Consider the following 1153433-nt stretch of genomic DNA (forward strand, 5'->3'; position numbering starts at 1 on the left):
AGGCAGGCACTGAAAGTCCTTTTTCTGAGCTGGCTGAACCTAATGTATATTCTGGCCTTTCCCCATTTTACCATCGTTGTGTTTTCCTAATTTATATCTTCATATTGTATAAGAAGGAAATCAGACTGTTATTTGGATGCCTTTATACATAAATATAAATGTCTTTGTTATCTGGATTTGGGCCAACCATACTATCCACTGGTGATTTTGAATGTGGAAATTAGTCACACAGCATGCCAGAATTGTCTGTAAAATAGTCTATCCTTTTCCAAATATAAGTAGGTTTGTACTGTTATAATTTTCATTTGTATAGATTTTCTATAACAGGTTACTTTAAGCATATGCGTTCTGGGCTGTATGTGACAAGTACAGTACAAGATCTAAATCAACTGTGTTATGGAAATTTGAAATGGTGTACATAAAATTTTACACCTAGCACAGTTTTTGCATCTTCATAGATCATGTCCATCAACCTAACTGCTGTAGAAACAGTAGCTTGATTATACATGTATGTCAGCAGCAACAGAGTAAACTCCTGCTCTCCTATTGAGCAGGAAAAGAGCTTTATATATCTGTTTGAGGGGTTTTAAGGCAGTTTTCATTCCAAATTGGCACTTGAGTTTAAAGGTTTTAGGATTTCAAAGATATTACTGTAAGGGTAAGTTTATGGGTTGGGCGCGGGGCACTTCCCTGAGTGAATTATCGTTGATTGCCTAACCTTGCAATATGACTGGTGGAGCCTGGCTGGAGTGCTGTAATTCTCATGCTCGACAGGAGGCTTGGTGTTATCCAAATCCCAATGGTACTCAACTGAATTGATGAAATGACCGGGAAGGCCTAATTAAAGCTGTTCAGCTCAAATGTATTGATGTATTACATCTATTACGGCTTGGTTCAATAGGTCCACCCTGTGGATGCTGCCACAGCCTGTAAAGCAAACTAAACAGATTGAATAAATAATGCTGCAAGAAAGGGAGACAGCAACAGAATCAAAAGAACTGTGAAAAATGCAACAGGATTATCTGTGAACTTTAAAAAAATCATATTATTCACCATAAATTATTTTCATTTGTGTTATTTTTATATGTTGAAAAAATAAAATGCTAGGATTTATAAGCATCTTTTAATCTGTTACAGGAACTGGTCAATTCTCCTTTAGTAAATATTGCAGGAAAATGTGCATAAAATCATTGTGATTTTGCTTGAATCTTCACAACTCATTGTTAGAACCTAGCTTTTTCTTCGCCTTCTGACTGAGTTCTTTTGTACAACTTTTTAAAACATAGAATCCGCCCTATTCTTTTACTTTTCCTACACCAAGAGACATAACTCTTTTTTTTTTCACCTTTGCTGAATTTGAATTGTGTCAAATGTTCATAATGTATATACTGTCTTGGGCAATAACCCTGATTATGTTTGTAGAGATTTTGTTTTATTCTAACATAGGAATTATTCCATATCTTATCTATTCCCATGTAACATTTAGCATCATTTACATCATTCTGTTTGCACTGGGAAAGACAATAGTATACTGTGGCAGTAACAACTTGATGTTGAAACAAAGGGAGGATGACATTGTTAAAAATACAGAGCCTAAAAATTATCAAAGTTGTTTTTCCTTCATTCAATTAAATATTAAAATATTATACAAGATGATGTCTTCTCAATTTCTTTTCTGCAGCTGAACTCACACTGAACTTCAGCTACATTTTTCTTGACATCTCTGCTTACATATGTAAGACATCTCAAACTTAAGGTTTAAAAGTTAACTCCTAACTTTCCCCCTACTCTGACTCCAAATTTGCTGCTTCTTCAGATTTCCAGTCTCAGCAAATGACATATGCAAGGTGATGAAGGTTTGCCATTTGTTTTTTCCTGAGAATTTGTTAGTTTTGGTTCCTACATTGAGGTCTTGATACATTTGAGTTATTTTTCTTTATATGGTATGAGGTAAGGTATAACTTTATTCTTTTGCATGTGAAAATTCATTAGGTCCAGCACCATTTGTTAAGGACACTAGTTCTACTTTGTTGAATGGTGTTGGCACTCTTGTAAAAAACCATTTGAACATAATTGTAAGGCTTATTTCTGGATTCTCCATCCCATTCCATTTTTTATATGTCTGTCTTTATACCAGTACCACACAACATTCATTACTGTAGCTTTGAAGTAAATGTTGAAATGGGGAAGTGTGAGTCTTCCAACCTTATTTTTTATTTTCAAGACTGTTTTAGCTATTCAAAGTCCCTTGTAATTCCATATGATTTTAGGATTTAACTTTTCCGTTTTTTCAAAAAAGACTAGAGATTTCATTGCAATCTCTAGTGGGATTAATATTGCTAAGGTGGGAAGTGATGCCACCTTAGCAATATTAATTTTTCTAATTCATAAACATGAAATGTCTTTCCATTTATTTTATATATTTATGTCAGCTGTGTTTTATAATTTTTAGTTTAGAAGTCTTGCAAATCCTTGGTTAAATTTCTTTCTACTTTTTTGATGCTATTATAAGTGAAATTGTTTGCTCATGTTATTTTCCTATTTTTCATTGCTAGTGTATAGAAATGCAGCTGATTTTTGTATCTTGATATTATATACTGCAAGTTTGAATTTGTTTATTAGCACTAATAGCATTTTATGAATTATTTAGGATTTTCTACATAAAAGATCATATTATCTGCAGATTAATATAATTTTTTTTTTGATTTGGATGGTGTATACACTCTCTCTATCTGAATGGCTCTGGCTAGAACTTCTAGTAAAATGCTGAATAGAAGTGGTTAAAGTGTGCATCCTTGTGTTGTTTCTGATCTAAGCACAAAAACTCTTAACATTTCATCACTGGGTATGATATTAGCTGTGGGTTTTCAATAAATGCTCTTGGTCAGGTTGAGGATGTTCCCTTCTATCTTTTTGTTGAATGTTTTATGATAACAGAATACAAAGTTAGATTTTGTTAGCTATTGTACATCAATTGAGACGATAAGGTTTTTCTTCCATTCTATTAATGTGGTGTATTTTATTTATTGATTTTTGTATGTTTAACCACCCTTGTTTCCTAGGATCAATTCTGCTTGGTCATGTATATGATCTCTTTAATATGCTGCTAGATTCAGCTTGTGAGTACTATGTTGAGTATTTTGGCATGTATATCAATCGTTGATACTGATCTCCAGTTTTCTTTTCTTGTGAAGTTTTTGTCTGACTTTGGTATAAAGTCAGACCTCAGAATGATTTAGGAAGTGTTATGTCATCTTCTAGTATTTATGTGAGTTTAAAGAGAAATTACGTTAATTTATCTTTAAATTTTCGGTAAAATTTAGTAATAAAACTATCTAGCTTTGTGTTTTCCTTTGTTGGGAGATTTTTGTTTACTGATTTAATCACTTTACTTCTTAAACATACATTCAGATTTCTGTTTCTTTTTCACTCTTTATTGGTAGTATGTGTGTACCCACTAATCTGTCCATTTTAGCTAGGTTATCACATTTGTTGGCATATAATTGTGTATATTTATATCATAAAATTATCTTTCTTTCAGAAAATCAATGTTAGTGCCCTCACTGTTATTTCTGATTTTAGTTATTTGAGTCTGCTCTCTTTTTTCTTAACTAATCTAGCTAAAGTTTGGTCAATTTTGTTGGTCTTTTGAAGAACAAAGTCATTTTTATGTATCTTCTCTATGATTTTTCTATTGTATGTTTTGTTTATCTATATTCTAACCCTTTTTTAAAAAAAAATCTCCTTTCTTCTGCCACCTTGGATTTGGTTTTCTCTTTTCTTTTCTAGTTCCTTAGAAGACAAAGTTAGGTTTCTGATTTGTGATCTTTTTTCTATTTTAATATAAGGATTTTAATGCCGTAAATTTTCATCTTAGCACTGCTTTAATAGCATCTCATAAATTTTGGTGTGTTGTGCTTTGGTATTTATTTCATCTCAAGGTAATTTCTAATTTCCCTTATGATTTTTTGACCCAATGACTATTTTAAAATGTTATGTTAATTTGCATATATTTGTAAATATTCCACTTTTCCTTCTGCTTTTTATTTTTATTTTTTTCTGATTTTTTCTTCTTTTTCCTAAACTTGTTGCTAAATTCCTGTAATTATTTTTCATTTCAGTTATTGTAATTTTCAGCCCAGAATTTCTGTTCAATTCTTTGAAAATTATTATCTCTTTACTGATACCTTCTATTTGCTGAGACATCATTTGCCTGCTTCCCTTTAGTTCTTTATTAATGATTTTCTTTAGCTCTTTGAGTGTATTTAAGACAGTGGATTAAATATCCTTAAATATTTGGTTGGTGCAAAGTAATTGCAGTTTCTGCCATTAAAAGTAATTGCAAAAACCACAATTATGTTTGCACCAACCTAATTAATAGTAAACCTAATGTATGTTCTTCCCCAAGGAATGTTTCTGTTAATTTATTTTTTTCCGAAGAATGGTCCACATTCTTTTCTTTGTATCTTTACAATTTTTTGTTGAAAACTGGGCATTTTAAATACTGCATTGTTGTAACTCTGAAAATCAAATTATTTCTCCTCCTTAGGGTTTGTTTTTGTGACTTACAGTCAGTTGTGGTTTCTCATTTGTTTAAGAACTTTTCTAAATTATTTTTTGGGGACTTTATTGTCTGTTTTATGTTATCTCTGAAGTCTCAATCTTTTTAGCTTGCAATCCACTAGTCATTTGGCAGAGATGTCCTTAAATTCCTGGAACAACAATAGCCAAATATTAATAATAATAATAATACTCTCCTGGTTTTTGCAAATTGCTCTGTGTTGGGACACTACAATGCTTAGTTACCACATTTGCAACTCTGCCTTAGCATTCACTTCTTATCTGTGCTCAGCCTAACAGTCAGCTGGACTTGATACCTCAGGACTTCTCCGGTCTTTTTTGAGCATGACTCTTTACTTGGTCGTGTCTTGCTTTCTAGATTCCCTTTCATAGGCAGAACATTTTCAAAGCCCTTTTACCCCAAAGTAATTATCTCCTCAGTTTTTTTTTTTTTTTTTTTTTTTTTTTTTTTTTTTTTTTTTCCATAGATTTTCAGCACATACATTGTTTGCCCCCATCTATAACCTTTTGCCTCTTTGGGCAGTGGCTTCTTCATTTACCTTTTAATGTTTATGAGGAATGCCTTACACTTAGCTACTTTTTCACCCTAAAATAGTTCCAAGTTAGAAATAAAGACACATGCATTTTATCAGTTCCTTAGGGACTTCCCATACTGGTCCAAACTGGGCTCTAGAGGGACCAGAACACACTGTGTTCCCTCGTAGTTCTCCACAGTATGTTCTGGTCCCTGTGGAACCCAGTAATCCATTTGGGAACACAGGCTGCTATTTTCAAGAACACAGTCATCATGAGGGTGGAGATGAATGAGGAAAACCTATGTTAAAATGTCACAAAGTTTTCTTTCCATATTTAAGCTGCCTTTTTCTTGATCCAGCATTTGCTTGCTTTCTGTAAAATATCGACTGTCTTCCAGAGTTCTAAAAGAGCTAATTCTAAACGTTTTTACTTTTCTTTTCGATGTTTTTATGCAGGCTCAGGCCTTTAGAATTTCCTATTCTGCTGTTTTCACTGTCATCTTATTGGTGACTTCTTAATAACAAATCTAGTCTTCTAATCACACCAGAAATCTGAAAAATATTTCATTTATTGTCCACATTTATCCTTCAGCCCCCTAGCTTCCACGATATTGAAATGTGTGCATATATGAATTAAAACAAAGGCATTTCCATTACTGAAAATCAATGTACTGTAAATTACTCTCTAATTTCATTTTATACTCATTTCCTGGACAATTACATCATTATCATTTATTTCTCTACAGCATCTGTTTATATCACCCTAATAATTCTAGGCTCTGCCTTGAGAATTTCTTACTCTGTGTCTTTCTGCCTTTTTTCATCGCTCCTCCTTTACTTCTTTTTTTTTCCATTTTCCCTTTCTTTTCCCACAAGTAGTTATCAAGCTTCTCATGGATGTCAAGTATTATACCATACTTTAGGGATTCAGAGATAAAATTAGCCTCCTCACTGAGTAGCTGACAACCTAATGAGAGATCTACCAAACACATAATTGTAACACTGCTTAATAATAGTATAATAGCAGTGTAAGAAGAAACATAACTCAAGTCAAGAAAGTAAGGAACAACTTAAGGAGTAGCTACTTACGCAGCAAAATCTATAAGGATAAAAGGAATTGGTCAGAAGAAATAGAGTCATAGGGAATAGTATACACAGAGGATGCTATTGTCATCAAAATATCTTTTCACAAAGTGATACAACATAGGGAGAGGCAATAGCTAAGGCAGGAATGGGTGATGAAGCACCTTGGTTTCCAACTTAATTGGCTGAAACCCCATAGTTCCGTGGCTTTATCCAAGCCATCAAGGCAAATGAAATTGCTTTTCATATGGATATTCATAGTATATTATGAATACCTCCATGTAACTTTGTTTAAGTACTTATGTATATATCTATTTCTTCCTCTTAAGACAGAGGAATCCAGGAAGAGCCACCATTTTATTCGATACTAGATATCATTTCTCAGAAAATTCTCTAGAGAGAATGATTAGTAAAGATTTGTTAAATCAAATACAATCCATGTATCTTGACATCTGACCTCTCCCATGAGATTTAAGCTGCATCCAACTATTTATCAATTGGTTTGCTGATGAGACAAACTTAACATGTCAAAATCCAACCTTATTATTTTCCCAATCCTAAACAGATGACATCCCCTAACCTTTTCAATTGTGTGTCCTGTCACTACTACTCTCTCAGTCACTCAGCCTTTAAATCACAGAGTAATAATTGACTTCTTCTTCAAAATGCTCCATATCTATTCAAAATTTAGTTGTTGATTCAAATTCTAGAATGAATCTTTAATTTCCCCAGATTTTGTTCATTTCTGCAGTGATTGTCAAGGTAAAACATTCATTTTCAATCCCGAGGCATTTCATTTTATTGCTTATTGAAAAAATCTAATAACCTTAAACCTTTAGAGTGATTAACAAGAAAAAAAAAGAAGAAGAGGATCATTTCAAAAATCTTTCTAAAAATTTTAATGTGCCGGTATTGTGGTAGAATTTCAAGTTAAAATGAGAAGTTAAAATTTCATGCGGATAAACTAAGGAGATAATAAAGAATTTACAGGACCTATCTGGGAAAAATAGATGGCAGAATTTAATGGGTAATATGTACTTTAGTTTTTATTTATCTTTTTCTGCAAACATTATGGTAACATTATTTATTTTTTAATTTGTAATATAAAATGTCTTTTGAATATTATCATGACTTAAAGCAGAAAAGCATAGTGTGTATTTATTCTATTAGGAATGGATTTGAGGCAGAAAGATACTAGAAATTTAAATTTTTAAACTTTTTTGAACTCTTAATTCCCTCCCCTCCCTACCCTCACAAACACACACCCACACCCACCCACCCACACACACACACACACACACACAGAAACAATGTTAGAAAAGAGCATTGGGTTTCCTGATTAGTCCACAAACAATCTTATTTATGTAACGATATGCCTAGACAATGAAAGTATGCCTACTGGCTTTTAGAATACTTCGTTTGAAGCAATTACAATGTTTACAAAACACTTTTTTCTTAAATCTTACTATTAAATAATTTACTTTACTGATCTTATTTTTATTTTTTGTCCCCAGTGGGATAGGGATTGACTGTCTGGGATTCAAAACAAAATATATCCTAAATAAGGCCAACAAAAGAACAAAATTTGTTTTATAACGTAGAACAAATTTTCTAAGGACAATGTAATCTCTAATTGTATTTGTTTTCTAAAAGCTAAATTGGTTTTCTATCAGTTTTCCTTTAACATAGAAAGAAAAATATTCATTTACAGTTTTGAGTTTCTTATTTTCTACTGCTTGGTATCTTGTATTCCACCTATGTACTATGAAACAAACATAAGTCAATGAAAACATTTACTTATTTATATAGATAATATAAATCTTTAATTTAAAATAGTCAACAGTTGAATTTTATAATAACTAAGGTGAAAAATTGTTTCCAAGATACTTGCTTATAACTATTCTGGCTCTTTCTAATGCAAAATCCTTTATTCCTCTTTCTCTTTATTTTTCAAAAACATTTAGAATAAGAAATCTTAGCATGGAAATATTTGGAAAGTTGCTTAAATATTTGCTTTGGGAATGCAAGTGTGCAAAGCCAACACACAAATTGATCATAATATAGATTTTCATAGTCACTTAAGGCTTATTTCAATAGAATATCTTGTTGAAACACTGATTGAACATAGAAAAATAACTAGGCCTACACTATTTGTATGACATAATTCTGGGCTCTAATCAAGTACAGAGTGGTTACAATCAACTGGTAAGTTTATATAGGAAAAGAATACTGAATTTATATTGTTATTTGAAGCTTTTTCCCAGATAATACTGATAACTGATTTTTTATATTTAAATGGAAAAAATAGTACAGGGAGTGTTTATATGTCATATTTTGTTTTTTAATGTTACATTCTACATTAAGTGGTGTGTGTTTTTAAGTTTCCAATACAGCATATATGTTTCTAGCTTGTGGCATTCACTGCTCTGCTACATAAATATCTTTGGCATATTTAAGTAATATATTTGCCAACACAACTACAATATACAAGAGATTGGCAATCATGATTTGTTACACCTTTGAGCTATCAGCTACCTTAGCCATAAACACTATTTAGTTTTATTCGAACACTATTGTATGTCACTTCAGCCATACAATGGCTCTCCAATTTTCCCATGTGTAATCCTCGCTCTTTTACCTGACTTTTCCACCCACTCCAGTTTTCTCTCTTCTGGTAATGTATTATTGATTGACTAAAAACAGTTTCTACTTTGCATATATAGTCAATTCTCCAGTGAAAGTCTTTTTCAAATTTCTTCCAAAAATAACCCATAATAAGTGTGGCTGAAAACAGATTATTTATTTATTTACTTATTTTGGAATCCTGTATGGTAAACTGGCATTGGGGAAAGCCCAAACTAGTCAACACTGACCAAAGAGTTAGAAGGGTTTAAGTAATAGGTCAGCTATGTGATTTTCAGTGAAGCAACATTCCTTAGCCAGATTTTCCAGATCAATAAAATGAGAAAATGGAACTAAACAACTGAGGCTTTTTTTCTGAATCTAACTTGTTATGATTCTCAGTTAAAAGACAGGTTCAAGAACATAGAGTTGCTAAAATGAAATGAGCCTATGAATCAATACAATCTCATCAAATAGATTTTCAAAGTGAAAAAATTCTAGCATAACTATATCATTTTATTCTTTTAATATTTCCTGCTTAAAGATATACTAATAAGCAATATGGCAGGGGATAATAGCATGTGAAGTAAGACAAACCTGGATTCAAATATCAGTGACTAAGAGCTTTGTTAACTTGGCCAAATTACTTAAGATTTTTGAAACTCAGTTTTCTCACCGGTAAGATGGAGAAAAATATATGAACCTCACAGAATTTTGGCAGAATGCATATAAAACACTATTTGGGGATATAATAGAAGATAATAGAATTTTCAATGATATTATTATCATAGTTCTTTGTGAATCTAGTACACAATAAGCAGTCAGTCAATATTTAGTCTATGAGTAAATAGATTTGAGAAAGATACATGTGAACAATTTCACCTTATTCCAGCATTTGATACAACTGACAGATCCGTAAGTACTGGAATTCAAGAGAAAGAGTTTACAGATATCTAGATGGTTACTGCCATAAAATTAAATGAATCCACTCTTAATAATTAAGTACTATTGCCAGCATATGATATTTTTTGGTGCAATGTTTCATTTAATGAATAATTCTTGAGTACCTTCTAAGTATTAATTCCTGGAAATAGAGCAGTGACACCAAGCTCTGCTCCTGTTATCTTTGTATTTTAATGGAAGAAGATAAACAATGAACACAAAAATGAATCAATATGTAATATTCCAGCAAGATGGAGATTTGTGCTATGAAAGAAAATAAAGCAGGGTAGAGGGACAGAATGGGGCAAAAGGAGGGGAATGCTATTTTATTGAGTTTTTTTCAAGCATGCTTCTCTGATATAATGACATGTGAGAGGGGATTCAAGGGAAGTGAGAGAATAGCCATGTTGATAACTGAGTGAGGGCATTTGAAGCAGAGCAGAGGGCAAAGACCCTGAGACAGAAGAGTACCTAGGTTGTGCAAAAAGCAAGGGTGCAGAGAGAAAGGGGGGTGGTTATAATGAAAGAAAAGGTCAATGTATGGTGGAACACGCTGATAACCTAGGATTTTTCTCTATCTGAGATATGGCACTGGAAATACAATTTTGGAAATTATCAGCGTATAGATAATGCTTTGGGAGTGGATGAACATGGAGAAGAGAAGTGTGAATTGCATTGGCTTGGCAAATATTGTGGTTCCATGGTTACTACAAGTTATAGCATTTCATGATTTATAATACTTTCAGTATTACTTTTCTCATTTAATATTAGTAACAGCAAATCAAATCATCCCAATATTCTCAGTCATGCTTTACAGATGAGAGAAACAACACAGATGGGTGGAATGATCAATCCAAAGTTAAACTGCTTTTAAGTGAAGAGCAGGGATGTAAACCCAGAATCCCTGCTTTCCACTCCACTCCTCTCTTATTCTACAGCAGGATTATTCTAATAGGCTTTCAAAGGCTCTATTCTGAATCTTTCTTTTGCCCCACTTGCTTTGTAAGACAGCTGCAACTCCGCTAGCAATAGTCTTAGTTTTCTTTCTGGTGCCCTGAGAGGAAGTGAAACCAAGAAGAACATGAGTAGAAATAGCTATCATTTGTAGAAAGTCAATGACAAAAATGTACCTGCACTATATGATTAATAGAATGTGTGAAATTGTATTGCAATTCAATAATACAAATCTTCATATTAGGAAGCCCACATCTCATCTCAGATGAATGTTTTTTTTAGTTATTACCTGGATTATCTTGAGCAGTTAATTCATTTAACTTTTTAGGAATTAGTTTACTCCTTACTAAAAGGATCATAGTATCACAGTTGTTTCCAGTGTGGAGATGATCTAAGGGAAAGTATTTTACAGACTATTATATGTTATACAATTATTAATAAGCAAAGCCTGTACAAATATAGAACTATAGTCTTTAACATACAATAAAATAATGGGCTGTGTACATTGTATCTTAGACATAGTAAGTAGGTTTCACTTAGAAATGCAAATGTGTATCTTGTGTCTTATGTTACTATCTCAAATTTTTCAGTGTAGCCTCTAATAACATAGTTTAAGTACACTCAGTTTGCAATTTCAATTGTGCTATTGGTGTTTAACATACTAAAAATCATGTTTTTGTCTTTGACCCTTCTAAGTAGTTGTCTAAAATACATATATTATTTTGACACAGTGGCAAGTGAAAAAGATTTTTTCTGAAAGTGTTGTTATAGAACATAGTATAATATGTAATCAGTACAGCAGGGAAATATAACAAAATAATAAAATTAAAAGAAATCCAAGTGGTTTTTAACTAATAAGTTCGAATCATTACCAAATAACTAGATGTTTTAGTCAGAGTTCTCCAGAGAGGCAGGACTGGTAGGATAGAGAGGGATGAGGAAGGATTTATTAACAGGATTAACTTAGGTGATTATAAATACTGGGAAGACCCACAAAAGGCTGTCTGCAAGCTAGAGAACCAGGGAAGCCTGTAGCATGACTTGGTCTAAGTTCAAACACCTCAGAACGAAGGAAGTCAATGGTGTACCTCTCAGATCAAGGCTAATGGCCCAAGAATCTGGGAAACTGCCAAGTCCTAAATCCAAGACCAGAGAACCTGAGGTTCTGACATTCAAGGTCAGGAGAAGAAGGATGTCTGAGTCCTAGAAGATAGAGCAAGAATTTGCCCTTCCTCCACCTTTTTGTCCCATTTGGGCCCCCAGATGATTGGATGGTGCTCACTCACACTGAGGGGCAGTCTTCCCTATTCAGCCGTGATTCAAATGCCAGTCTCTGAAAACACTCTCACTTATAAGCCTGGGCAGCCCAGGCATTCTAATCAAATGCCAAACCACCTGGGTTTCCCTTTCAACAGAAATAAGATGGTCTCAGAGTCTATGAAAGCACTGAAAATAATTATTGCTTTAAAGTGTATCTATTAAAGTTGTTTATTTACAGCTATTAGCCCCCTAGATAAAGGAAAAAAAAATTGCACATGTATTTCATCATAAGAATGTGTGCTAAGAAGTCATATTTTTACATCAGATTAGTTAATTTCCAAACAGTAGGAATTGCCCATGCTAAATAAAATTCATGGGAGCCTATTGATTTGTACTGAACTCCCATGTTAAGCCCCACCTGACTAACCCAAAATGAAACCACTCCTGCAAAGGGTTTACATCACTAAAGTGAAACCTGCACTGTTTACTTGTAATATCTCAGCTTCTGAGAAATATGGAAAGAAATGATTGTCTAATCCCCAAACAAGCCAGTAAAAAACAAAACAAACAAACAAAACAAAACAAAACAATAAAAACAGGAGATTTATAGCAATCAATGAAAAATGTCCAGTCAACCTGAATCAGTGATATAAGGATGTCCCCTCTGCTTTAACCCGTATAAGGAAAGTAACTTGAAGTAACCTTATGTTAACCAATCTTCTTTTTGCACTATGTTGTTTCCTTGTTACTGTTCAATTTTCCTTAATTAAAAACAACTGTTCAGCCACATTCATGGAGCATCTGTCTGTTTTGTAGACTGGATGCTGCCTGGTTCATGAACAGCTAATAAAAGCCAATTTGATCTTTAAAAATTTGCTGAAATTTTGTTTATTGACACTCAAAATGAAATTAATTAAGGTAAGAGTGTTCAAATACATATTTCTAGATTTTTATTAAGCATGTCCAGAGTAAGGTCCAGAAATCTGCATTTTCAGAAGGACTCTAAGTGATTTATTTTTTAACACTTTGAAAAAATTTTAATTATATAATAAAATTATGCTTAAATGTTTTGTGGGGACATAAAGTAATATCACAAAAATTAAGCAAGAATAAATTAATATACTGTCAGAAATAAAATTCAAATAAAATAATACTTTATGAAAAATATTTTTCATAAATATTTTTGGTAAAACTTTACCAATACATACCAATACATACCAAATCATATAATTGGTAAATCTTGAATAATCATCCCAGATAAGTTTGAAATTTGCTTATTTTTATGTTAGGGATTTTCCATTTCTTTTTCTGAATTCTATCTTCAAGCTACCTATGACAATGCTTATAAAGAAAATAGATTGAAAACTTGAAAACAATCTATTTTGGTTTAATACAAATAAACATTTAAAAATACTTATGAGTGCCTGTCAGTGCCAGTCCCTGATAGGTGATGAAAATATAACAATTATCTAAACTGGCTCTGCCCTCATGGAGATTGTATGGATTAATGACTCTCAAGCTTTAATTTGCAATCAAAACATGCGAGGATCCTGATGAAGGGTGGATGCTGATTCAGTAGCTTTAGGGTGGAGCTTGAGATTTTATGTTTTTAATAAACTGATACTGCTGGTCCAAGACAAATTTTTTATTTGTTGGTAATAAGAAAAAATGAGAAAGTGACAGACTCCTTGTAAGGTTTCTCTCACAAGGTAATTTGTATGTTAATTAAACCCATTTAACCATTTTGTATGTATAAACATTTAAAAAAACACATTATACATGATAAATATAAACAAATTTTGTCAATTAAAAAATTAAAAAGTTAAAAACAAAATAAAATTATATTTAAACTAAGAATTATCTCACAGTTGTTTGTGAAAAACAAAGCAAAAATCAAGTAGCTTGCACGTGGTAAAGAGTGGCAGCAAAGTTCCTGGAGAAAACTCACTGAAAAAACAACGGAGTGAGTGTGCAGGTCTCCGGTGATGACTGAACTCTTTGGTAGCCCACAAAGTTCTAGTTTGGCCAGATAGAGTGGTGTGTTGATTAGATCTGATTGATAAATTTTCAGTCTTGTTAACTGGCGGTTAAGCACAAACATTATTAAAACTTAAGTTATGCATACTTTAATACATTTTTTAAATGCAAATGTAACAAATATGCAAAATTCATTACTTCTTAACAATCCTACTACATTTTATTAATATCTTTGTTCTTGAAGTTATTTATGTCTCTTGTACTCTATGGCAGAAATACTATGTAATTATGTGCTACTATCTCTTCTCAGGTCTATGTTCAGCGATTTCATGTTGGTAGCTGGAAATCAACCTTGATGAAAATATTTACACCATAGAAATTGGCACCACACATTAAAATAATACACACATCCCTCCCTGCTCCAGATTTGCCAGATACCACATTTTAGAAGAAAGGGTTCCAGTCCTAGACTTATGGGAACTTTGAACTACAGAATTTAGGGGTGTATTAGCCCTCCCCTGGTATGATCAGGGCTATGGTATGATAAAACGTGATATGGCAAAGGCTTGGATATAGATGTACCCTAGGATTTCAGCATTCACCATTCTAGGGCGTACCAGCTACTCTCCTGATAATTAGGGCTGCCACTAACCCTGCAGTAGAATAGATTTAACTGTATTACACACCACTCAGTAACTGGGGCTTTGCATAAACAGAATTCTTTTTCTGGGATGCTAAGATCACCCTTTAATAACTCATCACAGTAAGTCTTTAAAAAATATATCTTTTCACTCAAATAGGTAAAATATATTATAAAATGTCAGGGATGAGAATCATTTTTCAAAAGTATGCTTAACACAATGTAACACATTCGAGACCTCTTTGAAAAGTCATGAACTTTAATGAATTTTATATGAATTAAAAAAAATACATGGAAGTTTATATTCAATTTTTATTATGTGCTACCTCAGGATAAAAAGAAATGTATACTGTCATACGATGCTTCTTTATCATTGTTTGTGTGCACGTGTTTTCTTTATCCTTCCTTTAATGATACATCATAGATGTTTACCTGACTGCAATGGTTAAAATGAGCTTTCAGGGTGTCTATTCATCTTATCATTCTATGACTTTATGATTTGTTAAGGATTATTGTACAATCAGTCTGTAAAATGAAGTTAACTACAGTGTAGAAGATAAGAAAAAACTTATTTCTTTGAAATTGCTAGTCTAAAACAGTTTGCATACATGAACATTTTGATTCCTTTGAACAGATGGAATCACTCTGGAGTCCATAAATACATCCCCTGCACTACTAGAGGAAAACTGATCTCATAATTCCAATTCACATCTCTTGTACTGGAAACCATAAAGTATGATGCAAATGGGAAATATAATTGAAATACTTATGACTTTTTATTATGACTACTCATATTTGAGTAGAATGTTTTGTCTAAAACTGAAAGCATTGTCTTTAAGGATTTCTTTATTTAAAAACTTTCAAGGAATCAACTTCAATTCTGTTTACATTTCCTTTTCATTTTAAACTACATCAGCATTAGCTACTCTCCAATTCATTCACGGGAAGTAACAAATTCTATGCAATAAGAATGCTAATTTTCCTGTATTGTTGCTAACATCTATTTGTAGGAAAATGTTATTGATGTTTTCCTAATTACAACAAAAGGAAAATCTGCAAAAGTACCAGTATTTCTTTTCAAAGGAAGTTGAATACTATGTTCATTGTTCAAGTCCCTGAGTAATCATTCATAAAGGGACAACATTTTTATCTATGGGATCTGCATGAAATAACAGTATGAAAATAATGGGTAAAGTGATGGAAGAGGAATAGAAAGCAATACTAAAAAAAAGCAAGGAAGGAAAAGAAGCGTAGAAGGAAGAAAAGAAAGAGTAAAGAAGGGAGGGAGGGAAGGAGGAAAAAAGGATGAAAGGAAGAAAAACGGCTGGTTAGAGAACATCGGTGCAAATTTAAGTACAAAAATGTTGGATTAAAAAATGTATTTCTAATTATTCAATAGGCATTTGGAACAGAACCTAATCCTCTCCCAGAGAAACTTAAACACTGGGGTGGGATTTGGAATATTGTGCGGTGGGAATCAGGACACTTCCCTCTACCTGCCCATCACTGATTTCCTCCCTTATCTATCACACATTAACTCTGGGACCTTGGACATATTTTTAACTTTTTTTTCTTCTGGATACTATTGTCTAGATTTAGGTAAAATGTTATCTGTAAAACAATTAAAAGTATAAAACACCATGCAACTGTCAGGTAGAATGTGAATACTAATGATCATTAATGAAATAAAATAGATAATTCTGGTTTAATAAGTGAACAAAGCTTGCCAGGATTCATATTATCTGAGTTATAGTCTGCCTTTATTTCCTCATTTTGTATGATCTTGGGTAAATTTTTACCATTTTCCATTGTTATCTTTAAACTGCTAAGTTGTTAATGGATTTAAAGAAACAAAAATTATGCTGTGAATGAGCTCTGAAATCCATGTATTGCTAAGCAAATACAGGAAGATAAAATCATGTTGTTTTGTGACTATTATCTACTTTAGAAACCAGATTGCTAATTTTTCCATGAAAATATAATTTTAGTAGAATAAAGTAAATTGAACATAAAAATGGTTACACATACACAGCTAACAATCTGATGGTTTCTTTGTTTATGTAAAAGGAATTTAGAATCTCATAAATTCACCTTAAACAATCCTATTTGTGTAAGACAAGCTGCTCATGTTTCAATGAGAATAGTGCAACCCACGATGGAGAAGTTATCTGGGCAAGGACTCACAAAGCCAGGTCTATATCTCAGGACTCCTACCTTTGGGTCACAATCCTCTTCCTACTGCATCAGGATGCCTCCACTCTTTAGTACATAGATTAGCTGTCAAATAACGAAAAGTCTTTTGTCATATTTGGATTAAAGCAGCCACGATGTGGCTTGGAATGAATCAGCCGACATAAGGTGGAATCATCTGTGAAAAGAAAGAGGTCATTATTGGCTATTTCTGTGAGGTGGCTTGAAAAGAGGAGGGGAAGAGTGTCACACTCTGCATGGATCCTTGAAGTTTTTCAGGATAACACTCCATTAACAATGACAAGTTGCCATCTGTTAGTGAACTCTTCCAGAAGAGAGCGAAAGCTACCCAGGAACATTTTGCTAAAGTCAAACTGGTTTTCCAAATCCAGCCCTTGGTTTTGTTACATGTGCCAACAGACATTCATGGTCACTGGGAAACTTTCTCAGTGAACTGGAGAAGTGTCAAGGAATAAATTACAAGTATTTCTAAATTATAAGCTGCTACTTGAAAGAAGCTGTCAATTATTTTACTCATAAAGAAGCCATTTAATTATGTTTTAATAACGTTTCCTGTAAGTTTATCTAGCAATATAGCTTTTTCATTATTCTCTCTCAAATTGTATATTTTGTAGGAAGTGATATTAAGCTGCACCTGGGAAAAAAAAATGAAACTGACCAGTTTATGTATTCACCTTAAATTGCGTCTCTTTCAGATTTCCTGATAAAGATGGGGTAAATATTGAGCAGTAAATCATGGCTACCTCTCCATTTCATGCATGCTAAATTTGAGAAATGTCAGGAAATAAAATATTTTACCTTAGCATATTGACAGGTTAGAAGATATACAAATCCTTTACTAAATAATATTATTTGTTTTCATGTGGCTTTTATAAAATGCAACTAAATATATAGTATGTTTATAATTGTTTTATTTCAAAAAGATACAGAAATTTTAGGTTATTTACATAAATAAACAATAATAAGGGTTCATTTTGTAAGAATACATTTTCTATTTAAAATAGTAGTAGCTAGATAGCAAGAATAGTGATAGTAGACAAAAAAATTGTAACCCTGAATGTATTGACAGCATTAAATTTTAGCTAAACCCTGTGCTCCTGGAAAACATTGATTATTAGGAAATGTCTCCACCCTCTTGTGTTCTGGGAAACATCTCACTGAAAAGAATCACTCTTGCCACATGACTTATGTAAGACAGAAGGATGCCCTTCTTGTGTATCCGTGACCAGGACATAGACCTTCTACATTTCCATTCTTTTTTCTCATTAATGATTAGCTGAACTGCTTGATCCCAGTGATCAATTGGAACAAATGCTTGCTAACCAAACTTTGGTTAAAATTCTCTTCTTTTTCCATGTCTCTGAACTTTCACCTACTCATAGAATGAAGAGCATACAATCTCTGCTTAAACAGTCTATCCCCAACCACCTCCCTTTAGCAATAGGCTGGCCTCAGGGTAAAACAGTCTCTGATCTACTATCTGATCAAACCTTCAGATGATCTCACTTGCCCACAACCCTCTCCTTCTAGCCTGGTTTACTCCTCCTTATGAAAGAAACATTTTTTTTTTTTTTTTTTTTTTTTTTTTTTGCATAACCCTTGAGATGCATACAGAGCTTATGGTCAAAGCATGCTCTCCCTATGGCAATAATTCCTCCTCCCCAACCACTGCAACAGTTCCTTTGCCCCCTTTTGTGTAATAATCCAGTAATTTTTACTAAATTCTCTTTTTACTGAGTCTGAATTTGATTTTTATTTGTCAATAAAATGCAAGGAATATAAACCCCTGGCAGAGGGCTTTGGGCAGTGACACGTTGACAATGTTCTTGACTATTTATGATCACTAAATTTTGCCCCCAAAGACTGAAGCGAATGCTAACCAAAATCGTCTCCAAAATTTGACTAACCATTTTCATGTTTTCATTACTACAATTATAAAATGCAACTAAACATATAGTATGTTTATAATTGTTTTATTTCAAAAAGATACAGAAATCTTAGATTATTTACATAAATAAACAATAATAAGGGTTCATTTTGTAAGAATACATTTTCTATTTAAAATAGTAGTAGCAAGATAGCAAGAAGAGTGATAGCACAAAAAAAAATGTAACCCTGAATGTACTGACAGCATTAAATTCTAACTAAACCCTGTGCTCCTGGAAAGCCTTTTCTGTGACTATTTTGTCTTTCTTAATGAAGGACTTACCAATGTTGCACCTATGATCCAGTAAATGTTAAACACTTAACAAACACTCATAGAGAATAGAGCAAATGTTATATTTATAATTTTTATTCACAGTAAGTGATGCACAATGCATGGTTTTATTTAATCACATTTTAATATTTCATGTAATTTCTCTGAATAAATTTTTTAAAATTCAAATTTTTAAAAAGCTCTTATTCAGATCAATCTCAAAAAGCACGTGGAGTAAGGTGTTTCACATCTTGACTAAACCGGAAATTGTACTTGTAAGAAATTTTTTTTTTTTCTGTAAATTAACAATCAACTGCAGGTAAGTCATTTTAAAAGATAAAAAGTCTTGTGGCACCCGTTGACTGGAAACCAATGGGAGAGCATGCTATTTAGCCTCCACACTGTGTTAATTAATAAATCAAAGGAAGAATGTGCATATGTTGATCAGCCATTTTTAAATAAGTGGGTTTTAATATGAAAGCTATGCTTCATGTTTCTGCTTTTCAAGCTTTATCTGATTTGTTTGTGCTTGCTTCCACAATTTGTCATGGTCAGGCTGAGTTTCACAACTATTCTCTAAGATAACTGCTATGTCACAAAATTGATGTTCTTGGAGAATTTAATGAGAAGGTACTAAATTTTAATATCAAGATTCCTGGTGGAACTAATAATGGTCAGACTGAGAACCAACCCTCATGGGCTATGAATGCGATTTTTATGTGTGTGTGTTTGTGTGTGTGTGTGTGTGTGTGTATATATATATATAAAATATATGCCTTGAGCTGTTACTAGTACCCAGCACTGTTCCTCTGTGAATTAACCGTGAGAGAGTGGTTCAAGCAAAAAGCAATACTCCATTATAACCAATGCATTTAATTCCCTGTACCCCACATGTAAAACACTGAGGAGGTTTTCTGAAGTAAGGGGAGAATAACAGAAATTGCAGAAGAGGTGTTCCTTATCTTCCTGAATTATAAGGCTACCTAGGTGTGGGAAGGAGGATTCTACTACGTTACGTACTGATCCAGCTAACCTTGCCTTTCAAATTCCTGCTATCTGACTTGCTCACTGACAATCTGCTTATTTTCTGCTTGGGTAGACTTCTCAGCTTAGCTCTTGCTCCTGCTGCTCAGGACTTGACCTCCATCTCCTGCCCTAATATACACAGTCACCTGTATTCCTTCTCTGGTCCTCATTCTACAGGGCTCTAGAATGCAGTTGTCCCATCTCAGCATCATGCTCCTGTTAATGCCAAAGCTTCTGTCAAGTTTGCTTCTTTTCTTTGGATCGCATTGTGAAGCTGATCTTATTCCTTTTAAACTCTGTTATTAAGTTGATTAGAAAATGATTTGCACACACGCAACACTTTCTTAGTGATGCTACTTTGCACAACATCTTGTAGGTTTCCAAATCGCTGTGTCTAACAGGACCAATGCTCTACTGGAATTCTGGCTGGTCATTGTTTTCCTTGTCTCTCTCTTCCTGTCATATTTTTTTGTGTACTGTCTGACAGATTTTCAAGTTTTAAAATATAATATTATTAGTCCATAAATATTATATAATTACAACAGAATATTTTTTCTGAAATCTGAGAGTTGGTAGTCTTGGGAAGTTTGTATCTATTAAATAATTACATAAAGAATGAAATTTCAAAGGTAATAAATAATTTCTACTCATTTTTAGCATATACAGATGATTTCTATTATTATGATCAACTTTATCTTTTGACTATAAACATGGAAAGCAATAATTAATTGAAGTCATAATTTTTGTTTTATTTACTCTAATTATTAAAAATTGTCTTTGAAATTTGAGACTATATAGTCTTCTACTTAACCTAAGATAATTAAAACCAAATGACTTTTACATCCTTACCCAGTCATAAAATGTACAAATATAATTTATTTTTTAAAAATTTCATCCAGAATCAACAACATCCAATAATTATACTCATATATCTATATTATGTATAGATGCATATTTCCTTTATATGTGTAGGATTATGTATTGGGACTTTTAGTGTGTTTCAACGATGGCTGAGCATATGCTATGTATGCTCAAAGCATTCACATCAAAATTTGGGATCTTATTTTATACTATTCCAACTTTTATGGTGGCCTTTCATTCTGTTTATTTCAAAACACTAGTCCCTCTCCACTGGCCTTTGTAATGACTCATATCTTATCTTAGGCCAGAAAGCATGCTGAGCAGCTTCTAACAAAGTGAGACCAAGGTTGTTTCACAATCAGCTCGGCAGGAAGGACCCTATGAAGTTTAGCTGTATCCTCCCCTAGAGTCAGCTCTAAGCCCTCACTTTACTAATGAGCTCAGTTTTCACCAGCATGCAAAATGCTCTGCTGCTGTTTCACATTGTTGGCTGCTTTGTTAACTTTTAAGTCCCTATGAATTCTTTATTTTTTTTTTTTTCTGCAAATGCTTTATAGTCTTCTGTGATGCCGAGGATTTTCCAAAATCAATGAAGAATATAATTCAAAAATCCTCTATTTCAAATTTTGTTTTTCTTTTTTTTATTTTGGGTGACCATATCAGGATGAAAAGGTTATTTTGTATTTACTTTAATGCTCTTAGAAAACAAGTACACCTAAAAAGAAAAGTGAGGTTTTATTTCCTTTATCAAACAATGACTTCTTATTGTTTAGCATAAATTGGAATCTCACCAGTCCTTTCCAACCAATAAGTGTATTCTTCTCACTGATTTAAAAAAAAAAAATGTTTATTTTCTATATTAGGTAGTGGATTATTTCATACGCTGATTCCCTTTAGGATTTTTCATTCTATAAGCTTATATTGATATTCTGTCTCTAGTTTTACATTACTATTATTTCCATTTTCATTCACTTATTCCGTAGACGTTTATTTTAGTGTATTCACTAAGCTACATCATTCTTGGTACCATTGATACAGCATAGAACAGAAGAAATATATCCCCCATCCCACCCTGACGCTAACGTTCAGGTAAATGTAGGGAATGTAGGGTGTGTGGAGACCAAGGAAGATTAATAATAAATTAAATCTAGAGTAAGACAGTGATAAGTTAATGCATAACAAGTTAGAAGGGGAGTTTTTTAAAAGGCCTTTCCAATTTGAATAGTGGCCAAAGATGGCTTTTTTTGAGAAACTAATATTTGATTAAAATCAAAAGAAAATGTGAGACAAGCAAACAAATATCTGAAAGAAAAGCATTCCAAGCAAAGGAAACAGAAAACAGAAATGCAGTCAGGCAGGAGCATGTCTGATGTGTCCCAGAACAGCAAGAACGCCAGTAGGGTTGAAGCGGAGTGGTAGATTTGAGTGGAGAAAGGATACTGGAGCAGAGAGGATCATTAAGGAGACCTCTACAGTCATTCTGGTAAGCAATGACATCAGCTTGGATGAGGATGTGATATTGTTTGAATATATGTCCCTGCCAAATCTCATGTTGAATTGTAATCCCCAGCGTTGGAGGAGGGGCCTGGTGGGACGTGATTGGATCATGGGGGCAGATTTCAACCTTACTGTTCTCATAATAGTTACTGAGTTCTCAGAAGATCTGGTTATTGAAAAAGGTATAGTACCTCCTGTTTCTCTCTCTTCTGCCTGCTCCGGCTATGTAGGACATGCTTGCTTCCCCTTCCAACGTGATTGAAAGTTTCCTGCACCCTCCCCAACCACGCTTTCTATATAGCCTGAGAGACCATGAGTTAATTAAACCTCTTTTCTTTATAAATTACCCAGTTTCAGGTATTTCTTTATAGCAATGCAAGAGTGGACTAATATGGGGTGGTAGTAGAGGAGACCTGAAATAAGCAGGATGGCAAATGAACTGAGATGGGACAGAAAAATACTGTTTTAAACTGAGCAGTAAATTAGAACTTGGGTGGAGAAGAATGAGATTTTGATGTGTGTTTTAAGACCTATTTCCAAATCTCATTTTGCACTAAGCAAACTTTTCTGTAGCTGATGATCTTTTAATGTTTCTGCAATATGCTGAAATTTCTAACAAAGCAATTCCAAATGCAAAATCTCCTCATGAAACTATTTATTCATCTCTACCACTATAATTTTATTCAGTTTACATCATATACCAAAGGTTGTTCCTCTAGTTCTCTCTTTGGCATGAGTTAATAATCATATTTAAATAGGTTTAGAAATATGTTCAAAAAAATTACTTTTCAACATCATGTCTCAGGCTATTTCTATTAATTGTTTAAATAGAGTAAACATTGAATATTTATAAAACAATTCTTTTGCAATGTATTGACTGCTAGGAATAGTAGTAATAGACTGACTTTCAGAATTTTTGTCAAATCACAAAATCATCCATAAACAACAAAAAACCAAAATTATTTATTATATAAGATGAAAGTATTAGACATTAAGAAACAAAATCTAATGAATATGTGTGTGTATATGTGTGTAATCTTTGTAAGTTGTAGTCTTCCAATTCATGAAATAAACATGTCTTTATATAAACTATCACGTAAAGTTTTTAATTCATTGTTATATTGTCATTGGTCTTTGAAAAATCACATAATTCCATTCTGGGACTTTCAAGAAAAGAAAGAACTTGTCCTCAAACTTAAACATTATCATGGATCAGTTTTACGTGACAAATAGAAATATGTGAATTCAATAGAAATGTTTATTTAATCTCCTAGGATTCATGGTAAAATATTGGATAACAGCACTTCCTATGTACCTAAAGGCTTGTAGTTAAACTCCAAACACTTCAATGACTCATTTTCTGCATTATACTTTCAATGACATTAGATATTAAATATTTAAAAATTAAAATACTGTACTAGCCTAATGGTCTTAATATTTAATTGTTCATCAGAACCACCTGGAGGGCATTTTTGCACACAAATTCCTAAGCTTCGTCTTCTAGAGTTGCTGATTCAATACAGTGAGAAGAGGCACAAAAGTTTGCATTTCCAGGTGATACTTATGCTCAGGGTATGGGGATTGCACTTTGAGAACCACTATATTAAAGAAATGGCTTGTTACAAATAAAAAAAATGAATGAATCAATCAATCATTTCATACTAAGAAGATATAATTACTAGTCTCCAAATTGATACTATAGTTCAGAAAATGTTTCTTCTTTTGTTCACTGAACCCTAATATTAGCCAACAAATTCTTATAAATCAGAGTAACCACACCATCCATAAGGCTTTATACATCACTTTTGCATCTTTTCCTGAAAATGCATTTGTCTGGCCCTACTCTGAATTAACTACTGCTCTCTAAAGAACCTGAGCTTGAATCAAGAATGTATTATTTTAAGCTTTACATCAACCTTTTTTTTTTTTTTCACCTTAGCAAGACTGATTACTTAATTTGCCAGTTGAAATACAAGTAGCCTCCTTTCTAGCAGTTCTTCTGGTTTGTTTCTAAGCATATTTACTAGCAAGATCCTGTATATTTGCCACCATATTTGAGTTAAAGACTGAGGAGCAGAACTTCGGAATTTTTCACAAGATATGCCCGTCCTTCACCAAGTGCAAACTAGAAGCAGGGAGCTGGAAAAAAAATCTCTCCTTGGCTCTCTAGACCTTCTATGAATGCACTGCCACTGCCTTAGAAAGACTGGTGTCTGCGGGGCCTATCATGGGGGCGGGGGTGGGGGAGGGATTGATTGGCAGTTATACCTGATGTAAATGACGAGTTGATGGGTGCTGACGAGTTGATGGGTGCAGCACACCAACATAGCACAAGTATACATATGTAACAAACCTGCACGTTATGCACATGCACCCTAGAACTTAAAGTATAATAATAAAAATAAAAAAATAAAAAAGTAAAAAATAAATAAATAAATAAATAAATAAATAAATAAATAAATAAGAAAGACTGGTGTCTGGGAAGCATGGCAGAATTCCTGTTGGGAGAAAGCTGGAGGTGAGATAGGAAAATAAAGAGAGATCCTCATGAACACAAAAAATACCTGATCTTTTGTAACTGAAAGAGACGCCCCACAGTGTGGAAAGTAATGAAGACAATTGAAGAGGATAAACATCTGGGTAAGTGTAAAACAACTCTTTATTATTTTTGATTATTTAAAAATACAATTTTGCATTGAAAATAAAATAATAACAATAAATTGGTATAGCAAATTGATGAGCAGTGAAGTGGCAAAAAATTATGCCACTGAAAAGTTCTTATGTTTTCAAAGTTCCTTAATACTATATGAATTTAAAAAGCAATAAAGATGAATATTATGTTTATTTTTTAAATAACTAAAAATGAGACAAAGAGATATAGCCTAAATTTAAGAAATGAAATAAAAATGTAGGGAGGAAGGAGGACAGAAGAATTAATCCACTGATAAAGCAACAGGTGGGTATTAAAGGATTTGTATAAAAACTGTCCAACAGGCCTGGCGCCGTGGCTCACGCCTGTAAACCCAGGACTTTGGGAGGCCAAGGGGAGCAGATCACCTGAGGTCAGAAGTTCGAGATCAGCCTGGCCAACATGGTGAAACCCTGTCTCAACCAAAAATATAAAAATTAGCTGGGCATGATGGTGGGTGCCTGTAATCCCAGCTACTCAGAGGCTGAGGAGGGAGATTTGCTTGAACCTGGGAGGTTGCAGTGAGCCAGGATTGCGCCATTGCCCTCCAGCCTGGGCAACAAAGCAAGACTCTGTCTCAAAAATAAAACAAAACAAAAACAAAAAAACAAAACAAACAAAAAAGCCCTGTCAAACCAGTTATTTAAAAAAGCAGGTTATAAAGGCATTAAAAAGGTGGATAAAAAGGGACGATGGCACAAAGCTAAATATAGGAGCAAAAAATACAACTTTTCTAAATACCAAAGCAATTTTTTTAAGCCAAGGGAACTAAACAAACTCAACAAATATAAAATAATATACATAAAAATTATAACAAAAAATTTGACAAACTTAAGTCTATATACATTGGTTTTATCAGTGAATGAAGTCAACATGACTTACCTATTAAAAAGAAAACATGATGCTGATTTCAAAAGTCAGAGCAAGCTATATATTGTACACTAGCAAAATAAACAAAGGAATAAGTAAAAACAAAGTAACATAGATCAAACTTTTTTTTTTTTTTTTTTTTGAGACGGAGTCTCGCTCTGTCGCCCAGGCTGGAGTGCGGTGGCCGGATCTCAGTTCACTGCAAGCTCCGCCTCCCGGGTTTACTTCATTCTCCTGCCTCAGCCTCCCGAGTAGCTGGGACTACAGGCGCCCGCCACCACGCCCGGCTAGTTTTTTGTATTTTTTAGTAGAGACGGGGTTTCACCGTGTTAGCCAGGATGGTCTCGATCTCCTGACCTCGTGATCCGCCCGTCTCGGCCTCCCAAAGTGCTGGGATTACAGGCTTGAGCCACCGCGCCCGGCCGCAGATCAAACATTTTTTAAGAGACTTTTTTTTTTTTTTTTTTTTAACTAGACGAATCAAAATAATAAGAAAGTAGCTGGCTGGACGCGGTGGCTCACGCCTGCAATCCCAGCACTTTGGGAGGCACAAGGTGGGTGGATCACTCAAGGTCAGGAATTCCAGAGCAGTCTGGTCAATATGGTGAAACCCCGTCTCCAATGAAAATACAGAAATTAGCCGGGCGTGGTGGCGGGCACCTGTAGTCCCAGCTACTTAGGAGGCCGAGGCAAGAGAATAGCTTGAACCCAGGAGGCAGAGGTTGCAGCAAGCCAACATTGCGCCATTGCACTCCAGCCTGGGAGACAGAGCGAGGTTCTGTCGAAAGAAAGAAAGAAAGAAAGAAAGAAAGAAAGAGAGAAAGAGAGAAAGAGAGAAAGAGAGAGAGAGAGAGAGAGAGAGAGAGAGAGAGAGAGAGAGAGAGAGAGAGAGAGAGAGAGAGAAGAGAAGGAAGGAAGGAAGGAAGGAAGGAAGGAAGGAAGGAAGGAAGGAAGGAAGGAAGGAAGGAAGGGAAAGAAAGAAAGAAAAGAAAGAACCCCTGTGATTCTGATATCAGACGAAGTAGAATTCAAGCCAAAAGTATTAAACCTGACAGCTGCTCCCAATATTTTTTCCACACTTCCTCTCCCAAATTCTACCTAATCTATTTTGCCCTTATTTCCTATTACTTTCTCACCTTCCTTTTTGTCTTTCTCTCTGATCATCTGAGTTCACCCTTTAATTTTACTTTCTTGTATGTTCTGTGTTCAACTTTTTAATATGTAGAGCAATTTAACTTAACTTTGCAGTTTCTCTTTACTTCATATGTAAATTCTAGATTACATGGAAAGTCCCAGGACCCTAAAAACAAAAACAAATAAAAATGAAAAGGTTGGTCAGACGCAGTGGCTCGTACCTGTAATCCCAGTACTTTGGGAGGCTGAGTTGGGCACATCACCTGAGGTCAGGAGTTTGAGACCCAGTCTGGTCAACATAGTGAAAGCTTGTCTCTGTAAAAATACAAAAATTAGCCAGGAGTGGTGGCACGCACCTGTAATCCCAGCTACTCAGGAGGCAGAGGCATGATAATCATTTGAACCCAGGAGATGGAGGTTGCAGTGAGCTAAGATTGTGCCACTGCTCTCCAGCCTCCAACCTGGGCAACAGAGTAAGACTGTTAAGATTGTCTTAAATTAAAAAATAAAAAAATAAAAGGTTAAGGTTGCTGCCAGTAACCATTAAAAATGTTTGTCTCCTCTTCTCTCTTTCTTTCTTTCTCTTTCTTTCTTTCTTTCTTTCTTTCTTTCTTTCTTTCTTTCTTTCTTTCTTTCTTTCTTTCTTTCCTTCTTTCTTTCTTTCTTTCTTTCTTTCTTTCTTTCTTCTTTCTTTCTTTCTTTCTTTCTTTTTCTTTGTTTCTTTCTTTCTTTCTTTCTTTCTTTCTTTCTTTCTTTCTTTCTTTCTTTCTTTCTTTCTTTCTTTCTTTCTCTTTCTTTCTTTCTTTCCTGCTTGCTTGCTTGCTTTCTTTCTTTCTTTCTTTCTTTTTCTTTCCTGCTTTCTTTTTCTTTCTTTCTCCTTCCCTTCCCTCTCTCCCCCTCTCTTTCTTTCTCTTTCTTTCTTTCTTTCTTTCTTTCTTTCTTTCTTTCTTTCTTTCTTTCTTTCTTTCTTTCTTTCTTCCTTCCTTTTTCTTTCTTTCTTTCTCTCTCTCTTTCTTTTTTCATCTTCCCTCTTTCCGTCCTTTCTTCCTCTCTTTCTTTGTTTCTCTCTCTTTTTCTTTCTCTCTTTCTTTTTTTCTTCCTTTCTTTCTTTTCTGACCCTCACTTTCTCTCCCTTTCTCATCTCTATTATTTGCATCATTCAATGTCTAGTCATGAAAATAGAATCCGCCCTCGATATTTCCAGTAGGGAAAGTGATACAATGAAATAATTGCACCATTCTTAGGATAAAGGAGCAACAAGATCAAAAAGCTGTTGCTCAAATATTAGAAAGTTGCTACTCTTGCTAGTCTTTATTAGAAGGAATCTATACCCATGTTCAAGTTCCTGGCAGCACAACAGCTGCAACTGTCCAGGCATCTCACCCACTACCCCTACTGGGAAAACCAGCTGTGCTGGAGTTATTTTCAGTCGCTGGTCTCCATCACTTTCAGTCATTGGTTTCTGCTGCTGCCACCACCAATGTCACTTCCAAGTCATTGGTCTGCTACTGCCACCATCACTATTAGAGCAATAAGCAGAATGACTTTTCTCTGTTGTCTTATCTATTGTCAAAGTTTTTATTGGCCAATACTAACTAGAATTCATATGGCAAGGGAATCTGAAAAATGCAATTTTAAGTCTTCCAGCTTCCTCTGATACAGAAGATACAGGAGAAGGGAGAATGTGAGGCTGACAGACAATAGAAAAATGCAAATGTGCCATCCATTTATCTATCTATCTATCTATCTATCTATCTATCTATCATCATCATCTATGTTACAATATGCGTTTAGAAGATTGCTCAACAAAATGTCAACCCTTAAAGATGGAATTAATGGCGATTTAAATATATACTGATTAATTTTAGTTTTATAATTATTTGTAGCTTTATATATTTTCTTTTTTTATACAAAACTATTTTATTTGGATAATTAAAAAGTTAAACTAAGATACAATATTGCATTCATTAATATTATGAAATTGTATATAATGTGCAAAAACATTAATGGACGTGAAAAAAGGAGTGATGGGAAGACCACTTGATTTTCAGTAATATGATGATGGTTAAATTTTGTTTAGGACTTCATATTTTGTCTTTATTTTCCAAATTTTATAAAATTATATATATCAACTTTATAACCAGAACAAATAATTTGAAAATTATATGTCCTCAATGATTTACAGCATTTTAATCTACTAATTTATAGAAAAAAACATTGCAAATATTTGTGTTGCTTTGTTTCATATTTATATATTTGGAAATATATAATGTGATGGTTTATATAAATTTTTATTTTAATAAGATTACTGAACTGGAGTTGATTGCAATAATAAGTTTTTCAATTAATATATTTCCTCTTTTGAAAACTTACTTTTTCTTTTAATATTTCTGAAATTGGGATCCATTTTAAAATCAATAAATTGAAAAACAAGTTAATTTTTTATAAAAATGAAAGTTATTAAATTATAACACTTATAACAAGTGATATGTATATTCTAAGAAATTCTTTATGTGAACAATGCAAATATCACATCATGTCTCTTACAGCTTATCTTAATGTCTTGCCATCAAGAATTTTTTTTAGTGAGATTGAGCTAATTTTTGATCTAGAGAAGATGCAAATATTGACTACTCATATGAAGTATAATAGTTAGAAAAATCATCTTTGTGTTAAGTTATCTAAGTAACTGAAATATTTTCCTTTTTAAATACTTCTGGGAGTATTTGAAATTTGAGACATATCAGATAAAATAATATCTTAAACAATATAAAAAGCATTCATTTAGTAATTGACACATGTATCTGATGAGCCTGTTTCAGGCACCATAGTTTCGACATCCCTAACAATTTTTTCCAGATTGTGTGTAATCTGTAACTAGTGATAGTCCAATATGCAATTCATTTCCAGTTAAAGTTTCTTGAATTTATGGGCAAGCTATAGTTCTTCTGATATGATTGTTGGAATTGTTAAATGTATCAGTGATCTCAGATTTCAGTCTATGCACGTCCTAGACATACTGACTGTAAATGAATCAGGCTAATTCTGTATCTCAGGGTCATATGGTGCCAAATTTCTTGCTGATTGTGTCACAGGAGAGAGAACATATTTCCTTTCCTTTGTGTTCTCAATACTCTTCTTTTCTTTCCCTAAAGTTTTCTTTTCTGAGTGCACCCTGCCTTCTACTTCCTCTGGAGCACTTCTGTAGTCATCTTCCCTTTGGACCTCTTTGGACCTCTTTGGACCAAAGCATCTCCCTTTGGACCTCTTTCAGCCCATTGGCTTATTCCTATATTTCTGTATTTTATGTACACTCAGAATCAGTAATTAGTTGCATGTTTTAATATGTTATATTGCCTCAAGGCATACTATGTGGATAAAACTGCTTGCATTCCAATCACAGCTTACTAGACCAGCTGTAACACAGGAGTTTTACATAGTATTTGTTTTCCTCAATTTTCTCATTTGTAAAATGTAGCTAATAGTAAATACTGAATAGAGTAGTTGTGACTTTTAAAATAAAATATAATCGCCACAATACACCATTACTACCTCACAAAAGTCTCTTAATTGGGATTATCTGTTATTGAAATCTGACCTTCCGAACTTTTTTCCATTGTAAGAGAGCTTTGTAAATATTTCAAAAAGAGGAAGGAAAACATTAACAATGAAATTATCCATAATTCTGAAATGTATACATATTTAATTTAGTTGCAAAACCATTGTTAATAATTCCAGCCATTTGGACTTTGGCTAAAATTTAGAAATGTCTCATATTCAGCCGTCTTTAAATAAAAAATACAATGTACTAGACCATTAATGAGCTGAATGTGAAGTAATATAAAAATGGAACTTAAATAAATGAATACATATTAGTAAAAGAAAAATAAACATTCCATTTTTATAAATTTTTCTCCTATTTTCTTTTTGAGAATTGATATTGGCACATATCTCCAGTAATGGCCTGCTTACCTCCAATAATGGTACCTCCTGAAAAACACAGCTCTTCATGGAGACAGGCATAGGAAGGTAGGGCCACTTACCATTCTCTGGTTCATCAGAGGAATCACAATTTCAACAATTAAAGAATGAAGTGCGTTGGTTCTTTTACGATTTTCTCTAACACATTCATATTTTGCCCTACTGAGAGACAGCTGAATCCATAGCAATCTACCACTGTTTAGTGCCACAAATAATACAAGAATCTCTGATACATAAGATGCCATTTATCTGACAATCTTCTTTTGCTACATAATCTATCCTAGAAGTGCTTATCAGGGATTCTCCACTGTATTTGTACATTTTATTCCTTTTTACCTAATTCAGTGACTATAATCCTCTTTTTCTATACCTTCCATAAAACTATCATTTAAAGGTTGATGCTTTAAAGGGAAGATCATAGGTAATTTAATACGTATTTTTAATATGTATTTCTAACTGTGGTACTGTCTCAGTTTTTTAAAAGTTGCTACTAGTCTTCTGGTTACAAAGTTGCATAGATATTGTCAAGTCATATTTTTCCTACAAATCATATCATTTTGCCTGCAGTTTTCCACACCACAAGATTTCTAAGGAACACACTGGTAATGTTACAGAATAAACAGCAGTATTCACCTCCAAAGGAAAAGCACTTTTAATAAATGGTGATGGTAATAGCAGTGAAGTATAAAACAGCAAGGTTACACTTTAATCTCTCTTTCCTGACAGAGCCTGTGCCAGTTTTTAAAGCCGTGACAGTTAGTCGTGGCTGGAAACCTCAGGGGCCTCCCTCTGGCTGGCGAGATCAGTAGACAGCCACCAATATCATGGAACTCTTGGATCAAGCTCAGAGAAGGATATCAATATTTTGAGCAAGAGATGGTAACCTGTGGAGTGATATTTGGCACTTTGCCTCATGGAACATGTGTTACTTTGAAAAGGTACACAATTCAGTGAGTGTCCTGCCAGTAGCTAAAAAGATAAGAGAGGCAATAAATGATAAATGAGATCATGCTAGCAAAAGGTTTTAGAGTGACAAAATGTACAAGGGCCAGATAATAAATATGGATAAGAATAAAATAGTCATCTTGTGGAAAAGATATTGAGCTCATTCTTAAGACTCTTATGAGTAAGAGTTTTTTTTGTCTTTTTTTTTTTTAATAGTTGGGACAGCCTGACACTCTTGCAAAAATGCATCAATTAACAAACCTAAGAATAAATGAACTCTTCTAGAGCTGAAAGAGCTTAAGTGTATAGTTTATCATCAGTGTACTCCCAGGAGATATTTTCTGTATGCAGAAGTTGTAAAACAATTTCAGAAGATTCTTACTTGTTCACTCACATCACTGACAAACATAATTCTCAATGATGGCCTAGCAAGATAAGCTGTTCTCTTTCTTTGTGAAGTTTGAAACACTCTGCTCAGCTAAAAACAGAACAAAGTGATCTTCCATAGAGTTGTAAAGAAATATTGAATAATTCTCTCTAACTTGCCCATACTTTTCGATCTCACGTATAAGATAACTTTTCAATTTAATTGTTTCACTAAATAAATACATACATATGTAGTTTTGTGGCTGCTTGCCATAGACCAAAATTATTTTGTGTGGCCATTGAGTGAAGTCACAGTTCCCTAGAAGGTGGTCAGTTACAGTCACATTAGGTAAAGTGGTTAAGATGAATGAGCAATAACATAGATAACCAATTTGATTCTCATATCCTTTTCTTACTGTGTAACATGAAAAGCATACTTTAGCATGGGCCAAAAGAAAATTTTAATATATTCTTGATAATATTCTCTTATAATTTTACAGTAACCTTTACATTGAGTTAGTTTGTGTCTTCCAAGAAGCAGAGACCAAGATGGGATTAAATCTGCAAGGTTTCATTAGAGTACAGTGTATCTCCCACACCACATACATGTGTTTTACCAAAGCTATGTCTTGCTTTTCCTATCTAATTTGTATGATGCCACTGAGGTAATAGGTCATTGTAATATTCTATGGAATGTTCAGTTTGTCCAGATCTTGTGGGACTGTTTCATGACATGATAGAAGATTAGTATAGACTTAAGGCAAAAATATGAATGAATATTATTGTCCAATCTATGTCAATGTGAACTGTTTCTAATTGAAATGGTAAATAATGAATGTATTTACCAAATCAATGACCGCACACTAACTAATTTGTTCTGACAATAATACGACATCATGCTGAAATTAGGCTAATTGTTGAATGAGTCCCTGGTGGTCTACATTCATTCTTTAGGATTCATACAATTTCTTTAATTTAAATAGAGCAGTCTGGGTCTGTTATCCCATCACTTTGGGAGGTGAGGCAGGCAAATCACTTGAGCCCAGGAGCTCAAGACCAGCTTGGGAAACTTGGTGAAATCCCATCTCTGCTAAAAATACAAAAATTAGCTGGATGTGTTAGTTCATGCCTGTAGTCCCAGATACTCTGGAGGTGGAAGTAAGAGGATCGTTTGAGCCTGGCAGGCCAAGGCTGCAGTGACTGCACCACTGCACTCCAGACTGGGCAACAGAGGGAAGACATGAGCAATATAAATGGAGATATGATAAGGACCACTAATCATGCATTCTTTAGTTTTTAATGGTGGTGTACATGCCCTTAGGATATACTTTAATTATTTGATTATTTATCTTTAAGGAATGATGGCCATTTTCAGAAGTTTCTAGTTGACCTTCCCCACAGGATATTCTTATTCTACAGACAATTGTAGGGATTACTCAAAATTACCTAGTGCAGCTGACCCGTAATATCTGTGAATTCCATACCCCTGGATTCAACCAAACATGGTTCAAAAATATTTTTAGGCCAGGCGCGGTGGCTCACGCCTGTTATCCCAGCACTTTAGGAGGCTGAGGTGGGCACATCACTAGGTCAAGAGATGGAGACCATCCTAGCTAAAGTGGTGAAACCCCATCTCTACTAAAAATACAAAACATTAGCCAGGCGTGGTGGTACATACCTGTAGTCCCAGCTACTTGGGAGGTTGAGGCAGGAGAATGGTGTGAACCTGGGAAGTGGAGCTTGCAGTGAACCAAGATCACACCAGTGCACTCCAGCCTGGGAGACAGAGTGAGACTCTATCTCAAAAAAAAAAAAAAATATATATATATATATATACACACACACACACACACACACACACACACAATTTAACAAAAATCATCTGTATTGAACATATACAGATTTTTTCTTGTCATTATTTTCAAAACAGTTAGTGTAACAACTATTTATAAAGCCTTTACATTGTATTAGGTATTATTTATCAGTCATCTAAAGATGATTCAAAGTATATGGGAGGATGTACATGGATTATATGCAAATACTTAGCTATTTTATACAAGGGACTTGAACATCCATGAATTTTGCTATCCATACGGCCTCCTGGAACCAAACCCCCAGGGATATCAAAGAACGACTGTGTTTCAATTCAATCATAGTTTTGGTGACTGGAAAAATTACCATTAACTGGGTTTGTGAACTCAGGGGCCAACTGTGTGACAGAGTTTAACCAGGATTCCTTTCATTACCCAGCCTTGATAAACTTTCAGTTTAACAGAGGGGCTGCAGTGATGCTTGATGTCTGCAAATAGCAATGTCAATTCAGACTTTGTATACAATAGTCCTCAGAGTATCTGGTTATTTCCTTAATTTCCTTTTCCCCAGTGCGATGACATAAGTAAAACCATGGCCCCCTTTGAGGATAATGCAGGCTATTGTTACAGTACCCAGAGTGTTTCAGGGTCCTTGCACCTATGAGCCTGGACAATTCTTTAATCAATAGGTTCTTAATTTGAATATTGACTCAGGCTGGGAGACTGAACAATAGATAAAACATTTGTATAAAGGAGGCTGTACTCAGCCTCCAGTTCCTCCATTCTTTTTCTTTAAAAAATTATAGGCATTAAATAAAATCCTCAATGTATGTCCATCTCTTTTTCTCCTAGGGACACCATGTCTTAATCATTTACACAATCTCCTGTGTCTAATATCCCTTTGGCTGTCTTGTTGACATTGCTGGTCATTACAGCCATAGACCCTAACTCCACTAGTTCAGGGTCTCTTTATCTCATTGCATATTAACAAGCCCAAGCATGTGACTGCCTCTCCTTCATTATCCATAGCCTGTAGAGGACAGCCAGCAATGACTTTCTGTTTGGTGTTGGTGCCCCTCTCACCAGCATGCTCCTGATGGGTTTGGTGAATGGTGAGTCTACTGTGCTTTTCTTTGAAACAAGTTCCTTTACTGGGTCTTCTGGTCTTACATAATACACCAGCGTACCCTCTTCCCTTATGCTACTAATCTTTTATCTATTATCTGCCAGGGCATCTCAGGCATTTCTATGTGCCACAAGTAAGCCATGTTTTCCTCTGGACTCCTAAAAGCAACTCCAACAATGAATTTTCCCCATTCTCTAGGGTCCTTGCTGGGGTGTTAAATATCTTGTCCTAAGAAGATGTCCCCAAGTAAATATATTTCTCTTTACTCAGTCTTACATTTTGACACTTTCAACAAGTACTCTTAAAATCTAATCCCAGGAGTACCACCTTGCTCCTACTAGTATGTGCTAGTTCGTCCTTACTACTGCTTAGGTAAATAATATTGTTGCTCTATTAATAATCTCAGCTGGACCCCAACCAATTTTTGCTGACATGTGCCCTTTTATATAGGGATGGCAGCCATGAGGAAGTAGAGGTTGCTCTTGAGGAGGCATCTGCTAATTTGTAGGCAATCATCTTCTGCAGTATCTTCTAATACAAAATCGCTAGCTCTTATCAGGAAGCCATGGACCACATCTAAAACAGAGTGCTTAGAGAGATATATGAGTTTCCTAGGGCTGTTGTAGTGAAGTACCACAAACTGGGTGGCTTGAAACAACAAGAATATATTGTCTCACAATTCTGGAGACTAGAAGTCCTAAATGAAGTTTCCAACAGAGGCATGCTTACCTTGAAGCCTATAGAAAATGATCCTTTCCAGCCTCTTTCTGGCTTCCGGTGGGTTGCCAGCAAGCTTTAGTATTCCTTGACTTGTAGCTTCATTTCAGTCTGTCTTCATCATGATATACCGCTCTCGCCTCGTGTGCCCATGTCTATTTTCTTCTAAGAATACAAAGCATATTAGCTTAAGAGCCCATCCTACTGCAGTATGATTCCTTTTAACTAATTAAATCGAAAGTAACCCTATTTCTACATAACGCCATATTCTGCAGTGCCCGTGATTAGAGCTTGAACATGTATTTTAGCGGCAAATAATTCAACTCATAACAGGGGTGTTATAGAGACATCTTCCATGATATTGACTCAGATGTTGCTGTTTTCAGGAACCTAAGATTTTTTCCTACAAGGACCTTATCTTTGCTTAACACACCTGTCTTGGCTGAGCATATAAAATCTTCAGGTGGTATTATTAGGACGTCAGTGCCTGCTACTTGTCTCTGTCTGCTCTTTCATTACAAGTGATAAGAGCCTGCTTTTCAGCTACCACTGGTTCTCACACTTGGCCATTAACAGCCTGCTATCAGTCTTTAGTCTCTTATCCTTCTACAGAACATCAGTACAACGTAGCAGAAACCAGCTGTCTTCGTAGGTATTGTGAGGTTTTTTTCCCCCCTTATTTTTCATCACATCTGCTACAACAGCTATGTCCCTGGGACATTTTCTTTTTTCTTCTTTTTCTTTTTCTTTTTTCTTTTTCTTTTTTTTTTTTTTTTTTTTTTTTTTTTTTTTTTTTTTTTTTTTGAGATGGAGCCTCGCTCTGTTGCCCAGGCTGGAGTGCAGTGGCACAATCTCAGCTCATTGCATCCTCCGCCTCCAGGATTCAAGCAATTCTCCTCCTTCAGCCTCCCAAGTATCTGGGATTACAGATGAGTGCCACCACTTCCAGCTAATTTTTGTATTTTTAGTAGAGACCGACGGGGTTTTGCCATGTTGGTCAGGCTAGTCTCAAACTCCTGACCTCGTGTGATCCTCCTGGCTTGACCTCCCAATGTGCTGGAATTACAGGCATAAGCCACCGCACCCAGCCATCCCTGGGACATTTTCTCAAGTCACAATCACTAAAGTTCCAAGCAATTGGGCCACCATGTTGTACCTCCTGGGACAGTAGATATTTGTCCTACCTGTGAATGAAGATGATGTCTTCTTAGCCTGGTATAAAACATGAGCCTTTGCCAAATCCCTGTATTACTGATGCCTATTTCTTGGAGCCCACCTAGTACCATTTTTTTTTTTTTTTTTGTTTAATGTGAGGAGAGACAAGAACAGACTTAAGTAGGAAAGACTTCTATTAGAGGAAACATCTGGGTGAGAGAAAATAGAGGAGGTATTGGGAAGACCAGGAGAATCATCAAATTGCAGTTTATTTCTGGAAGACCTCTAGCAAAGAAGAGGAGGGAAGATTATTGGGAAGCAAGCTAGACTGCCAGGCCAGTGGGGCATCCTTGAGCCAAAACAGCCATCAGAGGAGTATTGTGTCTCTCAGGAACAGCTCTGTCTTTGGGGTGACAGACCTGCTATGCTCAATCTTTGGAGAGACTGACTCAGGTCAAGCCCATGGGGAGCATGACTTTGCCATAAACACAGTGATGGATTTCATAATACTATGACTGGATGCTTAATCAGTTATCTGCCCATACTTGGTGTCTGTGGGATGCATTTTTTGGCCAACAAATATACTTCATGTGCTTTCACATACTGTCAATTTATTTTATTCTGGCATTCATCCAGATACATAAGATTTAAATTCTATGCCCTTGAAATTTCTTAGGAATCTAGTATAATAAATTGATTCTTGTCTCTCTTCCCAAACACAGTCTGTCTTCTCAACTGTTTTATTTTATTTTGTTTTAGCTTAAAATATACTTAATTTTCATTAGAGTTACTAATCTTAATGCTATCTGTCCTTCACTGCTCTTCTGAACTTCTTTTTTCACTGTTAAATTAGTGGCCAATGAGCACTGTCTCTTTCTCAACTATTGCTGAATATTCACAACCAGCATGGTTCCTCTCCTATTGATCCTTTACAATAACTCCTTGCAACCTTCATTCACTACACCTAAACATCATTTTTCAGTCCTTGTCTGACTCAAACTCTTATACAAGACCAACTGCTTCTCCAGATATTTCCTTTCATTGTCTTCCATAACACCACATGTCCTTTTCATAATTGTTTTCTCCAACACTTACTCTGTTTCCTTTAAAGCTTACTCTCCTGTACCTAGCCATTAAAATGATGGTGGTCTTTAAACATTTTATCAGGCAATAGGGGTTGGATCTGTGTTCCCACCCAAATCTCATGTCAAATTTTAATCCCCAGTGTTGGAGGTGGGACCTGGTAGGAAGTGATTAAAATATGGGAGTGAATTTCCCCTTGGTGCTGTTCTCATGATAGTGAGTTATCGCAAGATCTGGTTGTTTAAAAGTGTATAGCACCTCTCCCCTCTCACTCTCTTCCTCTTGCTTTATCCATGTAAGATGTGCCTGATTCTTTTTCACCTTCTGCCATGTGTGTAAGTTTCCTAAGGCCTCACCAGAAGCAGAAGCCTGTACAGCCTGTGGAACCACGTATCAATTAAACCACTTTTCTTAATTAATTATAAAGAATTTATTTATAAATTAAATTAATTCACCACAATCAAGTAGGCTTTATTCCTGGGATGCAAGGCTGGTTCAACATACACAAATCAATAAATGTGATTCAACCCATAAACAGAATTAAAAACAAAAACCATAGGATTATCTTAATAGATGCAGCAAAAGCTTCTGACAAAATCCAGCATCCTTTCATAATTAAAATCCTCAACAAACTAGGTATCAAAGGAACACACCCCAGAATACTAAGAGCTATCTGTAGCAAACTCACAGCCAACATCATGCTGAATGGGCAAAAGCTGGAACCATTCACCTTGAGGACTGGAACAAGACAAGGATGCCCACTCTCACCACTTCTATTCATTGTAGTACTGGAAGTCCTGGCCAGAACAACCATGTAGGAAAAAAATAAATAAAATAAATAAATAAATAAATAAATAAATAAATAAATAAATGGCATCCAAATAGGAAAAGAAGAAGTCAAACAATCTCTCTTCATGAACAATATTATTCTATACCTAGAAAACCCTAAATACTCCACCAAATGGCTCCTGGAACTGATAAATGCCTTCAGTAAAGTTTCAAGATACAAAATTAATAGCATTTCTATAAACCAATAAAGTTCTAGCTGACAGTCAAATCAAAACACAATCCCATTTACAATAGCCAAACACACACAAAATGAAATACCTAGGACTGCATCTAGCCAAGGATGTGAAAGATCTCTACAAGGAGAACTACAAAACACTGTTGAAAGAATATCAAAGATGACGCAAACAAATGGAAAAACATTCCATGCTCATGGATTGGAAGAGTCAATATCATTAAAATGCCCATACTGCCCAAAGCAATTTATAAATTCAATGTTATTCCTACCAAGCTCTCATTGTCATTTTTCACAGAATTAGGAGAAAAAAAAAAAAACTATCTTAAAATTTATGTAGAAACAAAAGAGAGCCCAAATAGCCAAAGTGATCCTTAGCAAAAGGAACAAATCTGGAGTCATTATGTCACCTGACTTCAAAGTATGCTACAGTGCTCCAATAACCAAAACAGCATGGTGCTGGCACAAAAACAGACACATAGACCAATAGAACAGAATTGAGAGCCAAGAAGTAATGACACACATCTACAATCATCTGATCTTTGCTAAAGTTGACAAAAACAGGCAATCAGGAAAGGGCTTCCTATTCAATAAATGATGCTAGAATAACTGACTAGCCATATGCAGAATATTGAAACTGGATCCCTTATACCATATAATAAAATCAACTCAAGATGAGTTAAAGACTTAAATATAAAACCTAAAACTATAAAAACCCTGGAGGATAATCTAGGAAATACCATTTGATAGAACTGTATACAATTTCAAATTTTAAATATACTATCAAAGACATAAACACACTATCAAATGCCACATTTTAATTAAAATGTATAGGACAGTTAATAATTGCAGAATACACATTGCTTTATGTACATAAGATATTCAGCACAGTCCTATGCCAGAGCATAACAAATGTCTAAATATTATTTAAAATACTTAAATCTTACTTAATATGCTTTTTGATCACAGCAGGATTTTGATAGCTTTCATGGATATACAGCTCTGAGTATACTAAAATCAAACAAAAACAACACTGAATTCTACACTTCCAGTGTACAAAAGTAAACTTTATGATATGTGAATGTATCTCATTAAAGCTGTTATGAAACATATCAATGACAGTAAGATAATCAGAAAAGCTGAATATATTTAGTAACTTAACAACACTCTATTAAATAATTCACAGGCCAAGATGAATAACAATATAATTTAGGAAATAGTCAAACTGAATGAGAGAACACAACCTATCAAAATGTATGAGATGCAGCTAACCCAGTGTATATGAGGAAATATACAGTTTTAAATACTTATACAGTGTAAGAAAAGAAGAAAGAGAAAATAAATGGTTTACAACAGTGAGGAACACAGAAACGGTGCTGCCACTGGAATGAAATGTGTTAGCAAGCGGTGGAGTACTGAAGAATATTTGACACTCAGCCGGTACTATTTTTAAACACTCTCCCTTCTTCTACAAAGGAATTTATTTTCAGTAATAATGAAGTGAAACAAATAATTACAAAAAAAAAAAAATGGTATCTAAGAAAAATTTGTATCTAACACCATAACTAAATACATAAATAAGTAAGCATGATAGTACAATAAGGTTGGAGGAAATCATTAATTAATGCTCTTTAATCATTGTAATGAATTTTTCAAGATAAAAGAAAAATGCAGATAAAGAAAGGCTTATGCAAGGCTTAGAAATGATTTGTACATAACATAGAATGACAGAATTAATGTAACTCAAGTTCTGTTTTTCATGTTTACAATCACTTTCCTCTATTGTTCATTTTGAATCTCCTGCTTAAACTCAGGGATATGTCAGAGCGCTGGGGTATGAAAAAAGAATTTCACCTGAAGCAAGCTCAAACAATGCCAAACTTTTATTTATTAATCCTCAGAATCCATGTGTGTACCTGAGTTCTCATATGTCTGGTAAAGAATGTATAACTAGAATTTTAGAAATTAACTTCCATGTAAATACAATGTTGTTAAGGAAAAGTTATAGATATGTTCATTTCTACTGCATATACACATATATATTAGATAACATATATATAATATTATACAATCTTACATTATAGTATTAAAATTCCACAATAACCAGAACAATTGTTTAAAACTTATGTCACAAAAATGTTTGTTATTGTTGTTGTTGGGGAAGACCATTTTATCACTGACCTTGATTAAAATCACCAGGACATGACAATTACAATAAATAATGAGTTTTACTTGTTTTTATTGTGTTTTAAAAATTTGCCTACGCACAATCACCTCCTAATGCTGTATGAGCTCTGAACCGACCACTTTTCACAGCTTCACCTTAGGTACACCACTATGGTCAAGGGAAGGCTTTTAAAATTTGTTTTAAGTTGGTGTGTCAATGTTTTAACATTTTCTGATGTGTGCCAATGGGAGTGATCCAGCATACAAGGAAAAAATTCACAGCCTAAGAAAGTAGAAAGAAGTCTTGGGGATACTTCTGGGTAGGTAAGAAGGTGTGTGATCTTCTGCTCAAGAGGAGAATTTGACTTTAAATGATTACTCTGAGATTTAATCTGTCTACAATAGTGAAAGCAAAATGCATGGACATATGGGGGAATGGGAGTTGGGTAGATATTGCTGTCTGGCAACCTTCATGCAGTTGGTTAGTTTTCCTGTCAGATAGTCATAATCATAAATGATCAATTTCCTTTTTTTTTTTTTTTTTTGAGACATAGTCTCACTGTGTCACCCATGATGGAGTGCAGTGGCTCAGTCATGGCTCACTGCAACCTCAACTTCCCAGGCTCATATGATCCTCCCACCTCAGCCTCTCAAGTAGTGGGAACTACAGGTTTGTGCCATGACGCCAGGCTAAATTTTTAAATTTTTTTAGAGACAGAGTCTCACTGTGTTGCCCAGACTGGTCTCCAACTCCTGGGCTGAAGCAATCTGCCTGCCTCGGCTTCCCAAATTGCTGGGATTACAAGTGTCAGCCACCACACAGGGCCTCCATTGATTTTCAAAAGCAAAATGAGACCTTGTTTTATCAGCATGTAATCCCCAAACATTTTAATTCATCCTACAGTAAGAGATCTAAAAATTTTGAATGCCTACTATAAGCCAGACACTTTGCAGGGTGATTTACATAAGTTATGTCTTTTAATCCTCACTACAACCCTGAGGTTTGATTTACGCCATTTCTCATATAAAGAAACTGAGGCTTAGAGACAATAAGGAGAGTATCAGAGTCCAAACTGTTAGTAAAGGTGGCTCTTGGCCTCTGAACCTGTTATTTCTGACTCCAAAGCCTGTGCAATGCATAACTCATCATAATTTTTTTCCTACACATCTATATTCATAATTTAATTCTTTCACTTTCCTTGGGCTTGTATGATAATCATATAGAAACAAACTACTAGGCGCTAACAATACAAACTTAGTTATATTATGAATCATGCAGTTAAACTTTTGTGTAGTTTGGACTACATGAAGATAAAGTTGGGACAGAAAGAAAAATAAATAATAGTTTAGGTAGTTAATAAACCTTCAACAAATCTTCTAAAGAGAGTCAGAAATGATTATGAGTGTTATCATTACTTAGAAAATCTTTTGCTCAATCTAATTAAATGTTCGAAAACAAGGGGATTTTTGTTAATCGTTTAACTTTTCTTTGTTTCAAAGAAAAGAACATTTATCTGAATTTATAATTTTAAAAATGTATACTTGTGAAAGTTTCAGTTCTAAGGAATATCTCTGGCTCGGAAGTCGAAAAACACTGAAGAAATTAGGAATGTATGTTAACCAATGTCCCTGTATTGCCTGTATTTTCCTGGAATTAGAGGTGCAAATGACAGGACTTACATTTCATAAAATTGCATAATATTTTGAAATGAGCATTATTTATATTTGTAAGATGCTTTTCTTCATTTAATTGACAACATTGTGATTAGGATGAACCTTTTTCTTTGAATAAGTAGAGCCTAACATATTTAGTAGAAAAAATATCTCTTTTCTGTTTTTCGTGTTCACAAGTCTAAGCAAATTTATGTTTACATTTTCTGTATCTTTCTACTATCTAAAGATATACTGTTACCTCCAAAATTTTACATACAGTTGTATAAAATTGCTTTACATGTCATGCCCAAGTTTTGCTCTGACCTACTGGTCTTGTTCTGCCTACTCGGCCTCTCAGGCTGTGATCCGCTCGTTCTCTCAACCTGGATCCCAGGCCTGCCAACGGTGTAGAATGGTAGGGGTGCGTGAGTGAGTAAGTGTAGGGTTCGGACACCGCACATAGCCAGGCAAGCCAGTTGCTGCAGTAGGGCGGGCAGCTCCAGGCGCCAGCACAGGCACCAGCTCCGTGCGAAGCTGTGGCTGGACCAGGCATACTGCAAGCAGCTTCCACTGTGGGCTCTGGGGAACGCAGTGGCACCCAGAAGCTTTGAGGCTGCGGGAACCGCAGACCTTCAAAGACGGTGTCACCGCCCTGGTTCGGAGAGCCCTTAAGTTTGGGCTCCCTGAAGGACTGCAGCTCTTCTCTCCTTCTCATCGCTTGCAACATGGCAACCTGGAAGGCGTGTTTGCCCTGTGTGTGTTACAGCTCATTCGGCAGGTCCCAAATTCTTGTCCAGGAAGAATGAGGTACACAGACAATCAGAGAGTGAGCAAGGCAAAGAAGTACCTTACTGAACAACAGTCCAGCTCTCAGGAAACCCGGAGAGGGTAGCTATCTGCAGGCAGGTCGTCCCATCGAGTGTGCAGCCAGCCCTCAGCAGAGAGGAAACCTGGAGTAGGTAGCTCCTATCTGCAGGCAGGTTGTGCTGTCCTCCCAAGTCTGACTGAGTCCAGGGATTTTGTTTTGTTTTACTTTAAGTTCTGTGATACATGTGCAGGTTTGTTACACAGGTATACATGTGCCGTGGTGGCTTGCTGCATCTATCAACCTGTCATCTAGACTTTAAGTCCCGCATGCGTTAGGTATTTGTCCTAATGCTCTCCCTCCGCTTGTCCCCCACCCCGCGACAAGCCCCAGCGTGTGTTGCTCCTCTCCCTGTATCCATGTGTTCTCCTTGTTCAACTACCACTTATGAGTGAGAACATGCGGTGTTTGGTTTTCTGTTCCAGTGTTAGTTTGCGGAGGATGATGGCTTCTAACTTCATCCATGTCCCTGCAAAGGAGATGATCTCATTCTCTTTTACGATTGCAGAGTATTCCATGGGAGCCCATGGATTTCATGCGCTTCAGAAGAGAGGCAGTGTGTACTGACTGGTCCGTGGGCAGCCATGGCAGCCCAGAAAAAGCAGGGAAGTTCTTGCCCTGGGCCGCAAACTCCACCCAGAACTGGCAACCAGCCCCTATGCTGCAGGTCATCCCCGGCCTGAAGGTGTGATTTCATGGGGGACCCACCTTTTTCTGCCCAGGAGCCTGTCTGCCTCTTGCTGCCATCAATCTGCCACCCACAGTGCCCACAACACCCAGGGTGTTCATGCTGAGGGGCACCTGCAAGCCCATACTGAGCCACCCTCAGCCCTCTCTCAATCTCCCTCCCATGCTCATTGGCACCCAAAGTTTGGAGGGTACTGAGGCGACTGGGTGCTGGCATGTCAGCGCTGCCCTGAGCATGTGCACACCTGGTCCAGTCGCAACAGTGCTTGGGCTCGGCCTCAGCTTTGCTCCGAAATAGAAGTGGAAGCTGGGAGCAGGGGAAGGTCAGGCAGCAGGAGTAGGCACTTCTGAGACTGCAGGGGCAAAGGTTTTCCCGGGCCACTGAGAGTGCAGGATGCCTGGGTCTGCAGCCATTTCTGGGTGGCTGCAACTGCGACCAGGAGTGCAGAGCTCCTACCCTACCAACTCGGAAGGGGGCGGGGCTCCCACTTGTTCCCAGCTCCCACTGGCTTCTCTCCCTCAAGTGCACAGCCCCGGCCACGCCTCCCTCCACTGCAGGGGTGTTTTCTCAGTGGCTGCTCCCGATGGGCCTCCGCTGGCATCAGTAGGTAGCAAGTTCAAATTATTTTACTAAAATAGGTAATTTACATCCCAGTAAGCCACGCCACTGAAGAGAAGTTATGGAGATAGAACTAATGTTACTGGAGTCTCTGGTAGAGGCTTAAAAAAAATAGCCTTACCTTCCTATACATCCCTTCATCAGTATCTGTTAGTCCCTGCAAAGAGTAAAAAAACACCTCAAGGCATCTGGGCAAATGTGTTGAAATAGTCCAACTCTGAAGATAAATCATAGTTTTACCTATTCCCTTGATGAATAAGTGGGCATTGTCTTTAAGACTGCTCACTGGTAGATTTTCAGAGTCTCTGACTCCCTCTGATGAATAGTATGGCAGCCACCTTCAAAGATACTGTGAGTGTTTTCATTGACTTGTTTTTAATAGTGTGTTTCTTAAAATACCAGGGACTTTGGAAATCCACAAGATGTTTCGTGAATTCCCAACTGTATCAAGTACTAATATTGAGACTCTGAACAAATTATTTAATCCATTTGAGCTTCAGAATTCTCATCTTTAAAAAGTGGAAAATAACTTCTATCATATACTAATGTAAGAGGGATTAAGTGAAAGGATCTATTAATATAAAGAAATTTTAGCATAGACCTTAACACAAAATAAGTGCAAAAATGATAAGTAGTATTATTGTGAACTTCTCTGGGTATGGTTCTAGATATTGACAGAAAGCTAAATTGTTTATTTTATATTGTAACACACATCATTGGAAAAAAGTTAGAACAAATTAAAACGTAAGATGATTTTCTCAAATAAAAATATATTGTATTCTGCTTTACATGGATCTACTCCATATTGAAACTTTACATTTTGTATAAAATATTTTTTGTTAAATTGTTTAACTTTAATTAATATTAACGAATTTATGTTATACTAGATGACGACAACATTTTCTTTGAACTTACATAATGCTTAGCCTCTAAAAATTATTAGCTAAAATGTTTGCCTACTTTGATTGTAAACCTACAGATTTTTCTCTATTGCTTGTAACATGTATGTTCCTTTTATTTCATCCTTTAAAATAATTTGACCTCAACTAGAGGCCTCAGGTTTACAGACCAACCCCCACAGTTGACAGGAAGGACTTAAGAAACTACAGCTCTGCTTTCAGGGACTCAACATCAAATCACTCCTGCTGCTGTTAGATCCCAACCACCCACCGTCCCCAGACAGGACATACATCTTGTACTAAAAACATCTATACATTTGATGGAGAGTTTGATAAGTGGATTTTGGCCTTAATTCACGATGCCTGGGTTCCTGTCTTGACCGCATGCTGAGTACGCTAATCCTGAGGCTTGGTGCTCGATTTGGTTCTCGCACTCTCCTTCTAAAAACTAAAGCACATTCCTGCATACCAGCCCTCAGCCTGGAGACTCACTTCTGGCACAGATCCTCAATGTTACTTGCTATTTGGAAACTAAATAGATTTGTCTCTTTGTATCCTGGGATTATTATGTCTACTCTTAGGACCCTCCTGTCACTGATGTTATATCCTGACAAATCTAAATACAAACCTTCTTCTTTTGAAAACATGCTGGTAGTAATGGAGACTCCTGTTTTCTGGCTCTTTCCTCTACCTTTCTCCAACTGACACGCTAGTTGCCTCGTGCCCTGTGGAGGTTCATCTTTCTCCTATTTCACTCTCTATCCTCATAGCATGCTCATCTAGGTCCAAACATGTGAACTGTTTTTTTTTCTAATTTGTTTTATACAAATCAGACAGGTTAAACAATTTGTTTTCTGTTTCACAGACTGTCTTAAATTAGACACTTGTTTTCATTTCAATTAGACACATCATTTCATAATGCCTAGTATGTAAAATGCACTGCAAGGAATATAGGGTTGGATAAGTTTCACAAGAAAGATGCCTGTTCTAAATTTGAGAACAGAAAGGAGAGCGAGTTTCTTCCAAATGTGACTTAGAGTAAGAAAAGAACTAGACTGTGCCTTTTATAAGAAGAAGGACCTGCTGTATTTTTATTTGAATTATCTTCCAAGCACCTTACAAAGGCTTGGAAATATTTTAGCTGAATAGTGAAAGAACAAAATCTTTGTGGAAATGGTGGCTTTAGTCTAGAGCTGAAGGCCAGATTAGATTTATTCACATGGGCTTATCCTACTAGGTGGAAAAAATACTGTAAATGAAAATAGAAAATTCAGCAAACATGTTCAGAACACTGAGAGGTCTCATGTGGTCTACCTAACTTTCAGTTACCTGAAGAGTTTCAGAGGCACAGCAGGTTGAAGGGTTTCTGTTAAGAAAGAATGCAGTTAAGCATTAAACCTAGAGATACCAATTTAGGAGTTTCCATGGAGGTGAGTTCTAAAGCAGAAACTGCCTATTTGCTCAGAGCAGAAGAGAGGAAATTCATGAATAAACCTTGGGGAATATATATGTTTAGAAAATGGTATTGCTACAGGAAAGTGGTCCCGATCCAGTCCCCAAGAGAGAGTTCTAGGATGTCGTGCAAGAAAGAATTCAGGGTGAACCCAGAGAGTAAAGTGAAAGTAAGTTTATTAAGAAAGTAGAGGAATAGAATAATGGCTACTCTACAGACAGAGCAGCCCTAGGGCTGCTGGTTGCCCATTTTTATGGTTATTCCTTGATTGTACGCTAAGGGGTGGATTATTCATGTCTCCCCTTTTTAGACCACATAAGGTAACTTCCTGTCGTTGTCATGGCATTTGTAAACTGTCAAAGTACTGGTGAGAGTGTAGCAGTGAGGACAACCAGAAGTCACTTTCGGAGCCATCTTGGTTTTGGTGGGTTTTAGCTGGCTTCTTTACTGCAACCTGTTTTATCAGCAAGGTCTTCATGACCTATATTTTGTGTTGACTTCTTATATCATCCTGTGACTTAGAATACTTTAACCATCTGGGAATGCAGCCCAGTAGGTTTTAGCCTCATTTTGCCTAGCTCCTATTTAGGATGGAGTTGCTCTGGTTCACATGCCTCTGACAATATAAGAAACATAATTCTTAAAAAATAGAATTATAAACTCTTGGATCTGATAGGTATCTCAAAGTATCCTTCCTACATTAGGATATTAAGAAGAGACTAAGGGAGTTCTGACAGAATATGAACTCACAATGAAGAAGAAAAAGGAAGTAATTAGAAATTTAAGAGAGAGAATCCGATATTGTAATAACACAGGAGTGAATACAAAAGGGGGTTTCAATGAGCGCTTTGAAACACCATTAAATAAAATAGAAAAGTGTGAAATCCTTTGGGCCCTGATACTCACATGGGCATTTGTTGTCTTTAAAAAAGCACTTTCATCAGGGTGACAGGCTGGAAGGTGTATTGCAAATTTTGTTATAAGTGCATGATGAGCAGAGAAATTTGGCAACATAGTTCTTTCAAGAAGTTTGGTGATAAAGGAAAGCAGATAATTCCAACTTTGTTTTTTTTTTAAGTATTCTGTATAGTAGTCAAATATCAATGATCTATGTTTTGAACTTGAAATCTCCTTAAATAAAATTAAAACAATAAATATTTTAATTGTAAAGCAGTAGATTTTCAGTCAAATACTACCTACACATAACACCTACAACCTTGATCTTCAATATTTCAAAGAGTCAAACTGTTATAAGTAAATCAATAAGTACTCTTTAGAAATTATTGATGATCAAACAATGGAAATTTAGCAGAAAATTTAGTTACTAGAAAAAAAGGATCAGGAACATGCCTTTGCTTAGAAATACTATATTCCATCGTAAACTTATGTAATTACAGAATTTTACAAGACAAATTTTATGTTATGTATTTTTTAATTTTAAATTTTGTTTTAGATTCATTTGGTGGGTGCATGTGAATCTTTGTTACAAGAGTATTTTGTGTAATACTGAGGTTTGAGGTGTGATTAAATCCATTGCCCAAGTAGTAAGCATAGTATCCAATAAGCAGTTATTTAACCCTTGCCCTCTTCCTTTTTATCTTCCTTTCAAAGTCCCCAATGTCAATTGTTATAATATTTATGTTCATGTCCACCCAATATTGAGCTCCCATTTATGAGTGAAAACGTGGTATTTGGTTTTGTGTTTCTGCATTATCCCACATAGGATAATGGTCTTTAGCTGCATCTATGTTGATGCAAAGGACATAATTTTATTCTTTTTTCTGACTGCATAGTATTCCAGGGTATATATGTACCACATTTTCTTTATAGTACGATTTTTTTAAAAAGTTATAACATAAAAATGACCCTGTAAGATGCAGCTTACAGCATTTTCTAAACATATTAATAAAAATAATAGCTGGGCACAGTGGCATGTGCCTGTAATCCTAGCTTCTTGGGAAGCTGAGGCAGGAAGATTGCTTGAGTCCAAGAGTTCAAGACCAGCCTGGGCAACAGAGCAAGACACTGTCTCAGTTGTTATAACAATAATATTGTTTTACCAAATTTGTGAGTATTAGTCATGTTAGGTATTGCATACACATAAAAAATGCCAACTTGTTCCTTTTAAAGGCAAATGAACCCACAAACGAATTTTGAATTTTTTAAACCCATGCCAGGAAAAGAATGGATTTCTTATGGTTGACAGAGTCATCATTCATCAGAATGTGTGTCTAGTACTTATTACCAGACATACCACTAGGGACTTTCACAAGCATAATCTTATTAAAAATTCATAACTACCTAGTAATACAAGTATTGTTTTAATGTTCCACATGAGGGAACCATTTGTAAGTAATTTAAGCTAGGTCATAACCAACAAGTAACAGGAAGGACTCAATACAGCGATAAGGGCTCCTGACTGGTCTCTTCTCTCACTGACTAACATGTGCATTTATCTATCTATCTATCTATTATCTATCTATCTATCTATCTACCTATCTACCTATTTATGTACTTTTTCAATAACTTATACATCATATAATAAATTCTGATTAAGCATCCAATTATGTGTCAGTTGGCACTGTCATGGTAGATTCACATGAAGTTTAAAAGACATACAAGCATACTTCAGATATGTTTTGAGCTCAATTTCTGACCATGTCAATAAAGATAATATCATAATAAAGTGAGCCAAACACATTTTTTGGTGTCCCGGTGGATATAAAAGTTATGTTTATACTACACTGTAGTCTATTAAGTGTGCAATAACATTATGTCTTTAAAAAGTACACACTTTAAAAATACTTTATTTTGAAAACTACTGATTATCATGTGAACCTTCAGTAATTAATAATTTTTTGCTAGTGAAAGTTCTTGCCTCAATGTTGATGGCTGCTGACTGATCAGGATGGTGATTACTGAAGGTTGGGCTGGCTGTGGCAATTTCTTAAATTAAGACAACAATGATGTTTGCTGAACAGATTGATGCTTTTGTCAATGATTTCTTTGTAGAATGTGATACTATCCAATAGCATTTAATCCACAGTAGAACTTCTTTCAGAAGTGGAGTCAACCCTCTCAAACTCTACTGCAGCTTTAGCAACTAAGTCTATGTAATATTCTAAATCCTTTGTCATTTCAACAATATTCATAGAATCCTTACCAGGTATAGATTCCATCTCAAGAAACCACTCTCTTTGCTCATCCATAAGAAGCAACTCCTTATCTGCTCAGATTTTATCATATGATTACAATGTTTCAGTCACGTTTTCAGGTCCCACTTCTCCTGCTAGTTCTCTTACTATTTCCACCACATCTGTAGCTACTTCCTCTACCGAAGTCTTAAATCCCTCGAAGTCATCCATGAGGGATAGAATCAACTTCTTCAAAGCTCCTATAAATAATGATATTTTAACATCATTCCGTGAATCATAAATGTTCTTAGTGACATCTGTATTAGTCTATTTTTGCATTGCTATAAAGAAATATCTGAGACCAGTTAATTTATAAGGAAAAGAGATTTAACTGGTTTATGGTTCTGCAGACTGTACAGGAAGCATAATGTCATCTGCTCCTGGGGAGACTTCAGGGAGCTTTTACTCATAGCGGAAGACAAAGTGGGAACAGATATCTAACATGGCAGGAGCAGGACAAACAGAAAGCTGGGAGAGGTGCCACACACTTTTAAATAACCAGAACTCATGAGCACTCACCATCATGAGAGCAGCACAAGTAGATGGTGCTAACTCATTCATGAGAAATTGCCCCCATGATCCAATCACCTCCCACCAGGCCCCACATCCAGCATCGAGGATTACATTTCAATGTGAGATTTAGATGGAGACATAGATGTAAACCATATCAGCATCTATAATGATGAATTCTTTCTAGAAGATTTTCAATTTACTTTGTCCATATCCATCAGAGGAATTACTATCCATGTTAGCTATAGGTTTATGAAATTTTTGTTGTTGTTGTTTTGAGATGGAGTCTCGCTCTGTCACCCAGGCTGGGATGCAGTGGAATGATCTCAGCTCACTGCAACCTCTGCCTCCTGGGTTCAAGCAATTCTCTTGTCTCAGACTCCTGAGTAGCTGGGACCACAGGCATGTGCAACTTCACCCAGCTAAATTTTGTATTTTTAGTAGAGACGGGATTTCACCATGTTGCCGAGACTGGTCTCAAACTCCTGATCTCAGGCAATCCAACTGCCTCGGCCTCCCAAAGTGCTGGGATTACAGGCCTGAGTCACTGTGCCCAGCTATGAAATATATTTCTTAAATATTAAGACTTGAAAGTTTAAAATACTCCTTAATCCACAGGCTCCGGAATACATGTTGTGCTAGTAGGCACGAAACCTCATTAATCTCTTTGTACATCTCTATCAGAACTCTTGGGTAATAAGGTGCATTGTCAATGAGCAGTAATATTTTGTACTTCTGAGGAGTAGGTCTCAACAGTAGGCTTAAAAGATTCAGTAAACTATTCTGTAAAAAGATGTGCTGTCATACAATATTTGTTCCATTTACAGAGCACAGGCAGAGTAAATTTAGCATAATTTTTAGGGCTCTAGGATTTTTGGAATGGTAACTGAGGATGGGCTTCAATTTAAAGTCATCAGCTGCATTAGCAGCTGTATTATAGTCAGACTCCAGCAATACAATCAACCTCTCTTTTGAAGTCAGTCAATGCTTTAAATCTAGGCATTGACTTCTCTCAAGCTTTCAAAGACTGAGATAACACCTTCTTCCTACATAAAACTATTTAGACTACACTGAAAATGTGTTGTGTAGTGTAGCCATCTTCATCAGTTATCTAGATCTTCTGGATAAATTGCTGCAGCTTCTACATCATCACTTTCTGCTTCACCTTGCACTTTTATGTTATATAGATGTCTATTTTCCTTAAAGCTTGTTAATTAGCCTCCGCCAGCTTCAGATTTTACTTATGCATCTTCCTCACCTGTCTTAACTTTCATAGAATTGAAGTGAGTTAAGGCCTTGCCCCAGATTAGGTTTTGGCTTAAGTAAACATGTTGGCTGGTTTGATCTTTTATCCAGATCGCTAGAAAACTTTCTCCATGTCAACAATACAGCTGTTTTGTTTTCTTATTATTCATATATTTGCTGGAGTCAGTTTTATTTATTTTTTTCAAGATCATTTCCTTTACATCCAAAATTTAGCTGTTTGGTGCAAGAAGCCTAGATTTTGGTCTGTCTCAGCATTCAACATGCCTTCCTCACTAATCTTATTCATTTCCAGCTTTTGATTTAAAGCACGAGTGTCCAAACTTTTGACTTCTCTGGGCCACATTGGAAGAAGAATTATCTTGCTACACACATAAAACACACTAACACTAACGATAGCTAATGAGCTAAAGAAAAAAGTTCCATGCATAACTTTTATGATATCTGCCACCACAGACAGTCAAAAGCATCCTCACATTCAAAGGGCTGGACACCTGTGATAATGTGAGAGATGCAACTCTTTCTTTCACTTGAATGCTTAGAGGCCGTTGCAGGGTTAGGAATTGGCCTAATTTCACTACTATGGTGTCTCAGAGAATAGAGAGGGCAGAGGAGAGGAAGAAAGGGAATTCAGTCAGTGGGGCAGTGAAAACACACACAACTCTTATAGATTAGGTTTGCAGTGTTATATGGGCATAATTTGTGGTGCCTCAAAACAATTACAATAGTAATATCCAAGATCACTGATCACAGATCATCATTACAGATATAAGAATAATAAAGAAGTGTGGAATATTGAAATTACCAAACTGAGACAAAGAGACATGAAGTGAGCACATGCATTTAAAAAAAAAAAAAAAAAAAAACATCAAAATGGTGCCAATAGACTCACTCAATAAAGGGTTGACACGAACTTGAAATTTGCAAAAAGGACAATATCCTCAAAGCACAATACGGCAAACCACGCTTGTATACTGGTAAATATGTAAAGTGTACTATCTATACTTCCTGATTTTCCAGTTTTACATGATTACTTTTTCTTGGCTAGAAAGTACAGATCAAGAAGATTAAGCACAGTACCCAAGGGTGGCAGTGTTATGGTCAAACATTTATGTGTCAATTAGATTTTTAGGTGCAATGCATACAGAGGTGAGAAAACCTAATATTGTCTCTGATTTCTTGTAATAACAGTCTAGTGGGGACACAGATAATCAATGAATAATTATAAATGTGTTGAGCTTAAGAAGGAAGAATACAGCATGCAATGGAAGTATCTTATCAGTTTCAAAGACTTACATCCAGGAAACTAGATAAGAGGAGGACAGTAAAAATAATAATAATAAAAAAATAGAAATAACCGGTTTAATTTTCAGAAGCTATGTCTCTTGACTACTCTTCTAAGACAGGAGTCCCAAGACCCGGTTTGTGGACCACTACCAGTCCATGGCCTGTTAGAAACTGGCCTTGCAACACATAGGAAGTGAGCAGCAGGCAAGTGAGCATTACTGCCTGAGCTCTATCAATCTCCTGTCAGATCAATGGCGGCGTTAGATTGCCATAGGAGCGCAAACCCTACTGTGGACTGTGCATGTGAGGGATCTAGTTTGTGCACTCCTTATGAGAATTTAAAGCCTGATGATCTGAGGTGGAACAGTTTCATTCCAAAACCATTCTCTCCCCACACCCCACCATCCATCCATAGAAAAATTGTCTTCCTCGAAAGTGGTCCTTGTTGCCAAAAAGGTCGGGGACTGCTGTTCTAAGACCTTAAATTAAAAAGCAATCATTTGCTTTAGCCCTTGCAACTACTAACATTTATTTTCTTGGTAATTCTTGTAACTGAATAAAGAAATACAGGGCAAATTATGTATATGAGCTAGCAGGGCATTTAGCGATTCAGAGTGCATCCTTTTCTAAATTATACACTAAAATATATACTTTTTAATTAATATTTAAAGCTTAGAAAACTTGAAATGTGTTCAGTACAAAGTAAACACACAAAAAACAAGCAATTTAAAAACACAGTGAGAGTAAATTCAGTGACATGTATAGGAAGAATTGAAATTAACTTCTAGGCCTGTGGAGAAATATTGATGCAATAGTCGTCTTGAGATTGATAGAACATGTCTGTACTCTGAAAATAATTTTTAAAAGTTCATCTCTCTACCATACAATCTGCTTTTCAAAAGCTATTAGCCTTCCTTCCACTGCAACATTCATAAAGAAGGATTTTAGTAGCAAGAACAAATACTGAAAGTCTAGTTAATGGGGCACCATTCAATAAGGGATAAAACAAGGCAAGACTCATGATTAGCTTGTTAAACAGAAAGAGAGGTATGTATTGGATAGATACGTAGTCCTCAAAAAAGCCACAGAAATGTTTAAGAACTCAGTTTTAGACATGGGCAAGAGCCAGGGAAGGGCAGGAGCAGGGATGTCTCCTAGGGAACAGTAGATTGACACATCCCTCTTTCTAAAGTCTTATTCCTATCCCTTCATGGCTAAATTCCTATCCCTTCATGGCTAAATCTGGCATTTAATTAACCTGATCATGGAGGTCATAAACTATAAATTAGACAGTGAATATATAAAAAGAAATAATTTTTATTGTAAAATATTATACGTATATTTAAAGCAAGGACAAAAACTTTATTACTAATTTTCATTTCCTGACAATGAGATTCCTATCCTCTTTGCCAAATATCACATATTTACATATTTGTCACTGTCTACATAATACTTGTAAATGACATTGACCAACATATACTGTATGAGAGGCTCTAATAACTCTAGTTTTACCTTTCTGTAATTAAAAATGTATTATAAGAATATTTGTTACATTTCTAGAGGACAGATATCATACATGTGACATTGTCGACACTTATTTTTTTTCTTTGACAGAAAGATGCTAGATGTAGCTAACAGGAAGTTCTGCTTAGCATGTATAAAGACATCTTAAATTTTATATTGACTCATATGATAGCAACAACATGAAAGTATGTAGGATTAAAGCCAGTAGCTTAGAATTAACCAATAGTAACTATTTTTAATTTAGAAAAATCGAGGAGGAAAAATTGTAAAAGTTACAAATGTTGCATATGCTTGTTTTGCTTGTTGAACTAAATTAAATAAAGTTGTATTCATTTTCAAGTGTTTCATTGGGAGTTTTAAACAATGCGATCACTCTACTATGCAGAAAGCAGCTCTCAAGGCATCAAATTGAGAATCCAAGTTGGTTTTTGTGTTTGAGTATATATTTACAGATAACAATAGTACTATGCTTGTATAATTTTGTATCTATAGTGGATCTTAGAAACTATTACAAGTCTCCAGTTGAGAGACACTTAGAATTGGAAGTGCTAAGTATTACTTAAGATCCATGCTCAATACCCATATGTGATGCTTCCTAGTTGAATATCAATAGAATATGTTTTTGCTAAATTGTACATATATTTAAAAGCACTGAGAGTATGTGATATCAAATTTGTTTGAACAAACAAATAAATTTCCCACCTTGTTTCTATTTTTTCCCTGGCCAAAAACAATAGTAATCAGATTTTTTAAACCATTTTATCAAATCTTCAAAATACAAAATATCATTTTATAAAATTTTAGATGCCGTAAATAGCTGTTTTTCCATGAATTATATTTCTTTTCAATTCAAATGATTTCTATTTTGCATATGCAAATTTTTTTCTGTTTAAATTTATTTTGGGTTGTGTCTTCATAGTTCGTTTTACCCACTCTGCCACATTCATTTTAGATCCTCATTTAGCTTAGGCAATTGGTGGATGATCAATTGCTAATAGATAGCTTAAATAATTTGAATATTTTAAATATTTTTGAGGCCTAATTATCATTGTGCTCAATAATTTTTTTAAAAAAATCATTCATATTTCACATAACCAAAATTAAGAATAAACTATATTTCTTAGAAAAACTGATTAAAGTGAAATTTAAGAATCATTTTGACTAAGCATAAGCTGTTTAGCTAAAATTCCTGTACTGCTTTATTATGGTATAAGTTAATTTCATGTTTAAGCTGACTTAAGACTGGATCTACCTTTTCTATTGGACTTAACATAATAAGAAATAAATGTTTTCTGCCTTGTATTTTTATGTTGTGAGGACTGGAAAATATCAGTGAACTTTCAGGGGAAAGAATCACTGGGAAAAGCAGATCATCCAGGCTTTTCAACAGAAAGGCTGGAGCTACTATCATTTGCCTGGAGGCTAAACAAAAAGCAAAATATTGTCTTTCTCCTGTTCAAATGGGCCTCACTGTAGGTTAAAGGAGCATCTCATAGATGCGCTTGTAGTTAGCAAGTCTTGCGCCTGTATGGTTTATCGCCAGGCATAACAATAAACAGTAGCTCATTACACACAGTGCCATCTCATTATACAAGAAGCTACTGTAGCATAATACAAACAAAATACTGAAAGCCTAAAAGACAGCATGACTGAAATTAAATGCAAACAACGGTGCCTTTTATTTTAGAAATATTGATTCCCTACAAAAGAGTGACATGTTTAATGAATATCCTTAATGATTTTACAGTAGGGCAAATCATCTATGAAAGCAACATGGTTAAAAAAGAATGGTATGATCTGGCACTCAGTGAAATCCAATATCTCTGTAAGCAACAATACTCGCTATGTCAAAATTCTCTAGAAGCAACAGCAGTACAAAATCAGGAAGAGAAATAAAGGTAATTTATTTTAGCTTTAGTTTCAAAGTCAACTAAAATGCTTACAGGGGTGCCATGAAAATATTTCCCAAACTAATCTAATCCTGTTTATAGTAATTACTTTCTTCCTTTCAGGCAAAACACAGTTGACAGAAAACAGCAAATGGGTTTTAGGGGATTTAATAGGGATGAGGTATCATATTCAAAGAAAATTGTATTACTTTAAGCTATAATCTCTTAAGATTTTTTTTTTCCAAAAACCTTTCAAATACTATAGACAAAATCTTTTAAAAAATAGGATATGATTGGGCTATAAAAGATTAAGTTAGAAGAATATTAAATTGGTTAAAGGTTTTAAGATTGAGGTTAATTTGATGGTATACAGAGGTTCAAAGCATTTAAAAGTAGGCAGGAAAAAAGTCATATATAAAGAAATATATGATACTTTCTTAAAGAAAAAGACATTAACTTTGACTAAAACAATCTAAGCAAGGTTTTGAGCATTATAAATAAGAATTAAATAATTTCTCTTACATAACACAATAATTTAGTGTATTCATGCATATAACAGACTATAAGCTAGAAGTGATATGTATCCTTCCAAAGATAGAGCTAATCAAGTATTTTTCTGCACAGACAAAAAATCTGAAAGCACAAAATGGATTAATGAATGGTTCAGAATTATGTTGATTCTATTTACAAAATGAAAAAGGCTACCAATATACTCCTGAAAGCCCCGATCTCTATTTTGGCATTTCCCAGTTTCCATGAAAATACACTCAGAGCACTTGACATTGTCGAAGAAATTTTGGAAGACCTTTCTCAATCTCAGGAGAGATCCTGGGTATCAATCTTTATTCCTATAGAATTATGAAAAATTGAAACTGAAAAAAATGCAGTACTAGTGCAGTTCAGTCTTTCTGATATACACATGAAGAAAAACTATACATACAAGGACAAATAACAAAGCAACCACTTCAATAGTGAAACACTTAATCTTAAAAGCAACTTTATGGAATGCACATTACTGCCCCATTTTATGGACAGAAATAGAAACTTAAAACAAGTAAAAGCCTTGTAAGAGGTCCCTCAGACTGATGGCAGGAGATTTCAAACTCATAGCTTATAATGCGACGTCTCATTTTCAATACTACAGCAATATGAGAAAATATAGTGAAAACGAGGCTAACACTCTCCCGATTCAATTTTGGTGATTTTCAGTGCTCGTAAAAAAGCATGTTTATTGAAGTAGATTAAGAAATACAACCTGAACTTAATTTGTTGTTTTAATTTTTCTCCTACTGTTAGTCAATACCCCCAAAATTGTTGCTTTGACATGCCAAGGGGACTTAGAAGCTGCCTCAGATCCAAAGTCCCTCTATCTTTGCTTTATGCCTTCCTCTCTCCAACCCCCAACCAAGCACAGGGAGGGACTTGGGACTCTCTCTGGGAATTTTTTATCTGACAAGGAAACCTTCTTTTCAAAAGAAGTGAAAATGTCTTAAACCCCTTTCTTAGGGTATTTCATCAAATAACCAGGAAAGACCAACCATCAAAGTACCTGAGAAGAGACTGAGAGTCCTCACTACACCAAGACTTTTCCTCTATTCTTTCAAGGGCAGCTCCAAGAGATTACCTGGGGGACTTTCTCTACTTAATAAGACAATCTTTGTTCCTGTGCAGCTCTGCCCCTCACCCTCCTGTATGATCTGCCTCCCACCTTCTGGGCCCATGTAGATCTCCTGCTGTGAGGGGAATATTTCAGCATCAACCGTCTGTTCTCTGAGTTCATGTTTTGTATGACTCCCGGGCACATATATGCACCTTGATACATTTTGTATGCCTTTTTTCCTATTAATCTGCCCTTTCTCAGTTGATTTTCAGTTAACCTTCAGAAGGCAGAGGAAGTTTTCCTTTAGCCTCATCCCCTTCATGTGAAACCACTTTTGAAAAATTATGACAATATGAGAAATCTGACATGACTGACTCCATCTTACTTCTAGCCTCACAGGTTGGCCGTCTTTGCTCATTCCTGGGCATGGGACAACTAACATTGGAGGAAATTTAGTTTATAGTTTAAGTGATAATAACCCTTCCAAAAACTCAACTGCCATTGCAAAACTAATGAAAGGCCACCAAATTAGGAGGATGAGAGGGGCCTAAATTTTACTAAGATGTAGGCAAAAATAATTACCAGCCATTATTCCAGAGGTCACAAGATTTGCAACTTTCTCAATTATTTTGTTGTAAAATTATTCTATTGTAAAAACTAAGATTGGACTTTTGAGATGTCTTCTTTTCAGGTTTTTGCATTTCTGACGACTAGATGACCCCACCCAGACTTGCCAATGTGTCCCGTGGCCCTCACCCAGGAACCAGCTCAGTGCAAGAGGACAGTGTCAACTCCCTATGATTTTATCTCCCACCTAAAAAAATCAGCACTCCCCACTCCTTGGCCCCCTACCCACCAAGCTATCTTTGGAAAAACCCCTAATGTCTGAGCATTTGTTGAGACTGATTTGAGTAACAAGCATTTCCCACAAGGTGTGGCCGGCCTCCTGTCTATAAAACTATTTCTTTACTGCAATGACATGGTCTCCATGAATTGATTTTGTCTGTGCAACAGGCAGAAAGAACTCATTCGATGATTATGATACGGGAGACAAGGAAATACTGAGAAGAAGAGGGTGGTTCCCTGGCAAAGACTCCACCCTCAAGCCTGGGTAACTGTGGCCCAAAAATGAGGACAGCCTTTCTTGTTTTTGTGCCCAAAAGTTGCCTTTTGGCCTGCCATGCACTGTATCCTGTACCTATATAAACCCCAAACCCCAAACTTCAGAAGCAGACAAGGAAACAAGCAGATGAGCAGACAAATAGCAGAATGGTGCAACAGAAAAAGAGAGAAGATAAGGAGCGTCTGAATGTCGGGAGGATTTCGGCTAAGCCTGGTTAGAGAATTGGGCATTGAATGGCCAAACTCCAGGGGAAGATCATTTTTCCATTCCATCCCCTGTCCAGCTCCACATCCTTCCCACTGAGAGCCACTTCTACCACCCAATAAAACCCCACATTCAGCATCCTTCAAGTCCATGTGTGACCCAATTCTTCCGTGATGCTGGACAAGAGCTTGGGGTACAGAAAGCTGTCACACTGGCCCTCTGTCCTCGCAGAGGATCTAGTGAGCCAGTTAACACTGTCTGAGGACAGCAAGGATAAAAGAACACACTGTAACACATGCCCACTTGGGCTTGAGGAGTCACAGGCTCCCACCCCTGAATGCTACTCTGGGGCTACAGCCCAGTGCCCAACTCCTGCACCTGTCCAACTGCATGCTCCCACTTCCATATGGGGTTTGAGCAGTGGCAGTGACCCAACAGATTAGCCACAACTCATCACATGTCCTGGGAGTGGGGTCAGGAAACTCTCGCATTTCAGTTGTACATGTAATCTTGTCCTCTTGTGTGCGGAGGGAATCTGTGACTTGCTTCTAATTAATAGTATTTGACAAAGGTGATGAGATGTTACTCATGTGATTATTTTAAAATGTATGCTACTCACTCCTAACAAACTGGAGCCAGAGATCAACATGCAACTTAATAAAGTAAATGGTCGTGTTCGAGAATCCCATGTGACAGAGAACTGCAGGGAACCCCTAGGAATAACAAAAAGCCATCGTCTTAGAAATGGAACTTTAAGGAAATGAATTCTACCAACAATTTGAAGGAGCTTGGAAACTCTCTCCCCAGGGTAGCTTGCAATGGGAATACAGCTTCACTAGCACCTTGGTTGCAGACTTGTGAGACGTTGAACAGAGGACCAGGATATGGTGTGTCTGAACTTGAGGCTGCAGAAATTGTGAGATTTTAAATATATATATATAGATGCACACATATATATATGTGTGTGTATATATATAGTTTTCAAGCAATATTTGTGGCAATTTATTATGCAGCAATAGAAAAATACCATAATAATTTACCTTCAATTTGAGTAAGTCTGGGTTATTTCACTTAAATACCTCTTTGATAATTAGAAAATCTTAAAAAATTAAATACCTCTCTGATAACTAAAAAAAAGAAAAGTCTAAAGATTATTTTGGCTATAAGCATCTGGGATTTGAAGATTGTAACCTGTGAAGGGGAAGCCAATGTTCTCATGTAAGCCAGAAACTTGTGAATATGAAATATAAACCCAGGAAGAAATATAAACCCAGGGTGTAAGGACTATAACAAAGGGCTGAAGTTGAACTCTACATCACCTTTTGTATGGGTGTCCTGGCTCAGTGACTTCTTTAAAGAAGTCTGGAGATTTCCTTTGAGCCAACATGCAGATTTCCTAAGTGACATGCTGCCATTCATTAATTCCTGCACTTGGGGAAAGTGTCCCGCACACCCTTAAAGGTCACATTGCTCTAGCAGTTGACTTACTTAAAACTGACAGAGGACTGGATCCTTAAGTTTGGAGTTAAACGCATTTAATCTTCCTTAACCAGAATAATTCCTCTATCTGTGTTAAATTCAGTTTTCAAGATCTAGAATAAGCAGCGTGTTGTCAGATTTGTTCCGTTTTCCTCAATGCTATGAGCCAAAAATAACAATTATTATACATCCAAAAACACAATAGGACACTATATTTTGCCTTTATAATAAGTTCTCCCTACTAGATTCACAAAGCTGAATTATATATATATTTTTCAGATTTAGACAATATACCCAATCCAGAACATGACATTTTTATTTTAAAAAAAAAATCACCCCATGTTTACCATTTGGTCTACTGTTTAAAAATATAAGAATAGAAGATTTATCAATCCCTACTATTAGGAATGATTCCTTTCCAAAGCAGGGACTCACAAAATATCATTTTGGTACTTTATGGCTACTATTTCTTATCTCTGTTATTACATGTTACTATACCTTGTTTGTATTCTGATAACTTGGAACACTTAGGTTGCCTCATTATTTTCCCAGGAAAAAGCCAAGAAAATGCAAAACATTTTGGAGTTGAGAAATGTGAGCTGTGATATAAAAATCTCTGTTAAATGTGAATGAAAAGTAAGCACTCGCTTTTCTCATGTTTTGTGTGTCTTTATATGAAAATAAATATATTATTTTAATAAGGATTTATCACAGCATTATGAAAAATTGCATAATTGCCTTTCTGCATGTTTGTCTTTTCCACAACTCCTCTTTTTTTCTTACCATTCTGCCTGCAGATGCATTGGACCAGAGATCCTATAAAATGCAAGTAATTTAAATCTTGCTTCTCTTTAACAGCTCTTAGGGGATGTTGGAGAAAAGCAAAGTTTTAAATATATTAAAACGAAAATGTGAACTATCGGATAGGAATATAGACGAGAGTTGTTAGAATTATGTGAGGATAGAAAATGGGTTTCCTTCCTGAGATTTTAATTTGGTGGTATTTTCTAGAGATGCCTGGAGCACTTGTTAACATTCATATCATGGTAACGATATTTATTTTTTGTAGAGAATATAAATTGGGCAGAAGAAAGCTTTGGGAATGAGCAATGGGCTTGTATGGAGAAATACCAGGAAATGTGATTCTTTCCCTCCTTATTGCAAACACACATGCACACTATTAAACTTTGGAGCCTCTTTCACTGACACCATTTGTTTTTTTTTATTTCTCTTTTTATCTTCCCTGCAGCCTCCATGTTTACTTACTTTCTACCAAAGCTTTATACTACGTAGTGCAACATTGAATGTCTCAGTCTATCTTAACAGCCCTAGTGGAGTCTTTTTTTAATCAAAGCATTTAAATAATCAACACATGCAGTTCTTTAAGACATGAATTCAGAGTGTCTCTATCAGTTCGAATTATACTTTAAGCACAGATATTTAACCAAAGTGTATTTGTAATCTTATTTTCAGACGTTTTATTATATGAAGTTGTGTGTGTGTGTGTGTGTGTGGTAAATTTTAAATCATCCATCTGATCGATAATTTAATATATTACATGGTATTTCAATTTTGAATTTTCTAAATACAAAGTATCTAACCATTATATGTCAAATATGTGTAAAAAACATATACTATGTTTATGTTATTGTATTTTTACAAACATATAGTAAAATTTGTTCTTTGAGAGAAAATGAATGGCAAAATGCTAATCACTGATCACAGATAATCAACTCAACAAATATCCTGATATTCGAGAATTCACCTTAAAACCAGAAAAGTGAATTTAGATACATCCAAATTTCATTTCTATTTTCAGTCTTATATTATTATTTTCTAAAATTACATGAAAAAAAGGGAATTTCATGAAGGATAATTTACAGAATCAGGTAGACTCAAACATTATTGACAGATTTACATACTGCTTGTCATCACAGGAACATATCAGCTTGCTCAGAAATTATCATTTTATAGTGCGTTTTTAATGGACATAGTTCATTTTTAGCTTCTCAGGAAACTAAGCTATACTGAAGATTCCAATACTTTATAACTAACACACTTCTTGAAGTTTACACTCCAAAACATAGCCACAAAAAATAAAGCACAATTCACATTCACTAACCACTTTTGAAATTGCGAATTCATTTTCTGGCAAGAGCTGTGCAATTCCTTAAAATCTATTATTTCTTCTAACTCAGGACATTTTAGCAAAGAGAAATAAGAGTAGTTTTACAGGGCCATCTGTTCAATACACATGTTCAGTTTGAATCTAAATATCTGGAGTTTTATGAACTGAGAAAGGGTTCTCTTTATTTCCTGAAAATGATTTGTATTACTGTTGATCTCTTTAATTTCAGAATAATACACGTCCATTGAAAAAGTGATGACATTCATAAAATTATAAAAAGTAATGTTTATATTAATTTACATTTCATAAAGTCCAGATCATGAACCCTGAAGCAGTTTGCTTGAATTACAGTCCTACTCCAGTCCTTACAAAATATCTAAACAGAAAAGTTACTACACTAGCCTGAGTTTTCTTATCTGTAAAATTGAGATGATAGTAGTATATAAATTTCATTGTAATTCTGAGGTTGAAGTAGGCTCATTCATTTACTGTGAGTAGTACACTTCCTAGTATACTAAAATAATTTTGGCTTGGCACAGTGACTCATACCTGTAATCCCAGCACTTTGGGAGGCTGAGGTGGGCAGATCACCTGAGATCAGGAGTTCGAAACCAGCCTGGTCAACGTGATAAAACCCCATCTCTACTAAGAATACAAAAATTAGCCAGGCATGGTGGTGGGCACCTGTAATTCCAGCTACTCAGGAGGTGGAGGCAGGAATATGGCTTGAACCCGGGAGGCGGAGGTTGCAGTGAGCCGATATCGAGCCATTGCACTCCAGCCTGGGTGACAGAGTAACACTCCATCTCAAAAATAATAATAATAAGAAGAAGTGCTATTAATATTCTTATTATTAAAATCAATTTTTTTCTTTCAAAATGAATTGTTCTGCAGTTTCTGTCAATTTTATATATGCCATTTACATTTTTATGTGAAAAAATAAAATACACTACAACATTTAAGTCATGGATAAACATGATAGTGACAAAATATCTATATATACTTACAAATTTAAGATAAAGCAAAAATCACTAAATACTGGTATTTCTTATTTTTCTTTAATGGAAATAATATTAAGAGAGCAGCTTAAAGGCCCAGGCCCATGTATCTCATAGCCAAGTAAGAGGCACTTGTATCTTTTCATATTTTATCCCACTAAACATAGCAAGTAAACATATATAAATGTAATTATTAGTAAAAATGTGAATGTAATTATGAATATTCCTCAATCCATTCCAGATATTAGTATTATTTTTCCTCTGCATGTATCCATACAGAAATATAACAAACCCATTTGTTCAATTGTGCTGACATTGCATTTCCAGAGAATCCCAAAATATATTTACAAAGAAAATTGCAAGAATTCACTGGCTATATATATATATCGACTATGAAATATCAACCATTCAACCAGTGAAACGTATTGGACAAGATCATGCTTAATGCCTTTTCCATATCCAAATTTGAGAATCAACACTCTATTTTAAAATTGTGAAAGTTGTCTCTTTATAATATTTGATATCATAGTCTTTCTAAAATTTCACTAAGAAACCTAGTATTTTTGTTCTAAAGAAGAGAAAATGCATGGTGATTTTCTGGATATATACTCTATAGGGGATATTGCCATATTTGTAATTCTCATCTTAATAGGTCATCATGAGAGGTGAGGTCACCTGGGCTTCTGGGTCGGGTAGGGACTTGGAGAACTTTTGTGTCTAGCTAAAGGATTGTAAATGCACCAATCATTGCTCTGTATCTAGTTAAAGGATTGTAAATGCACCAGTCAGCACTCTGTAAAAATGCACCAATCAGCGCTCTGTAAAATGGACCTATCAGCAGGATGTAGGTGGGGACAAATAAGGGAATAAAAGCTGGCCACCCCAGCCGGCCCAGGCAACCCACTTGGGTCCTATTCCATGTTGTGGAAGCTTTGTTCTTTTGCTCTTCAGAATAAATCTTGCTGCTGTTCTGTCTTTGGGTCTGCACCACCTTTAAGAGCTGTAACACTTGCTGTGAAGGTGTGCAGCTTCATTCTTGAAGTCAGCGAGACCACAAGCTCACCAGAAGGAAGAAACTCTGGACACATCTGAAAGGACAACCTCTGGACATACCATCTTTAAGAGCTGTAACACTTACCGCGAAGGTCCACGGCTTCATTCTTGAAATTAGCGAGACCAAGAACCCAACAGAAGGAATAAATTCCGGACACAATCACTATGAGCAGCCTAGAGAGAAAGCATGCAGTATGTGTGCATTATTCACCATAGTGTCTTGTAGGGTATAATTGTCTAAATTGACCTGTGGTAAATCCCTAAAATATGTTTAGTGGTGAAATCATCCATATTTATTCCAAAATTAATAACCCATTTTGGATGAGAAAGCTTTGGAAAAACCTTTTTTAGACAGCGTTTGGAAAGGACTTCAACATATTTCCCTGATTGAATTAAATTTGGATTATTCAGATCTTTCTCTCTCTCTGATTTGAAATCATAAATTTTGATGCATTTGAAAGAAATTAAAAATATCTAGAAGAAACTGAACAGTCCTGAAGACTATAGCACCAAGAAGACTAGGTATCTTTTCTGCTTTGTTGGAATTCTCAAAATAAATATGAAAGAGTCCAAAAGAAAGAGGTAGAGGATTTTCTTCAGGATTGGGCAACAAAATTTGTCAGTAGGTTCTGAAGTATCAGAATCTCTTTGAAACTGGCCCAGTACTCTCATAGACTGTTCTTTTTGATAAACATAGAAATTGAACCTTCTGTTGTTAAAGCTTAAAACCTATATTTGTTTTGTCTGAGTTCCTTCCTCAGGGAAAGACCTTCAGGCCTCTCAATCAAAAAAAGTATCAGAGAACTAAAACTCAGCAGATCACTGCACCAGATGCCTTCTTGCCTCTCCCTAGTTCTTGTTTTCGTACACATTGTTACATTTCTTCTCTGCTATATAAACCCCTAGTTTTAGTCTTTCGGGGAGATGGTTTTGAGACTGAGCTCCCATCTCCTTGGATGCAACACCTGATTAAAGAAAGCATTCTTCCTTGGCAATACTTACTATCTCAGTGATTGGCTTTTTGTGCTATGAGCAGCAGGACCTAGACCAAACCAACTGTGTTTTGATAACAGATTTTGGTTCCTTGACTGAGAAGACATTGCTTGTGGCTTGGTCGCTGTGGGTCAGAAGTCTCAGAAGTGCTCCTAAGCAGTTGCCCACACAATTTCGCCTGGAGGTGAGTTTCTGTCTCTCTCTGGCCCCATAAAAGCTGACCCTAACCACATTCCTGATTGCGTTGGATGAACTGCCTTTGAAATTTGACATCTGCATCCCAACAGGTGAGTGTCTTCTGTGGGTCCAGATAGCAGGATATGTTCCTTTCTATTTGGGAAATTTTTAAAGGAATTTCCATTTTCAGGTTGTAATTGAGAGAGGAAAACAACCTGTTTTAGTGTGGACAGTCTTGGGGTTTTTCTATAATTGTGTGTTGTGTCCAAGAAAGTGGGTTTCTTTTATGGGTACCAGACAACAGGATCAGCTCCTCCCAATATGTGAAATTCTTAAGGAATTTTTGTTTGCAGTTGATCAAGCCCAACTGATGGAGAGAGGAGGCACCCTGACTGTTTCAGTTTGGACACTCTTGGGGCTCCTTTGTTGCTGCAGCAGTAAGATTGTGTTTTGGTGATTGTGTGTGTGTTTGCTATATTATAGTCATGAGGAATTAGAATTCAGTGAAGTTGATATTCTTTTGCAACACTGTTTGCCCCAATATTGCTTGGAATCTGGAGTTTGCTGTTTAATGGGAAAGTGGGATAGAGTTGCATGTATTCAGGCTTTTGTGCTGCTTTTTAAAGCAGAGTTGAGCTTGGGTTGTACGTGATGTTCTCCTTTGGTACTGTTTGGTCTCAGTGTTTTTTGGAGTCTGGGGAAGTTTGGCCTTTAAAAATGAAACTCCTATGAAAACTGCTTTACACAAAATTTTGGTTCACAGCCTTCACTGGATTACCTAATCCAATGAATCATTTGGCAAACAAAGTGTGACTTTGTATTTATTCTGGAACTTTAGCCATGGGATAGCAATACAAACTCACGGGTTTGTATTGCTATCTCATGGCTAAAGTTCCAGAATAAAAGCTATTGAATTTTTGTTTGTGTGTTTATACCTGTCTAGATGTGTTTATTTGTATGCACATTTATTATGTTGTGTCTACCAAACTGGCTTATAAATAAAAGTGTGCTCATAAATGAAGTAAATGAGTCCAAGCAATTTTTAAGTTTATATGACTTGAGTAAATCTTTACTAAACAAGGTGACTCTGAAATTATTGGTAAAATAAAAAATAAAAATGTTTTCAGAATTGTCAGCATACATTTTCATCTGGGTTTTATATTTATCTTTGCTAGATATTTTAAAATATCCGAATTTGACACAGAAGGTTATAAAACTGTAAACTCAGCCAAAACTAAATGATCTTTGTGGGTTTTTTTTTTTTTTTTGATAAGTAAGACAAATTTAATGTTGTTGGTTTAATGAAAACAGCTGAATCTTCTGTGTCATTGGTAAAAATGCCCATGTAGTTAACATTAAGGCTTTTATTTAGGTTCTTTAGGTGAACATCTGAAATTCACAGGCTATAAAATAGTTAACAAGGAAATAAATAGTGTATAAATAATCAAACTTCTTAAAATAAATATAATGTAAATGGGTAAAAGCTATAGATGAATTTTTGGTGTAATTTAAAATCTTAAAATTATTTTTGATGTTCACAGGATATCCGGTTTATTTCCAGTTAAGAAAGGGTTATGATAGTTTGCTAAGAATGATGGTTTCCAGCTGCATCCATGTCCCAACATGGCACAAGTATACATATGTAACAAACCTGCACGTTATGCACATGTACCCTAGAACTTAAAGTATAATAATAATAAAAATAAATAAATAAATAAATAAATAAATGGGTTATGATATGGGTAGATTTATTTCTAAAAATTGTGGAATTGTTCTCATTTATGAAATGCTAATATCTGGTAGGATGCTCAGGGTTTGTTACTTCCTAAGATTTTACTAGAATTTAAGTCTACTAAGGATAAGAATTATAGTTAACCTATAATTCCGTATATAAACTGGGCCAAAAAAGATATGTTATTGGTGAGAAGAAATAATTTTGTCTAATTTAGAAGTTATCTAAAAGTTGAATTATGGACTTGGAAAAGGTGATTTATGAAACAAGTTAGTTAGAAGGGGAGATAAATATGAAGAAAGTTATGGATATGAAAATATGTTTTTGGTAAGGAAAGTTGTAAAAAAAGAATAATTTTGTATGAGAAAAGACCTTGTATGGTAAATTTTTCATCCTGGGTAAAATGACTGGTTATTTAAAGGAAAAAGTAGAAGAAAAAATTATGGTACTGAACAGAAAGCCCAGGCATGTCCGTGGACAGTCTGTGTAAGTCATAGGTAGTTTTTCCTATTTCTCTGTGTGTCCATCTTCATGCAAATACAGAGAAAATAGAAAGTTGAAAAAGTTTAGTTAATAAAATGTTCTTTAAAACCTAATAAAGAATTGGAGAAATTTGGCTAATTAACATTTTTGTAGTTAAAACTCTTAGGCTTGATGAAGGTAAAATAAGAAATATTGTAAAGAAATGCATTGGCAATTTGGCAATTCTTTTTTAATAGAGTTAAGCATGAAGCCAGATTTAGTGTGAAGGCAAATTTCACATACGTGCTTGCATTGCACACTGTTTTTGCTGTTTTGTATGGATGATGGATGGTGCTGGCACTGGAGTAGTTAGTGGTCATGTGTCTAGAGTAAATTTATTGATTTCACAGTATATATGGTGATATTGATGGACTTAGGGTATTGCATTGTCCATCAGGAATAAAATATTCATCATGTGTTTTAGCAGTCGGGGGTGGGGGGCAGGGGGTTGCTCTACCTAACCCTGTAGCCTCCAGGATAGACTGAGTGTGGGAAAGGTTGGGGATTGGTTTCCTGTTTTGTTTTTCCTTCTACTTTTCATTTTTTGTTTGCTGTTTGCTCTTTTTTTGGGTTTTGCTTGTATATGCATTTGTATAAACCCATTGGTGTTCTTTAGTTTCTAGTGGAAAATTTTTATTTAGTTCTGTGAACAGTTATTTTGTTTCCTGTGCATTTTTAGCAAGTCATCATTTGTTCTATTTATCTGGAATTCCTAGGCTACCTTTGTCAGGCCTGTAGGAATTGAAGGAGCACCCCCAGACATTTGGAATTTGGTTGGTTTTTCTTGCCTCTGATGATCTAGAAAGCTAAAAATATATAAAAGAAGTACTTATTTTTATAAAGTCTGAACAAAAATAGTACATTATATATTTCATTGTTTGGAGAGGTAGATGACAGTGGAAATGTTTGCGTTGTGTTTGTTTCCAGGGTGAGTCAGTCTAATCAATAGTTTGGGTTAATTTCAGATTGTTTCCTTTGATGAGGAAAAACTGTGATATGGGTACAATGTTCTAACATTCAGGAAAGATTGGCCTTGTCCTTAAGGAAATTATATTGATTAGAATTTCTGTCAAGGTAATTTAGTTGTGTTTACTACTCTTAAATTAAAGTGACATTCACTTGGACTCAGGAGCAATTAAAAAAGGTAAAACTTTCTTGTGATTTTTTATCTCAAGCTGTTTATCATAGATGGGCCTTCATTATGTACTTAAAATCAAAATATGTTCAGGTTCTGCACTGGTCTGAAGATTTTGGTGGTGAAAATTCCCTAATCAGTTGTCTGTGTTGTGTCTAGAAACAAATCTTGGAAATTTGTAATGATGTGCTTTTAAAATAGCTGAAAAGAAATTGTTACACTATTTAAGTGAATGGAGATTATTTCTCATATTGAATTTCCTAAACTGATATTTGTATTTACCATTTTTTAATAGTGGAGAAAAAAGTTAATTGTCTTTGATAAGTCTGGCACAGGACTTAGGATATTTTTTATGCCTTTGGTCATAGTTCTGTCACTAGAACACTAACAATTAGAAATATGCAATGAGTAACCTAACTACTTTAATACAGTGGTTTGAAGTTCTGCAGGCAGTAACTCCTGAACACCAAATTACACTTTTAATTGTAACATGTTAGAGAAAATGATAAGACTTTCTGTGGTATAAATATCTTATTAGCTAATCCTTGTGGTGGTAAGTTACAGGGCTTGGACTCTTGAGTCTGAAGGAGGCACCAACCACTGCTAAATTTTGAACATAGACCCAAGTCAAAGCCTCATCTTCAGACTTGGGAGAAAGTGACACTCAAAATGAACTGGTTTTGTGAGACAGAAGGCTAGAAATCAAAACGATTCAATCTCTCTAGGCCTAGGGACTATTGCAGAAGAGGTGGACATGTGAGACTGTAAGGGCTAATTTTGAGGGACAAGATTATTTCAGAGAATTTGTGCAAGTTAAACATTAATACAAAAAGTCCACAGATTCAAGACCAGTGTCTGGGCTCAAGTGTTGGAATACCTGGGGTTTCTTGGAGCTTTGTTCTACCCATAAATAGAAAATTAGAAAAGATTATTAAAGAAATCATGGAACTCTTACCTTATGATCAAACTGATTAAAAGTATATACGTTTATTTATAAGATTTTATTAAAATTAGCTTTAACATTAGTAATACACCATACAAAGGTAAAATTGTAACATGTTAAAGAAAATGATAAGACTTTCTGTAGTAAAATATCCTATTAAACAAATTAAAAAAGATTTTCTCTTTGGAACAAAATAATTTGTGTTGTATGAAGACATAAAAGATTTTGTTTACCTTCTGAGTAAACTACAGGGAGAAAATGGAGTTGGGGCACAGGCAGTTTTAGTTGGGTCTCATGCTGTCTTTATTAAGTCTTGTTGTTTGGGAAACTGAGTCTCCTCTCTATCAAAAGATAAATGCTTTTGTTTTATCACGTCTGCTCAATGAATGACTACTTTTATAGTGACCTATGATATTATTTTGTGCTTAAAATGTTGATATTTGGAAAACTTTTGAAAAGCAAAATTTCAAGTTCTAAGTCCAATATTTTTAACATCAAACTAATTTTTTTGACATTAGGTTTCCTGAAGTCCGAGAGATATATTAGACTTATTAAACTTACTTGTTATGTTAGAATTATACAGGAAGCGTTGTCCAATGTGAGGTAGTATTTTACTTTCTTTGGGTTATATTTATATACATACATTGTTAATATCATCACAGAATCCTTTGGGTGTCATTTCATCAACCAGAAACCTCTGTGGCTGGTGGGGCCTCTGCTGGAGTTTCATTTACACCCACTGGGCTCATTCCACCCACTCGGCAAGGCAGGCTGTGCTTGGCTCACACCACCAGCCTGTATCCCATGCCCACTGAGGGTGAGCTCTGGCTCAGTGAATCCTGACGTCTGGGTCCCCCAGAAGGGTTACAGAGCATGTCACCACCTATAGCCAGCCAGGAACATGTTATATCCTTTTTAAATATATTTTAATGCCCATTGTTCATCAGGTCCTGAGTTATTGTTCCATGTCCAGGAATAATGAGGTTACATGGACAACTGGAGGGGAAGCAAGACAGAGAAGGATTTTATTGAGTGAAAGAACAGCTCTCAGTGAAGAGGAGACCCAAAGTGGGTAGCACCTATTCTCAGGCATGTAGTCCTGACATGTATCTGAGTCTAGCTGAGTCTGGGGTTTTTATGGACTCAGAATGGAGGAGGTGCATGCTGATTGATCCATGTATGTGCCAGAAAAAGTCACCATATGATTGGCCTAAAGGTATCAGGAAAGTTCTCACTCTGGATCTTGGACTCCACCCAGAACTGGCAACTCGGTTTTCAGTCTTCAGGCTGCCTCCGTCCTGAAGGCTGGGTTTCACTGGGGACCCACCACTTTCTGCCCAGGAATTTGCCTGCTTCCAGTTGCTGTCAATCCCCCCTCTGAAGAGGTACATCTAACTGCTATTAGGATAGGAACAGTGACTGCTCCCAACTGCTTCATGCTGATAGGGAGCATTGTTTTGGGGAAAACAGCAGTTAGATCTCTCTCAGAGGCCTATCTAAGGGTCCTGGGTAAAAAAGGAGCTATTGTTCAAGGCTCTACTTGCATACCATTTGGAGTTTCATGACCTCTAGGTGAGTAGAAACAAATTTTACAAAGAAGTTAAGTATGTATGGACCAAATATGAGTATTATACAAAGAGGAGCTAAAAGAAAAAATCTAGTGCCAAAGACAATAGAAATAAGAAGTAAAATAGACTAATCATTCTGAAAACTATGTTGTGGCTAGACCTGTTTTACCCTGGTTAAAAAAAAAAAATAAATCTTGTATACAGAACAGTTAAACTTTAGAATAGAAATAATTGTTTAGGGGAGTAGATAATACCTTGGAAGTTCAAGCTCAAGGGGTCCTTGATAAAGACACCTTATGGTGAGGACTCGAACAAAGAAAATAATAGCAAGCATAGGTGAGACTATAAAGAGGATATTCAAGTAAGGTTATTTATTGGCACTAATCTTTTGTGATTTTAGCTTAGGATCTTTGATTTCATCACACTGGTACTTTGGGTGCTTTTCTGGATCAAAAGAGGTAATTCAGTCAGTTCCCTAAGCCTTTACTCAAGTATAATGAATCCAAGAATCTATTCCAGTAACTTTTACTGTTGTAGAAGTAGGCAGAAGTAGTGTAAGGTTCCTCCAACTGCAAGCCTAGAGTTGAAGAAAAGGAAAGAAGTGCCTTTACCAGTACTAAGTTCCCTGGATTGAGTAGAGGAGGTCTTGGTTCATGGATTTGGACCTCCAACAGTTGTTTTAGTTCTTGTTGGCAAATGGGCCAAAGAAGTTACATGTTTAATCATATCAGAGGTTTTTTGGTCTAGCAAACAATCATTGGTGAGAACAGGTCATCCATACACCATTTCGAAGAGACTTAAACCCAGCTTCAAAGGGGTGCATCTAACACATAGTAAGGCTATGTGAAGAATAATCCAAGGAAGATGAGTATCCTGAGTCAGTTTTCTGATAATATCATTTGTCTTTTCTACCTTTTCTGAAGACTGTGGTCACCAAACAGAGAAGACAGTTTTATACACTTAGTGTCTTTGAGCTCCTACCACCCCCCTCTTCCCACCTGGTTGACAGCTGCCTTGAAACAGGAGCCATAATTGGCCTGGAGGTACTGAAGAAGTCCAAAGTGAGGGATTATTTCATTAATTAATACTTTTCTCACCTCCGAGGTTTTCTCTGTCCAACATGGAAATGCTTCTACCCAGTTAGTGAAGGTATCTACCCATACTAGGAGGTACTGTAGTCCCCTTATCATTGGTATATGGGTGAAATCCATTTGCCTGTCTTTCTATGTGTAGCCTCACAGTCTTTGGGCTCCAAGGGGAAGAAGCCATCAATTGAGGGGATTATTTTTAAGGCAAGTCTTGCAAGCATTAGCAACCTCTTTGACCAATTTTAGCAAATTTTTACCTGTGAACAACCTTTGAGCCAATTGATAGGTTTTTATCTTGACCTGGGGGAAGGCTTGGTGAAGGGTTTTATGAACTTTTCATTGGCTGCAAGCTGGTTGATGAAGTTTGCCATCCTCTGATTGCAGCCATCCTGAGGACTGAAGGGTATATCTCCAAGAAGTGGCCCATTCTATCTCCACAGAGGAATACTGAGGTTTTACTTGTTTTGTGGAGCCCTCTCAGATAAGAGGGGGCTCAAGTGGATCAGAAAGCTCTGGCCCTCTCACTGACAATTTAGCTGCTTGGTCTGCCAACTTATTTCCCTCAGCTATTTTATACGTCCCCTTTTGCTGACCTTTACAATGTATTACTGCCACTTCCCATGGAAGGAAAGCCAAGGATAATAGTCTGTTAATTTCCTGATGGCATTTAATGGGAGACCCATTGGTTTTGAGGAAGTCCCTCTCTTTTCAGATAGTGGCATGGGCATTGGGGACTAGGAAAGCATACTTAGTGTCAGTAGAAATGTTAACTGCTTTCCCCTTGCTTAATTCACATCCCCTCTTGAGGGCAATTAGCTCAGCTGGTTGAGAGCTTGTGCCCAAGGAGAGAGGCGTGCTCTCAATAATGTCATTCAGGATGATTGCTGCATACCCTGACTTTTGGATCCTTTGCTCTACAAAGGAACTTCTGTCCAAAAAGAGAGTCCAGTTTGGTTTCTCTAAGAGGGTTTCTTTCAGGTCCTCTCTGGCTGTGTAGGTTTGCATTAGTGTTAGCAGTTATGTTCAAGCTCCCCAGCTTTCTCTGGGAAGAAGGTGGCTGGATTTAGGGAGGGACAGGTTCTTAACTGGACTGTAGATCCCTCTAAGAGCAGAGCTTATCATTTGAGGAAACAGTTGTCCATAATCCAGAGACTTCCCTTAGAAGACAGCAGCTCTGCCACATTATGTTTGGTATTGAATGTTTATGTTATTTCCCTTGGTTAACTTAGTGGCCTCTGATACCAGCAAGGTTACCGCTGCAACTGCCTGGAGGCAGGCTGACCATGTTTTAGTTACCAAATTAAGCTCTTTGCTTAGGTAGCCTATAGGCTGCTGGGCTGGACCTAGGGCCTGGGTTAGAACTCCCAGGGCCATTCCCTTCCTTTCTAATACGTAAAGATTGAACAACTCCCCTATGGGAAGACTAAAGACTGGTGCCTTTAGCAAGGCTTGTTTTCATTGGTCTGTAAAAGGAAAATCAATCTTGGGGCCCCAAAATCACTAAGCTAAAGGTGAAAGTCAAGCTGGAAACCACTCAGGGCACATTACCTCCCATTCTATTCAAAATCAATCCTCTGCTCACTAAGATAAATTCATATTGGATTGCCTCATTTGGCGAGGCTAATCAGAAACTCAAAGGAATGCATCCATTTGTCTCTTATCTACCTATGACCTGCAAGCCCCCTCCTTACTTTTAGTTATTCTGCCTTTGCTTCAAGTTGTCCCACCTCTCCAGACTGAACCAATGTTCATCTTAATATGTTGATTGATGTCTCATATCTCCCTAAAATGTATAAACCAAACTGCTCTGACCATCTTGGGAACATGTCGTCAGGATCTCCTGAGACTGTATCATGGGTGCATGTCCTCAACCATGGCAAAATAAATTTCCTAAATTAACTGAGACCTGTCTCAGATTTTCAGGGTTCATAAGTCAAAGGTTCCTTTAGCCTCTGCTTTCCAAATTAAGGAGTGGTTATTAGCTGCCTGAGTTTCCTTTATTAGGTGATATAAGGGATAAGCTGTTTCACCATACCCAGGTATATATAGTCTGCAGAATCCTATAATGCCCAGATCTCCTCAGATAATTGAGGATTTGGGGGAGGAGGAAGGGAAGAGATGGGCTTAATCCTTTCTTCACCTAGCATCCTAGTCCCGTCTGACAAGACTAGACCTCAGTACTTTACTGAAATCTGACAGAGCTAAGCCTTAAATTTTGAAACTTTATATCTTCTGTTAGCCAGGTAATTAAGAAGAGCCTTACTGCTCTCCTGAGAGATTTTCTCAGTTTGGGAACAAAGGAGAATATCATCTACATATTGTAAAACTTTAACCTGAGGATAAAGGAATTCAGAGAGGACAACACCTTCTCAAACAGGTGGAGGCTGTCTCAGAATCCCTGAGATAACACCATCCAAGTTAGCTGGGTTGTTTTGTTGGAAGGATCTTCTAATGCAAACAAATACCGAGAGCTGGGCTATAATGGTATGCAGAACAAAGGCATCCTTTAGGTCCAAGACAGCAAACCATTTAATACCCTCAGGATATAAGGATTAGGAACTACTGGATGAATTGAAACCACAGCCTCATTAATGAGGTGGAAGTCTTGGACCAGTCTCCATTCCATTCCCTGTTGTGTTTCTGTACCCCCAATATGGGGGTATTACAAGGGCTGTTGCAGAGTTTGAGAAGGCCCTGCATCCTCAAGTTATCAATGATGGCTTCTAGACCTTTCCTAACTTCTGGTTTTAGAGGATAGTGTTTCTGGTTAGGGAAGGAAGTAAGATCCTTAAGATGGATCCAGATCAGTGTGGAGGTTCTGGCTTAGCCAGTTTTCCCTTGAGTTGCCCAAACTTCTGGGTTAATATTGGTCTCCACTAAGAGGAGACCAAAAGCCTGTCCTGGAGCAATAAGGATGGTAGTTCCCATATGAGCAAAAATATTCCTGCCCAACAGAAGAGTTGGGCTGTCAGGCATGAATAAAACGGCATGAGTAAACCAGAGGTCTCCCCAACTACAACTAAGGGGTTGGGAAAAAATACCAGGTTAAAGGCTTTCCTGAGATCCACCTCACAGTCATACTGAGGGAGTTGGGGGCCCATATTGAAGAGGAGGACTGAAAGGTCCACTCCAGTGTTAAGGAGGAGGTCCACCTTCCTCCCTTTGACTTCCAGAATCACCTAGGGCTCCTGGATGGTAATAGTGGTCTGAGCCACTGGAGCCAGCAAGAGAAATCCTGGTACCCATCAGTCCTTCTAGACTATTTGGGATACTGGCTCTGGACCTATTGACTTGTGTCTCTGGGACAGCTCACCCTACAGTGGTCGCTATCCCAAATTGGAGAGGGTCAAAATGGCTTCTTCATGTTGCCCGGGCTAAAGTGTCTTGCTTGCCACATTTGTAGCAGTTAACAGGTGCATCTTAGGGATTCTGGAGTCTGTGAGCCTGTACGGTGGTCGTTTGAGCCTCTTCCTTTTTCTTGTGTCTTGTCTTTCTCTCGGGCTTCCTCCCAATCCCTAGTATAAAAGACCAAAGTGACCACTTTCAGGAGGTTGTCTAAAGTAGTATCTGGTCCCATGGCCTGTTTCTGCAACTTCCTCCTGATATCAGGGGCCACCTGAGTAATGAACTTATCTTTTAGGATTAGTTGTCTCTTGACAGAATCAGGAGATAGAAAGGTATGCTTTACCAAGGCCCCTCTTAGTCTTTCTGGGAAGGCAATGGGATTCTCATCCAGTCCCTGGTCTATCATGGAATCGAGAGGCTTAGTTCCAGCCCTTCATAAGCTCTTCAATATGTACACCTGAAAGTGTTTTTTTCTCTTTCATTCTCCCATTTCATAGTTGGGGTCCCGTTTAGAGTTTTCCAATGGTACTGCTATTCTCCCAAATGGAACAGACTCATCCCCTTCCCTGGCCTTATATGAAATACAAAGCTCATCCCAAAATTCTCTGCCACTTTCGGGGCAGCCTGCTTTTCAGAGGTATGGTTTGATTCAAAAGTAACGTAACATTTTTCCAGGAGAGTTCAGATACTTGGGTTAAATTCTGGAAAGCGCCTATATACCTGTCACGATCATTGCCAAGATGCCCCTTAATTTCCTCTAAGTCCTGTGAAGAAAAGAGGTCTTGGACCCTAATGGGGCCATATTTACCAGGCATCTGTTGTAGGGGCAGGAGTGAGACTGAGACGTGCCTAAAATGAGGATTTCTAGGATGGGGCAAGTTTGGGAGAGAACCTGCATAGGGAGGATGGGGTGCACCAGGAGGAGCAGGACCAGATGGAGCTGACTCTCTGACTGGAGGAACCTGTGGAGTTTGCTTTCCTACTCCCTTGGAATCAGCCTCTCCTGAGATAGCTGCTAGGATGACTGAATCAATTCAATGTTGGCAAAAGTCCAGATTACCCTGCAAGGCATAGAAAGTCTGCATGTAGGGGATTTTAGATCATTTACCCTCATGTTTACAGAAAAGGTCCAGCTGCAGGATGGTATTAAAATTAATGTTTTCTTCTTGAGGCTAAACTTCTCCTTCCTGCAAAACATAACCTGACCACTCCTTCGTACAAGGAAATATGAGGTGATTTTTCTCCAAAGTCTGAGGGTTGTAGGAGTCCCAGTGATTCAGGATGCGCACAAGAGGAGTGCAAGCTGAAGATGATTGAGTACCCATCTGGAAGAGAGGGGAAAAACATCCCTTAGTTTGTCTCTCTTCCAGCAAAAACCAGGAGTATGTGCCTGAGAGTGAATAGGCAGTCCCTTTTTTCTTCCTTTCTTTTTTTTCCCAAATCCTGGCAGCCCCTAGAAGTATCATCCATGGGTGTGAATGTGACCTCCATCCATGTAATGGGAAGACCTGAGTAGGGATATTCACACTTACCTACGTTGCCCTATCGTCCTGCCATCAGTAACCTGTGGATTTCCTAGATCTCATCTATGCCATGGATGTGAGCAAGTTCTCTGACCAGGATTCAGGAAGGTCTAATCAGCAGAGATAGTCTTGCTTACCTTCACTGTGTCCTGGCCTTCTGCTGTAACTGCTTCTGGGTCCCTCAGGTATAATTTTTTTAGGGCTTCACCCAGAAGCTTGGAATTGAATTTGAGACCCTCAGGAGGGTATATGGACCCATTAAATTAGTCCCAGGTTGCCTTTACAAAATTGAAGCCTGCAACCAGTGGGGCAGCTTCTTCATTGCTTCTCTATCATAAGCAGAATGCTAAAGTAAAGCTGTGGAATCAAGTTCTCAAACAAAGGAAAGGGAGTCCTAGGAATTGGGGACCTGTCCTAATAAGATGCCCCTCAAAAGGAAAAGTAAATCTCTCACATAGAAAGTATCCCTGTATTGGCTAGGCACGGTGGCTCATGCCTGTAATCCCAGCACTTTGGAAGGCCAAGGAGGGTGGATCACGAGGTCAGGAGATCGAGACCATCTTGACTAACACAGTGAAACCCCATCTCTACTAAAAATACAAAGAAAAAATAAGTCAGGTGTGGTGATGGGCAGCTGTAGTCCCAGCTACTTGGGAGACTGAGGCAGGAGAATGGCATGAACCCGGGAGGTGGAGGTTGCAGTGAGCCAAGATCATGCCACTGCACTCCAGTCTAGGTGACAGAGTGGGACTCCATCTCAAAAAAAAAAAAAGAAAGAAAAGAAAAGAAAATCTCCCTGTATTTACAGGACTGTTGACCCCTGACATGGTGGAAAAAAAAACAACTTAAGTGCAGTGGAGAAGAAGATGCCTGGGGGAGGTGGCCTCTTGCCCTATGCCAATAAGTTTCCTCAGTGGGGGAAAGAAAGTTGCAATCATTACATCCTTCTAGCTTCGAAGAATGGAAAGGAACCACGTTGTTCTAAATTACACTCCTGATGACTATATTATCTCTGTAGTTTGCAGCAACACCCTTAACATTGTATGTAAAAAAGAGATAGGAGCCATGACAGCCAGAAAGGAAAAAAAAGGAAATATTATAGGAAAGACTGGAGGTCCTAATGCTGACACCATAATGGGCTGTCAGGGACTAGAGCCAGTCTAGGGGCCTACAAGCAACATAGAGGTGTAGCCTCAGCCAGATGCCTTCAGTTGCTCCAGGACCTTATTTCAATCCCCCGTGATGACAAGACCTCCATGAAGCGAAACCAGATTGGAACAAAGTCAACATTCCCAACACTCAAGGATGACAGGGAATTGTCAGCGTCCTCTGCAGCCAGCCTGACCTCCATGTCTTAAGTCCGGCAGACACACTAATTGCTTTTACCTGGCCAACAGATGCCCAGTGTTTTTCTTTCATTTTGGCTATTGTAGAGTAAGGACTCTGAAAAAAAGGACAGAAAACACCAAGTCCACTTTTACTCACCCTTCCACAGATCCCAGATCAGCCCTCAGAAATATCACAGGGTCCGCTGGGTGTCATTTTGCCAGCCAGAAACCTGTGACTGTCAGTGCCTCTGCTTGAGTTTTGCTCATGCTCACTGGGCTCATTCTGCCCACTTGTCCCAGTAGGCTGTGCTCAGCTAGTGCTACCAGGCCAGACCCCATGCCCAGGGGCAAGGCAGGCATGCAATGGTGAGGGGTTTGTGAGTGAGCAAGCATAGGGTCCAGCCACTGTGCACAGCATTGCTGCTGTTCTGGGCCGGGCAGCTCCAGGTGCCAGCACAGGTGCTGTCTTCATGCGTGGCTACAGTTGGACCAGGTGTACCACAAGTGGCTTCCACTGCAGGTGATGGCATCTAGACAAAGGGAACTTCATGGTGCCCAAAAACTCAGACACCAGAAACCATGGAGTCCCAAGGGGTGGGTATGTGTGTGTGTGTGTGTGCATTAGAGCTGTCACTTCTGCTGCCCACAGCTCAGCAAGTGAGGTGGGATGTGTTTCAGCTTGTTCAATCCTCACTCTGGCCCATGGTTCCTGGACTGACCCAGCCCCACCACCACTTCCTGTTGAGAGGTGAAGCCAGCTGGACTTCGTGGGTCGAGTGGGGATTTGCAGAAGTTTTCTGCCTTACAAGAGGTTTGTAAAATGCGCCAATCAGTGCTCTGTAAAAACACACCAATCAGAGTTCTGTAGCTAGCTAGAGACTTGTAAAATGCACCAATCAGTGCTCTGTAAATACACACCAATCAGCCCTCTGTGGCTAGCTAGAGGTTTGTAAAATGGAACAGTCAATGCTCTGTAAAATGGACCCATCAGCACTCTGTAAAATGGGCCAATCAGCAGGACATGGGCAGGGACAAATAAGGGAATAAAAGCTGGCCACCCCAGTCAGCAGCGGCAATCTGCTCAGGTCCCCTTTTATTCTTTTGCTATTCACAATAAATCTTGATGCTGCTCACTCTTTGGGCCCTTGCCACCTTTAAGAGCTGTAATACTCACCGTGAAGTTCTGTGGCTTCATTCTTGAAGTCAGTGAGACCACAAACACACCAGAAGGAACAAACTCTGGACACACTGTCATATAGGGTGACTGCCTGATACTGTCAGAAGGCAAGAAAGCTATAGTGTTAGAGCTCTGCTTTGGGGAATCCTGAGGTCTGGGCACCCATAAGGGTCACCACTCTTTACTCCCACAATCTGTTGAATGAGAGTGTGTCACTACCCACAGCTCAGTGAGCCAGTCAGGAACGTCTTACAGCCCCTTTTGGTCCCACCAGCAGCTTGGTGAACCAGCCAGGAAAGTGTTACTGTCACTTTTGCGCCTGCCCACAGCTTGGTGATCTGGCCAGGAAAGTGTTACATACAGCCCTTTTTCACTCCCACCCACAGCTCAGTGAGACAGCTAGGAAAGTGTTACAGACCTTTTCACACCCACAGTTCAGCAGGTCCTGAGTTCTTGTCCTGTGTCCAGGAAGAATGAGGTTACACAGACAACTGGAGGGTGAGCAAGGTGGAGACAAGTTTTATTGAGTGACAGAACAGCTCTCACCACAGAGGAGACCTGAGGTATGTACTTTCTACTCACAGGCATGTAGTCCTGACATGTGTCTGATTCAGCTGAGTCTAAGGTTTTTAGGGTCTCAGAATGGAAGAAATGCATGCTGATTGGTCCATGGGTTGACATGGGAAAAGCATCATCTGATTGGCCTAAAGGCATCAAGGAAGTTCCTACTCTGGGTTGTGGACTCAGAACTGGCAGCCTGGTTTTCAGGCTTCAGGCTGTCTCTGTCTCTGTCTCTTTCACTGCAGACCCACCCCTCTCCACCCAGGAATTTGCCTGCCTCCTGCAGCTATCAATACGTGTTCCATGATTGTATTTCATTCCTGAATATCTGATGTGTCTTACTATATGTTGTTGGTAATTATTATGTTAAATTATTGTATGCCACAGAAATAGCCAAATTTCCTTGTCAGCTCCGTCTTTAACTATAGCTGTCTTAAGACTTTTGTCATCCACAAATAATATTTTGCTTTGATCCTCCTCAAAAAATGTGAGTTATAATCAGCACACTCCATGGCTTGCTGCTTTAGATGAGTTCATGAAAAGCACTCTTGAATGCAGGTTTTGATAACTTTGGAGATTGTGCCATTGGATTGGAGAGAAAACATTCAGGACACTAACTGAAAAACTGATGTGTTTGTAAATATTGCTAACCCAATATGAAGCAGAGCAGGAGTTGATTGCATGGACTGAACTAATGGAGAAGAGAAAAAACGTTTCATGGCTTTTGTTGTTTGAAATATTACTGATTCTTTTTGTTTTGTTTTTCAGAGTCTTGGGGATCTTTTTCTTTTGATCTACTTATAACCTCAAAATATATGTTAAGTATATTGAGTACATTTTTGTAAACAGAATTTGAGTCATATTTCTCTCTGCCTAATGTCTTGTAAACTATGAATATTCTTAATTCATGGCAATGTGTTTGTCAGTTATGAAATTAGGCAAACATGTATTAAATATTCAATGAAAAAATACAACTATTCAATGAAAAAAAAACCAACTCTGACATGTATCTCTCATCAACAACCAGTAATTACTTTAGGATGTAAACTGTTATTACATCTAAATACTTTTAAAATAGGGACCTAACGTGACTTCACCTGAAATTAATATAATTACTGTGAACTTCAGTCATTTATCCTTTTAACAGGTAACTAAATACCTACATTGTGTATTTCGTAGCAAAGAAACTAAGAGAAAAAGATATCTCAACATTAGAGAAGCCCTTAGCAGTGACATATATTATGTCATAACTTGATAAATAGATAGGTAAATTATATAATTTATAAATTTTAACAAATTAAAAATTTTAATTTAAATTGAATTAAACTTAAATTTAAAGTAAATTAAAAATATAAATTTATAAATAAATTACATACAAACATGAAAAGATAAATTACACAATACTACAACACAAAGACTCAGCATTGAAACATGGTTCTAGTGTTTCTTAATTCTGGAAACATATTATTGTACCCTGTTTGTCTTTACCTGTGAAGCAAAATTGTTTAAAGTTGGAGTAATCTAGGAATGATTAAGGCTGGCTCTCAGGTAAACAAACATGACTTTGGGATTGACCAGCCTTCTTGGAAACAGCCAAGTCCACTTTCCAGATCATAGTTTTCAAGGGTCATGACATCATTTGATGAGAGTTACATGGAAATAGATGAGTCACAGATGTAGTAGAAACAGTCAACTGTTGGATAGCTAAAAATAAATCAGTTTTCAGCACAAGTAATATTCAACCGATTCACAGAAATGTTTGGAAATTCTTGTTCCCTGACAGAGCATGAAAAGGCAGAAAATGTAAAGACTGCATGAATGGGCTACAGCATACAAATCAGAAGTCAAGAAAATTTCTGTGCAATGAGGAATAAGCACATAAATTGTTCTAAGAATAAAAGAACCATGCTATGAGACCCACACAGGCACACAGGCACATCAGAGAGAGGTCTCTGGCAAAATCGTTGGTGTTGAGTGAGATTTGCTTCATGATGAAGACCAAAGTTTCTAATTCTGATATTAATACAAATCAAAAAGCATTAGCAAGTGTTTCTAAGAAAAGTGATTACTCAAATGATGCTCTACTACAGAAGTCCTCAAACTTTTTGGCTGATTTTGTGAAAAACAATTTTTTCATGGGTGGGGCAGGGAGGATGATTGTGGGATTAAACTGTTCCACCTCAGATCATCAGGCTTTAGATTCTCATAAAGAGTGTGAAACATAGATCCCTCACATGCACAGTTCACAGTAGTGCTTCTTTGAGAATCTAATGTTGCTTCTGATCTGACAGGAGGTGGAGCTCAAGTGTTGATGGTCTTGTCCACCACTCCCCTCTTGCTGTGAGGCCCAGTTCCTGGCAGGGCATGGACTGGTACTGGTCTGTAGCCTGGGGGGTCGGGAACCCCTGCCTTGTTATAATCCACATCTCAATAAAATACAAGACGTGCTAGGACCAATGAATGAATACAAAAAGAAAACAGAAAAATAATGTATGATTGTATTTTTTAACAGGTTAACAATATGAAAGTATTACTCAGCAAAAAGCTTCTTCTAAAGGGGAAAAGTGTAAGAGTGTATGTGTGTGGTTTTTTTTTTTGAAACAAAATGAAACCTATTTTTCCATATTCTATTAAGAGGATTCTGACCATTGGTTTTTCTATTTTTCAAGACTGTGTTCAAGTGGCAGCAATATTTTGTTTTTGTCCATTACTTTGTTTTTAGTTAATAATCATGATATATTGTACCGTATAAGTAAAATTTATATGTGTGTATTTCCAAATACAGTTCAAACCATAATCCTTCAAAACTTTACATAGGTCAGGCACGGTGGCTCATGCCTGTAATCCCAGCACTCTGGGAGGCTGAGGCAGGCAAATTGCTTGAGCCCAGGAGTTTGAGACCAGCCTGGCAACATAGTGAAACCCCATCTCTACTAAAAAGACAAAAAATTAGCCAGTCATGATAGTGTATACCTGTGATCCCAGGTACTTGGTCCCTGAGCCTGGGAGGTCAAGGCTGCAGTGAGTGAAGATCATACCACTGCAATCCAGCCTGGGCAACCAGAGTGAGACTGTCTTAAAAAAAATCTTTACATAAAACTCACCACTTTCATTTGATTTTTACTTTATTAACAGTTTCTAAATGGAATGATCAAATTAAAATATATCAGCATTCAGACAAATGTTCTGTTAATTTGTTCTAATATGTGACCTTCTGTTGGGTTTCTAAGACTTTCATTTGATTACCTTTTATAAAATAATATCTTTTAGGGTTTTAATATTATTTATATGCCCTATAGTGTACATAACATATTCTCAAAATGTATTGATTTGTAATAATGCAAAAGTGATATATTATATGTATGCCAGTTTGCAGATCACACTCAGATATTTTAATTTCACAGGATTTTCCTTGCCACTTAAAGTTACAATAGTGGTCTTCTGAATCTGACATTTGTATGATTTGCAGATTGTGCTCCAATTATGTTGACCGTTTTTTTCTTTTTTAATTTTTATGCTCACTAGCCCATCAAATGCCATGCTGCCAAAAAAAAAAAAAAGCACTCAAAATTTACCTTATCCTCTGTCAATTACTGTATCTTCTTCAAGAGCATTGGTAATCATTCATGAATAGTTCTTACTTTGGCTGTCTACAACTCTCTATAATATTTATAACTTTCAGGGAGCTATTTGTCTGTGCATTACCTAATCTTGTAGATTTATATACTTGTAAGCCCAAGAGCTACTTCTCAGCCCCAGGGTAGCAATACATACTCTATTTCTTTGCCAAAGCTGCCTTTTCCCTTTCTCCCTTTTTAAAGTAACCATCATTTTATATTTTCTTTGAGAATTGTTTTTTTAGTACTTCCTCTTTGTTATTGTTATTGTCTCTAAAGACAGTATTTTACTAACCTACTAGTAAGTCCTACTAGTATAAATTCTTATCACAAAAGAGTGGTTAGGGCATGACACATTTTTTAAAATTTTTTGAATAAAAAGTTTATTCGACACAGTATTGTGCATATTTGTGGAATATATGATGACGTTGCAATACATCTAATGTACAGTGAGCAGATTAGGGTAATTAGCATACCCATCATCTCAAACATTGATCATTTCTTTGTGTTGGGAACATTCAATATCCTCCCTCTAGCTATTTGAAAGTATGTATTATTGTTAACTATAGTCATTGTACAATGCTGTAGAATACTAGAACTTATGTCTCCTAACTGACTGCAATTTTGTAGTTGTTAACAAATCTCTCCCTATTTTATCCTTTCTCCTACCTTTCCCAGCCTCTATTATCCTCTATTCTACTTTTTAGTTCTGTGAGAGCAACTTTTTTTTTTTTTTTTTTTTTTACCTTCAGCATGTAAGTGAGAATGTGGTGTTTTAACTTTTCTGTTCCTGACTCATTTCACTCAACATCCTCCAGTTTCTTCCATGTTGCCAAAAATATCAGAATTTCATTCTTTTTTATGATAAACTAGTATTCCATTGTGTCTATGGTGTATATATATCACATTGTCTTTATCATTCATCTGTTGTTGGACACCTAGGCTGATCTATAACTTGGCTATGTGAATAGTGCTGCAATAAACATGGGGCTGCAGATGTCTCTTTGATATACTGATTTTGTTTTCTTTGAATAAATGCCTAGTAGTGGGATTGTGGAACCATATGGTAGTACTATTTTCAGATTTTTGAAAAATCTCCATACTGTCTTTCATAGTAGCTGTACTAGTTTACATTTACCAACTGCAGAAGAGGTCTCTTTTCTCTACATCCTTGCCTGTATTTGTTATTTTTTGTCTTTCAAATTTCTCTGTATCTTTGATAATAACCAATGTAACTATGATACCTCATTGTGATTTTAATTTACATTTATCTGATGATTAGTGATGTTGAGCATTATTCATATATTTGTTGGCCATTTGCACATCTCCTTTTGAGAAATGATGGCTCAGATCATTTGCAAATTTTTAAATTTTATTCTTTGGCTATGTTTTTTGTTGGTTTGTTTGTTGTTTGTTTTGCTATTGAGATGTCTGAGTTCCTTATATATTCTGGATATTAATCCCCTTTCAGATAAATATGTTTAAAATATTTTCTTTCTTCTTGTATGTTGTCTTTTCTTTCTGTTGATTGTTTCCTTTGCAAAAACATTTTAGTATGGTATCTCATTTTTAATTACTTTTGTTTTCTGTGCTTTTGAGATCTTATTCATAAAATCTTTCCTCAGACCAATATCCTGAAGTATTTCCCATGTTTTCCTTTAGTAGTTTTGTAGTTTCAGGTACTACATTTAGGCTTTTGATTCATGTTGAGTTTATTTTGTATAAAATGAGAGGTGGAGGTCTAGTTACATTCTTCTGCCTATGAATATCCAGTTTCTCAGAACGAGTTATTGAAAAGGACATGCTTGCCACAGTGTGTTCTTGGCACCTTTGTCAAAAATCAGCTGGCTATAAATGCTGGGATTTATTTCTGTTCCATTGGTCTGTGTTTCTTTTTTATGCCAGTATCATAATGTTTCAGTTACTATAGCTTTGTAGTATATTTTGAAGTACGGTAGTGTGATGATTCCAGCTTTGTTCTTTTTGTTCAGCATTGCTTTGACTATTTGGGAGCTTTCACAGTTCTTTATAAATTTTAGGATATTTTTCCTATTCTGTAAAGAACTCCATTGGTATTTTCATAACAATCCAATTGTATTGAATCTGCAGATTGTTTGGAAGTAGTTTGGTTATTTTAGCAATGTTGATTCTTTTGGTTCATGGGTATTTGATGTTTTTCTAATTTGTTTGTACCCTCTTCAGTTTTTAAATCAATGTTCTGTAGTTTTCATTGCAGAGATCATTCACCTCCTGGTTAAACTGATTCCTAAGTATTATATTTTTGTAGTGATTATAACTAGCATTGCCATATTAGTTTCTTTTTTTATTATTGTACTTTAAGTACTGGGACACATATGCAGAACATGCAGGTTTGTTACATAGGTATACATGTGCCATGGTGGTTTGCTGCACTCTTCAACCCATCATCTACATTAGGTGTTTCTCCTAATGTTATCCCTCCCCTTGCCCCCCAACTCTGACAGGTTTCAGTGTGTGATGTTCTCCTCCCTGTGCTCATATGTTCTCACTGTTCAACTCCCACTTATAAGTGAGAACATGCAGTGTTTGGTTTTCTGTTCCTGTGTTACTTTGCTGAGAATGATTGTTTCCAGCTTCATCCATGTCCCTGAAAATGACATAAGCTCATTCATTTTCATGGCTGCATAGTATTCCATGGTGCATATGTGCCACATTTTCTTTATCCACTCAAACGTTGATGGGCATTTGGGTTGGTTCCAAGTCTTTGCTATTGTGAATAGTGCTGCAATAAACATACGTGTGTGTGTGTCTTTATAGTAGAATGACTTATAATCATTTATGTATATACCAAGTAGTGGGATTGCTGTGTCAAATGGTATTTCTAGTTCTAGATACTTGAGGAATTGCCATACTGTCTTCCACAATAGCTGAACTAATTTATATTTCCACCAACAGTGTAAAAGTGTTCCTATTTCTCCACATCCTCTCCAGCATCTGTTGTTTCCTGACTTTTTAATGATTGCCATTCTAACTAGAATGAGATGGTAATCCATTGTTGTTTCAATTTGCACTTATATAATGACCAGTGATGATGAGCTTTTTTTATATGTTTTTTGTCCACATAAATGTCTTTTTTTGAGAAGTGTCTGTTGATATCCTTCACCCACTTTTTGATTGGGTTATTTTTTTTTCTTGTAAATTTGTTCAAGTTCCTTGTAGATGCTGGATATTGGCCCTTTGTCAGATGGGTAGATTGCAAAACTTTTCTCCCATTCGGTAGGTTGCCTGTTCACTCTGACGATAGTTTCTTTTGCTGCGCAGAAGCCTTTAGTTTAATTGGATCCTATTTGTCAATTCTGGCTTTTGTTGCAAATGCTTTTGGTGTTTTAGTCATGAAGTCTTCACCCATGCCTATGCCCTGAATTGTATTACCTAGGTTTTCTTCTAGGGTTTTTTATAATTTTAGGTCTTACATTTAAATCTTAAGTCCATCTTGAGTTAATTTTTTATAAGATATAAGGAAAAGGTCCAGTATCAGTTTTCTGCGTATGGCTAGACAGCTTTCCCAACACCATTTATTAAACAGGGAATCATTTCCCCATTGCTTGTTTTTGTCAACTTTGTCAAAGATCAGATGGTTGTAGATGTGTGGTGTTATTCCTGAGGCCTCTGTTCTGTCCCACTGGTCCATATATCTGTTCTGGTACCACTACAATGTGGTTTTGGTTATTGTAGGCTTGTAGTATGGTTTGAAGTCAGGTAGCATGTTGCCTCCAACTTTGTTATTTTTCCTTAGGATTGTCTTGGCTATATGGGCTCCTTTTTGGTTCCTTATGAAATTTAAAGTAGTGTGTTTGTTTGTTTTTTAGTTCTATGAAGAAAGTCAATGGTAGCTTGACGGGAGTAGCATTGAATGTATAAATTACTTTGGGCAGTATGGCCATTTTCATGATATTGATGGAATGGAATGTTTTTCCATTTTTTTGTGTCCTCTCTTACTTCCATGAACAGTGGTTTGTAGTTCTCTTTGAAGAGGCCCCTCACATTCCATGTAACTTGTATTACTAGGTATTTTATTTTCTTTGTAGCAATTGTAAATGGAAGTTTGCTCAGGATTTGCCTTTTGTTTGTCTATTATTGGTGTATAGGAATGCATGTGATTTTTTGCACATTGATTTTGTATCCGGAGACTTTGCCAAAGTTGCTTATCTGCTTAAGGGGTTTGGGGGCTGTGACAGTGGGGTTTTCTAAATATACAATCATGTAATCTGCAAACAAAGACAATTTGACTCCCTCTCTTTCTATCTGAATACCCTTTATTTCTTTCTCTTTCCTGATTGCCCTGACCAGGACTTCTAATTCTATGTTGAACTGGAGTCGTGAGAGAGGACAGCCTTGTTTTGTGCATGTTTTCAAAGGGAATGCTGCCAGCTTTTGCCCATTCAGCATGATCTTTGTCTTTCATTCTGTCGATATGACATAACATGCTTGTTGATCTGTACATTTTGAACGGTCTTTTCATTTCTAGGATAAATACAACTTGGTCATCGTGTATTAACTTTTTGTTTTGTTGTTGGATTTGGTTTGTCAGTATTTTCCTAAAGATATTGGTATCTATATTCATTAGGGATATTGGCTTGTAGTTCTCTTTTTTTGTGTGTCCTTTTCTGGTTTTGGTATTAGGATTATGCTTGCCTTGTAAAGCAAGTTAAGAAAAATTCTTTCCACTTCAATTTATTCGTAATAGTTTTAAAAATATTGTTATTAATTCCTTTTTAAAGGTTCAATAGAAATCGAAGGGGAATACCTCCAGTCCTGGACCTGGCTTTATTGAAAGATTTTTATTACTGATTCAATCTTGTAATTTTTTTTTGGTCTTTTCAGGTTTTCTCTTTCTCCTGGGTTCAATTATGGTAGGTTGTATGTGTGGGAATGTATTCATTTCCTGTAGGTTTAAAATTTATTGTCATATAGTTCTTCACAGTAGTCTCTAATTATTCTTTGTATTTTATTTTTTGAGATGGAGTCTCACTCTGTTGCCCAGGCTAGAGTGCAGTGACATGATCTTGGCTCACTGAAATCTCTGCCTCCCGGGTTCAAGTCATTCTCCCCGCTCAGCCTCCTGAGTAGCTGGGACTACGGGTGCCTGCCACCACCCCTGGCTAATTTTTTTGTGTGTTTTTATTAGAGATGGAGTTTCACCATGTTAGCCAGGATGTCTCCATCTCCTGACCTTGTGATCTGCCCCCCTTGGCCTCCCAAAGTGCTGGGATTACAGGCTTAGGCCTCTGCACCCAGCCTATTTTTTGTATTTTTAAGGTATCTGTTGTGATATCTGTTTCTTGTTTCTGATTTTAATTATTTGTATTTTCTCCCTTTTTTTCTTAATTCACCTATCTAATGTCTTGTCAAGTTTTAAACATCAAACATCTTTTCAAAAAACTACAATGTTGTTTTATCTTTTGTACTTGTTTTGTCTCAATTTGATTTATTTCTGCTCAGATCTTTGTTATTTCTTTTCTTCTACTAATTTTGGCTTTGGCTTATTCTTGCATTTTTGATTCCTTGAAGTACATCATTGGGTTGTTTATTTGAAATCTCTCAATTTTTTTTAATATAGGTATTCATTGCTATAAACATTCCTCTTAATACTGCTTTTCCTGTATCTGCATCATAGGTTTTAGTACCTGTGTTTTTATTTGCATTTTTTCAAGCAATATTTTGTTGTTTTTAAAACGTTTTGTAGAGACAGGGTCTCACTATGTTGTTCAGGTTGGTCTCAAACTCCTGGCTTCAAATGATTCTCCTACTTTGGCCTCCCAAATCACCAAGAATTTTAAAATTGTATTCTTAATTTCTTTCTTCACTTACAGTGTATGTTACAAATAATCTCGATTCCTGAAAATCCGTACAATCTCAGCCCCTGGTATCTATCTCTTGTTTTCTCTTGTATTTAAGGTTTTTTATTTAAGAGAATGTAGTTTAGAAATTTTACTCTTGCTTTTTTTTTTTTTTTTTTTTTTTTCCTTGACGGAGTCTCACCTTGTTGCCCAGGCTGCAGTGCAGTGGTGCAATCTCGACTCACTGCAACCTCTGTCTCCTGGGTTCAAGTGATTCTTCTGCCTCAGACTCTCAGGTAGCTGGGATTACAGGTGTGCGACACCGTGTCTGGCTAATTTTTGCATTTTTAGTAGAGATGGGGTTTCACCATGTTGGGCAGGCTGGACCCAAACACCTGACCTCAGGTGATCCACCTGCCTTGGCCTCTCAAATTGTTGGAATTACAGATGTGAGCCACTGCACTCGGCCTACTCTTGCTTTTTGTATTTAAATGTAAATACAAAGTTTACACTTTTCCTAAATATTTTCTTACCCTTTGCCTTGAACTAAGGTTTTATCTCTGTTTTCTATTAAACTCCTTTATCTATAAATGTTCTTGCACCAAACCGTTGCATGCTCCCCGACAAATAAATATATCATTCTAGAACAATAAAGACCTCCAGGCTCAAGTGGGTAACGTGAATTTCCAAGAATCTTAGAATGAGTTTACTTCGCCATTTACTTTGCCATAGGAAGCATACCAGTTTGGACATACTTGTCTTCAAGTGAAATAAAACTTCAATTATATTAGTTTAAGTTACAATGATGTTTAATTTTTGCCTCTCAAAACTGGAAGAGTGTAGCACCAGAATTTATTTAGTTGCTTTATGGTATTCGAACTTTGTGTTGGCATCTCTGCAAATCATTTTGCTCTTTCTTAATTGTTAAAAGTTGTATGCAGGTTTGTCAAAGATCAGATGGCTGTAGATGTGTGGTATTATTTCTGAGGACTCTGTTCTGTTCCATTGGTCTATATCTCTGTTTTGGTACCAGTACCATGCTGTTTTGGTTACTGTAGCCTTGTAGTATAGTTTGAAGTCAGGTAGCGTGATGCCTCCAGCTTTGTTCTTTTGACTTAGGATTGTCTTGGAGATGCGGGCTCTTTTTTGGTTCCATATGAACTTTAAAGCAGTTTTTTCCAATTCTGTGAAGAAACTCATTGGTAGCTTGATGGGGATGGCATTGAATCTATAAATAACCTTGGGCAGTATGGCCATTTTCATGATATTGATTCTTCCTATCCATGAGCATGGTATGTTCTTCCATTTGTTTGTGTCCTCTTTTATTTCACTGAGCAGTGGTTTGTAGTTCTCCTTGAAGAGGTCCTTTACATCCCTTGTAAGTTGGATTCCTAGGTATTTTATTCTCTTTGAAGCAATTGTGAATGGGAGTTCATTCCTGATTTGGCTCTCTGTTTGTCTGTTACTGGTGTATAAGAATGCTTGTGATTTTTGCACATTAATTTTGTATCCTGAGACTTTGCTGAAGTTGCTTATCAGCTTAAGGAGATTTTGGGCTGAGACAATGGGGTTTTCTAAATATACAATCATGTCATCTGCAAAGAGGGACAATTTGACTTCTTCTTTTCCTAACTGAATACCATTTATTTCTTTATCTTGCTTGATTGCCCTAGCCAGAACTTCCAACACTATGTTGAATAGGAGTGGTGAGAGAGGGCATCCCTGTCTTGTGCCAGTTTTCAAAGGGAATTTTTCCAGTTTTTGCTCATTCAGTATGATATTGGCTGTGGGTTTGTCATCAATAGCTCTTATTATTTTGAGATACGTTCCATCAATACCGAATTTATTGAGCATTTTTAGCATGAAGGGCTGTTGAATTTTGTCAAAAGCCTTTTCTGCATCTATTGAGATAATCATGTGGTTCTTGTCTTTGGTTCTGTTTATATGCTGGATTATGTTTATTGATTTGCGAATGTTGAACCAGCCTTGCATCCCAGGGATGAAGCCCACTTGATCATGGTGGATAAGCTTTTTGATGTGTTGCTGAATCCGGTTTGCCAGTATTTTATTGAGGATTTTTGCATCGATGTTCATCAGGGATATTGGTCTAAAATTCTCTTTTTTTTGTTGTGTCTCTGCCAGGCTTTGGTATCAGGATGATGTTGGCCTCATAAAATAAGTTAGGGAGGATTCCCTCTTTTTCTATTGATTGGAATAGTTTCAGAAGGAATGGTACCAACTCCTCCTTGTACCTCTGGTAGAATTCACCTGTGAATCCATCTGGTCCTGGACTTTTTTTGGTTGGTAGGCTATTAATTATTGCCTCAATTTCAGAGCCTGCTATTGGTCTATTCAGGGATTCAACTTCTTCCTGGTTTAGTCTTGGAAGAGTGTAATTGTGTCCTTTGTAGGGACATGGATGCAGCTGGAAACCATCATTCTTAGCAAACTATCACAAGAACAGAAAACCAAACACCGCATGTTCTCACTCATAGGTGGGAACTGAACAATGAGATCACTTGGACTCGGGAAGGGGAACATCACACACCGGGGCCTATCATGGGGAGGGGGGAGGGGGGAGGGATTGCATTGGGAGTTATACCTGATGTAAATGACGAGTTGATGGGTGCAGCACACCAACATGGCACAAGTATACATATGTAACAAACCTGCACGTTATGCACATGTACCCTACAACTTAAATTATAATAATAATAAAAAAAAAAAGTTTCTAAAATAAATAAATAAATAAAAGAAAAGAAAAGAAAAGAAAAGTTGTATGCAGATCTCTAGATTGCACTTGTTCATGTCATAGCATCCCAAATGGGGACAAATAGAAAGCAACTCTTCCTGCAAGACAATTTTATCATAGGGGAATATTCCCCAAAATCATAAAGTGACTTTGAAATTGTTTTGTTTGGCCAAAATGAGGGCACTCAGATACCCCTATCCAGTCATTGGCAAATAGTTTTATTGCTATTGCTTTTAACAAATATGATTTATACTCAAGACCTAGTATGTGAGTTCAGTGTTGTTCTGGGTCCACTCTTTAATATCTGAATTTAAATGAAGTTGGGTTTTCAATACTTCAGAAAAAAGGGGAATAGCTGTTATATGGTTAGCCAATATTAGTTACTGTAGACAACTTGTCCTACCCTTGGAAACTATCCACTTGAGGGCTTTTGCTAACTTCTCTAGAACAGTGTTTATTTATAAATATTGCATGTATTTGAGGTTTACAACATAATGCCTTGATAATCTTGATGTACATATACATTGTGAAATGAGTACTACAGTAAAGCTAGTTAACATTCATCTCCTTACACAGTTGCTTTTTTTTATATATAGTGACAACATTTAGGATCTCTTCTCTTAGCAAATATCAAGTATTACAATACAATGTTATTAACTATAGTAACCTTGCTGTAAATTACATCTCTAGAATTTACTCATCCTACATAACTGAAACTTTGTACCATTTAACCAATATCTCCCCATTCTCCTCCCACCCCTGCATGCATGCTTGATAACCACCTTTCTACTGTGTGCTTCTGTAAATTAGATATTTTTTATATTCCAAATATAACTGAGTTCATGCAGATTTTTCCTTTCTCTGTCTGACTTATTTCACTTAGCATAATATTCTCCAGGTTAGCCCATGTTGTGGCAAATAGCAATATTTCATTCTTTTCCAAGGCCGGATGATGGTGTATGGATCCCCCAAAACTTCTTTTATCCATTTATCTGTTGACAGACACTGGGGCATTTCAGTTGTTTCCATATCATAGCTATTGTGAATAATGCTGCAATGAACATGAATGTTCAGAAATCTTTTTGAGATACTGATTTTATTTTACTTTTTAGCTATGTAACCAGAAGTGGAATTTCTGTATCATATATAGTTTTTATGTTTAATTTTTTCAGGCACCTCTATACTCTTTTTATAATGGCTGTACCAATTTACAGAACCACCAACAGTCTACAAAGGTTGCCTTTTCCCCACATCCTTGCCAGAACTTGTTTGCTTTTGTGTTTTTGGTAATAGCCAACCTAACAGATGTGAGGGAATCTTTCACTGTAGTTTTGATTTGCATCTCCCTGATGAATAGGGATGCTGCTCACTTTTTCATATATCTGCTGGCTATTTGTATGTCTTCTTAGGAAAATGTCCACTCAAGTCTTTACCAATTTTTAATTAGATTTTTTTTTTTTTTTTTTTTGGTATTGTGTTGTATGAGTTCCTCATAAATTTTGGACATTAACCCCTTATCAGATATAGGGTTTGAAAATGTCTTCTCCCAATCCATATGCTGCCTCTCTATTTTGTTTGTTTGTTTTTTAACTCTGCAGAAGCTTTTTACTTTCATATGGTCATTTTTATTTTTGCTCTTATCACTCATGCTTTAGGTGTCATATCAAAAAATTTATTGCCAAGACCAATGTCAGGAGCTCTTAACTTTTGTATTTGTTTAGGAGTTTTATGGTTTCAGATCTTACACTTAGGTGTTTTTTTTTTTTTTTTTTTTTTTTTAAATCAATTTTGAGTTAAAGTTTATGTGTGATTAAGGTAACTAGTCCCATGGGATATATAGTTTTCCCATCAGTATTTGTTGAAGAGACTATACTTTACCATTATAGATTCCAGGAATCTTGGTTGAAGATTAGTTGGCCATATATACATAGGTTTATTTCTGGGCTCTCTATTCTCTTCCATTTGTCCAATTGTCTGTTTTTATTTTAGTGCCATGCTATTTTGATTACTATAGATTTGTAGTATAATTTGAATTCAGGAAGTGTAATACCTCTAATTTCATTCTTCTTTCTCAAGTTTCTTTTGGCTATTTCAGGTCTTTGTGATTTCATATGAATTTTAGGGTTTTATTTTCTGTTTCCATAAAAAAAAAAATCCCATTGGAATTTTGATAGGAATTGCATTGTATCTATAGATTGTTTTGAGTAGCATGGACATTTTAACAATGTTCTTTTAGTCCATGAATATGTGAAAACTTTCCACTTATTTGTGTTGTTTTAAATTTCTTTCATCAATGTTTTAGCAGTTTTCTGTGTACTTTTTTATTATTTTGGTTACATTTATTTCTATGTATTTTACTCCTTTTGATGCTATGCAAATGGTATTATTTTCTTTATTTCCTTTTTGAAAAGTTCACTTTTGGTGTAAAAAAAAACACTACTGATTTTGTATGTTAGTTTTGTGTCATCACAAAATCTTTTAGCAGTTCTAACCATTTCTTAAAAATTGAGTCTTTGGGGTTTTATTCATATAGGATCATGTCATCTGTACGTAGATAATTTTGCTTCATTCTTTCCCACTTAGATACTTTTTATTTATTTTTCTCATCCAGTTATTCTGGATGAGAAACTTCCACTGTTATGTTAAATATAAGTGGTGTGAAAATGGGCATTCTTGACTTTACTGGATCTCTGATGAAAATCTAAAAGCCACATTGATTATGTTACATTTTTTTTTTTTCATAAATGGCTTTTATATGTTGAGGTAAATTCTTTCCATACTAATTATATTTGTAACTTTTTATCATCTATAAATTTTGAACTTTCTCAAATACTTTTTTTTTGCATCTACTGAGATAATCATGTAGTGTTTAGCTTCCATTCTGTTAATGCAGTGTATTATATGATGAATTTGCACATGTTAAGCCAACAATGCATTCAGAGATATATATCACTTGGTTATGGTGTATGATCTTTTTAATGTGCTGTTGAATTTGGTTTGCTAGCATTTTACTGATGATTTTTGCATCTATATTCACCACAGATATTACCCTGTAGTTTTTCTTTTCTTTTTGTTTTTCCTTGTGGTGTTTTTGTTTGCTTTGATACTAGGATAACGCTGGTTTTATAAAATGAGTTTGAAGTGCTCCCTCTTATTCTGTTTTTCAGAAGAGTTTAAGCTAGATTAGTATTAATTACTGTTTGAATGATTTGTAGAATATCCATGAAGACATTTTATAAAGTCATTTAGTCCTAGGCTTGTCTTTATTGAGTGGTTTTTGATTACTACTTTAATTTCATTGTTATTAGTGTGTTTACACTTTCTATTTCTTTTTTATTCAGTCTTGATGTGTTGTATGTTTCCAGAAATGTACTTAATTCTTTTCAATTCATTGGTATATAATTTTTCCTTATGATTATTTTTATTTCTGTGTCATTCATTGTAATGTCTCATTTTGCATCTCTGATTTCATTGGAGCCTTCTCTCTTTAGTCCAGCTAGTAATTTGTTAATTTTGTTTATCTCTTTAAATAAAAATAACTATTACTTTATTCATGTTTTTGTCTATTCTCTGCTGATTTCTGCTCTGATACTCATTACTTCTTTCCTTCTACTAAATTTGGGCTTAGTTTGTTCTTTTTTTTCTTTTAGTTCCTTGAGAATAAAACTAGGTTGTTTATTTGAGACACTTTTTCTTTTTTAATGTAGAGTTTTATTGCTATGAACTTTGCTTTTAGTACAGCATTTGCTGTGCCTTGCACATTTTAGTGTCTTGTGTTTTGGTTTTCATTTGTCTCAAGATAATTTTTAATTTCCTTTTGATTTTTTCTTTGGTCCAACATTCATTTAAGAGTGTGTATCTTTAGTCTCTACGTAGTTCTGAATTTTCCCATTTTCTTATTATTATTGTTTTTTAGTTTCATTTCATTGGTAAAAGTGCAGAGTTTTTATTTGCAAGGGAAGTTATCAGCTTAAAATAGTATGTTATAAGACTATAAGATATTTAATTTAACCCTTATGATAACCACAAAAAGCCCTATAGAATGCATATAGAATATCTTTTACACATAAGAAAAAGAGAACGGAATCAAAATTTATTGATAACAATAATAAAAAAGAAAGATGAAGAAAGAGAGCTGGAGAGAAAAAGAGGGGCAAAAAAAGACAAAATGCCAATAGTAAGCCTTTTCTTATCAATAATGACTTTAAACATAAATGTATTAAATTCCTTAATAAAAAGACATGTAGGACCTAAATGGATTTTTTAAAAAATTACTCTATACTGTCTACAGGAAACTTACTTTATATTAAAGGATATACATAAGCTGTAAGTGAAGAGGTGGAATAAGATATTCCACCTAAATGGCAAACAAAAATTTAAAAAACTAAGTGTCTATATGTATATTAGACAAAATAGACTTTAGGTCAAAAACTGTCTCTAGAGACAAAGATGTCATTTGTCATTTGACATTAAAAAATGACAGTTTTTAAATGATAAATGTGTCAATTCAACAGGAATAAAAATTATAAATGTATATGCATCAATATTTAGGGCATGTGAGTATATAAAGCAAATATTGACAGAACTGAAAGAAATTGAACCTGACAGTTAATACAATAATAGTAGACTTAATTATCCCATATTACATAATGACTAGAACATCTTGACAGAAATAAGAAACAAAAATGGATGTGAGTAATACTATAGATCAAATAGACCTAACAGATATATACAAAACTTTTCACCCAGCAGCAGAAAAACACAAATTCCCTTAAAGACACATGAAACATTTTCTGAGATCAATTATGTGTCTAATCATAAAACAAGTTAACAAATTTAAGAAGATTGAAATCATACCAAGTATCTTTTCTGACCACAATAAAATAACATTTAAAAGTACTACCAGGAAAACAAAATAATCAAGTTTACATATATTTGTATATATCAAAATACATATGATATGGCTTGGCTGTGTCCCCATGGAAATTTCATCTTGAACTCTAGCTCCCATCATGCCCATATGTCATGGAAGGGAACTGGTGAGAGGTAATAGATTCATGGTGGTGAGTTTTCCCATGCTGTTCATGTAATAGTGAATAAATCTTATGAGCTCTGCTGCTTTTATAAAGGGTAGTTCACCTGCACATGCTTTCTTCTCTACTTCCATGTAAGACATGCTCTTGCTCCTCCTTCACCGTCTGCCATGATTGTGAGGCCTCCCAAGCTATGTGGAACTGTGAGTTCATTAAACTTCTTTTGCTTTATAAATTACCCATTCTCATGTGTTTCTTCATAGCAGTATGAAAATTGGTGAATACAGTAAATTGGTACTGGTAGAGTGGAGTGCTGCCATAAGGATACAAAAAAATGTGGAAGTGACTTTGGAACTGGGTGACAGCCAGAGGTTAAAACAGTTTGGAGGGCTCAGAAGAAGAGAAGAAAATATAGAAAAGTTTGAAACTCCTCAGAGATTTGTTAAATGGCTTTGATCAAAATGCTGATATGATATGGACAAAAAACTCTAGGCTGATGTGGTCTCAGATGGAGATGAGGAACATCTTGGGAACTTGAGTAAAGGTCACTCTTGGTATGCAAAAAGACTAGTGGCATTTTGCCACTGCCCTAGAGATGGGGGAAGCTTTGAAGAGAGATTATTTAAGGTAGCTGGTGGAAGACATTTCTAAGCAGCAAAGCATTCAAGAGAAAGCAGACAATAAAAGTTTGGAAAATTTACAACCTGACAATGCAATATGAAAGAAAACTATTTCTGCAGAGAAATTCAAGCTGGCTGCAGAAATTTGCATAAGTAATGAAGAGCCAAATGTTAATCACCAAGAAGGGGAAAATGTCTTCAGGCATGGTTCTGACATGTAGCTTCTCTTGTTTCAGGCCTGGAGGCTTAGGAGGAAAAAATGGTTTTCTGGGTTGGGCCCAGGGCCTATCTGCCTTATGCAGCCTTGTGACATGCTGCCCTGCATGGCAACTGCTTCATCTCCAGTCATGGCTAAAAGGGGGCAAGGTACACCTCAGGCTGTGACTTCAGAGGGTGCAAGCCCCAATCCTTTGTGGCTTCGACATAGTGTTGAGCCTGCGGGTACACAGAAGTCAAGAATTTAGGTTTGGGAACCTCTGGTTAGGTTTCAGAGTATGTATGGAAATGCCTGGATGTCCAGGTAGACTTTTGCTGCAGGGGCAGAGCCCTCATGGAGAAACTCTGCTGGGGCAGTATAGAAGAGAAATGTGGGGTTGGAACCCCCACACAGAATCCCCACTGGGGTACCACCTAGTGAAACTGTGAGAAGAGGGCCACCGTCCTCCAAATCCCGGAATGATAGATCCACTGACAGCTTGCACTATTCACCTGGAAAAGCCACAGACACTCAAAGCCAGTCCATGAAAGCAGCCAGGAGGGAAGCTATACCCTGCAAAGCCACAGAAGCAGAGCTGCCTAAGAACATGGGAGCCCACCTTTTGCATCAGCGTGACCTGGATATGTGACATGGAGTCAAAGGAGATCATTTTGGAACTTTAAGATTATACTGCCCCACTGAAATTCAGACTTGCATGGGACCTGTAGCCACTTGGTTTTGGCCAGTTTCTCCCATTTGGAATGTGTGTATTTAGCCAATGCCTGTACTCCATTGTGTCTAGGAAATAGCTAACTTTGTTTTGATTTTGCAGGCTCATAGGTGAAAGGGACTTGCTTTGTCTCAGGTGAGACTTTGGACTGTGGACTTTTTGAGACGGAGTCTCGCTCTGCCGCCCAGGCTGGAGTACAGTGGCTGGATCTCGGCTCACTGCAAGCTCCGCCTCCTGGGTTCACGCCATTCTCCTGCCTCAGCCTCCCGAGTAGCTGGGACTACAGGCGCCCGCCACCTCGCCCGGCTAGGTTTTTGTATTTTTTAGTAGAGACGGGGTTTCACTGTGTTCGCCAGGATGGTCTTGATCTCCTGACCTCGTGATCCGCCCATCTCGGCCTCCCAAAGTGCTGGGATTACAGGCTTGAGCCAGCGCCTGGCCGAGTTAATTCTTAAATGAGTTAAGACTTTGGGGGACTGTTGGGAAGTCATAATTGTTTTTGAAATGTGAGGACATGAGATTTTAGAGGGACCAGGTGAGGGAAAATATTGTTTGGCTGTGTCCCCACCCAAATTTCATCTTTAATTGTAGCTCCCATAATGTCCACATGTTGTGGGAGGGAACTGTTTGGAGGTAATTGAATCATGGTGGCAGGTTTTTCACATGCTATTCTCATGATAGTGAATAAGTCTCATGAGATCTGCTGCTTTTATAAAGGGCACTTACTTTGCACATGCTTTCTTGTTTTCCACCATGTAAGACATGCCCTTGCTCCTCCTACACATTCCACCATGATTGTGACACTTCCCCAGCCACGTGGAACTGTGAGTCCATTAAATTTGTTTTTCTTTGTAAATCACTTGGTCTTGGGTATTTTCTCATAACAAGATGAAAATAGACTAATACAATATATCAAACATATGTACCAGTTTTAATATTTTTTATATGTATACATACATATATATACATGCATATATAATTAAATGTATATTTTTCTTCTTCTTTGATCCGTATGTATGTTTATGCACGTGTATATAAACATAAATATATATTTAAGTGCATATCTACATATCTACGTTTTTATGCATATATATGTTCCTTTTACTCTTTTTCATGACTATTTCATACCATATTACCTCCTTTCCATTAATATGCTTTGCTGATGACATGGTGTCTTCTTTAACTGAGATAATTGATGTAATCACAAAAAAATTCACAATTTTCTGCTTACCTTCTTGCATTTTTGCCTATATGCCTAACATTCTCTCCTACTTCTACAGATAAAGTACTCATGCTTCTTGCTTAGACCAATCTTTCCACTTTTCACTTTATTTCTCCTTTCTGATCATTTTAGTATAATGCTCTGGCAAGTTTATCCTTTGTACTCTGCATTGAATTATTTACTTTCCTGAACCAGCCATGTAAACATGCAAATATTCTGATATATCATGCAGTTTCAAAAACTGAAAAAAAAAAACAGTAAGTCCTCTTGACTATGCTTTCTCCACCGTTAATGTCTCATTTCTCACATTTTCATCACAGATAATCTTACTCTCTTTTTATTCTCTCTGGAATCCGTTACAGTAAGGTATCTGTTCCCACTGCTCCACTGAAACTCTTGACCAGGGCAACAATCGACGTGAAATTGCTACATCCAATGGCCATTTCTCAGTGTTCATCCTACTTGATTATCAGCAGCATTTGAAGTGTTGGTGATATGGTCTGGCTCTGTGTCCCCAGATAAGTCTCAACCTGAATTGTAATCTGAATTGTAATCTCCATGTGTTGCAGGAGAGAACTTGTGGGCAGTGATTAGATCATGGGAGTAGTTACCCTATGCTGTTCTCATGATAGTTCTCATGAGACCTGATGGTTTTACAAGGAGATTTTGTGGCTTTGTTCTGCACTTCTCTCTCCCTACTGCCATGTGAATAAGAACATGTTTGCTTTTACTTCTGCCATGATTATAAGTTTCCTGAGGCCTCCCTAGTCATACTGAACTGTGAATCAATTAAACCTCTTTCTTTTATAAATTACCCAGTCTCTGTTATTTGTTCATAGCAGCATGAAATTGAACTAATACAGTTAGTGACTGTCTTAACCTTTAAATACCCTTCATTTTTCTTTCAAATTATTACAAGCACTTTCAGGGTTTGGTTACATTCATATGATTTTTTCTATTTTTTATTTTCTTTTTTTCTTTTTTATCTTTCTTATTCTCTTTTTCTGTTTCTTTCTCATCTCTAAAATTGTATGTTTCGGTAGAGACTCTTTAGAACTCTTCTTTTTCTCTATCTTCACCTACTCACTTTATGTTTTTATTCAGTCTTTTGATTTAAATACCATCTACATCTTAGAACTTTCCAAATTTGTAGCTGCATTTTAGGCCCGCAGCAGCCCACTCCACCTTTTCACAGAGGCATCTCAATGGCATTCAAGGCATTAGATAACAAAAACTTAGCTCCTTATATTTTTACTAGTGTTTTCCTTTTAAGTCAGTCTTTCTTTTTCAATATAGAAAAGTTCAGCCCCTCCAGTTTCTCAGTTAAGTATCTAACTCTTATCTTCTTCTCCTGACGTGTGATCCATTAGCAAATCCTAGTGTCTCCCCTTTCCTTCTTTTGCCAGTTCTTAGTGCGTCCTAACTTCCTAGTATGATTCTAAATGTTCTACAGATATTAACTTAATTAGTTGCCACTGTTATTCCTGTTTTTATATAAAAGAAAAATGAAGTCAAAAAATATTAAAATTTAAAAAGGCCATAGTGAACTCTAGAGGCTGGTCATCTGACTACTGACTAATATGCCCATAAAATAACCTGATCTGCTACTTCTCTTCATCTCTGCTACTTCAATCATATATATATATTGTGTGTGTCTGTTGTGTGTTTGTTTTCTATTGGCCAAGAACAGAGAGAGATAGAGAAATTTATAATGAGGAATTTACCTTCATGATTAAGGAGACTGATTTTTTTTACATCTGCCATCTGTAGGTTGGAGACTAAGAAAAGCTGGGGGTGTAATTTCATTCCAAGTTCAAAGATCTGAGAGCAAGTAGAGCCAATGGTACAATCCTAGTCACTCTCCCTCTTTTTATTCTATTCTAGATCTCAATGGATTGCATAATGTTCACTCATATTAGGAAAAGCAATCTCCACTATCGAGTCCACAGATTTAACTACTAATCTCATCCAGGAATATCTTAACAGATTTTCCCAGAAATAATGTTTAACCAGGACACACTGTGGCACAGTCAAGTTGACAAATAACATTATGCATCACTGCCATAACCCAACATTCTTTGCTGTTACTTGTGTTTATGTTTTATCTCACTGAATATAATTTATACTTTGTGATGGCAGAAAATGTTGTCTGTTATGTTCACTCTAGTGTCCCCAGGGACTAGAAAAACACCATTTTGTAAACATATTTTATATATAAAATAAATATTTGTTTACTAAAAATAATCATGAATTTATGCATTGGTTTAAATTTTGAAGATTATGATTAGCTCAGAGTTTTTTCAAGATAGATCTATTAGTGTTCATGATTGATAAGCAATTACTTTTTATAATTCTGGTACTGTTCAGTATGTTTCTGTTTAAACTTAAGACTATAATTTTACTTTTCTTCTCGTTTTAAGAATGACATAGAACTATCATCATTTTTTAAGAAGAAAGTTGCATTTTGCTACAATTCTTTTTCCAAATCTCTATGTATGAACCATTTACAAATCAAATTCAGCTCATCTAATTCATAAATCAAAGCCAATATTTCATTCAACCTTAAAATTTCCAGCTTCATCCCACACTGGCTTTCTCCTTAAACTGTTTATTAGCGTCAAAGCAAACTATTATCCATTTCTTATGTATAACATTAATTTTCAAACATTTTCTGTAGTCCTCCCAAAAATCAGATTTAATTGAGCTGATCATATCTACCCTGGTATGATCTTTCTCATCTTATTAGCTCTTTTTTTCCCTAAATGTCTTTTCTTCCATTAGTCCTTGTTTAAAATTAAATGACTGGAATCTCTTCCATAAACATTTAGAGTACTTTGTCTTCATACTTATTACTAGCTACTATATTATTTTTTTCTGTCTTTTTTATGAAGCTAACCTGTGTTAGAATAAGGAATATGTCTCAATTAACCAATTATATCTATTATATGCTATGTCATAACTGAATAAAATATATTTGCTATAAGACATAGCATATTGTAGATTCATTTTATCTATCATGTATTTATCTATTTTATCAATTGAGCAATTGAATAATTTATTAATGTACCACACTCTGGTACATTTGGCTAAAGGAAATTGAATCAATCTATTTAATGAATGTTATTATCCTATCTTTCAAATTTCATAGGTTTTAAGTCAAATAAAATGAATTTGGATAACATTTATTTTTAACATATTTATGCTTAATAAAGGAAAATGAAGTGACAAAGTTTAAATTTTTATTTTTTTAACATCTACCAAAATTAAATGTTATTTAAATATAACAGTCTCATTAGTTTTATGAAACCAAAATAGATAATGAAAAGATATATTCACAAGTTATTCATGTTGCATTTACTGAAGTGTAACATTTTAATGAAAGTCTTCTTAGGAAACTTTGTATAAAATACATAGGTATACACAATGGGAATATGTGTAAAACATTTATTATATTAAGTAGTTAACTTACTCTATTGTCTGTAACATTTAAAACACACAACTTCAAAAGTCATTCCAAAAACAACCTGCACTACTATAAGTAACAACTTTAAATGACTGCAGGTGCCTTTGTAAGAACAGTGTTATATCTAAGTGAAAATAGGACACGAGCTGACGCAAGGTTTAAATGATTGGGAGACTATTGAAATATTGCACAGATAAGGTACAACTGATTTGAGTTTAACATCAGGGATGGAAACAATTAAATGGACTCAACATGTAATTAGAAAATATAATTAACAGGAAAATGTTATAGATTAGATGTGGGGGAGTGAAGGAAAAGTTAATGATAACTCCTTGGTTTCTGGTTCATCTAACAGCTTGTGCCTTTTATTGTGACAAGAAATACTGGAAGAGAATTGGTTCTGGAAAAGAAAGTGGACAGATCATGATCTCTATTCTTGACTGGTTACTTTGGAGACATTTTGAGGGACTCAAGTTATGAGATCAAGAGGACAGTGGAAATATGAATCTGAAGCTTGGGGAAGAAAGTTCGGCTAAAATTAAAATTGTAGATCTTTAATTATATGTAGAGATTATATTTGTGGGCTTAAAAGACACTGCTTTATGAAAGAAGTGAAGAGTTAAAGGTCTAGCACTAAGAGATTATAGAGAGGGACAACTTCTCTGTGAATGTGCCAATGAATAAAATGAAAGGGGAAGTGTGATAGAGTGCAGGCAAAGAGTGGGTTTAAGAAAGGAAGGAGTGTCCTACTCTATTCAATTCTACTGCTATGTCACATGAAAGAGAAAATTTTAAAAAACTCATTTCGGTTAACTTTTCCAAGGACTGGTTTAGTTAAAGTGAGGGAATAAATCAGTCTTTGTTGAAGTAGCCCACCGAGTATGTATGTAAGAAATAAACACACAAGTAAAGACTATTCTTGAGAAATGTGGCTGAAAAGGCGTAAATAAAAGTCAGGGAGGTATAAGACAAAGTGGAATGATAAGTAGTGTCTTTGGTCTTTGTATTAGCTTATTTGTTGTTGTTTTTTGTTTGTATTTAATGTGAGATTCTCCAACATATTTAAATTAATAATCACAAATGTTTTCAGCTTTAGTGAGTCTTGCATTAAATACTTTAATTATTGTGCTATACTACTATTTTAGGAGTCAGTTATTAAGGTTATCAAAATCACAATGAAAGTCAAACAGGTAATTTACATCTGGACTTTGGAAAAGTGTTGGAATATTACTGGGGAAAGGAGAAACAGGACTTTGTGGCAAGGTTTTTGATACAATATTTGGAGACTAAGGAGATGAGTGCTCTAATAGCAGTTTCTTGTTCTACAGTTAGAAAGTATAAGATGGGGGAAATAAAATGAACATTATTAGTTCAGAGTCTTAAATTCCAAGCTAAAATCCATGGAAGAGTGAGGAGAGGAATGAGGCTGGAACATGAAAGATGGGGGTGATAGAAGGATTCCTGTAGTTAAGACAGCTGTCAAACCCGTCTTAATGAAACCTTACAATCTTGGTGCAATTCTGTGATGGAAACATGCTCAGAAGCTGCCAGATCTCAGTTCACCTGATGGTGTCACTGCTCTTGCAAAGGTCAATAAATAGCGTGTGGAGCTCTTGCTGCTTCTCCTTGTCATACTCCTGTGCTTGGGGTAGCAGCCAAAATGATTCAAACAGCTCTCGGAAATTTAAACTCAAATAGAAACTATCTTAGGCATATGCCTGTAATTGGGTATTTATAGTGACTCCTACACATTAACCTATAATTTTAAATTAAAAAACAGATAGTTTAATGTATACGTTTTCTTTAAACATGTTTTAAAATATTATATGTTTATGAAAACATTTTAAGGCAACATCAAAAACTAAAACTCTTATTTCCACCAAAAATGAAAATCCATATTTCTACCAATTATAGTGAAAATACATCCATGATGAATTCTACTCTTTATTGTACTTAATTTTATTTATAATATTTAGAAAACAATAAATACATTGTGTATTTTTAAATTTTTATAAATACAATGTGAGATACATATTTATATTTCACCAATTATCATCCAAACTTATACTCTCAATATAAATACTGCTAATATTTTGAAACATTCTAATAGAATTTTCTGGAAAAATTATAAACATTACAAAATATAATGCTTAAGAACATGGGTTTTGGTATTAAAAGAAGTTTTGTTTTTACAGTTGATATTTTCCTTTACAATGAAGTACTGTTAGAAATGTTATTTTTTTCTCTTAATGTCTTACTTTAACATAGTTACAGTGCGGAGATGAAGACAACTTTGTTATGTATGTGTTATTAGAAGAAAAAACTTATTATTCTCTTGTTAAAGGTGTAATGTCATTATCTTTGATTTTTGCCAATTTTGTATAAAAGAAGTATCTCATTTTAATTTGCATGCATTTGCCTACTAGTTAAGTACAGTGTTTATGGTCTAGACATTTGATATTTAAATCTAATTTTCTGAATTGGTTATGTATGTTACCTATCATTTTTATTTTAGGAAGTTTGTCTTCAAATTTTTAAAACCACTCATTCGTAGCCTATTAATTAACCCTTTATCTGTCAGATCCATTTCTATTGTTTACCAAGTGTATTGGTTGCAAAATATTATATGTAATTTTTATATTTATAAATAACGCATATAGCGTCTGTGCGTGTAATTTATTTTCTTCAGCCAAGTCCATTGCACTAGTAAATCATATTAATAATCTAATTTTATTGATTTGTACATTTCTTATTTAACTTTCAGTCTTTAAAATACTGTTTAAGTAGGCATCCAAATTTACTAGCTTTGATATAGATGAGCTGTCAATGCAGCAGCTTTTGTTGAAAATAAACCAAAGATTGAAGAGTTTTCTTTATTAATTAAATACTAAAACATACCATGATCTATTTCTTTTTATTATTTTTTCATGTTTATCATAGTTTAATTATTATATCTTTATATATACTTTATTATCTTGCAAACCTTTTTTTTTTTTTTTACACTTTTTTTTCCTCATATTGTTTGATATATACATTTGTCCACTATTTTGAACTTGAAAATCATTTGTCAAATTCGGGATGAAAATATCCTTTGGTGAACCTGAATTTACTTGGTCTTAATTTACCAAATAAATTGGAAATAATTAAACTCTTTTTTTTTTTTTTTTTTTTTTGACAAGTCTCGCTCTCACCCAGGCTGGAGTGCAGCGGCGCGATCTCAGCTCACTGCAACCTCTGCCTCCCGGGTTCACGCTATTCTCCTGCCTCAGCCTCCCGAGTAGCTGGGACCACAGGCGCCCGCCACCACGCCCGGCTATTTTTTTTTTTTTTTTTTTTTTTTTTTTGTATTTTTAGTAGAGATGGGGTTTCACTGTGTTAGCCAGGATGGTCTCGATCTCCTGACCTCGTGATCCACCCACCTCAGCCTCCCAAAGTGCTGGGATTACAGGCGTGAGCCACCGCTCTGGGCCTAAACTCTTTTTAAAATGTGTTTTTCAGTTAGTAACCTGCTAAACCTGTTCATTTATCTGTATTTTTGAAAGTTTCCCTAGATAAAATTTTGCATTTTTTTTTCAAAGTGATGTATTTCTTGGCAGGTTTACATTTGTTTATTTTATTGTAGATACTATTTTGTGAGCATTTTTTCCCTTCTATTTTCTACTCTATTTTATTTTTTATGCCAGGGGTTGTAGCAGGGAGCTATGTAGGGTAGAGGCTAAGAGTTTAAACCACCCAAACCTTAGACTAAGTTCAAATCTTGGTTCTCCTGCTTTTCACTCAGACAAAAATCACATAACCTCTGAGTATAATTTAACTCATCTGTAAAATTAAGGTAATATAATAATAATAACCACCTCATTAAATTGTGGTATGGATTAGATTAGCTTATATCGTGCAAAGGGCTTTGAAAAGTACATGTCTTCTATGAAGCACTCAATAGAAGTTGAAAAATACACAGTAAAAGTTTTCTATTATTGTGTGTATATTTTTGTACTGGATTGCTTGGTGATTTTTTTTTAGCTATAAGGTTTTTGAAAATTCACTCATGCTTAATAAATATTTCTATCTGCATATAATGTTCTTATTTCTATTTCTAACAGTTATACCTTTATTTCTGATATCTACATAGCACTGTTCATCTCTGGAGGTTTCATAAAATTCAATATTTACTAGTTTTAATAGTTCCTTCTCCCTTCCTTCCTTTGTTCCCTCCTTCCTTCTTTCCTCCCTCCCTCCCTCCCTCCCTCCCTTCCTTCCTTTCTTCCTTCCTTCCTTCCTTCCTTCCTTCCCCTCCCTTCCTCCCTCCCTTTCTTTCTTTCTCTCTCTCTTTCTTCCTTCCTTCCTTCCTTCGTTCTTTCTTTTCTTTTCTTTCTTTCTCTTTCTTTCTTTCTTTCTTTCTTTCTTTCTTTCTTTCTTTCTTTCTTTCTTTCTTTCTTTCTTTCCTTTCTTTCTTTCTTTTCTTTCTCTTTCTTTCTCCTTCCTTCCTTCCTTCCTTCCTTCCTTCCTTCCTTCCTTCCTTCCTTCCTTCCTTCCTTCCTTCCTTTCTCCCTCCCTCCCTCCCTCCTATGTTTCTTTCTTTCTCTCTCTTCTCTCTCTCTCTCTTTCAATAGATGTAGAATCTTATTGTGTTGCCCAGGCTGATCTCAAACAATTCTCTCGCCTCAGGCTCCCAAACCAAAGTGCTGGAATTACAGACATAAGCCATCATGTCCAGCCTTAATAGTGCCTTTTCAACTGGGGTCCTGACAGGAGAAAAAAAAAAAGGTAACTCGAATTGAGTATTTAGCAAGGATTAATTCAGAGACTACTTACAAATAGATGGATGAGGTGTAGCAAAAAAACAAGATACAGTGAAATATCAATTCTAGTAAGAATGTGGTGCTTATCTACTCTCATTACTGCTACTACTACTACTAAGAACAAAAGTGAGGGCATAGTTACTTGGACCTGGAGACAGAGAAATTATGTTGAGAAATGCAATCAGACTACAATAACACTAAATGGAGGAAACCAAGGTAATATATATGCCAACTTCACTCTTTTCCCTCCTCTAGAAATTCTGCTGCTATTGACCTTTGTATAAAACCATGAAGAAGCCTGAACATAAAGAAATCCTTGATATTGTTCATTTGGGTTGGCTTTGAAGGGCACGAAGGGCACAGAGCAAAGGGTGTCTCTGAGGGGACAGTGAAAATTAGCCAATTGAGGGCATTGTTGTCACATTCCAATATTGTTTGGTACATTTCTACATTTTCACAGATAATTATGATATTAAGATAAAGATTCTCTATCACTTAAAGGAATTTCATTGTTATTATTGTTACTAATTAACTATTTTAATTGATCAGGAATATTCACTTTTTTTCAATTTCTTTGGACTTATTCATTAATTATGTCTCGTTTGAGGACAAATTACAGACCAAGCCCTTAACAGGTGCTCAATTTATATTTGAAATTAATTCAGAATTAGTTCCTGCTTTCATAGGAACTTTGGAACTTTGATAAGGCAGAAAAAATAAGGTAAAAAAAATTTAAACCAATACAAAAATGTGTTGCAATGGAGAACGATTTTGGTAGAGAGTGAAGGAGGAGAGGAAGTGGCAAGTCTTCATTAAAGAGCACGTTTAAGCTGAGACCTATGAGATGATTTAACAACAAAAACAGCTAGCATAGAACTAGCTAGAACTGAAAAGACAGCATTTGATAAGTGTTATGCCAAAGGCTTCCAGGTGGGGAAATATTTAAGAATGCAATCTGAGAAGTGAATAACACAAAATTGTGGTCTAATCTGCCAGTTCAAAAAAAGAAGCTAATTTTGACGAGAAGTGAGGTCTAATCATGTGTACCCCAGGGCTAAGAAAATCAGGTTTTATTCTACAAGTCATGGAAAGCCATTAGGTATTTATTTCCTGAAAACCTTATACACACTTATTCAGGGAATAAAATTCAGCATTTTCTTTAAAATATATCTAGTACCAAATCATATTGACCTCTACCATTACTATCTTCTTCCCAGACAACATGACCTCAACAGCTTAAACATTGCCCTGCCCTTCACTTACACTCATACTATCCTCCGTGCCAGGTACATCCACCTAAGAATAGGAGGAAGAGTACTAGTAGTTCAAGCCACAGTTCTCACTGTTCAAAGCTTTAGACTCTACAGATAAACAAGATGGGTGAGCAGTTGCTTTCTTTTGCCCTTCACTAAAGTTGAAAATTCTGATCACTTCATAAAATTGATGCACTTTTTTCCACCAATATTTTTGGGATATTTAAATGAGTAGGTATTATTAGCTCTTTAAAAGTTTAGGCTCACTAAAAATTAAGCCCAACAGTTTTGAAGGATTATTTGAAGGTTGTTGATATCTCTGTGTCCCCACCCAAATCTCATTTTGAATTGTAATATGAATTGTAATCCCCATGTGTTGTGGGAGGGACATTGTGAGATGTGTTTAGATCATAAGGGTGGTTGCCCCATGCTGTTCTCATGACAGTGAGTGAGTTCTCACAAGATCTGATGGTTTTATAAGGGGCTTTCCCCCCTTCACTCTGCACTTTTCTTTCCTGCCATCATGTGAAGGATGATGAGTCTTTTCCCCTTCTACCGTGATTGTAAGTTTCCTGAGGTCTCCCCAGCTATGTGGAACTATGAGTCAATTAAAGCTCTTAGCTTTATAAATTGCCCCATCTTTGGTATTTTTTTCATAGCAGCATGAGAGCAAACTAATAAAATTCTATATTAGAACATTTTAAATGTTCTTTAAGCTGTTGATCTATTTAGCTATATATATTGTTCAATAACTTTTGGATTTATGGTTGTTAGCAATTGAAATGTAATCTTATTGCAATGAAGCTCAACAATATGTCCTTTAAATATTGTTTTCAATGTGCTGCCAGATTTGGTTTGCATGTATTTTGTTGAGGATTTTTGCATCTGTGTTCCTCAAGGATACTGGCCTGAAGTTTTCTTGTTGTTGTGTTTCTGCCAAGTTTTGGTATTAGAATGATGCTGGCCTCATATAATGAGTTATGGTGGAGTTCTTCCTTCTTAGTTTTTGTAATAGTTTCAGTAGGAATGGTACCAATTCTTCCTTATACGTCTGGTAGAATTCAACTCGAATCCCTCCAGTCCCGGGCTTTTTCTGGTGGGTAGGCTTTTTATTGCTAATTCAATTTTGGACCTCTTATGTATACATCATGGAATACTATACATCCATAAAAAAGATCATGTATTTGTAGCAACATGGATGAAGCTAGAGGCCATCATCCTAAGTGAACTACCACAGGACAGAAAACCAAATCCCACATGTTCTCACTTATAAGTAGTAGCTGAACTTTGAGTATGCCCAGACACAAAGAAGGGAACAGTAGACCGGACCCTACTTGAGATTGGTGGGTGGGAAAAGAGTAATGATCGAAAAATGATGTATGAAGTATATGCTTATTACCTAGGTGATGAAATAATTTGTACACCAAACTCCTATGACACACAATTTTTTATATAACAAACCTGCACATGTAGCTTTGAACCTAAAAGTATATATATATATTGTTTTCACTTTAATTTGGAATATCAATGCAGTCTTATTTCTTGAGTTTTATTGTGGAAAAAAATTATCTTCTACTTAAATGCAAATATTTAAATCATTTCATGTATTTCTGTATATAATTTTAATATATATATATAAATGTCATGGATTATATTATTTGAAGATTTATCCTTATGCATTGTAAATTACTTCTTTCAAAGTCAGAGTAATTTATTAGTCTTTTAAAATGATTGTTTATGTTGATCTTCTTGTACTCATTATATACTTTGTCTTATTTGATTCCATGATTTATTACTGAAAGCAAAGAGCTTCATGACTATTATATAACCACTGAGGCTACAAACTCAACATTGTGTCTCATGTAATTAGATATCTTGAAATAACAGAACAGAATTTTGTGTTCTGAACTTATATCTGAGGGATTTTCTTAAAAATAATGGTATATAATTCCAATTGTACAAACAATTTGGTTAATTTTGTTGTGTGAATGTCATTCATTTCTGGTTTTTCTCTTCTTACTATTGGCTTTATCTAATTATTATATTGAAGTTCACATTTAATAAGCGTTTTTGACAGTGATGTTGAAAAGGAGATTGTTGCTATACTATTGTCATATTTCCTATTCAGCTTTCCATGCATACAATCTCATTTTTCATAGTCATAATTTTGATTCAGTAGCATCACATAAAATATTTTTAAATGAACCTGTATTATGGGTAAGGAATCAGGAAAGAGTAAAGAAAAGACCTATCAGTGGTAATCAGCCTTCTAAACAGCACTATTCAGCATTTACCATTGTTTTCTCTCTCTCTGTTATCTCTTAGTATGAAGCATATTTTATTGTGCAAAATATTTTTTAAAAAGTGATTTACTAGCCAGTCAAATCAATTTATTATTTATTTTTTATTTAATCAAATATCACCCTAAATTCAGAGAACAAATACTTTGAAAATATGGTTTGGACCCTATTCCCCACTTTCATCATAGCAATTACATCAACATAAACAACAATTAGATGGTTCAACATGCAGTAGACAAATTACTGACTTCCATTAAAGTCAGTTTATGACCCTCTTGAGCAAGACATCTCTGCTGCAAACTACTGTGAGACCCAATTTGAGACTTAGCATTTTTCCACTTCAATTGTGCTGCACATTCCCCTAGGTAATTTTATCTGTGCTACTTACATAAATCAAGATAATTCTGTGATATGGGTGTATATTACAGTTTTTTATGTGCTTATTACTTGGAGGCTGATGCTTCTGAAACTTTTTCTTAACCACAATGTCAACTGACAGCTTGCCCTGAGGGTTTCTTTTATTGAGGAGCAATGACTAGAGGCTGTATTTTATTTTTGTAGCCTCAGAAATGCATTTGTAAATTGATTAAACTGAAATGCATATATCTTATAACTAGAAAAGAAAAACGGATTCCTAATGGACTCTTTCAGAATGGCCTTGGGCTTTTAGTTATACAGATTGAGTGAAATATATAAATATTAATTGGTGTATCAATTTGGATATCTTAAAAACAAAGCAAAATAAATTATGGTCGAAACTCAAAAGGAGGCAACAGCCTTTAGGGAAATTAATCAGAGCACATTTTTTAGGATTTTTCACTTTTTTCATTCAAACCAGAAACGGGGACACTACATTTTTGATAACTAAAGAACTGTACCTGCATTTGAACTGTCATTCAAGAATATGATGAATAAACCTATAAAAGGAATTTATTTAAGAACATTTTTGTACTCTGTACATGGTTTATACTCCCTGTCTACATAATTATATATGATTACTTGAGTATATTTTACAACATGCAAGCAAGCAAATACAAATAAAGGAAGAGTATGTAAGTTAAACCATATTTTCTCCATGAAATGTAGAGCACATACCAAAAAGCAAGGAAACTGGGAAACAAGTAAAACTAGAATACAAGTATACAACTGAGAGAATATAAATATGGGACAAATTTGCAGAAATAAACAAAAAAAATGATTTGAATGAATAAATATTATAGGGTAAAATTTTTATCTCTGGCACAAAAACAGATGAAAATAAACAGTCAACCACTGAGAGAGATTTGAGTTAACTTTGCTGCAAGTATTAGTGGAAAGAGTTGAAAGTATACAAAAGCAGATGAATATGGCATACACATCCAACAGAATATTATTTACTCTTAAAAAAAAAAAAAGGATTTATGGCACTTGCCACAGCATTGACGAGCCTGTAGGACAATATGCTAAGTAAAGTAAGCCAGACACAGAAAGACGAATAGTGGAGGATTCCATTTTAATGAGGCATCTAGCATAGTCAAACTCATAGAAGCAGAGAAAACAAGAGTAGACAGTGGTTGCCAGATGTTGGGAGGTAAGGGAAATGGGGAATTGTTTAATGGACACGAAGTCTCAAGTATGCTAGAGGCATAAGTTCTAGAGGGCTGCAGCACCTATAATACATAGTTAATTATACAGTGTTGTGCATTTCAAAATTTGTCAAGAAGGTAGATCTCACGTTGGGTTTTTACAAAGATGAGGGGGGACCACAAGAAAACTTTCGGAGGTGTTGGCTATTTCTATTACTTTGATTGTGGTAATGGTATCATAGATGTTTGCATAGGTTCAAACTTATCAAATTGCAAACATTAAATATGTGTAGCTCTTTTGTGCTTCAGTTATACTTCAATAATAAGGAAAAAAAAAAAAAAAACAGAGAAGAAGAAAAGAAAAAGGAATAAGAGAAATAAGAAACCCAGAGGGAAATATTGCATGAAAAGCTGTTTTAACTCACCAAAGTGTATATTCAACAATTTATACCAATAGAAGATGTTTAGTAATTGATAAGAGTGGTGCAAAAAAGACAAAATATACACAGGAAGATTCCAAAGGAAGCTCTTTTCTAAAGTTAATATCTAAACTGAATAAGGATCCAAAAGTATTTTATGACATCATTGTCAATGTTTATTTTCAATTAAACTTCTGACCATACAGCTTTGACAAGCACATATTTTTCAAAGTATTTTCTCTTTTGTGCTATGGGATTTGTTTAAATTTAATGAGAATTGTATATATTTTCTCTTGCTGTTGAATGATTTTGAATTTTATTAACAAATGGCAATATAAATAGTAACATCTAATCAGAATGGTCAATTTTATACAATTACTATTTTATTTGATTATTTTAAATATTGTAATGATTTTAATTTCTATTTGGGAAACAATTAAATGAAAATTGTTTTAATGCAGATGTCTCACACTATTTTACAAGGTTGCAAGGACATTGGAATATTCTGTAAATGCACACAACTCAGTTTAAACGTTTTATAGTTCTACAAAATCTGAAGGTCTGTATTGTCAAAGGCAGCTGTGTGCTATAGGTCTGGTTAAAGCGCTTTTGAAACCACCAAAGCCACCTTCTTTTATCAAGTGATATGGTGCTAATAAACATTAGAAAATATTTTGTGCCCAGATGTCAAGTACTAAGAGATGATACTATGCCCTCAAATGTGTTCTTAATATTAGTTGACTGATAAAGTCACTGCAGTTGGCATTTATTGCCATGAACTATAGTACTTCACTTTATCACTCAGACTAGATCACAATGTTCCAGCAGCTACAATCTGTTAACTCGCATCCAAATAGCTAAAATGCCCTTAAAGGAAGCATTACTTGCCTCTGAAGGTTCCCTAGCATTTTAAGAGCTTTCATAAACCTTGGTGAAGTTCAATATCAGCTCTCGGATTGATATTGAATTAATTGTGAAGTAGAGAATGAAAAATTTTCTTTCTTTTGCACAAGAAAGTAGGCCTTGTATCCTACAATATTTAGACATAAAAATTGTATGCATATTTCAGTAAAAACAATTATGTTCTATTGGACAGTCCTTTCAAACTACCAAAGCTTAATATTCTTATTTCAATGAATAACAAAAATAATTAAACAATAAAACTCAGCACTCACTCTTGCCTCTTCCATTTCACATTGAGAAAATTTAACTGCATATGATGCATATCACCAAATATAATAATTTTCTGTATCCATTAAACTACACATTATACAAGTTTAATTTCACAAACATGCCATTTATTATATATATATTACTCTGCATTTTGATTATTTTAAATACATATGTATATATAAATCTATTTTTTCTTTAACATCTGTATAGTACCAGATATTTATGGATAATGCTATCCTTTATTTAGCTATTCTTCTATTACTGAGTGCTTAGGATGTTTTTATTTTTGTCACTTCAATGAATTCTGCAGAAAGCATGTTTAAAAACGTGTCTTTATATGTTAGAGATGTTCTTCCATATTTTTATTACAAAGTGAGATTGTTGAGTCTAATGGAATATTTCAATTTTAGATTCCTCCAGATTATTTTCTAGATTTTTGTAATTAGCACATTCATCAGAAACATTTGAAAATCATCTTGATCATCTTGACCACTGTCACCAGCATTGATGTTATTAATCTTTTATTTATTTTCGCATGTGATCAATGGAAATTATTTACTATTTATTAGCTTTTCCCTGATAAATAACATAGTTGAACATATTTTCATATAGTACTTATTGAAAATTTAAAACGACAATCTATTTTACTGTTCATATTCTTTTCATAGCCTTTATCATCTTTTCTATTTGGTTATGGTCTTTTACTTATCAATTTGTAGTAACTATTGGTGTATTAAAATATCATTCCACTTCTTTTTTTTCCTGTATAGGTTTCAGACATTTTCTCCTACTTATTCTACATTTTTCTCGCTTGTTCTCCCATTGGACATTTAAAATTTTGTACGCTCCAAGAATTGTTGATTTTTTTCATTCTCCCATTTTACAAAATATCATTCTAAACATTTTTTTTTTTTTTGTAATTTGGATTTTACTCTTTATGGGATTTACTTTTACATATGGCATAAAATAGTGGTCTGACTTGATTTTTGTTCAGAAAGTTAGTTAATATTGCCCACCTGATAACCAATTGTTAATTTAATCTATACATTTTCAACATTTTGTATTCATGGGCACAAATTAATTTCAACATGTGCATAATAACACAAGATATATATGTTTTATTAGACACTATTTTATTTAGCATGTTATTCATTTATTTGCATTCTGGGCTCCAGAGTACCGAAAATATTTACTACTCAAAATTTCTGTAAATTACTAGCCACCTGTCATTCTGATTTGTGTTTGTTTTGATATTTTTATTTGGGATAGAGGAAGGAGCAAAGTGTGTGAGAGTGTGTGTGTGTGTGTGTTGATAGCTCTCAGTTTTTCTTTTTTCCTTTTGAACTGCCATAGATTCTAACCATGTGAAGGGTTATGCCCCACTTAGATTTTTATTAGAAGGTTCTGTTTGCTAGTTTCTTTGTAACACTGTAAATATCTCCTGGCTACAGTAGCACAGATGATTTTTGATGAACCAGTTCAAATATTCTCTGTGAAAGCTGTGAAATCCAATGTTAAAAGTTAGAAATTGGATTAGTTTGTCAGGAACTGGGGCTAATCCACCTTATATTTTTGTTAGTTTAGTTTTGCTTTACAGTGATATTGGATATACAAAAGGATATTAATAGACATTTTCCTGGTCATGACCTGCTTCATTGTCAATAATAATCAGGAGGTACAACAAGTATTGTTCTCTGCTATGAAAACAAATACCTAACAAATGAAGAGAGAACAAAATAGAAAATTTATTACTCAATGATTTCAGTGACCATCACTTAATGCTTATTATTCAACATTTCTATTTTTATAACAATAAACTCACATGTTAGATTACATGTACATCCTCTCTGAAAACAACTTTTGTATGTTTTATATACTATTTTGTCAATTCTGAATTTTCTCATTTCTAGTGTAAATTTTATTTGCCTAAAATTTTGCCTAAAGATTATTTGTCTAAGTAGATGGTCAACTAATATGGATGTTAACTACTAACAAGAACAAAGAAAAGAAGCTTGCCGAACATTCAGCAAGTATTTTTCGAACGTTCAAAATGTGCAGGATTCTTTGCAACATACGCAGAGTTTCAGAGAAAATTTACAGGTAAAACAGTTATACTTCTGTTAACATTTTATATAAATAAAAATAACTTGGAAGACATTGACAATTCATTGTATGACTCATATTCAAGCCTTATATTTTAGATAATGTGTGGGTAGCAATGCTGCTCATATGGTCTTGTTATCCCTGGCAAACGCTGCTGCGTTCAGCGAAGCTGGTCAAACTTACTGACACTATGTTTCATTAATTACCATAATCATAAAATTCTGCCTTCATAATGCAACTGCATTGTATATTTATAACTTGTTTGAATCTTTTAATTCCCTGATATCCATAGGGAAAAAGACATCATGTTATTCCAATTGAAGCAATTAAAGAAAATGATCTAAATGGCTAATCCATAATCAATATCCAAGTTTAAAATCCAAGTATTGAGTGTTCAACCTATGTCAATCTCAAGTGCTTGAATAAAAGTAGGTTATCTGTTATAGAGAATAATTTTATGCATTTGAAGTAAAGATATATTTTTAAAGTAAAAGATATATATTTAATACAATGGAGGGAGACTGAGTTGTGAGAGAATTTGTATAGAACACAATATTCTAAAAAGCCAACTATCCTGAACTCATTTTCCTCTACACAATTATTTTTACATTTTGTTCAATCCTATTTATCTATATATCTATGCATAAAACAATAAAACTCCATTTCAAGAATGTAAAGTGTATTAATGTAAAAACAGTGATTAGTTTAATACAATATTCATCACAATGTAAATTGACATATTTAAAGAAAAAGCATACGATCATATTTTTAAATTTAGAAAAAAAAAGTCCTAATAAAAACTTATTTGTGATCAAAAGAAAAATTTACCTTGCAAAAAGTAAGGTAAAAATTTTGCCTTAGCAAAAACAGGTTAAAAATTAATCTTTAATTGATTAAGGAAATGAAGCAAACATAACAATAAACAAACTTAAAGTGTCATTTAATTTACAGGTAGTATTTCAGATGTATTTTTAATAGAATCAGAAATGCAATGATACTTAGTAGCACAATTTCCCTTTTACTTTGAAGGCAGGGGATAGGTAGCAGATTCTAGCTAATTTTAATAAATCTGGAAAAATAAATGCAAGGTATAAGAATTAAGAAAACAATTATTATTATCTATGAATGACAGAAAAATCTTAGAGAATCTAGAAATTATTAGAAGTAAAGCAGTTAACAGTAAAGTTCTTTAGCATAAATTAATATTTAATTGTCAGAACAATTTACAATTATGCTTAAGTGAAAGAGTTAATTTTGAAAGATTCCATATAAACATAAACTATGAAGCACACAGGAATGAAGCTACTAAATGATATATAAGACTTTTATTTAAAAATTATGAAGTTATACTGAAGTACATGAAAGATCTAAATGAATGGAAAAATATGCCATGTTCATAAACATGACTGTTTAAAATTATGAAGATTCTAATTATTTAAAAATAAATATAAATGTATAGCTTTCCATACAGAATATCAACAATATTTTTACAGTACTGGACTAGCCGATTTGAAACTATATATGCAAAGAAGGACAGACTGTATGTGTACAAATGTGAAGAATAGGCGAAGAAATATGGATAAAGAAAAGATGACAATAATTACTTTATAAAAGAGTACGAGCCTCCCATGGGAGAAGAAGAAAATAAAAAAGAAGGGGACTGTTCACTTCTCATTTCCAGCTAAGTGGGGAGATTTCAGGCAGACTACTGGAGTTAAAAAAGCATTCCTTGTGGTTTGGAACTTATGGGGCCTGATATCTCATCCTCATTAGGAGAAGGGTGAGAAAGAAAGGCTATGGTTGGAAGAGTTTTCCTACGAACTACATTCAGTTTTAGCTGTGCTGTACTAGGGGTGCAGAAAGGATGCATATAGGGTTACTTGAATCTGTAGAGGTAGTGGAACTATAACAGAAGAACTGGATGGGTTTTCTAGAATCCGTAAGTGGAGAGAAGTGTAAAGCAATCTTTTAGAGGACAGGCATCATTTGCCAAGGGGCAGAAGTAAGAAGCTGCCAAAAGAAAATCTAAAAAAAAAAAAAGCAGTTCACCTAAAGAACAGGGTCCTTTTACCTCCTAAAGTCTGATTTTCAAAATGTTAAAAAACTATGACTGAAGCAAATACAAAACAAACGTTTGTCAAAGAGAAAATAGTTAATGAAGAAACCAATAGGATAGCATACCTCGTTCAAAGAATATTTAAACACATGAGGTTTGTAGACAATTTAATAAAGAAATATTCAAATAAGATTACTCTGTTATTTACAAAGCTGGCTGATTGTCTCTGGAACAACAGTTACCTCTTGGGTTATCGTTTCCAACAGAGAGAAATTATCTGCATCTCTCTTATACAAAAATATATAAATTAACATGGAACTTCACTAAGTGTGGAACTTAGTTTACAAAAGTCAATATTGAGTCAAAGTGTATTCCCTTGGAAAATTATCAAATGTGCCTATTAAACAATGCCCTCATATGATCTTAAAATGACATATTGCCCATCTTTTAGCATTGGTTTCAAGTTTGGGAAAACTTTTCTTAGCACCACCTCATTTTAAACTCCCTTCACTCTATCCAGCCCCCAGGATTAAAAACATCACCCTGCTGACATGTTCCACTTTCCATGGCTTACTTGCAAGTCTGAAGCCAATCCTAAAGGGAAGAAAGGCAAACAGTGTAATCTGAACAACATTCAAGGGTTTTACAAGTATACTGGATTATATATTTCAGGTGTTAAAAGGAGACTAATTTTGAGAATGAAAGGGAAACAAAACATTATGGAATTGGTCTTAGATTTCCACCCAAGGGCAGATTGAAAAAACAAAGGGAGAAAGAGCAGATTGCTTCATGAACGCAACTGTGTTCAGCTTCTCTGATAAACTATTTATATTTTTCATAGTAAAGAATTACAAATAATAGTAATCTGTGGGAGTATTAACAAGTACATTCTGATATAATTGTGTGATTAAAACACACTACATGATGGAAATTAATTAATTGTAAATTCAGTGTGGTATCCTGAATGAATCCTGGAACAGAAAAGGTAGGTTAATGAAGAATATAATAATAAATTCCAAATAAATTCTGAAGTTTAGTGAATAGTAATATATCTACGTTGGCGTGTTGGTTTTGACAAATGTACAAAGGTAATGTAAGATGTTAACATTAAGAGGAAAGGGCAAGAATGTTACAGACACCATCTGAATTATCTTTGTGACTTTCCTTTAATACTAAAAGTATTCCAAAATAAAACATTATTAAAATCATCAACTAAACTAAAACTAAATTTATCAGTAATGATAAATCACCAGATGTGTCTTTGAGGAAAACTATATACATATTACTTTCACTTTTCTACTCATCTTTAACTGGCCAACATATTCAGGTACTAAATTCACAGATATTTAAACTTAAAAATATCAGAATATCACATGCTCCTTATGAGAAATAAAGATTTTTTCTATAACTACTCATTGATATACCCTTGTTTGTAAAGTGAGATGACTATAAGAAATAATATTAATAACACTTAAAGAACATGAATCATTAATACATGATATTTTTACATATTTCAAAGTTAACATACATTCTTTTATCTGGTTCTTGCAGTAGTCACTTCAAGTAAGCAAAATGTATACTAAGGGAGAGATGAAGGAAATTACAAAACCAATTGCTATACATAAAAATCTGTTTTACTCCTAAGTGTCTGTGAACATACTAAGGAGGAGATATTCAGGAAGTTACATGGCACGACTAGTTAGTGTAGAGTAATAGTTGGACCAGAACCCAATTGTTTCAAATATTTTATAAATATAGTGTGACTATGAATGTTTTTGAAAAAATCAATAAATTAACTCGTTCAAAATATTTTACAGATCCTCTGTGGTTCTAAAGGATCCTGTATTCTAGCAAACTTGTGCAACTATGGATTGCATATCAGCATAATCCACAATATTTAATTTTGTTTCTCACTATATAACTTTATTCCCTTTATTTTCCTTTTCCCCTTTTTCCCTAAAAAAGTTCAGATAATTTATCTACATAAATGCCGAACCTTCATTCATTCTTATGCTCCACCAGCTAATCAGACCAACCAAATATTTACAGTAGAGATAAACCAGACACAGATCTCCTTCTGTAAATCAGTCAAAGGGCCATTTCAGATAAATTGTTTCTGAAATGTAACAAAAACCTATTTCCAGGTCAGAGTTTTCTGAATGTACATTAACTCCTTGACTAAGTCAGGGAGTGTTAATAAATCAATCAATAATTTTGTTCTCTTTACTTTATCTTGTAAGTAGAGAGAATGGTAAATGGCTCCCTGCTAACTGCTTTATTCAATAGAACTCCACATTCAGGGAGCAATGAAGGAAATCATAAAACTAATTGCTATACATAAGAATCCATTTACTCATATGTCTTTGCCTACTGTCCAAAAGACTAACTACTGGCATAATCCCCTGAATTTTGTCTTAATTTCCTAGGATTCCCTTTATTTTCAAGCACCTTCTTACTTAACCACAACTTATAAATTCACTAATCCCCAAATACATTAAATCAAAATTTCTTTTTGCAGTTATTCTAGTCTCTTTAAAAGTGCCGCACATAAATAATAATGTATCTTTTATTTGACTTCTAGAGTTCTATCCTATACTACTTACAGCTAGTACTGTCATTATCTTAACTTTGTTCTATCTGTAGGTACTGATACCACAAATTATCAATATCTGTTTTAGTCAATATAAATATAAATATAAGTTAAAGAAAAATAATATATTTCAGCAAAAATCAGTCAAGCTTATGCATAATATCTCTTCTGAACGTTTGTTTCTGAAAGAACACTGCTACCATCCAACTCCTAAAAGCTTTATTTTATTGTTTTTATGTCAATATCTGTCACATTGTAACAATCGTAATAAGTAATAAGCCCATGGAACCAGCAACCTTAATGTACAGTGAATTCTGGTTTGTATCCATTTGTGTAGACCAGATAGTAAGAACTGAATGAGTTTAACTAGTCTGTATTTTGTGTCTTATTTCTAACCATGACCTATTATTAAAAAATAGAATATGGGCTTCTAGTTTTCTTCATAGTATATTCAGGTAAGCTGCACCAAGGAGGTCATCCTTGAGGCAATATTCAAGCTTCCTTGCATTGCCTTGGATAATTTTTCTATAGTTTTCCCTTAACGTGACCAATAGATTCTTTTTAGGAAGCATCACATCAATTGTTGCAGGCCTTACTTTTCACTTCAAGAAATAATGTTGTTTGTAGTCTCAGGTCTTTTTTCTGCCCAATAATTTTTTTCCTGTATTTCTGAATTATATTTCAAATTATTTATCCAATCGCAGGGACTACAAAATTCGCCCTTTTATTTCTTTTCTTCTCATGAATGCAAACAAAATGGAAAGGCAGCATCACTTTACTACTTTGATTCATTTTATTAAAGTAAAAGTTATAATAGAAAAGAAAATAATTTTTAAAATGCTGCCTTTTGAAGAATAATGAAAAGAATCACAGGATAAATCTTTCCAGTGAATAAAACTTCAAGACAGAAATGCTGCCCTCCAAAATGAAAATCTAACTAATTGAAATCCTTGGGCATCTAGTGACTCCAAATGAAAATTCGCTATACTATTTTTGCCTTCAGTTCTTCCTATTCATTTAACAGACTAAGCAAAATGTACACTGCATTCTTGCATAAAGGAAAAAACGTAAAAATTATTGACTAACTTAGCCTGTGTATTTGATATATTCGCATCAGTATTCAATATCAGCAATATTCTCTTCCTATGTCCTTTTCTTAAAACAATCCATAGGAAACAAAAAGAATAGGGAAAGCTTGATTTTTTTCCTTCTACTTGATTACTGTCTTTAACCTCTCCATCTCGTCCCAATATTATGACTGTTTAACCTTTTACTTTCTAGGACTTGATAAATATCTTTCCCATTTTTTAACATTTTAAAAATAGCTTATTTCTGATATGTTATTCCATTTATCACTTTGTGGCATTTTCTGGCTATGGGAAGAACAACTCATGCAAAGCTCAGTACTAACCTTTAGATGATTTTTACAAGCCAAAAATGTCTTATTTCACATTTTATAGATTTATTTTTGGGTAGTTTTCTTGATTAGCCACGCTAAAAGTCGGATAGGAAATGTGTGAAAAATACAACATGAAGAGAAAATGGAAATGGAAATGGATCTCAATATGGGAAACAGGGATTGTGTTTGTTTTATTTATTCCAATTCAACTTCATCACTCCCTCATAGTACAACAAGAATCTGAACAAATGTCTTTTGGTTTCAGGACTTCTATGAAAGAATAACTTCCACTTAGAGAACATTGTTCACTGTATTTTTAAGATATAACATATCATTTAAGATACAAAATTGCTTATAAGTGAGAAACACATGGCTTGAAAAAGATGTGCAGTGGACTGTGATTTAAAACAAAATCACCTTCAGAGAAACAAAAGAACATGGCTTAATGGATTTACATGTTCTAATATATTTAATCATTGATTTATGATTCTCAGTCACCTATTATCAACAGAAAGACTTTCTGATTTAGACAAAGTACAGGCCTTCAGTATCAAATGCAGGCGGCTTTTGGCTGTGGCTTTCACACGTAGACCAAACAGGGATGCCCTCATTCTTACTGCCGTACGTGTGCTGTTGTTCCCCAAGACAAAGAAAGTCTCCCCGTATGTCTGTAAAGAGTGAGAGAGAACAGAAACATGGATAGGAGCTCTCTTCTCTGAAATTCTCCTGTAATGCCAATAACACAATTGGCCAATACTGAGACCCAATTCTGCTGTCACATTTTCCTGTACTGCCTTTTATTTCTTTCTAGGCTATTTCCTTATACCGGAAAATTAATCCAGCTCTTCCTTGAATCATAACTCATGCTGGTGGATTCACTAAAATTAGTTTCTGGTGGCATATTTATTATCTTAAAGCCAAATCATGAACACTGAAGATAATGTGATGCCCATCCTCTTATCACTGGTTTGAAATTTTACATGGCTTTTAAGTATTTGGTTGCACTGCTCTCCCTCTTCCCCAATTTAAAATACTTTATATAATGTTATATTGCATAGATCATGGATCTAGCATGGCCTTTCATTTGTCAAAGAGTGTGTTAAATTCTAAAATCCTTAAAAATACATATTTAATAAAATCCACAAAATAATAAAATGTTGTGAAACTGACATTGTTTGAAACAATCCGAGCTAATAATCCTCATTTTGTTTTTCTACGTCCATAAAAGAATAATGAACTTAAAGGAATTTTTTCCTATTTTCAGTTCTACAATTTAAGGTTTTACATTGCCTCAATATTCTTGTCATTCCACCCTGTCAAAACTTCACAGAATGAAGTTGCAGTTTTAGCTTCCAGATGATTGAACATCACTTTTTCTCCTGTCTCTTCTGAGAATGCTTTTTTCTTTGTATATATACATTATTCATGGATTTTCCTTTTCTTTGGAATCTAGAACACATTCTATTTAAGTGCAGAATATTTCTTATATTCTAGCTTAAATAGAAGGATATATCAGTCAACAATTGAGATCAGTGTAACAAGTTTGGTCAGTACCCTTTTCATTTGTCTCTCGAGAAAATGTTTGACACAACGAACATTCTTTATCTGGTTTCTTGCTGCTGACCTGAGTACATTCTCTTCTTTCAAGCACTGCTACTGATGTACCTGTTTTCTGGAAAAGCTACTTCAATCAAAGATCAATGCCCGTATCCCAGTAGCTTACTCATCCACAAAAGGCTTAAGTATCCCATAAAAAATCTGAATGAATGACAGTTGTTTACATTCTCTAGAGTGTTATTGTTATTTAAGAAGATTACTAAATTAGTTACCTGATACCTGCATTATAATTCATTTATGATTGATATCTGTTGCTAAGTATAATAAAACTTGATTTGGAGTATTTACATAATTTTGAGACTGTTATTATCTTAAAATAGTAATGTCTTCAGAAAACTAATCATAATAAAAATATTGGTATCATAAATAATGTGTACTAAAGTGTTTTGATGGCTATGGCTAAAATTGTAGATACTTTTCAATCCCAAAGCTACAGGTTTTCTATACTTCATGCTTTGGTACTGTTTGTTAAATCTCAAATTTTCTTTGTCTTTGGTTCTCTCTTTAGCAATGAGTTCTTCACTACAAATGTGATTTAAGTAGATGACCTTGGATTAAGGTCTCTTTCTCTGCTGCTCTCACTACAGTGCCAATATACTGGCAGCAATATAAAGATTTTAGTAGCAATGTTTCCCTTGCATGTGATAAAATAGATAATAAAGATCAGCTTTCCCCAGGTACTGACTAGCCAATACTATCTTTGAGACACTAAATGTGCTCTTCCCATAAGTTAACCACTAAAAACACTCAGAAAGATAAACACAGACCCTTACTTTTTACAACTACATTAACCATGTTCTAATACAGAAATACATGATCATTTAGAAAAACAACAGTACATCAGAATTAAAAAACAAATCTAATGGTATTAACATTAATAATTTTAGTAGTAGAAGTAGTGTAATCAATATTTAATAATGAATTTGTATAACCATTGCAGTGAGTTATTTTATATTTATTACTCAAGCTTCACTATAATATCTCTAATGTAGATAATTTATTATTTATTTCACTATACTATACTCTTTTAAGAATATTAAGTTCATCTTAGGTCACCGTTCCTAGGATTTATTTTATGTTATTCCCTTGAACATTCTATTTTACCCCAATATTACTAGTCATTTAATATTTATTAGAACTCTACCTATTATGCTATAATATGTATCAATATTTTTCTTATACTTATAGGCTGTATTTAAATATGATACATATAAACTAGTGGTATTTTCTGGTTTTATTTTTTTTTTAACAAGGGGCGTCAAGGACACTTAGCCTATATCGAATTTTTCCAATAAGCTCTAAGAGAATGCTCAAACTTCTTGATAATTACAATTGTTGTTTCTAAAATAGTGTTAGGAAATCTGGTAGTAGTTGAAACATTGATAACAAGTCTAAGCTAGATGTCTTCCATTTATCCCTCCAGTTCTGTTCTTCCTCCATCTCCTCCTGCCCTCTGATCTGATTGGTTGGACTCCATGGATTATGTTAACAGGGCACTTTTACCCTAAGTACTTCTTACTTTTTAGCTCATAGATAAGCAGGCAAGAGATTAGAGGGATGGAGGACTGTGAGCTTAGTGTACATTTTTTAAATTGATTTTATTACTTATATCAACTTTAAGTTCATAGCTGTTGAGCAGAAAGTACTCAGAGTTCCCATATACCTCTGTCCTCCAAAAACACAACCTCTCCTACCATCAAGATCTTGCACCACAATGGTACCTTGTTACAATCAATGAATGTACATGAGACATCATTATCATCCACTGCTCGTAGTTTACATTAGTGTTCAATCTTGGTATAAATTCTATGTGATTTTGACAAACGTATAATGACATGTGTCCACAATTACACTATCACACAGAGTAGTCTCACTGTTCTAAAAATTGCCCCACTCCACTTACTCATCTCTCCCTCCCCTGAGTGCTACCAGTAACTAATCATTTTACTATCTCCATATACTGTACTAGAGTGGCGTATAATTGGAATCATATAATATATAGCATTTGCAGAATGGCTTTTAGTAATATGCAAGTAAATATTCTCCATGTATTTTTGTGGCTCAGTAGCTGATTCCCTTTTAGCACTGAATAATATTCTATTGTCTTGATGGACCACAATTTATTTATCCATTCACCTAATGAAGGATATTTTGGTTGCTTCTAAGTTTTAGCAATTATGAATAAAGCTACTATAAATATCTGTGTACAAGTTTTATGTGGATATAAGAATTTAACTCATTTTAGTAAAAACCAAGGAACCCAGTTTTTGGATGATATAGTACAGTCTACTTTTTATTCTGCCTCTTCTTCCGCAAGCCTGGAGACATTACGAAATGTAATGTCTAGTTGATGGTAAGTCCCTTTATACCATCAGGCCTATGGGTGCTAGCAGCTCTCTGTCCCTTGTAGCCCAGATTATGGCACTAACGTATGCAATCCCTTTGTAAGTAAACATTCTTCTTTCTCATGTGTCATCTCTTTCTTGTTTTGACACAAACTAATAGAAAAGGCAAAGTAGACAAAGACCCAGTGCCTGTTCTTCAGCATTTTGTTACTTCCCATGTGCAACATTTAGAAAAAAAATATTGCAATGTAAAGATGATGTCCTCCTAGACTTTTAACAAAATACTCTGCAATATATATGTTTCTTTTTATTAGAAAAGCCTGGTGGGGGGGGGGGACATCTACACCATAGATTTTGCTCAGTTAATATATCTAATATCAAAGGACATTTTCACTACATCAAAATGATAATGATGCTTCCTTCCTAAGAGTTTCCTATGTTTGTTCTAGGCAGAAATTACTGTCACTCCATTTGCTACCAACAACCATGTGAAGAGCTATTATTATTTACATTTTACAAGTTAGCAAAAGAATGGTCTTTTGCAAATCAAGAAGTTGAAATGGAATTTAAAATTAGGTCTAAATTCAAAGGTTTTACTTCTAATTATTTCAATTCTTCCTTCTCTTTTAAATCTAAGTACTTAATGTTCTGTACAGTGTTTAAATTACCTGGTTTAAATTCCAAATCACTATTTTGGAAACAAAACCGTGAGTTCCCACATGCTTAGGCCATCTCTCTTCATTCTCCTCCCCCATTTTCTAGCTCCATGCTCACTGGATGAGCAATAAGTGTCTGTGGTGTTCTTCCTCTTGCTGTCTGCCCTCCCTGTGTAGTTATCAGATGCAGACACGGAAAGCCCAAGTCCTCTGCCTCTCCCTCCCTGATATTCTGCCCTGTACTCTCTTCTTTCTGGAAACCATCTCTCTCTTGCACTAGGTTAACAATTTAGTTCTGAAAACTACAGATAGAAGACTGATTGCTTTGGAAAAGCAGTAAGTCTGATGTTTCAGCAGTCGTGACCTAATTGAAGTGAAGAGTCTAGGGGAGGTTGTAAAGTCATACAAGGCAGGTTATGATTATAAAATGGCAATACTGATAAATTCCTGAAAACAGATTTACCAGAATATTAAAGGCTTAAACAAATATGAGAATATAATAAAAATTATAGCATCAAAACTATATGAATCAATAAAAGGAAGATTTAAAATGTCCATGGAGAATAAGAGAAGGCATTTGTCTTCTGGACATATTCAAATATTAGAGTTTTTTCTTCTTTTCTGAATATTTAGACTTCTTTCACATTTGGCTTCTCACTTAAACTCCAACCATAGTTGTGAACCAGATAGACAGATACAGAACTCTTATACTTACAACATATTTTTAGAAGTAACAAAGGTAGAGAAATAACAAACTCTCCCAACTGTTACAAAACAATTATATATATTATATTTTCCTCAGCCTAGTCTCTCTATTAAGTAGATTATGCTTTAAACACACCGATGGAAATCATGGGAAGCATAATTATTCATATTTTCTGGTGATACTTATAAACAAAACTCATAAAACCAGCATACAGAATAAAAGGGAATTAATGATGCCCCAGCTTACAAGAAAACTAGAACTAATAAAGAATTTAAGACTAGAAGTCAAGAGGTGAGATATAATTAGTAATTGCCATATGAAAGCAGGAAAGAAAGTCCTAATGAATAAACAGAATAAGCTAAAGTGAAACAATTAAATTAAATAGCAAACTTGCAATTGAGAGATAGTTAAGACTTTATTCAGATTTTTGGATCAAATTATTCAACCGTGAATTCATTTTACTTCACACCATGAAGAGTTGTAGTTATTAGCCTTGGTAGAAGGCTAAGCATAATCAGCATTCTGAGATCTCAGGACTGGCTGTTTCAATATAGCATGCTTTTTATGCAGACATTGCCTAATAATACCTCATAAAAAAGTGATCACTCTTTTCTCACTTACAGCATTCCTCAGAAATTTTAGTTTACCATGACAGCTGGCTACAGTACTTCTGTGTAGGAAAAATTAGAATTATGTTGCCCTCAACTAATCATAAATGTGGATCCCAGTAAAATCATAATTTATAATGCAAAGGTTTATTAGCTCAGTCTCCTAAATGGGTTTTCATGTACAAAATAAAGTTGTTGTTTTTTTTTTTTTTAACTAGATCCATGTTATTAAGCAGCATACTATTTTATGAGTTATATCCACCCTCTATTTGTATTTAACGTTCTTAGGAGTGCCCTATTTTTTTTTTAAGAAAACAAAAAAGGAAAATTATGTTTACATAATAAAGGGTAACTTTTCTTTACAATATTGTTTATGTTTCATGTTAACCTAAAATCAGTATCCCTACCACTTTCAAGGTTATGTTGTATTGATGTGTACATATCCTGGATTAATTTCCAATACCCCAGTTCCCTAAGAAAGATGCAACCCACACAAACATAACACACATCCACAGACATTCAAATCTCTCCAATAACCATAGGTTTAACCTCAAGAATTGCAACAGTAGGATTTCTTTCAACCTAGACTTTCTAATGACTGTAGATTATACACACACACATATATATACACACACACACACACCCATAAAACACATAAAAAGCATAATTGTTCGTGTTTTTTATTGATACTAACAAACAAAACCAGTAATAGTAAATCTCAAGAGTCATTGCAATGTATTGTATGCCTGACTCACAGCCAACATAGCCTATTAATGTGTTACTAGTTAACATTTAGGAGGATTTTTTTAATACAAATATTCCAAGTTAGGAATTACTCTTAACAAATGTTGAACAGCATACCACTCTGATATAGAATTTAAAAATATAAAATTTAGAAGACACAAACCTAATACCCAGAGAAATGTATTATACGAGTTCCTTAGGAAAAGGTGCCTTATCAGAATGCTGTGAAATTTCACAGAGAAACACATTATGATCAGTTTATTGAATTGATTGCTTTTTAACTAATTGGTTAATTGGCTTTTGAGGAAAGGGACAGCAGTATTTCAAGAAAGACATTATGAACAAGGTTACTGTAGAGCTTTGAAAATATAGTAGGAGCCAGGAATGGTGTTGTTCTTGCCTGTAATCCCAACACTTTGTGGGAGGATCACTTGAGGCCAGGTGTTCAAGACCACCCTGGGCTATATAGTGAAACTCCATCTCTACCAACTGGGTGTGGTTGGTGATGATGCCTGTAGTCCTACCTATTTGGGAGGCTGAGGTGGGAGGATTGCTTGAGCTCAGGAGTTTGAGACTGCACTGAGCTATGTGATCATACCACAGTACTTCAACCTAGGTGACAGAATGAGAACTTTTCTCTAAGAATAAAATTAAATTTAAATTAAAAGAAAGTAAAATAGGATTTCAAAGAAAAAAGAAGAGTAAAACCAAACATTAGAAATAAAATATCTTTAAATATGCTGATGAATATCAGGTAGACCAGATAGATGAATAAGAGTTTTATCCATTTATTAGATGTATCCAAATACCTACTATTTTTCATGTACTGTGTTGACTTCCATGCCCATACTGTGGAAACAAGAAGGCTACTGGCCAAATCCATGTGCTCAGAGAGTTTATATTTAGCAAGGATAATAAAGTTAGCATGTAAATACATATTACCATATATTTTTATATAAAATACCATGTATTTTTAAATACATATATATTTATTACATGTATATTAAATAATTATACATTATAATAATGACTGAAAAAGGAATCATTTAGGGGCTTAAAATAAGAATTAAAAAATAAGAAAGGGTTGACTATCTTATTATGCTTTCATGGAATATTTCTCTGATAATGAATTATTTATGGTGAGTGTTGAAGGACTTATTATGGGATTATGGATGAAATGGGACTATTTGTAGAAGTAAATGCAAGTGTGAAGGTCCTGGATCAGGTCAAAGCATGGTATATCAGAGGGAATTAGAGCTTCCTGCAAGGGCAGCATAAGATGAAGAAGACCAAGTGCGGTGGCTCACGCCTGTAATCACAGTACTTTGGGAGGCCGAAGCGGGCATATCACGAGGTCAGGAGATGGAAACCATCCTGGATAACACAGTGAAACCCCATCTCTACTAAAAGCACAAAAAATTAGCCGGATTTGGTGGCACATGTCTGTAGTCTCAGCTACTCGGGAGACGGAGGCAGGAGAATCTCTTGAACCTGGGAGGCAGAGATTGCAGTGAGCTGAGATCGTGCCACTCCACTCCAACCTGGGCAACAGGGCGAGACTCCATCGCAAAAAAAAAAAAAAAAAAAAAAAAAATGAGGAAGAAGAGGATAGCAGGACCAAGATCATTCAGGGCTTTTAAAACTATGTTGGAGATTTTTAATTTTATTACATGTATAATGAAGCCATTGACAAATTACAAATAGGAATTGACATGATCCAAATACAGTTTCATCCCTGTAGTTTCCCGGTAAAGAATGGTTTGAAGGATGAGAAGAATGAAAAAATATATAATAGTTAAATAGACGCTGTCATAGTTTAAACAAGAAGAGGTGATTATCTAAAGCAGACTGGTGGCAGCATATATGAAAATAAATGTACTGATAAATGGGCTTTGGAGGCTGAGACAGAAGAATAAAACCAGCAATAAATACGGGTTTCTAGTTTCAGCAAATGGTAAGTTGGTGGTATTATTTACTGCAATGAGAATCACCTGGAGAGGGAAACAAACATATCAAAGAGAAAGAAAAATGCTCTTTTTGGTCAACTTAGTTCTTAGATATTGATAAGAAATTGACATAGGAATGACAAGTAGGCAATCAAATGTGTGCCCTTCTAGAGGATCAGGCTAGACATATTTATTTGAAACTTTTATCATATTTATAAATTAAATGTCATGAGAATGAAGTAGATTATTTCGACAGAGTGTGTAAAATGAAAAAAGATTGAAAAGGAGTTGCCATTCATGTAAGAGAACAAAGAAAACAAGAATATGTGGTACCACATGACTCAAAAAGTAGTGTTTCAATATGAGACGTGGAACAGATGCTTAAACACAATGCTTATAGGAGTAATTCAAATTTAATTTTACAGGCGATGGGTAGTGTTTAAATCCTTATTAACATGAGTCATGCGATTTAATTGTGGTTTCACAAGACCAACCAAATGACGCTATCTGGGATGCCCTGAGAAGTAGTCATGTATCAGAACAAGATAACAGACTTAGACGAGGATGCACATTTGAGGTAGGGCAATGTTAGATGATGCGATGCTGGTGTCAGCGGGAATTAAAAACAGGATATATTTCAGATCTATGTAAAACTAATGTTCCCACTATATTGCAATGAGGAAGAAAATTAATTTGGTTGTTTTCAAACAAAATTCATTAAATAAATCATTTACAAAAACATATGAAAGCAAAGGGGAGAAGCTTTAAGTTTTTAGCAGATTAGTGGGGATATATCTAATGAATATCTTGCTGGTGATGTTCATAAAATATTCATAAATACGGTCTTTTTCTGGGGAGAAAAGTTACTGATGTCATGATTTTAAGATATCAACAATGGAGAGGGAAGAAAAGACATCCAATGAGACTAAAATAAATGAGGTTTTAATAGAAGAGGGATTTTATTTCTTCCTAAAATAAAAGGTAGAGATGGTCAGATAAAGATAACTTTCTCAAAACTTAAAACCCTTGCTCATTTAAAGGTGCAAGTATATGAAGAGACAAGCTTTATATTGGGAGAAAGTATCTGACAATTCCATTGTAGTAGTATATAGATGTTTCTATATCTACATGTATGTATGTATATATCTATGTCATATAACAGACATATATTTCTGACTATATATCTATGTATATGGCAAAATATTTTTTATGTGAAAAATACTTACAGTTTAATAAGAAGACAACCCAATTTTGGCCAGGTGAGGTGGCTCACGCCTGTAATCCCAGCACTTTGGGAGGCCCAGACGGGTAGATCACGAGGTCAGGAGATCGAGACCATCCTGGCTAACATGGTGAAACCCCGTCTCTACTAAAAATACAAAAACAAAATTAGCCAGGCTTGGTGGCACCTGTAGTCCCAGCTACTCGGGAGGCTGAGGCAGGAGAATGGCGTGAACCTGGGAGGAGGAGCTTGCAGTGAGCCGAGATCTCACCACTGCACTCCAGCCTGGGCAACAGAGCGAGACTCCATCTCAAAAAAAGAAAAAAAAGAGAAGACAACCGAATTTTAAAATTGATCAAAGAATTTTTAAAATCCCCTTTTATTTTTATGTTTTAGAGATGGAAGAGTCACTCTGTTACCCTCACTGCAGACTCTAACTCCTGAACTGAAGTTGATCATCTCATCTTGGCCTCCCTAGTGGCTGGGAGTATGGTGGCATGAGCCACCAGAGCCAGCAACAAAAGATTTGAAGAGTCATGAGTATATAAAAATGGCTGAAAATCAGTAGTCATTAGGGAGGTATAAATTAAAACCACTATAAAATAGCACTACAAACACCTAAGAACAGCCACACACACAAAAAAAATAAAAATAAAAAAGATTGATAATACCAAATGCTGGCAAACTAGAAAAACTGAAGTTTTCATATATTGCTATAGAGAATGTGACATGCTGGAAAACTGTGTGTCAGATGGTGAAAATATAAACATATTTACAATGTGACCCAGAGATTTCTCTTAGTTACCTATGGAAAAAAAAAAAACAAAAAACAAAACAAAACAAAAAAAAAAAAACAAAAAAAAACAAGCATGTTTTTCTACAAAGACTTGCTCACAAATCTCTATAGAATCATTATTAATAACCTGCAAATGGACACAACCCAAATGCACATCATCTGGTGAATGGATTTAGAAAAGGGCAGTGAATATATTCATACAATGGAACCTACTCAACAGTAAAAAGGAACAAAATAGTTATAGATGAAACAATATGGATAGATCTTAAAAACATCATGTTTCATAAAGTATGATACTATTCATATGAGATTTTATGAAAGAAAAAACTAGGGATGTAGCAGCAGTTGCCTGAGACGGGGCTGAGGGAAGGGATTTACTACAAAGGGACATAAGGAAACTTTTTGGGGTGATGGAAGTGTTCCAAAACTTGATGTTGATGGCGGTTGCGCAACTGTGGGCATTTATCAAAGTGTATCAAACTGTACAATGAAAAGGGTGAATTTCATTTCCATAAATTATATTTCAATAAAGCTATAAAAATTAAAATGCTGAGCTACTCTCTGGAGATGATGAGCACAGCCTTTCCTGGTCATCCCCTAGGTCGCATGTCCCCTATATTGTGTTGTTTCACCCTCCCTATGTGCGCTGTTCTTCTCTGCTTGGCTAACACTGGCTAATCACATTCTTTCCCACATCTTGGATATGAAAAGGGAGGAAAGCAGAAGTGGAGGGTATGAGGGTATGTGGGCTTTTTAAAGGGCAGGGCTGCTAACTTCACACTGGCCTGAACTGGGGCATGTGGTTGTACACAGCTGGAATAAGACTGGAAATTGCAGTGTATTTCTAGCTGGATGGCATCCATCTAAATTTCAGGAGGTTTTATTACTAGAAGTATAGTAATCTCAGCACTTTGTGAGGCGACGGCCGGCAGACTCTTTAGGACCAGGAGTACGAGACCAGCCTCTGAGACATAGTGAGACACCATCTTTACAAAAAGAAAAAAAAAAAATCAGCTGATTCTTGGTGGCATGTGTCTGTAGACCCAGTTACTCAGAAGGCTGAGCCCAGGAGGTTGAAGCTGCAGTGAGCCATGATCACTCTGCTTCACTCTAGCCTGGGCAACAGAGTGACACCCTGTCCCAAAGAAAATAAATAAAACAAACAAAAATAAAAATAAACTGTATAGACAGATAACTAACAGTCTCTACTATCTGGATACCTGTATATTTTTATCTGCATCTATCTATCCAGCCAGCCATCTATTTATCTATCATCTATCTGCAACCTGTCTATCTAAACATGAGGGATTGTGTACACATTTATTATAAGTTTGAAACATTTTTATTAATATCCTTAAAATTTTTAGATATTCCTATTTTTCAGAGATATGCAATCCATGTCTAATTCCATTGAAATACTTTGAAAATATGCATAAGTTCATATGTAAGGTGAGATCACATCTTAATGAAACATTGTCCAATATCTATTGTAATCTGTTAACATTGAAATTTGAGATTTCAATTGTATTGTTTTGCTTTTGTTAGCTCAGTCGAAAATAAACAAATTATCAACGATTGCACTATGATATTTTCAGATGTTAATGGCTCCAATACAAGATGTGAAGAAATACATATAATGACTGGATTGTGGTAAACAATAAATATGTATTTGCTTAAAACATAAAAGAAAAAGAATGACAAAAACATAGAATTCTCTAAGGAATTTCCATGGTTCATATTCTTTTGGATCCATAATGAGAAAATTATTAATATTAATACATGGCATCTAGAAAGTAAGATGAATTCAAAATTCAAAGTGTTGGGAGTAATGTAAAATGCCTTAACCAAAATTAAATCAAAGTAAAGATTTCTTACAAAACTCTCCGATATCCTCTAACAGCTGAGACTATGTGCTCTAGTTAGACTTGCAGTCCCCCTACATATTATGCTGATTTAAATGCACACTCTCTGATGATATTCTCTCTACTGAGAATGCCCTCCTATGATTTTCACTTGTCAATTATCTACTAAACTTCAAAATTCAGCATTCTGTAGTCTTCTTCCACTTCATGGATTGAACTCAGTGTTCCTTTGTGGTTTTTCTTTGTTTGTGTGTTTGTTTGTTTCTTTGTTTAATGTTGTTTAGTGTTTGTTTGTTTGTTTGTTTTTGAGTCTCTCTGTCACCCAGGCTTGGCTTACTGCAAGCTCCGCCTCCGGGTTCAGGCCATTTTCCTGCCTCAGCCTCCCAAGTAGCTGGGACTACAGGAGCCTGCTACCACGCCCAGCTAATTTTGTTTTTGTATTTTTAGTAGAGATGCAGTTTCACCATGTTAGCCAGGATGGTCTCAATCTCCTGACCTCATGATCCACCCGCCTCGGCCTCTCAAAGTTCTGGTATTACAGGCATGAGCCACCTCGCCTGGCCCCAGTGTTTCCTTTTTGCTTCTTGTTCCTACCCTGAATATACTTCTATTGAGCCTCCTGTTTCATGCTGTGATCCGCATATATTTACACATGTAAAGATCATAAATTTACAGGAAACAAAGCCATGTTATCTAATATACATTAATATTCTTAGAAGCAGATATAATGTCTAGAACATCCTTGATATGGTTTGACTCTGTGTCCTCACCCAAATCTCACCTTTAATTGTAATAATCCCCAGGTGTCAAGGGTGAGAGCAGGCGGCGATAATTGAATTATGGGGATGGTTACCCCATGCTGTTCTCGTGATAGTGACTGAGTTCTCATAAGAGCTGATGATTTTATAAAGGCCTTCCCCCTTTGCTTGGCACTCATTCTTTCTCCTGCTACCTTGTGAAGAGGTGCCTTCTGCCATGATTGTTAGTTTCCTGAGGGTTGCCATCCATGCAAAACTGTGAGTCAATTAAACCACTTTTCTTTATAAATCATCCAGTCTCAGGTGTTTCTTCATAGCAGCATGAGAATGGACTAAAACACTTGAGAATCAAGGTGCAATAAATGTTTGTTAAATTCGCAAATGATGAAGGAATTCTACCGAACAAAAAACCTTAGCAAATGACTGAGCATTGACAGAAGGTAAGTGGACAGTGCTGATAGCTTTGGGCAATATTAGATTTTGCAAAGATCTTTCCCAAAACAAAGTCAATCAGCAACAGGCACTGAGTATAGATGTTCAATTTTGTTTTTCTTAGAGTAAAGGGCATGTTTCTATCTTTCAAACAAATTGGTGCAATTACTGGAACCAGATAGAATTACACTGCTTGCTATTATATGTGCTCGGTTTCCCAGAATATGGGATGTTCCTTCAGGGATTTATTAACAACTTTCTACAGTCAGACGATTTTAATGTTATGAATGCCCTGGACACTAAATCCTCAAGGTATAAAAAGAGTTTTATTTCCAGAAGTTTTTGCATAGCACGCTTATAATTGTGTTAGGAATAACACAAAATTTAACTCATAAACTTTCGTTGGTCTCTTTCTCTGTAGAATATGCTGATATTGTCTGATTTACCTTAGAATCCTTATCCTGGTTTAGCGAAATGATAACTTATGGGAAAGGGGTTGGGGATAAGGTTGTGCTAGAGAAGTGGAGATACAGAAGGATTTTATATTTTTATGGGCAGAACGTATCTGGTAGGAGAGAGAAAAATAATAAAGAAAATAGGGAGAGTGGTAGAAATAGAGAGAAATAGAGGGTGAATACAGATAGAATACAGATGGAGTTGCTGAGTTTGGGAGGGGAATTACTAAGAGGCTTTGAGTTATCTGCACATACTCTAAAGACTTACAGTGAATTTATAGGAAAGAGGATAAAAATAATAATAGAATAATGAATGTGTTTCTCTTTTGGCGATTTCAGAATACACATATCAGCAATGTCAATTGTGTGATTACTGCAAACATTGAAGAATGCAGAGTCATCCCAAAGTCTTAGAATCTATGAGATAATCTTATGAAATACACCTTTACCTACTTATCTTCCTTCCTTCCTTCCCTTCCCTTGCTTCATTTTCTCCCACTCTCCCTCCTTATTCCTTACCTCCTTCCCTACCTCCATCCCTCCATCCCTCCTTCTCTCCCTCCCTCCCTCTCTCCCTCTCTCCTTCCCTCCCTCCCTCCTTCATTCCTTCCTTCTTCCTTCTCTTCTTTGTTTTTCTTTCTTAAATGAATGAACATAAGGTTATTAGAATAGAATCTGACATAAGCATTCAATACATTGCATACATCATTACATTATTAAGTCTTTAAAATACAATATAAAGAATCTTTCCCTATCCCACTGGAAGCAGAATAAGGAAACATGTCAACAGTTTGATCTTTAAAGATCTTTGGTAATGGTCCACACCATGGTAAGCATCGTGCCAAATGTTAAAATAAACCTAAACCAGTCACCTGAAGAAATTTACTTTTTTAACCTCTGTGGTTATGAAATTTAAGAATTTAAATATTTGGAGATGAATTATGTATTATGCAATAGGATATATTATATAAAATACATAATAGAATGGAAATATATACATATTATTCTAGTTAATACATATGTATGTGTGCTCAGGTATGTTAACAAAAAATAATATTTTATCTGTATCAAGCTATTTAAAATAAATAACTCATGGATTAAAAAATGGTCAATCTCTTTGACAAATGCAAGTTTTCAAACTAGGGCTTTTGTGGGGGTTCTTTTCTTCTTTAAGTCTGAACTGAACAGAACTGGGCTTTCTAAATGGCTAGTATTAACCACTAATCATATGACTAGCTTATCTTTTCTGTCTATTCTTTATCTAAATTTGATTCATCATTTTATGACTGGCTAAGGAGAATATTATTTATGAAGTCCCCTCCTGTAATAAGATGGCTGTCTCTCCTGAAAGCTGATAGCCTTTCTAGACTGTTCTTCACTTATAATTAAACACATATTACCTGTATATACACATACACATGTACACACACATAGAAACATATGCAAAAAATAAAATGTTCTTGTCCTCTAAACAAAAATATAAATTTCTTTAATGGGACTTTTTCATTTCTTTACTCACAGCAAATAACCAAGTTCCTAGCATAACACAGGCATTAACTGAAAAACTAAAACTTACTCCATTTCTCTGTTTTCACATTTAATTAGTTTAAGGGGTATGGTCACTTTTCCTTCTCAAACATCTGTCAAAGTAGATTCACCGTCTTGATTGCTATTGCCATTGTGTTATATTTTTATGCCATCTTTTCTAACAAGAGCTGTTTCTACACATCTAATTGGACTCTCTATCTCTTTCTAGTTTGTCATGCAGGCCACAGATAACATTCTGGAAAATAAGAGTGTAATTCTACATTGTAAATCTGCTCATATTTTTTCCTCATATATTAGTAAGAAGATATAAGATAAAAATTCATTTCTTTTTCCAGCAATAGGGAAGGTAGGTTTTCCTGCTCCGAGGCAATCCAGCAACTTTGGTCCTATGTACTTTGGTGTTCACTCTTTATTAGGGTGCCTCTTCATTCGCATCACCATGCCTTTGTTCCTGACATCAGGAAGAGAGAAAAAGAGAATGGAGATTTGGAAGCTCCCTATTAAGACCTGACCTATAATTTGCACACACATCTTCTCTTTGCTTTTGGTCAGAACTTAATCACATGGCAAAACTCAAATGCCAGCAAAGTTAAGGAATATAGTCTCTAGCTGAGGGCCATTCCATTTTCATAAGAAAAAATCATTAAAAGATGAGTATCCTTTTCTCATGCATAAAACATATCCCCCAAAATACTGACACGCTCTAGGAAAATATCTCAAAATCCTATTCAGGTTCTGTACCCAGCTCAAAGTCTGTCCAGGATCTCTGAATGAGCGTCTTTCCAGTACAACAAATGTGGCTCCTTGTGTTACAGCAGCTTATATGTCAACACATGGATTTATTTGCTCTCCTATATGCTCAATTTATAACAGTAGAGTAGGAGCAGAATAATGACATTATTCATTCAGAAAAAGATGAAGAATAGATAATAATCCTTCTATAGTAGTTATCAAATTGTACTTGGCAAACACTGTGAAGAATCATTCTTTGGCACTTCCTAAGTCCATCTGCCGCTTTAGTTTTTGCATGCTGGACATAACTTTCTCTGCTCTGGATTCATCGTGCTGGACTCTGCCCTCTGGAAGGATCTCCTCATTTATTATTTTCTATGGCCATTACTAATGTTGGGATTGGAAGGTATGCCCTACTAAGGCCTGCCCAGCTTTGTGCTGGCACAGAATTTATAGTCCCAATTTTTCTTTGGGGCTTGAAAGGACATAGACATTTTCTAGCCAGGATGTGATTTCTTTGACCACGTTTCAACTTTGTAAGTTTGTGTGTGTGTGTGTGTGTGTGTGTATCCTTCCAATTAGTTTCTTGTATCAGTACTTATAGACAAATACTTCTAGACATGGTTTTTACATGGTTTACATCTCTGTGTTCCAGAATGCCCTTTTTCTCCTTCAGGCTATTTGTAATTACCTTGATGTGATCTCTACCAGTATGTTCTTAAAAATGGAACAACCTGAATCTGATACTTGCTACTAGGCTAATTTCCATTACCATTGGGTAACAAGGGACATTTAAATGGAAGCTCTGAAACAAGCTTGAGGTCTCAATTGTCATGCTGTTTGAAGTTAAGAAGTAGTGCTCATTCCAACATTGCAAAACCCCAAATAATTTAATCCTTGGTCAGTTTATATTGATATGAGCAAAAAGAAGTCTCTATAGTAGGACTATCTTCCTTTCCATTTCTGCTTTAAATTAATTCTTTCTGAGCTCATATTTCTCATGCTACCTTGTTAAGAGCTACAGAATTAAAAAGCAACAAACAGAGATATTCTAATAAATAATTTTTCCCTTTAAGTTTCAGGATACATGTGCAGAATATGCAGGTTTGTTACATAGGTATATATGTGCCATGGTGGTTTACTGCACCTGTCAACCTGTCTTCTAGGTTTTAAGCTCTGCATGCATTCGGTATTTGTCCTAATGCTCTCCCTCCCCTTGCTCTCCCTGGCAGACCCCGGTGTGTGTGTGTGTGTGTATGTGTGTGTGTGTGTGTGTGCGTGTGTCCCTTCCCTGGGTCCATGTGTTCTCATTGTTAACTCCCACTTATGAGTGAGAACATGTGGTGTTTGGTTTTCTCTTCCTGTGTTAGATTGCTTAGAATGATGACTTCCAGCTTCATCCATGTCCCTGGAAAGAACATACTCTCATTCTGTTTTATGGTTGCATAATATTCCATGGTGTATATGTGCCACATTTTCTTTATCCAGTCTATCATTGATGTACATTTGGGTTGGTTCCAGGTCTATGCTATTGTAAATAGTGCTGCAATAAACATACATGTGCATGTGTCTCTATAGTAGAATGATTTATAATCCTTTGGGTATATACCCAGTAATGGGATGGTTGGGTCAAATGGTATTTCTGGTTCTAGATCCTTGAGGAATCACCACACTGTCTTCCACAATGGTTGAGCTAATTTACACTCTCACCAACAGTGTAAGAGCTTCTGCACAGTGAAAGAAACTATCATCATAGTTAACAAGTAACCTACAGAATGGGAGAAAAGTTTTTCAATCTACCCATATGACAGAGGTCTCATATCCAGAATCTACAAGGAACTTAAACAAATTTACAGGAAAAAAACAACCCTATCAAAAAGCAGGCAAAGGATATGAATAGACACTTCTCAAAAGAAGACATTTATGTGGCCAATAAACATATGAAATAAAGATAATCATTACTGGTCATTAGAGAAATGCAAATCCAAACCACAATGAGATACCATCTCATGCCAGCCAGAATGGGAATTATTAAAAAGTCAGGAAACAATAGATGCTGGTGAGGCTGTGGAAAGATAGGGATGATAGTCTAATATATTTCTAGATATTTCTAGAGCTACAGATTCTGTAGAAATGTGACCTGCATTCCAATTGTCATAGGAAGTTATTTTACTTAATGCTCCCCGCAACATGACCAGAATCAGAAGATTTCCATGCTGTGCTGTTTCCTTTATTGCTGCCCAGTCCCTGGTTATGAAGCCAGTGTCACATAGGTTAGGATTTTATTCCCAATGCAACTTATTGCTAGTTATTATTTTTTTATGCACAGGGTATACACTAAGTTTCCATAACCAATAGCCTACCCCTCCAAATATAGAGGTTTAAGAAAGTAGATATTAATATCTTTTTTACACAACAATTTGGGAGTTGGTGAATAGTCCAGAAAAATTCAGGCTTCTCTGTCCCAGAATTAACCAAGGGACATAAATTCCTTGTCTTCTTGCTCTGCGTTCTTCTCAGGAATGGGATTCATACACATAATTATAGTTGATTGACTATGACAACATAACATTACAGTCATTAGGAAGGGAGAAAGGGTGTGGAGGTGAGCAACTGCTTTTTAAGGCCATCACTTCAAACTTATACATGCCAATTTTTGCTCATATCCCATTGTCACAAATCGAATTTCATAACTATATCCTGGTAAAGAGAGGTAAGAAAGTAGTCTTCTGACTTTTCAGCCTATAACCCACTTTAAAAGTCTTGGGTGGGGGCAGGGGTTTTCTGTTACTGAAGGGGAAAAGAGGGAATAGATATTTCAGAGAAAATTAGTGATATGTGAACTCAAATCCTAGTCCTTTCTATTCTATTAGCTGCTGACAAAAATAACAGGATAAAATACAAACTACATCTCCACAAAATAAAATAAAAAACAACATCTCCATAGTCATTATTTTTTAAATAACAATGCTAAAAGGGTGAAATAGTTTGTCATATATGTTATTGTATCAAATCATTAATTTGTATTTTCCTTCCGATATAACAATCAAAAGGCAACAACAACAACAACAACAACGACAACTTAAGGTAACAATTTCTTAGTACAGAGTGTCTTGATGGGTTTCAATGGATAATTAAATGGATATTTCTCCAGCTTAGTTTGTAGAAGTAATGGTGGAGGGGAAAAGTTGCCTTAGGTAGGGTGACTTCTGTGACATCTGTTTCTAGGAGCCATTTATTAAAGCAATTCACCACCCAAAATTTTTCTTTGTTTCTGTCACATACATAAGGAAATAAGTTATTATTATTTATGGTAGTATTGTGATATAAGCAGCCCTCACTGTAATCAAAATATTTCACCCTGTATGGAACTGAAAATCACCAGTTGGAGGGCTGAAGTAGGAGACAGTTGATTCAACTTGTTCTTTGATAAAAGACGTAATGCAATGGAGAAAGCATAAATTTTCTTTGGTTTGAATAAATTTGCCTCAAGATATTGCATTTGTTACATTCCAGTTTCAGGCAATGAACCCTGAAATATATGTGGCACAGTTCTTTTATAGAATGGTTCTTTGCTGTGAAAGGAGGGATCATTCTGCCATGTTATTAAGAATATTAGAAATGTCCCTCTAGGAGCAGAAGAGCATGTGGCTTAAGATTTACCTTGGTTTAGAAAACATACATTTCTGGTGTTCCTGATTTACACTACTGTTTAAATGTTTAAATTTTTAAATTCTCTCCATTATACTCTCCTTTACGTGTGTGTATATATAATTTATATACATACATACGTATATATGTGTGTATATATAAATAAATATATACAATGACAAGTCTGGAATTTTAACTATCTTGAATTATGTAGAAATGAGATTTTTTAAGTATAAACCTGTCTCAAGTTGTCACAGGATCCTTAGGGTGTTGCTTTATCAACTGGAAATGTCTGTGGCCTCTGGTCCCTTTGCGCAAGTTTTGCTTGGCGCTGCTGGGCTTGTTCTGCCCACATGGGCTGGCAGACTGTGCTTGGCTTTCACTGTCAACCTAGATCCCATGCATGCCAAAGATAAGCCAGGCACAGAATGAGGGGATATGTGAGCAAGCAAGTGTGGGATCTGGCCACTGTGCACAGCCAGGCACTCTGGTTGTGGTGGGGCAGGCAGCTACAGGCACCGGCACTGGTGCCAGCACCAGGGAATGCAGTGGTGTCCAGAAGCTTGGAGATACAAAGAACTGCAGAGCCCCAAAGAGAGTGTCACAGCCCTGGCTTAGGGAGCTCCTAAGTCTGGGCTCCCTGAAGGGCTGCAGCTCTTCTCTCCTTCTCTCTTCTTTTTCTCATTGCTTGTGATGTGATGAGGCAGGGAGGTGTGGGGTGTGTTTCAGCCTTGTTTGTATTACAGCTCTTTCAGTCTGGCAGGTCCCAAGTTCTTGTCCCACATCTAGGAAGAATGAGGTACATGAACAACTGGAGGGTGAGCAAGGCAAAGAGGTGCTTTATTAAGCAACAGTACAGCTCTCAGGAGACCCAAAATAGGTAGCTCTTTCAGGAAGATTATCCTGATGAGTGCAGCCCTCAGCAGAGAGGAGATCCCATCAAGTATGCAGCCCTCCTTGGAGAGTAGTCTGAAAGTGGGTAGCTCCTTTCTGCAGGCAGGTCCTCCTGATGAGTGTACAGCTCTCAGCAGACAGGAGGCCAACAGTAGGTAGCTCCTCTTCACAGGCAGGATGTTCCATCATTTTCCCAAGTCTGGCTGAGTCCAGGGTTACTATGGGCTTCAAATGGGAGGAAGTACATGCTGATTTGTCTATGGGAGGCTATGGGTAGGCCCTGAAAAAGTGCCATATGTTCTCACTTTGGTCCATGGAACTGGCAGCCTAGCTCCCAGACTCCAGGTCTTCTCAAGCCTGAAGTTAGGACTTCACCAGGGACCTGTGCTTTTCTGTCCAGGAGCCTGTCTGCCTCCTGCCACCATCAACCTGCCATCCCCAGTGCCCAGGCCGTTCATGTGAAGGGGCACCTGCAGGCCTATGCTGAGCTGCCCTCAGGCCACGTCAGCATCTCTCCCATGCTCATTGCTGCCCCAAATCCAGAGGCAGCAGAGGTGGCAGGAGGCAGCAGAGGTGGCAGGAGGGCGGTATGCCAGCACTACCCCAAGTGTGTGCACACCTGGCCAGGTCATGACAGCACCCAAGCTTGGCCACAACTTTGCTCCAGAATCGAAGTGGGTGCTGGGAGCAGGGAGAGGCCAGGCAGTGGGAGCAGGTACTTTCAAGCCTGCAGGGCAGAGGGGCTTCCCAGGCCCCCGAGAGCACAGGGATGCCTGGATCCACAGCCATGGCTGGGTGGCTGCAACTGTGACTGGGAGCACGGGGGTTCCTACCCTGCCAACTCAGAACAGGGCGGGGGTCCCGCCTGCTCCCAGCTTCCATGGGCTCCACAAAACGTGCAGCCACGGCTGCGGCTCCCCGACTGCAGCTGGCATCTTTCCAGCAGCCGCTCCAGACAGTCCACTGCTGCATCAAAGTCATTGAAGTTAATGTTGAAAATGTTAGGTTTTTATGCACAATTAACAGGTAAAATTCAAGATTACTTTTGCTATATTCAAAATCCATTCAATATGTAGTGTTAAATACTAATTGAATTTACAGTTTTCTCAGGAGTTAATGGAATTATTATATCAAAAGTAAAATACCTGAGTCAAAGGAATTTTATTAATATATTCAACAAAAGAAGTCATGTAAGCTTTATTAATCAACAACTACATCTCAGAAAACAATATTCTGGAAATTTTAACTTTTACTATTTGTTAAAATGCTGCATTTTTTTCTTTTTTTTTAGAAATGGGGTCTTGCTATGTTTGGCCAGACTGGTCTTGAACTCCTGGAATCAAGCATTACTCCTGCCTCGATCTTCCAAAGTGCTGGGACTACAAGCATGAGCCACTGTGCCTGGCTACTTGCTGCATTTTAAAGATATGGCGTACTGGGACTGTGATTACTTGCACAGATTTTGAGGTTTTCTTTAGAAAGAATTCTGTCTTTATATTATTTCTGACTCCTTTGAATACTAAATGAAAAATGACAATGATTATTTTATTTGTAATTAATTTTTATGTTTTATATGAACACACACATATTTTAAATGCAAACTTATTTAAAAGTTTATAATAGAGCATTATTTCAGCTTTCCATTCCCTTCTTCCACACAAGAAAATTGTATTCTGCTCTTTCAGTCCTCTGCTTTCAACCCTTTTTAAAAAATTGTTCAGAGATGGGCTGGCTTTTACTTTTCTATTTATTTATAATTTCAATGTCCCCATCATTATTCATTAATATTATTTTGATATTATCTGTTGATTTGTTGTTATTACAGTTGTATACTTCCACATATTATTTTTGAGAACCCCTAGATTTATTCCTATTCATTTAATCACTTACTTTTTGTCAAGTCATCTTTTCAGAGTTTTTCAAGAAGGGTACTGGGGAATAAATTTTTGATAATTCATTTTTCTGAAATTAGCTTTATTTATCTCTTTTCCTAAGTTTATGGTTTCTGTAGTTTTAAAGTTTTAAGGTTAAAATAATTTCATCTAAGACTTTTGAAGGCAGTGCTTCAGTCCAACCTGATTCTCATACTGCAGTTTCAGAGTGAGGGAGAAGGAAGAGGGAGTAGGGAAGGAAGGAAGGAAGGAAGGAAAGAAGGAAGGAAGGAAGGAAGGAAGGAAGGAAGGAAGGAAGGAAGGAAGGAAGGAAGGAAGGGAGGGAGGGAGGGAGGGAGGGAGGGAGGGAGGGAGGGAGGGAGGGAGGGAGGAAATTTGATTCGAATGTTGTTGAGGAATTTAACAGTATACTTGATTCTTTTATCATGACCTTGTTTTTACCCTGGAAAATTCTAGAACTGGCTGCTTATTCTTGGACATCTAAACTTTAAAAATTATATTAAATGCTGCACTTGTTTTTATTTTGTAATATTTGAACTTGGAATCCTTTTTCTAACTTGAGTTTTATGTCATTGAGTTCCAGTAAATGTTTTTGTAATATTTTATTGGAAATTTCCTCTAACATTGTGAATGCTTCCTTAATTTTCTAAAATTTCTATCTTCTCAACTCTTCTCCTTATTATATTCTTTGGGAGATAAACTTCAACTTGCAAGCTGTTTCTAATTTTATAAAATTTCAGCTTTCATGATTTTAAGTACCAATTGATATTTCTTATTTTCTAACATTTCTTTTTTATAGAAGCTTATTCTTTTTTACAATGCAATACATTATGTTATCCCTCTGATAATTAAACTTTCTTTGAAATTTTCTCTGCTTAATGTTTCTCACAGTTTGCAGTATCTTCTCCCTTTATTTAGAGTCTTTCATTTTAAAAAGTCTGATGAATTTCTAAAATTAAGTATCTAGAAAGTTGACAATTTCTCAAGGGTGAGCAAACCAGCCCCGAAGGCAGCAGAAGACAAGAAATAACCAAAATCAGAGCCAAAATTAAAAAAAAAAAAAAAAAAGACTCAAAAAACCACCAAAACATCAAGGAATCCAGGAGTTGGATTTTTGAAAAAATAAGTAAGATAGGCCACTAGTTACACTAATAAGAAGAAAAAATATTGAAATAAAAAATTAGAAATGACAAAGGATATGTTACCACTGACCCTACAGAAATACAGATAATCATCAAAGACTACTACAAATACCTCTGTGCATACAAATTAGAAAACCGAGAAGAGATGAATACATTCTTGGACACATATACCTTCCCAAGACTGAGCCAGGAAAAAATTGATTCCCTGAACAGACCAATAATGAGTTTCAAAATTGAATCAGTAAAAAATAGCTTACCAGCCAAAAAAAGCCTGGGAGCAGAAGGATTTACAGCTGAAATCCACCAGATGTACAAAGAAGAGCTGATGCCATTCCTACTGAAACCATTTCAAAACATTCAGGTGGAGGGATTCATCCCCAACTCATTCTATGAGGCCAAAATCATTTGTATACCAAAATCTGGCAGAGACACAACAGAAAAAGAAAACTTCAGGCCAATCACTTTGACGAACACTGATGCAAAAAATCTTCAGCAAAATACTGGCAAACTGAATACAGCAGCACATCAAAAAGCTATCTACCGTGATAATTGGGATGCAAGGTTGGTTCAACATATGCAAATCAATAAATATGATTTATCACATAAACAGACATAAAGACAAAAACCACGATTATTTCAATAGATGCTGAAAAGGCTTTTGATAATATTCAACATCCCCTCATGTCAAAAACTCTCAAAAAAACTAGGTATTGAACAAATATGACTAAAAATAATAAGAGTCATCTTATTATGACAAACCCACAGTCAACATCATACTGAATAAGCAAAAGCTAGAAGCATTCCCCTTGAAAACTGGCATGAGATGAGAATGCTTTCTCTCATCACTCCTATTCAACATGATATTGGAAATCCTCAAAGTCCAAATAGGAAAAGAGGAAGTCAAACTATCCCTGTTGGTAGATGACATGATTCTATATCAAAAAGACCCCATAGTTTCAGCCCAAAATATCCTTCTGCTAATAAACAACTTGAGTTGCTAATAAACAATTTCAGGATACAAAATCAATGTAGAAAAAAAAAATCACCAGCTTCCTATACACCAACAACTGTCAAACCAAGGGCCAAATCAGGAGTGAATTCCATTCACAATTGCTGCAAAAAGAATAAAATACCTGGGAATACAGCTAACCAGGGAGGTAAACTATCTCTATAATAATTAAAAAACATTGGTCTAAGAAATCAGAGATGACATAAACAAATGGAAAAACATTCCATGTTCATAGATTAGAAGAATCAGTGTCATTAAAATGTTAATATGGCCCAAAACAGTACAGATTCAATGTCATTCCTATCAAACTACCCATGACATTCTTCACAGAACTAAAAAAAGTATCGATTTTAAAATTTGTATAGAACAAAAAAAGAGCCTGAATATTGAAGGAAATCTTAAGCAAAAAGAACAAAGCTGGAGGCAGCATGTTACCCAACTTTACTACAGGGCTACAGCAACCAAAATAGCATGGCAGTGGTACATAACCAGACAGATAAACCAAGGGAACAGAGCCCAGAAATAGGGCTGCACACCTACAACCATCTGATTTTTAACAAAGTTGACAAAAACGAACAATACAGAAAGAACTACCTATTCAATAAGTGCTGAAGTAACTGGCTAGCCATAGGCAGAAGATTGAAAATGGACCCCTTCCTTATACCATAAACAAAAACCAACTCAAGATGAATTAAAGACTCAAATGTAAAACCCAAAACTATAAATATGCTGAAAGACAACCTAAGCAATACCATTCTGGACATAGGAACTGGAAAAGATTTCATGATGAAGATGCCAAAATTAATCATAAGAAAAGCAAAATTGACTAATGGGATCTAATTAAACTAAAGAGCTACTGCACAGCAAAAGAAAGTTCAACAGAGTAAACAGACAACCACACAGAATGGGAGAAAATATTTGCAAACTATGCATCTGACAAAAGGTCTAATATCCAGCATCTATAGAAATTAACACATTTATAAGAAAAAAAAAACCTCATTACAATTGGGCAAAGGATATGAATACTTTTCAAAAGAAGACATACATGAAGCCAGCAAGCATATGGAAAAAAGTTCAACATCACTAATCATTAGAGAAATGCAAATCAAAACCACAGTGAGACACCATCTCACACCAGTCAGAATGGTTATTATTAAAAAATCAAATAAAGGTTGAGTATGGTGGTTCAAGCCTGTAATCCCAGCACTTTGGGAGGCTGAGGCTGGCAGATCTTGAGGTCAGGAGATCGAGATCATCATGGCTAACATGGTGAAACCACGTCTCTACTAAAAATACAAAAAAAAGAAAATAATTAGCCGGGTATGGTGGCAGGCACCTATAGTCCCAGCTCCCACCCCTCAGGAGGCTGAGGCAAGAGAATGGTGTGAAGCCGGGAGGCAGTCCCAGGCTCCCAGCTACTTGGGAGGCTGAAGCAAGAGAATGGTGTGAACCCGGGAGGCAAAGCTTGCAGTGAGCTGTGATCGTGCCACTGCACTCCAGCCTGGGTGACAGAGCAAGACTCCATCTCAAAATAAATAAATAAATAAATAAATAAATAAATAAATAAATAAATATTAAATTAAAAGTCAAATAATAACTAATCCTAGCAAAGCAAGGAAGTGGAGAAAAGACAATATTTATATCTGTTGGTGGAAGTATAAAGTAGTTCAACCATTGTGGAAAGTAGTGCAACGATTTCTCAAAGAGCTAAAAACAGAACTACCATTTGACCCAGTAATCCCATTAATGAGTATATACCCAAAGGAATATAAATTGTTTTACCACAAAGACACAAGCAGGCAAATGTTCATTGCAACATTATTCACAATAGTAAAGACATGGAATCAACCTAAATGCCCATCAAAGGCAGATTGGATAAAGAAAACGTGTTACATACACACCATGGAATACTATGCAGCTGTAATAAAGAATGAGATCTTGTTCTTTGCAAGAACATGGATAGAGGCCATCAAACTTAGGAAACGAATGCAGGAACAGCAAATCAAATGCCATATATTCTCACCTACAAGTGGGAGCTAAATGATGAAGTCATGGACACAAAAAGGGAAACGGTAGACACTGGGGCCTACTTGAGGGAGAAGGGTGTGAGAAGGGAGAGAATCAGAAAAAATAATTATTGGGTATTGGGATTAGTACGTGGGTGATGAAATAATCTGTACAACAAACTGTGACATAAATTTATCTATATAACAAACTGCACGTTTCCCTGAACCTAAAATAAAAGTTTAAAAGACAATAAAAATATAATTTTTTAAAATTACTAAACATATTTTTTAAAAAGAGAAACATTTCTTAAGGGTGGATGGACCTGGTTTGTCAAGTGGCAAGATAATTTGTACTTTCTGTTTTGTGGTTGGTGCTCTTCTTCACAAATTGATAGTTTCTGGCAGTTATTCTCTAAATCCATTATATTTCCACAACAGGAAATCCCCTCTTCTGTTGTGAGAAGGCACAAAGAGTGGAAAAAATTGGGAGTAAGAACAGCAGGAAATAATCTCACCCACCTTGGGGATATTTAGTGAGGGAATCTGACTGTTGCCACATAATGTATTCTGTTGAGTTTTATTCATTCTTATTATATATTGTCCCATCCTTTATCTCTACTCCTCTTTGAAACCTCCAAGGTTCATCCTCTTAAACACAGTTGTCTAGGAAGGTTGGTGGTGAAGGGACAGGTGTTGTCGGGGATCTGGCCCCAGTTGTAATCCATTAAAAGTCATTCAGAAACAATCCCTTTCTTTTCAGAACCTCTCTCCATCACAACCGTGTATTCCACAGAAGGTTTACCTCTAATTTCTGAGATATTCTTAATTTTTGTACTGTGAAAAAATTATATTCTTTGTGTGATCGTGGGCAGCTTCATTTATCCACTTTTGTTCTTCACTTCCATCAAGGTTACAAATATGCTCCAGGTTTGTTGAATTTGAGCATTATGCTATTATACTGTTTCTGACTTGCTTTATTACTTGTAAATGATTTTGCAGCCCAGGAATTATTTAATATCAACAAGGACCGTTGAGTTATTTTTTCTTTAAGTATAATCAATAAAGTGTTATTTTTGTGGCTTCTTCACTCCTGTATTTGGCAAGTGGGAGAGAGCATTACCGCTCTTGCAATTTGCTGAGTTCCTAGTTCTTTTCTCATGACCAAGAGAAATGAGGTACACAGACACTGGAGAGTGAGCAAGTCAGAACTGAATTTTACTGAGCAACATAAAGAAAGCTCATAGCATCAAGAGCGTACTCAAAAGAGGTTGCTGGCTGCAAGGCTGAGTCCAAGGTTTTTATGAACTTAGAATGGGGAATTGTGTGCTGATGGGTAGGTTTGGGGAACAAACACCATTCAGAAAGAGGTACAACAGTGTAAAGAACCAATCAAGGGCTGAAGTGAAGTTTTGACCCAGGACCTTCGCCCAGGACCAATCAGGGGCTGAGCACACCAAACGGGAATGAAAGTTCTCACTCCGGTTTTCAGACTCTATCCAGAACTGGTAGTTTGGTGTTCAGACTTCAGACTGTCTTTGGCCCGAAGGTCAAGTTTTTCTGGGGACCCATCCTTGTCTGCCTAGGAATGTATCTGCCTCCTATTGCTATCAATATTTATCTGCTCTTACATTGTTTTGTAGAGCTAAAAATAAAAATAACAATTACATTTCACTTAAGAGTTTTCTTGTCCCTCCAAAATAAGTAAACCAAAAACCCCTTCATAAATTCATTCATTCAATGTCTATTTTTTTACTAATGTGCCAGGCATTATGCTGTTGACTTGAGACTCAAGGGTGAATAAAGTTTTTTACTGTGTGGTAAGAGGTGCAGATAATTAAACAGACAGTTACACACTAGTGTAAACAGTGCTTTATGGGAGCTTGTAAGAACAACATCTGTTTTAGAATTATGGGGTCAAGCAAGGGTTAGCACCTAGTGCAGAAAAATGATGTCTAAGATGACATTGAATGATGAATAGGAGTTAGCCAGGTTAATTTGACAAGGGAAGAATGTCACAGCATAAGCATGGGAAGACTTGAGGGAGAGAGAGAGCACAGTGCATATAAAGAAATAAAGTGTTTAGTATACGGTTTATGGGAACTGGGATTCAGTTATAATGTTAGGTGAGAAGCATGAAGAGAGGTAAGCAGAGGTCAGACACTCAGTGCCTTAAAATTAATGTGAAGGTGCTTTAATAGTTATTATGGGAAATGGGGCATTCCTCTAAGCTGAAGTGCATTGGGGTCAGGTGGAAAAAGTCATTAACAAAGATAAGAGATGTTAGAAGGTAATGATGTAATCTAGGCTAAATATTTTGGAGGCACCTAATAGAATTGTAGCACTGACAGAAAAAATGAGAACTATCATAACTATCGTTTTCATAATGCATAATTAGAAAATTGGGTAAAATAAGGATACTTTCTATTGTTTCCCATTTTCACTTATCTTCATGCTTAAAATTAAATCAACTTTCTATCTCTTACGTATTGCCAGTAGCAACTGAAGAATAAGTTTATCTGGTTAATAAAATTCTCAATGATTCATAGTTTAATCTGTTTAATCTCTTAATCTGATTATTGGAAGAACAACTTTGAATGAATCATGATAGGATGTCAAGAACACTTTCTGGTGGTCACAGTTTTCTTAGTGTGTTTCTAGGTGACGATGCTTCAGTCACTAAGCATAAATCTACAATGTAAGCAACAGTAAATAATCTTCAATGTCCACAGGTTGTGAAACTACAAATTAACAATTTTAATGAATTTAGCTTGTCAAAATCACCTCATTTTCTAAACTGTCATATGCAACTTCATAACTTCATGAAAATGTCATTCCTCTTAAAAATAATATGGCGAGGTATGGTGGCTCACACTTGTAATCCCAGCACGTTGGGAGGACTGCTTGAGGCCAGGAATTTAAGATCACCCTGGCCATTGTAGTGAGACTCCATCTCTATCAAGAAAAGTTGAAAAAATAATAATAGTTGAATTAAAAATGTAGAAAGTAGAAATGTTTCTGACAATAAACAATTCAAAAATATTGTATTACTTAAAATATAATTAAACATATTCTTGATAAGGAAAATTTGAATTAAGATGAATATAGTAAATAGATTCAGTTAGTAGTCTATTTTGTAATTGAACCAATTAATAAAGAAACTTACATTTTTAGTAGGTCCTAAAGCTCTGTATAACCATCATGTCCATCTATCATGCCATCCCCATAATGAGGAGTTATAGATCAATTGATAAATTAGTAGTAAAAAGACTTACCTTATTTAACATCTACTATATGCTCATACATAATTAATAGTTTTTGAGAGAGAAATTTAAAGTACCTTAATGTTATCAAATTCCCGTTGGAGAAAAATGAGTTGTATGCTAGTCTACACATCATAACAATGAGATAATTTACAATACCAAAGAATTAATAACTACCCTAATATCACAAAATCAGCAAGTGGCAGAGTCAGTGTTTGGAGTGAGGTATGGTAACCTGCACCTCATGTTCTTTAACATAATACCTCAATAAGGCAAATGTTGGAAAAACAGTATTAATTGGACTTTGGGCTTTTTGTTAACTTTTCTATTTTTGTGTATTTATCTCAGCATTATTTGCATATTCACTATCCATGTATTCATTCCTTCATCAAAAGTATTTATTGAATGAATTGGTATTATTCACTGCTCTTGCCTTAAGAAAAGTGACTTGTAAAGCTAATTAACACTATGAGACAAGAATAAAGTGCTATCACAAGAAAGTATATTATTAACAACTAATGACATTGTACACATAGGAATGCCTTTGAAAAGGAAAGAGCAAGATAACTGCCTATTCAGGCATTAGAAAATAATTTTAAAAGCAGAAATTTTACAATAATAAATACTTCTCACCCTTTCCAGGGATACTCTTGTAGAATTAGTGTGCTTAATAATTCTGAAAGACTTTTCCCTTTCATAATGTATCTGTCTTTGGAATTTAATTCATATTGCCTGTGCTACAAGTTGGATTCTGACATTGCTGGCTGGCATCATTGAAAAGGCACCACAAACTAACTGATGTCTCAAAATGTTGATACTTCAGTTATTCTCATTTTAACATGTCTACTTCCACAATTTCACCAGGACCTCTAGTACAAGTATGCTGAATCATATGCTTCCATAAGACACAGTCTTTCCCACATGGTTAAACAATGTAAAACCGAGTGGAATGCACCAGAACAGAACAGCATAAGAGAGTACACATTCTTCTGCTGTTGTTGTTGTTGTGGTTAGACAGGATCTTACTCTGTCACCCAGTTTGGAGTGCAGGCATGATCTTGACTCACTGCAACCTCTGCCTCCCAAGCTGAAAAAATCCTCCCATCTCAGCCTCCTGAGAAGCTGAGACCACAGGCATACACCACCATGCCTGGCTAATTTTTAGTATTTTTTGGTATAATCAGGGTTTTCCCATGTTTCCCAGGCTGGTCTCAAACTCCTGAGCTCAGGCGATCCACCCGCCTCAGCCTCCCAAAGTGCTAGGATTACAGGCATGAGCCACCGTGCCTAGCCACATTCTTATATAGACACATTATAAAGCAAATCATGTACATGAAAGCCCAGTTTGTCCAAAACATTTGCATTCATTTCACTCAAATTTTATAACGCCATCGTGAACCCTTCACCCTTTCTTCTGCTAATCTATAACTTGCAAAGCTAGTTCAGTATAAATGTTGAATTTTTCAATTCAGATTTTTCAAACACACATAAAAAGTATTGAGCAACTAAGATTTTCATGAAATAAACCATAACATGGCTAGGAAGAGCCAACTACTTCAAAAAGATAATAACAGAAGAATGACTAAGATGATTCCTGGATGAAAATTTTTATTTCCATCCTCCCAATTTTTGTTTGACAGACTTTTTGTTGTGTAGGTTTCCTCATATTAAACAACAGTATTTCAGAAAAGATAAGTGATAAAACCAGAGTGAAGAGACAGACAAAACATAGGTTTTCAAACTTTGAAAGAAAAGTTGCAATAAGTTGCAATAAGAAGTTTGTCTAAGACTAAAGATAGACTTCATAAAACAGATATCAAGGGATTTTGGTGGGGCTTGGCTGCAGGCATGGAAGTTGAGCTCATTAGGAAAAAAAAAAAAAATTGCTCCTCTTTGGGATATATAGAAGAGGGACTGAAGAAGCTTTATGATTATATTGGAGTGAAGTTGGTGTTTTGCTTTCAGAAAATGATAATGATTATAATTTGCATTTTGAATAATTACTCCATATAGGCAGAACTCCATATAGGGAAAGGCAGTCTTATGTATCTTTTCATCCCCAAAGAAACGGTCATAGAAGAATGGGTCTTGGTCCTGGTACATTCCATTACCAACTGATACATAGTCTGTGATGCACTTACCACCTTGAGCAGGAATATCTTTCCCTGTTTCAAGCTCAATGTGCACTCCCTTGTTCTGCTTAAGCATGTACCGCGGGGCTTCTGACTTACCCCCAGCTTTCAGTATTTTATATTCCACAGAGTGGGAGAGGTTTCTTCCACTGCAGCACTAGAGGGGTACGTGTAAGCAGATCACCCTGCCTGGGCTCCCAGGGAACCCACTAGCCCTGATGGACCAGTGCAGACTATTGGAGCAGATATTGTTATGCCTCTGTATGCAAGTAAAGCCTTGGTCCAACCAGTGATTAATCATGCAGTGTTTTCTGATACCAAGAGTCCTTCCCTGGAATTGACAACTGAGTGCATAGTGGACTGCTCAATAACTAGATTGTTATATTTGCTATATAATTTAATGTAGTCTTCAAAACACCCCCATTGTTAGGCATCTAATCAGCATTTTAGAAACAGGAAATCATGTTTTGAAGAAAGGAGGTAACTTTGCAAACTTTATTAGTGAGTAATTGTAATCAGCTCTCTTAACACAAATCATAGGCTTTCTTTACTATGCTAACAAGCTTAATCATCATTAAAGTTGGCCCAGGCCTTCTTTTCTAGTCCATAGAAATTCCTCATATAATATTAAGACACATAAACATATTTTAAAAATATATAATACTAGTTTCCCCTAGATCAAATTAACAACTTTTAGTAGATATATTTTTGGATTTTTCTTCTTGGAAATGCATGTTAGTACTTATTTTTATTTTTCATTTAAAAATCAGATAGAACATTGTAGAAACAGCACAACTCTGAAAATTTTTTATTTTTCTATTAAGCTTATATTTGTAATTGTTCTATTTTCAAGGAGATACTTTTAAGGAAACACACATTTTCTGATTAAAGGTCTCTTGTATTAATGGCAAAATAAATTACATTGGTCCATCGTTCTATATTGGGTGAATTCATAAGCTCTTTCTTACTTGACCCCAAATTAGTGAATTTCTATAATTAAAATTTTATTGTTAATTATTTATTTACGTTCTCACTTTGCTTTTGCTGAAGAGATGTTGGCACTTTGGCATAAGCTTAGTTACTTCAAGTGTGAATATTATTTGTTTCCCTTAACTTGAATTTATGCCAGAGACTTGGTTGAAGTTGTTATTACAGTGCTAAACATCTCCAGTTCCTGGTTTGCTCACAATCTCTTCAGTCAGCATAAGGATTAATTATAACTCAAAATAGATTGCCGATTATCTTCATTTACTATAACCTGCTATCTCATCAACTTATGATTGGAAAACCCCATTGATATCAGGGGGTTTACTGGATTGAGAAACATTCACCCACTAGAATTTAGAAATTACTGAGATTACTGAGCAACTGCTGACAACTCTTCCCCAAACGAACATATTAATCAAAGCTATTTTATTGTAACATATTCAAAAACTAGCATCTTTATTTGTGCATGCTCTATAATTTATGTAAATAATTAGAGCTTTTTTTTTTTACTCTCTTCTATTTCAATGGAGTATCTTTTTAATTCTATACTAATTTGTTGTTTCCATTGTTTTTCACTTGGCATTCTTCTTTACCTTCTTGTATTTTTATCCTTAAATTTACTTCCCTTTCTTTTACAAATTCTCTTTTCCCACATTTCCTGTGACAAATCCATGTATCCATGAATAAATTATTACAAAATCTTTAAGCTCAAAGTAATACAATTTTTCTTCTTTTTTTAGACATTTTTCATGGAGATATGAATTATTTATAAGTGTAAGCTGTACCTTCTTTTGGCCTTATTTTTTTTTGGCAAGAACATGTTAACAAAACACCAGGGATTTGGTGTCGGTCCTGCTGCTCACTACACAGAAAGCCAATCACTGAGATGACACGCATTGCCAAGGAGGAAAACTTTCTTTAATCAGGTGCTGCAGCCGAGGAGACGGCCACTCAGTCTCAAATCCATCTCCCTAACTGACTAAAACTAGGAGTTTATACAGCAGGGAAATAATGTAACCATGTTTAAGAAAACAACAACTAGGGAGGGGCAAACAGGCATCTCGTGCTGTGACCTGGTGAGTTTCAGTTCTTTGACACTTTTTTTGAGAGGCCTGAAGTTCCTTTCCTGAGGAAGGAACACAGATAAAACAAATGCAAGTTTCAAACTTTAACAGCAGAAGGGTCATTTTATATGTTTATAAAACAGAACAGCCTGTGGGATTATTGTGCCAATTTCAGTCCCTCCTTTCTATTTATCAGTTCCTCAATCATTAGGAATCCAACTGTGGCTCTTTCTGGCTGCTTCACACTGAGGAGGGGTGGTTGTTGGCAGCTCCATATCATGAATGATCATGTGGCCACTGAAGAATCAAAGGTTAATCTAATATAAAGTTTTCTTCTGAAACACAGCATTTCTCCCTATGGTCTCCCATTTCCACCAAAGAGAAATCACACCATAACCAAATTACCTGAAAAATAAGCTTCAGTCCCATATACTTTGCCTGATTACTCACATAAAGTGCAGGAAGAATCATTGTCCACAAAAGCTCTCCTAAATTGGACTTGATGAACCTCTCACAAAGCTATTCCAGTCAAAGCCCTGGGAAAATAACCAGTTCTTCCAACTGTGCCCCTATTACAAAAGAAAACAGGTTCTTATTAAATGTATGTATGAGAAAACAACTATCAGAATTTTACTCTATACATTCAATAATTTTCAATGTATGTTACACATATGTATATACTCTACATATTATAGTTTATAATCTGTTTTATAGAATAAAAATGAAATATATAGGCTTTTTTCTTGTTAGTATCTCTACAAATAATTATAAGCTTTTCTTTCAATAGCTCTCATATATTATTTAACTACTCCCATGTTTAACCAGTCCCATACTGGTTTAGTTTTATTTTTAACCGTTACAGTTTTTTGAATAGTGTATTAATGAATGTCACGTTAACACAAGCTTTGACTACACCCTTGTTTTCCTATAATAAATAGCTCTAAATATACTGTTGGATAATTTAAAATGTTTAATTTCTAAATATTTAAATATGCTATCAAGTTTTTAAATTTCCAACAGTAGTTATGAGTATGTCTCTTGCTTCATGACTTTTCCTACCATAATACCCTCACTCCACAGAACCAATGTATGGAGACTGCCAGTTGCTGAGTATACATATTCCAACTATACATTCTAGAACTGGAAAAATAACCATATAGTGGGTTTGGGGATCCACTAGACCACTATGGGATGGATGTGAGCTAAAACTCCAGTAATCATCTGACCTGCATAAGCCTCTTTTCTAAATAATGGACCACAGTGTCATTTGGATCTCCTGAAATTAATGTCAATGTTCAAAGTCTTCGTCCATTTATTTTACTACAAAGGAATACCTGAGACTGGATAATTTATATAACAAAAATAGGTTTATATGGCTCATGTTTCTGCAGACTGTACAAGAAGCATGACATAAACATCTGTTTCTGGTGAGGACTTCCAGCTACTTCCACTTATAGCAGAAGGTGAAGGGGAGCAACGTGTAGTGATCACATGATGAGAAGAAGAAATAGAGTGGAGGGAGGTGCCCGGTTCTTTTTAACAATCAGGCCTTGCAGAAACTATATAATGAGAACTCACTATTACCGCAAGGATGGTATCAAGTCATTCAGGAGGAATCTGCTCCCGACCACAAACATCTCCCACTAGGTCCCTCCTCCAGCATTAGGGATCAAATTACAACATGAGGTTGAGAGGGGCCAAATAAACCAAACTACAGCATTCTGCCCCAGCCACTTCAGCCACCCAAATCTCATATCCTTCTCACATACAAAATACAATGATTCTATCTTAATAGTCCCTAAGAGTCTTAACTTGTTCAGCCACCAATTTACTACTTTGAAATTAAATGTTTCACCTGAGACTCCCGGCAAGTTCCCTCCAGCTATAAGCCTGTCAAATGCAAAACCAGTTATTTATTTCCAAACAATGGTGGTACAGGCATTGAGTAAACATTCCCACTCCAAAAGGAAGACATTTGCCAAATGAAAGGGGTAGCAGGCCACACACAAATCTGAAACCCAGCAGGGCAGACATTAAATCTTAAAGCTCCAAAATGATCCCTGACTCCATATTCTGCCTCCTGGGGACACTGGTGCAAGGGGTGGACTCTCAGGGCCTCAGGCAGTCCCATTTCCATGTCTTTACTTCTCTCATGGGATGAAGTCCGCTGCCTGTAGTTCGTCCAGGTTTCAAGCTGCTGGTGGCTCTATAATTCTAGGGTCAGGAGGGCTTTGGCCCTGTTTCCACAGTTCCATCGGGCAGTGCCCCAGTAGGGACCCTATGCAGGGGCTCCAACTCCGCATTTCTGCTTGGCGATGCCTTAGTAGACTCTTTCTGCAAGAGCTCTTCCCCGGAGGCAGGCTTCTGCCTGGGTACCCAGGCTTTCCCATCCATCCTCTGAAATCTAGGTAAAAGCCCCTAAGCCTTCACCACTCTTGTATTTTGGGTGCCTGCAGACTTAACACCATGTGTTCCATGTTTCAGCCAACCAATCAAATTGTTAGAGCTTTTTTAACCCTTCAATCTACAAAACAGAATCCTCTTGCTCAGTTGACCCATAGCAGTAAATTCATCTTGATCCAACTTTATGTTTCACCATTATCCTTCACTCTTAATTTGTATTCTCACACATATTCCCCAGATTTCTGTCTCTATACACTGCAAAAATAAAATCATGCAGTTCTTTCAGTGTACAGTACGTTCACTTTTTGCTTCACCCAAAGAGAGATGCTGAGAATAATCAGCAGTGCCTTGAAAGGCAACAACCTCAAGGGAGGCTACTACAATTTCTCCAGGCAAAGCAGAGTTAACCTTTTCAGGCAGGAGTGATGGAAAGGCTTCTACTACCAAAAAGGAAAATTCAGCAGAATCTAGGGAGTTGATGCCTCCAGCTTTACCAGAATCTGACTATATTTCCTCAGTGCAATTTTCAGGATCCTATTCCTTTCCTATCAGTGGCCTCAGTTTAACAGAAGACATCCTGTTGAGATGGTTGAGAATTCAATTTGTTTTGTGATCCATCCACTCTCAGGATGAGACTCTGTGTTTATATTTCAGAATCTCCATCCAGCAGTTACAGGAAAGAGGGTTTCTTTCAGGGAAGATACAGAAGTTTTTAGGTCATTTATTCAGAGCTTATGCTGAGATTCTAATGTGCTGTCTTTTTTACCCCCAATTTCTCCCCTAGAGCAACCAGCTAATCGCATTGTGCTCATTACTTTAACTAAAAATATTCTAAGATAGAAAAAAAATGGTAATCCAAAATTTTACATAGGCATACACACACACACACACAATATATATAGAGAGAGTATATATAGTGTGTGTGTATATTACATATGTATTTGGTTAGAATAATTTAATGGTGATATTCTGTATATTTCTATCGTAATATTTCACCATGGGCTACTAGTGTCCTCTTTATTACTGGAAATAGGGACATTCATGCCTCTACATTTAGTCAGTTTTAAGACCAAATTCCAGAAAACCCAGTACAAAATAAGAAAACTTATCTTTAATATTGTATTCCTCTAGAACAATGTTTGGTGTTGAAATATTTACTCTATTCCTGTAGCAGCTGTAACAAATTAACACAGAAAAGGTCACTTAAGAGACATTTTTTAGCTCACAGTTCTGGAGGGTCAGAGATCTGAAACCAAGGTGCTGGCAGAGGCACTCTCCCTCTGGAAGCTCTAGGAGATTCTACATTTCTCTCCTTTTACAGCTTCTTGTTGCTGATTTCCTTCACTCTTGGCCACATGTCTTGCTCCTCCTTCATATTGTTTTGTCCTCCGTGAGTCTGTGCATATAATTTCCCTCTGCCTTGCTCTCACTTGTGATGGCATGGAGTGCCTACCTTGATAATCTGGCATCTAAAACACGTCTTTTGCCATGTAAGATGATATTAACTATTTTACCATATGAGGTAATATTTACAGGTCCAGGGATTTGGACATGATATATATTTGGGGGCGGGTCACCATTCAGTCCGCTAAACTCATGAGATTCTGCACTACTCAACATCACTCTGTTCTGTTTGAAGCATGGCATTGCAGTTTGCTTTAGTATTTGGTAAGAAAAAAACCACTCATCTTTACTATCTATTTTTGTGCTGCTATGAATAATAATATTTCATTTTCTATTATACTTTTTAGTGACCATTGATAGTATAGAAAACACAGATGGCTTTGTAGGTTAATCTTGCATACAATAAATCTACTAAATTTTTCCATAATTCTATAAATGTCTCTTGATTTATTGTTTCTGTATGCAGATAATCATATCATTTTCAAATAATAGTACTTTGCTTTTTTCCTACCAATCCTCATAACTAATATATCTTGTCTTTTAATAATCTTGTTGGCTATGAATTTCTATCCTGTGCTTATCAGTAATTACAATAGTGAAGATGCTTATCATGTTTCATATTCTAAAGAAAGTATTTCTAACAGTTTTCCACTGAGAATCATGTTAGATATTAATTTTTAATGTACAAAGAGGTCAAAATAAGAAAATTTATTTCCTTTACTTATTTTTTGGTTTTAAGCATATTAATCACATTATTCTAAATATATATATATACACACACACACACATATATATTTCTTTTATATTATGTGTTTGGCATGTCTTTGGGAGAGGTACATTTAAAATGTCCAACTACAATAGTTTATTTGTTCTCTTTCCCTCTTTTATTTTTAGTTCTTCTTTATAAAATTAAGGGCTATATAAAATTGGGGAGTTTAAATTTTTATAACTTGTTAATCTATGTTCTATTTATAAGTATTTAAATTATTACTACTCATGATAATTTCAGCTTACATTATATATTATTTTACATTAAAATTTTTACATTGAATTATTTTCAGGTTCATATTGCCTGTAATATCTGGCTTTAACAATTTAGTTTCAGAGTTTTAGATGCTTTTTAGTTCAGTGCATTTCTTACAGACAAGATATTCTTGGATTATTAAGATATGTTTGGATTATTCTTGGATTCTTGTCTTTTCTGATTGATGCAATTACTCCATATTGTAAAGACTGGCTCCCAAAAAGACATGCTATTTTCCTAATCCCCAGAACCTGTGTACCTTACATGGCAAAAGACTGAATATTACTTTGTGTGGACAAAGATGTGATTAAACTAAAGCTCTTGAAAGGAGGAGCTTATACTGAATTATCCAGGTGGGCCCCAAATGCAACCATATGTACCCTTATAAGAGAAAGCCTCAGGAACTCCAGAGACAGACACATAGACTAGAAGACATATATAAAAGAACCAGTGAAAGCCTGGAGGTACCAATTGGAGTGATGTGGCCATGAGTCAAGGAATGCCCTAATCCACAGGAATCTAGGAGAGGAAAGAAAGGAATTCTCTCCTACACCCTTTGGAGGGAGCACCACCCTGTTGACACCTTGATTTCAGACTTTGAGCTTCCAGAATTGTGAGGGAATAAATTTCTGTCATTTTGCTAAGGTTGTGGCAATTTGTTATGGCAGTCCTAAGAAACTAATACACCTCATGGACTTATATTGTAATTACTCTTGTGCTAGTATTAAGTTTTGCTTTCTTGTTGGATATTTTCTGCTTCAAACTTTTTAAAAAAAATTATCTCTTACTGTTCAATTGAACTTTATCTACTGGGTTAAATTTTAAAATTCACTAAACTTCTCTGTGCCTCAGTTTTCCCACATCCTAAATAGTAAAATGAATGCGTGGCTTGTTTTCTGCCTAGCTTATTTGTGAGGATTAAATGGGTCACTGGGCCCCAAGTCATTTGGTTTTTACTCCTACATGGCTCTGCTCTCTAACTAAATTTTAAAACTTAGGCTAATACCGTGGTCAACATAGGCTTGCACATTAGATATAGAGATGCTAAATAATAATAATAATAAGTACTTTTTATTCCTAAGATTAAACTTTATGCACATTCTGTTCAGTAACGTAAGTAACCAGGGTAAATATGGAATGCACATATAAATACAAAACTTAAAAATTGGTATGAAAGCATAAAGTACAGCACACAGTAATTTTAGTAAACCAATATTAAATGAATGTTAAACAGTATCCATTACAATTATTTATCATATCATGTTTTATTGAATAAAACATTTATCACAAACACAGAAGTATCCATAAACCTCGAAAACCAACACTGAATGAAAACATTAATAATTAGTAACATTGCATTCTAAATACCACCACCAATTTTAGAAATGCCTTAAAATTATTTTCACTCTTTCAGCATTTTTTTCAAAACAAACAAAATTATTATATGACATTTAAATGAAGAATGAGGAAAAATTAAAGAGTTTATGATTTAATCATTGGGAAGTGATAAAAATTAGTTTATTCTTACTATTTTTTTCCAGTTATATAGAACAATATAATTAAGTAACCAAAAATAAACAGTACTTTTTATGGTGTTTTAAAATGTGGTTTTTGGAATTTGAAAATAGGTAACCATGTGTAGAGTACATGTTTTAACTCTAAATAGATAAAAGCTTCATGAAAATATAAGAGTTAAATTAATTGCAAACTGCTAGATTTAAATTAAAAATGCTTAATATGTTATAAGAAGACAGGAACAGATGCCCACATTTATGCTAGTCAGTGGAATTCAAATGCTTATACCTTAAAATGGCACACACTTAAACAACTTGGTAAGTATTCGTTGATTTTTCAAAAATGTACATGGGAGTTTCAAATTCATCTATAAACACAGGTAAAACTAACTAGAGAGAATATTACTAGAAATTTGTTTACAATAAAACTATTAATATTAAGAGAATGCTTTACACTGTTGGCAATTTCAGTCTAAGGAATATGTAGTTTGAAAGCTATCTGTGTATTACAAAACATTCACATTTTTGACATTTGCTAACATTTATTCATCACTTACAATACGCCATGCTTGTCCTAACTGATTTTTTCTTATTAATATAATACTTACCTATAGGGTATATATTATCATCACCCTTATTTACAACAGAGTAATCCATGGCAGAAAGCAGTTAAACAGAACAACCAAACTCACATAACTTGCAATGGCTGTAGCCCAGATTCAAAGCTTGGTATCTAGATTTGAGTTTGGTTCTAGAACTCATAATCTTCACCGTTTTGTGAGCCTGCTCCTGAAGGGTTATAACAACTACAATCAGTTATCCAGTAAAATTGATATAGAAACAGTGTTTCTCCTCTAAACACTCAGCATTTTTATCATATCCCTCTGTTCCCAAAACTCTAAGTAGCTCTGAGATTGCTGCTTTTTCTAATAACTCCCTGGATGATTAAATAATAGGAGAATACATCACCTATCTGCTACATTTATACTTTAACAGTCGTATTAGAGATGTACCCGTAGACCCAAAGAGACAGATCTCAAATTGTTAAATTTAAGATAATGTGCAAGGCAATAGTAGTGATGGAGGTAGAGGGTTGGCAGGGGCAAAACTGTAAGCAGGAGACCCTATTTAGTCCACCTTATGCTGCACCGTAGTGATATTTAATGTTTTCATCTATTTGTGCTATTTGGCTAGCCTTAAAAACATAATATTCTTGCCTAGTATAATGGCCATTTAAATGTATAATTTAATTAATCATCTGGTATTTTTGGAAAAAATAAATTGCATTCAACCGATGTTTAAAATGACAATGCCCCTGAAGTGGAACCCTACTGAGATGTTACTTGAAATGACCAAATGCCATTTTGTAATTGTCCGTAAAATAATATTTCTTAAGATTCTTGTCCAAATTCAGCATTTGAATGTGCCACCCTCTCCTTTGAAATATGCTGTGCTCTAACAGATGGAGACACAGCAGCAATCACAGAGAGGCTTTTCAAATGAGGCGCATGTACCCTGAAAGCCAAAACAGCTCCAGTGTGGACAACCGGAGGCTTGTGACCTTTGCTATAGGAGAAAAGTGTCTATTGACTCTTGGACTCATTATTTCAAATACTGAGCTATTCATAGTTGGATTAAACTTTCTTAGAATGGAAATTCCAGTTTCCAGCACAAAGCAACTTTATTTTAAATAGCAAAGCTGTGCTATTTCTTCTTTTTCTTTGATATCCATTATCCTTCTGTGTAATAAGCTTCAAAGCCACGGTGTGCATTAAGGAAAAGGAATGGAAGACACAAGTAATCAAATCATATTTTTCTGTAACTTCCAGGTCAAACAGAAGTGAGGGAAATAAGCACCTATGTAAAAATAATTTCACTTCACTCATTCTAAAATCTAAGATTGCTATAAAAATACTATAACTTTCTTTTCAAATATATGTGTATATATGTATATTTATCTTGAATCTCTTTTTGAATATATATTTTATTCTTTCCCTTTTGTTTTCAAATTGCATACTTATATTTAGCTTCCCACATAAATATTATAAATTTGTTTATTTGTGAGACCTAAGATTTCCTTCTCCTCTGGATTCCATTTTATGAAACATTTGAGGGGAAATGTTTAACCGTGGCTTATGCCAGGGTATAAGAGAACATGTAAGTAACATTTAAAAACTGAAGATAAAGAGATATATTTTTTTGATTGTAGAGACTCCCCTCATTTCCTTCTATATGCAGATTTTTTTAAAGTGGCAAAAGTCATATATAAAAAAAAAAATCCTAATGTGTGATGTTATTTCTAAAATAGCAGCAGCTTAAACAGAGATATCCAGTTCTCTGTTTCTAGATCGTCACTGAAATATCAAAAGCAATTTCCACAGCAAGAAAGAACATTCCCATTTGCCATAGAAATAGAAGAAAAGTGTCACCTCATATCCCTAAATTTGTAGAGTAGAAATGGAAATGATAGCAGGTTACAAGAAAGCACTGAGAGAGGGCTTACATCTTCCTTCCCAAGTGTCACTGAGGAATCATGGGAAATGAGCAAAGAAAAGAGTAAATTTTTGTATAACTCTACTATTATCACTTATCTTAGTAGAATTCTACACATTCCTGATTTGGAAGGTAAAACCCAGGGAAATGATGGGATGGAAACAGATCTCTCAGAATCCTAGTATGCAAGAAGAGCTATTTTGGAGACTAGGCTTTGCGTGGTGACTATATTGTATGTGAAGCTGGCAGAGGTTGTCCGAATGTAGTGGAACCTTGCTGTCTTAGAGAATAAAATCAGGAAGAAGCCTGAGGATAGTCATAATTGAAGAGGTGAGCACAAAAGATGGTAGAAATCTGTCTCTTGGCTCTTTCACTTCATCCAGCAGTCCTAAGTGATTCTACTCAATGATTAATTTACAACAAATGAATCATGTAGCTTAAAGTCTGTGTCTGTATTTCTGAGAGCAAACAGGCAGAAAATGCACTCACCATATTTAGGAGTTATAATCACGTATGTAAAGTGCATTCTTTGTTTAAATATGAGGAAGTAGAGATAAGCCAAGGGAAGTGGGATCAGTAAACTCATGAGAGTATATTGTCAAGAAAACTTAAAAAAGAAGTGTTTCAAGAGTAAAAGTCTTTTTAAAATAAGCTGTCAACCCATTGAAATGCTGGGAAGAATATGAGAACTAAACTTTTTTATCTTTTGGACTTAAGAGATTTAGACCCACAGTGAACTTATTCAGGATGATTTTAGTGAAATGATGGTGGCAAAAACTAAGAAGGCTAAAGAGCTGGTGGGGGTATGTAGTATCCTGAATAATGTTTCTCACCAAAGATGTCCAAGCCCTAATCTCAGGAATCGATGAATGTGTTATTTTACACAATGCAAACACTTAGAAGATGTGATTGAGTTGGTGATCGTGAGACAGTAGGATTATCCTGGATGATCTTGGTGTGTTGGCCCAATGTAATCATATGGTTTTTATAAAAGTAAGGTTTATAGGGGTCAGAGTCAGAGAAGGAGATGTAATGAAGCAAGCAAGGAGATGTAATAAAGATACTTTGTTCTTGATTTTGAAGATCCTGAAGGGAATGGAAGACAAGGAATGTGGGCACCCTCTAGAAGTTGCAGAAGCCAGAGAAACAGACTCTCTCCTGGAATGTTCAGAAAGTGTACAATCCTGCCAAGACCTCAGTCTTAGCCCAGTGAAACCCATTTTGAAATTCTGACCACCAGAACTGTAAGTAATAAACTTGTGTAGTTTTAAGCCATTAATTATATTGTGTTACAACAGCAATAGAAAACTAAGCCAAGGTGGAAAAAGAAAGAGTATAAATTATTGCACTCAAAAATATGACATTGAAGCAAGAGGGTGATATCTGTTTAATGAATAGGTTTTATATTTTAATAGGTTAGGCTTGATTGTGAGTAATCACGTATTGGTTTGAGAGGGTTTTGTTGATAATATAGACACAAAACATGTAATCAATAGTATACAATTATTGAGAAGGCATAAAGGGATATTATGTATAGGGAGGATTGGCTTTTAATAAGAGAGATGCCTTCTTTCGTCTTGCACTGTGGAAGTAGAGCTGCTTCCAATGCTTAAACTCTCTTCAGGTGCACACATAACCAGGTGAAGTGAAGAATGCAACATCTAAAACAGAGTCTATCAAATTCTCCCTTATTTTCTAATAAACATTGAACATTCATTCATCTACATATGATGAATGTAAGCAACCAAGCATCATGTTCAAGTTTAAGGAAAGAAGGAGAAAAAACAATAATGCTTTCTGCTCACAGGTATTTATGTTTCTAATGGAATTTTTTTTAAAAAGCCCCATCATTCTTCCTTGACATTTCATTGGTTTGAGTGATGTCATGCAACTTAATGTAGAGAAGTCACTGGCAGAAAAGAATGAGTTATGGACAACTGCCCCAGAAAAACAGAAGAGGCATAGCTTCCCTGAGAGTAGAGATTCCTACCAGACAGAAGTGTGAGGTTAAATTATCAGCGAAAAAAGGACATATGTGTTGGTGGTAATATGTATGTGTATGTATGTGAATAAATACATTTATACATATAATTATATATGAAAAACATATGTATTACAAATCGATTTAAAATGTTAAGATGGAAGTTACTTCTCTGAATGCACTGTAGTAAAAAATAAAATTCACCTATGTTTTAGAATAACAACCAACAATAAACATAAGCAATATGCCCAAATATATATAGTCATGAATACAAAACTAAAACCACCAAACCCTTCTTCTTGTCTCTTATAATGTTAGGCTCTCAATTAGTGGTAAATCCACCATATGCTTATTTCCTTCATTTGAGCTTAACTCCTATTGTGTCAAATTTATACAAACAAATTTAATTTTAAATTTACAGAACATATGTTGAGTTAAACTTGGAATCTCCCAGGAGTCCTACGATAAGATAAATATTCAAATTGGTAAAGTAAATTTTCACAACATAACCCCTACTTCTCCTTATTGCATATCCAACCATTTTTGTCCAAGCTGCAGTACGTAAAATACACATTGTATTATCCTAGCCCTGCCAATCACATTACTCTAATTAATATAGGAAAATCTAATGTGAATTGAACCTCAGCTAAAACTGTCACTCTACAAAGAGTTTCTCAAAGTATTTTATGAAGCTTCTGTGGTATAGAACTTCACAATATAAAATAAAATACTAAAATAAAGTCACTTCCTGGAGAAGTAGGCTTTCAGCCTCATTTGATGTATCATCCTTCTTTGAAAAAGGAGAGGAAAAGAAGTAATTATCTTGAATGAGTGAGCAGACTTCTATTTCAGGAGTGATATTGGTGACCTTAGCTTGCCTACGTTCTGAGCAAAAATGAGCTAAGTGCTTCCTTGTGGGAAGGAGCTGGGAAAATAATAAGAAAAGGGCAAGTGAGGGTTGGGGCAGAGAGGAATAGGGGTGGAAGCGAAGAAAAAAGCCATATTTGGGGCTTGCTCAAGAAAATCTCCTTTAAAAATCAGAACATTCTTTCTGATGATAATGTATTTCCTTGAATATGGAAGCTGTTGCAGTTGCCAAGAGAATACACTTTTTATACTGTTGTTGAGAGAGCATAGAACGTATCTGTATAAGATCTTTTTATAGCAAGTCCAAGCTGCAGGCAAACTGGCTTGCTATTGAGTTTTATGGGACTGGAAGTTTCTGGGAGATATGGATATTCTGAGAACCTCTGACAAATCTCAATATGATAATCATAGTGTGGACCCCTAGGGCTTTGGAATAAGGCATGTGTTTTTCAGGAGATAACTATTCTATGTTTGAAAAACATCTCCATGCTTGCTGTTGGGCCCTAACAAAGACTGAATGCTTGACGATGAGCATTAAGGGACTGTGAGATCCAAACTGCCCATCATGAGTCTGGCATTATCTGATACTGCAAATCTAACAACACACAAATAAGCAAACAAACAAAAACAGACTAAGAGAGCACCAACATGTTCCCACTAAAGGATAATCTATGTTTTCTATTAAGTATTTCTATTTCCCTTCATCCTGCCTGTTTGTGTGTGTTTTTCCCTTTTTATCTTATAAGAATAATAATGTTGGCTAGCGCTTCAGTGTAGGTTTTGGGTAGGACTGTAATTACACTGGCATCAGCTAATTATAATTTGATAACTGATGGACAGGAAGAACAGTGAGAAACAAGAAGGATGAGCTGTGCTAGATATTTTTATTTTGTATCTCAGATCCAGTCCCCAGTGTTTCCCACTACTTCTTTCCTCCTAAAAGTCATCCTCTATTTAAAGCTTCAAATCAGTTTCCTTAGCTTTTAGTCACTGAATGGGTTCAGAGCTCAGCAATAGCTGCATTCTCTGGGTTCAGAGCTGGAGTGGTAACAGATTTGCATGGCTGCTACTTCCTGAATGTTTCAGCATCCCATGTCACTTCTCTTAACCCTGCCTACATATATGGAAAAGCCTCTTCCTTTAACTTTCTTTAATAACCTTTTGAGAGTACCATCTGTTTTCTGATCATCTGTAACAGATACAGCTGTTCTGATGCAGCTGTAACAAAATTGTTTGATAAATAATTTAAAAACACTCAAGAAGCTGTTCTTATGAATTACATCACATGAGCACTACACATCTCTGAACTTCATAATGTCTCCAAATTATGTCCTATTTCTGTCCCCTTGCTTCCCTCTCTAACCCTTGGCCAGCATTTCTCCACACTGTACTTAAAGATTCTCTCCACACCGTTGAGCCCAGTGCTGCTGGAGTCAGGGATGTGATGAATTTGTAGCTGAGGAATGGAGTGAGGATGTTTCTTAGGTATATGACATGACAATTTTAAAAAAGTAAAAACTTAATTTTTCAAGGTCGGAACAAAAGGATCCCAATATCAACTGTGTCTGTGCCAAAGTGGCCACATTCGAATGTCATGTACTATACTTAAATGTATTTCAGTATGTTAATATCCAGGACTATGAATAGCTAGGCTAGTTTCTATTATACATGCCATAAAATCAACAAAAGGAAGGTTGCAGCCTTCAATTTTAGAATGTAAGTTTCTCATGGAGAGTGGAATGGCGAGAGGGTTTTGTCTGATGAGAATATATTTTCTTTGTGGATTCTCTGCTGGTGTGCAAATCCATCATATCACCTTTTTAGTCCTAGAAATGCCTTTATTTACTTTTCAATGTTTGTTTGATCTGAACAGTTTGAAATTCATAAGAATTTGGTCAAGTATACACAAGGAAAAACAAATTTAGAATCAGTGAATAAAAACAGCGAATATAAACTTTTTATGAAGCTGCAGATATAGGTTGAATCCGGATCAATTCTATTTTTGTAAAAGTTTATAACTATTTGTCAGTGTCTTTAAAACAAATATAAGTAAACCTTTGTTTTCCACATTTATTAAACTCTACACCTGTATCTTTCAGGTGAACTTATAAGTTTTGTCTCTAAACGTGTGATCTATAGAAACATGACACAAATGTATGCTTTTTAAGCTGACAGCTGACTGGCTGAAAGTTAGGGCTTGATGATATAGGATTTTTGCACCAGAGTTGTAAGTCCTAGCCTGATTTTTCTTTCTTCAAATATTTTCTATCCTTTAATATACAAGTTCAGCTTTGAGGCATAGAGTGATGATAACAACATTATAGGCATAACAACTTCATTGGAATCTTTTTGTTAGAGTGTTTGAGGCAAAGTTTTTTTCATAGATGCCATTAAAATCAATTCATGTTTCTGTGTTTAAGGTTGAAAGTGGCCTTTGAATTGACTCCAAATAACACTGAAATGGAAAGTTGATCTCAATCCATCTTTTTAAACATAATGTTTTTTATGCTGTCTTTGATCTCTTTTTTATCTTATTTTTTTAGAGTTCTGCATTTGTAAACCATTTTCCTTGGTGCTTGATTTGACACTTTCATAAAACCTAAAAAAACTGCTACAATAGAGAAATCATTGCCGGAAACTTTTCTTTCTTCAATGTTGCCATGTTGTACCCCCTTCAATAATCCAAACTCACCCTTTTTCGTAATATCTCTCACTCTCTATCTCTCTCTCCCAATCTCTCTCTCTCTGTTTCTTTATCTTAGTCACTCTTGTTCTCACTCCATCACTTCAGTAAAATTTGACTTCTATGGGGAACAAAGTAAAAATGTCATCATGATTGAGTCTTACGGAAAAATGAGAAACATACTTATTACCGAGATTAATCCCCTCTTGGTAGTGTTCCAGTTAAATTTAGAGCAAATGAGTAAACCAATATTCATTAAAATTCAATACAGGCATGAGGTAGGTTGACTAAGAACTATTAATAAACATTTCTTTCTATCACAATGGTTTGATTTGAGGGCTAGTACTGTAGCATTAATTGTTAATTTTTCTTAGGATTCATGCTGACATTTGGAGGAATTTTCACCTGATTGATACTTTTGTAAATGTTGACACATCATATAGGAATCCTTCAATAAAATTATATATTGATGTATGCAATTATATTGTAGATATATTAATCATAACATCATGTATGCATAATAATATGTTCATTTTATATAAATGAGTTGTCAATCACACACATGATTTTATCTCTTGTGATTTCACAGATAAAATTTCGTTTAATTTTTAATACTATTAACCACATGCAATATGGTAATCATAGTGTGGTGGTTACCAGGAGTGTGAGTTTTAACAGCTGGTAATTATCTGAACTCAATAGAGCCTTATTTCTCTTATTTATTAAAAGGGAATAATGATTCTGACTGTATGGGTTTATGATTATATTTAAATATTAGATTGGTGCAAAATAAATTACAGTTTTTGTCCTTAAAAGTAATATCAAAAACCACAATTGCTTTTGCACCAAACTAATACATGATATATGTAGTCAATTTATGCAAAATTCCTTACACATACTAACCGCAAACCAAATGGCAGTAGTCATGATGGTGGTGGCAGAAGTAGCTTTTGTTTAATTTGTTCTTTTTGTCTTTTCAGCTGTTCCCAAGTGTCATTTAAACATGAAAGAGGCCTGCAGTAAAATAAGTATGCTGAATGTTCTGAAATATTTTTCTTATTGCTGCTCTAAAAAATCACCACAAACTTAGTGGCCTAAACCCACAACACTTTAGCATCTTAGATCTCTGGGTGTTAGCAGTCCAAAATGAATCTGACTGGACTCAAATCAAGGTGTTGCCGGGATTGTGTTCCTTTTTAGGATGCCTACACAGGGAATTTGCTTCTTTGCCTTTTCCAGCTTCTCAAGGCTGCCTACATTCCCTGGCTCCTGTCGCCTTCCTCCATCTTCAAAGCCAACAGACTTGTAACTCTCTGTGCTTTACTTTATAGTCATATCTTCCTCTGACACTCCCTTCTGCTTACCTCTACCACTTTTAAGGGCTCTTGTGATTTCACTGAAGACACCCTCAATGATCCAGGAGAATCTTCTGATCTCAGGATCTGTAACTTAGTCACATCTGAAAATTCACTTTGCTTTGTGACATATTCACGGGTTTTGGGAATTAAGACATGGGCATTGTTGAAGGATAATTCTGCCTAGCTCAAGAGACATCCATCTTTCAAAATAGACCTTATACTCTCTTCTGGTTAATAAGTTAGCTCTCTTCACTAATGAACTTCGTAAATTAAAAATATATAAATAACTGGCACATATAATTTAAAGAATTATAACAAAATGAAAACACCTACCACTCTGATTAAGAAACACATTATAAGTATATTTAAAGCTTACTGTGTAGTCCTAACTAATCCAATTTTGCTTTGTTACTCACACCTAGAAGCAATTAGCATGCCAAATTTATCAGTATAAACATTATTTTTATTTTTTCTAGTGTACACACACACACAAATATATAAAAGATATATTTTGTTTTTTTCCTATCTTTGAGCTTATATAAATTTGTTTTTGAGTAATATGATTTTCAACATTGATCTATATTGATACAACATAGCTGTATTTTATTTAATGGTACCATAATATTTTTGTTGGAATACATTGTAATTTATTTATCTTTTCTAATATTGATGAGCATTTGGTTTTTTTTATTCCCTTATTATGATCTACAATATCACGTCAAGCTTATGAACATCTCCTGGTATTCATGAGTGAAGATTCCTCAGAGAAGATGTCTAGTATTAGAATTGGTTAATGGAAATATGACATTGCTTAGCATCCTTTCCAACATTTGGTTTTGTCAGACATCTTAACTTCTGAAATGTACTGGATATTAATCTGCACTGGGATTTTAATTTATACTTATTTTTATATAATGATATGGTACACTGCATGCTTCTTGCTTCTGCAGTTTTTATTTCCTTTGAAATATCTGTTTATGGATTTTGCCTATTGTACATACTTTTCTTATTTATTCAAAACATTATTTATAAATTCTGGATACTAATATTTTATCAGTTACAAGCATTTTAAATACATGTTATTAGTCTGAAACTTGTCTTTTTATTCTCTTGCCTAATAAAAGATCATAAAGTAATTTCCTTGTATTTTAAACTTCCGCCTTTAAAATTTAATCTTTGCTTATTGCTGGAAGCTCACAAAGGCAGGATAGACACTACAAAATATCTTATTATTCTTACCCAACAGAGAAATCTTAGGATTTCAAGGCTTCCCTACTAATTTGATTCGTAGGAGGTAAAATTGAAGATTTCTGATTGGAAGTGAATATAGATATTTTACTTTCATTTTTTCACAGCTTAATATACAGAATGCCATGCTACAAAGTGTTGAGTCAAGTGACCTGAGTTAGTGACAGGCTCTGCAAAATCAGTCAATGGAGTCAATTAGCACAAAGATTATGATGTCCTATAAATGGGTCAGTTCACCAATGTAAATTTGTAAGGAGGCTGAGAAGAAACATCCAAAGAGAGACAAAAGAGACGAGTCATAAAGGCCTAACATTGAGGAAGTTAAGGAAATTTTTATTTCAAGAAGGAGGTTATAGTTTACAACATCAAATACTCCCTGAAGAATAGAAATATTCTTTTGACATAGCAAAAATAAAAAAAAAATCAGTAAAAATTTTGCTAAGAGCTCGCTCAGTGGATGAATAAGGAATAGAATTTGTAATGCAGTGATCTAAACAGTAAATGGAAAAAGAGGAAGCAGATGCAGGGATTTGGGATGGTTTTTTTTGTTTGTTTTGTTTTGTTTTGTTTTTCTTTTTTTTTTTGCAAGCTCAGTAATACCACGGAATAGAGATAGAGAGAAAACTGGAGAGGCTTGAAGTTTAGGAACAAATGGGAGAGGGCTGAGGATTTTTCAAAAGTGCAAGTAGAAAAAGAGAGAAAGACTAGAAAAAATAAAATATGGTCTAATAATTGAAATGAAATTCCTGAAGTAGCATTTATAGGATTCAGAGAACAGGTAGAGGAGTTAGCCCCAATCAGGATGATATATTTGTTATCATAATGAGAGAAAGAAGTTAGTTATAATACACTGTCACTTTTGTAGATGGGATGTCAGGAATTTAAAGAGTTCTTATCTGAGTACTTTTATATTTCTGTGAGGTAAGAGACAAGATTTTCAGCCAAAATGAGTGGGAAGGTAATAGAGTAGGATGGTTGAGATAAGAAATGGTTTGATTAGGTATTATGGAAAACTGAGAAAAATCTTATCAGAACTGAGAAGAACTGATGAGCAGTGTAAATGACTCCATTGTGGTCAGAGAACATTATGTGGTGGAGGCAATTTTCTGAGGGTTTTGTGATTTTTCTCCAGTCTGATTCAACTGCCTAGGTTTAAGAACAAAGACATCAGTCAGTTGGATTGCTCTAGCTTAGGGTTTGCTAGCTGGGTTCAAATAAGTAGATAATTGAAAATTTTCGCAGACTTAGTTGAAAAAATTGAGAAACTTTGTAGGCTCAAGAGGAAGAGAGTGAAGCTTAGGTAGAAAGAAGACCTTACATATAGTTGATTGTATATCACAGGAGCGAATCCAATTTAGCCTGATGAAATAAAACGCAAACTTTTTGCATGCACTTACCCATCTTTATCTACTTCAAGGATGCACTAGAAGATTAGGAAGTACTAAAGGCACAGATATAACTTTCCTGTCTATTTGTGTGATGTTCTTATCATGCTCTTTCTAAAGTCATTCTGATGGAAGAGTATTTTGTCCACATTTAGAAAAAGCATCAAGAGACAGTTTCTAAACTCTTAGCTTCTTCTCCCTTGGATCACTAATTAATGTGCTATTGTTTCCCAAGGTCTTTCTTTCTCAGGTTTCTTATGTGACATTTTTAATATGGTGTTTTCAAGCTCATATAACTAAGGATAAACATTAAAGGATAATATATTTTTTTAGAAAATCATTTACCCCTTTGATCCACAAACTCTTATAAGTTTAAATCAGATGAATGTCACTGTTCACATTTCTTAGTGAGATCAAATATATGCATCACATTTTGGTCATTTATTCTGATCCAATACATTTTCTGCTTTTTTCTAAAGCCCTTCCCTTGTTGAATTTTAGTTTATTAATACAGTGATTCAAAACTCACTAGAAGACACAGGTAAGTGTTGGAGACTTTACAAAAAAAATGTTAAGTTGGGTTGCATAACACTGCAAAGTTTGTTAAAAGAGAATGCAGGTCATTGCACTACTGGCAAACTTGGGAAGCAAGAGCAAAGGATTTCACCAATATTGCCCTTCAAAGTCCTTATCTAGGTGATCATAAATATTCCTCAGGACCATGCTCCTGCTGTTATACATCAAACACCTTCAGACTATGGCCCATCATTCTGATTATTGCAGTTCTTATTGTGTAAGAGTGGAAGCAATTCTGGTCTTATTTTCATGTTCTTGCCCAGATTCCACTCTATCCATATAAACACAGACATGTAATGAAACTGTATAATCACGTGGGGTTAAAAATACTCTCTTGTTCAATTTTGTGTCTTCATCTTTGCTATTGATTACAAAATATTGAGTATTTTTATCCTGAGACATTCTGTTCTTAGCATACTGGTCACAGAAGGTTATCTTTAAAATCCCCTCTAAATCTCCCAAATTAATGTTCTGTGTAGTGAGCACCTGCCAGCTTTGATACAGTTATGGGATTAGACATTTTTGAATGATTTTTTGACTCTGAAGGTTGTTTGCGTGCTGTTATCAAATCCGGCTGTATTTCAGCTCCAGCATCTTCAATTTCATAAAGGATTTACTGTGAACCCAATAAATGTTTTCATGTAATTTTATAATTATCATACTTAGAAACTGCCTTTATTAGAGCTTGGCACTTTCTTGCATATAACACTGCTGCTCCTGTAATTGACTGTAACCAAGGCAGTAATAATCCATGATATTGCCTTGAAGGTGAGCTTGGCAACAGAGAGGCTCTTTATTATAGCTTTTTGTCTTTGATAAACCTATAAGATAAATAAAAGCTTATTTAAATTATGGATATCAAATTAAATGCCATAATGAGACAAAGTTAACTCAACATCCATGCATTGTAACATGCTATGACAATTCCACTAAAGAGGGAACTAAAGCTGATCAGAGAGAAAACATTAAGAAATAGATACTGAGTCAATGACAACAATACCTTGTACATATCTCAAATAATCTGAATATCTTATTTTCATAGAGTTTTTAATCAAGAAGATCTGGCTCATTTTATAATATAAAAGAGTCATTCACCTGAAGACAAATGTTCTCAGAATCAATCCCTATAATATTTTCCCAATAAACATTGAATGAATTAAAACAAATATATACTTTATGTTTTAAGCAAAAAAAGCATATATACCTACTTGAAAAGTGTTAAATAAACTTAGGTGTAAATCAATAAATTCAAATTACAACATTTTTGTTATTTGAGCATTTTATTTCTCATAAAACTAGAAAAAAGACCTCTTTTTTTTTTTTTTTCACTTTAAGTTCTAGGATACATGTGCTGAAGGTGCAGGTTTGTTACATAGGTATATATGTGCCATGGTGGTTTGCTGCACCCATTAACCCGTCATCTAGGTTTTAAGCCTTGTGAGTATTATTTGTCTTAATGCTCTCCCTCCCTTTACCCCCAACCCCATGACAGGCCCCAGTGTGTGATGTTCCCCTCCCTGTGTCCATGTGTTCTCATTGTTTAACTCCCACTTTTGAGCGAGAACATGCAGTACTTGGTTTTCTGTTCCTGTGTTAGTTGACTGAAGATGATGGTTTCCAGCTTCATCCATGTCCTTGCAAAGGACATGAACTCGTTCTTTTTTTATATCTGTGTAGTATTTCATGGTGTATATATGTCACATTTTTTTTATCCAGCCTATCACTGAGGGGCATTTGGGTTGGTTCCAAATCTTTGCTATTGTGAATAATGCTGCAATAAACATACATGTGCAAGTGTCTTTACTGTAGAATTATTTATAATCCTTTGGGTATATACCCAGTAATGGGATTCCTGGGTCAAATGGTATTTCTGGTTCTAGATCCTGGAGGAATTGCCACTCTGTCTTCCACAATGGTTGAATGAATTTACACTCCCACCAACAGTGTAAAAATGTTCCTATTTCTTCACATTCTTGCCAGCATCTATTGTTTCCAGACTTTTTAATGATCACCGTTCTAACTGGCATGAGTTAGTATCTCATTGTAGTTTTGATTTGCATTTCTCTAATGACAGTGACGATGAGCTTTTTTTCAAGTTTGTTGGCCACATAAATGTCTTCTTTTGAGAAGTGTCTGTTCATATCATTTGCCCACTTTTTGATGGGGTTGTTTGTTTTTTTCTTGTAAATTTGTTTAAGTTCCTTGTAGATTCTGGATAGTAGAACTTTGTCAGATGGAGAGATTGCAAAACTTTTCTCCCATTCTGTAGGTTGGCTGTTCACTCTGATGATAGTTTCTTTTGCTGAGAAGAAGCTCTTTAGTTTAATTTGATCCCATTTGTCAATTTTGATCTTTGTTGCAATTGCTTTTCGTATTTTAGTTATGAAGTCTTTGTCCATGCCTATGTCCTGAATGTTATTGCCTAGGTTTTCTTCTACAGTTTTTATGGTTTTAGGTTTTATATTTAAGTCTTTAATCCATCCTGAGTTAATTTTGTATAAGGTATAAGGAAGGGGTCCAGTTTCTGTTTTCTGCACGTGGCCAGCCAGTTTTTCCAGCACCATTGATTAAATATGGAATCCTTTCCCCATTGCTTGTTTTCGCCAGATTTGTTGAATATCAGATGGCTGTAGATGTGTGGTGTTATTTCTGAGGCCTCTGTTCTGTTCCATTGTTCTACATATCTGTTTTGGTACCAGTACCATTCCAGGGACTTCCCTCCCCCAGCCAAGGGAAATCATGAGGGACTGTGCTATCCAGTCCAGATACTATGCTTCTCTCATGGTTTTTGCAATCCACAGACCAGGAGATTCCCTTGTGTGCCGACACCATCTATATATATTTCATACTCATTTTTCAGAGCAAATGGCAACATCAGAGAGAAGGTGTTAATTGCCTATCTCACATTTCCATTAAACTTAGTGGGACTAATTTCCTCCAATTTGCTTTTTGCAAGGTTCCTGTTGCCTTTAACTTATAGCAAAAAGTTTGCTTTTTCAATTAGGAATACTGAATTCTCCTTCTCAAAACTGTCATCTGCAATTGAAATTAATACTTATCCAGCAGTTCAATAAGTGATTAGAACTTAATAATAAATAATGTCTTTACCTTAAGTAAGTTATCTTGAAGAAAAATGACTAAGACAAGTAAGTAAACTGGTGATTGTGATGTGACTGTGATTGAAAAGTATGATTGGGGTGGTGGGAATAGATAATATGATGCTATGAGTGCATAAGGGATATATTTTTAACACAGGTTAGTAAAGGTCAGCGGAAGCTTACTAAAGATGTGAAGCCTTCACTACATTTTGTAGTAAGAGGCCAGGAAATGAAGGCCATCCAGACTAACAAAACATGTACAAAGATGTAAAGGCCAGTAAGATTAGAGCACATTTGTGCAACAGGGTAGTTAGTAGATAGCTGTACCTTTCATTGTGATAGGAATTAATACATTGTACTAGTACATTTACTTAAAATCCATAAGTTTGAAAATCCTTAAAATGGGGACTCATTGAGCCTCAAATTCCATAATGCTATATTCGAACTAAGAAAAAGAATAGCAGAAAAGTTATACCTATCACCAACTGAAATATTTAAATTAATCAAATCTATATGTGTTATTAATTTCCACTCACATTAACTTATTTTCTGTCCTCTATGAAATAGCCAGCTCAATCTTATACTCATTTCCCTCTTGCTATTCCTTTCCAATATCTACCTAGTAAACAATTGCCACTTCTTTTTGAAGATGCATATATAATATATTTTCTAGACTCTATCTCATTTTTTAGTTTTTAACTCTCAGAGATGAGTGCTTTGTTGATTCTCTTTCTCCATGTCTTTTTCCCTTACCAAGTATAAAAGGATAGGATTTATAATCTTGCTGCTGCCCACATAGGCATTAAGCTAGGCACTGAGGGTACAGAGTAGAATATTTTGAAAAACTTTACTTTTTTACACCTCCAAACATGAGATATAAAGTGAGGAATACATTCAAATCACTGAAGGAGCCTTAAGAAAGTCTATTAACATTTTTTTAATTTTTATTTTGAGCTTTGAAAATTCTTATGCTTGGAGTTCCCTGCTTATAAAAGTCTGTTAAGCTAATGAGGTGGGAATTTGAAAAACTAATCCAAATTATGTTCATGTACACTCATTTATTTAAGACTGTTCCACACTTTTGGAGGCACGGTTTCTGCATTGCACATGTATTTGTGGAGCCATGCTCAAAGGGTCATAAACTTAGATGGTAAATAATAGGTAGAAATGACAATTTGGAGTAAACATTTAAAGGTCACAATCTAACATTTAGTTTTGGATTAGCATGTAGTAAGAAGTCACTGGAAGTCTGTGAAGAAAGAGGTAACTTGAATCACCAATTTAAATATGGTTGTAAAATATGATAAGCAAAGGGAAGCTGAACCTTTGAAAACAAAAAACAGAGACAATGATAACCCTCAACTAGCAAAAAAACAAAAACAAAATCAAAAACAAAAAAAACCTATCAATTACAGAGCTATAAATATCATGGCAGGTGTATGAAAAAAGCATGAGATAATACCTAAATTCCAAAAATATTTCTATTTTAATCCCAGGACTTTCATTTATATGAGGTGTTACTATGTACAACTTAGGTTAATACTATGAGCTTGCTTTTCAATATATAAAACATATTCAGTATATTGCATAGCTAATATTACTATGAGGTCATGTATATTCAAGAAATGGGGGGAGCTTTATTATTACTTTGTTTTCAGTATTGTTAGTAATAATAATAATGGGACCTACTAAGAACTATGGAAAATATAAAAGTCACGAACTTTGTGCATTATTTTATACTTAAAATCTACTGTAAAGACAACACAAATAAAACATCCAACCCCAATAAAAATATGTGCCAATAAGTGACGTCGTAATGGTTCCTACTTGTACCTAGGCCATATCTTATACATTGATTTTTCTCTGTTAACTGTAGCAATCTGAAAAGGGAGCATTTCCTCCGTTCTATAGGGGAGAAAATTGAAATTCAGAGCAATAAAGCATTGTGCATAAGGCCACACAACTATGCTGGGAGTCTAGGATTTGAACAGAGACCATCTGCTTTCACAGCCCACCCCTTTCCGTTATAATGCATGCCTAAAATAATGATTTTGTTGAAATATTACTCTTTAATGTCTTCTCTATTCTCACCTAAGTTAAAGTCCTATTTCCTTTTACATTTGCTATAGCAAAACACTTTTAAATGATCCCACACCTTTAATTTTCTCTTCATTCAGTTCTTTCTGTACCTATTTGAGTAACTATTAAATGCCTGGCACTGTCATAGGCACTGGAAATACATAAATTAATTTGTTCCTGCAGTCTTATAATAGAGGAGTCATTTGACTATCAGTGACAGATAGGCACAAATATTTGGATATGAGAGGGTGATAAGTTTGATAAATACGAATTTAACAGGTTAAGGGAATTGAAAGTTATAAAAGAACTATAACGGGTTGCATAGTTACACTAAAGTTTGGTAGTAATAGAGCAGTGTGACCAAAGCACTATTTTAGAGAGAGAGACAGGTGATAATGATGGAGAGATAGTAGAGACTAGACAGAAGGCCTTAAAGACCAGAATGAGAATTACGGCTTTTTCTCTAAGTGAGACAAGAAACTAGTACAAAGTAATAATTAGAAAAGTGACATGATCTGGCCTCTGTTTTAGCAAAGTCACCTTGGCTCTTCTGTTCTCATTCAAAACACAGCTGATTATGTTTACAAGGCAGAGCATCAATCTGACTACTTGCTCGCTTGTAAGCCCATAGTGTCTCATCCTCACATCCCCAAAGGCTTTAGTTTCTATTTAGAAGTAGCAACGGTGGTGGTGGTAGTAGTTGTAGTAGTAGTATTCATCATTGTAATAACAGTCTCTTCATGAGTACTAACCCTATGGTTCTCTCGATTTATAGAATACTCATTCTTTCACAAATTTTTTTCTACTAAAGAATCTTTATTTCTAATGGAATATCCATTTACATCTCAACAGATATTGATGTTCCAGAAAATAGTTTTGAAAATTATATTCTATAGAATTGATATAAAATTCTCTAGTGTACAAGTCAAATTTTAAAAATTTATTCCTGTCACATTTTTTTTCTCTTTGTGAATGGTCTTTTTTTTAACTCAGTTTCCATAACTAAATTATATCAGTTATTCAATACTTGTTCAAATCTTACTCTCTCTTGAAAGTCTTTCTTGATTTTACTTTATGAAAAGAATCACTTTCTCTTGTGATCTTCTGTTGATGTTGATTCATATCTTTCTTACAGCACTTATATACTATATTCTGTTCTACTCTATGTATGCATTAACCATTTCTTATTTCTAGTGCAAGGATCTGTGTGGGAATTATCTGTGCCTAATTTATCTTTATGTCTAACATAGTGTCTTAAACACAGTAGAAAATAAAGGACTATGTCAACAGTTTATTTTTAATTTGGTCATATCTATTCTGATTCCATGTATCATTTATTTCTATGATTCAGTTATAACATCTCTTAAGTAACAACACATTTTTATCCCTTTAATATGACCCCCAATATGTCTTAGGTAAACTTCTGTAACATTTTCCTTCAGGTCTTCAAGTTTATTGACTGAATGGTTGATTAACCCTACAGGTTGGAAAAATTTGCCATTGGGTTAAAAGATTTAAATCATCCCTAGAGCTCAATTCTGAAAAAAAGATTTCTTAGTTTCATAGTGTTTGTGAAATGTCATGTGCACTGACTACAGAAAGAGAGATAGTGAGGCCAGGCTCAAGGTCATTCTCCAGTGGCTCTCTAAAAAGCTGAGAGTCTGCAATTGGAGTCAGAAACTTTAATCTCTGCTATCACAGTTTTTATTGCTCTGGCATGTTTTGATACACTCCAGAGGGAACTGTCATCTTATCTTGCTTATTCCACAGGTGGGAAATAGGCTTGTAGAGGATGTTGAAGTAAGAGGAAGAGATGAAATATAATCTCCATTTCATTTAGTCTTAGGAGATTGTCTGAAGTATGAAGGTGTAATATCCTGGTAACCAATTATGAAAATATAAGTGAGTTGAAAAAACAATTAATTATAGCATATAAACATATTTTAGCTTTGATATTTTTAAGTGTTACTTATACAAATTAGTACTGTGTACCAAATAAGCTAGACAGAAATCTAAAATCAAAGTAATATGTTTTCATAAAACTCTACGCCTAATAATTTTAAAAATACCCTACATTTCAATAATGAAGATTCTGCCAAGTAGCTAATAAATATTAGATAAATGACATAGAAAATGCCAATGCATGGTTTAGACAGACTAAGGGCAAATCATTTTAAGTTCAAGTATTATTTTGCTTTTTAAATTATATATTTTTATAATCTTACTATTTGCTTATCAATTGCTATACATCTATGCTTGGCACTTTAATACTTGTCTGCTGCGTAAAACCCTGAGACTTGTTTGAGATTCAGCCAAATAAACACTAAATAATTCACTCTCAGGCTTCCTGCAGCTTGGAAGGAGTAAAAAACTAGAACAAGAGGCTAACAGACATAAATTAAGGAGAAAATGAGAAATTCAAGTTTCACTCTAGAGCGCAGGTGTAAGAGCACAGATAAAATAAGAAATGTATTCAAAGCCATACAGAACAAGGGGAAAAGGATGAAATTTTTGTTCAAGTAGTAAAATAACATATTTTAATAATGTTAGTCTGCGAAAATATTATTAGTGATAAGTTTTCTCTTAAAATCACTTGAGCTTACAAGTCCAGGAAGACGAAAGTAAGAGTTTTGTGCAATGTAAGAACCATAACTCTGTTATTTAAAAATATAATGCGAATGTCTTAATGATCTGTGAATCAGGAAGAAAAGAGAGAAGGTATTTAATTTGATAGAAGTAAGGTTAGCAAGAAATAATTTTGCTGGTGTTACACTGGGAAGTGATTGGCTGGGACATAAGCCAGAAAGTAACTGGAATCTTAAAACACCTTTTTTTTTTCTTTTTCTTCTTTTTCTTTCTTTTTAAGAGATGAAGGCAAGCTTGTAAATCTCCTTGAATAATGAACGTTGGGCTTGTTTATCTGATCTGTGATGATGCTTCATCTTGAACTTATTTATGCTAATCAGATAAAGTCTTTTTGATTTAGTTTTCTGATATCTTGCTATTTATAATTCATTAAACTATTGCTTTGTAAATATTAACTAATTTTTTGAAAACTGTAGAAAATGGGAATAATTCTTCTCTCATAATAAAACTCATTGACTGCTGTTTTTATTCTTATTCATACTGATGCCTTTCATTTTTGGAAAAAAGCAAGCTAAATAAATATATAAATAAAGTACCAGTGTGTCTTGGGATAAAATTGGAAGAATAAAAGGTAACTGAGTGCCCCATCTTTGCTTGTATCTTGAATGAAATGGAAATTTCTCACATTTATCATTGTAATTTAGGGTACTAAATGATACTTTGGTATGTCCAATGGAAACTTTTAATAATATAGCTTTTCTTTTAGATATTATGGTTCAGAATTTCGTATCTGCTTCTAGAAAGATAGGATAACATCCATCTGCCCTCCTCTCGTTAAGGTTTATACTCCTAATTTAAAAGGAAACAAAAATAAAAAAGGAAAAGGGATTTTTTTTTTGTAGTTTTCAAACTCTGAAAGTATTCAATAACAGTTATTTCTGTTAATTTTGAAACACATTTTCAAACTAAAATTATAAGTAAGGGAGCATGAGGCAGAGCAAGATGGGTAAATAGAAGCATTCACCAATCATTCTTCCAGCAGAAACATCAGATTTAACAACTGTCCACACAAAAACGCATCTTCACAAGAACTACAAATCAGGTGAGCAATCACAATACCTGGTTTTATCTTCATATCACAGAAAGAGGCATTGAAGACATTAGTAAAGACAGCGTAAAATTGCCAATGCCACCTTTTCCCCATCTCCTGGTAGTGGTCTCATGATGTGGAGACAGGATCTGTGTACTTGGTGAGGGAGAATGCAGTGATTGTAAGAGTTCACATTGGAACTCAGTGCTGCTGTGTCACAGTGGAAACAAACAGAGGGCAGAATTCAGCCTGCATGCATGGAAGGAGCATTTACACCAGCCCTCGCCACAGGGGAATCACCCACTCCAACAGTCAGAATCTGAGTTCTGGCAAGCCCTGCTACCACACGCTAAAGTGCTGTGGGGTTCTAAATAAACTTGAAAGGCAGTCTAGGCCACAAGGACTGCCATCCCTGGGCACATCCTGGTGCTGTGCTGGGCTTGAAGTGAAATTGGGAGCATGTGATCTAGTGAGGCACCAGCCCCAGTGAAACTGGGGGCATATGACCTAGTGAGACACCAGCTGGAGCAGCCAAGGGAGTACCTGCCTTACCCCTCTCCCAACACCAAGAACCACAGCTTGCAGCTCCAGTAAAGACTCCTTCTCTTCACTTGAGAGGAGAGAAAAGAGGATTTTGTCTTGTGACTTGGATATCAGTTCAGCCACAGTAGGATAGGGTACCACACAGAAGTTCTGAATCCTCCATTCTATGCCCTAACTCCTTGATGACATCTGTAGACACATCCTGGGCCAGAAGGGAACTCATTGCCTTGAAGGGAAGGACCCAGTCCTGGCAGGATTTATCTCCTGCTAACTGAAGAGCCCTTGGGCCTTGAATAATCAGCAGCAATACCCAGACAGTACTCGCTGTGAGCCTCGGGTGAAAGTCAGAGATGTGGTGGCTTCAGGTGTGATCCAGCACATTTTCAGCTCTGGTGACTACAAAGACAGATTGCTTCAGTTTGAGAAAAGTTGAAGGAAGAGTAAAGGAGACTTTGTCTTGGAGCTTAGCTACCAGGTCAATCACCGTGAGGTAGAGTACCAAATTGGCTCTTGGTGTCCCTGATTCCAGGCCTTGGCTCTTGGACAGCATTTCTGGATCTACCTTGGGCCAGAGGGAAGATCACTTCCCTAAAGAGAGAGTCCTAGGCCTCACAGCATTCACCACAAGCTGATTTAAAAGCCCCTTGGACCTTGAATGAATATTAGCCATAGCTAGGGCCTAAGGTAGCGTGGCCTCAGAGAGAAATTCTACCTGCCGAAAGGGGAGGAAACAGTGGGCAAGACTTTGTCTTACGGTTTGGGTGCCAACTTAGTCACAGAATAGAGCACAGGTAGATTCTTAAGGTTTCTGACATTAGGTGCAGGCTACTGAACAGCATATCTGAACCCACTCAGTGACAGCGGGGACTTGCTAGCTGGCTTTGCTATTTGCTCATTGTAAAGCCCTAGAACCATGAGTAAACAGAGGTGGTAGGAGGGCAGTGCTTACCGTTGGCCTTGGGCAAGACCCAGTACCATGCTGGTGTCATGTCTGACTCAGCACAGTCCTATAGTGGTGGCCACAGAGGTACTTGTGTCACCCTTCTGCCAGCTCCAGGAAGCTGAACACAGAGAGTGAGACTCCATTTGTTTGGAAGAAAGAAAGGGAAGAGAACAAGGATCTGATAATGGATAGAATTCTTCTGGATCTTATCCAAGACTGCCAAGCTAGTACCTCGATGAATTTGCAAGAGCCAGTGTTACAGGGTTTGGGGTACCCCCTAATGCAGACAGAGGGGCAGTGACCAAAAACTTAGTTGACAACACCCAAGTTCCTTTGAATAGCTGGAAAGTTTTTCCCAAAAGGATGGGTGCAAACAACCTAAGACTGCAAGGATTATAATAGATACCTAACATTTCAATACCCAGACATTGACAAACATTCATAAGCATCAACACCATCCAGGAAAACAAAAAAAAAAAAAAAAAAGAAAAAAAAAAAAACTAAATAAGTCATTAGGGACTAATCCTAGAGAAACAGATATATGTGACTTTTCAGACAGAAAATTTAAAATAGTTATTTTGTGGAAATTCAATAAAATTTAACATAACAGAGAGAAGGAATTCAAAATCTTATTAGATAAATTTAGCAAAGAGATTAAAATATTTAAAAAGAATCAAAGGGAATTTCCACCATGATTGTGAGGCTTCCCCAGCCACCTGGAACTGTAAGTCCATTAAATCTCATTCTTTTGTAAATTGCCCAGTCTCATGTATGTCTTTAATAGAAGCATGAAAATGGGCTAATACACTGTAGAATAGTATATCTGGCAAAAATATCCTTCAAACATGAAGGAGAAATAAAGAATTTCCCAGACAAACAAAAGCTGGGAGACTTCATCAACATCAGACCTATCCTACAAGAAATACGTAAGGGTGTTAATTCCTCAATCTGAAAGAAAAATCACGTTAATGAGCAATAAGAAATCATCCCAAAATACAAAACTCACTGGTAATACTAAGGACACAGAAAAACACAGATTATTATAACATTGTAATTGTGTTGTATAAACTACTCATATATTAAGAGGAAAGGCAAAAAGATAAACTGATCAAAAATAATAACAACAACAACTTTTCAAGACATAGACATTATAAGAAGATATAAATACAAACAACAAAAAGTTTAAAAACTGGGGAACAAAGTTAAAGTGCAAGCTTTTATTAGTTTTCTGTTTGCTTGTTTGTTTATGCAATTAATCTTAAGTTGTCATCAGTTCAAAATAATGGGTTATATGATTATTTGTGGTGGATCTGGCAAGATGGCTGAATAGGAACAGCTCTGTTGTGCAGCTCCCAGCAAGATCAATGCAGAAGGAGGATGATTTCTGCATTTCCAACTGAGGTACTCAGTTCATCTCATTGAGACTGGTTAGACAGTGGGTGCAGCCCACAAGGGGTGAGCAGAAGCAGAACTTGAAATTCTTGCTGTCAGCACAGCAGTCTGAAGTCAACCTGGGACACTCAAGCTTGGTGTGGGGAGGGAGGGGTCACCCATTACTGAGGCTTGGGTAGGCAGATTTACCCTCACAGTGTAAACAAAGCTGCCAGGAAATTTAGACTGAGTGGAACCACCATAGCTGCAGCAAAGTCACTGTAGCCAGACTGCCCCTCTAGATTCCTCCTCTCTGGGCAGTGCATCTATGAAAGAAAGGCAGCAGCCCCAGTCAGGAGCTTATAGATAAAACTTCCATCTCCCTAGGACAGAGTACTTGGAGAAAGGGGCAGCTGTGGGCGCAGTTTCAGCAGACTTAAATGTTCCTGCCTGCTGGCTCTGAAGAGAGTAGCAGATCTCCCAGCACAGCGCTCGAGCTCTGCTAAGGGATAGACTGCCTTCTCAAGTGGGTCCCTGATCCCCATGCCTCCTGAATGGGAGACACCTCCCAGCAGGAGTCGACAGACACCTCATACAGGAGAGCTCCAGTTGGTGGATGCCCCTCTGGGACAAAGCTTCCAGAGGAAGGAGCAGGCAGCAATCTTTGTGGACCTGCAGCCTCTGCTGGTGATACCCAGGAAAAAAGGATCTGGAGTGGATCTCCAGCAAACTCCAGACCTGGAGAAGAGGGCCCTGACGGCTAAAAGGGAAAGTAACAAACAGAAAGCAATAACATCAACATCAACAAAAAGGACACCCTTGAAAAACCCCATCCAAAACTCATCAGCATCAAAGATCACAGGTAGATAAATCCATGAAGATGAGGAAAAACCAGCAGAAAAGTGCTGAAAATTCCAAAAACCAGAATGCCTCTTCTCCTCCAAAAAATCACAACTCCTTGCTAGAAAGAAAATGAAACTGGACAGAGAATGACTTTGAGAAATTGATAGAAGTAGGCTTCAGAAGATAGGCAATAAGAAACTCCTCTGGGCTAAAGGAGAATGTTCCAACCCAATGCAAGGAAGCTAAGAATCTTGTTAAAAGATTACTGCTAACTAGAATAACCAGCTTAAAGAAGAACATAAATAACCTGATGTAGCTAAAAACACAACATGAGAACTTTGTGAAGAGCAGACCTAATAGACATCTACAGAATTCTCCATCCAAAATCAACAGAATATACATTCTTCTGAGCACCACATAGCACTTATTCTAAAATCGACCACATAATTGGAAGTAAACACTCTTCAGCAAATGCAAGAGAACAGAAACCATAACAAACAGTCTCTCAGACTACAGTGCAATCAAATTAGAACTCAAGATTAAGAATCTCACTCAAAACCACACAAGTACATGGAAACTGAACAACCTGCTCATAAATGACTATGGGGTAAATAATGAAATTAAGGCAGAAATAACAAAGTTGTTTGAAACTAATGAGAACAAAGACATAATGTACCAGAATCTCTATGACACAGCTAAAGCAGTGTTTAGAGGGAAATTTATAGCACTAAGTGCCCACATCAGAAAGCGGAAAAGATCTAAAATAGAAACACTAACATCACAATTAAGAGAACTAGAGGAGCAAGAACAAACAAAATCAAAAGCTAACAGAAGACAAGAAATAACTAAGATCAGAGCAGAAGTGAAGGAGATAGCGACATGAAAAACCCTTCACAAAATCACTGACTCCAGGAACTGATATTTTGAAAAGATTAACAAAATAGATAGAATGCTAGCCAAACTAATAAAGAAGAAAAGAGAGAAGAATCAAATGGACATAATGAAAAATGATAAGGGAGATATCACCACTGGTCCCACAGTAATACAAACTACCATCAGAGAATACTATAAACACCTCTATGCAAATAAACTATAAAATCTAGAAGAAATGGATAATTTCCTGGACACATAAACCCTCCCAAGACTAAACCAGGAAGAAGTCGAATCCCTGAATAGACCAATAACAACTTCTGAAATTGAGGCAATAATTAATAGCCTACAAACCAAAAAAAGCCCACACCAGATGGATTCACAGCCGAATTCTACCAGAGGCACAAAGAGGAGCTGGTACCATTCCTTCTGAAACTATTCCAAACAATAGAAAAAGAGGGACTCCTCCTTATCCCATTTTATGAGGCCAGCATCATCCTGATACCAAAACCTTCCAGAGACACAACCAAAAAAGAAAATTTCAGGCCAATATCCTTAATCAACATCAATGTAAAAATCCTCAATAAAATACTGGCAAGCTGAATCCAACAGCACATCAAAAGGCTTATCTACAACAATCAAGTTGACTTCATTGCTGGGATGCAAGGTTGGTTCAACATACACAAATCAATAAATGTAATCCATCACATACACAGAACCAATGACAAAAAACACATTATTATCTCAATAGATGCAGAAAAGGCCTTCGATAAAATTCAACACCGCTTCATGCTAAAAACACTCAATAAACTAGGTACTGGTGGAACATATCTCAAAATACTAAGAGCTCTTCATGAAAAATCCATAGCCAAATCATACTGAATGGGCAAAAGCTGGACGCACTCCCTTTTAAAACTGGCACAAGATAAGGATGCCCTCTTTTACAACTCCTCTTCAACATAATATTGGAAGTTCTGCTCAGGGTAATCAGGAAAAAGAAAAAAATAAAGGATATTCAAATAGGAAAAGAGAGAGTAAAATTGTCTCTGTTTGCAGATGACATTATTTAATACTTAGAAAACCTCATCATCTCAGCCCAAACACTCCTTAAGCTGACAAGCAACTTCAGCAAAATCTCAGGATACAAAATCAATGTGCAGAAATCACAAGCATTCCTATACACCGGTAATAGACAAACAGAGAGCCAAATCCTGAATGAACTCCCATTCACAATTGCTACAAAGAGAATAAAATACCTAGAAATACAACTTACTAGGGACATGAAGGAACTCTTCAAGGAGAACTACAAACCACTGCTCAAGAAAATAAGAGAGGACACAAACAAATGAAAAAAACATTCCATACTAATGGATAGGAAGAAACAATATCGTGATAATGGCCATAATGCCCAAAGTAATTTACAGATTCAATGCTATTCCCATCAAACTACCATTGACTTTCTTCAGAGAATTATAAAAAACTACATTAAATTTCATGTGGAACAAAAAAAGAGCCTGTATAGCCAAGACAATCTTATGCAAAAAGAACAAAGCTGGAGGTATCATGCTACCTGACTTCAAACTATACTACAAGGCTACAGTAACCAAAACAGCATGGTACTGGTACCAAAACAGATATATAAACCAATGGAACAGAAGAGAAGTCTCAGAAATAAGGCCACACATCTACAACAATCTCATTTTTGACAAACCTGACAAAAACAAGCAATGGGGAAAGTATTCACTATTTAATAAACAGTGTTGGGAAAACTGTCTAGCCATATGCAGAAAACTGGAACTGGACCCCTTCTTTACATGTTATACAAAAATTAACTCAAGATTGATTAAAGTCTTAAATGTAAAACATAAAACCATAAAAACTCTAGAAGAAAATCTAGGCAATAGCATTCAAACATAGGCATGAGGAAAGACTTCATGACTCAAACTCGAAAAGCCACTGCAACAAAGACCAAAATTGACAAATGGGATCTAGTTAAACTAAAGAGCTTCTGCTCAGCAAAAGAAACAATCATCAGAGTGTACAGGCAACCTACAGAATGGAGGAAAAGTTCTACAATCTATCTATATAACAAAGGGCTAATATCCAGAATCTATAAGGAACTTAAACAAATTTACAAGATGAAAACAAACAACCCCATCAAAAAGTGGATGAAGGATATGAACAGAGGCTTCTCAAAAGAAGATATTTATATGGCTAACAAACTTATGAAAAAAAGCTCATCATCATTGATCATTACAGAAATGCAAATCAAAACCACAATGAGATACCATCTCATGCCAGATAAAAATGAATGGAGATCATTAAAAAGTTAGGAAACAACAGGTGCTGGAGAGGATATGGAGAAATAGGTACACTTTTACTCTGTCGGTGGGAGTATAAATTAGTTCAACCACTGTGGAAGACAGTGTGGTGATTCCTCAAGGATCTAGAACCAGAAATACCATTTGACCCAGCAATCCCATTACTGGGTATATACCCAAAGGGTTAAAAGTCATTATGTTATAAAGACACAGGCCCATGTATGTTTATTGCAGCACTATTTACAATAGCAAAGACTTTGAACCAACCCAATTCCCCATCAAAGAAAGAATGCATGAAGAAAATGTGGCACATATATACCATGGAATATTACACAGTTATAAAAAAGAATGAGTTCATGTCATTTGCAGGGACATGGATCAAAGCTGGAAACCATCATCTTCAGCCAACTAACCCTGGAACAGAAAACCAAACACTGCATGTTCTCGCTCATAAGTGAGAGTTAAACAATGAGAACACATGGACACAGGGATGGGAACATCACACACCGGGGTCTGTTGGGTGTAGGGGAAAGGGCAGGGATAGAATTAGGAGAAATACCTAATGTAGATGACAGATTGATGGGGCAGCAAGCCACCATGGCACCTGCATACCTATGTAACAAACCTGCACGTTTTTCACATATATCCCAGAATTTAAAGTATAATAATAAAAAAAAAATGTACCAGAAAAAGAAAGATTATTTGCAATCCTCTTGGTAATCTCAAATCAGAAAAACAACAACAACAACAACAAACAGATATACCTAAAATAAAAAGCAAGGAAATAAATCATGCCATCAGAATAAATCACCTTCACTAAAAGTAAGATAGGAAAGAAAGAAAAAAGGAAGAAAAGACCACAAAATAAGTGGAAAGCCACAAAATGACAGGAGGAAGCTGCTTTTTTTTTTTAAAAAATCAGTAATAACATTGAATGTAAATGGACTGAACTCTTCAATCAAAAAACAGAGTAGCTGAATGGTTTACATTACAAAATAAAAAATAAAAAATCTGTTCCCTAAAAGAAACACACTTCACCTGTAAACAAACACATAGACTGAAAATAAAGGGAAAAAAGTGCAGGAGTTGCTATGCTTATTTCAGAAACAACATATTTTAAAAGAAAAACAATAAAAAGAGTAAAAAATGCCATTATATAATGATAAAGAGGTCAAATCAGCAGGAGGATATAACAATTGTAAAAATATATGCACCAAAAAAACAGCCACCCAGATGTAGAAAGCAAACATTATTAGAGAATAAGAGAAAAATAAGTTTAGCCGGAGACTTCAACCCCTGCTTTCAGCATTGGGCAGTCAGACAGAATACCAACAAAGAAAAATCAGACTTAATCCACACTATAGATCAAACGGACCTAATAGATATTTACAGAACATTTCATCTGATGGGCACAGAATACACATTCATCTCCTTAGCACATGGATCATTCCCAAGGATAAACCATATATGTTAGACCACAAAACAAGTCTTTAAATTTTTTTTAAAAAAATGAAGTTATATCAAGTATCTTCTCTGACTACAATGGAATAAAACTAGAAATCAATAAGAAGAGGGATTTTGGAAACTACATGAATACATAGAAATTAAACAATATGCTACAGAATTACCAGTGAATCAATGAATAAATTAAGAATGAAATTGGAATATTTTTGAAATAAATGATAACGGAAACACAACATGCCAAAACCTATGGGATACAACAAAAGCAATACTAAGACAACAGTTTATATCTATAAGGATGTACATCAAAAAAGAGGAAAAACTTCAAACAAATAAACAACCTAAGAAGCATCTTCCAGAATTAGAAATGCAAGAGCAAATCAAATCCAAAATTATTAGAAGAAAAGAAATAATAAATATCAGAGAAGAAATAAATGGAATTGAAATAAAGAAAAATTACAAAAAAAAATATTAAAATGAAAAGTTTGTTTTTTGAAAAGATAAAATCAACAAAACTTTAGCCAGACTAACTAAAACAAAAAAAGGAAGAAGACTCAAAATTTTAAAAATCTGAGATTAAAAAGGAGACATTACAACTGATACCACAGAAATTCAAAGGATCATTAGAGGCTACTAGGAGCAACTCTATGCCAATAAATTGGAAAAACTGAGCGAAACGAATAAATTTATGGACACAACCTACCCAGATTAAGCCTTGAAGAAATCCAAAACCTGAACAGACCAATAACAAGTAACAAGATTGAAGTTGGAATAAAAAGCTTCCCAGCAAAGAAAAGTCTGGGACACAATGGCTTTACTGCAGAATTTTACCTAAGATTTAAAGAACTAATACCAATCTTACTCAAACTATTCTGAAAAATAGAGGAGGAGAGAATACTTCCAAACTCATTCTACAAGGGTAGTATTATCCTGATGCCAAAACTATACAAAGACACATCAAAAAAATAAAACTACAGGCCAATATCCCTGATGAATATGGATGAAAATTCCTCAACAAAATATTAGCAACCTGAATTCAATATCACATTAAAAAGATCATTCATGGGCCGGGCGTGGTGGCTCACACCTGTAATCCCAGCACTTTGGGAGGCTGAGACGGGCGGATCACGAGGTCAGGAGATCGAGACCATCCTGGCTAACAAGGTGAAACCCCGTCTCTACTAAAAATACAAAAAAACTAGCGGGGCGTGGTGGCGGGCGCCAGTAGTCCCAGCTACTCTGGGAACTTGCCGTGAGCCGAGATCGCGCCACTGCACTCCAGCCTGGGCGAGGGAGCGAGACTCCGTCTCAAAAAAAAAAAAAAAAAAAGATCATTCATCATGACCAAGTGGTATTTATCTCGGGATGCAAGGATGGTTCAACACATACAAACCCATCAGTGTGATATATCATATCAACAGAATGCAGGATAAAAGCCATATCATCATTTTAATTGATGCTTAAAAAGCATTTGAGAAAATTCAACATCTCTTCATGATAGAAAACTTCAAATAGCTGGGTACAAAAGGAACATATCTCAATACAATAAAAGCAATATATGACAGACTCACAGTGTCATACTGAAAGAAAAAAAACTGAAAGTCTTTCCTTTAATATCTGAAATTTGTCAAGGATACCCACTTTCACCACTGTTATTCAATATAGTACCAGAAATCCTAGCTAGATCAATCAGAAAAGAGAAAGAAATAACAGGCATCCAAGGAAAGGAAGAAGTCAAATTATCCTTGTTTGTAGGTGAAGCACTCTTACGTTTGGACAAACCTAAAGACTTCACCAAAATGCTATTAAAACTGATAAACAAGTTCAGTAAAGTTGCAGCATACAAAATCAACATTCAAAGGTCAGTAGCATTTCTACATGCCAACAGCAAACAATCTGAAAAAGAAATCAAGAAAGTAATCCCCTTTAAATAGCTGAAAATAAAATAAAATACCTAGGGATTAATTTATTCAAATAAGTGAAAGATTTCTACAATAAAAACTATAAAACATTGATTTAAAAAGTTGAAGAGGACACAAAAGATTTGAAAGATACTTCATGTTCATTGTTTAGAAGAACCAATATTGTTAAAATGCCTGTACAATCTACAGATTCAATGCAATTTGTATCAACATACCAATGACATTATTCAGAGTAATAGAAAAAAATAGTAAAATTTATATTAAACCACAATAGACCCACAATGGTCAAAGCTGTAAATAGCATAAAGAACAAAACTGGAAGAATCACATTACTTGACTTCAAATTATACTACACAGCTATAGTAACCAAAACAGCATCATACTGGCATAAAAAATAGACACACTGACCAATAGAACAGAACAGAGGAACCAGAAACTAACTCCATACATCTACAGTGAACACATTTTTTGACAAAAGTGTCAAGAACATACATAGGGAAAAGATAGTGTCTTCAATTGATGGTGCTGGGATAACTGGATATCCATACTCAGAAAAATGAAACTAGACCCCGATCTGTTGCCATATACAAAAATCAAATCAAAATTGATAAAAGACTTAAATGTAGGACCTCAAATTATAAAACTACTGAAAGAAAATATTGGGGAAAATCTCCAGTACACTAAACTAAGCAAAGGTTTCTTGAGTAATATCCCGCAAACACAGGCAACCAAAACAAGAATGGACAAAAGAGTCACATTGAATTTAAAAACTTATGCACAGCAAAGGAAACAACCAAATGAAGAGACAACCCTTTGAATCAGAGAAAATATTTACAAACTCTCCATCTTACAAGGGATTATAAACAGAATATATAAGGAGCTCAAACAACTCTATCGGGAAAAAAAATTAATAATCTAATTAAAAATGGGCAAAAGATCTTTATGGACATTTCTCCAAAAAGTATAGAAATGGAAACCAGGTATACAAAAACATGCTCAATGTTACTGATCATCAGAGAAATGCAAATCAAATATATAATGAGATATCATCTCACCCTAGCAAAAATGGCTTTTGTCCGAAGACAGGCAATAAGGAATGTTAGTGAAGATGTAGAGAACCCTCAGAAACTATTGGTGGGAGTGTAAATTAGTACAACCACTACGGGGAACAGTTTGGAGGTTCCTTAAAAAACTAATAGAGCAACCATATGATCCAGCAATCCCACTGGTAGATAGTACTCACAGGAAAGAAAATCAGTATAATGAAAATACATGTACGCTCTCATGTTTATTGCAGCACTATTCACAATAATTAAGACTTGGAAGCAACCCGTGTCCATCAACAGATGAATGGATAAAGAAAATGTGGTACATATGCACAGAAAAGCACTATTTAGCCATAAATAAAAGAATGAGATCCTGTCATTTGCAACAGCATGGATGGATATGGAAGTCATTATGTTAAGTGAAATAAGTCAGTCACAGAAAGACAAATTTTGCCTTTTCTCACTTATTTGTGGGAGCTAAAAATTGAAACAATTAAACTCATTGAGACAGAGAGTAGAAGAATAGCTACCAGAGCCTGGGAAGGGTGGCCAACAGGAGTGGGGGGATGGAAGACAGAGATGGAATGGTTAATGTGTACAAAAATAGATTGTAAAAAAGAATAAGACCTAGTTTTTGATAGCAAAACAGAGTGACTACAGTGAACAATAATTTATTGTCCATTTTAAAATAACTAAGAGCATAACTGTATTGTTTGTAATACAAAGGAAAGATAATACTTGAGATCTTGGATACCCTAATTATCCTGATATGATTATTGCACATTGTATGCCTGTGTCAAAATATCTCATGTGCCTCATAAATATAAACTTCTGTATCCCTATAAAAATTAAAAATTAAAAACTTCAGAAAAATAAAAAATGTAACATAATTTTTTTTATTTTAAATATATACAATTTATCAACTAAAAGTTTTAAAAGTAAAATGACGTAAGTTTTGATAAATATTATTTTGCCAATTAGTAACATAAACATATTCTTCACACTACTAGATTAAATTAAATGCAGCCTACTGCTGCCTTTATTCTTTGAACTCCTATGTAGCATACTTCAAGGTAAGTTTGTATATAAACAAACTAAAACCTAACTAAAAGTTAGTTTGTAAACAGTGAAGTTACAGCTGATCACAGGAGTCAGACTTCAGCCAATCATAAGTTGCCAATTGATCAGACTACGCTCATAAAAGGCAAATGCTGAGCTGTAATCAATCATATTGCTTCTGTATATCAGTTCCTATTTCTTATTAATACTACCTGCCCACTCTTGCTGGGTGGAGCTGTCCTGGGTCAGGATGCTGCTTGATTCATGAATTGTTCTTTGCTCAAATATACTCTGCTGAATTTAATTTGTCTAAAGGTTTTCTCTTAAGAAAGCTAAATGAGAAATTATTTTAAACTAAGATGGGTGTCTTTTTGTCCACAGCAGTAAAAATTCTACTGTCTTGAAATAAATTCATGGAGGGTTAAAGAATGTTACAGTCTGGATAAGCATATCTTCCTAGTTTTGGACTTAAGCATTGCTAGAGAAGCTTAGATGAGAAGTGTTTCTCTAGATGCCTGAGAACATGTAATGGGAGGACGGAAGTGTTCATGCATTATGCTAGTTTAACATGAAGGTTTTTCAACCCTCCATTTATGAAACTGTGTATTAATAATTGAAATTTAATAAAACATAAAAGGGCTAGGCTAATTATGAGATTTTGAGTCTATAAAAGGTCAAATAAATTCAGTGGATAAGGTTAAGCAAGTAAATAAACAACTGCTCCTCACTCAAAGATTAAGTTTCTCATTATGCAAAGCATAGGATAGTGTACTGGGAACAATTGTAGAGGCACAGAATAGTCTCCCTTCCCTTAGAAAGCTTTAAAAGTGTTGAGGGAGACATTACCTATATTTATAAAGCATCAAAATTCAAAACAGTGGGCATAGCAAACATGTATTTAAAAGGCATCTAGCCAGGGGCAGTGATTCACACCCGTAATCCCATCACTTTGGGAGGCCGAGGTGGGCCAATGCCCTCAGGTCTGGAGTTCGAGACCAGTCTGACCAATATGGAGAAACCCCGTCTCTACTAAAAATACAGAAAAGAAAAGAAAAGAAAAGAAAAGAAAAGAAAAGAAAATTAGCCGGGCATGGTGGCACATGCCTGTAATCTCAACTACTCTGGAGGCTGAGGCGGGAGAATCGCTTGAACCTGGAAGGCGGAGGTTGCAGTGAGCCAAGATTGCGCCGTTGCACTCCAGAGTGGGCAACAAGAGTGAAACTCTGTCCAAAAAAAAAAAAAAAAAAAAAGAAAGGCATATAAACAGATTTTTGCATATAGACAACTAAACAATATAGCATATAACAGCATCTTCTGAAATAAAAGGAACGTCAAATGTAATTCCTCTTTTTTTTTTTAAAGGTGGAGTCTGGCTCTGTTACCCAAGCTGGAGTGCAGTAGCATGATCTCAGCTCACTGCAACCTCCGCCTCCCGGGTTCAAGCAATTCTCCTGCCTCAGCCTGCTGAGTAGATGGGTTTACAGGCATGCTCTACCATGCCCGGTTAATTTTTTGTATTTTTAGTAGAGACAGAGTTTTGCCAAGTTGACCAGGCTGGTCTTGAACTCCTGACCTCAAGTGATCCACCTGCCTGCCTCAACCTCCCAAAGTCCTGGGATTACAGGTGTGAGCCACCGCGCCTGACCCAAATGTAATTCTAAACTGACGCTTTAAATTTGTTTGTGTGTGTGGTGGGGGGTGTATTAAAAGAGTTTTCTCCGTAATTTTTAACACACTCCATCATTTTTACTAATATACTTCATTTTACTCTATTTGTTTTCCTTTCGATTACTAAGGCTTGTCTGGTTTTCTAGTGCCTAAAGCAAAAATGAGTAGATGATTATCTTATTTGAAACACTTCAACAATGTCAAGGTAGCTAATGGCATGAAAGAGTTAATTAATTGTATTCTCTGATGTGCCTTGTTTTTCCTAAAGTGTTGTTTTTTCTTTAATTACAGTCATGCATTGATTAACAACAGGGATACGTTCTGAGAAATGTGTTGTTAGGCAATTTCATTGTGAAAACATCATAGTGTGTACTTAAACAAACCTAGATGGTATAGCCTTCTACGTACCTAGAAGGTATAGCTAGGTATATGGTATAGACACGGTGTAGACTACGTGGTATAGCTTATTGCTCCTAGACTATAAACCTTTGAGCATGTTACTGTACTGAATACTGTAGGCTAGTATAACACACGGTGTTTGTATAGCTAAACAAATCTAAACATAGAAGATACAGTAAAAGCATAGTGTTATGATCTTAACAACCTCACTTTGTATGTGCGGTCTGTTGTTGACCAAAATCTTCCATTGTCGACCAAAACATTGTTATTTGGCACCTGACTGTATTTCCCACTGCGTGATTTCATTCATTTAATATACAATTTGAGAAGACTCACGCTTTAAATTTCTTAAAGCAGATATATATTAGAGACAAAATAATAATACAGAAAAAGTCATGAATAAGCCTAGAAGGAATAATGTAGACAATCAAGAAAGAAGACTTTTCAAAACCTATGGTATCATGAAATCTTTTTAAACCTAATCATGTGAAAATTGTATACAGAATGTCCTTCAGTTGTATTCACAAATATGGCCAGACAGAATATAAGCACTGGAATAGAAAAGAATAGAGAAAATAGAAGATATTGTATTAATCTCTCTTTCTGTATTCAGTACTATAAGATTTGATTTATCATGTGGTTCAATTTCAAACAACCTCTAAATGTAGACAACGGGTTAAAAAAAAATAGCATTTTACTGGAGCATCAAATGTGCTTTTAATGCTTTCCTTTGCAGCTTTCAGTGAAAAGCAAATTCTGTTGAAAAACACTTATGAAGAGAGCTACTCTTTGGAAAACAAATATTTTTGAAAGACATACCACCTTACCAAAGAATGTTATTATATTTCACCCCTAAAATTAGGGATAGAACAAGTGTTACAACAACAATAGATCTGTAATTTGTTGTTTTTCCTTTGCAGTCAAGTCTTTAATTTTGTTTCACATGCCTAGAACCAGAGAGGCAACACTGGGCAAGAACACCAATTGTCTTTTGCATTTAGTGTGAATTTAAATGGGACTTAATAAAGTCAGTCTCCTTAGAGTTACATGTAATGTTAAACTAAAATAATTTTACTCACTTTTACCACCTTGTTAACAAACGTGTTGGAACTCAGTTAATTTTCAATTTCTTCAAAATTTAAATGCTTATTCAGAAGGCAAAATAGTGTTTTATTAATCATGAGGATTCATTTTACTTTGGAGCCAGACTGCTTGTCTTTAAATCCTAGCTATGCTATGCTATACTATATTCTATGAGCTTAGGCAATTTTCCTAAGTATCTGTGACTCAACTTTGCGATTCAAAAATGAAGATAGTGATGATAATAACTATCTTACAATTTCTTGTATGAGGATTAAATGTGTATGTGTGTGTGTGTGTGTGTGTGTGTTTGTGTGTGTGTGTGTGTGTGTGTGAGAGAGAGAGAGAGAGAGAGAAAGGAAAGGGAGAGAATTTACAGGAATACTGACACAGTAAGCCATAATCAAATATTATGTGTATTGAAACTCTGTTTTAAGACATAGTCGTCAATATTGTGAATTAAGTATAACATAATTGTCATTGGCTACCATTTCCCAAAAAAAAGTCTTACTCCTGTCATTACAAAATAAATGAGATAACTTCTAATAGCATAATCCCTCATTCTATAAATTTGAGCTTTTGTTCTTCACTCCTATCAATATTTATTAGGGGATTATTATATTTATATGGATATACATAAACATGTACTATTTGTTTTACAAAAATAAAATACTTTTTGAAATTAGCCTATATCTTGAATTTTAATTTTAATTTTTTTCTATTGTTAGATAACAACTTACCACAAATTTAGTGACTTAAAAACAATACATATCTATTATCACACAAGGTCTGTGGGTCAAGAAGCCTGTACACACGTTAGCTGTTTTCATCTAGGTCCTTTGATCCTTGGTGCTGATGGTGGTTCGAGTCTTATCTGATACTTAGGGTCCTTAAAAGCTCTCGTGGTTGTCAGCAGAATTCATTCCTTGCAACTGTGGAACCCGTAGTGGCTTGTTTTTTAAAGACCTTCAGGATAGTGTGTGATTTCTTTCTCTAATTCTTGGACATTCTTTTAATGGTTTCACCTGATTAAGTTAGGCACACCAAGGATAGTCTTCCTTTTGATTAACTTAAAGTCAACTAATCAAGAGCCTTAATTACATCTGCAAAATACCTTTACCTTTGCCACACAATTTAACATAATAGTGACAGTTATAGCTCATCACCTTTGCCATATTCCAGTCATCAAAAGCAATTTAAAAGCTCTTCCCATACTCAAAGGAGAGGGGATTATACAAAGTCATGGATCATTGGAAGTCATCTTAGAATTCTGCCTACCACAGCTTTTCGGCTATCTGGATTAGTATACCTAAAATTCTTATATTGTTTGACTGGTTACTTGAGTTTGTCACTCTGTATGACTTTTTTTTCTTATTTTGATTTTGTTTTTTGCATATCCTCCATTGTGAAATATCAGGTTAGTCTCAGTTATGTGTGCTTTATGTGTGGCTATCAAGGAGTAAAACGTGTTCAATTGCAAGTAAATTCACAACACATTGAGTTGTGATAATTTCATACCAGATAATTTTAACATGTATTTTAAATATTTGGTGCTTCTTGCCTAAGTTTTTGGTAACCAGTGAATTCAGTTGTTGGACAATAGTGCTTTATCTTAGAGTCATCTTTGTCAGCATCATCTGAAGCTTCTTGATCAGTTTAAGTGGAGAGTATACTCTGCTTTCAATGGGAACTAATAAAAATACTATTTGAAACTGCTTATCTTTATGAAACTTGAATTTCTAAAAACTCTGCCATCCAAACAAGATGCAGAAATAGATGCTGAGGCTGATACATCAGCAACAGTCATCCACAAACCCTATATTGCAAACCTTGTGGTTATTATTCTCTAGTTATATTATTCTTACTCATTTCAAGGATTAAAAATGTAATCTTATACAATAAATATATTGTTAAAAGATTTTGCTTTCATCTACAAGTGTGATGATTGAGGTTGGTGTTTTGAGTGAGATTTTGCTTGATTAAGAGGTTCTATTGCTTTAAAAATGTTTGGAAGCCACAAGAGTTTGAATAATAATCTTGGAAAGGCTTGATCTACAGTTAGTAAGTTAATCTAGACAATTTAGAAGGCTTGTCAAGTAATAGTTAACTTCAACTATTTATTTGAAGGGATTTACAGAGCTGTTTGACAGTTTTACCATCCTTACCCAATCTGATAACAGGGCTGCTAACATCACCTCTTCCAGCTAATAGTTGTGATCAGTTAAGACCACATTCATTCTCCCATACAATGAAATATAATAACCCTTTTATGTGGCTAAGTTATGTATGTAAATAAATATCACTTCTACAACCAAGATCTAATCATACGCATTTCATCAGATCATGTTGGCTATTTCCATCATCAACTGTAATTTTAGTTAACTGTAGGCTGCAGATGATCCACGATATTGTTTTCTAAATAGAGTACATACCTTAGTAGATAGTTCCTAAGTAACAAAGATTCTTCTCCTGGAATTTAGGCCAGGAAAATACCTAAATCTAAACATCCTAAAGTGTTTTGCTTCTTAAAGTTTTTTTGATTATTAATCTTATTGAAGTATAAAGAATGCCAATCTCACACAATTAGAGTACAATTTGATCAGTCTTAACATATGTACATACCACAATCAAGATAGTGAACATTTCCATCAGCTGCAAAAATTTCCTTTGCCCTTCATAAATCTCCTCTCCCTCCACTACCTTCCCCAGAGAATAATTGATGTGCCTTCTTTCATTACAGATTAATTAACATTTCTGGACATTTATATAAATGAGTCATGTAGTATGTGCTCTTTTTTGTCTGGCTTCTTTCACTCAGCTACTGTTTTTAAAATTCATCCATGTCGTGGAGAACATCAATAATTCATTCCTCTTTATTGTGTAGTAGCATTTCATTGTATGAATGTAAAATATATCTTGATACATATTTTGGTAGAATACTGTAGGGATATTATGTAAATATCATAAATCTACCTGCTGATTTTATAATGGTTGCATGGTATTAAATAGCATGCCAATACTACTTAATCATTTAATGCTGCAACAAACCCATTTGTAAATGTGATTTTTTGTGCATGTGGATATTTCTGTAGGAGAGATGTCAAAAAGTGGAAAAGTTGCCTCAAATGATATGCCCAATTAAATGCAGGTAGATATTGTATTATGACCTAAAAAATTGCAACAGTGTACACTGTAACCAATTTTATATGGTATCATATTTCCTACATCTCCTCTAAAATTAGTTTTATCAATAATTTTAATATTTGCTAATCTGATAAATAATCATATTTTATTTAAAATTCTAATTATGTATTTGCTAGTTAATTTGTATGACTTTATACTATACATGGCACTTGTACAATTATTTTCAAAATTGTATGTTCATATCTTTTTTCTTAATTTTTTTCATATTAGATTATTGTCTTATTTTTATTGATTATTAGAAACTGTATTTTATATTCTTAGACACATCTTTTACTTCTGTTAAGAATCTTCCTTGATTTACATCTGGTATTTAAACATTGTTTACTATGCTATGTTTCTTACAGAAATCTAATATAGTACTACAATCTAGGATTCTGGACTTTATCTTGATGAAAAAATAAATACCATCAATTATATTTTACTTAAAACATTATCATTTACTAAAACTTGTATAAATATTGTTTTATTTAGTTCATTATGGTAAGGGAGAATTTAAGTCTTTCTGTTTTATATGAACAACTGAAATGTTAAGTACCATCTGCTGTTTGCTCTTTCATCAATCATCCGAACAACCAACTTATCGCATTTAGAGGTCTTCAGTATTTTTGCATCTTATTTTAGCATTAGAGTCCTTAAAGTTACGAAGTGGCCTAAATAATTGGGAAGAAACTCAAATACAACTTTTGCAGATGATGTGATTGTATTCATAAAATATGCCTGAAAAGGTCAAAATATAAATAAAATAAATTAATAACAAGGAGTAGTAAGGCCACTGGATTTTAAAAAGCCATATACCAAAGTCAATTGAATTGCATTTGTAAACAACCACAATTAGTTAGGAAATATAACTTCAAATGAAACGTAAAACCTTATGGATAAACGTAAAGATGTATTGAAACTTAGGATACATTGTGTTTTTTATAGGATGGCAGAAATCATAAATGAGTCAATTCAGTTTTATTTGCTTATAAAAAATACAAAATATAAAGGGAGTCAAAGGATAAAATGTAACAATGAAAATCTATTGTGATTTGTTAAAATCAGAAAAATTAGCCTTTTGAGACCAAAATCTTTATGAGATAAATATCCATGTACATAATAGTGTTTTTTTAATTCAAAAAGGATTTTTGAAACTTTTACATTTTAAAGCTAAAAAATGAGTCATCTAAAAAAGAATATGGCGTTCCAGACATAAATATTTCACATAAATGTAAAGTTATTATTATATGTTGGTATTAGTGAAACTATAGACAAATGGGCCAAATAATCTGAAATTGACCCACATATATATTTAAATTTTGTTCCCAAATCTTTGGATATCGCATGTCTATAAGAGATAAAATGATTGCTGGGACCTGGGGAGATAAAAGTTTAAAAATTGTAAAACAACTAATTAATTAAATTTTTTTTAAAAAAACTATTTTTTCAGCAAAACATCACAAAAAGCTGTAAGAATATTACAAAGCTCAAAGATAAAAGCAAATGGAAAAGATAGGTAAAAGATATTTACTAGAATCTTGTTGAAGAAATCAATATACAAAATGTCAGATTTTGAAGCAATCTTTCCCACTTCACTAGCAATCATAAAATAAATATTAAGTTACAATGAAATATTATTTTATACTCAGCATACCAAGAAAAATAAAAGAAATTGGGCAATTTTTAGTTGGTGAGCATGTTAGGCAATCTGAACTTTCATCCACTGCTCTGCAGAATATAAACTAGTACAATCACCCTGAAAGACATTTGGGCATGTATCAGAAAAGTTGCCTAGTTGCATTTATCCACAACTCTGCTTTTTAATATATACCCTACCCTAGAGAAACGTGTAAAATGCCCCAGGAGATAAATGCAAAAACATTAATAGCAGCATAATTTACATAAATAAATATTGGAAATAACCCAAATAGTTATCACAAAGAACATATATACCTAAATTGTGATGTCTTAATTCAATGGATACTCTTCAGCAAAGGAAATTAATAAATGACAACAATGTACCTCAACAAAGCTGACTTAAAAATCAAAATTTTGAATAATGGAAGCGTGTTAGAGAAAAAAATTACATATAATTCTCTTTATGTATAGCTCAAAAATGAGCTATAGTTAAATATTGTATTAACAGTAAATATGAAAGAGGTAGGAAAGAGGTAATAATTAATATAGGACATGATGAATGATTGTATCTTTTTTTGTTTGTTTCTTTTTTTGAGACATAGTCTCGCTCTGTCGCCCAGGGTGGAGTGCAGTGGCGTGATCTAGGCTCACTGCAAGCTCCGCCTCCCGGGTTCACGCCATTCTCCTGCCTCAGCCTCCAGAGTAGCTGGGACTACAGGCACCCGCCACCACGCCCGGCTAATTTTTTTTTTTTTTAATTTTTTTTTAAGTAGAGACGCTGTTTCACCATGTAAGCCAGGATTGTCTCAATCTCATGACTTAGCTATCCGCCCATCTCGGCCTCCCAAAGTGCTGGGATTACAGATGTGAGCCACTGCACCTGACCGATGAATGATTATATCTATGAAAGGAGGGTTAGGCAAGCTGAGAGAGAAACATACGATTCGTATGTACTAGTAATATTCTATTTCTTAAATTAGAGTGCAGTACACATATCTATGTTTTATTTTTTAAAGATTTTATGTCTTTGTTGAAATGGTCTCTTTTCATTAATGTTCTTTATGCATTCGTTTATTTTTTGGACATATTAATCACAGATATTTTGGAGTCTCTTTCTGCTACTTGTAATATTTTGAGTTTACCTGTGTATCTTTTTCTATTTTTGACTTTTTTTTCTCTTGACTATTGGTTACATGACCCCATAAAATTAAATATCTATTACTTTTTAAAATAAAAGATAGATATTGTGATTAAAATGATCATAAAGACTCCAGTGATATTACCTTCCTTGGGAAGACCCACCTTTTTCTTTATTAAGTAGGTAGAATGAGGGACTTTTCCCCTGAATCCAGTCAGGATGAGTAGTTCAATCAGGAAGTAGCTTAAGAAGGAATTTAAGTTTTGATAAGACTTAGTTGACTTCCGGCTCTCTCCTGCTAGGACTCAGATTTTCATAGTTTACAAATGAGAACTGGCATTTCCTTAGCCCAGGCACTCTAAAAATTTCCACCCTTCTTCAAGCCTTTTCTTAAGCTTAACTCTTTAGCGTTTGCCCAGAGTAGCTCCAATATTTCCAAATGTATTGTGGATCAGACTGGCAATTTGAGTAACTATCTAGACGACTCTTGGTTTTTTTCTCTGTTCCAGTTTTGCCTTGTGCCTGAGACACACCAGACCTTTAGCCTCCAGCCTGCAGAAATTGGCAGATTTCTTCTGTGAAAAGCCAGGAGCAAATTTTCAGCTCAATTCTGCAAGTTTCAATCTTCACTGGAATTTTAATCCATCATCTTCTATTTTTATATAACTTTCTGGTGTCTTCAAAAATGTGACTTTTATGATTATTTTGTTTTTCTACCTATTTTCAGTGAGAACACTGGGTTACCATAAAGTACTCAGTCATACCTAGAAGTGAAATATTTATTTTAAAAATATGTACATGCATATTTTCCTGATTAATGACAATGTTGAGTACATGGTGAAAGATCATTTGATTATCTTCTTCAGTCAAATGCTTCTTAAAGTCTTTTCTACTGTGCTGCCATCCTTTTTTTTATTGATTTCCATTAGTTCATTATAGAATCTCTCGTTCTGTGGAGTTTTATAAATAGGTGTTCTAATTTTAATGTCATCAAATTATTTAACTTTTAAGATTAAAATTGTTGTGTTCTCTTCAATAAATGTTTGACTCACACAAAATTATTAGATATCCTCTTGTTTTCTTATAAAAGATTTATTCTTTTCTGTTTCATATTTATATCTGCAATCTATTTGGAATTGGTTTTGGTATGTAGTGTGAAGTAGGGATTCAAATTTATTTTGTTCCATGTACACCTTTGTGTTTATAATATCTTTCACATGAGATGATTAATAAGTTGAAATAAAAACTAGGCAGAAATATTTGAATAAGAATAGACTAGAACTTTTACTATAGTATTATTATTATTATTATTATTATTATTATTATTATTATTAGAAACAGAGTCTTACTCTCTTGCCCAGGCTGAGTGCAGTGGTGCAATCATAGCTCACTGCAGCCTGGAACTTCTGAGCACACACTCCTGGACTGCCTGCCTCAGCCTCCCAAGTAGCTGGGACTATAGGCACATGTCACCACTATGGTCTCACTACACTGCCCAGGCTGGTCTTCAACTCCTGGCTTCAAAGGATCCTCCAACCTCATCCTCTCAAAGTGCTGGGATTACAGGCATGAGCCACTGCACCTAACTAACATTTACATTTTAAAATACAGTTATTGAACTTAAAGTGCAGTGAATAATTTTAAAAGTTCTAGAGAGAAATCACAATGGAAGCTAGATCTTAAGAAATTGCATGAATGGGCCAGGCACGGTGGCTCACGCCTGTAATCCCAGCACTTTGAGAGGCTGAGGCGGGTGGATCACGAGGTCAGGAGATGGAGACTATCCTGGCCTACACGTGAAACCCCGTCTCTACCAAAAAAAAAAAAAAAAAAAAAAAATTAGCCGTAGTCCCAGCTACTCCGGAGGCTGAGGAAGGAGAATGGCTTGAACCCAGGAGGCGGAGCTTGCAGTGAGCCGAGATCACGCCAGTGCACTCCAGCCCGGGCGACAGAGAGACTCTGTCCGCCCTCAAACAAACAAACGAAAAAACAAAGAATTGTGATTGCTATCCCTTTAGAGGCAGAGGCAGCTACCATCCCTGTAGCTCCCCATTCGCTCTTCTTGCAGAAGCACAGGGAAAACATGGGACTTAAATAATGTAATAATGGTGTCCAATGTCAGTAAATATTTTAAGAAGACCTTATTAAAGATCAATACCATATTGATGGTTTAGGTAAATTAGAAAATAATAGTATGATGGGTATAATTGCAATTTATAGTTTCATTTTCTTTGATTTTTATCATAGACAATCACTATTCTAACAGAGACCACATACATCCATGACACACTAGGGCACAGCACCAAACCACAGTACAAAAGCTGAGACAGAATGGGTATCTTCTTTAAGACAAAATAAAATGGAAAGTTTAATGAAATGCAATGGAATTTAGCACCATGATGATTCTACAGTTATTATGTTTATGACAATAACCCTAAAGGACTAAGAAGTCTCACATATCTTCTAAATATTAAAAGACATTAGAAAACAATTTAATTATAATATTTAGTGCTTTGAAATATTTAAATGTTTTATCCAGAAATGTTGTCATATAAAATATTTGACTCACAGCGTCCTAGTTATTCTCTTACCAAGGTTGACAACAGAGTGGAAAAAGAAAAAGAAAAAAAAAAAAAGAGAGAGAATATGAGAGACATCATTTGACTGTATTTTTCCAAGCTGGCTCTATGCTTCAGAATAATTTGCTGTAACTGTTTTTCTATTCTCATGAACCGTACTAGTGTTACAACTACATATAGTCAAGTTCATTTAAATTACTTGGTTAGGAAAACTTTTGTTCCTTTACTTATTTTTCCACCTGGTAAAATCATTTTGGAAACATGCTTAAAATTTCTTTCTAAGTGTTTTTGTTTACACCTTTTACTGCACAAACACACACACACGTACACACACACACACGTGTGTCTTCAATGATGATAAGAAAGTACTCTGCTCTGTGGGTAAATTTTTTAAGACTTGTATTTTGTTTAGAGTGGCTCAACAGACTTGAACACGTTCCACTCTTCCTTTGACAACGAAATGGCACACTAATTAGAAATACAGAATAAAAAAGGCAATCACTCTTTATATTGCTCTTTTCTATTGAAACAAGCAAGATGTGCTTTTTCCAGCACACTCTTCGATGTGGCATCTGGGTGGTTAAGTAATCAGTGGTCTTCGTTTTGTATTTTTTGACAGTAAAGCATTATATGGAGAGAGATACTAAGTTCTAATTCCTTACCCTTTTTCCAAGTTTTATAACTAAATAACCTTTTTAAATAAAATATTGCAACAGTCCTGCATTTGAGGATGAAAGTGCTGTTTTCTAAAAGGTCAATTCAATCTGGGAAATGTTTTCGGTTTAGACAATACATTATAAACTGTAGAAACCCGTGGCAATTTTCAGCACCACTAACAACGTGAAGTAAATTTCAGTCACTCGCAGTAAGATGGCAATGTGGTGACATTTGAAGCCTGGACGTGAGCTCTTACATTCATTGTAGGTGACTGTTGTGCAGCAGGGGCCTGCTTCCAACTGCCAGATGAATTTTAGATATAAATGAAAGAGATGATCAGAATGCTTTACAAAATGAGTGAGACCCCATCATCTGAGTGACAATAGTCTTCTTTTACGGCAGGCAAGGATTAAAATACATCAAATTAATAAATCCCTAGGAAACCAATAATCTCACATTTGCTGAACAATTGTATCTTCTGGTAGTTATTATCTTTGAATTACAGTGAGCCACTATCGTTGTTTCATTTTCCAGATATATGTCCTTGTCCATCAAAAACTATGGCAGTTGCACTACACAGTCAAGCAATAAATTTATAAAACATCTCTCTGAAGTGTATGCTTGTTTCATAATCCTGATTCCATATCTTTATTTACTTCAAAATATATGGTACTGTCAGCACGAGGGTCAGAAGATTACAGTACCTACTTTGTTTCTTTGCTAGTGTTTTTATTAAACTTGAAAAATAAACTGCAGCACCAAGGGAGTGATGAAATAAAAGATATATGGAGTCACAATGACATAAAAATGGTAAACATGCAACTACAGCTATACCATAAGAAAGACTGTCATATCAAAGCATAAAAAAGTTTACTTCAGTAACTCACATAGGTAACTCACATACCATCTTTATTAAGACTACTAAAAAATACAAAAAAAATTACAAGAGTTTCAAAATGAACAGAGAAATCTCTGAAATTTTTATGCTATCATCTGACTTTGACCTTAAGACACTGTTTACTGTGAGTGTGATTCTCTGTTACTGTTGGTAATGGACTCATTAAGCATTTTTAATATACTTGTGCTGAGAAACAGTAAACTTCATAGAATAGCATATCCTGTAGAAGGCTGATATTTCGCTGGAAAAGCTATAAATAAATAACTTGACTGTCTTAAATTTAAGAGAAACATCTCATGAAAACCAACAAAAGGAATATAAAAGTGAGCATCAGAAATACTTTAGAGTGCTCTGACTTGGAACTACTTACAGTTTTAGAGTTCAAAATATCCTTTAATTGCATTTACTAAGGTAGCAGTAATTTAAAAAATTTCCTCTCTATTAAACATGAATTAAATATGTTGAAATTATTTTATATTACATAATTAATTAAATATTTTGAAATTATTTTAATTACATATTAGATTTTAAAAGATTATGGAAATATTAACTCCCTATTTCTATGATTAATTTTTATGATTATGTCCTGTAAAAACTTTTGGGAAGCATTGGGAGAGAATTGGGAGTATTTGTTACTGTTTATTATTTGGTTTTTGAAATATTTCTGTCATTATTCACATTTTACAAATGTAGAATTGTAGCGTCTGATATTTCGTTACAGGTATAAATCACTATAATAGTTTTGCCAATCTTTTACTCATCTCTACACTTTTTAAAAGATGGCTTTAAAGATTTACCAAGGATTTCCATAACAACAATTAATAAATATACTAGGCACAGTTCAGTGACTCACGTCTGTAATCCCAATACTTTGGAAAGTCACGGCAGGTGGATTGTTTGAGTCTATGAGTTTGAGAATAAAAATACAAGAACATTAGCCAGCTATTGTGGTACATGCTTGTAGTCCCAGCTCCTCGGGAGACTGAAGTGGGAGGATCACCTGAGTCTGCAAAGTTGAAGTTGCAGTGAGATGTGGTCGTGCCACTGAACTCCAGCCTGGATGAGGAGAGTGAGACCCTGTCTCAAAAGAAAGAAAGAAAGAAAAATAATAGATATAGTAATATGTTCCTTTGGTAATTTAATCAACATTTCCCTAAGACGCAGGAGACTTATTCAATTTCTTAGAGCCTGGTTCACAACCTTATTATCTGGTTACACCACTTATATTGTGTTTCACATCTTTGGGAATGCTATGTTGGTCATTCAATACATCTAGAGTTGAGTACAATTTTCATTCACAAGCAGAGTACAAATATGAAATGCCTTGAGGCTTTTTGTTCTTCATGCTTAGAACTAAGCAAAATGTTCAGAGTCTCATAGGACTTTCAGGTCAAAGCTTCACTGATAATACTTTCTGAGTAAAATTAAATAGGTTTGGGGCAGCTATCAGCTATTACTGCTCCTAATTAATTACTATCTCTTGCTCCATTTTTATTAACCAGTTATATTGTTCTTCTTAGGCCTATCATTTTAACACTTCCCATTGGATAACTAGGCATTGGAGACTTAATATGCATAAAGAAGTAATAACTTATTTCCCCTCTACCACTTCCCATCTTCTATCTCCTGTGACCTTTGAATATTTCAGTAAGTGGCATCATCATTTTCTCATCAGATCATCTTTTATTCTGCTTTTCCCCTCCTACTACACACCCAATGCATCAAGCTGTCCTACAAAATTTACTTCCAAAATATACCTTGAATTTTATTCTTGTCACTGCCTGGCTCAAAACATTACTGTCTCTCTTCTGAATTTCTACCATGGTCAGTTATCTGCTTTCCCTCAGTCCATTCTTGTCCCCAGCTATTCCACATGCCATTTCAAAACATTAAATCCTATCATATCACTACACAGTTAAAAACTCTTCAGCAGATCCTCCTTATATTAAAAATAAAACCCAAAGTTATCCTGTTATATCTATGTTTGTTTATATAATATGTATAATTATATTTTTCTTTTGGAAGTATTTTTTCAGTAGCAATATTTTCATTTTCAAAATCTGAGCAAGTTTTAAATAGATAATTGTGTATGTAACACTTTTAGGAGTCTACAGTTTATTATGCTATTGACAATATCAGTTATTTAAATATATATATTGCTACTGAAGGAAATATTTCCAAAGTAAAATATGATTATTATATAAAGAATACATATTAGATAAAAGGTGTTGATGATTTTGTGCCTAAAATCCTTTGGCCTTTCTAATATTATTATAAAACTTTCTTTTTAAATATCGCTGTTTTACTCATGCAGTCGGTCTACATGAAATTGACATGAGAATCTAAAGCTAATCATATTATTCTGAGGCTTTTATATGATGCAATATGTGAAAATACTTAATATTTATAACACTATATGTGTACCCTATGTTTATTGCATGTAAATGGTATGTCTATCATGCATTGATCATTACTATGTAGGTAAATAATATGTATAAAATCTTACTACATAGAATAACTAAAAGGAAAGATTTTTAAATCTCTATAGTGAAATAAAGCAAGTACTTTAACTTTAACAAAAGGATACTTTAAATTCACAAGTATTATCTAGAGTTGAGCCTAAAGCATTTTCAGTAGATAACATGTTGAAGAAAATTTTGTATTCTATGCAGGTGCTTGTTGGTATTTGTTCGTCTAAGAGGAGGTAACATATATTAGTGCTCTTTATAAAGTTATCACCATCAACTAAACAATTAAATTCAATAGTATTTTTGTTGTTAAAGATAAATTTCTACTATACAGCATGTTATTATTTAATAGCCATACAAGAAATAGTAATCATAAGCAATATTGTTTTTCACTTTATCTATATTGTTTTTACTAACCAACCAAACCTAAACTTTTCTTATAAAGTCATTTACAAAATAGAAAAGTTCTTAAATTGTTCAAACTTTGATATGCACTCTGATGTTGGAATTTGAGGCGATGGTGGGCTAGTAGACACAACTATAACACTCATATAGTTCTTAACCATTCGTATTCATCAACATGCTAAATCTTGCCATCTGTCTGTCTTCTTCAGAAGTAAAATTCTCAGGGCAGAGGTGTGCCAAGATTTAATTTAGGTGCATGCTGGGAGATCATTTGAGGCCATTTACTTTCTTTTGATGTAGTGTCAGAAAGGTAGGGATTGAGGTGCAGAACGGATGGAGAGCTAATTTCTCCACACTCCCGTCTGAAAAAATTTCTTCTGCTTGTCATCCCTAAAATTTTTCTCAAATTGTTGCTACCATGAAGTTAACATCTGCTTTAACATATCCGACTTTTGTTCTTATTCAAAAATTCAATTTTTTCAACTTTTTACAATATATACATATTTCAAATTCCTAAATTTATCTCAAAACATATTAAATAATATTGATAAGATTCCTTCCACATTACCTTTCTTTCTAAGTATGTTGATTTAGTTCCAGAAGTGCTAGAATTAGTGCAGTTACTACAAGTAAACAATGATGATAGATACTTGTAGTATGCACAGAAGACATAATTGCTGCCCCTACAAACTAACTATTTTAGCTATCGGTATTTAGCATAGATTTTTCCCCTAAGGAAACACTGTACCACATTTCCAGAAGGTACCTTGGGACAATCTCAGAGGGCAAGTGATTTAAATATAAGCAAATTATATACAATTGATACATAATTATCTCTATAGGAACTGAATGTATGACTATTCAGGTCCCTGTATTTCGAGATTCTCTGAACTTCCTTAATTTAAACTTTCTTCTCATGTGAAAACATATGAAGAATAACATATCACTGGAGAACTACCCATCCTCATGTTTAATTTCTATCATTTTGCTCTGCTATTTGAGAAGTTTCAGCTGCTCCTGATTCTTGACCACATCAGATCTGCACATTTTTATTTGGATTTTAAGATATTTATGGATCTGATCTCAAGCTATCTGTACAACCTGCTTTTCTATTACTCTCCAATATGAATAATATCTTTTCTCTAAAATAATATTTTCATTATCTTTGAATGTACTGTATACATTCTATAATGTTTTTATTCAAAGGTATATTAATTATTGTAGGTTTCCATGCAGTGATAGAGAGCTGAAATATATAAAATATAGATGTTTATTTCTTTTTCATGCTGGATTCATCTGTTGGCTTTGTAAATCATGGTATTTCACCACCATATCTACATTCCTGCCAGCACAAAGGGGAAAAAGAGAAGTAAGGGGCATGCATCTTCTCTTTTCGGGCATAATCCAGCAACTACATACATCACCTGTGCTTGCATCTAACTAGCTAAAGCGTAGTAAGATTGTAAACATATATGTAATTTTAAAATGAATTTCCAAACATTATTTTTCAACTTTTGGTCTCACTTGGTAGTCCACCTCTCCAAAGTTCTATAGCGCAAAGCACCTAATTAGCATTGAATTTTCTGTCCCCGCTCACTCCTCAGCTTCAGGGTTCAAATTTCTCCCTCTGCTAGTTATCATGTAACCATTTATTTCTCCAGCTTTTGATATTTTGTAGGAACCTTGAAATCATGTTTTTTCATTTCTCATTTTTCTAATTATTGAAGGTTTAAAATCGTTTAAATCCTTCTAAATATATTTTATGGTATTTTGTGAGGTAAAAGGCCATTTATATTAATTGGATTATGAACGATATAAGAAATCAAATATTCACTGAGCAGTTACTACAGGCAAACTATGTTGACAGATCCTTGCAGTATGCACAGTAGACATAATGGCTGCCCACTATCAACAAACTATTTTAGCTATTGGTATTTAGCACAGATTTTTCCCCTGAGGGAAAGACTGTACTACACTTTCAGAGGGAACTTTGGGACAATCTCAGAGGTCAAGTGATTTAAATATAAGCAATGTATAGACTGTACATTTTTATCTGCAAGTTTTGAGCATTCTAAAATAGAGAAAGAGCCTGCTATTTGGGAAAGTAAATCTCATTTTTCTTATTTTGTAGAGACATCTTAGTCAAAATAATGAAGGCACTATCAAAACATTGGCACAAAAAATGACATAAACAGGAAAAAAAACCCAAAACATCAATTGAATGCATATGCTTTTCTCCTGTGTTCTTAGATTCCTTGTCATGAGTGACTCTCAGTGGTTACTATATTTATTTATTTATTTAGTCTCTTTAAATAAAGGCAAGCAGTGAGGAATATGAAGATGGAGGCCAAGTGTGCATATATTTATTATGCCCTCTGCTTCTCCCTAGTCATGTGAGACAATCTGGTATCACCTTTATTAAATAGGTGCTTTATTCATTAAAAAAAAATCCTAAAACAAAAAACTTTTCTAGATATTACCTTTACCTTTCAAAAAAAAAAGAAAAGAAAAAGGAGTACTGTAGAAACTGAAGGTCATCTTTCAAATGGAAGGATTTTGTAGTCCCAGTGGAAAACAAGTCTTCCAGAGAGGCCATTTAAACAAGTAATGGGAAGGACACACTTTCAATTGCATTTCAGAATGGTATTGTTTTTGACCTTTAAGTGATTTTCTTAAGCATTTAACACTTATGAAAAGACATCAAATTGGTAGTTGATTGACAACATAAAAGGGATTAACTGTACCCTAGCCCCTTGGAGTCTGAAGCCAATCAATCAAAAAAAAAAAAAAAAAATCAGAGTGGGAGGTCATAAATGGAGTGTACTCAGAGTGATAAAAATGAGGTTCATTTTTGTCAAGTTCTGTAATGCTCTCCTGGAAATCAGGATAAATGACAACCAAAGTTTTTACTTAGGCAATCCTAAAACTTCAGAAAAACTGTGGAAGTTTGTTATATGACTATTATAAGAATTCGCATCTAAAATGTTATCAGGAATATTGCTGGTATTTGCCTTATAAAATATGAATGGTTCTATGCCCTGTTTGGAGCAAAGTATGCTTGATGCTTGTACTTTTTTCTAAACCCTGACACTACAGAAAATAACTTATTTCAGTATAACATGTGCTACACTGTATTAAATTGAGCAATTTTTATTTAAGTGGGTTAACCTTCAGATACCCATTATGAACAAAAATAAATAGAATGTTAAGGCTTCTGTGTTCCTGTATTTTCATATTTTATATGGATTACTAAAATCTTGAAGTAGTGAGGCTCAAATTGCAGTTGTACATATGCATTAAAGGGAAGCAGACATATAGCAAAGAAATCTTTGAGAAATAAATGTGGCTGTCTTTTGGTGTCTTGGCTAGCTTTCCCGGAAAATGCATATTTGGTCCAATGTGCCACAATTATGCCTAATGTATTCTATGGCCGGGGTGGCAAATGTTCGACAAGAGTAAGGTCAATCAAAATTGTGGCAATGTACTTTACCTCATCTAAATAAACACCATTCACAGAAGCAAGTTTTCCTATAGATCTAAACAATTCACTTCTGCTTGAATTTTCATGCACCACGCTTTCCTACCCTTCTGTTATTTCATATCAAACTCCTGCACATTTGTTTTTTCAGTTTACCACTCCCTTCTTGCCTGTGAATACCCACTAGTAGTGACCTGATTCCACAGATCTTGTTAAATAAAATTTATAAGAGGCTATGTTTCAGACTTCCTGGAGTAGACTCCCACAGACCAGACTAAACTAGAATAAGGTCACTCGTGCTAGATGTTTCATAATCAAACTGAACATAAAAACCGGTCAGTTTTCCAAAAAACAAGATATTTACAGTACTCAGTCTAAAGGAGTCCAGTCAACATTAGTTAGCATGGTAAAGAAGTCCCCTCTGCTTTGAGTCACATGAGGAAGTAATCTGATGTTAGCCAATCTGCTCTTTGCACTATTCTATTTTCTTATCACTGCTTAAGCTACCTTACAAAAACTGACAATTCTGTCACACCCATAGGAATTTCTTCTATTTTGTACACTGGATGCTGTCGGGTCTGTGAATTGCCAGTAAAAGTCAATTCAATGTCTAAAATTCAATTTATTATTCTTCTTTGACAATGTCAACATGTTTTTGTTTTCAAACATTTCTTCTGTGATTTGGAACCATAAGAATATTGTTGCCCCAATAATCTCATTTCTACACTGCATGATGAACTCAAAATCAGTAATTTGTTTTAGAAAAAATTTAATAAACAAATTTCTGCTGGTTATGAACGCATTAGTAAAATTAGGATAATGTAAATGAAATAAAGCTGCCAGTGAGGTGAAGTGATATTTATTTTTAATATCTCTTCTACTCACATTACTTTTAAGAATCTCAGAACCTGTGTTTTAATTGAAGCATAAATTAATTTCCTTCCATTTAACAGTTAAGATCTCTTCTCAGTATGGCAAAAAGTAAATACTATGAAGATTTTTTGTTGTTGTTACTTTTTTGGATGGAGTCTCACTTTGTCGCCCAGGCTGGATTGCAGTGGCATGATCTTGGCTCACTGCAACCTCCGCCTCCAGGGTTCAAGCGATTCTCCTGCCTAAGCCTCCCATGTATCTAGGAGTACAGGTGCACACCACCATGTTCGGCTAATTTTTGTATTTTTAGTAGAGACGGGGTTTCACCATGTTGGCCAGGCAGGTCTTTAAGTGCTGACCTCAAGTGATTCACCCGCCTCAGCCTCCCAAAGTGCTGGAATTACAGGTGTGAGCCACTGCTTGAAATGGCAGAGTCTAAAGGGCGGTAGATTGTCTCCTCTCCCCTCCCAAAAAAAAATAAGTAAAATAAAACTGGTCAAAATTATCTAAAATAATCATTTTGCAGTTCTAGAAATTCAACAAAAGTAAACAAATTTTGGAAGGTTTATTTTAAAAAATTCAAGTAAGGATAACTGTGGTCTATGGATTTCTTTCCTGAGTCTCCTGAAACTCTACCCCTCACCCACCCCCATCCCCACCCCTGCAATTCTTCAGGTGAATTTGTGAGAACAGCAATTTTTATCATTCAAAGTTGACTGGGAAAACCAGCAACTTTTCAGTCAGAGAAGACAGGCTTGATTTCGGGCAGAGGATAGAAACCTGCTGTCATTGCCATTATAAGTAGTGAACTTGGTAGCAAATGAACAACAGAACCCCTCAGCTCAGAAAACATATTATTTTGGTCTCAGTTGGGGCAAGCAGTAGACAATGTGAACAATGAATAGGGAGATCATCAATGTGAGATAACAATAGAAGAGCAGGGTAAGCTTCCACATATCCCTATCACACTTGAAAACTATGCACATATGAGGGGAGACCAGAAAAAGCACAGAGAAAAAGCAAAGCTGAAATAGACATGTGATGTGGTTTGGGGCCGTGTCCCTACCCACATTTCATCTTGAATTCCTACATGTTGTGGGAGCGACCCAGGGGGAGGTAATTTAATCATGTGGGCAGGTCTTTCCCATGCTGTTCTTGTGGTAGTGAATAAGTCTCACGAGATCTGATGGTTTTGAAAAGAGGAGTTCCCCTGCAGAAACTCTTTCTTCTCTTGTCTGCTGCCATGTGAGACATGCCTTTTACCTTCTGCCATGATTGTGAGGCCTCCCCAGTCACATGAAACAGTAAGTCTATTAAATCTCTTTCTTTTGTAAATTGCCCAGTCTTGGGTATGTCTTTATCAGCAGCGTGAAAGTAGACCAGTACAACATGAGAACTGGCAGAACTCTGAATGTGTTCCCCCAAACCACACAAGAGATCAGCAGAGAGTGGAGGCCTACCTGGCCTGAGGCATTTGAGTATGTAGTCTATGCAAGTCAAGGGGCGACCACCAAGCCATGCAGTATCTGTGGCAACCCTTAGGAAACTAACCTTAAAATAAATAATAGTTTAAAAAAATTTTAATAAGAAAAATAATTTAAAAAATCAGCAGAATAAACATCAGCTGTACACCACTGAGAGACAAAATTTATATTTTAAATCTAGGTGTGTTACAAAACATGAGACATCAACTACTGAAAATCTCTAAGTGAAGGGATTAGAATTTGAAGTTACCATAAAATATTAAAGCCTTACACTTTTTAGAAGATATCAAAAGGCATAAAAATAAAAAAGAATGTGTCAAAGTTACCTTTCACAATGCTTCACCTACCACCTGCAATTCGTCATAATTAACATCAGGCAAAAAGCATAGTACTTATGATGCTATTGCATTTAGACTTAGCACAACATCACTGACCACCAGCAAGTAAGTCTTTATTGCCATCAGATTAGTGGGCAATCTGGACCCACTCTTGTCTTGTGCTAAGTGGGGTCTCTCCTTATGAGTAATAGGCAAGCTTAATAATGGAAGACACAGAATAAAAGCATAATGTGATGAAATACCAGTTTGTTCTTGTATGTTCATCAGAGCCCTTACAAAGGTGACACGTGGACTGTTGAGGCAGAAGAGATGCAAAAGGGGTGCTTGACCCAGTTACCATTTTGAAAACAATATTATCTCATAAGTGAATTTAAGGTGACAACTTGAGGGATATTTTATGTATTATAGTGCCAACTGAGTAAAAACATACAGAATTTTACATACATGTTATACTTATTGAACACATTAACTACTTTTTTTGTTTCCACCAAAATTACATAATTGTGGCATCATTATCAACACCTTTTTGTAGCCTTATTCTATCATTGAATTAGAAGCATTCTATGACTTAAAATATAATGTAAAATAATTTTTACAGACATAGCAGGGTCAATCAGCTTTTGAAAGCTGAGATTTACTGAATTGCTATGGCAAATATTCTGAAACTGAATATAGGTAAAACTTGGAGAAAACCAAATGTAAATTTTATGAAATCATCAGTAATGTTGGAAGAACTCTACTTCCTCATCTCCAACTTGATCAACTCTTCTTGAGCATGAAAAGAAAAACCACTGCTAGGATGGAGTGAAATTGTGATATGGTTTGGTTCTGTGTCCCCACCCAAATCTCATCTCTAACTGTGATCCCCATGTGTCAAGGGTGGGACCTGTTGGGAGGTGGTTGGATCATGGCGGCAGTTTCCCTCACGCTTTTCTCATAATAGTGAGTGAATTCTCATGAGGTCTAATGGTTTTGTATCTGGAATTCGTGGGTTCTTGGTCTCGCTGACTTCAAGAATGAAGCCGCGGACCTCATGGTGAGTGTTACAGTTCTTAAAGATGGTGTGTCCCAAGTTTGTTCCTTCAGATGTTCAGATATGTCCACAGTTTTTTCCTTCTGGTGGGTTCGTGGTCTCACTGACTTAAGGAGTAAAGCTGCAGACCTCTGCAGTGAGTGTTACAGCTCTTAAAGGAGGCACGTCTGGCGCTGTTCATTCTACTGGGTGGGTTCGTGGTCTCACTGGCTCCAGAAGTGAAGCTGCAGACCTTCATGGTGAGTGTTACAGCTCATAAAGGCAGTGGGGACCCAAAGAGTTAGCACCAGCAAGATTTATTGTAAAGAGCAAAAGGACAAAGCTTCCACAGTGTGGAAGGTGACCCCAGCGGGTTGCCACTGCTGGCTCTGCAGCCTGCTTTTATTCTGTTATCTGACCCCACCTGCATCCTGCTGATTGGTGCTTTTGTAAATCTTTAGCTAGACACAGAGTGCTTATTGGTGTGCTTACAATCCTTTAGCTAGACACAGAGTGGTAGACAGAAAAGTTCTCCAAGTCCCCACTAGATTAGCTAGACACAGAGTGCTGACTTGTGCATTTACAAACCTTTAGCTAGACACAGAGTGCTGATTGGTCCATTTACAAACCTTGAGCTAGACACAGAGTGCTGATTGGTGTGTTTACAATCCTTTAGCTAGACAGAGTGCTAGACAGAAAAGTTCTCCAAGTCTCCACTAGTTTAGCCAGATACAGAGTACTGATTGGTGTGTTTACAAACCTTGAGCTAGACACAAAGCACTGATTGGTGCATTTACAATCCTTTAGCTAGACATAAAAGTTCTCCAAGTCCCCACCAGATTAGCTAGATACAGAGTGTTGATTGGTACATATAGAATCCTCCAGCTAGACAAAAAATTCTCCAAGTCCCCACTCGACTCAGGAGCCCAGCTGACTTTGCCTCGTGGATCCCAGAGGGGCCAGGGCCACAGGTGGAGCTGCCCGCCAATCCCGGGCCATAGGCCTGCACTCCTCAGCCCTTAGGCAGTTGATGGGACCAGGCCCCACTGGGCAGGGGCAGAGCCCGCTGGAGGCTCCGGCCATGCAGAGCTCATGGTGGGGGTGGGGAAGGGGGCTCAAGCATGGTGGGCTGCAGGTCCCAAGCCCGTCCCACGGGGAGGCAGCTAAGGCCTGGTGAGAATTCAAGAGCTGCACAGGTGGGCCTACAGTGCTGGGGGACCTGCACACCCTCTGCAGCTGCTGGCCTGGGTGCTAAGCCTCTCAGTGCCCAGGACTGTGGTGCCAGCCCATGGCCCCGAGTGTGGGGCCGGCTGAGCTGGAGCCCACCCGGAACTCACGCTGGCCCAGGAGTACTCTGTGCAGCCCTAGTTGCCGCCCAGGCCTCTCCCTCCACACCTCCCTGAAAGCAACGGGAGCCTGCTCTAGCCTCAGTCAGCCCAGAGAGGGGCTCCCATAGTGCAGTGGCAGGCTGAAGGGCTCCTCAAGTGCAGCCAGAGTGGACACCGAGGGTGAGGAGGCGCTGAGACAAGCAAGGGCTACTAGTACGTTGTCACCTCTCAGTTTTATAGGAAGCTCTTCCCCCTTTGCTCTCTTCTCTCTCTCTCCTTCCACCTGGTGAAGAAGGTGCCTGCTTTGCCTTCGCCTCCACCTTCTGCCATGATTGTATGTTTCCTGAGGTCTCCCCAACCATGCAGAAGTGTGAGTCAATTAAACCTCTTTCATTTATAAATTACCCAGTCTCAGGTAGTATCTTTATAGTGGTGTGAAAATGGACTAATACATCATGAGACTATGCAAAGAAGATATGTAGCTAGAATCATCAACATGATTCCACAAGAAAGACATCTAATCAAAGTGGAGAGGCCAAATTTTTAACTTTTACGATAAAAAAGTAGAAGAGAGTTGGCTATTGAATCTAGAACTCTAGGGGGCAGAATACCTGAGGATATTGTCTATATGTGGCATGTTCCAGCTAGAGTTAAAAGAGGACATCAATTTCTAGCAACATCTCCAGATTACCAAAATAAGGCGGAAAACACTTGACAGAGCTTAATAGGGTACCACTTTGTATGTATCTGGGGCCATCTCATGGAGAGTCCTTTCTACTGGAAGTGAGAAACAATGTGTTGTTTTTCCTATTAAATTTAAAATGGCATGAGTCTAGTTGTTCAGAAACTGCAAACTTAAATGAGTGTTTGCCATGAAACAAGACCTGAGATGAAAGGATTTAAATCTTATTAATTGCCAAGAGAGGTCATGAACCACTCACCTGTTCCCACCAATGCCAAGGTAGAGGGTCAGGGAAAGTTATATGGTAGCCTATTGAGAGAGAAAAAACCTTAAATTGACTCAGCTTACCCCAAAAGGTCTAAATGTAAGGCTGAAATGTCTACATCAAATCTTCTGTCATCAGGCAGAATAGAAGCTAGAGTTAGAAGTGAAAGTCTATTATAAAGAAACAAAGAAAGCTGCAACCATTTCACACTTGAGTTCATATGAATGTAAAATTTATATTCTCTACATTTAGTAAAATGCCAATTATGAAAAAATATGCATATTAAGATATAGGATAAATTACAATTAAAATCAAGAAGTTGTATTTATTTTCCAAAATTTCTAATGCAAATATATTGGTTTTGTTATCAGAGAAAAAGACTTTATAAAGAACTTTCAATGTGATTTTATTATCTTCCTCTGAAATGTTAAAATGCCTGAGGAATTCAAAATGGTTATAGACTTTGTGCTAGTTATTTTGGTGCTCCATAAAATATCTAACATTTGAGGGCACAAATAAGTTTAACCTTACACAATTTCAGAGCATAAAAGTCATGTAAAATTTACTAAGCAAGGCCATGGAAGTCCCCATTAGCATGATGAATTTTATAATGATATAATCCTTAATGAATTATACTTCCATTTAACAAAGTTTTAATAAGAAATTTCTTGTGCCTGCATTGTTATTAATTCTCTCATCTGAATTGCCTTGGGCATGTCTGCCATAAAATTGTTCAACATAATATTTCTTTCTGTGTCAATCTTATAGTACATGCAAATCTCCCAACCATGACTAAAACAAACTTCCTTTTCTTTAAAACCCATAACCAGCTTACAGAAAATATTTAGGTTCAAAATAGGATGTGGTGAAAGAAAGCTATGACTCATGTTTAGTGGAATAATAGAGCTCTTACCATACTGAACCACACACTTCCTTAATTACACATGTGTTGTGATTTACTTCCACTGTTGTCTTTTTTCTAAATTGCTCTCTTTTTCCTTCTCTGCCCAGCTAACTTGTTGATAACCCAAATGTTCATTCTACAAATACTTTGACACTTATTAAGGGTATTCTTCTAACACCGTTAGTTGCTGTCTTCATCACAGTTATTAAGAAATAAATAGCACCTGGAACCTGCAGGGCAGTTGATAAATAATTTTAAATGAATGATCAGAAATGCAATAGTAGTGACAACAATGGGTATCAGTGAAGAGTTACTTGGAAAAGTGACCTCTACATTGATACCTGAGGGTTGAATAGGAATTCATCGGTGGAAAGGAGTGGGACACACAGGAAAAAATTTCAATGAAGAAGCATGTTTGAAGGCTTAGGAAAAGACAATAACAACAAATATATGTTCAATAAATTAAAAGAAGATCGATGAGGCCATAACAAAGGAAGCAGAGGAACACAGACACCAGATAAATCCAGAGATGTAGCAATGCATCAGCTCACACAAAATTAGTTGTCCATGAAATATATCTAATACTTCAACCTAAAAACAATGAAAAGTCATTAAAAGTGTTTAAGCAGGAAAACTTACTTGATCAAGTTTGATCTTTCAAACAAGTTTTACTTAACTATTAGTAAAATAAGACCTATAAGCCAACTATTGTAGAGAATTGATAACAATGCAGGCACAAGGTATTTCTTATTAGAACTTTAGATAGAATTGAGGATCTAGAAAAAAGTGTTGGGAGTGAAGGAGTGAGTTAGGCAGAATCAATAGTTATTTTAGGAAATAAACAAATGCTAGTTTTAGCCAGGCATGGTGGCGGACAATTGTAGTCCTAGCTACGTTGGAGGCTGAGGTTGGAGGATCCCTTGAGACTAGGAGTTTGAGACTAGCCAAGACAACACAGCAAGATCCTGTCCCCACAAAGCTGAAAAAGTTATCTTTGCTTGGATGTTGTGAGTGAGAAGAGGGACAAATCAAACCGATTTTGAGACAGAGAAACTATTGATTCAGGTTTGAACATTCTCAGTTTGTAGGAGACATACATTGGACATGTAGAAGAGGAAAGGAGAGTTACTAGCCTAAAGCTCTGAAAAGAAAAATGCCTGAGCTACTGATAGAAATTAGAACCCATAAGCGTATCCTCAGGAGAAAGAAGCTTGCCATAATGATAAAATCAAAGTTTTTATTTGTTTGAAAGAAGTATAGTATATAAGATGGAGGAGAGAAAAGAGGAAAATTCTACCAGTCTTTCACAACCTCTTTTATCAATGAAGGGATAATTATCCTTATAGATAGTATGAGATGTTTTTGATTTATCCAGACAGAATTTGAGTGTTGTTTGTACCAATAGAGTTATGGAGAAAGATAATGTTGGGCTAAAGTTGAAACTTTGAAAACTTTTTATGTAATTATTATTGAGAATACCTATATTTATACGTTGTTATAACTCCTGCACATCATACTCAAGAGTTTTAAACTTTATATTTTTATCATTAGCGATGAAGAAGTCAAACAAGAAAGCACTGTGCTAGCAGGATTAGATATATGGATATCAAAGTTGTTTATTAAAAGATTGGACTTATACACCATTTATAAAAGGAATTCTCTACAATTCCCAAATTTAAATAGATGTCTTTCCCATAGGCACCATTATTATCCTCTGCTGGCTAGTATTAGTTACTCTTTGTTCTAATTAGCCCTTATTGATGTTGAATGCTAGAAAACTGTGAGACAAGGGCTTTTTTCTTTGTAAACCTAGTATCCGGCCAAATGCCTGGCACATGGTAAACACTTATTAAACTAATTAATTTTAGCTTGTAATGTCTTGTATATTCTCAATACAAATAGAATCAGGTAGCCATTACCATTCATGTGTCTTAAGATATTCATTTATTTGTTCTCTGAAGTTTTTCCTTTTCATCTTATATTTAACTTATACCAGTATCACCATTTCCTAAACTTTTAAAGAGAAATTATTTTTCCATGTAATTTTTAGGTTCTTTGATTTCTTAAGCCTGCACTTTTTCTCAGTTAATATAAATCATTCCAGGAAGAAACATAATACATATTAGTACAATGAGGCTGGTGAAATCAAATTTTTATGATCAAGATGAGGTAGCATCAGAATAAGGAAGAACAAGTAAGAGAAAGGGAAAACTCCAAGGCAGAAGGCACATCTCTCCTCAATCTTACTGGGAGAATAAAAACACTCAATCTAACAGGATAAGGCAAACTTTTCAGCCTATTTTACACAGGAGTTCCAATCAGAGGAAGCCTTTATGGAGAGCGGAATATACCCAAATAACTGGGTTGGTGGTATAAAGCACTAGAGAATAGTCACTTGGAAATAACAAAAATCTCCAAAGTCAAAATGATCTCAACAGAAGGAAACCAGATAAACGAAATCCCTCTGCCCCAGAGAAGGCAGTGGCAGGAGGAGAGGTTTAAAATGTAGGCTCTGTAGCTCAAACCTCTCTATGATGAATTGTGAGTATCACATCTACCAGACTGTAACATTAGTAAATTACTTAATCTCTCTAAACCTCACTGTTCACTTTTGTAAAATGGTGTTGACAACATAAAGCATTGTTATGAGGCATAAATAAGATAATGCATTAAAAATCACCAGGATATACTAAGCGCTCAATAAATGTTAACTACTGTTTGCATTATGAATATCATTACTATCATTTACAAAATGGCAACAGAGTGTTGTTTTCTACCTTTTATTTCAGCCACCAAGGTTAAAATCATGACAAAATAATTTTAAATTCCATTTGCTAATATGGAGAGAAGTTATTCTATTGAACTCCATTCCCATGGAATTTTGCATGGTGAAGGGCCCTTTGCAGGTGCCAGTATAGTTATCAGTAGGGGCTGCCAAAAAGTCAGGATTGATAAAATAACTGAGACTGAAAGGCATTACCTTCACTCTCCCACTGCAAATACCCTAGTTTTTTTGTTTCGTTTTGTTGTTTGAGACGGAGTCTTGCTCTGTCGCCCAGGCTGGAATGCAGTGGCCGTATCTCAGCTCACTGCAACCTCCACCTCTCAGGTTCAAGCAATTCTTCTGCCTCAGCCTCCCCAGGAGCTAGGACTACAGGCATGCGCCACCACACCCAGCTAATTTTTATATTTTTAGTAGACACAGGGTTTCACCATATTGGCCAGGCTGGTCTCGAACTCCTGACCTCATGACCCACCCACCTCAGCCTCCCAAAGTACTGGGATTACAGGCATGAGATGACACTGCATCCAGTCAATGCCCTTGTTGATATGCAAAATGTCTGCACATGATTTTAAAGCATCCTCATTATATTAGTGGCAATTTGAAAGAGTTTTTCTGCTATAATGGCACTTGCAATTAATCATATTCCATTTTCAGTTTATTTTACTTGTTTTTATTTCTTCGTCAGCAAACACTGTTTTATCCTGTTTGTTTACGGCTACTTTTCCAAATTTTTGAAGTATTTTGAATTCTAACATGATACTGTCATCCAAGGTGTTACCCATTTCACCCAACTTGATGTAATCAACACTTTGAAAGCGTATGCTTTTTATGAAAGCTTGTTACATTGAAGAAGGAAGTGAGAAAACTGAAAAAGGTTCCTGAATCTCAGAAAGATCTATGATCATAAAGTGTACTAAAATTCTGCAACACTGTCTTGAAAAATGTCAGTTTATTTTAGACTACTGAAACATTAAGCACCCTTGTGGCACTGTGAGATATCTAGTTGTGTCCAAGCAAAACAGTGTATATCATCAAGAAAACACCTGCACTCAACTGTAAATATTTTAACAATTGGTTCAGTGTAACTTCTCAGTATTTAAAAATGCACGTTTTTATATGTATTTATACATACACTTTTTATATATAAATGTATAAATATATATACTTAAGCTTTATCCTCTAAGTATCCCCAAAGCCAAAATGTTCCTCTCCTTCATATCCTCTTCCTATCTCTCTGGATTAGTTTCACTAGACAGAGATAAGAAAATATAATTGAAGACTGTACCAACTTTAGGAAAAGCATACCTATCTTCAGATACTGGCTCTGGCACTTGTTAGCTGAGTGACCTTTATCAAATTACTTAACTTCTTTTATCTTTACTTTTCTTATCTGCAATGTAGGGATAGTAATACATTCTCATGGGGTTGTCAGAAAAATAATTAAATAATCTATTCACAGTGCTGGCATATAACAGGTAGTTAGTACATAGAAACTATAATAATCATTAGAAAAAATATTTTTGGAGAATTTGCATAGGCGTGCCATTTGGCAGCAATACAGTATCACGGTCACAGCATTTACCAATTAAGACAAAAACAATGTCCAAGCCTGTCAGCCAATTTCCTGAGATTACACTTTATTCAAAATGAAGAAAATAGAGAAAAAAGTCTAAAAGTATAATATAATATTTTTGTTTATTTTTCACCCATAAATAATCATCATTTTGATTATCTACTACATACAGTTGGTGGTTTTCAGGTATAGAATCCTTTCTACCCAATGAGATTTTCTTCTTCTACCTAAAATTTTTTCCCATGGTATCACCGGGATTGAGCATTACCTCAAATGAAAGTTAATATGTGAAATAAATAAAACAGTAGACTAGGATACACAATAATACTAGCATTGGAATTAGTTTAACAGATTATTTGTAAATATTTTCTAAGGCAGGCAAATCATGGTGGTGGGGAGGTAAAGACTTTTCATTTCATTGGAGGAGAGGGAGAGGCACTGGTATTCGCACTCAGTAACCATGCTGGGAGAGGATGGTTGACTATGTTCCAAAATGAAGAATTAGCCATGTGGTTTATAGAAAAGCACTAACGATGCAGATTATATCCTTCATCTCACATATGTAAAACCTCCAGCTCACCTTGTTAATTATAATGAGATACTGATAAGACGTACAGAAGTTTTCAATTACACCAACAAACTAGGGCCATATATTACGTTGACAGAACAATGGATTAGGTACATTTAGCCACGTAAATCTTCGAAACAAATGGAGTAAAACGTCAGATGTTAAAATATTAAAATAAGATGTATATAAAAGGCAGCAAATCCTGTGTAAGATGTGAAAATATTGACCTAATGACGAAGGAACTCAGCTTGAGTAGTTCATGAGTAGATGTAATTAAAATGCACTGTCCTAATAAAAAGTAAATTGGTTGAAAACTTAGACTCTGCAACCTGGATGGATATTATATGGCAGTTTTTTAAGTCTATTAAGATTATTGAATCCCTAGGATAAAGATAAATTAATAAATTATTATTGCATTGTTAGGACAAGCTTGGAAAGCCATAATAATTAATTCATATTAGAGTGATAATTAGAAGAAGAATAAAAATGTTAAAAGACCTACTTTAAATCCAGGGTGACAGCTCCTTTAAAAATTGATTTTCACATAAATGCAGAAATCAGTATTAAATTAGAACACTGTTACATTTCTGTTGAAAGTAAAATTGATTAAAGTTCCAAAATGTTGATTGTTCAGTATTACTTAATATTAACAAATTGTCCATTAACAAAATTTTTTTTTTAAAAAGAGTATTCCTCTTTGTAGCAAAAAGACACTTGGAAATTGTTATAAATAACAGTGTGATTTGACTACAGTTTATTTGATTATAACTTTGTCAATAGAAAAATCTCTATTCTTTGGGTTAGTTTCTATTAACAAAAATAGAGTTATTGGTCAGAGATATAATCAATATTGAGGTTCTTGTTTTATACTGCCAAGTAGCTCTCCGAAGATATGATTGATGTATATTCACTAGGAATGAGTTTACTTACCACTTACATTCAACGCATTCTTGACCCTTACAAAGAGCTTGCATTATTTATTGATTTGCTTTCTACATTTTTAATTACTTCCCTCTTCTCGACACTTTTTCTGTTAATATCCATCCTTGAATTATTTCATCTTTAAAAGAAGCCCTCTTTGAGAACTTCTTTCATGCTCTGGTTTGACAGCCCCCAAAGTTCTCGTGTTGGAACTTAACCCCCACTGCACCTGTGTGGGACCTTCGAAAGGTAATACTCTTTAGCTGAAATGTGATCTCACCTGGGTCTATGATGTCTATTTTCTTCTAGTTTAATAAGTGAGGAGTGAGGCCTATGTTTGTTAGTATTCTGAGCTTCACTTGCAGATAATTAACACCAATTACCTTGTCAATTAAAATATTAAAATATTGAACTGTTTATATGTAGGTAATTTGCAAACAATATATGCTGGAAAGTTGCAATATCAAGGTTCCTCAAACTGTGAGCTGCAGAAACTAATAATCCATGTTATATGCTATATTAAATAATGTTTTATAAAGGCATCTGTTATCAAACAAGTTTATGAAATGCTGAGTTTAAAAAAGTATAAGCAGATTTATTTATTTTTTTTTCAGGATTGAGCTATGCCTTTAATATGCAAACACCCAATTTACTATTTGGCCTTTTTCTCCCAAACTAATTTGAAAGTATAGCCCTTATTGCATGAAACTCATTGCAATTATTTAGTTAGTAATCACTCAGGAAACCAAGTTTTGCAAACCTTGATCTAGAATAAAGAAGAAAATGTTTATTATATTTTAATCTAATCTGTTTTTCTGGTTTTGTGATCTTTGGAAATTATACATAACTGCTTAAATTTCAAGTTAGTTATCTCTAAAAGAAAGCTAATAAGGGGCAGCTTAGAAGACTGTTGTGAGGGTTAAATTTGTTAATATAATGAGAAGTGAATACAGTACAAAATATTAGTGTCTTGTCCTCTTTCTCCCATACAGTCTATGAAATGGAAAATATTTTACAATGAAGTTAACATTTGACAAATTTCATAAGGAAATAAGTCAATTTTTTCCTTTATTTTTACCTCTTTCTCAGATGCTTCATCTACCCCTTAAAGGAAGGATAATAAATATATAGTAATTTATTGGTCAGGATGAGTTTTTAATAATATAATAATCATCCTTTTTCTGGGATCATGAACAATTTAACTTTGTTTAATTTATTAAAATATCTCCTTTGTGAAAGCTTTTGTATAGACACTTTGATAGACACCAAGATACATTAAAAACAAATTAGGAATAAGTGAGCCCCCCACAAGTGTTAGGCATAATCAAATGCATAAATTAAAATATCAATTCTATGGGAAAGAATAATAAATAGTGTTATAGGGTCACAGAGAACATGCGATTCCATTTTCTGCCTGGTTTAGTAAAGGATGTTGGATCAAGCAAAGAAAGAAGGAGAGAAATGGGGAAATGCATAGATTGCTACCACTCTCGCATTTATGCCATGCTGGCTATTTTCCTCCTCATTATCAGGGTAATAGTTTTCAAAGCTGCTTTTTAAACTGCATAATTTCTTGTTGAAAACAATCTTTTCACTACATGTACAGGCAGTGTTGAACTAATTAAAACAAGGATGGAATTCCTATATAGCTATGCCCTTTTGCCTTCCCACTTTAAAATACAATGGCCTAAAGAATAAAGTTAACACTACAGCATTCAAGGTGCTTGCTCAATCTTTCTGCAATCTATGCATTTAAGTTTATGTCCACACACCCACACCAGTCTCTTCTCCTTTATAGTTTTTTTTTTTTTTTAAAACAGCTGCCCGGGCTCGGTGGCTCACATCCATAATTCCAGTGCTTTGGGAGATTGCGGTGAGGAGATAGCTTGAGTTCAGAAGTTCAAGACCCCTCTGGGTCTTGAAACAAAATTGGGAGACCCTGTCTCTACAAAAATAAGAGGAAAATAGCCAGGCATGGTAGCATGTGCCTCTAATCCCAGTTACCCTAGAAGCTGAGGTAAGAGGATGGCTTGAGTCCAAGAATTCGAAGCAGCAGTAAGGTAGGATACTGCCAATGCACTCTAGCCTGGGTGACAAAGGGAAACCCTGTCTCAAACAACAACAGCAACAAAAACCAACCAAAACCCGAAACACCCACAGGTGTACTGAAATATAAACAGCATCCAGCAAACTACATGTTTCGTGTACAGAGGGTCTCCATTATCAAGTTACAATTTTTCAGCTTTACAATGATACTGAATGATACTCATTCAGTAGAAACTGTACTTTGAACTTAGCATTTTGATCATTTCCCCAGATGATTATATGCAGTACCATACTCTCCTGTGATGCTGAGCAGTGGCAATGAGCCACAACTCCCAGACAACCGTGTGATCACAAAAGTGATTGCATGTTCAGTCTTTCTGCTAGCTTCTAGAAAATGTGAAGTAGTTGCAATAAATGAGTTAATGCCCTTGTTACTAATCCTATCATCTATGTCAATTCTGGATTAGTATCGATTGATTTTGTCTACTTATAGATAATATTTTTCTTCTTTGTATGCCTTCTATTTTGATTGGATGCAAGTAATTTTGATTTTACCTCATCGTGCACTGGATATTGATATTATTCTGTATATATAGATATTATATATCTATATATATACACACACATACAAAAGTATATGTATATATCTTTTTCTGGTATGTGATCAAATTACTTAGAAACAGTTTGATCATTAAGAGTCTTTCTTTTAACCTTTGACAATCAGAAGAAGAATAGGCTTTGGTATATGACTGATTTCCTCCACAGCTTAAAGTATGTGATCCTGATTATTTTACCCATCACCCCAAGAATTATGAGGCTTCTACTCTGCCTGGAGAGATCAGACTCTATTCCCAGTCCTGTGTGAGTGCCAGAGACTACAACTTAAACCTTTCAGGCATTTTTTTTTTTTCCCCCCAGCCTCAGAACATTTTCTCATAGTCATATGGTGATAAGTGCTATGCTGAATACTTAAAAAGGTCTCTATGGGTTTCAGAATTTCTCTAAATATGCAGCTCTTTGGTCTTACCCGACTTTCAGCTCTATTCCTTCTATTCATAGTGTCAGAAGTGTACTGCCTGGGTTCCTCTTACCTGCAGTGCAGCCTGCATTATATATTACAAATTGGGGCCATCACAGGGCTCACCACATTTTTTATGTTTCTGAGGCATCTGTGTTTGTTGCCTCATTTCTAGTGCCCCAAAAATTTATTTTTCAGTCGGGTGTGGTGGCTCACGCCTGTAATCTCAGCACTTTGGGAGGCCAAGGCAGGCGGATCACGAGGTCAGGAAATCGTGAAACCGAGTCTCTACTAAAAATACAAAAAATTAGGCGGGCGTGGTGGCGGGCGCCTGTAGTCCCAGCTACTCGGGAAGCTGAGGCAGGGGAATCGCTTGAACCGGGGAGGTGGAGGTTGCAGAGAGCTGAGATCGCGCCACTGCACTCCAGCCTGGGTGACAGAGCCAGACTGTCTCAAAAAAAAAAAAAAAAAAAAAAAAAAAATTATTTTTCTTTACATACTTTGTTCTGTATGTTTTATCCGGCTATGTCTGTTCTCTCTGTTTTATCAGGCTAGAGGATAATTTCTATCTCCGTAAATCCATTTTGTCCAGAAGCCAGGTCTCCCTGAAAACCTAAGATCTAGTCAAAAGAAACTCCTTCCCCTGTTTTCAAGTACACCATCAAGTACACCATGTTCTTGTGTACACTTGTGCCTCTTGCGGCTCCTGCTGTTTTGTATATGTCCTTCCTAGACTGGAGTGCAGTGGCACCGTCTAGCTCACTACAACCTTCGCCTCCCGGGTTCAAGCAATTCTCCTGTCTCAGTCTCATAGTAGCTGGGACTACAGTTTTGTGCCCCCACGCCCAGCTATGTTTTGTTTTGTTTTTTGTATTTTCAGGAGAGATGGAGTTTCACTGTGTTAGCCAGGATGGTCTCAATCTCCTGACCTTGTGATCCTCCCGCCTCGTCTTCCCAAAGTGCTGGCATTACAGGCAGGAGCCACTGCACCCGGCCTCCAACTTCATTTCTAAACCACGTTCTCTGATTAGTTCTTTTAGTGCTCTCAAGCACAGTTGTTCTTTTTGTTGTTACTGTTCTTGTCCACACAGCACTTCAATTATTGCTTTATTATAGGCTCCAGAACAGTTTTATAATTATTTAGTGTTTTTCTTTTAATTCAACTAAATTGTGCCCTACCATCTTGCATATTCAGAATATGGTACAATCTCTGGCTCATTACAGAAACCCAGTAAAATTTGTTTACTAAATAATACATCCGAAGCATTGTCTCTCTCTTCTGTGATCAGGAGCATACACTGCTAGCATAATAAGTGGCAACAGAATTGAGATAGATAGATTTGATATAGTGAATAGCTTTTTTCAAAAACTCTTCTAATTTTCAATTTGTAATAAAGTATTAACTTGATAAATCCTGGTCAAATACATTTGCCTATTGTTTAGAAAAACAATAATTGCTTACTCAGATTTAGAAAAAAAAAAAAAAAAGCTTTGTCCTGTTTGCATAAATTTTCAGATTTCTGGTATAGAGAAAATTTCCTAAGTTATAGAACTATGACTATAATATCTTCTTATGATTTGTTAAAGCTATCTTAGACTCAAATATAAATGTACTATTAATATGCTATATCATACTAGACAACAGAAAATGTCTGATTAACAAATAAGAAGGGATTAGAGAAATATGTTGGCTGGGACAAAAATAAAAGTATTATAGTTTTTAAGGATATATCTACCATGATAACAAAATAAAGAGGGAGGGGACATTTGATAGGAAGCACTCATTACAAACAATAAATGCACTCTGGTCCACTTTTCTACTTTGTTCAATACTGCAACACGGAACTAATTATGTCACATTATTCGGATTACGATTTATATTTATATATTTAATTCTAGACTATAAGCTATCTATAGATTTTTTTTACTATTTATCAAACATTTGTTCTGTGATTTACATCTACTTTGCTAGTATTTTCAGATTTCAAAAGTAGAATCATTTGGTCCTTCCCCCGCTACCCCTATTCAAATTTGGTAGGTCTACCTTGAGATCCAAGAAACTGTTTTCAAAATCATTATGGCATTTCTGTTGTAGCCATGCTGGAAATGGGTATAGGGAAACTGGCTAAGGTTACAAGGTACTTTTGTGCCATCAGACACTTTTGTGTGCAAGTAGTATATAAGGCCATACGGCAATACTGTGGGGATCTACCTTCCATAAAAGGTAGAATGGGGTCTTGGTTTCCTTATTAAATCAAAATTAAGCTATTTCTCATTCTGCATGCCTTCTTACCTATGTCTCTGTCATTGTATACTTAGTTCTTTATGGGGTGGATTGACATTTATAGTAATGGAGTAGTTCAGTTCCAGGGCTTCTATATGCAAGGGAGATAACATGCATATGTGAGAAAACATATCTCATGTTTAGAAAGTATATTCCTGTGAATTTTGAATCTAAATTATGGATACAAATTTAAGATTGGCAAAGGAGAATTCATGAAAAATAAAACGTACACAATGTAATCACCAATATCAAGTTGCTACAATTACTTGCTCAAATTTGACTAATCCTTGTCTTTATAATTCAAGGATAAACCTTAATGAAGTGATAGGGTGAGCAGCTTTTATGATGGCAGATCTACAGTTTTACCAGTTTTACTGTAGATTTTTTTTCCTTAAAAAAGACTTTATATCTCTCTGCTGAAATCATATTCTGACCTTGAGATGCTTCCTGTCCATGTCTGTCATCTAAAATGGTTTAGATAGCAGGGCAGATTTTGCTACCTTCATCACTCTCAAATCCTCTAATATTAGTCAAGTATGTTGCAACTTGAATGCCCACCAGCCCTTCGATAGATTTTGACCACAAGACTTATTTCTGGTCAAGCAGAAATATTGTGTAAGTTTCATATAAATTCCGTGAGGATATAGTGGTTGGAGTTCCAGCAGGTATTTTGAACATTGCAGAAAATGATCATGGCAGGAATAGTGGAACTAAATGTTAGAATGAGAAAGGTTTCTAATAACTGTGAAATTTATAAAAGCTCTGGATTGCTGATCTCTGACCATCTTATGTAACATAAAATCTTGTGTATTTTGGCCACTTCTCACTTGAGTTTACTCTTGCAGATAACAAGAGTAACTGATACCCTAGATTACCACACCAATTTTTTTTTGATCCATTCTTAGGCCCTTATAAAGACTATGATGTCAGACTTGGTTGCTCACACCTGTAATTCCAGCATTTTGGGAGGCTGAGCTGAGAGGATTTCTTGAGTCCAGGAGTTTGAGACAACCTGGGCAAGTAGTAAGACCTCCATTCTCCAAAAATTAAAAAGTTAACTGGCTGTGGTGGTGCGTGCCTGTGGTCCCAGCTACTCAGGATGCTGAGGTGGGAGGATGGTTTGAGCCCAGGGGATTGAGGATGCAGGGAGCTGTGATTGCACCACTGCACTCCAGCCTAGACAGCAGAGTAAGACTCTTTTCTAAAAAAAAAAAAAAAAAAAAAAAAAAAGGTAGTTTAGCATACAAACTTTGACTATTACAATTACTATTACTATTAGCACTACTGAGGTTGACTTGAGCTACTTTCACAAATGTAATCAAATATGTATTTTCATGTAGAAATTACTATGTACTGTATTTTCAAGCAGAGCTGTGCTAGGTAGGAATGACTTTTTAGATAAGCCAATAAAAGAGGAAGAATATGAGCTCAGCCAAAATATTCTCAGAACACAAGGGCAGAGGGCAGGGGAGGGTAAATTGTCATTCTCATTTGCTAAGAGAAAATAGAGGCCCCAAATGGGCAATGCGATAGTTCTAGGGCACAAAGTTTGTCTGATAATTCACCTGATTTCTGATATCTTATCTGTCCTCATAGACTACAAGCTAATTCTAGGCCTAAGGATTGGGATGGAGGCTTCTAACATGTTTTTTGACAAAGAGGCTAGAGCTGGAAGTAGATGGGTGGTGTCAGGTCTTGTAGAAGTTTTGTCTAGAATCTCAAGGCCTTGCCCTCTGTAAACTTGCTAGCTGGTCTTACATTTATATCTGGAGTTGCTATAGATGTGGCTAAGGAAATAGCATTCAATACTGCAGCAGCTGGACATGACCTGTGGCTTAGGATACAGATGTTGCATGCCAGTGAAGAGGCAAGACCTTGGAGCCCTAGATAGTCTTTGTGCACATGTTGAGCCTGCGGTGCTCAGTGGTCATATATAGATGCCCTGACCATAGTTGTGATCTATAGGAAAATGTATGACCAATGAAAAGAACTTTGTGCTCTAAAGCAAGATATTATTCTCTTTGTTTTTGTCTTGTTTTGTTTTTGTCATTACCCCTTGGCTTTAAAATTACTTAACATCTCCAGGCATTGCTTCCTCATCTGCAGGTTGAATGTCTTACACTAGATTATAACTAAGACCCATGTTCTCTCTAAAACAACACTTCTTGTACAGTGAATTTAGATAAGGATTTAGTTTCTGCCTCTGTGTCCACATAGGAAAACGCAAGTAGTTAATTCAGTACAAACAGCCAAATCTTGTATTGAAGCTGAAATGTGATGTTTAGTCCAGAAATATGTTTTGATGGGGTTAGTATGACCATTCTATATAATAAGATAGTTCAAGGCTTCAAATTAAAGCATTCAGGTTGGAAGATGCAAGTATCATAAATCACATACATTTTGACCTTATGATAGGAAGATTAAAAATTAAACTAAACTAACAGGTCAGGAGGCATTACTGAGCCATTTTCTACAATGGCCATAAAAAATTAGTAGTCAGAGTTCCTGTGGTTCTTAAGTACAGTTTGTATCATAACGTCCAGAGATTTAAAATGGAAATTTACCAGTCATTATAAATGAGTAGCAACTATGTCAAAATCATTAATGACATATTTTTCTTAAGCTCTCGGTAGGAACAGTCATCAACATTGATTTTATTTGTTTTCAAGATATTTTTACCTTACTAAATTTTCATTATTAGCTAGTGAACTACTAACAATATAGGTTCAATACCATAGGCAACTGGAAGCCCTTTGTATCTATTGTGTATCTCAATGACAGAGATGTTAATGTCCTTGATTTCTTCCCAGTGCCAATGAAACAACAATCTATTGGATTCATTTAAAGGAACTTGGAGATTTTCCCTTTCTTAAGCAACCTAAAAACAGCAGGTAGCTCTCATCATCTATTCCCAACCTTCTTTTGCATTTTATCCCCTAACTCAGTTCAGGCCTTGGAAAATATGTTCATATAATAGATACTAGAAATTAGATAAATATTCTTAAAATATAGGTCTCGCTTCCCAGTAGGCTGAAGGTAATATATGGTTGTCATGGGCCAGCTATTGGTGTGAAGACTTATGGCATGAGGCTTTAGCTATTAGTTTTAGGATGTGCTAAAGGATTTTATATTTCCAGGTAAAAGCTTATTTCTCTAGTGGTATTTGTTTCTCCATTTGTTTGTTTTCTCGTGTATTTATTTATTTTACTTCTGCTCCAAAAAGTGCCATGATATAAGATTTTCAGTCTGGTTTTCCAAAATGAGAGTAGAATTATTTAGTCTTTTTCATTAGAACATTTTATGTTATCTATACTTAATATAATCATCAAGGTAGAGCAGAATTTCTATTTTATTTTAAGTTTCTAGTATTTTGGGAGGCTTTTCTTGCGATTTGGTCAGCTCACATTTTGAGAATCCAGAGCAAGATGGTGAAAAATCAAAGCAATAGACATACTTTCTTTCCTCAAACACTTTGCAAATATACATACATATGTATGTGTGTAAATGTATTTTTTGTCTGTAATACATCATAATAATATCACAAATATGTGGCAAAAGTAGACATATTAATAAAATTTGTATTTCAGAATTCTAGTTCCATCATTTAGTAGTTATTTTTTTGTGAGATATTTACTCTATTTCTAAATTTCTTCTGTAAAGGATGCTGTCAGTATCTCATGGGATGGTTGGGAAGATTAAATAAAATAGGATATATGAATATGGCATATGTTCTATGTCATTTACAGTTATAATACATAAGGCATATTTCAGATAAGAGGAATATGAGTTAAAAGTGTGACATTAATTAGCTTAGATTAGCCATGGAAGGATTCATGAATGAAACATATTCAGATTTTGATTCAAAACATGAAAGATTAGGATAGATACTGTATTAGTGAGTATAAGTGACAAGAATAAAAAAAGAAAAATGAAAAGCAAAGGGGGCATTATCGAATCACTATACCTTGCATTGAGAATATCCACCTAAGGCAAATGATATTGTATTGGGGTCAACACTATAAAAGAACCCTTGGGTAAGAAGCATACCCCAAACACTGATCGCATCTCCGGATCGTCTCAGGATCAGTAGGACTCAAACAATTTATTCACAAATTACATCCCTCTCAGCTTAACGGGAATTAACATGATCCAGAAGCACATTTCTAACTTCCAAGATATCCTCTCTTGGAGGAAGCCTAAACAGGCATTTTCCCACCCTCTCTGACTTAAGCCAACTCCTCTTATAATAAATGTTTATTATGTGTTTGTGTAACAACCTGGTTTCTCCTATGTGATGGTGTTTATCACGGTATGCTAAATTTTTCAACTTACATTTTTTTTTCCAATAAACTATAATCTCTTTGAAGTCAAGAATAATATTTTCTCACCATAGGGCAATGCTTAGCACATGGTTGATTATATTTGTGTAAAACAATAAATGACATATCTGTTTCCTCATCATTTAAATCAAGATTATATTACCATGTGAATGTCAAGATCTCTTTGTTTCAACAGTCTAATGAGGTATCAGTCACAGAGATAATATACCTTGAAATTAATATAGACATTGTTTTGGTTTTGCTTTTCAAAAATGCTATCGCAGCTGAAAATCTGTATCTCACAACAGGGCTTAATATAATGAAAAGTAGGCAAAAAGACAATAGAAGACTTAAGAAGATGAGGACAATTGGAAACTTTTAAATTGCCTTTGGGCTGAGATTCTAAGAACACATATTTTATTTCTTTAAAAGTTCTGATATTTGAAGCTAATTTCACAGATATGAATCATATACATGTCATCATTTTCTGTATTACCGTTCTAAAACACTAAATGTCTCATAGTATCCAGAAGCAGTGTAAAAGAAATTACACTAATTATCCTAAAGGGTAAGCACTTGCTTCTCATTTGTTGGGTTTGTTTTATCTTAAATATGTTACATTTGGCATAAAAGTGTGGATCTGAACTTGGAGTCATGTCTATGATTTATACAAAAATAAAAGTTCACGTTAGACGTTAGAAAATGTTTGATTGTAATTGTATACAGAATAAAGTCATGTCTTGCCTATGTATGTAATAAGTACAGTCTAATATTTTGGAATTATGATGTGCTCAGTGAATTTTAAAGTGTGTTTCAACTCAGTGAGCAGTGCTGTCCAACAGAAATATAATATGGACCACAAATAATTTTAAATTTTCTAGTAGTCACATTTTAAAAAGTAAAAAGATTCAGGTAAAATTAATTTCAGTAATATGTTTTATTACTAAAACCCATATTTCCAATACATTATCAATCTAACGTTCAATCAATAAAAATTGAGATGGTGTACATTCCTTTTATCATACTCATTGGAATCCAGTGTGTAGTTTATTTGTACAGTATCTCTCAATTCAGACATGACACATGTGATGGTTAATACTGAGTGTCAACTTTATTGGGTTGAAGGATGCACAGTATTGATCCTGGGTGTGTCTATGAAGGTGTTGCCAAAGGAGATTACCATTTGAGTCAGTGGGGTGGGAAAGGCAGACCCACCCTTAACCTGGTAGGCACAATCTAATCAGTTGCCAGTGAATATAAAGCAGGCAGAAAAACATGAAAAGGCGAGACTGGCCTAGCTTCCCAGTCTGCATCTTTCTCCTCTACTGGATGCTTCCTGCCTTCAAACATCGGACTCCGAGTTCTTCAGTTTTGAGACTTGGACTGGCTCTCCTTGTTCCTTGAGCTTGCAGACAGCCCATTGTGGGACCTTGTGATCGTGAAAGTTAATAATAAACTGCCCTTTGTAAATGTATATTTAAGTTAATAAACTCCCCTTCATATGTGTATATATGTGTGTGTGTGTATATGTAAAGCCTATATATACATATATGTGTGTGTGTGTGTGTATATATAGCCTATTAGTTCTGTCTCTCTAAGGAACCCTGACTACTGCACCACATTTCAAGTGTTCAATAGCTACCAGTGGTGAGTGGCTAGCATATTGAACCATATAGTTCTAAAGCACACTACTGATATATTCATGTATTAGCCGTTATCTATCTCTAGTCTGTAAAGAGTGGAAGCATTAAAAGTGACATCAGAGAACTACACTTTCAAAAGGGAGGGTTATTAATAACATTCAAAATTCTAATTATTCTAAATGCATTTTCCCTTTACAATATCATACAAGTTAAATGACTGCACACTCATTATTATGTCTTAATAATACTTATAATGTTTTTTGTTATTGTTTTTAGAAATGGGTTCTCACTGTGTTGACCAGTCTGTTCTCTAACTCCTGGCCCCAAGCAATCCTTCCACCTCAGCCTCCATAGTAGCTGGCATTATAGGCAGGAGCCACCACACCACATACAAATACAATTTATAATTAAGGTCATAAGGTAATAAAATTTATTATCTAAGCCCTTTACTAAGACACCATTTTTTAACCAAACAATCAGACACTTCTAGAATTTATGAAATTCTCACTGGATGAGTTTTTAGAAAATGTGGTATCCACATCCAGTGATCACATGTCACCATATTGACAGGTGTGGCTGAATTAATTCTTATCTACTTGGAAAAGTTTTCATTCCCTTCCTCTCTTCTTTGCTCAAGGGAAAATGAACCTGCTTCAGGAGAAAACTTTCCCAGAAAAAATAGGAGATATTTTTATTTAAGGACATTATATCAAATGCCAACGACAAATACAATGTGTTTCTTAAAGTATTTAAATATATTAAGAAATTAGGGACAGTACTGGCTCCATGCCAATGACAGTAGTTTGCTCAAATGCCATTAAATACACTGATATAATCTATAAACACTAAAATTATCTTTTAAGTTGTGTCATTGAGCTGTGCTGCTCTGTTCAGTAGCCATTAGATATATATGGGCAATGTGATTGAGAACTGACCTTTTAAATTTAATTTAATTCATATGAATTTAAATTTTAAAACAAATCCTCCACTCAGTTCAGTTGCTGGAAAATTTTTAAACACCTGTAGAGCACCTTCAGTATATAAATCTACTTTTTCAATTGTAAACTTTGGGAAATAGAAGTGCAGATCAAGTATTTCCAATGACGACATGTTCAAATTGAGAAGTGTTATAAGATACAGAGCAATAAAAAAGAATTTAACTGTTTATTAATAGTTTTTGTTTTAATTGCATATTGAAATGACAATATCTTAGATATATTGGGTTAATTAAAATGTATTGCTAAAATTAATTTCCTTTATTTATTTTGTGTGATATGGCTTCTAGAATATTTAAAATTACATAACTTTTAATTGTATAATGGCTCACATTTTACTTCTATTGGATAGTATCTGTATAAAGACTTACCATTCTTTTCATATATATTCCTTTTCTCAATAAACTTGGATCAACTTTACAGGGGAAGGTTGGTTTTTCCAAGAGAAAATTATCTTCAAAGGGTGATAATTCAATGAAATGGTATGTGATAAATTTGTCAGTGAAATGGAAATATTGAAGAAACCAATACACGTAGTGCCATATACATAAAGCAATATCATATAATTAAAGAAAAATCAGATTGCTATTAATGGTTGAAAATTATAACACAGTTAAGCAATAAAATCAGAACACACGGCTTATCATTGAAGCCTGATTAGAAGAGAAAATAGTGCATAATATATCATTTTTCCGCAGATAATTGTTAAAATGCTGGATGCCTATTTGTCTATTTCCAAGGGAAAAAAAAAAGAAACAAAAATTGTACCATTTTGTACTGTTTTAAAGATAATGTATAGTTTATAATAGGTAAGCATTTAGTATGAAAATAATACTTTGATGCAAAATATAATGTAAGATATATCAATGTTAAGTGTTAATTTAAAGCTACCAAGATCCTATTATGTACATTGCTTTGTACTAGGTACTTTGGAAAATAAAAAAGGTAGCTGGTTCTTACTCTTAACAAAAACATACTCTGTATCTGTAAGATAACTTGTATAAATTAAACACATTGTCATAGTTAATATGTGAGATGTATTTAATGCTTTAATCAGTCCTTCTTAAAGTGTGCATGGAGGCCCCCAAAGACTCTTTCAGAGATCCCTAAGGTCCTCCTATTCTTAAGTTACATATTTGTGTGAGCCTGATCTTCTTCAATTACCAAACCTCAACTGACATTTCACAACAGATTGTATGCAAAAGCTGATATGAGAATCTAGCTGTCTACAATCAAATCAAATGTGACATAAGAAACTTTTTAAAGTAAAACATTATTATTCTAATTATTTTTTTAGTCTGGAAAATATTTTTTATAAAAACATTATTTATATTAATGGATTACATTTATTATTGTTATTTTATAATCAGTAAACATGCTGTTTTTAAATTGAAGCTTTAATTTCGAACGATGCATATTGATACCTACAATCGATGTAAAGTTTTTTTAAGTTTCTTAATCATTTTATAAGTGTAGAGAGGTCCTGGGACCAAAGTGTTTCAGTGTCACTCCTTTACATAATCCTGTCTTTATTATATGATTTCCAGAGTGAGGAGGCCAGAGAAGTGCACTACTTAGCTCTCCGTTGAAGAGAATTCCATGAGAGGATAGGTAGCAGACAGCCTCCAGCCACTGCAACTTTGGGTCTTTCACAGCATTCACGCTAAGGTGAAATTTCTGTGGGCTCAGACAATGAATGCCCAATGAGAGGCTCCATTAACAGACATTATTTACTCTGTTTCCTGGTTGAGATTTTTATAAAATTGAACAGAAGTCTGAACCCTCAAGCATCCTTCTTTTCTACTCTTCTTTAACATGATGCCTGGCATCATGGTCTGAAGACTGTTTCACCTACTCCTTCCCCTGTCTACTCTCCTGTCCATAGGCATTTCTCCCAAAAAATTTTTTGCACATTTAATTCCATCTTGGTGTCTGTCTCTTGAAGAACCTAAACTGTCATATAAGGTTAGGAAGGAAAACTATTTGCATCATAATTAATGACCTTACTTTTTTTTTTTTTTTTTTTTTTTTTTTTTTTGAGACGGAGTCTTTTTCTGTCACCTAGGCTGGGGTGCAGTGGTACAATCTCGGATCATTACAACCTCTGCCTCCTGGGTTCAAGTGATTCTCATGCCTCAGCCTCTTGAGTAGCAGGGATTACAGGCACATGCCACCAGCCCTGGCTAATTTTTGTGTTTTTAGTGGAGACAGGGTTTCACCATGCTAGCCAGGCTTGTCTCAAACTCCTGACCTCAAATGATCCTCCCACATTGGCCTCCCAAAGTGCTGGGATTACAGGCATGAGCCATCGTGCTCAGTCGACTTTACAGTATGTTTATGTCCTCCTTTGTGTAATATAAAGTCATTGTCAACCTTTGCCGTTTAGGGTGTCATACATCTTGATATGGAATACATGTTTGAAAGTAGGAATTATTTAATTTCTGGTAAAATGTATTTACTTTTATAGCCAACCTATGTCCAAGCATTACCTCATCACCTATGCCTTAATGCAGTAGTTTTCATATTGTTTTATTTTTATTTATCTTTTATCTTACATTTAGGGTTTTTTGGCAATGAATCTTCAGGAGTGGACACTGCAGAATGAATAGATGACTGAAGAGCAAAAGGATCAATAGTTTCCAGACTCCGTTTCTAATTCAACCAGTGTTGCTCTTATTTATAGAATTCATACACTTAAATTTGATGTAAAATTCCATTTGAAGGTGTGCCAGTGCCAAAAAGTCAATTAATAAAACCACTTTCAACTTGATCAGAATTTTGTATAGTTAATAAATACCTAATGTTGGTCTTTCTTCCTTAATCAACAACAGCAAGATGTCACACTTACAAATACAAAGTTTAACTCCATTGTGATTTGATTCATGAGAGGATGTATATTTATTTATTGCATATTCATTATTTTATGGCCTGAAAATAAAATGTTCTTATCATTGTGATGGAAGTATACTCTTAAGTGATATATAATGTAAAATCAGAAAAAAAAAAAACCCTTCCTGATGGTTAAAACAAGTGAAATAAATCATTTCAGTGTTGATAGATTTTCAAAGTCATTAGTTATTTTTGTAGATGGCAGTGTCACTAAAACAATGCCAAAAATCAAAATTAAAGATATGAAAAAGTGACAATTCATTGAACCAAATTAAAATTAATCATAGGGCCGGGTGCTGTGGCTAACGCCTATAATATCAGCACTTTTGAAGGCCAAGAAGGACTGATCTCTTGAGGTCAGGAGTTTGAGACCAGCCTGGCCAACATGGTGAAACCCTGTCTTTACTAAAAAATACAAAATTTAGGCAGGCATGGTGGTGTGTGCCTGTAATCTCAGCTACTGGTGAGGCTGAGGCAGAAGAATCACTTGAACCAGGGAGGCAGAGGTTGCAGTGAACCGAGATCATGCCACTGCACTCCAGCCTGAGCAACAGAGTGAGACTCCATCTCAATAATAATAATAATAATAATAATAATAATAATAATAAAATTCAATATGCTAACTGAATTTAAACAAGCCTAAAGCAGTTGAAGATTTCAATGCTTTCTTCTTTTCTTTGCCATCTTTGATGAATGCATCTAAAATTTACTTTTGGACTTAAAAGTTTTATGGAAAAAAAGTTTTACGGGAATTTTGATCCATTTAGAAACTTGTGCAGTCAATTAACTGGAAACATAATGAGCACAGGACCCCAGAGTAATGACTTCAAAAGAGGATAAAATGCATGTACAACTTCTAGTTATATTATTAGAAAAATATCACCAGTCATACAATAGCACTTGATATTATGGAGAGTTCAACCAGCAGTGACCATACTAAGTAGAACAATAAGAAAAACTCAAAGAAAGACAAAGGTGTTAGGGTCACCCTGACCAGACTGTTCCTTCTCCCTTCCCATAGGTCTTACAATGCTGTCCTTTGTGACCTCCTCACAGCTTCCCAAGGGCTAAAGACAAACGCCCCTTCACTGACCTCTCCAGTAACTTTGTCCAGGCAGTTACAGGATGCAGTTAACATGTCTGTTCACCTCGCATAACAAAGCTGGCAAGAAACATCTCCAGGATGCGATCAAGATTCCTGCAACCCCAACTCAGCTCCCCCACCCCGACTCAGCCCTTCTGCACACCCAACTCAGCTCCCCACCCTGACCCAGTTCCCCGTCCCGCAGTAGTGTGTAAGCGGGGTTGCCTCCTCTGCTTTGATCAAGAGGTAGCCCGGCAGGACCAACAATAAATCAGCTTGCCTGAACTTGGGTCTATTGTCCTCATTCCTTCCTGGGCTGTCCTTCTAATTATCCCTTACATCTTGGTGCCGAAACCTGGGAACGTGGTAGAGTTCGGCCTCCCTTTCTCCTTTTCTTCTTCCCTCCCTCCTTCACCCGGCCAAACTCCTCCTTCCAGAAACTGCCAGAGACCCAGAGGATTTCCTACTCCTTTCCATTGCTGGCAAACACATCCAACACCAGGGCCACCTCACGGGTGAGTAAAGGAGACTTTTGTCTTCCCTCCAGAACCCTTGTCTGCTCTTTCCTTCCCGAAAGACCCAGCGCTGGGCCAAGGGTTTCCTCCTCCCGGCCTCCAGGCCCTCAGTATCTCCCTTTCAGGGTGGCCTGAAGATTATCGCACTTCTCCGACTTGAACCGTGGAACAAGGGACGCCTTCTCTCACAGTTCTAGTCTCTGGCTAAGTCTCCCGTCTCTACCCCTCCCTTTCTCATTCCACTGTGGGAGCCTCCCAATCCACTCCCTCAAAGACATCCCCCTGCTCGGGCATTTCCTCCGTAACCTTAACGCCCTTAGCCTCGGTTTGGAAATTCGGCCAAAAAACAAAAACAAACAAACAAAAAACCCCTCATCTTTTATTGTAACACTCCCTGGCCACAATGTAAGCTAAAACATGGCTCCCAATGGCCTGAAAACGGAACTTTCAATTTCAACATCCTCAGAGACCTAGACAACTTTTGCCATCGCAATGGAAAGTGGTCTGAAACCCATTATGTTCAGGCCTTTTTTGCCCTCTGTAGCTGCCCCTCCCTTTGTCAGTCCTGTTCCGCTTTCCGAATCCTCCTGGCCCGCTCCAAGCCAGACTCATCCTCACCTCCCCTTCCTCCTGACAATTTAACTTCCTCCTTTAACCCTGCCGACTTTTCTTCTCCCCCAAATCACCATAATCTTCCCCCAAGTCATCACAATCCTCCACCATACACTCCCACTCCTGCCTTACCTCTTTCCCCTCCTCTCTCCAACCACCCAGCTTTTGATTCTAATTCCTCCCCATCTCCACCTCGACCCAGCACAGTCTGTCCCCTTACTTCCCCTCCGAGCGGTGGCCGGGGCTAAAAGAATCGTTCACGTCCACCTTCCCTTCTCCCTCCCCCACCTTTCCCAAATTAAGAAATATCTCAGGTCCTTTTCCTCCAATCCTGACAACTTATATCAAAAAGTTCAAATACCTTACCCAATCATACAAACTCACTTGGCATGATCTCTGTGTTATCCTGTCTTCTACTCTCCTCCCAGAAAAGAAAAAAAAAAAACGAAGAAGTGCCGCTTGCAGCTCAGGCGCCTGCTAACGATCTTCATCGGCAAGACCCTAGTACGCCAGTAGGGGCCGCTGCAGTTCCCCGGGAAAAACCCTCCTGGGAGTACCAACCTACAGACCCTGGCCGGCATCTTTTAAACACATGGTCCCTTGCCTTATCACAGTCCTTAACAAAGCTTCCCATAAGGCTGTACACTTTGAAAAAGTCAAAGCAATCTCCCAAAGGGCCGACAAAAATCCCACCGAATTTCTTTCCCGCCTTATAGAGGCCCTCCAAAAATATACCCGTGTTGACCCCACCTCCCGGGAAGGAAGTGTTGTTCTTAGTACTCATATCATCTCTCAGTCTGCTCCTAACATATGGTGCAAACTCCAAAAGGCTGAAGATGGCCGTCAAACACCACAGCAAGACCTTCTCAACCTGGCTTTCAAAGTCTCTAATAATATGGATGAACAAGAAAAAACAAAGCCCAACAAGATCGTGTCAAATGCCAGCTACTAGCCCTATTTGCCAACCTGGCAATAGCACCCAAGGGCACAAAAGGCCCAATAGCAGTCTCCCCTCTGGGGCCTGTTTTAAATGCGACAAAGAAGGACATTGGATGTGGGCATGTTCCAACCCAACGACACCAAAAACTCCTTGCCCAGACTGCCAACAAACTGGTCACTGGAAGTCTAACTGTCCTCTTAACAACCAGGCTAACAGACCAACTCCTCAAAGCCCTGGCAAGACAAGGAGTGAAAGATTGCTCACCCTACTGCAGCTCCTTGGCCTGGCTGCTGAAGACTGATGGAGCCCAAGGTCCCGGGCCCCATCTCCCGTTACTGCATCAGAGCCCAGGATAACTCTGCTAGTAGCAGGTAAGCCAATCTCCTTTTTAATCTATGCTGGGGCCACTTATTTGGCTTTGCCTGAATTTTCAGGACCACTCATCCCTTCCAAGTCTCTGTCATGGGGGTTGATGGACTCTGCTCACATTGGCACGCCATTTAGTCCCTTATTTGTTCTTTGTTTAATACTATTTTTTCACACTCCTTCCTTATCACTCCTGGTTGTCACATCCCCATTCTTGGTGGAGATCTTTTAGCTCAATTCAAAGCTTCCATCACTTTTTCCTGCCTCTCTCAACCAGAGTCCCTTCTCCTCTCCGCTAGCCCAGCCCCTGACTCCTCTCCCTCGTACCCACTTCCCCCTGCTCTCATTAACCCAGTGGTGTGGGATACCACCATCCCTTCCATAGCTGCACGCCATAGCCCTATCAAAATCCAGTTAAAGGACCCCTCCAAATTTCCTAATGTTCCCCAATACCCTATCTCCTTAACACACCAAAAGGGCCTCCAACCTATTATAAACAAACTCTACTCAAGTGGCCTTCTCAGAACAACACATTCTCTATATAACACCCCCATTCTCCCCGTTAGAAAATCTGATGGCACATACTGACTCCTTCAGGACCTCCGAGCCATCAATCAGGCTGTTTTCCCTATTCACCCCATGGTCCCTAACCCCTATACACTTCTCTCCCTCATCCCCTCCAACACCACCCACTATACAGCAATCAACCTAAAGGATGCTTTCTTTACCCTTCCCTTACATCCTATTCCCAAGACCTCTTTGCCTTCACCTGGGCTGACCCTGACACTCTTCAGTCATGGCAACTCACATTGACTGTCCTCCCCCAAGACTTCAGAGATAGCTGTCGCTTCTTTGGAAAAGCTCTAGCCCAAGACCTCACCTCCTTAGACCTCTCCCCCAGCCACCTCCTCCAATATGCTGATGATCTCCTTCTTTGCAGCCCAAACCTAGAGGACTCCCAAATTCACACCATCACCCTTCTAAACTTTCTTGCTAGCAAAGGATATAGAGTCTCCCCCTCCAAAGAACAACTATCTACCCCAAAAGTAACAAACTTAGGAGTTGAACTCTCCCCCCGGGCCCTAGCTATGACTCCAGCATGAGCAACCTTAAAAAACAGCTTGCCTCTGCCTTCCTCAAAAAATGAAATTCTGTCTTTCTTAGGACTGGCAGGTTTCTTTAGGATATGGATTCCCAACTTTGCCCTCCTGGCTAAGCACCTCTACAAAGCAGCCAAAGGCCCTCTCAATAAACCCCTAAACTCCTCACCCAACATACTTCCCAGTTTCTGTAGACTCCAAACCACTCTCGTACTGTACCTGCCCTGTTCTTACTCACATCTCCCAAACCTTCTTTTTCTATACCGCCAAAAACCAAGGAATAGCTCTCGGGGTCTCAGGGCAAAAAAAGGGAAGTCCTCCTTCCTTTGCCCCTGTGACATGCCTCTCTAAACAATTAGACAAGATTGTCAAGAGGTGGTCAACCTGTCTTAGAGCATTAGCAGCAGCAGCCGTTTTAGCTCTGAAAACGAAAAACTAACATTCGTCCAAAGCACGACCATCTACAGCTCTCACAACTTACAGGATCTCCTCTCTTCCCGGGCATTAAGTTCCCTCTTTTCTTCTCAAATTCAGTCACTCCATGCCCTCTTTATCAAAAATCCTGAATTCAGCCTCACCAAAAGCGCCCCCTTCAACCCAGCATCCCCACTCCCCATATCCTCTTCCCCTTTTACTCATTCTTGCACTGACATTCTGGATCATCTGCAGCCACAGTTTCCTAACATCTTCTCCGAGCCTCTCACTAACCCAGATGACCAACTATTCATAGATGGCTCCTCTTCCAGAGCCCCCAGCTCTCCCAAAATTGCTGGGTCTGCAGTAGTTACCTTAAACCATGTAATCGAGTCTAAACCCCTATCCCCAGGAACCTCCTCCCAGAAGGCAGAACTCATAGCACTCACCAGAGCCCTAACCCTCTCCAAAAACAAACGGGTCAACATATACACAGACTCCAAGTATGCCTGTCACATTCTTCATTCCCATGCTGCCATCTGGCAAGAGAGAGGATTCCTTACCGCCAACAAATCCCCCATTACTAATGGCCCTATTATTTACCAACTCCTTCAGGCCGCACACTTCCCAACTGAAGCAGGAGTCATACACTGTTGAGGACATCAAGCGGGATCAGATAAAATCTCAAAAAGAAATAGAAAGGCGACGAGGTAGCAAAACAGGCATCCCTTTCTCCTCTCCCTGCCCCCATCCTCCTTGTCACCCCAGCGGTCCAACCCAAATACTCTCCCACCAAAAAGGCTTTGCTACTACAGCAAGGAGCCTCCCTACAAGGGGACTGGTTAATCCAAAATCAAAAGCTTGTTCCTCCCCAAGAGCAAACCAAGGAAATTATAACATCTCTTCACCAATCCTTCCATATCAGTGCATGCCCCCTACTCCTTTGCCCTTATTTCTCCTCCCCCAATCTTATTCACCTCACTAAAGGACGTAAACCCAAACTGCTCCATTACTTCCTCCCAAGGGACCCTCTGTCCTCTCCTTATCCCTACACATCAGCTCAGAGGAACACTCCCAGGGGAGGCCTGACAAGTAGACTTCACACACATGCCTCCCATCAAAACAACTAAATATCCTCTTACCCTTGTAGACACTTTTTCATGTTGGGTTGAAGCATTTCCTACCCCTTCAGAAAAAGCTGCAGAAGTCTCTCAAATTCTCGTAACAGAAATCATCCCTAAATTTGGTCTCCCTCACTCCATACAATCAGAAAATGGGCCTAGCTTCATCTCCCAAATGACCCAACGAGTCTCCCAATCCCTTGGCATTCAGTGGCGCCTCCATATCCCATACCAGCCCCAGTCATCTGGAAAAGTCGAGAGGGCAAATGGAATTTTCAAAACTCAGTTAACCAAACTCACAGTAGAGGTCAAAAAACCTTGGACCTCCCTTTTACCTGTAGCTCCAATATGAGCCAGTCCAAAGGCCTCCTCCTTCCTCACTCCATTTGAGTTACTGTATGGGACGCCCTTTCCTCTTACAAAACAGACACTCCCCTGACTCTCAATTAGGAGAGTACCTCCTGACTCTCTCCCTCATCTGTCATCTTCCCTGCAAACAAGCTGACCAAGCCCTCCCAAAACCCTACACAAATCATCACAATTTCTAACCCCTTCAGACCCAAGTCACAGGAAAAACATCAGGATTCTGCAATAACTGACACAGGCCCTGCATAGACATCACAGGGTGGAGCACTTGTCTAAACCCCATCCCCACTTCCGAATGCATGCAAATCCCACTGTCTAACACAGCCTCAAACGAACTGTTTATTGACACAAAATGCGTCTTTCTACACTTAGAAAACTCAACTGTGGGAGCTAGCCAGCTCACCTCAATTCACCCACTCCAACCCCTAACCGGAGCAGCTCTAGCCTCTCCCTCCATGCCTGGCACTCAGAAAACAACATTTTATACTCCCTTTTTGCCATACATTTCCAATTCTACCTCCCTAGCCAAGGTGTGTTGTTTCTATGTGTCACCTCCACCTACCTCTGTCTACCCACCAACTGGACAGGAACCTGTACACTAGTCTTCCTCAGCCCTAAACTAGACATAGCTCCAGGAGAAAACCTGCCCTTCCAAACCTTAAATGCTCAACTCTCACACTACAGGCGCCAGGCCATACGCTTATCCCACTACCTGTAAGCCTAGGCATCACAGCGGCTGCAGGCACAGGAGTAGCAGGAATCGCAACCTCTTACTACCACAAAACCTTATCAGTGGACCTTTCATGTGGTATAGACGACCTTGCAACTCCCATATCCACCTTACAAGCTCAACTAGACTCCCCAGCGTCAGTCTTCTTACAAAATCGCAGAGGTCTCAACCTACTGACCGCCGACAAAGGAGGACTCTGCACTTTCCTAGATGAAGAATGCTGCTTCTATTTTAACCAGTCAGGCTTAGTTCAAGATGCAGAAACAAAAACAAAAAATAGACAAACAAAAAAACCCTCAAAGATGGAGCTCAAAAGATCAGGGAAAGCAGCTCCTCCAACTGGCCCTCTTGGCCCTCTTGGTCTCTCAGCACCTGGGCCCCCTGGCTACTCCCTCTCCTTGAACCTGTTATAATCTTATAATCTTTTCTCTCCTCCTAATCTTCAGGCTTTGCTTAATACGCCTCTTCACCTAGTTTTTGCAGAATCGTATCCAAGCCTTTGCCCACGGAACCATACAGGACATGGTGCTACTACAGAAGTATCAACAATTTTAAAACCAAAGCCAACCCCCACCTTCCAGCCTTTCCCTAACCACCGCCCACTCTCAGTCTGAAGTAGCCAGACCAAAAACGGTGCCCCCTTTCCTATCATCTATTAAAAGGCTGGAATGTTAGGGTCACTCTGACCAGACTGTCCCCCTCCCTTCCCATGGGTCTTACAATGCAGTCCTTTGTGACCTCTGCACAGCTCCCCCAGGGCTAAAGACAAACCTCTCTTCACTGACCCCTCTAGTAACTGTTTGTCCAGGCAGTTACAGGATGCAGTTAACATGTCTGTTCACTTTGCATAACAAAGCTGGCAAAAAAACATCTCCAGGATGCAGTCAAGGCACCTGCACCCCTGACTCAGCTCCCCACCCCGACTCAGCCCTTCTGCACCCCCAACTCAGCTCCCCCACCCTGACCCAGTTCCTCACCCTGCAGTAGTCTGTAAGAGGGGCTGCCTCCTCTGCTTTTGTCAAGAGGTAGCCTGGCAGGACTGACAATAAATTAGCTTGCCTGAACTTGGGTCTTTTGGCCTCATTCCTTTCTCGGCTGTCCTTCCAATTATCCCTTACTAAAGGAAAAATAAAATATTGCATTATGTAGGAAAAAAAGACAAAGCAAAGTTAGGAGTGGTTCTTTATTTTGTGGTGTATGTGGATCAAGTGGCTAATTCCTTGATGTAAAAACTTTATGTTCTTTCATTCAAGACATAATTTGCCAATCTTTGTCTGATCCACTGTTTACTGTTCAAAGTCAATGCTTGATAATATAGCCATTTATTTCTAGTTATCAGCAACAGAAAATCAAACTCCGTAAAACGAAATAGAATAGAGCAAATGGAATGCTACAAGTCCCCGGAGTTGGAACATCTGATCATTGGACACCAAGTGTGCAGTGAACATGTGACCAGGCTGGCTGACATGAGGTGAGTTCTGTCAGACTCACCAAGTCATGACAAGGTTGGATGGGTCTGCAACAATTGTCATTAAAAAGAGTTAATAGTAATAGTTTAAAAATAGCAAATTAAAAAGAGCAAATATGGCATATAAATGTAGGAAAAATATTCAGCCATAGTACTAATTAAATAAATGCAATTTAAAGGAATATTGCAACAGCGTTACACTCTTTCAGATTATAGAAATTGACAATAATAAAAATGCCAAGTGCATGGGTATGAACAGTAGGCAATCTGAATACACTGCTGTTGATTATTTAAATTTGTAATAATTTCTGAAGGACATCTGACAGTTCATATTAAAATAAATAAAGACAAAACTACAATTTCCCTTCTTGGATTATACACTAAAGAAATTCTGAAAATAAATGGCTCAAATACGTAAGTACAAAAATGTTCACTGTGGCAACTATTAAATAGGAAAATACCATATACAACTTCAAGTTAAAAAAAAAAAGGAGGTTAGAATTTAGAACGTTTAATTTGTTTTTGCTTTTAGTATAAATATTCTTCCTAAATGTCCTAGGGTTCTCTATATTACTTCAGCAGTTGTCTTCTCGTTACTTCGCACTCACCATTCAACCCACTGTAAAACAAGTTCTGGTTTCACAACAATTTCCCAAAAGCCGTCCCACCAATATCTCCATTGATAACCAGTATTTGTCATTTACAGCATTATACCAGCATGACTTATACATTCTGACCCTTACTTTTCTCTCTAGCGTCATCTCAGACATCACAAAGAAGCTTATTGCAGTCTGACCCTTCTTTCCACTGTTCACTTCAGCTATGTTTTTAAAGTCTCTTTTACATTCATACATGCTTGTGTTTAAATTTGGCTTACATGGCTCCAACACTCCTAAAATTTTCCCACAGTCTCTCACTGGGCTTTAGATAAAGAACGAGATCCTTAAACTAACTGGCCAGGCGCTACACACTGTGACCCTTCAGCATCTCCAGTTTCATCTACTTGTTCTTCTGTCTCCCGTACTGGCCTTCCTTCATTTCTTGGAAGATGCCTTTTTCATCACCATGGGGGTCTGGCACATGCTAGTTTCTTCTTGAGCAAAATTTTAGCACATCCACTTGTCTAATTAACTCATTACTTGATTTGAGGTAGTAGTTAAATTCTAATATATGTTGAACACCTTCCTTAATCTAAACTGGGTCACTTTTCCCAGTTATATTTTTAGTAGAATCATGTTTCTTACTGCTGTATGCCACACATTTTGTAGAAAGTAGCTCAGTTGATCATTATACAAGAAGTCATGCCATCATTTGATTAACATCTATCTAAAGTCTGTATTTAAATGTTTGTCTAAATTACATTTTTATTTGTATTATTTGATTAATATCCACATGAACTATAATCCTCATGAGAGTTGATGCTTTGTTTTATTATTATTTTTTGTATTTGTAGATATGAGGTTTTACCATGTTGCCCAGACTGGTCTGGAACTGGAATTCCTAAACAATCTGCCTGCCTTGACCTCACAAAGAGCTGGGATTACAGGCACGAGTCACTGCCTGCCACCAAATGCTTTTTTTTTTTTTCAGTATTTTGTTTCTTGGTGTCAAATACGTAGTAGGGGCTCCAAAATTATTTTTGCTCACCTCTGATATCATTAAAAGGTATGAACTTATGCCCACTGAGTAGGAGACCAGCAGGACTTGTTTTCTGGTCACAACTCTGCTGATCAAAACAGTATCTGGTCCAGAGGATAAGTAAAGAAATTGGCAGGAACCAGTGGGTGATGTGGAAAGCAATCCTTAGCTTCCCTTATTGCTCATTAGCATATCACACTCCAACCAACACCATGACAGTTTACAAATGCCATGGCAATGACCCAGAAGTTACCACTCCTTTCCATGGCATTGACCCAGAAGTTACCACTCCTTTCCTAGCAAGCTCTAAATAACTCACCCTTCTATTTGCACTGATGGACTCTAATTTGCATGTAATTGAAAGTGGCTTTATGTGAGTAGAAAAGCAATTGTCAAAAGCCCATTGGTTGACCTACTCCGAGTGCATGGCAAGTTGCAGTACAGTGCAATAAAAGGTTGCTGTCTAACAGCAGTGGCTCATCCTTGAATTATTTTTTGGGCTAAGACCCAATTCTTGGGCACCTCTGTTTTGCAATGTCACAAGCTAATTACAGCTAACTACTCAAAATTTCTTTTGGTAAATTGGAAATATGCTTAATTATAGACATAGGGATTACTGTAATTTGATGTCACAATTATAGCTTGTGTATTAGAAAAAAACCAAATAACTGATAAAAGGATTGATCATTCTATGGTTTTCCTCCAATTTTCTAAGTCCGAACCAAATCTAGGTTAGGTATGTTGGAATCTAGTTTCAACATGTCTTGACTAGGAAGAGATAAACGTTACCAAACCTTGATAGTATGATACCATACCAATGTTATTAAGATTTCCTAAAGGAACAAGAAGCTAATAATTTTAAATATATACCCTAAATGCTCACTAGTGTCAATGTGTGCATATCTGTTTAAAAGAGCATGTGCATACGTTTTACTTCATCTAATTTCTTTTTGTCTTAACATTGCTTTCTGGAATAAGAACTATTTATAAGTCATTCATTTCCTCCACTTTTTTGCTGTTATTGTTGTTATATTTCACTTCCAAGATACAATTAAGCCATCTATATAAGCAGGAAAAAAACATGTTAGGGCTATGAAGAAGTACTTAAAAAGAGTGATACAAACAGAAAACTGATTTGTTTTCATGAGTTTCAAATAGTTGAAGGATATGATAAAAGTGCAGACTTGATAATTTAAAAGTATGTTCCCATTAACAGCCTTAACTTTCATCAGAGCTTTAGTGCTTAGGGCTTGCTTTGATTTTCTGAATTTTAACAAGCATAAATTATATTTCCATTTGATCACTATCATGGACACTGGGTTTTTAAAACAAGGCTTTGTGGACATCATCATTTTCAGAAATGTTGTATCTGCTGTTGTGTAAAACCGATTATGTGATCTATAATCTCCACATGAAATTATTGATTATTACTCAATGTGTCAAAAATATTTAATGAAACCTTTTAGAAATAGCTAACCATATATGTAAGGAGAATCTGAACATGTTTAGCACTTGTAACATCTGAATATTTATGGATATAAAAAAATTATCTCCTAGGAAATACGTTGCTTAGATAGGGAAGTTTTAACTTCAGCAAGTAGAGTTTATAAACAGATGGCATCACAGCCATTTCTGTTTCAGGACATCATTTCATTCTGTATGTGCCACCATGCTACAGCAGTTTCTTCCCACCAGCCTAGTCACGTCAGTCATTCACCTTCTGGTACATCAGAGTTTCTTTAGCTCATAGCTGCCTGACCTTGTGACGGGTGCAAGTCGACAGGTAGTTCATAACCCTTTGCTGTCAGAATTAGCATTCATGATACTATTTAAACTGTGCTGCCAATTTAGAGTTCATTATTAAATGGGGCATATGTTACTACACTTATATCTGATTCAGTCTAGTTATTTTTAGTTTGACCTTTTCTTTATTCATCAAATCAGTTTTGAAATAGACATTGAAGTACCCTTTACAGTTCATTATAAAAATTTCTGTGGCTGATATTTTATATGGAGTTTTCCAGATTCTCAGTTGTTCCATGATAAATGTTAGATTTCAATGTTAGTTTAAACCAAAGTGAAGTAAGCATGGGTCCCCAGGATATTGATGAATGCTTTTTTCCAACCCCGCAACAGCTTTACACTCCAAGTATAACTGAATTTGAAAGCACACACCTTCCTTTCAGTATCAAAAGTGACAAAAATAGAACTAGGAATAACAATGTATATTATGAATTATTTTACATCATTAATTCTTTTCTGACTCTCTCTACCCTTCCCGCATTAATCTAGTATTGAAAAATATCAAACCCAAAAATATAGAAAATATTCAGTACAAGGTACTATATTTTTTCTTAAATATAACTAAAACACATTTTACTATTTCAATTAGAAATTTCAAAAGCACAATTCTTAGAAATTACGATTGAAGCAAGAAAACAGTACTGAAAACAGTACTGAAAGGAACATTGTTTCATAGAGAGTGAAGTCTAAAAACCATAGGAATAAAAGGCAATGGAAAGAATGAAGAGGGCCCATAAAGACATACTATAGGAGAGAAACACTTCAATTTGATAAAGGCAAAAGCAGTAGATGCAAATCTTAAAGGGTGCTTTTGATCTTCTCTCACTTAGCAAAATTCATTGCTGGTGTTATGGGAAAGCGTAGAATTTTGCAATGACTCTTTACAAATTGTATAGATTTATACATGTTAAATGACAGATGATGTGTGATAGAAGTTTCATGCATATAACTATCTTATTACTTCTTTTCCTTTACTATTATTTTACAGTTATTTTAATATAATAGTGTGGATACTATGCCATATTCATTACCAAATGAACCCAAGGACGATGTTTGTAGCACAGGGAAATTCAACATGAATTTTTTTTTTGTTTTTTTTAGAAGCTATAGTTGATTTGTTAAAGAAATAAGCAATAAAGAGAGTACTTTAAAAGGTAGCTTTTCCTGCAACATCATAATGACTCTATGTCAATGCGGGCTTATTGAAGTCAGATCATAATAGAAATGTTACTATATATAAAAGGTCAATAGCATGCCTTTGCTGTTTTCTTTACCTGAAAAGTCACCAGTCAGTGACATATTATCTGATTCCAAATTTTCAAGATTTTCTTGAATTTCTGATAATGTGTTGGCCATTAGGTTGGCCACATATATACAAGAAGAATTTATTAATTCCAAGCATATCATTGAAGGGATAACTTGAATTCAGAATTTTACTTTTGCTAATTCTCTCTTTTAATTATTTTTGTGGGCCTGATTAAATCTTTAAAATACCTATTATGCTTCTAACTGTTTACAAGAAATTGACAATTTTTGATATTTTGTCACACTGGATTTTGGAGCATCTGTAACATTAGAGTATCTTTAAATGAAGAAACAAATAATTATAATACCAAAAACTGCAACTGGATTGGTAGCTAGATTCCAAAAGTTATCATATATACAGTGAGCTGGTCTTGCCATATATAGCTGTAAGTGTAAAAATTAACTGTATGCTTTAAAACATGAGTGTTCAACCTTTCAGCTTCCCTTGGCCATGTTGGAAGAATTGTCTTGGGCCACACATAAAATACACTAACACTAACTATAGCTGATGAGCTTTAAAAAAAAAAGGAAAAAAAAGTCCATTCATCATTTTCATGATATCCTCCATCACAAATAAGCAAAAATGTCCTCACATTTAAAGGGCTGGACACAGCTGCTTTAAAAGATACTGAGATTGGAAAAAGTAGCGCGAAACAATTAAATAGTACTAACTAAGCTGCTCCTTTGACCTTGATTTGAGATGGTTAAAGGGTAATCATATAAATGATTTCAACGCTTAAGCTTTTAAGGGCATTTTTATTTTTTCACTGGTCAGTTCTCCATTTTCTCCTTGCAGTGTTTACTGTCTGATATTTCTTTCTGTATTATCCTTCCTCTTCATTTATAATGTGAGCTTCCATAGACTCACAAAAACTAAAATCTAACTGGCACAAGTCCACTCCTCAGAACACTGCACATTTGCAATTGCTGTATTTACTTACTCTCTTGGGAACCCTATGTTCACTCCAGGCTCTTAGTTCCTTTAACATCCACCTGAACAACAACTACAAAATGATATTTTGATATACCGCAAGAATTTAAGCAAGTGCCCTAAGAATCGGGTTACCTTTTTCTTAGCCCTTTTACTCTAACTTCAGGAAAGATTCAAAATCAAAGCCTTTAGTCTCACTTAGATACAATGTTGGCAGAAATAGAGTGAATCAAGTACCAAGAAGGGTGAAGTGCATCATGTAGTTGTCATACTGGAATCTAATATCATACTTTCAGAGATTATTTTTTAAGGAACTAATGTTTTAGTAATTTCACCAGGAGTGGAAATATTTCTAAGCTGGTATTAAACTTACCTGTGCCTTATCTCCACTTGTAGTCCATGATGACATTGCAGAAATATGCTTCCTGCATATGTATAAATACAGTAAGAACATTTCATGCCAAAATTACACACATATATACACACACATATATACACACATTTTTTACTCTTCCAAACATTTTTGTTTCCATCATCAATTAGAAATTTTATTCTGAGTCCCACTATCTTTGATTCTCTCAGTTCATCCAATTTCAATCACCAAAATGTTAAATCTAGGAGACTACTTTTTTACAGATTGTTTTTAATGTTGTATTATTATAAAATAAGACAAATTTTAGATACAAAATAAACAAAACTTAATAGTGGCTACATTTGCACATGTACAATGATTATTCTAGCATGCATGACCCCAATGACAATAGTAATTAAATATATAGATATATATTTTTAAATAGAGACAGAGTCTTGCTCTATTATCCAGGCTGGAGTGCAGTGGCACAATCATAGCTTACTGCAGCCTTGAAATCCGAAATTCAAGCAATCCTCCTGCTTCAGCCTCCTTAGTAGTTGGAACTACAGGTGTGCACCACCATGCCAAACTAATATTTAAAGTTTTTTTTATAGAGACTACTATGTTACCCAGGTTGGTCTCAAACAACCAGTCTGAAGTGATTCTCTCACCTCAGTCTCTCAAAGTGCTGGGATTATGGGGATGAGCCACTGCACCCAGCCAGTAGCAAGTTGATATTCTTGTAAACAAAAATGCAGCATAATTAATCTGTATATTTGTTGTATAAAATGAATACCTTTAAATGAAAATATAGAAGGGGTTTTGATGCAGGGAGCAATTTTGAATGACGTATATTTTTGACCACGGCCAAGTTACAACAGTTATGACTAACTCTCCAAAATTAAAAATGGACAATATTTTAATATTTAACAATAAATTAATGGGCTTTTATAAGGCTTAAATGAGATAACAATGCTGCATCAGATATAAAATTTGTGTTTGTTTCTCTCTTTCCTTTCCATAAGTGAATATCTAATTTGTAAATGTGAAACTCGGGAAATGGTTGTTTATATAAAATGCATAATAAATGTTGCCTATTTTCATTTCAGATCATACTGTCTTCGCATAGGTAACAAGATGATAAAAGTGATTAGTATTTCACAGGGCACAGTGGCTCATGCCTGTAATCCTAACACTTTGAGAGGCTGAGGCAGGTGAATCACTTGAGCCTGGGAGTTTGAGAGCAGCCTGGGCAACATGGCAAAGCCCCATCTATACAAAAAATACAAAAGTTAGCTGGGCATGGTGGTATGAACCCTTAATCTCAGCTACTTGAGAGGCCGAGGTGGGAGGATCACTTGAGCCCAGGAGGTTGAGGCTGCAGTTTGCTATGATCATACCACTGCACTCCAGCCAGTGTGACAGAGTAAGACCCTGTTTAAAAAAAAAAAAAAAAAAAATTTATATATATATATATAATTTCAACTGTAGAAAGCACCATATAAAACTACCTCTGTGGAAAATAAAATTTTCACTTCACACATGGGACATTGGGCATTTTTTTGTTTGTTTTCTTACATATTGTTTATGTGTGGGGTTCCATATGGATTCCCACTTATATGATGTGGTAGTAAATAAATATTTATGAATATCAACAAATCATTAATTCTAACATCTGCCAAAGAAAAAAAACTTCTTAATCAAATTATCTATGTTAAAAATGAATCATTACTTAATTAAAAAAGAAATAATCCCAGACTCTGATTCTTAAGATATCGTTTCATTCACACAGATTTTGTTAAGTTCAGGGTTTTATGAGTCAAACACAAGCTGTACATGAAGTTGTAATTATGTCTATGAATCTGTTTATAATGTCATTAAGTCTAATAATTATAGTCTCACTTACTATTATATAATTACTGATGTTTTTAAATAACGTTAAATATTATTAGTCATGCTAAATAACAATAATAGAGTTGTGATGCAGCCTTTTGCCAACCTGAAACAAACTAAAAATCGCTAAGGATTTTGGAATTTGAAGAGCCTGAATCGCTGAAGGCATACTTAGATGACTAGACTCTTCTGCGAATTCCTGCTCCCAAGTTGCTAGTCACATGAGCAAACACACAGACACCTCCGTGATCCCTGTTGCAAAATGCACTTCACTTTGGTGTCTCATGTTCCAAAAGTATTTACTTATACTCTGGTTTATCTTCAGGTCATATAAATCTTCTGCCTTTTACCAAACATACTTACTTCTATCAGTCAAAATGTATTTTTCTGAATTAATGCTGTATATTATTTAGCTATTGCCAGAAAAAGCACCCTAAATTCAATTACTTAAAAACACACCCACACATATCATTTAGTCTTACCCATCGGCAGTTTGGTAGCAGTTGACTGATCTAGCTTAGCTGGTCTGGGTAGCTTTGCTGGTCTCAGCTAAATTCCACTTTTGCCACTGTCGATTGGTTCATCCAGCTCATCCAGGGTGTCCTTAACTGTATTGTCCATGTTCTTTCCATGGAGTTAATACAGACCGAAAAAGAGTAAGACCAATGTACAAGCACAGTTTAAATATCCCCTTATGTCTACGTAGGTCTATAAGTGTACCATTTGTGTCAAAGAAAGTCATAAAGCTTAATCCATCATCAAAGAAGTGAAAAAGTTTCATCTATGAAACTGAGGGAAAAGTGGACATTTTAAAATAATAATCTAATACTTCTTAGTCTTCACATTAGTCTGAGAACTGGGTAAATTTGTAATTTGTATGCATTAGAAGAACCTCAGAGCATTCAACAAGACCTTTGCTGAAAATTCCACAAATCTGACATAAATTAGTGCACAAGAGCCCTCTGCCACTCACTGTATTTCTCCAGTAGTTCATTGTCTTACTATTACAGTAGATTGAAACCACAAGGATCAATTTTGTTTTGCCCTTTTTTTGGGAGAGTCTCCATGGATCTCTTGTGTTTCGGCATGTCTTGTGAGTAGAGGCACTGAAAATATTTTTTGTAGACTATCTGTTTGATGTTTCTACAGCAAACAGCCTTGGAAGACAGATACCACGTTACCTTCCAAACCAGAGGGCAGACTCACTTATTATCTAGTATAATGTCTTTTCCAAGTCAAAATCAATGCAGGTTAACTTGTTGTCAAATATAAACAATTTGGTTTCCTTAATATTGGTGTTTCTTATTTGTGATGCAAACACTGCATGCACAGTTTCTACTTGTATCAGGAGAAACCATCATGAATATGAAGTGCTTGCTGCTTGCTGTACTTTGAGTTAAAAAATCCTTTGTTTCTCATGCAGGAATCTAATGTCTTCTGCCAGCATTCAGAAAACAGTAACGGGCTAACTTGTTTGCTTGCAATAAGTATAGAATTTCTGAGTCTTTACAGTTCATGACACTCTTTATTTTGGTTTATATCAACTACCAAGGTAAAACAGGACTCACAGGTCATTCTGGATCCTCACCCCTTTTAAGCTCTGTACCTCTATCCCCTTTTCTGATCCATTCCCTCATGCCTTTTCAGCTCTTGAAACACTTCTAGTGTACCCTTTGAAACGCTCTTAATCACTAGCAAAATACAATATATTCTCAATCCTTTCTCTGAATCTTCTTTTTACTTTCTTGCTCTGATTGCTATCTCTACTTTGAGGACACTGAATCTCTCCAGTAGTAAATGATTTTTTTTTTTTCTTTCTCCCACAGCATGGAATTAGAAGTACAGTAGAGTACCCTTTGCTCATTGCTACTTCCATACCAGTCTCCTTTCCTTCTCCCTACCCCACCCCAACCAAAAAAAGTAAAAAAAACAAACAAAAAAACCCTACACATTCTTGACTCTTATGTTACCAAAAAAACAAACAAACAAAAAAACGCCGTTACCCTCCTTTTTAAAACCACCTTAGCTATCATTTTTAAATAATTTAATTAAAGTATAATTATCATACTGTAAAACTCATCCGTTTTAAGTGTACAATTATATAATTGTGGAAATTATTTAGTAAATTTAATGCATTGTGCAACAAGTAAGATTCCTCATGCTTGTTAACAACTGATATTCTTTCCTATGCGAGACTCAATCAACCACTAATCTATTTTTGTCTCCATAAATTTGATTTTATGAACATTTCCTATAAATAGACTGATAAAACACATGATCTTTTCTGCCAGTCTTCCTGCAGTTAGCATAGTATTCATCAGGTTTTACACATGACAGAGCGTATATCAGTATTTCATTCCTTTTCATAGATGTATGGCAGTTCACTGTAGTGATGTACCAACTTTCTTGATCCATTCACCAATTGCTGGCTATTTGAATATTTTACGCACATTGGTTATTTTGAATAATTTTAGTATCTACATTTACTTCCAAGACTTTATTTGGACATATGTTTTTATTTCACTGAAGTATAAACCTAGGTGTGAAATTTCTTGATAATTGAGTAAATTTGTTTAGTATTTTTTAAATTGTCAAACTGTTTTGCAATGTGGTTATATCACTTCCCATTTCCACAAGCAAGGCATGAGGGTTTCATTTCTTCACATCAATATCAACAGTATCTGTCATTTTTTAATATAGCCATTATAGTGAGTGTGAAATGATATCTCATAGTGGTTTTAGTTACCTCTCTCTTTGCAGTCAATATCTGGTCCAGCTCAATTTCTCTCAATGTTTGTAGATTTCAGTTCCTTGCATTTTAATTTTAGTAAAAACTCTTTCTGTCCTAATTCTTAGTGCTTGCAAACAACATAGATGTTTTTTTCTATAATGCAATATCTCAATAACTAGACCTCAGTTTCTTTAGCAACTCCATAAATATAATTTCACGAAGCTGAATTTTTAATACTTATCTATCCAGCTTACCCTTAAGTGGTTCAAACCTACTCCTTTGGACCCCATTGAAATACTCCACCATTTAAGTTCTCCTCATCTTCATAATGTTCTCATTTCCCTCCTTAATTAGCTTTGATTCCATAGTTCATATTTTAATCTGTCTTTTGCATTATCAATTCCATTATCACAGCCATGCTTTCCTTTATACTACCCACTGGTAGATGCAATTCTTTGCCTGTTCCTAGAGTCAATTGTTGCCGGAGAAAGCCAGTCCTGTTTACTGGCTTTATTTTAATATCATGACTATTAGAATCAAGGGACCCTTAGTCCTGCTAGGGGGACCTTTAACATTTTCCTAGTTATTCATTAACCTATTTCTTCCCATCTCATCCTTTAGCTTCACAACTCTAGCTGCTTTCTGCTCATTCTCATTTCCAGCTGCTGATTTCACTCTGGGAAAAGAAACAGTCATAAACAAAATTTCCTCAGCATGTTGTTAACCATATACTCTACGTTCTTTCCTATCGTCATGGATGAGAAGTCCATACTCTTCTTTAAATAACTCTTCTACTTGACCACTATATTTCCATCCTTTTCACAAAGTTGTAATTTCAACATTTTTTTTTCTCTCTTCATTGTCCTATATCTCCTTTAGCTCCTCAATTAATCTCATCAGCTCTTAACAACACATGTTAAGTGCTATATTCCCATCTTAAAAATAAAATAATTCTTCTTGACACATATTTTGTTCTAGTTACTGCCTTTTTACCTAAACTTTTCTTGAAAGAATTATGTATACTCAATGGCTGGCTTTTCTTCCTTTTTTCTTTTCCTGAACCCACTTCACTGAGGCATTTCCCCTCAATACTCTACTGAAAATGTTCATCTCAAAGTCTCCAGTAACCTATACATTACCTGATCCAATGTCATGTCTTAGTCAATGGTGTGTTGGTTAACGTTTAACAATGCCTCTTAAGGGAAGAAAAAAATCTCTCTCTGGCTCCTAGAGTCTGCTGATTTCCATGGTGTAAATACTCCAACCATGGTGAATTTCAAGTTTTTAACATGATGTCAATGAACACAGAACATGAATAAATGCATGCAATTGACTCTTGCTTGCTGATAGAGAAGGCCCTAGCACCCAACAAATTGGTCTTAATTTCAGTTGCCTTATCTGCAGTGTTTGATGTAACAAAATTACTGAATACTTCTCAACTCAACACAACATTTCTGGAATACTGCTGTCTTCTATTATTACACATATTGTGGTTTACTCCTTTTCATTGTCTCTTTTCAAACACGTTAATACCCTAGGCCTCTAGATGTCAGAGGTCCCTATTGATGTGCCTTTATTTTTTCTTTTCCATCTATATTTTCACTTGAATAGCTCCTTCAGGCCTTGAAATTTAAATACCCTTTTGTATATCCAAATAACTTGTCCAGTTTTTCCTCAAAAAGTTTGACCACCTGAACTCCCATTTCAATTTCTCTATTCAGTATCTCTACCTAGATATTTAAAATTGAATTTATGTCCAACAATAAACTCCAAGCATTATTTTCTCAAGTCTGCTCCAGCTACAACGATTAGCATTCTTCTAGTTATGTCATCTAAATACCATTCTTCTAGTTACTTCATCCAAGTACCACTTTCTGCAAAGTGTCATTTCTGTCTTCTTTTTAATCTTGCATGCATATTCTGTTACTTCCATGCCCACATCAGCAAATTCTGTCATTTTTTCTTTAAAAACATTCAGAATTTACCACATCTCACCATCTCCACTATAAACATCTTGCTCCAAGTCATCATCATATTTTACATAGATTATTTCCGTTTGTTTTCTGGTCTCAGTGCTTCCACCCTTTCCCCTAAACTCTGCTATTAAAACAGAAACAAAAACCAAAGTGGATATACATTTGAATAGTGTATCCCACACTAACACTGTTCTCTTCAAGCCTTTAAATGTCTTTGCAGCTCGCTTAAAATTAAATCTTTTCATTGCACTACAAATTTCTATACGGACTCCCTTCCTCTAGTTTGAAAATATCCTTTGCCATCACTCTCTCCTTCACTCACTCAGTCTCACTCACACTGGCACCTTGTTGCTCAAAACATGCTATCATGAAAAGGCCTGAAATGTTTTTCCTCACATATCTATATGATTCAATCATTCATTTCATTTAAATATTTGTTCAAAGATGAAATCCTCATTGATACATTTCCTCATCACAACTTTAAAATGCTATGCATCACTACCATATCACTAGTAATTTTCTCATACAGTACACAAACACATATGCATATATGTGTATCTGTATGTGTGTGTCATATCTGTCTGATCCTACTAGAATATATTTTGCTTCTATTGGAATATATTTTATTTATTGAGGTATTCCAGTGTCTAGAAATTACTTGAACATAATATAGGAATTTAGAGAAACTTTGTTGAAGAAGTAAAAACAATAATAACTTAACACTTATTGATCATTACCTATGTTCAAACACAGTGACACGTTATAATTATGGTATCTCACATGAATTTCACAAACAAAGAAACTAAGGCACAGGACTGGGACTTAATTTTAGCTCTGACCACCTACTGGCAAGCATGTAATAAGATGTGGTCCTTGGCCTTTCATAACACTTAATATTAGCTTATTCCTCAGTCATGTATAATTTTTTTCTTTATGCATATGTGTGTATGATTGTTTTCTTTTCTTGTATATTCTACAAACATTTCAAATAAATGGTTTTCTTTTCTGGGCTTAATCAGCCAGGATACTAAATTAAATTGTCAAGTGGCTTAATCAATTTTATCGAATGTAATATGTTTTCAAAAAATTTCCCAGAATAAAGCAAGATTACACTCTATTTTGGACTTTGTGACCCAGAAAATTTAATATTTCAACACCAACACATTGTTTGGAATCACCCGTCCAAACCCAAAGAATGGACTCAGAGTCAAGAAGAACAGCGGAAGTAAGACTTTTCATGACGGTCTTGCAAGATGTGGTGTCTGGTTGGCAGGCACGGCCATGCCTGTACAGACGGTAATTTCTCCCCTAGCATGCACGACCCTCCCCCAGTTCTTCATTGGTTGAGTACTGTGGGGTTACAATCTTCCAGGACATCATCTGAGTTGCATTATCCCCCTTATAAAGTTATATCCCATCCTTGCTTAAGTTTCAATTTCCCAATAATGCAACTTTCTTCCCTTTTATGAGTGACCCCTCCTCTACATTCTGTTCACTTATCATGACTTTCTAGGTGCATGAGCTGTGCATTTTGCCACATCCGCAGGCTGGCTAGATTTATAATGCCTTGAAAATGGACCATTTAAAATGTTTTCTCACAAGATCGGGGTGATGTTTGACTAAACTTTACATCTTCTAATTCAGAAGCCTCTTCTGGACATCCTTCAATTCAAAGATCAGAAAGTTCTGTAATTGTCCAAGTCCACCGTTGCATGATTTCTTTCTGAGAGAATTGTGAGTCAGGAGATAATTTTTATTTTCATTTATTTCTATTTGGCAGATATCTGAGACATTGATCTTGTTTTCATTAGCTTCTTGGTACAAATGTTGGAGGAGGAGCATGTTGAGTGGAGATAATGTTTAAGTTTGGAATTCCTACAGCTACACAGAAAGAGCATATCTTATGATCTAGCATTGTTTAAAAGCTGTGGTTCCTTGAATACAAGGTTAAACAAAGTTTAATGGAAAATATAGATTACTGTTATTTTCATGGTTCAAAAGTTATTGTTTTTAATTATAATTATTTCTACTATTGGAGAAAAATATGATTTAATAAAAAGCCATCATTTTGTTCTGTTTGTTTTTTAACCACACAACTTCTAGGAGCCTATGTTACTCTCTTGAAGCTAAATAGGTCCTTAGAGAAGTGAATTGATTATTTCAGGCTACTAAGATACAACTTTATAACACTGCTGAGCATGCCATTTAACAGGCCAGATAGGGACACTGATATACCGAAACAGGGAAAATAAGTTAATGTGGAGGAGAATTTAGACACCGGAGGGGAATGTGTGAATGTAAGAAAAGAAATTGTGAATGATATACAGGACCAAAGGAATGTACTCTTTGCAACATATTTCTTTCTAGCCTACTTTTTGACTCTTTTTTTTTTTCTTTTTTCTATACATAGATTGTGGCCATAATAGGATGGTACAAAATATGTTTCTAGAGAAACTGGCATTAACTAAACCATACTCTGCAAAACCCAAGCAAAAGATAAGGACAACAACATATGGACTTTTACAACAAATGAGTTCACATGATTTTTTTTTTTACATTCTGCAGCTATGAATAGATGAAAACAGCAGAATTCATGGACAATGGGAACATAAAAGTTGGCAATACAAAGTGGAATAGATAATAAATGAGGTGACTAGAAGAAAATGGAGTAAATTGAATGTGAGTTCACAGGTAACAACACAGAAGAGAAAAGAATGACTTATTGGAATCTTGCAATTTGTCAAAGGTTATTTAGCCTATAAGTCAACATTTTGTATAAATTTGAAAATTAAACTAGCTCTTACCTCCTAATGCACTATAATGTAAATTCATTTTAATTGTATTTGATTGATTTATTGGCTCATCCTCCATACAAACATTCATTCATTATTAATTATTTCAAAGCATATTTATTTAAAAAATAAAACCTATCATAAGCCAGGTAGTTTGCTAAGTATGCAGAGGCATCAACAGACAAAGCAGAATAGGTCCTTGTCCTGATTTCAGATAGCCATAAAAGTTGTGATGAAATGAAATTATGTGATAGAGATAAACGGAAGAGGAAGTCATTGGTGTTAGTTTTTTTTGTTGTTGTTGTTTACATGTCCTATGAATGTTTGTGTGCCACGAAAATTTGTGTGTTGAAATCCTAACGCCCAAATTGATGGTATTATGTTGGTGCAAAAGTAATTGCAGTCAATTATTTTTAATGGCAAAAACTACAGTTACTTTTGCGCTAATGTAATATTAGGAGGTAGGATTTTCGAGAGGTTATTAGATTGTGAGTGTGGATCCCTCATGGATGGGATGAGCACCTTTATAAAACAGGTTTCAGGGAGCGTGTTTGCTCCTTCCAACATGTCAAGATGCACAAGGGAATGTGCCTTCACCAGACTATGTATCTGCTAGCTTCTTGATCTTTCACTTCCCAACCTCTGGAACTGTGAGAAGTATTAATAAATTTCTGTTGTTACAAGTTACTCAGACTAAGGTGACTTGTTATAGCAGCCTGAACGGACTAAGACAACCTGCTTAAGTCAGGCCCTGGGTCTTTTTTTTCATACTAGTTAGAGTTATCCAACTGAGGAATCTGGATAAACCAGAGTGAAACACAATCCATTATTCTCTAAATGTTGCCATGGTTAGACACAGTAGAAGATAGAGGCATAGGAGCCTGGATAATTATAGCTTGAGATGCTAGCTACACAGTAGCTATATCTGCCCATAGACCTCACCATAAGTTTGCCTTCCCAGTCCCACTGTAACAGTTTCATGTGCTTGGCATTTCAATTTTCCTGCAAGCTCTGATTTTTCAGTCATGAGCAGCACTTTAGAGAAAACAATTAGTGACTATTTCTCTGATCCTCTGAGCCCTCCTTCCAGTTTACTTTCTCAGCTGCTCCTACATGTCTGTAAAATATAACTTTTATAATTAAATTATTTTTGTCCATATTACCCCATAGTGTTTTAATTTCCAGACTGATAGACTATCTCTAAGAAGATGCCATTCAAACTGAGCCTGTAGGAAGAAATAAAAATCCAGGTATAAAGAAAATTAAATGAAGGCAGGGCACGTTTAATTTTCAGATAAATTAAACACTTGTGAAGAAGACTTTTTGAAGGAGGAATGCGGAGAATGGGTTAGGAGAGAGATTATTCAACAAAACCCCGTGTATGATAAGAAAATATGGTGGATATGATTTTCTTCTTTCTATAATTGATTTGATTGGAAGGTATTTGGCATTATGTCTAAGCACTGTGAAATAAGTAATAAAGTTTGAAACTTTCTTGAACATAATAAACAGACTAAGCAAGCATACTGGACTTTCCACTTTCTGCTTCCTGCTCTATGCCCCAGATGGCTGACCTGTGTAGACCACATCAGTGGGCTTTCTTGTGCTCCAGCTCCTAGTTGAGTTTGACCAGTAATAAACAATGACAATAGCTCTGAGGGGAGGAGGAGAGTGAAGTCTGGTTCCTTCCTTGTAGGATCGCTGTGTTCTGGGACTAAAAGTCACAATTCCTATTAGATGCATCTCACAACACTGACCTCCTGTCACCTTTGAGTGGTACAGGCAACTGATTGTTACTTGCTTGGGAATTACATTTTCCTAATGTGGCTTTCCTTTCACCTTTATGTCAAAAGAGCTATCTATTCAGGGATTCAACTTCTTCCTGGTCCCCCAAGGTCACAAATCTAGTGTATGAACATCTGACACCTCATTATCCATATGCTTTTTTACACATTATTTTGCCTTTTATATCCTGTCTTTTAACACATGGAAAACGTTCCATTCATTAAGAGTAGATGTTAAAAACAAACTGTACATTACATGAGAACCAACGTGGCTGCCTTGAAGACCTACAATACTTTTGGTAGTAAATAATTCCAGGTGTGTAACTGAAGGACTCTGAGAATGATGCACAAGCCAAGTCATATTTTAAAACTCACTTATACATCATGATGAGAGCAATGAGGGACATGTCTTGTTTTTCTGGGATTATGATTTCATTGCTTTGCATGAGTAAAGACCTATTTCTTTCCTTTTCACTTCAGTTAATTTGCTCTGTAAATAGGCATCAGCAGAGCTATACTTAATAAAGTGTGAAACAAAAAAAAAAAAAAAAAGAGCTATCTATTAAGTTTTCCTTAAATTACGCAATGTGAGTAGTTGCTGGGATGCTAACTGATAGGGTCAGAGATACTGAATGAATTTTGTAACAGAAGCACAGATGTGTACAGTTCAAATAATCTGGACAATTTTTACATGTCTGAATTAATGCACAGAACTTCCTTATTTTTGAAATTAAATCTCATGTTATATACACAATATGATTTAGCTTTTATGCTGATAAAGTTCAATATTCATCAATATGAAATTATTTTTGTAAGACCAAAATACACATATATAAAAAAATTCAGGAACAGAGCAAATGTACAATATCTAGTGCCAGTGAACAAGTCAATATCCATGACAGTAGAAATATAGAGGATAGGTGTAAAATGAGCCAAAAAAGATAAAAATAAGAAAACAAAGTCAACCAATATGAATTCAAATATAACAATTTTTGTATCCACCACTAGAAGTTGGATGGAGAGAATTGACCACCTGTATTCAAACTACCTGTGACAATTATTAAAAAACAGTTTAGAACAATGAAAAAGAGATATAATATTACCTTGAATATATTACTTAAATAAATTTTATACAGTATGAATTCACTGTGTAAAATATATATAAGAAAATATATATAAATTATTAAGATTTTATACTGTATCATGTCCGTTAATTTCACTTAGAAAAAATGTGGGTCTTTTGTTTTGCTTGGATTCTAATATGTTCATAATACTATATGTTTTCAAGTCCTAGAAATTTCCAAAAGATAAAATTGATCAGGATAAGTATAATTTCTGAAGTATGAAGATATTTAAAAATGACATTAAAAAATTGAGCTGAATAAGAGACAAAAAGAGGGAGGCATCTTTAGATTCATATGTTTTAGGTCAATAAGATAAATCAATTATATAGCACAGTGGTAATTTAAAATCAAGCTTTGGTATACATTTATAATGCAACCCAGGCCTCAGTCAGAATTGAACAATCAGTCTAGCTACCACAATGCACAGTTTCCAAGTCTACCCAGCTTAAAGCATACCAGATAATGATAATAATGATGATAATGATGATGATCATGATGATTACTACTTTAATCTACTTCTTTTAAAACCTACTTAAGAATCACTTTGTCTAAATATGTTCTTAGAATTAATACCGGGGTCTTGCCTTCCTATTCATAGTTATATTTCCCATTTCAATTCACATACATGTTATCTATTTGTTCTCTGATTTTAAACTTGCTGAGCCTTTGGATTACTTACTATACCCCTATGTTAAAACCTTAAGCTGTCTCTGTTGTTTGTACCTAACGTTTTGTTAACATTTTTGATAGTGTTGATGATGAAAATGAAATTCCACACATGTGTGCTAAACCATGACCAAGGGAAGAAATAAGAGAGATGCTGTTTATGATTCTAGAGTGTCTGTTGTTGAAATAGACCATACGTGTTTCTGTGACTCATTTATTAGGATGTATTCATTAGAATGAATTTTTTGTCATTCATAGAAGTTGAAAGAAAGAGAGAAGGAACCCGTTGCAAAAAGTAGCTTTGACTTGCTACAGATGATTCTTTTCTGAATTAGAAAAGATTTGGTAAAAGGTAGAGATGCAGCAACATATTTTTTCTTCTTATAATATTTTTACATATTTTTAATTAAAAATATTTTTGGAACATTTGGATGCATTGTGAGTAATTGGCTATTGCTAGAGATGGGCAACAGATGGTCAGAAGTATCTATAAGCCAGAGGAGCTGGTTTGTGGTGAGATCAAACTTTTACTTAAAAAGGAAGAAATGAATAAAAATCCAAAGTTAAACTTTGGAGAGGAAAGGGATACTAGTGTTAACAGTGAGAGATTCTCAAATAAAACTTTTTACATAAGTGAGATGTGAATTCTTTTGATTTTTTTAGGGCTACAATAGACAAAATTTATTGAGTGAGAGGCTGTGACCATCATTTTACATGCATTGTTGTATTTTTGTAACCCTGGCATTCCTTTGAGATAGACGTTATATTGTTCCCATTGTTCAGGTTAGGAAATAAAGGCTGACATAATATGTCTATAGTTCTGCATCTAACGAATGACAAAGCTGGAATTGAAAGTTTTATCTTCTCTGGTTTAAAGCTGGTGCTTGTTTTTTTTTTTTTTTTTTTTTTTTTTAAGACAGAGTCTTGCTCTGTCGCCCAGCCTGGAGTGCAGTGGGGTGATCTCGGGTTCACTCCATTCTCCCGCCTCAGCCTCTGGAGTACCTGGAACTACAGGCACTCGCTTCCATGCCCAGCTAATTTTTTGTATTTTTAGTGGAGACGAGGTTTCACTGTGTTAGCCAGGTGCTTTTTTTTTTTTTCCTTTTTTAAGCAAAGAAAAAATTTACTGTCCCTAGGAATCCAAGAAATGGTCCAACTACCAATATTCAGGAAGGGCAAGGAGGCTACTGGGTCTTAGAGACTTCTACAAATAGGTTCAAAACCAGGGCTTGTTCACCTCTCATGTCTGCTTCTTTTAATACGCTAACTTTTAAAACATTGTGGGTACATAGTATGTGTGTATATTTATGGGATATATGAGATATTTCAGTACCCAGATACCTAGACAAATTTTTATAGGTTGCTGGATAACTTTACATATTTTTTTCTCTCCCCCTTTTCCTCCTCCCTTTTTTCCTCTCACTTTTTCATCTCTTCCTTCATGAGGCTGGTAATGCAGAACCATAATGGACTGCATAAATTCCTGGACATTGTTTAAGTTACAATAAAAATACTGGCTTTTCTATCATTGGTTTTGTTTTCTGCAGAAGGAGAAAACCAGTAAAGTTAAGACACTGAGGTCATGTTTCATAGGAGGAACACAACTTAAATCAATATTGATAGTTTGTGTAGTGGCATTCGGTGCTTTAAATTCTAGTTTCTATATCCTGTCTTTGCAAGTCTAACTTTACTTTTAAGAAATGACTAGATCTAAGGCAGCCCTGTATCCATTTGGAGATAGATCTATGTGTATCCCTGAGGGCTGAACTGAGGTCTATAGAAATCACACCTTCAACCCAAGGTATGATACCTTTTGTGACAGGTTCTTTGAAGTCTTCCTTCAATCTTTCTTTAAAGAGAAAAAAAAGTTCAAACACACATTCTTTTTTCTATTCAGAACTGAGATTAAAAGTTTCCCTGATCATAAGATGGGGGGAAGGAAGAAAATTATTTTTTTGTTCTAATGACATTGGTTTGTCTTTGAAGTCCAGTTTCTAGACAAGTCACATCAATATCAAAGAATCTGTAAGCAGATTCAGAAAAGCTCAGATTAGATTCATAGGGATAAGTCAGTATTCTGTCTCTGAGCTTGTAAAACTTTATAAAATCGCAAAGGCACTTAGTATTTTAATTAGCAATAGCTTAATCATATTTTTGGTATTAACATGCTTTAATAAATATTTTACAGATAAAAATATTTGGCTAAAAAGACAGATTATTACATGCATTAAAGCCTTTGATCCTTGACTTTTTCTATTCTTACTCAAGCCTGATGGTGTGACTCAATATTTTCTACTTCCAGGAGACATGTAATCAACATGCAGAAATCTGCATTTCTTTGAGATTGTTCTGTCATCTATTAGTATTAATTAGTTTACCAATATTTGAAAAGTCATAAACAAAAGTTCGATTTACTAAAATATATCATTTAAGATTTGCAAGAATCTTTTAGAATGTAATATTAGCCCAACTACACATGAGAAAACCTATGTGTATCAATGATGAAAAAGAACATTTCAAGGTCTTTCAGTGAATACTGGGAATTTATTAAAGAAGGTTTAACTGAAATGGTCATTCTGTTTCTTCAATACAATGACTTTCTCAAGTAAGTTTAGTTTAGTCACCAAGGGTATTCTTCCAGTGTTTTCAACCTTACTGGAATTTTCCCCATATTGATATGATACAGCAGAAAGTCCTAAAGTTGGATTTAAAAAAAAAAAAAGTGAAAATATTGGCACTAAGCCCTTCAAGAATGGTAAACTAAGGATCTGTGAATGTCTTCACTTCCATTAAAGCAATGGCAACACTCACAAGAAATGCCAAAACTAACTTTTTCAGAACTCAGCTATTAAAGCAAAAGCTTGCAACAATTCTCGGAGCACCTATTCAAGAAAAACAGCTATATCTGGGTAAGAAAACTATCTTTTTGTTATTTTTGCTGCCATAGTCTCATCCTCTTAACATGCTCTGTAGTGGCCCGGAAAACCGTTAGCTTAGTAAACGTCCTACCTGCTAAAACCAGAAGCCTAGCAGCCTATGGATGGGACAGAATGTTTTTGGAGTTCTCCACAAAGCATAATCTCTTGAAATCTGTCACTATTTGATCTGTCTGGCAGTTCCTCAGAAAATACTCTTCTTAGGGATTGTCTCTTTGACACGACGCAGAGCTCACCTAGCAGTAGGGCATTCGTCAAAAATGATCAGTGGAAGTTGTTTAACACTGCAGTGGCTGAAGCAGCACTGCTTAGTAGGACAAACACAAGCTGGTTAGAAGTCATAAATGGAAAATCTTGATAATGAGACATCCATAGGGGGCTCTGAGAAACTTCCAACACAATCCAAGGACATAGAAGGCAATGCATCTGTGTAGGCCTGTGTAACTCCTTAGAAAATACCTGAGAATGCCTTAATCTATTACCTCTGACCAACCTGGGACCTGTGTAGGCAGGAAGTAAAGACTAAGGCAGAGTTGTAAATTGCCTGCCTGAGCATTGAATGTATGACCTCACATATGCACCAAACACTGGCAGATTTACTGGTACCATCCTTTTGTTTGTTTGTTTGTTTAGACAGAGTCTCACTCTGCCACCCAGGCTGGAGTGCAGTGGCCTGATCTCGGCTCACTGCAAGCTCCACCTCCCAGGTTCACGCCATTCTCCCGCCTCAGCCTCTCGAGTAGCTGGGACTACAGGCGCCCACCACCATGCCCAGCTAATTTTTTGTATTTTTAGTAGAGACGGGGTTTCACTGTGTTAGCCAGGATGGTCTCGATCGCCTGACCTTGTGATCCACCCGCCTCAGCCTCCCAAAGTGCTGGGATTATGGGTGTGAGCCACCAAACCTGGTTGGTGCCATACATTTTTTAAAAAATCAGTCCAAAGTATTTATGAATCAGTAAACTAACCAAGCAGAGAATTCACTGGCTATACTCAAAATGTACTATGCTTCACAGAATTAGACCCCATAAAACAAAAAACGAAATAATACTTGATAAAAACAACAAATAGAAAAAAACGGCTAGCCCTAGTATGTGGTAAAATGAGATTTCCTGAATCATCAAATTACAATATTTAAAAAGTCCAATTTTCAACAAAAAGTTATGAGAACTTTTAAAAAGGAAGGGTAAATTAAGACACTTCTAGATAAATAAAGAAACAGAGAATTTATAACTAGCAGACCTGCCCTACAAAAATAACAAAGAAAATCCGTAAGAATGAATGGAATGAACAAATCAATAGCTCAAATCTACAGGAAGAAACAAAAATTATGGGTAAAGATACAACATAGGCAACTATAAAAGAAACTTATTTTGTTTTACAATGCTTTTCTTCTTCCATTTGATTTAAAGGAGATATGTATAAAACAGTATTTATAAAACTGTTTTGATGGGCTTATAATATATAAAGATGTAATTTGTATGTCAATCACAGCAAAAAGAGAAGAAAACCAACAAATAGAAGCAAAGTTTTCATATACTATTGAAAATAAGTTACTAGCCAGGTGTGGTGTGCCTGTAATTCTAGCACTTTGAAAGGCCAAGGAGAGAAGATGGCTTGAGCTCAGGAGTTTGAGACCAGCCTGGGCAACATAGTGAGAACTTGTCTCTAAGAAAAGTTTAAAAAAAAAAATTAGCCAGTAGTGGCATGCACCTGTAGTCCCAGCTACTTGAGAAGCTGAGGTGAAAGAATCATTCACACCTAGCAAGTCAAGGCTGTGGTGAGACATGATCATTTTACTGTACTCCAGCCTGGGTAACAGAGTGAGACCCTACCTCAAATAATAATAATAACAATAATAATAGTAAAGTTAGTAGTACTCTAACTGGATTGTTTTAAGGCATGACGTTATTTGTAATCCCAAGGGCAACTACTAAGTAAACAACAACAACAATAAACCTCCAAATAATAAGATACACAACAAGGGTCCTAAAAGGATACACTGGAAAATATCTATTTAACACAAAATAGGGCGGTAATAGAGGAAAAGGAGAACAACAAGAAAATATATATTTTTAAAAAATAGCAAGATGATAGACTTTTTATCTATCAACAATTATATTAAAGAAAAAAGGGTTAAAATTTCAATCAAAAAGCAAAAATAGGCAGAATGATAAAAAGAAAAATGTTCCAACTGTATATCTACAGAAGATACACTTTACATTCAGATAGACAAATAGATTGAAAGGGAAAGGATAGAAAAATGTTAACCACGCAAGCAGTAATAAAAACAGAGCATAGGCTGGGCTCGTTGGCTCACTCCTGTAATCCCAGCACTTTGGGAGGCTGAGGCGGGTAGATCACCTGAGGGCAGGAGTTCAAGACCAGCCTGGGCAACATGGTGAAACCCTGTCTCTACTGAAAATACCAAATTAGTTGGGCATGGTGGCACATACCTGTAATCCCAGCTGCTCGGTAGGAAGTAGGAGAATTGCTTGAGCCCAGGAGGCGGAGCTTGCAGTGAGCCGAGATTATGCCATTGCACTCCAGCCTGGGCGACAGGGTGAGACTCCGTCTCAAATAAATAAATAAATAAATAAACAGCATGAGTCACTGTGCCAATATCAGAAAAAAACAGACTTTAATAGAAAAATTTTTACTAAAGATAAAGGACATTTTATAATAGAAATACAATCTATCATGAAGATTTAATAATTGTAAACATAGTCACCAATCAACACAATACCAAGTTTAGGAAGCAAAACCTGGCAGAATTGAAAAGAGAAATAGACAACTAGAAGCAGTTGTAGTTGGAGAATTCAATACATCTATTTCAATAATAATGCAATAACTAGAGACAAGTTCAATAAGAAAACAGAAGACTTAAATGACATTATCTACCAACTTGACATAATAAATATCTATGATACTACAGCCAACAACAAAATACACATTTATCTGAAATGCATATGAAATGTTCTTTAGGCAAAAATTTATGTTAGGCTATAAAAGAAACTTTCTTAAATGTGCAAATATTGAAATTATAGAAAGTATGTTTTCTAACAAAAATATAATTAAAGGTGAAATATGTGACTTAGAAAAATTTAGAAAATTTAAAAGTACGTTGAAATATCTAAACACAATTCTAAATTTTAAAAAAGGCAAAGAAGAAATCAAGGAATATCAGAAAATACTTTGAAATGAATGAAAATTAAGAAACAACATACCAAAGATTATGTAATGCAAGTAACACAGACTTGGTAGAAATTTATAGTTGTAAACAACTGTAGTAAAAACAAGAAAGATCTCAAATCACTAAATTAAACTCACACTTTAAGAAAGTATAGTCTGGGTGTGGTGGCTCACACCTGTAATCCCAGCACTTTGGGATGCTGAGATGGACGGATCACTTGAACTCAGGAGTTTGAGACTAGCCTGGGCAATTTAGTGAAACACTGCCTCTACCAAAAGTACAAAAAAAAAAAAAACAAACAAAAAAAACCATGCATGGTGGTGTGTGCCTGCAATCTCAGCTACTTAGGAGGCTGATGTCAGAGTGTCACTTGAGCTCAAGAGGCAGAGGTTGTAGTGAGCCAAGATCATATCACTGCACTCCAGTTTGGGTGACAGGAGGCGGAGATCCCCTCTCAAAAAAAGAAAAGAAACTACAACATACAAAATGAAGTGAAAACTCTATTAAAGGCAAGCAAAGGAAAGGAAATAATAAATATTAGGTAAGATATAAATGAAATCAAGTATAGAATACAATAGAGAAAATCAATATAATCAAATGTTTCTTTGAAATGATCAATAAAATTGGAACACCTTTAGTGATACTAACCAAGAACAAAGGATAGTAGCTCAAATTATCTAAATTTGTAATTAAAGAGGAAACTCACTATGAACCTTATAAAAAGTTTGTAAAGAAATATGCATAACTGTATAAATGACTTTAGTAACTTGGATAAAACGGACAAATTTCAGGAAAGACATAAACGATCACAAGTGACTCAAAAATAAATAGAATATCTGCAAAGACCTAAAACAAGTTTAAAAAAAAAAAAAAAGACTAACAATTTAAAAACAAAACCAAAAATCTTACACATGGAAAAACACAAGTTTAGATGGTTTTATTGGTAAACTCTATAAAACTTTTAAAGAAAAAGTATCACTAATTCTTAACAAACTTTTCATGAAATACAAGAGGAGAATATAATTTTCCAGCCAATGTCTGAGGACAGTTTTATATTGCTTAGAACGCTATCAAATAACACCACATGGAAAAAATAAAATTAAAGACCAATATGTCTATGAATACAGATACAAAGTTTTTCTACACATAAAATACTAGAGAATCAATCAGAAACTTATAACACGAGTCAGATACCACTATCAAATGAAATTTATTGCAGAAGTGCAAGATTAGTTTATCATCCAAAAATCAATGAGTAAACAATATTAATAGAATATAGGATAAAAACTATATGATCATCTCTGGAGAATGGAAACATACTTGATATAATCCAACATTTCTTTTTTTTCCCCCTTTGGCAAATTTTAATATTATGTAAAAATAATTTTATCCACACATTTATATGGGCAAAATTTTCTTTCTTTTTTTTTAATGTTATACTTTAAGTTCTAGGGTACATGTGCACAACGTGCAGGTTTGTTACATATGTATACTTGTGCCATGTTGGTGTGCGGCACCCATCAATTCATCAGCACCCATCAACTCGTCATTTACATCAGGTATAACTCCCAATGCCATCCGTTCCCCCGCCCCACTCCCCATAATAGGACCCAGTGTGTGATGTTCCCCTTCCCGAGTCCAGGTGATCTTATTGTTCAATTATCACCTATGAGTGAGAACATGTGGTGTTTGATTTTCTGTTCTTGCGATAGTTTGCTAAGAATGATGGTTTCCAGCTGCATCCATGTCCCTACAAAGGACACAATCTCATCCTTTTTTATGGCTGCATAGTATTCCATGGTGTATATGTGCCACATTTTCTTAATCCAGTCTGTCACTGATGGACATTTGGGTTGATTCCAAGTCTTTGCTATTGTGAATAGTGCCACAATAAACATACGTGTGCATGTGTCTTTATAGCAGCCTGATTTATAATCCTTTGGGTATATACTCAGTAATGGGATGGCTGGGTCATATGATATTTCTAGTTCTAGATCCTTGAAGAATCGCCACACTGTTGTCCACAATGGTTGAACTAGTTTACAATCCCACCAACAGTGTAAAAGTGTTCCTATTTCTCCACATCCTCTCCAGCACCTGTTGTTTCCTGACTTTTTAATGACTGCCGCCATTCTAACTGGTGTGAGATGGTATCTCATTGTGGTTTTGATTTGCATTTCTCTGATGGCCAGTGATGATGAGCATTTTTTCATGTGTCTGTTGGCTGTATGAATGTCTTCTTTTGAGAAATGTCTGTTCATATCCTGTGCTCACTTTTGGATGGGATTGTTTGTTTTTATCTTGTAAATTTGTTTGAATTCTTTGTAGGTTCTAGATATTAGCCCTTTGTCAGATGAGTAGATTGCAAAAATTTTCTCCCATTCTGTAGGTTGCCTGTTCACTCTCATGGTAGTTTCTTTTGCTGTGCAGAAACTCTTTAGTTTAATTAGATCCCATTTGTCAATTTTGGCTTTTGTTGCCATTGCTTTCTGTGTTTTAGACATGAAGTCCTTGCCCATGCCTATGTCCTGAATGGTATTACCTTGGTTTTCTTCTGGAGTTTTCATGGTGTTAGGTTGAACATTTAAGTCTCTAGTCCATCTTGAATTAATTTTCGTATAAGGAGTAAGGAAAGGATCCAGTTTCAGCTTTCTGCTTATAGCTAGCCAATTTTACCAGGACCATTTATTAAATAGGGAATCCTTTCCCCATTTCTTGTTTCTCTCAGGTTTGTCAAAGATCAGATGGCTGTAGATGTGTGGTATTATTTCTGAGGACTCTGTTCTGTTCCATTGGTCTATATCTCTGTTTTGGTACCAGTACCATGCTGTTTTGGTTACTGTAGCCTTGCAGTATAGTTTGAAGTCAGGCAGCGTGATGCCTCCAGCTTTGTTCTTTTGACTTAGGATTGTCTTGGCAATGCGGGCTCTTTTTTGGTTTCATATAAACTTTAAAGCACTTTTTTCCAATTCTGTGAAGAAACTCATTGGTAACTTGATGGGGATGGCATTGAATCTATAAGTTACCTTGGGCAGTATGGCCATTTTTGCGATATTGATTCTTCCTATCCATGAGCATGGTATGTTCTTCCGTTTGTTTGTGTCCTCTTTTATTTCACTGAGCAGTGGTTTGTAGTTCTCCTTGAAGAGGTCCTTTACATCCCTTGTAAGTTGGATTCCTAGGTATTTTATTCTCTTTGAAGTGATTGTGAATGGAAGTTCATTCATGATTTGGCTCTCTGTGTGTCTGTTACTGGTGTATAAGAATGCTTGTGATTTTTGCACGTTAATTTTGTATCCTGAGACGTTGCTGAAGTTGCTTATCAGCTTAAGGAGATTTTGGGCTGAGATGATGGGATTTTCTAAATATATAATCATGTCATCTGCAAACAGGGACAATTTGACTTCTTCTTTTCCTAACTGAATACTCTTTATTTCTTTCTCTTGCCCCCCTAACCAGAACTTCCAACACTATGTTGAATAGGAGTGGTGAGAGAGGGCATCCCTCTCTTGTGCCAGTTTTCAAAGGGAATGCTTCCATTTTGTGCCCATTCAGTATGATATTGACTGTGGGTTTTTCATAAATAGTTCTTATTATTTTGAGATACCTTCCATCAATACAGAATTTATTGAGAGTTTTTAGCATGAAGGGCTGTTGAATTTTGTCAAAGGCCTTTTCTGCATCTATTGAGATAATCATATGGTTTTTGTCTTTGGTTCTGTTTATATGCTGGATTTGTTTATTGATTTGCATATGTTGAACCAGCCTTGCATCCCAGGAATGAAGCCCACTTGATCATGTTGGATAAGCTTTTTGATGTGCTGCTGGATTCCGTTTGCCAGTATTTTATTGAGGATTTTTGCATCGATGTTCATCCGGGATATTGGTCTAAAATTCTCTCTTTTTGTTGTATCTCTGCCCAGCTTTGGTATCAGGATGATATTGGCCTCATAAAGTGAGTCTTTTTCTATTGATTGGAATAGTTTCAGAAGGAATGGTACCAGCTCCTCCTTGTACCTCTGATAGAATTCAGCTGTGAATCCGTCTGGTCCTGGACTTTTTTTGGTTGGTAGGCTATTAATTATTGCCTCAATTTCAGAGCCTGCTATTGGTCTATTCAGGGATTCAACTTCTTCCTGGTTTAGTCTTGGGAGAGTATAAGTGTCCAGGAAATTATCCATTTCTTCTAGGTTTTCTAGTTTATTTGCATAGAGGTGTTTATCGTATTCTCTGATGGTAGTTTGTATTTCTGTGGGGTCAGTGGTGATATCCCCTTTATCATTTTTTATTGCGTCTATTTGATTCTTCTCTTTTTACTTCTTTATTAGTCTTGCTATTGGTCTATCAATTTTGTTGATCTTTTCAAAAAACGAACTCCTGGATTCATTGATTTTTGGAGGGTTTTTTGTGTCTCTCTGTCCTTCAGTTCTGCTCTGATCTTAGTTATTTCTTGCCTTCTGCTAGCTTTTGAATGTGTTTGTTCTTGCTTCTCTAGTTCTTTTAATTGTGATGTTAGAGTGTCAATTTTAGATCTTTCCTGTTTTCTCTTGTGGGCATTTAGTGCTATAAATTTCCCTCTACACACTGCTTTAAATGAGTCCCAGAGATTCTGGTATGTTGTATCTTTGTTCTCATTGGATTCAAAGAACATCTTTATTTCTGCCTTCATTTTGTTATGTACCCAGTAGTCATTCAGGAGCAGGTTGTTCAGTTTCCATGTAGTTGAGTGGTTTTGACTGAGTTTCTTAGTCCTGAGTTCTAGTTTGATTGCACTGTGGTCTGAGAGACAGTTTGTTATAATTTCTGTTCTTTTACATTTGCTAAGGAGTGCTTTACTTCCAATTATGTGGTCAATTTTGGAATAAGTGCGATGTGGTGCTGAGAAGAATGTATATTCTGTTGATTTGGGGTGGAGAGTTCTATAGATGTCTATTAGGTCTGCTTGCTGCAGAGATGAGTTCAATTCCTGGATATCCTTGTTGACTTTCTGTCTTGTTGATCTGTCTAATGTTTTCAGTGGAGTGTTGAAGCCTCCCATTATTATTGTATGGGAGTCTAAGTCTCTTTGTAAGTCTCTAAGGACTTGCTTTATGAATCTGGGTGCTCCTGTATTGGGTGCATATATATTTAGGATAGTTAGCTCTCCCTGTTGAATTGATCCTTTTACCATTATGTAATGTCCTTCTTTGTCTTTTTTGATCTTTGATTATTTAAAGTCTGTTTTATCAGAGACTAGGATTGCAACCCCTGCGTTGTTTTTTTTTTTTTTTTTTTTTTTTTTTTTTTTTTTTTTTTTTTTTTTTTTTTTTTTTTGTTCTCCATTTGCTTGGTAGATCTTCCTCCATCGTTTTATTTTGAGCCTACGTGTGTCTCTGCATGTCAGATGGGTCTCCTGAATACAGCAAACTGATGAGTCTTGACTCTTTATCCAGTTTGCCAGTATATGTCTTTTAATTGGACCATTTAGTCCATTTACATTTAAGGCTAATATTGTTACGTGTGAACTTGATCCTGTCATTGTGATATTAGCTGGTTATTTTGCTCATTAGTTGATGCAGTTTCTTCCTAGCATTGATGATCTTTACATTTTGGCATATTTTTGCAATAGCTGTTACCGGTTGTTCCTGTCCATGTTTAGTGCTTCCTTCAGGGTCTCTTTTAGGGCAGGCCTGATGGTGACAAAATCTCTATGCATTTGCTTGTCTGTAAAGGATTGTATTTCTCCTTCACTTATGAAACTTAGTTTAGTTGGATATGAAATTCTGGGTTGAAAATTCTTTTCTTTAAGAATGTTGAATATTGGCCACCACTCTCTTCTGGCTTGGAGAGTTTCTGCTGAGAGAGCTGCTGTTAGTCTGATGGGCTTCCCTTTGTGGGTAACTCAACCTTTCTCTTTGGCTGCCCTTAACAATTTTTCCTTCATTTCAACTTTGGTGAATCTGACAATTATGTGTTTTGGAGTTGGTCTTCTCAGGGAGTATTTTTGTGGTGTTCTCTGTACTTCCTGAATTTGAATGTTGGCCTGCCTTACTAGGTTGGGGAAGTTCTCCTGCATGATATCTTGAAGAGTGTTTCCAACTTGGTTCCATTTTCCCCCTCACTTTCAGGCACCCCAATCAGACATAGATTTAGTCTTTTCACATAATCCTATACTTCTTGAAGGCTTTGATCATTTCTTTTTCCTCTTTTTTCTTTAGACTTCTTTTCTCACTTCATTTCATTCATTTGATCCTCAAACGCTGATACTCTTTCTTCCAGTTGATTGAGTCAGTTACTAAAGCTTGTGCATTTGTCACATGTTTCTCATGTCATGGTTTTTATCTCTGTCAGTTTGTTTACGGCCTTCTCTGCATTGATTATTCCAGTTATCCATTCTTCCATTCTTTTTTCAAGATTTTTAGTTTCTTTGTGCTGGGTACGTAATTCCTCCTTTAGCTCTGAGAAGTTTGATGGACTGAAGCCTTCTTCTCTCAACTCGTCAAAGTCATTCTCCGTTCAGCTTTGATCCATTGCTGGCGATGAGCTGCATTCCTTTGGAGGGGGAGATGCACTCTTATTTTTTGAATTTCCAGCTTTTCTGTCCTGCTTTTTCCCCATCTTTGTGGCTTTATCAGCCTTTGGTCTTTGATGATGGTGACGTACTGATGGGGTTTTGGTGTGGGTGTCCTTTATGTTTGTTAGCTTTCCTTCTAACAGTCAGGACCCTCAGCTGTAGGTCTGTTGGAGATTGCTTGAAGTCCACTCCAGACCCTGTTTGCCTGGGTATCAGCAGCAGAGGCTGTAGAAGATAGAATATTGCTGAACAGTGAGTGTTCCTGTCTGATTCTTGCTCTGGAAGCTTTGTCTCAGGGATATACCCTGCCGTGTGAGGTGTGGGGTGTCGGTCTGCACCTAGTGGGGGATGTCTCCCACTTAGGCTACTCAGGGGTCAGGGACCCACTTGAACAGGCAGTCTTTCCTTTCTCAGATCTCAACCTCTGTGTTGGGAGATCCACTGCTCTCTTCAAAGCTGTCAGACAGGGTCATTTGCATCTGCAGAGGTTTCTCCTGTTTTTTGTTTAGCTCTGCCCTGTCCCCAGAGGTGGAGTCTACAGAGACAGGCAGGCCTCCTTGAGCTGCTGTGGGCTCCACCCGGTTCGAGGGCTTAGTTTACCTACTTAAGCTTCAGCAATGGTGGGTGCTCCTCTCCCAGTCTCACTGCTACCTTGCAGAGTGCTGTGCTAGCAATGAGGGAGGCTCCGTGTGTGTGGGACCCTCTTGGCCAGGTGTGGATATAATCTCCTGGTGTGCCCTTTGCTAAGACCCTTGGTAAAGTGCAGTATTGGGGTGGGAGTTACCCGATTTTCCAGGTGTTGTGTGTCTCAGTTCCCCCGGCTAGGAAAAGGAATTCTCTTCCCCTTGCACTTCCCAGGTGAGGTCATGCCTCTCCCTGCTTCAGCTCTTGCTGGTCGGGCTGCCCCAGCTGACCAGCACCGATTGTCCAGAACTCCCCAGTTAGATGAACCCGGTACCTCAGTTGAAAATGCAGAAATCACCCATCTTCTGTGTCACTTGTGCTGGGAGCTGGAGACTGGAGCTGTTCCTATTCAGCCATCTTGCTCCAGGCACCCCAACATTTCATCATAAAATTATCAAAATAGTAATAAAGGAGACATCATAGAACTGATAAATGCAATATATGAAAACATCCGTAGCTCAAATCATATTTAATGGTAAAAGATAACTGTCAGTGTAAAATCACGAATTACCACTTCTATTCAACATTGTACTATAGATTTTTGTCAAGAAAGTTAGTCAAGAAAAAGAAATAAAAGCATACAGATTGAGAAAAAAAGGAAAATTATGTCTTTTCATAGATGACATGATTTTATATATAGAAAGTCATAAGGCATCCACTTAAAAACTAGTATAAATATTAAATAAGTTCAACATGGTTTCAACTGACATGATCAACATACAAACATAGACCAGGCATGGTGGCTTTTGTCTGTATTCCCAGCACTTTGGGAGGCCAAGGCAGGAGGATCACTTGAGATCAGGAGTTGGAGGTCAACTTGGGCAATAAAGCAAGACTTTATGTCTACAAAAATTAAAAGTATTAGCTGGGTGTTGTGGCATGGGTCTATAGTCTTAACTTCTTAGGAAGCAGGGGGATTACTCAAGTCTGGGAGTTTGAGGTTACGATAAACTGATCACACTACTGTACTCCAGCATGGGTTACAGAGGGAGACCTGTCTCAAAACAAACAGACAAACAAACAAACAAAAACAAACATAAATTTTATCCCTATACATTAACAATGAGCAATCCGAAAATAAAAATTAAAAAATTCAATTTACAATTCAATAAACAAAAAATCATACTACTGGAGAATAAATTTCATAAAAGATGGCAAAACACATAACTTAAAACTACAACATATTGTTGAAAAAAATTAAAGAATACCTAAATAAATGGAAAGATATCCTTTGTTCAAGGATCAAAAAAATTCATATTTTCAAGAGGGTGATGCTACCCAATTGACCAACAGATTCAACAAAATCTTTTTCAACATTCAATCTATCTTTTTGCAGAAACTGACAAAGTGATTCTAAAATCTGTATGAAAATGCAAAAGATTCGGAACATCCAAAGCAATTCTGAGAAATAGTATAAATTTGAAGGATTCATAACTCCTTATTTTAAAACTTACTGCAGGTCTGTATTAATCAAGACAGTTTTTTGTTTGTTTGTTTGTTTGTTTCCTACAATGGTAGATTAGAGGCTTTCAGCATGACTCAGCAACCTGGACACAGCAAGATAGTTCATGAAGATCAGCTCTGTGACCTTTAATTCTAGAAAGAACAAGGGAATCTACCAGAATTTTGAAGGACATCCCAGATCCTGGAGAGGAGGATGATAGCAAACTGCCCCCATGATGGAATCCAGCTGATACAAGTGAGTGAAGACCCACTAGCTGACAGAGGCAGAGAGCTTCTCTCTATGATTCACTTTTCCACTGAGCATCTGAACAACCCAGGCCAAGGGAGAGGACTTTGCTTCTCCCAAGCCCTGGAGTTAACTTGGGTAGAGGCTTGGAGACACTGTGAGGAAAAATAAAAAACATTGAGAAAAGCTGCAGACATTTTCCTAGACCCAGTACTAAGAAGAGGATGCCATTTGTAATCTGAGCATATACAAAATCTGCCATTCTTTGGTATTCTGGCAACACAGCTGTGAAAGCATTTTCATCTTGGACCACAGATCGGAGCACCTTCTCTGGAATAGGGTAGGGACCTCCACAGCCAGAAGTATGGAAAGTGCCTGAGCAGTAGGCACTGAAATTGTGATCTACCCCCTTGCTTGCCTGAGGCAGGAGGAGAGCCTCTATAGTGGCAGTTTTTCCTGTGTTGCACGACTTGCAGCCAGGACTGGCTTAGAAACCTGGAACTGATTGGCATGTGTCATTGGTGCACCAGCCTGCTCCTCTGAGATTGAGGTGCATCAGGGCCCTCTCTGTTTCATCCCCAGACAGAAATCTAGATATTTGGAGCACCTACTTTCCTGGATCAGTAGCCTAACCACTGTTCTGAGACATATTTTGTCATGCAGCGAGGCTGTATTTGCTTCATGCCCAGGCAGATGTCCAACATTTGGAGCACATGTTCACCTGATTCAGCAGCCTGAGCCACCTCCTCCTTTCTGTGCAGAGATCCTGGTACAGAGGGGACCCTCCCTGCTACATACCCAGGAAGATCTCCAGACATTCAGAGTACCTGCTGGCTTGGTCCAGTAGCCTGAGTTGCCCCACCTCTGCTTCACAGCGATTTTGGTGGAAGGGACCCTCTCTGCTCCACTCCCAGGCAGATATTCAGGCATCTGGAATACCCATTCTCCTGGATAGACACTTAGACTGCCCCTTTTCCCCATACAGACAACTTGCAGCCAAGGAAGTTTCCAAGCTCCATGCCTAGGCATACCTTTAGATGCCTGTTGGTCACCCAGTGTATTCTTTCTTGACACTGGTGTTTATGTCTGCCATCAGGGAACCAGCAGGTGGACCTGCCAGGTTCAGCCCCAACTGTTGTGACTCTCACTCTCCTGGGGCTGAGCAGGGAGTTCAGACCACTGTTCATTTAATGAATCAGCCCACTGCCTGAGCCAATAGAGAGATTTTATCAGTAAACAAAGATCAAGTATATAACCAGTCACATTGGCCACAGACAGCTCTTACCTTAAAGTGTCACATATGGGTTTGTAAGATAAATTGCACAGCCCAAAATAAAATCTGTCAAAAGAATTTCATAGGGTAATAGAAGCAAAGCCAAAAGACCCTACGCAGCATTGTCTACAGTCACACCCCCTAAGGAAGAGGAAAAGGAAAAGGGAAAGAAAATTAATAATAATAATAGGAGGAGGAAAAGGACATTAATAATAATAACAACAACAACAACAACATTATAGGGAAATACAGTAAAAGTAAAAATGCTATCCACACAAAAATAATGACAAAAAATAGAAGATAAAAATGATTCAGTGGTAAGTTGGATAAAAAACATGACTCATCTGTTTTTTTGTCTTCGAGAGACCTGCCTCACACATAGAAACACCCAAAGACTCAAAGTAAAAGGTTGGAGTAAGAACTACTAGGCAAATGGAAAACAAAAAGACCAGGGTCATTATTATGATATGAGATAAAACACTTCGAATTAACAACCGTAGAAAGGGACAAAAAAGAACATTATGTATAGATAAAGAATTCAATTCAACAAGAAGACTTAACTAACCTAAATATATAAACATCCAATATTGGAGCATCTGGTTTCATAAAACAAGTACTTCTAGACCTACAAAAAGACAGCTAGATAATAATTGTAGGGGACTTCAGCACCCACTGACAGCATTAGACAAATCATCAGGCAGAAAACTAACAAAAAAATTCTGGACTTAAGCTTGACCAATTGGGCCTAACAAACATCTACAGAGTACTCCACCCATCAATCAAAAATATACATTCTTTTCATTTGCCTGTGGAATATACTCCAAGACTGACTGCATGCTTGGCTATAAAGCAAGCCTCAAGAAATGTTAAAATATTAAAATCATACAAACCATACTCTCAAACTACAGTGGAATAAAAATAGAATTCAATACCAAGGATATTTCTCAAGGACACAATTACATGCAAATGCAACAACTTGCTTTAAGACTTTGGGGTAAACAAAATCAAGACTGAAATCAAAAAATTATGTGAAATAAATATAAACAGAGATACAGCATACCGAAATTCCTTGGATGTAGCAAAGCAGTGTTAAGAGGAAGGTTTATAGCCCCAAATACCTACCCCCAAAAGTTAGAAATATCTCAAATTAACAATCTGGCTGGGCATGGTGACTCATGCCTATAATTTCAGCAATTTGGGAGGCCAAGGTGGGCAGACGGTTTGAGTTCAGGAGTCTGAGACCAGCCTGGGCAACATGGAGAAATCATATCTCAACAAAAATTTAAAGTTAGCCAGGTGTGGTGGTGTGAACTTGGAGTCCCAGCTATTTGGGGAGCTGAGGCAGGAGAATAATTTGCACTCATGAGGTTGAGGCTGAAATGAGCCACGATCATGCCACTGCACTCCAGCCTCAGTGACAAAGCAAGACCCTGTCTCAGAAACAAACAAACAGAAAGACTAACATCACACCTGGCGGAACTAGAAAACAAGAATAAACTAACCCCAAAGCGAGCAGAAGAAAAAAATAACTAAAATCGGAGTGGAACTGAATGAAATTGAGACACAAAAAATCCACACAAAGAATCAATTAAACCAAACATTGATTCTTTGAAAAATAAACAATATTAACGGACTACTTGCTGGATTATTAAATACAAAAAGAGATAAGCTCTAAATAAGCCCAATCAGAAATGACAAAGATGACCTCACAACTCACCCCACAGGAACACAAAAGATCCTCAGAGACTGCCTGGCATGGTGGCTCTTGCCTGTAATTCCAGCACCATGGGAGGCTGAGATGGACAGATCACTTGAGGTCAGGAGTTCGAGACCAGCCTGGCCAACATGGTGAAACTCTATCTCTACTGAAAATACAAAAAAATTAGCCAGGCTTGATGGTGCATGCCTGTAATCCCAGCTACTGAGGAGACTGAGACAGGAGAATTGCTTGAACCTGGGAGGAGGAGGTTGCAGTGAGCTGACACTGTGCCATGGCATGCCAGCCTGGGTGACAGGGCGAGACTCCATCTTAAAAATCAAAATAACAACAACCACAACAAAAAGATCCTCAGAGACTATTATGAACACCTCTACGTACAAAATCTACAAAATCTGGAGAAAATGAATAAATTCCTAGAAACATACAATCTGTCAAGATTCAATCAGGAAGAAAATGAAACACTGAACAGACCAATGTGGAGTTCTGAAATCGAATCAATAATAATAATAAAACACCTACCAAACAAAAAAGGCCCAGAGCAGATAGATTCACAGCTGAGTTCTACAAGATGTACAAAAAACAGCTGGTGCAGTTCTACTGAAACTATTTCAAAAATTGAGGTGAAAGGACTCTAACTCATTCTATGAAGCTGGTATCACCCTTATATCAAAACATGGCAAAGACACAGTGATAAAAAGGAAACTAGAGGTCAACGTTCCTGAGGAGCATAGATGCAAAAATCTTCAACAAAGCACTAGCAAACCAAATTCAACAGTACTTTAAAAAATTAATTCACCATGATTAAGTATGCCTCATTCCTGGAATGCAAGGTTGGCTAACATGTGCAAATCAATAATGTGATTCCTCAGATAAACAGAATTAGAAACAAATATGATCATCTCAATATATATAGAGAAAACTTCTGATAAAATTCTACCTCCCTTCATGATACAAACAACTCAATAAATAAGCATTGAAAGAACATACTTGAAAATTGTAAGAGCCATTCATGAGAAACCCACAGTCAACATTATACTGAATTGGCAAAAACTGGATCATTCCCCTTGAGAACTGGAACAAGACAAGGGCACATACTCTTACCACTCCTATTCAACATAGTCCTGGAAGTCCTAATCAGAACAATCAGGCAACAGAAAGAAATAAAAGACGTCCAGGTAGGAAAATAATAATTCAAACTATCTCTCTTCACAGACTGCATGATTTCATACCTTCAATACCTTAAGAACTCCATCAAAGGCTCCTGGAACCGATAAAAGACTTCAGCAATGTTTCCAGATACAAAATCAACACATAAAAATTGATCAGATTTATATACACCAATAACATTCAAGCTGAGAGCTAAATCATAAATTCAATCCTATTTAAAATAGCCACCAAAATTGAAATACCTAGGAATACATCTAACCAAGAAAGTGAAAGATTTCTGCAAAAAAAAAAAAAAAAGCTGTAAAATACTGCTAAACAAAAATCATATACAACACAAACAACTGGAAAAACATTCCATGGCCGGAAAAATGTTAGAAGAATCAGATCAGTTAGAAGAATCAATATTATTAAAATGGCCATTCTTCCCAAAGAAATCTACAGAATAAATGCTTTTCCGTCAAGCTACTGTCATTTTTCACAAAATTGGAAAAACACTATTCTAAAATGAATATGCAAGAAAAAGAGCCCCAGTAGACAAAGCAATCCTAAGTGAAAAGAAAAAAGCTGTAGGCATCACACTAGCCAACTTCAAACTATACTATACTGTAGTAGTCAAAATAGCATGGCACTCATACAAAATCAGACACGTAGACCAATAGAGAAGAATAGAGAGCCCAGAAATAAAGCTAGACATATAACCATCTAGCTTTCCACAAAATCAACAAAAATAAGCAATGGGAAAGGACTTCCTATTCAATAAATAGTGCTTGGATTGCTGACTAGCCATATGCAAAATAAGTGGAACCCTTATGTTTCACTGTATACAGAATTTAACTCAAGATAGATTAAAAGTTGAAATATAAAACCTCAAACTATAAGAATACTAGAAGAAAACTTAGCAAACACCATTCTGGACATGGACCTTGGGGGAAAAAATATGACTAAGTCTTCAAAAGTAATTGCAACAAAAACAAAAATTAACAAGTTCAACTTAATTAAAGAGTTTCTGCACAGCAAAAGAAGCTAGCAACAGAGTTAACAGAAACCTACAAAATGGGAGAAAATATTCACAAACCATGCATCCAAGAAAGATCAAATATTCAGTATTTATAAGGAAATTAAATAATTGAACAAGCTAAAACCATATAAACCCATTAGAAAATGAGCAAAAGACATGAACAGACACTTCTCAAAAGAAGACATAGAAGCAGCCAACAAACATATGACAAAATGCTCACTATCACTAATCAGCAGAGAAATGCAAATCAAAACCATACAAAGATATGACTCATACCCATTAGGTTGGCTAAGATAAGAAAAACAGACCAAAAAAATGGTGAGGATAGAGAGAAATTATAACATTTGTTCTTTACCTATGAGATTGTAATTATAAATGTTGTAGCCACTTTGGAAAACTGTTTGGCAAATATCTAAATGTTAAAAACAGAGTTACCATATTTATTGTATGTATGTACAATACTTCATATTTTCTGAATATTATGATGTTTTGATATCTTAAAGGTAAAAGAAAAAAAAAATCTTTCTGGCTGGATAGAGACTATTCCTTCCAGAAGTGGGCAACTCTGGTTTTTTTCTTGATGCATAATAATTGTACATAATTATGTAGTATATGTAATATTTTGAAACATGCATACAATGTGTAATGATCAAATTATAGTATGTGGCATAGCCATGATTCTAAACATTTATCAATTGTTTGATACCAATGTTGTGTTGAAAACATTTTAAATCCTTTCTTCTAATTATTTTGAAATATATAATACATTGTTTTTAAGGGTCCTTTCCAAGATGGCCAAAGAGGAACTGCTCCAGTCTGCAGCTCCCAGCATGATTGATGCAGAAGATGGGTGATTTCTGCACACAGAGGGTGTACCGAAGCATGGCGGTGTGTCACCTCACCTGGGAAGTGCAAGGGGTCAGGGAATTTCTCTTTCCTAGTCAAGGAAAGCTGTGACAGGCTGTATCTGGAAAGTTGGTATGCTTCAGTCCAAATACTGTGCTTTTCCCACAGTCTTAGCAACCGGCAGACTAGAAGATTCTCTCCTGTGCCTGGCTCGGCAGGTCCCACGCCCATAGAGCCTTGCTCACTACTAGCACAGCAGTCTGAGATCCATCTACAAGGCTGCAGCCTAGGAGGGGAAGGGGCGTCCACCATTGCTGAGGCCTGAACAGGTAAACAAAGTGTCCTGGAAATTCAAACTGGGCGAAGCCCACTACAATTCAGCAAGGCCTACTCCCTCTATAAACTACACTTCTGTGGGCAGGGCATAGCCAAACAAAAGGCAGCAGACAACTTCTGCAGGCTTAAACGTCCCTGTCTGATAGCTCTGAAGAGAGCAGTGGTTCTCCCAGCATGGCACTTGAGCTCTGAGAACGAACAGACTGCCTCCTCAAGCGGGTCTCTGACCCCCATGTAGCCTAACTGGGAGACACCTTACATGGGCAGGTGCCCCTCTGAGATGAAGGTTCCAGAGGAAGGATCAGGTAGCAATTTTTGCTGTTCTGCAACATTTGCTGCTCTGCAGCCTCTGTTGGTGACACCCAGGCAACAGGGTTTGGAGTGGACCTCCAGCAAACTCCAACAGACCTGCAGCTGAGGGACATTACTGTTAGAAGGAAAACTAACAAACAAGAATAGCATCAACTACTGCAGGAATTGTCAAAGCAAACCATTCACAATCTTGCTCAGCTAAGAGGATAGTAAAGAAAGAGTCTTTTAAATCTATGACTATTAAAGGCCAATTTTTTGGAATCATAGAAGGAGAACACAATCCTGGCTGTAATGCCCCCATAGGTTGTATAACTGAATTAATGTCCTTTAAGTCAGTTAACATTCTCCATTTACCTGATTTTTTCTTGATTACAAAAACTAGATAATTCCAAGGGGAAAATGTTGGAGCTATGTGTCCCTTTTCTAATTGTAAGTCCTCTAGAGCCTCCAGTTTCTCTTTACTTAGTGGCCATTGCTCTATCCAAATTGGCTTATCTGTTAAACTTTTTAAAGATATAGGTTCTGGAGGCTTAACAATGGATGCCATCAAAAATGATATGCTAAACCTTGGCGAGAACTTTTTCTTTCCACTTGAAGCCGTTCCTTCAAACCTTGTAATTTTTTTCATAGTCCCATACCAGGAACATACCCCATTTCATGCATCATATGTTGACTTTGAGGGCTATATAATTGCTCTGGAATTAGAACTTGTGCTCCCCATTGTTTTAATAAGTCCCTTCCCCATAAATTTATAGATACAGAAGTTATAATTGGTTGAATAGTCAAAGGTTGTCCATTGGCCCTTCACAATGCAAAATATAACTACTTTGATATACTTCAGGGGCTTTACCAACTCCAGCTATGTTAAATTGAGCGGGTTGAATTGGCCATGTCGACGGCCAGTGCTGTAGAGATATGATTGAAATGTCCACTCCTGTATCTACCAAATCTTTAAATTTCTTTTCCTGAATTAGTTATTTCACAGGTAGGACATTTATCAGTAATTTGATTCACCTAATAAGCTGCTTTGCCTTGTTTATTTGTGCTTCAAAATCCTCCTGTTCGTGTAGTTTCACTTTTTCCCATTTCCACATATGGCACAATCAGGAGCTGTGCTATATGCGTTCCTGGCTCAGCTTTCCAGGGAACAGAAGTAGATATAACAATTTGAATTTCCACATTGTAATCTGAATCAATGACTCCTGTATGTACTTGCACTCCTTTTGAATTTAAACTAGATCTACCTAGAAGTAATCCTACAGTCCCTGCTGGCAACATCTGACTGGAGACAGTAACATTTTTTAACAGCCCCATTACAAAAGGAGAACCTGGTCCATATTGATTAATAGCTTGTTTAAATTCTTTGAGTAATTTAAAAGGAAAGGGCTCAAATGTAGCTGTAATATTTCCCTGTTGATATGGGCGGTGTAACCTAACAGGGAACTGCCAAGCCTCTATATCACCCTTTTGTCTAGCTTGGTGAATTTCTGCCTGAATAGAACTGAGAGCGGTCACTCAAGGTGCTGCTCAAACAGTCACTGGGGCAACTACTTTTCACCCAGTGTCCTCAGGAAAAGAAAGATCTGGAGGGTCAGGCCACTCTTTTTCTTCAAAATAATGAGGGGATGCAGAAGGATAGGGGCAAACCTCTCCCTCCTTTGCCACTTTACATTTAGCTGGCGAATAAACCTGCTTTGTCACCTCTTCTGTTACTTTGTTATACTCTCCTTCCTCCTCCTCATCAGTGTGAAAAGGTTCCAAGGTGGAATGAACCAGAGCCCACACTTGTCCCATTACTGCCCTGATGCTTCCAAGCTTCCCTTCTTACTCGCCACGGGGATTGCTTATGATTACTCGGGGGTCCTCCAGCTTAGTTCCACTTTCTCCAACCTTCGCTCTGGCAAACCTTCAACACGGGTTTGAGCCTCACATATGGAAGTCATTTGCCGAGACCAGCTCGGTTGTGGAGACCCTAACGCAGTAGTACTAGAGGAATTAAAGACATGAATACAGAAATTTAGAGTGCCGAGTGAGAATCAGGGTGCTGACAGCCTTCAGAGCTGAGAGCCATGAACAGAGTTTAACCTACTAATTTATTGACAGCAAGTTGGTGATAGCCTTGTTTCTACAGATTACAGATTAACTAAGACGGGAAACAAAGGGATGGACTTCGGCTAGTTATCTGCAGCAGGAACATGTCTTGAAGGCATAGATCACTCATGTTATTGTTTGTGGTTCAGGAATGCCTTAAGTGACTTTCTGTCCTGGGTGGGCCAGGTGTTCCTTGCCATCATTCTGGTAAACCAACAACCTTCAGCATGGGCATCATAGTCATCATGAGCATTTCACAGTGCTGCAGAGATTTTGTTTATCGCCAGTTTTGGGGCCTGTTTATGGCCCGATTTTGGGGCCTGTTCCCAACAATCCTAAATATATATGCACCCAATACAGGGGCACCCAGATTCGTAAAGGAAGTCCTTAGAAACCTACAAAGAGACTTAGTCTCCCACAGGATAATACTGGGAGACTTTAACACCTCACTGTCAATATTAGACAGATCAATGAGACAGAAGGTTAAGAAAGATATCCAGGACTTGAACTCAGTTCTGAACCAAAGAGACCTAATTGATGTCTACAGAACTCTACACCCCAAATCAACAGAATGTACATTTTTCTTAGCACCACATCACACTTATTCTAAAATTGACTACATAATTGGTAGTAAAACACTCCTCAGCAAATGCAAAAGAATGGAAATCACAAAAAACTGTCTCTCAGATCACAGTGCAATCAAATTAGAACTCAGGATTAAGAAACTCACTCAAAACTACACAACAACATGGAAATCAAACAACCTGCTCCTGAATGACAATTGGGTAAATAATAAAATGAAGGCAGAAATAAAGATGTTCTTTGAAACCAATGAGAACAAAGACACACCTACCGAATCTCTGAGACACATTTGAAGCAGTGTGTAGAGGGAAATTCATAGCACTAAATGCCCACAAGATAAAGCAGAAAACATCTAAAATCAACTCCCTAATATCACAATTAAAAGAACTAGAGAAGCAAGAGCAAACACATTCAAAAGGGAATGCTTTTCAAAGGGAATGCTTCCAGTTTCTGTCCATTCAGTATGATATTGGCTGTGGGTTTGTCATAAACAGCTCTTATTATTTTTAAATATGTTCCATCAATACCTAGTTTATTGAGAGATTTTTGCATGAAGCACTGTTGAATTTTGTTGAAGGCCTTTTCTGCATCCATTGAGATAATCATTCAAAAGCTAGCAGAAGGCAAGATGTAACTAAGATCAGAGTAGAACTGAAGGAGACAGAGACACAAAAAAACCCTTCAAAAAAATCAGTGAATTCAGGAGCTGTTTTGTTGAAAAGATCAACAAAATTGAGAGACCTCTAGCAAGACTAATAAAGAAGAAAAGAAAGAAGAATCAAATAGATGCAATAAAAAAGATAAAGGGGATGTCACCATCAATCCCACAGAAATACAAACTACCATCAGAGAATAATATAAACACCTCTATGCCAATAAACCAGAATATCTAGAAAAATTGGAAAAATTCCTGGACACCTACACCTTCCCAAGACTAAACCAGGAAGAAGTTGAATCTCTAAATAGACAAATAACAGGCTCTGAAATTGAGGCAATAATTAACAGCCTAGAAATCAAAAAAAGTCCAGGACCAGATGCAAATTCTACCAGAGGTACAAAGAGGAGTTGATACTATTCCTTCTGAAACTATTCCAATAAAAAAAAAAAGAAAGAAAGAAGAAAGAGAGAAAGAAAGAAACAAAGAAAGAAAGAAAGAAAGAAAGAAAGAAAGAAAGAAAGAAAAGAAAAGAAAAGAAAAGAGAAAAGAAAAGAAAAAAGAAAAGAAAAGAAAAGAAAGGAAAGGAAAAGAGAAGAAAAGAAAAGAAAAGAAAAGAAAAATCAATGGGAAAAATAGAATCCTCCTTAACTCATTTTATGAGTCCAGGATCATCCTGATAACTGGCAGAGACACAACAAAAAAAGAGCATTTTAGACCAATATCCCTGATGAACATCGATGTGAAAATCCTCAATAAAATACTGGCAAACCAAATCCAGCAGCACATCCAAAAGTTTACTCACCATGATCAAGTTGACTTCATCCCTGGGATGCAAGACTGGTTCAACATATGCAAATCCATAAACATAATCCAGCATATAAACAGAAACAATAACAAAAACCACATGATTATCTCAATAGATGCAGAAAAGACCTTCAACAAAATTCAACAGTGCTTCATGCTAAAAAGTCTCAGTAAACTAGGTATTGATGGAACATATCTCAAAATAATAAGAGCTGTTTATAACAAACCCACAGGCAATATCATACTGAATGGACAAAAACTGAAAGCATTCCCTTTGAAAACCAAGGGCACAAGGCAAGGATGCCCTCTCTCACCATTCCTATTCAACATAGCGTTGGAAGTTCTGGCCACAGCAATCAGTCAAGAGAAAGAAATAAAGGGTATTCAATTAGGAAAAGAGGAAGTCAAATTGTCCCTGCTTGCAGATGACATGATTTTACACTTAGAAAACCCCATCATCTCAGCCCAAAATCTCCTTAAGCTGATAAGCAACTTCAGCAAAATCTCAGGATACAAGATCAATGTGCAAAAATTACAAGTATTCCTATACACCAGTAACAGACAAACTGAGCCAAATCATGAGTGAACACACATTCACAATTACTACAAAGAGAATAAAATACCTAGGAATCCAATTTACAAGGGACATGAAGGACTTCTTCAAGGAGAACTACAAACCACTGCTCAAGGAAATAAAAGAGGACACAAACAAATGGAGAATATTCCATGCTCATGGATATGAAGAATCAATATAGTGACAATTGTTATACTTTCCAAGGTAATTTATAGATTCAATTCCATCCCCATCAAGCTGCCAATGACTTTCTTCACAGAACTGGAAAAAACTACTTTAAAGTTCACATGGAATGAAAAAAGAGCCTGCATAGCCAAGACAATCCTAAGCGAAAAGAACAAAGCTGAAGGCATCATGCTATCTGACTTCAAACCACACTACAAGGCTACAGCAACCAAAAGAGCGTGGTACTCATACCAAAACAGATATATAGACCAATAGAACAGAACAGGGGCCTCGGAAATAACACCACACTTCTACAACTATCTGATCTTTGACAAACCTGACAAAAACAAGAAATGGGGAAAGAATTCCCTATTTAATAAATGGTGCTGGGAAAACTGGCTAGCCATATGTAGAAAGCTGAAACTGGATCTCTTCCTTACATCTTATACAAAAATTAATTCAAAAAGGATTAAAGACTTAAATGTAAGACCTAAAACCATAAAAACCCTATAAGAAAAGCTAGGCAATACCATTCAGGACATAGGCATGGAAAAGACTTCATGACTAAAACACCAAAAGCAATGGCAACAAATGCCAAAATAGACAAATGGGATCTAATTAAACTAAAGAGCTTCTGCACAGCTTTAATAGAAACTACCATCAGAGTGAACAGGCAACCTACAGAATGGGAGAAAAATTTTGCAATCTACCCATCTGACAAAGGGCTAATATCCAAAATCTACAAAGAACTTAAACAAATTTACAAGAAATAAACAACCCCATCAAAAAGTGGGCAAACAATATGAACAGACACTTCTCAAAAGAAAATATTTAAGCAGCCAACAGACACATGAAAAAATGCTCATCATGACTCGCCATCAGAGAAATGCAAATCAAAACCACAATAAGATACCATCTCACATCAGTTAGAATGGTGATCATTAAAAAGTCAGGAAATAACAGATGCTGGAGAGGATGTGGAGAAATAGGAACACTTTCACACTGCTGGTGGGAGTGTATATTAGTTCAACCATTGTGGAAGACAGTGTGGCGATTCCTCAAGGATCTAGAACTAGAAATACCATTTGACCCAACAATCCCGTTACTGGGTATATATCCAAAGTATTATAAATCATTGTACTATAAAAAAACATGCACGCATATGTTTATTGTGGCAGTATTCATAATAGCAAAGACTTAGAACCAGCCCAAATGTCCATCAATGATAGACTTGGATTAAGAAAATGTGGCACATATACACCATGGAATACTATGCAGCCATAAAAAGGATGAATTCATGTCCTTTGCAGGGATGTGGATAAAGTTGGAAACCATTATACTTGGTAAACTATCACAATGACAGAAAACCAAACACTGCATGTTCTCACTCATAGGTGGGAATTGAACAATGAGAACACTTGGACACAGGGCGGGGAACACTTGGACACTCATAGGTGAGAATTGGACAGTGAGAACACTTGGACACAGGGGGCTGGGGGAGGGATAGCATTAGGAGAAATACCTAATGTAAATGACGAATTAATGGGTGCAGCAAACCAACATAGCACATGTATACCTATGTAACAAAAATGTGCATTGTGCACATGTACCATAGAACTTGAAGTATAATAATAATAATAATAAATCATTGTTAACTAGTTACCTTGTTGTGCAGAAAACTAGCAAAATGTGTTTCTAATGTGCTATTGAACCCTAGAAGTTATTCCTTCTACCTTACTGTGTGTTTGTACCCATGATACAAACCTCCATTAATCCCCTCTACCTTTTCCAGCCTTTGATAACCATAATTCTACTCTCTACATTCATGAGATCAACATTTTTAGCTCCCACATGTGAGTGAGAACATACAATATTGGCCTTTCTGTGCCTGGCTTATTTCATAATGACCTCCATTGCTATCCATGTTGCTGCAAATGATAAGACTTCATTGTTTTTCATGGCAACATAGTACTCCATCATGTAGACACTACACATTTTCTGTATCCACTCACCTGTTGATGGAGACAGGTTAATTCCGTATCGGCTATTGTGAATAGTGTTGCAATAAACATGAGAGTAAAAGTATCCCTTTGATACACTGATTTCCTATCCTTTGTGTGAATACCCAATAGTGAGAATGCCAGATCATATAGTAGTTCTATGATTGGTTTTTTGAGAAACCTCCATATGGTTTTCCATAATGGCTATATTAATTTACATTGCCACCAAAGGTGTCTATATGTGTTCTGTTTTCTCCACATCCTCACCAGCATTTGTTATTTTTTAACTTTTTGAAGATAACTATTCTAACTAGAATGAGCTGACATTGTGGTTTTTATTTGTGTTTCCCTGATGATTAGTGACGTTGAGCATTTACTTATGCACCTGTTGGCCAATTTTAAGTCTTTTTGTGAGAACTATCCATTCAGATCTTTTTTCCACTTTTTAATGGGATTATTTGATTTTTTTTTTTTTTTTTTTTTTTTTTTTTTTTTTTTGCTTTAGAGTTCTTTGTGTATTCTAAATATTAGACCCTTGTGAGATGTAAAACTTACAATTATTTTCTCCCATTTTACAGGTTGACTTTTCACCCTGTTGATGGTTTCCTCTGCTGTGCAGAAGCTTTCTTAGTTTAACATAATCCTGTCTGTCTGTTTTTGGATTTGTGCCAGTGCTTTTGAGGTCTTACCAAAAAAAGACTTTGTCTATACCAGTGTCCTAAAGTGTTTTCTTTATGCTTTTTTTCTAGTAGTTTTATGGTTTCAGCTCACATGTTTAAATCTTTAATCCATTTTGATTTTATTTTTGTATATGGTGAGGGATTGGAGTCTAGTCTCATTCTTCTGCCTATGCAATATCCAGTTTTTCCAGAACAATTTACTGAGAAGTTATAAAACCTAGCCAAAAGTGTGTCTTTTATGTGCAAACTAACCAGTCCAGAACCATACCTCCACTACCCGGCCAGTAAACCCCAAGAGGCAATAATCGTCTGCCTTAAGCATCCCAGGGCCAGGTGCCAAGCAACTAGGAAGCATAAAACTATTCCATATTTTGTAAAGTTATTCAGCCTTGCCAATCCTATACTGTTCACCTTGCCCTGTCTTGTTTTTTCCATAGAAACCCCAATAAAGGTCATTGCCTAATGCTTTCCCCTTATTCCTGTCTTCTGTCTCCCAACCACACTTCTTTTTCCCATGTAGTCACGTGTGGTGATATGGTTTGGCTCTGTGTCCCCACCCAAATCTCATGCTGAATTTGGGAGAGGGACCTGGTGGGAGGTGATTGGATGATAAGGGCAGATTTCCCCCTTGCTGTTCTCTTGATAGTGAGTGATTTATCATGAAATCTTGTTATTTAAAAGTGTGTAGCACTTCCCCACTTGCCCTCTTTCCTACTGGCCATGTGAAGTAGTGCTTGCCCACCCTTCACCTCCTACCAAGACAGTAAGATTTCTGAGGCCTCCCCAGACATGCTTCCTGCACTGTGAACCAATTAAACTTCTTCTCGTTATAAATTATCCAGTCTCAGGTAGTTCTTTATAGCAATGTGAGAAGGGACTAATACATGTGGTGTGCTGTTTCTCCTGTTTCTAGGACCTGTGAGCATAGTGAACCTTGTTTTCCCTGAGCCTCTTCTCTGTCCCTTATTGTGGCCACTCCTGACTGACCACCTCAAAAAAGAATATAAAACATTATATAATCCAGGAATCTACTCCTAGGTGTATATTCAAGAGAAATGAAACCATACATCTACACCACAACTGTTTATAGCAGCTTTATTCATCGTAGTAAATAAGTAGAAAGCACCCAAATGTTCACCAAACAATGGATAAATAAATAAAGTATATCTTTACAGTGAAATATGATTCATCAGTAAAAAGAAAATTAAGTACTAATATGCATTATATCATGGATAAATCACGGAAACATGCTAAGTGAATAAATCCAGTCACAAAAGACAATATGTGGTACAGTTTCATTCATGTGAAATGACTCAAGTAGGCCAGTCCGTAAAGATAGAAAGCAGACTAGTGGTTTCCAGGGGCTAGTGGTGCTGGGAATAGGGAGTGACAACTAATATGTATGAGATTTCTTTTTTGAATGATAACAAACTATTGTAAAATTAGTAGAGGTGATGATTGCACAACTCTGTGAATGTTATTAAAACCATGGAATTGTACAAATTAAAAGGGTTAATTTTATCATCTGTAAATTATATTTTAATAGCACTGTTGATAGAGAAATAAATATAAACTAACATTTATGAACTATGTAATGCTGAAACTTGACCTGTCTGAAATTTAGTTTTTTAGCTAGAAAGTAACAACATTAATGCCTTCTGTTAACTCAGAAATTTAAGTATCATGATAGTTAAAAACCTGTGCAAATATGCCTTGCAAACTGTGATACCTTCAAAAAAATTAAACTATTATTATTATTGACCAACTTATCAAATAAATACTGTCATGTTCTCATTTGGTTGCTTAAACTCCTTCTGGGGTGAGTTATATTCATGTATCATTTATTTATCTTAGAAAAATGTAAATATATTTCCTTTGGGTTTTTCATGACATTGAAAGTATAATAATATTTGAATCAGGCTTTTTACAGTTGATATCTTGATGAATAGATATTTCTTGAGATTCTGCTTTAGAGAATATGCAAGGACTGGGCATCATGGGGGCTAATGTTGTTCTTTCCAAGTGCAGATATAAAATTTTGAATGTATACATATACCTGTGTGTGTGTGTGTGTGTGTGTGTGTGTGTAAATACATGCTTTACATGTAGGTACACATACATAGTAGAACAAAATAACTGCCATTCTGTTTAAAAAGTGTATTATATATTTGGTCTATCTATGCGCAAGTTCTAAAAAATATTTAAGAACTCTTTTAGGAAAAATGTAAAAAAGACACTTTATGATTGATTAAAATTCCTATTTTTCTATCTATTTAATTGGTAAAACAGGGAAAAGTTCAACAACATTAAATATCAATAATGATATAGAGTACTGAGGAATCATAAACTCTATTGGTGACCATATCATTTTGCACTATAAAAATATAGTTTAAAACTGCATTTAAACTATATTTTATCCAAAGAATATATATATAATTTAATTCCTTAAAGTCGTGTTAATAAAGAGGTTTTGAAAGACAGATTTTTGATTTTTGTTTTGTCTAATTGCTAAGAATCTTTTATGTGAGGTTACTTTGAAATAATGCAATCCTTAATATCGTTTGCTTCTCCCACCTTTTTCATAACTATACCTATTATATACAACTCTACTTGTCCTCTACCATGTCTGCATAGATGTGACATTCCTTAATCTCTTTGTCCCATAATGAATTTGTAGATTAAAGAAATAAATGGAAAGCAGTTTACAGATTATTCTAGTGTGATTGTATGCACACCCTTGTACACTCTATGAAAGCAGAAGAATGCATTTTTAAGCCTTCTTTAGCTACCTGTCAAACTTAATTTGTGTCAATTATATTGCTGTTGATAGGCACTCTCAAGGTGGAGAATCATACAGCACATTTTAGTTTTTCAAGACTCATTTTTCTTCAAGGGAAAATATTTTCTAGCTTATTTTTTTTTAACACTGAAAGTTGTCACACCTTGATCAATAATACCACATGAATACATATTCATCTTTGTAATACATAATTACTCCCAGACCTTGACTTTGCAGACTCTTTTTGTCCTGAGGATATAAAGCTCAAAAGTCTTTTTTTTTTTTTTTTTTTTCCTCAGCATAACATCATTAACTCTGAAAACAAGCAGTATTTCTGAAGATGAGATATTACCCTCTGTGAAGAACACTTGATAAGAATTCCTCACACTTGAGACTGAAAAAAGAAAAAAGAAAAAAACATTATTTTTGGTCTGAAGTATCACCCATTCACAACATGTCAAAAGAGACCACTGCTGGTTGCATTAGTCAATTTTTTGGAGCCATCTGCCCACACTGTGGGAGATAGTACAGCCAGAATGAGCACTGCAGGTACCTGAGAAAATGCCAGAAGTAGTCTTGGTCAAGATAATTCACTGGCTGGTAGAAAGAGAATTCCCTAGCTTATAGGACGTAGATATTGAAAACCGAGAAAAGTTGCCCTTTAAAAAAGTGTCGTGTTGCCCTGAGTTCTCGTAAATGTCTTTTGGCCCATAAGATTTACATCTCTCTGTCTCTTCAAAGTGTCAATTATAGTATTTTTAGATGAAATTCTATCTGACTGAAAGAACTAAGTATCCTGCTGCAAATGAACACCCTATATATCTCTGACTAAATTGACTACCTAACAAGAGCAAAGCAAATGCGGAGGAAAAGCATATTTTATCTCTTTTAGGCTAGTTGCCTGATTTTACTAAGTGCAATATGTTTCCTATTAGTCTTTCAATATATGTATTTATTTTTAGAACTGCTTGTAGATACATCCATGTCCCCTAATTCAAAATAGTATTAGCAGGAAATTATCTGTCTATTGGTTATCTTGACTAATAGTCTTATTTTAGCCTTCGATTTTTAGTTCTGCAACGTTTCTAAACAGACCTATATGTTAATATGTTTAAACAGTTTTTTCCCACAGTTAATTATTTCAGATTCTTTAATAGCTTAAAAGGGTATTTTAATTTTACAAATTTACATTAGTTCAACAAGTAGTAGATATCATGCCAATCTGAGCTCTATTTATTATTATCTTGAAATTATAGAAGTGGCTAGGAAATTTCTGAGATTAGTTGAAATATAGAACATCATATGGTATTGAGTATACATTTGTTAATTTATCTACTTCTTTTCTTACACTTTTAGGAGTTTTCTTGATTTGTTTTTCTTGGTGCTTACTATGTCTCTGTAGTGCTTTGGGAGGTAAAAGGAATTCATGTATAAAATATAGAAACTATTCTCTAGATCTTACTACATACTAAAGTTGAGTAGTCTAGAATAATACACTGAAAAAATTAAAGAACTTTATAAGAAATAAATATTTGTATATTTAATATTCTGTATTTATGTTATGAGATATAATTTCTTGTCTTTTTTTTTTTTCTTTCTTTCCTTTGAGATGGAGTCTTGCACTATTGCCCAGGCTGGAGAGCAATGGCACAGTCTCGATTCACTGCAACCTCTTCCTCCTGGGTTCAAGCAATTCTCCTGCCTCAGCTTCCTGAATAACTGGGATTACAGGCGCCCGCCACCATGCCCGGCTAATTTTTTGTATTTTTAGAAGAGACAAGGTTTCACTATGTTGTGCAGGCTGGTCTCAAACCCCTGACCTCGTGATCTCCCCGCCTTGGCCTCCCAAAGTGCTTGGCCTCCCAAAGTGCTGTGAGCCACAGTGCCCAGCCCATGAGACATAATTTCTATAAAAGAAGGGAAAATCGTTCTTAACTAAAAGATCTGGGATTCTTTTCTTGATTAATGAACAATTGCTTTGAGCCTTTATTCCAATAAAATAATATACATTTAATGTTAAACGGCTTGCTACGGTTTTTATGATAAGTTACTCAAGATACTTGATATTAGTTAAACATTTATATAAATCAGTGGATATTTGGTTTTTTTTTCAAATACTCATATATCTAAATTTCATGTACACATATATATTATATATTCTCTATTATACATTATATAATATAGTGTATATATGTGTGTGTGTATGCAGCTACTATTTAGAGCCATCATTTATAGAGAATGCTGATTATTACAGATGATAATTGTTGGCTAAAAAAAGATAAATCATTTAAAGAGGATATCTCAATGTGCTTCACTACTGAAAACTTCTCGTTACATCTTAAACAAAAAAATAAACAACGTTTAAATGATCTATTTAATTGTATCAGACTGATCTATTTCAGAAAACATTGCTCCATTTCCATTGTTGGAAATTGCTTTTTACTCCTAAACTCACAGCAGTTAAGGAAAATTCTGTGACCTTTCTCACACAATTGCTATAATTAATAAAACTGACAATTATTGGTTCCAAGAAATGAATATCATTTCCTTATAAATGTCTTACCAAGGTCCCGGCAGAAGGCATGGCACTCTAATTTGTATAATGAGAAAGTAGTACCTACAAATGGGGAGATAATTCTTTTTATGAAATTTATATGAAAAATACTTTCTATTAAAGAAATAGTAGAGATAATAGTTGGTCTTAGTAACTTTACCCCAAACTTTAGAATGTAATCTTATTTGGAAATAGGATCTTTGCAAATGTAGTTAAGGTAGGGATCATGATGAAATCATGCTGAATTAGAGTGGATCATAAATACAATATAAGTGTTCTTTTAACAGAAAAATAAAACTGAGACACAAAAAAAAGGCTATGTGAAGATGGAGGCAGAGATTAAAGTGATGCCGCAGTAAAACACAAATATGCTGAGGATTGGCGGGGAGGGACCACCGGAAGACAGAAAGGGACAAGGAACTATTTCAAGAAAGATTCTTCTCTAGACCTTTTGAGAGTGCATGGTCCTGACAATCCATTTGTTTCAGACTTCTAGCCTCCAGAAGTGCAATAGAATAAATCAATAAATCTGTGTTGTTTTAAGCCACCAAGTTTGTGGTGATTTTTATGACATCCCTAGGAAACAAATACAATGATGTAACACAATTTGAGCCATATTTTGCCTCAAATAGGTTTTGACATCCTGGTTTCTGACTCTTAATCATACTTCATGGATGAACTACACAATTCCACCCACTCCTCCACTTGTGTACCTAGTCCTAATGTGCATCAGTCTCCATAGGAATGCGGTTCTAGGTCTTCTTGCTCGTATTGAGTTTTCCTATCTACTGGATCAATTATCTAACTTTAATGTATCCTGGGAAGAAAAAGTCCTCATCCCACCCCTTGACTCCATATTGTCCTCCAACTAACATTTCTTCTCTCTCCTCTTTTACATGAAACTTTTCTGTATCCATGGTCTGCAGTTAGCTTTGTCTCATTCTCTCTTGAACCACTCCAGACAAGTATTGTTCCCATTATTCTGCAAAAAGTTTTTGTCACGATAACTACCACATTGTCAAATTCACCAGTAAACTCTTTTTATCTTTTGTCTTCTCCACACCATTTGTTAACAAATTTTAAATGCCATTTGAAATACATTCTTTACTTTTTTTTGTAGGTACCATGTCTCCATTTTCCTTTCATTTTAGTATCTTCTTCTGACTTGTCCTGAACACTCTTTCCCGGACCTTTAAACGGTATAGTGCTCAAGCCTCAGTCCTCACATCTCTTTTTTTCATTGCCTATCCTCTTTTTCATGGCAATTTCACTCAAGGCTTTAAATCTCCCATATGCTGATTTCTCTAGAATTTAAATAACAAGCTTAAACTAGAACTGACTATAAATAAGTAACAAAATAAGAGGCCAGGCAGTGGCTCATGTCTGTAATCCCAGCACTTTGGGAGGCCGTGGTGTGTGGATTACTTGAGGTCAGGAGTTTGAGACCAGCCTGGCCAACATGGTGAAACCTCATCTCTACTTAAAAATATAAAAATTAACCAGGCATGGTGGTGCACACCTGTAATCCCAGCTACTCAGGAGGCTGAGACAGGAGAATAACTTGAACCTGGGAGGTGGAGATTGCAGTGAGCTGGGATCATGCCATTGCACTCCATCCTTAGGGACAGAGCAAGACTCTGTCTCAAAAAAAAAAAAAAAAAAAGTGTGTAACATGGGTTTTGGGGGTATAACATTTAAAAGCTTAGAATTATACTGAGACTAAAAATTGGGTTTCTAATAAGATACATAAACAGAAGCCTGGCCATAAGTTTTTAAATTCCTTTACTTATTCATGAGGCTTGGTATTAAGGAAAGAAATTGAAGATAGTTCTGGGATTCCACAAGTATTACAGAATTTGCTTAATCAGGCAGAGACGGCTGGATTTGTTTCTTTCTACTTTACTAATGAAGAAACTTTAATGTTCTTCAATGTTCTAATGCAAACTATTATACAAACACATTTCCCAATCTTCTGAAAAGGCATGTAACTAAGACGGCCAATCATACGCAGCAAAACTGTTTTCTGCAAAGTACATAGTAAATGCTTCCTCCCTTCTTCCTCATTTTAACTGTCTTGAACATGAATACAGTGCCTCAAGCATCAGAAGCTATCTCTTAGCCCAGGAGGTGTCCTTGAGGATAGAGGTCACCATGACTCACCAAAAAGAGAGAAAGAAATTGTGTCTCTGGTGACCTGGATCCAAAATACCAGCTTTGAAATACTTTCCTGCCTGGTATGTTCATGTTCCTGTCTTTAAGCTTCCGTTACTTTAACCAAACCTAATCCTAACTGGTACTTTTCTTTGTATCTGAAAGGAAAAGTGCATCAGGTAATATAACATAAAAATTGAATTTGGCTAAATAAAAGATTTGAGGCATTAGAAGTAGTGATGACTGATTTTGTAGGCTGAAAAACTTTACTAATCTGCAATATGTTTTACAGATTACTATACTTTAGAAGTCTTTCTTCATACTTATTAGTAAGAGTGATAATTGAGGCCAGGCATGGTGGCTCACGCTTGCAACCTCAGCACTTTGGGACTTCGGGAGGCCAAGGCAGTCGGATCACCTGAGGTCAGAAGTTCGAGACCAGCCTGGGCAAAATGGCGAAACCCTGTCTCTACTAAAAATACAAAACTTAGCTGGGCATGGTGGCAGGTGCCTGTAATCCCAACTACTCAGGAGACGGAGGCAGAAAAATCATTGCTTGAACCCAGGAGGTGGAGGTTGCAGTGAGTCAAGATCTCGCCACTAAATTCTATCCTGAATGAAAAGAGCAAAATTCTGTCTCAAAAAAAAAAAAAAAAAAAAAAAAATGAATATATTGTAAAAATTTGGTCTATATTTGCAGTTCTTTGTTAGTAAAGACCTGAGAGAGACAGATCAGATTAAAGTCGGGAAATTTTAAAACAGAGGTGGATAAGTTGAGAGACTTCTACTCATTGAATAAAAACTTAGTCAACTGAATATTTTGTAATGTGGAATTCAGAAGGCGTCTTCTCTTTCTTCTGTTCCTTAAGTTAAAGGTTTTATAACGGTTGGAGGTAAAATTACAGTCTTAGGCAATATGCATGACAATGGTAAAATACTCATAAGCCCTTTTGTCAGAGGTGTTTGAACTAGAGAGACTAAAGTTTGAGTAAGGGCTAGGAAAATGAGCCTGGAACTTACTAGGCTGCATTTTCAGAAAATTAGACATTCCTAGCCTCTAGATGTTTATGATTAAGGGAACAAATTAAAAATGTTTACTACAGAGACCCAGACTTGGGAGCGTCCAGATATCTCGATACTTGGAGAACGATGGCATTCCTAATTTGACTTTAAAGATAATAATATCTATTCTTGAAAAATATAGTCATTAAGAAAATTAATCTTTTATCACAAATCCTTGTAGCCGAGCACATCTCCCCAAGATCTTTTTTTAATCCTATATATATATATATATATATATATACAAGTATTGTAACTAGGGTGTACACGTACCTCCTCTTACCTTCGGGAAATTCCTACTCTGTGTATGGAGAAGCTGTGCTTTCGTCGCTTTACTTTCTGAATAAACTTGCTTTTACTTTGCACTCAGACTTACCCTGAGTTATTTCTTGCACAATAATCAAGAACCCTCTTTTGAGGTCTGGATTGGAACCCCTGTCCTGTGACACTTTGAGAAGGAAAGTAGATATGTTACCTCTTCATTCAAATCTATTATTTTAAATGATTTTAAGATAGCTACAGTTAATTTGAGGGGTACATGGATAAGTAAAATACACAGACAAGTAATAAAAAGTGGTAATATGGCCAAGCGCGGTGGCTCACGCCTGTAATCCCAGCACTTTGGGAGGCCGAGGCGGGCAGATCAAGAGGTCAGGAGACAGAGACCATCCTGGCTATCACGGTGAAACCCCGTCTCTACTAAAAATACAAAAAAATTAGCCGAGCATGGTGGCGGGCGCCTGTAGTCCCAGCTACTCGGAAGACTGAGGCAGGAGAATGGCGTGAACCCAGAGGCGGAGCTTGCAGTGAGCCGAGATTGCACCACTGCACTCCAGCCTGGGCAACAGAGGAGACTCCGTCTCCAAACAAACAAACAAACAAACAAACAAAAAAAAGTGGTAATGTTCAAGCTCAAAGTCAGTGGCACTATAGATAAAATCTGTTTTATACTTTTTCACAGTCAGGTCTTTTGAAGAAAGTTTTGCTGAAACTTGGGACCTAGATTCTCTGGATGTTAATTTCTGACAGATAAGATAATGAGAACTTCAGAGAGGTTCACTTCTTGGGAAGAATATTTCAAGAGTGGATAAAACTTGAGATCATGAGACACTAGAGTTATAAAGCTGGAGACGCTGGTCTTATATTTCCTCAGGAGAGAATTATTTACATATCAACAGATTAAAGTAACAACTCAAGATCCTTCCCATAGTGTTTCCAATGAGACTCAGGGAGTGAGGACAACCGAAATTTTCTCCTGTACATGGAGTGTGACAGCTGTCTTTTATTGCCTCATTGTGTAAGAATTGAGTCATTTGGAAACAACACAGTTATCATTTGTAGTAAGTAAGTAAGTAATAATTTTCTCTGGTCCAGAAACCTTATGTGTACATTCAGGATGATATCAATACATTAAGATATTAAAAGCTTAAAAACCAATATCTTCAAAAAGGTTGACTGTTAAATATGTCCATGGAACTTATGAAAAACAGACAAGAAACCTTTTGTATTGTTGATGGAATTATAACGCCAAATGAATGCTAACTTGGCATAAAACAGACCAAGACTGTTAAATGTTTAAAAAAAGCACCAGAGCTCCCTTACGCCAATTAATAAGAAATTTGCTGCTAAAACTTTGACATGCCCAAGTAGTATGTGCTCTCCAATGCCCATCTCAAATATGGGCACAGAGGACAGAAGACAAGCAAGTCCTTCCCAGTGACTGGAAGAGGCTGTGAAATGGGCCAAAAATTATCTTATTTCTCCTTCTAGTTCATGGAATCTTTACTAGTCCAACCCACAAACTGAATTTGTAGGGACTTATGAACTTTCAATTTTCTGTTTCCACATGGATGTTTTTACTGTGGTTATTCTTTTTGTTCTCCTCTATTGCATGCAGTGCAGGTTAATTAGTATTTAGTTTATAGATCGCTGTATCACAAATAGCTGCACAAAGACGCAGTGTATAGATCCTTACTCCATTCAGAGATTCAAGAATTTGTACTAGATGCAATAATTGTTTAATTTTTTCTTTCAGTGAATAGAATCATTTGTTATTATATAAATCAGTGCACACTTACGAGTAGGTATGCAGTCAGAATAGTAAATTATGGACATACTGTTAATTATTAGTTTCTGTATATGTTATTGTTTCCTCTTTATTGAAAGAAAACTGATTGTGTTTGGACCAGAGCAAAGCATTATGTTTTCCAGCCTTCTTTAAAGATAAGGCTATGTATAAAATAAAGGGTATCTGTGTAATTAAATGCTAATCAATAAGATATCAACAACATTGTTTTGTGGAGTTCTGTGAAGACTAATAGGAAGGAGTAAGCCCTTCTTTCTCCCTTCCTCATACATGAGATAAAGAAATGATACTGAGGGCAAAGATATTGTAGAAGATAAAGATCAAGGGCTTGAAAATATATTTTAATATGTTTCGTTAGTTCAAACTAGCTACAATGTTTGGAGAAACACAGTGTAAGATTGATTAAATAAGCGGCCAGAGGCAAGATCATACTAAAACTCTCTCTCTATATATAGGTATACATATGTGTGTGTATACATATGTATGTGTGTGTGTGTGTGTATTATAGGTCTAAATTAAGAAAACACCAACTTAGAAATATATAGTAGAAGAAATAACATGAATCAAATTCTATTTTTAAAAGATCAGTCCAGTCCAGTGACAATATAAATGTCAGCAGTGAGATCCTACAAATAGAAATGATTTGAAGAAGAAATGGGGACTTAAAATCAGGGAGAACAGTTAAGGCAGGAAGTAATGAGCCCATAGGGTAAGACAATGCAAAAAAAAAAAGTTTGAATTCATGAGATATTTCAAAGAGAAACTCAACAAAATCTGTTGACAAATTTGATGTTCTGGTTGAAGGATTTGAGAAAATAAAGAGTAATACCCATATTTGTAACTTGCATTTTTCTTCAATAAAAGGAATCAATGAGGATGATGAAATTTAGAGAGAAATACTATGTTTGATTTCACATTCATGTTAGAGTTTTGTCTGGACAAAAACCCAAATTGTTTTTCCTCTGTTCTCACATCAGCAACACAACAACAAAAATCAACACAGAACACTTCAGTAATGAAATGTTGGGGAGTGGGCTTCTCTCCATGAAGCAAGCAATCAATTCTGCAGGAGACACCAACTGGGTGTCCCCCAATTCAATTCCAACACTGTATACCTGGAGATAGCATCAAATCTCACAGGTGGAGGGCTCAGTCCTCAAAACTGCCCTCCCTTTAGACACCAGTCATGAGTCCAGGACTTCAGAACTTCTAACCAATTGGTTTCAAATTGAGATTCCCACCCACTACCTCCTCTTGGGGTTCAATTAATTCTCTGCAGTAGCTCACAGAACTCCAGAAAAGAGTTACTTACTTTTACCAGTTTATTATATAAGATATAGCAAAGACACAGATGAAGAGGTGTATGGGGCAAAGTAGGGATGAAGGTGTGTGGACCTTCCATGTCCTCCCTGGGTACAGCACCTTTCAGGAAACTCTATGTGTTCACCTATCCAAAAGCTGTCCAAACCCTGTCCTCTTGGGTTTTTTTGGAGGCTTCATTAGTAGACATGATTGATTAAGTCATCAGCCATTGGTAATCAATTTGACCATCAGCTTGCCTCCCATTCCTGGAGGTGGAGGTGGGGCCAAACAATTCCAACCCTGCAATCTTGCCTTTGTCTACAGGATAACCCATCCTGAAGCTCTTGGTCAATATTAGCATACAAAAAGACAGCACTTATATATTCCAAGGATTTTAAGACTTGTATGCCAAGAAGTGTTGATGAAAACCAAATATATATTTCACAGTATCTCAAATACAGACATTATGTTATTGTATAATCCTGGTGCTACAATCCAAAATCATGATGTTGATGAAACCATAGGAGCGTAAGTTCAGTCAAGAGAAAAGACAAGAGAGAGAGAAACCCAAGTTCAGGCAAGCCTTTATTAACCTGCTGGCTGCTCCATTACAGACAGAGGAGGCAGCCCCGAGCTTACAAAATGAGGGGTTTATATGGGGGAGAGAGACCCTGGGGTCATTTGTTGGTTAACTTTGCCATATATCACTTTGTGACTTTTATAGTAGCAGTTAGATGAAGGAACTTACAGGAGGGTGTAGGTAAAGTTTGTTTATGCTTCCCACGACTTTCCCCTGTATGTTCCAGATGGTTTGTAATTGGGGTTTGTTTATTGCAGCAAGGCCTGATTATGGTAAAGTTTGCTGGCTTCGCTGCAGTGCCTAGATAAGGGCTTAGAAATTTTTAAAGTTTTGGGGGAAGGGTGAGCAGCACAGAGAGGTTTCGGGGGACTGTTGGCAGTACCAACAAGCTTTTGGGGGTAGTTTGTCCCTAACATTCCAGCCTTTTAATAGGCAATAGAAGGGGATCGCCATTGTCTGCTTGTTGTCTGGCTGCTTCCTGCTGGGAAGGGGCGACAGTTGTAGGGGAAGGCTGTACGGTAGGGACTGCTGCTCTTGGAGCTGTTTGTATTCCTGGAGCAGCATCATATCTTGTATTGTCCCGTGAGTAAAGGTTCTGATACAGTCCTGTAAAACCTGGGTGAAAAGGCAAGGGAGACAAGGTCCGAGTGCTAGAAAAAAAAAGAATGGTTATGGCCAGGCCTAGGAGAGGCATTAGCCACGGAAACCAGGTACTAAAGGACCTGGCCATCAGCAGACGTCTTCCTTAATTTTTGTGCTTGGTCCTTTACTCTTTCACAACATCTTGTACTAAGCCAGATTGATTAAGATAAAGCCAACAGTGTTCACGTACAAAAAAGTAGAGTCCTCCTTTTTCGGCTGTGAGTAAGTCTAGGCCTCTGTGGTTTTGAAGAACTACCACTGCTAAAGAATTTATTTGTGATTGGAGAGCTGTAATGGATTGGACTGAGGAAAACCAGGATGCAGGTGCCTGTGCAGCTAGAGGGGATGCAAATATAGGTTGAGGTATTGCATAGGAAAAGTTTGCCTTGACTTGGTAGATAGAACTGGTTGTAAGTGTTAAAAGGAAGTACTGAGAGGTGAAGCCAGCTGGACTTCCTGGGTCCAGTGGGGACTTGGAGAACATTTCTGTCTAGCTAGAGGATTGTAAATGCACCAATCAGAGCTCTGTGTCTAGCTTAAGGATTGTAAACACATCAATCAACACTCTGTAAAATGGATCAATCAGCACTCTGTAAAATGGACCAATCAGTGCTCTGTAAAATGGACCAATCAGCAGGACATGGGTGGGGACAAATAAGGGAATAAAAGCTGGCCACCCCCCGCCACCCCACCCCCCACCCCCCGCCAGCTGGCAGCAGCCACGGGCTCAGGTCCCCTTCCAGGTTGTGGAAGCTTTGTTCTTTCACTCTTCACAATAAATCTTGCTGCTGCTGCTGCTGACTCTTTGGGTCTGCACTACTTTTATGAGCTATAACACTCATCACCAGCATCTGCCGCTTCATTCTTGAAGTCAGCGAGACCACCCGGAGGAACAAACAATTCCAGGTGTACCACTTTTAAGAGCTGTAACACTGACTGTGAAGGTCTGCGGCTTCACTCCTGAAGTCAGTGAGACCAGGAACCCACTGGAAGGAACAAACTCCAGACATATCTGAACGTCTGAAGGAGCAAACTCCAGACACACCATCTTTAAGAACTGTAACACTCTTTGCAAGGGTCGGCAGCTTGATTATTGAAGTCAGCAAGACCAAGAACCCACTGGAAGGAACCAATTCCGGACACAGTACTATTTTGTTGTTTTCATGCATCTATACTTTTAGGGTCCTGGCTAGGGCTGCTGCTGTAAGTGGTTGTAAAGGGGTGTTTGGTTGAGGCTGGGAGGCTTTGAGGTTCTTTTTTTCACAGTGTAAGAGGAAGTGTTTTGTGTCCACTAAGATCTATGTGGGAGTGCTGTTGAATGTTGGGATAAGGAGACAGTTGTAGGTGGTGGGAACAGGGATGATGTATGGAGACGGGAGCCAAGGGAAGAGGGATAAACAGGGAAAGTGTCAGCTGTTGCAGTGCTGTGAATATTTACTAAGGAGGTGGGAGGTGTCAAGGGCCGCGGGGGCGGCTAGAGAAGCCAAGTCTGTTTTTATTGTTGGCGGGTTTGAGAGTAGTATGTTTGGTGGAAGGTTTGAGTTGTAACGTATAGTTGCACAGTTTGGGATTTAGGTGGCTGAGGGGAGTGCCAGAGGGTGGATGTCATTGGACGCACAGTGGAGCTGGATAGGATAAGGTTGTGTGGGTTGTTATGGCTCCTGATGTGGGTTTATCACGGCTGCGGTAGGAGAATAGGTTGCCTAAGTAGGGAGGTAAGTTTGTAACAGCTGGCCCGAACTCGCTGTCTAACGGGGGGAGGGAGATTTCTGTTAATGCCTGGACATCGAGTTTGAGGGAGCTGTTAGTGAGGATTTCAGGATGGTAGTTCACTTGGGTGGAAGTCCAGTTATAGGCTGAGGCAGGGATTGCATGGTATATTGCAGAGAGGAGGGGTACGCAGAGCTAGCAGTCTTTTGCAAGGGAGGAATTGGAGTTTTTTAGTAAGGAATGTGTGAGATTGAGTGTTTTGTATAGTTGTTCAGGGTTTGTAGGTGTTGGTTGGGCTGAAAGAAGGGTTGGGGTATTGACTGTGAGGTTGGTTAGGAAGGCAGAGAGTGAGCAGAAAAGTAAATAGTTCGGTTTTACCTAGAGTGAAGCCATAGAGAGAGCCTTGGAAGAAACGGTGGGTTATCCACTTGAAAAAGTCTTCTAGGGTGTTGTTCCATGGGCGGAACCAGGAAATATCTTGTGTGAGGGTGTGAAGAAAGAGAGTGAAGTGGCAGGATAGACTAAAGCAGGGCATCCAGGGGGGCTGTGGGAATGTTTGTTTGTTAGTGATTCTGATTTCTGCTATAAGGATAACGATTAGGCATAAGGCTAAAGTGAGGGAGACTTTTTGTCTGATAGTCTAATTGGAAGGAATTACACTGTATAATTTCACTGTAAACAATAGAGTAAGTAGTATAATAGATGGGAAATGGAGGGCTCCTTCAGAGGAGGTAACAGAGCATATATGACAGTTTGAAGTTACGTTTTTTAGTGAGGTGAATAGGTGAGGGGAGAAGAAATATGGGCGGCGGAGGAGACACAGGGGATGTGCACCACTATGGAAGGATTGGTGGAGAGACGTTAGGATTTTGTTGGTTTGGCCCTGGGGAAGGACTAGCTTCTGGTCCTTAACTATCTATTCCCCCTGGAGGAAGGCTCCTTGTAGTAATAAGGCCTTTTCAGTGGGGGAGTATTGAGGTTGGATTGCAGGGGTAATGAGGAGGAGAGAGGCAGGATGGGAATAAAGAGAGGCTTCTTTTGCTGCCTCATCGACCTTTCGGTTCCCTCTTGAGATTTTGTCTCTTCCTACTTGATGTCCCCGACAGTGTATAACTCTCACTTCAGTTGGGAGGTGTGCAGCCTGAAGGAGTTGGTAAACAAGGGGACAGTTAGTGATGGGGGTTCCTTTGGCAGTAAGAAATCCCCTCTCAAGTCAGATGGCAGCACGGGAATGAAGAATGTGACATGCATATTTGGAATCTGTGTAAATGTTGACTTGTTTGCCTTTGGAAAGGGTTAAGGTTCTGGTGAGAATTATGATTTCTGACTTTTGAGAGGAGGTTCCTGGAGGTAGGGGCTTAGCTTTAATTGCTTGGTCAAGGGAAACAACTATATACCCAGCAATTCTGAGGGAGCCAGTGGGCCCGGAAGAGGAGCCATCTATAAATAACTGGTCATTGGGGTTGGTGAGAGGCTCGGAGGAAATATTTGGAAAGTGTGGCTGCAGGTGATCTAGGATGTCAGCGCAAGAATGAGTAGGAGGGGAAGAAGATACAGGGAGTAAGGATGCTGGGTTGAGGGAAGCGCCTTTGAAAAAACTGAATTTGGGATTTCCGATAAAGAGAGCATGCAGTAATTGAATTCGGGAAGGAGGAAGGGAGCCTAATGCTCAAGAGGAAAGGAGATCCTGTATATTATAAGGACTGTAAATGGTGGTATTTTGGCTGAATGTTAATTTTCTGCATTTTTAGAATTAACGTGGCCGCTGCTGCTAGTGCTCTAAGAGAGGACTAGCCATAAATTGTCCATAAAATCCCTGGCCTCTGATCCTTCAGGGAGACCGATTTGAGAGGTCACTCCAGTTCTTCTGTGTGGCCAGCTGTAAGAAACATGTATTATTATAAAACCAACTCTAAACAGATAATTTTCAACAATGTCAAATATTAGTGTCTCCAATTACACTATCCTGAACATGTTATTGTTTGATCTGGATCTAGTTAGTGTTTAATGGACGTGTGAGTGACAGTACTTAAAAGATGGACTAATGGAATAGGTAGGACTTCAATGTGATAACAATATGGAAAAGTAAACAGAATTTAAAAAATTGGAAATTGTGTCAGGCAGAGTTTAGATTACCAAAGACATCTTCTGAGTTTTTCCATAGATATGAGTAATGTAACTCATTTCAACAGAGGTTTCATCTTGTTAATCTTAAGAAATTGATTTAGAGCAAGCAAATGGGAACAAGGGGGACATTGTATTTATTTTAAGTTGTTTTATGATGCTTACTGGGCAGGACAAGTTACATACGTGTGTGTGTGTGTGTGTGTATACATACACAATTTTTTGAGACAGAAGGTTTTTTTTGTTTTGTTTTTTTGTTTTTTTCTCTCTTTGAGACAGAGGTTCTTTCTTGTTGCCCCGGCTGGAGTGCAATGGCATGGTCTCAGCTCACTGCAACCTCCGCCTCTAGGGTTCAAGTGATTCTCCTGCCTCAGCATCCCAAGTAGCTGGGATTGCAGGCGCCTGCCACCACACCTGGCTAATTTTTTTTTTTTTTTTGTATTTTTAGGAGAGATGAGATTTCATCATATTGGCCAGGCTGGTCTTGAACTCCTGGCATCAGGTGATCCACCTGCTTTGGCCTCCCAAAGTGTTGGGATTACAGGCATGAGCCACTGCACCCAGCCGTACATTATTTTAATGATAAAGCAACAAGTTTTCTTTTCTGTTCCCAATGTATTTTCTATATTGTAAGCAAAATTATACTCTTAAATTTGGATCTGATCTTGCTCTTATTCTACTTAATGCCATTCAATTGCTATCCAATTGCATGTAGGTTAATCTTTAAATTGTTAGTGAGATTTATTAAGGCGTTTGGATTTCTTATTAATCTGGCTGCTGGCTACGGCTTCTCTATAGCTTCACTTCTCCATCCTATTTCCTTTCTATGATATATTCTAGCAGGATTAAACTTGCCTTCATTTCTAAACACATTACTGTACTTTTATTGATTCACTGCACAAAATACTTTGTTCTTATATTTAACATTCTTTTCCTCTCCTTTGCTAACTTAACTTCTACACATACTTCACATATTTCAACATCAGTTTCAGTTTATTTACTTTAAAAAGACTTTTCTGACCTGTAAATGAACATAATATGTCACTCTTTTCATATTCTATTGTAATTGCCTATTTTTCACTACATTTTAAACACTCTACACTCATATGTTGCTTAACGATGGAGATGCCTTCTGGGAAATACATCGTTAGGCAATTTCATCACGGTGAGAACATTCATAGAGTGTACTTACATGAACCTAGATGAGACCGCCTACTACAAACCTAGGCTATAAGGTATAACCTGTTGCTTCTAAGCTACACACCTGTACAATGTTGCAGTACTGAACACTAGGTAATTGTGACACAACAGTAAGTATTTGTGTATCTGAACATATCTAAATAAAGAAAAGGTATGGTAAAAATACAGTATAAACAAATTGGTACATCTGTATAGGGTACTTACCATTAATGGAGCCTATGGGACTGGAAGTCGCTCTGGGTAAGTTACTGAGTGAGTGGCGACTGCTTGTGAAGGCCTAGGACGTTACTACGCACACCAACATAGACCTTACAAACACTGCACACTTAGGCTACAATAAATGTATTACAAAATTTTTTTTCTTTAATAATAATTTAACTTTAGTTTACTGTTACATTTTTACTTTTTAAACTTCTTAATTCTTTCTAACTTTTTGACTCTTCTAAAAATACTTAGCTTAAAACACAAACACATTATACCATTATACAAAAATATTTTCTTCATATTCTTTTTCTACAAGATTTTTCTCATTTGTAACTTTTTTTTTTTTAACTTTTTAAACTTTTTGTGTTAAAAACCAAGATCCAAACACATACCGTAGCCTGGGCCTACACAGGATCAGGATGGATATGACTGCCTTCCACGTCCACATCTTATCTCACTGGAGGGCCTTCAGAGGCGATAACAATCATAGAGCTGTCATATCCTATGATAGTAGCGCATTCTTCTGGAATACCTACTGAAGGACCTGCCTGAGGCTGTTTTACAGTTAAATCTTAAAAAATAAGTGGAAAGAATATACTTTAAAATATAAGTAAAAGTATAGTATAGTAAATACATAAACCAGTAACATAGTAGTTTGAATGGAAAAGAGAAAAAAATATATATACTCAAAAAGAAGGCCTAATAGTGGTTGAAGGGTTGACTAAAGACAAATGACAGGGGCATAGTCAAGAGCAAAACAATAGCAAGTGTAAGGTGTAGGGTGTTGAGGTCCACATGTTTCCTAAACAAAGGAATGAACACACAAGACAACACAGGACAAGACAAACATGGTGGCCGCCCCGAGCAGCACGCTCTGCTTTATTTTATACACGCTTGTGGAATTTTACTACGTCACAAGACACGAGTTGTTTTTATGACACAAGTTGTTTTTATGTCATGAGTTGTTTTTCTGACCTTTCCCTAACTTTCTGATTTCTCAAGATGCTTAAACATTAACCAGTTCCCAGAGTCTGCTGTTTGCTGCTGACTCTTTTGTTCTTCCTGTTTGCAGAGAAGAAACGTCCTGCTTTGTTTGCAAGAGCAGGACTTATCGGGAACATCTCGTTTGCGAGCACGTAGTCCTCTACAGTAGGGATCACAAGTCAGAGCAAAGCAGTGTTGCCTCATAGGTGGTAAATCAAGCTACATTTATTGGCAAACGCATTATGGCAGGATTGTCCTCTGCAACTATAAAATAGATGAAAACAATGCAAAGCAGAACAGGTCACGACTTGGAGTGAAAGGCAAAGGATAGCAATACTAAGGTCTTATTTTGGAAGGATATTAACTTCCTGGATAGGAAGACTAAGGTCTTCCCCAGGACAATGGAATACTAAGTGTTTTGTTGCTGTCTTCGTTAATTTAAAGAGATCCTCATAAAAAAAGAGTCAGAGAGCAATGACATTGGGGAATTTAATCTAAAAGTTATAATTTACACAAACATGTTTTACATGTTGGAGAAAAATATAGTCATTAAGTCCTCCTTCTTAGAGTCTACATATATTTTAACATTTCCAAACTCAGATTTTCAGCATGGAAATTAATCTTGGTTTTATGGATAAATAATACATATGTACGCAAATTTAAATTTATATTTATAAACACACAGTCACAAATGTAAGTTCTTCACACACGTATGGCTGCAAATGAGTGTGTATGTGCACATGTAAGGGTTGGTTAATAGCACTGGAAATTAGTGTCTTCTTATTTTTCTTACAGTATTGTCTCCAATGGGATTCTTGTTTTGCTTGTCACCTCTTGTAGCTTGTACTAAGTGAGAAGATAGAATCACTGATTAACATCTAAGTGTTGTCACTGCGGAACAAACTGTAAACACAAAGGATATTCTCAAGGTTTTAAAGGCACTTTTTCTATAGTTTATAAGGACCTGTATTATGTTCTTATGCATTTTACATCTTTCTTATTATAATAACTGAATATAGTGTGAATGAAAAGTTAATCACATTTTTTACAATGGAAACTCACTTTTAGTATACCAAAACATAACACATCTTTACTTTTTAAAATGTTAATGAGATTTATTATCATTATTAATAATAGTTTATTTAAAATATTATTATTTTAGGGTCTGGTGTGCCAAAGAATGCATAGAAATATTTACTAATATCTAAATCAAATAACGATTGTAAATTTGCTTTTTATCACCCAACATTTCTTCTCCTAGGGAACCTAAGTGTGTCAGAGATTCAAAATTGGGATTCAGTCAACTCTGAAAACTCCCTATTATGCTAGCATAATGGAACAATAGCACTCAGTTGCTGAGCTTCATCTTAAATGGTACATCTATTATTACGCTAATGATTGCAAACCATATGGTGTAACCAATAGGGCTGTCTTTAAATACACTAATTACATCAACTGCAGGCAATAAAACAGGTGCTAAAACAATGTTCTCACACACTGTTTTTCATTTACAGCTCCATAGAAGACCTTTAGTAGGGAGATTGGAATCCCAATCTATTTCCATAGACTCTCATTTGACATTTAAAGATCCTGCCTAGCTATATCCAGTCAACTCCAATTTAAACAACAAATACGCTATTTGTTAGTAAACCTAGAAAAAGATTGTTTAAGTGAGGATTAATGAATGAAAGAAGAGCAATTTAAAGCAAATGATGTCAGTGTTTATTGGGAGTTCTATAGTCAATTTTACCTATGATATGTTGTGCTATTCTGCATTTATAGATCATTTTATATGAGTAAACTTGAAGTCAGACAGATTGGGGTCAAATCCTGGTCTTGGCTTAGATTTTATTAGATATAACTATTTGAGAATGTTATTCAATATCTCTCTGACTCAGTTTCCTCACATATTTAATGGTTTAAGTCATCATAACAAACTCATAAGGCTGTTTTGAGGATTGAGGTGAGTCTTCTAACTTGTGTTAAACCCCTGCTTGGCATAAATACCAAATAAATGCTAGCTAATATCATAAAATAATTACATGGTAAGCACAAATACACTAAAAATATGTATCCTTGTAAATATACACTAAAAATAAATGTTTAAAAAAGATAATATGTTCTAGAATAAATTGTAGATGATATCTTTAGATATTGATATCTAATACCTTATACAAATTTAAACAATGTAAAATATCCATAATATAGTTACATATTTTTTTCAATAACAAAGCATTTAAAATGAAACTTGTGTAGTCCGATTGCAAGAAAAAAAGTGTATATAGAAGAATTAACAAACAAATTGCTTATTTGAAAATTACTAACTGTTATGTTAGTGACCTAAAATAAAAATTCATTCTCAAATTACTAGTCTTTAATGAGATAACAACTTTAATGAGAGAGTAAGTAGTAACCAGCATGTTGGGGAATAGGAAAGCACAGTTGGTCACAAACCTCTATTAAAGGATGTTTCTGCTTTACTTAGGCTGAAATAATATGGTGGGGAGGAGGCTGTGGGGTTTCTGGCAAAAACATGCAATTTCGGAGTCCACCCAGTCTCTATCGCCCGTGGGTTTGCAGGCGTTCCTGCGGGTTTTGCTCCTGGACATGATGATCCCTCTTACCCCTGCTTCTCTCACAGAAAAGTCTCAGCATCCTTCCTTTCAGATTTGTCTGACATTGACCTCTTCTCTGTGAGAGATTAGGAGGTAATCGCCATGTCAAAAGAATATTTATGGAGAATTCATTTAGCCACAGCATTAAGTTACTATAATAAATCTCCAGAATCATACGAAGATGTTGGAACTTGCTGCCAGGGTTTTGAAACTTCCAGTTGGTCAGATGTCAGTTAACATGAAGTAGCAGGTTCAGTGAATTTAGAGTATGCCATGAAATCACTTTATGTGATGCATGAAGACTCTTCACTGTCTTGTAGCCATATTATCCATCAGTGGTTAATATTGTCCACACTGTCAATATCTTTCTCCCTTTCTTCCTCCCTCCCTTTCTCCTTCCCCTACTTCCTTATTTTCTTTGTACCTTCGTTCCTTTGTTCCTTGTTTCCTTATTTCCTTTTAAGTGTCTTTCCTCCTCCTTCCTGTTTATTCAACTATAGTTCTTTTAGAAATGGTACAGTTGGAAGAACATGGAACCCAGATAATAGTGCCTTAAACCATAGAATTTCTTAAGAAGGATTCTTGATTAAGGCAATCAGGGGCTTGTTCAGCAGCCGAATATCACCATTAATAAGCTTTCCATTTTTTCTCATCTGCTATCCTTTTGTATATTGGTCTTTCGTCCTTGAATGTTTTGTGATTCATCATCATATGTGATATGGTTTGGTTGTGTCCCCACCCAAATCTCATCTTGACTTACAGCTCTCATTATTCCCATGTGTTGTGGGGAGGGACCTGATGGGAGATAATTGAGTCATGGGGGCGGTTTCCCCCATACTATTCTTGTGGTAGTGAATAAATCTTATGAGATCTGAAGGTTTTATAAGGGGAAACGCCTTTTGCTTGTGTCTCTCTCTTTATTTTTTATTTTTATTTTTTTATTTTATTTTTATTTTGAGATGGAGTCTCGCTCTGTCGCCCGGGCTAGAGTGCAGTGGCCGGATCTCAGCTCACTGCAAGCTCTGCCTCCCGGGTTCACGCCATTCTCCTGCCTCAGCCTCCCGAGTAGCTGGGACTACAGGCGCCCACCACCTCACCCGGCTAGTTTTTTGTATTTTTTAGTAGAGACGGGGTTTCACTGTGTTAGCCAGGATGGTCTGGATCTCCTGACCTCGTGATCCGCCCGTCTCGGCCTCCCAAAGTGCTGGGATTACAGGCTTGAGCCACCGCGCCCGGCCTTTGCTGGTCTCTTATTCCCTCTTATCTGCCACCTTGTGGTCTTTCACCATGAAGGTCTTTCGCCTCCTGTCGTGATTGTGAGGCCTCTCCAGCCATGTGGAACTGTGAGTCCATTAAACCTCTTTTTCTTTATAAATTTCCCAGTCTCAGGTATGTCTTTATCAGCAACGTGAAAACAGACTAATACAATATGACTTCCAAAGGTTCAAGAACCACATCACTTTTGGAGCAGGAGGAAGGGGAAAAAAATCAGCACTTCTTCCATTTAAAAGGAAGCAAATACTGTCCCAAGCCTCAGCTTGGACTCCCTTTGGAGTCTCATTGGCCAGAACTTTGTCACACAGCAATCCCTAACTGTATGGAAGTTTAGAAAAGTAACTGGCATTTTAACTTCTTGCTTACTGTGAAAAAACATGAGGGAAAAAAAATGCTGTATACTAAGAAAATCTACAACTGCTACCTAATAGAAAAAAAAGTAAGCAGAATGTAAAAATAACTTTAAAAATTAGAAAGTTAATATTTTAATGATAAAAGAACTTCTGGAATATTTTCTTCCACAGGAAAAAATAAATACTTCTCAGTAAGGCTTTATGTGAGATGCCAGCTGATAGAAAAATATATAATATACACCCTAAAGATTGATATCAATTATTTTGGACCTTTCTAGGAATGTTGAAAACAAGCACTGCAATTTAGTGCTGTTCTTCAACAGTGATGACCAGCTGGACTCATCAGTGTAAATTCACAATATCCTCTGTGTTGGTTCAGGTTTTCTTCTGTCCACTTCTGGATATTATGTTTCATATTCTTCTTGAATTATTTCATGTGTAGTTATTGTTTTCCTATTGGCAATATTTGCTCCTTGTGAATGTTTTTACATTTTGTACTTAATATTTACTTTTATGCTGACAGGATGCTATTAATCTCTGTCAGTAATTGAAGAAATGATTGATTTAATTACTGAACATATCTGACACGACACTATATATTTTAATTAAGTTTATATAAGCAATGGAGTTTAAAAAGAGTGTTTTTGTTATCCAAAGAAACACCTGAAATTATGACATTAAAAGACTCTAAGAAATAAACATGTTTTGTTTTTCACATATTAAAGTACCTGGTAGATGGCATGCGATAAACACTGTTGGACTTGCTACCAGAACAACAGCACACAATTGTGTATTTGCAGGTCTGCTAATCAAAGAAAATGACTTCAAAGGCCACTGTCTCTTTCATGGCTTGTTCTTCATATAAAGGCCACATAAGTTGTACACCAGTTTGTGAAACTTCATATATATTTATAATCTTACTAATGTGATCTAATTAGGTTTGCTATGATTAAAATTAGAAAAAAATTACTTAGACACAGTATATCTAGTGGTACATTGGTAAATCTGCCCTAATGGAAAGAGGGAAAGAGTTTTGATTTAAATTCCTTGCTAATTTTTGTGATATAAATACCGCAGACATGGTCAATTTCAAACTAGGAATGATTTAACTATTGGCTTGCTCAATTCCTATTTGCCAAGTGGCTCTCAGGAGCCACTGTCAGCCACATCCAGTTCCAAGTCAACAAGTTTATTGACCCCTATGGCTACCAGACTCCCGATTTGTCGAGAAAACAGACTGATAAACCTACTCTTCTGTAAACATGTGCTACCTTTTAAGAATAAGGAAGAATGACTCAGAGGCCAGAACAGAGGCTGAAGCTGTGGGTGCAGAGGGTAGAGCTATTAGGCACAGAGGATTATTTCTATACTTGGAATCCTAATGGAATGTATTGAATATTTAAAATTTGTTGGAATTGGTGATCCTTTTTTCCTTGATGGTCTGTTTTGGAATGGGAACATATGTAACTGTTATTCTATGCTTCCTTCATCATTGTATTTTGGAAACAACTAACTGTTTTCTAGGTTAATAAATCTACAAATGGAGAGAAATTTTGGTGCAGGGTGAATTTTACTTAGAGTCTTGCCGGTAATAATTTAGACAATTCAGATAATAATATTTGGGAGTTTAAAATTGATTATATTTATGTAAGATTTTGAACTTTAGTTGATGCTGTAGTTGTTTGAGCTTATGAGAATGTTGAGATTGGGGTGAATTCATTTGGCATTTACCATAGACATAAATTTTGAGAGTTCACAGGGGAGACTGTGGTAGGTGTATAATGGCTTCTCAAAAGATATCCATGCTCTAATTTTTGGAACTAGTAAGCGTTAATTTATATGGTAAAGCAGACTTTGCAGATGTGATTAATTTGAGGATCTTGAGATGGCATGACCATTTTATGTTATCTAGGTGAACCCTAAAGGAAATACAAAATATCCTTGAAAGAGAAATGTAGAGGAGGATTTGACACAGAAAGAAGAAAAGGCAATAGGACCACAGAGGCCAGAATTGAAGTGATGCAGCCAGAAGACAAGGAATACCAACACTCATCAGAAACTGGAATAGGCAAGGAACAGATTCTTCCTAGAGCCTCCAGAGGGAGCACATTATGATCAATATCTTGATTTTGGCTGAATTATACTGATTTGGACTTTGGACTTCAAAATTTAACGGAATAAATTTCTGTATTTTTAAGCTAGCCAGTTCATGGTAATTTATCCACAGTCGCCTTAAGAAGTAACAAAATGTCCAAATACAGCCTAAACAATATGGTGAGACCCCATCTCTACAAAATATACAAAAATTAGGTGATGTTTGCCTGTAGTCCCAGTTACTTGGGAGGCTGAGGTGAGAAGATCAACTGAACCCAAGAGGTCGAAGCTGCAGTGAGCAAAAATCATGCCACCATACTTCAGCCTGGGCAGCAGAGTGAGACCCGGTCTCAAAAAGGAAAAAAAAAAAAAAAATTCCCAAGTGTATTTTATCCCATGTTTGACATTTGAAAAAGTCATCAGTATAATTCACGGATAGTGTTATTTTATTATTTTATTTTTTTGTGCCCTCCCATCCTCAGAGGGAAAGATAAGGTTACAGGTAAGTTTTACACAATGTCTTTTATCAATTAAGGAAGCTCCCTTATATTTCTAGAAACCATAAGTGAGTTTAGCAGGAACACTAGAACCAAAATCAACATAAAAAAGCTGTGCTTATATTCTAGCAACAAGTAATTAGAAATTAAAATTTTAATACCATCTAAATAGTGTCAAAATATAAAATCACTTAACAGAAAGTGACAACATATGTACAAGACCTTTACACTCAAAACCAGGAAACATTGCTAAGATAAATTTAAAATGAACTAAATAATGGAGAGTTATACCATATTCATAAATTAGAAAAGTGATTACTATAAAAATGCTAAGTCTTCCTAAATTGATGTAAACATTAAAGATAACACTAAGCAAACCCTCAAGAGGTTTTCTTTTTTCTTTTTTTCTTTTTTTTTTTGTCATTTTGTTTGTCTTTTTTCTTCTGTAGAAATTGATAAATTAATTGTAAAACTCAATGAAAATGTGACGGTCATAACATAGATTAAAGAAAAAAACTTTAAGAAAACATTTATGTAATTAATGACATAATTTATACATTATTTTAAAATAAGAGTAATAAAGACAAAATGGCATCTGTGTTAAATGAATAGATAATTAAAATAAAATGAAGAGTACAAAAGTGACCCACATATATAAAAACAACTAACTTTTCAATAAACAATTCTGGTACAACTAGATATGCATATGCAAAATTAAGCTTAAATATATGCTTCACACTGTATAAAAATTGACACAAAATGGATCATAGATCTAAATGTAAAACGTAAAATTTAATTTTCTATAATATAGGAAAAAACCCCTTGTGACTCGTAATATACAAAGATTTCTTAGATTCTACAGCAAAAGGATGATGCTGAAAAAAATGAAGTGATAAAATGGACTTCTTCACCAAAGATGGTACAGTTGATCCTTGAACAATACAGGTTTGAACTGCACGGGACCACTTATCCAAGGATTCTTTTCAATAAGAATTAAATTAAGTGTTCCTGTGTCTCCTCCTTCCCTTTCTGTCTCCTCTACTTCTTTCTTCTCTGCCACCCCTGAGATAGCAAGACCAACCCCTCTTCCTCCTCCTCTGCCTACTCAGTGTGAAGACAATGAGGATGAACACCTTTATCATGCTCCACTTCCACTTATTGAATAGCAAATATATTTAATCTTTCTTTGGTTTTCTTAAGAACATTATTTTCTCTATCTTACTTGATTGTATTAATAATAAAATAAGTATATTTATAGTATATATTCATGTAACATAAAAACATGTGTATATTGACTGTTGATGCTATTGGTAAGGCTTCTGGTCAACAGTAGGCTATTAATAGTTAAGTGTGATCAGTCAAAAGAAATAAGTGGGTTTTTGACTGTGCAGGGCTCAGTGCTGCAACCCTTGAATTGTTCTAGGTTCAACAATTCTAGGTTCAATCTGTATGCAGATGCCAAATAAGCACAGGTTATGAGTATACTAAAAAATCTACAACAAAATTCCAACACACAACTATTAGAACGGTTACAATTAAAAATACTACACAGGCTAACTACAGTGGTGCAAGCCTGTAATCCCAGCATTTTGGGAGGCTGATATGGGTGAAGAGCTTGAGCTCAGGAATTTGAGATCAGCCTTGCAACATGGTAAAACCCTGTCTCTACAAAAAATATAAAAATTAGATGGGTGTGGTGCTCACCTGTCATCCCAGCTACTCAGAAGGGAGGCCTAGGTGGGAGGATCACTTGTGCCAGGGAGGCTGAGGCTACAGTAACACAAGATTATGCTGGTGTACTCCAGCCTGTGCCACAGAGTGAGACCTTGTCTCAAAAAAAAAAAAAAAAAAAAAAAAGAAAAGAAAAGAAAAAAGAAAACACTACAAAATGTGCTGGAAAATGAAGGATTCAGGACTCTCATAAACTGCCAAGAAGAATTTAAAATGACACAATCACTTGAAAAGCAGTTTGGCAAATGCTTAAAAAGTTTACAAACAATGACTCCATAATCCAATCATTCCATAGTCCACATATCCATACAAAGATTTGTGCATTAAGGTTTATGACAACTTTCTTTGTAAAACCTCAAACTGCTAATAAATACAATGTCTACCAACAGATACACTTATGAACAGACTGTTACATCTGTACAATGGGATACTACTCTGCAATAAAAAAGAATATACATACACGCTACAGTATGGATGAATCTAAATAAATAATGCTGAGGAAAATAAGCTAAACAAACAAAATATTTGATATATTATTCCATTTCTATAAAATTATACAAAATGCCAAATAATCTATAGTGACAAAAAGTAGATAAATGGGTTCCTTAAGATGAGTTAAGAAGAATTCTAAGGAGAACGGGAAAGAATTACAAAGGAGGTAAGAACAAATTTTGTGAATTACACCTCAATAAAATTTCTTTTCAGAATAGTCTCATTGGCAGTGCCAAAAAATCCAAGTCAAATCAGAATTGTACAAGAATCAAAAAGAGATTTATCTCAAGGCAGAAGAATGTGAAGAGTTAAGCAAATAGAAATGGAGATTATGTGAACTCAGTTATGAAGCTAGAGATGAACAGTACTTCAAAAGAAGATCTTTAACCAAACTATATCCTTAAGAAATCAGTTGTGTGTGTGTGTGTGTGTGTGTGTATGTTTTTCAGAATATGATTTTTGTGAGTTTTGTTTTGTTTCTTTGTTTCACTAATTATATGCCATAATTAAAGAACCTGGCTAGCTTCAGCTTGTCCCATTGCTATTCAGTCACAGTTTCACACCTACCATTTTAATCAGGCTCTTTTGAGACACTGGTTGGAGCTGAGTCAGAATAGTTATGCCAAAGTGGTATATAAATGTTAACATAAGCCCTTGATCTTCTTAAGATCTCACACTGGAAGAAGGAGGTTGATTTTCTCCTTCTAACACAATCTTTTAGAACTCATTTTTATTTAAATCTTTCTTTAGTATTTAAGTCTTTGTTATCTAAATACAAATAAAATGTGAAAAGGATTGACCATAAGTAATCATCCAGAATAATATGATCATGCTTCCAGCTAGGACACAATTATGAGTCTCTCTATGAATCTCCAAAACATATGGGCATTTCTTTTCATTTTATTATGAAAGACTAATTATCCCCATTGTCTTTTGTCATTCTAGGCAAATGTTCCACTGAAACTTGTTACTGTTTTTACTGCATATATAGATAATATAGTCTTTTTAAACACATTACAGCTACTAGGTTTCACACTATGGTTCAGTATTGCATTTGATAGAAATTACATGTTATTTCAGGTAATGATAAATATATATGCTACACTTACTACAATAAGTAATTTAGCAACTATGACACATTGGAAAGATATTGTGGAGACCCGAGAATATTAGTAATTGAAAATTAGATTTGCTATTGAAAAATGGGCAAAATTTTACATTAATTAACAATGAATTAATTTATAATTATATTTTTGTTATTATATACCAATATGAATACATAATTAATGAGAAACAATAGCTGTGGTCATCGATATGGTAAAACCATTAGAATGGAGTGACTTTATTGAAAACAAAACATATATTTTTGTTTCTCTTGCAAAAAAGCAAAAATGCAAAAAAGGGCAAAAGTCTTAACTAACCTATAACAACAAAGCTCATAGAAAAGATAAGTTTTTGCTCAATGTCATTGTAATTGTTAAGTATGTTGTTGTTGTTGTTGTTATTATTATTATTATTGTGAGACCATTTAACATGAGAACTACTCTCCTAAAAAATTTTTAAGGGCACATTACTGCATGTATAACTATAGGCACTATGTTGTACATGTGGTCTCTAGAACTTACTTATCTTGTATGGCTGGAACTTTAAACTTTATACTCATTGAACAACAACTCGTTTTCTTTTCCCTCAGTCCCTAACAACTGCCATTCTAATTTTTCCTTCTGTGAGTTCCCACTATGTTAGAGGCCTCATATAAGCAAAATCACGCAATAGTTGTATTTGTCCTTTCATGCAGCTTATTTCACTCAGCATAATGTTCTCAAGTTTCATTCATGTTGTCACATATTGTAGGATTTCATTTTTTCAAGGCTGAATAATGTTTCATTGTATGTATATATCACATTTTTAAAAATCCACTTCCCTTTCGGGGGATATTTATGTTGTTTTCTCATCTTGATTATTGTAAATAATGCTTCAATAAACATGAGAGTGCTAATATCTCTTCGAGATCCTAATTTCAAATCATTTGAGGTAAACATTCAGAAATGTACTTTCTAGATAATAGGAGAGTCATATTTTTAGTTTTTTGAAGAACCCCCATATTGTTTTCCATAGTGACTGTACCATCTTTCATTCCCAACACAATGAACAAGTGTTTTAAATTCTCTACTGGCATGCCAATACTTAATTTTTGTATTTTTGATGATAACCATTCTAACAGGTGTGTAGTGATATCTCATTATAATTTTGATTTGCATTTCCATGAAGCAGTTGCTGTTGAGTATCTTTTTATGTAACTGTTGAGTTTTTGTATTTTTACTGGAGAAATGTCTACTCAAGTACTTAGTCCATTCGTAAAATTGGGTTATCAGTATTTTTGCTATTGAGTTACAGGAGTTCTTTAAATAATTTTGAACTTTAACGCCTCATCAGATACATGGCTTGCAAATATTTTCCACCATTTAGTAGGGTGTCCTTCCACTCTAGTGATGGTTTACTTTGCTGAGCAGAAGCTTTTAAATTTAATTCAGTTTCACTTGTTGTGTATTTGTTTTTGTTGGTTGTGGTTTTGGTGTCATATTCGTGAAATCATTGCAAAGTTCAATATAGTGAAAATTTTCTATGTTTTCTCATAAAAGTTTTACAATTTCAGGTCTAACGTTTAAGTCTTTAATCTGTTTTTGGTTAATTTTGGATATTGTGTAACGTAAACATCTGATTGCGTTTTTTTTCTGTTTTTTTTTTTTTTTTTTTGCATATGTGTGGATATCCAGTTTTCTCAGCTTCATTTTTAATAACAGACTATACTTTTCCCATTGTGTATTATTGGCACCCTTGGCAAAGATCAGTGACTGTATATGCATGGATTTATTTATGGGCTCTCTGTTCTGTTTCATTGGTCTATATGTATATATGCCAGCATTATACTATTAGTTACTGTGTCTTTTTAATATATTTTGACATCAGAAAGTGCGATGCCTTCAGCTTTATTCTTTATCAAAAGTATTTGGCTATTTGAGATCTTTTGTGGTTTTATATAAATTTTAGAATTTTCTGTTTCCATAAAAATGACATTGAAATGTTGATAGGGATTGCATTGAATCTGTAGATTGCTTTGGGTAGTATGGACATTTTCACAATATCACATTTTCTGGTACATGAACATGGAATGCTTTCCCATTTTTTAAAATGTCTTCCTTAATTTCTTTCACCTATTTTATAGTTTTAAATGTATCAGGCTTTCACTTTCTTTGTTTATTCTATTTTTTTATTTTGATGCTATTGTAAAGGGATTATTTTCCTAATTTCCTTTTCAGATAGGCATTTGTATATAGAAACACCACTAATTTTGGGATGTTGATTTTGTATCCTAAAGCCCTACCAAGATTATTCATTAGTTCTAATGGATTTTTGGTAGTCTTTAGGATTTTCTGCATATTGAACCTGTAAACAGGAATAATTTTTAAGTGACAAGAGCATCCTTTTATTGATCTTGATCTTAGTAGAAACATGTTCAGTTTTTTAACACTGAACATGATGTTAGCTCTTGGCTTGTCATATATGGCCTAATATTCAGTAATTTACTTTTATTACTAGTTTATTGAGAGTTGTTATCATGAAATGGTGTTGAATTTTATCGAATGGTTTTTCTGGATCTATTTGGGTAATTGTGTGATTTTAGTCTTCATTTTGCTAATGTGATATAACAAATTAATTTTCATATGTTGACTCAACCTTACATCCTATGGATAAATCCCATGTGGTCATGGTGTATAATCCTTTTAATGTGCTGCTGAATTTGATTTGTTAGTGTTTTATGAGGATATATGGATTTATGTTCATCTGTGATATTGGCCTAAAGATTTCTTATCGTGTTTTTGCTTAGCTTTTATGTCAGTGTAATGCTGTCCTCATTAAATGGTTTCAGTTTTGTTTTCTCCTCTTTGAATTTCAGAAGAGTTTGAGAAAAAAATGGCATTAATTATTCTTTAAATGTTTGATAGAATTTGCTAGTTAAGCTGTCTGGTCCTGAACTTTTCTCTGTTACAAGGTTTTTGATTACTGATTTAACTTGGTTTGTTCATATTTTCTGTATTTTAATGACTCAGTTTTGGTGGGTTGTATGTTCTAGGAAGTTTTCCATTTTTTCTAGGTTATCGAGTTTGAGTATAATCATTCATCTCTATTTGTTATTATCCTTTACAATACTGTGACAATGGTCATATTATCCCCTCTTTAATTTCTGAATTTATTTTTTGAGATTTATCATCTATTTTTAGTCTAGTTAAAGGTTTGCCAATTTCATTTATGTTTTTGAAACACCAAATCTTAGTTTTGTTGGTTTTTTTTGGTATTGCTTTCTCCAATTTCCATTTATTCTCCAATTTATTCATTTCTGCTTTATTCTTTATTATTTTCTTCTTTATGATAAATTGAGATTTATTTGTTTTTTCCTTTTCTAGTTCCTTGAGATATAAAGTTAAGTTGTTTGAGATCTTTCTTCTTTTTTAATGTAGGTGTTTATTGCTGTAAGCTTCCCTCTTAGTGATACTCTTGTTGCATCCCATAAGTTAAGAATGATGTGTTTGCATTTTTGTTTGTTTCAAGTTTTTTTCTAATTTATCTTTAGATTTTTCCTTTGACCTGTTGGTTGTTCAAAAGTGTTGCTTTTTATATTTGCAAATTTTTCAGTTTCCTTCTTTTATTAATTTCCAGTTTCATTTTATTGTGACCAGAAAAGATACTTCTTAAGATCTACATTTCCCTAAGTTTGTTAGGACTTGTTTTGTAATGTAACATGTGATCTATCCCAAGAATTTTTTTTTTTTTTTTTTTTTTTTTTTTTTTGAGACAAAGTCTCCCTTTGTTGCCAGGGTGTGATGGCTGTAATACCCGGGCAGGGCAGGGAAGTGCTGGGTAGAGAAGAGTGGGGTCTCTGGCAAGGGCTCTACCCTGGGCTTCTGCCCACGGACCTAAGCGAAAAACATATACTAATGTTTTCAAGCCCAAATGTTGCATTTTCCAAGACCACTCTGGCCCGCCACGCCCCCCATCCTGTGTCCATATAAACCTGAGACCTTAGCGGGCACAGACACAAGCGGCTGTACATCCAGAGGAGCGGAGGAACAGAGCTGCAGAGAGTGGCAGAGAGCAGCAGGGCCGCATGGTAGAGAAGGAGAGAAGAGGTCTCTGAACCTCAGCTGAGAACAGCCGGACTCCAGGGGAAGATAACTTCCCCTCCATCCCTGCCTTCCAGCACCCCATCCATCTTGCTGAGAGCAACCTCTACCACTCAGTAAAGCCTTGCACCCATCCTACAAGCCTACATGTAATCCTATTTTCCTGGCACCCTGGGCAAGACCTCGGGATACAGAAAGGTGTCACACTGGCCCTCAGCCCTTGCGATAAGACGGAAGGTCTATTGAGCTGATTAACACAAGCCATTTGCAGACAGCAAAGCCGAAAGGGCACATTGTAACACACGCCCACTAGGGCTTCAGGAGTCACAGACACTCACCCCTAGATGCTGCCCTGGGGCCAGAGCCCAAATGTGCTCCTCATGGTCTCTGTGCCTGTGGTCTGTATGCTCCCCCTAGTGCTTTCAGCAGCAGGGCCACCAAAGGAGCAAGCCACACCCCTGTCGCACTTCCTATGCGGGGGAGAAGGGAACTTTCCTTTTTCAGCTGTAGGGCAGTGGCACCATCTTGGCTCACTGCAGCCTACACCTCCCAGGTTAAGCGATTCTCGTGCCTCAGCCTCCGGAGTAGCTGGAGTTAATGGAGCGGACCACAAATCTGCTAATTTTTGTATTTTTTTTAGAGACAAGGTTCCGCCATTTTAGCCAGGCTGGTCTCCAACTCCTGACTTCAAGTGATCCTCCGACCTCGGCCCCCCAAAATGCTGGGATTACAGGTGTGAACCACCATGCCCAGCCCTGAATAATGTTCTTTTTGCACTAGAGAAACGTGCATTCTGCTGTTGTTGGGTAGAACGTTCTGTATAAGTCTGTTAGGTCCATTTGGTCTGTAGTGTAGTTAAAAACTGCATTTCTTTGTTGACTTTCTTCCTGGTTGTTCTATTCTTACTGAAAATGGGTAGTGAAGTCACTTAGTATCATTGTATTGTTGTCCAGTTCCTCCCTTCAGTACTGTCACTGTTTGCTTTATGTTTAGGTGCTTTGATACTGGTTGCATATACGTTTGCAACTGTTATATCTTTCTCACGGAGTGACCCTTTTATTATATAATGTCTCCTTCTTTTTTTTATTTAAACTGTATTTTGTCTGATATATGTATAGCTACCACTATTCTCTCTTGGTTACTGTTAGCAAGAATTATCTGTTCTCACCTCATCGCTTTCAGCCTGTGTGATTTCCAAAGTAAATCTGTTACAGAGAGGAGAAAGTTGGATATTACTCTTTTCCTTCCATTAAGCTACTCTATCTCTTTTGATTGAAGAAGTTTAATTCATCTATGTTGAAGGTAATTATTTAAGGGGAAGGATTTATTATTGCTTTTTTGTTTTGTTTGTCTCCTAATTCTTTTTTTTTTTTTTTTTTTTGAGACAGAGTCTTGCTGTGTCACCCAGGCTGGAGTGCAGTGGCGCGATCTCGGCTCACTGCAAGCTCCGCCTCCCGGGTTTTACGCCATTCTCCTGCCTCAGCCTCCGAGTAGCTGGGACTACAGGCGCCCGCCACCACGCCCGGCTAGTTTTTTGTATTTTTAGTAGAGACGGGGTTTCACGGTGTTAGCCAGGATGGTCTCCTAATTCTTTTGTTCCTCTTGTCCTCTCTTGCTGTCTTCCCTTGGGATTGCTTTTTGTTTACATATTTTTGTATCCCTTTCACCTTGTCTTTTGTGTAACACTTACACAGGTATTTTCATTGAGGCTACCCTGTGGCTATTTTAAACTGAAATAGCTTAACTTAATCATATACAAACACTAAACACTTTAACTTCTTCCTCCCGATACACAATTTATGTTATCCATGTGACAATTTACAGCTCTTTATATTGCTTATCTGTTAACATATTTTCATTCATACTTAGTTTTAATAACTTTTCCTTTTAACTTTTATAGTAGAATTAAAAAATAATATATACTTCATTGTGACAGTAATGGAGTATTCTGTATGTCAACATATTTACCTTTACCAACAAGTTTTATATGTTTTTATGCTCTTCTTTTGCTGATTAGCATCTTTTCAAGATGAGAATTCCCCTTTAACATTTCTTTTAATGAAGGTCTAGTAGTGATGAACTTGCTCAATTTTGGGTGATAGGGGTTGGAAAAGTCTTTGTTTTCATTAATTTTTGAAGGACATTTTTTACTAGTTATAGAAGTCCCTATTGACAATTTTCTTTTCTTTCAGCAATTTGACCCTACAGCATTCGAATCCCTTCTGAACTGCAAGGTTTCTGCAGAAAAATTTTGTGGTGATATTAACAAAGTTCCCTTATACATCACAAGTCACTTCTCTCTTGCTGCTTTAAAAATTCTCTCTTTGTTTATGACAATTTGATTATGATGTGTCTTGGTGTATGAATCCAGGGTGTGAATTTCCTTGGGTTTATTTTACTTGGAATCCTTTAGGATTTTTACCCCGGAATATCCATCTCCTACACAGATTTACAAAGTTTTCTGCCGTTATTTCTCTGAGTAAGCTTTCTGGTGCTTGTCTCTCTTCTCCTGTTCGTATTTCCATACGCATATATTGGTCTGCTTGAGAGTATCCCATAAGTCTTTTAAGCTATTTTTATTCTTTTTCATTCTTCTCTGTTTTTGTTCTTCTGACTGTATAATATCATATGAGCTATCTTTAAGTTCACTTAGTCTTTTATTTCTGCGTGCTGTAGTTTGCTGTTAACTCCTCTATTGAATTTTTTTAGTTGAGTATTGCATTCTTTAGCTCTAAGATTTCTGTTAATTTCTTTTTACATTTTCTATTTCTTTGAAAGAATTCTTACTTTATTTGTGCATTGTTTTCCTGAGCTAGTTGAGCATTTTTATGGTGGTTATTTTGAATTATTTGTCAGATAATTAATATACCTCCATTTCATAAGAATCAATTTCTGGAGATTTCTCTTGTCCCTTTGGATCTTATTTCCCTCATTCTTCATGTTTTCCTCTTTGTGTTGGTACCTACATTAAAAAACAACAACAACAACAACAAACAACTGCCACCTCTGCCAGTATTTTTGTATTGGCCTACTCTAGGACAAGACCTTCACCAATCTTCCTGACCACTCAAACCTTTGTGGTAGTTTGAACCATTGTCTTTATTGTTAGCAGCCCTCAAGCATCTAGAATACGCCAGAGCCTATTAGCATGGCAAGACAGGTGGGGCAGAAGTTAATTCCTTAGGGAGCTACCAGAAAAGTTGGAACACTGTATGGTTTGACTCTTTTCCTCTCTAGAGAGAAACTGGTAACTGGAGTTATTTGGTCACTAGTTCTGTGTTTAGCCGAGGAGTAGAGCTATACTGAGTGCCTACTCACTATTTCAAGACAACATTTTGTTCTCTGTAGCCATCAGCAGATACCATACGCTAGATACTGTCAGCTCTCTGGGACCAGCAAGATTGAAGACAGTCTCTCAGGTAACATGCTGAAAATTTGGGATACCAAATGTGCATTCTAACTCCTTTGCTTCTCAAGGAGAAGCTGGGAGCAGGGCTTCCATCTTGATCATATGGGTTTGTGCTGGGTGTGGGTATTATGGCAAGAGGTATCTCCACTGCTTCTACCAGTTGTGAAGTGGCTGGTTTCTCACTTGCCTAGGGTACAGGAGTCTCTAAGCTTACTGCTAAATTTCTCATAAAAATAATTGATGAATGTACTGCTGCTGAGTCAGTGTGTCTGTTAGGGAAGAAGAGTTCAGAGCTTCCTAGCCTGACATCTTGCTGAAATCACTTCTAGAGTATATATTTTCGATCATATCTGAATATCTGGTAAAAACAAATATCTGTAAAACATTATTGTTATTTCATTTTTTCCAAGAGAGTATATGTTTATTATCTAACAATCATAACTTAGTCAAAAACATAACTTGTAAAATTGTTTTTGTCAACACTGTTTACATTAAGTGCTTCCATATTTACTAATAATATATAATTAGTTATCTGCTCTTTCTTATTTTTTTCTCCCACCTAAATAATAGATGCAGATAAAATGATCCATTTAAAATAGCAACAACTAAAAAGAAAAATTGATACATTTTATGAATAGAATAATTTTTTTTACAAAAGCACAGATGACAGTGACTAATATATATATGGAAAAAAAAACTTTAGTAATTAAAGAAATGCAATCCAGCTCATTGAAATTTTCAACATTTAATAGTCACAAAATGATATTTAAATAAGTAGAAAAGCAGATAAATGAATTACCTCAACATTGCTAACAAGAGTATAATTTTGCTCTGTTATTTATAAAATTACTTTGGGAATAAGTACGATTCTCTTTTATAATACAAACTATATTTTTTTAAAAGTTATGGCCAGGCACGGTGGCTCACACCTGTAATCTTAGCACTTTGGAAGGCCAAGGTGGGCAGATCACCTGAGGTCAGGAGTTCAAGACCAGCCTGACCAATATGGTGAAACCACATCTGTACTAAAAACAAAAATTAGCCAAGCATGGTGGTGGGCGCCTGTAGTCCCAGCTACTTGGAAGGCTGAGACAGGAGAATTGCTTGAACCCAGGAGGCAGAGGTTGCAGTCAGTCAAGATCATGCCACTGCACTCCAACCTGGGCGACACAGTGAGACTCCGTATCAAAAAAAAAAAAAAAAAAAAAAAAAAAAAAAAATTATTAGAAAAAACTCTGATGCAAAAGAGCAAATGAGTAAAAATGGTTATGAATGAGAAAGTTTAGGACTTTTTAGTTTCTAACCATTTTATCCCAAGTAAAACCATTACTTTTATAATAAAATATAACAAACTCAAGTTATTTTTCTTCCATGAATTTCAATAATAAATGTAGCTTTATACTTTGCATGTATTGCTATAAGTCTAAGCATCACTGAGCAAATCCAGAGTTCAATAATATTATGCTTTTTATCCAAATCTGTTTTTTCCTATTACCACTGGCATTAATATTGGAAGGGAAGGTAATATCTATTCTTAACATTTTAATAGCCTTTATTGCACATGATTATAATATATAATATCTGTTGTTCAGGCAATAGTTTTTAAAGGCAGTAGTTACTGATGGTTACTAAATCTAAGCCATATTTGTGCCATTAAAAATTGTGCAAGATGCATAGTACATTAATCAATTTTATGTTCACTTTATTGTGATAATTTGTTGTAGAAGAGAAAGCGTGTTTTAAATTTTTAATGTTGTTAATATATTTGGATTCAATGGCTTCATTTCTAAGTATTTATTTTAAAAACATAGTCAAATATATGCACAGAAAGTTTATTATAGTTTTTAATTAGTATATTTAAAATATTTTTATGAGCAAATTTTTCTTATGTTGACATGGAGAAAATATAAATAAATAAATCTTTAAGAGGATACTGGTTGAAGTCATGTGTTATGCAATCATATATACTACCATAGAGTCAATAAATTTCATTTTATATGAGAATATTTTTGACATAATAAATGTTTGCAACATATTAAAAAATAAAAATTGTTTCAAAATACAGAAATAATTCACACATTGCTTCTCAGGCATTTGGCTAAAATCAGGCACAGTGATAATATACTTTTATAACACAAATTTATTTGCATATTTGTTGCTTTTTATATCAAAAGATATTTAGAGACAGATATATAAAAAGTGTGAGATAATATATATCAAAATGCCAAGAAAACAGTAATTTTAAATTAACTAATAATTATGGAAAATATTATTTTCTTGTGTTTTTCTGACTTTTTCAAATGTTTTACATTACACATATATTATTTTAACTATTAAAAATATATAGATAGAGGCCAGGTGTGGTGGCTCACGCCTGTAACCCCAGCACTTTGGGACACCGAGGCGGGTGGATCAGCTGAGGTCAGGAGTTTGAGACCAGCTTAGCTAAACTGGTGAAACCCTGTCTCTACTATAAATACAAAAATTAGCTGGGCGTGGTGGTGCACACCTGTAATCCTAGCTAGTCGGAAGGCTGACACAGGAGAATTCTTGAACCCAGGAGGGGGATGTTGCAGTGAGTGGAGATTGTGCCACTACACTCCAGCCTAGGCAACAGAGTGAGACTGTCTTTAAAAAAAAAAAAGAAAGTAAAAAGAAACATATAGATAGATATTGCATACACTTTTAACAATTAAAAAATATTTTTATATGTAAATATGTATTTTTATATATAATTTGGCAATATACCCCATCAAAAAAGTTAAAAAACAAACACTCCATCAGAATTAAGCCATTATATAATTTTAGTTTAAATCTTCTAATTCATTTCTTTCCTTATTGCTTGTTATTTGTGTTGAAATTTTAACATTTTGGTTTTTCTTTTTTGTTGACAACCTAAGCTTTCCTCACATTAATGAAGATCTTTCATCAATAAGGTTTTCTAGCTTCAGAGATTCTATGTAGGTTTCTACCTTTCCTGCTTTTCTTTCCACTCTTCGAAAATAATTCACACTCATTCTTCAGGTTACTATTTAAATATCTGCTCCTCAGCGTAACTTATGATAGATCTTCAAAATAAATCAGAACCCTGCATTATAGTTTCCTTAAATTTCTTATATAACATTCATAATATTTAATGATTATGTCTATTCATGCAGTCATTTTATTTTTATATGGCTACTACTAGACACTTTATTTTATATTTTAATTTATTAGCTCATTCAGTCTTTCAACAGCAACAACAAAAAGAGCTTCTGCTAAGTTCTAGGCAGCATTGAAGGAACCTACCTTTCAGTGCTTAAAGCTGATAGTGTTCCTAACGTCATGGAGAGTACATGCCAAGATGGAAAATAAAATAATATATTTATACAACTGTATTTAGTAGTATGTTCCCTAAGGAAAAATGAAGCAGGGTAAGGAGATGAAGACTGATTAGCAAGACAGGGTTGTTTTATTTTTAGAGATTGAGGAAAGATTGCAGTGAGACTAATGAGGTCAAAGCAAAAATCAGAATGAAATGGAGTACGCTATGCAATGATATGTAGGAAAAGAGATCCAAGCTGAGGGAACTGCACTTGCAATTGATAAGAGAACGTAGTTGGAAAACTGTAAGAACTAGAAGCATGTCAGTGTCACAAGACCAGAGTAAGTCACTAAGGGTGATGTAAGATGAGGTCAGAGAGATAGAAAAAGGCAAGATCATGTAAGGTTTATGTTGGACATGGTTAGGAATTTGGATTTTAGTTTGAATGTGATGGGAAGTCTTTGGAAGATTTTGCAGATGGAAATGAAATAATCTCCATTTTACTTACTAGAAGATTATTCTAGCCTGGCATGGTAATTCATGCCTGTAATCCCAGAAACTTGGAAGGTAAAGGCAGGAGGATTGCTGGAGGCCAGGAGTTCCAGACCAGCCTGGACAGCATAGCAAAACCCCAGCTATACAAAAAATAAAAAGAGAAATTAGCTGTGTACAGCATACCCCTGTTGTTCTAGCTATTCAGAGGCTGAGGCAGGAGGATTGCTTGAGCTCAAGAGTCCAAGGCTATATAGTAAGCAATGATCACTCACCACTTCACTGAACCTGGGAAACAGAACAAGATCCCGTCTCTTAAAAAAATAATTTTAAAAAGATTATTCAAACTTTTATACAGAAAACAAACATTTGGAGAGTAATAGTAGAAACAGAGGCTATGTTAGTTGCCCAAGTAAGAGGTGTTTCTGCACCAATACAGCCCATCTCCTCTCATCATACATAAATGTCCTCAAGATTCAACTCTGTATCTGCTGAATACACAAATACTAGAGAAAAATGAATTAATATACATAAAATTTATGACTAGTTCTTATTTTTATAATTTTAAAGAACTTATCAGGCCAGCAGTCTAACAGAGGACTACACAATTGTGCCAAAGCTCAGCAATTGACCGTTTTTATTCTTAATGTCACCTAGTATAGAAATGTATTAGAAATAACATAAAGCCATTGACAGTTTTTATGACCTTTGCGTGCCCTGTGACTCAATGTACAGGAATCATTACTAGGCTAAACTCTAAGAACTCAATATAGATCTTGAAAATCTTACAAAATTGCACCTAAAATCTTCCAGGATAGTCAGAACACAGATGAAGAATCTTAAGATGAATCAGGTAGTAATTTCCAAAATGCAAATCAGTGATCCCATTCCCACTTTTCCCCATGGCTTTATACTTTTCTTCTACCCCAGTAGTTTGTCCTCATTTTGTTTGTTTGCCTCACTTTTCTTATTTGACATGGTAAAACATATAAACATTTTTTATATTATAATGGTATAGTTTTTCTGGCTCCATCTACAAATAACTCATTGACAATTTAGTCTGCTCTATAATGATGGATAGTCAAAGAGTTAATAGTCAATGACACCACTTTGAAATGTGTTCTCTAACATTTAATTGACAAAATTAAAACTGCTTTAGAGAAAATTAGCTCCTTTACTTATATATGACTTTGTTTTTCAAACAATTCCTTTACATGATTATCAATGTTAAAAGGTGGATTTTATTTGGACTGGGAAGCTGTGCACACAATGCATGGATATTTCAAAACAATAATATTTTCAAATATTTTGAATTTCCACAACTTAATGCCTTAGGAAAAGAACAAAGGGCTAAACTATGAGAATTCAGTATCAGTAATGATGTCCTATGGGTCCTTCATAACTCTTATTTTGATAGTTTTTCAACCTAATGATTTTGTAGCCAGGCTCCGTGGAAGAGACTATTGGACCTTAATTTATTCTATTCTTTTTTGGGCAGACGATAGTAGCAAATTTGGGAAAATATTTATTTAAACTGTAACTCTTATTTGGCCCAGGTTATGAAGAGGTGGAAAGATTTTCCACTTAAATAATGTCGCTTTAGAATACTTGACCTCCAAACGAAAATGTTAATCCTCCAGCTCAGCTGACTTTTAAACCATGTATCTGAATTTAAGAGTAGATGTACTGTTTGTAATTCAGTTCCTTTTGGGGGTGACCACCTCAAATTTGCTGCCACTAGTAACATGCAATCAAAAAATAAATAAAATATACAGAGGACTCCTGAAAGGTCCATATACCAACTTTTTGTGGTTGAATATGTTTCACTGAACAAAGTCAGAATATCAACATATTTCTATGACTGCGTATTTCTATTTATTTTATTAATGCTTTTATATAGCAAGCCCACACTGGAGACACTATAAAAAATGCAGTGAAGTTCCTGTTTATTGTAGAAACATTTTTAATAAAGTCTTATGATAAAATCTCATTCTGAACTCAGATTTAGAACGAAATGTACTTCTAATCAGTGTCTAGGTTTTTATCTCCTATATGGCGTGACTCATTACTGCTCTTATATTTCTTTTGTCTTATGACATAGGAAACAGTGAGGCAACCGTGTCTTGCCATTTGTGAGGTTCACAGATAACACCACCCAGCATTCACTTCTAGCACTTAGCTTACCCTTAGATTCATTCTGTTTGGCTACTGAGGCATTATCAAGGTATTTTTGGCAGCTATCAATAACCTCTGGGAGTCAGAGGTGAGTAAGTCCTTGGGAAAAATTATCCAGCTGTAGAGTAAAGATTTATGCTCCCTTTCCATAGAGCAGTTACTGTATATGTCCTGTCCTCTTGAATCTGCTGGGCTATGTGAGCACATTTGGGCCAATGACTTATAAGCTGAAGTATGCAACTTTTAAGCCTAAACCCGAATAATTTCCCAGCCCTCTTTCTTCTTCTTAGCACCCATTGTATGTTGAAACTCTGGGTGACTTTGACAGTGACACATTGAAGATGGCAGGTTTGCCACCGTATTAGCCCCTTCAATAACAGCATTGAACATAGCATTTCTCTCCACCCTCCCTACTGCCACCAGCTGGAATTTACTTGAGGAAATATACACCACTAAAGTTTTAGGGCATATGTTTTTTCATCAGTTACAGGTACTTTAACTAAAACCGAAATTTGCATCTAAAATAAGGATACAGTCCTCATTAGCCACATAAGATGAAATTAAGGGAAAGCTAAGCGCTTGAAGTAAATGTTTAGCGGTCTTATCTGTGTGCCTGATAAATGGCAAGGCATTGTTGCCTCAATGCTTTCTGTGTCAAAAAACAAAAGGAATATAAATAGTAATGAGTCACGCTGAATGTAGGATAAAAACATACACACGACTTAGAAGTATATCTCTTTCTAAATTTGAGTTCAGAATGAGATTTTATTCCTATTCCCAAACACTGTCTCATGTTATCAACTGGAAAATGTTGTGAAATTGAGTGAGGTAACTTGAGGAGCAGACCATATGTGAGCTAAGTCTATAGATCTATTAGATTAGATTGAAAAACAGAAAGTTTATAATGTTTGTTGATTGTTATTGGTAGCATTTAGCAATTCAATTTTTCAAATGTTTGAAAAAGGAATTCACTTGAGAGAGATCGGATGGTTTTTCAAGCCAAACTAAATTTAAAAAAAAAAAAAAGAAGAAAAATTTAGTCTTCCAAAATGGGAAAGTACCATATTAAGTAATTCTAATCTCCAATGGGTAAGTAATAAACCAAATACTGGTGAGGATGTGGAGCAAGAGGAACTTTTATTCATTGCTGGTGAGAAAGAAAAATGGTATAGCCTCTTTGAAAGACAAGAGGGAAGCACCTTACAAAACTAGATGTGCTCATACGTATGATCCCGCAATTTCACTCCATAGTATTTACTCAAAGGAGATGAAAACTTATGTTCACACAACAACTTGTACATAGATGTTTATACTATATTTATTCATAATTGTCAAAACCTGGAAGCAGCCAAGATGTCCATTACTAGGTGAATAGATAAACTATGGCACATAAAGAGAAAAAATATTTTTCAACCATAAAAAAATGAGCTATGGATTTCTGAGAAGACATGGAGAAAACTTAAATGCCTAGTACTCAGTGAAAGAAGTCAATCCGAAAAGGCTATACACTGTAGTATTCCAAACATAGGTCATTCTGGAAAAGTCAAAACTTCTTAGATAGGAAAATGATCAGTAATTGCCAGAATTCAGGTCAGGAGAGGGAAAAATAGGCAGAGTAGAGAGGATTTTTACGTCAGTAAACATATTCTTACGTAATACTGTAATAACAAATGTCAGTATACATTTGTCCAAACCCTTAATATATACAACACTGGCAGTGAACCCTAATGAAAACTGTTGTTTTGGAGTAAAAATGATGTGGCAACGTAGGTTCTATCAATTGGGACAATATGGGACTCTGTTAGGGATACTGATAATGAAGGAAGCTATGTATGTTTGGGTGCGGCGGGTATGTGGGAAATCTCTGTAACTTCTCAATTTTACTGTGAATCTGAAACTTTTCTAAAAAATGAAGTCTATTACAACACACATGTGCATTCACACACACACAAACACACACACACAGAGAGAGAGAGAGAGAGAGAGAGAGATTAAGTTATAAGTATTAAATGTCTGATCTACAAGGCTCAGTAAGTTTTATGGCAAAAATTTAAAATGTGGTTTTCCCACCTATTATTTTAGAGAATCACAAAATAGCCACCCGTAATATCTCAACTGAGATATTGTGGTAGGGAAACAATGGAATGAATAGTTTTGAGAATTATACCTCAGAAAGAACTTTCTGTGGTATGCTGGCTCATGAATTTAATAGAAAGAAAATTGATAAAAATCCTACTAAATTTTTGAAGAAATTATACTACAAAATATATATTATAAAAGCATTTGATTAATAATTTTTGAAAGAAATTCTGGCCACCTGTACTCGCACAAATGGAAGGAGAACTAGAGGGATTTCAGAATTGTTTGCTCTTGAGAACAGAAAGGGAAATAGACATTGGAAGAAGAGACTACAAAGACAAGTGGTCAGAGGGGTATCTTGGAGCCGAGACATATATCTTTCTACCAGAGATTTTGCCTGCCTTTATTATATGTAGTGTTGTCCAACATGGAATATTTTCTGTTCTTGATTCTATGTGGGTTCAAATGTCTGTATTCTAATTAATAGAAAATAGACTAAACTGATCTGTTCTAAGTCTAGCTGCTGAAACGCTTCTGCACAATGTGTCACTCCTCTCCTCTTCTTTGATGTTGGTATCATGATAGAAACTCCGTTGCCCTTGGTTACAAATAAAGCTCTGTTGTGTTTACACACTGGAATTTGAAGGTTTATTTATTATAGCAGTTATCATTACCTTCTATGACCTTGAAACCATAACCTTATTACCAGATGATATGTTATGATAAAGGTCAATTTTATACCAAATTCTCCCAAGGGTACAATGTTTATTAGCAAGAAAGTAGTACAGAAGCCACCATATCACTTGTTCCTATAACATGTTGCTCAGCATTTTGACAAATACCTTGGATAAAAGTTTGACTAGAGGCCAACAAAACAATTTTCTCATTGACGAATCAGCCAGTACTCTAGTTAAATCTGCAGAGATCTGTGTGAGGTGGGGCAGCACAGAAATGAACAATGCATCAGAGAGAGAGAGAACTGGCTGCTTCTGCTTAATTCTTATAGATCAATTATATGTACAAGGCTGTCTATAAAGTGTTTCTATCCAAACATGAATCTATGAATCTTGAACACCACTAATTTCACCAGTGATTTGTGGTGTCATAGATGTCATCGCTTATGTTAATTTTAGTGCAAAACAGAATTTAGTTAATATACATTGCAATTCTGAGGGTGAATATTTCTGATTACAGTAGCTATAATGCTAACAATATATACTAATTGTGGATTCATAAGGAGTATATGTCAAATTCTAATTATTCTGTAGGATCTTTGGTTTTGTGATTAAGATACTTTAATGCTCTTTAAACATCAGAAAGATTGAAGATTGAATTTAGCCTACATAAATAAATAATTTATGTTGAAATGCTTTAAGGAGATATTTCATTCAGTCATATACATAGATAAGTGTATGAAGTCATAAGTATACAACACAAAGTGTACACCCCAAACTAATCAGCACACAGAATAAGATAAAGAACATTTTCTGTATCCTGGAAGTCCCTCTCATGTACACTACGGCCCCTACTGCCTCATTTGAGGATAATGACTATTCTAATTTCTAACGTTTCGTACTAGCTTGGAGGCACTTTTTTTTTTTTAATCACTGTGTACATTTTTATGTCTAGTTTTCTTTGCCCAACATTATGTTTCTAGGATTCATCCATGCAGTTTATGGTGTTATATGTTGGTCCATTCTCATTGCTGAATAATATTCTATTTTATAAAAATGTGTTGATATTTTTATCTACTCTAATATTGATGGACATTTAAGTTTTTCCCGTTTTTATAATATTACAAATCATGCCATTAAGAATGTTCTAGTACCTGTCTTTATTACTGTTGGTTATATAACTAAAGGTAGAAGTGCTGGATAATAAAACATGAATATGTTTAACTTTAGTAAATATAATCAATAGTTTCCAAATTGGTTACACCAGTTCACACTCCTACTACCGGTATCTGAAAAAAAAAAAAAAAATTGCCTCATATTATCAATACAAAAATTGGCATTGTCTAACTTTCTCATGAATTATATTACAGTTCCATATTTTGTTTCAATTAGCATTTCCATGATGACTAAAAGGTTGAACACTTGTCAGCTATTTTATGACTAGCATTATTATTAAAAACTTATAAACAAATCTATCAAATTTCAATCAGCTTTGACCACACAAGGTAAAATTTTCATAAACCTTTCCATACTCTTTATTTCTCCTACTTTCTATGTTCACTAGTTTTATCTGTCCCTCCCTTTTTATTTTTTTCAATTTAAAACCTTTAAACTAGATGACATTACTTTTCCTTTAACAACAACAACAAAAAAAACACATTTTATGCCTTCCTTATATTTTGTACCAAAAACACAACATATTTTCTGTACACACTTCAAATACAGAAATGTTTCTCTTATATTTAGAAGTTTTAACTATATGTATTACTTACAATGTTAACTCTTAGTAACCCTAATTTTCAGTGCAAAACACAGGAAGGAAGCAATTTTAAGTGTTATATATTAGATGCATAGCCTAGGATGAAGGCCAGAGCTTTGAAGGCAATGCCTGGAAATCTGACCTGTTCCAGCATGGCCAAGAGGCACAGCTGGGCCAGGGAGGATGGGGCTAAGGCAGTGCAGACACACATATGTCCTCAGGCCTTACCATGGCCACTTGACTAGAATCTGAAGGCTCAAAACCAGAGACATAAGCTCATAGACAAATCAAGCGAGTATTACCAATTCACAGAAGCAAGTTTTATAACCTTAAAACATTTAGCAAAGATAGTATAAATTTGTCTAACTAGTAGACCCAAGCAAAATTTCTTAAATTCTGAGAACATTTTTATTTTATTTCACCAACAATTTTAACACTCTTTTTATTTACCAAAGATTGATTACTAAACTCACATGAACTTGAAAAACATTTAGGCTTACTTACTTGTGAGTGATTATTTATTTGTAAGACAATTTCATACTATGTAGACAATATACAAGTACAGATATGTAGACATGCATACATCAAAATAGAGACAGATACAAATATCTTATAGCTTTGATTTTAAAATTTTAGCTGTAAAATAAGGAAAATTCACAAGCTTAAAAGGACATTTGTATTAAATTGTGCCTCTGTAATAAAAATAAGAAGTTTATCTGTCCTATATGACTGAAACACTTACTGAGCGTTGGAGAAAATAGTGTAGCAAATTTACATCTCAAAGGGAAGGGAAAATTTAAGCTTTTTCAAGAAGGAGTTTAGGTTTGTTAGAGGAAGACTAAGAATAATTGCCAAGGTAATACAAAATCATAAGAATGCACCACAGGTTTGTATAAGGAGATCAGTTTTATTTGGATAGGTAACTTCTCATTTCGGCTCTGTTTTCCAATTAGACCACTGAGTTCAGGATGAACCCATCAACAAATAGGACCAATAAAATACTTGCAATTTTCAGGGCCTAACATTTAAATATGTAAAAAGTAGATACAGCTGGAAGACAGAACATTTAGATTTTCAAAAATCAAGATTCCAACTTTCTTTGTTTGCTTTTTTTGAGACAGAGTTTCACTCTGTTGCCCAGGCTGGAGTGCAGTGGTGCGATCTTGGCTCACTGCAACCTCCACCTCCTGGGTTCAAGCGATTCTCTTGCTTCAGTCTCCCGAGTAACTGGGATTACAGGCACCCGCCACCACGCATGGCTAATTTTTTGTATCTTTAGTAGAGACAGGGTTTCACCGTCTTGGCCAGGCTGGTTTTGAACTCCTGACCTCATGATCTACCCACCTCGGCCTCCCAAAGTGCTGGGATTACACGCATGAGCCATCGCATCCGGCCGATTCCAACTTTTACACTGAATCTCAGGTGCCCAAAAGGAAGTAAATGCCATGGGGCTGGCTATGCAATGCTTCCACCGTGCACCTAAACACCTGGGCATTTTTCCGAGGATGGTGGATGATACAATGCCAACCAGCTCATTCTGTGATCAGTCCTTCCCTCATGGGAGTCTTATCACTTGTTAGCAGGTATTCCCGTAGCCTCCACATATTTAAGCCACACCTTTCTTACCTCCGAGCCCAAAGATATAAGTAGCCTCTTGCAGTCACAACCATTCACTCCACTGTCAGTTACCTCAGAAACTATATAACCTTCTCTAGTGACTTGCCAGCTATTACACACCCAAAGATCCAGTTCTCTCACAGTATTATATAATCTCTGGTACTCTCCAAAGCCAGAGAGATCACCTAGTTTAATGTGAAAGAGAGCAAAGCTTTAGAACTGACAGAAAACTGCCCACGTCTCTTCAGACTCCACAAGTAATCCAAAATATCCCAAAAATAGTGTGTTCAGTGCCTTTTTCTGTGTTCCTTAAGGGGTCTCAGTGGTTCCAGATGACTCTTCTGGATGTCTTTACATGATATCGAAGATGGCAAAGAGGAAGGAGGAGCAGAAGTAAATGGGAGTGCACATCTTAGAGGAGACATTTTCAGAAGACTATAGGTTTTCCAAATGGGTCAAGGAAGTGTTGCATTTTTTCTTCAGCAAAATTATACCAACAAGAAATAAAATGAACAGAGGGACCAAACACATAATTAAAAAGTGTCATAGTTGACTGAAAAAAATTTCCCAAAATCAGGATCCAAAAGAGAGAAAAAAATAAAGAAAGCATTTTTTTTTGTTGTTTTCAAAAAAAAAAAAAAAAAAAGATTATAAACTGACATTATCAGCTTTTAGTTAAGCTGACTTCTGGCCGTAGAGCTATTAAAAAAATCTTTTCAAATCTCTTATCAGATTTCAATCAGGACAAACAGTCAATATTGCTGCCTTTTAAACTGTTTCTTTCTTTTCTTTTTTTTTTCTTTTTTTTATTTTATTTTTTATTATTATTATACTTTAAGTTCTAGGGTACATGTGCATAACATGCAGGTTTGTTATATATGTATACTTGTGCCATGTTGCTGTGCTGCACCCATCAACTCGTCAGCACCCATCAACTCGTCATTTACATCAGGTATAACACCCAATGCAATCCCTCCCCCCTCCCCATGATAGGCCCCGGTGTGTGATGTTCCCCTTCCCGAGTCCAAGTGATCTCATTGTTCAGTTCCCACCTATGAGTGAGAACATGCAGTGTTTGGTTTTCTGTTCTTGTGATAGTTTGCTAAGAATGATGGTTTCCAGCTGCATCCATGTCCCTACAAAGGACACAAACTCATCCTTTTTTATGGCTGCATAGTATTCCATGGTGTATATTGTGCCACATTTTCTTAATCCAGTCTGTCACTGATAGACATTTGGGTTGATTCCAAGTCTTTGCTATTGTGAATAGTGCCACAAACTGGATAAAGAGTCAAGACCCATCAGTCTGCTGTATTCAGGAGACCCATCTCACACGCAGAGACATACATAAGCTCAAAATAAAGGGATGCAGAAAGATTTACCAAGCAAATGGAGAACAAAAAAAAAAGCAGGGGTTGCAATACTAGTCTCTGATAAAACAGACTTTAAACCATCAAAGATCAAAAGAGACAAAGAAGGACATTACATAATGGTAAAAGGATCAATTCAACAGGGAGAGCTAACTATCCTAAATATATATGCACCCAATACAGGAGCACCCAGATTCATAAAGCAAGTCCTTAGAGACTTACAAAGAGACTTAGACTCCCATACAATAATAATGGGAGACTTCAACACTCCACTGTCAACATTAGACAGATCAACGAGACAGAAAGTTAACAAGGATATCCAGGAATTGAACTCATCTCTGCAGCAAGCAGACCTAATAGACATCTATAGAACTCTCCAACCCAAATCAACAGAATATACATTCTTCTCAGCACCACATCGCACTTACTCCAAAATTGACCACATAATTGGAAGTAAAGCACTCCTCAGCAAATGTAGAAGAACAGAAATTATAACAAACTGTCTCTCAGACCGCAGTGCAATCAAACTAGAACTCAGGACTAAGAAACTCAATCAAAACCGCTCAACTACATGGAAACTGAACAACCTGCTCCTGAATGACTACTGGGTACATAACGAAATGAAGGCAGAAATAAAGATGTTCTTTGAAACCAATGAGAACAAAGATACAACATACCAGAATCTCTGGGACACATTTAAAGTAGTGTGTAGAGGGAAATTTATAGCACTAAATGCCCACAAGAGAAAGCAGGAAAGATTTAAAATTGACACTCTAACATCGCAGTTAAAAGAACTAGAGAAGCAAGAGCAAACACATTCAAAAGCTAGCAAAAGGCAAGAAATAACTAAGATCAGAGCAGAACTGAAGGAGATAGAGACACAAAAAACCCTCCAAAAAATCAATGAATCCAGGAGTTGGTTTTTTGAAAAGATCAACAAAATTGACAGACCGCTAGCAAGACTAATAAAGAAGAAAAGAGAGAAGAATCAAATTGACGCAATAAAAAATGATAAAGGGGATATCACCACCGACCCCACAGAAATACAAACTACCATCAGAGAATACTATAAATACCTCTATGCAAATAAACTGGAAAATCTAGAAGAAATGGATAATTTCCTGGACACTTATACTCTTCCAAGACTAAACCAGGAAGAAGTTGAATCCCTGAATAGACCAATAGCAGGCTCTGAAATTGAGGCAATAATTAATAGCCTACCAACCAAAAAAAGTCCAGGACCAGATGGATTCACAGCCGAATTCTACCAGAGGTACAAGGAGGAGCTGGTACCATTCCTTCTGAAATTATTCCAATCAATAGAAAAAGAGGGAATCCTCCCTAACTCATTTTATGAGGCCAACATCATCCTGATACCAAAGCCTGGCAGAGACACAACAAAAAAAGAGAATTTTAGACCAATATCCCTGATGAACATCGATGCAAAAATCTTCAATAAAATAATGTTTCTTTCTTTTAAATCAAAGGTACCTTTCTAAGTGACTTACCAAAACCAATAAGCCTTTAACCAAGGTTATGACTTAACCAAGGACATACTTTGGAGATGTCCTTGGTTGGAGGCAGTAGGATCGCTTGAGCATGGAGGGTCAAGGCCTCAGTGAGTCGAGATCGTGCCACTGCACTTCAGCCTGGGCAACAGAGTGAGACCTGTCTCTAAAACCAACAAACAGACAAACAAACAAAAGCACAGAGATGCAGAGCAGTGCTTGCAAGATTTATAACGACCCCAAAACAGCTTAAAGAAAAGAATGTTTCCATAGTCTCTAGAATCTCAGCTTCTTAGCTGACCATCTACAAACAAAGGCCCCAAATTCCCATATGGCCCAAATATGAAAGAAGTCAAAAGCTGGCCATGAAAGAGAAAAATTATCAATAACTAATGGGTACCCGAGGAATTCAAGAGTCACACAAATAATTTCCGATGGTGTACTTATTCCAGGAGGGACCCAATTCCATATGCCTCCTCATGGAAAGCCGGGAGGTAATTTTTCATGTTTAGAGTAAGTTTTTACCTTAGCAAGAGGTATTATCCGTATAGGGAATAGAAGAGGCAGTTTTAGTGATCCTCTCAGTCAAAAAACTCACTCTCAGGAATAGGCTAAGATAGCAAAATACTCCTGTTGTCACAGACAGTTAAAGATAATGTTTGAGCACACAGTGCCTTTGTTATCCCACAAATGTGTGAAGGGTCACCAGTCACAGACATGTTAATCTATGACACCAGACAGGCTCTCCTGGGATTGGAGCTCCTCAGGACTAATGAGGCAACAAAGGATTTGAAATGATGAAAGCCCCATAGGGATGGGACTTTTCATTAAGACAAATTTACCTGACAGCCTGACACCTTTGAAACAAACAGTATGCTGCTTAAAATTGTATGTGCCTCGGGGTTTCCAGTCATTTCAGACTGGCCACTAGAAGTAATCTGAACATCATGTCCCTCAGATGGTAGAGACCTGGAGAGAGTGTTTCAATTTGATCATAAGTCAAGTTCTTAAAGACATGAAACAAGACAGAAGGAAACCTCATCCAGTTTATATTTTGGGAACCCACAGTAAAGTTTATAGACACTTGTCTGATCAGAATCTCAAAACTGACTGGTCTGCAAAACCAACTTTAATGTCAGGTTTGTAGTAGTTTTAGGCCCTTGTTCTACTCAATGGTATCTCTCTTTGTGATAGAAAACACAGACAAGGGAAAATACCATTTCTGGCAGAAAAGGGATGAAACAGTATGACTATTCAGATCAAAAAGTATATCAGAGTTGCTATACCAAAAACTAGTCACACGAATTCTCTTCTTCCATTAATCAAAATTTAGCAAAGAGAGACAGTGGTATTTACCTTCTGCATGACTGCATTCCACAGAGAGAGAGGCTGAAAGCCTGGTGGGTGAGAATCTCTTACCTGCTGGCGTGTCAGGTCCTGGGTTCCCTTTACTGTGGCTTCCTGAACAGCAGAGCGTCTTTGAAACGACTGCTGGTTGTGCCAAAACCGTAGGGGCCAAGGGAACACTTCCCCTTCACCCACTTTAGGTTCCCTGAAAAAATCAACTCACAAAAAAACAGATTAATAAAAGACATACAAATTAATTAATGTGCATGGGGGGAAATCACAGAGCAATTACTTCACCATGCAATAGGGTACAGATGCTTATATCCACTTCTTTTAAGGAGGAAGAGAGATGGGAAAGTGCAAATTATTTCAAGGGAGTAGTAAATTATTTTTAGGGGACTCAATGGACTTGGATGCACATTGGATGGCCTGGGACTAAGTCTGTTGGACCCACATAACAATGATTTGTGACAATAATCTGTCCAGGTGTGTTGACAGATTTCAGTCTTTCTTCGTGCAATATGAGCTCAGGTATCAAAAGCTCAAGGAAGGAACCAGAGGTGATTATTCTCTTCTTTTGTGTGTCCAGACTTTGGGCAGATAAGGGAACTCAGAAAACAACTTTATCTCGTGCATTGGAGGGATAGAGGGTTAAGAGAAGCGGGGGTAAGGTGTGTGGGAGGGGAAAGGTCAAGGAGACCTTGAGAGGCTTCTTCAGTTCAACAGTTCAAAAGTGCCATATTTTAGGGGTGTCAGTTTCTGATCCTCAACCCAACACTGTATTGTTAACTACGGGCACTATGTTGTACAATGGATCTTTAGAATTTACTCATCTAGCATAACTTAAATTTTATACTTATTTACCCTTCAATTCCAGCCCCTGGCAACCATTATTGTTTTCCTTATTTCTATGAATTTTACGACTATAAAAACCTCCTATGTGGGGGAAAGTTGGCCCTGAGTTTGAGGCTCATCAGGTTTTCTATTTGGTTACTCTATTTGGTTATTCTATTTCTATTTGGTTACTCCAGCTTTGCCGGTTTATCTCTGCACTTGCCCAGTTTCATGCCATCTGAATTCTTAGTCTTTTGATCAGGCATAAAATCCATACCTACACCCCACGGAATTGGTTGTAATCACCCTGCCATTTCTATTACTCTTTTGTAATAAAATTTTAAGTCTTCTAGTCTTTGGTATACTTTAGTTTGCTGTTGCCATTAAATAGATAATTTGTGTACATTTTCTGAGTTTCTAAAAATTGTTGGTGAAATAATAATTCTAAAACAAGCTGTTCCTTAAAAACTTCATTGAGGTGCTTTTGGTTTCATCCACACAGAAAAATGCCTAATCTACTTATTTTGCAATTAATTTCCTCACATAAATGGTTATCTGGCTGTATGTAGTGTCACATTATGAAAGCACATTAAAAAAATATAAACTATACATAAATAAACTATACCATTCTAAAATGTTGCCTACTGTCCTTCCTTAGAAAGTATTTTTAAAAATTAACCTTCTTTTAATGGTTCATAAATTTGTAATATTGAATGCCTCTCTCTCCTTTCTCTATCAAATATATAGGCAGTGCTATTTTTCAATTATAGGTTAGTGCTAATTGTTTGCAACTAAGTAATTTGACTAGGATTCTAGATCTGTGCTTTTGTTTGTTTGTCTGTTTATTTGTTTTAGAGACAGGGTCTTACTCTGTTGCCCAGGCTGAAGTGCAGTGGCACGATCTCGACTCTCTGGGGCCTTGACCCTCCATGCTCAAGTGATCCTACTGCCTCAACCTCCCGAGTATATGGGACCACAGGAATGCACCAACATGCCCAGCTAGTTTTTCATTTTTTGTAGAGACAGGGTCTCATTATGTTGCCCAGGCTGATCTTAAATCCTGGGGTCAAGTGATCCTCCTACCTCAGCCTCCCAGAGTGCTGGGATTACAGGTGTGAGTCACTGTACCTGGCCAGGTCCGTTTTTTAACTGCTAGGTGATACCAGCAAAATCCCTCTGCTCATTGGGTGTCAGTTTCCCTATTGCTAAAATGAGGTAGGTGAAGTATTTAAAATTAAATGGTAAGTCCTATATAGCTACCAAATTAGCTATCTGGTACTAGGATTAATCCATGCTGAATTTAACATACAACATATAATTAACTTTTGTTTGTTTTATTAGTTTTTTGCCATCTAGGTAATACCTTTTTGTGTTAAATATATTTTCTTCTGATGAAATATCAGAGGAAAAAATACTTTGATTTTTGAAATTTCTTATTATTACTAATTATAGTTACTGTGCTTACTGTGCAACAGCACTGTGCTTATATCTTTCAGGATAGTCTTATCTTATGTTGTTTCTTTCTCTCCCTCTGTCTGTCTCTACCTCTCTCTCTCTGCAGCTTTGGAGTCTACAATAAGCTTTGTGAATTTAATTTTTAAATTTTATTTTTAAGAGACCTATCCTCTCATATTGAAGCTTCGCATTAAGTTCAGTTTGTCCTTCACAACTGGATTAGAGAGCATTGCCAACACATATGGTAACTTCTGGAACCCTAAAATTTCACGGTCTTCCACAGTCAAATGTTTATTTCTCGCTTATGTCACATGTCCAGTGAAGGCTGGCTATAACTCTGCTATACTTCAACTTTACTCTGGTCTGCGTTTGTTAAGAGTATTATCAATCATGTAGAAGAGAGAAAAGGCATACAGTAGAAACCACATGATGCATCTCAAAACTTCCACCCGCAGGTGCTACACATGAAACTTCTACCCAATTACTACAGGCAAAAGCAAATCCATGTCTTCAGGCTGGTATCATCAGGGAGAGGAGGTAAATCTTCCTTAAGGAGGGGCAACTAATATTTGCAAAAATAAGATACAGCCTAACACAATGTACTTAAATATATTATTTACATAAACTTTAATTCAGGACTAACAGTAGGTGATACTCTCTTTTAATTCTGGGGGAAACGAAGCTATGACCATAGATGTAAAGCTGTCAAATTCAAAAGGCCTGGATTTGAATGCAGATGCAGACTTATGGTTGTCAAAGAAGATATTCTTAACTTCTAATCATTTGGTCACATTATTATTAATTGATTATATTCTTTTATTGCGATATCTTAAAAAGAAGTAAGAGTGGGCTACATAAAAATAAGGACAATGATTTTTTTTTCTTTTTCAAAAACTGGGATTGCCATTGCCCTATTGGAAACTATGTTCTATATGGCTCCTAAGCTTTTAAAATATTTGCTTGTTTATTTTCATGGAAACTTTTTCATGGTGATTCAATTTTTAAATTCTAATACTGCTGTTTAATTTTTTTGACCAAGGAGGTAGAGGAGCAATGAGTCAAAGTCAAAGAAGTAGAGCAAGGAGAAAAGGAGGGGCAAGCATAGTGCTTTTCATCCCACAGAAATTGGGAATTTAACAGCTGATTAGCTATTAGAGTGTCTTACAGGTTCCCTTGTGTTTTACATTTCTTTTAGCTTAATTAATGACTCACTCTGCCTTTTAATCTGCCCTCCTTAGATTATTAGCACAGTAGCTTTGTTTATTTAAGGGAAATTTCAGGGAGGCAGGTGTTAAATACTATTGGTCAGTATCTTTCCCATATTAGAATGCTTAATAATGTCTTGCTGATTCATATTTAGACCTTTCTGTATTTAACCTGGTTCTATAGTTGATATATAATACAGCTTCTAAATTTTCATTATTCTGGAATTTCTTGAATAATGTTTGCAATTGCTTTTGAAAAAGATTACTTTTTAAGTTCCACAGACAAAGCATAAAATTAAAAATGTTTCATATTCCTTCAGCTTTAGTTTCCACATAAGAATATAAGATCATTGATGTAAAACAAGTGAGTTTCACTTTATACCCAGGTAATATGATCTAGCATTTATTAAAGAAAGCAAAGTACAGTCAATATTGGTTGCTACTGCTCTATTATTGCATTAAGTTACTTGCTACTTTTTCTAAATTCTTCTAGTTTCACAATTGCATTGTTATTAATCCAGGAAAACAAGAATTTAACACTTTATGTTTTTTTCTGTCTCTCTCTCCCCTCTCTCTCTTTTCTTCCTCTATCTCTATCTCTCTGTTTGGAAACTATAATAAGTTCTGCCCAGTTATTTGTTTTTATTATTTTTCGGAGGCACTGCAAACTTGTATTCAGAGGTTCCACATTAGATTTAGTTTGTCCTTCAAAACTGGATTAGAGAGAGATGCCAACACATATGGTAACTCCTGGAACAGTTTATAGTTTGAACAACCTACAGGAAACCACGAAAGCCACATTTCCTGTCAGTATTGTGAAGCCAAAATCTGTGTTTGGAAATGAACTTGAGCATGTACTTAAAATCTGTGCAAAAACCCATTTAGTGATCTTATGTCGTTTTAGAGGTGACATATCCCAAATGACATTCAAATAAAAGCTACCAAAACCTTGATTGCATTTTAATGAGTGAAAGTAATTTCAAGTTCTATGTTATGTTTTTTTTAAATGAATACTATTTTTATAATTTTTAAACGCCACTCCAAATCAGAGTTAAGTTCAACTGCTTTGTCTCTCCTTGCTTTGCCTATGAGTTCCATTTATGTTTTTTCTCCAAAAGTCAAGATTTAAAATTTTTATCCTTAAAATAGCTTCCAGTTTTTCATGTGCATTCTCTGAAAAAAGTATGCAATATGTTTACATAAATAATGTTTCAGTCATCCCTGGTATTAGATATTAGTTGTGAAATAAAACCAGTAACAAGCTAAATAAATGTTTACATATCTTCAATACACGAGTGCTCCATGTGAATAGGTCGTTTGATCTTTTAGAAAGAACAGAGTTGATAAGAAACACTATAGCAAATTTCCAAAGCCTGAAAGCTCCTAGCTGCTAACAATTGGCACTTCAAAGATTCTTTGACAGCAAAGATGGTGACAGCTAAGAGTGTATCATGAGGAGAGTTTATAGTAAACAAATGTTGCCTTTGATGCAAATTTGGGTTCCTAAAGACATTAGTTATTACTGAATGGATTTTCAAAGGCTGCTCTACAAAGCCTGCTCGAGAAATTGCTCTGTGGCATTACTCCAAAGCTTGTGTTTACCTATGAAAAAATGGGACTTTTTCACTTTCAAATAGAAGATTATAGTTATAGGTATCTTCCATGTATATTATGTTCAGTAAGGATTATGTGTCAATTTAGCCCAGGGGATAAGCTGTTATGCAATGACTGATGTTTGAGAAGATTCCTTGAACTTTGGATAGACTACTCATCTCTAGCTTTTATCATCCCAGGGCTCACCTATTCAGCAGAATTCTTTCTGTCTATACTCTCTTAGTCTACAGCTTCACCTGAGAAACTTGTGTAGCTATGTATCTGAATGTGCTCTCCTACCATTATTATTTTTCTCCAATATAGAGTTTTCTTATCTTTCTCTTCTTATTCAGTTAAATTTTAAACTTACTGGAATTCTTCCAAACTCAGTCTCCTCTTCTCTTTCACACTTAGAGTATATAGTTTTAGATAGGAAAGTTCATTCTGCAGTGTCTGCTCGCCATGAAGCTAAATTGAATAGAAGCCAGTCTAAGACCAACATTAATTTATTCAAGAATACAAGGCTTTCTTTCAATTTTATGGAAAAAGATTATTTTGTTTGCCGGTGTTTGTACATATACATTAAATATGCCACCAGGTGTAAAAAGGGAAACACTACACTGGGTTCTTAGGAATCGCAAGGCAGTTGTCAAGCCCTCTTGTTCTCTCACTATTTTACAACTGTTTATAAAACTTCATGGCTGAATTGGCAGGAAGAAAACAACCACAGGTAAATTATCCACCTAAAGTATTAACATTCATTGACACAGATAACAGTGTCAAATTTAAGAGTATTAGGTGGCAATTGTGGTGAAAGTGGTTTTAATGACTAAAGATGCAATGAGGATAATTTAAAAGGCTTTTGAAAGAAATGTCAACCCAACACTCTAATGAGGGTGAATTTTTTTAAGAATGATGAGACTGTTTACATTCAGCAGACATCTTGTTCTTCGCATAGACCAAAATACAAATGAGACAAGTTAGTAGTAGATGAGGAATAGAGACAAATTATGAGTATCTCTGTCATCCTGAACCATTGGGCTATTCTTCTTATCTATTGTCTGACATTAGGTATGTTTACAGTAAACCCAAACATTTTTGTTTTAGTGTATAACAACTTATTTTTATTATTTGCTGAGTATTTACACATATATGCACAAATTTTTGCTTGATACAGAAATATCCGTTTATTTTCTATAAGTTGCATATTGTGATGCAAAGATGAATCATGTATAAGTGAATAAATTTCTCAACAAATTTATGTTTATGTTTAAAAACAAACAAAATGATACATTTAAACATCAAAACAGTAAAATGAAGAAATATGTATTATAGCTATGTTAGACAACAGATTAGTATTTATATATTATTCAGTATAGATATAAGTTGGTACAATCAGCCCTATCATCTCAATATATGCTTTAGGCAAAACACAATACATAGTTAATATAAGAAGAAATCGGGGTGTGTAATCAATACATCTATAAAGGTTTCACTGTCACTAATAATCAAATAGTTATAAATTAAAACAAGTTTTTTTTGGTCAACTTTGCAAAACTGGAAACAAATTATAAATAATAAGATACCACAACAAAGACACTTTTTCTTGCTTCTTTTTTTTTTTTTTTTCTTTTCTGAGATAGAGTCTCATTGTAGCCCAGGATGGAGTGCAGAGGCAGGATCTCGGCTCACTGCAACCTCCGTCTCCTGGGTTCAAGTGTTTCTCCTGCCTCAGTCTCCCGAGTAGCTGGGTTTATAGGTGCCCACCACCACGGCTGGCTCAATTTTTGTATTTTTTTAGTAGAGAGGGGTTTTCTTTCACGATGTTGGCCAGGCTAGTCTTGAACTCCTGACCTCAGATGATCTGCTCGCCTCGGCCTCCCAAAGTGCAGGAATTACAGGCATGAGCTGCCACACCTGGCCAAACAATGCTATTCCTAATAATAAAAACTTTAAAAATTATATTTAAATAATATTTTAAATTGACATTTTAAAATAATGAATTTATCAGTCAGCATTTGGCCAGGAAAACAGTTTATAACTAAAATGAATTGGCTAACATACACAAGATGTCATAATTAATATTTCAGGACATTATAATATTACTTTTGGACTTGTCTTTGTTATAGAAGTGTAAAATAAGACATTTGTTTTATTTAAGACATTTGTAAAAGCAGACATTATCAATTCTGCTTTGATGAACTAGTTTTCACTTTCACCATAAATGTGTTACAAACATTTTCTCACAAAGATAGTCATTTCAATGAGTTAAAAGAAACATTTATTGGGTTTGAGGAAGCAAAGCAATGTGTGAACATGAAGAATTGGGGTCAGAAAAGTGAGAGGACTAGAATTTAGTTAGATAGCCAGGAACTGGAAAAATTCATATAACATAGAAATCAGAGCAAAATATGTCCCAAGAGCATGTGAGGCATCAGCAGGAAATGAGAAATAGGTGAAGTCAAGTAGAAGAATAAGTCCTTGGCACACATAAATAAGGAAAGGCATCACAACTGAGGCCATTTTCTATTGCAGTCTTGCTGAACTTTAAACTTCTTGAGAGCACGGACCATCTTTTATTCCAATATGTAGTAGAATGGCTGGAAGAAATGTGTTCAAAAGTAGAACTGAAGTAATGGACTCTGTACCCTTTAACCTTAAGGTGGCCTATTCTGGAGTTTTCAGCCACTTATTATCAAAAAAAAAATTGCCAAACCAAAATAAATGATAATTTTACAGTTATATTTTATTTGAATGAAAGGCAGAAAAATATTTCATTTATTCTGTAGAAAAAGGTAAAAATAAAAATTTGGATTGAAAAGGTAAAAATAAAAATTTTGTGCTTTGACTTCACTTTGAATTACATCTGTTTTTTGATACTTGGTATACAATATTATGTGCATTTTTTAATGTTTTTCTCCCCTATTACAGAGTAAGCTTCTAGGCCTGGAACATATATTCCTCTTTAAATTCTCAGCACCAGGTTGTACTGATAGTTTCCACTACTTTTAAATTGATCTGAACATTTTCCCCTTTCGAACAACCATTCATTTCCCTTCTCCATCTCATGCTTTAGGCTGAATCAACTTTATACTTGACTCAAAGAGCAGACCTGTGTTCCAGGCCTGAACAATATGATTCTTTTCAGAAATGAGTCTATAACCCCAAAGTAGACTTCACCAGTGAAAATCAATCCTTGAGATGATCGCTGCAGTTCTTAAATAAGAAGCATTCTTTTCTTTTGAACTCCAAACTGTAAGAATGATGTAAGCAATGCTTACACAATATAAAGAGATCCTGACCAATAATGAAAGAAGTAGAAGAAAGAGTAAAGTGAAAAGCTAAAGTGGAAGAGAGAGAAAGGGAAAGAGATGGATAGACTTGATGGTACTGAGCCCTTAACGCTCTCTGAAATCTAACCCTATTTTCCGAGGGTTATGTAGGCCAATACATTTCTATTTTGTACTTTAGTTTGTTTGAATTAGGTATCTGTCACCCGCAAGTGAGAGAGTGGTAAAAATTTTCTAGTAGAAACTAAGATCAATTGTAAGAATATTATTGGGAAATTCGGGAAAATTTGAATGTAGACTCTATATTTGATAAAATTCTGTATAAATGTTCATGTCCTATGGTATAATAATAGTAGTGAGGCTATCAGAACGTATTGAGAAATATTTTCTGAAATATTTAGAGGTTAAGCATCATAAAATCTTCAACTTTTAAAAAGATCACCAAAATAAAGTATATATTTATATAGAGAGATAAAATGAACATTTAAAACATTTAAAAATTAGTGAATCTAAGCGTCGACTGTATATGTATTCACTGACTATTCTATTAACTTTTCGGTAGGTCTAACATTTCTCAAATATAATTCGAGGCGGGGAGGGAACCCAAAAAGCAAAAATTATTGAGTACCATAATTGCTTCATAATAGATGCTCCACAATGCACTTTTTTTCCCAAATTTTTGCTAAACTTTGTAAGCTCCTTTATTCACTTGAAGTAATCAAAATAGTTAAATCAACAGTACAATGCTTTTATTACCACCATGTTTTATGCACAGAAGTCAAATTGTGTAATACTTTATTTGGGAATGAAAGTGAGTTATGTATCTAGATAACAGAAAGGAACAACTTATCAAATCAGACTCATATGAATCAGAGATCTTACCCAGAACTAACCTTCCTTAATCATTTCAAGGATACAAATAACCAGCGCATGTAAAATAAAGGGAGGCTTAAGAGTATCATCACAGCTCCCTGAGTCTTTTGTTGTCACATTAGGACATGCTCTGTCCAGAACAGTATCTTAGGATTCTAAGTGACATATGTGGCTGGATCACATACCCAAAATTGAGATGCTTCATTCCTGAAACATCTTTATTTTATACTCAGTTACATAGCTCACATAGCTCACAGCTCAGTTACATAGCTGTGTTTGCTTACCATAAGCAATCTTAGACACACAAAGCATGTTCCACAGATAGTCTCTGTTAGTAAGTATCATTATATGTTTGCCAAGAAGTCTGTTGCTAGCAGTCAGCATGTTTACAGGGAGGTTTGACCACATCACCTTTCTTTTGTCTTTCCCCAGGACATGTAACCTCTCAAATTGAGAGAATGGATTGCAGAGCTATTGTTGACTGTATTTGCCCCTGTATCTCACCTTCCCCTCTCCAAGACTTCCTTGTCAATTACCCATATTGGTGTCAATTTATCCACATCCATGCTTTCAAATTTAAACAAAGAAACTAGGCAAAGGCAGCTCTCTGTATTCACTAGGATTAGGGAAGAGAAGATAATCAACCACTGGTTAGTGAGAAGAAAGAGAGGTGAAGAAAGTGAGAGACCCCAGTAACAGACGTATCTAAGGATAGGGACATAGTTATATGTAAAACATGCAATAATTTTATATATATGTACAAAAGTGATACACACATGTGTACATAATTAAACAAAACACAATTACTATCTACGTTTCTTTGTCACCTAGTATTTTATGCTATTTGTAACTGAAAAAAAAAAATTCCCCTCTGAATAAAATGTTAATTTTGTCATTGCATTTTTTCTTGTCCTTACTGTAATATTTCAATTACGTGTATATATATATATATATATATATATATTTTTTTTTTTTTTTTTTTTTTGAGGCAGGATTTCGCTCTGCTGCACAGGCTGGAGTGTATTGGCCTGATCATGGCTCTCTGCCACCTTGACATCCTGGGCTTGAGCAATCCTTCCACTTTTATCTGAGTATCTGGGACTATAGGCATGCACCACTGTACCTGGCTAATTTTTTTTTTTTTTATTTTTTGTAAAGATAGGGTCTCACTATGTTACCCAAGCTAATTGTTTAAATCTGAGTGACAGACTTTTAGTTTTATTAAATTTGATCAATTTCATTGGTTACTGTCATAATGGCAAATCACTTTCATATATACATGATGTTGGTGATATATGTTTGTGTGTATGTGTATATATACGTACATCTTAGGACTTATGAATCATCTTAGGACGTCCTATGTGTAGGTAGAAAAAAATGATCGCTCAATAAGGCATATTATCCTAAAGTAATACTATACATGTGTATATCAATGAATTTATACATATATCATTGTGTGCAGCACAGTTTAAATTCCTTGATGACATCCTTCCATTATACAAAATAATATATGTTCAAATATGACATGATTTGGAAGACTTTTTACTATTTTGCTATTTTAAAATAGAATAATTTCATGTTATCTGTTACTCAGAAATTATTTCCATGTATTTCATATTTGTGTTTGATAAGAAGCAGTTAAATAATACCTAGAGTGTCCTTATTGTCATTACATAAAAATAAAACTTTTTATTTTGTCCCATTCTGGGAATGAAACCTCAAGTTTTATGCAAGGAGAACCTAGATAGTTTAGAGGCCTATGTCCAGCTTTCTACCTAGAACTTGCAGAAAAAAGCTGTCTTGCTTTATTTGTGCTGCTATTACAAAATACCTTGAACTCGGTAATTTGTAAAGAACAGAAATTTATTTCTCACAGTTCTGGGGCTAAGTCCAACTCAAACCGCCAGCAGATTTAGGGTCTAGTAAGGGCCGCTCTCTGGTTCCAGAATAGTTTCTTGTTGCTGTGTCCTCACATGGTTGAAGGGCAAAAGGCACTACGGCACTCCCTTCAACCTCTTTCATAAAAGGACTAATTCATTCATGAGGCGGGAGCCGTCATGACTGAGTCACCTCACTAACGACCTCACCTCTTACTACAAGCACATCGGGTATCCGTTCCAGTGTATGAACTTTGGAGGGACATTTTGTTGCAGGACTTTCTCGTGAGTTCAGCTAAAAATCAGATTCTTGCCACATGGCCAGGAAAGATTAGGCTCTCGGACACATAGAAGGGTGGGAAAAACAAAATTTATTGGGCAAAAAAGGAAGAAGAGAAAAACTTTCAGCAGAGTGAGACGGAAGCCTGTTAACTAGCTCCTGACCCACCACACAGGAACTCAAGAGGCCAGGCTCCTTCCCCCTGCAAACAGGACAAACTTCTGCGGCTCCACCCCATTCTCCCAGTGTGCAGGCCAGACTGAAGGTCTCCAGGGAGCCCTTTTCCCTTGGCTGTCTCATTATATATTCAAACCAAAGCAAAAGCTATGGACACCTCTTTTCAAAAATATCTTGTTCACACTGCAGGATAGTACTGGAAGGGGGGCAGGGGGCCCAAAGAGCTATCCTTGCAGTCCCTTCTCCATGTGATCCTGGCATGGAGAGGGGAGAACTCAAAGAATCCCTGCATCTCCCAGAACGCGGTGTGGAGATTGACTGGGAGTGAACCAGTGAACTCACGGTCCCGAAGTGGACTTGTAACCCTAAAGAAATGAACACAAAATTTTCAAAGTTGGTCACTGGAGATGCCAAGGGGCAGACACCCAAAGATGAGACAAAGTGAGCTATACCTCATCAAAAGCCAACTAGAACCCACCAAGTCTCTCTCCAATCCCTGAGAACAGAAATCAGCCCAGCGAGAAAGGCAGAAAAAGGAGAAAGAATTGTGAAATCACTATTTACTTTTAAAAGACGGAATTATATATCCTGAATTTACAGTGAGAAGGCACATTAAATTGACTCAAATATGTTGTCCACCATTTAGAGAACTAAGGCTGAGTTAGAGATAAAATTTGAGCTATAAAACAATGTTCTTTCACTACACACTTGAGTCTAATGGACTCCTTCAAATTTTATATCCTCCAAACATTCATATCTTTACATTTTTGTTGTTGAAAGTACAAACGGTTTGTATGCCATGCATTGAGAAACCAAGATTCATGGATGTAATCAGAAAGCATCTTTTCTCTTCCATTGTCTTTTATAAATGTGTTCAATGATAAAGTACCACCTCTATGCTCTGCTGAAAACTCCAAAAAGCATTCCTCCGAAAGCATTCCTATGCTTTTTAGCTTACTTTTATTATAAAAGATCATATAGTTACATGAGAAAAAAAATACCTTTTCAATTTAGTGATTACATGCTTCTAGTCGTTTTCCAGTTCTCAAAGAATCTAAACATCACACCTGATTTAAAATGAGATCTTCCCTTTCTCTTTTGCAACTTGCTGCTTGCTGGCCTCTGGCAGGCCACAGTGGTATTACGTTGCCCTTATATTTTCACCTCTCTTTTAAATTTAGCTAAGGTCCTTAACCACAATGCGATTAAATGGCTGGAGGGAGGTGAGTTTAGGGAGACAGGAAAGTTGTCACCTTATCCTGCATAAGCTGGCTTTGTATTCTGGGGCTGGTCTGGTGTTTAAAATACAATATGATTTATAAGAGATATTCATACTCTAGGAGTGAGCCAGTTTCAACAACAGCATTCTTCTCCACTCAGCTGCCAAATCAAGTAGCCACTCCGTATCTCTTATTTCCTGTCTCTCTAGAGTTCCCAGGTGAGAGGCAGAAACAAATCTGCTGAGTCCCTCTGAATGCAGCAAAGATTTATCAAACTTTTTTATTCTCCTGAGTGAAGAGAACGTTATGCCACTTTGTTCCACCAACACAGCACTCCCCAGAGAAATACTTGAAGCATAGCTTCTTTCTTTTTCCATGCTCTTGCATATCCACAGTGTGGATAGAAGAGGCTAGAGACAGTAATCAATTTTGGTTAATCTTCTTTTCCAAGAACCCCATGCTAGTCAATATTGATATTTTATTTTATTCAATGTTGATGTGCATGCTTCATTCAAAATGAGAGAGACCAAAGTCGATATTTATGTGCTGTTTGTCTCTATCTATGTATCTATCTATCTATCATCTATATATCTATCGCTCTCTCTTTTTTTTTTTTTTTTCTTTAAAAGACAGTTTCACTCTGTCACCCAGGCTACAGTACAGGGGCATGATCTCAACTCACTGCAACCTCTGCCTTCCAGGTCCTTCAGCCTCCAGAGTAGCTGGGATTACAAGAACGCGCCACCATGCCTGGCTAATTTTTGTGTTTTTGGTAGAAACGGGGTTTCGCCATGTTGGTCAGGATGGTCTTGAACTTCTGACCTCAATTGATCTGCCTGCCTCGGCCTCCCAAAGTGCTGGGGTTACAGGTGTGAGCCACTGCACCAGGCCTACATATCTATCTATCTTTGTATCTTTTCTTTTTATCTATTTAATCTATTCTAATTGGTTTTACTATACTATATGCTTCTAGTTCAGAGTAAATTAGCTAGCATTCCAACAGGATCTTCTCATTTGCAATGTCCACATTTAAGCATTCAGAAGGGTCTATTTTCTCATTGCCAAAATAAGGAAAATTTGATTCAACATCTGTAGATTCTCTTGTAAATCTGATATTTAAAATTATTTGTCCCTTGTTCCTACCATGGATCCTTGGTGGAGCAAGTAAGCAAGGTATATACCATGTTCTAGATATAAAATTCTTTCTTTCTTTATATGGCGAGGCATATAAATAAGTCTCAATTATGAGTGTAGATAAGCTACATTGGGTTTTCTTCAATTTTCATATTGTGTATACCAGTTCACTATAACTGTCAAGTTTCAGACACCTTGTAAATGAAAAGCAATATATGTGTGAATGTGAGCAGTTAAGAATAAAAACTAAGAGGCCGGGCGCGGTGGCTCAAGCCTGTAATCCCAGCACTTTGGGAGGCCGAGACGGGTGGATCACGAGGTCAGGAGATCGAGACCATCTTGGCTGACACAGTGAAACCCCGTCTCTACTAAAAAAATACAGAAAACTAGCCAGGCGAGGTGGCAGGCCCCTGTAGTCCCAGCTACTCTGGAGGCTGAGGCAGGAGGATGGCATGAACCCGGGAGGCAGAGCTTGCAGTGAGCTGAGATCCGGCCACTGCACTCCAGCCTGGGCGACAGAGCGAGACTCTGTCTCAACAAAACAAACAAACAAACAAAAAAAGAAAATGAAAACAAAGAAAAGTGCCTTAGGAGGCAAAATAAGATTTAAAACACTAACACACACACACAAAGCATAACTTCAGGATACTTATACCCACCAGATTTGTGATAGAACTCAAAGTTACACATTGCAACAAGGAATAGCAAATATACAAAATACACTTTCTAATAGTGTCTGAGTAAAAGAAGTAAATAAATAACAAAAGAAAAGTGAAAAAGAAGTCTCACAAGATTGAATAACATTCACATGAACAAGTTCCCTCTGTGCTTAAAAATATACAGTTCATATTCCTGAATCATACTAGTCACTTGGACATAAAGCAGGACTTGAGTGTTTCATCTGTTTACTTTATTGAATTGTGTGCCTGTAGATTCTGGAGAAGTTCTCAAAAGGAATTGTTTTTCCACCAGTTTATATCAAATTATATATAATCATCCAGATACAAAGTTCAAGAACTCTAACCTCTAAAAAACAGCAGAACATATTCATTTTTATTTCTTCATTTTGACTTTTAAGTACGCATATACTTTAAAGGACCTATTTTTTAAATGAATCCATGCTTTGAATGTTTCCTTGAAATCCTCCCTTCTGAATGTGATTTAATCCATGTTGGTTTTATATGTCAACTTTTCATTGGTTATTAATATCAATAAGGCTGCTTCACGCATGTTTATACTACTTGAATCTACATAACTTCATTCTTCTAAGTGTTTTGTACTGTATATTTATTAAGGATATAGTCTTTTTATCATTTTCTGTTTGTAGTCATTAGCCTTATCTTCCTACATTGCTCTATAGTGAATATCGCAATCAACTATAGTCATTAGCTAATGATCCATTGTCTCCTAGAGGCAAGATTAGAAACACAGAGATGCTCATGCTGAGCAAGTGAAAACTGACTATCTCACACCTTGTGAAAAGGAATTAAAGAGAAAAATCCAATTAGATACTCTTAGTAGGGGTCAGAAGAAGTAAGGAATTTTATTAGTTATTCTATATTCACATTGTCAACGTAGCATAGAAGAAAATTATGCATTGAAGAGGCAGATATTTATGAAGTGGGTTACTTTGGACAATTACTGAAGTTTCTGTGGCCAAAAAAATGCAAATTATAAGCAATGGCTTAATTTCAAGTCAGCCTTTACTATTCAGTCAAACTACCTTTGTATGTTTCAACATACTAATTTCAGTATCAAAAGTGCTCAATAATAATAACAGTTTTTGAAGATTTTTCCAGAATGTACTGTTGGCAAAGATTCACAGATTCTTATATTTAGTGTTCACTTTCTAGAATTAATTTAACAAAGTAAGAAGTTAAGAGTACAATAGACTCCTTTAATTGGGACTCAGTTGAATCGTTGATATTGAATAATTTTTGTATTACAGAATAGTTGTACTTTTTCCTCATTACACATTTACAATCTTACAGCTCTATCTCAGGCCATGATATAATTATTGATATAATTATTCTTTACAATGTTAATTATAGTGAACATAACACTGTGTAATGTCGACATAGGGTTTTTAATTTTAGGTCTGTGACTTATGTACACAGTTTCCAGAGTTAATCACTTAAATTTCACACCCTCACCACCAATTATTTTAGTAGACGTGATCATTTAAAACAGCAGTAAAGAGAATGTTTGGTGGCAACTTTCTCTTATTTTATATGCCATCTCTCATATTCTTTGTTTTTAATGTTTGGCTCACTTTATATCAGTCTTTAATAGACATTTGTTGTTATAATTTAAAAGTTTAAATTTCTTCTTTCTCATTATTTCTATGATGTCATTCTTTGCTATTTAAAATTTAATTAAGTTCTGATGAATCTTTCTTGCCAGAGTATTATCAATCATGCCGTATGTGTTATCCCTGTTTTATATCTTTAAGAAGTGTGTCGCATGTGGACTTATGTGTTACAAAATGTGTTTCCAACTATAGTCATCTGATAGGTTAATCATTTTAGCAAGATGTATTTAATTTCTAATTTTAGAAAGCTTAAAATTCAAAAGGTAGAAAAACAACTATGAAATAGCAGAAAGAGACCGAAGAGAAAGGCTGAAAGCCAAAAGGTGACAATGTCATAGAAGTCAAGATAGATTGAGATTCTAAAGTTAACATGAGGAGAACAGAAGTGTTCCCTCTGGGTCTCAGATGAGGAAGGACAGATGTATTCATGGTGTAGGTTGTAGGGTTATGGTTGGATTGAGGAGAATATTTGTTTCAATACGACAGGAAGGGAAAGGAAGAATAAATGCAGATAGCGATTTACTAGCCGGAAGTAAGATGGGGAGTGGAAGTGAAACTGACCCAGTTGTCCCATAGAGCTGATGTTTATGCTTTCTTTGAATAAACATGGAAATTGACCCCCCTCTTCTTAAAATTTGAGCAAGTTATATTTGTCTCATCTGAGTTCCCTTCTTGGAAAACCAGTCATCATGCCTCGCAGATAGTATCAAGGAGCTGCAATGCAACAGATCACTGCATTTGGACAATAAGACTCCAAACCCCTCACCCATCATGACTGCCTAACAAACCACCTGCTTCCTGTTGACTAAATCTTCTTCCTTACCCATCCCTAATTCCTGTTTTACCACACATTTCTTTTCTACTATATAAACCCCTAATTTTAGTCAGTCAGGAAGATAGATTTGATAATGATCTCCCATATTCTCAGCTGTAGCACCTGATTAAAGCCTTCTTCCTTGGCGATACACGTTTTCTCAGTGATTGGCATTTGGTGTGGCAAACAGGAGGACCTAGACTTAATCCCTGGTGTTTCAGTAACAGAAGGAGTTCTTGCTTAATTATTTTATTTGCTGAGAAGAAAAAGAGAAAGTGGTAAGGTTTAGAACCTGAGGTGACAGACGTGGGAAGAGAGATAAATAAATGTCCATGTATAAGAAAAGGGATTAATAAACATCTTTAACATTTTTGTTGAGTTTAGAAACAATGAGTTTCAAGTCATGACAATGTTTATGTTTTTATTTTGCAATACTTAATAACATAAAGTTAAAAATGGAAGAAAATCGTCATTTGAATAGATTTAAAGTTTTGTAATTTTGGAATATGTCTGGAAAAAAAGAAATAAAGATAATTAAAGGTCCTAGAAAGAGGGTTCTTAAAGTAGTAGACCATAGGTTTCAGATTTAAAATAGAAAAAAAAAAAAAAAAAAAAAATCCTAGGAGTATGTGGCTAGACCAAGAGGACATAGAAGGATAAAGGAAATTGAGCCCTTAATTAAAACAAACAAACGAACAAGCAAACATAAAAGGAGTAAGAATGAGGAAAAAATAACATGAATATGAGGAAATTGAAGTGTTAGATTTTAAAGTTGTAAATGTCTGACAGATGCAAAGTTTCTGAAGTGCCTATTAGAATGAGTTACTGAAGCAGAATTTTAGCAAATATCATTAAAAATGAAAAATAATTTCTTAAAAGTTAAAGTTTGTTGGCTGAGACAACTAGAGCCAAATTGATACTGGGGGTTGGGAGAGCAATGAAATAACCAGAAAATGAATCCACGTATAAAATTTCTTTATCAGTAAAAGGATTGTGGTGAAGAAGTGGATACAGCCAGGAAATGATGAGTGAGGAAAAAAAAAGACAACAGAACAACAACAAAACATGTCATTTTTAATGTTTTAATTTATTATAATTTTAATTTTTGTCATGAGTTCTTTCATGTTTTATAAATAAATTTGAAAATATTTATTTATTATTTTACATTATATTAGGTATATTTGTTAAAGGACTTATACAAAATTTTGGAAACTACAAAGTTGGCTGTGATAAAAGAAAAATAATCCTTGTAAAATAAGCATGGACCCACTGCTGAGGGTCATGAGTGTGCTCATTGTGCTCATTCTATAAATAAGGAATAACTGACTAGCCATTAAAGCTAGCAATGGCCTCATGTTTAGTCCTTTTAATCTAGTAAAAGGCAATTTTTATGGTGTTATATATGTTAATTGTACCATTTATAATTATCTTCCTTAATTAGTAAAGCTACAAAAATAACTCTAAATTTAGATTGGTCTTATTGCATATTACTTACAGGAGACATAAATTTATTACTGAGAGTTTTGACTTGTGTTGTTATTAGGAAAAGATAAGTAGGAGGCTGTAACCAAATTATTTTACTTTCACACTATACAAATAGGTATTTTCTTATTGCTTAGCAGAGTGTGTTCTCATCTTTGTGATTTCTGCCCAAAAATAGAGACAAGTGTGCTGACAAATTTTTACTTATGTCTCTTCTTTTTATAATGCTTTAATTTGTCTTGGTAAACAGAAAAAAACTCATATCAACTGAATTAAAAATGTCTTTTGAGGACAGATATATGTTTTTTCTATTATGTTTTATTGCCTTTGTTTATTGTTTCTGTGTTTGGTGTGTGTGTGTCTGCACTATAAATTCTCTATAGAAATTTTAACAGAGAGATATGGTGTAGGTCATGATGATATTCATAATTTAATTGTCAAGATTAAGTTGTTAATGTGGAGTTGTGAGACTGTCATTTGGACAATTTTCTGTTCGTTTCAAAGTATTGGTACGGTAATTTTTCAGATGGGCTTAGATTTTCAGAAAATGTGTCTCCATTTCTTCAAAGCAACCATGCTTTCTGCCATAATAGACAATACTGTGAAACCTTAGTCCTCAAATCATTGGATAGAAATGTCTATGCAAATTTTTGAAAGTATGTCTTAATTACCATTGTGTCAAATGATTATTTTTGTATTTTATTGTTTTACCTTAATAGAATAGAAAACTAAGTAAACATACTGAAAATAAATAGTATGTTTTTTATGAAATTTATATAATTATTTATCTAATTTGCCAACTTATATAACCATGCAATTTAAGAACTGATAATTATATTTTACAGATGAATAAACCAATGATTAGAAAATTAATGTGACATTTTAAAAGTTCAATTAACCTTTCTCCCAATGAGAAGGGAATTTACATCAGCTTTTTCACTATAGCACGTCTCCTAATATATGGAGTATGTCTAACTCCAAGGACTGCAGAAATGGTAGGAAGCCAATTCTGAAACAATTATTTCTTAATGGAATTAGCCCAAGCATCCCATAGACAGTTATTTTGGGATAAACATAGAAATTGGCCCTTCTGGTCTTAAAAAGCTTGAAACTTGTATTTGCTTTATCTGAGTTCCTTCCTTGGGGAAGGATCTTTAGGCCTCTCATGAAAGGTATCAAAGAACTGAAACCAGATCACCACAACAGATACTGGACTCCTCATTTACCACAATTGCTTTTTTGCCCCTCCCAGGTTCCTGTTTTCTTATACATAGTTAGATTTCTTGCCTGCTATATAAATCCCTGGTTTTAGTCTGTTAGGACATGGATTTGAGACTGAGCTCCTATCTTGTCAGCTGATACACCCGGTTAAAGCCTTCCTTGACAATACTTATCATCTCAGTGATTGGCTTTCTGTGTGGTGAGCAGCAGGACCTAGACCAAACCACTGGTGTTTTGATAACACTAATAAAGTATATGAAACCACCTTCTGGTTTGTGCATTTCATAGTTGCCAAATTTAGCACGTCATATTGTTCTGTGGTCTGTGGTCTGTGTTCTGTGGTCAAAAAATAAAATAAAATAAAATAAAATAAAATAAAATAAAATAAAATAAAATAAAATAAAATAAAATAAGGTACGCAAATCCCATTGTTGAAGTTGCTAGAAAACTTGAGGATTAAATATACATCTCTTCTTCAGTAATGGTCCAAAACATTAAAAAGATTTATCATAGGTGAGTCCTGATTTTTATAAAATCATTTATTGTTATAATGAGCATCTCTTGTTACAGAGAAAATGTGCTGTAAGAATAAGTGACCATTTATCTCTTTGGAACATTACATCAGAATATGAAATTAAGCTAAGATTAACATGCCTTTTACAAGTTTAAAATGACTCTTTCAATTATTTTCAGTCATCTTTCACAACATTTATTTATGGATATTTCCCAACATACCAAAATGTTGAGAATTTGACAATAAAGACTCATATACCCAGTGTCATGATTCTACCTTAAACATTTCAGTATACTTTTTCTATCACAGAACTTCCCTCTATCCATTCTTTTATCATTACATAATCTGTCTTATTTTTTGATTTTTATAGAAAATAGTTTAGGTATCAGTATACTTCCTCCTAAATCTTTTGTTATATGTATCATTAACCAGAGTTCACTATTCTATTTTGTATACAATGAAATATAGACAAATTTTATAAGCATATGCTGAGTTTTGACAAATGTATAACTAGATAATGCATGTAAACCATATAATCCAAACACCTATATGGAACACACAGCATTACTATCATCTCGGAATGATTGTCCATGACCCTTTCTAGTAAGATTCCATCTCCATCTCACCATATACAACCATGAACTGCTGTTTTTTTTTTTTCACTGATAGGGTTTAGGACTCATTATCCTAAAATATGACTGCTCATATTTTGAAGAACAGAATTTGCTAGCCCAAAATACGCCTTTTCAGCCTAAGGATTGTTTTGAATTGGTAATTTTAAGAAATGCAGATACATAAGAAGTTCTGGAAATTTACCCTTTTGTAAGAGAAAATTAAACCTATAAAAGAAATCTCCATTTGTAAGGGTATTTCCTTCTCTGCACCACAAAGATAAGGAAGACTTAAGTACTAGACATTTTTAATCAATGCAGAAGGTATTTTAAATCCTAAATTAAGGTGTAAATGTGCAAGACAAACCTTACTCTTGTAACACAATACTTTTACTGGCCATTTTGCCTTAAGTAGACCTTTTTCCACACCCTATTTTCTTTGCCTCAGAGAATGATAGTATTTAAGCCTGAAGTCAAAGCTACTTCTCTGAGATCTCCTGTAGAGATTTACTCATTTCTCTGGCTATCTCCCATATATACAGGAAGAATGAATGTTATAAAACTTCTGTTTGTTTTTCTTTTATTAATCTGTCTTTCATTACAGGAGTCTGTCCCTACTAAAGAGTATAGAAGATAGAAAATATTTATCCTTCCCTACACTACCGTATATTAATTTTGTTTGTTTTAAAGCTTCATGTTATAGCGCATACTCTTGTGTAAGACTTCTTTCATGCAACATAAATTCATTTTTCCTTTTCATCATAGTATTTTTTCTTTCTCCTACTAATTAGATTATGTTACTTTTATTGACCTAAGTTAGTGAGAATAAGTTTATCCTCTCTATAGATAAACTGAGAGTATTTGGTTTTATCTCAAACAGTGACGAGACATTGTTGTTGGCCTACTCATTTCTAAAGTTCTTTAGTTTAATATTCTTTCATTTTTTCATAATTAGAACCTTCACTCTACTCATTTATAATCACTGATTCTACAATTATATAAATTGCTTTAATTTTTCAATCCATCTCTTTTGTCCCCACAATTTCTCATCCTGCCTTTCTCTCTTTAAAGCACAGATAATTCTTTCTTCAGTTACCCTCTCTTCTGACTCTACAGTAAAACATGCCTGACATTACATAAAAGTGAAAATACGTTCTTTGAAATGACATTTGTTTTTTAAGTTTTGAAATTTGGGAAAACTTTTTTCTGATTATCCTTATACTTTAAAATAGATGCTTAATAAAAGCCCTGTTAACAGAATCTCTTTCAATGTAATCAGCTGAAGGGTTCTTTGTGCCCACTACCCGGATGAAATCAATTCACTGAGACTGTGGCACTGAAATAAAGAGAGTTTAACTGATGTGAGGCTGGCCATGCAGGAGATAGAGTGATTACTCAAATAAATATCCCTGATGGTGGAGGTTAGGGCTTTTCAAGGATCATTTGGTGCGCAGGAGCTTGGGAATGGGAAATGTTAATTGGTTGGGGATGAAATTTTAGGGATGTGGAAAATGGTCTTGATGTGCTGCATCAGCCTCTGGGCAAGGTCAACAGGATTGGTTGAGTTACAGGTCATAGGTCTGGGTGGAGTCAACCGGTTGCCAGAAATTCAAAATTCTGAAAATACATCTCAAAAGTCCAATCTTATGTTCTAAAATAGTGGTGTTATCTGCAGGCGCAATTAGAGAAGCTACAAATCTTGCGACTTCCTGAATGGGTTGGTTGATTATTGTTTTACTGTGCCTACATTGGCAGAATGATTTCCATTACTTTTACAAAGGCAGTTTAGTTTTGGGAAGGACTATTATCATCATTGCTTTAAAGTTAAACTATAAACCAAATTCCTCCCAAAGTAAGCTTGGCATATGCCCAGGAATGACCAAGGACAGCCTAGAGGTTAGGAGGAAGATGGAGTCAACTATGTCAGATTTCTCATACTGTCATAATTTTGTAAAGATAGTTTCATTAGCACAGGCTAGAAATAGATGCTGTTGATACCTACTCAGACCCCATTTGCTTCGCAAGTTCCTACATTCCTCGGCTGGTATGAGTATTAGCTGCTGAGGACTCACAACTGCAGTCATGGCTGGAGAATTTCCCAGGACTACTGGGCACAATTTGATGTAGAAATTCACGGGAGGCTACAACCTTCCCAGACACTGTATCACAGCCAATTACTTGCATACAGAAGGCCGGTCCTCTTACATCAAGTGGAAGTAACTCTAAGATGCCATTCACAAATGCAGCTCCCCACAGGATCAAGTTGAGACTTCAACTGAAACAAAATTTTACATAGCTTTTCTCTCCACTCAATCCTGCTTTTTTCCCTTTCTCATAGGACTGTCCTGTGGGCATGCCCTCAATAAATCACTTTTAAATGAATCCCATTCAAAGCCTTTACTTCTGGGGAACCCAAACTAAGAGAGCTTCACTGCCTCTTTTATCTCTCTGTGCTCCATAGTGAGTCACCAATTAATAGGAATGGATTAGTTAATATGTATACTCTTTGGGGGTAGTATAATCTTTTAACTCTTCAATAATTTTTCTTGTAATGAATATTTTAAATTTTAAAATGTGAAGATGTTACAGGGGCCAAGGGAAAGTTTTCCGTTAGCACTCTGAAAGTTCACTGAAAAATCAACTGACAAAAGGCAGATTAGTGGAGAAAAGACACACAATTTATTAATGTGAACACAGGTGAGAACCACAGAGTGATTCCCCCTACTTCCCAATGCAGTACAGAAACTTATATACCATTTTTGGAGTTACACAAAAGATGAGGGTTCAGAGCATGGCCACAAGTAGGTTATGGTGGTTAAATCAGGTTATGGTGGCAAGACAGGTAATGGGAGGGAGAGCAAAGGAGGCCTGGCTAATAAAGGTGATTTGTTATTTAAGTGAACCTCACAGGTAGCAGCCTTCAAGAGAGTAGATGGTAAATGTGTCTTTCAGACATTTAGAAGTGTCAGACTCAGTTAATCCTTCCTGAATCAGACAAGGGAAGACCTTCAGAGAAAGTCTAGCTACTTCAAATGCAAATATGCAAATATTCCCTTACAAAGGCATATCTCCCCCACAAAAAACAGTTTTGCATGACTACTTCTGTCTTCCAGGTCTCTGAAAACCCATATCAAAATATGTCAAAGAAGTATATATTGTGGGGTAAATTATTTTAATTTCCTTTAACGTATCTTTTGTTTCAACTTTCATTGTCACTGCGTTATTATTACCTTGCTTTAATGATTTTAATATTTGCTTTTTAACTCCTTTTTGATTGTATTTGAGAAATTTTCTTAATTTTGTTACTTCTCTATTTTTAACTTAGTTATCCTATGTTTATTTCTTTATTTAGTTATTACTTTAATTTTTTCTTTTCCTTTTTCATGCATATTTAAAATTTACTTCTAATTTTTGGATTCAGTTTCTAATATGTTAAAGTTCATGATTATTTTCTCATTTATTACTAAAAACATTAATGCTATGATTTTACTTTTTAGTAGAGGATAGCTCTCTTCTGTATGTTTCATATTGTCAGAGGCATTAGAACCAAAGCGACTCCATCTTGAGCGAGGGCTAGGAAAAATGAGGCTGGGACTTGCTGGGCTGTATTCCCAGGAGGTAAGTTATTACTGGCTTCTAGATGTTTACGGTTAAGGGAACACTGTATCACAGTGGACTTTGAGTGTAACAGACACCTACCCCTAGTCGCTGCCATGGAGCCGGAGCCCAAAAGCACTTGCACCAGCCTCTGCACCTGCCCATCTGCATGATCCTACTAAAGGTCTGAGCTGTAGGGTGATCAAGCAGGTGAGTCACACCCCTGTTGCATGTCCTGTGAAGGGAATCAGGGAACTCCCCCATTTCAGTAGCATGAATGATAATAGCAGCACAGTTTTTACGTTTTTTCACAGCTTTCTCCATGCTTGGTTATTTGGTTTGTATATTTTTAAAGGCAAATTATTATATACATTGCTCTGCAATTTTCTTATTTGCCTTAACATGGATATGCCTCTTAAACAATGGATGTAGTTTTAACTCATTCCTTTTAGCAGATTATAAAATTCCACAGTGTGGTTGCAGCACATTTTTTCTTTTTCAGTTTGTGATGGTTAATTTCATGTGTCAATTTCACTGGGCCAAGGTATGTCCAGCTAGCTGGTAAAACATTACTTCTGGTTGTGTTTGTAAGATTGTTTCTAAAAGAGATTAGCATTTGAATTAATGAAATGAGTAATGATTACCCTCACCAAAGCAGGTGGTATCATTCAATCTGTTTCTTGTCAAAATAAAAAAAAAAGCAAAGAAGAAGGAAATTCACTCTATTTGAACTGGGACATCCATTGTCTTATGCCCTCAGACATCTATGCTGGTGTTTTCTGGGTCTTTGGACTCAGACTGGAACTTACACTATGGGCTCTCCTGTATTTCCAGCCTGCCAATTTTCAGACTTCTTGACTCCATAATTAAGTGAGGCAATTCCCATTTTGTGTGTGTTTGTATGTGTGTGTACATGCGTATATTGTTGGAGTGGGGGGTCAAGGCCCTCGGCCACTTAAAGATTTGCTGAGAAATTACTGACATGAGGCAGATTGATTAATATAAAAACAGGCACAGGAACTTAATGTGTACGCACAAGAGTGTTCAGAATAAAGACCCAACCCCCCTAAGGAGGTACAGAAACTTGTATACCATTCCACAAAAGGTGGGAGAGTTTTTTACTTCTGTGGTGAGCTCATGGAAAAATACTGGAGGATGTTGGAGGGGAGGGTTGGTCATTGTGATTAGAACATTTGTGTTTGTTAATTGTTGCTTATTGACATTAGGTTCCTACCCTCCTCTAGAAACCAGGAAATTGGGATGCTATCTCTTTAGATTATTACATTTAAAACAGATGACACTCAGGTCCTTCAGAAAGGCATTTCTGAGTTGTAAAACTGGCAAGAGGCTGAGAGAAGATTTATATCTCACAGGGACAGAGAAAGAGTTTACAGTTGGAATTTTTCTGAAGTAAATGCTCAAATAAAGGGTAAGTCAGGGACCTACAGTCAGAAAGAATTCTGTCTAAAAGTTTAGTTAAGTTGAGGGGGATTAAGGCCATTTTGGTTAACCTTTCCTTTTATTTCTTAGGAAATCAGATTCTTTTAGGAGTAAGAGGCATGCCTTTTGAATTGACCCTCGGGTATTATTTTAAATCTGACAGCAACTGTCTCATCACTGCAGAAACCCCAATTTATGACAAGTAGAGGGTACTCCCTTTTGATTTCCAGAGCTGTTGTAGGTTTCTTCCTAGTTTCATATTATGACATTCCTTCCAAGGGACATGTGGGAGCATAAGGGTAAGCCAGAGGCACTGTCATTTGCTTTGAGTAGCCATGAATGATATGTTTTAAGTAATGGTTGGAAATCAATGAGAACAAACCTCTCATTTTATAAATGAGGAAATTAAAACCTAGGGAATGTAAGAAGTAGCTTTGCTGAGATTCCAAAACTAGTTAAGAAAGTAGCTGGAAAGTTAATATCATCTTCAAAATCTCTATTACTTTTGAGGAAGTAATAGCTTACTTCTATGGCCGCTTTTAGTTAACATTAAAAATTACCTTTTCAACAGATTGCTCTTTTCTCTTCTTGAACTGAATTCTGATATTTGATTACTTTTAACCAAATGAAATATTTCTATAAAATAATTCTTATTTAATTTTTCTTCTTTTACATAAAGTTAATAATTGAACTCCTTGTCTTGCTATGGACATGCACTTGTTCCTTTTGCCTGAGAACCAGTAGTTATAAGAAATTTTGAATAATTTGGAAATGTATGGCTTAACAAGAAATGTTTTTTTTAAAATTATGTAATAATTTTAACATGCTCTTATTAACAGCATATTTTTTGGATGTATTTCAGAGAAGTGCTTTAGTAAAGTGCCATTACTTCTAATAATTTCATGCTAAACATATATTATGACTCAGTTACATAAGATTTAGTAAATTATGCTATTAAAATAGATACTTTTAATAGGATAATTTATGTAATTAATTATATTAGGTATGTTACAACATATGACAAGTAGATTTCTAGAGCAGGAAAGAATACTTGAAAATTGTAAATCAAAAATAAAGTTCTAATTCCCCCAGTCAACTGAATGGACCCCTCCTCTCAACCAAGGGCATTGCAAAGTTAACCCGAGAACCTAGTTCACGCCATGGTGGGAAGTAGGGGTTAGACATGCCTCGTTATACCTTTGTCCCTTTTGAATTCAGGCATAACTGACCAGCATTAACATTAACACAGACGTTAAGACTAACAAAACAGACTCTTTGTAGCAGTAAGATATCAACATGACGGCAGGCCCTGAAAGCAATCAAAGTATTTTATCCTAAAATATATTTATTTGACATATTTTGAAATGGCTCTGCAAAGCTGTCTCTTGTGGGGAAAATTTACATTCTATAGAGAATCCTCTTTCCCTTCCAGGTCTCTTCTCTGATCCAGGAGAGAATTAACTAAGAGTCTGTCATTTTTTAAAGTCTTATCTGAAACATTTATAATCTAATTTCTCTGGAGCCTGCTACCTCGAGGCTTTATCTGCATAATAAGACCCTTGGTCTCCACAATCCCTTATCTGAACCCAGACACTCACTTCTATCGATTCTAGGTTTTTAGATAATTTCTTAACCCTTTCAACAAAATTTCACCCAATTGCCAATCAGAAAATCTTTGAATCTACCTATAACCTGAAGACTGACCCTCACACCATCCCTGCCCTACTTCAAGTTATTGTCCTGAACCAATGTACAGCTTACATGAATCAATTGATATGTCTCCCTAAAACATATAAAACCAAGCTGCAATCATACCATTTTGGGCATATATTCTCAGGACCTCCTGGGGCTGTGTCACTGGCCATTGTCACATATATTTCTCTCAGAATAAATCTCTTCAAATATTTTACAGAATTTGGCTCTTTTCATTGACAAAATATATCTAGACTTTATAGGAATGACAGTAACATTAAGAGTTATCTGTGGTAGTCTGTCGTTGCACTGCTGATAAAGGTATACCTGAGACTGGTTAATTTACAAAATAAGAGCTTTAATGGACTTACAGCTCCACATGCCTGGGGAGGCCTCTCAATCATGGCAGAAGGCAAGTAAGAGCAAGTTACATCTTATGTGAATGGCAGCAGGCAAAGAGAGAGCTTGCATAGGGAAACTCCAATTTTAAAAACCACAAACTCTTGTGAGATTCATTCACTCTCATGAGAAGAGCATAGGAAAGACCTGCCCCCATAATTCAATCACCTACCACTGGGTTCCTACCACAACATGTGGAAATTGTGGGAGTTACAAGTCAAAATGAAATTTGGGTGGGAACACAATCAAACCATATCATTCCACCCCTGGGCCTTCTCAAATCTCATGTCCTCACATTTCAAAACCAGTCATGCCTTCCCAAGATCCCTGAAAGCCTTAACTCATTTCGGCATTAACTCAAAAGTCCACAGTCCAACGCTTGATCTGAGACCAGGCAAGTCCCTTCTGCCTATGAACCTGTAAAATCAAAAGCAAGTTAGTCACTTCCTAGATACAATGGGGGTATGGGCATTGGATAAATACAGCCATTACAAACGGGAGATATTGACCAAAACAAATGGGTTAATGGTCCCATGCAAGTTTGAAATCAAGCCAGGAAGTCAAGTCTTAAAGCTACAAAACGATTGCCTTTGAATCCATGTGCCACATCCAGGTCACACTGAAGCAACAGGTGGGTTTTCCTGGTCATAGGAAGCTCTGCCCTTATGGCTTTGCAGGATATAGCTTCCCTGCCATCTGCTTTCATGGGCTGGCATTTAGAGTCTGTGGCTTTTCCAGGTGCATGGTGCAAGCTGTCAATGAATCTACCATTCTGGGGTCTGGAGGACAACGGCCCTCTTCTCACAACTCCACTAGGCGGTGCCCCAGTAAGAACCATGTGGGGGCTTTGACCCCACATTTAGCTTCCTCACTGCCCTAACAGAGGTTCTCCATGAGGGCCCTGCCCCTGCAGCAAACTTCTGTCTAGGCATCCAGGCATTTACCTACATCCTCAGAAATCTAGGCAGATGTTCTCGAACTTCAGTTCTTGAATTCAGTGCACCCACAGGCTTAATTCCACTTGGAAGCTGACAAGGCTAGGGGGCTTCCACCCTTTGAAGCAATTGCCTCAGCTATACCTTGGTCCCTTTTAGTCACAGCTGGAGCAGCTAGGATGCAGGACACAAAGTCTCTAGACAGCACTCAGCAAAGGTACCCTGGGCCCAGTCCACAAAACCATTTTTTTCTCCTAAATCTCTGGGCCTGTGACGGGAGGGGCTGCCTCAAAGGTCTCTGACATGCTCTGGAGACATTTGCCCCATTGTCTTGGTAATTAACATTTGACTCCTCATTACTGATGTAAATTTCTGTAGCCAGCTTGAATTTCTTCTCGGAAAATGGGATTTTCTTTCTATCTTACTGCTTAGAAATTTCTTCTGGTAGATATCCTAAATCATCCCTCTCAACTTCAAAGTTCCTCAAATATCTAGGGCAAGGACAAAATGCCACCATTCTCTTTGCTAACACATAACAAGAGTCACCTTTGCTCCAGTTCCCAAAAAGTTCCTCATCTCCATCTGAGACTACCTCAGCATGGACTTTATTGTCTATATCGCTATCACCATTTTGGACAAAGCCATTCAACAAGTGTTTAGGAAGTTCCAAACTTTCCCACATATTACTGCCTTCTTCCAAGCCCTCCAAACTGTTCTAACCTCTGCCTGTTATCCAGTTCCAAAGTTGCTCCCACATTTTTGGGTATCTTTTCAAGTGTGTCCCACTGTACTGGTACCAATTTACTGTATTAGTCCTTCTCATGCTGCTGATAAAAACATACCTGAGACTGGGTAATTTATAAAAGAAAGATATTTAATGCACTCACAGTTTCACTTTGCTAAGGAGGCCTCACAATCATGGCAGAAGGCATGGAGGAGCAAGTCACATCTTATGTGAATGGCAGCAGGCAAAGAGAGAGCTTGGGCAGAGAAACTCCCATTTTTAAAACCATCAGATCTCATGAGACTCATCCACTATCACGAGAACAACACAGGAAAGACTCGCCCCCATAATTCAATCACCTCCCACTGGATTTCTCCCATGACACATAGGAACTGTGGGAGTTACAATTCAAGACGTAATTTGGGTGAGGACACGGCCAAACCATGTCATTATCCTTGGAATTTTTTTTAATAAAAAATATTGCTATAAATAAGTTTCAGAATATATATTTATTTAAAGAAAATTTTAACTTTTTTTTGTTACATTGAAGAAAAACTAAGAACTTGGGAAGAACCACAAGCTCCTTGAATTACTATAGCCTTTTTGAATTTTTCTCTAGTCTTGCCTTCAATTTGTGATATGTTTGTGAAATGGCAATTTGGTATTATCGACACCCAGATTTTATAAGAGATTAGATCTCTGAACTGATGCATGTTAACATGATCATTATTTTTGCCATATGTTTAATAAGATAAATATTAACTCCGCTATACAAAGTGTTAAACATGTCTCAGATTCAAAATATAAGATTGAATGAACTATTCATTTTCATCTAAGAAAATCTTATCCTGGATTAGCTCTTAGATAGCATGTTGTGCAAAATTGAATTTTATATGGGGGTTTCATATCACCAATAAACTATGAAAGAGATTCAACTTGAAGAGAATGAGACATATTTCATGTCAAAAATAAATTGGAATTGATTTTCAAACTTTGCCTGAAATAAAATAAGGAACAGAAAAGGTTTTCTCTGAGGTAAGCTATATCAGCAAATGTAAGTAAATAAAAATTATTTGGATATTCAAGAGTTTTAAATGTTATATACATGGATATCTTATAAGTATATGTAATGTTAATATATGTATGTCTTTTTGGAAGTATGCTTGTATATCTTCTGTATATGTGCATATTTACCTATTTATTTATTTTACACATTCTACATTGCTCTTAATGATTTAGGATGTTTTTCAAATTATAATTAGATATGATTAAATTTTCTTTTACTAACAATTCAACATCAGGAATGAATTGAAATTTAATCTTTACTTAGGTCTTTTATTTACATTGATAACTTTGACCTTTATCCTGATTGAATAATTTAAATGAAATCAGTCTTTACTTAACAGCTTTTCAATCTGGTAGTAAATTTTTATCATTTTAAATTGCCTCAACATCCATTTGAGTACAAGTTTAACCTTCTCATACAAGAAGCAGGGCTTAGCCACCCTTGACACGATTCCTGAAGGAAGTACTAAATATGGAAAGGAGAAACCACTAATAGCCACTGCAAAAAACATACCAAATTGTAAAGACCATCAACACAATGAAGAAACTGTATCAACTATTGGGCAAAATAACCAACTAGCATCATAATGACAGGATCAAATTCATGCATAACAATATTAACCTTAAATGTAAACAGGCTAAATGCCCCAATTCAAAGACACAGATCAGCAAATTGTATAAAGAGTCCAGACCAATTGGTGTGCTGTATTCAGGAGACCCATCTCATGTGCAAAGACACACATAGGCTCAAAATAAAGGGATGAAGGAAGATTTACCAAGCAAACGGAAAGTTAAAAAAAAAAAAAAGGCAGGGATTGCAATCCTTGTCTCTGATAAAACAGACTTTAAACCAACAAAGATCAAAAGAGCCAAAAAAAGGGATTACATAATGGTAAAGAGATCAACACAACAAGAAGAGCTAACTATCTTAAGTATATATGCACCCAATACAGGAGCACCCAGATTCATAAAGCAAGTTCTTAGAGACCAATAAAGAGTCTTAGACTCCCATACAATAATAGTGGGAGAGTTTAACACCCCACTGTCAATATTAGACAGATCAACAAGACAGAAAAGTGACAAGGATATTCAGGGCTTGAACTCAACTCTGCCCCAAGAGGACATAATAGACATCTACAGAACTCTCCACCCCAAATCAACAGAATATACATTCTTCTCAGCACCACATCACATTTATTCTAAAATTGACCACATAATTGGAAGCAAAACACTCCTGAGCAAATGCAAAAAAACAGAAATCATAACAAACAGTCTCTCAGACCATAGTGCAATCAAATTAGAACCCAGGATCAAGAAATTCACTCAAAATTGCACAATTACATTGAGACTGAACAACCTGCTGCTGAATGACTACTGGGTATAAATAACTACCCAAATGAAAATAAGGAATAATAAAGTAAATTTCACTGTTTATTTTAGCATCTGTTATGTTTAGAATTTAACAGCATTTTGCACTTATATTAATTGCCTAATAATTAGTTATTTTCATTATAAAATCATTGCAATCTAGAAAATTAACATGAAACTCCAAGCAATTATATTTAATTTTTTAATGTAATCATCAGCTCTCAGATTGCTTAATTTGAGATCATTCATTTTAGATTATTTTATGTTATTACAACTATCTAAAAATATACTTTTGTTGTCTTTTTCTTAATTCCATATCTTCTTACCAACACAATTTTTATTGATTGGCCAACATGAAAAATCATACCATGTAATATAATAACAAGTTCTTTTACTAACATTTATTTTTTAATTAATTATTTAGCTAAATAGTATTCAAATTTAAATATTGTTTAGCTAAATGATTAATTAAAATATTTCAATTAATTAAATTCTTATTTAAATTATTCAAATCAATTAAATTTATTTAAATTAATTAAACTTTATTTCAATATTTAAATTAAAATATGTAGCTAAAAGTTTTATTAAAATATTTAAATATTTAAAATAAATTTAAATTATTTAAACTTAATTATTATTTAGCTAAATTATTTCCTTGCAAGAAAAATAAGAAAAGCTGGACATTCTTTCATGTTAGATTTTTAGAGACTGTAACAATATAATAAAACTGCTGAATTGAAGGACATTGATATAAAGTAGTCCAAGCTCACTTGGCTTATAAAAGTGTAATGGTATTTCATGTTCAGATCTCAAGGTCCTCTCAAGATTACCTGTTCTGTATATTCTTATTCTTTCCACACACATAAATCTATGATGATATTTTTGTTCTTTAGATTTCCTTAAAATCACTATCTTCCAGAGTAGAAGTTGTCATTCTCAATCTTATTGCTGGAACAAAAAATAAACATAGCTATGCTCCAAATACATTTCTTCAAAAACTATTTGTGATGGTTTTTATTAAATAATTTCCTAATTCCCTCCTTTCTCTTCCAAAATTTATCCTACTTGTTTAAAAAAATCTTCTCATCTTCTCTTTCACAAGCAAATCCAACCTCCAAAACTTTCCTGCTTTTCACAACATCCAAGCATCTTTTCTCCATATCTCAGATTGTATTTTTAACTTTTTATTTAAAAAAAAAAAAATCACGTTAAGTTGCAAAGAAACACAGAGTTCCATGCAAACTCTCCCGCTCTCCTACAATGCTTTCTGCTTATATCATTGTAGTACAAGGTAAGAAAATAAACAGGAAGAAATTTATACTGGTTCAGTCTAACAGAGCTTATTCAGATTTCACCAGTTAAATGTACATTTATTTGTGTGTGTATGTGTGCATGTGTACTTATGTAGCTCCATGCAATTTTAACTCACGTTTATATTTGCGTTACTGTTGCCACAATCAACATAAACATATAATCCCCACAAGCCTCTACTGTGTTATTGTTTTATAACTACATCCATCCCCACCACTACCCACTTCCAAGTCCTCACAACAATTAATCTCTTCTCTACCTCTGTAATTGTGTTATTTCGTAAATGTTACATAAATGAAATCATGCAGTATATTAATGTATTTAATATATCATTTTGAGATTGGCTTTTTAAAAACTCTAGGTTCATCCAAATGTTGCAGGGAACCAGTAATTCATTCCTTATTATTATTTTATAGTATTCCATAATATGAACGTACATGTTTGTTTAACCGTTTATCTACTCAAAGGCGTAAGATGCTATGAACTAGACTGGATGCTAAAGTGATTGTATCATCTCACATTTCTGCCAGCAGTGTATGAGCAATTTAATTTCTCCACATAATTGCCCACAATTGATGTGATTATTTTTTATTTTAATCATTCTGATGGTGAGTTGTAATATCTCATAGTGGACTTAATTTGCATTTCTGTAATGGAAAATGATGTTGAACATCTTATCATGTGCTTATTTGCCACCTCTATATTCTCTCCAGCAAAAGGTCTCTGCATATTTTCTTTTAGCACTTTTCTAATTGGTTCGTTTATTAAGTTTTGAGAATCAGTGGTATATATTAATAATTCTGAGGGTAGTTTATATTTTTGAGAATAACAATGTGTTCTGTATTCAAGGCATTTGTCAGATACTGAAGCATCCTCGTTTTCTGGGGTAAATACCAAGGTTCTTGGTCTCATGGCCAAGGAAATCGAGGTTGCAGAAACACGCACACAGGGTGAGATTGGAGCAGGAATTTAATAGGCAAAAGAAAAGAACAGCTCTCTGTCACAGAGAGGGGTCCCGAGTGGGTTGCCAAGTTGTAGTAAAACTGTCAGGGTTTTAAAAAATTGGCTAGCGAGGAGGGGGTGTCTTATCTTCCTAAGGCTTGAAGATTTAGTTGGGATCAGGTGTGCTATCAGTATAGATGTACAGACCAGACTTTTCTATGGGCTCTCCCCGATTCCTTGATCAGGTAGGCAGACTCTTAGTTTGTGCAGCTGTTTTGCTTATCTGGGAGGGAGAGTTTCCATGTCTGTTCCTAGACATCTTCTAGCTGCTGCAGGCATCTCCTAGCCCCCCACCTCTGCCAGTATCCACTTCTAGCTTCCCTATCTTAGTGTGCCTAAAGGGAAAGGAATGTGCTTATTAAGACCCACTGTTTTTACCGGGGCCCATCTTAAGAGTGTGAAGTTTGGTGATTACCCAAGAGACTCCTCCGCCTCCTTCTGTGCCTGAGTTTATCTGTGTTTTACAGCCTGATATTCCAGGCTGCTTTTGGTTAGAAGAAAAATGATTTCTTTGAACTGCATGAAGTTAGAAAGGGAGGTAATTCTGAGCTGCTTTGTGTTAAAAGTAAAGTTTTCTATCAGGGACTCTCTTTACCCTGTCTACCTAAAAAATTTCCTTCTGTCTCCTATAACAATATGTAATTTCTAAGTATTTTCTCTCAATCTTTAATTTTGGAATGTAAATGTATCTTCATCCTTTTAACAGGATCTTTCACAGAGCAAAAGGTGTTCTTTTTGATGAGGTCCAATTTGCCAATATTTACCTTTAAAATTGTGCTTTTGATGTCAAATTTAAGAACTTAGTCCTAGGTATCAAAGATTTTTTCTTATGTTATTTTTTACAGATTTCAGTTTCATATTGCACTTTTAATCTCATGCTCCATTTTGAATTAATTTTTGTGTGAGGTATGAGATTTAGGACTGAATTCAATTTTTTGCTGATGGATCCCCAATGTTTCAGTACATTTGCTGAAAAGCTTATCCCTCATTGGTATCACCTTTGCTTCTTTTTAAAAAAATAATTAGCCATATTTGTTTGGATTTATTTTCTGGGTTATGTTTTCTTTTGCATTTATCCCCTGCCAGTACCAGACTTCCTTGGCTATTGTGGCTATATGCTAATATTATCAGGAAAAGTTTTCACCATTTTATCATTCTTTCAAAAATGATTTTGGTTTTTCTGTAAGGCCTTCCTTTCTATTTTTTAGAAATCATAATCCTCTAAAACTTCATCTGCCACATTGTTGACATTTCTAATGCTCATTGTTTTCCTCCATCTTTAGGCCTTTGTCTTCCCTAATCATTATACTTTGAATAATTACTCTTGTGAAGTCAACATTACTATTTAACCAATTTTGTTTACCTTCCTAACACAAAGTCAGGTTTCTTTTTTGTTGTCCTGTCTTTCCTTGTCTTTTAAGCTTTCTTTTCTTTTGTATTACCAAATTACATTTTCATCCTCATCATATCTCTAAAAGTTCAAACACAAGACATTTACTCGATTTATTATCTCCTGTTTTAACTTTTACTTGCCTCCATGACAAATTTGAACTCACAATCAGTAAACTCATAAACAGTCTAGAATATACCACAAAAAAACAGAATTTCTGTCTTCCTTTGTGGTTAATTCCAAGTCTTTAGTAATATCCACTTCCCATTTCATCTTTTTTTATTCCAGTTACTTAGCAACCTAAAGGAGAATAATAAAATTATCTAAATTCCTTGATTCTCTGCAATTCTTTTATTAATTTTATATTGATTTATTCGGAGCTATCTCTTCCACCTTTCTCAAAAACCTCACATTTATTCTTTCTCAAAAACCTCACATTTGCTCTGTAGGTGCTCTCACCTCCAATTTCCCAAAGATCTAAGCTCTCAATATTATTTTCTTCAACTTCCTTTTTCTCATGTCAAAATAATTTCTTTAAATTTTCACTCCCCTGTTTTTGCTTTCCCTCTCCTTAAATTTAAAGAGACCTATTCATTTTATTCCTTTCCAAACTAAGCACATCTATTTCAGATTTTTGACTTTAGGTTTCAAATATATAGATGTAGAGTTTTGTTGTTGTTGTTGTTGTTGTTGGCAAGATCTTACTCTGTTACCCAGGCTGAAGTGTGGTGGCGTGATGATTACAGCTCACAGCATCCTCAACCTCCCAAGTTCAAGCAATCCTCCTGCTTCAGCTGGGACTACAGATGTGAACTACCATGCCTGGCTAATTAATTTTTTTTTTTTTTTTTTTTTTTTTTTGGAGAGACAGGGTCTCACTATGTTGCCCAGCTGGTCTTGAATTCCTAGGCTTAAGTGATCCTCCCACCTTGGCCTCCCAAAATGCTGGTATTACATTTGTGAATCTCTGCTCTAGGCCCCAACAATATTAATGTAAGCTGTGAATCATTTCCACATTAAAATGTAAAAGTAAATTTCTTTTAATGCTTTAATTAAAAAAAATAAATAGGCCAGGTACAGTGGCTCACGCCTGTAATCCCAGCACTTTGGGAGGCCAAGGCAGGTGGATCACAGGGTCAGGAGTTTGAGACCAGCCTGGCCAACATGGTGAAACACTGTCTGTACTAAAAAAAGGAAAAATTAGCTGAGCATGATGGTGTGCACCTGTAATCCCAGATACTTGGGAGGCTGAGGCAGGAGAATTGCTTGAACTGGGGAGGCGAAGGTAGCAGTGAGCCGAGATCGTGCCACGGCACTCTAGCCTGGGTGACAGAGCAAGACTCTGTCTTGGAAAAAAAAGAAAAAAGAAAAGTAAATTCCAATGCACTTCAAATTAGAAAAAATAATATACACATTTATATTTCACTGATTTATTATACTATACACTATATATGTAGTAGAGAATTATAAATCAATATACTATATATAATTTATAAACACATCTCTACTAGAAGCCTCTGAATAACTCATGCAGGCATTGAAGTCAGATGATCTCATCTTCTTGAGCTCTTTCATAATTTCAATTATACCTCCTCCTTCTTAAACTCATATATTTCTCATCCATAAATTTCATGTTTTTCCATTTTTCTCTTGAATAATATTTATTCTCTGTATCTTCAGTAACTAGTTTCTTCTTTATATTGCCTATAAATAATAATTTTACTCAAAAATGATTTATTTGTTTTATCCCTTTCCATGACCTCACAAAAGGGTACTTTTGTAGGTAGAGTCAATTACAAATATTACTCACTTCTCTTACGTTATTTCTGTTAAATGTTTTCATTTATCTTTTTGAAAATATTCTACTTGGATGTCTGCCCAATATCAGTGACCAATTCTTCTAAAATCTTCTTTCATATTTCTTGTTCAACTTGTGTCTATAACTTTTATATTATCAACATCTTATTTCTTGTTGTATATTAGATTATTAAAATAGCTTTCTTGTTCATTTCTCTAATTTAAATATCCCTTTAATACACCCTTGTTAATAGATCTTCTCAGATCTCTTCTCTCATCACTTACTTGTCAATAAATAGTTTCTCATTGCTTACTAAACTAATTTAGAAGTTTTCCTTTTGTGACTCAAAAACATCCAAATTTATTTTCTCCATAATTATTTTTCTACAAAAACTGGAGCTCTTGTCAGAAAAAGAAAAATAAAAATGAACAAAAAATAATTATTCTCACTCATCTCTAGAATTAGATCATAAAGGTTTCAATATCTGCTCTACCACTAATCCTCCATTTATTTGTGTCAGTTTTCTTGTCGTTAAAATGAGGGCAATAATATTATTTGTCATATAGAGACACCGAAAAGTTTAAATAGGAAAATATGAGCAAAAGTCTTAGCATGGTCTCTGTCACATGGTAGGCATATTTGGTGGCTGCCCACTTCTATAGCTTTAGTAGCCATTACCCTAGTGGGGACTGTGTGGTGGTCCCTCCCCCGTGGCAAGTTTTGTCAGGCAGTCTGTGGAATTCTTTACTTTGACAAATATCCATAGTAATGTAAGCCATTATTTCTTTTCTTTTCTTTTCTTTTCTTTTCTTTTCTTTTCTTTTCTTTTCTTTTCTTTTCTTTTCTTTCTTTTCTTTTTCGTTGTTTGTTTTTTGAGACAGAGTCTCACTCTGTTGACCGGGCTGGAGTGCAATGGCATGATCACGGCTTACTGCAATCTCTGCTTCCCGGGTTCAAGCATTTCTTGTGCCTCAGCCTCCCAAGTAGCTGGGATTACAGGCGTGTGCCATCATGCCTAGCTAATTTTTGTATTTTTAGTAGAGACGGAGTTTCACCATGTTGACCAGGCTGGTCTCGAACTCCTGACCTTAAGTGATCCACCTCTTCTTGGCCTACCAAAGTGCTGTGATTACAGGTGCCATTATTCTTTCTTATTTAAAAGCTGCTATAACATGGGAAGAACTTGCAAGCATTTATTCTTGCATTTATCCAGACATTAGCAGAATGTAATAAGATAGTACAGAAAGAGAAAGCACTCTTACTTTTTGCTTCATGCTATCGGTTGAGTGTGTCTTATATAAGTTTGTGTGTTGGAAACTTAATCCCCAGTACAACAGTGTTGAGAGGTAAGACATTGAGGAGGTGATTAGATAACGAGAGCTCTGCCCTCAAAAATGGGTTAATGTTCTTGTTGTGAGTGTAGGCTTGGTATTGCAAGATTAGACTTCTGATCAGTTTGGCCCCCTTCCTTTCTCTCTGTCTCATGTTTGTACTTCCTTGCCATATCATGTCTTCCTTAATGAGATGATTCTTGCGAGATGTTGATGCCATGCTTCTGAACGTTCTAGCCTCCAGAACTGTGAACCAAATCAACTTATATTGTTTATACATGTCATAGTCTGTAGTATTCTTTCATAGCAGAAGGAAATGGTCTGAGACAGAAAAATTGGTACTAAGAAGTAGGGCTGTTGCTGTAACAAATAACTAAAAAGGTGAAAGCAACTTTGGAACTGAGTAATGGGTAGAGGCTAAAATAACTTGAATGAGTAGGCTCCAAAAAGCCTGTATTGCCATGAATGGAGCATTAAGCATGGTTCCGGTGAGGGCTCAGAACAAGAGGCTATAGGGAGGGTCTGAATCTTCTTGGAAATTACTTAAGTGGTTTTGACCAGAAGATTAGTAGAAATATGGATAGTAAAGGCCATTCCAATGCGGTTTCAGATGAAAATAAAAAGCTGAGTATTGGAAACTGGAGTAAAGAACGTCATTGTTATAAAGTAGCAGTGACTTTGGCTAAAATGTGTTCATGTTCTAAGACTTTGTGGGATGCAGAATTTAAGAGCAACAACTTAGGATATTTAGTGGAAGAAATATGTAAGTAGCACAGCATTCAAGCTACTGTGGGACTGCATTTAACTGCATACAAGTAGATTATAGAGAAAATAAATAACTTAAAGACAGAATTTATAATTAAAAGAGCAGCAGAATGGAAAGAATTGGAAAATTCACTGCCAGTGCAGGTAAAGAGTGTGTCCAATCAACCATTTGCTAAAGAGATTAGTGTGGAGAGAAGGAAACCAGGCACAGTAGTACCTGGAGTAGACATTTGAAATATTTCTTCTAGCAGACAATGGAAGAAAGACCCTGTAGGTACTTTAGAGATCTTTCATGGTTCCCCTGACATCACAGGCCCAGAACCCTAGGAGGGCAGAATAACTTTTAGGGATAGACTGGGGGTGGCCTTTACAGGCTCTCTTCCCAAAGTTACCTTGGGTTTTTGATCCCTACTTCCCATCAAAGTGCTTCTTGGCCATCCCAGGTGTGACTCAGGCATGCCTACCTGTGACTCCACCCTTTTCTCTTAAAAATATAAACCATAAGCCTCATCAGTGTCAATGTAGTGTCAAGTCTGTGGGTACATAGAATGGAAGAACTATGGAGGCATGACTTCCTACACCTAGATTTTAAATGATGTCACAGGATGCCTGGAAGCCCAGACAGAAACCTGCCACAGGGATGGGACCACCACATGGTCCCCATTAAGATAATCACTATTGCAGTTATGGGTGTGGACAGCCATGAAGACCCAAGAACTGTAGAGTTACCCATGTGCAATGACAGCCTGGAAGAGCTGTATGGATTGAACCTAACAAAGTCATAGAAATGGGAAGGCCCAATGCCTTGGGGCCTCAAACCCAGCCCCAGTATATACATGAACCAGGACTCAGAGTCAAAGAGTTTTTCCTCCAACCTTAAGATTTAATATTATTTGCCCTGTTGGGTTTTGTACTTACTTGGGACTTGTTTCTCCTTTCTTCTTGCCTACTTCTCTCTGTTGGAATAAAAGTGTCTATCCTATGCCTGTCCCACCATTGTATTTTGGAAGTAGGTAACTTGGTTTGATTTCACAGACTGAGAGTTAGGAAGAATTTCACTCGGGATGAATTGTGCTTTGAATCTCATCTTTATCTGATTTAGATGAGACTCTGGACTTACAACTTTTGAGCTGATACTGTAACAAATTTAAGACTTTGGGGGATACTCTGATGGAATAAATGAATTTTGCCTTTTGAGAAAGACAACTTTTGAGAGCCAAGAGAAAAATGCTGTGGTTGGAAACTGTCTTTCAAAAGTTTATGTGTTGAATTACTAATTATCAGGAAAATGCAAATTAAAACCACAATGAGACACCACCTTACTATTGCAAGAATAGCCATAACTAAAAAGTCAAAAACCCATAGATATTGGCATGGATGTGATGAAAAGGGAACATTTTTACACTGCTGGTGGAAATGCAAACTAGTACAACCACTGTGGAAAACAGTATGGAGATTTCTTAAAGAACTAAAAGTAAAACTACCATTCAATCCATCAATCCCACTACTGGGTATCTACCCAAAGGAAAAGAAGTCCTTATGTAAAAAAGACACATGCACACACATGTTAATTGCAGCACAATTTACAATTGCAAAGATATGGAACTAACCAAAGTGCACATCAACCAACAAGTGGATAAAGAAATGTCATATATATACAGCATGAAATACTACTCAGCCGTAAAAAAAAGGAAAAAAATAATGTATTTCGCAGCACCTTGGATGGAGCTGGAGGCCATTATTCTAAGTGTAATAACTCAGGAATGGAAAACCAAATATGGTATGTCCTTTCTTATAAATGGGAGCTAAGTTATGAGGATGCATAGGGATAAGAATGGAAAGATATAATGGACTTTGGAACTTGAAGGGGAAGGCTAGAAGCAGGGGTGAGGGATAAAAGACTACATAATGGATACAGGGTGCACTGCTTTGGAGATGGATACACCAAAATCCCAGAAATGACCACTGAAGAACTTATCTGTGTAATCAAGAACCACCTATACCTCAAAAACTACTGAAATAAAAATAAAACAATTTAAATAAATAAATATTTGCAATGAAAAGTGTTTGTATGTTGAAAACTAATCCCCAGTGAAACAGTTGAAAGGTAAAGCTTTAAACAGGTGATTAGGCCATAAAGACTCTGTCCTTATCAGTGGGTTATTGCTGTTATCACAGTAATGAGCACCTGTTAAGTTTTATCCTTTTCTTCTGTTTCTTCTGCATGCTTTCTTACCATGTGATGCCTTCCTCCGTGGGACAACGTTCCCTAGATACTTGTGTCACATTCTTGGACTTTCTAGCCTTCAGAACTATGAGTAAGATAAAATTTTATTCTTTAAAAATTACCCATTGTGTGGTATTCTGTCATAGCAGCAGAAAATGGACTCACATATTTCACCACATTTTTAAAGAATAATTGCGAACATAAAGTAGAAAAATGCCATATAATGATATTTAATATTGGTAATAGTATTTTTTGTTCTAAATCTCCAAGTTTTATAAAAATTTGTTATCCTATAAGTTTCACTTTTATTGCTGTAATATAAAACACATGTGGATAAAATTCCTTTTATTTTTATTACATCTTTTTTCTCATATATTAAGAATATACAGCAAGTCATTGATGTCATGTCATTGATTTATGAACCTTTCAGTTCAGCTCTTATTATTTTATCCAAGGCACCAGCAAGTTCAAATGTTCCTTCTTTTCATTATCTACCACTGAATTAATGTAAACTTGAATAAATATCCAGATGATTGGTGATTCTGTCATATGACTTGCTTCATAAAGGTCTATTTGATGGTTTTGTCCCTGGATCATTTTCCATTTTTCCATATAATTTATACCTCATTAACAGAGCTTCATTATTATTTTTCGGTGAGTTTGATTTCTTTCACTGGACACATTATGCGGGTATTTCCATAGTTTTGAAGACTACCTTGAACATTTCTCCATTAAATTAGAAGAGCAAATACCACTGGGCTTTACAAATGTATACACACACACACACACACACACACACATGCATATTTTTATATATATATATATATGTAAAATCCAATGGTATTTGCTCTTCAAATTTAATGTGTGTGTATGTGTATATATATATAATATATATAATATATATATCTTAACAACTACATTGTGACAATATGCAGAAATCAGAAATCAGACTGTCCCATACAAACCCACTAGATAGCTGTAAGGGTTAAATAGAGTATTTAACATAGAAAATGGTACAATGTAAGCACAGTAAGACATTACTGTTATAGAGAATATCTCAGGCATTAAAATATTGTTCAGTGCAATGACTTTTACTTTGTCATTTTTCTCTGTGAACACTCTGAGTTTATATTTTAAGAAAAAAATTACTAAACCCTAATTTCCCTACCTTGGGCAATGATTTTAGAGTATAATATTGTTAACATAACTTCTGAGGGATTTATAAAAGTCCTACATGTAATTTGACAAGCTTAGCATCAACATTGTTCCTTGACTTGCTTCCATGACCAGTGATGGAAACTAAATATTAACTACATGAGAGATAAATAAATGTCACGGACATAGTTCTAGATATTTACTATAGTAATTATAATAATTTACATCTCGAATTACCATGTTATGTTATGAAGGTAAAAGTAAGAAGAACCATAATCAATATTAAACAATACTAAATAGTTTTGACTGAGTTTTTCTTCTTAAAGTATTGATATAGACAATAAAACTAAGTGATAGTGAGTTATACACACCAAATTAGAAACATGTAAGAGCCCAGGAGTGTGGTGTAAAATATATTTACTTATTAACCATTTACCAGCTAGTTGATTAAATGAATAAAACACTTCAGAAATCTAAAATAATGTGTAATTTCACAGGTAAATTTATTAACAAGTATCCAGACTTCACATGTCTATATGTATTTATGCATACATACAAATACACACATACAGATGCATACTCATTATCCAGGATATCATTGTTGCAGGACTTTTGTTTTTAGTTCAGCTAAAGACAGAGTTCTTTTTCCCATGGCCATGAAAATTCAGGCTCACAGACAATTTGGTGATCAGACAGGGTGTTATTGGGTGAAAAGGAAGAAATGGGAGAAACAGGGACTTTTGCAACGCCAGAGTCTCTACTAGAGCACTTCATGCCCAGTTTTATTTATCAGAGATGTAGAAAAATAGCCTTTCTTATGTAAATATTTTTCATAATATTAAAGAAAGTAACAACTTTGTGTTGTTTAGTTTTCTTTATCTCCCATCAAAACATACTGCTGAGATATTGATAAAGTATAGCACACAAGTAAACCTATTGATGGTATTTTTGATTCCAAAAAAAATTTACCTACGTTAACTAACACAGTAGATTATTTTATTAGCTGTAGGAAACACTAGCATGTAAGAAAGAATAAGGAAAATCGGTATGAGCTGTTATAGAAGGTTTTCTATCATGTGTTGAAATAAGAAAAAATGTAACAAGTATAACAGTATCAACAGTACGCTTCTGTTTTGTAAAGAAGCAAGGAAAATAAATAAATGTTTATTTGTTTATGTACCTGAGCGTAATTGCAAAAGATATGTAGGGGGAATACAACGGAAATCAATAAAACAAATCTACTCTGTGGTAGAGGAGAATGGAGTGGAAGAGAGAAAGAAAATAACACTTCCCTGAGTATTGTTTCTTAAAGTTTTGACTTCCAAAAGCATGTTACTATCCTGCTTATTTAAAATAAATAGATCAACAAATACAGGAAAAAACAAACCTTAAATCTGAATATAAACAGAAACAAATGAATGCAAATTAATTTCAAATGAATTACATAATCATCCTGAAGGAGAAACAAACAAGAACTAATCCCGGTTACTTTTAACACAATAAACTATATACAATCAAACAAGAAACAAACAAAAAATCATAGTTTTTTAATAGTATTGTTTGTTGTATAGTGTAGGTATAGTAATTCCAAGATGATTAATGATTTTATGCCTATTGTTGGAATGAACAAATTAGTAGATATAGTGATGTTTTGGGCAACAGACTTCTCCCTGTGATAAAAAGAGGTACAAATATGGAATGAGGAAAGTCAGAGGAGGCAAGCATCAATCTGCTTTAGCTGTGTCTGATGAAATGGCCTAGAAGCAATGATATCCCAGCAGCAATGAGCACACTTCATGCACATATCAATATTTCTAAATATCATTCCTTGGATAAATGGTATGCTCCAACAAATGTTTGAAGGAGAAACATTACAAAATGAGTCTGAAATATCTTTTTAAGCAAGAAAACAAGAGCTTAAAAATTAGTGGTGGCCTGAAAAGACATAGAATCCATCTTTAAAGGGTTCCTAGTAACCGACACTGAGAATTTGGGAATAACACAATATAATAGGTGTATTCTTGGGTTGTAAATAGTTGAATAAAATAATAATCTGTTAATACTAATGATAAATGGATAGATAGAAAATGATATAAGTGGAGACTCTTCTTTAGACTGCCAACTAACAAATACAGAAGAAATGATAGAATAAGAGACCCTGAATGACAAAATGTTCTTGTTACTTTAATAAAAGACACAGTCTAAAATACAGATTTATTATTCACCTGACATTAAAATAAACAAGCAAAAATACTAAATGGAGTAATAATATTACTATTTCACATCACATTAAGAAGAATTCCAGCAAAAATAATCAATGGTTAAAAATTGACAATAAATTTGATGAGACCCACCAAGATATCTGATGTGGTATGGTTGTATCCCCACCCCAAATCTCATCTTGAATTGTAGTTCCCATAATCCCCACATGTCCTGAGGGACCCGGTGGGAGGTAAATGAATCACAGGGGTAGTTACCCTCATGCTGTTCTTGTGATAGTGAGCAAATTCTCACAAGATCTGATTGTTTTATAAGGGGTGTTTCTCCCTTTGCCAGGCAATTCCATCTCCTGCAGTCATGAGAAGGACAGGTTCACTTTCCCTTCTGCCATAATTGTGAGTTTCCTGAGGCCCCCACAGTCCTGCAAAACTGTGAGTCAATTAAACCTTTTTTTTTTTTGTTTAAGTACCCAGTCTCAGGTATTTCTTCACAGCCGTATGAGAACAGACTAATACAGTAAATTGATACCAGCATAGGAGGGCTGTGCTGTAAAGATACTCAAAAATGTGGAAGCAACTTTGGAATTGAGTAACAGGCAGAGGTTGGAACAGTTTGGAGGGCTCAGAAGAACACAGGAAAATGTAGGAAAGTTTGGAACTTCCTAGAGACTCGGAAAGCTCAGAAGATAGGAAAATGTGAAAAAGTTTGAAATGTCCTAGAGACGTGGAGGGCTCAGAAGACAGGTATGTGGTAAAGTTTGGAATTTCCTAGAGATTTGTTGAATGGTTTTGACCAAAATGCTGATAATGATAGAAAATGAATTCCAGACTGAGGTGGTCTCAGATGGAGATGAGGAACTTGCTGGGAACCGGAGTAAAGGTCAGTCTTGCTATGCTTTAGCAAAGAGACTGGTGGCATTTTGTCCCTGCCTTAGAGATCTGTGGAATTTTGGATTTGAGAGAGATGATTTGGGTTATGTAGTTGAAGAAATTTCTAAGCAGCAAAGCATTCAAGAGGAAGCAGAGTATAAAAGTTTGGAAAATTTACAGGCTGGCCATGTGGTAGAAAGGAAAGACCCCTTTTCTGGGAAGAAATTCAAGCCTGCTACAGAAATTTGCATACGTAAGGAGAAGCCAAACGCTCATCACCCAGACAATGGGAAAAATGTTTCCAGGGCATGTCAGAGTTCTTCACAGCAGCCCCTCCCATTGAAGGCCCAGAGGCTCAGAAGGGAAAAATGGTTTCCTGGGCTGGGTCCAAGCCCCTCTGCTGTGTGCAACCGGACTTGGTGTCTTGCATCCAACCTGCTCTAGCTGTGGCTAAAAGAGGCCAAAGTATAGTTCAGGCCATTGCTACAGGGGGTGAAAACCCAATCCCTGGCAACTTCCACATGGTGTTGGGCCTGTGGTTGCACAGAAGGCAAGAATTGAGGTTTTGGAACCTTTACCTGTATTTGAGAGGATGTGAGGAAATGCTTGTATGTCCTGGCAGAAGTCTGCTGCATGGGCAGAGCCTTCATAGAGAACCTCTGCAAGGGCAGTGCAGAAGGGAAATGTTGGGTTGAAGCCCCCACGCAGAGTCCCCACTGGGCACTGCTAGTGGAGCTGTGAGAAGTAGGACACCATCCTCCAGACCCCAGAATGGTAGATACACTGACAGCTTGCACCATGCAACTGGAAAAGCTGCAGACACTCAACACCAGCCTGGGAAAGCAGCCAGGAGGGTGGCTGTATCCCACAAAGCCTCAGGGGTGGAGCTGCCCAAGAACCTGGGAACCCACTCTTGCATCATTGTGACCTGGAAGTGAGACATGGAATCAAAAGAGATCATTTTGAATCTTTAAGGCTTAATGACTGCCCTATTGAATTTTAGAGTTGCATGGGGACTGCAGCCCCTTCATTTTGGACAATTTCTACCAATTAGTATAGGTGTATTTACCTAATATCTGTACCTCCATTGTATCTAGGAAATAACTAACTTGCTTTTCATTTTAGAGGCTCTTAGGTGGAAGGGACTTGCCTTGTCTCAGGTGAGACTTTGGACTTGGATTTTTGAGTTAAGGCTGCAATGAATTAAGTCTTTCAGGGACTGTTGAAAAGTCATGGATGTGTTTTGGAATGTGAGGACATGAGACTTGGGAGGGGCCAAGGGTGGAATGATATGGTTTGGCTGTGTCCCACCCAAAATCTCATCATGAATTGTAGTTCTTGTAATCATCATATGTCATGGGAGGGACCCAGTGGGAGGTAATTGAATCATGGGGAACACCCTAATGCTTTTCTCATGGTAATGAGTGAGTTCTCTTGAGATCTGATGGTTTTTATAAGGGGCATTTCCCCATTTGCTTGACACTTCTCTCTCCTGCTGCTATGTGAAGAAGGACATGTTTGCTTTACCTTCTGCCTTGATTGTGAGTTTCCTGAGGCCTCCCAGTCCTTTGGGACTGTAAGTCATTTAAACCTCTTTTCTATATAAATTCCCCAGTCTCAGGGTCTTTTTCTTAATAACCTGGGAGCCATCTTTTTGAAATGTTATAATCAAGGAAGATAGCACCCCTTCGCCCAATTTCCATGGAAATGTAGGAACCTAACTTCAGTAGGCACTTTAAATTGTAAAACTACCTCTGTCATTAAGAAAAACACAAGAAAGTTTACATTTTATTTGGGTAAGAGCAATTAGAAAATGCAGATGGCTTAAGATCCTTCCTACTTCAGCTTTTAACGTATCTACAGTCATTGTTTGTTTGTTCATTTGTTGGCAAAGATGTGAGTTCTGGCCTCTCTTACCTATTAAAATAGACTTAAATAAAGTCTTTCTTAACCTGTCTAACTTTGTTGGAATTTTGGAATTTTTACTTTAACAAAACACAGGATATTTATAGGTTTCCTATTACCATTGTTTTAATTCACAAATGGAAAATATCAACTTTATAATAGAGAAACCGAAGGAGTCCCATGCTTGTCATCTATTTTACAATGGAGATTCTCGCACACAGAATGACAGAGTGAGATAGAGAAAAGAGAGATTCAGACTAAGTAGATAATAAAGCTAATGTGAGAAATTGTTAAAACTCAATGAAATGAGTAAATGGTATCTGGGAATTAGATGTGTCTTTTTTTTAATTTTTGAAAATTTTAATGTATTTTAGAGAATAATTAGTTCAACAAAAGTAACAACAAAACAAATGTTAGGCATTGAGTACTTCTTTCCACTGCCTTACTTACCAGAGACTATTTCCAACAAACTGAGGAATAAAGACAAGAGTATGTCAGATTTGTATCAGTATTACCTTTATTACTAATAAAGACAATATTGAAACATTGGTTTATGTCATTAGTTAAGTGGAATTATTTAATACATTCAGAATAAATGTTGAATTTGTGGTCATTTGAACTATGATTCTTCCTTTTGTGAAGGTCAATATTCCATCAAGATGGGCCTAATTTCACTTTCATAAAGCCAATTTACAGTAACAACCCTGACTTCTTTCATATTCCTGAGATCACTGGGTACTAGTAGATATTTTAATACCAGAAGTCTCTGAAAAGAATGAGAGTACTGTATTAATTAATGCTTAAGTTAATTTGTTTGTGAGGTTGAAATTAATTTTTTATTTTATTCTTCATCTTAAATTATACACAGCTTTATTGTTGAGTAAAGTCATTGGAACTCTAAAAATAAAAAGGAAATGGCACAGAATTTAAACTAATATAATTTTATCCCATTATCAAATTCCCACAGAGAAATAAAGTTAAAATAAAATACAAAATATTTTATTGGTCTTAAAATCTAAAACCAGTGTTTCAACAAAAATAGTTAAAAATTTATTCCTTCCAATTTCTTATTTCCCAGTATTGGGGAGAAGGATGCTTAATTCCTGGGTAGAGTTGGCATTCTTCAAGCAATTGCCATGTGAAGTGCCTCTGGTTAGAATAAGTGCAGTTTCTTAGTTTGTTTAAGACATAAGATGTTTTATGTATTCAAAGTTTTTTATTTGCCTCATTTTTTATAAGGTAGAAAATATTTAATAGGGCAAGCAAAATCATTTCAGCACTGTACTGAATATCCACAACATTTAATAAACACTCCATTTTAGGCCTATAATGCACATATTCTAAAACAAATTGTTTCTAGAACCCAGTATTTGCTGTTACCTAGACATAAGAGTGATTCAGTGGTATGTGAGTATCTAGAATCTAAATTCTTGGCTTTAGATTTGTCAGTCTACATTCTGTTGATTGGATGTCAGTTGTTCAGCATTTGTAACCTGAAAACACAAGGCAAACCCAGTCATATGCTCCAATTTAAGCCTTTATAAACCACCAACATCACAGCTTCCCAATAACATAGTCAAGTTCAAGGCTGTAGCCACATGAAAAACCTTAACCACTCCATTTGTATTTTATTCTATAAATTTTACTTTCTTTGCCTATTTCTTGAGGCACACAGATCAATGCAACAAATTTTGAGTGTTCAAAGAGCTAAATAAATATCATCCTATTTTTTCTATCTGAGTGTCCATGCAGTTGAAAACATAATGACATATAATAAAGTTGTGAGGATAAAAATATTACCTTTATTATTAACAAAGTTAGTATAGAAAATATGGCTTTATCTGTATAAGAAAGGAGTTTACATTAGACTTTACGCTGTCAATGGTCAGCAAAGTCTTAAGGGAAAGAGAAAGAGCAAGGGACCATGCTAGTTTCTCCATCCAAAATCATGAGTCAGGCAATTTTCCTTCTCACTCCAACATCCATCCCTAAGAAAAGAGCAAGTAAGAAATAAAGAAAACATAAATGTTTTATTAATGAAGGTATCTCCATACTACACTGCTGGGCATAAACATTAGGACTTTGATGCAAATACTACCCCTTCAACAGACATTCCAAAATGTTACATTTCAAGTAAACCACATGGAAACAATGGGAAGATCACTAGAAGTTGAACATTGAGGGGTGGGGGTAAGGGGGATGCAGCAGAACACTTGTTAAACACAGTCTTATAAATCTCTAGCTTGCTAACACTTTCTACTTCTATTTCCCTGTAGGTAGATTCAAAAGAAAGTATTAATTAGTGCATTTAACCTAACGTAAACAGCATCATGACCTTGTACGTGATAGATATTGCTGCTGACAAGAATGCTCACCAGAGACTTTGTAAGCAAATTCTTGTTTGTTTTTCTGTTTCTCTGCATCTCTCTTATATGAGCTTATTAGTAAATGGTAAGGCTTCTTAACAAAGTGGGATTTCATTATTTATTTTGAAAATTTTTAACATGCATGAGTAATTTAATTTTTCAGTAAAATTTTGTAGCCAACTAATACTTTTTGTCTAGCCTGATCGCAATTGTTTGTTATAATAGATGTCACACACTAACCTATTCAGCCAAGTACTTTCTAACAGGTACAAAATATACATTTTATATGGAACTTTTTTTTTTATTTTTAGAGATCGACTTTTAAAACATTAAGGTGATACTATAATACTGTTTATATTCCTTTTTAAACTTGCTGGTTCAGTCTTTCATGTGTAAGTGAATTCTAAGTTTAGTATTAACTTATAAAACAACATTTTATTTTTAGTTTATTTCCCTAGTGTTGCTCTGGAAGTACAAATTTTGTAAGTTGTAATCTGAAGTCTGACAGTAACTTGATTTACAAATATAGACAAATTACATAATTTCCATGAGCTTCATTTTTTTTTTCAAGCTACAATAATTTCTCAGCCCATTTTAATTCCAATTCCATCTGAACATGTTGTTAATAGGCAGGTTGTTTCAGTTGGAAGACACTGGGATTGAAAGCAATGCATCTCTTTTGAGAGTCATACACTCAGGGCAAATTCAGTAACACTGTCTGATATTCAGTTTTATTATTTTCAAAATAATATTGTCAATGATATCATCTGTTTCAAAGAATCAAAGGGAGGATCAAATAAAATAAGATTACATAAAATTATTTTGTATCCGTAGAGCATTATTAAATTGCAAAGAATTACTCTGATTCCAAGAAATATCTTTCATGCTTCAAAGTTGGTGTTTAATGTATGCTATTATATGGTTTTATGACTGATACATTTATTTAGCTATAATTTGTATTTTATTTAATCAGAAGCCTTTATAGTACCTATTCTGTAAATAATATTGGTGCTATTAATATATATTTACAAGTCATTATGCTCTAACCTTTGTTTCTGATAGAATAGTCTTTGTTCTACTAAGGCTGTTCCTGTGCCTCCTTGGTCATCTTTGAGCCATGCTTTTGGAACTTATTAAAGAGTACTATGGCTTTTTGTGTGCAGATAAACAGATAATAGAGTAAGTAAAGACACTATATTTTTGGCATGGAACTAAATAATAATTTCTTTTCTGTTTCTAGCACTCATTCTGATGGTGAAATGCTTAAATCTGCCAACTTGTAGTCCTCATATCACTGATGAAAAGCACATCAATCATCATCTTAGTTGCACTTAGTAGTCACATAGACCAGATATCTATCAGCTTCTGGACATTTTTCAATCCAAAGTAAAATATGAATATGGGTTATTGGCATCTACTGTATGCCTGAGTTGTTAATAAGCATCAGTATCAAGCCTTTCTAAATTATTACCAATATTTAGTGGCAGGAGGAGGAGCAGTGTGTCACTTTTTGTAGTTGGCCATTTTTCCAATCTGATTTCTTGATACCTATATTATCAGAAAGCAAGTCATTTTCTGGGTTTCTTGGATCTGAACTGAGAAAGTAAAGTCTACCAAAAATGATCCTCAATATTCAATCATACTCTTATCTTTTACTCAGATTCTTAATAACTTTATGTATAAAGTTTTTCACTTTTTAAAGCATTTTTGGTTAGGGCTTTTCTCTTGAACTGATTCTGTAAGATTCTCTGCCCCACATTCTCAGAATTTATACATAGAGAGGACTTCAACATTTTCATCCATTAATGTAATAAAAATCTATACTTCCTTGAGATAAAAACAAAAGAATGAGAAAGTAAAGTATAATAATTCCCCAAAGATACTTATTGCGGTACATTGACATTTGTGACCTCAAATGTGAACTTAAATGTAGTACTTTTTTTTTTTTGAAAAGCTATTATTAAATAGAGAGCACTGAAGGTAAACACTTCTTAGAATTAAGAAAATTTGGATGTAGTTAGGAATACACATGCCCCATTTAGTGTCAAAAACAGATTTAAAAATATGTATTTATCCTTCATTTCTCTGGTTAACTCTCAATGGTTCCACATATTCTCTAAGCAAGACAGTGTGCAAAGCAGTATTTATCTGAAAAAGACAGGAGTGAGACATAAATCTTGTCTTTATCACACTTACAGTCCTGTGCAGTTAGTACAGCAATTACGGGGAGGTAGGGGCAATATAAAGTTGAAAGGGCAAACAAAAAATTAATGAAACCACTAGGGAATCCACAAAAGCGAGGTAATTTAAAGGTTATTTTAGTATAATAAATCCTCATGACACACAACTACTTATGTAACAAATCTGCATATCCTGCACATGCACCCTGAACATAAATGTTTTTAAAAATGTTATTTTAACTTGACACAGTAGTATAGTATGCCACATTTCTTAAATTTCATGATTTGATGTTGCAAACTTCTGGGAAGGAGCTAACTCCAAAATAATATTGCGAGTCTAAAACAGAGCCATGATATACCAATGCTCTTGTCCACATTACTGTCTTTCTTTTTCTTGCTGAAATTAATAATAATATGCATTCTGTTTTTTAACTCTAGATCCACAGTTACAATGATTAATATTTGGGCCCCACAGTTACAATGATTAATATTTGGGCCCTGAGTCTTTTATAAAAAGGTCCTTTCTTGACCAACTACTGTTGTTACTATTCAAAGAACGCCCTAGTCTCTCCCAGGTTCCAGATCACCCGGGAAGTTTGTGTTTCCATTTCACTGAAGCCAATTGAATCAGATTAGAATTGTATTGTCAGCGCCAAAAATCTGTGTTAATTATACGCTCATGGACTTCATTCAAATAATAACTACTTAAGGCATCAGATATTCTCAACCCATTTTACATATAAGAAAATTAAGATTCCTAGCTTGCAATGTGATAAAATAATACAGCTAATATGTCACAGGTCTAGGACTCAATCTAGTTCTGAACTTCCTATTATGTTTCCAGCAAAAAAAATCACAAATGTAAACCTTTTGATGACTTTTTCTTTTTTAAATATTTAAGGCTGAGTGTCATTTTGTATCTTCCATTTAACTTAAAAATCTCTGAAATCATGCAGCAGTCACCTTAGTAATCCCTTTTGCCAGCATCCCGTACCCTTCCATGCAGTTGGCAGAATTTATTAAAACAAAACCATCATGTCATTTCCCAGATCAAATATGTTTTGTGTATCTTCATAGTCAGAATGAAAACACTAAATAAATTTCTTCACTTGAAAAAAAAGCCTCTTCTCAACTAGCCTTTCTTGTCTTGTATTTCTTGCACTGCTCACAAGTATTCAAGCCCATCCCGAACTACTTACTCTTCCTCAAAACTGCCATTGTCTTTCCTCCTAAGGAATTATGCATTCACCACATCCAAGCAAAATGAAGTGCAGAGAAGATATTTGAACCACTCTGGTTTGTTTATTTGCTTGTTTGTTATAAAAAGCAGACATTTAAAACCCTAATACAATGTTCAGTGAAAAAAAAGCAAAGTTTGATAGTCTTAATTGACTAGAAACATAACTTTTGATTGAGATCAACTTTTTCCTTGGTTATATTTTATTCTTTCTGTTCCTCATTATTAAATGTATTGCAGTGAGTTGTGTCAAAGAAATAAGGTTGAAGCTGTAAAGAACATAACTGAGCTATGACACTTAGAAGGAACCTTATAAATTTTAATAGATGACCTTTCCAAAAGTTGTCAATAGCAAAAGCTTTAGACGATAAGTGTAATGATTCATTTTATATCTACCTACACACACACATATGGTTAAAATTTACAATTATACATTAGGAAGAAAAATAAAAATATATTAATATTTCTAAGCACTGATATCTAAAGATAGTTTATTTAAAGCATTGCTCTTATTTAAATTTTAAAAAGTTTTATAAACAATACTATTTTTTCAATATGTTTAATATACTCCTCAAAGGTACAGGATGTGCATAAATGTACACATGTAGAGAAAAAAAAAATGTATTCTAAATAATGTGGTTGTCAGAATGTTCAAGGCCTGCTTTTCAAATTATGTATAATATCACAAAGCAAGAGGGAAACCCTGTCAGTTTAGCTATGGAGTTCAAATATCCTGATGAGTACACATTCTGGCATAAATGTGGTTAGAAATATACTGTGTCAAAGAGATTGATCTCCATAATAGTTAATGAATCTGAAATGAAGAATAGAAGATACAGTGTTGTAGATTCGATTTTATTGATTGAAATTATATTTGCCCTTGGCAAAGCAGCTTGTTTATTGGTGCTCATTATAGCTGATACAGTATAGTAAACTACTTTCATCTAAAAATAAAGGTTATCAAAGATCATAACATAATACAGGCATGAGGAGTTTTCACAACATTACAGCATGCTTTTATTATTGACTATAATACAGCAATACATGTAGTGTAAGTATTAGCATTACAATTATATTACCGACTACCAACATCTTACCTGTAGTTTTAGTGAAAGAAGAAATTACATTTAGTCAAGCTTGGATGATGGTACAACTAAAAGCACTATTGAAAAATCAAAACTGAATGCATGGTAAACATTTGAAAACACGTAGGAACAATTTATTATTCATATTGAATACAATTATTTCATGTTACCAATGGAATGAAAACACAAAAAAAGTGACTCACTAAAAATTTCTATTGTTTTAACCTCAATTTACTGGGAATCCTCTTAGTTTAAAGGAGTAGGCAGGGGTGCGGGACTGCTGTATAAAGCTATCGTGTTCCCTACAAATTTTACAGTTTAAAATGTATTGGATTTTCTTTCATGCAGAGGTATTTCAAAGGGAATAATTTTATTATACAAGTTATATTGAAGCCATACCTAAACAAAGTTTGAAAACTTGAAATAATCCTAAAATGAATTGGCTTGCTATTAGGAATCTTTAATTACATGTCTTTTTAAAAATAAGTAATTATTGTACAGTAAGGTAACTATAATTAATGATGATACATTGTATTCTTGAAAAAAGGTATACAGTGGATGCTGTATGCTCTTATCACAAAAATGATAATAATGTGAGGTAACATTTTGGTTAATGAGCTAGATCTACCCATCCTGCAATGTCTATGTGCAGCAAAACATGATGCTGTACACAACAGAAAACACTTGAAAAATAAATAAAATAGGAAGTTAGTAGAGGGCCAGGTGTGGTGGCTTACAGTTGTAATCCCAGCAGTTTGGGAGGCTGAGATGGGTGGATCACTTGAGGTCAGGAGTTCTAGACCAGCCTGGTCAAAATGGTGAGAACTCATCTCTACTAAAAATATAAAAATTAGTCAGGCATGGTGGTGCATGCCTGTAATCCCAGCTACTCAGGAGGCTGAGACAAGAAAATCACTTGAACCTTGGAGACAGAGGTTGCAGTGAGCTGAGATTGCACCATTGCACTCCAGCCTGGGCAACAAAGTGAGATTCCACCTCAAAAAAAAAAAAATAAATAAAGTCAGTAGAGGTTGTAAATTTAATTGAGGAAAGTAGTCATATTACAAACCATGACTACCTAACAGTACAAAAATATATGCCCCAACAGTATAAAAATGTATGAATAAACAATTAAAGGGAAAACCAGAATATCTTGAAAAAAATCATGAAGTGGGACAAGCGTTGAATGAATGAATGTAAGCTTTTGATTTCAAAATTAAGCTTATGGAATTTTCTAAAGCTTTAGAAATGTTTGTACAGTTTATTGAGACTCTTTGATTCATTTTGCCATCACATACTTATGAAAAAAAATGTGCTTAATTAGTGCCCCTTATAGAGTATTTCTTATTGCTCTACTAAAATACCTATAAGAACAAAGAAAAAGATGTAACTAAAAGTAAGGGGTTTTTAAATAAATACATAAATGACACCTAACATTTTAAAATATCATGAAACTTCCACTGACTAAATTAATGATTTAAGTATAAAGAGAAATATATAGACATGAACCAAAAATGCTTAGTCATGGGTGACATTAATGTTTAATCAATCTGCAATTCATTCTTTTCATATACATCTATTTCAGAGGCTCCGTAAGTTGGATCTGTTAAACAAAAAGCTAATTTATGGTATTATCACAAATCCAATATTTAAATTGCCATATTGTCCATTGATTCTGGGTGTCAGAGAATAATTAGGGAAAGTATATATTTCGCAAATATTATTGTTGATTTGATTCTTGCTCTACAGTGTTAATTGGGCTGTGTGAAGGCAATTTGAGCATTTCTTACTTAGGAGGTGAGAGTAATGCTATAATTTCAGAATTTCAGATTGTTTAGCAAAAGTCAACTGAATAGAATTTTCATTGTTTAAGAATGATTAAGGATATCAAAAGATGTCATTAAAGAAGAAAAATGCTATAGAAGAGAGAACAAAGTTTTCATCATGCTGAAGATGAAGGAGGCTTATTTGCAAAACATTATTTCACAAGTTTCAAAATAAAATTTCAGAAATGTGGCTAATATATTCAATAAAATGCAAGAAGAGCATGGTGTTTGTATCAAAGATTTGGTATAAATAGATTAGTGTTTATTGAGATATAAAATAAATTTAAAAAGACACAAAACAATACATTTCAAAGAGAAAAGTTAGATTAGAAGTTAGGTGGTTGAACTAAATAAAGGACTGCAAGTTCATGGTAGAACTAACATTGCACTGGGTAAAGTAGGAAGCAAAATCAAAAAAGAGGAAATTGAATGATCATATAGGAAATAAATCAAAACAAACTGCTGTAATGCATAAACCCTGGAAAGACATGATGAAAATAATTAGAATATAAAAGGAAGAAACTGTAAATTCACATAAAATTCATTTAAAGAAAAAACAAAAATCACAAGAGAAATGCCAAAGGCATGATTTTAAAAATATATATTGGGTTGAAAAATAGGCTTTAACAACATAGATCCAAATTATTTACTATAGTAAAGTAAAATAAATGAAAAAGACTCACTTATACATGAAATTAGTCAGTCACATTTTTCATTCGAGGAAAGGAAGTATAAGCGTTTAGGTAAAATATATTGCAAATAATAACAAATCAAGCAGTGTTTGGTGATCTCCATTGCAATGATAAATAATAGATAATAATGGGGTTTGGTGACTAGAGAAATAACTGAAGAATACTGCAGTTGTAAACAAGGATTCCCTATATATAGTTACTTGTTCATGTATGAAAGCTGCTTCCAAACTTGCGTGATAATAACAAAGAGGAAGACAAAAATTTAACACAAAAAAAGGTGTATTTATCTTTTGACATAGAACAGAGTCAGATAATATTGTTCAGGGCTTTTACAGGAAAAAATACGTTAAAATAGGTTTGTAAACCTTACCAAAAAATTAAAAAGTCCAGAATATAGAGCTATAGATAAAGATATGGCTATAAGTATCCATGATGGTTAATACTGCGTGATAACTTGATTGGATTGAGGGATACAAAGTATTAGCCTTGGGTGTGTCTGTGTGGGTGTTGCCAGAAGAGATTAACATTTGAGTCAGTGGGCTGGGAAAAGCAGATCCACCCCTAATCTGGTGGGCACATTCTAATCAGCTTCCAGTGAATAGAAAGCAGGCAGAAAAATGTGAATTGAGAGAGGGGTCTAGCCTCCCAGCCTACATCTTTCTCCTGTGCTGGATGCTTCCTGCCCTCAAACATCGAACTCCAGATTCTTCAGCACTGGGACTTGGACTGGCTCACCTTGCACCTCAGCTTGCAGTCAGCTTATTGTGGGACCTTGTGATCATGTTAATTAGTACTTAATAAACTCCTATATCTATATATCTATATACATATATAGATATATATGGGAGTTGAATGTGTGTGCGTGTGTGTATATATATATATACACACACACATATCCTATTAGTTCTGCCCCTCTAGGATAATCCAGACTAATACAGTGTCTATATCCATGTCTTCATAAGGAGCCATCATGAATTTTAATTAGGAGTATGCCATGGCAATATTTGCATTGAGGAATTTTATGGTGGCAGCAATGTAAAATATACTTGAAGATAGCAATGTTAGTGAATATTAAAAACTAATAGTTCTAATATGACTTTTGGTATAAAATTATAAAGCATGGGAAAGGAAGAAATCTGTTAGTGATTGTAAAGAGAAATAGCAACATATTGAAGAGAAAAAATCAACTAGAATTTATGAAAAAATTGAAAGGACAGATTTAGGAAGGAGAGAGAAGTAAAAGTGACTTCCCCATTTCTTCCTTGACAGAATAAACAGATTATGGTATTTTCGTTTGGGAGATGAAAATTACCAAGTTAAATTAAATTTTAGGAGTGAGGAAGGTGAGGAAAGATGGAATACTACGGCTTCATTTCATGTATTGATTTTTCAGTGCTCATTGGAGTCTAAAGAGAGATGTAGAGTAGGTAATTCAATATGTAAATATGGAGTCAAGAAAGGGAGTGTGATAATTTGAGCTGCAGCTAAAGTTGGTTTTTCAAGCAATAAAAATAGTTGGCATTCAGCTGGGAAGGTGTATAGCTGCAGATTTATGATTAGTGGGTCATGGCATATTGGTATGCTGCAAAGGCTTCAAAGTGGTCTTGAATATATTTCCCATTATTTTCCATGAAGGCCTGGAAGAGCTTATTGTTTCAGGGGTTAGGACACTGTGTACCTCAATGCTTTCATACCTGTCCCCTACAATGCAACACTAATACATAGACTTCAGGCACTTGATCAGACAGAAGTAATTATAATAAAACAATTAAAGAAATGATATCCTAGAAGCCAAGAAAAAAAAGATTGATCAGTTGAATTAGCTAAAATATCAAATTTGCGGCAATGCCAAGTGATTGCTTGGCATGATAGAAGCTATCTCAATTATAAACCTAGAAATCAGATGTAAGGACATTCAGGAGGCAGTGAAATATGGTCATTACACATTAGCTATTCTTTTGAGCAGCTTGGCTATAAATGAAAGAAGGAAGATACCTTAATAGTGGGAGATTTAGTATAAAGAGAAAGGGAAACTATATAGCATACTTGATGGAGGGAAGAGAAGTAAAGAGTGACTGATTTACAATATAAAGAAGAGAGTTACAATATAAACAATATTCCAGAAGAGAAAACAGATGTGAAATTATTTACTGGAGAAGAAAAATGGGAATATGGGGTTACACTGAAGTGAAAACAAAACTAGAGTAAATCCCCACATCAAAGCTTCTATTTCGTTAGTAACAAGGTAGGCAGTGCATTCGCTTAGAGTCAATGGGAAATCTTGAGTGGAAGGAGTCTCTGGAAGAATAAACGAGACTTGAAATAGTGAAACAAAAAAAAAAAAAAAGAAAAAGAAAAAGATATTACTTGGTCAAACAGCTATATTTGAAACCACAAATTTGTAGTGTTGCAAAATATACTGTGCATACTGGCAATGCCACCAGCATTTATCTATTTCATATAAAATTATCTGGTACTGGAAAATTATATGTTATACTGCACAGGTTTTTTTTTTACCCCTACCAACTTCAGAATGACTTTATTTTTTAATGTGGGAATGAATGATGATTTTTCCCTAATACATTTTAAATCTACTGAAATAATCTTGATATTTTCATTTAACTTAGGTTTGTTCATTTTATTCACATTTTTCCTAAATCTAAACCATTTATGCTTTCTATGAATAAGTTTCTCCTTAACTGAAGTTAGAAAAAGCAGGAGGAGGAGCAGAGCACTACCCGAAAGAGAGACATGTAGCATGAAAGGAAGACTTTTTCATGAGCTTGCTAGGCAAGGCGCTAAATGTGTGTGACCTTTCTCATTTAATCTTTATGTGATTTTTACTGTGATTTCATATTTAAGTTAGGTCCCTGTTGCCTAATGGTAATAGAAATGAGAATTGTCTACACTAGTATTTGAGTATGTGTGTCACATGATTTCTTTCTAATTCGAACTCTCTGGCTGTTCTGCTGAAGAGTGGCTAGTCCCAGTCAAGTTGTACCACTTGAGCTGTTCTTTGGACTAAAAGGAGAGGAGTGTAGTTATTTGGTGAGACTGATTGATGTTAGCAGTCAGTTGGATAATATACACCAAAAATATAACTTTATTCTCATTAACATAGCCTCTGGGCCACATGTGTTCAAGTGAGGGACCCATTTTTTTCTTTTACTTTAATCTTCCAGGGTGGAGTATAAAGTGATGCACTTTCTAATTAATATGGTTTGCCTTTGTGTCCCCACCCAAATCTCATCTTAAATTGAAATCCCATAACTCCATAATCCTCATTTGTCATGGTAAGGATATGGTGGTAGGTAATTGAATCATAGGATGGTTTCCTCCATGCTGTTCTTGTGATAGTGAGTGAGTTCTCACAAGATCTACTGGTTTTATAAGCATCTGGCATTTCCTCTGCTGGTACTCATTCTGTCTCCTGCCACCCTGTGAAGAGGTGCCTCCCGGCATGATTGTAAGTTTCCTGAGGCCTCCCCAGTCATGCAGAACTGTGAGTCAATTACACCTTTCTTTATAAATTACCTAGTCTCAGGTATTTCTTCATAGCAGCATGAGAACGGACTAATACATGAACATACTCTGGTTTTGATCTCAGTGACTGTGAAAGATTTAGGAAATTATTTCAATCTGGAACATGCCACTGTGTTAAATCATGTGCCCTAATAATGCCAAAATATTGTTTTACAATGTTTCATATTTTTAATTCTTGACCTAGACTGTTTTCATAAAAATATGCACTTGGCCCAGGAGTTCGAGGTTGCAGTGAGCTGTGGTTGTACCACTGCACTCCAGCCTGAGTTACAGAGCACAGCCATGTCTCTAAAGAAAATACAAAATGTTCTATAGTTAATCTTTTAGAGTTGAAAATGAGTAAAAATAATTAAAAGTTTTCTGAATTAGAGATTGATTAGGAGAAATACTACAAACAAATACTTTGATTTTTGTCAAATCCCATGTTTTATCTGAAATAGTAGTGTTCGAGTATTAGAATAGTCAGGAACAATGATGTTTCTTTCTAATTTTGGATTTTATTTTGTTTCCTCTTACTATCACAATACTTTTCAGCATAGTTTTTATTTTGAGATTTTAAAAAAACTCTTCAGTTTGAAAAGTTGTTATAGGAAGGAAGAGGACACCAAAGACAAACAGTAATTGCTATAGCTGCTCTTACAGAAAGCCTGGATTTGCAAGACATTTTAAAAAAATCAATCTGATATGCATTTTCTCTTCTCAAAATAATTGACTATAGCTACTCATGCTAAATATACCTCAGAGCTGCATATACCTTGAAGTCCATGCTTATCTTTTTTAAAATTAATTTTCTAAAATTAGTACCTTTTAAAATAGATCCGTGGCAAATACTCCCTTCTTGTTCCAATATTGTATTTTATTTTAATTTATAGCTTTGTTTGTGCAATTCTGTGAAGGTCAATGAGTAAAGGAACTGATTTATTCCTACCTGAAATGGAGTATATCTTTCGTAAACATGGACTGTATCAAAATCAACCACACAAGTGAATCTCGCTGGCTGTAGCTTATAGCAACAGAAGCTACAAATTGCTGCACATATATTTGCAACACAAAACACAAAAGGTTTTTTTTTTTTTTTTTTTTTTTTTTTTTTTGGTAACCTTTTTGAACACTTCTTACTCTTGGCCTTTATAAATGTTAGAAAATGACAACAAAATCAACTATTTCGGTTTATATATTTCAAAGAGTATAATTGATAATAATATACAAACAAATGTGATTAAAATGGCAGTGTAGGCATTTTGTGCTCTTTTAATTTTTGGGCACATTGTGTCTTGAACAAGTAATTACATGTTTAGGTTTGTTATCTCTTCCTGGTATATCAATGCTTGATCATTACGATTTTTTGTTTGTTTGTTTCCCATATTTCTTGTCACCAGTCCACATAGTCTGACACTAACACAACCAGTTTAGTCTTTATATTTGCCTGGTATATTTTACCACCCTTTTGCATTCAGCCTTTCTTTTTTTATTAAAAATGCTTCAATAGTAACTATATATAAATGCATTGTTTCTTTTTTAAAAAAAAAAAAACACTTTCTGAAAATATACTTTTAGTTGGAGTGTTTATTTCATTGGTAGTTAACATAGGTAAAGATAATGTTGGGTTTAAGTATACTATTTTATACTTTTTTTCTGTTATTTTCACTTATATTTGTATCTCCTTCTTCTCCTTTCTTATTTTCCTTTTGAGTTGATACTTTTAATAATCCATTTTAATTCCACTAATTCTTCTTAGTTCTAGATTTGTATTTTTTTTAGAAAGTGCTTTTAGTATTATAATAGGTATCCTTAATCACCCGTTAGAATTTCTTTTGTTTTACTTCACATAAAATGTAAGAAACTTGCAACACTATAACCATCTACTTTACTTAAATCTTCTGGGCTACTATTGTCATATAATGATACTGCATACAATCTAAGTCCCACAATACAATGTTATAAGTTTTAGGTTAAAGTCAGCTGCTTTCAATTAATTTAAATAATAATAAAAAATATTCATTTTATTTTTAGCTATGTATTTTCCACTTCCATTACCACTCATCCAATCTTATAAATCACAGTTTCCATCTGTTATGATTTCCTTTTGATCTGAAGAACATTCTTATGCATTTTTTCTTTTTTTGTAATATAGTCCTGCTATCTTTATAGTCTCTCAGATTTTTTTCTCCATTTCTTGTCCACAATTTTTATATATTCATTCATTGCAACTATATTTTTCTTTAAGTCTTTAAGAATACTTAAAATTCTGCTTAATGTCCTTACTAGCAAACTGCAACAATTAAACACTGAAATTTCTTTGAACTGCTTTTCTCTTGAAAATCAGTCACTTTTTCTAATTATTCACATGTAAAATGCTCATTGTTGCTGTTGTTTTAGTATATTGGACATCGCAGATGAAACACGATAGAGACCTTCAATTTTTTTTTTTTTTTTAAGGTTGATATTGTCCCTAGAATGGATTTAATGCCTGATCACTTTCAAACTGTGGATTTATTATTAAACACTTTCCTAGAGCTGACCTGTTTTGGTTTTGGCTATACTCAGAGTAATTTCTCAGTCCTGGAAAAATTTTCGTCAAACTATATGGTCTTCTGAAAATTCTATGGACATATGGAAATGTTCACAAAGTCCTCTGTCTTAAACACCTATATATTTCAACTCACTCATCCAGAGCAGCAGCTGAAATCAACTTATTTAATCCTCTATCCACTTTTTTCCTTTTTTTGTGTATGTGATTTCCGTGGAGTTTCTCCTACACATACCTAAATCAGAATCAGCCATGGATTTGAGGTGAGGTTATGTGATGATTTAAGGCTTGCTATCTAAGCGTTTCTCCCTTCTGGGATTTACCCTTTTGGTTACTAGCTGGAAGCCCTAAAATTCATCCTGTGATACCTCAAACCTATATGACTTCAGATTTCCTTTTGAATTCTAAGCACCCTGTTCTGCATAGACTAGGAATTGCTTTCATTGAGAATTTGATCTTACTTAATATGGGACTTATTTTATGGGTCAAATTTTCTACAGTATCTATATGCATATTGTCACTTTTCAGTGCTGTTGAGTAGAGTTTTTATTATTTTTTTAAAAATTTATGTTTAGGATTTATAATTGTTAATATAAGAGGGTTTGTTCAGACAAGCTATTTCACTATCAATGGAACTAGATTTATATATTCATATTTAACATAATATTTTTATAATGAAAATTATACTGGCTTACTATTTATGATAGTGATATAGGTCTTCATTAAAATAAACTTATCTTACCAGAAAATGTGTTGATTCAAAGAAAAGCATTAAGTATATAAATCCATACAGATAAAGGTATGCCAAAATCATAAGTTTAAATATGAAAGATCCAAATGCTTAAAACATTTTACTGGATTCTTGGCTGCCTATACGACTGAAATAAGCTAGTAAAGTAATTGATAGACATAATATTTTTTTAAAACCTTTGATGCTTACATAATTTATAACTCAGTCATCTTACAAAAATTGAGTTTATTGCAATAAAATTTAATAGTTTAACATTTTTATTCGGCTTCTTTTAAATCTATGGCAATCCCTTAATAGAGCAAGAGTTATAAAAACCTGCAGATAAAAATAAATATTCAAAATGTCATGAAAAAAATCATATCACAGACCCCTGAGTTGCCATCAGCATATATCTAAAATAATCATTATCAGAACTTGAGTTTATTAAGTACTTGCTATACGGTAAGTTGAGCATTTAAAAGTAATTGGAAATATTATTTGACCTAACTTGAAAGGCTTTTATGTGAGACAGTCAGTCAAGTAAAATAATAATAGCTGCACCTACCTCACAGGACTGTTGGGAAGTTTTAATTATATAAAATACACGCAGAATACTTAAAATAGCTTGCAAACTATTGAAGACAAAAGACTATCTAATGTTAACATTACTGGAGTGGGTATGGCACATGATAAGAATCATATCTCAGAGTGATAAACATGGCATAATGACCACATGTGAAAGCGATAGGTATTGGAGGTGATTAATAAGATTAATAATTAAAAGGTAATTTTGATAATGTATCCAAGTTATGATGAAGGCATGGCCAGGGCAGTGCCATTGAGAACAGATAACAAGAGTGCCTATTAAAGTCTTGGTGACTATTAAGTATGGTACACAAGGAAAGTAGTCAAAGATGTCCCAAGTTCCCTAAGTTTTATACCTGAACATAGAATGATATTGATAAAAAAGATAAGTAGGCTGGGCGCAGTGGCTCATTCCTGTAATCCCTGCACTTTGGGAGGCCAAGGCGGGCAAATCACAAGTTCAGGAGTTCAAGACCAGCCTGGCCAATAGGGTGAAACTCCATCTCTACTAAAAGTAGAAAAAAATTAGCTGGGAATGTTGGTGTGTGCCTGTAATCCCAGCTACTCCGGAGGCTGAGGCCAGGAGAGTTACTTGAATTGGAACCCAGGAGGCGGAGGTTTTTGAAGCCAAGATCATGCCACTACATTCTAGCCTGGGCTGCAGAGTGAGACTCCGTCTCAAAAAGGAAAAAAAAAAAAAAAAAAAAAAAAAAGGTAAGTGATGAAATACAGCTTGTAACCAGGCAGAAACATTATTTGTAAGTTTTAAAAATAAATAAAAATGAAATGGAGAAGTAAGGTGCTCCAATTTTGATATGTTGAGCTTGAGTAGCTTTGGAATAAACAGCTGTTAGTATCTAGCAGTTATTGGTAAAAAATGATATTATGAGAAATGACAGAGTTATCTACTCATTCTGAGTGATTTACCATTGTGCTAGATTAGTCTCCTCTTTATCAAAATTTATGGGACTCGTTATTGTCAGTATATCCACTGGTATCCATGAAAAATGTGTAGCTGTTTGCATAAAATTTGCTAAGCATTAGTGTAGGGAGAGGATGAGTAAAAGAAGTATATAGATAAATTGTGGGAATGATCAAGGTATAACAATAGGAGGAGATGTAGAGAAAGGAAAAGACATACCCAGAGTCAAGGGAGAGAAGGGGTTGGGGAAGAATCTTATGTGAGACGTCAAAACCAAAGTAAAATAGTAAAGATAAAAGGGAACCAAAGAAAGCAAGATATATGATGGAGCCTTAGTGAACATTAGTTATAAACATTGCATTTCAGTATATGATATTATTAATATAAATACCTTTTGCAATAATGATTTGCTGTATAATTATTTTTACAGCTCCTTAATGGTTACATACATCTATAAGATTAGAAATATGCTAAATAATGTAATAAAAGCAAACATATAAAGTCTAATTATTAATACTTGGGGGGTTGTAGTATTAGCAATAAAGGCATTATTACTATAATAGTTAAATTAAATCAAGCAGAGAACTGAATTTGGTCCTTGTCCGTAACTTCTTAACTCCATTGTGATTAGGACTGTGTTTATAAAAACAAAGTGATTTTGATCCCACCTCTATTCAAATAATAAATCCAGAATTGAAACCTGGCTATATGAAGAAAAAACTTGGATAACAAATAATTCTAATTTATAGGTCACACCATCTTATAAACAAACTATCTACTATAGGATTAGTTGAAATCACACACACACACATTCAGTCACTATGATTGAAAACACAGACCAAATATTTGACTGAATGAATTGGGCAACTTTAGTATTTTAATTACAATTTTGTCAATGGAAGGGCATAGTTTATGTTATCTATTTGAACTAACTATATAATTTTCTAAATAACTAATTTAAAAAATGAATTTATTACAAATTCTAAATAAATAAAACAGATAAACATTTTTAGTAATAATAGAGTACTGCTGTGATGTAATTAAGATTGTTGGTGACTGATAGAATTCAGACACTCCCTTGCCATTATTAACATAATTTTTTTTTTTCCTAATGCCCACTATGTGTTATTCAAACGGGACATTAGAGTGAATAGCACAAGCGGACATTTTAGCAGTAGCCGAAAATCAGGATTTGTAACTTACAATGTGATAGCTGTTCTAAGTCTGTAACCCATTTACCTTAAGGAACCAAATAATAGCCTTAATACTCGGTATTTAAGTCACCTTGTTTATAGTTTTACAAATATTTAAGAAGTTAACCACTTTTCCATTTAAAACTACAAAAAGAACATCAATAATTAATGACTCCAGTTCAACATGAGCAGGTTGATAAGTCATATTATTAGGATGGAATGGACTTAAGCAGGACACTTTTATGCTCACATGAAAGATGTTGTTTTGTGCTTTCTCCAGGCCTTATGTTGGTTTACAATGGAGGACCTTTAATGACCTGAAGTCTTTTATGAAATAAGGTGAGGTATAAATACATAAGAATAAACAAACTGATCATTATTATAGAATTATATTTTGTTGTTTTTCTATTAGGAAGATTAAGATGATGGAGAATGAAACATAAATCAATTAGCAGAGTCTTCAGATGATTAAACCCCTCCTGATTTGCAAGCACACTCTCAATAAACAACAACTTCTTTTCTTCCTCTTCCTCCTCCTCCTCTTCTTCTTCTTCTTCTTCTTCTTCTTCTTCTTCTTCTTCTTCTTCTTCTTCTTCTTCTTCTTCTTCTTCCTCCTCTTCTTCTTCCTCTTCTTCCTCTTCAGCTTCTGCTTCTGCTTCCTTCTTCCTGTTTCTTCGTAGTTGCTGTGTGGGAGCAAAAACACTAAAATGCCAACTCTATGTATATAAGTAAATGAAACAAACACATAACAAATACATATAACGAGGAAAAAACTTAAAGAAAGATGGCAGTGGCCAACACAAATATTTCAATAGTTAGTGAGATTTTGAGTGAACAACATTTTAATGCTTACACTGACTTTAAAGCTTCATTCTCTTTGCCTTCTAGTTTGGTTTCAAAATATTTATTTTCACACTTTTAAGGTTATGGATTTTCCGATAAGACCTCCCAGTTGCCAGTAAGCTGGATCTCAGTTTTTAAAAGTATTTTCTAGGCACTATGAAGATATTAAAATTTTTTTCTGTGTACTTTAAAACTATCATAATATCATCTGAAAAAACTCTAGACTTTTGTAATCAAGGATAGCTTAACTAGAGATGACCTAAATACCAATGTCAAATCATACATTGGAAACTGTTGTGCTTCTAGGTATTGAAATGCCTAAGAGCTTGCACGGAGTATCAGGAAGTTGGTGGGGCAAATATCATTTAGATTCCAAGCTTTTTTTCTCCCACATTTGTATATCTGAAGTCAATAAATTTTATCTTGGGAAAATGAGATTATTGAATATCAAATATTGAACTATGGGCTGAGGATCTAGCTTATAGAATAGCCTTACATTATGAAAAATAAAGAAAGCACTAGGAAAATGTCTATAATAATTTAGCTTTTAATTCTTCTCCCTGAGTTAATTCATTGGTACTGCTCTACAACTAGATGACATGAACACACATGTGGATGGTAAATGATAACAAAGATCATTGTTAACATGATTAATGAATTATGCTTGACATCATTTTATATTTACTTACTTTTTATCCATGTGCTCTTACCATGCAGAAAGCTTAGTTCATGTCCATTCTAGAGAGAGTTTGACATGTTAGATAATGAAGTTTTATGTGATACCTATTCAGAAGGTAGCTGGCTCTGTGCTCACTGCTCTGTGTTTTGCCAGCATATCTGTTAAGTATGAGAAGATCGTGTCCTCTTTTCATCAGCATTCTCCTTCTCCTCCTTCAGCTATTAGTCCCTTAGACTTTAGTAAAAGAACAGTGCACATTCCTTTTGTGGGCAAATGTGTGGGCCTAAATACTTTATTTTTTTGTAGTCAATCTTTCTTAGGTGAAATAGGCAATCTGGGAATCACTTACATTTAAACTAAAGAAATATTAAACTAAAAAAAAAATCAGTTTTCAGCATTTAATTTGTTGTGTGCATTATATATACACAATCAAAATAAATACTGCTATGCCCTTTTCATTTATCTAGTTTGTTCCTCTTGAATTTACCAAGTTCACTAAAGACGTTCATCTTTCCATCCTTAATGCATGGATGTCACAACAGATTTTGGCAATGCTGTGTGAATCTGATTTGTTTTCTTTACTAGCACACAATATAAAGCTATTAGTTGCCTTGAATTATACAAAAAAAGTTGAAACCTGGCAAACCAATGGAATGCTGACTCTTGTTTTTGATCTATTGAATTATCAGCACCTTTTAGCCAAATAGCTTTAAATCTCCAATCAAAATATTTACTTACTTAGAAAAAGATAATCTATTTTGAGAATATTATTGCTGATTATAACAACAGAGCAATCATAGCCATGCATGTAAGATAAATATTGTGTTTGACTAAGGATAAAATAAATATTTTGTATTATATGTATTTTATTCTATTATTTTATGATATCAAAGGACCAGTGATAAATGTAGGGTAATAAATAGAACATAATCTGTGTATTTGAACATGTTTTAAAACATTTTGTTCATTTAATTAAAATTAAATTTTAATGTCCCTACATATAAGCATGTAAATAGAAAACATTTAGACAGAGGAGAGTGTAAAGAAAACTATGGCAAGCAAAATTTAACAAACATTTAGTAGTCTTTACATTTAACTATATTTTAACTTTATTTTTATTATGGAATACAGTATTCACCTTTATTAAAGGGTTTGATAAAAAGATGTTTAAAGTTTTATCAAATTCCTGAGATAAGTTAAAAAAAAGAAGAAAATTTCCAATAAAGATATACAGAGTTTAGTTTATTTTGGAATGAAGATTCAAGTCTGATCCTTTGCATATGAATGTTGGACCTTGGATGTGAATTCCTGACTAATGGTTAAAGTGGACTTAGGATCTTTCCTTGAGGACAAATAGAATTGAGGAAGAGATAAATCTGAGAAGCATTAAGAAGCTATGTCTTCCTGCATGAGATCATCAGTAATAAATCCAGGCAGAGATAAGGAAGATAATGAAATAGAGATTATCTGCTAATGTTAGAGTTCTCCATAGAAATACAGCAAAAGTGGTGAATTGTTTGCCTAATAATAGTAACTCTGGGCTGTATCAACAAGTTTAAGAGAGAACAAATAAGATATTATATCTGGTGATCAATTTAGAATATTCATAACGTTTCAGACCTAAAATTTAAGCATTATAGAAAAGTCTCAAATTAGTGACTTTTAATAAAACCTGCCAAATAATCTTACTAATTCAAATCCCAATTTATAGTCCTCATTCATTATAGGAATTATATTTTCATTAAATTTTTTTCTTGAATGATTAGTTTGTAGTAGTTATACTCTGAAATGATAGAGATTAGAAAATCAGCAAATTTTTTTTTCACAAAAATTATATTTGATATAGTAAGACATTTAACGGGTGTTGACAAATATGTTGCCAGAGTAAACATATAACGGATTTGGACTAGGTGTTTACGTTTGGATATCATTCATTATGAAGAAAATGTAAACAGAAAAAGGCAGTTATTCCCAAGTGTCTCACACATACTTATGAAAAGAATCCACCAACAGGCTTTGTGTGAGCAATAAGGCTGCTTATTTCAACTGGGTGCAGGTGGGCTGAGTCCGAAAAAGGAGTCAGCAAAAGGTGGTGGGATTATCCTTAGTTCTTATAGGTTTTGTGATAGGCAGTGGAGTTAGGAGCAATGTTTTGTGGGCAGGGCGTGGATCTCACAAAGTACATTCTCAAGGGTGGGGAGAATTACAAAGAACCTTCTTAAGTGTGGGGGGAGATTATAAAGAACCCTCTTAAGGGTGGGGGAGAGTACAAAGTACATTGATCAGTTAGGGTGGGGCAGAAACAAATCACAATAGTGGAGTGCCATCAGTTAAGGCTATTTTCACTTCTTTTGTGGATCTTCAGTTGATTCAGGCCATCTGGATGTATACACACCTGCAGGTCACAGGGGATATGATGGCTCAGCTTGGGCTCAGAGGCCTGACATAAAATAACTTCCATGTTTGTGTTATATTTTGCTATGAAGGATAAGGAACACGAAAGCATGTTTGTAAACTGTGAGTGACAGAATAGGAACAGAGACTCTAATGATGCAGTATAGTGATGGCTTAATGAAGAAGCACAGTGCTTTCAAAGATAATAGAAGATGGCATCCAGAACACATGTATAGGAACTAATCATTGACATGGGAGAAAAGAATCAGAGCACAGATCACTGGATTTGTGGAGGGAGAAGATACCTTTGGTTTTGGATATCTTCGGTTTGTTTTGGGTACCTTAAGTTTGTTTAACAATGTTATGAAAAATCATTAGCTAAGAGTGAAGTAGTGAGAAGAGAATAAAATATTTAAGAATAGAGAAAGTGACACAAAATAATCTCCTGAGGAGTGTGAGAGTGAGTGTACAGCTAGCTATAGAACTAGAGTAAATTGCTGATCCAGCTACAAGTTCATCTGATTTTACAGAAGATGACGTGAAATCATCCAACCTGCCCAGTTGGTCAATATGTCTACCCATGCTTAGTCCCTACCCCCACTTCAACCACAGAAAATGAGGCAAGAGAAGGTGAAACAATCTGAGAAGACTTTTTTCCCTTTTCCAAAAGAAAGATTATGATAGACGATGGATGTATTACGTTTGCTACTGTTGCCACTATAAATTACCTCTCATTGGGTAGACTAAAACAAGAGAATTGTGTTCTTTCACAGTTCTCGCAGCAAGAAATGTAAAGTCAAAGTACCAGCAGAGCTATGAAGCCTCTAAGAATGAATCCTTCCTTTTCTTTTCTGGCTTTGGGTAGCCCCAGATTTTCCTTGGCTTGCAGCAGCATAAATCCAATCGCTTCCTTGGTTTCTGTCATAACGTGGCTTTCTTCCTTTGTACAACTCTAGTAAATCATAAGCAAATAATTTATAATTAAGACCCCAAAAGTAAATGCAACAACAACAAAAATAAATATATGATATTTAATTAAACTAAAAATCTCCTGAACAGCAAAAGAAATTATCAACAGAATATAGATAACCTACAGATTGAGAGAAAATATTTGCAAACTATGCATCCAATAAAGAACAAACATCTAGAATCTACAAAGAATTTAAACAAATTACCAAGAAAAAAACTTCAACTAAAAAGTGAGCAAATATCATGAACAGACATTTCAAAAGAAGATATACAAATAGCCAACAAACATGAAAATTGATCAATATCAACATCAGTAGTCGTGAGGGAAATGCAAATTAAAACCACAATGAGAGACCACTTTTCCCCCGTAAGCATGAACATTATTGAAAAAACAAAAACAACAGATGTTAGCAATGATGCAGTGAAAAGGGAATGCTATTCACTGTTGGTGAGAATGTAAATTAGTATGACTTTTATGGAAAATAGTATCAAGATTTCTAAAAGAACTGGAAGTAGATTTATCATTTGATCCAGCAATCCTGCTACTGGGTATCTACTCAAAGTAAAATAAATCATTATATCATGACACCTGCACTCATATGTTTATTGAAGCACAATTCACAATTGCAAAGATATGGAATTAATTTAAATGCCCATTAACAGATGAGTGGATAAAGAAAATATGGCATGTGTGTGTGTGTGTTTGTATAAACACACACATACACACACACATACCATGCAATACATTTGTGTGTGGATATATATGTATGTGTGTATAGAGAGAGACATGGAAATCTATATGTGTTTGCATATATATATGCATATACATACATAGATACACACACACACACACACACACACACCATGGAATGCTACCCTCCAGCCATAAAAAAGATGAAATAATGCCTTTTGCAGCAACTTCGATGGAACTGGTGGCCATTATCTTAAGTGAAATTACTCAGGAATGGAAAACCAAATACTATATGTGTTTACTTGTAAGTGGGGGAGCTAAACTATGGGTATGCAGAGGCATATAGAGTGGTATAATAGATACTGGAGACTCAGAAGAGAGAAGGATGAGAGGAGGGTATGGTATGAAAAATTATCTATTGGGTATAGTGAACACTATTCAGGTGATGGGTGCACTAAAAGCCCCAGATTTCACCACTATACAACTCATCCGTGTAACCAAAAACTGTCAGGCCTTTGAGCCCAAGCCAAGCCATCGCATCCACTGTGACTTACACGTATATACTTCCAGATGGCCTGAAGTAACTGAAGAATCACAAAAGAAGTGCAAATGCCCTGCCCCGCCTTAACTGACATTCCACCACAAAAGAAGTGAAAATGGCCAATCCTTCCCTTAAGCGATGACATTATCTTGTGCCTGGCTCAAAAAGCTCCCCCACTGAGCACCTTGTGACTCCCACTCCTGCCCGCCAAAGAACAACCACCCTTTGACGGGAATTTTCCTTTACCTACCCAAATCCTATAAAATGGCCCCATCCTTATCTCCCTTCACTGACTCTCTTTTCGGACTCAGCCCGCCTGCACCCAGGTGAAATAAACAGCCATGTTGCTCACACAAAGCCTGTTTGGTGGTCTCTTCACATGGACGCTCATGACAAAAACCACTTGAATTCCTAAAGCTATTGAAATAAAAAAATTTCCCCCTTTCTCTTATTCAACACCAGTCATTGTTTTTAGGGCTCATTTAAGTCCAAGATGATTTCATCTTGAGGTCCTGAACTAATAATATCTGCAAAGACTCATTTCAAAAATAAAATGATTTTATGAGGTTTCAATGGACATCAGTTTAGGGTGCACACTGTTCAACCCACTACAATGGACTTAGCACAACCAAAAGAGGTTCTTACCTGAGGCTAAATTCCTGAGTGTGTCTGTGGTATTTGGCTGAGATGATTATGCTATGTACAAGCATTTCACTTACTCGTCTTGTTTTCCACCTTATTTTCCTCACATTCTCTCTAGTACCTACTACATTTGGGCCCTTTCAAATTTTATTTTATTCTTTTTCAATTTTTCCAACAGTTTTTACGCTCCTCTGTAATGTCTTTATATTATGAGCATATTAGGGTTCTCTAGAGGGACAGAACTAATGGGATAGATGTAGGAATTTATTAAGGAGTACTGAATCACACAATCACAACATGAGGTCCCATAATAGACCGTCTGCAAGCTGAGGAGCAAGAAAGTCAGTCCAAGCCCCAACCATGAAGAACTTGGAGTCCGATGTTCAAGGGCAGGAAGCATCCAGCACAGGAGAAAGATGTGAGCTGGGAGACCGAACCAGTCTAGTCTTTCCCCGTTCTTCTGCCTGCTTTTATTCTGGCTGCGCTGGCAGCTGATTAGATTTTGCCCACCCAGATTGAGGATGGGTCTGTGTTCCCCAGCCCACTAACTCAAACGTTAATCTCCTTTGACAACACCCTCACAGACACACCCAGAAAGAATACTCTGCATCCTTCAATCCAATCAAGTTGACAAGTAATATTAACCATCACAATGAGTTACATTATTGCCACATTTTAATACACCAAAGTATATTGCTCAGTTTGTTTTTCATCTTCCATAAATTTGTTAAGATCTCTCACTTTTTGTCTCCCCAGCCGCCTCCTTACATTTTCTTGTTATTGTCTGAGTTGATACCTTTTTGAATTTCTATATTGTAATTGCAATGTCGTTTCCCAATGGATGATAGAGTACTTAACATTTCATTTGAGACCAAAAATTTTATTTTCCAGTTTTTAATGCGTACTTTTATTTTCTTGTTTTGTTACAGGAATTGCCTTTCCATTGTGTTGCTTTGCTTCTATGGGCATGTTTCCTTCTAGTATTTTACAAAACTCATCTTCAAATTTTCTTTCTACTGATTGATTTTTAACTTAATATCTTAATGCTCTTTATTTCCCATTATGAAAAGTGGGAAAAATGAGAAAATTAGTTCATTTATATTTCCTCATACTTCTCCTTCAAGCTTCTTTTTCCGCACTATTTATTAATTATATTTACTATTTTTAATACTTTTCATGGTTCTTTTCAAAATTATAGCAGACATTTTTGTTTATTAACTTTATTAAATTTAGATGCCTTTTTGGCCCAACACCTCAGTGAGAAAAATGTGAAATCATATGCACTTGCATATGGTGTTCTCTGTTGTCTTCTCTTTTATGTTTTTTTAAAAATTGTATTTAATCATCAGTATCATAATATTTACCTTTTATTAAATATAATTTTCATGGTTGATTACTCTTGGTAATGGCTACACCAGGCATTTCACCATAGCTTGGGGAGAATTTCCTTCAAAATTGGCTGAATTTTAAAATCTTTTAATGCAAACATAGCGGGGTCAGCAGAGAGGAAAATGAGAGGAGGTGATAACTCTAGTAGAAGGGGTGATAACTCTAGTAGACATACTGTCTATCAGTGAAAGGCAGGGCAGATATTCCAAAACTACAGAAAGGAAGGGAGGAATGGAATAAGAATACAGTCAATTTTAGTGACTGATGGTAAAAGTTCAAGGAAGAGCCCACCTAATGCTATTTTTTTAAAACTGTGAAAATGATACCATTATGTACTGAACTGAGGGCAATGTTTGCAGGCTCAGAATCTGGGACTGAATAGAGAATGTGTAAAAGAGGGATTGAACATTAAGAAATGTTGTGTAGGCCTTGAATACACATTTCTCCAAAGACATAAAAATGGCCAACAGGCATATGAGAAGATGCTCAGTATCAGTAATCATCAGGAAAACACAAATTAGGAATACTATGAGATGCCACCACATACCTATTAAGATAGGTGTTATCAAAAAGATAAGAGATAACAAGTGTTGGTGAGGGTGTAGAGAAGAAGAAATCCTTGTACACTGTTTGTGGGGATGTAGATTGGTTCTGATATTGTGGAAAAAAGTATGAAGGTTCCCAAATAAATTAAAGATATAACTACAATGTGACCCAGCAAATCCTCTTCTGGGTATATACTCAAAGGAAATGAGTTCACCACCTCATAAAGATATCTGCCCTCCTATGTACATTGCAACATTGATTCACAATAGCCAAGATATGGAAACAACCTAGTGGTCATTGATGGATGCATAAAGAAATTGGTACATATATATGACGGAATATGGTTCTGTCTTACAAAAGAAGAAAATCCTGTCATTTGCTACAACATGGATGAATGTGGAGAACAAAATGCTAAGTAAAGTAATCAAGACAGAAAGAAAAATATTACATGACCTCACTTCTATGCGGAACCCCATAAAAAGTCAAATATACAGAGATACAGATACTAGAGGCAGGCTAGAGGAAATATAAAGATGTAGGTCGAAAGATACAAAGTAGCATTTACTTAGAGTGAACAAGTCTCAAACTGTGATGTATACCATGAGAACTATAGTTTATAAGAGTATATTGTATTCAGGGTTTTAAATAAATGAGTAGATGCTGCTGTTGCCACATAAATACATGCACACACAGACAAACACCAACGGATAACTATGTGACATAATAGATATGTTACTTTGCTTCAACATAGTAATCATTTTACTATCTATAGGTATTATCTCATTACATCATGTTGTATACTTTAATTATACACAATAAAATTTATTTAAAAAAGAAAAATGTGGGAAGTCAAAGAATAAACTGACAAGAAAAATATAGCACTGGAAGGCAGGATTTAAGTGCTTAATGAAGTCAGTGAGCATGCTTTTAAACATGATTGTGTAATGGCACTTGAAAAAAAATAAATTTTTTGTTATTTTAGAGATGAGTTCTCCCTTTGTCGCTAAGGTTGGAGCATGTGGTACAATTATAGCTCATTGCAGCCTCTAATTCCTGGGCTCAGGTGACTCTTCCTCCTTAGCCTCTGCAGCAGCTAGGACTACAGGCACATATCACCACACCCAGTTAATTTTTGTATTTTTTTTTTTTTTGTAGAGGCAGAGTCTCACTGTTGTATAGACTGATCTCAGATTACTGACCTCAAGTGGTCTTCCTGCCTGGGCCTCAAAGTGCTGAGGACTATAGGCATGGGCCACAGCATCCAGCCTTTAAAGTCTCTTAAAAACATTGTCTGTGAGGTCTGGAAGTATTACATGCCATATGCTTTGCGCTACTGTTAGTGGGCCTTACAAAGATTCTATCGCATTTGTCTTAAATTCCCATGTTACATATGAAGAAATTAACACAACATTGAAATATTGCCGAAACTCACAATTTGAAAGTCAGCATATCATATTTTGTTATGCATCAGAAATAGTAAAATAAAACTTATATGCCTCTAATAAATATATTATTAAAAAAAATACTTGCACTTGCTTTATCACAAATGAAGTTTAAAAACACATAAACACAAATAGAAAGCAACTTGGGTCAAAATCCCCAGGAATCATTTTCTTAGATTTATTTTGTTGCCACCATAAAGCAATATATTTTATACAATTTTTTTGCCCAGATACCAAATTACTCTTATCACTAGATCCATTCAATATATGCTACTAAATTTTGTTTAATTTGTTCCCTTAGATAAGTCTTTTAAAAAAATTACCTATAATGAGAAGGTGAGCCAAAGCAATTCTATGCTTCATATGGTGTTCAGAATTTGGCATACTACAATCATGAAAAACCCCAAAGCATGGGTTTTTAAGCAGATGTCTTGCTTGTATAGGTTCATAATACATTGGCAGATTTTTCTTCACAAACTCTAAGACTCCTTGCTTTTCAGTTAGGTGGAAGAAGAGACAGGCCTGATAAATGTCTAGGGGGAAAAAATAAATCAGTGCAGCTGTGACCCAGGTCAGAATTATTCTTAATATTCACAATTAATTTCTGGAGAGCAGCTTGTATACAATATTGCCAGCTGCTCCTTTAACAAATATGTGCACATTTTTGGCAACTACAGATTTTGTAATTTGCTCCCCTCACATGAAAACCAAAAAAAGGTGAAATTATCTAGTATGCTTTTCTTTTTTCTCTTCTTAGTTTATTTTACAATAATAATGCCTTATAACATATGCACTGTAAGCAAGAGTAAATCAAGAATGATGTGGTACCTGAGCTACAAACAAGCCTCTTTCAAGTTAGGAGGCATATCTTAATTAAAAATTGGTTGAATGGTAAAGATAGACCTCTAAAAGACTTTGTTTTTGTTATGAATCTCTGTAGAGATATTTTCTATTTCATTTTGCTAATCCATTTATGTACTTTGTTTATAAAGTAGACACAGGATGAAATTATATTATTTCAGATTCAACTATGAATGGTTTAAATCTGAAATGAAAGGCAGTATAATTATGCATGTTTTAATGGAGGTGAATAGTACAAAGCAGTGAATATTTCTTATGCAAGGTGGTACTGCTCTGTCATTCCAAATCTCTTTAGAATTCGTTTTTATAGATTCCTGTTCAGAGTCTGAAGGATGAACTAGAAGACCTTTTGACATCAACTCTTTCTATGTGTGAACTCTTAACACTAAAAAAACACCAATTAAGAAAATGCAGTGATACAAGTTGACTATTACATAAATTCATTCAAAAGGGAGACAGCTTATATAGCTCGATTTAGCCATTCCATAAAGTATACACGTATCAAAACATCAGGCTATGTGGTATAAGTACATTCAAGTTTTACTTGTCAAAGAAAATAAATTAATTTTCAAAAGGATGAACAGAATCACATTATGATGAATACAGAGGAACTTTGGGATAATACAGACTTTGTATTTACAACTTCCTAATTAGAAGCTATGTTTTCTTCAAAAACCCATTCTTTCTAGGTTTCGTTTGTAAAAAAAAAGAAGTTTATATGCATAGACTTAATAGGATTTCTGAAATATAGCCTCAAATACTTACAAAATAAAATAGATTATGTTCCGCTTTTGTAAAATACACTTATTTGAAGCAGTGTGAAAACGAAATGATATGGGTGTTAATGGGAGAGCACTTATAGGGGTCATACCAAGAATCCCAGTATAAGTAGTAATAACTCAACAATAATCAAACCTTATTCTGAGCATCTGGATATTCAAAGAAATAATAGGAAGGATCAATTCTAAATTTATATTTTATTTCTTTAAAAATTTTTTTTCTACTATTAATATTAATTTAAAAAAAACTTGTCAAAATTTTTGTCATTGATTTCTAGGGGAGGCATGTACTTTTAAATAACTTCTAATTACATATATATATATATATTTACAATATATAGCCTCTGATTTGGGGAAGGATTAGGGGAACATATGACCTGATTTTATTGAAATTCAGGTGTGTTAAACAGTTATATTAATTAGAGCTCTTAGCTCTAGCTAAGAGCTACCATAACAAAATGTCACAGACTGAGTGACTTAAACTACAGAAATTTATTTTCTCACAATTCAGGAGGCTAGAAGTCTGAGATCAAGGTGCCAACAGGATTGATTTCCTCTGAGACCTTTTTCCTTCACATGTAATTGGCCTTCTTTTTCTCCCTGTGTCTTCATATAGTCTTCCGTGTTCATGTCTGTGTCTCAATCTCCTCCTCTGATAAGAACACCAGTCAGATTGGATTAGCGCCCACTCATACGACCTCATGTAGCATTAATTACTCTTAAAATCTCTCCAAATGCCATCGCCTTTTGAGATACCACACTATGAATTCTGTGGGTGTTGAATTATTATATTTCAAATGGTTACCTTTCCAATACTCAGCAATGCTTTATATGAAACATTTTGGGAGAAACTTGAAGATTTGTACCTTGTATATTAATCATTATAAAATATTGCTTTTTATCCTCTTCCATTGCCATAGTTTTCCATTTATCTTAACAATATTGCTACCAATGCCTTTTTCTGAGTTTCATATTCAATTGTCTAGTGCTTTATCCGTTATATGATAATCAGTGGTGTCATGTCACTTTTATTTTAATTTCTTAACAATAGAATATTGCTGTTTTTTTTAAAGCTCAGTTGGAAGGTTTTTCATTCATTTGTTTATTTGTTTTGAAACCTCAATTATTTAAACACTTTCGATGACTTCACATTGCATTAAGAATTAAATTCAAGTTTCTTACTCTGGCCCACCAGGCCCCAGCTGATCTCACCTCTTTCTACACATCTAACTATATTTCTCAATGCCTCATCTCTCATTTTACCATGAGCATATTCCGAAGACTTCCTCTTTATTGTCAGTTTCTCTGCGTACTATGCCTAGAATTTGCCCATAGTGTTACCTCTTCCCAGACTGAACTTCTACAAACTGTTGTCTTTGTTGTTCTAGTCTTACCATTCAGATTTCAGCTTGTATATCTTTTCACAAAAGCATTTGGTGACCTCCCTGTCTGTCACTCAGCCCAGCTCTTGTTTTTTTAAAAAAAGCCAGTCATTTTCTATCACATTGCTTCTCCTTATTTCCTTCACAGCCCAAATCTGTCTTGGTGTATTTCTATATTAGCATTGCAATGGCATGTTTTGTGATGAATGATGTGCTTTATATCGGCACTGTCCAATACAGTAGCCATTAACCACATATGTCTATTGAGCACTGGAAATGTAGCTACTAAGACTGCAAACTAAATTATTAATTTTATTTCATGTTAATTCATTTAAGTATAAAATAAAGAAGCCACATGTGGATGCTGGTTACTGTATTAGGCAGCACAGTTCTCTCCTCTATTAAATCCAAAATTCCATGGTGATAAGAAATTTTCCTGTGTACAGTAGTAATCTATGTAATATGGTACTGAGAATATTCATACCTGGGAATGGTAAGCATATAAAATATTTGTGAAATTAATGAACGAATACATTGATGAATTATAGGAACATATATTCATTTTTATTGAGGTTATAAATATATTCTGTTTGAATCCTGCTTTGTAATCTAAGATCTGTGGGATCATCTTTCTTCTTTCCTTTCTCCTGACTTCAGTAAAATCGACCATATCTTTGCTTTCAGTTTTCCTCATATATGATGAAATATTCTATTAATAATTGTTAATATATTAAATTTTAATAATTAACTCCAGCCTCTTTTCCAAATGGTTTACGTATGTTAACTAATTTGATCTTAACAATAACCACATGAATTCATTATTACTGTGGTTTCTTTATTACTCCCATTCTACAGAGATAGAACCTGAGGCATGAGGTTTTTAAGTAACATATCCAAGTTATCTAGTTCATAAATGAGTGAGGGGGGCTGCAGAGTTCAGTCTCTTAGCCATTATTCTATATTGCATCTCACTTGAAAACCTTTATTCTTTTATAGTAGTAGCTATCTTTAAATTGACAAACATATTTAAAATTATTTAACATTATGCTGAAATATAAATATTAAGAAATTAAGAGTATTTATAAAACAAGACAAGATTTTGATGACACATTCTTTTCTAGATTTTTTTTGTCTTTTACTGTAAGCTTCATCCCAGTCTGATAGTTGTGTTGCTTAAATAATTTGGACTTGAAAAAGGTTGAAAAAGAGGAACAGAGAAAGAGAAAAGTTGCCTCTGCTTAGCCTTTGAGCAGGCCTGATTTTAGGAGAATGCTGAGAACAATATAAGCCATGTGCTTTCCCTGTGGGCTCTTTCTTCTCTTCCAGGCTCATCCCAAATATTAGTATAGTGAACTCTGCTATTTTTCCATCATAGATCTATACTGACTAATTGGTAAACAAGTGAAGCAAACTTGTCACATAATTACATGATTTATTAATGCCACTGCACTATTTAGAGTCAAGAGAGAAATTAACTGCTTTGCAAAAATCCTAAAATTTCAAAACCACTCATGTCTGGAAGTACATATTTTTACAAAATCCAAATTCATGTTTTGGATCCACTTGCAGTTTTAACTTGTCTTTTTGAAGCTGTCTGTGTCAAAGTTCTGCCTGTATTCTTTCCCAAATTAGTCTTCCCCTCCATCATTTATTTATACGTCATTAGTGGCATTGTAACTTCAGTTTGGAGCCAGCAAAGTTCATTCTTAAAGCCTGTTTATTTCTTTCTTTGCAATGACACTAAAGCTAGTTGATATTCTTCCAAATGTGCAGAAAATATGGTTGTGTGATAAAAATTGTATAAAGAACCAAATGTTTCCTTTCTGTTATGTCTTATAAATACCATTTGGTTTTAATCTGACCTTTGCCATTCTTATTTTGATTGATTATGCAAGCCTCTTTTTACCTCATATTAACTTATTTACTTCTAAAATACTATTTGAATTAAATACTAATATATTTGATTAGTTTTACTCTTCATCATTTTACTCTCAAGATATGAATATACATAAATAGAAATGTAGAAATATTACATTCAAATCCAGATGGATTCAAGTTTGGCTTGGCAAAGACAATATTTTAAAAGTCTCAGGAAATGTAGGTGAATAATTTTTAGACCTGATGTAGGGAAGGATTTGATAAGTAAGATATAAAAAAAGTAGTTTGATGTATTTGACTGTATTAAAATAAAGCACTCTTAAATATAGTAAATATAAAGGTTATAAGCCTGGAAAGCAATTTAAACAGACATAACCATCAAAGGATTCACATAAAAATATATAAAGAATCATCCCAAGTCAATAAAAGTGGTATAGAATTCTGGGGAAAAAAATGGAGCAGAAACACAAACACATTTCAAAGACTAGGAAACACACCTGTCCAATTAATATATAAAAAGACACCCAACCTTCAATTACAAAAATCTAGTTATCTTCTTTATTTTTTATTTTACTTCACTTTTCTGTGGCACTGAATAATGGTTTCACATTTCTTGGAATCTCTTTGTTTTACTGACTTTCAGTAGTAGATGTTCAATCACACTCCTTTGTATGTGGGACAGATTCCTTCCTGTTACAACCTCCTGTCTATTCTTAGTTCAACAGTTTCATTTAACAAACTTGTCTTACACACCTTTTATATCCCAATCACTACATTACTCATGGATGATGGAAAATGAAAAAGACATACTCCTTGTTATCCTTGTCCTCGAAGTGCTTATGATCTAGTGAAAGAAGACAGGGGCATAACAGATAAATTTTAGCGTCAACTTCCTCACCCAATCATTCTACCAAACTAATGTGATATATCACCTCTTCTGTGAAACTATCTGGAGCTTGGTTGTCAGCTGTCACAGATAATGTAGGTGCCGAGGATACCATCATTAATTCGTATTTTCTTTTTTTATGATGGGAGTGAAACTTCACGTTGTCTATGACAAGGAAAAATAACATATTATAAAAATCATGTTCTAAATTTTATAATGAAGATTATATATGTATATATATAATTTTAATGCAAATACAACCAGTAACAGAGACATCAGAAAGGAAATAACGGTGGACAAAACCTTGATGGGCAAAATAGGCATATTGATAAGGGTTGTTGGTTAGATATGTGAGATATAAAAATAATTGTTTATCTTGATTATATGTAGAGAAATTAAGACCAGTTTGTCTCCAGATAAATATTTGGCCTTTGGAATGCATACACTTTTTTTCTAGTCAACTAGAAATCATGAGAAAAGAAGTAGCAACCATTAAAAAATATGAGCATCTTTAAGCTGTATTAATGCTAAAGTAGGTTGTCGTTGTACATATTAATCACATCTCTTGCCCTTGAGGATTTTGCAATATTATTAGGAAAGAAAAAGATGAATATTATATAACATAATTTCAAAACTGCACTGGGTTAAGAGAGGTGAGTCAGAGATTATATTGCTAGGTTACAAGATTCATCTTTTAATGGTAGAAATACCTATGTATGGCCCTGCTTCAGTTCTTGCACAAAAAGGAGTTAGACATTTCATCATCTCTTGGAATTTATAACCTGGCTGTAACCATATGTCTAGTCAAATGAAGTCTCAGAAATTGTCCAACTCTAATTTTATTCACATTCTTCAGTTGCAGATGAATAGCAAAAATTAACTGTATAGATAAGGATCCACTATTTTCACTGTCTGTAAATATATGCATGGGAAATAATATAATTAGTGGTCTCAACACAGTGCTTTTGGAGAAATGTTCAAAGAGGAGGCTTTCAAAAACCAGTAATTATGTGGGCCACAAATACTAACTAGAAATAACCTAAAATTCGACTTTACTTTTTAATGTTAAATTTTTCAAGCATATAACTTACTTATTTTTAATTAATTCAACAAATGTCTATGTTACTATGACTTAATTTTTCCTAGATATTAAGTACAATGCTGTTGAGCCTGTGTGTGGTGAGTATGGTGTGGTGAGTGGGTGATTAAGAAAATGTTTCCACATTGAAAAACTCATAGTTTAGTGGGAAAAAAAAGTCATGTGAACAAATGGCAACCCAACCAGAAAAATAGAAGTGTGTATGTAGTGTTATGAAACTACTGACGACTGAGAAGTTAAATGAGCCTTTGGGAAATAAGCAAACCTTTCATAGGAAATTTGAGCTGGCACTCAAGGTTGATTAGGACACTAAGTGGACATTGGAAGAACATTTCAGGCTATTTTCTTTCATCCCAGTGCCACCATTTCCCACAAACAACTTCACTATCAATTACTTCTGTGCTTCTTTAGTGCTGGGCCGCAACACTTAGTCAAACATCCGCAATCCCCTTGGTGATGTTGACTCACTATTGACAATATCTAAAACTTTTATGTCGTGAGTATACCGCTTTTAACTAATGCTCTCCCACTGCAATTATTTCTGTTTTTTAAAAAATATATTTAACTTCCTATGGATTCCAGGAACTCAGCTTTTCATTGTGGTGAAAATTGCCTAATGATCTTCCCTTTGACGTTTCAAACAATTTGTAAGTGATTTGGTCAGAAATTCCATAAAGCCCGATAAATACCTAGTTCTTATCTTCATAAGTACTGTCACATTTATCTTGGTAATATTATTCTGATACACTTTCAGTACAAACTGCATGTTCCTTCCTAGCCCCAGGCTCTAGGGCTCATGCTACTCACTCACTTTTCTTCCCCCAACAGTTTCTTTTCTTTTCTTTTCTTTTCTTTTTTTTTTTTTTTGAGACAAGGTCTTGCTCTTTCACTCAGGCTGGATTGCAGTGGCCTGATCACGGCTCATTGCAACTACCTTTCCCCGGGCTCAAGTCATCCTCCCACCTCAGCCTCCCTAGTAGCTGGGACTATAGGCACAACAACATGCCCGGTTAATTTTTGTGTATTTTGCAGAGACAGGGTTTCACTACATTGGGCTCAATGAATCCTCCCGCCTAGGCCTCCCAAAGTGCTGGGATTACAAGCATGAGACACCACTTACAGCCTTGTAATATATGTAACTACATCTATATGTGTGTTTTCTTAATGAGCAAACTATTACTTAGATTTATACATTCCTCACTGAATGTCAAACGTGATTAGAAAATGTATTTATGCCCACAAAAGTAAACCTGATGGCATGAAAAACCTACATTTCAAAATGCCCCTAACTTTTCATTTTGTTTTGTAATTTTATTACAAAACATTTTTTTTGCAGGACCCTTTTGCTGCAAAATGGAAACTTGATTCTTTCAATTGAGAAGGAAAAGTTTATTTCTAAAGATTTTGAAACTCGAAGAAAAGTGAGGTTAAGAGAAAGTGTGTACATAAAGATTTCTTTATTCAAAAGATTCACAGTCTAATTTAAGTAGGTCGATCGACCACCATTTTTTATCTCTTAATCAGATACTGTTTGCATTTTTTTCAATTTGAACATGTCTATATCTTTTAAGGTAATGAACTATATAGTTACAACTATTCTGCAATGTTAAAAAGACAGACTCTCCAAATTATCAGAACTGTTTGGGTAACGTAAGTCAATTTAATTTGTGCAAAGCAGATCTCCCTATCAGGATTTTTTGCCACAGGTCTTTTAATTTCCCCATAGGTTTCTAACTTCCTGATGACTTTTTGTAATTAAGAGTTATATACCTAATGACATGAAGCTTGCCAGCAAAAGTGGCTCTGCTCACACTACTGATAGCAACGTAGGAGCTCTCCCTGAAAGTCTTGCGGCATTTCTCAGAGGTAAAAGCAGACACTGCTAAGCCTTCCTTTACAGTAAAAATGCCATGCTCTCAGACCTGTAATTCACCTGACTCATGAGCCAAGGTTTGTACTTGATAGACTCAATAAACAATCTTATATTGCTGAAAGGCTCCAGATATGCTACAAACCTATACAAAATTTAACACTATAGTTATATTGCATCACTTTGCATTTGCTACTGATGGAGAAAATGTCTTCTATAGACAAAAGATTCAAAGTTTTAAAAAAACAACAAAGTAACAAAACAGTGCTCCAAAGTAACCAGACCATAACTCTGATCATAGGCTCCCAGTATTCTGCTGTGCTTCATAAAAGAGAGGATTATTTATTATTATTACACATGAAAGGTGGAGGCATGTAACTGTAGCTATCTTAAAGGGCAACTTTAGGGAGAAACAGCAAGATGTCCGTCCAGGACATCTTGGCCCTTGCTTTGCCTTGCCTTGTCGCAAAAACAATGATTTAACAACTGCCCATAGGTGAAAATAGCTCTGGGAGAGCTCTCCAGTACAATTAGGGAGTTGTCCAATTAGGACACAAAAACTGAGGATGGCCACATAGAAAATTGTAGGAAGCATTTTACCTGTATCACCTGTCCTTAGGTAGATACAGCTTGGAGCCAAGAGAGATCCTCTTTTCTATAACCCCCCACTCATCTCCCGGAGGGAAAGGAGAGCAGGAGGACTTTTGGATTCTGTGCACTGACTACTCTTGCAGCCCTCACCACCTCACCACTCTTGTAGCTAACTATAGCACCAGCTGCTGAGAACCCCTACAGTATTTGCTGATGCTGACCCCAGCTGATGGAGCAGCCCAGAATTTACATTTCTGAGACTTGCAACCCTGATGCAAGAAATATTTGCTGTGTCTCCCCAGGGTCAGAGCTGCCACTGCACAACCTCAGGATTAGAACCACCACCATGGAACCTTTTGCTGCTAACACACATGCACTCACCCACAGAATCAGGCACCACTACATACACTGCCAAACCGACACTTCAGTACCTCCCTAGTTTCTTATAGACAATATATAGTTTTCTCATGCTATTTGATTTCCTCTGACAATCTGTTTTTATTGGTGCATTTAGACTACTGATGTTCAAAATGTTTATCGATATAGGTGGATACATACATATTCAATTTATTACTTTTGATATTTGTTGCCTTGTTCTTTGTTTTTATTTTGTATCCCACTCTTTTTCTGTCTTTTGTATTTAATTGAGCATATCATATAATTCAACATCTTCTCTTCTGTCTAGCAGTTTTTATTTTGATTATCCTGTTCCCATTATAAGTTGTAGGGTAGCGAAGGAACAGATGAATTTTTCTCTTAGTCATTTGACTTCACTGCCAGCATGCCAGCATTACTAAAATGTTTAAGAAAAATCTTTCTAGCATAAGGATAATTATACTAGATGAAAATTTAGATCTACATAATTGAATAAAGAGCAGTTGGGATTGATAGGTATATAGATAGATACAATTTTTATTTCACATACTGAAAACATTAGTGGAAAAGCTGATGAACTTTGAAAAAGGTGTTTAGTTTATTTAACAATAATACACCAAAAGTAATTTTCTGGTGTGATTATTACAATGTGGTTTTGCCAAATGACAAAATTAGTAGAATCTGGTTGTGGGAGTATGTGGAAACTCTCTGTACAATTTTTGTAATTTTTCCATAAGCCTAAAATTAGTTTTAAAGAAGTTTAGAAAGAAAGAAAATAAACTGCCACAAAGAAGATAAAATATATGTGAAAATAATCAATTAATCTAAAAATAGAAAAAGTCAAAATCGGCCGGGTGAGGCTCACAGCTGTATTCCTAGCACTTTGGGAGGCCAAGGCGGGCTGATTGCCTGAGTACAGGAGTTCAAAACCAGCCTGGGCAATATGGTGAAACCTTGTCTCTACTAAAAATATAAAACAGAAAAAAAAAAAAAAAATTAGCCAGGCATGGCTGCGTGCACCTGTAGTCCCAGTTCTTGGGAGGCTGAGACAGGAGAATCACTTGAACCTGGGAGGCAGAGGTTGCAGTGAGCCAAGATCACACCACTACACTTCAGCCTGGGCAGCAGAGTGAGTGAGACTCTGTCTTCGAAAAAAAAAAAAAAAAAAAAAAATTCAGATGGAAAAGAAAATCAGATTTACATCCAACATTATCAATAAATAATGTAAATGAATTGATCCCTCCAATTAAAAGGTGACATTGAAAATTATATTTTTAAAAAAAGCAGAACCAAACTATATGTTCCCTATAAGAAACAGAGTCTGAAGTCATAGGATTTAAAAAAACTGTGACCAATGCTAATGTTAATCTAATAAAAGCTGTAATTATTATATGAAATCAGGGTTGATTTCAGGGTAAGGAATGTTACCAGGAATGAAGAGGATCATCTGATAGTGATAAAAGGGTCAATTCAATAAATATGACATAAATGCCTTAATATGCATGTACCTAATATAAGAACTTCAAAGTACAGAAAGCAAAAATAAATAAAAATTAAAAGATAAATAAATACTTTTCTATTACATTTGGTAATATCAACCCTATACTTGACAGAATAAGTGAGTACTTCCTGTGGAACAGGTCTGAAAAATTAAAGAAAAATAAGTAAACATAAAATAAGTTTGTTTAAGAGAATATGAAACATTTGCCTAGATATGTCATATTCTGAACCATAAGTCTATTTCAATAAATCTAACAGTACAGAAAAGGAATCATGTTAAAAATTAATTAAATAGGGCGGGTGCAATGGCTCATGCCTGTAATCTCAGTACTTTGGGAGGCAGAGGCAGGTGGATCACGGGGTCAGGAGTTTGAGACCAGCCTGGCCAAGATGGTGAAAGACTGCCTCTACTAAAAATACAAAAATGAGCTGGGCATGGTGGCTGGCACTTGTAATTCCAGGTAGTCAGGAGGCTGAGGCAGGAGAATTGCTTGAACCTGGGATGCCAAGGTTGTAGTGAGCCGAGATCATGCCACTGTATTCTAGCCTAGGTGACAAAGCAAGACTCTGTCTCAAAAAAAAAAAAAAAAAAAAAAAAGTAATAATAATTAAATAAATATATCTTGAAAATATGAATATTTGAAAGGTAAACAAAACTTCTAATTAGCCAGGGGTTAATAAACTTTGTGAGTGATTAGAAAATATTTCCCTCTGATTTAAAATAAAACCCAAAAGAGGAAAGCTCTCAAATGATTGATGTAAGCTTCCAGCTAGAGAAACCAGAAAAAGTAAGTGAAAAATAAATCTGGCAGGGAATGGTGGCGCAAGCCTGTAATCCTAGCACTTTGGGAGGCCAAGGATGGTGGATCGGGAGGTCAGGAGATTGAGACCATCCTGGCTAACACGGTGAAATGCTGTCTCTACTAAAAATACAAAAAAACCAAGTGTGGTGGTGGGCGCCTGTAGTCCCCGCTACTTGGGAGGCTGAGGCAGGAGAATGGCGTGAATCCGGGAGGCGGAGCTTGCAGTGAGCCGAGATCATGCCACTGCACTCCAGCCTGGGCGACACAGCAAGACTCCGTCTCAAAAAAAAGAAAAAAAAGAAAAAAGAAAATTAAATCTAAAGCAACGTGAAAGAAGGAGATAATAAAGAAACGGCAGAAATCCGTTAGATAGAACACAGGAAGATAGAAATCAATGAATCCAAAAGTCGGCTTTCTGAAATTGGTAATTCTGACCAAACAAATTACGAAGGAAGGAAGGAAAGAAGGAAAAAACATAAATTACCCTTTGAAGAATAAGAGAGATGATTTATTTACAGATCTTACAGATATTGAAAGTGTAATAACTGAATATTATGTAAAACTTGTCGATACATTCAACAGAAACCAAAAATAATAAATTCAATTATTATTGAGTCATGTAATAAAATTATTAACAATGAGAAATAATGAGTTGTTTCTGCATATGTCTTTTACATATGCCGGGTGCAGTAGCTCATGCCTGTATTACTTTTAACATATGGATTTCATGTGTGTAACATATGTAATCTCAGCACTTTGGGAGGCCAAGGTGGGAAGATCACCTGAGGTCAGGAGTTCAAGACTAGCCTGGCCAAAATGGTGGAACCTGTCTCTACTAAAAAATGCAAAAAATAGCCAGATGTGATGCTGGATGCTTGTAATCTCAGTAACCCAGGTGGATGAGGAAGGATAATTGCTTTAACCCAGGAGGCAGAGGCTGTGGTGAGCCTAGATCGTGCCACTGCACTCCAGCCTGGGTGACAGAGTGAGACTCCAGCTCAAAAAAAAAAAAAAAAAAAAAAAAAAAAAAAAAAAAAAAAAACATAAATTATCTTTTACATATTGTTATATTAAAAACAAGACATGTAGAGAGTATAATTGCATTTGATAAAAATAGTGATACTTAGTGTGAATATGCAAAAATATAATTATACATATGAAGACAATATGTCAAAAAAATTTCCGGGATATATATTATGATTGTGGGAAGATAGATAATTTTACTTTTTACTTCACATGATTCACTATGGTGTGATTTTAGTTTATATAAAGAGGGTGTTCAAAAATAATTTCAATAGGTTTTAGAAAAGATAAATTAGCAATCCACAAAAAATCAGTAATTTTTTAAAGTATTAATAACTGTGAAGCACAGTGGTATTATGAAAAGACCATGGATAAATCTGTTAATGCTCATGATGGATTCCTGCCTGCAAACAAAAAAATTTGTTCTTTTCTTTTTTGGAGATAGAGTCTTGCTTTGTCTCCCAGGCTGGATTGCAGTGCTGTGAACACAGCTCACTTCAGCCTTGATCTCCTGGGCTCAAGTTATCCTCCCACCTCAGCTTCCTGAGTAGATGGGACTACAGGTGTGCACCACCACTCCTGGCTAATTTTTTCTAGAGATAGGACCTTGACATGTTGCCCAGACTGGTCTTGAACTCCTGGGCTCGAGTGATCCTGACCCATCTTGGCCTCCCAAAATGATGGGACTACAGGCGTGAGCCATGATGCTCAGCTTTGGTAAATTTTCTTGACTTCCACATTCTTAAGTTCCTCATTGAGGAAAAAAAAAAAAAAAGTGTTACGAGCTACTGTATACCTATAACCGTTATTTTAAACTTAGTATGCTTAGTATGATGTATTACATAGTACAGTTTTGGCCCCAAAACTTTCACCTTATTTCTCTTTCTCTTATTTTGACTTTTTCCCCTTCAGGTAATTTTCAGTGGAAATAAAAGAATGTGTGTGTTTGTGTGTGTGTGTGTGTTTTAGAAATGGAACAATTGAAAAACACACAAAAAATACTTTTAACTTCTTGAGTTCATGGATATCTTTGAGTTTCACTGTAGGAATCTTTCCAGAGATGTCAGGACTAGTTTTAGTGGTTTTTATATACTGTCCATACTTCCTTAGCTATTCTCAAAGTATACTAGTGAGACGACACGAGTTTTTCATAAAATAAAAGCTTTATTGTCATTTTTTTGTGTTTAATGAACTTCTCAACTCAGATGCTCAACAATAACTTAAATGCAAAATATTTTGCTTTCAACAAATCAAATGTGTTTGTCTAAATCAGAATGATCTCTACTTACCTATTAGTTTCACTTAGCTTTTCTGTAACAAATAGAATAATTCTGAAAAACAAATCTGAGAAAAACTTACAAAAGAAATGGCTTGCATTTTAACACTACATTTTTTCTCCTTAAAAATAAGTATTTGGTACTGAAGTTTCCATGCTTCATCCTTATTAATTTCATCAGTTTTTAAATACACATTATGAATAACTTGTTTCTCATGTTTTCCTCTTGTATCAGTTAACTCTCTTATATTAAGTGTTGCCCAAGAAAAAAATATTACATACTGTCAAGAACTTTGTTCCTGGAAAATTCAGTTGATTTGAAGTTATTTTCATAATTCTAGAACGCTGTTTGGTGTTACATTAACATAGTACTAGAATAAGTTACACTGCTTTAACTATTTCATAGGTAATGATTTTCTGACATTTAATGATTTATTCTTCATCTATTGATATTTCATCTTTTATCTTTCCAACTCTTTATTATTATCTTTAACATATGTATTCCATATAGTTGTTCTATAAAATAGAGTTATGTTTGAACAACTGAAATACATTTATTCAGAATATCTCACCTTAGCACTGAACTTAGACAAACATGGATAAATATTTCAGAACTGATTTCTTTTCCTTCACATACTTTTTTTAATAAGTTCTGAGAAATATTAATTGTAGTTATTGACTGCTGTTTAATGTCTTCGTTTTACCTGTTGCTAATAACCTGACCTCAAAGACCTCAAAGTTTTCAGTCGGATACATCAGAATTATTTTTCCTTTTAGTTCAACAACATGGAATTTTGGATTACTCCTAACCATGTTGTTTCATACAAGATAACAGAAGCTTTGCTTCAGTGAGTCTATTGGGATATCTCAGTTTAATCAAACAACCTCTACTTTGTACTGAGTCGGAATCCAATCACAACGTCTACTTGAGTGATGGGAACACAAAGAATTGAAGCAGTTCATTTCAGAAATAATTCTTGATTCAATAGTAACCCAAATGATTTAGCTCAATTTGCATGCTTAGGAAGTAACTTTTATACTTAAATAAAGCCACTTTTAATTTTGCCCTCTCCTTTTCATTTGATTATGCTTAAAACCTCAAGGATTTCATTAAGAACATGGTAGCTGTTTTAGTATCTTTTAATTAAATTTCAGTTTCAATTAAGAGCTCCTTATATTGACAAATACTTTGTTTCACTTCTATGTCCAGATATTTTAACTATGCTTTCCCCTCCAGAAAAAATCAAATATTTAATATAGTTAAAGAATCGTATTACTCAATTCTTCAAATTTTATTGTTTGAATAACTTTGATTACAAAAATTATCTTAATGAATACATCATAGCACATAATTATATAACCATTTCATTTAGGCTTTCAACTCAAACAATAGCTTTTAAGGGTATGCATAAGAAACAAAATAATAGGTCACACATGTTTACACAAATATGTATGTATAGACACATTTTAATAAAATGTATGGCACTTTTAAATTTTTAAAATTTTAATTACCAATACATGCACAATTAAAATTAAATATAGATCTTCAGCAGACCCTTTTTATTCAGGTCTGATTTTTACTTAAAATTCCAATATTTATGATGTAAATATACTTTGAGACTCATTTAATTACTTCACTACGGTATGTTTAAAATCTATTTTACATCTGTTCACATGACATAAACACACGAGTCACAGAAGAAAATTATTGTTGATCTAAAGCACTGTGTGTTGGTTTCTTGAGGCTGATTCCCAGAGTATTATGCTGGGAGATTTTTTTTTTTTCCTTTTTCGTTTTCTTTTAGAGATAGGATCTTGGTCTGTCACCCAGGCTGGAGTACAGTGTTGCAGTTAGAACTCACTGTAACCTCAAACCTCAGACTCAAGTGATCCTCCAGCCTCAGGTTTTAGAGTATTCTGGGAATACTATATATATATATATATGTATATGTGTATATATATATGTATATATAGTAGAGCTGGAGTCTCACTTTGTTTCCCAGGCTGGTCTCAAATCCTTGGCTCAAGTGATCCCCCACCACAGCCTCCCAAAATGCTGGGACTACAAGCGTGAGCCACTGCACCAAAGTTACGCTAGGAGGTTTTAGAAAATAGACATGCATGCCTACATATTTAGGTTGATATGTATGCATATTTTACCTGAAATGTTTGCATTCAAATTTTTTTAATGTAACTTTCCCCCACAATTCTTCATAATGTTTTTTAACTGCAATTTCAGAGTGCATTTTTTTGTTTTGCTTTGCTTTCCAGGGTTCCCAAGTGAATGATTTTCTGTAGGAATTTCGGAAATAGTTATCTAGGTACTGATTTTCTCATGTTTGTGACATTTTTTCTTTCTGTTAGTCAAACTCTTACAGCCAAACTGGTTTTCAGTTTTTCTTGTATGATTATATATTGTAGGAATAACTAACATACCCTAAATCATTTCAGGGATGCTTCAGAGTAGAGTTTCTTTTGTGTCCATTGTAAACTGTAATGCATGCAGACTTGATTGCATGGGAATTACTTTTCTAGACAAATATCAGATTATTTCAGACTTCACAGTTCATCTTTGAATGAAATGATGTTTCTTAAAACGTTTAAATATATTCTAACAGTTAAAAAAATCTCAAAATTTAAACTTAATAATTTCTTATAAAATTCCCCAATTATGGAATGCTAGCAATTATAGCAATCATTCATTCACCAATCATGTATTTAATGTCTATTCTATGCCAAGCACTAGCACGGTTTTTGGTGTTTGATGAATGTAGGTGAGACTTTACTCTTTTGGTGCTTTCACTCTAGTGACCAATGTACAAAAATTGGTAATGAAAGTAAAAATACCATTCAAATAGAGATGAGTGATATAGATAAAACAGAACATGGTAAGGAAAATAATGGAAGTGAAATTTATACAGAGAGCTCAGAGAAGATTGCTCTGAAGAGAGATATTTGAGATGAGGTCTGAAGGAGGAGAGAAAACTAATACTGGAGAAATCTTGGATAAGGGCATTTCAGGTAGGCATTATGTCAAATTAAAGCCAAAAATATACAGTGAGAGATTGAAGAAAATGCTAATGTTCAGGGCAGGACATTTGGAAAGGGTAGCAGAATGGGATTGCTGTTGGAGAAATAGAGGCCCTGTGATGCAAGCCCTTGTGTTCTTGTGAACAGAGCATGGAGTTTGGACTTTATTCATATTACAATGGAATCTCATAGGCAATACCTTAGTCATTATTCAATCCAGCTCTGTCATGGAAGTTTATATTCACTTACATTAGATTCAATGCTAGAACTATAGTCACTGGATATCTTGTCACATTTGCTCAGAACATACAGATATTTATGAAAATAATTATGTTCCTGTAATTTGGCTCCCTTATCTGCTGTTTGTCTTTTTTTTTTTTTTTTTTTGAGATGAAGTCTCACTCTCGTCACCCAGGCTGGAGTGCAATGGTGCGATCTCAGTTCACTGCAACCTCCTGGGTTCAAGCGATTCTCCTGCCTCAGCCTCCTGAGTAGCTGACATTACAGGCATCCACCACCACGCCCAGCTAATTTTTGTATTTTTGGTAGAGAAGGGGTTTCACCATGTTGGCTAGGCTGGTCTTGAACTCCTGACCTCAGACAATCCACCCACCTGGGCCTCCCAAAGTGCTGGGATTACATGCAGTGTTTGTCTTCTAAAATATCTTTTATTATTTAAAAATTTATTTTTAATTTTTGTGGGTATACAGTAGGTGTATGTATTTATGGGATATATGAGATGTATTGATGCAGGCATAGAAAGTATAATAATCACATCAGGGTAAATGGACTATCCATCACACTAAGCAGTTATCCTTTGTGTTACAAAAAAATCCACTCATGCTCTTTTAGTTATTTTTAAATGTATAATTGAAATATTATTGCTTATAGTCACCCAATTATGCTATCAAATACCAGATCTTATTCATGCTATTTATTTTTTGTACCTATTAACTATCCCCAATTCCCTCTCCCAGCCTTTCACTACCCTTCCCAACCTCTAGTAACAATCATTTTACTATTTCTATGAGTTTAATTGTTTTAACTTTTAGCTCCCAAAAATACGTTAGAAGATGTGAAATTTGTCTTTCTGTGCCTGGCTTATTTTGCTTAACATCATGACCTACAACTCCACACATTCTTTTGCCAATGACAGGGTTCCATTAATTTTTATGAACAAATAGTACCCCATTTTGTATATGTACCACATTTTCTTTATCCATTCATTTGTTGATGGACAACTGGGTTGCTTCCAAATGTTGGTTATTGTGAACAGTGCTGCAATAAACATGGGAGTGCAGGTATTAGATATACTGATTTCCTTTCTTTTGTATATACATAGAAGTGAGATTGCTGGATCATATGGTAGTTCTATTTTTAGTTTTTTGAGATATCTCCAAACTATTCTTTATAGTGGTTGTACTAATTTATGTTTCCACCAACAGTGTATGAGGGTTCCCTTGTCTCCACATCCTCACCGGCATTCCTTATTGTCTGTCTTTTTGATGAAAGTCATTTTAACTGGGGTGAGATAGTATTTCAGTGTAGTTTTAATTTGCATTTCATTGATTATCAGTGACGTTAAGTACCATTTCATGTGCCTTTTTTCCATTTGTATGTCTTCTTCTTAGAAATGTCTGTTCAATCTTTTGCCCATTTTAACATTGGATTATTAGGTTATTTTCCCGTTGAGTTGTTCGAGCTCCGTCTGCATTCTGGTTATTAATCCCTTGTCAGACAGAGTTTGCAAATATTTTCTCCCATTATGTAGATTCTCTCTTCACTTTGTTGCTTGTTTCCTTTTCTGGGTAGAAGCTTTTTAACTTGATGGGACCCCAATTGTTCTATTTTGCTTTGATTACCTGTGTTTGTAGAGTACTACTCAAGAAATCTTGGCCTAGTCCAGTGTCCTGGAGAGTTTCCCCAAAGTTTCTTTTAGTAGTTTCATAGTTTCAGGTCTTAGATTTAAGTATTTAAGCCATTTTGATTTTATTTTTTTATGTGGCAAGAGATAGGAGTCTACTTTAATTCTTCTGCGTATAGATATCCAGTTTTCCCAGCACCATTTATTGAAGAGACTGTCCTTTTCCAAATATTCTTGGAATCTTTGTTGAAAATAAGTTAATTGTAGATGTATGGATTTATCTCTGGGTTCTCTATCCTGTTCCACTGGTCTATTTTTCTGTTTTATGACAGTACCATGCTGTTTTGGTTACTATAGGTCTGTAGTATAATTTAAAGTCAGGTAATGTAATTCCTTCAGTTTTATTCTTTTTGTTCAGGATAGTGTTGGCTACTCTGGGTCTTTTGTAGTTTTATATAAATTTTAGGATTGTTTTTCTGTTTTTGTGAAGAATGTCATTGGTATTTTGATAAGAATTGCCTTGAATCTGTAGATTGCTTTGGGTGCTATGAATATTTTAACAGTATTGACTCTTTCAATCCATAAATGTAGAATATCTTTTCATTTTCTTGTGTACTCGATTTCTTTCAGCAGTGTTTTATAGTTTTCATTGTAGAGATCTTTTCCTTCTTTGACTAAGTTAATTCCTAGATATTTAGTTTTATTTGTAGCTATTGTAAATAGGATTACTTTCTTGATTTCTTTTTCTGATTATTTGCTATTGGCAAATATTAATAGAAATGCTACTGATTTTTGTATGTTGATGTTGTATCTTGCAACTTTATTGAATTTATCAGTTCTAATAGCTTTGTGCTGGAGTCTTTCAGTTTTTCCAAATATAAAATTATGTCATCTGCAAGCAAGCATAATTTGACTTTTTCCATTCCAACTTGGATGGCCTTTATTTCTTTCTCTTGTCTGATTGGTCTAGCTAGGACTTTCAGCACTATATTGAATAACATTGATGAAAGTGAGCTTCCTTGTCATGTTCCAGATATTAGAGGAAAGGCTTTCAGCTTGTTCCTATTCAGTAAGATACTACCTGTGAGTCTGTTACATATGGCTTTTATTGTGTTGAGATGTTTCTTCCGTACCCAGTTATTTGAGGAATTTTATCATGAAAGAATGTTGAATTTTCTCAAATGCTTTTTTATCATCAATTTAAATGATCATATGGTTTTTGTCCTTCATTGTGTTGATATGATGTATCACATTAATTGATTTGCATATATCAAATTATCCTTGCATCTATTGCAATAAATTATACTTGGTCAAGATGAATAATCCTTTTCAAGGATATTGGTTTGTACTTTTCTTTTTTGATATGCTTTTGTCTGGTTTTGGTATCAGGGTAATACCGGTCTTGTACAATGAGTTTGGAAGTATTCTCTCATCATCTAATTTTTATAAAGTTTGAGTAGGATTGGTGTTAGTTCTTTAAATGTTCAATAAAATTCAGCAGTGAAGCAATCAGGTCCTGGAATTTTCTTTGTTAGGAAACATTATTGCCACTTCAATCTCATTATTTATTTTTATTCTACTCAGGGTTGCATTTCTTCATGGTTGCATCTCGGTAGATTGTACGAATCCAGGAATTTATCCAATTTTTTCTAGGCTTTTCAATTTATTGCCATATAGCTGCTTATAGTAGCCTCTAATGATCCTCTGAGTTTCTGTGGTATTAACTCCTTTTTCTGCTTGTAATAACTCCTTTTTCATTTCTGATTTTATTTATTTGGGTAGTCTCTCTCTCTCTCTCCTTTTGTTTTGTTTTGTTTTGTTTGTTTGTTTTTGAGACAGAGTTTTCCCTCTTGTCTCCCAGGCTGGAGTGGAATGGCGTGGTCCCAGCTCACTGCAACCTCTGCCTCCCAGATTCAAGCAATTCTCCTGCCTCAGACTCCTGACTTACTGGGATTTCTGGCATGCGCCACCATGCCTGGCCAATTTTGTATTTTTAATAGAGACAGGGTTTCACCATGTTGGTCAGGCTGGTCTCCAACTCCTGACCTCAGGTGATCTGCCCACGTAGGCCTCCCAAAGTGCTGGGATTAAGGCATAAGCCACTGCGTCCAGCTGGGTTCCATTTTTTAATCTATGCAGCCACTCTATTCAGCCAACTCTATGGTTGTTGATTTGAGAGTTTACTCCATTTACATTCAATATTACTATTGATAAGTCAGGACTTACTCTTGCCATTTAGTTATTTGTTTTCTGATTGTTTCGCAGTCTCTTTCTTCTTTCCTTCATTCCTCTCTTCCTTCTAGGAAAGACAATTTTCTCTGGGAATATGTTTTAATTTCCTTCTTTTCATTTTTTGTTTATCCATTGTATGTTTTTAGATTTGAGATTACCATGAGGCTAACAAATAATGACTTATAATACATTAATTTAAAATGATGACAATTTGACACTGATTGTGGAAAACAACAGACTAACAAACAAGCAAAGAGAAAACTAAGAAAAACTCTACACTTTGACTTTGTTTCCTGCTTTTTGTCTTTTTGGTTTTTGTATTTGTATCTTTTCACACTGTCTATGTCTTGAAAAGTTGTAGTTATTATTTTTAATTGATTCATCTTTTCATCTTTCTATTCAAGATGAGTAATTTACATACCACAATTATAGTGTTATAATATTCTGCTTTTCTGTCTACTTACTATTATCAGTAAATTTTGTATCTTCAGATAATTTTTTAATGCTCATTAATATTCTCTTTTTTTCAATTGAAGAATTCCCTTTAGGATTTCTTGTAGGACAGGTCTGGTGTTGATGAAATTCCTCAACTGTTGGTTGCCTGGGAAAGTCTTTATTTCTTCTTCATGTTTGAAGGATATTTTCAACAAGTATACTACTTTAGAGTAAAAGTTTGTTTGCCTGTTTGTTTCTTTTCAGCACCTTAAATATGCCACGCCTCTCTTTTCTGACATTTCCACTGAAATGTCTCCTGCCAGATATATTGAAACTTCATTGCATGTTATTTGTTTCTTTTCTCTTGCTGAGATCCTTAGGATCCATTCTTTATCTTTGACCTTTGGGAGTTTGATTATTAAATGCCTTGAGGTAATCTCCTTTGGGTTAAATTGGCTTGGTGTTCTATAACCTTCTTGTATTTGAATACTTGTATCTTTCTCTAGGAATTTGAGAAATTCTCTGTTTTTATCCCTTTCAATAAAATTTCTATCACGCTTTCTCTCTACCTCCTCTTTAAGGCCAACAACTCTTAGGTTCACTCTCTTGAGGCTGTTTTCTAGATCTTGTATGCATACTTCTTTCTTTTTTATTCTTTTTTCTTTTGTCTCCTCTGTGTATTTTCAAATAATCTATCTTTAAGCTCACTAATTCTTTAATTCTGCTCTGAAGAAACTCTGATGCATTCTTCCAAATGTCAATTACATTTTTCAATTCCAAAATTTCTGCTTGATTCTTTTTTATTATTTCAATTTCTTTGTTAAATGTATCTGATAGAGCTAGGCACAGTGGCTCACACCTGTAATCCCAGCAAATTGGGAGGCTAAGCAGATGGATTGCTTCACCTCAGGAGTTCAAGACCAGCCTGCACAACGTGGCTAAACCTGTTTCTACAAAAAATAGAAGGTGTGGTGGTACATGCCTGTGGTTCCAGCTACTTGACCTGATAAGGTGGGAGGATCGCTTGAGTTCAGCAGGTTGAGGCTGCAGTGAGCTGTAATAACACCACTGTACTATAGCCAGGGCAACAAAGCGAGAACTTGTTTCAAACAAACAAACACTGTGTGATAGGATTCTGAGTTCCTTTGGGTTATCTTGAGCTTTTTTGATCCTCAGCTAATAATTCAAATATTTTGAATTGTTTATCTGAAGGGTCACATATTTCTGTTTCTGTAGGATTGTTCACTGGTGCCTTATTTAGTTTGTTTGGTGAAGTCAATCAATAGTCTTGACACTTGTGCCTATGTGTCAGTGTCTGTGCATTAAAGAATTAAGTATTTATTGTAGTCTTTGCAGTCTGGGGTCCTAAGTAAACTTGAAAGGCAGTCTAAGTCACAAAGACTGCACCTCCTAGGCAAATCATAGTGCTGTGCTAGGCTTAGAGCAAAAGGCCTTGGGGAAACAGGGTGGGTACAGGAACTGGTGAGACCTGTTTTTTTTGTATCTGTCCTTGAGAATGACTTCCAGGTATTCAAAAGGCCTTGTGTGTTGTGATCTAAGTTTTTAGCACTGTAGCAGGATCTGCATTAAAGGGCACTCCAAGCACAATAACATTGTCATTCTGGTAGCCTTGTAGAGACACCACCTTTTGTGATCTTGGATAAGATCCAGAAGAATTCTCTGGATTACCAGACAGAGACTCTTGTTCTCTTTCCTTACTTTTTCCCAAGCAAATGAAATCTCTTTCTGTATTGAGCCACTGGGAGCTAGGGGAGGTGTGACACAAGCACCCCTTTGGCTACCACCAAAAAGTTTCCTCCTGGGCCAGGGTGTGTCCAGAAATGTCATCCAGGAGCTAGGGCCTGGAATGAAGGCTTCACAAGTCTTCCTGATGCCCTATCCTATTGTGGCTGAGCTGGTGTTCAAGTTACAAGACAAAGCCATCTTCACTCTTTCTTTTCCTCTCTCCAGGTGAAAGGAAGAGGTTTCTTTTGGAGCTGTGAGCTGCACTGCCTACGTTTGGGGGAGAGGTGGCACTAACATTCCCTTAACTGCGCCAGCTGGTATCTCACCAGGTCATGTACCCACCCTCTCTTTCCCCAAGGCCTTTTGCTCTGAGCCTAGCACAGCACTACGATTTGCCTAGGAGGTGCAGTCTTTGTAACTTACACTGCCTTTCAAGTTTATTTAGGACTGCAGAGAATGTTAGCCTGCACTAGCAAAGCTTGCTGAAACTCAAAGTGTAACAGTTGGAATGGGCTTTTCCCCTCTCTTTAGGGCTCAACTAAATACTCTGTGGGCACCATCTGAGTTCTACCCAGAGTTCTTTTACACTGCAAAAGGGCAACACTGAGTTCCAATGCAAAGTTCCACAGTAACTGTGTTTTCTCTTACACAAGCACACAGATTTGCTCACTGTGCCATGAGGCTGCTGTCAGGGAATGATGGAGGGGTGGTGTCAGCAATTAAAACTTTTGTTTTTCCTGCCCTAATGTAGTGCCTCTTTCAGTAATATTAAGTTATAACCAGGTACTGTGATTGCTCACTTAATTTTTGGTTCTCATGAAGGAGTTTTTTATGTAGATAGTTGTTGATTTTGGTGTTCCTGTGAGGAAGACTATCAGTAGAGGTTTCTACTAGGCCATCTTGCTCTGCCTCCTCCTCATACCTAAAGGAGTATCTCCTTAGTATTCTACTTGTGGTGTCAGTCCATTTCATTTTCTCTTACTTGGCATAAACTTCGACTAAATAATATAATCATGAAGGCAAAGATGATGGTCCCATTAAGTACTATGATTTTACAAATAGTGTTAATATACTGGCTTGATGAACAATTGACCAAAGCTATATCAGAAACCATGTCAGGTTTCTGATATGAATTGAAATTGATAATCTTTAAATGTTCATGCACAGTCATTATTCGATTATTCAGCATTTGCTATGGACTAATGATTTAAAATATTTAATTAAATTTTTTATTTACTTGTTGTTTCACGACTTCATTGTTTGAAATCATTTTTATCTTGGGGGGGAATGCAAAAGGAAAGTAAGAGGCATCATTAAATAATTAATCAGCCCTGAATCTAGGTGCCACTGCTATTTCAGAATTTATAAGATGCTATATATTGGGCTAGGTTAAGCAGCTGAGCAAAAGACAACTGTTCTGTTGCTTTATGTATAACGACAATATGAACTTTCTGTATAATTTTAAATCATTTACATGTAACATTGATTATTGATATGCTTAGATTTAAAATTTTCCGGTTTTTTTTTCCACTTGTTTTATCTGCTCTTTTTCCCCCTTTCTCCTTTCTCTGTCTTCTTTTTGATTAACTATTTTTTAATAATTGCATTTTATTCCCCTTTTTTGCCTTATAGATAAAACTCTTGTATTTTTTGTTACTGGTTTCTTGAGGTTTTATAGTACAAAACTTTAACGTACTGGCATCATCTTTCAAGTGTTATCATGCTACTTCCCACAATATAAGAACTTGAAAACAGTGTACATTCATTTGTCTTCTAATATTTGTGCTATTGTTGTCATATAGTTTACTCACACATGTATAATAACTCCATTCTAAAGTATTATTTTTGTTTAAACAGTCATTTAAAATAAAAAGTGGTTTAAATAGTAAGAAAATAATCTTATATATTAGCTCATGCAGTTATCATTTTCTATGTTCATCATTTCATTGCACAGCTGCACATTCCATCTGACATAATTTTCTTTCTACCTGAAGAACTTCCTTTAACATTTCTTGTAGTATGTGTCTGCTATTATGACTTACTTTAATTTTGCTTAAATATATGAATAAGTTTTTATTTTGCCTTTGTATTTGAAAGGCAGACATTTGGCTAGTGTTATGGTGTGGATATTTGGCCCTCTAAACCTTATGATGGAAGTTGATCCACTATGTTGAGGGTGGGGCCTAATGAGAAGTGTTGGGTCATGGAAGTGGATCCCTCATGAGCGGCATGGTGTTGTCCTGGCAATAATGAGTGAGTTCTGGCATTATTAGTTCCCACGTGTTCCCGCATGAGGGAGTTGTTGAAAAGGGCCTGGGACCTTCCCCCCTGCCTCTTGCTTCCTTGGTTACCATGTAATGTCTGCACATGCCAGCTCCCCTTCACCTTCTGTCATGAGTGAGAGACTCCTGCGTCCCTCCTCAGAAGCAAATATTGGAAACATTTCTGTATAGCCTGTAGAACTGTGAGATATATATATGTGTATATATATATTTTTTTAATAAATTACCCAGCTTCGGGTATTTCTTTTCTTTTTTTTTTTCTTTTTTGACAGAGTCTCACTCTGTCACCCAGGCTGGAGTGGAGTGGTGCTATCTCGGCTCACTGAAAGCTCCACTTCCTGGGTTCAAGTGATTCTCTGGTCTCAGCTTCCTAAGTACCTGGGACTATAGGCTCAGGCCACCATGCCTGGCTTTTATTTATTTATTTATTTTATTTTTTGTATTTTTAGTAGAGACCGGGTTTCATCGTGTTGGCCAGGCTGGTCTTGAACTCCTGACCTCAAGTGATCCACCCAGCTCGGCCTCTCAACAGGTATTTCTTTATAGAAACACAAATGGACTAAGACAGGTGGGTAGAGAACTCTAAGTTGATAGTGTTATTACTATTATTTTTTGTATTTAAAAATGATTGTTCTGCTGTTTTCTTGCTTGTATTGTATTTTACAACAAATCTGCTGCCTTTCTTTTTTTTTCTTTTTTTTTTTTTTTTTTTTTTTTTGAGACGCAGTCTAGCTCTGTCACCCAGGCTGGAGTGCAGTGGTGCAATCTCAGCCCACTGCAAGCTCTGCCTCCCGGGTTCATGCCATTCTCCTGCCTCAGCCTCCCGAGTAGCTGGGACTACAGGCGCCCGCCACCACACCTGGCCAATTTTTTGTATTTTTAGTAAAGACGGGGTTTCACTGTGTTAGCCAGGATGGTCTCGGTCTTCCGACCTCGTGATCCACCCGCCTCGGCCTCCCAAAGTGCTGGGATTACAGACATGAGCCACTGCCCCGGCCCAAATCTGCTGTGTTTGTAAACTTTTCTCCTTTGCACACAATGCATCTTTTATCATCTGGTTGCATTTAGATTTTAACCTAAATTAAAATCATTTTTAAGTCATTGGTTTTAAGTAATTCAATTATGATTAGAATTATTTTTTCTTTCATTTCTTGTTCTCAGAGTTTTTCAATATTTTTGGATCTCTGAGGTAATACTTGTCATTTAATGTGGCAATTTTCCAGCAAGTATTTTCTTAAAAAGATGTTTGCACTCTCTACCACATCATTCTCTGCTATGATGACTAATAAAGACTTTTCTGGTTTTGAACCGAGAAGTCCCACATCAATGGAAATTCCATTCTTGACGAGATTAGATAGTGTAGTCACTCTATGCTTTTTTCTTTCCTTTGGGGACATCCTACATACATTTGACTATTGTATTTTTTTTCATGGCACACTGATGCTCTTTTCAAATTTTTAAAACTTATTTTTTCTTTTTATTTTTCCTTTTTGCATATGTTTTATTGCTATGTCATAAAAATTATTAATATTTTCTTCTGCAAATTCTAGTCTGCTATTAATTCAAGTCATTATATATTTCATTTCAGATAATGCATTTTTCATATCTAGAAGTTTGATTTCATTCTGTTTTTATATCTTCCATGTTTCTAAATAGCATTTCAACATATGGAACACAATTATAATACATTTTTAATTGCTTTGTATGGTAATTCTAACATCTGTGCCAATTCTTGGGAAGTTTCAATTGATTATCTCCTCATTGGGTTGTAGTTTCCCATTTCTTTTCATGACTGGTAATTTTCTATTGGATCCCAGGTGCTGTGAATTTTACCTCGTTGGATTCTGGATATGGATGTTTTACAATCTTACATATATTCTTGAAATTTATTGTGAAATAAAGCACTTTACTTGGAAACATCTTTTATCCTTTCAGATGTTGCTTTTATTCTATTTTTTTCTGTGGGAATGAAGCAGTGTTCTGCCTAAAACAAATTATATCTCACTACTGAGGCAGAAGTTTTCTGTTTACTCTACCCAATGTCCCATGAATAATGAGATTTTACGGGCTGACTGATGGGAACAAGCAGGATTCCCAGCTCTGTGTGAGTGCTGTACACTGTTAGCTTTAGGCTTTATATTTGTTCTTTCCTTGGCCTTGGATTGTTTCCTCATGCTCCTGAGCTCACTGGTATTCATCTGAATGCTTAAGAAGGATCTTCTGAAAATCTCTGGAGATTTTTCTCCTTCCTAGTCTCTCATTTGTTATACTCAGTTTTGCAAATTCAAGATCTCTTGTTATTCCTACATCTGCAGTTTGTCTCCTCAATTTAGGGAGTCCACAGGTCTATGCCTGCATTTCCTCCTTGCGATGTGGCCTGGAAGTTCTTTCAGGTCTGTGACTTGATTCATCATAGTGCTCATTCCCTTTGATTTTTACTTCTCAAGAACCAGTCCCTTTCAAAGCCTTGTGTTCGGTATCTTACAAACCCTTGTTTTATATATTTGGCTATTTTGTTTTCAATGTTTTATCTGGAAAAGTAAATCTAGGTCCTGTCTTTTTCATTTTGATCAGAAGTAGAAGTCATATATGTATAATTTTAATTGTTTGTTTTATTAATTCTGCAAACCAAGGAGTAGTTTAAAAGATCACACTAGGCCGAGTGCGATGGCTCACGCCTATAATCCCAGCACTTTGGGAGGCCAAGGTGGGCGGATCGCCTGAGGTCAGGAGTTCAAGACTAGCCTGAACAACATGGAGAAACCCTGTCACCACTAAAAATACAAAATTAGCTGGGCGTAGTAGCACATGGCTGTAATCCCAGCTGCTCGGGCACGAGAATCACTTGAACCAGGGAGGCGGAGGTTGTGGTGCCCCTAGACCATGCCATTGCACTCCAGCCTGGGCAACAAGAGCAAAACTCTATCTCAAGAAAGAAAAGGTCATACTAACTATATTACAGAAATAATGATCAAAGTTAATTTATATATACTTTTTATATATTTATACAAAGTTAATTTATATATAAATTATATATTTATATATACAAAGTTATATATATTTATATATTATATATTAAATATATATTTATATATTATATTTATATATATTAAATATATGTATTATATATTAAATATATATTTATATATTATATTTTTATATATTAAATATATATATTATATTTATTATGTATAAATATATATAAATTTTATATTTATATATACAAAGTTAATTTATATATACTTCATCAAATGAACTAAAATGTCAATCTGTATATATCACTTTAAATGTGTTACTTATTAATATATGCTTAATATTTTGTGATATATGTATATTTGTATACATACATATACTTCTAATTATTGTTATGTATATATGTACTGAGTGACAGCTGTGTGCGTAGGTTTATGTTAGATGTTCTGAGAATACAAAAACCAATAGACTTGTGATAAGTCAACTTTATGATCTGCACAATTTTGATGGAGAGGAATCTTGTTACATAAAAGAGTGAAATAACTTAAAGAGCAGGGTAAATGTGTAGTAATGAGAAAGAGAGATGAATACTTTTTGCAGATGTTCTGAAGACAAATTATGAGAAATTATTAATGGATTTAATCCTTTATGCTGTTCTTTTTGCTTGAAAATATTTATATTAATGTTTATATTTTGTCATTTAGTAACACATTAGTGTAAGTGCAGGGATAAGGGATGGAGGTTTGTCTGTAATATTTCTTCTCCTTTCCTCCACAGTAATTTTACCTCAATTTTTAGGTGATCAGCAGCAGTTCAAAGTAGAGACTACCTTACTCTATCATCCTCAAAGCTAAATGTGATCATTTGACTAAAGTTAATTCAAGTTAAATATAAGTGAAAAGTGATATGGTAATTTCCATGAATGATCCGTAAGAGATAGTTGGATGGGCTCACAACCTGAGCCCATACTTATTTGTTTCTACTTTCATCCTCTTTACTTGGATATGAATGCCACCAAGTTATCTCTCAAACCCTAAAGATGGCGGATTGGTAAAGTGAAACGAGTCAGGATCTTCAAGGATATTGTACCATTGTTGCTGACTTAATGACATTGATCTCAGAGAAGAATCAACTTCTATCTTGTTTAAGCTGTTGCATTTTCTGTCTCTGTAATTATCAGCTAAACTAATTTTTACTGATAAACTGTGTTATCAACTTCTACTTAATTGATTAATGTTTCTTATCTAGGTTATAAAATAGTATTTTTAACCAGTAAAATCTGTCCTTACAGTCAAACATTCCATGTTTTAAAAGTCACATCATCAATTATTAAATATTTAATATATTTAAGATTCTTTCTGGGGTGCTAGAAGAAAAAATACAAAGGTGACCAGATGAGGGAATCACTGGGGTGAGGAAAGAGTTATCTTTTTTGTGTATGATAAAGATTTTACTTGTAAGGCATCACTGAATTACAACATGTATGGGCATTAGTCTGGAAAAGCAAATGATTTGTCCACAGTTCCTCTGGCTTATAATTTACCTGGGGCAGTCATTAGGTAGATGTCAGACGTTGTTTATTCTTTATTTCGGTGTTCAATGACTATAACAATGAGGTTAATACATCTCTGATCACAAATTAATCACTTTACAAATCACTTTTGAGAGAAAGGAGTTTTCCTCTGGGCTATACCAGAAAGTCAACTTTGTTAGCCAATTAGTTTTGTGCATTTTCATACAGTGGGAAAAAAATTTGGTAGATATATTTCTAGACATGATTATTTTCCTATAGTTCGTGGTTACTTTGTTATTCATTCATTAATATTTAAAACCATCGCAATCTCATAGACAAAAAAGATTTGATACAAATTTCAGAAAAAAAAAACACAGCATAATAAATAAACTAAATGAAAAAAGGAACAATATCGGCATTTAGTAATCGTTCTCTTGTCAGTTTGAAAAGAGGTTACAGGGTCTTATCTTCAAATTTTAGCCCCCCTGATTATTCAAGAAGAAATTCTAAGATTTTTTGATTAAAAAAAACCTTCCACCACCACAGTTTGTTTAGAGAATAATCCTTGGATGCTTTAATATAGAATGTTTGCTTACATGAAATGTTTATCCTATAATAGATTGCTTGTCCTACCCTGACCCTGAAATTCAACTCTAAAGCAAATTTTGTTATGCAGGACTCTCACACAAAACTGCTTACACATCTGTCATTGTCCTCTACAAGGCAAGCTTTGAGTCTGTACTATATTTATTATGCAAATTTCTTTGAAATCTGTGGTGCAGGTGCCTTTTGCCTTTCAAAATTAGTTTGCATATTAAATATTGCATAGAAAATGATAGCCCACAAACTTTTGCTGTTTTGGTCTTAATGAGAGACTGCAGAATAAAATGTATTGGATATTCAGAGTCATTCACACGCAGTGGAAACAATGAGAAATACTCTAGCAAGTTCTCTGTTTCACGCTATACAAGTTGAAGAAAGCAGATGTTACTCAAACATGTTTCCCTCAATTATTGCATTTTATTTGTAAAATATCTGAATAAGAAGAAATAGTACAATCCTTGCTGGAAGCATTTTTGTGTGATTGTTTTTGTTTTTTCTTCAAATTTACTTTTTTCAAAGTGGCAAAATTGCCTCAAGATGTCAAATGTACTTTTGAATTACTTTAAAAATGACAAAATCCTTTATAAAACATTTATAAGAACAATAAATCATTGGAGCATTGTTGTAATAAAAGATAGTTTATAGAAATAAGGTATAAATCAGCAAACAAATTAATATATGATTTTAAGCATTACAGAAATGAACAAATCGCCCTAGTCCTTATTTATTTGATAAAACTTGAATAACATGATCATGAGTAAAAAAATAAATATTTTTTAATACTTGTAAGTAATATTTAAACACCATTTAAAAAGCAATTCAGGACTTTCTGTCTCAGCTCCAACATGTAAAATGCTTGGAAGTCAGCTCTCCCATTCTTTCAATAAGAAACATGATGAATACACTGGAAATGAATTTCCTTGGATCCATTAAAGAAAATAACTGACATTTCAGGGCAAATCACTACTTGAAAATCTGAAGAGACAGGCAAATTCAGAGAGTGACCGTTCAGATCAGGTTACTTGGAGCAGGAACTGCTTGAGCCATTAACTGCTAGGAACAATTAAATGATATTGTTGAAAAATTGCGGGAGGCTGAATGTAGACTAGTATGAGAGTAAAAAACTACTTTAGGGACCAAAAAGTTGGGGAGAGTCCACACTTTTGTGAGTTTAACCTCCAGGAACCCCACCATGTTCAAGTGCAAATTGGACAAAGATCCCATCTTGGCTCTTGCAAGGCAAGAGGAAAACATACCATTGTGAAATACACACAAAATGTTCTTCAAAACAAAGACCTACTATCCAGGAAAAAAGGCTCTACCTGGTCCTTAACGTACTTGGGTAAAAGTGATTTCTTTGACTCCTAGGCCTCTCTAGCCTACTCTAACCTAAGGATATTGGAGCGATTTGAGGTAACAAACAAAAAAATCATTCAGATCATAGTTGAGGGGCACAGGATCACTAAACAATTAACATCAAATCATAAGATTATATAATGCTTCACTTCTTCAATATTTTAGCCCCATATCAATAGAGCCCCTATATAAAAACAATGGACTACAACTAAAAGAACAGGAAGAATCAGACTAAATCTAAATAAGAGTTCTGAGGGAAAACCATAATAACAGTGGAGGCAAAAACAAGGATTCCAGCAGGATCAGATACCTCTGACTTTTACAGTTATAGGAAGAATTAATCATAGCAGCATGCGTACTCAAAACAACCTAAACCTCATACTAAAGAATCTGCTAACTCATTTTGCACTATTTAATACACCATGTGTGGGTTACACCAAATAATTGCAAAGCATCTAAAAGACAAGGAAAAGACACAGAGTGTGAAGGGATAAGACAGGCATCAGAATTAGCCTTAGATATTCTACAGATTTAAAATTAGCATGTAGGAAGCTGAAATAACTATAATTAATATGTTAAAAACTCTATTGGCACATAAGTAGATAGTATGCAAGAACAAGCAATGTAAGTAGAGAAGTGAAAAATCTAAAAAAGAATCAAAAGTGAATGCTAGTGAAAAAAATGAAGAGAAATGAAAAATGCCTATGATAGATTTATCAGTAGACTGGAAACAGATAAGGAAAGATGTGAGCTTGAAGGTAAACTCAAAATTTGCAAACTGAATTGCAGCAAGAAAATATAAGGTAGAATTCTGAACAGAATATGCAAGTGCAAAGAATAGTGAAACAGTTACAAAAGGTACAGCATACATGTAATGGGGATACCAGAAGGAGAAAAAAGTAATAAAGAAAAAGAAATAATATGTATAGTAATAATAGCTGAAAATTTTTGAAAGAAATTAAAACACAGATCCAAGAAACTCAGCAAACCCAAAACAGAATAAATAACAAAAAACATACACCTATGCATATCATCTTCAAACTGAAGAAAATGAAAGACCAACAGTACATCTCAAAAGAAACTGTGTAGGGTAAGTAGCATTACATGAACAGTAACAAGCGTAAGAATTATTGTGAACTTTATGTCAGAATCCATGCAGTAAAAAGACAGTTCAGTGAAATATTTTAAATGCTGAAAGAAAAAAATAACATCAAGGTAGAATAATAAATCCAGTGAAATTATCCTTGTTTACTCATGAACAAGAAATGAACTTTCTCAGATAAGCCGTAATGGTGGAAATTTATCAACAGATCTGCCTATTAAGAATTTTAAATACTTTTCTCTAGGCAGAGGAAAATTATGTAGTTCTTCAATGTACATTAGAGAGAGAGAGAGAAAGAGTGAGAGAGAGAAAGCAAGAAAGGAAAAGGGGAAGAGAACATTGGAGAAGTAAATGAAGGCAAATAATCTTTTTAAAATTCCTAATTAACTTAAGAATAATACTATTCCTTAAATTGATAATATAATAATATACTGGAAGATTGTAGCATATGGATAATTTAAATGAATGATAAGAATGTCATAAATGATGGTAGGAAGGAATTGGAACTACTCTGTTAAAAAGATAACTGCACTACTTATAAAGTGAATAGTATTATCTGAAGATAGACATAAATTACTTAAAATTGTATATTGCAAGCTATATAGGGCAACCACAAAAATAAATTAAAAAATAACTCATTGATATGTTAAGGTAAAAGTTAAAAGAAAATCATAAAATTCTCAATTAAAACCAGAAAACAAAGAAAAATGCTAGGAATTAAAATGAAACACAGAACACATTCAAAGAATAGAAAACTGTTACAAATATGAAGGGTATTAATCCACCATATCAATTATCATGTTAAATAGTAATCATGAAAAGATACCAACTAAAAGAGAAAGTTTTTTCAGAATAATAAAAGAAAAACATGACCCTATTATATGTTGTCTAAAAGAAATCCACATTAAATATCAACGCAGCTTGAAAGCAACAGGTTAGAAAAAGATACACCATTTCAGTACTAATCAAAAGAGAGCCAGAGTAACTCTATTAATTTCAGACAATGCACACGCCAGAACAATGAAAAAATATCCTATTCAAACGAGGAGTGGAAAAAGTTATTGGTTTAAAAATTATTATTAAATAATGACAAAAGGGTCAATTCTCTAAGGTATCATGACAATCTTTAATATGTATGCGCCTAATAGCAAGACATTAAATTATGAATGGTAAAACTCATATAAATTCAAACAGAAATAGACAATACTACCATTATAATTGGTAACTTTAACAGTTTTTCTTTTAGAAATTGATAAATCAAGGAAGTAAAAAAATCAGTAAGAATATAATTGAATGAAAAGCACCATTAATTAATTTGATCTAATTGAAATTATACCACATCCAGTGACATCAGAATTCATATTCTTAAACTTAGATGCAAGACTCACAAAATTAGACTACATTCTGGGCCAGAAAAACATACCTTAATAAGTTTCAAAAGGTAGAAATCATAGAAGACATATTTCCAGATAGCAATACAATTAACAATATTATCAATAAAAGGAATAGAGCTGGAAAATGTTCTAATGTGTGGAAATTAAATAAAACATTTCTAAATAACATCTGGATCAAAAAATTCTCAACATAAATTTTAAAATTTCTTGAAGTAAATGAAAATGTATCAAAATTTGTGGATGCAACAAAAACAGTGCTTAGAGAGAAAATGGAGGCATAAAATGTATATGTAAGAAAAGAAGAAAAATTAAAAATCAATAATTTATACTCTCACTTTAGAAAACTAGAGAAATAGACAAATTTAAGTGTACGGTATGTAAGAAAAAATAAATATTAGAGCAGAAGTTAATAAGATTGCAAATAGCAAAACAATAGAGAAAAAGAAATAAAAAATCAAAAGTTGTATTTTAAAATCAATAACTAACAAACTTCTCCCCAAAAGTTCAAGACACAGATGACTTCACTACTGAATTCTATAAAACAGTTAGGATAAAAATAATATCAATTATCTAGAATATTTTCTAGATAATGAAGCAAAGGCAAAAATTCTCTGATTTTAAGACATTTTATCACCCAAATATTCAAATCAGAAAAAGGCATTACAAGAAAGAAAAATGATTATGGAAATGTCTCTTGTTAATGTAGTTGCAAAATATCTTGAACAAAATGTTAGAAAATTGAGCCTAACCCTACATTAGAGTTGGACACAACAATCAATATGCATTTATTCCAGATATGCAAGCCTGGTTAAATATGAAAAATATCTTAAATGGTATTAAACCTTAAAATCAACTGATGTAATCCCCCACATAGGTATGCTTAAAAAGAAAAATACAATCACACCAATTCATGCAGAAAAGAATTTGACAAAATTTTACAATAATTTATGATAAAATTCTCAACAAAGAGTAGATGGGAACTTCAACTTGATAAAGAACATCTATGAATAACCTTAATTTAACATCTTAATAGTAAGAAACTAGATATTTTCCCATTAAGATCAGGAAAAAGCCAAGGATTTTCTCTCTAATAAGTCTACTCATCATCATATTAAAAATTCTAAGCTATGCAGTAAAAATAAAAAAGGTAATTAAAAATAGAGTTCAAAAAGGATAAAATAAACTGTCTTTGTTTGCAGATTATATGACTGTCAAAATAAAAAATCATACCCATGTAACAAACCTTCATATGTACTCCCATATCTAAAATAAGTGTTGAAATGAAATAAATAAAAATTATAAACAAAGAAAATCAAAGGAATAGAACAAATTGGCATTAATAGATGAGCACTTTATGGTCATAGGATACTGTGTTAAAGTACAAAAATCGATTGCTATTCTCTACAACAGAAATGAAAAATTGAAAGTAGAAATTAAAAGAAATTAATAGCTTCCAAACATGAAACAAGTAACAATTTAATAAAATATGTAAAAGATCTACATGTATCGAAAACTACAAAAATTGTGTGACAAAAGTAAAAGAAGATATAAATAAACACAGGAATATTTATAATATGTATTGAAAGACTAATTATTGTTAAGATGTCAGTTCTTCCCAACTTGCAATTCAGATTTAACTTAATCCCAAGGAAAATCCTTGCAAGCTATTTTGTAGATATTGACAACCAACTTCTAAAGTTTGTCAAGGCGAAAGACCTAGAATAGCCAACAAAACACTGAAGAGAAGCCGTCCTCCCCTCCCCCTTTTCTCTTATCCCTTCACTTTCACTTGAAAAAAAAAAAAAAAATACTGAAGAGAAGAAAAATGTTGCAGGATTCCCACTACCTGCTTTTGGCTCTTATGAAGCTATTGTAATCCAGACAGTGTGATATTAATGAAAGAACAGATACATGAAGTTATAGCAATCCAGGCAGTATGATAGTGGTGGAAGAATATAAATATGGATCGCTGATAAAATATGGAGGGCCTAGAAATAGAATTATGCAAATGTAGTCAATGGAGTTTTTACCAAGTGGCAAACACGATTCAGTGAACAAAGAAAATCTTCCCAATCAATGAAGCTAGGACAACTGGATATCCAAATGCACAAAAATTAACTTAGACACAAATCTTACCTTTATCATAAAAATTAACTCAAAATGAATTACAGATGTAAATATGAAATACAAAACTATGAAACTTGTAGAAGAAAACAAGAAAAATCTATAAGGCCTTGGGTTAGTGATGAGTTTTTAGATACAATGTAGAAATTATATCACGATTCACAAAAGAAAAAAATTGCTGAGTTAGACTTTATTAAAATTTGAAACTTGTGAAAGAGACACTGTTATAAAATGAACAACACTAAAAGCTAGCCACAGAATGAGATAACATGTTTGCCAAACATTTCTGATATAGGCCTCGTATCACAAATATACCAATCTTTAAAACTGAGAAATAAGAAATCAGAAAAGCAAGTGTATTATCTTATTCAAAATTCACATACATCTAATCTTTGCAGGAACCATAATAAGGCTATCTTATCAAGCTCATGTTATTAAAATTTATTTCTAATTGCATTTCAGATAAAACATAAAAATATGATCTGAAAAGACTAGCTATATGGAGGGAATGGGAATGATGAATTTAGAATTACAGATTCTGCTTCATCCATTTAGAATAATGAGATCATCAACTAATTGCATGAAGAACCAGAAGTTCATGTATATCAAGAGAATTCCTGACCTATTGATATCTAATTATTTTAAAAATTGTATTTTAAAATATTTGTGTATGAAAAGATGCATCACATCATATAGAGAAATATAAATTAAAACAATGAGAACCTATACACCTGTTAAAATGGCCAAATCCAGAACACTTAACAGAGTCAATTCCTGGGAATAATGTGGAGCAACAGGAATTAATTCATTGCTGGTGAAAATGCAAGATGACCCAGCTACTCTGAAAAACAACTGGGCGGTTTCTTGCAAAATTATTCATACTCTTACCATACGATCCAGCATTTGTGCTCAAAATGAGTTGAAAACTCACACAAAAGTGTGCACAGAGATTTTAAAGATCTCTTTATTTTTATTTATCATGTCATTTTTATTATGTTTGATTTATTCCAAAAGTCAGTGTCTCTTTCCTCTTAGCCATATCAATTAATATATTGTTTTTTGAATATTGTATGCTACTTTTATTTACTAAAAGAAAACAATATTCCTTTTTAACAGGATTTTATCTAGTGTCTAACATGTGGTTAGTAAAAAAAGTATCCTACATTAAAATGCTTGCGTCTACCTGGTGCAGGGAGTGGACGAACAAAGTAATAAGGTATGAAAGAATAAAATTAAATAAGACGATATTAGGAGAATTCATTGGTTTGCCAATCCAATTTGCAAACAAGGCTGTTTGCCAATCCAAAATTTAGATATGGTGATCATTGTAAGCCTGTCTGAGAAGCTGCTACTTGAGTTGAGTTCTAAATGACAAGGTGAAAACTGCCAGGCATCTAAAGATATTGGAGATGTGTTCTATGCACAATGCAGAAAAAAGACAAAGTAAATAGGCTCCCTTTACTTGAGGAGGGAATAAGCTCAGTATTCTCCAGAAAGAGACAGAAATCTGGCTTCTAGTGTCTTCTCATCTCATTTTGATATATTATAGTTGATGGATGTTTAAAATTGCATTGAGAAGACAAAGCAGATCCCTCATGTTTAATTACAATTCTAATAGAATATTTAATTCTTTAAAAATACATAGTTTGACAAGAAGACATCAGTTAGACACATTTGTCAATACACACTGTTTAATTTTTTCCTTGTATTTCCCATTACTCCAATACATGCTATTAAAATCCAAATTACAGTTTCATATGAGACTTTTAACTTTATCCTAGCAGTGATAATAGTATATAGATAGCCAGAGTATGGTGTCCAGATCAGTCCCAGTGTGTAATCTCTACACAATTTCTCCCCTCTGTTAGGTAAAGAGCCCACTGACATGGGACAGATGTGCAAATTAGGTGTTATGAATATTATTTCATTCCTGCACTCATTCATTCTTTCATTCATTTTAGTCACACCTCCACCACGTTTTCATGGCATGCCTCAGTACACCATCATTCAATTGTAATAACCTGCTCCCTTTTGGAGAAGATACAAGACTTGCTCTTAGAGCTCTTGGTATATTTACTGCTTCATCTGTCTTAACAAAAGAGAAGTGCATATCCTGTGTCTCTCCCATACTGCCCTCCCCAATTACCTTTCCTCAGTCTGTATCCACTTTGACCTACCTATAGTTGTTTTTTTTTTTTTTTTTTTCCTGAAACAGAGTTTCGCTCGTTGCCCAGGCTAGAGTGCAACGGCACAATCTCGGCTCACTGCAACCTCTGCCTCCCCAGTTCAAGCTGTTCTCCTGTCTCAGCCTCCTGAGTAGCTGGGATTACAGAAGACTGCCACTATGTCTGGCTAATTTTTGGTATTTTTAGTAGAGATGGGGTTTCGCCATGCTGGCCAGGCTGGTCTCGAACTCCTGACCTCAGGTGATCTGCCCGCCTCAGCCTACCAAAGTTCTGGGATTACAGGTGTGAGCCACAGTGCCCAGCCTATAGTTTTTAGAAGATTGACCTGCACATCCCCGCCCCTGCCCCCCCCTTTTTTTCTTATTTTTCCCTCCTTTAAATTTTATGGAATTGTCCTCTTTTTGCCTTCCTCTTGCTCTCTGATTATCCTTCTCTATTTTTGCTTAGTATTTTGATTCCAACATGCTGCATGTTAACACTTCCCTGGCGTCTCTTTTCTACCATCTTGCCTAACTGATTCTGTCTTGATGATTTTAAACACATTATAGCTTTATCTGTTTTCTTTCTGCATATGATTCTTTCCTTCTAGAATGTAAGCTTCACCAGGGCACTTTTTTTTTTTTTTTTCCCTCCACTCATATTTTCCGATAACAGTGCCTGCCCCTATTACAATAGGCAATTAGCAAGTAATTGCTCATGGAATCTCTTCCAAATGTACACTCCCAGTGAATCTCAAAGCTTAACATGCATCAGAATCACCTAGGGTGGATGCATCAGATGCATACTTCCAAGTTCCATACTAAAGGATTCCTATTCAGTGGTGCAAAGCAGAAATGTTCATTTTTAACAGAGTTGCTTGGTAACAGATGCTGTTCTTGCTTTGAGAAACACTGGATTAGACACATATTTTTAATTGCTAACTAAACATTTTTGGCTGAATATACTTTTAATACTTTAAAATAAATATTTGTAAATTCATACTTTTTATTTCATAAATATTTGCTCTTCTGTTTCTGTGAGTGTAGTCTCACTTTTCTCCCATATTAAAAGAAGGCCTCCATTTTTCCGTATACATTTAAGATTTTGTCACTATCTCTTCCTTCTTTTGGACATTTATTTGCCTCCACTGCCATTTTACTATTCTAGAAACTCAAAATTTTAGAATGTTATAACTAAAGATATTATTACTACATGGACAATTTCATGTTCTTGAAGAACTTGAAAATAAAGTTTAAAATAATTCATCATAATGATAGACTGGATTAAGAAAATGTGGCACATATACACCATAGAATACTATGCAGCCATAAAAAAGGATGAGTTCATGTCCTTTGTAGGGACATGGATGAAGCTGGAAACCATCATTCTAGCATACTATCACAAGAACAGAAAACCAAACACCGCATGTTCTCAATCATAGGTGGGAAATGAACAATGAGAACACTTGGATGCAGGAAGGGGAACATCACACACCGGGGTCTGTCGTGGAGTGGGGGGAGTGGGGAGGGATAACATTAGGAGATACACTTAGTGTAAATGACGAGTTAATGGGTGCAGCACACCAACATGGCATATGTATACATGTGTAACAAACCTGCACGTTGTGCACATGTGCCCTAGAACTTAAAGTATAATTTAAAAAAAAATTCATAATAAATTTAGAACAGGAGAATAAAAGTAGAAATATGTAAACATTCCCTAAATGAACAAATTAATTATTAAATGTTGGTTTCTGACCTCAAATTTGTATTTATATTACATTTAATATTATGTTACATTATATTGTACTAAATTAGAGTGTATTTTATTGTTTCTATTTTAAATTTAGTCACATTACTTTTAAAATTTATTTTTAAGAAGAAAATATATACACAAGAGAGTATTTTAAGTACTTTGGAGGTTATGTGGATGAAATCAGCAAAAAGATCATGCATTCATGTACTTTATAGACTTAAAGAAAAGGAAAACATAGGGAGACAACTCTGTTAAAGGGAAGAATAGTTTAAATATTAAAAAAAGAATAAAAAGTTCAACTTTTGTGTTCATATCTGGATGTGTTCTGTGTATATATGATATTATACATTTGTGAAAGCATATGTTCACTGATGAACTCAATTAGCAATTTGGAATAAAGAAAAAATAATCATTTAATTTCTGACAATATAATGCCTGCCTGTCATTATGGCAAATGAAATATCAAACTTATTTTTAAATTTTGAATACAGTTTTAAATTTTGAATACTCTCTTCTTTACTTTTTCTCTCTAGAAATATGAAAAATGTGTCTTCTACTTAAACAAAAAGCTTTGCACAATATGAACTGACATGTATGTTAAATGGAGACTATGCTACAAAAAAATCCATCAATAAGAATAGAATAGCAGTAGATATTTATAGTAAAGCAGTAAAAAGATAAATTCAATTATTCTTTAAATTTAGTTCCCTTGAAGACTACTTCTATTATGAATAGCAATATTCTCAGCTTACATATGAAAAAAATGTTCAGTATGTATATCTATTTACTTAGTTTGATTCTTACTCTGAAGCACCAGATGCATAAAATAAAATAGGATTTTAAAATTCAAATTTTACGTGATTTTAGTAATGACCAATTGCTTTACTTTTCCATTATGCTAACTCCATTTGTCAGTTTGACCTCTGAATGGTGGAGGAAATGGTGATTTAATAGAAAAATCACTTTGAAAGTGTAATAACATTTTTAGTCAATATTATTTTAATTTACATTTTCCTTTTCAGATATGGCTTTCTCTCTGGACATTCCAAGACATTCATCTGCCCTGCTGGGGATATGGGAAATGAGCATTTTGAATAAATCTAATGTAGCAGATGTGAAATAAGGCATTCATATTTTGATCATGAAATGTAAATCTTTATTGAAACAGTAGTTTTAAATCCAGTTTTTGTTAGAAAAGAAAATAATTTCTAAATTTTCTACCTTCCTTGAATGGTAATAAACATATTATAATAAAGTCTGGTGGACTTGATCACACAGTTTTTTGTAGAACATAGAGTGTAGGCCGGGCGCGGTGGCTCACGCCTGTAATCCCAGCACTTTGGGAGGCCGAGGCAGGCGGATCACGAGGTCAGGAGATCAAGACTATCCTGGCTAACACGGTGAAACCCTGTCTCTACTAAAAATACAAAAAATTAGCCGGGTGTGGTATCGGGCACCCTTAGTCCCATCTACTCCGGAGGCTGAGACAGGAGAATCCTTTGCACCTGGGAGGCGGAGGTTGCAACGAGCCGAGATCCTGCCACTGCACCCCAGCCGGGGCGACAGAGCGCTACTCTGTCACACACACACACACACATACACACAGTGTATATTTTCTGAAATTTCACAAAAATAGTCAATAGACTTCAAATGTATGAACTTTTCTAAGTACTACCTTGCTAGTTTAATTTTAACTGTCTCTGTGGCATAATGTTCTATTTGTTTGGGTGTTGTCCATCTCTTTATCGCTAAAGAGGCCTGACTTGAAGCTTAGTTCAGTGAGACCGAACACAATCTTTTAGTGAAATTTGATGTCACAGCATATGTATATAACCTGCCCTTTCTGGTGCAGCTCATTATGGAGAATATCTGAAAGATAGAAATAGAATAAGAACATATTGAGACACATGTTTTGCAGCCTCTCATTCAGTATACTTCCTAGAGAGAAACGTTTAAAAAATTGACAGTAATTCTAGGAAAAATGTTTGAGACACAGGAAATGAACAAATGCCAACTTGGGATTAAAATAAACTTAGTAGAAGAGCATGTTTAGGTCTTTATTTTCCTCTAGCTGCCAGTGCTTGGTTTCTGGGTGTGTGAATTCCCATATGCCCTTAGGGAGTTTATGTGAAAGTTGGTTGAGCTTGACCGATAATTTTTTCAGAAGGTGCCAAAGTGTCTCAGTGGTAATAGAACTTAGGGCAAGCCAACTGGATGGAGGAAAATGTGAATTATATACGAGGTCTGGGAAATTCCAACAAGAGTTGATATGGAGTTTCAGGGAAAATTGTTGAACATGACTCAATTGAGAGGGAATAGACCCATGAGAACCAGACACACAGTCTTAAATCTTCAAGTTCCAGAAAGATGAACAGTGGAAAGTGGAAAACGACCATTGCTGGAGAGACCATATGAGTTCATCAGCAGTACAAGAATCTAATATAAATTTATTATAGGAGGTTATATCTTTACCACCCCCACGAGCTCATGCAAGACCTTCCTCTTACACCAAAACATCAGTAAGAGGGAGAAAGAGAAGAAGGGTGTTGGAAAGCCTGGATATTTAAACAAAATAGGCTGGCGTACCAAAGAGAACATTTAAATCATTGAAATAAACCGTGAATCTTGGACTGATCTCTATTTATTTTTTATTCTTTTTTTTTTTTTTTTTTTTTTGAGATGGAGTCTCGCTTTGTGGCCCAGGCTGGAGTGCAGTGGCCGGATCTCAGCTCACTGCAAGCTCTGGCTCCCGGGTTCACGCCATTCTCCTGCCTCAGCCTCCCGAGTAGCTGGGACTACAGGTGCCCACCACCTCGCCCGGCTAGTTTTTTTTGTATTTTTTAGTAGAGACGGGGTTTCACTGTGTTAGCCAGGATGGTCTCCATCTCCTGACCTCTTGATCCGCCCGTCTCGGCCTCCCAAAGTGCTGGAATTACAGGCTTGAGCCACCGCGCCCGGCCCTTATTTTTTATTCTTAAATTACTCAGTAGGGCGAGCACCTCAAAAGGAGTACCAAACTGATTATAGAAAAAAAAATTGTGACATTTTATTTTTTGTATTTTTAAATGTGCTGTAATTGGATTTACAATGTTGGTATATAGTACGTTCTTAACATGCATGTCTATAGCCAAATCTCTATCTATCCATCCATCCATTCATTCATCCATCCATCCATCCATTCATCTATCTATATTTCTCTTATAACTATATGTCACTAGGGAAGAATTGAACATTTTATATATAATGTGAATGATTTTTCTTGGATTAAAATAAAAGCTAGAATTAAAAACCTAAATATGTCAAAATTCAAATACTGAAAACAATAAAATTAAAACATTATATTTATATATTGGAAAGACCCTTTGTTTTATTTAAAACATATTCAAACTCCATACCGCAACACTATTAACTCTTTGTTATTCTTAAATTATATCATTATTTAGAAAATTATTTTAACAATTTAAAAATACATTTATGACAATTTCATTTAGAAAAAAATGGTTCTTTTGCAGAACATCCTTGATGGTTTATAAAAAATTCTTAATTTTACTGTAGATAAAATGTGTTGATGCTCTGTATAAAACAAACTAAATCACATAAAAATACAATTTTCTACAAAAATTTATTGCAACATATAATCAGGTTTTATATATGTAGCATGGATGACTAATATTAGCTATAATCCATTAACTCTATTAGCAATTTGGAATAGTTTTTGTTGTTGTACTTTTCCATATTTTACTTTAGACAAATATTGACATATTCAATATCATCTCTCATTTTAGTGAATAATCAGATATATTTTGTGGTTGCCATGCTTTATTAATCCCTTCTTGTTTATAAACTAAAAAGTCAGAATGTCTTTTGATATTATAAAATTATTAATAACTAGTAAAAGGAGACTTTTTAATTGGATTTCATTTTTCAGAGTAATAAAATGTTTAATTTACTATTCTTGAATAATGATCTTTTAGAAAGTCATATAGACAATGGGGTTTCATGTGTTAATTATTAAAATATAATTGCAATTAAAATTAGTGTTATATTTGAACATCATATTTATCTGTTATGTGAGAATTTTAGATAAGACTTGACATTTAATAGTTCCTGGCTATAAAACAAAGAAACAATGAATTTTAAAAATAGAATTCTAATTAATGTGTCTGGATATTCAGAGGTATGAAAATTAACATCAACAAACAGATTTTACTTTCAAAGAAAATAAGAATTTAAGAAACTTTCCACCATTAGTTAATTTCAAAATTCAAAGAAAGGCATATTTGATGTAGCAGATATACCTAATTTAAGATGTGTTCACCATTCTTTAAATGTTGTGATACAGTATTTCTTTTATGGAAGGAAATTCTACATATATACTGAGGAGTTAGCAGAATATGTTCTGAGAGGACAGGGACTTCAACACGCAATGGTATTTCCTTTCTTAGCACTGGTTCATTATTCTCAGATGGCACAGACAGGCACTCAAAAGACTTTAGTTCTTTGCCCAAAGTCTCCTAACTGCTGTCAGAAAGAACAGAAGAGTCCAGAGCCTGGGCTTCTAACCACTGTATCTGATGATCTCCCCTTAATATCTCTTCTTTACTGAAAGAAAATGTCTACTTCCTGAGAAAGACTAATAAGAATCTACAAGGCATAATTTTCTCATAAAAGGGTAAGGATGAGCCAAACATGAAAACAGTTCCTCAGTGAGGAGATAGCTAACTAATAGGGAACTGATGTGGCAATAGTCAACATCACTGAGATTACAGAGGACATGAGTCTTACTAACTAGAAATTGTCATTTTTATGGGGAATGAATTAGAAGCAAAAGAGAAACATTCTTGGACATGAATCACAGTTCATATTTTCAAGAATCATTAAGAGGATATAACAAAGAGTGAAATTCTTGAGTCTTAGGTTTGTACATAGTTGATTTTATTACATAATCAAATTGTTTAATAAATTGATCTCATTAATTTCCATATTAATAGACAAATGTTAACATTGCTCTATATTCCTGTCATTCCTTGACTTCATAAATCTTTAAATTTTCTGTCATGTAAAAGGGTATAAGTTTTTAACAATTATCTATTGAGGTTTTTTTGTCCGTTTTACTACTGTGGTGCTTCCCTTATTCTTCTTTTCCTTAGGAGATTTTTAAAAATGTTGATTATTAATTACTTCTCAGTTATCTATTAAATAAGTAGCTTCTACCAGTTTAGGACTAGCTGTTTCACTGTTCTATGGAGTACATTTATTTTTGAAAAAAAGTTATTCTGTTTTAATTTAATAAGACTTATTTAACTTTGTTAATACTTAGATATAATGTACTTTGTAGAAAAATTAAGACCTGGGTGATTGGAGGCTCCCATCAAAAAGATACAAAACAGTGTGCGAATCCTGCACCAGCAATCGATGTATCCAGGTTGTGTCATTAGGACTGACGAGGTGGCTGGCATGACCACGGCCCACCTAAGAGCCACATGGGGCAGGGAAGCCCTCACCCCTACCCAAGGGATGTGGTGAGGGAGTATGCTACCCAGCCTGGGAAACTGTGCTTTTTCCATGGAACTCTATGACCCATGAATTGGAAGATCCTACTTGTGAGCCCATGACACCAGGGTCCTGGGTTCCAAAAGCAAAGCTGCCCAGATTCTCAACTGGCTAGAATTGGCCTAAGCCTTCCATATTACCAGGGGGAGGGGTGGCCATCACCACTGATGTGGCTGCCTGCTGTCTAAGCCTTCTGAGCTCCTTGGGGGAGGGGCAGCAGTCAACACTGTGGTTGCCAGGTGTCCCTGCAGGAACTCTAACTCCAGCCAGGGCCTCAGGAAGAGAATTCTATCAGAAGTACAAAGAGGAGCTGGTACCCTTCCTTCTGAAACTATTCCAAGAAATCGAAAAGGAGGGACTCCTCCCTAATTCATTTCATGAGGCCAGTAGCATCCTGATACCAAAACCTAGCAGAGACACAACAGAAAAAAAGAAAACTTCAGACCAAAATCCCTGATGAACACTGATGCAAAAATCTTCAATAAAGTACTGGCAAACCGAAACCAGCAGCACATCCAAAAGCTTATCAGCCACAATCAGGCTGGCTTCATCCCTGGAATGCAAGGCTGATTCAATATATGCAAATCAGTAAATGGTAATCCATCACACATACAGAACCAATGACAAAAACCACATGATTATCTCAATAGATGCAGAAAAAGTCTTTGATAAAATTCAACTTCCCTTCATGTTAAAAACTCTCAATAAACTACGTGTTGGTGGACCATATCTCAAAATAGTAAGAGATATTTATGATGAACCCACAACTAATAGCACAATGAATGTGAAAAAGGTGGAAACATTCCCTTCGAAAACTGCCATAAGATAAGGATGCCCTCTCTCACCACTCCTGTTCAACATAGTATTGAAAGTTCTGGCCAAGGCAGTCAGGCAAGAAAAAGAAAAACAAACAAACAAACAAACAAACGGCATCTAAATGTAAAAGAGGAAGTCAGATTGTCTCTATTTGCAGATGAAATGATCCTATATTTAGAAAACCCCATTGTCCAGTCCAAAAACTCCTTAAGCTGACAAGCAACTTCAGCAAAGTCTCAGGATACAGAATCCCAGTGCAAAAATCAACAGCATTCCTATACACCCACAATAAACAAGTAGAGAGCCAAATCATGAATGAACTCTCATTCAAAACTGCTACAAAGAGAATAAAATACCCAGGAATACAGTTAACAAGGGACACAAAGAATCTCTTGAAGAACTACAAACCACTGTTCGGAAATAAGAGAGGACACAAACAAATGCAAAAACATTCCATCCTCATGGATAGGAAGAATCAATATAGTGAAAATGGCCATAATGCCTGGAGTAATTTATAGATTCAATGCTATTCCCATCAAACCACCATTGACATTCTTCACAGAAGTAGAAAAAACTACTTTAAAATTCATATGGAACCAAAAAGGAGCCTACAGAGGCAAGACAATTCTAAACCAAAAGAACAAAGCTGGAGGTATCACGCTATCTGACTTCAAACTATACTACAAGTCTACAGTAACCAAAACAGCATGGTACTTGTACCAAAACGGACACATAGACCAATGGAACAGAATAGAGAACTCAGAAATAAGACCACACATTTAACATCATCTGATCTTTGACAAACCTGAAAAAAACAAGCAATGGGGAAAGGATTTGCTATTTAATAAGTGGTGCTGGAAAAACTGGCTAGCCACATGCAGAAAACTGAATCTGGAGTCCTTCCTTACACCTTATACAAAAATTAACTCAAGATGGATTAAAACTTAAATGTAAAACCTCAAACCATAAAAACTCTTGAAGAAAACCTAGGCAATACCATTCGGGACATAGGCATGGGCAAAGATTTTATGATGAAATCGTGAAAACCTACTGCAACAAAAGCTAAAATTGACAAATGGGATCTAACTAAACTAAAGAGCTTCTGCACAGCAAAAGAAACTATCATCAGAGTGAACAGGCAACCTACAGAATGGGAGAAAAATTTTGCAATCTACCCATCTCACAAAGGTCTAATATCCAGAATTTACAAAGAACTTAAAAAATTTACAAGAAAAAAACAAATAGCTCCATCAAAAAGTAGGCAAAAGATATGAATAGACACTTCTCAAAAGAAGACATTTCTGCAGCCAACAAACATGAATAAAAGCTCAACATCACTGATTATTAGAGAAATGCAAATCAAAACCACAATGAGATACCATCTCAAACCAATCAGAATGGCGATTATTAAAAAGCCAAGAAACAACAGATGCTGGCGAGGCTGTGGAGAAATAGGAACACTTTTACAATGTTGGTGGGAATGTAAATTAGTTCAACCATTGTGGAAGACAGTGTGGTGATTCCTCAAGGATCTAGAATCAGAAATACCATTTGACCCAGCAATCCCATTACTGGGTATATACCCAAAGGAATATAAATTGTTCTATTATAAAGACATATGCTTGTGTATATTAATTGCAGCATTATGCAAAGTAGCAAAGACATGGAACCAACCCAAATGCCCATCTATGATAGGCTGGAAAAAGAAAATGTGGTACATATACACGGTAGAATACTATGCAGCCACAAAAATGAATGAGATTATGCCCTTTGCAGGGACATGGATGAAGCTGGAAGCCATCAGCCTCAGAAAAATAACACAAGAACAAAACCCAAACACCACATGTTCTTGCTTATAAGTGAGAGTTGAACAGTGAGAACATATGGACACAGGGAGGGGAGGAACACACACTAGGGCCTGTTGGTGAGTGTCAGAGGGAGGGAGAGCATCAGGACAAATAGCTAATGCATGTGGGACTTAAAAACTAAGTGACAGGTTGATAAGTGCAGCCAACCACCATGACACATGCTTACCTGCATAACAAACCTGCATGTTCTGCACATGTATCCCACAACTTAAAATAAAAAAAAATTAAGACCTAGGTTTTAGACACGGCCTAAAGTTATTCCTTAAGTCAAATTTATATAGTTATTCTTCTGTGATGTTTCCTAAATATTTGATAGCTCTATTTTTTCATTTTGAGCTTTAAGGTATGATAATATTTTGTATATAGTATGAAATAGAAATCTTATTTTATTTACTTTTTCTATGAAATTAATCATTCCATCTTGGTTCAAATAACTCTACAATTTTCTTACCAATCTGCAAACTTACTCTGTGATAAATCGGGTTTCCTTATAGGTGTGTCTATTTTTCCCATCTGGATGCTTTATTCTGTTTTATTGATTTATGCTTGCATCAATACCAATAGCCTTAATTACAAAATTTTTATAAGTCTTGATATCTGGTAGGAATACACTCTCCCTTCCTTTCTTTGCTTATTTTTTCATTTATTTAAAATGTTATTTGGCGAAGGTTAGTGTGTCTTATTAGAGTACGGTGAACATTAATGTATGTCACTACATGCTTGCATATGGAATTGCAAAACAGACTTCTTGAATTTTTCTCATAATATGGAAACGATTTGTAAAATACGCTATAATTCTTGCTTTAAAATTTGCCTCTAGTCTCTTTCTCTTCAGGGTAAATTTAAGTAACTTTTGTAACTTGTTTACTCTTGTCTGTTTAGTTTGTCAATATAGCTGACTTCTGCTTTTCACAAAATTCTTGCTGTTCTAGAACTAATATACAGATATCCTCAAGGTCCTTTCTGTCATTTATATAAAAAATTTAAAGCAAATGAGTAATATATATTAAGTTACAATTCCTCAAGTGACATTTCAATGCTGTAACTTTTTCTATACATTAAAAAAATATTTGGTAATTCCTCACTGCATTCAATGATTATAAAATTATGATACCTGTCCACATTAACTTACTTTAAAAAAATATATTTTTATTAGCAGGGTGAATGTATTTACTAAATCAAAAACAATGGTCATAAAAAAAGTCTAGAGGAAAAGAAGACCTAGTGGAGGCAAACAGCACTCTCCTCTTCCACAAAGAAAGACCAAACTTGGAAGTGCATAATCAAACATCACATAAAGCATCTGAGGGAGAACACTGGAGTGCAGCAAGCAAGTGACTGGAAACACTTGAGACAAGAAAACTTGAGATGGCAGCATAGAGAAGAAAACAAAGCCATGATTGGCTTTGAATGAAGAAGGATTCCTCATAATGAGAAAAAATAAGCACGTGATCCCCAACAATACATATTCCCCTCATATACACCCACTAACTATAGAGAGCCCCCTGTCTCTCACAAGATCTGAGCCTAGCACAGGGAGCTGTCTGGAGTTCATATGACTATACTGTTGCAGAGAGGAAAATTACACAGGGTCCCACCTACTCCCTGCAGAATAAACTGCTGCATCATGGTGCCATTTTGAGAGTCGAGCCAACATCAAGCTATATCTTTCCTTGCAGCCCAGTAATTCTTTCTTCTCTACATCTTTGAGGCTCCCATATCAATTTAGATGACTGCAATTTTATGACACCAGCTGAACCCAGTGGTATGGCTCTTTTCCTAGCACTTAACCCATCATTACTTTATGCCTCAGGGAATAGGGTGATTCAGTACATAAGGGAAACTGCCTCCAGGACATAAGGAGCTACATTATGTGCTTCCCATAGCCTGACAACTATCTGCCTGGGTCTGCCACCACCAAAAGCAACTCTGCCACCCCCCACAGTGGGACCACTGCATACTTGTATGTACTGTCCAATCACAAGAAACCTGACACACCCAAATCACCACTGCCACTGCTGACACCCACACACCTCTCTCAGAGGCCCTAGGACCAGTCCAACTTGGACCTACTGCTGCCACATCTGATGTCCACAAGAGCATATGGGATTCCAAGGGCTGGTCTACCTGAGGTCTGCCACAATGACAACTGTTACCAGTGTTGCTATCCAGAAGTCTGATGACTAGCCCACTGAGTGCCCTACTCCCTAGCAAAGTCCCGTTGTAGCCTTTACCAAGAACTATAGCCTAAACCATTCGGAACTTACAGGCACTACGGACACTGATTATAATAGAATAAATCATACAGGGACTATGTTACAGTGCTCACTCAAAATTAAAGCCAATCCACCCTACTCAACTGACATTATATTCTACAAGAAAAAAATTTTCCCTACAAGAACTACTCTACCACAATGGAATAAAACTAGAAATCAATAACAAGAGAAACTCTGAAAACTGTACAAATACATGGAAATTAAATAGCATACTCCTAAAGGACCATTGGATCAATAAAAAAATTTAGAAGGATGTAAAAAAAATTATAGAAACAAATGAAAATGGAAACACAATATACCAAAGCCTATGGGATACAGGAAAAACAGTACTAAGAAGGAAGCTTAAAGCAACAAACAACTGCATCACAAATAAACAATCTAACAGTGAGCTTCAAGAAACTAGAAAAGCAAGAACAACTCAAAATTAGTAGATAGAAATAAATAATAATAAGAGCAGATCTAAACAAAATTAAGACTAAAAAAATGTAGAGGACAAAATAAAATGTTGGTTTTTGGTAATGATAATTGAAATTAATAAACCATTAGCTAGACTAATTTAAAAAAGAAAGAAGACCAAAATAAATAAAACCAGAAAAAAAGGAAGCCATTATAACCAATATGATAGAAATACAAAGGATTATTAGCTACTGCTGTAAACAACTATATGTCAATCAGTTAAAAAACCTAGAGGAAACGGATAAATTCCTGGACACAAATAACCTACCAAGATTGAAGCAGGAAGAAATATAAAACTTGGGCACTCAATAAGGAGCAGTAAGTTTGAATCAGTAATAAAAGTCTCCCAACAAATAAAAGCCCAGAACTGGATGGCTTTACTGCTGAATTCGACTAAACATTTAAGGAAGAATTAACAAGTCTTCTCAAACTATTCCTAGATATTTAAGAGAAATTAATTCTTCCTAACTCATTTCATAAGGACAACACTGACCTGGCACCAAAACCAAAGACAACAAAAAGAAATCTACAAGCCAAATCCCTGATGAGCCCAGATAGTAAAATCCTCAGGAAAATACCTCAGCAAACCAAATGTAATAATACATCCAGAAGATAATTAACCAGAAGCCAAGCAGATTTATTTTAGTCATTCAAAGACGGTTCAATATTTGAAAATCAATCACTGTGATACATCACATCAAGAGAATGAAGATAAAAAACATGATCATTTCCACAGATGCAAAAAAAAAAATCATTTTATGAAATTTGACATCCTTTCATGATAAAAATTCTTAACAAATTAGGTATAGAAGAAACATCCCTCAAAACCATAAATGACAAACCTATGGCTTACATGATACTAAATTATGAAAAGCTGAAACTTTTTTCTCTAATAATTGGATCTAATCAAAGATTTCCACTTTCACCAATTTTACTCAACAGAGTACTGGAATAACTAGCAAGAGCAATTAGGCAAGAGACAGAAATAAAAGGCATTCAAATTGGAAGAAAAGAAGACAAATTGTTCTTTGCAGATGACATAATATTACATGTAGAAATACCTAAAGACTCCAGCAAAAAATGCTGGGAACAGATCAACAAATTCAGTCAAGTTTTAGGATAGAAAATCAACATATGAAAATAAGTAACATTTCTAAATATGGCTAATGAATTTGCTGAAAAAGGAATCAATAAAACAATCCCATTACAATAGTTACAAAAAATAAAAATAAAATACCTAAGAGTAAATTTAACCAAGAAAGTGAAAGGTCTCTATAATAAAAATAAAAAACACTCATAAAATAAATAGAAGAGGAGACCCCCCAAAATGGAAAGACATTCTGTGTTCACAAGTTGGAAGAATTAATATTGTTAAAAGAATCATGTTATCCAAAGCAATCTACAAATTCAATGTAATATCTATCAAAAAGTCAAAAACATTCTTTACCTAAAAATAAAAATAATCCTAAAATTTATCTGGAACCACAAAAGACTCCAAATAGCCAAAGCAATTCTGAGCAAAAGAACAAAGCTGGAGGTATCACACTACCTGACTTCAAAATATACTACAAAGATATAATAACCAAAACAGCATGGTATCAGTCTAAAAAGAGAACCAAAGATCAGTAGGACAGAGTAGAGAACCCAGAAATAAATCCATGCATTTACAGCCAACTGATTTTCAACAAAGGTACCAAGAACATACATTGGGGAAAGCACAGTCTCTTCAGTAAATGGTGCTGGGAAAACTGGACATTCATATGCGGAACAATACAACTAAACCCTTTCCCACACCATATACACAAATAAACCTCAAATGGATTAACTGCTTAAACATAAGTCCCCAAATTATAAAACCAACAGAAAAAAAACACGGGAAAATGCTTCAGGATATTGGTCTAGGCAAGTGTTTTATGGCTGAGACTTAAAAGAACCAGCAACAAAAACAGACATAGAAAAATGGTGCTATATTAAACTAAACAGCTTCTGCACAGCAAAGGAACCAATCAACAGAGCTAAAAGACAACATGTAGAATGGGTTGGAAGAATTAATGTTGTTAATTAGTAGTTAATGATGAACTAGCTAAAAAAGGAGTCAAATAAAACAATCCCATTTGTTGGCTGGGTACGGTGGCTCACGCCTGTAATCCCAGCACTTTGGGAGGCCAAAGCAGACAGATCACAAGGTCAGGAGTTCAAGACCAGCCTGGCCAGCATGGTGAAATCCCATCTCTACTAAAAAGAAAGAAAAGTTAGTCAGGCATGGTGGCATGTGCCTGTAATCCCAGCTACTCGGGAGGCTGAGGCAGGAGAATCGCCTGAAACCTGGAGGCGGAGGTTGCAGTGAGCCGAGATTGTGCCACTGTACTCCAGCCTGGGCGACAGAGTGAAACTCCGTCTCAAAAGCAAAAAGCAAACAAAACAGACAAACAAACAAACAAAAACAAAAACAAAAAAAAAGAAAAAGAAAATCCCATTTGAGATAGCTACAAAAATAGCTAATTTGCAAACTATTCATCTGACTAGGGACTAATATCCAAAATATATGAGAAACTCAAACTCAACAGCAAAACATGTCAAATAATCCCATTAAAAAGTGAGCCAAAGATTTGACTAGACATTTCTCAAAAAAAGACATACAAATGACCAATAGATATGTGAAAAATGCTCCACATCACTAATCATCAGAGAAATGCAAATCAAATCCACAATGAGATATCATCTTGTCTCAGTTAGAATAACTATCATTAATAAGATAAAAAACAACAGATGCTGACAAGGATATGGAGAAAAGGGAACGTTTACACACTGTTGGCAGAATGTAAATTAGCATGACCTTTATGAAAAACAGTATAAAGTTTAAACAGAAACAAAAAGAAAACAACAACAAATAAAACTATCATAAGAGCTACTGGTTATTTATTCAAAGGAAAGGAAATCAGTATATTGAAGGGATCCCTGCATCCTCATTGTTATGGCAGCTATACTCACAATAGCCAAGACAGAAAATCAATCTAAGTGTTCATCAACAGATGAATGGATACAAAAAGTGGTAAATATATACAATGAAATACTATTTGTCCAGAAAAAAAAGAATAAAATCTTGTCATTTGCAGCAGCGTGGATAGCACTGAGGTCATTATGTTAAGTGAAATAAGCCAGGCCTAGAAAGGCCAATATCATATATTTTTACTCACATGTGGGAGCTAAAAAAGTTGATCTCATGGAGGTAGAGAGTAGAATGATGGTTATCAGAGGCTGGAAAGGGTGGAGGGATAAGAGAATGGGTTATGAATAGGTTAGGTTAGTAATAGATAGGTTAATGGGTATGAATATATAGTTAGATAGAAGGAATAAGTTCTGGTATTCAGTAGCACCATAGGGTGAATATAGTTAACAATAATTTTAGTGTGTGTTTTCAGAAAACTGGAAGAGAAGATTCTGAATGTTCATAACACTAAGAAGTAATAAATGTTTAAGGTGATTGGTATGCTAATTACACTGATTTGATCGTTACACATAGATTACATGTGTCAAGATATCACTCTGTATTCCATAAATATGTACAATTATTAAATATTAACTAAAAATAAAAGACAAAAATAATGGTTATATTTAATCTTGTGGTTTTAGTGATATATTGAGTACAGCTAAAATTTTCAAAAATCTTTTAAAATTCGATAGAATTATATTCGACAGAATATGATAATTAAAAACAACTGAATTAATTGCAAATTATAGACACAGAAAGAAACAACTCTTCACACTGTTCATAAGATTCTAACAATAGACACACAACTACAATATTTCAGTATAATAGTTATATAGATGTTTGTGTGTGTGTGTGTGTGTGATGTCTAAAGTATAAAAGTAAACAATTAATTCAACAGATATTTAATGAACATGTATGTTTCAGAACCTGACTTTGCCATCACCTGGTTTAGAACAGATAAAAATACGTACGCTTGACCTTAGATATTTCCAAAGTTAATGGAGGGAAATGGATTCAATATGATGAGTTCATTGACTATTCTGCAATATAATATATGCTACAACAAAGGTATAAACAAAATATTTTAGAAGTATCAAGAAAGGAACGATTACATGCCAACTCAGAAGATTATCTTTAAAATTCATAAAATTCATGCCAAAGCTATTTATATAAAAGTGACTAAAAATCCAGGAATTTTGCACTTGTCAAAAGATAATTTATTACATTTTTGAATATTCCCATCTAATATTTTTCAGAAAGCCTTTCTAGCTTTAGATCTATTCAAGTATTAAAATGGAAATTTTAACTCTATTGCTCAGAAGTTGGAACTTAAAATTTAAACTTAGAAAATATTTCATATTCTTGTAATTTTGCTGAATTTAACACACTTGCTCTGAACACCTTCTAACAGAAATGTTTCTTCATTTATACTTTATTTACCACAGAGGGAATTTGCTTTATAAAACACATATACACACATATATATGATTTACATATATTCATGCATGTATACAAATAAAATTACCTCTTTTCTTTTGAAAATATTATTTAATAAATAATATAAAACTCTCAGGATTTATCTTGAAAATAAATAAAATAATAATTTAATAAATTATTAAATAAATAAGAAAATAATAAATATAATTAATAAATAATAATACTTTGATTAATATGTATTAATATAGGAACCATGATGAATATAAAAATAAAAATAAACCCAGGCATCTTATTTACTAGGAATATATTACTGCTATATTTATGATTAATATTTTCAATATAAACACTATATGCCAAATACCTTAAGAATAATGCAGATTTTCATGAAATCAAAGAGCATGAGTCGGTTTGTGATTAGGAGTAAGAGAAAGTTCATATATTGGAGCAAGGCGTTAGAAGGTAGATAAGACTTTTCTACAGATTGGCTGCCCAGGTAAGTAGAATTGTAAGATGGATACCTACATGAAGAATTTTAGGGACTGTTATTGGAGTTATAATTAAGGAAGCAGGATTATACAGTGGGAGAATTATGGCTGTCACATCTCAAGAAACCATCAACCAAAATCAAGAAGATCTTTGGGGCTGGTACAGCCCTTTATGTTTTTGTGTTGTTGTTGTTTTGAGACAGAGCTTTGCTCTTGTCTCCCAGGCCGGAGTGCAGTGGCCCAATCTTGGCTCACTGCAACCTCTGCCTCCCGGATTCCAGCGATCTTCTGCTTCAGTCTCCCAAGTAGCTGGGATTATAGGAGCCCACCACCATGCCCCGCTGCACTTTGGGAGGCTGAGGCAGGCAGATCACTTGAGGTCAGGAGTTCCAGACCATCCTGGCTAACATAGTAAAAGCCCTTCATGGTTATCACGAGATGTGGCAATAAGCCAGAGACTTCAGACTTACTTGTTGATGATTTCCTGGATGTGGGCTACCCTAAGAAAGAGTCATAACCTTGGGCATGGCAACTCAGACAATTATGAAGCCTTACAGCTTCTGCTGTAAGGGTTCTGCTATCTTACTTTCAACAGCTGGGAGAATGCATACTTTAGTCCAAAGAGGGAATATGGATGGCACACATGACAGCAGCCATTGTAGACTTTTAACAACCAGAAATAGTAGGAAATGCAATTCCAGTAAATGTAAACAGCATTAATGTACGTTTCATATGTGTGGGAAAGTGCAGATTAGTTTCTGGTATGCCTGTAGCTTAGAAAGGAGCAAAGAGAACAAAAGGCTAGAAAAGTAATTTTAACCACATTGAGACCCTTGAATATTATTTTTAGTTCTTTGAATCTTATTTTGAAGACACTTTGTTAGTATAACATTGGCACGGTTATTTAGAGAAGTTGATGTATGGGAGCTAGAATGAGAACTCGAAATGGACACAAAGTGCCAACAGTATTAAAGTATTCCAGGTGGGAGGCAATGAGTATATTTTGTGTATTATCAGTAGATATGAATGAAAAGTAGTTGATTCCAAAGAAAATTCATAAATAATACCAGCAAAAAATTCATGAGGTTACTGGATACTAAGTATTTTACAGGAATCATTTTATTTGTGCTTCATAGTAATGCCAAAAGAAAAATGCTATTATCATTGTTCACATTTTACAGAAGAGGATTCTGGAAAACAGACTGTTTAAGTAACACAAAGTAAGGTTACATAACTCGTAAGTGGTTGTACCTACCTTCAAACATAGGCAATTTGACTCCAGAGTTAGTGTACTTACCGTGTGTGTGTGTGTGTGTGTGTGTGTGTGTGTGTATTTGTGTTGATGAATTCTCAGACTTGGTAACTATTAGAGTAATAATGTGGGAAAAATAAAGAAGTTTCCTTAGGTTCCACGCTAGGGTGGTAAATGATATTGTTAAGAAAATTAAAATCATAAGACAAGCTTTAAGCATAAAAGTATGAGTTTTGTTTTGATCACATACATATGATCTAAACATACATATATATATATGAATTTGACAATTCATCTAGGTAAAAAAGAAATATAATACAAAAGAGAAGTTGAGGTTAAAGTGTAAATTTTCAAAGTTTGCGTATCAGAGATATACTGGAGGCATTATGATACTACAGAACATGAATAATTTTACATACAGTCTTGGAAATTTGATCAGCCATAATATTCCCAAATAAATAAATATTAGCATCTTTAGATGCTAACCGACCAATTACTATACCGTTTACTACTGTTTCTTGTGCTATAATGGTTCAGTTATTGTCTTTCGTTTTATTGTTAGAATTATCTTACCTATACTACTTGATTCATGATATCTTCTAATTAGACAAGTAATCATCTACTCTGATTTTACTTTACTTGACCACCTTTTACATTAGCAGGTATACATTGCTCACTTACAGCTTTCAGAAGCTTCAGGAATGAACATGACCACATTTTCCCTATATACTTATACTTTCAAGTAATAAAGATATTTAAACCTTTGAGAGTTATGCAGGAAGAAAGGAATAATATTCCTGATCTTTACCCGCACCCACCATAAATTGTTCATAATTGCTCCTCATCTTTTCACCTGATTAATACCTGTTATTTGCTTCTTCAGGAGTGAAAATATATCCCGTATAACAATTCTGTACTTAGGTATTACTTTTTTAATAGAATTGTTTAGTGCCTTTAAGAGATAGTAATTTAAAAGCAAACACATTTAATTTGAAGAAGTTTTACTTTATTAAGAGAGAAAGAAATTTTGTTGAAATGCTTGCAGCTGGACACTTAGTATAGGACAAACTTGCATGACTGTAAACTGTAGAGTTTATACAAAAAGGCATTAAGTTTATATGAATTATGACATGATTCTACCCATGCAGAACAAGGAAGAAAACTCTTGTTGAGGCTCAGGAGTAAGAGGAAAGGACTAGAGATCAGAAGTGATTGTCTCGGTTTTCTCTTGTCAAAACCCCAGTGAGATGCAGATAGAAACTCAGCTTGGCATAGAGGAATCTGGTCACATTGTGCCTAGTGCTCTTCTCCTCCAGCATATCCTGTGGGTTCTAAAATATTTCAGATGATCAATGCGTTGGTCAGAGTGTCAGGTCCAACATAACATAATAATCCATTATAATATAAGCACGATAACAAAACTAAGGTGAATAAGCATATTGAATAAAAGGGGGTGATAAAAGATGAATGTTAAGTTTCTTGTAAAATATAGAGGCAATGAGAAATTAAAGTCTATATATACAATAGTCTTATGAGCTCTTTTATTTCTTATACAAAGCACTCTAATGTCTATAAAAAGAAACTATGGAGATGAGAGTGGAAACTGAGACTTGTAAAGGGAAGACTAGCTACTCATCTGCCACAGTAGTTCATGCCAAAAATGAAAGTAACTTTAACTAGGTGTGAATAAAGAAATTGTGGGAGGTAATCAGATACATGAATTATTTTAGAGGTAAAATTTAAAAGACAAGTCATGAAATAGTGGTGAGCTACAGAGAAAAAAAGAAGGAAGATAGATCATATCAAAGTTTTAAGTCCAATCTTCTGAGTGGGTGGTGGTAAAATGTGCTGAGATGGATTCATAAAGGTACCAGAGTTTATGCTACTAAATATCTAAATTCAATAACTCATCTCTTTGCCTTATTTTCATGCCTATCCAGCTATCTTCTAGTGATCATTTTTCTTCTCATGTAGCTTGTCTATAGGGAAAATAAATTAATGGTTAGACAAACACAAAAGTCTGACCTACCTCCTGTAATATCTCTCACTGTAAATTAATGAATTGCCTCTCTGGACTACATACTTTGTGTTTGTGAGTTAATCAGTGAAGGTTATCTTTTAAAATTCTAATCAACAATGTGAACTGACAAGTCTTATCATATGGACTCCTTAGATAATACAGAAAATTTAAAAATACCTCTGCGAACTAACTACTCACTGGAAAAACCCTATACCATCATTCTTTCCATTCGATTTTCCATATCCATCTATCTTCAATAGACTATACAAGAAATATGAAATGCATATTTCTGATCAATGAGAACCTTTAACATCCTTTTGCAGAAATTAATGCAGAGAGCACTCAACTGACATAACAAATACAACATTTGTAAAGAAATATCAAAATTAATCTGAATTTCCTCAAGGTCTATAAATTCTTGATGACCTATTGCACTATTTTATTCCACTGGAGAATCAATTGTCTTACGTTCAGACCCACTATGTCTCCTCTTTCTCTCTTACTCTTCTCTACTCTGTCCCCTTCCTGAAACATTTCTGGAATGAATCAGTTTGCCAGCAAATTCTCTTCCTAATCCCTGAAGGCACTGAAGTTTTTCCAGAGATGATTGTTAGCCCAAGCATATAAAAAGGTTTGCTCTTCAGGAGATTCCCATTATTTGTTATTTTGAAAACCAACTAAAGCTCCATTGCTCCAGTAAAGCAGAAAACATTTTTCAATCATCCGTGGAAATCCCTTATCTGCAGTTTCCTGTCTATAGTTTAAAGAAAAAAAAAAAAAAAATCATGGCTCTTACCATAATACAGTAAAAAACAGCTCTTTAAGCAAACCTATTGAGCCCACCTCAATTTTCTACAGAAAACATTGTAAAGAGAGGAAGAAATATTTTTATTTTCACTTTCCTCAAGAAAATTTATTAGAGATTGAAAATGGTACTATCATTTATTTATTTTTTTTGTCACATAGATGTGACTGTATACTTAACAACTTTCACCATGTGTGTACTCTAATTAGCAATGCACACCCAGACATAGTTTTGTTAATATTTGAGAAACTAAGGAGTAGTTCACGGTTTTGAACATTAACTGAATGCCATAAGTAAGTCATTATGGATGAAATTATTTATTTACATATATAGATTGAATACAAATATTGTATAGGCATCCAGAAAGTCACAAGAATATTATATAAGAAAGTAATAACCCCAGCAGTTTAACACACTCTAGTGGTGCCTGAGGGGCTGACAACCCCATTCAATCCCATGTCTGGACACTAAGTTAAGCATTTACACCCTAATTTGACTAGAGAGATAGCTAAATTACACAACACAGACAATGACTGTTTTCTTCAGTTGCTGGAAAAGGTCTATTTATATGGCAAAACTTGGTCTTAGATTTACTTCATTGTTTCAAACAGGTAGTGAGACTGTGGAGGTGGGAGACACAAGCACTGATATTCCTCTAAGTCTGGAGGCTATAAAAATCAAGTAAGGACATAGAAAGAGGAAGCCAAATTACATTTCTTTAGCATATACTAAGGATCAGACTTTAGATTAGGTCAGAGCTTCTCACACATTAGGCAGCGTGTGAATCACGTGTTACAATGCAGATTCTCACTCAGTAGGCTTGGGCTCTGGCCTAATACACTCTCAGTGGAGTACCTCTGCTGCTCCTCACTTGGAAGCAAGAGGTAGGTAATAATTTTTCAAAATGATATATATATATATATTTTTATGTATTGGAAATGCTCCAGTACTGATAAACATTTTCAATTAAAAAAAGTAAAATTGTGGCTGGGCACAGTGGCTCATTCCAGCATTTTGGGAGGCCGAGGTGGGCAGATTAACTGAGGTCAGGAGTTCGAGACCAGCCTGGCCAATATGGTGAAACTCCATTTCTACTAAAAATACAAAAATTAGTGAGGCATGGTGGCATGCTTCTGTAGTCCCAGCTACTCGGGAGACTGAGGCAGGAGAATCACTTGAATCCCCGAGGTGGAGGTTGCAGTGAACCAGATCATGACACTTCACTCCAGCCTGGGTGACAGAGTGAGACTCTGTCTCAAAAAAAAAAAAAAAAGAAAAATAAAATGATTAAGAAAGAAAACAGTTTTCTTTTTTTACTACACTAAATGCAAAATAATGGGATATTTTGTAGATTTCCTGCATAATCCTGTGGTAAATATTTCTATTTGAACTTGAAAATGATAATTGTTAGTTGATTACTGAGTTCTTTTTCTCTTGATTTAGTTCTGGCGCCTTCCAGATGCAAAACTACATTTCTACTGCTCTAAGTTGACAGTGACTCCTACCGATGTCATCAGTTATTTTATAGTACAATCTTACATTTGCAACTTCCTTTATTAGCTTCTTTAATGGCAGATTCACTTTCTTTTCATGTAGATATCATGGAAAGGTTCATGAAAAGGAGTTTTTAAAAATATTTTCCTGTCATTACTTGGTACAATTTTCTAATTTTTTTATAAAGAAAAATATTAATTTAATTTAATTTTTGTATAATTTTATAAATCTAAAGCCCAATATATTGTTTAACACCAAATAGATAACTATCCACCAGGCTTTCTGTTTTACACAATTTATTGAATTGAATTGAATTCAATTCAATTCAATCAAGCAATTATTCAATGTTTATGTTGTACCAGGTACCATCCTAGGAACTATTGATAGCTATAATGATTAAGCAGGTTTTTTTTTTTTTTTTTTTTGAGATGGAGTCTGGCTCTGTCGCCCAGGCTGGAGTGCAGTGGCGGGATCTCAGCTCACTGCAAGCTCTGCTTCCCGGGTTCACGCCATTCTCCGGCCTCAGCCTCCCGAGTAGCTGGGACTACAGGCGCCCACCACCTCGCCCGGCTAGTTTTTTGTATTTCTTAGTAGAGACGGGGTTTCACCGTGTTAGCCAGGATGGTCTCGATCTCCTGACCTCGTGATCCACCCATCTCGGCCTCCCAAAGTGCTGGGATTACAGGCTTGAGCCACCGCGCCCGGCCTAAGCATGTTTTTAAGTAATACACAGGATAATAAATTAAACAATCAAATAGACAACTAATGTAACAGAAACTATTAGATGTATTTATAGGTACAATAAGATTTTGAGCAAATGAAAATAATAAGAGCTATCTCAATGTTAAATATGTACTCTAATATGTAAAGTAGGAGTTATTTTGTGTGGATGGAGTTAGTGGATGGAAAGTAAATTTTTAAGACTTCAAAAACGTGATCATTGAGTTGGACATTGAGGATGGATAAAGCAGTACCCAGTGGATGAGGGTTTACACTGCTTTGGGCAAAAAGAAAAACCTAAGTAAAGTGAGGAGGCAGGGAGTGAAGAAATCATTCAGAGGAGATCAAGAAGGCAAAAATGACTAACATTGTCGGCCAATGGTTAGGCATGTTTAAAAGGCAGTAGGAGATACAACTTTTAGAAAGTATTTAGATACAATTGTGAGGACTATTGAATATAAGATAAATAAGAAGTGCCATGCTTTATTATTTTCCTTTACATATTAATGATATCTTTATGATAATTCATTGGATGATTCTTATTTGCAAGAATAATTTGTTCATTTTGCTTAATAAGCAACTAATAAATATAAACAAATACCTCTTCATTTTCCTGTATTCATAACAGGCAATATCTTAACTATTAGAAGTACATATTACCTTTGATCCCTTATTATTTTCTATATTTAATTATTATAGATATACTCATTAAACTTCCCACAGGACTGGAACGTGATTATGCAATATACAGCTTTTAAAACAAATTCTTTTATAGAAAAAAACCACAGAGTAATATATTTTAAACACCAACATGCATCTTCAACAGAAATTAAATTTTCTGAAAGAAAATATTTTTCACTTTAAAAATCGGGAACTTAAAATTGAAGATATCGATAGTACATGTAATTGCCATTATGCTAATTTATCTCTAATTATTCAATTTTAAACATATTTTGATAAGCCGTTATATTCAACTTTGTTTCAGAAAGCCAGCCTTCTTTAACCCATAAAATGATCTAAAAAGAAGGTAGAGTGAGAAAATAAAAATAACAGTGAGAAAAAGCAAAGACATGAATAAGGTTAAAATTATTAAATATAATGGTTTCGTATATACTAAATTTGGGTTTATTATTTAAGTTAATTGCTCCTCCTTCTAATACTGGTATCATGGCCTATGCTTTCAAAAATTGTTTGCATTTTTCTCTCCGCCTTTCTCTATTAATTTAATTCTTTTATTATATCACTTCTGAGCAACGTATGCTCCAGTGTGGAAGGAGTTTTTTTTCTAATAGATAACCTTATTCCATTTGTATAGAATAAAAAATTTATAGTTTTAGGTCTGACATCTTTTTTTAATAGCATGCTTTCTATTTGATAGTTTTCTTTCTATTTTTTATTACACTATATTTCTTCCTGAATCAATTAGGGTAGACTAAACTGTTTTAACAAATTGATTTAAAAAATGGCCCTTTATCCCAGCACTTTGGGAGGCCGAGACGGGTGGATCACGAGGTCAGGAGATCGAGACCATCCTGGCTAACCTGGTGAAACCCCATCTCTACTAAAAAATACAAAAAACTAGCCGGGCGCGGTGGCGAGCGCCTGTAGTCCCAGCTACTTGGGAGGCTGAGGCAGGAGAATGGCGTAAACCCGGGAGGCGGAGCTTGCAGCGAGCTGAGATCGGGCCACTGCACTCCAGCCTGGGCGACAGAGCGAGACTCCGCCTCAAAAAAAAAAAAAAAAAAAAAAAATGGTCCTTTATATAAAGCTTATTTTTTGCTGATCTAAAATCATTACATTTATTATTTTCTTACATGTCTTATATCTCCTCAAATAGCCTGCAATTTCCATGAAAGCAAACATTTTAATGTCCTCAAAATCTTTTGTTAAATAAAGACGTATTTTAACATTTGTTTGTGTTTTCTTGCTAAATCTTGCATGTTCTAGTTTCAGTCATAGGTTTAAACATATCTCTTTCTCTTCATTTGTCCATTTATGTTGCTTTCTTTATACCTTATTTGGCTAATTCATATCATCAGAATTTCGTTTTTGGTGTCTTTTTTTTTTTTTAATTTCTGCTTTAGTGTAAATAGATTTTTCTAGCTAGTCAAGTATTCCCTATTTTAAACTTCAGTTGCATTTTGTGCAAAAGTCTCTCCTACAAAATTAATATTATTAATACATTGATTCCTCATGAACAATACTTTGCCCTCATGGAGTTCTGAAATAGGAGAGAATACAAGCTACACACTATTTTGACTGAAATTCTGGCTGTTATTTAACTCCATGAGGTGTTCAGCTTCAGGGGAAAATACAATAGGGGTTCTAAAATTAGGCCAAAGTTTTATTTTGGCCAAGACTTAACATGACCTAAAAGACTAAACGGCCTGCAACCTATTGCTAAATCTCTGACTCATTTTTTAAATGTCTTCATATTATTCACTTGGCTGTAGCCATTCTAGTCTTATTGCTTTTCCCCAAAACATGCCAAACTCACTCTCATTCCACAGTATTGGTACTTAATGCCATCTCTGCTTGTAATGATTTTGAAAAACAATGTTCAGCTAGCTTGCTTCTCCACTTCATTCAGACCTCTGTTCAAATGTCATGTCATCAGAGAGGTTTTCTCTAATAATCTTTCTCAGGCATCCTCCACTGTATCAATCTTTATCATTCATCCCATTTTACTCATCATCGTAGCACTTATTATTAGAAGTAAATTAATTTTTAATTGTTTGCTCTATAAAAACATAAGCTCTATGAGAATTTTATGTATGTTTTGTAAACCTCTGTTTTCTAGGATCTAGGTCCATATCCACCCAATAAACTTGGTTGTTTGAGTGAAGCAAAAATGTGTCAGTAATAAATGGATGTTCAACAAATTGTAGTTGATAAACCCCAGCCAAATACTCCAATTGCTTATGCAGATGAATATTTAACACTATATGGACAGTTTACTACATTTAAATTCATAATACCCAGATTGGGTTGATAATTTAAGAACAAACATGTTTTTAATACCTTCTTATGCCTTGATATAAAATATCATAAAGTTCTGAGATCCTAAACATGAGTAAAGCACAGCTCTGTAATTAAGATATTCACAATTTAAGAAAATAGATAGGTGCATGTATATTCCAAACGATATAAAATCTCATGCCAGATAACAGTACTTTTGAGGTCTGAGATTATATATATTTTTTTCATACAAAATTTCTTTACTCAATCTAGTACAAAAAGCCCCCACCATTGTTGACTTTTATTTACTCCTTATTTGTTGTCATTTTTTTTTTTTTTGACAGATTACATCTGTCTATAATCACCCACCACTGGCAAAATTTTCTGTCCAAGTAGTAACTCTACAAAAAGGAAATTAAAATTCTATCCCATGCTGATCATAACAGTGGTTTCTCCCTATTTATATATATAGTTTCTTTAAATATAAAGTAAAAAGATTCTTTGTTCTGCATTATCCAATCTGGGTATTTGGCTCTCAATCCTTGTTATTTGTCCAATTTTCTCAAAGTACATTTTGGAAATGAGTCAAAATTTAGGCAACAATTTATTTTAAAATCCATTAGAGTTATTTGTTTACATTTAAAGAAGTCTAAAACTATGTATTTTTTACTTCATTTCACCCATCTCTAAGGGCAACATTTATTATAATGCAAATTGCCACTGTTGAGCTACATCTTTTCATCTTTATAAAATAAAAATTATTAAGTATTCATTTTGTAAAATGCAATATCTTTATGCTAGTCATTCAAGTAATACCATGCTAGATCACTAATACTGCTGTATTTATCGTAATTGAATTTCTCTAAAAGAGCAAGTTGTTAGGACTATTAAGTGCCCAGTCAAAAATTTCCCATATGTCTCAATTAAAATGTGGCAGCGACACAGGATAAACATATGAAACTTGAAGTCATACGAAACTCCGAACTTCTGCTTTCAAAGGAGTAATTTAAAACATCTAATTCTTTATTTAAAAATGTGTATCAATATATCTTTTCCTTGCAAAATATCCATGATTATCCCATTTAGTCTCTTGGGGCAAAGCCAAGTAAAACTCGTACGGTAGGAGGTCTTTCTATTTTATCAATTGTTTATAGAGATTTTCAAACATTCTGTACATTGGAATAAAGTTACATCATAACTATAGCTCATCGCAGTGCTACCAAATATGCACAAAATCAGATTATAAGTCATATCATCTAATAGCTGTTAGGGTTTGTTTGATTGCTTCAAGGAGCAAATTAGCTATCACTTGCAGCAAAGATATTTTTCATTGTTTGAGTTTCAGATTTCTTGAATCATTTGTCTTTTCACTGGTTTTAAATTTTTATTCTCCTTGATATCCTAACAGAATAGGAATTTTTCCTGAACAAAGACTGTGACTTTATACAGATTGAATGTAACTGTGAATATATGCATGTGTGTGTGCATTTTTTAGGTTCTTTAGAATACCTATTTTACAAACACACCTACTGCTTTTAGTATGTGCATTTGTATATGAAACCATATGCATGTGCATGTAAATGCTGCATGGAAAATGAGTATGACAGATATTTTCTAATACTAGGGCTTACCAAAGCATCAGTAATGTACTTTTAAAAAATAAAATCTGCCATAATTAGAGATTCAATTGTCCTATTATATAAAAAACACTAAAACAAAATTCACGAACATTGATAATAATCACTGTCCATGAAAATTAGAATTTTTGGCAAATTTATTTTTGAAAGAACTAAGAAAGTAACCATTTAAACACATTGATAGTGATGCACCAATGTGTATACATATTTTTGTTTAGACTCCATAGATTCATGTTGCAGAATTTAATCACAAATATCTCTAATGTAATGCATAACCAATGAAATATTAGACATGACGCTATATTTTTAAATTTTAAGAATCTTAAAGTTGTAAGAACATCAGAATATTTGTGTGGGAGAATTTCTCACTTCTGTATCCAACCACTTTCCCATTTAGGAGTTTTTTACATGAATATCAGTCAAAAGTGCATTTTGCTGTATTATGTCATCTGGTGAGAACAAAACAATCTCATACCTATGATGGCATTACAGCAATTTCTCAGTGCTGTGCCTTTTAACTTTTACTGTGTTTTCTTTGTTTGTTTGTTTTTGTTTTCATTTTTCCTTTTTTTCTCAAGTTAACCTTGAAGTCGGAAAATGTCCAAATGGTCAGGGATTATTCTGTCTTGAAAATAAATGTATGCCTCCCCTAAATTTTCCTAGCAATTGTACTCTTTGCTCTAATATTGTTCAAAATCACTTAGTGCACTTAGTTTTCACTGTGATAAATGTATTAATCTCTCATTAATATTGTGTGTTTAGATGTATTTCATATATTTATTTTTTAAAAAATAGGCCAGACACGGTGGCTTACACCTGTAATCCAGAACTTTAGGAGGCCAAGGTGAAAGGATCACTGGAGCCCAGGAGTTCAAGATCAGCCTGGACAATGCAGAGAGACCCCAGCTCTACAAAAAATAATGAAAAGAAAAAAAAAAATAGCCCAGTGTGGTGGTGCATACCTGTGGTCTCAGCTACTCGGGAGGCTGAGGTGGGAGGATCACTTGAGCCCAGGAGATCAAGGATGCAGTAAGTGATGATCATGCCACTACACTCCAGCCTGGGCAACAGAATGAGACTCTGCCTCCAAAAGAATAAAAATAAAATAGAAAAAATACTATTGTGTGCACACTATGAGTCAGTTTCTAAGACTGCAAACACCTGTGCTTGTGAAGTTTGCAATACAGTAAAGAAGACGGGCAAATAAGAAAGAAAGCAAGGTCCATTGCTGGAGACAAAAAAGCCAAGGAGAAGCAGAAAATGTAGGTTACGGGACTTAGAGTGGGTCATCAGGATCAGCTTCTTTGAGGTGACTTTAGGTCAAAAACAGAAAGATCATGATTTTTAGCTTGTGGGAAAAGCAAAAGGAATGAAACTTCAGGCAGAAAGAGGAACAGGAGTGAGAATATTCTCGACAGGAAGGAGCATTTTACTTTCTGCTTTTGGCATTCAAATAAAATTTCAATATAAGCAAACTACAGCAATTCCATGGATCATTGACCGCAGCATTAGGCTCATTACAAAATAGGCATTTAATAAAGATTTGTTGAATAAACTTTGCATATATTGAGAAATATATCAATGCTCATAACCATGACTACTGCTTTAACAATTGGAAAGAATAGAAAATTTCAAACTTGGGATATTTACTTATTTTATTGTTTTAATTTTAGAATTGAGTAAAACATATTCTTAACTTCATGAAAATTGTCAATAGTTTTGAAAAGAAACATATCCCATACATGTATATATGTCTGTTTATTAATGTACACTTACTAACCTAAACTTTTTACACCATTCTCCTTGCCACAAGCAATCATACTTATTTTCATGTGCTTTTAGTGCATATATTTTATTATATGCACTAAATTTTTTTATTATAAATTGTATGTTATTTTGAAATTGATTTTAATTTCTATGGATACTACGTTGTTATAGGGTTCTTTCAGCTTCTCCACTTACAAACTTAGTCTATATTTCAAACAGATTTATTGAGGTATAAATAATGTGCAATAAACTGCATATATATATGTATATATAGTGTGCAATCGAATGAGTCTTAGCATATATATATACCTTGAAAACCATTGCTACAAGAAAATGAGCAAATCCATGACCCTCAGAAGTTTCCTTGTGTCCCATGGTAAACCAATTGCTCTCTACTACATTCTTCCATCCATGGGCTTTGATTTCTTTTCTGTCAGAATGGATTAGCTTGTACTTCTAGAATTTTATTTAAATGAATTCATAAATATAAACTTGTTTTTTTTCTTTCTGGCTACTTTTATGCCACATAATTATTTTGAAATGCATGCATATTATTACATGTCCCAACAGCTCATTTGTTTCATTGATGGTAGTATTCTTTTGTATGGCTATACCACAGTTCGTTCATCTATTCATCAGTTGGTGAACATATGAGCTATTTTCAATATTGATGAACACAAATAGGGTGTGCATGTGTACATAAAACTTTTATTTTTCTTCAATAAATATCTTGGAGGAAAGTGGCTGGATTGTATGATAGATGTATGTTTAAACTTTTAAGAAAACTGTTAAACTATTTACTCAGGTAGTCGTTTCCCTATTACAAACCAATAAGCAGTGCTTGTGAATTCTGGTGCTTCTGCACTCTTCCCATAATCTGGTATGGTCAATCTGTTAAATTTTAGCTCTTTGTAGTGTGTGTGTGTAATGAGCTTTCACAGTGGTTATCATTTCAATTTCCCTAACGGTTGATAATGTTAACATCTTGCACATTTTGTATCCTTGTCTTTATCAAAGTGTCTCTTCAAATTTATGCTGTGTTTTTTTGTTATTGTTGTTGTTTTGCTCATTTTTAAATTGGGCTGTTGGTCTAACAGCCCAGTTAGGTGGAAGGTTTTTTACACATGCGAGATGCAAGTTCTTTGTTGGATACATGTTCTGAGAATTTTTCATGGTGCATTTTGATGAACAAAAGTTCGATTTTGATGAAGTCAAATTTACTGATTTTCAGTAACTTGCTTTTTGTATACTATTAAAAAACGTTTCCAAGAGCAATATCACTGTGATTTTCTCCTACGTTTACTTATACAAGCATAATTTTTACTTCTAGCATTTATTTTTATTTATTTATTTATTTATTTATTTATTTTGAGATGGAGTCTTGCTCTGTTGCCCAGGCTGGAGTGCAGTGGCCGAATCTCAGCTCACTGCAAGCTCCGCCTCCCGGATTTATGCCATTCTCCTGCCTCAACCTCCTGAGTAGCTGGGACTACAGGCGCCCGCCACCTCCCCTGGCTAGTTTTTTGTATTTTTTAGTAGAGACGAGGTTTCACCGTGTTAGCCAGGATGGTCTCGATCTCCTGACCTCGTGATGCTCCTGTCTCGGCCTCCCAAAGTGCTGGGATTACAGGCTTGAGCCACCATGCCCGGCCTCTAGCATTTATTTTTATGATCCATTTCAATTTAATTTTGATTGCAATAAAGGATAAGATAGGTTCATTATTTTGCTTATGGTTATCCAATTTTTCTGACCCAATTTGTTTTGAAGTTTATCTTTTCTCCATTGAACTGTCTTGGTAACTTTGTTGAAAAGTAACTGCCAATATATGCATGTGAGCTTACATCTGTGCTCTCTATTCTGTTTCATTGTTAAAGTATATGCCTATCTTCATATCTAAACTCACTGTCTAGGTAACCATGGCTCTACCATGTCTTCAAATCTGGTAATGTAAGTCTTCCAATTTTTTCTTCTTTTGAAAGTTGTTTAAGCTATTATAATTCTTTGCAATTTGATACAATCTTAAAATTAGCTTCTCAATTTCTACCAAATAATTATTTTTCATCTTTACTCTGCAATGTTTCTCTGTTTCTGGAAGGCCATCCCATACCCAGATCACTGTCTATCTGCTTTCATGTGTCTTGTTTAGTTTCTTTTTAAAATACAATTCTTGAAGATTTCCTTGAATCCAACACTCTGCTAGTTCTGTAGAAAACTATGATTGTTGTGTTTTTGTATTTCTTGTTATTACAAGAAAACAAGGTGCTTTGCATTATTGTAGAAACATTTGGGCCTTAGAGTTTTTAATATAGCTTAAACTTTCTTTCATGGCTATTGGCTTACACAATTTTCTGTTATTTCTTGGGCTAATTTTAGCTTTTTATGTTTCTTCAGAAATTTGTCTGTTATTTTTCCAAATATTCAAACTGATGAGTAGATACAGAGATAATAGTCTTTATTTGTGTGGTTCTATATGCACACATTTTAGTTCCCGAAGTTTACCTAAATAATACCAGTCCCCCATCTACTATGGTTCACATTTTGGTTACCATGACTGAAATAACTGTAAATAATCACTTATAGTCTGAACTTTGCTGCTAACTCTTCAATCTACAAATCACTGTATAAATAATAAATGTATACCATAATTAGTGACCAATCATCACATTCCTTGTCTGCAGTGAATAGTGACTGTACATGTATTATTTATTTCAAAAACAGACCACAAAGAATGTTGTCCTGTTGCCTCCTTGGCCCCCAGTGACAAGCCCAGGTGGTCACTTACAAAATAGATAATCCAAAGACAGAGTTGGCCAACAAAGGTACAAGTGTCAGGAAAACACAGAACATGAAATTTGAATGGAATGTAAATGTAGTTATTTTATAGCTGACCATGAGAATGTTGATACCTCCACCTTTCCAGAGACTCCAGATAGGCAGACACAGGAACTTAGCAAAAGTAAATCTACCAATACAAATTAGGAAAGTGTGTTCAAAAGGATGAGGATGTCTTAGAAGAAGTGACACAAGGGGGAAATCCTTATTTTAAAGGGACTCAGAGATACTCCACAATATTGCAAATGTGATAAAATGCTGAATTAGACCCAAACTTATAAATGAACAAGTCAATTCGTCAGTGTATAGAAAATAAATGTTCCCTTCTCATAATAAGCTGTACCATGAGAATTAGAAAGAGAGCAATGTTCCAAGTTCTCTTCATAATTTTTTTACAAAGAAATATAACATATTGATGCTCGATGTTTCTGTTTTTAGTGTGTAAAAAAATTAGTTTTATGGTTTTAAAATTTTCTTGTACATTATTAACTAACCATAAGAGGTTTTAATGTGACAAGTTAATTTAAAGATTATAGAAGACTTGTGATTTTCTCAATTGATTACTCAGATTGCTTTGCATGGTTTTGGCTTGCTGGGCTTCAGCTTGCACAGTCATTTTTATGGTTCTACAGTGCCATGCTAAAGTGGGGATCACCTGGATTTGTTTATGACAAGTCATTATCCTTTTAAACCTCTGTTATCTATAGCTATTTACCTTTTTTTCTGTATGCTATTTTTGCATTTATTCCTGATAAGTATTTTCAAATATCTAGCTTATAATTTTTTTGCAAAGGCACAACTGCTAGTCTTGTTCATAGTCTCATGTTTTTTGTGTTTGTTTCCAGTTTCTATCATTACTTCTATTGTTTTATCATTTTGTTATTTTTTTCTACGTATGTGCTTTCTCCATTACTCTTTTGACATACAAGAAGTATTTGTAGAACTCATATGCATTGTTTTTCTTATTTCCTAATAAAGCATCTATTAAAGTGCCTCTCCCCTAGTAGAAATATAATAACTATATATTTTAATATTAAATAAGTTAATAAATTTTAATGCTCTTTGCCAATCCCTTCCACTTTTTCAACTAAAATGAGCTGAAACTCCTGAAGTTGGGGATTTTTGTGGAGTTACAGTGAGATTTTTTGTTGTTGTTGTTGTTTTTAGTATACTTTATGTTCTAGGGTACATGTGCACAACGTGCAGGTTTGTTACATATGTATACATGTGCTATGTTGGTGTGCTGTACCCATAAACTCGTCATTTACATTAGGTATAGCTCCTAATACAGTGAGATTTCAGAAAAGTCAGAAAGTACCTTTTACTCATGCTTGTGACACTAGCCATATAATATTGAGACAATTGTACTACCCTCTAGATCAGTTTATTCATGGATTTAAATAACTTTATACTATAATTCTTTCCCCTGAAATGACATGATTGTAAGTTTTGGGATAAGGACTATGCTGTATCTTTAAACCACATATAAAATTTTAGTAGTTACATGGAATATTTTTTTCCTTGGAACATAACTGATTCTCTAAACCTTTCACTGTTTCATTCCTTCTTCAAAGACATATATCTGCTGTCTTTAATTTTCTCTTTATTCCTAAATATGTTTGGGAAGTGATTCTAAATTAAATATACTCTCCATTAGTAGGTTTGCAGTAAGGATTTAATAAAAGGAAGCACTTTAGGTGTTTCCCATGAAAGGAATTTAATACAGATGACTTAGAAATATTGCAAGTATGGATGAGAGAAACTCAGGGTTCACTGCAACTGTCACTGCCCTTCAGAGATGAGGATCCTACTTTAGTTTCCACAGTCCCCACAGCAAGTCTGCCTACAGATTCTACACATATGTTGTTAGAGCCTGAAATGCTGAGTCTAGATGCCTTTGAGCATCCTAGAAGCATCCACTTTGTGTGGCTTGTTTCTAGCTGAAACAACAAGGTGGCTTTTGGTTTACTTCTGCCTTCTATAACTCAAAGAAGTAAATTAATTAATTCATACCTATCATCCCGGTTGCAATAGAGATTACAGAACGTAGGTTTTGAACTTCTTTAACTTCTTTAAATTGCAAAAATTGGAATGGTAAAACCTAACCTACACAGTTACAGCTAACAAGATTGTAAAATAAATACCTGTAAAGGGTACAGCTGGGCCTTTTTCATTGTATATTGCCAATTTTTTGAAAATCTCAAGTGTACATCTCATTAAAAAAACAAAATAGATTTTAAAGATTAAAATAGTTTTTTAAAAGACTGCCTCAATGAATAGATTAACATATCAAACTTTTTTTATGATAATAAAGATAATATTTTATTTATTTATTTATTTATTTATTTTTATTATTATACTTTGAGTTCTAGGGTACATGTGCATAACGTGCAGGTTTGTTACATATGTATACTTGTGCCATGTTGGTGTGCTGCACCCATCAACTCGTCAGCACCCATCAACTCGTCATTTACATCAGGTATAACTCCCAGTGCGATCCCTCCCCCCTCCCCCTCCCCATGATAGGCCCCAGTGTGTGATGTTCCCCTTCCCGAGTCCAAGTGATCTCATTGTTCAGTTCCCACCTATGAGTGAGAACACGCGGTGTTTGGTTTTCTGTTCTTGTGATAGTTTGCTAAGAATGATGGTTTCCAGCTGCATCCATGTCCCTACAAAGGACACAAACTCATCCTTTTTTATGGCTGCATAGTATTCCATGGTGTATATGTGCCACATTTTCTTAATCCAGTCTGTCACTGATGGACATTTGGGTTGATTCCAAGTCTTTGCTATTGTGAATAGTGCTGCAATAAACATACGTGTGCACGTGTCTTTATAACAGCATGATTTATAATCCTTTGGGTATATACCCAGTAATGGGATGGCTGGGTCATATGGTACATCTAGTTCTAGATCCTTGAGGAATCGCCATACTGTTTTCCACAATGGTTGAACTAGTTTACAATCCCACCAACAGTGTAAAAGTGTTCCTATTTCTCCACATCCTCTCCAGCACCTGTTGTTTCCTGACTTTTGAATGATCGCCATTCTAACTGGTGTGAGATGGTATCTCATTGTGGTTTTGATTTGCATTTCTCTGATGGCCAGTGATGATGAGCATTTTTTCATGTGTCTGTTGGCTGTATGAATGTCTTCTTTTGAGAAATGTCTGTTCATATCATTTTGCCCACTTTTTGATGGGGTTGTTTGTTGTTTTCTTGTAAATTTGTTTGAGTTCTTTGTAAGTTCTGGATATTAGCCCTTTGTCAGATGAGTAGATTGCAAAAATTTTCTCCCATTCTGTAGGTTGCCTGTTCACTCTGATGGTAGTTTCTTTTGCTGTGCAGAAGCTCTTTAGTTTAATGAGATCCCATTTGTCAATTTTGGCTTTTGCTGCCGTTGCTTTTGGTGTTTTAGAAATGAAGTCTTTGCCCATGCCTATGTCCTGAATGGTACTACCTAGGTTTTCCTCTAGGATTTTTATGGTATTAGGTCTAACATTTAAGTCTCTAATCCATTTTGAATTAATTTTCATATAAGGAGTAAGGAAAGGATCCAGTTTCAGCTTTCTACTTATGGCTAGCCAATTTTCCCAGCACCATTTATTAAATAGGGAATCCTTTCCCCATTTCTTGTTTCTCTCAGGTTTGTCAAAGATCAGATGGCTGTAGATGTGTGGTATTATTTCTGAGGACTCTGTTCTGTTCCATTGGTCTATATCTCTGTTTTGGTACCAGTACCATGCTGTTTTGGTTACTGTAGCCTTGTAGTATAGTTTGAAGTCAGGTAGCGTGATGCCTCCAGCTTTGTTCTTTTGACTTAGGATTGTCTTGGAGATGCGGGCTCTTTTTTGGTTCCATATGAACTTTAAAGCAGTTTTTTTCCAATTCTGTGAAGAAACTCATTGGTAGCTTGATGGGGATGGCATTGAATCTATAAATTACCTTGGGCAGTATGGCCATTTTCACAATATTGATTCTTCCTATCCATGAGCATGGTATGTTCTTCCATTTGTTTGTGTCCTCTTTTATTTCACTGAGCAGTGGTTTGTAGTTCTCCTTGAAGAGGTCCTTTACATCCCTTGTAAGTTGGATTCCTAGGTATTTTATTCTCTTTGAAGCAATTGTGAATGGAAGTTCATTCATGATTTGGCTCTCTGTTTGTCTGTTACTGGTGTATAAGAATGCTTGTGATTTTTGCACATTAATTTTGTATCCTGAGACTTTGCTGAAGTTGCTTATCAGCTAAAGGAGATTTTGGGCTGAGACAATGGGGTTTTCTAAATATACAATCATGTCATCTGCAAAGAGGGACAATTTGACTTCTTCTTTTCCTAACTGAATCCCCTTGATTTCTTTCTCTTGCCTGATTGCCCTAGCCAGAACTTCCAACACTATGTTGAATAGGAGTGGTGAGAGAGGGCATCCCTGTCTTGTGCCAGTTTTCAAAGGGAATTTTTCCAGTTTTTGCCCATTCAGTATGATATTGGCTGTGGGTTTGTCATAAATAGCTCTTATTATTTTGAGGTACATTCCATCAATACCAAATTTATTGAGCGTTTTTAGCATGAAGGGCTGTTGAATTTTGTCAAAAGCCTTTTCTGCATCTATTGAGATAATCATGTGGTTCTTGTCTTTGGTTCTGTTTATATGCTGGATTATGTTTATTGATTTGCGAATGTTGAACCAGCCTTGCATCCCAGGGATGAAGCCCACTTGATCATGGTGGATAAGCTTTTTGATGTGTTGCTGAATCCGGTTTGCCAGTATTTTATTGAGGATTTTTGCATCGATGTTCATCAGGGATATTGGTCTAAAATTCTCTTTTTTTGTTGTGTCTCTGCCAGGCTTTGGTATCAGAATGATGTTGGCCTCATAAAATGAGTTAGGGAGGATTCCCTCTTTTTCTATTGTTTGGAATAATTTCAGAAGGAATGGTACCAGCTCCTCCTTGTACCTCTGGTAGAATTCGGCTGTGAATCCATCTGGTCCTGGACTTTTTTTCGTTGGTAGGCTATTAATTATTGCCTCAATTTCAGAGCCTGCTATTGGTCTATTCAGGGATTCAACTTCTTCTTGGTTTAGTCTTGGAAGAGTATAAGTGTCCAGGAAATTATCCATTTCTTCTAGATTTTCCAGTTTATTTGCATAGAGGTGTTTATAGTTTTCTCTGATGGTAGTTTGTATTTCTGTGGGGTCGGTGGTGATATCCCCTTTATCATTTTTTATTGCATCTATTTGATTCTTCTCTCTTTTCTTCTTTATTAGTCTTGCTAGTGGTCTGTCAATTTTGTTGATCTTTTCAAAAATCCAACTCCTGGATTCATTGATTTTTTGGAGGGTTTTTTGTGTCTCTATCTCCTTCAGTTCTGCTCTGATCTTAGTTATTTCTTGCCTTCTGCTAGCTTTCAAATGTGTTTGCTCTTGCTTCTCTAGTTCTTTTAACTGCGATGTTAGAGTGTCAATTTTAGATCTTTCCTGCTTTCTCTTGTGGGCATTTAGTGCTATAAATTTCCCTCTACACACTGCTTTATCTTTGTTCTCATTGGTTTCAAAGAACATCTTTATTTCTGCCTTCATTTTGTTATGTACCCAGTAGTCATTCAGGAGCAGGTTGTTCAGTTTCCATGTAGTTGAGCGGTTTTGATTGAGTTTCTTAGTCTTGAGTTCTAGTTTGATTGCACTGTGGTCTGAGAGACAGTTTGTTATAATTTCTGTTCTTGTAACTTTGCTGAGGAGTGCTTTACTTCCAATTATGTGGTAAATTTTGGAGTAAGTGCGATGTGGTGCTGAGAAGAATGTGTATTCTGTTGATTTGGGGTGGAGAGTTCTATAGATGTCTATTAGGTCTGCTTGCTGCAGAGATGAGTTCAATTCCTGGATATCCTTGTTAACTTTCTGTCTTGTTGATCTGTCTAATGTTGACAGTGGAGTGTTGAAGTCTCCCATTATTATTGTATGGGAGTCTAAGTCTCTTTGTAAGTCTCTAAGGACTTGCTTTATGAATCTGGGTGCTCCTGTATTGGGTGCATATATATTTAGGATAGTTATCTCTTCCTGTTGAATTTATCCCTTTACCATTATGTAATGGCCTTCTTTGTCTCTTTTGATCTTTGATGGTTTAAAGTCTGTTTTATCAGATACTAGGATTGGAACCCTTGCTTTTTTTTGTTCTCCATTTGCTTGGTAAATCTTCCTCCATCCCTTTATTTTGAGCCAATGTATGTCTCTGCATGTGAGATGGGTCTCCTGAATACAGCAGACTGATGGGTCTTGACTCTTTATCCAGTTTGCCAATCTGTGTCTTTTAATTAGAGCATTTAGTCCATTTACATTTAAGGTTAATATTGTTATGTGTGAACTTGATCCTGCCATTATGATATTAACTGGTTATTTTGCTCGTTAGTTGATGCAGTTTCTTCCTAGCCTAAATGGTCTTTACATTTTGGCATGTTTTTGCAATGGCTGATACCGGTTGTTCCTTTCCATGTTTAGTGCTTCCTTCAGGGTCTCTTGTAAGGCAGGCCTAGTGGTGACAAAATATCTAAGCATTTGCTTATCTGTAAAGGATTTTATTTCTCCTTCACTTATGAAACTTAGTTTGGCTGGATATGAAATTCTGGGTTTAAAATTCTTTTCTTTAAGAATGTTGAATATTGGCCCCCACTCTCTTCTGGCTTGTAGAGTTTCTGCCGAGAGATCTGCTGTTAGTCTGATGGGCTTCCCTTTGTGGGTAACCCGACCTTTCTCTCTGGCTGTCCTTAAGATTTTTTCCTTCATTTCAACTTTGGTGAATCTGGCAATTATGTGTCTTGGAGTTGTTCTTCTCGAGGAGTATCTTTGTGGCGTTCTCTGTATTTCCTGGATTTGAATGTTGGCCTGCCCTACTAGGTTGGGGAAGTTCTCCTGGATGATATCCTGAAGAGTGTTTTCCAACTTGGTTCCATTTTCCCCCTCACTTTCAGGCACCCCAATCAGACGTAGATTTGGTCTTTTTACATAATTCCATACTTCTTGCAGGCTTTGTTCATTTCTTTTTCTTCTTTTGGTTTCTCTTCTCGCTTCATTTCATTCACTTGATCCTCAATCGCTGATACTCTTTCTTCCAGTTGATCGAGTCGGTTACTGAAGCTTGTGCATTTGTCACGTATTTCTCGTGTCATGGTTTTCATCTCTTTCATTTCGTTTATGACCTTCTCTGCATTAATTACTCTAGCCATCAATTCTTCCACTTTTTTTTCAAGATTTTTAGTTTCTTTGCACTGGGTACGTAATTCCTCCTTTAGCTCTGAGAAGTTTGATGGACTGAAGCCTTCTTCTCTCATCTGGTCAAAGTCATTCTCTGTCCAGCTTTGATCTGTTGCTGGCGATGAGCTGCACTCCTTTGCCGGGGGAGATGCGCTCTTATTTTTTGAATTTCCAGCTTTTCTGCCCTGCTTTTTCCCCATCTTTGTGGTTGTATCTGCCTCTGGTCTTTGATGATGGTGACGTACTGATGGGGTTTTGGTGTAGGTGTCCTTCCTGTTTGATAGTTTTCCTTCTAACAGTCAGGACCCTCAGCTGTAGGTCTGTTGGAGATTGCCTGAGGTCCACTCCAGACCCTGTTTGCCTGGGTATCAGCAGCAGAGACTGTAGAAGATAGAATATTGCTGAACAGCGAGTGTACCTGTCTGATTCTTGCTTTGGACGCTTCCTCTCAGGGGTGTACTCCACCGTGTGAGGTGTGGGGTGTCAGACTGCCCCTAGTGGGAGATGTCTCCCAGTTAGGCTACTCAGGGGTCAGGGACCCACTTAAGCAGGCAGTCTGTCCCTTCTCAGATCTCAACCTCCATATTGGGAGATCCACTGCTCTCTTCAAAGCTGTCAGACAGAGTCATTTGCGTCTGCAGAGGTTTCTGCTTCGTTTGTTATTGTTTACTGTGCCCTGTCCCCAGAGGTGGAGTCTACAGAGACAGGCAGGTTTCCTAGAGCTGCTGTGAGCTCCACCCAGTTGGAGCTTCCCTGCGGCTTTGTTTACCTACTTAAGCCTCAGCAATGGCGGGCGCCCCTCCCCCAGCCTCACTGCTGCCTTGCCGGTAGATCACAGACTGTTGTGCTAGCAATGAGGGATGCTCCATGGGCGTGGGACCCTCCTGGCCAGGTGTGGGATATAATCTTCTGGTGTGCCGGTTTCCTTAAAGCGCAGTATTGGGGTGGGAGTTACCCGATTTTCTAGATGTTGTGTGTCCCAGTTCCCCTGGCTAGGAAAAGGGATTCCCTTCCCCCTTGCGCTTCCCAGGTGAGGCGATGCCTCACCCTGCTTCAGCTCTCGCTGGTCGGGCTGCAGCAGCTGACCAGCACCGATTGTCCGGCACTGCCTAGTGAGATGAACCCAGTACCTCAGTTGAAAATGCAGAAATCACCAGTCTTCTGTGTCACTGGCGCTGGGAGTTGGAGACTGGAGCTGCTCCTATTCGGCCATCTTGCTCCGCCCCCAACATATCAAACTTTATGTACAGGAATCATACAGATCAGTGTGATTTTCAAATGATTGACAGGTAGTGGTTTTAAGCTTAATGGTACTATTTTACAGTTATCCACAAAACTCTAGTGGCTGGACGCAGCTCAGAATTTAGTACTTAGGGCTTGTATCAATAGAAATGTCAATGCAAGGATTTTTGTTGAAACTTATTTAACTCATCTAATATGATAAGAATTTGAAAAGCAAGATTTGTAATTTTCTCAACTAGATTGGCTATTTATAGTGCTGAACTTCAAAACATCCACAAAAATGTCTTAAACATAATCTGAATAATCAGTGGGCATTATGCTTTGGGTTTGGGAACTGGGAGCATAGCCAATTGGGGTGGAATTTTAATGACTGCTTTGCTACTTTTACTGTTTACTTTAAGCAAATTTTTCTTAAAAAGAGCTGGATTGGCAGTCTCAGAGATCAAAGTTCTCTTTTTATCAACCGAACAGATATAGCACAGGGAGTAAAAATTTCCCATCTGCCAAAACCACTGCTCTGGAGATTTTACCTACAAAGGATGAGAGGATTTTTCAAGCTCTTTACCTTTTTCTTTCTCGTGAGAGGATTTCTCATTCAGTGGCACTCTCACATAGGCAACAATGTTTTTTGAATTAACAAAGCTACATAAATTTCACTGGCTTTAGGCATCTTTCCACTAGTACTTAACATATCATATTTGGATATTATTTTGGAATCTACCGTACGTTTTAAACCTAATAAAATGTTTGTAGCTTGTATTACCATTTTGCTAATTAATAAAGTGAATCAAGATAATTAAGTTACTTCTCTAAAACCACATGGCAAATTAAAAGTAGTGCTTGAGTGAATATTCATAGATTCTGATCATATAACGCAACAGTAAGCAAAAGAATTGGCAATGGATTTGTAGGATACTATCATGCATGTAAACCACATTTAATATGATCATCGAAACTACTAGAATAAGTGCCTAACTGAAAGTGAATCAGAAAAGGAACTAACATAAGAAAGCTCTAGGGAACCATGCTATATATTTCACATATATTACTATTAAACAAATATGCAAAATATTTGTCATTTTTAGGAAGCATCTCTGAAATTAGAGTGTATCTTACTATTGAAGATTTGTCACAATTAATTGTTAGTATTTATTATAGTTTCTTAGTGGTAAATAAAACAGTGATATCCTTTACAATAAATGGTATTTCAGATTAGATGAAATTCAATAACGATGATTATCTTCACTCTAGAGAGAAGGAAGATGAGGATCAGAGAAGGGAAGTAAAATTTTTCAAGTAATTTTTTGAAACTGGTAGCCTGAAACTGAATCTTAGTTAATGTTATTCTGAGACCTACCCTTATACACACATGACGTGCCAACAGAGAGTATCGTATATGACAGTAAAGGCAAACTGAATTGGAGATTTTCATAGGATGTTTAATTACCTTGCCTCATGTTGTAGATAAAGCTGCCTGAGGTCAGACAAAATGATTGATTTTTCAAGTTTGTAGATATGGTTGAAGTCTACACAATCATTAATGGTATGTGTTGAAAGGTGATTTCTTTCTTTAATCAGGATATCATAGAGTCAGGCATTCACTATTTAAAAACTGGCATTAATACTTTTAGGACAAACGTTTAGACAGATGTTGCAACATTTCTAATATATATAGGAATTGCTATGCCAAAAAACCATTTAGGAATGATGAGTATATCCTTTACTGCATCTTTTGAACTTGTCAAAATATGTGTTTGCAGTTTCAAAGATACGATACTGAGCAAGTGTTAGTAACGAAGGATGAATGGTAGTGAGCACAAGAGATACAAAATATCCTACTATCTACACAATATAAATCAGGCTTCAAATATTATTACTTCTACTCTGAGGAATAATATTAGAATAGGTAATGCATTGAGTAAAATAATGCAAAGTTGGAAGTCTGGAGAATCCATATGTATTATTATTATTATTATTATTACTTTTTTGAAGACAAGATCTCGCTCTGTGGTCCAGGCTGGAGTGAAGTGGCCTATGATCGTAACTCTCTGAAACACAGAACCCCTGGACTCAAGTGATCCTTCCGCCTCAGCCTCCCAAGTGCCGGGACCACAAGTACCGGTCAGTGTGTGTGGCTAATTTTTTTATTTGTTTTTGCGATGGAGTCTCACTAGGTTGCGCAGGCTGGTACCAAACTCTTGGGCTCAAGCAACTCTCCTACCTCAATCTCCCAAAATGCTGAAAGTACAGGCTTAAGCCACAACACCTGTCCATATTTCATTATAAAACTCAGAAGGTCACCATCTCTATGAATACAGGACGGTGCCAATTATTTTAATACCCACTGTAACCCGAGTCCTCATTGGAGCTCTTACTCCTGGCAGTGTGACTGCCACAGTTGTTCTACTAAGTATTGTTGTCAAATGGATTAATTAATCCAGCAAAATAATTTTGAGACTCTAGTGTTATGCATAGAAAGAGAAGACACTCACAGTCTATTTAAAAAACAAACAAAACAAACAAACAAACAAAAAAACATGTGACAGACAATTTGCAGCGTAATTTGGAACCATTAACTCCCTTGAGTAATTCTGTTAAATGTCAGAGACTTCAAAATACAAGCCTCAGTGACAACGAAGGTGCCTGTGGCTCATTCTCGTGGTTTAAATATGTCATAAAAAAAAAAGTTCTGTTGAGATAAATGTATATGTTAAATTACCTCCTAATCAAATAAATATCGATTGACTGCATAATATGTGACAGGCACTATGCAAGATTTTGGTGATACAGAATATACACACATTTACACAAACACATGCACACAGACCAAATATGAAAATAGACTTATAGGCCACTTAGATTAGTTAAATAAATACTCTGTAACTTCATGATACAAGAAGAGGCACATGGCATAATAAACATCATTAATGGATAAATTAACCCTACAAGTAAATCTGGTAATGCTTTTTGAGAAATAAATTTGCATGGTGACTTTAAAGATATGCTTCCATTCTTTAAGTATTCAGAGGGATAATTTCTAGACTATTGATTGAGCAGTTTGATAGGTTAGAATATATGCATGTGGGCTGAGCACGGTGGCTCACACCTGTAATCCGAGCACTTTGGGAGGTCGAGGTGGGTGGGTCATTTGAGGTCATGAGTTCGAGAACAGCCTGGCCAACATGGTGAAACTCTGCCTGTACTAAAATAATGATGATGATGATGATGATGATGATGATGATAATAATAATAATAATAGCTGGGCATAGTGGCGGGCACCTGTAATCCCAGCTACTCGGGAGACTGAGGCAGGAGAATTGCTTGGACCCATGAGACAGAGGTTGCAGTGAGCCAAGATTGAGCCACTGCACTACAGCCTGGGTGACAGAATAAAACTCCATCTCAAAAAAAAAAAAAAAAAAAAAAAAAAAGAAAGAAAAGAAAAGAATATATGTGTATGTGTGTGTATGTTGTCCAGACTGGTCTCAAACTCCTGACCTCAGGTAATCCACCCGTCTCTGCCTCCCAAAGTGTTGGGTTTACAAATGTGAGTCACCACACCAGGCCTACATATGCACCTTCTATATACCTTCAAAATTCTCGTTGTACTATATATGTCTCCTTCCTTCCTTCCTATTCCATTTTTGAGAAAGGGATGCTTTTAAACCTTTGTTTAAAATATTGTCTTTAACTACTTAGGACATTAGTTTTAATAAAAATATTTTATCCTTTCTTTTTTTATATTTCAAATATATATTTAATTTAGTTTCAGATTAAGTATACATTTGAAAATTGTATTGTACAAATGTAAAATATGACTCTCAATTTTCTAATTTTTTTTATTATACTTTAAGTTCTAGGGTATATGTGCACAACATGCAGGTTTGTTACATATGTATACATGTACCATATTGGTGTGCTGCACCCGTTAACTCGTTATTTACATTAGGTATATCTCCTAATGATATCTCCTAATGCTCTCCATCAGCCCTCCCCAACCCAACTACAGGCCCCAGTGTGTGATGTTCCCTGCCCTGTGTCCAAGTGTTTTCATTGTTCAATTCCCACCTTTGAGTGAGAACATGCATTGGTTGGTTTTCTGTCCTTGTGATAGTTTGCTGAGAATGATGGTTTCCAGCTTCATCCATGTCCCTACAAAGGACACAAACTCATCTTTTTTATGGATGCATAGTATTCCATGGTGTGTATGTGCCACATTTTCTTAATCTAGTCTATCATTGATGGACATTTGGGTTGCTTCCAAGTCTTTGCTATTGTGAATAGTGCCGCAGTAAACATATGTGTGCATGTGTCTTTATAGCAGCATAATCCTTTGGGTATGTACCCAGCAATGGGGTGGCTGGGTCAAATGGTATTTCTAGTTCTAGATCCTTGAGGAATCACCACATTGTCTTCCACAATGGTTGAACTAGTTTACAGTCCCACTAACAGGGTAAAAGTTTTCCTATTTCTCCACATCCTCTCCAGCACCTGTTGTTTCCTGACTTTTTAATGATTGCCATTCTAACTGGTATGAGATGGTATCTCATTATGGTTTTGATTTGCATTTCTCTGATGGCCAGTGATGAGGAACACTTTTTCATGTGTCTGTTGGCTGCATAAATGTCTTCTTTTGAGAAGTGTCTGTTCATATTGTTTGCCCACTTTTTGATGGGGTTGTTGGTTTTTGTCTTACAAATTTGTTTAAGTTCTTTGTAGATTCTGGATATTAGCCATTTGTCAGATGGGTAGATTGCAAAAATTTTCTCTCATTCTGTAGGTTGCCTGTTCACTCTGATGGTAGTTTCTTCTGCTGTGCAGAAGCTCTTTAGTTTAATTAGATACCATTTGTCAATTTTGGCTTTTGTTGCCATTGCTTTCAGTGTTTTAGTCATGAAGTCCTTGCCCATGCCTATGTCCAGAATGGTATTGCCTAGGTTTTCTTCTAGGGTTTTTATGATTTTAGGTCTAACATCTTAAATGTTACATAAGATGTTAGACCTAAAACCATTTTAATGTTAACACTAAGATGGATTAGCATTTAATCCATCTTGAATTAATTTTTGTATAAGGTATAAGGAAGGGATCCAGTTTCAGCTTTCCCAGCACCATTTGTGAAATAGGGAATCCTTTCCCCATTTCTTGCTTTCATCAGATGGTTGCAGATGTGTGGTATTATTTCCGAGAGCTCTATTCTGTTACATTGGTCTATATCTCTGTTTTGGTACCAGTACCATGCTGTTTTAGTTACTGTAGCCTTGTAGTATAGTTTGAAGTCAGTAGCATGATGCCTCCAGCTTTGTTCTTTTGGCTTAGGATTGTTTTGGCAATGCGGGCTCTTTTTTGGTTCCATATGAACTTTAAAGTACTTTTTTCCAATTCTGTGAAGAAAGTCATTGGTAGCTTGATGGGGATGTCATTGAATCTATAAATTACCTTGGGCAGTATGGCCATTTTCATGATATTTATTCTTCTTATCCATTAACATGGAATGTTCTTCCATTTGTTTGTGTCCTCTTTTATTTCATTGAGTTGCGGTTTGTAGTTCTCCTTGAAGAAGTCCTTCACGTCCCTTGTAAGTTGGATTCCTAGATATTTTATTCTCTTTGAAGCAATTGTGAATGGGAGTTCACCATGATTTGATTCTCTGTCTGTTATTCATGTATAGGAAGGCATGTGATTTTGCATACTGATTTTGTATCCTGAGACTTTGCTGCAGTTGCTTATCAGTTTAAGGAGTTTTCAGGCTGAGACGATGGGGTTTTCTGAATATACAATCATGTCATCTGCAAAGAGGGAAAATTTGACTTCCTCTTTTCCTAGTTGAATACCCTTTATTTCTATCTCCTGCCTGATTGCCCTGGCCAGAACTTCCAACACTATGTTGAATAAGAGTGGTGAGAGAGGGCGTCCCTGTCTTGTGACCTTGATTTTCAAAGGGAATGCTTCCAGTTTGTGCCCATTCACTATGATATTGACTGTGGGTTTGTCATAAATATCTCTTATTATTTTGAGATATATCACATCAATATCTAGTTTATTGAGAGTTTTTAACATGAAGGGCTGTTGAATTTTGTCAAAGATTCTGCATCTGTTGAGATAATCATGTGGTTTTTGTCTTTGGTTCTGTTTATATGATGGATTATGTTTATGGATTTGCGTATGTTGAACCAGCCTTGCATCCCAGAGATGAAGCCCACTTGATCGTTGTGGATAAGCTTTTTGATGTGCTGCTGGATTCGGTTTGACAACATTTTATTGAGGACTTTTGCATCGATGTTCATCAGGTATATTGGTCTAAAATTCTCTTTTTTGTGTGTGTCTCTCTGCCAGGCTTTGGTATCAGGATGATGCTGGCCTCATAAAATGAGTTAGGGAGAATTCTCTCTTTTTCTATTGATTGTAATAGCTTCAGAAGGGATAGTACCAGCTCCTCTTTGTACCTCTCATAGAATTCAGTTGTGAATCCATCAGGTCCTGGACATTTTTTGGTTGATAGGCTATTAATTATTGCCTCAATTTCAGAGCCTGTTATTGGTCTATTCAGGGATTCAACTTCTTCCTGGTTTAGTCTTGGGAGAGGGTGTATGTCACCAGGAATTTATCCATTTGTTCTAGATTTTCTAGTTTATTTGCATAGAGGTGTTGATAGTATTCTCTGATGGTAGTTTGCATTTTGGTGGGATCGGTGGTGATATCTCATTTGTCATTTTTTGTTGCATCTATTTGATTCTTCTCTCTTTTCTTCTTTATCAGTCTTGCTAGCAGTCTATCAATTTTGTCGATCTTTTCAAACAACCAGCTCCTGGATTCATTGATTTTTTGAATAATCATGGGACACTTTAACATCCCACTGTCAACATTAGACAGATCAAAGAGACAGAAAGTTAACAAGGATATCCAGGAACTGAACTCAGCTCTACACCAAGTGAACCTAATAGGCATCTACAGAACTCTCCACCCCAAATCAACAGAATGTACATTCTTCTCAGCACCACATAACACTTATTCCAAAATTGACCACATAGTTGGAAGTAAAGCACTCCTCAGAAAATATAAAAGAACAGAAATTATAACAAACTGTCTCTCAGACCACAGTACAATCAAACTAGAACTCAGGATTAAGAAACTCACTCAAAATCGCTCAAGTACATGGAAACTGAACAACCTGCTCCTGAATGACTACTGAGTACATAACAAAATGAAGGCAGAAATAAAGATGTTCATTGAAACCAATGAGAACAAAGACATAACATACCAGAATCTCTGGGACACATTTAAAGTAGTGTGTAGAGGGAAATTTATAGCACTAAATGCCCACAAGAGAAAGCAGGAAAGATCTAAAATTGACACCCTAACATCACAATTAAAAGAACTTGAGAAGCAAGAGCAAACACATTTAAAAGCTAGCAGAAGGCAAGAAATAACTAAGATCAGAGTAGATTTGAAGGAGTTAGAGATTATCTTTTATTTTCTATTTGCTAATTTAAACACAAATTTTGTCCCCTGTGTTTGACGTATGAGTAATACGCAACTTGCTATAACAGAAGCAACGGTGTATGAAAATTAGGAGAATGAGGGTCTGCTGTCAACTTTACCACCACTTCAATATCTGACAGGAGCATAGCTTCACACCTAATATTGGTTCTAGCCTTCGTTCTCCTTTAAAATAATGTGGCTAAACTCCATGATCCCCAAGATTAAGTGTAGATTCAAGATTGTACAATTTTAGGAATCTATCACTCTAATTTACTTTGGTCTGTTTATTTGGCCTTATGTATATTCACTTACCTATACTCACTTTTGACAAAAAAAGAAAATGTCTAAAGTCATGGCAAAATGTACAATAGGAAAATCTGATTGAAAAAATAGCAAAATGATAAAGTCAAAAGTTGTTTGTCATTTTAAAGGCCTTGAAGATTCTGTGTTGACTGTATTTCCAAATCACAAGAAGAAAAACTGAGAAATCAGTTAATTCTAATAGTTCTTATAGCATGTTTTTGTCTGCATTTTTCACCTTGTAATCAATTTTCATTGTGGATTTTCTTTTTACCTATATGTTTTATATTCTTATCTTAAATACTTTATTGTTCTGGAAAAGCAACTATCTAAGTAGTTTTGTTTGAAGTATTACATTTCTACATGTTTTGATAAATAGTAGAGATATTTCTTCCAACGCATCTTATGTTTTCATCAGTGCCAGGTGCAATGAATCAATCCATTTGAAAACTCCATTTATTGGAATCCTTTACTAGGTATTAACTCTTGCCCAGATATTTTTTTATTCTGATTTTTTTTCCTTCTCTGACATGGGAGTAGATATATGAGTAGTCATTTTCTTACTCTGTCATATTTATATTGTTGTAAAGAATGATTACATCTTTGTTTTCAAAGAGACTGTATTTTGCTGTTTATCACAATTTTTTTAAGAAATAAAATTAGTTATAGGAAAGTTAATATATTTGTGTGATTACAGATCATTATATCATATTTAGAAACTTTAGGCCAATGCTTATTGTTCCTTTAAATTTTTTAATGCAAAAATGCAAATGTTAAATGACTGAAAAAAGTCTGATGGATTTAACTTTTGTATACATACAACTTTCCTATTAAAGGTCTACACAATTGAATAATTTTGCATTCCATAGAAAGAATTTCGGTGAAATTGCATTAATTCAACAAATATTTGTTGATTATATGATATGTTCTAAGCTCTAAGTTGGATACTAAGGATGCAGTCAATATATGCATAAGTTGCCAAGAGTAAGCAGAGAACAACTAAATTATTTGGATGTCTCTGAGGGAGGCACTGAGTAAGAGAGCATTCCAGGGAGAATTAAGATGTTAAAGCTTGAAGAGTGATATGGTTTGGATCTGTGTCCACACCAAATCTCATGTCAAAGTGTAATCCCCAGTGTTGGAGTTGGGGCCTGGTGGGAGGAGATTGCATTATGGGGACAGAGTTCTCATGAATGGGTTAGCACCATCTTCTCAGTGCTGGTCTCATGATAGTGAGTCAGTGAGTTATCCTGAGATCTGGTTGTTTAAAAGTGTGTAGCATCTCCCACCGTCTCTCTTTCTCCTGCTCCTGCCATGTGAAGTGGCTCGCTCCCCCTTTGCCTTCCACCACGATTGCATGTTTCCAAAGGCCTCCTCAGAAGCTGAGCAGATGCCGCCATGCTTCCTGTACAGCCTGTGGAACTGTGAGCCAACTAAACCCCTTTTCTTTAGAAATTACCCAGCCTCAGGTATTTCTATATAGCAGTGCGAGAACAGACTAATATAAAGAGTAAACTGGAATTATTCAGGGGTGGCAAATAGGGGTCAGGAGGTGAGTTTATAACTGAAACTTTCCTTTTCTGTAGCAATGCTCCTCTCCCCAGGATCATGGATACCAGAAGTGCTAGAGGAGTTAACCCCCTCTCACGGATATCATCAAACCACACTTCCATCACTCTTTCCTAACAACCCGTCTTCCTAGAACATACTTAATATGGGGTATGTTAACCTCTTCCCCTGCTCACTATCGTCACCTACTAATCCTTAGGGCACTCTTTGATATGCTTTGGAATATTTAAGTACTTTATATCTGGTAATTATTTTCTCTGCCCTTACTCCTATCATAATTCTCAGGAACTTAACAGTTAATAAGTATTCTTGAACTGGCCTTACAAATCTTGATTCTCAAAATTAATATCCTTCTATTATATTTAATTTATTCCCATCTTTCCTCTCTACAGTGCATAATTATGATTTTTTTAAAAACCAGTGATCTCATTATCACATGACTTTAACAACACTTGAGATTATATAGCCTTTTCATATTTCCTATGATCTTTTCTTTTCTCTTTTCTTGCCTTCATTCCCAGGCTGCTCACAATCAAAAATGTTATTTGTCATAGACAGAGAATATTTCCTGTTGTACAGCTGGGATAGGCCAGTTCCAGGGACTGCCATCTCAGGAGCTGAAGGTAATGTCTATCAAGAATATCAAAGAGAATTTAGGGATAAATACAAAACGAGTCCTTGGGAAGTGCTGTAGGTCTACACTGAAGAAATAAAATATGTCCATCATATCTAAAGGAGAGTTACTAGGTATACACAAGTGTTACAACAAGGTGTTATTACATGAATATATAATAAACAAAATGAAACCTATTATCCTCAGAAAAGCAAGAAAAAATTGAAATATTAACATGAAGCAAATCTGAAGTCTCTTTAATTAACACTTATTTCAATTTAGCTGCATGTTATATGGGAGGACAAGGAGGTCTAAAGTTTAAGTTTGGGTCAAACCCTAGATTTTCTAAATGCTTGATTGTCTGATCTACTTACCATATGATGGGTAAGTAGGTATCCTGGGTAGATAACCTATGGAATTATTTTCATTCGTTTATCCCACTAGTGCTCATTTTACTCTCAGTTTAGAATAAAAAGAATAAAAGTCTTTTTATTCTTAAAAGAATGACTTTTCTTTTCATATACCTAAAAATGTGTTTTATTTTTTACTCAGAATTTATTCATCTCCTCTAATCTTCTTTTGGTTCTTATTGTTTTGCATTCAGGGAATACGTTTGCAAATTTGATGCGTGGGTATATTATGTAATGGGGGAGTTTGGGCTTGTAGTGTATCCATCACCCAAATAGTGAATATTTTATCTAATTGGTAACTTTTCAACTCTCACCCTCTTTTACACTTTTCTCTTTTGGAGTTCTCCGTGTCCATTATTTCCAACTTTATGTGTGCCCGTTTTTTTAGCTCTTACATATAACTGAGAACATGCGATATTTGATTTTCTTTTTCTGAGTTGTTTCATCAAGGATAACATCCTCCAGCTCCACTCCTGTTGCTACAAAGGACATGATTTTCTGTATTTTTGTGACAGCATAGTATTCTGTGGCATATTGTGTGTGTGTGTGTGTAACATTTTCTTTATCCAATCAACCATTGATGAACATGTAGTTTGATTCCATGACTTTGCTATTGTGAATATTTCTGTGATAAACATTCAAGTGCAGGTGTCTTTCTAATAAAATGATTTCCTTTGTGTAGATACTCAGTAGTGAGATTGTAGTGAGCTTGTACATTTCAACCAAGTAGTGAGCTTTGTTGAATAGTAGTTCTGTTTTTAGTTCTTTGAGAAATCTCCATACTGTTTTCCATAGAGGTTGAAATAATTTATATTCTCACCAAAAGTATATGTGCTCCCTTTTCTCCATACTTATGGCAATATCTGTTCTCTGTTGACTTTTTAATAACAGCCATTCTGTCTGTGTAAGTTGATATTGTAGTTTTAATTTGCATTTCTCTAATAATTAGTTATATTGAGCATTTTTTCCTTGTATGTCTTCTTTTCAGAAATGTCTATCTATGTCCTTTGCCAGCTTTTTAAAGGGGTCATCTGATTTTTTTTCTTTTTGAGTTGTTAGAGTTTCTTGTGGATACTGTATATTAGTCCTTTGTCAGAGGCATTTGCAAATATTTTCTCCTATGCTTGGTTATTTGTTTTCTCCTATTTCTCAGTTATTTGTTTACTCTGTTTATTACTTTTGTTCTGCAGGAGATTTTTAGCTTAGTTAAGTCTTTTTTGTGTATATTTGTTTTTGTTTCATTTGCTTTTGAGGTCTTTGTCATAAATTGTTTCCCTAAGCCAGTGTCCAGAAGAGGTTTTCCTAGGTTTTCTTCTAGAATTTTTACAGTTTCAGGTCTTATGTTTAGGTATTTAATTTATCTTGAGTTGATTTTGGTATATAATGAGAAATGAGGGTCCGGTTTTATACTTCTGCAAACGGTCATTCAATTTTCCCATTTATTGAATAGGCTGTCCTTCCTTCATTTTTTATTTTTGTCAGCTTTATTGAAGATCAGTTGATTGAACATGATGAAACCCCATCTCTACTGAAAATACAAGAGTTAGGTGGGATTGGTGGCACGGGTGTGGTGGCTGCACCTGTAATCCCTGCTACTGGGGCGGCTGAGACATGAGAATCGCTTGAACCTGGGAAGCGGAGGTTTTAGTGAGCCAAGATCATGCCACTGCACTCCAGCCTGGGAGACAGAGTGAGAACGGGTCTCAAAAAAAAAAAAAAAAAAAAAAAAAAAGAGCAATCACTTAGTTGTAGGTATGCGGCTTCATATCTGGGTTTTCTGTTCTGTTCCATTGAACTATCATTGTACTAGTAACATGTTGTTTCTGTTATGGTAGCCTTGTAGTATAATTTGAAGCCAGGTAATGTCATGCCTCTGGTTTTGTTCTTTTTGTGTAGGATGACTTTTAGTAACTTGGGCTCTTTTTGGTTTCATATGAATTTTAGAATTGTTCTTCTAATTCTGTAAAAACGACATCGGTGATTTGATGAGAATCTACAGATTCAGCCGATTGATTTGGGCAGTATGGTCATTTTAACAACATTAATTATTCCAGTTCATGACCCTGAGATGTATTTGCATTTCTTTATATCTATCACCTAAGATTTTTTTTTTTTTTTTTTTGTGAGACGGAGTCTCACTCTGTCCCCCAGGCTGGAGTGCAGTGATGCCATCTCCGCTCACTGCAAGCTCCGCCTCCCAAGTTCAAGTCATTCTCCTGCCTCAGTCCTTCCCCCTTCCCCGCCCCCAGCAGCTGGGATTACAGGCGCCTGCCACCACGCCCGGCTACAGTTTTTTTTTTTTTTTTTTGTATTTTTAGTAGAGGCGGGATTTCACCTTGTTAGCCAGTTTGGTCTCGATCTCCTTTTAAAACAGTGTTTTGTTCTCTTTGTTAAGATCTTTCACCTCCTTTGTTAAATATATTCTAAGGTGTTTAATTTTTTGTGGCTATTACAAATGGGATTGCATTCTTCATTTGGCTCTCAGCTTGAATGCTAATATAAAAATGTTACTGATTTTAGTACATTGGCCTTATATTCTGAAACTTTATTGAAGTAACATTTATGAAGTCTACAGGTCTATTGAAAGAGACTTTATGATTTTCTAGATATACAATTATGTCATTAGTGAAGAGAGATGATTGGACTTCTTGTTTTCCAATTTGGATGCCTTTGTTGTTGTTGTTGTTGTTGTTGTTGGCCTGAATGCCCTGGGTAGGACTTCCAGTACTATGTTGTATAGGAGTGGTAAGCCTAGACATCCTCGTCTTGTTCCATTTCTCACGGAGAATACTTTAAACATTTTCCCTTTCAGTATGATGTTGGCTGTGGGTTTGTGATAGATGGCTCTTGTTATTTTGAGTTATGTTCCTTTGATACTTAGTGTGTTAAGAGTTTTTATAATGAAGCATTGATGGATACTATTGAATGCTTTTTCTTCATCTATTGAGATTATCATACGGTTTTTGTTTTTAATTCTGTTTACATGGTGAATCACATTTATTGATTTATGAATGTGGAACTTTTCTTGTATCACTGGAATATAACCCAACTGACTGTGATACATTATGTTTTTGATGCGCTATTTTGATTCACTCTACTAGTATTTTGTTGGGGATTTTTGCATCTATGTTCAACAGGAATAATGGTCTGTAACTTTCTTTTTTTATTTTGTCTTTGCCTGATTTTGGCATCAGGTTGACATGGTTTCATAAAATGAGTTAGGAAGGAATTCCTTTTCTTCAATGTTTTTTTGGAATAGTTTTAGTAAAATTGATACTAGCTCTACTTTGTAAGTCTGGTAGAATATGTGGTGATGTCCCATTATAAACATTTCCAAAAAATTCGTAGGTGGTATTAATACTGCCGGTTCATGAAGCATACATTGAGAACCATTGCTTTAATCTCTTCAAATAAATCGTTATCTTGATGTTTTTATTTCTGCTGATGACATTTTTGTAATTCATCATTGCCTACAAAATGAAGTTATGTGGTGTGATGGTTAATATCAGGTCTCGACTTGCTTGGATTGAAGGATGCCTAGAAGGCTGTTAACATGTTGTTTCTGAGTGTGTTTGTGAAGGTGTTACCAGAGGAGACTGACATTTCAGTTGGTGGACTGGGAGACGAAGACCCACCCTCAGTGGGAGGGGGCCCCATCCAATCAACTGCCAGTGTGGCTTAGGTCAAAACAGGTGGAAGAAGGCAGGATAAGTTCATTTGCTGGGTCTTCTGACTCGCTTTCTTCTTTCTGTGCTGGACACTTACTTCCAGTCCTCCTGTCTTTGGACATCAAACTCTAGGTTCTTTGGCTTTTGAACTCTAGGACTTGCACCAACAACTTCCTAAGTACTCTCTGGCCTTGGGCCACAGACTGTCGGCTTCACTATCAATTTCCCTGGTTTTGAGGCTTTCAGATTTGGACTGAGCGACTATCAGTTTTTCTCTTTCCTCCGCTGACAGATGGCTTATTGTGGGAATTCACCTTTTAATCATGTGAGCCGACTCTTTCTAATAAACTCCCTCTTATCTATACATATATCCTATTGGTTCTGTCCCTCTGAAGAACTCTAATACGAATGGTAAAGATTTCAAAACTTCTGTTGATCAGGTTCTCATTCCTCAGAAATACCGTATGAAGTTACCACCCTCAAAACATATGTGACCCTCTAAGAGTGACTAATCCTTTAAAAAATTTGCTCTTTCTGTGATATATTACTTCTTCTTAGAGAAATTCTCCAAATATAATTCAAAGTAGAAAAGAAAAAATTTTAAAAAATATATAAATCCTTTAAATACCCTGAATTTCAATCTTTCGTTTCTATTTAATTTTTGGACATTTCTACCTGGATATCCTGCTAGCTAGCAGCTCAGATTTAACAAAACAATAAATGTTGAGATATCAGCCACAATGTGCTCATCTTTTTTTCTCATAGCATTTAACCTACTGTTTTAATTAATATGTATTAATAAATTGTGGACAATAATAAGTGTCTCAAATTGAAATATAAATAGATACTATTTGTATATCATAGGCCCATAGACATTCTGCCAAAATTTAAATATAGGTCAGGTATGTGGAGAACAAATGTCAGCTTCAATCTTAAGTGTTGTATATTATGGGATGTGTTCTGGATGAACAAAATTACTGTTTCCCACTTTTGGATAGAGACCTCTATGTGTATGGCCATGAATTATTATTTAAAACCTCTAATAGAAGTGAGTGACTCTTTTTTTAATATTACTATTTTTTAATTTGAGATGGAGTCTCACTCTGTCACCCAGGCTGGAGTGCAGAGGTGCAGTCCTGGCACACTGCAACCTCCGCCCCCTGGGTTCAAGTGATTCTTCTGCCTCAGCCTCCCGAGTAGCTGGGACTACAGGCATGTGCCACCATGCCCAGTTAATTTTGTATTTTTAGTAGAGACGGAGTTTCACCATATTCGCCAGACTGGTCTTGAACTCCTGACCTCATGATCCACCCACCTTGGCCTCCCAAAGTGCTGGGATTACAGGCCTGAGCCACTGCTCTGGGCCTGGTGACTCTTTTTGTTGTTGTTGTTGTTTTCTGTGTGTGTGTGTGTGTGTGTGTGTGTGTGTGTGGTGTCTGTATGTGTGTGTGACAGGGTCTTGCTCTATCACTCAGGCTGGAATGCAGTGGTGCAGTCTCTACTCACTGGAGCGCTGACCTCCTGGGCTCAAGTGATTCTCCTGCGTCAGCCTTCCAAGTAACTGGTACTACAGATATGCACTACCACACCCTGCTAATTTTGTGCATATGTTACCTGCTGATCTCAAACTCCTGGAGTTAAGCCGTCCTCCTGCCTCAGCCCCCACAAAGTGCTGGGATTATAGGAATGAGCCACTGCAACTGGCCTGAATGACTCTTATTGAAGAAAAACCATATTTATGATACTTATTAAGATAGTAAGGCAAATTTTATTCAGGACTATTTCAATAGCTTTGGGGACAACTTCAATGAGGTTTTGCAGTACAGGACGCAAACTGGGCTCAATTTAATGCAGACAAATGCAGGTTTATAGTCCAGAAGCAGGGTGTGGAACAGTGAAGGAAACATTACTGTGATAAAACATCAAGGGTAGCGAGAGTCTTGCTAGACTCACTCACAGGAATTTTGCTGAATATGGTCTAGTGTGATAAGGTATTGAGGGTAAGGGATGAGAAACTTGATCTGATATCAAGGGTGAAGGATTTTCACTAGACTGCCCCAGAATAATTCTTGTGAAAATGCACTAAATAGGCCAAGGACAGAGCCTAAGGCAGGGGCCTTGAGGGCTTAGAGGAGCATGACTTTAGTTAGATCAAGGAGAGAGTCTTCGTCATTCTCAGCCTTAAACTTGATCTCTTTTATAATAAACAATATTTAAGTAGGAGGGTATATTCCTACACAAATGAGGACAAAATAAACTGCTATAACAGTACATTGTGCCCCTGTCCTAAGCACAATTCCTCTAAAGCGTGGGAATTTAGAGTTGCTAAGGGAGAATTAGGAGATGTTCTGTCAACCATCAAAGAACATGTTTACACACCAAGAAAGCTGAACCATTAATACAAATTGCTCTGAACAAGGAAATTACGGATCTTACACTAATTAATAATACCTTCTCCAGGAAGAAAATCACTCTGGAGGTTTAGCAAATGGGAAATGCCAATGAGCTACTCACAGGCTTGTCCCAAAGAATAGCCCACTTCCAGATACAAACATACCTCCTTTTTTTTTCTTTTTCTTTTTCTTTTTTCACCAGTATCTGCACAAAGTTACTTGATATTGAAATTGAAATTGAAAATGGTTGCATGTCCAATTCTATTCTCCAGAATGGAAATGATCTTGCTTTTATTTTTTCTATCTTTCAGTTGTCTTTTATTACAAAAGAAAAGAGGGAACATTTTGCATGCTCTTCTACAGAAATCATTCTTTTGAGAGCTTTCTTTATTCTGATTTCTGTTAGTTTTTCCCTATCATCCTGTTGAATCTTATAAATGTCAAGAGTGTCAACTACCTGAATGCCTTTGAACTCCCTCAGAACTTCCTTCCCTATAGTTATTCTCTGATTGTTAAGCTAGCTTTCCATTGATCTGTTTTCCTCCCTCCCTTTCTTTTAAGCTTCCTCCTATGTTAGTCACTACTTCTGTTTACCCACTCAGATACTAACTCCCATTCACTTTAAACCACTTTTTATTAGAAGTCATGCTGACTCTGCCATGCTCTCATGCTGTCTCTTGGCAGCTGTCCTCTCAAAGCTTTAGATTATTGATCATCCTGCAGATGATAAATTAAGCTGGAATTCCTCTCCTTCACTTCTGATGCTATCCAGTTTTAAGTTTGAAATCAGCATTTCCAATATGCTTTACTTTATAGAAAGTATTATATGCATTCGTTGATGGATTGCTTATTAGTAACTAATGTATTCAAAAAGAACCTATAGAATTTGAGAGCTCTAATGACCTTGAATTTATTTTGTGTATAACTTAAATATGAGGAAGATGAGACCTAGAAACATTGTGATATGAAATAGGTTTAAGTTGTAAATTAGTAAATAAACTAGAAAAATAGATCAGGTTTTGTGATTGTTGATTTAATGACCCACTCATTAGTATGAAGAGCTTATTAATATACGTAAATATTAACGGCATTACTTGGTAATATAGACCATTGAAACCTTTATGTATATATACTATATAGTGTTTGGTTAAATACATGAGTAGAAAAATACTCTATTTCTTATATTTTATTATTCTCCAATAGTCCTGTGAGAAAATAAGAACCAGGTTTTTACTCTCGAGTGACATCTCAAAGCCAAACATACTAGTAGATTACCAATTAATTAGATATTGACAAGTTACCAATATTTAAACATCGTTATCTACTGTTTTAGTTTTACAAATTTTCTTTTCCTTTCTTCTTCAACTAGAAAAATCACCAATAACTTCTTTGATCTGGCTACATTTTTTTTTTTTTTTTTCAGTTTTCCTTCATTGCTTGTGTAGAGGAAAAAGGTTTTCCTCAACCCTATTAGAGTCACTGGCTAGTTCTGCAAATAAAATGGACAAAGATAGATTTATAGGAGAACAGTGTATGAATTTCTCTAATAGATTTCACGTAATACAGGAGCCTTCATAAGGAAATGAATACCCAAAGGAACAGGAGATATCTGAGTGTTTTTAGCTAGGTTTAATAAACAAATGAATGGTTGTGAAGTATGATTGTCCAAAGGGCATATAATCTAATGATAACAAGCTGGGAGGAACTTAGGCCTATTTGTTCAGGTTCTTCTCTGTATCTCTGTGTCTTCAGAGATAAGGACATTCCTTCGTTTTGGGTATAGGGTAGGCACCTTTCACAAGGCCCTTACGACCTGATTTAAAGATAAACTGGAGCTTTTTTTTTTTCTTGATGGCTTACTTTGTAGGAGAAGGCCAGATAGTCTTTTCCAAGTTTTAAATCCTGCTTCAGGGAAGAAGGCTGGGAGAAGGTCAGAGGAATTTATTTTTGCTTCTGTTATGTTCTCAATTTATTTCAACCTAAAACATTCAGTATGAAAAGGTGTCATATTTCAGGGTAGCATGTCCTGAGCCCCCCTCACTTGAAAAAAAATCTTGATATTAAGATTCTTGGCTTGAAAAATTAGTTATAGAAATTGACTAGTAGTGAAAGAGTAAAGAATCTGAAACACTAAAATGCTGCTCCAGAGGTCTAGTTGATTTCCAGACCCCAAAGTCCTCATGTTGTAACAATTGGATTCATTTGTTTCACCTTAAGTTCTAATCTGCTTTCAAAGACCAATATTGATTGTAGAGGAAGAAAATTACATTTACTAATTTTTTAAAATAATTATATAACTTTGAATTTGGGATTGTATTTACTAGAGAATCTTTTATTTGATTCTAAAACACACTCACTATTGGTTACCCAGGAGTGAAAAATGCCTCCCTGTGATTATGTTATTTTATTGATTATTTGTCTTTCCATATCTCTAGACTTCACTTGCTGAATCATTCTGGACCAATTGTTAGGTGCTCAAATCATATCATTTTGCTTCAGCTACCTCTCAGTTTACAGCTCTCTAGTTTGTAGTTAAAATATTTCTGTATGAGAAATTCCATACTCTTGTCGTAGAATTCCACAGAGAAGGAACTCTGTGATAGTAGGAGCACGGCTGCTGCCATTGGCCGTGCTTTAAAACAGTGCACAATTCAGGAGTGCACTTTCTACTACAAGTTTTTTCAGTTGGAAGAACATTTTCCAAGTTCCAGATCGTAGCATTCTAAATGTTCTCCATCCCTTTGATCTCAAATGAAATTGAACAATAACAGATGTTATTAAATGTTCCATGAAATTTTGCATTTTATTTATTTATTTATTTTTTTACTTAATAGATATGATGTACATTATTCAAGTGATGGATATTCAAAAAGTCCTGACTTTACTATTCACAAGCTATGCATGCAATTGGTTAATTGGACAGACCCTTCTTGGCCAAGGTGATCCCTGAGAAACCTGAAAACCTGAATTCCCAGCCATGATTGGAAGGGAGATCTGATAGACTTCGTTGCACCCCCTCCCTTTTGGAATTTAGGCACAATAGCATTAAGGTTAAAATACACATCATAAGACTGACAAAATACTCTTTGTGGCAATGAGATATCAAATTATAAACAAGACTTAAGGCTATGCAAGACAAGAGTTAAGATACACCCTATTCACCATAAGATGTTCTTAAATTTGTGAAAATTAACCTGGTGTAACGTGACTTGCTTTTTAACCCGATTCTGGTATAGCATCACATGACAGATAGCATATGCTGAAGGAAACAAAAATGTTTTACCCTAAAATCTATTTCTTTGACATATTTTGGAATGGTCCTGCAAAGCTGTCTTTTGTGAGGGAAATTCGCATCTGTAGAAAATTTTCATTAATGCAGCCAGGCCCTCCTTTTCTAGGCCTTTTCCAGATCTAGGAGAGATTAACTGAGAGTCTGACACCTTTAAAGTTCTGAAAAGAGACATTTATTATTTTCTCTGAAGACTACCTAGGAGGCTTCATCTACACACCAGGGGCCTTGGCTGTCTCTCTCCCCATCCTAGTTCAAGCATTCCGGTCTACTAACTTCAAGTCTTTAGGCAATAGCTTAACTTTCTAATCCCGTTGTTGACTAAAGAATCCCTGAAACCCACCTATGACTTGTAAACCTCCACTTCAACATAGTTCAGCTTTTCGGGACAAACCAATGTACACCTTTCTTGTATTGATTTATGTCTTTGCTTATAACTGCTGTCTCCCTAAATTGTATAAAACAAAACTGACCCCACCAACGTGGGGCCACTGATTCAAGGCTTCTTGTGTTTGCGTTTTCTCTGGGCCATGATCACCCATATGGGCTCAAGATAAACCTCTTTAAAATACTTTAGAGTTTGGGTTTTCCATTAACAAATGGGTTTACATATACAAGTAGAAAAGGCAAAAAGAGGGAGATTGACACAGGAGGATCACTTGAGGTCAGGAGTTCGAGACTAGCCTGGCCAACATGGTGAAAACCCATCTCTACTAAAAATACAAAAATTAGCTGGGTGTGGTGGCACACACCTGTAATCCCAGCTACTTAGGAGGCTGAGGCAGGAGAATGACTTGAACCTGGGAGACAGAGGTTGCAGAGATTTTGCCATTGCACTCCAGGCTGGGAGACAAAGAGAGACTCCGTCACATACACACACACACACACACACACACACACACACACACACGGTGAAAAGAAAATAATGAAACACTTATAAGACAATTGGAAAATGTCAACACTGACTGGGTATTTGTTAAGGTTAAATGATGATGGTATTGTTATTATCTTTAAAAGGAGTTCTTGTTTTTTAGAGATACTTATTGAGATATTTATACATAAAATAACATGCCTGGGATCTGCTTCAAAATAATCAGGGTAGAATATAGAAGAAGCACAAGTGGCCACAAATTGGTATTTGTTGAGGAAGGATAATTAATGCTTGGGAATTCACTGTTGTCATTTCTCTACTTTGGTATGTTGAAAATATCAGTTTTTTTCCAGTCTTTTAAATTCCTGGGAAAAATTATAAATAAATAAATAAAAGCAAAATAAACATTGAGAAAGAAAAGTGTTTTTTTTTAAATGTATTTTTTAAAAATAACCAACCAGGCTTTGAATAGAATAAACACACACACACGCAAACCACACATACACATATTAAATTTCTAATCTGATATTTAAGTGTAGATGGTTCAATTGAGTCAAATCTTCTAAAAGTAAACTGTGTTTATGTTTTAAACTACATTTGCAGTTATCATATTACTAGAGCATAATATTACAATTGTAAATGTAAAGTTTCCCCTTTGGGACAGCTAAACAACGTACAGAATCATGAGTAATAATCCTGAAACTCACAAATTATAATTGGATTATAAAATTATATTTGGCATTATTATGAACTTTAAAAAAATTGAAAAGAAACAAGCTGTACTTTATTTTATGTTTTGTTCTTTCTTATATGTGAATTAATTTGTTCAAAGATGAGCAATAAGAACTACAGTACCATTATTTACATTTAAATCAGTTAATATACCTCAAAGTGTATTCCCTAAACCAGCATCATCAGTGTCATAGAGGAATCATGCTAGTTACCTTGTCTCAACCCAAGATCTGTTGGATTAAAAACTGGTGCTAGGACCCAACACTGTTTTACCAGGCCCAACAGGTGATTCTGATGCCGTACAATTTGAGAGCCACTGGGTTAAATTAAAAGAAAACAACAAAAAACAGCTCTTAATCAGAAAGTCAGCTATTCTCAAATAGTAAAAACCAATGAAAACTTTAAAATGAAAACTGAGGTTTACAGAATAAAATTAAAATAAAAGCTAACATTAAATAAAAGATGAGTAGGTCTTTATTTTTCATAAATTTTTTTTAGAAATTCTAAAATGTGTTTGCTTTTCATAATCTTAGAATGAATTAAAAATTCTAATGAAAGTTATATGAATTTGAAAACTGGATCTCATATGATACCCTATGCTTGTTGAATATGATGCCTTCATTCATAGGGTCAGGTTATACATAATTATCAATGGCCAGTTTGCTACTCATATATAAAACAATATAATTTTAAAACCACAGAAATGAATGTTTGGTAATTAGCTTCTTAATGAAGAATTTGGAAGTGAGACTATTTTTTTGGCTTTGTTAGCAATGAGTTTATTAGCCCTGCTCTAATGAAACTCACATTTTTCTCTCTCTGCTTACTGAATAAGCTGTTCAAAGGCAAAGATCAAGAGCTTTGCTTAGTAAACAAAAATCAACAAACTCACAGCAGGTGTTGTCAGCCTGATATTCGCGTTTCATGGGGAAGCAATTTAAACACATAAATGAAAGCAAGACTGTAGAAACTACTAGCTTAAATGTATTATCTTTTATGGCTATTTCTTAAGAAATTCATACTCTTTTGAGGATAATTTTAATAATTTGCCATTGATTTTGCCCATAAATCTATTTTTTCTAATTTAGGGCTAATATTGTTTTACTGGGTGCTGTGGAACCCATATAAAGGATAGATGTATTGAATTCAATGCTTTCTTGTAATAAATTGTTAAGAGCAGTTATTAGAGTTGACCATCAAACCGATAAAAACCTCTATGAGCAGTGAAGAAAATTGCAATGTGGGGTACACTAGTATAAGAGTTTACATTTTTATTCAGCAAACATGTATTGACCACTTTTTATATGCTAGAGCAGTGCTTCTCAAAGTGTAATTCCAATACAGGCAGTATTACCATTATCTGGAAACTTATTAGACATGATAACCCAAAGGTATGCAACCCTAGATCTATTGAATTGTAAAGTCCGAGTCTGGGAGCAGCAATCTGTACTTGTTAAAATTATGTCTACATGCTTCTAAAACCCATTAACATTATGAAACCACTATCCCAGGGAAGCAGTATAGTATTGACTGAGTATATAAATATAGAAAGATACAAAAGAAGAAAGGGAATGAGAGAAAAAAGAGATAGAGGGAGAATAAAAGATGTATGGATGGATAAAGGACAATTTCTACTCTAAATTTGTTCACAGTCTAGGAAAGGAGAGAGCTGTATCAGTAATAGATGTAAGTGAATAGGCTTCAAGAAAGATATGTGCTGAGTTCTTTGACAATATTATAGGACTTGTTAATACCTAAGAGTTAGTGGAGAAAGCTATACCTGAGATGTTGTGAAGGGGATTGGTAGATAAGTTTCTGTTGACAGTCTGTCTGTATTATACTTCACCTCTTTCCTTCTCTGCCTCACGTATAGATTATGTTTCCGTGTTTGGTTTAGTAAATCAATTATTATTACTGATTATTTATACTGAAAACAGTGTTTGTCATCATTAGATTAGCAATAAATATAATTAAAGGCAATTGGGTGGCTATTTTACGTTGCAAAGCATTTATTTATTCACCACTTCAATTTAGTGTCAAAAGAGAGTTCTATGCATTAAATAGATTAATTGTAATTGTGCTTTGTCAAATAAGGAACTGAAGCATGGAACAATTGACTTGTTACTTCTGGGTGTTGGAGCTACTTAAGGGGAGAGATAAGACTTAATACGTTATCTCATCATGATCCTTAGGGTCTTCCCTTCATCCACATTCTTTTTCTCTGCACAACTAAAAATAAGCGCAAATAAACTCAAGTTTTGGGCACCTTGCCAAGCACCGTGACTCATGCCTGTAATCCTAGCAGTTTGAAAAGCCAAGATAGGTGGATCTCTTGAGACCAGGAATTGGAGACTAGCCTGCGCAATATGGTGAAACTCCATCTCTACAACAAATACAAAAATTAGCTGGGCATGGTTGTGTGCACCTACAGTCCTAGCCACTCTGTAGGCTGAGGTGGGAGAAGTGCTTGAGCCTAGGAGGTCAAAGCTGCAGTGAGCTGTGATGGCACCACTGCACTCCAACCTGGGCGACAGAGTGAGACCCTGTCTCAAAATAAATAAATAAATAAATAAAACAACCGAAAAACAACAATAACAACAAAAACTGGCCATCAATGAGGAGTTTACATTCTATTTGTCTCATAAAATGTCATGTATAGTAAAATATGGCATGTAAAAACATTTGCAAAATATATATGAAACAAAAATAAAATAATTTATAATTACATAGGTATGAAGGCACAGAACAACTAATAATGGCCAATATTTCTCTGTATGAAGCAGTCAACAAAAACATATATGGGCTCTGTAGCCTGATTGTTAAATAGTTAAATCTTACGTTGACTATATCTTTCATGATGCTTAACCATGCAGACTGCTAGTTAAATCCTGAATTTTGTAATTATTAAGTTTTTCATGTTATATCTTTAAAATGAAACTCAGTCAAGTTAAAAAAAGAAATGAACAATATCTACAAAAGCCTAACACATATATTTCCTCAATGATGCAACATCAGAAATCTTTCATTTTTTACTTAAAGTAGATAGAAAGTTTATTGTTTATGTTCTTAGTATACTCTGAATAGTTATTAAATTATGTGTCACAGATATTTCTATACATTCTAATATAATTTGCAATAATATTGATGAATAAATTGTCTTCCTCTATTTCCAGTATGTAATATTAATGGTTTGTTATTTTAGATTTTTGAAATTAAATGGACAGAATTTTCATTTATAAATGAACATTTCATCACAATTAAAGTTTGTTTCAACAGCAAATTACACATAGAAAATTGAAATAAATTTTGAAAATTGAACGATTTTCTCTAACTTTATAAACGTTAAGATGATGTTTATTCAGCATTAACTTGTTTCACTATATCCCATGTAGGTTTTATAAATATTGAATAATTATACAGGTATTTAAATAATCAGTATAGGAAGATACATTATTTGATCAACTACGTGCTCAAAGAAGATGTTAAAACAATTATTTGCAAGTGTATGAATCAAAAATGCATTTTTTTGCATTATCAAAATATCTGTTGATTTCTGTAGCTTTAAGTAATTGTTTTCCAGAATTTAAGATAATTTTAATAATGATATTTTCACATTCAGAATAAAGTTAGAAGTTAACTGTCAGTAAGAATTTTTAAATCATAACAGTGGCCTGCAATCAGTGGAAGCATGCCACAGATAAGTGCATGTGTGTGTATACAGAAATGGTTATCCCCTCTATTTCTAGTTCAAAATAGATAAAACATTGAGAATTTTATATAAGTTACTGAACCCTAGCACATTAACTTTAGCCATTACTTTTGTAATAGTGACATCTGAAATAGGCAATGAAAAGTTTTCTAGTTTTCCACCATGAACCTGAAAACGTTGATAATCTTGCAATTAAAAAAACATTTAAATGCATATTGTATTGTTTTTTACTTGAAGAATCCATCTGGATTCTCTCTTTTCTAAATCCATTTGTTTAAGTCTTCTTTTCAAAAGGTCAGTTTCCATGTATTAATTTTATATTATTCTCTATTACAAGTAAACACCAAAATAAAACAAAAAATAAAAAATATTTTAGTTTCCTTGGTAAGCTTAATATTATTATTTCCTTAGTTTAGGAGGTTGAATGGTATCCCCCCAAAATACATCAACCAATAATCTTCAACTGTAGACTTATTTGCAATAAGTTTATTTGCAGGTATAATTAGGGTTAGGATCTTTCAAAGAGATCATCTTAAAATAGGATGTGCCCTAAATACAATGACAAGTGTTCTTATAGGAGACAGAAAAGGAGACACATACACACAAGACAGAAGATCACATGAAGATGGGGGGAGAGATTAGAGTAATATATTTACAAACTAAGAAATGCCAAGGATTGCCAGAAGGTATCAAACTCTTAAAAATAAGCATGAAGCAGAGTCTCCCCAAGAACTTCCAGAAGGAATCAGCCCAGCCACCTTGATTTCAGATTTCTGCTTTCTGGGACTGTGAGAGAATACATTTCTGTTTCTTAAAGCCACCAAGTTTGTGGTGATTTGTTACAGCAGCCTTAGGAAATAAATACATTAATTATAGATGCTAAATCAATACTTAAAAAATTATCGGTCCATCATTCATTGCCCATGAAGTATATTTCTATAGATGTAAATTGAAGTTACATCACTTGTACATTAGAAAAGTTTATTATAATCTCTGTTACAAAATTTTGCTGGAGATTTTTAGTGTCTCCACTTTTAGAATCAACTCAATTTTATTGCATCAGACAGAATTCAATTATAAAGAAGACAAACAAACAAACACAGACCAATTTAGCTATTTTAAGAAATAGATATCTAAGAGAATTAGATGTTCACAAAATTGTTGGGAGGGTAGAGGCAGTGTTTTCTTGTCTGAATCCCCTTGAATAATTTTTCCATGTAATTAAACAATGATTTGATGTGGGTATTTATACCCTAAGGCAACCTTTTGAGTTCTGGTTACAATAAAAGCTTCATCACTATAACACCTGTCTCTCAATATTCAGAAAGCTGTAGAATGAAGACCTACAGCTTTGGTTTAAGTAACACAAGTGAAATTTCTTACTAGCAACTATAGCCAAAAACCTTACTTCTGCTTTTTTAATCAGTTGTGACTGCATCTAATCGTTAAAACCAAAGTCAAGTCCAGAATTCTAACTACAAGGAATTTTGTGAAAAGTATATTTTAGCTTCTCAGCTCCCTACATGTACAATTGACTTTCATTTGGTTTCATGCTTTGCTGTTGACATGTTGGAATTCTTAAGAATTGAGTAAAAAGCCCAATATTCTTATTTTGCATTGAGTCCCCCAAATTATGGAGCTGGTACTGTGAATAATCTTTATAGTTCTGATATATTACCAAGTTCTAATATTGCAAAGATATTGGTTAGGGTATTTTTTTTACTACTCGTCCCTCTAAATCCCAATTTCCTGGATTCTATTGTTATATTGTTTCTTGATGCTGACTCTTGATGGAATCACAGTGTTCTGCATCTTCTCAAATTCCTGGACTTGGAGGTCTGCCAGCATCCACTTATCTTTGTCTGGAGTTCCATAATACTCCTGCTATCCAAACACTTCTATCCTTCACTCACAGTTATACTATCCTAATGCTGAAATGTTCTGCCTCTTCAGACTTTCTTTTCTCTCTCATACCCAATTCTACTTGAAACTAATATCCTGTTGATAAGGTTTGGATCTGTGTCCCCAACCAAGTATCATATTCAATTGTAATCCCCAATGTCGGCTGTGGAGCTGGTAGAAGGTGATTGAATCAAGGAGGTGCATCCTTCATGAATGGTTTAGAACCATCCCTTTGGTGCTGTTTTTGTAATAGAATTCTCAAAATATCTGGTTAAAAGTGTATGGCACCTCCCTGCCTTCCTCCTTCTCCCACCATGTAAGACACCTCAGTCTCCCTTGGCCTTCTGTCATAATTGTAAGTTTCCTGAGGCCTCTCCAGAAGCTGAGCAGTTGCCACAATCATGCTTTCTGTACAGCTGCAGAACCAGTAGCCAATTAAACCTCTTTTCTTTGTAAATTACCCAGTCTCAGGTATTTCTTTATAACAAAATGGCAGCAGACTAATACAGAAAATTGGTACTGAGAGGTGGGGCATTGCTCTAAAGATACCTGAAAATACGGAAGCCACTTTGGAACTGGGTAATGGACAGAGGTTGGAACAGTTTGGAGGGCTCAAAAGAAACCAGAAATATAAGAAAAAAATTAGAACTTGCTAGAGACTTGTTGAATAGTTATGACCCAAATGCTGATAATGATATGGACAGAGAAGGCAAGACTGATGAGGTCTTAGATGCAGATGAGGAACTTATTGGAAATTGGGGCAAAGGTCACTTTTGTTAGGCTTTAGTTTAGCACCTATGCTTTAGCTTAGCAAACTGCCCCAGGGAATTTCGAATTTCAGAGAGTTGATTTAGGGTATCTGGCAGAAGAAAATTTTAAGCAGCAAAGCATTCAAGATGTGACCTGGGTGCCTCTAAAAACACAGATTCGTATGCATGAGCAAATAAATGACCAGATATTGGAACTAATATTTAAAAGGGAGGCAGAGTTGTAAAAGTTTGGAAACACTGCAATCTGACCAGGTGGTAGAAAGAAAAGCTCATTTTTGGGGAGGAATTCAAGCATGTTGCAGAAATTTGTATAACTGAAAGGAAGGCAAATGTTGATAATCAAGATGATGGGACAAAGGGCTTGAAGGTATTTTAGACACCTTCATTGTAGCCCCTCCCATCACAGGTGCACAGGCCTAGGAGGACTGAATAGTTTCTTGAGATAGGATCAGGACCCTGTTGCCCTGCTTAGCCTCGGGGCACTGATTCTTGTATCCCAGCCACTCCAGTTCCAACTGTGGCTTAAAGGGGCTAATGTACAGCTTGGACTGATGCTTCAGAGACTGCAAGCCATAAGCCTTGGAGACTTCCACGTGGTGTTAAGCCTGAGGGTGCCAGCAGTACAAGATTTCAGGCTTGGGAGCCTCCACCTAGATTTCAGAGGATGTATGGAAAAGCCTAGATATCCAGGCATAAGCCTACTGCAGGATTGGAGCCCTCACAGAGAACTTATACTAGGCCAGTGTGGAGGAGAAATATGGGGTTGGAGCCCTCACACAGAGTCCCCACTGGGGTACTGCTGTGAGAAGAGAACCACTGTCCTCTGGTGGAGTTGAGAGAAGAGGGCCACTGTCCTCCAGATCCCAGAACGGTAGATATACTAGTAGCTAGCTCCTTGCACCTGTACAAACTACAGGCACTAAACGCCAAGTCTTGAGAGCAGCCATGGGGGCTGAACCCTGCAAAGTCAGAGACGGATCTGCCTATGGCTTTGGGAGCTCACTGCACCAGTGTGCCCTGGATGTAGACATAGAGTCAAAGTAAATTATTTCGGAGCTTTAAGATTTAATGATTGTCCTGCTGGACTTTGGATTTGTATGAGGTCTGGAGCCCCTTTCTTGTGACTGATTTACCCCTTTTTGTATGGGAGTATTTACCATTGCCTATATCCATCTTGGAAGTAAATTACTTGTTTTTGATTTTACAGGTTCATAGGTGGAAGGGACTGTCCTTTTCTCAGATAAGACTTTGGACTTTGGAGTTTTGAGTTAATGCTGGAGTGACTTAAGACATTGTGGGACTGTTGGAAAGGCATGACTTTATTTTGTAATATGTGAAGGACATAAAATTTGGGAGGGGTTGGAGGTGAAATGATATGGTTTGGATTTATGTACCCTATTGTCATGTTCAATTGCAATCCCCAGTGTTGGAGGTGAGGCCTGATGGGAGGTGATTAGATTCATCATGGGCATGCATACTTCATAAGTAACTTAGAACCATCCCTTTGGTGTTGTTCTTGTGATAGAGTTCTCATGAGATCTGCTTGTTTAAAAGTGTTTGGCATCTCCCCACTTCCTCCTGCTGCCATCATGTGAAACACCTTGCTCTCCTTTTGCCTTCCATCATGATTGTTTCCTGAGGCCACCCTAGGAGCCAAGTAGATGCCAGAGTCATGCATTCTGTATAGCCTGTGGAACCATGAGCCTATGGCTAAACCTATTTTCTGTATAAATTACTCAGTCACAGGTATTTCTTTATAGCAGCGTGAGAATGGGCTAATAGACCTGCCTTAGAATATAGACAGATAAATGGTACATTGAATCACTAGTATGACTTTTCTACCACTGACAGGCAAGACAGTCATGTGCTTAAGCACTGCAACACAGCTTTCCTCAAGTTTATTTTATATCTTAAATAAGGATACTGTGTGTGGTATACCTACATGACAGGAGGCAGTTTGTAATTTAGTTTAAAGCTGACCAATGAAGAAATGTGGAGACCTTACTTCACATCTCAGTTATGAAATTGACTACACATGAGACCTCGGCGTATCTCCTTCTTCCTCTTTCTCAGCCTGTAAGTTAGAGAGACTATACAAATGGTCTGTTAGTTCCCCTCCAACACAGATTTTTTTTTCTTTTTCTTTCTTTCTTTTTTTTTTTTTTTTTACAAATATGCTAACAAGCATAGTTAGTTCAACAGGTCATATTATAAAGCAAAAAATACACAATTTTTCTCCTAATAGTGCACTGTGAATGCAGGGCAATGTGACTTGCAGTCAAATGTGGCATGCTGTCTCCATGCTGTATGCAGTCATGCTAAATAAAAGTTAATTTTAACTGAAAGACAAACTGTGTTTGTTCTGCCTGACAGGAAACTAGTGCTAGCTTCTCAGTATTCACACAAGCAAACTGATATTAAAATGTGCTGCTGTGCTGGGGTTTGACTACTCAATTCCCACACAAAGGGGAGATCCAACTTGAGAGAAAAATGATTAAAATAAGAAGAGGAACAAATAGTAGCATGAGAGTGGTTGAAGATGAAATTGACAAAATGTTTTTTAGACAGTTTACCCCAAGCCATTGCTTTTTTTGGGTGTTAAGAAAGGCTATAAAACGTGTTGCTATAACAACACTAATTAATTATGGTGGAATTTCATGCACTGTAGCTTAGAGCCAATTTATGATGCTCTTATTACATGTCATACAAAATGTGGCAAAAATGCTTACATTGAAGTGTTTTGAAATATGAGATGATGTGCAGGACCACTTTTATTATTTTATTATAACCTATTTTATTATATTATTATAATAGAGACACTTTTAACCTATGCCTGGGTTATGTCCATAATATCATTTTGATTTTCAACATATGCCACAGCCATCAGAGTTAATTGAGCTTGGAGTATACAGACACCATGGATATTCTTTGAAGTTAAAGGAAAATTGAAATAAAGGGAAAGATTTGTGGAACCCAGGTTACCACCAGTACTAACGTAAAGGCCTGAAAAAAGCCATAGCTCTCAATGTGCTTGTTGCAGTTAGTCCCAGGGATTCCACAATGGCTTCAGTAACCATCTAACAGAGAGATGAAATCCAATGTATGCAATAAAGAATCTAAAGAATCTGATATATATATATATATATATGGAATATGTTCGAAACAAAAAATAAAATTAGAGTACCCAGATGTCTAAGTATTACCTGGATATTATAAAATGTCATTGTCAATGTTGTAGTTACTGAATTTATATCTTCTTTTTCCTCCCACAAATGACACATTTTCTGTAGTTTCATGCAATAATTGCTACTGCAAAAAACAACTGTATTAAAATCCAAATAATTTATTTCTCTTGAGGGTTTATTTCTATAATATACCTCAAGCAATTACAAATTCTGAAGAAAGGTTAAAATGAACAGTTAGCTTAATAACTAATTTAAAGTCCTTTAGCTAATTCATTTGGAAAGATGCCTATTTGTTCCTAAGGTGGAGAGAGCTGGTGATATTAGATCACAGACCACTAAGTAACTTACTAGGTGAGGAGAAATTTGAACTCTCAGCAGTGATTAAAATAATAAAAACACAGCAACAACAAGGTGTCTCATAATGTAGATTAAAGAAAAGCGGACATTTAGAAGACAAGGTGGACACTTCCCATTTAGCAATGTCGAACCTGATTCTCGAGTTCCTGCATTGGGCTGCCAGCTGTGTAAGGGGCTGCCAATGACTGTGATTCCCCTGCAGACATAACAACAGCTGTAATGCCACCTGTGTAAGGAGATGTGCTTGAGAGATGAGAGAATTACACTGACCTCAGGCTAGCATTGCCTTTCTCTAATTTCTGCACCACTGTCAGATTTGAGAAAGTGAATCACCATTTTCTGATATTGTTTCGTCAGTCCCTCACCACACAGTGCTCTCTGTAGGGCCCTGGGTAGCAACCATAAGCATATAAATACCAAATCCATCAGTAAAAAGAACCTGAACTCTCTGGTCCTTTTAGATAAATCTAAATTAGATGGAGGATGAAGGATTGACTCAAGGTAGAGTTGTGATAACAAGGAGTAAAAACGACTAAGTGTCTAATGGTGGAGTTCATCATCATCTAACCTTAGGGAATCTGTGGTTATTAGTCAAGAGTTCCCAGGAGAGGTCTGTTTTCAGCCAAAAAGGAAAGAACTGCAAGCGATTTATTTTCTTGATGTGAAATGGAAGGTTGCCGTAGTACTATGAGGAATTAGAAAAGAATGTTCAAAAAATTACATATATATAAAATGTATATGTATATACATTTATGTATATAGTGTCTATGTATATTAAAGAGTTAAAATAAACTAATGCTAACCTAATCAGAATAAAAGAATGAAGGAGAAAGTATTATAATGAAGTAATGGATTAAGGCAATATTGTGATAAGTATTTTGAAGATCAGCTATGAACTAATAGAACAAAGGAAAATGAAATGAAAATAGAAAGAATTGTCTTATGCTATGTGAATAATTATGCAGTCACTGTTACAGACAAATTCTCACTGATTTCAGTTGGGGCTTTGGACAAAACAAGAAGACATATGCTTTGGTATATTACCTAGAACTACAATGTTTATTTTAGCTACATATTTACTAATAATACATTTAGTAAAATTAAAGAGAAGATATTAATTGACAAATGTAAAAAAAAAAAGTCTTGCCTACATTTTTAAGAAGGATAGTAACTTTAAAAAAATACGAAAGGATAGTTTCAGAATTACTTAAATTAATCACATTAATATGTACCAGTGATTTTTATCAACTAACCAGAAATCTGGGTCTATCAGCAGAATTTATCCATCCATCTTTGCTGTGAAACTGGGAATGGATTTGTTTAAATTATTGGCCTTTTAATTTACCTCATTTTGTCTCCTGTCTGAGAAGCCTGTTTATTTTCAGGCAGCTGCATATGTTGGCATGATTGATGAGATCTGCTACAGTCAAGCAAGCAGCCCTGGGTGACCAGTTTACCCTTCCCCGCAAGGGTTCCAGCTGCCAGTTGCCCCCATTCTGTGACAGTGTCTCCTTCTCCTCACCTTGTCATCCAGCCAAGATTGTACACTGTAGGAGTACAGGTGAGCATCTGCCTCCATAATCATTGCCAACAGCCCTCCATTATCAACTGCCAGGGGTGCTTCAAAGCAATGTGGAGTTCTTTCTCTTGACACAGGGACCAAGTGTATTTATGCCTGAAACAAACTCTGCCTTTGCTGACTAGGGAACCTCGCATGTAAAATGTTTTTTTTTTTTTTTTTTTTTTTTTTTTTTTTTTTTAATTGCATCACAAATCACTACAGTATTTTAAAACAGGTCATAGCATCCTCCAGCCCTCAACACCACAACCCCCAGCAGGTATTCTACATTAGACTATGCAAAGACTTTTCATTTAAAAATAGGGATTTTCTCCCTGGTTATTATATTCTTATATAAAATAAAAAATAAAAAGCTCTGTCAAACATTTTCACTCCAGCATCATGTAAATTAAATCTATCTATAAAGGTGAATTACCTTGCAACATCTGTCCTTCTGTTTGTACAACCACAACATGTGTGGATCAGAAATAAACAAGACAGAGAATTAGCATATAGCAACATTAAAGTGAATTCTACTGTTTTGGTTTTTAATTGCATTATGTTAAAATTTTTATTGTTAAACGATCTATGGTTGTAATTTAATATTTACTGAGAGTCCATGGTAATCTAGGAGCTACATGGACTATAAATAAAATGTAACCCCTGCTTTTAAAAGGAGTTAAATTTCTATTGTAATACATATTATGAATTATATTTATGCATTTACTTTGCATAGAGAGTATGATGCGTAATTTCGACAATGATACGTGTCTGTCGGAATAACAATGCAATTGCCTCAAAATAGTCAAAAGAGATAATGTTATACAATGCTTATTAAGATCAAAGGCTTTTTTAAGAGAAATATTTTATTTTAAATCTGGGCTGCTACACACCAGCTGCAAGATCTTGGATAAGTTATTTAACTTCACAGAACGTAAGTTTCCTTATCTTCAAATGGAGACAATAAAATTTACCTTCTCTGGTAGTTCTGAGAATTGAATACGAAAATATATGTAAACATATGTAAAGCTCTTAGTGCGATGCCTGACACATGGATCTTAATATTACGAAAGCAGTACATGAAGAACATAAGGACTGCTTATTGAAAGCTTCGGATACAGCCATGATCCCCACTCTAAGAACCTTGTATCAGTTGAAGTTCGTAAATATAACTCTATAAAAAAATAGACATGGCATATAAATATAGTGGTGGAAGAGAAGAGGTGTTTTGTTTTTTTTTTTCTTGAATTATTTTCCCATATAGAGATATTTAATCTGAATTAACAAGTAAGAGAAACTACTCTGAATTGTCTCCTCTATAAAGACAGGGTATTCAAGGTATATTAAGTATTTTAATTATGTGCTAGCTTGCACTTTTGTAAGCTTGACACGTAGTTGGTCTCTTTAACTTCGTGGAGTCTATTTCTCATGTGTAAAATGACCCACTTAATAATTTACAATGTACACCTGCCTTTCCCTAGCTTCATATCTCCTGTCTTTAAGCAATAATGGAATGTCTTTTTGTAGAATTGTTCATAAATTTAGCTAATGACAATACTTCTTATTGTGCATAATAATTATGAACAATTATTTAATATATCTAATTCTCAGTTTCTTGGTAAATAGCATAGTAATGAGTATCAATGAAATAATTTATGGAAGAGAGTATAATGTTTCACAAATTATTTGTTTATAATTAATATTATTCTTGTTACTATATTTTTCTTATATTTAAGTTTAACTAAAATTAGGAAATTGACTTTTTATGGTCACATCTAACTCAATTTAGACTATTAATGTTATTGATTCCTAGATGATGAATGGAGGCTTGAGGTGAAAAACTTTTGCGTACTCTGAAGCTTATGTTTCCCTTATTCTGAGCCTCAGAAGATGGAGAGAGACTTGTACATTTGGTCTGAAATCCTCAGTGGGGGCTACAGTTCCCTGTAATTAATCCACATGTACATGTAGCTTTCCAGGAAATGCCCATCAGGTTAAGCATGTGATCACAGCTGGCAGCAAAAAAGCAAAATATACTCAGAGTAGGAAAATCTCTTCCTTTCTTTACTTCTTTCTTTTCTTTTCTTTTCTTTTTCTTTCTTTCTTTCTTTCTTTCTTTCTTTCTTTCTTTCTTTCTTTCTTTCTTTCTTTCTTTCTTTCTTTCTGCGTCTGTCTTTTTGTCTTGGAAAGAACACAAATGACTATTATGAGTATGATTATTAGTCACGTTGGATTCAAAGTAATCTATCAACAATATGATTTACTAAAATAGCATACTGACCACAAACAATATTGACTTTAATTATCTTTTAGTTGTTATTCATGCTCTAATGTTGGTAGAAAAAGGAAGACAGAGAAAAAAAGAAATACGGATGAACACAAAACAGCTAGGTTACTTTGCATCATAACCTCAAGGTGGAGAGGTCTTTGGGTACTCACAGCAGGGAATAGGCCAGTATCTTGCAGAATAACAAATGGATGTCACACATGAATGAGAAGGCAGAAGGGCAGTATTCAGACTAAATTTGCTGGACATTCTATCCTAGTAGGTGAGCACTGAAGCAGTGCATATGCCAGGGCTCTTGGGTTAATATAGAAGGACATGGATAATATTTTGTAAGTAAAAAATGACTGAGAAGGAGTGGAACATTTGATGCACTAAAGCATGAAAATGGCAGATGGAATAAAAGGATATATTTAAAATGTTTGTGTATATTCAACTGGCCTAAGAGAAAATTATTCTTTATCTCATATTTTCCTATTTTTGGTAAACTATTACTTAAAAAGCATTTCTATGTTTCACACACACACTGGAATATATCTATTTTCCCATGGAAGTTGAGATAAAAATTAGCATCAAATGCTATATAACTTAGTAATATTATGATTAGTATTTTTGCCTTGCATGCTGTGGTCAAACTTACAACAATTCATATGAATGTAGAATATATAACATATATGTGCTGTAATTTATGTAGTATGATGAGTGCAGCATGACAAATTAATATATTTAAAACATTAAATAAAGTAACTGCTTTGATGGATCCTTTCTGAGAAAGCCAGTATCTGTTATGCTAAGTTTTTGTTATCCTGAATTATTTGGGAGGTCATACAACTTTCATTCCTGGAAATTCAAATATGTCCTACAGCCATGAAACAGTCCCAAAAATGTAGGCTTAAGGTAATACATTTGTAAAATATTGAATTACCTTTCTTCATATAATAATAAATGTGGGATCTCTTGCTCCTGCTCTTGCTATGTGACATGCCTGATCTAGCTTTAACTTTTGCCATGAGTAAAAGCTTCCTGAGGCCTCCCCAGAATCTGAGCAGGTACCAGCAACATGCTCGTTCAGCCTGCAGAACCAACTCTTAGGTATATTCAGCCAATATGGCCAAACTAGACATAGCCAGCAGGAACATCTCCCACTGAGAGATTGGGACATTGGGAAGACTGATACACTACTAGCAGATATTTGAAAGGTGGGCTTTGAGAGTGGACAGGGGAAGATACAAATACTAGGCCATAGTGGGAGAAAACTGGGAACACTGGACAGGGCTGCCAAGCACTGGGACTAGTTCTTGGCCCCCAGAAACTCTTGAAGAAGGGGTAAATTGAACAGGTGAAGATTGGTCCACTCTTGCCACAGGCCTCTTGAATCCTGGTAGCAGGAGACCCCCAGAACCCCACAGACACTTGAGCTGGCAGGCAGAGCTGCTTAGAGGGGAGGAAAGGGCAAGACTCCAGACCATGTGGAGTCCAGACGTTTTGGCAGAGGAATGGCTACACTGGAGCACGGCCAGGGTCGACCATCCCCCAAGGCTTGCCATCCTTCTCTTACAGACTTTGGCCTGGGAGAGTGTCAGACCTGGACACAATAGGGTGCTCGGGTGCTTTTCAGGGAACTTAATCACAGCTTCTTCACCGGCAGACTGCAAGTTTCTGTCAGATAGCTCCAGTCGTCCAGCCTCTGCTGACACACACCAGCCCACCTGCAGCCTCTCCCCATTGCAGACTCCCTCTGCCACTTTGCCAGCATGCACTCACCCATGATCACACTTCACCAATTTACTGGTGTGCCGGTTGGGTGTGGGCAGACTTTGTCTCCTCTTTCCTGCTGCCATTTCATGTGTGCATGTATCCCACCACTCCATTATTGCCAGCATCAGTGCACTCCACTGCCCTGCTCCTGCTGATGTGGTGGGTATACCACCATCAGCACTCAAATGCCACCTGTCCCACTCCACCAGTGCCATGCCCATAGTGATGTGTGGGTAACCTGCCATACTCCTGCCACTGTCAGTGCAAGTGCAAACACAAACACTAGCTACTCCGCCCCTACTGGTGCCCTGTCCCTGCTGCACCACCACAACTGCTAGCATGTGGAAGCAAGAATGTATCTCACTGCCACAGCCCCGACACAGTGCTTTGGCTGGCACCTCTCATCAGAGTGTTGTGGCCAGCAGACTAGAAATACCTCGCCTTTCCAGCACAAGAGGTTACTAACTTTGAGAGGCCAGAGAACAAAGTTTGTGGCCTGGTACCAGCCCTGGTATAGCAACCCAAATCCAGTAGCATATCAAAAAAATGAATCTACCACAATCCAGTAGGCTTTATCCCTGGGATGCAAAGTTCGTTCAACCTACAAAAATCAGTACATGTGGTTAATCACATAAACAGAAGTAAAAACAAATACCAAATGATCATCTCTATGGATGCAGAAGAGGCTTTCAACAAAATCCAGCATCCCATCATCATAAAAACTCTCAACAAACCAGATATCAAGAGAACGTACCTTAAAATAATGAGATATTTATGACAAGCCCATAGCCAACATCATATTAAATGGAAAAAAAACTGGACACATTCCCTTTGACAACTGGAACAACACAAGGATGTTCACTCTCACCACTTGTATTCAACATCATACTGAAACTTCTAGCCAAGGGAATCAGGTAAAAAAATAAAAGGCATTCAAATAAGAAAGGAGACAGTAAAACTACCTTTGTTTGTAGTCAATATGATTCTACATGTACAAAATCTCTGCCAAATAATCTCTATCAAATCTCATAATCTCTGTCAAAAATCTCCTAGATCTGATAAGCAACTTAAGCAAATTTTAGAATACAAAGTCAATGTACAAAAAATCAGTAGTATTGCCATACACAAACAACATTCAAGCCAGAGCCAAATCAAAGAATGTAATCCCATTCAAAATAGACACAAAAATAATAAAATATCTGGGAATATGGTTAACCAGGGAAGTGAAAAATCTCTACAATGAAAATTACAAAACACTGCTGAAACAAATCAGAGATGACACAACCAAATAGAAAATTATTTTATGTTCATGGATAAATGAATATCATTAAAAAGGCCATACTGCCCAAAGCAATTTATGGATTCAATGTTATTCCCATCAAACTACCTATAACAGTCTTCACAGAATTGGAAAAAAAAAAAAAAAATTTAAATTCAAATGAAACCAAAAAAAACTGAATACCCAAGAAAAGCCTAAGCAAAAAGAACAGGGCTGGAGTCTATCTGACTTCAAACTATACTACAAGGCTACAGTAATGCAAACAGCATAGTACTGGTACAAGGGAACAGAACTGAGAGCCCAAAAATAATGCCACACACCTACAACCATCGGATCTTTGACAAAGTTGACAAAAACAAGTAATCAGTAAAGGACTTCTTAGTCAATAAATGGTGATGGGATAACTAGCTAACCATATGCTGAATACTGATACTGTATCACTTATACCACATAAGAAAATAAACTCAAGATGAATTAAGGACTTAAAAATATGACCTAAAACTATAAAAACCATGGAGGATAACCTAGGAAATAACATTTTGGGCACAGGCCCTTACACAGGTTCTTTAGTGAAGATGCCAAAAACAGCTGCACCAAAAACAAAAACTGACAGATGCACCAAGTTAAACTAAAAACCTTCTGCACAAGAAATGAAATTGTCAGCAGAGTAAACAGACAATCTACAAAACGGGAGAAAATATTTGCAAACTATGCATCCAATAAAGGCCTAATATCCACCATCTATAAGGAATTTAAACAAATTTACAGGCAAGAAAACAACCCCATTAAAAAGTGAGCAAATGATATGAACAGACAATTTTCAAAAGAAGACACAGATATATGAAAAAATGCTCAAACCACTAATCATTAGAGAGGTGTAAATCAAAACCCCAAAGAGAAACCATCTTACACTAATCAGAATGGCCATTATGAAACAGTCAAAAAAAACAACAGATGCTGGTGAGGTTGTAAAGAAAAGGGAATGCTTATACACTGTTGGGGGCAATGCGAGTTGGGTTAATCATTATGGAAAGCAGTTTGATGATTTCTGAAAGAACTTAAATTAGAATTACCATTTGACCCAGCAATCCCATGATTGGGTATATACCCAAGGGAATATAAATTATTCTACCAGAAAGATAACATGGATGTGAATGTTCATCACAGCACTATTCACAATAACAAAGACATGGAATCAACCTAAATGCCTGACAATGGTAGAATGGATAAGGAAAATAGGATACATAGATCATGGAATACTATGCAGACATAAAAAGGAACAAGACCATGCTCTTTGCAGCAGCATGGATAAAGCTGGAGGCCATTAACTTAAGTGAACTAATGTAAGAACAGAAAACCAAATACTACGTCTCTCTCTTACATAGCGGGAATATGCATTGAGTACACAGGGACACAAAGAAGAGAACAATAGACATCAGGGCCTACTTGAGAGTAGAGAGAGTTGGAGGAGGGTAATGATTGAAAAATTACCTATTAAGTACTGTACTTATTACCAGGATGATGAAATACATCATTGAACACTTGATGTGCTCCTACTGATATGGCTAATGTTTTTCTTCTCCATACTGTAAAGATCCCCAGAAGTCAGTTGCTTTGACCTAGTTGGGCTAACAGTAAACCTTCATAGCCTTGTCTCAGGATTGTACCTTTTTTTTTTCTTCTAGGTATAATCTGATTTGCAGAGAGTTTGATCATAATGACATTCCGCAAAGCCCCAGTCTGGTCCACTACATTGATGACGTTGAGTTTATTGAATCTGATGTGTAAGAGGTAGCAATTACTATGATATAGTTTAGTAAGGTAAATTCTAGCCAGAATCTGGGCAGTAATTCCACAAAAATGCATGGATCTACCTCTTCATTAAAGTTTTGTGGTTTCAATTATCTGGAATATGTCTATATTTTCCTCAAAGGTAACAAATATATTTTTTCACCTTGCACTGTCACAAAAAACAAAAAAATGTAAAGGTTCAATGCATGGTAGGATTTTCCAGATTTTGGACACAACACACCACATTTGAGAGTGCTTCTTCAGCATATTTGCCCAATCATATATTAAGGAAGCCTATATCTTTGAGAGCTATAGCAAGAGGTAACTTTTCAATAAATACAGGCTAAAGTACAAGATTGTCTTCTTCATGGCCTAATGATTCAGTAAATCCATTGATACTCAAAGTGTCTGTAGTAAATAGAGATGATTTATAGGCCCTCCTGATAGACACCGATAGAAGAACCACAAGGGCAACTTCTAGGATTTTAGAGTAAATCAATGTTCTCTTCTGAAAGTAAATTTCCTACTTCTTAGAATTACCTTCTGGCTTACTATTAGCCCTTAGAAGAGAACAAACTGAAGATGACATCAGGTGACCACACAGTCTGCATTTTCCAAGTCAAATACATCTATAAATAAAGTTGGATATGTGCAGCACCAATCTATCATTGAGTAAAAATCATATGTAAGAAAATGAGTTTGGGCAGAGCTAGGGGATACAGTGTCTTTTGACACTGCTTCTTTCTGCATTGCTTCCCTTCTATCCATTCACACCTATGACCTTATGGGAGTTTCATTCAACTAGTTGACTAGAAATAAAACACTTCAGTCTGTTTTACAGTTTATTCTGCAGGATATGCTGGTATTGCCAATGCAGTTTCTATTTTCTTAATAGTTATTAATTGATGCTTATTCTTAAGGAGCAGATTATATAAGCAACCTTGATTTAGTAATTTTCTAACATATTATTCTTTGTCTTATTTCTGTCATATAAACTATATATTTTTCCAGTAGCTTAAACTCAGATTTATCTTTCAATTTCTCTGTAACTAAGTTTCAATCAAATTAATCCAATTCTGAACATTACATCAGTTATTTTAGGTTATTATTTTTATAAGTTCCACCACATATTTAAAAGAAAGAATATTTTGCTTTTTTTAAAAAAATAAACTTACATTATTCTGTTTTGTAGTTATTGTAATTCCTGAGTATAGTATTGAGAAAAATATTACTTACTTTTTCTTTAATTTATTTGGAATCATTCCAGTATTTTATTATAAATATGAGATTTCTACTGCTTATCCTTTGCATATAAACATATAAAGTCTAGGGGATTTTTTCAGCCACTTTTTGTCACTTAACAACAACAAAAACAAAACAGAAATCTTAGTGCTTTTCTTTTTTCCATACAATTGTATATAGCTACAATTATTTAAAGTTCTACCAATTATTAGGTTAAAATAAATTTATAGAAAAATAAATGTGGGATCAAATATTAACACTTTAACATAAGAACTATGAAGATACTAGAAGGCATGAGTGATTTTATACATAAATAAGAGTTATATTCCAGAAATCATAAAGGAAATATTGACGTATTTAGCAACATTTTAAAGGGGCTACACTTATATCATAAACAAGGTAAATGCAGAAATAAATAACTGGGAAATGGGATTTTTAACTTATAAGACAACTTTGTGATTAATTTTATATTCTAAATGTATAAAAATGCCATACAAATCAATACCAATGAAGTAAAGAAGCTGAAAACATAGTAAAGTCAGACCTAAAACAACTATACAAATTGCTTATAAAGATATAATAATATGTAGAATCACTCATAGTCAGATACATATGAAGTAAAATATGCAATTTTACACTGAGATTGGGTTGGAAAATCACTATTTTTTGTATTATATAGTTTTGTAAGCTATTGCATGGGAAATAAGATTTTTCATGTAAATAGGTAATATAAATTAGAGGAGAACTTTGCAACCATTACTTATTTTAAATATTACATGTTCTTGAAGATAATAAATAATCACTTAGGAATTTTGCTTACAGTTTTGCATCTCAACAGAAAGCTGTATGAACACAGATATTCTTGATGCATTATTGGAAAAAGCAGAAAAGTGGTGGAAAACAATCGTATACCTACATTTAATGCAAACATAATATATTTATATTATGACTTATTATGTTATTTCCCAACTGATTTTTTCAAAAGTTTCTTCTAATAAACGCAAAAGATACCTGGAATTCACTCTATGTTACTGCTGTCCAATAGATCCTCCAACAACAAAGAAAATATTTTTATTTGTGCTTTCCAATATGGTAGTCACAAGCCACATGAAGCTATTGAATACTTGAAATTGACTATTGCTACTGAGATATATCTATCTATCTATATAGATATAGATATAGATATAGATATAGATACATTTTCTTTAGAGATGGGGGTCTCAAATTCTTGCCTCAATCTCCTGAGTTGCTGGGACTCAGGATTCCTTCATGCCAGCTGAGGAATTAAATTTTAAAATTTACCTATTAATCAATATAAAGTAAAAGTGGATAGCAACATGGGGCTCAGGAATATCTTATTCAGTAGTGCAGTTTGAGGTAGATGTTGCTTCTTTAGCCAGTGTATTAGTTCATTCTCACATTGCTATAAAAAATGCCTGAGACTGGGTAATTTATAAAAAAAATAAATAAACAAAATAAAAAAAAAAGATTTAATTGGCTCATGGTTCTGCAGGTTGTATAAAGGAAGCATGACAGAATCTGCTTGGATTCTAGGGAGTCCTTAGGAAATTTACAACCATGGTGGGTGGCAAACAGGGAGTCAGCACTTCACATGGCTGGAGCAGAAGGAAGAGAAAGAGGGTAGTGGTGCCACACACTTTTAAAATAACCAGACCTTGTGATAACTGCCTCACTATCAGAGAACGGCACTGAGGTGGTGGTGCCTAACCATTTCTGAGAACTCTACCCTTATGATTCAGTCACCTCCCAATGGGCACCCCCCATCTAAGACTGGGGATTACAATTTGACATGGGATTTGGTAAAACTTCATGACTAATTAGAGTCTGGCTGATATGGTTTGACACAGAGCTAAATCATATTAGCCAGACTCCAGTTAGCCACCAATTTCTGTTAAAAATTAACCCCCAAATATCTTCCAAATCAGCCTTCTCTGTCTCATACCAATGAATGCTTCCTTTAATTAAATTTTTATTTTTTTCACCTGTATTACTGTGCCATCTTTCTAAATGAACCCTTGTCATTTAAAACCAACCCTAAATTCATCTCCTGAGATGTTTGTAAAATGTAGATCTTTGTTACTTCTATATTTGCAAATATTCAGCTCCCCCAAGCTGTTAATACTTTGACCCCAGATTCTCCCTTTAGCCTCAAGTTGCTGCCAAATCTTCAAAACTCATTTACCTTCCAGACATAAAGCTTCTTCTAAAATTCTTTTTATAAAACATAATACATTTTCACGTTTCGAAAGCTTTGCACATTTGAATTCATCTTTCTGAAATGCTTTCTTCAATGTTTTGGCTTTTGTTTCTTCATTTATTCTTCAAAGACTAAGCTCACTTATAACCTGCTCATAATTATCCCCAATTCTACAAGCAAATTTGTTAGGGATGTCTCTTCACTGTTTATATAATATCCAGTCTTACTACCCCAGTGATAACTAATAATTCAACAAATAAATATGGTTAAAACTAAAAGCTCAGTAGCCAAGAACTAACAATATAGAATAAATGTTCTTCAGTGTAAACAACAGAGTAGGAGAGAATCCCTGAAAAATGACAAGAATTGCTAGAAATTAAATAAGATAATAAATTTGATGGTTTGAGTTTTTTCTTCTTGTGATCGTCTTATTTTCACTGCCTATCAACATTTCTTCTTAGGAAAAAGTAATGTTAGCATAAAAAATTTTAAGTAGGAGTGATTACAGCTATCAGGGACACAATTAATGAGATACCCCTCTTCTACTAGTGTATCTTTGAGTCATGCCCTTCTACTTATAATAGTAAGCTGACATCAGTAATAATAGGGAAATTATCTTCTTTCCTTGTTCTGCTAGTGTCTGTAGAAAAGATGCAAAATTTCACTTCGTATAGACATATCCCAAAGACATACCAATGCTGCCTACATATTTTTCTGAAAACCCGTCTTTTACTCATTCTCACTACATTGCCAGTCCACCTTCCAAGTCTGCATTAACTAATTAAACAAACAAGCACTGTTTAAGAGTCTATAGAATTATAAGAAACCTAAGCATTCACAATGCTTCTAGTTCATCAGGAAGCTCAGATTTTGTTCTATCTTTGGTTGCTAGATTTTCCCATCATTCCAATCATATTATTTGTTCTGTTGTAGTGCGTCTTATGGCAAGTCCCATCAAAACTCAAGTATGACTTATCACACTGATCTTTCAAACCCAATGCACATATCAATAATCATACAAATAATAATAATGTTGACAGATTACATTTATTACATATTTACTATGTGTTATTTACTATTCTGAGCATCCCTTTACCTTATATGGTTTGGAGATTTACAATACTCACCAGTAACTTACTCAAGGGATATTGAAAGAGTAATATTGAGTAAATGCTATTAAGTGTTCCATGATACCAAAAACAACCTTAGTATTGCAACCATTCAAACACAAAGATATGGGAGTCAATTTGAGCTGTGGGTGGACACATTCTAGTGTAACCCCCAGGAAATCACCTCTTGTATAATGCCATACCCTTGAATGTGGGCAAAACTGGAACTTGCATTTAATAGAATATGACAAAGGTGCTGAGGTATCTCTGCAGTGATTAGATTACAATACACTTATAAGACTTCATCTTAATAGATTGTTGTATAACTCTTCTTTTGCTAGCCTTAAAGAACAAAACAGAGAGGTTGTGAAAATGCCTACGGAAAGGGCTTCATGGCAGGGAAGTGCAGGCAGCCTCTTGGACATGAGTATGTACTTGGAATCCTAACCTATGGAAACTGAAAAAATGAATAGGTATTGTTTTAAGTCACTAAGTTTGTGACAATTTGATGTGTGGAAATAGAAAATTAATATAAGGGCGATCCCAATAGGAAAAAGAATTTAACTTTAGGTCTTTTAACATATTCAGTCTCTTTAATAAAAAGTGACTGGTTTTACTGTCACAAATTCTCAAATGTATATTTTCACAATTTGTAAGTATAATGATAATTAAGTATTATACATTAAGACTTTCAATGAACTTAAACTGAAAATGTTTTCTCACTTCCCTTCAATAATAAGTAGTTGTGTATTTGAAAATGTCTTCTACCATGTCTTAATTTACAGTACCATCAAATATAAAATTGAAGGGTAAGAAAATTCTTAAGTTATACAATATTTACCAAAACATCCCATTTAACAGAACATGGCAATCATGTTTATCTCTTTTTGTTTAATTTAAAGAGTGTTTGTGAGAAGATGGCCTAATGGAGGACAAATTACTCAGAAAGTGATTTCTGTGAGACTTTAGCTTATGTTAACTTCTTATTTTTCCCTCAGTTGTCAGAAATGTAACGTTAATATTAAAATTCTCCTTGTCTTAGTTTCCTGAATAATAAACATTCAGGATGGAAACAAGATGGCAAAGACAAACCACACTCCTTAATGATATATAATCTATAATAAGGAGCAGCTTAGTCATTGGCTGAAATTAAATATTCATTTATTGATAAAATATTTAAAATATTTCTATTCTTATTTATATCATAATCAATACTCTTTAAAATTTTTATTAATGTGTGATATGGTTTGACTGTGTTCCCACCCAAATCTCATCTTGAATTGTAGTTCCCATAATCTCCACATATCATGGAGGAACCCAGTGTGAGGTAATAGAATCATACAGGCAGTTACCCCCATACTGTTCTCATGATAATAAGTTCTCATGAGATCTGATGGTTTTCTTAGTGCTTTCCCCTCTTTGGGGATGTTGTTAGCAGAACATGAAGTGCTCAGCACTTCTCCTTTCTGCTATCATATGAAGAACATGTGTGCTTCCACTTCCATCATAATTGTAAGTTTCCTGAGGCCTCCCAAGCCATGTGGAACTGTGAGTCAATTAAACCTCTTTTCTTTATGACTTACCCAGTCTTGGGTATGTCTTTATTAGCAGCACGAGAACAGACTAATATGGTACATTGGTGCCACAGAGAGTGGGTGCTGTTATAAGGATGACTGAAAATGTGGAAACAACTTTGGAACTGGACAATAGACAGATGTTGAAGTAGTTTGGAGGAATCAGAAGAGGACAGGAAAATGTGGGAAAATTTGGAATGCCCAAGAGACTTGGAGGGCTCAGAAGACAGGAAGATGTGGAAAAGTTTGGAACTTCCTAGAGACTTGTTGAACGGCTTTGACCAAAATGCTGATAGTGATATAAACAATGAAGTCTAGGCTGAAGGGGTCTCAGATGGAGATGAGAAACTTGTTGAGAACTGAAGTAAAGGTTATCTTGCTATATTTTAGCAAAGAGACTGGTGGCAGTTTGCCCCTACTGTACAGGTCTGTGAAACTTTAAACTTGAGAGACATAATTTAAGGTATCTGTTGGAACAAATTTCTAAGCAGCAAAGCATTCAAGAGGAAGCAGACCACCCAAGTATGGAAAATTTGCCACCTGATGATGCAGCAGATAAGAAAAACCCATTTTCTGGCAAGAAATTCAAGCCTGCTTCAGAAATTTGCATAAATAACAGGGAGTCAAATGTAAATCACCAAGACAATCGTGCAAATGTCTCCAGGGCATGTCAGAGACCTTCCTGGCAGAACCTCTCATCACAGGCCTAGAGGCCTAGGAGAAAAAAAATGGTTTTGTGGACTGGGTCCAGGGCCCCCCTGCTCTGTGCAGCCTGGGGACATAGTGCCCAAATCCCAGCTGCTTTAGCTCCAGCTGTGGCTAAATGGGGCCAAGATACAGCTCAGGCCATTGCTTCAGAGGGTGCAAGCCCCAAGCCTTGGTGGTTTCCATGTGGTGTTGAGCCTACTGGTGCACAGAAGTCAAGAACTGATGTTTGGGAACAGCCACTTGGAAAAAGTATGCTGCAGGGGTGGAGTCCTCATGGAGAATCTCTGCTAGGGCAGTGCAGAAGGGATATATAGGGTCAGAACCTCAACAGAGTCTCCAATGGGGCACTGCTTAGTGGAGCTGTGAGAAGAGGGCCACCATTCTCCAGACCCCAGAATAGTAGATCAACTCACAGCTTACACCATGCTCCTGGAAAAGCTGCAGGCACTCAACACCAGCCTGTGATAGCAGCCAGTAGTGGTGCTGTACCCTGCAATGCCATAGAGGCAGAGCCACCCAAGGCCAGGGGAGCCCACCTCTTGCATCAGCATGCCTTGGATTTGACATATGCAGTCAAAAGCGATCATTTTGGAACTTTAAGATTTAATGACTGCCATACTGGATTCTGGAGTTGCATGGGGCCTGTAGCTTCTTGGTTTTGGCCAATTTCTCCCAATTGGAATGAGTGTATTTACGCAATGCCTGTATCCCCATTGTATCTAGGAAGTAACTGACTTGCTTTTGATTTTACAGGCTCATAGACAGAAGAGACTTGCCTTGTCTCAGATGAGACTTTGGACTTGGACTCTTGAGTTAATGCTGGAAAGAGTTAAGACTTTTGGGGGACGGTCGAAAGGTTATGATTGTGTTTTGAAATGTGAGAACATGAAATTTTGGAGGGGCCAAAGGTTGCATGATAGGGATTGGCTGTGTCTCCACCCAAATTTCTTCTTGACTTGTACTTCCCATAGTCCCCATATATCATGGAGGGACCCAGTGGGAAGTAATTGAATCATGGGGACAGTTACCCTCATGCTGTTCTTGTGATAGTGAGTTCTCATGAGAATGGATGGTTTTCTTAAGGGCTTTTTCCCTTTAGGTTCTGCCCTTCTTCTTCTTCCTGCCACCATGTGAAGGAGGACATGTTTGCTTCCCCTTCTGCCATAATTGTAAGTTTCCTGAGGCCTCTTGGCCATGCTGAACTGTGAGTCAAACCTCTTTCCCTTATAAATTACCCAGTCTCAGTCTCAGGTATGTCTGTATTGGCAATGTGAGAACAGACTAATATAATGTGTTTTCTATTCTCATTGAGAATCTCATTCTTGGTACACTTTGCATGCATGTCTATTTTACATATATTTTTCTTGTTATCTCACTATCTTGAGTCATAAAAGTGTGCATAATGGGAATAATTACTCTTAAGCTTATGTGTCCTTCATTTCACAGTACATTTAAAATATGCAGTCTATAAAAGGTTCAGAGTGACTTCTCTTTTTTTTTCTGAAATAACTACCAATTCAACAAGGTGTTTATTGGTGGCAGCATGGTCCATTAACACAATCCCTCAGGACTTGCACTGCTATGATGAACAGATTCTACTATGGAAGTAACATCCCTGGCATTAAAAATATACTCTCTTTTCAGATCCATTACCTTCAGCAATTACATCTCCTGAAAGTGGAAAACATATTCTTGAAAATTGCTGAGAGTAGATTTTGTGTTCTCACCACAAAAAAAGGATAAGTGTGTGAGGTAATGTATATGTTTATTAGTTTGATTTAGCCATTTTACACATCTTTCAAAACAGTCTATAAACAATAAGTATAGGTAATTTCATTTGACAACCAAATATATTATTAAAGTAGAAAACATATTTTTAAATCTTTCACTAGGTCATCCCATTGAAAAATAATGTTCATCTTTTTATGCCTGCCTTATTCCACTTAGCATAGTGTCCCTGAAGTTCATCATACTGTATGACCTCACTTATATGTGGAATCTAAAAATGTGCAACTTATAAAAGCAGTGTGGAATGGTTGTTGTCAGGAACTGGGGGTCAGGGGAAATGAGGAAATATTTGTTGAAGGTTATAAATTTTCAGTTATAAAATGAATAAGTTCTGAAGACCTAATGTGTAGTATGGTGAATATAGTTAAGAATACTGGATTGTTTACTTAAAATATGCTAAGAGAGTAGATCTTACATGTCTTCACCATACACATACACAAAATAGTAACCATGTGTGGTGTTGGATATGTTAATTAATTTGTTTGTGATAATCATTTCACATATAGCAAATCATCATGTTGTACACCTTGAATATAAACAGTTTTTGTCAATTATACCTCACTAAAACTGGAGAAAAATGAAGTGTAAATAAGGCAGTGACAGTGGGATATTTTTGCTTCCTTATAAATAACTTTCTAATCCGACTTGCACTTTGAAGTTAGGTTGTTCCACCAAAGTAATTTTGTTCTTTTAAGACTTCCGTAATATAAACATTTTGAGTTTTAAAATGCTTGTTTTCTAATTTTAAAAACTCATTTGTTACTTCTGTTGATAATATTGTATAAAACTGCATATCTCAGCACAGCTGCCATTAGTAAAAATTAAACTTCTTCTGGTCAAATGCTGAGAGGTCACAAAAGTAAGGATTTGATAGAATACAAAGAGAAAGTTAAAGGAGGAATTATGGGAAAACAGAAGTTTGTGACATGATGGCCACTTGTAGTGCAATGAACAGAGATAAAACCTAGATTCTTTCCTAGATGAAATTTAACAAACAATATAGCCCGTCTCACCCTTACACCCACAACACACACACACATACACACACACGCACACACAGTGCTGTAATCAATATGGTCTACAAAATAAAAGTGGGCAAAAAATATACCATTTTTCAAGAAGAAGCAATAACAAAACCTATGTATTTGCCATTTTAGTACTGAGAAGAGGGAGAAAAGAAATGCATTCATTCACCTTGAGATTGTGTAATACCTAGTGGATCATATATGATTTTTGTAGTACAAAATTACTAGATTCTGTAGAAAAAAATATACATACCCAGAAAAATCTAAATAAACCTAAACTTATAAAAATACAAATATTTTCAACGTGAAAATTTAATTGCAGTTCTCTAAATCAATACTACTCTTGAATAACTAAGGGTTATAAAAGCAAATCCTCTCTGAAAGAATGTAACTTAACTATTGTATCACAGTAATTCCAAAAAATTCCAAGAAAACAAGTTATGTAAAATAAAAACAAAATCATAAACCATGTAGAATAATGTATAAAAAATAAAAATCAGGGCAAAGAAAGGTAATAAGTTGAGTCATAATTGTTAGACACTAAAATAATCAGATATAGAGTATAAAGTACATATATTTAATACATATAAAGATAACAAAACATAATATAAGCTAAGAAGAGAATTCTACATGTAAAGTGGGTAAAATACTTTGGGGGAAGAAACCCAATTTAGAAAAGAAAATGTAATTGTTCGATAATCATGCAATTGGTGGATCATATGGTCAAAATTAAAATACGTAATAACATTCTACGTTGTTAAAAGCATGCAATTGAGGGATTGGAATATACATAAGAAAAGGGACAATGGTAACTAGGAAACTGGTGGGCCAAAGCTGAAAGGGGGATGATATCGAGATCTGAAGAAATTATCTTATATGCCACTCAGAGAGAGGAAAAACAGAGAAGACAATATGAATAATAATATGAAAAAGAGATAGTGAAATGAAAGCTAGAATGGGAAGATACAATATATTATTTATTGAAGTTGTGTTCAAACAAAAGTAAGAATGGGAAAGTAGAAATATCTAATGAGATGATTCAGATAAGACTTTTACAAGATTATTCAAAGATGTCATAGATCTAAGAATCTTATCAAAACTTATAGGATAAGCAAATATAAAAAAGTATAGATACATCATTGAAACTAAATAATATAAAAAGAGTAAGATATTAAAATCAGTTTAAGTAGGAACAATGATCTACAATGGGTTTACAGCTGAAATTATAACACATTTTTTAACAGCACAGTAGAGACCAGATGACAAAAAGAAACGTTTGAAGTTCTAAGAGAAAATGGTCTCCAATTTTCAATTTTATAGAGGGCTAAATTGTCCTGTCTGTCCTGGTGCAGTGGCTCAAGCCTGTGGTCTCAGCACTTTGGGAGGCCAACGCAAGCAGATCATTTGAGGTCAGGAGTTCAAGACCAGCCTGGCCAACATGATGAACACTGTTTACTAAAAATACAATAAATAGCCCCCTGTGGTGATGTGTGCCTGTAGTTCCAGCTACTTGGGAGGCTGAGGTAGGAGAATCGCTTGAACCCAGGAGGCGGAGGTTACAGCGAGCAGAGATTGTGCCACTGCACTCCAGCCTGGGTGACGAAGCAAGACTCCATTTCACACACACACACACACACACACACAGAATCCCACCTATAGTATTTTCAGAAGTTAGTGGAAACATAGGACATATTTCTAATAGAGTCTCCAGTAAACTAGCTTTTAAAAGGTATACTTTACGTAAGAGAAAAATAGTTGTCAGTGGAAATCTAATGGCAAAGATTTAATATTAAGTGAAGATATTATAAAATAGTTTCATGAAATAAGATACATGTTGATTCCATAGAATTCTAATTTTTGAAGGAAAACAAGATAGAACTAAAATAATGGGACAAAAAGGCACATGAGTTGGAAAAACGTTTATTGGAGTTTAAATATTCTAACATCTGTGTACATGTTAGGACGAGATAAAGATTTTGAATAACTTTAGGTATGGTTGAATATCCATATTTATATAGGTATGCCAATCACTAAAAAATAGTTAATATGGCCGGGCACAGTGGCTCATGCCTGTAATCCCAGCACTTCAGAGGGCTGAGGTGGGTGGATCAAGAGATCGAGACCATCCTGGCCAACATGGTGAAACCCTGGCTCTACTAAAAAAAATGGAAAAATTAGCTGGGCATGAGGGTGCACGCCTCTAATCCCAGCTACTTGGGAGGCTGAGGCAAGAGAATCACTTGAACCCAGAAGGCAGAGGTTGCAGTAAGCCGAGATCACGTCACTGCACTCTAGCCTGGCAACAGAGTGAGGCTCCACCTCAACACACACACACACACACACACACACACACACACACACACACCAATAATTAATATAACTTCAAAAGAAATTGAAGACAAATGAAATAAGAAAAAGAAGCAAGAAATCCAAAACAAATAAGACACAGAAAAGAAGAAAATATATATGATTTTAAATAGTGGTAAATAGAAAGCATTGAATTAAGAACTCTCCTTTCAATCATATAAATGTTTAGTGTAAACTAACTGAAAGGGTGGCCTGCCCTCCACACCTGTGGGTATATCTCATCAGGAGGGAGGAGAGACTGAGAAAAGAAATAAGACATAGAGACAAAGTATAGAGAAACAACAGTGGACCCGGGAGATCAGCACTCAGAATACCAAGGACCTGCACCAGCACCAGTCTCTGAGTTTGCTCGGTTTCTATTGATTAACGTTTTCATTATCTCAGCAAGAGGAATGCGGTAGGAGAGCAGGGTGATAATAGGGAGAAGGTCAGCAAGAAAACATATGAGCAAAAGAACCTACGTCATAATTAAGTTCAAGGGGAGGTACTATGCCTGGATGTGCACGTAGGCCAGATTTATGTTTCCACCCAAACATCTCAGTGGAGTAAAGAATAACAAAGCAGCATTGCTGCCAACATGTCTCGCCTCCCACCATAGGGCAGTTTTTCTCCTATCTCAGAATTGAACAAATGTACAATCGGGTTTTATATCAGACATTCAGTTCCCAGGGGCAGGCAGGAGACAGTGGCTTTCCTCTATCTCAACTGCAAGGGGCTTTCCTCTTTTACTAATCCACCTCAGCACAGACCCTTTATCGGTGTTGGGCTGGGGGACGATCAGGTCTTTCTCATCCCAGGAGGCCATATTTCAGACTATCACATGGGGAGAAACCTTGGACAATATCCGGCTTTCCAAGGCAGAGGTCCCTGCGGCTTTTCACAGTGCATTGTGCCCCTGATTTATTGAGACTAGAGAATGGCAATGACTTTTACCAAGCATACTACTTGTAAACATTTTGTTAACAAGGTACGTCCTGCACAGCCCTAGATCCCTTAAGCCTTGATTCCATACAACACATGTTTCTGTGAGCACAAGGTTGGGGCAAAGTGGCTGGGGCAAAGTTACACATTAACAGCATTTAAGCAAAGCAATTTTTCAGATACAGGTCAAAGTGGAATTTCTTATGTCTTCCCTTTCTACATAGACAAAGTAACGGTCTGATCCTTTTTTCTTTTCCCTACAGTAAACAAAGTACAAAATCTAGTTATATTTTGCTGGAAAAAGCACACATCTAAGTTTAAAAGACTGAGTTATGTTGAAATTATAAAATACAAATTAGTTTTACCCAGCAAATTTAAGCAACTAAAACTGATATACAATTTCAAGCAGGTAAATTTTAAAAGAAAAATATTACAGAACTAAAGAATGTAACAATATGAAAAACTCAATTTATAAAGAATATATAAACAGTATAAATATATAAGAAATACCCTTAAATATGTAAAGCAAATGTATAGCTCATTTATATGAGAAATTGAAAAACACAGCAACAAAATAAAAAACATTTAAAACACCTCCGTGTGATGTTGATTGATGCTCAAAACAAAAACAACAAAAAATCTATATAGCAGGTTTAAGGAATCTGATTAACAAATTTGATCTCTGAAACATGTATCACCAAACAATTAGAGAACATACTCATACATTTTCAGGCACACATAGAATATTTATAGAAATGAGTCCATATGCTAAGCCATAAAGCTGAATCTAAAAATTTCAAATGATTACTGTTATTGAGTCTATGTTGTAACTGGGTTAGAAAGTAATGCTTTAAAAACACATTTTGAAATTACAAAACCTTGTGTAAATAATGCATTAGTAAATTCAAGTACATAATTAAAATAAAGCTAATTGGGCAGGATGATGGTAAAGTGATATTTTTAGTGAAATGAAAATCGAAACCACGATGAAATACCACCTTACTCCTGCAAAAATGGCCATAATCAAAAAAGCAAAAAACAGTGATGATGGCATGGATGCGGTCATCAGAACACTTCTACTTTGCTGGTGGAAATGTAAACTAGTACAACCACTATGGAAAACAGTGTGGCAATTCCTTAAAGAACTAAAAGTAGAACTACTGTTTGATCCAGCAATCACACTACTGGGTATCCACTCAGAGGAAAAGAAGTCAATATTTGAAAAAGATATTTGCACACACATGTTTATAGCAGCACAATTCACAATAGCAAAATTGTGGAACCAACCCAAATGCCCATCAATCAATGAGTGGATAAAGAAACTGCAATATACATATATATATATATATATGATGTACATACATATATATGATATATACATATATATTATATATATATAGTGTGTGTATATATATATGATGGAATACTGTGCAGCCATAGGAAGGAATGAATTAACAGCATTTGCAGTGACATGGATGAGACTGAAGACTATTATTCTAAGTGAAGTAATTCAGGAGTGGAAAACCAAACATCATATGTTCCCACTGATATGTGGAAGCTAAGCTATGAGGATACAAAGGCATAAGAATGATACAATGGATTTGGGGGACTTGGCGGAATGAATAGGTGGGAGCAAGGGATAAAAGACTACAAATACGGTGCGGTGTATACTACTCTGGTGATAATTGCATGGAAATCTCGCAAATCACCACTAATGAACTAACTCATGTAACCAAATATCATCTGTACCCCAATAACTGATGGATAATTTTTTTAAAGTCATCAAACCTGTACTATGAAGTCATGGGTATAATTCCATTGTAATTTCTGGAGTAGAACAGGGACTACCACCATTAAAATTCATCTCCTCTACCAATCTCAAAGGAAAAAAAAAACCAAAAAAACACACTCTTCTGCAGGGGAAAGTGCATTCAAGTGGTAGTTGGAGGGCACTGGTGGAAACTCACTAGAGCTAAGGGAGGAAGGAGAAGAAAAAAATTTACACAGTACACATTGGGGGAAGGACAAGTATATAGGCTAGGCCCAGAATTATGTCTGAAGATTTGGAAGAAATATTTGTGAAGTTGACTTGTAAAACCTAGGCTTATAGTGCATGGGTTAGACTGAGTCGACTTAAATATCAAAAATAGTTTCCCACTTTCCCACCTTCCCCTATCACATGAATATGCACTGAGTAAAAATAATGATAGAGTACAATTGGAAGAGTTATAAAAGGCATCCTCTCTCTTGGGACATCACAAAGCAAGATTCAAAGCCAAATGGGGCTGATAAAAACAAGGTATCACTAGAAAATTTGAAGTCTCTTATGTCCATAGCAAAAGCAAATTTCAAATATGTCAATAATAGCAACAACATTTTAAACACTGAACTCAATTTCTGACAAAGTTAATACAAACTTACGAACTAAAGACTCAGTAGAAGGAAAGAAAGGGTTACCTTTAATGGTTTAAAACAAATAAACTTTTGGTTTTACATATTCTATTCAGCATTTCTAGCATTCATAAAAAATTACTAGGTGTATAAAAGAAAAAAAGGCAGTCTGAAAAGACAATCATAACCAGACTCAAATATGACACTGATGTTAAAAATATCAGACAAGAGATTTGAAATAACCGTGATTAACGTGTTAGAAATTATAATAGAAAAGATAGACAAAATGCAAGATCAGATAATTTTAGCAGAGGTATGAAAAGAATGAAAAATGATGGAAATCAGTAGAACAGTAAGAGAAATAAAGATTGGTTACCTTTGATGTGCTCATCAGTATCCAAGATGAATCTGAAGAAATTATTTGTAAGCTTGAAAATAGGTCAATATAAAATATGAAATGTAAGCTTTCTTTTTAAAACTCAAGTTGAAATTAATCTTTGACATTTTCAGGTACTTTTAATATCTTCAGTTAAAATGTCAAGAGTGAGTCTAATAAAAAACCACTTATTTTTGTTGGTTTATTTAATTATTTTAAATGAAATCAATTGCTTTTTACTCTGACATATGAGCTGGAAACCAGTTTGAAAGAAGTGGTTTCTCTGAAGTTCAATTAAATCAGTAGTATTATCAAGTTTAATAATATAAATAGAAGTATCCAGTTTAAATGCACTGGGAGTGGGTTTCATGGTTATAAATAATTACTAGCATACATTCCCATCACTACTTCAGTAGAGTCTTTCCATAATTATCCCTACCATTTTTTTAGCATCCATTCCATCTATGTGCCTAGCATAGTTAGGTAATGTTTATATTGTTCTTTATTTTTACTCTCAGCAAATATGAATGAGAAATTTTGTTTCTTTATTTTTCAGAAGAGAAAATTGCAGTAGTATAACATACAGTTGCAAATAGCTAAGCCAGGGAGTGACAGTTGTCTGAGAGTTCAATAACCATTTCCCTAATAATACTTTCCAGACAGAAATTAAATCTAGTCTAAAATGATGAACCAGAATATATGTTAATTATTTTTGTCAAAGTTCTAGTCAAGACAATTGTAATAAACGGATTGGCTCTGTTTTAGTTGCGTTTATTCAGCACACACAGATTTAGTTAAATAGAACGTAAACTAACTGTGTTCTATTTCATTAGAAATATAATTCAGAGAAGGAGCATATGGGGGAAAATGAGAGGAACAAACATTGGTGGTTAAAAGCTAAAAAATAAGTGAGGCATACCTAAAAGATGAATTAAAACAGAGGTAATCATTTTAAAGTTTCAATAAATAAGCAGTGGTAAGGAAGAAAATGTATTTTTTATTTTCAGAAATATCTAGAAATTCAAACTAATTAGAGTAAGCATTCATTTTTCCTTTTGGTAATTAACCTATAAAAGAAATAGTATGGTATTTTGAAAAGATGAGCAGTTTCAAAATTAAATCTATCTCTGCTCATGTCCCAACTGTGCCATTTATTGTTTTAGTTGTGGGATAGACAGTTAGCTAGCTATTTAAGCATTTGTAACATAAGTTTAATCACCTTCAAAATGGGCATAATATCAGCTCCATTAATTTCATCCCATTTCCTGTACATTTGTTGTGAAATTAAATTACTTAATGTTATCACACTTATGGCTCAAAATAATTTATATGGTAAAACTTTTTAAAGATTTTATGATTATAGATTTAATATTTTAAAATACATTAAAATTACTTCCAAAATATTTTTTGTCAGAATTGTGCATGCATTTCAATACTTCTAACAATGAATATGTACCTATCACTATTTACTCCCATGTAATTTATGAGAATTTTTTACATAATTTAGGAAAAACAACTTTACTCCACAAATGACAAACATGCAATACTTTTGTTTAAAAGAATGGAGAATGGATTAATAATCAAGTGAAATATATATATTTATGTATATAAATATGTATATATTATGTATATATGTATATATAATTATATATAATATACAAATATATAATTATATAAATATATATAAAATTATATATTATAAATAAATATATATATAGTATATACATTTCACTTAATTCTTAATCCATTCTCCATTCTTTTAAAGAAAAGTAATACATGTTTGCATCTGTGGAATGAAGATATTTTTCCAGGTATGAGATATACAAAGCATAATACAACATGATGTTCGAGGTGGTAATATCACTTTAAAGAGCCATGTAAGTGTATTTCAAATGTACTTCAGATTGACTTAATTTATAATTACTGATTATTACTCTAATTTATCTATAATTGCTATAATTACTTTATTCATAATTAGGGCACCAAAGGCCCAATTAAAGTCCCAATTAAGGGCTAAGATTCAATGACTCCCAAATTTTTATTTGAGACTGAAGAAAGGGGCTAAAAGTAGGAATCTTAAAATGGTTGCTATGACCTCAAGGGCTTCTTTCAGGTTAAAATAATGAAGAGCGTAAATAAATTTAGTAATAATTCAAGTAGAATTACAATGGCATCATATTTACCTTTCTGTTCTATGGCATAGATACTTTAAAAGTAACAATTTTCTATTTTTTTTTTCTCTGTTCTGTTTCATTAATTGGGAAATATTTAACAAAATGATATTTACTTATTTTAATTTCTGATGTTAACATTTTCAAGCGTAGTTATCGGCCTTCTTAACTTTTCTCTTAAATCATACTCTTGGGGCTTTTTGTTAGTATAACTATTAATATTATTTTTTAAAATATGATTTATTTTGTGATTTAACGTTCCAAATAATGGAATCCATCTATTTGAATTTTACTTTGTTTCTGTAAATTTGCTCCAATCATTAGAGATATTCTATATTATGTACCAGGTTACAAAGGGCACTGAAATTTTAAAGTAATTGAACAAAACCAAAATAACCTTTGTCAATTTTTAGTGGTCCTTAGCAACAAAATTAAAATTAAGAATAAATGTAAAGTCAGTGTTTACTATAGTATACTTCTATTGCTGCGAGCTGTTTCCAGTAGGCTTATTTGTAGAAACCTCTGAAACAGAGCATTATCTAACTATTTAAAAAAGAAAAAAAAATTAGACAGCCCAGGATTTGATGACAGAATGAGAGTCTTTCCCCCACTGCTTTTTAAAAACTGTAGATAAATTCATTTTGTGAATAAAGAAGGTAATAAAACTGAGCTCAAATTGGTCACTAATCAAGTACTTTATAGAAAAGGGAAAACATACCTGCATCTTTTTAAATAGTTTAAATGCAGCATATGCAATTTAACTGGATTTCACCACCATAAGTGGAAATCACGTGTGAGCTTAAGAAGAATTCACTTGGCTTACACCAAAGCATTCATCCACAATGAGGATTCAATCAAGTGCTGAGTAACTGATCTTTGTTCCATTTCTCATATTCATGCTGTCAGGCTCCAGTCTTATAAACTAGAAAGATTCACATAACTGATCTGATTCACATTAATGATGTGGTACCTGATTCCATTTTTAGCAGTGATAACATATATATTTCACCAGTGAATATCTGAGCCCAAGGCCATGCTTATCATTATGTTTTCACTAGCGGATAAAAAAATGAATGGATTTAACCATGGAAAATTTAAGTTTCATAATTCATTGTAACTAATTTACTCATTTTATTAACAAATGGAATTTTGAGTAGTGGAATATTATGTTTCAGATCCTAGCTGCTGGACTCAAACTCCCTTGGTTTGAAGATAATTAAAAATTATAAAACATTAGAAAAGTCATTTAATTACTCTGTTCTACAAATTCATTTGCAAATAGGAGTAAAATTAGCACCCACTTCCTAATCGTTTTGCATAATAAATAGTACATATATGTAAAACACTTGAAAACTGCCTGAAATTTTGCACATTATATATAATGATTACTGTTACTCTTATTTATTATTGTAATTAACACTAGAGGTGTTTGAATTCTAATGCCAAGTATTTGTGGATGAAAGAAGAGAGATTTGATGTAATAATAAATGATGAAGTTCATGAAGAGAACAAAACTTGTGTCCAACACTACACAGTCATCCTGCTCTAAGAGGTGTTTTATATTAGCAAATAACTTTGAGGAAAGGAAAAGTGAGCTAAGCACACAGATAATATTTTTCTTAACATGACTATTATTAAGTTAGAAGTGAAATGTGGTTTAATTCTTGGAAGCAAGAAAGAGGTGTGAGCAAGAAAGCTAAAAGCATCCAACCAACAATAATTTCCAAGGGTTCATATTGAAAAATGCAAGTCAGCAACATCCCCTGTCTTTACACAGATTCTATATGAAAAGAGTTAAGATATTAAGAACTATCCAGCAAGATGTTATGTTTCCATATAAAGATTATATTTCTTGAATTCCCAAGTACATCTGTCACAAAAAATTATAGTAAATAAAATATATCTAAATACAGAATTCAAAAATAATAATAGATAATTGTTTTCAAGTCTATATTTTTGTTAAGAACTGTGATAAGCATGTTACATGCATTATTTCACGTATTGATCTCTAAAAGCCTGTGCAGATTACCAAAATTAGTCTCGAATCAAATTTATTGACACAATTTGCATGTAATAAAATTCCCTATTTAATTTCCTATTTTAAGTTCAGAGTTCAATGAAATATGAAAAGTATATATATTTGTGCAACCAACACTACTAAGATATTGTACTTTAATATACTAGCAATAAAATATAAAATTTAAATTTAAAAATATACTTAACATTCAAAGTATAAAATGTTTAGTGATAACTAATTAAATATGCATACTCAGTACAATGAAAATTACAAAACATTGCTACGAAAACAAAGGCAAGCATAATAATAAATTAAGTTATATATACCATGCTCACGGACCAGAGAAATCCATATTGTTACACTCCTGTGCTTAAATCTGATAAACTAGTACCATTTTGGTCAAAGGCAGAAATGAATCATTAAAAGGAAATTATTAATGTATAGATGGAAAGGGCTCCTGTGCCTAAATGGCCCCAATAATTGATCAATATTTTTATATGATTTCAGGCAGCTTTAGGAAAATTTTCTAGCACTGTGCTGTCCAATATTTTAGCCTCATTGAGACACAGTTATTATTTTCTATCAATGCCTTAGACAGTCCATGGTAAATGTCACTTTGAAGAACTTGCTTAGATCTTCAGGCCACTAGTCCATGTCATTTGCATTTCTGCTGCAGTTCTGTGAGTTATAATCACATCTTTAAAAATGAGTCCCAAAGAGAACATACTTCATTTGATACCTACTATACCACAAAAGCAGATAGCTGCTTTGTTACTGGTTACTGGTGAAATATTAAATTGCTGAGCAAACCTAATTTTAACATATATTTATTGCAATGGTTAAGAAGTCTTATTTTTATTAAAAACAAAATTTTAATCTAATACTAAAATTGGTTTTTGAGTATGAACCTAAAACAGACTTAACAAAATTCCATTTAATGTGTAGCAACAATATCTAAATGTTACACATAGTTTTTTCATATTGTAGGAAATGCATGAAAAATTATTAGTGATAGGGAAAAAGTTCTCTGGGACCTTTTATGTCAGTTATAAAAGACAGATTGTTATAACTATAAATTTGTCTCTCTTGGAACTGACATTCAAGGTTCCAGAGCACTTTTCCCTTCACTGAGGATTTTTTATGTAATTCCTACAGCACACTGTATTCCATCCTTTGCAAGAAATATTCAACCGTTCACATAAGAGAGACAGCCAGGCACCTTGCCTACTACCAAAGAATAAGAAAAATTAGATGTGAGGTCAAAAAGTAATACATCTTTGGATTTTTTTAGTGGCTTGGTTACGAAGAAACTCACTTGTTATGTTAATACATGAAAGACTGGGAACTTGCCATGTATCTAATTAAAAAATTAATGCAATGATTTAAAATGATTTTTTTTTTTTAGCAAAAGCCACATGAGCTAGTTAGCTCTTAATAATTTCAACAAATATTTTGTGGTTTTGTGCTGATGACAATAAATTAAAAATTTGAAGTTTAAATATGATTAATACAACTATAGGTCTCCACAAAGATATAACAGATAAAATTAGCAATGATTTATAATTTGTATTATAATCATCAGCACTGAAGATTTGTCAACTAATTTTGGTAAGGAAATCCACCATTAGGGTACTCAATATTGTATTCTTTTCATTTAATAAAATATGGTATTTAATTCTCCATTGAGATGATCCAACATTTGCATGGTGTATTTATGGGCGGTCCTGGGTTTATTCACTAAGGAAGATTTTAACATGGAGAATGCACATAGCTTTAAATGTCATATCCATTAATAATAATAAAATTTGCTTAATGACTTCTTCACATATTTATCTGTGGTTTTATACAATATCTGGAATATTTTAGAAGTATTTTATTCTGACTACTGAAGTCTAAACTCTCTTGATTTTAGTCCTATCGTTCTGATATTTTAGTTTCATGCCCCTAAAGTAAATTCCCTTTTTCTTACTCCTGTGCTCAAAAAAACAAAAAGCAAAAAACAAAAAAAACCTGAAAACCTGAACTTTAATGGGGCAGATGCAAAAGATCTGTCCCTCAATCCAAAATACATTTCAAAGTGGCAAGGTGTATACTTACTTTGCCTGTGACCTTTTTCTAATGAAAAGTATTGACTGTTATTTCTTCCAATTATATCTATTGTTTCATAGGAGAATGATGTGTTGAGTGAACCTTCTGGTCTCTAATGGTAACACTGGAAAACAACAGACATTTAAAACACACAAAAAAACTATTAAGCGCTATAATTTCTAGTGTTTTCATGCTGAGAAAATCACACTTTTAATACAGGTACAGCAAGTCCTTGAGTAACATTGTTTTCTTATAATGTTGATGAAAAAAATCAGCCTCTATCTGTGGTCTCTGCTTGCGTGGAGTTTGAACATTGTCGGCACGTTTGGCTGTGCGCAGTGGCAGGACCCCATGTTTGCTCACTCGCTCACAAACCCCTCGCCACTCTGCTCACTTTACTTTTTCAAGGTAAAGATGAAATAAATTATATACACCCACTCTATTCTTAAGTGTGCTTCAATCCGTTTTCTCCTATTATTTTCCTAAATATCCTCAAGCACCAGACACTTACTTTTACAAATTATGATAAGGTTTGGTTTCATGGTCTTTGTAACATGCTTGAATTATTTTTTTGATCACATTTTCATTTTCTGTCATAACAAGATATGTATGTCAGGGTCTTCTGCACCTACCCTCTCTCAGACTGGACTAAGCAATTTTCCCAGGATATCTGGTATAATCACTCACTTTTAAAGCAAGTATTTTGGGCCAGGTGCTGTGATTCATGCCTGTAATTGGAGCACTTTAGGAGGCTGAGTCAGGCGGATCCCTTGAGGCCAGGAGTTCAAGACCAACCTGGGAAACATGGCCAGACCTAATCTCTATCCAAATTAATAATAATAATACAGATTTTGCTCACAATAATTTTTCAAAACACCATTTATTTGTGGGTAATAATATTCCGCCCAGACAGAATGGAGGATGGTATAATAAAATAACATAATTAATGAGGTTTGTCTTACATGATAGAATAATATAATGACATGAAAGTCTCCTAAAACTGGAATTTTAACTCTATGGGCAAAGTGAGTACCAAGAGATGATCAATAGCTCCAGATACAAAAATTCAACTTTGATGGTTATAATTTAGAATTGAAAGGTGGGTAAATTTTCTTCTGATTTGTAGGATAAAAGGAATTAATGAAAATTTGATTAACAGGTTATGAGTTGGGAACAATTTTATGTAATGCTGTTATTCTTTTTGACTCCCCATAATTAAATTGTACTTCTAAACTTGGAAATTTCTGATTTTACAAATATTGGTAAAAGGCAGAACTTGTGTCCCATAAGTAGGTTGAACATGTCAAATATTAATGACATTGATGACCAAAATAATAACTTTATGATAATCTTAAGAAACTAATACTAATTTAGCTCTTCCTGTCAGCACTTGTCTAAGAATTTTATGATAATTAACTAATTGAATCTTCCATACAACATTTCTGTGTAAGTACAGTGCTATTATTTCCATTTTTGTGATAAATAAAGTAAGGCACAACGAGTAACCAACTCTCCCAAGACACAGACCTTATAAACAGTAAATCCAAGATCTCAGGACAATCTCTTAATTTGTGTGGATTGCTCTCATCAAAAAATTACTTTTTTACCTCTGTACAACTAGGGTGTCGGGTCCACCAATCAGATACATTTATCATGGATTTTTATTGAGAAGTTAGTGAGAAAGGGAAACAGAATAGTAACAAATATTCTCTGTTGAAGGACGGTTGAGTTCCTAAGACAGAAGTGGCTCTGGTGGCAGTGCCATGATAAGTAAAATGTTTTGATTCATTAATGTCTCTTTTAGAGATAAAAGTATTTATGGAATATTAAATAATAAAATTGTGTATAGTATGCTAAAGTTTAACTTGATTTATATAAATGCAATCATTCTTGATCTGGCAAACGAAATTCAAATTTTATACACTATTATAAGGTGACAATACTTTACCAAACTTCAGACATCATTAATAGATTCCCAGCCCCTATAAATGGGAGGACAAATACCCTTGAGGAAGGCATGTAAAATTGGTCATTAGCACAATCTGTGAATCATCTATTAGCTTTCCTCAAAGGGATCTACATCAGAAAAAGAATAGCAGACCTTATGAAGGTTTTTGTAAAACACTTCCCATGGATCTTGAATGCCACTGCCGTTCATCAGGAGAAGCAATTTTTGATGGAGAGCAGATGACAAATAGACTTTTAGCATAAGTTCTACTTTAGGTAAGATACAATGAGACATACACAATGTAGTCATGTCTGAAGTTCTTGTGTATACTGTTAGATGAGGTATACTCAGCAACTACTACAACTCCTGTCCATTTTGCCCAGAACAAATCTTTATAAAGACTTTTCTTTCTTTGACTTATTTTGCACTTCTTTGACTTCTTTGCACCTCTCCCAAAGACCAATTTACTATATTTGTGTGAGACTACATTTTATTACCTTGGTTTATGGTAAGGTTTGAAGTCAGGTAGTCTGTATCCTCCAACTTTATTCTTCTTTAGTATTGTGTTGATCCTTCTAAGTCTTTTGCTGTCTCCTAAAAACGTTAGAATTAGTTTGTCAATATCTTTAAAATAGCCTACAGGGATTTTGATTGAAGTGACATTAAGTCATTAGATAAAGTGGAAAAGAATGACATCTTAAAAATATGTTGCCTTCCAATTTATGAACATAGACAATCTCTGCATTTTTTTGACCTTTTTTCTCATGATTTGTAGTGTTCAGTCTACAGATTTCATATGTATTTGACTCAATTTATAACTATTATTTATTTTGATGCTAATCAAATATTTTTAAAAATTTATTTTCCAAATGTTTATTGCTGGTTTGTAGGAAAGTAATTGACTTTTGTGTATTAGCCTTATGATTTCTGACTTTGCTATTCTTGCTTCTTTGTTCTAGGAGGTTTTTTTTTTTTTTTCATTATTCTTTTAGATTTTCCTACATAGATGATCATTTCATCTGTTCATAGAAACAGTTTAATTGCTTCCTTTTTAATCTCTTGGTTTCCTTTTCTTGTCTTATTGTACTGGCTAGTACTTCCAATTCAGTGTTGAATAGGAATGGTGAGAAATATATTTTTACATTGTTTCTGATTTTAAAGAAATGCATTCTGCTTTTCAACTTTACGTATCAAGTTAGTGTGGGTTCTTACAGATGTTATTTATCAAATTGAATAGTTTCCCCTGTATTCCCAGTGTGAAACTCCTAGAGAGTTTGTTTTTGTTTCATTCTGAAGGGGTGTTGGAATTGATTAACTGCTTCATATGCATCGATTGATATGGTCATATAATTATGCTGGTATAGCAGATTACATGGATTGATTGTTCCATAATGAACCAGCCATCCATAAGTTGGACAATTCCCATTGGATTGTTATACATAATTATTTTTATACATTGCTTAATTCTATTAGTTAATGTTCTGTTGACTTTTTTCCACATCTAAACTCAAGACATGTGGGTTGTACTTTTTCTTCCTTGCAATGTCTTGACCTTATTTAGGTATTAGAGTAATATTATAGTAATGCTGGTAACATAGAACAAGCTAGAAAGAGTTCTTTTTGCTTTTATTTTATGAAAACAATTGTAGAGTATTAGTATTACTTAGTTCTTAAATGTTTGGCAGAATTTACCAGTAAAACCATCTGAAAATGTTATTTTCTTTTACAGAGATTATTCTTGACTCAATATTTTTAAAAACATAGGCTATTAATATAATGATTTTCCTTGTGTACATTTTGATAGTATCTTCGAGGAATTTGCTCGTGTTTTCCTAAGTTATCAAATTTGAAGGCATACAATAGCTTATACTATTCCTTTAATATTCCTTTAATGTCCATGGGATCAATAGTGATGACCCTTTACAATTTCTGCTGTTAGTAATTAAGATCCTCATTTTTTTGGGTTAATCTAACTAAAGGTTTAGCAATTTTAGTCATCTTGTCAAGGGACTGGTTCTTTGTTTTGTAATTTTTCTGTATTGTTTTGTTCATTTCAAATTTTATTAGTCTATGCTAACATTTATAATTTCTTTTCCTCTACATGCTTTAGGTTTATATTTTCTCTTCTTTCTCTAGTGTCCTAAAATAGAAGCTTAGGTAATTGATTTTAGGTCTTTCTTATTTTGCAAGAGATGCATTTAATGCTATACATTTCCCTCTGGGTACTGCTTTAGCTGCATACAAATAGTTTTACAATTTGTATTTTTAATTTTATTTAGTTAAAATATTTTTAACTTTCTTTGGGGTCTTCTTTAACTCATAAGTTATTTACTAGACTTCTAACAAATTTCCAAATAGTTTCAGATTTCTAAATTTAGTTTTATAAAGATTTTAGAATTTGTTTTTCTATTTTTCTTTTTAAACCTAGCTAGTGACCTATCAATCTTGTTTATCCTATCAAACAACTATTTTCATTTTTATTGATACTGTGTATTTTTTGTTGTTGTTTTGGTCTTAATTTCATTTAGTGCTGCTCTGATTTTACTTATTTGTTTTCTTCTGCTATCTTTGGGTTTGTTCTTATTTTTCTAATTCCTTTTGATGCAGTGTCAAGTTGTTTATTTGAGATCTTTCTAACCCCTTGATATAGGTGTTTAACCCTATTAATTTTTCTCTCAACATCGCTTTGCAGTATCCCAAAGGTTTGGGTGTGTTTTGTCTTTATTTTCATTTGTTTCAAATTATTTTTTTTATTTGTTTGAATTTTGTTGCTTATCTAAAAGTCATTCAGGAGTAAATTGTTTGTTTTTTGTAGGTGGTTTGGGGAGTTCCTTTTTCTATTAATTTCTATTTTAATTCCACTGTGGTTAAGAAAGTGCTTCGTATGATTTCAATTTTTAAACATTTACTAAGACTTGCTTTATGACCAAACGTGTGGTAAATATTGGAGTATGTTCCAAGTGTATATGAGTATGTTCCATGTGCGTATGAGAAGAATGTATAGATATCCATTAAGACCATTGGTCAGGTGTTCAATTTAAGTCCAGAATTTCTTAATTAGATTTCTTTCTTGAGGATTTGTCTAATGTTGTAAGTTGGGTTTTGAAGTACTCCATTATTGTTGTATGACTGTCTTTTTCTTAAGTCTAGTAGTAATTTTTTAATAAATATGATTGCTCCAATGTTGGGTACACATATATTTAGATTGGTTAAATCTTGCTGAATTTACTCCTTTATCACTATGAAGTACCATTCTTTGTGTTTTTTTACTTTTGCTGTTTTAAAATCTGTTATATCTGATACAAGAAAATTGGCCTCTACTCTTTCTGTTAGTTTGTTTTCCATTTGCTTGGTAATTATTTTCTCTTTACCTTGAGCCTATGTGTGTCGTTACATGTGAACTGGGTCACTTGAAGACAGTAGAGGTTGGGGCTTACTTTTTAAAACCAATTTGCCCGTCTGTCTTTTAACTGGAACATTTCTGCTATTTATGTTCAAGATTAATACTGGTATTTGAGGTTTGGTTTCTGTTATAGTGTTAACTAGTTACACTGTAGTCTTTATTGTGTAGTTGCTTTATAGGATCTATGGGCTTTGTACTTAATGTGCTTTGTGATAGAAAGTATTGTTCCTTCATTTCTGTGTTTATAACTTCTTTGAGCATTTCTTGTAGGTATAGTTTGGTGGTCATTAATTTACTTAGTGTTTACTTGTCTGGGAAAGACTTTATTTCTCCTTTGTTAATGAACCTTACTTTGGCAGGACAAAAAAATTATTGGCTGGCATTTTTTTTCTCTTTAAAAGGCTAAACATAGGCTCCCAATCTCTTCTGGCTTGTAAGGTTTCTGCTGAGAAGTCCACTGTTAGTCTGATGGGATTCCCTTTACAGGTAATTCGGCCCTTTCCCCTAACTGCTTTTAAGATTTTTTTTCTTTCGTGTTGACCTTGGGTAGTCTGATTACTGTGTCTTGAGAATCATCATCCTGTACAGAATCTCTCAGGATTTCTCTGAATTTCTTGTCCTGCATGTCAACCTCTCTAGCAATATCAAATAAATTTTCCTGAAGTATACACTCACATATGTTTTTCTAAGTTGTCTACTTTTTCTTCTTTCTCAGGAATATCAAAATGTCGTAAGTTTGCTCTCTTTACATAATCCCATATTTCTCAAAGGTTTTGTTTTCTAAAATTATTTTTCTTTGTTTTTATTTGATGGTGTTAATTCAAAAGGCTTGTCCTTTAGCTCTGAAATTCTTTCTTTTGCTTGGTTGTGCCTATTATTAACATTTCCAATTGTATTTTGAAATTTCTATAGCGAAATTTTCAATTTCAGAAATTCTGTCTGTTTCTTTGTTAATATGGCCGTGTCATCTTACATATCCTGGATTGTTTTTCACACTTCTTTGTATTGAATTTGAACTTTCTCTTGGATCTCACTGAGTTTCCTTGCTATTAATATTCTGAGTTCTACGTCTCTCATTTCAGACATTTCAGTTTGCTTCTCATTCACTCCTAAAGAGTTAATGTGATCCTTTGGAAATGATTAAACACCTTGACTTTTTGTCCTACCAGAGTTCTTGTGCTAATTCCTTCTCTTCCGATGAAGCTGACAATTTCCTATCATTTAAATGAAGCTTTTTATTTTTATTTTTTTATTTTTTTCCCTTTAATGCATGACTGGTGTATGTTGTATATGATTGATTGGCTTATTTCTGGGTGCTTTCAGAGGTCATAAGTTTTGTATTGATTCCTTTGTTCCAGAAAGTTTCATGAGGTGACGTTTTCACATGCTGCTCATTGTAGGGAAGTATTTTTGTTTGATGGTACAATTCAGGCTTAAGTCCAGCAAATGGTGCTTAAGCACAATTGCTGGCCAGTAAGCTGGTGCCCAGTGGATGCATTCTCCATGACAGTGGGTGAAAGGAAGAGAATGTGATATGCAGAAGCCTCAGGTGAAGGAGTGAGGATGTGCCTTAGCTCCTCCTCCAGACCCAGAGAGCATAATTCACTTTCCTATCATGCCCCTGTTTCAGGGGTCATGACATTTCACTCATAAAGGCTTTGTCTTTTGGTTCTTAGACAGAATATGGCTGTGGGCCATGGTCTCACTTCTCTAATAGCTACCAGTAGGATGAGGGTTGGGGACACAGCTTCTTTCCCTAGTTTGGGTCAGGCAGTTCCATGGACTATATTTCATTGCCAGGATACTGTTGCTGTGTTTAGGGTGGAGGAGTTAGACTCCACCCTTTGTAAAAGCTGTATCCATCATGGGCTCACTTTCATCAGGGATGGAGCCACTGGAAAAGCCCTGAAGTGCTTTATTTCAATATCTTCAGTGGTTGTGGAGCCAACAGAGGAGCATAAAAAGCACTTTCTTTCAATACACATTCACGTTCAATGAGGGTGAAGCCATCAGAGAAGTCAAAAAGTGCTTTCTTTCTGTGTGTGCTCATAGGGATGCGATGGCAAGAACTGCAGCTGCAGCTAAAACAGTGCAATGGAGGGTGAGAGGCAAGAGACGATCCTCTCTCCATGTTTTCGCTTGGGTACTGGTGGTTCCTCCTCTAGCAGATAGCAGCACACCCATATTTGTTTTGTCCCAAAAGGTGATTTGGTGGGCTGTGCTCCTTTCTCCTTAGGGGTGATCTACACTGATGGTTAGATACCCAGGGGTCCCACAACTACCCAGGGAACTAACAATCACTGTATTTGCCAAAGTTAAAGCAGGTTGTGGGGTATGTTTGTATATGGCCTGGTGGTGCAATGGCTTAAGAGCAGAGGATTTCCAGACGGGACAGTGGCATCTCAAGTGCACTATCAGTGTGGTGCCTGTCATCTCAGCTTGGGTCTGAAGGAGGTGTGGCATGCTTTCCTGAGCAGGCCACCAGGCTCTCTGGTCCCAAGAAGTTCTATAATCACCAACCTTTGTGTTGACCTGTCTCATGAGGGTGGAGGGGTTTCTCACAGTTTAGCAATGATCAGATTGTCAGAGGGGTGAGGGAAGACAAGTACTCCCACCTATCCTTTCCACTGAGCTATGAATTCCTCTGGGGTTAGTCTGAGTCAGACTTCTGCTGCTTTCTTTCTTTGCTCCTTAGCCTTTTCCCATAAGCTCTTTGAGAGTTCCTGGCTGTCTTCCCTCTGTTTTTCATTCAAATCCTAACCATTCACTGGTAACTTTGATCTTTCTTCTGAGGAGAACTGGCATGCAATGTTCCTATTCATCAATTTTGAATTAAAAAAAATAAGCTGTTCTCTTATTTTTAATAACTGATCTTTTCATTTTAATCCAACTGTTAAGTTTGTATAACAAATATGATACTGAAAATTTTTCATTTTTTTGGACTATTGGATCTACACGACTAACGTTTTAAATAATGATTTCCATTCACAGATGATCAGCATATTCCCTGATTACAGTCCTGTTTTGATATATTCTTATCAAATGAAGTTTGTTTGAAGCTGGTTTCTCTTTCCATATGTTTGTTTAGATCGTCACCACAAGGGTAAGGCACATTATTACCACTAGCACAGTGACAGTCAACAATTTTTCATCTAAAAAGCATTTTACCAATATTGACTTTGGAAGTCTGTATTACTAAGATTATTTATCCATATATATCTGAACATAACTTGTAGGGGACAAGGAGAACTGATATGAACTTGAAGCTTATCCATCTGTTATACCATGAGTCTTTTGTCCCTGGCCCAGGAGTTGCAGCTTCTGTCAACATCTATGAAACAGTGGCTGGCTAAATTGTGAGCTTGTAAGCAGGATAAAATCTCACACTCTTTGCAATTCCTGAAAACTGTAAACAGATACATTCATAGAATATCTTCTGGCCGGGCACAGTAACTCATGCCCGTAATCCAGCACTTTGGGAGGCTGAGAGGTGGATCATGAGGTCAAGAGATCGAGACCATCCTGGCCAACATGGTGAAACCCCATCTCTATTAAAAATACAAAAAATAGCTGGGTGTGGTGGTGTGGTAGAGTGTGTACTCTACTCTATTCATACTTTAAGATAATACAGCAGAGAACAGAGTGGGCATGGTACCAATTTTATGGAATATACCTTTTAGTTATACATAAGGAACAATATTACAGATAATGATACATAACATAAAATAAGTGAACGTTATTGGCGTAATTGTAATTAACAGACAGCTACATTAGGGTGATAAAGATTCCTTTTTGACTCTGAACCTGGGAACACGGTTTAGTGAAAGAAGTCCTGAATTCCAGTGATAGACCTGATACCTATCCATTCTGAGGAATTTGCAAGTAGGTAATCACACTTTTTCTGTCATACTGATGGATATATTTTTTAATATTAATACCAACATACTGTAAGTATATTTTGGCCTTGTGGAACACAAAATAAAGGTTAAATGTTATTAGTAGGTAGCAATTAAAGTACCAGAGTTCTTGTTAAGCAATGCTTTTTTCTGCTAATCTAGAAGTTGACATGACTATCTTTCATTGTTGGCTTTATAATATGGATTTTTTTTTTACAAGCATTAGTATCCTTATGAAGTATTGTGGTAAAAGTCAAGCTGTCTTTGATAAAAGCTCATAAAATGTCTCTGGATTGTCATTTTATACATGCTGTCACAGTCATTCTGCAGATGTAATTGTAGGAGTTGGGCTTCAATGAACGCCACCCTAGGATAAATCTAGGAAGCTAGATAGACTTCCTTTTTTAGCTTAGGCTTATTTTTTTCTTTTACATTTTTTTCTTCTTCCTGATTTTAAAAAAAAGTATCTAATTTTAGCTAAATGGAATCTGGGCTAATCAAAAATCTTTTTTTTTTTTTTTCTGTAGCATATTATGCTATAAATTAGAACTTTTGAAGTAAGTGTTTCTATTTTAACAATTCCAAAAGGTCTTATCATTACTTTTAATCTCCCCGAATCACAAGACTACAAATGCGTAGTCCTCATAGCTTTACATTCAACTCCAGGAAATTCAGGGACATATTTCTTATAGACAAAATACAACTTGAAATCTCATTCTTTATAGTAAAAAAGATCAGGAAGAGGAAAAGATTGTATGTGAATTTTGTGTTTAATGGACAATGTTATGCCACAGGTTAGGTTAAAAACTGAAAGCCTAATTAGAATTTATTTTGTGTTGAAAATTCAGATTTGATTTATTCTTTCATATTACAAACAAGAAGAATACACTTAGGAAAAAATAATTTTCTCATGATGACAGGAACAGTGAAATTAAATTACATTTTACATGGTACTTTATTGTACTTTAATTTCACTGGTCCTGTCATCATTAGAAAATTCTCCTTCTCTTTCCTTGTCACGGGCCCTACTGGCTATTCTATGCTTCAAAGGTGTGATTTTTGGATTACATACATCAGCATCACCTCTGTCTTGTGACTGTTCAATAATCAGATTTCTAAGTCTCCAAGCAGACTTGCTGATATTGAATTTGGATGATGAGGCTTAGGAACAAGAATTTTTATAAGCTTTTAGGACTTTTTGTGTACTTGAGAGGTATATAACCCTTGAATTATGTAAGTCAATAAAATTAAAACAAAATGTCTGACCGGGATGGTAAAGTTATCTGTTATAATTTATACCAATGAAACTATCAAATACATAAACAATTGAACTTTCTTCAGAATCTTATGGTACACTTATTTTTCCCTTTAATGAAATTTTATTTTTTATCAGTAATTATGCTGCCACAGTCTATAAAAATGCTGTGAATAAAATATGTATATACACACATTCAGCTTAAAGAGCTCAAATGATACAGTTCTAAATAAGTAGTAGTTTTAATAATAACTAAAAAGTTCTAAATGGCGAATAATTATAATAAAGAAATGTAATTGAAGATAATTTATGTGTGAGTTATACTGATGTTTATCATTTATTATATTTTATTCCTTTAGCTTCATTTAATCAGGTCTCAAGAACTTTTTTTTTTTTTTTTAATCAAAGCTAAGAGTTTGAGTTTTGGTTCCCCCAAAGTCTTCATTTTACTCTCTTCTCTAGGGCAATGACTGTGAGTCTTTTTAAAAATTGAGTTCTTATTTATATGTCATCATTTGCAAAGCAAAATTGTATGCTTGCAACTGGATATATTAGTGTAGTTTAAATGGTGAAACTGCTGCTAGAACTATTGAGAAGGAAAATTTTTCAGATAATATTTTAAAACAATATCCCGGTTTATAAGAAACAAGACATAACTTCATTAAGAAAAATGATTACATTTCTGATAGTTATAATAGTAAAATCGTGGGAAAAAAGGAATAATATGTTGTTATGGTGTGAACTTAAATACAAGAATCAGCAAAAAAACAGCCTAAGAGTAGTTGAAAAAGCTGAGCTAGCAAGTGAGGCTCAGATACTATCTTGGAAAAGGGAGCTGAGAGCTATAGTTCTGGGACACAGTCATGTTACTTAGTCACTCTAAGGCAATTTCACAACTGCAAATTGTGATGGTTTCATAACAGTATTCAAGAAGTATTTATTGGGCTTATATATTAGATGCTGTACTTTTTGTTAGGGATAGACTACAGGGAAAAACAATGGATATAAAGTCCTTAGAAATTTCTGGTGTACAAATGACACATACTCTAGTACTGACTACAGAGTTGGAAATAAAACAATCCTCAGCAAAATCAAAAGAATCAAAATCATAAGAACACATTCTCAGTCTACAATGCAGTAAAAAAATCACTACTGAAAACATCACTCAAAACCATACAATTACATGGAAATTAAACAACATACTCCTGAATTATTTTTGAGTAAATAATGAAATTAACACAGAAATAAAGAAGTTATTTGAAACTAATGAGAACAAAGATACAACATACCAAAATGCATGAGACACAGCTAAGGCAATGTCAAGAGGAAAATTTATAGCACTAAAAGTGCTCATCGAAAAGTTAGAAAGATCCCAAATTAATGACCCAGCATTAGGTTACTTCTCAACCTAAAGATTAGAGAAGTAAAACAACTCCAAACCTAGCAGCATACAAGAAATAACCCAAATCAGAGCTGCATTGAAGGAGATGGAGATACAAAAATAATCATTCAAGTGATCAACAAATCTAAGAGTTTTTTTTTTTTTTTTTTTTTTTTGAAAAAAAAATAGTAAGATAGGTAGGCTGCTAGCTATATTCATAAAGAAAAAAAGAGAGAAGACCCAAATAAATACAATTAGAAATGACATAGGGAATGTTACCACCGAGTCCACTGAGAAATACAAATAGCCATCAGAGGCTACTATGAACACCTCTATACAAAACAAACTAGAAAACCTAGAAGAGATGAATAAATTCCTGGACTCTGTAGTTGAATAAGTAGTAAATTGCCTGCCAGCCACAAAAATCCAAAGACTAGGTGGATTCACAGTCAAATTCTACTAGAAGTACAAAGAAAACCTGGTACAAATTTTCCTGAAACTATTCCAAAGAAGTGAGAAGGAGGAACTTGTCTCCAACTCATTATCTGAGAACAGCATCATCCTCATACCCAAACCTGGCAGACACAACAGAAAAAGAAAACTTCAGGCCAATATTTCTGATGAACATTGATGAAAAAATTCTTAACAAAATATTTGCAAACTGAATCCAGCATCATATCAAAAAGCTATTCCAACATGATCAAGTAAGTTCTATCCCTGAGATGCAAAGTTGGTTCAATATGTCAATCAATAAATTTGATTAATCACATAAACATAAATAAATAACTACATGACAAGGTCAATAGATGCAGTAAAAGTTTTCAAAGGTGCAAAATTCATTCATGTGAAAAACCCTCAATAAAATAGGTATTGAAGGAACATACCTCAAAATAATAAGAGACATCTACGGTAAGTGCACAGCCAACATCATACATAATGGCAAAAAACTAAGAGCATTCCCCTTCAAAGCAACACAAGATAAAGATGCCCTTTCTCACCACTCATGTATATTCCAATATAGTATTGGAAGTCCTGGCCAGGGCAGTCACACAACAGAAAGAAATAAAGGACATTCAAATAAGAAAAGAGGAAGTCCATTTGTCCTTGTTTGGAACTGACATGATTCTGTATGTATAATAGAAAATCCTATGGTTCCCGCCCCCAAAAAACTACTTCTGCTGAAAAAAAACTTCAGTAAAGTTTCAGAATGCAAAATCAATGTACAAAAATGACTAGTAATCTTATTCACCTACAATATCCAAGTTAACAGCCAAATCAGGAACACAATCCCATTCACAACTGCACAAAAAGAATAAAATACCTAGGAATCCAACTAGCCCAGGAAGTAAAATTCTCTACAATGAGAATTATAAAATGCTCCAGAGATAACAAAAACAAATGGAAATCATTCCATGCTCATGGAAGAATCAATATCATTAAAATTGTCATATTGCCCAAAGTAATTTACAGATTCAATGCTATACCTATAAAACTACCAATGACATTTTTCATGGAACTAGAAAAATCTTTTTGAAAATTAATATGGAACCCAAAGGGAGCCCAAATTGCCGGTGTGATCCTAAGCAAAAAGAACAAGGCTGTAAGCATCATGTTACCCAATTTCAAACTATACTACAGGGCTACAGTAACCAAAACGGCATGTTACTGTTACAAAAACAGACACATAGACCAAGGTAACAGAATAGAGAAACCAGAAATAAGGTCATACACACATATCTATCTGATCTTTGAGAACACTGACAAAAAAAACACAATAGGAAAATAATTCCCTATTCAGTAAATGGTTCTGGAATAACTGGCTAGCCAAATATGCACAGGACTAAAATCGAATCCCCTCCTTACACCTTATTAAAAAATCAACTCAAGATGGATTAAAGACTTAAATGCAAAACTCAAAACCCTGAAAACAATATGTGAAATACCATTGTGGACATAGGAGTGGATGAATATTTCATTATTAAGAACTAAAAGCAATTCCAACAAAAGCAAAAACTGACAAATGGAATCTAATTAAACTTAAGAGCTTCTGTACAGCAAAGAAAACTACCATCAGAGTAAACAGACAACAACAACAACAACAAAAAATGGGAGAAAGTATTTGCAAACTATGCATCTGAAAGAGATCTAATATTGAATACCTATAAGAAACTTAAACATACTAATAAGCAAAACTAGAAAGAACCCCATAAAGCATGGGCAAAGGACATGAACAGATACTGTTCAAAAGAAGACATACATATGGCCAAAAATCATGTGAAAAAAGCTCAATATCACTGATTATTAGAGAAATGCAAATCAAAACCACACTGAGATAACATCTCACACTAGTCAGAATGGCTATTACTAAAAAGTGAAAAAAGTAAGAGATGCTTATGAAATTGTGGAGAAAAAGGAACACTTAAACATGGTTGGTGGGAGCATAAATTAGTTCAGCCACTATGAAAAGCAGCATGGTGATTCCTCAAGGAGTTAAAAACAAAACTACCATTCAATCCAGCAATCCTGTTACTGACTGTATACCCAAAGGAATATGAATTGTTCTCCATAGGATACATGCATGTGCAATTTCAATGCAGCGATAGTATCAATAATAAAGACCTGGAATCAGCCTAAATGCCCATCAGTGACAGACTGGATAAAGAAAGTGTGGTGTATATACACCATGGAATACTATGCAACCATATAAAAGGACTAGATCATGTCTTTTGTAGGAACATGGGCAGAGCTGGAGGCCAACTTCTTTAGCAAACTAACACAGGAATAGAAAATCAAATACTGAAAATTCTCACCTATAAGTGGGAGCTAAATGATAAGAACACATGGATACAGGAGGGGAACAACAGACACTGGGGCCTACTTAAGAATGGAGCATGGGAGAAGACAGAGAAAAAACAAAAACAAAAGCGATAAAAAGAACAAACACAAAACAACTATTGGGTGCTTGTCTTGTTACCTGAATGATGAAGTAATCTGTACATCAAATTTCCACCATGCAAGTATACCTCCATTACAAACTTGCAGATGTACCCCTGAACCTAAAATAAAAGTTAAAAAAAGAAACTACTGGCATATAGAAAACACACAGTAAATCATGTTAGATGAGATTATGTAGAACACATATTAAAATAAATTTCATGTACAGAGTAAGAAAGGGCTACAGAAGAGTTCAAAATGCAGGGAAAAAGACAGGGGGACAGGATGCGCTGAAATGGGGTTCTGAGAAATAGATACTATCTTCAAAGGACCTCTGACATTATGTATAAGGCAGAATGAAGGAGAGAAATAAGGCAAATGAGATCTAGCCCTTCTTACAGATTCTAATTAAAGCTATCACAGGCTGAAATGTATTTATGTTTGCATAAGAATATCTGTATATCTGTGTGTCAAAAGATTCAAGGTAGATCAAAATTCAGGAATAGGCTGCAATTATAGAAAAAGACTGGGCCAAGGTAGGATGAATAGTCAATCTCTCCATCTCCCCTTTCCTCTAAAGTCCATGTGAGACTAAGTGCTCCTCGAATACTCTGAAATTCAAGCTAGCATTTATCACAGAATATTATCCAAACATCTTACTTGTCTGCACTCATCAGAGCAGGAACTGTGAGTGTCATTTTTTTTTTTTTTTTTAAGTATCCCTGGTGCCTAGTGCAGTGCCTTGAAACAGAAAAGAGGTTCAGTGAATATTTGTTCATTGTTGAATCCCATCTCAACTTATTCAACAATAGAAATTTTTCTCTTCAACTGCTATTTTCATGTTTAATCTGTGCAAATTCTCTTTGTAAAGGGAGGGAAGAAATAGGAGGAGAGAAATAATATGTTTGAATCAAACATTTCTCTTTTCCTGCCTCAGAGGTTCTGCAGCTAGAGGTACTTGAACCTCACATTGCTTTTCTAAGAATGTTACTTGTCCTGTCCTCCACAAAAGCACAGAATTTCACCTAATAATTCCAAGGTGATGGTGTATGTTTGCACACTGCAGGTTAAGCATCTTAACATCAGTGTGGTATACTGTAATGTTTTTGAGCTCTTTTCTTCTCCTGGAATTTCTAAAATTTATTCTTCTATATATCTGCCAAACACTATATAGATGGGATAGTTTATAGAAGTTTCCCTCGTTATAAAGTTTTTATTAGCGCTAATAATCTTTCAAGACTGAATAGCAAATAACGTTTCATCTGCAGGAGAAGAATCTTTCACATTCTCTTCTACACTCTAAAAATATCAGCTTAAGCTGTGATGGAATAATTATGTGTACTGTAGCACTTTGTGTATTACTATTCTGGGATATGTGCACATTTGCCTGAGGGTGTATATGAGATGGATAGTATAAAAACATAAACAAAGTGGGTGGGTGCTAGCAAAGCATAAAAGAGGAAACATTTGATGGACTGTTTTGTACTTGGTATTCTACTTCTATTGCTCTGCTTAGGTGGCAATCACAGGACTTCAATTCAGAATAGAGTGATATTTTTCTGGCAGCAAATTCCAGAAGTAATTGTGTAGGCTGTTTTAGAACTGCTGCTAAGTCACTTTTCTCATTAGACTACTGATGAGATGCCTCAGGTACCTTGTTCTTTCCTGCAGGCCATTTGCTTTTTTTTTTTTTTTTTTTTGACACGCAGTCTCATTCTGTCACCAAGGCTGAAGTGCAGTGGCACAATCTCGGCTCATTGCAAACTCCGCCCAAGCGATTCTCTTGCCTCAGCTTCCCGAGTAGCTGAGACTACAGGCACGCGACACCACGCCTGGCTAATTTTTGTATTTTTAGTAGAGACTGGTTTCACTATGTTGGCCAGGATGTTCTCGAACTCCTGACCTCATGATCCGCCCGCGTCGGGCCTCCCAAAGTGCTGGGATTACAGGCGTGAGCCACCCCGCCCGGTTGCCATTTCCTTTTAATTTCAAGTTCAGTCCAGAGACATATATATGATGGCCTAGGAAACTCAACTTGTTCTGGCCCTTACTGCCCCTCTGATCTCATTTCATGACACAAGAAAAAGAGGAGAAATACAGGGTGAGTTCCACAAGAGTTGCGTGAAGAACTCTATGAACTGACTCTATGTAGCGGCCATTTCTGGCCCCCTAGGATAGCCCACACAGTCAATAAATGATTTGAGACAACAAGTGGCAAAACCAGAAATCGACTCGAGTATTAGTATTTCAAGAACCTCAGTGTATGCCCCAATATTATATACAGTTTTGATATGTTAATTAACCTAAAGTAGCGATTTTCCTGATTCATTGCATATGGTTCAAGTATAGTGATGGCTTCAGTGAGACTACAATATCGTCATTTTCAGGAGAGGTCAATTTCTAACATAGTAAGCATTCAATAAATATTCGTTAAAATTGAATAAACAAAATTAACGAAAAATTATTGGTACCATTTGAAATAATTACAGTAACTTGAGTGATTACAAAATTAGTATTCAATAGTAATTTAAATTTGATATGACCTACCTGATGGGCTTGAACCCAGTTTTGAATGTTGTTTATCAATTTTTCAGCATCTTAGAAATAATTATTATGCATTACTTTGGAGTCCAATTTTAAATAAAGAATGTTGATGAGAATGCTCTAAAAATTATAACAAATTATCAAAATTAGATCAAATACTTTACAAAATAACTTATAAATATAGGAACTTGCCTTTTAGATTAAAACAAAATATTTCTTAGTAGAATGTCACTTTGTAAGAAAAGATACGTTTAAAGTTAATATATCCGGATTGTTTTTTTTTCTTTTCTTTATATAAAATTATTTTACTTTGATGTGAGGTTATAAAGTAAAGTTGGGATTAGGAATATCATCATGCATGCAGAGACACCATCAGTACAATCATCCCATAGGTAACACTGATAGGTAGAAAAAACGGTGTATTAACCATTTTACCCTAAACCTCAGTATCACAAAACATACCCATGGAACAAACCTGCCATCTATTCCCTGAATCTAGAATAAAAATTGAAATTAAAAAGAAGAGTGAATAAATGAAAATTATTCATTTGAAACTGCCTATTTTCTCAAACTATTTAATTGAGAATATAACAAATTATTTTAAAGACATTATTTTTACTTAAAGAGAAATATTTTTGTGATTTGTGTTTGTTACTAAAATAACTGTCAAATATAGTAACAAAATGGAAGGTAATGCTGAATTAATGCAAATGAAATTTGTTTAGAAGGTGAAAAAGGAGTCAGAAAAGATAAACAGCATCTAAAATGAATGGCAATGTGAATAAGGATTTTTTTTGCTTATTTGTTTAGCTAAGAAAACAGCTACATGGCATATTAGTAAAGCTTTAGATTCATCTTATATAACAAATATTAATTTCACATTATCATAAAGTTTATTGTAACTTTAATACCTTTCAAATGAATGTATTTTAAACTCTTATGTAGTTAAAATTAACTGTCTGGTTACATTTTATTATCTTAACGTTGCTAAATGCTACTAATATTTTAAAATATTTACTCACTAAGAGTTTATATTTTACTCCTTATGATGTAGATTAGAAAAAGAGTTATAGTGCGATAATATAATGAACTTGGATATTTATTCAACAGTTCAGTTTACAGATGACTGTTCACATATACATACCATTGTATTTCAGTATGCTTTTTACATTTTGCAGAAAAGAAAACTAAATAGTATAACAAGTAATAAGAGAAGGAACTACATATAAAATTGAGGTCCTCTGGCTTTGTAGGTCATGAATATTCAAATACAGCCAGTTGGAAGGAGTCTTTAACACACATGACCTTGATGGTGAACAAATTGGAGTTTTAGTGTATACTTCTACCATAAATTAACTGTAAGCCTTAAAAAAGTTAATTAACCTGTTTAGACAGTACATTCCTTGTTTGTGAAATAATGATTGATATAAACATTGATTCTCATTCCTACTAGCTCTAAAATTATTCTGTGTAGCTGGAGTCCTACCATCTTCCTGCATGTTTTAGGGTATGAATATGTTCAATGGAACAGCACATTTCCCTACTTAAGTTCTGAACCAACTCATTCAAGTAGAATAAATCAATAACCTAAATATCATCTTTATTACTAAAAAAGCTTGTACAGGATAGCTTGCTCCACCACTAATAAGGAAAGGTAAAGTGATAGAGAAAAGTCAGAGATCCTGTGATAATTTATTAATATAGTCCTTTTCTTGAAATATCAAGAGTGAAATGTGTTTATCTCTTATTATTTTGTTAGATTTTACACATAACTCAAACCTAAATAATCCTACTGGAACTGCCAAAGGAGAGAATAAAAATGACTGAGTTTCTTAAAAACCTGAATACATGTACATGCTTATTCTATTTACTACTTTCTGGTTTGAATTTTTTTTTTTTTTAACTACCTATTTCAGTCAAAGTTTACAATATCTAAGAACCTTTTTTTTTTTTTGGTTTGAAATGCCTTTATTTATTCACATTAAAGACCAGCCTCTCTATATTCACTGGAAATAGGCCATTTTTAAAATTTGTGTTATTCAAATATCTGTTTACTGAAAGATTGATTAGATATTTTAGATTTTCTAAATGAAATATTTAGATTTAGAGATCTCATGGTCTTCTTGCTAAGAGGAGACAACAAAAATTTGTTTCATCTAGAAACTTCTATTAATAGGTATTTTAAAAAGTAAAAATATTAGTAGCAAAAAAAGTTAGAAAATGGAGTAAATAAGAATAAACACATTTTAAATCCTAGAATAGACAGTAAAAAAATGAAAAATCACAAAGATATAAATAATTTACAAAACAATCTATTTTTGTAATAAAATACTTATCGAACATGTATAATATATGTAATATATAATATATTACATACAAGTATAATGTATTAATTACTGTCCCAGGCACCCTATGTAAAAGGTGGTATCTAACTTCAAAGAGGAGAATGACACTTAAGGTAACAATTTACTACAGTGAGCTCAAATCCCTAACAAGTTTATGTATATGCAACATTGCATAACTAATGGTAAAACTCAACTAGAGTATTTTTAACATCAGACATTAAAATAAATAAGGCCTATTTATTTAAGATAAATAAGACCTATGTATTTAAGATAAATAAGACATTAAAATAAACAAGGTCTATTTATTAGAATTCTGTGTTTCACAAAAGGGAAAACTAAACATAACATCAGTCACATTTGGCCACCTATTTTCCCATGCCATTGAGCTGTTCTACTGCATTATGGAATGACTAGTAATTGATTTGATGTTAATGATCATTTTGAGGCCATAATTTTTGTTGTTAAGAGAGAGGAAGTCAAAGTTACAGAGATTTTCTCCTATGCTTTTTTAAGGAATTGCATGGTTTTAGATTTTAATTTTAAATCTTTGGGGCATTCAGATATTTAATTTTGAGTAAGGATGTGAAGGATGAGTTAATGTCTCTCTCCTCATCTTTTTATACAGCAGATATCTGGTTGTTCCAGCTTCCTTTCTTTAAAAGGCTTCCCTTTTCCAATTAAATTTATTTTGTGCTTTTATTAAAAATCGTCTGAAAATATGTAATTGGTATGTTTCTAGACTTTCTATTTTGTTCCACTGAACTATATGTCAGTGTTTTTTTGCCAATACCATGTTGTCTTGATTAATGTAGCCTTGTAATAGCTCTTGAAATTAAAAGGTATTAATTATATGAACTTTATTCTTTATAATTTCTTTCTCTAACCTAGATTACTTATACTTCTATAAAAATTATTTATTTATTTATTTAACTTTTAAGTTCAGGGGTTTAAGTTTAGTTTAAGTTTATTTATTTAACTTTTAAACTCAGGCTTGTTACATAGGTAAACTTGTGTCATAGAGGTTTGTTGTACAGATAATTTCATCAACCAAGTACTAAGTCTAGTACCCATTACTTATTTTTCCTGATCCTCTTCTTCCTCCCACCTTTCATCCTCTGAAATGGCCCAGTGTATGTTGTTCCACTCTATGTGTCCTAATTTACAATTAGCATGTCAATTACTACTTTAAATAAATACCTGCCCAAAATTTTATTATAATTTCATTGAATCTATAGATAATGTGGGAAAATCGATGTCTTAAAAAGAACTGAGTTTTCAAAACATAAATATAGTTTATTTCTCCATTTACTTAATTCTTCAATAATTTTTCAGCAATATTTGTAGCTTTAGTATAGTAGATTCAACATCTTTTTTGTTTAGTTAACTCCAAGTACTTTTTCCTGAAAATTAGATACCTCAATTACTGTATCACTACAAACTTATACTACTTTTACATTACAGACTCATTCTCTTTTATCATATATATGTACATATACATACATATATATACACACACATATTTTTTATATATATATAAATGTAAACTCCAATTAAAGCTCCTGGAACTATGTTAAGATATTTGGATATAAATGCAATACAATATTATTTTTATATAAGCCAATTTCCAACAAAATGTATAAATAAAACTCGATCAAAATGTCTAAATGTATTTAAGAATCTATGAATGGAACACAAATAAATCATGATAGGACACTGTTGAAAGAAGAAAGAAATCAAGTAATATGTTCCTGTAACCTTACAGTTATTACCAAGATTTACCTGTAAAATTCAATTACTTTTAAAAAACCATTGAAATAAATATAACACAATAATAAAATAAACACGGTCTCTTTTCATTTTAAAAGTTTTAAATTGTTTAATGATATTTTACTTTCTTTAGTTACCATAGAGAGTGTTTAAGGAGTTTTATACTGGAAATATTAGCATTTCTAAACGCTCAAACTTCACATAAAGCAGTTGTCATTTTAAAATCAATTACTGTGCTTTCTATCTCTCACATATACTTGTTTGTTATTTTCTCGCTCAGTTAAATTTAGAAGTACCCACTCTTAAGACCATTTGAATCAAAAGCACTAACCTTTTCTCTCGGTTTCTTTTATTTTTATTTTTTTCATTCTCTTTTCAGACAGGCAATCGAAAAGCATTATGGTAAAAGAAGGGAAATTTCACATTCTAACATGGTCCATTAAATAGCTAACATTTTAGCTTTATGTATGAAACAGAAGGTTTTTAAAACAGCTTAATTGCGTAGACTAGATAAAAATTATACAGTATAATAACCATAAAGCTAGATCTTTTACAGAGATAATACATACAGACAAAAAACATACTTGCTCTCTCTCACACACACACACATACACACACATCATCATCATCATCATCACCACAACCACTACTGCCAAAGTTTATTTTTATAAATAAATTCGACTCCGTGGTCTAGATATTTAATCATTTAAAAGAATAAGTTTGGTCAAATATTGCATTTAATTCCGCTTATCTTAGAGAACGCAGTTTCTGAAGAAAAGGAATAAGCCAAAGTTAGCAGCCTGCTACTGTTTCATCTTTAAATCAGACTGTGGACTTCCCTCTACACGCCTGACCTTTTGTCTCATACATTACATCTACAATTAATGTGGTTCAGTGCCCCTCTTGTCAGTAGCTGCTAATGAGATTTAAAGCCATCTTTAAAACCAGCTTCAACAGCATTAGTGTTATTTGACAGCATGTTCTGATCTGCTTTAGGATGAGGCATGTAAAAGGAACACAGAAATCGATGTTTGGCAGAGATGTCAATCAGCCATCTGATATATTCTTCCTGTTAAATGTATTTTGATAGGATTTATGGTTGATGAAGATTGTTTAGCCTAGGAGTTTTCTCTTTATGATCACCTTTTGTGTTTGTTTTTTTGTTTTTTGGTGTTTGCTTCAGTCTCATTCATAAAACTTAGAGATAGAGTGATTTAGAGTGTCAAAATAATTTTGAACAATCCCTAAACAAAATATAGTAGCTGTATTAAAACTACATACTGTCTATCAAGTACATTAAATTTTTAGGATTCTTAATGTATTAACATGTTGGTAGACTTACCAGACCAATATAAGTTTATAGTATTCTACAATTTTAAAAATATAATGCTTGCATAATTTGTTGAAATTGTAAATGTCTTTTTGGATATATAAAAAAGTTATCTTTAGAAAAGAAGAAAATCAATTTTTTTCAAGCATTAGGTAAATACAAAAGTGATATACAATATTTTCTTATCGGATTGAAAAAAGAATGCAAAGGTACAATTCTATTATCCAATTATAATGAGAACATAATTAGTATGTAGATTTTTGAATGGTAAATTGTAATAAGTATGAGAAAAATTGAAAGTTTTATTAGTCTTTTGATCATATACTCCTCTCCAATGAATACATCATAAATAAATAACCCAGTTAAAGCAGAAGATTTATGTATATATCCATGTATACATTATATTGCAGTGCCATTTTAAACTATAATATATTAGAAATTAACATTTTGTTCAAAAATAAGGTCATAGTTACATAATATTGTACATGTATAAGATATATAATACATCGATAAGAATGTACGATGCAGTATTTATAAAATAAAAATAAATATTTAAATGTTTTAAAGTGAAAATAAATTTTTTCAAAACTATAAAGTAAGTGTAATCAGGATACTTAGAGAAATATTTGATAGCTAGACAGGTAAGTAACAAACAGTTAAAACTACCATTAACTGTGTTATTTGTCACTATTGGAATTATGATGAATTTTCATTTTTACACTGTTTTTATGTATAAATTTTCTCTACTATGTACGCATGTCTTCAACAATCAGAAAAATAATGTATATTAGATTCAAATAAAGTCAAACAATGTGAAACTTCCTACCTGACTTCACAAGTCAAACAATGTGAAACTTCCTACCTGACTCTCCCATGACTAGAGCCAATTCTTCTATGGTTATTGGATCTTTCTTGCTGTCATTATCTGCCCTGGGTGAAGCGACTGGTGCCAAAATGAATTTTTGTGTGTTAAGACATGATTATGATACCATCATTTCTTAAAGCCTACATAGAATACATATCCCATCTTATAAGCTATCTGTTATTGTTATTGTTGTTGTGTTTTCCATAATCAACATTTTAGGGATGAATCTGTAAAGTGATTCATTTGTAGACAGACTAAGCCTCACAAAGATATAGTACTACAAGTGTATACCACCTGTGATTTTTCTTGTAAAACATCTAAGAACCACAGTTGTCAAAAATAAGCAGGTGGCATCCATCCAGTAGAAGTGTTTTTGCGTAACAAAATATAAACTGGTTTTAAATTGGATGATATAACTATGACAAAGGTTTTTCCATGGATAGTGCAACCCATATATACTTTTTTTTTTTTTTTTTTTTTTTTTTTTGAGACGGAGTCTCGCTCTGTCGCCCACGCTGGAGTGCAGTGGCGCAATCTCGGCTCACTGCAAGCTCCGCCTCCCGGGTTCACGCCATTCTCCTGTCTCAGCCTCCCGAGTAGCTGGGACTACAGGCGCCCGCCACGGCGCCCGGCTAATTTTTTCTATTTTTTTAGTAGAGACGGGGTTTCACCATGGTCTCGATCTCCTGACCTTGTGATCCGCCCGCCTCGGCCTCCCAAAGTGCTGGGATTACAGGCATGAGCCACCGCGCCCGGCCGTTATATACATTTTTTATCTAAATGATAATACAACCTGAAGCAGGGGTCAGTAAAGTATTCCCTGTATGCTATACATGGTTTACCCCTGTTTCTGCAGAGCCCAAGAGATAAAAATGATTTTACATTTTTACCTGCTTGAAAAGAAATTAAAACAATAATTATCTTGTAACATGTGAAAATTATATGAAGTTCACATTTCAGCATTGATAAATAAAGTTTTATTAAAATACAGCCACACTCAATATCTGCACATTGTCTATGATTGCTTTCACTGCACAACTGCAGAGCTGAGTAGTTAAGACAGAGACCATATGTCCTGAAAAGTTGACAATGTTCACTCTCTGATCCTTTTTACAGAAAAATTTGTTGATGCCTACATTAAAGTATATTGCTTGTGGAATCGCTTCTGAGTCCACAAGAAATGCATAATGATTCTGGCTACAGAATATTTATACTTGATACCCCACCTTGACTTTTTACATGCCATCTACATGGGTAGTTTGAAGTTTTTATTATGTCCTTTAGTCTTTTTAATATACTTATTATAAAGCAATGTATTTATGAAAATACATGTTTTCTTCTGTTCCTTGAGAGAGTGGTACACTCCTGGCTCATACGCTGTGATGTTGCAGTCTTATATTTTTCTAAATGAAGCCCTCTATCCAAAGCAGTGTTATTTTCACAGCTGTGTTTTTCTGGCTACAATAGCTTCGGACTGCTCAATTGCAAGAGGAGATGAGTTTTTAAGTATCTAGAATAAAATGAGTCTTTCTGTTTGGCATATTAATTTCTAACTATTCACTGTCCTATGACATCTCAGGATCTATAAAAAGTCCCCTTGGAAACACAGCAAATGAGCATTATTCTTTGACCTGCACATGACTAATATTGTTGTTTTGTCTGTTATGTAAATCCAATTTGATTTTTTTCACAAACATTGGTTTCAGGAAAATACTACAACCAGACATACTTACCACACTTTTCTATAGACTTAAAAGCCAAACTCAATGACAAGTAGTGCAACATATGATCAAATATTGATAGAAGTATCTAGATACACAAGTTTCTATAAAAAGATCAATCTTAATTTATTATCTGCACTCACAATCTTCTACGAAACGTCAAGAATTTGACCATTTTCTTTTTTAGCAACAATGTATAAACGTGTATTTGTCACATACATAATCAATATCCAAACTTTTATACAAGTCAAAGTGAACATATTGTTATTTTCTTATTGACTGATGAAGCTATTAACATGAAAAGTCAATATGACAGAACAGTCATTGATATCTGAGAGACATTTGATACTTAACAGTTTTCTACCCAAACTAATTCTGTGACTCATTTCACATTTTAGAAAATACTTCACTATTAATTTTCCTGTAGTAAACTTTCTATGGCATTGAAGGCATACTTAAATTTTGCTCTATTTTGAACATTAATTTTTCCAAACAAAATAATTACATGATATATGTAAAACTTTGTTTGGAAGGACGTCTGACAATATTTTTTGTTAGGAAATTAAGATGTAACCAAACCCATTTACTGTTTCTAATTTCATCATCTATGTATGTTTTCATTAATGGAAATTCATGTGGTTCCAATAGTTGAGACCTTAGGAGATGAGGAAGGACACAGTGGTAAGTCCCTTGGATTTTCTTTTTGTGTCCCTTAACCCAGACTGGAGACAACAGAAATTATAAATACAGAAGCACCGTGGGCATAGTTAAAATAAAATAAATTTTCAGTCTTCCAGGAAAGGGCAACCTAGCAACACAGAAAATCTACCACAAGTACCTCGTATATCAATCAAACAACACAGAAAACAATTGCAGTCCTACCTCAATTAGCAAAAGCAGAGAGGGAAAACTGGATAATCACCCTCGCCAGGCTTAAATGGGGCACACTGTTCTGTCCTACAGTGTATGTCAGAGAAGCACGATTAGAGAACCAAGACTTTCATTTTTTTTATATATTAAGGAGACTGCCATTTCCCAGCGTCAGTGTAGACCATGTGGAGAGAATGAAATTTTACCTCCAGCAGTGGTAACAAGGCACCTGTCCCTATCCCTACAAGGGTGGTGTCAAAGGAGGGCTAGAGGAGAGTCAGATCTTTCACCAGCAGTAACAAGGCCACCTCCTACCATATTGTATTGGAAATTAAAACTAAGAACATTTAAAAAGCATTTGTGAATTAATTTAACTATAAAATATGACCACTACTTGTTAAAGAATATATTTTAACATAAGTATGTATTCAAAGTCAAATAAATGTAGTGACAAATGTATCATTTAGTTATATTTACAGAACTTCCTTAATATTAGGTTGGTGCAAAAGTAATTGAGGTTTTTGCCATTACTTTAGATGGCAAAACCCGCAGTTACTAACATCTCATAATTGTTTCTGCTTGTAATCACTTGTGATATATTATTTTAAATGAAGTACATAAAATCAGACCTTATAAGTATATTCATTTACATACATATAAATACATACATGAAATTGGAAAGAAGAATATTTTAGTAACCTTTCTGTGGCTTTAATGTTACATCAAATTTGATAAAGGTTGATTGTGATACTGGATTAAAAAACCATACAACAGAAGCTTTTTATACATTGTTGCATTAAAACCCATTAGTTTATCTTGATTTTTTTAAAGCAGAGTTGAGGTCATGGACAATTTGTGTGTTTTTCAATGCTCCCCAGTGCCCTATAGTCTAATCTCCAAGATCAGAAGAAAATATCAATTCTCCTTACCACCTGAGAATGCAAAACACCACACGCATCTATCAATTCTGATACCATCTAATTATAGGAGGGCTTCATCACATGGTCTGCCCCTAAGTCAGGGATTTCAAATACAACTGCATTTGTAGAAAAAGACAGGAATCATTTGTGAATCCTTAAAAAGTGGGAGTACTGAAGACCTGGGCAGTACACACAGCACTGCCACCTAACTCACCCCACACTGTGATGCTGCTATGCGTTTCTGCTTTTCTTCCTATTGTTTTTGCATAGTGAAGAGGCGTCCTGGTTGACTTGGATGCCAAGTCAAATATCTCCATGCTCTCTATTATTTAAATAAACAGATGAAGTTTACCGGAGAGACAAGTGAAAAATGGAAATATTTCATCCAAAAATATGAAAGATACTAAAATTAGTCAATCATACAAATTATAATGTAGTGAAAAATGAGAGATCACAGTGACTGAAATGTTTACCAAAGCCAAAAGGTTAGGAACTGACTGAAAGCTAGATTAAAGTACCAGGTATTTGTATGCCTACAGGGGCATAGTCTGCGAGAGGGTTGGCTTCATATGAAGGAGTAGGGGTAGGATAGATATCTTACACGAAAATACATACAAGAACATGCATTTCTAGACTCGTTGTTGTAGATATGATAACCGTGGTGAGTACTAAGAAAATATAGTTAGTCATTTACATATTACTTATGTTCAGCCAAATTGATAATGCATTGTGTTTTTTAAAGAGTTACATCAAACAACAATCCCTGAAAAGCATGTCATCTCTATCTACTCCCCTCCCCCACATATCATCAGATCTATTTAAAAGTGATATTTTTGACTTAGGTCTTTTATTTTTTAAATTTTGTTTTAATTTATATTATGTATTTGTGAATTTAAATCAAATAATGTAATATCTCTTTTTCTTTCTTTTTTGTTCTCACTTTCTCTAATATTAAATTTCTCTAACTTACTGCAGTGACGACTAATAAGATAAGAGCTTTAAAGAGTTTTAAAGGTAGAACCATTTTTCTTTCCTTAGATCAAATAATATATTTTGCAGGGTTTTGCAAATATTACTGGGAATTTTCCTCCAGCTTTTCTGATGTAAGTCATTAAATTGACCTCGAAAAAAGATAATTTGTTCCTTCATTCTGGAAGCTGTTTCAGTATTTTAATAGACAAATATAGTCTATATTTTTCTAGAATTCTGATCTATTTCCATATACTCAGGTGTTAATGAATTGAGATAATTCTGTACTTCAGCTGTGGCCACAATTCTTATCCTGTGCTGTGTTTTGTGTTAGCGACTAGCAAGACTAAGCTCCAGCTACCCACAGTGCCTTGGTGATGTACTTGACAATGCATACTTTATTGATTGGGGCTTACCTCCAATTTTACTCGTCCACTCCTCTACTGATGTTTCCTGGATTTCTTCCCAAATATACTACTTGTGTTTGTATGTTTGTTTCAGCATCTGCATCTGAGAGGTGAAAACTAAACCTGCCACCTTTTTCAATTTTTTTATGTGGCAATTACTCAGTAGCCCTAGGTACTTTATTTTCATGGTTCTCACCTAGGAGTTTATCCACTTAGAATATTGTAAAGTCATTAAAATCGAAAAGCTAATAGAAATGGTCAGTGTAGACAGCACACAGATGCCTATAGGCAGGAGCATTTGCAAGGACATAGAGAAAACCCTATGAGAAGAGGAATATACATCTCATTCAGAATCATAATTCATATACACAAATGGTATATGGGTGGATGAAACTAGCCTTGACCTGTCATCATTATCCATTAAAGTAGTTAATAGAGTAGGAGAGAAACTCACAGCAGTATACTGGAAGAAACATTTACCTCTCAAATGTAGTCTGGTTCAAATATTGTCTGACCCAGTAGAGACTTATTAGAATGTATCATCTGATTTTGAAAGCACCACTATAGATTAAATTTATCAACAAGTGGACCTAGAATAACTTCAGCCCTAGGTAACATCCACTTGAGAGGGGTCTGAGTATGGCGGGGTCAGGAATGATATGTGATCCGGCTCTGCAACACTGCTAAATACCATGCATTCATAGGTACTGTCTCTGCTAGAAAGGGAACAGTGAGTCTCCCAAGAACAGCAGACGCACAACTTAGGATCTTTGTAAATACATACCTCACTAGCTTTCATTACAGTGCAAGCTTATACACACATACACATGCATATGTGTTGTGTGTGTATTTTGAAAGATCTACATGTTCTCTAATTGCTGAAACTAATTCAATGCATAGTAGTTATTAATTACCAAAATCATGTTTTAACATATCAAAAAATCAAGGCTGAAAGAGGTAAAAATGTGGCCTAAAGTCTAACCTGCTCTCTCACTGCATTATACATCCTCTCAGGATTTTTGTCTGTATTTTCAAGTCTCAGTACTCATATAAACTTCCAAAATGTGATACATACAACAAGGAAGTTCCGAGACTTCTAACTTTAAATCAGCATCTCAATGCAAAACAAATTTCTGCAGTAATTTAACTGATAATAAAACAATAAAAATTAATGTGAGTATACCCAAAGAGCCATGTGAATTATTCTATGTGATGAATGTTATCCTACAAAACATGAACAAGAGAATTTGGGAGCTTTAGCAATAACCAAGACAAAGCAATGAAGAATATATTGAATTTTTGTTTTTCACTTTTTTTTTTTTTGTAGAATCCATCAACTGTTTATTTTTTTCTTTTTATTTGAAGTAAAATAAATACTTTTCTAGTTCAATTTCACATTACTTCCATTCAGAGTTTCAGAGATAGTTTAATCTGAAAGTGGCCTTTGAGGAAACCACATATCTAGTGAAATGCTCCAGCCCTTTTCAGAAATAGTCTCAGTCTTTGTAAATGTCAAAGGAGAGCCATAAATCTCAAACAGTTGCCAAAACTAGAATATCTCTGAATGTCACAATGATGCTTGGTACATGTCTACCATACAGGGCTTTTTTTGTGGGTGTCAATTCTGTCAGGTTCATCTTAAAGCAGCATAACATTTTAGGAGAGAATTTAAGAGGTTTAGGGTAAAATAATACTTATGTTTTGCATGGGTCAACAGTTACTGCAGTTGAACATAATCAGGTTGAATCATTTCAATTGCAGAGAAGTTCTCAAATAATTTTTCCCCATAAAGCTATGATTAATCATGTTTTCATGCTGTCTACTTAAGTAACAAGAAAGCAACTATTTCCATTTTTCATTCTAAGTCATTGGTAAGTTTTTGACATTTTATTTAGTGACATGGGTTAATTTCATACTCATCAAAGAGCATAACTGAGACACATTGGGTTACTATAGCAGCAAGCTAGTATTTCTAATAAAACCTGAGGACCCTGCTGTTACTCCCTATCATAAGATAACAAATTTAACATTTTATTTAACATTTTATCATGTAGATTTACAAAGTTTCACAGAGAAATATAGATATCTGCTCTGATGGCTTATTTGAATAACAAAACATATAAATTATTGAAACATTTTTAAATTTAACTGAGGTACTACTTTGAGTTGTAAACATTTTTTCTTTCAGGTTTTATGTAGCTGTTTTTGTGTTTTAGTCTGTTGCTCTAAGTATTTATTCATATATATATATTTTAAAGGCATTTTTATGAGTGATATTTTGATTATTTCTTTTGATTCATTGTTAGTTTTGCCTGTCACAGGGTATCCTAAATTTGTATTCAAGCTTTTAATACTTTATATTGTTTAATTCTTCATATTTTCTACTTTCTAAAATTTCAACCTAATCCTTTCTAAAATTAAACTATGTAACACAAGTTTTAAAATAAAAACTTATATTTCTGCATTTCTATTCCATTTCTGATCTTTTCTCCAATAAGGATATCTTTTAACTCCTCACATTTCTACTTCCCACTATAAAAACCCTTTCTTTTAAAGCTTATTATAATGGTTTTTCCACAAAACTTACTTGATACTTCAGGTTCCACATAACTTTTTCTTTGAAATAAATGTCTATATCATACAAATGACCCTTCCTGTTTCCGATTAGAATGAAATCTGATCCCTCCTTTCCTTGATAGGGCAGGAACCAATTCTTAAATGTCTTTATATCTCACCATAATGCAGTACCTAATATAGTACCTAAGACCAAGGTTAGCATATAACAGATAGTCAATATAATTTTCAAAGCATGATTGGTTGCCTTCATTTTATGGGTATAGTGCTTCCTATTTGGAGACTACATTTTACATTTTTCGTTACAGTTGCTTCTGACTGTGTGACTGAATTCTTGCCAATGGATTGGAACCGAATCGTTTTAGAGAATTTCACATTTACTTAAAGAGAAATCCCTCCTCATGACTATGTCTCATCCTCCCAGGACAGAGAACTAGAATCCCTTGGGGATAATGGAGAAAGTATTAGAAGCAACCGAACAACTAAAAAGTGAAGTCTCTTCTTTTTTTTATTTTATTTTTAAACTCACATATAATAAATGTACATATTTATGGAGTACACAGTGAGTTTCATTACACAAAGTGTACAGTGATCAAACTAGGTTAATTAACATGTTCATTCCCTCATTTATCATTTGTTTCTGTTGGCAGTGTTCAAAATTGTCTCTTCTAGCATTTGAAAATATGTAATAAATTTGTTGTTGATTATAGTCACTCTAAAGTTCTATAGAATACTCGGAGGGAAACAAAGCCTCCTCTTGGATTTAGAATACATACCTCAGGATTATTGTTTAAAAAACAGCAACAGCAATAACAAAACCTTATTTTGGTTCGTTAACCCTTGTTTCATTGGTCTTTCCCTCTCTCTCTCTCTCTCTCCCCTTTTAACATTAGCCTAGTCTTAACCTAACAAATTTATTTAATAAAATATAATTAATGAATTTGAAGTTTTCGGTGTTTTATGTTTTTTAACATCCCTATATACACTTATTTTGTATATCTTGATTTAGTATCACACATTCAGACGGTCTACATAGAATTATCATTTTGGGTTTGATAACACACATGTACAAGGCATGTTGATTAAATATCTATAAAGAAGTCAGAATATTAGGAAATGAAATATTAGGAAACTGAAGAATAGACCATTTTATAGCATCTTAGTTGGAAATACGGTAATCTTCTTTAAAATTATGCTATAAAACCACCAGAAAACCTGAAATTGTAAATACCCATAAGCTATTAACATTATCAATTTTATGTGAGAAAGAGGTCAAAAACTTGTTACTTCAAATATTATTTTTGTTCAAGAGCAGACAGTGATTTGGAAAGCTTTTTTAAAATCATATATTACATTTCTTTTTTGGCATTTAATATTGCATTTTTACAAAGTCCTGATTTAATGACATATAATCAGTTCAGTGATATTCATCTTTTAAATGCTTTACAGATATTAATAAACTTGCCCTCAGAAGAACACTCTTTACATAATTATAAGACAATAAAACTAAACAAGCAACCTAATATTTTATTTACCACAAATAATTAATGTTGGGAACGGGTAATAGCTTTTCATGAAGTAATGTCCACGTTATAGACTAGATATTTGTGTTCCACCCACCAGAAAAATTAAAGTTTGAAATCCTAATCCCCAATGTGCTATTAGGAGGTGGAGCCTTTGGGAGGTAATTAACTCATTAGGATAGACCCTTCAGGAATGGGATTATGGATCTCATAAAAGAGAGCCCAGAAAACTCTCTAGCTCCCTCTTTCCACCACATGAAGACAAGGCAAGAAGTACACGCTGCTACCCAAAAGAAGACCTCACCAGAGCACAGCCTCACTGGCACCTAAATCTCAGACTTCCAGTTTCCGGAACTGTGAGAAATAAGTATCTGTGGTTTATAAGATACTCAGTTTATGATACCTTGGCTAAGCAACCTGAATGGACTAAGAAAACCTACTTTTTAAATAAAATAGAACACACAGCAAATGTAAAAAATTTTTTTTTTTTTTTTTTTTTTTTTTTTTAGTTTCACATCACTGATATCTGAAATTTCATCAGTTGTCTCTGAAAACATTATTCATCTATTTCTAGGCTGAAAGAAAAGGAAAAAAGTAAGTTAAAATGTGAATCATAAACCTATCAGATAAATTTAGTCATAACAGATAATCATTCTAGATGATTTAAGTTTTCATTATTTTATCCAGTATAAGTATGCTTATGTTAATATGAAATGTGTATGTGTACAAGATACTTTTTTGCCTGAGTAATTCGTTATGCTTGAACTATAATTATATTATAAAGTACGTATTTGGTGGTCACATGTACATGAAGCTGACATAATTATAGAGTATGATCATGGAAATCAATAGATTTTCATTTTTGTTTTCTCCACATAGTCTGACACTTTATGTCTTAAATATGGATGTGGAGGCTAAGAGTTTTATTTATTTATTTATTTATTTATTTATTGAGATGGGGTCTCACTCTGTCGCCCAGACTGGAGGGCAGTGGCATGATCTCAGCTCACTGCAACCTCCGCCTCCCGGGTTCAAGCAGTTCTCCTCCTTCAGCCTCCCGAGTAGCTTGGATTATAGGTGTGCACCACCACACCCAGCTAAATTTTGTATTTTTAGTAGAGATGGAGTTTCACCATGTTGGCCAGGTTGGTTTTCAACTCCTGAACTTAAGTGATTTACCTTCCTTGGTCTCCCAAAGTGCTGTGATTACAGGTATGTGCCAATGCACCCTGCCTTATTTTCCAGTATCTTCTTTGAAGCTTTGCTTTTTTCTTCTTGTTACCTCAGCTGAAACTTCTAGTGTAAGACTTTGTTATACTACAAAGATGTTGTCCCAATAAAGGGAAAGGAACAAAGGATCTGTATAGACCTAATGATATTTTTCTAACAAAAGTTTTGATAAATTATTCAATAGAGAGAAATAAAAAGGAGAGCCAAAGCGACAAAGGAGTTGGAAAGGAGCAGAATGAAAGACCACTGAATTATTGTTTTTCCCAATAATAATTCAACTTTTTATTGCCCCATCCTTAAATAATGCTATAGAAGTAAATCAGCAATTGTCTCCCTGATTGATGATTGTCTCAAGTGATAATTAGAATGTCTGTTGACATAAGGTCAAATCTTAGAGATGACTCTCTGAATTATGCTCATTGAAAGCCAAGTTGACTCATATTTTCAGATTGTAAGAGAAACTCATTTAATTATGGATAAGAAGAGCAATACCAGCACACATGTAGATGCACATACACCAACAGATTTCCCTGAGAGCTCAGTAGAATAAAGTGGGCAAAGTAGCCAAAAGTATAATAAACAAATTTTTTAGGAAAACAAATAGCTCTTCATAGATTCCTGCTTAAAACATAGTAGACATATATATAATTTTGGTTCCAGACACAACATCCTCAATTCAAATTGGCTGGGGAAGAATTATTTTTTCATATAAATTATGATCTTTTAATTTAATGTGGTTAGCTAGCATATTCTCTCAACCAATGGTTCTTGAATCATATTGGATAATTCTTAAGAGTACTGGGAAGAAGTAACCCTTTTCCTTGATTGCAAAGTTGATAAAACCCAATTTAAGCTTCCTGATTATTTGCTAATTGAATGTGAGTTTGTCTGTTTTTTTATGATGTCTATGAGGATGGGATGAGATCACTGAATGAGGAAGAAGACCAGAAGTTTTAGAATGTTCTAAAACATAAAGCTACTGGTCAAAATCTTAAAATTGTTTTTATAATAAGAATCAAATAAGTGACTATTGGGGGAACGAGCCCCCAATATTTCAACGTAGGTTCTTTCTATTTTCCTTAAGTGTTGCCCAGTCTGAGAAATAAAGAGAAAGGGTACAAAGAGAGGAATTTTACAGCTGGGCCTCCGGGGGTAATATCACATATTGGTAGGTCCATGATGTTCCTTGAGCTGCAAAACCAGCAAGTTTTTATTAGGGATTATAAAAGGGGAGGGGGTGTAAGAACACAGAGTAGGTCACAAACATCATATGCTTCAAAGGGCAATAAAAATCACAAGGCAAAGGTCAAAGCAAAGATCACAAGGCATGGGCAAAATTAGAATTTCTGATGAGGGGATGAGGGTCTATGTCCTGCTGTGCACATATTGTCTTGATAAACATCTTAAGAGAAAACAGGGTTTGAAAACAGAGAACCGGTCTCACCAAAATTTACCTGGCTGGAATTTCCCAATCCTAGTAAGCCTGAGAATACTGCAGGAGACCAGGGCATATTTCAGTCCTTATCTCAACTGCATAAGACAGACACTCCCCAGAGTAGTCATTTATAGACTCCCCCCAGGAATGCATTCCTTCCCCAGGGTATTCCCTGCTAGGAAAAGAGTTCAGCGATATCTCTCCTACTTGCACATCCATTTATAGATTCTCTGCAAGAAGAAAAGTATGGCTCTATTCTGCCTGACCTGTAGGCAGTCAGACCTTATGGTTACCTTCCCCTTGTTCCCTGAAAATTGCTGTTATTCTGTTCTTTTGCATGGTGCACTGATTTCATATTGTTCAAACACACGTTTTACAATCAATTTGTACAATAGTGGTCCTGAGGTGACGTACATTCTCAGCTTATGAAGATAATGGGATTAAGAGATTAAAGTAAAGACAGGCATAAGAAAATATAAGAGTATTATTAGGGAAGTGATAAATGTCCATGAAATCTTTACAATTTATGTTCAGAGATTGCAGTAAAGACAGGCATAAGAAATTATAGAAGTATTAATTTTGGGAAATGATAAATGTCCATGAAATCTTCATAATTTATGTTCCTCTGCTGTGGTTCCAGCTGGTCCCTCCGTTTGGGGTCCCTGACTTCCCACAACAAGTGACTGTCTGTATAAAACCTTGAGAATTTTCATCTCGAAATTGTTCCCCTAATTGGAATAAGTCAGTGAAAGATCCTATTAAATGAACCTAATATTCAGGATATGATGATCTTTGAATTTGTCATTTTCTAGGCAACAGTCCTCAGTTGTACAATCAAACACTAGGCGTTGTTGTGAAGGTATTTTGTAGATGTAATTGAAGCTCATAAATAGTAGAGGATTTACTAACTAAGAGAAATTACCCTAGATAATCTAGGTTGGCCTGATTCAATCAGTTAAATGACCTTGAAAGTAGAGCTGAAGTTTCCTTAGTGAAAAAGAAACTTTGCTGATGAATAAGGACTTTAGCCCATGCCCAGGAGTTCTGGAATGCCCTTCCTGTCGGTCTGCCCTATGAATTTAGGGCTTGCCTAACCAGCCCCTATACTCACATAAACTAATTCTTTACAATAAACATTTTAATATATCTCCTTTGCTAGTTTTGTTTTTTTCTGATTGAACACTTGACAGGTACAGGTTTTGGTACTAGCAGTGGTCCTAGAAGAACAAAGTATTAAGAATAAATTTTGTAAATTTATTCTGGCTCTTCTGACATTGGTTCAGTAATTCAATTTATGGTAAAGTCATTAATAATTCAAATTCCAGGAGTAAAGAGATCATTGGTAGTTCATGGCATGATGTAGCAATAGAGATATATAAAATATAGCCTAATCAAATACCTATAGAATGTGAGGTACTCAGTGACCATGTATTTGCTATGTTAGAACATTTTAGTCAAACAAGAATATATAATAAAATTGGATTGACTAACTGCTCTAAATTGCATTGGAAAAAGTTGAAAAAGAATGAACTCAGGGTTTCAAATTCCCAGATCAATATTTGTATAAAACACCTGAAATAATCTATGTCTGCCTCCAAATAAATTCTTATCTCCTAAAGAAGATTCAGAGTTGAAATTTCTGAAAAGCCAACACACAGTTTCAGCTTGCAAGTTATTGAATTACAACACACATTGAATTCTCATTTTCTCAGGTGTTTTCCCATCAAATGTGGGTATTGTTTGGGAAGGAATGGGATGGAAAAAATTAAAATGAGGACAAATAGGAAGAACCCAATAAAGTTGGAAAAATCAAATCTTTAATTCATCTGAGTCTTCTTTTGTAGTAAAGGTAGCCCTTTCATCCCTATGAAGGGAAGTTAATTCTCCTTTGCCTAAAAAACCTGTAAGGGACTTCTCTGAGGAACTTTCCTGGCAAGGAACTGCTGAATATTTTCAAGATCTACCTCCACAATCCTTCTTTACTTCTAGACATATAAATAGACACCAGTCCTAACAGACCCCTAAAAATCAGACACAATTTCTGTTCTATGGGAACATGTATCACACAACAAAGGAACTGCATCCAGTTTTTTAAATTTATATAGAAAGAAATTTGGGGAATGAGGAATGTGTATAGAAAGGGATCTTAGGAATGTTGACTCATAGTGGAAAAAATATAAGGTTGGATCAGGTCCAATTTATTGAAATAGGCCCACTAAGTAGAGCTTCTGCATTTAATGTTTTTGCTTGAGGGGTCAGAAAGGGTGCCAATAGTCCACCTGTCTGCTTGGCAGAAACATGAACCTAATTGTAGCCAACACTAAATGAAGTTGAAATGTCAGAATTACCTTAGTATATTGTAGAAGAAAGTATCCAGAGACTTAAGGAGATTGAAATGTTATCTTTCAAGACCTGTTTACTCAAATTGCAAGATTCCAGAAGACACACTTTTTACCATGACAGTGAGAAATACATTTTCGAGGGAACACTAGAATCCTGGAATCATTCTGTGGTTGCTTGTCTCTGTAGATCAGAAATTATAGTTGGAACTGCCATAATTAAAGCTGAATCCACAACACAATGGAGACAATGAAATTCTAGAATGGCAGGGGTCAAGTGGTGCCACTTAATTAACAAAGACAAGGGTGTGCTTATCATAATGAACAGTGAAGACATAGCAGTTGTCAGAATAGTTGGACTCACAGATAAATATAGAATTGGCCAGATGATCATGGTATCCATAAATATAAATACGTAGGCAGTCTATTAAATTCTTACATGATCTGTACAGATAGGGAGTTGTAGGTTGAGTGAACATAAGTTTAACTGGAATAACAAAAACAGAGTCAAAACCCCTCCTGTCAATTTCTAGATATAAACCAGTTTATTAACTCAGAACACCTTGAATACAGAGGAGGTTGGGTCTTTTTAAGGGAGGACCCCACTACTCTGCTAAAATTTTACATGACTAGTCCTTTTGTTAAACTTCAAAAGGAGTTGCACCATCTACCAGGGTGACTGTACATTGGTTGGAGGAAAATAGACTTTCTAGTAGTTGCCCAATACTGGTTCTGATCTGACACTAATTCCTATAGACTCAAAATGTCACTGTGCTCACTCAGTCAGAGTAGGGGGTTACTACATAGGTCAAGTGATAAATAAGGTTTTAGGTTAGGTCCATCTTAAAATGGTTCTAGTGGCTCTCCAAACACATGTATTGATTATTTCTACATTTATGGAATACATAATTGGAATAAAAGTACTCAGCAATAGGCAGAATCTCCATATTGGTTCCCTAACTGTGTAGTTAGAGCTATTTTAGTAGACAAGGCAAAATGGAAGTCACTAGAACTTCCTTTACCTACCAAAATGTTAACCAAAAGCAATGCCATATTCTTCAATGGATTGCAGATATTAGTGCCACCAAAGAGGACTTAAAAGATGCAGGGGTGGTGATTCTACCACATCAGAATATAACTTGCATATTTTGCTTATGCAGCAAACAGATTTTAGAGAATGACAAAAGAGTATGGTAAGATTAATTATGTGGTGACTCCAATCACAGTTTACACTGCAAATGACTTCATTGTTTCAGAAAATTAACATTTCCTTGGTACCTGGTATGTTGTTACTGATCTGGCATTTTAAAAATTTACCTATTAGTAGCCACCAAAATTGATTTGCTTTCAGCTGACAAGCCATCAATACACCTTCACTATTTTACCTTAGGGTATATCAGTAAGCAAGTCTTCTGTTCTAATTTAGTCCACAAGAGTTGTCTTTCTCTTCCGCAAGCTATCATTGCAGTTCACTATATTGATGTTATTATGCTGATTGGACCTGGTGAACACTAAATAACAATTAGTGTAAATGTATGGGTAAGACATTTATGTGTCAGAAGGTGGGAGGTAAACCACTCAAAAATTCAAGGGCCTTCCATCTTAGTAAAATTTCTGAGTCCGGTGGTCCAGGGCATTATGAGGTATTTCTTCTAAGGTGAAGAATAAGTGGCTACAGTTGGCTCCTCTTGCAACTGAAAAAGAAGCATGACACCTAGTGGGCCTCTTAGGATTTAAGAGGCAACATAGCCCTCATTTGGTTATGATAAAGCAAGCTGTTTCAAAAGTGACCCCAAAAGCTGCAAGTTTTGAGTAGGGCCCAGAACAAGATAAAACGTCCAGGCTCCTATGCAAACTGCAGTAACTATTCGTGATAAATGTATCTCAGATATTAAAATAAGCTAATATTTTGAGGAAGCAATAAAAGTTATGTTTTTATAAATCTTTTAATATTAGTCAATTATGGAGTTTTTCCTGTTGTAAGTTTGTGAATGTCAAATGCTTCTTTGTACACCTCAGGAGATAATTTAAAAATGCAAATTAATAATATATGTGTTGCTATTATTTCTGCATATTACATCTCATCATGGGCAGGCGACTATATGCTTTTTATGACTATACTCAAACAAACGACAGTTGTTTTCTGCCTTTTTACTTAAAGGTTTTAAAATAAATGATTTACTGAAATATCACTTTTTTTTTTTTTTTTTTTTTTTTGCTTGTAGTGGATTCTGATTAAAAAAAAGTTCATGCTGTGTGACTTTGAAAATGCCCTTTACTGGCAGCCAGCCTTTATTACAGCATTACTGTTTGCTGGCATTAAACAACACAATCAGGGGCCAATTTAAAGTCTAGAAATCAACCTATTTCAGATTAAGAGGCTCCCTATATGGCAATTAATCCCTTAGATGAATATACAATCTTTATTATTCCTAAATTTTGCTTAGCTTAAATCATAGAAGCACTTATGTATATTACATTACTGTAGATAGCATTATATGTAGAATTTTCCAAAAAGGAACTTTGCTATATCTCATAATATCTAGTGATTTAAAACATTCATATTACAAGTCATTCCAACATGCTACATTGGAGTGTGATGAGAGAGGACTGAAAAGAACACTACACTCAAGGTATTATATATCTTATACAGATGAGTTTATTAAGTAGAGATAAAGTGTACTTTTACAGGGAGATTCACAGAATTTGATAAGTACTACATTTCCATTTCCAATAAGCTCAGTATTGAATCTTTTTCAGCATTTCTCTAGGATTCTGGAAGAGAATATACTATTTTAACATTTGAATTTAGAGTGTATTATTTATATTAGAATTAATTTTGTTAGTGACTAAAAGAGTTACTACTTCTCCATGAAAGAAGTTATTCTTATCTATGTATGTCTCAGTTTTTGCTTTGAAATTATACATTATTAAATACAAAGAAAACAATGTGAATATTTCTAAACTTATTTGCATGCTGTTAAAAGTATAAGGAATCTATTAAAGACATTTATTTATAATACATAGTACATGATAGCTCAATCTTTAAACATGTGTTCCACTGCCATTGTTGCAACTTTACTGTTTGGATAAAGTTACCTACCAAATCTGAATTCCTAATTGTTTCACGAGGAAATGAAAACATTGGTGCCAATAAGAATAATATGGAGGAAAAGAAATATATGCTATAGAAAAGCAGTATCATGGCATATTTATAGGCCTTTCCACCCTGCTTCATCTGGCTTTTTGTGCTGATTCATAGAATTCGATGATGGAGAAAACACTTGGCATTCTTAGATTAAAAGAAAAGAAACTGTATCTTAATCTCTGTATGCAGGCACACAGGACTGCTACATGAAACTTAACATGCCAACCAATCCAAATTTAAATTATGAACCTTCACCTTAAACAAGCCCTCGATTCTTTCCAACGATATTTTAATTACCTCCCCTTTTTTATAGTCTGTCTTCCTAGAAAATAATTCTACACACTACTCTCTTTTACTCTCCAACACCTCCTCCCTATCATCATTCTCAGAGGATGAATTTGCATCTATTTCCAGAACAAAACTTCCCTGACTCCTTCTCACACCTCTACCTCTATCTATATACCCTGATGTTTTTGCAGATACTATGAAGCTGTCCATTCTCCAATGTAATTCAGCCCCATCATATGTGCAGGAGATCCCATACGTTTTAGCTTATGCAAATAAATTTTCCCACTATGCATCATATTTCTCCTCTTCTCTGGATTATTCCCTTCTGCACAAAAACATTCAGACTTACTGTTGTTTTCCTATCTTAAATATTTTCTTAACTCTACTATGACTTCTTTGTTTATGATAACAATAATCCCATTTCCCTGCTTCTCAATGTGAAGGTGTTATATACAGTGCCTACATTAAAAATTATGCTTTATAAATACACAACTAGATTAAAAGAATAGAATAACACAAACTATGCCAATACTAATGAAAATAAACCAGCCTGGGCAAAATGACAAAACCTGATCTCTAAAATTTTAAAAAACATTACCCAGTATGGTGGTGTGCACCTGTGGTCCCTGCTACTAGGGGGACTGAGGCAGGAAGATCACTTAAGTCCAGGAGTTCACAGCTGCAGTAAGTCATGTTTGCAATCCAGCCAGACTGGGTTACAGAATAAACTCCTATCTCAAAAAAATACATAAATAAAAATAAAAATAATGGGACTTGCCACAGTGGTCACACTTGTAATCACAGCACTTTGGGAGGCCAAGGCAGGCAGATCACATGAGAACAGGAGTTCTGTACAGTCTAGCCAACATGGTGAAACCCTGTTTCTATTAAAAATATAAAAATTAGTTTAGAGTGATGGCGCATGCTTGTAGGCCCAGATACTGAAGAGGCTGAGGTGGGAAAATCTCTTGAACTTGGGGGACAGAGGTTGCAGTGAGCCAAGACTGTGCCACTGCACTCCTGCCTGGGTAACAGAGCAAGACTCCATCTCAAAATAAATAAATAAATAAATAAGAAGATAATAAAGCACAGTGGTTATTTTATATCAGAGACAGTAGATTTTGGAATAAAAAATGTTACTGGAGATAAAAAGGCTCCTTTCAAAATGATAAAGGGGTTGATTCACTAAGAACCAATAACAATCTTAAACATTTATGTACCTAATAACAAAGCTTTTTATCTTCAGTGCAGAAATAATTTGATCACAGTCCTCCCTATCTAATCTGATGACAGCTCTCATCGTCCAAGTAATTAGGTCAAATTATTTGGCATTATTTTGGATCCTTTATTTAACATTTACAATTAATTCATCAACAACATATTGTTGCTTCCACCACCAAAATATATTTACAGGTCCAATGCTTCTCATTGCCACTACTGCCTTTACCCTGATTTGTGTGCCATTTTCTCTTGCCAGGATTACTGTTACAGTCTTCCAGTTTGCCAAATTGCTTCCGTGTTGGCCCCTCCTTTCCCAATATCTACCTTTGATTTTGTTTATTGTTTGTCTGTTCCTACTTGAATAAGAATTTCAGTAAAATTTTGATCTTTTTGCTTATTGGAATTTTGCTTTGTACCTAACTAATCCATAGAAAATAATAAATATTCAATAAATTAATGTTTAATATCTTTGCTTAAATGTTATTTGTATTATCTTGAGTGTATACACGCAGTTATACATAGGACTAAAAATTGTGCTAGGATTATGTTATTTTCTGTCTGTCATTTGCTTCGAGGCTGTCTAAAACTCATATTGCAACATTATTAGGGACAAATCTGAATATTTTTTCTCTTTACACAACACTGAGGACTTAAGTTGTTTTCCCAAGTTCTAAATTATTCCAAAATTTTTCTTTTTTCTTTTCTTTTTCTTTTTCTTTTCTTTTCTTTTCTTTTCTTTTCTTTTCTTTTCTTTTCTTTTCTTTCTTTTATCTTCTTTTTAATTTTAGAGATTTTCTTTCTAGAGCTCTTTTCTTTCTTGATATAGTTTGGTTCTGTGTCTCCATCCAAATCTCATCTTGTACTCCCATAATTCCCACGTGTTATGGGAGGGACCCAGTGGGAGATAATTGAATCATGGGGGTGGTTTTCCCTGTACTGTTTTTGTGGTAGTGAATAAGTCTCACGACATATGATGGTTTGATAAGAGGAAACTCATTTCCCTTGGTTTTCACTCTCTCTCTTGCCACCTGCATGTGAGACGTGCCTTTCACCTTCCACCACGATTGAGAGGCCTCCCCAGCCATGGGAAACTGTAAGTCCAACAAATCTCTTTCTTTTGTAAATTGCCCAGTCTGACATAATGTCTTTATCAGCAGCATGAAAATGGACTAATACATCTCCCTTTCAATCAGTAGTGATCACACGGTTTCCACTGCATACTATCTCCCTGGGAGAGAGTATCATTGTTTTTAGTAAATTTTGAAGTTTTTACTGTGGTTTACTGCATAGTTTTATGTTTCTCACAGTTTTAGAATTACTCACCATAAAATAAAATATTACAGATATTAAGCTTCAATCAAGTATCCAAAATCTTCAAAGCTTTGATATCTCATTATTACAAACAAATGTAATAATTGGTGGACATTTAAGGTAGCCTGATGATATGAAAAAGAAAGATCATGGTAAACAAAAAAAAGAAAAAAAATACCAAAAATAAACAAAATTTTTCCAGAAACCAGTATTATCTGAAATTCTCAAATTGGTTTGTGCAAAAATAGCAGCAGCACAAAAAGGGCAGTGGGAACATTAAATATCAGGTAACGACAACTCAAATTGCTAATTTCTTATACATCATGGAGGATAGAAGGAAATGGTACATCATTTTCTAGGAGCTGAAAAGAAAGTATGTCTGCACTTTTCCTGTATTTGATATATCCTTCAGAAATTAAAGTGAAGTAAAGACAATCTCAGATGTAGAAAAGCTAGAGATTTTATTGCTAGCATATTAGCACTAAACAAATTACTGAAAAGAAAAATTCTTAAAACAGTGGAAAAATTGAAACACTTAGAACATAAGAAACATTTAATTGAAATGATAAATATCTAGATAAATTGAATAAATATATTTTTTTTTATTTTAATTTCTGTGAATTTGTCAGTTGAAAAAATAAAACATTTTTTTGATAGGGTCTTACATCTATGAAGACATAACACGCAATACAAAACTAACACAGAGTTTAAGTAAATGGATCAATATATAGTATTTTTTCTACTTTCCACTTCAGTTAGTAAAATATTAATACTAAATAGACTCTAAAAATATATATTATATTTTAATCTTTAGAGTAACAACTTAAATATATACAAAGGTATATAAGCGAAAAGAAAATAGATAATTAAAATAAAATACTACAAATAATATTCTATAAACCCACAGAAAGGAAGAATAGAGAAATAGAAGAACCAACCAGAAAGAACAAACACAAAATAAACAATAAAATGATAAACCTAAATCCTGCTATTTCAATAATGTTAAATACAACTTGGCATACATATAAAGATAAATTTTTCAGAGAATAAAAACATTACTCAATGATAGCTGCATGAAAGAAATTATCTTAAAATAGAAAATACGTGGTTTAAATGTAAAAGGATCTAAAAATATACAATGTCAACAAAAATTTAAAGAACACTAAAGTGGCTATATTAATAACAGAGAAAGTAGACTTCAGAGAAAAAAACAAACAAAACTACCAGGCATAAAGTACATTATTGCAAAATGACAAATGGATCAATTCACTAAGGGGACATAACAAATGTAATTGTGTATGCTTCAAAATACATGAAGCTAACACTGAAAAATAGAGAAATCCAATATTACAGGTATCAACACCAATGTCTCAGTATTAAATAGAAATAGTAGACATAATTTAAGTATCCCTACAGAAAAACTGAAAACTACCATCAACCACCTGGATCTAACTTCGATTTATAAAACACTCAATGAGCAATGTGCACTCTTTTCAAGTGTACCTGGAACATTCACCAAATAAGATTATTTCTGGGATAAGATTAATAAAATTACTACCTATTGGGTGCTATGCTTACGACTCAGGTGACAAATTCAATTGCACCCTAAACTTCATCTTTGCATAATATACATTTGCAACAAACCTGCACATGTACCCCCTGAATCTAAAATAAAAGTTGAAAAAGAAAAAAGGATAAAGCAAACACTGACAGTTTAAAAACGAAATCATATATAAATCATCTTCTCTAATAGTTATGAAATTAAACTAGAAAAAAATCAGCAAAATTTCCAAACCTGTGGAAATTGTTTCTAAATAAACCATGGGTCAAAGAGGAAATAAAAATAATGGAAAATATTTTGAATACAAAGTATCAAAATTAATGGGATACAACTAAAGCAGTTCTTCACAATATTAAACATTAGAAAATGTTGTTTAATGTTGTCTAATACATGACCATATAATTAATACAGAAAAATGCATGAATCCAAATTTAATATTTATTCCTGATGAAAAACTCTCAGCAAACTATAAATACAAGATAACTTCCTCAACCTGATAAAGGACTTCGGTAAAAATCTACAGTTCATATTATTCTTAACAGTGAAAGGTGGAAGACCTTATTCCTAAAATCAGGAATAAGAAAAGGAAACCCCTTTCCCTCTCCTGCTGGAAATATTGGTCAATTTACTAAGACAGGAAAAAGAAATACAAGACCTAACTCTTAGAAAAAAAAAAAAAAAAGAAATGAAGTACTACATGTTCAAAGAAGATGTGACTGTCATTGTAGAAAATCAATTAGAATCTATAAATAGATAATTAAAATTAATATGTGCATTCATCAATGTTACAGAATACAACACAATACAGTCAATGTAAAAATCAACTATATTTATTTAATATAGCACCAAACATTTAAGATGAGAATAAAAAATATTATGCCACTTACAATACCTTCAAAAATAAAATATTTATATATAAATCTAACTAAACATTGTAAGGAGTGCGAATTAAAAAGGGTATATTTTTCTGAGTGTAATTTGAACTTTTAGTTGATTTTGAGACACTCCAAATTAGATTTAAAGATTATTCTAGTCAATGCCCCAGAATAACTGCATGGGAGCAATTAGTAAGATATTTATTCAAATAAGTAAAAAAAAACGTAGTCCTGGAATAGAGTGATGAAAAGTGGCTAAGCTCAGAATATGTGTTAAACATACACATCAACAAACTTGCTTATGGATTGGAGGTAGAAGGGGAATCAAATATAAATTGAGATGTATGGGCATGACAATTGTATAACTAGCATTGTTATTTACTAAATGAAGAAGACTATGGAGGAATCCTCTGACGAGGAAGGCCTCAAATTGCAATATTGGACATGTTAAGTTTGAAATAATTGTTTTCCAAGCTTCAAATTAAGAAATAAAATATACCAGAGGTAAAATATAGTAGAACTTAGTAGAGAGGCCAAAGTTCTTATTTCAGCCAAATAACCTAGAGTAAGCATACTTAAGAAACACACACACACACAGTTGAAAACAAAGTCTGGAGACAGTCCATTATTTTATACCAAGAAAGAGAGGCAAAAACAGACAACAAACAAACAAACAAAACAAAAAACAGAGAAAAGCAGGTGGAGGGGAGTGGCTAGTAAAGTAGGAAGAGACAACAAAGTAGTATATCACTTCAGAAACAAAGTGAAGAAAAATCTAGAAGCATACAAGTGTTTACATAAGTGGTATAAATACATAGTACAAAATACTCTTAAGAGTTTGAATTGACAACTGAAAAGTGAACAACTAAATTTAGCAATATTAGGTACCTCTGATAAGATAGTGTGATAAGGATGTGGTATAGATTGAAAATGAGATAGAAAAAAGAAAAATAAAAACTGTTTATAATTTTTTTACAAAACTTTGATATAAAATGTAATAGAAATAAAGAACAGAAAATAGGAACATATTGTTGATGGAAATAGACATAGAAATACTTTTTTAAATGAAGATAGCTATTACAGCATGTGTGAATGTTGACTGGAATGGGCAGCCATTAAAATGGAAAAACAAATAGTGCTGAATTATACAGGAAAAAATGACCTGGTTATAGTAGAGTGGATGAGATCAAATGCACAAGTTGAGTAGCTTTTTATTTTCTTGTCATCTATTGCTACATAACAAATCACTCCAAATTTACTAGCTTAGAAAAGAATTTATTGTATCTCATAATTTTGTGAATCAGAAATTTGAGCAAGCTGGGATGGATAGTTTTTTTGCCCTAGGAGATTCGGACTTAGGTCATTTCAAAAATGTTTTGTATCTCGTGATTGGTACCTAAGCAGACGTGACTGGAAGGCTAGGTTTAGCCAGGCCATTGACTGCACAGCATTCACGTAGCCTATCTGATACATCAATCTCACAGTAGTCAACAATTTTTCATGCGACTCAGGGGCATCAAGGAAAGAGAATCAAGAGTCCAGACATAATCTGCAATGTATTTTATGATATACCTCAAAATGTACAGAACATCGCTTCTGCCACAATATAATGTTTAATTCCTTGCATCCAATTAGATTCAAGGGAAGATACATTAGCGTTTACCTGTTAATGCAGGCATGTTGAAAGATGTGCAGTTATTTTTAAAGTACTTTAAGCTTGCAATGTCATCACCAGATTTTAGTAGCTGTTAAGTATTAAAAAGCTTTAATCTATTTGAGGATTTATTTAGTGTTTACTTTAAAAATGTTTACTTATTAGATTTTTTAATAGAAAGATCTTATTAAATACAGTTGCCAAAATCTCTTTGAGTCTTAGACCTAAAGTAATTCTACTATTTTCTTTTGAAATAAATACCTTTTTGTTATTTACATTAAATATTAAAATAATTGGTAAATTATAGTATATTTGATACATATCAGGTGTTAGCTTATGGTACCTTTTGGCATTTTCTTTCCAAATCAGCATGCATTTGCGAAGTACTTCAAAATTGAAACAAAGCTGAGCTCAGATTACATACAAATTACCTTCCATATAACCTTATTGTATTTAAAAAAGTCCAATTTACCTTGCACAAAATGGTGTGTGTGTGTGTGTGTGTGTGTGTGTGTGTGTGTGTGTGTAAGTTGACAAAAGTCATTACAGGAACAAAGGAAAAGAAGTACTCAAGAAAATCTAAAATATTGGAAAGACAGTACAATCCATGAGCATGTATAACTGACCACTGACATCAAGAAAAACTAATAAAAGTGGTGAAAAAGAGAGGGAGGAGAAAAGCCACAAAGTATAGTAAGTCTACTGCTGTCATAATTTGTCAAATATTTTTATGACTAAATTTCTCATTCTGAGATAATTAACATTTCAGGTGAAAACTGGTATGAGGAAAGGAAGAGGGATGGTTGACGAGACTGCAACCAAGTTAGGTGGTGTGCTGAGATCTACTTCAGGAAAAAAAATGGAAAAACAGTCTACAATTACCATTATCCCAATTTGGAATTAGTAAAATGGTTTGATGGCAGTTAGATAAACTCCATGTTTAACGTCCAATAAAATAAAATAAAATAAGATAAAATAAGACATTTCTTTAAAATTAATGACATTGAAATGATATAACATATCTATTCAAATTGATACTTTTTGAACAAAAATAGATTGTTAAATTTGTGTTTTTGAAAAATCAAGATGATTGATTTTAGAAAGAAGTTCTGATGCCAATCTAAGAAAATACTGAGAGAATTTAAAAATGTATATAACTTCCTCACCAAACTACAGATTAGTATGTCCTGTTGCTGTTTGCATCCCATCTGTGAATAATGTGAAGAAATACAGCTGCTTCTGAATTAAATACTCTTCTTCCTAATTTGCATCTTTATTTCACTAGAGAAATGATTAAGAGATTTTTTAAAAAAGCACTAAAACAGATGTCATTGAGAATGACCAAGTTTTACAATCCAAGTTGTAGTTCATAAAACTAGTAAAAAAAATCAGTTTTATATCCTTCTTTGACTGAATCACTAAATGAATGACATGAAATATATACAGAGACCAAAGAATGCCTTCCTTCCTAAATTGCATGTATTTGTATGTGTATTTGAGTATATGTGGTTTGCCTTCTAAAGAAGAACTATAAATACATCAAAGAGATTCAGACTATGCTCCTTAGAAGTTAATGCATATAGCCAACTGATAAAATCAATGATTGATCTTCCTGTTCCTAATATTTACCCACAAACCCTTCACACTAGAGCTGATTCTTTTTAAAACAGATCCGCTCATCTCTTCTTTTTACATTTTTCTTGCTCAAAGTTATTTGGGAACTCCTCATTAAAATACATTTTGTAGGCCAATTCTTTGATCTTAAAAACCCTGACAAGATGAGGTACCAAAATATCGTCTCATTATCCACCACCTCCCCAATGTACTTACCGACATCGTAGTTACCCACAATGTCTTCTCACTTATCACTCATGCTATTCTTGGTGCTCCAATGCTCTTCTCCTGCTGTTTACCTTCAACAGAGTCATCATTCAAAGGTCAACTCAAATGCCACATCTGTGAATGCTCCTCTAATTTTCTCTACTCTGTCAAATTTCACACATTTCTTTGATTATCACATTTTTTGTTTATTCCTTATAACATTTAGATAATTTATCTCATATTAGCAGTAATTCTGTAAATCTGTTCCACATAGTAGAACTAAGTCTGTATGTTTGTCAAATATTTGTGCTCCTGTATCCCACACAATTGCTCATTCAATACATTCTTTACACATCAATTCTTGTATTCATAAGGGATAACAGCTCCCTGTACAAAAATGATTTATTTAACAGCAGAAGCTAATAAACTGAAGAGGAGAGAAACATAGCTAAATTTATCTTCACTATATTTAGAAAGTAGAATGTATACAATCAGGCCTTGCACCCATGAGCAATTTTTGAGAATGCACATTTTATGTAAATCATTACTCCTTAATTCTTTCATTTCTTAATTTCAGACTATTTTGAATTGTATTACCAATTAGATTTCTCTAATAAAAAGAAATATAAATAGCATATATGTATTTTTATAATCTTGATATTCTTCTGGTAGTTTATAACTTGGTACTTTTAAGTTACATCTTAAAAATTTTTCAATTTTTAATTATAAAATTTTTAAGTAATATACTTTTGACTGACAGAATGCTATAAGCATTTAATTAAAATAAAAGTATACTACCCCAACGAGGTAGAAAACTGCATTCTAAATATTCATTTAAATTATATTTTCATTTCTTAAGCAACTGACTTTGAAATACTTTCCTTGAAAATTGAAGTAAAAGTTTCTGTAACATTTCTCTGAAAAGCTTTAATAGTGAAAAATTTTACTCCTTTAAAACATATTTTATTTGAATATATATAATAAAAATTACATAAGTCTAACTTCAGAGCCTAATATAGTCATTTCATGTAAGTAACATTAGCACTAGTCCAAAAATAGATATTTCTAAAAAGTATTGAGAGAGATTCTTAGGTGATATTTATTCATTATCATGGAGTACAATTCTAAAGCAAGTTTTTAAAATGTTTGAAACAATGGTGTCTTTGTGGACATAAATAAATTATTTGAAAATCAATGAAATATACTAGATGCTTTGTTATATAAAACTTTCTTGTGCTTTTAATGACATGTATGTTAAACCTAATTATATTTTTTTCTTCAACTTATTAGTGCATTAAATATTGTATTTGAAACAATAATGTATACAAAGTTTTGTTAGAAAAATGACTTTTGAAAAGCTTTTTTGGGGGTCAATAAAGAAAGTTACCCTTGTTTCTTTTAGGGTACTTTTAATGATCGTGGTGCTTCTGGAATTGCCAAAATATTTCAAATGTTAGTGTTCCATAACTGTTAATAGAACTTTGTAAAATACCAACTACTAAGGCTTCAGGTTTATGCTAAATTTCCGGCTTTGACACATATATTTAAAGGCAATAAGACTAGAGACTCTAATGGCTAAATTTATTCATGATTAAATGCAAAAAAAATTAAAAATCTTCAAGTGCAATTTCTCCTTATGTATAAAAGAGAATAGTTGAAAGTGTTTGTATGAGTTTATTAATATATACTAATTCTTATAATAAAGCAAAATAGTAAACATGACACTTTTAAAATTCGACATATTTTTATCTTAGAAAAATAGTCTGCCATTTTATTTATTTTTTTTTTATTTTTTATTTTTTTAATTTATTTATTATTATTAAACTTCAAGTTGTAGGGTACATGTGCACAACGTGCAGGTTTGCTACATATGTATACTTGTGCCATGTTGGTGTGCTGCACCCATCAACTCGTCATTTACATCAGGTATAACTCCCAATGCAATCCCTCCCCCCTCCCCCCTCCCCATGATAGGCCCCGGTGTGTGATGTTCCCCTTCTCGAGTCCAAGTGATCTCATTGTTCAGTTCCCACCTACGAGTGAGAACATGCGGTGTTTGGTTTTCTGTTCTTGTGATAGTTTGCTAAGAATGATGGTTTCCAGCTGCATCCATGTCCCTACAAAGGACACAAACTCATCCTTTTTTATGGCTGCATAGTATTCCATGGTGTATATGTGCCACATTTTCTTAATCCAATCTGTCACTGATGGACATTTGGGTTGATTCCAAGTCTTTGCTATTGTGAATAGTGCTGCAATAAACATACGTGTGCATGTGTCCTTATAGCAGCATAATTTATAATCCTTTGGGTATATACCCAGTAATGGGATGGCTGGGTCATATGGTACATCTAGTTCTAGATCCTTGAGGAATCGCCATACTGTTTTCCATAATGGTTGAACTAGTTTACAATCCCACCAACAGTGTAAAAGTGTTCCTATTTCTCCACATCCTCTCCAGCACCTGTTGTTTCCTGACTTTTGAATGATCGCCATTCTAACTGGTGTGAGATGGTATCTCATTGTGGTTTTGATTTGCATTTCTCTGATGGCCAGTGATGATGAGCATTTTTTCATGTGTCTGTTGGCTGTATGAATGTCTTCTTTTGAGAAATGTCTGTTCATATCCTTTGCCCACTTTTTGATGGGGTTGTTTGTTTTTTTCTTGTAAATTTGTTTGAGTTCTTTGTAGGTTCTGGATATTAGCCCTTTGTCAGATGAGTAGATTGCAAAAATTTTCTCCCATTCTGTAGGTTGCCTGCTCACTCTGATGGTAGTTTCTTTTGCTGTGCAGAAGCTCTTTAGTTTGATGAGATCCCATTTGTCAATTTTGGCTTTTGCTGCCGTTGCTTTTGGTGTTTTAGACATGAAGTCTTTGCCCATGCCTATGTCCTGAATGGTACTACCTAGGTTTTCCTCTAGGATTTTTATGGTATTAGGTCTAACATTTAAGTCTCTAATCCATCTTGAATTAATTTTCGTATAAGGAGTAAGGAAAGGATCCAGTTTCAGCTTTCTACTTATGGCTAGCCAGTTTTCCCAGCACCATTTATTAAATAGGGAATCCTTTCCCCATTTCTTGTTTCTCTCAGGTTTGTCAAAGATCAGATGGCTGTAGATGTGTGGTATTATTTCTGAGGACTCTGTTCTGTTCCATTGGTCTATATCTCTGTTTTGGTACCAGTACCATGCTGTTTTGGTTACTGTAGCCTTGTAGTATAGTTTGAAGTCAGGTAGCGTGATGCCTCCAGCTTTGTTCTTTTGACTTAGGATTGTCTTGGAGATGCGGGCTCTTTTTTGGTTCCATATGAACTTTAAAGCAGTTTTTTCCAATTCTGTGAAGAAACTCATTGGTAGCTTGATGGGGATGGCATTGAATCTATAAATTACCTTGGGCAGTATGGCCATTTTCACGATATTGATTCTTCCTATCCATGAGCAGGGGATGTTCTTCCATTTGTTTGTGTCCTCTTTGATTTCACTGAGCAGTGGTTTGTAGTTCTCCTTGAAGAGGTCCTTTACATCCCTTGTAAGTTGGATTCCTAGGTATTTTATTCTCTTTGAAGCAATTGTGAATGGAAGTTCATTCCTGATTTGCCTCTCTGTTTGACTGTCACTGGTGTATAAGAATGCTTGCGATTTTTGCACATTAATTTTGTATCCTGAGACTTTGCTGAAGTTGCTGATCAGCTTAAGGAGATTTTGGGCTGAGACAATGGGGTTTTCTAAATATACAATCATGTCGTCTGCAAACAGGGACAATTTGACTTCTTCTTTTCCTAACTGAATCCCCTTGATTTCTTTCTCTTGCCTGATTGCCCTAGCCAGAACTTCCAACACTATGTTGAATAGGAGTGGTGAGAGAGGGCATCCCTGTCTTGTGCCAGTTTTCAAAGGGAATTTTTCCAGTTTTTGCCCATTCAGTATGATATTGGCTGTGGGTTTGTCATAAATAGCTCTTATTATTTTGAGGTACGTTCCATCAATACCGAATTTATTGAGCGTTTTTAGCATGAAGGGCTGTTGAATTTTGTCAAAAGCCTTTTCTGCATCTATTGAGATAATGATGTGGTTCTTGTCTTTGGTTCTGTTTATATGCTGGATTATGTTTATTGATTTGCAGTCTGCCATTTTAAAAAAGAATATATATAATTTCAAACATATTGTAAAATAGAAGTATTTTCACTATGTATAGTGAAATGAAATTAAATGCCCAAGTTTTAAATGGCCAGATGCTTCATAGTAACTACACTCAAAAGAACTATCTATCATTTATTGCTCCCTACCAGGCCAGGTTTTAAAAGAGGTATCCTGCAATTAGATTCCTAATATTTGGAAGTGTATGTTTCACTCATTATTCTTATTAGTTGCTTTATCTATTTCAGTAGTTTTATGGGGGAAAAATGGTATGTTGCAGTTATTTTTGATAGTCTTTACAGAGTCATTTTCTAATAAAATATTTTTAAATGTATGAGTTTGTGTGAAGTAAAATTTTACATGAAAATAAGTTTACATAACAGCAATTTGATATCCCCCATTATTGAAATGACAAGCCTGTAAGACCATTGCATTATTTGTGATATAATGCAGTCAATTCTGGTTCATCATTTCTTAGTAAAATTGAAATGATATTTCAAATTTTGAACTCTAGAAAACACATTTAAGATGAAACTCCAAATTTTCCATCATACATATATATGTAATTAAGATTTTTATATTTTTATTCAACATCTCAGTACTACCCAAGTCTATAAGAGCTAAGAATATTAAACCATTTAACAAAATGTTGTAAACGAATGATGTGCAAGACATTATAGTAAGCATCTTGTGTGACACAAAGGCAAAATCCACAAGGTTCCTACTCTTAAAAATTTCAAGGTCCAGTTAAGAGTATCAGTCACAGAAACACTGAATTAATTGGTAAATTTGCCAACAAACACAGAGTGGGAGAGAAAACAATAATTAAAATTAACAGTTTTATGAGGATCAGAAAATATCTTAGAAAGAAGAGACATCAAAGAGAGAATCTTATTTTCATAAGTAGGGAAAGAGGTGATAAAAATTTTGACTGAACTATTAAAAAACTCAGACACTTATCTATATATATTTATACCCAAATGTTAGAGTTTGAAATATCACACCCAGCTGTTAGAAGACATCAAGTTTACACTTGCAAATTATAGAAAAGTTAATATTAGAAAATTTAATTTTCAAATGTTCAATTAGAAATAAAAATAACAAGAGTTAGATAATAAAATAAAATCACAAAACCATAACCTATCTTGGAAGGGTTTATGCTTGAAATGTAGGGTGAGCAGAATAAATGTTGGAGGTGGAGCAAAATGGTCAAATAAAACGCTTCAGCAATTGTTCCCCTTACAGAAACACCAAATTAAACAACTATCTATGTAAAAAAAAAAAAAAAAAAAAAAAAAAGGACCTTCATAAAAACAAACATTTAGCTAAGTGATCACAGTACCTGATTTTAGCATTGTAACGAGGAAAGACACAATGAATATTATAGGAAGGATAGTTTCAACACTGCCTACACCACCCCTCTCATCCCCAGGCAGTGCAGCCAGGGCATAGAATCTGTGTCTTTAGGAGAGGGAGAGCAAAGTGATTGTGGAATATTGCATTAGAACTAAATGTTGCCTTGTCACAGTAGAACACAGTACTGGACAGAATTCTGCTGGTGCTCATGGAAGGAGCATTTAGACCAGTCCTGCACCAGAAGAGAATTAACTTTCCTGGCAGGAGAAACCTGAGTCTTGGACCATTTCACTAACTACAGTGTCCTGGGTCCTAAACAAATGTGAATGGTAATCAGGCCACAGGGACCGCACTCCTTGGGCAAGCCCTGAACATTGTGGACTTGGGGTACAGCCCAGCACAACACCAGCTGTGGTGGTTATGGGAGTGCCTGCATCACCCCTCTCCAAATTCAAAGAAGTACAGGGTGCAAAGAGACTTCCATCTGGGGAAAAATAGGGAAGAGTACAATGGACTTTGTCTTGCAACCAGATACTAGCTCAGACACAGAAAAATAAAGAACCAGGCAGAATCCTGAGGTCCCCAGTTTTAGGTCCCTGCTCCCTGATGGAAATTCTAGGCCCAACCCAGGCCATAAGGGAATCTATTGCCCCGGTATAACAGAGTCCTAACAGGATTCACCACCTGCTGACTAAAGTAACCTTGGACCCTGAATAAACATTAGCAAAAGCCAGGCAGTAGCAGCCACAAGTCTTGGGTGAATCCTGCCTGGTATTATGTTGGTCAGGGAGGTTCTCAGCTTTGTGTGTGAACCAGTGCCGTGCCAACTCTGGGAGCCACATCAGTCCTTGTAGGACTCATAGCCCATGTGTCCTACACAAGGACACAATGTGGCTCTTGTAGAGCCACATTATCCCTGTCCCAACTCCAGGCAGCCTAGCCAAAGGAAAAATTTATTTTCCTAAGAGGAGAGAACAGGAAGAGAATGAAGGATTTTACCTGGGAACCATGAAATTTACTCTTATTTTCCCCAAGTTTACCATAGCTGTGTATCTAAGAGTCAGCAAGAGTCACAGCATACCTTGACTTAGAATCAAGAGTTGAAACAGCTGCAGTGACCATAGGCTTAGCGAACTTCACATTCAATACCCTTAGGATTCTGGGAAACGCTTCTCTCGAAGGTGGGTTAAAACAAGGCCAGACTACAAAGATTGAAATAAACACCTATCTCTGTACTGCCCTGATATTAATGAAAATTTACAAACATCAAGAGGTTGCAGGAAGTATGATCTCATCGAACGGATTAAATAAGGCAACAGTGACCAATCCTAGAGTGACAGTGATATGTGACATCAGAGACAAGGAATACAAAATAGCTGTTTTGAGGAAGTTAGATGAATTTCAAGATAGCACAAGGAAAAAATTCAAAATTCTTTTGGAAAAACTTAAAGAGCTTGAAATAATTTTTGAAAAACAGGAAATTCTGGAGCTAAAAACTTTGATTAACTATAAAATGCATCAGTGTCTCAACACCAGAATTGATCAAACAGAAGAAAGAATTAGTAAGTTCATAGGCTGTTTTAAATTACACAGCTAGAGGAGAAAAGAAGAAAATAATTTTTAAAAATATGCTTACAGGATTTAGAAAATAGCCTCAAAAGGGAAAATTTAAGTGTTATTGATCTTAAAAAAGATATATTCATATAAATAATAACAGAACTTTTCAAACAGAGAAACATATAAATACCTAGGTACAAGAAGGTAAAAGAACACCAAGAAAATTCCACCTACATAAAACTATCCCAAGGTATATGATAATCAAACTCTCAAAAGTCAAAAACAAAGAAAGGATCCTAAAACCACCAAGAAAAAAGAAGCTAATAACAAATAAAAAAGCTCTGATATATCTGGCAGCAGACTTGTGTGGAAACTTTATAGGCCAGTTGAGAGTGAGATGACATATTTAAAGTGCTGAAGGATTAAAAAAACAAAAAACAAAACAAACAAAAAAAAAAACCAAAAAAAAAATCCAACCAAGAATACTATATGAAGCAAAGTTTCTCACCAAATGTGGAGGTGATATAAAGACTTTTCCAGACAACCAAAATCTGAGATTTTTTATCAACAACAGATTTGTCCTACAAGAAATGGTAAAGGGTGTAAAACTCACTGGTAAAAGTAAGTAAACAGACAAATTCAGAATACTCAAATATTGCATTTGTGATGTATAAACCACTGATATCTTGAGCATGAAGACTAAAAGACAAATCTATCAAAAATAATAACAATAATTTGTTAATAGAGAAACAATATAAAATATATGAATAGGGACAACAAAAAAGTAAAAATGTAGGGGAGATGATGTTAAAGTGTAGAGTTTTTTTTTTTTTTTTAATTTTCTCTTTGCCTGCTTGTTATTCTTTAATTTTCTTTGTGATCAGAGTTAAGTTGTCATCAGTTTAAAATAATTACTTAGAAGATTTTTTTTGCATGTCTCATGGAATCCATGAGCCAAAATTCTAAAAGAGATACTCAAAAAATAAAAGAAGATATTAAAACATACTTCCAGAGAAAATCACTTAGAAATCACCTACAAAGAAAACACACATACGCGCGCGCGCGCGCGCGCGCGCGCGCGCACACACACACACACAGAAAGAAAGCAAGGAGTTACAAAACAACCAGAAAACAAATAGCAAAATGGCATTAGTGAGTCCTTACCTATTAATATTAGTCTTGATTGAAAATGAGTTAATTATTCAACAAAAAGGCATAGAGGGACTTAGCTGATTTTAAAAGAAAGATTCACTTATATGATGCCTACAGTAAACTCATTTCACTTATAAAGACACACATAGACTTAAGTGAAGGGAAGGAAAAATATATTTTATGCAAATGGAAATTTTCTAAAAAGCAGGAATAGTTGTACTTGTATTAGATAAAATAGATTAGAAGTCAAATACTATAGAGAAAAGAAAGTCATTATATAAGGAGATAAATTAAAAAGATGGTATAAAATAGTGTGTGTAAATATGCATATACTCAACACTAGAGCACCCAGATATATAAAGAAAATATTATTAAAGCTAAGGAAAGAGAAGACCCAAATGCAGTAATAGTTGTAGACTTTAACAACCTACTTTTAGCATGGATAGTTCTTTTGGACAGAAAATCAACAAAGAAATATCATACAACAGATCAAATAAATGTAATAGACATTTACAGAACATTTTATCTCACAACTGCAGAATAAACATTCTCACTAGCACATAAAATGTACTCTAGGATAGACCATATGTTGAATAAAAATAAAAACAACAAAAATCTCAATAAACATAAAACAGTTAAAATTATATCAAGTGTCTTTTCTGACCGCAATAGAAAAAAACAAGAAATCAATTTAAAAAAGAACTCTGAAAACTGTCCAAATGCACGAAACTTAAATCACATGCTCCTGAACAACCAATAGGTTGAAGAATTTTAAAAATATATAATTTTTTGAAACAAATGAAAATGAAAATACAATATACCAAAATCTATGGGATACAGAAAAAGCAGTAGTGAGAGAAATTTTTAGACTAAATATCTACTTCAAAAAAAAAAAGTAAAAGGTTTCACATAACCTAACCATGCACCTCAAGGAACTAGAAAAGTAAGAACAAACAAAACCCCAAGTTAGTATAAGAAAAGAAATAATAATGACTGTGTCAGAAATAAAATTAAGACTAAAAAACAATACAAAAGATTAGCAAATGATGGGTTTTTTGAAAAGATAAACAAAATTGACAAACCTTTAGTTATACTGAGAAAAAGAGAAGACTCAAAACACAAAGTTAGAGATGAAAAGTGAGATATTACAATTGATACCACAGAAATTCAAAATACTTCTAGAGACCATTATGAATAAATACGTACCAATATATTGAAAAACCTAGAATAAATTGATAAATTTCTAGACACACACAACTTACCAAAATTGAACCATGAAGAAACAGAAAGTCTGCACACACCAATAACAAGTAATGAGATGGAAGCAGTAACAAAAAGTCTTTCATCAAAGAAAAACCCAGGACTTGATGGCTTCATTTCTGAAAATTACCAAATATTTAAAGAAAACTTGAGACCAATTCTACTCAAACTATTCCAAAAAATTGAGGAGGACAGATACTTCCAATCTCATACTATGAAGTCTGCATTACCCTGATACCAAAAACACATGAATACAAAACAACAACAACAAAACTACCAGCCAATTTTACTGATGATGGACACAGATGCAAAACTCCTTAACCAAATACTAGCACACTGTATTAAACAACACATTTAAAAAAATCATTCATTGTGAACAACTGGGATTCATCTCAGGGATGCCAGAATTATGGTTCAACATACATAAATCAATGAATATTAGTAAAATCAAGGATAAAAACCATAAGATTATTTAAGTAGATGCTGAAAAACCATTCAATAAAATTTAACATCTCTTCATGATTAAAACTCTCAACATATAGAAGGAATATACCTTAAAACAATAAAGGCCATATATGACAAATCCACAGAGAGCATCATACTGAAGGTGAACAAAAACACTTCCTTCTAAATCTGAAATAAGACAAAGAGATCTGCTTTTACCACTTTTATTCAGTGTAATACTGGAAGTCCGAAACAGAGCTATTGGACAGAGAAAAAAAATAAAGGGCATCTAAATTATAACTGAAGAAATCAAACTGTTTTTGTTTGTCGATGGTATAATCTTATATTTAGAAAAACTTAAAAGACTCCACCAAAAGAACTATTAGAACTGAATTTGGTAATATCACAGGATACAAAATCAACATACAAAGCTAGTCAGCATTGTTATATGCCAACATATTGCCAGAGAAAACATCTTTTTCTCTGAAAAAGAAATAAAATATGCAAACTCGTTTACAATATCTACCAAAAATTAAAATACCTAGGAATAAATGTAACCAGATAAGCAAAAGGTTTTTACCATAAAACCTGTAAATTATTTATTAAATAAATTAGAGGACACCCAAATGGAAAGATTTCCCATGTTAATGGATTGGAAGAATCAATGTTGTTAAATGTCCATACTACCTGAAGCAGCGTACAGATTCAGTACACTCTCTATCAAATAACAATGACATTCTTGGCATAAAACAAAAAGTTCTAAAGTTCACATGAAACAACAAAAGACTCAGAAATAGCTAAAGCAATCCTGAGCAAAAAGAATAAAGTTGGAGGCTTCACATTACCTTACTTCAAATTATATTATAAAGCCGTAGTAGCCAAAACAGCATGATAATGGCATAAAAACAGATACTTAGACTAACGGAACAGGTTAGAGAACGTAGAAAGAAATCCACTAATTTTTAGTCAACTCATTTTTTCAAAAGACACCAAAAACATACATTGAAGTAAAAACAGTCTCGTCAATAAATAGTACTGGGAAAACTGTATATTCATATGTAGAAGAGTGAAACTAGATCTCCATCTTTCATCATTTACAAACAGCAAATCAAAATGAATTAAAGACTTAAATGTAAGACCTGAAACTATAGAAGTACTAGAAGAAACTTTTGGGGAAATGCTTCAGGACATTGGTATGGTCAAAGATTTCTTATGTAAGACCTCAAAAGCACAGGCAACTAAAGCAACAGTTGACAAATGTAATTATATCAAGCTAAAAAGCTTGTAAACAACTAAGGAAACATCAAAATGAAAGCGAAACCTACAGAACGGGAGAAAATACTTGTAAACTGTTTAACTGACAAAGGATTAACACCCCAAATATATAACGAACTCACACAAGAGCAAACAACTAAATAAACTGGTTAAAAATGGACAGGAAATTTCTCAAAGGAAGCCATACAAATGGCCGATGGGTATATAAAAATGATCAAAATCTTAAATCATTAAGGAAATAAAACTCAAAACCAGAAGAAGAACTCATTCCAGTTACAATGGCTATAATCGAATAGACAAAAAAATAAACAAACAAATAAATAAATAAATAAATAATAACAAAAGCTAGTGAGGCTGTGGACAAAGAGGAATGCTTACACATGTTGGAGATAATGTAAATTAGTATAGCTGCTATGAAAAATAGTCCGGAGATTTCTCAAAGAACTAAAAGTAGAACTACCATATAATCCAGCAATCCTACTGCTGAGAATCTATCCACAAAGAAAAAAAAAATAGTATATTAAAGAGAAATCTTCACTCCTATGTTCACTGCAGCACTGTTCACAGTAGCTAACATAGGGAATCAACCTAAATGTTCATCAAAGGATGAACAGCTAAAGAAAATGTCATAGACGTGAGTATAATTCTGCCATAAAAAAATGAAATCCTGTCATTTGCAAAAAAAAAAAAAAAAAAAAAAGGATGAAACCATATAACATTATGTTAAGTGAAATAAGTCAGTCACAGAAAGACGAATGTCTCCTGTTCTCACTCATATGTGGGAAATACAAAGATTAATAACATGGAGGTGGCCGGGCACAGTGGCTCACGCCTGTAATCCCAGCACTTTGGGAGGCCAAGGCAGGCGGATCACAATGTCAGGAGATCTAGACCATCCTGGCTAACACCGTGAAACCCTGTCTCTACTAAAAATACAAAAAAAAAACAAAACAAAAACAAAAACTGGCCGGGCGTGGTGGCTCATGACTGTAATCCCAGCACTTTGGGAGGCTGGGGGTGGGGGGGCGGATCACGAGGTCAGGAGATCGAGACCATCCTGGCTAACACGGTGAAACACCTTCTCTACTAAAAATACAAAAAATTAGCTGGGCGTGGTGGCGGGCGCCTGTAGTCCCAGCTACTCGGGAGGCTGAGGCAGAAGAATGGCGTGAACTCGGGAGGGGGAGATTGCAGTAAGCCGAGCTCGCACTAGTGCACCCCAGCCTGGGCGACAGAGCGAGACTCTGTCTAAAAAAATGTGTATATATATCATGGGAGTGGTAAATAGAATGGTGGTTATTAGAGGCCAGAGAGGATTCTGGGATGGATGGAGGAGGGGTTGGTTAATGGGTACAAAAGGCAGTTATATTGAAGAAATAAGATCTGGTGTTTAGAAGCACATAGGCTATGGTTTAAAATAACTTAAAATACTTTATTATGTATTTCAAAATAACTGGAAGAATAGCTTTGAAATGTATCCAACACAAAGAAATGACACATATTTAAGTAGATGAATATCCCAGTTTTTCAGATTTGAACATTTCATATTGTATGGTTATATCAAAATATTACATTTATGACATAACTATGTGCAACTATTATGTATAAGTAACTTTAAAAATTGATTTTACTATAAATTCCAATGGGATATGCATGGTTTCAATCATGCAAGCAATTTTAGTAGGAGTTGAATATGGAAGACTGGTTATCAAATTCAGATATTTAGGTATAAGAAGTTACAACCTTCTTATAAAATAAACAAGTAGAATAAATTATTTATTGATCCATTTGTTAATTCATTTTTAAAGGGCAAACTATGCACCAGGAACTGTGTGCTAAACATGGTATAGTTAGGAAGACAGACACTCCTGTTGCTATCTCTAACACTTAGAGTTCAGTGGCAATATGAAATTTTACATTAAGTATGATGAGAAGTAAGATGGTGAAACAGGCCACTAGGAAAGCTCACCTAGCTTAGAAAGCTTTCAAGAGTGATGAAGTATAAGCTGACACCTTCAGAATGAGTTGTGTTTTGCCAGTTCATGAAAAATGTGCTGTGTATTAGACATAGCTCACTCAAGGAGAGGAAAACACATGTGCAAAACCTATATCTTGATTATAGAGGAAGAAAAGAGGATGTTGAAAAAGGACCTGTGCATTTTTTCAGAGATGAAATCCTGTATCCCCTTGTAAATAAGACAAATCACCAAACAATTTTAGGTATTGGATCAAATTTATCTGCTATTTTAATCCTTAAAAAGTTTTAATAAAGAGATTTAAGAACTTGTGGAGAGTTTGGGTTCTTGACCTACAATCCTCAAGCTGGGGTAGAAGTTTCAGGTTATGGTTAAGATTATGGTGAATGCAGCAAGGTCCGTTTGCTTTTTTTTTTTTTTTTTTTTTAGATGGAGTTTCACTTCACTCTTGTTGTCCAGGCTGGAGTGCAGTGGCAGTGGCAGGGTCTTGGCTCACCACAGCCTCCGCCTCCTGGGTTCAAGGGATTCTCCTGCCTCAACCTCCCAAGTAGCTGGGATTATAGGCATGCACCATCACGCCCAGGTAACTTTGTAATTTTTTAGTAGAGATGGGGTTTCTCCATGTTGGTCCGGCTGGTCTGGAACTCCCGACCTGAGCTGATCCACCCGGCTCGGCCTCCCAAAATGCTGGGATTACAACCATGAGCCACCACGCCCGGCCCCCTTTGCTTTAAAGTCTCTTCTTCCTTGTTGAAGGTAAATGGAGACAATTTGGGCCCAACCTCATGTCTGAGGCAGAGTAGGGCAACACTGACATGAGGAAAAGGAAAGGGTTCAAATTCTAAAATGGGGGAAAAAGGAATGTCATTTTCACTTTTACTGCTTTTAAGATTCTCTCAAAAGAGCCTCTTGAAAAGGGCTCAAAGACACACTATCAGTTTAGAATAATTATTCCTTTAAATTATGTGAATCCTAAGCCACTGAAGCTTTCTGTGGAAGTTTTGGCTTCCCCTCTACCTTGATATTTGGGAATCAATCAGTTATCAAGCACAAGTCACATACCTAGTTTTGGGGGTTGTGCCAAAACCAACCTGCACCTTTGGGGCTACGGGGCACAAATCAGCATCCTAAATCTATTGTCTCTTTAGGACCTAAAAACTCTCATCTGGAAAAGAAAAAATAAACTCATCAAGAGTGGAAAGATCATGGGAAACAATTCATTGGACCCCTGCCCCCACGCTTCTAGTTTGATGCACAATGTATGCTGTTACTGTTTCTCTAGATATCAATAGAGAGTAACACAGTTCTGTTGAGGTAGTCTTTGCAGGAGCATGGGTGTAGGGCTGGATTTCATCATTCAAAATCAGAGACACATCTGAGCAGTCAACACTTCCGAGGCTTCTGCCAGCTATGATTCAAAGCATCCTCCCAGTCTGATTGGGGAATCTTACTCTAATTTTAGTAATCCCAGAGATGGCAATGAGAGAATTGGACTGTGGAGAGTGCACCTGCAGAAATGGCTGTGGCTTATAGCTGCATCTCAGAAATAAAAGGGGAAAATCATGCATGTATTACAAGAAATAGACTGAGAAGAAGCAAAATTGGATTAAAAAATAGGAAACAATTTCAAATAGTCTGTTCAAAGAATGATGTTGATTATCTAGATTATTATAATTTCAAAGAAAAAAGATAGAATTCTTTGTTATTTCAAACTCTGTGTATGATTCACTCCAAACCTGAACCTTAATTGCTTGACCACTCTTCCAGAAATAATGTCCTGACTTCTGTCTTCTTTGGTCACAACCGCAATCCTGCCATGGCCAATTACTGCAACTCTCCTATTCTCGATTTCAACGACCCTACTCTGCAGACACCACTAGCCATCTTTCCAACTTACTCACTCTTTATATCTCGTCCTGACTTTAATGATCCTCTGATCCCACTCAAGCATCCCTTGCAGTGCTTGAATAAAATAGTAATACGGAGACATCAGATCTCCAGCCTTAATGACCAACTTTCACACTGCATTTCTCTAACCCACTTTGTCTCCCTCAAGTACACATGCTTATTTCATATTTGTTCTTCTCTCCTCATACTTCCAACTTCTATCTATCCTCAGTCTCAGTCTATCATGTTGTTTCCTATTTGATCCAGAAAATAGAAGCAATAACCATAGCATTTTATGACCACCTTTAACCAAATCAGCTCAGCTATTTGTATCCATGACTATTTCCTCTGTCTTTTCTTCTATTCTTACAGAAGTGTCTGGCACCCTTCTAAGGCCAGCCCTTCCATTTGTGCCCTAGATCCAAACTCCTTTCATATAATTAGGACATTAATTCAGCCACCTGTCTGATCGTCTCCTTTATCAAAATTTTTCTCCCCTTATTAGGTCAGCCTCATCAAAATACTAACGTGCCTCACATTCTAATTAAAAAAAAAATTACCTTTTGACTTCATAACCCTCTCCTGTGTCACCTCTGCTCTTCTATACTGTGAAATTTTATAAAATGCTGACTATACTAACTGTTGCCAATTCATTTCCCCCTATTCTCACTCAGAGATAATTCAGTTATTATAATCTCCACTATTTTATAAAAAGTCGTTTTTTCAATATTTATTATTCGTGTTTTGATATATTTAATAATTGTTAATCATTCTTGAAAAACACACTTCACTTTATTGAAAAGACACTGTGCTGTCCTGATTTTCCTTCTACCTTGTGGTCTCATTCTTAGTGTTCTGATATATTCCGGCAACTTTCTCCTGCCTGGGCTTCATGCTTGGATATTCTCTGTTCTATAGAAGTTCCTATTTTTTCTGGGGAGAGGAAAAAATGTCTTTCTGACATTATGCAGAATTTCTTTCTGTAACATAGTTACATACTTTTATTTTATACACATATACTTTGTGTCTTACTGTGTCATTCTGGTCACATGGGAGCCAAAAGGTAACCTTGTTCATAGACTACCACAAAGACCATGGGTGGTATCAGTCTATTAAAAGTTATTGTATTTAATGCTTTTTGTAGTCAGCAGCAGCAATAGCAGAAAGTTTGGCAAATGTCAACAGGGATGTCTAAATTTCAGCATCATCAACATCGGGATATTATAAATGGAGAGCTGAAACAGCAAATGAGGCAAATAGGAAATAAAGTGGCATCTAAACTAAGCATTAATTGTTAATAAGGGAGATACATTCTATGGTGTCATAGGGCCAATGGGAACACATTTGATATCTAGGCAGGGACTCTTTCCAACACTATACAGTTTTTTTATTTTTATATAATTTGTATTTAGGCATCTAGAATTGTATCCCCTGGAACTCTGTAGATTAGATTTTAAATCTCAAAATGCCAAATCAATATGAATTTCTGGTGACAAATGTAATCTCTTGATCAGCAGATTTGGTTTTACACTAAAGACTGCTATGTGTGATGTTCTACAATGTTGAATATTTGATCTAACTCTTCCAAATGCTTCTAAAAATAAAGTATGCATGGAGAACTTTTACAGATTAACTAGGACTGGCTGTGGATGCCTACCATCTGGTCCTACAAAGCATGGATAGATTAGTTATAACAGCAGAGAGAATGAAATGCTTTACACAATCAAATGGCAAAAAGGCAATAGTGATCTGTACCCATAATCGATGTACAGTGTGGGGTAGACAGAATTCTGGCAGCCAGAGTCCAAAGAAAGATCTGGAGTAATTCTTTCTTTGGAAAGTTGCCAAATTAATATTGTTGGGATATTACAATGTGCAACTGGAAACAGCATGCACTATATTTCATTGGAGAGTGAGAATTTAAAGACTTTTTTTTTTTTTTTAACTAACTATGGGGTTTGTTGGCAAGTTAATCAACTACCCTGGAATTTGTGAAAATAAAGTAATAATATAATAAATATTTGTGCAGTCTTTTCTATGTCTGCCAACCTAAGAAGTATGAATTAAGAAAAAAATAGGAAGTGAAAAAAAAGTAAACTGAAGAACAATAGATGGATTTATAGTACTTAATAATTTTAGAAAAATTAGTCTTTTCTGACATACTCAAAAGAAAAAATAATGATGCAAGAAAAGGCAAGATAGTTTTTATGTTTTTAAGTGAAGTATACATCAAAGATTATATAAACCAATTAACAAGGATGGGAGAGGCTTTCAGAGAAAATGAAGATACACAAAAAACAGAGAGAAAGAAGAGGAACATTAAGTGAAAAATGAAGGTACATATAGAAATTACATTTCTTTTAGCCTCTAAATATGCTTGTTAATAAATTATACATAGATTTATACTTTATAAGTCAGACACATCTATAAAATAAATACATAAGAACTGTAAACATATAAAAATTAGACCAAAAGAACACAAGGTCATTAAAAATGTATGACAGATCAAAAAATAAAAGAAAGAAAAATGACCAGGAAAATATTTGAGTTAATTAGTTATAAAACTAAGGAAACAAATAATAAATAATTAGTTTCATAAGTGTGGTCAATTAAAGTTACTTCTGATTGTAGACATAGGAAAATTAGCTATTCTTTCTGATAAGAGTTTCAAATAACCACTTTACTTCAAATAACAAGATTTGTAATGAATTCAAAAAAGAGAGAAAAATGATTTCGTGTTCTGCTATTAAAAATTTATGGCAGCTACAGTATCAATTTGCTAAGCTTCATCTTAGGGGAATCCTCTGAAGGGAAATATACAATTAAAAAATAAATTCAAGTAGTTGAGATAGTTGCACTTATGCTCAAAACCTATGTATAGTCTCCTAACAAATGGAGAAATGTGTATGATTTAAAATGCATCTCTCTCTTCTTTTACTTTAAAAGAACTGAAATGTTTAAAGTGTCTGCCCAAGTTTATATCATTGTTCCTGAAGAGCTAGAACAGAGAACATTTCAAATATATCATATCTACAATGCATAAAAGGTAGAATATGGATATAGTAAGTCATAGTGGAGTGAATATTCAAAATAGCTAATTACAAATAGAAGTGACTTTTGTAAATTTTGGAAGTAGGTATGGAGGCATGTGTGTGCAGAGCCCTGAAGTCAAGATATAGGAATGGGAAAAAATAGATTCAAGCACAAGGAAGTCAAGAATATTTTCAACGATGATGGCTAATGCTCATGATGGAATTTTCATGATCATACTAGATTTGTAAAGGAACTGGTTCTCCTTATTATAATCATAATCGTACAGTCCTCAACACTAACCTCTGTGAATTAGGTAGATCCATGTTTTATCTTCTATCTTCTGTGTTTAGTATATTCTTCTACATATTTTTAGAAGTGAAGCTTGTTCCCCTTACCCCGACAATTTTGTGTTGGAAAACTAGGCACTAAATTCCTCCAGTTAAAGGGTGGGAGGTAACCTTCACCTAAAGTCAACTGATTGTAAATGTTATTCACATCTCCAAAATGCTTCCACAGCCACATCGTGACTAGTGTTTCGCCAAACAACTGAGTACCACTGTCTCACCAAGTGTGACTTCCCACTGCAGGGAGATTTCTTTTATCTTTTGTCTTAGGAACCTATTGAAGTGTTGACAGATATTTTGAGAAGGCAAAAAGCAAATTGTGATGGTCTAGATTAATGACTGAAGCCTGGAACATCTAAGGCAAGCATGGAAATGTACTGTGTACCAGGGGAGGTAAATGGCTGTATTTGTGAATCTGCACTTATCCACTTGCTACATGCTGGACTGTTAAAAACATAGACAAATGTCCTGTCTAAAAATGGCTTTTTAAGGGGGCAGGAGAGATTGATCTTCACCTCTCTGAGGCATTCTTTCAGCAAGATATTTTCAGCCAGCTAGCACAAGGTAGATAAGATAGGCCAACTTTTGTTAAACTACATTTGGATACCTAAACACATCAACACTGGATAAAATCGAAGATTTGTCTATAGAAGCCTTAGATCATGAGTGGAGGAGAGAGCAGAAGGATCTTTGTCCTAGGGCCAACAGTTTCTGATCTTAAGCACATACTCAATTGCTATGAGAGAAGCATAATGCCCTATATCAATATCTCATTAAAATTAATATCTGATATGTCAGGATATCTTTCTACACTGAAGAATTTGTCATAAAAATGGCACATTTCATTTCCTGTCTTTACATGACAAATACCAATACTTTATCAAATATGTCTTTTCACTGTGAAAATTAGGCATTATTTGAATTTGTTATGAAGACGATGTGCCAAAATGGCATTACATTCCCTGATGTTTAGTAATGCCTCTTTTGCCTTTATAAAGAGAAGAATTTTACTTAATCCACATGTTTTTTTCAGAGCATTCTGGATACTTTTTCACTCTTCAGGGCATTGAATGGCACTCAGTAAAACCAGCTTGAAGTTTTCCCTTAGTGTGGTCTTGATCCTACATTAAGCTATCTCATTCTGAAGTGTGGAAAATTTGTAGTATATTTTTAAGTGCATACTGTGCTCCTTCAGTGGATTCAAGTCTTTCTTTACTGAAGAAATATTTTATTCTATTGCATCTTGAAAGTTGTTTTGTTTTCAGTTTGTATGGCTTTTTTCTTCAGACAACAAAATTGATTGGATTCACGATCATGTTGTTAAATGTGTTTTTGATCTTATTCATTTGTTACTTCTAAAGAAGATTTCACCACAGTAAAATTTTGCTGTATTTTATTTTATAATGTGTCTTGTTATGGGTTGGGTTATTTACTATTAAATATTTTGAAATCAAACAAGACAACTAAATGGGTGATTTCCTTTTCAATTTTTGTCTACATGCAGACAGTTGGTGTTATTTTCTGCCCCTTTATTATTCTTACATTTTACATTCTTATAAAAAAAAAAAGAAAGAAAAAAGAAAAAAGAAAAAATCTCATTATTAAAGATAAACCTTATAATGTGCCATGGGAACTGAATTTTTAAGATTCAAATAATCTTCCCTCTCATTGGGTCAACTTGTACCTCCTCCTGCAGCCAGATCTATGCCCATTACTAATGAGTTACAGTAGTCTGTGGATTATGAAGCACCCTATCCCCAATCCCAAACTATGTCCAGCTCCAGATAATGAGAACTGTTTAAACAAAAGCTCCCTAGGGACAGGAATCAGGAGTTTTTCTTTCAACTGATGAGAGCTGCTGGGTGGACAAGACAAATTGAAAAGTCCTGACAGTGACAAATGGTGAAGATGAGAGGCACTGCCCTGTGTGAGGTCAGCTATGACTTTGGGTTCAGATCACAACTAGGTATCATGCTAGGGCTTATGGTTACCAGTTTATTATGAAGGTTATTATGAAGAATACAGATGAATACAGGTGTAGAATAGAGGTGAACAGACGCAGAGGGTAAAGTATGGGACAATGGGCTTGGGGGTGAGCAAGGAGCATCCCCGACCTCTCTGAGCACACCACCCTCTAGGACTTTCACGTCTTCAGCAACCCAGAAGCTGAGGTAAAATTTTACTTTTTACTCTTTCATTTCTTTCCTGTGCCCTACCCATCTCACAGTTAACTTATATTTTCTGTTTCGTACTCTAGCATCAACACTTTGAAATTTCTTTCCTCTTTTCTTTTTTTTTTTTTTTTTTAAATCTCACTGTCTTTAAAAGAGAACTCCTGGTAAATTTATGATTTCTGGTAAATGAAGAAAACATTTTCTAAAACATTCCTGTATTTTCAAAAATAATTCATCTTTATATGGCTTCTACCTGCATATTTCTCCCCTCTCCCCCTCCCACTCTTTTGCCTTGATCAGTAAATAGGTCTTATGACAGATTTTCTAATGGTTGCAGCTATTGTCTATTTTTCCTGCATCATAAAGTATGCCAAGGGAAAGAACTATAATTTTGCTTCAAGTCTGTGGTCTTAAACACTTTCTCATCAGATCTGTGAGATTGCCCTGGAACCTTTTCTAACCTCTGTTTTTAGTGTTGGTGAGGTTGAAGTGGCTCACTCTAATCCCCATTATATCAAAGGTTGTTATGACTATTATCTGGTATTTGCTATTTCCTGTTTTCCTTTATTCAGCTTTATTTTTGTCACTTGCCTCTGACAGAAGGTGCAGAAGGATGTACCATGGTCTTAGTTACAGACTGAGAATAATGTAGCTTCTTCAGTATCACTACATTTTGTGTGTGTTATTTTTGTAATCAAATAGAGTATCTATAGGAGTATATAGAACACACTGAGTATCCCTATTACCACACCTCATCTATGTTGCTAGATTTAGTTACTCTAATCCCAGGACCGCTGACCAGCCCATTCAGCACTGTGTAACTTACTTTCAGGGAAGCAGACTTTCTTACTGAGGTCTGTGAAAGTATGTGTTGTTGCTCAAAATTCTTTGTTTCCAAATTCAACATATATGTCAAACAAGCTTCTTAGTATCCCCTTTACCACTGTGGGTGAAGGTTTATTCCAAAACACAAATGTTTCTCATTTAAAAAACAATTATTGTAGCAACTTTTGCTGTTTTAATAGAAATAATGAAATAAAAATGACATTATTTGATATTTATCCAGAATTAGTACTTTATATATGTGTCTGTTTACTTACTTATATGTTATTTGTCCATATAGATTTCAAGCTCCTGAAGGGTGAAATTTTATTTTGTTTCATGTGCTACACCTCGTGTCCAGCAATATGTTCTCTATGTTCCGAGCATCCAAGGAATAGTTACTGAAAGTTTAAATAGGATTTATATCATTTAAATTACTTTATTATATCCTTGGTCAGTAGGTATAAGAACACAATTGAACAATTTAATTTACGGTTTATAGTAAAAATGTATATGGTTTACAGAAATCTTAAGATTCCCAACTCATAATTATTTATAATATTAATCAAATAGGTTTTGGTCATAATAAAGACAGACAGGCAGCAGAAACTTCAAAATGACTAAAATCTTCATAAAGTAATGGTATATAAATTATTATTTTATTATGTTGTATGGATCTAACATTCTCCCTGACGGTCCTTTCCTAAGTGACAGGTTTGTAGTAAACAGCATTATTTTTTCACATTGCTGAAAACAAATTCTAAGTATGAATTTTAAAGTTTCCTTGAGTGGTTAGCTTGACAATGCTTGAAAACAAGTGTTTCTTTGGTCGTAATGACTTTAGAGAAGAAGAGTTAATTATTTTTAAGGAAAAAGTCTGTTTATAGATTTAAGAAATGTAGTTTGAGTAGTTTTAGTAGCATAACATTTTATTAACAAAGTGTCACATGTAGTTTGTTCTTCAGAAACTTTAAAACAGTTCTGATTTTTTTGTGTTCAACTTTATTTTTTTTTCACTTACATGGCTAAAATTTCACAAATTTAAAAAAAATAAAAGTTACTTATATTTGTTACCCTCACTGTTTGTTACTCCTGGCTGCCATAATTCTTTGCAGCATCTTGGGAATGTATAGGATGGATTATGTTCCAGGGTGTCCAAACTGGAAATATTTGAATTTTCTGGCATTTATGAGTCCCTCCATTGGGAACAAATATAGCTGCATAGTATCCTGTTACCCAGGAGTTGATTTTAAAAACATTATTATTATTATTATTATTATTATTATTATTACTATTATTATTAGAGAGAGATGGGGTTTTGTTCAGTCACCCAGACAGTGGTTCAATCATAGCTCATTGCAGTCTCAAACTCCGGGACTCAAGTGATCTTCCTGCCTCAGTCTCTCAAGTCGCTAAGATTAGAGATTTAAGTCATCATGCCTAGCTTGGACTTTTCAAATTAGTATTTTACCATTTTTCTACTTAATTAACTTAATCCTTATTTTCATGATGTGTAAATAAACCAAGCATAGAAGAAATGGAAACCAAGCATGGAAGAATGTTAGAGCTTTAACATATTCATTTTGGAAGATAGAAATAATAAAGTAGCACATACAAAGAGACACTAAAGATGTTTGAGCATAGAGAAAAATTCAAGGGAAGAAAGAGAAGGCCTCCAAGTTGAGAAGAGTCAGAATAAAATCAACTCTGCTGGCACCCTGATCTTGGATTTCCAACCTTCTGAACTATGAGAAAATATCTTTCTTTTACTTAAGTCACCTAGTCTGAAGTACTAAAACTGTTCCCACAGAGTTGACAAGAATTGCATGCCAGGTTCTGCACAGAAATATAGTTATAATTAAGCATTATTCAGGCTGTACTTTGGCCCACTTCCTTGTTGTAAAAGTCATGTAAAAGCACTAGATACTGACATTTGTGTCTCCATTAATCTTATAGATAGGATTTTTGATGTTAGGGCTATAAGACGGTCTAAGAATTGATTTGCATCCCCATTGTTCTAACAGACCAGCTCTTTGACCATAGAATCATAAAGCTTTTGTTTAAGGATTGCCTAAGATGTTTTTCAGACACCAAATTCCAGCAAAACAGCTGACACCAATCAGTTTGGAGACCGCCACAGAGAAATTGGTTCAACATGAGAATACAGCTTCTTCATCTCCCTGTCTCATGACAGGGAGATGCACTTTTCAATTAATCAATGATGTTCACATTTAGGCCCACTCCAAAATGCTTAAAAGATTTAGCCCCAAACTCCTCAGGGAGATGGATTTAAGGTTTCCTACCATCTTCTTGTTCAGTGATCCTATGATTAAACCTCTTTCTCTGTTGCAAGCTAGTCTGTTGGTATGTTGACTTGCAGTGTGCATCAGACAGTGAACCTCTTATGGTTACAGTATTTTGTTATGGAAATCCTGGCAGACTTAGCAAACAAATACACCAAATGATTGCCTACCTCTATAATTATTCTTGTGTTTTTATACTTTGAATTTTCCATCAGTGTTTCCTCTGATTTCCCATGCCCTGTGAACCTCATGATTTCCTTGAAGAAAGAAATAGAAGTTGTAAAACTTTAGGTTTCAACCTTTTACCATCTAGCTGTGTGATCTTATGCAATTCAGTTAACCTCTGTACTGTAAGGACTAAATCTGTCAAGTGAGAAAAATAATGCTGGGCCGATCTATTTCAATTACTGCTGTTTTTCCTTGACATTTGGTTGCAGTTGATAAAGATCTTGATAAAGTGTTCTAAACATATGCACCATGCCTGCAATGCCCCCTCACCTTTCTGACATTCTCTGTTGTCCTGAGTTCTCGAGTAGGCCCGCTGTAACAAAAGCTAACAAGAGAAAAACAAGCAATTTTATCAATATGTGTATCATGCATGTAATGTAACTGATAGAGGAGTACCCAGAAATGTAACTGATAGAGGTGGCTTAGAACTCTGACTTATATGGCATTTTCAAGAAGGAACAACAAATTTTTAGAGAAATGGCAAGACAAAAAAGGTATCTTGAGTCTCTAGGGACAGAAAATTGCAGGAAAACTAGTGTTAGATAAAGGCTAATTAATAAAATGTTATGTAGGTTCTTCTAGTGCTGTTTGCAAGCTATTAAGGGTCTAAAGTAGTCTCTGGTAATTAACTTTTGTCCTTCATTGAAGACAGAGGAAGTGGGACACTTTTGCGATTTTTTTTTTTTTTTCTACTTTCAGGCAAATAGAGAAACGATAGAGGTTTTCTTGTATTTGCTCCTTCCTAGTTGCCTTCAGTTCAAAATCATCCTTATGCCAAAGTGTTATCTTTTGGGATGGCACATGTTTGCAACCCTACACAGTCAAGTACTCTTTTTTAAAACCCATTTTAAATATCACTTCATATTTTAGAACTTTTCCAAAGACCCAAAAGTGAATTAACTATTTCTCTATATTTCTCTCTTTTAAAATTTTTATCTATTCCTATAACACCCTATTGCATTGTAATTTATGTGTTTATAATACATTTTTAACACACAAGAATCTTACCTGCATAGTAGCAGAAATGGTGTTACATAATATCATTATCAGTGAATCCCTGGTGCATCTGCACAGAGTCTGGAATACATTAAATATTCAGTTAACAAATAATTAGGTAAATAAATGAAAGTGAATTAAATGTAAGCAACCTTGGAATTTAAAATTGTGATTTTCAAGAAAACTATTCAAAAAAAATAAGGGATATTTATTAATATTTGATATTAAACTATGCATATTTTTCAATTTCTTAAAAAGATAATATTTTTACTTATGAAGATATAAACTAAATGCATGTTAAAGATTTTGTTTATTGAATCAATGAAAGAACCAGGCTCTCATTGATCTGATTTCACATTGATGAAATGATTGATTTCATTTTTATGAAATGGTTATAGCTATAACCAAATGGTTATAGCCATTTCAAAAAAAGAATATCAACAACAGATATATTTTTGGATTAGAAATACTGACATGAATGTACAAATGTGGGCAAAATTGTTCCCCTGTTCCCTTGACAACCCACACCCTCTGTCACAGGGAGGAATAAGTTATTCTTCCACTAGACATAATTGATTTGCATATCTATATACAATAATTATTTTGTTCTCTATCAGTCATCAACAACTTACAGTATTATAACAAAGCTCCCATATAATCAATGTATGGTTTTGCATTGAACCACAAATTACTTCCTACAATATAAAAGCCACAAATTGCCAAAGCCTGGCTGCATTTTCCTGTCCTCAGTAACAAAAGATTGGTAAATATTAGCTGGAGGAAAATTTAAAATCCTTGGCTGTGTTGATGGACACTTTTTTTTATGTATAAATACATTGGAATAATTATTTGAGGAAAATTTGTACGAAGGGATTTTGCAAGTAATGCCAGCAAGGTCAGTGTCAGCTTAGATTAACTATGGCTTGGTATCTGTCAACCAAATTAGTGCTGCCTAGGAGGGAAGTTTAACCTGAGCACTCAACACTTCAGGGAGGTTTTCCTTCATGAATCAGCAATTCTCTTCACCCCCTTTCTTCTCTCCAAGGTCAAAAGGGTTTTTCTATCCCTGTAGGCCGATGTTACTTGACAACTGGTTATACCCTTTCTTAGCAGCTGACAAGTAACTTGCTGCCCACTATTATTTTAATCTCTAGTGATTAATTACAATTCAATGAAATTTACAAGATGCGTCACATTAAACCTGTGTGAGTATGTGTGTTACATAAAATTTTAGCATATGTAGGACACAGGTCTTTTCTGAATACACCATTTTATTATACTAAAATGTGTAATGTTTTATTAAAAGGAAATTTAAAATGGATCTCAACTGACTTGTGACCTGATCACAGAATCCATAGTTGAAGTCTATTATGCAATTGAATTAGAAACTTAAGCAGATGTGTGTTCGCACAGTTCTGACAATCTTTCCCTAGATGTTGAGCAAAAGAAGAAAATTTAAGAATATTTTATTAGATATCTGCCATGCTTTAAAAATGTTCCATAGAACTGAAAGGTTTTGAATATTTTCTATTAATGATAATATAGGAGGGCCTATTGAATAATAATAATGAATGCAACTCGTAATTGTTGACTTCTTTCTTCGTGTAAGGGCAGTCATGGAGGCGCATTCTACTTCTGCAAGGAGTATAGTTAGCTGAGAGGCTCCAGCTGAAGCACCTGCAGGATCCACTGCAATGTTGTAGCAAAAGTCTTGTCTTTCAGAACAGTGCCAGCCAAAGACTGAGAAGGATGGTCTTCTATGACCTGGCTACTATTTTCCAAATGGAGACTCTTCTATGAAAGAATCTTTGGGCTTTGCCCTTTCAGCTCTCTGGGACATCCTCAGATCTGCTCTGCAGTCTAAGGTGCTTCTTACCTAATCTGCCTCACTTCTGCCTCTCCTTTCACATGTGTCAAACTTGAGTAGTGGTCATTGGATTTTTCATGTGAATGTCTGCTCCCTTTCCTCTATCTTTCATTGATGCTATCCCCAATAAATATTTTACACTTCCATTTTACTGTAGGCATCTGCTTCCTGGAAGATCCAAACAGATACAGTGTATTATCTACAAGTAGAAGATAGTATTCATATCATTACTAGACATACAAAAGCATTTACACATACACACATATGTATACATTTCTCTCTCTGTATATACAGAGATTTTACACGTTTTCATATAAACCTTTGTATCATTCATGATGTAGACTAGTTTATTTCCATAATACAATTAAAATATTTTAGGCTCAGAGATCTATAAATAATTGCCTATGTTTACAAGATAACAAACATATGAATACCGTAGTCCCCACTTATCCATGGCATTACTTGCCACAGTTTTAGTTACCCATGGTCAACCATAATTCAACAATAGTAAGTGAAAATTTTCAGAAATATACAACTCGTGATTTTTTAACTGCATGTCATTCTGAGTAGCATGACAATATGTCACCTGTATTAATCCATTTTCATATGACTATAAAGAACTGTCAGAGACTGGGTAATTTATAAAGGAAAGAGGTTTAATTGACTCACGGTTCCACATGGCTGGGGAGGCTTCAGGAAACTGAGGATCATGGCAGAAGCCACCTCTTCACAGGCTGGCAGGGGAGAGAACGTGTGCCAGCAGGGAAAATGCCAGACATTCATGAAAAATCTTATGAGAACTCACTATCACAAGAACAGCACGGGGGAAACTGTCCCCACGATTCAACTACCTCCAGCTAGGTCCCTCTCATGACATGCAGGGATTATTACTATTCAAGATGTGATTTGGGTTGGGGACACAAAGCCAAACCATATCATCACCCCATCTGGCTCCATCCCACTTAGGAAATAAATTATCTTTTTTCTAGCATTTCTATACTGTGTATACTACCCATTCATTTGTCACATAGTAGCCTCTCAGTTATCACATCAAAAAACAATATAAATAGGGTTCAGTACTATTCATGGTTTCAGGTACGCATTGGAAGTCTGCAGTGTATCCCCCGTGGATAAAGGTGGATAGTATATATATTTCATACCCTTAATCATTGTAGGTTATATGGTTAGAAGAATGTTAATAGTTTCTATCTAATACAAAGTTTCTTTGCTCTTTATACAAAAAGATAAAAGTTATTAAGTTTTAAGTAAGTGTAATTTTTCATCTCTCTTCTAATCATAACGAACATTTGTCTTCTGAATCAAGGATGGATGAAGGCAAAAGTAAAAACAGAAAAGCCAAAGACAATCCTTGCCTTGTGTAAGAAAAAGCTAAGCCACAGGGAATGAGTGAAAGATTGGAGCACTGTAGAGTCTGGAGATTTGGAGTAAATAAAGACTGGAATTGTTCTTTCAATTACTCTTTGTTATCAGACTTACTTTATGAGCCTGCTGCTTAGAATAGAGACTATAATATGAGGACTTCAGACTTCAGACTACACCATTCCAACCCTATTTCTCTTTCATATCCTTACTCTTCCAGTCAATGTGGAAATATGGAAAGGGGAGAAAATAACTGAAATATTTACATCAGTGAGTGGTTAGAAGGATCCTATAGTTGAGCAATTATTATACTTTGTACTTTTCTTGCTTCCAGAGTGTTTGATAACTTAGAAGCTGGATATAAACTACTTGCTTTGCTATTAGTTTTTTGACCTTGAGTTGCACAGTTTAAATTTTCTTTTCATGTTATGTGTTCAAATAAGAGCCTCCATAGGAGTGAAGACAAATGTTACCTAATTAAAGTGGGTGGAGACTGCCAAATGCATATAAAGAAATCTTAAGAAAGGATTCAGTTATATGAGAGTGAACTTTTTGTAAAAATTGTAAAAGAGAAAATTAGCTTCTATCAGTTCTCATTCTGCTTTTTTACATAGTTCTTCTTCAAGATTTTAAAATATTGGTAATTCTTTACTACTTAATTTGCCTGCTGCTATTTTTATTATCCACATAGAAGAGACTCTCTCTGCCTACAATGTCCTATCATCTTTCTTCTGTCTAGTTAATTTCTACTTATTCTATGAAATTATCCTCATGCCCCACGCTAATTCCCCTCTTCTCCTACAGAAGTTTACTTTTATTTTTTAATACACTTCTCTTTTCCATTAAGCTTAAAATATTCAAGGTCATGCCTTTTTCATCTTGTTTCTCCAATACCTGAGTGGAGTAGTCAGCAAATCCTCACATTGGCATTTAATTACTTCAGAATATGTCACTATTTTAAATTTCCAAACTTACCATTCAATTCTCTGTCATACAGACTCTGATTCATTCAGACTAGCCCATTTACCATGCAAAGTGTATCTGAATATAATTATTTAAAAACATATCCTAGTCAAAATAATCCACGTTCTAAATCATTGCTCTACTACATTCGCTATTCTCTCCAAGACTGCATTTTTATTTTTCCCACCTTTTCATATACCACTGACTTTTTTCAATGCTAAAAGGAAGTCTCACCTTCTCCATAACCTTCCACTATTTATTCCAGACTATATTGACTATCTTTTTCTTTTGATCTCATGGTCTTCTCTATTTATGTTATTCATTGACACTAAGTATTATTTATTTTCAGCATTCTTTGTATTGGTCTTATTCTATTGTTGGTTTGGTAGTAGAGTATTTTTGTGATGTGTGTGTGTGTGTGTGTGTGTATGTGTGTGTGTGTAGGTGTGAGTATTATACCTAAATTATATGTTGTAAACCAAAAATACATGAGGTTTTATTCAAGTATCTTTAATTGGGGGTAGATGACCAGTGGGGAACATCTGTAAGGGAAGAACGCATGTTTCTTGTGAAGAAACTCAATAGAAGCACCAAGAGTAGAAGGAAAAGAATGAAGAGGTTTGGGATTTTGCATGGGGGAGGGGAGCATGTGCAGAGATGAGGTTGGCAGTGGCAGAGTCATCACAGCTTCCTGTGTAGTTTAACTCCATGTGAGCAGTTTATAATTGAGAAGAGAAGAGAAATACTAGCCAAGGTGGCATGAGGTAGCAAAAACCAAGCCAGCAGCATGAATTCTCTTGCTAAGGAAAGCACTTCTCTTTTGTAGAAAGCCAGCATCTACAGCCAGCAACAGTAGTAATGATAAGAGTGAAGTATTCTACCTTGTCACTTGGAATCGACGGGTACCAGGACAACATAAGACTGCCATGAATTAGTTCTTTAATCCACACACTGACAAGCAAACAGATAAAATTTAGAGCAACTCGGGTAACTCCACAAATCATGGAGCACTAAATGGCACAAGAACACGAGGTGGGTGGTATTTTTAACCCCAAGTAAATTTTGCTTAATTATGTTGTATAAGCACAGATTACTGTCACCTAAAACCATGCTTGATAACATTTCAAAATATTTTTAAAAGTTATTATTTAACTTGTAACTTTTTTCAGTAAGTATACTAGGTCTTCAAATATACTCTAAGATATAATGTTGTTATTTCTGTACATATGTAGTAAAAAATAAAGACAAGATGTTTTGTGGGTTTTTTTTTGTTGTTGTTCAGCTTTATTACTAACTACTGATGTGACTTTGGATAATTTACAGTAAAAATCGATTATAAATATTCTTTGCATCTCATTGAATTCATTCTAGTAAACTGAGGCAATTAGTATAGACATACTTTGAAACCCATACAAACTACAAGTATCCCAGGATTTTCTGCTTCTCACAAAAATTAGCAGTTTCATTTAATAGGTAATGATGCAAAAATTATTGAATAATAGGTGAGAAAGTGAGAGGTAAATGTAACAGCGAAAAAACACATAACACAGCAAGAATCATATAAGCTACTTGAATTAACCAGGATTGATCAGCATTAATCCACAGTCCACATCCTGGATACAACATTTGAAATACCAAAATGTTACTATATCACTTCTCTAAGCAACTAGCTATCTAACAAGTGGATCACTGTGAGTAAACTCAAATGAAATGCTTAAGTCAGAAAGATGTTAAATGACTTAGGCACAATTCTACTTAATAAGAATATCAGAAGGTTCAAGTGAACGATCAACTGATTCTTTGGTAAGTGTAATTTGGGGTGGGTGGGTGGAAGGGAAATCAGGTAATCTAAATGAAATTAGTTTATTGTAGGAATTTCTCCTCTCAGCTGTCAAATTTCAATCATGAGATTCAGAAAATAGGATTAAATATAGACTTCATTGGAGTGCAGAGCTTGAGGAGAGCACCCGGAAGACACAGACTCCAAATGAATAAGTGAAGTTAAAGTTTCACCTTTATAGGTAGAGACAGAAAACTTTTAGCAGAATCACATTTTTTTGGTAAGAGACTAGCACATATGTCATAGTAATTTGATTGGCTACAGGTTGCTACATTCCAAGGAAGATTACATTATTACTATATGAGGAGGGGCAGTGATCTGGGGCAGGAGGTCTTATCTCTGAGGCTGCTTGGTTTTAGGTATTTAAAGGGAAAAAAGGTAGAAGTTGCAGTTGCATGCCGCATGACTCAAGCCGCGTAACAACACTCCTTTCAAGGCTCAGGATAATTTAACCTTCCAACAGCTTTCAGTTTGAATTATTTTATTTCATATGGCAAATGGAGCAATTTCAAACTAGATAATTTTTACTGAACATTTAGGTGCAAACTTTCTCTTCTGGATAATGCTATTTAAACTTACATTTTAAGACTCTTATTAATGAATTACCAAAAAGCATTAGCCGATATTTAAGTAATGGTGTAGCTAAGCAGACTGCATTTTTTGTTTGATGTTTTGCATTATTCACACTCACTGTCAAATCTAGTGGCAGCACATTTCAGTTTAATACCAAGTTCTTGATGACTTCCTCAGCAGCATGTGCAATGCTATCCATCCTTCTAGGAAGGGTTACACTATTGATGCTCAATCAATCACAATGTACGCTAAAGCATACCAATTTAATTCACAGAAGATGGCAATTCTTGAACTTATCCCTCATTCTGAAGTTCCTTGAGATATCGAGTGAATAGTCCCCTGAGGTTGAGAAAACCACATGACCTTAGAGTGTGAAATCTACCATATTCAGGGTGGCTATTCATCTCATGGATTTTAGACTTTCTACATAGATTAGTTCTTTCTGAATAGATTTGTTTCATGAGAATTATAATTGTATATTTTGTCCTGCTAGTACTAAGTGTGTAAATTCAGTGATGCAAAATTATTAAAAATCCACATCTTATTTTATTACCAACTTTCATCCTAAGTTTCCAACAAATCTTGATATTGGATAAACATATTCAGTCATTTACTGAGGACATTACGGGATTTCAGCTAGATGAGACCTGCCAGGTTACTTTCCACGCTTAAAATCATATGGCTTTACTCAGACCATTTATCCCAGCTTAGATAAGTTAGAATTCCTAAAGGTAAAGGGTGGGAAATTAAAAACAAAGAAATGTAATTGACATTGCAAGATAAGGTTACTTATGGTGATGGAATTGGACCCATACAGCAAAAGTAATGTAAGCTTTCTTTTTTGAATCTTTAACTCAGAGACATGACCACAACCCATTTAGATGTTCAGTGATGGAATTTTAACTAGAAATCCCAACAGTTTGGTGCTATGAACTACATTTGTGTGATATTTATTTTTGCCTATTTTTTTTTTCTTCCTGCCAACATTGGTTTAAAACATAAGCAATATCCTTAGTGTTTTAGATAAGAGATAGTCAGAGAGTTAAGTTTATATTCAGTTCTGTATAATAGTAAAAGAGTTATTTAACAGTTTAGGATTTTTTTGATAGTGTCAAAAATCGTAGTTTGAATAAGCATATCTTATTTACCATATGCAAAACAGAGATTTCAGTACTTGGAGAGGGAAACTTTCCATGAAGTAGAGAAGACAGGTTAGGCAAAGGATAAAGAACAGATGCTTAAGAATAAATAAGCAAATTTTTTGGTGAGAGTTGTTACCAAATTATAATCCATTCAGGTCATTAAATTGGAATATTTTATAGTGCTATTGAAAAGTATACTTACGTGTATATTAAAAGATAATACTAGATAGGGATTAAATGTTTTACTATGTTCCCTGATTCTTCTAGAATTTGTGTCAAGTGCAAGCTTATGAAACAAAACTGTCAACTTTACAGGAGTTTTACTCTCTGCAGTGATTTTTCTATATTATGACTTTCTAAATGTCTCATGATTTTACCATATGATCTCATTTCTCAAAAACAAAATTATGTATCCTATCTTAATGAACAATCACCAAATTAAGGCTAGTATACTATAAACAAAAATACATATAAAAATAATAATAATAAGTTGTGGAACTTAAAATAGATTAGGCAGTCTGTTCACATACATGTTACAATGCTGTTTTAAATGATTTTTTTTGAATCATACACATTGGCTGTCTCATATACTCCCATTCCATCTTATCTTCACATCGCATTCTCCCCTGACTGCTTTAACAATTGTATTTATCACTGACCAGCTCTGATTTATTCCCGGTCCATATCTTTGGCTTTCATGCTTTTGTTATTTCCATGCTAACTACGCTGTTGAAGTGGGCATTTCTGATCTCCAGGAGCAATGTTTAAAACCCTCGCTTCTAAAATTCCAGCTGTTTCATCTGGATCTATTTACTTTAAGGGCTATTACTTGGACCAAAGTTTTGAGTGAGGATGGTTATATAGTAACTATGTAGTGCTTTGTGTGTATAGAGATTTTTTGATAAAATTATTATCATTATTTTTATTATACTTTAAGTTCTAGGGTACATGTGCACAACGTGCAGGTTTGTTACATATGTACACATGTGCCATATTAGTGTACTGCACCCATTAGCTCGTCATTTACATTAGGTATATCTCCTAATGCTACCTCCCTCCTCCTTTCCCCCACCCCGAGACAGGCCCCTGTGTGTGATGTTCCCCTTCCTGTGTCCAAGTGTTCTCATTGTTCAATTCCCACCTATGAGTGAGAACATGCAGTGTTTGTTTTTTTGTCTTTGTGATAGTTTGTTGAGAATGATGGTTTCCAGCTTCATCCATGTCCCTACAAAAGACATGAACTCATCCTTTTTTATGGCTGCATAGTATTCCATGGTGTATATGTGCCACATTTTCTTAATCCAGTCTATCATTGATGGACATTTGGGTTGATTCCAACTCTTTGCTATTGTGAATAGTGCCGAAATAAACATATGTGTGCATGTGTCTTTATACCAGCATGATCTATAATCCTTTGGGTATATAGCCAGTAATGGGATGGCTGGGTCAAACGGTGTTTCTGGTTCTAAATTCTTGAGGAATCACTACACTATCTTTCACAATGGTTGAACTAGTTTACAGTCCCACCAACAGTGTAAAAGTGTTCCTATTTCTCCACATCCTCTCCAGCACCTGTTGGTTCCTGACTTTTTAATGATCGCCATTCTAACTGTTATGAGATGGTATCTCATTGTGGTTTTGATTTGCATTTTTCTGATGGCCAGTGATGATGAGTATTTTTTCATGTGTTTGTTGGCTGCATAAATGTCTTCTTTTGAGAAATGTCTGTTCATATACTTTGCCCACTTTTTGATGGGGTTGTTTGCATTTTTCTTGTAAATTTATGTTTTTTGTAGATTCTGGATATTAGCCCTTTGTCAGATGAGTAGATTGCAAAAATTTTCTCCCATTCTGTAGGTTGCCTGTTCACTCTGATGGTAGTTTTTTTTTGCGTGCAGAAACTCTTTAGTTTAATTAGATCCCATTTGTCAATTTTGGCTTCTGTTGCCATTGCTTTTGGTGTTTTAGTCATTAATTCCTTGCCCATGCCTATGTTCTGAAAGGTATTGCCTAGGTTTTCTTCTAGGGTTTTTATGGTTTTAGGTCTAACATTTAAGTCTTTAATCCATCTTGAATTAATTTTTGTATAAGGTGTAAGGATGGGGTCCAGTTTCAGCTTTCTGCATGTGGCTAGTCAGTTTTCCCAGCACCATTTATGAAATAGGGAATCCTTTCCCCATTTCTTGTTTTTTTTGTCAGGTTTGTCAAAGATCAGATGGTTGTAGATGTGTGGTATTATTTCTGAGGACTCTATTCTGTTCTATTGGCCTATATCTCTGCTTTGGTACCAGTGCCGTGCTGTTTTGGTTACTGTAGCCTTGTAGTATACTTTGAAGTCAGGTAGCATGATGCTTCCAGTTTTGCTCTTTTGGCTTAGTGTTGTCTTGGCAATGTGGACTTTTTTTGGTTCCATATGAACTTTAAAGTAGCTTTTTCAAATTCTGTGAAGAAAAACATTGGTAGCTTGATGGGGATGGCATTGAATCTATAAATTACCTTGGGCAGTATGACTATTTTCATGATATTGATTCTTCCTATCCACGAGCATGAAATTTTCTTCCATTTGTTTGTATCCTCTTTTATTTCATTGAGCAGTGGTTTGTAGTTCTCCTTGAAGAGGTCCTTCACAACCCTTGTAAGTTGGATTTCTAGGTATTTTATTCTCTTTGAAGCAATTGTGAATGGGAGTTCACTCATGATTTGGCTCTCTGTTTGTCTATTATTGGTGTACAGGAATGCTTGCGATTTTTGCACACTAATTTTGTATCCTGAGACTTTGCTGAAGTTGCTTATCAGTTTAAGGAGTTTTGGGACTGAGACGATGGGGTTTCCTAAATATCCAATCATGTCATCTGCAAACAGGGAAAATTTGACTTCCTCTTTTCCTAATTGAATACCTTTTATTTCTTTCTCCTGCCTGATTGCCCTGGCAAGAACTTGTAACACTATCGTGAATAGGAGTGGCGAGAAAGGGTATCCCTGTCTTGTGCCAGTTTTCAAAGGGAATGCTTCCAGTTTTTGCCCATCAGGATGATATTGGCTGTGGGTTTGTCATAAATAGTTCTTATTGTTTTGAGATACGTCCTATCAATACGTAATTTATTGAGAGTTTTTAGCATTATGGGCTGTTGAATTTTGTCAAAGGCCTTTTCTGCATCTATTGAGATAATCATGTGGTTTTTGTCTTTGATTCTGTTTATATGTTGGATTACGTTTATTGATTTGCATATGTTGAACCAGCCTTGCATCCCAGGGATGAAGCTCACTTGATCATGGTGGATAAGCTTTTTGATGTGCTGCTGGATTCAGTTTGCCAGTATTTTATTGAGGATTTTTGTGTCAATGTTCATCAGGGATATTGGTCTAAAATTCTCTTTTTTTGTTGTATCTTTGCCAGGCTTTGGTATCAGGATGATGCCAGCCTCATAGAATGAGTTAGGGAGGATTCCCTCATTTTCTATTGATTGGGACAGTCTTTTTTTTTTTTTTTTTTTTTTTTTAATACTTTAAGTTCTAGGGTACATGTGCATAACGTGCAGGTTTGTTACATATGTATACTTGTGCCATGTTGCTGTGCTGCACCCACCAACTTGTCAGCACCCATTAACTCGTCATTTACATCAGGTATAACTCCCAATGCAATCCCTCCCTCCTCCCCCCTCCCCATGATAGGCCCCGGTGTGTGATGTTCCCCTTCCCGAATCCAAGTGATCTCATTGTTCAGTTCCCACCTATGAGTGAGAACATGTGGTGTTTGGTTTTCTGTTCTTGTGATAGTTTGCTAAGAATGATGGTTTCCAGCTGCATCCATGTCCCTACAAAGGACACAAACTCATCCTTTTTTATGGCTGCATAGTATTCCATGGTGTATATGTGCCATATTTTCTTAATCCAGTCTGTCACTGATGGACATTTGGGTTGATTCCAAGTCTTTGCTATTGTGAATAGTGCCGCAATAAACATACGTGTGCATGTGTCTTTATAGCAGCATGATTTAGAATCCTTTGGGTATATACCCAGTAATGGGATGGCTGGGTCATATGGTACATCTAGTTCTAGATCCTTGAGGAATCGCCATACTGTTTTCCATAATGGTTGAACTAGTTTACAATCCCACCAACAGTGTAAAAGTGTTCCTATTTCTCCACATCCACTCCAGCACCTGTTGTTTACTGACTTTTTAATGATTGCCATTCTAACTGGTGTGAGATGGTATCTCATTGTGGTTTTGATTTGCATTTCTCTGATGGCCGATTGGGACAGTTTCAGAAGGAATGGTACTAGCTCCTCCTTTTACCTCTAGTAGAATTCGGCTATGAATCCATCTGGTCCTGGACACTTTTTGATTGGTAGGCTCTTAAACATTGTGTCAATTTCAAAGCCTATTATTGATCTATTCAGGGATTCAACTTCTTCCTGGTTTAGTCTTGGGAAGGTGTATGTGTCCAGGAATTTATCCATTTCTTTTAGATTTTCTAATTTATTTGCATAGAGGTGTTTATAGTATTCTCTGATGGTAGTTCGTATTTCAGTGCGATATGTGGTGATATTCCCTTTCTCATTTTTTATTTCATCTATTTCATTCTTCTCTTTTTCATTAGTCTTCCTAGCAGACTATCAATTTTGTTGATCTTTTCGTAAAACAAGCTCCTAGATTCACTGATTTTTTAACGTTTTTGTGTCTCTATCTCCTTCAGTTCTGCTCCAATCGTAGTTATTTCTTGCCTCCTGCTAGCTTTTGAATTTGTTTGCTCTTGCTTCTCTAATTCTTTTAATTCTGAAATTAGGGTGTCAATTTTAGATCTTTCCTGCTTTCTCTTGTGGGCATTTAGTGCTATAAATTTCCTTCTACACACTGCTTTAAATGTGTCTCAGAGATTCTGGTATGTTGTGTCTTTGTTCTTATTGGTTTCACAGAACATCTTTATTTCTGCCTTCATTTTGTTATGTACCTAGTAGTCACTCAGGAGCAGGTTGTTCAGTTTCCATGTACTTGAGCGGTTTTGAGTGAGTTTCTTAATCCTGAGTTCCAGTTTGATTGCACTGTGGTCTGAGAGACAGTTTGTTATAATTTCTGTTCTTTTACATTTGCTGAGGAGTGCTTTACTTCCAACTATGTGGTCAATTTTGGAATAAGTGTTATGTGGTGCTGAGAAGAATGTATAGTCTGTTGATTTGGGGTAGAGAGTTCTGTAGATGTCTATTAGGTCTGTTTGGTGAAGAGCTGACTTCAATTTCCGGATATCCTTTTTAATTTTCTGTCTCGTTGATCTGTCTAATGTTGACAGTGGGATGTTAAAGAATCCCATTATTATTGTGTGGGAGTCTAAGTCTCTCTGTAGGTCTCTAAGGATTTGCTTTATGAATCTGGGTGGTCCTGTATTGGGTGCATATATGTTTAGGAAAGTTAGCTCTTCTTGTTGAATTGATCCCTTTACCATTATGTAATGGCCTTCTTTGTCTCTTTTGATCTTTGTTGGTTTTAAGCCTGTTTTATCAGAGACCAGGATTGCAACTCCTGCCTTTTTTTTGTTTTCCATTTGCTTGGTAGATCTTCCTCCTTCCCTTTGAGCCTATGTGTATCTCTGCATGTAAGATGGGTCTCCTGAATACAGCACACTGATAGGTCTTGACTCTTTATTCAATTTGCCAGTCTGTGTCTTTTAATTGGAGCATTTAGCCCATTTACATTTAAGGTTAATATTGTTATGTGTTAATTTGATCCTGTCATTTTGATGCTAGCTGATTATTTTGCTTGTTAGTTGATGCAATTTCTTCCTAGCATTGATGGTCTTTACAATTTAGCATGTTTTTGCAGTGGCTGGTACCAGTTGTTGCTTTCCATGTTATTGCTTCCTTCAGGAGCTCTTGTAGGGCAGGACTGGTGGTGACAAAATCTCTCAGCATTTGCTTGTCTGTAAAGGATTTTATTTCTCCTTCACTTATGGAGCTTAGTTTGGCTGGATATGAAATTTTGGGTTGAAAACTATTTTCTTTAAGAATGTTGAATATTGGCCCCCACTCTCTTCTGGCTTGTAGAGTTTCTGCTGAGAGATCCGTTGTTAGCCTGATGGACTTCCCTTTATGGGTAACCCGACCTTTCTCTATGGCTGTCCTTAATTTCCTTCATTTCAATTTTGGTGTATCTGACAATTATGTGTCTTGTAGTTGCTCTTCTTGAGGAGTATATTTGTGGCGTTCTCTGTATTTCCTGAATTTGAATGTTGGCCTGCCTTGCTAGGTTGGGGAAATTCTCCTGGATAATATCCTGAAGAGTGTTTTCCAACTTGGTTCCATTCTCCCCGTCACTTTCAGGGACACCAATCAGATGTAGATTTGGTCTTTTCACATAGTCCCATATTTCTTGGAGGCTTTGTTTGTTTCTTTTTACTCTTTTTTCGCTAACCTTCTCTTCTCACTTCATTTCATTCATTTGCTCTTCAATCACTGATACCCTTTCTTCCAGTTGATCGAATCGGCTTCTGAAGCTTGTGCATGCATCCCATTGTTCTCATGCCATGGTTTTCAGCTCCTTCAGGTCATTTAAGGACTTCTCTACACTTGTTTGTCTAGTTAGCCATTCGTCTAATATCTTTTCAAGGTTTTTAGCTTCTTTGCAGTGGGTTCAAACTTCCTTCTTTATCTCTGAGAAGTTTGATCATCTGAAACATTCTTTTCTCAACTTGTCAAAGTCATTCTCTGTCCAGCTTTGTTCTGTTGCTGGAGAGGAGCTGCATTCCTTTGGAGGGGGAGAGGTGCTCTGATTTTTAGAATTTTCAGCTTTTCTGTTCTGGTTTCTCCCCATCTTTGTGGTTTTATCTACCTTTGGTCTTTGATGATGGTGGCGTACAGATGGGGTTTTGATGTGGATGTCCTTTCTGTTAGTTAGTTTTCCTTCTAACAGTCAGGACCCTCAGTTGCAGGTCTGTTGGAGTTTTCTGGAGGTCTGCTCCAGACTCTGTTTGCCTTGGTATCACCAGTGGAGGTTGCAGAACAGAAAATATTGCAGAACCTCAAATGTTGCTGCCTGATCGTTCCTCTGGAAGCTTCATCTCAGAGGGGCACTCAGCTGTATGAGGTGTCAGTTGGCCCCTACTCAGAGGTGTCTCCCAGTTAGGCTACTCAGGGGTAAGGGACCCACTTGAGAAGGCAGTCTGTCCGTTCTCATATCTCAAACTCCATACTGGGAGAACCACTACTCCCTTCAAAGCTGTCAGACAGGGACATTTAAATCTTCAGAGGTTTCTGCTGCCTTTTGTTTGGCTGTGCCCTGTCCCCAGAGATGGAGTCTACAGAGGCAGGCAGGCCTCCTTGAGCTGCGATGGGCTCCTCCCAGTTCAAGCTTCCTGGCTGCTTTGTTTACCTACTCAAGCCTCAGCAATGACAAACACCCCACCCCCAGCCTCGCTGCTGCCTTGCAGTTCGATTTCTGACTGCTATGCTAGCAGCAAATGAGGCTCCATGGGCAAGGGACCGTCCCAGCCAGGTGTGGGATATAATCTCCTGCTGTGCCATTTGCTAGGACCATTGGAAAAGAGCAGTATTGGGGTAGGAGTGTCCCGATTTTCCAGGTACCATCTGTCATGGCTTCCCTTGGCTAGGAAAGGGAATTCCCCGACCCCTTGAACTTCCTGGGTGAGGTGATGCCCTGCCCTGCTTCAACTCACACTCCATAGGCTGCACCCACTGTCCTGCACCCAGTGTCTGACAAGCCCCAGTGAGATGAACCTGGTACCTCAGTTGAAAATGCAGAAATCACCTATCTTCTTCACTGCTCACACTGGGAACTGTAGACTGGAGCTGTTCCTATCCAGCCATCTTGGAACCTAATAAGTTTTTGTTTGTTTATTTGTTAGTTTTAGTAGAGATGGGGTTTCAATATGTTGGTCAGGCTGGTCTCGAACTCCTGACCTTGTGATCCACCCACCTCAACCTCCCAAAGTGTGCCATATGGTAGTTTTATTTGCAGTTTTTGGAGGCATCTCAATATTGTTCTCCATGTTGGATGAACTAGCTTAAATTCTTACAGTTTATAAGAGTTACCTTTTCTCCACATTATTGGCAACATTCATTATTTTTTGTCTTTTTGAGAAGTCATCCTAACTGGGGGAGATAATGTCTCATTATAGTTTTGATTTGCACTTTCCTGATGATTACTGATGTTGAACATTTTTTCATATATTTCTTGTCCATTTTTATGTCTTCTTTTGAGAAATATCTATTCAGATTATTTCCTCACTTTTTAATTGAATTATTTAGTTTGAACCACCATATGATTCACCAATCTCACTACTGGGAATTTATCTAAAGAAAAGAAAACTGTTATATTGAAGAGACATCTGCACCCCCATGTTTATTGCAGCACTATTCATAATAGACACGATATAGAATGAAATTAGGTATCCTAACAGCAAAGGAATAGATAAAGACAATGCGGTATATAGACACAATGGAATACTATTTAGCCATAAAAAAGAATGAAATCATGTCATTGGTGGCGACATAGATGGACCTGGAAGACCTTATGTTACATGAAATAAGACAGGAACAGAAAGTTAAACAATCATATGTGGAAGCTAAAAAAAGCTAGTATCTTAGAAGTAAAAAGTAGAGGCCAGTGTGGTAGTTCATGCCTGTAATCCCAGCACTTTGGGAGGCAGAGTTGGGTAGATCACCTGAGGTTAAGTGTTTGAGACCGGAGCCTGGTCAACATGGCGAAACCCCATCTCTACTAAAAATACAAAAATTAGCCAGGCATGGAGGTGGGTGCCTGTAATCCCAGATACCTGGGAGGCTGAGGCAGGAAGAATCACTTGAACCTGAGAGGTGGAGACTGCAGTGAGCCAAGATTGTGCTATTGCACTCCAGCCTGGGCAACAGAGCAATATTCTGTCAAAAGGAAGGAAGGAAGGAAGGAAGGAAGGAAGGAAGGAAGGAAGGAAGGAAGGAAGGAAGGAAGGAAGGAAGGGAAGGAGGGAAGGAGGGAGAGAAAGAAAGAGAGAAAGAAAGAAGAAAGAAAGAAAGAAAGAAAGAAAGAAAGAAAGAAAGAAAGAAAGAAAGAAAGAAAGAAAGAAAGAAAGAAAGAAAGAAAAAGAAAGAGAGAGAGAGAAAGAAAGAAAGAGCAGAACAGAGAATAACAGAGAATAACAGAGGCTGGAAAGGATAGGTGGAAGAGAAGTATAGGGAGAGATTTGTTAAAGGATACAAAGTTATTGTGATCTGATCTCTTTACATTATATTTAACAAAACATTACTATACACACATGATAAATATGTACATTTATTATTAGACAACTTAAAAAATTAAAAAAATAAGAGGAAGAGAGACCTGAGTTGACATTCTCTTCCCCTGTCACCATGTGAAGTTCTTCTCTGTGTTATGACCAGTAAGAAGGCCCTCAGCAGATATGGCCCCTCCACAGACTTAGACAACCCTATTTTGTTCATAGTTACAGTGAACCCAGGTAAAAATTCCATGTGTAAGGCTTCCGTACAGTTAGGGGTGGCGTATTTCTGTTCTGAACAGTTACATATACAGAAATGTACTGAATAAAGATTTAAGAAAAGTTATTGTTTTCCTAATTAAAAGTCAAAGTTCTTAAGAGACGTTCATTTTCGGGGCTTAATTCTTTTTTTGTGTCTGCTGGGGACATGAATGTGGTGTCTGTGGTACAAAAGCCATACTATGAGTATAAAGGTAAAAGCCACAGGTTGACAATGACAAAGTGTCAAGGACAAAGAAACCTGCAACTCTTTGTTATAATTGAACTATTATATTAGTCTTGCACTGCTTATTCTGGGGTCCATATTTTGTCAGAAAAAAATAAAGCCTAACCTGACTAAGCAACTCTACTGATGGTTCTGTAATATGTATTCCAACTTATGCAGCTAAAAAGTCTAATTCCATCTTAAGTTTTGTGTAAATCACTAACTCTGTTCATATCTAAGAAGTGACTAGCCTCTTCTCAAACATGTATACTGGATGATAATCATTAATAAAAATTAAACTGAGCCCCCACTTTGCTGACTACTGTGCTGAGACTAATTGATGGAAGAGTAAGGAAGCTATGAATTAAATATTTATGATGGACCCTGATTTCAGGATCCTAGAGCATTTTTAGTAAGACCTATGAAAGCAAGAGAGTATTGCATTTATTTTTTTTTCCCTGAAGGATATCAAGCGAGGCACATCAAAACTCTCTTGAAAAAGTGAAGTTGCAACAGAATTACATTTATTTTCTCTCAGTTACTTTGGAACTTAAAGGATAATTGCTAATATATAAACCCTCTTCGTCTAATGTAGAATGGCTTTCCTTATGTGGAAAACTTTCATTCATGCCTCAAATACCCATTGAATATACAATAACTGAGCTGTATGCAGGGAATTTAAGGGAGGCCAAGAATGATTATTTTTATTCAGAAAGCTTATGGAGTAGTTGAAAACATAGGAAAAAAAATTTTATTATATCCTGCATCAATCTCTCATTATAAGCAAGAAAACTCTCATCCCCTTTGTGATGATTCTCAGCATTATAAGGAGAGGTATATTTTAATGTTTATGTTTCTATAAGTAGAATAATTTAGTTTTTCTTGTAAAATTAGCTTCAGATAAATGAGGGCTGAAATTTTTCTGGGTCTACATACAACTGTTTGGTTATGTAAAATAAGCTAATTACTAAAATGCAATCTCAGCAGTCACATGAAAAATCATTGGTATAATAAAATGTAAATAGAACCATTTTGGATATTTTCAAAGAAAAAAATATACCTGAGAAACTTAATTATATATAGGGATAATTTCTTTCAAGTTTAAAACCCACTTGAAATAAGCAAATCGTGAGATATGGGGTATCCATTCTCTCAAAACAACTCATGTACCTTATAAATATATATACCTACTATGTACTCACAAAAATTTAAAGTAAAAAATAAAAATAAAACAGTATAAAGCCCTCTTGAAAAATTGCTTAAAGTATAATAAAATGTGTATAATAATATTAATAATTATTATTCTCCAGACATGTTTCTTATTTTCTGGTAATACAATTAATAGCCTCCATGTGCTCAATCCAAGAACCAGAGGTAGACTTTCACCCAAAGCACATGAACATAAAATAGGAAGAGGGTGGCCCCCAGAAAAAATGTTTGGGGAAATTTCACCCATTGTTAGATATTAGAAATGCCAAATATGACCTTATAAATAGCAGCATGCTAACACATGCACACACATCTTAAAATAAAGAAAAAAAGGTTATTTTTACATCTGTGTTTATTAGCCATTATTTGTAATTCTAAAAATCCTGTAGGATTTCAAAAGAAAACAAAATGCAAGATATTCATAAAAATAATATACACATATTTTCATTGTCTTCATAAAATCTTCCAATCACCACTGTTTTTATAGTTCCACATTTTTATTCCTTTAAGATATCATTTTGGACTGGCCATATTCAAGAAGAAATTAAATGTTAGAATCATGTCACTAATAGTTGGAAACATTGATAGAAATTCCAGTTAGAACTGAGCATTTTTTTTTTCCTGGCATTTCTAGTGTTACCAGATTTCTCAAATGACTAGAATTTAAAATAAATAACTAAAAATAGCTACCCATTCAAGATGAGTTTGGCCTCAAATCCACAAATTTGGATTCTGGGCTAGATATACTGTAATGCATCATTTTATAGGAAAGAGACCCATCCTTACAAATAATAGGTACCTGTTCTCTACATTGTAACTACATTGAAAATGTACTAATATAAAAGAATCTCACTAGTTTGAAAGTCAGTTTATGTTGATTTTTCAGATGTACTGTATTCAGTGAAACTCCCTATGGAAACCACTTTAAACTTTCCACATTCCAGCCACAGAAAACATTATACAGGAATAATAAACTTAAAAAAATTCTTCATATTTCTGTGATACGTACTGTAGCATATCACATTACTTCCTAACCCAGTGTTTCACCTTTCCTTTCAATCTTTAGCATTATTGTATTTTTAAAAACATCAACGTGCATGTCTTTTTCTGTTCCTGTACTGATCAGCTTGGACAAGCTGCATATTTTATTCAGCACAGACTGCTTTCCCTAAGCAGCTTTTGTAGTGAATGTATGTTATTTGACTCTAAGTTTGAAAGAAATAGAGACAATCAGGTTTTCTCGGGTGATAGGCGTGTTATTGTAAAGATACTCAGGAAAGCAAGAAAGCGCAAGAAACTGGCTCAGTCAGTTGCAAAGTCAGAATAGAGGAAAATCATTTTTGCTCAGGCTACAGTCAAAATTCTAAATACCCCAACAAAAATTCTAGCTGTCGGCTGTGTTTTGTTTCAGCTTACCTCTTCTACAACCCTTTGCTTATTTCTTCAGTTGATTCAGACTTAGCCCTGTTTTATTGTTTTCTGCTGGTATGTATTTCTATGGTCTGTATCTTGGTTTATGATTTTCTGGTCTGTCTTTGTTGGTTGTGTGTTTCATATTGACTCTCCAAATGTGAAAAACTGGCTTTACATATATATTTGTTTTATAATATCTTTATAATATTTTTAGTGATTCAAGGACTGGTATACAACTATCTCATAAACCTCTACTCCAGCCTTTAAAGTTCACTTTCAGAGCAGATCACTGTTTTTTCTCAAATGTAGGGAAAAATTATTATTAGTTGAGCAAAACTATGATGACATATGTATAAGAAGTCTCATCCAGAAGATTCATTTACAAAGGGTGATGTAGTTAATAGCCACTCTGCAACTTCCTGATATTTATTATAAAGGAAATTTCTCTTGAATGTTTTAAATGTTGCTAATTTTAATGGATGTTGTTGTAGGATGGACAATCCAAGACCCTATTGGTGAGATTCCAGATGCTGCTGCAGAGATGTTGGCATACTCTGAAGGTCTATTAATAACAACATTGTTGATTCATATGTCATTTGAAACTCTCAGTGTGCTTTTTGTAGGGGATGATTTAATGAGGTTAATCTTTATAATGTCTTTAATGAATGCATATAATTTAACTGTCAGACAAATATTGACTTAAAATAAATGGCACACATATAATTGTTACATCTTGTTGCTGAATTGATTCATTTATCATTATATAATAACCCTCTTTATCTCTTTTAACAGCTTTTGTTTTGACATCTATTTTATCTGATATAACCATAGGTATTCCTGCTCTTTTTCGACTTCCATTTGCATGGAATAACTTTTTCCCTCCCTCTTATTTTCAGATGATGTATGTCTTTATAGATGAAGTGAGTTGTTGGCAGCACATAGTTGGGTATTTTTTAAATTAAACTCTTTATGTCTTTTTGGGAGAACTTGGCCCATTTACATTCAATGTTATTATTGATAGTAAGGACTTACTACCACCATTTTGTTATTTGTTTTCTGAATGTTTAATTGATCCTCTCTTTCTTTCTTCCTGTCTCCATTTATTTAAAAGTTACTTTCTCTGGTAGAATATTTAATTTGTTGCTTTTTAGTTTTTGTGTGTATTTTGTTGGGTTTTTAACTTGTAAAAACTTGCAATAACATAACCAATTATTTTAAACTGAATAGACATTTTTGAAAGAACACAAACAAATGACGAATTAGTATATGAAAAAATGTTCAATGAGACTAATCATCAGAGAAATACAAATCAAAGCTACAACAAGATGTCATCTCACCCCAGCTAAAATGACTTTTATCAGACAGGCAAAAACAAATACTGCTGAGGATGTGGGCAAAGGGGAAACTTAAACACCGTTGGTGGGAATGTAAATTAGTGCAACCACTATGGAGACTTGTATGAAAGTTCCTCAGGAAACTAAAAATATAGAAATACTATATGACCTAGCAATTCCACTTCTGGCTATATATCATAAAAGAAGAAAGAAAGGAAATAAGAAAGAAGGAAAGAAAGAAAGAAAGAAAGAAAGAAAGAAAGAAAGAAAGAAAGAAAGAAAGAAAGAAAGAGAAAAGAAGAAGAGGAAGAAGAAGAAGAAGAAGGAGGAGGAGGAGGAGGAGGAGGAGGAGGGAGGAGGAGGAGGAGGAGGAAAGAAAGAGGAGGAAGAAGAAGGAGGAAGAAGAAGGAGGAGGAAGAAGAAGGAGGAGGAAGAAGGAGGAGAAGAAGAAGAGAGAAGGAGGAGGAGGAAGAGGAGGAGAAGGAGAAGAAAGAGAAGAAAGAAGGAGAAGGAGAAGACGAAGAACAACAAGAAGTAGAAGAAAGAAGAAAGAAGGAAGAAGGAAGAAGGAAGAAAGAAGAAAAAGAAATAAAGAAGAGAAGAGGAGTGGTATATTGAAGAGATATCCGTACTTTCATGTTTATTGTACCACGGTTCACAATAGCCAAGATATGAAATCAACCTGAGTGTTCAACAACAGATGAATGAATAAGGAAATGTGGTAAATATACACAATAAATATTATTCAGCTATAAAAATAAAGATATTCTTTCACTTGCAACAACATAAATAGAATTGGAGGACATTATGTTAAATGAAATAAGCCAAGCACAGAAATATACATTTCGCATATTCTTACTTATATGTAGGAGCTAAGAAATTTTGGAAAGGTTGAACCTATGGAGATAGAGAGTAGAGCAATAATTACCAGAGGCTGTGAAAGGTAGAGGGGATGGGAGTATAATATGGGGATAGTTATCAGATAGAAATAATACAGTTAGATAGAATGAATACAATCTAATAATCAGTAGTACAATAGTGTGAATTTAGTTTACAATAATTTATTATATGTATTAAATAACTAATTGAGTGGGATTGGAATATTTCTAAACACAAAGAAATGATAAGTGCTTGAAGTGCTTATCATTTCAAGTTCCCTGATTTGATCATTATGCATTTTATGCCTGTCACAAAATATTACATCCTCATAAATATATACAATTATTATATACCTAAAATAATTAAAAATAAAAATTAGTAAATATTAAAAGAGTCAATTCTGAATCTCAAAGATCCAAAAATAAAAATGTTCAAGATGGAAATATGTGAAATTGTTCCTTGTGGAATATTGGTCTAAAACTCTAATTTGTTAACCCAATTCTCTACTATTTTACAAAATTTTATTGAATTTCTAAAGTATATCATATCTACAGAGCCTCACAATTCTATTGGTGTTAAATGCGGTAAAAAGAATGTGCTTTGCATTAGATAATTCCACAGAAATACACTTAGTCGAATTTTATTAAATCAAACTGAGCTAATTTTTAAAATAAAAAACAATGATGTACACCAAAATTACAAGTTCTTATATTAAATAATCTGTATTTTTTAAAGTCAAGACAAAGTCAATGTCAGATATTCTATTTTGGTCTAAACCAATGTGATGCTATTTTTGAAATGCGTTTTAAATAACGAAATATCAAAAAAAGAGTACCAGAATGCAGTCTGTCTGAGTCAAATATTCCCAATAATTCTTTATAGAATTTCCTCATATTGAAATTCAAACTAGAGAATTTCAAGAAAAAAAAAAAACTGGGGAAACCATATTTCTTTTTAAGAAGAATATAAGCACATACAATACAGTATGGTAAAACAATCTAGACAGAAACTCAAATATTCATGAGGCTATAGGTGAATATGTTAATGACACAGAAATCTGAATATATTTTGAAATGTCTCTTTGACTAATAAAGAAAACCTTTCTTTAAATTCCTTTAGGATAGCATTGTACCTATTTCTCACAGGAAATTCTGATATTTGTGATTTTTCTAATAGTTTTAAAATATTAAGTACAATTTAAGTTATGAAAACCTGTTAAGCATTTTATAGAAAATATTATATACGATTATGTTCCTATTATTTTATATAAAATATCAGACAGAAATGCGTACCTTTCATAGATAAGTTTAATACTTTATTTTAGGAATTTTAACACGAATATTCTTTCTTTTTCACTCTATGTGTACTATTCTTAAGACCTCCCAAACACATTATATATACCTCCTAATGACTACATTTTAAAAAAGAATAAGCAAATAAACAAATAAACTAGTAATCTACAAAGTAAAGTTATCTTGACATATATATCTATATATAGACCTATAGATTGATTTTAGAGACAGGCTCTTGTTCTGTCGATCAGGCTGGAGTACAGTGGCATGATCATAGCTCACTGCCATCTCAAACTCCTGTGCTCAACTTATCCTCCAATCACAGGCTCCTGAGTGACTACAGGTGCAGTCACTCTTGGCTAAGTTTTATTGGTTTGTTTTTGGTAGAGACAGTGTCTCGCTATGTTTTTCCAGGCTTGGTTCTTGAACTCCCCGCTTCAAGTGATCCTTCCACCTCAGCCTCCCAGTGTTGGGATTACAGGTATGAGGCACTATGCTCGGCTGACAAATATGCTTTACTAATGTTCATGAGTCACTTAAGATCCATGAATACATTTATGTTTATAGCCCTAGAAATCACCACAAGCTTAGCAAACTGTAGACAATAAATGCATATTTAAACGTGGAAAAAATAGGTAGCTGAATTTGATCTCTATGCTGTTAGTACTTTTTTCTTTCAAATAGAATTCAAAATAAAATGTGTTAGGGAAGAAAATTTAATCACCTCAATTATTTATTGAATTTATTTACCTTTGAACTAGCGTTAGATTTTTTAAACGTAGGTAGGTTCACAATGGGACTAAGCAGGACATGGTTGTTTTAACTTACTGAACTTAACGTGTTTCCAAGTATGTTGTTTAGCTTAAGTCAATAATTGCTATTAGTACTTCAAGTTCATCAAATAAAATATAAACAACTATAGGTTTTCCTAAAATTATTATTTATTTTTGCTCTATTAAAGTATTTGAAAAATTTTAAATAACTATTCTTCAAAAAATGAAATGACCTTCTATAATCTATTACAAATCTAATAAAAATAAATTTTCATAAAACATATAACTATGTTTATCTTTCCAGTTTTTCTTTTAAAAATTGAAATATATATACTCATAGCATTCATATTTTGAAACTTTGGCTTTCTCACTCAATACAGACACATATACACAAAGCTACATAAACAAGCACACATCTTATAATATCATTATTATTATTTGCTCAACAGTTTGAGAGTGAACTGCAAATATCACAACCCTGAACCTCTACAACATTGACACAGTGATATCATTTAATATACAGTAAATATTCAGTGTTACCCATTTTTGAAATAATTATTTTGTGGATTTTAAAAATGTTTACTAAGAGAATATTAAATCATTACTTTTTATTTAATTAAAATTTGACTAGAGGGTAGAGTTTGAATTCTCTGAATTTTACAAATAGCTTTCAAACTTTAGAATATGTATATCCTGCTTAACTGTGCTCTGCATTCCACTAAACCACGTGCAGTTCCCAATGGCTTAGAGTCTCACCGTGCCTAAGTATGCAGGGTTCTTGTCTTCTTTCCTTTAGCCTAACAGTATTAAACTAGGTAACAGCTAAAATTTGGAAGACTGTTATCAAATGTGGGTTGAGAACTTTTTTATCTTCTTCAGGAAATTTCTTTCCTAGTGAAGAATAAGATGTTTCATTTCAGTGTCCACATGTTTATAATCAAGCTGGTATAATGTTGTTTTGAAGTTCTTATGGTTTCTATGTTCTTTAGTAATTGAGAATAAGAATAATATAGTACACTGCAGATACTGTCCGTGATACTTCTTCATAGGAGAGAAAAATCTTCATAGAGAGATTCATAGGAGAGAAAAATCTTCTTCATAAGAGAGAAAAATCTCTAAAGGTGAAAATCATTTCAGAAACATGCAACAGGATATTTACACTTTTTATGGTATTTTCACTTTTCATTTTCTTATTGATTTTGACTTTTCTATTTCCTGCTTTTCTGATAATCAACATGAAATTTCAGCTGGCTTATACAACATAACTACTCTTACATACAGTAAGTGCATTGACTTGAAATTATTTATGGTGAAATAACTATTACATATTGTATCTTATCACTATGCCCGATATCTAATTCACAGTATGTCTTAAAAATTGACAGTATTAGGCAACTTTTATTTGAAAGTATATTTCATTTAAAGTGTATCATTTAAGTGGAAAATCATATTTACTTAGATTAATAATGCATATTTCTATTATTTAGTTGTGTTTGCTTTCATAAATCTGAAAGAAAAAATATTTTCTTGTTATTCAGGTCTAAGATAAAAAAAGTTTCCTCATTTATTGCTACAACACACAGGTAGAAAAATAAAAATGATATTCTAGCAGGTGCCAGCTATATCTAATATGATATTCTGTCAACACAGAAACCATGAGTTGTATGTTTTAAGGATTGCAGTCAAATTGTTTTCTTCAGTAAATGCAGGCTGGGTTCCTGTGTGTCAAAATGATGCTCTCTGAAAAACAATGAAATTTTGCATCAAAAAAAAAAACAATATAAAATTGCCAGCCATTAGACAAATATAGCTTAGTTCAAATTCCAATAAGCAACATTGAAATGCAGGGTACAAGTCGATGCACTGTAAATATGGAAATGCTCTATGGCTAATAGAGGTTTCAATTAGGAAAGATCTTTTACTTGAAGGGTAGTTAGGGTTATCCTACATCATTACAGCATAATCAAAATATTACATTCAAATAATAAAATGTATAAAATAATGTTTTAGTCACACATATAAAGCTCAGGATGTCAGAGATCCTGTATAATCCAATAATATTTGATAATGATGACTATGATAAGACTTAAATTGCTCACATTGATCTGAATGATATAAGAATCATAGAAGGCCTAGCAATCTCTTTCAAATTTCAGCGACCATTATATTTGAAAAAATAAATGCAGAAAATGCTTTTTGAAAGTATTCCCAGTAGCATTAATAGTTTGAACATATTCTGACTATCTTTGACCTTCTTAGACATATTATGTTTACTATATAAGCCCTTTAAAGATCTGTTTAAAAGAATGAATTCACACATTCTTCTGAGCAATGCTATTGATTTTTCCAAAACCAAAACAAAACATACAAACAAAAAAGAATTAACACTCACTATCAATTACATTTAGAGTGTGTGGTTTTTATATGTCTCTATCCCTTCTGAATAAAAATTCACCCAACAGAAATTCTGGGATTGTCCTCAAGTATAGTCCTCTTAGAGTGGATAACCAAATCTAATTACATTCCTGCTTAGAATGCTTCAGTACTATACATTACATTTAGCCTAGATTTTCAAGTTGCTTTCCTAGCTAAATGATATCACTTATCTCCAGTTACTCTTTAAACATTTATAGAAATGGGACTATTATGAAAGCTGTGAGATATTGCATACAAAACAAGATACATGTATTGGCATTTTAACAAAGCAATACAAATGTAGACATGAAGATTTATATGAATTTGATTTGGTTACCTGGACTTTAACTTGATTTATTAGAAACTACTTTTCTCTTCAGGTGATAATTCTCCTCAAGAATCTTTATATCCCTATTAATACCCGCCTTATCTACTTTCTCACAATCTCTAATTTTTAGATAATTAACGTAATGAACAGAAGGTTCTTGAGGATTGCTTTGTATGAACACCAATTTTATGGTAGGTAAAGGTAAACTAAACATTCTAAAGTCTCATAAATATGTAGTGGTAGGACTAGGATTGAGATATCTATTTCTGGCTCTGGTTCTCTGTGTCCCATAGCCCTTGGTGGAAGGGGTGATTTATACTGTATTTGATAGCTCCTCCACCACACTTCAATGGTTATTGTACTTTTCTTATTTACTTAGCTTTTCATTCTTCAAAATGGGCATTTTGATTGTCTTTGACTAGCCTGGCACTTCATTTTCCATTACATCTGTATTTTCAGTCATGAAATTGTAATTTTAATGTGATTAAACTCACTTGCCTAAAGTTAAGCTTTTAGAGAAGGCCATGGTTAAAATTTAGTGTAGTGGTACAGTTGAAAGAAGTGAAATCACTTTGATAATGTTAAAAATTACTACTCCATACTACTGAATAGTAGATAGGCACCTAGCTCATTATCCTGACAATAAAATATTGTTTTACTAAATGATGTTGAAATATTCATGTATTCCTAGAAAAATTCTGGGCACTGCACTAAATATTGTTTGTCACATCCTTAGGTTTGACCTCACTATTTTTGTAGGGAATAAAGTACCTCAATATTGTAAATAAAATACTTGAGTACTAATATATTCAAAGTAAAAGTAATGTTTAATGCTCAATTACAATAGGATAATTTATCTCTTTCCTAAACTCCAAAGTATTTTGTATCACTTTTAATATTTGTATCAGTGTCTTTTGTGTTGGAGTGACTGCCTTCTAAACTAAATTAGGAACATATGAATTACTTCTTATTTTTCCTTTTCTCTGATAAAGTACAAGACATGATGCTAAGCATATTGTTGATTCTCAATGAAATCGGTTTAGTTGCGCTCAATTGATTAGACAACACGGTCTTTATAAAATGCTTCTGAAATATTCTTATAGTTAGGACAGAAACAATATGAATGTTTTGGTTCCTTTTGGCTCAGGGATTAATCTGTGTGTCAGATTTGAACGGTCAAAGTATTTTACTCCCTTGGCCACTGTGATATGTTGAGAGAAGATGAGAACCAATTTAAACTTAGAAGACACAAAGAGATCTTTTCTGGGGTTTCTTGAAAAAATATTCTGTCCCTTCCCCTCCCCTGCCTTTTGAAGAATGAGTAGTTTTAGGGCCTGGAGATAATGAGATAATGATACTTCATGTTACCATGAAAAGTCCAAAGATGAAGCCAGCACAAGGAAAAGAAAAGCTGATAAATTGACATAAGTGAAGTACTAATATTATCATTGAGTTCTGAAATCCAAATATGCCTAAAGAAATTCCCACCCAGTTACTTCTTATTTACATAATCTCAAGTATTGTGGGGTTTATTTTGTTTTGTTTTTATGTTGGAGTTTTGTGTCATTTGTAACTGAACATATTCTAATGTTTGTAGTATTCAACTTTCAAACTCATTTCAATTCACTTCTCTTTGAGTTTCCAACTAAATAGAATTTCAAGGAACAATGTTTCTACAGATGCAGTGCACACCTGGAAAAATGCTTCGTGTACTACAGCTTCTTCATTTAGCAGAATTGAATTAGATAGATTCAAGACACAACATTTTCTCTTGTAGAATTTGGAAATGCAGAAATAAGACTAATTCACAGAGACACACAACAATGAATACACAAATTGTATCTGTCTCTCCCACTCTTTCTCTCTCATACACACACACACACACACACACACGCACGCACTCCACAAGTTATGAGAACAGTTTCAGCTGAATCTTTCTCTCTCCATCTGGAATGTGTCATAACTAATATTATAGTTCTTAACCCAAATATAACCTTTTTTTTTTTCATAGAGCTGGTCTATAAGTAATGATCTGGTCACTCCGGGTATAAGAGACCTAAGGAGAATGTATCATAAGAAAATTTGAAACTGTTACGATCCATTAATCTTATTTTTTAAATATTTATTAAAATGATACTTTGTGGTATGTAAGATAACATAACATCTGCTTGTCTAACATGCAAATATGAACCAAACAAACAAATAAAACAGACATTAAACAATAGAATAGGACAAAGAATCTGCAAGCATATGTAGAAGTGGCTCATTTGTAGAATCATTATTTCTAGTAATGTATTACGGAGACAACGATTCTACATTCTCATCAGTCAGTGGATGCTGTCTCTTTGAGTAATAGCTGAATTTAATATGCTATGTATAATTAGTGGAAATAAAATATTAAGAAGACACAAATAAATGTTTTATGAATGTACAGAAAACTCTTGAATTAAAAGGTTGAATTCAGCCACTTATTAGCAAGGGGCAACAAATCAGTTGTTTTTGATATAACACTTTACTGACTTCATATCCTATTAATCAGTAATTATGAATGAACATTATACATTATAGTATAGTAAAAAAGGATTCAGGTTAGCACTACTACACTGATTAAAGGAGGTTACCCTAGAAATTAAAGTTCATATCCATTTAAGTATAAGTTATTTTGGGACCTCATTTTCAAATTTCCAAGTAAGAAATATTAATGTTCAGCTGTCAAATAATGAGTAAATAATTCATCTTTGAAACTATCCCCATCCTCTTTCTATAATATAAAATTATGATGTTTTTATTTAATAGCTACCTGTAACTTAATTAGTGGCCCCAGAAAACAAGTCAAGTTAAATACAATAAACTAAAATCAGAAGCAGAATGACAGCTTGCCCATTGCCGTAGGCAACTGACAACTGACAAATTATATGATGTCTGATGACATAATATCTTCTGATCCCTCCTCTTTCAAAGTTTCTGTATTAAAAAAAAACACAGAATATTATAAATGGTTTTGTCCATGTAAAAAGATTCAAAGTGCTTTGATATACTGTGATGTTCATTAAGGACAAATAATCCCTAGCAGAAAACAGAGGACCTGAAGCAACTGCTACTTTATCTTCCAAGTGCTCTTCTTGCCAGAGATCTTCTCTAGGAAGCTTTGTATTTTATAAAGAAACATTCTGTTGTAAAGCTGATTTTTCACAAATTTTCGTATTTCTAGACTTAACGACATAGTATAAGACCCATCTGCTTAATTGTCCTTTGTCTGCTGATGTGAAGCCTATGACAGTATATATGATAGTTAAGGTTTTGTTGCTGTTGTTGTTTTGCATTTTGAGGCTTTAGTCCACTGCTGTCACAATCAGGGATTGGAGAGTTGAAGTTAAGTATGTAGAGTTCTTCCATGGTGTGATCTTGATCAAGTTACTTAGCATCTCTGCACTTCAGCTCTCTTACCTATAAGCAGGCTGTGTGATATAGTTTGAATATTTTTTCTCACCCAAATCTCATGTTGAAATGTAATCTCCAGTGTTGGAGGTGGGGCCTGGTGGGAGCTGTTAGCATCATGCAGGTGGATCACTCATGAATCATTTGGGCCATGCCCTTGGTGATAAATGAGCTCTTGCTCCAAGTTCACAAAAGATCTGGTCATTTAAAAGTATGTGGCACCTCCTCCCCTCACTGTCTCTCACTTGCTTCTGCTTTTGCCATGTGACATGCCTGCTCCTGCCTCACCCTCTGCCATGACTGTAAGTCTTCCAAAGCCTCCCTAGAAGTCAAGCGGAAGTCAGCACCATGCTTCCTGTAAAGCAGGCAGAATCGTAAGTGAATTAAGACTCTTTTCTTTATAAATCACCCAGTCTCAGATTTTTTTTATAATAATGTAAGAATGGCCTAGTACAGGAAATTGGTACTGAGGAGTAGGGCATTGCTATAAAGATACCTGAAAATGTGGAAGTGACTTTAGAATTGAGTAATGGGCACAGTGTGGGACAGTTTGGAAGGTTCAGATGAAGAAAGAAAAATAAAGGAAAGTTTGGAACTTCCTAGGGACTAGTTAAATGGTTGTGACCAAAATACTGACAGTGGTATGGAAAGTGAAGTCCAGGCTGAAGAAGTCTCAGGTAGAAATGAGAAAATTATTGGGAACCAAAGCAAATATTTGGTTATACCTTAGCAAAGAGCTTGGCTGCATTCTGTTCATGTCCTAGGAGTCTGTGGAAGTTTGAGGTTGAGAGTGATGACCTAGTGTATCTGACAGAAGAAACTTCTAAATGGCAAAGCATTCAAGATGTGGCCTGGCTGTTCCTAAAAACCTACTTCAGATGTGGGAGTAAATAAATGAGTTAATGTTGAAGTTTATATTTAAACAGGAAGCAAAGCATGAAAGTTTGCAAAGTTTGCAGCCTCAACACGTGGCAAGGAAAAAAATGTGTTTTTCTGAAGAGAAAATCAAGTAGGCTTGGAGCAATCACTTGGTAGAGATGTTTGCATGAATAAAAGGGAGCCAACCCCTAATATCCCAGACAATGGAAAAAAGACCCTGAAGATTATTTCGGAGACCCTCACGGCAGCCCCTCTCATTACGGGCCCAGAGGCCTAGGAAGAAAGAGTGGTTTTGTGGGCCAAGCCCAGGACCCTGCTGCCCTGCCCAGATTCAAGACACTGCTTCTAGCATCCCAGCTACTCTGTCTGTCTCCAGCTTTGGCTCAAAGGGTTCCAGGTACAACTCATGCTGTTGCTCTGGAAGGCACAAGCCTTCACAAGCCTTGGTGGCTTCCATGTGATGTTAAGCTTGAAGGTGCACGGAATGCAAGAATGAAGAATGTTTGGCAGCCTCTGCCTAGATTTTAGTGGATGTATAAGAAAACCTGGGTGCCCAGGCAGAAGCCTGCTACAGGTATGGAATCCTCACAGAGAACTTCTACTAAGGCAGTGCCAAAGGGAAATGTGGGGTTGGAGGTCCCACACAGAGTTCCAAATGGAGTTGAGAGAAGGGGACCACCACCCTCCAGATCCCAGAATTGTAGATATACTAGCAGCTTGCACCCTGCACTTGGAAAAGCTACAGGCACCCAACAACCAGCGACAGCAGCCTCAGGAGATGAACCCTGCAAAGCCACAGGGGCAGAGCTGCCCAAACATTTGAAGCCTATCCTTTGCACTTGTGTGCCCTGGATGTGGGACCTGCAGTCAAAGGAGATGTGTTTGGAGCTTTAAGATTTAATTACAGCCCTATTTGTTTTCAAACCTGTACAGGGCACACAGCCTCTTTTCTTTTGGCCAATGTCTTTCTTTTAGAATGGCTATTTTTACTCAATGCTGTACCTCTATTGTATCTTGAAAGTTTTGATTTTACAGGCTCATAGGTGGATGAGATTTGCCTTATCTCAAATGAGACTTTGGACTTTGGACTTTTGGGTTAGTGCTGGAAAGAGTTGAAACTTTGAGGCACTGTAGAGAAGTCAGGATCATATTTTGTAATGAAAGAAGATCATAATATTTAGGAGGGGCCAGGGGCAGAATACTACAGTTTGGATATTTATCCCTGGTCAAATGTCATGTTGAAATATAATTCCCAATGTTGGAGGTGAAGCCTGGTGGGAAGTGTGTGTATTATGGGGGTGGATCCTTCCTGAATGGCATGGGCCATCCCTTTGGTAATAAGTGAGTCTCATTCTTGAGTTCACAAGAGATCTGGTAATTTAAAAGTGTGTGGCACCTCCATAAACTCTCACTTGCTCTTACTTTTGGCAAGTGACGGGCCTGCTGCCACTTCAACTTGCACCATGATTGTAAGTTTTCTGAGGCATCTCTAGAAGCTGAACAGATGCCAGCACCATGTTTTCCATAAAGCCTGAAGAACCATGAGCTGATCAAATTTATTTTCTTTATAAATTATTCACTTTCAGATATTTCTTTATAGTAATGAAAGAATGGTCTAATACACCACAAGAAGTTGTAGCTAAGTGTACAATCACTAGAACTAAAGTTTGGATATTACACCCTTACCCTGCCACTTACAAATTGCAGAATTTTGTATAATTTATCATCTTTCCAATGCTTGATTTTTTATAGGGTAATTATAAGAAATAAAAGGAGTTAATGCTTATAAAGCACATAGAATGCTACCTGGCTTCTAATAATCATTCAATAAATATGGAGCATCAATATTATCACCAGAAGCAACCAAAGATTCTAGTATAATCTTAATGGCAATTAATTTATGATGTTGCAAATCCCATTCCTATCTTATAGTTTTCTTATGTTTAAGAACAGTACTATTTTCTCCTTTTAGTCTCATAATAATACTTGAGAACAAAATAATAAAATCAAATTTAGTCTCTGCCATTTGCTAAATCACTTTCCTCAGCTGATAAATGAAGGTAATTGTAACTATTACTTAGTAGAGATTAAATGTTTTTATTTACTAAAAGCTTCTAACAAAGGATTTGGTATTATTCAGGTTGAACACACATTCACTTTTATTATTATTTTTACTCGTACATTATATACTGAAATTTCTGAAAAGTGTGTAAATAAATACACACATACAGCTTTACATAACAGTTCATGTATCAGTCTATGTAAAGTCTTCCTCCGAACCTTATTCTTAATCCTAAAGCCTATCAATCTAGAGATTTCTTCCGGGATTCCCTGAGATGCTTCATAGTGAAGTATTGATAAGAAAATTAAATATTTTTACTAATAATTTTGACCTTTAATGTATAACTTTGATGTAGGTATGAGTGACAGGTGCAAAGGGGAGAATGAGGCAGAGAACTTTATCCTGCTGCATTATAAGTATTACTTCTAATATTATCATCATCAGCATCACCATTGCATCATCATAATTATTTTATCCTTTTCTCTAAAATAGCTGAAAGTTGGGCTTAATCCTGGGACTTTTTTCTTTATCTAGTTTCTCAAATTCAGTGATCTCATTCAGTGTCATGAGTATAAATTCTATCTATATGCCAATGAATAAAAAATTACAGCTTTTTCTTAGACACTCTAAGTGCCAGAATAGAATATTATATTGAATATCTTCATGCTTAATAATGGAATATTATCATTTGAAATGTAGATATACTTGGGTAATTTTTCTCTTGTCAGCCTTATAACCATCTCAAAGTCTCAAGCATAAGATATCCCAAACAGAATTCTGTATTTCCACCATATCACCAATACTTTCTACTCTTAGTTTTTTTATTTATCCAAATGTAAAGTAAAAAATCTCAGAATCATCATTGATTCTGCTTTTTATCTGCCTTTATTTTACTACATTACCATCCTTTTGCCATTGTGCATTAACTTTGAGTAATAGCTTGCAATTTACTACTTCTTAGTATCTTTCTTTTCTATTACTGCTGCCACTGTAGTTTCAGTTACCAAAATCTGCTTCCTGAGCTAATCCGAAGATTTTCTACTTGTCTCCTTGTTTGTGTATTTGTATTCTTTCAAACAGAAGCCAGAGTAATTCTTTGAACACAATTCTCCCATCCAAGTACTCACCAGGCCCGACCCTGCTTAGCTTCCGGGATCAGACAAGATTGGGCACGTTCAGGGTGGTATGGCCATAGACTAAACTGGCTAGCCATATGTAGAAAGCTGAAACTGGATCCTTTCCTTACACCTTATGCAAAAATTAATTCAAGATGGATTAAAGACTTAAATGTCAGACCTAAAACCATAAAAATCCTAGAAGAAAACTTAAGGAATACCATTCAGGACATATGCATGGGCAAGGACTTCATGTCTCAAACTCCAAAAGCAATGACAACAAAAGCCAAAATTAACAAATGGGATCTAATTAAGCTAAAGAGCTTCGGCACAGCAACAAACAAACAAACAAAACCAAAAAACAAAAAACAAAACTACCATCAGAGTGAACAGGCAAGCTACAGAATGGGAGAAAATTTTTACAGTCTACTCATCTGACAAACGGCTAATATCCAGAATCTACAAAGAACCCAAACAAATTTACAAGAAAAAAACAAACAACCCCATCAAAAAGTGGGTGAAGGATATGAACAGACAGTTCTCAAAAGAAGACATTTATGCAGCCAACAGACACATGAAAAAAATGCTCATCATCACTGGCCATCAGAAAAATGCAAATCAAAACCACAATGAGATATTATCTCACACCAGTTAGAATGGAGAACATTAAGGAGTCAGGAAACAACAGGTGCTGGAGAGGATGTGGAGAAATAGGAACACTTTTACACTGTTGGTGGGACTGTAAACTAGTTCAATCATTGTGGAAAACAGTGTAGCGATTCCTCAAGGATCTAGAACTAGAAATACCATTTGACCCAGCCATCCCATTACTGGGTATATACCCAAAGGATTATAAATGATGCTGCTATAAAGACACATACACACATATATTTATTGCAGCACTATTCACAATAGCAAAGAGTTGGAAGCAACCCAGATGTCCATCAATGATAGACTGGACTAAGAAAATGTGGCACATACATACCATGGAATACTATGCAGCCATAAAAAAGGATGAGTTTGTGTCCTTTGTAGGGACATGGATGAAGCTGGAAACCATCATTCCCAGTAAACTATCACAAGGACAAAAAACAAACAAACACCGCATGTTCTCAATCATAGGTGGGAACTGAACAATGAGAACACTTGGACTCAGGAAGGGGAACACCACACACCGGGGCCTGTCATGGGGTGGGAGGAGTGGGGAGGGATCGCATTAGGAATAAACCTAATGTAAATGACGAGTTAATGGGTGCAGCACACCAACATGGCATATATGTACATATGTAACAAACCTGCACGTTGTGCACATGTACCCTAGAACTTAAAGTATAATAAAAAAGACATAAAAGTATAACTTAAAAAAAAAAGAAAACAAGTCAGTCTATTTGACTCTTCTACTTAATTTTCTCCAATTATTTCTCATTGCATTAAAAATAAATTTCAAATTTTTAATAAAAGCTACAAGATATGGCATTATCTGTTCTTTGGGTATATCCCCATCATTTTTCTCTTCATTCATTCTCCATCACATCAAACTGGTGTCTACTTGTACTTCAGAGCTATTGTATCTGCTATGCCTCTACCCAAATCAATATTCCCCCAGATAGCCTCATGGTTTTGCTCCCTGTTGTTATTCACATATCTGCTCAAATATTATCCTATTGCATGGACTTTTTTTCCTGACAAATCCGTCCTAAAAAGAATCCCCCATCCATTTTTGTATTCCCACTTAGTTTTTCTTCGTAAGATCTATTACTTACACTGCATTGTTATATATAATAATTTGTATCTGTTTATTCTCTATTATTGCCCACAAAAATGCAAGCTCCATGAGGAAATAAAATTTCTCTGTTTTGCTAACTTCTACATAACCATTATCTAGAATAATGGCTGAAACATAGATTCTAAACAAATGTTTTTATATATAAATTAATTAACTTTTGCTGCTTTCTCATTGTCCATTGATAGTGCTGCAGTTTACTCGACCACAATGATCTTTGAAAAGAGAGAAAGTTTAACAAGTCCCCTCACGCTTTTATGTTCTGGAAAACAGACAAAGCAAAGAACAATCTTTCCCATATGACTTTCCCTATTTGAGTTAGGACTCAAAATGCCTGTTTGTTCTTCTCTAACAAGGCCAGACACAGACTCTCCAAATTCCCATTCTTTGCCTCAGCCATGATTAACTAATGTGTTTGTCACCAGTGAACAATTGGAATGCAATGCTGATTACAGTGATTTGATCAAAGTTTAGTTCATCTTTCCTACCTTAGACCCTGAATGTTGATGCACCCTCAGTCTGAGTCATACAGTTTGTCCTTACAACCTCTCAACAAACAACACCTTCTTACTGCCCCCTCTAGAAAATAGACTGACACCAGGGTAAAGCATTCTAAGAAGTCTAGTGTGATCTACCATCTCTATGCTTTAAATCCACTTGCCCACACTTCATTCTACTTCCTTTCACTTGGTTCTTTCTACCTTTGTTTACTCCTCTCTAGAAAAGAAAATCCCTTCTCTGTCTGACTTTGAGACACTTGTAGGTGATGATCAGTATTCTCCTTTTTGCAATAATCCTGTTCTCCTTTCTGTAGAATAAAACCTGACTTTAACTCAATCCTAATTTTTTAACGTAGGATGTGATTATCTCATGACTGGCCATTCTACCCTTGTCTCTACAGAATTCATCGACCACACGGCAACTGGAGCGGTTTTCTAAAATGATATAAATTCAACCATATGATTGCCCTAGTTAAAACCTTCCAATGACTTCCATTGAATCCAAAATTCTCAGGATGCTGTACACAGTTCTAATTTGTCTTCTTCCTTCCCCGACGTTGATAACTCTCTTCTTGTTTTCCATGCCCCTTTCCACCACCCACAATGAAGCACTTTCACTGGCATCCCCAAACATTGCAGTATTGTTGCCAGCAGACTGAGAATACCTTGAGGATATAACCTTGAGAAGCCGGAGAACAAAGCTGTTGGCCTGGTCCCAGCCCCCTAAGGTGAGAGCACACAGCTTAGGAATGTGGAGCTGAGATTTATTCCCATGAATATATCCAGAAATAATGTTAGTCAACTGAACCCAACTTACACTACAGTCAAAACCTCAAGGGCATTAAATAATACAAAAGCAAAAAGCCACATCTAAGGGATAGCAACTTTAAAGATTAAAGGAACATCAGCCCATGCAGATGGGAAGCAACCAGTGCGACAACTCCGGCAAATTAAAAAACCCAGAGTGTCTTTTTATCTCCAAGCTGTTGCACTAGCTCCTCAACAATGGTTCTTAACCAGACTGAAATACCTAAAAAAATCTGACATCGATTTTGGAATCTGGATGGCAATGAAGATCAATGATGTTCAGCAGTAAGATGAAACTCAATACAGGGAATCTAAGCAATCCGGTAAAACGACACACCAGCTGAAATAAGAAATAGCCATTTTAAGATAGAACCAAACTGATATGATAGAGCTGAAAAACTCACTACAACAATTATGCAATACAATCAGAAGTATTAACAGTGGAATATACTAAGCTGAGGAAAGACCTCAGAGATTGATATGGTTTGGCTGTCTCCCCATCCAAATCTCATCTTGAATTGTAACTCCAACAGTTCCCATGTGTCATAAGAGGGACGTGGTAAAAGGTAATTGAATCATGGGGGCAGGTTATTCGTATGCTGGTCTCATGATAGTGAATAAGTCTTACAAAACTTGATGGTTTTATAAAGGGGAGTTTTTCTATACAAACTCTCTCTTGCTTGCTGCCATGAAGATGTGCTTTGCTCTTCGGCCATGATTTTGAGGCCTCCCCAAGCATGTGGAACTGTGAATTAATTAAACCTCTTTCTTTTATAAATTACCCAGTCTCAGGTATGTCTTTATTAGCAGCATGAGGACAGACCAATACAGAACTCAAAGATGAGTTATTAGAATCAACTCAAGCCCAGGCACAGTGGCTCACACCAGCAATCCCAGCACTTTGAGAGGCCAAGGTGGGTGGATCGCTTGAGGTCATGAGTTCAAGACCAGCCTGGCCAACATGGCAAAACCCTGTTTCTATTAAAAATACAAAAGTGTGCTGGGTGTGGTGGTGGGTGCTTGCAATCCCAGCTACTCGGGAGACTGAGAGACAAGAATGGCTTGAACCCAGGGGCAGAGGTTGCCATGAGCTGAGATCATACCACTACACTTCAGCCTGGGCAACAGAGAAAGACATCATCTCAAAAAGAAAAAAAAAAAAAAAAAAAAAAAAAAAAAAAAAATCAACTCAGTCAGACAAAAACTAAATAAATAAAACCTCTGGGAAATGTGGGGTTATATAAGACCAAACCTAGGACTCATTGGTGCAAGAGAGAGAGAGTGAGAGATAGCAAGCAATTAGGAAAATATATCTGAAGATATGTCCATGAAAATTCCTCAATCTCACTAGAGAGATCAACATTCAAATTCAGAAGATTCAGAGAACCCCATGAGATACAATATAAGATGGCCATTTGCAAGACTCATAGTCATTAGATTCTCTAAGGTAAACATGAAAGAAAAAAAATATTAAAGGCAGCTAGAGAGAAGGTCCACAAAGAGGACCCATCAGACTAACAACAGACCTTTCAGAAGTCAATTTACAAGCCAGAAGAGATTGGGGGCTTATATTCAGCATTGATAAAGAAAAAAAAATCCAATCAAGAATTTTATATTCAAGCAAACTAATCTTCATGAGCAAAGAAAAAATAAAATCCTTTTCAGACAAGCAAATGCTAAGGAAATTTGTTACCAGCAGACCTTCCTTATAAGAGGTTCTTAAGGGAGTGCTAAACATGGAAATGAAAGACTACTACCAGCCACCACAACAACACACTTAAATGCATAGACAGTTGACACTACAAAACAACTACACAATCAAGTACATAAGAAACAGTTAAAAAATGACATAATCATATTTGCACATATCAATATTAACCTAAATGGGCTAAACACCTTCACTTAAAAGGCACAGAGCAGCAACTTGAATAAAGGAGCAAGGCTGACTATATGCTACCTTCAAGAGACATATCTCTTCAATGACACCCACAGGCTCAAAATAAAGATATGGAAAAAAAATTCAACAAATCAGAAAATAAAAGAGCAGGGGTTGCTATTCTTATTTCAGAAAACACAAACTTTAAGCCAACAGTGATCAAAAAGGCCAAAGAAGGACATTACATAATAATAAGGCATTCAATTCAATAAGACTTAACTGTCCTACATATATATGTACCCAACACAGGAGCACCCAGAAAAATAAAACAAGTTTCTAGAGACCTGCAAAGAGACTTAGATAACCAAACAATAACAGTAGGATACGTCATCACACAAAACACTGTATGAGAGAGACCACTGAGGCAGAAAACTAACAAAAGATATTCAGAAACTAAACTTGACATTTGACAAAATGGACCTAACAGACACTTAGAGAACACTCCACCCTAGAATGACAGAACATACACTCTTCTCATCTGCACATGGCACATACTCTAAAATCAAACACACACTTGGCCATAAACCAATTCTCAACAAATTCAAAAGAAACAAAATCATGCCAACCATGTTCTCTGACCGCAATGAAATGAAAATGAAAATCAACACCAAGAAAATCTCTCAAGTCTATTAAATGATATAGACATTGAACAGCCTTCTACTGGAATAGTTATTTTTGTATCAGACAAAACAAACTTTAAAGCAACAGCAATTTAAAAAGACAAAGAGGGATATTACAAATTGATAAAAAGGACTTGTCCACTAGGAAAATATCACAATCCTAAATATATATGTACGTAACCCTGGGGCTCCCAAATTTATGAAATGATTACTACTAGACCTAAGAAATGAAATAGAAAGCAGCACAATAGTAATGGGGGACTTCAACACTCCACAGACAGCATTAGACACGTCCTCAAGACAAAAAGTCAACAATAAAACAATGTATTAAAGTATACCCTGGAACAAATGGACTTAACAGATATTTACAGAACATTGTACTCAACAACTGCAGAATATCCATCCTATTCATCAGCACATGGAACATTCTCCAAGATAGCCCATATCATAGGCCAATAAGCAAGTCTCAATAAATTTTAAAAAAAATTGAAATTACATCAAGTACTCTCTCAGACCACAGTGGAATAAAATTGAAAATCAACTCCAAAAGGAACACTCAAAATCATGCAAATACATGGAAATTAAATAACCTAATTCTGAATGATTATTGGGTCAAAAATGAAATCAAGATGGAAATTTAAAACATTTTTGAACTGAACTATAGTGGTGACACAACCTGTCAAAACTCTGGAATACAGCAAAAGTGATGCTAAGAGGAAAGTACATAACCTTAAATGCCTACATCTAAGAGTCTGAAAAAGCACAAATAGACAATCTAAGCTTACACCTCACACCTAAATGAACTAGAGAAACAAGAACAAACTGAACCCAAACCCAGCAGAGTAAGAGATATGTCAAAGATCAGAGCAGAACTAAGTGAAATTGAAACAAAAAGATAAATGAAACAAAAAAGAGATAAATAAAATCGATAAACCATTGGTAAGATTAACCAAGAAGAGAGAAGGTCCAAATAAGCTCAATTATAAATGAAATAAAAGATATTGCAACCAATGCCGCAGAAATACAAAAGATCATTCAAGGCTACTATGAACACCTTTACATGCGTAAACTAGAAATGAATAAATTCTTGGAACTATAGAACCCTCCTAGATTAAATCAGGAAGAAATAGAAAAGCTGAACAGACCAATAACAAGCAGTGAGACTGAAATTGTAAGAAAAAAATTGCAAATAAAAATAAAGTCCATGATCAAATGGATTCACAGCTGCATTTTATCAGACGTTCAAAGAAGAATTTGTACAAAATCTATTTATACTATTCCACAAAACAGAGAAAGAGGGAATCCTTTCTAAATCATTCTGTGAAGCCATTATCACTCTAATACCAAAACCAGAAAAGGACATAACAACAAAAACAAAAAACTGCAGACCAATATTCCTGATGAACATAAACACAAATATTCTTAACAATATACTAGCTAACCAAATCCAACAGCATGTCAAAACATAATCCACCATGATCAAGTAGGTTTTATACCAGAGATGCAGGGATGGTTGAACATATGCAAGTCAATAAATGTGATACACCACATAAACAGAATTAAAAACAAAAATCGCATGATCTTCTCAATATACACAGAAAAGAAGCATCTCACAAAATCTGGCGTTCCTTTGTAGTTAAAACCTTCAGCAAAATCGGCATGGAAGGGATATACCTTAATGTAATAAAAGCCATCTGTGACAAACCCACAGCCAACATTATACTGAATGGGAAAAAGTTGAAAGCATTCCCCCTGAGAACTGGAGCAAGACAAGATGCCTACTTTCCCCATTTCTGTTTAACATAGTAATGGAAGTAATAGCCAGAGCAATCAGACAAGAGAAAGTAATTAAAGCACATCCAAATCAGTAAAGGGGAAGTCAAAATGTCACTGTTTGCTGATGACAAAATTGTATAACTAGAAAACACTAAAGACTCATCCAAAAAATTCCTAGACCTGGAAAATAAATTCAGCAAAGTTTCAGGAGACAAAATAACGTGCACAAATCAGTAGCTCTGCTATACACCCACAGTGACTCAGCTGAAAAATCAAGAACTCAACTCCCTTAACAATAGCTGCTAAAAATAAAATAAAATAAAATGAAATAAAATAAAATAAAGTAAAATACTTAGAAATATATCTAACCAAGGAGGTGAAAGATGTCTACAATGAAAACTACAAAACACTACTGAAAGAAATCATACACAACATAAGCAAATGGAAACACATCCCATGCTCATGGATGAGTAGAATCAATATTGTGAAAATAACCATACTACCAAAAGCAATCTAAGGAGCACAATACACACACACACACACACACACACACAAACACACACACAATGAACACAGCTAAGGAGGTGAAAGATCTCTACAATGCTAATTACAAAACGCTGCTGAAAGAAATCAAAGATGACAAACAAATGGAAAGACATCCCATGCTCATGGACAGGAAGAATCACAATTGTTAAAATGGTCATACAGCACAAAGCAATATATGGATTCAATGCTATTCCTATCAAACTGCCAATAACGTTTTTCATAAAATTGGAAAAAACCGGTATAAAATATATATGGAACCAAAGAACCTGAATAACTAAAGCAATCCTAACCAAAAGACAAATGAAGAAGCATTCTACTACCTGAATTCAAGCTATACTACAAGGCTACAGTAACCAAAGCAGTATGATACTGGTATGAAAAATGAACACATAGACCAATGGAACAGGTTGGAGAACCAATTAATGAAGCCACACACCTAAAATTATCTCATCTTCAAAAAAGTCAACAATAACAAAAAAATGGAGAATGGACTGCCTATAAATGGTGAATAAATGGTGCTGGAACTGGCTAGCCATATGCAGAAGACTGAACTTGGACCCCTTTATTTTACCATATACAAAATATAATTCAATATGGATTAAAGACTTACATATAAAACCTAAAACTATAAAAATACTAGAAAAAAAAACAAGGGAATACCATTCTGGACAATGTCCCTGGTAAAGATTTCATGATACAAATTCCAAAAGCAATTGCAACAAAACAAAAATTGATAAATGAGACTTAATTAAACTAACAAGTTTCTGCACAGCAAAATAAACTAGCAACAGGGTGAATAGACAACCTAGAGAATGGGAGAAAATATTTGCAAATTTTGCATCCATCAAAGGTCTAATATCCAGAATCCATAAGTAACTTAAACAAATCAACAAGCAAAAACAAAGAACCTCATTAAAAACAGAAAAAATATGGTCATATTTATATTCATCATATAATTTATAATTTTTTAATAGTTTTTGGAGAACAAATGTTTTTTGGTTATATGGATAAGTTATTTAGTAGTGGTTTCTGAGATTTTGGCGCACTTGTCTAATGAAGAGTGTACACTTTACCCAATGTTTTTATCCCTCATCCCCCTCCTACCCTTTCCCCTGAGTCCTCAAAGTCCATTTAATCATTTATATGCCTTGCATCCTCATAGTTAAGCCCCCACTTACAAGTGAGAACATACGGTTTGGTTTTTCATTCCTTAGTTACTTCACTTAGAATAATGGTCTCCAGTTCCATCCAGGTTGTTGTGAATGTCATTATTTCATTCTTTTTTAATGGCTGAGTAGTATTTTGTGATATATATATATATATATATCTCAGAAAACGTGTGTGTGTGTGTGTGTGTGTGTGTGTGTGTATAGGCATTTAGGCTGGTTCCATATTTTTGCAATTGTGAATTGTGCTGCTATAAACATGCATGTGCAAAAGTTTTTTTTCATGTAATGACATTTTTTCCTATGGGTAGATCCTCAGTAGTGGGCTTGCTGTATTGAATAGTAATTCCATCTTCAGTTCTTTAAGGAATCTCCACACTGTTTTCCATAGTGGTTGTAGTAGTTTACACTCCCATGAAGAGTTTAAAATGTTCCTTTTTCACCACATCCACGGCAACATCTATTATTTTTTGATTTTTCTATTACGGCCATTCTTGTCGGAGTAAGGTGGTACCTCATTGTGGTTTTAGCTTGCATTTGCCTGATAATTAGTGATGTTGAACATTTTTTCATGTGTTTTTTGGCCATTTGTATATCTTCTTTTGCAAAAATTAACTCATAATTATGATTGTATTCATATCATAGTAAACAGGAATCTCCTTTTTTTCATTAAAAGTATGGTCCTTTAACTTTCTGTCATTGGCTTCTCTACATAATAATGAATTGTATGTGTGAGACACACTGTGGTATTAAGAAAAAACGCTTAAATGCATTATTTTAGGCAACAAATGTTATCATGTTATTACAGTTGTGGTGATTTAATAATGGGAGATCGTTGTTTCCTGCTAATATTTAGTAATGAAAGTACTGATAGTAATATATATTGAATCAAGGCTATATTTGTTTAGAAATGGTTTTGTAAGGAAAAATCACTCAGTCAAATAAACTCAGACCTTATGTTTATTTTATTTAATATTTTTATAAATGCCAGAATTGAATCTTATTGATCAGTGTCCTAAAGTGCTCCTGGTAGGTAGTTGTACTCCAACTGCTTCCACTGTGGCTACTGCCAAATCGACATCAGAATCTTAGGAGCTAGCAATATCTTTAGGAACGATATTGACTATTTTTTGTGTTCTGCCTCTAATTTTTTTATTATGAATTACTGACAACAAACAAAAAGCAATATAGTAAAAACACATTTTCACCCACCAGTAATGACATCTAATCATATTATGTGGTTAATTTCTTCATATTTTAAAAAGAAATGCACAATTACTGCAATTGTTGAAGCTTTCTTTCTTCTACAGTCCTACAAATGATTTATATTTGCATAAAAATCTATTCCACTATTGTGTTTCTTTTTCTTTCTTTTCATTTCATCCCACTCTTAGTCTTTCCATCTATATCAGTAGTTCTTAAAGTCATGTCACTATTTTAATTTATAAAATACTACATTTTTATATATTGACTCTATTAACAAAGTTGTGTTTGTTATTTTCTTTTATATTAATTTGTGGTCTTTGTTATATGATTTCTTTTTACTATAGTTAGGGTAACTCATACTTAATTTGAGTTCATGTATTTGAGCTTATTCATTTATATAAAACAATATGATTGTTGACATATAGATTTATATCAAAGTTCACTTTTTATTGATTTCACAGGTTTTCATTGCCATTTATTTCTAAGTATTTTGTCATTTTTATTGTACTGCTCATGTGTTCTGTAGAATTCAGTTGCATATTTCACAACTGAAAGCTACTAACTACTTTAATAAGATTTTATAATTTATGTTTGGTTTGGGAATGTTTTTGAGATATTCCATAAGATTATTTCACATATCAATAAAATGCTTTTGGATATCTAAATATATATATATACACTCTTGTATATCTATTTTATATATATCTCTCTCTCTTAGTATTTCTTTTTAACTAAATTAGTTCTGATTTTTAAAATAGTCAATTTATACAATTAAAATTTTTAAATTATGTCAAATATATTCAGGAAAAATATTTCTTCAACCTAATTATTGTACCTCATCCACTTGCACTCTAGGTGCTTTTATTATTGTTATTATTATTATAGTGCTTATTTTTCCAATATTTATTTGCATAAATTATTAAAAATAGGCTCTTTTCTCTTACACAAAATGTAATGTTACATATACATTATTTTACAGCTTGCTTTTCCCACTTAATAATAAATACTAAAATATGTATTTTTCCAAATACATTAAAAGTGTATTTTTCACTTTTAAAAATACAGAGCTGCGTGAACTTCTATTGTGTAGATAACCATAGCTTACTTGATAGTAAAATGAATTAGATTCCAAGTTTTGCTACAACAAAGTATGAAAGCATTTTTTTAAATGACATTTTAATCATAGGCAAGGGCATATGTATGATTTATCTCATGACTGTAATGGCTGTGTCAAAGAGTAAAGGCCTTCATACTGCAGGTAAATATGACCAGATCACCCTCCATTTTACCATTCTGCACTTTCCTCACAATGGAGGAGAGTTTCCTCATGGCTTTACGACTAGTGTTTTGTCAAAAGTTTAGCATTTTTATTAATCTGGTAGAAGAAGTTACAACTCACTGTAAACTCAAGAGAAGTTGAGCATCTTTGATCAAGTGTCACTTTTTAAATTTTATTTTTATTATTTATTTATTTATTTTGAGACAGAGTCCCACTTTGTCTCCCAGGCTGGAGCGAAATGGCTCAGTCTTGGCTCACTGCAACCTCCGCCTCCTGGGTTCACTCCATTCTCCTGCTTCAGCCTCCTGAGTAGCTGGGATTACAGGCATGCACCACCACACTCCACTAATTTTTGTATTTTTAGGAGAGACAGGGTTTCACTACGATGGTCAGGCTGGTCTCAAACTCCTGACCTCGTGATTCACCCACCTTGGCCTCCCAAAGTGCTGGGATTACAGGCATGAGCCACCACGCCTGGCTTTATTTTATTTTTCTATGAACATTGTTTCCTTATGCTTTGTGTTTTCTGCTTTATTCTCAATTTAGAGATCTCTTAATGAAAATGGGAGATTAGCCATATGTTTATGATATATGTTGCAAATATTTTTTGTCAGTTTTCTTTTTATTTTTGTCTATGGTATAATTTGCAGTCAAAACTACTTTTCTTGTTGTGTTATTTTTACACATTCACATTTACCATACTTTCTTTTATTGTCTCTTGATTTTTTAATTCATCATTAGAATGCTTTTCTACCTTTCCAGCTTTAAGGGAATTCACCTATTATTTATTTATTTTTTCCCCTAGCACCTATATTGTTTCATTCTGTACATTTAGTTTGATAATGTTTTGCAGTTTATCCTGGTGGATGGTGTGAGGAATTGCTTAAATTTATCTCTTTTTGTAACTCATAGTATGTAATCTTACATAGTAGTACCTTATGTGTTAAACAGTCCATAATTACCCTCCACTGTTTTGAGTAGTCAACACACACAAACATTCTATAGTTATTTGGGTTTATTTCTGTCTTTTATATTCTATGCTATTTATCCCTCTATATATTCCATATTTGTAACACCTACTTTTTAAGAGTGTTTTACAATTAATTATCCCCTTACTTTTTTCTTCTTCAAAGCTTTATCTTGCTATTATTGCTTTTGTGTGTGTGTGTGTGTGTGTGTGTGTGTGTGTGTGTGTGTATCTGCATTGGTTAGTTGTGTACATGTAAACCTTGTAACCAGAATTATTAAAGGGAATGATCCATAAAAAGAATGACAACGGTGGCCTCAGGAAATCAGGAAGGGCACATTCCCCGTTGTTGGGACTAAGCTCCTAGCAGCTTATTCATGGTACAGGATCAATAAATTGCCACAAACTTTGACTCCAGGAATAAATATTTTAATTTTGAAGAAAAAATAGCTACCACCTGCATTGATAGTCCAGAGACACATCACACCTTCTGAAACCCACATTTATTAAAGCGTGTGCTTCTTGTGTTGGCTTCCTCCACTTAACTCCATCCTTGACTCAGATCTGTGTGAAGGCACCTGATTGACAAAACCTACATTCCACCTAGATACAGAGCTGCAAGAGAATATGGTAATATTTTATATTTTTCTATCTCTGAACTGAAAGAAGGTACACTAGTGAGAGGCTAGAATTGACAAAATATTAAATCAACTCTATCTCACAATCTTATCTCTACATTCATCTCTTTGAACATCCTAAACATACTTATTTTAAAGCCCTTGTTAGTTTCATAAAGATAACTTCACTCAAAAGAATATGTATTTTGATTGCTCATTTTGGTTATCTTTTTTGACATGAGCTTTATTTTTTTATATGCCCTTCAGTTTTCATAAGCAGGACAGTTTTGAGGGGTAATTTTAATTTTCTGTGTAAGTCTTCCTTTCTTTCTCTATCAATGCAGAAGTTTTCTTATGTTTTGTGCATCTACTCTTTGTTTCTAAAAATTTTTACAATGGTTCCAGAATCTACGTTTTTATTCAATACCTACCCCAAGATGATACTACAGATATCCCAGATATAGTTACTGATAGAAAGGACACTTTGCCTCTACATTTCTTTCTGACTTATTGCCCACAGCTTCCTAAGAAGCTGTGGCTCCAGAAACAGGGTTTTAGTGAGGTACTTTAGCTTTTTTCATATTTTCTAAACATTGGCTTCAAGAGGTGAATTTTCGACCTCTGTATAAGTTAGAAAGCATTAGTCTCTATGAATATGCTGCATTTGAAATCTTAGTCACTATTTTCTGTCTGACAGGGACCTAGCAGGCCCACACAGATCATTGTTTTGTTTTCCCATCAATTTTATAGTACTCAGAGAGGTTCCTTTTTCTTAAGGACATTTATGTATATTTTGTTATCACTATTTATATTTTCTCTATTGTTGCTATTTATTTGTAGTAGAGAGTCTGTATGTGTGTAGCTGTGAACTTAGTGTATACTATTATCAGTCAAAAGAGCTAGATTTGAAATAAAAATATTTCTAGGCAAGACACTCTTTAATACTAGCTTCCCCCCGCCCCACCCCCGTTTTATCTATACAACCCACTCAGTTTTAAAGTTCTCTGACATATTCTTTGGTGCCCTCCTGAGTTTATGATGGAAATACTTTTTGTCTGAAAAGGTTACTCAACAATAACTTTTCAAACTGATATCGAGCCCTGTGAGTAATTTGAACAAGAAATAAAGTTGATTCTATCTATTCTTTTCTAAGACATTTTATAGATCTGGTGATGTTGGTGGATATTGCTGGTTAGAATAGTGATTTGTCTTGTTTATATAGCCACAACATCACAAGCTTGGATGTTGATCTGATAATGACAGAGAAAGGGTGCAGAAATTGAAGGACATGTTTGAAATGAATGAAGCATTCAAAAAGCAAAAACTCATGACTATATTACCTGAGGAGGGAAAGAGGTGGACCAGCAAGTGATTTCTGACCAGTTTCTAATTTCAGTTTTAACCACATTAAAGAAGCTCTTCCTTCTTTCCTAGTCAAACTAAACACATGCTTCCCCCTCCTCCATCCCCTTAATTTATAGGGTTGGCCTTGAGAACTCTAGTAAGTGGCGGGTGAAAAGCTGCTAAATAAATAGAGCGGCTCTCTTCACTATAGGAACTCACTATAGTCAGAGATTTTACTTGTTTAAACTTAGATAATAAAAACAAATAGACACCAAATCAAACAATAACCCTGCACTGGAATAGACTTTCCACTAAGGTATTTCACATTATACATCTAAATAGCTAATCTTTCATGCAACTTTTTTTTAATTAACTTCTTCCTCTGAACAATCTACAGCATAACTGCAGGTACCCAAACAATTATATATATATATATATTTACTTTAATCTATTACATTGCTTTTGAGAAAAAATACTGACATTTCTTTGCACATAATTCTATCTCTGACTTTGAGAAAAAGTAAAAATAAACACAGAAAAATGTATTTGATAAACAATTTTTAAAGAAATCTATAATCTTGAATGGATTGTAGATCTTCATAAGACAACTGTGAAAAATACAAATCTTGGGATCAGTTGGTAGTGGATTAAAATTCTGTCTCCATAACTGACTTAGGCTTTGTATGAATCATTCATCTCTAGGGCCCAGTATTCTCATTTAGCTAATGAGAATAATAACCTATTCATAAGGTTGTTGTGGAGATGAAAGCAAAATATCTAACATGGTTTATAGCCTGGCTGACCAGATATCATAGTTTTCCCTGGAAAATCTGGATTGAAACCTTAATATTAACCCACACTCAAAATGTCATTTGTGCAATAAATTATAATAGCAATATATGCTAATGGATTCAATCTTAATACTATTTTTGAAGTAATTAGTTCATTTCTGTAAGCAATTATTCATTGACTTTGATTGGCTATAAGATACCAATAGTCCCCAACTTACAACAGTTCTCCTTATAATTGTTTGACTTTATGATGATGCAAAAACTATATGCATTCAGTGGATCATCAATAAATTATATAAGATATTCCACATTTTATAATAAAATAGGCTTTGTGTTAGATGACTTTGTCCAACTATGGGCTGATATAAGTATTCTGAGCATGTTTGAGGTAGACTAGGCTAAGCTATGATGTTTGGTATGTTAGGTATATCAAATGCATTTCAACTTCTAGTATTTTCAACTTATGATGGGCTTATAAGGACATAACTGCATCATAAGATCAGGATCTATAATTCATTTTCATCTCTGTAAGTTCTAGTCACAATTATATGAACAGAAAAGACATTGATTTTGACACAAAATATATTTAAATAATTCAAACCAAGGATACATTTGTTTTGTTATTTCATACACACACACACACACACACACACACACACGCGCACACACAAATAAATAAATTTGGAGAAAAAATGTAGAAATTTAATTTAGTTCTATAACAAGACAGCTTGTGGAACCAAAGCAGTTCACTATAAAAAGCTTCAGGATAGATAGGATCTTAATGAAAAATGTAATTCTGATATTATCCCTTGATACTGTGATGTTGCTGATTCAAATTTGAATAATAAACAAAAATGATGACTTTATAGGCTGATCTATTTTAGTAAGTAAAGAAAGACTGAGCATTGTAGCATATTCTACCCCTAGCATATTACTTTTGTAATTCTTTTTTATTCCTGTAATTCTGAAGCTAGGTGCCTTTGAATTTATATTCATGAAAAAGGAGTTTCAATACTATTCATGTAATGTGTCACTGCAAATATCAGAAAGGCTTTGCATTAGTGGAATCTTACCTGGCTACTTCTTGTTAATGATGTATTCCTGAGAGATCATTTGTTTCTGATAAAAATGTATGAGTTTAAATTCAGATGATGTTCTTTGACAATATCTATCCATTGCCCTTATGATGGAAGAGCAATTTCGCAAAGTTTTAAATTTTGGTCACATTTGTTCCCTGAAAATCTTGTTGATATTTGCTCCAGCCATCCTTTTGTGGAGAATGTTACTATGGAGAAGTCAGAACTAAGCCTGGTTTATCCTTCTTGTAGTTGACTTGAAGATTTGCTAGGCTGCCTTTGGGATTATTTATCTTTCAAGTCAATTAACTGCCCCAGGCAGTATGCCAGTATTGATTGAACTGTACCATTTTTTTCTTGAACTTTTAATCCAAAGATTTGTTTTTTCTCCATTTTAGGAATGTCGTATTGAATTATATATTTGACTCTTTTGTTTCATTTGTTCTGTTTGTGGGGAATATTAAACATTCATATTTTGGGTCATTTCATTTTTGTTCTCTATTATCTATCAATTTTTTCTAATTTTCTCATAAACCATCTGTTCTTTATATTTTTTAGTATGCATACTTTTTCATAACTGTCATACTGTCATATATAACTTCTTTGTTGTGTATAACTGTCATGCTGTCATATATAATAACTTTTTTTGTTAAATCTGTGTCTATTTTCTTCTCGTATTTATCCAGGTAAGCTTAATTTCTCTGACCTTATTTTCTCGTCCTCATTTTAGCTCTTCCTGTTCAGTGATTACCTCCTTGTGTTACCATTTCATCACAGAACTTTTTGTTTATAAAGTTTGATAACATAAAGGACATTCTAAATATACTTAACTCTCTATAATAATGTTTCTTTATATTTTTACTTCTCTTTTGCACAATCCTTCTGGTGTGCAGGTGTGTGTACTTGTGCCTGCACATGTATGTTTTGTCATTTTATGGATATTTATGGTTTTTATGCTGCTTCTATAAGAGGCAAAAGTATTGCTGTGTAGTTATATTGCTTTTTTATTTGTTCATTTTAAATAAAGGGAAATCTTAACTCTTTTATTTTTAGAGAAATACATAAGGCAGGACCAGAGTAAGTAAGTGGAGATAACAGAAATCTTCAGTACTTGACAAACTGAGTTTTATGCTATTTTCCATGGAAATTACTTAGCCGTATATCCTAGGAGTGTAACTTTGTTCTAGGTATAAGCAATCTTCTCATGCACACAGAGGAATCTTCTGTCAGACAGCTTTGTGTTTCACATGTGTGTGTAGATCACCTCACACGCACTTCTCTCAAACTGTTGGACATGTGACTGCTTTCTACCCACAGAACTTCCTCTATTTCAATACATCAAGAACCTAAATTTTCTTTAACTGTAACTGCTTGACTTGTTTAATTTAGTTGTCTCTTTTGCCATTTATTATATTAATGATAGGTATCAAGATGTCTTCTATACCATGCAAATATGTTATTAATTTATTCCAAAATAGGGATTATTGGTTTTACCTGCTGTGCAGTAAAGTACTAACTCAGCAGGCTTAGGGTATTCAAACTCTGCATGTTCCAAAGAAAGGCCTGGCCTTTGATCCACTCTTGAGAGATAACTTCTAAGGTCTTAAAATGATAAGTGTGTTTGCATACCTGTGGTCTTGGAACATACCAAGTAGTTTATGATAACAATGCACTTCATGGTGGAAAATTTGGGCTACACTGTATCAGTCTGGACTCCGGAGGGACTGAAGGATAAAGACCCAGTAAATAGGATCAGTAGTAACACAGGTATTACATGCTTTTATAAACCAGCCTTAATTAAAAAAAAAAAATACCTGGACATCAAGAGTCTGGTTAGCTTTCCTGGTTGGCAGTACTATATGTGCTGTTACACATCACAGCTGGCAGAATTAAACACTGTCTACGTTACTCCAACGGAAAAGGATGATGGGAAGTGTGTGCCTATTCTCTCCTTGACTCTTTCCTATGTGTCTTTTAGTTTTTGCTGGTTATAATCTGTATTTTTGTTGCTTTTGTTTGCAGTACAAACCCACAATTGTGAGTATAAACAGATTTTCTGAGTGATAACTACCTCTAGTGACTCATCCAACCAGAGGATGGTCTTGGGGACCTATGGTACACCCACTGTGCATGCCCATTACTTTGACACACCCACTCCCTGCCATGTAAACCTGAGACTTCTGGGCAGTCTTCCCCAGTAATTCGATTTGGCTGTACTTAGTGGCTTTTCTTCAGACATTCTTTTTCAGAAAGTTTTGTTTCAGTGCTAAAGATGATGCTCTGTAGAGCTTTGTTGTTTTCATATTGTGTCTGGATAATTTTAGAAAGGCAAGGTTCACAGAGGCATCTTCAAAAGTGAAACACAAAAATGGACTCCCTAAGATATGAAAGCTATGATAACTGAAAAACTGGAATTTCTTATATAGTATTAAAATATCTCCAATTTAAAAATTCAGTAATTCATTAATAATTCATCATCATTTTAATATTTTTTTAAATCACACAGTTGCTCAAATTTATGTAGAAGTTCACTGAAAACCAATGTGCTGTTTATGACACACATACTCTAACATAATCACTAACAGTGTTTTCTCTGAACTCAAATATCTTGGTTGCCATATGTTATCACTGTAACATTGGAGAAGAACTTGACCTCTCTATAGTTTAATTTCCTTATCTATGAAATTAAAGACACGGTTTACAAGTGTTTTGTATTTGTTTAATGGGATGAAATATATATATGTACTACTGAAATATCTAGGCACAGGATAAGTTCTTAAGAAATGTTGATTATAATAAAATTAATGAAGGTTTTCATTAATGAGAGTCTTAAACCTACAGCAAGCTATTTATGAAACTATGTAATCCAAATATCATTTCATCTTAAAAGGAGATATCTTTCCATAAAACAAAACATACATAGTTTATGATAATTATTTTATAGTACTTTTAAATTTATCAAAATAATTCACCAACACATTATTGATGTGACTCATCAAACTAATTTTTGAAACAAAATGTATTTTAATCAATCATAATGCCAAGGTATTCTACTGTCAGGATAATAAAAAATAAAGTTAATTTTAGAACTTTAGAACAAGGGAAAAGTGAAAGTTAATATACTGTAAGTGACCACTTTTTCTGAAAGTCCCAGTGCCTCCCAGGGTGCTATTTTCTTATGACCACCGTCACTATAATGCTAGACTAATGTTATGATGATCACGGTTTCCAAAGCAATCTCCTACAACTCCAAGTAACACAAACAAAAAGCCAAATGCAGAAATAGAGAGAGGTACACCATGAGTTCCGAAATTCCCAGGTGCTTAATCACCACAGCAGTATAAAGTGTTAATGGTGATGATGATAATTCACTCATGGAATCACAGTTACTGGGAATACATGATCACGAGTAGACAAGAAAAGAGAGATGTTTTTCTGAATTTCTGAAAGAGAAAAGCTACTATTGTTTAATTTATAGTTGGAGTTATGATTAAGAATTGTAAAATGATACAATGACACATATATAAACCTTGTTTCAGGGTCTTTGTCTATCATTTACTGGCTCTCTTCTAAGAAATTAGAAAAATGTTTATCATTCTAGTGAAGATTCTATGCTTAATCATGATAACTAAGACACATAAGTATAAGATTATCATTAATTCAGTGGCCCTCAACCAGAAATGATGATAATATCTAGAGGTAAAGAGATGAACATGCCTTACCCTCAAGAAGCTTACAGCGTATAAGGGGAGAAAAACACATGGTTGGGCCGAGTGCAGTGACTCACGCCTGTATTCCAGCACTTTGGGAGGCCGAGGCTGGCAGATCACTTGAAGTCAGGAGGTTGAGACCAGCCTGGCCAACATGGCAAAACACCATCTCTACTAAAAAAAACAAAAAAACAGCTGTGCTGGTGGCACACACCTGTAATCCCAGCGACTCGGGAGGCTGAGGCAGGAGAATCACTTGAATCCGGGAGGTGGAGGTTGCAGTGAGCTGAGATTGCACCACTGCATTCCAGCCTAGGTGACAGAGTGAAACTCTGTCTCAAGAAACACAAAACAAAACAAAACAAAACATGCTTTCCCAAATGTAGCTAAATGTTAAAGGTTTTGTTAATGAAATAGAAATGTTTTGTTACTATAGGAGTACAATAGACAATTTTACTCTAAGAGATTAGGAAAGACTTCATGAAGTGATAGGTGAGGTTATTCCTGAAAGATAAAACATAATCATGAATAACCATTACCAGTTACCATGCATTATCAGTTAAAAAAAAAAAAAGTATTGAGTACACAAGAAACAAAGTGTTTGTAAATTTTATACCTAATGATATAGTTTTCTAAGTAAAAAATAACTACCATCATAAAAATTACCTTTAAACATTCTTATCAATTTGAAAACTGATTTGACTGACTTGTCTTACATTGCTTGCTTAACAATCCCAATAGGTCACCCCAGATTATAAGAAAATTTATTACACTGGTGTCGGTAAAACTATCTCAAATGGCCCAAAGTAAAACCAAAAACTTGAGATATTAAATGTTACTTTTTATTAACACAAATGTGAATTCCATTAATGGTTTTCTTTTTTAAAATAAAAGCAGGAATATTTAAAAGATACCAAAAATGGAAAATAGAACATGATGTAGATTTACTTAGGCATTATACATTTTTGAATATCCATGAAGTATTGGAGGGGTTAAAATTGTAATCGATTTAAACTTTCTATTGTATTTGTGTAGCATTAATAGTTTTCAATATTTCAAAAATAAAATCATCTTAATTTTGTTATGTGTTATTCTATTGTACACCAGTTTCCAAGAGAAAACATGAATGTATAGCCAAAGGCCTTTAAAATTAATACATCCAGGTAAATTTTCTTTGTATATCATATTAAATATGTAATTTGCAGCAAAGGACAAGTCCTTATGGGTTTAATCTGAACTTTGAATTTCATATATCAGAATAAAATTTATTTGAGCTGAACCTTGCAAATCAAAATATATTTTACATGAACATAGAGAATATAAATATAAATGCAAAAATATTTGTATTATATTTACAAAAACTTTCTTTGACCTCTATTTAGTTGTGTAGAAATGATATTCTGAATTATACCTGCCAGCCTTTGACACTGATGAAAATTCTATCTCAAGGATATAATAGCGTAATGCCTCATGACAATAGGGCAAAGCATTAGAGTCCTATTGGAGATTATGTATTTGTCAGTTTTGTGCATTTAGTTTGAGCAATGTGCGGAAGAAGTAAAATGTGAATGTTCATATATTTTGCATAGCTCATACTCAGACTATAGTGAAAATGTAATAAAACTTGTTCCATGATACATGCCTAATTTGTGTTTAAAACTGCATAAACAATTTATGATTATGTCCGTCATTATACAAGAGTCAATCACATAAATTTCATTGCAATTTTTCAGTCTAAATAGCTTTGGTAGAGACCATTTGAATTGCATCTCTACCCTCCTTCTACCCAGGACCCCTCCATGAGCAAAACTGCTCCTTGCCCTGTTTTTCCCATATCACTCAAAATTCACTGGGCCGGTCTCTTACTTGCAACTTTTTGGGGGGAGGACAATTCCAATAGCCTCCTAAATTGTTTGCCTGTTTCTATACCCGAAATGGCAACCAGGGTATATGTTTATAAATATAAATAACTTTAGTCACTCCTTTGCTTAAGATTTGCCACAGGATTTCTAATAAAACAGCAATACAGTTCAATTGTTTTCTTCACTTCGGTCTCAATTGTCTCAATTCTCCAAGCTTATTTCCTGTTACTCTCATCCTCAGGCTGTGTTCTCGCCACTTGCACTCTCCAGCTATTTTTCAATCTTGCCCGACTTGCTCCCTCTCTTGTGACTCTTGTAGGTACTTCCTGAGTTTCTGAAACATTCATCTTTAGATCCTTAAGAAACATCTCATATTTTTAAACTTTGAACAATTGCCATCTAATAGAGTGTAGTTTTAGACAACAATATCTAGCATGTCCATCCCAGTGAGACACATTTTACTGTGCTCTTCATTGAATTATACAGGTGAATTTTTTCCTAAAAGTTATCACTTTTGAGAATCCTTAGTTTTAAATAGTTATTAATTTATTTGCTACTCTTTTTATTTGCTTTCCTGGACTCGATTTTTTTTTTCCATTTTTCTTAGTGCATAGAGCAATCAATAAATATTTGTTGAATTTATGTATGAATGAATAAATGTTATCTTATGTGACAATTTATAAGAACAGGTTAATATTTGCTCTCATTTCCAAATTATGCTACCTGACTGTGATTAAGAAACTCTAAATCAGATGTTATAAATTAACCCATGTATTTTGCTTTTCTGTTGTTGTTCATGAAAAGGAAGCATGCAGTGAACTCTTTCCTTCACGTTCTTTCTATCCAGTCACACACACACACCCCCTTCGCTCTACAATTCAGAAAACACTTCCCATAATGTATACTGTCTGGTTTCACATGTGAGTTTTACATTTGTTGATAATAAATAATAATTAGTTCATAATTTTGCTTTTATATTAGTATATTTTATATGTCTTAATCATCATAAATTTATTAAGTGTACACAGGGAGGGAAGTGAATCACTAATTTCTAAAAATACCTTCAACATAGGTAAAATATAAATTACTTTTACTGAGGTTAGTTTGTTGCCCTGAAAAGAATATTTCACTTGAAGACAATTTGTTTGATATTGAATTCTTTGATGCATATAAGCCAAATTCTGACTAACCATCCACTAACCAATGGTCTAAGTAAGTAGACTTTTGCTTAATTCTACCTAACCTGAACATAGAAATTTCACAATATATTATTCTGAAGTTAAATAATATAATTTGAGTGATGGCATCTGACACAACTGAAGCACTCAATACATATTTTTTGCATCATCTACAGCTATTAGTCATTTCTCCTTCTGAAACTGCTAATTAATATAGCCATTGCCTAAATACTATTATTTTCTATATTTAAATATAGAAAATATATTTCTATATTTAAAATAAGTTTACTTATAAGGTTCCTTTGATCGGCAATACAATAAAATAAAAACACAACATATAAAAATTGACTCAGTAACAAAAATTCTAAGTTAAATATTTAAAGAAAATGAATGATATAAAACAGTTATTATCGGCCAATGTTTTTTATTTTGCTAACTGGATACACACATTACCTGCATCCATGAGGAGCTTCTACCATGAGAAAATGTATACTATCTCTGTGAAACAAATGACTTTTAAATAGCAGGAACCTATTGTTATAGAAGAAGCCTTCATCGCTATATAGGTTCTCTTTGTAACAATGCAAGAACGGACAAATACACTACTGATATGTCATGAGCTGTGCTATAGCCAGACACGCATGGCATGGAAATGATGTGTCTGGGGAAGAGCCATTTGAATGAGCTTGAAGTATATCCCATCCAGTTGAGCCTTCAGATGACCCACAGTCCTGACACTTCGATTGCTGCCTTATGAGAGAGATCTTGAGCTAGAAGATCCAGCAAGCCATAACAGTTCCTGCTTCACAGGAGCTGAGACAGTAAATATTTGTTATTTTAGGCTGCTATAATTTGGGGGTAATTTGTTACACGGTATAAATATCTAGTACATGGCCTGATCTAGAGCATTAATGTAGTCTATATTAGACATCCTTCTAGTGCAATTATATGAATATCTTTAAATATTTATTTAAGTTTTTGTATTTCTAGATTTGGAATATAAATTACAAAATTTCATTGAGAAAGTTTACACAAATAACTGTAATAATATCTATTCTTTTAAATTTTTTAAGTGCAATAAAGTGATACACTAAAAAACTATAATTCATAAGCTACCAGAAGTATATTAGGTATATATTTTATTGGCTGCTAAAATAATCTCATCCATTTGTAAAGAATTTCATTAATTTATTGCAAAAGCAACAAGTTTGCAGATTATAACTGAGGTTATCTTAGCAATTGGATTAGTTGTAAGCCTAATACCTTTCTGGTGGACCTCCAGATCAATTTTTTAAAACATCATTTCTTCCTCCTATCTAAGTAAACTGCTCAATTAGAGATATCTGCTCACTGCTGGGACACCAGATTATCTTGACGTTCTTTCAGTATACTGCTTACCTATAATGACTCCCTTCTTTTCTGACACTCCTTCCTTTGCCTAAACTGTCTGAATGTTATAATATCTTAATGTTTGTTTTTCTTTTTGTAAGTCTTCTCCTTTTTTCTGCTCCACCATCTTTAGGTGATCTGGCCTAATCCTAGAGCTATACTAATTTGTGATAATAAATAACAAATTTTCCACTTTAGAATAGGCCTGTATCCTGCAGGTCAGACATATATACATATATAAGTGTTTATCCAATATCTCTACTTAGAAATCCAACAGATATCTCACAATGTAATGTATATAATTTAACTAAAGTTTTTGATTTTTCCCCTACAAATGTGTTTCTCCTCCAAACTCCTATAACAAAGTAAATGGTACTATTTAATTGCTTATTCTAAAATCTTAGAGTTGTTATTGATTCCTCTATTTTCTTCACCATACTCACACTATTTTAAAAATATAATTCTAATCTGTTCAATTTTCTCCATCTTCCCATTACCTTCTAGTCTAAATTAGCACCATATCTCACTAAGATTACTGTAATACTCTCCTACCGGATTTTTCCGTTTTCTCTCTTGCCCCTCAACAATCCATTTTCTACCCAATAATCAGAGTTATTATTTTAAGGAACAAATATGATCATGTCACTCCCTATATAAACCTTCAGTGGTTGTCATTTATCTTAGAATAAGTTTACTTTTTTACCCTAGCCTAAAGACTCCAACCTATCTCTCTGACTTCATTTTCTGTTACTTTTTACCTTGTTAATTAAGCTCTATCACCCATTTACATGACATTCCTCAAATATGCAAACCCTTTTTCCTACCCTACTTCCTTTGCTCTTGATGTATTATCTGAGAATATTCACACAAGTCTTCAAAGCTGCTTTATCTTATTGCTCTAAGTCTCATTAAAAATGTTTCCTTGGCCGGGCACAGTGGTTCACACCTGTAATCCCAGCACTTTGGGAGGTGGAGGCAGGCGGATCACAAGGCAAGGAGATCGAGACCATCTTGGTCAACATGGTGAAATCCCATCTCTACTAAAAATACAATAATTAGCTAGGTGTGGTGGCACACACCTGTCCCAGCTACATGGTACGCTGAGGTAGGTGAATCGCTTGAACCCAGGAGGCAGAGCTTGTAGAGCTTGCAGTGAGCTGAGATTGGGCTACTGCACTCCATCCTGGTGACAGAGATTCTGTCTCCAAAAAAAAAAAAAAAAAAAAAAAAAAAGTTTCCTTTTTAGAATTCCCTACCTAGTGAATATTTGCTACTCACTCTGGCTGCTTAGCATTTTTGAATCCATTTCCTGTTTGGAGAATTTCCTACTTGTTGTGACTCCCACTTCCACATAAACCAGAAAACATACTTTACCCAGTTCCACTGAGGGTGTGTCACTAGCATGTGACCGAATTCCACTGGTTAAGCATATCTACCTATACAAGACTTCTTATGCTTAATGTTGGTAATGCTTTCCCCCTGCCTCTCTTTTTCCCCATATTCTCTTATAATAGAAGTTACATTCACATAGGGTTTAGCATATTTGATGATTACATTGTCCACACTACCTTGTGGTACATCAGGGCCATATGATTAGATTCTGGCAAATGACATGTAAGAAGTGTCCCTGAACAGGAAGGAAGACAGTCTCCTTTCTCTGTGGCATGTTTCTTCAAACCAGTATACATGACATAAACTGGAGCCCTATATTGAGAAGACCGGAGTGCAAGATAAAAGGAGTTAGGTTTTCTGAATCCCTGTAGCTGTCATGTCAGCTTACACTCAGCCTGCTATGCTTGAGAGAAACCTCATTCTGCTTTGAGCTTCTGTCATAGAGTATTGGCATCTTTGTTGCAGCAGCTGGTATCGTATCTGCATACTGATTACGATTCTCCAGTTCAGAAATAAACAAAATAAGAATGCAAAAACTGCTGCTTTGTTTGGTTTGTTTGTTTTGCAAAGATCGTAGCAGAGATGTCCAGTTTAGACAGTAGATTTCTCCATTATTGTTTGTTGCACAGAAGAATGTTCGTATTTGCAGTTAAAGCAGTCAAGGTTAGTTCTTGGTTTAGAACAATTTAGCATTCTCAATTTCCTCTTGAGACCTCATTTGCAGTGTTTTGTTAATATGCTTTGTTTTGTTTCTGGAAGCTTAGTCACAATCTAGTAATTCAACCTTTCCAAGAATTCTGAATCAGCCAATACACTTTTTCTATTTATTCAGTCAAAGTCAGCTTCTATTGCTTACAACTGAGAGTCCTGATGCACAACCCTTCCTGGAATCGTAGCTAAAACAGGTCTCTCCAGTACTCTCTATTCCATTACCCAGTTTATTTATTTGAAAGTAATTACCGCATTTCTTTAATTATTAACTAAGTATAAATTTCACTGATTATATACTTAGCTGTTGCTGAGAGGTAACTTTGTCCAGTGATTTTTACTTAGTTTCTATCTTAAGTGTCATTGTGCTCAGGACAGAAAATTTCAATTTAGTCAAGGGCAAACCAAGGCATTTTGTGGGCTTTCTCAGATTCATTGAACTGTCTCTATTATAACACCTGTCATTTAGTATGCACACAAATATTTAGAGAAAATTTCTATAGTTAAAATATTGTCTTTCAGTAGATCAGTTTTGATTTTGCTTCTATACACATCTATAAAATACCTTGTAAAAAATAGCACTAAAATGAATAGAATACTATGTCATGCAAAATTTGTTGGATTAGTTGCAATTTAATAATCAATTAATGAATTTAATTTAACCTGTCAATTCTAGAATATTCAGTAGGTAGACATTATTAGACGATAAGTATATTGAGAGGAAGCACTCATGCTCCATTCATCTTTCTAGTCCCCACGATGACTGCACCTGAAGCAAATACTTAATAAATGTTACCAAATTAGCTGAGTTCTATTCATATATTAACTAGATATTAAGTGTTTTACACGATTCCTGACATTGTTTTAAACTTTAAGAAAACAAGACAAATCACATGAGAAGAAGCCATTCATGGTGGAGGTGGTTGTGAGGATTCTCCCTTCAGTGAAGCTACCTGAGGGGCTGTTGAGGGCAGCTGCAGGCCAACACGTGCTGTACGAGCCACATGCTAGAGAACCCTCATTCATCAGGGGTCTGGAAAGAACATATCTTATTGAGTGCACAAGAATTTAAAATTATTATATTTCCAATTAAAAAATATATAAAATGTATATGTTTATATAATGATTCTTTCCATAGGTTAAAATTTATCTATTTATCTTAGTAAAATCAATGTCAGATTTTCTTGATCTAATATTAATTACACTTAGATTTTTGTGTTTGAATCATACATCCATTTACCTGGTTTATTTCAAACTGTCTTTAGTATTATATGCTATATGTGTTTGTTACAAACAGCCCATATTGTGATTTAGGTGTTTGATTTTCTTTGCCCAGTCCGATAGTTCTTCACTTTAATTGAAGTGTTAATCAATTATTAGGACACTGGTTAATTCCACCAGAATAATATTTTTTTTCTTCTTTCTTCCATGTCCCTTTGTCCTTTTTTTAATGGCTAAATTTACTATGAAAAAAGTTTTATCATTTCATTTTCCCCTCTTAAATTTGAACACTGTAAACTTTTATACTTTTTTTGTTGGAGATTAAAGAATGCATTTTAAAATACTTTTTACTGAATTACAAATTTTGAAAGAAAACTCATGAGTGATAAATGTTAAGTTGGTGAATTATTCCCAAGTGAATCTCCCTGTCTACCTTTGTACCTTGAAGCTTATCAAAGCTTCAAAACAGCTCCTTGGGATTCTCCAATTTGCTACCTTCTGTGTTTCTCAGAAGTATTAACTGCATACTAATTGTGAATTATAATTAGAAGGTATTCACTTTAAAACTAACATGAGAAATTAGCTTTTTTCTGTTTTAAATGTACGTAAATGAAAACAATATGTTTAGGACACCTTACTTCTTGCTTCCTTTCTCACTATAATGTTTGCGACTCATCCACGTTGTTTTGTATAGCCATAGCTCATTTATTTTTCTTCCTATAATATATGCCATTGTATCAATACATCACAATTTATTTATCCTTTTTACTCATGATGGACATTTCATTAATTTCTAGTTTTAGGCTAGTTCAAACACTGGTATTCTGAACAATTTTTAGACATGTCTTTTGGTGCCCATGCACACACGTCTGTTAATATATACCAAGGAGTAAAATGGGTGGGTTTTAGATATGCCTAAGTTCAATTTTAGTTGATGTGCTATAGTGATGCTGTTACTTTACCTTCCATCAGATTTGTATGAGTATTCCTGTTGCTTCACATTTCACTGCTTCCATGGTAATGACAGTTTTTAACTTTACTGATGTTACCAGTATATAGTTACATATCATTGTGGTTTTAATTTGTATTTGTCTGATAAACTGTGAACATCCTTTTTATTTCTACATTGATCATTTCAATATTATCTTTGGTGAACTGTCTTTTCCAATCTTGTGCCAAGTTTTCTATTTAGTTGTGCTTCTTTTACTTTTTGCATTTTGTGGTGAACTTTTAATCTTTTTTTTTTTTTTTTTTTTTTTTGCTATGAGTTTTGTTGGTTATTTATGCTTCAAATACCTCTGTCCATTTCATGGCTTCTTTATCTCTTTTACCAGTATATTTTATGAATATAAATTCTTAATTTTAAAAGAGACAAGTTTGTCGATGATTTCATATTTGTATATTATTTAATTTCATTCCCTAACTCAAAATCATGAAAATATGGTGTTATTTATATGATATTTACCATTTTATTTTATTTGTTATTTTTAAAATTTTTATTTTTATTTTAAGTTCCAGGCTACACATACAGGATGTACCAGTTTGTTACCTTGGTAAACGTGGTAAACATGTACCATGGTGGTTTGCAGCACCTATCAACCTATCACTTAAGTATGAAGCCCAGCATGCATTAGCTATTTTTCCTAATGCTCTCTCTCCCCCGACCCTACCCCCTGACAGGCCCCAGTGTGTGTTTTTCCCCTCTCTGTGTCCATGTGTTCTCATTGTACAGCTCCCACTCATAAGTGAGAACATGTGGTGTTTGGTTTTCTGTTCCTGCATTACTGTACTGAGCATTATAGCTTCCAGCTCCATCCATGTCATTGCAAAGGACATGATCTCATTCCTTTTAAAGGCTGCGTAGTATTACATGGTATATATATACCACATTTTCTTTATCCAGTCTGTCACTGATGGGCATTTGAGTTGATTTCATGTCTTTACTATTGTGAACAGTGCTGCAATGAACATACGTGTGCATGTATCTTTGTAATAGAATTATTTGTATTCATTCGGGTATATACCCAGTAATGGGATTGCTGGGTCAAATGATATTTCTGGTTCTAGATCTTTGAGGAATCACCACACTGTCTTCCTCGATGGTTGCGCTAATTTACATTTCCACCAACTGTGTGAAAGTGTTCCTATTTCTCTGCAACCTCACCAGAATCTGTTGTTTGTTTAATTTTTAATAATCACCATTCTGACTGGCATGGGATGGTGTCTCATTGTGGTTTCGATTTGCATTTCTCTAATGATCAGTGATGTTGAGCTTTTTTCATCTTTGTTGGCTACATGGATGTCTTCTTTTGAGGAGTGTCTGTTCATGTCCTTTGCCTACTGTTTAGTGGTTTTTTTTTCTTGTAAATTTGTTTAAGCTCCTTGTGGATTCTATTAGATTGTTGTCAAATGGGTAGATTGCAAAAATTTTCCCCCACTCCATAGGTTGCCTATTTGCTCTAATGATTGCTTCTTTTGCTGTGCAGAAACTCTTTAGTTTATTTTTTTTTTGCTTTTGTTGCAATTGCTTTTGGAATTTGTCGTGAAATTTTTACCTGTGCCTATGTCCTGCATGGTATTGCTTAGATTTTCTTCTAGGGTTTTTATAGTTTTCAGTTTTACATTTAAGACTTTAATCCATCTTGAGTTAATTTTTGTGTAAGAAGTAAAAAAGGAATCCATTTTCAATTTTCTGTATTTGGCTAGGCATTTCTCCCAGCACCATTTATTAAATAGGGAATCCTTTCCCAATCACTTATTTTTGTCAGGTTTGTTAAAGATCAGATGGTTGTAGATGTGTGGTTTTATTTCTGAGTTCTCTATTCTGTTCCTTTTTTTTCTATTTGTCTGTTTTTGTACCAGTACCATGCTTTTTTGGTTACTGTAGCATTGTAGTATAGTTTCAAATTGGGTAGCATGATGTCACCAGCTTTGTTCTTTTTGCTTAGGATTGTATTAGCTATATGAGCTCTTTTTTGGTTCCATGTTAATTTTAAAATAGTTTCTTCTAATTCTGTGGAGAATGTCAATGGTAGTTTAATGGTGATAGCATTGAATCTATAAATTACTTAGGGCATTATGGCCATTTTCACAATATTGATTCTTCCTATCCTTGAGGATGGAATGTTTTTCTATTTGTTTATGTCCTCTCTGATTTCCTTGAGCAGTGGTTTACAGTGCTCCTTGAAGAGATCCTTCACTTCCTTTGTTAGCTGTATTCCTAGGTATTTTATTCTCTTTATAGCAGTTGTGAATTGGGAATTCATTCATGATTCAACTCTCTGCTTGCCTCTTGTTGGTGTATGGGGATGCTTGTGACTTTTGCACATTGATTTTTTACTGTGAGACTTTTCTGAAGTTGCTTACCAGATAAAGAAGTTTTTGGGCTGAGACCATGGGCTTTTCTAGATATAAGAACATGGACTCTGCAAACAAAGGCAATTTGACTTCCTCTCTTCCTATTTGAATATTCTTTATTTGTTTCTCTTGCCTGATTGATCTGGCCAGAGCTTCTAACACTATGTTTAATAGTTTAGTAGGAGTGCTGAGAGGGCATCCTTGTCTTGTGTTGGTTTTCAAGGAGAAAGCTTCCAGCTTTTGCCATTTTCAATAAAATAATATTTATTATTTTAAACTTTACATTATGATTTACAGTTGATTTGAATTTACCTTTTAGGGTGAAGGTGATAATTGAGTTTCATAAGTATTCATGGTTATCAGTTGAATTAGTGCTATTTACTGAAAAAACTATGCACTCCCCACTGCTTTATCATACGATAAATTATACATACACATATGTGAGGGTGTGTTTCTGGATTTTCTGTTTGAATTAATTCTTCAGTTGTCAATCGTTAAGCCAATATCAATCACACTGTCTTAATTATGTATATTTATAACATATTTTGGTATCTAGTAAATTCTCCCTTTTATTTTTATTCAAGGTTGCTTTGCCTGGTAGTAGATTTTTTTTTCAAAAATATTTTAGAATTACCTTGTTAAATAGTTTTCAGGTATTACAAAATAAATTCAAATGTAGTTGAGTAAAAATTTATTTTTACAAATTGTGTTTTAATCAATTATTTTTAAATGTTATATTTCTTAATTTAAAGCCATGCTGTCCTGGTTAAATAAATAGAGATGTATTCATATTTTGTTATTCTACAGTTTGCCCTTAATAGGTAAACATTTTTCTGAAATACTTGGTGGCATTCAATAGAAAAGCCATTTGGACATGGAGTTTAATTGTTGGGAGGAATTTAATTCAAAATTCTATTTTATTTAGTAGTTTTATAATCAGGTTTTCTATTTTCTCTGTCAGTTCTGGTTGTTATGATTTTCTTTAGGAACAGGTGATTTCTTTTAAATTTCTACCTTGTTGGGAAAAAGTTGTTCTTAATATTCTTTTTTTTCATATTTTTAGTATATATAGAAACTGTAACGATGCCCTTACTTTTACACCTCATACTATCTATTTATTCTCTTTGGTTGTTAATTACTTCCCTCTGAAAGAATCCATGACATTTATTATTGTGAAAACAAACTTTTACTCTTTATTTTCTTTTAGCTTTAATAATTTTCTATGTTATTTAGTTTGTTTTTAATTAATTTGTGCAATTATTTTTATCACATTTTTCTACATTTGGGTTCAATATACTCCTTTTCTTCTAACTTCTTTTAATTATAGCTTTCTTTATCTGATAATTTTACTGGCCCTCCAGTGAATTTCATTCAATTAACATTTGTTTCTCTTGTTTCTCAGTTACACTCCTTGTCTTTTGTGTGTGTGGTTATTTTTGAATATTATAAATTGTATTAGACTACTATCAATTTTAGTTTGATGACTGTATAAATATTTCACAGCTATGGAAAATTTTGTGATATTCCTGCAGAGAGGATTCACCTTTAGTTCTTGCAGACAGTAAGCTTTATTTAATAATATTATTTAATTTCAATCAGAAAATTTAAAAACTGACGATGCAAACCTACACTTTTATCCCAGTGAATATTGTTTTAGTTTTCCCTTTTCAGGTTGCCTTTTTTCTCACAGTGTGTTGCTATGGGAGCCCTATTCAAACATTGGGACATGAGAAACAGATTTTTACCCTTGTCTCATGAGTCTTCCATATTCTCTCAAGAGACATTCTTGGCTTCAAAGGGTATTTGCATATTATCCAATGTTGGCAGGTACTGCTAAACAAAAAGCAATTCCTAATTTCAGGCTGACTTCTTAAGGCTTTGTTTTTATCAAATCTTAACCACATAAACCTTCACTTTTTCGTTGTTGTTGCTGGTGGTGGTGGCTCACTGAAGCTTTCAAGATGATCTTTATATTTAAAAAAAAGATTTTCAAGTTGTTTTCAACTAGAATCTATTGTGGACTAGTTAGTCTGAGGCACCAAATTTACCATTGCCAAACGTATTATGTATTGTTTTTTATTTTCCCTTTATTCTTGCACTTCCATGTGGGGTTATTTCAATTACCTGGAGTACCACCTGTATTAATGGTTTTTGTTCAGGCCTACTTTTGACACATTATTTTAGTTATAGCATATTCAGAAAGCACTTTTGAATAGTATATTCAGAAAACACTTGTTTCTGAAGAATTTTTTTGTGCATTGAATTCTAAGTTTGCAGTTAATTTTCTTTAAATGTCGTCTTCTGACTTTTATTGTTACTTTTGAAAAAGGTGACTGTCAATCTCATTGTTACTTCTTTGAAGAAAATATCTCATCATTTTTAGAATAATCTTAGCCATTTTATCTTTAATAATTATTTCTGCTGCTTTTACTACTCTCCTTTGGGGATTGAATTTCATATATGTTAGACCTTCTCACTGTCTCTTTAAACCTTTGATACTTTATGTATATTTCACCATATTATTTTTCTGTGATTAATTTGAATTTTGTATTATAACTTATCTTTCACTATTATAATTCTCTTTTCAACTCTGCCATTAAAACACTTATTGATGTCAAATTTTGGTTTATATTATTTTATTCAAGAATAAAATAATATTTTATACATTTTAAAAACAATATTATTATGCTAACTAAATTTTCAGACAACCAGTGATTCTACATTTTATGTAATTTCAACTGGTCATTGCTTATGTGGCCTTTTCTGTTCTTTTTCTCATTCTTTTTTATTGTGTGATGGACCTTCTACAATAAAATTCCATAGAAATAACTTGAGGTATATGACATATGTCTCCAGGTCAGATTTTTATTTAGGCTCAAGCGATTTCAATTTAGAGATTGTTATAAATTGAAGCTAAGCTAGAATTCCCTATGAACATCTGAAATACCTCTGATTTTTCATTACTTCTAGTGTGCAATCTTTCAGTCTCTTCTTTGGTCCAAATTTTTGGTCCTGTCACTCTAGTCCTACAAGACTGTCAAAAGTTTAATTTAGCCTTTATGAATCTAGGTTGCCCAGATTGAACGGTCAAAGCCCCAGATTGAATAACAGTAGTTCTAAATGCTAAGCTTAATAATATCAGCCTTTGCCTTATATTGGTTTCAGTAAGTCTTCAGCAGATAGGTGATCAAATCTACATAGTAGCCATTATTCAAAACGGAATTCCCCTTGACTGAAAAAAAATTTTTTTTTCAAAATTCTATTCATGTTTTTTTTTTTTTTTTTTTTAATTTTATAACTTGTTAATTCAAACACAGCTTACTGGGTACCACTATTTACTTAGTATGTAGACAGATTTTAGGGATTTAGAAATAAAATGCAGGATCTCTTTCTCTAAGATTTTAGAGTTTATTATCATTGAGAGTAACTATACAGAGAGTTACTATATATTTTGATAAGTGTTATGCAAATGAAGACACCAAAGAGTAAGAAAGAATTATGAAAATATTCTAAATAAGCCAGGTACTATTAGATAATTCTTCCCCAAGGAGTTAATTAGAATTGACACTTGAATGAGTAGGAGCTAGTCAGGTAAAGAAAAGTGAGTGAGAGTTCATGTGTAAGCATTGATGCAGAAGCAGGAAAGAACAAGATTAAATACTAAGTTAAATCAAATGATAATTGGTGTTTGTGAGGTGGACTGAAGAGACACAGAAGCCACATCTCTAGGGATGTTTGTAACATACAAAATAATTCAGATTTCTGTCATTAACACAATGCAGAAGTATTAAGTACTTTAGACAGGAAAATGACTAGATTTGATTTTTATTTGAGAGACTAAATCCAGGAAACAAATTAGTATGTATGAAATTAATAGATGAATGGTAGCGACTCAGATGATAACCATTGATGTTGTGTGATATTAAGAGATGAAATGCAGAATAATTTGTAATATATTGAAAAAAGAAAAATTGAAAAAGATGTCAGAAATGACTAGAGTTTCTCTGGGGTGAATGACATAATATATACAATTAAAAAGAATGGGAGATTTAGTAGGAGAAATTAGTTTAGAGAGTGCGGGAAAAAAGTTTTCATTTCAAACAAATTATTGTTTAGTCTGGAGCTCAGCAAATCCTTGTTTTGAATCATCTGTCATAATAATTCAGAAAGAAAGCCCAATTGGCCTCAAATGAATATTAATATAAAATTGCAAGAAACACTCACAGTTTAGCAGGGGAAACAATTAGCCCAATTCCAGACCAGCCTAGTTTATAATTTGCCATTTAGATATGCATCTGCAGAGATCTTAACAAATGTCTTTGTAGACAGACATCAGGCTTTCCTTTCTTTCCCTGTTTTCTTTCCTCTATTTCTTCCCTCATTCCTTCTATTTTTTTCTTATTTTCTTTTTCTTAGGTCATCAGAATCAAGAAAACCAAAGAATACTACAGAATGGAAGCTTTATTATGTTATATGATCTTACTTTTAATGGACTTCATGAATATATATACACACACACACACACACATATATGTGTAAATACACACATATATATGTAAAATACACATATATATGTGGTATTTTACTCAGGGTATTCTTTGTTTTGGAAGTCTTTTTTAGACTAAACTGTATAAACTTAGGCATAATGTACACATTAAATTGCATAATGTTAAATTACACGTTTTCTTCATTCCTCAGGTTAAATAATTTTATATGGAGAATTCAATTAATATTATACTCTCAGATAGTGTCTTCAGAGATAATCGGGTTGGGTAATCCTCGCCTTAAGTAAAAATTTGATGTATATTCTCAAGTATGTTTTATCTATATATGTCAATCACATTATTCTTCTTACCAATCATTTAGATAGTACAGTTTTGGTTGCAGTATGGATACTGACCTAAAGGCACCAAAATGAACAATGCCTCTTGAAGTAATGTGTAAATGAGAATAGTAACTGATTCAAATGTGACAAGTCAGTATTGCTATGAAGCAAATGATGCTAGATTGATATCAGATATGAAGAAAAACACTACTGTAAATTGTCATAAGAGTTAAAGAAAGGCAAATAGGTAACATCTAAATCAGATAAATATTTTAATTCCTGGAAACATGTTTCTCCAGTATTTGTAATACAAAACGTTCACAGGCTTTATGGTTATCTGAAGGACTTTTTGAAGAAAATGTTAATAAATCCCCTTTAAGAAAATTTCAAAACAAATTTGAATTATGTTGTTATGGTGTTATTATTATTCCAGTATTTCAATGTACATACATTTTATGTTTTTTAGATTACACATTTCTGAAAAATGAAACCTAAAATGTTACACATCCACAAACAGTACTTACACTGTTGTTATTGTTGCATTTAACTGATGTTGACCTACTGACTGAAATTTGCTTCCATGCATACTGGCATAATTTTGATCATCATAACCTGCAGTTGAATACCTAAAATTTGCAGTAGCAATAGAAGTTTTTATCAGGGACTTTTAAACTGTTGTTGCATGTTAAAGATATCCATATGCCCAATAGATGACTCTTACTTATTCAACTCATAGGAATGTGTTTATTTGAATGACGGAAATACAGACATGCTTGTACAGGAAGACAAAGTGGGCATGTAACATGGCTTCAGATGTTAGAAAATTTTTGCATGGATAAATTATCTTGTGACTGCTATGTTGGTGTAGTTCCTAATTTCAAGAAAAAAATTATCAGTAAGGACAATATACATTGTACAAGAGACCTTGGATTTCTATTTATTCATTACAGGCAAAATAGGCACAATGAGTTTACCAAAATTAAAACAACCTTAGTGTGTATAAGTGCAGTAACGTTGTTTCATAGGATAGAGATAATAATTCTATGATAATCTACAATGGCATTTTTATATTTGAAATTCTATGTTCAGCCTTTAGACATTAATATTTATTGACAAATGACAACTTAGTGAAAAATGCACAGACTATTGGTGTATTAGTCTGTTCTCAAGCTGCTAATAAAGACATATCTGAGACTGGGTAATTTTAAAGGAAAGAGGCTTAATTGACTCACAGTTCTGCAGGACTGGGGAGGCCTCAGGAAACTTACAATCATGGTGGTAGGGAAAGCAAACATGTCCTTCTTCACAAGGCAACAGAAAGGAGAAGTGCCAAGTGAAAATGGAGAAAGCCCCTTATAAAACCATCAGATTTCATGAGAACTCACTCACTGTCATAAGAACAGCAGCATGGGGGTAACCAACCCCATGATTCAATTACCTCCCACCAGGTCCCACTCTCAGCATGTGGTGATTATGGGAACTACAATTCAAGATGACATTTCGGTGGGGACACACCCAAACCATATCAATTGGAAAGACTTGGACTTATGTCACATGAGAAATAGTTGAGGAATCAAAGGTTACTAAACTGATGAAATGGAAAGTCTTGAGAATACACTATAGCTACCCTAAATAATACAATAGCTGTTAAATGACACAGCAAAAAAGTGTAACTCTTAATAATGTATCTAGGACAAACTGGTGGCTATTTTAATAAAAAGACTGTTATTGGTTCAGTGACCATTGCCTTAGGTACAATTATATACAGTGAAACACATATCTTAGGTGAATGAGATATAGATCTAATGAGAAGCACAATTAGATGAATTTGACAAGTAAATGCACTAATGTAACAAACACACCAATCAAGATATAGTATATTTCCATCACAATAGAAAGTTGCCCTGTGACCACTTCTAGTCAAGTCTTACTTAACATTGGCAAGCACTATTCTTATTTCTATTACCATAAATTAGTTTGTGTGCGTGTTTTAAATTTTATATAAATATAATAATACATTGTGCACTATTCTGTGTCAAAAATCTTTTGCAGTTCATTCTTCTTTACTGCTGTATAGCATAACACTGCATTAATGTTTATTTATTTATTTATTATTTTTGTTCTTTTTTCCATAGCAAATTATTACAAAACAAAAATTGCTACCTCTCAGGGTCTGAGGGTTGCCTGGCTTAGCTGGAGAGTATTCACTCAGGGTTTCTTCTGCAATCACAGTAACATTGAAGCTGGGATTGGGTATTTCAATTGGCTCATTCACGTAACTGGCTGTGGATGCTGAATATTGGCTGGGTGTGTCAACAGTGGGAGTGTCAACAGCTGGAAGTGTCAACAGTGTGCCTACACATGGCTTTTCCATGTGGCTTTGGCTTCTATAGTATTGGGGCTAGGATCTGCAAGAGAATATATCAAGAGACGGTATTACAAGGAACCAAAAAAAAAAAAAAGTTGCAAGGATTCTTTCGAATTCAGATTATAAATCATAAAGCTTCACAACTGGTGTAATTATATCAGTCAAAATCAAATCACAAGACCAGCACAAATTCAAGGAAGGGGAACACATAAGGGCAGGGAGAACGGGAGGTGTGGTTTGTTGGGCAGTCATCATTATGGACAAGCGACCACATCATTTTATTGTTGATGGATTGTTTCCAGTTTTTGTTTATTATTGATGAAGCTGCCTGGGTCATTATTATATAGGACCTTTTGAGGATATATATCTCATTTCTCTTAAATACACACCTAGAATTGTAATGGCATAGAATAGGTACAGTTGAAATATAAAAGAAAATACCAATAGTTGTTCCAAAGCAGTTTCAAAATTTTACACCCCCATCAGCAATATATGAGAGTTTAGTTTCTCCACATCCTTACCAATATTTTATGTTGTGTCTTTTTAATTTTAGTCAACCTACTAGGTATGAAGTAAAATCTCATTGTCATTTTCACTATAATTTCCCTAGTGAATGGGGATTCTGAGGATATTTTATGAGTTTATTACCCAATTATATAGTTTCCTTTGTGAAGTGTCTGTTTAAGTTATTTTGCCCATTCCAATCTTTTATTTAGTTGTAGGAGGTTTCTGTATATTTTGAATATGAGTCCTTTGTCAGATGTGTTATGAATATTTTCTCCCACTCTACAGATCTCATTTACATTTTATTAAGGATTTTTTTCATGATCAAAATATTTTATTTTTGATGAAGACTAATATATTTGTTGTTGTTTGGTATATAATAAATATCACAAGTACCCACATTACAAGCAATTCTCTTATTATTTTTCACCTTTTTATTATTTTTCCTTTGAAAACATACATATTAAAATAAATAACTCACACATTTTATAGAATCGTGCTTTTTGAAATGCTGCATTTTATGGCGCATTAAAATGAATTTGATATTAACACACTCAGGACCCCTGCACTAAACAGTACCAAGATATCAGCTGTCATTACTGTGTCATGGAGATTCACCCCTAAAAATATCTCACTCAGAAATGAAGGAATCATTTTCAGTAGAACAATGAAATGAAAACTTGTTTTTGTTTTGTTTTGTTTGGTTTGGTTTTTTTTAAGAGAAGGAAAATGGACAAACCTTTAGCTAGACTAAGAAAAGAAATAGAGAAAACCCAAATAAATGAAATCAAGAGAAAGAGGACTTTAAAACTGAGACCTCAGAAATATGAAGAATCATTAGAGACTATGACTAACAGTTTTACATCAACAATTAAAAATACCTAGATGAAATTGATAAATTCCTGGACATACAACCTATCAATATTGAACCATGAAGAAATAGAAAAACTTCAATAAACCAATAATGACATGAGATCTAAGTCATAAGCTTTGCAATCAAAAAGAAGTCCAGGACCTAATAGCTTCACTGGTGAATACCACTAAATATTTAAAGAACTAATATCGAGACTTAAAAAATTAAATTAAATAAATAAAAGGTAGGGAATTTTCCCCAACTTATTCTAAAAGACCAGCACTACCCTGATACCAAAATCAATCAAGGGCACAACAAATGAAAGAAAATTACAGGCCAGTATCACAGAAGAACATAGATGCAAAAATGTTCAGCCAAATACTAGGAAACTTAATTCAACAAAACATTTAAAAAACCAACCACCATTATCAAGTGGAATTCATGTCAGATTTGCAAACAGTGTTTAACATGTGAAAATCAGTAAACATGATACATCACATCAACAGAGCAAAGAACAACACCACAAAAAAAGTCACTGCAATTGATGCTGAAAAAGCAACTGATAAAATTCAACATATTGGTATAATAAAAATACTCAATAAACTGGGTATAAAAAGAATATACCTCGAAAAAATGAAGGCCATATATGACAAAACAACCAACATCGTACTGAATAGGGAAAAATAGAAAGCCTTATCTAAAATCTGAGACAAGGCAAGAAAACTTAAATTTGCCATTTTTATTCAACTTAATAGTGGGCAGGTTTACTAGGCAAGACAGAGAAATAAAGAGCATTCAAACTGGAAAAGAATATGTCAAATTAAATTTGTAAGCAGACAACATGGTCTTCTATTTAGAAAAACCTACAAATTCAAAAAAAACTGTTAGAACTAGTCAATGAATTCAGTAATGTTGCAGGATACAAAATCAACATAACAAAAATCAGTAGCATTTATATATGCCAGCAGTAAAAATCTGAAAAGAAATCAAGAAAGTAATTTCTTTTACAATAACTTTAAGTACACAAAATAACTATGAATCTATTTAACCAAAGATGTGAAAAATCTATACAGAGAAAATTATGAAATAGTGACTAAAGACATGAAAGGGGAAACACAAAAACTGAAAATATATTTTGTGCTCATGGACTGTATAAATTAATATTATTAAAATAAAAATACTACCATAAACAATTTACCGATTCAATGTAATTCCTATCCCAATACCAGTGACATTCTTCACAGAAACAGAAAAAAAATATATGAAATTCATAGCGAACTACAAAAAAAAAAAAAAAAAAAAAGCCAAAGTAATATTGAGCAGAAAGAACAAAGCTTGAGGCATCATGGTACCTGACTTTAGAATATTCTAGAAAATTATTATAACCAAAACAAATGGTACCGGCATAAAAACAGACACAGACCAATGGAACAGGTTCCAGATATAAACAAAACAAAACAAAACTGGAGGTATCACACTGCTTGACTTAAAAATATACTATAAAACTGTAGTAACCAAAACAAGATGGTACTGACATAAAAACAGTCACACAGACCAATGAAACACAATAGAGGTCCAAGATATAAATCTACGTATTAACAGCCAACATATTTTTGACAAAGGCACCAAGGATATACAATGGGAAAGGACATTCTCTTCAATAAATGGTACTTGGAAAACTGGATAACATATACGGAAAAATGAAGTTAGACTCCTGTCTCTCACCACATGTAAAAAGCAATTGAGAAATAGATTAAGGAATTGTATCTAACACCTGAAACTATGAAACTACTAAAAGCAAACCTTAGGGAAACACATCAAGACATTAGTCTTGATAGAAATTATTTTGTGTACAATCTCAAATCACAAGGAACAAAAGCAAAAATAGATAAATGTAATTGCATTAGGCTAAAAAGCTTCTGCACAGAAAAAACAAACAAACAAAAATCAAAATGAAGAGACAATTCAAAGAATACAATAAAATATTTGCAAACTATCCATCTGACAAATAATTAATAACCTGAATATTTAAGAAGCTCAAAGAACTTAAACAGAAAAAAAAAAAAAAAAAAGCCTCAAAACACAAACAAAAAAAAATTTGGTTAAAAAATGGGCAAATGATCTGAATAGACATCTCTGAAAAGAATACATACAAATGGCCAACAAGTATATTTAAAATATGCTCATCATTCATCATTAAAGAAATGCAAATCAAAACAAACTGCCATTTCACCCTAGTTAAAATGCCTTTTATCAAAGGCAAGGGATAATAGATGCTGAGGAGGATGTGGAGAAAGAGAACACTTGTACACTTTTTGTGGGAATGTAAATTGGTAGACCCACTATGGAAAATTGTATGGTGGTTGCCCAAACAACTAAAAAGAGAACTACCATATGATCCAGCAATTCTACTACTGGGCATATATCCAAAAGAAAAAAAAAAAATATCAAAGAGATATAGGTACACCAATGTATATTACATCACTATTCTCAATAACCAAATATGGAACCAGTTTAAGTGTCCATAAACAGATGAATGGATAAATAAAATGTGATATACATATACACAAGACATTATCCAGCCATAAAAAAATAATGAAATCCTTTCCTTTGCAGTGGCATCAATAGAATTGCAGGTCATGATGTTAGATGAAACAAGCCAAGAACAGAAAGACAAATAACTCATGTTCTCACTCAGACATGGAAAAAAAAAATTGTTCATATCCATGGAATCATCCCGAATTTCCATCAGTGATAGACCTGATACACCAAATGTGGTACACATATAGCATAGAATACTATTCAGCCATAAAAAGGAATAAGATCATGTCCTTTGAAGAGAGATGAATGGAGCTGGAAGCCATTATCCTCAGCAAACACAGGAACACAAAATCAAAGACCTCATATTCTCAGTTATAAGTGGGAGCTGAACAATGAAAACACATCGGTACAGGGAGGAGGAGAACACACACTGGGTCCTGTTGTAGAGGGGGAGGGAGGGAGTACATCAGGATAAATAGCTAATGCACGTGGGGCTTAATATTTAGGTGATGGATTGACAGGTGCAGCAAACCACCATGGCACACGTTTTCCTATATAACAAACCTGCACTTCCTGCACATGTATCTTGTAATTTAAAATAAAATAAAGTAAAACATTTTAGAAAGTGTATATCATGAAAGGAGAGGGTAAGTTGGTGGTTGTTAGAGTCCAGGAAAGATATGGAAATAGGAGGGATAATGAGAGGTTAATTAATGTGTACAAATATTCATTTAAGTAGGAGAAATAAGACCTGGTGTTTGATAGATCAGTAGGGTGATTATAATTACTATTAGTCAATTGTACATTTCAAAATAACTAGAAAAGAATATTTCTAATGTTCCTAGCACAGATAAGTTTATGGGTATTTCAATTACCCTCGATTAGCTGAACATATCAAATAATCAAATGTACCATAAAAATATGTACATTGAAAGATAACAATTTATAATCTAACAATGTAGAGTCTTTCACTTTGATTGTTGTAACCAGTTAATCATCTGTGATTTTTTAAAATATAAATATTTAATTTATTATTATTATTATTTGTTTATTTGTTTATTTTTTGAGACAAGGTCTTGCTCTGTCACCTAGGCTGCAGTGCAGTGGTGCTAACACAGCTCCCTGCAACCTTGACTCCTAGGTTCAAGTGATCCTCCACCTTAGTCTCTCAAGTAGCTGAAACTACAGGTACATGCCACTATGACTAACTAAGATTTTGTCTTTTTGTAGAAATGAAGTCCTGCTATGTTGCTCAGACAGATCTTGAACTCCTGACTTCAAGTGATCCATCCATGTGGACCTCCAAAAGTGCTGGGATTACAGGCATGAGCCACCATGCCCAGCCACAAATAGTTAAATTTAACAATGAGTGGCTATACAAGGGATCCTGAGAAAATGGGTTAATCCAGTTTGAGAGAGAGTAGGGTGAAGAAGACCTTGACATACCTTGCTGTGATAGAAAATAAGAATGTGATCAAAAAATGATTAGGGCATGTCACAAAGACAAAGAAGCCAAATCTGGGATAATATGAGTACACACATAATTAGAGTAAATATTTAAACATTTCCAAAATGGTAATTATGTATACATTTATAAAATTTCATTTGTTCAAAGTTGGACATCATTCATTTATACATTTATTATCTGCATAGAGATAACAAAAATAAATAGGTATAGAAAAAAGACAATTACATAGTATGAGATAATAAATAGATATATAAATAAATAACAAGGAGGGGAATGCTCTTGTTTTACAGTAATATTGCTATCATAAATGTGTATCAACACTGACTTGATAGACATTGTATACTTCTAGGTGTGTTACCCCAAAAAGGACACAATCTCACTTTTGTAGCATGTTTTCAAAAATATGTAGTCTGGTTCTAATCTTGTGAAAACAACAAACAGGGGAGCAATCTTCTTCCAAAAAAGAACACTATAAAAGAAAAAATAAGATGTGTACATATTCCAGATTTTAAAAGGCAAAATTTTTAACTAATAAATGAAATACTTGACCAGATACCATATTCAATATTGGAGGAAAAATGTAACAAAGAAGTATTTGGTAACTAAAATCTATGTAACATACTCTAAAATGGTACAGAGATACAGATAGAAAGATAGATGGAGCTACAGTAGAAATAGAGATATGATTTACGCAAGTTATTTTCATACAGATGAAAGACAAGAGAATGATAAATAAAATATTAACAATAGGTGAATCTGTGTTTAGGCACATAAATGTATATTTCTCATTTTTGCAAGTGTTTTAAAATTTTAAATTACCTCAACATTTTAAAAAGTTTAAAAAAAAATGATCTGCAGTCCAGGCGCGGTGGGGTGGCTCACGCCTGTAATCACAGCAGTTTAAGAGGTGGAGGCGGGCGGATCACAAGGTCAGGAGTTCAAGATCAGCCTGCCCAGCATGGTGAAACTCTATCTCTACTAAAAATACAAAAAATTACTCGGGTATGGTGGAGCATGCCTGTAATCCTAGCTACTCAGGAAGCTGAGACAGGAGAATTGCTTGAATCTGGGAAGTGAAGGTTGCAGTGAGCTAAGCACTACTGCACTCCAGCCTGAAGACAGAGCAAGGCTCTGTATCCAAAAAAAAAAAAAAAAAAAAAGAAAGAAAAGAAAAAAAAAAATGTAGTCTGCAGAGAAGTAAAGGTACATGCTCTCATTGTAATTATCAGTATAACCAAGAGACAAAACTAAAAAGAAAATTATAAGTAAGGAGATGAGTTGGGAGGGTGATATCACTAATTTAAATCCACATCTATTCTAGCAGGAGGTTAAGAAGAAAAAAAAAATAAAATTCTAAGCTCTAAACTCTAATAAATCAAAACCAAATCACAACATCACCATGTTTGGGGTATCAGCTTTTACTGTCAAAGGATACAATTACAGAATTAAGCTTTTCCTCTCTTTCAGAAGCAGCAATAGGAACAGGAAAGATTTAGACAAGGCACTACTGAATTTCACTGAATCATTATGATGAATCTAAATATATGTACATGTACTTAAAAGCAATCAAACTGTTCTGAAAGATGGCGGTGGCCATGGAGACAGAGAGATGTGAATTATTTGAAATATATTTGGGAAACTACGTTGATAGAAATAGTTTATAGATTGTAAGCAATGAGTGAATGAGGAGAATGTTGTGATTCTCTGAGTTGGGAAACACCACAGAAGACATATTGTGAAGAGAAATAAAACAATTTAGTATTCAATCTACTGAATTTCTGCCATGTTTATGGACAGGCATTTCTTTTAGGAAGTTAGTAATACAGTTTGCATATTTTTTCATGCCCATATCTCATGTTTAATTGTAATCTTCCATGCTGGAAGTGGGTCCTGGTGGGTGGTGTTTGGATAATGGAGGTTGATCCTTCATGGCTTAGTGCTGTCTTCATGATGGTGAGTTCTCATGAGATCTGGTCATTTAAAAGTTTGTGGTCCCTCTCCACCCAACTTTCTCTCTAGCTCCTGCTTGTGCCATGCGGTGTGTCTACTCTCATTTGCCTTCCACCATGGTTGTAAGCTTTCTGAGGCTGCCCTAGAAACAAATTTTGGCATTATGCTTCCTGTACAGCTTCCGCAACGATGAGCCAATTAAAATTCTTTTCTTATAAATTATCTAGTCTCAGGAATTTCTTTATAAGAATGCAAGAATGGCCTAATACAGAACAATGGTGCAGATGAGTGGGGCATTGCTATAAAGATACCTGAAAATGTGAAAAAGACTTTGGAACTGAGTAACGGGCAGAGGTTGGAAGAGTTTGGAGGGCTCAGAAGAAGATAGGAAGAGGAGGAAAAGTTTAGAACTCCTTAGAGACTGGTTAAATGGTTGTGATCAAAATGTGAATGGTAATATGGACAAGTGAAGTCTAGACCAAAGAGGTTTCAGATGGAAATGAGAAAATTATTGGGAACTAGAGCAAAGGTCACACATGTTATGCATTAGCCAAGAGCTTGGCTGCATTCTGTTGTTGCTGTAGGGATCTCTGGAAGCTTGAACTAAAGAGTAATGATTTAGGGTATCGAGCAGAAGGAATTTCTAAGCAGTAAAACATTCAAGATTCGACCTGGCTGCTTCTAACAACCCACGCTCATATCTGGGAGCTAAGAAAATGGTTTAAAGCTGGAATTTATATTTAAAAGTTAAGCAAAGCATAACAAATTTGGAAAATTTGCAGTCTAGCCATGTGGCAAAGAAAGAAAAAGCTTTTTCAGGGGAGGAATTGAAACAGGTTGTGGAGCAACCACTTATGTGAGAGATTTGTGTAAATAAAAAGGAGCCAAGTGTTTATATCTAAGACAATAAAGAAAAGCTCTCAAAGCTTTTTGGGAGGTCTTTGGGACAGCCTAGAAGGAAATAATGGATTTGTGGGCCTGTCACAGGAGCTCTCTGCCTGCCTCAGCCTTGGAATACTGTTCCTTGCCTCCTGGCAGCCACAGCACCAGCCAGGGCTCAACGGGGAGCAGGTGCAGCTTAGAATGCCACTTTGGAGAATGCAAGCCATAGCCTTGGTGACTTCCACGTGGTGTTAAGCCTGTAGGTGCACATAATGCAAGAGTGAAGAATGCTTGGCAGCCTCTGCCTGGATTTCAGAAGATGTACGAGAAAGTCTGGGTGCCCAGGCAAAAGCTTGCTGCAGGATAAGAACTTTCACAGGGAACCTCTACTAGGGCAGTTCCAAGGGGAAATGAAGGATTGGAAGCCCCATACCGAGTCCCCAACGAGGCACTGCATAGTGGAACTGTGAAAGGAGAGTTGTAATCTTCCAGACCCCAGCAGCTCGCACCCTGCATCTGGAAAAGTCACAGGCACTCAACAACCTGTGAGATCAGCCTATGGTGCTGAACCCTGCAAAACCACAGGGACAGAATTGCCCAAAGCCTGGGGAGCCCATCCCTTGCAACAGTGCGCTTTAGATGTAGGATATGGAGTCAAAGGAGATTATTTTGGAGTTTTAAGATTTAATGAGCAGATCTTCCCTGCTGGGTTTCGACTTTGCATGTGTACTATAGCCACTTTCTTTTGGTCAGTTTCTCCCTTTTGGAACAGTAGTGTTTACTCAATGTCTATACTTCCATTGCATCTTGGAAGTAATGAAATTGTTTTTTTATTTTACAGGCTCATAGGTGGAAGGGAATTGTCTTGTCTCAGATGAGACTTAGGACTTTGAAGTTAAAGCTGGAATGAGTCAAGACTTTGGGGGACTATCGGGAAGGCATGATTCTATTTTGCAATGTCAGAGAACAATAAGATTTGGGAGGGGCCAAGAGCATATTGATATAGTGTGTTTCCCCACCCAAATCTGATGTTGAATGGTAAACCCCAATGCTGGAGGTGCCATCTGGTGGGAGATGTTTGGATCATGAGGGTGGATCCCTCATGGCTTGGTGCTGTCTTCCTGATAGTGAGTTCTTCAGAGATTTGCTCATTGAAAAGTGTGTGGCACCTTCTCCCTCATTCTCTTTCTCTTGCTTCTGCTTTTGCCATGTGATATGCCTGCTCCCCCTTTGGCTTCCACCATGACTGTAAGCTTCTGAAGGATTCCCCAGAAGAGGATGTTGGCATTATGCTCGCTGTACAGCCTGCAGAACTGTAAGACAACTAAACCTCGTTTTTAAAAAAAACTAATTATGCAGTCCCAGGTATTGATAGTAACGCAATAATAGCCTAATACAGTTAGGTACATGGATCTGGAGCTCAAATGAAGTGTTTGATTTGGTAAAGTAGATTCTGGAATCAGCAGTAGCAGAAAATGTTTACATAGGGAGCATGTAGTATAAGAAGCATGTAGTGCTTAATATTATCCTTGGAGTTAGGCTTTCTAGAATTGAATTTTAGTCCCCTCATTTGACAACTTTTTTCTCTCTCTTATGTGTAAATGGCAACTAATAATAATCTCTACCGTTTGCAATTATTGTGGCTAGTCAGTATAAAAAGCATTAGAAAGTTTCATTTTTTTTGTTTTCCCGGATAACATTTCTTTTATTTATTCTTTAACTTTAATTGTAATTTTTAATTGACATTTAATATTTGTATATATATATGGAATAAAATATGATGCTTTGATATATTTTACAATGTGGAAAGATAATTTAATCAGGCTGATTAACAAATCCATCACCTCATATACCTATTTTTGTGGGGTGAAAACATTTAAAATCTTTTAGCAATTCTGAAATTGAAAATTCATTATTGTTATTCAATATTTTGTGCAATAGATGACTAAAGCTTATTTCTCCTAACTTAACCTCTGTAACCTTTTATCAGTATCTCCTTTTCCCGTCCACCCCACCACTCTTCTTTTTACATCTATGAGTTAAACATTTTTATATTCCACATATAAGTGAGATCATATAGTATTTGTCTTTCTGTACTTGGCTTATTTTACTTAATAGAATGTCCTCCAGGTTCAGCCATGCTGTCACAAAAAATATTTTCCTCTTTTTAAAGGCCAAATCATATTTCATTGTGTAAATATAATGCGTTTTCCTTATCCATTCAACTGATAATGGATACCTAGATTGCTTCTATATCATAGCTATTGTAAATAATGCTGCAGTGAACATGGGAGTGCAGCTATCTCTTTGGCATACTAATTTCAAATCCTTTGGATATATACACAAAAACTGAGTTGCTGAATCATATTGCAATTCTCTTTTTAGTTGCCCAAGTAATTTTATACTGTTTTCCATAATGGCTAAATACATTCCCATCAACAGTAAACAAAAGTTCCCTCTTCTTCAACTCTTTCCAACCCTTGTTATCTTTTGTCAACATATATATATGTTTACTATTTATATTGCATTTAAAATTGTCTTTTTAGGTCCTTTGCACATTTTTTAAATTGGGTACTTGTTTTCTTGCTAACAAGTTGTTTGTGTTTCTTACGCATCTTGGATAATAGCCATTTATCAGATAGAAAATTTGCAAATATTTTCTCCCATTCTGTAAATTAACCTTTTCATTCTGTTGATTGTTTCCTTTGTTGTGCAGAAGCTTTTTAGTTTGATGCAATCCAATTTATGTTTTTGCTTTTGTTGTCTGTGCTTTTGGAGTCTTGTCCAAGAAATCTTTGCTCACAGCAATGTCACAAAGAGGTTCCCTTATGTTTTATTATAGTAATTTTAAAGTTTCACATGTTACATTTAAGTCTAAAATCCATTAGGAGTTGATACTTGTGTATGGTATAGATAAAACTTCATTTTTTTAAAATCTACTTGTTGCTGTCCATTTGTCCCAACATTTTTTGTTGAATAAAAATATTCTTTCTCCATTGGATGTTATTAGCAGCTTTGTAAAACAAAAAACAGTTGACCCTAAAAATGTGGGCTTATTTCTGGGCTCTCTATCCTGTTTCATTGGACAATGTGTCTGTTTTAGTTCAGTACCATGACTTGTTGATTATTATTGCTTTGTAGTTTACTTTAAAATAAGATAATGTGATGCCTCTGGCTTTGTTATTATTGCTCAAGATTGCTTTGGCTATTTGAGGTCTTTTGTGATTTTTTTATACAAGTTTTGGAATAGTGTTTTTCTATTTCCATGAAAAATATGACTTTGAAATTTTGATAGAAATTACACTGAATCTACAGATCACTTTGGATAGTACAGACTTTTTAACAATATTAATTCTTCTCATTCATGAACGTAAGATATCTTCCAATTTTGTGTCAACTACAATTTATTTCATCAATGTTTTACAGTTTTCAGTATATGGATCTTTCACCTCCTTCATTAAATTTGCTCCTAAGAATTTTATTTATGTTTGTATTTATACTATGTTAATGGATTTATTTCTTAACTTTTTAAGATAGTTTGTTATTAAGGCAGAAAAAATGCTACTGAATTTTGCATGTTGATTTTGTACTCTGAAATTTTGCTAAATACATTACTCATTTGAATAGTTTTTGGTGGCATCTTTAGAGGTGTATATATATATATATATATATATGTAATCATATCAGCAAATAGGGTATTTCACTTCTTTCTTTCTCTTTTAGCATGAAAAATAAAACATGAAAAAACAATTCTTGCCTTATTGCTCTGGCTAGAACCCTAGAATAACAGTACTATATACTAAATAGAATTGCCTAGCATGAGCATCCTCAGCTTGTTCCAGATCTTAGAGAAAAACCTTTCAAAATTTCTTTGATTTCTCTGATGTTAGCTATGGCTTTATTACATATGCTCTTTATTGTGTTGAAGTACATTTTTTCATCCCTTATTTGATCAGAGATTTTATCAGGAAGGGATGTTGAATTTGGTCAAATGCTTTTTCTCATCTATTGAGAAAATCATATGTATTTTATTCAGTTAATATGATGTAGCAGTTTTTTTGATTTATATATGCTGAAATATCCTTGCATCACAGAAATAAATCCCAGTTGATTATGGTGAATAAAATATTTTTAATGTGTTGCTGAATTATATGGTAGTTTTTGTTGAGGGTTTTTGTATTTAGGTTCATCCAGGTTATTGGCCCTTACTTTTCTTTTCTTGTTGTTTCATTGTCTGGTTTAAAGTCAGATCTTAAAGATTAGGATACTGCTGGCCTCATAAAATGAATTTGGAGAGTTTGAGAAGGATTAGTATTAGCTCTGTTTTAAAAGTTTGGTAGAATTGCATCATGAAGCCATCTAGGCTTGGCCATTTCTTTGATGGTAGGTTTTAAAAATTTATTAATTTAATGTTCTTAGTCATTATTTGTTTCCTTAGATATTCTACTCCTTCTTCATTCAGGCATAACAGATTGTATGTATCTAGGAAGTTATTCATTTTTCAAGGTTATTCAATTTGTTGGCATGTAACTGTTCACAGTATCATGAGTACTCTCATAATTCTTTGTATTTCTGTGGTATCAGTTGTAATACCTCCTATTTTGTTTTTGATTTTACTGAGTCTTCTCTCTTTTTTCCTCAGTGTGGCTAGAGATGTGTTCATCTTTTCAGAGAATCAGCTCTTAATTTCATTCATCTTTTCTATTGTCATTTCAACCTTGATTTCATTTACTTCTTTTCTCATCTTCATTACGTCCTTCCTTTAACTGATTGAACTTAGTTTTGTTCTCCTTTTTCCAGTTCCTTGAGGTGTAATGTTAAGTTTTTTACTTGAGATCTTTCTCCTTTTTTGATGTAGGCATTTATTGCCATAAACAACCCTGCATGCCATAAATTATGGTATAGTGTGTTTAAATTCTTCTGCCTTAGGTTTTTTCTTTAATTTCCATTTTAATTTATTCTGTGAATCGTTAGCTGTTCAGAAACATATTGTTTAATTTCCAAATATCTGTCAAGTTTTCAAAATTCCTTGTTATTGATTTCTAGCTTTATTTCATTTTTGTTAGAGATTATACTTGATATGATTTTAATATTCTTAAACTTATTAAGACTTGTCTAGTGCTCTAACATATAATCTGTAACATAACCATCTACGTTGGAGAATGTTTAGTTGAGAAGTTGAGAAGAATATGCATTTTGCTGCTATTGGATAGAATGCTCTATATATGTCTGTTAGGTACATTTAGTCTAACACATTGTTCAAACTCACTGTTTTCCTGTTTATTTCCTGTCTGAATGGTCTGTCCACTGTTAAAAGTAGAGCACAGAAATCCCCTACTATTATTGCATTGTAGTCTATCTTCCCCTTTAGATCTATTAATATTTGCTGTATATATTTAGTTGCTTTGATGTTGGATGTGTATGTGTATATAGGTAATTTGTATGTGTGTATGTGTATTTATATATATATAATTGTTATATCCTCTTGATGAATTGACTCCTTTACAATAATATAATGCTTCGTCTCCTTAGCTGTTATTTATTTATTTTTTTTTTAACTTAGAGTTTATTGTTTTGAATAAGCCTGCTTCTCTGCTTTCTTTTGGTAACTATTTTCCTATAATATCATTTTTCATCCCTTTACTTTCAGTGTATGTGTGTCCTTAAGCTTAAAGTAAGTCTCTAGTAGGCAGCACCTTTTCACATGTTGTTTTATATGGTTTAAAATTATTAATTGAGGGACTCTGGGTGTTTTGATTAAATAATTTAATCCACTTACATTTAAAGTAATTACCCACAGGTAAGGATTTACTATTGGCATTTTGTTTATTTTTTCCTGACTGTTGTTGTATAGTTTATTTTTTTGCTCTTCTCTTTTAAGCTTGCTGTCTTTCTTTATAATTTGTGTTCTTTGTATGTGGTATGCTTTGATTCCTTCCACTTTATCTTTTGTATTTCTACTAGAAAGTTTTTTCTTGTAGTTAGCATGAAGCTTACATAAAACATATTTTTGTTATAATATTCTAATTTAAGCTAATAGCACCTTAAGTTGAATCACATACAAAGGCTCTACACTTTTATTTGTCCCCTCCCCTGCATTTTATGCTAATTGTCATACTTTATATCTATATATGTGTTGTGTGTGTGTTGTTGCTCTTAACTAATTATTTACAGCTATAGTTGTTTTTAATACTGATTTCTTTTAGCCCTCATACTACAGTTAAGATTTACACACCACCTTTTCAGTAATTTAAAGTATTTCTTTAAATTAGCTCAATCTGTCTTTTTCTCTCAGTACTTTAAATATGCTATCCCACTCCTTCCTGACATGCAAGGTTTCTGTTGAGAAGTCTGCTCATAGCCATATGGAGGTTTTTTTAAATAAATGATGAGTTCCTTTTTTCTTGCTCCTTTCAAGATTTTCTCTTTGTCTTTGAATTTTGATAATTTGATTATAATGTGTCTCAAAGCATTAATTCTTGAATTTATCCACTTGAAGTCCTTTGAGCTTTCTCAACTTGTATGTTCATATACCTCCCAAGATTTGGAAAGTGTTCAGGAAGTATTTCTTAAAATTAGTTTTCTGCTTTTTTGTATCTCTCTTCTTTTTCTGGTATTCCCATGATTTGTATATGTATATGTTTCATAGTATCTCATGAATGCCTTACGCTTTCTTCACTCATGTTTAATCTTTCTTCTTTTTGTTCTGCTAATCAGCTAATTGCAAATGATCTGCCTTTGAGTTAACAAATCACTTATTCTGCATGAGCAAGTCGGCTGTTGAAACTCTCTATTTAAACTTTCAGTTCTGTCATTTTATTATTCAGTCCAATGTTTTCTGTTTGGTTCATTTTATGATTTCTATGTCTTTATTAAGCTTTTAATTTTGTCAACACATCATTTTACTAATTTTAGCTGTCTATCCACATTTTTTTTTCCATCTTGTTGAACTTCCTTAAGATGATTATTTTAAAATTGATTTTTTAGGTAACATGTATATCTTCATTTCTGGGGGTTAATTATTGAAACTTTATAAATTTCCCTTGACAATGTCATGTTTGTCTGATTTTTTATTATCTGTGTAGCATTGCATTTGAAAAACCTCTTTTTCAGTCTTTACAAATTTGTTTTGTCAAGTAAAAGTCTTTTCTTGTAAGTGTGCAGGCTGATTTGATTGCCTCTGGGATCACAGTTGACTGGAGTTGGATCTAGTTCACATGGTGGTCACATGGTCACATGGTCATGGTCACATGCTAATGCTGGGTCTGGAGTTGAGACTACATTTGGTGATACTATTCCCAGGAGCTCTAGTGGGTATGTGTTCTATTTAGTCCTTGGGTGGACTGAACTGTCTCCAAAACATTGGTCTGTGGGGCTCATTCTGATACAAGGGTCTGCTTCAGTGTTTGCAGACAGTGGACCTGTTATTAGGTCACTAGGAGGGGACCCTTTGGGTTACTGAAAGAGTTGTGAACTGTCCATGCTTTTCTGACACATGGCTGAGATGGACTGGAATGGAATCACAAGGCTCCTAAAACAATATTTTGCCTATAGATGCATGCAGAATTCCTGCTGTTTTGGAAGGATATGAGTGAGTGACCTATTACTCCACTATCTTTGGAAAGTTCCACTTTCAAAGCATGTGCTCCATGAATATTAGCTCTTACTATTGCTTCCGGTATTACTATAAACCTACCAAAGGGGAAAAATCTATTTGTTATATAATATCACTGAAAGAACAAGCATAGAAAGAGACACCTGCAAAGGAGATTGAGTACAAGTAAGGGAAAATTCCAGAAAGAGGACAGGAAATATAAATTAGAAATCAGAAAATGATCTAAAATCTATCATATCAGAAATAAAATAGAGATTATTCAAGACTGAGATAATACCATAAGAAAAACCTGAAGTCATAAATGGGCTTTTACAATAAAATTATTATTACCTAACCTTCATCCACTAGAGGGATAAGCATATTACTTTTTGAATATTTGAAAATAAGGAAATGAGAGAGAGAGAGAAATAAATATATGTACAAAGGTTAGCATCAAATGAGCATACCAGCAAGCATAACCTTTTCTCTACATTGAACTTTTCTCTAAGCTAATTTAGAATAGATTTTGAGTGACTATATTCTTCCTACATGAGGTATAGTATTTTGCAATTTCTGACAGTGGAGATGACTTCTTCCAAATGAGGAATTCGTTATATATTTCATCTTCAAGTCAACATATCGCTTTATGAATGGGAATTGAATCCACCTAACCATATCAGCATGAACATAGGTTTCTTACTTTAGGTATATAAAGAGACTATTGTTATTCCTTTGAGAAACATCATGCTGTGCACTTTTTCTGTATATGTTTTAAAAGCATATGGGGCATGCTGTCAGCACTGTTCTGTTTCAAAGCTGGATTCACTTTGTAAATGTTGTAACTGGCCATACTAATGGTTTTGTGTTGCATGTGGATGTTGGAGGTGTTGCAGAGATAATAAGGGGGCTCTGATGAATTAAGCATATGTATTCCTGTGGGGCGATGGAAATAGAATAGAATCATAATGAAATTTCAACCCTGCAGCTGTATTTCACCTATAACATTCTGTTCACAGGATTTTTCTCTTCCTTAGGCTTCTAACTAGCTGAAAGGAATATAGAAGATAAGCTTACTAAGACAGAAACTTTAATTTTCACTGAATAAAATCATTCATATTTGGAAGTATATATAAATAGTAAAAATTTTGCTTTTTAAAGAGTTAGGCATCTTTCCTACCATTATTTTATATAACAGCATGCTACAAATATGTTAGCATATGTAATGATCCTTTTAATATAGACAGAATTTTACATAGTAGTATAGGGCTTGTTTTCTAGGAAAAAATGTAAAAAATTATTCTCTGCTAATTTTAACCTCTTTTCCATAATACAAACTATTATCTAGTATTATAACTTTCTGATATTTGGAAGTCAATGCTACAAATAATGAGAATTTGGTTTTAGGGATTTGGTTAAAATGTACCCAAGGAATAAAGTGTGGTGGATGAAAATACTTAAAATAATTGATGATCCTTGCCTAACTAGAAATATTATTGTAAATATCAAAATTATGCCTCAATAAATCACGTGTCTACAAGATCAAGATTATATGATTACTACCTGTCCTTTACTCCTTTTGCTGGAGAGATTTGTCCATATCTACTTACTGCTTATTCTAACATAACTCAGAGACTTTATCCTGATGCTATTGTCAGGCTTTGTAATGTGATTTTCTCTGGCCAATAAAACAGGAGAGGAGGTAACTTATGCCAGTTCTCTTAGAATTTACCATCCATCACATGAATGTCATGTTTCAAATAGGGGCATCTCCTTCAGTCTGCAACTTGTATGAGAAAATTAAAAAAAAAATAAAACAAACAACAACAACAAAAAACACCATAGAGGAGGAGCAAACTAAAAAAAAATAAAATAAAATAAATGAGAACATTGAAAAAAACCAAAAAACCCACCATACTAGCTTTATTGTGAAGAAGGAATAAACTTTGATTGTCAGTGAGATTTCTTACTACAGCAAAGCTAATACAGTAAGTCTTGTTGAAACCTTTATTGCCTGTTCCAAAAGTAAATCAATAAGAACTTTGATTAGTAGAAATTATTTCACAATGAGCTCTTCTAGGGTTGTTGCAGAGTTTTATCTATATTTACATTCTCAAGGTCTAATAAGCAGCGTAACACATAACAAATAATCAACCCTTAACCATTGACTGATGGATACATGAATGAGTGAATGCATATAAATGAATGAATAAATTGCACACCCAGAAGTAACTACATTATAATAGGCCCTGAAGATTCAATATGAGATGAATACCCTCAAGGGATCATAAGAGGCTCAAGGAAAATTTTGTAAACTAGTAACACTACATACTGAAAAAAATACAGGAATGAAATTGAAAAAGAGAAAAAAGAAATTCCAAGTGAAGTACCTTCTTGCAATTTCTCTCCGCTACAGAAATTTTATTTTCTTAATAGAGGCTGCTTTCAGGTTTCTTAGCACTTCCATCTTTAAACGTGAAAATTTACAATACTCAATCACACTTGTAAGCTTTAAAAAATTTGTTTTTATAATTTGATAAATGCCATCCTGATTTTCTTTTTTCACTTTCCTAAACTGTCTACAATATTATCAGTGAAAGATAATAATTAAAAGTCATAGAAATACAGGAAAATAGTCAATAAATTATATGTAATATACAAACTAGATGTTTCCTCCTAGAATGTATGATTTCTGGATATTGCATTCAAAATACATTGATTTTTTTGTATATACTGTAAATTCAGCATAAATAATACATGCTTAACTTATATTGCACATTTTATGTCAAGATATTTTTAGATCTTTCCTGTTTCAATTAAATGTTGGGAAAACTGTATCATTGCTGATATTCTCTGCATTAGAGAGATATTAGCATTTTCACCCAGCCGTGCGGATAAAGGGATGCAAAACCTTGTCTAGCATTCCAGAAAATAATTCCTGCATTTTTGAGCTACATTATCTGCTTCAGTAAATGCTGTCATTCTGCTTGGTTCTTCACTCCGAGTTGTCAGCTGAAGGGAAACCTGGATTAAACTATCCAAACTACAAAGCAGGAAAAAATAACTAAAGCTCTCTGACACTAAAGTTACCACGTAGTCTTTAATTTGTGAAATGGTAAATATTACCCTCTCCCTTGATCTCTACTGTTTAGAACTCCCAGTGGAGAAAGCAATTGGCTTCATTTGTTAAGCTTCTCTCAAGACAGGCAAGCTGTAAAATGTACTGCTTTATCGGAATTCTTTAGAGATTTTTACGTGAACACACTTCATTGATTATTAGTTTTCGGATGAGACTTGCTGGAGTGAAGAATCCTCCCTAGAAAGAGATTCTTATTCTTTGAGAAATAAAATTATGGTCTGTTAGGATGGAAACAACAAAACAGTAAAGAAGAAGTAATGGGAGAAATGGATTTTGCATATAGGATTTAATAACCAGTCTTAAGCAACTGATGGGATGGTGAGGATTTGCTGAGAAATAATTTAGTAATAAATTTGAGTGTAAAAATTTGCATTACATGTTCTTCACCTTCATTTACACTTTACTCAAGGAGAATTAGTTTCACGTATTTTCACAAAAGCATTTATACTAAGTAGCTATAATATTTTTAGCATTTGCAGCTGAATAATTATAACACATGTGTGGATATAAGATTATTTTAAAATGTTGATAACTATAGAACTAAAACTCAGATCTAAAATGGTACATAACAGAAATCACATATTTTGTTGGTAAAGAAAAAATTGTCAGTCATAGAGTAATTTATGGAGTATAATTCAACTCTCTGTAAATCATACTGCAAACTTTAATGTAACTTTATTGAGCCACAGTTACTTGCAGTTCCCCAATGTAAATATTTTACATAGAACACACAATAAGAAAGTTAATGTAGTATGGAATGCATGTTCTTTTATCTGAGACTTATCTACTGCTCTGTCACTACCTTAATATTGTCCAATGCTTCCCACCTTCTTCCTTTAAAGTTGTAATCTGTTGAATTACAATGCTGTAATTAATTTAGAACCTCTGGCTGCTGAAACAATATACTATGCTGATTACTTAGTTGAACCGAGAACAATTGAATAATATGAATGCAAATATTACCATTTGTAGAAACTAATCATAATCATTCTCTTCTCCTAAATCAGAAATGCACTAAAATAACCCAAGTCTCTTGACAATGTAACACATTTCTATAGAGGATATACAGGGATGAATAACAGACTTGTGAAAATATAGAATGAACAGAAGATTGTTAACAAAGCAATCAAATGAACTACATATCTTTGGGATATTTACCTCCCTTAATTTTAGGATAGGAGTGGCAAACTTAGTTTTAAAATGGAAATAACCACCAGAAAAAATTGAAAATAATATCACGGCTTTATTTTACATTATAGAAAATTTTACCAAAGCAAAACTATATCTTATAAATTTTAGATCCCATATATGGCTTAATTTTTTAATTATAATCTTATAGACTCATTGCATTTGCTACTCCACTTTAGCAAGCATCTTTGATGATATGCCTGAGTGTTTGCTTCCTCTTTATGTAAGTACATTTCCAATTTACTGTTGCAGAGTGATTAACCTATGTGAAATATCTAGTATATAAAAAATTGTATACTCTAATATTCCCTGCGCTCTTACGGAATTGAAATGTACACATAGGACCAGACATGTGCAAGGATTACATGCATGTACCTCTCATGAAGTCATAATGTCAGTATTTTTATTGTAATGTAAAGAGTTTATGCTTTTATTTTGAAATGTTTTATTCTAATAAACTACTTTCTGTATTATTTTATTTCTAAGATACATTTTTACTTGTTTCACATATTTGCCTTGTAAATATCTTCTCTGTGTAAGCTCTTCAAATAAAAGTAAACCAAAAAAAATGTCACATAAAATATTGATGGCTCCCTCTATATGAATATTTTGCTAGTCCTGACTATTGATCTCATTCCAACTTGGTGTCAAATAAAACACAGCTCTGGACTTAGTAAGGAGAGACTCTATTCAAAAGGATTATTACAAACTGAAGAAAGAAACTATTAAATTCTGGAGAAGGTTCTGACCATAAGATCTGTGTCTTAATTGTTTTGTAAAAAGTGTTTTCTTTTGTTTTAAGTATAGGGAGGGGTAATTAAGGCTAGAAACAATAAAGTGTGAGAAAGTAAAATGGATTTAAAAAGTGAAAGAATATATATATGTGCGTATATATGTATATATATTTATGTGTGTATATATGTGTATATACGTGTATATATATATATTTGGAGACAGTCTCGCTCTGTTGCCCAGGTTGTAGTGTAGTGGCGCGATTTCGGCTCACTGCAAGCTCCGCCTCCCAGATTGACGCCATTCTCCTGCCTCAGCCTCCCGAGTAGCTGGGACTACAGGCGCCCGCCACCATGCCCAGCTAATTTTTTTCTGTATTTTTAGTAGAGACGGGGTTTCACCGTGTTAGCCACAATGGCCTCGATCCCTTGACCTCCTGATTCGCCTGCCTTGGCCTCCCAAAGTGCTGGGATTACAGGCGTGAGCCACCGCGCCCGGCTAAAAGTGAAACAATTTGATAGTATATCAGAAAGAGTTTTACCTGACACCAGCCTATACTCAGAAGGGACTATATGCTGACTCGGACCGAAGGGATGACTTATATTTAATGTGAAAATATTTCCAAGATGTATTATTAAACAAATAATATACATTTCAAAACAGTATGAAAAATACAAATTTTAAAAAATGCATGAAAATGCAAATTATACATTTTATAGATCTACAATGTTTGACAAAATAGCTTTGAGTTATTTTATCCTAACTGCATATATTAAGAACGAATGCTAACTAGTTTAAAATATAAAAAATACTGTCAACAACTTTATACTCACCAATAGAGGAGTGAATACATTCAATATAATATTTATATATAAGAACTAAAATCATGTGGAAGAAATGTGTTTTAAATATATATGTAGATAAGTTTAAAAGTTTTCCAACTATAGTATTTAAGTAGAAGTACAAAAATCATGTGAAAAAAATGTATCTTTAAACTACATTGAAAATCTTCCAAACAAATTTATCAAATGATAACTAGGTTCCAGTTTTTATAAAGCATAGAATTACACCAAACTATTAAATATTGCTATGAGACTTTTATGTTGTGATTTTTTTCACCATAGAACTTTAGATACTTTTAAAAATGTAAACTTATCTGCATATCATAATGAATCCACAATAACCATGGCTTTTGTGTGTCATAAAAAATATGTTAACTGAAATGAGATTTTTCATGTAGCTGAAAACGTAAGGATGAAACCAATATTTGCCTTAAGTTTAGAGTTGGAATTGGTCTATAAGAGTGTTTAAAAAAACTGGTTTAAAATTTTTTGAAGTATTTTCTATAGAGAATAAAAATAACACCTATTTAGAATCTTTCAGGTTGACTATTAAAATTACAACTCAATAATGTTTGTTCCTCTTTTACTCCACATGCAATTTCTCTCTTTTCTCAACCCTTATGGCACTTTTTTGCTCTCCACTTAAGAAATGTTTCATATTAATTCTTGTATTTTGCATATTTACATACTACTATTTTCTTATTAGACTGCAACTTCTTGAAAATGGTGTAATGGAGAGAAAATTGACTTTAAATTTCAGATATGAATCTTACTAACTGAATTTACCTCATCAATACAATTTCTTGCCTATAATTATATCATGTGGATTGGAAATAAGTGATGATAGTAACACAGATGGAAAATGTATAAATAGTTGAGATATAAAGTAACTTAGATCATCATTTGTACATTTTCCTTGTTTTGCTCTACATTTTTTTATTCACACAAAAATAATTTGCACTGATGTTCTAAAGGTCAAGAATATGACAATGTCACTAGGAGTGAAATCACAGATAGACATAAATTACCATGGCTCATTACAAAATCAGTCTACTTGTGATTTTCAAAATTAATCATGTTTGATAAGCTCTAAGAAGCAATACTCATCTAATAAACGTAAATAACAATTCTCTGTATGTACTGCAATGCAAAAGAAGAAGTTGAAATTGCTGTGTGATATAAAGAAGTGCAATCTACATTAGACAACTTTCCCAAGAAAGATTTAATCTCTAATTTTTGAGCCTGATAATTAGCACATATGATGCATTCATAAAATTAATCTTTATTTTATTATTTTACTTATCAAATCTGTTACAAAAATAATCACTGAAAAATTTTGTTTGATTATTCATATATGTACATATATAGACAGATATATGTACATATATATGTGTGCTTGGTTTAGACATTTATATGGCCTTTAAAATTCACGTTGTTGAAACTTAATTGCCAACGTAGCAGTATTAAGAGATGAGGCCTTAAAAAGGTAGTTAAACTATAAGGGTGGAGCTCTCCTAAGTGGGATTGGATTCCTTTATGAAGGGCTTGGCAGAGGAAGTTTATTACTCTTGTCCTTCTGCCTTCCACCATGAAGACATAGCATTACTCCCTTCTGGAGGATGCAGCAAGATGCCATCTTGGAAACAGAGAGCAGTCCTCACTAGACAATGAAACTTGCTGGCACCTTCATCTTGGACTTCTAATCCTCCAGAACTGTGAGGAATACATTTCTGTTTTTAATAAACTACCCAGTCCCAGTTATTTTATTATAGCAGTACAGACAGACCAAGACTAAGCACACACACAGAGAGACACAGACACAGACACACACACACACACACACACACACACACACACACACACACTCCAGGTAATTAAAAAGTCTATGGAAAATGTGTATTATGAAGAAAAAAATACATAGATTTCTAATTTTTTGCCTTAAAATAAACCTATAATAATTTTCTTTATAATATGTCTAAACAGGATGTAGTTTGAGGCACTAAGAAAGATAAAACATCAGTTTGAAAAAAGCCATTATCAGAGGAACATAAATTCTACTTAAATTGAAGAAGGGGAAAGAATTATGAAATTATTGATGCATTTCAGGTTTAAAAGGACATTGTTCCAAGGAAATAATCAGTTTACAAATTGATAACTCATTTTAAGAAAGGATGAGACATTGTTGAAGATAAAGCCTGCAGAGACAGACCATCCATATCAATTGTGAAGAAAAGATTTATCTTGCTTGGTTCCTAATTGAAGAAGACAAACAATTAACAACACAAACAAACGCCAATGCCATAGATATCTGAATTCATCGAATGTACAGAATTATTACTGAAAAATTAAGGTTGAGCAAACTTTCCACTGGACACATGCCACAATTCCTGTGCCCAGATCAAGTGAAAATAAAAGCAGAACTTTCAATGAAAATTTTAAACAAGTGGAATCAAGATTCTAAAGCTTTTTTTCAAATTATTGTAACAGCAGATGAAACATGACTTTACCAGTACAATTCAGAAGACTAAGCACAATCAAAGCATTGGCTACCAAAAGGTGAACTGGTTCATTGAAACCAAAAGCAGACCAGCCAAGAGGAAAAATCATGGCCACAGTATTTAGGGATGCTCAGGACATTTTGCTTGCCGACTTTCTTGAGTGTTAAAGAAATAACATCTGCTTATTATGAGAGTGTTTTGAGAAAATTAGCCAAGCTTTAGCAGAAAAGTGTCCAGGTAAGCTTCACCAGAGAGATCTTCTCCACCATGACAATGCTCCTACTCATTCCTGTTATCAAACAAGATCAATTTAGTGAAAATTTTGATGAGAAATCATAGGCATATATGTTTAGTCATATTTGGCTCCTTTTAAGTATGTTTTGTTTCCTAATCTTAAAAAAAATTTTGAGGGCACCAATTTTTTTCAGTTAATAATTTTAAAAAGATAACATTGACATGGCTAAATTTTCAGGACTCTCAGTTCTTTAAGGATGGGCTAAATGGCTGGTATCATTGCTTACAAGTGTTTTGACCTTTATGAAACTTATGTTCAGAAGTTAAGCTTATGTTTTTAATGTTCATCTTTTCATTTCATTTCCATGAACTTGTTGAAGCCCTCTTGTATATATATATGTATATACACATATACACATGTGTATACATATACATATTTTTACATATGTGTACATACACATATATGTGTATATATATATGACAGATTTAAAATTTATATATGTGTTTACTATTTTAAGTTAATGGTTTATTATTTGTATTTCTTGTATAGTATTTAGATACTAAACATTTGGGAAATGTAATTGGAAACACTCGGTGTTGCATTTTGATAAAAATGTTCGCATTTTGTGTATGTATCACTACACGATTTATTGAGCAATAACTATATATTCAACTTTATGCATAGCACTTGATGTATTTCATTTTATTTACCCTCACAACAACAGGAGCTTCATTTTTCAGATCAATCAACTGAGGATAAAAGAGTTTACAATGTATTTCTTAGTTTAGCAGGCTAATAAATGCCAAAACTTAGATTCAAGTAAGTCCTAGTATGCTTAGTATCAAAATGTGTGACATATTCTACATATATACATACAAACACATAAAATTTAACTGAATGTGAATATAGTTATAATTAATGTTCATCTATCTATATATTATACCCACATGGAACATAAATATTTATGTATATTTCTCATAAGAGTTTCCATTTCTATATATAGATAGTAGGCAGGCAGGAAATATATTTCCATTTTTATGTTTAAAATAAATTCACATAAAATATGGATGACTATAGAATTATTTACATATTCAAGATATCTAGTTATAAAAATATAGGTCAATACAACAAAATTACTTGTGGCTTTAAATTTCCCATTTAAAAAATATAATGCCTTACTAAGAAAAAATCAATTTGTTAATGTAATTCATTCCATTTGCATGCTTATGCCAGCCTCTAATGAATGATAATGAAAACAAAATGTACACATTGAAAAAGAAAATACATCAAGCTTTATGTCATAATCTTGAAATGAAAATAAAATACTAATGTTTGTTAAAAAACAAATTTTCATATAATGAACTAATTGTGTAAGAATGTTATGTTTAACTATTTCTCTATTTTAATAACAGGACATTCTATTTATAAATTAAATATATTTTCTGTTGAATTAGGACTAATAGGATACACTATAGATACCAAATATATATTAATACTTAGTGATATTAGTTAAAACATATTTATAGTGTTTGTTTTCTTGGTAAATGTAATGCAAAATAACATATCAAAACAACCGCAAAAAAAAAACCAAAACCTACCTTCATATAGTTAATTGACTGTTAACTTTGGGGAAAATGTAGCAACTTTTATTATGCGTGCACATTTGATGCTGTTTCAAGTAAACAAAGTAATAGGAATGTGAATTGTTTCTATATATTCAAATTTTAGGGCATCATTTACATGCTAGGTGGCTGTGACTTAAAAGAATTTTGGATAATTATACAATAAATAAATAGAGACCTATAATTCTATGGTTGTTATTTCAAACACAATTAACGTAACACAATTATGAATATCTTTTCAAAATTAACATGACAACTCAGGCATTGTTATCTGCAAATGCCACACTGCTGTTTTCTTACTTTATTAGTTAAAACCAATTTAAATTATCTATAAAAAATGGTATGGACATTGGAAATTTCTATAACCTGTAGGATATTTATATACATTTACTAATTTAAAAGTCTAGTTATGCATAGAAATTGCATTAGTTTGTTATATTTTGAGTAAAAAAAAGGATTTAGTTAAAACAGATCTTTAAACAAATTTTATTTATTTTTTACTGTTTGTACTTTTCCCTCACAAATTTCTCTTAGAATTGCATATTCCATTGTCATTTTAAGAAACTACAATACATGCAGATATATACATTTCTTAGTTAAGATCTATTGCGAGTGAATTTTTTCAGTAAAAATTACAATATATTATTCTAATATGTATATTATAAAATATTGTATGCATATTTAAAATATACTCAGTACAGTAGCAAATCTAATAAATAAAATAACAAATTTTTATGTTTAAAATATAGGACATTACTATTTCCATTTGGATAAAATTTATGTTTTGTAGGGTATAAAAGAAAATAGCAACTTATTTATGAATCTTGATTCCTCCTCCCAGAGGAATGTAAATCTTTTAGATAAAACTAGAATATTTATCTCTTTGTTTTCTCCCTATCATTAAATTTTTGCCTACATTTCTAGGGCAGGTTAAACTCCTTTTTCCTAGAAAATCCTTTAAGAATAATTCATTGAGTCTGGGGGTTTATAATAGTTACCACGGATACATATATTTTATAAGCATATGCTTCCTATTCCTGTTATCATTAATCGTTTTCTGTGGTTATGTGTCCCCTAAAAGTCCATGTGTTATAGACCTTGTTCACAATGCTGCAGCGTTGAGACGTGGAACCTTTAAGAGGTGATCGGGTGCTGAGGATTCTGCCCTCAAGAATAGATTATTCCATTCCTAGACTGACAGTTTAATGGGTTATTTGGTGAGTGGGTTATTAAAGAGAATCAGTTTGTTTAAAAAAACAGTTTGGCCATCTCTTGTTAGCCCCCTTGTCACGTGATGCCCTGTGCTACCTCAGGACTTTACAGAGATAGCCCCCAGCAAGAAGGACTTCAACAGGTACAGCCCTTTGACCTTAAACTTCCTAGCTCCCAGAACTCTAAGAAATAAACATATTTTCTTTATAATTTCCTGGTCTCAGGCATTGATTTATAACAACAGAAAAAGGACTAAGACATCATTCACTGATACCCACCAGGCTCCTACTAATGGTTCTAAGGTTTGCGAGTTAGCAAATTCTTGCTTAATTTTTAAAGAAAACATTTAAGTGTAGTTGAATGATAATAGTTAAGAATGAATGAAAAGCTTTGAACCTCTAATCTTGCTCTCTATGTTTGTACTGTATCCTAAAGTTTCATACCAATATAAATAGAAAATAGAATAATTATCTTCACCAAATCAACCATAAAAACATTAATGACAATAATTTTTTGGCAGACTTGCTATGTGTTCGATAATGTGTTATATGTTTAATATACAACATATCATTTAATTGTATTTTATATCTTTGTAATCTTACATATATTACACACATACACGCACACATACTAATTATATATATTATGGTTTAAAATGTCCTCAACCACTTTGTGAGATGTACAAATATTATGAGATAAAGTTAAGATTGTCAAAAGTCTTACCAAATACGTGTGAAAATAATCACCACGAACTAAACCCAGTCACTTCTATGTTTGTCCCTCACCCAAACAAATGGAAAACTTCTTGTTGCTGCTTATTAAACTCGGTTTATAGCCTACATGAAGCTCTCTACATTCTTTACAAGAAATCTCATATTGCTCTCATTTCTTTGCTCATATAGTATTCAAAAATATTGTGAAGTTTAATATTCCAGCACACGCTAGTTATGTGTTTTCTTATCTTTATCTTATTTATAAAACTATGTTATATAAAACTAAGTTATATATAAAACTATGAAATTCTGGAAAAAAGGACGTAGAACTTTTCTATACGTCTCTACATGTTTATTATTATGCAAGGATTATGGTATATAATATTAGCATCATCTTTATAAATAAGTAAATGAGAATAGTAAAATTAGTCATTAAACTCTGCATTTTTTTTTTTTTTTTTGAGACAGAGTCTCACTCCGTCACTTAGGTTGGAGAGCAGTTACATAATCACATTTCACTCAAGCCTTGAATTTCTGGGCTCAGGAGATCCTCTAGCCTCAGCCTCCTGAGTAGCTAGGACCAAAGGGGCACACAACCACACCTGACAATTTTTTTTTTTAAATTTGTAGAGATGGGGTCACACTGTGTTGCCCAGGCTGGTCTGAAACCCCTGGCCTCAAGTGATCATCATGCCTTGGTCTCCAAAATTGCTGAGATTACAGGCATGAGCTATTGTGCCCAACGTATACTCTGCATTCTTAAGAATTATGTATTACCCAAAAAGAGATTATTAGATCTAGTGTAATCAAACAGAATTTTAGACGTGTGGGTTAATATAGAAAGAAACAATGAAAGAACACTTTGAGTAGGAAAAAACTGCCTTTAGAATATATTTTTCATAAAATATAGAGAATAAAAGTCTTTCTAGAAGTCACTTTATATGGAAAACATATAAAGTGTAAACATAACAATAAAATTGTAAAGATCAGATAATGGAGGGCCTCCAAAGCAAGGCAAAATGTTTTAAGCATTTTCTCATAGGCGATCAAAGTCACTGAAGTAAGTACTTGATCATAGGTGTCAAATGCAAAGGGTGGTGGCTCAGGAAAAGTATCCAAGACAGATAAAAGAAATGTAAATCAGTCAGACTAACCTGTAGTTGTACAGTTGTTTAATCTTGAAGTGGGGAGAGCCTCCATTAGGGGATGCTATGGTTTCAATAGGGTTTGTTTGTCCCTACCAATTAGTGTGTTGAAATTTGTTCCTCAGTGTTGAAGGTGGGGACTAATTAAAGGTATTTGGGTCATGGGAGTAGATTCTTTATGAATATATTAAAGCTCTTGTGGGACAGGAAATGAGGGTTCTCACTCTATTAGTTGACTCAAGTGTTGGTTGTTAAAAATAGTCTGACTTTTGCTTCTTCTCTAACCATATGATCTCTACAAACACCGGCTCCCCTTTGCTTTCTGCCATGAGTGAAAACAGAATGAGGTCTGCATCAGATGGAGGTGCCGATGCCATACTTTTTGCAGTCGGCACGACCATGAGCCAACAAAACCTTCTATTCTTTATCAATTACCCAACCTCAGATATTCCTTTATAGTGACACAAAGTAGACTAAGACAGCCGACTGGCAATAGGAATGAAGAAACAATTAGATTATATTCAGGTAAATTGTAAAAAATATTTCAAAAATAAAAATTGAATAATTCATCACCGTTTGTATTTAAGAAATGAAGGAAAGGGATGAATAAAATTGAAGTCTGTAAGATTATTGAGGGAGCAAAGGTGCTGATAATGGTCAAGAAAAAATACATGTTAATATTTTGAGTACCTAACTTATAATACGCCAACTTAAATTTTTCTTTACCAAGAAGTATCAATGTATAGTATAGAAGAATGAACAAATCATAAGTGTACAGTTTGAGTGATCAGAGAAAACACATTTGTGTAACCACCACCTTGGCCAAGTAACATTGCCAAACACCCAACCTTGTTCCCATATCAAATCTCCCCTCTTTTCTTCCTCTGTACAGTAATTACTGTCCTGACTTTCATACTACAGATTGATTTGCTCATTGCTAGTCTATAAAGTAATATTATATAAATTAATTAATATACTCTTGTGTTTGACTTATTTCAATCAATATTATGTTTGTAAAATTTGGCCACACACACACACACACACACACACATTGTATACTTTTTTAAGGCAAGGTCTGCATTTGCATTCTTTGCTTTTTGTTGTTGTTGTTTGTTGGTTTTTGTTTTGAGACAGAGTCTCCCTCTGTCAACTAGGCTAGAGTGAAGTGGCATGATCAACTGCAGCTTTGACCTCCTAGGTTCAAACAACCCTCCTGCCTCAGTCCCCTGAATAGCTAAGACTACAGGCATGCACCACCATACATGGCTAATTTTTAAATGTAAGTTATTGTAGACACAAGGGTCTTGCTGCATTGCCCAAGGTGGTCTCAAACTCCTGGCCTTAAGCTATCTTTCCACCTTGGCCTCTGAAATTGCTGGGATTACAGGCATGAGTCACCACACCCAATCATCAGTCATATTTTTGCATGAAACTTCCTTTATTTTATTTTTATTATCACATAGAACAATTTATATTTTTTCAACTTACTCTTGATCTTTGTTGTCAGTTTGGACATTTTATATAAAATGCTTCTATGAATATTCTCATCCAGTTCTATTTGTGTACTTGTGTTCCCATTTATGAAATTGCTACATCATGTATGTGCATGGATGTTTACAGAAAATTTCAAATGGTATTCCAAAGTTTGTGTAACAATGTGCATTTTCTATCTGTTCTGTATTAAAATCCCACTTTCCTTTTGAAATGCATTTGCCTTCTTAATTTTTTTTTTTCTGAGACAGTTATATATCCATATTTTTGAGACATACAGAAACTCTGATATTCTAGGTGTAAGGATAAATCTAGTCCATGATTAGTAGCACAAAATGAATTTAGTTAAGATTAAACAATATGAAAAAGAAACGAACATTAAATATTAAAGGACTAGATACATTTTTGAAAATTTAAGACTTTACAGTTGAATAATATCCTAACATTCAGTGAAAACTTTCTTTCTACCACTGAGCTTTTTAAGGCATTAAAAAGCAGCTGTCCAGAAGTTCAAAGTATTAAAGGAGGTTGTAAAGAGCTTTGGATCAGCACTGCAGCCATTCACACATGAAATTTGAGAAGGCTTTTGTGGACTGGATGTACTAGGTAATTAATTTTGGAAAATTCCAGGGGTTAAGCCCAGATGAGTTGTTCCACTTTTTCTGGACCTGCTGCTGCTAATAAATGGTTGAGCAGTTCTTGTTTGTCGACATTGTGAGAAACTTCCACAAGCTTCTGCCTCTCCAAGAGGAAAACTAAGAAGTCCTGTGTGTTATGGGTTAAATTTCACACCATAATAGCTTGGTTAACATTTTGCAATGTGGATTCTTTTAAGTGACAATTTTCCTACATAAGATAATGAAATTTCTAGCTCAGAGTAAAAGAAATTGGTTATCATAGAACTTTAATGAGACTGGTGGGGGTAAGTAAGTAATGTAAAATGTATCATCATGTTCTTCTAAAGTAGCACTTAATCTAAAAACTATATATAGAATGGGACTCATAAGTCTTTAATATAAAAGTCAATGACTATTGTTACTTAGGGGAAAAAAGGCATTGGCTTCAAAATGCCAATGATTTAATGAGATACTAAAGAAAATATCGTTAAACTTCTATGGGAGATAATGTTTGTTTGTAAAATTACAAATATATCCAGTAAATTTCTACAGATTTATTTAAAAAAATTATGAAATGTAGCTTAGATAGATATGACAGTCCTGTGATTTTTGTCATAATAATTTCTATTAAAAATATACTGCAAGTTCTAATGTCACATTTTCTAAGAAATTTGTTTAGAAACTGCAATTAAATAATTCAGAAATAATTCAGAAGACAACCCATTAAATTATAACCCTCCCCACAGGTTAACTTGGTGCCAAATGTATTGTTTAATTTATCATTCTTAGTATTTTTAGACGGCCTCAAGGCAGGGAATGAAGTAATAATAAATAGGGAATAGTGGATAATTAGAGAAGGAAATGTGGAACAAAATTACTAAGGGCTTTAGGTGAAGTTCATTATTACTATTTAATAGTGCCCAAGAGCATTCGATCAAATTATGGATCAAGTTTTAAAGGGGGCTGAATGAAACCCTTGTGGAGGAGAGTTTTCTGCCTTTTTTTTTTCCTGCAGTATTCAGCAAAAGTGTCATAAAATATTTTCAAAATCTCCTTCACAAATCATTTTTTTTTTGATCAAGCCTTATGAAGAATAACTTGAAGGAATTGTGTATATGTTTTGTGGTTAAGGAAAACATATTAAGAGAAGTGAGATTGCCTAAAAATGAAGAAAATGGGAGGGAGAGAGTATATTCAAAGTGTCTGAGATTGGCAATATACTGTGTGTCTCACATACTGAGACCATTACGTGATTAAGCAGTAAGGCACTGCCTAAGCAGTGAGGTGACTGGGGAAGTGACATATTGTAGTACAACCTGTAGGCCGTTTAATACATGGGAAAATCTTGCCTTTCTAACTGTAGAGATTTTCTCTTTTCTTTTGGCTCACCCTAAAATATCTTATTTCTGTTATTTCTGAAATAATAGAAATAAACTTTTAAAAGTGTACATGTATAATTTTTTTCTTATCTTGTTTCATCTCATTATCATAGTTATGATGCAACCTATAAATACTAACCAGTCCATGTGTTACAAAGATTTTCCTCACTATTTTGAAAGCAAAGACAGTTCATTTAGGTAGTAAGTTAGAGAGATACAGTTTCTGTATGGGCAGTACACACTAGGGAAGAAACATTTGTGGTTAGTGGAAGGTAAGTGTGTTAGGCTTGCTTATTCAACTATATGGTGCTTCATGCTCAGTGACATAGTTAGAAATTCTATTGGGACTAATAATAATAGTCTTAATAATAACAATAGCATGTGCTTACTTCATGAATTTTAGAAAATCTATGCCTTATTTATGTACAAGTTGACTAGTAATGTTCATCATGGTACTTGGTAGACTAATTCAAATATTTTGCCTTTAAATAAAATAAATAGTACTATTTCAAATTTTCTTTATAATACTTGCAACTACATTGTTTAATATATTCATAAATTGATATGAAATTGATATGAAAATTATTTCATAGTTGTTGTATAACCTGTGGAAAAGATATTTTTGTTACTCATTTAAAACGGTATTATTTTGAGGCATGAATTCTCAAAAGTAAAAAGAGGGCTGGGCACGGTGACTCATGCCTGTAATACAAGCACTTTGGGAGGCTGAGGCAGGTGGATTACCTGAAGCCGGGAGTTCAAGACCAACCTGACCAACATGGAGAAACCCCTTCTCCACTAAAAAGGTGGCACATGCCTATAATCTCAGCTACTCTGGAGGCTGAGGTAGGAGAAGTGCTTGAACCCGGGAGATGCAGGTTGTGGTGAGAGATTGTGCCATTGCACTCCAGCCTGGGTAACAAGAGCAAAGTTCCATCTCAAGGGAAAAAAAAAAAAAAAAAAAGGTAAACAGAGAAAAATGTGGGCAATGGCATTGAGTACAAAATCTTAAGGCTAAATTATTCAACTTTATCCATCTCTTATAAGTTGATAATCAGTGTGATTTGTTCAATGCAATTCCATGATCATTTCTAAAATATTCACCTTTAATCAGATGCTGTACTAGGAACTGGAGATAGTTTACTAAGTCTCAGAACTCCAGGGGTCCAAACTAATAGTAAAGATAGATACATATTCATTTACTTTTAAACGATATGTGTTATAAAAGGTATAAACAAAAGAGGTCATGAAAGAGCAATTGGGGAGGAGAAGGCTTTACAGAAGAGTTAGTGTGTGAGCTGATCTTAAAAGACTTGGTTTCTGATTTTCCCATTGAGAAAGGAGGGCAGAGTTTCTAAGAAGTGTTAAAAAGATGCAACTCATTCACGGCACTGGTGAGGAGTTCAGTTGCTGGAGCATAGGGCACAGATTGAGTAACGGGTGAAACTGAAGATAGGAAGAAAAGGTGGGCCCTGATATGCAAATGTTACAAGCCAATTCTAAAGCAAAAGTGTCCACTTATATTGGGAAGTATGGGATGACTTTAAAGAGAAAATTTCATGAGTTGACTTCCTTTTTTTAAAAAAAGACACACACACACACATATATATATATATATATATATATATATATATATATATATATATATATATAAATGCATTATAAGGTAGAAAGGGGAGTTATAAGAATAGAAATATGATTATACTATATCAGATATGAGAATAGATGATATTATAGTCATGGTAAGAAAAATTTGAGCCTAGCATATAAGATTGTTTGGAGCAAAACAGTAATTTTTAGAAATTTGACAGGTGTTTGTTATGGTCTTTTCAAGACAGACATGATGGTAGTTTGAAGTGAATTTACAGAATCTGAGCATGGATTAGTTGTGTAACAGGGGTAGTGGGTCATGAAAGCAGGTAACAAAGCAAAGAATGACTTGAAGGTTTGAAATTGAAATTCTGAATGGACCTGGATAGCATTTAATGTGATATGGAAAACTACGAATGAAATGTGAATATCTTCATACTATGGAGAGTTGTTGGGGGGGGGTGAAGATAGTCAATTTTGAATATCATAAACCTGACGCACTTCTTAATTATTCAGAAAAATGTGCAAATAATGCTTAATTGATTTTGTATTTAAATGAGTTAAAGGGACAGTGGATAAACAAACCTTAGGAAGTGTGTGTGTGTGTGTGTGTGTGTGTGTAATTTAAGATAAAGATCATAAGACTAGATAAGGTAATCTAGGGAAAACAGAAGAAGACAAAGACTGAACACTAAACCTGAGTTTCTCAGATTTTAAAGGCTGCAGAAAGAAAGAAATATCAATAAGAGAACTGAGATGTGTTGAAGAGGTATAGAGAAGCTAAAAAAAAAAAGCATCATGCGGGAGAGAATGATCAAACTTTACAAATGCTGAGAATTTGGGTAAGAAAGGTTTAGTAGAGTTTTGGTGATAAAAGTCAAATTGAAATATGATGGTAGAGAAATGAGAAAGTAAGATAGCAAATGTAGGTAACATTCTCCAGCTGTTTGGATATGATGGAAAACTGGAAAATGAGATAATAGCTAGAGGAGACTGTTGGAGCTTTATATTGTCAATCTATAGTATTGCTCCTCCTACACAAATTCAAAACCAGTTGAGAGTTACACAGGGAAAGAAATCAATGGAATTATAATTATTGTTTGAAAACATTGTATTATTGATAATATTTTACATTGGAACATATGATTAAAGTATGCTTCCTGGAGACTGTTAACTCTCTCTGCTTACCTGAAATCCCTCCTCCTCCAAAAAAAAAAAAGGGATGAAACTTTGATAAAGGGCTCCTGACAGCAGGCCTGAATTGGCAATGCAAACACTTTTATTCCAAACCGTTGCTTGGTCCTGGTAGGAGAGGAAGAAAATCTCATGTGCTCACAGCCAAATAGATTAGCTCCAACAATCAGGAAACCAGAGTGAAGATAAGATGCCAGAAATACTGTTCAGGGTAATATATTTTCCCCCATCCATACTCAGCATTATATTCTTTTGCCTGCTGGTCATAAATTTTGATCACTGGGGTTCAGTTATATCCTTTGAAGAATAAAACAAAGTCTGTCCTGGTTATCCTGCTCTTATTTTCATTAGTTGCTTTTAAAACACCAACTACTTCTTGGTTAATTATCCTGGTTCCCAAAAGGGGCAGTGTAGAATCTGCCCTCAGGTGCCAAATACATGAAATTAATTATAATCCCACCATGTACCCAAGGTTGTGCATTTACTTTTTATCCCATTATCCATCCCACATATGTACAACTCACTCTATTAATTTGCCCAATTGTCTGTAATAAGATTAAATCATATGAGAAGGGCAATGCTGGCAATATAAAAGTATCCTGTATATGACTAGGGGATACTTTATTAGCCTGAAAGAGACAAAAGATATTTCTGTGTCTTCCTCTACTACTGTCTCTCCTTATTCACTCATGGCTCCTTATTTTTTCCAGCTCAATTAACCTAAGTCCAATTACAAGACTGTACTCTAGCAAAGTCAGGGTTATGAATCCAGCTCAATGAGAGACAGACTGCATTCCAGAGAAACCACGAGATGTCTCCACAAAGGAAAAGAGAAAATTATTATAGCATTAGGGACAGGTGGCATTTAGGTGAAATCTAAATGAAACAGTGTTTTGATAGGATAAACCCAAAGCTTGACTTGGGTAAAGGGGTCAATATGAGATCTGGGTTCGAAAGTGAACCCATCATTCTGTTTCCATGGAAACTCAAAGTTAATTTAAGTGTAGAATGTGGTGTACACAAACACCATTATCTACATCTCTGCACATAGACTGAAAATTGAAGCTGTTCTTCTGCATCAAAATAACTCAGATCCCCAGGACAGAATGCCATATTTCATTCTTGCCTATGCTTTCAAACATCGATGTTACTGATGCTATGATATTTAGGGAACAAAGTTTCTTGGTGATTAAGAAATCAGTAGTCACTAAAGAAGATGGGTCCTTATGACACGTCACAGCTGCAGCATATTCTCACAGATATGCTTATTTTAACTCTGAGCTGGTCTTACTTATGTCTGTTATCCTAACATAATAATAAGAAGGGCAAATTTTTACTTTCTCAGCATGAACTGATTTTTGTTTTCTTATTACAGACTTGTTACATACAAGGATCTCTTCATTTATCATTTTCTCCATCTGGAATTGTCTTGCCTCACATATTCACATGTGTCAAAACCCCTGAGTTTTCTCAAATTTCACTTTTTCAGTCCAGCCTTATCCTACCCAAAATTTCGTCTGTCTCCCTGAAACGTATTATCTACATCCTGTCATTATTTATTTTTTTCTCCTTAGCCCTTACCACCGTTTATTTACTTACTATAGAAAGCAGCCTCTAAAAGGATGCGATGATCCTTACTCCTGGTATCCATGCCCTTATTTAACCTCCTGTTTCCTAAATGTAGGAAGGACATATTGACTCATATCTAATAAACAGAATATAGCATAAGCAGTAGGATGCACCTTCTGATAGTAGGTTACAAAAATAATGGTGGTTTCCATGTCACAGGCCCTTGCTTTGGGTGAAGCAAGCTGCTATTTTGTGAGTGACCCTGTGGTCAGGCTCACATTGAAATAAATGATGTCTCCAACCAACAGTGAATAGTTGTGTGAGTGAGCTTGGAAGTCGATCTTTTGGATTTTGGGATTTTCTAACTGCATCAATGAGTCAGATAATATAATATGATGCTAACATAGTAGCCTCCATATGCTAATATGTCATACAGATGACATACTAGCAGTGTTATGAAAGACCCTGAGCCAGAGGCAGCCTGAGTAGCTGCACCCGAATTCCTGACCCAGAGAAACTGTGAACCAATAAATGTTTAAAGTCACATACTTTTAGGATAGTTTATTATGCAGTGATACATTACTTTTACATTATTTAGCTTGTTTTCCATTTGGCAAAATAGAATGTTAATTCGTGGAATAAGTGATTTTGTATTGTTTTTACTGCTTTTTTCTTTGTCCTTAGAACTGGGAATGACACTATAATTGTATGTTAATATATAAACATATGGTTTCCAGAATTTGGTAGCCTGATAAGGAAATAAAATATGCAGTCCTAGTATATTAAACTTGCCATCTAACATACGGGTAACTTGTCTGATCACACAAGGGTTTATTTTCCAAAGAAAGTCTAGTCAATAATAGATACCAAGAAGAAAATAGCAGTCTGGAAATTAGTAATTCTTTTTAGCCCACATGACCCATATTATGAGTGGCCAATAATGCTTTGTTTTTTATTCAAATGAAGAACTAAGCAGCAGAGGAGTTCATCAGCTCTACCTCAATTTTTCTTTTAACTCTTCCATGTTATTTTAAAGAACAAGCCTCATATTATATAGTAACATTTTCTGATAAATACAGCAATTTAACAATCACACAGTCCTGTTTAAACACAGGTTTTATTGGTCACAAGTTTCTTGCTTAGCTACAACTATCAATTACCAAAGTGATTTCATAATTTGATGTATACTATAAAAAACAGCATATAATGTTGAAATTATTGTAAACATCAATGGGAGTGACATATTGATGATGAGTCACTCCAGTTCTCTTATAAATAAAGCTTCTATATGTGGGAGGGGTTCTTTCTAAGACCTCCACTCAATTCAGTTAGTTAATTTTGCTACTCCTACGGCAACATAAGCTATCTTACAAACATTGGCTTTATTACAAATCTTAATGATTGTGGAAACAAGTCCTCATTCTTCACAGTTCTTTAAAAAAGAGTATTTGCATATTCTTGGGCTTGGGTTTATTCGAAAAGGGTTGTCAAACTTTCCTCCCAAAATTGAGAGTTTTGATTGAAATGAAACTAGATATCAAATAGGAATGAAAAAAGTCTAAAATATTAAATCTATCCTTACATCAACTTCTTGCAAATCTTTGATTCTAGACATTTAATGATGTTATAACTGATAAAATTCTTTTAAAATATACTTTGCATTCTGTATTGGTAGTAAATTAAACTATAATGGACTGTAATGTCCTTTACGAAGAGAAATCCTTAATTTCAATATTATTAGACTTAACAATTTTTGCCGTGTCTTTTGTATTATAGAAGTTTTACACAAGAAGTTTCTTTTCTGTCTCTAGGACACAATAAACTTTTCTATCAGTTTCTTTATTAAATTTACAGTTTAACTTTCAACATTGAATATTCAATAAATCTGTGTTCTACCCTTGTATGTCGTGTTTGATTAAGTTTTATTTTATTTTATTTTATTTTGGTTTTGTAAGAATTGTTTCTTGATGCAACCTACTTAAACTCTTCATCTTTCCCCAGTGATTTATGATAACATATTATTGTATATAAAATGGCCATATAGATACCTGGTCTGTTTCTGGCTGTCTATACTTTGAATTGGTTCATCAGCATGTTCTTGTGAATCCCAAACATTAACAAACTTACTATAGTATATTATAGCATACCTTACTTGTATTTTCTTTTAAGAAATGCTTGGGCTTTTTGTGTATGCTTATACATCTCTATATATTTTAGAACAAATTGAAGGTTTTGTAGAAAGAAAACAGAACATTCTGGAATTGGAGTTGCATAGAATTTGCGTAAACTTAAAAGTTAGAGGACATAATTGGAGATATCCATTAGCAAAATGGATTATTAGCTATAATATGCAAATAACTTTTTAAAATTAACAACAGAGATACATAAACACTAGTAGAAAATGGATAAATTATATATGCAATTTATAGAATAATAAATGAAGTCAATAAACATATAAAGACATGCTTAAAATTATTAGCACTTAAAAATGCATATCAAAGCAATATTGGTATATATCATTTTATACCTCAATTAGTGTCAAACTAGAATATTTGAAAATTCTATGTGTTGATGGGCACGTTTGAAATTGTAAAATGCCCCTGGTCATGAAAATTTCTTTGAAATTCTCTCAGAAATCTAAATATGTTTTATGCTCAGCACAAAATAAGTACTCAGTATATTGTGTTTACTAATTGCCTCAGGTTATCAAGCTCAAGAAAAATCACATTATATAGATATTTATCAACTTGAGCAATAACACAACTATTATCTTACATTGCTCAATAAGGGTAATAATGCATGCAAATATTTTAAATGTTCTAAAATCCATATTAAAATGAATTACTAAGGCACAGTTCACACACATACAGTGGTTACATGTACATTAAGTTTTTGTATAGATATAAACAATTTGAGGCAATTTTGCAATGCCTAAATAGTAGGCATGAGATCTATTGAAATATTTTCTGTAAGCATTAAGGGAAATGGAACACATAAAAAAGGTACATTTAAATCTCTTAAATATGATAAATTTTTATTCTCTTTGTCTCTGTTACCTTGGATAACTATTTATTGTCTTTACACATTTTAATACATTTTATATTCAACCAAAACTAATTTTATACTCTCCCTAGTGCATTATTTCTGTATAAACATAATCAAAATCCTAAATTCAATTATCTTAAAGCAGCTAAAAAAACCCCTTCTTTCTTCATCATGGGAGACATCTGTGTCACTATGTAGTGTGCAAGAGGTAACAAAGAAATGAATATGGAATCTAAGTACAGATCAGCGTCATATATATTGCAGGAAGAAAAAGACATGACAAGAGGATGACAAGGCAAACAGACTAGGCACAGCCAGCCCCTATTATCAATAAATGAACTGAAATTCCTGTTTTTTTTGTTTGTTTGTTTGTTTTTTGTTTTTTTTTTTTTTGAAGGGTAACAGTAGACAATGAAAATGACAAAATTGTGAAATTTAGTTCAGTACTATAGGAAAATTGTACTACTCTGCCAAAACCTTTTTATTCTGACATCCATTTTATTTTGATGAATTTCTTCAGGTGTTCTCAATCAAGAGTTTAATCTTCCAAAACTCTAATTACTACAACTGCCAAGCCCCCAAAATAATACCTAATAATAATTATTTCTCCTGGTATACAGAATTATTTCAAAAATATTTCAGTTATTCCTCAGACTAACTGACTTAGTAAGGTCAGGTACATATTGTTATCAGAAAACCAAAAATGTATTTTAAAAACTTAATTAAGTTAGAAAATATCTCTTAAATAAAGAACAAAAAGATGTGAACTAAAATTCAGTTCTTCTGGATCCAAACATTGTGTTGCTACTATACTTTTTGTTCAGCTTCAAAATGGGAAGAAATAATAATTTAAAATTTATATTGCTGTCCTTCTAATTAATTTTCAGTATTTAATGGGGTAAAGAGAATAGGGAACAATGTATTACAATGAAACCACTACAAAGTAACTACATTTTGTTTTAGTAAGATTATTTGTATGTCTTTTAAGAAATATGTATTGTGGTTTTATATGCATACATATATGTGTATATGTATTAATATATAAAACTCATAAAATTTGCTATTTTAATAATTTTAAGTGTAAATTCAACACACACTGACATTAAATACATACACACCCATGTATATAAAAACTACATGTAGTAATATGTCAATATTAATACATCAATATCTATTAAAAATACATATTGTTAAAGAAAATGATAAAAATAAATTAGACAATTATTTAAAGGCTGAACAAAAATGTAAATATAGAAAAATGTAATAAATATGATTGAAAGGCTTAAAATCCTAATTAATAGGGGGCTTTAGAAAGAGGACAAAAAAATTAGCAGGAAAAAATTTTAAAGTAATAACAGAAAATGTTCAGAGGTGAAAGACATACTTTTAGATTTGAAGGTTATACTCAATGACTACTATAAAAAGTAAAACCAAAACATTCTTATGAATTTTAAATGTTAAGAATATAGAGATTCTAAAAGCTCGTTGAATGTTTAAAAAAAGGTCATTTACTTCCTGAGAGTACATTTTAAGTGTTCTCACTACAAAAAGAAGATATCTGAAGACATATGTTAATTAGCTCAATTTAGTTACAAACTTATTTCAAATGTATACAATTTGAAAAATATATACATTTTTCAAAACAACATATTCCACAAGGTAAGCATATAAAATTTTTTATTAATCAAAATAAATAAATATTACAAAAGAAAGTAAGTAAATCAAAATCAGACTTTTTTTTTTTCTTCTTTTCTTTTCTTTTTTTATTTTTGTTTTTGTTGAGACGGAGTCTCGCTCTGTCGCCCAGGCTGGAGTGCAGTGGCACCATCTCAGCTCATTGCAAGCTCTGCCTCCCGGGTTTACCCCATTCTCCTGCCTCAGCCTCCCAAGTAGCTGGGACTACAGGCGCCCGCCACCTCATCTAGCTTTTTTTTTTTTTTTTTTTTGTATTTTTTTAGTAGAGAGGGGGTTTCACTGTGTTAGCCAGGATGGTCTTGATCTCCTGACCTCGTGATCTGCCCGTCTCGGCCCCCCAAAGTGCTGGGATTACAGGCTTGAGCCACCGCACCCGGCCCAGACTTTCCAATAGAAACACAGGAAGGTATTAGAAATGGAACAGGCCGGGCGTGGTGGCTCACACTGTAAACCCAGAACTTTGGGAGGCCGAGGCTGGCGTATCACAAGGTCAAGAGATCGAGACAATCTTGGCCAATATGGTGAAACCGTCTCTACTAAAAACACAAAAATTAGCTGGGCGTGGTGACGCAGGCCTATAGTCCCAGCTGCTCAGGAGGCTGAGGCAGGATAATCGCTTGAACCCGGTAGGCAGAGGTTGCAGTGAGCAGAGATGGTGCCGCTGCCCTCTAGCCTGGTGACAGAGCGAGACTCTGTCTCAAAATAATAATAATAATAATAATAATAATAATAATAAAGAAACGGAACAGTGATTCCAAAGTTCATATTTTTATTTTATGATTTTAGGAAAAATGTAGTGGTATAGCATGTAAAATTATTCGTGTAACTATGAGAAAAGTTTAATAAATTAGAGAAGAAAATTTAGAAGAATATAGAGGAAGCATATGTTTATCTAAAATTTTTGAGAGTTAAGAGATATGTCGAATATTTATTGCTAAAGAAATACATGTTTGAATGTAATTTTTTCAATATATTAAATGTGTAACTCGTACCAAAAGTACAACTAAAACAGTAAAATTTAGTTATCAAACATTGGGCCAAGGGAATAGTGTAAATCATCTAAAATCTCAGTAAACACCGGATATTCAATTGATATTGCTTAAAGTTGTTAAATCAAGCAATAGGTATAACTTTGTTTTAAGCAGTTATTGAGGAAGTCACCAGTAAAACCGAAACAAAAAGAATGAAAAGAATTAGATTCAGAAGTGTCCAACTGAAGTTGAGGAAGAAAAAGACCTGAGACAGACTTTTCATTGTAACATTTTGTGTTATTTCTTACTATAAACATATAGTATTCAGAATACATATAGTATTCAAATACTATAAACATATAGTATTCAGAATTTCTGAATTCAAATTCAGAAATTTGATTGAAATAAAACTACAGCAGAAAAGAAGTATATTTTCTTGACCCCAAACTCAAGCAAATAGATAAACCAATTTACATCTTACAGAAAGGATGTTAAAGACACTACCAAATCTTCATGAATCTCACTAGTTGAATTTCATCATATTTAGTTTCTTAAAATCCGTACGTTTAATTTTTGTTTATCCCAGGAATATAACAAAATATAATGGTATTATAGCTAAAGTAGTGTGACTTGAATTACTAGACATATGAGAACACATTTTTTGAATATTTTTCATTGGTTTACAAGATATTTAAATATATTTATTTGTTTTCTTGATAAATTTATTTTGCATATGTTGGATGATAAACTAAAAGATTATTAAAATGGAATTTTGGTTTTAAAGAGGTGTTAATATGGTTTTGTTCTAATACTTTCATATCATTTCATATTCTTTTAAAATATCTATTATAAAATGATATACTATAGTAATAATTTTGAAAGCATTCTTTATAGGTCTATTTAATTATATATTTCACATCATGAAAGTTCTTTGAAATATGCATTGTACATAGTATGTCTTCCTGAGATTCGTTTAGGTCCTGAAGTGGAATATACAGAATAAAACAATGAAAAGAGTAACAAGCAGATTCCTATTTTGCTAAATATGGCCTACACAATCAAATCGTAAATTATAATATTCTAAAATATGAGCTTAACATTCCAAAATGTATTCCTTTACTTTGTAATCATCTTTATCCTCTGCTTTCTTTATAAGTTTTCTTACAGTTGATGCTTCTTAAACTCCCACATTCAGCCTGGCCAGGATCATGTGAATGTATACTTTTGTTTCTTTCTTAGCAAAGCCACTGTTTTTTGGTTTTATCCTCTACTCATACTCACTCCTTAGAAAAACACTTTCCCTTAAAACCAACCTCATATTTATGGAACCATTATCAAGTGACCTGCTGCACCCCCTCCAGTAAACTGAGGGACTTTCTTACATAATTTAGGCCATCTCCCTAGCATCCTGAACATTAAATTCTTTTTCATCAAATACATTTTTATTTTCATTTGTTCTGTTTTTTCAAATAACTTACATTCCAATAATCTGTATCTCCACTCCACTCCACTGTAGTTTAGCAACATCCTCACCTTACCACTGCTAGGATTTTAACCTGCTCTATTTGTGACTTTTAAAATGTAGAATTTTTCTCTCTGAATAAACCTTCCTACCTGGGACATTCTCTTACTTCACAATATGCTGGACGTTGAATGAATTTTGCAGTTTAAATATGTTTCACCGTTACTGACTATGTAAGTTTAGAAATAATATTTAAGCTCTAAGCCTTATAGTCTTTCTTTCTTTCTTCTTGTAAGAAATGAACAGAAAATGCTATTTATTCCACAGGGTTTGTTTCAAATCTGTGTTGTTTCCCTCACCTCTTTAACTATAGTATATCCATTTTCCTTATTGCAGAGAACAGTTGATTATACGGTATATATTTTACTACTTTGCAAACAGAGTCAACAAGATGGAAATACTACTTCTTGGCTCTTACATTACAGATATAGCCATTCCCTCATACTTACATCCTTTGTTGCCATCCCAGGGAAAAAAGAGAAATTTCTTCATTGTATGGTTTTCTTTGCAAATTGAGTTTTAAAATTTGTTTGTTTTACTTGTAAGAAAATAACTTCATTAAGATCATATATTTTCCTTGCATTATTATGCCCTCACTGGATTGTGATATAAGGAAAATAATAAGTTTAATAACCAATTAATACCAAGGAGACTGTGACTGGAAAGATGTTTGATCCTGCAGACTAAGGAAACACATGGATGGATAATTACTGACATTTGTGAACGTAAAGAGATAATCATCTTTATTTCCTTATAGCTGGTTGTTAGGTGACTAAAATAGCAATACAGAAAACAGCCAGCAATTATTCCAGAGCCTGATTTGTAATTACCTGAGTGATTACTTAATTTTTATTAGAAATGCATAAGAAGTTGATATAATTATACATTCAGTAGCTAAAGAAATTGTCACAAAAATGAAATTTAACTTTATGTGCTATTTTGTCATACTCATCACAAGAGAAGTAGAACACAGACAGTAACTCAATGGCTTTGTATCTTAGGAAGAATACAGGTAGCTGCATTATAAGATGTCCACAGGTAATCTTTATATCACCAATATGTGCAACTGAGTGGGCAATCTGGCAACTAATTTCTAATTTTGTATCTTTAGACTTTTTAATAATGTAAACAATGCCAACATTAGTCCATAAATTAATCTAACATACTTATTTTCTTGCTAAATATTGGCAATTATTTTTACTCCATTTAAAACATGAGTTCATGCTATAAGGGTGATGGACTTTGCAATACTGTTTTAAACAAAGCACCAGAGGATTTCTAGTGAATTAGTTGGAAATTCATCTGTAAATGTGCCCTCCACTTCTACAACATAAAATTTTCCAATATGTTCTTCAGCAACTAAAACTTAAAATAGCAAGACAACAGATTTTCATTTTATATTGTCACATTTGATTACTTCTGTTTCAGGTCTTGACTGAAACTTTGACATATACATCAATAATTACTGTTGTTCCTATTTAAAAGTAAGCAGACTTCAAAAGTTCTTTTTTCTTTTCTCTTTTTCTTATTAAAAGGATTTTGTCCTTTGTTGGTATGCCAACACTGCACATTGTTTTATTCGTGAGAAACAGAAAACAATATTCAAGAAAGGTAAGAGGTGTGCTAATGAAAATGTTTATCCAATATTTAGACTTTCAAAATGATTTAGAATCCTTGTCTTGCATTAATCATCTAGAAGAATGAGGGCTAAATCAGAAATAATCCAAATGATATATATCAGAGAAATACAGAAATAATTGCTATAACCACAGGTATATGTAAAATGTTGCTTTGTGGGTTTATAAGCTTTCGAGTTATTTTTAATGTGTTTTTTAAAATATGTTTTCAACATTACAGTCATTTTTTATTACTTTTGATTGTCATGTTGCATATGATTAAAAGTTATTGCAAATTAATTATATACTGAGCATCACATGAGTGTCATTATAAACATTATTATCTTATTTTTGGAAGCCGAGTATTATTTCTATAGTAACATATAAATTTAATTAGCAGTTAGTTAATAATTATATCATTAGTAGAATATCACTTACTTTATTGCAATGAAGAGAAAAATAAAAATTAGAGATTAATCTACCATTGATGGAATACAATTTTATCTATGCCACATATAAGCAAGCCTATATGAAGATCTCCAGAATGGATGAACAGGTCAGGGGGTGAGTGAGACAATAATCAAGTCAGATTCACAAATTTAATAAGAACAACTTTCTTCCCAAAACACAAGTATCTTCACTGAGGATTCTCACAGCTATGTTTCCACTACTCAAATAGAATACATTAAAAAGTCATCTTAATTGAGCCCGTGTTTATAGTTTAATTGAGCCAACTGTTTGATTAATGTTTCATTGTAAAGCAGCATTTTGTTCTTTTATATTTTAATGTATATGAAAATACATTTGGAGAATTTTTACTATTTCAAAGTCAGTAAGGGTGATTATTATATTGGCTTCTAATTTTACTATAGAGTAGTGAATTTGTCATTATTCATTATACTGTCTACATTCTAATTCATTTTCATATATATTTGCTGGTGAAGCATAAAAAATTATTAACCTGTATGAAATAATATTAGAGAAACTAGTCATCTTTACTGCTTCAAGAAATTCTGCAAGTTTTTATAACCTCTTTTTAATATTTTGTTGTAAAGAACATTTGAGAAATTTCTTCTTTATGTAATATATACAATGTTTGCTTAATTTATAGTCACTTCATTTTGAATAAAGACTGCTTAACTTCTCAGTCTTCTGTGTCAATGTTACATTATGAAACCCTGACTGTTAGCTTGGCTCAGTGTCCATGGAGACAAATCCCAGATTCTACAATAGCAACAGGATTTATATGGCAATATTCCTATAGTGTATCACTTTGGACTTAATAATATTCCATATCATAACAGAAAAAAGCTAAAGTATCAGACCACTCCAATCCATGTTTAAAATAATAAAATTAAATTTATTCTGAAAGTATAACAGTAACTCATTTCCAGATGACATAAAGAAAGAGACAGTGATCAGAGAAGTTTATTGCTATTTGTGTGAACTGTCAGGAAAAAAGAGAATTACTCAGGTAAGCGTACCAAGAGACTTACTATCACATACAAATCATGAAATTCAATACAGACAGCTGGTCAGGAATCACATGGCAAAAATATTTATGTATATATATTTTGCAAGTATCTATCTTTTTTATATCTTTCTCTATATTTATGAATAGATATAGAAGAATAGCTGTAGAAATACAGAAGTCATCAAGATGTTTGTCTTTCATCATGAACAGTTTGCGTTTTGGGAGACTCCCTGTTAATCAAGCTTGTGTGTTTGTTTGTTTTTGAGACAGTGTCTTGCTCTGTCACCCAGGCTGGAGTGCTGTGGCGCTATCTCATCTCATTGCAAACTCCACCTCCCAGGTTCAAGGGATTCCCCGTGTCTCAGCCACCTGAGTAGCTGGGACTAGAAGAGCCTACCACCACTCTCCGCTAATTTTTTGTATTTTTAGTTGAGACGGGGTTTCACCATGTTGGCCAGGTGGGTCTCGAACTCCTGACCTCAAGCAATCCGCCTGCCTTGGCCTCCCAAAGAGCTAGGATTACAGGTGTGAGCCACCATGCCTGGCCTAATTATTCTTTTTTTTTTTTTTTTTTTTTTTGAGACGGAGTCTCGCTCTGTCCCTCTGTCCCTCTGTCCCTCAGGCTAGAGTGTAGAGGTGAGATCTCGGCTCACTGCAAGCTCTGCTTCCCGGGTTCACGCCATTCTCCTGCCTCAGTCTCCTGAGTAGCTGGGACTACAGGCACCCGCCACCACACCCGGCTAACTTTTTATATTTTTGGTAGAGACGGGGTTTCACCGTGTTAGCCAAGATGGTCTCGATCTCCTGACCTCGTTATCTGCCCGCCTCAGCCTCCCAAAGTGCTGGGATTACAGGCATAAGCCATCACGCCCGGCCACTTATTCTTTATTCTTACCTTGAAACGAACACACATGTATCACACAGGCTCACGTGTCAATCAAGTCAGATTAATTGTATTAAAGTACAATTGTCATATTTTAATTCTCCAGATCAGAGTTTTTGTACATCTATTTTGCTTTGGAAAAACTAATTATGTCACTAGAGGACTTCAAGTTTAGACTCACTTTTATTTTTAGTTTTCTCTTTCAAAGTTATTAATCATTCAACTTGTAGAGATCAAGTATTTTCTTGAAAGCTCATGCAAAGAAAAGACCAGAATTCAATGCATTTAACATTACTTAAGCACTAGTTGTGTTTTGGGCTAGGTATTTTTACTTATGATATCTTACTAATGCGTATTACAATCCTACAAAATTATAATGATGGTTTTATCACTGAAATCCCAGAGAACATGACATTAGTCCTTGAATTTTCTGGGTCAAGAAAATGACCTATAATTTTTTTGTGGGGAGGGACGGGGTCATTTTAAGTTTCTTTGCTTTTTACTTTCTAGCACAATTAAGTTGTATATTCTTTCATTTCTAATAAAGAATTACACCAAATTTATTCTTGGCAAAGTGGAATATAATGTTATTTAAACCAGGACATTGTTCTACTCCTTAAAGGCAAGCATTTTACATGGGATAGTTTTATTGTGAAGAAATTAAGCTTATTATACTATATTTGATATTTCTGTAATTGATTAAGTCTTTGGATTTTTCTATGCTTTCTATAATCTGCTTGATTCAGCTTCATCAATTTCTGCAATTAGCAGAAGTTGTCATTTATATCTAAGTCAAAGCTCATGCTTTTCCCATCTTCTAAGGTAAAATGAATTTTTAGTTGTAACAAATATTTGAAATACTACTTTATGTATAAATATAAGCACCCTAATAATGATCTTAAGTGACTGCTTAAGGAAGAAATACATTGTTTGTATCTGTCAATAAAACAAGAAATCATCCTGATTGTGCTACTTAAACTCCATTGAACACATGTGCCTTCTCCTGAAGATTGCAGTATCATTGAACGTAGAATTAACATTCACCTCATTTAGGATATGTTCTGAAATGGAACTACTAGAGTTCAAATTGTGCTGAAAAAGTAAATAAGATAAAAATAATTTTAAAAACAGGAGACAGCATTGTGTATATTTGTATTTTTCGCCCACAGATGAATCATATCTAAGTTATTAATTACTCATCACTCAGTAATTTAACATATAGTTTATTTTTTAAAAAACAGAAAATCCTATGGGACATGGAAGAATAGAAAAGACATCATTTTTTAAAGCCGGGAATAGACACAGCTTGCATTTATTAAATATTAGACTTCAACCCAAAAACATAAATAGAAAGCTACTTTCCAATATTCAGCATTCTCTCACACTGTTATATAACATCAATTGTATAATACAAGTAGGAACCTCTAAATTATGGGAACTATTTATATCTATATATAACTAATTCATACTTACAATCTCTAAATATAAGTGCATATTGTGCCTATTATTACTTCCTGTACTACACTATAATTCATTCATTTAAATACCCTACCGCAAACTTAAAATAAGTCCAGAACTGACACCCTACAGCCTTTCATTTTCTTCCCCCCAATCCTAATCCCTTAGGCACTGCCTGACATTTGGATTTTTTGGTCTTAGATAATCTATTGTATAATTTATGGTACCTAGATTTTGATTAATAAATATTTTAAATCTAAAGTATTAAAATGTAGAGCAACTTGATTGACAATGCTTGTTCATTTAAAATATGATGATACAATCTCTTCTTTTAGAGATTTTATCTCTCTTGGAAATAATGTACTCTACTTTTCAGGTACCTTTTCTGCATGTTATTAAGTATGGATACTTTGGGGATTATAAAATTAGTCTAGCATAATCAGTAGTAGAGCTTGTGTACTACTTGTCATAAAGTCTCTAATTTCTTTACCCTAAGTGCTATTTATTTATTTATTTATTTATTCTGAGATGGAGTCTCACTCTGTTGTCCAGGCTAGAATGCAGTGGTGCAATCTTGCCTCACTGCACCCTCCACCTCCTGGGTTCAAGCAATTCTCCTTCCTTAGCCTCCTGAATAGCTAAGACCACAAGCACATGCCACCATGCCCAGCTAATTTTTTTTTTTTATATTTAGAAGAGACAGGGTTTCACCATTTTGGCAAGGCAGATCTCAAACTTCTGGCCTTAAGTGATCCACCCACCTCAGCCTCCCGAAGTGCTGGGATTACAGGCGTGGGCCACCGCACCCAGCCCTAAGGTACTTCTAAAACTCGCATTACCTATTGAGTTCTGGTACTGTGTTAAGATGCCATGCAAGTAGACAAAGTTACCTTAAGGCATTTTCAAGTTCATTTTCTAACATATTGTTAGCTGAAGTCAATTGACACAGATCTCTCATTCCTTTGGGTTTGAATTGTATCATTTTGAGTGATTGTTCTATTTGTTGTTATGCACCTACACTGTGGAACTCATCACTGCTTATTGACATCCTTTCCTTGGGTAAATCCTAAACTTAAAGCAGATATTTTGTTACTGAATTGGTTTAATGGTTTAGCTTCACTCATTTTTTGCCTTTTTGTTTTTTAATTATTTAAAGAATTTTGGAAACCTTAATGCTAAAGGTTAAATATTTAAGTCATTTAAGATATAATTTTGGGAAGGGATGACAAGAAAACCATCTCAAAAAAAAAAAAAAAAGAATCCAATATTCAAACTTCATGTAGTATTTTATAGTGAATTTTATCTTAGAATCATTTTACCCAAAATAATAAGCAAGGACAATTCTTAGCTTCATTGTTTATATAAAGTATTAGACTATATTTATGTATAAATATTTAATCATGAGCTCTTAAAAGGACACAGAAATTAGTAGCTCATAGTATAGATGTTGTAGGTTCCCATTATTGCTAATTTCTATACATTTCTCTCAGTAGTGAAATCAGTTAGCCAAATCAGTAAAATGCATCCTTATGATAATCACACACCTTGATTAAGTGAAGCATCTGAACTTATTTGTGTGTGTGTGAGCTTGAAGCAATTATAATAAAATAAGTCTGGACATAAATAGTAAGATCTTGCCTGAAATTTTATACTAAACATCAGCTGGCTTGGTAATCTCTGTTATTTGCACAACTATTTTTCCAGACAAAAGGAATAAAGTCAACTGCAAGAGAATATGCTTCCCATCATATCTTTGGAGTATGAACAAAAAGCATATTCCAAAAAGCAACTTCCATAAAGACTGCAAGAGAATATGCTTCCCATCATATCTTTGGAATATGAACAGAAAGTTAGCAAACCTCTCAATTTTCTTATTTATTATTCCACTACTAAGCTATATTTTCAGAAAAACAGTAAGTAAAATATTATGTCTGGAAGTATAAGATTGGGAATTGGGAAATGGTGAGGAAAATAGATTTTAATGAGACAAAATGTTCTCTCTCATGAGAAATAGACAAACATACATGATTTTTATTTATCAAAAGTCTATGGTAAAATTCCTGATACATTAATTTTACTAAAAAAAATTAACAAATGAGTTAGAATAGAATATATATATAATCACACAACAGTGCCTAGAATCTCCAGTATAGTAAAAGGACATTTTTGGAAACCCTATTCATGTAATGTAAATGCTGCCCTTTATCCCTAGGAAGGAAACATCATTCTGCATTAATATATATCTCTGAGAACAAGCTTTTAGTATAAGAAATATACAATGCTAGCCATTTATTTTAAATATTAATTAACTAATTGTTTATAATATACAACAGTAATAAAATGATTAAGATATATGTAGGCTTTAAGAACTTTAAATTTAGAATGATATTTATATTTAGGTGGTGGGGAAAAAAGGAATGTTATTATGGAATGATACATAGGAAAATAAGGCTGTCTTGAAAATATTTTAATTTTACAGATGGATTTTTCTTATTTTATTTTCTTTAGTTATTACAAACATATTTTTAAAGAAGCGGAAAAGATGTGTGGAGAACCTTTTATATTAGAGGTAGATGAATAAAATATAATTAATGATGTGGAGAACAAATTGGACACTTTTCACAGTTTCACGGTGGAGGGATAAAAGTGAAGAAAATACCAGTATAAAAAGGAATAAATAAATACAGAAACATGGAGAAAGATGATTTTGGGAAGAGGATGGAGTGTAAATGACATATACAGAACACTCTACCAAACAACAACAGAATTCACATTTTTCTCACGTTCATGTGGGCCATTTTCTAGACAGAGCACATGTCGGGCCACAAATGAAGTCTTAGTAAATTAAAAAATATAGCTGTTTTGAGAAGTGTCTGTTCATATCCTTCGCCCACTTTTTGATGGGGTTGTTTTATTCGTGTAAATTTATTTAAGTTATTTGTAGATTCTGGATATTTGCCTTTTGTCAGGTGGATAGATTGCAAAAGATTTCTCCTATTCTGTAGGTTGCCTGTTCACTCTGATAATAGTCTCTTTTGCTGTGCAGAAGCTCTTTAGTTTAATTAGATCCCTTTTGTCTATTTTGGCATTTGTTGCCATTGCTTTTGGTGTTTTAGTCATGAAGAATTTGCCCATGCCTATGCCCTGAATGGTATTGCCTAGGTTTTCTTCTAGGGTTTTTATAGTTTTAGGTCTTACGCTTAAGTCTTTAAGGAAGGGGTTCAGTTTCAGCTTTCTGCATATGGCTAGACAATTTCCCCAAAACCATTTATTTAATAGGGAATCCTTTCCCAATTGCTTATTTTTGTCAGGTATGTCAAAGATCAGATGGTTGTAGATGTGTGGCATTATTTCTGAGGCCTCTGTTCTGTTCCATTGGTCTATATATCTGTTTTGGTACCAGTACCATGCTGTTTTGGTTACCGTAGCCTTGTAGTATGGTTTGAAGTCAGGTGATGCGGCCAATAAACATATGAAAAGAAGGTCATTATCACTGGTCAATAGAGAAATGCCAATCAAAACCACAATGAGATACCATTTCATGCCAGTTAGAATGGCAATCATTAAAAAGTCAGGAAACAATAGATACTGGAGACGATGTGGAGAAATAGGAATGCTTGTAAACTGTTGGTGGGAGCATAAATTAGTTCAACAATTGTGGAAGACAGTGTGGCAATTCCTCAAGGATCTAGAATCAGAAATGCCATTTGACACAGCAATACCATTACTGGGTATATACCCAAAGGATTATAAATCATTCTAATACAAAGACACAGGCACATGTATGTTTACTGCAGCACTGTTCACAGTAACAAAGACTTGGAACCAACCCAAATGCCCATTAATGACTGGATATAGAAAATGTGGCACATATACAACATGGAATACTATGCAGCCATAAAAAAAGCATGAGTTCATGTCCTTTACAGGGACATGGATGAAGCTGGAAACCCCCATTCTCAGCAAGCTAGCACTGGAACAGAAAACCAATCACCACATGTTCTCACTCATAAGTGGGAGTTGAACAATGAGAACACATGGACACAGGGAGGGAAACATCACAAACCGGGGCCTGTAGGGGAATGCAGGGGCTAGGGGAAGGATAGCATTAGGAGAAATACCTAATGTAGATAATGGATTGATAGGTGCAGCAAACCACCATGGCATGTGTATACTTGTGTAACAAACTTGCACATTCTGCACATGTATCCCAGAACTTAAAGTATAATAAATATATATATACAGAAAAAAATATATATATATATATACACAAAATGTCTTCTCTAACCACAACAAAATGAAGACCTGAGTATCCTAAACATCTATGCACTAAACACAGTAGCACTGAGATTCAAAAAGCAAGTTCTTAAAAACCTAGGAAGAGACTTAGCTAACCACACAATAATAGCGGTAGACTTCACACCCCACTGACAGCATTATTCAGATTATTGAGACAGAAAACTAACAGACATTCAGGACCTAAACTCCATGCTTGACCAAATGGATCTAATTGACATCTACAGAACTTTCCACCCAAAATCAACAGAATGTACATTGTTCTCATCTGCACATGGCACATACTTTGAAATTGACCACAAAATCATAGATAGAACAATCCCCAGTAAATTCAAAGAAATGAAAATCATACCAACCGCACGATTGGACCACAGCACAATAAAAATATAAATAAAGATTAAAATAAATTGATCAAAATTACAAACTCATAATTACATGGAAATTAAACAACCTGCTCCTAAATGAATTTGGGTAAATAATGAAATTTAGGGAGAAATAAAACAAAGTGTTTGAAACAAATGAGAACAAAGATACAACGTGCCAGAATCTCTGGGACACAGAATTTTTAAGAGAGAAGTTTATGGTGCTCAATTCCAATATCAAAAAGTTAGAAGGATCTCAAATTAACAATCTAACATCACAACTAGAGGAACAAGAGACACAAGAGCAAACCAACCTCAAAACTAGCAAAAGACAAAGAATAACCAAAATTAGAAATGAAATGAAGGAAATTGAGATGTGAAAGAACATACAAAAGATGACAATCCAGGGTTGGTTTTTAAAAATCTTACCATTACTAAGATTGATATACCACTAGCTAGACTAATTAAAAAAAGAGTGATGATCCAAATAAACAAAGTCAGATATGACAAAAGGTACATTACCACCAACTCCACGAAATACAAAACAAATATTCTCTGAAACTATTATGAGTGCCTCTGTGCACAAACCTAGAAAACCTAAAATGAATGGATAAACCTCTGGAAACATACAACTTCCCAAGATTGAACCAGCAAGAAATTGAATCCCTGAACAGACTAATAGCAAGTTCCAAAGTTGAATCAGTAATCAAAACCTACCAATCAGAAAAATCCCAGGACCAGATGGAGTCACAGCTGAATTCTACCAGATGTATACAGAGCTAGTACAATTCCTATTGAAACTATTTCAAAAATTGAGAAGGAATGGCTTCTCCCTAACTCATTTTATGGGGCCAGCATCATCATGATACCAAAACCTGTCAGAGACACACAAAAAAAGCAAGCTTCATGCCAATATCCTTGATGAACATAAGTGAAAAAATTTTCAACAAAATACTAGCAAACTGACTCCAGCAGCACATAAAAAACTAATTCACTACAAGCAAGGAGTCTTTATTGCTGGGATGCAAGGTTGGTGTAACATGTGCAAATCAATGTGATTCATCTCATCAACAGAACCTACGCCCAAAACTACATGATCGTATCAACAAATGCAGAAAAGGCTTTCAGTAAAATTTAGCATCCCTGCATGTTAAAAACACTCAAGAAATTAGGAGAGGACATACCTCCATATAATAAGAGCCATCTCTGTCAAACCCCTATCCAACATCATATTGAACAGGCAAAAGCTGAAAACATGTTTTTTTGTTTTGTTTTGTTTTTCATTTGTTTGTTTTGAGAACTAGAGCAAGACAAAGATGCTGCTGTCACCACTTGTATTCTACAAAGTACTGGAATTCCTATCCGGATCAATCAGGCAAGAGAAAGAAATATATTCAAAAAGGAAGAATAAATGTCAACCTATCTTTCTTCACAGGTAATATGATTCTGTACCTAGAAACACTCCATAGTTTTTGCCCAAGGCTCCTAGATTGGATAAACATCTTTAGCAAAGTTTCAGTATACAAAACCAATGTGAAAAACTCAGTAGCATTTCATATATATAAATATGCTATACCAGAATTTCTGGGACAACAGAGATTACATATATATATTACATATATATTATTACATACACATTATTACATATATACGTAATCTCTGGGATACATTAAAAAATATATATTTTATATATATATATATATATCTCAATAACATCCAAGCTGATAGCCAAATCAAGAATGCAATTGGATTCACAAAGACCACAAAAATGATAAAATACATATGAACACAGCTAATCAGGGAGACCAAAGATCCCTACAATTAGAATTACAAAACACCGCTCAAAGAAATCACATAAACAAATGGGAAAATGTTCCATGCTCATAGACAGGAAGAATCAATGAAGTTAAAATGGCCTACCTATCAAAAGCAATTTACAGATTAAATGCTATTTCTATCCAACTACTAATGACCTTTTTCACAGAGTTAGAAAAAACAATGATTTGAAAATTCTTATGTAATCAAAAAAGAGCCTGAATAGCCAGAGTAATTTGAAGCAAAAAAAAAAAACAGTCGGAAGCATCACATTACACAAATGTAAACTATCCTACAAGGCTACAATAACAAAATGAGCATGGCACTGTTACAAAAAGAGACATATAGACCAATGGAACAGAAAATAGAGCCCAGAAATAAGGCCTCACACCTATAACCATCTGATCTTTGACAATAACAAGCTATGGGGAAAGGATTCCCTATTCAAAAAATGGTGCTAGATAACTGGCTAGGCATATGCAGATTGACATTGGACCCCTTTCTTAATCCATACACAAAAATCAACTCAAGATAAATTAAAGACTTAAGTGTAGAACTTAAAACTACAAAAACCCTGGAATATAACCTAGAAGATATAATTCTGGACATAGAATCTAGCAAAGATTCCATGACAAAGATGTCAAAAGCAATTGCAACAAATCCAAAAATTGACAAGTGAGACATAGAGAACTTCTGCACAGCAAAAGAAATTATCAACAGGGTAAACAGACAACCTAAAAATGGGAGAAAATATTGGCAAATTGTGCATCTGACAAAGGTGTTATATCCAGAATCTACAAGAAACTTAAATCAACAAACAACAACTCCCATTAAAAAGAAGGCGAAGAACATGAACACTTTTCAAATAACAGACATGTGGCCTACAAACATATCCAAAAACTGCTCAAAATCACTAATCATTAGAGAAATGCAAATCAAAACCACATCAAGATACCTTCTTAATTAAACAAAATGCTACTATTAAAAAGTCAAAAAATAATGGATGCTGGTGTGTTTCCAGAGAGAAGGGAATGTTTATACATTGCTGGTGGCACAGTAAATTAGTCCAGGCATCTTGAAATGAAATTTGATGATTTATCAAAAAATTCAAAGCAGAATTACAATCTGACCCAACAATAGCATTATTGGGCATATACTCAAAGGAATAAATAATTCTACCATAAAGGCACATGTACATGGATGTTCATCACAACACTATAGCAAAGACATGGAATCAATATAAATGCCCATGAGTGGCAAACTGGATAAGGAAAATGTGGTATATACACACCATAAAAAAGGAACTAGATCATGTCCTTTGCAGCAACATGGTTGGAGCTGGAGGCCATTATCCTAAACAAACCAATGTACGAACAGAAAACCAAATACCTAATGTTCTCACTTGTAAGTGGAAGTTAAACACTGAGTACATATAGACACAAAGAAGGAAACAGTCACCGGGGGCCTACTTGATGGTGAAGGGAGGAAAGTGGGCAGAACTGAAAAACCATCTTTTGGGTACTGTGCTTATTACCTGGGTGGTGAAATAATCTGAATGCCAAACTCCCATGACACACAAGTTACTCATATCACAAAACTGTACTTCTACCCCTGAACCTAAAATGAAAGTTAAGAAAAAAGACAGTAAAAACACAACCCATAAAATGAGAGAAAATGTGTGCAAGTTATATGTATCTGATGCGGTATTAATACCCAGGTATATAGATAACACCTAAAATTCAACAACAAAGAAACAAACAACCCTATTCTAGGAGGACAAATAACTTGAATAGGTTGTCTTATCAAATAAGACATACAACTGGCAAATTGTCCAGTGTAAATATACTCAATAATCATCAGAAATATGCAAATCAAAACCACAATGAGATACTAGCTCACATCCATTATTACCGCTACTATAAAAGACAAACAGGGAAAATAAGAAAGAAGCCAAAAAACAACAAAAGATAAGTACTGGCAAGGACATGGAAATTGAAACACTTGTGCACTGTTGGTGGGAATGCAAAATTGTATAGCCACTGTGGAAAACATTATAGTGATGCTTAAAAAATGTAAAAATAGAATTACCATATTGTACAGCAAATCCACTTTTGAGGAAACACAAGAATTGAAAGCAGGATCTAAAGAAAGACATCTGTACACCTCTGTTGTTTACAGCAATTACTCACAATAGCTAAAATATGGTAGTAACCCAAATGTCCAAGATGAATGTATGGATAAGCAAATGTGGTATATACATACAGCAGAATATTATTCAGCCTTCAAAAGAAGGGAAATTCTGACATTACAACATAAGTGAGACTTGAGAATATTATTATCAGTGAAATAAACCAGTCAAAAGGACTGTGTGATTCTACTTATATGTTTGCTTAAAGTAGTTAAAATTATAAAGATGGTAAGCAAAATGATGGTTGTCAGAGGTTGTAAGAAGAAAATAGGGAGTTGTTGCTTATTAAGTACACGGTTTCAGTTTTGCAACATGAAAAAAGTTCTGGAGATTGGTGGTGATGATGAGTGAACAAAACTCATGTACTGAGTACCACCGAACTGTACACTTAAAATGGTTAAGATGGTAATGTTTATGTTATGTATATTTTACCACAATTAGTGATTGAAGAAAAATAAGGAAAGGAAGGAGGGAAAGGAGGAACGGAATAGAGGGCAGACAAGAGGGAGGGAGATAGAAGGAGAGAGGGACAGAAGAAAGGGAGATTTTTCTTAATCTTAAGATAAATTCCAATATGAACTCTAAATAAGTTCATAAATACCTGAATATAATTTTTGATATCATAATAAATACTATTATCTTGGAAAAATATACTAGCAGTAAAGAAACTAAAATGTATATAGTGGTATCAATAGATTGTTTAAGGAGTGTGGTTTTTAGCTTATAATTTTTTTATTTCATTTTAAAGTTCATGTGTGAAAGCAATACAAAATCATTCTAAGATTCTGAAATTTGGAAAATATATTTAACACTATCCTCCCTGAATATCTCCATGAAAAAAGGAATAAATACACACATATATACCCATATACTGAGTAATCCAGAATGTATTATTAAACTATTTTATAAAAATTATCTTATTTGATTTGATTTATAATATAAGCAACTTTTGAAAAATTTTGAGAAGTGGAATTGGAGCTAGAAATATTAAGGCATAGACAAATATATTGAAATGGATTTGAAAGTTAAATACAATGCACTACTTTTTGTAGAAAAGATGGGCATAAGAGGTTTGTACACTATGCCAAAAGAGCTAACATAATAATCAGTGACTTGGTCCTGGAAGAGACATACACGCAGTAGTTAAAATTGGACTGGAGTAGTAAGAAATGAGAAACCCTAAGTGACATAAGATGGTGAAAGAATTGATAGAAATATAAGGGAAGGCGGCAGGTATTAAAAACCATCTATTGGATATTATGCTCATTACCTGGGTGATGGGTTCCATCTTACTCTAAACCTCAGCATCATACAATATACCCTTGTAACAAATCCACATGTGTACCATCTGAATCTAAAATAAAAGTTTTTTAAAAAAAATACAAACATGAAAACAAGCCAGTACAAAGGTTGTTTCTTCCTTTAAAACACACACATGCACACACATACACACACACACACACACACGCAGAGTCAAATATTTCCAAGAAATTGTTCGGTCCTATTATTTATTCTAAATACATAAGTTTGATGTAAGTGTAATTATAATTTTATCCCATCAAATTTTTAAGATAGTGAAAAAAGTGTATAAAATACAAGGGAAATCTGTTTAAAAGCAAGTGTCATCACTGAGACAATGTGCTGCACATCTAATTGGAAGGAGAATTAAGAGAGAAAACATCACAGGAAATGAGGGCATAAAGTTAAATGAATATATGGTAGTTTCATGAACACTGGTGTGGGTCCTGGGTAAAAGGAAGAGGTTGGAGAGGGAAGATATCAAGTGTGTCATGGATATGCTGACAAAGGGTGTGTGATAAGCCTACACTCAAGGCAGGAGTCAAAATCCTGTTTGATAAGACCCATTGACTGAATGAGATCTGAGATAGAATTACAAGGAAAGTTTGGGTATATCCTTCACTAGTGTTTGTTGCAATTGCTTAAAACTCATGATTCATAGAAAGGAATCACTTAAGTAAGGAAACTTACAGTAAAGATAAACGGAGAAAGAATTTACAGCACTTAAAAATATGGGCATGTAGTCAATTCTCAAAAGGAAAATCTCAATATAAGAAAGAAGTTGAATTTTTTTAGGTTTTTAAAAATATGATTCAAGAAAGTATAAATTTCAATAACAACCTCTATTATATCACAATAAGAGAGAAAAAAATAGTACTTGCTATTTCTTTCTGGCAGCAAACTAAGTGGATACTTAATTCACTTAATCAAATATTTCATCCGTGAACATGATTTTATGATAGGGAATATGGGTTCTTAAAGATCCTTGCAATATTTCATTGCACATTCCTATTTAATACAAATATCTGAGAAGGAAATGTGTTAATGAGCTTCCTTAAGTTGCTATAAATAAATGAATCAAAGAGGTTTATTCATCTGTTGTACTTACTTTATGAAGAAATATTTTAGAGCTAAAGCCAATTAAATTTTCAGTAACTTATCACAGAAATTATATGAAGCAGCAGGCCAGTCTGTAATGACTATGTGAAGGAAATGCTTAGAATATTTCCAACAGAATTCTATTACCTGGATTACTATCATTGTGGAACAGGGAAATGATTTTTTTTTTTTTAATTTGGGGACTTAATTATTTATTTGCTCAATTATATTAATATTTTAAATTTTATTCTATTCATTTATAACCTACTAATTCCAAGAATATATTTTGTTCAGAAAATGCTAAGTGATAAAACAGGGATATTGAAGAATTTTTCTTTAAAGAAACAAGATTAAGGATCAGTCTTTTTTAAACAGGTGTGGCCTCCTTCGACATATTTCTCAACCATGGTAACATTTACGAATAACAATCAAGTGATTGCTTTTATTGATTTATAGCAATAGTTAGCATTAGATAAAACACTATATGTAATTCTACCATAAATTAGACTGTCAGAAAACAAATGTGCCCCATCTAGGCAATTGCCATGCTGAAGCAGAGCACGCCTCTCTCTTGCACTCTCAAATGTGGTGTCTTTTGGGAGATAGCTAGTTCTTCACAGACCCAGAAACCTGAGCAAGAGGGAAGAATGTTGCAAGAAAAATTGAACCATTTTACAGAAGTTGGAGATATATACATGTACATCACGGTTTCTTAAAGTGAAGAAATAGAGGATAAGAAAAACCAGTAGCTAGCACGATTTATTTCCCCATACAATAACACAAAGACATGATCCGTCTTGATTTTTCTTGCATTGTTATTGAATTCCTCATACCGTTAATGTTATGCACACTTTGTTAGGAAAGTTTTATTAATTTGGTGCAGCAAAAGAAGAAAACAAATACATAACTGTCACTTTTTCCTTTATAATGTGATAGTAGCATTTTGTGCAGTGGAATCATACTGTAATTTATAGAAAAAATGTTTTAGTGTAAATGGATCTGTGATATTATAAATTTACTTATGTAAAGCAAAACATGTACAAATATGTTTTAGCATATGGAAAGACATGGAAGCACAATAGTATCTGAGTACAGATTTTTATTATTTTGAGCATATCATATATTAAATATTATTTTAAGTATATTCTTAAGTACTCAATATTATTTTGAGTATGTATTTTTAGTGATTTAAAATAATCTCAGGCTCAATTCTTTTTCTTTAAACTACAAAAGGGTCAATTCATATTTTTATTAAGTGAATTTATATTAATACTTATTCTAAACTTGTACTTTAGATAAATCTGCAATTTTTGATGTATCCTATTCCAATTTGAAAAATTGTCCAAAAAACCCGGTTAAAAAAAAAAAAAAAAAAGCAGAAAAAAATCCATGTCTGTGCATGTATAATATACACACGTACATTTAAATCTTACTCTTTGTATTTATTTTTAATTTTTATTTATTTATTTGTTTTAATATTTTATATGTTGTTATGTTATGTTATGTTATGTTATGTTATGTTATGTTATGTTATTTTTTGAGACGGAGTCTTGCTTTGTCACCCAGGCTGGAGAGCAGTGGTGCAATCTCGGCTCACTGCAAGCTCCACTTCCCGGGTTCACGCCATTCTCCTGCCTCAGCCTCCTGAGTAGCTGGGACTACAGCTACCCACCACCACGCCCGACTAATTTTTTTATTTTTTATTTTTAGTAGAGACGGGGTTTCACCGTGTTAGCCAGGATGGACTCGATCTCCTGGCCTCGTGATCTGCCCACCTCGGCTTCCCAAAGTGCTGGGATTACAGGTGTGAGCCACCGCGCCGGGCAAAATCTTACTCTTTTTAACTTTGCCTCAGTCTGTTCAACGAGATAAGAAAATATGTCCTTAAGCGATTTGAAATGTGAACTTAGAGAAAAATGGAGGCCAAAACTTTAATGGAGACTCTGTTGGGGAGGATGCTTATCTAGGAATTGTCATTTCTTGTGTGAAAAGGAAAAAAACAAACAAACAAACAGGATGAGTGGTAAATTGGAGAATTCATTCAAAGATATAGAATAAAAAAGGGCCAGTGCGGTGGCTCACGCCTGTAATCCCTGCACTTTGGGAGGCTGAGGCGGGCGGATCACGAAGTCAGGAGATGGAGACCATCCTGGCTAACACGGTGAAACCTCGTCTCTACTAAAATACAAAAAATTAGCCGGGCGTGGTGGCGGGCGCCTGTAGTCCCAGCTACTCGGGAGGCTGAGGCAAGAGAATGGCGCGAACCCGGGAGGTGGAGCTTGCAGTGAGCCGAGATCGCGCCACTGCACTCCAGCCTGGGCGACAGAGTGAAGACCCCGCCTCAAAAAAAATAAATAAATAAATAAATAAATAAATAAATAAATAAATAAAACCTATTCAGTGTTTTTCGTATTTCTGATTCCAGAGAAACAACTTTTCTTTGTGGAAACATTTCTAACTTTCTACATAGAAATTTCTTCCCATATTTTATTTTAAAAATCGAATAAGGCAATAAACACTGTATGAACCATGATTATATTATATGTCTCCAGCTTTGGGGTTTACAAATCATATATCTTAACATAAAAAAGAAAGAGAGAGAAAGAGAAGGAGAAGGAAATAAAGAAAAGGAAGAAAAGATAGCAGGAAAGAGAAGGATGAAGGGAAGAAAGGAAAGAAAAGAAAATTGAAAGAGAAAGAAAGATAAAATCATAATACCTATGAGAATGTGTTTTGTAGTAACTTTTAGAGCTAAAAACTTATTATAAAACTACTTTTACCAACCTAAGCTGTTTTTCTGATCTCCAAAGTAAACTAAATAAACTTACAATTTTCTTTTTTGTCTTTCTTTTTTTTTTTTTTTTTTTCTTAAATACAAATACCATTTAACTGGGCTTGGGAAATTACCAATATCAGACATACCATTAAGAACGAGATAATTGCAACAAACTGCTGGGTGATGGGAAACAACCAATTATGCACAATGTCAGGAAGTCTGCATATTATGATGCAGTACAATTCATAATCTCTATGTAATATTTTAAGGATCTGAAGCATAATTTCTCACTGGATAGGCAACTGGGGTCCAGAAAGAGCAGATTTGGAAGAGTGAAATATATAAAGGTCTCAAGTCCACTGAGACTTTTTATTGAGGTGTATTCTATTATATTTAATTTGCCCTTTTTTCCCTCCATTTTTTAAAACAGGGGTTGAGATGGGAAAGGGAGAGTCTGAATGTAGTGGTGAATATATAAGTGAAAAAGGAAAAACAAAGTTTTATGTTTTTAATGAAATAAATAATTTAGACATTCATAATTGTGATGGTACTCCACATTGGTGATTACCCAAAAATCTATATTTATTTGCTTATAATGTTACTTAACATTACTGAATCTGGGTCTGAGTGGGCTAAATCTGCCTCAAATGAATTCATTTGTTTCTACGGTTTGAGAATATGTGTGTATGGCAGAGTGTGTATTAGACTGAATTCAGCAGGTCAGGAATTTGCCTTAGTCTTTACTGAGAAAACATTAGTAACTGTACATTTTCCTATGGAAAAATTTTATATCCTACAAAATTTCTCTATACAAATATATATCTTAAAATTTCAACAAAATAATTATAATACATCAAATAAAGCACTAATATTTTGTGAAATTCAGAATAACTTACTCAAGACTTAATTTGGAGAATTTAGCAATTTTCCAAATATTTAGTTTAAAAAGTTATTTGCTCAAGTACAAAGTAAGTTACTATTTATTATTGAGAATATGAACATGCACCAAGACAAGAGAATTTTAATGTAGAGTAGTAAACATGTAAACTATTTCAGGCTACAATTACCTTCTTGTAATGGGAGCATATAGAAATCATCTTGTTCTGCAGGGAAATTAAAGACTTGCGGATAAAATACCTGCAGGTACATTAAAACAGCTATACTTTTTACAGGTTTCTTTATCAAGCAGATACTTTCCAAACTGAAATATATAATTTGATTTATGAACATACAAAACCTGTATTTCTTAGAAAAAGTAGAATTATGTATTCTTGATGTCGGCACAACAGCAGAAAGCTCAGCCCCAGTTGTGCTGGTATTATATTCTTGCATGAAAAATATGCACAGGGAGCAAAGATAAGCAATTTTCATAAGAAAATGTCAATGCAACCCCTTGTTAGTATTGATTTTAAAAGACTGTGACAGTATCTTGATTTCATCTCTCTTAGCACTATAAAAAATAAAAATCAAATGGAGACTACATCATCTGTTGGAAGAGAAGTGGCATGAGACCTGACAGAAGAAATCTGCTATCAACAATTCCATTGACCTATTCCGGAAGCTGAAATGATATTTAATCCCTATGACTTGAAGCACATGTCCAAAATAAGTAACAGACACAGATGTTCACCATTTTACCAGACTTTTCATTCTATATCTCTTGTGTAGGGAAGGCATCACAGTGTCTTTAAATCCATGCCGTCACATGGATCCTCGTGAAATGAATCTGCAAAGTATTTAGTCACCTTTGATTCTATAATATAATTTGTCTTGAGGTAGTGCTTAAATGGAGCTAAGAATTGACATTTGTCTGTTTTATAAGTACTTTTTCTGCTAGCTGTGATGATAAATACATCATTATCAGTAATATTTATGAAGTCTCCTGTCACACTAACAGAAAGTTGCACATACCAAAATATATGTCTGAATATTAAAAACAGTAACTCCTGGTGACAGCCACTAATGTGCATTAATCTTGACAATGCTACACTACCTGAACTCTGTGCTCTTGGAAAATAGCAAACTCAAGAAATTCCCCTAGACCTGTGTTCAAAGAAAAATGGCTTACATCAAAGAACCATCCTTCCCATAAGACTTTCAAAAAACTCACGTTTACCTACGACAAGGCTAGTCACAGACCATCCAAATTCCTATCCTTTGCCTCAAAGTGATTAGCTGAACTGTTTGTACTCACTGACCAATGTGGACCCACTACCTGAAAATTTGACTTGACTAAAATAGCTAAAGCTTTTATTCCTTTCCCCAGGCTCCTTAATATTGACCAGTCCTCAGTCTGAGTCAGCAGTGGGATAAAGAACTATCTCCTCTTAATAGTCACTCCAGGCCGGGTGCAGTGGCTCACGCCTGTAATCCCAGCATGCTGGAAAGCCAAGGAGGGCGGATCACAAGGTCAGGAGATCGAGACCATCCTGACTAACATGGTGAAACCCCATTTCTACTAAAAAATACAAAAAGAAAAAGAAATATTAGCCAGATGTGGTGGTGGGCACTTGTAATCCCAGCTACTCGGGAGGCTGAGGCAGGAGAATGGCATGAACCCGGGAGGTGGAGCTTGCAGTGAGCTGAGATCGTGCCACTGCACTCCAGCCTGGGTGACACTGCGAGACTCTGACTCAAAAAAAGAAGAAAAAAAAAAATAGTCACTCCAGAGAACAGGCTGGCCTCAGGAAATATGTCTCCTGCTTAACAATCCAAATACACCATAAGCTCATCCCATTTTCTCATATCGGGTTCTTACTAGCTTCCTTTATTCCTCCCTAGAAAAGAAATTTTATTTTGGTTGACCTTTGAGACTCTTATAGATCTTATGGTCAGAAGACTCTCCCTACTGCAACAATCTCCCTCTCTTATTGCAGTGATTCCTTTGAATAAAGTATTTCCCTACCTAAGTCCAGATTGGTTTTTATTTGATAATATTTTTTTTTTAGACTATCCTAATTGACATTATTTTGAATTGAATATACATTGAAGGTGAAATCTCAGAATCATTATTCAATCTAGTTTCATATCAATGTTTAATAAGAATTTTTCTTTTCTTGTATTTATTTAAATATATCGAATTACTTAGATTTTTGCAATTATGTAATAAATTTTCCATTTGTGAGAACTTTAAAAGAAAAAAAAAATTTCTTTATGTGAAAAAAATCCATAAGAGGTTTTGAATTTACCTAGTCAGAATAAATTTATATAGACACACTTATTACTAAATAATTCTATTATTTGGTGCTATTTTCTGTGTAACAGAAAAGCAAGAATTAAAAGCAGAATAAATTATAATGAATATGTAGCTATCATTTTTCCTGACCTAAATATATATATACATCTACCATATACCATTAATATATTATATTTGTAAAATATTTATGTGTATATAAATATAACATATATGCTAACTTCATGGTCTCATTTGTGTCCCTGCAAAACACATATGTTGAAGTCCTATCCCCTAATATGATTGTTTTTAGAGATTGGGGCTTCAAGGAGGTAGTTAAGGTTAAATGAAGTCATATGGATCAGGCCCTAATCCAACAGACAGAGACACCAGCAATGCAAAAGTACAACAAAAAGACCATGTTACAGTACATCAAGAAGGTGGTCACTTGTGAGCCAAACGGAAAGGTCACTGGAAAAATCAAAACTGCCTACACATTAATCTTGGACTTCCAGCCTCCAGAACTATGAGAAACACACTGTTGCTTAGGCCACCTAGTTTATGGTATTTAATTAGGGCAACCCTAGAAACTAATAAATCAACTATAGCCATAATTACATAAGCCACTAGTTCATAGCTATAAATTTTTATTGGCTATCAAACAGTAATTACATAACATCCTTCTGGAATATTAACTGGACATCAACTGTTATTCAGCATCATTAGAGAAGTAATACATCCCTGTTTACAGGAAACTCTATCTGGGGATGTATCAGTACTTTGGCTTTGTTAGGAATGTTAGAAGCAATGTCTGTTGACTATACTGTGATCATATTATGGAACACATTGCCTGTGTTCAAATATAAGTATTGCTGTTTATTCACCTGCACATTTAACAAGTCACTTAATCTCACTGTGCCTCCATTTTCTACAAATGTAATATGAAGACCACAATAGTACGTAACTCATAAGGTTGTTATAAACACCTATAAGATGATTCATACATAGGCCACAAAAAAACTGTTCCTGCCACTTTAAGATTGTTCAACCAATTTTAACTCTCATATATCCCTTGCACCCTCCCCGATCTCTGTTTGTTCGTTGGTTTATTTTTCTTTCTATTGTTTTCTTTAATCATTAAATCCTCACTTTTAGCACATGGTTATTATTCTTTTAACATAAAGGGACATACCCTTCATTTTTCTTTACCTACAAGTTTCCAATAACTTACTTCCACAGAAATGAAAGCTAGAAGAAACATTAATAATATTCTCCCTAGCCTATTGGTTAACAAAGCAGGGAGAAAACACATTTTCATATTAATTTCTATGATACAAGAGAAAAAAACTAAGCAAAGACGCAGTAATTGGCATTTTGTATGTTTTTATCTTGAGGAAATATTGCTTTTTCAACAGTTTTGCTGTTAGACTTTGGGCAACATTTGCAAAAACTGCTATAGGCTTTTTTTTCCCCCCAGAATAAAGAATGCATACTTAATATTACTGGTAATTTTCCTGTAGTGCTGTGAATTAATAGACAACCTTAAGACAAAGCTCTTCACACTATTGCCATACTGTTTTAACAATTGTAGCTTTATCATATATTTTGAAAGCAAGAAGTGTGATACCTACAGTTTTGTTCATCTTTCTCGAGATTGTTTTATCTTTATGGAGTCTTTTCTGATTCCATATGAATTTTCTAATTTTTTCCCTGTTTTTAAAATAATGCCTTTGATATTTTAATAAACCAACAGAACAGAAAAGAGAGTCTGGAATTATATTCACAGATATACAGTCAACTAATCTCTGACAAAGCTGCCAAGAATACACAGTAGAAAAATGATAGACTCTCCCATAAGCGATGTTGGTAAAACATAGACATCCACATGCAAAAAAAGAATGCAATTGGATCATTATTTCACACTATATACAAATCAACTCAAAACGGATTAAACACACCTAAAATCTGAAAGATTGAAACTTCTACAAAATAAACATAGAAGAAAAGTTTATGACATGAACCTTGGGAATTATTTTTTTAAATATGATACCAAAAGCACAGGCAACCAAAACAAAAATAAGGAAGCAGAATCACATCAACTGAAAAGCTTCTACACTCAAAAAAAAAAAAAAAAAAAAAAAAAAAATCAATCAATAGAGTAAAAGCTAATCTACTGAATGGTAGAAAATATTTACAAATCATATACCTGAGAAGAAGTTCATATACATCATATATAATGAATTGTTACAACTCAGTAACATAAACAAAAAAGCTAATAATGTAATTAAAATGCATTAAACACTTGAACAGACATTTATCCAAAAGAAATGCACAAATAGCCTATGGTTATATGTAAAAATGGTAAAAATTTTTAATAATCAGGAAAATACAAATAAAAACCACAAGGAGATGTCACCTCATACCTGTGAGGATAGCTGTTATCAAAGGACAACATGTTAGAGAGGATGTAGAGATGTTGTTACCTTGGTACACTATTTGTGTGAATACAAAATAATAGAGCCACTATGGAAAACAATATGGAGGTTCTTCAAAAATTTAGGAATAGAATGACTATATGATATAGTAATTCAACATCTGCATATTTATCCAAAACAATTTAAATCAAGATTTCAAAGAGATGTCTGCACTTGCATGTTCATTGCAGTATTAGTCACAATAGGCAGGAGGTAGAAGCAACTTAAATGTCCATAGACAGATAAATGAATACAGAAAATGTGGCATATAGATACAGTAGAATATTAGACTTAAAAAAAAAAAAAGAACGTTTGCAATGTGCAGAAACATGAACAAACTTTGAGGACATTACACTAAGTGAAATAAGCCAGTCACAGAAAGACAAATAGTTAATGATTTCACTTAAATGAAGGCCCAAAATGGCAAAACTCAAAGCAGCAGAGAGTAGAACGGTGGTTCCCAAGAGTAGAATGGTGGAGGGGGAAAAAGTGGAGTTTTTAATCAAATAATATAAAGTTTTAACTATGTAAGATGAGTAAGTTCTAAATATCTGGGGTACAACAATGTGCCTAAGGTTAACAATACTTTAATATACACTAAAAAAAAAAAAAATGTTAAGAGGATAGATCTTGTGTTAAGTGTTCTTGCCACATACACACACACAAAATGACAAAGTCATGCCTTAAATTGTACCAGATGAAAACTACATGCTTTCAGAATATTTCTTGGCAACACATATCTGAAAGTTGTCACTGAATTTTGCTACTCAGCAGGATGCTGTCAAAAAATTTATTAATAGACAAGAACCAGAGAAGTGAATCAAAAATCTCAGCATGTATTTTGGAAGACCAATAATCTGACATCCATGTTATATTAAACTCCAAAAGAAGCTAAAGGTTTACAAAAGAATGGTGCCATTCATCTCTGTATGCAAGAACCTCAGATTTATCATATCAACCTTAACCTCTTATATATATTTTTTAACTTTCACATTTTTGTTGACAAAACTTACGTAAAATTATTTTGAAACATTTCTTTTTTTATTATACTTTAAGTTCTAATTTTTTCAGTGAACTGTAGGTAATATTATTTAGTCAGTATCAGGTGTATAGAGATCTTAAATAGTAGTGAGCTCTAAGCTTGCTAGTCGTCTGTGCAAATAAATAATAAAAGGAGAGTAAAAAAGGATACATCCTGTGAAATTTACCTGTGATAAACAAAAGGAGAAGGATGTATGTCCAATAGACATGGTGAAATTACTTGGAATGTAAGACATCTTCGTCATCAGTTGATGGCAGAAGCTATTATTGTAGAGCATGTGAAAATGGAGTGGTTCTCTAAGAAAAAAACAAGCAAAAAAAGATAAATGGAATTGAAGCAACAAAACTAAACTGAAATGTGCATAAAGCACAACTAGAGACCCTAGTGAAATAAAGGAATGGTGACCATTATTAAATAAAATATAGCTTTTGATAATTTAAAGCAGCATCTGTTCCACTAAATTCATTTTAAAAAATTACATTGCTAGAAGTAGCATGTTTAATGGTAACATAAAAGTAGAAATTGAAAATTATAAATCTGAAAAATAGAGAATTTTAGTTAAGTTACATAACTAATAAAAAATCTATCGGCCGGGCGCGGTGGCTCAAGCCTGTAATCCCAGCACTTTGGGAGGCCGAGACGGGCGGATCACGAGGTCAGGAGATCGAGACCATCCTGGCGAACACGGTGAAACCCCATCTCTACTAAAAATACAAAAAAATTAGCCGGGCGAGGTGGCGGGTGCCTGTAGTCCCAGCTACTCGGGAGGCTGAGGCAGGAGAATGGCGTAAACCCGGGAGGCGGAGCTTGCAGTGAGCTGAGATCCGGCCACTGCACTCCAGCCTGGGAGATAGAGCGAGACTCCATCTCAAAAAAAAAAAAAAAAAAAAAAAAAAAAAAAAAAAAAAATTCTATCTTTATATGACTTGTCATATAAGTAGTTTTGCTTGTTTGAATTTTTGTTTTTAATATTACTAAGTAACCAGTGTCAGTGATATTTTTGCCAGGAATATGGAAGAGAAAACTAATATTTGTCTCTATATTAATTAAAATTATATTTGAATATTCTAAAGAAGTTTGTAAACTCCATTTTTGTGACAGATTTTTGTTTAGCCAATATTTGAAAGTGATAATAGTATATTTTGTTTTGTTATTTGCAGGAATCTAATGATCTAGATGACAGAGCACATGACATTTAAATAAATTATATAAGAATTCCATAGATTTTTCAAACAAAAGAATAAAAAACAACCCCAAAAATTAAAAGTTTACCAATTTTTATAATGGTAATACTGAAATAATATAGAACTATAACATTACAAATGATATTTTCCCTGTTCTCAATCAGAAATATATTGAAATTGCTTTCCTCCTTCTCTTTCATACAGTGTCAATTTTTTCCACTTTCATTCTGATTTTATCATGAAATCATATTACAATGTCCAAATTTAGATAGGCATGCTTTCTGAAGGGGGAAAAAATCTGCAGTTTAAAGGACACAGACTTTGAAATTACAAAAATGTGAGTTGTCACCTGATTTTGTTCTTTGGAGAAAAGAACAAAGCAAAAAAAATATATTTTCTGGGTCTCAGTTTCTTTACTTCTGAGGAAGGACGTAATAAAAACTGATGGATATGATTATTGTTATAAAATGCTAACACACAATATTCATCAGATATAAGTTGTCTTCTTACATTTCTTGATTTCTAAAAATGCTAATTTATTGTAAAACAGTAAAATAACAGAAATGCAATAAAAGATGTAACTTTTTTACAATTCAATTTTATTTTTAAATAAATATTTTTTCACTCATATTTAGTTTTTGCATATTTGTAGTGTTATTATGGATAACATTTTATATTCTATGCCTTAATCTAAAATTACAGGATACATAATAACTGCATTTGCATCTATAAATTAGGCAAAGAAAACCAAGCCATGTATTTTCTTTACTTTATGCTCATAAACTAGATTTGCTTGTTATTGTTTTGTTTGTTCTTGTACAGTTTAAAAAAAAAATAGGTCTAGCTTATGCACCTTTCTGTGTAATTAACATTATTCAGTTAATGTACTCATTCGCTGCTTACCACATCTGAGCATATAACTTCTTTTTCTCCAAAGGTACTTCCCCTATTAATTATTCTGAAATAACAGAGCTAAAACTCTCTTCCTTGCGTTGTGAATTCCCTCATTCTTTGGCTATTGCTGCCTGGATTTTAAAAAGTTGAATTTATAATCTATTATTTGCAAATCTGAGACCTCAATTTTTAAGTTTTATTATCATTTCTATAATTCTTTTATAAACTGTTGCTATGTAACTTTAATGATGTCTCAATATTAGTCATTTTTGCCTTCACACACACATGCACATCATTCTAGTTCCATGAGAACAAAGATTTTAATACCAAATTTTAATATACACTAAGAAAAATATCTCCATTTAAAAAAAAAAAACACTAGCTACAGCGATTTATTTAACACTTCATCATTTTTATACGGGATGATTTTTCTTGTTGGTTTATTTAATAGCAAAATGCAAATCAAAGAATAATTAAAACACTATTTTAGATAGCTGTCAGATACAGAACAAAGTAGATAGAGGGGAGCATAATTAATTACACCCTCCAGTCTCTACTGTACTTTATTAGGTTTCTTATGTGATAAGACAAAAACTTAGGGTTGTTTTGATTTCAAATGAAGAAGAGCGACGTTAGCCCGAGGAGAAAGAAATATTTATTATAAGACTATGGAGAAATCTCATAAAAACAGGCAGCAGCACACATTGACCTCAGCAAGAACTAGAATTAGGAAAGCAGACACTGTTCATCCCTTCTCTCTGCCTCCCTATACTTTTCTGTTTCAATGTTCCCTTACTGTCTTTGCTAAGTCATTTCTTCTTTTCTCAGACCAACATGGTTGCTGATGAATCCTAAAATAATACATTTTTAGTCAACTGTGGCTAGGCTCTGATGAACCACCAGTTCTCATAGAAGCATCTCGGTCTACTTTTTATAGTAGGTTGTGGAAGCCTATACTTTTAAAAGACAGATTATTAAAAAGTTACAGGAAGGGTCTAGAAAAGTAGAAATGGAACTATAATTTTATAAATGTGTACTACATAATAGAGGAAATTTTTTTAAAAACTTGATTGATTCGAATAGAGTACATTGTAATGTATTTGCAGGAACCAATTTAGTCACATTAGCATAACTTTGTGACTCTACGTCTTATTTTATTAGGTAATCAGAAGAGTCATCCAACCTAGTCACGATATTAGTATCAAGATATAAAACAAATAAAATATTGAAAATTTCATGTGATTTAGCCAAATACACTGGCTAATATTACAATGTGTACATTATTGCTTAACAAATAAATCAAAGTTAAAGTCGCTAATGTTACTAGTCATTGATAATCAATGTATCCATTCAACATAAATTAATGTGAACATACTACATTCCAGGAACAAATCTAGAAACTGAGAATATATCAGTAAAAAAAAAAAAAAACTGAGAATATTGTAGCAAAATGTTACCATTCATTAATCTTATCTACTCTAAACATTCTTATTTCTATTAAAATATTATAGTTGTATTTTTACTTATTAATATACTTATGCTCTTATTAACCACTAAATATGTTATTCTGGTGCAGCAAAATCATTCAAATTCTTAGAACAGATACATACCTATAACAGATAAAAATGAAAATCAGTAGTCTTAAGAGTTGATAGTACTAGCAGATTTTTTTTTTATGAGGTAAGTGGTAAAAATTTTAGAAACATGAGCTGCCACACTGGATTTGATATCACCTAACTCTGAATCTTTGAAAACATTATGTATCATATAAATATAAGGTCTTGAACATTCATCTCGAAATATCAAATATCAACACTATTGTACAATGTTTGTATTTTTAATGAAATGTGTTCCTAATGATAACTTTTAAGGCTTTATTTTGGCAATGATAAATATGATGCATTTTGTCAAATGTGTTTTTGATTTTTCTCATGAGGAACATCTGTGTTTGTTCTCTTACTAGACCCATGAAATATATTAAAATATTTTCTGATATCAAACTATCTTTCCATCCTTGGTTACAGCGGTATTCTTGAAATGTGGTGCTGTTCTTGTACTATCGGGGTACACTAGTTGATTTGCTATTTTCTTTCGTTTTAGAACTATAGTATCAGAAAGGACAGACTTTCTCTCTGTATATATTTCACAGGACTATTTAAATATTATGCCTATTGCTTTTAAAGTTTCAAATACTGTCCCAATGAATTTTTAAGAGGAAGTTATTTGAATATGTATATTCTTTAATGAGATTTTGACCTTATATGATACATAAAATTTTAATTCAATTTGGTAACAATGGACTTCTTGATTATTAATAATTGTATGTGATTTGTCTATTAACTTATATTTATACAGAAACACGCAGTTTTAAGTGAATTTTTGGGGGGAATCTCAAATGTATTTGTATATGTTGTTTGGAGTATTTTTTAATTGATAAAACTTATTTTTCAATCAGTTATAAGTTTATGGAAAATTAAACAGTTAATGTAGAGAATTCCTATATACCTCTCTTTCTACTAACATCTTGCATTAGTTGTAGTTACAACTGATAATTTACATAAGGACTCACTCTTTGTGTTGTATTGTTCCATGGGTTTTGACAAGTATATAATATCATGTGTCTACCATTAACCTTTACAATATCATTGTGAATAATTTCATTGTCCTAAAATTTCCTTGTGCTTCACCTGTTCATCCCTCCTCAATACTGAAACCCAGCGACTACCAATCTTTTTATTGTCTCTGTAGTTTTGTCCTTTCTAGAATGTAATATTAGAACTGTGAAGTATGTAACTGTTTCAGACTGGCATTTAATGTTTCGGTGTCTTTTCATGGTTTTATAGCTCATTTCAGATCACTGAATAATATTCCATTGTATAGATATATCACAATGTGTTTACCCATTCGCATATCGAAGGACATCTGGGCTGCTTCCAAGTTTTGACAATTATTAATACAGCTGCAATAAACACTTGTGTGTTGGTGTTTGTGTGATATAAGTGTTCAATTCATTTAAGTAAATATTAAGGAGTTCTATTGCTAAATTGTATGGTAAGAGTATTATTAGTTTTGTACAATACTGCCAAAATATCTTCCAAAGTGGCTGTACCATTTTGTATTCTTACTGGCAGTGAGTGAAAATTCCTAGTGTTGTACATTCTGATCTGTTTTTTGTGTTGTCAGTGTTTGGGATTTTAGCCAATTAATAGCTGTACAGTGATATAATTGGGATTTTAATTTGCAGTCTTCTAATGACATAGGAATTGCACATAATTTCATATGCTTATTTGACATCTGTATATCTTTTTTGATGAGTTTGTATCTAAATCTTTTGCCCATTTTTAATGGGGTTGTTTTCTCATTGTTGACTTTTAAGTATTTTTTTGTGTATTTTGGATAAAAGTCCTTTAATTATAAGATGTATGTTTTACTTGTATTTTCTCTCAGATGGTCTTGTCTTTACATTCTCTCTTCAGTGTCGTTTGTAGAGGTTTTTTAATTTTAACGAAATCCAGCTTATCATTTGTTACTTTTTGGAGCATTCTATTGGTATGACATCTAAAATTTCATCACTAAACACAAAGTCACCTCGATTTTTTCTTACGTTATCTTCTAGAAATTTCTGTTTTGTATTTTAGATTTAGTTCTATAACACATTTTGAGGCATTTTGTTTTTGTTTTGTTAAGGATGTTAACAGAGTGTCTAGATTAAATTTTGCATGTGGATATTCAGTTGTTTCAGCACTACTTATTTAAAATATTATCCTTACTCTTTTATATTGCATTAACTCATTAACTCCTTTGTTTTGTTGTGGTGGTTTTGGTTTTTTGTTTGTTTGTTTGTTTGGCTTTTTTTTTTTTTTCATGACACAGCCCTCAGGAGGTTCTGAGACCATGTGCCTGCTCCTTTGTTAGTATCAGTTGACTATATTTGTGTGGATCTATTTCTGAGTTATTGACACTGATGAATTGATCTGTTTGTCCTTTCTTTTGTCAATACCACACTGTCTTCATTATTATAGCCTTATAATAAGTCTTGAAATTAGGTATTGTCACTCCTCTGATTTTGGTCGTCTTCCTCAGTATTGTATTGGCTGTTTTATCACTTCATAGTGTCACTCTGCTGACTTTCTTCTTCATTATTGTATCGGCTGTTTTATCTTTTCAATCACACTTTAGAATCAGTGTGTCGACAGCTACCAAATAATTTGCTGAGATTTTGATTGCGATTACACTGAATCAAGATGTTTCAATTTGAGTTAATTTGGAAAGTACTTATATCTTAACAATACTGAGGCTTTCCATTCATAACCATGAACTATCTCTTCATCTATTTAGATAGTCTTTATTTTTTCTTCCTTTTTGTGGTTTTTCTCTATGTAGATCTTATACATATTTTGTTGAATTTATTCCTAAGCACTTCATTTTTTTGGTGCTAATATAAATGGTGCTTTTGTTTCCACATTCAAATTCCAATTATTCTTTTCTGGCATATAGGAAATATCTTTTGTATGTTAATTTGTATCCTGTAACCTTGTTATAATCGCTTATCAATTCCAGGAGAGTTATTTCCAGGTAAATTTGGGGAGATTTTTCTGTGTAATTGCTCATGTCATCCACAATGACAATTTTATTTCTTCCTTTTCAATCTGTATACCCTTTATTTCTTTTTCTTTTTATATTCATTGGTGAGGACTTCATTATACTAGTTAATAAGAGTTATAATACTTTCTCCATTCAAATTTATTATAACATAGATGTCTGTATTTATGTATATCATCTTATTTTATGCTTTCTATTTTTCCTACACATTTTCTAGATTTACTTTTCCTTGTTTTTTAATTTTTCATACAAACTTTACTATTTGGAAATATTTACATGTATTTTAATTGTTATAAATATGCTACCAATGTTAATACATGTATTTAAGTCATTCTAATATTTATTAATGTGTTTGTTGCACACCTAAACTCTAAAAACATCTTTAAAACATTTAAGGTCTATCATGAATTCCAATTAATTACTACTGTGTTATCCTTGCTTTTTCTATCAGAAAATTTTCATTTGGTATCATTTTCTCCTTCCTGCTGTAGTACAACATTTTGAATTTCCATGCATGAAGGTTTGTTGCAGACCAGTCCTACTTTTGTTTTAAAACTATTCTTGATTTCCTGTAATTCTTAAATAATATAAGTAGAACATTCTAGATAAACAGTATGCTTTTGCCTTTCCACAAATTTGCAAAATCACTCCACCGACTTCGATTGTTGCTCTTAAAACTAAATGTATTATTTTTGCGTTTTTGCAGTTAAACAGGCATTGATTTCTGCTATTTTTATGATTATCAATTTGTCTCATGTTATAAGCCATTACCTCGATATCTAGGTCTGAAGTTTTTCTATTAATACTACTTGGATTTACCTGGCTATGTGACTATGTAAACTGTTACACTTTATTACTTCTGAAAAACTCTTGGTGAATGCATCTCTTCATGATATATCTGAATTATTAATGTTTTTGTCCTTCTACAAACCCCATTTCTCATTTTATCCTCTCCTCCAGGTCTCTTAAGAGCTTGTTAATATTTTCCTTTATTAAAAAGAAAAAAAAACTCTGATGCATCTTGCATAGTTTCTGTAGACTTATCTGATGGTTTGCTATTATCTCCCAATATGTCAATTTGTAGTTAAACTGATACATTAAATTGTACATGTTACTTTATTTATAAAGCCTATTTTAGTAATTTTTGAAAATTGTTACTTGTGTGTTCAAGCTCCTATTATTTCTGAACCATTTGAATTATGTGTCTGGCAATTCCTTTATCTGAAGTCTTTTTCAAGTCTTCCTTTGCTGTTTGCTGCTGGTTATTTATGTATATTTTGTAATTTTTATTTGTGTCTGTATATGTGTTTGTGCATGTGTGTGTGTGTGTGTGTGTGTGAGAGAGAGAGAGAGAGAGAGAGAGAGATTAATTTCCCTAGAACTTTATATAATGGTAATTTGTAAGGCCTAAGATTCATGAGACAACATCCTGAGAAAAATCTGTATTTATTCTATTATACTATTTATTCTGTTATACTATTTATCAAGACACTAAAGTTCTAGGACCATTTTTAACAAAAGTATCAGTTCAACGTTTTTTGGAACATACAATGTGGTGTTTATTTCTACTTCCCACTGTATTGATGACATATGTGTCTGAATGAGCCAGTTTAATGTGATTGTTCTCTTACTAAATTTCTTTTTTTTTTTCCTTTTGATAGGCCTTGGGCGCCCCTAGATCATGAAAATCAGAGTTTATGGTTTACTTTTATTAGGAAACACTTGGAAGGCAAAAGGAAGTTTATAGTTAATTGAGATGCTAAGAGTTTGTGCAAAATAAACCATTTGTTATTATGTTAAATAGTCAAATAGTAAACATTGACAATTGCTGATGTTAGCATTTATGTATGAAGGCAGTAAAATGCATATCTATAAAAGAGCTGTCATTATCTTAATATTTACATTAATGATTATTATTTTCTCAGTTTATATAGAATGTGCAAATTATTACTTTTTCAGGCAAGTAAGGAGTAGTAAAGCAGCACTTTAGAACACAAAACAGTAGGACTTAGCATAGAATTTCCTTAAATTTCTAGGAATTAGGACACAATAGCATCTGTCTCTATAAAGAAACATGGAATTAATTTCCTCAGAGTAATGGATTACTGGAAGCTGTTTTCTTATATTAGTGAGAAGCAAAGCTATTTAAACAAAACACTTGATGAAGTTTATTTTTAATAAATTGTATAAATGAAGCAACTGAACATTTTTTAAAACAATACTAATAGCTGAAAATCAGAAGTCCTCTTCAAATGGGTTAAGAATGATATAAAAAACCTAAAAGAGCATTAACTTTAAAAGGGCAGTTTATGGAAAAGTTGAAGATCGATAGTATCAGGATAACAGAATCTCTAGGACACAATTAAGTAAGACCTTTTATAAGATCTTTTCTAGGAAACAATAAGGAATTAATAATTTGTACATTCATGTTGTACATTAATTATCTTAAATTTTGTTTCCAATATTTTTGATTCAATAATTCTCATATTATCATATCATCTTCATAAAATCTTAGGTAAAAAATCACTACCCAGGTTAAAGATATTTCAAAGATATCTATATTTAGTGAGACTATAAATTTGGTAACCTAAAATGGATGTATTATTCCCCTTTAGTTGCACTTGTGCATGCATGTATATCCATATACACCAATTTATGAATCCTCACTCTGGATATTAAAACAAGATGATTTCCTCCTGAGAATTATAGTCTAGGCATTGGTACAGCCTAACATCCCCCTTATAGAATATGGCTTCAGTGAAGATCCAAGTGTTATATCTGCAACACATCATCTACCTAATAAATGGCAGAGCCTTCACTGAGATTTACATATTTTGTGTCCTGGTCCAGTCATTACACATGATATCACAACACAGTATTTTATAAGATTTAAAGATGTGTTTGATGGTGGAAGACAACACAATGACACTTGGATAAAAAGCAGAATTTGTGCTACTTACAGTTCCAAAAGAGAGAAGGCTGCCAGGCAGTATCTCACAGGGGATTGCATGAAGGGACAGGGCAACAGTAACCTGGAGCTGTAGGGGTAGCCTATCTATGGCAAATAGTGTGGGATTAGCTGGGTTCCTGTGGGCCGTTTTGTGGGTTTATCTAATTTGGATAAAGTCCCATTCTTGGGCACACAGGGGCTTTTTTCTGAGTGTCTGGTATGTGACCCTAGGGGTGATTAAGGTGGGCGTATAGGGGTCCTGCTGTGTGAGAGCCTGAGAACCTAAGGTATTGGAGGGGGAACTTAATTGGCTACTCAAGAGGGATGTTGACTGGCCACTAGTTAGGGCTTCAAATCTGGTTCAAGATAGTATTTTTTTTTTTAATTGGATTATACACAATGTATGTTTTTAAACAATTTAATGTGTAAGGATTTTTATTTTATTATATTTTTCCATTAATAAAAACATAAGTTCAACAAATATTTGCTGTCTCATATTTTTCTATCTGTTTCTAACTGGAAAATGTGCTTTCTTGCTCTGTAGAACTGTAGTATGGATGAAATAAGTAATACAGTGAATACTGTCTAAGACTTCTGTAAAAAATATGTATTTCAGCCTTGACAAAACACCCTGAAGCGGCCTAAATGAACTTTACCTCTTGATCATGAAGATGCTGATTCTGAATGTTATTCACGAGGTCATGAATGACATTCCACGAATCCTGTTCTTCGCTTATTAATGTATCAGATTATCTCATAGTTTGTTTTGCATTTCTTTTTTGAAAACTTTTTACCATAACAAATGTTTATGTAGGGAATTGTGTCTCAATATTTCAAAGACTATGCAAGTTCACTGTGGTAAAAACTGGATTAATTTCTAAAAGGCTGTTAGGAAGGCTGTAAAATATTCTGATGTAAATTCAACTTTCAGCTGCTTGTGAAGAGAAGTGACTAGAACTTGCTGTTTGCCTACTTCTCTTTCTATTTACGTCACAAATAGATCCATCTAGTGAAAAAAACTGGATCAAATTGGTCATTAGCTAATAGGAATTTTACTTTTAATGGATTTAGTTAGACATGTCTGCAATTTTAATATAAAATTCTAAAATAAAAATATAAATATTCACTATATTTATTCTGAATAGAATAATGCATGACAGAAACAAAGATAATAAAAAATTATCTTGTTTTCAAAATATATTATATTTTTATACTATCTACAGATATTATTTGAGTGCTTTTTTTTTTTCTCTTTAGGAAATGTCTCTTCCAGGACAAGGTCATTACTACCAAGAGACAGCACAACGTCTTCTAAAGCAGAAGTTCAATTAAGGAGTCGTATGGGAGAATGTGTCATTCATAGATGAGCAACATCATTCCCAAATATTCTCTGAAGGATATGTTTATATTCGTGAATATAGTCCAAAACCTGGGCCTATGCAGCATAAAACCTCTCAGGTGACCTTCTACATGCTAAAAAAAATGCCTAAGGAAATAGTTATGTTATCATCTTTATACTTAAAATATCAGCATAATGTTAATTTTGATAAAGTTAACCGAAAAGCATAAAAATCTTGATAGACGTGAGGTGTATCTGCTTTTTGCCTCAGGCAATGTGAATATATTAATCTTAAATTGCAATGCAAGATAGTGATGGCAGAAGTGAAGCTCTGATTCCAGGGTTATTATAGACTGCAATTACTGAAGTTTTTTCAACTTGAGTTTCCTCACCTAGTAAGTGAAAATAATAATACATTTTCTTTGGATCTGGAAAGGGTTGTATGACTGTTAAATGAGATACTATTTCCAAATGATGTAAGTGTATTAAAAATTGTTACACAAGAAATTACAATTGATTTTTGTTGACTTTGGATTGATATTCATATCTAAGTTATATAATCTGATATAAAATTGTACTTTCTTTTATGATTAAATCACTTTAAAAGTATATGTTATATCAAAATTTCCTACATAATAGTCTAATATATTATTTGCTGATATTATTGAAATAAAAGACAAAGTTCTCAAGTGTGATAGTTTCAGAGACAGGTAAACCAGAGCAATTCCATCCTGAGGAGGGGCTGTGTAAAACGAGGCTGAGACCTTCTGGGCTGCTTTCCCAGGAGGTTAAGGCATTCTAAATCACAGGATGAGACAGGAGGTCAGCACAAGATACACGTCATAAAGACCTTGCTGATTAAACAGGTCGCAGTAAAGAAGCTGGCTAAAACCCACCAAAACCAAGATGGTGACGAGAGTGACTACTGGTCGTCCTCACTGCTACACTTCCATCAGCGCCATGACAGTTTACAAATACCATTGCAAAGTCAAGAAGTTACCCTATAAGGTCCAAAAATGGAAGGCATAAATAATTCACCCTTTGTTTAGCATGTAACCAAGAAAAAAAAAAATTAAAAATGTGCTACCAGCAGTCCTTGGGGCTGCTACGTTTATGGAGTAGCCATTCTTTATTCCTTTATTTTCCTAATAAACTTGCTTTCACTTTACTGTATCACCCTGAATTATTTTTGCATGAGATCTGACAACCTCTCCTAGGGTGTGGATCTGGACCACTGTCCGGTAACATAAGCCTATATCACTGTTGAAACTTCTGAATTCATTTTAACATTGAAACCTCATAACAACCCTGTGATGATAGCTTCTCTGAAGTGAGAATAATTTCTTTATTGACATTGTAACGTTAAGGAAATCTTGATCTTCTTTCTTGAGTGTTCTTTTTATTGCATGTTGTGAATGCACAATATTCTGTAATAGAAAATTATAGATTTTCATAATAAATAATAAAAAATTTTAGATTATTCAGTGGACACAATTTAAGATTATTGACATTCTCTCACGGTTACTTACTGATACATCAGGACTTGTGGATTTCACCTAGCCTACCAAGTTTATTTCTTCCTATCATTTTTAATTCCTAAATACCACTTCATATTTTATTTGGAAACCCTTTTCTTACATTGTAATAACTAGGAGAAATTAATGGAAATATCCTCTGTTTTTTCAGATCTTCTGATTCCTATGAAAACCAGACTAAAATTTTATTATAAAGAATACTGAGACATAAATCTTCAGTCTCTTCACCTGAAAACTAAAGGTTTGAACTCAATCATCTTAAGCATTCCATTCTGCCATAAAATTCTATGGGGCTGTGAGTATATGGTTTCTTCCTTTATACCAGATGAATTTCATGGGAGTCATCACCTTCTTATCTTCTGAAGCTGAATCATTCCTTTGCAGAGCTTCCCAAAGCATTGTCCAGTTTCATGTAAGAAACCAAGAAAAGAAACTTTCCAGTCACGATCTCTTGTCAATATATTGTTACAAACTGAAACTGCACACCCATTTATTTTCTTTGCCCTCTATTGCATGTTAAAAATATACTTAGTTGTTTTATGGTTATAAATAGGCAATTATCCCTAGTCACTACTCCTTATATTAGTCATTACTCCTTTCTCTCATCACCATACCTGTTAGTCATCAATACAACTCGCTCATCGTTGTAGCTATCTCAGTTTGAAACCCATTTGCACAATGTAAGAAATTAAAAGTAAGAAAAACCCATTTCTCTGTGAGAAAACACCAAGTATCATCAGTGGGCAGGATTCTAGTGAAGGATAGTATTATTTTATGTTATTATGATTAGCACATATAATCCCCTTTCTAAATTTAACATCCCAATCTAATGTAAGAACCTTTGCAGTCAAAATGGGACCTACAAATTAGCAGTGTCCCTGATTATTGTGTGACTGTTAATTATTTGGAAAACTTCACTATAATAAATGGAATTTAATCATAGAATTGATCTTAAACAGTTGCGAAGCTCCTGTGAGTTAAATGACAGTCTAGAAAGAATTTTTAAGCAGAAACTTAAATTGTATTTTCTATTGAGCTATTATATAATATTTAAAAATGTAAGAGATCTTGTCCTTTCTTTTAGATACTCTTTTACTCTTTTGTTTAACATGTGATAAAATCAAAACACTTTATCATGTATTAAGTTCGTAAGTGAGATGGACCACTCTGCTTCTCCAATCTGATGTTATGTCACTCTGTGCTTAACTCAATGTGCTTCAGTGACAGTGGCCTTAATGCTCTTCACATGAGAAACATCTGTTCCAACCTCAGACCCTATTTGCTTACTTTTCATTCACTCTTCCTTGATTGTTCTTCTTATGATAGGGTCCTATTTTTTTATTCTCAGCTCAGCTTTTATATTACCTCCTCCTTGAACCCCTTTTATAATGCTGTGCCCAACACTCTTTACCACTGCAATCATTTTCGTGTTATACTGCTGTCTCTTCATTTCTTCAGTGCATTTGTAAGTACCTAAACTATTAATCTAATTGCCCTGATTTGGTTTTACTTTGGTTATTTGATCTCTGTCCACTGAAATTTAAGCCTGTCCTGAATAGCTGTTTATTTTAAGTCCGTAGAACAGAGTTAGTATATAGGAGATATTTAATAAAATGTTTTAATGCATAAGTAAATGCTTTGATGTAAGAAATAAAATTTTAAAGATACCACTTACTTGCATGTCAACTTAACACACTAAAATAATCCAAAATCATTTTCCATTTATACTTAATAAAAGGGCATTATAATATGTAAAATATTTAAAATTCATTATGGAGAGGGTTATTAGTTTAAAGGCTACTTTAGGCAGTGATCAAGACTTCTGTAGGCCTGTTAAAGCAGTAACAATTTGAATGTGAAAGTATATAACTATCACTTAATAGCTCTGTATATTTAATACATTAGGCCTTTACCTGCTTATTTGGTCCTTTACCTTGACTACTTCAATATAATTTTATAAAATTTGTAGAACTGTTCACTCTACATGAACTACATTAGGTGGCAAAATGGTGCATCCACCCCAAGGGACCAGAGAATATCCTGAATCTACATGCCTTCGCTTAATATATCTTCGGACCATCTGTGTGCCGGCAGAGTAGCAAACTGCTCATAAATTCAGTGTAATTTGAGCTGGAGTCCAAAAACAAAAAACAACTAAAACAATTACAGTAGCAACAATAGTAAATACATGCCTACAATATTCTAATGAATACTTCTATTAGAAGTAAGTATTCTTGGCTGTGCATGCTAGCTCAGACCTGTAATCCCATAACCTGGGAGGCCTAGGCAGGAGGATCACTTGAAACCAGGCTGGGCAACATAGCAAGGCCCGACCTCTACAAAAAAATTTAAAAATTATCTGAGTGCAGTAGAATGTGTCTGTAGTGCCAGCTACTAGAGAGGCTGAGGTGTGAGGATCATTTGAACCCTAGAGGTAGAAGCTGCAGTGAGCTGTGACTGTGCTACTGCACTCCAGCCTGGGTGACAAAGGGAGACTCCATCTCTAAAAATCATCTTAATAATCTTCTAAAATATTAAAGTCTTCATTATTTACTTCAAAGTTCATTCTTCTGAAAAGTATCATCTTAAAATGACATTGCATCCAATGTAATCTTTCAGTCGTATTCAACTGGCTTCAGTAAATTTGTCTCACTCATGACAGGAATATTGAACTAACTTGACTTTTGAATGTGACCAAATTCAATTTATGAACATTCAATAAGTTTTGCAACATTTCTTGGAATTATTTGCTGAAGAGTTGGAAATACAGGATGAGACATAAAATGAGGGTGAGAGTGAAGCTTTTAACACAGGTGACCATGCTTAGGTTTCATGGTTGTCTTGTTTATTTAATAAACAATTATTGAGGTCATTGTAACTCAGCTAGTGTGGTTGCAGGGATTGAATAAACTACCATAAAAAAGTATTGACATAGAAATAAAAACAAAATATATTGGAAGACAAAGATGAAGACTATTAGTTTTATTTGTTTGCTTGTTTTCTTATGGAGAGTTTAGAAAAGGCTTAGCTTGATTTTCTGGCTCTTGTGAGCAGTAATAGAGGCTACCAGGCATCCCTAAATCCAAACCTCTGACTGTTCTATAATCTCTTGGAAGACTTTCTCTGAACTTTAAAATAATTCTCTCTCTCTCTCTCTTTCTCTGAGCTCCAACTAAATTTAAAAACGTGAAGTAACTACAATGCTACGTACAAAGGAAGAAGAACTTTTTTTATTCCGTCTTTGTACATTTGTTTTCAATATTTTTTTTTCCTTTTGATAGATGAAAATTAAATTGTAGTGGTCACTAAATGAAAAAGGTTTTTTAGTAAAAGAGGAGAATGAAGAATCATCTTTGTCATATATGGAAAAAAAATACAAAAACACAAGGATTAGTGTTGACATTTTTAAATATAAGTAAGAGGTTTTGCCAAATGTTAACATGGATTGGAGAGTTAAGGATAATTAACAATGGACTTCAGGTTTGAGGTTTGGGTAGATAGTTTTCTCATTATGAGACAGAAAACATTGGGAAGGGATTATTTTTAAGGCAACATGTGAGTAAGAGACAGAAGCCAAAAATAAATATAGTTTTACGATACTGAGTTTGAAGTGTCTATTGAATATAGGCTATAACTTCGGGTAATTACTAAGAGTAAGATTCTGAAACTACACAGTTGGCTTTGATATTAATTCTACAACTTTTTTAGCAATGTTACCTTGGGCATATTATTTAAGTGACTCATTTTCTTTATACATAAAACAAGAATAATAATAGTACCTACTTCACAGTTGTGAGGATACATAGTAAGTGAACACATACAAAGGAGTTTAGAAAAATCTGGCATATAGTAAGCACTATGTGTTGGCTTGTCGTAATGGTAATGAATAAAATGCTAGCTTTGCAAGAGGTGGATGTTATGCAGGATAAATTAGAGAAAAGCACATTTGCTTTTCAGGTACAAAACCTGCATTAAAACTAAGCTTTGTCACTTAATATTTTCACATTCTTCCACATGTTTCTGAATTTCAGGTTTTTTTTTTTAATACAATATAAAAATAATAAAGCTTCCTAGGTTTGTCGTGAAAATTAAATAAAAGATTATATCCAATAACTTTAGAATGTTGTCTGGCATAGTTTACAATATTGGTTATCATATCTGAAAATGAGAAAATAAAGTCTAAACCAGAACTGTAGGGGCTATCAATATTGAATGGATCGATTATGCAAAAGAAACTAAAAAGTGATCACATGGAAAGAAGGAAAAAATACCAATAAATTAACTTTCAAACTAAGGGTATCTTTTTTTTTTTTTTTTTTTTTTTTTTTTGAGACGGAATCTCGCTCGGTCCCTCAGGCTGGAGTGCAGTGCTGCGATCTCGGCTCACTGCAAGCTCCACCTGCCGGGTTCACGCCATTCTCCTGCCTCAGCCTCCGGAGTAGCTGGAACTACAAGCGCCCGCCACCACGCCCGGCTAATTTTCTTGTATTTTTAGTAGAGACGGGGTTTCCCCGTGTTAGCCAGGATGATCTCGATCTCCTGACCTCGTGATCCGCCCGCCTCGGCCTCCCAAAGTGCGGGGATTACAGGTACAGGCGTGAGCCACCGCGCGCGGCCGGGGTATCTTTTTTTTAAGGAGGAAGAAAGTGCAATCAGCTATATCAAATGCTACAGCAAAGTAGCAGAAGAGATGAAGTAACAATGTGCTCTTCAAAGTCAGCTCAAATAAATCTAATGCTAATCTTGATGAAAACAAATTCAAAATCCAGATTGGATTTACATAAACTATAAATCTAAGGTCAGGTGATGGAGTCCAAGTCTTTAAAGATATGGAGAAAATGGACACCTGAACTGGAGCCATGTTGCACATCATTCTAGCGCAGACCAAACTAGTTATCCCCCTTCCCCGAAGGTGGACGGAAACAGGAAGGTGTTGATGAGTCATTTAAGGTACTTAAGAAATTGGCTGTTGACCAAAAATGCTGTGGAAACATTTTAGTATGTTATCAATGGCCATACTATTACATAGTGTATTGAAGCTACAGGTATATAAAGATCTTACTAACTACAATATAATATCATTGACAGGATGAAATGTTTTATACTATGTAGTCAGAATAATATTTATCACTTATTGAAAACTAAATATACATATACATATGTAACATATTATTAATATAATATTAAATAATATATTTAATATTCCAATTTACTCTTGCCTATTACTCCTTGAGCAAATTGCAAGTGAAACTTTAGCAAACATTCGTCCCTCTAATGCTCTAAGAATAATCATAGAAAAATACAAATGATCATGATTTATTCAATTATATCATTTCTTTTTATTATAGTGATACAAGAAAAAAACAACCAGTAATCACTCAGCCGCATCTACTTTCATGTTTCTATTTCTAAGGTTTTAGTTTTTCTTAATATTAAATTTTAAATGAAGAGATGGCTTTCATATACATAATATACATATTTAATTATATTTATTCAGTTATGTTTTTGTTACTTCCCATTACATCTTTATGTAAACAGCCTTATTTCACATTTTTATTTCATACATTCTTTTTTAGTAGCTCTAGGTAAGCCTGGTAGCATCACCCAAAGAATAACAAAGGGAGAAATTTACATATATGTGTGTGTGTGTGTATATATATATATATATAAAATGAAATAAAGTTATAATTTCTTGTGCAAATGTTTTATTTTCTAATTCAGATGGTTAAATATTTTAAAAAATTAAAATAAATTGATGACTCCATTTTCTTAAATTCCTACAGTGTTAACAACTCTACCAAGAGTGGATGCCTGTAGTTTATATATCCATATAGTGTGTGTGTGCATATATGTATACAAAATTACATATGTCCATCAATTATATATATGAAACAAATTTTCATGTACAGTTATGCACTGCATAATGATGTTTTGTCCAATTACCATATATACAATAGTGGTTCCATAAGATTTTATAAAGTGTTTTTACTGTAACTTTTCTATGCTTAAATACACAAATACCACTGTGTTACAATTCTCAGCATTATTCAGTACAGTAACATGCTAGTTACTGTAGCCTAGGAGCAACAGGCTATGCCATACAAGCTAAATGTGTAGTAAGCTGTTCTATCTAGGTTTGTGTAAGTCCAGTCAATAAGGTTTGCATAATGACAAATTGCCTAATGATACATTTTTCAAATTATACCTCTGTTATTGTGGGGCATGACTGCATAACACTTAAACAACACTTATAAATTTAGACCAATTTTTAGATTTACTATTTTTCTACTCTTACGATAAAAAAAAGTAAAAATGTGATTATAGAATTATATAATAAAGTTTTTGGATCAATGCATATCATTTGGATTGGATATTAAAACAAATGATACATTTTGGTAATTTGAATTTCCCCCATACTTCACTCAGCTCTTTATATCCCATTGTGACCTCCCCTATTCTTCTCATTCTTCTCATCCTGACTCAGTTTCTCATCCAGTAATATACTATCCACCATTATGTCATTATCTCCTTTTACAACTTAGATGGTTCTTTGGCATCCTTTAGCTCTAAAATCTTCTTTATCTCCTTTCTCAGTGTCAACAAAATAAAAACCACTCTTTAGTCTGAAATTCACTACCTTCCACAGTGTGGCCCACCCTCTGTAAATACACTGTGTAGTTTAATTGTGCTGGAATCACACACTGCTGCCCCAAACAAGGCAGGGACTTTCATGGCTTCAGATCTCATTCTTGCTATTGTTCCCATTTATACTCCACTGCCTCCCATAAAATCTTTCCCCAATTCTGAAAGGACTGGAGGATAGCACTCACATTCAGGAGCCATTCTACTTTAAACAGACAACTTTTGTACAGCAAACATATCGGGGAACATTAGAAAACAGAAGTGCAGAAAACAAGTCCTCTTTCAAACTGAATTCACCTTGACTATTCTGCCAGTTCCTGCATTTTCTCATTGAGATTCTGTGCTTTCCTGCCACTCTTAATTGGAGTTGAGCCTTTATTTTCTTCAAGGTATAACAATTAAAAAGGTGTAAATGGGCCACAGAAGTAGAATAATGATGTTTAAACCTGAGATAAGAAAATACTGTATTTGTTCTAGATGGCAAAATACCACACTTTATAGACCTGTAAATTTGGTACAGTAGTCTCTGACTTATGTGTAGTTTCACTTTCTGAGATTTTAGTTACATGCTGTCAACAGTGGTCCAAAAATGTTACATGAAAAATTCCAGAAATAAGCAATTGATGGATTTTAAATTGCGCACTATTCTGAATAGCATGATGAAATCTCACATCATTCACTCTGTCCTCTCTTTATCACAAGAAGCAGGATGAGTACAGTACAATAAGACAGACTGAGAAAGACACAGACAGACTACATTCACATGAATTTATTACAGTATATTGTTATAATTAATGTATTATTAATTATTGCTGTTAACCTCTTATAACTAATTTATAAATTAGACACTATCATAGGTACATATGTATAGAAAAAAAGCATAGTACAAGTTCAATATCCCTATAGGTACATATGTATAGAAAAAAAGCATAGTACAAGTTCAATATCCCTTAGTCAAAATGCTTAAGACCAGAAGTGTTTTGGAATTCAAAATTTAAAAAAAAATATATTTGCATTATAGATACTGCCTGAGCATCTCTAATCTAAAATCCAAAATTTCAAATGCTCTGTGATTTCAGTCATCCACTGGGGAATCTTTGGATGTATCCCCCACAAACAAGAGGCTGCTTCTGTAATTGGTTGAGTTGTGAGACTGTACAGATGCTTCTCAACTTACAGTGGAGCCACAGTCTGACAAACCCATCATAAGTCAAAATATCGTAAGTTGAAAATGCATTTAATATCCCAATAAACTATTTGTAAAGTTGAAAAATTATAAGTTGAAACATCATAGGTCAGAGACCATCTGCATTAGAGTTCTTAACACTTGAACATTCATTTTATTTATTTCAGGAGGGATTTGTAGAAATGAATCCTGTTCAAATTACTTGTGTGTTTGGTAATTTTAACTTTTTAAAAGTTCTTGTCTCTATTGTCTAGTTGTTTTCTATTTTTGCAAATGTGACTGTTTGTAGATTCAATGACTTTACCTTGATCATATGTGGATATATATTTGTAAGTGCTTCCAAAGATCCTTTTTTTCCTCATATATTAATAAGCAAGGCAAAGAATATATGTTAACTAAATAAAACCTGAAGGTTTGTGAATAATATATTGAGGTGATTGCATTGAGATAAAAATAACACTGCTATTTGGGCACATTTATTTTTATATCACACCTGTTTGCCAAATAAAAAACATACATAGGGTTACTCTCGTTTACTGGTTATTATTGCAAGCCTGAAAAATTACAACTTCTGATTCACTGTCAGAGTTCACAGCTCAAATTTTTAAACTCTTGGAATGTGCCAGTTTAAAGGAAAATATTCAAAATATGTGCTGGCAAATTCATGAAGCTTATTAATTTGAGTCACTGAAATTCAAAGCAAAGATTTGTGTTTCAGAGAAACCCCTTCAATACAGGGATGATAATGTTCAGTAGGGAAAGGTTTGTTACATGTTACCAAACATTTTACTTGAGTTGTTAACTTTTTGCACTTACACTTTCAATATGTTTCACTCCAGAAGAACTAAAAAATCTAGTTCAATATGTTACTTGTTAGCTGTAATAAGTAGGAAAATTTGATTTCTAATAAATGATTTATTACTGAAGACAGTTGTAAAAATCCTGTGTAAACACTTAAAAATAGTGTATTTTAAAATTAATAGTTTTATATCACCACAAAAATTATTTTTTATTTTTTGAGTTTTAAGGAGCAGAGAGTTTTATTGGCAAGAAAGAAGGAACAAGCTCCCCTGTACAAAGACAGACGGAGGGGGGCTCCAAAGCCAAGAGAGGAGACCCAATCAAAAATTATTTTTCAATTACCTCTATTAATTCAAACAATACCTAATTAACATGTTGGTTGTTATTTTCCCTTAGAGTCTTATATAGATTAGAAAGAATATAAGGAGCTACTCAAATCAGAGTATAAGAAATTGTATTTATCTAATCTATCCACCAACCTCTCTCTTTCCATTTCTTCATACAAACATCTATCCAGCTACCATATATTTAATGCATTTATTTTACCTTTGAGAATAAAACAAGTCCTATTCAGAACATATAAGACTAAAAATTCAGCTTTCTAAATGTATTATCGGTGGTTATTATTTGTGAAAAGTGCCTTACAATTTCTACCTGGAAAAGAAGCACTTCTTTTCTATTGTCTTAGCTCTGTAGTAACTAGGGGTTATGTTCTGCATATTAAAATTTATGTAAGACAGAAATATGACCCTGAATACTCAATAATGTATAACCCTAACACTTTAAAATGCTAAGTGTTTTTGTATTATGTACAGTGAATATATTTATTTTGTAAGATACAAACATAAAGAAACAATAGAAAAACACTTTAAAGATAAGTGGATAGGTGACATTAATCAGCTATTAAACACTTTTATCATTCTGCACTAAGAAAGTTATTCCAAGGTTAAAGAATATTTATGGGAGGTGAGAGAGTCTTAGGAAACTTATGCTCTATAAGCTTTAAAATGTTTGGCTAGTGTTCTCTCAACAAAAGAAAATATTATCTCATTGCCAGATAAAAATTTCAATAAAACAAATATAATTTTTTAAATTACTGATTAATTTTGCTCATCAATTTTGGTAATTGTACTGCCTTAACACTGGTTGATAAAAATTCAGTGTTATTTTGTAAACATACTCTATGAGGTCATAGAAGGATTGGTTCTAAGTTCCTCAGAATTTAAGGTGTCAAAAACTCTCTGTGCTAAATGATTGTTAGTTGAACTCTGAGATGCATGTTGATTCCATAAACAGAAATTACTTTAGTCACCCATTTTCAATAGGCTAATTTCTGCTTGTTTTAATGAATTCACACAAATTTTACTCAAATTCGTATTGCAGAATAAAATACTATAATTAAATAAACAAGCATAAAAGGATCAGTATTAGTAATTAGAAATAGCTAAATCAACGGACATTATCATTATTCTTCATATGTATTTTCCAATAACTTGTGCAACTACAGAACATTAACTTATCTTAAAGTTTAGAATTTCTCAAATTTAACTAGAGCTGATCTATCAATATTAGTTTACACTTTTTGTTTTTTCTTAACCAAGAGTGACCTTGAAGCCTTTACCAGTTAGGTCTATCTCACCTATGTTGAATCACCAAAGGAAACAATGTCAAAACAAAGTCATTGAAAGTCTCACACCCTAGCATGCTACTCTTTGGGATGGATAAATAGCTCAATTTTCTCAGTTTCATGACAAAGAGAATTGGGGCAGTTCTGTGGAGATCCATAAGAAACTGGTTGTAGCCAGATGAAAAATGATATTTCTTGTACTGTTATTGGCAAGGTTAAAGCTTTTTATAAGTAAAAAGTTTACGTTTTTCTGAGAATTTAGAGGTTGGGTTATATTGCCTAGGCTAATTAGACAATTAGAGAAACTTTATAAAGTATTAACTGTATTTGGAAATGTCTGAAAATGAACCTTAAATTCTTCAGAGTGACAGATATAATGTACCATTCTGAGATTTAGTTTCCTTATTGACTTAGTAGATATGTAAGATCTTTTTCTTATGTAACAGGTTGCAGTGAATATCACAGTAGAGCCAACGTCACGTATAAAAATATTTAAATAGCAAAGATACATACAAATATAAAATGATCTAATTACAAACAAAAAATAAGAAACACAGGTATTGGATTTTAGTCTTGACTTTATGAATAACAGCTCACTTTACATTAACAATCCCCTATAAGAGCCTCAGACCTTTCTCTGGAAAGTTATAGGCTTAGAATAAATTATTTACAAGCCTCTTCAAAACAGTTCACAAAACGTGTATGGAAATAAACAAATAAATAAATAATAAAAAGTAGATTTATTCTGGGAGCTTTAGGACCCTGCCAAAAGAGGAGTGGCTTTCCTTTCTAGCTTGTGTAGAACCTAGCTCATGGAAATGTTATGATAACAAGTGACAAAGTTCATTCAAAGAATGTCCTATTCTTTGCATGGATTTCAATCCATGAACACTCAACAACACTCGGCCCTTATCCATTTTGCTGCTGGTGAGGTAAATTTATTTTTTATTTATTTATTTATTATTTTGAGATGGAGTCTTGCTGTATCACCCAGGCTGGAGTGCAGTGGCGCGATTTCGGCTCACTGGAAGCTCCGCCTCCCGGGTTCCCGCCATTCTCCTGCCTCAGCCTCCTGAGTAGCTGGGACTACAGGCGCCCGCCACCGCTCCCGGCTAATTTTTTGTATTTTTAGTAGAGACGGGGTTTCACCGTGTTAGCCAGGATGGTCTCCATCTCCTGACCTCGTGATCCGTTCACTTCGGCCTCCCAAAGTGCTGGGATTACAGGCATGAGTCACCGCGCCTGGCCGAGATAAATTTATTTTAAAGGGTATGAATAGCGGTGAAATCTGACTTTCTCACCATTCGCCATGCTCTTTGTTTCCAAAGGTAGATGTTTTCTGCCTCTGTTTGTTTGTTTGTTTTTTAACCTTAATCAGGGGCAGAAATATTGAGCCATGATGATATGTTCCCTCACAATGTCCTTAACTTATCAATCATTCAAGTATAGGCAATTCCACTGTCTAATTAAAAGATTAAAGTATAAAGAAGGATAACTCTTTGATTAAAATAATTCTAGTAAGAATGTTGAAGTATATTACATGTATCCTTCCCTTATATGTTTAGAGGCTTCTACTGTTTTTTAGAAATAATAGTCACAATTTATTACTCTTTATTTTACTCAGAAAAATAAAGAACATTCATATTGTTAACTTTAAAAACTAATTTTACCAAGAAAAATGTCCTTAGGATATTCTGGTGGAGTGGACCAAGTGAAAAATTCCATTGTGATTGGCCCTTTTGTACATTAATTGTCAAGATTTCTGAGCATATTTGATTTTGATTTTTTTTTTCATTTCTAAAATAACTCTTATCTAACAAATAGTAATTTCAAACTTTTAAAATTTCAAAAATATATTTTAGACATTATAGACATTTCAAGATAACTTTTATAAAAATTAAAGATTATATTTCAGAGAAATGTTACCTAGTTGATTTGCCATATAATATTTACAGCAAATGCATCCTTTTAAATTAATTGATTTCTTATTTTAACTCCATATTTTATATACAAGTTTAGATTTGGTTGACAATGCTGGCTACATCATAGCATTACTGAAACAGTAAATACTTGCTGTTTTTTAACCATCAATCATAGCTGTGAAATGGCAACTCTTAATATTGAAGGATTAGTAATTAAACTTGAGATGCTTAATTATGTGCATTCAAACTTAAAAAAAAATACGTGACCTTTGATATCATTCCCTATAAGTAAAATTTCAGATCAAACAAACATACCAATCAATAATTTAATGTTTATGGATCATCTACTTTGAATTAGAACTGGTGTAAATGATTCCACATGCTAATTAGTATTTAGAGAGGTTAACCTGCAGATGCGGAAAACCATGCCTTTTCCATGCTGACTCTGATTAGGTGCACTGTCTGTGATTAACAAGTTGCTTCCTATGACTGAAACTTCAAGGGAAACTTGGAGATCAGAATTGGTGATTATTTCTTAATATTAGATATTGAACAATTAAATAGAGGACTAAACACAGGAGACTGGAGTCAGTGATTACTTCTTCACAGTGAACCGAACCATTGAATAAAGGATTAGACACAGAAAAATCAAAAATTTCATTAAAATAGAAATTAATTGTACTGTATTTGATTATTAATAAAATTATAATATTATTTATTTAAATCTAGTGTATTTTGAGAACTGCATTTCTATTTAATCTTATAATGATACTCAGGCTACCTTACAGACCACAGCTTTTAAACCATCACATTCACCATCACATAAAAATATATCTCCAGCAAAATGTTATTTAAAACTTTATTTAGACCATTTATTTACCTAAACAGTCTTTTATTATTTATATATAAGCTTTTTTTGCATCATTTAACTTAAAATTTACCAAATTCCAATTTGCAATCATATATGTCTCCTATAGATTAAAAACTATACGGTAAACATGAATTAAACTTGAAGATGACTATTTCTCTCACTATTATTTATCTTTAATAACCTCAAGGTATCATATTTTTATGCTGAGTATATTTCAAAGAATATGAAAGAATTACCCTTGTTCTTATTAGTGAAGTTTTATCTTCTAATTTTAATTAGATTATAATTATGTTCTTGCCTTCAGATCTGTCTCCAGTGACCAGAAAAAACACTTAAGGACTATTTGCTATGCTGCATGAATAAATACCAAGTATTTTGTGGAGACACAAGACTCGCATCTTTCTTTGTGTGATTTTTGTTTGTCTGTTCATTTTCTCTAGCTAATATTTATATCTGGCAATTATTCTGTACTTTTACCACTCATATGAGCACACTTTTCTTAAATTTCTTCTGTGAAAACATAAATTCACAAAGTTTTCTTATATTTAAGATATGAACGATAGCACCAAGAAAAGAAAACTTCATTTTGAAATGCTCAGTTAAAAGTATTAATTATAGTATTTGTTAAGAAACACATTTTCTAAGAGACAGGTTTCCTCCCACACGATTTTCCTATGAAATCATGAGTTTTGGGGTACTAACCACATCACATTTTTTAAAAAATGCATTAAAATCTAATAATTCAAATTTGTCTCATTTCAAGAACAAAAGTATTCTATCCAGAATTCGATGCAAATTACAAATCTAAGTTTTAAAAAATTGTTAGCAATATGATGTGGGTCTGATAGTTTTACAAGTGATAGCATGGACAGTATCAGACGGGTTTACTGAAATTTTCAATTAACTGGAGAGGGTCGGGGTTATGGGCACAAAACCTATCATGGTCTCAAAAAGGGCATGAAAAGAACTAATAAAATATCGGGATTTATTTATCTTACCCCAGAAACAGTGTTTGCAGTAATTATTTTACACCTATTACTGCCCATGGGGCTTTTATAATTCTTGCTATTGATGTTTTGAGAGCCTCTAACTAAAATGAGTTTCAAGTACCAGATTGGTTAGTCACCCTGCAATAACAGAAAACAAAGGCAAGCTGAATGTGGATTTTTACAGTGTGCCTATCACAAGATATTTATTTTACCTGGCAGATAACTTGATGCCTAGTTCGCTGATCTCTGTACCAGGGGATCTTTCACATGGGAAACTTGTTTATACTGGCAGATACTCTTGTAACGCTTGTCTAACCTGTGTCCACTTTATGACTGCTTGACCAGTATTCTGATGCTGAGAGCCTGACCTCATGTTCCTCCTGGTGTCCTAGATAAAACCCAGCCTGTGGCAGCCCTTAGTTCTTCATATGTAGAATGCAAATTCAATATACCACAGTGATAGAAAACAAGTTCAAAGATGCAAAAGTCCTCAACAAAATACTAGCAAACAGAATTCAACAACATATTAAAATGATCGATCACCATAATTAAGTGGGATTCATCCCAAAAAGTGTAAGGATGGTTCAACATACATAAATCAATAAACATGATCCATCACATTAACAAAACCAAGATCAAAAACCATCCTTTTACGATTAAAACTCTCAAAAATCTGGGTATAGAACAAATATGCCTCAAAATAGTAAAAGATATATATGACAAACCCATAACTAACATCATACTGAATGGAAAAAATATCAAAGCCTGTTCTTTAGAAACTGGAACTAGACAAGGATGCCCACTTTCCCAACCCTTATTCAACATAGTATTTGGTGTTCTAGCCATAACAATTAAAAAGAGAAAGAAATAAAAGATATCCAAATTGGAAAGGAAGAAGTCAAATTGTTCTGCTTTGCAGATGACACAATCTTATATGTAGAAACAACTAAAGGCTGTACCAAAATACTATTAGAACTGGTAAACAAATACAGTACAGTTGCAGGAACTAAAATCAACATACAAAAATTATTAGTTTTTCTATACAGCAATAATGAACTAGCCAAAATTAAAATCAAGAAGGCAACCCCATTTACAATAGCTACAAAAATAAAATAAAAATCTATCTAGGAATAATTTAGTCAAGGAGGTAAAAGACCTCTACAGGGAAAACTACAGAACACTAATGAAAGAAACCAAAGAGTATACAAGCAAATGGAGACATCCCACGCACACAAGTCAGAAAATAATATTTTTAAATAATATTTTTAATTGACCATATGCACCCAAAGCAATCTACAGTTCTAATGCAACTTCTGTCAAAACACCAATGACACTCTTTCTGCCATGTGAAGTTACGATGAGAAGTTGACAGTCTGAAACCTGAAGAAGGTCCTTAGCAGAACCCAACCATGCTGTTACTCTGATTCTGGGCTCCCAACCCCCAGAACTGTGAGAAATAATTTTCTTTCATTTACAGGGATAGGAGGCAGGACCAAATTGCAACTCCCACTTGGACAGAGCAGCATTTGGAGACATTTTGTGAACGACTGCAGGAACATATTAGGAAAGCCGAGAGAATGCACAGGCCTTATGAAAAAAAGTGGATTGCTCCTGCAGGCCCCAGCAGACAGCCCCCAAACTGTGAGTGCTCAAAATGTGAAGATGTGAAAAGAAGATTGTCTGCCCCCAGACAAACACCCTCACTGGGGAACCTTAAGGTCCAGATCATGAGAGAAAGATTTGATGTTACCTGGAGCTGAGACCATGTTAGAGAGCTGAGCAAAATGCAGGTGTAAAGAAGCAGTGGAAGAGCACGATAAGCTCTCCCAGTACCCATGGAAGCCATTTCTGATTTTGTCTTGCAGAAGTCCTTGGGGAGGGCCACCAGAGGAACTGGGAAGGGACCTCAGGGAGAAGGAAACTTCCAAGTGAACATTGTAACAATATCGAACCAAGGTGAAGCTTCCTGGGCAGAATTCAGCGGAGGCAGTGAATCTGGAGTGCAGACACAGCACAGTGCAGCAGACAGGGAAGCAGGAAACCTGAAAGCCCTGTGTGCCTTCACAGATAGGAGGCCGGTAGTCTGGGGCAAGTTCTCAGCCCTGCTCACCCACTGCCGCGAGACAAACTCGGTGCTCTAGTGGGGGACATGGTGGGAGTGACACTGGCCTTTTGGGCTGAATGGGAGCTGGGTGAAGCCTGTAACTGCTAGCCTTGCCTCACTTCCCTGGCCACCTATGTGACACAGCAGAGGCAGCCATAATCCACATGGGAACATAACTCCATTAACCTGAGAACCACACCCACAACAGCTAAGATATGCCTAACCCTGCTCCCACAGGACAGTCTTTTTCTACTCTCTCTTCCCTGGTAGCCAATGACAAAGGACACATTCTCTTGGGAGCTCTAGGGCCCTACTCACCACCTGATCCTCCTTATACTACCACAGCCAATGCTCTCTTGAAAGTGCTACCTCCTGGCAGGAGGCCAACCAGCACAAAGCTAGTGCAATAAACAAAACTACAACTAAGGACCCTCACAGAGTGCATTTCAGTCCCCTGCCCTCCTCACCAGAGCAGATGCTGGTATCCACAGCTGAGAGACCTGAAGATGGTTCACATCACAGGACTCTGTGCAGACACTCCTCCAGTAGCAGCCTGAGCCCAGTAGATCTGCGAGGTGGCTAGATGCAGAAGAGAAATAACAATCACTACAGTTCAGCTATCAGGAAGCCACATCCCTAGGAAAACGGGGAGAGCACTACATCAAAGGAGTACCCCATGGGACGAAAGAATCTGAACAGAACAGCAGCCCTTGAGCACCAGATCTTCCTTCTGACATAGTCTACTAGAATGAGAAGGAACTAGAGAAGCAATTCTGATATTATGACCAAATGAGATATTTTAACACCCCCAAAAGACAACACTAGCTCACCAGCAATGGATCCAAACCAAGGAGAAATCACAAATTGCCAGAAAAAGAATTCAGGAAGTCAATTATTAAGTAAATCAAGGGGGCACCAAAAAAATGTGAAGTCTAACTCAATGAAATCAAGAAAGATACAAGATATGAAAGAAAAAATATTCAGTGAAATAGCATAAATAAGAAAAAATCACAACTTTTGAAAATAAAGGACGAACTTAGAGAAATGCAAAATGCACTGGAAATTATCAACAATAGAATCCAACAAGCAGAAGAAAGAACTTCAGAGCTTAAAGGCAAGTTTTTTAAAAAATAACCCAATCCACCAAAGACAAAGAAAGAAATATAAAAAAAAAATTATCAAAGCCTTCAAGAAGTTTGGGATTATGTTAAATGACCAAACCTATGAATAATTGGTGTTTCTGAGGAAGAAGAGAAATTTTAAAGTTTGGAAAACATATTTGAGGGACTGACTAATCAAAGAAAACTTTCCCAGCCTTGCAAGAGATCTAGACATCTAAATACAAGAAGCTCAAAAACACCTGAGAAATGTATTGCAAAAAGATCATCAACTAGGCACATAGTCTACAAGAAGCTCAAAAACACCTGAGAAATGTATTGCAAAAAGATCATCAACTAGGCACATAGTCTTCAGGTTATTTAAAGTTAAGACAAAGTAAAGAATCTTAAGAGCTGTTAGGCAAAAGCTCCAGGTAACCTACAATGGAAAAGTTATCAGATTAACAGCAGTTTTATCAGCAGAAACCCTACAAGCTAGAAGAGATTAGGGTCCTATCTTCGGCCTGCTTAAACAAACAAACAAAAAATATCAACCAAGACTTTTGTATCTAGTGTAACTAAGCTTATGAATGAAGAAAAGACACAGTATTTTTCAGAAAAACAAAAAATGCTGAGAGAGTTTGCCACTACCCAGCCAGCACTACAAAAACTGCTAAAAAGAGCTCTAAATCTCGAAACAAATCCACAAAATACACCAAATAGAACTTCTTTAAAGCATAAATTTCACAGGACCTATAAAACAAAAACACTATAAATAAATAAATAAATAGATAAATAAATAAATAAAACACGAAGTATTCAGGCAACAAATAGTATAACGAATAGAATAGTACATTACATCTCAATACTGATATTGAATGTAAAGCCTAAATGCTCCACTTCAAAGATACAAAAAGGCAGAATAGATAATAATTCTCCAACCAAGTAACTGCTGTCTTCAAGAGACTCACCTAACACATGAAGACTCACATAAACTGAAGGTAAAGAAATGGAAAAAGCTATTCCATGTAAATGGACACCAAAAACAAGGAGGAATAGCTATTTTTATTTCAGATAAAATAAACTTTAAAGCAAGAGCAGTTAAAAAAGGACAAAGAGGGATATCATATAATCATAAAATGACTTGTCCAACAGAGGAAAAAAAAAAAAAAAAAACTACAAATTCTAAATATATATGCACCTAACACTGGAGCTCCTCAATTTGTTAAACAATTACTAATAGACCTAAGAAATGAGATAACAGCACAATAATAGTGGGGGACTTTAATACTACACTGACAGCACCAGAAAGGTCATCAAGAAAGTCAACAACAACTATACCTTAGAACAAATGGACTTAATAGATATTTACGGAACATTTTACCCAACAAATGCAGAATTTACATAGACCATATGATCAGTTGCCAAATAAGTCTCAATAAATTTATGAAAATTGAAATAATATCAAGTACTCGCTCAGACCACAGTGGAATAAAATTGGAAATCAACTCCAAAAGAAACCCTCAAAACCATGCAAATGCATGAAAATTAAATAACCTGCTCCTGAATGATAGTTGGGTCAACAATGAAATCAAGATGGAAATTTAAAAATACATCAAACTGAACGATAATAGTGACACAACCTTTCAAAACCTCCGGGATACAGTAAAAGCAGTTCTAAGAGGAAAGTTCATAGCCTTAAGTGGCTACATCAAAAAGTCTGAAAAAGCACAAATAGACAATATAAGCTTGCACCTCAAGGAACTAGAGAAACAAGAACAAAACAAACCCAAATCCAGCAGAATAAAATAAATAATGAAGATCCAAGCAGAACTAAATGAAATTGAAACAACAACAACAACGACAACAACAAAAGAAATTGAAACAAAAGATAAATGGAACAAAAAGTTGGTTCTTTGAAAAGATAAATAAAATTGATAGACCATTAGTGAGATTAACCAAGAAAAGAAGGGAGAAGATCCAAATAAGCTCAATCAGAAACTAAACAGAAGATATCACAATCAATACCGCAGAAATACAAAAGATCATTTAAGGCTGCTATGAACATTTTTATGCACATAAACAGGAAAACCTAGAAGAGATGGAAAAATTAATGGAAATATACAATACACCTAGATTAAACCATGAAAAAACAGAACCTCTTAACAGATCAATGACAAGCATTAAGATTTAAGTGGTAATTTAAAAATTGCCAACACAAAAAGAAATTCCAGGATGCAAACCAAAACCATAAAGTGATACCACCTTACTCTTGCAAGAATGGCCATAATAAAAAAATTTAAAAAAATAGATGCTGGCAGGTATATGGTGAAAAGGGAACACTTTCACACTGCCGTTGGGAAATTAACTAGCACAACCACTACAAAAACCAGTGTGGAGATTCCTTAAAGAACTAAAAGTAGGGTATCTACCCAAAGGAAAAGAAGTCATTATATGAAAAATATACTTGCGCATGCATGTTTATAGCAGCACAATTCATAAAAAATATGGAACCAGCCCAAATGCCCATCAATCAGGGAGTGGATAAAAAATTGTGAGATATATATATACACACACACACATATATATATATACTAGTAGTATTCCATATATATATATATACACACCATGGAATACTACTCAACCATCAAAAGGAATGAAATAATGACATTTACAATGACCTGGATGTAATTGAAGATCATAATTCTAAGTAAAGTAACTCAGGAATGGAAAACCAAATATCATAGTATGTTCTCGCTCATAAGTGGGGGCTAAACTATGCGGATGCAAAGGCATAAGAATGATTCAATGGACTTTGGGGACTCAAGGGAAAGGGTGGGAGGCGGATGAGGGATAAAAGAATACAAATTGGGTACAGTATATATTGCTCAGTGATGGTTGCACCAAAATCTCACAGCTAAAGAACTTTTCCATGTAACCAAACACCAGCTGTTCCCCAAAATCTATAGAAATAAAAATATAAAAATAAAAATAAAAAAATATACTCCTGAGAAATGAATCAATCAATCAATAAATAATACCAATGACATTCTTCAAGAAATAGAAAAGAAAACCAATTCCAAAATTCAAATTAAACCACAGAAGAGCCTGAATAAATAAAGCAGTCCTGAGCAAAAAGAACAAAACTGGAGATATCACACTACCTAACTTCAAAATATACCCTGAAGCTATAGTAACCAAAATAACATGGTATTAGTATAAAAAAACATATATATAGATCATTGAAATCGAACAAAAAAGCACAGAAATACATCCACACATTTATATACATTTGATGTCTGACTCGGATATCAAGAATAAGCACTGAGGAAAGAATAGCCTATTCAATAACTTGTGCTGTGAAAACTAGATATGCATAGGAAGAATGAAGCTAGAGCCCTATCTCTCACCATATAAAAATATACTTAAAAGTACTTAATATTTAAATATAAGACATACACAATATAAACTATAAAACTACTAGAAGAAGACATGGGGAAACTCTTTAGGACATTAGTATAGGCAGATTTTATGGCTGAGACTTTAAAAGCACGGGCCACTAAAACAAAAACAGACACATGCAACTACATTAAACTAAAAATCTCCTGCACAGCAAAGGAGACAATCAATAGAGTAAAGAGAATGGAAGAAAACATTTGCAAATTATTCACCCAACAGAAGACTAATATTCAAACTATACAAGAAACTCATTTGCAGGCAAATGTCTGAATGGTTCATTTAAAGAAAATTCTGAAAAGAGGAGAGACCACTCAGCTAGGTAGGAAAGATGCTTCTAGGTTATCTGGCCACTGGCTCAGGCCATTTGTGTGGTTGTTCCATCTTTAGTGCAAGGCAGCAACATTTACTGTGTCATTTATGTTACAACTGAACTAGTTAAAGAAAAGATGGCAAAGATTGGTCCCTAAAGTGGTCTTGCAGGCAGATAAATAGAATCGCAGATTTCATTTTGATATTTCTCATCACTTCTACAAAAATCTTGTTACTTCTGTCACTGCCACCAGAGACCTTCATGTTTATGTAGCAATTTGGCATGTCTTTTTCTTTTTGTATGGTGTATGTTGAAAGGGGCAGATAGGAGTGAGGGATGTCTTTTTCTTGTCTTAAAATTAGTTAATATTGCAACTATACCCTTTTTTCCATAGGTATCTGTGGTTAAGAAATCACTTTCTTATGTAATCGATATCTGAACTATACCAGGAACCTCCCTCCACCTCCTACTCTGCACTCAATAAAAGTAATGCATGCCTTCTCTTTTTCTCAGATACTTTTTTTTTTTTTGACAATAAGTGCACATGAGGGCGTCTGTCATTGTTAGAAAGAGGACCCATGTGAATGACAAATACTAATGTGCTTAGGAGAGGAGGTACCATAAAACCACAACTGTTTCTCCATCTGTACAACACCTGTCCTCTGTGCCAAAAAGGAAAATTACAGAGATGCAATACAATTTAAAGATGAAAGACACCCAAAGCTATTAGACAAGAGGTCTGTGTCCACATCATTTACACAATTAAAACTTCTGTTTCTAAAATTTCATATTTTAATTATATTACTGGTACAATTTCCCATGTATATTTTCAAGTAAATTGTTTAATAGATGATCTAATTGGAAGCACAACTCACTAAAATTGCAAAATTTGTTTTCAGAGTGCTTCTATGCCAACATTCTCATCTTTTGAAATAAATTAGTATTTCACTTCTTGAAGGCTTGGACTTAACAAAATACAGTGAAGAAAATAATAGAGTCATTTTCAGACCTATACTTCACAAAAATTTTAACAATTGTGAATTGAAAATTGTTCTACTATCTTAAGGAAATAATATGTGCATGAATTTATTAATTTAACTTGAACATTCATATAAAATATAGAAAATTGCTGTATTTTATATAACCTAAAATATCTAAAGTGAAGGTAGATTCAAGTGTAAAACCAGATTGATGAAGCAAGGAAAGTACAGAGTAGTTTGGAAGTAACATTAGGACAATCAAGCTCAAACTTTTTATTTTAGATTTAATGATCCTGGGGTCATTAGTCAAATAGCTTGTCTTAAATAACACAGCTGATTATTTGAACAACTAGTAATAGAACCAGTATTCTGAAGTATTTCTAAAATTACTTCTATTAAAAATGTACATTCTATACTATAACTCTCAAGAAAATGAGAAATGGAGAATTATATCTAACTTTAACAACTTGTGTCAAATCAATATAACTGATTTGTGGTCGGGACATGTCTCCACTGTTTTTTTGTGTTGCTTTAGAGTTTGAAGCATGACTTGCCATCAGGAAGTAACCCAAATAAGAGAAAAGACTATGCGGCAGACTGTCAATGCCTTACAAATACATCATTGCTGGAGTACTTAATTCATACCATGCAATAGGACCAGAAATTGCATCACTTCATTTTCACCACAAGCTTCCAAACTTAAATCATTTAGATACTTTTTTCCCCTCCTTAGGGAACTATTTCTAAAGAAAATATCTCATAATATATGTAAGCAGGAAAGGAGGATTCAAATTACCAAAAGATGATTTAGAAAAGATTGAGAAAAAAATTACCAAAAATTAGGAAATGGTGGGGATAAAAATAATGCTGAAGAGAAACCCCAAATCTCTGTCATCAGAGGATGCAGAGGTAATCAGCAAGTGTATATCCTTTGGTGACACAAATTCCTACCATCTTTTATCACTTGCTCCTTTCCATATCAAAATACAACTGTTTATTGTAAACACTCACCTTCCATTCCTTCTACATCGTTATTTTTGTGTTTAATTTTTAATCTCCCAGTCTTGCAAGCACCTACTTCTGCTTTTTAAAAAGAAGTTACAAGGCAAAAATTAAAAAAAAAAAAAAATAGCAAACATTCTGCCATTACTACTAAGCTCTAATCTCCAGATTCAGCTGTTTTCACATCCCAAATGCTGGTAGAATGAGTGAAAGCATAGGGAAATTGACAGTAGAATATAATCATCCATGGAGATTTAGCAAGTAAAGAAGACTATTGAAGTAGATAAAGAGTCAACTCTTACACTCGCTATTTTCCTAACCCCTCTTCCTACACACTACAGATTTAAAATGTAATACTAATTGAGACATATAGGTAGATGTCTTAGCCCTTAGTGGATTAGTGGATGACCAGAGATGTATGGAAGATAAAAGTGTGAAGAAAGAATGTGTCCTACAAGGATTTTTACTGCTTAGAGAGATGTGTAGGGATACAGGGCAAAAAGAATGGTCACTTTTTCATTTGTTTGTTTGCTTGTTTTTGAGGGAGTCTCACTCTGTCGCTTAGGCAGGAGTGCAGTGACACAATCTTGGCTCACTGCAACTTCTGCCTCCCGGGTTCAAGCTATTCCACTGCCTCAGTCTCCAGAGTAGCTGAGACTACAGACTTGCACCACCACGCCCAGTTAATTTTTTTTTTTCTTTTTTTATATTTTTAGTACAGACGGGGTTTCACCATGTTAGCTAGGATCATCTCGATCTCCTGACCTTGTGATCTGCTTGCCTCAGCTCCCAAAGTGCTGAGATAATAGACATGAGCCACTGGGTCTGGCCAGGAATGGTCATTTCTAATTATGGCTTTCTTCTTTGGACATGTGTCCTACAAAATTTATGTAAAACTGTGGCAATTTTTGAGAGTTTTTGGAGAAAGGGTGAGGTGTTTCTAGTAGGATTAGGGGAGCCCACATTCTATTCTGCTTTAGTTAGAAATTGACACCAAAGAAATGAGGTAATCTAAAATACATAAAAATCTATTTATTCATTCTTATTGGATGGTCATTTAGAAAATCTCCATTTTTTTTCTGTAAGAAGCAATGCTGAAATAAAATATGTTTTCATATACAAACATGGTATATATCTCAAAGATATATACTTGAAAACAATTTTTAGATTATGGGACATAAGCAACTATGAATATTCTATAAGCTATCATACTGTCTTTATAACTGCTGTATCAATTTGTATAACCGATGAACAGTGCAAGAGAATTCTTATTTCTCCAATATTTGCCAAAATTTTTAATATCCAACTTTTGCCATTCTGAAGGATAGGGAAGAGTGTCCTGTAGGTTTAACTCATATTTCCATAATTAATAATGGGACTTATCATCTCCTACAAGTTTATTTTCTTGTGACTTGCATATTAATTTTCTTTGAACTTTTTTCTACACTTTTTTTTTTAATTTTGGACATATATTTTGGTGTTAAATGCACCACAAAAATGATTTTCCTGTCTTTAGCTTGCATTTTCATCTTGTTCATGAAGGCTTTTGACAGGTGGAATAATTTTACATTTAATATTGTTAAATACATCGATGTTTCCTTGAAGTTGTGTGTGTGTGTGTGTGTGTGTGTGTGTGTGAATGTTCACTTACTAATAGCTTCTCTTCCTGAAAATTATATAAATATTACCATCTATTTTATTCTGTTTAGGATGTGCTTTTAATTTTTCAGTAGACTTGGAATTTATGTTGTGCATGGCAGTATATACTCATGTGATTTACTATTTTGCCATATTAACAATGATCTCAGTAAATTCTTGAATAGTCCACCATTTTCTGACTTAACAAACTATTAACAAAATCAGGTATGTCTTGTATTAGTTTTGGGATAATTTTTGTTCCTTTATATTTTGTCTACAAATACATTGCAAACATTTTTTTTCTTTGTTCATACCACTAGATGTTCTTCAGCTAAAAATTATAGATGAGGTGGTTTTGACTTACTGAAATATGAAAAAAGTAACTCTATTTTGATTTAAAATATCAGAAAGCCTCCAAGACAGTAAGGAATTGTTGGCCCAAGATCCAAGAAGGGAGGAAAGTGATGAAAGTATGATTCATCTGTGTGCATCATTTCCATTTGAAATAATAGTCATTGCCTAAAGCAGTGTTTGAGAATCTGAGAATCTGAAAAGTATTTTCAAAGAATTGCAGGTTAGGAAGCTATATTTTAGGTAAAGTTGCACCAAAAAGAAAGATCTGTGATAAAGGCCCTAGCATAAATTGGGTTCCTAAGTGTCAATATCTAAAAAATAAAAGCCAACAAGAAATATATCTCATAAGGACTGAAGCTCAGGTTTAAATCAACTCTATAATTGATTAATAGTATGAGAACTGATAAGTATCTAAGCACAAGTGGCCACAAAATGTGTGAAAATATAACTCCTCTGAAGAAAAGTAATATCATTCAGAGTTTTAAAATATCTTCGTTATATTTATTGACCAAACATATAAAGAGGCATTTGCCTGAAATAAAATAAACCATTGATATACACGTAAGGATAAGCTAGATAATGTTGTCATCAGGCACATCTTTTAAAAAAGAGTATAAAATGATGATAAAAAGTTTTATAAAATGGTGATTTAGGGAAGAAAATTTGGAAGTATATTAAAATGATAGAACTGAGTACTGCAATAAATGAAATTAAAAACTCAAAAATTGGGTGTAGGAGCATAATGCCTAAGCTGAAAATAATTCAATGGGAAATGGAACACAGGTCAAAAGAATATATTCAGACTGAAGCAAAGAAAAAGCAGCAAGAAAATGAAGACAAAATAAGAGACAAAGGCAAATGGTGAGAAATATCACACATATATTTTTGCAGTTTCAGAAAGAGAGAAAAAAATTGGCACAGTAATACTGAAAGAGATAATGGCTTAGAATTTTCAAGATATTTTAAAATTATCAATGTTATAAATACAAAGAAAACTGCTAGACATACACATCTGAGAAAAACTGAAACAAAGTAACAACTTTAACAAGAGCCAAAGACATATTATTTTCAACTGTCTCCTAATAAAAAATAGAAGCCAGAAAATAATGGAAGGATATATTGAAAGTGCTACAAAATAAATAACTTGCAATCAACAATTCTTTACCTTAAGCCTAAGAAAACATATCAAAGATAAAATTCATATTTTTAAGGAAATAAGCAAAAACGACAAAGAAAAAAAGCCTAAAAGTATTTGTCCATACCAGCACAGACTAAAGGAAATAATAAAAAGTGTTTTCTCTATAGGCAAAAAATAATATCAGAGGGAAGGTTGATAGGCAGGAAAAAAATGAAAAGCCAAAGAAAGTGTAAATATCTGTACTGAATGAACACTAAATGAAACTAACTTTATAAAACAATAAAATGGTATTGGAGAAGTCTAAAGTGCACATCACACTAAAATAAGCAACAACGACATATAAATTGACAGATGACAAAAGATCTTAAGTAGTTTGCATTTATAGTAAGTGGTAAAGTATTAATTAAAATTAAATCAAATGTCAAGATTTATGTTGCAATCTCTAGGATAACAATAGTGAAGTATGTATAACAAACATTCCAACTGAAGAAGGAAACAAAATAATAATGTTTATTCAATTCTTAAAACCAATAATACAGAGAAACAAAAATGGTGAGATAAATAATAGAAGCATGATAGATTAAATTATAAGTATTTAAATTATAACAGTAAGTTATATAATAATCTAAATAATTCACTTGAAGAAAAATGGCTCAACTTTAAAGATGGCCAACCAGATGCAGCCAAGAGGAAGACCTGCCTCAGAGAGACTGAAACATCTGGAAAACTAGGGCACACTGAGCACATCTTCAGAGGGAAGGACTTGAGAGTGGATGGAGGGAGGACGCAGATGCTGGGCGGAAGGAGGAGGAAGCTGGAAAACCTGAAAGGGATTTCCAAGAACTGGGGCTTATTTCTGGCCCCCTGCAAGTCCTCAGAAAGGGGTGAGTTGAACAGACAAGGAGTGACCAGCTCCTGTCACGGACCTCCAGAATCTGGGCAGGAGAAAAGCCCGTGACCCTCGCGGACGGACACTTGAGCCGGCAGGGAGGGTGACTTAGAGAGGTGGTAGGAGCAGGACTCCAGCCCATGAGGAGCCCAGTGAGTTTGGTGCGAGAACATCTGTAGTGGAGGACGGCCAGGTACACTCATCTCTCAAAGCTCACCCTGCTTCTCTCCAAGACTTCGGCCATAGAGTTACTGTCCGACTTGGGTGAAACAGGGCTGTCTTGCCCGTGAGACAGTGCCAATCTGATTCGAGCTCCTGCCTAACTGCTCTCCTCTCCCAGGGCCCCAGCCTGGCCATGCCCATTGACAGCACAGCATCAGACACCCAACCAGGGTGGTTTCTGAGGGCTCTCATCATAGCTCCTTGATGTGATTTGGCTATGTCCCCATCCAAATCTCATCTTGACTTGTAGCTCCGGTAGTTCCCAAGTGTTGTGGGAGTCACCCAGTGGGATATAATTGAATCACAGGGCGATTTCCCCCATACTGTTTTCGTGGTAGTGAATAAGTCTCAAGAGACCTGGTAGTTTTATAAGGGGAAACCCCCTTCATTTGGCTCTCATTCTCTCTTTTCCCTGCTGCAATGTAAGCTGTGTCTTTTGCCTTCTGCCATGATTGTGAGGACTCCCCAGCCACATGAAACTGTGAGTCTATTAAACCTCTTTTTCTTTATAAATTACCCAGTCTTGGGTATGTATTTATTAGCAGTGTGAAAATGGACTAATACACTCCTTCACTGGCAGGCCATGCTTGACCGTTGAAGAGCTCCAAAACAGTGGCTCTTGCCAATGTGCAGCAGCTTACCTGCACCCCCCTGGCAGCACAGTTTTCCCACTGCTGGCACAAACTCACCTATGGTTACCCCCTTACCGCTTTGCAGGAGCAGGCATGTACAGGCAGACCTCATTTTCGCTGCTCTGCCATTGCACATTTGCATGCGCACCCCACTGCTGCTGCCAGTGTGAAGCAACATGCTGCCCCCCACACTGCTAATGTGTGGGCGCTCAATCGCACTGTCATTGCTGGCATGAACACATGCACAGACACTGTGACTCTGCCACCCTCTGCATACCACCATCGCCACTTTTGTGAAAGAGCTCACAGACACCAGTGGCCTATCCCCACAGCTGATGGTGTGAGTGTGAGTACAGACACCACCCTGTCCCCCGTGCTGGTGGAAGCACATGTAGAAATGCCATAGCTCCACTTCTGACAGTACCTCACCAGCTGATGTGTGCACTCCACCATGCTACCATGGCTGCCGGCACACAGGAACAAGAATGCATCTCATGGCTGCCACCCTGATGAAGTGCTTTGGTGGGCACCTTCTATGGGAATGTTGTGTTCAGCAGACTGGGAACACCTCATCCACTCCACTGCACCTGGCTCCTATCATCAAGGGGCCAGAGAAAAAAGCCAGGGACCCTGTACCAGCCCTGCAGAGTTATAGCACACAAAACAGGAGTACTGAGCTGAGGATTGGCCCCTAAAAATCTTTCAGAAATAAACCCACTTGATTGAACCCACCTTATACAACAATCAAACCCCATAAAAGAAAATAAAGGCAAAATAAATGAATAAATAAATAAAACCAAAAGACAGCAACTTTAAAGATTAAAGGGACAACAGCCCACACAGACGAGACAGAACCAGCACAAAAAGAAAAAATGTGGCAACTCAAAAAGCCAGTGTCTTCTTACCTCCAAACAGCCTCACTTGTTGCCAAGTAACAGTTCTTAACCAAGCTGAAATGGCTGAAATGACAGAAATTGAATTCAGAATATGCATAGAAATGAAGATCATCAACATCCACGAGAAAGTCAGAACCTAATCCAAGGAATCTACAGAATACAGTAAAGTGATACAGGAGATTAAAGACTAAATGGCCATATTAAGAAAGAACCAAATTGATCTGATACAGCTGAAAAACTATGAGAATTTCATGATACGGCTGCAACGATTAACAGCAGAATTGATCAAGCTGAGGGAAGAATCTCAGAATTCAAAGATGCGTTCTTCAAAATAACTCAGTCAGACAAAATAAAGACAAAACAATAAAAAAGAATGAACAAAACCTTTGAGAAATATGGAATTATGAAAAAACACCAAATCTCCATCTCACTGGCATCCTTGAAAGGGAAGGTGAGACAACAAGCAACTTAAAAATCATACGTGGGGAATCATCTACAAAACTTTTCCTAATCTCACTGGGGAGGCCAACATTCAAATTCAGGAAATGCAGAGAACCCCTGTGAGACACTACACAAAAAGACTACCCCCAAGACTATAATCATCAGAGTCTCCAAGACTGAAATGAAAGAAAAAGTGTTAAGGGCAGCTAGAGAAGGGACAGGTCACCTAAAAAGGGAACCCCATCAGGCTAACAATACACATTTCAGCAGAAACCACAGGAGTCAGAAAAGACTGGGGGCCTGTAATCAGCTTTCTTACAGAAAAGAAATTCCAATCCAGAATTCCATATCCAGTCAAACTAAGCTTCATAGGCAAAGGAGAAATAAGACCCTTTACAGACAAGCAAATACAAAGAGAATTTATAACCCCCAGACCTGCCTTACAGGAGGTCCTTAACAGATGCTAAATGTGAAAAGGTGGAAGACACCACAAAAACACATGTATGTACCCACACCATTATAAAGCACTAGAAAGTCACAATGCAATTACATTTGCATAATAATAAGCTAATGACATGATGACATGATCAAATCTGCACATACCAATATTAACCTTGAATACAAATGGGCTAAAATAAAAGTAATAAATCTATATGTTTGTTTTTATAAAGATAAACTATATACATATACCACAGCGAAGACAAATCAAGAAAAGTGGGAGTAGGTACAAACAAATTAGAAAAGGATGCTACATAAAATGTTTTGCCAAAAATATACCAGAAAATTTAGATTAAATGGACAAAATTCAAGAAAAAACTTTTCCAAATAAAATCTGACTATTCCTATATTTATTAAAATATTAAATTCAAAATTACAAACATTCCTCTGAAAACATCATTAATCAAATATAGCTTCCCTGCTGAAATCTACATTTAAGAAAGTAATTATGTAAACTCTACAGAAACTCTCCCAGAGAAGAGAAAGTGAACACTAATATATTCAATTCTTATTTGAGTTCAGTATAAACTTAATACCATTAATATAGCCCAATATGTCTTTTACCGATATATACAAAATTATTCATAAAATATTAGCAAATACAATCCCCATTATTGATACAATGTTGAATAGAAATGTGAATACAAGCATCCTTTTCTCATTTCCAATTTCAAGATAACTTTTTCATTATTTCATTATTAAGAATGACAATTGCTGTAGAATTTCTGCAGCTTTATTGGATGAAAACATTTACTTTAGATCTCTACGTTTCTAAAATCTTTTATAATGAGTGGTTTTGGGGTTTATTAATGCATTTTCAGATTTATTGAAATAATCATATCTTTTTGTTAACTGCATTAAAGAAAGAAAGCAAAAACAATTAAAAGAAAAGATGAAAACTATTATTCAAACATGACATGATTTTCTGAATTGAACATCAGATGAATCCACATATAAACAATAAAAATTAATAAGGGTATCCATATGCAAAGTCAATATGTAAAACGTGTTGAGTTTTGGTACTAAATCATTAGCATGAAAACATCATTTAAGATAGCATCAAAACATTGAGGAAATTAAACTATGAAAAGATGAAAATGACTCTACTTAGAACACTATAAAATATTATTGAGAATATGTAAAAAACATATAAGTAAGAAGACACACATGTTTATGAAATAGAATACTTAATATAATGGGTAAGTTACTTCTTCCCAAATTTATCTATAGATTCAACACAGTCACAGACCTAACTACATAATTTTTTGGAAAGCAACAAGGTAATTCTAAATTTATATAGAACAAAAAGAGTAAAATTAAAAGGATTTATTTAAACAAATAGTAAGGGTTATTATACAGCTACAATAAATATTGGCAGAAGGATAGACAAATAGACCAATGAAATGTAATACAATATAGAAATTCTTCCACATAGGAAAATTCAATGGATTTGTGACAAGTTTTATAAAGTTACATAGAAGAAATGGATGATTTTCTCAAACATTGGTGCAAGATGGGGTGGATGTCCATAGAATAAAATTTGCATCTTAACAACTAATTCACAGCATACATTAAAATTATTTCCTATAGGAAAATTATGTGTCTAAATATACAAGGTAGGCATTTAGCTTTCACATTTCATAAAACTCCTAGGAGGTAAACTAGGTTAATATCTTTATGACCTCAAGTAAGAATGTTTTCTTAACCCAAGCACAGTAAAAGCATTAACCAGATTGGAAAATAATAACGCATTAGACAACAAATTAAGAACTCCCTTTATCAAGAATCAAGAACCTGAAAAACTAGTTGAGGCCATGATGAGAAGGGGAAGTCAGGCATACCTCATTATACCCTTCTCCCTTCAGAGTTTAGGCACAACTGACCATTGAAACAGAGCTCTTTAGACTGATGAAACACTCTTTGTAGCAATAAGATACCAAATGGCAACCTGACTGTCTAGCATCACTGTGTAGGCAAATAACAGACCCTAATGGAAATCAAATAATGTTTCCCCGAAAAATATGTTTATTTGACATATACTAAAATGGCCCTGCAAAGCCGTCTCTTGAGGAGGAAATTTTCATTCTGTAGAGAATCTCCAAGCCAGGCATGATGGCTCAAGTCTGTAATCCCAGCAATTTGGGAGGTGAGGCAGGCCAAACACCTGAGGTCAGCAGTTCAGGACCAGCTTGGCCAACATGGTGAAATCCTGTCTCTACTAAAAATACAAAAATTAGCCAGGCATAGTGGTGCGGGCCTGTATCCCATCGACTCGGGGGGCTGAAGCTGAGGCAGAAGAATTGCTTGAACCCAGGAGGCGGGGGTTGCAGTGAGCCGAGATTGTGCCACTGCACTCCAGCTTAGGGGACAGAGTGAGACCCTGTCTCAGAAGAAAAAAAGAAATAAAAAAAAAAAGAGAAAAAGAGAATCTCCTTCCCAGATTAAGTCCTTTCCAGAAAGTCTGACACCTTTTAAGGTCCAATAGGAGACATTCACTGTCTATTGTCTCTAAGCCTGCCCCCGGAGGCTTCATGTTCCCAACAAAATCCTTGGCTTCCACAACCTCTTTAACAAGCATGTCTTTATACTGAATTCAACTCTTTAGTCAGGACTTAACTCTTTCAACCAATTGCCAAATATTAAATATTTGCATCCACCTATGACCTGAAGCCCTGGCTTCAAGATGTTCCACTTCTCTGGCCCAAAACAATGTATACCTTACATGTACTGATTAATATATTTGCCTGTAGTTTCTGTCTCCCTAAAACTATAAAACCAACCAACCACTTTTATCATGTGTTCTCAGGACCTCTTGAGGCTGTGTCATGGAACATGGTCTTAACCTTGGCAAAAATAAACCTCTAAATTGATTGACACCTGTCTCAGATACTTTTTCATTAATAAAATAATATCCAAGTTACTTCTAATTTGTTTTTGATAGGGAGTGGCTATCCATCAAATCTGGTCCTCATCTGTTATCTGTTTCCATGGGAATTTTTGAAGAAATTTTTTCTCATCATTTTCAAGGTCATATATTTTAACTATTACAAAAGTTTCAGGAATTTGGATATTTGAAAGAACTCACAAAAATCCATACAGCATGTACATCTAAGCGTTTTCATTAGAAGTCAAAGAATAAGCTACAGCAAGAAAGAAAGTATAGGCAAGCATCTGAGGCTTTAGAAGCATCTAGGTGCAAGTGTACTAGGGCCCTTATTCTTACGAGAACACACTTCTCCAGTTTGAATCAACAAAATCTGTGCTTCAGGAAAGCTCAAGGCAGATGTTCCCAGTGGAGTCATTTATGCCTTTCTGGTCAAGACAGACTGTCTAACAGATTATGCTGGGTGAAGACTGTCAGTAAACAAACTGGCCCTGGGGGTTGCTAGGGAAGTTACATACTAAACAGCACGCTATAAACCCCACTGCCCTTATCTTAGCCAACAGTCTAAGTCAGAAATTTTTAAATCCCCAAAGAAAAGGATAGAGTATTCCCAGTCCAGCTGCTAAATAACACCATTTTACACAACTCAAATATTTTAGATAGGAATTTACTTATCTAGCTCAGTGCTCAAAATATACTTTCTTATCTGAGAAGTTACATCTTTATTCTTCTTAAACTCACACTTTATATAACTTGTTTTTAATAGTCAGTAGACAAACGTATGACAAAGAAGTGTTTATTCTACACATACTCAGTTAAATAAAAGCTTAGATGGTTAGGTAGGCAGATATATCACCCCTTTTTGTTGCTTTTGTCCCATATGCTTTCTTCATCTCTAAGACTTCATTGCTTATTTCTTAGACCTTTTTATTCTATCCAAAAAGTCTCAACTCTGTATTATACTTTTAAATTATTTTAGCTCTCAGTGTTTCAACTTCTAATGTTCTTTTTCCTCTGTTCAATACGCTGTTGAGCCCTTAATTTTAATTATTTCATTATTATTTTTATAATTTCCATTTCTCTGATTAAATTCTTTATAGTTTTTTTTTTTTTTTAAACTTCTCAGATATGTGAGACAGCTGGAAACTCTGTTTTGCTTTATAGAAATTATTCTCCTTAATTTCTTAGACTCTTACTTTGGGTAGTTTGAGGATCTGAAAATTATTAAAGGAAACAAACAATAGACATCTCCTTCCAGGTGGATTTTTGAGTAAGAAAGATAAAATTAAGCTTCCCCACTTAAACAAATCACAAAGCAGACTTATATACAAGGAAATGGTTTTCATATATTGGCCAATGTGCAGTTCAGGATAGTAATCCCCAAAGAAGGGAAATAAATGAAGTGAGCCCCACAACTGTCCTTGCTTCCTACTTGCACATTTGCCAAGCTCCTAAACTACCTGAGTTGAGGAGACAAAGTTTGGGGAGACAAAGTTTGAGTTGACAATTGCCTGGGAAAACGAAGGGGAGTGGAATTGTTAAGGCAGAGTACCCAGGAGGGAGAAAGCTACACAGAGACAAGGTCACAGATATTTGCAAAGGGTTCTCTTCAAACCTTCAGCTGAGTACTAAATCAGCACATCTGTATGAAGAAACTATTGAGGCCAGGAAAATAACCCCATGAAAGGAAGAAAGAGAGCAATCTCCACAGGGCCTGGGTACCGCTTAGTTAAGCTTACCTGATGGCCAGTGTGCCTTTTGGTACAAAAGGGGAGTGCCAAATCTTTCAAGTAGTGAATAGGAAGTTGAGGGTAGACAAAACAACAACAACACCTGGTTAAGCAAAATCTTAGAGCTGAAGAGCTGAAAGGATGATTTTAGAACGATAGAAGGAGAAGTGAGGAAGGTTTAGGTAAACATTCTAGGAAGAAACCAAGGATCTGCAATGTTTTCAGAGAATTTTCCCTGTTCAGTATGGCTGCATCATAGGGTCACAATAAGAATAAGGTAAAATAGAAACCTTGAAAGTCAAGTTTCAGACATTAGAAGGCTTTGAATACTTGTTTAAGAAAAATAGCTTCATAACATGTAGATTACAGGGTGGAGTAACAAAGTACAGGTTTTCTTCCATTTACAGTGGGGTTACATCCTAATAAACTCAATGTAAGTTGAAAATGTCTTTAATACTCCTAACTTACCCAACATCATAGCTTAGCCTAGCCTACCTGATATGTGCTCAGAACACTTACATTAGCCTACAGTTGGGAAAAAAATCAAAATTCAAAAATTGAAATATTCTTTCTACTGAATGTGTATTTTTTCACAATGTCATAAGTCTAAAAATCATAAGTTGAACCATTGTGTCACGGACTATCTGTATTTTATACAGGAAAAAACCTTATAAGACTTATTGCAGAAAGGCCATTCAAAATTTTATAAATAATAAAATTAAATCAAAATCTTTAGTAATAAGTTAGAAATATAAAAGACAGTAGAGGTGAATATTTCACTGCATATATATACACCATATTTTCTTTGCCCATACATCTCTTATAGAAAATGTAAGTTGTTTCTACATCTTGCCTAGTATGAATAGTGCTGCAGTGAACACTGGAATGCTGATAGTTCTTCAAGATTCTGATTGTAGTTCTTTCAGAAAAATACCCAGAAGTGGCATAGTGTCACATGGTAGTCCTGTTTTTAATTTTTGAGGAATTTCCACACTGTTTTAGCAACTGCACCATTTTGCATTCCCACCAACCCTATACAAGAATTCCAAATTTTCCACACCCTCACCAATGCTTGTCTTTTGTTTTGTTTGTGTTTGTGTTGTTTCTGATAATAGCCATGCTGACAGATTTGAGGTGATATCTCATTGTGATTTTGATTGGTATTTTCTGATGATAGTGACATATAAAGAAATTTTACACAGCCTTAAATAAGAAGGAAATCCTACAATAAGTGACAACATGGATGAACCTTAAGGACATTATGGTAAATGAAATAAGCAAATTACAGAAGACAAATACTGCATAATTTCAATTATGCATATCTAAAATAGTCAAACTCATAGAATCAGAGAGTAGAATTGTAGTTGTGAGTGGCTAAGAGGAGGGAGAAATAGAGAGTTGCTAATCAACTAATCAACAGGAATAAAGTCTCAATTATGCAATATGAATAAGTTCCAGGTATCTGCTAGAACTTATGCTATAGTTTGAAATATTGTATTGTACACTTAAACATTTGTTAGGAGGATAGGTCTCATGTTAAATGTTCTTACTACAATAAAATAAAATTTTTAAAAAAGAATACACAAGTTAAAATAGTAGTGCAGCTTTTCAGAAGAATGTTAATTTGAACAGTAAATAAAAATAAAAACGATAAGTCCCTGAAAAAAATGTATGAAAAAGACAATGGAGTCTGGAATGAAGAAAGTGGGACTCAGTAAAAGATAAGGGGCAGTGGTAGTAATAAGGGTATGGGGTCACTGTTAAATATAATATGCGGACAAAGGGGCTTTTATTTGAGTGAATGAAGAAAGACTGTTTACTTCATCGTAATAGTAGTATTAAGTGAGAAACAGACTGCGGTGAGAAATTAAGGGATTTTAGAAAATATGTTGACTAAGCTGAATTATGGGATGTCCAGATAAAAATGTCAAGTAAACTATTTTAATAATAGTTATATAGAGAAAAATAACTTTAAAAATTGACTATAAGTTGCAGCAATTGATGTTTAAAATTATTAGCCTCTAATCATTAATTAAATAAGTAATTATTTCTCCTTAAAATAATAAGAAACACATAGCAAAGGGTTCGAATAGTTCATGTGTCTCTTGAAATAGACAAAGCGTTGAGGAACTGTCTTCTGTATTATTAATTGGGCAAATACATAACAACTCTGCCTAAATTTTAACAACCAATAATATGCAAAAGTTAAGAGGCTAAAATAATTCCTGTAAATCAGCAGCAATATGATAGGAAATAAAGGTCGATAACAGATGAGCACAAAGTTTGATGTGATACCACCTTTTACAATCAAATTTAGATAGCTTGTTTCTGTTAGATAGCAGACAGCAAGTTATTTCCACTTTTCCATTCTTTTTATCAACAAAATTAATTCATTCTTTAGCTTAATATTACTTTTTCAGAGCCCTTCCCTAATACTCTGATATAAAATAAATCTTAATTATAACTATTTTTACCAGGGTATATCCTACTTAATGAAAAGTAATTCTGTTTGTTTGATACATCGATGGAAAACGATGAATGAAAAATGAGATAGTCTACTAGAAGACTATGATAGTATTTGAATGAATTTTAATATGGCTTTCTTCATATCATGAAGGTAATTCGATTAAGGTAATTTGAGGATAAATGACAGAATATAGAGTGATGACTCTTTAAGTTTTACTTTAAAAATGCAACATATTACATATAAAATACTTCACAGAATATTTGATTTTTAATATAAGATGTTCACGTTATTGTTTTATCTAATATAAAATACATTTGAAATATATTCAGATAAGTTGTTAGTGAAATATATGACTTGTGAGTTTCCATATTCCTTAAAATTATGATGAGGTTCTCCAGCACATTTGTATACAAAGTGTGGTCAACAAAACAGTGGCATTAGCATCCTATGGAGTATGCACAGAGTCTCAGTTTCCACTTAGCCACTGAATCAGAAACACAGGGTCCCAATAGACTTCAACTTTTGAAGTGTCCTTGTGCTACACAGTGACAGTTGAGAATACTGGGTTAAGTTCTTTTTTTTTTCCCTGCTACATCTCACTCTTGTTTTACCTAACCTCATAGGTTTAAAGAAAATATTTGGCTAGATTATTTCTGAGATTTATTCCAGAGCAAACACACTACTATCCAATTACAGAAAAATGTCAGAAAAACTTTCTGCTGGGGATTGAGAACTCCATTGCAACAATATTTTTTTCATGGCAATATATGGCGTTATTCTACTTTGACTAATATTATTGAGAATTTATATTAGCTAACATTTATTGAGTACTTGTTATTTGGGCAATACTGTTTTTAGTGCTTGTATGACTCAGAGTTCTCTAGAGGAACAGAATTAATGAAATATATATACATAGTCCATGTTGCTGAGCCCATGAGTAACCTGCTTCCCTGCCACAATGGCCACTCTTTTCATGGGCCCCTATCATGCAGAATCATCTGTGAACCAGGCACTAGTCTTCTTTTCCTTTATCAATTGACATAGGAAACTTCCCATGAGCCCAATGGCACAGGCTAGGGGAGAGAAGGCAGGCGGAAGGAGTGGAGATCATGGTCATTTGAGCCACTTCCATATATATATATATATATATATATATATATATATATAGAGAGAGAGAGAGAGAGAGAGAGAGAGAGAGAGGAGTTTACTAAGTATTAACTTACATGATCACAAGGTCCCACAATAGGCTGTCTGCAGACTGAGGAGCAAGGAGAGCCAGTCCCAGGCCCAAAACTGAAGAACTTGGAGTCCGTTGTTCGAGGTCAGGAAGCTTCCAGCACGGAACAAAGATGTAGACTGGGAGAGTAGGCCAGTCTCTCTTTTCACATTTTTCCCCCTGCTTATATTCTAGCCATGCTGGCAGCTGATTAGATTCTGCCCACTCAGATTAAGGGTGGGTTGGCCTTTCCCAGTCCACTGACTCAAATGTTAATCTTCTTTGGCAACAACCTCACAGACACACCCAGGAACAATACTTTGTATCCTTCGCTCCAATCAAGTTTACACTCAGTATTAACCATCACAAGTCCAATCCTTGTCAACTTGATCCCATACACATTTCCTGAGATCATACATGATCTCCAAATAAAGACAACAATAAGTTCATAATTATGCCTAACATAATGCAACCAGGCTTCATACAGCCAGAAACACATCAATCCCGAACCCAAATACTATTACATAAGCTTAACAATACTTAAATGCTGATGTGAAGTCAATAAATCTGATGTCACGTGATGAAGGAGAAAGGAAATACAATGAAGATATTTTCTTAATACAAAGGTACACATGCACAAATATGTTTTTAACAAAATAAGCAGAAATACTCATGAGAACTACAGTCCTGAGTTCTGCAGCTGGTCACATGGTCACAGCTGGTATTGATGACTACCTTATTCCACTACCCATTCTGTATTCCCTTTACCTTCACTGATCACCTCAGCAAGCTCTAGTTTTTGTTTCCTTGTGGAGTGACCCAAACCTTCACTCCTGAAGGGTCTAGTTCATTTGTAGTCCTGCCTAAATTGGGCTGCTGTAGTTTCCCATTGACCTTAATCTTAATCACAGGGCATGATAATACAAAGAGACAGCTTAATGGATCTCCTGTATTCCATGCATACTCTTTCTCACCTCTTTTGTGGAGTAGTAAACTGATTTTATCTTGATAGTCGAGGTCAGTCACCCCAACCAACACTGTAACTCCCTTCTTAGCCTGTTGACTTAAAGGTAGGAGGAGCCCAAAGTGTCCAGGTGGCAATCTTAACCTCTAGTTCAATGGAATCATTGTTGTGTCTCCTGGGGGCAGCGTTCCTCCCTCTGGAACAAAGACATCTAGGCCAGCAGAACGTAATGCTGCGGGAACAGGAAGTAAAAGTTATGCCGGTGGATCACTAGGGGTGATGGTGAGTGGTGCCACTTTCACTTCCACCCCTTGCTTCCTGGACCTGTGAATCCTGGCTACAGCAGAAACAGTACCATATACTGGATGCTGATTCAGAGAATACACCACCTTCTGGAGAAATTTGCCCCAGCCCTGTAAAGTATTGTCAACTAGTTAGTATTGTAATTGTGATTTCAAAAGGCCATTACATTACATCATTCTATCAATCTAGCTGCTTCAGGATGATGGGGAACATCATAAGACCAGTAAATTTGATGAGCATGAATCCACTGTTGCACTTCATCAGGCATAAAGTGAGTGCCTTGGTCAGAGGCAATGCTTGGTGGAATACCATGACCATGGGTAAGAGATTACATGAGTCCATGGATGGTAGTCTGGGCAGAAGCACTGTGTTCAGGATAGGCAAATTCATATCCGGAGTAAGTGCCTATTCCAGTGAAAGCAAACTTCTACCCTTTTCATGATGGAAGAGGTACAATATAATCAACATGCAATTAGGTAGCTGGCTGATCACCCCAAGTAACGGTGTCATATCGAAGGCTCACTGTTGGTCTCTGCTGCTGGCAAGTTGGGCACTCAGCAGTGGCCACAGCCAGGTTAGCCTTGCTGAGTCAAAGTCCATGTTGCTGAGCCCATGAGTAACCTGCATCCCTGCCACCACGGCCACTTTTTTCATGGGCCCCTATCATGCAGAATCAACTGTGAACCAGGCACTAGTCTTCTTTTCCTCTATCAACTGATCATAAGAAACTCCCCATGAGCCCAACGGTGCAGGCTGGGGGAGAGAAGGCAGGCGGAAGGAGTGGAGATCATGGTCATTTGAGCCACTTCCTCATGAAACTTACTTGTGCCTTTAGGGTCTGCTCAGTCCTAGCAAGGAGAGACAGTCCGAGTCCCAAACTGAAGAACTTGGGGTCTGATGTTTGAGGGCAGGAAGCATCCAGCACAGGAGAAAGCTGTAGACTGGAAGGCTAGGCCAGTCTCTCTTTTCACATTTTTCTGCCTGCTTATTTTCTAGCCATGCTGGCAGTTGATTAGAAAGTGCACACCCAGATTAAAGCTGGGTCTGCCTGCCTTTCCCAGCCCACTTACTCAAATGTTAATCTCCTTTGACACGGCCAGGCGCCGTGCCTGTAATCCTAACACTTTGGGAGGTTGAGGCAGGTGGATCCTTTGATGTCAGGAGTTCAAGCCCAGCCTGGCCAACAGGGCAAAACCCTGTCTCTACTAAAAATACAAACAAACAAACAAACAAAAATAGCTGAATATATGGTACATGCCCATAATCCCAGCTACTTGGGAGGCTGAGGCAGGAGAATTGCTTGAACCCTGGAGGTGGAGATTGCAGTGAGCCAAGATCATGCCACTGCACTCCAGCATGGGCTACAAAGCAAGACTCCCTCTCAAAAAAAAAAAAAAAAAAAAAAGGCTCCTTTGGCACAGCCTCACAGACACACCCAGGATTAATACATTGCATACTTCAATTAAGTTGACAGTATTAACCATCACAATCTCATAACTGGATTATCTTTAAATGCCCCAGATAAGAGTCCAGTCTGATAAACGCTTTGATTTCAGTCTTGGGAAACCCTGAGCAGTCAACATAGTTGAACCTGCCTGGGCTACTTAGCTATAAAACTGCAAGCGAATAAAGGGGGCTGTTTTAAGCTGCTGAATTTGTAGTTCTTATGGTTATAGAAAACTAACACAATTAATAACCATAATTTCAAGGAAACTATGTGGGATAATAGTTAATATGTCATGTATCATGAAAAACTAAGAGTACATAAATAAATACAGGACTTTAATCCAATCATTAGTAGAAAACATTAATGTTACTTAACTCTAAATAATAAAATTACAGTTGATATATTTTAAATATTTTATTGAAATTGCATTTACTGAGCCAGTCTTTAATAATGCATATGAATATGTGAATATAATAAGAAAATAAAATGTTCACATAGAATAAAAATAACTCAATTTACTTAATGTTCACAGTTAAGCAAATAAATTCAAATATACATGAACATTTCAGAGGCTTTAAGGGAATACTTCACGTATTGACATTGAGTATATCTGGTTATGAGGATTTAGCGAACATTTCTGTTTTGATTTCTACAGGTACAAAATACAGTTCTCTCTTTTCTCTGAAGGAAATTACCTTCTAGAAACATCAGAAATTTTAGACATTTTGCTGCTGGGTTTTTTTTTTCCCCCCTATGGATAAAACTGTTATATGGTCTCTGAAAACTGGAAATGCATTTTTCTTTTTTTTTCAACTAACTTCCTTCTTTCCTTCCTTCCTTCCTTCTTTCCCTCTTTCCTTCCTTCTTTCTCTTCATCCCCTTTTCCTTCCTTCTTTCCCTCCTTCCTCCTTTTGTTCCTTCTCTCTTTCTATCTCTCTCCCTCATTAAAACAAATTAGAAGTCTCAGGTTTGTCAGGATGGAAAGGCCAAACTATTTCTTCTTTGTGCTTTATAATACACAGTGTTATATATTATTACCTTCTTTGTGCTTTCTGCCTGTGGGAGGGTTTCTCCAACTACGTAAACAGTCTGATGGTGTTGTAGTTATTACAGTGTACACCATTGTGGCAACAAATACAACAGGGTTTTATCAGGTTGAAGAGTCAAACATGATTAGGTAACCATTCTAAAAGAGAAGATATGTGCTACAAAACTGAATTTCCTCAAAGACAGAGGTTGGCATTCAATAAAATACATCATTTTGCTTTATATCAAATGTTGATGGACACATTTTTACCCAATATATGCAGAGAACTATTTAACAAAAGAGCAGCAGTGCTAGTTTCTAAAGTGGTGTTTGTGCAGTTAATACAGTGCGTTACTTAATGCAGACATGCAGCCTATCACTCAAAAGGGCATGCTTGTGACACTTCAGTCTTTAAGTATATATGTTACATAGCTATAAAAACTGCTTATAAATTCTTGCGCTGTGTATTAATCCAAATTCTCAAGAGGTTCAGGATAAGTAGGATATCTGTATATTTATTATGAAAGAGAGAAAGGCAGAAGGAGATAGATTCACCATAAGAAACTGGCTCATGCATTACGGAAACTGAGAAGTTCAAGATATGAAGCGGCAAAATGGAGACCCAGGAAAACCAATGTTACAGTTCCAGCCCTATTCCAAAGTTTTGAGAACTAGGAGAGTTGGTGGAGTAAGTTCTAATCTGAGTCTGAAGTCTTGAGAGTGAGGGCGAACCAGGTGTAGATTTCTTGCCTAAGTCCAAGTTAGAGGGCAAGAAGCCAGGTTTGTTGGTGTATGCCTGTAGTCCCAGCTACTCAGGAGACTGAGACTGGAAGACTGCTTGAGCCCATTTCGAGACCAGTCTGGGCAACATAATTAGACCATGTCACTACAAATTAAAAATTAAAAAATAAATTAGCTGTGTACGGAGGCATGAATCTGTACCCCCAGCTACTTGAGAGGCTGTGAGAAGATCACTTGAACCCAGGAGCGCCAGGCTCCAATGAGCCATGATATCACCACTGCACTCCTACCTGGACAACATAGAGGTGACGACGTGCTAGCAGCCCTCGCTCTCTGCGCCTCCTCAGCCTCGGCGTCCACTCTGGCAGCGCTTGAGGGGCCCTTCAGCCGGCCACTGCACTGTGGGAGGCCCTCTCTGGGCTGGCCGAGGCCAGAGCCAGCTCCCTCTGCTTGCGGGGAGGTGTGGAGGGAAAGGCGTCTGGGGTAACCTGGGTTGGGCGTGGCGCTCACCGGCCAGCGCGAGTTCAGGCTAGGCGCGGGCTCCAAGGCTTGAACAGGGAGCCGCTGGCTGGCGCCACCGCCGGGGCAATGAGGGGCTTAGCACCCGGGCCAGCAGCTGCAGAGGGTGCACCGGGTCAACCAGCCCTGCCTGCCCGCCCGTGCCATGTTCGAATTCTCGCCAGGCCTCAGCCGCCTCTCCGCGGGGCAGGGCTCGGGACCTGCAGCCCACCATGCCTGAGCCCTGGGGCAGTGGGCTCCCGCACCACCTTAGCCTCCCGGACAGGCGCCGCCCCCTGCTCCGCCCCACCGGGTCCCATCCACCACCCAGAGGCTGAGGAGTGCAGGCGCACAGGCGGGACTGGCTGGCAGCTCGGCCTGCAGCCCCAAGGAGAGATCCACTAGTGGAAGCCAGCTGGGCTACTGACTAGGGTGGAGACTTGGAGAACCTTTATGTCTAGCTGGAAGATTGTATAGGCACCAATCAGCACTCTGTATCTAGCGGGGTAGGGGGTGTTGTGGATGCACTAATCAACACTGTGTCTAGCTCAGGGATTGTAAACGCACCAATCAGTGCTCTGTGTCTAGTTAATCTGGTGAGGACTGGAAGAACTTTTATGTCTAGCTAGAGGATTGTAAATGCACCAATCTGTATTCTGTGTCCTAGCTCAGGGACTGTAAATGCACCAATGAACTCCCTGTCAAAATGGACCAATCAGCTCTCTGTAAACGGACTGATCAGCTCTCTGTAAAATGGACCAATCAGCAGGATATGGGTGGGGCCAGATAAGGAATAAAAGCAGGCTGCACAACCAGCAGTGGCCACCATTCAGGTCCCTTTCCATACTGTGGAAGCTTTCTTTTGCTCTTTACAATAAATCTTGCTGCCCGTCACTCTTTGAGTCCACGCTGCTTTTATGAGTTGTAACACTCACTGGGAAAGTCTGCAGCTTCAGTCCTGAAGCCAGAGAGACCACAAAGCCATCAGAAGAAAATGCAGAGACATCTGAACATCTGAAGGAGCAAACTCTGGACACACCACCTTTAAGAACTGTAACACTCACCACAAGGGCCCACGGCTTCATTCTTGAAGTCAGCGAGACCAAGAATCCACCAATTCCGGACACAATAGCAAGACCCTGTCTCAAAAAAAAAAAAAAAAAAAAAAAAAAAAAAAAAAAAAAAAAACCTGGATTTACAGCACCTTAAGAGACTAGGTGAAAGAAAAATGAAGGCAAGAGAAGACTTGTATCTCAGCTCAAAGACAGCCAGGCAGACAGAAAGGATTCTTACTCAGCCTTACATTCTCTGGAGGCTCCAACAAATTAGAGGAGACGCACATGTAGAGGGGAAGTTTGGTTTATTCAGTCTACTGATTGAAATGTTAATCTCTTTCAGAAATACCCTCACAGACACACCCGAAAATAATGTTTTGCCAAGTAGGGAATATATTTAAGTTAACACATAAAATCAGCCATTACATTCCGCCACTTAGTAGCTCTGTGACCTCTGGAAAACTGTCTCAGGTTTTTCATCTTGAAAATGGGAGTAATATAAATAGTTTTACTATTTTATAGGGTGGGTATTAGGTCTAAATGAAGTAATCCATGTATATAACTGTGATGGTTATACTTAGTGCCAACGTGACTGGGTTGAAGGACACAAACTATTAATCTTGGGTGTGTCTGTGAGGCTGTTGCCAAAGAATATTAACATTTGAGTCAGTGGATTGGGAAAGGCAGACCCACCCTTAATCTGGGTGGGCAGAATCTAATCAGCTTCGAACATGGCTAGAATATAAGCAGGCAAAAAAATGTGAAAAGAGAGACTGGCCTAGGCTCCCAGCATACATCTTTCTCCTGTGCTGGATTCTTCTTGCCCTTGAACATCAGACTCCAGTTTCTTCAGTTTAGGGCCTCAGATTGGCTCTCCTTGCTCCTCAGCCTACAGATAATCTGTTGTGGGACCTTGTGATCATGTGACTTAATGCTTAATAAACTCCTCTTTATCAGAGTCTAGAAACTCAGTATACCCATATACACATATATTACATATATTTTATATTATATATAAATATATAATCTAATGGAATATATATATATATATTCCATTAGTTCTGTCCTGCCAGAGAACCTTGACTAATACAGATGTTGATACCAGGAGTGGTTCTAGAGGAGCAGAATATTAAGGATGGAGTTATTTTGTTGGTTTTGTGGTTCCTGGAGTTGGCTTCTTAATATGATTATACCCCAAAATGCTAAGGACTCTACTTCTAATAGTATGGAGAACAGTGATAGTCCTTGTTGTGAACGCTTTAGAGAGTTATGCAAAATAAATGCATTTGACACTCCTGATTCATCACTCATGAGAGGCAAGGAATTTAATGACTCTATACATATTACTTTTGACCATATGTGGAGAACCAAGAAACATGAAGCTGGTTGGTTGCTCCTAAGTTTAGTGGACAAAGTGATGAAAGAAAATGATGAAATCACAGATTCTACCACCTGGCTTCAGAAACAGATACTGAGCCTCAAATCTGCTAAGATTGGCCTGAGTGAGAGTCTTACCTCTTGTAGAGAAAGAGCTGAAATTGTGGAAAAACAGACACAAGCTCTCATTATGCGAGTGGCTGACCTACCACGAAAAGCGCATGCACAGCCTTGCCAGATGTCTACTGTTAAAGTGAAGGCATTAATTGGAAAATATTGGGATTCTGCAACTTGCAATGGGGATGTGTGGGAGGACTCTAATGAGGCTGGGTACACTGAGTTTCTAGACCCTGATGAAACTGTTTTAAGAGAAGAAACAACTTCCCCTTCCTCAGAAGCGGCAACATACCCTCCTGGACCCATGCTGCCATCAGCCTTTCCACCTTTGTCTGAGGAGATAAACCCTGCACTGCCTGAGGCAACAGTGATGGCCTCCCCTGAGGCAGTTGCCAGGCAAGATAATGTTGATTCTCCTCATGTGCCACCCCCAAACCCCTGTATGCTTCTAGAGGTATAACTAAAGTCCCAGTGGGTCTCCTAGAGGTGAGATTGACAGTGTGACCATGAGGAGGTGTGCTATACTGGAAAAATACTGCCTGAGTTTTTTTTTTTGTTTTTTTTTTTTCTTGTTTATTTATTTTTATTAGATGAAGTTTCACTCTTGTTGCCCAGGTTGGAGTGCAATGGCATGATCTCATCTCACAGCAATCCCCATCTCCCAGGTTCAAGCGATTCCCTTGCCTTAGCCTCCTGAGTAGCTGGGATTATAGACATGCACCACTTTGCCTGGCTAATTTTGCATTTTTAGTAGAGAAGGGTTTCTCTATATTGGTCAGGCTGGTCTCGAACTCCTGACCTCAGGTGTTCCACCCACCTTGGCCTCCTAAAGTGCTGGGATTACAACTCTGAGCCACCGTGCCTTGCCAAGTTTTCTAATTTTTATAAACAAAAATCTGGAGAACAGGCATGGGAATGAATATTAAGGGTGTGGGATAATGGTGGAAGGAACATAGAGTTGGATCAGGCTGAATTTATTGATTTGGAACCACTAAGTAGGGACTCCTCATTTAACATTGCAGCTCAGAGAGTTAAAAAAGGTTATAATAGTTTATTTGCTTGGTTAGCAGAAATATGGATTAAAAGATGGCCCACTATGAGTGAGCTGGAAATGCCTGATCTCCCTTGGATTAATGTAGAGGGAGGGATCCAAAGGCTGAGGGAGATTGGGATGGTTGAGGGGATTAGTCACTTTAGACCTACTCATCCCAGCTGAGAGGGTTAAGAAGATATGCCATTGACCAATGACTTCTGAAATAGATTTGTAAGGGCAACACCTACAACTTTGAAGAGCCCTGTAATTGCTCTTCTCTGTATGTCAGATCTAACAGTGGTAACCATAGTCACTCAACTATAAAATGTAAATACAGTGGGAATAATTGGATCACAAGGTAGCAGGGGCCTAGTGGTGGCACTCAACAGTCAAAGGTAAGGTAGGCACAGCTACAATAATGGACAGCAGAAACAAAGCAGCAATCAGAATAATCTGACTTATGTAGAGTTCTGGCATTGGCTAATTAATCATGGTGTTCCTATAAGTGAAATTGATAGGAAGCCTACTGCATTCCTATTTAATTTATATAAGCAGAAAACTTCTAGGTTGATTTTACAGAAGACTAATTTGAATTATAAAAACAGAGAAACATGACCAGTCAAGCAATTTCCAGATTTGAGCCAGTTAACAGACCCAGAACCCCCCAGAATATGGGTTTGCCTATCCTGAACACAATGCTTCTGCCCAGACTACCATCCGTGGACTCATGGAATGCCTTATCCATGGCTATGGTATTCTACAAAACATGCCTCTGAAAAAGACACTCACTTTATGGCTAAAGAAGTGCAGCAGTGGGCTCATGCTCATGGAATTTACTGATCTTATGATGTTCCCCATCATCATGAAACAGCTGGATTGATAGAATGGTATAATGGCCTTTTGAAGTCACAATTACAATGCCAACTAGTTGGCAATACTTTGCAGGGCTGGAGCAAAGTTCTCCAGAAGACCATGTATTCTCCAAACCAGAGGTCAAATATATGGTACTGTTTCTCCCATAGTCAGGATTCACAGGCCCAGGAAGCAAGGGGTGGAAGTGGCACCACTCACCATCACCTCTAGTGATCCACTGGCAAATTTTTTGCTTCCTGTTCCCACAATATTACATTCTACTGGCTTAGATGTTTTACTTCCAGAGGGAGGAACGCTGCCACCAGGAGACACTACCATGATTCTATTAGACTGGAAGTTAAATTGCCACCTGGAGACTTTGTGCTTCTCTTACCTTTAAGCTAACAGGCTAAGAGGGGAGTTACAGTGTTGGTTGGGGTGATTGACCTGGACTATAAAGGTGAAATCAGTTTACTACTCCACAAAGGAGGTGAAAAAGAGTATGCATGGAATACAGGAGATCCATTAAGGCGTCTCTTTGCATTACCATGTCCCATGATTAAGGTCAATAGGAAACTACAAAAGCCCAATCCAGGCAGGACTACAAATGGCCCAGACCTTTTAGGAATGAAGATTTGGGTCGCTCCACCAGGAAAAAAAAAAAAAAAAAAAAACCTACTGAGGTGATTGCTGAAGGCAAAGAGAATACATAATGCTTAGTAGAATAAGGGAGTCATCAGTATTAGCTTTGACCACGTGACCAGCTGCAGAAATGAGGACTGTAATTGTCATGAGTATGACCTGCTTCTTTTGTTAAAAACATGTTTGTGCATGTATACACTTGTACTAAGACAATATCTTAATCTTGTTTCCTTTTTCCTTTATAATGTTTCATAAGACTTATGGACTTCATATCAGCATTTATGTATGGTTAACTTTAAGTAATAACAGTTTGGTTGGGGATTGATGTGTTTGCAGTTGTAAGAAGAATAGTTGTCTTATGTTAGGCATAATTATGACCTTATTATTATTGTCTTCATTTGAAGATTATGTATGATATCATAACCTTCAAATACAGACAATAATAAGGTCATAATTATAGGTATGGCTTCAAGTTGACAAGGAGTGGACTTGTGATGGTTAATATTCAGTGTCAACTTGATTGGATTGAAGAATGCAATGTATTCATTCTGGTTGTGTGTGTGAGGGAGTTGCCAAAGGAATTTAACATTTGAGTAAGTGGGCTGGGAAAGGCAGACCCTTAATCTGGGTGGGCACCATCTAATCAGCTACCAGCACGGCTAGAATATAAAGCAGGCAGAAAAATGTGAAAGAACTAGACTGGCCTAGCCTCCCAGTGTACATCTTTTCTCCCATGTTGGATGTTTTCTGCCTTGAATATCAGACTCCAAATTCTTCAGTTTTGGGCTTCAGACTGGCTTTCCTTGCTCCTAAGCTTGCAGATGGCCTATTATGCGACCTTGTGATCATGTGAGTTTATACTTAAACTCCCCTTTATGTGTGTGTGTGTGTGTGTGTGTGTGTGTGTGTGTTCCATTAGTTCTGTTCCTCTACAGAACCCCGACAAACATAGAGGTCATTCAGGCTGTTAGTACAACTCACTTTCTTGCAGTAGTAGGCCTGAGGGAGCTATTTCCTTGTTGACTGTTCTCCAAGGTTTAGTCTCAACTCCTAGAGAGCACTCCCCTCTCCCTGCACTTGGTTGTCTCCATCTCAAAAACCAGTAGTGGCACATGGAGCCTTTCCTTTGCTTTGCATTTCTCTGATACACCCTAGGTGACCAGCTGAGAAAACTCTCCTAAAAGGGCTCACATGATTAGATTAGGTCCAAATGCATAATTTATCATTTAATTAACTCAAAGTCAACTGACTTGTAACCTTAACAGCAGGTGCAAAATTCCTGTTGCCAAATAACCTAACATAATCATGGGTGTGGTAGCTCATCTATTTCACAGTCCTGGAGACAATAGTAGGAAACCTTGGAGGATCATTTTAAAATTCTGCACAACACACTAATATCTGGATACTTGTCCACTCTATTAATATAGCATTGCTTATTTAAGCATTATATTATAATGGGGAATTTATTCTATATCCCAAATTGTATTATTAATAATGAGATTTAAAAGTTTGTAAATATCTCAGAACTCTATGATTACTATTACTCTGAATTAAATTGCAGAAAGAAAATTACTTCATCAAAAGGTGCAAGCATTAAAAGACCACAATATGTATTACCAAATCACTCCTTGTTCACTACAGTGAAAAAATCCCAACACTTTACTTTTTCCTGCTTAACTCTATGTTCTACCCATTAGAATGCTTACCATTTATATAGGTGAAATATAGTAATATATTGTTCACTTTGACTACTAGTGAAAGTAAACATATAGGAAGTGTTACATACACTAGTGAGAGGGAGGACTGATTGAAACAGAATACCAGCTCCTCCACAAATTAGTTGTGTACACTTTTGCAAGTTACTTTACTTTTCTGTACCTTAGGTTCCTCAACTGTGCAAAATAGATAACAATATTAACTAATTTATAGAGTAATTGAGGTAAGTAAATGTATTAAAATTAATAAAATACCTAGAACTGTGTCCAGTTAATATTTGATTAATTAGCCACATATACTTATTCTCTTAGAAATTTTCATTAAGGCTGGGCATGGTTCATTAAGGCTGGGTTTGGTGGCTTATATCTGTAATGCCAGCACTTTGGGAGGATGAGGTGGGTGGATCTCTTCAGACCAGGAGATCAAGACCAGCCTGGCAAACATGGAGAAACCTGGTCTCTACTAAAAATACAAAATTTAGCTGGGCGTGGTGGTGGGCGTCTGTAATCCCAGTTACTTGGGAGGCTGAGGCAGGAGAATCACTTAAACCTGGGAGACAGAGGTTGCAGTGAGCCAAAATCATGCCATTGCACTCCATCCTGGGCCACAAGAGTGAAACTCCATCTCAAAAAAATAAAATAAAATTTTTGTTAGTTTTTTTTTTTGCATTTTTTAGATTGAGTGAATGGTTGATTTTTTAAATCCATTTTTATTTCTAAAATAATTATATGAATATAATCTCACTATTACCTGTTTTTAAAATGTCAAATGTATTATTTTAAACTAAATATACAAATATGTATTTATTTATTAGATTTTTACAGATATTTTGTTAAAGAATAATAACAATGAAAAGAAATAGTATGTATTTTAATTAGTTGATTCACTTGGGCTTTTTAGTTATATAATTATATCAATTTCATAAAAGTGAGTATGTTTGTGCCTTTCCAAACGTTATTTGTATGTGAAATTTACTTTTATGCAGTATCTACTCTGCTACTACGGCTTTTGTTGCTTAAAAATACTCCTGTTGTCTTCATGACTTCTTTTCTGGACTCAGAATCTATTCATGATTACTATATTCTACATTACAAATTTAGTATCAATTTAAATCTTACTGGAGAGACATTTTAGATATTTTGAAATCCATGTTGTGTTTTTTCTGAAAACCTATTTTATGGAATGACATTTTTAGAGTAACTAAGTTTGGTTTATTTCTTTGTAGTACAATTTCTGTTAATGTCTGGTATTTTCTGTTAGTTTATCCTTGGACATTGGTGACTAAGCTAGCTCAGAATTCGCAAAGTCTTGTGTGACCCTCCCTGATTTCTTTGATTCTGGATGCAATTCAAAAGGGACACTTTGATTTCCAGTGAATTTCTGTGAATAGTTTGTACACCCAGCAGCCCAGAGGGGATGAGACTGGAAGCAATCCAATCACTGGGCACTACCTCAGAGAAGAAAAATCAGTGTGTTTGAGATGGAAGCGGGAAGTTTTTCAATTAGTGGCCCCAGTCATGGTTTTCTCAGAAAAACTGAGCCAAATGTTGATTGAGATGAAATCTTCTAGGGCAGGCTCTCCATATAGTATGGGGTTTGTGGAGTACAAAATACAGAATTTCCAGTTAAACTTGAGTTCAGATAAGTAGGAAATGTTTTTAGTAAAGTATGTCCCAAATATTGTGTGGGATGTACATACACTGAAAACATTAATACTTTTTTATCCAAAATTCAAATTAATTGGGCATCTTGTATTATTATCTGCTAAATCTGGCACTCCTAAATACTGTGAGCTGAAAGGGCACTAACAGTTGCACCATCAGCTAGCCCATTTTACATCTGACATTTATTCTTTCCCTTGTACTAAGGTAGGAGGTGTTATTGAGATTCTGTTCAAAGACATTGTCCTCTCATTTCTTGCCTTGCTGCTGCTTTAAACACAGAAATATTGTCAAATATTCCTTTGACATTGGTTCACACACACTTTTCTATCAGAAAATAATTATTTTATCATTGTTCCCAGTTTGTGAACAACATTCCTGCCTACATTGCAGTGGCAATGCAAGGTATTTCTAATTTTTTAATTTATTGGTAATTTCAATGGTTGTTTGTTGGTAAATTGCAGAAAACCAGTCTGTCATCCTTTAATATACTATTTTATAAAAATTTTATAAAAATTGTATGCTGCATTGTCAAGGAGGAGCCACATAGACAAAGGTAGTCTCTGAGATTATAATGAGGCTGAAAAATTCCTATTGCTAAGTGACATCATAGTCATTGTAACATCATAGCACTGCATATTAGTTCAAGTTTTTGCAGTAATGCTTGTGTAAACAAACCTACTGTACTGCTATTCGTATAAAAGTCTAGGATAGTAAACTATGTACATTGCATAATATTTAATAATGATGATAAAAAACTATGTAACTGGTTTATATATACACCATATTATATTTTTTATTGTTATTTTAGAGTGTGCTTTTTCTAATTATTAAAATAAAAAACGATAAAACAGCCTGAGGCAGGTCCTTCAGGAGGTATCCAGAAGAAGGCATTGCAATCATAGGAGATGAAAACTCCATGTGTGTTATTGCCTCTGAAGACATTCTAATGAGGAAAGATGTGGAGGTGAAATACAGTAATACTGATGATCTTGATCCTTTGTAGGCCTAGGTTAATGTTTGTGCTTGTGTCTCAGTTTTTAATAAAAGAATTCAAAAAGTAAAAAAAAAAGAAAAAAAAAGCAGAAAACTTTAAAAATAGAAAAAAGCTTGGAAAATAAGGATATAAAGAAAAAATAGTTTTTACAGCTGTGCAATGTGTTTGTGTTTTAAACTAAGTAGTTTTTCCAGAGTCAAAAAGTTAAAATTTTTAAAAATATATAAAGTAAAAAAATTATGGTAAGTTAACGTTAATTTATTACCAAAAAAATTTTTTTTCACAAATTTAGTGGTAGCCTAAGTGCACAGTGTTTACAAAGCCTACAGCAGTGTATGTCCTAGGCCTTCACATTCACTCAACACTCATTAACTCACCCTGGGTCAATTCCAGTCCTGCAAACTTCAATCATGGTAAATGCCCTATTCAGGGATACTATTTTTTAGTTTTTCTACCATAGTTTTACTGTACCTTTTCTTTTTAGATATGTTTAGATACACAAGTACTTACCATTGTGTTTTAATTGCCTACAATGTTTAGTATAGTACCATGTTGTACAGTTGGTAGCCTAGGAGCAATAGGCTATACCATATAGCTGAGGCGTGTAGTCAGCTGCGCCATCTAGGTTTGTATAGGGACACTCTATGATGTTCACACACTGACAAACTTTCTTGATGGTGCATTTCTCAAGTCATATCTCATTAAGTTAAGCAACACACAGCCATATGTCTTTAAAGCTTCACAAACTCATCACTAATTCACCTTGACCACTTGCCAACTCCTGCGAACCAGCAAATCAAGTTGATTACTATTTCTAATTGATTTTAACCGAGATGTAACATTAAAATGTGCAATACAGAAAATTCTCCTGAATCATAGAAAACATTTTCTTTAAAACTACATGATATCAAAGGATATCACAGACTTTATCATGTGATAGGAATTCATTAAAAATCAGAAAGGACACATTAAAAATACTTGTTTTCCCCAAAGCAGAAGTGGTTCATCCCAGAGGAGTCACAGTTGATGAAAAGTCTGTAACAGCAAATATAAACTAGTGTGCACCGTCTTTCTGTGGTACCAGGAGCGAGAGCGAGGGGGGCACAGAGCAGTTTGAGAGCAGCAGTAGGCAGGCAGTGTGCAGCAGCACCATAGCATTACAGCACAGCTACCAAGTGAAATTGAGGAACACTTTCCCATGAAATTGGGGGCAAGAGGGTATGCTTTGCTTGGTGTGGCTGTTTCATTTCTGTATATATTTACTCATTTGCTTTACATTTGTTCTATGCTGCAGCCAGAAGTTTGCACCAGTAAATGAGAGGTGGGACTCGACGCTCTCTAAGGTTGCTGCTACTTCTAAACTTTCCCTTGGGGAATTCGTTATGCCAGCATGGGTATCTGGAGTTAGTTAATAATGTCTTTGAAATGGAGAATAGAAGTCACAACCCTGCTTCAATCCAGAAAAACAATCTTCTATTGTGTGAGTAAATTATATGGGCTGTATAGAGACTTAGGAAACTGAGGAAATATGTCATTTTTCAGAGAACTTAAAAGAGTCCCCTCCCATTGTTTATTCCTAGAAGCATAGAAATGGCTGACACCTTCCTGGGCTGTCAGCTTCTAATCTTCAAATGGACTTATAAGGAACTTTGAAAAAATTCCTTTATATCACGATGAAGCTAATTTTTATATATTTTAATACTTTTTTAAAGGAACCTAAGATCTTAGTTTTATAGAAATATAATTTACTTATTCTAATTTTCATTTGTTAAAGACAGAGTAGTGCAATGTTTCCAAATTGTTGCCAGAGATGTAAGGTGTTAGATAGGGAACCCAGAGCAACACAGAACTATGGTTAAAAATCCACTCTACGTTCCTCCTGTTTAGACTCTGGCATCACATGCACACACACATTATCCACCTACACTCGACAAAACAAACAAAAACTTAATAACCCCTTGTTACTCAGTTGAAAAATTAGGGATATACAGTATATTAATTGCTTGCATCTGTAAGTTATTAAAGTACATATATTTGTACTATGGTTTCTGATCTGTGTCGTTTCCTCTTCTATTTCTTTTCATAATTTCTGTCTCGCTTTCATACTGTCTTTTTCATGCACATTAACATGTGGAGATTTACTAAGTAAAAGTATTTCTAATCTAAATTAACTTATCTGTACTCCAAAAATAACAATCACTTCCCCAAAAATAGGCATGAATTTCGCTTATTACTGATGGCTCCATGAACAGGAATTTCAAGTAAATCTGCTTTTGAGATGTTTGTTAAAACCGTATTTATTTCTGTAAATATTTTGCTTTGATTTACTTTGATTCCAACCAGTGTTAAAGAACCAGTTTTGCACAAATTGCCAACATATATACACCATTTCAAAAACTTTCTAAATTCTTTTTATTTGGACATGAGAGGGAAATATAAATTTTGAGATAAACCATTATACATGGTTGAGGACACACAGTTGGCTAAATATAAAAATACTTCCCAAGTTAAACTATAAATTTTACAATCAAACACAATCAAATTTACTTTATTTGAAAAATATTTGAAAAATAATATCTTGTTTCAAGTCTTCTCCCAATGAGATTGATCAATGCCTACTTCAGTATAACTATGATTTTTTCTCTCTGCTTAGCAGTAATTCATTAAAGAAAAATTGTATGGGAGCATCTTCTCGCAGCCAGACACCGTGCTGAGCACTGAGAATTAAATGAGAAAGGCCTGACTGTGGTGGGCCACATATCTGCTCTAAAGAACAGGAAAAAAGCTAAAAATTAAAGTAGAAAAAAGTAGAAGTGCAATGTTAGGGGCATATCATGTCGTATATCATATCATATCCAGTTTTCTTCTGCTCTGTGTCAGTTTGCAATTCCTTGAGTGGGACACACAAATTCTGTGGACAGAGATTAGAGTACAGAAACATGAATATCATAATTTAAAATTGGATCTGAAATCATTATTAACATCGAGAATCAAGAACATTAATATTAAAGTTTACGTACCCTTTCCTTCCATATAAAATTAGCAGTAGGCAAATGGAAGACAACAGAAGCAGCTATTCAGATAACATAACATCAGTTTCTTTATTCCTTAAAGAAACTAAATGAGACAGTACATGATACAGAACACTTTTACTTTTTTAGCAATTCAAGTTACTCTATACCTTCATAACTATTTAATACAATTCAGCAAGAAAGGCCACTGGACAAGGGATCATGACCAAGTTTGTTTTTCTCAGAGGGTCATAATTAATAGTGAAAACTGGAGAATTATATTTTTTATAAATTTTGAATAAATTTTAGAACAAAGCCATGAGTGTATAGAATTTCAAACAATATTTTTTAATAAAAATATAACTTGGTCTCATTTATTAAAAATAATTTTGCTACATTAAATTTCTGTTTCCATTATGAATAATTTATTTTAATTATTGAATATAAAAGTTAATATTCTGAGTGAACTTTGTAATCATCTTACTCTTTATTTTCGTTATTGAAGAGGTTTTAGGAAAATGTGTGTAAGTATAGTATAATTTTTAAAGTTTTTGAAGTAGCTAAAATTCTCAACATTCAAAACTAGTAATATGTGTAAGTATGATAAATATTCGCAGTAAAAGATTGATCAACTGTAAAAAGCCATTAACACTGTTTTTGGTTAGGTGTTAAAAGAATTATATACTGGTCAGAAAGACTTAACATACAGAGAAACTAACAGTTGTCACTAGTCAATAAAGTTATTCTTAATGCCTCAATTCAACATGTCTAAAATATTTTAAATAAACTATTCATGCATTTATAAGTGGTTTGAAACTAAAAAGTCTTCAAAATTGCATTGCTTCTATAGATAATATACACACTGAATTTTAAAAACAACATAGTACAGATGGCATGCCACTTAAAGAGGACATTAGAGACTTTTCTTTGTTTAACAAAATTTAGAGCAATCTTATTGTAATTGGCACGTTTGTTAGATTCTCATTCAAAAATCCTTGACTGTTCTTTTTTTGTCCCTGAAAATATTATGGTATTCTCAATGACTATCTCAAAATAAATATCGCTATATTTGTTACCTAAAAGTGCCATCTGTGTTGAAACAAATTTAAAATAATTTGGGTCTTATTGTGTAATTGCAAGATTCTGAATAGGTTTGTAGCAGATAAACTTGTTTTGCCATCAAGTGTACACTGTCCGCCCCTTAGAAAATCCAAATTACCTGTAATCATTCATGAGCTCTTGTGAATTTTTACAGAACCATATATAGTAGTTAAAGGTACAAGTAAGAAGAAAAGGGAAAACTATGATAGCATCTTACTAACTGAGCTTTGAAACTAACTGAGCTTTGAAACATTAGGTAAGGATCAATTCTAATCATCAGTAATCTTAGCCAAAAAAAACCTCTGAGGTTACAAAATCTGAATTTTGTGACTAAAAGAAGGGCTCAATTATCTTATCTGTAAAATCTAGATTAAAAACAAGTTCACGGAATTATTTTTAAGATAAATTCAGATAATGTATTTAAAGTAATTTCTACAATATGATAAATTATACAGTCTCTCATTGTTTCTATAACGACAGGTCGAGGGTAGGAATTCCCTCTGGTATAATATTATTTTACAGCCAGGCACAGTGGCTTATGCCTGTAATCCCAGCACTTTGGGAGGCCAAGGCAGGCAGATCACCTGAGGTCGGGAGTTCGAGGCCAGCCTGACCAACATGGAGAAACCCCATCTCTACTAAAAATACAAAAAATTAGCCCAGCATGGTGGTGCATGCCAGTCATCCCAGCTACTTGGGAGGCTGAGGAAGGAGAATCGCTTGAACTGGGAGGTGGAGGTTGCGGTGAGCGGAGACGGGACCATTGCACTGCAGCCTGGGCAACAAGAGCGAAAATCTGTCTCAAAAAAAAAAATAGATTATTTTATATAAACTCTTTTCTTTTTATTCTTAATATAAAGTCTAAATGTTATGTCTATCATAACTTGTATTATATTACATTCTGTTTTAAAACAAACTCTATGTCTATCTTGTAATATATAAAAAAGTTTTACAAAGATAAACAATTGAAACAATGTTTTTGAATAAAACCTAAAGACAACATAGAATTTATGAAAGTCCTAGTGATGACTGAAGATAAACAAATGCAAAATGAATAGAGTCCCCCAAAAAGTGAAAAAGGAAATCATATAAAAATAGTATTCAAGAAATGTACTGACATTGTTTTTAAAGTGTTATATGTAACTTTGTGGTGAAAATTTTATATTTATTTTTCACAGCGTTAAACTGGTTTCCCAAAACTGGTAGATGTTTAACGTTTTTGTCTCATCAACCTCTTTTAATCAATTACACATAAAGTCGCAAAGAAAACTTTACCCATGACCTCACTTCATAGTTTCTGAAAATCATTTCTTCATTTTTTGTAATACTTATGAAATATTTAATATAATTACTTGATTTCAGCAAATACATATCTTGCACATTTACTTTCAGGTGATCTGACTAGTTTTACAAAATTCCAAAACTAATTAAATCAAAATATTTACCAACTATGCATATGCACCAGAACACCAAACAAAGATGGAAAAAAAAAAAACAAAATTCAACCATTTCTTATGGTTCTGTTTTTAAATTCTTGTTCAATAGACTGAAGTGACCCAAAACACCATCAAAATCATAAAATATTGTCTTGAAAAATTGAAGCAATAAACAAAAATAATAATTCCACCTGTTTGAACCACTGCATTCACCAACTTGCTTCTCTCTGTAGCTCCATACTCTCCTTTCCCTTAGTGTAAACTGGTGAACTGTACACATGCTTAAGTGAGATCAAAACCGCCCCTTGTGCAACTGGATTTCGTGTTCTGTCACCTATCCAAGGGTATCACTCTTCTAAGTATCCTATCTCTCTTCTTTCTCAACAAGATTCATCTCTGTAGTTGATCATTACCTAGAGCAGAAATACATATTGCATCATTAAAAACTATCTCTTGACCCTGGGGAAGCTTGCAGACATTGTCCCATTTCTCTGCTCCCCTTTATAGCAAAACTCCTTAACATATTTCTCTGTAGTTACTGTTTCCAATTCTCTTTCTCCTGTTTTTTCTTGAATGTGTTTTTTACAGGATTTCTGCCCCACCTCTATCTACATTAAAATAGCGCTCATCAAGGCTTCCTTTTGTTGATCCAGTAGTCAAAATTTAGTCCTCTTCTTACCTAACCGATGAACAGTATTTTTTCTTCAGTGATGGTTATGAAATTTAAGAACTCAAGATGATAAAATTTGAGAAAGAAGATTAAAAAATGAGTATTCTGAAATCTAGGAGGAAACTCAGTAGTACGTATTATTCTTGGAGCAAAAGGGCATTTCCAGATGGGAAAGAATAATGCTGCTGACTATTCGCTAAGAGTACTGGCATGTGATCATTAAGTTTAGTAGTGTGGAGACTAACAACAGTTCAAGGGATGGTGAGAAGAAAAACTGAAGAAAATAAATAGAAAAAAAATACTTTTGAAGATGAGTGAAAAATAGGGAAATGGAGCAGAAGTTGAAGAGGGTAGAGATGTCGAGAGACATATTTGTTTGTTTATTTGCTCTTTAAAATCATAGATACAGCAGTTGACTTTCATGCTCATGGATAGAAAAGGTAAAATTGATGGTATAAAAGGGATTTCAGAAAACTATTTGTATATCTTAAGGTGACATAGGTGATAACAAACGAAATCTAGTACACACATAGAGGATTGGACTTATCTAGAAGCACAGACAGAATTATGCATATTCATAAAAAGGAAGCAAAAATGCATGGGAACTGATGTTATTATGAGTGAGGAAAGGTATTGTAATTTGGTGTAAATTGAATAATTTAAAAAATGAAGAAAAAAGAATACAATATGACCTCAAGCTGGATTAAAGATTGAACTGTTACAGTAAAGTGTCCTATGGAAAATGTTCATGATTTTAGAAATCTCTCTCTCTCTCTCCACCTTTGTGTGTGTGTGTTGTGTGCGTGTCTGTGTGTGTGTGTGTGTGTGTGTTCATTTAGTTTTACTCCTTTCCAGGCTCCCAACATCTTAATATTGTTTATAGCATATTTGGATATCTAAAATATTATCCTGCAACAGGTAAATAAGTTTTTGTGGGATTAATTCCGGAAATGCCTCTATGTCTCAAATATCTCCCCTCAGAGTTTGGAAAGCTCATGAAATTCCCCGCAGAATAGTCTTTTTTTTTTAATAAATAAAGTTTATTGCTTATGTTTTAAAAAGGGAAAGTTGTAAAATCAGATATGCCAGGTAAAGCCTAATTTATTTTATGGTAAGAACTAAGAATAAGAATGTGCTGATGCTAACATTATGTCTTGAAGTCTGCACATACAAAGAAAGGAAACAAATGTACTGGGGAATATTGTCAGTACAGTATTAGGGAAGAGAGAAGATAAGAAATATTGTCTTTATGTTGAACTTCACTTGACTGGTGATTGCTATCAATGACATGGCATTTAAAATGTGGGATTTTATAGGTTTCCAATAATTTAGTCAGCATGATACCATACTATTACATGCTTTAAAGTAGAAACACTTATTTTTTTGCATTTCAAAACCACTACCTTCCTCTCTCTAAGGTTTAAGACAAAATAATTCTAATCTCTTAAAATTCTCAGAATGTAACAAGAGACATGTATTACAAATTTTCATCCTTTTAAAGGATCATTTCAGAATAATTCACCTTCTCTCCTGCATGATAATTACTAAGATTGCTAAGCATCACAATTATGTTCACTTCAGATGAGAGAATGAGTGGTAATTGAAATCTAAGACGATAGAGAAAATCTATGTCTTGATTTTGATTTGTAGCTGATGAAGTGAATAAAGAAAAAGTGTCAAGCTGGATTTTAAGCAAGATCCTATTTAAAACAGATTTGCAAGTCAAACCTTATAAATTCCTGATAGAATAGGAAGTTCATCAGTAATGCAATTACCTTACCTATCCCTTATCTTAAATATATTATTTTTGAGATAAAGTAAGTTGTTTCAGTTACAAGTTGTCTTTTTGGGGAAGAGATAAAAGTCAATGGTCTACAAGAAAGTCTAGCATTAAGAATCTTTTGAAAAGTAGAGCTACGATTTTATCATTTTTGTTGGTGTTCACAGTCTTGCCCTACTTAGTCACCGATAACCATGTCAGCACCTACAGGATGAATCTGCATTTCTATATCTGCTAAGAAATTCTAGGAACACAGTGTGACCTGAAAATATAAGGCTGCTCATCTGCCTAGTGATATCAGAGGTAGATTTAGTCTCCTTGCTTTATGCCTGTTCTTCTGACCACAGCTTTTCTCTCAAACACTTAGCAAGTTTCCACTTTGTCTTATTGATTCCTGATATTTGATCAAATCCCCAGACTTCCTCCCAAACACTGGTGAGGTGGAGAACACTGTCACTCACTATATTCCTTCCTCTTCACTTCCAAGATTCCATTTTAATTTTATTATATGTCAATTTCTATAAAATCCTTCATGAATAGCTATCCAAAATTTGACTTAAAGCTCACATCCAGAAATTTTGATAAAGCTATCCACATTGCCTGTTTAGATGAGACCTCTAGGCTGGATTGGGCTTGCTCACCTCAGCAGTGGTGGCACTGAGCTCACTAGTCCCCTGTTAATTCAGGATCAGACACTCATTCCTGACTTAATTTTTGTTTTTCCTTCTTTAATTTCACTTCCTTCTTCATCAGCTACATTATACACACACACACACACACACACACACACATGTGTGTGTATTTTTCAGTATACATAGATTCATAAGCAAGCTTTGGCTTTTCCTGGCAGTTTTAGTTTTAGTTGATCTCTTCACTGTGTGCCAGCAGTACTTTGTGAAGGTGATTACCCTGCTGCATTGTACTTCTCCGACTCCCCCACTAGATAGTCTGTGTTTATAGGAGAGAGACTTCTGCTTTATTCATTTTTGTATCCATTGTGCCTTATGCTTGGCCTATAGAATATGCTCAGTAAGAGTTGAATGAATGAATGAGTGAATGAATGAATGATTTAATGAAAGGTGTCATTCACATGTCCTCTTCTCTCACAGTTTATAGACAGGAAAAATGAAAAATTTGGAGATAAGTGAACAAGTCAAAATATCAAATTCATATTCTAACTGGGATAAAACAAGATTTACTGATTCCTAGTTGAGAGGCCATTCTGTTATAATGTTCTGTTTTAAATATAACTGACTTTTCATTAGTCAATACTGTGAACATTATAGTGTTTTACTATATATTCACATGCAACAAACAAGATTCTATTCCCCCATTTACCAGATGAAGACCTGAAGGCTTGGAGTTATTTACATGAAATTAGGTTGGAGTTATTTACATGAAATTGCTTCCTGGTTAGTGGAAAGCCTGTGATTTTAACATAGGCTTTCTGATTTAAAATCTTTATTTTATTCATTGTTTTATATTTCCTCTCTAACAATAAATGAGTCTCTTTTAATGATCTTTTGTGTTACTTTATATAAGGCTTGTCATACTCTGTTTTGCACCTGCTCACAAATAACAACATTGTCAGATAGCAAAGGTGACTTAAAACACTTTTCTTACAAAAGGGTTTATCAATCACATGATTATATTTGTACTTCCTTGGTGGATCATGATTTTTATATTCCTTCGTTTGCTGAAAATGGAATGATCCTTTTTCTTCTTTAAAAAATCTGTCAACTATGAAGATCAGTTTTGTATCAATTGTATGGCAAGCCTGCACAAGCGAGAAAGCCTTATGGTTAGGCATTTCAGTGGATAAGTTACTATTTATACTGTCATTTTCAATAATATCAATAATTCTTAGTGCTAGTGAAGTAACACATAAGTAGATTTTAGATAATAATAGTATTTTCAGGCAATATTCCAATATACACACTTCGAAATTGAGTACTAGCAGTACATTGTAACACATCACAATGTTCTCACTCCTTTGGTTCTATGAACTAGTGTGCATATCTCTTTCATTTATTTGCCCTTGCCTTGCTGCTGCTATTGCTCATGAGGAAAAGTTTCCAACTCAGTTCCTTTTCTATTTAAAAGCATCTTTGTTGTGGATTATAGTAAATGATTTAGCTAGTTGGCTGTATGCTTGGTGGAGCATCCTCAGGCTTATTTTCACAGCTAAGCAAGATTTTGCTAGATGGTCTTTGAATTCAAAGACTGCTTTTGGCAACCCCAGGAAGAATAGTGCTGATTATTTAGAAAACTGTAGCTTTATAAATGGCCACTCTCCAGTGGCAGGAAATTAATGGCAGAAGATGAGTGGTAAATAGGTCCATTTCATTTTGCTCACAACCTGCATGCATTCTGAAGAAATGGTTACAGGCTTGTAAAAGAAAACAAGGAAAAGTTTATAAGATGATAGAAAAAAATGTGTTGGGAAAATTGAAAAAAACAAAACTGTCCTGTTTAATTGTTTAGAATTATTATAAATAATCTAATTGTGGTGGCTACTTAGGGAAGCAGAATTTGGGGGCAGGGTCTTAGGCAAGTCTCAATGGCTGGGTAGCAAAAGTGCAAAATATATCTGTGCTGTTTTAAGACACTGAGGTTTGGAGTTTGTTACTTCAGCTATTGAGAAGGTTAACAAAATGACCTTGATATAAACAATAAAACTGGACTTTCTTTTTTCAACATTTCTGTTCCTAAAAATTGGGACAATTCCAAACATTATGTTAATCTATCTGACTGAGCTCCCCAATCCAGAATGAAGTAAGATTTAGGATAAAGTTATTTGTTGTTGTGGTATATGTTTTGTTTTGTTTTGTTTTGTTTTGTTTTATCTAAGAGACCTTGAGAAATAACTTTCTTCAGATTTGTTTAAGAATTTTACATTATCAGTAGGCTTATATCTAAGCATTTTTGTTGTGATTGTTTTAACTAATTAATATATAGCTATTTCAATCAAAGCAGAAGGAATCTGTGTTTTGTTAATATAGAATATAGACTGCCAACATTTGAAGTGGATAGCCAAGAGTGTCTGTAAGTGTGATAATGATTTGACAGACAATTCATGCTATTATAGGCAACACAAATGTATATATAAAACTGCAGTTGTCTAGATCTATGGCTTTGAATTTGTGCCAGTGTAAAAATGATGTCCGTTATATTCTATGAATAAATCTTTCTTATAAAAGATTAGTGGTATACTCTGATGAATTGGGGCAATGCAATTATTTGTTAGATCTATGAAAAGTTATTACCTTAAACCTTTAGCGTCTGAATCAATACACCTTTGCTCAATCATAACTGAAGTCAATGAAATGAATTCCCCAAGAAAGGCTACAGAATGGCGCGTGCGCTAACAAGGTAATGTTTTAGCAGAAGAATGATTTATCACAACCGCATGAAACATACGTGAAACAGTTAGTTGACATTGTACAGCCTCTGCTCCCTTGCTGGTACATTGATTAGGTAAGATAATTTAAAGCTGTGGGTTGTCATGTTGGTGGTGCAGTCCAATATTATCTTAATCACACCTCATTATGACTGTTGCTAAGCTAATGCTAGAATGTACCAGGGTTGTGAGGATGGTGTTAAATAATCTCATCACTATTATAATCAAGCAAAGGGTAAGTTCCAATAGAGAAGGTAAGAGAAAAACTTGCTTTTAATGTTTAATTAGATGTAAAACAAATGTTTTCTGAGTATATGTAATGCACTTTTATGTGTTCATTTAAAATATGAATCTAGTTTTCTGAGTATTATGATACAGAGACAGAGTTTATGTATATTTTTGTGTGTTCTTTTACTATAGAAAACCTCAGTTAACTTTAGGGTTAGTATATATACTACTGTTTTATAAAACAGAGCATTGATTCCACTTAATTCACTCTCAACACCAATTTCACTGCAAGTATCTTTACTAAAAAAAAATTCACTACATTTTACTCAATTTTATTTAATTCAGCATTGAGTGGATATTCAGACATGAAAGAGAATGTGTTAGTGAAATTTATCTCTCTCAAAAATATATCATTCAAAATGCACACTGCTTTGTCTGAGTACTAAAACCTATGCTTATACTATCGATATTTTTTCTTTTACTAGGTAGCTCTAAAATCGTTTCCTAAATTAATTTCTATAGAAACCAAGGTGCTGCACAAACATCTATTTTCTAAGCCTTCTTTCACTGAAAAAAAAAAAAAAGATTAGATTATGTAGTCTATTTTTCTATATTATTCTTTGAGTTATGGGCCACTACTGTAAAAGTTTATGAAATTTGATGAAGGGGTCTACTCCAGAACAAATCCATGATAATTTTAAACAAAACCCCACTGCTTTTGAAATATATTTATCATATGCTACAGTTTGAATATTTGTCCCCTCCAGACTTCATGTAGGAATTTGACCCCCAGTGTTGGAAACGGGGCTTAAAAGTGGGTGTTTGGGGGTCTGGGCTTGGTGGCTCATGCCTGTAATCCCAGCACTTTGGGAGGCCGAGGTGGGTGGATCACGAGGTCAGGAGATCGAGACCATCCTGGCTAACATGGTGAAACCCTGTCTCTACTAAAAGAACAAAAAATGTGCCGGGCTTGGTGGCGGGTGCCTGTAGTCCCAGCTACTCGGGAGACTGAGGCAGGGGAGAATGGCTTGAACCCGGGAGGCGGAGTTTGCAGTGAGCCTAGATCCTGCCACTGCACTCCAGCCTGGGTGACAGAGAGAGACTCGGTCTCAAAAAAAAAAAAAAAAAGTGAATGTTTGGGAGTAGATTCCTCATGAGTAGATTGATGCCCTTCCTAGAAGGTGAGTGAATTCTCACTTTATTAGTCTCCACAAGAACTGATTGTTAAAAAGAGCCTGGCATCTGCCCTATCCTGCCTCCTCATTGATCATGTGATCTCTTTGCACACATCTGCTTCCCTTTCACTTTTCATGCAGATTGAAGCATCTTGAAGCACTAGATACACATGTCTAACCTTCTAATCACCAGAATCATGAGACAAATTAACCTCTTTTTAAATTAACTATCCAATCTCAGATATTCTCTTACAGCAACATTAAACAGACTGAGACATCATACGATTTTTTTTTCCTAAACATATTTGGAAATTCTAAAATATTTCACATTCTTTCAAGGATTATTTTCCTATTTCCTCTCAGTGAATTTTCATTCTGTAGATTTAATAAAATTAAAGTTATCAGCTATTTATCTTTTTCCCTCTTCCTCTCAGTGTATATGTATGTGTATATGTGTATATACACACACACAGAAGCACACACACACAGCAGATACCAACATTTGAAGATATTCAAGTTTCTTAAATAAAATAATGCAGTATTTGCATATACACACACACACACACACACACACATTGTCTTAAGTCATCTATAAATAACTTTTAATACCGAATACAATGTAAATATTATGTTAAAAAGTCATTATACTGTATTGCTTAGAGGAAAGTGGCCCAAAAAAAGTCTGTAACTGTTCTGAATATTTTTGACCCCACAGTTGGTTGCATCCATAGATGCAGAATCCACAGATACAAAGGATCGACTGTGTATGTTCACGTATTTTCCTTATTTAATATTGCTCTCAAGTTCACCCACATTTTTAAAGAGTCTTCACTTGCTAGCAATCTCCAAACTAGCTGTATTACACTTGCCTTCAAATATTCATCAACACCTTTATTTTGAAAATAATGTATTAAAAAATAAAAATAAAAAGTGTAATCAAATTAAGATCACTTAACTATTATAGAACAAACTCTTTATGTTTTGTTCTATGTCTTGTTTTATAATTGATTTAGTCTTTTGTGTTTAAGGTTCAATTGAAATGATATTAGGAGCATCTTTGTGGATTTTAAAATTTTCCAGTATATTTTCTCTCAGCTATCACTATTAAAGACATCTGAAACATTACTCTAGATTACCCATGCTCCAAAATATTTCTCTTATCTAGACTTTCATGGCTTAATTAAAATAATTTATTTATTCACTCACAGTACATTTTTACCAAGACATATGGCTTTATTTTATATGTTGTAACACTGCAATCAATGTTATGCCTTTACATTTCATCTCTTTTTACAATTAATCTTTATAAAAGCTATTATTTGCTTTTTCTTCCATTGTCATAATTTCAATAAGCAGTTTTATTTATTCGGAATACCATTAATGGATATCAATCAAATACAAAGATACATAATTAATAACTGTGGAATTTTGTCAAATGTTTTTACTGAGTTTATTGAGATTACTATATATTTTTTTTCTTTTTTAAACTGTTAATATGGTAAATCTATCTATTGCTTTTTCATTGTTGAACCGGTTATACTATTGTAAGATAAATCTTGTTTGATCACGATGTAGTTTTCACTATCAGATTGTGCCTTAACCCCAGATTTCCCATCAGCTCTAGCAAATAATTAGAGCACTGCTTGTCCTGAATGGTGGAGGTCCCAAACAAATATCTCAGCTGCATGGGTAAGCTGACAAGGTGTTCATGCGAAGGAGACTGTGGCACTTACCTCCGACAGTGAAAAACAGGTGATCTAGTAAGAAATTTGAAAAAAAAGAAAGATAACCATCGAGTAAATTAAAAGGAACCAAATATAGACAGTATAAAACAAAACAAGCCAGACAGAGAAGAGTAGAATAAATAACTAATCCTCTAATGCAGAGACATAGGCATACACGCACAAGAAACAATAGCAAACAGGGAACCATGGTCTTTCCAAATGGAAAAAAAAAAAAAAAAAAAGGGATGAAAGACTGACCCTAGTGAGATGGCAGCACATAAGCTCTCTTATCAAGAATTCAAAATAGCAGTTTTGAGGAAACTCAGTGGTCCTCAGGATAGCATAAAAAAGAAAATCAGAAAAATGTCAGAGAATTTTAATAAAGACATTGAAATAACACAAACATTAAAGAGAAATCATGGAATTAAGAAATACATTTGCCAAGCTGAGAAGCTCACTGGAGGCTATCAATAGCAGAATGGATCAAGGAAAGGAAAGAATCAGTAAGCTCAAATACAGGCCTTTTGAAAATATATAATGAGCAGAAAGAAAATGAAAAGAGTTGAAGTTCATCTATAAGATATAGAAAATTATTTTAAAAGACCAATCTAAGAATTACTGGGAATTAGACGTGCACAGGGTAGAAGCTTATTCAAAGAAATAATAACAGAAAACTTTGCAAAACTTAAGAAAGAGATGGAAATTCAGACACAGGAAGGCCAGAAAACATTAAAAAAAAAAAAAATCAGTGCAAATTAGACTACACCAAGGCATATAATAATTAAACTCTCAAAGGTCAAGAACAAAGAGGGAATCCTAAAAGAAGCAAGATAAAGAAAACAAATAACATATAAAGAAGCACTAATTCTTTTTGCAACAGACTTCTTAACAGAAACCATATAGGCCAGGAGGGAGAGGGATGACATTTTCCAAGAGCTAAATGAAAAGAAAGAGAAAGAAAGAAGAAAGAAAGAAAGAAAGAAAGAAAGAAAGAAAGAAAGAAAGAAAGAAAGAAAGAAAGAAAGAAAGAAAGAAAGAAAGAAAGAAAGAAGCTATATTTATATCAGATAAAATGGACTACAGGTCAAAGATTGTAAAGAGATACAAAGAAAAGTCACTATATAATGATAAAAGGTTCAATTAAACAAGAAGATATCACAATTATAAATAGCTGTGTACCTAACATCTGAGCACCCAAGCATATAAGGCAAACATTAGTAGATCTAGAGAGAGATGGACTGCAATTTAATAATAGTAGCGGACTTCAGCACCCCACTATCATTAATGGAGAGATCATCTAGACAGAAAATCAACACATTTAAAGTTAAACTACATGCTAGACTAAATAGGCCTAATTGACATTTACAAAACCTTCCACCCCACTGCTGCAGAATACAAATTCTTCTTATGAGCACATGGAACATTTTCCAGAATAAAACATATGCTAGACCACAAAACAACCTCAAGTCAAAAAATTAGACATTATAACAAATATCACTTCAGACATCAATGGAATAAAACTAGCAATCAATAACAAAAGGAACATTAGAAACTTCACAAACACTTGGACATTGAACAAAATACTCCTAAACAATAAATAGGTTTATGAATACATTAAAAATAAAATTTAAAAATATCTTAAAACAAATGAAAATGGAAAGACAACAAAATTTATAGGATACAGCAAAATCAGTACTGAGAGAAGTTTAAAGCAGTCAACAACTACATAAAAAAAGTATAAAGACTTCAAAAAAAGTCAATGATGCACTTCAACGAAGGAGAAAAGAATAACCAGAGCCCAAAGTAATAGAAGGGAAGAAATAACAAGACCAGAGCAAAATAAATAAAACTGAAACTAAAAAAAAATACAAACCAATGAAATGAAAAGTTGATTTTGGGGGAAAGATAAGCAAAATCAACAAACCTTTAGCCAGACTAAGGAAAAATAGAGAGAAGACAGAAACAGGTAAAATTAGAAACAAAAAGGAGAAATAACAACTGAGACCACAGAAGTACAAGAATTATCACAGGCTATTATGAACAATTATATGCCAGCAAATTAAAACCTAGAAAAAATAGATACATCCCTTGTTAATACATACTACCAAGATTAAACCATGAAGAAATATAAAACATCAACAAAGCAATAATGAGAAATAAGGTCAAAGCTGTGATAAAGTGTCAAAGAAAAACCTGGGTTCCAATGACTTCACTGCTGAATTGTACCAAATATTTAAAGAAATTATACCAATTATATGCAAATGTCAAAAAATGAGGAGGAAATATTTCAACTCATATTATGAGGCCAGCAATACATTGACACCAAAACTAAACAAGGGTAAATCAAAAAGAAAACTACAGGCAAATATTACTGATGAACATACATGCAAATTTCTCAACAAAATACTAGCTAACAAAATTCTCAACAGAAAACATCATGGTACCGATGTAAAAACAGACACACAGACAAATGGAACAAAATAGAGATCCCAGATATCAATACACACATTTACAGCCAACTTATTTTTGACAAGGACACCAAGAACATACAACGGGGAAAGGACAGTCTCTTCAATAAAAGTTACTGGAGAAACTGGATAATCTTATGGAGATAAATGAAGCTAGGTCCCTATCTCTCACAATATACAAAACTCAAATGAAAATGTATTAAAGATTTAAACCTAAAATATGGAATTACTGTAAGAAAACTTTGGGGAAACAGTCCAGGATATTTCTCAGCAGAGATTTGTGTGTGTGTGTGTGTGTATGTGATATCTAAAATTACAGGCAACAAAAGCAAAAATGGGCAAATGGTATTACATCAAGCTAAAAACTTGCTGCTAAGAAAAGAAAATGATCAACAAAGTGAAGTGACAACACACGGAATGGGAGAAAATATTTGCAAACTACACCTCTGACAAGAAATAAAGCAGAAAATATAAGAAACTTTGTAACAAAAAAATTCCAAATAATTTTATTTCAAAATGGGGAAAAGATCTGAATAGTCATTTCTCAAGATAACATATACAAATGTGCACCAGCTATATGAAAAAAATGCTCAACATCACTAATTAAAAGAGAAATATAAATTAAATCCACAATGAAATAACATATCACCACAATTAAAAGTCTTTTTGTTTTTGTTTTTTTTTTAATCAAAAAGACAGGAATTAACAGATGCTGGTGAGGAAGTGGAGAAAATGTAACCCTTGTACACTGTTGGCAGGAATGTAAATTAGTACAGCCACTTATGGAAATTTATATGAAAGTTCCTCAAAAATGAAAAACAGAACTACTATATGACCCAGCAATTCTATTACTGGCTATGTATCCAAAGGAGAGAAAACCAGTATATCAAAGAGCTTCTTGCACTCTCATGTTTATCGTAGCACTATTCACAATGGCAAAGGTACGGAATCAACCTAAGTATCCATCGATATATAAATGAATACAGAAACGTGATACATATACACAATGGAATATAATTCAGCTATAGAAGAGAAAGAAATCTTGTCATTTTTCAGCAACATGGGTGAAATTGGAAGATACTATGTTAGGTGAAATAAGCCAAGTGCATAAAGACAAATACTGCATATTCTTACTCATATGTGGGAGCTAAAATAGTGGATCTCATAAAAAGAAAGAGTAGATTTGTGGTTATCAGAGACTGGAAAGAGGGGTGTGAGAGTTAAAGAGAGGTTGATTAATGGATATAAATACAAACTTAGACAGAAGACATAAGGCCTAATGATAGATAGATCAGTAGGGTATCTAGAATTAACAATAATCTGTTGTACCCTTTAAAATAGTTAGAACAGAATAATTTGAATGTTCCTAGCATAAAGATAATATAAATATTTAAGGTGAATATTCCAATTACCCTGATTTAATCTTTGCATATCATATAAATATATAAAAAATCACATGTACCTCAAAAATATGCATAGCTCCTATGTGTCAATAAAAAAAAAAAGGGGGTCCTCCAAAAGTAGTGAGTTATGGCAGTTGATCATTCACTGACAGTTACAGATGAAACCTCTTGTTCTACTGTTTCCCTCTCACTAATACTTGACTAGTCTTAAAGAAAAAGTAAAAGAAAATGAAAATGAATAAAAACAAAATTAAAATAATATTTAAAAACCAAGTTAGATCCAGTTAGTGAATATTGGTTTTCAGGTCTTCTATTCAGTATTGATTTTCTGCCTACTTTTTCTTTTGATTACTAAGAGAGAAACTAGCATTGAAACATACAAATATATTTTTGTATGGTTTAGTTCTCCTTTAATTTTCATCATTTCTTGTTTTACATAATAGAATCTTTTAAAGGATCATACACATTACTATTTTTATGTATTCCTGGGTGTTTGACTCATTTTTTAATATTCCCTTTAATGCTAATAATATCCCTTCTTCTAAAGCCTTCTTTCACTGATATTGATATGGCAATTTCTGCTTCATTTTGTTTTATGTTTATATTATGGTGTACTTTTTCATTCTTTTACTTTTAATATACCAAGCCTTTTTAAATTAAGATAAAATTCACTCCATTAACATATACAATTCAGTGATTTTTAGTATATTCACAAGATTTTGCAACTACTATAACCAGTTCCTAACTCCAGAATATTTTTATTACTCCCCAAAGAAAGCTTATACACTTTAGCAGTCCCCACAAAGACACTTCACGCTCACCTCTGGCAACAACTAATCTATTTTCTGTCTCTATAGATTTGCCAGTTCTGGACATTTTATATAAATGGAATCATACAGTAGGTGGCTTTATGGTCAAATTCTTTCTATTAGCATAATGTTTTCAAAGTTTACTCATATTGTAGAATGTAATTCATTTCTTTTGTATGACTATATATTATTCCATTATACGTATATGTCACATTTGATTTTCTATTTATCAGTTAAATTAGGGTTATTTTCACATCTTTTGCTAATACGAATAATTCTGCCATAAACTTTCTAGTATAAGCTTATGTGTGAAGAATGTTTTCAGTTCTCTTTGGTATATACCTAGAAATAGAATTGCTGGCTCATATGAAAACTCTATGTTTACCTTACTGAGAAATTATAAACTGCTTTCCAAAGCAGGTCCATAAGTTTACATTTCCCTGAGCAATGTTTAGTTCTAATTTTCCCACATCTTTGCCAACACTTAAGAAAATATAGCTATCATGGTGAGAGTAAAGTTGTTCTCATCATGGTTCTGGTTTGCATTTTTCTAATGACTAATGACATTGAGCACCTTCTCATACGCTTCTTCACCATTAGTATTCCTTAGAGTAATGCTTAGTGAATTCTTTGGAGTAATGTCTATAATGCCTAGCCCTTTGCCTGTTTTGTAACCAGGTAGTTGTTTTGTTGTTAAGTTGCAAGAGTTCTTTATGTAGTCTAGATGTATAATTTACATGTGTTTTCTTTCCTTTTGTAAAAATAGAAAACTTTCTTAATTGTGTCCATTGAATTACAGAAACTTTTAATTTGAAGTCCAAACCATCTATTGTTTTCAGTTGCGTGTTATTTGTGTCATATCTTAGAAACCATTGCCTAATGAAAATCTACAATGATTTATACTTTTTTGGAGAGCTTTGTAGTGTGAGATATTGCAATCTAGTCTTTGATTTAGTTTGAGTTCATTTTTAAGTGTTATAAAAGAGAAGTACAATTTCATTCATTAACTGTGAATATCCAATGTTCGAGCACCATTGCTTGAAAGGACTATTCTTTCACCAAGGAAAGGTGTTGGCATCCTTCTAGAAAATCAGTTGACCACAGAGATATGAATTTTCTAGAAAATCAGTTTATCACAGAAATGTGAATTTATTTCTGGACCTTTGATTCCATTCCATTAACCAATATGGCTATCCCTGTGCCATTAGAAGATAATGTTGATAATTGCAGCTTTTGTAATAGGTTTTGAAATCAGAAATGTGAGTCTCCAGCTTTGTTCTTACTTTCCAAGATTATTTTGGCTATTCTGGGATGCTTCATTTACATTTCAATTTTAGGAGTAGCTTGTCAAATTCTGCAAAAAATTCATCTGGTATTTTGAGAGGAATTGCACAGAATTTGCAGATAAACTTGGGGAGTACTGCTATCTTACTCATACTGAGTGTTCTGGTTCATGAACAAGTTCTATCGTTCTATTTATGTCTTTAATTTCTTTTAGCACTTTAAACATGTCAATTTATTGTCTTCTGGCTTGTATGGTTTCTGAAAAGACAACTGCTCTAATTCTTATTGAAGATTCTTTGTTTGAGATGACTCTCTTTTCCCATTTGCAATTAAAATTTCCTATTTCTAATTGCATCTAGAAGTTTGAATATGATATGCCCCAGAATGTTTCTTATTGTCAGACAATTTTAACATCTGTGTCATTTGAGTCTAAATCTGATGATTGCTTTGTCTCTTGGTAGTGTGTTTATTTTTTTATGTTTAATGTGGCTCACACTTCTTTGTTAAAAATTTGACATTTCGTATATGACAGTAGAGACTAGGGTGAATATGTTTATATATCTGAGAACAGCCATGTCTTTTCTTCCCCCAGGTCTTTGAGGGGAATAAGTTGATATAACTAGCAGCTGTGCTGGGTTTGATATTTCTTGTTCCTATGGTGGACCTCAGTGCCTCAGAGGCTTCAAATTCCCTTACCAATGCCTTGTGCTTAGGATGGGCCTGGTTTGCCAGAGGTTTCTGTTGTTCATTTTTTTTTTTCATGTCTACTCCAAAGTCAGATTCAATCTTCTTTCTGTCCTGCACTTTTGAAAGGGTCAGACTGTTGCAATTTACTGATGGCTGGACATTTATTAGCCTAGTTACATGAGTGGTGGGGTAGACTCTATTCTGTTTTTTTGATTAAGTCTTAGCCATAGGCAAGCATAGTGTCATTGAGTCTCATGGTGCAACATTCTCAGTACTTCTGAGCCACACCTGTATCTACTCCTTCCCTGGGAGTAGAGGTATTATTTCCTGTTCCCTTTCTCCTGTTGCAATGGATTTTTCACCAATGTCCTAGCGGTTACAGTTGGTGTTGTCCTTTACCACACAGGTCAGAAATGTGTCCTGCTGGAGAGATATGGAAGAAAAGTCTCAGTAGGATTCCATGTCTATACCACAGCACCTTCTTTTATTCTCCCCGCTTTTATACCATAAGGGAGACTTTTTGAGGGCTCTGTCAATCTTTTTTGTGAATTTGGTGGGTTTTATGAAGAGAGGCTACAAAGGAATGTAGAATTCCCTTATATTTTCAGGCCACAAGAGCTTCATCGTCCCTTATCAGTGTATATTTGGTCTCTACTTACTTGCCAGTCACCTTACTTGAATTATTTTGACTGGTTTCCTGGTGAATCTTGCCTTGGGTAAATGAGTACTTTTGTCTAATTTCTCCTTGCAGGTGCCAGTCTCATTTTAGATTGTGTATTACCGGCAATCTCAGAAATATGATATTCAAGGAAAGCTGCAGGCTTGCAGTTTCTCCTGTTTTTTTTTTTTTTTTTTTTGGAGACGGAGTCTGTCTCTGTGGCCCAGGCTGGAGTGCAGTGGCCGGATCTCAGCTCACTGCAAGCTCCGCCCCCGGGTTCCCGCCATTCTCCTGTCTCAGCCTCCCGAGTAGCTGGGACTACAGGCGCCCGCCACCTCGCCCGGCTAGTTTTTTGTATTTTTTTAGTAGAGACGGGGTTTCACCATGTTAGCCAGGATGGTCTCGATCTCCTGACCTCGTGATCCACCCGTCTCGGCCTCCCAAAGTGCTGGGATTACAGGCTTGAGCCACCGCGCCCGGCCTCTCCTGTTTGTTTTTATTGTATACTTTGGGTCAATGCATTTTTCAAATCTCCACATGTTTCTGAGTAAAGCAAAAACTCTTTATTATGGTTTCATTATCCTTAATTTCCCTATGTCCACTATTTTGTCAACATCAATCAATCTAGGGAATATATATACAAGACCGTTGATATGGTTTGGATATTTGTCCCCTCAAAATCTTATATTGAAATGTAACCCCCTATGTTGGAAGTGGGGCCTGGTGGGAAGTGTTTGGATAGGGAGGATCCCTCATGATTGGCTTAATGCCCTCCTTGCAATGACTGAGTTCTCTTTCTATTAGTTCACGTGAAAGCTGGTTGTTTAAAGAGCCTAGAACATCCTCCCTTCTGTTTCTCACTCCCTCTGTCACCATGTGACACACCTGCTCTTCCTTCACCTTCTGCCATCACTGGAAAGTTTCTGAGGCCCTCATCAGAAGTAGATGCTGGCACCACACTTCCTGTAACACCTGCAGAACCCTGATCCAATACTTTTTTCTTTTTAAACTTCCTAGTCGCAGGTATTTCTTTATAGTGATGAAAAAATGGCTTAACACTATTTAAAATATTTAAAATAAAATCTTATGTAATCCATGAATATCTGATTATTATATTTGTTTATGTGAATGGAACAGGCATAATAAAAATGTTTTCAAGTATACATAGTCTTAAAAAAAGAAGTGTATTTATTGCTCATTTGACAGGATTCAGTGGATGCATGTGACAGCAGGTTGCTCTTCTCCGCAGTCATCCGACGTCCTAGGTTTTAACACCTGGTTTACAAGTTCATCCTAGATATTGGTTCCTATTTATCCAGTGAAAAAGGGGAAGATGATGGGATTGTTTGTATGAAAAACTTTATCAAATCAACCCCGGAAGTGAAACATAACACTCACTAAGACCCCATATGCTATAATTTAGTCACATTGATGTACCTGAATATAATGAAATGGGAGAAATGTAGTCTAGCCCTGTACCAGGAGGACAAGATGGTAGAGTTAGATATGAAGCTAGTGTCGTCTAGCAAAAAACAGAAAGGATACATATGACACATCTATTTGAAGGACAAATTGAAAGCTCAATTTACTTTAGAGCAGTTTCAACCCAAGGGCTGAGAAACCTCTAAAAACAATATCTCTAAATATGGTAAGCACAAAATATTATCCACATTTGGGGAAAAAAACTCATGAACTTCTTCACTAATGAAAACAAATGCAATATATTTTGAGTAAAGATTATGTTGATTTCACATAAAAATTAATTGAAATTTTAGAGAAAATGATCTGATTTTGACAATCCTTTTTAAAGTCTTTGGTCACCAAAAAATAAAGTTAAATAGAATACATTTATGTGTTCAAATAAGCAAATGGTTATTCCTTAACTCTGTTTATTCAAGATAATGAAATGAACCAAATTATCATTTTATCTGAAATTTAATTTGGAAATTTCCTTTCTATCTTCTCTCTCTTATTGGAGTAACATATATGTAGCCTTCAGTCATACTTTACCAGTGGTTCTCTAATCAATGCTTATAACAGCCACTTGGGGTGTTTGTTTTAAACAAAGATCCCTGGAGGCTGGGCATGGTGGCTGAATGCTGTAATCCCAGCATTTTGGGAGGCTGAGGCAGGTTGATTACTTGAGGTCAGGAGTTCAAGACCAGCATGGTCAACAGGGTAAAACCCCGTCTCTACTAAAAATACAAAAAATAACCAGGCATGGTGATGTGCGTCTGTAGTCCCAGCTCTTCAGGAGGCTGAGGTAGGAGAATCACTTGAACCCAGGAGGTGGAGGTTGCAGTGAGCCAAGATCGTGCCACTGCACTCCAGCCTGGGTGACAGAGTGAGACTCTGTCTCAAAACAAAAAACAAAAATAGATCCTTGGGACCGTCAGTCAGACTTTGATTCATGTGAATGATGGGAAATCCAGTAATCTACATTTTACTCACACCCACTAGACAAATCTATTTTAGGTCATGCGTACTACATAACTTGAGAAATAAGAAAAAAAGCAGGGTGAAGACTCTTTCTACTCTCCTCTGAATTGGTAAGATATTTTCAGAAATGAAGGCAGTTTAACCAGACACATTCTGATAGCCACAGCTTTATAAAATAATTCTCTCTCTATTTCCCCAGTCCCCCCACCGGCCTTCTTTTTTTTTCGCTACATGCACAGGGAAAATTCCCTAAAACAACAGCTGAAGTAGGGTCACCTAGCATATCTACAACCTTGGTACCTGGTACAAATCTGGCACATTTTTGATTAATGAAAATAATGCTCTCATTTGGGTTAGAAAGTCTTATTTAGTAGGATTGTGGTTAATGATTTGATCTGTGTTTATGTTTATATTTTTGCTGCAATGATTTTAGTTATTTAGAAGATTATGACAAAAAGTATTTCACATAAATAAGAAACTATTAAATTTAAGGCTTACTAGTTCTTAGTGTTTCTAAATACTAAATATCAGAGAGACAACAAATCATTACATTTATAAATATTGATGGCAGTCAGAACATTTTTACCATGCTTGTCTTTGCAATTTAAAAATGCTTATTATTATTCTATACAAATAAAAAAAGGGAATTACATTTTTCAACCTTTAGATCATCTTCTTCAAGATAATGAGCTCTGTTTTTCTAATGGAAATCTTTCTTGCGAGAGGCCTATAGCATTCTAATTTTCTCAGGGACTTCGTTATTTAGCTTGCGGTGGTTAAACCTTCAATGTCAGTTACAATTTATCAGTTTTAATTCTTGACCTGTTGTTCACAAATTAGTAGTATGCAGATAGTGAACACTTCTTTTCAGCTTCACTTTTTTTGACAGATGAGAATACAATAGTATTCCCTGAGTTTGGCAGATGAGAATACGATAGTATTCTCTAATAATTTCTCTGAGTGTTTTTTTTCCTTTCTTTAAGTTTCATTCCTTTGCTTTGCATTTTTAAACGTCTGCAACAGCTGCCATTCGTTTCCTGTTTGTTGGTTAATATTTTTCAACTTCTGTAATTAGCATTATAAATATAAGTTATGAGATGATTATTATTATATAGCTATGTATCTTGCATAAAACTTTTATTTGCAAAAATAACATTTATAATTATGCTTTTAAGATTATATTATATTTTTTAAAATTTTACCTTCTGGGGCACATGTGTAGATTTGTTTTGCAAGTAACCTTTCGTCATGGGGGCTTGTTGTACAGATTGTTTCATCACCCAGGTATAAGACCAGTACCCATTAGTTCTTTTTCCTGATCCTCTCCCTCTTCCTACCCTCCATCTTCCAGGAGGCCCTAGTGTGTGTTGTTCCCCTTTATGTGTCCATGTGTTGTCATCATTTACCTCTCATTTATAAGTGCGAACATGAGATATGTGGTTTTCTCTTTTCATATTAGTTTGCTAAGGATAATGACCTTCAGCTCTATCCATGTTGCCACAAAAGACATTATTCTGTTCTTTTATATGACTGCATGAGTATTCTGTGGTATATGTACCATATTTCCTTTATTCAGTCTATCACTGATGGACATTTAGGTTGATTCCATGTTTTTGCTATTGTGAATAGTGCTGCAGTGAACATACACATGCATGCATCTTTATATTAGAATGATTTATATTCCTTTGGGTATACACCTAGTAATGGATTACTGGGTCAAATGATAGATATGTCTTTAGGACTTTGAGGAATCACCACACTGTCTTCCACAATGATTGAACTAATTTACACTCCAACCAACAGTGTATAAGCATTCCTTTTTCTCTACAACCTCACCAGGATATGTAATTTTTTGACTTTTTAATAATAGCCATTCTGACTGGTATGAGATGGTATCTCATTGGGGTTTTGATTTGCATTTCTTTAATAATCAGTGCTGTGGAAACTTTTTGTCATATGATTGTTGGCTGCATGAGTGTTTTCTTTTCAGAAGTGTCTGTTCATATCCTTTGACCACTTTTTTATAGGGTTGTGTTTTCTTTTCTTGTAAATTTGTTTAAGTTCTTTATAAATGTCAGATGTTAGATCTTTGTCAGATGCATAGTTTGCAAAAATTGTATCCCATTCTCTAGGTCATCTGCTCATCCTATTGAGTTTCCTTTGTAGTGCAGAAGCTCTTTAGCCTGATTAGATCACATTATTCCATTTTTGCTTTTGTTGAAATTGCTTTTGGCATCTTTGTCATAAAATCTTTGCACATGCCTATGTCCTGAATGATATTGTCAAGGTTGTCTTCCAGGGTTTTCATAGTTTTGGGTTTTTTATTTAGGTGTTTGATCCATCCTGAGTTAATTTTTGTATATGGTTTAAGGAAGAGGTCTTGTTTTAATCTTCTTCATATGGCTAGCCAATTATCCCAGCACTATTTATTGAATAAGGAATCCTTTCCCTGTTGCTTATTTGTCTCAGGTTTGACAAAGATCAGATAGTTGTAGGTGTGTGGCCTTATTTCTGAGTTCTCTATTGTGTTCCATTAATCTGTCTGTTTTTGTACCAGAACCATTCTGTTTTGGTTACTGTATCCCTGAGGCATAGTTTGAAGTCAGGTAGCATGATGCCTCCAGCTTCGTGTTTTTTGCTTAGGATTGACTTGGCTATTTGGGCTGTATTTTGGTTCCATATAAATTTAATTTTTTTTTTCTAGTTCTGTGAAGAATGTCAATGCTAGTTTAACAGGAATAGTATTGAATCTACAAATTGCATTGAGCAGTATAACCATTTTTATTTTATTGATTCTTCCTATTCATGAGAAGTGGGATGTTATTCCATTTGTTTTTATCATCTCTTATTTCTTTGAGCAGTGTTCTGTACTTCTTATAGAGATCTTTTACCTTCCTAGTTAGTTGTATTTGTTTTATATTTTTAATAAAAGAATTAAAACTTTAAGTGCCTAGTGCATCAAGATTTAGAAGTGCTAAAAACTCCCTTTGACATTCTTCTTCTTTTGAAAATTTATTTTTAAGTTTTTACCTTTAAAATAAATTTTTACTACATTTTCATTAGTACACATCATACATAGCATTTATTGATAGTATATGAAGATATTTCTGGCTTCGAATATAATAGATCTGTATAAAACACACACACACACACACACACACACTTTACCCTGAATGCCAAAAGAATAATCTCAGAACTATTATTAAGTAGAAAAATATTAATGCTTTCAAAGTGGTTAGAAAAGTGCTTAACAACACTAAGTAAATGTGTGTTGTTATTATTCGTTTCAGAGACTTTTGTGCATATACATTTTAAAATATGATAAGGAGTTAATGGCATATTCCTTGAAGAAGTAATAGCTGTTCTCATCGATTTTGATATAATAAGAAATGAAAGAATGAATAGGCAGGAGTAGAATGTAACTGATATAACTTTTGATTGTCCCCATTCTCAATTCTTTATTCAACACTTTTTCATCTCACAATTACTGATATCTCTAGCCTTTTCTTAATTTTATTGATTTTTAAAAATCATTTTGATGTTTTATTTTCTTTTTCCTTGTTATTTATATTTGGAATATTATAAGCATGTTAGTATTATGTTTATTAAGTGATATGGTTTGACTGTGTCCGCACTCAAATCTCACCTTGAATTCTAGTTACCATAATCCCCACATGTCATGGGAGGGACCTAGTGGAAGGTAATTAAATCATGGGGGCAGGTTTTCCTCATGCTGTTCTTGTGATAGTGAATAAATCCCACGAGATCTGATGGGTTATAAAGGGCAGTTCCCCTGTTGCTGCCATGTAAGTCATGCCTTTGCTCCTCCTTTGCCTTCCACCATGATTGTGAGGCCTCCCCAGCCATGTGGAACTGTGAGTCCATTAAACCTCTTTTTCTTTGTAAATTACCCAGGCTCAGGTATTTTTTCATAGCAGTATAGAAATGGACTATTAATACATTGACACAATCTTGTTCAACTATGTTTGTGTTTTTAATTATTTAAATTATAGTTAAGTCCTGAATAATATCATCAACAACAACAAAACTGAAGGAAATTAAGCAGAATTCTTCTGTATTCAAAACAGTATCTGACACAGGATGTTCTAATAAGTTTTTTTTCAAATTGTTAACTACAAATTTTCCATATCACCATCTAAATAGAAGATTTTGTCATTTGTCACTAGTGGAATTATTCCAGTGGCAGACAGTTTCTAACATGAAGATGACTCAAAGTGATAAAGCTGTCTTATTCACTGATGTCAATCAGCATCATTATGGGATCTGTCTAGACATGAAAGCTAAACAGTATCACTTTAAGCAAGTATTTTCTTCAGAATGTAATGGAAATGGATATAGCATGGCTAGGAGAGCTTTTTGCCAGGCAAAATTATTGCCACTGGATTTGTGGGTCCCAGCCGGTTTTCTCATTGATACAATTAAGCTGTATTCATTTCCTTTGTTACAATGTTACTGTCATATTTCTTCTTAGGAAACAAACGAACAAAAAACAACAATCCCACTAGACCTTAGAGAGTAAACATTGTTTCATTTATCTTCTACTTATTTACAAATATTAATTTTAGAAGAATTAGAAATTATGAAAAACTATTAAAAAAGAGAACGCTTCACAGTTTAGACACATTGTTAACAGATTATAAATTTTGGTATATAATCCAACTTTTTAACCATGTAGCTTTGTGTTATAGAGTGTGTTTAGGTCAGAAATTACACTTGGTTAGTCCTACCTGTGGAAAGATGAAAAGCCTTCCAGATACTTAGGGCAGTTTTCTGTCACTGAACACTTGTCAAAATTCTTTACTGTCATGTCATGTTTCTAGCAATGTGACTTCTGGTTGAGCCTAAGAACATTGTTTGGTTTGGGAAAGAATTGAGTCTCAGATCTGTCACCAATTAGAACTGTGACCTGGAGCAAGATATTTCAAATGTCTTAGTTTCTGTTATCTCAAAGAATACAATAGGATTCATAAAGTCCTAATATATAGATTCATCATGATTACATTAAAATATCAATATAAAGTGCTCAGTAAATGTGAATTGACTTCTTTCTCTTTTTTAAAAATTGACAGATAAAACTATATGTATTCTGTATTAAATGACTTTTGAAGTACATATACATTGTGTAATGACTATATCTAGGTAATTAACATATGCATCACCTTACATAGTTTTTGTTTCTAGGGTAAGAGCACTTTACTCCCTTTGCATTTTTTCAAGAATAAAATATATTGTTAACTATAATAACGCTGTTGTATAATATATCTCTTGAACTTTTTCCTCCAAACTGAATTTTTTGATCGTTGACCAACATCTCCCCAACTTCTTCTGCCAACCACTCCAGCCTCTGGAACCCACCCTTCTAATCTCTACTTCTATGAGATCAACTTTTTTAGATTCCACATATGAATGAGATTATGTAATATTGTCTTTCTACTCCTAGGTTATTTCACTTAACATAATGTGTTGTAGGTTCATTCACGTTATTGCAAATTATGAGGTTTTCTTCTTTTTCATGACTGAATAGTATTTCATTGTGCATACCACATTTTCTTTATCCATTCATCTGTTAATGGATACCTAGACTGACCCCATATCTTAGTTATTGTGATTAATGCAGCCATGAACATGGCAGTGCAGATATCTCTTTGATATATGTATTGCATTTATTTTGGATATATATCCAGTAGTGGGAATGCTGCATCATATGGTAATTTTAATTTTACTTTTTTAAGAAACCTCCCTACTGCTTTACATAATGTATTAATTTACGTTCCCAGCAACAGTGTCCAATATTTTCTCCATATCCTCACCAATTTTTAACCTTTGTCTTTTTCATAAATGCCCATTCTAAAAGGTGAGACATAATATCTGATTTATATTTCTCTGATAATTAGCGATGTTGAGCATTTTTAACACACCTGTTATTCATTTGTATGTCTTCTTTTGAGAAATATCTATTCACATCCTTTGACCATTTTGAAATCGAATTACTTGGATTTTATTATTGAGTTTCTTATTATGTTTGGGTCCCTTATATATTTGAATATCTACTGCTTATCAGATGTACAATTTACAAACATTTTCTCATACTCTGTAGGTTGTCTCTTAACTCTGTTGACTGTTTTCTTTGATGTACATAGGTTTTTTTAGTTTAATATAATTCAATTTGTCTATTTTATTTTTGACTGCGCTTTGGGGGCTATATAAAAATCAGTCTTTAATCTATTTTCATTGGATTTTTATATAAGGTGAGAGATATGGGTCTAGTTTCATTTTTCTACATACATTATCTTTTATCTCCAGTACTGTTTATTGAAGAGACCGTCCTTTCCACATTGTGTGCTCTTGGCAACTTCGTCAAAAATTAGTTGGACATACTTAGTCAAAAAATCAAAAAGTAATGGATGTTGGCATGGATGTGGTGAAAGGGGAAGATTTTTATGCTGTTGGTGGAAATGTAAACTAGTACAACCACTATGGAAAACAATGTAAAGATTCCTTAAAGAACTAAGAGTAGATCTACCATTTGATCCATCAATCCCACTACTGGGTATCTACCCAGAGGAAAAGATGTCATTATAGGAAAAAGATACTTGTACGTGCATGTCATTAACAGCACAATTTGCAATTGCAAAAACATGGAACCAGCCCAAATGCCCATCAGTCAAGGATTGGATAAAGAAAATGTGGTATACATACACCATGGAACACTACTCAGCCATAAAAGAAATGAAATAATGGCATTCACAGCATCATGGATGGAACTGAAGATCATTATTCTAAGTGAAGTAACTCAGGAATGGAAAACCAAACTTCATCTTCACTCATAAGTGGAAGCTAAGCTATGAAAATGCAAAGGCATAAGAATAATGCAATAGATTTTGGGAACTTGAGGGAAAGGATGGGAGGGAGCTGATGGATAAACGACTACACATTGGGTACATTATACACTGCTTGAGTTATGGGGTGCACCAAGATCTCAGAAATCATTTCTAAGAAACTTATCCATGTAGCCAAACACCACCTGTTCCTCAGTAACCTATTTAAATTAAAAAAAAAAAAAAATTAAAAATCAGTTGGCCATAAATGCCTGGATTTATTTCTTGGTTCTCTAGTCTGTTCCATTGGTCTACTTGTCTATTCTTATGAAATCATTCTATTTTCATATTAGGTCTGTGGTATATTTTAGTAGTATATGAAGATAGCTTTGCAGTTTGTGTGTGTGTGTATATATACGTATATATAAAATTTATTTTTTTTTTGAAATGGAATCTCTCTCTGTTGCCCAGGTTTGAGTGCAGTGACACCATCTTGGCTCACTGCAGCCTCGCCTCCTGGGTTCAAGCAAATTCTCCTGTCTCAGCCTCCTGAGTAGCTGGGCTTACAGGTGTGTGCCACCACGCCTGGCTAGTTTTTGCTCAAACTGCTACCCTCAAGTGATTAATCTGCCTCGGCCTCCCAAAGTGCTGGGGTTACAGGCTACCATGCCTGGCTGTTTTGCAGTATATTTTAAAATAAGTTAGGATAATGCCTCCAGCTTTGTTACTCTTAAATTTTGCTTTAGATTCCTTTTGCTATGTGGCCTGTTTTATGATTATATATAAATATTAGAATTTTTTTTTCTATTTCTGTGAAAACTATCTTTGGTACTTTGATAGGGGTTACATTCAGCCTAAAGGTCTCTTTAGGTAGTATGGTCATTTTAACAATATTAGCTCTTCCAGTCAATAGACACAGAATATATTTTATTTATTTGTGTCTTCTTTAATTTCTATCATCAATGTTTTATAGTTTTCATTGTCAAGATCTTTCACCTTCTTGGTTAAATGTCTTCTTTAGTATTTTACTTTTGTAGCTATTTTAAGTGGGATATTAAAATTTATTTTTCAAATGACTGATTGTGTATAAAAGTGCTACTGATTTTTGCATATTGATTTTGTATCCTCTAACTTTATTGAATTTGATCATTAGTTCCAACAGTTTTGATTGTAGTCTTATGAGTCTATAAGACATATATTTTTCTATATATAAGTTCATATTGGCTTTATTTTTGAATTATTTTATTTTATTTTATTTTATTATTTTTTGAGATGGAATCTTGCTCTGTCACCCAGGCTAGAGTACAGTGGTGCAATCTTCGGTCATCACAACCTCCACCTCTCTGGTTCAACAGATTCTTCTGCCTTGGCCTCCCAAGTATCTGGGAATACAGGCACGTGCCACCAGTCCTAGGTAATTATTATATTTTTAGTAGAGATGAGGTTTCATCATGTTGACCAGGCTGGTTTCGAACTCCCAACCTCAAGTGATCTGCCAGCCTTGGCCTTCCAAAGTGCTTGGAATACAGGCATGAGTCATTAAGCCCAGCTGATAATGCCTTTAGACAGAGAATATTCAACTTCTTTCTTTTCAAATAGTATGCATTTATTTTTTTCTTTTGCCGTACGGCTCTGGCTAGGACTTCCAGTACTCTGTTGAACAGGAGAGGTGAGAATGGGCATACTTTTCTGTTTCAGATCTTAGAGGAGAAGCTTTGAACTTTTCCCCATAGAGTATAGTGGTAGCTGTGGATTTGTCATATATAGTCTTCATTGTGTCGAAGAACATTTGTTCTATACCTAATTTGTTGACAGTTTTTGTATAAAAGCATGTTGAAATTTTAATGCTTTTTCTAGATCTATTGAAATGATCATATAGTTTTGTTCCTTCCTTTTGTTAATGCAATGTATCACACTTACTGATTTGTATATGCTGTACCATATTTACATCTCTGGGATAAATGCCATTTGGTCATAGTGAGTGACCTGTTTAATATGCTGTTGAATTATCTTTGCTAGCTTTTGTTGAGATCCTTTGCATCTACATACACCAGGGATATTGGCCTGGATTTGTCTTATTTTTAGTATCCTTGCCTGACATTGCTATCAGGGTAATGATGGTCTCATAAAATGAGTCTGGAAGTATTCTCATATTTTAAATTCCATGGAAGAGTTTGAGAATAATCGGTATTCGTTCTTTAGTATCTTTAGAGAACTCAGTAGTGAAGCTATCAGGGCCTGGGTTTATCTTTGATAGAGTGCTTTTTATTATTATTTCAACACTGTTACTTGTTATTGGTCTGCTCAAGTGTTCTAATTCTTTATAATTCCATCTTGGTAGGTTGTATGTCAAGGAAGTTACTCATTTCTTCTAAATTACTCAATTTGTTGGTGTATGACTATTCATAAAAATCTCTTATGATCCTTTGTGTTTCTGTTGTATAAGTTGTAATATTTCCTTTCTTAATTCTAATTTTACTTGTGTCTTCTCTCTTATTTTCATAGGTAATCTAGCTAATGGTTTGTCAATCTGGTTTATCTTTTCAAAAGAAAACCCTCTTGTTTACCTTTTCTACTGTTTTTCAAGTCACTATTTCATTTATTTCTCATCTGATCTTTATTTCCTTCTTTCTCCTAACCGTGGATTTGATTTCTTTTTATATTTTTCTAGTTCCTTGAGGTACAACATTAGGTTGTTTATTTGAGAATTTTTTTTTTTTATGTAGATGTTCATTGCTATAAACTTTACATTTAGAGCTGATTTTCCTATGCCCCCTATGTTTTCATATGTTGTATTTCTTTTCTCGTTTGCTTTAAATTTACTTTTTAATTTTTCTTTTAACATTTTCATTGACTTACTGATTATTGAATTATTATTTTTACTTGATTTGAATAGGCTGCAGAATTTCTTTAGAAAAAAGAAAAATTAACACCCAAAATCTTCACAAAATAATCTCATTCTTAATTACTGTAATGCACTATTTTCTATTTGATACCTGTATTTTAACTAAAATTTCTTATAATGATGCATAAAATTGATTCCATACCTATTAATATCTTATAACCCACACTTTGTAAAGTAGTGTTTTAGAAAAACTGTGCTTTATAGTGGGGGCTAGAATATGGACGTCTGCTTGGAAAGAACACATCAAGAAAGAGAAGAGCAGTAAATCTCAGGTATTCAGAGATCAAGCGTAATGGCATAGAGGCTCATTGTAATAAGCACAGGCGTAAAAAGGTTATTGGTGTATATAATAGTGGGAACCCATTTGCTTTAGGACCAGGCTCAACAAAGCAAAAGGACATTAAGAGAAATGAACATGGAACCTCTGTGCCAGTGCAGAAGCAGTTTTGATAATGATTAAGAAGCTGGGGATTTTTCCTTGGCTTTTCAGGCACTCCTATGGAATTTAATTGTTGAGAAGGCTACTGGGTAAACTCTAGACTTTTGCCACTCATATTGCTGGAAGCATTTTGGGAATTGAACTATAAATTTACCGTATGTTACTGTAGTACACTATATTATACCATATTAAATACTTAATACCTTAACATACCAGTAGAGAAGAAAGTTTGCTGAATAAATAAATATTTAAACACACTACATAGACACACACACACACACACACACCTGAAACTTTTAAAAAGTTTCTTATTTACCAATAAAAGTAAACAGTTCACATATAATGTTGTATTATTCAGTATTGTAGTAATGTATAAATATGTAGTAAATATACATAGTGAATATACAATGTAGTTATGCAAATACTATTGTTTCTTATTCATTCTTTTTCTAGGTTTTTCATGCTAATACAGTGATATCATGCATTTCCTTTGAGATAAAATTTTGTGTTTTTACTCTGAGAAAATCTAACAAACAATTTCTAGTCCGATTGAAAATAAGGTTCAGACCATTTTCCTGTTTTGTTTTGTCTCCCATTAAATGTGGTTTTATCACTTAATTAAATGATGCATTTCATTGACTTATTCATATAATTAAGGTCAATTTGAGTAGCACTTATAGCACTTATACATAATTGGGTATCATAAGAATAATATAACAGAAGAGAAAAGGAGGAAGGAAGAGAAGGAGAGAGGGAGGGAGGAAGGAAGGAAAGAAGAAAGGGAGGACTTGACACAGGGATAATTACAAAGCAGCATATATTTGTTGGACTCTAATTGTAATCTCAGCATAGATATTAATTCTTTGAGTATGACAGTTGACCTGATTACTGTCATTGTATTAACTGATAGTTAAGACATATGTGTTCTGTTGTATCATGTGGTTGTTAGGTGCAATGAGATTAAAAAAAAAAAAAAGTAAAGTAATTTTGAAATCAGGTGAAATTTTATATCAGTCATTATTGGGATGATTATAAAGACTGCATAACTATTGATTCTATTCATTAATTCTGATTCTAAGTAAAATTACTACAATTAACATTTTTTCTTACACGAAAAGCAAGCCATCTTCTATTGTTTCCTTTACTGTTTCTTAACAAGGTTCTGACCTAAAAATAATAAGACAAAATAATGGATGAAACAAACAAACCATAAGCTTTTTGATTTAAAATAAACAATCCTGGCAATTTAAATTGGATTTCTTACCTTATATATAGGTTCCCATTTATAAGAAAGCATACGATATTTGCAATCATATTGTAAAACTATTTAAAACATCTGTTTATATTTCTAATATTGGAATGTTTATGGGACACTTGTCATAAACTTTCAATACCCTCTATTTTACTTTTACATGTAGTTATACTACTATGTTTCTTAAAGTTAGGTAATGAAATTTGCAACCTACTGGTATTAGTAAGTTTTCAACATGTTTTTTAGCTATATAAGGCCCCAAATGGGGAGAGAGGTGCTAATCCAGGTGGAATAAGCTGATTATTATAGGGTTAAGAGTGGAATAGTAAGCACTTGCTTTCAGCAGCTTTGTGTTGTATTTACAGAATTTGAAAGAGTGACTTTCCTTCTCACTCCTGCCCCTTAAAAATGTTTTTTTTTTTTTTTTTTTTTTTTTGAGACGGAGTCTTGCTCTGTAGCCCGGGCTGGACTGCAGTGGCCCGGATCTCAGCTCACTGCAAGCTCCGCCTCCCGGGTTCCCGCCATTCTCCTGCCTCAGCCTCCGGAGTAGCTGGGACTACAGGCGCCCGCCACCTCGCCCGGCTAGTTTTTTGTATTTTTAGTAGAGACGGGGTTTCACCGTGTTAGCCAGGATGGTCTCGATCTCCTGACCTCGTGATCCGCCCGTCTCGGCCTCCCAAAGTGCTGGGATTACAGGTTTGAGCCACCGCGCCCGGCCTAAAAATGTTTTCTTTTTTAAAAAAAAAGTTAGAAATCTTAAGAAAAAAATTTTTCTTTTTCAAGAAAATTAATTTAGTTCTAAGAAAACTACGCACCAGAATTTAGATTTAATTACTAGCAGTGTGTCTCATCATGCATGTATGTATAACATCTCATGTTCAAATGACTACCTCAGCAGCAAGGAAATAAAATTACTACTTTTATTTTTGTCATATAAGTTAATAAAGTCAAGATTCTGATGAGAAGTTAATCCTAAATTGTATAAAACAAAACTTTTGAAAGTTAAAAATTCTTTATAAACCACAAACAAGGCAGACTCATACACCTGTGAAGTTTTATCAAGCAATGATTGCTGAAAACCTTTTTATCCCACAGAAAGAATGTACCAAATAGCTCCAAACAAAATTTTAAAATAATCATTGTTCAAATCCGGATATAAGTAGATTAACACCAGGTTTCTTTTCAGTTCTCAACAATTCGAAAGTGCTCTAGTATTCTCAATAACATAAAATGGTCAGTAACTTCATAGTTATTTATCAGTTGATTAAGGTGAGTTATAAAGTGAAAATCTCCTTTTTTCACTGTCATTATAAACTGCTCAGTGAAGCTGAATGATAATGAACTATAAAAGTAAAAACAAATGGAAAGGATCTGCACTGATTAAAAAAAAAAAAAAAAAAGAACTGAGGAACTAAAACCAAGATGTAAGTTAATACAAAATTCTTTTATATTTGGATATGTAAAATCTTGTCCTTGGGAAGCTAATGTGCTGTCCCAGAAAAGACACCTGATGTCTGTGATACTGGTAGTGATTTTTAAAGCCTCAAAATATCGCTGCCTCTGGGCAGAAATGTCAGCTTCCTTTATAATCTATAGTTTGAAATTAATGACTCATTTTCTATTTATATTTTATGCTACTGATGTCTTAGAGTGGCTTTTTGCTGTGGTAAACAATGAAATAAAGGTCATTCACAAGAAGTTTCAAATTATGGATCTAGCTATTGTTTCATCCGAATTTTTCATACACCTAATTTTTAATTTTTTTAAACTTTTATCTTACTTTTAATTAACAAACAATAGTTATATAAATGTATGGGGTACAGTGATAGGTCAATGCATGTATACATTGTGGAATGATCAAATCTGGCCCTTTATCATAAAAATTGCTTCAAAGACTTATCATTTGTGTATGGCGAAAATATTTAAAATCTACTTTTTAAAGCTATTTTGAAATACACAGTACCTTATTACTAACTATAATTACCATGCTGTGCAACAGACCACCAGAACCTATCCTTCTGTCTAACTGAAACTTCGTATGCTTTGACCAATATATATCCTCTCCCTATTCACCTCCCTGCCCCCTCCCTACGCTCTAATTCTATGAGTTTGATTTTTTTATATTTCACATGTAAGTGAGAGATCATGCAATATTTGTCTTCTTGTACCTGGCATATTTCACTTAGCATAATGTCCTCCAGGTTCATCCACATTACAAATGATGGAATTTCTTGCTTTTTAGAAAGGCTGAATAGTATTCCGTAAACACCTCAATTGTTAATGTGTAATATGTGTTATGATACATAGTTTAAGAAATACATATGAAAGTTGTGAAACATTGTACAATGAACAGTTTACAGTACCACCATACTTAAGAATAGATATCGTCACACTTAGAAGCTACTTCAGTGATTCTATTATTTCAACTTCCTTCTTTTCTCATGAATTTTGTTTCTAACATTTTCCATCTATTTTGAAAATTTAAATTTGATAGAATTCAAACTTACAGAAAATTTCAGAAATCCTTCCATGGAATGCTTATATATCCTTCACTCTGATTCAATCATCATTTATATTTTCTCTCTTTTCCTTTATCAGACTATCCATATATATTTACATACCCATGTATACCATTGTAAACCATTTGCAGGTAATTTAAAGGTATGTGTACTCTTTAACCTTAAATAGTGTATATTTCTTAAGAATAAGAACATTCTCTTACATACTCTACTGAACAGTTATAAAAATCAGAAAGCAATGTTGAAACAATGTTACCATCTAATTCACAGTCTATTTTCAAATATCATCAGATATCCTAATAATGTTCCTTATGGTAATTTTCTTCCCTAATAAGAGATTGAATTCAAGATCATTTTTTTATACTTCGTTGTTTGGTTTACTTTATCTGGAACAATTCCATAGCCTTGCATAGTGATTTTTTTTTGAAGTACAGGCCAATTATTTTGTAGAAATATCTTTCCATTTACTTTTTTTGATGTTTCCTCATGATTTGATTAGGTGATGTCATACATTTTTGTACAAAAGTAACATTGTATCTAAGTTCATTATATCAAGGGGCAAAGAACAGCAGTTTATCCCATTATTACATTTAAACATTTGTTTATGGTTGTACATACCAGGATTTCTGACTATACACTTACTAATTCTCTTTTTGTTAAACAATTTGTTGGAAGGTACTGAGAGAGTCTTAAATATTCTGTTTCTTACTACAATTTCACAGCCTCCATTGATATTTTTGTAACTCCTTCAAATCTTTTATGTTTAGTATTTACCATTTTACAATGAAGAACATTATCTTCATTTGTTTATTGTTCATTAACTCATTGATTTATACAAGTGATGTTACGGATTCCCACTTTGTTCAGTGATAATTACAAAATGTTGCTATTTATTTTCATGATAAAATTCTCCCAGAGTTAACCAGGAAGAGCCATTTCAAACTACCTCCTGGGCTCTATCACCAGGTTACCATAATTCTTTGAGGACTGTCTTGCTTTCTGAAACAAAGTATTTTAGGCTTAGTTTTGACATTTTTTGACTCTGAAATCAGCATTTCCTTCAAGATCTCTGGCTTTTTTTCAATGGAGGATGTTATTTAGAAACTGAAGTCTGAGTGTTAAATATGCGCATTGTTGCTGATGTGACATTGCTTCTAGTCTGTCATAGAAGACAGGACTTTTTCTTCTCTACCTTTTTCTGCCTTCTCCCATGCACCACTTGTTTTACTGATACTCCCATTTCCAATCAAGGCCACAAAATGCATTATCAACTTTCCCCATGAATATTTATAATTTTTTTCCCTGATAGAAAGAAACTACAAGTCCCTTTTTTCAATATATTTACTCCTTTGCTCAATGCTAGGACACAGGAGATAGTTTCATAATTTCTAGCCCATATCACTATGAAAAACAAATACATGAGCTAGTTTTCAATATTTACTGATTTTTCAAAGATAAATTTTACACAGAGCAAAATAAAAAATATTAAGCTCACAATCAACAACTTTTGACAAATGAATACATGCATGTAATCTACACTTCTTTTAAGATATAGAACATTTATATCACCCCAGGAAGTTTCTTCTTTGCTTTTATCTGTCAGTTTCTCCACAAAGTAAACTAAGCTTGTTTTTCCCAGGAAGACCAGTTTTGCCCATTCTACATTTCCATATAAATGGAAATATAAATTTCTTATAAATGTACTCATTTGTCTGATTTTTTTTTTTATTGTGAGATTCATCCAGGTTTTATATGCATCAGTAGTTTAGTTCATTTTATTGTTAAGTATTAATCTATCATGATCGATTTATCAGATCTCCGGTTGATGGGGATTTGAGTGGCTTCCAGTTTGTGTCTCTTACAAATACAGATGCTATGTGCATTTTTAGTACTAGTCTTTATGTGAATATAGATTTCCATTTGACAATAGTGATTCTTATAAATAAAACTGCTGGATCATATGGTAGGTGTCTGTTTAAATTTGTAGGAAACCGAGAGCCATTTTCAATATGCAATGTCCATATTCTTATCAGCAATATTGGGATAGATCTGATCTTTACATACCCTCACCAACAATTGCTGTAGTCAATTTTTAATTTTTAGTCATTCTAGTAGAATAATAGTGTTATCTAATGGAGTTAGATATCTAATGGAGTTAGTGTTAACTTGCATTTCCCTGATATAATTCTAAATATTTTTGTATGTGCTTACAGTCCTTTATCTTCCATTTGGAGATCAATACAGATATTTTGTCTCTTTTGTAATTTTTTTATTATTGAATTTTAGAAATTTCAAATATATATTCTGGATAAATGTTGTTTTTCATGTATATTAAATACATATACATAGATATGTACATATACACACATACATATATATACACACATATATATATATGTGTGTGTGTGACTATATATGTATGTATTTCCTCCAAATATTTTATCCTACACTGTGGATTGCCTAATATTTTTAGATACTATCATTGAAAGATTAGTTTTTCTTCTGTGGTTTTTGCATTTCACTCTACTCTGTCTTTAGTTTTTTTTTTTTTCTTAATTAACATATAATAATCATATGTATTTATAGGGTACAATATTTTAAAATTATATATTCTGGAGAATGGCTTAGGTCATAGTTACAAGGACCGGCATATATATATATATATGTATGTATATGAAGTTGTAATGAGCAAAAAATTTAATATTAATTTACTTCCAAACATTTTTGTCCTGTCTATCTTAAGACAAGTATAGTAGTTTGTCCAAAAAAGAAGTATGTTACTCTGTTACTATATAAAAGCAAAGCAACAAATAGATTATAATCTATAATAATACATGATTTTGGAACTAGCCTGTTTTGTAGATGTATGAAGTTATTGAATAATGTATTTTTATTTTCATCATTAGTTTTTTTTTGTTTGTTTTATATCAAACAAGCAAAGTTACTAAATTTGGGAAGATAATGTACATACGTTATAAGTCTACGCCTTAAATAGAAATACATAAATTTACATGAGTTGTTGGTAACTTTTTTCATAATTTATGACCATGTATATTTCATGATGAAACACTGTAGTCATGCCTCTTGGCTAAAACAAATTTGACATTGATAGTGGCCTAAGGGGTAAAACAGAATTAAAACAACAATAAATTTAATCAACAAGAGAGCATCTTTTTATTTCATACTAATCAAAGAAGCAATTTTTGATATAAATGGCTTATTAATTGTATGGAGTAGAATAATGGCTAATAAAGCCTACTGCTCAATAAAGAACACTCTACAGTGTCAGAAAAATATTAAACTACTGCTAAGTAATCAGAATTCAGAAAGGAATAGTAGATTTCAGAAGGTATTTTATTTTTTCTAGGCCATACTAATATACTAATAACTTCAAAATGCATTGTGCTTCATTTTTACACTTTTCTACCCCACCATTCGAAGGTTTTCTGTGTTATCTATTGCTGCAAAACAAACATGCCCAAACTTCGGCAGTTTCAAGCAAGTACCTTGGCAACATTGGAATGGCGGAGTAAATATTCACCTAAGAAAATATGCACCTCCATAAAAAATGCACCTCCATAAAAACAATGAGAACACTAACACAAAAACTTAAATGGATTTTTTCAGAACTCTGGAAATTAACCAAAGGCTAATTGAAAAGGTGGCTATCCAAGAAACATGACTTAACTGTAAAGACAGAAGCTTTGTGGAGTTTTAACTTGCCCTATTTCCATTTCCGTAGCCCCAGCTCTATTGTAGCCTTGAATCCAGCAGCCTCACAACCATGAGAGCTGTCCAAACCAGCAGCCTAACTGCCATTACAGAGGCCAGAATGGCCATGCAGGTTCTCAAAGAGTCTCCATCTTTAAAGATTGTCACTATTTGGCCTGTCTGGCCGTTTCCTGGAAAAGTCTAATTCACAGCATTTGTTTGCAGAGGCATCAGAGCTCTCTCACTTAAAAACCCTTAGCCAGAGCTGAGCGCGGTGGCTCATGCCTGTAATCCCAGCACTTTGAGAGGCCAAGGCGGGCGGATCGCGAAGTCAGGAGTTTGAGACCAGCTTGACCAACATGGTGAAATCCCGTCTCTAGTAAAAGTAGAGAAATTAGGCAGGTGTGGTGGTGCATGCCTGTAATCCCAGCTACTCAGGAAACTGAATTAGGAGAGTCTCTGGAACCCGGGAGGCGGAGGTTGTAGTGAGCAGAGACTCCGGAAAAAAAAAAAAAGAAAAAAGAACACAAAACAAAACAAACCCTTAGCCAGGGCATTCGAAACAAAAAAAGCAATGACAATTGTTTAACATCACAGCTACTTGAGTTGAATATACTAATTAGGGCAAACAAGAGGCTTGCAAAAAATATAAAATAAAATAAAAAAATTAAAAAATCTTGAAAATGAGATACCTATAAGGATTTGTAAAAAGTGCAACATATTCCAAAGATCTACACGGTCATGACTCCTACCTCATCCTAGCCCAGCAATCACAAGGAACAATGCCTCACCCCAGGAATCAATAGAGATTGTGCGGGAAATCTGGGCTTCTGCCACCATCTGGCAGCACCAAGGCAATGTTCTCCACTGCCAGAACAGCGTCAGAAAAGACCAGTTAAAAGAGAAAATGTAAATAGGATCCAGAGTCGAATAACATAATAAAAAATGTTTAGGCTTCAGTTGAAAAATCAATCATTATACCAAGAACCAGAAGATTCCAAATTAGATATGTTTTGCTTTGTTTTTGAGACAGTGTCTTGCTCTGCTGCCCAGGCTGGAGTGCAGTGGCACATTCACAGCTCACTGCAGTCTTTTTTTCCTGGGGTCAAGCGATCCTCTCACCTCTGCCTCCCAGAGTACTGGAATTATAGATGTGAGTCACCGTGCCTAGACTCCAAATTAAATTTTTTAAAAAGGTTCATTTATGTCAATGCTGAAATGACTGAGATGTTAGGAATATATGACAAAGACTTTAAAGCAGTCACTATAAAAATTATTCAATGAGCAATTGTAAACATAATTGAAAAAATGAAAACACAGAGAGCCTCTTCAAAGAAATTGAACATGTAAAGAAGAACCAAATGGAAATATTAGAACTTAAAAGTGCAATAATTAAAATTAAAATCTCAGGATGGGCTCAGCAGCAAAATGGAGGTCATGGAAAATAGCAATGATAGCAACAAAGAAAAAAAAAACCAGAGAACTGAAAGATGGAACAATAGAATTTATGCAATCTGGATAATATGACTGGAAAACATGAACAAATCTCAGTAGCTTTTGAGACAATAATGAAAGATTTAATACCATGTAATTGAAAGTCTGGAAAGAGAGGCAAAAGAAGGAGGAGCTATGAAAGGACTCATAGAAATAATGGATGAAAATTCTCCAAATTTGGCAAGATACATAAACTTATAGATTAAAGAAGCTGAGCTACCTTCGAACAAGATAGAGCCAAATAAATCCGCACCAAGACACAACATAATTACTTCCTGAAAACGAAAATGAAAGCACACACCTTAAAAGCAACCAGAAACGAAAAAAGGATTTGTCTATAGTGGAAAAACAAGTTAAATAAAACAGTACTTGTATTCCTCATCAGAAACCATGGATGCCAGAAATAGGAAATAAACAATACTTTTCATGTACCAGAAGAAAAGAACTGTTTGTTCAGACTCTTATGCCCAGTGAAGATACCTTTGGGGAATTAAAGGAAAATTAAGACATTCTCACATGAAGAAAAACTAAAGAAATTATGGCCAAGAAACCTACCATAAAATAATAGCTACAGAAAGTGTGCTAAACTGAAAGAAAGGCTTAAAAACAGAATCTAGGGATATAAGAGGGAAAAAGGAATACAATAAGCAAAAATATGGGTACATAAAATAGGCATTGCTTTTCCTCTTGATTTCTCTGAATTATGTTTGATGGTTAAAGCAAAATTACAAACTCTGTAATGTGCTCCTAAGTGTATGTAGAGGGAATATTTAAGACAAATATATTATAAAATGAGGGAAGTGAAGAGACTTAAAGAGAAAGAAAGCTTTTATACTTAAATAGTAAAACGAGAACACCAGTAGATTGTGATATATTGTGTATACGTAGTGGAATACCTAGAGCAACTCCCTCCAAAAAGCTCCATGAAGAGATGCCTTAAAAACACTATGCATATATCAAAATAGAATTCCAAAGTTATGTTGATTTAATACACAGAAAACTTTCTTTTGATAAAGTTCCAGGAGTGCTATTATTGGGTGCAATTGTTCTATATGCATCGGTTAGATTCTGTTGAAGGATTGTGCTCTTAAGATCTGTATTCTTGCTGATTTTCTAATAGTTTTTTTCAGTTACTGACAAAGTGAAGTGAGGGAGTTATTAATATTCCCAGAAAAATTGTAAAGTTATCTGTTCTTCTTTTTAACTCTATCAGTTTTTGCATCTAGTAATTTAAGACTTTGTTATAAGGTTACTGCATTTAGGATCATGTGTCTTCTTGGTGGTTTGATCATTTAATCATTATTTAATATATAATTTGTCTCTAGTCATTTTCTTTACTCAGTATTAATATAGCCAGGTTTTTTCTTGATTACTGTTTACATGTTATATTTTTATCCATATTTTTCTATCAAACTATGTTGTTGAGTTTGAGATTAGTTTATTATAAACAGTATATTATTAGACTATGCTTTTCATTCCTGAAGGATACTTTTGTCAAATACAGCATTCACTACTGATGGAAATTTTCTTTCGGCTTGTAAAAACTGTGCTACTTCCTTCTTGCCCCTATGGTTCAGATGAGAAATCTGCTGTCAGTTAAATTGGTGTTCCCCGTATAGGTAATGTGTTATTTCACTCTGGCTACTTTCAAAATAATTTATTTCCTTCTTATTTTCAAATGTTAGATATGCTGTGTCTTGCTATGGATTTCTTTACATTTATTATGCTTGGAGTTTACTGAGTTTCTTGCATATGTATGTAGCTCTTTTGTCAAATTTTAAAAGCTTTCAGCCATTATTATTTCTGATACTACTTTCACCTTAATTATGTTTATTATCTCTTTCTGGGAGTAAAATAATACAAAGTTGGGTCTTTTGTTATACCCAAATGCCTTTGAGGTTCTGTTTTTCTTTTTTCAGTCCACCTTCTCTGTGAGTTCAGATTGGGTAAATTCTGTTGATCTCAAGTTCACCAATTCTGTTTTCAATCATCTCTATTTTACTATTAAGCCCATCCAGTGAGGTGGTTTTTTTTTTTTTTTTTTTTTTTTGGCAGTGTATTTTCAGTTGGTTTGATTTATCTGGTGTTGTTGAGGCTCCCTTTGGTCCCTGCAGGTGGTGGCTGAGGGGTCAAATGGAGTTTCCCAGGCTGGGTCACTGAGTTTATCTTAGAGGGGGAGGGAATCAAGCCTATGAAAATGAAAGGGCTTCCCTGGACCAGTAATTGTCATGAAAGAATCCACTGTACATGTACTCCCAAGCAAATAGGTTATTTCTTGGTAGGCTGTGGTAGCTTAGGTGTACTGAGACAGACAGAATTTGTCAGCTGGGTCACTTGTTATGCTGGGTGTTCTCCTGTCAGTGTTGTCTGGCTACCCTCATGCCTCCCAGTGGTGACAGATGTGCCAGGCCCACAAGGACAAAGAACTTCTTGGGCAAGACCACTTATTGTGCTCTTCTTAATAGCGCTGCCAATGACCTTTACATCTCCCAGTGAAGGAGAGATGGCTGATACTCATAAGGAGCTATGGCCAGTGCTCACTGTTGTGCTGACATCCTTTTTGCCATTGTCCACTGGCAGTCCCAGCATTTTGGGGTCACTTTATCATTTCAGGATCCTTCTTGGTGTTTCCACCCACTGTTCCAAATCAATCAGCAGTAGATAGGGCAATACTGATGGAAGAAGAATCTTAAAGCCAATGGTGAAGCATGGTGCTTTCCCTAATTGCCTATTGTTAGCAGATCTTCCAATAGATCCCCTTGCCTGCAGTGCTAGACTTCCCTTGTCTTTTGGGGGGACTCCTGTTTGATCTAACAGAACAATAAACCTACCTGGGCTGACTTCTGTTGTTAGGTTGGGGATTGGAAAAACACTGGGTTTGAGTCATCTTCTTATGTTGGGTCAATAGACTTAAAATGTCCTTCCACTATATTGTTTGTCCAGTCCTGGGGATCCCAAACAAGATTACCTTCCTGTTATCAGTTTTTCAGAGATTTTCTACTATTGCATTTTACAATATTTCCAAAATGTATTATTATATATAGCAGATAGGAGCAAAATAAAGTGCCTCTCTCTGTTTCTCTGTATATATAAATGGACGTACCTGTTATCTCATAATTATCCTTGCTTTTATCAGGATTTCTCACAAATATGCCTTGTGATACAATTGAATAATGCATACAATATGTCAATTGGCCTAGTAATAGCTCCATTTATTAAGTATTGTACAAATTGAAGATTAGAAAAACAAATGTTATCTGTGTTTTATGGAACTATCACTTCATATACATATCTTAACTGTACAGCTCAAGGAATCTGAATGATTACAATTAAAATGCAACTATTTAATCCCAATATGACTAAAGAAATAGAGCATTAACTGTACTGAAAAATACATTCGTAAGTAACTTACAGTCACAAACCTTTAAGGTAAACATTATACTAATTTATAACAACATAGATTATATTTTATATAGGCTTATTTTTGAATTTTACATAACTAAAATCATATTGCACGTATTAGTTCTTACCTAAGTTCTATTCTATATACTGTATTCAGCAAATATGCCTTTTTTGTTCACTCGAGCTATGGTTGATTTTCACTGCTCTTTAGCATTAAATGTGTTAATCCAAGGTAATTTACTTATCTATTTTTTAATTTACCAATTCTACTAATAGATATTTTAATTTCTTTTCCCAGTTGGTTGCTATTAGAAATTATGCTGCAGTGGGCCGGCACGGTAGCTCACTTTGGGAGCTATCCCAGCACTTTGGGAGGCTGAGGCAGGCGGATCAACTGAGGTCAGGAGTTTGAGACCAGCCTGGCCAACATGGTGAAACCCTGTCTCTACTAAAAATACAAAAATTAGCCAGGCATGGTGGCAGGTACATGTAATCCCAGCTAGTTGGGAGGCTGAGACAGGAGAATCACTTGAACATGGGAGGCGGAGGTTGCAGTGAGCTGAGATCACGCCATTGCACTCCAGCCTGGGGGACAAGAGTGAGACTTCGTCTGAAGAAAAATAAAAAAAAAAAAAGAAAAGAAAAGAAAAGAAATTATGCTGCAATGAACACTCTTGCATACTCTTTAGGTGTTCACTTAGGACTGAAATTGCTGGTGCACAGAATATGCATAGTCATTTTTGATATATAATGCTGAAAGTTCTACCAATGTTTATTCAAAGTCTGCATTAATACCTGCTAATGTCTTAGGTATAAAAAGAGAGGTAAATTTTGACCCCAATGTCAATAAAATATAGATATATAGAGGTAGAGACAAAGATAGACACAGAGATAATAATGCATATAGTTAAAATATCAAAATGTGATATTACTAGCAAATTATGCTCAGGCTATAATCTTGACTATTAATGACAATTTTACCATCACTAATAATCACCACTCTTAAAATCACTGGTTTTTATTAAGTGTTCACTAATTTTAGTCATTTTACATATGTTATACCTAAAGTGTATAATGATTGTGTAGTGTTATGTCTATTTCATGGATGAAAAATTCAGAGTTTTGCTGAATTTTCTATTTCTCAATTTATTTGTAAATTAGACCTCATGTCTCTTCGTTAGCTATGACTGTATTTCCCATACTTTTTTCTCCCAACTTATTTACTTCATCTTATCTATCCTTCAGATTACCCCACTTTCTGTGTTTAATCTACCATTAGACTCATTTTATGACTTAATTGGTTGTGTATTTTTCAGTCTTTGCACTTGGCTTTTATCTCAAAGTTTCGAATACTCTGCCTGAATTCTTTATCTGGTTATGTAATTTCCAATACATTTAACCACAATTATTTAAAACTCTTTACCTGACTTTAACTCCTTATATAACTTGAAAATCTCAACTTTCAATGAATTTTACAATTGCTTGTTTTTACTTTTTCTGTTTCATCTCCAACATGTTATTATAAAAATTTTCAAAAATTCTGCAAAAACAAACAAAAACAAAAAAGATATGAAAGTATCCAGAACTTTTTTCAAGATGATGGTATGTTTTATATTCCCAAAGACAGTGTTTGAGACTTTTGATTGTGTTATATCTTCACCAACATTTGTTTTCTCCACTGTTTTCAATTTTAGCCATTCTGGTATATGTGTAGTGAAACCTCCTTAATAATTTTAATTTGCATTATCATAATGGAAATTTTTGATAAATTCTTCATACAATTATTGGCCATTCATGAGTCTTCATTTATGAAGGTAGCTCAAACTTTTTGCCCATTTTTATTGGGGCATTTTCTCTTTTACTTTTTCTTGAGTTATGAACATTCTTTCCATAATCCGAATACCAACTCTGTGAGATACACAATACAAAAATAATTTTCTCAGTATGTGACGTGCTTCATTTACTTAATGACGTTTGTTGATGATCAAAACTTTTACTTTAATGAAATTCTATTTCTCAATTTTCAATTTTGTGTATGTTACTTTCTCTCTCTTAAGATGCATTTGCCCATTCCCAAACACAAAGATATTGTACTAAGTTTTTTTTAACAAATGCTTTAGGATTTCTTCTATGGATTTCATAGTTTTGGGTTTTACATTTAAGTCTTTAATTCATCTTGATTTAATTTTTTGTATATACTGCAAGGGAAAGTTCCAGTTTTAATTTCTGCATATGGCTAGCCAGTTCTCCCAGTACCATTTATGAAATAGGCTATCCTTTCCCCATTACTTGTTTTGGTCAGGTTTGTTGTAGATCAGATGTCTGCAGATGTGCAGTATTATTTCTGGGTTCTCTATTCTTTCCATTGGTCCATATATCTGCTTTTATACCAGTACCATGGTGTTTTGGCTACTGTAGCCTTGTAGTATGATTTAAAGTCAGGTAGCATTATGCCTCCAGCTTTGCTCTTTTTGCTTAGGATTGACTTGTCTATTTAGGTTCTTTTTTGGTTCCATATTAATTTTTATTATTATTTTTTTAATTCTGTGAAGAATGTCAAAGGTATCTTAGTGGGAGTAGCACTGAATCTAAAACTGTCACAATGTTGATTCTTCCTATCCATGAGCATGGAATGCTTTTCCATTAGTTTACATTCTCTCTGGTTTCTCTAAACAATGGTTTGTAGTCCTCCTTGAAGATGTCCTTCATTTCCCTTTTTAGCTGTATTTCTAGATATTCTATTCTTTTTGTAGCAATTGTGAATAGGAGTTCATTCATGATTTGGCTCCCTGCTTGTCTGTTGCTGATGTATAGGAATGCTAGCAATTTTTGCTCATTGATTTCATATCCTGAAACTTTGCTGAAGTTGCTTATCAGCTTAGGAAGCTTTTATGCTGAGACTATGGGATTTTCTAGATGTAGGGGGCAAAGATTTCATGACAAAAATACAAAATCAATTACAACAAAAACAAAAATTGACAAATAGGATCTAATTAAACTAAAGAGCTTCTGCACAACAAAAGAAACAATCACCAGAGTGAACCGACAACCTAAAAAATGGAAGAAAAATTTTGCAATCTATCCATCTGAAAAATGTCTAATATCCAGAATCTACAAAGAACTTAAATTTACAAGAAAAGAAAACCAAAAAAAAAAAAAAAAAAACAAGCAATCCTATGAAAAAGTGAGCAAAAGTCATGAACAGACACTTCTCAAAAGAAAACATACATGCGGCCAACGAACATAAAAAAAAAAAAAATCACTGATCGTTACAGAAATGCAAATCAAAACCACAAATGAGACATCATCTCATGCCAATCAAAATGGCTATTACTAAATTGTCAAAAGACAACAGGTGCTGGTGAGGCTGTGCAGAGAAAGAAGCACTTGCATACTGTTGGTGGGAGTGTACATTAGTTCAACCATTGTGGAAGACATTGTGGCAACTTCTCAAAGACCTAGAGGTAAAACTACCATTTGACCCAGCAATCCCATTACTGGGTATATACCCGAAGGAATGTAAATTATTATGTTATAAAGACACATGTACCTGTATGTTATTGTGGGACTATCCACAGTAGTAAAGTCATGAAATCAACCTAAATGCCCATCAATTATACACTGAATAAAGAAAATATGCTACATATACACCATGGAATACCATGCAGCCATAAAAAGGAACAAGATCATGTCTTTTGCAAGGACATGGATGGAGTGGAGCTGGAAGCCATTATTCTCAGCTAACTAACACAAGAACAGAAAACGAAACAATGCATTTTCTCGCTTCTAAGTAGGTGCTAATTGATAAGAAAACATGGACATGTTGTGGGGAACAACACAGACTGGTCACCTGTGGGGGTTTGGGGGAGGGAGAGCATTAGGAAGAATAAGTTATGGGTTCAGTGCTTAATTCCTAGGCAATGGGATGATCTGTGCAGTAAATCACCATGGCACATGTTTACCTAGTAACAAACCTGCACATCCTGCACATGTACCCCTGAAGTTGAAAGAGATAAAATTCTCTAAGGATTCTAATTTTACTCTGTCTGTGATACACATTAATTATTTTAAAATATAGTGTGAGGTAGAGGTTTATGTTTATTTTTTTCCCATTATTGATATACAGTAATTCCTGTTCACTTTTTGAAAACACCTTAACTTCCCTATTGGTTGCTTTGGCATCTTTGTCAAAAATCAAAGGATAGTAATAATGTGTATTTTTTTCTGCACTCTGTTTTCTACTCCATTGATTAATGTGTTACCTCTTATGACATAATTACCTGGTCTTAAGGACTGTAGCACTATAGTTGGTCTTGATGTCATGTATTTTTCACCCTTCAACTTTATTCTACTTTTAGAAGATGATTTTGACAATGTTGCTTATTTTAATTTTCATATAGATTTTGTATTCAGCTTGTCATTTATACAATTCTAATAAGATTAAAATTCAATTAATATATAAGATTATAGGGATATATAGAACTTTAACACTAACAATATTAAGTCTTCAAACCCATGAACATACTGTATCTCTGAAATGAACAAGTCCTTTTGTACACTCAAAAATTTTTAGAGTCTTCGGCTCTTATACTAAATATTTCTATTTTCAATGTTTTAATTTCACTGAAATCTAGGGATTTCAATATATGCTACTGGACTATCCACAGTCTACTAGTATTGACATAGAAAATTTAAAAGCTTATTAGGATCATTTACTCTTCTAGCTGTGAATCCCACCAGCAACTGTTTTATTCCTTTGTTTTAAGAAGTTTTATGCTTTAAAAAAGAAGGAAAAAAAAGATAAAATGTATTTTTTCTTCATATTTACCCAGACATTTACCATTTTTAGTGCTTTCTATTCCTTCCTATAGATCCAGATTTCCATCTGCTATCACTTCTTTCAGTCTGAAAAACATCCTTTAGCATTTCCTTTTGTGGAGGTCTACTGGCAACAAATACTTCTAGTGCTTTTAATTTAATTCAGAAAATGTCTTCCCTTTGATTTCATCTTGAGTGATATTTTTGGTGGATATAGAATTATGGTTTTGGGGCTTTTATTATTTTTATTTCACTGATGTCTTTAAGTTTTCATTTGGAAATTCATTGGGAATTTTTACTCTTCTGTTTTTATAATGTTTCTCCTATTGCTGTCAAATTTTTATCTTTACTTTTCAGCCTTTTGACAATGATGTGCTAAGGCATGGCTTTTTCTTTTTCATATTAGTTTTACTTAGTGTTTGCTTAGTGCTATGGTTTGAATGTGTCTCCTAAAATCCTTGTGTTAGAAACTGAATCCTCAATGAAACAGTGTTGAAAGGTAGGACCTTTGAGAGATGTTTTGACTATGAAGGCTCTTCTCTCATGAACGGATTAATACCACAATGAAAAGGACTTCAGAGAGTAAGTTCACTCTCTTCTGATCTTCTGCCATATAAGAGGCTGAATTTATCTGTTTTTATACCTTCCACTTTGTGCTATGTGAAAAATGGAGCAAGAGAGTCCTCATCACATGCCAGCACCATGATCTTGGAAAGTTTTAGGCTCAAGAATTATAAGAATAAATATTTGTTCTTTATGTGTTAACTAATCTGTGGTATTTCATTAGAGCATCACAGAAAAATAAGGTGATGAACTTATTTAATCTGATCACCCAGTTTGGAAAATTTGGGACATTTGGGGTTATAGGTTTTTAAAATACTTTTCTACCTCATTCTGTTTATCTTCTTTTTCAGGACACTAATTACATATAGATTATCTTCCTGCCCCACATCTACCTGAGTTTCTGCTCATGTTGTTCATGCTTCAGCAACTGATTTTTCCGTTTATTCTTCAGAGTGATTATGTTGCAGGCTATAGTCATCAAATCCATTGAATTTTTCTTCTAAAATTTATACATTGCTATTAAGCTTTTCAAGAGAATAATATTTTCCTTTTAGTTCCATAACTATCATTAAGCTTTCTCTTTTTATTCATGCACTTCTTTTCTCACAAACACAATAATAAAACTGTTTTAAATTTTTTGTCATTTTTAAGATGTGAATTATTACAATGTTCATTTCCATTAATTGCCTTTTCTCTTGAGAAAGGGTAACTTTTTTTGGTTATCCTCTGATTATGTATTAAATGATAGTAACTTATATCCTGATTTGAGTAAAACAGTAATATGTCTTTTGAATGGGTTTTCAGATTGCTTAGCTGGTATGCTTTGAGTTTGCCTTGCACACGTGGGGTTCCAGGGTCAGTCAGAAATTAGGAAAAGTTTACGCATAGAATTTGAGGTTTCTTCACTTTTGCTCTCTCTCTCTCTCTCTCTCTCTTTTTTTTTTTTTTTTTTTTTTTTTTTGGATTCAGAGTCTCGCTCTATGACCCAGGCTGGAGTGCAGTGAAGCCATCTTGGCTCACTGCAAGCTCCGCCTCCAGGTTCACGCAGTTCTCCTGCCTCAGCTTCCAGAGTAGCTGGGGCTACAGGCAGCCGCCACCACGCCTGACTAATTTTTTGTATTTTTAATAGAGATGGAGTTTCACTGTGTTAGCCAGGAAGGTCTGGATATCCTGACCTCGTAATCCGCCCGTCTCGGCCTCCCAGAGTCCTGGGATTACAGGCATGAGCCACCACACTTGGCCTGCTGTCTTTTTAAAATGTGATTATCTCCTTAATTTCCAGTGGGTCTAGTTTTTCCAAACTCTATTAGGTTTACCAGTCCAAGAAGACTGTGCAATCAAACTTTATATACCCAGTGCATATTTATCATAACCTGTACTCAAACAAAATATTGGAAAAACGGGGGGGGGGGGGGGGGGGGGGAAAAAACTTGTCATGGTATCTTTTTTTTTTTTTTTTTTCTGTGTTCACTCCCTCCCGCCCAAAGTCCTATTGCTTTTAGAAATCACTTTTAGCAGTTGTGTCGACGTTTATTCCAGAGTTAATGTTACCGAAAATCCAGTGTTTCAGTCCAGGTTCTGCTGCTCACTGAACAGGAAGCCAATCAGTGAAAGGACAAGTATTGCCAAGGACGAAGGCTTTAATCAGGTGCTCAATCTCAAATCAGTCTCCCTAACTGACCAAAACTAGGCTTTAAATAACACGGAAGAAATGTACAGTGTATGAGAAAACAAGAACTAGAGAGAGGCAGGGAAGCAATCCTAATGAATGAGGGGTCCCGCATCTCTTGTCTGGATGTGGAGATCTGATGAGTTTCAGTTTTTTGATACTTTTTGTGAGAGGTTTGAAGGTCATTTCCTCAGGAAAGAACTCAGATAAAAAGAAATTATATATTTTAAGCTTTAAGATGAGAAGGGTCAATTTCTATGAAAGAAAGAAGAAAGAAAAGAAAGAAAAAGAAAGAAGAAAGAGAGAGAAAGAGAAAGAAGAAAGAAAGAAAGAGAGAGAGAGAGAGAAAGAAAGAAAGAAAGAAAGAAAGAAAGAAAGAAAGAAAGAAAGAAAGAAAGAAAGAAAGAGAAAGAAAGAAGGAAGAAGGAAGGAAGGAAGGAAGGAAGGAAGGAAGGAAGGAAGGAAGGAAGGAAGGAAGGAAGGAAGGAAGGAAGGAAGGAAGGAAGGAAGGAAGGAGAGAGAAAGAAAGAAAAGAAAGAAGAGAGGGAGGGAGGGAGGGAGGAAGGAAGGAGAGACAGAGAGAGAAAGAGAAAGAATGAGAAAGAGAGCGGGAAAGAGGGAAGGAGGGAGGGAAAGAAGGAAGGAAGGAAGGAAAGAAAAAGAAATAAAGAGAAAGAGAAAGGAAGAAAGAAAAAAAAAGAAAGAAAGAAAGAAAAAGGAAGGAAGGAAGGAAGGAAGGAAGGAAGGAAGGAAGGAAGGAAGGAAGGAAGGAAGGAAGGAAGGAAGGAAGGAGACTATGGGACTATTGGGTCAGTTTTATTTATACTGGTTAACTGTGGGAATTATGGTACATTGAGAATTTACTTGATTCTGCAAGAGTCCCAGCTCTGACCTTGCGTTTTTGTCTGCTACTATGCCTAGTAATTTTTTTTTTTTTTGATTGCCTGACATAGTGTTTGAAATATGTAGAGAAACAATTGAAACTCTGGATGATGTTTTATTATTCCTAACAAAATTTACTTAAGACCTTGATACACAATATTATAGAGACAGATGACTTCAATCCAATCAGAGATTGAACTGTTATAAATTTACCCTTTAATTTTTGTGAGGATTAGTCCATTTCTGGTTTGTCTTTGCTCCTAAGCTGTAGCCCTTTGGGGGGTCGAACTACAAACCTGGTTTTTTACTGAGGCTTCTTCCTTCTTTCGGTCCTGAACTCCACTTCTGTTTCCCCATTCTGTTGAGAGTAATGAAAATGTCCCTAATCTTTTTAGTCATTTAGACTCTGCTTTTTGTTCGATTTCTCATTCTCTCAGCTCTGAATTTATTATCAGAAAATATATTCAAGAAAGGAAAGCACAGCTGTGGATATCTTTCTTACCTTTCTTCATTTCTATTCTATTTTTCCTCTCAATGGCATTGAACAGAGGTACCTTAGTATGTCTATCTCAGCCTTTCTAAAGGCTAATTTTTTAAACAAGCTATTACTTTATTTCTAGAAGTTTTGAAATTTATTAAAATAATTTTCAGAATCAACAGGTTTTTAAAAAATGGATTGATATTGGTTACATATATTGACCCCAATGATATAAATACAATTATAGAACGTACTTGCCTAAATTACTCATCTTTTCTTTTTTTTTTTTTTTTGCATTTTTCTATTCTCTTTTGTTTTGAGATGAGTACTAGTCAGACATCCCCTAAATTAATTCAGAAAATATTTAATCATTTTAGGTCCAGTGCAGATAAAATCATTAATATAAAATTATTCACCAGTCTTACCAGTTAATACATGTCACATGTAAAGGTTTATAGTACACAGTTTGTCATAATAAGTATGGCCCTATTTAAATTGTACTGTTTTCCCAACATTTATCCTTGTGTGCCCCAGATAAAACAAATGTCATTTAATTCTAAATGCTGTATGTTAAAAAAGGAAAAGTGATTATTTATGTTCCTAAATTGTATTACTTATAATGCCTAAACTGTTTTATTCAACTGTATTAAGAAGATTAATTATTTCCTAAACAGTGGTGCTTAACCTGTGTTTAGTCAAGTAAATATGTGTAAATCTGATATGATATGGAGCCATGCTATAAAATGTCTTAAATAAATATTCATTTGTAATATCATTTGCTTTCTATTCAAATGATTTTAAAAATCATGTTTTATAAAATATTTATATTAAATACAATATTAATATTTAGTCCTTCCTATATCCTTAAGCAGTAAAAGGGTGACAGAAAATTCTGCTCACAATTTTAATGAAGCATATTATGTTAGATTTTATAAAAGAAAATTGAAAAATTCTGGATGACAATTCAGCATTTGCATCAATTCTAAAAACATATGACATTAATTGAATCCTAGGTAAAGCCGAGCATAAACTGGAAATTATTAAACTGAGAGTCAGATACATTTTATATTTATCATTGATCTATGTTGGGAAGGTGATGACTGCAATTCTGAGTCTTTAAACTGAGATTGGTTAAATTATAATTAGTTAAATTTTCATCTAAGATGCACATTATTTATTAAAATATGAAATGACTTCTGTAGAATAGTTTTTAGTTAATTTGAACAGGTTCAGTTTCTTTATTTGTAAAAGGAAAAAACATGTTATTAGAACTATTTCCCCTTTATTATATGGATCAATAAGTGAAGTCAGTTTATTGATCCTCTAATTTTACTCTTGTGGGACAGGCAAGAAAAGCAGGAAATGAGCAAAGCAAGTCACAGCTTCATGTTTAAGAGGGATATTGCTCTCAAGTAGAAGTATCGGTCCGTTATGATCTAATACCTCCAAACAAGAAATGTCCACATTTTGGGAACATATTATGAAAATGTAATAGTGTAATGATGAAATGAAGCACTCTTACTTTTATTTATTGATTTAATTTTTTATTTGATCTTAGTGTGACAGAGCACACATAGCAGTCACTAGTTCATAGAACATGCCACTTTTTGCTTTATAGCTTTTCCACCATACATGTTGTTACCTTCTCTCTGGATCCACAGCTGAATAGCAAGCACGTTATTCTACTTATTTATTAGGCCAGTTAGTTTTGTCAACAACCTGGTAATTTCTAATTCCTCGGAAACCAGTAAAACCATTAGCAACAATGTAAACACATGTCCGACCACTGTCCTTCCAGGCAAAGTGCAAACACTTGACTTTGACCCACTAGGAGAATTTTACAACCACTAATGGCCATCCATTAGAAAGATTGTTAAAATGTAATTTTTTATAAATTAAACTTACATTTGATAAAATGTCCAAGGAGATATTTTTGGAACTATACAAGATAGTGCTAAATTATGTTGAGAAAAATAAGAAAATATATAGATGCATAATATAAGATATAACAAATGAAAATGGCACCAAAAAATGCAATCATGTTTAATTATACTAATCAAAAGAAAACTGTATTTATAAAATATAATTAGATACAATTTTCCATGTGCTAGACAGGCAAAAATGAAAATAACATCCTTGCATATATTGGTGCTTGGAGTGTAAACTGATGATTCTCTATAAAAGAAACATTGACACATCTCCAAAATTATTTTAATATATGTGTGAATGAAACTATATGTATAGATATGATGTGTTCATAAAGATATTTACTGCACATTTGCTTGTAACAGTAAATTATTCAGAAAGAGCCTACCTATCAAAAATAAAACCTTGAAACTAATTGTGTAAATCATAGTTGGACAACTAAGAACTGCCTGTTTTTATAAATAACATTTTATTGGAACATGGCCACACCCATTTATTTACATGTTGTCTGGCTGCATTGTTCACCAGCAGTGACAGAGACAGTTTTATGCATGTAGCCTAAAATATTTACTAGCAGACGCCATGTGACCTTTTACAACCACCAATATAGATTTATATCATAGAATACTCTTCAGCACTAAAGGGACAGAAAGAGCTCTTAAACTTCTGAGATGATCCAACCTTTACGACATACAAAGAATGAAAAAATGAACATAGTGTGCAAATATATATATAATACACTGTCACATATTTATATATGATATATAAATGTATACATTTTTTGATTTTCAATTTTAAACAATATATCAGCAATATGTATTTTTTAAAAGAATATAAAACACCACCAACTAAACTACTTTATTCATTAAAAAAAAAGTAAAATGGAAGAAAAATAGAACTTTCTGATATTAGGATATGCCATTTTCTATTACATTTCTATTACATTGGCTTGTGTTATCTATGTATTAGTGCATTCTCACACTGCTATAAAGATACTACCTGAGACTGGGTAATTTATATACAAAAGAGGTTTAACTGACTCACAGTTTTGCATGCCTGGGAGGCCTCAGGAAATTCCCTATCATGGTGGAAGGTGAAGGGGAAGCAAGACATGTCTTACGAGGCGGCAGGAGAAAAAGAGAGTAAAGGGAGAACTGGCAAACACTTTAAAAACCATTAGATCTCATGAGAACTCACTATCACAAGAACAGCATGAGGGAAACTATCCCCCTGACCCATTCACCTCCCACCAGGTCTCTCCCTCAAAAAGTGGGGATTACAATTTGAGATGAGATTTGGGTGGGTACACAGAGCCAAACCGTAACGGTCTAATTCTAGTTAAGCCGAGTGGTGAACGTTTTTAGTCTGTTCATCTGTTCCATGAGCAATAAAGCTTCCCTAGCCTAAAGGAATAAATAATTTTTGATTGCATGTACTGTACAGCTTGATACTATTTCAGGAGAATGTTTTTAGAAATACAATTCTCAAGTTGCTTGTAATATTGCTATAAATATATAAGTCCTGGTTGAGCAAAAAAGTAACAGTTTTATATGTACAACATGGCTACTTTATCCATTACAAATGTTACCTTTCACAGCATATCTAAGGACACATAATTATTTAGTAAGTCCTGAATTGCTTACACAAATCTCCACATTTTACCAAAAAGAATAATGTGCTTATCTGTGTTTAGATAAGAACTACTACTTAAAATTAAACTGATGCTGTTTTTACTTCCTTTCTTTTTCTTTCACGTCAATATTTTCGTATTATTTCTCTACAATTCTCTCTATTTTTCTAAGCCCATTTTCACATGTAGGAAAAATGATGTAAAGTGTGTGTTTGTGTGTGACGTGTCTAAGTTCACTTTTTAACATGTTTATAGCACTAAAATAGAATTAAATACAATTACAAAGTTGAGAATATTTTAATGACATTAAAAGATGATGTATCATAATGTTCATTCTATTTTATTTATACCACACCTAGAAAGAGCATTTAAAGACAGTATATCAGAAGACATACTGATAATGCATAGTCTTTATATTTTAATTATGTCTTTGTGGTTTACATATTCTGACTGGGATAATTCTTTCCAAGCAAATTGGTTAAAAGTTTTCTTTCAAAAATCTAGTTAAAACTGAGTTTTATTTTTATTAAAGTCTTAAAGAATAGCATATGAATTTACCAATAACTTTCCTTAATTCAGCAGAAAGTAGAAATAGATAACATATATCTTGTTTTATCATTTTTATATCAAATTCCATATATTATTTAATAATAAATACAAATATTATAACATAATTTGAATATTTTTGGAAAATCACATTGCTTGAAATCTGAATCACTTGTACACTTGACCTTGAACAACATAGGAATAGAGGTGCTGATCCCCTATCCAGCAGAAAATTCAGGTATTACTTTTGACTTCCCCAAAACTTAACTAATAATAGCCTACTATTGACTGGAAGCCTTATCAATAACATAAACAGTTTATTAACACATATTTTGCATGCTATATGTATTTTATACTATATTCTTGCAATAAAGTAAGCTAGAGGAAAGAAAATGTTGTTAAGAAAATTATAAGGAAGATAGAGTATAATTAGTATTTCATTAAGTGGAAGTGAATCATCCTGAAAGTCTCCATTCTTGTTTTCATGTTGAGCAGGCTTAGGAGTAAGCAGAGGGATTGGTCTGGCTGTCTCAGGAGTGGTAGAGTTGGAAGAGATGGAAGAGGTGTAAGGGGAGGCAGGAGAGGCAGGCACACTCAGTGTACCATTTATTGTTAAAATAAAATGCACATATAAGTGGACCTAAGAGAACAAAGTCATGTTATTCAAGGATCAACTGTAATTACATATGATATTTAAAGTAATCACTTTATATTTCTATTTCATTTGAGCTAAATTTTTTAAAAGATTGTCTTCTAAACCCATGTTACTAAAAGTTTGATACATACGCTTTTCTATTGCTCACTTGTGTGCCACATGGCTATTCACTTTTTATTATTTATTTACTTTGTACTCCAATACTGAAAAGATTTAAAGATTTCATTACGTAAAAAAAAAAAAAAAGTCCATTGACTCATCTCAGAGGGAGAGAAATGCAGAGAGAAATTCATTACATCGTAGTTATTATTATACCCATAATGCTTCATTTCCTATTCAAATTATGGGACTAACACTGCATTGATTAAATGTGATAGATTATTTGATAATCTCTTTACTTCTTGTTGTCCAGTTTATTCAGAGGACCCTTTAAATTTTTCTCCCACAAGCTTTTTAACACAAACTTATTTGTGTTAGAAAGTTCCACAAACTTACTTTTGTTCAATGCCCAATTAACATTTCCTTAGAATAGCAAATATATTTCAGAATATTGGAAAATAAGTGAATGTGCTCTTATACCAAGGAAATTTAGGCTATATAATGTATGTCAGCACACACAAAATGAGTTTAGTTTTGAGGAAAAATGCTGGACTACTGAGAATAAATAAAAATAAAAAAATAGACAATTAGCTAAAACAAAAGTGCTTACTTTTATTTTTACAAAACAAATGCGTATATATTTCATTGACTCAGTAATGCATTTTATTTTATTGTTTTTGTTAAACAATTGCATTTTGTTTTTGGTCAGTTTTATTTGAAAATCAACTTAATCTGTTTTTTCTATGTGGACAATTCCCAAGGGATAAATTTATAAAATTGGAATTGTTAAATATCACATGATAACAACAAAAAAGTGCTTTGCAGGTGTGATTTACCAGTAGTCATTAAAAGAGTGATATGGTTTGGCTGTGTCCCCACTCAAGTCTTATCTTGAGTTGTAGCTCCCACAATTTCCAAATGTCATGGGAAGAACCCAGTGGGATGTAATTGAATCGTGGGTTCAGTTCTTTCCCATGCTGTTCTCTTGATAGTGAATAAGTATCATGAGATCTGATGGCTTTATAAAGGGAAGTTTCCCTGCACATGCTCTCTTGCCTGCTGCCATGTAGGATGTCTCTTTGCCCTTCCTTCATCTTCTGCCATGATTGTGAGGTCTCCCTAGCCATGTGGAACTGTGAGTCCATTAAACCCCCTTCCGTTATAAATTACCCAGTCCTGGTATATCTTTATTGGCAGCATGAGAATGGACTAATGCAGAGAGTAAAAACATTATTGTTTATAATTAACTTAAAATTCCTGAACATTTCCAAGATGATCCATTAGTGATGACACACATTACTAAGCATACATCTTAAAATTTCAGAACCAGCTGCTTAAAGTATTTAATGGTGACCACAAATAGTATTTTCTGTCTCTAACTTTGACATTTAAGTTTAATAGTGTTTGTTAAATTGCTTTTCAAGTGTAAAGATTTTGCACCAATTTTGTTATTTTTATTATGGTTACCATTTCCTAAGCCAGATTAGTGTGAAGCTGATCTTAAATTATTGAGATACAACCTAGTTGAAACTCACATAAAAAAATTCACAAATTCCACTTTGGTATAACCTTTTTTTTTTTGTTTTTGTTTTTTTACATAATATCAAATAACTCCTCAATTCTGTCAAACAATAATTTGTGTTTTATTTAATGCTGTTCATGTACTACATGATAGTGTTTATACATAATTGTAAAAAGAAATGCCCCATAAAGAAAGTACACTCTAGCACTCCATAAATGCAATGATAAGAGTGGTGGTTTTGTCAGTAAAGATTTAATACAAACAAAAACCATCCTCTATATTTTAAGTTATAGGGTATTAAATACAATACACTTTAAGGTATTTTGAAGGACAGGATCAGAAATAAAGGAGTAGACACTGAATATTTGTTTCAAGATTTGATCTCTGGGCTTACCATCCGGATACCGGATATCAGGGGCCTCTCCTGTTATTGCTCCGTTGCAGCCACTGTCCAGACTGCCTCACACCCAGCATACACATGACTCCCCTGAAGAACAGATTGTCTAGTTGCTGCAAACGCTTTCATATTGGGGATTTGTGTATCAGCTGCCGTGAACAAGGAGGTGTTTCTGTTTCACTTTTGTTATCCAAGGCTTGCACAAGTATCTCTAATTGGCATGACTTCTGTTAAGTATAACAGATTCTGGGAAAAAAGAATGATTTTAGATTCTAAACCTCCTAGGTAGAAACGAATGAGAGAGATAATAAAAGTATCTACCTCAGTAGTTATCAGGATTTAACCCACATTGTCCCTTTCATTTTGAATATCTCAATCTAAATGGTAACTTCACACAGTTTCTCTATAAATCTTTGTTTGCAAAAGCTTCAGTTTTTCAATCATTCAAGATGTATCAAATCTCCTCTTTCAGAGTGTGTCATCTAAGGTATTTCTAATAATGGTAACTAAAATCTTAACACATAAAAAAATCAGTATGATTTCTTGTTTTTTGCCTCTCTTCAAGTGTTGTAATGAGCCTAGAGTTAAAAACAAAAACAAAAACAAAAACCAGAATGCCAGTTATACAGCTATTTGTTTCATATATATTTCAATTTCTATTTTAGATTTTGGGGTACATGTGCAGGACTGTTACATGAGTATATTGTGTGATGCTGAGGTTTAGGATACAAATGATATTGCCACCCAGGTAGTGAATATAGTACTCAGTAGTTATTCAACCCTTGCCCCCCTTCCTCCTTCTGCCCTCTAGTGGTCCCCAGTGTTTGATCTCCAGTGTCTATTACTGCCATCTTTGTGACCCATCAATACATACTTCTAAAGCAATAGTTAATGCTTTGAGATTTGACCAAAAATGATGTACACTTCCTTTTACTTAGCTTTCATCAGAACTGTAGTTGAATTACATATAACGTTTTCTAAATTTTTGTGTTTTTCAATAAAAAATACTTTGCGTTCCAAGGTTTCTATAGTCTAAATAAAACAGAAAAACTCTGAGATGAACAACGAAAATATGTCACTTTAACCTCATTGCATTTTGAACATTGTAAAATAGACTTAATATATAATTTCCTTCATAATTTATGTTGGCTTAGCTAGTATGAAAGAGATTTGTAGCAATGTGAGCAGTAGCACATAAAGTTTGTACAGTATGAACAGAGTAACTGATGATCTTATAATAAATACGTTATGTTCCCACCAAAAATTACACATAGGCAACAGATTTAAAACAAAGTAAATCCACTGACTATATGCACTGCTTTTCTCCTTGCGTTAGGGGAAAAAAATGTCCTCAGTCCATATGCATTCAAAACATTAAAACTAACCGTAGTTTTTCATACAACAATTTCATTTTTTCTTTATTTTTTTAGCACAATACTTGTTTAGAAAAAAAATGAAGTTGGAACATGAAACAGACAGAAGCCACAACTTCCTAAGTTGCACAAAAAAAGCTTAATGAAAAGTCTACTACTGATATTCTTAAGCAGATATCTTCTAATGTAAGTATAAAGTTGGTGGATTGTACTCAGGGAAGGCAATATAATTTCTATAAATATTTTATTTGGAATTAAACCTAAATAATTACCCAAATTACAATAAATATGCAATGATTCTTACTTACTAATATTTTAATATTATTATTATTATTTCAATATCAATATCACTCCTTAAACCCTAATCAGTTATCTAGAAGTTTGAAGCAAGTGCACTTCAAACTTCAAGTTTGAAGCCAGAAGTTTGAAGCTATTGTGTCAATTTAAGTGGCTGCTATGAGAATACTTCATCTTTCTTCTGTACAAGCATACCTTGAAGATACTGTGTTTTCAGTTCCAGTGCTCCATGATAAAATCAGTATTGCAATTAAGTCAGTCACATAAATATGCTGGTTTCCCAGTGCATAGAAAAATCACGCAGTCCATTGAGTATCCAATAGCATTATGTCTAAAAAGTCATGTACATACCTTAATTAAAAATACTTTGTATTGATAAACAAAAGGGAAGTCTGACAATCATCTGAGACTTCAGTGAAGCATAACCTTTTTGCTGTTAGAGAGACTTGCCTCAGTGTTATGATTGCTGACTGATCAGGGTGGCGATTATTGAAGGTTGTGCTGATTGTGGTCATTTCTTAAGACAACAATAGTGTTTGCTACATGGATTGATCCCTTAATGAAAGATTTTTCTGTAGCATTCAGTGAATTTGGATAGCATTTTACTCACAGAACTGAATTAGAACTTATTTAAAAACTAGACTCAATTCTCTCAAACTCTGCTGCTGCTTTATCAAGTAAATTTATGAAATATTCTAAATCCTGTGTTGTCATTCCTACAATGTTTACAGTATCTTCACCATGAGAAATCACCTTCTTTGCTCAAAATATCAGCGTCTTTGCTCATCATAAGAAACAACTTGTCTTTTCAAATTTTAACATGGGATTGCAGCAATTCAGTCATATCTTCAGGTTCCACTTCCAATTACAATTATCTTGCTGCTGTCACATCTATAGTTACTTCCTTCATTGAAATCTTGAACCTCTGAAATTCATCCATGAGAGCTGGAATCAACTTCTTCCAAACTCCTGTTAATGTTGATATTTTGGCCTCCTCCCATGAATCACTGATGTTCTTAATGACATTTAGAATGGTGAATTATTTCCAGAATATTTTCAATTTATTTTTTCTAGATCCATCAGAAGAATCACTACCAATAGCAGCTATAGCTTTACAAAATGTGTTTCTTAAATTATAACACTTGAAAGTCAAAACTGCTCCTTGATCCATGGGCTACAGAATGGTTATTGTGTCAGCAGGCATGAAAACAACATTATTATTGTTGTACATCTCTGTTAGAGCTCTTGAGTGACCAGGTGCATTGTCAATGAGCAATAATATTTTTACAGAATTTTTTTTCTGAGCAATGGATCTCAACAGTGTTCTGAAAATATTTAATAAACCATACAGTAAACAGATGGTTCTGTCATCCAGGCTTTGTTGTTCCATTTTTAAAGCACAAGCGGAGTAGGTTTAGAATAATTTTTAAGGGGCCTAGGATTTTCAGAGTGGTAAATGATAATTGGCTTTAACTTAAACCCACCAGCTGTGTTTGCTCTAAATGAGAGCATCAGTCTGTCCTTTGAAGCCATTGACTTCTCCTCTCTAGCTATGAAAGTCCTAGATGGCATCTTCTTCCAATAGAAGGCTATTTGATATACATTGAAAAATCTGTTTAGTGTAGCCACATTCATTAATTATCTTAACTAGATGTTCTGGATAATTTGCTTCAGTTTCTATATCAGCACTTACTGCTTTACCTTGCACTTTTATATTATAGAGAAGACTTCTTTTATTAAACCTCATCAACCCATATATGCTAGCATCAAACTTTTCTTTTGCAGTTTCCTCATCTCTTTCAGTTTTCGTAGAATTGAAGAAAATTAGGACTTTACTTTGGGTAAAGCTTTGGCTTAGGGGAGTGTTGTGGCTTGTGTGATCTATCCAGATCACTAGAACTTTCTCTCTAACAGCAATATGGCTATTTCACTTTTTAATGATTCTTGTGTGCTCACTGGAGTAGCACTTTTTATTTTCTTCAAAAGCTTTTTCTTTGTATTCACAACTTTGCTACCTGTTTGGTGCAAGAGGTCTTGCTTTTAGCCTATCTTGGTTTTTACCGTGCCTTCTTCATCAAGCTTAATCATTTTTAGCTTTTAATTTAAAGTAAGAGATATGCAACTCTTTCATGCACTCGATCACTTAGAGGCCATTTGTAAGGTTATTAATTGGCCTAATTTTAATATTGTGGTATATCAGAAAATAGAGATATCCAAAGATAGGGAGGCAGAAGAGGGAATGGCTAGTCAGAGGAGCAGTCAGAACACACACAACATTTATTGATTATGCTCACCATCTTATATGGGCATGATTTGTATAGTCCTAAAACAATTACAGGCTGAGTACAGTGTCTCATGCTTGTAATTCCAGTGAATTGGGAGGCCAAGGTGGGAGGATCACTTGAGACCAGGAGTAGGAGACTAGCCTTGGTGACATAACAAGACACAGTTTCTACTGAAAAAAAAAAAAAAAAATTAATTAATTCATTAGCTGGGTGTGGTGGTGCCTACTTGTATTCATGGCTACTTGGGAGGCTGATACAGAAGTGTCATTGAAGTCCAGGAGTTCAATGTTGCAATGAGCTATGATTGTGCCACTGCACTCCAACTGTGAGTGACAAGAGAAAGATCCTGTCTCAAACAAGCAAACAAAAAGAAAACAATTACAATAGTAACATCAAGATCACTTACCATAGTTCACAATAACAGACGTAATAATATTGAAAAGTTTAAAATATTATGGGACTTACCAAAATGTGATAGAGATATGATGTATGTGCTTGCAGTTGAAAAAATGACACTCATAGACTTGCTTGACTCAAGGTTGCTACAAACATTCAATTTTTAAAAGTACAATATTTGCAAAGTACAATAAAGCAAAGAACAATCAAAGGATGTATACCTACATTTTTGTTACACCACAGCACAGAAATTATTACAAAGACCTATAAAATCCTACATAGGTTTTGGACTTGTACCTATAAAAATTACTGTTATATGATCATGCTATAAAAATAAAACACAAAATTTTAGATTTAAATACTAAGTTTTAAACAATATTTCAGTCAAAACGTCCTTTATATTTGGTCTCTAAAGATGGACACATGTGATTTGTTGCAACTAACCAATACTCTTTACAGTATTACATAGACCTGGCTCATGACGACTTCAGTATAGTTGATGAGAAGGGTAGCTAGAAATCTCTAGTAAAATGGTATGCTGATGATTTATCATTTAGATTGTACAGAAACTAATATGCTCACATTCTGTTCTTCATTTATATCTAATGACACTGAGAAGCAACGTAAAGAAGATAGTTAAAATCACAATTGCTTATAATGAGGAAAAATAATTATCAATCTAGTCCATAAAATTTCAACAGTCGTTGGCAGCAATAGTCATCTCAGTAGTCAATGAGCCAGCATGGAGACTATGTATGAAGACATCATATATGAGACATATATAATTATAAAATATATCTCAGGCATAAATAATAAATTAAACTTTGTTGATGACTTTTTCTAAATATGGGTATTTGATAGAATTCTATCCTGAATTCTATTATCTTATTCTTAGTTTTTTTCTCATTGTATTTCTTCTGTTCTTTCATACCTTTTATCATTTTATTAACATGTTTACTCATTTATAATAAAGTTAACATTTTTAAATCTATTCTGTGAGATCTTTTTCCAGCACACTTTCATATTCTGTAGGAAAGCAATTCTATTCTCTATTTTTGTTATAAACACATTTTATGGACTTTGACCACAGTACTGTTGCTGTTCATTCTTTCATGTAAAAATAACATTCTTGAGTGTTCAGAATGAAGAATTTTCAAAATAGCCTTTCTAGTTTTATAGCGTACTCTCTTCTGTCATTAAAAAACATATTGTTCTGAAATATATTTAGTAACTTGGCTTTTCATATTCCCTGGCTTTATTATCCTCCTCCACTTTTTTTTCTTGTCTTTCTCTTCCCTTCATTTCCATGCTTCCTGTCATGCTCAATTATTTTTCTGCCCACCACTTTCTCTTTACTCTGGATTCCTGTGCTGAAACAGAGTTTCAACAGCTCAATTCAATTGATTACAGGAGCTAGACTGCTTCAGCTTCATTTGTCCCCATTGCAAACTCGACTTTCTGATGTTATTGGAATGGACAAAACTAGTACTGATTCAACAATTTGTGTTTTCCTGTTTTCTGGTCTATCAGGGATTCTTAGACTTCCCTCTGCTCTGCTTTGTGTAGACATAGGTAAGATACATATCTTTCAGCTATATGTTCCAACATGCTCTTTCAGGGAGTTACTTTAGATGACTGGTCACCAAGTTTAATGTTAACACTGTCTTGGAATCCATGTTTTGCTACTTGCTTAATCACTTTGTTTTTAAGACAGGATGTGCAGAGAGTAACAACTGTGCTAAAGATATTGTCACTATCTTCCCAGAAGCTACTTGCTATTTTTTTTATTTAATGCAATTATTTGGGGTATTGTTCTTCTATTAAACTATAAACTAAATCATTTTGCATGGTTAGTGAATGTAATAATTTTTCCATAAATCTGTATTAAACAATATGAGCACTTTAATGTATCTATGAATGTATATATGTATTCAATTATTTATGTCTTTATTTATTTGTGTTTTTCTCATCATATTTTTATTTGATTATAGTTCTACTCAGAATATAGAATACTTACTCATTAACTCAACTTCTAATAAATAATGAAGTAGGTAATATTTACTTTATTATTTTAAATTTCATTCATTTGCAAGTTTCCTTTTTACATTAAATCATAAATAATTTTGTCTCAATTAGAATTTAATTAAGAATTTAACTATTTTATTTCTTCATAAAAAATGAATCTGTAACTTACAAAGTATCATTATACTTGTTTGTTTGTTACTGTTTTTGCTTTCGATTCCATTAATTCCTTCCTTTGCTTCATAAGTCAATTTGTTACACATTATTTTAATCTATTTGTAGTTTCTTAAGAAAAATATTACATATACTTATGTTATTTTTTATTTTCTGCACTACATTTTAAGACTTCCATAACACTAATTTTAAGCAAATATGTCTTGACTTTTAATTTTTGTTTGCAGATATTGACACATGTAAAAAATAAATAGAACTAAGATTATATGAATGTATTGTTTGAAAAATGTTAAATTCAAATAAATCAAACTCAGTTAGTGAACTGTAAAAAATTAATGAATGATGCCAAATTTTTAGCTATTTTGGCAAGCATATACTGTGATATGAAAATATTGCTTATATATAAGAAGCACTTATAAGTGGACAAAAATAAGTCAATTTAAAAAATACTGTATTTATGGAATGCCAAACAAGTAGATGACTTTTTTTTTTCCTTTTTCAGTTGCCTCTATGAAGTAATGAGCCCTCAGTAAATTCACTATTATTCTCCTGTGAAATTGACACTGCTCATCTTAAATGCTACTTAAAAAAAATCTATCAAAGCTTGTGTAAATTACAGAGTCTTACTGTTTGAAGATATGGAATTAGAACTTAGGAATTCCTCAAATTTAATTTTAAACTCAATGCTCCCAGATGCACATCTTTCTGAACAGGCCATTGATCAGAATAGCTAGAAACTATTCATCATAGTTCAGTGTAACAATTCTTTCATATGTTCCTATCTTTGTTGGGCTATACATTTTGAAAATTGCTTACTCTTGGGTATTTCCTCAATTTGAAGATAAAATATCATGCCATCAACCTAAAACCTCTTCTATAGTGATCTGAAATGTGCTTTTCATTTTTTAAAACATTCTGGCAAGCTGAAAAGATCAAATATTAAGCATTTGAATCATCACTGGCTTGAAAGATTTTATTATTAAAACATGCTTTCATCATTAGAAAATTCATTCAGACACATGTAAAAGAAAAAAGATTTCTCATAATAGAAGAATACTGATGATACTGTAAAGATTGCATGTGAGACTTCTACTTGCTGTGACCCTTATTAGGCTTCAAAGGTCACATGAAGAAGGCAGAAACCATTATGCAATCAGAAGCGCAGGAACCAATATCCCACTAACTACAAAACTTCTCCATTCTAATAGAGAAACTTTGGTTGTATTATATCTTCTCTTATGTCCAATCATGTTTGTTACCTCCATTCCTTTAACAACCCAAAGTCCAGTGAAAAAAATGAGACTAATAGTGAAAATCCTTACTTTGTATCTTGCAACAACATTTGTTAATAAAACGAGGACCACCTTCATCTCTGGTGACAAGTTGCATTTTATCCCACAGACCCCTGACACAGGGCACTAGACAATGCAAATATACAAAGTAATTATAGAAAATATATGTGGTTTTTATGTCTCTGCACCATTGGCTTTTGTTTCTCCATCAGCTGCATCTGATTATCCAAGCCTCATTTCATTACCATAGCTGCAAAGGAGCCTTGGTAACCAGCATTCAACTTGTAAAATAAAACTCATTACTTGCTTCAAAAATAGAGAATTACTGAAGCATAGACAGACAATTTCGATACCATGCAGGTACCAAGGATAGCAATCATAAGCCATTTAAAAATGTGCTTCTATTTATGTCAACAGTTATTTTTGCAAGCAGTGTACAACAGTCATATTATAGGTGTCCTTTATATAAACACTGGACTCAAGTAACAGTTTTGATTGTTTTTTGTTTGTTCTTAATGTTTTATATGAACATGCAGGTAGGCTGATATAGTGAAATTCTTATTATTTTTTTCCTTATCATGGAACACATAACATGGAACACATAATAAATAAAAATAATGGTAGGTCACACTTTGTGGTGGTCTGCTGATTATTGATGCTCCAGATTCAGCCCAGATGTCCCACTGCCCAAAGTTAATCAACAACTTGGCTCACCTGTCACCTAGTCGCAGCATTTCACTTAGGAAGCTTTATTCATCTTTTGTGAATCATTTAATCATTTGGATCTCATTTTCTAATTTTCTAAAATGGGATTAAAATGCATAAATATATATATATATATCTTAAGGAAATAAATATAAAGGTATCAAATAAGTAGATATTGACTCAAAATAATTAAGATCCCATATAGCACCAAATAAAGTAGTTCAATATTAATGTTACTGTTATGTTACTATGATGAAGTATGCCTTCTATTAAGATTGCCTGAGTTAGTTTCAGAAATAAATGTAAATGAAGTCATGAGGTTTGTTTTTTACTTTTTAACAATTAAAGGAAAATAGTTACATAGAAAAGTTGCAAAAAGAGTACAAAGTGTTTTTATATACTCCACATGTAGTTTTCCTTATTATTAAAATTTTGTATGAGTATGATACATTTGTAATAATTAATGAACAAATATGTATGCATTATTCTTAACAAATGCTCATACCTTCTTCAGATTTTCTTAGTTTTTAATATAGTATTTCATAATTTCTTTCTTCTTGTCAGATATAGTTAATATGTATTGTTTATTCTGATCTGTATGAATTCTCATAAAATATGCAGTATTCTTTGAATAAATGAATTTTTAATTGTATAAGTTATACTCTGCTATATTATTTTCTTCCTTTTATCACTGATAATTTTTAAGGTATGTCTTAGCGTTGTTCTATTGCTTCCGTTACATTCATATATAATTTTACTTACCTATTTCCCCTGTGATGAATAAATACACAACCTTCACTCCCTGCTACCTCCAGAAAAACCAAACCAAACAAAAACAAACAAATAAACAGAAAGAATGAACATCATTGTTTATATTGTATTATGGATTTGTTTGAGAATTTACCTGAAACATGCACACAAGAGTGAGCTTTCAGACTTAGAAATTTTCCTTCTACTTACATTGACTAAGTTCTTCCAGGCACTGTCTAGAATGGTTTCTCTATAATACATGACCACAAGCACTTTTTATATTTCAGGTGACAATTGGCATTATCTATCAAATTAGGAAAGTTTCTTTTTATTACAAAATATATTAAATGCTTAAAAATAATGAAACACATTTGATAATTTTTTATATTTTGGGTCAATAATAGAGTTAATTACATTGATTGGTTTTCTACAATTTAACCATCTTTGCATTCTTCTGTAACAAAATTCTAAAATGACACCCCAGCTTCCTAAGACCTGTGAACATGCACTTTACACTTCACTCAACTGTGTAGGACATGATAGATTTTACTTCCATGATTAGGTTACATTATACTTCTCATGGAAAGGAACTTTGACGAAATTCCATTCTGTAATTAGTTTACTTTACGTTAGGAGATTATCCTGGGAGTATTTGAATTAATTGTTTGGGAGAGATTATCTTTGGCTGACCTGACTAGATCAGTTGGAAGTCTTTAAAAGGGGACTTAGGCTCTCCATAGAGACAGAGAGTGAGCCTCCACTGTGGCAGCGGTGTCCCTCTGCACTTGTGTGGTTCTATACTGCTCCTCATATTCCCTCTTGTATGGCCTGCCCTGTGCACTTCTGACATGCTTAGTCACCTTGCTACCTTCATTTTGAAAGCCTTCTTCCTGTTATAAGTAATAAATGTATAAGTATTAAATAAATAAATATTGGCTGGTTTTGTAAGTACATGTGAAATTGTTCAAATTTTCTAAAATGAACAAATATTTTAGTAAGTTGTTGAGTATGTATTTATTCTCAAAGATATTAGAATGGGTAAGCCACTGATATAGCACTTTCTTAAATGAGTGCTTATTACTCCTTTGGATCTTGTTTCATATTTTTCTTTCAAAGTTTCTATCACATGAACCAATAAGCATTTTAAGCATATGGTTTCTTTCTCATTTGTGTTATTTTATTCACAATGTCAAAATAGTGAATATCAAATTCATTCATAATTAAGTTACATGAACTTATTTTATTATGTTAAGTGAAAGTAAACAATCCATTTTGAAACGCTTTTCAGTGTTTTCTCAGCATATTTTTACAAGATGTCAGACAAATTGACATGGAATATGACAAGTAGTTGAAAACTGACTGATAAAGGAACACACACACAGATACAAGAATGGTGATAATGCATAAGATTTCTAGATTTTCATATTTGAATGTTTACATATCATAGAACATGATTAAGCATTGTCCCTTGTTTATATCCTATACTTATGTTCTTATAGTCTATACATGATGATAAAGCATTTTAAACACTTCTATATACATAAACTTGGAGATGTATTTTTTCACAAATGCTTATTAAAAACACCAGGTCTAATCATTTACCTTTAATAGTTTATTTAATTTGGCTTTTTTTTTTAGTATTAAGTCAGTATTTAGTATTAAGTTAGCCCAGTGGCTCTTTGCTAGTCTTAATACAATTATGAATGAAAAAATGAATCTTTACTTGCCATATGCCTTTGCATATTTATGAGAGTTTAATAAGAAAATAAATGTGCTGATTTTACTTGGGATTTTTAGTTATTTTATTTACATCTTTGGAGAGAGTCTGCTGAGAAATAATTTAGGGAATCATAGGTAGAGATAAAAAGATGTTGCATAATAAAATTGTTGATATATATTTTATAGTACATTTCTTTTGTAGATACAGTTTTCATTAACTCCCTTTAAACTTGTTTATTTCTTTTAAACAATTTGCTGTCTAGGAAAGTATAAAACAGAATTATTAGTTCTCTGTGTTCAGACGCTTACTTAATGTGCTATGCATTCCCATATAGCCTTTCCCTAGGCTATTTATTATAGCATCAGCAGATGAATTTTAGATGTCAGTTAATGATGCAAGATGGGTCACAGTGATGATTTTTATTGGAAAATGGGATAGCCTAAGAAAATGAATATCTAAATATATGCAATTTATACGGAATAGTTAAATAACTTCTTAAACTTTGTTTGAATGTTAAAGACTGCAGCAATTGCAGATTTCAATGAGTACTTCATTGTGAGCTTCCAGCACACACTCTCCATGTGTTTTTGCTTGTTTGCCTATACTTTCTGCATCGATTTTGTTTTGAACAGTAGAATTCTTTGGAAACCACTCTGAGATATAATATTGAAGACATTAACTAAGAACTTGTTTATAACTATGAATGCATAACTGGAAGGCAGTTTAACATTAGCCAATAAAGTCTCAGTTGTAAACTAACATCCTGAACCCCCAAAATTAGAACCACAGTTACTCCTACAGGAAAGGTCAATATCAAACACATACTAAGATTGAGAAGTGTTTTTTTAAAAAAAAAATACTCTAGTTTTGGAATATATAAATATTAAGTTTACTAATTAAAACATAAATATAATGCTACATTTATGGAGAAATGCATCATTTTGACTGGTAATTCACATTCTTATCAATACATGGTTGCTATCACTTAAATCACACCCGAGAATCAGAATGTATATCAAAAAGAGAGAAGGGAGATGATACTTCAGAGTATATCTTATGTGATATATGTTCTACATAAAATTATTATTCACAATCAGTCTGAGATGTAGTCATCATTCTCAACATTTTAGATGAGGTAACAGAGACTTGAAGATAGTGATTAACTTCTACAAATGTAAGGATTGATATGAACCCAGTTACATATGACTTCAAGGCCTGGGCTCTTCTGACATAATACTCTGCCTTCTAAAACAAGATGACCTAAGGTCAAAATTATGCAACTGTATGTTTACGTGTGTGTGTGTATTTTTTCTAAACTCCATTTATATGTATTTTACATATAGTAAAATGCCTGTGGCTTGAATGTCTACATCTTTTAAATTTTTGACAAGTTTATATGCCCAGATAACCACCAACAAAATTAAGTCATAAAATACTTTTATTACCCAATATATTTATTTCTCTTATTTTTCAATTAATTCCTCAACTTACAGAGCTAGGCACACCCTAAACATTATGGTTAAGTATGTGTTGTGTCTTCTAGCATTACATCTACAGAGATTGTACAATACGTATAATTTGTGTCCAGTATCTAACCAAACCCTATTGTAAAGGTAAAAAGCAGGAGGATGTGATCTATAACCAAAAAATAATACAAACAGCAAATTAAAACAGACCCACAGATCTGTATAACACAGATGATAGAATTAATGAACTAGGAAACAAGAATTTTTACTGTATAAGAATTTGTAATGCATCTAGTAGATTATGGGAATGCTATGATTTCTTGTCTTAGATCTTTAAACAATTCATGCTAGAAAAATTGGTGCTGTTAGGACATTTTCCAGTCTTTTTTAAAAAACATAAGGGAACAGGCTATAATTTGAAAAAATGCAAATTAACAGGAATATCCAACAGCTACAATATTTATATACTTGTAACTTTACTAAAATGGACTTTGTTTTAGCAATTTATATTTCCTGTCCACAAATTATATATACTGCCCTCAAGAAAATAATTTTGTTACTAATCTAAAAACACATTTGTTTATATAAATATTTCATGTAAGGGGGGTATGATAGTAGATATAAAATTTGAAAGGTACAGATCACTAAATAAATGTACACTTACATTAGTATTTCTTTTTATTCTGAGTTCCATGCAGTCAATTAATTTTACATTAAAACAATTCCTCTTTCAAATACTTGATTGTGGTTACCTTTCATTTTAAAAATTATTTTTTATTTTTAAAAATTAATTCACACTTCTGTAATAAAAAAGCTATCAATCTACTATTTCATGTTCTTTAAATTTACTGCACTATCATTTTGGAATACAATAAAGTATCTATTAAATAATTATGAATTTTAAAATTTCATTTGAAATAGCTTTTTTCAAATTAAATACCAATCTAACTAAAATGCTTTCCATTGGTCTATACATTAATATCATAATAATATTTGTGTATTTGCACATTCCAAAGTTTCTTGTAACTTATTTCAATGTTGAATATCCAAACACGTGTGTCATGCACACACCCATTTTTTTCTTTTTTGATAATATTGTGTTTGATTCATTTTTTTTTTTTAATTTATTTATTATTATTAAACTTCAAGTTGTAGGGTACATGTGCACAACGTGCAGGTTTGCTACATATGTATACTTGTGCCATGTTGATTCATTTTTTGATAACATTGTAAACTCTCTTTTTACAATTCTGTCTTTTAGAAATTATAGACCACATTTTGCTCTTCTGTGAATGTTCCCTTATTGTTATTTAATGTAACATATTTTAAATAACAATTTATTTTTGATATTGCTGCATTTATTGTAATGGAAATATGGTACTTGGCACTGGAAAGTTCATAGAATTTTTAAAAATGTGATTTAGATATTATTTATTAAACATGCTCTAAGAGAATATTTTATAAGCAGTGGGAATCCTTGGATACAGCAATAAACTACTCTAACTACTGTCCCAATCACACATTTATATTGTTTAGTCTAAGATCTTCTTTATTAAAAGTATTGCAGTTAGACCTATGGTGATATCAGTATTTTGAACACAGTTCTCGTAATATAATGTGTTCTAACATATTTTGCACTGGACAGAAGAGCTATCAAAGTTATGGTTCGTCCTTATTTATTTTGTCATGATTTTCTTCCCATTGTTTCTGTTAAGGTATTCACATAAACAACAAAATGTCCTCTAAATTTTAATGTAAAGGACTTCTGAAATATTTTTCTACATTATAAAATAAATTAGCAACAAGACTGCATCACATGGTGATATTGTTTTCCCATCAAACTGTTTATTGTCCTTTCAGTCCACAAAACTTTAGTGCCTTTTCCCAGGAGAAAACCTTCAGCAAAGTAGGGACACTTCGGAGCACAGAATAGAAGAATTATAAAACTGTCATAGATGTCAGAATATATTGCAATCAGCAGCAGAGTAGCATTGCCTGGAAAACAGCCATTTCATCTAAGGAGTTCTTTATGGTCTAGTAAATTGCATTACATTTAAACAAAATAGAAATGACATTTCTACACAAAATAGTTTAATCACTCAGTACATGGTTAATTTTTCTGACATACCCTATTTCTTCATTTTAGGAAATGTGTGTGTGTGTGTGTTTAATTTACTTGAATTCAAGAGAAAGTATGGAAATAAACTTTATTTTGCCAAAGGAGGTGCGAACATTGCAAGAAAAAGGAACAAAAATCTTTGTACCAAAACATCAATACAGACTGTTTCAAAGAGACTACAGAAAATAATTTTCCAATGTTAAATAGGACTTCAGATAATCATGGGTATGTTGACAAAAGAGAGAAATAGGATAAGAAAGAGCGATAAGATAGAGAGTAGGAAATATTAAAATAGCAACATTAATATTGTTAATCAAAATTTGTCTTGCTCATTTAAAAATCTTATATTCAGAATTGGGACCGTTTTGAATAGAGACCAAATATATTGAATATGGTGTTCCTGTTAGCATGATTCTCCTTTCTTCACTCACATTGTTATATTCTTTTTGTTCTATTTTTTAACTTATGCTCACATTTCAAGGCATTGGACTCATTTGGTCGTGTCATTAAGAAATGGTAGATCCAGGATTTTATTATTTGATTATTGAGTGTTTTTCACATTCTGAAACAAATTAGTATTCTGGCTTTGCTGCTTACTGCTAGACACTGAAAGTAGATAGAACACATTATGCGTTAGACCAGTTAAGAGGATTTAAATTAGATTTGTGACTTGAAAGTTTGAATAAGAAAACTAATAGAACACCAAATGAAGCAGAGGGAAAATTAGATTAATTATCTACATCATTCAGTGTGAACAGTTGCTCATGTACTGTGTTGTTGAGTGGTATTTTGGTATTAAAACATGCCTTAATTTTTCCTACATTAAGTTGTAATAGTTGATGTGAAAACACATATACACATTTACAGATCACAATATCTTAGAATATTTTAAAAATAGAAGTATATTTGAATAAGTTATTCATATTTTTTCTCTGTCTCCTTCTCCTCCCTCACTCTCACTAATTAGGAATATTTGCCTTTGTGATAACCCAAATATTTATCTTGTGTATTTTTCTCCATTAACATAACTTAGATAACTTGCTAATTCAAGACACTATATACTGAATGCAAAGACACATGCTTTTTCCTAGTCATTTTTATTCCCCAACCCACCTAAGAATATTACGTTCAACTCACCCAAAGAAAATTATAAAGAATAATAGTACCTGCAGAATTGCACATTTCAGTGCAACAATAAAGATCAAAATCTCTTGATCTATTTTAGAGGCTACTGCCTCTTCCTTTAGGCAATCCAGATAAATTGAACCAACTTTTTTTGCAAATCTGGTTCAGTTGAGTTTACCATAAGTTCTCATGTCACCTACATACCTGTGTGTGTATCTGTTTGTATGTGTATCCTTTGCTCTTGTTTCAGTCTTCTCTAAAGGCAGTGACATTGATATTTAATTGAAATAATTCCTGTTGGTACATAAAACATGCCTGAATAAACATCCACCTGTTCCTCATAAATGGCATCAGGTGCTCATTCTATGTGACAAGTAGTATTTTAATTTTAAATATTTATTTTTTAATACTCAACCTCAGTAGGGTATGATTGCCATAATGCCCTGTAGTTGGTAAAATAACGTGAGAACCAGGAAAGAAGGCTTATAATTTTTGCTCAAAAATGAATGATGCACAACAATTATTATTAAAGTAATTAAACTTAAATGCAAGATAGTTTCTAGTTAGTATTTTATTCAGAATTTTACAATTATATAAAGTCAGAATTAGAAGCAACCTGCTACTAAACCCTCTAGAGAAAAATAAAGGATACTATAAATGATCTCATTCTTTCCAAATATTTTTTTCATATAATTTAAATATTTTGAATAAGTATATTTTATTTCAATTTAAATTTCAACTGATCAAGAATAAAATAATGAAGCCCTGATTACCAATGAAGGTGAGGTAGAAATATATGACTGGCTTAGATACTGGTAGGCAGAAGTATAACTTTCATGGATAAAGTAACACAAATATTAGATTATTAAATTAAACTAACACAAAGCAAATATTTTAGTCGGAATCTTCACTTTTAAGTAATTATTCCTTTGAAGCCAAAAAACCAACAAACAAAAAACAATAATCGTAAGCAATGACTAAAGACAATATGCATGAGAAGGAGATGTGGGAATGCCTTTCCATCCCTCCAGGTCTTTTCCCGCCTAATTAGGATGCACTTATGCCAAGATTAATAAAATATTTAAAATCTAAGTTTTACATACATCTCCATTACTTAAATAAAGGAATCAGTCTTGAAACAGCTCCATTTTATACTCAGATATTTACACGACTTATGGTATATTTTCCACAAAGTATGCCTCAAAATTTCATGATTCAAAGTGTGTTTGCAATAATTCTGTATAAAGTATATTCTGATGAGGACTTTTAGATATCCAAAAAAGAAAACCTCCCCAAGTGGCATTTAGATATACAAAAAATATCTCCTCAAGTGGCATGCTGTTATTCTAAATGTAATAATAATAATAATCTATTTCAAAAAATGATTATTCTCATTTATTGCTTAAAATGTTCAAATCAGTCAGTCTAGAGTTCCACAAGCTTTGGGCTATAAATACTTAGAAAGAAAACCGAATTACTATTAGTTGAAATAATGAATATTTTATGACAAGGAATAAATGTTCAATGACTTGAAAAAATCAGACTTGGAAGCAGTCTCAGGTGGAGGCAAGTCAGAGCCTAAAGCCAATGAATAACATGATTAACATGATAAACATGGATCTGTTGATCATGAGATATGAACCACAAGAGATATATAAATATAATTTCAAGTACTCTACCTTCAGGGATCATTCTGTAATTGATTATAAATATGATTTCATCCCATGTTCACCCTATCATGAGTGCACACAGAAGATGGGGGATCAGAAAAGCAAATAACATATTGAGTTCCTTACACTGAGAACCTGGTTGCTCAGAAAATGAGTTAAACAATTGATTAACTATGGATTAATAGAGATAAAATGGAACTTGAGCACCACTGATCAAAGGGTTTGAGAAGGACATTTATGTAAATCAAATTATCTCGTTTTTCATGTAAGTAACCTGAGGTTCAGAAGACTCCTTCAGAAATAATCCTAACACTAAAATCCAAAATGTGGTAGAGAACTTAAAGCAGCATCAGGATTTCACTGAGGGTGACTCTTCATTTGACTTTGTTTGCTGCAATTCCTGTCTCTGTGCCATATGTGTTCCTTAGAAACCTAGGGATAGAGTTTTCATTCTTTTTCTAAGTTTCCATTAGATTTCCTGGAGGAAGAAAAATACATTTACTTAAATGAAGAAAATTCTAGACTAGGTAGCTAAATTTCATTTTCTTCTTTCAAGACACAGTAGGAAAATACGTATTTTATTTTATTTAGTATTGACACCAATCTTGTTGAAGGAATGATACTAATATCTTTATAATTGTTTTCATTAAAAATTAAGTAACAAAAAGGATAAGATTACTGTGCTTTACTTGCTCAGATGGCCACAGCAAACATGTAACATTAGCATTGAATAATATGTACATATGACATGAAAATACAAGATACAAGCATGCCTCAGAGATATTTCAGGTTCAGTTCCAGACTACAACAATAAAGTTAGTATTGCAATAAAGTGAGTCACATTATTTTTTTTTTTTTTGGTTTCTCAGTGTACTTGAAAGTTATGTTTATACTTACTGTAGTCTATTAAGTATGCAGTAACATTTTGTATAATGAAAAATACACACCTTAAATAAAAACACACTTTCTTGGTTAAAAAAAAAAAAAAAAAAAAAGACATGCTAATAAAGTGAGCGTATGCTGTTTGAAAAATGGCATTGATAGAGTTGCTCAATGCAGGGTTTCCATGACACTTTAATTCGTAAAAGTGGACACTCTTCCAAGCACAATAAAATGAAGTACAATAAAACAAGGTATGCCTGTACTTAAACTAACACATTGCCTCAGAAAATAATGTATTAAAATGTAATTTGGAGAGAAGCACTTCCAGAATGGCAGAGTAAGGTTTTTCATGAATGCTCTCACCAGTGAAACAACTAGTAACTTCTGAAAATTAATTATAATATTTCTGAAATTGTCCTATATGCAAACAACAAATGAAGAATATTTATTCAGTAATGAAGCTTTGATGATAAAACATTCATTTGTTCTTACTAAATCTCAGTAAAAACAATTAGAGTGTGTGGGTATTGAGCGACTTCCTTCCTTCTCAGGCAGTGTGGTGGAAGCTATACTTCGGGTAGGTGCAAGTCTGAAGGCAGAGCTTTCTCTCTCCAGCAGCTGCCAGTATAACAGATTATTTCTGTTGAAAGAATAAAACAAGAATTTCTTATCTTCTTCCCCAGATTTGTGCTGCAGCTTTATTCCAGGCAAGCAGGGCAAGATTCAGCAGAGCAGTCTGCCTTCATCTGCCCAGACCTTACTCATAGTGTGAAAGGCTATAGCTGTTGTGGCAGGTTGAGAATCCCAGAGATGAATCCCTATCACAACTTGCTCATATGGCAGTTTTTCTATGCTTGGAAGAGCAAGCCAAGTAACTGGGCTATCATCCATGTCAGTGCCCTACTCTCAGAGTATCAGCATCACTGTGAGACAAACGGGTCTCTGTCCATGCACCCAGTTCTGGGGCAGTACCACATAGGTTCTTCCCAAGTGGAGCATTTTTGCAAATAAATCTGCATTTCTTCATACAGTAATTAACTTCATTTGGAGCAGATCTTGGGAAACTCCAAGCCTAAGGACATAGTTAGAAAATGGAGATATTGGTGGTAAGCAATTAAGAGGAGACTGATGGGTCCTTTAGGTCACCAAGAGAAATTATAGACTAGCTAGTTGTTCATCAGAGAAAATGAAAGGAAATGCAGTTAAAAAGAACGTTCCTAGCATTGGAGCTAGGCCCAAAGAATACCTCTGCAAAGGAGATTGACTTAATTGAACAGTTGTGTAACATTTTATGCACCAGAGCATTGTCAAAGACAACACAGTGATCAACTAATAATCGTTAAAGGAAAATAACTAGCTGTAATACTAAAAAAGTCTAACCATGCAAAAAGTCATCCATAATGTATGGGGTATCAGAAAGATGGTGCAACTTCTGAGGTGAAACATCATTGGCTTGATACTGCAAAGGAAGGACACTGCACTGAAATAATCTATTAAAATCATAAAGAAATAAAGAATACAAATCAAATAGTTTCCAATGAAAAATCATGAGACATTGAAAAAGAACACAGGAAAGTGTGACTCATACACAGAAATATAAATCAAACAACACACTGTCTTTGAAGTGGTCAAGATGTTGTACTTCACAGGAAAAAAGAGTTTAAAATGCTATTACTAATACATGAAATAACTAAAGGCTGAAAACTTCCAAATTTTCTGAAAAATTTTATGTGTACAGTCAAGCTGTTCAAGTGACTCCAAGGGGGATATCATAAAGTGACTCCAAGGGGGATATCATAAAGTGATCCACAAGGCACACATTATAGTGAAAATATGAAAGACAAAGAGAAACAGAAAATCTTGAAAGCAGCAAATGAAAAATTGTCACATACAAGTAACAGCTGATTTCTCACAGAAACGATGGAGTTCAAAGGCAGTGGTATGACAAATGCAAAAAGATGACAGACAAAATACCTGTCAGAATAGAATCTTACATCTCATAACCGCAACTAAGAGTTTTCACTGTTACTGGGTATGTCATGTTAAAAATAATTCATTGAGTCCAAAGCAAGTGACACCAGATGATAATCTGAATCAACATAGAAATGTAAGTGATTCTAGATGATAATCCACATAGAATCCACATAGAAAGTCAAAGAGTTACAGAAAAGATAGTTGTGTAGATAATTGTAGAAGACATTCTGATTGCATCTTATTTTTCTTCTTAACTTATTTAAAAAGCAATTGTATATAATAATGTGCGTGTATTTGTATGCTAAGGCAATAACATATAGAATATATATTTGACAACTTATATCCTAATGAAGACAAGTTAGACCAAGTTGTATTGGTGGAAGAAAACTACACAAGTTAGTAAGGGGGAATTCAAAGAAAATATAAAAACATTATATCTGTAAACGTCCACATTTAAAAGGTATCTAAAATATACAAAATAACATTCCAACTTAAGATACTGGAAAATGACAAACTAAACCTCAAGTCACCAGATGTAATGAAATAATAAATATGATAACAGGAGCAAGATGAATATTAAATGGAAATTAGGAAAAACTACTAAAGAATAGTTTTTAAAAATCAATAATTGCCTTCTTGAAAAAAATCAGCAAAATAGATAAACTTAATCCAGAGAGAGAGAGAAAGAGAGAGAGAGAAGACTCAAGTTATTAAAATAATAAATAAAAGACATCTTTTATATTTAGATGAGTTAACCACTACTGACTTTACCTAAAAGAAAAGAAGTATATGTGAATACTGTGAATAATTACAAAACAGAAAATTAGATAAGTTAATTGAAATGTATAAAAATCCATAGAAAGATGTACCTTACTAACAGTTTACTTAAGAAGAAATAGGCAATCATAACACACATATGACAATAAAATTGAATTAATGGTTTTAATACTTTCCATATAAAAAGTTCAAACCATGTAGTGTCACTGCTGAATGCTACTAAACATTCAAAAAACATGAATAGCAAGTCTTCATAAACTCATTCAAAAATTAGAAAAAAATGAGATATTTTATAATTAATTCTGTGAGGCCAGCATTAGCCTGATGACAAAATCAAAGACATTCCAAGGATTTAAAACTGCAGACCATGATCCCTTGTAAATATATGCACAAACAGTCCTTAACAAAATACTAGCAAATTTAATCCAGCAACATATCAAAAGGATTACATATCATGAATAAGTGTGATTTATCCCAGTAATTCAAGTTTGATTTTACATACAGAAATCAATGTATCATATTATCTCACAGAAAGAGAATAAGCATTTGAGACCTAATATTCATTTTCAGACAAAACACTCAACTAATTTGGAATATTCAACATCATAAAGGGCAACCATAAACAAAATCATCCATAACATCATACTTAATGTGAAAGGCTAAAGGCTTTCCTCTAAGATAAGAAATAACAAAAGGATGTCCTCTTTTACCACTTGTATTTAACATTGCACTAGAGGTTTTAGCCAGAACAATTAGGCAAGCAAAAGAAATAGCAGGTATTTAGACTAGAAAGGATAAATTAAAACTAGCTTTATTTCAGATGATAAGTTTTCCTATAAAAAATTTCTAAAAAATCCAATAAAAAATTGGAACTAATATTCTCAATAAAGTAGCAGTGTTGAAGTCTCCATACTCCTTAGTTCGGCTAGGTCTGAGTTCTTGTTCCACAACTGAGAACAGTAAGACACGTGGACACTGGAGAGTGAGTAAGGTAAAGTAGGATTTATTAAGCAACAGAAAAGCTCTCAGCAGTGAGAGTAGACCCAAAGGGAGTTGCCAGAAGTGGGGCTGAGTTTTGGGTCCTTTATGTGGCAAAGACAAGTAAGTCTTCTGTACTAAGGGGACAAGTAAAGTTCCCCCATAATGGTGTTGCATCTGTGCATGCCTGGGAGTGGCTATAGCTGGCCCATCTTGGTTATTACACATGATTATGAGTATTTACATGAAACCCACAGGGATCTAAAACCACAACACTAATGTCATGTTAATGGTATTACAATGAGCAATGATCTGGATTAAGTTAAAGACATTTCAGCTCATTTATTGTCCCTGGACTTAGGTCGGGACAGTCCCTTCCAAGTAAACATCCTAGCTAGAGAAAGTTCTTAGCTACATTTTTTTTTTTTCACTAGCTACAGGGGTGGTGCAGGTGCAGCGGCAGTTCCAAAGATGTTTTTCCTCTCGTGAGACCCTCCCTCTTTAGCTACCAAGCTGGCCTCTAACTGCCTCCTCTCTCAGCAGAACACACAATTAATATATAAAAATCAATTGTATTTCTATACAAAAGCAGTAAACAATCAAAAAATAAAATTTAAAACAATTTTACTTATAAGTTAATCAAAAAGACTACAACACTCAGTGATAAATTTAGCTATAAGAGTGTAAAACATGCATTCTGAAAGCTACAAAACATTACTGAGAAAAATTAAAGAAGGCCTAAATAAATGGAAAGATATCCCTTATTCATGGATTAGAAGATTTAAACTTAGGAGAAATCGTTGTGATTGTGTGAAAACTTGAAAAAATAATTAAAATAAATATGAAGAAAGAAAGAATAGGAAGAGATAGAAAGAGCCATTAGATAGATTATCTCAATTGAATTAAAACATTAGCTAGAACATTAACATAACTTCAAAGATAGAAGACTGAGAGAAGACTACATGTACAATTTGACAGCAAAACCCTCAAATTGAGCTCTATATCTCAATTAACATTCTCATGTAAACATAATGAAGAAATTAGCTCTTTTTATTATAATGGAAAATTAATGAAAATTTTGCTCATAATAAAAAGAATTTGCTTTAGTGAAGAGACAGTGCTCAGTGTGAAACCTATTATTTTTCTTTTACTTCATTCCTTGTAATTAACATTTTAAATCATATCTATCAAGATACAAAGATAAAAAATGGCTTTTAAATTAATACTTCAAAATTTTTTATTCAAATTATTATTATGAAAAAATATGTTGGTAAATGTTCAGGTTCTACGATTCTAACAACAAATATGATACTTTAACTGTATTGTCTATGATTAAAGAAAATGAATAATAATATCTTAGTTTCTTTGAATTGCTATAACAGAATATTATAGACTGATGGATTCAAAGCAGTTCTGGAGTCTAGGAAGTCCAAGATCAAGGTCCTGGTAGATTTGTTGTATGGTTGAGGGCCCACTTCCTCAGAGACAGCCTTCTCCTCGCTCTAACCTCACATGACAGAAGGTGCCAGGGTTCTCTCTCAAGGCTCTTTTGTAAAGGTACTAATCTAATTCATGAAAGTTCTGCCCCATGACCTAACCAAAGGCTCCAGCTCCTAAAACCATTACCTTGGGGATGAAGATGAGGATTTCAATTTATATACTTGTGGAGACTTAGACATTTAGACCATAGTAGTCAGATAAATATTTAAAAAACTAAAACATATACTTAAGTCAAGGTAGAAACCATTAGGTAGAACAAAACAGTTATTATATTAGTGGTTCTTTAGAAATCTCTTTTTTAGTTATACAAGCTCTCTCGACAGGGTCTTTTCTTTTTATATGTTAATATTGCAAGAGTGTCTGAGAAATTAAAATAGTGTAATTGTTATTTTAGTCATTCATTATCCTTGCATTTTAACATTGCTAACAAAGTGACTTTGTCTTAATTGGTCAATTAATAACCCCTTTTTATTATTAAGTAATATGTACCTACTGCAAAGGTTACAGAAAACACATATAAATAGAAGTTTTAAAAGTACAAATAAATCACCCCATCTAAATTTAGTCAGTAATCATATTTTGCTTTATTTTCTTTCAGCATAATTTATGTATAGTATTTCCTTATATATTTTCCAGAACACCTGGATATATGTGTATCTCTGTGTCTGTACATTAGAAGGAAACTTTATTGCATAATTATTAATCAGTTTGATCCAAATTTAATTAGAATGTTATTGAGTCATATTTTCAGCTTTTTCATACTCTTCTAAATTTTTCTAATAGTAAAAATCATAGCTTAAGAACACATTCCATCCCAACTCTCTTTTGTGCCAGCTTCCTAGATAGTGTGTTTGTAATTTTACACCTAACATCTACTTTAACTTTTGACAAATGAGTTTATAAAAATATTTGCATATTAAAAGCAATTGTTAGATAAAGATGATGTTAAAGGCAGTCAAATTGTAACAAAGAAGGAAAACAGATTACCACAAGTCAATCACATGAAAGTGCAGTATATTGGCTCATTGGCTAAACTAAAAGATGGCTGAACCTGAAGAGTACAGATTACAAAACTCTAGTACAGAAAGGGACATCACTAAACTTAATTGTTCTGAATTTATTTTTCTATTAAATCAGAAATCACTTAATAAGTATAATAGAACTTTAGCTAATAAATGGGAATGATAGTCTCTTTGATGGGATTCTGTAATTTTGTATAGTAGCAAACCTCTAAGGAAAACATTTTTTGAGTAATTAGAATTTTTCTAGGTTAAATGCTCTCGAGAGTGACATAAGAAAGGATTCTGTTTATTAACTGGCAAGAGAGGGTGACATCTGATTGATAAGTATCAGACTGGTAACCTAAGCACACAGAAAAGCACACAAATATTTTCAAGTGATTTTTAAACAATGTAATCTTACTCTATATCCCTAATGGAATATATTATAAAGAAGAAGAAAAAAACTACAAAGGAATGCTCAAGTTTTATCAACAGTCTTTTATTATCAATATCTTAATTATAGTTTAATAAACACTTCATAAGTGATGTTGCATGATATGATAAGTAAATCTATTAGTGTTATTAATGATCACATAAATTGGTATACGTTAAAAGGATTACAGATAACAAATTAAATAATTTCTACATACTCAATTTAATTTTAAATTGCTTTATTTATCTGTCTAATTGTCTGTGAATTTTAAAATGTGTATTTTTTTCCAAACCTTTTTCATGGTTTAGATGCAAAAATACCCCAGTAGAAATAAATACATGTAGTTTACAGATTTTATTCCATAGTATAATTTTCCCTTAATGAGATCTAACATTGCTAGGATAAATGGTTTATACCAATTCTGGGCCATAAGAGCTCCAGAAAAGCCTTTAGCACCTTGGTCTAAAGAATAAGGAAGTGCTCAGATGAAAGAAGGTTTAAAAAGGGTCCAGAGGCAAGCTTCTCGGTACTCAAAACACATTTTTAAGCATTAGATAATTCTAATGTATCGTAAAATATTTAAAAATATAAACCAATGAGTCGATAGTGATACCCAAAAATGGGTTAAAAAGGACTCATTTTAAACCATTTGAGGCACCTATGACACCACATGTTTACTCAGAAGATTCATTGTTGGAGGAAATAAGCATTCATTGTGTATTTTAAGAAAGATCATATTTGATGCAGGATACCACTTGCTTGAAAAAGATCGTCAGCTAATCATATAAAAGAAATGATTAGACTAGAAAGTTATGACTATAAAATTCACACAAAATAGCCACTGGAATTAATATGGAAAAATCAGGAGAAAAACATAGTTCACATCCCTTCAGTGTATGTTAGAGCAGAGATTACTTTCTAAGTACAAAAAAAAAAAGTCTGTTTACGTTAGAGACAATTTGAGCCACCATTTTAATCAAATGATCATACATTAGCAACAGTAATGTTGAGATTCTGATACTATGTGATATTTGAGGTGTTGCAACATAAGGTGACTTGTAACATCTATGACGTTATTACCAAAAAATTATACCTGAATTTAATGAAATAATTAGATGTATATTTATCATTATAAGAATATAGGGGGCCAGGTGTGATGACTCACACCAGTAATTCCAGCACCTCTGGAGGTCAAGGCGGGCTGATCACCTGAGGTCAGGAGTTCAAGACCAGACTGGTCAACATGGTGAAACCCTGTCTCTAATAAATATACAAAAATTAGCTAGGCATGGTGGCATGCACCTGTAATCCCAGCTACTTGGGAGGCTGAAGCAGGAGAATTGCTTGAACCTGGCAGGCGGAGGTTGCAGTGAGCTGAGGTCATGCCATTGAACTGGGAGACAGAGTGAGAGCGAGACTTGCTCTCAAAAACAAACAAACAAACAAACAAACAAACAAAAAGAATATAAGAATAAAAGAAAACAAATTATTTGAACTGAAGCAATCTATATAGTAGATTTTAATTGCTGACCTGTTTTGTCATAAATTACAAAATTATTTTTTTATTTCAAGTGAAACTGTCTCATTTAATAAACCCCAAAACAGTGACCTCTTCATGACTTTCTTTCATCTATTCATAGTTTTATTATTATCTTAATTTATAATCACTCAAGATTATATGAGTTCAGAAATGGGAGGCGATAGTCCACTATTCATCTACAAAGAAGTAAAAGAAAGGGAGAATAGAAGAAAGCAAGGAAGGAAGACAACAAGACAAGATGAAATCAATAAGTTTATACATCAAAAAAGGTTTAAGAGAAATATGGTAATTAAGATTAAGATGCAAAGAGAGAGAATGTAATTATGTTGCACCTTTTCTGTTTTCTCTTCGTACAAAACAGGTCATTGATTCATATTCATACTCGTATATAGAAGTATTTTAATGACCATGATCATTATATAGAGTCATAAAATTGGTAAGTTCTTATTTTTCACTTAATGACAATTGAAAATACTGAGAAAAAGGAGAACATGGTAGGATTTTTTCCTTATGACCAAGAAAATCTCATCTAAAAATCTGTCAAACTGATTTTTCTTCAAGACCTAAGAAAACAAACTAAAATATCCTTGTATTAGTTCTTTGTCACACTGCTATAAAGATACTATCCAAGACTGGCTGATTGATAAAGGAAAGAGGTTTAATTAACTCAATTCTGCATGCCCAGGGAAGCCTCAGGAAACTTGCAATCATGGTGGAAAGTGGGAGGCAAAGGGGAAGCAAGGCATGTCTTATATGGTAGCAGGCAAGACAGAAGAGCACAGTGGGGAACTGCTGAGCACATTTTAAAACGGTCATATCTTGTGAGTACTTGCTCACTATCACGAGAACAGCATGTGAGAAACCACCCCCATGATCCAATCACCACCCACCAGATCCGTCAATTGACACATGGGGATTACAATTTGAGAAGAGATTTGGGTGGGGACACAGAGCCAAACCATATCAATCATTTTCTTATAAAATTTAATTGAATATTTCAAGTGAAATTTCTATCTTTATAGGTAATTAACTTGTTATTATAACACTAAGATTTAAAATTTATAGATATACATACACATTAACCTCCTGTTAACCTTGCCAATGATCATATTTCCTGACAGGAGGAGTAATTCTTTCCCTGGTAGGAAACACCCAAGCCAGGCAAGCCAAACAGCAGAACCTAAAGTGAAAAATCACCATGACATATTTCAATAGTAGGGTCTATTTGTGCCTGAATACAGTTCTCTTTTGGGGATTTCCAGGTGATCTTGGTCAATTAAATTCCCTTCTGTTTTTCCTGCATGGAGTTGAATTTTGGTCACTAGTACTAGCAGAATTCTGACTACAAAAATCAAGCCGTGTAGATTTTAATAAAAATTTCTGGGAGAGTTCCAAAATATGGAAAGGCTAATATCAATTGGTCTGAGAGACTAACTAACTTAAAAAAAGAAAAAAAAGAAGAAGCATAAGAAGAAGATGAAATAGCCAGGTTATCAAAGAGTGTTTTGGAGTATATGTAGGGAAGATAATGATTCAATGTAATCTTTTAACTTCAATTTAGCAATATTGAGTGTGACATAACTCTATCTTCTGCTATCCTCATTATGATCCACAGTGGCAAAATTGATTCTGGGGAAGAAATAGTTTACCTTGAAAGAAGAATTATTAATAAAAATTGTGATATATGACCAATTTTGGGAAGCATGTTAGGACTGGTTGCAATATTGTTAAAAAAATACTAAACAGAAATGGAGTCATAGAGGTTAGAAAATATTTCATGATTACCATTCTTATATTAAAACAATAAAGGAAGCAGGAACGAACATATATTTAAACACTTCTGAAGGAAACTAATTGTAAAGTAGAGATATTCAGTGTTTCAAAAAGCTCATTATGATTAAACTCACAAAACGAGAACATTTGCTGTGAAGGTTAATGTGCTATCTATTACTTATTCAACTGCATTTAGCCATTGTCACAGAATTTGGAATTGAGCTAGATATATCATACACGGGAGAATACTTTACTTTGAAATACCCCTACACTTCAGAAAAGATAAGGGTAAAATCCAAGGTAAGACTCCTTTTATGCTATTTGTTGTTCTGTACTAGGAGCAGGAGGAGTTTTGCATATTCATACAATTGTGTGCATGAATATTAAAAGAGACTTTTACATTGATATCTTATTTCCTCCAGCAAAGTCAAAAAGGAAAATTTGAAAATAGTTAATATTTAGCTTCTATGTTGATCATTACCAGAGAAGGTTATTATTATCTGACATTGAACCAAGACATGCCTTTTTAACATTCTGTACCATTGTCATAGCCAGCTGAAAAGCATAAAAGAACAAAACTGGAAGAATAAATAATAAAAGAAAATAAATGCAGAGAAGGATGAAAGAACTGTTTCTTATGTTAGATTTTATTTCTAAAACATTATCTCCTATCCTTTATTAAAGCAAATAATTAACATGAACCATATGCGGAGAGAACTCAGTAGTAGCACATGAAGTACAGTTTTATAAATCTAGTATGAAGGGTATTGTACACTTAATATTTAAAGAGATTAGCCTTTCAGTCTCAGAATATGTTGCTGTAGTGGAATATATTTCTTAAAAATCAGGCAACCTGGGTCTCCTTAATGTTTATTTTTATTTAAAAATTATTTTAATAATACTGAGAGAATTTCAGCTTATCTGTCTCTTAGAATACCAGAAAAACAATTAGTTTCAGTAAAGCACTTTGAACAACTTTCTATTTGGAAAAATTTGTTGCACTGTCACTAAAAATGCTGATATATTGCAGCTTAGAAGGTGAAATTTATCTTAGATAGTACTGATAAAGCAGCAGAAAATGACATTACCTTAAACTTGCTTCACTGGTTCCCATCAAAAGAGTCTTAAGGGGATTTAAGGTAACTCTCAATCTTCTCATCCTTTCTAGGAGAAAATCTGTCAGAACTCTGTCATGACTTAGATACATGTTCCCCTTCCTGAGGAATGTTCCTTGACTGCCCAGTAATGCAAGTCCCAAGTGGAGTCATAAATCTTATTTGGAGAGTAAAGCTGTAGTCTGAACCAAGAAGATTTGGAATGTGTGTTCCTTTGAGCTGGAGTATTCTACAGTTATGCACTTTATTTTATTTTGTATTATGGGAATTGTTGACACAAATGTGTTTACATATATACATATTTTATCCAAAAGAAAAAATTCTGAAAAAAGTAGGATTCTCAATATTTATAAAGAAGTGATGGAAAATTATTATTAATGATTACTCAACACCATTTGAAGCTCAAATTTTTAAGACAAAATGTTGATAACAAGAGACACTAAGGAAAAAATGGTTCTGTTAGAATAGGCCAGACACTTGAGGCTCATCTGAAGGGCATTGGAACTTGATCAAGGGTTGTTAGAATATGTTTCAGAAAATTTTAGTTGCCTTTAAACGACACAGGATTCTTGGACAAAAAAAAAAAAAATCTCTTAGAAAGAGTTGGCCTTTGTAACTCCATTTTATTCTGTCTTGCATGACATACAGTGTGCATGGCACACTCAGTAGATCCCACAGAATTCCAAACCTAACTCTATTTATAATATTTCTGCACATTGAATGAGGTCAGGAATGTGTTTATAGTAAAGAGAGATACTGATGGTTAACAATTTTCTAGGGTATGTCGACCTAATGATAAAACGTGAGGCAAAATTAATAGGGGTAGAGAGCTTATTTGGGCCAAGTTTGAGGACTACAACCAGGAGCATAGATTCAAGTTGCCCTGAATATAAACTCTAGTTAGCAGAAGTTAACAAATAGATCCTTAAAGGGAAAGTTCCTAGGTTGTTTACCAAGAATTCACATCAAAGTAATACAAGATGTTGATTGACTATATATTATTATTTGTATCACGAATTCAGAAACATGAAGATAATGGTGAGTGAGGCAACTAGCCAAAAATAAAATGCCTTTAAACAGTTGCCCCCAGGCATGAGTGGTAGAAGGAGGGGTGAACAAATTCCCATAATCATGTCTCTCTGGGCTCAATGAATTTTCCATACTTCATATAGCTCGGACTGCTCGAGCTATTTTTTTCTTTTCTCAGTTGAACGACATAATTATCTAGCATAATTATCATTAATGTAAAAAGAAAGATTCTTTGGGTCTGCTGAATCCCTATGTTTTTCCACAGCCCAAGTTGGTGAAGGTGTATTCCATTGTATAGTGGGTTTGCCATCAGAAATTGGTGACATGGATATTGGCACTGCATGGTGTTCAGTTACATAGGTACAAGTTAATTGCCCTATAGAGTTTCTAGTCTCCAGAAGTTCACCAATTTTTCTGTCCAAAAATTAAATTTAAGAAACACCAAACAAATATGTACTTATATAGCATATCACAATGAGCTCAGAGACACAATACAGAATGCAATTATCCACAACTGAGAAGGCACGTAATCTTTTAGTATTGTTGAAATTTTTATCTATTGTAGCTGTTTTCTTCAAGGTTCTATGACTTTTGTCTAGTTCTCCTTTTTGTTATATATTGCAGTATTCTCTTAAGGTTTAATACCTTTAACAAAAATAATTTTAAAATATTTTATTATTATAATTTATTTTCAAGCAGGATCCTTAGAAAACACTGATTAAAAAGGTTTTGAAAGTGAGTTACAGTGTCATTATGTCATATTTACCAGTCAAGAAGTCAGTAACTATATTTGAAAACCTGCAAGAACACAAATATCTGGAAACAATTATTCTCTGGGTGCTCTGAGTTTAACTAAAAAACAAAATAAAACAAAAACAATCTCCCCTCCTTCCCACACACAAACTTTTAACATATTGTCTTGCAATGAGATTTTTGTTGTCATAGAAGAAAAGATATTGATACGGTTTTAACTCTGTGTCCCCAGCCAACTCTCATGTGAATTTATAACCCCTAACGTTGTAGGAGGGGCCTGGTAGGAGGTGATTGGAACATGGGCACAGACTGTGCTTGTGATAGTAAGTGAATTCTCAAGAGATATGGTTGTTTAACAGTGTGTAACACTTCCCTCTTCACTCTCTCTCTCTCTCCTGCCAGCCATGTGAAGATGTACCTGCTTCCTATTCACTTTCTGCCATGATTGTAAGTTTCCTAAGGCCTCCCCAGAAGCGTAACCCTATAGAGACTGCAGAAGCATAAACTGATTCATCTTTTTCTTACAAATTACCCAGTCTCAGGTAGTTTTTTTAATAGCAGTTTGAGAATGAGCTAATACAGAAAATTGGTAGCAGAGAAATGGGGCATTGCTGTAAAGATACCTGAAAGTGTGGAAGTGACTTTGTAACTGGGTAACAGGCAGAGGTTGGAACAGTTTGAAGGGCTCAGAAGAAGACAGGAAGATGAGGGAAAGTTTGGAACTTCCTAGAGACTTGCTAAATTTTTCTGACTAAAATGCTGATAGTGATATGGACAGCAAAGTCCAGGCTGAAAAGATCTCAGATGGAGATGAGGAGCTTATTGGGAACAGGAGTACAGGTCACTCTTGATATGCTTTAGAAAAGACACTCATGGCATTTTTGCCCCTGCCCTAGAGATATGTGTGACTTTGAACTTGAGACAGATGATTTAGAATATCTGGTGAAAGGAATTCCTTTCTTTAACAGAGCATTCAAGAGGTAGAACATTCAAAAGGTAGCCTGGCTGGTACCGACAGTATATACTTACATTTGTAAGCATAAAAATTTGGAAAATTTGCAGCCTGGCCATGTGGTAGGAAAGAAACTCCATTTTCTGGGGAGGAATTCAAGCCAGCTGCAGAAATTTGCAAAAGTATGGAAGAGCCAAGTGTTACTAGCCAAGACCATGGGGAAAATATCTCCAAGGTATTCTAGAGATCTTCATGGCAGGCCCTGCTATTACAAGCCTGGAGGCCCAGAAGGGAAAAATGGTTTCATGAGTCAGACCCAGTGTCCTGCTACTCTGTGCAGCCTCAGGACACAGCACCATGCATCTCAGACACTCCAGCTTTAGTCATAGCTACAAAGGCCCCCCATAAATCCCAGACTGTTGCTTCAGAGGGTGTAAGACCCAAGCTTAGGTGGCTTGCACGTTGAGTTAATCCTGAGATGTGCAGAGGGCAAGAGTTAAGGCTGAGGCACCTCTGCTGAGATTTCAGAGGATGTATGGAAACACCTGGATATCCAGGTATTTGCCTGCTGTAGGGGTGGAGCCCTCATGGAGAACCTCTATCAGGGCAGTGTGGAGGGGAAATGTGGGGCTGGAGTCCTCTCATAGATTCCCCATTGGCACTGCCTAGTGGAGCTGTGAAAAGAGGGTTACCATCCTCTCGACCCTGGAATTGTAGGTCCACTGACAGCTTGCACTGTGTACCTGGTAAAGCCACAGGTACTCAAAGCCAGCCCATGAAAGCAGCCATGGTCGTTGTACCTAGCAAAGCCACAGGGGCAGAGATGCCCAAGGCTTTGGGGGCCTATCCATTGTGTCTAAGAGGCCTGGATGTGAGACACAGAGTCAAAGGTGCTGATTTTGGAGTTTTAAGAGTTAATAATTGCCTTGCTGGGTTTCAGACATGCATGGGGCCTATACGGCTCTTTTGTTTTAATTGATTTCTCCCTCTTGTAAAGGATCTATTTACACAATGCCTTTACCCTTATTGCATCTTGGAAGTAACTAACTTATTTTTTTATTTTACAGGCTCATAGGCAGAAAGGACTTGCCCTGTCTCAGATGAGACTTTGACTTGGACTTTTGAATTAATGTTAGAATAAGTTAAGACTTTGGAGTATTGTTGCAGATACATCATTGTGTTTTGAAATGTGGGAAGGACATGAGATTTGGGAGGGGCCGGGGCTGAAATGATGTGGTTTGGCTGTCTGTCCCCACCCAAATCTCATGTCGAATTGTAAACCTCAATGTGGGAGGAGCGGTCTGTTGGGAGGTGATTGGATTATAGGGCCAGACTTCCCCCTTACTGTTGTTGTGATAGTGAGTTAGTTTTAAAGACATCTGCTTGTGTAGAAGTGTGCAGCACTTCCTTCTTCATGACCTCTCTTTCCTACCACCTATGTGAACATGTACTTGCTTCCCCTTTGCCTTCTGTCATAATTGTACGTTTTCTGAGTCCTCTGCAGAAACAGCAGCCTGTACAGCCTAGGGAACTGTGAGTTTATTAAATCTCTTTTTTTCATAAATTACCCAATCTCAGGTAGTTCTTTATAGCAGTGCAAGAACAAATGAATACAGGTATTTTCAAAATAAATATTAAAGTATATCAGTATATTATATACATTAATAAGTGAATATATTATTTTTCAGCAAATAAGAGATACTTCTAATACATTAAAGTGTCTTATAATAGATTCAATCTTTTTGTCAAGTGGTGCCAGATTAAATTATTAAGAAATGAACCCTCAAATATATGATTTACTTATTTGGCTGCAGATAAGATTCAAAAGTAAAAGACATGTAACTTAATTTAAAATGCCAGTACAATAGATTGTCATCCATGAGTTTTCATAAAAGGATAATGAAGAGACAACTCATTTTTATCAAAAGAAAGTGATTATATATTTAAGCCCTTTTTGAATCCTGGACACAAATTTACTTACAGATAACTTGTACATAAAAGAATGTTTAAATTTAATCTTACAACTTGATCCTTATTTTTCTAAATTCTTAAGTGAGGGTACCCAGCCTTCATTTTCTTCCCTTGCCTTCCGATGAGGACACTGTCATCACATACTCCAAATGTTGTTTTTATAAATTCATCTTACTATGGAAAACAGTGCCTCCTTTTTCAACAGAATTAGAGTATCAGTGGAGATTTCCCTCAGTGGATTCTTGTGTTTTCATCGTTTGTTTACTGGGTACATCAGGGAAGGGATGTTCATGTTTGTGACTCTGCAATATGCTACTCATTAACATTCTCCTACATTTTGGGAAGTCGGTACTCGTAAGCAAGTACAATTTTTTCCTGGTAAACTATATCCATGGGTAACACATATTTCCTACAGTATACATTTAACACCGTGACCGTGGTTTATCCTATCCTCGGACTGAGAACAATAGCATGCTATTCCTGTGGTTATCTCTGTCAAGGGTTCTGTCAACAGAAAAACAAACACATGTCAACTGCAGTTTAAAGCTCAGTGCTGTTTCATTAAGTAAAATACTACAAAGGAGAGAATGGCTTAAGGCAGCCAAAAAGGTTAGATTTGTCTTTGACTCTTTCTACAATCAACGTTATTAACTTAGCCATTTGTAGGCTACCAGATCAATCACAGTGAAAATAATTCTGGGATTTTCTTCTGGCTTACAAATCTGTTGTGTTGTGCCATGAGAAACACAAGCACCTGTGTTGTGCTTAGGAAGTATAGTTATCACTGATTAGGAATACTTATTTTTATATGATTTCACCCACTCATTTAATTTTGTCTACATAAACAATTTCCTTTGTGACCGTGGGATAGTATAGTGGTTTGAGGCTCCCTAAAACAGAATTTTAGATGGAGATTTATGTGCAGGTAATTTATAGACAGAGCGCTCTCTGGTGAGACTTGTGAAGACAAAGCAAGAGAAAAAGCCAAGGAAATGCATAGTTTTACCTAAAGTTAAAATCAGCCTGATTTCACAGGGAATTCAAGAGTATTAGTTACATCACAGAGTTGTCCTTCATTGAGATAAGATATTTTGCCACCTGTTATCAATCGCTCATTGTCTGTGGATAGCTGAAGATAACAGGAGACATAAAAACGTCTTGACATTTCTCTCTTCGGAGGGCAATTCTCCAGAGAAAGATGCAGTGGGGGATGTTAGCAGCCAACCCTCTCAGAACCTGGGGCATGTGTAAACAGGTCTGTTAAAATAATAGGAACACATTACCCATTTTTCCACTACACATGGAGTCCAGCATTTTATTTCAAGTTTCTTTAATCTAGTGGAATCTTTATTTCTGGGATTGGCAGCAATCTGTGTAATGAAGGTCCAGAATTCAGACACAAACACCATTACTGACACTGCTAAACTGGCATCCACAGCAGGGATCAAACAAGAATACAATATAAGATTTTGGTCTTTGTGAAAACAACATGTGCTCATGTTTATCAGTGTCCCAGCAGGAGATTTATTCGAGGGACCCAGAGCAGATGGTACAGTTGCCAATTGACCTTTATGGAACATTGTTCACTGCTTGACTTTACTAAAATAAAGAGAAAGAAAGAAAAAAAAGACAGCTTTCCCAGTTTCAAGAATATATTTAATCTACCTACATATTTGTTCTGTATTCACATATGAACACTGAAATAACTTATATTTTACCTAAAATGAGACTTTATGACAATTAAATGTGGAATAGATAGTATCAGGGTTGCCAGATAAAATATAGGATTTCCCAGCTAAAATTAAATTTTAGATAAGCAACAAAAACATTTTTAGTACAACCTTTTCCATGCAATATGTGGGACATATTTGTATTAAAAATGTATTCACTTTTATCTGAAATTCAGATTTATCTAGGCGCTGGTATTTTTATTTGTTAAAAATCTAGCAATCCTAGACAATAGACCAGAGTACTTAAAACATTAAACTTACAGTGCACTGGTGCTTTGCAGTTTCAAACAAAGAAATATTTTTAAAAGTCATTTGTCCTGCATTTCTATTATCAATATACAAATTAAAGATAAAGGTATATTTACAAAGAAATAAGAAAAAAAGCATCAAAACATATTCACGTTTTTGAACTGTTGCTCCCCTAAACTTCCTAGGAACATCAAATGTTAAACATAAACTTACTCTTACACATATACATGTGAACATACACTTGATTTTTCATTCTCATTAACTTTTAAAAGACTACTGTTTGGTGAAGTTACGACATCAATTTATAAATGATATATAAAAAGAAAAATCTCAGTTCCCCTGCAGTGCCAGTTGAAAACACATCGCATTATCTTCACTGCTGAGCAGAGTGGTGCTGACCTGCTAGCTGTAATATTGCTTGGAATTGGAGACATCCATCACGCTGAGGAACCCCACCAATTGGAAGGAAAGGAGAGTTTATATGTGATCTCCCTGTAGGAATGGAAGCAAGGAATCAGTTTTTCTTGTCCACTCTTTCTTCTCCTTTTCATTTTTGTATTATTGTTCTGGAATTTATTCCAGAGCAGTTATTCTCTTATCTACTCACACGTACCATTAGCAAGCTAAAGTATTTGCATGAGTTTCTACTGGGCCTCACCAGTTTCTTTAATTTTAATAAAAAGTTTCTAAGAAAAAAGTAAGAAAACTAAGATAAAAATTATCCTTAACAATTTTAAATTAACAATAATAAAACTTCAAGCCAGTCAAATACAGCCTGATCTCATTTTAAGAGGGAATTCTTTTGTTTTAAATAAACGTATCTGGAAGAGCTCTACGCAGTCATCCAGTTTGAGTTGTATTTCTCCAATAATTTGAATTAATTCATTATTTAAGAGTTTTGAGACTAAGAGTAATAAAGTAGATATTATAAAGTTCAGTAAGCCACTCAAAACCCTGGGATATCCTCACAGTTTTTGCTTTGTTTCTTGCTTCCTGGTTAGTTTTTTAGCTTTTGCTTTCTAGATTTCAAAGTTATACAAACAAATTGAAGAAAAAGTAGCAAACATAATTCAAATGGTGGAAATACATTTTTTTTTTGGACAGAGTCTCGCTCTTTGTCCCAGGCTGGAATGCAGTGGCGAGATCTTGGCTCACTACAAACTCTGCCTACCGGGTTCATGCCATTCTCTTGCCTTAGCCTCCAGAGTAGCTGGGACTACAGGCGCCTGCCACCGCGCCCCAAAGTGCTGGGATTATAGGCATGAGCCACCGCGCCCGACCAGAAATACATTCTTAGAGTAATAAAAATTATCTAAAATAGAAAATTAAAAAATATATATATTGTGCATTCTGTCTCCACAATGGGACAGTAAAACCAAAGCCCGAATAGATACTGGCACCATGGCATCGCTGAAGCACAGTGGGAGTAGGGAGCCCTTAACAACTGTTGGAATCATGGAGACATTTGTAATTGTCCCCACCTTAACCTGTCCCAGATGCATCATTTGGGAAAAGGCAGTCGTTAAAGTAATGTTACAGACACAGACGATTCACAAAAGGCCAGATGGGTAGATCTAGGACTGTGAAAGCACAGCATACATGAGTCTTGATTTTAACATCAGTGACTGTTATCTCCATGTGTATCTGTTTTCCAGTGTCTTTCTTTCCTTCTCTCTCTGTCCTCTTTCTCTCTCTCTCTTTCTCACCTCAGTAGGGCATTTCAGGCTAAGGACTGGGATACCTTAACCCAAATAACATTGAGTTAAAGTAGCTGATGTTCTCAGTGGAATACTATGAGGAGAAATAACAAAATATATGAGGAGCACAAACGTTATAAAATTTAAAAAGCATACAATACAAACATGAAAAAACAGGGAGAAACAGATTAAGTGACATAAACAGAACAATAATTTCAATAAGCATAATAAATACAATAAAGTGAAAAGAGAGTGTATGATATTGGAAATGTACGACTGGAATGAGTAGTTGTAAAGAAAATATGGTATATACTACTTACAATAGTTAAGTAGCAAAAACAGCAACCCTAGTCACCAATATATGTTCAGTAGCAAAAGAGATTTTTCTAGAGATGAAGTCACTGAGCTGGAAGTAATTCAAACCAGGCATTATCAGAAAGGTAAAGAAACATTGTGAAATAAGGAAAAAAGCAGATTTGGAATGTAGATGTCAAAATGCTTAAAGTACAAATAATATGAGAAAATTTTATTCTCTCCAAGGAGAGAATAAAAGTGAATTGCAGAATAACCTGAAGGTATTAGAACTGTCTAATTGCAAGTAAAAATATGAGATCTCCAAATAAAAGTAAGTGCAAAGTAACCAAATGGTACCAGAGAAAGAATAAGTAAATTTAAACACATCATAGATAAATTACATTGTATCAGAATATAAAAGATATTTTATAGATTTTATAGATAATGTATATTTACAGAGCAACAAAAAGTATACTGGCTTCAAATTTCTGAATAGCAACATTTAAAGACTAAGAAGATGGGTTAATATTCCCAGTATATTGAATAAAAAGACACAGACCGAGATTTTATACCTGATAAAATTGCCACTCAAACGCGCTGGAAAAATTAAAAAAAAAAAAAAAAGAATCTTAAGCATTCAAGTCTTCAGAATATGTACCACCTGAAGATCTTCTTTGAAAATACCCTTACAAATATACCTGGGCCAAATATTTGATTCTTTTTTCTCAGCATCATGCTTGTTCTTTTATAGTCTTCAGTATACTGCTAGGATTAGAAGTTAGCAAACTACATCTTCTAGACTTCCTTGCAGATGTCTGGTTTGTGGTTCACTCACACAGCTTGGTTATAAACTCATTAAGAATCTTGAGTGCTTCAAAAGTTTCCCCAGCAGCGGCATCTAAGGAACTCAGTAATGTAATTTTCCTAGAGTAGCCACTGGTTCCTGCATTTGCTTCAGACACTTGCTCCATTTTTCCCTATCTGCACTTCCATTACACTTGTACTTAATTTCCAAATTTAAATTCATCTGTTTAAGTCACCATAATCAGTATCTGCTTTTCTGATTGGATATTGGCTAAAACAGTACTTCAGCAGATGTATGGAAAACAAAAAGGAATACTAAGTTCTTGTCTAAAAAAAGCAATAAAAATAATCTAAATCTTTAAATATTGAGAATAAACATTGTACAAAAATATGAAAATAGTATAGAAAGTACGGGGAAGAACAGAAATCAATAAAAGCATTTAATTCTTATTCTTGAAGGTGGCATAAATGTAAGCTAGAGATATTTAAGAAAAAGGAGAGAATAAATACAAGTATAGATAATATGATAGAAGTAGCCACCAGAAGAATAAAATACAATGTATAAAATGTAGATCAGCATAAAAATTTTGATCTATAAAGTAGAGAATGGGGAAAGAAGAAAATACTTTTTAAAGGTTGACAAATGGAAGATACAGTATTAGATAGGCAAAATGAGTTGATATAACGATTATTTTCATCCATTTAATTGAGTATAAAGACTCAAGTTTTGAAAACTCTTGTTAAACTATTTTAAATAAATCTAGCTCTTACAAAAAGAAGTGTAGGGAAATAAGATAAGCAACTACAGAAGAAACAGTTTAGCCCGACAGAAAAAATAAAGAAAAAGTCAATTATCCTCCCTGCAAAAAAAAATTATATACAAGATTTTCTTTAAAAGTTTAAAATAAAGGGTGGAAAAATATTTATTTGGCATTTATGAACCAAAGAAATGAGATGTTATAGGTCAAACATACAAAGTATGCCTGATACAGAGTAGTTGAATAATATAATCTAAAAGTTGAATTTATTTATGACTGATATTGAGAGAACTTTAATAAATTATCTTTTGCATTTAAATGCAATGCTTCTGGATATGTAATTATTTAAATATGAGTACCTGTACAAAGACAGTTTTAGAGTATGATTAAAAATTTAAAAGCACAGGATAAAGAAATACAAAGTTCTCACTTTGTGGAATGAATTAACATGGAAAAATGCCACGTTCTCTCAAAGTAATTTAGAAATCCAATTCAATTTTGATTAAACATCTAATTTTTAATTTAAAATTTTTACAAACAGATTTCAAAAAAGACTCACAATACTTATGAAAATTGGGAATTTAAAAAATGAACAGAGAATGTTTACTCTACAAATATTAAGATGTAAAAAAAAACTCATGTTAATAAAATCACATACAAAAATACGTAAACAACAACAAAAAAAAAACACAGGAAAACAGGTGATACTGAGAAAGGACTAGAAAGATGGACAGTAGAGTACAATTAGTCGGTCAACAAGAGATATTTTCTGTATATAAGAGCACAATGTGTGATCAGAGAAGCAGTACAAATCAGTGAGGACATTATTGTTTTAAAACCGGCATAAACGTTTTAAATTTTATGCCTAATATATGGCCTATTATAAATGTATTTTTAAATAATATACAAACATATCCTCCAAGTTGATAGAAGGCCTAACTAGGAAAGATAAATTTAAAACATGATAGAAAAAAATGTAGAAAATTATATTTGTCAACTTACGGGGATTAATTCTTTCCCAAAGAGATCTAAAAGCAACAACCACAAAGTAAAATTCTATGAATTTGAATTTGTTGAAAGTAATTTTATCTGCTTAATGTAACATATTACAGAATGAGTTTTCTTCAACTTTCTGGCTCAAGCAATTCTCCCACCTCAGCCTCCTGAGTAGCTGGTAATACAGGCACCCATCATCACACCCAGCTAAGTTTTTAATTTGTTGTTGCTGTTGTTGAGACAGGGTCTCACTATGTTGCCCAAGCTTGTCTCAAACTCCTGGACTCAAGCAGTCCTCCTGCCTTGACTTCCCAAAGTGCTGGGATTATAGGCATGGCCATCACGCCTGGCCTATAGATGAAGTTAACAAGTGTGTCCCATTCTAGAAAAGATATATGTAAAATCTAAAGGCAACTGGGCAATATAGGTACTTCTACATATTAAAAAGAGTAGTTTAGAAATCCAATACCCAGAAAAAGATCTTTGATTTTATTTTTAGGTTTTTAAATTAATAAATGTATTTATATAAATCTGTACACACACACATATACAGATAGATACACACAAATATTAACTTAGCTGCTTAATTCATTAGCATTCACAGAAGTGTAGCTTTAAACAACCATAAGATCTAGTTAATACACTTTAGATTGCCTAGATGTAAAAGTAAGATAATGTCAAGGTCTGTGGGGACAGGGACACCATCATGTCATACTTAAACTCATCCAATCTGGAGGCCAATCTGACAATACTTAGTGAAGTTAAAAATTCTTTTATTTTTCCTATGAGATATCACTTCTAATCAGTATGTACCTCAGCAAAGCTCTCACGTGAACACCAAAACAGATGAACACACTCATCTTTATTATAATCTTATCTGTGGTAGCAGTGAGGTAGGGGCATCCCAGATACTCATCATCAAGGACACGGATAGGAGCAATATGTTGGGTGCTTATGATGGTGTGTAAAATTACACACAAGTCCTGAAGTAAACTACTGGCAGCATGAATAGACTTTGAAAACTGTAGAGTAAAATAAGTAACAAATTTAATGCAATTTTTATCATTAATGTTAGAAATAGTTGAATAATTAAATGCAATTTCTAACAATATGTATTAAAACACACACACACACACACATATATATGTGTATATACACCAAAGTATTAATATTTTATTTTCAAGGATATTTAACAATGCCTGATAAACATATTAGAGTGACGAACTATAAGAAAATTCCCTAATGAGAGAGGTAATGGTGAAGAAGCAAAAAGTAAAAAAAAATAAATAAAAGTAAATATGACATCTTTGACAGATTTTGAAAAGTATTTTTGAAAGAAATTGCATGATGAACTTAACACTGTATTAGTAATAATATTAGCACATAAGAGTTTCATTGAAATGTGCAGAAAATCTTGATATTAAGATTTAAAATGATTAATAATGAACGTATTTTGACTCAACAGCATTACTTACTGTTGAACATAAAATCTAAATCAACCAATAAAAATTGAAGAAAGTAAATCAAATTGCACTTACCAGTCTTCTGCATATTTTTAGGAAGAAACTCACTCTCATATGTTTTAATTAATATGCACAGTACTTTGAGTGTAAGGATTTCAAATAAGCACAGAAAAATTCTAATAAAAGCATTTGTTTAGAAAGAAGCAATTCAATTTTTAACCTATCAATGTTAACTTTAGATTAAAGTATATCATGTGGTTTTATAAATAGGTTTTCTAATGGAAGCCTTAAGTAATTAAATGTAAAACTCCTATTTATCAATCTAAGGATCTGTTTGAACAGATAAATGATTTAAAATCCCACTCTGCATACATAAAAAGGACCTAAAATGAGTACCATATATTTAAATAAAAACTTATTTCTTGTAAAGATATATTTTTATTTTTATAATTAAATGGAAACAATATTAGAGTGGAAAACAAATTGCTTTGCAAGTGACAAATATGACCTAACTACCTATGTGTCCTTAGGAAAATTTTCTGAGTTTGATTCCTCATCTTAAGACTGAACATGTCTCCTAGCTTTTTCAGTGATTGTATAAGAATCTAAATCTTCGTTATTGAAATCTTTCTAATTTTAATACAAAAAACTTCCCAAAAATGCTATGCTTCAGTTTTTTAATCCCTTTAAAAATAACATTTTTTAAATTTGAAAATAAAATTAAAATATGTTTCCATTTAGTCAGCTATGGTTTAACATATTTTAATATACATAATATGTTTTTATTCATTTATTTGTTTACTTAACATGCAAGCATGCATATATCAGTACTGACAATATTTGATCTGTTCTGATTTCACTGGTAACTCCCTTAAACTTCTTGCATATTACAGACAAGTGATTTATTCTACTACTCTATACACATTTGTATATTCAATATTTTACATGTCAACCAGGCCCTAACATTGACTCAATATCACTTTTAGCCTTAGCTTTATCTAAACTAGATAACGACTGAAATTTTTTTTTCACCAAATCTTTACCTTGATAATACCTCCATTTCTCTGTGAGATATAAATATGTTATCATATAGAGATGAAATTTTTTCTTATTCCTGTATTCTCACATTAGTGTGCCAATCATTATGCTCCCTAAGTCTTACCTCTGACTTCACTTTTCTTATTAAATTTATATTATCAATTTATATGTCAATCTTCTCCATTTAATTGGTTAATTCATATTTTTAAAATTAACAGGGCAACTGCACACAAAAAGCCCTGTGTCATAAAGTCCTAGTCAATTTAATTAACATCCCATCTTGAAGGTTGATTTTCCAATATAGCATATAACTATACAAAGAAGCATTATCTAATAAAGTTGACTATACTCATAAAGTAAGTATTCTTAATTATGCCATCTTTTAGAAATGATTTGTGTATCTTTTATGATTTTACAAAGTACTTAGAAAAGCACTGTGGAAGAAATATAAAATGATGTTAGAGTGCTTTAGTCACTACTCTGTATTGTGAAAGTACATTCATTTGTCTTGGACATTATTAATAGAATTGTATTTTCTTCGGTATCATAAAAATTTATCGTAAAAACATAAGTTTTCTGGCAATGCTGAGCCATCTGTTTTGCTCAGATCTTATCATTGTTTTGCTCTGTACAACAATAATTAAGTATGTTGGCAGTAAGAGAAATAACAGTTGGATTTCTTTAGAAGATTAACAGTATGAACAGTACAGCTAAAAAAGAAATTTTTCTCACAGTTTCCAAAAATATACCACCTTTACAACTTCATAGCAGAGGAACCTGGAGAGCCGCCCACTCTCTCCTACCTACCACCAAATGGCTGCAATATCTTCAGTGTAGGCAGCAATTTGCAGAGGGTTATTTTTTTTTTCTTCTGGAAGAAGAATGTTTATTGCTGTTACAATGCTTCTAACTTGCAACTGTCATTTTCCTCTCTTTTCCTCCAATTTCTATCTTTGCATTTAGTATCATATTCTCCCTTTTTTTCTAATTCCTTTTAACGCTGGCTTCTGTTGTTAGGTATGTCAAATTTGACATATGCCTTGCTTTGGACTCTCAAAGACACATTTCTGTTCTTAGAAATAGGAATTTGCTTCATTGCTTACAAAGAGGATGAACTATTTGCTGTCAATCTTAAATATTTAGATGATTATCCTTCTTTGATTACAGAAACAGTAATAGTATATAGAAAATTATACCTACAAACCCTAGGGATTGACATTCTCCAATAATATAATATTTATAAGAATTTTAATTATAAGTTGTTGAGAACGACACATTTCTTATTTTTTTCATTCATTACATCAGTGCCATTTTCAATTTTATCACTTTAAGGTAAAAGTTGAGATGTATACATATTTGTAAATTTATTCAGTTTTAATCCAGAGTCAGGTTATATTAAAGACATCCCAGGCCGGATGCGGTGACTCACACCTGTAATCGCAGCACTTTGGGAGGCCGAGGCTGGCGGATCACGAGGTCAGGAAATCGAGATCATCCTGGCTAACATGGTGAAACCCCGTCTCTACTAAAAATACAAAAAATTAGCCGGGCGTGATGGCGGGCACCTGTAGTCCCAGCTTCTTGGTAGGCTGAGGCAAGAGAGTGGCCTGAACCCGGGAGTCGGAGCTTGCAGTGAGCCCAGATCGCACCACTGCACTCCAGGCTGGGTGACAGAGGGAGACTCTGTCTCAAAAAAAAAAAAAAAAAAGATATCCCAAGTATGCACATGAAGGTGGACAATTTAATTCAAAATCCTGATTTGGCATGTTTAATACTAAATATCAAGATTTCTGTTTTTTGTTTTTAGGAATTATATGAGTTTGGTTTTATATAAATAATCAAAATGTGTATGTCATTCTCTTGGGTCTTGAACACTTAGTGTATGTGTGTTTGCGACTGTGTGTGTATGCTTGAACTTTACCGCAAACAATTCTATTTGCAAATATACAATTACAAATACATCATCAGATTTTGTAAATGGCAAACAATTTTGGGGTCAATTTACTTCTCTTGTTTGCTATCACATTCAGCATTATATTCTATTGAAAAGGTCTATTGCAATAAAATATCCAACTAAAACAAGGTTGTTTTCTGGCTACTTCCAGAATGTTTTGTAAGTTGTATTCAAACCTTTCTTTCTTATTAACTATGTTAAAAGTAATTTTTATTTTTATTTTTATGTTATTCAAGCATTTCTTTCTTATTAACTATGTTAACAGTGATTTTAGTTTTTATTTAACGAACTCAAATTTGGGACTAAATGGAAAATTTTGTTTTCTGCATTGTTATGAGAATACATTATAAATAAAGACATCCTCAAACAACGTGAATAAAATTTTGCCATATGCTTTCATGTGATAAAATTAAAGGAAACATATATGCACTTATACATATTCAAATATATTATATGACCCAGCCATCCCATTACTGGGTATATACCCAAAGGATTATAAATCATGCTGTTATAAAGACACATGCACACGTATGTTTATTGCAGCACTATTCACAATAGCAAAGACTTGGAATCAACCCAAATGTCCATCAGTGACAGACTGGATTAAGCAAATGTGGCACATACATACCATGGAATACTATGCAGCCATAAAAAAGGATGAGTTTGTGTCCTTTGTAGGGACATGGATGCAGCTGGAAACCATCATTCTTAGCAAACTATCACAAGAACAGAAAACCAAACACCGCATGTTCTCACTCATAGGTGGGAACTGAACAATGAGATCACTTGGACTCGGGAAGGGGAACATCACACACTGGGGCCTATCATGGGGAGGGGGGGACGGGGGAGGGATTGCATTGGGAGTTATACCTGATATAATTGACGAGTTGATGAGTGCTGACGAGTTAATGGGTGCAGCACACCAACATGGCACAAGTATACATATGTAACAAACCTGCACGTTATGCACATGTACCCTAGAACTTAAAGTATAATAATAATAATAAATAAATAAATAGAAAAAAGAAAAAAAAAAGAAAAGATGAAGCAAATGTAATAAAATTTTGATGATTGTCATATCTTAGTGGTAGGAATGTGGAGTTTATTACACTTTCCTCTCTATTTTTTTGTATGATTGAAGGTTTTCATAATAAAAAGCTATATAATTACATGTCAATTAAAAAACAAAGAGACAAAAAAAAAAAGAAAATTTTTGGTTACAGACTGACTTTATTGTACAATTTTTCAACTGAATATTATTTCCTGGTTTCCTCATGACTATGACATTCATTAAGAAATTCTCTTAATACTTAAAAAATAAGTTAATATATATGAAATGCAACACTGTATAGATTTATTTCAAAACTCAGTATTTTGTTCTCTCTTCACTGATAAACCAATCCAGTGAATTATGATTTTTTAACATAGGTATAATTTCTTAAGTATTAAAATTTATATTTTTTAATACTTTCTAGTCCTCAGTTCAAATGTTCTTTTCATTTATCACAAGTATATCCCATCCCTACCTTCACAATATATAGGATACCCCTGTATCCTCATAATGAATTATCATTTTATTATTAGCTTTTTGAGATGGCTTCTATTACTTGTAACTTAAATTCTCCTTTTTAATACTTTCCCATAATTTTTCACTTAATAATATATTAACTTACCTTTATTGAATGGCTAACATATAACAAATACTACTATACTATACTATATACTATAAATACATTATAAATTATATATTATAATATACACTACACTGTAAATCATGTAGTACCTATTAATCTATTTTGCCATGTGACATAATAGTACAGCATAGTCTTCAGAGCCAAATTCCTGAGTTTGTGTTCTAGCTCATTCACTGCATCACAGACAACTAGATGACTAACAGAAAGTCATTTATCTTCCCTAGTAAGAACTTTCTCTTTGGCTAGAAATTGGCCACCATGCTAGGCAATATATATTTTCATATCTTCTTATTTCTCATATCTAATAGATGGGACCTGGGAATTGGGTCTGTCTAAGGCAATGAGTGTCAATTCCAGGTCATGGTGCTAAGAGTACTGTGTGCATCCCTCATTCTCTCTTCCCCCAGATTGCATACTCAGTGGTTTAACAGTCAACACGAACCTACAAGATGGCGTAGTTACAACGTGGCATCAGCTAGTTACCCTGACTCCCACTTCAAGGAATGCTATTAGGAGACCTACCAGACTAGTTACACTTTCACTAGATTTTATACAAACAAAACCAAAGGTTTATTGTATTATTTCATTCAAATTCTGTATTTCTCATTATAGTAGCTAACCAATAGTGATTAAAGTATAACTTTTTAAGTGATTTACCCTCGTGATGCCATAAATAATTTATTAAATAAGCATATTGAATGATTAAATATATTAATATACATGGATGACTTAGATTGTGGCTCACAGTAAGCACTACGTAATTATGTTATAATAATATAGTTATGATGCAAGCATATGTGGTATGTTATATTCTATTTATAATTCATGGTTTCAAGAGGAAAATCTGCAGTTATTGAAAGTGGTGTTTCCCTATAGGTAAAATATCATTTATTTCTGATTTCCAGATTTTTTTTCACTGTCTTTAGTTTTCAAATTTTAATTTTGAAATGTCTGATGTTGGGCCTATAGATATTTATAATTGTTGCATCCTCTTGCTTAGTTGATATCTTTAGCAGTATATAATGGCCCTCCTTGTGTTTTTTATAGTCTTTGATTTGTAGTCTATTTTATCTGATATACATTTAGCTACTCCTGCTCCTTTTTGGTTTCCAGTTGCATAAAACAATTTTTACATCCTTTCACCTTCAATCTATGTGTGTCTTTATAGGTGAAGTGGATTTCTTAAGGTAGCATATAGTTGGGCTTTGTTTCTTTATCCATTCAGCTACTTTGTGCCTTTTAATTAGATAATTGTGGCCGTTTACATTTAGTGTATTATTGATAAGTAAGGAATTTCTATTGCCATTTTGTTGCTTGTTTTCTGGTTGTTTTAAGACTTCTCTCCTCCTTTTCTTCCTTTGTGGTTAATGGATTACCTCTGGCAGTGTGTTTCAATTTATTGCTTTTCAGTTTTAGTGATACTGTTATAGGTTTTTTGCACTCTGGTTACCATAAGGCTTACAAAAGAAATTTTATAGATATAACAACTTATCTTAGGTCACAAATGAAAGAATAGAAACAAAGGCAGTGAAACAAAAAAAGTCTATCTTTAACTTGATCCTCCCCATATGTTGACTTTTGTCTCAGTTTTCATATCTTTATATTACCTATTTTTAACAGGTTGCTGTAGCTATTATTGCTTGTAATCGATTTGTTTTTGGTCTTCATACTAGAGTTAAGAGTGAATTGTCAAGACAAATACAGTAGTAGACTCTTCTATTACTAAGTTTTTGGTGTACTTCCTTTTGCCAGTGTTTTTACCTAGCAAAGTTTTTTTTTTGCGCTTTGGGTTTTTGTTTTTCTTTTTCTTTTTTTTTTTTTTTTTTTTTTTTTTAATCTTTCAGACTAAATAACTCCCATTTAGGATACCTTGCAAGAAGGCTCTCATGGTGGCAAATTCTCCCAGCTTTTGTATGTCCGGGGAAGACTTTATCTCTCCACATTTAAATGACAATTTTCCTGGATACAATATTTTTGAAAGTCAATTTTTTTGTTTGTTTGTTTTTGTTTTCTTTAAGAACTTTGAAATCTTTTTCCACTCTTTCCTGGTCTGTATGATTTCCATTGAGAAGTCTGTTGCCTGTATGTTTCTATTGAGAAGCCAATTGCCTATAAATTAGAGCTCCTTTATATGTTATTTGCTTCTTATCTCTTGCTGATTTTTGATTTTATAATCTAATCTTTAGGTTTTGAGAGTTGATTATTATATACCTTATGGTAGCCTCATTTGGACTGAATTTACTTGGTATTTATGAACCTCTTTTACCTGTATATTTTTATATCTTTCTCAAGTTTTGGAAATATGTCTGTTATTATTATATTTGAATAAGTTTTCTACCACTGCTTTTTCTCAGCTACCTCTTAAATATGAATAATTCTTAAATTTGATATTTTGTGGTGATTTTTTTATCTTATAGGTGGTTTTTATTCCTTTTCATTCTGTTCTGTTTTTCTTTTCTCCTCTGTGTATTTTGAAATAGCTGGTTTTCGAGTTCACTCATTCTTTTCACCGCTTAGTTCATTCTGTTTTGAGAGCCTCTAAAGAATTCTTCAGTTCAACAAATGTATTTGAGTTCCAAGTTTTCTGATTGCATTTTTATTATTATTTCAATATATTTGCTAAATTTCTAAAATAAATTTCTAATTTGAGTTTTTGTGTTATCTTGGAGAACACTGAGCTTCCTTAAAACTACTATTTTGAAATCTTGGTCAAAGAGCTCACAAGCTGCCATCTTGTTAGGCTCAGTAACTGAATTTTTGCTTCGTACTTTAGGGGTACCATTGTTCCCTGTTTGCTGTTGTTTCTTCTGGATGTACATCTGTCTTTGATTGAAGGATTAGTTATATATTCTTGTTTTCTTTGTTCAACGTGTTTTGATTTTTATTGCATATATTTGCTTAGCAAATCTTCAATGCTAGGTCACTGTCTATTTTTTGACTTTCAGTGGTACCTTAAGCCTAGGTTTGCCTTGTCTCTAGTAATAGGCTGAAGCACTACTTGTCCCAGATGGTGGAGGTCCTAAAGGAAATATTTGGCAGTGTGGGAAGGCTGGCTAGGGTTCCATGACAGGGGACCTGGGGAACATGCATCCTACAATGTGGTGCTTCTAGTCAGTCTGATTTGGTGTCTCCTTTGGTCAAGTTACAGAGCGGAGTTTCCAGGGCTAGGGATGGTAGTCCCACCTTCTCCATTTGTCTCTGCTTGTCCTTAGGTATATTCCTCCCTCCAGGCAGTCACGATGCTACCTGTGGGTTAAATCAAGAACAAGGATCCTCCCAGAGAACTAAAGAGGTGGGGAAGATGGTTGATGACCTATAGTTCACCATTTTCAGAGTAGAAATCGTAAGTTGGGGGGAGATTTTTCCATACGATCAGTGCCAATCAGAATGTGGGGAAGGAACATCATGAATGTGGAAAGCTAATTCTCCTACAATCTTCCCAACGTTTTCTGCCTTTACAAGGCCCTGAACTGTGTCATTCTCCTATTTGAGCTCTGGACTATTGCTATCTAGTGTAGGTCTTTGAGCTGTATGCTATTTTTGGTTCTTATTTGTGTTTGTTTTGCTAGTTTGAAAGCCAATTTATCTCTCTACTGCCATTTTGGAATCTGGCAAAGAGACTAAAGACTAAATTGTAATGAGAAATACAGTAATACAGTCTTCTATTACTAGGTTTGTTGTATACTTCCAACCTAGTAACAGAAGGCATTAAATCCTTTTCCTTGTCTGAAATATGCTCTTTCTGAAATTAATATAGCTACTTCAGTGTCCTTTGATTAGTGTAGCATGGTATGTTATGACCTATCAATTATGGTAGTATTAAAAATACATAGATATATCTCTAACAAAATACCTATAAGATCTATATGTGGAATTAAAAATAACTGGGAAATTAATCAAAAAATTCTAAATAAACAGTCATTCATAACATGTTTACAGATAGAAAATGTAGTATTTATAAGGTGACAATTACACTCTAATAGTTTTATAGATTTAAGGAAATTTCAATGAAAATCCAAGCAAGTTATTTGTGGATATTGGCAAACTGATTCAAAAGTTTATATTAAAAAGCGGGAGTCCCAGAATAGCCAACAAAATTTTAAAGGAAAATATCATTAGGAGACTGACACTATCTGAATTCCAGATGAACTATAAATCTACTATACTCAAGATGTCATCATACTGATGAAAGAATAGACATATAAATTAATGGAACAGATAGTGAGCCCATGGGTAGAATCACACAAATTACTGACGTTTGGCAAAGGAGCAAGGATAATCTAATGGAGAAATTACAGTTTTTTTCAACATAGAATCTAGAAAATTAAATGTCATATGACAAAAAATCAATCTATAGACAGATGACAGATCTTATACCTTTCATAAAAGATAACTCAAAATACATTATAGAGCTAAATATAAAACACAATACTATAAAACTCCTAGAAGAAAATTTAGGCAAATACCTACGTAAATTTAGGTGTGGTGATGTGATTTTAGATACAACACCAGAGTCTTGGGCTGTGAAAACAAGCTATGTAAGACTTCATTGAAATTGAAAACTTCTGCTCTGCTATAGACATTCTTAAGAGAGTGAAAGGACTACTTGTAGCCTGGGAGAAAAAAAAAAAAAAACACAAACACATATAAAGGATTTGTATAAAAAATACACAAGGCATTAATTACTCAATAATAAAAAAGTAAGCCAATTTTAAAATAAGCAAAACATGTAATCAGACTTTTCTCAAAACAAGATATACAGATGGGAAATAAGTACATGAAAAGATGTTCCATATCATGTGTCATGATGGAATTGCACATTAAAGCTACAACACCTATCAGAATAGCTATAACTAAAAAAATATGACAGCGCCAAATTCTGGCAAGAAATCAGAGCAACAGGAATCCTCCATTACTGGTAGAAACGCAAAATGATACAATCACTTCAAACAACATGGACTGTGTATTATTTCATGAATGAGAATGTCTTTAACTGTATCTTATGCTTGAACCATCATTATAATTTGAGAGCAGTTAACTTATTTCTTATGTTCTACTGGTTCACAGGAAAAGAGGAATTCTACCTCAGGGAGAGTTGCTGTCAGATTTTCTCTTATTTCTGACTTAGATGATATTTGGGACTTTTGGTCTGATGAAGTTTAGGTAAGATTTTGGGATTTTGAATTGATGTTAACTTTTGTGGATGTTGGGATGGGATTGATGTATTTTGCATGTGGAGTGGATGTGAATATTAGGGGCCAGAGTGTAGACTGTGGTAAGCACAGTGGACCCCCAATGATGTCCATGTCATAATTCCTGGTACCTGTAAATATATTATGTTAAATAGAAAAGGGAATTTTTGCATGTGACAAATTAAGGATTTTCAGATGAATGGATTACCCTGGATTATTTGAGTGGGGATAATGGAATCACAGTGGTCCTTATAAGATCGGATGTGGGTGACAGAGTAGCAGCAAAGGGTATGTCAACACAGAAGCAAAGGTTGGAGTGATATGATTTGAGGCTGAAGGTCAAGGCCACAAGCTAAGAAATTCAGGCAGTCTCAACAAGTTGGAAAAACGTAGGACTCTCTCCCAGAGCCCCTAGAAGAAATATAGTGTAACTAACACCTTGATTTTAGGAATTCTGACGCCCATAATTGTAAAAAAAAAAAAAAAAAAAAAAAACAATGTGTGATTTTAAACACAGTAGGAAACTAATACAGTAAGGGAGGGGAATCTCAGGACTTTGAGGATTAGGAATCTTTTCTGTTTAAGTATTTGTTGTACTGAGATCTCCTGAAGCCCACGCACACAGGCCCCACTGCCTGATATGAGGCATGAAGAGCACTTCCCTGGTGGGTGCTTGCTGTGCTATGATCCTCCTTAGCAGTGCTTCTTGGTCACCCTGGTTTCTCTGAATGGAGTTTGCATTTATCACACCCAAGAGAATTAATGGCCACTTGTTGTGGCAAGATCCCATTTGCCAATGCCATCAATACTATCTTTTAGAGATCCAGTAGAAAAACAGAAATAGTTTTTCTATGCAAATTTTTTCTTTCTTTCTTTCTTTTTTTTTTTTTCTACCAAAGCCTGTTGTGTCACACTTACCTATAGCCATAGAGGTTCCCATTTGATCCAAGGAATAAATAATATTATCTGTGCTGCCTTTGTTGCTGGGTTGGTGATTATAGAAAATGTTGAGCCAGTGTCTTCTCTTTTTGTTGCTTGGAGTGACATAAGGCACCCTGCTGAGTTGTTCTTCCAGTTCTAGGGTGTCAAAACTGTTCAACTTCCTCACACTATCCCTGAAGTTGTCCTTTGGTTGCCTCTTGCATTATTTCTAAGATTTTAGTTGTACTTAGCCAAGAGAAGCAGAGAGAAAGTAGTCTATTATATTTTAGCTGAACCAGAGTCTATTTGGAATTTTTTCCATCCTAATGGGGTTCTACAGGCTTTAGTGAAGCATTTTGGACACCTATTTTAATATAAATATATTTAGTTAAGGGTAATTAAGATACAAAAATAAAATATAGAAATAACATATACATATGTAACCATATAAATAGTGGGGTAGACAAAGATAAAGATACTGTCCTGTTGTATGTGAGCTCAGGAAAATTTTGTTCTCAAAACCACAAAGAATATAAGAAAATGTTCAGAGAAGCTCCTTCTTTTACATGTTTGCAAATCCCCGTGCACCAGAAAATCATATTCTGTCCCTTCCGTCGTAATACATTAGAAGTTCCACACTGTGAGTAATGACAACCTCAAAACATGTTATCTTCTCTCATCCCACTTACCTCAACAACTGGAGCATGACCTTTTTTAATAGCAAGAATATATTTTAATTTAGTTTAAATATCAGCACTGCATCTTTATTCTGGTAGCCTTCTGCTTGCATGAACCCATTAAAAAAACTCATATTACCTATTAAATATATTTATATTGTGCATTTTTTCCTTATAAGATTTGTGAAACATCACATACAATGATTGTGAATTATCTTAAGTATTTTTTTTCTTTTAATTAATTTAAGGAATACAAGGATACTTCCAGTTTAAGGTAGAACACCGAAACATAGATTTAGCTGCTATGTCTCTGAGGTCCTTCTAAATCAGGGGTTCATAACTAGAGTACATGAACTTGAATGGATATCATCTTGCATTTTATATATCTATTTACAGTATCTTTTGAGTGAAAATTATCTTTCCTTCAAATAGATGTGGCAGCAACAAACTCCAGTAATGTTAGCAATATTTATGGCTTCTATTATTAAAAATCATAGGCAGTTTCATGTCATAATTCAGTTACTGAGAGAAGTAGGAATTTTGATTACATTGATCAATACTTTGAAATTATGATAGATATTAAGTATGCATTTAATATTTTTACTTAAGGCATAAGTGGAGATACATTTATTGTTATATCAAAAATAGTTTAAAAATATGTTTATAACTTTTTTTAATACAACTGCTTTATGTTGCAGTTCTATATAATTTATTTCATGAATTAAGAACATTATTTTGAAAAGTCCATAGACTTTACTACCTTGCCATAAAGAGTCATGGGGCAAATGCATGTGGAATACATACTCCAAAATGATAGTTAAAATATTTTTTCAACAGTAAGCCAGGCTTGGTGACTCACTCCTATAATCACAGCAGTTTAAGAGACTGAGGCGGGCAGATCACTTGAGGTCAGGAGTTCAAGACCAGCCTGACCGACATGGTGAAACACCGTCTCTACCAAAAGTACAAATATTAGCCGGGCATGGTGGTGCACGCCTGTAGTCCCAGCTACTCAGGAGGCTGAGGCAGGAGAATTGCTTGAATCCGGGAGGCAGAGGTTGCAGTGAGATGAGGTCATGCCTGGGTGCACTCCGGCCTGGGTGACAGAGCAAGACCCTGTCTCAAAAAGTAATAATAATTAAAATAAAATACTTTTTCAACATAAATGTAAAATCAACAAAAGTGGAAGAGAGAAAGATCAACAATACAATACTGGTAGCTAGAAAACTAGTGGACAAGTGGTAACTTAGAAGAGGCAAGATAAATGAATGGTAAACCAGCACAATGAAATACCAAGAAAGAATTCAATTTAATGAATTTTCTCAAAGACTCAGGAACTTGCAATGTTAGCTGCCTCTGAAAGTGGAGTGGTGAATGTGGAACTAAAACAAGACACTGGTTAAACAATCTATTTAAGAAAAGATTGAGCAACCTTATCTTTTCTGCCACTCTGTGGAACTAATGACTGTCCATAGCAAAACTGGCAGAAGCCTACAGCTTTATTTTCTGAAAAATGCAACAGAAAGGGATACTGGAATAATGCAATAAAGGCCTAACTTTAAGACAGGCAGGAATGAGGCATTATTGTACAGTAAATGAGAGAAGTAGATGAAAGTTTATATCCAGCAATCTTCACACCGCTCCAACAGTAGGGATTCTGGATTTGAATTCACAAACAAACTCATAGGACTAAATAAGCATTGCCAAAACACTTACTTAGTGATGAAAAAGTATACAAGATAGGTAGCAACACAGCATGCTCTGTAGCAGCGTGGTACAATCCTTATGCCTCCCTGACATGTCTTCCGAATGTCTCCATCACACTGCACTGGAACACACAGGAGAGAAGGCAGAGTGTGCCTTGGTTTGGATTGAAGCCATTAGCTTTAAGAGTTCCTTCAGGTTTTAGAGCTTGCTACTCGTGTGCTTCCTGAAAGATACATAACAAGCTCCCATTCTTAGGTGGAGCTGCATATCTTAGTCATCAATTATAGACTCTTTAATAGTTACATGTTCCTTAATAAATACTATCTTTAAGCAGGCAAAACTCCTTAGATTGGTACATAATTTTAACACAATCCTCATTTATCTTGGATTTAGAATAAAGTACTTAGTCCTTGAATTAATGTTGTATTGGGGTTCAACTAAGGGCTAAATTCTCAGGCATTCCTAATGTTAGGGGAAGACTAGACCAGCACTTGCATTCCATATACTAAGTATTGAAACTTCTAACCTTCATCTAAGGGACTTTTGGAAGACAGACCTATACTTTTCGTGCAAAGGTTGGAAGAGTCTTCTGGAAATATCTTAAGAACATAAGGAAAAAGACTTAAAAGTACCAACATTCTGGATTTCAAAGCAAGCATCACAACTATATCAACCTCTAGAGAAGACAAGCTCTATTTATATGTATAAGGCTTCCAACTAACTTTTGAGCGATCAAATATAAGAAAAAGTAGAGATTTAGTAGACATTTCAGATAAAGCTTCTCATGTGAAATCTGGAAGCCAAATCACATAGATAAAAATAAAAGCATACAAAATTTTAAAGTTTCATAAACTATATTAATATTTGCATTGAGTAAACAAAGATAATGGAGTGAAAAGCAGTAATAGGATGCAATAACAATAAACGACTATCTTGAAAATGTGGTGTTCTTGAAAAGGAAAAATATGATAGATCTGCATTTGGGTCCTTAATCCTATTTCACTCTAAGTGAAGTATTTTACAGTGTTACACTATTTTACTCGGTTTGACCAGTTTACTAATAGATAACTTTCTGTAGTTCCATCAACTAATGTTATTTTAAGAGAACTCTTAAGCTAGTTTTTGTTTTGTTATGTATACACTTGTTTTTTCATTTTTTTTCATAATCTGATTTGTTTAGTACAGAGCACCACTGCCAAAGATAGTTTTACCTTGAGGGGAACAAACTTTTTAAGTATAGGACTATATTGTAAACATTTTAGTTTTGTGCCGGTCATATACAGTTTCTGTAATATATTCTTTGTTTGTATTCTTTATAATCTTTTAAAATGTTTTATATGGCTTAAAGGCTACACAAAAACAAGCTGCAAACCAGATTTGACCCTCCAGCCTTTAATTTGCCAACCCCTGGTCTCTACAAAAGGAGACTTTCTTGACTGAGAAAGTTAATCGAAGTAATATAATTTTTAAATTATCTGTGCATTTTGAATGGGGACACTGCAATGTTTGAGTCATACTGACTTTAGAGATAACCAAAATGTTAATATGTTTTTCAGTTTAACTGCTGTGTATGTTTTGAACTGTCTTTAACCTACTGACTTGTCAAAATGTGGATAGCTAAAATTCTTCATTTAATTTGCGCTTAGTATTTTTTTAGTTAAGACCAGGTATTGGCAAACTTTGTTATTATTATTATTGTTATTATTATTATTTTAAACAGAGAGATGGTAAATGGTTTATTCCTTATGGGCATAAAGGTTTCTGTTACAGACATTAAATACTATCTTCACAGTCAAAACCAGCCATGGATGGTATATAAATGAATAAATGTGACTATGTTGCAATAAAACTTCATTTATTTAAAAAAATGGCTTTTCACTGTTTTTATAGTTTTAAAAGATAATTCTGTTTGGTGATTTTTGTCGTTAGAGAATTAAGTATTTCCCCTTGGATTGAGTAACCTGAAAAGCAAATAAAGGTATTTTCTGTCAAGATGAAAATGGTAGGAGAGGCAGAAGGTACTCCCTAAAATCTGATGAAAATTTCAGAAAATTACTCTTAAACCTGAATTCAAATAGTCATATAAACTAAATTACTGCCATGAAAATTTTCAAATTATATCTGAGATTTTGAAGCCTCTAGGGTATTGGGAGATGAAACTAAGGAACACTAAATGGGGAGAACTTCATTCTCTTCAACTGGAAGAGCTCTAATTTCTGCCTCTCTCAAATATTTTACCTTATTTAAAACTTTCTTTGGAAAAAATAAGACTTCCTGTAAAATTATGTGTTTAAACCATATCTCTGTCCATATTATTCTAAAATGGTTTCAGACGTGTCATCATGTCAACTACCTTGATGAAACCAATATTCTGTGTAAGTATTACAGCTCCTTGATAGATCTTAAAAATATATAATTATATATATTCCAACAAATAGTAATTAAGTTTTAGTCAAGTTTTTTAGCTTGCATTTTAAAATAATACATATTCTATTATACTATTTATAATATAGCATAATAGCTCTACTCACTTTATTCCCGTTTGACTCCATGTAAGTGACTATCTTAGCTAATTGTAATAATAAATCCAGGTTATTACTTAAAGTAGAATAGAATTCTGGCACCTCCTCTCTCTTGATTTCTCTATTGTCCCTGTCTTCTAGCTGGTAGTAACATGAAGTTGAATTAGTTGAAGAAGTTAATTAACCCAGCACAAGTCCTTATCAATATTATCTCTTGATAATAATTATTTTGCCTGTAAATTATTATCTAGTAAGGATGGAGAATTTTTAAAAAATCAAATATGTTTTGTTTTACAATTAGGTAATTATTAAAATTAATTATATTTATTGGATCAACTTTAGTACATTTTATGAATATCTTATACTATATAAAAACTGTAGAATTACACTTAGATAATAACCAATATTCAATTGTGACTGTTTAAATTTAATTATTTAAAATTAAATCAAATTAAGAGTTGATTTTTGTTGTGGTTGCACTAGCCACATTTCAAGAGTCCAATTATTTTGAGACTCTTAAGATGTAGAAAATTTTTATTATTACAAAAAGTTCTATTGGAGAGTGGGGATCTAGTATTTAGAGTGAAATAACCATGCATTAACCACAATATGTTGTTTTAAAATTACATTGAACTGGGCTTTTGAAAATAAAAATTTCAATGTCGATGGAATTTGAGTACATCATGTGTTATTCAATTTCTCCCAGTGTATCCTCACTTTATTTACAAAAATGAAAACTGATTGTTAGATGATCTTTAGTGACACTTTGAACTATAATACATATTATTCTAGAGAACAAGTAAGTTTTCCAGAAAAAGTTAATATAATTAAAGTAAACATTAATTTTAAGTGATACACATATGTGTGTTGCTTGCATGTGTTTGAATACATTTTCTGTATTTAGAAACACATTTATCTCTTATGAAGTGCAAGACAGTAAGAAAAATAATTTAAACAGTAGTTCTCCAACTCTACATATATGAAAATCACCTGAATGGCTTGCTAACATACACATTGTAGGGTCTCACCCCAGAGTTTTTGATACTGGACTATTGAGCTAGATCCCCGAATATGCTTTTCTAAGAGATTCTCACAGTGACACTTTGAGAACCACTGGTATAAAAATAAGTTAGGCTCTTGCAAAAGGAAGAAAGACACAAACATAAAAGCAAAATCATTCATTTAAAAAAATCTAAATAACATTGATCAAATAATGTATCAGTTATAGTTATACTTATGTACATAGAGGACATAGTGTTAAGTTGTGAAGGAAGTATAAAATAATACAATAGGAATTCAGACAATGGAAGATCATTTCTAAGTAAAGAAATAAGGAAAATCATATTTCATGGTATAGACATTGTTCGATCAAGAATTTGATAGAGTAACAATGTTTCACCTAATAAGGATGGAGGTAATGGCAGTATTCGAAAAACAAAAGTGACTAAAATTTGGGAATGTGAGTACAGGGTACACAAAAGGGATTTTCTAGAAATTTGAAGACAGATGCTTGTAACTGAGGCAGTAACTGAGAAAATAAGAATAGCTTTTTCCCCAGTCTTCCAAGACCAGCAAAATGTTCACACAAAGATAAATGGTTTCAAAGCAAAAATTACTTCAAACTTAAATATGCAAAGAAGACTTTATTCAAGCTATGGCAGTAGAGGAGACAGATTGGACTTAATACTGTTGAAATGGAAGTTTTCGGGGAGTGGGAGGTAAAGCACTAAGGTGAACTTGTGGGAAAGTACTAGAGAATTTAGAGAGGTTAATCAATGGGATAGGTGAAGTACACTGAGTTATTGCTCATTTTGAAAATGGTTTTCTCTGCGATTTGGCTGTCTGTGTTTACTAAGTGGTGTCCACAAAGACTGGGAGATAAGGATGCTGAAATGGTTTGGCTGTGTTCCTATCCAAATCTTATCTTGAAATATAGCTCCCACAATTCCAATGTGTTGTGGAAGGGACCTGGTGGGAAGTAATTGAATCATGGGGGCACGTCTTTCCCATTCTGTTCTCATGATAGTAAATAAGTCTCATGAGATCTGATGGTTTTATAAAGGGGAGTTTCCCTGAGCAATCTCTCATCTCTTGTCTGCTGCCATGTGAGACATAACTTTCAACTTCACTAAGGCATCCCCAGCCAAATGAAACAGTGAGTCCATTAAACCTCTTTCTTTTGTAATTTACCCAGTCTTTATCAGCAGCTTGAAAAAAGACTAATATAGATGTTTTTCCTTAGATGTTCACATTTCAAAGAAATGGTTTCCATGTACTTGAAAAAAGCATTTTCTGGATTGTCAAAGTAGCAAAGGCTGAAAGAAAACTTACATGTATTTCAAAAAGGCAGATAAAGAATTTATGATTGCAAGTTTACTAAAGTAAATCTTCTAATGAATAGATGGATGGACTCCATAGTTAGGAGAAGGTCAGTGTAAAGAGCAGGCCAGCTGAGGGAAACATAAATGCCATCTTGGTCAGTGAAAAACTAACAATTTGTAATCATCTAAATCTTCTCAAGAGTACGGGCTGGAGAAGACTGGATTGAAATTGTCTTTAATTTCAATCCAATTTCAAAGTCTTAGTAGTCTGTTTGTAAAAAGTCACACAAATGAAATCAAACAGAAATGAATAAACTGTACAAAAATGTGAGACTAAGAGTCACTGGGTATCATCTTATCTCATTTTTCATTCTTCAAATGGCAAAACTAAGTTTTTAAGGTTAGGTTTTTTACTCAAAATCAAAATTATAGTAATAACTAAGTAAGAATCAGAATATAAGTCGTTTACATTTACCTAGGAGAGGCAAAGGATCCAACAAAGGTGGGTTTGTATTTGCAGTTATGCAATATTTTTATATGAGAGAGGAAAAAGTGAGAGAGAAAATGAAGAAAACAAGTAATCCTTTGCATCCAGTGATTCAAATAAGAGTAGAGAAAAAGTGAGAGAGAATTAGATATCAGTAAACATATTTTAGAAAATTTCAGTACAAAATTCATAGCACAGTCCACTCTTTGTCATCAACTCACATACTGAGTCAAAGGTTTACATTTTATTGCTTTCACTTTACCCTCAGAGCAAAACATAGCAGGATCTCCCCATTCTTCTCCTGGATATCAAATTCTGAGGCTATTGGTTTTCTGATTAGAGATTTTGTTTTTAATTGGCAGAACACAATATTCTTAGTGCTACTCCTCTGGGTTTTCTTTCAAATATACATGGAAATTATAAATCATAAAACGGTTTTTAACCAGTAGTGTTGATTGGTAAGTACTGTGAATAATCAAAGAAGTCTTAGACTATAGAAATCAGTAGCAAAGACTAAAAAATAACTGAGAAAGACTGCTCATTATACATGTTCCATATGATTCCTCTTGCCTATCGGGATTCTTTCTTGTTTGGACTGAAAGTTGGTCAGTTTGTTTTAATCCACGTCCCTAAAAGGCAAACACAACAAAAAGCTGACAAAACATCATCTGATCAAAGGCAATGTTGGGCTTACTGTCAACAGCACACTGATGGACTAGTGCTTCCAATCACTTCTCTGCTTACTGAAAAACAAAAATGAAACTCACTGATCTTTTCTTAGTCTTGAAAGCCTTATGAAGGTTTTTAATAATAGTACAAGTTCAGAACAGATGTCTAGCACAACAGGTGAGTGAGTGCCTTACACACTGGGATATAGACTTTTATGACAACAAAATTCTTTATTTTTATTTTAGTTTAAAATCCAGGGGTTTTTTTAACGTTTGAATACAATAAAGTATTGTATTCAATATTCTGTGTGTTTTTGTGTGTGTTTGTGTGTAGTACTAGCTAAAGATGATACAAAGAATGTTGTCATATCAACTGGGATCTTTTAATCTGTAGCACTGAGACTTTTTAATCTGGAACACAAATTAATATGCTTCAGCCTATCTATCATAATACATAATGCCTAAAAAACAAATTGACAATGCAACATAGGTTTGAAATTTAGGAAATTCAGGATAATCTCTCTGCTGAGCAAAAACAATTACTTAAAAATTCAACATATCACAAGCTTTTTAATACAACCAAATAATTATTAATAATATTCTGAAATACATGCCACTAAAAGATTTTAACTTTTGGGAATGTTTGAAATATTACATGTTTCTCCCAGACACATAGTTTATATGAATTAGCCCTCCTCAGTCTCCTAACACCATTGCCTGTTCTAAGAATGATATGTCTATCTGTACATCTATCAGTGCAAAAATACGTATATACATACATATGTACATATAGATGGAGAGTCAGAATATGTTGTGAAAGAGAATTATCTGAAAAAATACTATATATATTGTTCTCTATTTGAGAATGGAATATGAAGGTATCAAAAGATTTGCCTCATTAGTAATGATTATATACATGGTTAACTCAATATAAAATATGAACTGTTTTCTATCAATTCTTAGTTTAATTGAAGAGTTTCAAATAAAATCTCTTTTGTTATACCTATATCTAATTGCAAAGTTCCCATAGAAATCAAAAGAAGATTATAATACTTCAGGAGCTGGTTAAATTTCTATTATTCAGTCTCATTATAAACATTGTCATCAGCATGAAGATAGGCTGTTTCCTTTTCTCTTTTTGTTACATTTTCTAGGCTTCAAAAAAATGTCATTTCCATGCAAATTACCCTCCTGTAACATTCATTAAACCCTTTTTACTGAGAACCTAGCTGTTTCTCAATCCTCTCAGTTATCTGTGAGAAATCTTGGAAGGGTCAAAACAGCAGAACAATGTTACTCTGTTTTAATATAAAATATGAAAAGGCATGATATTGTTCAAAGTTGTATTTTTGTGTTGTGAGAATGTTACAGAGGCACACTACTGAAATAGAATATATTTATATGTGTTAAATCGAATAATTAATGTGAGCATTGGTACAAATTAATTTTTATTACAAATTCCATATAACAATTTTATTGATCTCCTCTGCAGCTGTACTTCCAACAAAGAACCTGTTTACATCTCATCAGCGAACATTCTAGCAAGTGATCATTGTCCCGTTCGTTGTAATCTCTGCCTTTCCAATGACAGAAAGAAATTGTGTAGATTAAAGGTAATCCCCAACAATAAAAATAAAACCATAACACTTTACACAGAAAACACTCAAGTAATATTTTACCTCTATGTAATTTTCATATCTAGATCAACTTTTCCCTATCATTTTTTACCTCTAAACACTTTTTACAAAAATGTATAATTTCATAAGTTGGCTGGATATATTTAATCATTTTTATGTTACTAAAACAAAAAAAAGCCTTTAGAAACATAAAAAGAACATTAGCAGCATATTATTACATATGTTATGATAAAATTTATTTGAATATTATGCTTGGCTATCTTCATTACATATGAAGTCCCATTTTGTTTTAACCCATTTGCAAGTGATATACACTGTGATTAACTTTCTCTAATTACACGAGAAAATATATAATTTGTACATCAGTGGATATAACATATTCCATTCAGGACTACCATTTATACCCTGAAATTGTACCATCATAAATTGACTGTATTTAGGACCTACTACGTATAATACTTGAATGCTGTTTTTTTTGTTGTTTTTTTTGTTTGTTTGTTTGTTTGTTTTTTTATACTTTAAGTTCTAGGGTACATGTGGATAATGCGCAGGTTTGTTACATATGTATACTTGTGCCATATTGGCGTGCTGCACCCATCAACACGTCAGCACCCATCAACTCGTCATTTACATCAGGTATAACTCCCAGTGCAATCCCTCTCCCTTCCCTCCTTCCCATGATAGGCCCCAGTGTATGATGTTCCCCTTCCCGAGTCCAAGTGATTTCATTGTTCAGTTCCCACCTATGAGTGAGAACATGCGGTGTTTGGTTTTCTGTTCTTGTGATAGTTTGCTGACAATGATGGTTTCCAGCTGCATCCATGTCCCTACAAAGGACACAAACTCATCTTTTTTTATGGCTGCATAGTATTCCATGGTATATATGTGCCACATTTTCTTAATCCAGTCTGTCACTGATGGACATTTGGGTTGATTCCAAGTCTTTGCTATTGTGAATAGTGCCGCAATAAACATACGTGTGCATGTGTCTTTATAACAGCATGATTTATAATCCTTTGGGTATATACCCAGTAATGAGATGGCTGGGTCGAATGCTGTATTTTTATCAAATCCACTGTGCCATTTTATATGTTCTATGATTTTTGTTTGAAAGTTGACGCAAATGAAAATTGCTCAGGTTGTCATTTGTTAACATTTCCCTACAAATGGCTAGCACATAGTAGGTGAATATAGCTTTATTTCCAAAATGACAAAATAACAAACTGAAAAAGTCATCAATGTATTTTCCCTCTTCAATATATATTACTATTTTGCTGAAAAATTACTTTCACATATTAAAATTCCATTTAGTAAGTAATTTTAAAAGTTTTATCAAATAATCGTAAGTCTTAGAATAGATTAAAATCACCTCAGGAAAATTTGAAGAAATCTCACCTTTTCATGCTAATTTTTCATTTACATGTTAATATCAGTGTTCTTTTTGCTTTCTTTGTTAACCAAACGTGCATTTCTAAAAAATAAAATGCTCCCGCTCAGTCATAAACTTAATTACTATCTTATAAGGATGTTTATTTTCTTTTCAACTAACTGCTCATTTGTTTCTATTTTTAATTTATTTTTTAATGGACAAAAATATTGTATATATTTATTTCTACACCAGGCTGTTTTGAAATATACACATAGTGAAATGGCTAAGTTAAGGTAATCAATAGTGTATTACATCACATACTTACCATTTATTTCTGATGAAAACACTTAAAATCTACTCTTAGTAATTTTGAAAAGTACAATCCATTGTCATTAACTATAGTAACTATATTGTACAATAGAACTTATTCTTCTCATCTAACTGAAATTTTTTATCCATTGACTAACGTCTCCTCAGTACCCTCCCCCTGTTCTCCCTTTTGTTTCTTGACACATGCTAAGATGCCCTTAAAGTTCCATTTTAAGAATAATGTATTTCAATAATTATCCTATTAGTCAATTAAAAATAGCATTTCCCTTTTTGTTCTATATCCATTCTTTGATATGACTTTATAAAATCACTTCAAAAACTCATGAGGGATATCAAAATAAAGACAAATGTCAGAATATCTTCCTATAGGAGAGCAGAAATGTGGACAAAAGAACCACATATTGGAGAGAGGTTTTAAGATGCTCACCAGAGACGTCAGACACTCTTCCTCCCCAGAAAGAAGCAAATTGTGAATAGATAATCACACATTGAATAGAATATCTAGGAAAGAACACTAGAGTTCAAGAAAGAAGTCACAGGAAACACCTGAGGCACAGAAGGAGAGGAAGCTAGCAGCTAGCTAAGCCAGGACCAGCTGGGATCCTAGAATGGCTCCCTATTATGGGGAAAGGGTCAGTGCGAACCACTAGGGGCGCACAGTCTTACCTTAGACTACTGCAATCCTAACCACAGGAGACCTCCTCCATCTACACAGCTCTGAGATTAGCATAGGTGGGGGCTCTACAGGGTGGTGATCTAGAGGGCTGCCAGGGCATTGCTGCAAGCAGGAAACTTGCACCACATCACACAGCAAGACCTAAGCAGCTGCAGTAGGGCACCATGGCCAGAGTCCAGGTTCCACCTGACCGCATCCTCTTCTGAGAACCAATAGTTCCACATCTTCACACCCTGAGAATCCCCAGTAAAATCCCCTGGCATACACCTGGAGCACTTCAGTGACATAGAGGTGGCTGGACCCAATGGTGCTGTGGGATCCCCAGTGCTCTAACCCACAGGGAGTACCACTCCTCAAGGAAATGATAGCACAGTACATCAAGGAGGCTTCTCTGAGACAAAGGAAACCAGTGCATATGCTTGGCAAACCCAAGAGAACCCTGCCTGTACCAATGGTACCTGGTACCATCAGGGCAGGGAACCACCCTGCCCTAACTAGCAGCATGGCCTTTGTTCTCTAGCTTAGGCACAGAGGTCAAGATACCTTCCCCAACTCTCCACGCTGCTGCAGCCACTGCTGCCTCTGAAAGCCAAAGCAAACAAACCTTAAATCTGAGAGTCTGGGTATGTAAATAACCACATCCCCATTAGCAGTATGTCCTCAGTACTTGGGCTCATGTGAAAATGGATGTCTTCCCCATTCTACATACCACAATAGTGCTGCTGCCACTGGAAGCCAAAGTGAGTGAGCCTGACAGTTGCCTGTCTGAGGATGCAAATAGTAACCCCATTCCCACTAACAACACAGCCTCTGTGCTTAAGTTCACACCCAGAAAGGCAGGATCCATCTGACCCCTTTGAACATAACAGCAGTCACTGACTGCAGCCAGGAGATAAAGCAAACACTACCCAGAGACTGAGAAGTGCCTGTCTGGGGCTGTGAACAGCAACCCTGCCCCCATCAAAAGCATGGCCTGTGTGCTCTAGCGCATGTCGTGAGTGCAGGCTCCTCACACACACCACTGTGGACCCTGCTACGACCAGAGTCGAAGTGTACACACCTCAGAACCCGACCGCTCGCTGCAGGGGACCATGATCACAACCTCACCCACACTAACAGCAGGATCGCCACACTCTAACACCAGCCCTGAGGTCAGGCTCTCCACAACCACCACCACAGATTGCCTGCCCTGCCTACTACCTCCTAGAGCTCTGCACACCCCGATGCCCACCAGACCTGTCACCTTTGCTCCTCCAACTCAAAGCATGAGCACCCCTCCCAGGGTCCTGGGGATTACCCAACCCCTTCTACCACCTCTAGCATCTGTACACTACTTCTGGAATCCTGAAGGTGAGCCCACACAGCCTGTCATCAATACCATCAACTACATCCATGCACATGCACAACCTAGAAACCTGGGGACCAGCTTGCTCAGCCCATCATACCCACAGGTAACATTAGTGAGTGACACTTGGGAGCCCCCAAACTATCCTGCCTTTACTACTACCATAATCCAGACCATACAGTGTGCTTACAGCCCTAAGGACTCACCCATCTATCTGGCTTACCACTCCCACTGCCAGCACCCAGGCAAACTGCCTTGAGGCTCAAGAATTTGCCCACTTGCACTCACTTAAACTGTGCTTGCATATGCCACCTGGTGACCCAAGGTCAGGAATGCTTGGTTCACCACTACCTGCCATGAGTGGGCCCTGAGGGCAGACCTACCTGGTATCTCCTGTTCCCAGCACATTTTCACCATCGCTTCCACTAAAAAATGTAGCCATGCCACTGCGGAGATTGCTGATACCACTATGCTGTTCACAGCCAAAAAATCATACAAAGATGATGCTACTTCCTGCACCCAGAATCAAAGCTAAAGCACCCTTCCCAGTCATTACCGTAGACACATCTTCAGGAAGAAATTCTCCTCTACAAAAGTCAGTTCTAGAAGTGACTGTTATATAAAATGTGCAGATATTTTGCTTATCTTCATAACAGGAGGTAGTTTTAGAACACGGAGCAAGGCACTCACTGTACTTAGGATTTCTTCCCTCCCACAGAAACAAAGATATAGGAATACTATTTTCTATGAATATTGCATTTCAAAAGACTGGCTCCACGGTCCTTGATAAAAACATTCTTGGCTATAAAATTGGCAAGAGGCTTTAAGATCAGAAAGATTTACTTATATCTCAAAGGGCACAGGAAAAATTTACAATTACAAGCTTTCTAAAGTAAAAACTGTAAGCAAAGAGAGGTTAGAGGCCTAGATGAGGGAAAAACAAAAAACAAAAAATGGGGTAAACTTTGTTCAAGCTGAGGGGAATGGTAAGGTTGTTTTGGCCATTAAGCAAAAAGTCTAATGAAAATAACAAAAGCTTTCAGCAATAATTTTGTTCGAAGAAGGAGCAGGTAACATTTTAGTCAGTACATGTTTAAAACTTATTTCATATTTATGAAATAAAGAATCGTTCATGCCAAAAAGATTTATACATAGAAAGCTCAAAATCGAAGTTGGTTGCATACAATCTAATGACGTTAAAAATAGTCAAAGACATCCTAGCATACCTTCAGTAAATCATATTATCTTTCTACTTCTACATAGTAGAGGGCACAGAGATGAAACTAGCTCTGTTTATTAAGTTTTCAAAAGCCATTGATATGACACTATGGGAGAATCTATTACCTTCTTGTCTACAATAAAAATTATAATGATTGTGACTGAAGAACATTTTTGACACTATATATGTATTAAGATGTGGTATTAAAATAAGGAGCACTAGTATAAGTACATTTGGATTCTTACAATAAGACTTATTCTATCATAAATTTTTACAAGAATGACTTAAACCCTGATATGTGGAAGATAATACTATTACACTGTTTATATTTATTTTATTTATATGATAACACTTCTGAGTTGAGAAAGGAAGGAGTGAGGCAGGCAGGCGGGAGGGAAGGAAGGAAGAAAAGAAGGAAGGGAGGAGGGAAGGAGGGAAAAACCTTGCAGAGTGTTTAAGATCTCTTGTATAAAAATATTCGTTGGAACACTGGGTGTGGTGGCTCATGCCTGTAATCCTGGCACTTTGGGATGTTGAGGTGGGCAGATCACAAGGTCAGGAGTTCGAGACCAGCCTGGCCAATATGTTGAAACCCTGTCTCTGGTAAACACACAAAAATTAGCCAGGTGTCGTGGTATGCACCTGTAGTCCCAGCTACTCGGGAGACTGAGGCAGAAGAATCGCTTGAAACTGGGAGGCAGAGGTTGCAGTGAGCTGAGATTGTGCTACTGCACTCCAGCCTGGCCAATAGAGCGAGATTCCATCTCAAATAAATAAATAAATAAATAAATAAATAAATAAAAATATATTATTCATTAGAGAAAGACTTGTTCTACCGAAGTTTTCATTCATTACATCAAGTTTTTTTTTTTTGGCAGAAGAATGATTTTGATAGCTACTAAATTAACAGACACTTTTAAAAAATTCTCCTATTTATAAAAACAAGACCATGAGGAGGGTTTCTTTTTTATTTTTATCTATAAATCAGCAGTCACTTGAAGTTAATTAAAATTGATTTATATGCAAAAACCTCCAATAAAGACAAGTGCATTTTTTTGTTTTGTTTTTTTGTTTGTTTTTTGTTTTGCTCTCAAGTGTGAATGAGAACATGCATATTTGTCTTTCTGTGTCTGACTTATTTTGCTTAATGTAAGTCCTCCAGTCCGATCCACGTTTCTGTGAATGACAGGATTTTATTCTTTTTTTGTGTTTGAATTGGTATTCCAGTGTGTATATACACCACTCTTTTTTTAAAAAATGTATTCATCTTTTGATGAACATTTAGATTGTTACCATATCTTAGCTATTATAAATAGTTCTACAATATAGTTGAGTGCAGGAATTGTCAGAGATATTTGAACCAGAGCAACTCAATCTTGACTAGGGGCTGGGTAAAATGAGACTGAGACCTACTGGATTGCATTCCCAGGAGGTCAGGCATTCTAAGTCACAGGAACATCTCGGAGGTTGGCACAAGGTACACATCATAAGGACCTTGCTGATAAAACAGTTTGCAGTAAAGAAGCCGCCTAAAACGCCAAAAACAAGATGACAGTGAGAGTGACCCCTAGTTGTCCTCACTGCTCATTATATGCTAACAATAATTCTTTAGCATGCTAACAGACACTCCCACCAGAGTCATGACAGTTTAAAAATGCCATGGCAATGTGAGAAAGTTACTGTATATGGTCTACAATGGGGAGAAATCCTCAATCAAGCTGACACTCAATATTAACCATCACAAGTCCATCCTTTGTCAACTGGAACCCATACACATCTCCTGAGATCATACATAATCTTCAAATAAAGACAATAATAAGATCATAATTACATCTAATATAATACAACTGTCCTTTGTACAACTGGAAGGACACTAATCCCCAACCCAAATACTATTACATAAAATTAACAATAATTAAATGCTGATGTGAAGTAAATAAATCTTATGTCACATGATAAAGGAAAAACAAAATAAAATGAAGATATTTTCTTAGTGCAAGTGTATCCATGCAAAAACATGTTTTTAACAAAAGAAAGAGGAAATACTCATGACAATTACTGTCCTCATTTCTGCATCTACGTTGTCATAGATGGTAATGAGGACTACCTTCTTCAGTGTATTCTGTATCCCCTTTGCCTTAGCAAACACCCCAGCAGGTTGTGGTTTTTTTCCTGGTGGAATGATCCAAACCTTCATTACTGAAGGGTCTGGGCCATGTGTAGTTCTGCCTGGATTAAGCTGTTGCAGTTTCCCCTTGACCTTAATCACAGGGCTTGTTAATACCAAGACGATCTAATGGATCTCCTGTATCCATACTCTTTCTTACCTCCATTGTGGAGTAATAGACTGGTTTCATCTGACAGTCTGGGTCAATCAGTCTTGTCAACACTGTAACTCTCTTCTTAGACTATTGACTTAAAGGTAGGAGGAGCCCAAAGTGTCCAGGTAGCAATCTAAACACCAGTCTAATGGAATTGTTGTTGCGTCTCCTGGTGGCAGCGTTTCTCCCTCTGGAACTAAGACCTCTAGGCCAGCAGAACATAATGTCCTGGTAACAGGAGGCAAAAATTTTGTTATTGTATCACTAGGGGTGATTATGAGTGGTGCCCTTCCACCCCTTGATTCCTGGACCTGTGAATCCTGACTATGGGAGAAACAGTACCATATATTGGATGGTGATTCAGAGCATACGTGGCCTTCTGGAGAACTTTGCCCCTGGCCTGCAAAATGTTGTCATCTAGTTGACATTGTAATTGTGACTTCAAAAGGCCATTACACCATTCTATCATTCCAGTTGCTTTAGGATGATGGGGAACATGGTAAAACCAGTGAATTCCATGAGCATAAGCCCACTGCTGCAACTTTTTAGCTGTAAAGTGAGTGTGTTGTTTAGAGTCAATTCTGTGTGGAATACCACGACGGTGGATAAGGCATTCTGTGAGCCCATGAATTGGGTTCAGGACAGGCAAACCCACATCCAGAGTAAGTGTCTATTCCAGTGAGGAAAAATCTCTGCCCTTTCCATGATGGAAGAGATCCAATATAATTGCCCTGCCATGAGGTAGCCAGCTAATCACTCTGAGGAATGGTGCCATATCGAGGGCTCAGTGTTGGTCTCTGCTGCTGGTAAATTGGGCACTCAGCAGTGGCCACAGCCAGGTCAGCCTTGGTAAGTGCAAGGCCATGTTGCTGAGCTCATGCAAAACCTCCATCGCTGCCACCATGGCCACTTTGTTCGTGGGCCCATTGGGTGATGACAGGGGTGGCTTGGAAAAGAGGCTGAGTGGTGTCCACAGGTCATCCTATCCACTTGATTATTAAACTCCTCTGCTGAGATCACCCATCGATCAGCACTTACATGGAATACAAATATATTTGCAGTTTTTGACCACTCAGAAAGGTCCATCCATTTATCTTTTCCCAAAATTTCTTTGTCACCAATTTTCCGATCATGCATTTTCCAAGTCCTTGACCATCTAGACAAACTATTGGCTACAGCCCATGAATCAGTATATAATTGCACATCTGGCCATTTCTCCTTCCATGAAAAGTGCACAACCAGGTGCACTGGTTGAAGTTCTTCCTACTGGGAAGATGTCCCTTCAGTGCTGTCCTTCAGGCATGTCCTAGAAAGGGGCTGCAGTGCTGCAGCTGTCCACTTTTGGGTGGTACCTACATAACATGCAGAACCATATGTGAATGAGGCCCAAGTCTTCTCTTCCTCTGTCATATGTTAGTAGGGAACTCTCCATGAGGCCATCAATGCTGGCTGGGGGAGAGAAGGAAGGCGGCAGGAATAGAGACCATGGGCATTTGAGTCACTTCCTCATGTAACTTATCTGTACCTTCAGGACTTGCTTAAGACTGATCTCTTCTATATCACTTTCATTTGATGATAGAATGCCACTGTGCATGACCCACTTTATGATTGGATAGGTTAGAAAGCACCCAGTTCATGATAGGCAGTTAAGTTATATGGTGACTTGTTGACCTATAGTCAAACATTCAGTTTACACCAAAACCTAGTAATATGCCAAGAGCTGTCTTTCAAAGGAGAGTAGTTATCTTCAGGATGTGGCAAGGCTTTGCTACAAAATCCTAGAGGCCTCTGCTGTAATTTACCTATGGGGGTGTGCCAAAGGCTCCAAACAGCATCCCTATCTGCCATTGACACCTCAAGCACCATTGGCTCTGCTGTATCATATGGCCCAAGTGTCAGAGCAGCTTGCACAGCAGCCTAGATCTGTTGCAGAGCCTTCTCCTGTTCTGGACCCCACTCAAAACTGGTAGCCTTTTGGGTCACTTGATAAATGGGCTGGAGTAACATGCCTTAATGAAGAATGTGTTGCTTCCAAAATCTAAATAGGTCCAGTAGCATTGTGCCTCTTTCTTGGTTGTAGCAGGGGCCAAATGCAGCAACTTACCTTAGAAGAAATATCTTGACAGGTCCCACACCACTGAACCACTGGAAATTTTACTGAGGTAGAAGTTTCCCGAATTTTCGTCTGATTTATTTCTCATCCTCTGGTATGCATATATCACACCAATAAGTCCAATGTATTTTCTAGTTCTTGCTCATGACATCCAGTCAGCATAACATCATCAATGTAATGGACCATCACATTGGTCCATTACATTGGTCCATTACATTGGTGTGATAATCTTGTGGAAATGAAAAGCGATCAAGGTCTCTCTTACTAAGCTTATGACACAAAACCAGAGAGTTGATGTACCTCTGAGGTAGGACAGTAATGGTATACTTCTGACCTTTCCAGCTGAACACAAATTACTTCTGGTGGGCCTTGTGGACAGAAATGGAGAAAAAGGCATTTGCCTAGTCAATGGCTATGTAGCAAATACCAGGAGATTTGTTGATTTGCCCAAACAATAAAACTACATCTGGTACAGCAGCTACAATTGGAGTCACCACGTGGTTAAGCTTACAATAATCCACTGTTATTCTCTAAGATCTATCTGTCTTCAATACAAGCCAAATGGGAAAATTGAATGGAGATATGGTGGGAATCACCACCCCTTTATCTTTCAAGTCCCTGATGGTGGCACTAATCTCCACGATCCCTCCAGGAATGTGATATTGTTTTTTACTTACTTTTGATTTTCTAGGTAGAGGCAGATGTAATGGCCTCTATTTGACCTTTCCCCCAATAATAGCCCTTACCCTACCAGTCAGGGAGCCAATGTGAGGGTTGTGCTAGCTACTAAGTATGTCTATGCCAATTATGCATTTTGGCCGTGGGGAAATGACCATAGAATGAGTACAGGGACCCATTGGACCTACTGTAAGTCAGACCTGAGCTAAAATTCAATTAATTAGCTGACCTCCATAAGCCCCTACTTCAACTGGAGGACCACAACGACATTTTGTGTCCCCCAGAATCAATGTCAGCTCAGATCCAGTGTCCAGTAGTGCCTGAAATATCTGTTCATTTCCCTTTCCCCAATGCACAGTTACCCAGATAAAAGGCTGGAGGTTTCCTTGGGGAAGGATAGGTGAAAGATTCACTGCATAAATTATCAGTAATGTAGTGGGGTCCTTCTTCAAGGTGACCCAGCTTCCCCTTCACTTAAGGGGTTCTGGGTTTGTAAAATGGCTCAAGTCTGGAAATTTATTGACCAGTCATGATTTTTTTTTTAATAATTCAAATTAATCTTTTGTCCATTTGACCTAGAAGTTTTTTGCTTATTTAAATTAAATAGGAATGCAACAGTCTTCCTATCAATTTCACTTCCAGGAACACTTTGATTAATTAGGTAATACCAGAGCACTACAAGACTCAGACTATTCTGATTGCCATTTGCCTCTGCTGTCTATCACTGTAGCTATGACCACCTTGCTTTTGATGGTTGGGTGATTCCACTGGGCCCTTGCCACCTCAGGATCCAATTATTCCCATTGTATTTAAATTTTGTAGTTGAGTGACTGTGGTTCCCACTATTAGATCTGACATGCAGAAAAGAGCAATTACAGGGCCCTTCAAAGATGCAGGTGCTACCCTCACAAATCTATTTTGCAAGGCATTGGTCAAGTATATATCCTCTGGTCCCTTTCAGCTGGGACTAGTAAGTCTTAAGTGACTAATTCACTCCAGCATCCCAATTTCCCTAAGCCTATAGATCCCTTCCTGTACATTAAACCAAGGGAGATAAGGCATTTCCAGCTCACTCACAGTGAGCTGTCTTTTAATCCACATTTCAGCGAACCAAGCAAATAAACTATTAGAACCTTTTTTTAACTCCTTGAGCTGCAAGATTAAATGCAGAGTCCCTACTTAGTGGGCCCAAATTAGTAAATTCATAACCCAACTCTATGCTCCTTCCACAATTATCCCACATCTTAATATTCATTCCCATGCCTATTCTCCAGATTTCTGCTTATATAAATTAGAAAACTCAAGCAGTTATTGTTGAGTGTTGCACACCTTCTCTTAGTTCACACTCTCAACCTCACCTTTAGGAGCATGCCAGGAATTTATTCTAGTTACAGGTCTAGAAGCAAACAGGGGTTTTGGGGTTGGCTCCTGAGGAGAATTAACATTATCTTGCCTGGCAACTGCCTCAGGTGAGGGCATTATTGTTGCCTTAGTCAGCGCAGGGTTTCTCTCCAGACAAAGGCAGAAAGGCTGATGGCAGCATGGGTCAAGGAGGGAGAATGTTCCCATTACTGGGAATGGGGAAGCTGTTCCTTCTGGTGAAAAACGTTCATCAGAGTTTACAAACTCACTGTCCCCAGCTTCATCAGGGTCCTCCCACACATCCCTACTCCCAGTTGCAGGGTCCCATTATTTTCCAATCAACGTCCTCACTTTAACAGTAGATACCTGGCATGGCTGTGGATGCACCTTTAATTGAAGGTCAGCCATTTGCATGATAACAGCTTGGGCCTGTTTTACAATTTCAGCCCTTTCTCTACAAGAGATAAGACTCTCCCTCAGGGTAATCTTAGCAGATTTGAGGTTTAGTGTCTGCTTCCGAAGCTGGGAGTTAGAATCTCTGAGTTTATTATTTCTTTCATCACTTTGTCCACTGAACTTAGGAGCAACTAACTAGCTTCATTATGTTCCTTGGCTTTCCACATATTGTCAAAGAATTACATATAGAGTCACTAAACTACTTGCCTTTCACAAGCAGTGAATCAGGAGTAAACAGGGGAGTTTATTAAGTATTAACTAATACAATCACAAAGTCCCACAAGAGGCTGTCTGCAAGCTAAGGTTTAAGTAGAACCAGTCTGAGTCCCAAAACTGAAAAACTTGGAGTTCGATGTTCAAAGCAGGAAGCATCCAGTGCAGGAGAAAGATGTGGGCTGGAAGGCTAGGTCAGTCTAATCCTTTCATGTTTTTCTGCCTGCTTTATATTCTAGCCTTGCTAGCAAGTGATTAGATGGTGCCCACCAAGATTTAGGGTGGGTTTGCCTTTTTCTGCAAATTAACTGATTCAAATATTAATCTCCTTTGGCAACACCCTCACAGACACACCCAGGATTGATACTTTGCATCCTTCAATCCAATCAAATTGACACTCAGTACTAACCATCACACCACATCAGTTGTAACATTTCTTCTCTTAAAAGTGTATAAAGTTTGTCTTTGTTCCACATCATCACCAACATTTTTATTATCCAATTTTCATTTTTCTGTCATTAATAATCTGTATTCAGTTTGATATTAGGTACCATTTAAAATTGTACTTATATATTTTCTCTTTTAAAATGCCAATATTTTGCTGGTATTTCTTTTGATTAGTTTGTTTTCTTTCTTATTAATTTGTAGAGTTAGTTTATATACACTGAATATTTTTTTCATTTGTTGATTTTAAGAGTGGAAAATATTTTTTCTCATTGTGTTTAATAATAATTTTGATAAGCAAAAATTCTTACCTTTTATAAAGTCAAAAGTAATTATTTTCTTAATGATAATTTTTTGTATTTTGTTTTAATATATACATATTTTTACCCTAAGTTTATGAAAATAGTAATCATTTCCTAAAGCTTGATAGGTTGTCCTTTAAATCGCCACATTTATTCTCTGTGGAATTAAATACGGTATATTGTAGAAAGAAAGATCCCAACTTTCTCATTTACTACTCAAATATCCTAGTATTGTGCATGAGAATGTCTGTTCTTTCTTTGTTCATTTGCAAACCTCATTTAAATATTGTCCCTAGAAGTATGTAGGCTTGTTTCTGAGTTCTTTATTTGATTCCATCAGTTTCTTTCTCTAGTCTGGCAGTACCTAGGAGTCCTAAACACTGTAGCTTCATAGGTCCTGACATGTTGTGAAGAAAATCCTTTAAAAGTTTTCTTCAAGGCCGGGCACGATGGCTCACGCCTGTAATCCCAGCACTTTGGGAGGCCGAGACGGGCGGATCACAAGGTCAGGAGATCGAGACCATCCTCACTAACACGATGAAACACCGTCTCTACTAAAAATAAATAAATAAAAAAAAATTAGCCGGGCGTGGTGGCGGATGCCTGTGGTCCCAGCTACTCGGGAGGCTGAGGCAGGAGAATGGCGTGAACCCGGGAGGCGGAGCTTGCAGTGAGCCGAGATAGCGCCACTGCACTCCAGCCGGGGGGACAGAGCGAGACTCCGTCTCAAAAAAAAAAAAAAAAAAAAAAAAGTTTTATTTAAGAATATAGTGCCTAGTCTTAGTCTTTTTAATTTCCAAATATACTTAGAACCAGCTTATGTTCCATTTTTAAAAGTATTATTATTGTTTTAAAATTTGTTTTAACATATGGAATCATTTGGGGAAGAAACTATGTCTTTATACTATGAAGTATGTTAATCTGTAAACATACTCAACACTTTTCTAATGAAAATCCATCTATGCTATAACTTTCTTCTTCATGTCTTACATGCTTTTGTTAGATTCATCACCTGGTACTTAATATTTAAAAATGTTTTTAAGAATACTTTTTTCTTTTTCTTTTTCTTTTTCTTTTCTTTTTTTTTTTTCTTTTTGATGGAGTCTCTCTCTGTCACTCAGCTGGAGCACAGTGGCAAAATCTCGGCTCACGACAATGTCCATCTCCCAGGTTCAAGCAATTCTCCTGCCTCAGCTCTCAAGTAGCTGGGATTACAGGTGTGAACCACTATGCCTAGCTAATTTTTATATTTTTAGTAGAGGTGAGGTTTCACCAGGTTGCCCAAGTTGGTCTGGAATTCCTGACCTCAAATGATCTGCCTGCCTCGGCTTCCCAAATTGCTGGGAATGCAGTCAATATATTGTTTAAAAATAAACTTTACTTTCTACCTTTTAGAATTAGAAAGTGACAGTTCTTTGTAGATAAAAATATAACATTTTTTTACATTGTCTTTGTATCCTCCAGCTATTTGCCAAACTTCATAATTCTTGTATGTTTTCTGGCTCCCATTCTGTGTGTTATCTGTTCATTCTGTTGATTGTTTCCTTTGCTGTGCAAAAGCTTTTTAGCTTGATGTGATCCCATTTGTCTATTTTTGCTTTGGTTGCAGACTATCTGCTATGCATTACTCTTAAATTTCTTTTTCATAGAGAGCTTTTATTTTCCCATGTCAAATGTATGAGGTACCATTTTAAACTAAATAAACTGAAGAGTCTTTGACAGACTTGTGATAAATATATCACAAATATATTCAATATGCAGCTTAATATTGTATCCTTGGTTGAATGTATCAGTGAAATATTAGAAATTGTCCTATGTTTTATTCCCCCTTAATTTTTTTGAAATATCTGAATTGTCAAAGATTTCTTACACAATAGCTTAGTTGATAAATGAAAAAAGTAAATATTATCCTCACTGATATCTCGATAAACAGCAGACATTATGTTACTTCTTTTATTCATATTCTTTGTTTCAGAATATTTTTGTTAAGTTTAATATTAATTACTCAAACTCATATTTATTCATATTTTATAATCTCTGTAGTTGATTTTAGTTCATATTAAAGGTTACAATATTGAAAAAACTAATTAAATTACCTACGAATCATTAAATGATGAAAGATAAAAACAGAGGCAAATTATTTACTTTAGTATGTATGGTATATACTTCCCGTACAAAAAAATCAAATAATTAACTGTTTATTAAAAAATCCAACCAGTTAAACTTTAGCCCTTACAAAGGTCCTCTGACGCATGAACAATGGATGAGTTAGAATAAATGAAACTATTTTAGCCATAGATATTTAAGAACGTTCAAAAGAGCTAAAGAAATCATTTTTAATCTGTAGTATATGAATCCTCATTGTAAAATATAGAAAGCTCAGTCTAAAATTAACTTCAATGTTTATTCAAACACATATATAAAGCTTACTATTATGGATTTATATAAGTGAAATAAATATACCACATAAAAAGAGTAAAAGAGAAAAAAACCAACATGAAAGGATTGATTCATTCATTTATTTTCTGAGAATTGAAGTTTCATCAATACAGCAAAGTAACAGAAATGAGGAAATTTAAAATCTGGGATGTTACAAGGGAAAGGTCTGCATAACTAAAATCATTTAGAACCAGTAAACCAGAAAGGGTAAGCTTTTGGGAAAATAGCCTTCATATGATCATCCCTCAAGCGTTACTTTAACATATAGTGTAATGCTTTTTACTTACATTTTCTGCATTATTGTGACTTTTTGAAAAACATAAATTCAAAGAACCATGGATCAAATTATGTATTTAAAAATAATTTAATATATGCTAAAATTATGTATGTGTTGATATATAGTGTGCTTAAATTATTGATGAGCCACTGTAAGAAATTTGCTGCTCCCAAATACCAGCAAGTGGCTACCTCGCCCAAGAGATAAGCACTCTCTGTTCCCTAAAGTTGTAAACATTTTGGAAAGTACTAGTCAGACCATAAATTTATTGGTGAAAAAACGATAAAAATAGTTAAATTGTAAAACTAATGATGAAGTGTCCTATGCAACTTTGGGTGTTATCAATTAGAATAGGGCTGAGGCAATTATAAATCAAAAACGTGAGGTTTATCGAAAGCACTCAGGCTTCCAATTAGGATATAAGAGGTAACCTTCTGAATCTCTCTCTGTGCACGGAACTGACCTGGGGATTGTCGCATGAACCATACGGTGGCTACACCTTTTTGTGCAGATTTTGGGAAAATGATAGAACACATGTCCCATAAGTGCATCAGCTGGGAATGAATGGTGGTCTAGGCATGGAGAAAATAATTTCTACCTGCTTTTCCCTCTTCTTTACTCACAGTTGCCACTTAGCTTGCTGATGGAAAACAAATGATAGTCATAAAAAGTGAGTTGTGTTGTGCCTTACTATTGACTATTCTTCAAAAACATGAAACCGGGTCATTGTTTTGACCCTGAAGCATAATATCTCAGAATAAAATACTTATATCAGAAAAATAGTTCAAATTTCAAAATATAAATAAATGTGTCCAATATAACTTATAATTTAACAATCCACTAATGTGATTCAAACCTTATAAAATCAATCAAGCATCATTCCAGAAATTCTGAAAATCAATTAAAATTCTAAAATTTTGAAAGATGAATTGCAAAATTAATTATATTAATTAATTCTAACTAATTTTAAAAATAAAAATGTATTATATATTTTAAAAAGAAAAAGATAGAAAAATTATCTTTTTTCTTTGGAAAGAGATGAGTATGTGATAAAATAATGATATGTAGGGATTTCAGAAAAGGACCCCAGATTCCCCCTACCATTTTGGAGCTATGTACATTCAAGGTCATTGGCTAATGAATTTCATACAAAATATGCATCCGTCTAAGTAAAACAGCTGAGAATGATATTACTGCATTCAAGTTTTTGTAATCATTCTATAATTAAAGTCCCAATGTATGTTCAAATGAGCACATCTCAACTTTGTTTTAACCTATGATCCATTTTGGTAAACATCAAACTCTTATGTTCTCCATTAATGTCATTTGAGTTTCAAAATAAATTAGGTATTGTCACCAAGAGCACGTCAAATCACTGATAATATTAGTAAAAAATATTATAATGTGAAAAATAAGATCATTCTGTGCTTAAGGTCTACTCGTTTGGCACAAGGTTCACTGTCCTAGGAAGTGGAGAAGTTTAAACACAATATAGGTCACTTTCAATGTCAAGTCTGTTTTATTATTTAGTTTCCAAGATAAATTTTTATCATAAAATTTGTTTGACTTTTTACTTCTACACTGATTAACAAAAGATATTAGTCCTGAGATTCACTTTTGTTATTCTGTCCTTGGAAGTTGCTCCTCTTTCTTTGTCTATGAAAAATCAAGCTATTCATAAATTGTTCCCTCTGTTATTTCAAGACAACATCAGTACTCTGCACTAATACACTGTATCTGTTCTTATATACTAATTAGATATAGCCATAATAGATTAAAGAACAAGTTTTGTTTAATTATAAGAGAGAAGGCTTCTCAGACATACACAAAAAAAGTGTGTCTAGCAATAATATATTTTGCATGATATGCCAAAAAAGTTAATGAGATTTAACTTTACAGAGGCTTTAGAATTTAAAGCAAAAGAATGTTAAAACAAACAAACAAACAAACAAACATGAAGGAAGGAAAGCAGAGAGGAAGGAAGGAAGTTAATCTTTTATAAAAATAATTTACATATCAAAGAATGCCCAAACCTGAGCTGCAAAGGTTAGAGAAATGAAAATTAAGTTTGTCTTTTTGAAATCTTTTTTAAAATAATTGTTCAAATTTGTTCTTAACACTTACTTTAAATTTACCAAAACAACACTGAATTTTGCAGGAGACCTCATTAAAGGAACAAAACAAACAGTAAAATTTTACACTAAGAGGCAACTCTATGTGCTAATGAGGGTATAATATTTGAGAAAATAAAAATGCTTCAAAGATAACATTTATATAAGAAACTGCTATTGATATCACAATGGTAATTCTTTTAGATCACTATATGGTGACAAAATGGTGACTGCCTTTTGCCTGTAACTCCATACCCTAATCCAACTTTTCCATATCTACCAAGGTTAAATGTGCATGAGTTCCTGTATTTTTGCAGTTCACCAGAGACAGGAAACATATATATATTTAAAAAATTTATTAAATGTAACAGATGTAAGCAGATGTAAAGGATGCTGAAGCTGTGTGCATAGGCTCTGGGGAAAATCTGGCTTATAGAAATTCATGTGGTTTTTAGTTTATTTTGTTTTGTTTCTTAAATGCTTGATTATATTTAAGGCTTAAAGTGAAGGAAATGGGCCTGCTTTTATACCGAAGGGTGTTGATACATCTTACAATTTTTTTTTTTTTTTTTTTGCTCAAAAGTAAGGAAATATTTTACTCAACTTCTTAACTAAGATCATGCTATTACCCATTAGTAATGGAACATGAAGGAATATTCAGCATATCTTCAACCACACCGTGGAGATGTACTAACATCGGGGTCCTCCCTAGATGTAAATCTATTTAAATAAAATAAAATCATGAAGTGTTTTTGATAGTAAATAAATACTTTAATTATCACAGTAACTTTATAAAATAATCCATTGTCTCTCTGTATCTGGAGAGGTCTTGGTGAGGATAATATAAGATTAGAATCAGAAACCAGTAGGGAAAGCCTCGTTGAAACACACTGGCATATGATTCCAGGTATACCATTTAATTTTTAAATATTCATTCTTATCTATCAAATAAAGGGGTTAGTGCTTAATTTATAGGCGTATTTTGAGAAGGAAGTGGAAAAGACGTGTGAAACTCCTTCATACACTGATGAGTTCATATTTATTTTTTAGGGCAAATTAACCCCCTAGCACATTTCCAATAGTAAAATTTCAATTGAATATCACTTCTGGTATTTTTCTGTTATATTAATTAAATAACTTTTCAAAAGTTTAAATCTCTTTTCTCACCTACACTATTATTTCTTTTATATAGCTTATATAAGTTCATAATACCACAATCTACTTTTCAAAAATTTCCTTCGCTAAAAAGAGTATCTTCCACTATCTTACCTGTCTATTTTTCCTTTAGCTTCTGACTCTAGTCATAGGGAATTTTATGCCATTCTCTATATTCATATTATTTCCAACTTCTTTAATTTTATTCGTACTCTCCTACCTGTGCATCACTCTAGTACTTTAAATTACTTTGCAAAATATTGTCTTAGTATATCCACATTCCAAGTATCTCTTGACATGTTTGTTTCTTTACATAGATATTAGTTCTCAACAGTGTAAAGAACATGGCTCAATAAGTTTTGCATTCCAGTCTTTAAAATATTGTTTGATACACAGTAGTTATTCGATAACTATATGTTGAACTAAAGTACTTAAGGCTATTTCTGACAGATATGTCAAAATTAAAGATTAAATGACTAGTTTATGAAAATAAATAAAAGTTTAATTTTGAGTTATCATTTAATTTAAACTAATATTTAAATTAAAATGCATTTCAAAAAGTCAAAATTTAAGCTTCTTCTGTAATGATATGTTTGGGATACACAGAAAGGACAGAAAAGAAATGAAATTAATATACCTTGGGCAAAATAATAAATGCCTTTTCAGATTTCAAAGATACCATTTATTTTCCAAATTATTATGATGCACCCATGTGCCTACAAAGTCTAACTGCAATACTTACAACAGGTAGATGGTTATGTAAAAATTGCAACCTAGCTGAATTATTTATTAATCAGTGACAAAGGTTTTAGCAGTTCTGTGGTATGTTGTTTTTATTTTGCTGAACAAGATAAATTAATAAAATAATCAGAGTAGAATTAATTTATAGTAACCACATAATATGTTAAATACTATGTTGTATTGGTTAAATGTCACTTAGTGTGAACTTTATTGTACTGGATAATTTAATTTCTTAAATTAACTTTTCTTCAAACACTATCTTATTACTTTGTAATTTCCCCTAGGATCCAACATAAGACAGAAAATCTATTTCTTAAATTTATAAGCATAGAATTAAAACATATTTAATGAGTTCATACACACATCTGACATGGATCTCTTATATAATTAAACTTCAATAAAGTTTTGTAACTGATATTTGATATTTAGATTTTCAATTTTCATTTGCCCAATTTAAACACACATGATAGGCTTTCTCATAACAACTTAAATTGTGTTTTTGAAATTTTTTTTTATCTGAATTTTATTTGGGAATGAAAAGACAGGAAAGAAGGCATGTCTGTTTAGATACATATAAATTTTATATATATATGTATCTCATAAGTTCTTATTTTCATACTAATGTTAAATACATTTAAGAAGAATGATAAAATACACATTTGTGTATTGATGGTGATCTTATTTCTATTTCTACTAGCAAGAAAAATGTAACTGAATTAAAAATCCTACAAGACTTAATGATATTAAAGAACATATATGATAGATTACAATACAAATATATATATAATTAATATATAAAGGGAAAAACAAAATTTCTGTAGTGCTGTAAATCAGAACTTTTAAATGTTTGGACTAAGCAGATATTAAGAAAGTAGAAGGCGGCCGGGCGCGGTGGCTCACGCCTGTAATCCCAGCACTTTGGGAGGCCGAGGTGGGTGGATCACGAAGTCAGGAGATCGAGACCATCCTGGCTAACATGGTGAAACCCCGTCTCTACTAAAAAATACAAAAAACTAGCCGGGCGAGGTGGCGGGCGCCTGTAGTCCCAGCTACTCGGGAGGCTGAGGCAGGAGAATGAGGAGACTCTCATTTTATCTATCTTTTTCTATATCTATCTATATCTACATAGATATATGAGAGAAAAAGAGAGAGAGAGAGAGAGTGTGTATAGATACAACTACTCACCTTGCTAGATATCCAAGAGGTCAAAATGAATAAAAGTGGTAGACAAATTTGGAAATTATGGTCAATTATGTCATTAGTTACTGCTATTCTTACTGTTCTGTGCTGTGGCTTTCTCATTAAAAATAAACGCCTGAGATTTGGTTGGACTGAAAAAATTTAGAAAGCAATATTACCTGAAATAAATTGTATGTAACATTTAACACAATATTTATTCTTAGCAAAACAAACATCATAACAAATTTTAATATACTGTACACACAAAGTCAAATTATTTGTATAGTTTAATTTTCTAAAAGTAAGATATAATTTTTAGGTATATTCCAACTTATCAGAAATTGTCGAGAAATCCAGCATTATTATAGTCAAATCCTTAATTTAAATAAAGTCATCTTTCTCAAATACAGATTTCCTTGAAACATCAGATTTGTGTAACCATTATACACATGAAATTAACAATATTTTACAAAATTTGCTTTAGCTCATTCTTACAGAAAAAATATACTTATTTTGTTTGTAAATAGCTGTACTCCATGAAACAAAGAATAAGACATATTACATGTACATAATTTTCTGGAAACATACTAAGTATAAAATGAGATTTTTTTCAAATTTTAATGATTAATACCAAGTTTTAAATACTTGCAATGAGTACTATACTGAGATACTTGTAGATTTGAATAAAATAATATAATGAAGTATTTAAATTGAAGCATTGTAAATCCAAACAATGTGAAGTTGCATACTATAATCTAAGTTTCAAAATTACTAAGTAGCATACACACATTTTTTCTTCATTAAAATCAGAAATTTGAATATATGCAAATGAATTTATAGAGAGAAGTTTGATGAATACAACAAATGTCCTAAGGGAATTAAAAAGTGAAAACCTCAACCAGTACTTTATAATGTCCTTAAATCTTCTATTATAGAAATGCATTTTTATTATTATAATTGTTACTTCTGTTACAATTATTATTCATTTATTTATTTTGAGACAGAGTCTTGCTATATGGCCCAGGCTGGAGTGTAGTGGCACGATCTCAGCTAGGTTCACATCCTGGGTTCAACTGACTCTTGTGTCCTAGCCTCCGGAGTAGTTGGCATTACAAGTGCAAACCACCACGCCCAGCTAATTTTTGTATTTTTAGAAGAGACAGGGTTTCACCACATTGGCCAGGCTGGTCTTGAACTCCTGACCTCAAGTGATCCACCAGCCTCAGCCTCCCATAGTGATGGGATTACAGGGGTGAGCCACCACACCGGGCCTGAAATTATTATTTAATGTGATATTTAAATAAGTGTTTAGAAAATTATATATGGGAAATTTGTTTATTTTTTAAGTCATTTTTTTAGAATCCTTGAGAATGTTTAAGTACTGTTTATTCAACCTTTAGAAATTATAATAATATAGAAGAAAATGGCTTATTGTACTGTACAACCTAATAAATTTATTCTACTTAAAAGGAAGATTCTTAATACTGCTTTCTGATATCTATATATATCATGGATAAAAGTCTGTAAGTATGATAGATACTTATGTATTTTTTTCTACTACAGTCAATGAGAAATATTAAATTCACATTTGACACTTGCTTCCAAGGGTTTGCATCAGCAATAGGGGTAAATCTCCTTTAACCACACTTACAACTACATTTTTCTCTTTTTCACTCAGGAAGGTATATGTAAAATCAAATGAATAAGATCAAATGAATAGGATTTTAATGACAGGGAAAATCCTATCGCCTAATTTGTTTTTATACAATAAACTTGGCTATTTTATCTTGTTTAATTTGTTTTATACAATAAACTTTGCTATTTTCTCTTGCTTTAAAAGTGAGTCTATATGGTCTAAGCCATAATTAATTGAGACATCTTAATGTGTGATGCTCCATTGTCTTAATACACAGTGTTGTGCAATAGATCTGATACAGTAGACAGAATTGTTGCGCATTATGGCATGGGTGACTTTTTTCCCTCCATCTCTCTCACTTAAAGTATATTTAAAAGAGAAATGTCTTCTCAAGTTTAAGTATTGAATTTGTGTCTAAGTTATTATAATTATCCATATTATTATTAATATTGTGATTTCATAATCATAGTTTTATTAAGTTTTTTTTTTTTTTTTTTTTGAGACGTAGTCTCTCTCTGTCGCCCAGACCGGAGCACAGTGGCGCGATCTCGGCTCGCTGCAAGCTCTGCCTCCCGAGTTCACGCCATTCTCCTGCCTCAGCCTCCCGAGTAGCTGGGACTACAGGCGCCCGCCCCCAGACCCTAAACCCGGCTAATTTTTTTGTATTTTAAGTAGAGACGGGGTTTCACCGTGTTAGCCAGGATGGTCTCGATCTCCAGACCTCATGATCCACCAGCCTTGGCCTCCCAAAGTGCTAGGATTACAGGTATGAGCCACCGCACCCAGCAGTTTCGTTAAGTTTTAATATCTATTAGGTATTGTTATATGCTGAAGTCACCGTTCTAAAAATGTTATAAATGATTGTTATTTAATCATCATAGTAATGCTAAGTGTTACATAATTTGCTCAAAACTACCTACACACTGGCAGAGCCAAGATTCAAACCCAGGCAGTTTCACTCAATGACTACTGTTTTTAACCACAAAACACTATCAAATAATAAGCATTTATTATGTATTGCATGATATCGACTCTTATGAATGTATAAAATCATTTAAAGGAGTCCATAAAAACATTTAACATTTGTTGAACTCTTATCAAATTTGTCAATTAGTGTGTTATTTGATCCTTACACTAGTTCTAAAAAAATACCTTCTATAATTAGTCTCGTCTTTACAGATATAAAAATAATTAAAAAATAGAGATGTTACAGAAGTTGACTAAAGTGTTAGGAACCTGCCTAAGATAAAAAAGCTAGTAAAAGGCAAACTTGTCTTTGAACCCTGGCCCATAATTCCAGAATATATGTTCATATTCATTGTTAGTATGACATATAACCAAGAGAGTTGACATGGCACAAGTGGTGCCTCTTAAATTAATAACAATTTGAGGGAACAATATGTTTATTATCATGAGGAAGCATAAGATTAGGTATGCATGTAGGATCAACAATACGTTTCTGATTTCAAATTGATGTTAATGAATTGATAGGTAATTCAGATTACCTGTATGTTGATAATTGTACTTATTTATGTAATGCAAAGCACTAAAGTCAGAGTAGAACTGCATGCTTTGTTGGAGCTAGTATGTGAATGTTACAGGGTAATTCACAGCAGCACTAGCAGCTGGTTGTTTTGCCTTCATTTTTTTAAGATCTGTTCATTTCTTTCAAAGATATGCTGTTGCTCCTAATCAAACATTTCCTCAAACATCACTCAAAATATGGGTTTCTCTAAATAAATATGAGTCTCTCATTGGTTAGTATTATATTAAATATATATTTTAAATATACCTAATTTACACAGGTTCTAACTATGTACATCTCTCATGTCATTTTAATCAGTTTTGTACTTTGCTATCATAGATGATGTTATTAACTAATACCTTAAGAGGATAATTATAATTTTTCTCAAATAATTTCAGGGAAATTACTCCCAATCTATATCCTATTTACAATGTGTGTGTGTCATATGATTTTAAAAAGTATTTATACATGTATTTTTTGCAAAGAACTAAAGGTAAGAAATAAAAGATGAACATTGCTTCTCTATGAGAGCTAAGAAATTTGACATCTCTTTCTTCTTTTATTTTTCTTTCCAATAGGAAAAAAAATGTTTAAACTTCAAGGAAAAGGAAGCTTCTACTTGCATGATGGTATCTTTCTATTTAAAGATACTTAGTTATTTTCACCCAGAGCTTTCACGGCATTTTCACACTATCTCATCAGCTAGTCAATAAAGAATTATGCACAGAGCTATAATTCTTTTTTTTTTAAACTTTTGCATGTTTTTTTTCCTAAATCGAGCCATGATTCACACTTTTGTAGTGTAGGGCTTGATTTATAAACTCAAACCCAGATGTTTGATATTTCTCCATATAGTTTTGTTAAGCATTGCATCTGTTTTACACTTCAGATCAGGAGTATAGAATCCATGGAAGTACAGATAAGTCATATCTTCAATGATCTTTTTAACATTTCTCATATGGAATGAGAAAATTATTCTATTTCATATGTTGCTTAACCGAAATATGAAAAGCTTTAATATTTTGATAAAGTACTTTTCATAATGGTTATGCTAATTGTAATCTGTGGAAGTTTTGTGAAGTAACATACATATTTTTAAAGAATTACTCTTCCCTTAATAAATGGAAACATTTAGCTAATAAGATCTCTAATATTTTTAATTTTATAATTTTGAATAAGTGTACACACTATACTCACATCTCAAAAAGCTACAAAAAGAAAATCGACCAAAGAAAAACCATAAAGGAAAAAAAGTAAAACAGAAGGCACCAGTGAAAAAGCAGCAAAATGCAATAGAGAAAATGACAATGCTAATATGTTTGTCAAATTGATAAATTATAAAATCTGATCGATAAAAGAGTGCAAATAATCACCACCAAAATGAGTGGGAAAAAGTCAATTTATTTCTCAGGTTTTCTTTGACCAATAATTTGTCTGTATAGAGTAATTCCTCAAAAACCCTGAATCTCACGGAAAAGCAATAAGAAATCTGACATGATATATTTTATAAAAATGAATTCATTATTTAATAAACAACTAGAAAATTCCAGGTCCACAGGGTTTCTAATAGATATCTTCTATATTTTTAAAAAGAAATAACATCAATCTTATAATTATTTTTTCAGCTTTTAGCAAGTAACTAATTTTATGTAACTAAAATGATCTTTACATCAGAAGTTGACAAGCATAATACAGAACTCAAAAAAATTCCTATGAATATCTCCCATGAACATGAATGCAGAACTTCTTAATGACATTTTAATAAATCAAGCAAAGAACTTAGAGCTGCCATTCAAACCAGCAATCCCATTACTGGGCATATACCTAAAGGAAAATAAATTATCTTACTAAAAAGACACATGCATTCGTTATGTTAATTGTTGTGCTATTTATAATAGCAAAAACATAAAATCAACACAGGTGCCCATAATTGTTAGACTGGATAAAGGAAATGTAATACATACACACCATGGAATACTATGCAGTCATAAAAGTGAAATCATGTACTTTGAAGCAACGTGGATGGAGCTGGAAGCCATAATCCTAAGCAAACTAATGCAGGAACAGAAAACCAAATACCACATATTCTCACTCATAAGTAGGAGTTAATGATAGAGGTAAGAGACAGACAAATTCCTAGGCAGAGAGGGGCGGGTCCCCAGTGAAACCTGGCATTCAAACCAAAGGGCAATTTTGAGCCTGAAAACCGAGCTGCCGGTTCCTGACAGAGTCCACAACCAGAGTGAGAACTATTCCTGTTTGCCCAGTCTTTCCCAATTGGTGCTTTCTGAATAATATTCTTTTATTTATTTATTTATTTATTTATTTATTTATTTTTTATTTATTTTTTTTCAATTTATCTATTATCATTAAACTTCAAGTTGTAGGGCACATGCGCACAACGTGCAGGCCTGCCACACATGTACACCTGTGCCACGCTGGTGTGCCGCACCCATCAACTCGTCACCCACACCAGGCATAACTCCCAATGCAATCCCTCCCCCCTCCCCCCTCCCCACGATAGGCCCCGGTGTGCGACGCCCCCCCTCCCGAGTCCTAGCGATCCCACTGTTCAGCTCCCACCCACGAGCGAGAACACGCGGTGCCCGGTCCCCCGTTCCCGCGATAGTCCGCTAAGAATGATGGCCCCCAGCTGACCAATAGATTGTTACCTTTCCCAAGGCTACAGCCCATGCCTCCCGATTCCAAACCTACAAAAACCCCAGACTCAGCCTCACAGGCGGCTACCCACTTTCGGGCCCGCTCTCACACAGAGAGCTACGCACTTTGGGTCCCCTGTCATTGTTGAGAGCTTTTCTGTTGCTTAATAACATTCTTCTCTCCCTTGCTCACTCTCCGGTGTCCACATAGCTCCTTTCTTCTTGGTCGTGGACAAGTACCCGGAACCCGCTGAAAGGCAGGAGCAAAAAAGGGCCATAACATACTCCTGTCTGGCTTCTCAGGCCGTGGACAGCATGAATCAAAAGCACTGTGACACACTCTCATTTGCCGGACTACGGGAGTGAAGAGCTGTGACCCTTCTGGGGGCACAGACCTCGGAACTCCCCGAGCCAGAGCTATAACACGCCCCTATTCGCCAAGCCATGGGCGGCGGACATGAGGGAGGGAGAGAGAGCTGTGGCATTCCCTGGTGGCTCAGACCTCAGGACTCCCTGAGCAAAAGGTTGACACCCCTTGAGGCTCCGCAGTTGCTGGCATCTCTGTTTTCGAGTGCCACTGTTTCCCCTCCTCTAGACGCCAGTGCACAATACAAAAACCTCCTGGGGTGTGCCTGGCTCAGCTACGGCCGACTGTGGAGTCCCTGTGCACGCGCGAGATCCAGGCTGGTATCGCAGCTCAGTGCAGCCTGCCGGACCCGGTAGACGGAGCAAGCCAGTTGGGTACTAGCCAGGCCCTGGGCAGAGGTCACGGCAGCTGCAGAAATTTCTGGCTGGTGAAGAGGTACCAAAAGAATCTTGTGTCATTAACACTGAGCATATATAGACATAAATATGGAAACAATAGGCTCTGTGGACTACTAGCGGGTAAAGTGTGGTGGGGGGCATTAAACTGTCTATGGGGTAGTTTAGAACCTGAGGGACAAGATCCATACTCCAAACCTCAGCATCATATGTATTACTATGTAACAAATCTGCACATGTACTCCCTATATCTAGAATAAAATTTGATATTAAAAAGCATATAAAATAATACATGGTAAAAAAGTCTTATTCCATAAATAAATGATTATTTTAAAATTTTGTTGTATAATTTACATTAAAAGAAAAAAGAAGAAACATCATATGATCAACAAGTCAGAAAAACTTGATGAACATGTCACCACCTTTTATTGGTTGAGGAAGACATAGCCATACAAGGAACTTACGTTACCTGATAAAGTGTACGAAGAACAATGACGTATTTACAACGCTGTTTCTGAGACCAAGGATAGTCACTATTAATAATCCCATTGTATGATAACAGAGATCTTAGAGATCTCTTTTATTACATTAATGCAATGTAATAAAAGGTCAAATGAAAAAAATCAAAAATAAATAAGACAATTTTGTTTTTATTTTTCTAGAAATATTTGTCATTTGAAATTCCACATATCCATTTACCCATACATTTCTCCAAAGCTATTCACCATTTTTCAGGCATATCATAATGGCTATTTCAAAGATATTAATAAAATGTTTTAACCTTATTTAGTTTGTTAAGCATATCCAAAAGTAGCATAAACATTTATTGAACTTATCTGAGCTATGTGTTTTTCTTTATTAGTTAAGTGTTCTTGACAACGCTGGAATTACCAGTAGTTGATGAGTAGGGACCTTCAGTGATAGGGTTTTATCTTTAAATGTATACTTTTGATATCAGACAAAAAACACTCGAACACTCTTAAAATATGTTTATGAACTTTTTTTTCACTTAACAATACTATAGGCAGACTTTAAAATGCTTTAAGAGGATGTATTTACTAATCTTGTTTAGATTTGTTTTGTAGAGAAGGTTCAGGGTAAGACAAACTTGTTTTATATACCAGTTTTTTTTTCAAATATTTCATTAAAAGCATTCTGGTATGTTTTTATGATGGGAAGACATAAGGTACTTCTTCACCATTATTGTCTTCATATTTCTATATCACCAGAATGACTCAAGGCTGAAAAAGCAGTAAAATCTGAATAATATAGCATTTGCTGAATATTGAAAATACTTTAGTATTGAAGATGAATATGATCTTTGAATGTGTCATCTATGAGAAACAGATAATACTTTTAACTCAGCGATATTGGTTTCATTATGATCTGGGATTTTTAAAAATCATGTCTGACTATATTCCACTCAATGCTGATTAAATTATATGTATGAAGATTCAATACTGGGAAAAGATGACTAATTTCTAAGATTCCTTTCAATACTAAGATTAATTATTCTGGGGCTGAGTAAACTTTTCTGTGATTGTTTCAGCTTTCTTAGGAACAGCAATATCTCCTACTCCATTAATTGAATCCCTGCAAGAATTGTCTGAAGCAACTGAAAAAGCAATATGCCAGTCATAGCCTGACCCTGGGATTTCCACTGTTCAAATGATCCAAGAGGCGTGGCAATAAAGTAATGTGATTCTTTGTGTGCCAGTTGATTGACTATTGCTATGGTCAGAAAGATCTAAACATGTGATGAATTGGAAATTTTTATCATGACATTTGGATATAGACTTACTACAGATGGTATATGACTTCAAATGATATGAACTAGCATCATAAAACACAATGTTTAAAATAGTGACTGGCATTTGGCGAAAATGGAAGCTGACCTTTGGAGACCATTAAGGTTTATGTGCTTAGATCTCTCCAGTCTGTTGGAAGCCTGTATTATTTTACTATGTTCCCAAAAAAGAAAATACTTGACTATTTTATATAGTACTGGTAAAGTTAATAGTACCTTAGTTTTAATAAATCCCCCTTGGTTAGGCATAATTTTAATAATTATTAATTTATATTAAAAGCAAATAAAGACAACACAGTCATGCTCAAGTAAGAATTAATTTTTCCTCCAGCAGTTATGCGACCATGTATGGAGATATTTTTGGTCCTCAACAAAATACGTTACTAGAAACTATTGAGTAGAGGCTAACAAGTCACAGGAGTATCGCTCACAACAAAAGAATAATCCTGCCCCAAAAGTCAATGATTGAGAGGCTGAAAGTCCCTGAACTGATGTATGAAAGAAAAACATAGTTTGCTACTTCGTTTAGTCTACTATCTTAATTTTTTTAAAGAGAACTTTTAATTAATATTGAAAGAATATAAAGTAAGCACGGAAACGAGGAGTTGAACACAGCTCAATTACAGACCGTTTTACACTTTAAGGCACACTATTTTTATATACATGAACAGATAACATAGAAGGAAAAGTTAGCAGAAATGAGCTTTGCATAGAGAGAGGAGGCTGGCAAGATAGAATTTATCAGAGAAGCCAGAAAGTTCCTCGAATATAAATGGGTTAGGAAATTGCTGATGACTATTTGCCATTATGTTAAAATTCAGTTGGTAATCTTCCACTTCTTTCACTACATGTAATAGGAAATCCACATGCTTGTCAGCAAATCCACATTTGTCCCTGGAATATCTCAGTTCTCAAAGGCTCTCTTTAAGTTTCGGGGTTTTGTTTTTGATTTTGATTTTAGTTTGTTTTTATTTTTGTTATCAGCATTTAGTCTCATAAGTACTAAACTGATGTATTAGAAAGCAAATGTCTTTTCCTGTATATCTCTGTAGATTTTCTGATGCAGTGTCAAGGAAGAAGAGCCACTTTTCTATATTCACGTCTGTCTTTTCTAAATAATTTAGGAATCGGTTGTTTTAAAAACTGACTATCACTTGTATGTATAAAAATCCATATATTGGGCTGGGTGCAGTGGCTCATGCCTGTAATCCCAGGACTTTGGGAGGCCAAGTTGGGCAGATCACCTGAGATCAGGAGTTCAAGGCCAAGACTGGCCAACATTGTGAAACCCCATCTCTACTAAACATATAAAAAAATCAGCTGAGCATGGTGATAGGCACTTGTAATCCCAGCTACTCAAGGGACTGAGGCAGGAGAATGGCTTGAACCCAGGAGGCGGAGGTTGCAGTGAGCCAAGATCGTGCCATTGCACTCCGGCCTGGGCAACAAGAGTGAAACTCTGTCTCAAAAAAAAAAAAAAAAAAAAAAATCCATATGTTTTCCATTGAAAATTTTTACCAGAAAAAAAGTTGAAACAGATATAACATGATTCCCCAATAGTTTCTCAATAATTTTATTTTTAGATACTATTAAAAATCAAATAAAATTATGAAAAACTGCGAATGTTCAAATAAACTTTTTAATTTCCAAAGGAAATTGCCATAATAGCTTTTTAAACAAAATTAATAGTCTACCTGGGCTGCCAAGCAAAATACCATAGGCTGGGTAACACATAACATCAGAAATAGTTTTAAAATTAAATCATTCTCAGGAGGAATTAAAAAGATAAGTCATGCAATAATTACTAAGTTAGGCTTAGAGTAACCACTATAGAGAAATTTAGATAGGGAGAAGTCAACGACTTTCAGTGTAATAAGGAATAAGGAAAGCTGGAGAACATGGAGTAAGCCTATAAGAAATAAAAAAAGAAAAAAGAAAAAAAGAAATAAGGAAAACAGTTTAATGTTTCAATTATAACTATGTTTAGTGACATAATTTCTCAAGAAAAAATATGAATCATGATCATAGAAATCTGTGGCTGAGGACAAGTGAAGAAAGAGTGATTAAAATATATGAGTTCAAAACCCCTGGTGCAAAAACCCAGAGGCAAGAATATTTAAGAATTATCTTTCCCCATCAAATGTACCAGTGATGTCAGAATCTGACGTGTCATGCATACACCCAAATAGTCATTGAATCAAAGGATGGTTTGTTGGCTAATCCAATATTAATAAAGTGCTCAAAAAATATTGCAATAGTTTTGGATAATGCCTTCCTTGTCTGTTTAACTTCGCGTGGTGCAATTTCTATTTGACGTAGTGAGGCTAAACCTAGAAGGGTATTTTCTTAGTCTGTTTGGGCTGCTATGGCAAAATATCTTAGATGGGGTAATTTATAAACAACAAAAATGTATTGCTCACTGTTCTGGAGGATGGGAAGTTCAAGATCAAAATGCCAGCAAATTTGGTGTCTCGTAAGAGCTCGCCCTCAGTTTCATAGAATTTATCATGATGATGCTCCTCAGATGGCAGAAAAAGGCAAAGGAGCTCCCTAGAGCCTCATTTCTAAGGGCATAAATTCCATATGAGGGTGGAACCCTCATAACTAAATCACTCCTCAAAGATTCCACCTTTTAATATCATCGTATTGTGTATTGGATTCCAAAACATAAATTTGGGGATGGGAGACACAGACATTCAGACCATGACCATTGCAACCATGAATTAAAGGCTTAGGTAGATTTCTTTCAATTTGGCTGAAACTCCTTTTTTTACACGATAGATATAACTGCAGAAACTGGAATAAGCACTTTTTATGGTTCTTAATAATTGGTCACAGTATTTTTTATAGTTTTTCTGTCTCCACACAGATTTTATTGCTTAAATTGTGGAGGCTGCCTCAAAATTACTCCACATATTATGTTACAATGGAAAGCATTGACTATTACATATGAGGTTTCTTGATAATGGAAAATCTGGCTTAATTATCTTTTTTAATTTTTATTTTATTATTTATTTATTTACTGAGATAGAGTCTCGCTCTGTTGCCCAGGCTGGAGTGCAGTGGGACAATCTCCGCTCACTGCAAGCACCACTCTGGGTTCACGTCATTCTCCTGACTCAGTCTCCCGAGTAGCTGGGACTACAGGCGTGTGTCACCACACCTATCTAAATTTTGTATTTTTTAGTAGAAACGGGATTTCCCCACATTGGCCAGGCTGATCTCAAACTCTGACCTCGTGATCCACCCACTTCTGCCTCCCAAAGTACTGGGATTACAGGCGTGAGCCACCGTGCCCAGCCAATTTTTTTTTTTTTTTTTTTTTTTAATCCAGCATCACATCTGAAAAAGAATGGTAAAATTAGTTGGAATTTAATACATGTTTTGTGAGGCAGGAAAATTCTGACCACAGCTAATTCATGGGTGACAAAAATCATTGGAATAGAAAACAGATGCAGGAGCACACTAAATACACTTATGGAGATTATTTCATGCGATTATAATCATGATGGCTAATGCTTAGCTGTATCTACACAATTTCAGTAAATGGAGTTGATCACCATATGGCAGAGTCTGACTGACTATAAAATAACACTCACACACACATACACACACACACTTACATATATTTCTGTGATTATGGTGTCTTTAATACGTGAGTGACCCTCTAAAAGATCTACATTTACAGTTATGTAAATATAGCTCAACACACATGAAATTTTGAAATTGCAAACTAGTTTATGTGATTACTTCCTTAAGAAAAAAAATTCTTATCTTTACACATTACAATAAGATTTACCACTATTTAGTGCATCTAAATAGAGGCATACTTTATTACATTTAATTGTTTTATGGATCATTAACAACTTGTCCAAAGGGAGTAAGATGAATAATCATCAGCGTATAATTAAAAAAAAAGAACTGATTGTTTAAAAATTAAATATATATCAAATCACTGCAAAAAAAAAAAAAATAGTCATCAACAATTGAAGATCACAGTGAACAAAGATAAAGTTTATCCAAGATATATAGTGTGTTTCAATTGAAGAAATTTTACTTATAGAGATTTTACTCATAAGAATTTCATACACAAATATATTTGTGTGTGTGTTTGTATATATTTAACAACACAAATTAAGTATGTTTTTTTTTCTCGAAGAGTTGAGGCCTTAATATTGAGATTATTTAAAATTTTTAAAATGAGTAAAATGATTTGTGCGCATTGTCATTTATTTAATATCCTGGAATAGTCATCTGTTACATGGCATTATAACATCTGAAAACTCTGATCTATTCTTCAAAGACAGTGGGGTCCTGTTTGGTAAGAGTATAAACATTTTCTTTATTATTCATCATTGTGACACTGGAAAAGCAGATTAAATTATTTCCATTTTTTTCTTAAGATTATATATTCTATCTACCCATTACAAAAAAATCTAATATACCTCCATACTGTCAAATTAAAATTCATGCAAATTAGACATAAATTTACTTAAAAGTTTTGAAAAAAAATAAAAAATTTTTAAAGTTTTTTTGCATGAGTAATTTGAAGACTCCAATAATTTATCCAATCATGAATTACTTTCTTGTGTAAACTGTATTGTTATACTGTTTTTATTGACATAGTTTAATAAAATATTGTTTTAAATTAACTTTCATATTGTTAAAAAGGCAAACATATTTTTCACTTGGTATGCATCCTCGTGAGTAATTCCAAGGATTAAATGAAGATCTTATTTAATAAGACAGAGGTGAAGTTTAAATGAAGAAAAACACATTAAACACACAGAACATCAACTCTGTTCAGGTACTATCTTCTGCCTCAATCGTAGAGTTAGGTCAGTTCTCCCACACACCTTCCCCTAATATAATAGGCTCAGCATTTGGAGCTTAAGACAAGTAAGGCAAGAGCAGTTGAGGTCAGTTTCTTTCTCAAAGAGATTAATACCCTCAACGTCCTCCATAGCCTGTCTTGTCTTTGAACGTCAGGCTGTGGAGGATCAGCCAGAGGATCAGGTTTTAGAAAAGACTGAGATAGATGTGTTTAAATCATTTAACCTTAAACTGCAAATGCAAAACAAACTCAATGGAATAGTTGATAGAACCTATTTGCTTATAAGATCCAGGGTCATAGAGGCTGTTCCTTGATCTCAAAGCTCTGGGAAGTGCTGCTCTATAACACTGAGTACTGACCAAAAAAAAAAAAAAAAAAAAAAAAAAAGATCTAATTCAGAAACTATATCCAAGCAATGGGACTGACCTGCTTAGTCCTTTCTGACACATTTTAACAGAGATTATCTCTTGGCCAAAGGAAAAACAAAACACATATTTTCTTATCACTTACTACAATATAACAGCCAACAAGAAAAAAGAACATTCAACTTCTCAATCAACTTGGAGTTTAACATCTTCCAGTTTGGAACCAAATAATGTAAACATGAGAAAATGACAAGGAATTTCTGTGGGGGAAAAAATATATTAATTATATTGACTTCATTCTCTGAGGCACATGGAAGGCTCCAGAAGGCATCACTTGAGAGAAATTAAGTTTGAAGTCCTGGAACCCACTGTCAATTACCGACTCAGAAAAGATGAGCCACCATAACAGGTATGGCTCTGTTCTCTCCAGGTGAAGAAAAGGCTTGAAACGGAATGAACTTAGGTATGTTAGTGTGGCACCATGTGTCTCAACCATCAGAGGTCAGGGAGTGTTACGAGGTTAGCAGAGCAGTGTCCCAAATACCTTTTTATCTCTGACAACACTTCAGTTAGTGAAGCAGGTGAGACTTATTTCTGTCAGTCTTCTAAACTATTAGCTTTCAAGCCAAGCTACACAGCTCTAAATTCCACTCACAACTTTAAAGTGATTCTGAGAAAGAGAGAGTCAAGATATACTTGTAGCACAAGTAAAAATTTTAATATTTAATCTTGCTACTATTCGCCTGATACTTTCTCAGTCACTCCTCTGGTTAGGAATTATCATTCTTATTTTATAAATGTGGAAATGAACTCAGAATGTTTAAAGATACACCTCAGGCCATTTAACTAGTCAATAATATACTATGAGATCAAGTAGGGATCTATTTTTCTCCAATAGCTGTACAACACTTTTATTCACTCTGTTAAGTACAAAGTCATATTGCATAAAGACACATGGTGGCTGAACACAAGAAATTCAGCATAAAGGGTGGATATAGGATCCGGAAGCTTCCCTTAGTTTTAGTACAGACAGTTATTGTGATTTAATTTATTCCTATTCTGAGAACATTTCGAAGACAAGAAAGACAAAAACACAAAACCCTTCTATTTCTCCAGTTGCAACTCAATACAATTTGTTCCTCTTTTTCAAATCCTCAGCCTTCATTCCAGTGTCTTACCACAAACATCCTGGTTTTTATTTAGAAAATTTGAAAAAACTATACAGGTTTACTCTCAGACCTGCATTTAGACATAGCCATGATCTTTGTGTCATGGTGATTTTCACTTAAGGAAAACACGTTTGTAGCAAGCCACTCGCACTTAAGAAAAATATATTTATTTTGTTTAATTGTAAATAATTATGTAAAGGTAAAAAGTTAACATTAGCGAAATTGGCTTAAATAACCCTCACCATTATGAAGTAGTAAACTTGAACTTATACTCACATTTATTAACCTGAAGCCAGTCAGCTTTCCTTTACAGGATAACTTAATACCAAACTATTCTCTGAGAATGGAAATGAGAATGACTGGGTATAGCACTAAAGAGGTTTTGAGACTGATACGTAAAAACGTTAATTCCTAAGGACCAATGTTTTCTAAATGTTATCTGCCAAAGTCATGAAAAAAAGAGTGGTATGAAATAACAATATACGATTTTAGAAAATGTTTTGGTAAATGTAATTGAAGGTTCTAAATTATGTTCAAAATCATGTCAAGTCATCTCTGTTTTTTAACACAGTTAATTCGATAAATGTTTTTCCAAATTTGATAGTTATATTATAGTAGTTTACCAATATATTTGAAATCATAGTTTGGCCAATGATCTCAAAGATGCAATTAAAAATAGGAAATATTTAAATATATGCTAATCCCCAACTCACAGAAAAAAATAATTATACACTATAAATGTATCTACTAACTCATGATTGAGATTTCATTTACATTAGGTTTGTATTTTCTCTCTTAAACAGCTTTATTAATTGCATTTAAAAATTTTCTTAAAACTAAGATAAATGAAATAAAATCTAAATGCCCCAAACACAATAATATTAAGATCTGTGCCTCTACTTATTTAATGAATTATGTAGACAGATTGTGTAGAAAGCACTCCTTAGGGATGTGAGTTGACTGCTTTCATTTTCAACTTGATTGAAATACCACATAAAAGTAATATGAGTAGAATAGGCAATAAAATAAATAGAGATCTCTGTTCAGCTCTCATTTTTAGCTTAGTCATTTGCAGCACATCATAGTTCTTTAGAGTATTATCTTACTTAAGATCAGACCTCAGGTTATACGTAGAAAATGACTTAAAAGATATTAGCTATAAATTAAAGTTTGCTCATTTCCCAGATTACATAATAGCTAATTACAAAAAAGCAAAGTCAACCATTAATATAGAGATCCTCTAATAAGCTTGGTTCCTTCGACATCATTTGTTATAATGATATGAAAAAAAGTGAACTTCTGGCATGAGGTCACTGCCTGTGTGGAGTGTGCAAATTCTCCCCATAGCTGTATGGGTTTCCCCCAGGTTCTCAGGTTTCCCCTCACACCACAAAGATGTGCACATTGGTGTGTCCACATGGTCTCAGTCTGAGTGAGTGTGGGTGTGAGTGTGAGTGTGCCCTGCCATGGAGAGCATCTTGCCAGGATAGGTGCCCACCTTGCACCCTGAGCTGCCAGGATAGGCTGTGGCCACTCATCACCCCGAACTGGAATCAGCAGGTTGGAAAATGAATAAATGGGTAAATACAAATTATGGTCAAATAAAAATTTGTAAAGTATAGATAATCATATAAATGCACGACAATAAACAGTGTGGTAGGAACGTGCCCACTAACTGCACCGTATTTGTTACTGTTTGATTTTGAACCGCATGGCGGTAGGAGATGCTCCTTACAGTTTTGTTTGAAAACTTTGATTCTTTGATTTAACCCACCGCCGGTACAGCAACCATCACTCTTTCATTCACCATAAATTGGGTAAAGTATTATCTCACTCACTTTTATTAACATTTTTAAAATGTGTTTATAGCTGACATTAATTCAATATTTAATATTAGATGCTTTTGTGACTAGAAATATGCCTGATGAACTTAATGCTTGTTTATATCAATTAGTCTATGGTCAAAATTGTTTTGGGTCATTTTATATAAAGCCACAGTTTTCAAGCACCTATGAAGATATTTGATAAGAACTTACTGTATTTCAATGTAAACAAATATTTGAACACATCAATAATTTACAAAACAGAAAATAAAAATATAATTTAAAAGTTCAGTATTTGTCTCCTTCAGAAAAAAAAAAATAGCTTAGTTGGGTATTTCTTTATGATGTCTGGTCATTCCAAATTTCTTTCTTGAAAGAGAAATTTTTTAATTCCATGCTTGATCCTAGTTAGTAAGTAGCAATGTGTAGACAGAGAAAGAGAGAGAGAGATCTGTATAGTTTCAGAAAATTTCAAGATACTAATAGATTATCATTCAAATTTCCTTTCCATTGTGGGTAACATAACTGCTACTTGATGTTACTTATTCAACAACCATTTTTTTGCTTTGTTTGGCTTCAAGAAACATTTTGAGTTAGTACTATGTGATAGTAAAATATGAAGTTCTGGCTATATTAAAATAAAATGATAATATTTTATGTGCCACTAAACATGAAAATATAAGTAAAATAAAATACAAGTACTGTAAAACCAAATTTTGAATACATTGAAGCCAATTTTAAATTAGTCATATTATTAGATAGATACTTTTAGATATATTACCTTTTACTAGAAAATTCAGAATTCTAAAAGTAAACCTGCTATATTTTTGTTGTTAAAAACAAATCTTCAGAATTTTCTTCAAATGTGAAATACAATAAATGATAAAAATCACAATAATCAAATTCTGAATATAGTAAACATATTAATATGGCTTTCACAAATGTTCTTGTTATATGAGTTCTTACTGTGGAAAAATGACAACTTTAAAAAAATAAATAAATAAAAATAAAAAGCTTGTTCTCTGACTTTGTGCCTATTGAGCAATAGAATCTAGCATGTTTCTGAGGCCCAGAGCACAAGATCTGTGTGAGACTGAGGGATGTGGTGTCATTTGTGACATGGGAAAATGAGCAGGGCAAGGTAGAGGAAAGAAAGTACACACAGGATATAACTTTGACTTTCAGAATGAAACACTTGGTGTAATTTATTTTACTTGATTTCTCCTTCCCTTTTTCCCATTCCAATTATCTCTCTTATTCAACTCCTATTACAGTTCTCAGCCGCCGGCAAAGTGGCTCACAAGAATGATTCCTTGGAGGCGGACACTCCTGCTCATCCCCGGATTGCCCAATAGCCCCTCCAAATTTTCTGGCTTGAATTCCCAAAGCACATTGCCCTTACAATAGCAGCTGGTGACCCCAAAATGATAAGTAGAAGCAAAATGTCCCAATTGCTTATGGGAACTTTACTTGCCCAAGGTCAGAACAACCCAGTTATCTGTTTAGAAGTCCCTGATGAGAAATTGTACCAATTTCCCCATTCTTGTGAATGAGTCTGAAACTCCAAATGCCTTGTGAAACCGGAACTGTGAATTTGAAAATGCGAATCATCTTCATGGCAGCAGTGTCTTTAACCTTAAATACTAAACTGAGCATTGTTAAACCTCTGAGGTAAATAATAATGTGTTTGAGTAAAATAACTAAAAAGAAAATGAACTGAAGGCCCGCTGGGGTTTGTCCCCGTTCTGTATAAATAGTAAACCCAAATAGAAGTTACTAGTAGGAGTGGATAAATAGGGAACAACATATTGAGGTGGATGTAAGCATCATACTGATCAAATAAATGGATTAAACTTCTCTTATCATTCCTGTAGGATGGCAGTCTCTCACTTAGAGAACTCCTAATCATTATAAATGTCATCCTTACCCAGCAAAAATTAGTGACTACCCAAATATTAGTTGCTCTACTGCTAAGGTGTTTAATCTATGATGTTTGAAATAATTTCTCGTTCTTAGGTATAGAATTTTGATATTTGAGGATTGACATTGGAGAGTCAGCAGATGCAGAATACTAAACTTCTCTGTCTGTCTCAACCTTCCCCTAGCCAAGTAGCTGATGAGGTCCTATCAATTATTATAATAGTCATCAATGATTGCATGCTTACCATGAGGCATGCATTTTGCATGCATTCATTTAATTCTTCAAAATTCAGAAATTTTCTATTATTTTGCTATTATTTTCTGGCTATGCAGATAAAGACCGCGAGGCTTTAAAATGTTGCATAATTATCCTGAAGTAATCAATGAAAATTAGGTATTTAAAACCTGGAGTTTCCTGACTTGAAGGTCCAATGTGTCTCCAATATAAAAGCGTGATTCTCTGTTTTATAATCAACACAACCTTGTGGGCAAGGTATGCATTACAATAAAGAAGAAATTCAGACAGAATTCAGGCCAGGGTAGAAATTTATGGGTCATTAGAAGGAGAAATGACCAAATTTCTGAATTATTTCAAAATTTCAATTCCTATTTATAAAACACCCACTAAGATACTAAGATATTAGAGTTGCATTAGAGTGTATACATGCTAATGGAATTTATGGAGAAAAATAAAAGAGAAGGAATCAGAAACACCCAATTTGTAGATTGTTACCATATGTATACACACACACACACACACACACACACAAATATAAACATACATATGTATGTAATTTGGATATATATATTATATATTTTTAATGTAGTGCTTTGATATTGTTCTAGTTGGCTGTATAATTTGGTAATAAGAAACATGGTACACCATTACTGAATTCATGACTTACAACACTCAGGCTAAATAATTTAAATAAATAAGTAAATCAATGACGGCTTGCATATTTTGATACACAAAATATATGAGAAATATCTAGTTTCTATTATTTTATTTTATTCAGTAAGACTTCCAAAGTTTTAAATTATCATATGTCGCTTTTTGGGAAAATAGAGGATATGCCTAACAATGTGAAATATTGCTATCCAAAAGCATATACATTTTTGTTAACAAATTGCTGTACCTTGCTTTTGTTTTTCTTGAAACACCAGTGCTGCACTGGAAAATAGTTGTCAGTATTTTTGAATAATCAGTGATAATATCTTTGTATTTTAAAGGCCTTATAGTTTATTTTTAATATAAAGGGGTATTAATATAACAGTGTGTAGCATACTATAAAATATAAATTCATAAGAACCTGAATCTTGTGTCAACTGTTTTGAATTTAATTTTTTACTACTCTTTCTGTACCTTATTTTTTGAAAAGTTTCTACTCCATGATTTATACACTACTGTGTGTTTATAGGTCAACATGCTATCTTAACCTTAAATTAAGGCTATATTGTGGGGGGAAAAGATGCGAATTTTAATTAAAAATTGCCTAATAAAGCACCTAAATAAAGCATTACCTTTGTAGAAAATGTGAACCCTTTTCTGAAAATCGACAACAGAGAAACGCTTCAAATCTTTTAGTGTATTTCAATATACTTTACATATTTCAGTAAACTTTGTTAGAAAACTATCCTTGTAAAAAATCTCACTATTATTTTGAGATTTTGAAATATCATTCAGACATTTTGATTTAACAACATGTAAAGGTTCATAAAAGGAAATAACTGGACAACTGGACATGCAGTAGTCTTAGTTTAAATATATGTTCTTGGTAATCCAATGTACTACATTGAATTAGTCTGAATTTATTGTTGTGTAAGAAACAACTCCATAATTACTGGCTTAAAACAAAAATATGAATTTATTGTCTCTCATGCTGCTTGTGGATCAAAAATTTGAGCTGTCAGGGAAGAAATATTCTCAATTTATGAAGGCTTAGGTGGAGAATTCAGAATTTGGTTACTAAGTGCTAACTGTAGACTCATTCAGTCACACATTTGATGGTTGGCCCTGGCTCTAGGCTACCACCTTAGGTGGGCAGTTGGTGGGAATAATTACACATGGCTTCTCATTGTGTCCTGGTGATCCTTACATGTCAGCTAGGCTCCAGGGGCAGGAATCTAAAGTCAGAGAGAGAGAAAGCACCTGCTAGAAGCAACATTCCCTTTTCTGTTCAAGCTTTGGAAGTCAAGCCATACCACTTTTACCCCATTCTATCCCTTTGGCTATTGCACAGTTCTGCTCAGGCTCAGTGGGAAGGGTCAAAGAGTTCCTAACTCTTGACAAGTGCTGTCAACATCACACTGTAAGATTAGGGAGGGTTACATACATTGTGTAATTGTAGTTTGCTTTGAAGGGGCTACAAAAATTCTAATAATCTCAATGATTTCTCTCCTACAAACCCCCAATGTTCCTTCCCATTGTTATATCAGCTTATAGTCTAGGATATCATCATACAAAGTTGAGACGCAGACGAATTTCCTCTGCTGCAGTTCCTGCAGTACAGCTCTTCAAGTATAGTTCTGTGCATTCTGAGGTTTCATGAAATTAAGAGAAAAGTAAATATGTCCCCCATATCCAATATATAATAGTTGTGCAGAAATGGCATAATTTCCAAACACCACAATTCAGTGAGGGAGAAAACTGAAGGAACACACAAAGTCACTGGTCTACAAAAATTATGGAATTCAGCTGAGCACATGATGTCTGCTGATTACTTGAGTAGAAATCAGTCTTATTTCCTGGGAATGATTGTCCACAGCTGTTTGATACACACTCCGGCTTCCTGGATACCTTTTGCATATTCCATCTCCATAAGAAATGTCCAATGTTTGTAGCCTCAGTATTTTTCTCAGTCTGGTTCTGCTTTTGGAATCCAAAAGCCTCTTTATATTTTATCTCTACTTTTAGTTCTGATCTCGTCATGTTTCTGTAAAATAATCTTTGAAATATTGTGTGTCAGTGAACCTATAAATTTTATAAAAACTAAAAAAAAAAAAACAAACAAACAAAAAAAAAAACTTCATGAGTTTTCCATGGAACTTGTGGGTGCTTGCTCCATTAAGAAAAAAACACACATATACAAATTTGGGTGGAATATACTTTTCTGTACTTTGGGCTTTCTATGAGGCTGTTGTAGGATGGCACCATTAAGATGCTCAGAGGAATTTATTTTTGTTTGAGACACCAACTTGAAACTTTCTGGGATCTTAACAAGGCTCTTATAGCCACGTCCTCAGCTTGATCTTTAGATTATACTTTCTAACAATGTCTTTGATGTGAGATTAGCTCCGAAGCCATTTTATAATTTTAGCATCATTTACGGTCTAGAGATGAGAAGGCAAAAAATCATTTTCAGACAAAACTATAACTCCTTTATGTTTATTCATTCATTCTTTAGCTTATCTCTCTGCTTTTGCATTTCACTAAAGGCATTTAGAAGAAGCAAGCCAACATGATCAACACTCAGCCAGGAAATCCCCTTAGCTACATCATCCATTTTCTTAGATTGAGTTTTTTTGGTTATTACAGATAATAGTTTTGTTAAATGTTTTACCACTACATAATGATATTGATAACATCCTCAAGAGTCATCAAATTTTTTGCTAAAATTTTTGCAAGGTCATTTCAATGTCTCCCTTCCACTTGGTCTCAAAATCACTGACTCAAATTTTAGTATATGTGCATGTGTGGGTGTTTGTGTATGTGTAGGTGTGTGGAAGAATCATACTCTTACCTGTGCAGCAATAAACAGTTAATCTCCATTAAGTCAATATATAATGAATTAACCCTAAGTTTAGTCACTGAAACAGCAATGATGTAACAATTTCTATGAAGCAGGAATACAGAAAGAAAATAGTAAACATTGCTTTCTTCTGCTATGCAATGCCTAAGACATGCATATCTTGTTGAATTGTGCTTTGATTTTATTGCACTTAGCAAATACTACACTTCTTATAAATTGAAGGCTTGATATAACCTTGCCTCCAGCAAGTTCATCAGTGGCATTTTTCCAACAGCATGTGTTCACGTCTTGCTTTGGTTCACATGTTGATAATTTTCTCAATATATCAAACACTTTCACTATTATTATATTTGTTATGGTTATCCGTGATCAGTGATATTTGATGTTACTATTGTAACTGTTTTGAAGTTCTGCAAAACACGTCCTTATAAGATGGCAAACTTAATTGATAAGTGTTGTATATATCCTGACTGCACCATCAACCAGTCATTCTCTGTCTCCCTCACTCTCCTCACACACTCTGATTCCCTGAGACAAAACAATATTGAAATCAGGCCAATTAATAACCCTATAGTGACTTCTAAGTGTTCAAGTGAAAAGAAGAGTCACACATCTCTCACTTTAAAACAAAAGCTAAAAATAATTAAGCTTAGTGAGGAGCACATGTCAAAAGTAGACATAGGCCAAAAGCTTGAGGCAGTTAGCCATGTTGTGAATGCAAGGAAAAAAATCCATGAAAAAATTTTAGAAGTGGTACTGTAGTGAAGAGTAAAATGACAGAAAGGCAAAGCAGCCTATTGCTGATAGAGAGGAAGTTTTAGTGGCTTGCTTAGAAGATCAAACCAACCACAACATTCCCTTAAGCCAAAGTCTTTTTCAGAGCAAGGCCCTAACTCTCTTCAATTTTTATGAAAGCTAAGAGAGGTGAGGAAACTGCAGAAGAAAAGTTTGAAGCTAGCAGAGGTTGTTGGTTCATGAGGTTAAGAAAAGAAGCCATCTCTATAACACAAAAATGCAAGGTGAAGCCACAAGTGCTGATGCAGAAGATGCAGCAAGTTATCCACAGTTCTAGATAAGTTAAGCTAAGTTAACAGAATTGAGATGGCTACACTACACAACAGATTTTCAATGTAGATGAAACAGCCTTCTACTGGAAGAAGATGCCATCTAAGACTTTCATGGCTAGAGAAAAGAAGTCAATGATTGGCTTCAAAACTTCAAAGGACTGGTTGACTCATTCAGACTTAATGCAACTGGTGAGTTTAAGTTAAAGGCAGTTATCTTTTACCATTGTGAAAATCCTAGGCTCCTTAAAAATAATGTTAAATCCACTCTGCCTGTGCTGTATAAATGGAACAATAAGGGATGATAGCACACTTGTTAGCAGCATGGTTTATCGAATTTTTAAAATAATTTCAACTGTTGTTTTCAGATTCAGGGAGTACACATGCAGGTTTGTTACATGGGTATTTTGAGTAATACTGTGATTTGGGATACAAATGATCCCATCACCTAGATAGTTAGCTTAGTACCCAACAGTTAGTTTCTCAATCTGTGTCCTCCTCCTTCTCTCTCCCCCTTAATAGTCACCAGAGTCTACTGTTGCCTTCTTTATGTCCATGAGTACCCAGTGTTTAGCTACCACTTATCAGTGATAACACACAGTATTTGGTTTTCTGTTCCTGCACTAATTTGCTCAAGATAATGGCCTCCAGCTGCATCCAGCCCATCGTTGAGACCTACTACTCAGACAAAAAAGACACCTTTTAAAATATTACTGCTCATTGACAATACACGTCATCATCTAAAATCTCTGATGGAGACATACTATCAGGGGAAGTCTCCCGCAATATTTCAATGTAGGTTTTATTTTCCCTAAATGTTGGCCAGTGTGAGAAATAAAGAGAAAGAGAACAAAGAGAGAAATTTTACAGCTGGGCCTCCAGGGATGTCATCACATATTGGTAGGACTGTGATGGCAACCTTGAGCCACAAAACCAGCAAGTTTTCATCAGGATTTTAAAAGGAGAGGGAGTGTACAAACAGGGAGTAGGTCACAAGGATCACATGCTTCAAAGGGCCATAAAGATCACAAGGCAAAGGCAAAATTAGAACTACTGATGAGGTTCTAGGTCCCGCTGTGCACGTCCTTATCTTGATAAACATCTTAACAGGAAACAGGGTTCAAGAGCAGACAACTGGTCTGACTAGAATCTACCAGGCTGGAATTTCCCAATCCTAGTAAACCTGAGGGTACTGCAGGAGACCAGGGCGTATTTCAGTCCTTATCTCTACTACATATGACAGACACTCCCAGAGTGGCCATCTATAGACCTACCCCCAGGAATGCATTCCTTCCCCAGGGTTGTTCCTTGCTGGGAAAAGAATTCAGTGATATTTCTCCTATTTGCACATCTGCCTATAGGCTTTCCATGAAAAGAAAAATATGGCTCTATTCTGCCCGACCGGATAGGCAGTCAGACCTTACGGTTATCTTCCCTTGTTCCCTGAAAATCACTGTTATTCTGTTCTTTTCAGGGTGCACTGATTTCATACTGTTCAAACACACATGTTTTACAATCCATTTGTACAACAGTGGTCCTGAGGTGATGTACATTCTCAGCTTATGAAGATAACAGGATTAAGAGATTAAAGTAAAGACAGGCATAAGAAATTACAAGAGTATTGTAATTGGGGAAGATACAATTGGGGAATTGTATGATTGGGGAAGCGATAAATGTCCATGAAATCTTCATAATTTATGTTCAGAGATCACAGTAAAGACAGGTATAAGAAATTATAAAAGTATTAATTTTCGGAATTGATAAATGTCCATGAAATCTTCACAATTTATGTTTTTCTGGCTCAGCTCCAGCCGGTCCCTCTGTTCGGGGTCCCTGACTTCCAGCTACACATACAAGAAGCTTAATGTTGTTTTCATGCCTGCTGAAACAGAATGCATTCTGAAGCCCATGGATCAAGAAGTGATTTTGACTTTCAAGCCTTATTATTTAAGAAACATATTTCATAAGGTTATAGATTCCATAATTAGAGATTTACCTGATAGATCTGGGCAAAGTAAATCAAAAACTCTCTGGAAAGGATTCTCCATTGTAGATTCCATTTGTGATTCATGGAAAGGAGTCGAAAGATCAACATTTACAGGAGTTTGGAAGAAGTTGATTCTAGCCTTCATGGATGACTTTCAGGTGTTCAAGACTTCAGTGGAAGAAGTAATGGCAGACGTGGCAGAAATGGCAAGAGAACTAGGATTAGAAGTGGAGCCTGAAGATGTGACTAAATTGCTCTAATCTCATGATAAAACTTGAATGGATGAGGACTTTCTCTTAAAGAATAAGTAAATAAAGTGGTTTCTTGAAATGAAATCTGCTCTTGATGAAAATGTTGTGAATATTGTTGAAATGACAAAAAAGAATTTAGATTATTACATAAAAATTTAGTTGATAAAGCAGCCAGCAGGGTTTGAAAGAATTGACTCTAATTTTGAAATAAGTTCTAATTCGGGCAAATTCTATCAAACAGCAGCAAATGTTATGGAGAAATCTTTCACAAAAAGAAAAGTCAATAAGTGTGACAAATTCCATTGTTGTCTTATTTTAAGATATTGCTACAGTCATTCCAATACACAGCAGCCAACACTCTGATCAGTCAGCAGCCATCAACATCAAGGAAAGAACTTTCACCAAGAAAAAGTTTATGCCTCTCTAAAGGTTCAGATGATCATAAGCATGTTTTAGCAAGAAAGTATTTTTAAATCAAGGTATGTACATTTTTTAGATGTAATTCAATTGCACACATTGTAGACTACAGTATGATGTAAACAATATTTTTATATGCAGTGGGGAACCAAAAATTTTGTATGACTTGCTTTACTGTGATATTCATTACTTTGAAGAGATCTGGAACTGAACTCTCAATATCTACAAAGTATGCTTGTACTTCATTTGGGAGTCTTGAAGGCTCAGGATGGGAATTGTTTGAAGACTTGTTCACTTAGAAATTTGGTGGTTGATGAGACACACAAGGAATCAACATGTAGCTTGTGATTCTTACAACATGCTGATTGGGTTCATGACAAGTATACTTAAAGAGAAACAGAAAAAGGCAGATGGTGCATTGCCATTTGTAATGTTTTGTTAACTTTTAGCATTATAAGTTACGCAAAATTACTTCTGCTACATTTTACTGGGTAAAGCAGTTACTATGCTCTGTTTAGTTTCAAGTAGAATGAAGGACATTCCCTCATCTTTTGATAGAAATGTGTCACTATGATAATGTGAGAAGAACCTATACAATTGGATGTATATTTGTGTGGTCATCTTTGGAAAATACACTCTACAGTGTCGAGTAACATTACTTGGTTCAAAAAGTACCAAGAAACGGAGGAATTCTAAAAGTATGATGAGAACTTCTAAGAATGGAAAGTTATGCAATAAATAAAACAAAGTACCTTCAATCATGTCACCAATATTTTAGAACGTATCAAATTGTGAATTAGCTTTCTATAACAATTATATAAATGATACTCTTTATGGTTAAAGATAAATGCATAACATAATATGCACATTCTTAAATAAATCAAAATAAAATTGGACTTTACCTAGTGATTCCTAGCTACTATATAGAGACTGTCAAATAAAATATTTGCCCATTTCAACAAAGGTATAATTTCACAGGTAGATAAATACTATATATGCTTAATAGTAATTGATCACAAATTAGGCCTGGTGGTGATTAGTAATAAAACTGCCAAAAGGAAATTCTAAATGAGATGGTTTGATTTAAAAAAAAATTTTTAAGGTATCAATACAAATTATCATAATTTAACTGATTCTTTGACAGCAAAACTCTCCATTCTATGTAACTGGGGTCACAGGGTCACAGTCTTTAGCTAAAGGTTTGAGACAGTAAAGGTAAAGTAAGTGTGAAAATAATGCATATCCAAGGTTTTAAAGATATGCAGGGGCTTCACTCTTCATTGCTTTTTTTCCTACAATCTCCAGTGTATTTCCTGGTGCTTAGAGAAAAGACCATGAAATTATAGACAAAAGAAAGTTCCAGAAGGCAGAAATGCAAGCTACTTGTCCCCAAATTTTTTGGCAAAAGACCAAAAATTTTGGATGATATAGTATCTGAAATTTTATATTCTTATAGAAAATGCAGGATTCAATATAATTTCCCATGAAGTCTGTATACTTGTATACACACATACGTAAAAATAAAACCTTCCCTTCAAAAAAAAAAAATTTAAAAAGAATAAAGACAACAGATTTACACTCTAGGTGAACTGCAGATAAAGAATGTTTTCCCAGTGAGAAAGCCTCATTTTTCTTATAAGAAGTTTTAGCAGTACTTATAATTTATTGCATCCTTGACAGTTAAGAAAGGTGAATGGCAGGCAGAACAAAAATCAAGTAGCCATTATCATTACCATCAGTCTCATTCATCAGAAGCATATCAATGCTTTGTACAAATGTTGAATGAAAACAATTCACTATTAAGTGTGGATTGATAAATAATTTAACTATCTCACAGCTTTCCCAGTGAATGACCTGATAGAAGACATTGGAACTCAGCACAATTTCCGTTATTAGTGTCATCAGTAGCATTCCATTACATTTGCTGCTTATGTGTCAAATATGTTCCAACAAAAGCTGCAAAAATGGTTTCCCACCGGTGCTCAATAAGTCATCAATCAGTCACATCATGAATGATTGCCCAATGGGGATAAAATAGACAGGGTAAGTAGCATTCTGTGTTCTTCCAGAATAGTGAGTAGAACTCTACAGTAATTACCTGGGCTTATTGTTTTCCTGAAATATTTTAAAATTTTCCACAAGTACAGTGGGTTAGAATTGTTTTCATGTTGCATGCCTAGATGGTATTGGTAAAGCTGGCAGTTTTTAAATATTTGTTTTTCTACCTGCTGACTTGTCACAAGGATACAAATATCTTTTTCTAATTTTTCAGTTGTCCATGTGGGAGTGTAAATGAGAACTATGAATTAGTGGAGTTTGCTTGAGACCTGCTGCGTACTATGGTATCAGTGGTTATTTCAAAGTCCAGCATTAATAAACATTCAACTCTATTTCCTATTAATGATAGTTCTTTAACCTTCACAACAGGCCTCGGGAATGAAAGAGAAAAATTCAGTATTTCTGACTTTGAAATTGAACAGAGGACATTAAAATTTGAAGCTAAACTGTGTGAGGGCAAATTTATATTTAAGTGGAGGTAAAATATCACTTTTAAAAATATTTTCCTGCTGTTATTCTTTTCCTTTTCTTCTTATTGTTCTCTCTATGTTCCTATACATACTGAAAGTACAATACATGCAGATATGGGACATTTGAGATTAATATCAGCAAAGAGGCAAAAGCTCTCAACAGTTCATCATCCTTCTTCTACACTCATGAACATACAAGGAAGACAAAGTCAGGAATATTGCTTGAGATATTATAAAACTGATTGAAAACCAGTGAGTTTTAATTAATCTGTATTTTAGTTTTTTGTCAAAATAAGTTAATTTCATATCTTTATATTTTTGGAGGAATATTTGGGGTTAAATTATGTAGAAAGGAACATTAATTGATATTGCTGTGTGTGCTATGTTATCTAGATAAAAAGATGTATAAGAATGAGACACTGATATTTGCTGATGACTATATGGATAAGTCATCAGTTCAACTGAATCAATAATTTCATCATGTGTGTGGAATACTTCCAAGCAAACACAGTGTGAAATGCCTTAACACCAATTGAATACAAATGAGAATTTCTGCGTAGCATTTATGATGTTACAAACAAAAACTACATTGAGGAACCCCTTTCAAAGTTATATAAAGCAAAGTTGCATAAACCAAAAACTCTTAATGAAATATTAAAGTTAACTGATTTAAGCCTATGAAAATTAAAGTCATTACAATAGTAGTGTTACCTGTTTTTCTAAGCTCCGCTTCATTCATGTATATTATGTGTGATTGTTTTCCCTTGAAGAGTGAGAGCCTGACTCTGGGAGCTATTCCATGTCTTTCACAGAATGATGGGTAATAGCTCAGTGTTAACTAGCTCACTAATTGTAAATTTAAAAATCTAGTATATCATCTCCTTTCAGTTTGAAGCATTCATCAATGTGGTTCCTAAAATCTTGTTGAAGATAAACATTTTGCCATATTATGTAAATAAACTTAGATTTTCTAAAATTTATGTCCAAGCACTGGATTTCAAAGCTAGACAGAAAGATTTTGTTGGAATATGTGGTGGGCAGAATAAGGTGCCCTTCTGAAAGGTCTGCGTACCAATTTCCCAAATGTGTGAATATGTTACTTTACACAGCAAAGGGGATTTGGCAGATCGAATTAAGAGTTTCGACATAGAAAGATTATTCTAGATTGTCCAGGTGGGAAGAATATAACCACAGTGGTTTTTAGAAGTGCCACATAGTAGAGTCAGGGTCAGAGAAGGAAATGTAAGGATGGAAGCAGAGGTCAAGAGTTATGTCCATGAACATATGCAATCAGTGTCTAGAACCTGGAAAAGGCAGTCTTGCCAACACCTTGATTTTAACCTTGTAAGAACCGCTTCAGGCTTCTCAACTCCAGAACTGTAAGAGGATAAATTGGTTTTATTCTAAGCCATGCCATTTGCTGCAACTTGTTATAGCAGTGACGGGAAACAAATACACGATATGAAAAAGATGGATAAAGAGGAAAGAGATGATTATTTAACTTTCAATATTTCATTTTTATCTTAAAAATAAGTTTTTAAAGTTAAAACTTAATTTAACTAAAAAAGGGTACATGTGCAGGTTTGTTATATAGTTAAATTGTGTGTCATGGGAGTTTGGTGTATAGTCTATTTCATCACTTAAGTGGTAAGCATGGTACCCTAAAGGTAGTTTTTTGATCCTCATCATCCTCTCTCCCTCTATCCACGAGTAGGCCCTGATGTCTGCTGTTCCCTTCTTTGTGTCCATATGTTCTCAGTATTTAGCTCCCACGTATCAGTAAGAACACATGGCATTTGGTTTTCTGTTGCTGTGTTACTTTTTTTAGGATAATGGCCTCCAGCTCCACCCATGTTATTTTAAATGATGTGCTTTTTAAGCTTTTTAAGGCTACATAGTAGTCCATGGTGTATATGTACCACATTTTCTTTATCCAGACTACCATTGACAGGCATTTAGGTTTATTTTATGCCTTTGCAGTTGTGAATAGTGCTGCAATAGATATACATGTGCATGTGTCTTCATGGTAGAACAATTTGTATTTCTTTGGGTATATACCTAATAATGGGATTGCTGGGATGAGTGGTAATTCTGCTTTGAGTTCTTTGAGAAATTGTCAAACTGCTTTCCACAATGGCTGGATTAATTTACATTTCCACCAGCAGTGTATAAGCATTCCTTTTTCCCTGCAAACTCATCAGCATCTGCTATTTCTTAACTTTTTAAAGGTAGTTTTTTTGTTTGTTTGTTTGTTTTTGTTTCTGTTTTTGTTTTTGTTTTTGTTTGAGATGGAGTCTCACGCTGTTGCCCAGGCTGGAGTGCAGTGGCAAAATCTCATCTTACTGCAACCTGTGCCTCCCGGGCTCAAACAATTCTTCCGCCTCAGCCTCCTGAGGAGCTATGATTACAAGCGTGTGCCACCACACCAGGCTAATTTTTTTTTTTTTTTTTTTTTTTTTTTTTAGTAGAGACAGAATTTCACCATGTTTGCCAGGATGATCTCAATCTCCTGACCTCATGATCTGCCTGCCTCAGCCTCCCAAAGTGCTGGGATTACAGGCATTAGTCACTGTGCCCTTCCAAAATAGCCATTCCAGCTGGTGTGAGATGGCATCCAATCTAATGCATTTATCTAATGCTTAGTGATGTTGAGCATTTTTCCATGTTCGTTGGCCTCATGTTTGTCTTCTTTAGAAAAGTATCTGTTTATGTCCTTTACTCACTTTTTGATGAGGTTGTTTGTCTTTTGCTTGTTGATTTAAGTTCCTTACAGAGTCAGGATATTAGACTTTTATCAGATACATAGTTTGCAAATATATTCTCCTGTCTTGTATATTATCATTTTTGTTTCCAAACTTGTCCAACCCATAGCCTGCAGGCCTCAAGAGGCCTAGGATGGCTTTGAATGCAGTCCAATACAAATTCATAAATATTATAAAACATTACGAGATTTATAAACAGACAATTTTTTAAAGCTCATCAGCTATCATTAGTGTTAGTGTATTTTATGTGAAACAAGACAATTCTTCTTGTAACGTAGCCCAGGGAAGCAAAAAGATTGGACTCCCCTAGATCATTCTGTTGATAGCTTCTTTTCCTGTGCAGAAGCTCTTTAGTTTAATTAGGTCCCATTCAATTTTTGCTTTGTTGCAATTTATTTTGGAATCTTCATCATGAAATCTTTGCCAGGTGCTATGTCCAGAATGGTATTTCCTACGTTATGGGCCAGGGTTTTTCCAGGGATAGATTTAGGGTTTACATTTAAGTTTTTAATCCATTTTAAGTTATTTTTTTTGTACATAGTGTAATAAAGTGGTCCAGTTTCAGTCTTCTGCATATGAACAGCCAGTTATCCCAGCAGCATTTATTGAATAGACAATTTTTTCCCTGTTGCTTGTTTTTATTAACTTTGTTGAAGATCTGATGGTTGCAGGTGTGTAGCATCATTTCTGGCCTCTCCACTGTGGTCTATTGATCTATGTGTCTATATTTGTACCAGTGTCATGCTGTTTTGGTTACCGTAGTCGTGAAGTACAGTTTGAAGTCAGGTAAAGTTACGCCTCCAGTTTTGTTCTTTCTGCTGAGGATTCCCTTGGTTCTTTGAACTCTTTTTTGTTGTTGTTGTTCCATATGAATTTTAAAATAATTGTTTTCTAATTTTGTGAAGAATTTCATTGGTAGTTTGATAGGAATAGCATTGAATCTGTAAGTTGCTTTGGGCAGAATGGCTGTTTTCCCAATGTTGATTCTTTCTATCCATGAGCACGGAATGTTTTCCTACTTGCATCATCTCTGATTTCTTTGAACAATATTTTGTATTTCTCATTGTAGAGATCTTTCATCTTCCTGGTTAGTTGTATTCCTAAGTATTTTATACTTTTCATGGCTGTTGTAAATTTGATTGCATTCTTGATTTGGGTCACTGCTTGGATGTCGTTGGTGTATAGGAATGCACTGATTTTTGTACATTGATTTTGTATTCTAAAACTTTTCTGAAGTAGTTTTTCAGATCAAGGAGTTTTTGGGTAAAACCAATGGGGTTTTCTAGGTAATTACCTAATTTTTGATCTGCCTTTTCCTCTAAGTGATTATTCTAATGCTGTAAAGAATTATAAAAATCAAGTTTTTTAAAATTATTGACAGAGAAGTTAAAGACTCTACCGAGAAATTTTCAGTGTTCAATCTGTTTATATTGTTACATTTTTCAAAAACAGACATATATTAAATAATTATATATTATACATATTAGTGTTCTGCATTATATTGTATTCACTGAAAAATGCTCAACCAGATTTTAAAAATATTAGAAACCTCTGGTGTAGAGTAAAAAGAAAGCTTGTTTGCAAACAGAACCTAAATGATTATTCTAATGCTGTAAAAAATTACAAAAATCAAGATTTTCCTTATTAAAGTGATAGAAAATGAAGAAAGCCCTCTCTATAATATTGCTTTACTATTGGGCATATTCATTATTTGTTGTTTTTTACACGATCAAAATATTTCAAAGTGATATTCAAAATTATAGCATTTACTATTTTTGCCCACATCTTTTTTCCCTCACAACAGTTGCACTGGCTCCTGTCCATGGTACTCTACTACCATGTAGATACCATGTATCTACTTATCTTCTCTGGAGCTCTGAATTAAAATCTTCTTTCTCTCCTTAAAATTATTTTCTACTCTGGATTCTATGACTTTGGATGTTTCTGATTTGGCAATGACCTATCATGAGATTTACCTCATTTCCATAGCTGATGTAACTTCCTTTGGTCAAATTTTAAGTTTGGGCATTCTGAAGGTTCTGTTTGCAAACAAGCTTTATTTGTACTCTATGCCAGAGGTTTCTAACTTTTTAAAAATTTGATTGAGCATTTTCAGTGTCTGCATATGTATACAATATAATGTAGACCAGTAATATGTACAATATATAATCATTTAATATATTCTGTTTTGAAAAATTTGATAGTATAAACACAGATTGAACATTGAAATGTCCTTGGTATTGTTTTTAACTTCTCAATCACTTACTCTCTTCACAGGAAACCATGAAACAACATTCCATGGATTTAAGTACATATTTTTTGTGTTTCTGTTTCCATTCATTTTTTTGTATATTAATGGACTCACACATACAATTCTGCCATTTGCTTAGGTATCCCAACAAAAGCTCAAATTCAATATACCAAAAATGTAACAATTTGTCTTTCCTACCTGTTTCTGAATTCCTTATTCATTAAAGTCAATGTGTACTCTAATTTATCAAATTTTGAAATCTCAGAATTACTTTTGATTTTTCTTATGCATATTCACATTCAGCAAGTTAAGTTAGTTCATCATAATGATTCACTTTTTTTGCTTTCTCCTATTTGATTTTTTTTTTTAACTTAAGGTCTTTTTTAACTCTTGTGTAACTTATGCACTTTTCAAATTTTTACCTCTATTTCCTTCTTTTTTTCTTTTATGAGACAGAGTCTCGCTCTGTCGCCCAGGCTGGAGTGCAATAGTGTGATCTCGGGTCACTTCAAGCTCTGCCTCCTGGGTTCAGAAATATTGTAATGCACAACATAGTATTCTTTATTCAAACATTGTTCTTTCTGTACCTGGTGTTGACTACGAACTGATTTAGACAATAGCCTTACAGAGACTGCTTAGCCAGCTCACAGAATTGTGCAAGCCAATTATTGGTAACAAATCTGTACCCACATACATACAAACATGCATACACACAACACAGAAATACACACTCTTCTACAGATTTTACTTTTCTAACTATACCTTGACTGATATACTTTGAAAGCTGAAGCTTTTTATCCAATGTGCTAGATATTTTTATTTATAATTTTCTACTGATTTTGAACAAAATGCAACCAAAATTTAGATACATTTTCACAAAAGTTTAGATCACCACAATACATATAGGTAAAATTACAAAATATTTTTCAAAGACAAGCTAATTTCTAAAATCTAATTAATAATAAATAAATAGCGCTGCAATGAACATATGTGTGCATGTGTCTTTATAGTAGAATGATTTATAATCCTTTGGTTATATACTCAGTAATGGAATCACTGGGTCAAATGGTATTTCTGGTTCTAGATCCTTGAGGAATGGCCACACTGTCTTCCACAATGGTTGAACTAATTTACACTCCCAATAGTGGAAGTGCATTCCTATTTCTCCACAGCCTCCCCAGTATCTGTTGTTTCCTGACCTTTTATAATTGCCATTCTAACTGGCATGAAATGGTATTTCATTGTAGTTTTGATTTGGATTTACCTAATGACCAGTGATGATGACTTTTTTTTCATGTGTTTGTTGGCCACATAAATGTCTTCTTTTGAGAAATGTCTGTTCATATCCTTTGCCCACTTTTTGATGGGGTTGTTTTATCCTTGTAAAAAGGGCAAAATTAGAATTACTAATGAGGGTCTATGTTCACCTATGCATGTATTGTCTTGATAAACATCTTAAACAACAGAAAACAGGGTTTGAGAGCTGAGAACGAATCTGATCTCAAATTCACCAGGGTGGGTTTTTTTCCCCACCCTAATAAGCCTGAGGGTACTGCAGGAGACCAGGGCGTATTTCAGTCCTTATCTCAACTGCATAAGACAGACGCTCCCAGAACAACCATTTACAGACCTCCCCACATCAATGCAATTCTTTTCCTAGAGTATTAATTATCAATAGTCCTTGCTAGGAAAATAATTTAGTGTGATATTTCTCCTACTTGCATATCTGTTTATAGGCTCTCTGCAAGAAGAAAAATATGGCTGTTTTGCCCAACCCTGCAGGCAGTCAGACCTTGTGGTTGACTTTCCTTGTTCCCTAAAATTGCTGTTATTCTGTTGTTTTTCAAGGTGCACTGATTTCAAATTGTTCAAACACACATGTTTTACAATCAATTTGTACAATAGTGGTCCTGAGGTGACATATATCCTCAGCTTAAGAAGACAACAGGATTAAGAGATTAAAGTAAGACAGGTGTAAAAAATTATAAGAGTATTATTTTTGGGAACTGATAAATGTCCATATTAAAATGAAATCTTCACAACTTATGTTCAGAGATTGCAGTAAAGACAGGTGTAAGAAATTATAAAAGTATTAATTTTGAGAATTGATATATGTTTTTGAAATCTTCACAATTTATGTTCCTCTGCCGTGGCTCCAGCTGGTCCCTCCTTTCGGGGTCTCTGGCTTCCTGCAACACTTTCTCCATTGCTTGTTTTTGTCAGGTTTGTCAAAGATCAGATGGCTGTAGATGTATGGTGTTATTTTCGAGGACTCTGTTCTGCTTCATTGATCTATATATCTGTTTTGGTATGAGTACTGTGCTGTTTTCGTTACTGTAGCTTTGTAGTATAGTTTGATGTCAGGTAGTGCGATGACTCCAGCTTTGTTCTTCTTGCTTAGAACTGTCTTGGCTATACAGGCTCTTTTTTGGGTTCCATATGAAACTTAAAGTAGTTTTTTCTAATTCTGTGAAGAAAGTCAATGGTAGCTTGACGGGAATAGCATTGAACCTACGAATTACTTTGAGCAGTATGGTCATTTTCACAATATTGATTCTTTCTATCCATAAGCATGGAATGTCTTTCCATTTATTTGTGTCCTCTCTGATTTCTGTGAGCAGTGGTTTGCAGTTCTCCTTGAAGAAGTCCTTCATGTCCCTTGTAGGTTGAATTCCTAGGTATTTTATTTTCTTTGTAGCGATTGTGAATGAGAATTAACTCTTGATTTGGCTCTCTGCTTATCTATTATTGGTGTATAGAAATGCTTATGAGTTTTGCACCTTGATTTTGTATCCTGAGACTTTCCTACAGTTGCTTATCAGCTTAAGGAGGTTTTGTGCTGAGACAATGGAGCTTTCTAAACAGACAATCATGTTATCTGCAAAAAGAGAAAATTTTACTTATTCTCTTCCTATCTGAATACTCTTTATTTCTTTCTCTTGCCTGATTGCCCTGGCCTGAACTACCAATACTATTTTGAATAGGAGTGGTGAGGGAGGTCATCCTTGTCTTGTTCTGGTTTTCAAAGGGAATGCTTCCAGCTTTTGCCCATTCAGTATGATATTGGCTATGGGTTTTTCATAAATAACTCTTATTATTTTGAGATATGTTCCCTCAATATCCAGTTTATTGAGAGTTATTAGCATGAAGACTTGGAACTAACCCAAATGCTCATCAGTGATAGACTGGATAAAGAAAACGTGGCACATATACATCATAGAATACTATGCAGTCATAAAAAAGCATGACTTAATGTCCTGTGGAGGAACACGGAAGAAGCTGGACACCATCATTCTCAGCAAATTAACACAGAAACAGAAAATCAAACACTGCATGTACTCACTCATAATGGGAAGTTAAACAATGAGAACAGATGGACACAGGGAGAGGAACATCACATACCGGGGCCTGTCAAGGGACTGGGAGGCAAGGGACAGGAGAGCATTAGGACAAATACCTAATGCATGTGGGGCTTAAAAGCTAAATAATGGGTTGATGGGTGGAGCAAACCACCATGGCACATGTATACCTATGTAACAAACCTGTATTGTGCACATGTATTCCAGAACTTAAAGTAAAATTTTAAAAAAGGAAAAAAATAAATTAATAAATAGTTTGTAAGAGTAAATTGCATACTAGCCTACTGAAGTATTACTTTTTTTTAACATTAGACTTATTACAAACAATTTTGTAGTTCAGTTTCTCTAAGTAAATGTACAAATATTTGAGCAGTAGACACACACATACAAAGGTACACATACATAGACACACACATACAAAGATACATATGTAAGACATTTGCACATTTAAAAATTAAATTTCTAACTCAATTGTTATACTATTTTGCCTTGCTTGTATGCAGTAATAAATTTGGTATATATTTATGCAACGTAGATTTCTTCATTCAGTAACAGCTTTTCTCCCAAACACAATGCGGTTATCAAAAATTTTATATTACCATTATAAAAGTAACCAGTGTTATTTTCAATGTTGAATTATTAACCATTTCAAACAACATTCTTAATAATATTAGAAGTTTCATCTTTTACAGAACTAAATTCCATATTGTACTTTGATTTTATTTGTAGAATTAAAAACATTTGAACCATCATTAGAATTATTTTATATTTGAAGTATCTGATTTCACTGTGACAAAACTTAGGGCATTTAGCAATTTGCTTAATTCTTGCTTTGTAAAAGTTATCCCTTTAATAGCTATTGCTTTACTTCTAATACTTCTATATAAAAAGCTGGAAACCTGTTAGGGATAAAACAAATTTAGAACAAATCATTTGATGTAAAGGAAAGTTGTTTATTAAAGAGTGACGTGTAGAAGGATCATCTGAAGTTTTCTAACTTGTCTTCATTGAACATAGAGCTTAAAACTAACTTCTAATATTGAAAGGGATGCTGAAACTTCTTCAGTGAGTTTATGTCTTCTAGGTATTGTATGATTGGTACTACCATTACAAACTCAAAGATGAATAGTAAAAGGTAAGTTAAACATTTTATGTAAATTAAAAATTTTTATAATTTTTGAAAAATGGAAGTTTAGTATTGTCATTAGCAAATATTTTTATTTTTCCATTGCTTCCAAAAGCATTAACTATAAAATAAAAAAGTTGCGAATAATAGGCTTAATAAATAGCTTTTCTTATTATCATAAATATTAAAATGACTCAATAATATATGTCGCTGCCATTCTTTACATACTCTGCCTAAGAAATGCTCAGCCCATATTACTTCATTTAATTCCCATTCTTTTTAATTTCTTCTGTTTTCCACTAATACCTTTTCTCCCTCCAACTCTCAACTTGGGAATCTTGCAGCTTCTCACATCAAATGGCACAATTGCCTGGTAAATGAAGGGGCTCTTAAGGTCAGTAGCATTATATATTTCTCCCACAATCATCAAAGACATTTTAAAAAACTAAGAGAAAACTGTATTTTGTCAATATAAGAGTATTTTATATTCTTCTTGAAATTTTTACCAAAATCATGTCAGATTATTTTAATGCTAATATTTTAGTAAAAATAACAAAAATTCTAAAAAATGTTAAACTAAAAGCAAAACTAGTCACTGTCATTAAATGACAGTGCCCTGGAAAATCATGAAGAATGGAACCATTAATAACAATGGTTTTAGTCTGGTTTTTGGTCCACATCTCATTTTGTTTATAGCTTTGTGTTTGAACTTACCTCACTATACTTTTATAATTTAATTTTTTAAGTATATGACTTGTACAAGGGGAATTAAAACAAAACTGTATTAGAAAGATTGTAATTAAAACCTTCAGGAGAAAAAAAACTTTACAAGAACAGATATATCATCACAGCTTATTTCAACTACATTATTCCTCTAATCCTTGAGACTTTAATATCTCTGCATATTTTATTATATTTGTAGATCACATTCTCATAAATTAAAAAAAAAAAAAACAACTCTGTATTACAACTAACCTGAGAGGCTTGTTATCTGTGTGATACATATTGTCAAAGACTTTGTTTCGTGTTTTGTTTTGGAGCTGCAAAGACATTGCAATAGTCTCTGAGGATTCTAAAAATTTGTCAAATGTCTGATGATCCCTGGTTGTTGTTTCAAAATCCAACTTTAGTTTTCACAGGTTTGTGTTTATTGGTGAAAACAATTGTTCAACGGATTTTCTTTCACATGGATTGGATATCACACTTCAAGCCCCCTTAAGTTAGGATTCTAATTCCTTAGCTCTCATATAAGCTATGCTATGATTTTACATACAGTTCATTTAATTTATCTACAGTGGAACTCTCTCTTTCGTGTTTGATTTTTACATCTGTGAAGGTGGTGGCAGGGGTGGAGGGTGAAGGACTATGCAAGCTTTTCAAATTTGATGAAATACAGTAACCTACAAATCCAAGAAGTTCAATGAATTCTGAGTAGGAAAACCCAAAGTTACTAGAACTGATATATATTATAATCAAACTGTAGAAGGCCTAAGACAATGAATCTTGAAAGCAGCAGGCAAAAAGTGACTCATCAAATAAGACGATTCTCTGTAAGTATAGTAGTCAGCTTCTTAGAAGAAAACTTGGAGGCTAGAAGGCAGTCAGATTACACATTTCAATAACTGGGGGAAAGAATCTTACTAAGTTAGTATTCAATATCCATCAAATATGCCCTTAAAATGACAAAGAGGCAAATGACGGCAAGATGATGGAATAGGAGGTACCAGTTTTCAATCTCTCAGAGAAACATTATAACAATCATCCACAGATGGAATTGCCTTTATAGGAGCCCAGGAGTTTAGCTGAGGGATTCTAGCACATAGGTGGAACAAGAAATCCAAGAATAAACACTTTGAAAAGGATCAGAAAAATAGTTTTACTTTACTTGTGCCAACCCTTTCCTATGATGTCACAGCTCTGTGCCAAGAGGTCTCATGGAGAAAGACTCTTGATTTTTCCCACAAAGTGAGATTGAAATGAGTGCCCAGCTTCACTAGCCTTATGGAATGTTGCCCCAACGACTACCTTCTGTCTTGCCCAACCAAGAATACTGAGGTAATATTAATGGCTGAATAGTTTAGAGGTAGCTAGAAGCAGAGAAAATGAGTGGGAACTCACAACAACCACCACACAGGTATTAACAACCACCTGGCCATAGACTCCAAGACATCTCCCCATTAACCCTGAAATACACCTCACCTACAGTACCCACAACCAGCCAGTCAGCACCCCCAGCTCTCCATTTCCCCTCAGAGCTGTTGTCACCTCTTTCTCCCCTTCAAACATCACCCCCAACTAGCCACTTCCCCTCACAGCTGTCCCTACCTTATTCTCCCCTACAGAAAGCATATGTGCTCCTCCACAGGCACAATATGGATATCAGCAACTGTCTCTATTCTGCTGAATTGTAAGAAGGTGAACAATCATAAATAATTAAGAAAACTGCCCCAGAAGAAAATAAAAGGGAGATTCCAAGAATCTGAACTAGTTTTTCAAGATCAAGAAAAGGCACGTAATCTTAAGAGTTGCCCACCAAGAAGGAAATAGAGGAGCAGAGTGAGGATATCCAGCAATTGTAGGAAAGATCCCCACAATCTCTAGTTGGGTTAATTGGGGTAAACCATTCTCTCCCAAATATAAAACCATCAAGGGAACAAAGTAAAGCTCCAGTGGATGACCTCTCAAAAATGAAGATATATAAATGACAAGATAAGTTTAAAATAATTGTCTTAAAGAAACTCAGTGAACTAAAAGAGAACTCAGATAAATAGCTAAACAAAATTAAGAAAAGAGTACATGAAAAAAAGGAAAAGATTGACAAAAATATAGAAACCATAGAAAACAACAAAACAGAAATATTAAAGCTGAAGAATACAATGGCTGAAATAAAGTATTCAATAAAGAGATTCAACAGCAGATTCAGTTAAGGAGAAGAAAGAACCAGCCAACATGAAAATAAATCATTTGTAATTATGTAGTTAGAGGGGAAACAAAGGAATAAAAAGAGAAAGGAAAGCCTGTAAGACAAATAAGACCCCAGGCTGATCATGGTGACTCACGCCTATAATCCCAAGGCTTTGGGGGCCAACATGAAAGGACTCTTTGAGGCCAGGAGTTTAAGAACAGTCTGGGCAATATAGTGATACCCCATCTCTACAAAAAATTTAAAAAGGTAAAAAAAAATAACCAGACAAGGTGGTAGTTTCCTGTAGTCCCATCTACTTGGGAGGCTGAGGTGGAAGAATTGCTTTAGCCTAGGCATTAGAAGGTGCAGTGAGCTGTAATCACAGCACGCACTGAGCAATAGAAACCCTGTCTCAAAAAAAATATATGGGGCACCATCAAGTGAAGTAATTTATGCATTAGGAAAGTCAAGAAGGAGCAAAGAGACAGAAGGGACTTAATGCTATTTAAAGAAATAATGTAAGAAAACTTCCCAAATTTGAGGAGGAAAATGAATATCTAGAGTTACAAAGTCCAAAGAACTTCCAATAAATTGAATGTGAAGTATTTATCAAAACATATTATAACTAAGTAACCAAAAGTCAATAACAAAGAGAGAATTTTGAAATCACAAGAGAACATCCGTAGGACTACTGGAAGATTTCCCAGTAGAAACCTTGAATGACAGAAGACAGTGGGATGATATATTAAGAGTGCTGAAAGAAGAAAGTACCCAACCAAAAATATTTTATCTGGCAAAGCTGTCCTTCAAAAATAAAGGAGAGAAAAATACTTTTCCAGATAAGCAAAACATGAGAGTTCATCACAACTGAACTTTCTTATAAAAAATTATAAGCAACTTCTTCAAGTTGAAATAAATGAATGCTAATTAGCAAAATGAAAGCATATAAACTATAAAAAAATCACTGGCAAATATAAGTATATAGTTAAATTTAGAATAATCTAATACTGTAATTGTAGTGTATAAATCACTTTTTACTATAGTATGAATAACTATAGCTGCAATAAATTGTTAAGTAAGCTGTGATGTAAATAACAAAAATGTCGATTGGAAAAGAAGTAAAGGTATAGATCTTACAGAAAAATAAAAAGTGCAGTTATAAACTAAGATTACAATAATACTGTATTTTAATTTGCCAACGAATTTACATTTAACAGAGATCTTGTAGGGTAGGTGTAGTGGTGATGAAGTGTCTTTGTTTTTGTTTATCTGGGAATGCCCTAATTTTTTCCACATAATTTTAAACCCATAATGCACAGTTAAAATATTACAGATAATATATACAAAAAAGAATTAGAAAAGAATAAGTAAGCAGATATTATTGACCTAGAAAAAAAAGAGTATCAAAAAATTAAAAGAGGCTCAATAAAATTAGATATATTAGGAAAATCTTACAATAAAGAGCAAATATTTCATAAATAAGTAACATTGAGAATAAAAGAGATCCATAGCCCTGTGTCCTTCAGCAGCCAGTCTTGCAGGGGAGGGCACATGGTGCCTGGTCTCTGTTTCTCTCTCACAGTATATATTTTTTAATGCCTTGAGGCCACATACTGGGAGTAGTAAGCAACCTTTGCAAGTTATAAGAAAACAGAACCACTTAAACAAATGATATGATCAGGATTTCATATTTCATCTGAATGTTCAAGGTAAGATTCTTCAAGACATCAGTTGTGTGAAATACAAAGTTCCATGAAAAATTTTCCATCCACTTAATAGCCTTCTCCTAGAACTATTTAGTAATCTATAGTAACTTACCAACAGCTACCAAAAAAATCACTTGATTAGTGATTACAGTTTCTACATTAGCTGTAGTATCTGTAAAGGAGAGCGGATTAAGCCAACTAGGTATCAGAATGTCATTATACCATCCCCTTAATTGAAAACAGTGCATTGACTAATGAGTAAAGTCAAATGTCAGAATAATAGTATGTGTCCATTCGTGGTCCTTTCCTATTCCCTTTTGTCGCAGATAATGACACTTGCATATATTCCCATATATTTTTCATTTATCATTGGGATTCATCATATTTTCTAAAAACTCCCGGTGAAGATACCTAGTTCCCTATGCAAAACAACTTCCCATTTTTTCCTTAATAGCAGAACTCCAATTGTATTCAGGTAGCAGTGTAAACAGCTTTCAAAAAGGGTTTCTAGCCTGCCTTACAGATTGATTTGGCCATATTACAACAACAACAAAAAAAACCAAACTTGCCAACATATGTTAAAAACAGGCATTGTATAGGAATCTTGGAAATGCTGGTTAGAAAGGGGGCAAAGAGTTCATATATACATATTTTTACCCTTCCCATGATTAATTTTTGCTTTCCTGATTAGAATCTAGAAATATCAAGGCAATTTTGAGAACAGAAACCCAGGCTAGGGAAGCTTAAACATAAACAGAGTAGGTAGAACATTTGTCCATGGTAAACAAGGAGCTGTTATACCAAATCTGAAACGCCTATGTTGGTCTTTTTTATGTTTCATGAGAAAAAAGTAAGTTAATATATTTTACGTTCCTATATTATTTGAGATTGTTGTTACTAGACAGCAAATGTACTTCTTATAAGATACATTAACTTTTTATTAGAAAATCAACTTTAATTTTAGAATATGTATTTTTAAAAATTTAGAAACTATTTTCTCCCTTTCTAAAATGGATTTTCTCTGATTGTTCACCTGCAAACACATTTTTAAATTATTTGTGGCCCTGCTGGAATATTTTGTGAAATATAAAGATGACTTATCTACTCCAAACCACATTTATGATCATGTTCTCTGCCTAGCTATTTTAAACTTACAGGAATTACTACCGTAAATTGATGATTCTTTTGTGTGAGAATTTAGAGTATGTAAATTGTTATCCAGTTTGCATAGCTAAACATAACATATAACAATTTACAACATCCATACATGCACAAAATATTCAAACTCAAAATTATCATTATTATTATTACTTTGAGACAGAGTCTTGCTTTGTCACCAGGCTGCAGTGCAGAGGAACAATCTCTGCTCACTGCAACCTCTGCCTCCCCAATTCAAGCAATTCTCCTGCCTCAGCCTTCCGAGTAGCCGGAACCACAGGGACTGGCCACTACGCCCAGCTAATTTTCTGTATTTTTGTAGAGATGGGGTTTTACCATGTTGGCCAGTCCAGTCTTGAACTCCTGGGCTCAAGTGATCCACTCGTCTCAGCCTCTCAAAGTGCTGAGATGACTGGTGTGACCCACCATGCCCAGCCTAAATTATTTTCTTAATACCCTACTGTCAAAAAATTTACCTAGAGAAGCACCCTTAGAGTGTTGCCAATATTATATTTATAATAAATATATATTCTCTATACAACAAATGTATATTTCATATGCACACACAAACACACAACCCATCATAATCACAGTCCCTGTAAAGAATAAAAATTTTGGTGAAAATCATGAAATAATAATATCTAATCATAGCTTATTCACTTCCAATCATCACTAAATTTGAACCAAACAAATTTAATCAGCTACCTACCCTGTTTATCTGGTTAACCACCTCAATTTAAAAATGACATTTAATCAAGGGAAAATGTGAAAGAAAAATAGCATTTGAGTATATTTCCTTCCAGTGTTCATTATCTTGTATAATAAAGTACTGAGGGAAATTCATGGGTGAATTAATTTACCCATGATTTTCCAGGATCTAGCTGACAAACATTTCCACTTGAAATTTATCTAATGATCTCACCAGTCCAAATCAAACTTACCATCTTCTCCAAACTAGCTCATCTCCCATTTCCAGTTTCTGTATATTACTGTTTTCAAATGTCCAATCTGTAACATAATAAAATATCACCTTTCTTTGTTATCTAAATCAAGTTTGTCCATCATGTGTAACTACTTTTTCGTATCTATCACTTATATCCATTTTCTTTACTACTACACCAGATTCTGGTCACAGTCACGGTTCTATAAGAATTTAACGTTACTGGCTTTTTGTCATATTACTTGAGCTAGAATTTATAACGTCTCCCTATTGCATAAAGAACAAATTCCTCTAGTTTAAAGGCGCTCCATAATCTTTACCATTGAAATTTACCATTGTTTTGGGAGCCTTAGCTAAACTGGGGTTCCAGTCCCAGAGCAGCTAGCAACCTGCCTCAACAGGAAATGAAGGGGAGGCTAGACAAGGGTGCTTACTGTACAACTTTCACAGAATTCTTATTTTACCTGGCTAACAGCCTAATACTAGTTGTCAGATCCACACCAAAGCAAGCCCCTCACAGGAAACTTGTTTATAATGGCAGACACTGTTGCAGGTCTTGTCAGACGTGTGTCCAGTTTATGCTTGCCTGTCCATTGCTCTCATGCTGGGAGCTCAACATTGTGTTCCCCCTCACCGACCTATGTCCAAGGTAAAACCTAGCCTGGGGCAGCCCCTAGTTCTTCTGATGGAAGTCACAATTTCAATACACCACCACAATAGGGAAAAAACAAAAGGATTTTAACTTATAGATACTGAGCAAGAGAGGTGAAATTATTTGAGAGGGAAGGCCTTCATCCTGGGTGACATGCAGGAATAAAGAGTCAGGAAGAGAGAGAAAGCACATGGCAACTAGCAATATGTATAAGGGAATAACATGTGGATCACTTCAAGTTCATGGACAAATGTCTAAATGGTCCCTTTAAAGGAAGGAGCTGAAAAGCTGGGAGCCCAGCGTGCTAGACAAGAGAGTTGCTTCTAAGTTCTAATCTCTGGTCACTGACTTGAGCCATCTGGGTGTGATGTAGAACTGGAAACTGTGTCAAGGATCTCTGAGCCCTGCTTCTGCTATGAGAAAATTAAACTTGTATTCAAAATAGATTCTGAGACAACAGAAAATTTTAAGAATTCACTACAGTCATCACCTGCAAACATACACTATATGTTATAATCAGGTAGTGACGTCTCTGAAATTCTCATGTGACTTATTTTAATCCCAAAAAGTGTATGTTGCTGTAAATTGTGGTTGATAGCCTTATATGCCCCCTCTTGGGTCTGCCTTTCTAGTGATGCTCTCAGATCTTTGTGTTTCCTTAAATTTTTCTTATTCCCTAGTCTTATTTTAAAAATACTCATCTTTCATTGTTTTCAGCCCGTCCTCACTGCTTCTAATCAGTTATCTAATTTGATAGATAATGACAGATAAGTGGTTTTATAGCACTTAATGGTATTTATTCTGTGGGTTTTTGTGGGTGAGCCTCTCATTTAGAGACTCAATTCCTATTTCGTTGTTTTGCTGTGCTGTTTGGTGGCCTGTTTGGAAGCTATCAGATGTATGAACACTTATTTAGAAATGGCATAATCAATAAGATGAAAAATTATATTACTTATTAATAGGAATAAGAATAATATTAAATTTATGAACATAAATTTAACATACATTAAATGGTGGTAATATTCCCAAGGACCCTTAATAATTCTAATGTAATCTTCACAGTAATGTTTGAAAATAAGTATCATAATGCTTTACATAATACTTCTGTAAACATAGATTTACAAAACAGAAAATTAAAATTGAGAGGTTATGTCTTGCCATAGGTCACCTACTCTGGAAATGCCTGTGCAGAAATATATACTCAAATGTATTCAACCTGAAAGCCCACTTTATTGCTGTAATGAAACCTCAAATTTTTATCAGCAATGAGGGAAAATAAGAGACGTTGTTTGAAAGTAAGGTTGAAGAAGTTTTCTCATATCACTATGGTAGCACAGTAACTTAAAATCCTGGAAAAAAGAAACGTGAGATACTCTATTTTTAATATAACAAATAGAGCTAAAGGAAGTATTAGTTCTGTGCACCAGAAATTTCAAGGAGCTGAAGTTTTCTCAATTTCTTCCTCTCACTTCTGGAAGCAATAGCCCAGCATAATAAGCAGGTGCTGTGGATATGATGACAACTAATTTGAAAAATAGAAAGTTCCCATTTGTTTCAAACTTAATAATCCACAAAATGTTTAAAGTTTTGGTGGACTTTTTATAAATATGATGAAAATAGGATTTGTGCATAATTAATTTGTTTTGTGGTAACAGACATAGGCTTCTTGCACTTACAGTGAATCACAAATTAACAGGATAACCCTTAAGCAATTAACCCAGTAAAAATACAAGGATTAATCAATCCTTTCCATTACTGAAAGCCTTGTTTATTAAAAAAAAAAAAAAGTATTGAGTGATGCCACTTACATGCGGAACCTAAAAAAGTTTAACTTATAGATACAGAGAATAAAGGAGTTTTTACCAGGGGTTGGGGGTGGGAGAGAGAGGGAAATACTGGTCAAAGGGTACAAACATTCAGTTATAAGAGGGATGAGTTCTGGAGACCTAATGTACAGCACGGTGTCTATAGTTATAATAATATAATATATAGGAAGCGGAGTTGATTTGTGGAAATTGTTGCTTTTCTTTAATTTTTATTTTTCATTTATTGATTGTGTCTCACGTAAGTGGAGCCAAACAAAAAAAAGACTTCAGTGGGGCATATTCTTATTAAATTTCTCCTTTACAATCTTATTTCCTTACTTTTTTTTTTTTTTTTTTTTTTTCTTTTAGACGGAATTTCACTCTTGTTGCCCAGGCTGGAGTGCAATGGCGCGATCTCGGCTCGCTGCAACCTCCAACTCCCAGGTTCAAGCGAGTCTCCTGCCTCAACATTCCGAGTACCTGGGATTACAGACAACTGCCATCATGCCTGGCTAATTTTTTTTTTTTTTTTTTTGTATTTTTAGTAGAGACGGGGTTTCACCATGTTGGCCAGACTGGTCTTGAATTCCTGACCTCAAGTGATCCACCCGCCTCAGCCTCCCAAAATGCTAGGATTACAGGCATGAGCCACCGCCCCAGGCTCTCTTACCTAATTTTTACCCTTTAATTTGCATTGAAGAGACCTTCAGTTTTCTTACTGCCCCCCTCACCCCTCTCCACCGCGCGCATGTGCGCGCGTGCACACACACCGACACACACACACAAACACACACGGTAACTATGTGAGATGATCAGTGTTGTAAGTAGCTTGATTGTGATTCCTTTCACAATTTATATGTATATCAAAACATCACACTATATCCCTTAAGTACATACCATTTTTATTTGTCAATTATGCCTTGGTAAAACTAGAGAAGAAAATCCCTTACATTAAAAAAAAAAAAAAAAAAAATAGCAAACAACAAAAGAGAACATAAAGGAAATTGTGCTAACTCTATTACTGTCCTAAGTGATTTTTAAATAATAAATAGGAAACAGTTGTAAATATAAATAATTTAAAATTTATGTTATTTTTGTTGTTGGTATTGGCATTCTGCTAGGAATTTTAGATTTTTGCTAACATTAATGGAATTTCATGCAATAAAATATGAGTGGATTCATCTTTGGGTTTGTAATATATATCTCAGTTATGCTTGGGAGCACTATAAGTCATTCACCTGTGTGGACAAAGTCAGAATTTGAGGAAGCAAGTATAAGATATTCACATGTTGAGATACAGGAAATATAGTCGATTTGTGGAAACAGTTGCTTATTTCTTTAAATTTTTCATTTTCATTTATTGATTGTGTCTCGTATAAGTGAAGCCAAAAAAAAAAAAAAAAAAAAAAGACATCAGTGGGATATACTCTTCTTAAATTTCTTCTTTACAATTTCATTTCCTTATCTAATTGTCACCCTTTAGAAAAACGAAATCATTTCCTATACCATGGAAATTACTAATTACTAATTAGTAAACTAGGGCTCGAATTCAGAAGTTAGGTCTGGCCAGTCATAAGTATTCAGTGTCATTGATGACTCTTTCATGAAGAAGGAATTTCTATAGCAACACAAATAGATGCCACTACCCTTTGTGGAGTAAAATAGAATTCAAATTTCAAAAGTCAGTCGCAATAGGACCAACAGACAAAACATCAAGCTTGTAGAAATATGTTCATATTGATGACATTTACTACTTTTAATTTACTTTTATTTATTAAATTTTCCTTATAATCATTTTAACCTAATTGACTTAGTCCTGCAACTAAATTACTTTGAACCTCCTGTGGTAAAATATTATTTTAGGATGTTCAGGCTACTTTATAAAACAGTGGTATACAGTAAATGGTAACTACAAGTTGAAAAGACCCTGAGAAATCATCCAGTATTACCTTTCATTTTGAATATGACAATGTCCTTAAAAAGTTAAATAAATAATCTGCTAGTGTCACAGGACCGTTTATTGCCCTAAACCAGTACCTTCCAATTATTTCTATTTTGTTCTTTCTGTAACATTATTCTGCCTACAAAAGCTACTTGTTATTCTGCCATGAGTAAGAGACTTCAATTTTAGTGTTACTTAACTATAGTAACACTTTATTTATGAAAGTATTTTGATTTGCAAAGTCTTAAATGGAAGCAATTATTCCATTTCCTGGCAACATGCATCTGCATATCTAAAGGCATAGTCAAGTCCTGAGGGTACTACCTTATTATGAAGTGTGCTAGAGTAACAATTATTCAGAACAAGAGCGGAAGAGAAAGCTGTAAAGTCGAATATGTTTTTACCTAATGTTAAATGCATTTTTTGATCAACATAGCATATCAAGTCATGTCATTTTTAGTTTGCCACAATATATTTTAGAGGGCACTAAATTAAGGCGTTGATATCTAGTTAAGGATTTTATAAATCTGCATCACCATCTTACCTTGTGCATGTCATTAATTTTATTGTATTGTGATAAGAATGTTTTTCCTTACGTAACAACAATTAATTAAAATACATTTTAAATTCAACTCTACTGTTACTTATGGACAAAATACTTCTACAGTTTGTATCAATATGACAAAACATATATTAGAACACATTTATTTTTCTAATAAAATAATGTTTTACCTGGAAAATGTATACATAATCTGCTATTAGAAAGCTTTTTAACTTTTTTTTTTTTTCCAAATTTCCTGTAAAAAGAAAGAGTGGCAGATAGAAATAATCACAGATAATCTCATATGGCAAGAAAAAGTCATATTTACTCTGCATGGCCATTGTTGATGCAGAATAATAAATCTCCAAGATAAATAACCCAAAACAAAATGCTAGATTTAAGGGAAACAGAATGTATGAGTAGTATCATGTTGCTGTGACACTTTTGCAATAGCCACGGTGTATCCGAATAATTATACTTTTTAAATAAAACATGTGTATTTACAACAAGACATGCAATAAAGCATTCTTTTGAGCATTAGACAAGTATGAAGAATAAAGCACATTTTGGAATCACTAAAATAAATACTACTGTTGACAGAAATGACTTAATCTTTTAGCATGATGGCTACTGTCAATAGGAGGTTGAGAAGTGCTAAATTTTGTATAATAACAATTTTACTTACTATTAATAGTATTCTCATAACATTTTTTGCATTTGTGCAAAACTTTTTGCATTTTCAGAGTTGATCTAAAGGCTAAATTTAGGCACACTGTGACTTAATCTGTAACAAATACACAAATCTAATTGTTCTGATAATCTTGAAATACAACAAAACACCATCAGAGTTATTTGGTGAAATGCATAAAAAATATGTTCTGAAATGCATTGATAATAAGCCTGTCTGTAATATACAATTCTTTTCAATAATGTGTTTTCTCAATATCTCAGAAAGTTAGTTTCTAAGGTTTATTCTATAGGATTAAAAGAATAATATTTATTTACAATTCAAAATTTACGAGAAAATTAAATGAATATAAAGAAAATTAATCTTTAAAATGATATTCATCTAAGTTATACTTACTGAATTACATGTAATGAAAACAAATTACTTTATCTTCAAATGAATGATAGCTACAAAAGCATATTAGAGTTTTGTGTTAAATTTGTGTAAGTCCAAACCAGGATGGGGTAAAAAAGGTCTTACATAAATAAAATATTATATATGAAAGAAAAACTAAATTTTGAGCATCAGTTCATTGAATATGGGACAACTTCCTAATTATTCTTATGATATCCACCTTTGTGTACATGTATATTGAAAATTTAGGCCGGGTGTGGTGGCTTATGCCTGTAAACCCAGCACTTCTGTAGGCTGAGGCAGGGAAATCACCTGAGGTGGGGAGTTTGAGACCAGCCTGACCAACATGGAGAAACCCCGTCTCTACTAAAAATACAAAAATTAGCTGGGCATCGTGGTGCATGCCTGTAATCCCAGCTACTTGGGAGGCTGAGGCAGGAGAATTGCTTGAACCCGGGAGGCAGAGACTGTGGTAAGCTGAGATCGTGCCATTGTACTCCAGCCTGGGCAACAAGAGTGAAACTCCGTCTCAGAAAAATAAATAAATAAATAACAAAAATTTAGCAACAATCAATTTTTATTGAGGTAGAATTTGCATGCTTAAAGAAAAGGACCTGGATCAGATATTGTGGTGGTGTTTTTTTCTCTTAAATCTACTGTACTTTGATTTCTTGCAATATGATTATGTTATTTAAAAAGGCAACAGAAATCTAAATTCCATTAGATTTCTTCAAATGGAAATAAATTGAGGTAATATTTGTTGTGGTTGTTATTGCTTTATTACTGTAGCTTTATTAAATAATACAAAATAAAATCTTAAGGTTGAAGGGTTCAAATGCAAGATCTTGAGCTATGAACTGAATGTACAAAATCAGCAAGGTATGAGATACATTATGTGTTTAGAGAAATGCAGTGTTTTCCGTATGAGTAGGAGCTTGTGTTTGAAGGTTTTTGTACTGGGCTGGAGCTGGGAATTTGAAGAAATAAAAGTTAGACAGATTGACTAGAGCCTGATTATGATGGATATTGCATGCAATACTAAGGAGTATGGGCTTTGTCCCCAAAGCCTTAAGAAAATAGTAAATGATTCTAAGCACCAATTAATATAGTAATATGATCAGTTTGGGTTTGGGGTTTGCACTTTTTTCCATTGTACTTTTTATTTTTTAAGTTTTTTAAAAAAGCATTCACTTTTAACACAATTTAAAGGAAAACAAAACATAAACAAAAATGAATTCTACTCTGATTATCTGTTAAATTTGATTTTGTTAGAGAAAGAAATAAAATAATTTATAATGGAGAAACTAAATCTATTTACTGTTGTTTAATAAAATATATTTAATACTACAGGAGCTACACTTAACTTCAGATACTGATATACTTTCACCTACTCATACTGTTCTTTCTATTAACAGTTCCCTTCTAAATAGAAACAAAGATTTTTATTAATGATTCTGTAAAAAATCACATATTCTAATAACTAAAATTTAAACTATTTTAAATAATAAATAACATTGTTTAGTTGAGTAAAGCTTCCAGGCATAGTGCTAAGTTTTTTATATCCATTTAAATTAATTTACTTATAAAGGAGAACTCTAGGAAGGGGTTTGCTGAGGTTTAGTCTCTCTGCAGACCACGTATTATACTGGCAGATATATACTTGTCAACTTTGACTTGCCTCTTGGACATACAGGGAGTTTTTTGGGGAAAAATTAATTCCTTAATGCTGATATTTCCTTATATGTGTATAAAGTTTCAATAGTGAAAAACTTCCTGACACTGCTTCACCATTTCATTTTGTCACTAAGAAGATAAAGCAATGTTTTTAACTGGTAAACTAGGGGAAAAAACAATCATGTGTTGGCCAGATCCAGCTTTCTTTCTACTGGAACCAAGAAAGCATCAGGAAGTAAGTCGGGGAGGAAGTTTTCCCCTCTCTTGTATCCCTAGTTCTTAACTGTGTATTTTCTTTTTATTGCTGCACAATTAAACAGAAGATAAAATTTAAACTTGGGTGTAGCAATACAATAGAAATGACTTTTTAGGAGACAATTGCTTTAAGATCCAAGAAGTCATAAGAAAGCAAAACAAGTTTTGTTTAAAAAGTAAGGACATTTTTAATCCTGCAAACCTGAGCAATCAACATAATTTAACAGACATTACAAAATGACACATTTTGCCTTTAAAACATAGTGCTTTCAGCTGTGAAATAGAAGACATTAATTTATTAATTGAGGATACACTAATATAAATTAAGAGTTCAGCCTTAGCCATAATATTAATATCTGTTCAACCTGACCTATTTTTCTCGCATTTCTGTAAAACACACTATCAAAAGTAGAGAATATGTATTCAAAGATAGCTCTCACTATCAGAGTTCTGTTCTAAAGACTTTAAAGCAGCAAGCATACAAAAGTGTTTCAAGGGCATAACATTCCCCATGGAAGACCTCATTAGTTGCTTCTGGTCATCCTGAGCATTCTACTGAATACATCTGTCCTCCTAGATGTCCAATATCCTACCATCTGCTTAGTCACCTTTTTTTTTTTTTTTTTTTTTTTTTTTTGAGACAGAGTCTTGCTCTGTCGCCCAGGCTGGAGTGCAGTGGCCGGGTCTCAGCTCACTGCAAGCTCCGCCTCCCAGGTTTACGCCATTCTCCTGCCTTAGCCTCCCGAGTAGCTGGGACTACAGGCGCCCGCCACCTCGCCCAGCTAGTTTTTTGTACTTTTTAGTAGAGACGGGGTTTCACCGTGTTAGCCAGGATGGTCTCGATCTCCTGACCTCGTGATCCACCCGTCTCGGCCTCCCAAAGTGCTGGGATTACAGGCTTGAGCCACCGCGCCCGGCAAGTCAGCTTTATTCTTAAAGGCACAATATGGAACATTGAAATTAATAAATTAAAAACTCAGGCCTTAAACAGAAAATTCAGAAATTTTAAAAATTCTGGAAGAAACGATAAAAAAGTCTCTAATCCAGGAGGTGCTAAAAAACAAATTACATGAATTAATCATCAAAAGCACAGAACTGATTACATACAGAAAGTTATAAAAGAAATGTGTTCAAAGTGGAAGTTCCATACAGCACCTGGGGGTGGATTATAATGTTTTATTTTTAAAACAACATGCTAATGTAGTGGGACAATTTATATATCGTTGGATTTGATGACTTAAGCTCCACCTTACTATTTTAATTCCATTAGAAGCCAAGTTCTGATCCAATGCTCTATTCTGTTAGAAATACAAAAGAAAAATACTGTGCCAAATTCTGGTACAGTATATGTAGCCTCTCCTCATAGAGCTCATCCTGCCAACAAAATGCTCAGTTCAAATCAATAAGTAAGTAACACCAGGAAAATATAGTTTGAAATGAATTGAAACAGAGTTAAAGTGTAGCAGACAAAAATAAATCCTTTCACAAAGCTGAGATCTTTCTGCGTTATTTCAATCATGGAATGCACCTTCATATAACTCACTTAAAATTGTGGCATTTGTGAATTACAGATCTTTCACTCTTGTGAAATACTGGCCAAAAAAAAATACACATACTTTATCTTATTTAATTCTCTGTTTAAGAGTTCTTTTAAAAATACATTGGAGGTGGCTGGACTTTCTATTCTGTTCTTTTTTTTAAAAATCATCAGTCAATTGACATCACACAATATCTGTATTTTAAGGAATAGAGGAGAGAGTGCATAGTTTTCTAGGTATTTTCTGAAATTTCTTGAAAGGATAATAATGACACTTCTTGAAAGGTTGATAAGAAAATACTTTAAAGTCTTATCTAGGATTTATAGACAAATAGAGCGTTGATGTATTCCTCTGATTAATTAAGGCCCAAACAGATGCATTATCCACAGGTTGACAATTTTAGGAAGGGAGGAGCAAAGAGAAAGAAAATACAGTTTTACTTAATATATAAAAATATCAAACAGCTTTCTTATTCAACTTTACTGGTAGATGTTATTATAAGTTAATTGAGAAGGCTAGAATTAATGGTAGATGCCTGCAAAGAAAACAAATTAACTGAACTGCATACTAAATAAAATTGAGAATAATCTTGAAGAGAACTATGCTACTGAAGATTTCACAAGTAAACATTAATACAAATGTGATGATAAAATTATAATCTAGATCACTAATCAGATTACCTAAATGATATTGCCAAATTATGCCAAGTTGTAATAGAATGATGGAAATCTTCATACTAACAAGATTTTTATAAGAAATGATCACTGCCAATATTAAAACAAAATTGATACTAACTAGGAAAAAAACAATTTTAAAAATAACCTTAAAAAGTGATGCAGAAAAGCTAGAGAATACTATGATTTTATTCCACATGGTAGATGTGCTACACTTTTATTATTACAAATGTCTATGAATTGAAATTCTTTATAATTAAGAAAGTATGTGTATATATACACATGCATAGGTGTATGTATACATATATCTGTGTATATATTTATAAATATGCACGTATGTATACCCATACATGTATGTGATATATCACATGCACACATGTGCAGCTGTGTGTTCATGAATTTCACATATCTTTTCACACGTGTATACATATACATTTACATACATACACATATGTACTTATGCAGACACAAGATGAACCGATTGAATGTACACTGAATGATGCTAAAATGGTACAAGATAAGAAGTAGCAAAATTGATTTAAAACCTAATGCGTTAAATCAATTATAATTGAAGGACTTGCTACCACTGAAGTGTAGAATAACTTTAAACACTTACAGGAATTTGCTATTATTAGGTTCTGCTCTATCCCTCAGTATCCATACATTATGAGATAGAATCTTACTTAGTATGTTAACTACAGATATGATCAGTATACAGGTAGAACAGTATACAAGTGAAACAGTGCTCTACGATTAGGAAGAATATAAAACCCTTTCTATATTGCCTCTGGTCATATTCTCCTAGCTTGGTCACAAAATTGGGACTATTGCCTTTTAAATCTTATTCTTAAAATGGTATGTTCCTGAAAAGCAAATAAGTATTTAAAGTATAGTATCCCAACCTTCTTCTATTCATTGCTCATCATCATCATCAATTATTTAAAGTTTTGTGCTACATAAGGCATAGAAAAATTAATTCGCTATAAGAGGAAAACAGAACAGCAACATTTTATAAGTTGTGTCTCAAACATTACCAGAATAAGATTGAAATCTCCGTAATGTTGGCAATGAACAGAACTGGAACTTAAATAATGAGGAGTGTCTAGGAAAAATGAGAATATTCAAATTCTGCCAGGCGCGGTGGCTCAAGCCTGTAATCCCAGCACTTTGGGAGGCCGAGACGGTCAGGAGATCGAGACCATCCTGGCCTACACGGTGAAACCCCGTCTCTACTAAAAAATACAAAAAACTAGCTGGGCGAGGTGGCAGGCGCCTGTAGTCCCAGCTACTCGGGAGGCTGAGGCAGGAGAATGGCGTAAACCCGGGAGGCGGAGCTTGCAGTGAGCTGAGATCCGGCCACTGCACTCCAACCTGGGTGACAGAGCGAGACTCCGTTTCAAAAAAAAAAAAAAAAAAAAAAAGAGAATATTCAAATTCTACTCAAATAAAAATGTTTTTAATAATAAACAACCCACAGAAGTTTGATTTTCATTACATCTGTTCAAGAGTTCTGTATATATGGAAGGTTTCCCCTATTAATGGTTTAGTTCAAATCTCTAAAGGCCACAGAGTGTATGCATTAACAACATGTTCCATAAAATGTGATGATGTACAAAGTGCAGGCACTTTAAAGAATAATCTTTATTTATGCCACTACCAAATTATATGGCCTCACATATTTGGATCTGAATATGCCTTTGTCTAAATTGGGGCCAATGATTACTAATATTCAAAGTTGAAATTAATACAAATATGGAAACATAGGTTTTTCTGCCTAGGTGTTCAATAGTGTTATCTATGACCGTTATCTCCTTCAAATTAGTGGATTATCATGTGAAATATAAATACTTTTTATATGTATTTTAATAAATTGTAGCACTCAATTATAGCACAGCTAATATTTAGTCTTTTACATTTTTAATGTCAAGTTATTCAAGTTAATATTTTTTCTAAGGACCAACTTTTGTTCATTATCATGTTATCTCAAGTTTGTCACGTGATGAAACGCTCAGGATTTATTCTAATTCTATGTTCAGTTAGGAAATTTTGAACATGTTCTTTATAATTTTTGTAAGTCCTATTGAGGGGTGGAGTTGTTGGGACTTCCTGGGCCGGTTCGGGGACTTTCGCAAAAGGCCCTTGTGACTCAGCGTTTTGAGTTCTTAACCAATTGAGTGAAGGATTCAAAATTAACCACTCCAAGGGAAGACTGAAAAAATAACCACTCTGAATGTACAAAAAGAAAGAAAGGGGAGGGGGTAACACAGGGACATAAACCCTAGCCACCCGGACCAGCAATGGCAACCCTTCCGGGTCTCCTTCCACTACATGGAAGCTTTCTTTTTGCTTTGTTCCATAAATTGCACTGCTACTCACTATCCTTGTCCGTGGATTTTTTGAGCTGTAACTCTCACTGTGAAGGTCCGCAGCTTCATTTTTCCTAGTTAGGGAGACCACAAACCTATCTCACTGGCAGGAAAAACTCTTGAGTCACTATCTCTTCTTAATTCCTGACTTTGAATTTATGTGTATCTTCAAGTTTGTTGAAGTTCCATTTTGAAAATTAAAAAATAAATACATAAATAAATAACTGGAGAATGGATAGGGACCACTGACTTCAATTTCCAACACCACCTGCATAATCACATAAAATGATCAAAGTCATATATAAATGTGAAATTTCATAAAACAACTTTGATGAATTAATGCTTTTATCAAGGTTTTCTCCAACCTTCAGATGAATTGAATCAAGCCTACTATACTCACTGATTCAGTTAAATGCATACTTCGCAAAGGAGTAATAAGAAATGTCCTGTGTGGTGTGTGTGGCCATGTGCCAATGTGAATAAATGGTGTGTTGAGTGTAGAGTGGTAGCTAGACGTCAGAATATGCTTGAGGGTATTAGTTTGAATAAATGTTTATTAAGGATAAACTACTTCAACTGATACTTATTTGCATAAGTTTTCCTTAGGGGTTAGGTGCTTAAAATCTCCTTCAGGGATATTGCTTTGCATAAGCTGTTTGCATTTAGATTCCTTCCCTCTAGGAGATGTTAATTGCTTGAACTGTCATTAAAGTGTGGAGATTTAGATCCTGTTAAAGTAATACCCTGGAGTGTGACTGAGTGGAGCTGCTGAGGTGAATTAGAATAAGTTTGAATCCTGGAGGTTTGCTCTAGGATGGATAAACCAATCCTGTGAATTGTCTTACTCTACCACTAGAAGGTAAGTTCCATGCAAGCAAACGTTTGCCTCCTTGCTGATTTTTCTCTACAACCTAGGGAATATACCTGGATCATGGAAGGCACATAACTATCTGTTAGATAACTGAATGAGTGGAGTAATTTTTAGTACGAACTATTTATCTCCTCAGCTGGTATCCAAATAAAATGAAATAAAAAGTTCTTAAAAATCAGTATTTTATTCTCTAAACATTATTTACACCATGAAGGGCATGCCAGATCTACTTCTGTGCACTAGTGATGAGTATGAACACACAATACCTGAGACGGGTCTCAGTCAATTTAGAAAGTTTGTTTTGCCAATGTTAAAGACATGCTTATGACACAGGACCTCAGGAGGTCCTGATGACATGTACCAATGGTGGTCGGGGTACAGCTTGCTTTTATACATTTTAAAGAGACATAATATATCAATCAATACATGTAAAATTTACATTAGTTTGATCTGGAAAAGCAGAAAAACTTGAAGCAGGTTGGGGCACTTAGCTTCCAGGTTATAGATAGATTTAAACATTCTGATTAGTAATTGTTTGAAAGAATGATTATCAGTAGAAAGGAATGACTGAGTTAAGATAAGGGGTTGTGAAGATCAAGGTTTTATCATGCATATGAAATCTCCAGGTGGCAAGGTTCAGAGAAAACAGATTGTAAATATTATGTATCAGACTTAAGGTCTTTGTTAATCTTAATGCTGGAGGATAAAATGAGGCATGTCTGACCCCCACTTCCCATCATGGCTTGAACCAGTCTTTCAGATTAAACTTTAGGAATTGCTGGCCAAGGAGGGAATCTATTCAGATGATTGCAGTGGGGGGTAATTCAAATTTTATTTTTGGTTTACATTGCATACCCATCATTGTTTTAAATTTCTTTTAATTTCCTTCAATATCCCTACTATTATGATTAAATTTTTTTATCAACTTGGTCAGGCTATAGTACCTACTTTGTGGTCAAATAACAATCTAGATGTTTTGTGAAGATACTGTTCAGATGTGCATAACATTTATACATCTATCTGTCTATTTTAATGGGTTTAAATGTATGGGGTAAAAGTGTAATTTTGTTACATGCATAGATTCTTCAGTGATGAAGTCAGAACTTTTAGAGTATACATCACCCAAAAAACATACAGACATTAAACCTATTAAGTAATCTCTCATTATTCACTCTTCTTCTACCCCCTTAAATCAGTAAACCTTTAAGTAAAGCAGATTAACCTTCATAATGTGCGGGAACCTCATCCAGTTAGCTGATGAATTCAAGACGAAGACTGAGGTCCCTTGAAGAGGAAGGGATTCTGACTTCTGAATATGTCTGCACTGAAAATCGTAGTATTAACTACTGCTGGAATTTCCACCCTGTTGGCCAACTCTGCAGATTCCAGGCTTGTCAGCTTCCAAAATCAAGTAAGTCAATTTCCTGAAAATAAATATCTTCTATATCTCTCTTTCCCACCCTTTCTCTCTTACTTCCTCTCTACTCGTCTCTCTATCACTCTCCTATTTGCTATTTTTCTGAAGAATCCTGACTAATGCACCTTAAGTAAATTTTCAGCAGTAAGGTGCCTCATGTAGTAAGGATGAACATTTTGATATATTTTGTCTTTGTTAATTTGTTAAAAAGATAATGATCTCACTTGTAATCTAACTCTGACAGGGCTTGGTGATATGGTAGGACAAATGTATTTTTGCTTATGACAACTTTTCACAACCCTTGTAGCCCAATTTAGCAGGATAGGGAATAATAACCATGAAGAAACTGGTGATATGGACAGAAGGCCGAGGAATACTAGACTGAAAAGGGCAGGGTCTTTGGCAAGGCTTTTACCCTCAAACCTGGACCCATGGCCCTAAATGAGAACTTCACATCCCCATTTTCCCACTCAAATGTCACCTTTTGGCCTGCCATACACCTTTTCCTGTGCCCATAAAAACCCCAAGATCCACTGGCAGAGTGGTGCAGCAGAGAAGGAGAGAAGAGGTGTCGGAATGTCAAAAGGTGAAGAGGCAGCTGGACACTGGAGACTATTGTCAGAGAGGAATTTGGCCAAGGATGGTCAGAGAGGTGTTTGGCCATCCCCAGCTGAACTCCAGGGAAAGATTATCTTCCCACTCTATCCCTTTTCCAGCTCCCCATTCCACTGAGAACCACTTCCACTACTCAATAAAATTTCCGCATGACCTCTTTCCTCTTGGGCACTGGACAAGTGATACAGAACAGCTGGGCTCCTGGCTAAAACCCACTCTCAAGCCTGGGAACTCAGTTCTAATTGAAAACAGCTGACGCCATTTTTCTTTCCAAATGATTGCCTTTTTGGTCTACCAGACTCCTATTGTTTGTCTATAAAAAGACTTCATCTGACAGAGTAGCAGGAGTGGGTGATGTAAGTAAGTGGTTGGAGATAAAAGCTGCTGAGCCTTGGGGTTGCAAGCTACTGAGAAGTGAGCAGAGAAGCAGCAACTGAGTATTGGAGACTATGGGTAAATGTGGCTAACTTCAGAATGCACAGTTTCAGAGATAGCTGGACTTCAGGGAAAGATCACATTCTTTCTGTACCATCCCCTTTCCAGCTCTCCTTCCACTGAGAGTCACTGATCAATAAAGTCTTCTGTGTTCATCACCCTTCAAACAGTTTGTGTGACCTTATTCTTCCTGTACACCAAATAAGAAGTTCGGTGTCAAAAAGGGCAGGTGCAGGATGCTGTCACCCTGACTCATCACCGAGCTGTTAACATATGGACTGCTGGCTGAGTGAAATGGGCCACTCCAGTTCCTGCTCACAAAGGGTCAAGGTCAAGGGAACAATCTCATGTCACAAGGCCCCAGGTGTGGGTGCAAGAGGCTGTCACACTGACTCTCCACTGAGCTGTTTAACACTTAGCCATCCACAGATGGCTCAAAGAGTACTAATTCTAACACATGCCCTCTGGGGTTCTAGAGGTCACAGGCAACACCTAGACGCTGTTGTAGGCTGGTGCAGGGTTTGTTCCTGCCAACATCCAAAGGCACTGGCCCTGGCTCCTGTACCTGCTCACATGCATGTTCAACATCCTGCAAGGGATTTGAGAACAGCTGCTGAGTAAATAAGCCACCCCTGTCACAAGTGCTGCGAGGGGGTCAATATAACTCTCTTCCCTCACTGAGACCAGGCCAAGGCAATGTAGTTTTACATTTACCACTTACTTTGGTAATCTAGCTGGGCCTCACCCTTTAATTAGTCACTTACCAATTTAGTGATACATTGGGACCAAAATAAGTTAACATTTTAAAATATAAAAATTGATAAATATTCCATATCATAATGTGTTAATGAACAAACTAAACTGTGTAAAATATTTAAAGAGCTTTATTATAAGCCAGTATGAGTGACCATAGTCAAAGGAATATTCTCAAGAGGTCTTGAGAAAGTGTGCCAGAGGTGGCTGAGTTACTGCTTGGTTTTCTACATTTTAGGGAGACAGGAATCACAGGCAAAATTATAAATCAATACATGGAAGTATATATTAGTTCAGCCTAAAGAGGCAGGATATCTTGAGGCAGGGGAGCTTATGGGTCATAGGTGGATTCAAAGATTTTCTGATTGGCCATTGGTTGAATTAAGCTTTGTGTAAAGACTTGAAGTCTGTAGAAAGGAATGCTTGAGTCAAGCTAAGAGGGTTGCGGAGGCCAAGGCCCTTGTTTTGTAGATGAAGCCTCATAGGTAGCCAGCTGCCTGCAGAGAGAATAGATGGTAAATGTCTCTTTCCAAACCTTAAAGGTATCTGACTCTCTATTAATCTCTCCTAGATTTGGGCAAGGGATAGAAAGAAAAGGCCTGGATGCATTAATGAAGATTTTCGACAGACACGAATTTCTCCCATGAAAGAAAAATTAGCTTTGCAGGACTATTTCAAAATATGTCAAATAAATACATTTTGGGGTAAAATACTTTGATTTGCTTCAAGGTCTGCCATCTGTTATGTGATGCTATACCAGAGTCAAGTTGGAAACTCAGCCACATTATACTGGGATAATTTTTAAAAAGAGTTAATGGGGTTATATGGTTTATAGGTTGTGACTTAACCCCTATCTTGCATGGTCTTAGGTCTTGTTTATAATTTGGTGTCTTATTGCACTATATGTCTGTACTGTAAGACTTATGATCTATTTTTACCTAAACTCCAAAAGTGAGGGGATATAATTAGACATGTCCAACCTCCCTTTCTGAAATGGCCAGGGATTCGGTTTTTCAGGTTCCTTTGTGGTCTTCTTGGCCAAGAAGGGTCCATTTCATCAGTTGGGGAGTCTAGAATTTTATTTTTGTTTTACAAATGATACCCATTATGAACAGAGCAGTGTCTCCCAGTGATGTCTCTGTCTTAATAACCTGTCTAATAACCTGTGACTAGGCTTAATAACCTGTCTAGTAACCTGTGACTAGGCTAGTTTTACAAATAGTATTAAGGTTGAAGATGAAATTGAGATTGTTAGTTGGTTGACCTTAAAAGAGGGTGATCATCCTGAATTTTTTAATGTGGGCCCAATGTCAGTTATCTCAAGTGCTCTTAAAACTGTTAGAGTGGGGCAGAAGAGCAGACCAGAGTGATAGGATATGAGAAGGAGTCAATCTGCCATTCCTGGCTTTTTAAATGCAGGAAATGGGCCACAAACCACGGAATACAGATAGTTCTAGCAGCTGGAAAAGGCAAACAACCAACCAACTCATATTCTCCCTAACATCTATAGAAAGAAATACAGCCCTGCCAACACATTACCTTTAGTCCAATGGGATCTTCATCAGACTTCTGATCTATAGAAATATAAGGAAAAAAATGTGTTTTTTAATTCATCAAGTTTATGGTAATTTGCTACAGAAGCAAGAAAAATTATTACAATAATGATAATAAAATAATGACTACAATAAAATTAATCTTAGCTATAATTTTTGTCTATATAATATATGCCAAAAATAATATTATGTGAGGAAGAACATAACTTTGAAGACAGTTTTATTTTCATACTACTCATTAAGCTTTACAATAAAAATGTCATTTCTCCTTTCAGGGATAAGATCAAGTTGCTATGTTTGACAATTGATAATTTTTTATTTGCTTTTTGCTACTTCTTTTATTCAAACAATATCTTATTGATCATAACAAGGTCTACAATTTACTAAACAGCTGAACTATTACAGATGCTGTGCAAACAATAATTTCCTATAATACAGTTTTTCCTGATATATCAGATTAAAGATAGAGATTATATCTTGATTCACCATAGCCTAATAAACATTGTTTCATTAAATCTTCATCCATCTTTAGGTTTTAGACTTCCAGTTCTCTCTGACACCCTCCACCTTAAAATTACTTTTGGAGATTTCTCTGTCTCTTCTCTCTGTCTCCATTCATCATTCCAACTGTTATTTTGCTGTTATTTCATTCATTGAATCCACAAATATTTTGAGGGTTGTATTATGGACAAGTTGTATTCCAACTGTTGAATACAGAGCAGTATACAAAGAAAGTGATATCTCTACTTCCATGAGGTTAGTATTACAGTAAGAGAAACATATAATAAACAATAAACAAGTGATTGAAGTTACTTTGGATTGCAATAATTACTACAATTTTTTTTGTAATATGTAATGAATAAGAATGAACAGTGTGTATTTCAGAGAGATGAGCATATGAAATTTTTAAAAGAATATGCTTTTGAAGTAAAATATAGTGCTTTTTCCTTAAGACTTTGGGTCTAATTGGTCTCAGTAAATATTGTGGTTTTCAGAGTTAAGGTATTTCTCTAGTTATTTTCATAAAGAGATCCAAGAACTGCTTGGTCCCCATCTGTTTCAAAGTATCAAAAAGGTAATTATATCAGAACTTGCTACTTGTTTTTAGTATCTGAATCTATTCATCCTTTGATCTTAAGCATATATGGGTAGTCAATGCAATCATTGTCATTCTTGTTCTAAATCATTCTGTAGAAGATGCTGCTGTTTGCCCTGAAACAGTGGTATGCTTCAGGTTATGCTGATCCTCCATGGGAAGCTTAACTTCAAAATGCATTCCTTTTTTTTGTTGTTGTTCTTTCTCTTGGATTTCAAGATATAACCTTGAGGCAAATTCCAGAAGCCTTTTTTCTTAGCCTTAAAATAGACTCCATATCCCTTTCTTTCTCTCTGTTTATACTCCTTTAACATTTACCTAACTGCTCCTATCTAATTATGTGTCTTGGTAGAAGTTCCAGGAGATAATCTTGAGGTAGACAGACCAAGTTTGGAAACCCAGCTGCAACGTTCCAAAGATTCCTTCAAGGTGGCTATTAACAACCTGACCATTGTTGAGATGATATCCACCTATGGTCCAGGTTAACTGGGACCCGAGATAACCACCAGGGCAAGACATAGGGACGTTGTACTCAGCCAAATTCTTACATGCCTTCTTTGTCAACTTTCCCTTTTTAAATCCCTGCTTTCCCCCACCAAAATGAAAACAGTTACTTTGGATAGGAATCCAGCTACTTCCTTTAGTTCTAGTTAATAAATTCGCTTTCTACCAGACCTCACTCTGTTTTTTTTTTTTTTTTTTGAGACTGAGTTTCACTTGTTGCCTGCACTGGAGTGCAGTGATACAATCTCAACTCCCTGCAACCTCTGCCTCCCGGGTTCAAGCGATTCTCCTGCCTCAGCCTCCTGAGTAGCTGGGATTACAGGTGCCCACCACCACGCCCAGCTAATTTTGTTTATTTTTAGTAAAGACAGGGTTTCATCATGTTGGCCAGGCTGGTCTCAAACTCCTGACTTCAGGTGATCCACCCGTCTCTGTCTCCCAAAGTGCAGGGATTATAGGTGTGAGCCACCATGCCCTGCCCTCGCTGTTGTTAATTGGACACTGCAAGCAGTAAGCATTCAGACCTATGTTCCCTTACAGTTTCAGGGACTGTCCTAATTTACCAAAGAATAATTCTATCTCTTGCAAATGGCTCATTCAGAAATGTAGACTTATAGCACACAGGCTGTGGATATAGTAGACATTGTTTCTTGAAGGAATAAGAGTGCATAGACTGCTAGCCATTGAACAGAAGTCTTTTTTTATTGTTTCTTCTTGGGTACATGACTGGATTATATTTCCAAAATTTTCTTGTAATTTTGTTCATGTAATTAAGCATTGCCAATAAAACGTAAACAGCAAAATGAATGGGTGAAATTTACCTGTCATGTTTAAAGGGTAGTCCTAGCTTTGAGTCCTTGTTTTTTGTTTTGTTTTGTCTTGTTTCTCTATTCCAGGGGTTATGATTATGGGTAATAGAAGATAGTTAGAAGAATCTTGAAATCATGTGTTAGTGATAGCAAAGGTGCTTTCATTCTTTGTCTCTGAACAGACCTTGTAAAGGAAAGTGGCTTGCCAGACTGATATGTTCATTGTGGACTCTACATGAGAATGAAATAAGTGCCATAGTTTATATTTACTTTAAACCACTGAAATGCCATTGGATGTATGTTATCCCATCAAACATAGCATTTGGCACTGATGCAGTTAGCAGGATCTGAAAGGAAGTTTTCTAGGGTGTGTGGAATAATGTTTCCTAACTTTAAAAAGTCACTAAAAAGACAATCTGTTTTCTTTGCATATAGGCCTAAAAGTATCATCATTTTACCATCAGTCAGAAAATTAGTCCTATATAGTTCACAACTGTACTTGTTTTCTAGGACTGCCATAACAAGATACCACAGACAGTGGCATAAAAATAGAAATTTATTTGTTCACAGTTGCAAAGGCTGGAAGTCCAAAATCAAGGTGTTGGCAGGGTTAGTTCCTTCTGAAGTCTTGCTCCTTGGCTTGTAGATGACTGTCCTCTCCTGTATACACACGTTTTTGTTGTTGTTTGTTTTTTTGTTTTCTTTCTACATGTCTGCAAACAAACTTCCTCTTTCAGTAAGGAAGGTAGCCATTACTGGATTAGGGCCGACCCTGAAGGCCTCAGTTTATCTTAATTGATTCTTTAAAGATCCTATCTCCAAATAGAGTTCTATTCTGAGGTGTTGGATATTAGGACTTCAACAAATGAATTTAGGGGAGAGGGGAGATACAATTCAACCCATAACATCATGAGAGTAAAAACACAAAAGAAAATGTGGAAAGATAAATCCAGAGACTGAATTAAATTATACAACTCATCACATTCTTATCTAAGGAATTTTCAGTGATGTTAGCTAATAAATTCCCTTATTTTCATTAAATCTGAGTAGTGTTATATTTTACTTAAAAACAATTGCTTACTAACTTTGAGGAACATTGGAACCATTTGAGTGACTTTAAAAGATGATGATGCCCAGATTACACTCCATAAACAAGTATGAGTATTTTATTAAAAGATTTCCAGGTGATCCCAATACACAGCAAAGTTGGGAAACTAAATCATGAAGGCTGAAAAATCTTAATATATACAATTTCTTTAATTCATTTTTATTTTCTTCATAAGTCATATTGCATTTTTAATAATCAAACATTGCATAGGTTATTATAGTTTACTTGATAATTTTAATACATTGGATTTTTAAAAGAAAAATCTATAGAGAACATTTAGGAAAGTAAAGGAAGTATATATTGGCTATTGACTTTCTGAATCTTTATACTTTGAAATTTTTGTACTGAAATATTTTTCAATCATTGAGTCCAATTCCAAAGTGTCCCAGACCCAAATACATGACATAGTATTTTTGACATATTATAATTTTCTTTCATGAAACATCAATATATCTGTTATAATAATAGTGCAGAAAGATGCTAATTGTTCTCCATGTTTGCTTACCCTCTATTCCTTAGTGATTGAATGAATCCCTGATATTTACATCGGCACATTCTGGATAGTCATCCAGAATCATAGAAACATTTCCCAAGTTTTCTTCTACCCTTTGTGGCCTTATGATTTCGTTTTTTCAATGGGATTTAAATTAGAAATGTTTTGTGCAGCATCTAAAAATTTTTAAGATGAAAAGGAGAAGCTTTTTCCACAATTTTTCCTGTTTGCTGAAATGTGGTCCATGCCATTTGTTAGAGAGGGTAAAACAACAAGATCAAAGAAACTTTGTGTCTGATAACGGTAAAGGTACCCTACCTTTGCTCATGTTTTTGTGAAATTGATTCCTATCACATATAAGTAAAATTTAACTGAGGTTTCCTTCATCTTTCGGCAAAATGGGTCTTTTGTGTTGCACACCTCTATGAATACCTTTACATAGATGGAGATAATATATTGAGGGATATGGACATTTCATTGCCAGTTTTATAGTGGATAGCATACAAGCTCCAGTGTGAATAAATTTTCTGGGCTTGTGCATTGCAGCGACCCTATTGCCAAATCAAATTTTAAAACAAGTAAATTATTATAATCAGTTTTTACCTTGCTATGTGGTGACATATTGGACATTAAATAAGATTTCTTAGACTCTAAGAACCCATCAATCCTATAAAATTTTAGTGATTCAATTCCATGAAAAACATGACTTTGAAACTCTCTACATTATGCTTTGTATTTCACTGTCATTACTGATCTGTAACTCTTATTAAGATACAATTTGCTCTTCCTCAACTGCCCTGGGACCTACAGTAGCCATTAGTGAATACCTGAGCACTGATATCCATCTCCAGTATTGATCTGCTGAGAACATTTTGTGTTATGTTCATCACAAGAAAAGCACCAATATTTAGCATACATACTGCTTTGACAGAAACTCTTTTTCCAGTATACTGAATGACATGAATGTCAATGATATTTCGATGACTATGTTTGCTACTCAGCTGATATAAATGTTGTGAACTAAAGTAATTTTAAAAGGATAAAGAGAATATAAATTTTTCTCAAATTCCCATGAATATAAAATTATCCAACCTATACACTGAGAAAATTTAGAGATTATTCAAATACATATACATTTCCTCCTCTCTATTTGCAATTTCTGTTACCAGTAATTTTAATTTCATGCAATCACTGGTTATTGTGAAATGATATTTCTATAATGTGACCTTTGCTGTTTTCTTTTTATGTAAACATGCTTTTAACAAGGATTAGATAGATAAGAATCCAAAATAATCAGATTTTATGAGAAAAGAATGCATCAATATTTTGCTGTTTCACAATGTAAAATAAATATTTTGATCTCCATATCTTGACAATGTTTTTTTCCCAAACCTTTTTCGGTTTTCAAATTACTGATATCAGGGGGAAAAAAAAGTACTGGCATTAATTTAGTCTCTACTTTCAGAAATATTTTTCTAATACCTTGAAATCTCTCTATATGCTTGTGAATAACACATTATGGCCATTATTTCCTAAGGAAGTAGAGAAGCCTATAGCTCTACAAAATAATACTTTATATTAATAAAATATCTGCTATTTCTCAAACTCTACATTTTGCACTTCCACTATTTATGCAAATTATTTTTCAAAAAATATTATGATTACAAACTTTTATTATCATCACTTGATAGATGAAGAGCATCAGAGCTTGAAATAGATAAATACATGCTTGGGTTTGCATTCATCCATTTTCTCACTGCTATAAGGAACTGCCTGAGACTGGGTGATTTATGAAGGAAAGAGGTTTAATTGACTGACAGTTTCATGTGGCTGGGGAGGCCTCTGGAAACTTACAGTCATGGTGGAAGGCAAAGGAGAAACAAGGACCTTCTTCACATGGTTGTGCCAAAGAGAAGAGTGAGGAGCAAAGGCGGAAGAACCCCTTTTAAACCATCAGATCTCCTGAGAACTCACTTACTATCACAAGAATGGGGTGGGGGAAACCAACTCATCACCCAGTTACCTCCACCTGGACTCTTCCTTGACACATGGGATTATGGGGATTATGAGGAGTATAATTTAAGATGAGATTTGGGTGGTGACACAAAGCCTAACTGTATTAGGGTCATGCGCATTAAATTAGAATGCTGGAATTTGAATTCAGACTTACTCTAGGTCCTTCTTGTAAACTATTACTGCAAGAAACAGAAGTAAGCCTGGAAATTCAGCAAAACGGTTAGAAGGAAAAAACTTCTCTAGTTAAATAGCTTAGTGATTTTGTTGACTATGCAAGTAATGTATATGTTATGAAATAGATTACCATAAAGAAGTAATTAATATATATCAGTGGTTAGCCTAAATATTACCCTAGGGAAAAATCTGGCCTCTTGCCTGGTTTTATAAATAAACTTTTACTGGAACACAGCCACATGTATTACTTTTTAAGTATAGATGGCTGCATTTTTACCACAAGAACAGAATTTAGTAGTTGTAGCAGAGACCATACGGACCGCAAAGCCTAAAATACTTGCTATTTAGGCCTTTACAGAAAATATTTGTAAACATTTGATATAGATTGCTATTGAAGTTAAATAATACTTCAAAGAAGCTATTTTTAACTGTTATAAAATTGTGAAGCTGAAAGGCTTCTTTCTAAACTTCCAATAACAAAAATTAAATATTTGCCAGTCATATTAGAGAAAAGGGTAAATAATCTTTCCTGTCTTTCTATGGAAAATAATATTACAAATGTATTGTCATGTAAAGGGATAAAAGATGATAAAATTAGAATGTAGAAAATATACAGATATGTCCAGAGGTTGTCCTTAAAATATTACGTTGTATGTCAGAATTTATATTTGTTTATGGTATTTTCTCACCCATATCACAAATTAATCTTAATAAGGACAAATCTTTTTTGTTCTTATTTACCACTTTATTGACAGCAATGATGAGCACTCAGCATGTAATAGGTTTTAATTTATAATTTAATCAGTGAAATACATTTATTGAAATGTGTTATACTCTACCACATCCAGATGTGGAATAAATAAAAACATCAAATTATACAGAAAATATTAAACACTGCTAATGTACTTACTATAAAAAAAATTACATTCTAAACTAGTGAAGAAATTTTAAAAAGTAATTTCTAGTACTATATACAATTGAAGCTACATAAAGACAAAAAGATTAAAAGAAAAAGGAATCTTGGGACAAAGACTTATTTGGAGCAATGGATTAAACAAAGACACATATAAAGGCAAAGAGTAACAGATACAAGAACTAAACCAGATGAAGAAATCCATGAAGAATAAAAAATTTCATTTCAAATCCAAGAAATTTATATCTATATTTTCTATACAAAATGTAAAGATTAGTTATATTCAAGAAGTTCATATAGCTCTTCCAGATAATTAACTGTAAGTACCTTTACAACACCAAAAGTTGTTTTTTCTTTAAAATCACTCAAGGTTCACAGTAAGAAAATCTCTACAATTCAGGACTCACAAAACTAACAGATTATAAAAGCCCTTATTCAATTTAGCTTCCATCAAGAATATACTCACATAGGTGGCAATCTTCATAGACAGGTAAATTAATTTAGGAATTAGAAATAGTCTTACTATACCATAGACTCAAGTTGATAGTATACATAAACTTGATTTTAGAGAAAAATTAGACAAATATGGCCAGAAAACTGCTTCAGTTTTCTACTATGCTATGATGGTGAGAAAAAATTTTTTAACGGCCCAGATTCTTTTTTACAAAAGTCATTGATAAAAGAATGATTCAAAGTGCTGTTTCAGCTGGCACCTGCCCACACGTTTGTCTAAAACTTAACTAAAATGAGCCAGTTATGCATGTAAGATATAATTAGCTCTCAGTCAGTTGTGGAGATGTTAGAAAACCTAAGAGGGCATTTTAAAAGGTGATTTTCTACTTACAAAAAGAGAAAAAACGAGGGAGAAAATTTTAAAAGAACACATATATTATTGATTTGTTTCAAACTCAGGTCACCAAAAGACAAAGCCCTCCACAACATTGAATGATAACATCATAAGCTTCAAAGAAAATGCAAACATTTGTTTGAAAAACCAGTAAAATCCTAAGGTAACTATATTTTGTTATAAAGTTCTCTCTATGTCTCTTTGAAACCACAATTTCTGTACTGAAATGTTTTCTACTAAACTCCTAAATTTCATCTCATAAAGGTATTATCCACATTCTGCATTTCATATATGCATTTCACCAAAAGTAGTGTAGATTTATCCTATCTATTAATAATATGACCCTCTACAATTCTAATAGTGTAATAATTGCACTATTTTTCTGAAGTCGAAATACATATTACAGTAGCCATAGCTTTTAGAAGAGAAAAAATATTAAAGTGAAATATTGAAAATTATATACATGTTGTTTTACATGTAGAATTTTCCCAATTTTTATTTGAACAACAATATTTGGTATCTTTCTAATATACTAATAGTTTGATTTGCAACTTGAAAACAATACCTACTTCATGTAAATTAACTCAGGACAAAGAAAAGCATAAACCATTTATTTTATTAAAGCATTATGTGTACATAGCTCAAATTAAGATAAATAGCAAAGAAAGATATTGTTAGAGTAGGTAGTTAGTCAGGCATGAGCAGAGCAGGAGAGGCCCCTGCTCATCCTCTTCCCTGACTGTTACGCGTGTCCGTGTGAAGAGACCACCAAACAGGCTTTGTGTGAGCAATAAAGCTTTTTAATCACCTGGGTGCAGGCGGACTGAGTCTGAAAAAGGAGTCAGTGAAGGAAGATAGGAGAGGGTAGTCTTACATGACTTGGGTAGGCAGTGGAAAATTACAGTTAAAGGTGGTTATCTATTGTTATCAGGGGAGGGTGTCACAGGGTACTTGGTGGGGAGCTCATGAGACTCATTGTCCAGGGGAGGAATGTCACAAGGTCGATTGATTAGGTAGGGTGGGGAAAGAACAAATCACATTGGTGGAATGTCATGAGTTAAGGCAGGAACTGACTGTTTCACTCCTTTTGCGGTTTTTCAGTTGTTCCAGGCCATCTGGATGTATATGTGCAGGTCACAGAGGTTATGATGGCTTACCTTGGGCTCAGAGGCCTGACACCGACAAGAAATGTCAGGCAGCCATCAGGTGATAGTCAGGCAGTTGTTAAATTGTCACTTTAAAATAATAATTGGTCACAGCCAATGTCAAAGAAAGGCAGTCTCCCAAGAGATAAACACCTAAAGCTGGTGATCAGCAACTTCCTGATGTGATCTCAAGAGTTGAGTGAGTGGGCTCATGCATGAACACTAAGAGACAAAATGGTGGAGTTTAACTGGTATATGACCTGCCTCTAAGAATACTCCACTGGTAAAGGAAAAATGCCTCAAGTGAGCATGCAAAGAACTTCAGTAAACACACTGTGCATGTGTCCCCTCCAAAGTGCTGACAGACCACCCCAAGGGAAGAATTGGGGAGTAAGAGACACAAACATCAGCAGAATGCCAACATATAAAAGCCCAAGTCAAAGGTCTAACTGCACACTTGATATCTCAAGTCACCCGCTTGGTCCTCTTCCAAGTGTACTTTACCTCTTTTTGTTCCTGCTCTAAAACTTTTTAATAAACTTTCACTCCTGCTCTAAAAATTGACTCAGCTTCTTACTCTGCCTTTGTTCCCTTGGTTGAATTTTTCTTCTGAGGAGGCGAGAATTAAAGTTGCTGCAGACCCTTATGAATGGTTGCTGCTAACAATATGTGCGTTTATCATCGAGGGAAGCTACAAAGAAATTATTTGAAAGTGCTAGTCAAAGTGAACTAATTTTCATTACATTTTAAATATATTATAAAGGATAGTTAACTAAATGATATACAACTGAAATGAATGAGGATAAATTCTCAATCATTAAGGTTTATTAAGCTAGCTTTCTGGCATGTTTGGGAAAAATACAAGCCACAGACCTATCTGTGGCTGTTTTTCTGAAGAGGTGTTCAGAAGGTGTAGTATTTATGTATTTCCTTAAAGAGGAAAGGCATGCAGGAAAAGGCATAGGTAGGCAATAAGGTGAATGCTTACATTTCCTTTGGACTTTAGTTAGTGTCCAGTAAATCTACATCTGCAAAAGATAGGGTGAATGAAGAGAAAAAGGAGAGTAAAGAGTCAATTATGCAGACATCTCTGGGTAGGTAGAGGAATGAGTCTTGTCATTGTTTTGCATTAGGGAAGATAAGCTTTTAATGGACATTAACAGTGTAGAATCAAACAAGACTTTAGTTTTAGGATTTGGGCTTCGATTGCAGACCTAAAGTTACAATTGGTATATTCCTGTTAATGGGGACACTTCAAAAAAATTGACTTATGAATGATCTGTGAGGGCAGTCATTCACAGATGCCTGAGGCCTTCTACTTTTCCATGGGGATCTAGCTGATATATAATGTTAGTAACAGCTATTCATTTGGAAGAGAGTGTTGCATGACAGCCTCCAGGCTTAACCTTCTTTTTAGCATAAGAAGTTTAGGAATCTTGAGATTTAAAAAAAAAAATTCTTTACAATTTATACCAAAGTCCATTGATTTTGGAAAAAGAAAATATAGAGCATATTTGAGCTATTTATAATTATTTAAATTTTATAGCTTACAAAATATCTTGGTGCCTATTATAGTGTTTTATTAAAATCAAAAAATTGTAGAAAAATATTAACAGAAAAGCAAACTATCACATAATGAACACTTATTTCAAAGACATGCCCTTATAATTTAGATAAAATTATTCTAATTTCTTAGTCCTCTGAAAAAACTCATCACATCAATTATAATGATTAGTATTTGATTTTGGGAAAAGTTGGTTTTTGCAATTCTTGACTTTATTTTCACCAAGACAGGTCTGCATGTGTTTTAATATGTTTGTATATATGTGTATACATACATACACATATATATTTTTGGCTTGAAATATTTAGTCTATTCTGTAGATTCATATCTTTATAGGAAAGTCTCTTGTGGGGGTCAAGGCCATTGATCCCCTAAAGGTTTGTTGAAAAATCACTGACATGAAGCAGACCGATTAATAGGAAAAAAAGTATACAAATTTATTTAAACTGTATACAGGAGTGCACTTAGAAATGAAAACCCAACCCCCTAATGATGTAGAGAAACTCACATCTCATCTTAAGGTTACAGAAAGAATGCAGGCTCAGAGCATGGACCAAACAAGGTTTTATTGGCAAGACAGATAACTGAAGGTTGAAAGAAAGAGGCTTGGTAAGCAGAGGTGGTCTTGTTATGTAGAAGACTCATCCCAGGTAGCAGACCTCAGAGAGAATAGAGGATTAATATTTCTTTTTGGACCTTTAGTGGTGCCAGACCCTCAGTTAATCTTTCCCAAATCCAGGCAAGGGAAGAGTTGACAACATTAATGAAAATCCTCTACAGATCTAAAGATGCAAATTTTCTCCCCAAAATACAGGTTTGTAGGGTTTCTTCAGTTTCCTGGTGCTGTGGCAGCCATTTCAAAATATGTTAAAAAATACATTTTGGGGTCAAATATTTTTATTTTCTTTACTTTCATATACTATATTTCAAATATTACTACTAATAATTGTTTAGCAATTATCAAGCAATATACAAATCCTAGGCAATATTCTAAGAGCTCTACTCCCACTAAAATGTGTGAGCTATCAAGATTTGGTCACATTGTTACCGGGGGTCCTTGTTCCAAAAGCTCCCAAGACGGTGGCAGGCCGCTTCCAAAATGGTGGCAAGCCTCGTGTTCTCTGACCTGGGGTTCTTGTCCTCACAGATTCCAAGGAATGGAATCTTGGGCCATGTGGTCAGTGTTATAGCTCTATTAGAAGTCACCGGTTATGGAAGAGAACCATGGGACCCAGTGACTAGTGTTCAGCTCGATTAGGACAAACCCAGGCACTTAGCCATGTAGGAGCAATGGCAAGCCTTTAACCCGATCGGGAGTGGCAATGTGCACCTCCCTGAATCTGGAGCACAGCGGACACTCTGCAGGAGTCGGAGGGATGGAAGTCAGCAGTGGGTCTGCGAGGGCCGCAAACAGCAGTGGTAGACCGCCAGCCAAAGCTCAGCTCGAATCATAACAAAACACGGACCAGAAGAGTGCAGTTGCAAGATTTAATAGAGTGAAATAGAATGAAGACAGAGCTCCCATATAAGGGGAAGGGACCCAAAGGGGGGTGCGTTGCCAGCTTGAATGCCTGGGTTTATATCCCGATCCTTGTCCCTCCGGCTGTGCTGTCAGGCAATAGATGATTGGCTATTTCTTTATCTCCTGTTTTTGCTTAATTAGCATTTTAGTGAGCTCTCTGATTGGTTGGGTGTGGGCTAAGTTGCAAGCCCCATGTTTAAAGGTGGATGCGGTCACCTTCCAAGCTAGGCTTAGGGATTTTTAGTCGGCCTAGGAAATCCAGCTTCAAGTTATGTCGATTGTCTTAGATAAAGGAAAAGCTCAAATACTATAGTTTTTGACGAGTAATACAAAAATACCAGATTTTCCTATTTCAGAGAATTTCCTTGGGGCCTTTGGGGACATTTCTACGTGGTTAAGAGTGAGTTGTTGCTCTTTGAGACTCTGTTAAAAAGCAGGAGGAATGTGGAAGTGGGGATAAATTCAATCTTTGGAGTTACACTGCCAGAAGTTAGTCTAGGTAATGCCACTGATTATGTTGGGTTTACATTATTTGACATTTTTAAACCTCACATTTCTCATCCATTGAATAAAACAAATGTTTGTATTAATGAAATAAAATTCATAAAGCTTAATATGTTTATGACATCAATAAGAAATACATGAAATATTATGTGTTGTTATTTAGAAGATCCAGTCTGCCATCATTTTAGCCCCCACATTAACTTACTTACATTTCCTTTAAAAGAGAAAAACAGTCATGCAATTAACTAGTTTCTAATTAGTCTTTATTTTTCTCCATAAATTAACTTCAAAGAAGATTGGTCTATGTCAAGCCAAAAATGAGAAGTTTCCTAAATTTGGAAAGCAGAGCTTTATATCTCATAAAGGGTTGCAGGGTGTCCATTCTGACTGGCTGGGAAGCATAGCCTCTGGCTAGATGCCAACCACAGATACATCAATGTGGGGGAAAAGGAAACAGGAATCTATGCTGAACAAGTTGGTCAAAAATAAATATTTAATAAGCTATAGGAGAAGTCATGAATATTTATTTTAAACAAAACAAAAAAACACATCACATGCCACTTGTCCTTTATGCCTCTCCATGGGACCTATGGTGTCAGCATGATCCGAGGGTAGAGTTTGCCCCTATGATATCAAAAGGTGAAGCAGGGGACAAGAAAATCCAGGTTGTGCATCTTCTGTAGATTGGCCGGAAGCACTCTGTTGTTGGTGATACCTTATCAGAAGGAATGCTGGTCAGTTATTTTGTTGAAATTGCAAAAGAGAGGGGCAGCAGCAGGCAATGGGTTGATATTGGGGTGGAGTGCATCTTTCCAAAAACCTGGTTTCTGTTTGACCCTTAGGAAAGAAAGTCTAACTGTAGTTAATTGAGGGAAGGTGTATAATGAGGCATATCTTACCATCTACTGCTCATGGCCAGAAACAGTTTTCAAGGTTTCTCTGGGGTCCTGTTGGCAAAAGGGGGCCCTGTTCAGTTGGTTTAGGTGCTTAGGAAGGATTTCATTTTTATTTCTCTGTTGATGCTTTCAAATTATTAATGTAGCTCCATACTTATAAGTTAATATATTCAAAATAGATAATTCAGCATTGTGCTTGTTTGACTTTTTGAGAGCAGGGATAATAACTTATTCACTTCTACATTTTTTTGGAGTTGCACATTGCTGAGCACATTGTAGTTTCTCAATATGCATTTGAGTACTGGGCAAATATATAGATGAAAAAAATATTTAAATAAATTATTTCTAAATTGTGTTTTTAATGAAACCAGAGACAAAACAGCATTTAGAAGCATAGCTTCGAGGCCGGATGTGGTGGCTCATGCCTGTAATCCCAGCATTTTGGTAGGCCAATGCAGGCAGATCACTTGAGATCAGGAGCTCCAGACCAGCCTGGTCAACATGGTGAAATCCTGTCTCTATTAAAAATACAAAAACTAGCCTGGCAAGGTGGCAGGCGCCTGTAATCCCAGCTATTCAGGAGGCTGAGGCAGGAGAATCGCTTCAGCCCAGGAGGCAGAGGTTGCAGTGAACAGAGATCACGCCACTCCAGCCTGGGCAACAAGAGTGAGACTCCATCTGAAAAAAAATAAAATAAAAAAGAAGCAGCAGAGCTCTGGAGTCAGACTACCAGAAGTGAATTTCAAGTTATTCTACTTACGAATTCTGTGACTGATTGAGTGACCACTACTGTATTCGTTAGCATTTTCTGCTGCAAATTAGTGACCTCTGGATCTCAATGGTTTGCAAACACAAATCTTGGTTCTACAGAGGTTGTCTATGGCTATGCTTCTGCTCTGTTCAGCTGAATTCAACTCTACCCCACTCCACCACCTATACTGAGTGCAGATCTTCACATGCAATTTTTTTCTGGAACTCAGGTTGAGTGCCAGAGTTAAAAAGGATCAAGGAAAAACACATGATGCTGCCTAAAGCTTTTGCTCAGAAATGACACGCTATTACTCTCCCTCACATACTGCTGGTTAAAAAACTTAAGTGGTCCAGCCCAAAGTTCATCCGTATAGAAAAATACTTCACCATCCTATCGGCAGGCACGGAAAAGTCTCAGGGCAATGATTATGAGTACATATTCATATTACAAGGAAAAGGCAAAATGGCCCAATCTTCTAACACTGCTTTGGCACACCTTTTCTCCCTAATTATTTTAATAAAAGTTCAGAATTAATAGAGTTAATGTTTGAGTTAAGGTAGCTATTATAAAAGTGTACAGTACAGTGACTGACAGAAATTAAATAACACATTAATAATTCCCATTAATATTATAGCTTATCATTCATGGTCTCACTGATATTATGTTCTTTCCTATTTGGCTCACACAATTACTGAACAGTTTCTAATTTGAAGCATGTGACGCATAGTCTTTAAAATGACTTCCATAATCACTACCTTTTTATATGCATATCCTTTTGTTATATCCTCTTTTCATTCATGACTGTGCAATTGATATATTGAGAAGAGTTATGACCTGGAACAAATTGGCATTGTTTTTACCTACGTGATAAAAGGAGGTGATTTCTAAGTTCCTGAAAATATAATAATATGAAATATGCATTCATTAAATTTTACTAAATCCATTTATAACTATTTTCCATGAAAATTCTGTCAGGAGGAAATAATATTAAATATAACATGTGCCTATGTAACATGTCACATTGAATAATATTCAATATGCTATGTTGCATAGCCACATATATTTTGCATATTTAGGAATACAAAAAATTTAAATCCCAAGAGATTTTAATAAGGTCACAGATAATGTGTTCATAAGCAAGTGTTCCTCTCTATTCACACTAAGAACTTGTCCCTATTCCACAATTATGTTTTTTTTTTTGCACATTTTCTGTGATTTATGGAATCTTGATATTTAATGAGATCTTAGAATTGATCTTGTTTAAACTTGCAGATGAATGAACTTTTGCTTGAATATTGAAATATCCAGAGTTCAGTACGATTAGGAATGGTTCGTTCCTATAGTGGGCACCCACCTAAAATTTCTCTAGGCTAAAGATCACAGTTCATTAAAAAAATTAAATCTTTCCTCACAATGTGTACTCCATTGCGGGCACATTTCTGAGTTTGTCCTTCTCCCTTTGGAATCAATTTTTTTCTATACCAGGATAGAATATTGCTGCTGTTTTGACGAGTAAATTTTCTATCACATAATTCTTGGTTTTGGCTTTTGAGGACATTTTCTTTTCATATTCGTCACCAAAGCTTTGAAAGAGCAAAAACAGCATCTCTAACAATTTTACTTTCCCTGGAGAACTATTTCCTTAAAGCTTACTTTTCTGTTGTACACTAATGGTAGCATTTGTTCCCGTTAATGAAGAAATGACAATTCTTTTATATGTGCCTTTCTGAAGAGCAGAAGGATAAACTCCTTGGGTTTCCTATGGCTTCCTCCAAACATGCATGCCTTTGACCCTTGCTCCTTTTGGAAAAAAACATTGATGTCTAAGATGAAGAACAACATGTATTCAGATTACCCAGTTTCCAAAAGAGTGAAGAAAGAGAAAAAAAAAAAAAATTATGTTCATAGGAAGGAGTGGCTACCAAATCACAAAATAAAGTATTCAAAAATGTTCAATCATTTTAATTTGTCAACCTGATTTGACATCTGTGTCCTCATTCTGTGGGGAAATTCAATGTTAGTTTCCTTTCTAAGTTTCCATTTTTTCAGCCTGTTAACTGAAAAATCACACAATTAGAATCTCCAAAAACAAATTTTTAATAAAATATCTCATAAAAGGTTATAGCCTGAAAGGTAGGCATCCCACAGACTTGGAAGCCCAGACTCCAGCTAAGACCAGAGACAGACACTTTGGGAGAAGAAGGGGTAAGAGGGAAATTTAAGTTGAATGGGTTGGCTAAACATATATATTCAATAGGTTACATGAAAAGTTGTAATATTCATGAAGACAGTCCTGACACATGCCTATTAAACAAGCATGCATGTAACATACAACCCATGTTTACATTGGGGTGGAGATTTAACATTTAATTGCATTACCATTAGGTCCTACATGTCAAAAGGTCTTTTCAGGACACAAAGGCAGTCGTGTGCACAGCCTCTGTAAACTGGCCAGAACAAGACCATGCTCATGGATGTGTTATCAGGAGAAAGTTCCTGAAATCAGTCTCTTGTCCATTCAAAACTCTGGTTAAGACTCATGGAACTCAGTGGCTCAGTTAGTCTGTGTCTGATGGCTGGTAAGCTGCAACCGCATCAACATTGCTTATCTCAATGCCAGTGCTTGTTTGGAAAAAAATCTTGTGGTATTTAGAACATAGTTGATTTTTAAGTGTGGGGGTAACTGGTATGACCTTAGGTCTTGTTTATAATTTGATATCTTATTGACACAGAAAGTCCATTGAGTCAGGCTTAGGGTCTTCTTTAACTTTAATGCTGGTCGGCTGTGTTTAAACTGTGCAAGAGGGAATATAACAAGGCATGTCCAAACTTCCATTCCATCATTGTTGGGAACTCAGTTTTTAAGTTTCTCTGGGGTCCCTTTGTCCAAGAGGGGGTCATTTCAGTTGATTTTAAAGCTTAGGATGTTGTTTTAATTTACAAGTTCCATCTCCACTTTCCAGTGCCATGGCATGCTCCAGGAAAATTATTTCATATCAAGAGTATAGGGAACTATATGTACCTCTGTTCTTATATGCCAAAGAATTATTATTTTGTTGCTTTCCAGATGGTGCTTCTTCCATGTGTGGTAAAGAAACGGGAAATTTTTATGTGCTTGCTTATGTGCTTATGTGCTTATGTTCCTACATGCGTTCACTCATCTGATTGCAACTTTCTATTTTACTAGGGGATACAATTAACACAAAGTTTTCTGCCTCTGGAACCACACTCTTCTCTCTCTTTCACCAAGCCTAAAGGAATCTTTTTTTTTTTTTTTTTTTTTTTTTTTTGGCAGTTGAAGAAAGCCTTGTATTTTCTCCTTTCATCCAGAGTACCATTCTCGGTCCTAACACTTTCTTTTTCTTACTTTTTATATATGCAGTGGTATACTCTTCAGCCATAAAAACAGTGAAATCATGTCATCTGTAGCAAAACAGAAGATGCAGGACATTCTATTAAGTGAAATAAGTCAGGCACAGAAAGACAAATATTGCATGTTCTCACTCATATGTGGAAGCTAAAAAGTTGATCTCGTGATTCTAAAGAGTAGAATGATGGTTACCAGAGGCTGGGAAATGCAGGGGAATTGGGGGAATAAAGAGAGGTTTGTTAATAGGTACAAAATTATAGTTAGATATAAGGTACAAGTTCCAGTGTTTGATAGGACAGGAGGATGACTATAGTTAAAGATAATATATTAGATATTTCAAAATAACTATAAAAGAAAGTTTAAAAATGTTCTTAATACAAAGAAATGATAAATGTTTGAGGTGATGGATATCCCTACTGCCCAGGTTTGATCATTACACATTGTATGCATATATCAAAATGTCAAATGTAACTCATAAATATGTATAATTATTATGTATCAATAAAAAAAAAACACTCCTTACAGAGTTGTAAAAAGTCTATTTCAAGTCTTCAACTTTTGATAATGAAAGTCAGAAAGTCTCACACACTGCTTTTATTTTCCATGCTTATACCTTCCACCCACCCAATAGAGTGCCAAATAATTGCTTGCTTAAAATGTAGGAGTGAAAGGAACAGGTTAGAAATAATGAAAAGTTCAGTACAAAAATTGACACCAATGTAAACTTTAAAATAACATCCAGAATACTTGCTCTAAAAGGAATAGAATATTTCATTTTTTTGTGAGCCACTTATTGAAGCTTAATTAATTTCAAATATTTCAATCTCTGATGTATACTTCCTATACTCTTCACTCAGTGTTCCCTGAATACCCCCTGCCTTGAATATTTGACCTCATTAAGATATTTCATTCATTGACCCTCTCTTGTACATATTTTATTTTTTGCTTAGTTTATATCTCATGATTTATTTACATAATCACTCATTCGAAAATATTCTCAACACTTGACTCTTCTTCCATTGGATTTCACATGCTTTGCCAATCTTTGTTGAAACACATTATTCTTTGGTGGCCACTTAAACTCTCTCTTCCATCACCACTCCTAGATGATTATGTAGCCCCATCTTTTCTCCATTTGATTATAAAACTAATATTATCTCACTTATTTTGTTTTCCATTCTTTTCTGTTAACATTAATCAAGTGACTTTACTCTTTTTAAAGACAGATTTCTTCACTCATTCTTTTATTTTTCTATTGTTTCTCTGCATCCTTTTCTTTTTCTTTTCTTTTTTTCTTTCTTTTTCTTTTCTTTTCTTTTTTTTCCAGTAAGTTTCACTCTTACTGCCCTGGCTGGAGTGCAATGGCGCAATCTTGGCTCACTGCAACCTCCACCTCCTGGGTTCAAACAATGCTCCTGCCTCAGCCTCCCAAGTAGCTGGGATTGCAGGCACACGCCACCACGCCTGGCTAATTTTTGTATTTTTAGTACAGACGGAGTTTTGCCATGTTGACCAGACCGCTCTCCAACTCCTGACCTCAGGTGATCCTCCCGCCTCGGCCTACCAAAGTGCTAGGATTACAGGTGTGAGCCACCACACCTGGGCTTCTCTGCATCCTTTTCTAAATTGTATTCCTACTAGAGCATACATCTCAGCATGCAAACTTGATATCCCTACTTAAAAGTAAATAAGTTCATAAAGAACAATAAATCCTCCTTTGTCCCACATTTCCTTTCACCTATAAGCCTAGATCATTTTCTATTCACAGCAAAAGTTCTTGAAAGTATTATCTACCCTCACTTTTTTATGCCCCCATCTTCCTTCATTCTTAGTCCTTTCCAAGGTTTGAGACCTTTATCATGAGTGTTTTCCCAAACCTACTCTTCTTCAAGCCACGAGTAGTCCTCCTATTTCCAAATGTGAACGTTAAAGCATTCAAATTTAGTTTACTATTTCCTAGGCTTTCTAACCTCTTTTAAAAAAAAAAATTTTCTTTCTTAGATCTTAATACTATTTATCATGCCATATGTTTTACATATTTTTGTTGTTGTTGCTTCTTATTTGTCTCCTTTTTCTAGAATTTAGTCTCCACAATTGCAGAAATGTTTGACCTTTTTCTTCATTACTGTTTCTCTGGTGCCTGAGGAATCCCTAACATAGAGTAGAGTTTAAGTTTATTTTTCTCTATAGAGTAATTGAATAAAGGGACATTACTCTCTGTTTTTATATTACTAGTTTCTTAGATTCATTGAATATTAACTGAAACATTGTCCTCCCTCTTGGCTTCTAAGGCAATACACAATTCAATTTTTCTTCCTAACACATTTATTTTTACTTCTCAGTGTTATTTGCTGAGTTCTTGCCCTTTTATCCCATTCCAAGGTTTAAGACTGTAACCTGGGTAAAAAAAATTTTCTACATATTCTCTCTTTTATAAATTTTATTTGTATTATGATTTCAAAAGTTAACTTAATGTGGATGATATTAAGTTTGTAATCTCTTTCCAGACCTTTCCTCAATTCTCAGATAAGTATCTATGTATCTATTTGACAAATTTACTTGGGTGTTTTCTAGTTATCTCTAATTTGGCATGACCATGAGAGAAATTTTGATTTTCTTCTTTCTAATGAGTTTTTCATCCAAGATCCTTCATTAGAGTGAATGATCACATCATTCACCTGGTGGCATAAATCAGAACTCTTCAAATCCTCTAGGATTACTCACATTCTCCTACTCCAATATCAGAGGCACATAGTATGATAGTCAACTGTGAGCTTAAAGGTTAAACCTCCACTTCTTCCATAAATATATTTCAAATGTGTTCACTTCTCATCATCTTATCATTTCACTAATGCAAGCTACAACGTCATAAATCCTGAAACTTTTTAATCATTTTATCACTGTTCTTATTTCCTATTCTGTCTTCTCTTCACTCAGCAGCTAAAGGGTACTTTAAAAACATAAAACAGATTATATAATCTCCATGTGGTCTCCATGTTTCAATAGTTTCTCACGGAAATTGAAAAAAAAATCTAAATTCTTTAGGAAGGTTTGCAAGATCCTCTTTGATCTGGTCTTGTGCATTCTTACACAGCGCTCCCTTACTACATTTGGTTTAAGTACACTGTTTTTCCAGCAATTCCTACAGGAAAGTTTCTTTTTGGCCTCGGTGAACTAAAAATTATTTTTCCATATATCTGTAAACTTTTGCCCTCTACTCTTTGTATGGCTGACTCTTCATTCTACACATCCAGTATGAACGTTTCCTCCCGGAGAATCAGCCTCTGATAAACTTGTCTAGAAATAGGATCCTTATTATTCTTTCTAGGCAATGACATGCTTGACATGCTTATTTCTTAGCACATCAAAGCTGTACATTTTTTTTGTTTGTTTTGAGATGGAGTCTTGCGGTGTCACCCAGACTGGAGTGCAATGTCGCGATCTTGGCTCACTGCAACCTCTGCCTCCGGAGTTCAAGCAATTCTCCTGCCCCAGCCTCCTGAGTAGCTGGGACTACAGGAGTGTACCATCAGGCCGGGCTGATTTTTGTATTTTTAGTAGAGATGGGGTTTCTCCGTGTTGGCCAGGCTGGTGACAAACTTCTGACCTCAAGTGATCTGCCTTTCTCAGCCTCCCAAAATGTTGGGATTATAGGCGTGAGCCACTGCACCCAGCCCAAAACTGTAAATTTTTAATTGCTTTTCTTATTGCTTGGAGCTAATTATAATGCCAAGTCCCTTTTGGACAGACCATGCCTTTCTCATTCACAGTGGAATCTCTATTTGGAATGCACAGTGGAACCGTGTATTTGGTATAAAATTTCTGACCATGTCAGGCATCACTAAATAGTTGTTAAATAAAATAACAACAACAACAAAAATTTCTTATAAAAATGCCTTTTAATAATTGTCTTATAATAAAGATAATTAAGATGCCATTTAAGAATAGACTCTGCCTAGGTAATTTTTATTCATGAAATATTTAACAATCCTAGAGAGAGTAGCCCTGTTTAGTCGTATTTTTTCTTTTCCTTTTTTTTCTTTTCTTTTTTTTTTTTTTTTTTTTTTTTTTTTTTTTTTGAGACGGAGTCTCGCTCTGTCGCCCAGGCTGGAGTGCAGTGGCCGGATCTCAGCTCACTGCAAGCTCCGCCTCCCGGGTTTACGTCATTCTCCTGCCTCAGCCTCCCGAGTAGCTGGGACTACAGGCGCCCGCCACCTCGCCCGGCTGGTTTTTGTATTTTTTTTTAGTAGAGACGGGGTTTCACCATGTTAGCCAGGACGGTCTGGATCTCCTGACCTCGTGATCCGCCCGTCTCGGCCTCCCAAAGTGCTGGGATTACAGGCTTGAGCCACGGCGCCCAGCGTCGTATTTTTTCTGTAATGAAACTAAGGTGCAGAGAGATTAATTTAATGACATACAAGAAGAAAATGGTCCAGGCATGTATTAACTCAAAGGTTTATATTGTAATATACGATTATATGTCCAAATTTCAAATCTCCATCTCTATAGAAGTCAATATTATTGAAAGAGCTTTTGCCCTTCATTCTATCTTACATCTTCATTCTTTCTCTTTTACATTCATAGTAGAAACAAGTACTTCTTATGCCTTAATATTTATTGATATATGAGGTTTGTTACACATATTTTAAAATGCTAAATTAGGGCTTTGAATAACACTTCATGACAAAACGTTAGGACTGCTTATATGAGAGTGTTGCTATAACTTGATTTTTCAGCATGTTGTATAAAATTGAAATGGTAGTTAATCAAATGTTCTGGTTAAATTAAAGTTTATTCATGTTTCTGTAAATGGTTCTGTTGCCCATAGTCCTAAAGTGTTTAACATAAAAGCAGCTACTTGGGAAAATGTAAATCACTGTTATTTTACATTACTAAGGCATTTGTAACATACTTTTCTCCCACTTTTATATATATTAACACATAGCAAAAGCTACTTGAGTTTAGATGTCCAATAACTCTCTCTAGAAATAATTTGCTTTATATCTTCTGTTAAACATTATAATTAGAGTCACATTTTAAAGTGAAGATCTGTCTTATGGTACATGACAAAAATTTCTATAAAATCAGAAATATCATAAAAGAAGTGGGATCTCAAGATTTTTGGTTCATTCCTACACCATATATCTGCAAACTTTTATTTACAGAAAAATACACCTCTGAAGAATCCACCTCTGAAATAAACCTGGCAAGTAACTATGCAATTTCTACTTGAAATATTTCAGTTCGTCCATATTTTGTAACTAAAAAATTATAAAATCATAATTTTAATTTGTTTAGCACTACATTTTGCTAAATTGTGTGCCAAATAATGGTCATATATTTTGTATCAATCAATTTTTAATTGATTGTTACTATATTTATATTTTGCATATTAAGTTTGTTTCTCATATAGTCTTTATGTTCTTCGGTGAAACTTGGAGTTCATGCTCTGCATAAGCTTTTTCAAAATATGGTTAAATAAATCAAAATACTGTAGTAAAGTACATTTAAAAAGTTTTCTTAGACACAAACTAATGACATTGTGATTAACTACTTTAGTGGTGATTACAAATTTCTGATTAATATTATATATTTTCTTATTTTATTAATATAAATCCAAGGAATAAATTAGTAGATACCGGTGGTATCTACTACAAGATGTAATTTTAAACATGCATATATTTTCTTCCTCTCTTAACATTCCATAAGTAAAGGAATATAAGAATTGAAGGAATTAGGAGGTAGTGATATCAATGGATAACAGATTTCAAAAAAATGTTGATAACTAGCCACTAATGAAGCAGGAAAAGATACAGCTTAAATTATTGGTCAGAGGGACTGAGATGGAAATAGAAGCATATTATCCCTGTGGGATAACATATCAGCTCAGATCTTAGAACACACAAGTGTATAGCAGAAGTGTGTGAAATAGGAAGGAAGAAAAAAAGATTCACTGACACCTGCCATACATATTCCCATATGTACTATACTTCATCCAATTATTTGTCATCCCCAAAAGAATAGCTTGATAAGAGAGGATTAGATTCTAAAAATTAAACAACAACAACAACAAAAGATTAGAAAAACTTGAGCAGCTATCATTCTAGAACAAAGATGCTTGTGCTTAGCCATCTAGGCGTATTAATGTTTAATTGTTGATGAACTTTTATTCCTGAAGGGCAAATTTCCCAGTTGAAAAGTCCAGTCATGTGACTTAGATTTCTAATCAATTTTCTAAAAAACCTCACTCCTAAATATAAGTGTTATGCAATGAATACATGTATTATGCAATGTTTACCATGTATCTGAATAACTCCAACAATAAGAACATGAAAATCCAGATAAACAAAGAAAATAATACATAACATAACCCTAAAGAAGACAAATAATGCAAGAAACACAGTCAAATTGATAATGAACAAGAAAAACTCCAACAGGATGCTGCATTAATGTTGTAAGAATTGAAAGCTACATAAAATCAATATTGAAGAAACAGAAATAGGTTTTTGAAAAACATAAAAATCAATGGAATGTTTGAAGGAAAACTAAAAGAAAATATTCCCAAATCAAGGAAATATATAAATTATTGTATTATTGATATTAATTAATAGGAGAAAAAATAAGCAAACATAACAAAATACATAGTAAATTATAAAATAATTTACAAAATAAGTATCACAATTTTCAAAACTGGATGGAAAGTTTCATTCAGAAAATATATGAAGGAAAAAAAACTATATCAAGATACATTATTTTGAAATTAAAGAAAATGTTTCCTTAAATAGAGAAAGAAGATATTATTACCTCTATACAAATAACAAGCACATTTTTTTTTCCAAGAAAGAAATTAAAATCAAACTAACACCATTTTTGTAATGAGCTTTGCTGTATGCCAGATATCTGACTGAAGCAATGTCTTTCTTAACAAGTCACTTTGAATAAGTTTTGATAAATAAGAAAATACACCTGAGAAGTCGGGCGTGGTGGCTCACATCTGTAATCCCGGCGCTTTGGGAGGTCAAAGCGGGCGGATCACGAGGTCCGCAGATTGAGACCATCCTGGTTAATACGGTGAAACCCCGTCTCTACTAAAAATACAAAAAAATTAGCCTGTGGCGGGCGCCTGTAGTCCCAGCTACTCGGGAGACTGAGGCAGGAGAATGGCGTGAACCCGGGAGGCGGAGCTTGCAGTGAGCGGAGATGTGGCCACTGCACTTCAGCCTGGGCAACAGAGTGACACTCCGTCTCAAAAAAATAAAATAAAATAAAATAAAATAAATAAATATGTATATATACCTGAAAGACAGAGGACAAAGAAACTAGAAAATGTCAATACAACCCAGAGAGTAATGTGAGATTCTCTTCAGTAGCCGAAAAATCAGTTGATAAGGATGGCAGTAACAGCGTGGAGTTGTCGGCATACAGATTTAGAAGACAGAAAACAATTCCAGAGATTTGTTTAAATCCTCGGGCAAACTCTGGGGAAAATAGGCGAAAATCAAAATGATTTAGCAAAATACATTAATCATAGTGTATTAATTGACTTTCAAATAATAATTTGTACATGATAGTCAGTAAATGGTATCTTTTCATTTTCAACTTTTGCAATCACACAGTATATATCTGAGACTTCAAACTAGTTGTCTAACTTGGAGATTCAGTTGAAAGATAAGAATTTTAGACCTTCATGCATTTAATATTTTAATGATTGTGGTATTTCATATAAATGTTATTTTCTCCAAATTCTCTCCCCAAATCAGAACATAGGAAGTCATATTTTACGTCACAAATGGACAAGTGTAAGATAATTGTTGCTTCTTTTAAATGAAACTTGCCTTTTTTGGTTCTCCAGTGTTCCCCAGGCTACAACAAAAGTAAAATGAAAATTGCCGTTAATATTGTTTAGTTTTATGTTTTCAATGAAATAGACTAAAAATTGATTATTTTCTTAATTATGTGTATGAACTTGCACACAAATTACCACAAACTTGATGGCTTAAAACAGTAAAAATTTGCCGAGTGCGGTGGCTCAAGCCTGTAATCCCAGCACTTTGGGAGGCCGAGACGGGCGGATCACGAGGTCAGGATATAGAGACCATCCTGGCTAACACGGTGAAACCCCGTCTCTACTAAAAAAAAGTACAAAAAACCAGACGGGCGAGGTGGCAGGTGCCTGTAATCCCAGCTACTCGGGAGGCTGAGGCAGGAGAATGGGCGTAAACCCGGGAGGCGGAGCTTGCAGTGAGCTGAGATCCGGCCACTGCACTCCAGCCTGGGCGACAGAGCAAGACTCCGTCTCAAAAAAAAAAAAAACCGGAAAAGTTTATTATCTTATAGTTGTGGAAGCCAGATGTCCAAAATTAAGGTGACAGCAGTGCTGCGTTCCTTTTGATGGCTCTAGGGGGGAATTCTCCCTTCCTCTTCCAGTTTCTGGTGGCTCTAGCAATTCCTTGTCTTGGAGCTGCATCATTCCAATCTCTGCCTTTGTCTTCAAAAGGCTTATTCCCTGTCTCTGAGTCTCAAAAGTTCTCTTTGCCTTTCTCTTCTAAATACATTTGCCATTGGATTTAGGTACCATAGAAAATCTAGGATATTCTGCCGTGTGCAGAGGCTCATGCCTGTAATCCCAGCACTTTGGGAGGCGTAGGTGGGCGGATCACCTGAGGTCAGGACTTTGAGACCAGCCTGGGTAACATGGCAAAACTCCAAATTAGCTGGGCTTGGTGACACGCTCCTATAATCTCAGCTACTCAGGAGGCTGAGGCAGAAGAATTGCTTGAACCCAGGAGGCAGAGGTTGCAGGGAGCCAAGATTGGGCCACTGCACTCTTGCCTGGGCGACAGAGGCAAGACTCCCTCTCCAAAAAATATATATATATACACACACACACACACACACACACACACACACACAGACACACACATATACATATATAGAAAATATTTCATATTCTCATTTTGAGAACTTTAACTTCACTAGATCTGCAAAGACTTTTTTCTAAAAAAAAATCACATTCAGAGGTTCAGAGGTGAGGACATGGACATATCTTTTATTTATGCTTTAAGAAAAATAGGAGATAGAATACTTTGAGGAAAAGAGATAATTTTTATATAATTAATTTTAAAAGCATATATAAATTGAATGACTATAGCTTGACTCCCTAGGGAAAAAATGTAACTCATGTAAAGAAGTAGAAACAAAATTCAAAATTTAAAACATTAACAGAGAACACTTCCAATAATAAAACTAAAGTTTGAGTTACTAAAGGAAATTTATTTGTATGTTAAGTGAAAACTTCTTAATAAAAGCTGACTGTAAAAAAGTGTTTATTGAATATAGCAAATATTGGTTGTCCTAAATAGAAACATACATTTTTTAATAAAAAATCAAGTACAATTTTTCTTTTCTGTTTTTTTGTTTTGTTTTGTTTTTTGAGATTGGGTCTTACTCTGTCACCCAGGCTGGAGTGCAGTGGCACAATTATGACTCACTGCAGCCTCAACCTCCCCAGGCTCAGGTGATCTTCCTGCTTCAACCCCCTGAGTAGCTGGGACTACAGGCAGGTATCACCACACTCAGCTAATTTGTAGAAACAAGGGTTTTTTCAGGTTGCTCAGGCTGGTCTCAAATTCCTGGGCCCATGCGATCCACCTGCCTCAGCTGCCCAAAGTGCTAGGATTACAGGCATAAGCAGGCCTTCAACTACAAATTTTCTAAACTTTGTTTTTTTGACATTATAAATACAAACTTTCACCCGAAATTCTGTAAAATAGTTTTTTTTTTTTTTTTTTTTTTTTTTTTTGAGACCAAGTCTCACTCTGTTGCCCAGGCTGGAGTACAATGGCATGATATCGGCTCACTGCAACCTCCGACTCCTGGGTTCAAGCGATTCTCATGCCTCAGCCTCCTGGGTATCTGGTTCTTACAGGCACATGCCACCATGCCTGGCTAATTATTGTATTTTTAGTAGAGACGGGGTTTCACCATGTTGACCAGGCTGGTCTCAAACTCCTGACCTCAGGTGATCTACCCGCCTCAGTCTTCCAAAGTTCTGGAATTACAGGTGTGAGCCACCATGCCCGGCCTAGATTTTTTAAGTGAAGCATTTTCTATTGCAATTGATGACTACATAGATACAAAAAGAAAGCTACATGGCTATAATATTTAACTATTAACAATATTTATGTGACCAAAAATCTACTGGACATGATGCCAAAAACACTCAAAATTCTGATGTTACCTATTGTATGTATTTGGAAAGTGTTTAAATCTTCATGTACGTTGATCAAAATAGACGCTAATGTAGGTCAAGGTTAAAAAATAGCTTACAGGCCAAATCTGGCATGCCACCTAATTTGTATATAGAGTTTTATTTACACAGTCACATATCTTTATTTATGTATGGTCTATGGCTGCTTTCCCATTAAAACGGTAGAGCTGAGTAACTTACATGGAACATACAGACCACAAAGTCTAAAACATTTGGCATGTGGCCCTTTAGAGACAATGTGTTTCACATCTTGTTGTGAATCAGCACTTTATAATGAAACTTTCTGAGTTAATGGAAATACGGTATATCTCTGCTGTACAAGATGATTGCTACTAACCACATGTGGCTACTGAGGATTTGAAATATGGCTAATATGACAAAGGAACATAATTTTTATTTAACTTAATTTCAGCTTTAATAACCACATGTAGCTAGTGGCTATCCTACCAGACAGTGCAACTATATGTAGATAGTATTCCAACTGTGACAACTAGTGTGTAATCTTAGTCAAGAAATTGAAATACAGTGTGGCAGCATGTTTTCAAGAATGCAGTCTATAAATACATTATTGCACCATTCAAAATAATTGTTACATTTCAGAAAGTTAAAAAGTGAATGGAAAGCACTTGAATGCACTAATTAACACAATATTGCAGACTTTTAAGATGTCACAACAATAATGCTTTTCTAGGTATGTTGTATGCACAACATGGTTGATTGCTCTGCTACAAAGAGAATTTGGTATGATAATGTTGAAGACAATTTTTGAACTGTTAAGAAAAACGAAGTTGTCCATCTCAACTCGGTGAAAATGTATTAGTTTTCTGAAAACAGTAGAATTAAAATTTAGTGAGGATTTTTTCACATAAACCCTAACTAAATAGTGAATGCTTCTTAGTAATTGCTTCTTATTACATGTACAAAGGTATATAATTTATTTTGCTCATGTTAACAGAAATGATTTCTTTGGGAAACTCATTTGGCAAGAAATAATCTGACCCAATTTTCTACATGGATATAAGTGTTCAGAAATGAAAGTAATATTCGGAACTACATTCCTATAAATTGTGAAATTAAATGTTAGATTTTAGAAAATGTTCTCTGATTTCCTGTTTTATGAAAATGAACTAACTTTGTTCAATTCACCTCTCTCAATGAATACTGATGGTGTGAATGAAGAGCTTCAAGTATATGTTACTGAACTACAATAAAATATGATATTAAAAATTAAATATGATAATGTAGGTATATTGGAATTCTACAAATACCTTGGGACATGTTACCATAAATATAAAAACCATTGTGAAAAAATTATATCTATCTTTGGAAGCACTTACAATGGTGAACAGCTGTATTCTCCTATAAAACTGAACATAATTAAATATTTTTCCATGTTAAATGATTCAAATCTGACTTACTGCATGCTACAAAACCCAAAGCATAAGAATGACATTGATGTTTCCTGGTGAAGAACAAAAGGAGTTGAATATTTGAAACTAAATAAAAGAAAGAATGGAGTTGAAAATATATACACATATATTATCTTTAAATAAGTTTTATTATCAATTTAAAATGTAAAGTGCAGGCCAGGCACGGTAGCTCACGCTTATAATCCCAGCACTTTGGGAGGCCGAGGCGGGCAGATCACAAGGTCAGGAGTTCGAGACCATTCTAGCTAACATGGTGAAACCCCATCTCTACTAAAAAATACAAAAAACTAGCTGGGCGTGGTGGCGGGCGCCTGTAGTCCCAGCTACTCGGGTGGCTGAGGCAGAAGAATGGCGTGAACCCGGGAGGCGGAGCTTGCAGTGAGCCGAGATCGCGCCACTGCACTCCAGCCTGGGCGACAGAGTAAGACACCATCTCAAAAAATAATAATAATAATAATAAAGTGCAACACTTGATACCATATATTTTATACTTTTATTCTTTGTTTATGTAACATAAACATTATTATATATTTTACAAGGATATATTTTTATGTGATATGTATACTAAATAATAATACTTAACCAAATAATTTAATTTTACTTCTGGTGGTTAATTTTTCTTATTATTTATTTATTTATTTATTTATTTAAAGATGGAGTCTTGTTCTTTTCCTCAGGGTGTAGTGAACTGATATGGTCATGGCTCGTTGCAGCCTTGACCTCCCAGGCTCAAGCTATCCTTCCAACTTGATATGGTTTGGCAGTGTCGCCACCCAAATTTCTTCTTGAATTCCCACATGTTGTGTGAGGTATCTGGTGTGAGGTAACTGAATCATGAAGGTAAGTCTTTCCCCTGCTGTTCTCATGATAGTGAATAAGTCCTGCAAGATGTGATGGTTTTGAAAAGGGAAGTTTCCCTGCACAAACTCTTGTCCACTGCCATGTGAGATATGCCTTTCATCTTGCCCCCTGATTGTGAGGCCTCCCCAGCCATGTGAAGCTGTATGTCCATTAAACCTCTTTCTTTTGTAAACTGCCCCTTCTTGAGTATGTCTTTATCAGCAGTGAAAATGAACTAATACACACCTCAGCCTGCCAAGTACCTGGAACCAAAGATGCATACCACCATGCCTGACTAGCTTTTAAACATTTTTTTTGAAAAGACATGGTCTCACTATGTTTCCCAGGGTGGTCTCAATTGGTCTTAAGTGGTCATCTCACCTCAGCTTTTCAAAGTGCTGGGATTGCAGGAATGAGCCACCCCGTCAAGCAATTTTTCTTATTTCTACCATTGTCAACTTATTTGTGTTTACTACATTACGTTTGTAGGCATTTGAGTTTTTGATTCCCACAATAGACAAGACAAAGGTGACTTCATTATATTTAGAGAAGAAATGTCAAGTTTCAAACATGAATGTACAGCTGGGAGATTTAAAGGATTTTGAGAAGTGTTGGAATGTAAATATCCTCTTCTTACAAACAATCATGGGCAGGAGGTAATAGCTAGGGTTGATGGAATTATATACCAGTGCCAGAATATTGACATTTATAATAGTAATTGATAGAGGAACTCAAAAGAGTATTATTATTAAATGAGAGGGGATGATTTTACTTGTGGGATGTTAAATATGACAAACCCTTATTAGCCAAAACAGAATGTAAATTGATTGATTTTAAAAAGTAGGAGAAATATATTATTTAGAAATGTGGTGAAAAACTAATATGAAAACATTTTTTTAGAAGTTAAATCAATTCCCCCTGGGAGGCTGACTTGGGCTTATGAGGAGCAGGTCAGGAATCACTGCTATTCATTATAGCCTTTTTTTTTTTTTTTTTTTTTTTTTTAGCACAACTTGATTATTTAATAGAGTACAGCATTATTTTCATAACAGTTATTTTTGTATATATTTAAAACTTTAAATAATAAAACACACCAAAATAACAAAAGACTTATCTTGGAATCTCATAAATTTATTAATATATCCTCTTCCTGAGAGGAATCAAGAACGATGGATGAAGAAATGGATGTTGGGAAGGAGGCACAGCAAGATGGTGGAATAGAAGGCTCCAACGATTGTCCCTCCTGAAAATACACCAATTTAACAACTATCTACACAGAAAAAAACACCTTCATAAGAACCAAAAATCAGGTGAGCCTTCATATACCTGGTTTTACTCTGTATAGCTAAAAGAGGCACTGAAAAGTCTTAAATCTCCATTGCCATACCTTCCCCACCCCTGGAAGAAATGACATGGTGTGGAGAGCACAGTGTCTCTGAGCGCTGAGGAAGAAAGAACACAGCCATTGTGAAACATTGAACTCAGTGCTATTCAGTGATAGCAGAGAGGAGCCAGGTGCAGTGGCTCACGCCTGTATTCCCAGCACTTTGGGAGGCCAAGGCAAGAGGTCATAGCAGAGAGGAAAGCTCAGTTGACACCTACCCACGGAAGGAGGATTTAAACCAGGTTTAGCCAAGGGGAATCTCCAGTCCTGGTGGCCACAAACTTCTCCACTGTGGGTTAAAGTGCTCGTTGCTTCTATTGAAAGGCAGTCTAGGCCATAAGAACTACAATTTATAGGCAAGTCCTAGGGCTGAACTCAGCCCAGATACATTGGACGGGAGGGGCACACAACCTACTGAGACATCCGTTGGCGTGACTAAGGGAGTGCTGGTATTACTCTTCCCCTTACCCCAAGCTGCGGAGCTTGTGGCTCCAAAAGAGACCCCCACCTTCTGCTTGAGAAGAGGAGAGGGAAGAGTGGAGAGAACTTTGCCTTGCCTCTTGGATACCAGTCCAGCCACAGTAGGACAGAGCACCATTCAGAGTCATAAGGCCCCTGAATGGCCCTAGCTCCAAGATTACATTTTTAGACATGCTCTGGATCACAAGGGAACCTGCTACCTTGAAGAGAAGAACCCAATCCTGGCAGCATGTATTACCTGCTAACTAAAGAGCCTTTGGGCCCTGGATATCTAGCAGTGATACCCAGGTACTATATCAAGGAGCTTGGGTAAGCCTTTGAGAATTGCTGGCTTCAGGTGAGACTCAGCATATTACCAGCTATGGTGGCTATGAGACAAAGCTCCTTCTGCTTGAGAAAAGCAGAGGGAAAACCAAAGGGGACTTTGTCTTCCACCTTGGATACTAGCATGGACACACGGGCATAGAGAACCAAACGGGCTCTTGGATTTTTCAATTCCAGAACTTGACTCTTAGATAGCACCTCTGGACCTGCTCTGGGAAAGAAGGAAGGGAGTCCACTACCCTGAAGGGTAAGTCCCAGGCCAGGCAGCATGTACCATAAGCTGACTTAACAGCCCTTGACTCTTAAGGGAACATCAGTGGTAGTTTGGCAGTACTCTCCCTGCCCTGTGGTAGTGGTAGCTACAGGGTGAGTCTCTTCTGCTTTAGGAAATGGGAGGGAAAAGTGTTAAGGACTATGTCTTGTGGTTTGAAGGCCAGCTCTGCTGCAGTACAATAGAACACCAAGTAAACTTCTAAAGTTTTTAGCCCCTTATCCTGAATCCCAGGCAGCACTTCTGGACCCACCCAGGGCATAGGGGTCTCACGTGTCCTTCCCATAAAGGAAAGGACACAGGCCTGGCTGGCTTTGCCATTTGCTCATTGGAGAGCCCCAGGGTCTTGAGTGTACATAGGCAGTAGCCAGGGAGTGGCTACAGCAGGCCTTGGGTGAGAGCCACTGCTGTGCCGGCTTCAGATTGGACCCAGCAGAGTCTAGTGGTTGTGGCCACATGGGTGATTGTGTCACTCCATCCCCCAGCATTAGGTGGCTTAGAACAGAGAAAGACTTCATTTGTTTGGGAGAAAGGGAACCGAACAAGGGAATCTTCCTGGCAATCTAGAGAATTCTCCTGGAATTTATCCAAGACAGGATGGTAACTCTATGAGTCTGCAAGAACCACAGCATTACTGGGCTTAGGGTGGCCCCTAAATAAGATACAGCTTAGATTACAACCCCCAAGTCCTTTCAAATACCTGGAAACATCCAAAGAAGGACAAGTATAAGTAAGCCTAGAGAATGAAGACTACAGTAAATATCTAACTCTTCAGTGCTCATACACCAAAGAACATATACTATCAGCAATAGCATCCAGGAAAGCATGACCTCACCAAATGAAGTAAATAAGCCATCAGGTTCCAATCACAGAGAAACAGAGATATGTAACATTTCAGACAAAGAATTCAAAATAACCATCTTGAGGAAACTCAAAGAAATTCAAGATAACATAGAAAAACAATTCAGTATCAGTTAAATTTAAGAAATAGGTTGAAAAATTAAAAAGTATCAAACAGAAAGGCTGGAGCTAAAAAATGCAATTGGCATACAAATAATGCATCAGAGTCTTTTAATAGCAGAATAATTCAAGCAGAAAAAAAAAAACCCAAAACTATTGAGCTTGCAGATAGGCTATTTGAAAATACACAGAAAAGTAAAAAGAAGAAACAATGAAGCACAGCTATAGACTCTAGAAAAGAGCTTCAAAAGGGAAAAATCTAGGAGTTATTGGCCCTAAAGTGGAGGTAAAGAAACAGACGGGGGTAGAAAGTTTATTCAGTGGGATAATAACAGAGAACTTCCAACACCTATAGAAAGATATTGATATCCAAGTACAGGAAAGTTACAGAACATCACACATGTTTAATCCAAAGAGTGTTATTTCAAGGCATTTGATAATCAAACTCCCAAAGATCAAGGATAAAGGAAGGGTCCTAAAAGCAGCAAGAGAAAAGAAACAAACAACATATAATAGAGCTCCAATATCTCTGGCAGCAGACTGTAGAGTGGAACCTTTATAGGCCAGCAAAAAGTCCATGATGTATTTACAGTGTTGAAGGGAAAACAAAATAAAACAAAACAAAAAACAAAAAATGTTTACACTAGAATATTATAAAAAGCAACAACAACAAAAAAAAAGCCCTTTTACCCTATAATGTACTTACATCACATTGCATGCCTGCATCAAAACATCTCATGTACCCAATAAATATGTACATATATTATGTACCAACAAAAAATAACTTTTAAATAAAAGACCTAAATTCTGACTTATTTTCTCATCTTTATTTCTAATAATTGTGCATATATTTTGAAACATACATAAAACACCCACTGAAACATTGCTTATTTATCATTCATTACTCTGATCTCATGAAACTAACATTTTAATTGAGTACAGAATTGAAAATTAATGACATTAGTTTGATAAGTATTTTTGGTGAAATACAACATAGTCTGAATTTGCAATAATGACTCACCCAACCAAGGCCAGATCAGGGAATATTTACTTGAGAAACCCGTATTTCATACTAAGTGTCTTAGAAGAGAATTCTTTTATTTATTTTATTTATTATTTTTTTTTAGATGGAGTCTTGCTCTGTCGCCCAGCCTGCAGTGCAGTGGCCGGATCTCAGTTCACTGCAAGCTCTGTCTCCCAAGTTTACGCCATTCTCCTACCCCAGCCTCCGAGTAGCTGGGACTACAGGCGCCTGCCACCTCGCCTGGCTAGTTTTTTGTATTTTTTTAGTAGAGACGGGGTTTCACCATGTTAGCCAGGATGGTCTCGATCTCCTGACCTTGTGATCTGCCCGACTCGTCCTTCCAAAGTGCTGGGATTACAGGTTTGAGCCCCTGCGCCTGGCCAGAAGAGAATTCTTGAGCAAAAAGTCACGTGTATGACAGGACACTACATTTGGAAAATCTTGGGTAATTCTAGAATTATTTATATGAAATCAATCCTCCAGAAAGGTATTTAGTAATCAAAATAGAATTCATCTGCTTCTCAGTGGCCTTTAAATGTTATCATTTATACATCTGTGTGATCGTGGTTAGTGAGAGTTTCTATTCTGGTAATTTTCAGAAAATGAAACAAAATTTGTACTCTTTGCAAATCAATCTTTTAACACAAAATTGCAGATTAGTTAGAAAAAGTATAAAGAATATTTTTACTTGAACACTTTAACAAACGGTAAAGTGTAGACTTGATCCTGTATCTACCTTTGGTTAAATATATGTTTACTACAAGCAAAAGTACCCTTGCATGAAACCACAGTATAACTTTCAAGATCAGAAAGTTAGTGTTAATGCATTGCTACCATCTAATCCTCAGATTGCACTGAAGTTTTGCAGATTTTTACATTCATGCTTTTTGTAGGAAAATAATCTTGTTCAGACTCACAAATAATAATTAGTTTTCCTATCTGTATAATCTTCCTCAGACTGGAACAGTCCTCAGTTTTTCTTGGTCTTAATGACTTTGACACTTTTGAGATGACAGATCAGATATCTTTTAGATTGCCCCTCAATCTGAGATATCAAACATTTCTTCTTGATTTGACTCAGAATATGCATCTTTGGCCAGAATATCATAGAACTAACACTATTCTTTTTTATGATGCCTGATTAGGTAGCACATGATAATAAATTGTCTAATTATGATGAAGTTTGTTTTGACCATTTGATTAAGGGTATTTGCCGGCCTTCTCTACCATGGGGTTGACATTTTCTCCATTGACGTTAATATGTATTCAGTGGGAGGTTACATTCATACTACATACATATTTCATTCCTTGTTATACTTTCAATTTACTTATTCATTTACCGATATATTTATGGGACCCATAGTTTTCTATTGTACTCAATACGTTAGAATCTATTAATATCATTATTTGTTATGATATTCAAATTATTCTTGATTTGATCAATGGGAGAAGCTCTTTCAAGTCGACTTCAATGTTTTTCTGATATGCTCCCATAATTTTTTGACTCCTTTACTTCTTTTTTTTTTTTTCCCAGATGTAGTCTTGCCCTGTCGCCCAGGCTGGAGTGCAGTGGCATGATCTCGGCTCACCACAATCTCCACCTCCTGGGTTCAAGCGATTCTCCTCCCTCAGTCTCCTGAGTAGCTAGGATTATAGGTGTGTGCTACTGTGTCTCGGTAATTTGTTTTGTTTTGTTTTCAGCAGAGACAGGTTTTGCCATGTTGGCCAGGCTGGTCTTGAACTCCTGACCTCAGGTGATCCGCTCACCTCGGCCTCCTGAAGTGCTGGGATTACAGGCGTGAGCCACCGGGACCGGCCTGACCACTTTACTTTTAAGAAGCTTTATTTCTGTGAGCTAACACTGGAATCAACCATTTTCACAAGAAGCTTTGGTTTCTTTTAGCAGAAAATTACATTCAAAAATTAAGAACTGCATTCTAATTATGCTTATAAGTGAAATGTTGCTAATAACAGGACCTCTCAAAGAATAAACCTAAGGAATATACATAAAAATATACATATACAGAAATATACACAACATTTAAACTTATGTGTCTGTCACTTATTTATCTCTTTAACAATATTTTGAAAAATCATGTCTTCACCCTGATATATTCAGTTCAATACCACAGAATCCATCCTAGTTTCTTTCAAAGCTATCTGATTTTCTATTTCAGGTAACATTAACATGCATAGGAATATTTTGTGGAATGAATATCATGCATGATTAATATATTGTAGACATCACTGTTCATGTGTCACACTGTAGTGACATTATTTTAGTATTATATTTCTTATAGTAGGCAAATTCTACAATAAATTGTCATGCCAAGCTAGTCTTTTCCCATTGAAAAGAGTGCTGAGACACCGTATTGTAATATCATAAACATACTTACGTAAGTATTTTGAAAGGTAGTATTTACCATGGCACATATTTTTTAAGTATTATAATATTATGAATAGTTTAGGCAAACCAGAGAGCCTTCAATTGTCCTTATGTATATGCAAAAATATATGATATTTTAATGTTCATGTGTGTGTATATCTGTGTGTGTGTTCAATTAAAATTAAAGTAAGGAAGAGTATTACCAAGATTCACATTTTTGGAAGAAAAAGGTTTTGTGAGACTGTAACAGCTTGTAGACTTTTATTGATCAGAAAATGAGCATAGCATGTTGGGTAAAAGCATAGATTTTTGATCAATGTATCCCGATTACAAATTATAGTTTTCCTCCTACAGTTTGTATGATTTGGGAAGAGTTACTAGAGCAATTTGTGTTTCAATTTACTCTTTATAAAATGATAATTAAGGAGTATCTACCTCACTAGGTTATGATGAAGATTCAAGTGTTTACTATGTGTAAAAGAACTTGGCATAAAGCATGCATTGTGTGTTAGCTATTGTTATTGCAATATAAAGATATTCTTTCTCATAGATATTAACAATGTGTGTTCTCAGAGAACCTAAAATATAGTCCTTTATTAAATTTTCACCTTTCACTGAAAATCTTTGTTTATGCCTGACAATATTTGGAAATCAAATTGATCATTCTCAGTTCATTTACCTTATTTGCTAGGATATGTGAGTATTAGCTAATTGTATTTTTCTGCTTTATGTCACCTTTACTCTTTTTAATGAGTCTCCCTCTGGCCAATTTGAATAAGGAAATTGTTAAGTGGCAAATATTTTAGTGAGTTTAGTAAAAGAAACACATAATTACACATAACTGTGGATATCTGGGTGGAACAGCTTGTATTTGCCAGTAAACTAGCCAGAAGGCACATTTAACAATTCTTTCAATCATTTTGCATTTGACAAGTAAAGAATACCCACTGTTTCATGTTTTTCCAAAAGCAATGTTGTCCACTTTAATTCATCCTTTCCCCTAGCTCTCTAAGCCCCTGAGAAATAACTATTTTCTCCTTTTCCTTCCCCGTTTGAACTACCCATCAATAACTGTTTTTTTGCTCTGTCCTGTTTTGGAGGACAGATGTCCTTAATGTGAGTAGACTAGAGCTGATTCTTGGCATCAAAGGCTATTCCACTATCTATCACCCTCAAAGGAAATTCAAAGTAACCTTTCATCCCTTTTCCTTGTGGACCATCATTACAGAAACTTGCATTTTTAATACTATGGCCCTGCTGACCACCACATCTGAAACCGCATGAATGGCGGTGTATGCAAAACTATCCTACTGTGCTTTTGGTTCACTACCTTGAGAAATTGAGATCTAATGCAGAAAGCCCAAAGAGTTTTGATACTTCATGTTGAATGGGAGCTTTGTAGTTTTGGCACCAGAAAAGAAAAACCTGGGGAGACTTGTTAGTTTACAAAGTTGAGTAACACTAAAATGGTTTTAAAAAGAGTAAAAAGTAATATGTTGTGTAAATACTATAAATTAGTAATCATGGAGTTGCCCCTAGATGTGAGTAGATAGTAAAATCTCTGATGCATTACATCTGATTAATCTCACAAATATAGGTGTGTTGGGCCCAATCTATGTTATTCAGGTTTTTCTTTATGTAATGATTTTACTAATCAGTTAATTGATAGTAGTACATTTTAAGAACCAACGCAAAGGTCTAATCCCAAGAAATCCTTATCAGAATTAAAGTCACATATCCTCTTATAAAGACCTTTCAATAGATCCTGAGAAAGAAGATTGTCATAAATAAGTAGGTGTAAACTAATTATATCAACCAACAAATAAGAACTCATTTATTTAACTTATGTTTGAAAATTTAAGAACTAATTTTGGAATTTGGATGACTTTTCAGAATCAGGTACTTAACAAATGTAGACAATAGTATATAAAGCCACCTTAAAAATATATAATGAATGCTTTCCTATGACAGAGGATGATAGACAGAATCACTTAAAGGATAAATAAAAAGGACGTATAATTTTCACAAATGGGAAAATTTTTGAGCCATACCAATCCTTGAAATAACCGTTTCAACCAGCACAATCAATACCTGAGTTAAGATGAACTTTAATGGTAATGAGAGGCAGCATAATGAAAAATAAAAGGAACACTAAACAATGAAACACAATTGAATATGAATAGTGCTGTGTTTTGCAGTTACTCAATAAATTTTATTGTGAAATTACTATATTTAGACACTGTGGTAGGCATTATGATGCAACAGTTAATTTAAAAAAATCCCGTGTATCTAAAGAAAGTACACTAAAGTATGACATTGGGCAAGTGATGTAAATTTTGAAAGTCAGCCTCCTAGTATATGAAATAGAAATAACAAAAGTACCCCATCTGGTGTCTTAAAATAAAATGATTATTACTTTTGCCCCTAGTCAATGATCAATGAATGTTACCTGTCATCCTATCATCATCATTGTGATCATCTTCATGACCACCACTGCCACTACCATCATCATCCTCAGAGGAACCCTATCTCAAAAAGGAAATAGCTTTATGAACAACCTCATCTGTAATCTGGAACAATATTTACTTGGCACAGTGGTACAGAAGTTCAATTAGATGACATCTACAAAGTAGTCTAGAATCATATATACTACAATATAATTTATCAAAAATTGATGGATACAAGTATTATGTTTGCCCTCTATTATCATAGTACAAATTATAATAATTACAATTTGGACAAAATGATCAAAGAGATTCACATCTTTTTAGAAAAAGGTTTTAAAGGAGAAATGTTATTAACTTTTTTTTTACTACAGTGCATGTAAGATCATTTCCAAAATGTTTTCTGGATGACTAATTTAAGATCTACGCCAAATACATTTGTTAAGGTTATCATATGGTAGACAATGCCAGTGCAATTGTTTACAAAAATATGTAGAAGATTTTTGAGATCACATTTTTAGGTCTAACATTTAATGATACAGTCGTGTTCTTGTTCTTGTTCTTGTTCTTGTTCTTGTTCTTGTTCTTGTTCTTGTTCTTGTTCTTCTTCTTCTTCTTCTTCTTCTTCTTCTTCTTCATTTATTATTATTATCATTATTATTATTTTTGAGTCAGGGTCTCACTGTATTGCCTAGGCTAGAGTGCAGTGACACCATCACAGCTCACTGCAGCTTCCACATTCTGAGTTCAGGTTATCCACCCACCTCAGCCTCCTAAGTAATGAGTAGCTGGGACTACAGGCACATGACACCATGGAAAATCATTTTTGTATTTTTTGTAGAGATGGAGTTTCGCCATGTTGCCCAGGCTGGTCTCAAATTCCAGGGCTCAAGTAATTCACTTGCTTCCACCTCTTAAAGAGCTATGATTATACACGTTAACCACCATGGCCGGTGTGTTCTTCAAAAAATAATTGTGTACTTTTAGAATGGAAATCCATCTGTCCAAGTGTATATTAGTGCACTCACTCAAGATGTTTGACCTTTATATGGCCTATACTAGTCTAGTACTAGAAATGAAAGGGAATTAAAGCATACTCTCCCCCTAAAAATAGAAATAACACAATGAGAAAGCAGGTATGTACATGTAGTTATATTGCTTCAATGATATGACAATTATTGTTATTTTAAATTTGCACATTCTGCCACCATATCTATATCTTCTTTTGCACATCATCCATTGCAAGAACCAGATAAATCATTCAACACAGCTGCTTGCATTTCTGGTCTAGATTGAGGCCTGTTTACTCTTCCATATCTGTTTTCAATCTTTTTAGAGTGCCTTCCTTTTTCAATCTCTTTAGTCTCATATGATTTAATATCTTAATTTCTTCTCTTTGCTTAGTGTAATTCTGTATTTATTTATTTATTTATTTATTTATTTATTTATTTATTTATGAGATGGAGTCTTGCTCTGTCAAGCTGGAGTACAGTGGAACGATCTTGGCTCACTGCAACCTCCACCTTCCAGGTTCCAGCGATTCTCCTGCCTCAGCCTCCCAAATAACTGGGATTACAGGCACGTACTACCACATCTGGCTACTTTTATATTTTTAGTAGAGACAAGGTTTTACCACATTGGCCACGCTGTTCTCAAACTCCTGACCTCAAGTAATCTACTTCTCTCAGCCTCCCACAGTGCTGGGATTACAGACATGAGCCACCGTGCCCAGGCTTATTTTGGATTCCATTACCTGGGTATATTTTTTGCACAATGTTATGTCACTCTATGAAAAAGTTGCCTTTTACCATGCCCTATGCCTGCATCTTTAGGCACATTGTGCCATATATTCCAAATATGTAAGAAAAAAGGGAGCAAACAACAGAAATACGTGAATATATATTGAATTACAAGGCACAGTTGATTTACATCTTATATGGAGTTAGGTTCAAAGGACAGCACATAAAGCAAGAGTTGTGCTTAATTAGAAGCCAAACTGGAGATAGACATACTGTATCTGAGTGAGTCCAGTGTAGCTAATGCCTGTCCCAGCATGAGGTCAGATTTAAAAGCAGATGAAAGAATTGGCTATTGGTAATATTAATAGTGATAAATGTACTAGCAGTATTTCTGTACCACACATTATCTTAAGTATTGTACATATTTAATCCATATAATTTTCTAATATCTTTGAGATATTTATTTCTTTTCAATCCCCAATTTTAAAATTGAGGCAAGTTGTGCAATCGTGTTTCCATGGAAGATTGGTGGTGTGTATAGCAACCCATTAAGCAGATGTATAGAGGCTTTGAATAAAAAGGAAAGACGCTGCTGCTTAAAAAATTTAGTAAAATGTGGTCATATACATCTAAGTCTCCCCTAACTAAGAGACAGTTAACTCAAGTAACTGTGGTAGTTAAGTGCAAGTGGTCTGTAATAAACCTCCACAGTTACCAATTCGAATTCTGTCATACGCTCTGTGGGATGTTGGACAAATTTCTTGACCTTTCTTATGTGGGTTTTCTCTTCTGAAAGTGTTATTTTGAGAACTAATTAAATCTATTCACATAGGCAGTTAAAATCGTGCTTGGTAGTTAAGCATTCAACAAATGAGATCTATTGTAAATTGTATTTACTATTAAATACTATATCCTTCTGTAAGTACTTCAGGGAAATTTCTCATCTCAATCTACTGGGGAAAATTTCTTAGTTCAGAATGATGTTTGTTAAACTGCTGGGATTTTAAAAATTATTAAGTCTTTGTGTTTTAAGAGAAAAAAAAATTGTCAAATATAAAGGCATTGTCATGTAGCTTAATTGTAGGTAATTTTATTCGTGGAATATGGCTGGTATTAACTTTCTGGACTCTGCAGAGAGACGATAATTCACTTCTTCCTTTTTATAGTTGAAATGGATGATTCATGTTGAAAAAAAAAGTATGTAATAAAATAGGATTCAAAATGAGACATAAGCATCCCCATAAGGAGAAGTAAGCCTATCACACTTCACCTCTGTTATTACGTCTTTAAAATTACTTTTATTTCTATTTATATGCCTTATGTTATTAATTCTTAGCCTTCTCAACTTCAAATAATATGTTTATTCAATTCTTTTTTAAAATAACCTAAGATTTTTCCACTTATTTCTCCCTCTGAAGAATGAGAATATATCTCACAGTACACATCTTCTACCTGTCTCTCTTCACGTATCATTTAAAAAAGATGTAAGATGTTCAATAATTATAAACAAGCAAACAAACAAATAAATAATAAATACATACTATCGGTTGTCTTTAAATTCGGAGTCAAAAACTCACTTGTGTCCAGGCAATTAGTCAGCCCTTTGGGTCCTATATGGAGCTCCTGCCCTACAACTTCCAGTCTTGAGTATGGAGGCGCCTGGGCTAATGCTTGCCGGATTGGTTTCATTTTTCATTCCAACCACAGCAGTTCCATTAAGCAGATGTCTAGAGTGTTTCTACCTTCCAGGAAATTGCAGACTTCTCTTATTGGCTTACGTTTCTTCTCTATTTTTGCTTACATGGGTGGATCATTACATATTTAATTATCAATTGCTTTGCTATAATTAAAGTTGGTTTTCAGGGGTAAATCAAGAAATGTACATGCTCATTTTCAATTCTGAGTTTGTCTTTCTACAAAAATGCTGCAACAGAAGGACATACTTATTAGGATAACACCAAATAAGTGTTAATTATTATTTCAAAGAGTTTCTTTTCAAATTTTCTATTTTACATAAACAATGTGAATGAAAAATTTATACAATTTTACTTGATAAAATTCCATTTTCTTGCCAGGGAATATGGGAATGTTTTAACATAGCAATGAATTTTATCACTATTGTGATGTTATTTACACTTTAGCATATTTAACTCACTCAAAAATGGCTTATATTTTCTTCTATTATATATATAATTATATATGTAAATATATATCTCTATATCTCTGTATATCATTTCTCTCTCTATATATGTATATATCTTCTCAGTAGCTATTATGATTCTGTAACAGTAAAGATTATAACAGAAAAAAATGAAATTTCTCATGTAAAGTGTACGTTTCTTTATACTTTATAGAAAACATCTTTTTCTCTAATACTTTGTACTGGAAATGTCATCTTATAACAAAGTAAATACAAAGAGCCAAATATATATATATATTTTTATACACCTATACTCTACATAGGTGGTTTCAATCAGAGAATATATGAAACACGAGGAGGTGGATCTGGATATACATCAGGTAGAAGATAGCCAGAATAAGTCGGTAGAATTTTATCTAGTTGATGCTATGCAAATAGAATTACTAATGATTTTTAACTGCATTAAGGATATAAACTTCATTTAAAAGATATTTTTGAATATAAGTTTTTTTGAAAATGGTATTCTTGGCCGGGCGCAGTGGCTCACGCTTGTAATCCCAGCACTTTGGGAGGCCAAGGTGGGCAGATCACAAGGTCAGGAGTTCGAGACCCGCCTGGCCAATATGGTGAAACCCCGTGTCTACTGAAAATACAAAAGTTAGCCAGGGGTGGTGGTGGACGCCAGTAGTCCCAGCTACTCAGGAGGCTGAGGTGGGAGAATCGCTTGAACCCGGGAGGCGGAGGTTGTAGTGAGCCAAGATCACGAGATCAGGCCACTGCACTCCATCCTGGGAGACAGAGTGAGATTCCGTCTCATTAAAAAAAAAAAAAAAAAAAAGAAAAGAAAATGACATTCTTAAGTATATGCACTGGATTAAAAAAAAAAAAAAAAAAAACCAGACAGGGCATATAAGAAAAACATGTCTTTGTTATTTCTATTGCAAGAAATGAAGAAGAGGTGCTTCAGTCAGCCAACTTTTAAAACGTGGGACCCAGGTCATCAGTGAAAGTAAAACAACAATGCCTCAAATAGGAAAATACACTCCTTAATAAACTGTTTCTCAAAAGAAACATGGCTTATTTAGTATTACAGAATAGAAATATTAAACACACACATTCGTATCTGTGTATGTTTCCAAAACTATCACACGATAGTTGTATTTTCTGTGTTTGTCCTGCAGTTCCTGTTCTTTTTGTCAGTTTACTTTATGTCCTTACGCAGTCTAAAGCTGGTTGTTAAATTCCAGGGAGCGTGCTGTGTTTGATAGATCTTAGAATTCTGAACTTCACTCTTAGTATGGCTGAAACCATTCTCTGACTGATCTGTCTCCTTGTATATCTCATTATATCCCCATGCTAATTTGGAGCTGGATATAGATGAGTGTAAAAGAGATGAGTAGTTATTGATGTGATAGTTGTTTGCTGCAATGCAGTGGATTTTTTTTTTTTTTTTTTTTTTTTTTTTTTTTTTTTTTTTTAGCAGTCATCTTTTCTTTTTCTCTTTGTTTTTCACACAGCAACACATTTCAAAACTTTACAAATCAAATGGTTCTTATTGCAGATGAAAACCTTAGATAGAAAATAATTAGTTTAAGTCAACAGCTTCTATGGCCTTTCATGACAGTTAAATTTATGGAGTATCATAAAACAGTATTAAAAGTGTGCATATATTCAAATAGTGGTTGAAAAGAAAGCTGCAGCATTAACTATTTCTGCTAATGTCTTTGGCTAGTACATAACATGATTCATTCGCTACTGGCATTTTGTAAAAACTCAGCACAAATTTCTGGAACAAAATGTAAACAGAAATTAACTACTATTAGAAGGTCCTCTGCCATTTTGCCTACCTTTCATCATTTATTTTCTCTCATTTGTGATTTAACAACACATGTTATTTAAACTGAAATTCATGGAGTATATATGTAGTAATTTAACATGTAAAATTTAAACTATCTAAAACGAACTAGACATTTCAGTTTCTCCTGACCGTAAGTCCTATTATTTTAGCAACCAAGAAATTCCAAGGTTTTCTATGTGGTGAATAGAGTAGCATTAAAAAAATGAGTCATGGTGCACACTAAAATTATTATGGGGAGTTAATTCATATTTCAGCTATTTATAATAATTTGTATTCATGGAGCACAGTTGTTAACACATTCTGGGCAATGTGTCAGGTTCAGGGTCTCAGGTATAAAGGACATGGGCTCTGTCCCCAATATGTGCAATATGTTGTGTGGATTTTGAATTTATGTTTTTTGAAGAATATGTTCCAAATATTTCATTTGGCCAGCTTCCTCTGAGAAAAGTGGAACATTTATTTAATCAAGAGAATCATATAGCTCTTCACAAGATCCCTCTGAATCACACTAAGGCCACTAGAGAGCTGAGCTTCACTTTTCAGAATGGATAATGAAGTTGATTTTCTTTAAAATGGGCAGTTAAGTTTATTTGGAGAAATAATTTTTTTAGTTTAAGAAATTCATAGTATAGAATTTAAACTTTAATCACATTATGGCAAATATTTTGAAAACACTTATTATTGCAACATAATCCATGAGAACAAACCAGACTAAGATTGAGACAAATGGCAAATAGGGTTTATTAATGATACCTGTATTTGAGATTGACAATTTTTTTCTTATCTATAAATAGAGGATTTTGGTGTAAGTTAGGCCTGGTTGGTGTTTCTGCTACCTAGTAGTAACCTTGAAAAGCTAATTTAGCTGCTTTGAAATAAATTTTATCTGTCAATAAAAATAAAAATAGATATCTCAAAATGCTGACTAAAGACAACCTTCAGAATGAGAGAAAATATTTGCAAATTATGTATTTGACAAAAGACATATATTCATAATCTCCAAGAAACACAAAAAATTCAAAAAGAAATAACACAAAAAACAAATCACCCCATTAAAAAGTAGGCAAAGGACTTGAACAGATAATTTCTCAAAAGAAGACATACAAGGTACCAACAAACAAATGAGAAAGTGCTCAATATGCCTGATCATCGGAGAGTGCATATTAAGGCAACAATAAGTTACCATCTCATGCCAGTCAGAATGGCTATTATTTAAAAGTCAAAACACAACAGATGTTGGTGAGGATGCAGAGAAAAGGGAACACTTACACACTATTGGTGGGAATATAAGTTAGTACAACCACTATGAAAAACGTATGGAGCTTTATCAGAGAACTAAAACCAGAACTACCATTTGACCCCACAATACCACCTCTGAGCATCCAACCAAAGAAAAATATATCATCATATTAAAAAGACATCTGCACTTGTATGTTTATCGCAGCACTATTTCCAGCAAAGTCATGAAATCAACCTACGTGATCATCAACAGTGTATTGAATAAAGAAAACATGGTATATATACACTATGGAATACAACTCAGCCATAAAAAATAAATAAAACCATGTCTTTTGCAGCAACATGTTTAGAAGTGTGTGTCACTATACTTATTTATTTATTTATTTATTTATTTATTTATTTATTTATTTATTTGAGACAGAGTCTCTGTCTGTCACCCACTCTGGAGTACAGTGGCACCATCTCGGTTCACTGCAACCTCCACCCTCTGGGTTCACGCCATTCTCTCCTGCCTCAGCCTCCCATGTAGCTGGGATTACAGGCCTGGTCCATCACACCTGGCTAATTTTTGTAATTTTAATAGAGATGGGTTTTGCCACGTTGGCCGGGCGGGGCTTGAATTCCTGACTTCAGGTGATCTTGCCACCTTGGCCCCTCAAAGTACTGGGATTACAGGCGTGAGTCATTGTGTCAGGCCTGGAGGCCATTACTGTAAGTGAAATAACTCAGTAACAGAAAATCAAATACCGCATGTTCTCATGTACAAGTGGGAGCTACACAATGCATACACATAGATACGCAGAGAAAAATAACAGACATTAGGGACTCCAAAAGTGTGGAGGAGGGAAATGGTTGATGGTTGAAAAATTACCTATTGGGTACAATGTTTACTATTTGGGTAATGGGTACACTAGAAGCCCAAACCTCACCATCATGCGATATACCCATGTAACAAACCTATACATATACCTCCAAGTCTATAAACATAAAATATACTGTTTAAAAACTGAACTATTGTATTAAAATACATGTAAAATACTTAACTCGTAGCTATTACGTGTGGATATAATATGGATATGTATTATATATATATGCATGTAGAGGACAAACACATACATACACTTTTTCATATTACAAGAAGTATCTAAAGCAATCTACAACACAAATAGTCAACAAACATAAAAATTACTAGATGGGAAATTCATTTCTGGAAATGGTGAGGAGACTTGTATATTGCAAAAGCTTCCATAAATAACAAATTATAATCTGAAAAAAATATTTCCTAAAAAATGATTTGAGGCCGTGGAGATTGAAAAAATGCAAAAAAAAGGAAGGCAATGAAAATATTCAAAGAGATATAAAGTGGATAATATTTGTGTTAATGAGGTCCCCTCTCCCTTCTAAGAGTCCTCTCTACTCCACAAAATATGACGGTAAAACTAAAACAAAAATTAGAGTTTATACATCTTTAGGTGTCAGAGGACAGGGTTCAAGACTGCCAGAGTGACTAGAAAGTGAGGTAAAGCTTGATTAAAAAAAAAAGGTATGAAGAAGAGAAACCTCCACATCTGCAGTTAAACTCCATCCAAACACTTGGGTAGTTTTCAGACTGCACATGTGTAGGGGTGCCTCCAAGGAGCCTAGTGGAAAGAAAGACCTAGAAGAATGAAAACACCACAGACTGAAGATTTTAGCTGCTGCCTATTGCAAAGGAAACGAAGTTTGGAATTTGAGTACAGTCAAATAACATTCTTGCTAAAACAACAAATAATGTTATTTAAATGATGCAAACAGCATCCAGAGACTCTATAATGTATTGTTCCAAATCTACAATATACAATTAACATTGCTAAATATTTGAAAAGGGAGAAAAATAAGATATATTCAACAGACAAATGATTCAAACTGATAATGAAATGATAAGGAGATGAGAATAAGAATCAAAGTACTGTAATTCTAAAACCTAATAAACACATTATAAGATAATAAAATTGCTTACGAATCTCTCTCATGGGTAGAAACACATTCAGTCAATGTGATTTATTCACCATATTAAACAAATAATGTAGAAGGATCATATAATCTTTCCACAGATGCAGAAGGCAAAAAGTTAGCAAAATTAACACCCATTGAGGATATAAACTCTCAGCAACTTAAGAATAAAAAGAAACTTCTTAAAGCTCTTAATGCCCACCTCATCCCTTCTCTTAAAAAAAAAAAAAAAAAAAGAAAAAAGAAAAAAGAAAAAAAGCTATAACTATCATCATGTTGATGCTTATTGGTGAGATATTGAATTTTCTCTTCCTACAATCAGGAACAAGACAAGGTTACAACTCACTCTCATCATTTTTCCGTCAACATTATAGTGTAGGCCCTGGCCATTTCAATATGGCATGAGAGATAAATAAAAGTCACAAAAATAGAAAAGAGAGAATGAGATAGTCTATATTCACAGATAGCATGATATTGAAATAAAACACGATCTATAAATTAACCACTACAGCTAAATAACTGCAGTCTGCAAAGTAGCAGGATGCAAAGACTATGCATGAAACTGTATTTCTATATATTAGCAGTAAATAATTTGAAAATAAATTTATAAAAATCAGTTTACATTAGAATTTAACAGCATACTAATATTAGAATAGAACTTAACAAAAGCTGTACATGACTTTTTTTTTTACTGAAAAGTATAAAATAAAACCGAGGGAAATTGAAGAAGTCAAAAATAAATCAAGAGGTACACCATGTTCATAAAATGAAAGTCTCAGATTGACTTTCCATGAATTAATTTACGAATTCAATGCACCTCCGTCATAATTCAGAGGCTTTTTTGCTGGACTCTGACATGCTGATTGTAAAATAAGATTCACATGACTAAGATTAATGAAATGATTTTTTAAATGAACAGTAAGTTTGGAGACTCTACAGTACTAAATTTTGGCATAAGAGTATAAAAATGAAAACAAACAAACAAACAAACAGAAAAACACAAGTTCAGGAATAAACCACATTTATTTTGGTCAATTGATTGTGACAAAGGTCCCTAAGAAAATCAGTGACTAAATGAAAATCCTTTTCAAAAATTTCAGGATTGACTAGTTTAATAAATAAAAAGTGAGAGACACTCTTCAAAGACATTTCTAAACGTTGTGTTTCTGCTTGTTCTTAGATTGTAAAAAGAAAAACAAATTCAAAGGTTTCATATATGCTTGCAATAATCTATTTTTATTTCAAGCATTTATCTTAGATTTTAATCATTCTTTTTTAAATAAAACACAATTTTGCTATTTCTCTTTATTAATATGCTTAACGTTACCTAGTTTTAGCATATTAAGCTATTGTTCGAAGCATTTAAAACATAACCAATATTATACCTTTAACAATAAACAAAAATTTCTCAAATCTCCCTAACTGTCCTGATATTTTATGACTTGTTTCTAAAGGTTGGCACCTTTATAATAGCAAAAATAAGTGGAGGGATAGAAAAGTCTGCCATTTCACATCACGTTTGGTAGAATGTAGGGCAGTACAACATAGATTTTTGGGTTGAAAGTTAGGAATTATGGGTTGCATCTTCAATAATTTCACAAACTCTTTTCCCAACAGAATCTTGTCCAAATAAGGATGTAATTATTTCTTTCTTTGGCAAATAATTGGATGTATCTTTATATCTTAGCACTCTGCATAATTGTCATCACAAAAAATAAATATATAATTGCAAAAGGGCTGAGAGTTGATTGAAGTCCTCTTCTAAATGGGTAAGATTGTAACATGTGTTAGTCTTTCCACAAAACATTGAAAAAGTAATTCAAATTTACTTTGTCTGAGAATATCACTGAAATAATTTGAGTGCCCTGACTCTATTTTGAGAAACTTCAAATAGATTCTTAAACTACAGGGATAAATCTGGTTCCCTATGTAAAGAGATAACACATAATTCCCCATTTCACCTGTGAGACCAGCAAGATAATATTGATATCATTGGTGCATTCCTTTGAAGAAGGGGAAGTCTGAAACTTGAATTGGTAGATTTCAGATGGGGCAGGACTTTTACACATTAAAGTCAAATAATATAAGATATCACAAAATATGTGGCTAAGGTTAATTTAAATAAAATTATAAAATAAATGTATAAAGTATAGCTATTTGAGATTATAGAATATATATATACACACACGTATTATATATATTTAGCATAATTAAATCAAGCTAATTAACATGTTTATCACCTCACCTATCATTTTTTATGGAGAGAATTTTGAAATTTATTTTTTTCAGTTATTTTAAAATATATATTTTTGACTATAGCCACTATGTTGTGTAACAGATCTCAAAACCTATTTCTTCCATCTATCTGAAGATTTGTACCCTTTGATAAATAACTCTCCATTTACTTTCTCTTCACCACCATCCAGACTCTGAAAAACATCGTTCTGCCCTGTATTTATTTGAGTTTAACTGTAATATTCCGCATATATGTAAGGTCATTCAGTATTTGTCTTTTTGTGACTGGCTTATTTCACTTAGCATAATGTCCTCCAGATTTACCCACGTTGTTGCAAAAGACAGATTTTCACCTCCTTAAAGGCCAAACAATGTTCCATTTTGTATATAGATACCACAGTTTATCTATTCATTCACCTGCAATGGACACTTAGGTTGATTTCACATCTTGGTTATTGTGAATAGTGCTGCAATGGACATGGGAGTGCAGATATTCCTTTAATATACTGATTTTAGTTATTTTGGATAGATAACCAGACATTAGTTTACTGGCTTATATGATAGTTCTGGCTTTTTTTTTTTTTTTTTTTTAAGAAGTCATCATATCATTTTTCCAAAATGGCTGCGCTAATTTAACATTTCCACCTACAATGCATAAGAGTTCCCTTTACTTCACTTTCTCCCCAACACATTTTCATCTTTTTGATAAAAGCCATTCTAACAATTGTGAGGTGATATCTCATTATGATTTTCATTTTCATTTCTTTAATGATTAGTGATGCTGAGTATTTTTTCATGTCCTATTTTGCATTTGTATATCTTCCTTAGAAAAATGTCTGTTTAGGTTCTTTGCCCATGTTTAAATCAGGATACATGGGTTCTTTCTATTTAGTTGTTTGAGTTTCTTATGTATTTTGGACATTAACTTCTTATCAGATGTATGGTTTGCAAATATTTTGTCCCTTTCTAAGAATTCACCAAAATATTGTTAAAATTGATAAATAAATTTAGTAAAGTTTAATGATGCAAAGTCAACATACAAAAATCAGTAGTGTTTCTATACAGAAATAATACCCTAAATCTGAAAATGAAACTAAGAAAGCAATCCTCTTTACAATACCAACAAAAAATTAAAAACTTAAATTTAATCAAGGAGGTAAAAAAAACCCTGTGTACTTAAAACTGTAAAATACTGATGGAAGAAACTGGAAAAGACAGATATAAATGGAAACTTATCTCATGGCCATGGGTTGCAAGAATTCATGTTGTGAAAATACCCATACTATCCAAAGCGATCTACAGATTCAGTGTGATTCCTATCAAAATTCCAACACCATTTTGCACAGAAATAGGAAAAAGAAAAGATTCAAATTCAAGTGGAACCACAAAATACCTTGAATAGACAAAACAATCTTGAACAAAAGAACAAAGCTATAGGTATCACACTCTCTGATTTTAAAACAGTATTACATGATTGTAATCAAAACAGTATTTTACTGCCATTAAAACAGATATATTGACTTAAGGAACAAGTAAGCAAACTCAAAAATAAACTCACACTTCTGTGGTCAACTGATTTTTGACAAGGTGCCAAGAAAAGCATAGAGGAAAAAACAGTCTCCTCCATAAATGCTGTTGGGAAAGCTAGAATCCACATGCAGAAGAATGAATTCGACCTTTATCTTACACCGTATACAAAAACAAACTCAAATTAAATTAAAGGCTTAAATATAAGATATGAAACTGTAAAACTACTAGAAGAAAACAGGGGAAACTCTACGACATTTGTCTGAGCAATGACTTTTAAAATACGATCCAGAAATCACAGGCAACAAAAGCAAAAATAGACCAATGAGATGGCATCAAAATAAAAAAGGTTTTGTATAGCAAACCATTAACTAAGTGAGGAGATAACCTGAAGAATATTATGTTAAAATAAAATATGAACCAATATACTAGTTATGGTGTGAATAGTTTTGTCCCTTTTAAAATTGATGTGTTAGAAACTTAATCTCCAATGCAACAATATTGGGAGGAGAGGCCTAATTAGAGGTGTTTAAGTCATAAAGGCTCTGCCCTCGTGAATGAATTAATGCAGCTATGAGAAGGATTTGTCTGCATGGGTTTACTTTCTTCTACTCTTCTGTCAGGTGGAGAATGCAGAGTTTAAGTCACTGTCTAAAGAAGCAGAGAAACCAAGCCCTATTATGCCAGTGCTTTTATCTTAGACATTCCAGCCTCCAGAACTGTGAAAAATAAACTTATTTTCTTTATAATGTACCCAGTATATGGTATGGCAACATAGCAGAACAACAACAACAAAAAAGACAATATGACGTTATGCCTTGAAAGATTTTAAAACATAGTATTAGACTTACACTCTAAGACATAGACTTTTTAAAAAATCAATATCCAATCTTTAGAATGAATCTTGGAATATATAATAGATTATAATATTCTCAGTTAATGTCCCATGTTCTGTGCTTTTTTCCCCAGTAGCAATGCTTTTTCCCTAGGTAACCTCAAAACTTTTTTAAGTTTACCAATGAACATTGACTATTGGGCCATTCTTTCTCAGTTAGATTAGTGATAGCAGTGTTTGTAAATTTAATTGAAGCCCAATTATTTCTAAATTAGCTTTTCTAGCATGAATTTTGACTGTGTCTCTGGTTTTATGTTTCAATCCTATAACCAAGCTTATAATTGTATATTCATATTAATTCATTTAATTAAAAAAACATAATATAGCAGATGCTAATTCCTTTCAACATATTTATGTTGATAATGATCTAAAGTAAGTAATAACCTTCAACTTAGTTTTTGTTGCTCCTGTTTCCATATCTGGTTTTTATGTTAACAGATTTATTACTTTTAAATATTCTAACATTTTAAAATTAATTATTGAATTATATTTGAGATAAGATGAACTATGAATATTTAAAATATGCAATTTGATGTATTAACATATATAAGCAGCCATGAAACCATTATCATAAAAAGATAATAAACATATCTCTCACCCTAAAAGTATCCTTATTTTTTTTTTTTTATATCTTCTGCCATTTCACAACTTTCCTCTACCCCAAAGAAATGACTGGTCTATATTCTATCATTATAGATTAGTTTGAATGCTCTAGAATATTGTATACATAGAATTGTAAAGTATATATTCTTTTTTGTCTGCCTTCTTTATCCACCCTAATTGTTTTAAAATTAATTCATGTTTTGGTTGTTTCAATTGTCTATTGTTTTGTATTGATATTCATTCCATTGTATGGATATACAACAGTTTGTTTTTCCACTCACCTGTTGATAGAAATAATGGTGGTTTTCAGTTTTGTCCTCTTATGGGGTACACGTGCAAATAAAACTACTGTAAGAAATTACGTACAAGCCTTCCTCTTACCATATGTAGTTTTTTCTCTTGAATAAATACCTAAAAATTAAAAGTTTGGGTAATATGTTATGGGTATGTTTACAATTCCTAAGAAATTGACAAACATTTTTGAAACTTGATTGCACCGTTTTACATTCATACCATAATCTTTGTCAATACTTGCCACGGACATTTTTTTTTCAACATCCGATCAATGGATAAGATAAACTAATTGAGGTTTTTATTTGGATTTCCCTAGCAACTAATTATATTGACCATCTTCAATTTGCTTATTTACCATCTTTGCATCTTTTTATTAGACATATGCTTAGCAGATATTCTCTGTTACTTGTATATTCTCGGTTAACATTTTTGGTTTTCCCTCTGAGGAATATTTCTTATCAAAAGTCACAAGGATTTCATCCTATATTGTCTTCCAGAAGTTTTACAGTTTTGTAACTTTCATGTAGATCTATGATTAATTTAATTTTTGTGTGTGATGCAAGTTTATAAATGACATTTTATTTCATACAGATGTCCAAGTGTTTCAGCACTGTTTGTAAAGACTACCTTTAAACTACTATATTGCAGATGTACTTTTGTTAAAATATCAATTGTCTGAATATGTGTGGTTTTATTTCAGACAATCTATAATCCCTCATTAATTATTTATCTGTATCTGTACCAACAATACTGTCTTGATTACTCTAGCTTCAAATCAAATAGTTACAGCGCTCCGACTGTGATCCCATTTTTAAAATTATCTTTGCTTTTCTAAGTTCTTTTTATTTTTACATGAATTATAGAAGAAGTTTTAGCAATTTCTGCAACAAAAAAGGCATTTAGGTTGTTACAAAGATGGCCCTGAATCTATAGAACACACTGACCATTTTATTTGTACGACTTTATGGAGTACATGTGCAACTTCATTGCATGCATGGATTGTGCAGTGGTCAAATCAGGGCTTTTACAATATCCATCACCTAATAGCATTAACCAATTTCTCATCAATCTACCCCATCCTACCTGCTCTTTACACTTCAGAGTCACCATTTCCTGTCATTCCATTTTCTATAACCATGTGAACATATTTCCTAGCAATGATTTATGAGTGAGGACAAACAAATTGGTCTGTCTGTGTCCGGCTTGTTTCGGTTAAAATAATGATGTTGCTGCAAAAGACATGATTTCATTCTTTTTTATGAATGAATAGTATTCCATTGTGTATATATGCCACGTTTCCTTTATCCATTCATCTATTGATAGACATTTAGGTTGATTCCATATATTTGCTGTTGTCAATAGTGCTGCAATAAACATATGACCACAGGTATATTTTTGATATAATAATTTTTTCCCTTTGTGTAGATACCCAGTAGTGAGATTACTGGATAAAAAAGTAGTTCTATTTTAAGTTCATTATGAAATCCACATATTGATTTCTGCAGAGGCTCCACTAATTTATATTCCCACTAACAGTGTATAAGAGTTCCCTTTTCTCCACATCCTTGACAACATCTGTTATTTTTTGTCTTTTTATTAATAGTCATTTTGACTGGAATAAGATGACGTCTCATTGTGGTATTGATTTGTATTCATCTGATGATTAGTGATGGTGAGCCTTTTTGAATATACCTGTTGGCAATTTCTAAGTTTTGTTTTTGAACAATGTGTGTTCATGTCCTTACCTGACTTTTTAATAAAATTAATATTATTTTTCATTGCTGTTGTTGAGTTTCTTGAGTTCCTTGTACATTCTAGATTTAGTTCCCTGTCCCATAGTTCACAAATATGTGTTTTTCCTATTCAACAGGTTATCTCTTCATGCTATTGATTATCTCTTGAGTTGTGCAGAAGTTTTTAAGTTCCATTTATCTATTTTTATTATTGTCGCCTGTATTTTTGAGTTCTTAGTAATAAATCATTTGCATAGACAAAGGTACAGAAGAGTTATTCCTAGTTATTTTTCAGTATTTTTATAGTATCAAGTGTAAGTCTTTAATCCACTTTAAGTTGATTTTTGTAAATGGTGAGAGATGTGGTCCAGTTTCATTCTTCTTAATATGGTTTTCCAATTTTTTTAGCACCGTTTAAAAAGGGTGTTATTTCCCCATAAATGTTCTTGCTAATTTTGTGAAAGATCAATTGGCTTTATTTATGGATTTTCTATTCTGTCCCATTGATCTGTGTATCTATTTTTATCTCAGTACCATTCTTCTTAGGTTAGTACAGACTTGATTACAATTTGGAGCCATAAAACATGATACCTTTCGCTTTGTTACCCTTTGCTCATAAATGCTTTGGCTATTCTGGCTCTCCTTGAGTTTAATATATATATTTTATGATTTTTTTCTAATTCTGTGAAAAAAAATTTAATAGGAATTGCATTGAATTTTAATAGGAATTGCATTGAATTTTAATAAGAATTGCATTGAATTCTTATTTTAATAGGAATTGCATTGAATCTGTAGATTTCTTTGGGTATATAATAATTTAAATATTATTAATTCTTCTGATCCATGTGCATGATATATTTTTCCATTTGTGTCATTTACGCTTTCTTTCATCACTGTTTTGTAGTTTTCCTTGTGCAGATGTTTCACCTTCTTTATGAAACTTTTTGTAGATTTTTTTTGTGGCTACTGTAAATGGTATTGCCTTCTTGACTTATTTCTCAGCCAGATTATTATTGGTATATGGAAATGCTACTACATTTTTTATGTTGATTTTGTATTCTGTAACATAACTGAATTTATTTGTGAGATATAGGAGTTATTTGGTGGAATCTTTAGGTTTTTTAAGATACAGATTCATACCATCAGCATATATGGATAATTTGACTTCTTCTTCTCCAATCTGGTTATTATTATTATTATTTATTTGCTCGATTGCTCCACTTAGGACTTCCCATACTGTGCTAAATATGAGTGTTGGAAATTGGTGTTCTTGTCTTGTTTCATTTCTTAGACAAAATGCTTTCAATGTTTTCCCATTCAGTATAATGTTAGCTGTGGGTTTATAATATATGGCTTTTATTATCTCGAGTTATCTTCCTCCTATGCCTACTTTGTGAAAGTTTTTATTATGAAGAGATGTGGGTTTTTAGCAAATGCTTTTTCTGTGACTATTGAGAAGACCATAGGGTTATTGTCCTTGATTTTTTTCATGTAATTTGCAGTGTTTATTGATTTGAGTATGTTGAAACATCTTTCCAAACTGGGATAAAACCCATTTTATTGTAGTGCATTGTTTTTTTTTGTTTTTTTTTGTTTTTTGTTTTTTTTTTAAATGTCCTATTGGATTTAGTTTGCTAGTATTTTGATGAGGATTTTTGTTTCCGTGTTCATCAGGGATATTAGTCTGTATTTTTCTTTTTTTGTTGTGTCTTTGTCTGGTTTTTATATCATAATGGTACTGGTTTCATAAACTGAAATGCAGAGAATTCACTCCTCAATTTTTTGGAACAGTTTCAGGAAAATCAGTATTAGTTCTTCTATGTATGTTGTCAAAATCTGGCTGTAACCCACCTGCTCCTGGGCTTTTCTTTTTTGGAAGGTTTTTTTTACTGTTTCAATCTTACTACTCATTATTTGTTTGTTCGGGGTTTTTATTTTTTCTTGGCTCAATCTTGGGAGGGTGTATGTTTCCAGGAATTTGTGTATTTCTTCTAAGTTTTACAGTTTGTGAGTGTATAGTTATTCATAATAGTCTCTGATGGTCTTTTGTATTTCTATGGGATCAACTGGAATTGTAATGCCTTCTTTTTCATTTCTAATTTTGCTTATTTGATGCTTGTGTCTTATCTTCTTGGTTAGTCCAGCTAGTGGTTTATCAATTTAGTTTATCATTTTGCAGAACCAACTTTTTATTTTGTTAATTCCTTATATATTTTTAGTCTGCATTTCATTTATTTCTGGTCTGATCTTTCTTATTTCTTTCATCCTGCTAATTTTGAGTTTCGTTTGTTTTTGCTTTTCTTGTTCCTTTAGGTGTGTTAGGTTGTTAATGTGTAATCTTTTTACTTTTTAAATGTAGGCATTTAATGCTATAAATCGCCCTCTTAGCATTGATTTTGCTGTATTCCACATGTTTTGCTGTATCTGAAAAGGTGTGGGATACAGGAAAATCAGTGATAGAAGGGTGATTTGTATATTTGGTTTATATATCTTGGTTTTCATTTTCATTTTCAATTTTTTAAATTTCTATGTTGACTTTCTCATAGACCCGTTCGTCATTCAGGAACATGTTGTTTTATTTTCATCAATTCGTATAATTTCCAAAGTTCCTTTGGATAGTGACTTCTAGTTTTATTCCACTAGAGGCTGAGAAAATAATTGATACGATGTCAATTAAAAATGTTTCTGTTGAGAGTTGTTTTGTACCCATCACCTGAGCTTAGAGGTGCAATCCATCACCTGAGCAGTGTACATTGTATCCAATGTGCAGTCTTTTATCCCTCACCCTACTCCCACTCTTCCCTCTGTATCCCCAAAGCCCATTGTATCATTTGTACACCTTTACATCTTCATAGCTTAGTTCCCACTTATAAGTGAGAGCATATGATATTTGGTTTTCCATTCCTAAGTTACATAACTTAGAGTAATGGTCTCCACCTCCATCCAGGGTGCTGTGTATGTGATTGTTTTGTTCCTTTTTGTGGCTCAGTGGTATTCCATGGTATACATGTATGTATATGGCACAGTTTTATTTATCTACTCATTGGTTGATGGGCATTTGGGCAGGTTCCATGTTTTTGCAATTGTGAATTGTGCTGCTCTAAAAATGTGTGTGCAAATATATTTTCTGTATAATGACTTCTTGTCTTGTGAGTAGATGCCTAGTAAAAGGATTGCTGGATTAAATGGTAGATCTACTTTTAGTCCTTTAAGGAGTCTGCGATTGCTTTTCATAGTGGTTGCACTAGTTTACATTCCCACCAACAGTGTAAAAGTGTTCTCTTTTCACCACATCCATGCCAAGGTCTAATATCTTTTGATTTTTAAATTATGGCTATGCTTGCAGGAGTAAGGTGGTATCACAATGTGGTTTTGATTTGCATTTACTTGATGATGATTAGTGATATTGAGCGTTTTTTATTATGTTTGTTAACCATTTGTATATCTTTTGAGGATTATGTATTCATGTCCTTAGTCCACTTTTTAATAGGATTTGATTATTTCTTTCTGATTTGTTTTTGAGTTCCTTTTAGATTCTAAATATTAGTGTTTTGTCAAATGCATAGTTTGCAAATATTTTCTACCACTCTGTTGGTTGTCTGCTTACTCCGCTGATTATTTATTTTACTGTGCAGAAAGTTTTCAGTTTAATTAAGTCCCATCTATTTATCTTTGTTTTTGTTGCATTGCTTTTGGGCTGTTGGTCATGAAGTCTTTGCCTAAACTAATGTCTAGAAGGGCTTTTCTTATGTTATCTTCCAGAATTTTTATGGGTTCAGGTCTTAGATTTAAGTCTTTGCTCCATTGAGTTGATTTTTGTATAAGGTAAGAGATGAGGATCCAGTTTCATTCTTCTACATGTGGCTTGCCAATTATTCCAGCACCATTTGTTAAATAGAGTCTTCTTTCCCCACATTTTTTTTTTTTTTTCGTTTGCTTTGTTCAAAGATCAGTCAGCTGTAAGTATTTTGTTTTACTTCTGGCTTCTCTATTCTGTTCCATTGGTCTAACTGCCTATTTTTATACAAGTAACATGCTGTATGGGCGATTATAACCTTATAGTATAGTTTGAATTTGGGTAATATGATACCTCAGGATTTGTTCTTTTTGCTTAGTCCTGCTTTGGCTATGTGGGCTGTCTTTTTGGTTCCATATAAATTTTAGGATCATTTTTTCTAGTTCCATGAAAAATGATGATGATATTTTGAAGGAAATTGCATTGAATTTATAGATTGTTTTGGTAGTATGGTCTTTTTTACAGTATTGATTCTACCCATCCATGAACATAGGATGTGTTTCCATTTGTGTCATCTATGATTTCTTTCAGCAGTGTTTTGTAGTTTTTTCTTGCAGAGGTCTTTCACCTCCTTGATTGGGTATATTCCTAAGTTTTTGTTAGTTTGTTTGTTTTTTGTTTTTGTTTTAGGAACTATTGTAAAGGGGGTTGAATTCTTTTTTTTTTTTTAATTTATTTATTATTATTAAACTTCAAGTTGTAGGGTACATGTGCACAACGTGCAGGTTTGCTACATATGTATACTTGTGCCATGTTGGTGTGCTGCACCCATCAACTCGTCATTTACATCAGGTATAACTCCCAATGCAATCCCTCCCCCCTCCCCCCTCCCCATGATAGGCCCCGGTGTGTGATGTTCCCCTTCCCGAGTCCAAGTGATCTCATTGTTCAGTTCCCGCCTATGAGTGAGAACATGCGGTGTTTGGTTTTCTGTTCTTGTGATAGTTTGCTGAGAATGATGGTTTCCAGCTGCATCCATGTCCCTACAAAGGACACAAACTCATCCTTTTTGATGGCTGCATAGTATTCCATGGTGTATATGTGCCACATTTTCTTAATCCAATCTGTCACTGATGGACATTTGGGTTGATTCCAAGTCTTTGCTATTGTGAATAGTGCTGCAATAAACATACGTGTGCATGTGTCTTTATAGCAGCATAATTTATAATCCTTTGGGTATATACCCAGTAATGGGATGGCTGGGTCATATGGTACATCTAGTTCTAGATACTTGAGGAATCGCCATACTGTTTTCCATAATGGTTGAACTAGTTTACAATCCCACCAACAGTGTAAAAGTGTTCCTATTTCTCCACATCCTCTCCAGCACCTGTTGTTTCCTGACTTTTGAATGATCGCCATTCTAACTGGTGTGAGATGGTATCTCATTGCGGTTTTGATTTGCATTTCTCTGATGGCCAGTGATGATGAGCATTTTTTCATGTGTCTGTTGGCTGTATGAATGTCTTCTTTTGAGAAATGTCTGTTCATATCCTTTGCCCACTTTTTGATGGGGTTGTTTGTTTTTTTCTTGTAAATTTGTTTGAGTTCTTTGTAGGTTCTGGATTCTTGATTTGATTCTCAGCTTGGTCACTGTTGGTGTATAGCAGTGCTACTAATTTTTGTACATTGATTTTGTATTCTGAAAATTTGCTGAGTTTGTTTATCAGATCTAGGAGCTTTTTTTACAAGTCTTTAGGGTTTTCCAGGTATACAATCATATCAACAGTGAACAGCAACTGTTGAATTATTCTTTACTGATTTGGATGAGCTTTATTCCTTTCTCTTGTCTGATTGTTCTGGCTAGGACTTCCAGTACTATGCTGACTAGAAGTGCTGAGAGTTGAAATGCTTGTCTTGTTCCAGTACTCAGGGGAATGCTTTCAACTTTTCCCATTCCATATAATGTTGGCTGTGGGTTTGTCATAGATGGCTTATATTACCTTAAGGTATGTCTCTTCTATGCCAATTTCCTAGGGGTTTAAATTATAAAGGGATGCTGGATTTTGTCAAATGCTTTTTCTATGTCTGCTGGGATGATCATGTGATTTTTGTTTTTAATTTATGGGGTGTTTCACATTTACTGACTTGCATATGTTAAACCATCCCTGTATCCCTGATATGAAAACCATTTAATCTTGATGGATTAACTTTTTGATATGATGTTGAATTTAGTTAACTAGTACTTTGTTGAGGATTTTCACATCTATGTTCATCAGACATATTGGTCTGTAGTTTTATTTTTTTCTTATGTCCTTTCCTGGTTTTGGTAGTAGGGTACTGGCTTCATAGAATGATGCAGGCAAGATTTCCTCTTTCTCTATCTTTGGGAATAATGTCAATAGGAATATTATCAATTTTTGTTTAATTGGTCTGTTGGAATGGAATGAAGTTGTCTAATGAAATTCAGCAGTGAATCCATCTGATCCTTAATCTTTTTGGTTTTTTGGGGGCAATATTTTTATTACCATTTCAATATCGCTGCTTGTTATTGGTCTGTTCAGAGTTTTTATTTCTTCCTGGTTTAATCTAGGAAGGCTGAATATTTCCAGGAATTTATCAATCTCCTCTAGGTTTTTTAGTTTATGTATAAAGGTGTTCATTCTAGCCTTGAATGGTCTTTTGTACTTCTGTGATATTCATTGTAATGTCTCTAATTTCATGTCTAAATGAGCTCATTTGGATCTTATCTCTTGGTTAATCTTGCTAATGATCTATCAATGTTATTTATCTTTTCAAAGAACTAGCTTTTTGTTTCATTTATCTTTTGGATACTTTTTGTTTTAATTTTATTTAGTTTTGCTCTAATCTTGGTTATTTTTTTTTTTTTCCTCATGGGTTTGGGCTTGGTTTGCTTTTGTTTTTCTAGTTCCTTGAGTTGTGACCTTAGGTTGTCTATTTCCACTTTTTCTCTTGGTGTTTTATAAATTTTTTTTTTTTTTTTTTCTCTGTTTCTCATTGTGGTTTGGTGGAATTCTATCATGGTATAATTTGATTTTTTTTTTCTTTTCTTTTTTGTGATTGACTTACTAGTGAATTTTACACTTACATGTATTTTTGTAATAATAAATATTGCCCCTTGGCCTATAAGATCAGATCTTCCTTGAGCATTTCTTGTAGGGACATCTAATGGTCACAAATTTCATTAGCATTTGCTTATCTAGCAAAGTCTTTATTTGTCTTTCATTTATGAAAGTTTATCTTGCTTGATAAAAAATTCTAGGCTAGAATATTTTTTTCTTTCTGCAATTTGAATGTATCATCCCATTCTCGTTTTCTGCTGAGAAGTTTACTGTTAGTCCGAAGAGGGTTCTTTTTAAGTGGCCAGATATTTTGTCTTGTTGTTTTGGGAATTTGTTCTTTCACTTTGACTTTAGATATCTGATTTTCGGGTCTATGGTGAAGTTCTTTTTGCACTACACTTTGCACATTGTCAAAAATTAACAGTATAAAAATATAGCCTCTCCTTAACCATGAGTGATATATACCCCTCTATTTTTTAGGTGGTTTAAAATTCGTGTAATTTTTTTTTCATTTTAGTGTAAAGGCTTTCACAGTTTTGTCAAATTTAGTAGAGAATATAGTATTTTTACTCTATTGTCAATTATTTAAAATATTTTATTTTTCATAATACGTTGCTATTATGCAGAAATATAATTAATGAGATCACTTGGACTCGGGAAGGGGAACATCACACACAGGGGCCTATTATGGGGAGGGGTGGGGGAGGGATTGCATTGGGAGTTATACCTGATGTAAATGATGAGTTGATGGGTGCTGACGAGTTGATGGGTGCAGCACACCAACATGGCACAAGTATACATATGTAACAAACCTGCACGTTATGCACATGTACCCGAGAACTTAAAGTATAATAATAATAAAAAAATTAAAAATTAAAAAATAAAAATAAAAATAAAATAAATATTAATTTTGGTCCCTATAATTTTGATTTACTTACTTATTAATGTCAGTCATTCTTTGTTCATTTTATTAATTTTGTGTATCGATGATAATGTTTTCTGTGAATGAGAAGCATTAGTCTTGCTTTCCAATCTGTATGCTTTTTTTTCTTTTTATTATCTGATTGCATTGTATAGTACCTCTATTCAGTACAATGTTAAAGAAGAGTAAAGAAGGGAGATACATGTTTTCTTGTCTTACATAAAAATATTTTAGGCTTTCAGAACAAATATATTGCTAGCTGTAGTTACTTGCAAAAATTCTGTATCAGGTTGAAAAGTTTCCCTTGTTTCTTGCTTTAGTAATATTTTTGTGTTTTCTAAGAGTTTTTTTTTTTTTTTTTTTTTTTAACAATTACTGTGGATGTTGAATTTTGTCAAAACTTTTATTTATTGAGGTGATTATATGGTCTTACTTTTTTTTTTACTTTGTTTATATGTCAAATTAAATTTGTTGATTTTGAAAAGCTAAACCAATCTTAAATTTCTTACATAAATTGGTCCTGATTTATCATACTTTTAAATGTACTATTGGTCTACAATTTTCTTTTGTTGTATTTTTTACAGAATAAGTTAAGTATTCCCTCCTTTCTGAGTTTCTTTATGATTTTGTGTAGACCTGGAATTATTTCTTTCTTAAGTATTTGGACAACCCATTTGGACTTGGGTGAGTCTTCGTGTAAAAGTTTTTATCTATAAACATAATTTAATTTCTGAGTAAATAGAGAGTTGTTCATAAGATCTATGTCCCTTGAGTGAATTTAGTATTTCAGAGGCATAAAACTATCCATGGTATTCCCTTATTACCATTTTATCATTCATAGGATCTTTAGTGATGTCCCTGCCATAATTTATAACACAAGTAAATTATACCTTGTCTTTTTTCCCTGATCAGTCTTTCTAAAAATTTATCACTTTATTTTGCCTTTTCAAATAATTATCTTTAGGTTTTATTTTTTTTTCTCTATTGTTTTTGTATTTCTTCTTTCATTGATTTCTGATTTGATCATTATTGTTTCCTTTTTCCTACTTAACAGGCATCTACTTCATTCTGATTGATCATGGAAAATTCCCTAGCCTTAGTTGCTACATGTTAGAAATTACTTTTATAAAAAAATTTCATAAGTTTAGTGAACACCAGTGACCATAAATTCTGTGAACACTACATCTAGGCATATTATACTCAAACTGAAGAAAATTAAAATTAAGAAGAAAGTCTTGAAAGTGGTCACAGGAAAAAAGAAAACAGCTTATTCATGGAGAAACAAGGACATACATTATAGTATGTCCTCTTATCAGGAACCATGCAACCAAGAAGATCAAGGGGAAATATTTAAATTGTCAAAAGAAAAAATAATTGGAGGTTTATTTCTGGTGCAATTATCCTTCTAAATTGAAGGAGAAATAAATATGTTTCTAGACAAATTCATATGAGTGAATTCACCACCATCAGACCTGCCCTGCAGGAGATACTAAAAGAAGTTCTTTAGGGAGAAAGAAAATAACGGAAGTCAGAAACTTGTGTCTACAAAAAGTAGAGAAGAATGTCAGAGAAGAAATACACCAAGGTAAAACAAACAAACAAAATATTTGACTTTTCTTCTTCTTACTGAATCTAAATGGTAATTTTTGAGGTAATAATAGAAAAAATATATTGAATGATTATAGCGTATGGATACATTAAATAAATACAGCATTGTTAAATGAAATGAGAGAAAAAATTAGAAATATCTTGTTGTAGTTATATAATTAACTCTTTGATCTTAATATAGATACAGATAGTTACATATAAAATACTTATAGGTATTTGTATACACATTGGGCAACATGCATGTATTTATTATTGTGGTCAGGTGAGAACACTTAGCTGCATGATCACCCTGATAACCTAATACTTAGATCTTTCTTTCTAATACCATGTTAGAATTAAAACAAACAAACAGACAAACAAACAAAAAACCTAGGGATTACTGGAGAAATGGCTCCTTCTAAGATTTAGGCAGGAAATATACAAAATAAGCCTGGAGTACCAGAAAGTATGGAAATACTTTTAAAAATGATCTGCATATGTGAAGAAGACGTAAGTGTCAATTGATAGGGCTTCCAATGGCTAAAGCTTGAACAATCTAAGCACCATAAATAAATTTATTAGATTATAAACAAAATACTAAATATCTGTGATTCCACATTGGTATAATTAAATTGATTAAATATAAATACAGACAGGATAAAAGTCTCCCATGCTTAAAAATTTAAAATAATTTAGATAATTCTACCTTTAAGGGCAGGGTGCATAACTCTCCACTTCTGAAGTGAAGACTTTGCATAATGATGTTTCCAAAGTGCCGTGTGAAGGCGAGTGGGAGTGGAAGTGTAAGAGTAACATTATAATTTAGAAATCTGAAAAATAAACATTATCTCAACCAGATGATCAAGGTCAATGTAAACAGTAAAAAATCATTTGATAATATCTGCCTTTGATATGATCTGATAAAAGTTACACATTACTTCTGTGACTTCCTCCAAGAAACCCATTAACTTCAATCAGAGATTGAGAAATACATTACACAAATTTCAATATAATGGCTTCCTACAAAATATCTGATGATTATTTTTTACAATTCTCAAAGTTTTCAACAACAAAGGAAGTCTGGGAAATTATCAATGTCAGGAGCTTATGGAAACATGACAAATAAATGTGATGTTTATCCTGGATGGGATAGTGAAACACTATGCCATTATACCTAATGGCATTAGGTATAAACTGAGAAAATCTGAATAACACTTTAATTTCAGTTAACTATTGCTTATAATAAAAACAATAATATATTAATATTGGTACATTGTGACATATATACTATATTAACTTAAGATTTTAATATTAGGGGGAACTGGGTATGTATATGGGAACTCTACTATTTTTTCCGGTAATATAATGTAATCTAGGAAAACTACTGAATGCTACCATTATATGTTATCATATTTCACTTTTGTTCTATAATGTATTCATCAGGGATTCTAAGCAATGATTTTTTTCACCAAATTCATGCTTCCAAGGGCAAAATAATAATGATTAAAAAATTGAGAAGATATTTTGAATAGATGGCAATCTAAATGCCAAGTCTCATGATGATTCAAAATAAAATACCACTAAATGTAAGAACCTTATGACACAGATATTTAAAATGCCAAAATGTAATGTTATCATAAAGTAATTTACATTGCTTTTCTAAATTACCAATTTTCAAGTGTTCATTCATTAATTTTAAATGTACCATGGAATATAATTTTGTGAATAAATAGACTTACTATTTATGTACTCACATAAAAACAGACTCCAGTATAAGCAACCAATAAGATAGATTGTATATAGATGTGCAATATATTCAATATGATTAATGCTTGATATTTAAAGCTTAGAACCAAAATGGAATGTTACCAGCTTCAGGTAGATCAAAACTCAAGGAGAGAGTCAAGCCAGCAGCTAGGCCAGTTCATGACCCTTATAAAACATTTAATGATTGTTTATTGTTTTTAGCTTTGTAGCATTTGAACCCACCATGGATGCACAGTAAACATTATCTTAAAGCCCCCAAATAGTCGTTTTGTCTCTATCTTTTAAGAAACAGGAAAGGCTCTAACATAAAATATGGCAAAATTTCCCTTATAAAATATTATCAATTATACTGTTAGTGTATATTGCATTGTGGCATTTATTTTAACTCTCCTCATTTTCCATGAAAACTCCACTTTGCCAGGTGAATAAAGTACATCATGCATTTAGAAAATGTGTATTCATAAGATAAGTTTTGTAAAAAGCTTACCTTTAATAAGTGTCAGCTAATAAAAATAAAAAAGTAGAAATTATATCTGGAAAATGTTAATATCATCAGCAAGTGCAATACACTATTACCAATTCTCATATATTCAAGCTTTAGGCTATATATTTGTTGTTGTTGCTATTGTTTTTCTTCATTCTCTTTCACTTTTTCTCTTCTTCCTCTTACTCGTTCCTCTTCCTCTTTCTCCTCTTCCTCCTTCTGCTTCTTCTGCTTCACATTTATAACTCCAATTTGAATTTTGAAACTGTAGTGATCCCTCACTTACAATTTCAGAGTAAATTTATTAATTATGAATTAATCTATACACATAAATATAAAACTCCGTCTGCTCAACATTTAAAAATGTGTCAATGCCTTTCAGCACTTATAGAGTTATATTAGAGGATTAAGTGTTTAAAATATAAACTATTCATTACAGAATTAATTTTAAGATTCTTCTGAATTAAATCAGCAATTATCCACTTGTGTAACTATAACTAAAATACAACAAGTGAAGTATAATTACCAATTTGGAAATACATGACATATAAAGTATGACATCTGGATACATAATAAACAAGATTTAAATATGAACCCACATTAAATATCACAAATGCTCTGAATGACAGGTGTTGACTTTTATATAAACGTCTGTAGACATTACTCTTCAGAGTAAGTCGCTACAGGAATTTTATACATTTATTGAGAGCTATTGATCCCCCTAAGGTCAGAAAGACAATGAATACTTATTGAAGTATATTATTCATTCATCTATCCATTCACTCAACAAATATTTATTAGATTCTACCTGTTCCACATGTATCTCTGAAAGCTAGAAGTTACAATAAGGGCCAATAGAGAAATTTATCCTGTTTATGAAACTTACATTTAGTGAATATCTTTTGTATATCTTGAAATCTAATATCTTAGATATCAGATATCTAATAATCTGACATGTAATCTTAATTAATATAGTTATTAGATATTAGAATTAGTTACATAAATTTTTAATTGTATATATTAGACCATGCATACAAGTTTCAGTGGATATAGGCCTTTATGGTATTTATCTTTAATACCGTAAATTTGAATGCAACTAAATTTCTATTTTACCTATTTAGGATTCCCTCTTAATAATTTCTTCTCAGGTTTTGCTTAAGAGAATGCTATGACAGTTGCATCCATTCATTCTCTCTTTAATGCATTTTTTTCCAGCAACCATTTATCATATGGAGGGTGTTCTATGCATGGCAGTAAAATAATAAAGCATGGTCCTGTTTTCAAGAAGCTTACAGGGTAGTAAGGCAAATCTCAAATGTTAAATAAATATATGCAGAACCAGTTGTCTTTCAAGACACTATTTTCTCCTGATCTGATCTCAGATTCCAAAGCTTCTGTCCTTTAAAGTAAAAAGCACGGTAATTTCAGGATGGAAAGTGAAGTTTCAGTTCAACATTTACCAATAAACAGAGTTTGTCTCTTATATCCTGGATGTCTGAGATGTTATCTGGCACAAAGTCATCACCCCAAATTAATGTTTAATTAGTTAAAGAATGATTTAAGAAACTCATACTGTTTTTAGTAAATTGGACAGTAAGAAGTTGTTTCAGAGCACTATTTAGTATAAATGACAGCACATGAACCTACGAGATTAAGATGAGATTAACAGACTTCTGCAGTCACTTTGGGGGAATATGTGGCCCAGGACAGAATCAGAAACATAATGACTTACATATATATGATTTTAGTGATGAGTCACACAAAGATTTTTATAGGGTATATGAAGATCTTAGAAAAAAATAGAATATTTAATTTGTATGTATGTATGCAAGGCATATGTTATTTTTTAAAAAAAGGTGAAGCAGGAGAAGAAATTTAATTTAGTAACACACATTTTTAATCTACAGGGTCATATAATTTTATTTTAGAAGTTAAGTTACAGAAATATCTTGACTCCCAATATTACGATCCTTTGTTCTTTAGCAATTTTCCACTAGGAGAAATAGTGACTTAAAGTAATGACTTAGAGCAGAAAATCCTTCGCAATAATATCTACTCAATCTTCATCAGCAATATCCTAGTTTTAACATACGATGTAAATCCCTAAAAATCTATAAATACAAGGATAAAATACATTAATTTTTCTATCCTGAAATAATATTTTTATAACTTACCATTTTCTTCTATTTTATGGATTTATCTTGTAAATATCTGCTAAAAATTGGTTCTACAAAATATATAAAAATCTCATGTGACGTTTTACATTTGCTCTTTATTCCAGTTTGTATGATAGAGAACTCTCTATTTCATCATCTTTACTGCAAACGCAATAGGAAATTCTTTTGTGTTTTTGAACTTTAAATGCAGTGAAAATATTAAAAAAAAAAAAAAAAAAGAAAAATTTTCCAGAATAAGAAGCAATAATGGAGAAAGATAAGAGAAGTGCAGCATACAGACTAGAATATTAGTTAATACGGCTGGAATATTTTATGTGAAGCGTCTTTTTAGGTAATAAAGTTCTAGCTTGTAAACTTGCACAGGCATAGAAGCAGAAGACTTTTTATTTCTCTTACCCATGGAGAATTCAATTAGCCATTTTAATTGACTTCTCTTGATGAAAATAAAACATCATAAAGTTTCTCTATCACAAATTTTTGAAAATATCTATCATATAGTGACTAATAAAGAATACTTTTAAGGTAGAACTCACAAATGTGCATCTCAGTTTGTCTTTATTTTAGTTTATACCAGATGTCTATATTATATATATAGTAGCTTATTATATAATTATATGTAATTTACATAATTATAGATTTTTTTTTGTCTTTTATTTGTTGTTGTTGAAATGGAGTCTCACTCTGTCACCCAGGCTGGAGTGCAGTGGCGTGATCTCTGTTCAAGCAATTCTTCCTGCCTCAGCTCCAGAGTAGCTGGGATTACAAGCACCCGCAACCACCCCTGGCTAATTTTTGTATTTTTAGTAGAGATAGGGTTTTGCCATGTTGGCCAGGCTGGTCTCGAACTCTTGACCTCAGGTGATCTACCCACCTCGGCCTCCCAAAGTGTTGGGATTACAGGCGTTAGCCACCATGCCCAGCCACCAAATATATTTTTAAAAGGTCATTGTTAAGGTAAGCATTTTAAAAAAGTTCCATAGATCAGTGGCCGAAGAAGCCGGTTCTGAGAATCATAACAGAACACCATTGCATGTTTCCTTCTTCTAAAAATTATAATTGTCAAGTTTCCTCTCCATCACAGAACAGTGGAAATATCCACTTGGGTTTTTCCAGGCTTTTTTTAAAGTAAGAAATCCTCTCTCAGGATTTCTATCTCAATTTCTCTTCTTACAATCTGACAAGCTAGAATTGATAGTTGAATAACTCAATTAAAACTTTTTTTGCAGTTTCTCTCCCATTGCCTGAATATTATATAAATGATTCCTATTAAATATATGAGCAAAGTGAAATGACTTTGTAGGAGTTGAACCTTTGATAGCTAGGGATTAACTTTTCTGTGTTTGCACATGAAGGTCCCCTTTCATTCTTTATAAGTGGGTTCTAATGATATAGAAACTCCATTTATCATGGTACATTAATTAGATGTGCTGTACTCCCTAAGATAAAATGCATAATAAAAATGTAAAGTCACATGAAGCAACCTTTCCTCTTAAGAATGTCAGAACCAGGTTATTCAAACTCAAAGCGCACATTTTTTTATCTTTTCTTAACTTTAATAAGCTATTGTTACCTTTTACACAAAGCAATACTTCTTTCCTATTCATCAGTTTTATCCAACCCTTTAATTTTTCAGAGTCCTCAAATATGAGTCAGTTCATTAAGTGACATGTATGTATACTGAGTTCTTGACATTTTTCACCTCTTTCCTTTTTCTGTCCATCCTGTATATAGACAAAGTGAATAAATTGACCCCATTGAAAGCTTTGCACTCCTACTGTTTTTCTGATTTCACTGACCACAACCAATTAATTTTACCTTTTCCCTGGATAGTTTCTCTGAATTCAGAGTCACTCTGTGTGTCTTCTAACACTCTCTTGTTCAGACAGCAGAGCTATAAGAAGAGACATGGGGTTTTCAGACACTTCTTATGCTTTCACTTCTATCCCTTTTATTTTATTTACGTATTAGGAAAAAAAAATAATTCTGGGTAAGGATGCAAGATAACTAAGTTTCAAGTGTAGTTTCACCAGGAATGTAGTGATTGAACTATGTTTACATTTTCTGACCTATAAAACGAGTATGTGATTAGAGAAACTCAAAATTTTTCATAAGGTTTGACAATTTATTACATAAATAAAATTTTATCTTACAGAAAATTTAATTTGTAACATTGATAATATTTTATCAGTAAAATGATAGTAAATAAAATTCTATTTATCATCTTATAGGAAATATTATTTCATGATATAATTAAATATTATGTCATTCAGGAAATATCATTATTCAGATTTAATAATTGGGGAGACTTCCATTCTGTGATCCAACGTGAAATAAAACTTGAAGTCCTCTCTCCCATTTGCAAGCAAGAGAAGAGCTAAGCAAACTGACAGCCACAAACTCTTCTTTGGATCCATTAGAGAGTTGAGGTTACAGGCAAAACTGCTGTCCCAAACTGAAGAGACAGACAGCTGGCTACAGAGATCCCTGCAGCTAAAGCTAGTGTCAATAAGAATATTTTAAACTGCAATTGATGAATAGCTTGAGGCTCAGTATAGACAAGCTTGAGTGTCAAAAACTCTGAAGGGACCCAGTTTTAGGAGTCACCTCATACTTTCCTGAGTTTGCCTCCTGAGTTTGCCATATCAGTTTCTCACTCTACTGTGAGTGAGAAATTAAAAAAAAAAAAAAAAAATCATTTCATACTTTGGGCAGGGAAGGGGAAAAGTAACAATTTCTAAATATGCCCAGAGCAATCTCTTCTCCTTAGCAAGGCCTGCCCTCAGGGAAAAGTATTTTACCAGAACCTAACTGACTGAAGTTTTACCAAAGGATAAACCACATAGGAGGAAATACCTAACTCTCCAACCCCTACTATTCTTTGCCATGAGGGAAATATATATATACACACACACATATATATACACACACACACATACACACACATATATATACACATTACTGAGGCTCACTAAATGACAAATAGCTAATCATAAGACAATAGATCATTTTCTCTCACCTTAAAACTTTGCACATCAGTAGGGCTGCTGTATAATGACAAGATATTGATATTGCAGCTAAAGCAACTCTAAGCCTCAGAATCTACTTAAAGACTCTAAGAATATCTACAAATAAGAGGGGAACAAAAACAAGAACACTATAAAAACTGCAGCCTCTGACACTACAACTACAACAAACAGTAAACACAGCCTAACTCCTGGCCAGAGAAATGCAAACCTCACACTAAAGTCCTATCTGCATTAGTTCTTTCTTTTTATCCAATACAACATGTTCAGCTTTCAATAAAATGCATAAATCAGGTTAAAAGGTAAAAAACAAACAGTCTGAAGTGATAAACTGAGTCTCAGAAACAAATTGAGGTATGGTAGATATTTTGGGAATTGTATCAGAAATTTTAAATAACTACAATTAATATGCAAAGGGATCCTATGCAAAAAATAGACAACATACAAGAATAAATAGGTATAGCAGAAAGATGGAAGCTCTAAGAATAAATCAGAAAAAGACTTTTTAACTTCAGCTTCAGGCATGAATGTAGCAATATAGATTCACATCATTGATAGGAAAATGGAGTATTTTGTTAGTTACTAAGAGACAACTCTAAAACAAATTAATCTACGAGGCATTTAAAATTAGATTTTAAAAATTAAGACTGCTTAATTAAGAAAACCATAATATGAACCTTTATTTTTCATATGAAGTTTCAGTCTGTATCTTAGTTGCTAAAACAATTCAAAGAAAATAACTTTAAATTGATTATAATTTATTTGTTGTGCTTTATATGTCTATATGCTTTTAAACCAGTTCTTTCACAATTCTTTCTTCTTTTCTCTTTCTGTGTCTTTCATTTTGTGTGTGTGTGCTTATCTTTCAATTGAAGGTGAAGAAAGCTAACTCTATAACAAAAAGTCCAACTGAACAACATACGGTAATAAAAAGTCATGCATATTATAGTGTTTTTTATTTAGGCAGGCATTATTCTAAGTATGCTTACCTTTATTTATTAAATCCTTATCTTGCATCAATCTCATGAAATAGATTTTATCATTGTCCACACTTTGCAGATGAGGGAACTGAAGCACAAAATGTTTTACAACATGTTAAAAATCACAGTTAGAGATAATGCTATGATTCAAACCCAGATGCTTTCTTCCTGGACTCAGCGCTCCTAGTCTCTTACCGGACTATTTTTTCAATGACCAGAAAAATAGTCCATGTTTCCTAGAAAATAAAATATAGCACATATTTTATATAATGTATATACTTACAGCTACACTTGCCCTCCAAATACCATATGAAAAATTAAAATAAGAATACAGCAAAATTGTAAAAAGTCAAAATGTAAAATAATATATAAAAATCTTTTTTTTCTTTTTTTTGAGACAGGGTCACCTTCTGTCACCCAGGCTGGAGTGTAGTGGCACAATCTCAGCTCACTGTAACCTCTGCCTTTCGGGCTCAAGCGTAAAAGCCTTTACTTAGTTTTACTTGGGTGGGGGTTGAGTTTGACTTATATAAGAAACCAGGCACTAGAATACTTACAAGCCTAGAAAAATAATATATAATAAATGTGATAAATTATATAAATTATTTTAAAACTCTTACCTGTTAAATACTAAAATACATAAGTACCAATTTAGCAATTGTCAAATAAAATAATAAAACAGAAAGTAATTTTCATTTGTGCTACAGTTTTTGTCAAAGTTGTAAGCATAAATGTAACTACTGTGTGAATAATTATAAATAAAGCAGAAATCAAATAATACCTGGATTAGCTTACACTAACCAAATAAGAAATTATTACAAATAACTTCATGTCAAGTTTCCAGCACTGTAATGATTTTAAATTAGAAAACATTTCTGGGATAGGTTGCTCATTTAACATTTTTAGGATCTGTCAATACGATCACTTTTGGTATGAAACAGCCTATTTATTTTGATTACAGCAAAAATCCCCCAATGAAACAATGAAACAGAAGCCAACAATAACACTTGACTAACCAATTGCCCAGCAGGTTACTCCATATCCTTGAGGATTCAAAAGGCAAAACAAACAAAGACCTGAAAATGTCAGCCTCACTTGCAGATTTCGGACACACCTTTTAAAAATAACTTCTACAAATGTTGGAAAGCTTTAGATACGATCAACTGACCTGGGACTCTCTTTGTAGTTTTTATATTGCTAGAAAAAAAACATTGTCTATAATTTCCATGATAGAAATGGAAACTTTTCTGTTCCCACCATTAAATAGACTAAGTCAAACCTTCTGTGTTAAATATCTCATAAAAGTTGAAGAAATACATTTGTTACCTGTTATTAGAGAGAAAATGGTTACCTATAAATTGTTTTGCTCGTGAATGATTGAAATTCTCTGATAGGATATTTAGTAAATTCAAAGAAATAACTTTTAATGTACTTATTATTTTCTTCCCCCAAATCTATCTATTGTGTGAATGTCTAACCAAGCAAGAATAATTCTCAAATTAAGTTGGATTTTCAGGAAAAAAAAAAAATGGAAACTGTATAATTTAAACCAAAAGTTTAATTCAACAGAGAAATATTGAGGGTGGATGTCAGATCTGCTTCAGGATAAAGTAATCATATATGCCATGATTATTTACTTGCATTATTTATATTTGCACATCTAAGCAAAAATAAATAAATATATAAAAATAAATGTATACTCACTAGTAAGTCCCATCATTACTTTTACTAAAAAAGAAATCATGAGAAAAAGATTATAAAAAGTGCTATTTATCTCTTGATATCCATACCGTGATCCTGAAATGTAATAGAAGTATAATTCCATGTATACTATAAACACAGGAAACACATTATTGTTAGTATCTGTATAATTTGTAATTATAGAATAACTTGGCTTCAGAAACAGATTCCATTTTGATCTCTTTGTGCTGTATCACTTGAAAGCATTTGCTATTTCCCAGGAAGACACAGGGATTTTCTTACCCTTATTCATCTCTTATTGTATCCTTTCAGGATTTGTCTACCTTCCCAGATTTTGAAAAAGATATGGTTTCAGATTTGAAAAAGACAGAGAATCTCTAACTCCAGAATTTCTATTTTAAACACAAAGAAAAAGAGCCCTAAGGAACTAAGAAGTCTAGAGATGGTTAAAATTGTATTTTTCTCTGTATTTCCCGTATACTAGATATGCTAAATATAATCTGCACGGAATTATGTCTCAATACATCTAAAATCCAGTTGTCTGGGACTCAGAATACTTGTAAAGATGGGAGTAAATTAGGATTGTCTGAATCTCTATAAGTATGATAAGATGACTAACCATTGGGGGTTTGAGGCTAATAATGCAGTTAGGAAATCATTATACTTTTTTATTATTTAAGTTGAGAAAAATGAAGGCTGGTGCTAACATCTGAATAAAACTTTTTGTTTTTCCTTAATTGAGACTTGGATGGAAAGTTTCAGAAATAATAGTGAAGATTTATTTCATTCTAATTTTTGCTTTAAGTGCATTACATTATTACATTAACTTTTAACACATCTTTGAAGAAGATGAATTATTTTTCTTTCCTTTTAAAGGTGAGTAAATTTAGCCAAGAGAGATTAAAATATGTTACAACATCAGATAAATTTTAGCATCTGGTTTAACCCCAGGCAGTCTTTATCAGGAGACAGTTGGAGAGTGTCAAAGAAAAAAAATACACCAGACAAGTTCGATAGATAAAGAAGACTTTAACAGTATTATAATAGTGGAGAGAGATGGAAGTCAACTTCCCAGAAACAAAAAGCAGGGGAGTTGTTTTTAGGTGCTGTGTGAGGTATTGGAAATGTACTGGAAAATGCTATGGAGAGGTAAGTCAACGGGATTAGACCATCTGTATTTGCTAATTAGCACTAATCTGTGTTAGGTTCCTACTCTCTCAGAGACTGGCAGATATGGCTCCTGATTTTCATGGTGATTACATCTCAAAAGAATGGCTCACAGGTCCTGGAGAAAGTATTTTCTGAGTTGCAAAACTGGCAAGGGGCCAGGAGAAGATTATATCTCTAAGGGGAAGATAGATAATTTTGTAAGTTTTCTAAAGTACATGCTCTAAGAAAAGAGAAGTCAGAGGATTATAGTAACGAATAAAACTTTCTTAAATTGAGTAAAGCTGAGGGGAACATTTAGGATGTATTGGTTAACAGAAAGCTGAAAAGATAAGTAATGGATGATGGATGAGTAGGTTGGTGAGTGGGTGAATACCTAATCTAGTGCAATCCTCAAGCAAACGTAACTTTGTAAGGAAGAACTTTAGACAGACTATCCTCACCTTACTTGTTACAAATACCTGTTAGTAACATCATGCAAATCTTGGTGTACTTTTCTGAGAGGTCATTTTTATATCCTGTTTTCTTTCTTTTTTTATTTTTATTTTTTTATTGTACTTTAAGCTCTGGGATACATGTGCAGAATGTACAGGTTTGTTACATAGGTATACATGTGCCATGGTGGTTTGCTGCACCCATCAACCTGTCATTTAGGTTTTACGCCCTGCATGCATTAGGTATTTGTCCTAATGTTCTCCCTCCCCTGCCCTGGCCCCCAGTGAGTGAGAACATATGGTGTTTGGTTTTCTTCTCCTGTGTTAGTTTGCTGAGAATGATGGTTTCCAGCTTCATCTATGTCCCTGCTAAGGACATGAACTCATTCTTTTTTATGAATGCACAGTATTCCACGGCGTATGTGTGCCACATTTTTTTTTAATCCAGTATGTCATTGATGGGCATTTGGGTTGTTTACAAGTTTTTGCTATTGTGAACAGTGCTGCAAAAACATATGTGTGCATATGTCTTTACAGTAGTATCCTGTTTTCTTTCATTCATTACCTGTAAAAAAAAAAATAGTTGACAATACCTGTGATTACTAATAGTAGGTATCAACTTGATTGGATTGAAGGATGACTAGATGGCTGGTAAAGTATTGTTTCTGGGTGTGTCTGTGAGGGTGTTGCCAGAGGAGACTGACACTTGAGTCAGTGGACTGGGAGAAGAAGACCCACCCTCAATGTGAGTGGGCACTATCCAATCTGCTCCCAGCCTGACTAGAACAAAGCAGGCAGAGGAAGGTGGAATAACCTTGCTTGGCAAGTGTTCCTTTTTTCCTTCTTTTTCCTGGGCTGGATGCTTTCTTCCACTGCTCCTGCCCTTGGACATCAGACTCTGGGTTCTTCAGCCTTTGTACTCTGGGATTTGCACCACTAGCGTACTCTGCAGAGGTGGAGCTCTCGGGCCTTTGGCCATAGATTGAAACCTGCACTGTAGTGTTCCCTGGTTTTGAACCTTTCTGACTAGGACTGAGCCACTACCTGCTTCTGTCTTTGCCAGCTTGCAGACAGCCTATTGTGCGACTTTGCCTTGCAATCATGTGAGCCACTTCTTCCTAGCAAACTCCCTTCCATGTATAGATATATCCTATTAGTTCTGTGCCACTGGAGGACCCTGACTAATACAATATCAGAGAGATATCCTGTACCATTTAGAGAATTTTCCAAAGGTTTCACCAAAATATCTACTGATGTATCACACAATATAGAGCAAGAATAGAAAATTTCAGTTTATTGTTGAACTTGTGATAGTGTCTCTGATCCTTCATTTATTCTTCATTTATATATTCATATTTATACATTCAACGAATGTATTCAGTGACTACTATGTGACTGACAATTCCTTTTCTATGCTGGGACTGTAATTTACAATAATCTCTCACATATTTCAAAATAGGTGGAACAGAATAATTTGAAAGTTTCTCATAAAGAAAAAACAAATATTTAAGATGATGGATACCAATTACACTAATTTGATCTTTACAAACCGTATGAATGTATTAAATTATCACATGTACTTCAAAAATACACATACCTATTATGTATCAATAACAAAATAAAATAAATTTTACGTAACCCATGAAAATAAATAATATTTTACATATAGGAACAATGAATAAAAATGAAAGCAGTGTATGAATATAATCATAAAGAGAATGAAAATGTGCTTTTTTTGTTTTGTTTTTGATAATTTAACTTATGTATGGTATAGTCATCTCTGAAGCATGGGAGCATGGGCAGTGCTCATGATCCAGGAAACTAATAATACAGTTTCCTTGAGATGTGATTAAAGAACAAGTAGAAAAGTATGTCTCAGTCAGAAAAGAAAAGTGATAGATGACTTAAGAAAGAACAAAGGGTCAGACACTGAGGACTTCACAGACCATGTTATGTGTAGTTTGCAGATTATCCTCAGTTTGAGAGTATAGTCTGCATGGGGTTTGAGCAGGGATATGCATCAGGTAAACAGGCATTTTTATAGAAAGTCTATGATTATTTTGACAATCTCCAACATTTTTCAGAAGTAAGTAGCTCGTAGCTGTGCCTCATGAATAAAGGCTCTGCTATAACACTTAAGGTACATTTTAAACTGCAAATTCCAAAGTTTTCTTTCTAGTTGTTTAGAGCAGAGGTCCTCAACTGTAATATTCTGAAGGATCACAATGTTTCACTCCTGCCTAGGATATAGAAAGTTGGAAAGAGTACCTCTCCCAACTAACAAGGAAAAAAAATCAGCAAATGCAAAAGAATGGAAATCATAAAAAACATTCTCTCAGACCACAGTGCAATCAAATTAGAACAGAGGATTAACAAACTCACTCAAAACCGCACAACTACATGGAAACTGAAAAACCTTTTCCTGAATGACTACCGGATAAATAATGAAATTAAGGTAGAAATAAATAAGTTCTTTGAAACCAATGAGAACAAAGACATAACGTACTAGAATCTCTGGGGCACATCTAAAGCATTGTTTAGAGGGAAATCTATAGCACTAAATGCCCACAGGAGAAAACAGGAAAGAGCTAAAATTGACAACTTAATATCACAATTAAAAGAACCAGAGAAGCAAGAGCAAATAAATTCAAAAGCTAGCAGAAGACAAGAAATAACTAATGTAAGAGCAGAACTGAAGGAGATGGAGACACAGAAAACACTTCAAAAAAATCAATGAATCCAGGAACTGGTTTTTTGAAAAGATTAAAAAATAGACCACTAGCCAGACTAATAAAGAAAAAAAGAGAGAGAAATCAAAATAGCACAATAAAAATGATCAATGGAATATCACCACTGATCACACATAAATGCAAACTACCATCAGAGAATACTATAAACACCTCTACACAAATAAACTAGAAAATCTAGAAGAAATGGATAAATTCCTGGACACATACACTTTCCCAAGACTAAATCAGGAAAAAGTTGAAACCCTGAATAGACCAATAACAAGTTCTGAAATTGAGGCATTAATTAACAGCCTACTAACCAAGAAAAAGCCCAGGACCAGATGGATTCACAACTGAATTTTACCAGAGGTACAAAGAGGAGCTGGTACCATTCCTACTAAAATTATTCCAAACAATAGAAAAAGAGGGACTCCTTCATAACTTATTTTATGAGGCCAGCATCATCCTGAAACCAAAACCTGGCAGAGACACAACAAAAAAAGAAAATTTTAGGCCAATATCCCTGATGAACATCTATGCAAAAATCCTCAATAAAATACTGGCAAACCGAATCCAGCAGCACATCAAAGAGCTTATCCACCACGATCAAGTTGGCTTCATCCCTGGGATGCAAGACTGGTTCAACATATGCAAATCAATGAACATAATCCGTCACGTAAACAGATCCAAAGACAAAAACCACATGATTACCTCAATAGATGCAGAAAAGGCCTTCCATAAAATTAAACACCTCTTCATGCTAAAAACTCAATAAACTAGATATTGATGGAACGTATCTCAAAATAATAAGAGCTATTTATGAAAAACCCACAGCCAATATCATATTGAATGCGCAAAAGCTGGAAGCATTCCCTTAGCACAAGATAAGGATGCCCTCTTTCACCATTCCTATTCAATATAGTTTTGGAAGTTCTGCCAGGGCAATAAGGCAAGAGAAAGAAATAAAGTATATTGAAATAGGAATTGAGGAAGTCAAATTGTCTCTGTTTGCAGATGACATGATTGTATATTTAGAAAACCCCATCGTCTCAGCCCAAAATGTCCTTAAGCTGATCAGCAACTTCAGCAAAGTCTCAGGATACAAAATCAATGTGCAAAAATCACAAGTATTCATATACACCAATAATAGACAAACAGAGAGCCAAATCATAAGTGAACTCCCATTCAAAAATGCTATAAAGAGAATAAAATACGTAGGAATACAACTTACAAGGGATGTGATGGAATTCTTCAAGGAGAACTACAAACCACTGCTCAAGGAAATAAGAGATGACACAAATAAATGGAAAAACATTACACGCTCATGGATAGGAGGAATCACTATTGTGAAAATGGCCATACTGCCCAAAATAATTTGTAGATTCAATGCTATCCCCATCAAACTACCATTGACTATCTTCACAGAATTAGAATAAACTACTTTAAATTTCATGTGCAACAAAAAATGAGCCTGCATAGCCAAGACAATTTTAAGCAAAAGAACAAAGCTGGAGGCATCAGGCTACCTGACTTCAAACTATACTACAAGGCTACAGTAACAAAAATAGCATGGTACTGGTACTAAAACAATTACATAGACCAATGGAACAGAATAGAGGCCTCAGAAATAATGTAGCACATCTACAACCGTCTCTTCTTTGACAAACCTGACAACAACAAGCAATGGGAAAAAGATTCCCTATTTAATAAGTGGCGTTGGGAAAACTGGCTAGCCATATGCAGAAAACTGAAACTGGACCCCTTCCTTACACCTCATACAAAAATTAACTCAAGATGGACTAAAGACTTAAACATAAGACCTAAAGCCATAAAATCCCTAGAAGAAAACCTAGGCAATACCATTCAGGACATTGGCATGGGTAAAGATTTCATGACTAAAACACCAAAAGCAATGGTAACAAAAGCCAAAATGGACAAATGAGATCTAATTAAACTAAAGAGCTTCTGCACAGCAAAAGAAACTATCATCAGAGTGAGAAGGCAACCTATAGAATGGGAGAAAAATGTTGCAATCTATGCATCTGGCAAAGGGCGAATATCCAGAATCTACAAAAAACTTAAATTTACAAGAAAAAAGCAAACAACCCCATCAAAAAGTGGGCAAAGTATATGAACAGACACTTCTCAACAGAAGACATTTACGCAGCCAAAAAACATGTGAAAAAAAGCTCATCATCACTGGTCATTAGAGAAATGAAAATCAAAAGCATAATGAGATACTATGTCACGCCGGTTAGAATGGTGATCATTAAAAAGTCAGGAAACAACAGATGCTGGAGAGAACGTGGAGAAATGGGAATGCTTTTACACTGTTGGTAGGAGTGTAAATTAGTTCAACCATTGTGGAAGACAGTGTGGCCATTCCTCAAGGATCTAGAACCAGAAATACCATTTGACCCAGTAATCCCATTACTAGGTGTATACCCAAAGGATTATAAATCACTGTACTATAAAGGCACATGCACACGTATGTTTATTGCAGCACCATTCACAATAGCAAAGACTTGGAACTACTCAAATGCTCATTAACAATAGATTGGATAAAGAAAATATGGCACATATACACCATGGAATTCTATGCAACTGTAAAAAAGAATGAGTTCACATCCTTTGCAGGGACATAGATGAAGCTGGAAACCATCATTCTCAGCAAACTAACACAGGAAGAGGAAACCAAACACCGCATGTTCTCACTTATAGGTGGGAACTGAACAATGAAAACACTTGGACACAGGGAAGGAAACATCACACACTGGGGCCTGTTGGGGGATGGGGGGCCAGGAAAGTGATAGCATTAGCAGAAATACCTAATGTAGATGACAGGTTGATGGGTGCAGCAATCCACCATGGCACACGTACACCCATGTAACAAACCTGCATGTTCTGCACGTGTATCCCAGAACTTAAAGTATAATTTAAAAAATTCATTCAGAGTCATTTTTCTTTAAAGAAAGAAAGTACAAAATCATAGCTTTACTGGAACTCATCAGTAAGATGAGGTTTTAAGGCAACCAAGTAGCCTAAATTCCGGGAACAGGGAGGTGAAGCATCTTTTTGAGATGTGGAGTATATAAACTATTTCACCTGTGGCAGAGTGCAAGCGAAAGGAAAGACTGCCATTCAAGTGTGTAAGAATAAGTTTCCTAAAACAAGATACATGTTAAAGGCCATGTATGAGTTAGTGTAAGAGTATTGGGAGCTCAAATGTAAGGGGATTTCCCAAGAGCTTCTAAACTCCTTCCCACAGGCTTCCACTAGTTTCTTATGAGAAACATGAAAGATCTGTTTTCATAGGTAAATTATACATTATTATCCATAATACCTATATTTTATATATATGATAAACATCATAAAAATAAACAGTATAGTTAAAAGTAGAAAATAATAAATCAATAATACATAAATCGTTATATTTTATCATTCCATTGTAACGACATGCTGGAGATCCATTTGTTTTTGACCATATTAAAAAAAATTGACTTTGATAGTGTTTCTTCAAATTCCTACCAAGATAAATATCATTAGTAATACCCAACTATTTTATTTTTACAATCTAGATTTAATAAATACTTAATTTTAATTTTATTTTTACAATCTAGTTTTAATAAATATTTTAGTTTTACAATATAGTTTAAATAAATTCTGTGGGATATACCTCAGTCAATCTGCATAAATTCTACATAATTATAAGTGGTAAAGAGGCCTGTAATATATTCTTTTGATCTATTTTTTTTAAAGCAATGTGGTCCAAAGAAATGTGGGCTGTCTGATATCCCTAATTCACCAACTTAAATAGTAATTTTAAAAGTTTCATGGAAAACAAATGAAAAATCTCACTAGATACGTTTTAAGTACTTTTTTTTAGAAATAAAAAGTATTCTGCAAAATATTCAGTAGTGTAAGCAGAAAATGTGCCATTATCCCTGTTGTAATCAACATATTTCTTCTGAACAGTGGTAGTGTGGTCATTTATACACTTGTATTTCTTAATGTGTTTGTTTTTGCTTAACTTTGTCTAAGTCTCATGATTATGATTATTTTGGCAGTCTCCAAAACTAGGTTGCTTAATATTCCCAGATTTACTTGACCTTTCTTAGTTTATACTTGTTGTTATATCTGGGTATGATTGATAAATTATATCTTCACTAAACACACAAAAATCTTTCAAAATATCTATAATAGCACACATACTTTAGAAAATAATTATTAGTGTATCGATACGTTGATATTGTACTGTAAGTCATTCTAGGGCCAGGTGCATGCTGTCAATTTTTTTAATTCTCAAGATCAATGATAATAAATGGTGGACACTCATAAACTAATGCTGAATTGTTAAAAATGTTTTATTTCTATATTTATATATGAAATTTCCTTAGGTCAAAAGCACTTTTTCTTAACTAGCTCTCTCATTTTCTCATTAGCTAGCTCTCTCTCAAATTAAAGTTAAACAAATTTTTAAACATTAAATATAATTTTAATTTGGATAAAATACATTTCCAAGTCCATGGTTTGTCAGATGCTTTCACATAATAACTTATTATTGGTTCTGTACTTCCTTAACTTCTCTGTATTTTTAGGCAACATGAGTCTTCTTAAGTTTCAAAGTATATGATAAAGTAGTTTCTGACTCTATTCTCTCAATTTGTTTTATTCTTTTTTCTCTTTCTCACAATACTTCTCTTGTACCTTTTTAGTAGTTGTAGGAGCATCTCCAAAGCTTGTTATTATGTTACATTATTTTCCAAAGTTTTTAAAGAATTTAATATACAAGCTATTCTAAAGCGAAGTGAAAAGAGCTAACACCTTTTGAAAAATTTGATGGTGACAGTAACATGAATATATCACAGGATTTCAAATTCTATAGTATTAATTCAAAAGTTAATAACAAAAAGAAACATTACTATCACATTCTAAAATAATTCAAAGCATGAAAAATGTGTACTTATAAAATATTGCTATCACTAATGTTTAATCAACTGCCTTTTACCCATAAGAGACAGAAGCAGAGGATGCTGAAGGACAGGGATTGAAGTACTGTGCCATTTTCTGTCTTCTCTTTATGGGACAAGAATATTAAGTGACCTAGTACATGTACATTCAATTAAGGTGTTGTTCACAGGTACAATTCAGAAAGGTTGACGTAAGACACTGGTTAAACCACATAGAAGCTACAATAAATATAAAAGGATTGAAATCATATGAAGTATATTCTGATCAAAATGACATGAAGTTAGACATTAATAACAGAAAGGTGTTTAAGAAATATAAGGATACATAGAAATGGAAAATCAAACAGCACACATACTTCTAAATAAATAATCTGGATAAATTAAAACCCTCATATACTGATGGCAAAATTATAAAATTGTTTAGCCACTTTGGAAAAGCAATGTCAGCTCATGAAATTGTTGAAAATAGAGAATGC

The sequence above is a fragment of the Chlorocebus sabaeus genome, chromosome 3, assembly GCF_047675955.1.
Source record: "Chlorocebus sabaeus isolate Y175 chromosome 3, mChlSab1.0.hap1, whole genome shotgun sequence".
Classification (NCBI taxonomy): Eukaryota; Metazoa; Chordata; class Mammalia; order Primates; family Cercopithecidae; genus Chlorocebus; species Chlorocebus sabaeus.